The sequence below is a fragment of the Aquarana catesbeiana genome, linkage group LG01 (genome assembly GCF_042186555.1).
Source record: "Aquarana catesbeiana isolate 2022-GZ linkage group LG01, ASM4218655v1, whole genome shotgun sequence".
Taxonomy (NCBI): Eukaryota; Metazoa; Chordata; class Amphibia; order Anura; family Ranidae; genus Aquarana; species Aquarana catesbeiana.
In genome coordinates, this window is record NC_133324.1 from 760,008,993 (window position 1) to 761,162,425 (window position 1,153,433).

At 42.8% G+C, this 1,153,433-nt stretch overlaps 2 protein-coding genes across 5 annotated transcripts; one reads left to right on the top strand and one right to left on the bottom strand.

Annotated features, from left to right (window-relative positions):
• The first annotated feature begins 4,221 nt into the window (after positions 1-4,221).
• TMA16 (translation machinery associated 16 homolog) lies at positions 4,222-162,499 on the top strand. The gene is made up of 7 exons (XM_073606073.1): positions 4,222-4,364; positions 105,062-105,171; positions 109,205-109,242; positions 133,456-133,540; positions 141,472-141,620; positions 155,269-155,311; positions 161,915-162,499. Exons 1-7 carry the CDS (start codon positions 4,242-4,244, stop codon positions 162,084-162,086), a joined length of 720 nt encoding a protein of 239 aa, XP_073462174.1. The 5' UTR covers positions 4,222-4,241; the 3' UTR covers positions 162,087-162,499.
• A 136,317-nt stretch (positions 162,500-298,816) lies between these two features.
• Positions 298,817-853,565, bottom strand: MARCHF1 (membrane associated ring-CH-type finger 1). 4 transcript variants are annotated; one of them, XM_073606075.1, is made up of 8 exons: positions 853,097-853,565; positions 852,648-852,856; positions 658,467-658,517; positions 601,510-601,589; positions 600,545-601,264; positions 561,363-561,543; positions 472,670-472,817; positions 298,817-300,009 (listed from the first exon to the last, which is right to left on the bottom strand). In XM_073606075.1, exons 2-8 carry the CDS (start codon positions 852,744-852,746, stop codon positions 299,708-299,710), a joined length of 1,581 nt encoding a protein of 526 aa, XP_073462176.1. In that variant the 5' UTR covers positions 852,747-852,856; positions 853,097-853,565; the 3' UTR covers positions 298,817-299,707. The 4 variants fall into 4 exon arrangements, with proteins under 4 accessions (XP_073462176.1, XP_073462181.1, XP_073462183.1 ...); XM_073606080.1 differs by having other exon boundaries at positions 853,452-853,527; XM_073606082.1 differs by lacking the exon at positions 658,467-658,517 and having other exon boundaries at positions 852,648-853,565.
• Between the last annotated feature and the right edge of the window lie 299,868 nt (positions 853,566-1,153,433).

A 1,153,433-nucleotide genomic window follows, 5' to 3' on the forward strand; every position in this document is an offset into this window, starting at 1 on the left:
AGGTTGCTAAAGTGTGTTCTAACACCCACCTATCCACCTGTTCCCTGAACCCTGTTCCCTCACATCTACCCCAGTCACCCTCTAGCTCAAATCTACACTCTCTAACTCACATCTTCCATCTCACGCTCTCTACTGGCAATATTCCCCAACCCTCTAAAATATGCACTGGCCATCCCCATACTTAAAGCGGAGTTTCGCTAAAAATTTTTTTTTAGATGTCAGCAGCAAATACTGCAGCTGCTGACTTTTAAAATAAGGACACTCACCTGTCCCGGGCTCCAGCGATGTCGGCACCCGAGGCCGAACCGTCCCTCGATCCTCGGGTGCTGCCGCCGCCATTCTCACTGAGGGAATCGGGAAGTGAAACGTTGCGGCTTCACTGCCCGGTTCCCTACTGCGCATGCTCGAGTCGCGCTGCGCGTCTACACTGGTCCCCGTTGTGTTGTGGGAACTGTGTATTTCCCACAACACAATGGGGTGGGTGGGGACTCTGCGGCTAGCTGCAGCTAGCTATACCTGGAAGTGGGTGCAGATACCTGTATTATACAGGTATCTGCACCCCCCTCCCCCCTGAAAGGTGCCAATTGTGACACCGGAGGGGGGGAGGAATCTGATGAGCGGAAGTTCCACTTTAGGGTGGAACTCCGCTTTAAAATCCTGAGACAGGAGAACTCACAGGGGTGGTGAGGGGACCAGTGCCCAAGAAGATAATGAGGCGGTAAAACAGCAGGATATTAGTTTGGCTCATAGAGGAAGCTGAGACTTTGATCTGTTATACTGGATGGCTTAGTAGTAGAATTTTGAAATCAAGAATGAATAGTAAGGTAATTGATGCACAATGCACTATTTACATTTCACCTTGACTGGAGTTGGAGTTTAAAAAACATTCGCTGGACCCCATCAGTGTGAACATCCTAAGACCCATCTCCTTGCTCCTGTTTGCCTCAAACTTCTAGAATACTTTTTTTGGCCCCTTTCAGTCTGGCTTTTGATCACAACATGCCACAGAAATTGCCCTAAAACTCAGGAATGAAGAACTACCTGCTAAATCCAATGGCCATTACTCCAAGACCTTTCTGCTGCCTTTGACACAGTTGACCACCTGCTCCTCTTTCAAAAACTTCAAACCCTATGCCTCTGAGACTCTGCTGCTTGCTGGTTGTCCCCTTTATCATCTAGCCTACAACTCTAACTTCTCCTCTCCTCTGTTCGTAGGGGTCCCCCTGGACTTTGTCCTTGGATACTGTCTATTCTCTATCTACACCTCTTCCCTGTTTCAGACTATGGCCCCTGATACCATCTCTATGGTGATGACACCCAAATCTCTTTACTTCTTTGCTTGTGAGCAAGGTGCAGCATGGTGTGGCAGGCAGTAAACACACAGAGTCCAAATTAGACAGTCAAGTTATATTGTAGAAAGGTTCAACAAATCCTATTCAGACCTGGCAGGTGGGCATACCCATCCAGAGCCACCTATGAACTGTAAAATGTTTTCCATCAGCGTCTATCACAAGGAGCGGAATGTGGCCTGGCTGGCCCACACCCAAAGGGGAAGCTTCTTGAAGAGAGGTAAACGTAGTCCTTGCACTGTACCTACTCCTCTAAAGCGTTTTCCTACCTCTAAGTGTTGTTCCTGTCAGACGGAGAACCTGTCCCTACACTAGCCACTTGCGCCAAACCTGGAAGCCAGAGTCTTAAATAGACTCTGCCTAACTCAGAATGCCCACTATCAGAAAGCTGTTCCCTTTGTGACAGAGGAAATCATAGGCAGTACAGACTGCATCTGCTCACACTCAGCCCCCACCCTCTTTGACAGACGCTGTCCTTGCCATTGCAACACAGTTAGAAACAACGCATAACTGCATGAACATAATTACATCAATAACAGTAGCATTTTAAACAACATAATCAGAGTACTTTCCAAGGAGTTGTTCACAGTTGGTCCCCATTGGGCAACGGATCTCACTGTCCTCCACAGAATCACTGTCAATCAACTGTCATTTTCTAATTGGGGCCACGAAGCCTTGGGTGGTTGAGGGTCAACAGGGCTAGCTATACCCCCTTCACCCAGCATTAATGGATGACATATGAAAAGCCACCAGCCTGTCCGTAATGGACTCCTCAGAATGTCTAACAGATCGCCTCCACCGCTAGCAATAAATTATCTCTTTGCAGTTCTTACTACACTATGAGGTGGCCTAGTTCTCCTTTTTAAGGTATGTTGTTTTGAGAGAGATTTGGCTTCTCTATTATTGAATCTGTAAGAAGCTGTGTATATACTGGGAACTGATTGATGACTCTTATCTGAAAGTTTAAAACTGCGTTATTTTACTATTCTTGGGGTGGTCAAATCTTTACGGTAAGAGGCTGTATTATTAGGGTGACAGGGGAGGACTCCTTCAATCTGTGTCTTACCTTTAAGCACCATAACTTATAGATTGATGAGCATCTGTGTGATCTCTATTCTTACTTGATTTTATGTGTTTGCACTTTTCCGCACCCTTGAGGTGGGATTATACGTTAATTATATTTTTCATCTCTTAACTGATAGCCCTGAAGACATATCCTCACAGGGGGGTAGGTGAGACATCCACTCGGGGACGTCTCACCTACCCCCTGTTAGGAGATGTCTTGCAGCTAGGATTGGCACGGGCAAAAGTAAAGGCTCAACATATGAGAGGACAATTTGTATGTGGGACTACCTGCCCACTTGGGACAGCACAGTCTTACCTTAACTACATATTTGAAGTTTATCTACCATCTGCCCTTACAAGTGTAGGCTTGGCCCGAGGGTGAGCCCTCCTCTTTGGCTGCACTGTGTTCAATGCACACTCCTTCCAGGGCTGGTTGCACATGATTCTCCTCCCCACCACGCTGTGGATCAGGCACTCCATGTTTCTAATTTTGGCTTGGTACCAATAGGATCCCCTGAAGAAGCTATGAGTGAAACTTGTGGTCATCCATTGGTGATGACACACTGATTTCTCTGTTTGGCCCTGCACTAGGAAGAATAGCATATATACATTTCTTTAACTTTTGAATACCTATGGGCCATCTGAACAGGTTTCTCTGTACAGCTATACATTTAGCCATTTGATACATGGGAGAATGTTGTATCTGTTTACTATGTAATCGGGAAGTGTCTGCGATCGCTGTGTCTCTTGGACACTGCGGATCTCAGATCGGGGTAAAGAGCCAATCACAGTGGCCCTTTAACTTGTGATCAGCTGTGTCCAATCACAGCTGGTCACATGTAAACAGTCTTGTCACTTATCGGCCCTGCTTTCCTCCCACAGAGACAGTGTGTGAGGAAAGGAGAGCCGCTCTGACAGGGCACAGTGAGTTCAGCATTTACACTGATAATCAGGGCACGGATCACCAGTGCAGCCCCATCTATGCAGCTTATCAGTGCCGCCTATCGGTGCTCATCAGTATCACCTATAAGTGCCGCCTCATCGGTGTAGGTTTGCAGTCCCCATCAGTGCCACCTCATCACTGCTGCTTATCAGTGCCCATCAATACCACTTATACGTGCCGCCTCCTCAGTGCAGGTTATCAGTTCCCATCAGTGCCACCTCATCACTGCCGCTTATCAGTGTCCATCAGTACCACCTATATGTGCCGCCTCGTCAGTGCAGGTTATCAATCCCCATCAGTGCCACCTCATCAGGGCACATCAGTGCCCGTCAATGCCATCTCATCACTGCCGCTTATCAGTGCCCATCAGAACCGCCTATAAGTGCTGCCTCTTCAGTGCAGGTTATCAGTCCCCATCAGTGCACATCAGCAAAAAAAGTCATTTTTCTAACAGAAACTAAGAAAAACTTTTTTTTCCTTTAAAATTGTTGGTATTTTTCGTTTTTTTAGGAAAAAAATAAAAAACCCAGTGGTGATTGAATACCACCAAAAGAAAGCTCTATGTGTTTTGAAAAAATGAAAAAATGTCATATGAGTACCATGCTGCATGACCGCACAATTGTCATTCATAGTGTGCAATGCTAAAAGGTGAACATTGGCCTGAGCAGGAAGGGGATATAAGTACCCACAATTCAGGTTAAGAAAACTGTGACATGTACATTGAGAAAAGAGCGTATCTGTATTATCTTAGAGGAGTCTAGCCTAGTATATTGAGAGAGAATTTAGAAGTGGGTTTAGCCTGTCTATTCTCCCCAGCCTTCTGTATCTGTTTATACATGTGCACAGCTGTTACTGCTTGGAAACGGCACCTTTGTGAGAGAGTCATGTTGCTGGGGGACAGTACTATAGAACGCACCGTGCTTTTTCCGGAAGTGGATTGCACGTGTGTGATACAGGGTATTGCTGGACGATTGGAATTACAGACCAGTGATTTAGCCGTCAGAATGGTGTGTATGATAAGGTTGCATTAAATTAGCGGGGTCTAATTAGAAAGGGCGGAATGAGGCTTTGTTGTGGAGTGAGATTTTAGCTTCACTGGCAGCAGATAACTAGAATAGGTACGTGAGCATTCTTTGATCTTTTGCACTGTTTAGTGATCTGTACACAACTACACCCCCCAAACAAATGTAAAAACAAATGTAAACTAAAATCTGGAAAAAAAAAAAGTTTTTCTTAGATTGGCCATACATGGTTAAATTAAGAAAGAATTTTCTTTTGAAAATCTGAAATTTAATGCGTTTTGCGATCAGATGGTGCCACCATTGATTTTGAAATTCGACCAACCAAGCCTTCAATTTCACCTTTTCTTGCACATGCGCATTTCTTTTTCGATTACATTTTTCGCACGAGTCTCCCATTTTTTATTAAAAAATCGTTCGTTTTTCAAAAAATTTCCTAAATGCTTGATTACTGAATTTCGATGGCTGCGTGAAAATCGACTGTTGCTGCAGCCCACTAATGGTGCGAAATTCGAACGTAAATTCTCAGATAAGATTTTCGAAAGAAAATTCTTTCGAAATTCGACCCATTAATGGCCTGCCTTAGTTTCTTCTCTAAAATTTTGCAAATGAGTAGTAGTTCTTCGCTGATGTGCGCCGGTGAGGCTGTGCTGACAGGCTGCACTGATTTGTCTTTGTTTATTATAACATTTTGCAAATAAGAAATCCTTCACTGATGTGCGCTGGTACGGCTGCGCTGACGGGCGGCACTGATTGTTCTTCATTTCTGTTCTAAAATTTTGCAATTGAGTAATTTTTCTTCACTGGCGTGTGCTGATGGGGCTGTGCTGACAGGCTGAGTTGATAGGTGGCGCTGACAGAGGCGTTGCTAGGGGGTGCGGTCTGCACCCAGGTGACACCCTCCCGACGGTGAGGAAAGCCCTGGTATTTTTTTTTTTTTTTTTTTTCAGCTGACCCGTTTAGCCCGCAGCCTGCTGGGCTGGAACAACAAACAGCTGCCCACAGTTAAGATACCAGGGACCGAAGACCGGTGAGCACAGCGCTGGATCCTGGGACAGCCGAGTGTCTGTTTATTAAAAGTGATCAACTTCAGGTTTTTGTAGCTGCTGACTTTTAAATTTTCAGATATATGTCTGGAGCTCCCCTTTAACCACTTCACACCCACACTGTAGCCGATAAACGGCTACAGCACAAGCCTCCAGATCCTGGGAGAAGGTCCTTCCATGAGCTGTGACAGTTAGCGGCTTCACAGCCGGCTATCCATTGCACATGAGTGAGCCGCGCTGCTCTTTGTAATGGTCCCGCTGTCTTCTGGGACCTGTGATATGGGAAAAAAAACGTGCCAAATATTGCAGAGGAAGGGGGAGGAGGAAGACAAGTGAACTTCCCCCTTTTGGGAGAATTACCCATCAGCAACAGAAATTTTATTTTAAAAGAATGTGATATTTTGATTAAGTGCATCAATTGATTATAATAAACCAGTTTTTCATATATTGATTTGATACAAAGGAATTTATCAAGTAATTGTATTGGTGCTAAAGACAGAGCGGGACATAACTAATGTGTATGTTAATCAGCATAACAATACAGGCAGTACCAGAGTTACGAATACAATAAGGACTGTAGGTTTGTTTGTAAGTGGAATTTGTTCGTAAGTCGGAACACTGCTTTTGTAAGTGTAACTTCCGCCTGTGCAGGAATTTGGGATGTTCCGAGTGCTTGTTATGTTATCTGGGGCTCTTCTGGCCATGCAGTACATGTAGTACTGCAGTGTGGGATGTCAGGTGGTGCTTGGAGGTATCCAGGACCAGCGTGGAGCACACGTGGCCGGCATTTGAGGCCGTTCGTAAGTAGGAGTCGTTCGTAACTCGGGGACTGCCTGTAATGTGACCACACTGTGATGAATTTTGTGGGCAATGCTGTATTAAGGAGCAACATGGTTCTTTTCGCTCGCAGCAGCTGTCAAATTTGAAATCGGCACGGCCCTGCAGAACTCTACCCACACAGCTACATAATTCATTCACAGAGAATTCTGAAAGAATGAACTGCAAGTCCTGTCTGTCACCACTGCAGACAGACTTGTAGTTCACAATGGAATAAAAGTGAGATCCATTGAGAGATCCTCCTGCTCTGTAACTGAAAGCTGTACAGACAGGGAGCTGAAGGAAGAATCTACAGGAGGTTGTACTTGCACCTGAGAGCCACTGATTAGAGTTATAATGCTTTGCAGGCTCATTTGCAAAAGGTGGGACAAATTATTGAAATTAGAGTTGTTTCCATACAGAAATTAGCCATGTATCAATTACAGAGTAAAGAGTCCTATCTGTTAGACTCCATTCACACAGGGGCAACTTTGGATCCGACATCAAGTCGCGCTACATGGTAAGTGAATGGATCCGTCTTAATGCACACTACTGCAGTCGCTCCGACTTCAGAAAAGGTTCCTGTACTACTTCAATCCGACTTCTAGGCGACTTGTACCTGTTGATTTCAATGGAAGTCGCCTCCAAGTCCGATCCCCGTTCATAGTGAGGCATTTTTACAGGAAAAAAAAAAAGAATTTACCCAGGAAGACCACGATATGCCAGCGCCAAGCTGGCTTGCTCATTGGGAAAGGAAAAATGTTTTTTCCTTTCCCAGTGAGCGACAAGCAATATTGACATGTGTTTGGTATGAATCATGAGGGGGAACTCCATGCCAAATTTTAAATAAAAAACCACCATGAGTTCCCCTCCAAGGGCATACCAGGCCCTTAGGTCTGGTATGGATTTTAAGGGGAACCCTCTATGCCGAAAAAAACCAGCGTGGGGGTCCCCCCCAAAATCCATACCAGACCCTTATCCAAGCACGCAGCCCGGCCGGTCAGGAAAGGGGGCAGGGACGAGCGAGCGCCCCCCCCCCCCCGAACTGTACCAGGCTGCATGCCCTCAACATGGGGGGGCGGGCACTTTGGGGCAGGGGGGCGCCCTGGGGCCTCCCCACCCCAAAGCACCTTGTCCCCATGTTGATGAGAACAAGGGCCTCTTCCCGACAACCCTGGCCGTTGGTTTCGGGGTCTGCAGGCGGGGGGCTTATCGGAATCCGGGAGCCCCCTTTAATAAGGGGCCCCCAGATCCCCTACCCCTTCGTACCCCTACCCATTCACCTGGGGGGAAAAATGTGTCAATAAAAAAACCCACTAGACAGGTTTTTAAAGTAATTTATTAGGTAGCTTCGGTGGTCTCTTCCGACCTCTCTGCTCTCTCCGGCCTCTTCTTCCGATCTCCGGTTCTTCTGCCGGGTTCCTCTGCTATCTTCTGCTCTTTTGCTGCTCTCTTGCTAGCGTTTACCCGCTCTTCTCCATCGTCTTGTTCCCTCGTCTCCTCTTCCGGTGTTGACACGACGCTCTCTTCCGCTGTAATGCCGTGTACGTGGTGCGCAACGACTTATATAGGCATGGGGCGTGGTCACCGGGTGATGTCACCCGGTGACCCTGCCCCTTATGGCGTCACAGTCCCATAATGCCCCGGGACTGTGACGTCATAAGGGGCGGGATCAGCGGATGACATCACCCGGTGACCACGCCCCATGCCTATATAAGTTGTTGCGCACCGTGCACACAGCATTACAGCGGGAGAGAGCGTTGTCAACAATTGGAAGAAGAGAAGAAGGAACAAGACGATGGAGAAGACCGGGCCAACGCTAGCAAGAGAGCGCCAAAGAGCAGAAGATAGCGGAGGAGCCTGGCAGAAGAACCGGAGACCTGGAGAAGAGGCTGGAGAGCAGGAGAAGAACCGGACAGCGGGAGAAGAGGCAGGAGAGAGCGGAGAAGTCGGAAGAGACTTTAAAAACCCATGTAGTGTGGTTTTTTTACGATGTACCCCATACTCATTCACATAGGGTGGGGCGGGATCTGGGGGCCCCCTTATTAAAGGGGGCTCCCAGATTCGGATAAGCCTGCGGACCCCGACAACCAACGGCCAGGGTTGTCGGGAAGAGGCCCTTGTCAACATGGGGACAAGGTGCTTTGGGGTGGCGATGGTCGGCCCTCTTGTGAAAGCAATCCTAGACGCTTTTACAAGCAGTGGGAGGGGATGTTCCCCTTCCCCCTCCTGCTGCTTTCCGTGCCTTTACTAGCATCTCCCGTCCCACCAGGAGTCCTGATCGAGCAGTCAGTGCTGATGCCGGCTGATTATAAAGGCAATCAAAGACTAGAACGGCCTAGAAAGACTAGAATGGACTAGAACCCAAAAGCATTGAGCTTACATCTCTTCTGGTTTTTCCGGAAGTCAATGGCACTATTTTAAAAAATGAAAAGCATTAGATCTTTGTGTGATCTAATGCTTTTAAAGGAGAAGTACAGCCAAAGCTCATATGGATCACAGCTCGTTCTGCACTCCTGTGACCCGTTTTCAGCTGGCTGAAGTCACAGAGCTGGTCCAGGCTTGGGAAAGATCATCACCATATGCGAGCCGCTGAAAGCCTGAGCTCACCGCTCCGGCCTCCTCCACAGCCCAGTGCTCCAGTGAGCGTGGGAGTGCAGAGCAGGGAGACAGTGACTGACAGTCATAGGCTCTCTGCTCACGGAGCTGTGAGAACTGAGCGATCAGCGGTGTTTGATCACTCGATTCTCACCCTTAGATCCGGCAGAGGAAGATGCAGCATCAGATTGATGCTGCATCCACCTAGGTAAGTATGATTCTACAATGAAAACATATCCATACTTCTCTTTTAAGGGCAGAGGAGGGGTCTTGGATTTTATAGGCTGTGTTTTTTTTTCTAAATTGTGACAGTGAGTTTGAGTGCTAGTTGTCACTAGAGGCGGCAGGTCGGGAAGAGGCTGCAGCAGTGGGAACATGTTGCACGTTTCACCCTAAAAACGGGTGGCACATGTAACATGTTTCCAAAGGTGAACTTATCCTTTAATTTCTTATAGGGCGGAAACAACTAATCGATTATAAAAAAATAGTTGTCAACTATTTTCATAATCGATTTAATCGGGTCAGCCGATTAGTTGAACTGCATACAGAATGCATTGTTTGTTTACATATCCGGAAATACAGTGCAGCACACATACAGCTCAGTACACTGTCGGTGTACATACATGTCAGTAAGTGCCTGAGAGCTTGTGAATGAGTGAGGAGCAATGTCTCATGGGACATGTAGTCCTGGGCAGGAAGTGAGTGGTTTGAAAAGCAAAAGTTCTTTTTACCTTGCTATGGGGCAGGCTATACTATACTTTGCAGCTTGCTATTGGGGCACTCTGAAGGCAAGAGGAGCCAGAAACATCGGTGGGGGATCCCAGAAGAGGAGAATCAGGACTGCTCTGTGCAAAACCATTTCACAGAGCAGGTAAGTATAACATGTTTGTTTTAAAAAAAATCGCTTTAAAGAGGCTGATAGATTTTTTTATAGTGTTTGTAAACCCACAAAAAAAAAAAAAACCTGCAAGACAAAGGCATAATGAGCTAGTATGCATAGCATACTAGCTCATTATGAAATACCTTAGATCAAAGCCCCCCGCAGCGGTCCCGGCACACTGCCCAGCCCAGTGACATGTCTCCTGGAGTTATTTCCGGGTATCGCGGGCTCCGGCATCGTGATTGGCCGGAGCTGCGATGACGTCACGGTAATGCCAGCTAAAGCAACGGCACGTTCCTTCAGTGTGCATGTGCCGATGGCGTCAGCACATGCTGATACAGGGGATATCTCCTAAACCAGGGATCTTCCAACTACGGCCCTCCAGCTGTTGTGGAACTACACATCCCATGAGGCAGTGTAAAACTCTGACATTCACAGACATGACTAGGCATGATGGAAATTGTAGTTCCTGAACAACTGGAGGGCCGTAGTTTGAAGACCCCTGTCCTAAACCGTGCAGGTTTAGGTGATATTAACGGTAGCTACAGGTAAGCGTTATTATAGGCTTTCCTGTAGTGAAAAGTGGTTTGTAAGACCCCTTTCACACTGAGCCGTCCCGGGCGTCAGCGGTACTATTTTTAGCGACGCTTTACCGTCATTTTAGCGGTGCGATTTTAACCCCCGCTAGCGGCCGAAAAGGGGTTAAATCCGCCCGCAAAACTTTACATATTAACTAAATTATATACCACACTTTTTTTAAGATCAATATCTGATTAATTCAAAACAAGAAATCAGCCAACAAATCGATTATGAAAATAATCATTCGTTACAGCCATAGTTTGTTAGTCAAATCTATCTGAATATGTTAGTACATCTAACACTACTTTCCCCAGTTTGATAATGCACTGAATTATATAAAATGTTTGCTTCTGTAAGAATTTATATAGATGTCTGTGACCAGAGTTCCACTTTAAAGAGCCTTAACCCCCACAGTGTGGGTAGGCTTTACTGCACAGGTATTTTTATTTTTTTTTGCTCGGAATAGGACTTTAATATTCATTTTGTTGCTCAAGGAGGCATAGTCCTCTGCGGTAACACAGACTGGCTCCTTACATTTAGTGAACTCTGATCTATATAGGCAGAATTTATTCCTGAACTTTTGGAGTGTAGATTTATGTTGATCTAAATTAGCTGGTGATGAAACAACTGCATATACAATAATGCAAAATTGACACTGGACATCTGTATTTATTTAGAGTCAAAACTCTGCAGACAGGGTGAAGGATGTGGCGTGTATGTGTCCTGTTTAAATTGAATATGTAAGATCAATACGTTGCATTTGCCCAAGGCAACAACATGTCCATCAATTGTAAAGATGTAAATCTCTGTGTACTATTTGTCAGGAATTTCTGGATGTTGCTGGCTGTACTAAAGCAAGCACCAGGTATGAAAACTTAGGATGTCTAGTAACAAGGTCATCATCTGCCATTCATCCTGTAAGACATCCGCACAGAGTGCATACATTGAATTGATTTAACCCTTTGTCTGTGCTTTTTGCTCTCTGCTGGGTACTTGAAAATCATTATGCTTTCTGCGTGACATTTAGTCCTTGCCAAAGGTGAAATTATTCTGTTTAACTGGATTTAACAGCTTAAATGTATGGCTGACCGAAATATGTAACATTTGTTTTCTCCACTAATCCCATAGATACATGTGTACATACATGTGATGGCTGTTGTTGATTTCCTTATGTGTGCTATTTATACATTTCAGTGGGAAATGCTAAAAAAACATGAGATTATAGTGGTGAAGGAATATCACTAATGGTATGTATGCTATACAGCTAGTTTCTGGCAGCTTCCTTCTTAAAGGCTAAATTGTCAAAAGTAATAATAATCCAAATGGTATAGTTCGGCTAGGGAAATGATGGACAGAATTATATTTGTCTTAGCCCTTTAGGCTTTCTTCTTTTATCTCCCTTCCAGTGTGCTACTCCTTCTATAAGTCTGATATCTTATACCTTAAAGGGACAGGCTGGTCAAAATTGAAAAGTAAACCATGAAGTGCAGACAAGGAACACAACTTTCCTGTTTTAGTATGGAGAGTTTTCTCAGAGTCGCCAATCAGATTACATCTTTCTGACCATGTTTCACGTTGCACCCATATTTAACACAGTCGGTCTGCAGACCTGCCCCCTTACAAAATCTGGCATTTCTGTTGCCATATTTGAATTTGGTGTGGTTGTGCAAGGCTCTATTTATTCAAAGAGATCTGTGAATAAAAAAAAACTAAAGTCCCATCTGCCACTGTGGCAGAGTGACTGTAGTTCTCAGTAGAGCACAAGTGCAGTGGTGTCATCCCTCTTGTAGTCCATTAACCCCCCTGGCGGTATTCCCGAGTCTGGCTCGGGGTGGATTTTACATACCAAAAGCGGTATCCCCGAGCCAGACTCGGGCTTGCATCGCAGGATCCAGGAAGAGATTACTTACCTTGTCCCCTGGTTCCTGCGATGTCTCCCCGCTGTGATCGGCGAGCCGCTGTGTCTCGCTCGATTCACAGTGCCGAGCTCCGTTCCCTGCGAGTGTTGCGACGCACGGGGACGGAGTTCGGCGGTAAATTCAAAAGTGAAACACATAGTATAGATACAGCATACTGTAATCTTACAGATTACAGTACTGTATCAAATAACTACACATCCCCTTTGTCCCTAGTGGTCTGCCCAGTGTCCTGCATGCAGTTTTATATATATAAAACTGTTCTTTCTGCCAGGAAACTGGAGATTGTCCATAGCAACCAAAACTGTCTCTTTACATCAAAAGTGGTTTTAGACCAGCTAGAAAAAAGCGATAATAAATTATAATCACTTGCAGAATTGAGCGATAGATCCGTCATCAAACACTAAAAGTAATAAAAGCTAAAATTCTGCAACTGAGCAAATTTCAGTGTTTTTGATTTGATTACATTATTATATAATTTTTATTATTATTATATTATTATGTGTTTTAATTATTTATAGTTATTTATTATATTATAATTTTTTTATTTCGTTTTTCAAACTTTATCATACCCGGGATGTCTACTAGACTCTTGTTTGGACAGATTTAAGTGAACTATTCCTAAGAATTACAGGCCTACAATATAAAACGCCAAATTTCTGTGCAAAATAATTGTACCGCTTTCAGCACCTAAAATCTGAAATAATCATACCGCCAGGGAGGTTAATGCTTCCTCAAGCTCAGTAGGTGAAGGCCACTTCCTCTGTACAGACCTGAGCTGGAAGAAGAGTATTCAAGAGCCAGAGCATTGATCACAGTGCTTTGCAGGCTTCAGCTGCATGGGTGCTGGTTGCTGGATGCATTGTGGTGTGGGGGACACCTAGGTATCATTCCACTAGAGCCAGAAGGAGCAATTGAAGAGTGTGCCCTTTGCCTGGAGGAAGTCATATAGAGCTCCCAGTGGGATCCCTTTCTGCTTATGGGATACCTGTCCTGCCCAGACTGGCAGGGTAGGTGGTTAGCAGTGACAATACTGTTAAAGGATAGGTTCACTTTTTAAAAAAAAAAAAATAAATGCACTTATTCCCCATTCATCTTTCAGGACAGCACCATAGAGAGAGACACCGGCTCCTCCCCTCTTAGGAAACACCGCCTTCCAATTCAATATTTAAATCTCATCCTCCCAACGGCCCCTCAGTTCAGGTGTTTCCTCCGGTGGGGAGACACTGCTTGGGAACCGTGGCGGATCAGTCAGGGAGACTGAAGCCAAAGATTTTGTGTGAGGAAGAGGGGGAGTCGGGTCTCTCTAGCTCTTTCCCTCTACTATTGTTTGTTCAGTTAGGTAAAGGCTGGGGAAGCCATACTTACCTGTTTTTAAAACTGAATTGGCGCGCCTCAGCCTCTCTTGGGGAAGGAGACAGCTGAGGAGGTCCGTGTTTCTTCTGCCCAGGGGGGCGCTGTGGGAAGTGCCTGAGTCTCTCCTGCTTGTTCAAGCAGCCAGCGTTTGAAGCTCTATGGCCGGGTCGGATGACGGGTGACGTCAGTTCCGGCGAGGGCGGGCACTTCCGACGATTCCGCGTCTTCCGGTTCCGGACGCGGGGAAAGAAAACGGACCGAGCGTTCGGCTGGTGCGACCCTCTTGCTTTGCTGTAGAGTCAGCTGTCGGGGGAAACGATCGACCACCATCCTCAGCGGACATGTCTGAGACAGAGGTCTCTAGAACTGCTCCAGGAGACAGTAGCACCAGCCATGCTAAGGTAAGTGGAACCCTGGGGTGGTGTTCCCTTACCTAAATCCCGATAGCTTCACGGGTGTTCTCCCCTCACTGGTGGTCGGGGGGGAAGGGGAGTGTGTCTGGGACCCTGGTGGTGGTTGGTCCTGGGGGGGGCACTCCTGGTGGTCCTCTGTAAAAGCACTGGTAGGATTGGGCATTTATGGTGACTCTCTCTCTTTCTTTTTCAGAAAGCCACAGAGAAAAGCAAGTCGCCTCGTGGTTCAAAGAAAAAAATGCCCCTCTTGTAGAGTTAGTATGGGGGAATCCTGGACCAAGGCACTTTGCAAGGAGTGCATTGATGGATTAGTCAGGGAACAGGCAGCAGAACAGGGTACAGATCTTGCTGCATCCGTCAAAGAGCTTTCTAGCACCTTTCAGTCCTTTAAGGCACTCTTTGCTAGCTTCCAGTTGCCGCAAGCCCAAAGCAGTCCTTTACCAGTGCAGCAGAGTGTTACACCTAGCCCAGTGGATACTCCCTCTGTTAGTGGAGAGAGACCAGGGGGCTTCAGAGTGGAAATTGAGGAGGAGCCAGATAGCACCGCTTCAGATTCTCAAAGGGAATCGGATGTGGAGGAGGTGGATGGGGAATCCACAAAAACCTCTCGCTATAAGCTTTCCCTGGACGAAGTGGAGGAGCTCTTGGGAGCTATTCACACCACTTTGGGAATTCAGGAAGAAAAGAAGGTGTTATCGCTCCATGACCAAATGTACAAAGGTCTTGGGGAACAAAAAAGGAAGGATTTCCCAGTCCATGATGTATTGGTTGAGGCCATAAAGAATGAATGGAAAGATCCTGAGAGAAAACCTTTCTTTTCAAGGGCTTTGAAGCGAAGGTTTCCTTTTTCAGAAGGGGAGTCTCTAGTCTGGAATAAGACCCCTAGGCTGGATGCTGCTTTTTCTCAGGTTTCCAGGCAAACAGATCTGGCCTTCGAGGACATGGGGGTTCTTGCAGACCCCATGGACAGAAGGATGGACTCTCTCTTAAAGAAGTCCTGGGATTCGTCACAGGGAAACCTTAAGCCTGCCATGGCGGTCACAGTAGTGGCCCGCAATATGGAATATTGGCTTACGCAGATAAAGGCGCATATTGAGGCAGGAACGCCAAAAGAGACTATTTTGGCTTCCTTTCCCATGCTACTTAAGGGTGTAGCGTATATTGCGGACGCTTCCGCCGAATCAGTGCGCATGTCCGCAAGGTCTTCAGCCCTCACTAATTCGGCTCGAAGGGCCCTATGGCTTAAGACGTGGCAAGGAGACAGCGCGTCTAAAGTTAAACTCTGTGGAATTCCCCTCACAGGAGATCTCTTGTTTTGGCCCAGGTTTAGAGACCGTTTTAGACCGGACGGCCGATAAGAAAAAGGCCTTTCCCATTAAAAAGAAGTTTGGGGAGCAGGCTAAAAGAAAGTTTCGCCCTCAGAGAAAGTTTGAAACCCCAAAAGGAGAGCGGCAGAAAAAAGCTTGGGGGCAGAAGGTCAAGGGGCGGGGAGGGGCGATTTTTCGCCCTCCTGAACAGCCCAAGAAGACCCAATGACGGGGTAACCACGGTGGGAGGAAGATTGGGGGCCTTCCTCCCACAATGGGAGATGATCACCTCCAACCAGTTTGTGTTAGGGATCATAAGAAGAGGTTACCAGCTAGAGTTCTCAGAACCTCCTCAGCACAGACTTCTAGTCACCGAGCTGCCAAAGTGTGCAGAGAAAGCGTCAGCTCTTCTATCCTCCCTACAGGAGTTAGAGGAACAAGAGGTGATAGTGAGGGTTCCTGTAGAGGAGATAGGCAGAGGCTTTTACTCCCACATTTTTGTGGTCCGCAAGCCTTCGGGAAAATTCAGGCTTATCATGAATCTGAAGCCTCTGAATGTCTCAATTACCTACAGGAAATTCCGGATGGATTCTGTCTATTCGGTGAAAGCGCTTCTTCCCCCAAATTGCTTCATGGCGTCAATAGAGTTAAAGGACGCTTATCTGCACATTCCAGTCGCAGAAAGTTACCAGAGGTTTCTCAGACTGGCGGTGAAAACTGGGGAAGGAACGTTTCATCTACAGTTCAAAGCACTCCCCTTTGGACTATCCTCTTCCCCCCGCATCTTCACCAAAGTGATGGTGGAGGTCCTGGCTTTCTTGCGGCTCAGAGGCATCTCTGTAGTCGCGTACCTGGACGACCTACTCCTGTTTGCTCCTTCCCCGGAGCAGTTGTACCAGGATCTTCAGGTAGCAAGAGACAGCTTAGAAAACCTGGGATGGCTCTTGAACCTGGAAAAATCCAGTTTGGTTCCGGCCCAAAAGATCACCTTCCTGGGCTATGTACTGGATTCGACAAAACAAAAAGTGTTCCTTCCAGCAGAAAAAATCCAGAAGGTGGACAGAGCAATATTACTGCTCCAGGGCAGCAGTCAGATCTCAGTAAGGAAAGCAATGTCAGCACTGGGCTTACTGACTTCCACGCTTCCGGCAGTTCAGTGGGCAGGGCTGCACTTTCGCCCCCTACAGCTGTTTATTCTGAGTGTCTGGGACCACAGTCCAGCATCTCTGGACTCCCTTATATCTGTGCCAAGTCAGGTCAAAAGGTCCCTCTGGTGGTGGAGGAAAGGGTCCAATCTCTCACAGGGCCTGGAGTGGGTTCTTCCAGTGTCCAGAACGGTTACGACCGATGCGAGCGGCACAGGGTGGGGAGCACACCTAGATTCCCAGATGATGCAAGGCACCTGGGAAAAAGAAGACGCAAAGAAGTCCTCGAACTGGAGGGAACTGAGAGCAATAGAGTTGGCTCTCAGAGCTTTTCAGAGAGAACTCCTGGGGCAGCATGTGAGGGTCCGTTCGGACAACTCATCAGCAGTGGCCTACATCAACAGGCAAGGGGGAACCAGGAGCAGATCCTTGTGGGGTCTGGCAGAATCCATCCTCAGGTGGGCCGAAGGGAGCATTCTCTCTCTCTCTGCAATACATCTGAAGGGGGAGCAGAACCACGTAGCAGATTTTCTGAGCAGAAAAATGCTGAAGGAAGGCGACTGGGTCTTGAACCAGGACATCTTCGAGATGATTGCTCGGAAGTGGGGGGTCCCCTCCGTGGATCTCTTCGCCTCAAAGGCGAATACGAAAGCTCGTCTGTTCTTTTCCTTAAACAGATGGGACGGAGCAGCCGGGGTGGATGCACTAGCTCAGAGCTGGCGTTTCTCAAAGTGTTATGCCTTCCCCCCTCCCGTAATGATTCCAGCAGTTCTGAGAAAATTTCGGTCAGAAGACACAACCCTCATTCTGATCGCACCACACTGGCCAAGGAGGCCGTGGTTCTCCCTCTTGAAGAGTCTGACAGTGGAGCCTCCCTGGATTCTGCCTATCCGGGAGGATCTTCTCTCTCAGGGTCCAATCTGTTGCCCTCAGGTGGAGCGATGGAACCGCGCAGCGTGGCTACTGAGGAAGAATTGCTAAGGGGCAAAGGTTTCTCGGATCGGCTAGTGACAACTCTCCTAAATTGCAGGAAAAGAGAGACGCAAGCCATTTACCTAAAGGTGTGGAAACGCTTTAACAGTTGGTGCACAGAAAGCTCCTTCGATGTACGAAGTTCTGTAGCAGTATTAGAGTTTCTGCAGGCAGGAGCGGACAAAGGATTAGCCCTTAGCACCTTGAAAGGACAAGTATCGGCACTAAGCGTTTTCCTGGAAAAGCCACTAGCTATAGATCCTTGGGTAGCTAGGTTTTTTTAGAGCTTTAGGCAGACAGAGGCCTGTTAAAAGTTCCCCATTCCCAGTGTGGGATCTTTCCTTAGTTTTACAGTCTCTTACAGGGGATCCTTTTGAGCCATTGGAATCCTGTACCTTGAAGTTGATCACCCTCAAAACTGTGTTTTTGGTGGCGATCACCACAGCAAGGAGAGTAAGTGAACTCGAAGCCCTTTCTATTAGGGCGCCTTTTTTTCAGGTTTTTCCGGACCGTTTGATTTTTAAAACGGATCCGGCCTTTTTACCAAAAGTGGCCTCTAGTTTTCATAGGGACCAGGAAATTATTTTACCTACCTTCTGTTCGAATCCTGTGAGGGAACAGGAGCATATTTTTCACAAACTGGACGTTAGAAGGTGCGTCCTTCAGTACTTAGTACAAAACAGTTTAGGAAATCCGATTCTTTTTTTGTATTGTTTTCAGGGGCTAGGAAAGGGTTCAAAGCCTCTAGACGATCAATAGCCAGATGGTTAAGGTTGGCCATTAGCCAGGCCTATGTAATCCGGGGTTTGGAGCCCCCGGAGGGTATTAAAGCACATTCCACCAGGGCAGTGGCAACTTCTCAAGCAGAGTGGGCTGGTGCTTCTCCGGAGCAGATCTGTAGAGCAGCAACGTGGTCCAGTTTTTCCACGTTTGTGAAGCATTACAGATTGGACCTGCTGTCAGCCAAAGACCAAGCCTTTGGGCGTAAGGTGCTGCAGGCAGTAGTCCCTCCCTAAGGTAAGGTGCTCGCTTATCCTCTCTATGGTGCTGTCCTGAAAGATGAATGGGGAAAAACGGAGTTACTTACCGGTAACATCCTTTTCCAGGAATCTTTCAGGACAGCACTAGTACCCACCCAGGTTTTTGATTGTCTATGAGAACTCATCACATGAGAACGTCAGGTAAGATAAAGATTTGTATGACGTATTCTTGTGTCTCCCCAGCTGGCCGGAGGAACTCGTGAAGAACTGAGGGGCCGTTGGGAGGATGAGATTTAAATATTGAATTGGAAGGCGGTGTTTCCTAAGAGGGGAGGAGCCGGTGTCTCTCTCTATGGTGCTGTCCTGAAAGATTCCTGGAAAAGGATGTTACCGGTAAGTAACTCCGTTTTTTTTGCAGGTAAAGTGTGTATTTATTATTTTTTGTTGCAGGAGCCTGAAAAGCATTGCACCAGTGATCAGCAGATCGCTGATGCCATGCAGGTCTCCTGCAGGCCTGTCAGTGGAGACCATACGGGTAAGCCGATACTCCCTGACTGTAACATTCAATGAACTACAACAGTGCTCCACAGTTCATTGAGAACTACAAGCCGACAGCCGCTAAGGATGTCAGGACTTGTAGTTCATTTAGACATACAGAGCTGTGTGTCTGAATGATGCAGCCGTGTGGGGGCAGAGCCCCACACAGCCACGCTGCTTTCAATAACTGACAGCTAGTACGGGGAGAAGTTTCACAGGGAGGGAGGGCAGCAGGCGGAGGGAGGGCGGCGGCTGCAGCACTAGGAGCATGTTACACATTCCACCCTAAAATCTGGTGGAACATGTAACATGTTCCCAAAGGAACTTATCCTTTAAACCTTGTTCTCAATAAAAGCTCTTTCACACGGGCGAAATGATTGGGTCCACCTGTCCATTTTTCAGGCGGACCTGATCAGACCATCCATTACCCTCCATGGAGCGGCTGTTTACATCCGACTGTCATTCTATCTGATCCTATCCACTAAAAACAGGCGGATTCGTTCCCGATCTGTCTGGCAGTCTGATGTAAATAGACAAGCGGTCTGTTTACTTCTGTTCGCCCATAGAGGATAGCGGGCTGTGTCCATGTCCACACTGCATAAGCGGAGTGGACATTGACCTGTCTTCTGTCTGCTCATAAGACAGCACCCTCGCTGAGCAGACCGATTCTCTGGCAGAGTCTGCCTGTGTGAAAGAGCCTTAAATGTCAGGATACTGCTGCACAGGGTAACAACACTGCAGTTTATTTATTGTAGATAAAATAGCCATGAATCCCCAGCTGACAACAGTAATGAGTCATGGTTGTTAAGGATGGCAGTGGGCAGATGTAAAAATTTATGTGAACAGAACTAAAAACAGATGTAAACTGAATCCGTTTTTTCGTTGAAAAATTAGTCAATGAATGACTCCCATGTGAAAGGAGCCTGATGGGGAATTTTACAATGCTAACTCCAGTACTGCCTCTCCTTGGGGAGATTTACTCTGTTTCTGTCATGTCTTCCAGATAAGAAGTTTTGGATAGTGTGGGCAAGGGTCAGAAACTATTAAACATTTAAGCTGCTTTCACACTGCTCAGTTGCAAAAACGCAGTAAGAACACATATGCTTTTTTGCCGTGGTTTTGCCACATTTTTGCATTTGCACCGCTGAAAAAATGACGTGACTCAAAAATTGCACCAAAAAGGCAACCGTGAATGCATTTTTTATGCGTTTTCCATTAATTTCAATGGACACCAAACATGCTCCAAAAATGCAGCATTTAGGACTTTAACACAACTGAACTGCAACTGACTGCTGTGAAGAGTTCCATAGGATTTGAACTGTAAAGTTTTTTTTTTTTTTTTTTTTTAATAAAATAAACAAAGGGCAAACAACCACAACCAATCTGAAACTACTTATTCTGACTATTCTAAACTAAATTAAAGCTATTCTAAAGTCTAAATGTTTTTTTACCCTAAAGTGATTGTAAAGCTTTACATTTTTATAATTAAAATAATAAACATGTCATACTTGCCTGCTCTATGCAATGGTTTTGCACAGAGCAGTCCTGGTCCTCCACTTTTCGAGTCCCCCGCCGGCGCTCTTGGCTCCAGGCTCCACCACCCATGAGTGCCCCCATAGCAAGCCACTTACCATGGGGCACTTTTGCGTGCTCGCTACCAAGCCCCACTCTGTGTGTCCATAAGACACACAGAGCGAGGCTCAGCCACGCTCCCTTGTCAGTGGCTCTGATTGACAGCAGTGGGAGCCAATGGCCAACTTGTGTTTACAAGTTAAAATCATTTTTTTGCTAGAAAATTACTTAGAACCCCCAAACATTATATATATACATATATATTTTTTCGAACACCTTAGAGAATAAAATGGCGGTTGTTGCAATACTTTGTCACACCGTATTTGCAGAGCGGTCTTGCAAGCACACTTTTTTGGGAAAAAATACACTTTTTTGAATTAAAAAATAAGACAGCAGTAAAGTTAGCCCAATTTTTATTTATGTTGTGAAAGTTAATGTTACGCCGAGTAAATTGATACCCAACATGTCACACTTCAAAATTGCGCCCGCTTGTGGAATGGCGAGAAACTTTTACCCTTAAAAATCTCCATACAGGTTACCAGTTTTAAATTTCAGAGGGGGTCTAGTGCTAGAATTATTGCTCTCGCTCTAACAATCGCGGCAATACCTTACGTGTGTGGTTTGAACACTGTTTTCATATGTGGGCGCTACTCAAGTATGCGTTCACTTCCTAGTAATGTAAACATCCCTTGTAATAGAAAAAATGACAGGACCTCTTAAATATGAGATCTGGGGTCAAAAAGACCTCAGATCTCAAATGTACACTAAAATGCAAAAAAAAAAAAAAAAAAAAAATTCTTCTTTTTTAGAGCATTCGGCGGAAGTGACGTTTGACGTTGCTTCCGCCCTCCAATCCTATGGAGCCGAGTGGGGGCCATCTTTCCCTCACTCGGCATCCAGGCAGTGAGGGGAGCGGACGTGATTGTCTCCGCCGCTACCGACGGCTCCGGAGTGCGGCGGGAGGGGGGCACTCTCCCGCCACCGATAAGTGATCTCGCAGCGAATGCGCCACAGAGACCACTTTTATCCTAAAGAGAAACGCACGCCGTTCCTGAAAATACCGGGGTTATGGCAGCTAGCTGCTGTCACCACAACGGTATTTAGCGTCAAAATAGCGATGTACGGGTACGGCAATCTGCATGAAATGGTTAATTGACTAAAATCTCCAGTACATTTTAGTCGACTAAAATCGAATGGGCTTAGTTAAACTGTAATGCATTATTTAACCACTTGCCGACCGCCTAACGTATATATACGTCGGCAGAATGGCACGGGCAGGCAGAATCACGTACCTGTACGTGATCTGCCTCCCGCGGGCGGGGGGTCCGATCGGACCCCCCCCCGGTGCCACCGGCGGTCGGCATCTGACTAGGAGCGTCGGGAGGCGAGGGGGAGACCATCCGATCGTGGCCCCCCCCTCGCGATCGCTCCCAGCCAATAGGAATCCTCCCCTGCCTGTGTGTAGTTTCACACAGGCAGAGGATGTGATGTCATCTCTCCTCGGTCTGGCAGTTTCCGTCCCAGCGCCGAGGAGAGAAGACATGTAAGTGCACACAACACACACACACACAGTAGAACATGCCAGGCATACCTTACACCCCCGATCCCCCCCCCGATCACCCCCCCCCCCTGTCACAAACTGACATTAGCAGTATTTTTTTTTTTTTTTTCTGATTACTGCATAGTGTCAGTTTGTGACAGTTACAGTGTTAGGGCAGTGAATATTACCCCCCTTTAGGTCTAGGATACCCCCCTAACCCCCCCTAATAAAGTTTTAACCCCTTGATCACCCCCTGTCACCAGTGTCACTAAGCGATCATTTTTCTGATCGCTGTATTAGTGTCGCTGGTGACGCTAGTTAGGAACGTAAATATTTAGGTTCGCCGTCAGCGTTTTATAGCGTCAGGGACCCCCATATACTATCTAATAAAGGTTTTAACCCCTTGATTGCCCCCTAGTTAACCCTTTCACCACTGATCACCGTATAACTGTTACGAGTGACGCTGGTTAGTTCGTTTATTTTTTATAGTGTCAGGGCACCTGCCGTTTATTACCGAATAAAGGTTTAGCCCCCTGATCGCCCGGTGGTGATATGCGTCGCCCCAGGCAGCGTCAGATTAGCGCCAGTACCGCTAACACCCACGCACGCAGCATACGCCTCCCTTAGTGGTATAGTATCTGTACGGATCAATATCTGATCCAATCAGATCTATACTAGCGTCCCCAGCAGTTTAGGGTTCCCGAAAACGCAGTGTTAGCGGGATCAGCCCAGATACCTGCTAGCACCTGCGTTTTGCCCCTCCGCCCGGCCCACCCAAGTGCAGTATCGATCGATCACTGTCACTTACAAAACACTAAACGCATAACTGCAGCGTTCGCATAGTCAGGCCTGATCCCTGCGATCGCTAACAGTTTTTTTGGTAACGTTTTGGTGAACTGGCAAGCACCAGCCCCAGGCAGCGTCAGGTTAGTGCCAGTAGCGCTAACACCCACGCACGCAGCATACGCCTCCCTTAGTGCTATAGTATCTGATCGGATCAATATCTGATCCGATCAGATCTATACTAGCGTCCCCAGCAGTTTAGGGTTCCCACAAACGCAGTGTTAGCGGGATCAGCCCAGATACCTGCTAGCACCTGCGTTTTGCCCCTCCGCCCGGCCCAGCCCAGCCCACCCAAGTGCAGTATCGATCGATCACTGACACTTACAAAACACTAAACGCATAACTGCAGCGTTCGCAGAGTCAGGCCTGATTCCTGCGATCGCTAACAGTTTTTTTGGTAGCGTTTTGGTGAACTGGCAAGCACCAGCCCCAGGCAGCGTCAGGTTAGCACCAGTACCGCTAACACCCACGCACGCAGCATACGCCTCCCTTAGTGGTATAGTATCTGAACTGATCAATATCTGATCCGATCAGATCTATACTAGCGTCCCCAGCAGTTTAGGGTTCCCACAAACGCAGTGTTAGCGGGATCAGCCCAGATACCTGCTAGCACCTGCGTTTTGCCCCTCCGCCCGGCCCAGCCCAGCCCACCCAAGTGCAGTATCGATCGATCACTGACACTTACAAAACACTAAACGCATAACTGCAGCGTTCGCAGAGTCAGGCCTGATTCCTGCGATCGCTAACAGTTTTTTTGGTAGCGTTTTGGTGAACTGGCAAGCACCAGCCCCAGGCAGCGTCAGGTTAGCACCAGTACCGCTAACACCCACGCACGCAGCATACGCCTCCCTTAGTGGTATAGTATCTGAACTGATCAATATCTGATCCGATCAGATCTATACTAGCGTCCCCAGCAGTTTAGGGTTCCCACAAACGCAGTGTTAGCGGGATCAGCCCAGATACCTGCTAGCACCTGCGTTTTGCCCCTCCGCCCGGCCCAGCCCAGCCCACCCAAGTGCAGTATCGATCGATCACTGACACTTACAAAACACTAAACGCATAACTGCAGCGTTCGCAGAGTCAGGCCTGATCCCTGCGATCGCTAACAGTTTTTTTGGTAGCGTTTTGGTGAACTGGCAAGCACCAGCGGCCTAGTACACCCCGGTCGTAGTCAAACCAGCACTGCAGTAACACTTGGTGACGTGGCTAGTCCCATAAGTGCAGTTCAAGCTGGTGAGGTGGCAAGCACAAGTAGTGTCCCACTGCCACCAAGAAGACAAACACAGGCCCGTCGTGCCCATAGTGCCCTTCCTGCTGCATTCGCCAATCCTAATTGGGAACCCACCGCTTCTGCAGCGCCCGTACTTCCCCCATTCACATCCCCAACCAAATGCAGTCGGCTGCATGAGAGGCATTTTCTTTATGTCCTCCCGAGTACCCCTACCCAACGAACCCCCAAAAAAGATGTTGTGTCTGCAGCAAACGCGGATATAGACGTGACACCCGCTATTATTGTCCTTCCTGTCCTGACAATCCTGGTCTTTGCATTGGTGAATGTTTTGAACGCTACCATACAATAGTTGAGTATTAGCGTAGGGTACAGCATTGCACAGACTAGGGCACACTTTCACAGGGTCTCCCAAGATGCCATCGCATTTTGAGAGACCCGAACCTGGAACCGGTTACAGTTATAAAAGTTAGTTACAAAAAAAAGTGTAAAAAAAAAAAAAAAAAAAACATACAAAAATATAAAATAAAAAAAAAATAGTTGTCGTTTTATTGTTCTTTCTCTCTCTATTCTCTCTCTCTATTGTTCTGTTCTTTTTTACTGTATTCTATTCTGCAATGTTTTATTGTTATTATGTTTTATCATGTTTGCTTTTCAGGTATGCAATTTTTTATACCTTACCGTTTACTGTGCTTTATTGTTAACCATTTTTTTGTCTTCAGGTACGCCATTCACGACTTTGAGTGGTTATACCAGAATGATGCCTGCAGGTTTAGGTATCATCTTGGTATCATTCTTTTCAGCCAGCGGTCGGCTTTCATGTAAAAGCAATCCTAGCGGCTAATTAGCCTCTAGACTGCTTTTACAAGCAGTGGGAGGGAATGCCCCCCCCCCCCCCAACGTCTTCCGTGTTTTTCTCTGGCTCTCCTGTCTCAACAGGGAACCTGAAAATGCAGCCGGTGATTCAGCCAGCTGACCATAGAGCTGATCAGAGACCAGAGTGGCTCCAAACATCTCTATGGCCTAAGAAACCGGAAGCTACGAGCATTTTATGACTTAGATTTCGCCGGATGTAAACAGCGCCATTGGGAAATTGGGAAAGCATTTTATCACACCGATCTTGGTGTGGTCAGATGCTTTGAGGGCAGAGGAGAAATCTAGGGTCTAATAGACCCCAATTTTTGCAAAAAAGAGTACCTGTCACTACCTATTGCTATGATAGGGGATATTTACATTCCCTGAGATAACAATAAAAATGATTAAAAAAAAAAAAAAATGAAAGGAACAGTTTAAAAATAAGATAAAAAAATAATAATAATAAAGAAAAAAAAAAAAAAAAAAAAAAAAAGCACCCCTGTCCCCCCTGCTCTCGCGCTTAGGCGAACGCAAGCGTCGGTCTGGCGTCAAATGTAAACAGCAATTGCACCATGCATGTGAGGTATCGCCGCGAAGGTCAGATCGAGGGCAGTAAGTTTAGCAGTAGACCTCCTCTGTAAATCTAAAGTGGTAACCTGTAAAGGCTTTTAAAGGCTTTTAAAAATGTATTTAGTTTGTCGCCACTGCACGTTTGTGCGCAATTTTAAAGCATGTCATGTTTGGTATCCATGTACTCGGCCTAAGATCATCTTTTTTATTTCATCAAACATTTGGGCAATATAGTGTGTTTTAGTGCATTAAAATGTAAAAAAGTGTGTTTTTTCCCCAAAAAATGCGTTTGAAAAATCGCTGCGCAAATACTGTGTGAAAAAAAAAAATGAAACACCCACCATTTTAATCTGTAGGGCATTTGCTTTAAAAAAAATATATAATGTTTGGGGGTTCAAAGTAATTTTCTTGCAAAAAAAAATTATTTTTTTATGTAAACAATAAGTGTCAGAAAGGGCTTTGTCTTCAAGTGGTTAGAAGAGTGGGTGATGTGTGACATAAGCTTCTAGATGTTGTGCATAAAATGCCAGGACAGTTCAAAACCCCCCCAAATGACCCCATTTTGGAAAGTAGACACCCCAAGCTATTTGCTGAGAGTCATGTTGAGTCCATGGAATAATTTATATTGTGACACAAGTTGCGGGAAAGAGACAATTTTTTATTTTTTTTATTTTTTTTTGCGCAAAGTTGTCACTAAATGATATATTGCTCAAACATGCCATGGGAATATGTGAAATTACACCCCAAAATACATTCTGCTGCTTCTCCTGAGTACGGGGATACCACATGTGTGAGACTTTTTGGGAGCCTAGCCGCGTACGGGACCCTGAAAACCAAGCACCGCCTTCAGGCTTTCTAAGGCCGTAAATTTTTGATTTCACTCTTCACTGCCTATCACAGTTTCGGAGGCCATGGAATGCCCAGGTTGCAAAAAACCCCCCCAAATGACCCCATTTTGGAAAGTAGACACCCCAAGCTATTTGATGAGAGGTATAGTGAGTATTTTGCAGACCTCACTTTTTGTCACAAAGTTTTGAAAATTGAAAAAAGAAAAAAAAAATTTTTTTTCTCGTCTTTCTTTATTTTCAAAAACAAATGAGAGCTGCAAAATACTCACCATGCCTCTCAGCAAATAGCTTGGGGTGTCTACTTTCCAAAATGGGGTCATTTGGGGGGGGTTTGTGCCACCTGGGCATTCCATGGCCTCCGAAACTGTGATAGGCAGTGAGGAGTAAAATCAAAAATGTACGCCCTTAGAAATCCTGAAGGTGGTGATTGGTTTTCGGGGTCCCGTACGCGGCTAGGCTCCCAAAAAGTCCCACACATGTGGTATCCCCATACTCAGGAGAAGCAGCTAAATGTATTTTGGGGTGCAATTCCACATATGCCCATGGCCTGTGTGAGCAATATATCATTTAGTGACAACTTTGTGCAAAAAAAAAAAAAAAAATTTGTCACTTTCCCGCAACTTGTGTCAAAATATAAAACATTCCATGGACTCAACATGCCTCAAAGCAAATAGCTTGGGGTGTCTACTTTCCAAAATGGGGTCATTTGGGGGGGTTTTATGTCATCTGGGCATTTTATGGCCTTCAAAACTGTGATAGGTAGTGAGGAGTAAAATCAAAAATGTACGCCCTTAGAAATCCTGAAGGCAGTGATTGGTTTTCGGGGCCCCGTACGCGGCTAGGCTCCCAAAAAGTCCCACACATGTGGTATCCCCATACTCAGGAGAAGCAGCAGAATGTATTTTGGGGTGCAATTCCACATATGCCCATGGCCTGTGTGAGCAATATATCATTTAGTGACAACTTTTTGTAATTTTTTTTTTTTTTTTTGTCATTATTCAATCACTTGGGACAAAAAAAATGAATATTCAATGGGCTCAACATGCCTCTCAGCAAATTCCTTGGGGTGTCTACTTTCCAAAATGGGGTCATTTGTGGGGGTTTTGTACTGCCCTGCCATTTTAGCACCTCAAGAAACGACATAGGCAGTCATAAATTAAAGGCTGTGTAAATTCCAGAAAATGTACCCTAGTTTGTAGACGCTATAACTTTTGCGCAAACCAATAAATATACACTTATTGACATTTTTTTTACCAAAGACATGTGGCCGAATACATTTTGGCCTAAATGTATGACTAAAATTGAGTTTATTGGATTTTTTCTAGAACAAAAAGTAGAAAATATCATTTTTTTTCAAAATTTTCGGTCTTTTTCCGTGTATAGCGCAAAAAATAAAAACGGCAGAGGTGATCAAATACTATCAAAAGAAAGCTCTATTTGTGGGAAGAAAAGGACGCAAATTTCGTTTGGGTACAGCATTGCATGACCGCGCAATTAGCAGTTAAAGCGACGCAGTGCCGAATTGTAAAAAGTGCTCTGGTCAGGAAGGGGGTAAAACCTTCCGGGGCTGAAGTGGTTAAGCATTTCTCTAGAATTTCCAAACTCGTTATATATTCCTGGAGTAAAAATCGAATAACATGTTATTATTTATGCTATTAAAGCAGAGATCCAGGCTTTTTTTGTTTATTAAAAGTCAGCAGCTACAAAAAGTGTAGCTGCTGACTTTTAATAAACAGGCACTCACTTGTTCCATGGTCCAGCAATAGGGCTGCACGTAGCCTCGCTCCTCTCCCCCACCTCTCCTCTGCGCCTCTATTGTAACTATGGGCACCCAGCCGTGACAGCTTGCGGCTTCACATTCGTACCTGCAGTGCGCATGCGCGAGTCGCGCTGCGCTCTTTCAGTGGACAGGCAATCTTCTGGGACCTGTCACGTGTCCCAGAAGATTGCCGAGAGGGAGGAGCCACCTAGGGGGAGAGGAGGCGTCGCCTAGGCGGCCCGTAGGCAGGAGGAGGAAGTGGGACAGGAATTCCCTCTCTAAAGTAGGCACCCACTCCCCCCCCCAAAAGAATAACATGCCAAATGCGGCCTGTAAGGGGGCGAGGACTTTTGGGTGGAACTCCGCTTTAGGGGTTGAACAAACTACAGACACAGTTTTAGCCATTTTATAAATCTTTATACATGAAACCAAGTTTTTTTTACAAGAATGTTGCATTTTTGACAGAAGTGCAACTTTAAAATATAAAAAAAAATCCCTCCCTGGCATTTTTGTTCCGTTTTCATTCGTTGACAAAAATTGGAATTTATTTCCGTCATAATTTTCGTAAATTGACGAAAATTCAAATTGATTTTAATTTTAGTCTTTGTCACTGGAGACATGCCGCTGACACAAATATTTTCGTCAACGATATTACCACTGGACACAGCCAGTAAAACGCCCGTTGGTAAACTTGTGGTAGGAACCAATATGGTTATTGTCAGAGGCACAGTAGAATCCTATTAGTAGTCCTTGGGAGCGCACTGAGGAGGGTGACTATGTTCCCACATACAGTAAGGGGAAAGTAGCCTTCTTCCTACAGGAAGTTGGAGTGCAGAGAATTCAACTGTTTCTTCAAAATATGCTGTCTGAAGCTGAAACAGACACAGATCAATAGAAATACAGATATGGATTATATAATGTTTTACATTGGCTTTAGAGCCACTTTAAATATTGGAAGGTTGTTGTTAACCACTTCCAGCCCAAGAACGTCATATGACGTCTTTGACTTTCAGTGGGGATATCTGAATGATGCCTGCAGCTACAGGCATCATTCAGGTATCATCTTTTAGAGCCGACGATTCTGTGCACCGTAATAACGATCATAGCGGCAGTTCCACCGCTTGATCGTTTTTACAGGCTATGGGAGGGGGCAACCCATAGTCCTCCGGTGCTTCATTCACCGTCCTCCATTCTCTATGCTTGTCATCCGGCAGCTTCGCATTCTTTCTCCGGGTCTCCGATGACACGGGAGCGCCCAGAGAAAGAATGCGAAGCTGCCGGATGACAAGCATAGAGAATTTCAGTGACAAGATGGTCACCAGTCATCTCTATGACCGTCGAAGGCCCGGACGCAACGTTATGACGTCACCTCACCTGTTGTAAACAAAGCTGTGATCACGGCTGGAAAGCATGGGATCCTTAATTTTTTTTTTTTTTTTTTGATCTCATGCTTTCTAGCCTGGAGGAGAGATGTGGGGTCTTATAGACACCATATCTCTCCATTAAGCAGACCTATCGCGCACTATTCCTATTACAAGGGATGTTTATGCCTATCAGCTGATGAAGAAGGCGGGGCCGTGCCTTCGAAACGCGTTCTGATTGGCCAGGCAGCGTGTGGGCGGCTCCCCAGTTTGACAGCCCTGAACCACTCCCACCCAGAGACACACAGCCGACGTCTCCATGAGGCATACCGAGGCTCCAGCTGCGGCTAACACACGGCGCTCGTGCATCCCTCAATAGAGACTTCCCGGCGGTCCTCCTGGGACACTGCATGTGGAAGCTCCCACTCGCTCTAGCACTCTGCAAGTGATCCAACATTTTTTACACAAGTTTTTAGTGTTGTTTTATACTTCTATACTGAATACATTCCTAAGCTGTTTAAAGGATTGGCTTGGCACTTCTCTCTCCTCCTTTTGCTTACCTTTTGTTCACAGTGATCGGTTTCCCCAGACTGCTGCCCGTGCAGCCTCGCTCCTTTTATAGCTTTTATTTAGAGACTTTTTTAGAGACTAATTTTTAGGGGTTCATCCCCCAGAACTTTCATCCACTCACCATTCACATGGTTGCACCTTCATGTATCAGCATGCAGATGCATGCCTTTTCATTTAAATTTTAAACTTTAATCTTTTTCATCAGATGGTTTAGCGCTAAACATTATACCAATATTGTGTATGTGTTTCCTCCTAAAGTAGAAGTTCACCCTAACACTAAAATCTCTAAATCTATGGTCATCCACAAGACTAACCTATCTAGCCCTGTAAAGAAGAAATCTCTATATACATACCTTTTCTGCAGCTGCTCTGGTCCGGTCCCACACTGAGCTGTCAGCGGCGGGTGCAGAGGAGGTAGCGACAATGAAAGCCTTATAGTAAGTTTATGGGTGACGCCGCTTCCTAGGCATTTCCTAGCCATTGTCAGCTGTGTCCTGCACAGAGCTTCCGCCGCTGGAGACCAGGCCGGTTTCAGAAATAGTATAGCGATTTCTTCTTTACAGGGCTAGATAGTTTAGTCTTACATTATGGATGCCTGTAGATCAGGGGTACTGAATTAAAATTCAAGGAGGTCCGGTCGCCAAAATTTTCTTTGGGCCAAGGTCCGAATCTCAATTCTGTGCTATGACTCAGAAAGATTGTAGTCACCGTATGTCTATCAAAACGTACAATTTCCTTGGCATTTCAACAATATTTTTTGTCAAATTTCAGTTACAGCATTCAACATGTGGACAGTTGGAACTAGGATAGCTTTACATTTGCTCTTGTCTTTGTATGGAAGACAAACAACTATTTTTAACAAAAACAATATGGAAACAAATCAATAACTCTTTAATAAAACATAAAAAGCACATCCATTTTTCAAGTAAAAGAAATAAGCACCTTCTGACTTAAACAACTAAAGGTGTCAATTTGAAAAAGTGCACAAATTATCCTCAGTTTTATTTCAATTTTTTTACCACCCAAAAACTTTCCCTGTCTAGTGAGAAAAATGAGCTTTTGATTGTCCTGCCAGTAGTTTGAATCTTGGCTTAAATTGAGTTGCTGCCATTCTCATGCACATATGTAGGTGCTCATTGGTGATCCTGGAACGATACTTCGTTTTAATAATGTTCATAGTAGAGAAAGCTGACTCACAGCTGTACGTAGATCCAAACATGGTCAAGGTGTGTAGTGCTAACTTGATCTCAGGCACAGTCTGTAGCCAGAAGTTAGCCGGATCAGTACCTACAAAGTGCTCTCTTAGTGCAACATTTGTTTGCAGGTCAATCATTTCTGTCTGTAGAGATCCCTCATGTGCCCACTTGAAGGTCTGAATCACCTCCTTTGAAAACACTCTGACATCTTTAATGAGGAATGGATTGTGGATGAACAGGAGTATCTGCCGTCTAAGACTGAAGCTATCAAACCTTTTACTGAATTTTCCATTGAGTTTATTTATGATTCCTTGAATCTGTTCTTTCACCTTTGTGAAATGCAAGCACTCTCCTTGCAGATCTTCCTTGAACAAATCCAGTTTTCTCTGGAAAGAGCGGACAGCGGTCATCAAATCACAGATGGAATTGTTCTTGCCCTGGAGCTTTAAATTTAGTTCATTAAGGTATGATGGGGAGGCCTGATTTTAATGGCTGCCTTCAGGAAACGGATCACGACCGGATCTAAAGCCCACCTGGAGTTTGTCATTGCCGAAAGGGCGGAAATCTGGACCTTCAGAGAATTATAAGCCAGGCCATTGTCCAGACCCTGCTGGAGAAATTCCAAGATGTTTGAGACTGAAGGAGATTCAGACTGCCACCCCCTTTCTGCCGCTATGCGTCGGAAAGCCTTCCATACCAGATGATAGGTTGAGTTTGTTGACCTTTTACGAGACTGTAACAAGGTGTTCAACACTTGCTCTGAGAGGCCTAAATCCTTGAGAGATCTCCTCTCAATTTCCATGCCATTAACCTCAACCTCCTGGGGTTTGGGTGATATATTCCGTTTTGGAACAGGAGATCCTGACAAGGTGGCAGCGGGATTGGTTGACACAGCTTCATTCTCCACACTAGCGGGAACCATGGCCTCCTGGGCCAGAATGGTAGGGCTGCTATGGCTGTGACCCTCTCCCTGTAAATCTTCAACAGGGTCTTGAGGATTAAAGGAAGCGGAGGGAACACATACACCAGGGGGAAGTCCCACGGTTTGGACAGAGCCTCTTGGCCATAAGCTTGTGGCTGGTATGTTCGAGAGAAGAAGCAAGGAAGCTGGGCGTTCTCTAGCGATGCCATGAGATCTATTACAGGCAACCCCCAACATCTGAAGATGTTTCGCAGAAATTTCGGATTCAAGGCCCACTCGTCGGGATCCACAAAGTTCCGACTCAACTGGTCTGCCAAGGTATTCTCGGGCCTCGGGAGATAGGCTGCTGTAAGGGAAATGAGATTCTTCTCTGTCCACTGGAACAACTGGCACGCGACTTGAAGAAGGACCTGACTCCTGGTGGCCCCTGGCGGGACACGTACCCGACAGTGGTCTTGTTGTCCGACAATATCTGTACCGCTTGATCTTTCAAGAGTGGTCGGAAGGCTAGAAGAGCGTGCCGAACGGCCTCTAATTCCAGGAAATTTGACATTTGAGGGATGTGTGGGGGCCACCGACCCTGAGCCTGCTGGCCCAGGCAGTAAGCTCCCCAACCCAGGAGACTGGCATCGGTAGTCAGCACCACCGGATCCGGAGGTCGAAGAACTATACCCCGGGCCAAGTTGTGTGAGACTGTCCACCAAAGGAGGGATTGACTTATTGACCTTGGAATGTATATCCTCTGCATCAGAGAGTGACGATCCCATTGGAGAAGGAAATTGCACTGAAAAGTCCTTCTCCACCTGGCCCATGGAACTACCGGGATCGTGGCTGATAACACTCCGAGATAGCGCATGCATTCTATCGCTGCAAGGAATGGACTGGTCATTACTTTCCTGGTTTGGATCTGAATGTCCCGGATTTTCCTCCGAGGGAAAGAGACTTGACCCCGAATTGTGTCGAATTTCACCCCCAGGTATTCTAACACCCGAGTTAGTTGCATTTGGCTCTTCCGGTAGTTGACCAGCCAGTGTTTCGTAGGTGAGGGCCACATGCTGAAGGAGAAGATGTTCTGTAGAGGCTAGTAGTAGCAGATCATCCAAATAGTGAAAAATTTGAAAGATTTTGAGGGTTGCGATGATGGCTGAGAGCACTTTTGAAAAGGTTCTGGGTGCCGTACAAAGGCCAAATAGGAGGCACCGAAACTTGTAGTTAGAGTCTTCCACTGCAAACTTGAGGAAACGATGATGAGCAGGATGGATGGGAACATGTAAATAGGGGTCCTCCAGGTCGATGGAGGCCATCCAGTCTACTTCCTTCACCACAGATATTATTGTCTCCAACAACTCCATTTTGAAAGGCGGCATCCTCATGTAAGAATTCAAAGCCTTCAGATCTAGTACGGGTCTGAAACCTCTCGAAGCTTTCGATACTAGGAACAACGGAGAATAGACTCCTAGACCCCGTTCTCGTATTGGCACCGGGATGATGGCTTTCGCTGTCAGCAATTCGTCTATATAATTTTGCAAACAGAGCCTCTTCTCCGAGGAAGGAGGGAGTCGGGTTTCCATAAACAGGGACTGTGGCGGTCTTGAGCCAAATTCGAGACGATAGCCATCTCGAATTATGGACAAAACCCATGCGTCCTGAATTTCGCCTGCCCAAACCCTCTCGAACTGAGCGAGTCTAGCTCTCACATGAGGGTCTTGGGCAGAGAAACCTTCAAAAGGTCTTGTCAAAGGCCTTCGTAGCTTGGCCGGGTTTGGACTTGGAGGCCTTAGGAAAGGATGAACCAGCTGGTCTCCATTGTCTGGAGAATGGCCTGCCAGGTCTGTAGGAACTTGCTTCCTTAAAAGTTTCCCTGGACCTTCTTACTGGGCGAAAAGGCTGCCGCTGTCTTCTCTTTTCTTGCGGTATTAGGCCCGATTGGCCCCCGGATACACGTTGGATTGCTGACTCCAAAGGTTTACCAAAAAGTAGTTTACCATCAAACGGTACTGAACATAGGCTCTGTTTTGAAGACTTGCCTGCCGACCAGTGCCTTATCCATAATGCTCTTCGAGCTGTCACGGAGTGGGCCATGATCTTCGCCATCATTCTGACCTGGTCAACAGCCGCTTCTGCCAGGAATTCGACAGCTGTTTTAATGAATTGCAGGGGAGAGGGACCGTCAGCTCCAAGCTCTTCTGAGGAACCACCATCCAACTCCGAAACCCAACTTTTGGGGGCTGCAGCCACAGAGGTAAGGGCCAACACCGACCTGCACACTGCCCCCGCCACTGGATACAATCGTTTTAAATCCGTGTCCACTCTACGATCCATGGGATTTCTGAAAGAGACCGAATCTTCTAATGGAAGAGTGATATGACGGGCCAAACGCTGCAGTGAGGCATCCACCCTGGGGGTAGTGTTCCACAACTCCGCATCCTTCTGGCTGAATGGATACAATTTTGACAATCTGTTATTGATGCTAAACTTTCTTTCCGGCCTAGCCCATTCATCCTCCAATATTTCCTGAATCTCAAAAATGAGGGGAAAGAAAGGTAGGGACTTCTTCAGTTCTGGGTAGTATTTCCGTTGTTTTTTCGGCGGAGGAGTTTCCTCCTGCCATTGCAATGCGTCTTTCACTGCTTCCGCCAATATGGGGACTAACGCATAATCGAAGGTGCGTGATTCAGGGGTTACTTCAGCCTCTGAGGAATCAGAGTCGGATTCTCCGCCTGCCCCCAAATCCGAATCTGCCGTAGAGGATACTGATTGAGTACTTTGCTTGGGTGCACCTCTTAGCCCTTGCCTGACTGCAAATTTAATACATGACTGCACCTGACGAGCTTCAGATGCTCGTGCAGCTTCTTGAAGACAGGAAGCGCACACCAACTTTCCCGGAGGGGCTTCAGCCGCACAGGCCCAACAGCTTGCTTCCTCCAAATGACTTGGAGAGGAGGACCTAGATGTGCTTGTGACTGGTCTTTCCGGAAGCTTTTCGATGGCCTAATGCCATTTGTCTCAGGCATGAGCGACTGCAATGAGGCACAGGAGAAGGGGATCTGGAATACCGAGATCTTGAGGAAATCTGCATGCGACTCTGCGACTTGGCATGTCTTGATTTTTTCTTTTCTGAGGCACTGCAGCAGCCTTAGAGCCTCTTTGTGGGCATTTAGCTCGCACTGGGCTTTTCTCTCTGTAAAGACAGAAGAGGTGCTCTCTTTTAAAAGAAAAAAATTTAAAACCAAAAATTTAAAAAAATTATAAAATCTGTGCGTGTGTGTATATATGTGTGTATGTATGTGTATATATATATATATATATATATATATATATATATATATATGTATATGTGTGTATATGTATGTGTATATATATATATATATATATATATATATGTGTGTGTGTATATGTATATATATATCCACATGGGGGAAAAAAATTTTTTATATATACATATATAATACAGTGGGGATGGAAAGTATTCAGACCCCCTTAAATTTTTCACTCTTTGGTATATTGCAGCTGTTTGCTAAAATCATTTAAGTTCATTTTTTTTCCTCGTTAATGTACACACAGCACCCCATATTGACAAAAAAACACGGAATTGTTGACATTTTTTCAGATTTATTAAAAAAGAAAAACTGAAATATCACATGGTCCTAAGTATTCAGACCCTTTGCTCAGTATTTAGTAGAAGCACCCCTTTGATCTAATACAGCCATGAGTCTTTTTGGGAAAAATGCAACAAGTTTTTGACACCTGGATTTGTGGATCCTCTGCCATTCCTCCTTGCAGATCCTCTCCAGTTCTGTCAGGTTGGATGGTAAACGTTGGTGGACAGCCATTTTTAGGTCTCTCCGGAGATGCTCAATTGGGTTTAAGTCAGGGCTCTGGCTGGGCCATTCAAGTCACGGAGTTGTTGTGAAGCCACTCCTTCGTTTTTTTAGCTGTGTGCTTAGGGTCATCGTCTTGTTGGAAGGTAAACCTTCAGCCCAGTCTGATGTCCTGAGCACTCTGGAGAAGGTTTTCGTCCAGGATATCCCTGTACTTGGCCGCATTCATCTTTCCCTCGATTGCAACCAGTTGTCCTGTCCCTGCAGCTGAAAAACACCCCCACAGCATGATGCTGCCACCACCATGCTTCACTGTTGGGACTGTATTGGACAGGTGATGAGCAGTGCCTGATTTTCTCCACACATACCGCTTAGAATTAAGGCCAAAAAGTTCTATCTTGGTCTCATCAGACCAGAGAATTTTATTTCTCACCATCTTGGAGTCCATCAGGTGTTTTTTTTAGAAAACTCCATGTGGGCTTTCATGTGTCTTGCACTGAAGAGAGGCTTCCGTCGAGCCACTCTGCCATAAAGCCCCGACTGGTGGAGGGCTGCAGTGATGGTTGACTTTCTACAACCTTCTCCCAACTGCATCTCTGGAGCTCAGCCACAGTGATCTTTGGGTTCTTCTTTACCTCTCTCACCAAGGCTCTTCTCCCCCAATAGCTCAGTTTGGCTGGACGGCCAGCTCTAGGAAGGGTTCTGGTTGTCCCAAATGTCTTCCATTTAAGGATTATGGAGGTCACTGTGCTCTTAGGTACCTTAAGTGCAGCAGCAATTTTGTTGTAACCTTGGCCAGATCTGTGCCTTGCCACAAGGCAGTTCCTTTGACCTCATGATTCTCATTTGCTCTGACATGCACTGTGAGCTGTAAGGTCTTATATAGAGAGGTGTGTGGCTTTCCTAATCAAGTCCAATCAGTATAATCAAACACAGCTGGACTCAAATGAAGGTGTAGAACCATCTCAAGGATGATCAGAAGAAATGGAGACAGCACCTGAGGTAAATATATGAGTGTCACAGCAAAGGGTCTGAATACTTAGGACCATGTGATATTTCAGTTTTTCTTTTTTAATAAATCTGCAAAAATGTCAACAATTCTGTGTTTTTCTGTCAATATGGGGTGCTGTGTGTACATTAACGAGGAAAAAAATGAACTTAAATGATTTTAGCAAATGGCTGCAATATACCAAAGAGTGAAAAATTTAAGGGGGTCTGAATACTTTCCGTCCCCACTGTAGTTTCCTTGTCAAAAAGGACCAAGGGAATATGTCGTATTGGCTCAAAAAAAGGCTGTTTTGTAATGCCGACAAAACTAAATTCAAGTCCCAAGGGTTCACTGTGTATGTGTATATATATATATGTATATGTGTATGTATGTATGTATGTATGTATATATATATATATATATATATATATATATATATATATATATATATATATATATATATATATATATATATATGTGTATATATATATATATATATACCCAATTTAGGAGGGAAGTTGAAGGGAAAAAAACTTACATTTAAATGCCCATCATTGCAGCCTTCCCCAGTGCAGCCTTGTCAGTGCAGCCTTCCCCAGTGATCCCCTGCCATCCTGGGCTTCAAAATTGCCGACCGCGATTTGAAAATGGCGCCGCCGGCGCTGAAATACACAGAGCCGGCTCTTCTCGGCGGCTCTCGTTCACTTTCGGCTCCACTCCTTGTCCCGCCCGGGATGGGCGTGACTGTGAGCGGAGCTATCCGAACCTAGCCGAGTACACTCGGCTAGGTTCGGGCGGCGTCGAGTGAAGCCGAAAGTGGCTGAGAAGAGGACCGGTTCTGTGTATTTCGGCGCCAGCGGCGCCATTTTCAGATCGCAGTCAGCGATTTTTTTTTTTTTTAGATCTGTCAGAAGGGGATCGGCGTATAACACGCACCCGCGATTTTCCCCTGATTTTAAGAGGAAAAAAGTGCGTGTTATACGCCGATAAATACGGTATATATATTTATATTCTCTCAAAAAGAAAAGCATGGGTAAAAACCTTTCCATGGGCTCTTTAGTGCAAATAGGCAGACAACAGGCAGGCAGATGGACCTTAGAGCAAAGCAGAGCAGCCTGACGAGCTGGAGCGCTGGGAGGAATGCAGGGAAGCCAGAGCCTTGAGAACACCGCCCCTTAAGGCCGGCAGCTGCGTGAGTAGGAGAGGAGCATCCCGGTGGTTGCTAGGCAACCGCCTGAGAAGGGGAAGCCGTCGTGACTTCACCTGCCCTGCTCAGCGCCGTTCAGACACATGAGGGGCGAACTACAGTGCCCAGGAGACTGCTAGCCACCAGGGAAAACCAGGTGAACAGGTGCACACAGCCCCACATCTGCCTGTTTCTGTCTGCCAGCGATAGCACAGTTATTTAAACTGTTTTAGTAAACGTCCCTGCACCAGGGGAACCCACCACCTTGGGAGATTTACAGCCCATCTGGGGGGGGTCTTCTGTATCAGGAGAGGCTTAACCGGACCAGGATTTCACTCGACCCATTCTTCATTCACATGATAATTTTTAAAAAACAAAAAAATATATATTTTTTTTTTTTCAAAAGGCGTTCGGAGCGAGGACGAAAAAAGAACACTGGGCTGGTCCGACAGCTGCCCTTTATGGGCTAGAAAAAAGGCGGTCCTGGAGGGGTCAGAGGGGGCGGAGCTGCCCCATAGTAGGCTGACATGGGGAGGTCTAGGAAAGCGATATTATCCATTGTGCTCTCATCTTGTAAAAACAGTGAAAACTGTCTTGCTTTCTGACTTTTGAGTTGCACTAAGAAAGCCGCTACCTCTGTTCAAATGGACCAAAAGCGTTCCAATACATTGTCTTTACTTAGCCATCTAACATTGTTGTGAAGTAAAAGGTCATTTGCATTTGCCTCAACTTCTTTAAGAAACTCTCTTAGTAAACGATGTTGATGGGATGAGGGTACCCTGAGGAAGTTGATGAGTTTCATCATTGTGTCCATGATTTCTGCAAACTTGTCTGATAGAATGGCACACAGGACAGTCTGGTGAATAATACAGTGGTAAGAAATAAGGTCAGGGTTGTCCTCTTTCAGTCGTGCCACAGCTCCTCTCTCCTTTCCTACAATGGCTGGGGCACCATCTGTGGTAACTGACACCACTTTTTTCAGATCGATCTTCCTCTTTCTCAGAATCTCCTTAATGGCCTCATATATGTCTTGTCCTCTTGTGTGTGTCTCAAGTGGTGTTACACCTAACAGGTCCTCACAGAGTTCTTTTGTTTCTTTGTGAAAAAATCTTACATACACCAAAAGCTGGGCATTATCATTTATATCTGTTGATTCATCAATGGCTAAAGAAATGCATACTGCACTCTGAATCGCAGCATCAAGTTGTCCCAATATATCCTCTGTTAATATTTCAGTCTTTTTCGTTGCTGTTGATGCTGACAGTGGGATCTGGTTGATTTTTCCAAACAGCTCATCTTTTTGTTTACCCTCAAGTAAAGTTTCAGCAATAGCATTCAAACACTCCTTTACAAATGTACCATCGGTAAATGGTCTTTTGTGTTGCCCCAAAATCCATGCTACTTTAAGTAAACATTCATTTGCACGCTGCTGGGCTGTAAATTAATGTGAGAGGACTTTGGTGGATCTGTCATACTGGGCTTTCAGTTCCGTTATTTTACATGCCCTCACCTCGGAATGCTGTGGATATGTTTGCGCAAACGAACTGTGTTTTGTTTCATAGTGACGCTTCATATTGCTACTTTTTATTAACGCCACGGTTTCGCAACAAATGAGACAAACTGGTTTTAAACTTCCCATATTAAGAATGAACATATATTGGTCTGTCCATTCATCTTTGAAGACTCGGTTTTCAGTGTCTACCTTCCTTTTTCTTGGCACAAGCCATGCTCTCTGTCGCTTTTGCTACGGTTTCCTCCACACACTTTGGTAATACTCTGTAAATGTAAATGTCCCCATTAATTTTCCCCCTTACATCAGTTGACCCTATTAGAGTAATTCATTACATTGGGTGCCCCATCAGACTACCCCCAAAAATCAGTTGCCAACGGCAGAGTACTCTCTTACATCAGGTATTCTTGTCAGAGTGCCCACTTACATCAGGTTTCTGCAATGGAAGGCCCCCCTTACAGCTGGTGTCTCCCATCAGTGTGCCCCCTTATATAATTAGTCGCCATCAGAGTGCCCCATTATATAAAGGTGCCCCCTTACATAGGGTGTCCTCATCAGAGTGCCCCCTTACATTAGGTGTCAACATAAAATAAGGGTCATGCTGATGGGCAAATTTTATGTAAAGGGTCACGCTGTTGAGCACATTTTATATTAAGGTGCACTCTGATGGGCACAACAAAACGTGCCCCTTAAGAGTCCCCCTTAACATAACATTTGCCCATCAGTGTTGTTCTTAAAACAAAATATGCCCGTCAGAGTGCCCCTTAACATAAAATATGCCCATCAGCGTGCCCCTTAACATAAAATAAGGGTCACGTTGATGGGCACCTTTTATGTTAAGGGGCACTCTGATGGGCAAATTTTATTTTAAGGGGTAAGCTGATGGGTATATTTTTAATGTACACCCCGATGGGCATATTTTGTTGGGCACATTTTGTTGTGCCCATCAGCGTGCTCCTTAACAAAATATACCCATCAGCGTGCACCTCATAAAATAATTTTTGCCCATCAGAGTGCCCCTTAACATAAAAGGTGCCCATCAGCGTGACCCTTATTTTATGTTGAGGCACGCTGATGGGCAAATTTTATTTTAAGGGGCACGCTGATGGGTATATTTTTAATGTGCACAACGATGGGCATATTTTGTTAAAGGGCACGCTGATGGGCACAACAAAATATGCCCATCAGTGTGCTCCTTACAAAAAAAGCCCAGCAGTGTGCATATTAAAAATATACCCATCATTGTGCCCCTTATCAAAATATGCCCAACAGTGTGCACAATAAAAATATACCTATGAATGATCACTAGTTAATGTGGCCCACATACCTTGAATGAAGGGCACAACTGAAATGTTGAACGGGCAGAAGCTGCGAGATATACCCTGCAAGGAGAGCCAGGACCCGGGAATCGAGAACCGTGGGCAGCAGGGGGGCTGGGCGCGCATGTGACGTCAGGCCCCTATTTGCAGCCGTGAGTGTGAGCCCATCTTGTTTCAACTCCAAGAGATGCAGTCAGGAGCAGGGGGCGGCGCATGCACACAGCGTCATTGGTTGCAGGGGAAACCCACGGTCCCAGCAAACCAGTGATTGCTGACATTTACAACTACACTGGCAGTCTGGGCAGAAGCGCCACTTGGTCCGGACTCGGACTGCGGGCCGCCATTTAAAGACAGCTGCTGTAGATTTCAGATTTTAGTTTTAGGGTGAACTTTTACTTTAATGTTGATTGAGTTTAGTTCCACTTTAACTTTTTGTTCTTGGGTTTAGATACACTTTAAGGTGCTGTGTCATGGTAATCTTGGTGTGATCTTGACAACAATCCAATTTGATCTGGCTTCTACAATGTGACGCCAGTTCATTGGAATACAACTTTCTTATTGGTCAGTCTGTACCGAAGGATTCAAGCCAGTTTACCTAATTTTTTATGCATGCAATAGAAAGTGTAATTAACAAAAAAACATATAATGCAAACATTTAATATATATTGCTTTTGAATTTCTTGCTACAAACCATATTTTTTTTAATAATTATTAAAATATGCAAGTTTGTGGCGAGGGTTCCCTCAGGAACCTTACTTCTAAATGTCAGAAATGAAAAACCCTTGATCTAATGTTTGCCTACATTGTGTTTAAAAATGTATGTCGATCTGCTTGAAAAAAATGTTAGGAATTCATTTAAAATAAATTTGGATTGCAAATGTTACATGTTTGATAGAAAAGTGGTTTGATATATAAAATGTGCTTGCTATATAATCACATTTTTCTTTTTTATACGTTTGTCTTCTTATGTGTCTAGAGCAAATTTTGCACCTTGATAGTAAAATATTCTTCAAAATTACAGATTTTTTAACAATATATTTTCTTTTGTTCATCCCCCTTTATTTATTTTTTTTTTTATCTGCTAGTGTTCCATAAAGATTTTGCCATAATAGAGGCATTTTTGTAGTGCTGGGAACACATGTTAAGAATCAATGAGCCTCATGATCAAAAGTATCTCCAGGAAAAAGCAGTTTTTTGCACAGTACTAAATCCAATTTCTAGTATGTAATTGAAAAATACTGTATAGGAAAGACTGGGCAACAAGAATAGCTTTTTTTTTCATGTCTTTTCAACCATATGCCTGACCATTTCTATAGCTGTATGCAATAAGCCCTGCTAATGATGAATACCGAGTTATTTTTGGAAACTATTTTTTTCTTTTTTTCTGTTAACGTGATTTTATTTTTATTTTTTTTTTTTTTTTTCATTTTGTTTTTAAATAACAAACCTGTTTAAAAATTATGTTCCATGGTTCCTTTGTGGATTGGTTGATTTTGTATTGGTTAAGAATACACTCCAAAAAAATATGTAGAAGAACTTTCCTACCAGTTAAACAATTGGCCATTCTGTTTAGTCATGCTTAGGTAGGTTGGTGCCCTCACTTTTCTTGCCCACAGTTGAGCTTCATGTACGCATAGCCTACTTTGACCGCCAGCTGCAGGAAACTGGAAAATGTGGCATAATCGCATTTTGCGGGCGCCGGTCAAAACATTCGTATCCTGAAGGCGATTCTTCTGTGTTCGATTGAGGGAGGTTCAAGCTCCTCTAACCACAGCAACTCTTAAACTCTGGTAAAAGAGTGTACATGGACACAAACAGTATCTCACAAAAGTGAGTACACCCCTCACATTTTTGTAAATATTTTAATATACCTTTTCATGTGACAACACTGAAGAAATGACACTTTGCTACAATGTAAAGTAGTGAGTGTACAGCTTGTTTAAGAGTGTAAATTTGCTGCCTCGTCAAAATAACTCAACTCACAGCCATTAATGTCTAAACCACTGGCAACAAAAGTGAGTATACCCCTAAGTGAAAATGTCCAAATTGGGCCCAATTAGCCATTTTCCCTCCCCGGTGTCATGTGACTTGTAAGTGATACACAGTATCAGGTGTGAATGGGGAGCAGGTGTGTTTAAATTTGGTGTTATCATACTGGTCACTGGAAGTTCAACATGGCAACTCATGGCAAAGAACTCTCTGAGGATCTGAAAAAGAAAATTGTTGCTCTACATAAAGATGGACTAGGCTATGAGAAGATTACGAAGACCCTGAAACTGAGCTGCAGCACGGTGGCCAAGACCATACAGCGGTTTAACTGGACAGGTTCCACCCAGAACAGACCTCACGATGGTCGACCAAAGAAGTTGAGTGCACGTGCTCAGCGTCCTATCCAGAGGTTGTCTTTGGGAAATAAACGTATGACTGCTGCCAGCATTGCTGCAGAGGTTGAAGGGGTGGGGGCAGTCTGTCAGTGCTCAAATGCCGCACACTGCATCGAATTGGTCTGCATGGCTGTCATCCCAGAAGGAAGCCTCTTCTAAAGATGTTGCACAAGAAAGCCCGCAAACATTTTGCTGAAGACAAGCAGACTAAGAACATGGATTACTGGAACCATGTCCTGTGGTCTGATGAGACCAAGATAAACTTATTTTGTTCAGATGGTGTCGAGCGTGTGTGGCGGCAACCAGGTAAGGAGTACAAAGACAAGTGTGTCTTGCCTACATTCAAGCATGGTGGTGCGAGTGTCATGGTCGGGGCTGCATGAGTGCTGCCGGCACTGAGGAGCTACAGTTCATTGAGGGAACCGTGAATGGCAATATGTACTATGACATACTGAAGCAAAGCATGATCCCCTCCCTTCGGAAACTGGGCCGCAGGGCAGTATTCCAACATAACGACCCCAAGACAACCACCGCCTTGCTAAAGAAGCTGAGGGTAAAGGTGATTGGCTGGCCAAGCATGTCTCCAGACCCAAACCCTATTGAGCATCTGTGGGGCATCCTCAAACGGAAGGAGGAGGAGCGCAAGTTCTATAACATCCACCAGCTCCATGATGTCGTCATGGAGGAGTGGAAGAGTGTAGAGTGGCAACCTATGAAGCGCTAGTGAACTCCATGCCCAAGAGGGTTAAGGCAGTGCTGCAGAATAATGATAGCCACACAAAATACTGACACCTTGGGCCCAATTTGGACATTTTCACTTAGGGGTATACTCACTTTTGTTGTTAGTGGTTTAGACATTAATGGCTGTGTGTTGAGTTATTTTGAGGGGACAGCAAATTTACATTGTTGGACCCATTTCACATGTGCGGATCCGTATTCAGCCATCCGCTTGCTCAGCAGGGATCGCTCCGTTGATCCCCGCTGAGCTGGCGGATGACAAGTCTGTCTCTGCACGCTGTGCAGGGACGGACCTGCCAGATCTCCGCTGTCCTCTATGGGGGGATAGGATGATTACAGACTGGCTGTCCGTTTTCATCCGATCCTATCGATGGATGGAAAATAGGATTTCCACCTGTCTGGATTTTGCGGGGCGGATGGGATGTCAGCGGACATGTCACCGCTGACATCTGTCGCTCCATAGAGATGTATGGAGTGACCGTTCAGGTCCGCTGAAAAAACTGACAGGCAGATCTGAACGGTCTGCACGTGTGAAAGGGCCCTAATACAAGCTGTACACTCACTACTTTACATTGCAGCAAAGCATACCTCCCAACTTTCTGAGATTCGAATGAGGGACAGCTATTAGCAAAAGTATGTAGGCATAGGACATACCCCCTGCCACGTCCTGCTTAAAGGAGAATGGTACAAAAAAATGTTTAGTTAAACCTACAAGTGCTTTTTTAACACTACTATTCCTTTATCTTGGCTTTTGGACATTTACAAATGCAGCAATTTAGAAATTGGATGAATGATTTAGCACTTTAAAACACTTTTTGATAGATAAGTAGTGCATTTTATATACAACTATATAGATTAGATCAAAATGAAGGACAAATGAGAAGGATGAGGGACAGAGGGACATTGTTCCAAATCAGGGAAAGTCCCTCTAAATCAGGTACAGTTGGGAGCTATGGCAAAGTGTCATTTCTTCAATGTTGTCACATGAAAAGATTTAATAAAATATAGGGCTGCAATTAACGATTATTTTTATAATCGATTAGTTGGCCGATTGTTTAGATAAATCGTTCCTTAAAAAAATTGTGTATAATATAGTTAATATGTAAAGTTTAAAAATAAAAAGGCAATTTTATTCTTAAATGTCTGTGTGCAGTGGTAAATATAAATAACCAACTATGTGGTTAGGGAGCAAAATCTCTAATCCACTCTGAGAATAACGGACAGAAGAGATATACTGTTAAAGGTTGAATCTGATAAATATCATTAGACTATGTAAAGAAAAAAAATAATTTTTTTGCGGATTTCAGACAGAACTGTAATATATTAATGTATGGCGGACTCCCTCGCCATATGCAGGTGGCTTGATAAAAGCTACCTGTGCCTGCTGTCACTTATGCTGGCCATACAAAAAAACATACAAAAAAACTGACATGTATGGACAGTGTACTGAGCTGTATGTGTGCTGCACTGTATTTCCAGATATGTAAACAAATAATGCATTCTGTATGCAGGCCAACTAATCGGCTGACCGATTAATCGATTATGAAAATAGTTGTCAACTATTTTCATAATCGATTAGTTGTCATTGATTAATCAATCAGTTGTTTCAGCCCTAATAAAATATTTACAAAAATGTGATGGGTATACTCACTTTTGTGATGAGTGACGTGGCCGGCCGGAACATTTTTTAAAAATTGTTAAAAACGTCACGTGTTTGGCCAGCATAAGGTTTGGTTCACACCTATGCAGTTTGCTTTTGATCCGTTTCTGCAGTGCAATTTTTGCACACGCGATTTTGCTGCCTTTTTCGTTTTGCATTCTTTATGCTTTCTTTTTTTTTTTGGCCAATTTGTTGTTGGGCAGATTAAAAAATGCAAATTACTGCAAAGACGCACTACATGCTTTTTTGCAGCTTCTCCATTGAAGTCAATTGAACCAAAAAAAAAAAAAACCGTTTTGCATTGAAAAAAGGCACTGACCCTTTCCAAATACACAGTGGCTGAAAAAAGCATAGATGTGAACGTGTCCCATAGGAAACCATGTTAAATGAACTGTAGTGGATTTGCAAAAAGCGGCAAAAAAACGTATAGGTGTGACCTAGGCCTAAGACTTTAGTAGCAGCAGCAGCGTGCTTTTTTTTTTTTTGTATCACCTGTCATAATGGGGTTAAACTAAAATTAGCCTTTTTATAGTACAAAAAGAGCAGATCGCTACTAGGGTTCATTTATACTGAAGGTAATAATATATATTACATTTATGTAATGTAATATAATAAATACACCCAGAAGTAGCATATATGGGTATTATAACTAGGAGTCAGACATGAATCTATTTGTAGGGTGGAAGGGAGATAGAAATCTTTTATATTAAAATGGTACTAAAAGCTGAGACTTTTTTAATGGATATGATCATTTTAAATATAATGCACAATACTGGTAAAAGTTTACTTTAAATGTAATTGTATCATAAATGTCTAATTTTTCCTCCCCCACGTGCCTCTTCCTCTGATCTCTCTGTCAAAATCGATAGCACAACTATCAGCCTATCCCCCCATGCCAAGGTCCTAGGAGTAGTCCTGGACTCTGAACTCTCCTTTAAAGGGGTTGTAAACTCTGAGCAAAATGCTCGGCAGAAGTAATAGCTTATCAGGATTAGGTCAGTCACCATACAAAATAGGTTGCAATAACAAATGTACTGCAAAGGTTTTTTACAGGTTGGGAACTCTCAAGGGAATCCAAACGAATAACCTCAATGCCGACGTAGGCTTCTCAAAGTCAAGGGGTATGCCTATATATCAAGAATAATGTACAAGCGAATGTGAGAGATGACATCACTGAGGGAGCTAGAGAGGAGGTGGAATCCTTATGGGTAGAGCTCCAAAGGGATGAAGCTAAGGGGAAAATAATACTGGGAGTATGCTATAGGCCCCCTAACCTGAGGAAGGAAGTAGAGACGATCTCCTATCACAAATTGGATTAGCAGCAAGGATGGGAAGTGTTATCATAATGGGGGATTTTAATTATCCAGACATAGACTGGGCGGAGGGAACCGCGCATTCATTTAAGGCTCGCCAGTTCCTTAATGTCTTGCAGGACAATTTTATGGGTCAGATGGTAGACGCACCAACTAGAAATAAAACATTACTGGATCTACTGATTACCAACAATACAGACCTGATCACAGATGTGGAAATACGGGGCAATTTAGGTAACAGCGATCACAGGTCAATTAGTTTCAGTATAAATCACACAAATAGGAAACATGAAGGGAACACAAAGACACTGAATTTCAAAAGAGCCAACTTCCCTAAACTACAAACCTTGCTAAAAGGCATAAATTGGGATAAAATATTAGGAACAAAGAATACGGAGGAGAGATGGGTTTGCTTTAAGAGCATATTAAATATAAGGGCATTAGCCAATGTATCCCATTGGGTAATAAATTTAAAAGAGCGAACAAAAATCCTGGATGGCTTAACTCCAATGTAAAAATGCATATAAAAGCAAAGGAGAAGGCCTTCAAAAAATACAAGGTTGAGGGATCATCCTCAGCATTCAGACTTTAAAAAGAATGCAATAAGAAATGTAAGGGTGCAATTAGGACGGCTAAGATAGAACATGAAAGACACATAGCGGAGGAGAGCAAAAAAAATCCCAAGAAATTCTTTAAGTATGTAAACAGTAAAAAAGGGAGGACAGACCATATTGGCCCCATAAAGAATGAGGAAGGACATCTGGTTACAAAGGATGGGGAGATGGCAAAGGTATTGAATTTATTCTTCTCCTCAGTCTTCACGAGTGAATCGGGGGGCTTCAGTAACCAAAACTGCAGTGTTTATCCTCAAGACACAACACAGGAAGCACCTCCATGGTTAACAGAGGACGGAATTAAAATTAGACTTGAGAAACTTAACATTAATAAATCACCGGGACCAGATGGCTTGCATCCGAGGGTACTTAGGGAACTCAGTCAGGTGATTGCCAGACCGTTGTTCCTAATTTTTACAGACAGTCTATTGACTGGAATGGTACCAGCTGATGGGAGAAAAGCCAATGTAGCACCAATATTTAAAAAGGGCCCAAAAAACATCCCTGGGAATTACAGACCAGTTAGCCTAACATCAATAGTATGTAAACTCTTGGAGGGGATGATAAGGGACTATATACAAGATTTTAGTAATAAGAACGATATCATTAGCAGTAATCAGCATGGATTCATGAAGAATCGTTCTTGCCAAACCAATCTATTAACCTTCTATGAGGAGGTGAGTTGCCATCTAGATAAAGGAAGGCCCGTAGACGTGGTGTATCTGGATTTTGCAAAAGCATTTGACACAGTTCCCCATAAACGTTTACTGTACAAAATAAGGTCTGTTGGCATGGACCATAGGGTGAGTACATGGATTGAAAACTGGCTACAAGGGCGTGTTCAGAGGGTGGTGATAAATGGGGAGTACTCAGAATGGTCAGGGGTGGGTAGTGGGGTTCCCCAGGGTTCTGTGCTGGGACCAATCCTATTTAATTTGTTTATAAACGACCTGGAGGATGGGATAAACAGTTCAATCTCTGTATTTGCAGACGATACTAAGCTAAGCAGGGCAATAACTTCTCCGCAGGATGTGGAAACCTTGCAAAAAGACCTGAACAAATTAATGGGGTGGGCGACTACATGGAAAATGAGGTTCAATGTAGAAAAATGTAAAATAATGCATTTGGGTGGCAAAAATATGAATGCAATCTATACACTGGGGGGAGAACCTCTGGGGGAATCTAGGATGGAAAAGGACCTGGGGGTCCTAGTAGATGATAGGCTCAGCAATGGCATGCAATGCCAAGCTGCTGCTAATAAAGCAAACAGAATATTGGCATGCATTAAAAGGGGGATCAACTCCAGAGATAAAACGATAATTCTCCCGCTCTACAAGACTCTGGTCCGGCCGCACCTGGAGTATGCTGTCCAGTTCTGGGCACCAGTCCTCAGGAAGGATGTACTGGAAATGGAGCAAGTACAAAGAAGGGCAACAAAGCTAATAAAGGGTCTGGAGGATCTTAGTTATGAGGAAAGGTTGCGAGCGCTGAACTTATTCTCTCTGGAGAAGAGACGCTTGAGAGGGGATATGATTTCAATTTACAAATACTGTACTGGTGACCCCACAATAGGGATAAAACTTTTTCGCAGAAGAGAGTTTAATAAGACTCGGGGCCACTCATTACAATTAGAAGAAAAGAGGTTTAACCTTAAACTACGTAGAGGGTTCTTTACCCTAAGAGCGGCAAGGATGTGGAATTCCCTTCCACAGGCGGTGGTCTCAGCGGGGAGCATTGATAGCTTCAAGAAACTATTAGATAATCACCTGAATGACCGCAACATACAGGGATATGTAATGTAATACTGACACATAATCACACACATAGGTTGGACTTGATGGACGTGTGTCTTTTTTCAACCTCACCTACTATGTAACTAAGATATGTGTATACTACATCAATAAGGACTGAATGGTATACGTAAGCCTGGGAGTTATATCAGCTGTCAAGGGCAGAAGCTGAAGGAAAGCCAGGAGAAATTCTTAAAGTGGTTGTAAAGGCAGAAGGTATTTTTATCTTAATGCATTAAGATCAAAACTTTCTGTGTGTAGTAGCCCCTCAGCCCCCCTTATACTTACCTGAGACCCATCTCTATCCAACGATGTACACGAGTGCCTCGGCCACCTGGGACTCTCCCTCCTGACTGGCTGAGACAACAGCGGCACCATTGGCTTCCGCTGCTGTCAAAGTCAGTTAGCCAATCAGAAGAGGGGGCAGGGCTGAACCGTGGCTCTGTGTCTGAATGGGCACATTTAGCTGCTGCTTGGCTCGGGTGCCCCCAGAACAAGCTGCTTGCTGTGGGGGCACTGGACAGGAGGGGGGGCAGGAGCACCGAAGAGGGACCTGAGAAGAGGAGGACCTGAGAAGAGTAGGATCCAGCCTGCTTTGTGCAAAACCATTTCACATAGCAGGTAAGTATAACATGTTTATTATTTTTAAAGAAAAAAAATAGACTTTAGTATCACTTTAAGGAGAGGAAGTAAAAATACAGTTGTGTTCCCTGTGTTCTGAGCCCATTATCATGGCAGAGAATATGCTCATAACACAGAGGAGGAAGCCACTCATCAGGGAGCTAAGAAAGACTCCAATGCAGGTGCAACTGCCAGGGGACATTGACCCAGGCCATCAATGTCAGGGCCTTTAGAACACTTCAAGCTGCCCCAAAGCTGTTAGTGGATCATGAGCTGGAAAGGTCCTTACGCTTATGGTTCATGTTGTCACTATGAGAAGTGAGAAAAATTCCATTGGGGAACTCATGAACCAATTGCTGGAGCAGAAGGAGGTAAATGGCCATCTGCAAAAAGGTTACTTTGAGGCAGCAGCAAGAAGGAGAGACCTTGGACCTTGCAGGGAGCCGGTGGTGAATCTTTCATCTTTTAGGCAGAATGCAAAAAGCTGCAAAGTGAGCTTCCTCAGCTCTGTAGCATAGGTAAATTCATGGTAGAAGAAAAAAATCATCCTGGAAAAAATAAGTTTAAAAAATGCTAAAGAAATTAGTTTGCTTCTGTTAGCGGAGAGAAGACATCCATTCTCTTTTAAGTGGAGGTTTGCTGAAAAAAAAATATTAAAAGCCAGCAGCTACAAATACTGCAGCTGCTGACTTTTAATATATGGACACTTACCTGTCCACGGAGCCCGCGGTGTCGGCAGCCGAAGCCGGTCCGTCCTTCGGCTCTCGGCTGCAGCCGCTGCCACCCTAGTAAGGGAGTAAGGAAATGAAGCCGTGCGGCTTCACTTCCTGGTTCCCTACTGCGCATGCGCGAGTCCCGCTGCGTGTCCTCTCAGGTCCCTGCTGTATTCTGTGTCTCACAGAATACAGCGGGGGAGGATGGGGTAGGCGGCGGAAGTGGCGTACGTCACCGCAATCCCCGCGGTGATCTATGCCAGGAAGTGGGAGCAAATACCTGTATTAGACAGGTATCTGCTCCCTCCTCCCCCCTGAAAGGCGCCAAATGTGACACCGGAGGGGGGAGGAATCCAAAAAGTGGAAGTTCCATTTTTGGGTGGAACTCCACTTTAAGACACTACCAACAATGATGGATGCATGATGGGAGTGGGAGGGATACACTTTGTTTTAATTTAAAATAAATACAAACAGAAGTAGCATATATGGGCATTATAACTAGGAGTCAGACATAAATCTATATGTAGGGTGGAAGGGAGATAGAAATCTTTTACATTAAAGTGGTACTAAAGGCTGAGACTTTTTTTTTTTAATGGATATGATCATTTTAAATATAATGCACAATACTGGTAAAAGTTTACTTTAAATGTAATTGTGTCATAAATGTATAATTTTTCCTCCCCCACGTGCCTCTTCTTCTTCTGATCTCTCTGTCAAAATCGATAGCACAACTATCAGCCTATACCCCCATGCCAAGGTCCTAGGAGTAGTCCTGGACTCTGAACTCTCCTTTTAAAGGGGTTGTAAACCTTCGTGTTTTTTCACCTTATGCATTAAGGTGAAAAAACACCTGTCAGTGAACTCCCCCCCACCTCCATTTTACTTACCTGAACCCTCGAACTTGACCCACAGGGACACGCTGTCTCTCTGCCTGGGGTTCCCGGCTCTTGATTGGATAGATTGATAGCAGCGCAGCCATTGGCTCCAGCTGCTGTCAATCAAATCCAATGACGCGAGTGCCGGGGAGGGGGGGTTTTCTGAGCCCTGCATTTGCCCTCTATGGATGCTAAATGCCGGACTCGGGAGCGTGCGCACAAGGTAACCCCCATCGGGGAAGTGCTTCTCCGAGTGGGTTATCAGATGTGGGGAGGAGCCGCAAGAGCCGCTGGGGGACCCCAGAAGAGCAGGTCCAGGGCCACTCTGTGCAAAACGAGCTGCACAGTGGAGGTACGATATGTTTGTTATTTTAAAAAAAAAAATTTTACCTTTACATCACTTTAAGCCCCACATCCAATCACTGTCCAAATCTTGCCGCCTCAACCTCCGCAACATCTTCAAAATACGCCCCTTTCTAACCAATGACACAACAAAACTCTTAATTCACTCCCTGGTCATCTCTTGCCTCGATTATTGCAATTCCCTCATCATTGGCTTACCTCTACACACTCTATCACCCCTTCAATCCATCATGAATGCTGCTGCCAGACACATTCACCTTACCAACCACTCTATCTCTGCTACTCCTCTCTGTTAATCCCTCCACTGGCTTCCGCTCACCCAACAAATATTAAATTCAAAATACTAACAACTACCTACAAAGCCATCCACAACTCTGCCCCCAGCTACATCACTGATCTAGTCTCAAAATACGAACCTAATCATTCTCTTCGCTCTTCTCAAGACCTCCTGCTTTCTAGCTCTCTCATCACCTCCTTCCATGCTCGTCTCCAGGACTTTTTTAGAGTCCCTCCAAGCCTATGGAACTCCTTACCCCAATCTGTCCGTCTATCACCTACTATATTAGCTTTTAGATGATCCCTGAAAACCCTCCTCTTCAGAGAAGCCTATCCTACCCACACCTAACAACTGTATTTTCATTTTGTCCATCTGATCCTCCCCTACAGCTACTACCCTTTGTTCCACTTGACCCTCCCTTCTAGATTGTAAGCTCTAATGAGCAGGTCCCTCTGATCCCTCCTGTATTGAAATGTATTGTAATTGTACTGTCTTCCCCCATGTTGTAAAGCGCTGTGCAAACTGTTGGTGCTATATAAATCCTGTATAATAATAATAATTGTAATGCTTTCTATTACCTCCAGTCTATCACCCTCCGTCTTCTCTGGGTTTAGATGCTGATCTCCCATACACCGAGTCTTTAAAGTAATTTGTTTTCAAAACAGCAAACATGTTATACTTACCTGCTCTATGTAATGGTTTTGGATAGAGCAGCCCTGATTCTCCTCTTCTAGGGGTCCCCCACCAACGCTTCTGACTTCTCCTGCCTTCAGAGTGCCCCAATAGCAAGCTGCAAAGTACAGTAGAACCTCAGTTTTGACTTGATTTACAAGTGATGTCTTGATATACAAGTAGCGTCATGTCACAACTGAGTATAAAAGAGGAGAGAGGTGCCTCTAAGTTTAGCAATATGGTTGTATTTAATGGAGGTACAACATTTAACAACTCGCATGATTGATGATTAAAACAGGCACATCTAAGTATGCAGGCATCCGGGGAAATGCTGTCCACATAGACCATCCTCCATACTGCCATCAATGTCATCCGTTCCACCATGCACTCCATGAACGCTTAAAGCCTCGCTTTCAGGATAGTCTTCCCGGTCATGATTGCAGACTGACAACAGTGAAAGCTGGCAGTGTGGAGGACGGTCTATGTGGACAGCTTTACCCCAGATGCCTGCATACTTAAATGTGCCTGTTTTAATCATCAATCATGAGACTTGCTAAATGTTGTACCTTCATTAAATGTAACCGTATTGTAATACTTATAGGCGCCTCTCTTCTCTTTTATACTTTGTAGCTCCTGATGGATTTTGCTGCTAATCCCCTTGTGGAGGCTTCCATTTGTGGATGGACATTTTATGGTTACTCAACCTACCACATTGCTATAATCTTTTTATATGGACTATAAACAGGCAGACCTATGAATAAATGGTTGTGGAATGAATCACATCTGAGTTTCCATCATTTCTTATGGGAAAATTTGCTTTGATATACCAGTGCTTTGGATTACAAGCATGTTTCCAGAACGAATTATGCGCGCAATCCAAGATTTTACTGTATAGTAGTTGTAGTAAGGGAAAAATCTCAGCGCTTGCAATCTTATTCTAAAAGTTGCTAGGCTCCCATTTTTTGATCAGATATTTGTACAGGTTATTTCTAATGTGGCTCCTCCTGTGCAACCTCCTGTGACCCAGTGGGATCTAATTTTTTTTTTTTTTCAAAATAGCCAAAAATGAAAAATGCCTGTAAACGAAACGCGGCTAAACGCGAGTTACCGCATTTAGCTGTGTTTGGCGTCTGAAATGTTGGGAACTTCGGCTTCTGTACTCATTTTTTTGCCTTCAAAGAAAAGACTATAAACACAACTGCCTAAAAATTACATTAACCGCATCATATGACGTCCAGCAGGATATCAAGCGGCGATCGTTGTTGCCGTGTGTCAGTCTGACACACCGCAACACCGATCTAGGTAAATAGTCTCTGACGGAGACACTTTACCATGTGATCAGCTGTGTCCAATCATGGCTGATCACAGTGTAAACAGGAAGAGCCGTTGATCGGATTTTCCTCACTCGTGCCTGTCAGACGCGAGTAGAGGAGAGCCGATCAGTTGCTCGTCTGACAGGGGATGCCCACATTGGACCACCAGGGATGTCACCACCAGGTATGCCACCCTAGACAACCAGGGATGCCAATCAGTGCCCACAATGAGCATCACTGATTGGCAGGCATTATTGTTTGGCACTGATTGGTATCCATCTGTACCATCAATAAGTGTACATCGGTGTCTCTATCAGTGCCCATCCGTGCCGCCTATCAGTGCCCATCCGTGCCGCTTACCAGTGCCCATCCGTGCCACCTATGTGTACCCGTCACTGCTGCATATCAATGCCACCTATCAGTGCCACCTCATTGTTGCCCATCATTGCCGCCTTATCAGTGCCCGTCAGTGCAGCCCCATCAGTCAAGGAGAAAACTTACTTTTCTTTAATCGTACATCACGGTCTCCGGTTCCTGATGGTTTGTTAACGGAACCCACCGTGAAGGGTAAAGATTGGGTCTGTTGGTTTTACCACAGAAAACCCTGCGGTGGGAAAGGTAAGTGGAGTTTTTCTAAGGAATTTTAAAAATTTTCTTATGAAATGTCTCCTTTAAAAAGTAAATGTCATGCCTAAGAGTCACCACTGGGGCCTGTATGGAGCACGTACCCTGTCATGCTTCCTCAGAAAACGCGCTGTGTCAGAAATAGCAGGCATTTCCTCCAGTGAGCAGCTCAGACCTCCGGTAAGATTGGGGGGGGATTTTCTCTCACTAAAACACCCCCCCCCACATGGACAAGGCTCTCCCCCTCTCTCTGGGAAGGGGGAAGCAAAATGTTCGGCGTTGCCACTCCCTTTTTTTTCACTGCCCCTGCACGGCGGTTGGTCACCAGGTCTCCTTGCCACCCCCCACCCCCCACCCCCCCACCCCCCCCACACACACACACACACACACACACACACACACACACACACACCGATCATGCGGGAAAAGTTTATTTTAAAAAGTAAAAGTTTCTTTTGAAAACTGAGGGGCGGGGCTTAGCGCGGCCATGGCGTGCGGCAACGCTTAGCGCGGGAGTATTTTTTTAAACTCCTTTATTTGCTGGCTGCAGCTGTCGGAGGGACACAAAAGCAAAAAGGAGCATGTAGGAGGTTGGTGACACAGGCATTTCCTCTGCACATTTACTAATAGCATCAGGCTGAGCGTTAATGGCAGTGGCTGAACTATTGCTCAAAGCAGTGGATATGATTTCTTCTGGTAGAACCTCTGCATTTATGCATCGGGCTATAGTCAGACGGGGGGGGGGGGGTAAAAACACCCCAGAGGAGGGCTAAAGGGGTCTCCCTCAAGCTCAGAAAGCCTAAAGCTCATCTCTTCAATGACATCCTCCCCTGAGAGGGGGTGGCTGGTAAAAATGAACCTTCAGGGGCCATGGAATGTTTGCAACTGTTTACAACACTGCAGCCCCTGCCTATATTTCTAAAAAAAAAGAAAAAGTTTTTTTCCTCTGCCATGATAGGATTGGAAAAAGGCTAGCAGCTTTAATCGCATCCCAGATTGAAATAAAATACGACAGGTTCCATTCCATTACCCAGAACCCTCAAACTGAGTATCTGGGTGCGAGAGAAGAATAGGCTGTTGACTCCTCTTCTGAGGGGTCATATGCGGAAGCATCAGCTTCACAATCTGAGATTGTGGGTGCAGTTTCTTACTGAATTGGTCCGCTCCACATTTTATGGTACCCTTGAGTGTCCACTTCTTGTTTTGGGTTCGCTAAAGCGTCCTCAAAGCTGTGCATGTCTTTTGCTGTTTGTTGGGAAAGCTTGTGTATTCTGAGTGGAATCACCAAGATAAGCATTTTTTTCCCTCCTAAAAAGTTTTTTCACACTTTATCCTATGGAAAAAAAAACTTACTAAAGGTGGAAGATACTAGCAATTGACGCTGCTATATCTTCTGATTAAAAGTTCGACTTATCTGGCAGACAATGCTCAAATAGTTAGCGATCCAGCGGATAAAGAGTTGGAATTCCTATTAAAAACATTATATATATTGTTTTCCTGACAGATTGAGTGTCTCAGCCTGTGCTGACAGTAATTGGTATATGTCAAATCCTTGAGGGACCAGTTTAAACAGGTGCTCAAGGTTATCCCTGTTCAGCAGGCCCAGGATTTGGCAGGCTCCTAGTAGCTTTATGTTGGCAATAGACTCTATGAGAGATTCTGTCTTCAGGCCTCATGCTTTTCGCTGGGCTGGTACATATGATAGAATACTATGGTTGAAAAATTGGTCAGCCAAAGCATCATGAGAAGAAAAAAAAAACAAAAACTCCTGGCTGGTTTTCCATTTTTGTGTGAAATGGCTTTTTGGGATATCTTGGATAATTCATCCAAAGAATTTTTAGCGGAAAGGTACCTCTTTGCCATTCAAGAAAATATTTAATTTAAACAAGCTCCTTCTCCAGTGCCAGGGGCATCAGCCTCCGGGCAGTCACATCGGCTTCCGCCATCAAGTTCAAGAGGTAATCCTGAAACAAGATACTAAAGCCTTCTTATGAGGGGGTGCCCCCACTCGCTGCGGGAGGGGGGGGACTTATGCAGTTCTCAAGGGTCTGGCAGAAAGAATGCCGAGACAGATGGGTGGCTTCTTCAATAGCTCTAGAGTATAATGTGGGGTTTCAAGAGTTTCCGTCTCGTTTTCTCAGATCAGTCGTTCCTAAAGATCCAGAGAAAAAAGTCTCTCTTTTTAGCATTGGACCAGTCGGTAGCCCGCTTAGACCAAAGGATGGTCACCACATTCAACTATCTGGAATACCTAGGTTGGATTCTCAACCTAGAGAAATCTTCCTTAAAACCATTAAGGAGGTTAAAATACTTGGGTTTGTTCATAGATACACCCAGGAAAGGGTATTCTTGCCCCAGGCAAAGATCAGTGCCGTAAAGGAATTGATTAAGGGGCCGAAGCAAGATGAATCCTTTTATTTAGCTTGCATGAGGGAAAGATGGTGGCTTCATTTGAGGCCGTTCCTTATGTTCAGTTTCATTCGAGACTGTTGCAAAACAGTATCTTATCGGCTTGGAACCAGAGGGTTCAAGCTCTAGATTTTCCAATGTGCCTGATTCCAAGGGTGCGCCGGAGCCTCAGTTTATGGTTAATAACCAAAAATCTGCAAAGAGGAAAATCCTTTCCTACAGTTACCTGGGAAGTGGTAAAAACATACGCCAACCTTCTTTTTTAGGTTGGGGAGCAGTCATGGAAGAGGCAACTGTCCAAGAGAAGTGGTCCAGATCAGAAATGACCTTGTCTATTAACATTCTAGAGATTCGGGCAGAGCGCTTGGTCCTGAGGGCCTGGACGTTTAATTCACAGAGCTGTCCTGTCAGGATCCAATCCAACAACGCCACAGCAGTGGCCTGTACAAATCACCAAGGGGGCACAAGAAGTTATGTGGCCCAGAGAAAGGTGAATCATATCCTATCTTGGGCAGAAAACAATGTACCTTGCCTATCGGCAGTTTTTTTCATTCTAGGAATAGGAAATTGGCTAGCGGTCTATTTGAGTCGCCAGCAGTTGTTCCCGGGAGAATGGTTCCTTCACCCCGATATCTTTCTGACAATAGGTCAAAGATGGGGGATCCCAGACGTAGATCAGTTTCCGTCCAGGTTCAACAGAGAGATCAACATATTTGTTAGGAACAAAGGATCTGCTAGCATGCGAAACAGGTGCCTTGGTGTTCCCATGGAATCAGTTTTTACTGATTTATGCATTCCCTCCTTTTCTGCGTGCATCCACGACTTCTTCGCAGGATGAAGCAGGAAGGAAAGTTGGTGATTCTTGTGACCCCAGGGGGGTCCAGAAGATCTTGGTATGCAGAGATCATAAGGATGGCGGTAGGGGTCACATGGACCCTACCACCTCGTCCAGACCTTCTCTCGCAAGGTCCGGTATTCCATCTTACCTTACAAGCGCTAAATTTAACGGTTTGGCTATTGAGACCCACACTCTGAAGAAGTATGGGCTGTCAGGTTCAGTGGTATCTACCTTGGTTAATGCAAGGAAGCCGGCCTCCATAATTTATATATTATGGACTCTGGGAAGCATATGTCTCCTGGTGTGAAACCAGGGGTTGGCACCCCAGGAAATAGGTCAGAGGTAGAATCCTTGACTTTCTGCTGATGGGGTGAGAAAGCTGGCCTTGAATACTTTCTAAGGTCAGGTCTCGGCCTTATCTGTATTATTTCAACGATCACTTGCTTCACATTCTTTGGTTCATAACTTTATTTAGGGGGTAACACGGCTTAATCTCCAGTTAGGTCACCCCTGAACCCTTGGGACTTGAATTTAGTTTTGTCGGCATTACAAAACAGTCTTTTTTTGAGCCAATACGACATATTCCCTTGGTCCTTTTTGACAAGGAAACTACAGTGGGGACGGAAAGTATTCAGACCCCCTTAAATTTTTCACTCTGTTATATTGCAGCCATTTGCTAAAATCATTTAAGTTCATTTTTTTCCTCATTAATGTACACACAGCACCCCATATTGACAGAAAAACCCAGAATTGTTGACATTTTTGCAGATTTATTAAAAAAGAAAAACTGAAATATCACATGGTCCTAAGTATTCAGACCCTTTGCTGTGACACTCATATATTTAACTCAGGTGCTGTCCATTTCTTCTGATCATCCTTGAGATGGTTCTACACCTTCATTTGAGTCCAGCTGTGTTTGATTATACTGATTGGACTTGATTAGGAAAGCCACACACCTGTCTATATAAGACCTTACAGCTCACAGTGCATGTCAGAGCAAATGAGAATCATGAGGTCAACGGAACTGCCTGAAGAGCTCAGACAGAATTGTGGCATGGCACAGATCTGGCCAAGGTTACAAAAAATTTCTGCTGCACTTAAGGTTCCTAAGAGCACAGTGGCTTCCATAATCCTTAAATGGAAGATGTTTGGGATGACCAGATCCCTTCCTAGAGCTGGCCATCCGGCCAAACTGAGCTATCGGGGGGGGGGGGGGGGAGGAGAAGAGCCTAGATGAGAGAGGTAAAGGAGAACCCAAAGATCACTGTGACTGAGCTCCAGAGATTCAGTCGGAGATGGGAGAAAGTTGTAGAAAGTCAACTATTACTGCAGCCCTCCACCAGTCGGGGCTTTATGGCAGAGTGACCCGACGGAAGCTTCTCCTCAGTGCAAGACACATGAAAGCCCGCATGGAGTTTGCTAAAAAAACACCTAAAGGACTCCCAGATGGTGAGAAATAAGATTCTCTGGTCTGATGAGACCAAGATAGAACTTTTTGGCCTTAATTCTAAGTGGTATGTGTGGAGAAAAACAGGCACTGCTCATCACCTGTCCAATACAGTCCCAGCAGTGAAGCATGATGGTGGCAGCATCATGCTGTGGGGGTGTTTTTCAGCTGCAGGGACGGGACAACTGGTTGCAATCGAGGGAAAGATGAATGCGGCCAAGTACAGGGATATCCTGGATGAAAACCTTCTCCAAAGTGCTCAGGACCTCAGACTGGGCCGAAGGTTTACCTTCCAAAAAGACAATGACCCTAAGCACACAGCTAAAATAACGAAGGAGTGACTTCACAACAACTCTGTGATTGTTCTTGAATGGCCCAGCCAGAGCTCTGACTTAAAAATGGCTGTCCACCAACATTTACCATCCAATCTGACAGGACTGGAGAGGATCTGCAAGGAGGAATGGCAGAGGATCCCCAAATCCAGGTGTGCAAAACTTGTTGCATCTTTCCCAAAAAGACTCATGGCTGTATTAGATCAAAAGGCTGCTTTTACTAAATACTGAGCAAAGAGTCTGAATACTTAGGACCATGTGATTTTTCAGTTTTTCTTTTTTAATAAATCTGCAAAAATGTCAACAATTCTGGTTTTTTTTTTTTTGTTTTTTTTGTCAATATGGGGTGCTGTGTGTACATTAATGAGGAAAAAAAATGAACTTAAATGATTTTAGCAAATGGCTGCAATATAACAAAGAGTGAAAAATTTAAGGGGGTCTGAATACATTCTGTCCCCACTGTATTTTTTCTGGTAACCATGTCTGCTGCAAGAAGGGTATCAGAACTGGCTGCTCTTTTTTGTAAAGAGCCATATTATTATTCACAAGGATAAGGTTGTATTGTGTCCTCATCCTAATTTTCTACCAAAGGTGGTGTCAGGTTTTCATTTAAACCCGGATATTGTTCTACCTTCATTTATTTCAGAAACCCGTTCTTCGGAAGAAAAGTCACTACATTCTCTTGATGTGGTGAGAGCAGTCAAAGTCTACTTAAAGGCGACTGATTAGATTCGGAAAAAGGATGTTTTGTTCATATTACCTTAAGGTCCTAAAAGAGGACAGGCAGTATCGAAATCTACTATTTCTAAATGGATTTGACAAGTAATCGTTCAAGCTTATGGTTTAAAGAGGTAGATTCCACCCTCTCAAATCAAAACGTACTCCTCCAGTGCTCCGTGGGCAGTGCATCACTAAGGCTCCATGGCTCAAATCTGCAAGGCCGCAACTTGGTCTTCAATCCATATATTTACCAGATTCTATCAGGTGGATGTGAAAAGGCATGAGAATATCGCCTGTGGGCGTAGTGTGCTGCAGGCAGCAGTATAACTCCTCTAGTCTCATGTTGCCCTAATTCTGTTGCGTCTCCCTCCCCTCAGTTGGCATTGCTATGGGACATCCCACATAGTGATTACTATGGCTCCATGGCCCCTGATGTACGATTAGAGAAAATAGGATTTCTTTATCGTACATCATGGGACACAGAGCCTTAAGTAATTAATGGGTTATAGGCTACCTTCAGGTTTTGACACTGGTAAACCCAATCAAGGAAGTTTACTCCCTATATAACCCCTCCTCCTTCAAGGAGCACATCAGCATTTTTTCAGAAGTCTGGAAAAGCAAGACATTCAGGACAGATGGGTCATCTCCACAGTAACGCTAGAGTACAAGCTGGAATTTTGGGACTTTCTACCATCTCATTTCCAGAGGTCAAGCATTCCCAAAGATCCAGAGAAAGGACAATCTCTGTTTCAAGCACTAGACCGATTAATATCTCTATATCTGTGATTTTTGTTCAAATATTTTCATGATATCAAAACCAAATGGAGACATCAAACCCATTCTAGATCTAAGAAATCTAAATTGGTTCCTGAAGATCTTCTCCTTTTGCATGGAGACGATCAGGTCAGTAGTGTCTATCCTTCTAGGAGAACTTCTGGCATCATTCGACATCGGGATGCATATCTGCATGTCCCTATATTTCCCGCTCATCAAAAGTTTCTGCGGTTCGAGTTAGAACGGCAGCATTTTCAATTTGTAGCCCTGCCCTTCGGGCTAGCCACAGCACAATGGGTGTTCACCAAAGTGCTGGCCCCACCTCTAGCCAGGTTAAGGGCACAGAGCATAACAGACGTAGCGTACCTAGACGATCTATTGCTAATAGATAAGTCGGTGGCTCGTTTGGAGCAAAGCGTACGCACTACTATCTGAAAAGTTGGGTTGGATTCTCAACCTAGAGAAATCTTCCTTAAATACCGCTAAAAAAGCTGGACTACTTGGGTCTGATCATAGACACAGTCCAGGAAAGGGTGTTCTTGCCTCAGGCAAAAATCAACTAAGAGAGTTGGTACGGATGGTCAGGTCAAATGGCGATCCCTCCATTCACCTTTGCATGAGGTTGCGAGGAACTATGGTGGCTTCATTCGAAGCAGTTCCCTATACCCGGTTTCATTTAAGACTGTTGCAAAACAATATCTTGTCTGCTTGTAACAAAAAAATTCAAGCTTTAGACTGGCCAAAGCAGCTGTCCCCAAGAGTGTCCTAAAGCTTCACTTGATGGTTACTAACCCAGAATCTGCTGAAAGGAAAATGCTTCAGACCAGTCATCTGGAAAATGGTAACGACGGATGCCAGCCTTTCAGGCTGGGGAGCAGTACTAGAAAAGACAACTGTCCAGGGATAGTAGTCAAGAACCGAAAAGAACCTTGTATATCAATATCCTAGAGATTTGGACAGTACATCTGGCTCTAAAGACCTGGACTTTCAGGTTAAGGGATTGTCCCGTCAAGATTCAATCCGACAAAGCCACAGCTGTGGCCTATATCAATCACCAAGGGGGCACCGAAGGTCTCTCAGCACAGAGAGAGGTGAACCATATTCTAACTTGGACAGAAAGGAATGTTTCGTGCCTATCGGCAGTCTTCATTCCGGGAGTAAAGATTTATCAGGCGGACTACTTGAGTTGCCGGCAGTTATTCCCAGCGGAATGGTCTCTTCACCCCGACATATTTCGGGCTGTTTACCAAAGATGAGGGACTCCGGAAGTAAATCTTCTAGCGTCCAGGTTCAACATGAAGTTAGTCAACATTGTGGCCAGAACAAGGGATCCACTCGCATGAGGAACGGATGCGTTGGTGACCCCATGGGATCAGTTCTCACTGATCTATGCATTCCCCCCTATTCAGTTGCTGCCTCAACTTCTTTGCCTGATCAAGCTGGAAAGAAAGCCGGTATTTCTGGTGGCCCCAGCATGGCCCAGAAGGTCATGGTATGCAGAAATTGTAAAGATGGCAGTGGAGGGCCCATGGTCCCTCCCACTATGTCTGCTCTCACAGGGACCGATGTGCCATCCTACCTTACGGTATGGATGAGCTTCGAGTTCTAGTCGAACTCATGTTCGACTCGAACATCGTCTGTTTGCCGAACAGCGAACAATTTGGGGTGTTCGCAGCAAATTCGAAAGCCGCGGAACACCCTTTAAAAGTCTGTGGGAGAAATCAAAAGTGCAAATTTTAAAGGCCTATATGCATGGTATTGTCATAAAAAGTGTTCGGGGACCTGGGTCCTGCCCCAGGAGACATGGATCAATGCAAAAAAAAGTTTTAAAAACGTCTTTTTTTTTTTCAGGAGCAGTGATTTTAATAATGCTTAAAGTGAAACAATAAAAGTGCAATATTCCTTTAAATTTCCTACCTGGGGGGTGTCTATAGTATGCCTGTAAAGGGGCGCATGTTTCCCGTGTTTAGAACAGTCTGACAGCAAAATAACATTTCAAAGGAAAAAAAGTCATTTAAAACTGCTCGCGGCTATTAATGAATTGCCGGTCCGACAATACACATTTTATTTATTTATTTCAGGTACATATATAGCGCCGTCAATTAACGCAGCGCTTTACATATACATTGTACATTCACATCAGTCCCTACCCTCAAGAAGCTTACAATCTACGGTCCCTAACTCACATTCATACATACTAGGGACAATTTAGACAGGATCCAATTAACCTACCAGCATGTCTTTGGAGTGTGGGAGGAAACCGGAGTACCCGGAGGAAACCCACGCAGGCACAGGGAGAACATGCAAACTCCAGGCAGGTAGTGTCGTGGGTGGGATTCGAACCAGCGACCCTTCTTACTGCTAGGCGAAAGTGCTATCCACTGCACCACTGTGCCCCCCAGTGGTTCATTGATAGAAAAAGGTGTGGGAATTCCCCACAGGGGAACCCTGAACCAAGATTTAAAAACAAATGACGTGGGGGGTCCCCCTAAATTCCATACCAGGCCCTTCAGGTATGGATATTAAGGGGAACCCCGGCCAAAATTAAAAAAAAAAAAATGGCGTGGGGTCCCTCTCAATACCTATACCCGCTTCAGGTCTGATATGGATTTTAAGGGGAACCCCGCGCCAAAATAAAAAAAAAATGGCGTGGGGTCCCCCCAAAAATCCATACTAGACCCTTATCTGAGCACGCAACCTAGCAGGCTGAAGGAAAAGAGGGGGGCATGAGAGAGCCCCCCCCCTGAACCGTACCAGGCCACATGCCCTCAACATTGGGAGGGTGCTTTGGGGTAGCCCCCCAAAGCACCTTGTCCCCATGTTGCTGGGGACAAGGGCCTCACCCCCACAACCCTGAGAGAGCCCCCCCCCTGAACCGTACCAGGCCACATGCCCTCAACATTGGGAGGGTGCTTTGGGGTAGCCCCCCCAAAGCACCTTGTCCCCATGTTGCTGGGGACAAGGGCCTCACCCCCACAACCCTTGCCCGGTGGTTGTGGGAGTCTGCGGGCGGGAGGCTTATCGGAATCTGGAACTCTCCTTTAACAAGGATACCCCAGATCCCGGCCCTCCCCCCCTGTGTGAAATGGTAAGGGGGTACCCCTACCATTTCACAAAAAAAAGTGTTAAAAATGACGAGTTTTTGACAATTCCTTTATTTAAATGCTTCTATCTTCCTTCATCATCTTCTTCTTCTTCTGGTTCTTCCTCTGGTATTCTCGTCCAGCATCTCCTCCGCGGCGTCTTCTTCCCTTCTTCTTATCGGGCCGCTCCGCATCCAGCATGATGGAAGGCTCCCTCTGTGTGACGCTTCTTGTCTTTTGATGGTTCTTAAATAACGGAGGGCGTTACCCAGTGACCCCGCCCCTCTCTGATGCACGGGGACTTGACGGGGACTTGCCTGTGGCATTCCCGTGACGTCAGAGGGGGGCGGGGTCACCAGGTCGGTTAGTGCTTCTTGGGCAGTGTGTCACCAGGCCTCCATGGCTCAGATCTGTAAGGCCGCAACTTGGTCTTCAGTGCATACATTCACAATATTTTATTAGGTGGATGTAAGGAGGTATGAGGATATCGCCTTCGGGCGCAGTGTACTGCAGGCAGCAGTATAAATCCTCAAGTCTATGGGTTGTTTCTCCCTACCCTCAAGTAGCATTGCTATGGGACGTCCCATTAAGTAATTACTTAAGGCTCTGTGTCCCATAATGTACGATAAAGAAAATAGGATTTTTATTACAGCTTACCTGTAAAATCCTTTTGTTAGGATTACTCTTCTCTTATGATCAGTCGAACTCCAGATGTATTGAAAAGCAGACAATTTATTTCAGATGTGTCACACAAAAGGATGATGCTTACAAGCCAAAAGATGCAGTAAGAATCACACAAAGAGATGTACATCCCCCTCCTAATATCTACAATAATATAGCCATAACGCTTCTATTGGCTGAGGAAACACAGATAGCGTGCCTGGTACAAAATGGTACTTTATTTGGCTAATTAGTGTTTCCTGTACAGTCTTGTTCTACCATATATGGTTAAGCCTAATCATCCTACAACTTACTATGGCGTTAGTTAAAGCAAACGATATGGCAAGTTAATACAACAATGTGCTCAGAAGTCATCTTAAAAAAAGTCTCAGGGTTATTGTTTTTCTAACATTCCCTCCTCTTGTGTGACTATTTTATCTCAACACATTTCGATGATAGTCCCTGTGTTATACGCTTTCAGTCTGTATGTCATTAAGTTGAGCTTCAATGTCCACATAGGTCTCCTCAGAGGTAGGAAGGGCTTGATACATCGTTCTTGAGACTGCGGTTTCAATCAGTTTTTGTGAAAGTCCTCGAAAACAGGGAAATGCAGCAGCATCCGCAAGTGACCAAAACGGCCAAAGCCACAGCAATTGAGATCAAACATGATGTGATAAGTCCAGTCCACTTACTAGGGTTGTCCCGATACCACTTTTTTAGGACCGAGTACAAGTACCGATACTTTTTTTCAAGTACTCGCCGATGCCGATTACCGATACTTTTTTTTTAATGTCACGTGACATTTTTTTTTTTGCTATTTTTTTTTGGGGGGGGGGGGTGAACGTTGTATGTGTGTGTGGTTTTTTTTTGTTTTCTTTTACAATTTTTATTTTTTACAATAATATTTTTTTATTATTTATTGTTTTTTTTTTTTTTTTCTTTTTTTAAATCAGCCCTGTTGGGGGGCTTTGGTGAGATATCAGGGGTCTTAACAGACCTCTGATATCTCCCCCTTGAAACAGAGAAAGAGACAGAGGATAGAGAATCCCCAGTCCCTTTCTCTGCAGCGTCAGCTGCACTGAGAATGAATGGAGAGATGACAGCGGCTTCTCTCCATTCATAAACTGACACATCGTAATCACAGAAGATTACAATGTTTCAGTTATGTGAATGGACAGAGTCAGCTGACTCTATCCATACACAAAGGAAGGAGGGGGAGGACGGAGGAACTGAGGGGGAGAACGGAGGGAACAGATGAGAGAGGAATGCAGGGGACAGATAAGGATAGAGGAACGGAGGGGGAGAGATAAGGAGAGAGGAACGGAGGGGGAGTACGGAGGGGACAGATAAGGATAGAGGAATGCAGGGGACAGCGGAGAGGCACAGAGGAAAGGAGGGGGCACGGAGGAGGATGCAGTGACAGTCAGCGGTGAGCGATCACAGCTGTATGTCACTAAAGCTGGTGAAAGCCGCTGGGGGAGAATCCTGTAACTCCCCCACGCGCCGATCACAGCTGTCCTCCAGGTATCGGGGGAAGCATCGGGAGCATTTGCCCGAGTACAAGTACTTGGGCAAATGCTCGGTATCGGTGCCGATACCGATACTAGTATCGGTATCGGGACAACCCTACCACTTACGGAACCATCCTTCAAGCCAGTTTGTAAATGGATCATTAATACCTGAGTTTTCCACTAATTCATTTGATAGAGCAGTCAGTCCTTCCAAGGCTCTGGTCGCGGTCCCTCCAGGAGCTGTATTGTTAGAGATAAAGGTGCAACACATGCTACCAAACATTTTGCATACCCCTCCTCTTTCAACTAGGACCATATCTAAGGCCATTCGGTTCTGCCATGCCATTAGAGATGTGGTGGCCAACTGTTCTGCTAGGCCCTTCACGGCATCCCTAGTATAGTTTACAAATCGTTGTTGGTTATAGTGTGTGTGTGTGTGTATATATATATATATATATATATATATTTATCTATCTATCTATCTATAGTTAATCCAGTCAACATTTTTATCTATAGTCACCCACCAGAGAAGAGACTCAAACCCAGCTGTCACCTGATTCTTGGCCCTAAACTCATCCAGCACCCCGCGCTCATCTATGTAGATCCAAGAGTCAAATGACCCTATGGGAGAGGTGTCCCTCCGATACCGTTGGTAACTCTTAGTCCACGGATGTTCTGACAGGATCCTCAGGGGCATAGCCAGCTGGAAAATAGCGAAATTCCCTCGGGCATTGGCCAGTATCCTAGCTCACAGTTTCTTATCCCCAGACATCAGCTCTCTGAATGTCAGGTTCAACCCAGTCACCATTGCCCATGTTAATCCTCTCCACACAGTAGTCATCGGGTAGTGACCTAAGATCCACCCCGCTACCGTTCCCTGGGAGTGCAAAACAGGTAAAGTTGCCCGGATAAGCAGTAACCGCTGGAGATATCTGAGGTCTCTGTACTAGGGGAAACAACAAACTCAACGTGTGACAGGTAGAATTTGTTTCAGGTTTATAGCTCTTATTATTCAACTGCAACATACATTTTAAATCTTCTGGATCTGTATTGTGATCTAGAGGAAAAGGAATAGTTGCTAAATGTAGTCTTGCTCTGGCACAAACTAAACAGTTTTTTCCTTTTTTTTAAAGTTTTAACCGTGTACCTCAACCATTCTAACCACTAATTTTTTTCCTTGGTATCCTGTCTCCAAAGCTATGGCATCTTCCACTGTTAGGTTAGTAAATCTTATAGTTTTACTCAGAACTTCTATTCTAGTATGGCCTTCTTCTTTCCCTTGTCTACCTTTTCCTGTTGCCTGGTTTTATTAGGTGGTAATACCTTGAGGAAAAATTTGCCTGAGGGGTCAGTTCCTGACACCCATGCTCTCATAGAGTACAACTGCTGATCTTCCTTCCTCGACTCCTTTAATGTTATCAATAATTGTTTACAGTTCTTACTATGTGTACAGGGGGAGTTGGCCGCTTCTGTAATTATGAGTCTTTCCTTTATTCCACTCTGTATTTATCTGCCCATAGAATTCCTCTAGCCCCAGTTGTATCCCCACAATCTGCAATCTGACAGAAGTCTACCAGTATAGTGCTAGTTATTCCCTCTATAAAGGTTAGATTCAATGTTTTCCCTGTTCTTTCCCAACCCAAAGGTTCCTCTGCTCTTCCATAACGTATACCCCTCTTATGGATGCTTCTCCTAGAGTCACCAGTAACCCAAGGATAATTACTGTCCCTTTTATCCTAACCAGCTACAGAGTTCCAGCGGATAGGGTAGGGGAGTTGGAAGGGGAGGGAGACTTCACCGGTTTGAGACAAGTCCCACCTTGTGTGAGACCTCCCTTTTGTAGCTGGATTTTCTGAACCTCTTGCAGCCAAATGGCCCTATTCTGCCTGTAAAACCTTTCTGCAATGGGACTGGTGAATCCAGGTAGACCTCTCTGCAATCCTTATTGCAGTAGGGGTAGTTAGGAGGACTTTGAAAGGACCATCCCACCTTGGGGAGTACCACTGCTTTTTCTTATTACTTTTTGTTAAGACCCAATCTCCCACATGCACCTTTTCATCTTCTCGAATTGGACCTTCTAGGACAGAACAAAAATCATTAGTACGTCTTTGTCTTAACAGCCTAGACATGTATTCTGCTAGTGTGTGCTCAGACTCCTCAGTAGGTGTTTCATTTGGTTGCAAGGGTATCTTATATGACCTATCATGTATCATTTCAGATGGGCTTAAACCTTCTTTTGTGGGTGTGATATGCATACTGGTCACAGCTACTAGTAGGCAGTACATCCAATTTTTACCTGTTTCTTCCATAGCTTTTCTCAGTTTGCTTTTTAGAATGCCATTATGTCTTACCATCAATCCAGCTGATTGGGAATGATAGGCACAATGGTATTTCACTTGAATTCCCATCACTTCTGTCAAATGGTGTATAGCTTTATTTACAAAATGGAGTCCATTATCACTGTCTGTGCATCTGCACTTCCTGTCAGGAATATCTCCACCCATTTGGTCAGGGTGTCTATGATTACCAAACAATATTTCTTCCTTTCACATTTGTCTAATTTAATAAAATCCATGCAAATGTGTTGGAATGGATATTGCAGTGTGGGGAACTTCCCTTTCCGTGGTCTTATGCCTCCCTGAGCATTGTATCTTGCACATATAATCCATTAAGAGCAAAAAAGGTTTTTTTAGTAGCTAGTGAAGCCATAGGCTGTACATACCTTATTTAAAATCTCAGTCATCCCCCTGTTTGACACATGTGTTACTCCATGTGTCAATACTGCTGCATACCTAATTAAGGATTTTGGCAATACCGGTTTTCAATCTGGTGACATGTAGATGTTATCTATACTTGTGCAACCTTTTGTTTTCCAATATTGTTTCTCCCCGGGGGGGGGGGGGGTATTCTGCTGCATATCAGTAAGGACTGTATGATCTATCTCTATGGATTTCCTTTTGATAGTATGCATGCTCTTGTCAGTGCTACAAGTTCTGCTACTGTAATATTCTGATTCAGAACTTAGCCTTTTAACCATTTCGCATCCAGGCCATTTCTGACACTTCGCTCCTACATGTCAAATATCATCATTTCTTTGCTATAAAATTACATAGAACCCCCAAACATTACATATGTTTTTTTAGCAGAGACCCTAGAGAATACAATGGCGGTCATTGCAACTTTTTATCTTGCATGGTATGTCAATAAGACCCCACATCTCACCTCTAGGCTGGGAAGCCTAAAATCAAAAAAAAAAATAAAATGATCGCCGCTTCACAGCCGAAGTGGCGCCGTTTTTTTGAATGCAGAGGCCGGGCGTGACGTCATAACATCGCGCCCGGCCTCCGAACGATCATAGAGACTCCGGCGACCATCTGGTCCGCCGGAAATCTCTATGGTGAACATCCGGCGCCGGCGGATCCGCTGTCTGACTCACCGATCGCTGAGGTGAGTCGGTAGAAGCACCGGAGCCGCTATGATCGTTCTTAGGTTGTACGGAATCGCCGGCTGAAAATGCCGGTATCTGAATGATGTCTGTAGCCTCAGACATCATTCAGATATAAGCCCCGAAAGTCGAGGACGTCATATGACGTCCTCCGGATGCCAAGCGGTTAACTTTATAAATGTACCCAAATATAAACAGCATTGCATCATTAACACTTTACAGTTGAATCTGGGAGTTTTAAAAGTAACATATCCAAGAAATATTTACTTTAAGACTATTATTCGGACTTTCTTTCCCACCGAAAGTCCTAATATTTTCACAGATGCACAAATTAACCTCTGTGTGCTCAAAGGGTTAATGCTGCCCTACTAGTCATCCATCATCATCTCCCTCTCTCTTCTGCTAAGTCTGTCAGGCAATCTGCATTTTCTTGTTTCTGAGAAACCGCTTCTTGACCATCATTTTTGTGCTATAAAAGCATCAAGTTTGTTGTATTCCCTTCTCTCCTCTCTCTGGGCTTCAAAACTACTGCACGCTTCTCTTAGCAAAGCCCATTCAAATCCTCATTTCCTTATGGCAGTAAAATTAGCACCCAGTCACATACTGTCTCTGGACTGGACACCTTTTAAAGTAATCAAAACATTCTCAGCCTTTCCTTTTCTCACATTCATCAAGCCACTTGATAATAATTCTACAACATTCTGTTCACTTTATAGTGCAATTCACTTTCATGTTTCCTATCTACTTCTTTAAAACCATCAACAATTTCTGCCATGTGCTTCCTTTAACACCATGGCATGCTAAAATAATAAAGCACCCTGGTGTTATCAATGTACCTTTTTCTTTTTTTTATGCTCAGTTTCAATATTTACAAAATAACCCTTCTGTATTGTCATAGCTGGTCAAGAGCTAATTTTTTTTTACAGACACAATCTCTCACACAGGAATTTTAAATGGAGGAGCACTTCACTCCCTCCTTACAGGAGATTCACACGAGGGGAGGGGGTGGGGAAAAACTGCAGGCTTTAATCTCCATGTGATGATTTCTTGCATTTATTTATTTTTTATTTTTTTCACTCAGCCATACTTAGCTATTTTTCTGCTTCTCAAATATTTGTTAAACATTTAGATAACACTTGCGTCTGGTCTAATTCTTTTGCTAGACCCATCAGTCATATGGCTATTGGATCACCTTTACCTGAAGTTGCAGCTCCAACTGTTTGGTTCCTATGAGTCTGACCGAGGGTGCAGTAATCCAAGACGCCGATTCAATCCCCATGGGCCATATAGTGCAATGTCACCTGGTATTTTACATATTTATCTCCTTAATACATCGGCTAGCAAGGTGTTGGCTGCCTTGCAGAGCGAAGCCATAAGACAATTAAACCAAATATCTCTTTAAGCTTTTGCAAAGTTTCCTGCTTCTCTGCCAGCTCCCCATCTGTCACTGATAGGCAAGCAGGCTATAACACGAGTTTTACAGGCACTCACAACTTAAGGTGTGAAGAATGATTTTTTTGCTGGTTATTTAACCACTTCATCCCCGGAAGGATTTACCCCCTTCCTGACCAGAGCACCTTTTACAATTTGGCACTGCGTCGCTTTAACTGCTAATTGCGCGGTCATGCAATGCTGTACCCAAACTAAATTTGCGTCCTTTTCTTCCCACAAATAGAGCTTTCTTTTGATGGTATTTGATCACCTCTGCCGTTTTTATTTTTTGCGCTATAAACGGAAAAAGACCAAAAATTTTGAAAAAAAATGATATTTTCTACTTTTTGTTATAAAAAAGATCCAATGAACTCAATTTTAGTCATACATTTAGGCCAAAATGTATTCAGCCACATGTCTTTGGTAAAAAAAATGTCAATAAGTGTATATTTATTGGTTTGCGCAAAAGTTATAGCGTCTACAAGCTAGGGTACATTTTCTGGAATTTACACAGCTTTTAGTTTGACTGCCTATGTCATTTCTTGAGGTGCTAAAATGGCAGGGCAGTACAACCCCCCCCCCCAAATGACCCCATTTTGGAAAGTAGACACCCCAAGGAAATTGCTGAGAGGCATGTTGAGCCCATTGAATATTAATTTTTTTGTCCCAAGTGATTGAATAATGACAAAAAAAAAAAAATTACAAAAAGTTGTCACTAAATGATATATTGCTCACACAGGCCATGGGCATATGTGGAATTGCACCCCAAAATACATTCAGCTGCTTCTCCTGAGTACGAGGATACCACATGTGTGGGACTTTTTGGGAGCCTAGCCGCGTACCGGGCCGCGAAAACCAATCACCGCCTTCAGGATTTCTAAGGGCGTAAATTTTTGATTTCACTCCTCACTACCTATCACAGTTTTGAAGGCCATAAAATGCCCAGATGGCACAAACCCCCCCCAAATGACCCCATTTGAGAGGCATGTTGAGTCCATGGAATATTTTATATTTTGACACAAGTTGCGGGAAAAAGTGACACTTTTTTTTTTTTTTGCACAAAGTTGTCACTAAATGATATATTGCTCACACAGGCCATGAGCATATGTGGAATTGCACCCCAAAATACATTTATCTGCTTCTCCTGAGTATGGGGATACCACATATGTGGGACTTTTTGGGAGCCTAGCCGCGTACGGGGCCCCGAAACTAATCTCTGCCTTCAGGATTTCTAAGGGTGTAAATTTTTGATTTCACTCTTCACTGCCTATCACAGTTTCGGAGGCAATGGAATGCCCAGGTGGCACAAACCCCCCCAAATGACCCCATTTTGGAAAGTAGACACCCCAAGCTACTTGCTGAGAGGCATGGTGAGTATTTTGCAGCTCTCATTTGTTTTTGAAAATGAAGAAAGACAAGAAAAAACTTTTTTTTTTTTTCTTTTTTCAATTTTCAAAACTTTGTGACAAAAAGTGAGGTTTGCAAAATACTCACTATACCTCTCAGCAAATAGCTTGGGGTGTCTACTTTCCAAAATAGGGTCATTTGGGGGGGGGGTTTGTGCCACCTGGGCATTCCATTGCCTCCGAAACTGTGATAGGCAGTGAAGAGTGAAATCAAAAATTTACGCCCTTAGAAAGCCTGAAGGCGGTGCTTGGTTTTCGGGGTCTCGTACGCGGCTAGGCTCCCAAAAAGTCTCACACATGTGGTATCCCCGTACTCAGGACAAGCAACAGAATGTATTTTGGGGTGTAATTTCACATATTCCCATGGCATGTTTGAGCAATATATCATTTAGTGACAACTTTGTGCAAAAAAAAAAAAAAAAAAGTGTCTCTTTACCGCAACTTGTGTCACAATATAAAATATTCCGTGGACTCGACATGCCTCTCAGCAAATAGCTTGGGGTGTCTACTTTCCAAAACGGGGTCATTTGAACTGTCCTGGCATTTTATGCACAACATTTAGAAGCTTATGTCACACATCACCCGCTCTTCTAACCACTTGAAGACAAAGCCCTTTCTGACACTTTTTGTTTACATGAAAAAAAAAATTATTTTTTTTTGCAAGAAAATTACTTTGAACCCCCAAACATTATATATTTTTTTTTAAAGCAAATGTCCTACAGATTAAAATGGTGGGTGTTTCATTTTTTTTTTTTTTCACACAGTATTTGCGCAGCGATTTTTCAAACGCATTTTTGGGGGAAAAAAAACACACTTTTTTAAATTTTAATGCACTAAAACACACTATATTGCCCAAATGTTTAATGAAGTAAAAAAGATGATCTTAGGTACATGGATACCAAACATGACATGCTTTAAAATTGCGCATAAACGTGCAGTGGCAACAAAATAAATACATTTTTAAAAGCCTTTACAGGTTACCACTTTAGATTTACAGAGGAGGTCTACTGCTAAAATTACTGCCCTCAATCTGACCTTCGCGGTGATACCTCACATGCATGGTGCAATTGCTGTTTACATTTGACGCCAAACCAACGCTTGCGTTCGCCTTAGCGCAATAGCAGGGGGGGGACAGGGGTGCTTTTTTTTTTCTTCTTATTTTTTTGCTTTTTTATCTTACTTTTAAACTGTTCCTGTCATTTTTTTTTTAATCATTTTTATTATCTCAGGGAATGTAAATATCCCCTATGATAGCAATAGGTAGTGACAGGTACTCTTTTTTGAAAAAATTGGGGTCTATTAGACCTTAGATCTCTCCTCTGCCCTCAAAGCATCTGACCACACCAAGGTCGGTGTGATAAAATGCTTTCCCAATTTCCCAATGGCGCTGTTTACATCCGGCGAAATCTAAGTCATGAAATGCTCGTAGCTTCCGGTTTCTTAGGCCATAGAGATGTTTGGAGCCACTCTGGTCTCTAATCAGCTCTATGGTCAGCTGGCTGAATCACCGGCTGCATTCTCAGGTTCCCTGTTGAGACAGGAGAGCCAGAGAAAAACACAGAAGACGGTTGGGGGGGGGGGGGGCATTCCCTCCCACTGCTTGTAAAAGCAGTCTAGAGGCTAATTGGCCACTAGGATTGCTTTTACATGAAAGCCGACCGCTGGCTGAAAGGAATGATACCAAGATGATACCTAAACCTGCAGGCATCATTCTTTTATAACCAATCAAAGTCGTGAATGGTGTACCTGAAGACAAAAAAATGGTTAACAATAAAACACAGTAAACGGTAAAGTATAAAAAATTGCATACCTGAAAAGCAAACATGAATAATAACAATAAAACATTGCAGAATAGAATACAGTAAAAAAGAGCAGAACAATAGAGAGAGAGAGAACAATAAAACGACAACTATTTTTTTTTAAATTTTATATATATATATATATATATATATATATATATATATATATATATATATATATATATATATATATATATATATATATATATATATATATATATTTTTTTACACTTTTTTTTGTAACTAACTTTTATAACTGTAACCGATTCCAGGTTCGGGTCTCTCAAAATGCGATGGCATCTTGGGAGACCCTGTGAAAGTGTGCCTAGTTTGTGCAATGCTCTAGTCTACGCTAATACTCAACTAGTGCATGGTAGCGTTCAAAACATTCACCAATGCAAAGACCAGGATTGTCAGGACAGGAGGGACAATAATAGCGGGTGTCACGCCTATATCTGCACTTGCTGCAGACACAACATCTTTTTTGGGGGGGTTTGTTGGGTAGGGGTACTCGGGAGGACATAAAGAAAATGCCTCTCATGCAGCCGACTGCATTTGGTTGGGGATGTGAATGGGGGAAGTACGGGTGCTGCAGAAGTGGTGGGTTCCCAATTAGGATTGGCGAATGCAGCAGGAAGGGCATTATGGGCACGACGGGCCTGTTTGTCTTCTTCTTGGTGGCAGCGGGACACTACTTGTGCTTGCCACCTCAGCAGCTTGAACTGCACTTATGGGACTTGCCACGTCACCAAGTGTTACTGCAGTGCTGGTTTGACTACGACCGGGGTGTACTAGGCCGCTGGTGCTTGCCAGTTCACCAAAACGCTACCAAAAAAACTGTTAGCGATCGCAGGGATCAGGCCTGACTCTGCAAACGCTGCAGTTATGTGTTTAGTGTTTTGTAAGTGACAGTGATCGATCGATACTGCACTTGGGTAGGCTGGGCTGGGCCGGGCCGGGCGGAGGGGCAAAACGCAGGTGCTAGCAGGTATCTGGGCTGATCCCCCTAACACTGCGTTTTTGGGAACCCTAAACTGCTGGGGATGCTAGTATAGATCTGATTGGATCAGATATTGATCAGATACTATACCACTAAGGGAGGTGTACGGTGCGTGCGTGGGTGTTAGCGGTACTGGCGCTAACCTGACGCTGCCTGGGGCTGGTGCTTGCCAGTTCACCAAAACGCTACCAGAAAAACTGTTAGCGATCACAGATATCAGGCCTGACTCTGCGAACGCTGCAGTTATGCGTTTAGTGTTTTGTAAGTGACAGTGATCGATCGATACTGTACTAGGTTGGACTGGGCTGGGCGGAGGGGCAAAGCGCAGGTACTAGCAGGTATCTGTGCTGATCCCGCTAACACTGCGTTTTTGGGAACCCTAAACTGCTGGGGATGCTAGTATAGATCTGATCGGATCAGATATTATACCACTAAGGGAGGCGTATGCTGCGTGCGTGGGTGTTAGCGGTACTGGCGCTAATCTGACGCTGCCTGGGGCGACGCATATCACCGCCGGGTGATCAGGGGGCTAAACCTTTATTTGGTAATAAACGGCGGGTTCCCTGACACTATAAAAAATAAACAAACTAACCAGCGTCACCCGTAACAGTTATATGGTGATCAGTGGCGAAAGGGTTAACTAGGGGGCAATCAAGGGGTTAAAACATTTATTAGATAGTATATGGGGGTCCCTGTTGCTATAAAATGCTGACGGCGAACCTAAATATTTACCTCCCTAACTAGCGTCACCAGTGACACTAATACAGCGATCAGAAAAATGATCGCTTAGTGACACTGGTGACGGGGGGTGATCAAGGGGTTAAAACTTTAATGGGGGGATTAGGGGGGTATCCTAGACCTAAAGGGGGCTAACACTAACTGTCACAAACTGACACCATGCAGTAATCAGAAAAACAAAACAAAAAACTGCTTGGTGTCATTGTGACGGGGGGGGGGGGGGTGATTGTGGGGGCATCGGGGGTGTAATGTGTGCCTGGCATGTTCTACTGTATGTGTGTGTGTTGTACACTCCACATTACAGTCTTCTCTCCTCGGCGTCGGAACGGAAAATGCCGAGAAGAGATGACATCATTTCCTCTGCCTCTGTGTACAATACAGAGACAGGAAAATGATCCCATTGGCTGGGAACGATCGCAAGGGGGGGCCACGAATGGATGGCCGCCCCCTCACCTCCGATCGCCAGGGAAGATTTGCCGACCGCCGCAGGCACCGGGGGGGGGGGTCCGATCGGACCCCCCACCCGCGGGCAGGCAAGGACGTACCTGTAAGTCCTTTTGCTTGCCCGTGCCATTCTGCCGACGTACATCGTCGTGCGGCGGTCGGCAACTGGTTAAACTTCTATTATCAACTCATACCTTTTTTGATCTTTGGGTCCTAACAATTTAAGTTTATCCACCAAATCCTGACACTTTTTTACAGTTAGTTTACTATTGAATCCAAACTTCCACTCCCACTTGGCAAATTAAGAACACAGCAGCCTCATAAGCAGGCACAAAACATTCTTTTCCAGAGACTATTCCCCATTGTCAGTGCCAGTTGGGTCTCTCATTTACCTATAAAACACTGGAATAGTGACCCTCGGCCCACAGTAACAATAGGAATACAAGAAGAGTAAAAATATCATCACTCCCCACACTATAGGGAGAAACAAAAAATAATTAACTTGTCTCTGCAGTACTGTTGTTTTTTCAATAAGGTTACAGCATCAACAGAAAGGTTAAACATGAGAAAGGAGAAACTAAACACACAGAAGAAAGTTAGCCTTGCGATCTTTCTAGATCACTTATCTAAATAGCGCTTAAATCATCAGGCAGTCAACCTCTGACATTTGGTATACCTCAAATCTTTTTTTTTTTTTATCTGTCCAGGACAGCGGGTGACGTAATTTTTTACCTTAGACAACGTCCCCAAATGTCTCTGTCTTCGCACACTGGATTATCAAGATATTATACGATCAATCCCAGTGTTGGCAATTACAACACATTAAACCAGAATCAAACAGAAAGAGAAGAAGAGACTCTTAGAAGGAATTTAAGAATAATTTAAATTATCTTAACTCTCAAACACCAGGAGGACTGGATCATGAAGTTCGAAACCAGACAGTGGATCTGGGTCTCAGGCCCCCACCCCTATTTTACCACTAACGTTGAGTGGGGGGGCTTTTAATTCTCAGTGAGCTTTGAAGTCCAATACTCACCAAAGTTTTTGTCTGGACCATCTGACCCGAAATGCACTTGTTGGTTCCGGCTATAGAAGGACCAAAAATGTTAGGATTACTCTTCTCTTGTGATCAGTTGAACTCCAGATGTATTGAAAAGCAGACAATTTATTTCAGATGTGTCACACAAAAGGATGATGCTTACAAGCCAAAAGATGCAGTAAGAATCACACAAAGAGATGTACATCCCCCCTCCTAATATCTACAATAATATAGCCATAACACTTCTATTGGCTGAGGAAACACAGATAGCGTGCCTGGTACAAAATGGTACTTTATTTGGCTAATTAGTGTTTCCTGTACAGTCTTGTTCTACCATATATGGTTAAGCCTAATCATCCTCCAACTTACTATGGAGTTAGTTAAAGCAAACGATATAGAAAGTTAATACAACAATGTGCTCAGAAGTCATCTTAAAGTCTCAGGGTTATTGTTTTTCTAATAGTCATACAATAAACATTTAAAACTTTTCTAACACCTTTTCTTGGAGTACATCATGGGACACAGAGGTCCTGCCCCTCTTTTGGGATTAAGTATATTTCTTTGCTACAAAAACTGATGTGCTCCTGGAAGGAGGAGGGGTTATATAGGGAGTAAACTTCCTTGATTGGGTTTACCAGTGTCAACACCTGAAGGTAGCCTATAACCCATTAAGTAATTACTTAAGGCTCTGGGTCCCATGATGTACTCCAAGAAAAAAGATTTTTCAGGTAAGCTGTAATTAAAATCCTATTTTTTTTTTATAACAGCTTACCTGTAAAATCCTTTTCTTTTGAAGTACATCATGGGACACAAAGGTCCCGCCCCTCTTTCTAGTATACACATGTATTGCTTTGCTACAAAACTGAGGCACTTCCAGTATGGGAGGGGTTATATAGGGAGGCAACTTCCTGTTTAGGGTGTGCCAGTGTCCAGCACCCGAAGGTGGCCTATAACCCACAGTGATTACTATGGCTCTGTGTCCCGTGATGTACTTCAAAAGAAAAGGATTTTACAGGTAAGCTGTTACAAAACTTTGTAAATAATAGGATTTTTATAACAGAAACAAAAAAAAATATTTTTTCAAAATTTTCAGTCTTTTTTTTATTTGTTTAGCAGAAAATAAAAATCCCAGAGGTGATCAAATACCACCAAAAGAAAGCTCTATTTATGGGAACAAAATTATAAAAATGTAGTTTGGGTACAGTGTAGCATGACCGCGCAATTGTCATTCAAAGTGCGACAGCGCTGAAAGCTGAAAATTGGTCTGGGCGGGAAGGTGTATAAGTGCCCTGTATTTAAGCGGTTAAACGAAGATTACATTGGATGAGTTCAGGGGCAGTTGAAAAAAGCATCCAACTGCCTCTGAACGTCTGTTTAACAGCAGCAGTGTACATGAGGCCTCAGCCTGTAAAAAAAAACCCTTTTTGGTCTTGCACAAAAGATAAAGTAGTGATCATTAACCACTTCACGCCCACGCTATAGTCGAAAGATGGCTACAGCGTGGGCTTCTTTTGGCGGGAGGGAGTACATGGACATCCTCCCATGAGTCCTTCAGACTCAGCTGATCATAGATCGGGGTAAAGGGCCATTCACAGCATCCTTTTACAACGTGATCAGCTGTCAGCCAATGTCAGCTGATCACAGGATGTAAACACAAGCCAGTTATCTGCTTTTCTTTCTTAGTGCGGAGTCTGAGGAGAGAAGAAGAAAGCTGATAACTGGCTTCTGTTAAAGGGATATCGGCACTACTAATTAGGGCACTGATTATCAGTGCAGCCTCATCAGTACCCATAAGTGCAGCCTCATCAGCGCACATGCGTAACGGAGAAAAATTACCTGTTTGCAAAATTTTATAACAAACTATGAAAAATGTTTGTTTTTTTTTTTTTTTTTTTGTCTTTTTTTTGTTTAGCAAAAAATAAAAAAAACCCAGTGGTGATTAAGTACCACTAGAAGAAATCTCTATTTGTGTGAAAAAAATGATAAAAATTTCATATAGGTACAGTGTTGCATGGCTGCGCAATTGTCATTCAAAGTGTGACAGCACTAAAAGCTGAAAATTGGCCTGGGCATGAAGGGGGTGAAAATGCCCGATAGGCAAGTGGTTAACATTTGTCAGTCAGTCATACACTCTCTTGAATGACCTGACTCTTTATCCATAGTTCCATTAGTAAACGCATTAAAAGACTTTCTTGCTCATAGGTTAAAGCAAGTCATAAATGTTCATAAATTCTAGGTACTATTCAAGTTTTTGTTTGTAATCATTTTAGTCATAGCCACAGCATACTAATGATTTTTCAAGAGAAACATAAATAGGCATTTATGGAGAAATACATTTCAAGGACTTTCTTGTTAACCAAGTGTTCATTCCACAGCGGATAACATTATGGCAGTGCTTTCATTTTTTTTTCCCCTGTGGCACTGCACGTAATTTTAGAGTCTTTGTTGCATTAGGGAAATGACTTTGTTACATTTCTGTATGAATTTGGTAATGCTTGCAATGCAGAATATAAGTAAAATTTGGCTGCAAGGATAGATAAAACGTGCTCCAGAGGCTACTGACAGGCGGTGGGGAAGCGATTGACGCTTCCTCACCGTCTGTTTTAACTCCATTTTTGCTGACCAATTGGTCACAACAGTGTGAATTGCACACCATTGCGAGACATTTGCAGTGCTTCCCTTTCGCTGCCGTTGCCACTTACCAGTAAATATATGTCTGGTGAGCTTTGCCGCAAGCATGCACTAATCCCTGCCTGCTGCCTATTGGAGCTTAAGGAGGGGCAGTTGGTAGATGGCAAAAACGCTGCTTTACTGCGCATTTTTGCCACCACCCCGACCATAGGTCTAAATAAAGCCTACCGTATATACTCGAGTATAAGTCGTTCCGAGTATAAGTCGAGGGTGAAAAAAAAAAAAAATGGGAAAAACTTATTGACCCGAGTATAAGACGAGGGTGAGAAATGCACAGCTACTGTAAGTGGAAAAGAGGGTAACAATGCCCATTTGCAGCATCACTGTGCCCATTTGCATGCCTCACTGTGCCCATTTGCAGCCATAGGTCCCCTGAACTTCAAACTTGGTAGTTAAGGGTTCCTAGATGCCCCCTAGCTGCAGCCATAAATTGGGGTCTCTGAACCCAAAGGGTCCCAAAATGACATTGCTGCAGATGGACACAGTTGACCGACTTTGGGGTCCCGTATTTCGGGGCCACTTAGTGCTAAGAACCCCAAATTTGGTGTGCAAACCCAGTGGAACCAGTACCATAAAATTTCCAAAGCTGGGGTTTCTAGCACCAAGTGCCCCCGAGATACAGGGCCCCAAAAATCAGTTCAGAAAATGTCAAGCACTTTTCTGCAGCAGAGAATGACATTTTCCGAACCAGGTTTGGGGCCTCGTATCTCAGGGCCACTTAGTGCTAGGAACCCCAGCTGTGGATATGTTATGGTACCAGTTCAACTGGGTTTGCACAACAAATTTGGGGTTCCTAGCACCAAGTGGCCCTGAGATATGTGGCCCCAAATTCGGTTCAGAAAATGTCAAGCACTTTCAGTTCAACTGGGTTTGCACACCAAATTTTGGGTTCTTAGCACCAAGTGGCCCTGAGATACGGGGCCCCAAAGTCAGTTTGGAAAATTAAATTTTTTGCTGCAGAAAAGTGCTTGACTCGAGTATAAGTCGAGGGGGGCACTTTCAGCACAAAAAAATGTGCTGAAAAATTCGACTTATATTCGAGTATATACGGTAAATGTCTAGAATCTTCGAAAATTCTGGAATTTCTCTCCAATTATTCTCCATGGCCTCCAGCTGCTAGTCTAAGTGCTAGTTTAAGTCCAAGCCAGCACACTTCTGTTGAACTTGACCACCAAGCATATCATGGTTGTAAATGAAAAGGGGAACTTTAAAATGTCTGGTTGCTTAGTTATCTGCAGCATATATTTCTCATGCTAAGTTAAAGTGTTACTAAACCCACAATGGTAAAATCAGTTTGTATATGCAGTAAAGCATGGTTGTTATACTCATTATGGTACCTAAGGGATTAATCCTCTGCATTGTGTAAAAAGGCTGTTTGATCCTGTATTCCCTGATCCTCCCCTTCTTCTATTGTCCCCAATCCATCTCTTGACAGTACAGAGCCTTGGGGGCAATCTTTTTTTTTTTTTTTTTTTTTTTTAATGGGAGGGTGCATGTGATCAGCAGAGGGCAATTCAGCACTGTCCAGTCAGAGGGCCTCAAAGGACAGTCAAAGGAGAATGAAAACTCTACCTGCAAGCTTTAAGCAGACCCTGATAGAAGTCATAAGTCTGCTATATACTGCTGATGAGAAAAGATATTTAGCAGTTAATAAAATGAAAAAGACAAAATGCAACCTCCATGGTGTAGTGAACAATATGTATTAATGATTAAAAACACACTCGCAAAAGAGGAGCTTTTGCAAAGCAGTAAAAGTCAAATCTGCTGCTTTTGGAGCGCGGAGCCGCTATGGAATTCCCCTCCTTCGGCCGTAAGCAGGGGAAGAAGATCTCCCTCCCTTAAAGCGGAAGTAAACCCATCCATAAAACAGTTTCATTTCTGGAACGTGCCGGAAATGTAACACTCCCATTGGTTGTGCTCTCAACCAAACTGTCAAACCATCCAATGGCTGGTGTCATAACTGATCACATGTGCAGCATCATGGCAGTTGTAGATTAAACAGAGGCAAAGATGGCAGCTTCCTTGGCTGAAAATGATAGGGGGGTTTACTTACACTTTAAGCTGAAGAAGAAACAACATGCTTTGTCACGTGTTTCTATCTCCCAGTGCACTCCCAGCAGTGTCATGCATTCTTTCCATCCAGGCTCTGGCTTCCATCGTCTCCTTGCAGCAGCGGCTCCCTCTTGCCTGTGCTCTTTTCCCCCTGTTCATGGCCAAAGCAGGGGAATTCCACAGCGACTCCGGGCAGCAGCTTTGACTTTTTCACACGGGGCAGATCCGATCAGCGGGAGATTGCTCCGCTCTCCTCTTTGGCAGATCGGACAAAAACAGATCCACCTGTCTGTTTTCATTCGCTCGCATCTGATTGGATCCGCAGGACGGATGGTGAACGTGTGCGAAAGTAATATCACTTCTGCCAGTAAGTAAAAGAGAGATCCATGAGGTGCCTTAAACCTCATTGGACCTATCCCATTGTAGGCCGCTGTTCTGTCAAAAGAGCCTCATAAAACTCATAAAAACTCCAAGCACGTCACTTCCGATGATTCTCCTGCAGCGGTAATTGGAGTTTTAGACAAGTTACCTGTTTTCACAGAACACCGGCAGCCTATTCACTACGGTACACGCTATAATGAGTGGACACTCTTAGTCCGCCTGCTACTAACCAACAACATACTCCAAGTTGACGACAACTTTTTTCCTCCTTTGCCGCTGTTCTGTTAAAACGGCCAACTCGTCCTGTGCTGTAGTGTAGAGGCTGCCGGTGTTCTGTGAAAATGGGTAACTCGTCGAAATCTCCTATTACAGCCCCTAGAGAGTCACCGGAAGTGATGATCTTGGAGATTTTGACGAGTTGGCTCTTTTGACAGAACACCAGCAAGTTTTATACATTTGGGTACTTCCTGGAGTTCTCCAAATGTCAATGGTTTGGTATTTACAACAGCTGTTTTATCTAAGGGAAGCATGGCCTGTTGGTATTTGAAGAATAAGGTTGTGAAATACTGAAATAGATCATTGCGTGTGTTTCCCTTCAGTTAAATAACTGATTATTCCTTTTTACGTGAAAAATGATATAGTTGCTTATGTGCTTAGATTATATTTGCAGAATATTTATCACAATATTGTAACACTACTCAATTTTATGTACTTTGCCCAGCCATTACTAGACTGTGTTTGGCACAAAGAAACCACTTGCAAGTTGGTTGACAACATAGTGGTACTGGTAATATATTTCTGAGTTGGTAATGAGTTTGTTCCTGTTTGGCAATTAATCAAAGTGTCAATTTCAGTTTATTTACATGTGTAGGTACAAATTGAAATTGAACAGAACATCAACCTGTCAGCAAACTATGTTGACTAAATTGCATCTGATGGTGTTTAAGTAATGAAAAAATAAGATAAATGCAGCTGTGTCAGTTTTAAATGCATACAGGTGCTTTAGTGTGGTGGCCTTGGGTATGAAGTGGCTCTCTTGGACATTGGTTTATACTAGAGTCATTTCCTTTTTTCTTTTTTTTTCTTCAGAATCTTTTATTTGAGCATTATGTGACAAGTATTACGTTATTGTAAAGATCAGCAGGATGGGCTGAATGTTAGAAGTGCGTCCCCAGCTGTTGCTCTGGCTCAGTGCACTCTTGAAGCAAAAGAGAGAACGCGCCGCACATGCGGTGTGTCAGAGCAGCTGCTGGGGACAAGCTTCTAAGGCCCACCCTGTTCTGCCTTTTAAGAGATGGGTCAGCTACTAAGGATTATTTTTTGAGCAGGCCAAATGCAGCGCCGTCATTTATATAGGGTAATAGGAGCAATTATTTGAATAGCAGAAGAGTATATGCTGGAATGCATTTGGGGGGGGGGGGGTTTATCTATTAAAGTAGTTGTAAACCTCAGACCTGAAATGTAAAAAAAAGCATATCCCTCTATAGTGTGCACTTGTCTCAATTAAGAGCACCTAGTGTTATGTCTGTCTGCTGCTTTGTTCCTCTGCTATGTACATGAATCACTTCTGACGCCAAAAGAAGAATGGTGACAGGGGAGGGAGCTCCAGCAGATTGACGGCCTCAGCTCTGTTCCTATGTGCTGTGTGAAGGGGATGTGTGTCTCTTCGCTCCAATCAGCTCTCAGAGCTCTCCTCACTGAAGATCTGCAGTGTGAAGGGGAGGTATGTCTCTTTGCACCAATCAGCTCTCAGAGCTCTCCTCACTGAAGATCTGCAGAGTGTGACTTCAGCTCTCCGCCCCCTTTTTTCTCAACTTTCAGACAAGCTTTATTATTCAGCACTTTTAAAGGATGAAGAGAAGACTACTGATAAACAGGTACAACTTGTGTAGGAGAATTGGTTTCATCCCTGTTTATCACCTAAGGCCAGTCACTACACTGGGTATATGTAAGGGTTTACAACCATTTTAAAGGTGAACTAGCCCTTTAATGCCTATTTGTGCTCTTATTTTGTGAGACTTCCTCTACTGTTTCTATAGGTGATGGCAAATTTCTGTGAACACAATCAAAAACTAGAACACCTTTTTAGTAGAGTGTGGAATGATTTGAATCTCTGAACAAATACTGGCCCGGTGCACAATTTTCTTGCATAGGCATCTCAGGTACAGGAAGTGAAGTTAAATCTCCTCAATTGGAGGTCACAAAAATTAAATTGTGACTCTTTACAACTTTCTGCAAAACTTAAAAAAAACTGTTTTTGCTCTCACAAACATGTTATGAGGCTGAGCCCTGCACACCCTCTTATTAAATCTGCTAGGAATGAGAGCGCGTTCATCAGCATATAGTTTTTGTGATCTTATCAGTAGTGTCCCTGTCAGCATACCTAATGTTTAAAGACTCTGCCAGATTGCATGTAGCAGCTGCTTTTTCCTTCTGTTCACTTCTGACTTCAGGATCCCAGCACAGGCATGCCTTTTTTTTGGATTGGGTTTTACATTCTGCTTTATTTTCTTGATTCCATTCATATGTTCTGGAATAGAACTGAGCACAAACAGTACCTGGATGAAGAAATCTTTGTGGCAGCAACAATGCTTTTTCCCTTTTTGTTAAAATCTGAGCGAGGATAGACCCAGGGAGGTTGTGCCCTGTATTCTATACCACTTGGCAATACATGATTGGGCCTAATAAGACACTAGAGCAGTAGAGGTCAACTTTATTGATAAAGGGCGCCTCAAGTGCGGCCTCTGATAGTACCAAAGGGCAGCACATGATATTTGGTGAATATTAAGTGTAGGACAGCAGATACACAACAGGATATGGTCAAGGGCATGATACAAAATATAGTCAGAGGTTGCAGACTACTGGCATGATCCAAAAGATGGTCAGACTGCAAAAATGCTATAGGAGTTGTGGGAGACGAGGGACATGCTTCATGAGTCGTAGACTGTAAATACAAATAAGTGGCTGCAGGGGCCACCAAAAAAGTATCAAAGGGCTACATGTGGCACTAGTGAGAGGGGGACATGCCGTAACCCATAGCAAACAATTTGACATTTCTTTAAAGTGATTGTAAAGCCTAATTTTAATTAAAGAATAAGTGCACCTTTTTGTAAAAATAAAAAATGCACATCTTTTTCTAGGTAATAAATGTGCTTTCATTATCTTTTTTTCACTGCAGTCTGTAAGGCGATCAGCAGATCAGGGGTGCAATGCCTTGATCTTGCAGACACACAGCAAGTTGTCTGCCTGTACCTCATACGGGCAGGTAGTTACTGAATGGCATAAAGAATCAATGGACTACGAGAGTGCTCACCAGCACCTTTGCCGTTCATTGAGAACTACAAGTCGTCAACTGCTATGGCTGACTGTACTTGCAGGAAACTGTGAATGAATGATGCGGCCATGTGAGCAAAGCCCCACATGGCTGCTGTTTTTAAATTGTGATCCCCGCCTGCTATCATAGAAAGGGGATCAGCAAGGGAGCGGATGCAGGAGCGGGAACACCCTAAATACGGTTGGAAAATGTAACATGTTCAAAGATGAACTTGACCTGTAAAATAAAAAAGATGTTATACTTACCTGCTCTGTGCATTGGTATTGCTAAGAGCGGTCCTATACCTCTTCTTCTGGAGTCCAGTGCTGGTGCTTTGCACTCCTCCTTTCCTGAAGGTGCCTACTCGGCAAGCCATGTGGTATGGGGTACCCGTGTGGATGCGCTTCCGAATCGAGTTGTGTGTGTGTCCATAGTAGCACCCAGCACCGGTAAGCCCCGCACCCTCTTACTTTTCAAAAGAGTTTGACTGACAGACAGCCTATGGTTTCCATTGCTCTGAGTCACCTGTGAAAACAGGAAATGGAGGAGAAAGTGCTGGAGCAGGAACGGCACTGGAGAGATGACAAGCCAGGTAAGTATTTTGGGATGGGGACAAAAAGGTAGTGGGGTGTTTTTTACCACATAATTCTTAAGGCCGGTGCAATCTGAATTGCAACATCTGCTCTGGACCGAATGTTCTGAGAAACCCACTTCTGTGTTGTACAACCATCTGCTCTTGGTTTCCCTCCCTGATCTCTCTACCCTCAAACGCCTATCCAAATGATACTATAAATAGCACACAGGTGTTTTCAAAGTGCCGTATATAGTATGCCAAAAAAACCTTCTTACTTGTTATAATATAGGTTTTTGTGAACGCTGCTGCTTGTATCTCGCCGCCATTGCTACTGCTGTTTTCCGTGTCTATACAATAATATATTTCTGCACTCAGTATGTAGCTGTGGCTTTTATCCCACGCGTGCGCATTATTCCCTGAAGCCGAGCCTTGTCTCCTCTCCACAACCTCTGTGACGTAGCAAGTCACGTGAGATCCAGGCTCCGCTTCTCAATGGGAGTATCGTAGGGATGTCTGGGCTGACATCGACATTAGGAAATGACGCAGCCCTGGCATAGCACCTGCATTTTTCCGGCAGGGTCTATGCTTGCCGGAAAATTACGATATACGGTGCATGCACGGGTGACATCATAAGAAAGAAAAATACAGATTACTCACAAGGCAATTAGGTAAGGAGATATTCATCTAGCACAATAAATTTCATAACCTGCAATTGTCCATATACAGAAAAATAGTCTGAATGGGTTTACAACCGCTTTAACTCAACTCCTTCCATTCAAGTCAATGGTAATGCGCCGTAACCGCGCCGGCATGCGGTTGCAGCACGGTAGTACATTACAGTTAATATGCGTTTATGGTGCCATTTTAACATGTCAAAAACTCAAGTCAACTGTGTGGCAAATGCACATAGGATGTTTGGGGGAGCTTTAAGCACAATTAACGTGCATTAACACTATAGGTGCCTTTTGATAAGCGTCAGTATTTTGAGCAAGTGTGAACAAGCCCTAAGAGACAGACTTATCCAAAATTGTCCATAGGGCTTATTTTACCCCATATAGACGTCACAAAATCAATTCTTCAACCTCGCATTGTGAGTGTTGGCAATGTGACCATTCTGGTGATTTCTTTAATATTTTCTGGAACTGTCCCACAATTACCAGCTACTGGAGGGAGGTGATTTCCATTGTCAATATTATGTCAAGAAAGTCTGTGTTTACTGGGGTTGGTGGAGGAGTTGGTCCCCACGGTAGCAGAAAGGACCATGATTAGTCTCCTCCTTTTTAATGCTTTAAAAGCTATCACCATGTCATGGAAGAAAGCTTCTCCTGCCTCCCTCACTTTTTGGAAACATTTGGTCAATATTAATTTACCCCTTTTATAAAGACACCTTTGCTAATAGGGAATGCCCGAAGAAATATGATAAAGTATGATCAAAATGGTTGGCTGATCCGTCTACAGCTTCTATGCTTGATAGATCCTAGAGCAGTGATGGTAAACTCATGACATGTGTGCCACAGCTGGAACACAAGCTTAGTCTTCTGAGCAGCTCCGGGCACACAAAGGCTCCTCACACTTCACTAGGAGGACAAAGCGCCCAGTGTCCCCGCACTGGCCCAGCACTGCCTGCCTCCCCTGGATTACACACAGCACTTTGACTCAGCGCACATCTCTTTGTAAAAAGCACTGCAGGACTGCCTCACAGACCGGCAGGAATGGCAGCCAATCACCTCCTTCTGCCAGTGAGTGAACAGCCAATCGACTGGCCCGGTAGGAGAAGTGGGTGTTTGTTGCCTGAGTGCAGCTGCTCCGTTCCATTAGTGAGATGCTATGGCGATTTAAGGAGAGGTGTTTGTGGGCAGAGGGAGCATGATGGGCTGTAACAATACAAACTACTCCCAGGATTTCTAAGAGGTCTCTGTTACTGGGGAAACGTCACAAAACATCTGTATTACAGTACCTGGCAATTACACTATAATGATTGCACACTTGTGGCGCCACTGCCACACCACAGCAGAGGGGGGGGGGGGATCTACAGAGGGGGTGGTGAGCTGGCACAGACACCTATCCACCTCCTTTCCTTAACTCCCTGGAAATTCATGTCAAAGACAGTATTATTATATTCTGGATGACCTGCTTATGGATCGAAGGAATCCTCACTTACAAGGAAAACTGCTAAGTATACTCTTCCCACAGATATGACTTTTGAACTACAGGGGCTATGTGTGTGTGTGTGTGTGTGTGTGTGTGTGTGTGTGTGTATATATATATATATATATATATATATATATATCCCAACAAACCGATTGTTCCACACAGTGTATATGGACTGGTTACTACTGTCATTTACTAATAGCTGCATTGAGTTTATGGTGTGAGGGAGGTTTACCGGGTAACAGCCATTGGAGGAAACCACTCTAATGTAATTTCAAAGCTGATCATCTTTACCAGGAAATATACCTCCTCTGGACCACTATAGACTCTGGAGCCTTTTAATCAGGCTATCACTGTGATTTGTACATTCTGGACACTACAGTTGGGATTCATCCACCTATCACAGCACAAACGTGGATTCTTTGGGTGTTGACCCTTGGATAGAGTCACTACTGCAGTTTTTTACTTTGCCTTTACTGATTGATATCAGCGTTGGTCATCCGCAGGTACACTTCCATAGCCCAAAATCTCAATCCCATCTCTTGTCTTCCTATGTCATCTGAACCTTGACTTACTAACAGAAGCCATTTTTGTCAATCATTTATCTACATGCCCATTTCCTGTGGGTCTACACAGTGCTCACACTTTTGTGGATTTGGTTTTTAATAAGTGTAGTATGATTCACTTAGTAGGGATGGTTGAGCTCAATTAGGTTTTTTATTTTCGTTTTTGCATATGGTTCTTTACCGACAGCTCCCATTCCCTCTTTTTCTTTTGTCTGTCTCTTTGTTTGAGACGCTCCAGGCATTGTGTCCTTGATTGGATCAAGTGGATTTGGATATATAATTGTGATGCAGGTGGCAGTGTCTTGAGGACCCACCCTCTTTAGTGTGATAGTATGTACATTCAAATTGGAGGAAGGGTTTAGGAATTACAGCTCTTAAGAATAGCCATCTCCCTTTTTCAAGAGACCAAAAGTAATTGGACAATTGAATCAAAAGCGGTTTAATGGCTAGGTGTTATTTCTTCATCAATTAAGCAGGTAAAAGGTCTGGAGTTGATTCTAAGTGTGGTATTTGGAATCTATTTCTGTGAACCTACTTCATGCCTTCAAAGGAGCTCTCAATGCAAGTGAAAAAGGCCATTGTAAGGCTTCAAACACAAAACAAATCCAACAGTGATGGCAGCAACATTAGGAGCGGCCAAATCAACAGTTTGTTACATTCTGAGGAAAGAAGAACGCATTGGTGAGCTCAGCAACATAAAAAGGCCTGGACGTCCATGGAACACAACAGTGGTGGATGATCGCAGGAACCGCTCTATGGTAAAGAAAAACCCATTCACAACTTCCAGACTAGTGAAGGACACTCTCCAGGAGGTAGGCGTATCATTGTCAAAGTCTACAATCAAGAGAAGACTTCACAAGAGCAAATACAGAGGGTTCACCACAAGGTGCAAACCATTCATAAGCCTGAATTATAGAAAATTCAGATTAGACTTTGCCAAAAAACATCTAAAAAAGCCAGACCAGTTCTAGAAAAAGCATTCTTTGGATTGATGAAACTAAGATTAATCTGTACCAGAATGACGGGAATAAAAAAGTGTGGAGAAGGCTTTGAACAGCTCATGATCCAAAGCACACAACGCCCTCTGTAAAACATGATGGAGGCAGTTTGATGGCATGGGCATGCATCCAGTGGCACTGGGTCATTGGTGCTTTATTGATGTGACAGAAGCAGCTGGATGAACTCTGCAGTGTTTAGAGATATACTGTCAGCCCAGATGCAGGCAAATGCATCAAAGTTGATTGGACGGCGCTTCACAGTATAGATGGACAATGATCCAAACACACTGCAAACGCAACCCAGGAAGTTTTGAAGGAAAAGAAGTGGAATATTCTGAAATGGGCGAGTCAATCATCTGATCTCAACCCATTTGAGCATGCATTTCACTTGCTGAAGGCAAAACTAAAGGCAGAAAGACCCTTAAAGAACTGAAGACAACTGCAGTTAGAGCCTGGAAAAAGCATCAGGAAGAAACCCGGTCTTTGGTAATGTCAATGGGTTCCAGACTTCATTGGCAATAAAGGATTCTCAATAAACTATTTAAAAATGAACATTTTATTTATGATTATATTTGTCCAATATTATATTTTGTTTACACACACAAATCCCTTTGCTGGCTCTCGGCCACACGCATCGGGTCCCTCGCTTTGCAACGGGTGCGCTCCCTCTGGTGGCTCTCCTGGGCAAAGCCGTATATATATGGGATTTCGTCCAGGAGGCCATTCTGCTGCAGTATATCTGCATGAGCTGGTTGGGAATCGGTTAAAGGTTAATTTCCCACATCTGTGGCTTTTTAAATTGCAATTAGTGTCAATGACTTTGTTAGTGCTCACATTGATGCACTTGGCAGGCTAGATACTGAGCCATGGGGAGCAGAAAAGAACTGTCAGAAGACCAGAGTAACAAAGTAATATAACTTTATAAAGATGGAAAAGGATAATAAAAATATTGAAAGCCTTGAATATGCCAATCAGTACTGTTCAATCACTTAATAAGAAGTGTAAAATTCCGGGATCTTTTGATACCAAGCCAAGGTCAGGTAGACCAAGAAAGATTGCAGCCAAAACTGCTAGAAAAATTGTTCGGGATACAAAGAAAAACCCACAACTAATCTCAGGAGAAATGTAGGCAGCTCTGGAAAAAGACTGGTCGATGTATTTAAACTGGAAAGTGCAAAACTTTGTGCAGCTGTGCATGGTTGCCAATCAGCTTCTCCAGTTTTAGTAAATCAAGCACACGGCGCGGTTGTTTCAAGGAGCACAATACGACGATACTTTAACAAAAATATGCTATGTTGAGTTGCCTGAAAAAAGTCTTTACTGTGCCAGCGCCACAAAAAGCCCAGGTACAATATGTCCAACAGCACCTTGACATGCCTCACAGCTTCTGGCATACTGTTATCTAAAGCGATGAGACCAAAATAGAGCTTTATGGTCACAACCATAGCTCACTATTTTTGGAGAGAGGTCAACAAGGCCTATAGCGACAAGAATACCAACCCCACTGTGGGGGTGGCTCACTGATGTTTTGGGGTGTGTGAGCTCTAAAGGCACGGGGAATCTTGTGATAATTGATGGCAAGCTGAATTGCAGCATGTTATCAGAAAATACTGGCAGACAATTTGTATTCTCTGTATGGAAGCTGCATATGGGATGCTCTTGGACTTTCCAGCACGATAATGACCTTAAAGCGGACCATCAGTCATTTTTTAAATCTTCTGCCCTTGTTGTTTTAACTTTGGATTGTAAAACTTTTTTTTCTGCCAGTAAATACCTTATGCAGCCCACTTCCTGTTTCTTGTCTGGTCATGAGCCTAGGCTTAAGACATAATGCACAGCTCTCTCTCTCACTCTTGTGAGAGTTTGCCAGGAAGGGATGGGGGATGAGTCATAAGATGGCCAATGAAAGCTGCAAAGCTGGAGGTGTGCCTCTGTGTAAATCCAGGAAGTGAACAGGCGGCAGCTTTAGCTGCCCACAGTTAAAATGGCTGCAGCCAGACTCAGTGGGGGGAGATTTATGCAGCATATTTGGCAAGTACAGAATCACAGTATATATAAAATAATATGCAAAGTGGTTGGGGGGAAGCTTCAGAATGGCAAAGATGTTTTTATTAAAAATTATGTCAGCAGACTGCAGTTCCTCTTTTAACACAAGTTCAAGTTAACCCTCCAGTGGTTACAGCAGAAAAAGCTAAAGGTTCTGGAGTGGCCATCAGTCTCCTGACCTTAATATCGAGCCAATCTGGGGAGATTCCAAACACACGGTTCATGCAAGACGACCAAAGACTTTGCATGACCTGGAGGCATTTTGCCAAGATGAATGGGCCGCTATACCACCTGCAAGAATTTGGGGCCTCATGGACCACTAGTACAAAAGACCACACCCGTTTATTATGCTAGAGAGGACAATACACTGTATTAATAACTAATGGTTAGCAGAATTTTGAACAGGGGTGTTTTATGATTGTGCCATTCTGTTATGACCTACAGTTGAATATGAATCCCATAAGAAATAAAAGAAATATGTTTTTTCATTTTGTCCAGCCTAACTTGTGATTTTATATGCATCCGCCACAATTTTCAACCACCAACTCTATTACTTGATTGAGATTTCTTGTTTCACCTCCCTGCTAAGTTGACAGAGGTGATGATTCCAGTTCATGGTTTAATGAGTAGGCTTGGAGCAGATGAGTGACATAGAAAGCTGAATTGGTGAATTAGGAAATAAGTTTGTTGCCTGGCTGGCTATGCCGAGTGAGCAAAGCGTAATTCAAGAGATTTATCAGAGAAGAGTCTAAATTGTTTGACGGGGAAACCAATTAACAGTTTAACTTGCTGACACATACTTTGGCCCATGACAGACACACTGCGCACAAACTCTGATAATCTTGACAGGACAATCTCTTCAGTTCAGCTGTAACAGCAAGCACTCTGCTTAGTACTAAGTGACAATACAGTACTTTTCCAGGACGCATCATTCATTAACCACTTAACAACCGGCCCATAGCCAAATGACAGCTACAGGGCGATTGCATAACTCTGGGAGGGCATACAGTGACGTCCTCCCAGAATCCCCCTCTTGCGCGCCCCCTGGGGCACACACAGGAACAGCCATGGACCCGGCGCATCACGGTAAATGGGCGCTGATAGCGGCCATTTACCACGTGATCGCCCTGTCAAATGACGGAGTGATCACATGTAAACAAACCGGTGCAATATCCTCTTTCCCCTCTCTGTCTAGTGTGAGCGGAGAGGGGAGAGATCGGTGGCAGCAGCGCTGTGGGCTGCATGTGTAGTGCCCATAGCGCTGATATATGACGAATCCATCCATTCTCAGCCAGCCATGCATACCCATCCATACTCTGCATACTCAGCCATGCATACGAATCCATACCCATCCATACTCAGCCATCCATACTCAGCCATGCATACCCATCCATACTCTGCATATCCATCCATGCTCATCCATCCACACTCAGCATACTCATCCATCCATCCATGCTCAGCATATTCATCCATCCATCCTCATCCATACTCAGCATATCCATCCATCCTCAGCAATACTCATCCATCCATACATGCTCAGCCATCCCATCCCCCCCCATCCATAATTAGCCATACCCAACAATACTCAGCCGTACCCAGCAATACTCAGCCGTACCCAGCAATACTCAGCCGTACCCAGCAATACTCAGCCATACCCAGCAATACTCAGTCATACTCAGTCGTACCCAGCCATACCATCTATACTCAGCCGTACTCAGCCATACTCATTCGTGCTCAGCCATCCCCATTCATGCTCATCCATGCCACATCAGTTCTCGTCCATGCCACTACAGTGCCTCACAAAAGTGTAATAGGTAGTCAAGTTAGATTTGAAACGTATGCCCCTAGAACACCTGATGGTGCTCCCTGCATGTTGAGCCTCTGTATGTGGCCATGGTATGTAAAAGTCTCACACATGTGGCATTGCCATACTCAGGAGGAGTAGTAGAATTTGTTTTGGGGTGTAATTTGTGCTATGCATATGCTGTGTGTGAGAAATAACCTGCTACTATAACAATTTTGTGAAAAAAAAAAAGAAAAAAAAATCTTGATATTGCAAACAATTGTGGGAAAAAATTACAACTTCAAAAAACTCACCATGCCTCTTACTAAATACCTTGGAATGTCTACTTTCCAAAAAGGGGTCATTTGGGGGGTAGTTTTACTTTCCTGGCTTATTAGGTTCTCAAGAAATGAGATAGGCCATCAGTACTTCAGGTGTGATCAATTTTCAGAGATTGGCACCATAGCTTGTGGACTCTATAAGAGCCCATTCATACAGGGGCAACACGACTTCCAGCACGACTTTGGGAGGCAACTTGGACACGACTTGAGTATGAATCACAGCACGACTTGGGGCAACTTACAACACAACTTGAAGTCGCCTCCAGGACAGGGAACTTTACAAGTGGCCAATCAGAGCTTATCAGCTGTGTGTGAGAAGGAGGAGGCTGGCTGTTTAGTGGAGGAAATTACTTTCTGTTTCTTTTCTGCTTCCTGTAAAGTTGCCTCAGTATGAACAGTGATCAGACTTGGAGGCTACTTCCATTGAAATCAATGGGTACAAGTTGCCTTCAAGTCGGATTGAAGTAGTACAGGAACCTTTTCTGAAGTCGGAGCGACTGCAGTAGTGTGCATTAAGACAGATCCATTCACTTACATTGATTTTTTGGTGTAGCGCGACTTGAGGCGACTTGGGGCGACTTGAAGTCGGATCCAAAGTTGCCCCTGTGTGAATGGGCTCTAACTTTCACACAGATCAAATAATATACACCAATTTGGATTATTTTTACCAAAGATATGTAGCGGTATAAATTTTGGCCAAAATATATGAAGAAAAATTACTAATTTGCAAAATTTTATAACAGAAACAAAGAAAAATGCATTTTTTTACAGAATTTTCGATCTTTTTTCTTTTATAGCGCAAAAATTAAAAAACCCAGCGGTGATTAAATACCACCAAAAGAAAGCTCTATTTGTGTGAAAAAAAGATAAAAAATGTCATATGGGTACAGTGTTTGAGTAATTTTCACTCAAAATGTGAGAGCACTGAAAGCTGAAAATTGGTCTGGTTAGGAAGGGGGTTTAAGTGCCCAGTGGTCAAGTGGTTAATTGTGCTCTTTACATGTTAGGCAGGAGCCTAACAGAAAACATTTAGCCATCTCAGGATAGATTGGACCCAAACTTAACATTTTGGTTGGTGAAAGCTCTTTTAGTAGTGTTTACCTGTACTTCTGAAAGTGCCTGGTCTAATGAAGCACAACTGGGTTCACAGGCATGGTGTAAGGACCAGCTTTAGGCCCCATTCACACCTCAAAACGCTCAACGTTTACGTTCCACGCTCCAAAATTTTGGAGCAAAAAAATAAATAAATGTATTCTCTATGGAGATGGTTCACATCTCCACTCCAAGTCGCCTGAAGCTCAAAAAAGTTCTGGAGCTTTTCTTATAGCTTGAATCGGGCAGACTTGAACGTTTTTTGGCACATTTTTTTTTGCACGTTGTTGTGCACAGCCACACGTTTTGTCGCGATTTTCTGCTCAATTGAAAAAATGGCAAAAATAAAATGGTAATATATGAATAAAGAGATGTAAAAAAAATACACAAATAACTAAAAATCATCATAAATACATTAATATTGTGTAATAATACATAAAATATTAACCACTTCCCATCCCAGCCATTGTAAAATGACGCCCGCAGAGTGGCTTTGCCATCCTGGGCGGGCGTCCTTGGCCTCCTGGCATTGTAGGGGGCGTGCACCGCGTCACTCAGGATGTGCGTGTCCGCCGGGCACCCGTGATTGGTCGTCACAGAGCAGGAACGTCCTGTCAGTATATAGGAACACCGATCAGTCTCCTTCCCTAGTCAGTTCCATCCCCCCCACAGTTAGAATCACTCCCTAAGTAGCACAATTAAACCCTTGATCCCCCCCTGTTGTTAACCCCCTCCCTGCCACTGACATTTACACAGCAATCAGTGCATATTTATATATACAGCGCTGTCAATGGTCCCAAAATGGTGTCAAAAGTGTCTGATGTGTTCGCCGCAGTGTTGCACTCCCGATAAAAATCTCAGATAACTGCCATTACTAGTAAAAAAAAAAAATAATAAAAATGCCATAAATCAATAACCTATTTTTAACCTATAACTTTTGCGCAATCCAATCAATATACGCTTATTGCTATTTTTTTTTACCAAAAATATGTAGAAGAATACATATCGGCCTAAACTGAGGAAAAAATGTTTGTGTTTTTTTTAAATTGGAATATTTATTATAGCAAAAAGTAAATATTGTGTTTTTTTTTTTTTTGTTTTTTTTTCAAAATTGTCGGTCTTTTTTTGTTTATAGCGCAAAAAATAGAAACCACAAAGGTGATCAAATACCACCAAAAGAAAGCTCTATTTGTGAGGAAAAAAATTATCAAAATTTCATTTGGGTACAACGGCACACGGCCGCGCAATTGTCATTGAAAATGTTACAGCTCTGACAGCTGAAAATTGGCCTGGGCAGGAGGGGGATGAAAAGGCCCTGTATTGAAGTGGTTAATTAACCCCTAACCTTAAAAAAAATTAAATGTATTAATAATAATAAACACCCAAACACCCAAACCTGGAAAAAAATATCAATGTATGTATTCATTTTGTGTTAGGGATAGGATGTTTAGTTATTATTTTGTTATTTTTTTTATTCTTACCTAGAATTCATTTATTGAATTTATTTATTGATTATTTTTATTTATTTGTGTATTAATTTTAAATGTATTTATTAGTAGTAGTAGTATTAACACCCTAACAAAAAATAAATAATAAATAACCCTAACCCTCTAATCCTATCCCTAACCCCTTACCCTAACGGGAAAAAAAATAATAAAATCTAATGGAAAAGCTAAAAAAGCTTAAATACCTAGTTTTCTCTATTGGCTAATAAAAAAAAAACACCAAAGCTCAGTTCCGCATAAAGACATGCAAAAAAAAAAAACGGTCAAACACGCTACGCTCAGGTGTGAATGCAGGCTTGGGGCTCATTTAATTAATATGCAGTTGACCATTTTTTTTGCATATGCAAGAAATAATATATGTCAATAAGCCTAATTTGTGCCACTGCAGAGCCTTTACATACGTTTATCAAACAAAAAAAATGGTAAAAACTATAATAAATGATGCCAAAAAATGCAGAGCAGACGCATTCCAAATGAATGTAAACATGCATGTAGAAACTGCACACTGAGTGTGGGAATAGCGCTGTAAACGAGCCCTTATTATGAGGTCAAGGTTGACTGTTTCTTGCATTATAAACGTTTGATAAATTTAGACCTTTCCTACAGAATATCGCTTTAAATATTGTTTCTATGACCACAATTTGTGATCATAGAAACCACTCATGGACATTTTCCAACAGCTGTCCTAAAGTTTACATGTTGCTGTATAGATAAAGAATATCCATTAGGATCTATCATAAGGTGTTGCTATGGAGATGTGTCTATGTTCTAAATTTAGCAGCTAACAAGTAAGTTAAATCAAAGAAAGGCACATTTGCACATATACATTACACACATAAGCAACTTTGCTGCCTGAAGGGCACACAACCAATTTAAAACAGGATTTCAGAACCTTTTCCTGCAGGTCAGACAAATTGGAATAATAGACTTCATTATGAATAAGTGATCTGGTTGTATGGCCAAGTTTAAAAAAAATATTTTTAGTTCCTTCCTTCCTTCTCCCTCAAAATGATAATGCTAGCAATTACTTTATTTGCACATTCTCTGAACACATCTAATGGAAAGCACAATAGCTAATTATTTACATCTACATTTCCAAAATTCAAAAGTTCTGTCCACAGAATTTTTTTTCCGTATGCCCTGCGCACGCGGCATGCTTCCCCTTCCAATCCAAAATTCTCAGCATTTTCACCCCACACTTTTATGTTGTTATTGGCTGTCCTAGCAAATAGGGCATCACAACCCTGCCCATTATTGTACTGGTCTTATAACAAGCATAGTTGTGATTGCCTTGTGCTTATTAGGCTTTAGTAATACCATTCGCAGGATACAGCACACTATGCTGTTTTATAGGCAAGGGATATGGGCGTTATTGGGACAAGGAGGTACTCTTTACAACTGGAGGAAAAGAGATTTAACCTCCAAATACAGAAAGGCTTCTTCACATTAAGAACTGTGAAAATGTAGAATAGACACCCTCAAGAACAGGGGTCTCCAAACTATGGCCTTCCGGTTGTTCAGGAACTACACTTCCCATCATGCCTAATCATGTCTGTGAAGTTTTACAATGCCTCATGGAACGTGTAGTTCCACAACAGCTGGTGGGCCGTAGTTTGGAGATCCCTGCTCTAGAAATAAGTTCTGGCCAACTCAGAAGTTTATTTTAAAAAATATCTTCATTTTACTTTCAATATTTTTTTATTAAAAGTTAAAAGATTATAATAACACTGAGTATAAATGCATCAAAACAATGTGGAAAGTCAGATAAGCCAAGGTATCCATAGTCAATATACACACAAAGATTTAAAATAGGTTAACATATAGTTACAGGCCATTAAGGGGGGTGTACTCTGCCAGGGGTGGGAGGGGTTGGGTTTAAGAAAGGGTGAGAGAACAAAGGAGGGGAGAAGGGGAAGAAGTGGGGGGTGAAAGATGAAGCCAGTCGCCATAATGTTGCCATGGTTAAGGAGCACTAACTAGTACACATGATAACTTGAATAAAACATTAACTTATCGAACTTTTAACGGTACACTTGGAGTTGGGCAACCAGACAGCTCAGTTATCTCTGAATGTTGCAACCTTTAAGTCAGTAAATGCTAACAACTTTTCCATCTCACGTTGGTGGTTAAACGTAGAAATAGCATCAGTAGTAGATGGTGGGTCCGATGTATTCCATAATCTAGTAATCGTGAGTTGTGCCGCCAGGAGAAAGTGCATAAGGACTACCCTAAATTTAAGTGGAAACTCATGAAAAGTTAAATGTAGGATGGCCAGCTCAGGATTGGGATCTATATGTTGCCCAACTATGTCGGATAGTATAGTAAAAATTTTATTCTAGAATGAACATACAGATTTGCATGAGTATAGGATATGATATAGTGAACAGTTCCCCCAGTACTGTTTTTCGAGAATCATTGCCAGTGGTTTACACATTTAGAAGATGCGTATGTGGTAGCAAAGGCTTTTTTCCAACTACTCTCAGGGAAAGTAGTACCCAAGGTTTCTTCCCATTTGACAATGATAATAGTTTTGGAAAAGGAATCATGGGTATTAAAAAGATATTAGAAAACAATGAAATTCCTCGTAGTGGGCATAGATGATCATGGAGTAATTTATAGATCGAAGCTGGAACTTCTAACTGCAGGGGGAGTGGGTGTTTCAAGAGGAAGAACCGGATTCGTATGTAAGTAAAATGAAAGATGGAATCTGAAACTTCTATTTTCAAAGGTATAAAATGAGGAGTTGTATATGGGGGAATCAGTGGTGGAGAAGGATCTGGGGGTTTTGGTAGATCATAAGCTCAATAACAAGCATAGTTGTGATCAAGAGACCAGCAAGATGACAACTCGAAGTCAGACAGGTGACGCCTCCACCCACGCACAGTTATATGCCGACAGGGGTGCGTGGGTGGCACGGCTACAGAACCGGTCTCACAAACAAAAGGTATAATACAAGTCTGTATAGAGTCCTCCAAGAGAATCTCAAGTCCCCTTTCAGTTCAAAGGCCTACATGTTATAGTTGATTTATGCAAGTTGCTACTTGATTTTCTGTCTTCTGCATTTTCATTGTATACCGATGATAACATTATATTTCAACATTGTATTTCAAGATTGTGATGATATTCAGCTCTATGTCTCATTGTATGTAACATGCAGATTCTTTAATAAAAACATTGAAAAAAGCATAGTTGTGACTGCTTTGTGCTTTTTAGTAATACCATACGCAGGATACAGCACACTATAAGCTCAATAATGGCGCACAATGCCAAGCTGCGGTTTCCAAAGCCTTCCAAGTCCTTTCTTGTATTAAGAGAGGTATGGACTCCAGAGACAGAGAGATATCATTTTGCCCCTGTACAGATCATTAGTAAGACCTCATCTGGAACATGCAGTTCAGTTTTGGGCACCAGTTCTCAAAAAGGATATTGGGGAAGTGGCGAAAGTGCAGAGAAGGGCAACCAAACTGATAAGAGGCATGGAGGAGCTCAGCTATGAGGAAAGATTGGAGGAACTGAATCTATATAATCCCTCTTGAGAAGAGGAGATTAAGGGGGGTATGATCAACATGTACACATACATAATTGGTCCATATCGTGAACTTGATGTTGAGTTATTCTCTTTAGGGTCTTCACAGAGGACTAGGGGGCACTCTTTACGTCTAGAGGAAAAAAGATTTCATCTCCAAATACGGAAAGGTTTCTTCACAGTAAGAAATGTGGAATAGGCTCTTTCCAGAGGTGGTTCTGACAAGCTCAGTTGATTGCTTTAAAAAAGGCCTGGATTCTTTCCTAAATATACACAATATAACTGGGTACTAACATTTATAAAGTTGATCCAGGGAAAATCTGATTGCCTCTCAGGGAAATAGGAAGGCATTTTTCCCTGCTGTAGCACATTGGAGCATGCTTTGCTGGGGGTTTTTTTTTTGCCTTCCTCTAGATCAACTGTGGTTGTACGTTTGTGGAAATGGGGTTATATTTTTTTTTTTGAACTTGATGAACTTTGTGTCTTTTTTTTTTAACCTGACTACGTAACTATATAGATTTCCCCTAGTTTTTCATGAGTTTAGATCAATGTACGATGTAAAGCGCTGCAGCACCGATATTGGAACAGGTATCTTGCATGAAGGCCCCTTAATGGAGGAGGGAAAGGAAAATTCTAACCACGTTTTGATAGATGCTTTCACCGTTGGACTGGTAGAAGTAATGGGTGGGGCTCCCAATTTGATAGCCATAAGAACCGATTTAGGGTCAGTGTGAGGGGATGTTTTGGATTCTATAAGTGCCTTGTAGTAAGCCAAAACATTGGGTAGACCCATTCTGCCACATTTCCTGCGTTTCATCATAATGGTAAGGGAGCATCTAGTAGGTTTGCAATCCCAGACATAAGAGCAGAAGAGTTTTTGGACAGAAGTGAGGAATGCGCGTGGAAGATGGATTGCAAAGGTTCGGAAAGGATGGAGTTTAGGAAAGAATAATTTTTATTACTGGTATTCTTCCTGCTATAGTATATATACTTCCTTCTTCCTCTTGGGCTTATAGGATGGATAGCTGTTGGGGTAGAGAATCCAAAAAGGGCTTAAAGTGATATTGGTAAAGCTGAAGAACATGGGGAGTAAGCAGTATACCTAGGAAGGTCAGAGAAGTAGAGAACAAACGTGTAGTGCTGTGCACTGGACAGAAAGGAGCGGGTTCGTTATGGGTATTGGACCCAGCTCAGGTCCATTCTGTTTGCAGCTGCTCTGGAGTAGACGAGATAGTAGCCTGCACATTTCCAGGAAGCAATTGCCATTGCTTGAAGATTTGGATGCCTTTTTCCACACTGTAGATGGGGATCGTTCTGCCATTCCAAGTAACGAGCAGCTTCGTGGGAAAACCTCACCTGTAGGTGACAGTGTTCCTCAGAACTTTCGTCAGTGGGGTAAACTTCTTCCTATTAAGTGTTGTTTGCTGTAAAATATCCATATACAAGGAGATACAAGTAAATTTGTCTGGTATCACGGGATTTTGTTTGGCCACCGCCATGACCCGTTCCTTCACATGAAAATATTGTATCCCTGTGTGCTGTATCAGTGAGAAATTTAGGCTTGGGTATGCGGTGGGCCCTGTCTATGCACAACTCAATATCACTCAAGGAAGGTATGAGGGCCTCCAAAGGGCAGTATACCCAGTATACAGATCTTCCAGTTTTAGACTCAAGGTGTTGAATTTTGTCAGCGTGTGCTTGGACTGTCATTTAGATTAGCAAACATATTAGAGAAATCATTGAATAAAGTTCTCCTGAGAGAGAGAGAAGCATATTCTTCATAGTGCTTTCTGATATTAGTTAGTCTGCTACAGAGAATGTGTCAATGGATGGCTCTGCCTGTCTACTCTGTATAGAGCCAGGGGAGAAATCATGCTGCAGCCTAGATTCTCTTCCTCCCTACGCTGCCTTATCTTTGCTGGACTGTGTGTGGTGGGGGTTGAAGGGGGGGGTAACTCCCCCATATCTGGCTGTTTGTCTGCACTGCTTGTCTCTTCTGCAGTATGGTCAGGATGGTAGAGGTCTGCTCTGCCCGCGCCAGAGCGGCGCCATCTTGCCTACCTCGCAGTCCCGCCGCCGGGTGGAAGTCTGTGAGGCTCTGGGGTGGCTTGGACTGCTTTCTGCGCTTAGACAAGTCTCCTGGGAGGATCACAAAGGTACCGAGTGGGCTCAGAGTCCAGGGAGGCTCTCCCTGTTGGCGCTGGCAGGTTACTGAGAGCGTGAGGCTGTAGGAGCTCTTGGTTATGCGGCCATCTTCACCGGCGGCGAAAAACACGCCCCCTCAAAAGAACTTTATTTTAGTGGCTGTATCAATGAGGGAAGTACCACCTTGTTGTCCTGCTGAACCTTTTATATTGATCTTTGAATTTTGACTTGACTACTTGAATGCCTTTGTAAATGTACAAAATGTAACTGATATTAACACTCATAGATAACACCAGATATTATTGGTTATGGAATATTTAATTGCTTTCTGGGTGATCAGGAAGCAATTTATTTTTTCTCCTGCTGGAGCAAATTGTACCATGATAATTTTTAAAAAAAAAATTTGCCACCTGCTGGATCAACTGTGAATATAGGATTATGTATTTGAGGTTTTCTTTTTATCCTATTTTTTTTTCCTCTCTGTTGAACTAGATGGGCTTGTCCTTTTTTTTTTTTTTTTTTTGCAACCTGAGTAACTGTGTAACTATGGTCTTTATGGTGTTCCTTATTGAGGATCCTGCTGAATATGGCACTTTAAGACCATATTGTCAGTTATTGCATGTTGGAGTTAGTGCGGGGTGGGGAAAGGATACACTGAACTTGCATTCTGTTATGCCACATTGGAGACTATACTATGTGGAATCACCTAGATGCCATATGTCACTACAAGGGAATCTGTCGTAGGTTAAGGGGATTCTGGTGGTGACATTGCCTACCCTGTAGTTAACGATAATAAGCTGAGATGTTGTGACATTACTCACATACAGACCCATGTCATCGCAATCATGACATTTTTTTTCCTCTAGTTGGCTGATTCACCTATGTTACTGCTCTCACCTTGTCTCGTAACACTCATATTGCATTTCTTTGTTTTGCTCATGACAGTTGGATTGATGAAGCTCCTCATCTGTCCACTCTTTGACTAAAATTACCTGTAGAGTCAGCCACCCTCTTCCCCTAGACCAGATGTGTCCAACACAAGGCCCGCAGGCTGAATTTAGCCCGCCAGGCCATTTTATGTGGCCCTTGCACCCAGGGCTTTTTTTCAGCTGAAACTTACGGCTCTCGCCCTCTGCTCTTAGCTCACCACTGTCCCTTGTAAACACACAAGCCTTCTGTATTTACAAGGACAGCTTTCCTCTCAGTGGCTCTCACAGATCTCTGCCTGCCCTGCATTGATGGTGGGGATAAGGGAGATGCAGATGCCAGTGGAGTGTGGGATGGGGCCTTATGTGGTAAGTTGCACTGTGATCCCCATCTGTGTACGGGTGAACAGATGCCAACCAATGATCTCCCTGCAAGTGAGAAAGCGAGGCGGAGCCACCTACCCTGCCAGGAGGTACTAGAGCTGGGCCCAGTGGGTGAAATGCAAGAAAGCTTTTAGCATACCCCTGAGCTCTACACTCCGTTATGTGCAGTTCAGGTGTGTCACATGTACAAACTCCTGGTATCTATTGTCCCTTTAAGATCCTCCCACTGTTAGTGCAACTTGGCCACAACCTAAGCAAGGCTATATAGTGGCCCTTTGAGGGAAACCACAATGCCGATGTGGCCGTGATAGAATTAAGTTTGACACCCCTGCCCTAGACTAACTCTGGGCACACTTTTGCTAGGTAATTTACAAAAGCTTAAAGCATTATTTCAAATATAGTTCCAAAGATTGGCAGTGAGTAGACTGTTATATTAGGTGGTTTCCTGCAGGACCCCTATTGTGAAGAAAGTACTGTGCTTAAAGCGCTGTATGCACTTTGTTTCTTACTGTAGATGCTTAATCATCCTGCACTTTGTGTTGCAGCCTAAAGCTCCACACAATAAAGGTAAACAAGAAAAGAAAGTCATCCATCCGTACAGTAGAAAAGCTGCACAGTTAGCGCGAGAAGGCCATAAACAGGACAGAAAGGAAAAGTAAGTGATCTTTCATTTAACTCTGTAGTGAACGCATGCCTTTTGTGGACATATAAAATGTTGTGGTATAAATTGGGATCCTATGTTTACTAAGAGAGGAAAACAGACATTGGCAGTGTACTGTATATATTCTATAGTGTTTGGTACAGAGAGTAGAATATACAGCTGAATATGCAGTGAGAAGCAGTGTATAAAAATGCAGTACATAGCAATGTGAGCAGCATTGAGTATATTGTATAGCACATTGCACCAGGTTCCTCTCACATGCTACTGCATTGAATTTCAGAGATCGTCTGAAAGGGGTAAATGTGAAACAATAATAGATTGAATCCATTTTATATAACCCACTGTGCAACCCCTGCTGGCAGTTTCTGCAGAACTGGGCTGGAAAAGGAGGGGGCTGGCAGCGAGAGCTGTTGCCATAATGTGCAAGTGTGCGTGGAATACTTACACATCATGGCAAACTTAGCTCTCCTCCAGCCATGACTGCTCTGTGCTCTCTGTTGCCACTGCTGCCCCTCTTCCTCATTTCCTCTTTCAAACACAGTTTATTCCTTTTTCGGCCATTGAGTGGCCAGTAATGATACAACTGGCAGCATATGCATGGTGGAGTTGTGTTAACACTGCATTAAGCTGAATTCTTCCCATTACAGATGCTGAGAGTGTACACTGCACTAAATGTGTACAGTAAAAATAAGACCGCTAGCAAACAGGTAAAGAAGTACTTCTAAAAAAAAAGTGTACCCGCTTTAAGTGTGAAATACCTGCCAGAATGCTGAGATTTAGGTAACTATTTGTATGTTCAAATCATAAAAGCTAAGGTTGGGCCAGTCCTTCTAGCCTCTCAGACCTCAATATTGGTCATGTAATGTGAGGAGCAGCCTCACTAACAAGTAGGGAGGTTTGGGAGTAGGAGGGGCAGATACTAGCCTGACTTTTATAGCTTTTTTTTTTCAAAACCATTTTATTCAGTTGTTTTCAGTAGGGATGCACCGATACCATTTTTTTTTAATGAGTACTGATACTTTTTTTTTTAGTACTCGCCGATACCAATTACCAATATCTACCGCAACTGTTTTGTTTTCACTTCAGCTGTCAGCAATGGTACAAAGCATTGAAAAGTTATTTTCAAATTAAATTAATATATATATTTTTTTTAATTTTGAGCTTTTTCAATGTGAAATGTGTAAATATATGATAATATATATGTGTAAAAATATTCACTAACAAAACAAAAAAAAAAGTTTTAATTATTTATCGTTTATAAAATAGACGTGAACAAAAAAAAGCAGGAAAATAATTAAATGGAGGAGAATAGGGAGTTAATTAAGGCTGATTAGAGTAAATAAGGTGTTTATAAGGGGTTAAACAGAGGAACATTTGTTCATCCCTTTGATCTGCAGATGAAGAAACAGATTCAAAAAGATACAATGTTTCTTTTTATTTTAGTGTTTCAGCAGCTAAGCAATGTTGTTAATAAACATTGCCAGCTGCTTTTTTTTTTTTTTTTTTTTTTGACAGCTCCAATTACCGGACTTCTTTAACACTTCAGCTGCCTACAGGGAGACCCACTGACCGCTCAAAGAACCAAGCCTAAAAGTATCGGATTCAGGTATCGGTGCATTTGCACGAGTACCGATACTCGGTATCGGCACCGATACTAGTATCGGTGCAACCCTAGTTTTCAGACGACTGTTAAATACGGAGACTTGAAGGTCCATAAACAAACTTTTAAAGGTGAAGCTCATTATAATGGTACATATAATATGACCTAGATTAAATTTTCTGCTAATGACATGTGTGACTAAAAAAATAGTTTGTAAAAGTATAATATTTGGGTAATAACTGAGGCAAAAAGGCTATAAAGGTATTGTAGGAGAGTGAGAGGGTAGAGTGGTAGAGTCTCATTCCCAGCTGGGTTGTACCTGTAGTGGTGGTCGAGGGCTTGGTATCTAAATTACGGTAGATTTCAGATTGTCACATTTATAGCTCTTAATGTGCTTGGGTCTAGTGATAACCTTAATGTACAATTTCCCTAAAGTTAACTTCTTATGCAGTTTTGTCATGACACGTTTATTTAGAATTGTTCTGGTTTATGACTGGTAAGCTAAATCTTTACCTGGTAGAATGCTGTAATTTCCTATATTTATGCTTCATATGAGCTGTGGGATAACTGTGGTTCTTATCTATCTTGGCACCTCTCAGAATTTTATAAAGTGATTATTAGTTAAAGTACAACTATGGCCTCCCATTCAACAAATCTGTATGCTGCAACATTTAAAATTCATCTGCCCTTAAAGTTTTCTCCTTTTTTTCCTGTAATTACTCTGCAAGTGAAGTCCACCTAATGCAGCTTCCTGTGCTAGTGTGGCAATGATGCTGCACTGCTCCTGAATTAAAAGCAGTTACCACTCTCATGTGCACTCATGTGCACTTTAATGGGATGGGAAAATGTTGCGGAATCATGGCTCAGCATTACTACCACTAACTTACAAGCTTGTAGCTTAACAGTCAGCACCTTGCCACACTTAGACATGCCCACTGCTTTCTGGATTGATTGTATTCCCCCTCTCCTTAATCCATCCCACAGTAAGTTGCAGTGTCTGGGAGGAGGAGCATGTGAGACAAATGAAGGAGGATTTTACTGACTGCATTTTTCTGTACCACACATCACACCAGCATTGTGCTTTGAACAAGGGCACATAGAAAACAATTGTGATCTTTGTTTATCCAGTGCAGAGAGACACAGGTCACTGCAGTATGTGTGAATAAACCCTTAGTCAGGGAAGGTTAAGGTTTTTAAGGCTTCTATGTCGCATAATAACTGGATTTGGTACTTGGTTAGACTGTCATAGAAGAGCTTTTAATTGCACTTTAAATTTGTTCACATCCTTTAATTGCTACTATGTACCCCACTTCAAAGAAACTTGTGAGAGAAACATGGACGCTTGACAGGCATAATAGGTCATATCTCTACCTTGGTTACATGCAGCCTGATCTGCAGTAAATACTTTAAAAAATAGTTCCTGCGAACTTCTGTAAGGAAGTGTAGCCGTTATCAACTAGAAAACGCCTGAGACCTCATTCTATTGACATTTCTAATTCATGTTGGGCTGCAAAGAAGTGAGCAGGCTGACAAATCATTCCCAATTGCTGACGTTAAATACAAAAAAATCCATCTAAGCCCTCATTCACACCGGGCCGATTTGACATGTCAAATCGGAGCCTATTGCCAGCATGGATTTTGCGGCGCTGCACCGATTCCCAACAGTAGTTCCTGCACTACTTTTGGCGACTTCGGGGGTGATTTCAATAGACATCTGTGCGTGAACCCCAATAGATGTCTCTCAAATGGCCCCTGAAGTTGGACTGAAATGCCGGTTTGAAATCGTGCAAGTTCAGCTGAACTTGCAAGATTTTAAACCCACGTTCAGTGTGCCTGAAGCTAGGCTTTATGCCCTCTTTACTCACCTAAATCTACCATCACGTGACACCCTAGTCCTGAGTTTTCTTCAGTTTATATGCAGTTGGGTCCTCCTTCGGGTATCTATGCCACTCCCTGCGTGACATGGACACTTACTATTGGCTGTCAGGATCCAGAAGAGGAGTTTCATTGGTGATGACCGCAAAAAAGGGCCCTTCAGGAATCACCCTATGCAGACACATCAACACTAATACCCCTGCATCTGGAATTGGTGCTCTCCCCTCGATCACTGCGCTGTGGAGGGGATGGGAGGGGTTGGCTCAGGCTCTCTCGCTGAGAGGCTGAGCCAGGTGCCGGTCCAGGCTGGACTGACTGAATGGTGTTAGCCGATAGTCAACTGGAAACGGGTCACAGGAGTGCAGAACGAACTCTACTCCTGTGATCTATAGGAGTATGGCCTTAAAAGCTTTGGCCATACTTCACCTTTAAACTGTAATGTTGTCATGCATTATTTATTTGTAATCATAATGTGTTGCTTCTACTACACAAAACAATTTCATATTTTTCAAAAATTGTATTTACATATCCCAAATTTTTTCTCTTATAAAGGTTAAAAAATGAAAAAGCCTTGCGACTAAGTATAATTGGTGAGTATAACCTTGTCTCTCAAACTGGTATGTTGATGTACTATTAGAGTTTCCAGATTAAAGTGATTGTAAAGTTTTTTTGTTTTTTTTTTAAATAACAAACATGTTATACCTCCCTGCTCTGTGCAAGGGTTTTGCACAGAGCAACTCCGATCCTCCTCTTCTGAGTTGTTCCGGTGGCGTTCTCAGCCCCTCCGCTTCATCGGGTGCCCCCACGGAGAGATGCTTTCCATGGGGGCACCCGTGTGGGCGCACTCTCGAGTACCCACTGCTGCGCCCATTAAAACAGACAGCAGGACTCGTGCTCATTGCTGGACTGAACGGGTTCAGGTAAGAGAAAGGGGGATCTCTGTGGGGGGGCAGCTGCAGCACAGAAGGTTTTTCACCCTAATGCATTAAGGTGAAAAAACCTTGAGACTTTTACAACCCCTTTGAAATCCTATACTGTTTATAGAATAATACATATTCTTACATAATTGTAAGAATTTACAGAAGCCATATGAATTAATTAGACCCCAGGCTAAGGTCTGTGGGTTCCAAGGTAAATAGTAATAGCCTTAATGACCTTAGCAGGTAGGATGTTACTCCTTTAAGAAGCCAAAATTCACACAGGTTAAAAGACCCAGACAAAATTTAACAGCCACTGTCTGACAGATAATGATGGTCACAGCCATTACTATATAGGCATATGAACTTGCAGGCAAGCCTAGCTTTGGACAGCAATACCCAAAGCTCATTTGAAAAGCTTTCTGATCAATGGTTTTGTAAAAACTCGTTGGGTTTTTGGGAGGAGCAAAATTGTGACAGTTATTACGACTAAGTAAACCATTTGACAAGTGTGGGACTGTGTATAGAAAATATTCTGATGTTAGAATGGGCTGGTCGGGAAGGGGTTAAAGAAGAACTACAGCTTTTCCTCCCCAAAACAACAGATGCATTGTGCATAACAAATTAATCACAACCCTACTGTCAGTTTGTGTGTAACTTACCTCCTTTAGCTATATACAGCAGGTTTCTGTGTCTGTGATGTCACTCCTCCTCCTGGCTGAATTTAAAAATGCTCCAACTTCCTGTTTTTTTTCCTTTTCCAGTCCTGATATTACATGTCTTATGACCCTTTGAACATTTGTAGTTTCAGGGCAGGCTGTCGCTTGTACCAGTTCTGGGAGTTGATGTGGGTGGGTCCTAGGGTTACTGCGGGAGTTTCTGGGGCTTCATATGGGTGACAAAAGGTGTAAATGTGGTGTGACAGTACAGGATTGAATGCTAATTAGGATGTATTCAATCCCACCCACCATCGGAGCTGTGAAATCAGTTACATCATTTGCAGGGTCTGAAAGACTACAGAGGGGAGTGTCATAGGCTCTGGACACTGCAGGAAGTGGCTGTGGAAGCGACAGAGTCTATCAGCAGGATATACAGAGTGTCATATGACACAATGCCACAACTAAACTGAGAATATCAGGGGGTCTGCAGACAACAGAGCAACATGCTGGGATTGATCATTCCATTCAGTTCTAGTGAAAAGAAAGTTGGCGTTCAGCTTTAAGTAGCATTTGCTACTTCTCCCAGTCACCAGCATCCCTTTGATAAATGCTGCCATATTTTGACTATTGCTGGTGTGACAAAATCTCAGCTTTAGGAGCAGATTCAAAAGACAAGTTATGGTGTTAATCTCTTGTACTTCCTCCTTGATTTCTTAGTTGCTACTTACACTTTAGGCCGGGTTCACAACAGTCCGGTGCAAATTCCAGCTACATTTTCTCTGCAAAGAGAAAAAGCAGCTGTTCAGCGGTGCCTCTCCGGGAGGGGGGGGGGGTGTAGTGAGGAGAAGAAGAGAATGCCTGTTCACAACGGAATGCATCGGAATTCATCTGTGCATCAGATGCATTCCCATAGAAGATAATGTGCTTGTAATTTGCACCTCAATGCCCAGAAAACGCACACTTTTTTGGACAATGCACAGTGCGAATGCAACGCACATATGTGAACCAGATGCATTCAAATGAAGGTATTTTAAAATGTCCTGCGAATTGGATGTGGTGTAAGCCACATCTAATTCGCATAAGTGTGAACGGGGCCTTAATGTGAAGGCAAACTGCTGAATACACAGATAAATTACACATGGGGGGGGGGGGGGGTGTTATATATTCCTGTTAATTCAGTCCTCAGATTTACACAGCTCTGCTACGCAACACAAGCCCTGTCTGGTAGGACAGAAGACCTGATTTTTCTCTGCTGTAGCTAAGGTCTAAAGAGATAAGATGAATGTAAAGCTTTATTTTAGGTCCGAATGGCGGCTGGAGAATCTAAAAATGCTAGTAGTATTTATGCCGGTTACTACTGTCGGCTAAGGATGAGCTCTGGTGTGTTTGCACAGCCCACATGCAGAGCCCACCAGGATGTTGGCACTGCACAGCGCTAATCGCAGGCAGTGAGACATTGTCCCAATGTGCGGCTGCAGAGATCGGGAAATGTCTCACTGCCTGTGATTAGCACAGCGCAGTGCTGACTTCCTGGCAGGCTCTACGAACACGCTGGAGCTCATCCTTACTGTCGGTCTTGAGCTTTGGGTGCTGACACTGAACATTCCAGATAGTGTAAATGTGAAGGGTTGTCTTTCTCCCCCCACTTGTTTTGTTTATTCACAAAATGTCTTGTAATCTTTTCACTCTGTGAATGAACAAAGGGAAAGGAGGAGGAGTTGGGGTAAACAACGGGATATCTTCTCATCCATTCACAGAACACCTTGTATTCTGTTAAAAGAATACAAAGCTGTTTGTGATTGAACAAGGGGAGAGTGAGCAACACTGTACACTAGCTGGAACTGTTAGTGCCAGAACAAGTGCACTGTGTAAAGTATTCGGCATGAACAATACTAGTATTTTTACCTCCCTTGACCAAGTAAAAGCAAAGGACTTTATTTCCTGGCGTCCCTCTTAAACTCTTGCTTGGTTACTGCAAAGTCAGAGGCCAAGTATATTGCTTGGCAATCTGACATCAGCTGTATGTAGCGCCTCTCAATGAAGATTGCAAATTTGTAATAGTTGTATGAGATTCAAGGCTAGTTACAACTGTTGCCATGATTCTATTACTTTAAATGTTACTTATGTGCACACTTTAAAATGTCGACAAAACCAATGACTAACAATGTTGGGGGAGAATTGTAGTTACTTTTTATACAAATGAAATCCTTATTGTATTAAAATGCAGTTGTTCTTCAATTTCTATATAAACATTTGAAAAAAACAGGTGTAATTTGTATGCTGTTGAGATGTATAAGGAATAGTGTAAGAAAAGTGTATATCGTAAAATGACTTTCTTCTTGCAGAGATAATATGAGAGTTTATTATATGAGTGTAGTTAACAAAGTCTAATGACAGAGCAGAACAAAACTGAAAAAGGCTCTTTAGACACGTCATTTGTGTGACCTTAAACCTTCAGTAGACAAGCTACTTTAATGATGGAACATAGTTAAGAATTGCGGTTAAAAAAATTTGATCCAGAACATAAATCCTACCAGGAATACTGGGACAGCAATTATTGCTTTCTTGGGAAGCTAACCATAAAATCCTGTTATTGTCAGCAGCATACTAAATAGTGTTCTTGAACATTTTCCTTCAGGCAGAGCTTATTATATTTTATCTTTAATGCTGCCTTTACAATGTGTCTTATCCTTTACTTAAAAAAGAAATCTGATCGTATTAAATAGTTGGCATACATTTTTATTAAGTAAAACAAAGTGATACATTCACAGTGTTTCTGTTCTAACCCCCATCTGTGCTTGCGTGTAAAGCTATGAACGTTGCTTTTAGGAGACCAAGTGGAATTCCTGGTGCTTAGCTGTGGGCAGAAACTCCATTGAAAGCAATGGAAGGCTAGCAAGACTCAAAGCTCTTTTGACATGGTGGGACTTTGTGTCCACTTTGTGATTATTATTATTATACGCGATTTATATAGCGCCAACAGTTTACGCGGTCCCCCAGCTCACACCCACAGTAGGTAACAGGAGGATAGGGATAGTAAGGGAATAAACCAAGGTCAGAGCCACAAGCAGACCGGGATAACAGAGTTCACGCCAAGGTTCAGGATCACAGGCAAACAGGGATAGTCGGGGACACGCCAAAGGTCAGGGTCACGAGCAGACAGGAACACGCCAAGGTCGGTAACAGAAACAAACGTAGAGCACACAGCAGGCAGGAACAGGAAGCCAAAACACACAAAGGTTGATCAGCAGGGCTGGCCTGCAGTGCAGAGGTTAATATAGAGTTCTCTGATAGAAACTGGGGTGGAGCCATGCTAGAGGAGAGTTTATAAAAGCAGTCAGGTGAGAGTCAGCTGGTCTTTAGAGATGAACACATGGAGACAAGTAAGCTGACAGACAAAACTCTATTGCATAACCATGACAATAATAAGGCTTACCTGTAGATAAAATGAATATCTCCTAAATGTGCAGCGTTTAGGAGATAGTCACCCTGGATGCAGCCGGTTACATCACCGGCGCCTGGGCTCTGAAGGTCCAGCATACCTTGCCGGACCTTCAGAGCTTCGTCCCAGAACCAAGGGCTCCCATGCGTATGCACGGGAGTGACGTCATTGCGACTCTGGCCTAGTAAATAGCCTGAGCGTGCAAACTTCGAAGAAAGACCAGGGGAAGATGTCAGCCCTCTCAGCGGTGACAATGTGCCACTGGAAGGCTTTGTTCCAAGTTAAGTATTGCATAATGTGCTAGTATGTCATTGCCTTACAGGTGTTTTTTTATTTACCAGCCGCAGTTTACTACTTGAGTCTTGCTAGTACAAATAGGGATGCGCCATGTACAGGCCAAATTAATACATCTTGAGCAGTGGAAGGCTCCTACTGCTAATCGTGGCCGCCCACATATAATTGCAGCAATTGCCCAGGAATGATTGCCCTGAACACAGACTGTCTTCGTCCAGTGCCTCGCAGGTAATCACTTCATGAACAGTTACAAGCGAGCTGCCACGATTAGCTGTCGGACTCCTATTGCTTTCAATGGGGCTTCCGCCCTGCAGTTTATTGCCTCTGGCTGGTTATCCAGCAAGTATCGCTAATGGCTCCATTCTCAGGTGTTTATGGTACCTTAAAGCCATAGTTCACCTTTACCAAAAAAACGCATATGCAAATAAAGGGCACCTTTACATAAAAACAAACTGTGCAACTTTGACCAAAATGTAATAATGCACTTTCTCTAGATGTGGGCCATTTACGCACCTCATGAAGCCTGACTGTAAAACTCCAAAGGTTGGTCACCTTTACCATAACAGGAGCGAGCTCTTTCAAACCTGTGCTTTCTCTCTCCTTAAGCAGTAGCCCTGAGCTCAGCATTTAAGAGCTTGTTCCTATGATGGTGAAAGTGTACAGCAACAGCTAAGCATCTCTTAATGCCCTGGGAGTTTTCCCAGTCAGGCTTCATGATGTACATAAATAGCCTACACCTATAGCAAGGGCTTTCAGCTTTGGTCAGTGCTACACAGTTTGTATTTATGTACAGACATCCCTATAGACAGTTTTTGGCCCTTTAAAGAGCAAGTTCAGAAAGTAAATCTGTCAGTGAACTGTTAATACTATCTAGGAAACATCACAGCTGTGTTAGTCAGATTCAACTATCTAATAACCTGAGTGTTATTGGTGAGACTATCTTTAGCGAGCTTGATGCAGCGCTTCTCCGCATAATTGCACTCTCCTCTCAGGTCCTCTAGCCTTTCATTGTGTGGAGGTCACCTAATCATGCTGATTCAAGCAACACTTGAACCAGTAAACACATCCTTTCACAGGCTTAGATTAAAGGACCATTCAGGGAAAAAAAGGATATTGGTTAACCTAGGAAGGTAGATGGCAGGACAGCTAGCTGATCAAGAGCATAAACAGCATGCAAATAAAAGATCTTTAGTGGATTTGAAAAGGAAAAAAAAATGTTTTTTTCAACTTTTCCATTTTTCTTCCAAGCCTTCCTATCTCTAGTCATGAAGGGGTAAAAACTTCTGGAGGTCAAGTGGTTACACAAGTCATCATTCAAAACATGAACCCCTTAAAGTGATATTAAAGTCTTGTTTTTATTTTTGTTTAACCACTTGCCTACAGGGCCAACCCTTCCTGCCCAGGCCAATTTTGAGCTTTAAGCGCTGTCGCACTTTGAATGACAATTGCGCGGTCATGCAACACTGTACCCAAATTAGTTTTTTTATAATTTTCTTCACAAAATAGAGCTTTCTTTTGGTGGTATTTAATCACTGCTGTTTTTTATTAGTTTTTACAAAAAAAAAAAGACCAAAAATTTTTTCATTTTTCTCCTTCACTGATGGGCTCTGATGAGGCTGCACTGATGAGGTAGCACTTATGGGCACTGATGAGGAGGCACTAATATGCCGCACTAATGGGTCGCACTGATATGCAGCACTGATGGGCACTGATAGGTGGCATGGATAGGCAGCACTGATGGGCAGGCACTGATAGACACTGATGGGCACTGTTTGGTGGCACTGATTGGCGGCACTGGGGAGCTTTACTGTGATCAGAGCACTGATGATCAGTGCCTTTATTACGTGTCCGGGTGTTCCCTGCGAGGAGATACTACTGATCGGCTCTCCAGAGTGTGGGGCGAGGAGAGCCGATCATAGGTACTTCCGTGTTTACATGTTATCGGCTGTGATTGGACACAGCCGATCACATGGTTAAAGAGCCGCGTGATCAGCTCTTTACAGAGATCAGGTCACTGCATGTCCTAGCAACACTGTGCAGCTGCGATCGCTGCGCACGCCCGAGAGTGGCCGTTCTGGGGCGATGTCCTATGACGTCATCCCAGAACAAGAGCCACGCCATCCTTTCGTCATTTGATGGTGGACGGGCGGCAAGCAGTTAAAAATATTAAATATGTTATATTTGCTGGCTTTGTGCAGTTGTTTTGCACAGAGCAGCCTGGATCCTACTCCTCCTTGGGTCCCTCGCCGGGACTCCTGGCCCTCCCTCCTGCCGAGTGCCCCTACATCAAGCAGCTTGCTATGGAGGCACCTGAGCCGAGCCGCTGCTCTATGTGTCCATTCAGACACACAGCTGTGACTCGGCCCCACCCCCTCTCTCCTCATTGGCTCACTGACTTTGACAGCAGCAAGAGCCAATGATGCCCACTGCTGTGTCTCAGTCCATCAGAAGGGAGAGCCCTGGACAGCCGATTCAGCATCGCTGGATCAAGATGGGGCTCAGGTAAGTACTAGGGGAACTGCTGCACATTGATGTTTTTTATATTAATGCATAGCATTAAGATAAAAAGAAACCTTCTGTCTTTAGATCCACTTTAAATGATACGTTTCTAATTTTCTCTGTTAAGGCAAATCCATTACGGCTTTATGGGATTTTAAGCATTAGGCATCTGGTCTTCTATTTACACATTTAAGTTGATGTTCAGACCTCCTTTGATGCCATTTCTTGGCGTAAGTTGCTTTAAGCTGTTCTCTAAGCTCAGGGGAGCCTTTCCTTACTCTTTTGTCACATGATCGTGTTAGTATTTTATGCTGTGTTTCCCACCCCTCGGTTGGACTGATTTTAGACATCCCATGGTTAAAGTAGAACTAACATCCCAATACTTACCCCTGCTTTAATGATCAAAGGTCCTTCGCTGGCATTTTCTCCCCGGCTTCTTCCAAATTCTGGTAGAGCTGCACAATTAATCGTTAAAAAAAAATCTCTTTTCAACCCCCCCTCACGTTCTTAATCCGGCATTTCCACGATTCATGTAACAAGTGCAGAGCAGTTCTCTGCTCAGAACTGTCAAAAAAAAAAAAAAGGCAGCCGGCAAAGTTTATCACAACATTGCTTAGCACTGAGATAAAAAGAAACATTGTATCATTTGTTTCTTTCAAAGGGATGAACAGTGGTCTGTAAATAAGGTCAGTTTAACCACCTAAAGACTAAGGCCCCTTTCACACGGGGCCGATCCACTCAGCGGAGTCTGCCAGCGTAGCGGGAGATCGCTGAGCCGGCGGATGACAGGTCCGTCTCTGCTCACTGAGTGTGGAGGGACCTGTCAGAGCCCCGCTGATCTCTACGGGGAGATAGGACGAAAACAGATAGCATGTCTGTTTTCATCAGATCTCGTCCGATCAGATCCGCCAAGACGGATGGCAGATGTATCGCCATAAGTCTGTCTTGATCGGATGGCAGACGGGTATCAGCAGACACATCTCCGCTGACATCCACCTGCCCCAAGAGTAAAATCCGTATTTTTTGCTAGAAAATTACTTAAAACCCCCAAACATTATATATATTTTTTTAGCAGAGACACTAGAAAATAAAATGGCAGTCGTTGCAATATTATGTGTCGCACTGTATTTGCACAGCGGTCTTTCAAAAGCAATTTTTGGAGAAAAAATACACTTCAATGTATTAAAAAAAAAAAATGAAATGGTAAAATTAGCCCAGTTTCTTTGTACAATGTGAAAGATGATGTTACGTTAAGAATCGTGAGAGAATCGCGATCTTTATTCTAAGCAAAAAAATCGTGATTCTCATTTTATCCAGAATCCCGCAGCTCTAAATTCTTCTGGTCTTTAGCCGTCATGGGCCGGCACGGGGGGACACCATTCCTGCACATGTTCTCCTGGAGTACAGTCTCCCAGTCACGCAGGCACTGTGCTGGAATGTAAACCAAGCTGTGCATGCGCATCTCTGTATACATTCTGCAAACAGGCAAATACGTTTATTTTATTGCAGGAAAGACATGTCTCTTCTGCAATAAAGTTCCTGTCTGTTCACAGTGTTTTTTTGTTTATTTTGTTTTTTATAATGAAAATTTTAGTTCTGCTGTTAACCACTTGACCTCCGGAAGTTTTGCTACATGTTTTTGGTAAAAGAAATCCCAATAAGCTTATCTTGGTGGGTTTTACGCAAACATTATAGTGTCTACAAACTATGGGATATATACTGAGATTTTTATTTATATTTTCTACCAGTAATGGCGACAATCAGTGACTTATAGCGGGACTGCAATATTGCAGCAGGCAATCGGACACTGACACTTTGTGGGAACCAGTGACACTAATACAGTGATCAGTGCTAAAAAGTATGCACTGTCACTGTACTAATGACACTTGCTGGGAAAGGGTTCAACATCTAGGGTGATCAAACCGCTGTGTGTGTGGCATCTAGTGCCCGAACCTGCAGATCGCCTTCAACTGTAAATAATAGCAGCCAAACCGGCCTGTCAGCAGCATCCACGCTCCCTCTGCAGGCGGAATTGCAGGATCACATGTAAATATACTTGATCCTGCATAGAGGTCGACCGATATGGGGTTTTCTCTGGCCGATGCCGATATTTAGAAATCGCGGTGGCCGATGGCCGATATGTGATGCCGATTTTTTGGGCCGATATATTTGGCCGATTTTTTTTTTTTTTTTCCCTTCATCTCATAAAATCTAACAGTTAGACCCCTTTCACACTGGGGCATTTTTCAGGTGCTTTTGGGCTAAAAAGAGCGCCTGTAAAGTGCCTGTAAAACGGCTCCCCTGCAGTCTCAGTGTGATATCCTGAGTGCTGTCACACTGAGGCGATGCGCTGGCAGGATGTAAAAAAAAGTCCTGCGAGCAGCATCTTTGGAGCGGTGTATACCGTTCCTCCACCACTCTTGCCCATTGAAATGAATGCGCACCACTGCCGAAGCGCCTGCAAAGAGTTTTGGCAGCGGCGCTTCAGGGGCGCATTTAACCCCTTCCTCGGCCGCTAGCTGGGTTATAAGCGCCCCGCTAGCAGCCGAATAGCACCTCTAAAATGACGGAAAAGCGCCGCTAAAGCTAGCAGCGTTTTACCATCAACTCCTGCCCGCTCCAGTGTGAAAGCAGCCTTAAGTAATAAGTGATACAGAAATTTTTTTACATTTAAACATTAAACAAAACAAACCTCCAATCAGTTCACTTGTATGTATAATTTAGAAAAAAAAAAAAAAAAAACTATCTTAAAGTGGAGTTCCACCCAAAAGTGGAACTTCCACTCATCAGATTCCTCCCCCCCTCCGGTGACACAGTTGGCACCTTTCAGGGGGGAGGGGGGTACAGATACCTGTATATTACAGGTATCTGTACCCACTTCCGGCATAGATAGCCGCAGAATCTGCGGTTATTTACGCCACTTCCTGCTCGCTCCCCACTGCCTGCTGGGAAACACACGGGTCCCAGAGGCAGCAGGGACCATCCGTATTGCGCTGCGCGACTCGCGCATGCGCAGTAGGGAACCGGGAAGTGAAGCCGCACGGCTTCACTTCCTGATTCCCTTACCGAAGATGGAGGCGGCAGCACCCGAGGACGGAGAGACGCTTCGGCCTCGGGTGCCGACATCGCGGGCGCTCTGGACAGGTAAGTGTCCATGTTTTAAAAGTCAGCAGCTGCAGCATTTGTAGCTGCTGACTTTTAAAAAAAATTTTTTCGTTGGCGCTCCGCTTTAAATATTAAATACACAAAAACAGGTAATCAAAACTTTTGGACGAAAAAAAATGGGCTAACTTTACTGCTTAGTTTTTTTTTTAAATTCATTATTGTATTTTTTTTTTTTTTTTTAAATTGCGTTTGAAAGACCGCTGCGCAAATACCGTGTGACATAAAATATTGCAACAACCACCATTTTATTCCCTAGGGTCTCTGCTAAAAAATATATATATGTTTGGGGGTTCTAAGGGATTTTCTAGCAGAAAATACAGGATTTTTACCTGTAAGCAACAAGTGTCAGAAAAGATTTAGTCTTTAAATGGTTAAACTGAGAGCTTCTACATGCGGAATTCAGTCTATTGATAAAAAGAACTTGAAAAGATACAAATGTATCTTCTTATCAGACTTGGCAGGCTGCCCAGAGGAGGAGAGAATCCTCTCCACAGGCAACTTGCATTGACTTCTATTACAGAAGTCATTTGCAAGTCACGGCTGAAGTTACAATCGGCCTTTTTTATCAGCACAATCGGCCGATGCCGATTAAGTAAAAAACGCCAAATATCGGCCGATATATCGGTCGACCTCTAATCCCGGTTAAGAAGAAAGATCTTGTGTCCTGTACTATATAACATAAAGGATTTTTGACTTGCCCTGTAAAATCTTTTTGTTGGAGTACAGGACACTGGTTTTGCATCTTAGCTAGAGGGGCCCAAAATCCAAGAAGAATCTTCAGGTTTTTAAGGGGGCATAAATTAAGTGTCTGATTTTTGACTACCTATCACTTTCAGAGGTCCTGAAGTATCAGGACCATAGAAACACCTGCAAAATTACCATATTTTGGAAATCATGGTGAGTCTTTTGAATATATAGTTATATGCCTCAAGTTTTTAAATATATATAATTATTTTTTTTTTTTTACACAAAGCTGTCAATGTATCAGATATCTTGCACATATAGAACGCATAGATATAGATAGATTTACACTCCAAAGTATCTGGATTGCCTAGCCATATAGAGGAGCCCAAAATCCAAAAAACAACTTTAGGTTTTCAAGAGGCACTAATTACACATCCGATTTCCTACCTACATATCGCATTTTTAGAAGCCCTGAAGTTTCAGGACAGTAGAAACATCCACAAAATTAAAGCATTTTGTAAAGCAGACCTCTCAAGGTAGAACAGTGTACATTAACACTGGCTGTGAACAGAGATGATGGAAATACTGACTGAAATGCTGTAGACAGCAGTATTTTCTTAAAAAAAAAAAAAAAAATTTTACAGTATCTCACAAAAATGAGTAAACCACTCACATTTTTGTAAATATTTTTTTATCATTTCATGTGACAACACTGAAGAAATGATATTTTGCTACAATGTAAAGTAGTGAGTGTACAGCTTGTATAACAGTGTAAATTTGCTGTCCCCTCAAAATAACTCAACACTAAGGATGAGCTCCGGCGTGTTCGCACATTCCACGTGCAGAGCCCGCCAGGAAGTCCGCACGGTGCTGCGCTAATCACAGGCATTGAGACATTTTGCCGATGTGTGACTGCAGAGATCGGGAAATGTCTCACTGCCTGTGATTAGCGATTAGTGATGACTTCCTGGCGGGCTCGGCACGTGGAGTGTGCGAACATGCCGGAGCTCATCCTTACTCAACACACATCCATTAATGTCTAAATCGCTGACAACAAAAGTGAGCAAACCCCTAAGTGAAAATGTCCAATTAGCCATTTTCCCTCCCCGGTGTCATGTGACTCGTTAGTGTTACAAGATCACAGGTGTGAATGGGGAGCAGGTGTGTTAAATTGGGTGTTGCTCTTACTCTCTCTTACTGCTTACTGAAAGTTCAACATGGCACCTCGTGTCAAAGAACTCTGGGGATCTAAAAAAAATAATTTTTGCTCTACATGGGCTCAGGCGTGTTAGCAACTCCACGTGCCCGCGAGGAAGCTGACACTCCACAGCGCTAATCACAGGTAGTGAGGCATTTCCCGATCTGTGCAGCCGCGGATCGGGAAATGTCTCACTGCCTGTGATGAGCGCTGCAGAGTGTCAGCTTTCTGGAGGGTACAGGCACGTGATGTTGCTAACATGCCTGAGCCCATCCTTACTTTAAATAAAGATGGCCTAGGCTATAAGAAGATTGGCAAGACCCTTAAACTAAGTTGCAGCATGGTGGCCAAGACCATACAGCAGTTTAACTAGACAGGTTAACCAAAGAAGTTGTGGTTAACCAAAGAAGTTGAGTGCATGTGCTCAGCGTCATATCCAGAGTTTGTCTTTGGGTAATTGATGTATGATTGCTGCAGAGGTTGAAGGTGTGGGAGGTCAGACGGTCAGTGCTCAGACCATACGCCGCACACTGCATCACATTGGTCTGCATGGCTGTCATCCTAGAAGGAAGCCTCGTCTAAAGACGATGCACAAGAAAGCCTGCAAACAGTTTGCTGAAGACCAGCAAACTAAGGACATGGATTACTGGAACCATGTCCTGTGGTCTGATGAGACCAGGATAAACTTATTTGGTTCAGATGGTATCAAGCGTGTGTGGCAGCAACCAGATGGGGCGTACAAAGACAAGTGTGTCTTGCCTACAGACAAACATGGTGGTGGGAGTGTCATGGTCTGGGGCTGCATGAGTGCTGCTGGCACTGGGGAGCTACAGTTCGTTGAGGGAACCATAAATGCCAACATGTACTGTGACATACTGAAGCAGAGCAGGAGCCCCTCCCTTCGGAGACTTGGCTGCAGGGCAGTATTCCAACATAACGACCCCAAACACACCTCCAAGACTATCACTGCCTTCTTAAAGAAGCTGAGCAGCAACCTGTGAAGCTCTGGTGAACTCCATGCCCAAGAGGGTTAAGGCAGTGCTGGAAAATAATGGTGGCTTCACAAAATTATTGACACTTTGGGCCCAATTTGGACATTTTCACTCAGGGCTATACTCACTTTTGTTATCAGCAGTTTAGACATTAATGGCTGTGTGTTGAGTTAATTTGGGGGACAGCAAATTTACACTATTATAGAAGCTTGCTATCAGGGCACCTGAGCCCTGCCCCCTCTCTCTTCTGATTGGCTAACTGACAGCCAGTGGCGCCGCTGCTGTGTCTCAGCCAATAAGGAGGGAGAATCTGGGAAGGCCCAGGCACTCAAGGATTGAGATGAGGCTCAGGTAAGTATTTTGGGGGCTGATGTACATTGAAGGTTTTTTTAACTTCGTGCATAGACTGCATTAAGATAAAATACCTTCTGCCTTTAGAATCACTTTAATACTGACATTCAGCAGCCACCTCTTACTTTCTTCCTACATTAGCTGTGTATGTGTGTGACAGGAAGGGGTGAGCTGCAGGTCACTGCAGCCGGTGTTATCACTTGTGATCGCTTACAGCGATCAAATGGTACAGGGCAAATATAATGTAGAGACTTGTTTTCAGGCCAACTGTCTAAGGCAAGTCATACAGTAGATGACTGTATTTTCTTCACTTCCCCCACGGGTGGAAGGAAGGAAGGAAAATCGTTTGTTCTCCCACATCAACATGCCCCATCAATGCCTCCCGCAGCGCTATTGTATTCTGCCGCCTTGGAGGTAGATGGTGTGGTAAGCTTTCATGGCCAGCAGAATGCAATGATTACTGCTAGCAACTAGTAATCACATGTACAAAAATCTGACAGGCTGGCCATACCCAAGTCTTACCTGCTGAACCGGCCGAATTTCGAACCATGTTGGCTCTAGCATGTTCAAGAACAGTAAGGACTTTTCGTATGTTGGATGATGCAGTGCGCCCTTGAGTGAACCCTGCCTGTGAAGGATGTATAAGAGTAGGCATAATCGTCACTAATCTACTGACGATTTTTGAAAAGATCTTGCTGTCTAAATTTAGGAGGGAGATATGCCTATAAGTGCTCGGTTCTGTGGAATCTTTGCCTTTTTTGGCAATCAATTTTGATATGGGCCTGGTTCCCAGTTGGTAGGTAATTACCCCCGCTTGAATTCCGTGGTAGACGTTAACTAGGGTTAGGAACCACTTTGTTTACAGGCAGTTTATAGAATCCAGGGGTATAACAGTCGGGATCTGGGGCCTTTCCATTGGCATGGGTGGAGATGGCTTTGGACACCACCTGGTCAGTGACCCGGGCACTTAGCTAGGATAGAAGTGAAGTATCTCTTTTTGGGAGAGAGACCCTATCCTGAAGTCAAGTCTGTGGGGTCCTGACCGTACAATTTGGCATAGAACTGCTCCAAAATTAGGCTTTTTTCTTTTGCGGACGAGGTGAGTTTGCCTTGGGCATCCTTAAGGGCCGAAATATGAGTGGGGGCATGAGTAATTTCCCTGACTTATATCCAAATATATGGTATTGCCGATCGAGATAAGATTGGTAGATGCGTTCCTGTGCATCAGCCCACAGGTCACATTGTTGTTTGGCTTCCTGCCAGAGCTGTTGGTTAGTGGGGGAACTGTGTTGCATCAACTGTGCTTGGGCAGAACGTAGGTGGTGCCTCCTCTCATTGTAGCCTTTGAAAACATTATTTTTATGTGGCTGCAAAGGTGATAATTCTGCCACGCAAAGCAGCTTTACCTGCTTCCCAGATTAGATTAGGGTCTTAGCTAGGGTTGTCCCGATTCCACTTTTTTAAGAGTACAAGTACCGATACTTTTTTTCAAGTACTCGCCGATACTTTTATTTTTAATGTCACGTGACAGTGTTTTGTTTTTTTTTTGTTTTTTTAGGGGGGGGGGGGGGATTGGAGGGTCGGTGTCTGTGGTTTTTTTATTTACATTTTTATTTTTTTTAAAAAAAAAATTATTATTTATTACAATACTATGTGCCTTTTTTTTTTTTTTTTTAATCAGCCCTGTTGGGGGTCTTTGGTGAGATATCAGGGGTCTTAACAGACCCCTGATATCTCCCCCTTGAGACAGAGAGAGAGACCGAGGATAGATTCCCCAGTCCCTTTCTCTGCAGCCTCAGCTGCACTGAAAATGAATGGAGAGAAGACAGCGGCTCCTCTCCATTCATAAACTGAGACATCGTAATCACAGGAGGTTACAATGTTTCAGTTATGTGAATGGACAGAGTCAGCTGACTCTGTCCATACAGAAAAGGAACGAGGAGGACACAGAGGGGGACAGCATAACGGAGGGAGCATGAAGGATGCGGTGACAGTCAACGGTGATCGCCTGTGGGGGAGTTACAAGCACCGATCACTGCTGTATAGATTTCACTAAAGCAGCTGAAAGCCGCAGGGGGAGAAGCTTGTAACTCCCCCACGCGCCGGTCACTGCTGACTGTCCAGGTATCGGGTGAAGCATCGGGAGCATTTGCCTGAGTACAAGTACTTGGGCAAATGCTCGGTATCGGTACCGATACTAGTATCAGTATCGGGACAACCCTAGTCTTAGCTATGTACTGAGTTTGGGGCTTCATAGTCTGTCCAGGTTTCTTATAGCACCCTTTGAAGGTCCTGATTATGTGCAAGGTAGAATGGAAAGCATCAGGTCTTCAGGGGATGTGGGGGGGGGGGGCAAAGTCTAGTATACGAACAGAGATCGGGCCATGGTCCTTGATCACAATCCCGTGTATTAAGGACTTGGGGGTATGTTTTAAAAGGGCAGCATTACAGTGGAAATAGTCTATTCTAGACAGGGTGGTGAGGTGGTGACAAAAAGGTGTATTCTCTGCCTTCAGGATGCGCTAAATGCCAGATATCAATTAGCTGGAGGACATCGAGGGTTGTGGAGGTTGGGGGAAAAGGGGGTTTACCCAAGAACTTGTCTTCAAGTATATCCCTGGCAACATTTAAATGTCTGCCTACCATAAGAGGGAGATATTGGTAATGCCGTGTACACACGAGCGGATTTTCGACGGACTGAACTCCGAAGGACTTTTTGACAGACTGAGTTCCGACGCAACTAACTTGCCTACACACGATGACACCAAAGTCCGACTGATTTGAGCGTGATGAGGTACGACCGGACTAGAATAAGGAAGTTCATAGCCAGTAGCCAATAGCTGCCCTTGCGTCGTTGTATGTCCGTTGGATTAGCATACAGATGAATGGATTTTGTTCTATTTCTAAAGTCCGTCTGATTTTTCAACAGCAAAGGTCCGATGAAGCCCACACACGATCGAATTGTCCGGCGGATTCGTTCCGTCGGACCTTTGCTGTCGAAAAGTCCGGTCGTGTGTACATGGCATAAGGGGACAAGTGGGAGGACACTTTCTGGAGAAAAGATTTGGTGGGAGAGTTGGGAGCATAGATGTTGGTTAAAGCGATATCCCTGGTTGAGATGCGTAGGTGTAAGGTCAGGAGACGACCTTCGTCATCATTGACCACTGGTACTACCTCGCAGGGAAAATTTTTGTAAATAAGCATCAGCACGCCTGCTTAATTCCTTCAAGGCAGTCACTTATGCACAACATCTCACCAGAGATATCACTGAGCAAAGGAATCCAAGTTCTTGCTGTTTCACTTTCCCTTACTGCTGTCTGGGAAGTTCTTTCTGCCTCTCTTTTGCAAGAGCCTCACAACACAATTGCCAGTCTGTCAGGGGGGAGTTCTAAATCAGCTGTCGGATCAAGACCTAGGAAACAAGGCTCTGCATTCTGGACCTCAACTACCCCCTCCTAATACCTCTGGAGACTAACCGGTGTAATAAAGATGTACTGTATATACTTGCCTTAGTTGCAGCCCACTCCAGTCACATGATCCAGCTCCCCTGTATCAGTTAGCAACACTTTAAATTCCACGGCCAATATTCATTAATACGGATGGTCTTGAGAAGGAACAAGCAGCCTTGCCATCTATTTCTTGGTGGATTTGTCAGACCATGGTTCAGGCTTACATCCTCTCGGTTTGGGAACCTCTGAAACCTATAACTGCTCATTCTACCAGGGCTCTCAGCGTGTCCTGGGCTTTTCATCACCATGCCTCTGTTTCTTGGTTGTCTGTTTATACCTTTACCTAGTTTTACAAGGTTTCTTCTGCAGATGCTAGTTTTAGTTTGCTGGCAGTGGTTTGAGCTCTAAAGGAGATGGTTCTTACATTGTTTAATTACCTCTGACTCCACCCTAATTATTCTGGCACGGCTTTGGGATGTCCCATTGGTCATGTTCTTCTGACCCGTTTGTGTCCTTCAACAAAGAAAAGAGAAAATCGGATGTTTGTACTAACAATACTTTTCTCTCATTTCTCACAGATTATTGTCTGTTTATTACTGGCTACTGAACTGTGTGTTGCAGATAGAGGGTTTGGCCACCAGTGGGAGCTGCCCCTAGGCTGTGTTTATTTCTTTTCATACATCAGGGGACACAGAGCCATAGTAATTACTATGTGGGTTATAGGCCACCTTCAGGTGATGGACACTGGCACGCCCTAAATTAAGAAGTGCACTCCCTATATAACCCCTCCCACTACTGGGAGTATTCAGTTTTTTCGCCAGTGTCTAAGGTGTTGGTCACGAGTAAAGATGTGCTGTGCTGAGCTCCACTGGAACAATCCTTGCTGGGGCTAGCCATGCTGACGGATCCATTCTGAGTGTCTTTTAGACCAGGTTGAGTGGTACCCGGGCCTCGTATCCGAAGAAACGAGGTTTTTTGCTTGCAAATGCTTCTCTTTCTAGAGAGCTGGACCCTGGGATCCAGTACTTTTGGTAGTAAGGCCAATAAAGTTTTACTGGCAGGGTGCTATTGCAGGTCCAGGATTGTGGGATACCTCAAGGTTCCCCTGTTCCTGAAGGTTTTACGGAGCCTACTGTGAAGGGTAAAGATTGGATCTGATGGTTTACCACAGATAACCCTGCGGCGGGGAAAAGGTAAGTGGAGATTTTTTTCTGAAATTTTTCATGTAAAGTCTCCTTTAACTAAATAATGTTGTCATGCCTATGTGTCACCACTGGGGGCTGTGTTGAGCACTCACCTCATGCTGTTAATAGCACGGTGCCAGGAGCCGAACACTTCCTCCTTCTCCTCCGGCCAAAACAGCAGATCCTCCAGTAAGAAAAGGGGTGAATTGTCTCATCGTCAATGGCCCCCATGCTGGGATTCCCCCCTCAGGGGGATTTTAAGCCTGGATTCAATTTTTAAAAACAAAACAAAAAAACGCTGCGGCCGCCTGGCGGCTTTTTTACTCCACCACCCCCCCCGCCAGTCTGGCTCTAGGTCCGAAGGTACCTGTAGTCTGCCGCTTGCGCGGGAAAATCCCATCCTTTTTGAAGGGAGGGCAGAGCCGCAGGCAACGTGGGGGGCGGGGCTAACGGCGCCGGCGTTCTCCGACGCCAGGAACACGTAGAGGAAGTGTTTAAAAGCACACTGTGTGCTGCTGCTGGCTGTGGAGGGACACAAGAGCAAAGAGGTGGCATTGTTTCAGGTTTGTTGACAGGCATTTCCCTTGAAACATTATTATTGCTTCAGGCTGGGCATTAATAGCAGCATTATATTGCTGGACTATAACCTAGCAGTGTATGCTTTCTTTTTGGTATTGCCTCTGTTTTGTACATTAAGGCTATGAGTGGAAGAGGGACCAGGAACTCCTCAAAGAGTTCTAAGGGTCCGAGTGTTTTACAACAACCTAAATCCATGTCCAAAAGAATGTCATCCTCCTCTGAGAGTGATGTGGTCGGTCAGAATGAGCCGTCAGGGGGGACTGGTGTTGCGGCAGCGCTGGGCACTTCAGCCCCTATATATATCACACAGGAGGTTTTTTCTTCTACCATTTCTAGTTTGGAAAAGAAGATTGATGCTATTATCACTCTCCATAGTGGGTCCAAGCGTAGCAGATCCCCATCTAGTGCTCAGGATCCTCTTTTTGAGGTACAAGGAGCAGGGGATCAGGAAGGTCTTCCAAAAGACCTGTAAGATACTAATATATCCTCTTCTGAGGATTTTAGTGGAGAGGGAGTAATCTCACAAGACAGTTTGCTGGTACACTCCCTTACTAAATTGGTTCGCTCAACCTTTTTGTTGTCTGTAGTGCAGTCTAGTGATGAGCCCACCTCTGGTTTGGGATCACTAAAGCCACCCCAGTCGGGGGATGCTTTTCCTATCCATTCTGGGCTAAAAAAGCTGATGTATTCGGAATGGGAACACCCGGATAAGCTGTTTTTTCCTCCAAGGAAATTTTCTACACTATATCCTATGGAGGAGGAAGTCTATAAGAAATGGGGGGTTCCAGCAATTGATGCTGCAATCGCCTCGATGAATAAGAATCTCACTTGTCTGGTAGACAATGCACAAATGTTAAAAGATCCAACAGATAAAAGATTGGAACTTCTTTTTAAGAACAACATGTCTCTGGCAGATTCAGTAGTGCAGCCGGTTCTTGCGGCAATTGGGGTATCTCAGTCCATAAAGGATCAGTTTCTGAAGATACTTAAGATTCTGCCTGATCAGCAGGCCCAGCAATGGGCTGGCGTATCAGATGCTCTATGTTTTACGGTGGATGCTATGAAAGATTCTATCATTCAAACCTCACGACTTATGCTGGGACTAGTACATACGCGCAGTGTCCTATGGCTGAAAAATTGGTCAGCGGAAGCACCATGTAAAAAGCTTCTAGCAAGTTTCCCTTTTCATGGTGATCGGTTGTTTGGAGACGATCTAGATAAATATATCCAAAGGATTTCTTATGGGAAAAGTTCTCTTTTACCGGTAAAGAAGAAATTCAAACATTTCTCCTTTTAAGCGTGCTTCTTCTCCAGTGCCAGGAACGTCTGCCTCTAGGCAGTCTCAACGGCCTCCGCCATCGAGTTTAAGAGGTAGACCTCAGGGGCAGTTCCAGGGCCCAAAGAGGTCTTGGGGCAGAAAGCCTGCAAAACGAAATACTAAAGCCTCCTTATGAAGGGGTGCCCCCGCGCGGGTGGGGGGAAGGCTTCTGCAGTTTTCAAGGATCTGGCAGCAACAATGTCAAGACAGATGGGTGGCTTGCTCAGTTTCTCTAGGTTACAAACTAGAGTTCTGAGAATTCCCGCCTCCTCGTTATCTAAAATCAAGTATTCCCAAAGATCCAGAGAAAAGGAAGTCTCTCCTTTTAGCTCTGGATCATCTCTTATCCCAAAAAGTGATATCAGAGGTTCCTTTAGAGGAACAGGGTTCAGGGTTTTATACAAACCTTTTCACGGTTCCAAAACGGGGAAGTAAGACCCATTTTAGATCTCAAAGATCTGAACCGGCACTTAAATATCCGATCCTTTCGCATGGAGTCAGTCTGATCGGTTGTTTCCATTTTACAAGGAGGAGAGTTTTTGGCATCAATCGATATCAAGGATGCATATCCCCACGTGCCGATATTTCTCGCTCATCAGAAATTTCTGCGCTTCGTGGTAGAAAATCGCCATTTTCAGTTTGTGGCTCTGCTATTTGGTCTAGCCACTGCACCACGGGTGTTCACAAAGATCCTGGCACCTCCCTTAGCCAGGTTAAGGGCCCAGGGCATAACGGTCCTAGCCTATTTAGACGATCTGCTTTTTATAGATCAATCAGTTTCTGGTCTAAACCAAAATCTAATCTCTGCTGTAAGCTACCTGGAAAGCCTAGGTTGGATACTCAACCTAGAGAAGTCTTCCTTGACCCCATCAAGGAGATTACAGTACTTGGGGCTAATCATAGATACAGTGCAAAAGAAGGTATTCCTACCCCAGGCAAGAATCAGTTCCATAAAGGAACTAATTCATCTTGTCAGAACAAAGAGAAATCCTTCCATTCGGATGTGCATGAAATTGTTAGGGAAGATGGTGGCCTCCTTCGAGGCCATCCCTTATGCGCAGTTTCATTCAAGACTGCTACAAAACGCCATCCTGTCGGCCAGGAACAAGAAGGTTCAGGCCTTGGACTTTCCAATGCTCTTATCCCCCTAGGTGCGTCTGAGCCTCAATTGGTGGTTGATATCCTGCAACCTCCAAAAGGGGAACTCTTTTTTACCAGTATCTTGGAAAGTGGTAACAACGGATGCCAGCCTTCTAGGTTGGAGAGCAGTCCTGGAAGAAGCTTCTGTCCAGGGGAGATGGTCTAAGTCAGAGAGGACCTTATCCATCAATGTTCTAGAGATTCTGGCAGTACGTCTGGCCCTAGAATCCTGGACGTTCAGGCTGCGGAATTGTCCTGTCAGGATTCAATCTGACAATGCCACGGCGGTGGCCTACATCAATCACCAGGGGGGCACGAGAAGTCGTGCAGCCCAAAAAGAGGTGAATCATGTTCTAGCTTGGGCAGAAAGCAACATACCTTGTCTATCAGTGGTTTTTACTCTGGGGATAGAGAATTGGCAGGCGGACTACTTGAGTCGCCAGCAGTTGTTTCCGGCAGAATGGTCTCTTCACCCCGACATCTTCCTGTCGATATGTCAGAGATGGGGTGTTCCGGACGTAGATCTGTTCACGTCCAGATTCAACAACAAAGTCGACAGCTTTGTGTCAAGGATGAAGGACCCGCTAGCGTGCGGAACAGACGCCTTGGTCTTCCCATGGGATCAGTTTTCAATAATCTATGCGTTTCCTCCAGTTCTGCTACTTCCGCGCCTTCTCCGCAGGAACGGAAAGAGGTGATTCTGGTGGCCCAGAAGATCTTGGTTTGCCGAGATCATAAAGATGGCGATAGGAGTCCCTTGGACCCTGCCATTGTGGCCAGACCTTCTTGCTCAAGGTCCGGTATTCCATCCTACCTTACAAATGCTAAATTTAACGGTTTGGCTATTGAAACCCACATTCTAAGGGATCATGAGTTATCTCCTTCAGTAGTGTCTACTTTGGTTAATGCTAGGAAGCCAGCCTCCAGAGTCATTTATTATAGAGTCTGGAATGCATATGTTTCCTGGTGTGGATCCAGTGGGGGTGAAGTATGTCATAGGTAGGATCCTTGAATTCCTGCAAATGGGATTAGAGATGAAGCTGGCTTTGAGTACTATCAAGGCCCAGGTCTCGGCCTTCGCAGTATTTTTTCCACGGCCTCTTGCTTCTCACTCTCTGGTGCGTAGTTTTATTCAGGGGGTAACAAGAATTAATCCCCCTGTCAGGGCACCTCTAAATCCTTGGGATTTGAATCTAGTCTTATCGGCTTTACAAACTCAGCCTTTTGAACCTATACGGGAAATTCCCTTAGTTCTTTTGACAAGGAAAATAGTCTTTTTGGTCGCCATATCTTCTGCCAGAAGAGTATCGGAATTGCTGGCTCTGTCTTGTAAGGAGCCATATTTAGTCATGCATAAGGATAAGGTGGTATTGCGGCCTCATCCTGAATTTCTACATAAAGTGTTGACAGGTTTTCATTTGAACCAGGATATTATTCTGCCTTCTTTCCTTCCAAAGCCTCGATCTAGGGAAGAGAAGGCACTACATTCCCTTGATGTAGTAAGAGTGGTTAAGATATATTTAAAGGCGACCGCTCAGGTTCGCAAAACAGATATTTTGTTTGTACTGCCAGAAGGTCCTAAAAGAGGACAAGCTGCATCGAAATCTACTATTTCCAAATGGATTCGTCAAGTGATTGTTCAAGCTTATGGTCTAAAGAGGAAGATTTCATCCTTTTCATGTCAAAGCGCATTCCACCAGGGCTGTTAGTGCCTCTTGGGCAGTGCATCACCAGGCCTCTATGGCTCAGATCTGCAAGGCCGCAACCTGGTCTTCAGTCCATACATTTACCAGATTCTATCAAATAGATGTTAAAGGTCATGAGGATATTGCCTTTAGGCGTAGTGTACTGCAGGCTGCAGTATAAGTCCTCTAGCCTCTTAATGCCCTACCTTTTTTTGTTGTCTCCCTCCCTTCAGATGCCATTGATATGGGACATCCCACATAGTAATCACTATGGCTCTGTGTCCCCTGATGTATGAAAAGAAAACAGGATTTTTAAAACAGCTTACCTGTAAAATCTTTTTCTTTTGAGGTACATCAGGGGACACAGAGGTCCCTCCCATCTTTGGTCTACACGTGTATTGCTTGGCTACAAAACTGAATACTCCCAGTAGTGGGAGGGGTTATATAGGGAGTGCACTTCTTAATTTAGGGCGTGCCAGTGTCCTATAACCCACATAGTAATTACTATGGCTCTGTGTCCCCTGATGTACCTCAAAGAAAAGGATTTTACAGGTAAGCTGTTTTAAAAACCCTGTTTTTTTTTTTAATTTATTTATGGTACTTGGAATTCTACTCTTGCAGGTCAGGATCTTCTGATCTGTCTGTGTCCCTCAATGAACAAAAATCCTGTTTTTCTTTTAGTGCCCATATTCCCACTTTATTCTGTGGTTATCCCGCAACTTTTTTTCAATTTAGCCAATGTCGTCTGTTCCTCTGTTGTAATACATAAAATGGTAATTATATTGCTGGTTAACTAAACATAGTGTTGCTTAACAAGGATATATGAGTTTCAGAACTTATTATACTTGCCCACTAACCTGTGGAATACATGAGCCATATGTCTCATTGCATTTTAAAGTGTTCCTATCCAGCTAAAAAAAATACCTTTTGTAATGTTAATTCTTGTTGTGTCTTGGCATTGTGCAGTTGACATAACTGCTTTTTTTTCTATTGCTTTGTCATTACCTGTTACAACTGAAAGGAAGCTGTGCATTCAACTAGCAGCAGAGACAGGCAATTGTATAACAGAAAGAAGCAGTTCTCTTAATGCCTCCAAAGTACTTGGAAGGTATTGCTATTCCCCATTATAATTGTAAGAAATTGCCCTTAACAGCTATGCATTGTTTACAGTTAAAGTTATGACAATTTTGTCTAATTGGTGATCCATCCTTTCTGTTTTAAAGGCCTGTATGTTTTCTCTTTTAAAGGTGAGAAACTTCAATGGTTCCAAAGTCATCTTGACCCTAACAAATCAGAATTTACCAAACAGGAAACTTGTGATCTAATCGAAAGGTAGGAAGGGTTAATTACATTCCATTAAAACTGAAGTGCCTAGTTGTAAAGGCTGAAATATTTCCAGCAGGGGTTACTGTACATGGCTATTAGCCTTAAATGCAAATCAAACACAGCTTGCTTTTAGGTGCGTACAGGGAGAAACATGTTTATTATGTTTGTCATGTATTTGCTATTCAGTCACATTGGCTTCCCAAGGATTTGCATAGAGGAGTGAAAGAAGTGAATTCCAGAAGAACATTCTTGTCATCCAAGGTGAAAATAACACAACAAAATACGATTTTATAATCCACTTTTTTTTTTTTTCTTTCCATTGTTTCATACCCTGTGAAATTAGACCAAAAGCCTTAATATTCTCCTTAATAGGAGGATAAAGCAACTTCTCATATAAGCATAAAGTGAAAGTGACCCAGATAAAAATGACATATATGATGCAGTCTGTCATTAGCATTAGTATAACCTCCATGACATAGTCTTATTAATCGTTCATCAACTTCCCATCCTTAGAATGTACCTGTATGTCTTTGCATGGGAGAGGTAATATCTGCAGCCATATACTTAGCCACTAACCTGTGGCTAAGTATATCATTTTGTTCAACCAGTGACTCCTTACAATGTAAAAGTAATCCAAGCGGCTATACAGCCGCCAATCACTTTTACAGGCAGCAGAAGGGGGTCCTCCTGGCGACGCCACAACCTTTACCTGGGACCCAGTAGTAATGTGACCCAAAAGCAATGAGGATTTTGTCACTTACAATTTCAGTTTGTTTACATGTAACACATCTGATCAAGGATTCTTGGTATGATCAGATGCTTTGGAGGGCAGAAGAGAGATATGGGGTCTAATTAGATCATAAAGGGAAACTGTCACAGCTCATGCTATTCCAAGGGATGTTGTTAATCCCTTGTGATAGCAATAAAGTTAAAGAATAAAGGTACAGTGTCAATAAAAATAGATTTAAATTAAAAAAAAAAAAGTAAAGTGTCCCTATCCCCCTATGATCATGTGCAAATGTGAATTTGCATGTAGGCACGCATATGTAAATAGTGATTGCACCCACACTTAAGGTATCACCGCAAACGTCAATATGACAGCAATAATTCTAGCACCAGACCTCCTGTGTAACGCTTAAAACGTTGCCTATGGATAATTTAATGTACCAAAGTTTTTTGCCATTCCACTGGCGTACGCAACTATAAAGCATGTTGTTGGGTCTCTATTTACTCATCATAACATCAACTTCTATACTTTAAATTTGCAACATAAAAAATTGCCACCGCCATTTTTATTCTCCAGGACCTCTGCTTTAAAAGAAAAAAAGTGTGTGAATATGTATGTATGTGTGTGTATATACAGTATCTCACAAAAGTGAGTGCACCCCTTACATTTTTGTAAATATTTTATTATATCTTTTCATGTGACAATACTGAAGAAATTATACTTTGCTACAATGTAAAGTAGTGAGTGTACAGCTTGTAAATTTGCTGTCCCCTCAAAATAACTCAACACACAGTCATTAATTGTCTAAACCACTGGCAACAAAAGTGAGTACACCTCTGAGTGAAAATGTCCAAATTGGGACCAATTAGCCATTTTCCCTCCCCGGTGTCATATGACTCATTAGTGTTACAAGATCGCAGGTGTGTTAAATTTGGTGTTATCGCTCTCACTCTCTTACTGGTCGCTGGAAGTTCAACGTGGTACCTCATGGCAAAGAACTCTCTGAGGATCTGAAAAAAAGAAATGTTGCTCTACATAAAAATGCCCTAGGCTATAAGAAGATTGCCAAGACCCTGAACCTGAGCTGCAGCACAGTGGCCAAGAACATACAACGGTTTAACAGGACAGGCTCCACTCAGAACAGACCTCGCCATGGTTGACCAAAAATGTTGAGTGCACATGCTCAGTGTCATATCCAGAGGTTGTCTTTAGGAAATAGACGTATGAGTGCTGCCAGCATTGCTGCAGAGGTTGAAGGGCTGGGGGGTCAGCCTGTCAGTTCTCAGACCATATGCCGCATACTGCATCATATTATTCTGCATGGCTGTTGTCCCAGAAGGAAGCCTCTTCTAAAGATATTGCACAAGAAGGCACACAAACAGTTTGCTGAAGACAAGCAGACTAAGGACATGGTCTACTGGAACCATGTCCTGTGGTCTGATGAGACCAAGATAAACTTATTTGGTTCAGATGGTGTCAAGCGTGTGTGGCGGCAACCAGGTGAGGAGCACAAAGACAAGTGTGTCTTGCCTACAGTCTAGCATGGTTGTATAAGTGTCATGATCTGGGGCTGCATGAGTGCTGCTGGCACTGGGCAGCTACAGTTCATTGAGGGAACCATGAATGCCAACATCTACTGTGACATACTGAAGCAGAGCATGGTCCCCTCCCTTCGGAGACTGGGCTGCAGGGCAGTATTCCAACAGGATAACGACCATTGTATGACTTCTGTCTTTTTATTTTTATATTTAATTTTATTTCATTCTCATTTTTATCATTCATTTTTTATTTACATGTTTTTTTCTTTTTTTCATTTTTGAATAGTATTATTTATAGAAGTAACAGAAAATTTAAATTAGCCCTATCGAATATGTATGCCATGTGGCAACAGTTATCATACGCATTCAATAGTGCGTACTTTAATGTACTAACCATGCACTACTGACGTATGAATTTACTAAATATTAACAATCCAATACTTCTTATGAATTCATTGTTTTTCCAACAAAATGTATTTTATAATTCATATTTTATTATTATTTTTTATTTTTTGTTTGTCTATTAAACCTTATTGGTTTTGTTCTTTCCCCCTTTTGATGTATTTCTTTGTGGTGTCTGCCGACTGTTGGATCCCATCGCTTTTCCCTCCCCAATATGCCTAACCTGTCACCCCTTTCTGTCCCCCCACTCCTTTCACTCACATATTTACCAATTCATGCAATTTCTTTATACATTTTCACACCATACTCATGTCCTTTAGTCATTTCTCTTTTCCAAATTCCATTCCCATTTCAATATGACAACTAAATCCTTCAAATTTTCATTTTCCTCTTTTTATATCCAATACTATTGAAATGAGCAATTCTGATATTTCTCTTTGATGCCTCCTTCTCCCCCATGCTGCCTCTCGCTCTACGTGCGGAGGATTGAGAGACGCGCGGCCACTGATTGGGGCATGTCTGCTCCTCTTGCTCTGTCTCTCTCCCCGTCCCCGGACCGCGCTGCAGCATGAAGACTGTAGTATCTTGATCTCCTTTCACCTCTGTGACGTTTCGCACATGCGCCGTGCGGCCTTGCGTGACGTCCGATGCTTATTATATGGCACTTACCTGCCTATATATAGTGCCTGTATACCACACTACATTGTCAGACACTCCAAAGGTTAGCCATGCTGGAAACTTGTCATACACAAGGTACAGTTCTATATGAAATCTTTTTTCCTTATCTCCTATCTTCTGGTTTATTACCATTACCATTCCCTAGATCCTAGTTTACATATTCAATTATCTATATATTTCTTTACCTGCTGCTGCCTGTGTTTTAAACTTTACCCCCCCATATTTGAGGAAAAAAAAGAAGCAAAAACTGTGCTAGATTAAATTATATGAACAATATTAATTAAAAAAAGAAAAAAATTGAAGAAAAAGAGAGTCCAAAGAGCAGCAGCTAATTGCGAGATATACAAAAATAGAATGGAGAAGAGAAGCTGCGCTGTGTGAAGGTTCAATCCAACAATAGCTTGTAGGTGTTAGATTAATGGATGAGTGACAGTTCAAACGGATCCAAACAAACACCCAAGTGAGCCCGATCAGCAAATAAGTGCTACCACCTTATAAAAACTTGCTTACCAGATGGCAAGCAAAACCAAACAAACAGCTAAAGCCCAGCCAAGGCCTTTGCTTGTGTGGAAAGATCGTCTGGACAAGTTGAATAAGATTGGTGCCTATATACTCCAAACGCCCTGATGCCGTGGAACTCTGATGGCCCTCATTATCTCAGCGGGGTATAAGAGAAAAGACCAACCATAGAATAATATTGCTTCAACAGGTTTAATAAAAAACAGTAATGCACTCACATTAAAACGATTAATGTGGCTGGTTGCAAAACAAATCCCGTCCTAGTGAGACAGCGTGGTGACGTCAGCACGTATCCTCCTCCAGAGGCGTTTCGTCACAGGTTGACGTTGTCAATGGGGAATGGGTGCGTGCGGAACCACCACCTTATAAATACACACTAGACCTCGTTCTTCTCCATATTTGAGGGGGGCAGGTGATCTGCAACAGGCTTTGGTCACCTTCATATATAAGATGACCTATCTATTTATATATAAGTTTATAATATGAACTATGCTTTTTTTCCCAACTCTTCTTGTACCTTTATCTTAATTCATATAGCCTTGTCCTTTCAATATATTTTTTCCAAAAAATATTTTTTTTTTTACCTCATAAATATCTTTTATACATCTCCCCAATAGACTTTGGTCTGCAAATCCTGGCACCTTTTGCCCCCTTCATATTTATTGTCCTTATGAATGTAAGTAAACGTCACTTCCTTTGGATAAGTATTAACACACTAGTCTGGGCACAGTCTCATCACTTTTTGTCTTTGATCTATGTCCTTTTTTTAGATCTCTAATTTTTTATTCACCCTTTCCCATACTCCCCAACAACCCTCCCCATTCACCCTGTATTGTCCCACCTCAACACCTACCTCCCTCTTCCCCTTTCCATCCCCTCTTTCCTTCCCCCCATATATATATATATATATATATATATATATATATATATATATATATAGTGTGTGTGTGTGTGTGTTTAATGTATGTGTGTGTAATATATATATGAGAATCTATAGGAGAATTGAACACTGGCAAACAAAGTGTAAGCCAGTATTATCACTCCCACTCCCATCATTCATCAGGTTCTTGGTATTGTCTTAAGAGAATGGATGTCTTCTCTCCACTGACAGAAACTAATTTCTTTAGCATTTTTCACACTTTTTTTTCCAGGATGATTTTTTCTTCTACCATGAATTTACCTATGCTTCAGAGCCTGAGGAAGCTCAGTTTGCAGCTTTTTTGCATTCTGCCTACAAGATGAAAGATTCACCACTGGCTCACTGCAAGCTCCAAGGTCTCTCCTCCTTGCTTCTGCCTCAAAGTAACCTTGTTGCAGATGGCCATTTACCTCCTTCTGCTCCAGGAGTTCCCCTATGGAATTTTTCTCACTTCTCATAGTGACAACATGAACCATAAGCATACGGACCTTTCCAGCTCATGATCCACTAACAGCTTTGGGGCAGCTTGAAGTGTCCTAAAGGCCCTGACATTGATGGCCTGGGTCAATGTCCCCTGGCAGTTGCACCTGCATTGGAGTCTTTCTTAGCTCCCTGATGAGTGGCTTCCTCCTCTGTGTTATGAGCATATTCTCTGCCATGTTAATGGGCTCAGAACGCAGGGAACACAACTGTATTTTTACTTCCTCTCCTTAAAGTGATACTAAAGTAAATTTTTTTTCTTTAAAAATAATAAACACGTTATACTTACCTGCTATGTGAAATGGTTTTGCACAGAGCAGTAGGGCTGAAACAACTAATCAATTAATCGTCAACGAATCGATTATGAAATTAATCGATTACTATTTTCATAATCGATTAATCGGCCAGTAACATAATGGGGTTAAAAAAAAACTAAAATGAGTCCTTTATTGTACAAAAAGAGCAAATAATTGCTACTGTAAATATTACTTTCACAGTTCTACAGTAAAAAAAAAAAAATAAATAAACCCCTTACAGTAGTGATTATTTGCTTTTTTTGTACTATAAAGGGCTAATTTTAGTTTTTTTAACCCCATTATGTTACTAAACATCTTAGACCTGGTTCACATCTATGTGTGTTTTTTGGTGCTTTTTGCAGAAACGCACTACAGTTCATTTACATGGTTTCCTACGGGACACGTTCACATCTATGCTTTTTCAGCCGCTGTGTATTTGGAAAGGGTCAAGGACTTTTAACGCAAAACGGTGCTTTTTTGGTTCAATATATTTCAATGGAGAAGCTGCAGAAAAGCATGTAATGCGTTTTTGCAGCAATTTGCGTTTTTTAATCTGCTCAACAACAAATTGGCCAAAAAAATTGCAAAAACACAAATCGCAGCATCAAAATCACGTGCGCAAAAATCAAAATGCACAGCAAAAAGCACTGCAGAAACAGATCACAAGCAAACTGCATAAGTGTGTACCGAGCCTTATGCTGGCCACATGGATCAATATAGTCAGTGTATCTCCTCTAATAGTATATACAGTATATCTCTTCTGTCTGTTATTCTCAGAGTGGATTAGATATTTGTTTCCGAACCATATAGTTGGTTATTTATATTTACCACTGCATAGAGATATTTAAGAATAAATTGCCTTTTTTTAAAAAAACAATTATACACCACACTTTTTTTCTAAGGTTATTAACCATTTAATTGATTAATCGAAACAATAATCGGACAACTAATCGATTATGAAAATAATCGTTAGTTGCAGCCCTACAGAGCAGGCTGGATCCTCCTCTTTTCGGGTCCTTCGGTGCTCCTGCCCCCCCCCCGTCCTTTAGAGTGCCCCCACAGCAAGCAACTTGCTGTGGGGGCACCCTAGCCAAGCTGCAGCTCCGTGTGTCCATTCAGACACACAGCCACGGTTCGGCCCTGCCCCCTCTCCTGATTGGCTAACTGACTTTGACAGCAGTGGAAGCAATGGCCCCGCTGCTGTCTCTCAGCCAATCAAGAGGGAGAGTCCTTGGCGGCCAAGGCACTCGTGTACATCGCTGGATAGAGATGGGTCTCAGGTAAGTATTAGGGGGGCTGAGGGGCTACTACACACAAAGTTTTTATCTTAATGCATTAAGATAAAAATACCTTCTGCCTTTACAACCACTTTAAGAATCTCTCCTGGCTTTCCTTCAGCTTCTGCCCTGTCAGCTGACATAACTCCCAGGCTTAAGTATGCCATTCAGTCCTTATTGATGTAGTATACACATACCTTGACTTTGAGAAGCCTACGTCGGCATTAAGGTTATTGGTTTGGATTCCCTTGAGAGTCCCCAACCTGTAAAAAACCTTTGCAGTACATTTGTTGTTGCAACCTGTTTTGTATGGTGACTGACCTAATCCTGACAAGCTATTACTTCTGCCAAGCATTTTGCTCAGAGTTATCCCATTGAGGAGGAACTTATCAAGAAGTGGGCTATCATTGCAGATCCAGCCATTGACCGATTCTATTGGGGAAATTCTAGTGTTTAAGGATCCTGTGGATAAGAGATTGGAGTCCCTTTTCAAAGCGTTATTCTCACTGATGTAAACGTGTTGGAGGACACAGTGTTTTTTGTTTTTTGTTTTTTTTTTTTGTTTTTTTGGGCGCTAGAGCAGGTTTCTTCCCACTGGAAGTGAAGTCTGGTGTGGGGACCCAGAAGGGAAATAAAGGTAGCCTTGAACTAGAGCAGAGGCACACATACCCCTGCTTAGGATTAAATGTTCTGAGTGTGGCTTAGATATCTGGCCCCTTTTCTGTTCATCATGTTATGTGACCTGCCATTGTTATGTGAATAAGCCCTATAATGGAATCTGTTATCAGTATCAATAGGTAAAGGGCCGAATGGGTTTAAAAATAAGCTATCTTTCATTCAAGCTAAGTGGCTTGATTTATGTGAGTGTGCAGATTTTGAGGTGTGACTTTTAAAATTAAACGATCATGGCTTGAGGTCCTTCATTTTTGTTTTGGTTGCTTTTTTCTATGTAAACCTTGTCTCAGAAGTATCCCAGTTTACACAACCTTGCCAATCATATTTTTTCATTCTTCTGATCTAAACGGGACACATACAATTCCGTATGTATTAGTTGGCTGACATTAAAAGTGATCACCACAGTAATTTTCTCTTATTTTTCAGCTACTTGCATCGATTCGATAGTGAGTTAGAACAAATTGAACTGCACAACAGCATCAAAGGTAGACAAGCAAGGCAGCATGGCTCCCGGGAGACTGTCATTAAACAGACCATAGAGCGTGAAAGGAGACAGTACAATGGATATGGAATGGGTATGATTTATACAATGTTTTTTCTTTGTCTTCTATTCTTTTCACAGAAGTGTAACAGCCATATCAATGATGTTCATAAATGCTGGATTGCCTTTTTGCATGAAACTTACCATGCTGTTTTAAAGGAGACATGTCATACCCTTTTTAAGCAGAACTAAAAGAACAAGCTGAACAGAACAGCTGTATTTATACTGAGAATAAATTGCACACAGATGGACTCTATTTTCTAATTAGGGGACTTCCGAAGGCAATTGGTTTCACTTGGGGAATTTAGGTAAAGGGGGCTGAATACAAATGCATGCCACACTTTCCAAATATATATTTGGAAAAAAATCTTGAAAAACATTTATCATTTTTCTTCCACTTCACAATTATGTGCCACTTTGTGTTGGTCTAGCACATAAAATAAATAAAAAAATAGTGCTGCGCAAATAAAAAAGTCCTTAAACATCATGTATCAGATGTGATGAGTAAATTGGAAGACAGAAACCACCAGTGGACACTCAGGGTGACAGAAAATAACTGATTGGTGACTATGATCCCTCCACCGGACATGGATGGCCCCTCACCTTAAATACTCGACCTGAAACAGGTCACACAGCATGAACAGCATACACTGGGTGGATAAGTCCTGGCAATGGTGGTATCGCCTTCACACTTATTTTTATTGCCGGCACGTCTCCGTTCATCACACCCAGATCTAGTGGCTTGAGCCCAAATTGCAGAGGGAGGCCTCCCTTATGGCTCCTATTCGCAGCCCCTGGCAAGGTAACAGGAGGCACAGAAGTGAGGAGTGGTACGAGTGCCTGGCAGGTTCAACAGCGGAGAAAGTCAGTCCAGAAGTCCAGGAATTCCCATCTACCATAAAGACATGGTTGTTTTGAGACCCAAGGTCCCCTTTTATTTTACAAGGTGGATTCTTCCCATCACCTTAGCTAGGACATTTACCATTTCCCTGTCCTGCTTCAAAACTTCCTAAGGAGTTCACCTTCCATTGTGTCTGGATGTGGTATATGATCGATTCTATCTCTTGGTTACAGCTCCCTTTCAACAGTCTGACATTGTTTGTCTTTCCCAATGGATCCCATAAAGGACAAACTGCTTCATGTTCTACTATCGGCCGATTTGAGAACTCATCATTCAAGCCTATGATCTCAAGGGCATAGTTCCAAATTTCCCTGTTAAAGAGTAGTTGGTGCTTCTTGGTATTTTCAGTATCTTTGGCAAGACTGCCAATTGGTCTTCTGTTCACAGGTTTAAGTTTTACTAGGTGAAAGTTCAGGCCTTAGTTGACACCACCTTCTGCCTTGTAAAGCTCTTCAAGAAGTCCTGATGGCTCTGTTGAGCCCCACTGTTAACCTGTTGGTTTTGGTGCATCTCTTAGCCTATTGTTTCCTGTGTCATCAACCCCTCATTTTAGACTGCTTTTGGTCATTCCATTGTACCTAAACTATTTCATAATCTGTCCCTTAATATACAATTATGAAAATAGAATCATATGATCCTTGGAGTACATTAACCCCCCCCCCCCCTCCCCAATATATGTAATATATTGCAGCTTTTCAATCATTAGATGGCTGTATTCATTTTCTTTTTATAGACACTTTTTCCCTTATTTGACTTGGTGATCCAGCCAGTAATACACTTCTTGTCTTTGGGTGTCTGCATTCCAGGTGAAGTAGTAAAGCAAACACCTTTCGACAGCAGCATTGTTAGTCTGAGGACAGGGCAGTGTTTGATTTTAGGTGGACTTGACTAACAAAGTTGAATTCCAGTTAACACTTCACAAACAGTTATAGCAAACCGTTTTTTTTTTCCTTTTGGGATAAAGGTTTTACACAAATGAATAAAAACTGACTATTGCAGGCTCCTTTGTTAGTGTTAAATGCTTTGTCTCAACCCTCTAAGTGCTACTTTGTCTAGATAGCTTAGTCTGTTAAAGTAAGTTAAGAAATAACAGATTTACTAGCCAGATCACCATGTGAAAATAAAGGAAAACAATCTAAAAAAAGAAAACAAATGCAGCCACTGCATCTACAAATTTTGTAAGCTGCAATTTAATATGTTTGTTTTTGGGTGTTAATACTGCTTTAAAGGAGTTATAAAGTCAAAAAACTTTTGCGTCGCCTCCTCCCCAGCACCCCCTAATACTTACCCTGAGCCCCTTCTCTCTCCAGCGATGTCCACGGTTCCTTCGGCCGTCGGGGAGAGAGGGGGCGGGGCCAGGTCGGGACTCTGTGTCTGAATGGATACACTGAACTCTGACTGAACTCTGACTGAACTCTGACTCGGCTCGGTTGCCCCCATAGCAAGCTGCTGGTCTTATGGGGGCACTCATCAGGAGGGAGGGGCCAGGAAGAGCGAATAGGGACCCGAGAAGAGGAGGACCTGGGCTGCTCTGTGCATATCCACTGCAACAGGGCAGGTAAGTATAGCATTACAATCACTTTAAGTTTCACTGCTTCTGTTGCTTGCTAGAAAACTGAGGCAGGCTGGAAGTGGGAGGGGTTTTACTGCACTGTCCTTACAGTTTTTCTTGTCTTTATCTTCTAAAGGCAGCAGCATAACCCAATGTACCAGAATTATTTCATCCTGTGAGCCTTAGGTCTTGTTCGCACCATACCTGAATGAAAACTGATGGGAAAACCACGCAGATTTCACTTGAAAAGACATCAGTTTTCATGCGTGTTGCAGTCAGTTTTTCTGCACGTTGACATCAGTTTTCATGTACATCGGTTAGTGCCCTATGCATATCAATGTTGATGTCACGTTGTTATTTTTTCCTGTGCAGAAAACTGCATACACGTTAGATTCCTGCGCAAAAAAAAAAAAAATCTGCATGTTATGGTGTGAACACATAGAAAACCATTGTTCTTTTGTGCCCTTGCAGAATGTATGCAGAAAAACTGACGTCTATGCACCATGGTGTGAACAAGGCCTTAACGTACGCCATGAAAATAATTTTACAGCCAAGTCAAAAATACTATTTTTTGTATTATATATTTTTTAAGTGTTAAACTATATAAACTTTAATGCCCAAATTACAAATAAAACATTTTGCTACTCTTGTTCTATAATATTCCTTTTCTTTCCCTTTAACAACTTCAGACCCGGAAGATTTGGCCATTTTTTGCGATCCGGCACTGCGTCGCTTTACCCAAACAAAATTGACGTCCTTGTTTACCACAAATAGAGCTTTCTTTTGGTGGTATTTGATCACTTCTGCAGTTTTTATTTTTGCGCTATAAACAAGAGAAGAGTGACAATTTTGAAAAAAATACAATCTCTTTTACTTTTTGCTATAATAAATATCCCACATTTAAAAAAAAAAAATTCCACAGTTTAGGCTGATATGTATTCTTCTACATATTTTTGGTAAAAAAAATCGCAATAAGCGTATATTGATTGGTTTGCACAAAAGTTCTAGTCTCTACAAAATAGGGGGTAGATTTATGTCATTTTTATTATTTTTTTTTTTTTTTTTACTAGTAATGGCGATTTTTATCGGGACTGCGATATTGCGGCGGACAAATTGGACACTTTTGACACGTTTTTGTGGGCCATTGACAATTATACAGCGATTAGTGCTATAAAAATGCACTCATTACTGTACAAATGTCACTGGTAGGGAAGGGGTTAACACTAGGAAGTGATCAAGGGGTTAACTGTGTTCCCTCACTTTGTTCTAACTGTAGGGGGGATGGGATAGGCGGATAGGCGATCTGTCTCTACTCCCCTGAAAGAACCGGGATTTGTGTGTTCACACACACAAATCCCAGTTCTGGATCTGTCACGAGCGATCGCGGGTGCCCGCCGGGCACTCGCATCTGCTCTGGGTTCACGCTGCAGAAGGAAAAAGCAACGTAAGTTAACGTCGATTTGTCCAGCCGAGCCAACCTGCCACAGTATAACTGCGGCGGATGGTGCTGAAGTGGTTAATGAAATGACATTCTTTGTGTGCAAATTAAAAAAAAAAAAAAAAAAAATACTCACAAAGTATGCTTTCCTATCCTGACCTTTCATGAAGTCTTGTTAATTCAGTCATCCATCTGTTTTCATCTCAAAAGCCAATATTACCCAGAAGAGAGTCATTAATGTAAGCTTTCTGCTACAAAACCTCACTTCAGGGGATCGCTGCTTGTTTTGATTTGTTACATCTCTGAATTCCTTTAATATTATCCTAACGTTCTTTATTAGATAGCCTTTGCTTAAGATGTAAGCCTTAGAAAATGCTTACTAACTGAAAACCAGTATTAATAATCAGCACACATTTATATGAAAGCATGGGTAGGCAGCCTTAGTGAGATGGAGATCTACTTGAATAACACTGACAAAGTCAAAGATCACCGGGCACGGTGTTCTGTTGGGGCCGGTTCACACCAGAACGCGATGCCATAAAGGCATGTTCCATGTGTGTTTCCTACACTGTGTTTAAAACGCACTACCTTTGTGATCTACTGCGGGTGATGATACATCGTTAAACCCAAATGTAGATCGCAAACGCAGTGGACATAAAGAAGTTACGCTCACAATGCAGAGTTATAGAGTACGTTACGCTCAGAATGCAGGGATCAGGAGCGCGTTACGCTCAGAATGCAGGGATCAGGAGTGCGTTACGCTCAGGCTGCAGGGATTGGGGGGGTGATCTGAAGGGTGGTAGAGGACACTGCTATGGGGGTGGCCTTGCCCAAAGCAGTGCCCACTGCCCCCTTAACATCATCCCCCCCCTCACCCGCGTGTGTCCTCTCCCCCCCCCCTTCCCTCCCATTTCAGTGTTCCATAGCATCCTACCTGTGCACACATGAGACAGAGAGGCAGCACAGTTCTGTACAGGGGGCAGGAGCAGGAGCTGGCCGAGTGACTTTTCGTATTAACAAGCCGGTGATTGGTTGTTTAGGACCTAGCAACCAATCACCTGCAGGTTTACTAGAAAAGTTAATTTGCCAGCTCCTTCCCCTCGCCTTCTAACCTAAACTATGCTGCATCTCGCTCTCTGCTGTTCACTGATGACAGCGGCAGAGGAGGTTGGATGGGAGGGAGAGAGAAGGACCCGAAGGTGCGGCGGAGGAGGCTGAGGAGAGAGGACCGGCAGCTAGCATTAGGAGGCGAGGGTCGACGGCGCAGACCTGGTCCCGGTATGCCTGTCACCTATCCGCAGTCAAGGTAGCCCGCGATTGGCGAGTCGCTAACCCCCTCCAAATTAAATGAAACTTGTAATCAACTAAAATTAAAGTTGATGTAAACCCTCACATATACCCAGTGAAGTGTACAGCCTCAGATAATACACAGAGATGAAACAAACCTCCCTACATAAGTTTAACATGTGTATCTGCTGTATTCAGCTTTATATATTCTTTAGAAAGTGCACATTGTGTTAGATTTTCTCTTCCTGGTTAGCACTGCAGCGAAGTCTGGGCATACAGCCAAGACAGCTGATTGGAGGAAAGGCACACACCCCCTCTCCTCATAGGTAGAGACTTGCAGATCTGTTTGTTTAATTGTTCAGCTCTGTGCTAATCTATTTATAGCATCCTACTCAACACAAAACTCAGGCTGCTTTTGTCTCCTATGTCTGAGAACTTGTCAGACGTTCTCATGCTGAATTCGGAAGAACGGAGCAGGAGACTGCTATGGGACATAGTGCTTTGAAGAAAGATAAGAAAACACTGCAGATATATGTGCCCAGCTCAAATTTCATGAATCAGGTTTACGTCCACTTTAAGAAAAGGCTCCTCCTATACAACATAAGGTGTTGTCTACTACCTTTGCCAGCCCGTTTCCCTGATGGCACTGCAGTAACCCTGTGTCAGGCCCAAACTCCCACATATGAAAGCACACATATACACTCTCACCACCGAAAATACAGTGTCTAGCCCAATGCAATGGCATGGTAGTAACAAGCGCTTAATGGTGCGTTTTCTAGTCTGTCCAGGACAGCACTAGAGAGGCTCCACCTCCGGAGGCAGGCTTCCTTTCTTTCCTAGTCTGTGTTTCCTCCACCGGAGGAGGCTGGATGGAGCTCTGTTTTTTCCCCTTTCAGAACCTAGGACCGCTTAGGGGAGGGAGGTCTGCAGGTACCTTAAGGGTATGGCAGAAGACGGTCAGGCGGAAAGTAGGCTGGAGATCGGCAGTTTTCCTCCAGATCAGCCCTGGGAGGGCTGGACACTCCCCGCGCGGAGACTTAAAGGGTACCTCACCCAGTCATACGTTGTGTTGAAAGGGAAACAATGCTCAATTTCTTTTGGCAGTACATCCAGGTGGTTACAATAAAACTTCAGACTTGATGATATCCGCCCTCAAAGCACTCAGAAAAATCTTGGGGGAGAAGGGTGCTGGTCGATTCCCCTTCTGGGCTGAGGAAGTCTGCCCAAGGATGGACAACCATGGACATTGCAGTGCTTGCATGGTAATTGTCAAAATTTCAGTGCATAGACAAGTGTAGCGCTTGTGAATTTAAAAACTTATATAAATTTATAAGAGTAAAGAAACGTCTATGTCGATCAACAATGAATACAAAATATGACAAATTAAAAAAAAAAAAGTCTTTGATGATCTTCAGGTGTTTTTTAGACTGAAAGAGGCTGATGTTAGTCCAAAAAAGTATATAATTCCTTATTCACCACGTGGGTAACGCATGCAAAGATGTGATGGACCCTCCACATAGAGAAAGAGTGAAGGCTTACCGGAAGGATTGAACTCATAGGAACGTACGTTCAATGAGTCAATCTAGCTTGTAGCCCCAACGGGCAATGAGAAGGAAGGGCCTCACGATTAGATGGCGACAAGACTCCCAAACATATCCAGACTCCTGACGGAACTTTAGAATGGATGGCAGACCTTCCCATAGATCATCTCAGATGGATTGCATGGTAATGTCATGGATGCAGTGATCATCATGAAGGAGGATCCATTAGAGGAGAAGCCAGGACCTCCCACCTTTTGCTCGCTCATGTCTGGCGAGAGCATGGTGTGCAGGCCATTCCCCGGCAGTGTGTAGTACCAAGGAAATATGGTATTGATGGGTAAGATTTAAATTACATGCTATGCACTAGCACTGTGATTAATAACTGTAGAATAGAGATTCACATGACATCAGCTTTTGTTTGTTTTCAGCCCTAGGTCCTTTTGGGGTCCCCAATGGAAGTTTGAGGGCATTGCTCTGAGGGTTGAGAACCAACAGTTCTCCCAATAGAAAGGGTAGAGCTGTGACCTACCAAGATTGGGATTAGAATTTATGTCCTTGGTAAGGGGCATTTTCTTTCTTGTACATTACGGGACATAGAGCAGCTATAGTAATTACTATCTGGGTTATATGCCACCTATAGGTGACTGGACACTGGCACACCCAAAAGACAGGAAGTCCCCCTCTATATAACCCCTCCTATACAAGAAGTACCTCAGTTTTTTTTTTTGCCAGTGTCTTTAAGGTGGTGGTCACTGATGGTGATATATGTGCTCTTGCAGCATACTTGGAGGTCTTGATGGCTCTATTAAGAATCATGAACTTCAGTCGGATCCATTCTAAAAAGCTGTCAGCCAAAATGGATGGTACCTGAGCCTCAATGGAAGGAGAGAAGATTCCTCGAGGTTTGCCTGTAATGTAGCCTTACTGCGCTGGACCCTGCATAATGGAACCCTGTGCAGTTTGTTCTGACCAAGGTGCTTTCCTGCAGGGTGCTGTACAGGTCCAGGTGAGTGGACCCCAGATTAAGGGGGGACCCAGTCTCCTAAGGTCTTTTATGACAAAGCTCGCCATGATGGGTGAAGATTGGACTCCTGTTATGATCAGTGTTGCGTAATGTTGCATAAACACGTTTCATAAATGCATGCTCGCTTATTGCGAAAATGCTTGTTTCCATGGGCACATGTTGCATGAATGGGTGTGTACAGCGCACGCTTTTATATTTTGCCTAAATGCATAGTTGCATAAGTGCATGCTTCCATAGATGCATATTGCTTAAACACATGCTGTCATGTTTTCATTTTTACTGCATACGTATGTTTATTTACATTAAGCTGTATACATATGTACTTGTGATCCTGGGACTACATACATATGCTTATTTGCATAGGACTACATGCATATGGGCTTATTTGCCTGGGTGCTTGTTTGCCTGGGGGTACATGCGTGTGTGCTTATTTTCCTTGTACTGCATACATAAATGTATGAATAGCAAGAATACTTGTATACCTGCATGTTTGCATACCTAGGTACTTGCATACCTAAGGGGTTGCATAGAGGTAAACCCACATTGTTTTAGGCCTGCATCCTGGGAGGACTGTATATTAGTTTGGATAATATAGTTGCTTCATTATTTTCCTGTTATACCAGTTAAATGGTTCCAGAAAAGAGAGGCAGCTGGGGGATGCAGGGGCACCGCTCTCAGGTTCAGATCTGAGCCACTGTGGTGTTTGGCATTGCAGTGTTTCCTGGCGCATTCATTTTTCATCAGACTGCGGCCGCATACCTTGATCATTCCTGATCTTGGTTGATCAAGCCTAAGCAGGACCAAGCATGGTTAGTATCTGGACTGCCCGAGAATACCACATGCTGTAAGCTTTCCCCACCTGGGTGAGGGAGGCATCTGAGGCTGCTGGGTTTTGAGAGGCCAGAAAATCGTAGGGCAGTCTCTGAGGTGGTTTGTTCCATCTTTAGCAGGCAGAAACCTGGTAGGTCAAGTACACCTCTTGAGACTGTCTGGGTCTGTCACAGAGTCATCAGTCTTTTGCCTTGCATTTGCTCTTGGAGCAGAAGTTATGGGCTCATTATTTTGAGACAGTTAAATGGTAGCAGTTTCAAAGCCAAATAGGGACATGTGAGGTCTATCTTAAGATCTCAAGCTACTGAACAACCTTCTATTTCAGATAAGCTTGACTGTTCAGTTATAACCTCTCTGCAAGAGGTAGATTTCAGGGTCCATAATCATCTGTAAACGCACATCTTTGTGTGGAGGTCTGTTTCCAGGTTCGTCAAAGATTTTTGTAATTGCAGTGGAAAGCCGGTTTGTTTGTGAATCTTTCCTTTGGGTTGGCCACAGCTCCGGAGGGTTCTTAAATTGTCTAGCCCCAGTGCTGGGCTTGCTGAAGACACCTCAATAACCTTTACCTCAATAATCTTTGCTCAGGAAGCAGTCAATTCCAGGGTTTCCTTTGATATATTTCTACAGGAGGAAGCTATGTTTAGGTCAAAGCACGTTTTCTACATACATCCCTACTCCAGATCTTGGTAGTGGTTCATTCTCTGTCTGGAACTTGAAGATCCAGGCATTGCATTGCTGGAAGGCTCTGTTCCGGGATGTTGCCAAGCAAAATTGGTGCTTGATATTCTTCCTGTTCAGGAATTTGGAAAATAACCACTGATGCCAGTCTCTCTAAGTTGACTTGAGGCTGGCTACAGTTCAGTGGGCTTGGTCTCTACAGGAGAGAATACTGTCCAATAGCTTGTAATTTTTGGCCAGTATGCCTTACTCTGGAGTATAGGACAAACCTGTTGTAAGTTCAATCTGGAAATGCCCAGAGGTCATGTGACTCACGGAGGTGTACCACACCCTGTCTGGGACAGTACCGGTGCTGTCTCTACCGCCAATACATATTCCAGATATAGGATAGTGGCAAGGGGAACTCTGCAGGGGAATCCTAGATTCCAAGTTCTACAACAGTTTGGGACAGGTGTGTCCGGGACAAGAGTCCCCCTGCCAATAAGGGTACATGTACTGGTAACACCTTAAGGTCTGGTTCTCCCTTATTTGACGACTCCCCCCCGTTTCACATTCTGCAACATCTTTTGCAAAGAATCCGTAATGTGGTAACACTGATATTAGTGTTGGCCGAATTAGACCGGGGGGCTTGGTACACAGGCATAGCGAGTCTTGCAGGGGTTGCTCCTTTGGACACTCCCAATCCAGCGGGAGCTGATGGTCTTGAGTCCTGTATCTCAGCACGGTTGAGCCCCTGGAAGACCGCTTCGGGGAACTTCAATTACAGGACTTGAAATTTTTTTTTTTGCCTGGGGTTAAGCCAGGAAATGGCACCCGCAGAAATATGTGGGTGGGAGATTTTCTTTTTCTTTCTCCAATCAGTAGAGGAAAGGAGTTTGGCCTTAAGTACCGTTAAGGGTCAGAGTTCGTCCCTATCCATTTTTTTTTTCCATGGGCAGTTGTTTCTCACTCCTTGTTTCATACAGCATGGCCATTCTTGTGTCCTTGGGCCTTGAATTGATCTTGACTGTCCTTGCAGAGGCCACTTTTTAAACCAATCAGGGGATTCTGTTGGTCTTTTTATCTCCAGAAGTTGGTTTCTTTGGTTGCTATCACTTCACGAAGTGGAGTGTCAGAGTTGGCGGCTCTTTCATGCAAGGAGCCATTCTTGGTCTCACATCATAAGGTGATGTTGTGTCCTCATCCATTTTTATTGCCTAAAGTGGTTTCTAGTTTTTCACTTGAATCAGGACAGTGTCTTGCCTTTTATTTTTTTCCTAATCCACAGTCGGCAGGAGAAAGATCGCTATCTACTCTAGAGGTAGTCCCAGGCGCTCAGGGTCTACTTTGTGCTGCCAGAAGAGCCCAGGAAGGGTAGGCAGTCATCCAGGCCGAATATTTAACAGTGGATCTGACAGTTTATCAATGATGTGGTTTAAATGGCAAAAAACTCATTTTTTTTCTGGGGAGATACTCCCACACCTGGTAGAGAATATCTTGGGCCATCCACCATCGGGTGTCAGTGGTCCAGGTGTACAAGACCACTATTTTGGTCTTTTGTTTATACATCTACGGGGTTTTTACCAGGTTGATGTCAATCACTTAGAACAGGAGTCTTCAAACTACAGCCCTCCAGTTCAGGATCTACAATTTCCATCATGCCTAGTCATGTCTGTGAATGTCAGAGTTTTACAATGCCTCATTGGATGTGTAGTTAGGCAACAGCTGGAGAGCCGCAGTTTGAAGATTCCTGACGTAGAAGATACTGCCTTTGGCCTCAGCGTATTACAATAGCAGAGTAGGTCCTTCTTTTATGGCAGTTTCTATGATGGTGTCTCCCTCCCCTCAGGGGCTTTGCTTTGGGTCATTCCAGATAGTAATTACTATAGCTGCTCTGTGTCCTGTAAAGTACAATAAAGAAAATAAGATTTTTTTCTACAGCTTACCTGTAAAATCCTTTTCTTTGAGTACATCACGGGACAAAGAGGCCCCTCCCCTCTTTTGGGAATTGCTTGCTACAAAACTGAGGTACTTCCTGTATAGGAGGGGTTATATAGAGGGGGACTTCCTGTCTTTTGGGTGTGCCAGTGTCCATTCACCTATAGGTGGCGTATAATCCAGATAGTAATTACTATAGCTGCTCTGTGTCCCGTGTGTACGATAAAGAAAAGGATTTTACAGGTAAGCTGTAGGAAAAATCCTATTTGTTATGCTTATTTTGTTCTTGCAAATGCAAGCACAGTATTGGTATCTGGGACCTCCTATCTATTTAACACTTTGGACCCTGAAATAGGGAGTATCCACAGTCTGCATTTTGAAAGAATGGTAACTGGATGTCGACCAGTTTTGATGCAACAAACCATATATGATACAGGGTCAATTTTTAAAATCGTATTTCTTAGGCTGAGTTCACATATGTGTATTGGATGCATTTTAAACCGCATCCAATTTGCATTATATGTGAATGTGACTCGCTCTCAATGAAATCGGTTCACACATGTCCAGTGCAGCAATGGTACCGTTTAAAAAAGTGTCCTGTGCATTTTTTGGTCTGGTTCAGGTGGGAATCCAGGCAAAAAATTTGCATCAGAAATGCACCAGACCCCGGACTGCAAACCGCAGCTGTACATACACTGTTACCAAAAATATTGGGACGCCTGCCTTTACACACACATGAGATTTAATAGCATGAACTTTAAAAGCAAGGTCCATAAAGACTTGGATGAGCGAGTTTGGTGTGAAGGAACTTGACTGGCCTCCACAGCGTCCTGCCCTTAACCTGATAGAACGCCTTTGGTATGAATTAGAGTGGAGACTGTGAGCCAGGCCTTCTTCTTCAACAACCTCATAAATGCGCTTCTGGAAGGATGGTCAAACATTCCCATAGACACGCACCTAAACTTTGTGGACAGCCTTCCCAGAGGAGATGAAGCTGTTATAGCTGCAAAGGGTGGGCCAACGCAATATTAAACCCTACAGACTAAGACTGAAATGCCATTAAAGTTCATGTAAAGGCAGGTGTCCCAACACTTTTGGTAATATAGTGTATGTGAACCCGGCCTGAATCTTAATGCCACCTTCAGATGAATGGACACTAGCCAAAACAGGCAGGAATCCCTGCCCAGGCATAACTCCTCCCTAGTGACTGAAAGTGATGGATGATTTCCTGAGTCTCTCTGAAGATCTCTTCTTTTTGGGACTTTGTTCCTATTTCTCTAGGCCTAATAATTACACCATTACAGAGGAATAGGCGGGCTCCATCTGGAGGCCAAATGGGAATGTACGCAATCCCTTGGCACAAAAGCGGGGATGGCCTGTACTATATGCCACTCAGCACCAAATCCTGTGGGTAGGGACCTCCGGTGCTCTGCTACCCATTAATTTCACTGGCAGGGTGCTTGGTGCTCCACAGCTCCAGGGCAGTGTTCCACCTTGAGGGGAGTAAATTCCTTAAAGGCCCTGCAAGGCACACCCACTATAATCACATTTTATATATATATATATATATATATATATATATATATATATATATATATATATATATAATTTTGATATAATAAAGTTTTGGGCCTGAAATAGCTTTGCAGCAGGACTGGTGAGTTTAATGGGTAATTGTGACAGTACCCCTTGCAGTGTTCCCTAGGCTTGTGGAGGCTTTGAGCGGTCAGGGCAGTAGTATACTGTGTGTTTCCTCTTGGAGTATTAAATAAGCAGTGACGTGTGTAACAGGGGCAGTGCAGTATGGCGTGCGTCTGCATATGCAAAGGTACCATTTTGACTCTGGTTCCTATACATGTAATTTTCCATGCCTCCCACTGACTCATCTTTTATATTTTACCTAAAAAAATGAGTATTAGTGTATATTGTGTCTGTGCACTAAAAGTAATTTCATTGTATTGTTTTCCTAAGAAATATGCATTTGATGAACAGTTAAATACGGTGCAAATAGGAAACATATTAAAAAATTGCAACTACTGTCTTTTTATTCTACAAGACCTCTGCTTTCAGGAAATATACGTATAATGTTCTAGAGATTTTAAGTCATTTTATGGGCAAAAATTTAGATTTTTACAAGTGTGCAAAAAATGAAAAAAACTGCGCTAGCGCAGAAGTGGTCAAAGAATTGCAATAGATTTCTTTTTAGTGTAAATAAATGATATACATTAAACTTTTGAATGTGCATGGCAGAATCCCAGAGGACTTTTCTTTGTGCCTTGGTTGAAAAACCTTGGTTGACATTAGAGTTTTTTCCTGTTAAAGTTTTGAGGTAGCTGAGTGAATTCTAGTATAAGATCTTTTTTTAATTTTTGTCTTATGACTTTAACAATGAAATTAAGTTGATACATATTTTGTCATTGTGACTGTCATCTGAGCAGGCTGAAAGGGTGAGTTTGAGAAAAGTGTTGAGAGACAAATTTTTTTTGTATTTATTTGTTAATTTTTTCTTTCAGAGATACCAGATATTGTGAATTCAAAACATCTAAAGACTTTCAGGTATTTTTATAGCTTTGTTCTATGCATCTGTGTTTTACTATCTGTCAATGCACTTAGGCCCCATTCACACCTCAAGCTCCAAAACGCTGGTGGAGAAAGAATCAATTCTTCTCTATGGAGCCGGTTCACTTTAAGTCACCTGAAGCCAAACACCTGAAGCTCAAAAACTTCTGTAGCTTTTTTTGTAGCTTGAATCGGGCAGATTTGAGCTATTTTGGTGTGTTTTTTTATTCCCATAGAGATGCATAGAAACGCGCCATTTTGCACGGTTTAGTGAGCATTCGCGCTTTTTGTCTCACTTGTGCGAGCAATTTTTTTGCTCAAACTAAAAAATGTAAAACATAAAATAGCAAAAATATATGAATAAATAAATGTAAGCTAAATTCACAAATGGCTAAAAATCATCATAATTAAAATAAATTAATATGTAATAATACATAAATGATAATTGACCCCTAACCTTAAAAAATATAAAATTATTATAAATAACAATAAACACCCGAACAAAAAAAAAGATTAATAATAATAGTAAATTATTTATCTATTTTGTGTTATGGTGTTTAGTTATTATTGTAAGATTTTTTAAGGGTTAGAGGTTAAGGTTAGAGGTTAATTGTTTATTTACTATTAGTATTCATTTATTGAATTTATTTATGAATATTTGTATTTATGTGTGTATTTATTTTACATTTATTTATTCATTACTAGTAGTATTAACATCTTAATCTAACAAAAAAAAAATGACCCTATGTCAGGAAGCTAGTTCAGCTAATACTAATTCTCATACAGCTAATGCAAACTGTAAATTCTAAATAATGAGAATTAGTTTTAGGGAATGAGCAGTAGCTGCACAAAAATTAGCATTAGCTGCAGAAAAAATGTCATTAGCTGTATGAGAATTAATATTAGCTGAACTAGCTTCCTGACCAAGGGTTATTCATTTATATATATATATATATATATATATATATATATATATATATATATATATATATATATATATATATATATATATATATATATATATATATATTTTGTTAGGGTAACGGTTTAATATTACTACTAATAATAGTAATACTAATGTAGCCATGCCTCCGTAGGGGTTGCTGAATGTAGTTGTTCACCTGCCACCCTGCCCAGCCACAAATCCATCTCCCAGTCACTCTGAGACATAGAACAGTCCATAAGCTTTGTTTTGTTATTGAAGAGATTAAACTTGGATGGGAAATATGGGATGCCCAGGAAATTCAGTGCAACTTGCTTGGGACTTCTATATACACTTCCAGTATATACACTCCAGTCTTCTCTCTAGCACAACACTTGCTGTAGACCTCCCCAGTCCTCCCGACTGTGCTTCACTCACTAGCCCTCCTGGCTGTGACCAGTTGTTTTCCTTGGAGTCTCTTAGTGTTCTCTCCCACTGTCCTCTCATTGCTCTCTCATGTGCCTCTCTTTCCAGGATCTCTTCACTCCTCCTGGATGCACCTGAGCCCCAGCCCAGGGTCACCCCCCCCTAGACTGGTGAGCTCCGCGTGGGCCCAGACAGCCTCCGCACATTCATTCCAGCTGTCAACCCGACAAATCTTCCCCAGCCGGGCTGACCCTGTGTATTTCAAGGAGGCCTGCCCCTGCCAATCCAAGTTGGGGGATTGGTCAAGGTTCCTCAAGATACGATAAGATAAGTCACCTAGCCCTACCCTGAGCCACTCCCAGCCCAGAATTAAAGCAAACAGGCCTAGCCACAGCTAGGCCAACCTAAATTGTCCTACTCTCCAGAAAACACTCACTCTAGCACCTACCTAACTAGAGGGTGCTACACTAATAATTATTGAAAAAATTATTGCACAAATACATAAAAATAATTATAAATAAATGATAAATTTAATAAATGAATACAAAGTAATAGTAAATAAATAACCCCTAATCTTAACCCCAACTCATAATTCTAACACTAACCTAACCTTAACTCTAACCCCTTACCCTAATGAAAAAAAACGGAAAAGCTAAAAAAAGCTGAAATGCATAGCAACAAATGATGCAATAGATGATAGTTTTCTCTATTGGCTAATAAAAATATGTCAATATGCTCAAAAACACGTGCAAGTCACACATAAAAACACACCAAAATCGCATGAAAAACGCTGTGACGCTACGCTCAGGTGTGAATGCAGCCCTAATGTTGAGGACCATCAGGAGTGATTTTAGCCTTTTTCCTAAATGAGGTAAATTTTACAACAAATCCCCATGAAAGAAGCTGCATTACATTACCTTCACAGTGAAAATGCTGCCTATATTCGGGCAATATTCGGGGCTTGAAGCTGCGTATTGCTCTTAGCTGGAAGGGGATTGAGAATAAAGCCGGGTAAACACTACAGTTCTTTTTTTTTTTTTTTTTTTTTTTTTTTGTGCAGTCTAGCAGTTTGCATGAAACAAAACTGACAGCTCCGGTCGGAGGCGCTGTACTAACCATGCAAGATTAGTTCAGTGATCTTCCCTGCTGAGCTAAAGTGTTCTGACAGGGACAGCCCCCCGCCAGAACACTCCAATCAGTGCTCTCTGCCTTTGGCTGAGAGAGCTGATCGAGAGTCGGTCAGTTGCTGGTTTTCCAGCATACACGTCCCAACATACACACAGGCTGAATGTCGGCCATTTTTTTTTTTTTTTTAACCAGCCGTTGTCTCCCAACATCGGGCCCATGTGTACAGGGCTTAAGAAGTAGTCATTTAGCAAGTCAAATGTGGTGAGCTGGGTAATGATTACACAAAAAAATCTAGAAGCATTATTGCAACGCATACATTAATGCTTGCGCTCTCTCACTTCACTTGCCGTTCACTCCTCCCATGTAAAATAGACAGTCTTCCCAAAAGCATTCTCCACTACCTATAACCACCTCCCCTGTGCACACAATCTTCTTTGAATTCTCCCATATGCTTATGATTCCCCTCTGTTCAGTCTTTTTAATTTATATGGTCCACCTCTACTTACCTTCCTGGTTCACATTATTCCTCTCAATATTTCATCTCTGCTTTACATTATCAGACATCCCTGTGTAGCACTACTTCAGACTGACTATTCATGTGTTACATGCTTATCTCACATTGTGCCAAGTAATTTCACCCCTTTACAATTACCAGATTGAGAAGGCTAAAATCAGTGCAGCCATCTGCATATTGTTTGTTGCACATGGCTACAGGTTTGAGTTGCAAACCCCGTGGGTTTCTTTGCTTAACTATTGGTATTGAAAATCTACGATAATATATTAGCTGAATAAATGTAGCTGTATTATAAGTGTGAGTTTTCCATTGTACTGTTTTACAGAACTCTATACGGTAACTCTCCAGTATAATGGGCCCTGTATTAAACCAGGGTTAGCGTTGTGTGCAGTACAGATCATTCATGTAATAACCAAATAAGATTAATGAACATTCCCAGTGCAGTGATTCACCTTTTGAGATTGTGTGTCATGCAGAGATGGCATATGTATCACTCCTGTCCTTCAGAATATGACAGAGACATAAGGAAAATGTTACATTTGTTCTATGATAGTAGTACAACAGTAGAAATATATACTTCTTGGTGTCCTTATTTGTAACGTCAGTATCTCTCCCTGCAGCAAATTCATTCATTATTGGGTAAACTAGGATAAGGCACAATTTGATTCCTCATTGAGTCCAATACATTGATAACACCCACCGTCGCTAAACAGCTTTGCAGATCCTTGAAAGGGGTGTGCAAAGAGGAAGTCAGCAATACCTTGCTTGTTAATGTTGATTATTTCTGGGCCGTGAAGCAAAGGTCCTGACAATTTTGGAGATTAAAGAATACTGAAATATAGAAATGGTGGTTATTCTTTTTTGGACTTTCAAATTTTAACCCCTTCCCGCCGACCGTACGCAGATATGCGTACTCGGCTTTCCGGGGTTATACCGGGATGATGCCCGCAGCTGCAGGCATCATCCCGGTACCGTTGTTTACAGCGGGCGATCGGCTACCCGTGTATAACAACCGATGCGGCTAAAAGCCGCTCGGCTGTTATACCGGAGGAGCGGGAGGGGACATCCCCCCCTCCCGCCGCCTCCCGCTGCTGTTACCGGGCCTCCCATGCGATCGGGAGGCCCGGTGTCCGTTCGGCTGCCTTCGGCGGCTGGGGGCGGGCTGGAACGAAGCTGCGAGCGGCTTCGTTCCAGCCTTCTTGTTGTAAACGCGGAAGCGACGTCATGGCGTCACTTCCCGTTTACTCGGCTGCCAATGGCGCCGAATTTAAAAAAGTACACAGTATTCAGAATCGCCGTTTTCGGCGATCTGAATACTTTGAAGTGTAAAGGAGGGATGGGGGGTCTTTTAGACCCCCCATCCCTCCATAAAGAGTACCTGTCACCACATATTACTGTCACAAGGGATGTTTACATTGCTTGTGACAGCAATAAAAGTAAAAAAAAAAAAAAAAATTTTAAACACAATTTATAAAGTACAAAAATAAATAAAAAAAAAAAAAAAAATTTTTAAAGTGCCCCTGTCCCCGCGAGCTCGCGCAGCGAAGAAAATGCATACGGAAGTCGCGCCCGCATATGTAAACGGTGTTCAAACCACACATGTGAGGTATCGCCGCGATCGTCAGAGCGAGAACAATAATTCTAGCCCTAGACCTCCTCTGTAGCTCAAACCTGGTAACCGTAAAAAATTTTTAAAGCGTCGCCTATGGAAATTCAAAGGTACCGTAGTTCGTCGCCATTCCACGAGTGCGTGCAATTATAAAGGGTGACATGTTTGGTATCTATTTACTCAGCGTAACATCATCTTTCACATTATAGAAAAAAATTGGGGTAACTTTACTGTTTTTGGATTTTTTAAAATTCATGAAAGTGTCACTTTTCCAAAAATTTGCGTTTAAAACACCGCTGCACAAATACCGTGTGATAAAAAATATTGCAACAATCGCCATTTTATTCTCTAGATTCTCTGCTAAAAAAATATATATAATGTTTGGGGTTCTAAGTAATTTTCTAGCAAAAAATACGGATTTTAACTTGTAAACACCAAATTTCAAAAATAGGCTTAGTCATGAAAGGGATAAACACACAAGACTTCTGCTATAAAATTCTTTCACTTGCAAACTGAGGTCATTATAGAAAATTGCTGTAAAACTGACATTTAAAAATATGGAGTGCCATTTCATCCACTTATGTAATTATTGGAGTGATCATTATTTTTGTCTGTAAAATATGGCGTTTTCATTTGGCTTGGTCTTGTTGGTTAAAGCTAATAACCAGTAACCATTGATTACCAAGTTTTATGATTATTTTGATATCATAGATTGGCAGTCTTCAGTCTTGAATTTTCAAATCACATTTTTTATCATAAATTATTACAATATTTGACTTTTTTTTTTTAGAATATCAAGCAGTTTCAAAGTCTAGAATGTGCATTTCATTTAAATGTGATTTCAGTGACCATTGTGCAACTGCAGGTTGTTCTGGCACCTCTAGCCCAACCCTTTGTCTTTCTGTGTTGTCTTCTGCTGTTCCTTGATATGATACTGCAGCCACAGAATAGGTAAAGACCTTGAACTGAACTTTGCATAGTTGTATTATTAGCTGGGTAGCATTAGTGGCTCATTTTGGTCTGTCTTGATGCCTTAGGCACCAGGTATTAGTTACTGGTGATGATTCCTAAGGGTGCCACTTCAGGCTCTTGTAGGTTCTTAAATGCTAACAACCTCTGGGAGTGCAGGCAGGGAAAGAGCTTGTCTCGGCTCCATAGAAGTCAGTGAGGAAGGAAAAGAAGTCCCAGGAGCCTCACATCACACAAAACCCACATCTAAAAAAGTGGAAATGGCCTCAGCCCCGGCTGTGTCTAGGCCACCCACCTGACATTTTTTTTTTTATGTAATTGAGGCCTGCATGGCATCAGTGATCTCCTAATGAGGAAGAAAAAGTCATCCCAGGAGCTGTACATCACACAAAACCCTCATGTAATGAGTGGAAGCAGCCTCAGCCCAGACTGTGTCCAGGCCACAAACCTGACATGTTTTGCCCCACCCACGGGGCTTAGTCATGGCTGCCTAAGCCTCGTGGTTGGGATGAAACATGTTGGAGGTGTGGCCTGGATAGAGACTAGGCTGAGGCTGCTTCCACTCATTACATGACTCATTACACACAGTGTTACAGATTGTATTGGACTAAAGGGCTTTACTGATGTGTTAGGTGGGAATATGTATTTAAATGGAATGGTTGGTGGTAACATTTGTTGATCTGACCAAACATAAAAGAAAAAAAAAAACATACTACTTATGGGCAGCTTAGTATTTGTACTCAGCCTGAACTTTACTTTTCTCAGTCTCGTCCAACCAAGGCAATAAAAATTTCCATTTAATTTCCTATACACAAGGTGTATTTCAATAATGGGGATATGTGTTATGTACTTGTGCTTTACATGATTTACCTAGCTGCTCTAGCCTCTTGTACAGTTTTAGGCACTGAAAGTATGTTTGATTAATGAACCATTTTCTAGAATTCCTCAGGGCAGCTCTGTGCGGTTCGGATAAATTAACAAACTTTTTTTTTTCTCCCCTTCCCTTTTGTTTCCTCTCATTTCACTTTTCAGAGAATGGGATTTGGATCTGAAGAAGCTGCCAAATATTAAAATGCGCAAATTTTCTGTCAGCGATTCACTTCCTAAAAGTGAGAGAGATCTTTCAGCCAAAGACGATAAAGAGGAAGAAAACCTGGAAAATGAAGACAAGTCTTCTCTCGAGTCAGACAGCGGAAGTGAGTGAAGTGTACAGAGAGACTGTTCAAATATGAAAACGGCAAAACTACATAGAAACGGCTTCGAAGGCAATACACTTGGAATGCGAAATGAATGTTATTTGAAATGTGTCACATCTTGCTTAACTGTTATTCATAACAGAACTTCATATACCTAATGCTTGCAAGATCTTTTGGTGTTATTAACCCAGATTGGTGGGAACTCTTCATACAAGGCCCAAGTGAAAAAATAATAGTTTTTCTGATGTGCCATGGCATACAGCTCTATATGTCTCAAGTGAGATGATTAACTGAAGAGTGAGCTTATTTCAATAAGTGTTAGACTCACTTGATGTGCTACAGATAATTGCTGTCTTGAAGTAAAGACTGTGTATGAATTTTAAACATTTTTTTCCCTGTGAATATAAATCTGTATATTTAACCAGGTATTTGTCTTCTATTTGAACGTGTGTATTGTCAATAAGACTGGTATCACTATTGAAGCCCAAGCACTGGACAGGACCTTATATAATTGGGACTTTTAAAATTAAGGAGCCTCAGACAGACTGTCTAGTTTACTAAAAGAAAAGTGTTTGCTTGTGCAACTCTTTGTACATCTGATTTAAAAAAAATGTTGCATGGACCATTATGATGTGAAGTTGCACATGCTTCTCTGCCAATAATTTTTGTGGGTGAACTTTTTCCCATGCAGACTGAGGCGTGTGCAAACACACTCACATGCTCAGATGCCGGAACTGTGTGTTCCTGGGGTTTGAATGCTGCCCTTTGATTAATGCAGTAGGCAGTACAGTTGTCAGGAGCCATTGCAACTATGGAGTTATCCAGAATTATTGACCAAATGAAACACAATAATATAAAGTGGAATGCAATCTGGAACACTGTAGACCAAGAAACAAAGTTTTAAACCTTAACTCTAGCCTGCCTTACAGTCTTGAATAGTTGCTTACTCTAATTTCACTGCATACTGTGAGCTTCTCACAGTGTGCATTAGAAGCAGCCACAAGTTAAATAAAGCCTGCATAATTTCTGGACTGGAGGATGTCCAGCATCTTCTAGTACTTTCCTGTTTAGCATGTGTGTACTTGGTCTGCCCTTTTCATACAATTTATGGGTTTCAGCTTCAATAACGGTGGGTCTGCATCACATGTGGGCATTACCCACCACAGTCTGCATGCAATTACAGCCTGCCTATAAATGTCTTCTCCTCCTGACTGACCTTCACCCAACAAGGGATTTTGATATTTCCATAACTTTCCCCAGGAGCCAGCCTTTCTTTTTGCATCAGGGCATAGAATGTTTTAGGCTACATTCCCACAGAAGTTTGTATCAGACACCAGTAATCTGCTCTTGAAAATGTTGAAATATTTCCTGCAGATAGCTGTGCTTTGTAAATGAGTTTAGCTGCAGATAGCAGTGTCAGCGTTTTCAGGCATTTTCCCCAATATCCCCATTCTTGGAGGATGTTATAAACCAAGCACCTCCTCTTACTCTTTTGGTTGATTTTTGGAGCACACAGATAAAGCTATGCAATGGAAATTGAATACAGTTCAAATGCTGGTGCTTACTATTGTGTGCCTGCTTGAAGTGGTTGTAAACTCTCCCCCACAACTTTATTACATTTAAATCAGCATAAAGAAAATCCTAATGATCACTGCTTGCAGATTTCTCTTTACTTGCTCAGTGTTCTAAACCGTCCTGTTCTTTATAATGACATCACCAGCGCATGCCTGTGTGTAATTTAATCTCAGTATGTATATATATATATATATATATATATATATATATATATATATATATATATATATATATATATATATATATATATATATATATATATATATACACACACATATATATATATATACACACACACAGCTGGAGTACCTTAGTGAACAAGAAAAAGAACCGCTGCTCCAGGTATATAAAGATAAGGCTGATTGGAGTATCTTGCAGAGTGCTAGCCCCAGCCCGCCTCTGTGGGAAACTTGGAAAGAAGAAAGACATGGCTGCACATCCAGAACTTCCGATTGCCTTTTATTTTGCTTCACTAAGATAACACCAGACTGTGGTCACATAGATGCGTTTCACACATACATCTTGTGCTTAATCATTACGTACCTTAGTGAACAAACGGCATTATGAAGGCCAAGGAACACACCAGACAGGTCAGGAATAAAGTTTTGGAGAAGTTTTAAGCAGGGTTAGGTTATAGAAAAATATCCCAAGCTTTGAACATCTCACGGAGCACTGTATAATCCATCATCCTAAAATGGAACGAGTATGGCACGACTGAAAACCTACCAAGACATGGCCGTCCACCTAAACTAACAGGCTGGGTAAGGAGAGCATTAATCAGAGAAGCAACCAATAAGCCCATGGTGACTCTGGAGGAGTTGCAGAGATCCACAGCTCAGGTGGGAGAATCTGTCCGCAGGACATTAGTCATGCACTCCAGAAATCTGACCTTTATGGAAGAGTGGCAAGAAAAAAAGCCATTGTTGAGAAAAAAAAGCCATAAGAAGTCTCATTTGCAGTTTGTGAGAAGCCATGTGGGGGACATGGCAAACATGTAGAAGAAGGTGCTCTGGTTAGATGAGACCAAAATTGAACTTTTTGGCCTAAAAGCAAAACGCTATGTGTGGTGGAAAACTTAACACTGCACATCACCCTGAACACACCATCCCCACCTTGAAACATGGTGGTGGCAGCATCAAGTTGTGAGGATGCTCTTCTTTAGCAGGGACAGGGAAGCTGGTCAGAGTTAATGGGAAGATGGATGGAGCCAAATGCGGGGCAATCTTATAAGAAAACCAGTGATGCTGCGCACACACGACCGGTTTTTCCGTCGGAATAAACTCTGAAGGTTTTTCAGACGGATTTCCGTCGGACTTTTTCTGCCGGAAAGTCTGACCATGTGTACGTGGCATTAGAGTCTGCAAAAGACTTGAGACTGTGACATCTGCCCCAACACTGAATCCCGCCCCGCTCATCTTTCCCACCACTGTAACCTCCTGCTCATCTGCCCCATCACCGTACCCCCCTGCTTTTCTGTCCCACCTCTGACCCACCTTCTCATCCCTCCCACCACTGTGCCTCCTGCACATCTGCCCCACCACTGTACGCCCTTGTTCTTCTGTCCCACCACTGTAACCCCTTGCTCATCTGCCCGATCAATGTACCCCTTTTCTCATCTGCCCCACCACTGTACCTCCCTACATATCTGCTCCACTGCCGTATCCCTATGCTTTTCTGTTTCACTACTGAATCACCTTATCTGTCCTAATACTGAAAACATCTGCCCCACCACTGTAACCAGCTTTCTTATCTGCCCCACCAATGTTCCTCCTGCACATCTGTCTCACCTCTGTTCCCCCTGCTCATCTGTCCCATCAATACACCTCCTTTCACATCTGCCCCACTGCTCTCCCCCGTCTTTCTTTCTCATCACTAAACCCCCTTCTAATCTGACTCAACACTGAACCCCCCTGCTCATCTGTCCCACCACTGTAACCCCCCCTCTCATCTGGCCCAACACTGAACCCCCCCTGCTCATCTTTCCCATCACTGTACCCCCCTGCTTTACTGCACCATCACTGTACCAATTGCTCTTTTGTCCCACTGCTTGAACCCCCTTCTCATCTCTTCCACCACTGTACCTCCCTGCATATCTGCCCCACCACTGTACCCTCCTGCTCTTCTGTCCCACATCTGAACCCCTCCTGCTCTTCTGTCCCACATCTGAACTCCTCCTGCTCATCTGCTCCAATGCTGTACCCTCTTCTCATCCATGATATGCGTAATATGCAGAGTGGTGAAAGGAAGCAGAGATGAGGCACATCTACCTGCCCTGGCAAACTCATGCTGCTGATCCACCTCTCGTATCCAGCCCACGTGCTTGTATGCGATGTCTGATACCAGCATCTGGAATTGATGTGCAATGATGAGCTCAGGTCAGGGGCATTTTTTGAAAGCAGTGGGCCTGTGTGCAGGAACATAAGTAAGTGACGCCAAGGTTCAGGAATAATTTCAACAAAGTTCCCAGTAGCTCGCCAGTAATTCCACAAACTCACCAGATTGTGGTTTTCTCAATCACAGTGACAGCAAAGTTAGAGAACCAAACAATGTTTCCCATCTTTTACAATGTGTGGGGGCACAGTGCCTCCCCCTCATCGCGGCGTGGGAAATTCTGAAATTGTAATGCATTAGTGTCTCACTGACACTTCCCTGCGCTGCTCTGCTGATGGGGAGGGACCAAGTGCCGGCTAAAGAGGCTTTGCGTGCCACTTGTGGCACCAATGGCGGGGGTTGCCTACCCCTGTTTTAGATCAAAGCATATTCATGTGTTAGAATGGCACAGTCAAAGTCCAGACCTAAATCCAATTGAGAATTTGTGGCAAGACTTGAAAAATGCTGTTCACAGACGCTCTCCATCCAATCTGACAGAGCTTGAGCTATTTTGCAAAGCAGAGTGGCCAAACATGTCACTCACTAGATGTGCAAAGCTGGTAGAGACCTCCCCAAAAAGACTTGCCGCTGTAATTGCAGTGAAAGGTGTTTCTTCAAAGTATTGACTTAGAGGGGCTGAATACAAATGCACACCACACTTTTCACATATTTATTTGTAAAAAATGTTGAAAACCATTTATCATTTTCCTTCCACTTCACAATTATGTGCCACTTTGTGTTGGTCTATCACATAAAATCCCAATAAAATACATTTACATTTTTCGTTGTAACATGACAAAATGTGGAAAAATTCAAGGGGTGTGAATACTTTTTCAAGGCACTGTATCTGCAGCTAAATGCAGTGCACGTTTGGCTGCAGATAATTGGCCCTGGATGCAGCACTTCTTTTCCTAAACGCAGCTAAACTTTACTAATCATGTATGAATAACATGATTACTTTGCATTGTATGAGTCCAACTGCTTTTAGAAAAGGCTTTTAAACTGTAAAATTTAGACACCCGTGCAAATGTAGCCTTAGAGGAGTATTTGAGGCATGGCGTTGTAATGTTTTCAGGAAACGCAGTATAGCATTCTGTTAGCCCCTTACAGCAGTCAAGATTTGCCTGTCCTTGGAGAAGCATAAAGACACAGCAATGACAGTACTGGGTCTAAAATTAGGTATTTGATAAAAATGGAAAGGTTTTATGTACAAAATTCATTAGCATGCTGAGAAAGGAGGAACCAGGCAAGGTAACATATAACCAGATTAAACTTCAGCTTTAATATATAACATGCAGCACAGATTGATTTGATCATCTTTAACTACATAAAATACAACACCCACCCAAAAAAAATGTAAGTACGTTACGTTTATAAGTTGGAGAATACAGCTATGTTTTAATGCCTCCTAATTGGACTTTGATTCATCACCTGTTCAATGAATAGCGATCTGACCCAGAAAGCAGCAGAGTGATTCTAGCTGAGTAGCAGATATTGGTCTATCACAAAATTTGTTGGCCACAATTATGAAAAGTTTGGCAGGTACAACAGTAAGCCTTTATCTTTTACCCATGTATTTAGCAGTTTTCCTATTTTATTTTACTGTTAAACAAAAGGCAACCCTCCAGTGTATAAACTGAATGGCAATTTTCAAAGAAATTAGGCATTTTTTCCTGCTGAACTGGCCGAATTTTGATCCATCCACAACAAGAGAAGTCTTTTTTTTTTTTTTTTTAGGCCGGCCATAGACGGAGCAAATGTCTTTCTGCAACCACAGACCGTGTTGAGGGGAATCCCTCCCACTGTGCCAATGTGTTCTTCCAGCGGGGGAAGCCACAGTGATTATTGTTAGAGCTGCTAGCGATGGGTTGGGCATGTTGATTTAATTGATGGACTGTAGGACTTTTGTGTAAGAAGTACTTGATGCCTTCAAGGGATCTCTGTAATGATTTGCAATGGCAAGAGCACCTGTATTCTTCAGCAGGAGATACCCAAGAAATATACTTTCCTTGCTCCAGTTCCTTTGGCATAATGACTCCAGGAGTTTTACTCAAACCTGTTCATTGTTCCCAAGACCACAGGGGTCATCCCTCATATTTTGGTTCTCGAAGCTCTAAATGTTTTCATTTGAGTTTAAAAATACCACTTGTAAAGCTTCTCTGAGGCCCCAAGATGCTTATTTTCTTGCCCCATCTCTCCTGCACATCAGCAACTCCTACACTTTGCTGTGGGCCCCTGCAAGTTTATGGTCATGTCCTTCTACCTCTAATTTTCACCAATGAGTTTTTACAAAGGTACTCACACCTGTATCTGCCCTGCTGTGTTTTTTGTGAAATACCCATTGTATACTTGGATGAGCTTCTGTTCAGAAATCTTCATTGGAACTGACTCTGTATCTGGGTCTAGTCCCAGGCATAGCTTTGACCAGAGTTTTCTTTCCAGAGGAGAACTTTGGACACTTGCTTTGTGCACTGCTCATAATCATTTGGTGGTAATGGTGAGGGGTTGTTTTTTTTTGCAGGGGTTGGGCTTGGCCCCTTAGTTCCACTGAAGGGAACTCTTAAGGCGTCGCCATGCCAAGATATTTTGGACAACTTCATGCTCCCAACTTTGTGGGAACAGTTTGGGGATGGCCCCTTCCTGTTCCAACATGACTGCACCAGTGCACAAAGCAAGGTCCATAAAGACATGGATGCGCCAGTTTGGGTGGAGGAACTTGACTGGCCTGCACAGAGTCCTGACCTCCACCAAATAGAACACCTTTGGGATGAATTAGAGTGGAGACTGCGCGTCAGGTCTTCTCGTCCAACATCAGTGCCTTACCTCCCAAATGCGCTTCTGGAAGAATGGTCAAACATTCCCATAGACAAACTCCTAAACCTTGTGAACAGCCTTCCCAGAGTTGAAGCTGTTATAGCTGCAAAAAGTGGGCCAACTCAATATTGAACCCTACAGACTAAGAGTTGGGATACCATTAAAGTTCATGTGCATGTAAAGGCAGGTGCCCCAATACTTTTGACAATATAGTGTCTATGCCCCCTCCAGATCTTCCCCTTATAACCATCTCAATATCATGGCTACATCCCTCTTGTCGCTCTTTAGCAGAAGAAAGCTGGTACTGTAATAGAACTCTAAGAAAAAAGTGTAATATTTGCGCTAGTAATAAGTGAAACATCAAGGTGTCAATCATCAAAAAAAAATTATATATATGTGAATTCAAACAAGGGGATAGCAGCACTTAAATATATTGCACATAACAATAAAAAATACCATGTATAGAAATTAAATGCCCTTATTCAAAACAACCGTGCTAAAAAAAGCATTGATAGTATCAGTTATAAAAAGTTGTTTTTCACAAACAAACAGAGTGAATTAATTAAACCAAATGTGAGTCAATGGTTTAAATAAATGAAAAAAAAATCCCATACACAAGATAGTGTGATCATCCATTCAAAGATGATTCTTCCTGAATATATCTGTATTCCATTTAAATGCATCGTGCTCCATGCACACAAAAGAGGATTTGCCTCTTACCAGATGGATCAACCTTTGCAGGTCTAACGCAGCCTTTTTGCAGCTTTTTCAGTGCAAGCAAAGGTCTATGGGATGACACTTCCTTAGCAAATCCAGGCTCTCAGTATGGATGGAAAAAACACATCTCATTAACACCAAGCTGTGCTAGTAATCCACACTCCAGTTCGTTGTGTCACACATGAAAAAGGAAACAACTCATTGCGCAGACATCCTTAAAAAAACGATTAATTAGTATAGACATATACTTACAAGAAAGAAGGTTATTATAGGCAAATCGGTTATACGCAGTGTAAGGTGTCCTTAAAGACGATAAGACGTCACCGATACCACTAACGCCCGACGTACGTTTCGTTCTAATGAACTTTGTCACTGGGGCAACACCATTACATTGCTGTCAGTGTGTGTGGGGGGGGGGGGCAGGGCATGTTGTCCCTTGCATGGGGGGGGGGGACATGTTGTCCCTTGCATTGGTGTCAGTGGGAAGGGCATGTTGTCCACTAAATTGCTGTCTTTGGGGTTAGACAATCCCTTACATTGCTGGCAGTGGGAAGTCAGCAGTCAGTTCTAATTTTACAATAACACCTGGGCATATTTATAAAAAGAGTTCAGAATTCCGCTACCTGATTGGACCCCACTGCTGACATTTGCCCTTGCTTCATTTTCAGTATGTTGAATGTGCAACAAGTAAGCGGATCATCCACAGATACTCAGACGGGCATAGGGATGAAGAATCTAGCTAAATAAAGGACATGTAATCTTTTAGTGAATGTATGGCAGTAAATTAGTAGATCTGCAATAAAAATGTGGCCCAAAATATGTACTTGCTAAAATGCACTGTGGTTTCCTTTTTAGCATACAGTATTTTTCCTTGTAATATTAAATTTGACCATTTACTAGTAAACCTACAGTATACTGTATATGTATTTCACGTTGTTGGTTTTAGTTAGTAAAGAAGTTTACATACTGTATATACCCCAAGCATTACACTTATTAAACTATACGTTCAAAGCTATCTATTATATTTAAAGAGCAGTTCGTGTCTTCAGCAGCTGTAGACATTCACTGAGCGCACAAGTCAAAGATCCATTCATATTGTCTGCCTTATTCTTGCTATTGTGTACACTGCAAGTTACAAGGTGTATTGTCTGATTATATATTGGCAGACAGAGATGACCTAAGTATCAACTCCATCTGGGAGATATCAAATTATTATGTGTCAGATCGCAACAGCATCATTTATCTTTGTGTCTTCCTAAAGCACTGATGTATATATTCTTTATTAAGAAATATAGAAAAATGTGTATTTTATGTATACTGTCTAGGGATGAGCTTCGAGTTCGAGTCGAACTCGTGTTCGACTCGAACATCGGCTGTTTGCCAGTTCGCCGAACAGCGAACAATTTGGGGTGTTCGCGGCAAATTCGAATGCCGCGGAACACCCTTTAAAAGTCTATGGGAGAAATAAAGTGCTAATTTTAAAGGCTTATATGCAAGTTATTGTCATAAAAAGTGTTTGGGGACCTGGGTCCTGCCCCAGGGGACATGGATCAATGCAAAAAAAGTTTTAAAAACGTTTTTTCGGGAGCAGTGATTTTAATAATGCTTAAAGTCAAACAATAAAAGTGTAATATCCCTTTACATTTCGTAGCTGGGGGGTGTCTATAGTATGCCTGTAAAGGGGCACATGTTTCCCATGTTTAGAACAGTCTGACAGCAAAATGACATTTCAAAGGAAAAAAAAGTCATTTAAAACTACTCGCAGCTATTGCATTGCCGGTCCGACAATACACATAGAAGTTCATTGATAAAAACGGCATGGGAATTCCCCACAGGGGAACCCCGAACCAAATTTTTTTTTTTTAAATTACGTGGGGGTCCCCCTAAATTCCATACCAGACCCTTATCCGAGCACGCAACTTGGCAGGCCGCAGGAAAAGAGGGGGGACGAGAGAGCGCCCCCCTCCTGAACCGTACCAGGCCACATGCCCTCAACATTGGGAGGGTGCTTTGGGGTAGCCCCCCCAAAACACCTTGTCCCCATGTTGATGAGGACATGGGCCTCATCCCCACAACCTTGGCCAGTGGTTGTGGGGGTCTGCGGGCGGGGGGCTTATCGAAATCTGGAAACCCCCTTTAACAAGGGGACCCCCAGATCCCAGCCCCCCGTGTGAAATGGTACTACCATTTCACTAAAAAAATGTTAAAAATGACAAGAGACAGTTTTTGACAATTCCTTTATTTAAATGCTTCTTCTTTCTTCTATCTACCTTCATCTTCTTCTTCTTCAGGTTCTTCCTCCGGTGTTCTCATCCAGCATCTCCTCCGTGACGTCTTCTTCCCTTCTCCTCGGGCTGCTCCGCATCCATGGCATGGAGGGAGGCTCCCGCTCTTCTCTTCATCTTCTTCTCTTCTTAATCTTCTTTTCTTCTTCTCTTCTTCATCTTCTTCTCTTCTTCATCTTCTTCTCCGGGCCGCTGCGCATCCATGCTGGCATGGAGGGAGGCTCCCGCTGTGTGACGCGTCTCCTCTTCTGACGGTTCTTAAATAATGGGGGGGGCCACCTGGTGACCCCGCCCCCCTCTGATGCACGGTGACTTGACAGGACTTCCCTGTGACGTCACGGGGAATGCCACAGGGATGTCCCGTGCGCCAGAGGGGGCGGGGTCACTGGGTGGCCCCACCCCCGTTATTTAAGAACCGTCAGAAGAGGAGACGCGTCACGCAGCGGGAGCCTCCCTCCATGCCAGCATGGATGCGGAGCGGCCCGGAGAAGAAGATGAAGATGAGAAGAAGATGAAGCGAAGAGCGGGAGCCTCCCTCCATGCCATGGATGCTACCCCAAAGCACCCTCCCAATGTTGAGGGCATGTGGCCTGGTACGGTTCAGGAGGGGGGGCGCTCTCTTGTCCCCCCCTCTTTTCCTGCGGCCTGCCAGGTTGCTCGGATAAGGATCTGGTATGGATTTTTGGGGGGACCCCACGCCGTTTTTTTTTATTTTGGCACGGGGTTCCCCTTAATATCCATACCAGACCTGAAGGGCCTGGTATGGAATTTAGGGGGACCCCCACATCTTTTTTTTTTTTTTAATTTTGGTTCGGGGTTCCCCTGTGGGGAATTCCCATGACGTTTTTATCAATGAACTTCTATGTGTATTGTCGGACCGGCAATGCAATAGCCGCGAGTAGTTTTAAATGACTTTTTTTCTTTGAAATGTCATTTTGCTGTCAGACTGTTCTAAACACGGGAAACATGCGCCCCTTTACAGGCATACTATAGACACCCCCCAGCTACGAAATTTAAAGGGATATTACACTTTTATTGTTTGACTTTAAGCATTATTAAAATCACTGCTCCCGAAAAAACGGCCGTTTTTAAAACTTTTTTTTGCATTGATCCATGTCCCCTGGGGCAGGACCCAGGTCCCCAAACACTTTTTATGACAATAACTTGCATATAAGCCTTTAAAATTAGCACTTTTGATTTCTCCCATAGACTTTTAAAAGGTGTTCCACGGCATTAGAATTTGCCGTGAACACCCCAAATTGTTCGCTGTTTGGTGAACTTGCGAACAGCCGATGTTCGAGTCGAACATGAGTTCAAATCGAACTCGAAGCTCATCCCTAATCACCACCATTACCAGTAAAAACAATAAAAAATAAAGTCCCTAAATCTATCCTATAGTTTGTAGACGTGATATCTTTTGACAGGGAGTCACAAAACCAGGAGCCTATGTCGGTGTATGTGCTAGTTTACAGCCCCAACCTAAATTCTTGTTCCTATAGGATGGGAAGCCCTGCCTAAGAACATTAATCTAAGAATTGAAGGTGTCTAGGAGTAAAGATAACCTGCCATAAACCTGTGGGGGTTGAGGGGAATTCCTACATTCTCTTCACATGTGGATGGAAGAATCCCAGTAGTTTTTTTTTTTTTTTTTTCATTCAGAGCACTGCCATCTATGGCCAACTCAAGCATATGAAGAATAAAATACAGGAATATCTACAGTAATAACCACATGTCAAAATGAACAACAGGTCCAGAGATATGATCAAATGTGATCAGTACATGACAGACACATTGCTCAGGGGCTTTTACTTCATAGTTAATTGGTCAGATGCCTAAGGCCTGGTTCACACTGGTGCGACATATGTTCCGACTTTGGGAGCACATGTCGCATGACCTGTACAAATCAATGGTTCACACCGAGAGCCCTCTTAACTGGTCCGACTTTGAAAAACGTTCCTGCGCTACTGTGGTCTGAGTTTGGTCCGTCTTCAGCCCTTTTAATATCATTAAAGGGGTTGTAAAGGTTCACGATTTTTCACCTTAATGCAGCCTATGCATTAAGGTGAAAAAACATCCGACAACGCCGGCCCCCCAGCACCCCCGTTTTACTTACCTGACCCCTCGAAAGTCCCAAGCTCGCTCCCGACATCCTCTTCGCTGCTCAGCCTGGCCGTTGATTGGCTAGAGTGGATGGATTGAAAGCAGCGCAGCCATTGGCTCGTGCTGCTGTCAATCCCATCCAATGATGCGGCGCGCCGGGGGTGGGGCCGAGTGATACAGTCAGCGGCTACGGGAGCGCACCCGCAAGAACTAAACACCATGCGAGAGAGCTCACATGAAGGTGTTTCGTTCTTGCAGGGAGGAGCTGAGACAGCCGCCGAGAGACCCCAGAAGACCAGGTTCGGGGCCACTCTGTGTAAAACAAGCTGCACAGTGGAGGTAAGTATAGTTAAGTAAGTAACATGTTTGTTATTTAAAAAAAAAAATACCTTTACAACCCCTTTAAGATCAGATCCTCATCCTAACTATCTGACTTGTGACATCCAACGTGGTGATTACAGCAGGAGGAAAAGGAATTTATGCCACACTGGAATTGCTTTGATTGGTCAAAGGACAAGTCGGACTATCTCAAAGTCTGAGCAAAATTGTATCCTGTTCATTCAAGTCGGATGGAAGTAGGAACAATGTAGGACCGATGTCGCAGGGCAAAGTTGGATCCACAGTTGTACAACAGTCGTGTCATACCAGTGTGAACCCGCCCTTACTCTAGACCTTTTCAAAACCTCACTATTGGTACCACTGTGATGAACAGCCTTACTGGCCAAGAGTAAAATTTAGGAGACAGGAAAGGTTGGGGTCAGGACTCCTACCCATTGATAAATGCAGTAAGTTTATTTGAGATCAGGGCTGCTCAAAATGAGGATAAACCTGATGCATAGACACCTCCCATGTGCTGACGGTTTTGGAATAGGGGCTTAAAGTGATATTAAAAGCATTTAAAAAAAAAATAATAAACATGTCATACCTGCTCTGTACAGTGGTTTTGCACAGAGCAGCCCCAATCCTTCTCTTCTTGGGCCCCTAGCCTTTTCTCCTGCCCCCCTGTCAAGTGCCCCCAGAGCAAGCAGCTTGCAATGGGGGCGCCCAAGCAGGCGTACTCCCAAGTTGCTATTCTGTGTGTCCATTCAGACGTTGGTCGCTGCTGTCTCAGCCAATGAGACGAGAGTCCCCGGAGAGCTGAAAAAAAACTTTTAGCCTTCAGAACCACTAAAAGGTATGTTACATTTTGGGTTTAGTTTAGGGCTTATTTTAGCAAAAACGTTAACGGTTCAGGCAGGGAGCGTGTCAAGGTTAGTGTTAGGAATTCTGTATAGAAAATGGTGAAGCGCTTGAAAAAAGTCCAACATGAACTCAAAATATACTGCTGGCACAGACTCAACTGGCAAAAACATATAGATATAATCCACTTTTAAAAAGTCTAAAGTAAGCCAAAGGGATGTATCTTAAGGCATCAGATAAGTGAAGAGACCGTCACCCAAACACACTGCCTCTTACCCTTAGGTAGATGATAACAAGCATGGATATAAATCACTGACAGCTCCTCAGCAGCACGGAGATGACTCTGTATCTCCTTCACAGTCTCAATACCCAGTTAAGAGAGAAAAAGAGACTCCTCATAGTGCAGACATCCAAATAATAATTTATTGATAAAAAGCTAGGCTTGGCTTGGCGTGTGCTATGCTCAATATATATAGGGGACGGCTTATTAGTGGGTGGGCATTACCTGCGTTTCAACAACAGGAAATACTTATGCAATCCATTGACAGGAAGCATCAATACTTGTAGTGAATCTTAAGCAACCAAGCCAGGAAGCAGCGCCATCTTGTGGTACAAAAAAATATTAACAAATTAATAACATTACAACATTTATACACAATTCCTTACATAATACGAAGACATTAATAAAACTTTAAATCAAAAATGTTGTCTAGGAGGATACAATGGTGTAAAAAGCCCAAAACAAATTAGCTATTATTGATTAATGAATTAATATCCCACTCTATGTTCATACCATGTGGGGCATAGCACCTAACCTGATAAATCCACTTTGTTTCTAGACGTGATACCTCTTGCACCACATTACTACCTCTCCAGTTACTGGTGAATAGGGATGAGCTTTCTGTTCGGGTCGAACATGAGTTCGACGCGAACGTTGGCTGTTCGCCCGTTTGTCAAAAACCGAACAATATGGGCCGTTGGCACTAAGTTCGAGTGGCACGTAACGGCCCATAATGCACTGCTTGAGCGGAGTGCATTTCTGTATGATGAATCGCCAAAGCATGCACCATGACCTTCATGCTTTGGCCAATCACAGCGCCCTCAGCTAAGAGAGCCATAATTGGCCAAAGTTAGGGTGCCTTTGCCAATCATGGCTCAGGGGGTCTAAGTCCACGACCCACACTATATAAGGCCGCCTGCACGTCAGCCTCGTGCAGTGTGTCGTTGACGTGGACAGAGAGAGAGTGTAAGATTGAGCAGGCAGGCAGATTAATCAGTTAGCTGCAGTGTAATATATATATATATATATATATATATATATATATATATATATATATATATATATATATCCACATCCACTGTATCCAGTTTAGCTAGATCCGACTGCAGGCCGTTCCTGGTGTACTGTTTCTAATATACTTCAGGTAGGCAGGTGATTCAGTTAGCTGCAGTGTATTTAATATATATATATATACAGATAGTCTCGTATATATATATATATATATATATATATATATATATATATATATATATATATATATATATATCCACTGCATACAAATTAGCTATATCTCACTGCAGGCCGTTCCTGGTGTACTGTTTCTAATATACTTCAGGCAGGCAGGTGATTCAGTTAGCTGCAGTGTATTTAATATATATACCGTATTTATCGGCGTATAACACGCGCCGGCGTATAACACGCACCCCAAGTTTAGGAGGGCATTTTAAGGAAAAAAAACTTTTAGGAGGGAAGTTTAAGGAAAAAAAAACTTACATTTAAATGCCCATCAATGCAGCTTCATCAGTGTTCATCTGTAGCCTTATCCATCATTGCAGAATGATCAGTGTTCATTTGCAGCTTGCCCAGTGCTGTTTGCAGCCTTGCTAAGTGCCATTTTCAGCCTTGCCCATTGTCATAAGCAGCCTTGCCCTTAGTCATATGCAGCCTTGCCCAGTGCAGCCTTGCCCAGTGCAGTCTTACCCAGTGCAGCGTTGTCCAGTGCAGCCTTGCCCAATGCAGCCTTGCCCAGTGCAGTCTTGCCCAGTGCAGCCTTGCCCAATGCAGCCTTGCCCAGTGCAGCCTTGCCCAATGCTGTGTGCCGTTTGCGCCATTTAAATCTGCCGCTCGTCACGCCGCCCCGCCTCCCTGCTGAGGATGAGAAGCGAGCGCTTTCGAGAAAGACCGAGCCGAGTATACTGTGTACTCCGCCCGGCTCCGCTCGCAGTCCCGTCCAGTCCTGCCATTGGACGGAGTGTTATGTCCATCAAAGGAGCTGGGCCAAGTACACAGTATACTCGGCTCTGTCTTTTTCGGAAGCGCTCGCTTCTCATCCTCAGCAGGGAGGCATGACGGCGTGACTGCGAGTGGAGCCGAGCACTCGGCTCGGTCTTTTTTGTCGGCGCTCGTTTTTTTCCGTCGGCGCTCGTTTTTTTTCGCGGCGCTCGCTGTTTTTTGGCACACAGAGAGTGGGGATTGGCGTATAACACGCACCCACGATTTTCCCCTGATTTTAAGGGGAAAAAAGTGTGTGTTATACGCCGATAAATACGGTATATATATATATATATATATATATATATATACAGATAGTCTTGTATATATATATATATATATATATATATATATATATATATATATATATATATATATGTATATATCCACTGTATCCAGTTTAGCTATATCTGACTGCAGGCCGTTCCTGGTGTTCCTAAGTGTAGCGCTAATATGACAAAAATCAAATAACCATATGTTATATAGTATGAAGACCATTAGGTTCCTCAAATCAGCACATTTCCCCCCCAGACGATGTCCAAGGAGACGAAACGTGTTGGGTAGGACCCCACTGCCGCCATTTTACTTGCACAGTGCTGATTTTATCCATTTTCATGTGAGTGTATTTCCTTCCTTTTAATAAATTTGGTATACATTTTCTATACGGGATTACACTATGTGGCCTTTTTTTGTTTCTCCTTGTCCAATGTAACCACCACTCACTTCGGACATCACCCCTGAGGCTCACACCATTCCACAGATCATCCTAGGATCTTCTTCCATCTTCTACGAACTCCATCAGCCATTTATGACCCAAGCTTGTTTGACCCAATTGAACGTAGGTTTCATTGGGTTCAAACGTTCCGGTAAGCCTCCCTATTGTCGGTGGTGGTGTGTTTTTTCAGTCCAGATGTTTTCTACATATTGACATGCTTTAATATGAAGTTACACATATATTGAGGACTATTATCCTAATATTTTGCATGCTACATTCTTTGAGGACTTTGAGGACTTTTATTATCTTTTGATATATTTTTTATGTCCCCTCCTGTATATTTTGGATATGCTGATTTGAGGAACCTAATGGTCTTCATACTATATAACATATGGTTATTTGATTTTTGTCATATTAGCGCTACACTTATTCTGTTATCTTGTTTATGTTTATATCCTACACATCTCCAATGAGGTAGAATGCCCTCTAAGGGGCAGCTTAAGGGCAGCCACCCTATTACATCACACCGCAGAGTCAAGCAGGTGCAGAGCGCTGCTGACACCCCACAAATTTTGAAAAGTTCTTTGGTGTGGGCCTTTTTTGACATGTGTGCAGCAGATCGCACCGTTGCTGTTTGCAACATATGTCTGAAGCGTGTCAAGCGTGGCCAAAACAGCAGCCGCTTGGGCACCACATGCTTGACCAGACATATGACAATCTCCCATGCAGTCCGTTGGCAACAGGAATTAAAAGACCCACATCAAATGAACAAGGCAGACCTCTCCTTGTTCCTCATCAGCTGGGATCTCCAACCCCACTATAACCAGTCCTCTCAGAAACCTGCACTGAGAGGAATGAAGGTATAGAAATAGGTGTCCCAAGTACTTGAGGCCAATCTGCTAGCGGTACACCAACATCCGGTTTTAGCAGCCAAATTTCCCTACCCCAGTTGCTAAACCGTCGAAAGAAATTTGGTCCCAGCCATCCACATGCACAGCGTCTGAATGCTAGCTTGGCCAAATTGCTAGCACAGCAATTGCTACCTTTTCAGTTGGTAGACTCTGCCCCCTTTCGTGAATTTGTGGAATGTGCGGTACCTCAGTGGCAGGTTCCCAAACGCCATTTCTTTTCACGGAAGGCCATTCTGGCTCTCTACCAGCATGTGGAAGGCAATGTTTGGCCTCGTTGGACAGAGCGGTCAGCAGTAAGGTGCATATTACCACTGACTCATGGTCCAGCAGGCATGGACAGGGACGTTACCTTTCTTTCACGGTGCACTGGGTAACTCTGCTGGCAGCTGGGAAGGATGCAGGACAGGGTTCAGTATTGTTGGAGCTTGTTCTGCCACCACGTCTCCAAAATGCTAGTGGTGATTTTGCCACAGCTCTCTCCTTCACCCCCTCTTCTTCTTCCTCTATGGCCTCTTCCTCTGCAGATTTCTCCTCTGAACCAGCGGTGCTCCATAGGCGTTCAAGGGGCTACGCAAGCACTCAGGCAAAAAGATGCCATGCGGTGCTTAAGTTGGTCTGCTTAGGGGACAGGAGCCACATTGGGGCAGAGATTCTGTCAGCTTTGCAGGGGCAGGCTCAGAGGTGGTTGACGTCACGCCAGCTTCAGCCAGGAATGGTTGTATTCGACAATGGCACCAACCTCCTCTCCGCCCTCTGACAGGGACACTTGACCCATGTTCCCTGTTTGGCTCACGTCCTGAATTTAGTGATGCAGCGGTTCTTGAGCAGGTTCCCGGGCTTACAGGATCTCCTTAGGCAGGCCAGGAAAGTCTGTGGTCATTTCTGCTGGTCATATAATGCCAGTGCTTGGCTGGCTGACATTCAAAGAGAATGCAACCTGCCCAAGAACCGCCTCATTTGTGACATGCCCACCAGGTGGAACTCAACATTGGCAATGCTGCAGCGGCTGCACACACAGCAGAGGGCCATCAATGAGTACCTGTGTGAGTATGGCACCAGGACAGGGTCAGGGGAGCTTGGCTTTTTTTCGGCAGGCCAGCAGCTACTGATCAAGGATGCATGCACTGTCCTGTCACCATTTGGGGAGGCCACGAGGATGGTGAGCATTGACAGTGCATGCATCAGTGATACTGTCCCTCTTGTCTTCCTATTGGAGCACACTCTTTGTGGAATAATTGACAGGGCATTTGAGGAAGAACAGCGGGAGGAAGAGGAGGAATTCCTTACCTCTCAAGGCCCCCTTTATCCAGATACTAGTATTCCTGCAGGCCCGCCGATTACACAGGAAGAGGAGGAGGAGGATAACACTCAGCAGCAGTCTTCCAGGGATCATTTGCAGTCCCCAGAAACCCATGGAGTTGTACGTGGCTAGGAGGAGATGGTTGAGGATCATGTGATCCTTAGTGACCCAGAGGACTCAGGATCGAATGCCTCTGCAAACCTACGCTGCATGGCCTCCCTGATCCTGCAAAGCCTACGAAAGGACCCTAGGATTCGTGGTATCAAGGAAAGGGATCATTACTGGCTGGCAACCCTTCTTGATCTACGTTACAAGGGTAAGGTTGCAGAACTTATCCAGCCTTCGCAGAGGGAGCAGAGGATGAAACATCTTTGGGAGGCCTTGCAGAAAGGTTTGTGCAATGCGTTTCCAGAGCCTGGGAGGTTACAATTTCCTGGTGCTGGACAACGTGTTGCTGAGGCTTCGTTCAGTCACAGAAAGAGAGACCGATGCCTTCAGGCAATTCTTCAGTACTCAGCGCCCAGGTCTGATTGGTTCCATCAACCATCGCCAGCGTCTGAATTACATGGTGCAGGAATCTCTACCTTTCCACCAGAACATCCACTGGGTTACTGGGTCTTGAGGATGGACCACTGGCCAGAGCTTGCTCAATATGCAATTGAGCTACTGGCCTGTCCTGCATCCAGCGTTCTTTCTGAACGCACATTCAGTGCTGCTGGAGGCTTTGTAAGCAATCACAGAATGCGCCTGTCCACAGACTCTGTTGATCGGCTCATATTCATAAAAATGAATCAGTCTTGGCTCACCAGCTACCAAGTACCTGATGCTGATGTAACCAAATGATTTCTCTATGGATGTGGGATCCCTTGAAGACTGCATATGCTGAGTGACTATCCTATTCCTCAATTTTCATGATGATAGCTTCTAAGAATATTTTTGGTTCAGGGCACCACCACCACTACCTAAGGCCCAATTTTTCTGCCCCTGTTTAACAGGGCCATGTAATTACAATTTTTGATCAAATATTTAACAGCAGGGCTTGTTCCTGCGCTCAACAAGAGTATCTGTGAGGGGTTGCAGTGTTGTGGCACCACCACCACTGCCTAAGGCCCAATTTTTCTGCCCCTGTTTAACAGGGGTGTGTAATTACAATTTTTGATCAAATATTTAACAGCAGGGCTCGTTTCTGTGCTCAACAAGAGTATCTGTGAGGGGTTGCAGTGTTGTGGCACTACCACCACTGCCTAAGGCCCAATTTTTCTGCCCCTGTTTAACAGGGGCGCGTAATTACAATTTTTGATCTAATATTTCACAGCAGGGCCTGTTCCTGCACTCAACAAAAGTACCTGTGAGGCTTTACACTGTTGTGCCACCACAACTACTGCCTAAGGCCCAATTTTTCTGCCCCTGTTTAACAGGGGCATGTAATTACAATTCTTGATATAATATTTCACAGCAGGGCCCGTTCCAGCGCCCACCAAGAGTAACCGTGAGGGCTTACAGTGTTCTGCTACGACCAACACCTAAGGCCCAATTTTCCACAGAGTGTATAGGGCAGGCCATATAGTATATACAGCCGGTCCCCTATTTTCAAACATCCGACTTACAAACGACTCATACTTTCAAACAGAGGGAGACAACATGAAGTGAGAGGAAATCTACCCCTAGGAATGGAAATTCTCTCTATTAGGGAAATCCTTGTTTCCCTAAATACCCAAAATTTTCAAAATCCAATTGTCATTGGGATAGAAAGTGAGGTGAAATCTTCTGAACAGGTGCACAGACAGCAAAACAAATGTTACAGGGGTGATGATAACCCTTCCCTATGTTATCCAAAAAGCCTAAATATAGATTTTTTGGCTGGAGCTACACTTAAAAAAAAGTACCTGTTCCAAATTACAAACAAATTCAACTTAAGAACAAACCTACAGTCCCTATCTTGTTTGTAACCCGGGGACCGCCTGTATACTGCTGCTGTTGAGAGTATATAGGGCCTGGGGGCCCCAAGCCTTTTTTTTTATTTGGGTGCGGGGTTCACCCTAAAATCCATACCAGACCCAAAGAGGAGAGAGAGGAGGGGGGGCAACATTACATTACAGCCGCGAGCAGATTTAAATGACTTTTTTTTCTTTAGAAATGTCATTTTGTGCAGGGACTGTTCTAAACACGGGAAAAATGTGCCACTCTACAGGCATACTATAGACACCCTCCAGGCACGATATTTAAAGGAATATTGCACTTTTATTGTTTCACTTTAAGCATTATTAAAATCACTGCTCCTGAAAAAATGTCCGTTTTTAAAACTTTTTTGCATTGATACATGTCCCCTGGGGCAGGACCCGGATCCCCAAACACTTTTTATGACAATAACTTGCATATTAGCTTTTAAAATTAGCACGTTTGATTTTTCACGTTTGAGTCCCATAGACTTTAACGGGGTTTGCATGTTCGCACAAATTTTTGGTCTGTTTGCATGTTCTGCCACGAACCGAACTGGTGGGTGTTTGGCTCATCCCTTCTGGTGAATCTGTCAATGCCTATAAACACAGTACCACTAGGATCTCCATTATGACACGGGTCATAATGCTTGGATAAACTGTGCTTAGGAACCCCTTTTTTTTTATATTGGCCACATGTTCACTTAATCGCACCTGTAACATCCGTATCGTGCGACCAATATATTGAAGCCCACACAGGCACCGGACAACATACACGACATTTCTAGATGTACAGGTGATAAAGGGTTTAATGGGGAACTCCTCATTGGTGGAAGATGATTGAAATGACTCTGTCCTTCTGCACATATGTGCGCTAATTTTACATATGGGGCACTTCCTGCGAGGGTTCAATGACATTGGTGCTACCTGCAACCTTAGTGGGGGGACCCCTCTAAACACCACAAGAGGTTTCTCGGGGAGATGAGGCCCCAGAATTTGATCATTGCGGAGTACGCCCCAGAGTTTGCTCATTATTTTCTTAACAGAAAAATGTTGGTTGGAATAGGTGGTTAAGAGCGCAAACTTAAAAGAGTCATCCTGATCCCTAATCCTAGAGGCCAGCAGATCATCTCTGACCCTCTTATCAGCACTTTTGATAGCATCCTCCAATTCTGATAGCTGATAACCCTTCTCAAGGAATTTCAACTTGAGAGATGAGGCCTCCCAGAGAAAGTCACTCCTATTGGTGCAATTTCTCTTGAGTCTTAAGATTTGACTCTTGGACACCGACCTCAACCAAGCTGCATGGTGTCAACTGTTGGTGTTAATAAAACAATTTCTGTCAGTTTCTTTCAAATAAGTGGATGTAGAGATATTACCATCCACAGCTTTGATGTTAATATCCAAAAAATGGATTTCCGACTTGCTAGCCTCATGTTTTAAGACTATACCTTTAGCCATATACAGGTCAAGCGATTCAAAATCACCATCCCATAGGAGGAGGATGTCATCGATATACCTTTTCCAGAGCATCAACTCCGGTCTATGCCTCTGATAGACAACATCCTCCTCCCACTTGGCCATAAAGAGGTTAGCCATGCTCGGGGCAAACTTAGCCCTCATGGCCACACCTCTATTCTGTAAATAATAAGTGCCGCCGAACCAGAAATAATTATGGCCATTGCAAAATCCAAGAGCCTTAATAAAAATTCTCTCTGAACATCCAACAGGTCACTCAAGCTGAGAAAATGATCCACTGCCTCATGGCCATGTTGATGCGAGATGATGGGGTAAAGAGACGTTACATCTGCCGTAGCCACTATGTAACGCTCCTTCCATTTGATAGTTTTTAGGATATTTAAAACCTGAAGGAATATGTGCTACCAAGGGCTGCAAATAGAAGTGGTCTATATATCTACCAACTAGAGGGGATCGAGTCGATACCACTCACAATAGACCTTCCAGGAGGGTGCATTGGATCCTTGTGAACCTTTGGCAGGTAATAGATCACAGGCACCCTTGGAGCCACTGGAATCAAAAACAGCTTTTCTTTTTAGGAAACCAAATTTCTGCTGAAAACTTCATCAACCAAACTCAGTAGTCCTTATTTAAATTTTATGGAAGGATTTCCCTTTAATGGAATATAGGTCTCATCATCCGATAATAATCTAAGCATCTCTGTCTGATAGGATGCCCTATCTAGGATCACAATTCCTCCACCCTTGTCAGCGGGTCGCACCACAATGCCATTCCGCTTTTTTAGACAATCAAGTCCTTTTCTGAACATATAATCGCTTCTACCGTTTCTAATGTGTAATTGTTCTAAATCATTGCTCACCAAATCCCTAAAAACCTTAAGGGATGCCATCCTATTAGACCTAAAGGGATTGGTAATCATATACCTTTTAATATTAATCTTACGGACAAACTTGTGGAGATCAATAAAGGTTTGAAATGTATTTATTGGTCTAAAAGGGTGGGGAATTTGAGGCCATGGTTCAGCACATGTTTTTCTTCTACTGAAATCGTGGCTGTACTCAAATTAAAGAGGCTGACGTCTTTCAGACCCGCCTTCTTTTTTGAGCGGATCCGCCACCCCCCTCTGGAACCCCCTTTAGATCTATTGATCTTTTTAGATTTGGACCCCGGGGAAAAAAATATTTATACTTTCAGAATATACTATATCATCTCCTATAAACGCCTCTGAGGAAGGGATTTTTTCCTGAAACATGTCAGGCTATTTGGAGGAAAACTATATTCATCTTTGGAATATGTAAACAATATAATGTGACGACAATGTATTTTTTCTGTTATGCACCAAAAAGTGCTGTAGTAATAGTTGTCTTGTTTTTTTTTTAATCTTTCTAATAAATGATATTTTATGACACACCAATATATATTTTTTGTTCGCCCTTAAAGTCCCTCTGTACCGGGGGGTACTAGTGTCCCCATTTAGGGTCCTAATATAATGAATACTGGGATGTTGGCAACACTCTTTTGAGAATATTGCAAAATTGGAAAATGTATTATGACACAGAGTGGTGCTGTGGATACATGAAAAGTATGCTTGTGCCACGTTCTATAACTTGTATTAACACTCGAAAATCAGAAAAGAGGGACTTAGTTTATTGAAAAATACATACAAATAGGACATTAATTAAAACCACAAATCATATGTATACATCAAAGTATAGTGAAGCGATAGCTATACAAAACCATCTAAATATGTAGTTGTTCGGATGTGAGGATAATCATCCCAGGTAGCAATAGGTCCGAGAAGATGGCTGGATAGCAAATCCGCAATCGATTAATTCATGTCATGTAGGTATTCAATGCTCAACATGTTTCGCGTGTCTTCACGCTTCTTCAAGAGCGAAAAGATGTATTGTGGCTGACAAGATACATAACATGTAATTAGTACATAAAACCCTGGCGGCTGGCTTCTGAGAAGATGCAAAATATTGCAAAGTCAAACAATTCCATGCTGATTGGACCAATGCGGTAGAGTGTGGAGCACCAACCCAAAGAGGTGACGAAAGGCTACCATGGGGGCGTGCACAACATAATACTAAATGGTAACTAAAAACTGTGACGGGGTAGGAAGATTTAATTACTAAGTAAAAGACCCACTGATAAAAAGAGGGGGGGGGGGCAAGAGGGAAAAAAGGGGATGTGAAGGAAAGAAAAGGAAAGAGAATATTATTTCTCCTTGTGGTTCACCACTTATAGGGAAAAAATACTGGTCCCCCTGTTGTAATTATTCAGCCTATCATGACCCATAGGTCCAGGTAAATAATCCGGTTGTTGCCAACCGTTATTTCCTTGATGCATCCTTGAGGAATGAACATCCCTTTGATAAGGTTGAGAATCACAATTTCTAGGGTGCTCCTTCATCAAAATACCCATTATCACCCTCCAAGGGATCATATCTATTATGGGTACTCACGGGGTATACATTTGGTGGGTTAGGGTGTCCTCCTCTTCTCCCACCGCTACCTCTACCTCTACCTCTAAAAAATCCTCTGGTTTGAGGCTGAAACAGTTGAGAATTTGATGGATAGAGGGAGTGTGAAGGTTTAGGTGTATTAGGTGGATGGACTGATGCTGTTGACATAGCAACTGCCGTTTCGCCATTAGGATGATTCACTCCCACTGTCACCTCTTTACTCTACGGCTTAAACACTTTATTATTCCTGTAATCATCTAAGTCCTTTATGTACTTTTTCTTTTTCTTTATTTTCTGATCTGCCTCCTCCTTTTCTAAATGTTTTTTTTATTTCTGACCTTTTAATATAGTCTTCATTAGCTCTAGATGGGTTAAGCTTATCCCTAAGGGAAGTGATTTTATTATCTATTTTCAAAAGTTTTTGTTTTTTCTTGGTCAACATGAACTGCAACAAACCGAGCCCCGCCTTATTAAAATATTGGAACCATTCAGTGATATCTAAGATGTCACTTTGAGGGGATACCTCCCAACTCAGGCTCCTGGGGACCATTTTTTCTGCCAGATACTGTTCAAAAAAGGCAATGTCCCAGTGAGTATGCAGCTCAGCAGTGACCAGGTTTTTCAGCCTAATAAACATTCCACCAATATCATGCTGAGAGGTATTAACCTCAGAGACGATACCTCTGTATTTATAGCATGTAATGCTCTAAAATCAAATATATCCATTAGCATGTATTCCCTGCTGCAACACAATAATCCAAAATAGAAAATAGAAAAACCCAATTTTTTTGTGCTGAGAGCATATAGTATCTTAAATTAAAATTAGTATTAAACAGCAGCTATCACAATATGCATGGACAAAACACAAACAAAATATATGGAAAATGGTGAAGCGCTTGAAAAAGTCCAACATGAACCCAAAATATATTGCTGGCACAGACTCAACTGGCAAAAACATATAAATGTAATCCACTGAGGAGCTGTCAGTGATTTATATTCATGCTTGTAATCATCTACCTAAGGGTAAGAGGCAGTGTGTTTGGGTGACAGTGACCGTCTCTTCACTTATCTGATACCTCAAGACACATCCCTTTGGCTTACTTTGGACTTTTTAAAAGTGGATTACGTTTGTATGTTTTTGCCAGTTGAGTCTGTACCAGCAATAAATTTTGGATTCATGTTGGACTTTTTTCAAGTGCTTCACCATTTTCCATATATTTTTTTGTGTTTTGTCCATGCATATTGTGATAGCTGCTGTTTAATACTAATTTTAATTTAAAATACTATATGCTCCAAGCGCAACAAATTTGTGTTTTTCTGTTAGGAAGGTTTATACTTGTTCTATATCTTTTTAATGGGGATCATTCACACCAATATACTGCATTGCTGTACACTGGAAAAAAAATCGTCAAAGTTCTTGCTCTTTATAAGATTTTGACATATAGTGATGCAGATTTTACCAGATGCCGAATGACCAGTATCACCAAAAATAGTAAACCCCTTTATAGTGAATCTAGCTCAAACTTAGCCAAGTTAAAAAGAAACATTTCTCTAAGGCAAGGAAGATGTCCTCTTAAAATGCTGTCACCAGAACAAGGGTTTCCACTGGAAAGTTTCCATAATAGCCCATTACTGGTGACAACTCAAACTTTGGCATTTTCCCTCTCCTTAATTGTCTGCTTTCATCAGGACAAATAAAAGAGTAAATCTCACTAGTAAAGACACAGACAAAACAAAAACCTGAATTCTAAGATCTCGCCACTCTAAAAAAAAAAAAAACAAGTTGTGGCTTTAGATACATAAGAGTATTTTTTTTAGTTTCGGATAGAGTGAGGAAAGCATACATTTACCATAATGATTTTATTTCTGTCTGTGCCCCTGCTGGGAGGAGTCACCCTGACAATTTTCACCCTAGGAAAACTATATGAGGAACGTTTTTCAGTTATAGACTGTACAAATGACAGGATTGTGCCATCCCACCTCCAACCTGCTGACTGGACAGTAAAAGAGAAGCACCAAACTGATAAAGTTAAAGAATATGTCAACCCAGGATTTCATATTCCTGATATGTGCCTGCTGTACCAAGTACTTGTATGAAAATGTATTCTGTTCTCTTTGTTTTGTTTCCTTTGTGTGAATCCCTTATGTTCTTTCCAGTCCCTCTGCTTCCCTATTAAAAACTGACCACACTAGACATGATAGCAAAGCATGGTCAGTTTTCTGGTTGCACTGAGAACTGAGCCTGCTCTTCTCCAATGATTAGACTTATTTATTTATTACAGATACTTATATAGCGCCATCAATTTACAAAGCGCTTTACACATATATTGTACACTCACATCAGTCCCTGCCCTCAAGTAGCTTACAATAGACTTGTGCTGACATGCCCCTCCTCCATCCCCTTGTACAGCCGTTCACTGGGAAGATTAGTGTGCTGCTGCTTCTCCTCTACCAGCTCTCTAAGATCTTTATGCAGCTGAGAACAGAGGGTATGTGATCACTTATAAAAAAGGGGAAAACAAGGTATTTGTTTTACACAAATGTTCCGCCTTTCATTCCTATTTTAAACTGAATGGATTGTTTTACAATGTGAGGGTTTACATATGCTTTGTTTGCACACTCTGCTCCTTCCTACTACCACCATGTTCCTTGTCAACACAATTGCATGTATCACTCCCGATTGGCTTGCAGTCCCACCCCTCCCTCTTCCAGTCTTCCAAAATGCTGCTGTACAGAGGATTGCATGATATCAAATGAAAGTCAGATATACTAGTTACAAATGCATTTAATGATTTATTAATAAATACCTAGCTGCCTTAATTTATGCATTTATTTCTTGGAATTCATCTTTAAGAGCACTGTCTTAAGGAAAAAATATTCTGTACCATTTAAAGATTATATTTTTTTCAGCTTAAGCACGTGTTAAGAATAACTGCTATCCACTGATTTCTCTACTCTGTGCCCCCAAAACCTTGTCACTAATTTGTAGCAACTTCTGCAGTTCTTTACTATTTATTCAAAAATAGCATTCCTCGCATTTCATGTGAACTCTGGAAACACTTGCCAAGCCAAAACTTTGCAGAGTCCTGGGATTTGGCTTGAGAACCGCTTTGTAAATATTTTCTCACTAACTATATCACAATTCCATCAGGGATAGAACCAAACAGATCTCACTGCACGATCCAAAATTAAACAAAATTCCCCAAGATAAATCAGAATTTCATACATAAATAAAAATAATATAATTTGTGTGAATATCAGTGTCTCCAAATTGCCCTTTCTTTTGTGTATTAAAAATCAGTAATCTGTGTTCTGTTTCTAAGGATTTTTCTGGAAAATTGGGAATCACTTGTTTGCGTTTGGTGCATAAAATATTAAAGTAATTGTAAAGTCTTGTTTTTTTTTTCTATACAAATAACAAACGTGTTATACTTACCTGCTCTGTTGCAGTGGATTTGCACAGAGCAGCCTGGATCCTCCTCTTCTCAGGTCCCTCTTTTGTGATCCTGGCACCTCCCCCCTGTTCAGTGCCCCCACAGCAAGCAACTTGCTATGGGGGCACTCGACCTGAGCCTCAGCTCCCTGTGTCCGTTTAGACACAGAGCCCTGACCCAGCCCCCCCCCCTTTCTCCCTTGATTGGCTAACTGACTTTGATTGACAACAGCCCCAGCCAATGGCACCACTGCTGTATCTCAGCCAATCAGGTGAGAGAATTTCGGACAGCTGAGATGCTCGTGGACATCGCTGGACTGAGATGGACCTCAGGTAAGTGTTAGGGGGGCTGCTGTACACAGAAGGTTTTTTATCTTAATACATATGCATTGAGATAAAAAAAAACCTTCTGCCTTTACCACCACTTTAAAACTGATTACCAAATAAATTCCCTAAATGTCTTAAAGCCAAATTATTTTTAGCGTTATTTTTAAGTTGACCATGCAAGCTGATACTGTTAAATCTTGCCCGTGCATCAAGGCCTCAATGGCCTTTGTTCATGAAAGGGTTAAAGCCAGCAGGCTGAACAAAAAAAGACAAACAGATTCCTGCATTCACACAAGGAAACTGGATGCAGGAATCCCTCTCACCAGAGACTTCCCGCTGTCAGAATACACTGATCAGTGCTGCAGCCAATATTCAAATGAAAACTTTCCAGCAGGTCCGTTTCACAGAACCCAATCTAACAATTGGCTTCTAACAAACAGGGAAGGCTACGCACAGATCAAAATTCGGCAAGTCCCCGCTGAACAGCCCACATCACAAAATTGTCATAACAAGTTATGACAGCCCACAAATCACACCCCAAAACACATTCTGCTACTCCTCCTGAATTTGGCGATACCACGTGTGAGACTTTTACACAGCGTGGCCACATACAGAGGCCCAACATGCAGGGAGCACCATCAGGTGTTCTAGTAGCATAAATTACACATCTAATTTCTTAACTACTTCTTATGCCGCGTACACACGATCAGGATATTGGTCGGAAAAAGATATGATGGCTTTTCCAACAGGATTCCGCTTAAGCTTGCCTTGCATATACACGGTCACACAAAAGTTTTCGGAACTTTCGACCGTCAAGAACGCGGTGACGTACAACACTACGACGAGCTGAGAAAATGAAGTTCAATGCTTCCAATCATGCATCGAATTGTTTCCAAGCATGCGTAGGAATTTTGCGCAGTGGAATTGCTACAGACCATCGCATTTTCGGATAGGAACTTTTTCCGACCGAAAAATTGAGAACATGTTCTCAATCTTTTGCTGGCTGGAATTTGGCCACCAAAAGTCTGATGGAGCATACACACGGTCGCATTTTCTGACCAAAAGCTCTCATCGGTCTTTTGCTGGCCGAATTTCCGATCGTGTGTACGCGGCATAACACTTTTGAAGGTCCTGGAGCACCAGGACAATGGAAACGCCCAAATGACCCCATTTTGTAAAGTAAACACCCCAATGTATAAACTATGAGGCATAATGAGTCTTTTGATTTTTGTTTTTGATGTGATTTTTCTTCCCACAAGTTCTTGGAAAATGTGTAAGAAAATGAAAACGCATTTTTTTTTTTTTTTTTACACAAAGTTGTCTGTTTATAAGATATTTCCAACACATAGCATGTACATACCAAAAATTACAACTCAAAATACATTCTGCTACTCTTCCCGAGTATGGTTGTACCACATGTGTGAGACTTTTACACAGCCAGGCCACAGAGAGAGGCCCAACATGCAAGTAGCATCGTCAGGCATTCTAGGATCATAAATTATATGTATAATTTGACTACCTATTACACTTTTGTGAAACACAGATGGGCACTGTAGTGACACGGTTGAGAACTGATGTGGCATGAATGTGGCATGGATGAGCACTGATGTGGCACGGATGAGCGCGGATGTGGCACGGATGATCACCGATGAGCCATGAATGAGCCATGTATGGGCACGGATGAGCCATGGATGAGCATTGCTGGGGATGGATGAGCATGGCTGGGCATGGATGAGCAAGGATGAGCATGGCTGGGCATGGATGGATGAGCTTGGCTGGGCAAGGATGAGCATGGCTGGGCATGGATTGAAGTATGAATGAGCATACGCGGGTATGGATGTAGCATGAATGAGCATACCTGGGCATGGATGTAGCATGAATGAGCATACATGGGCATGGATATGCATGAGCATACATTGGTATGGATGTAGCATGAATGAGCATACCTGGGCATGGATGCAGCATGAATGAGCATACATGGGCATGGATGTAGCATGCATGAGCATACCTGGGCATGGATGTAGCATGAATGAGCATACCTGGGCATGGATGTAGCATGAATGAGCATACTTGGGCATACCTCCCCATGTCGTCACCTGAACTAGCTAATCTCCATGTTGCTCTTGCAGACTTTTTGCTCCATTTGTTCTGCCCCTGCCTCTACAAAAGAATGGCCATTCAGGGCCTTTATTCCAACAGTTAGTCTGTCAAACCAAAGGGAGGTGTCAGCCTAATTTGAATCTTACGGCCTTATATTTCTTCATTCGGGCTCAAATACTCCACCTAGACTCCACCAGCCCCTGCACCTTCTCAGTGAGTCTTTTGGTCCCAGCAGACCTCAGAAATACATGCTTGCAGATCTTCACAACTGTTGTGGACTTCCAGAACTGTTGTGCTCTTGACAATTGACAATTTTGCCTGTTGCAAGGCTATATGTTTTTTGGCCAGGGAATAATTGTTGGAAGCTTTACCTGTTTACGGTCATTTTTGTAGCCACATTTGCACCTGAGTTAGATAAAGGGTGTATATCAGTTATTGAGATCTTTTTTAAATGCTGCTAGCCTTCCATTCCTTGTTAAAGCTTCTAGGGTGTATCCTATGTAGTTCCTCTGGAATACCCTCTTGTGGCTGTTAGATTTTAGTTTAGTTTTCTCAGTGCCTCTGCTTCTTTAAACCTATTTAGTATTCCTTTTTATTCTTCTACCACTGGGTTGCTTTCATGGTTGCCATTACCTCTGCAGGGTGTGGTGTCTGAGCTGGCAGCATTCACTAATAAAATCTCTCGGGCCTACACAGTGATGGAGTGTTTTTTAGGCCCAGAGTCCCCTACTTCCTTTCATGGTTTTGGCTTTTTTGCCTTGACCAGGACATGGCCTCTCATCTGTCCAGCTAAAGTGCCTTAAAAGAATATTTCCCTTGGCTATGTAGATGTAGTTCATGCTGTGTGGGTTTTACTGACAGCCTGTGCTTTAGTTTGAAGTCTCACTCTTTTCATGGTCCCTAGTGGCGGCCTTCAGGCACTAAGTTCATTTATCTAGTTGGACCGGGCCCTTGCATGTTACTCGGTCAGGGGACCTGTCATCTAGGGCAAGTTCCATATTTTATTTGCAGCTTGCTTGTCTTGTCTCACAGGCAGCATTGTACTGTTTCTGTCCATTTGTCAGGAACTATTTCAACTGCTGATGGCATTGTGGTTTGCAGATCTGAAGAGTGTAGTCCCAGTGCCCACCAGTAAGTCTATGCCAGTAGTCAGCAGATCCCTGCACTTAGCCCCCACATGAGGCTGATGGGTATGTAACCCCTCCCCCCAGCTTTCCACAATGCTTAAGCGTTTTGCCTGTGTGTCCATGTGCTTGGTTCCTGTGACCTGTAACAAGTCATCCTGATCCTGCCTGTTTGTACCTGCTCCTATGTACCTTCAACCCATTCTGGCTCATTCCTGACCTGCTATCCCTTGCTCCTCAGCCTGCCCAATTTATCCTGCTGTCTTTACATAGCTTAGTTTATTAGTTTAGGTAGGTTTGCTCTTGTTTGCTTTAGGCCCCTCTCTCAAGGGTCTGTCTGATCAGGTCCGCCTGTCAGTATTTCAGGCGGACCTGATCGGACTATAAATTCTCCTCTATGGAGCAGCAATTGTCAGCGGACACATGTCCGCTGATACCCACCGCCATCCGATTCATTCCTGTCCTCCAAAAAAATGGATGGTGGTCTTATTTTCTATCTGTCCGGCAGATCGGATGGAAATGGTCAGGCGATCCATTTCCATCTGATTTCCCCTTAGAGGAGGGCGAGACTGTGTCTGTGTCCGCTCTCTGCATAGCAGAGCAGAAACGGACCTGTCATCTGCCTGCTCAGCCAAGAAATTGCCTAGCTGAGCAAACAAATTCCGCTTTGCGGAGGCGCCCATGTGAAAAGAGCCTTATGCCGCATACACACAGGCGGACTTTTCGATGGACTAGGTCCGGCGGACTTTTCGATGGACTTTCCGACAGACTTTCGAATGAACGGACTTGCCTACACACGATCAACCAAAGTCTGACGGATTCATACGTGATGACGTACGACCAGACTAAAATAAGGAAGTTCATAGCCAGTAGCCAATAGCTGCCCTAGCATCGGTTTTTGTCCGTCGTAGTAGCATACAGATGAACGGACTTTTCGACCGGACTCGAGTCCGTCGGAAAGATTTGAAACATGTTTTATTTCTAGGTCCGTCTGACTTTTGGGAAAAAAAAGTCAGCTGGAGCCCACACACGGTCGGGGAGTCCAGTCCGCCGGACCTAGTCCGTCGAAAAGTCTGCTCGTGTGTACGCGGTATTAGTTGGTTTCACTTCCACACGCTTCACAGAGTTTTTGTATTTTTGTTGTATTTGGATGTTGTTATTGATCGTTGTGTTTATATTACTTGTCACTTATGCTGTTTTCCTAATAAATCCATTTATTTTCACTAAGTTTTGAGTCTGTTTTTCTCTGTGCAGATACACACATACAGTATCTGGTCAAACCTGCCCTACAGGATGTTAGGTATCCTAATATTTTGGGAAGTTGTTTTTTTTTCTGGTTCTTTTCCTTTGGTAATTTTTTGTCTGTGACCAGCTGTTTTCTTTCTACTGTTTTGTGACTAAAGGTGGGTACACACTATAAGAAAATTAGGTGAACAATCGTCCGGTTTTCCTCGTTGTTTCACAACCAGAACTGAGGGTGGAAATAATGTATGAAAATTCTCGTACGACAAAGGCTTTTTTTTTGTTGTCAATTGTTTCTGATCATGGGCAGTCTTTCGTATCAGATTTTTCTCGTACGAAAACTGCATGAAAACAGTACATCGTTCATTCTGTTCAGAAAAATTTTGGAGTTTGTCCCTTAGGAAAGACTGAATCAGATGTCGAAAGTTGTGTACACACTATACGAAAATTGAACGATAGTGCCATACAGAATTTTTATTCCAATTTTCTCATAGTGTGTACCCAGCTTAACAAAGCTGCCTCTAGCAGTTGGGAGTTTTGTCCACCTTCAGGGGCCACCCCGATGCTGTTCTTTGGTTTTTTACCTAGTATACTGCTCCTGAAGTTGGCACTATAATCTAATGGTTAGAGATTAAGATCTCAGAAATGCCCTTCAATTACATTAAATAATTCATGGAGGCATTTTAACCCATTCCTGTATATAGTACTACTATAGGTAATATATGGGTGTTGATTTACAAAGGGCAAAAAGGGTGTTCACAACTGTCTCATCACCTTCCGAGATGGGACAGGTGTTCCGGGACTTTTATCAATCCCTATATAATATACCTGCAGCGAGCTCCACTGATCCTCCCCTCACTACAGCGGAAACACAAGCCTTATACATCGAGCAAACTGCATTACCCACTCTAGATGGCGAGACGATAGAGGACCTTGAGGCCCCGATTTCGGAAGACGAGGTTGCCCACGCCATTACTTCTACCCCATCTGGTAAAAGCCCGGGTCCTGATGGCTTTACTCCGAAATTCTATAAACAATTTGCTACCCTTCTTACTCCCTTCTTGACAAAAGTATTTAACTCCATCTCTGAACGATCAGTGTTCCCACCACAAACCTTAGAGGCACATATTACCCTCATCCCCAAACCAGACAAAGACCTGAATGTTTGCGCTAATTACCGACCTATTTCGCTAATAGGAGTAGATCTAAAGGTGTACGCAAAAATTTTAGCTAATAGGTTGCAACCATTGTTACCCCGTTTAATACACCTAGATCAGGTTGGCTTTGTGAGTGGAAGGGAGGCGCGTGACAACACCCTAAAAACACTCCTCATTGCTGATTATGCTCGGGCCCACAATATCCCATTGTGCCTTCTCACAGTCGATGCGGAAAAAGCCTTCGACCGTGTCGACTGGCAATTTCTCCGCTTATCATTACAACAACTAGGTCTAGGCCAAAACATGATCTCCAGAATAATGTCCCTCTACACATCTCCTTCCGCTAGGATTAGACTAAACGGCTCCCTATCCCCTAAGTTTACTATACACAACGGAACGCGGCAGGGGTGCCCCTTGTCCCCCATTCTTTATGTAATTGTCATGGAACACCTAGCCATTGCCCTTAGAAACAATCCGGCCATACATGGCGTTAGAGTAGGCCCACTACACACTAAAATTGCCCTATTTGCTGATGATCTACTCATATTTGTAACCCAACCACAAATTTCTCTACCCTCCATTATGCAGGAGTTTCAGAGGTATGGAGAGGTTAGTAATTTTAAAGTTAATCTAAATAAGTCAGAAATCCTCAACATTTCACTCCCAACAGCGGTTCTACAACAGCTTACGACTTCCTTCCCTTTTAAGACAAGCTCCACATCTATCCGCTATCTAGGAATCCATATTCCAACAGTCTCATCCCAACTATTCTCCAGCAACTTCACCCCTTTACTTACCAGAACTCAAGCGGATCTGACCACATATGCCTCTAAACAGCTCTCCTGGCTGGGTAGGGTGAATGTCTTGAAGATGGATGTTCTCCCTCGATTCTTATACCTTTTCCAGACCATTCCTATCTATATCCCCACCTCGTTCTTCAAAAGGCTCCGTCAGATCTTCTCTAAATTTATATGGCAGGGACGTCGCCCCAGGATAAAACATGACACAATGATTCTCCCGAAAGTCAGGGGGGGTGCGGGGGTCCCAGATGCCTCTATATACCATAAGGCAGCGGTACTCATGCGTATAGTGGATTGGTTCCACCACTCTTCCTCCAAACTTTGGGTTCAACTAGAGAAATATCTTAATGAGGCTGATCTTTGCGCCCTGCCATGGACCCCTATGGCTGGGCGTGGGGACGGCTTATTCTCCACTGCTCTTACTCGCCAAACTCTCCAGATTTGGGACCGCATGATCTCAGCGAGTAAATTGTCTAAAATCCAGGGCCCAATGACCCCTCTCTTCGGGACTCCGGCTTTCCCCCCAGCAGCGAACAAGTTAAGATTTGGACCCTGGAGTAGGGATAGCCATAGACGTTTAGCACAGGTCTTACGCGCTGACCCATCCTTGAGAACGGACATACCCTCTCGGACGGAATTAGGGACCTCAACAATGTGGTTACAAAGGGGTCAAATAACGTCATACATACGCACTTTCTCATCCATCTCAGAGATACTGGCCGACCCATCAGACTTTGACGAACTGCTTTTACAACCAGACCCACCAATACATGTAGTATCACTGTTGTATTCCCTACTACTGAACGAATATGCCCCTGACCTTCCAACATATACACAGAAATGGGAAGCGGAGCTGCAACACTCCATCTCCCCCACTGATTGGCAAAAAAGCTTTATCCTAACGCATAGGATTTCCCTGGCAACCAAGAACCAAGAAAAAGGGTTTAAATTATTAACGAGGTGGTACAGATGCCCAGTAGATATTAAAAAGTTTAACCCCTCTTTGACAGACGTGTGTTGGAGATGCCTGTCCTCTAGCGGGACAATGCTTCACATCTGGTGGGCTTGCCCTCCAATCTGGAAACTATGGCAAAAGGTCTTTGATCTTTACAGCAGGCTGATGGCGACATCAATCAAACCCACACCAGAGATAGCCCTATTATCTATACTCCCAGGCCCCCTCAAGTCGATTAAAAAAGATGTACTGCGCCATTTTCTGGCAGCAGTTAGGACAGTGATCCCCCGACATTGGAAAACGACAGATGTGCCTTCCTTGGGAGAATGGGTGGTTGAAGTGGACCAGATAAGAGATCTGGAGCGCCTGTTGGCGGAGGAAGTGGGAAAGGAGGAGCAGTTTACCGCCACCTGGACCTCATGGTCCATGTTTCGCTATTCTGATGAGTTTTCCCTTTGGGTCAGAGATACCCCACCCTTACCCGCCGATTAGCCATGCTGGAGTGCCTGGTGCCTCAGGTACCATCCCACACTTCTACTCACGTTCTTATTTCTGACTTTTTCTGTCTCCTCTTTGTTAAGTACTGAACCGACCACTCACATATATAGTTAAAGATCATATTTTTGGACTAGCTAAATGACTTGATTATCTATAATAGGTGAATAAAAGACTTCTACAGCAGTCTAATTCGTTGAGAGGGAACCCTCAGATAACACCAACCCGCGAAACTACAAGGTTCATTATATGTTGGCCCCCACCCGTATATTATTCCTCTCTTAGAATAAAGATTTCAATATACAATATGATATACCAGTAGTTCACCGAAAGCTGTATGTTAAAATGATCACTCCTGTTTATACATGGGTAAAATACACCTCACTATTCTATGTATACTATATGTGTTGCCAAACTGTAAAGAATGGTATTTTTCTGTTATATTCTTTGTGTTCTTACTTTTGAAAATAAACTAAGATTGAAAACAAAAAGGGTGTTCACTTTGAAAGGGAAGTTGCACTTTGCAAGTTAATTTTCACCAGAGCTTAGTGAATTTCATAAAATTTTACTTTGAAAAGCATGCTCTATCATGTACGAGGAAAAGAAAAAAAATATATTTTTGCTTGCACGTGATTGGACAATGGAACTCAGCGCAACTTCATTTTAAGCTCTGGGGAAAATTTCCTGTGAAGTGAACAATTTATTCTATTTAGTGAATCAGTGCTATAGTTTTGATAGGCCTTCTTGAATTGCCTGCTTCATAATGCCAAAAAGCACTGCAGACACATTACAAATACATGTAAATGTGCACATGGAATAGCAGACTGTGCACAGGTAATGCGATATATATAAGCCCTTTAACAGGCCCACTTTTACATTTATTTACAGACCATGGTTCTGTGGTAGTGCTGTGAAACAGTCATGTCATTTTTAGCAAACCTGAAATTGTAGTTTTTCTGAGACAGCCATGGCTTTAGTGGTAACCCCCCATGGATAGAACAACCTTTGTTAAAAGGGGAGTAAACTCCCATGCATAATTTGTACATATAGATAAGGCCTACCTATATTTAGTACTGCATTTTGGGGCCTGAACGTCCTGGCTAGAGCACTGGATCACAGTTCATAGATCGTCATATTGGCAGTGGAGCTGGGGTATCATTTTGCTTCTCAAGGCTTACCTATAGGTTTTAGTAAATATCTCCTAAACGTACACTGTTTTTGAGCTATTTACTGTACATGCCACCGGCGCATGCGCTCTGAGGGAACGGCCACCCGTGCCATTCCTTCAGAGTCCTGTGCCATAAACGGTGGCTCCCGCACAGGAGTGAAGTCATCGCGGCTCCGGCTACTCACACAGCCGGAGTCCACGAACCCGGAAGGAAGAAGGGTGAACATGGAAGCCTTGTCAGCGGTGACAGCTCGCCGCTGAAAGGGCTTTGTTCTAAGGTAAGTTTCACATAATGTGCTAGTATGCAAAAAACACAGCAGTTTACTACCGCTTTAAGTGTTTGACGTGTTTTATTTTCTGGTAAATTTATAGGCAGAGAAGATATTGAATGCAACAGATTCCTGAGATCCTTGGTTGTAATGACTCTTTTCCAGTCTTGCAAATTTCAACATCTACTAAGGTCATCTGAAATCTGTTATGATCAAGTTATACTGCACTTCAACAGAACTTGGTGATGGAGAGTAGATAATCAACCTGTTTTTTTTTTTTTTTTAATTGATTAAATTGATTGCAACTCCAAACTCATTGATTGGATAGCCTGACTCCAATTAATCTCTGTCTAAAATTGTAATTAATTACAAAACAATTACTGTTTCAATTTGTTTTCTGAGTTTATTCATACTGCCTGATTATTGGGTTTCTTCTGAATTATTTTTGACAGAACTGACAAAGCATGGTTACAGAAATGAATAAACTCCCATTTTTTTCATGTATTCTTATAAATCTATCCATGCTATTTATCACTACCAGATTTGTTTTTCTATAGTGAGTGAGCTGTTTGCTTCATGTAATGTTAAGCTAATGAGTAAGCTGTTGTCTTATAAAATAGTTTGACTGGTTTGGATTTTAGTTGTGCTGGCCTTGAAGTGCCAATGACCATAACAGATAACCGGTAGTGCACCTCTTCTAAAGCTTATTTTCACGGGTGTGAAAACAAAAAAGGCACATGAGCTTCCTTTCTACCACCCCCCAATCACCCTTCAAAGGATAACATACAGCTGGAGGGGACTGTACACATTCCATGGTTATGAAATTTGCATCACGGATGCAGCAGGTTTAGCTCGGCTTGTTGGGTTTGACAGGCATCACTGCCTGACAAATTCACCTATTGAAGTCAAAACCACAGGGCAAACACTTGGCTTGCAATTTTGGAGTAGCAATCCCATTTAAATTTAGCAAAAAAAAAAAAAAACAGACATTTAGGAGGCGGCAGGATCAACTTCTAAATGCCTGCAGGCAACTGCTCTACCACTTTCTGAAATGTGACCCACTACAGATCACTGAAAATGCCTGCCAGCTGCTGCTGACCCACTACAGATCTCTTTTCAAAGCGGTGGGAGAGATTGCCACACTTAATCTTACAGTTAAAGTAGACCCTAACTGTATAACATTTAAATGTTTAAACGTTTATAACGTATAAAGCGCTGTGCATCATAAATAATTGCCCCCTTTTAAATGAATACTCATTTTTACCGTTATCCTTTGTTACATCTCAGTGCTGCAGCCTCTTTGCTGTCACTTCCGGTCTACATGCATGCACTCCAGTGAAGGCTGCATGCCATTTCTTGAGGGTGGGTTTCCTAATGGTAACAGTGGACCATGGCTGTCTGGAGGTCCATGTGACAGGGTGAGAATGCAGGAACACAGTAGGGGGGCAGGAACAGGGCACTGTCACCCTATAACAGAAAATGCCTGAACAAGGACCATAATGGCAGGCTCACCAGAGATTCTTTAGGTTTGAAAGTTGCAGATTTAAAAATATTGAAAATTACTTTTACTTTACATTAACATAGCAAAGCTTATATGAGATTTTAATGAAAGGGTTTACATATACCTCACCACCTACTCTCAGTTACCAAAAGTATTGTGACGCCTGCCTTTACATGCACATGAATTTTAATGGAATCCCAGTCTTAGTCCATAGGGTTCAATATTGAGTTGGCCCACCCTTTGCAGCTATAACAGCTTCAACTCTTCTGGGAAGGCTGTCCACAAGGTTTAGGAGTGTATCTATGGAATTGTATAACCATTCTTCCAGAAGCGCATTTGTGAGGTCCAGCACTGATGTTGGACAAGAAGGCCTGGCTTGCAGTCTCTGCTCTAATTCATCCCAAAGGTGTTATATTGGGTTGAGGTCAGGACTCTGTGCAGGCCAGTCAAGTTCCTCCACCCCAAACTTGGTTATCCGTGTCTTTATGGACCTTGCTTGATGGATTTTCAGCCCTGACTATTTCAAGCTCCTCAAGTTCTTTGGTGTTAGCCATAATGATTTCGGAAATGGGCTTAATAGATTTATGATGGTCTCGACATCCTGTTGATTCCCAGTTTTCATGTTTTTCTAAATCCTTTATGACCCTATCCAGAATTGGTTTGGCTTTGGTAAATAGTTCATTGCTTCTACTGTTTTGGAATTCAATTTTCTACCACATGGTTTATCAGATAATTCTCCTATGCAGATAGTAACCTATATGGTGATCAACCCAAATCGATTGGCTGGAAGTTTAGGCCCTTTTGACTTACATTTTTTTCAAAGCCTGAACCTGTTCTGCCTATGTTAGAGGAATTGATTTAGTTAAATAAGGATTTAACTCTGATTACAGTTGTGTGGGACACCTTTAATGCTTTTTTGAGGGGTCTTCTCATTTAGGAAGTACCCATGGGAATCTGACCTTTTAGGGGCAGTATCCAAAGCAGAATTTATTCTGGATCTTGGTCCACTGGTTCAAGCTGAATTGATACAATTACAAGATGCATTGAGGGATATTTTTCTGATATTGGCAGAACAGACATTATTTGTAAACAGTTTATGGAAGGGAAACAAGTGGGACACTTGCTTGCTCAGGTCATAAGTATACAGAGGGAATCCTCTCATGTTTGTCATCTTAAATCTTCCACTGGAGAGGCTTTTTTTACCTCCACAGAAATTGTTTTTAGTGGTACTGTCCTTGAAGTGCCAATGACCATAACAAATAACTGGTAGTGCACCTCTTCTAGGGCTTATTTACACCGGTGGTGATAGAAAGTAAAAAAAAAAGGCACATGAGCTGCCTTTCTACCACCCCCTGATTACCCTTCAAAGGATAACATACAGCTGGAGGGGACTGTACACATTCCATGGCTATGAAACGTTGCATCACGGATGCGGCAGGTTTAGCTCAGCTTGTCAGGTTTGACAGGCATCACTGCCTGACAAACTCACCTATTGAAGTCAAAACCACAGAGCAAACACTTGGTTTGCAATTTTGGAGTAGTAATCCCATTTAAAATCTCTGTTTAGCAAAAAAAAACAGACATTTAGTAGGCGACAGGATCAACTTCTAAATGCCTGCCAGCTTCTGCTCTACCACTTTCTGAAATGTGACCCACTACAGATCACTTTTCAAAGCGGTGGAAGAGATTGCCACACTTATAAACATAATCTTACAGTTAAAGTAGACCCTAACTGTATACTGTTTAGTTTTCTAAAGCTCTGTGCATCATAAATAAGGATTATTTGACCTTGAATCTGACACCAGTGATTGGAAGTTTGCCTTTAAGTGTAAAAATTGGAACCGCCTCCCACTTTCAGTGGCTGGCGGAATCAACTTAATTTAAAAGAGTTGCTATATTTGTTACAGAATGCTCCCATCTGGATTCCCAAGCATTGGTTTAATATCATTGATTCTTTATTTTGGGAGCTGGTATGGAAGGGAGGCTCACCAAGAGTGAAGTTAAAAGTTTTACAAAGACCTTTAGATCTAGGAGGATTGGCACTCCCTAACATGCGACTATACTACATGGCTGCTAAGATTCAACATTTTAAAGGTACTTATGCAATATATTTTGGGTGGCGTGAGGGTGGTATCGAAGTCCTTTACTACTTTAATAATGATTCAAAAATCCGGGACACAGTTACATTTGTGTTTTAAAAAAAAAAAAAAAACGTAAAAAAAAAGCATTGGGCCTCTACACGCACATGAATTTTAATGGCATCCCAGTCTTAGTCTGTAGGGTTCAATGAGAGAAAGAGAGAGAGAGATTTTCTATATACACCCCTCTGTCGGAAGTCGCTATATTGGGTACCATGGTACAATGGGAATCCAAAGGCATAAGACACATCTATCAGCTTTGTTAAGGATAATGTTTTGAAATCCTTTAAACAATTACAAGATGAGTTTCAAATCTCTAGAACTAGTCTCTTTCAATATCTCCAAGTTCGAAACACTATACATGCTCAACAGAAGCTAAGTTGCATTAGATCATATACACCAACAGAGTTGTTTAGGGTGCCAAATGCTTCTTCTAAAAGGGGTAACGTATCATATACATACACAGTGGGGTTAATAATTATTTGATCCCCTAGAGATTTTGTAAGTTTGCCCACTTACAAAGAAATGAAGGGTCTATAATTTTTATCATACGTGTATTTGAAATGATAGAGACAGAATATTAACCAAAAAGCCAGAATAAACACATGATACAAATGTTATAAATTGAGTTGCAGTTCAGTGAGTAAAATAAGTATTTGATCCCCAAGCAAAACATGACTTTCTAGTGCTTGGTGGAGAAACCCTTGTTGGAAAGCATTTTCCAAAAACTTGTGGCAAAAAAAGGCATTTTCAAAAGACTCATTATGCCATTCAGAAAATACCTTGAGGTGTTTACTTTCCAAAATGTGGTAATTTTGTGGGTGTTTCTCCTGTCCTGGCACTTCCAGGACTAAAGAAATATGATAGTTAGTCGGAAAATTCGACTTTTCAATTATGCTCCTTGAAAGTGCAAAGTGCTCTTTGAATTTAGGGCTGTTGTATGCATCTAGGCTGTGAAAAAGTCTATGTGGTATCCCATACGCAGGAGCCTATGCTGTGTGTGAGAAATAACTTGATAAAAAGACAGCTTTGTGAAAAAGAAAAAAAAAATCTTTAATTTCTTAATTTTTCAAAAAGTTATAACTTAAAAATCTCACCATGCCGCTTACCAAATATCTTGGACTGTCTGCTTTTGGGGTATTTGGGGTATTTTGCACTGTCCTTGTATTTTAGGGCCTTAATAAATGAGATAGGCAGTCAGAACATCAATCATCAAATATTTTCACAGACTAAATAATATACACCAACAGTTGTTCTCATAACTTTGCATACTCTGGCAGAATTTATGATTTCTTGGCCATTTTCAGAGACTATGAATGATAACACAAAAACTTTTCTTTCACTCATGGTTAGTGTTTGGCTGAAGCCATTTATTATTAATCAACTGTGTTTACTCTTTTTAAATCATAAGGGCAACAGAAACTACCCAAATGACCCAGATCAAAAGTTTACATACCCCCATTCTTATTACTGTGTATTGCCCCCTTTAACATCAATGACAGCTTGAAGTCTTTTGTGGTATTTGTGAATTAAGCTCTTTATCTTCTCAGATGGTAAAACTGCCCATTCCTCATGGCAAAAAGCCTCCAGTTCCTGTAAATTTTTGGGCTGTCTTGCATGAACTGCATGTTTGAGATCTCCACAGACTAGCTCAATAATATTGAGGTCAGGAGACTGAGATGGCCATTCCAGAACCTTCACTTTATTCTGCTGTAGCCAATGACAGGTCGACTTTGCTTTGTATTTTGGATCATTGTCATGTTGGAATGTCCAAGTACATGCCTTTGTAGCTCACACATCCCCAAAACATCAGCTATCCACCTCCGTACCTTTCATCATAGGCCTTGTGGACTCCTCTCCAAAGGCAGCATTTATGGTTGTGGCCAAAAAGATAAATTTTGGTCTCATCACTCCAAATGACTTTGTGCCAGAAGGTTTGAGGCTTGTCTATGTTGTTTGGCATCCTGTAAGCGGGATACTTTGTGACATTTGCGTAGTAATGGCTTTCTTCTGGCGACTCGACCATGCAGCCCATCTTTCTTCAAGTGCCTCCTTATTGTTCATCTTGAAACAGCCACACCACATGTTTTCAGATAGTCCTGTATTTCAACTGTGTCAGAATCACTTAGGGAAAGGGGGCTGCTATAGGTGAAATACACAGTAGCTAGCTATAGTGTCTGACCACCTGCATTGAAGTAAACGTGACATTCGTGACAACCTGAAGTTATTTGTGGGTTTTTCTTTGCATCCCGAACAATTTTCCTGGCAGTTGTGCTGAAATTTTAGTGTACCTGACCGTGGTTTGGTTTCAACAGAACCCCTCATTTTCCAGTTCTTGATTAGAGTTTGAACACTGCTGATTGGCATTCTCAATTCCTTGGATATCTTTTTATAAGCCTTTCCTGTTTTATACAGTTCAACTACCTTTTCTCGCAGATCCTTTGACAATTCTTTTGCTTTCCCCATGACTCAGAATCCAGAAACATCAGTGCAGCACTGGATGAAAGATGCAAGGGTCTGTCAGGAGTCCAGAAACTCATTGACCTTTTATACACACACACTAATTACAAGCAAACATATCACAGATGAGGATGTTTACCTTTAATAGCCATTCAAACCCCTTTGTGTCAACTTGTGTGCATGTTATCAGGCCAAAATCACCAGGGTATGTAAACTTTTGATCGGGATCATTTGGGTAGTTTCTTACATAGTTACCTCTTTTCTTCTAATTTTAATGAGTGGCCACGAGTCTTGTTAAACTCCCTTCCGCGAAAAAGTTTTATTCCTATTGTGGGGTCACCAGTATGGTATTTGTAAATTAGATCATATCCCCTCTCAAGCGTCTCTTCCCCAGAAAGAATAAGTTCAGTGCTCGCAACTTTTCTTCATAACTAATGTCCTCCAAACCCTTTATTAGCTTTGTTGCCCTTCTTTGTACTCGCTCCATTTCCAGTACATCCTTCCTGAGGCCTGGTGCCCAGAACTGGACAGCATACTCCAGGTGCGGCCAGACCAGAGTCTTGTAAAGTGGGAGAATTATCGCTTTATCCCTGGAGTTAATTCCTTTTTTTAATGCATGTAAATATTCTGTTTGCTTTGTAAGCAGCAGCTTGGCATTGCATGCCATTGCTGAGCCTATCATCTACTAGGACCCCCAGGTCCTCTTCCATCCTAGATTCCCCTAGAGGTTCTCCCCCCAGTGTATAGATTGCATTCATATTTTTGCCACCCAAATGCATTATTTTACATTTTTCTACATTAAACCTCATTTGCCATGTAGTTGCCCACCCCATTAATTTGTTCAGATCTTTTTGCAAGGTTTCCACATCCTGCGGAGAAGTTATTGCCCTGTTTAGCTCAGTATCATCCAAAAATACAGAAATTGCACTGTTTACCCTATCCTCCAGGTCATTTATGAACAAATTAAATAGGATCGGTCCCAGCACACAACCTTGGGGGACCCCACTACCCACCCCTGACCATTCCGGGTATTCCCTATTTATCACCACCCTCTGAACTCGCCCTTGTAGCCAGTTTTCAATCCATGTACTCACCCTATGCTCCATGCCAACGGACCTTATTTTTTACAGTAAACGTTTATGAGGAACTGTGTCAAATGCTTTTGCAAAATACAGAGATACTACTTCTACGGGCCTTCCTTTATCTAGATGGCAACTCACCTCCTCATAGAAGATTAATAGATTGGTTTGGCAAGAACAATTCTTCATGAATCCATGCTGATTACTGCTAATGATACTGTTTTCATTACTAAAATCTTGTATATAGTCCTTTTTCATCCCCTCCAAGAGCTTGCATACTATTGATGTCAGGCTAACTGGTCTGTAATTCCCAGGGATGTATTTTGGGCCCTTTTTAAATATTGGTGCTACATCGGCTTTTCTCCAATCTGCTGGTACCATTCCAGTCACTAGACTGTCAGTAAAAATTAGGAACAATGGTCTGGCAATTACCTGACTGAGTTCCCTAAGTACCCTGGGGTCCAAGGCATCCGGTCCCGATGATTTATTAATGTTGTTTCCCAAGTCTAATTTTAATTCTGTCCTCTGTTAGCCATGAGGGTGCTTCCTGTGATGTGTCGAGGATAAACACTGCAGTTTTGGTTATTGAAGCCCCCCGATTCCCTTGTAAAGACTGAGGAGAAGAATAAATTCAATACCTTCAACATCTCCTCATCCTTTGTAACCAGAACCACATGTGGTATCCCCATACCCGGGTGAAGTAGAAGAATGTGTATGGGGTTTAATTCCATATACACCCATAGCATGTGTGAGAAATGTATCATTAAAGTGACAACCTTGTGTAAAAAAAAGAAAGAACTTTTTTTTTCATTTTCCAAAAACTTGTGGCAAAAAATAAAATCTTCCATGCACTCAACATGCCTCTAAGATAATACCGTGGGGTGGCTACTTTCCAAAAAGGGGTCATTTGGGGGATGTTTGTACTGCCCTGGCATTTTAGCACCTCAAATGTGATAGGCAGTCAAAGTAACAGCTGCATAAATTAGCAGAATACATTTTTGTCTAAATTTATGACAAAATTTGATTTTATTGGATTTTATTTTTATAACAGAAGGTAGAAATTATTTTTTTCTAAATAAGAAACCATGTGGTTATCAAATACCATCAATCTATTTGTGTGAAAAAAAATGATAACAATTTAATTTGGGTACAGTGTTGCTTGACCGAGCAATTGCCAGTTAAAGTGGTGCAGTGCAGAATAGCAAATACTGGTCTGGTCATAAAGGGGGTGAAACCTTCCGGTGCTTAAGTGGTTAACTACCCTGAGATCCTCTATTCGTTTTTAGGAGATTTTTTTTATCTCATTTAATATTCATTCTTTAAAGGTGTTAAAACTTTTTTTACCATTGTTTACAGGATTCTTTCAAGATGGTTTGGCAATCTAGTATGTACAAAATTCTCCTTCTGCTTCCTTCTAATAATGGGATTAGAAATAAAATACTTCTGATTAATTTTTGAATAAATATACGTATTTCAATAAGGTTATCAAATGTAATTACCTTTTTTTGAGAAGTATATTTCAAACAAATCAATTAATTCAAAATGGTTCAAGTGTTTACTTACAGTGTAACAGTACATGGGATCAACATTACAAGTGCAAAGTACTAAAAAATCTGATGGTGCTACGTTAATATATATACAGCTTGCTCTTTAGTGGGTTCGTTTGGAGTCATTCCTCTCTCTCTCCCTCACTCACACAGAAACACAAACAGTGAAATTCCGACCGTGTGTAAGCTCCATCAGATATTTTCCATCAGAATTTCCGTCACACAAAATTTGAGACCTGGATCTCAAATTTTCAGACAACAAAATCCGTTGTCGTAAATTCAGATCGTGTGTACACAATTCCGATGCACAAAGTTCCATGCATGCTGGGAATCAAGCAGAAGAGCCGCACTGGCTGTTGAACATTTTTCTCGGGCTCGTCGTACGTGTTGTACGTCACCATGTTCTTGATGTTCAGAATTTCCGACAACATTTGTGTGACCGTGTGTATGCAAGACAAGTTTGAGCCAACATCCGTCGGAAAAAATCCATGGATTTTGTTATCGGAATGTGCGATCATGTGTACGGGGCATTAGAGTGTGAAAATGTACTGCAGTGAGTAGTCTTTCTAAACAAACAAGCGTCAAGTAATTTATTCTGGATAGACTCAGCTTTGTAGGTGTTCATATTTATAGGGAAAAGGTAGAATGGTTTCTTATTATTATTTCAGATACAGATTTGCTATTATCTGTGGTGCTGCCCAAGATTTGGAGGAAACGTGGATTCTCTGATCTGAAGTATTTAACCACTTGCCAACTGGCCCATAGCCGAATGACGGCTATAGGGCGGTTGCATAACTCTGGGAGGGCATACAGTGACGTCCTCCCAGAATCCCACTCTCGCGCGCCCCCTGGGGACCCGGCGCATCATGGATCACGGTAAATGGCCACTGATAGTACTTGTAAACAAACCGGCGTCATGACGCCGGTTCCTCTCTCCCCTCTGTGTACCGTTCCGTACAGTGTGAGAGGAGAGGGGGAGAGATCGGATGGCAGCAGCGCTGTGGGCTGGATCTGTAGTGCCCACAGCGCTGCTCTGTGACAATTGCAGTCACATCCAGCCATCCATCCAAGCTCAGCTATCCTTCCATGCTCAGCCATACTCTGCAATACTCTGCAATACCCTGCAATACTCTGCAATACCCTGCAATACTCTGCAAAACTCTGCAATACCCTGCAATACTCTGCAATACCCTGTAATACCCCGCAGTACTCTGCAATACCCTGCAATACTCTGCAATACCCTGCCTTACTCTGCCATACCCTGTAATACCCTGCCATACTCTGCAATGCCCTGCCATACTCTGCAATAACCTGCAATACTCTGCAATACCCTGCCATACCCTGCAATACTCTGCCATACCCTTCCATACCCTGCCATACCCTGCAATACCCTGCCATACTCTGCAATACCCAGCCATACTCTGCAATACCCAGCCATTCCCAGCCATACCCAGCCATACCCAGCCATACTTTGCCATACCCAGTCATACTCTGCAATACCCAGCCATACTCTGCAATACTCGGTGATACCCAGCCATACTCTGCCATACCCAGCCATACCCAGTCATACTTGGCAATACCCTGCAATACCCTGCAATACCCTGTGTTTTAACCATTTCCCGCCCGCCATTATATGACGTCCTTGACTTTGTGTGGGGATATGTGAATGATGCCTGCAGCTACAGGCATCATTCAGATATCAGCTTTTTCAGCCAGTGATTACCTAAACCATAAGAATGATCATAGCGGCTGTTCCGCTGCTTGATCGTTCTTATGGGAAGCAAGAGGGGACTCCCCCCCTCCCACCGACTCACCGCTACGATTGAAGCCAGGATTGTTTTTTTTTATTTCAGGCTTCCCAGCCTAGAGGTGAGATGTAGGGTCTTATTGACCCCATATCTCACTGTAAAGAGGACCTGTCATGCCATATTCCTATTACAAGGGATGTTTATATTCCTTGTAATAGGAATAAAAGTGATCAAAAAAATGTATTTTTTGGAAAAAAGTGTCAAACTAAAATAAATAAAGTAAAATGAACAATACATTTTTTTTTAAAGCGCCCCTGTCCCCGTGTGCTCGCATGCAGAAGCGAACGCATACGCAAGTCCCGCCCACATATGAAAACGTGTTCAAACCACACATGTGAGGTATCGTTGCAAACGTTAGAGTGAGAGCAATAATTTTGGCCCTAGAACTCCTCTGTAACTCAAAACATGCAACCAGTAAAAAATTTTATAGCGTCGCCTATGGGGATTTTTAAGTAGCGAAGTTTGGTGCCATTCCACGAGCGTGTGCAGTTTTGAAGGGTGACATGTTAGGTATCTATTTACTTGGTGTAACTTCATCTTTCACATTATGCAAAAACATTGGGCTAACTGTACTGTTTTGTTTTTTTTAAAGCACAAAACTGTTTTTTTTTTTTTTTTTTAAACGCGTTTGAAAAATTGCGCACAAATACCGTGCGAGATAAAAAGTTGCAACAACCGCCATTGTATTCTCTAGGATCTTTGCTAAAAAAACATATTTAATGTTTTGGGGTTCTATGTAATTTTCTAGCAAATAAATGATGATTTTTACATGTAAGAGAGAAATGTCAGAATTGGCCTGGGTGCTCCAGAACGCCTGAAGGTGTTTCCTGCATGTTGGGCCTCTGTATGTGGCCACGCTGTGTAAAAGTCTCACACATGTGGTATCACCATACTTGGGAGTAATAGCAGAATGTGTTTTTGGGTGTAATTTGTGGTATGCATTTGCTGTGTGTGAGAAATAACCTGCTAATATGACAATTTTGTGAAAAAAAAGAAAAGAAAAAAAAATCTTGATTTTTCAAAGAATTGTGGGAAAAAATGACAACTTCAAAAAACTCACCATGCATCTTTCTAAATACCTTGGAATGTCTTCTTTCCAAAAAGGGATCATTTGGGGGGTATTTGTACTTTTCTGGCATATTAGGGTCTCAAGAAATTAGGCCGTCAGTACTTCAGGTGTGATCAATTTTCAGATATTGGCACCATAGCTTGTGGACTCTATAACTTTCAGGAAGACCAAATAATATACACCGATTTGTACTTATTTTTACCAAAGATATGTAGCAGTATAAATTTTGGCCAAAATTTATGAAGAAAATTTAATAATTTGCTAAATTTTATAACAGAAACAAAGAAAAATTAATTTTTTTACAGAATTTTCAGTCTTTCTTCTTTTATAGCGCAAAAAATAAAAAACCCAATGGTGATTAAATACCACCAAAAGAAAGCTCTATTTGTGTGAAAAAGGACAAAAATTTTATATGTGTACAGTTTTTGTATGACTGAGTAATTGTCATTCAAAATATGAGAGCACCGAAAGCTGAAAATTGGTCTGGTTAGGAAGGGGGTTTAAGTGCCCAGTGGTCAAGTGGTTAAAAGACTTTGGTCCGGCCTCACCTGGAGTATGCTGTCCAGTTCTGGGCACCAGGCCTTAGGAAGGATATACTGGAAATGGAGCGAGTACAAAGAAGGGCAACAAAGCTAATAAAGTCTGGAGAATATTAGTTTTGAAGAAAGGTTGTGAGCACTTCTCTCTGGAGAAGGGGTGCTTGAGAGGGGATATGATTTCAATTCACAAATACCATACTGGTGACCCCACAATAGAGATAAAACTTTTTCGTGGAAAGGAGTTTAATAAGACACATGGCCACTATATCCACCATTAGGAGCTCTGGGGAATACTAGTTAGTGCTTCGACCCCTTACCTTGGGTGAGCCTGCATCACCCGCCAGGGTGACCTGCTTGTGTACTCATCCTGCTGGTTGGTAGCTGGCAGCTAATGTTCTCCTAGTCTGACCCCTGACCATGACACATGACATTTCCCAGGTCTTTCCTGTCCTCAGGGAAAGTTCTAAGGGAGGAGTTTCTAGTACTCTGCTAATGTATGAATGTGTCTGCACAGCACTGATTGTTGCTGTGCCGTTCACATGACAAAAAAAGGCTTTTAGAATAGAGAATTAAAGAAATTACACCAACAAAGTGTTTTAAAGCTTCATACAAATCAATATTTCAATGCAAAGGTTTATTATTTTTTTGGAAGTAACATGGTGTAGATGTAGTTTAAGTTTACTGACAAAGCTTTCACCTTGTTCACACTGTAAAGAGATCTGGAGGAGGTTCTGCCAATCACAGGCTGTGTCACGACCCTCCAGCCTGTGTCTGTGGTATGTATTTGCTAGGACTACCAGGAAGGTGAAGCCTCTATCATTCAACATCTTATATCACACCCCCATTGTGTTTAGCAATGTAGGAGGAGAGAGGGGGAGTGTCATTTACCACTGTGTATACAACCACATGTGCAAATCTATACAGTAGCCACATGGGTTGCATGGATAAGAAAAAGGAGGAAATTAACAGTTTAGAAGGGAACTGAAACTTGAGCATGCTCAGTAGATGTCTGAGTAGTTTGTCTACACAATCTCAGGTTGCAGTAGGGACACAGAGATAGAGGAAAGGACAGTGATGTCCTTCCCTCTATAGAAGTGACAGTCTATAGAAAACAAATCCTCTAGTGGATGAGTGAGCATGAATGCAATGTAATATAGCATGTACTGACAGTTTTTGGGTGACTTGAGTTTTAATGAATGGGGGTTTATTGAAACTTTTAAATCTAAACTGAAAATATAGGGTACCAAAATGTGTTGTTGTTTCATGGTGTTTAAAGGCTTAACATTGGGTAGCTATTTACTCGGTGCAACACCATCTTTTATATTTTACAAAAATTGGGTAATTTACTTTGTTTATGTGCCCTAAATTTAACTAAAGGTGACAATTGTAACCAAATCTGTCAAATTAACCCCTTGATGCCAACCTCACACAAATATATGACCCCACTAGACTGGGCTTTTTTCCGTGGGGCCACATATTTCCATATCTCCCTTTTCACTGGGAGTACATGGCACACTCCCAGCACAGAGACCGTGCTCTCACCAAGAACCCCGGCCCCGTACTGACGATCGAGACCCGGAACACCTGATTCTTCGTCACCTGATTGCTGTGATAGCCTGTGATTGGCTATCACAGTGATCAGTCATTGTTAAGCCCACCCCTATGTTTTCTCTCTCTCTCTGAATGGAGGAGAGAGATACATCGTATCTCTCTTTCCTTACAGAGAAAAAAAAAAAGAAGTGTGTGTAAAAAATAAAATATAAAAATAATAATAATAATAAAATAAATCAAAATACAAAAAAATACCTAGATTAACCCCTTCAGCCCCGGAAGATTTGGCTGCTCAATGACCAGAGCATTTTTACAATTTGGCACTGCGCTGCTTCAACTGGTAATTGCGTTGTCATGCAATGTTGTATCCAGACGAAATTTGCATCCTTTTTTCCCCACAAATAGAGCTTTCTTTTGATGGTATTTGATTTCCCCTGCAATTTTTATTTTTTGCGATATAAATGGAAAAAAAACAAAAATGTTGAACATATATGATATTTTCTACTTTTCTTATAAAAAAAATTCAAAAAACTCAATTTAAGTCATACATTTAAGCCAAAATGTATTGAACTACATGTCTTTGGTAGAAAAAATGTCAATAAGCGTATATTTATTGGTTTGCGCAAAAGTTATATCGTCCACAAACTAGGGTACATTTTCTGGAATTTACGCAGCTTTTAGTTTATGACTGCCTATCTAATTTCTGGAGGTGCTAAAATGGCAGGGCAGTGCAACCCCCCCAAATGACCCCATTTTGGAAAGTAGACACTCCAAGGAAATTGTTGAGAGGCATGTTGAGCCCATTGAATATAAGTGATTGAAAAATGACAAAAAAAAAATGACACAAAGTTGTCACTAAATGATATATTGCTCACACGTGCCATGGTTATATGTAGACTTACACCCCAAAATACATTCTGCTGCTTCTCCTGAGTATGGGGATACCTAATGTGTGGGACTTTTTGGGAGCCTAACCGCATTCAGGACCCCGAAAACCAAGCACCGCCTTCAGGATTTCTAAGGGTGTACATTTTTGATTTCACTCCTCACTATCTATCACAGTTTTGAAGGCCATAAAATGCCAAGAAGGCACAAAACCCTCCCCCCAATGACTCCATTTTGGAAAGTAGGCACCCCAAGATATTTGACGAGAGGCATGTTGAGCCCTTTCTGATACTTTTTGTTTACATGAAAAAATATTATTTTTCTGCAAGAAAATTACTTTGAACCCCCAAACATTATATATTTTTTTAAAGCAAAGGCCCTACAGATTAAAATGGTGGGTGTTGCAATTCTTTTTTTCACACAGTATTTGTGCAGCGATTATTCAAACGCAATTTTTTTTGAAAAAACACACTTTTTAAAATTTGAATGCACTAAAACTCACTATATTGCCCAAATGTTTGATGTAATAAAAAAGATGATCTTATGCCGAGTACATGGATAACAAACACGACATGCTTTAAAATTGCACACAAACGTGCAGCGGCGACAAACTACATACATTTTTAAAAGCCTTTAAAAGCCTTTACAGGTTAGCATTTTAGATTTACAGAGGAGGTCTACTACTACAATTACTGCCCTCGATCTGACCTTCACGGTGATACCTCACATGTATGGTGCAATTGCTGTTTACATATGACACCAGAGCGATGCTTGCGTTCGCCTTTGCGCATGAGCACTGGGGAACAAGGGGTACTTTTTTTTAATTATATATTTTGCTTTTTTATTTTATTTTTAAACTGTTCCTTTCATTTTTTTTAATCATTTTTATTGTTATCTCAGGAAATGTAAATATCCCCTATGATAGCAATAGGTAGTGACAGGTACTCTTTTTTGAAAAAACTGGGGTCTATTAGACTCTAGATCTCTCCTCTGCCCTCAAAGCATCTGACCACACCAAGATTGGTGTGATAAAATGCTTTGCCAATTTCCCAATGGCGCTGTTAATATTCGGCAAAACCTTAGTCATTAAATGCTCGTAGCTTCCGGTTTCTTAGGCCATAGAGATGATTGGAGCTGTTCTGGTCTCTGATCAGCTCTATGGTCAGCAGGCGGAACCACCGGCTGCATTCTCGGGTTCCGTGTTGAGACAGGAGAGCCCGAGAAAACCATGGAAGATGGTGGGAGGGGGAAGTTCCCTCCCACTGCTTGTAAAAGCAGTCCAGAGGCTAATTAGCCGCTAGAATTGCTTTTACATGAAAGCCGACTACTGGCTGAAAAGAATGATACCAAGATGATACCTAAACCTGCAGGCATCATTCTGGTATAACCACTCAAAGTCCAGCAACATACCAGTAAGTTGCTGGTCCTTGTTGGGCATACATTGTAATGTTCTTTTTTTCATGCAGCCTGTGGGCTGCATGAAAAAAAGAAATTGATCGGTGGGTATGCCCACCATTAGAATACCGCCCTTCATCCACCCACTTCTAATGATGGGCATACATGCACTATTCTCAAACTTGTCTTGCATACACACGGTCGCACAAAGTTGTCGGAAAATCTGATCGTTCTGAACGCGGTGACGTAAAACACGTACGTCGGGACTATAAACGGGGCAGTAGCCAATAGCTTTCGTCTCTTAATTTATTCTGAGCATGCGTGGCACTTTGTGCGTTGGATTTGTGTACACACGATCGGAATCTAACCGGATTTTGATGTCGGAAAATTTTATATCCTGCTCTCAAACTTTCTGTGTCGGAAATTCCGACGGAAAAAGTCAGATGGAGCCCACATAGGATCGGAATTTCCGGCAACGCTATCCAATTGCACTTTTTCCGTCGGAAAATCCGACCGTGTGCACAGGGCATAACAGTACAGAACAGTAAACAGTAAAGTATAAAATAATTATATACCTAAAACGCAAACGTGATAAAACATAGTAACAATAAAACATTCCATTGTAGAATACAATACAAAAGAGCAGAACAATAGAGAGAGAAGAGAGAGAGAGCGAGAGAGAGAGAGAGAGAGAGAGAACAATAAAACAACTATTTTTGATTTTTTTATTATATATATATATATATATGGTTGTAACGGTTCGGTTCCAGGTTCGGGTCTCTCAAAATGCGATGGAATCTTTGAAGATCCTGTGAAAGTGTGTCCTAGTCTGTGCAGTGCTGTACCCTACACTACTAAAAAATCCTGTCCAAAAAAAAACTTTGACCCTCACCTTGACCCAAACACTAACCCTGGCACTGACCTAGATCAAACCTTAACCAGTTGCCGACCACTGCATGCGATTTACGTTGGCAGAATGGCATGGGTGGGCAAATGGGCGTACCTGTATGTCCATCCCTCCCCGTGGGCGCATTCGCGCCCCCCCATCCCTGCGGTGGCTGGATTTGTTAGCGGACCAATCAGTCCTCAGGGCCTGGCCAATGTTTTATGGCCTGGACCTGCTGATCGGTCCTAAAGAATGAAATCCTTCCCCTGTCTGTGTAAGTGTAAACACAGACAGGAGGAAGTGATGTCATCTCTCCTCGTGGAGTCTTTTCGATTCCAGTGAGAGGAGAGAAGACATCTTACCATGAGTTGCACAACACTACACTAACACCAGTACATGTAGGTATACTTGCCACCCCCCCGATCGCCCCCCCAGTTAACCCCTTCACTCCCTGTCACTGTGTCACCAATTGCAGTTTTCAGATTTTTTACTGATCACTGCATTGGTGTCATTTGTGACTATAATAAGTGTTACACTTATTTAGCCAGGCCCTGAGGACTGATTGACGAATCCAACCACCGCAGGCATGGGGGGGGCGTGAATGCGCCCCCCGCCCACGGGGAGGGAGGGACGTACAGGTACACCCATTTTACCACCCATGCCATTCTGCCAACGTAAATCGGCATGCAGTGGTCGGCAACTGGTTAAGGTTTGATCTAGGTCAGTGCCAGGGTTAGTGTTTGGGTCAAGGTGAGGGTCAAAGTTTTTTTTTGGACAGGATTTTTTTTTTTTTAAATAGTATCAGTATCAGTTTGTGTTTTAGGTAGGATAAAAAAAGCAAAATGTGCACTATTGTTTCTGGGCTGTTTTACATGTACAAACAACAACTAACATACTCATATGTGGTATGGCTGCGATTGTCAGTAAAAGGAGAATTGTTGTTGTTATTAAAAAAAATGAGAGTAAGGGACTTTGGACTTTGTAAGCACAGTAACACAAAAGTCACTAATTAATACAAAATTTATTGAAAAAAATATCTAAAAATACAATTTCATAAAAGCCACAATGGATCTATATACATAAATACTACATAAAGCCGCTGCTGTACAGAGCCATACAACTGCAAAACAAGACTTGGAAGATGAAGACGTCATTCCATAGTGGCAAAGGTCTGAAAATATGGCTAAACGACATACAGACGGTAGAGATGTTGGAAATTCAACATAAAAGTGGGCTCAACATGTTGCGCGTGCAACCGCCCTTCTTCAGGAGAATAGACTATTGTGGCAAGCAGACATAAAGAGAGAAATATGATTACTAAATAACAAAAATAGAATTATGAGCTCAAACATTTGTCATAGCTAGCAAACCCCTGTGTAACCAAGTTCAACCAGCATCAGAGAGGCAATAGGGAACAGGTATGATCACTATGGGGGCGTACATAACAGTGTAGATAATGTCAGTTAATGCTGGCCTGGTTCATGTATATAAAAAATTGAATAAGTGGGCCCAATATCAATAAAAGTATATAAAACTGTATATAGCTATATCCATAATAATGGGAATGTAATTATAATCAAACAACTGAATAGTGCAGAAAGAAAATACTTACTGAATTTTATGTATTTAAGCAAAAAAGTTTAAAAACCAGGAAAAAACAGCTAACCAGGACAGTTATATGAGGCGCTGGTGACATGGGGTACATGTAAGTAGCGTCGTTCAAGGACCACTCTCATAAGGAGATTCCCTATGAAAAAGGATAAGGAGTTTTTTGTTAAGTAATAAATCAAAAGAGAACATAACAACCCATAACAAGAAATCATGTATTAGAGTAGGTAGGCCATAAACGAGACTCACCAATTTGAAGGTATATTCACAGATGGGCTCGGTAGGCAAGGAGGGGGGGGGGGTGAAGGGGGGAGGAAAAGGGGGGAAGGGGAACAGCAGGAAGAATTGTCCGAAGAGCCTCAGGATAATCATATGATAGGGAAGGGCTCGGAGCTCTTTGATGTAGATAAAGAGAGAGATACCGCCCTGATGGATAGATAGCGGGGCAGTCAATGTAGCGATAAAATGAGCTAAAAGGTAAACAATACGACCAGATCAGGATGTAGAATAAAGGAGGGTGGACATTGACTAAGCCGGCTTGATAGCATGAAAAGGCAGGACATACCTTAATCCATTAGACTCCCTGGAAACAGCAGCCCATATAGAACCAGCAGCCTTGAGTGTAGTAAGCTGGTGGAGCGCAGTATGGACGTGTGCCATTTGTATGCACGTCCCGTCCGTAGTCAGTGAATCGGAGGAGCCGACGTGACGTAATCCGGACCAGCCAAAGGAATCACTGCGCATGCGTCCACTCAGTGAGAGCGCCAGCCAGGTGCTGATGCTAACGCCAAAGAGAGGAGAGCGTGCGGAGTGACTAGCAAAGGCCAGTGGGAAAGGAGAGCCAAGGGCTTCCCCCGCTGGTCAAAGCATGCATCACGCCAGCACAACGAATGAGTGGCATGATGCTGGGTGGCCGTATAGTGATCAAAAAGGAATCACAAACACAGGGGACAAACTGCCAGACAATGTTGGGATATAAATATTGGTATATGAGAGCAAATAAACCATAGACAACAATTTAAAAAGATACAAGAAAAAGACAAACTTTCCAATAATTAAACAATGACAGCAATGAGTGCCTAAAAAAAGGCAGCCAGGTACTGTCATGCATGTATGTATACGAATCATATAAAAACATGGTAAATACAATAAAGGTCAACCTTGTATGGATGGAAAAATGGATGGAATAATAGGTCAAAGCAAGGAAAATAGGGACAAAGGGCCAAAGCAGAATTGATGTATGGTAAAACTGAATACATGTGTGTAAGCAAAGCAACTCTAGTAGATCAAGATCGGAATCAGATATCTTACAGCAAGGGTTTATACGATTGGGCTTCATTAATGTCAGGAGCATGCATGGCATCGAAGCGCTCTATCAACAACATTTCGTTTCTCAAGATCTGTTTGTCCCAATCGCCCCCGCGTGGGTCTTTAGGAATGACCGCCAGGGCAATAAAGGAGGCTACTGAGGTATCAAATTTGTGGTACAAATCGATATGTCTGCTTACTGAGGTGACCATTTTGCCACCCGCAGAGTAGTAGATATGGACCTTGATACAGGATCGAAAATGTCTAAAAGTTTTGCCCACATAAAATGCTTGGCACCTGCAGGTCATTAGGTACACAACACCCTGTGTATCACAATCAGCATGAAAGGTAGGGACAAAGACTTCACCATTGGGGAGTACAAAACGGGTGCCTGTACGAACCCAGGGGCAAAAAGAACATTTGCCACATCTGGTAATCCCTTTAGGGGGATGTTGGGATAATTGATTGTTAACATAGTGATTTGAGGTAAGTTTATCACCTAAAGATCTTGACCTATGAAAGGTAATGTCAGGGGATGGACTGATGTATTTAGTAGGAATAGGATCTTCACGTAACAAGGACCAATGGGCTGTCAAAATTTTACGCAATTTGAAATGGTATTCAGAGTACCTGGTTTTAATATCTTACTGTCTGATTAGATTTGATGGTCTTAGTTTTGTATAGCAAGGAAATGCGTGATTGACGCAATGCCCTGTTATATGCCTTACGCAATAGAGATTTGCTGTAGCCCCTTGCTTTAAGGTGGTCGCGAAGTTGATTAGCTTGTGATTGGAACTCTTCAGTATGTGTGCAGTTTTGGCGTAGCCTCAAATACTGTGGGTAGGGTATGCTACGAATTAATGTGTATGGGTGGACACCATCGGCATCTTTTCTAAATAGTGTGGAAGCCAAGCGACCATCACTATCCTTGATGATAGTAAGGTCAAGAAAGGTAATCTTGGATCTGTCACTGGAAACTGTAAACTATAGATTGAAGTGATTGTGATTCAAGATGTCAATGAAGGTTTTTAGTGTAGCTGCGGTGCCCGACCAAATAATAAAAATATCATCAATAAAATGTAGCCAGCATAACGCCTGGCTCATAAATATCGATAAAGAATCATCAGAAAAGATGGTCCTTTCCCACCACCCCAGGTACAGGTTGGCGTAGGCCGGTGCACAGCAAGTGCCCATGGCCACCCCCTGTACCTGGAGGAAGTGGGAATCCTTGAAGATAAAACAATTTCATGTCAATATAAACTGCAAGAGATCCAAAATGAATTCACAGTATTCCCACCAGTGGTGATTCTGTTCACTCAGAAAGATACGTACTGTCCTGATGCCCTGTTCGTGAGGGATGCTAGAGTATAGCGCTTTAACATCCAAAGTCACGAGCAGGGCATCAGGAGGTACTACCATGCCCTTGATGTGTTTAAGAAGGTTGAGTGTGTCCCTTGTGTAGGATGGTAATGCTAATACATGTGGCATCAGGATAGAATCTACGAGGCGACTGGCATTTTCTGTCAAGGAACCAATACCCGATACTATTGGTCTCCCGGGGGTCTGGTGGGGTGTTTATGTATTTTAGGTAAGGCGTCGAACATGGCTACTGGGGGGTGTCGTACATTTAGATAGTTATATAGGTCTGAATCAATGAGGCCTCTCTGATGGGCAGAGCCAATGATGGACAGAAATTCAGCTCTAAATTGGTTGATTTTTGTTACATTAATGTGTGCATACCATTCTTTGTTACATAGAATATTCATGACCATGTGTTCATAGTTAATTTTGGTCATAAGGACAATATTGCCACCATTGTCAGCAGCCTTAATCTCCAAATCAGGGTGGTTTTGTAAACGCAAAATAGCTTGTGTCTGTGCAGGGGTAAAATTACTTGGTTTTCGGGGTGATGGTCAACTGTTTTATATCATTGACTGTCCCCATCAGAAAGGCCCAAATATTAGGATTGGTCATGAGATCGGGAAAACGTTGCAATTTACTTTTAAATTTAACTGGAGGTATGGGTACCAAAGGATGGTGATGAGGTACTGAGAAACTATCAGTCTGGTCTATATAGTCATTTTCGTCTAGTAGCAATATTAAGTCTCAGAGGGCTCGAAAGTCTTCCATTTTGTAGCTCTTAACTTGTTCCGAAATTTGTTTTGTCCTGGATCGAGCAAAGAAAATTGCTGTCGAACAAGAATTTGTATGTCAGATTACGCGAAAATAGGTATAGATCTTTAATGGCTTCATATTTGTCGATCATCATTGATGGACAGAAACTCAAACCAAGTTGAAGAACCTCCAGTTCTTGTTTGGTGAATGCATAGGGTGTTAAGTTAATGACATCAAGATTGGACATCATGTGGGGAGTGGAGTGTTGAGGGGTATCTGAAAATTTGATGAAGAATTCCTAGATTAATAAATGTGTGAGTCCAAAGTGCTTTGGTGTGTAAACATTTGTAATTGTGCTACTAGTGCATTATTAACCAATGAATTAGTGGGTAGTGATTGTATGTTATCGGTGGTAGTAGCCCCCTGTGGAGCAGGTGTAGCTATGTCACCGGTAATTGGGGTAGAAGTGATGTTAGGAAGTGTGGTCTGTGACTGAATTTGAGGGTTAAGTAAATGGATAGCTTGTAAAGCAGTAGCCCCCAGTAGGGATGAGATTCGTGTTCGAGTCGAATCCATGTTCGACTCGAACATCGGCTGTCGTTTGTCGAATTCCGAATGTTATGGGCCATTCGCGCCAAATTCGTGTGGCGCGTCACGGCCCATAATTCACTGCGGCATCGCAGTGCATTGCTGGCTGATGATTGGCCAAGCATGCACTATGACCCGCATGTTTGGCCAATCACAGCGTCGTCGGTAGAGAGAGCTGTAATTGGCCAAAGCCAGGGTGGCTTTGGCCAATTATGGCTCAGGGGATTTAGAACACGCCCCACACTATATAAGGCCGCCTGCACGACGGCCCTGTGTAGTGTGTGTTCCGGCGTTGAGATACATAGATAGACAGAGAGACAGTGTCATTTCATTTGAGTTAGCTAGATTAGGCAGGACAATCAGTGAGTTAGCTGCACTTACAGTGTATTGTGTATATATATGCATCCCAGGTGTTGCATATATATATATATATATATATATATATATATATATATATATATACACTGTATTCAGTTTAGCTAGATCCGTTCCTGTTATATTCCTACTGACAGGCAGGCTTGTCTTGTTATAGTATTTACAGCTACCTGAAGAAAATTGCTGGTGTTCTTTTGATCCTATTAGTACCACAGTCAGGCAGCTAGACTATTTACAGTTAGTGTAGTGCGTTCTGCTCACAGTGTTCAGCTAAAACTACAAGTTAGTGTAGTGAGACCTCTGCACAGTGTTCAGCTAAAGCTACAAGTTAGTGTAGTGCGTCCTGCTCACAGTGTTCAGCTAAAACTACAAGTTAGTGTAGTGAGATCTCTGCACAGTGTTCAGCTAAAGCTACAAGTTAGTGTAGTGCGTCCTGCTCACAGTGTTCAGCTAAAACTACAAGTTAGTGTGGTGCGTCCTCCTCACAGTGTTCAGCTAAACCTACAAGTTATTTTTTTGCGAGCTCTGCACAGTGTTCATCTAAAGCTACAAGTTAGTGTAGTGCGTCCTGCTCACAGTGTTCAGCTAAAACTACAAGTTAGTGTAGTGAGACCTCTGCACCGTGTTCATCTAAAGCTACAAGTTAGTGTAGTGCGTCCTGCTCACAGTGTTCAGCTAAAACTACAAGTTAGTGTAGTGAGACCTCTGCACAGTGTTCATCTAAAGCTACAAGTTAGTGTAGTGCGTCCTGCTCACAGTGTTCAGCTAAAACTACAAGTTAGTGTAGTGAGACCTCTGCACCGTGTTCATCTAAAGCTACAAGTTAGTGTAATGCGTCCTGCTCACAGTGTTCAGCTAAAACTACAAGTTAGTGTGGTGCGTCCTCCTCACTGTGTTCAGCTAAACCTACAAGTTATTTTTTTGCGAGCTCTGCACAGTGTTCAGCTAAAGCTACCTGTAGAAGGTTGGTGGTGTTTTCCTGATCCTATCACTACCACAGGCAGCTAAATAAGCTGCAAGTTATTTTTTTGCGAGCTCTGCACAGTGTTCAGCTAAAGCTACCTGTAGAAGGTTGGTGGTGTTTTCCTGATCCTATCACTACCGCAGGCAGCTAAATAAGCTGCAAGTTATTTTTTGGCGAGCTCTGCACAGTGTTCAGCTTAAGCTACCTGTAGAAGGTTGGTGGTGTTCTCATACTACAGGCAGGCAGTTGATTTTGCTAGCTGCAGTATCAGTATGTATATATATATATATATATATATATATATATATATCCCAGCTTAGTGCAGCTACAGGCCATTAGTATGTCTGGAAGGCCAAGAAGGAGAGGCAGACAGTCACAAGCCAATAAAAGAGGGCAAGCAGGCTCTGTGTCTAGTGCTGGTCGTGGGGACGGTGCATCCTCATCAGCACATGGCCGTGGGACACGCTTGGACTTTTTTTCGGCAGCTGGCCGTGTTGAGCCGCAACATGTGGAAGACTTGGTCGAGTGGATGACCAAGCCGTCCTCATCCTCTCTCACCCATGCTCAGGGTACTTTGTCTGGCAAAGCAGCGGCCTCTTCCCTTGGCTCAATGTCACCAGTGACTCCTTCCCTAGCCCCACCATGTCCTCCTGAGGAGTCCCTCGAATTGTTTGACCACAGTGTTGGGTACATGCTCCAGGAGGATGCCCAGCGTTTGGAAGGCTCTGATGATGATACTGAGCTCGATGAAGGCAGTAACATGAGCACGGACAGAGGGGGTGCCCAAGAAGGACAGCAATCTGGCAGTCATGCTCCCCCTGCTGCAGCATACTGCCAGGTTTGCTCCAGTGATGAGCAGGGAGGGGATGATGAGGTCACTGACTCAACGTGGGTGCCTGATAGGAGAGAGGTGGAGGAGGAGGAGGCGGCACATCACCAACGAGGCAGGATGCCCTCCAGGGGCCAGCCTAAGGGCAGCACACTGACTGCATCACACCCCAAAGCTCCACATGTGCAGGGCGCTGCAGTCTCTGCGCGTTATTCAAAAAGTTCTTTGGTGTGGGCCTTTTTTGAGACGAGTGCATCAGATCGCACCGCTGCTATTTGCAACATATGTCTCAAGCATATCTCGCGTGGCCAAAACATCTCCCGCTTGGGCACCACATGCTTCACCAGACATATGTTGACCTGCCATGCAGTTCGTTGGCAAGCAAATCTAAAAGACCCACAACAAAGAACAAAGAGGACCTCTCCTTGCTCCTCATCAGCTGAGATCTCCAACCCCACTATACCTTCAGTCCTCTCTGAAATCTGCACTGAGAGGAATGAAGGTGTAGAATTAGGTGTATCACAGCCAAGTACTTGTGGGCAATCTGCTTTCGGTACACCGACGTCAGATTGTACCAGGCAAATTTCCCTGCCCCAGCTGCTGCACCACCGAAAGAAGTTTGCTCCCAGCCATCCACATGCCCAGCGATTGAATGCTAGCTTGGCAAAATTGCTAGCACTTCAACTGCTGCCTTTTCAGTTGGTAGACTCTGCCCCCTTCCGTGAGTTTGTGGAATGTGCGGTTCCTCTGTGGCAGGTACCCAAACGCCACTTTTTCTCACGGAAGGCGATTCCAGCTCTCTACCAGCATGTGGAAGGCAATGTCCATGCCTCGCTGAACAGGGTGGTCAGCGGTAAGGTGCATATTACCGCTGACTCATGGTCCAGCAGGCATGGACAGGGATGTTACCTAAGTTTCACGGCGCATTGGGTGACTCTGCTGGCAGCTGGGAAGGATGCAGGACAAGGTGCAGTAGTGTTGGAGGTTGTTCCACCACCACGCCTCCAAAATGCCACTACTAATGATTGTGACACACCTCTCTCCTCCACCCCCTCCTCTTCTTCTTCCTCCATGGCCTCTTCCTGTGCTTTGTCCTCGGAACCAGTGGTGCTCCGTAGCCGTTCAAGGGGCTACGCAAGTACGCAGGCCAAAAGATGCCATGCGGTGCTTGAGCTGGTGTGCTTGGGGGACAGGAGCCACACTGGGGCAGAGATTCCCTCAACTCTGCAGGGGCAGGTTCAGAGGTGGTTGACCCAATGCCAACTTAAGGCAGGAATGGTGGTTTACGACAATGGCACCAACCTCCTCTCTGCCCTCCGACAGGGAAAAATGACCCATGTGCCCTGTTTGGCTCACGTTCTTAACTTGGTGGTGCAGCGGTTCTTGGGCAGGTACCCGGGCTTACAGGATGTCCTGAGGCAGGCCAGGAAAGTCTGTGTGCATTTCCGCTGGTCATATAATGCCAGTGCTCGGCTGGCGGACCTCCAAAAGGAGTTTAACCTGCCCAAGAACCGCCTAATCTGTGACATGCCCACCAGGTGGAACTCAACGTTGGCCATGCTGCAGCGGCTGCACACGCAGCAGAGGGCCATCAATGAGTACCTGTGCGACTATGGCACCAGGACAGGGTCAGGGGAGCTTGTTTTTTTTCCCCACGCCAGTGGGCCATGATCAGGGATGCATGCACTGTCCTGTCACCATTTGAGGAGGCCACGAGGATGGTGAGCAGTGACAGTGCATGCATCAGTGACACTGTCCCCCTTGTCCACCTGTTGGAGCATACGCTGCGTGGAATAATGGACAGGGCACTTGAGGCAGAACAGAGGCAGGAAGAGGAGGACTTCCTTAGCTCTCAAGGCCCCCTTTATCCAGACAGTGTTCCTGCGTGCCCGCCGATCACACAAGAAGAGGAGGAAGAGGAGGAAGATTGTGTCAGTATGGAGGTGGAGCCTGGCACTCAGCATCAGCATCAGTCCCAAGAAACACATGGACTTGTACGTGGCTGGGAGGAGGTGGCTGCGGACCATGACGTCCTTAGTGACCCAGAGGACTCCGGACCGAATGCCACAGCAAACCTACGCTGCATGGCCTCCCTGATCCTGCAAAGCCTGCGTAAGGATCCTCGTATTCGTGGTATCAAGGAGAAGGACCAATACTGGCTGGCAACCCTCCTTGATCCACGTTACAAGGGTAAGGTTGCGGACCTTATCTTGCCATCGCAGAGGGAGCAGAGGATGAAACATCTTTGGGAGGCCTTGCAGAAAGGTCTGTGCAACGTGTTCCCAGAGACTGGGAGATTACAAACTCCTGTTTCTGGACATCGTGTTGCTGAGGCTTCGGTCAGTCAAAGAAGGAGCGGTGGAGAAGGTGGCCGTCTGACCAATGCATTCAGACAATTTTTTAGTCCGCAGCCCCAAGGTATGATCGGTTCCAGCAACCATCGCCAGCGTCTGTTTTACATGGTGCAGGAATACCTAGGGGCAAGATCTGACTTGGACACCTTTCCCACCGAAAATCCTCTGGGTTACTGGGTCTTGAGGATGGATCACTGGCCAGAGCTTGCACAGTATGCAATTGAGCTACTGGCCTGTCCTGCATCCAGCATTCTTTCAGAACGCACATTCAGTGCTGCTGGAGGCTTTGTAACCGATCACAGGGTGCGTCTGTCCACCGACTCGGTCAATCGACTGACCTTCATAAAAATGAATCAGTCTTGGATCACCACCAGCTACCAAGCACCTGATGCTGATGTAACCGAATAATTTTTTTTGAAATCTCAGATCCCTTCAAAGACTGCCTATGCTGAGTGACTATCCTGAGTAATTATCCTCTTCCTCCTCAATGATCACGCTGATAGCTTGTAAGAACATTTTTGGTTCTGGGCACCACCACCAGTGCCTAAGGCCCAATTTTTCAGCCCCTGTTTAACAGGGGCGTGTAATTACAATTTTTGATGCAATACTTTGCAGCAGGGCCCGTTTCTGTGTTCCAGCTAGAGTATCTATGAGGGGTTGCAGTGTTGTGGCACCAGCACCAGTGCCTAAGGCCTAATTTTTCAGCCCCTGTTTAACAAGGGCATGTAATTACAATTTTTGATGCAATACTTTGCAGCAGGGCTCGTTCCTGCGTTCCAACTAGAGTATCTGTGAGGGGTTGCAGTGTTGTTTCACCAGCACCAGTGCCTAAGGCCTAATTATTTTTCAGCCCCTGTTCAACAGGGGCATGTAATTACAATTCTTGATCTAATATTTCACAGCAGGGCCCTGTGAGGGCTTACAGTGTTGTGGCCACAACAACACCTAAGGCCCAAATTTCTGCTGAGTATATAGGGCAGGCCCCTACTTTCAAACATCTAACTTACAAACGACTCCTACTTGCAAACAGAAGGAGACAACAGGAAGTGAGATGAAATCTACCCCTAGGAAGGGAAATTCTCTCCTGTAAGAGTTAATATGGGAAAAACATTTCTCCTTTCCACTGATGCTTTCCAATCCTTGTTCCACAAAAAACCCCAAATTTTCAAAAAACATTTGTCATTGGGACAAAAAGTGAGGTGAAATCTTCTGAAGAGGAGGACAGACAGCAAAACAAATGTCACAGGGGTGATAACCTTTCCCTATGTTTTCCAAAAAGCTTAAAAAAGATTTTTTGGCTGGAGCTAAACACGTTAAAAATGTACCTGTTCAAAATTACAAACAGATTCTACTTAACAACAAACCTACAGTCCCTGTCTTGTTTGCACTGCCTGTATACTGCTGTTCAGAGTATATAGGGCCTGGTGGCCCCACACCTTTCCTTATTTTAATTTATATTAAATTACGGGGTTCCCCTTAATATCCATACAAGACCCAAAGGGCCTGGTAATGGACTGGGGGGTACCCATGCCCTTTGTCTCACTGATTTTCATCCATATTGCCAGGACCCGACATTACATTAAAGCCGCAAGCAGTTTTAAATGACCTTTTTTCCTTTAAAAATAACATTTTGTGCAGGGACTGTTCAGGTACCTGCACTGTTGTGCAGGTACGATATTTAAAGAAATATTTCACTTTTTTTTTTTTTACTTTAAGCATCATTAAAATCACTGCTCCCGAAAAAACGGCCGCTTTTAAAAGTTTTTTTTGCATTGATACATGTCCCCTGGGGCAGGACCCAGGTTCCCAAACCCTTTTTAGGACAATAACATGCAAATTAGCCTTTAAAATGAGCACTTCTGATTTTGAACGTTCGAGTCCCATAGACGTCAATGGGGTTCTAACGTTCGTGCAAATTTTCGGTCCGTTCGCAGGTTCTGGTGCGAACCGAACCGGGGGGTGTTCGGCTCATCCCTAGCCCCCAGGTATTGACCTTGTGAATGTCCATTGGTACCATGAGGTTGAGGAATATCATGAAAAGATTTGTGAAGAGTAAGAGTAGTATCTATAGTAGGAGAACGTTTTTTAATGTAGGGTGTAAAAGACCCACCACCAAGATCCCTCTTACGTGCTCCTTGATGAATGTGAGAAGTTGTCAGATTGGCCTTTCTGGAGGTCAGCTGTGAAGGAAAAAGAGAGGAGTCAGATTCTGTGTCATCATCAGTTGTAGATTGAACATTAGCCTGATTTTTTGGTATACGATATTTAGTCCTAGAACCTTTGTTTTGTGAAGGTAACTGCCAACGATAGGCAAAGCTCTCCATGAAGGCCAGCCTATCCTTGGATAGTTTATTTTGTTTCTTATAGATGATATCTTTAGTGATTCTAGTGACAAAATCTTTGATTTCTTGCCTACGTTTCCTATAAAGAGCATGGGTCTTCATATTTTCATTAGTAGATTGTAGTAACACAATATCCTGATCTAATGTAACTAGTTCAGATTGATATTGAGTGATCAGTAATTTCATCAGATTAGTACTACAAGTAATGAATATGTTTTCCCATGCTAATTTAAACTCTGGGGTGGCATTTTGGAAGGAGGGATAAACCTGTATTCTTAAGCCTAGTGGACTTATATTTTCACGGACATATTTATTAAGGAATTCAATATGCCAATAAAGATTAGATTTCTTTTTTAGTAGACGTTTCATCTTAGCCATATACTGGTTAATACCAATCTCCTGCTCTGTCTCAACATTACAATTAGTTTGGATTTTCAGACATATAGCCAGTCCAGGCTGTGCCTATAAAGTCCATAATGGTTGACTCAAATAGTAATGTTATTGGAAAGTTAACAGTGTCTAGAATTTAAGGTAGATAACAATGGTAATTGAAATTACTAATAATCGCAAAGATGCGATTAGCTGCCCGGGTGTTCCCACCCAAATTCTTGTTGTTCTTCTTTGGTGGAAGGTTATGGTAGTAGCAAGAAATATACTACTAAATTTAAAAAATATATATATATTTTATATATTTTGGGCCAGTTTTCCTTTGATAATAAAAAAAAATCAGGAGATATCCATTACCATGTACCACCAAATAAAAGCCCAATTTGTCCTGAAAAAACTAAGCATTTTTCACCTGGATGCACAAAGTAGTTGTGATGATATATATGGTTTTACTAACACATGTTAAAGTTGCAAAATTGTTCTATTATTGTTAATAATTGTTCGTTATTATTTGTTTTACCCTTAGGCGCAAAGAGGTTAAAAATGGCCATTTTCTGTGCTAGACAAGGGATGTAAAAAATTAGCAAGGGGAACACATTGACAAATTACTTTGACAACTGTCATTAACACGTTCTTTGTTTAAATAAAAAAACACACACAGGCCCCTCTAAGGGTCTGAGGGACCTTTGGAGGGGTTTGTGTGCTGTTTTTTTTTCTTAAGAAGCTAACAATCAATATCATTTGCTAGATAAATTGTATATACATTTTTCTTTGTAAATATCATTTTTGCTGTAACACATCTTACGGCAAGAATGAAAAAAAATTGAGTAGAGCCCTTCCCAAAATTCATACCAGACCTTTTGAGTCTGGTGTGGATATTAAAGGGGTACCTCTTGCAAAAAAAAAAAAAAAAAAAGCGTGAGGTCTCAGGAAATCCATACTAGACCCTTAATGTTGATAAGGACAAGGGCCTTCTCCCCACAACTCTTGCCCAGTGGTTGTGGGTAAATGGAGGAATGGGGCTTATTGGAATCTGGAAGCCTCCTTTAATAAAAAGATGGCCCCCATGCACCGAATCCTCCATTCACAAAAAAAAAAGTTATAACCTAGAAATAATGTCCTTTATTAAAAAAAAACAATAAAACGTCCATAAAAAAAGTCCCTTGGAAATCCATCATTAATCATGATGACTGCCACCTGATGACTTGGCGGGGGATAGTGGTGACTTCATTGAGCAAATATGGCCAGTGACCAAATTTGGGAAGTGATGTCACTGCTATCCCCACCCCTTTGCTTTAAAGGAGCAGGGATTCCCTGTGACATCAGTGGTTCCTAGGAATGGGCTTACATCCGCGGCTTACTTAGGAACCAGTGACAGTGGGAAGCAGGAACAAATACCATTCTATATATGATGCAAAGCTCCTGCAAAGGGGCCAAATTAGTCAAAGTTCAGGCAGTTTGGTCCTACGTTCAGACCATACCATTGACTTATCCCTAGTCCTTGATAGGACACTATGAGCATGGAGTTTGCATGTTCTCCTTGTGATTGCATGGGTTTCCCCCAGGTACTCAGGTTTCTTCCCACACGCCAAGATATTCTGGAAGGTTAATTTGCTCTTGTATAAATTGACCTCAGTGAGTGCAGGTGTTTAAACTGGCCTCAGTACAGGTGAAATAGGGACCTTAGATTGTAAGCTCCTCTAGGACAGAGACTGATGTAAAGGTACAATATGTAAAGCATTGCATTCATTGTTAGTACTATATTCTTGTGTACCCCCTGTGTTCACAGTTTGGACCCCAAATACCTTTTTAGAATTAACGTTTTGTGTGTCAGTAATTTCTACTTTTATTTCACGTTTGTCCATATTAGTATTTTAGGGTTGATTTTCTTGGGAGGCATGTTTTATTTTATTTTACTAGGGCTTTTTTTATTTCGGTGTACACAGCATACACTTGTTGCTGACACAAGCAAAGTTATGCTAACTTGTGCAATAAAATAGTGTGCACCATAACTCTATATAAAACTGTTCTCCCTTTAGCAATAGCTTTACAGTTGAGTAGCTCTCAAAGCCTTCCCTTTCTTCCTCCTCCCAGGTGCAAAATCAATTGTGTGCAACTGCTTCTAATACACCCTATTTTTCTCCTCCATTTCTGCTAATCCTGCCATAGGTCAACAAACTGGCAATGAGGAGTCAGTGGAATGCATCGATCACACAATCACTGACTTGCTGCCGGAGGATAATATTGGCCCTCCTCAAGCAAGATAGCTCCAGGACTAGGGATGAGCCCCCGTTTCGAGCCGAACGTATGTTCGACTTGAACATCGGGTGTTCTTTTGTTCTAAAATGAACCAAAAAATATGGGGCATTCGTGGGAAATTTGAGCGACGCAGAACGTCCCATAATGCACTGCGAGATCGCAGTACATTGTTGTACGATGATTGGCCAAAGCATGCACCTGACCTGCATGCTTTGGCCAATCACAGCACCCTTTGCTGAGAGAGCCATAATTGGCTAAAGGTATATATATATATATATATATATATATATATATATATATATATATACTCTGCATTCAGTGTAGCCTATATATTCAGTGTAGACTCTATATTCAGTCAATGCAGGCAGTGTAGTTTAAGTAACACAGTGTATTAAAGTAGTTAAGTGTTTTTTTAAAGGCATGGGGGTCCCCCCCAAAATCCATACCAGGCCCTTCAGGTCTGGTATGGTTTTTAAGGGGAACCCCGCACCAAAATGTAAAAAAAAATGTCGCGAGAGTCCCCCCCAAAATCCATACCTGGCCCTTCAGGTCTGGTATGTATTTTAAGGCATGGGGTCCCCCCAAAGCACCTTGTTCCCATGTTGATGGGGACAAGGGCCTCATGCCCACAACCCTTGCCCGGTGGTTGTGGGGGTCTGTGGGAGGGGGGCCTCAGGGGGGCCCCAGATCCTGGCCCCCTCCTATGTAAATGTGTATGGGGTACATTGGGGTACATACCCAGGGCTTGTCAACAGAGCTTTGCAGCATGGACCTTTTTTATTGTATCTGCTGCTGACAGAACCATTGTGGTCTTCAGCCATTGCCTGCAGCATATGAGCTGTGAAAGTATAATTCATTTGGGTATCATGTGCATGAGCAACATGGCAACCACAGAGCTCGATGGGAGCAGAATCTTATGGAGTCAAGTTGGCAGCAAAAGGTCTGCACTCCTCCTCCTTGTTCCTCACTTTTCCACCTCTCCCCCTCCCCAGGACATTCTCCTGTTGTATCCATCACAATATCCATCTAGTGATTTCACAAGAGGTTTCAGAGGCTTTGGATTCACCACACTAAGAGAGAAATCAAGTCATGTGGCCACGTACAAATAAAGATTTAAACCTCTGTAAAATTCCCCTGTACCCACACCCTCTCTTCTTCAGCTGCTGTCCCCAAATTACCTCCATGCCCAGTGCCTTAATGCCACTTTGGCAAAACTTGTGCTGCTCCCATTCGAGCTTGTAAAATCAGCCTTATTCCTTTAGTTTTATGGCCTGTGCTACACCACAGTGACAGGGACCAAGCTGCTATTAATTTACTCAGAAGGCCATCCCTGTCCTCTACATGCATGTGGAATGCCATGTGTCCATGTTGCTAGACCACCCTGCTAGTGTCGGGGGTACACATGGCCACGGATATGTGGTTCTATAAGCATGGGCAGGGACCCTACATATTCTTCACTGCAACTTAACCTGTTTGTTCTCTTACACTTGGGAAAAAAATCAGCCATTTACCTCGCCTGATACCTGTCCTCAATCTGCTTCCTTAGTCAGGCGAGAAGGTTTTGTGACCACTTTTGTTGGACATACAGTGCCTTGCAAAAGTATTCACCCCCTTGGCTTTTTACCTATTTTGTTACATTACAGCATTTAGTTCAATGTGTTTTTAACCAAACACGGCCATGAAGACCAAGGAACTCTCCAACAAGTAAGGGACAATGTTGTTGAGAAGTACAAGTCAGGGTTAGGTTATAAGAAAATATCCGAATCTTTGATGATCCCTAGGAGCACCATCAAATCTATCATAACCAAATGGAAAGAACAAGGCACAACAGCAAACCTGCCAAGAGAAGGCGGCACATCAAAACTCATGGACCGGGCAAGGAGGGCATTAATCAGAGAGGCAGCACAGAGACCTAAGGTAACTCTGGAGGAGCTGCAGAGTTCCACAGCAGAGACTGGAGTATCTGTACATAGGACGCGAATAAGCCGTACACTCCATAGAGTTGGGCTTTATGGCAGAGTGGCCAGAAGAAAGCCATTACTTTCATCAAAAAACAAAATGGCATGATTTGAGTTTGCGAAAAGGCATGTGGGAGACTCCCAAAATGTATGGAGGAAGGTGCTCTGGTCTGATGAGACTAAAATTGAACTTTTTGGCCATCAAAGAAAACGCTATGTCTGGCGCAAACTCAACACATCACATCACCCAAAGAACACCATCCCCACAGTGAAACATGGATGGTGGCATCATGCTGTGGGGATGTTTTTCAGCAGTCGGGACTGTGAAACTGGTCAGAGTTGAGGTAAAGATGGATGGTGCTAAATACAGGGATGTTCTTGAGCAAAACCTGTACCACTCTGTGTGTGATTTGAGGCTAGGACAGAGGTTCCCCTTCCAGCAGGACAATGACCCCAAACACATTGCTAAAGCAACACTTGAGTGATTTAAGGGGAAACATGTAAATGTGTTAGAATGGCCTAGTCAAACCTCAGACCTCAATCCAATAGAAAATCTGTGGTCAGCCTTAAAGATTGCTGTTCACAAGCGGAAACCATCCAACTTGAAGGAGCTGAAGCAGTTTTGCAAGGAGGAATGAGCAAAAATCCCAGTGGTAAGATGTGGCAAGCTCATAGAGAATTATCCAAAGCGACTTGGAGCTGTGATAGCCGCAAAAGGTGGCTCTACAAAGTATTGACTTTAGTGGGGTATAAAGTTATGCACATTGAATGTTTCTGTTATTTTGTCCTATTTGTTGTTTGCTTCAAAATAAAAAAAGAAAAAACATCTTCAAAGTTGTGGGCATGTTCTGCAAATTAAATTATGCAAATCCTCAAACAATCCATGTTAATTCCAGGTTGTGAGGCAACAAAACACGAAAAATGCCAAGGGGGGTGAATACTTTTGCAAGGCACTGTACCTCGACAGTATTTGCCTGGTTAAAATACAGCACCAACATCAGCTGACTGTTAACCACCTCATCTGTGAGACTCCTCACATGCTGTAACTCAACATTAGCAATGCTGCAGAAGCTGCTTCAGGCTGCATGCTATAAATGAGTACCTGTGTGAGGATGAGAATTGAGGTGTGAGCTGTAACACGGCAGGGATTCATGATGCACAGCAGCAGGACAACTTGCTCTCTCAGGGCCAGCAGAATTTTTTGCATAATGCAAATTTTTACTGTCATTTCTGAAAGGGTCAGGATCCCCTCTAATGATGCTTCCATGCCCCTGATTCTGGAAAGAAGGAGCAATGGAGGTGGTGGCTGTTTGAGCTCCGCATTTTAGAATCTTTGTAAACCACAGTGGCCGGGCTCAGCTGCACGCAATACTCGCAGGCAGCTTATGAACCACATCATTGCTAACTTCATCAGATCCAAGGTTGATGCATGCATTCTCAGAAGTTAAGAACTATAGGTGTCCAGGCTAGACCACAGACCAAAGCTTGAACTGTATGAGGTGGAGCTTACAGCTTGCTAGGCAGTCAGTGTGCTGTTTAATGATCCTTCAGTATAGCAGGATGTTTTGTTACAGAGAAGCAAATCTGTCTTGGATTAACAATGACTGCAACATTTCTGCTGCTGTTTACAAACTAAAAATGTAATTGTTTTCCTGACATTACCCTCTCAAAAAAGGTACTTGCCACCATTACCAACTCCTTCCACATCTCCAGGCCTAAACCTGCCTTGTCTCTTCCTCTTATATTGTAGTTTTAACATGTTGCTCACATAATGTAAGCAGTTTGATTAGGCCATATTATAAAAGGGAGAGACATGGCTGGATTTTTCCTAAACTAAAGATTGCTATATATTTTTTGAGAGATAATAACAACAAATTTTGTACAGTGGCTGTATAATGCACCTCTAGATAGAAATGGGCATTAGTTACCTTCTAAAGTTGCAAAAAAAAAAAACTACACTATAGCCACCCCATGTCCAGCAGTCTCACCTTTTCTTTATACAAGTTCTTTGGGCTCCAACCTCTCCCATATAATTTAAAATTTCCTGGCCTGGTTTGCCCCAGAGTGGCAGATTCTCATATGCAAAATATATATATTTTTTGTGGTTTTTACTTGATATTATACAGCTGTGTGAAAAAGTATTTGCCCCCTTTCTGATTTTTTTTTTTTGCATATTTGTCACACTTAAACGGCTCAGATCATCAAACGTATTTTATTATTAAACAAAAAAAACCTGAGTAAGTACAAAATGCAATTTTTAAATGATGGTTTCATTTATTAAGGCAAAAAAGATGCCCAAACCTGCCTGGCTTTATGTGAAAAAGTAATTTCCCCTAAACCTAATAACTGGTTGTGCCATCTTTGGTGGCAACAACTGCAATCAATTGTTTGCAATAACTGGCAATGAGTCTTTCACATTGCTGTGGAGCAATTTTGGCGCACTCTTCTTTGCAGAATTGTTTTAATTCAGCCACATTGGGGGGTTTTCCAGCATGAATGGCCTGCATGCTGGAAATGAAGCATGAAGGTCATGATAGAGCATCAATCTGTTTTGGATCATTGTCCTGCTGCATAACCCAAGTGCACTTGAGCTTGAGCTCACAAACTGATGGCTGGACATTCTCCTTTAGGATTTTCTGGTAGAGCTGAGAATTCATGGTTCCATCAATTATGGTAAGTTGTCCAGGTCCTGAAGCTGCAAAGCAGCCCCAGACCATCACGCTACCACCACCATGTCTGACTGTTGGTATGATGTTCTTGTTATGAAATGCTGTATTAATTTTATGCCAGATGTAACTGGATACACACCTTCTAAAAAGTAACATTTCTGATTCATCAGTCCACAGAATATTTGTCTAAAAGTCTTGGGGATAATCAAGATGTTTTTTGGTAAATGTGAGATGAGCCTTTGTGTACTTTTTGGTCAGCAGTGGCTTCTTCCTTGGAACTCTCCCATGGATGCCTTTTTGTTTCTTATGGTTGAATTCAGCCATTGATTCTAATGGAACAATTCTAACTTTCACAAAAAAAAACCTTTTAATGTTGAGATGAAATGTATCTTTCTGTGAAATAAATTTTCCTTTGCAACATTGTTGCTTCTACTTAAAATATTTTGATTTTAAGAATACTAGAATGTGGAATGCTTTGATGTTTTGTTAAAATATATTTTTCTCTGTAACTTTCACTTGTTACTCTCAGTCTCACAACAATCTTTACCCAATCTCACACAGGTGTCTTTATAATCCACACACAATACCATTGCTGATGCAAATTTAAAATGAATCACAATTTTTTGTGCTTTTTATTATTTTCAAATATTCATAATTTGAGCCCAAAAAATGTTATATGTGTACCAACATCAGAAAGCAAAATGTAATTGCCAAAAATTTGAGGGTAATATTCTACTCTCACCCACAAAAAAACACCAAATATCACAGAATAAAACAAGAAGAATAACTCTTGACTAATGTAATTCCTTCACTTGTATGTCCAAAGAAATGCAGTATTTATGTGTTTTTATGTGTATTTATGTGTAGTTATGTGTAGGCAGTTCTCACATGTGGCAGCTCTGTGGCTTAGAGGTTAGAACTTCTGCTTGCTATCCCTGATGGTCTGGGTTCAAATCCCAACCATGTTGCTTCATCTAGAGAAGTTGTCTTATCTCCCAGGTCCTATAAGTATGTCTAAATGTAGTATTTATGTGTAGGAGGTTTCCACCACCATTGTAAATCTTTTCCAGATACATTATTTAGCCAAAAGTATTGGGACGCCTGCCTTTACACACACATGAACTTTAATGGCAGCCCAGTCTTAGTCCGTAGGGTTAAAATTTGATTTGGCCTACTCTTTGCAGCTAGAACAGCTTCTGGGAAGGCTGTCCACAAGGTTTAGTGTGCCTATGGGAATGTTTGATAATTCTTCCAGAAGTGCATTTGTGAGGCCAGGCACTGATGTTGGATGAGAAGGCCTGGCTCGCATTCTCTACTCTAATTCAGCCAAAGGGTGTTCTATCAGGTTGAGGCCAGGACTCCGTGCAGCCCAGTCAAGTTTCTCCACCCCAAACTTGCTCATCCATGTCTTTATAGACCTTGCTTTGTGCACTGGTGTGCAGTCATGTTGGAACAGGAAGGGGCTTTCCCCAAACTGTTCCCACAATGTTGGGAGCATGAAATTGTCCAAAATGTCTTGGTATGCTGACGCCTTAAGAGTTCCCTTAACTGGAACTCATTTGGACCAGTGCACAAAGCAAGGTCCATAAAGACATGGATGAGGGAGTTTGGGGTGGAGGAACTTGACTGGCCTGGACAGAGTCCTGACCTACACAACAGAACACCTTGGGGATGAATTAGAGAGGAGACTGTAGGTCAGGCCTTCTCGTTCAACATCAGTGCCTGACCTCACAAATGCACTTGGAAGAATGGTCAAACATTCCCATAGACACACTCCTAAACCTTGTGGACAAGAAGAGTTGAAGCTGTTATAGCTGCAAAGGGTGGGCCAAATGAGTTTTGAACCCAATACTAATACTGGGATGCCATTACAGTTCATGTGCGTTTAAAGGCAGTCGTCCCAATACTTAGGCCAATATATTGTATATTGCTTGTGACACTGAGCATGGCTATGGACTTAGGGCTGGTTCACACCACAGAGATGCAGAGAAATTGTGGGGGGCTGCCTGGTGGTTAAGTGGGTAGTAGTTCTGTCTAGCAGCACCTGGGATGTTGGTTCAATTCCCCAACATGCTAATCCTTGAGTTGAAGTTTATATGTTCTCCCTGTGTGGGTTTCTCACCACAATCCAAAGACATGCTGGCATTTTATTTGTCTCCTGTTGAAATAGGTTCTAATCTAAGAAAGTTAATTTTGGACTTTAGATTGGAAGCTCATTGCATTCAGGGACTGATGTTAATGTTTATTAGCACTAATCATGCCCAGGGACTTAGACATTTCAAATTTTAGGGTACATTGCACTGCACGGGTACATATGCTTAGAAAACTGTTGCTTTGTTTATGTGGATGCAAATGGACTTTGATGTTTGTCCTGTAGTTGGAGATTTGATACACATAGCCAAGGGCTAACACAGTTGCAAATACTATTATGTGTTCCTGCTCATCACTTTAGACATACATGAAGAGACAGATTGAAAGATACTGGTGGGCGTGTACTTCTATTGGGTGTGTCAGTGTGCTAACAATACAACCTCTCTTATATAAAGGCCTGCAGTAGGGAGGTTTGTTTGGCCTGAGAAGGTCAGGTTTTTTGCTGTGATTTGTGGGGGAGAAGGAATGATATTGGGAGATTTGCTGAAATTCTTGTGCATTTTTTCAATCAAAAGTGGGTTTATGTGGCCATGCTGTCAATGTTGTGCGTGTATTGTTCCTGTCTGATCATGCAAACATCATTTGGAAGCATCTGCTGACCTACTCTTTTTGATCTTGTTTAATCGTGTACACCGAAATGCAGCTTCCAGCAGAACATGGTCACCAATGTATGTATGTGTGAATTGTGGGCTTGTGGTGGGTGTTTTGAATAAGTCTTTTAATATTATGTTGGAATGCTTTGTAAGAATGACTGTTAAGTATGTTTCTATAATCTTGCAGATAAAAATGTGATGTGTTGCCCCTTATACACTGAAATTAAAGCTGTGTCCACTCTAAGGTTTTGTAAAATTTTAGATTGTAAGCCCCTATGAGCAGGGCCCTTAAAATCCCATTGCTAAATGTAGCATCATATATCCTGTCCAAATTTTTTTTGAAGCCAGTAAATGAATGTAAATTTTTTTTTTGTTGTTCTGCTGGTAAAATAAAAGTACATTATTGAGCTTTGTTGTGGTTTTTTTTTCTTCTACTTTTCTTGATCCTTACTTTTTGTGGGTGGTGGTTTTGCAATATCTCTTATATTTTATTTCAATGTGTATTTGTGCACCAAAAAACAAATCTCTTTGCCCTGGTTCACATTGATGCTACTTTGAGATTGCGCTACTTCACTTGAAGTAGCACAATTTCAAAGTAGCAAGGTCAGCGTGATTTCAGGTGTGACTTGATAGACATCCGTGTGGCTTCATACACATGTCTATTGAAGTCGCACCTGAAATCAGCAAAAGTAGTTCAGGAACTACTTTAGCAAATTGGTGCGGTGCCACAAAAAAATGTTGCATCAATTGGAACAGTGCCATTGCTGGCAATAGTCATGCAATTTGATCTCTCAAATCGCATGACAAATTGCTCCAATGTAAACCTAGGCTTTTGCACACCTGCAAGTAAATGATAAAGGTGGAATCTTTATATATAACTGTGGAGAATTGCAGGTAATGAATTCAGCTGGTGGATAGGCAGTGTTGTATGTGTCAGCTTTAGTTCACAGTGGTGCGATTTGACATATCAAAGCGGTGACAATTGCACTTTTAATTTGTGCAACTTTGGAGTGCAATTTGTATATATATCAGTGCAGAAACCTGCACAGATGTCTCTGAAATTCCCCCTGCAGTCGGGACTGACATGCGGGAATGAAAGTGTGTGATTTCAGCTGAACGATTTCCTCCCTTTGTCAGTGTGAACCAGGGCTCAAACTGGGCCTTTTGTTTTTGTCATTCACCTGCTGCTAACCCAGGGACACCATTTCTTATCGAACGCCTTTAAATATCATAAGTAGAAATACAAATTTGCATATCTGCAAATAAACAAAAATAATACAATTCTAATAGTGGTTGCGATCAAATATTCGCAGCAGCGATCAAAAGAGTGTGGTTTCGCTTTCTGACCCAGAAATAAGTCATTGTAATCACCCGGAAGTCCTTGTGCTGGTCAAGATCTCCATCTAGGTAGACATGGCGAGTTACCTCTTTAGCAAAGAGGAGGTGCTGCTTATTTTCCGGATAAGGGTATGATATGTACTTGTGCTTAAGCAATGCGGCGGTGGATGTGGTAGTTAGATTTGGTGTGGGTGGCGTTCATTGATTTGTTTGGCATCCCTACACATTTGCTTCTGGCCCATGTGCACACATCACTTCCTGCATTTGTCCTGCTGATGTAAATGCAAGTATAAATGAGAACTCCTTTCTATTAAAATATATATGATTTGTTTCACAGTTGGGCGACTTTGGACCTCTGAGTTGCTTGACAAGTTGCACCCCATGATTCTCAATGATAACTAGGGATGGGCCGAACATCCCCCCTGTTCGGTTCGCAGCAGAACATGTGAACAGACCAAAAATTTGTGCGAACACCGTTAAAGTCTATGGGAGACGAACATGAATAATCAAAAGTGCTAATTTTAAAGGTTAAAATGCAAGTTATTGTCATAAAAAGTGTTTGGTGACCCGGGTCCTGCCCCAGGGGACATGAATCAATGCAAAAAAGTTTTAAAAATGGCTGTTTTTTTGGGAGCAGTGATTTTAATAATGCTTAAAGTGAAACAATAAAAGTGTAATATTCCTTTAAATTTCATACCTGGGGGGGTGTCTATAGTATGCCTGTAAAGGGGTGCATGTTTCCCATGTTTAGAACAGTCTGACAGCAAAATGACATTTCAATGGAAAAAAAGTCATTTAAAACTACTCGCGGCTATTAATGAAGTGCCGGTCCAACAACACATATAAAAGTTCATTGATAAAAACAGCATGGGGATTCCCCACAGGGGAACCCAAACCAAAATTAAAAAAATGGCGTGGGGGTCCCCCTAAATTCCATAACAGGCCCTTCAGGTCTGGTATGGATTTTAAGGGGAACCCCTGAGCCAAAATTAAAAAAAAATTGTGTGGGGTCCCCCCAAAAATCCATATCAGACCCTTATCCGAGCACGCAACCTGGCAGGCCGCAGGAAAAGAAGGGGGACAAGAGAGCACCCCCCTCCTGAACCATACCAGGCCACATGCCCTCAACATTGGGAGGGTGCTTTGGGGTAGCCCCCCAAAACACCTTGTCCCCATGTTGATGGGGACAAGGACCTCATCCCCACAACCCTTGCCCAGTGGTTGTGAGGGTCTGCGGGTGGGGGGATTATTGGAATCTGGAAGCCCCCTTTAACAAGGGGACCCCCAGATCCCGGCCCTTCCCCCTGTGTGAAATGGTAAGGGGGTACAAAAGTACCCCTACCATTTCACAAAAAAACTGTCAAATATGTTAAAAATGACAAGAGACAGTTTTTGACAATTCCTTTATTTAAATGCTTCTTCTTTCTTCTATCTTCTATCTTCTTTCTTCTATCTTCTATCTTCCTTCGGTTTCTTCCTCCATCTTCTTCTTCTGGTTCTTCTGGTTCTTCCTCCGGTGTCCTCGTCCGGCATCTTCTTCCACGGTGTCTTGTTCTCTGACGCCACGGGGAATGCCACAGGGAAGTCCCTGTGCGTCAGAGGGGGGCGGGGTCACCGGGTGGCCCCCTGCCCTCCATTATTTAAGAACCGTCAGAAGAGGAGAAGCGTCACACAGCGGGAGCCTCCCACCATACCATCATGGATGCGGAGCGGCCCGAGGAGAAGAAGGGAAGAAGACGCCGTGGAAGAAGATGCCGGACAAGAACACTGGAGGAAGAAGAAGATGGAGGAAGAAACCAAAGGAAGATAGAAGATAGAAGATAAAAGATAGAAGATAGAAGAAGCATTTAAATAAAGGAATTGTAAAAAACTGTCTCTTGTCATTTTTAACATTTTTGACACTTTTTTTGTGAAATGGTAGGGGCACTTTTGTACCCCCTTACCATTTCACACAGGGGGGAGGGCCGGGATCTGGGGGTCCCCTTGTTAAAGGGGGCTTCCAGATTCCGATAAGCCCCCCGCCTGCAGACCCCCACAACCACCGGGCAAGGGTTGTGGGGATGAGGCCCTTGTCTCCATCAACATGGGGACAAGGTGTTTTGGGGGGCTACCCCAAAGCACCCTCCCAATGTTGAGGGCATGTGGCCTGGTACGGTTCAGGAGGGGGGCCGCTCTCTCGTCCCCCCCTCTTTTCCTGCAGCCTGCCAGGTTGCGTGCTCGGATAAGGGTCTGGTATAGATTTTGAGGGGGACCCCACGCCATTTTTAAAAAAAAAATTTGTCCGGGATTCCCCTTAATATCCATACCAGACCTGAAGGGCCTGGTATGAAATTTAGGGGGACCCCACACACCATTTTTTTTTTTTAAATTTTGGTTCTGGGTTCCCCTGTGGGGAATTCCCATGCCATTTTTATCAATGAACTTTTATGTGTATTGTCGGACCGGCAATTCATTAATAGCCGTGAGTAGTTTTAAATGACTTTTTTTCCTTTGAAATGTAATTTTGCTGTCAGACTGTTCTAAACACGGGAAGCATGCGCCCCTTTACAGGCATACTATAGACACCCCCCAGGTACAAAATTTAAAGGAATATTACATTTTTATTGTTTCACTCAAAGCATTATTAAAATCACTGCTCCTGAAAAAACAGCCATTTTAAAAAAAAAATGTGGCATTGATACATGTCCCCTGGGGCAGGACCCGGGTCTCCAAACACATTTTATGGCAAAGAACTTGCTTATAAGCCTTCAGTAAGAACTTAGGATTTTGCAGGTTCGAGCCCCATTGACTTCCACTATTCCAGCATATGTGATCTGACAGGCATTATTGCCGCAATAGCGCTGCTTTCCATTTGCATTAGCGCTGACTTTCTGAGAGTTGAAGTCTTTCTGGCCTTTTTTGAGAGTAATTTTTTGGTACTGCAGGAGAATTTTTTGGCGCTATAGTAAATGACCCCCATTGTGATTTTTTTCAAAATTGTCGCTCTTTTTTTGTTTATAGCGCAAAAAATAAAAACCACAGAGGTGATCAAATACCACCAAAAGAAAGCTCAATTTGTGGGAAAAAGAGGACGTCAATTTTGTTTGGGTGCAACATCGCATGACCACGCAATTGTCAGTTAAAGCGACGTAGTGCCGAATCGCAAAAAGTGCTCTGGTCAGGAAGGGGGTAAAATCTTCCAGGGCTGAAGCGGTTAAAAGCAAATATATTGTTCAATTTGCAAGGAAAATTGCAGTTTGTGCAAGGAAAATAAAAAATAAACAGCATTTTTGCTTCCACATGATTGGGTGAAGGAGAGTTAGCAGAGCTTCATCTCATTTGCTAAGCTCTGGGGCAACTTTGCAAAGTGAACAGTCTATTTGCCTTCAGTAAATCAACCCACTGAATCTAATTTCCTTTTCATTTTAGTCTACCTTTATAATTTAATATATATTTAACTTTTATTTCTCAGCCTCATTTCTGCATTTTTTTTCTCTGTATTCCTATTTTTAATCTTTTTGACACCCTTCCCTGTTTAAGGGTTATGTATTAGGGCTATCTCACTCTGTTTTGCCTTTACACATTTATCTGACTATTTTTTGCCACTAGTCCTTATGCCGCGTACACACGACTGGACTTTCCGGCAGAAAAGGTCCGACAGAATGAATCCGTCGGACATTCCGATCATACGTGGGCTTCATCTGACCTTTTCTGTGGAAAAATCTGATGGACCTTAGAAATAGAACATGTTTCAAATCTTTCCGACAGACTCGATTCCTATATAAAAAAAAAAAAAAAGTTCATCTGTAACGAAACGATCAGACTTTGGTGGGATTGTGTGTAGGCAAGTTCATTTTGTCGGAACTCTGTTGGAACTCCGTCGAAAAGTCCTTCGGGGTTCAGTCCGACGAGAAGTCCGCACGTGTATGTGGCATTAGTCGCAAATGTGAATGCACAATTAGTCCTTTCAGGTTTATTGCCATCACAACCTTCGTACTCTGTTTCATATATATACTATATATATATATATATATATATATATATATATATATATATATATATACAGGGGTCCTCAAACTATGGCCCGCGGGCCACATGCGGCCCGCCGAGGTCATTTATCCGGCCCACCCCACCCAGGGCCGGATTCCTGACAGGCCAGGCTCGGGCCGGGGGCCAGGTCGGCTCGGCTTGGGCAGGTCCACTCTGCTTCAGGAGGGAGCATATCCGCTCCGCTCAAGCCGCCTCCCCCACCCCAGTAATGGAGGGCTCCGTGTGTCGCGCTGCATGCTGGGAAGTGTAGTTTCCAGCACAGTCCCGCGCGATTCACAGCACAGATTCACGTCTTCCTCACGCAGACAGGAGGCACGGAGGGTGTCATCGAGAGCGGAGGCTTCAGGCAACAGCCTGCTAACAAGTGAAGACCCCTGTCCATCCCACTGTCCCCCTGTCCACCCCTCTGTCCCCCTGTCCACCCCTCTGTCCCCCTGTCCACCCCACTGTCCCCCCCTCTGTCCCCCTGTCCACCCCTCTGTCCCCCTGTCCACCCCACCGTCCCCCTGTCCTCTGTCCACCCCACTGTCCCCCTGTCCATCCCACTGTCCCACTGTCCACCCCTCTGTCCCCCTGTCCACCCCACTGTCCCCCTGTCCACCCCACTGTCCCCCTGTCCATCCCACTGTCCCCCTGTCCACCCCTCTGTCCCCCTGTCCACCCCTCTGTCCCCCTGTCCATCCCACTGTCCCCCTGTCCACCCCTCTGTCCCCCTGTCCATGCCACTGTCCCCCTGTCCACCCCTCTGTCCCCCTGTCCATCCCACTGTCCCCCTGTCCACCCCACTGTCCCCCTGTCCACCCCACTGTCCCACTGTCCCCCTGTCCACCCCTCTGTCCCCCTGTCCACCCCTCTGTCCCCCTGTCCACCCCACTGTCCCCCCCTCTGTCCCCCTGTTCACCCCTCTGTCCCCCTGTCCACCCCACCGTCCCCCTGTCCTCTGTCCACCCCACTGTCCCCCTGTCCATCCCACTGTCCCCCTGTCCATCCCACTGTCCCCCTGTCCACCCCTCTGTCCCCCTGTCCACCCCTCTGTCCCCCTGTCCACCCCACTGTCCCCCTGTCCACCCCACTGTCCCCCTGTCCACCCCACTGTCCCCCTGTCCATCCCACTGTCCCCCTGTCCACCCCTCTGTCCCCCTGTCCATCCCACTGTCCCCCTGTCCACCCCTCTGTCCCCCTGTCCATCCCACTGTCCCCCTGTCCACCCCACTGTCCCCCTGTCCACCCCACTGTCCCCCTGTCCACCCCACTGTCCCACTGTCCCCCTGTCCACCCCTCTGTCCCCCTGTCCACCCCACTGTCCCCCTGTCCACCCCACTGTCCCCCCTCTGTCCCCCTGTTCACCCCTCTGTCCCCCTGTCCACCCCACCGTCCCCCTGTCCTCTGTCCACCCCACTGTCCCCCTGTCCATCCCACTGTCCCCCTGTCCATCCCACTGTCCCCCTGTCCACCCCTCTGTCCCCCTGTCCACCCCTCTGTCCCCCTGTCCACCCCACTGTCCCCCTGTCCACCCCTCTGTCCCCCTGTCCACCCCACTGTCCATCCCTCTGTCCCCCTGTCCACCCCACTGTCCCCCTGTCCACCCCACTATCCCCCTGTCCCCCTATCCACCCCTCTGTCCACCTGTCCACCCCTCTGTCCATCCCACTGTCCCCCTGTCCACCCCATTGTCCCCCTGTCCATCCCTCTGTCCCCCTGTCCATCCCTCTGTCCCCCTGTCCATCCCCTCTGTCCCCCTGTCCATCCCCTCTGTCCACCCCTCTGTCCATCCCACTGTCCCCCTGTCCATCCCACTGTCCCCCTGTCCACCCCACTGTCCCCCTGTCCACCCCACTGTCCCTCTGTCCACCCCTCTGTCCCCCTGTCCACCTAGGGTTGCCACATCATCCCTTTAATCCAGGACACATATTAATTACACAGGTTCTGAGGCTGATTTAATGCAGATAAGGCACCAAGTGAGTTTAATTACCACCTTAATCAGCCACAGAAACTGTGTAATTAATTTGTGTCCTGGATTAAAGGGATGATGTGGCAACTATATGTCCACCCCTCTGTCCCCCTGTCCACCCCACTGTCCCCCTGTCCACCCCTCTGTCCCCCTGTCCACCCCTCTGTCCCCCTGTCCACCCCTCTGTCCCCCTGTCCACCCCTCTGTCCATCCCTCTATCCCCCTGTCCACCCCACTGTCCCCCTGTCCACCCCACTATCCCCCTGTCCCCCTGTCCACCCCTCTGTCCACCTGTCCACCCCTCTGTCCATCCCACTGTCCCCCTGTCCACCCCATTGTCCCCCTGTCCATCCCTATGTCCCCCTGTCCATCCCTCTGTCCCCCTGTCCATCCCCTCTGTCCCCCTGTCCATCCCCTCTGTCCACCCCTCTGTCCACCCCACTGGCCACCCCACTGTCCCCCTGTCCATCCCACTGTCCCCCTGTCCACCCCACTGTCCCCCTGTCCACCCCTCTGTCCCTCTGTCCACCCCTCTGTCCCCCTGTCCACCCCTCTGTCCACCCCACTGTCCCCCTGTCCACCCCTCTGTCCACCCCTCTGTCCCCCTGTCCTCCCCTCTGTCCCCCTGTCCACCCCTCTGTCCCCCTGTCCACCCCTCTGTCCCCCTGTCCACCCCACTGCCCCCCCCCTCTGTCCCCCTGTCCACCCCTCTGTCCATCCCACTGTCCCCCTGTCCATCCCTCTGTCCCCCTGTTCATCCCCTATATATATTATTATTTATTATTCATTCTTTTATTCTTTTGCACTACAAAAAACATGTGTCCATAGGAATTTAGGAATTAGTTCATATTTTTTTTATACTATAGTGCGGCCCCCCAACAGTCTGAGGGACCGTGAACTGGCCCCCTGTCTAAAAAGTTTGAGGACCCCTGTATATATATATATATATATATATATATATATATATATATATATATATATATATATATACTCTAATATGTTTACACACACATATATTTTATTTGTGTGCTGCAGATTTTTTTTTTTAATTATTTACTTATGAGCTTTTCTGGTCAAGTTATTTCATTAATCTTTATACTCGTTATATCTTCATTGTTTGTTCCCTGTAATCTTGTATAAATCCACTGCAAATTAAATGTTTGTTTATTTTCTTTGAATAAAGAATGATGATTGCCTGCTGTTCTAGAAAAAATCAATCATTTCTATATTCAATACTTATTGCTTGTCAAGACTATTTTAATGAAATGCCTTGGAAAAACAGGACAATTATAATCTGGAAAACAGGAAGATAGTTCAGTCAGAAGTCTCTGTGGTATTGCTGCATGTTCCAGTCTGTTACATGCATGAAACATATGTCACACTCAAAACCATTAAGAAAATTAATGTCTATAAACAGAAATTAAAAGGGACATGTATATTATGAACAATCCACTATGAGGTCCAAGCACCTAGTTATTAATCCTACAAAAGAATGTATTGATAATCATAATTAAATAATTAAAAACAGTTGCATGGTATGAAAATTCTATGGTAATATACAATAGATGAGATTTTCTGTTTTCTGCATATGATCAAAGGCAAACTTACCTCACTCACTTTGCCTCTGCATTTTGCCTGTATGCCTGCATCTACTGTGTATTAACCTGATCCTAAAGGTCCTATTTACTTTACCCCTCTATCTGATATTTTTTATATAGTTAGCTTAGTAGTATCAACTCGCACACGTATTTTCAATAGGTTGTATAGAGGATTGAAGTTGAATATGTGTGCTGTTCAGGGTTTTTAAAATTAGGTGCAGGTACTCCTCTCTTCTGAGTCACCCTTTGTCTCTGCCCCTACCCTCCTCCGAGCACCGTCCCCTGCAGCAAGCAACAATAGTCAAATAGATTTCCAGCCACAATAGATACTCGTAACAACAACAAGCCCTCCAACAACAAAATTCCCCCTCCCACCGCACCAACCCCCCCCCCCACCCTGCACAGCATTAGATCCACCCCAGCAACACTAGACACCATACATCAACAGCAGATCTCCCAGAAGCCAGCAACAGCTGATCCCTCCCTCAACAATAGATCCCTCCCAAAAACAATTGACCCCCAGTAACATAAGACCTACCCAGCAACAATATACCCCCGCAAAAAAAGAGGCCTCCCAGTGACAATAGATTCCCAAGCAGTCAGCATTAAAGGACCTTCCAGCATACCCTGAACCCACCTCTTGCCATTCCATATATCCAGTGTTGGAGGAGCCAGAAATACTTTCCCCTGAGTTACTGCTGAAAATAAGCCCTGGTGCTGTTATTTGCTATCTTTTCCTAAATCAAGAGTGGTAGTTTGGCTTCTTTTGTATGGTTACACAAAGGATGTCACAGCAGCAACAGGATACTGGCAATTGGTATGATGACATTTTTCCACGTGACATGTACATGTTTGCCCATAGATAATTCAGGAATTGAGCAGTGTGAAAAAGGGAAGAGTAGTACCTTATGGTGTGTGTTGTATAGCATCATTGTTTTTACACTATGTAATTAAACATAGTAGTTTAGCTTAAGTCCTATGACATTAGCAGTGATGTTGCAATAGCAGGGTGACTAGAAAGGAGTCAAGGATCTGTCTTTTGTGCAAAACAGTGAATGACCGTTGTACACCCATTCTGGGTTTAATTTACTTAAGGCAAATAGACTGTTCACTTCAAAAAGGAAGTCCTGTTTTGCAAAGGAATTTGTTCTAAAGTTTATAAAATGAGGTGTAGCTCTGTTGACTTAAATTATCCAATCATGTATAAGCAAAAATGCTGTTAACCATATTCACTATGCTCTGGGGCAAATTTCCTTGCAAAGTTCAACTTCCTTTGCAAGGTAAATGGCCTATTTACCTTTAGTAAATCAACCCCTCTGTGTATGCAGACAGTGTCATAATGGCCATAAAGTAATAATAAGCCACTGCCTACAGTTACAGTTGACATTTTCATTTAAGGCTTCTATGTCTGACCACCTAATTTTTGTAAATATAGAGAAAGAACTGAATGGGGGAGCAGTAAAAAGAGGGACTAGACCAACAATAGATCATGTGACGTGTAACTTTCCATCCTTCTTTGCAACCTATTATTTGGTGGCTATACTGCCGTTACAACTGAACTATCTGTGCAATGCCTTTAGTGGTACATTTTGATGTTCATTTTTCAAATGACTCCATAGAATTAATGACAAAATAGGGGGGGGGGGGGCTCCTCATTCAGGAACAGCTGTAAAATTACATTTCAAAAGCCTTTTTAAGGACCTGTGCTGATGACTTGTGTTCTTGTGTTGATGGAAAAATGCATCTTTTTTTGATAAGTTTGTTACAGTTGCATTTGATATCAGTTTGAGCTGCTTTTTGAATCATTCATAATTCATTGACAGGTGGATTTGACCTGCCGTTAATCTCCTTTTGGCCTGCATTTGACTTCCCTCTATATAGCATTAACCTGCTTCATGCTGCTTTTGCATTCCTATTGACTTGTACAGTAGGGGAGGCAGTTTCAATGCAAACAAAAGTCTGTTACAGGCTGTAGCAGACATCCAATATTTCCTTACCCAACAGTTATTGGAATACATAGAATATATGTATTGGCTCCCTCTGATTTGGATTTGTAGTTCATCTTCTTTGGTTCATCCTTTCTCTATAGCCCCTTTATAGTTGTCTCCAGCATGCAGAACTGCTAGATCTGGTATAGGCAGCAGCAGAAGAAAGTTTTAACTAACTGATCTTAAGTGTTTAGTAAGACATAAAATCAGTTAGTTAACACCTTCTGCTGCTGCCGATACCAGATCTAGAGGGGGATTGGAAAACCAATCTTTTGAAAAATATAGTTATCCTGTAAATATAATCAATGTTTCCTGGCCATGCAATTTATATGTGTTGGGCTGTTTTAAAACATAAATGCTTCCAGAACAAAGGTCATTATCACATCGTACTAACATTGGTTTAGGTTTATGGTTAGGACTAACTGGATGAAATCGTTATTTTTCTTTTGGGTTTTTTTTTAATGTTATGCATAATTTGTAAAAATAAAATTACTATCTTAAAAAAAAAGGTGCCTGCTTCCTAGAACACCTGGCAGCTGGGATAAAAGGCTCCCTCTTACAGTTTCACCAACGCTTCATGAGAATCCTGGTGAGACCACTATCCTGGTGAGTCTGTTGCCAATATTCTTTTGCTCCCTTTATGAAATGGCTCTGCATAAATGATAATATTTTCTTGGAATTATGGAAACAGAATTTAAGGTCATTGTGTTTCCTGAGATGTGAATTTAATCTCATATAATTTATCTTTGTAATAAAATATTTTATAACCTCATATAGTGTGAAATGTAATCACCCCTGTAGGCACTGTGCTATCTCTGTAGCCCATTTGAATAATTATATAATACAATAAATGTGCAGAGCTTTTCCATGATCGATGTCATGACAATGCAGAAACTCATTTGTTTGTTAGGAAATATGTATGCTGTTCTATTTTGAGTGTCACAGTTGTGAGAAATTGTTTATATTTGTTTGCATCTGGTGTCTGTAAAAAATATTTTTGTAAGGCTGAATTCATGACAATAAAGTGGATTTACCTAAATAAAGATAAAGATGATGAAATGTTTTTGAAACACAATTTATTTGTGCTTTCAACTTTTAGTATTAGTGGTATTATTATTATTATGGTAGTAGTTACAGCATATTATAGTAGTAGTAGTAGTAGTAGAGATGATCACAGTGAATTTGGTGAAACTGAATTCAATTCAAAAGTATCAATTTTGCCACCTGTGAAATTTTTAAAGCAGAAACTTTTAATTTTGCTCATTTAGCTGCATATATGAAATTTACGTAAAATATGAAATACATCTTTTTTTGCTTTTTTTCATTCAGAGGATGTGTAAGAGGAAAAGGGAAAGGGGGAGGGGTGTATTTTGTTGGGGGGAGGTGAATTTTGGGTAGTTTATTTTTTTGTATTTTGTGGTCTTTTTTTTCTTATGTGTATTTCATTGTTGTATATGGACACTTCAAAATACTTTTTACTTCCCCTTCTTGTTTCTTTTTTCTGTAAAAAAAAATAACAAGGCTAGTGAGGGGCTGTTTTGTGGCACAAGAAGAAGTCCTGGATTATTGAAAGCAGCTTTTGTGACCTTCAGGGGCCATTTAAAAACTATTTTACTCTTACAAACCACCAAAGCCACCTTGATTTCAATTTTTCCCAATGACTCCAATGCAATTTGTTAAAATTGCGACGTTTCAATTAAATCTTTTCAGAGAAATGAAAACTCTGTTTTACTCATCCTTTCTTGTGAGCTGTGTTTCTATTTGGGGATTTCCATTTTGGACAGAGAAAAACACAGGTCTCTATGTCCCAGTGTGTTGCTTAGGCTATTTTAGTGATTTTTCTAGCATAAATATATGAAATAACACATTTTAATTACCATATATTGTTTTTTGAAGCTCGACTTCCTCTACTCATAATTAGGCAACTTGACTGGTTTTATGGAGCTCATAGAACAGGAAGTGATGTTGGCAGGAAGTAGCGGGATGGAACAAAGGATTTCAACATCATCCATCTAGACAGTAATAACCAAAAGTGCTTGGACGTCTTACCATTTATAGATGCTAATTATCCATAAAATGTTCCAAAGCACAAACTCATCATGTGCTGTGGGTATATGTCCATAAAACAACCATTTAGTCATCAAAAAAGATTTTATTGAAATACACATTTAAAAGATACTACCTGCTAGTAGAATAAAAGCCACACATTGGCGTGCATCACAGGCAGGAAGGAACTTTACCATGCATAGCAGCAATGAGGGAAAAAACTCTAATGCCCCGTACACACGGTCGGACTTTGTTCGGACATTCCGACAACAAAATCCATGGATTTTTTCCGACGGATGTTGGCTCAAACTTGTCTTGCATACACATGGTCACACAAAGTTGTTGGAAAATCCGATCGTTCTGAACGCGCTGACCTAAAACACGTACGTCGGGACTATAAACGGGGCAGTGGCCAATAGCTTTCATCTCTTTATTTATTCTGAGCATGCGTGGCACTTTGTCCGTCGGATTTGTGTACACACCATCGGAATTTCCGACAACGGATTTTGCTGTCGGAAAATTTTATATCCTGCTCTCAAACTTTGTGTGTCGGAAAATCCGATGGAAAATGTGTGATGGAGCCTACACATGGTCGGAATTTTCGATAACAAGGTCCTATCACACATTTACGGTCGGAAAATCCGACCGTGTGTACGGGGCATTATACCAACTGTAGACATATCTGGAACTGCAAATGTGGACACACAAATCAAAGTACAATATCCAATGTAGTCCCCCACTTTTATACATCAAAAGCAAAGAGCTTCAAAGATAAATAACAAAATGGAGTTCAGTCCTGTGATCCATAGAGGGGATGCAACAGCACACCTAGATCCTTAACCATAATAGCAATATATGTATTCCAGGAAGTTTAAAAATCTAAGGAGTATAAAGTATAGGTTGTCAGGGGATATCCTAAATATCCCCCTTACAAGTATATATCAACAGGGAAACATGTTGAAATGGTCAGCATAAAGGTGGCTCACCAGCAGACCAAGATACTCCAAACACCATCCCCCAGGCAGATCCCATCAAACTAAATTACAGACACAGGAGGGCTCCATTTAAACATTTAAATTGAGCCCTCCGGTATCTGTAATTTTTTTCCCTCTAAAGCTAGCTAATTGAATTATATGTATTAAAGAAGAACTCTACTTTTTTGACAATCACAGCTTAGTGCAATGTATTTATCTAGAATAAGCATCCAGCAACTTTTTCTTTCCAGCAACTCATTTACCAATGTATAGGCAAGGATATTGTGCTAAGGTTAATGGGTTGTTGAGGGAGGTACAGACAACCATTCAGTATGTCTGCATGTGTTGCCTTGTTTATATTAGAAAGAAAACAGCTGCATTTTTATTGGTTTTCATGTGCAATAGTTCCGTCTTCCTCTCTGTCTTCTGTTCTAACATAATTTTGATGAATAGCCAAACTAGTTTTTTTTATTATTATCATTATAATAATTAATATTATTACATTAGCTAAAATGAATAAACTCACAGTAAAGAAAAAAGAACAAAGACATAAAGTTTAAGTAGATTGCAGAGAAAGAAAAACAAAAGAGAAAAATGTTATGATTGTATTATTCAGTAGCACAGCTAGAATTATAAAAAGCATCTTGTTACCATTGTACATAAAATACATGATCTCCCTATGGATACACAAAGGCTTTCTGTGTTTACAGTATCCATTTATACAATCTTTTGGCCCCATAACCATATAACTTGGGCTTGGCATGTCAATTTATACATAGATAATGCTGTGTTTATTGTTTTTTTCTTAGTTGCTAGATATTGTATATTTTATTAAAGCTCTAGCTACTATTGATTTACACCAGTGATTATACATGGTGTCAAGCCCTCACTATTAAACTGTTTGATTGTGATTGGCAAAATGCATGGATTGTCATTTCTGCATTGTTCAATTTCATTGTAGAAAATGAGAAATATTTACATTTTTACTGAATGCCCAAAGAATACAAGAGCATTAAAAAAATATACAAATTAGAAACCACTGTACTTAACATCTGCTTTTTGGTATATTAATAATACATATCCTTGCAGTGAGATTAGGGTTTTCAAACTATTTCACTTGCCAAATTATTACTGCCTTAGTTTGCATTTGATGTATTTCTTTAAACATGTTTATGATGGAAGATTGCTTTATTGCTCTATTAAATCACTTGACTTTAACTATGGAGCTAAGGGAGCCATACAAAATTATGTTTATTACATCTCTCCCTTACAAGCTGTCCCTATAATATACAATTTCTGTGAATACAGCAATTATTTCCCACGTGTTTTGAACTCGCTTGTCGGTAAATAAACATTTTCCTAGTATAGGAAAGGAAAAGATGGCGCAAGAACCAGAACACGCACAATATAAATAATTGCAATTAAAAACACAATATAACAATTATTAGAATGTAAAAAAAAAATTAATGAACAAGTCCCAGCAGATGATAATAAAAGTTGATGTTAGGCACCAGCGGCAGCTCCCTTGGGAGTTGAAGCAAACTCTAGAAGACAGGGTGAAAAGTAGAATAAGGTGCGCCAGACTAAGTGCCGTATGTAGGAAACAATTTATTTAAAACAAAAGCCAAATGGCTACTCACACAATATCGGTGAGAAATAGGCATATGGTAATGGTCCATGGGGGTCACTGCAGGATCCGGAGCTGTGTCCAAAGAGGCGTCCCAGTGGGCTGCAGCAGATAGCTCGGCAGAGCGATATACACGACCAGCCTTGTGTCTGCTTATTGGCACGCGCACCAGCGTGGAAAGGAGTCCATAAACCGGAAGTGACGTTTAGGCGTGTCATATGACGAGTTTCAAAGCTTCCGCTTTTTCTTCGGATCTAATTGCTGGTTAGAAGTGTCTATCTTTTATAGAATGAAGCCGACAGCATGTGACGGAGTCCGTGTTAGCAATGAAATTTAAGGGGCCAGAGACGTACCATATCAAAGGAGAACAAGATAACCACTATAATACACTAATAAATAGATAAAAACAAATAAACTTATACACAGAATGTGAAAAGTGGATGCAAAGATGAATATTATCCATATATTTGTATCATTAAACATAATATCCTAAAGTAATTTAATGATAAATAATAAAATGATGAGTAGAAAAATAATATTAACAGAAAATCTTAATAAAAATTCCTAAATTAATTTAGGAATTTTTATTAAGATTTTCTGTTATTAATATTTTTTTGTCGTGAATAATAAAAATTTAAATTTGCGCTGAATGGTGAAAAAACAGTGAAAAGCGCTCACAAATGTTATTAAACATGTGTGACTAAGTGTAGATGAGTGCAGATGTGAATATACAAAGCCCCGTCGTACGTTTTGTACGTCACAGCGTTCTTGATGGTCAGAATTTGGTGTAACCATGTGTATGCAAGACAGCTTGAGCGGAATTCCGTCGGAATTCCATCGGAAAAACCTTCAGAGTTTATTCTGACGGCAAAACCGGTCATGTGTGACTATGTATGCAAGACAGCTTGAGCGGAATTCCGTCGAAAAAACATTCAGAGTTTATTCCAACGGCAAAACCGGTTGTGTGTACAGGGCATAACAGTATAGGTGCATCTCATAAAATTAGAATATCATCAAAAAGTTAATTTATTTAAGTAATTCAATTCAAAAAGGGAAACTCATATATTTTATATACAGTGGGGAGAACAAGTATTTGATACACTGCAGATTTTGCAGGTTTTTCTACTTACAAAGCATGTAGAGGTCTGTAATTTTTATCATAGGGTACTCTTCAACTGTGAGAGACGGAATCTAAAACAAAAATCCAGAGAATTACTTTGTATGGTTTTTAAATAATTAATTTGCATTTTATTGCATGACATAAGTGTTTGATCACCTACCAACCAGTAAGAAGTCTGGCTCTCACAGACCTGTTATTTTTTCTTTAAGAAGCTCTCCTGTTCTCCACTCATTACCTGTATTAACTGTATCTGTTTGAACTCGTTATCTGTATAAAAGACACCTGTCCTCACACTCAATCAAACAGACTCCAACCTCTCCACAATGGCCAAGACCAGAAAGCTGTATAAGGACATCAGGGATAAAATTGTAGACCTGCACAAGGCTGGGATGGGCTACGGGACAATAGGCAAGCAACTTGGTGGTAAGGCAACAACTGTTGGCGCAATTATTAGAAAATGGAAGAAGCAGGACCTGGTCAATGACCTGAAGAGAGCTGGGACCATAGTCTCAAAGAAAACCATTAGTAACACATTACGCCGTCATGGATTAAAATCCTGCAGCGCACACAAGGTCCCCCTGCTCAAGCCAGCGCTTATCCAGGCCCGTCTGAAGTTTGCCAATGATCATCTGGATGATCCAGAGGAGGAATGGGAGAAGGTCATGTGGTCTGATGAGACAAAAATAGAGCTTTTTGGTCTAAACTCCACTTGCCATGTTAGGAGGAAGAAGAAGGATGAGTACAACCCCAAGAACACCATCCCAACTGTGAAGCATGGAGGTGGAAACATCATTCTTTGGGGCTGCTTTTCTGCAAAGGGGACAGGACGACTGCACCGTATTGAGGGGAGGATGGATGGGGCCATGTACACGAGATCTTGGCCAACAACCTGATTCCCTAAGTAAGAGCATAGAAGATGGGTCATGGCTGGGTCTTCCAGCATGACAATGACCCGAAAAACACAGCCAGGGCAACTAAGGAGTGGTCTCTTTAAGAAGCATCTCAAGGTCCTGGAGTGGCCTAGCCAGTCTCCAGACCTGAACCCAATAGAAAATCTTTGGAGGGAAAGTCCGTATTGCCCAGCGACAGCCCCGAAACCTGAAGGATCTGGAGAAGGTCTCTATGGAGGAGTGGGCCAAAATCCCTGCTGCAGTGTGTGAAATCCTGGTCAAGAACTACAGGAAATGTATGATCTCTGTAATTGCAAACAAAGGTTTCTGTACCGAATATTAAGTCCTGCTTTTCTGATGTATCAAATACTTATGTCATGCAATGAAATGCAAATTAATTATTTAAAAATCATACAATGTGATTTTCTGGATTTTTGTTCTAGATTCTGTCTCTCACAGTTGAAGAGTACATATGATAAAAATTACAGACCTCTACATGCTTTGTAAGTAGGAAAACCTGCAAAATTGGCAGTGTATTAAATACTTGTTCTCCCCAGTGTAGATGTGTTATACACAGAGTGATATATTTCAAGCATCTCTTTCTTTTATTTTGATGATTATGGCTTACAGCTAGTGAAAACCCAAAATTCAGTATCTCAGAAAATTAGATACACCAATAAAAAAAAAGGATTTTTAATACAGAAATGTTGGCTTACTGAAAAGTATGCCCTTGTACAGTATAGTATGCACTCAACACTTAGTCAGGGCTCCTTTTGCATGAATTACTGCATCAATGCGGTGTGGCATGGAGGTGATCAGCCTGTGGCACTGCTGAGGTGGTATGGAAGCCCAGGTTGCTTTGACAGTGGCTTTCAGCTCATAAGTATTGTTGGGTTTGGTGTCTCTCATCTTCCTCTTGACAAAATCCCACTGATTCTCTATGGAGTTTAGGTCAGGAGTGTTTGCTGGCCCATCAAGCACAGTGCTACCATGATCATTAAACCAGGTATTTGTGATTTTTGGCAGTGCGGGCAGGTGCCAAGTCCTGCTGGAAAATAAAATCAGCATCTCCATAAAGCTGGTCAGCAGAAGAAAGCATAAAGTGCTCTAGAATTTCCTAGTAGAGGGGTGAGCTGACTTTGGACTTCATAAAACACAGTGGACCAACACCAGCAGAGGACATGGCTCCCCAAATCATCACTAAATCCGTAAACTTTACATTGGACCTCATGCAACTTGGATTCTGTGCCGCTCCACTCTTCCTTCGACTCTGGGACCTTGATTTCCAAATTAAATGCAAAATTTTGCACAGTCTGTGATGATTTGGGGAGCCATGTCATCTACTGGTATTGGTCCACCGTGTTTTGTCAAGTCCAAAGTCAGCGTAGTCCTCTACCAGGAAATTCTAGAGCAGTTCATGCTTCCCTCTGCTGACCAGCTTTATGGAGATGCTGATTTCATTTTCCAGCAGGAAGCTGTAGCTGTACATCGGCCCCTTTAAGAGCTCTATGCGGCGCGACAACGGAGAGAGGCTCCTGAGAGAGACAGAACGGAGATCTGTCAACGTACACAGACACCTGCCCACACTGCCAAAAGTACCGATACCTGGTTTAATGATCACGGTACCACTGTGCTTGATTGGCCAGCAAATTCACTTGACCTGAACCCCATAGAGAATCTGTGGGGTATTGTCAAGAGGAAGATGAGAGACACCAGACCCAACAATGCAGACAAGCTGAAGGCCTCTATCAAAGAAACCTGGGCTTCCATAACACCTCAGCAGTGCCAGAGGCTGTTCGCCTCCATGCAATGCCGCATTAATGCAGTAATTCATGCAAAAGGAGCCCCGACCAAGTATTGAGTGCATACTATACTGTACATGGACATACTTTTCAGTAAGCCAAAGTATATTAAAAATCCTTTTTTCTTATTGGTCTTTAGGAATGAGCTTCGTGTTCGAGTCGAACCCATGTTCGACTTGAACATCGTCTGTTCAATTGTTCGCTGAATTGCAAACGATCGCAATTAATTGGCATAATTGGCATAATTGGCCAAAGCCAGGGTGGCTTTGGCCAATTATGGCTCAGGGGGTTTAGTACACGCTCAACACTATATAGATTAGTCAGGACAGTCAGTCAGTTAGCTGCACTTACAGTGTATTGTGTATATATATGCATCCCAGGTGTTGTATATATATATATATATATATATATATATATATATATATATATATATATATATACTGTATTCAGTTTAGCTAGATCCGTTCCTGTTATTATCTTCCTACTGACAGGCAGGCAGGTGTTGTTACAGTATTTACAGCTACCTGAAGAAAATTGCTGGTGTTCTTCTGATCCTATTAGTAAAGTCAGGCAGCTACAGTATTTACAGTGCACAGTGTTCAGCTAAAGCTACAAGTTAGTGTAGTGCGACCTCTGCACAGTGTTCAGCTAAAGCTACAAGTTAGGGTAGTGCGACCTCTGCACAGTGTTCAGCTAAAGCTACAAGTTAGTATAGTGCGACCTCTGCACAGTGTTCAGCTAAAGCTACCTGTAGAAGATTGGTCGTGTTTTTCTGATCCTATCACTACCGCAGGCAGCTACATTATTTACACGTTAGTGTAGTGCGACCTCGGCACAGTGTTCAGCTAAAGCTACAAGTTAGTGTAGTGCGACCTCTGCACAGTGTTCAGCTAAAGCTACCTGTAGAAGATTGGTCGTGTTTTTCTGATCCTATCATTACCGCAGGCAGCTACATTATTTACACGTTAGTATAGTGCGACCTCGGCACAGTGTTCAGCTAAAGCTACAAGTTAGTGTAGTGCGACCTCTGTACAGTGTTCAGCTAAAGCTACAAGTTAGTGTGGTGCGACCTCTGCACAGTGTTCAGCTAAAGCTACAAAGTAGTGTAGTGTGACCTCTGCACAGTGTTCAGCTAAAGCTACCTGTAGAAGATTGGTGGTGTTCTCATACTAATAATACAACAGGCAGGCAGTTGATTTTGCTAGCTGCAGTATCAGTATATATATATATATATATATATATATATATATATATATATATATATATATATATTTATAGATAGATATCTATATATATCTATATAGATATAGATTTATATCTATATCTATATAGATATATATATATATATATATATAGAGAGAGAGAGAGAGAGAGAGAGAGAGAGAGAGAGAGAGAGAGAGAGAGAGATAGATAGATATCCCAACTTAGTGCAGCTACATCTCACTGCAGGAAGGAAGGCCAACAAGGAGAGGTAGACAGTCACAAGCCAATAAAAGAGGGCAAGCAGGCTCTGTGTCTAGAGGCAACAGTGCTGGTCATGGACACGGTGCATCCTCATCAGCACGTGGCTGTGAGACACGCTTGGCCTTTTTTTCGGCAGCTGGCCGTGTTGAGCCGCAACATGCGGAAGACTTGGTCGAGTGGATGACCAAGCCGTCATCATCCTCCTCATCCTCTCTCACCCATGCTCAGGGTACTTTGTCTGGTAAAGCAGCTGCCAACGTGGCCTCTTCCCTCGTCTCAATGGCATCAGTAACTCCTTCCCTAGCCCCACCATGTCTTCCTGAGGAGTCCCTCGAACTGTTCAACCACAGTGTTGGGTACATGCTCCAGGAGGATGCCCAGCGTTTAGAAGGCTCTGATGATGATACTGAGCTAGATGAAGGCAGTAACGTGAGCACAGACAGAGGGGGTGCCCAAGAAGGACAGCAATCTGACAGTCATGTTCCCCCTGCTGCAGCAAACTGCCAGGTTTGCTCAAGTGATGAAGAGGGAGGGGATGATGAAGTCACTGACTCAACGTGGGTGCCTTATAGGAGAGAGGAGGAGGACGAGGAGGAGGAGGCACATCACCGATGAGGCAGGATGCCCTCCAGGGGCAGCACACTGACTGCATCACACCTCAGAGCTCTGCAAGGGGCTACGCAAGTACGCAGGCCAAAAGATGCCTTGCGGTGCTTGAGCTGGTGTGCTTGGGGGACAGGAGCCACACTGGGGCAGAGGTTCTGTCAGCTCTGCAGGGTCAGGTTCAGAGGTGGTTGACGCCACGCCAACTTAAGGCAGGAATGGTGGTTTGCGACAATGTCACCAACCTCCTCTCCGCCCTCCGACAGGGACAAATGACCCATGTGCCCTGTTTGGCTCATGTCCTTAACTTTGTGGTGCAGTGGTTCTTGGGCAGGTACCTGGGCTTACAGGATGTCCTGAGGCAGGCCAGGAAAGTCTGTGTGCATTTCTGCCAGTCATATAATACCAGTGCTTGGCTGGCAGACCTCCAAAAGGAATTTAACCTGCCCAAGAACCGCCTAATCTGTGACATGCCCACCAGATGGAACTCAACGTTGGCCATGCTGCAGCGGCTGCACACGCAGCAGAGGGCCATCAATGAGTACCTGTGCGACTATGGCACCAGGACAGGGTCAGGGGAGCTTGTTTTTTTTCTCCACGCCAGTGGGCCATGATCAGGGATGCATGCACTGTCCTGTCACCATTTGAGGAGGCCACGAGGATGGTGAGCAGTGACAGTGCATGCATCAGTGACACTGTCCCCCTTGTCCACCTGTTGGAGCACACGCTGCGTGGAATAATGGACAGGGCACTTGAGGCAGAACAGAGGCAGGAAGAGGAGGACTTCATTAGCTCTCAAGGCCCCCTTTATCCAGACAGTGTTCCTGCGTGCCCGCCGATCACACAGGAAGAGAAGGAGGAGGATTGTGTCAGTATGGATGTGGAGCCTGGCACTCAGCATCAGCAGCAGTCTTTAAGGGATCATTTACAGCCAAGAAACACATGGACTTGTACGTGGCTGGGAGGAGGTGACTGCAGATCATGTCGTCCTTAGTGACCCAGAGGACTCCGGACCGAATGCCTCAGCAAACCTACGCTGCATAGCCTCCCTGTTTCTGAAAAGCCTGCGGAAGGATCCTCGTATTTACAGTATCAAGGAGAAGGAACAATACTGGCTGGCAACCCTCCTTGATCCACGTTACAAGGGTAAGGTTGCGGACCTTATCTTGCCATCGCAGAGGGAGTAGATGATGAACCATCTTCGGGAGGCCTTGCAGAAAGGTCTGTGCAATGAGAGACTGGGAGGTTACAAACTCCTGTTTCTGGACAACGTGTTGCTGAGGCTTCGGTCAGTCAAAGAAGGAGCGGTGGAGAAGGTGGCTGTCTGACTGATGCGTTCAGACAATTTTTTAGTCCGCAGCCCCAAGGTATGATCAGTTCCAGCAACCATCGCCAGCGTCTGTTTTACATGGTGCGGGAATACCTAGGGGCAAGATCTGACTTGGACACCTTTCCCACCGAAAATCCTCTGGGTTACTGGGTCTTGAGGATGGATCACTGGCCAGAGCTTGCACAGTATGCAATTGAGCTACTGGCCTGTCCTGCATCCAGCGTTCTTTCGGAACACACATTCAGTGCTGCTGGAGGCTTTGTAACCGATCACAGAGTGCGTCTGTCCAACGACTCGGTCGATCGACTGACCTTTATACAAATGAATCAGTCTTGGATCACCACCAGCTACCAAGCACCTGATGCTGATGTAACCGAATAATTTTTTTTGAAATGTCAGATCCCTTCAAAGACTGCCTATGCTATGCTGAGGCTGAGTGACTATCCTGTTATGCTGAGTAATTATCCTCTTTCTCCTCAATGATCATGCTGATAGCTTGTAAGAACATTTTTGGTTCTGGGCACCACCACCAGTGCCTAAGGCCCAAATTTTCAAAAAACATTTGTCATTGGGACAAAAAGTGAAATCTTCTGAAGAGGAGCACAGACAGCAAAACAAATGTCACAGGGGTGATAACCCTTCCCTATGTTTTCCAAAAAGCTTAAAATAGATTTTTTGGCTGGAGCAAAAAACGTTAAAAATGTACCAGTTCAAAATTACAAACAGATTCTACTTAACAACAAACCTACAGTTCCTGTCTTGTTTGCACCACCTGTATACTGCTGTTCAGAGTATATAGGGCCTGGGGGCCCCACACCTTTCTTTTTTTAATTTGGGTGCGAGGTTCTCCTTAATATCCATACAAGATCCAAAGGGCCAGGTAATGGACTGGGGGTACCCACTGATTTTCATTCATATTGCCAGGACCCGACATTACATTAAAGCCGCAAGCAGTTTTAAATGACTTTTATTCCTTTAAAAATGTCATTTTGTGCAGGGACTGTTCTAAGCACGGAAACACGCGCCATTTTACAGGTATACTATAGACACCCCCCAGGTACGATATTTAAAGGAATATTTCACTTTTTTTTTTTTTACTTTAAGCATCATTAAAATCACTGCTCCCAAAAAAACGACCGTTTTTAAAACTTTTTTTTGCATTGATACATGTCCCCTGGGGCAGGACCCGGGTCCCCAAACCCTTTTTAGGACAATACCATGCAAATTAGCCTTTAAAATGAGCACTTTTGATTTCGAACGTTCAAGTCCCATAGACGTCAATGGGGTTTTAACGTTCGTGCGAATTTTCGGTCCGTTCGCAGGTTCTGGCGCGAACCGAACAGGGGGGTGTTCGGCTCATCCCTATTGGTCTTATGTAATATTCTAGTTCACTAGCTGTAAGCCATAATCTTCAAAATGAAAAGAAAAAATGCTTGAAATATATCACTCTGCGTGTAACACATCTATATCAAATATATGAGTTTCACTTTTTTAATTGAATTACTCAAATAAATTAACTTTTTGATGATATTCTAATTTTATGAGGTGCACCTGTATATTTAAACCAAATCACTAAAATCTCATATAAGCGTGTGTTGTTAGTACTAGTTTCCTATTCAAACTATAAGCTACAGTATGACTTTTATTTAGTTGTTCCAGATACCTTAGGTCTATTTTATAAGGCCAAAATAGGATCAGTAATATGGTCGGTCCACTATATATATTTAAAAAAAAAGTGCCTTTAAGTATTTTTCTGATACTATTTCTGTTATCAAAGTTTGCATTTCTTATTTCTCAGTATTTATTTTTGTATGTTTAACCAGTTAAGGACCAGCCGCCGCAGTTATACTGCAGCAGGTTGGCTCCCCTGGGCAAATCGCTATAGCTGTACGCCGGCCACTTTAAGAGCTCTATGTGGCGCGATGACAGAGCCGATGCACGTGTCCGGCGGCCACAATGTAAGCCGGACACCCGCGATCGGTCCTGAGAGAGACAGACCGGAGATCTGTCAATCTAAACAGACAAATCTCTGTTCTGTCAGGAGAGAGGAGATAGATCTGCTGTTTATACTGATTATGAACAGCGATCGGTCTCCTCCTCCAGGCAGTCCCATCCCCCCACACTTAGAAACACTCCCTAGGACACACATTTAACCCCTTGATCGCCCCCTAGTGTTAATCCGTTCCCTGCCAATGACATTTATACATCAATCTGTGGCTATTTTTAGCTCTGATCGCTGTATAAATGTCAATGGTCCCAAAAAAGTTTCAAAAGTGTACGATCTGTCTCTGTGGTCTGCACACAACACAGTCATGAGTCAACCCCTCATTAGCGTGGCTTCCACCAAAAAGAAGGCCAGGCAAGATTTGCTCTCTTTCCCTTGCAATGGATAAACGCCACAAGATTCATATCCATAATCACTCCCCTGAGATTCTAGGAAAAATTAACCAGAAGAGGGCTAGTGCTGGAAACTCATCTTTTAGAAGGCACTGAGAAGGCCTTGAGATGGACTAAAGCTAAATTTATACACAATAACTCCGCTTCTTCAATGTTTGCCAAAAAATTTAACCATTCCAAAAAACCTCTTCATTTTCATAAACTTCAAAATAGTATTAGCCTTGCTTCCTCTCACCCTAAAGAAGTTCTCATTATTTTTGCAGCATTTTATGAAAAATGTTTTTTTTTATCTCCTCAGTTTTTGCCCCACCCACCCTCCTTAGGCCTCTTGTACACTGCTGCTGCTAAACGGACGTTTAGAAGCAGTTGGGCATTTTTTTCAACTGCTCCTGAACTCTCCTCTATGTTATCTTGTCAGTACATGTACACAGGGTTGTTTATAGTAGTTTCTAGGCAATTGAGTTTAAAGGCCTTTTTTGGAAAGCAAAAAAATGAGTTCAGACACAGTTTAGAGGCATTTTAAACACCAAACGCTTCTAAACTCGGTTAAACATTTACAGGCATTTTTCATTTTTGGCTATTTAAAAAAAAAAAATTAAAAATTTTTCTCAAACGCTTCTAAACCCAAACGCGGCAAAACACAGCAAAATGCCTCTAAACGCCGAATGTAAATGCGGCAAAATGGAGAGGTTGTAAAAACATCCCGTGTCTAGATAAACTTTCTTTCTCTACATTATCCAAACAACAGCTGAAAGACCTCAATGCCCCCTGCTCAGTCCACGAAACAGTAGAAACTATATAATCTCTGAAGTCCTCCACAGCTTCGACCCTGACGGGTTTTCCATGACATATTATAAGAAATTAGCACACCTTCTAGCTCCTAAATTGGCAGTCCTTTTTAGTTTTATTCTGAAAGGTAAAGTATTCTCCACTGAAATGCTGCTTGTCAACACGTCCATTTAGCCTAATAAAGATCATCTTCTCCCCAAAATGACTTCCCAATATTTGTTATAAATAATGATTTAAACATTTTTGGTCAATTGTTGGGTAATATGTTGGTTGTTATTTTTCCTAATCAAATGGGTTTTATCCATTCAAGACACATCACCAATGACATTAGACTGGCTTCCAATATAATTCAAGATGCTAATTTGTTCTCCCCTGTAGTTCTACTACTTAGCCTAGATATCCATAATGCATTCCACAGCATTACTTACTCTGACTAATTTCCTAACCAAATTTGTTAAATGGGGTTCAGGCCCTGTACCTATTCAAGCAAACTAGAATCAAAACTCCAGGTTGTTACTCTGAATTTTTTTTTTGTTGGGTCAAGGCACTAGACAATGATGCCCTTTCTCATCCCTTTTGTTCGCTTTAGCTATCAAACCCCTTGCTCTTGCTGTCAAACAGAATGTTAACATAAAGGGCTATTTTGTGGATGAAGAGGAGTTTAAGCTCAGTTTGTATGCTGATGATGTGTTACTGACCTTAACATCTCCTACTACCTCCCTCCCTAATTTGATCTCCACTTTAGATATTTTCCATAATCTTTCTGGCCTTGATGTTATCACCAACTGCTCAGCAATGCCAATCAACCTCACTCATTCAACTATATCCTCTCTTCAGGCACACTTCCATTTTACCTGATGTTATAAATTCTTTCGTTATTTGGGCATTCATCTTACTCCATACTTTAAATCTTTGTATTCAACTAATTATCCTTTTGGTGCTTTTATGCAAAATTAATCTTTGAAAGCTATGGTCTTGATATCATTTCTCCTTCCTTGTCAGAATTGTGGGCATTAAGATGTTTACATTACCTAAGCTGCTTATTTCAGATCCTTGCCCATTTGCCCTTTTAAATTTCTAAAGTTACCATTGATGGCATTCAAAGAGAGCCTCCTTTCCCTGTTGATGCCTAGTACAGAGAAATGCAGTGTTGGGTGGAGCCTTAGGACCTGACATCACCACACACCAGCTTGCTGGCTCAAGCCGCAGCTGTGTCTCTCGTTTTGCATTGTCTGCTAGTGCTTTTTAGATGTCAATTGTCCATGATATGGAATAAAGGAACTGTTGTTTAAAACCCACTGCACTATGAAGCCTTCTCTCTTCCTTTCATAACAAAATTCCATGAGTGCACCCTTCTGGAACAGATACTACGGAATACATTGCTGCATTTGAACTTGCCGGTGGAGGAGGGGATCTCGATGGATGTGTGATTCAGCCTCCCCTGCCTGAACGATCCCTCCAGCATATGCCCATTTGATTTCCGTAACAGAGATCCTACAGAACCGGTAAGCGGCCACCTGGCATTTATCATCCTTGGCCTAATAATTTTTTGGCTATTCTGTGGGGAAATACTGTGGAGAGAAGTGTTTGCCCTCTTATTGAAGTGTTTACTGAAGGATTTATACCGAATGGAGTTATATTGAATGACACATTATATGGACGTTATTCACACTAGTTGTGATAGTTTTTTCTTTACACTTATGTGAATGTCATTTGTTATTTTGGCACTTTTTATGTTGCACAATTATTTGCACCTTTGGTTGCACATATTTGTTTGTTCACTTTTTTGGTTGCACATCTAACTTTATATTACACATGTTTCTGAGCTGAATATTCCAGTTTTTTTTAGTTGCAGCATCTGTCACTTTACTGGTTTGATACCAAATACATATTTGTTTTATTAGCATTATTACTTTGGGGCAGCACGGATTATCCACATTACACATTCAGAGAGCCCATTTCCTACAACTCTGGGCTTTATATAAAAACAAATACTGTTTAGTTTTTTTAGTCTTGAAAGACCCTGTATAGGGGCCCCTGATTTTCCACCAGCTTTCAAAAAATAGCTAATAACCCAATTTCTTTGATATTCTTTATGGCTAACTCTAATTATGGCTAACTCTAGTCTTACTCCTTCAACATCAATATAATCTCTCCTCCAGAGATTTTTTCAGGTTCCCACAGATTAAACATTTTTTTTGATCATTATGCCCTGACTTTATGTAAGCCATTTACACATTTTGAAAAGCTTTGTCTTTCTGATCCTTGAGAAATGGGTATTATTTCTTCTGTTTATCAGCACCTAAATGGTCTCCAGCTCCTGAAGAAATCTAAGCCCATGCTACAATGGGAGTTTGATCTATACACAACCTTTTCCTCTGAGGATTGGTAAGATATGCTCACAAATCTTCAAGAAACAGCCCTGAAATTGAATGCCAGATAGTATCTGACAGCTACAAGTTCACACTATCTCCTCTACCATCTCTGGACACTGCTTCTGAGGTTGTCGGGACCCTGACACTTTTGTTCATGTGTAAACCCTTTTGCAGCAGATAACCCAGAATCAGACTGTATGGGAGGTTTCCTACTTACTCTCACTATACAAATGTGCCTCCTGTTTGCCCTATCCATGATTCCTCCCCATGAGTGTTTGTTGCATACTTTGTTTTGTGTAGCGCAGTGGGTAATTACATTGGACTGTCACTAAACAAAAGCTTCTTGGGCCTAGGTTCTGTCCAGGATGGAGACCATAAAAATGATGGAAAAAATGTATCATACTATTTACGATACCATGTAAATGTTCCACAACAAATGGGACTGCTGAAATGTTTATTGATGTTTTTATGTCATTGCACATTCTTACATGAGCTTTTTGTATTCTTTAATATGTATGACCCTCTGACCCTCATTCAAGACCCTCTGCCTCACCCACAAATGCCTACAAGGAAATGCTCCTCAATACCTATGCGAGAAAATAAAACGCTACTTACCTAATCGCAGTCTTCGATCAACCAACCAAAACCTCCTCCACATTCCCAAATCCTGCTACAAATCAAAGGGAGAATGAAGATTCGCAGTCCAAGGACCACAGCTATGGAATACTCTACCGATCAACATCGATATGGAACAAAACCATCAGGCCTTCAGGAAAAAACTCAAGACCTACCTCTTCTAACAAGCTGGACTACACAGGATGGACCAAGCACCTTGAGACGATTCAGTTCACATTTGCAGCGCTATACAAGTCATTCATTCATTCGTGAAGTTCTTAGATATCTTCTTGATACCAAGCATTCCACAGTTTTTCTTAGTTTCTGTTATAAAATTTTGTAAATCATAGCAAAAACATTGCCGAGCCATAGAACAAGGCTCTACCAACTAAAGTGTACCCAAGCACTTCAAGGAGGTCCATGAGCAATCCACCCAGGGTCTTATGCCCCGTACACACGGTCGGATTTTCCGATGGAAAATGTCCGATCGGAGCGTGTTGTCGGAAATTCCGACCGTGTGTGGGCTCCATCGGACATTTTCCATCGGATTTTCCGACACACAAAGTTTGAGAGCAGGCTATAAAATTTTCCGACAACAAAATCCGATCGCTTCAATTCTGACCGTGTGTGGCCTGTTCCGACGAACAAAGTGCCACGCATGCTCAGAAGAAATTCCGAGACAGAACAGCTCGGTCTGGTAAACTTAGCGTTCGCAATGGATACAACACTTTCGTCACGGTGCAATGTTAAAAATGGTTTAATGCAGCGCACTCTCTTCTTCTTTATAATGTGAGAAGAATTAAGTAGTTTTGCTGCTCATATTCACACAGACTTCTCACAAACTTATTTCTTTATTATTTATCGGGATTACCTTACTATATTTTGATTTGTCACATCTGACCAAAATTTTTATTTTTATTATTTTTTTTTTTAAGCCAGATTTTCTTTTTACTTTAGGTTTGTATTTTTTCCAAGGCTGCTCTTTGTTTTATTTTATTTTTTGTTTTACTCCAGAATATTTTTTGTGTGTGTTTTGTGTGTCAAGTTACCACAACACCATTGATATCTTGTATTATTTAATCTCAAGGAGATTGCTTGGTGTTGGTGTCCCTTGTTAATTTCACATTGTACTTTTGAAATGTACCTGAATCCTCACAAACAAACTGTCCTTTTTCAAGGAAAAAACACATAGGTGAGTATAATTGAAACAAAAATTCCTTTATTAAGGGCTCAGAACCAAACAAAGAGGGAGGCAACGCTGGATAAACAGCAGAAATTAGCGAACCCTTGGACCCCCAGGGCAGACATCAATTCTTGAACATCAAAATTGGTGGCCTGAGGAGTCCATATCTAAGGGAGTGCAGTCTGGTCCAGAAGTCCCAGAGATCCGGAAAGCAGCAGATGACATCTGTGTCCCCAGGCTATGGTACCACAAGAGGCTGCATCTTTTGCCAGACCAGACTGAACCCAGGGTCTTCACTTTCTGGTCTTCCTTCCATGCTTCCTTCCTGGCTGTGGCTCTGCTGTTGGAGATGGGGCAGGAGGAGGAGTAGGACCTGGAGGAGGAGGAGGAGGTCTAGTAGGACCTGGAGGAGGAGGAGGAGAAGTAGAAGGACCTGGAGGAGGAGGAGGAGGAGGACCATGTGTGAGGTCACAAATGTGGGTCTCAGATGTTATTTGGGCCCTCAACACCTTATTGAGAGCTTCCAACATTAATGACTCACACTTGAGTTGTTGGCCCTCCTCCATCTGCTGCATTTTACAGGCAATGATGGCAGCAAAGTCCTCCTCCATGGTGTGTGGTGCTCCCAGGGCCTCTGTAGCCTTCAAAAAGAGGCCTATGGCAGCCTCCTCTAGGGTACTCCTCTTCCTGCCACTTTCTGTTTGCAGGTAGGGGAGGGACCTGCATATCAGGCAGCCTGCTCGGCCCGGCCACCTCCTGGCTGAGACTTCCCTGTGTATGAAAAAAGGACATGGTTGTAATGTTTTGCATCATCAATCACAATCATAAATTAGTACTCCAAACTAATATCTAGTTAACATCATTGATTGGACAACCTGAAATATTTAGAGAAATGCTATACCTGGCTCAATTTGGGCTCCTCCACATGTTGCTGCCAGGAAGGCCCAGGTTGGGCGTCAGAAGCCTCAGCTGGGGGGGGAAGGAAGTGTGGAAGGAAGACTGAAGAGTGATGACCTGGGTTCAGTCTGGCCTGCCAGAAAATGCAGCCTTTCATAGTACCACATCCTGGGGACATAGATGTCATCTGCTGCTCCGGATCTCTGCGAATCCTGGACTTTCTGGCGCTCCCTTAGATATGTGCTCCTCAGGCCACCAATTAGGATCTTCAAATATGTGATGTCTGCCATGGGGATCACCTGCTTCACAATTTCCAACAATTGATCCAGCACTGCCTTCCTCTTTGTTTGGTTCCTATAATGTGGGTGGTTGATCTCCCACAGACAAGGCAGCTCCCTGAACATGTCAATGAATATTGCCATGAAGTTAGTATCTTGAAAAAAAAACATTTTCACTGCAAGACACAACACAAGACAAACCCTAATGTCAGCCAAAACTCTCCTAATCTTGTTACAATATAGGCCTCAATCTAGAAGCAGTATAGGCCCAAGTTTGTCTCTTACCTTCGTTCTTACGATCAGCGCCTCCGATGCTCCTTCCTCCGCTCACAGATCGTACGTAATACGCACGCGTGTTACGCTTTATACACACTGCGCATGCGTGGAACTCCGCCTGCCCCTGACATTCTTTCTAGTCTATTCCCACCCCTTTTCGTTCGGCGCAGTGGGGGAAGAGCACATGGCGGATACACAGCAGGTGCGTGTTAATTACAGGAACGAGGAGGAGGAGGAAAGCCCGGATCCGGACACGTCCCGATCCAGAAGGAGATTTAAGGCCTCAAATATGTCCTTTGGGGAGATGTTGGAGATGGTCGACATCCTGAAGAAGGCCGACTATGATGGGAAGTATGGACCTTACCCCAACCTCAATGTCAGAAAGGCCAAGATCATGGCGAAAGTGGTCAGGAGTCTGCACTGGCATTTCGGGGTAAGACGATCGAAAGATCAGCTCAGAAAACGGTGGTCAGACCTCAAATTAAGAGAACACGAGCAGTACAGAAAGATCCGGAGAGTGCTGCAAAAAAGTAAGTAGTTGTCCTGTGTTCCTATTCTTTATGTATATTACTTTCGTGCTGCTCCATGTGCTTTTGCTTTTCTTCAAATTGTACATTTTAAAATGGCAACTTTCATGTTCATGGGCACATTATTCGTTCGTATCAAACATTTTTCTTTCAGCCTATAAAACACCATTGTTTTGGCCATATGCATTTGGCCACATTTTTTACGCCCTACTTGTATGAAACTAATTTGGTTGTGTAGATGGCTTTGTTAATAGAATGAAATGCAAACTAGATTCTGTGTAAGGAGAGGACACTGAGCAGCTGTTTTCACATCTGGACACTGGAGCACTAGTGTGGGACCCCAGAACACCCTTTTTATTAGGGGGGCCACACAGGTGCTCCAGTGTATACTATAGGGGGGTCTCCATCTGTGAAGCTTGTACCAAACAGGTAAAGTATTGCAGCTTGACAAAGGACACTGAAAATGCTACATTTTGGAACTCTGCCAAAATAGACAATTGTACCCCACTTCCAAGCAATGTTTCCTATTTATAGTTCTGCCATCAAATATCTGTGTGCTAAGTATACCATTTCTGTTTTACATAGGGGAGAAAAGATTCGGAGGACACCCCTCATCCGAGGAGACCACAGACCCCCCACCTCTGGAAGAAGGGGAAATCCCCCCAACCCAAGAAGTGCAGGAGGAGGAAGAAGATGTGGTGGAAATTGTCACCACAACAGGTGAGTGTCTGCGACCACAGGCTCAGGTAAGAGATGGATGCCGGCATATTTTTGATACCTGTTTTGTTTTGGTTTCTCTCTTTTTAGGTGATCGTGATGTTGTGGATCCAGAGCTTTTCACATCAGAAAGTGCCCAGATCCTGATCGGGGAGATCATGGGGTGTAATTTACAATTGGAAAACCTCAAGAAAAACATCAATAATGTTATTAAAAAAAATAAAAACATCATTGATGTTTTGGGGCGAGTTTAAAACCCCTCCAAATCCCTTTGTTTTTTGTGTGCTACAATGTTAAAAATGTTTTAGCGATTATTCGAAAAGCCAAATTTGGAGGATGCACACAGTGTGCCAACATGTGCTATCTGCCATCACGGGAGATCAATGGACGCGTTTTGGGGGGTGCAACCCCTTCCTCAATAATAAAGTAGCTGAGAGGAAGGGGTTTCTCCCCCAAAACACATCCCTTGATCCCCCGTGATTGCAGCTAGCACATGTTGACATTGGTAAATTGGTGTGCATCTTCCAAATTTGGCTTTTCCTGGGGTGACTTCACCCCATCTGAACACAATATCAAACACAGTTCCTAAATACTCATGTCTGATATTGCCTTCAAGTTTTACCAAATGTGAACTTTGTAAGTTCAAGATTTGTGTCTTTCTTGTTGGTTTTACACATGCCTGTTTTATCGTAAATGAACATTTCTCTTTTTTATAATGCTACCCCAAAAATTGTTATACAACAAACATGTTGGTTTGTTTTAAAAACCTTTTCGAAATGCACATGTGATTGTGCAGGTATTAAAAAGATTGTTAATCAAGAATGTGTGGATTATTCTCTCAACGCTACAACACTTTTGTGGTGATGTAATTGCTGCTTTCTGTGAAAATGGGGGTTATTTCCTAAGGGCAAATCCTTTTTGCACTACAAGTGCAGTTTCAGTGCAGTTTCAGGTGCACTTGTAGTGCAAAGTGTCTTTGCCTTTAGTAAATAACACCCAACAGTGCTTTGTATAAGGTTACACAATCACGCCATTTTCAGGACTCCCCACATTTCTGTCAGGGTCAGCTAAAACAAACACAAGCTGTAAATGTCAACAAAGATTTGCTTTTTTTTGGTTTTTATTTGATAAAGGCTTCACAAATTTGCTGGCATATTGATGGCCCCCATACCCGCAAAGAACACAAGGTATTTTAACTGGACATCACGGGCACTCAGGGAGGGCAAGCCAGGACGGCCACTTTCAAGCGCCGTCAGGGTTGTTTCATTGATCATTCCGGCCTCAGGCCCAACTGAGCCAGCATAGTTGGCAGAATGTTGGCGTAAAAAGTTATGTAGAACACAGCACGCCAGGATTATATGATTAAGTTTATACTCCGCCATATGGATGGGTGTCAGAAATAGGCGGAACCGGCTGGCCAGGATTCCAAATGTGTTCTCCACCACTCTTCTGGCTCTGGCCAGCCGGTAATTAAAAACCCTCTGTTCCAGGGTGAGGGTCCTCATCGGGAATGGCCGCATAAGATGGTCCCCCAGCGCAAATGCTTCATCCGCAACGAACACGAATGGGAGTCCTTCCACATTCTCTTCTGGAGGTGGCAAGTCCAAGCTGCCATTCTGGAGACGCCTGTAAAATTCCGTCAGGGCGATGACTCCACCATCGGACATTCGGCCATTCTTCCCCACATCCACATACAGGAAGTCGTAATTAGCCGACACCACCGCCAACATCACAATACTATTGAATCCCTTGTAATTATAATAGTACGACCCCGAGTTGAGTGGTGGGACGATGTGGACATGTTTCCCATCAATTGCCCCTCCGCAGTTAGGAAAGTCCCACTGCTGAGCAAAGTGGGAGGCCACAGTCTGACATTCCTGTGGCGTGGAAGGAAACTGTTGAGGAAAACAGTGCACATAAACATGGAAAGCAGATTAGACACAAACATTCTTGGCCAACATCAATATAACATTTATTAAGGGGAATTTTACAACACCAAAGTATAAGGTACACCTATCATATTCCTCCCCCCCTCATGGGCCATTTCTAACATTATAGGGGGGGATCTTAGACAGGTAACCCTCTCCACTTCATTGAGAGATGAATGCCTAAATACAGGTTATTACTTGGAACTGCCCCTCCTTAGTTACACTATTGGCAGCCCACTGGACAGGTAAGAAGTGTCATAATACAAAGATATAAATACACATTGTACACATTTGAGCACATTTGGACATTCTGCTATTACCTATCAAGATAATAATATAATACAAAAACTTTAAACAGTACCATTTGAAAGTATACAGGCAGGCCCTTGCACTACATGCTTTGGGGAATTCATCCATAAATCTGACCACAAAAGAGATGAGTATAGTGTGTATGGGTTTAGCAAAGTCAGCAGATAGATGATTGAGGATAGATAGAGAATTGGTATCAGCTGAATTAGCAGTTGGGGGGAGGGAGGGTTAATAAAAATAATTTGGGGACACTACAAAAAAAAAAGCCTCTTGCACTCTGCCTGAATTTAAAGCACAAATCACATTTCTAAACATTTTAGGGGGTGTTTGGGGTAAAGCACTACTATGGAACTGATAAAATACATTGTTAAGTGACTAGATGAGGTGAATATAGGGGCAGGAGAGCATGCTGGGGAGGTAAGTGAAGGCAAATATGTATGAAGGACTAAAAAAATAATTACATAAAAATCCAGCATGCATGAGGACAAAGGGGACATTCACAGCATATTCCAATCATGGTAATTAGGGAATGAGGAAAGAAATACAATATATTAGCAAACATTCAATACAATAAAATGTATTGAACATTTTGTTCAATTGTTCATGGACTGGACTTGTGTCAAGGTTAGGACCCCAACACCAAGCCCCCGCACAGCACAAACTCTACGAGGAGTACGTATACGCAACATGGCTAGAAAACGGTCGGCTGCTCAGAACGAAGTAACAGAACATACTGAAGAACAGCAAAGCCTGTGAAGAGTGACCTGAAAAACAGTAACGAACGAACAAGAACACACTGACAAGTCAATGGTACTGAAGAGCAGATACAAACCCACAAGCACAAACTGAACCGCAGAAAATGATCTGAAAGCCATGAGTCTGAAAAAGCGCGAATCGTCTCTCACCAAACTTTTACTAACACGAGATTAGCAAAAGGAGCCCAAAGGGTACCGTAGATTGTGGACAAGGAAGAAATTACTCCTGCGCTTGTAAGGGTCTGATTGGGTTTGAGAAGAGTAGTATTGTGAACTGTAGCAAAGCTAGAAGAGATGGTATTGCATGTCCCGCTGCCCAGAGATTGACCCCGGGGTGGTCATGTAAGGCTATATGGAGAGTGATGGATGAAGGGCGCGTGATCAAGCTCACATCAAAACATATAAAATTTATTTCAGAGGAAATAAAGAGCAAATAAAAGCAATTGAATAATACCAATACTACGTATCATGCAAACAGGTGACAAAATGTAAAAGACATGAAAAATTAAAAATGGGTTAAGAATATCATGAGCCCATGTTAAGGCGGGTGTTTAGAGTTGGCTAACGCGTTTCGAGGATAACCTCTTCATCAGAGCCTATTGGGAACCAGGGTACAGTCTCTATATGCCAGTAGGCCAAAATATGTACATCAACATGATGGCTAGTTGGAAAAAACGGCCTGAAATGGAAGATGCGATTTTCTGTGTTCCATACCAGTCCACGTTCAAGCGTTCTAGGTGGAACAGAGATCAGAAAAGAAATATATATATATATATACACATGTGTACAAATTATAGACGCGTGTGCACCTGTGTGCACATGCACAGGCACACACGTATACACAAACAATATAAAAAAAAAAACATATATATATGTGTACATATACATACACACACATAGAGAGACAGAATATCAGCTAAAAATCCAGTATGAAGCACATGGCAAGAATATGCAACAAGAAATCAAACAAACGAACAAAAAACGCATGATGGGTAAATATGCACAAAACAATAACACGATAAGTGAATATAAATGGATCGATGAATGAATATGATAGACTGGAAATACATATGTGTACAGAGAATTGGTAAAGGAACAATATCTATCCCAATTGGATACGGCATAGTGTTTAGAAATAACATACATGAATGGTCAAAGATAGAAAAATATAAATACATACATACGCATACATGTATGACTCAGAGGAGTTTATTTGAGAAATTGTTGTATTAGTTGGAAGACATAAATATATTGGTGAGTGAGAAAGGTAGTGGGGAGATGACAAGCTGGTGCCTTGTCATGTGAAAACACACCTACCTATGTGACAATAGATGGTGTGGGTTCTCCTTTAAGTTTGTAGAGAAATGGTTATGGGGTGGTGTGGACCTGGAGGAGGGGGGAGGGAGAAAGGAAACATGATGTTAAAATGGACCCATGATTGTGACCTGGGGGGGGGGGGGGAGGATCCCCCAGGACACTGGCAGGTAATCATATCATGGCATATAGCTAGATAAATAGATAAATGGAAAGGCTGTGTACCTGTCACGGGCTGGGTGGAGGGGAGATCTTTTGACCTGTATACTCCTGGGAAGGTGCTGTCCAGTAAATGGAGGATGGAGGGGGGTGAAGGTCTCATGAGAGAATGCTGCAGCCGTGTGTGTCCGCAGCAGTCTCTCTGTCTCAGGTGAAGGAGGATGGCAGACGCGGATAGTTGCTTTAAAGCCGGTTGAGGGGGCGGGCCTGAGCGTGGGCTGCAAGAGGATAGGATGAATGGGAGGTGTGTGTGTGGCCAGCGGTGGGACGCACGCCGTCAGGCGGGTGGGCGTGGTTGTGCGCTCCAAGGGCGGTCACATGATCTGGCTCCTGTCAGCGCCTGGAGAAGAAAGGAGCTCCAGGCGGAAAAATGAGCCGGTCTGGTGTGTGTCGTGTGGAACGGATGTAGACACACACACACACACACACAGGCGACTCAGGTGTACAGGAGCATCGGGATGGGGAGGGGGGATGTGTGTTGGGATATAGATGTAATGAAAATGAAATAAATTTATTGAAATATAAATGAAATGAAAATGAAAATGAAAAATGATGATGATGATAATGCTGAAATTAATATGGAAAGAAAAACAGGAAGAAATGAAAATGAATAATGAAAATAATAATAATGGATGAAAAATATATATAGTTATAATAGAAATAACAATGAAAAATAAAAAATAAAAAATAAAAAATAGAAAAAATAGAAAATAAAAAATAGAAAATAAATAATAAAAAATAAAAAATAAAAACTGAAAAATGAAATATAAAAAATAAACTATAAAAAATAGGGAATGAAAAAATAATAATAATAAATAAAAAATAAAAATTAATAAAAAATAAAAATAAATAAATAAATAAATAAATAAATAAATAAATAAAAATAAAAATAAAAATAATGTTCCTTTACCAATTCTCTGTACACATATGTATTTCCAGTCTATCATATTCATTCATCGATCCATTTATATTCACTTATCGTGTTATTGTTTTGTGCATATTTACCCATCATGCGTTTTTTGTTCGTTTGTTTGATTTCTTGTTGCATATTCTTGCCATGTGCTTCATACTGGATTTTTAGCTGATATTCTGTCTCTCTATGTGTGTGTATGTATATGTACACATATATATATGTTTTTTTTTTTTTTTTTTTATATTGTTTGTGTATACGTGTGTGCCTGTGCATGTGCACACAGGTGCACACGCGTCTATAATTTGTACACATGTGTATATATATATATATATATATATATTTCTTTTCTGATCTCTGTTCCACCTAGAACGCTTGAACGTGGACTGGTATGGAACACAGAAAATCGCATCTTCCATTTCAGGCCGTTTTTTCCAACTAGCCATCATGTTGATGTACATATTTTGGCCTACTGGCATATAGAGACTGCACCCTGGTTCTCAATAGGCTCTGATGAAGAGGTTATCCTCGAAACGCGTTAGCCAACTCTAAACACCCGCCTTAACATGGGCTCATGATATTCTTAACCCATTTTTAATTTTTCATGTCTTTTACATTTTGTCACCTGTTTGCATGATACGTAGTATTGGTATTATTCAATTGCTTTTATTTGCTCTTTATTTCCTCTGAAATAAATTTTATATGTTTTGATGTGAGCTTGATCACGCGCCCTTCATCCATCACTCTCCATATAGCCCAAAGGGTACCGCGCTTGGTTCTGAACTGGCCTTTTCTAGTCTTGTCGTACGTGGTGTACGTGACCGCGTGGTTGGCGATCGGAAATTCCGACAACTCTGTGCGATCGTGTGTACGCAAAACAAGTTTTAGCCAGCATCCGTCGGAAAAAATCCTAGGATTTTGTTGTTGGAATGTCCGATCAATATCCGACCGTGTGTACGGGGCATTAGTGTGTGGGTACTAGAAAGCATTCCATTGAACTGTACCAAGGCAGGTAAATGTGAAGCGGTCTGGATTTTTACCTTAAAGAGTCTCAGCCCCCATGGCCTCAATGAAGAATTAGAACTAAATACAGTAATTAAAGCGGAGTTCCACACAAAAATGGAACTTACGCTTTTCGGAACCCTCCCCCCTCCGGTGTCACATTTGGCATCTTTCAGGGGGGAGGGGGGTGCAGATACCTGTCTAAGACAGGTATTTGCACCCACTTCCGGCATAGACTCCCATGGGAGTCTATGCCTCTTCCCGTCCCCACCGCGCTGTCTGCTGGGAACACACAGCTCCCAGGAGAGAGCGGGGACCATTTGGGACGTGCAGCGCGACTCGCGCATGCGCAGTAGGGAACCGAGAAGTGAAGCCGCAACGCCTCACTTCCTGATTCCCTCACCCAGGATGGCGGCGGCAGCTGCCGAGAACCGAGCGGGTTCTCGGCGTCCCCTGCCGACATCGCTGGACCCTGGGACAGGTAAGTGGCCATGTATTAAAAGTCAGCAGCTGCAGTATTTGTAGCTGCTGGCTTTTATTTATTTATTTTTTTGGCGGTGTGGGTGAACCCCCGCTTTAAACTCCCACTGGTATTTCACTCCATCCTGGGTTGCTTCTGAAAACCTCCCATACTACAAATTAAGTAAATAAACTGTAAACTCCATTTCACCATTATGCATAAGAGCACCTCCGCCATATTTTACATAAAGACCCCATTGTGCCGCAATCTTACACAAAATATTACTTTTTTTTTTTTTTTTTTGCTGTACTTGACTGTTCCACACACCATATGAACATTCCCACTAATTCCACTGTAGTTTACATATAGGTTTCCATTGATCTGCAACTGCTTCATTTTCTATATATTGCACTTGACTGTTCCACACACTATCATATAGCTGTTTATTGATGCCAATTTTTGCCATCTAAGCATGGATACATTCATAAGCCCAATCAGAAGTCTGGCCTATTTAGTATCTAATCATCAATAGAATATTTCATTTACTTTTAATTTTTTATTCACATTTTATTTCTCAGTTTTTTGATTATGGACAATATTGGTCGCTCTAGGGCCAACAGCCTTATGTATCCCATTGACACATCCAGCGTCTAGCACAAATTTTTGGTTAAAAAAGAGTTACTAGTACTGGCCTCCTACTCTCGCCCTCTCCCACTCATCACAGCATATAAAGACTTGTTCTTTGGCCAATCTCCTTCCTTTGGTTTGATAAAGGGGCCCTCCTTTCTGCCCTGAAACATGTAGCCACGTCCCCCCCACTTCCTGTCTTCACCCAGCCGAGAGAAGTGCTGTTTTGGAGCCGCAACCATCTTGCCACTTCTGGAAGCTGCTGATGATTATGTTCAAGCCTGAAGCCTGACAGCTGCACTTCCTTCAAGAACTCTGCTTTAACCAGCCATGTGCCTGCTGAGCTCTGCAGCCTTACAGTGATCATATGAAGGTCTGTATGGGTCTATGACAAGCCTTGATCTACTTTTATCTAGTGAGTGCATTTTAATTGATTTTTATGCCTTTTTAATTAAATAGCTACACCTAGATGGAGGCCCCCTCTTATGTTTGTTTTTTATAAATCCATATTTATACCTATTTTGTTGAAACAGATTGTCCAATAAACTCACATATGAATACGTTTAGTGATGTGGTATACTGTAAATTATAGTATGTCTTGCTGATTCTATGGCACTACTGCCCTCTGGGCTGACCTTTGGAGGGAAATCTGTAATTAAGCAGGGACCTCATCCTACAGACTTTCTTCATTTAACAGAATGGCTATCATTTAGGGTAATTCGGTGTAAAGCAAGAGAATACACATCTCAAAATACGAGTAGCCACTCATTTATCGTTGAAACCTCTCTGCAGTCTTGTGTTTCTCTCCTTCCAGCTGCAGGTGCCGACAACATCTGAGTTCAGTCATATCCCCACAATGTTTACACTCCGAAGTAATGAAGCCACACAGCACTGATCTCTCGCAAACAAAGACTTTTAACTGTCAGCAGTGACATAGACTCCTCAGAGAGTGGACGTGGGAGCAGTGTCTCTGTCATTGCTAACAGAATAAACTCTTTGAACATTAGAGATCAGCAGTGTGTGGCTTCAATACTTTTGTATGTAAACTTCTCAAAATAATGAAATCAACAATGGCATGTCAGGTCAGGAGCTATACAATTGTTCTCAGTCTCACGACCGGCTTCTGTGAAACAAGCATGTAGGAAAACCGGTGTGTTCTGGTGGGGCAGTCTCCCTGACAGAATACAATAGTTCAAGGGGGAGATCGCTGCACTAACATCACTTGTCTTGGGCTGATTGTCTGGACATCCACTGGGCAGGGGATCGGTGTGTGAAGATGTCTCCTCCCTGAGTTTCTGAGCTGTCTCCAGTCTTCCGATGTAGCAGCTGATGCGGTGTGCAGGACGCACTTGATGCTGATAGCTTGGTGTTGAATCTGGCTGCCCGGTTGTGCTATCCGTGCTCTTGGAATGGGTTCCTGTCGCCATTAGCGGGTCTTACTGATGGTATTTGGAGCTGCCCAGGCCATGAACATCATGGCTAGACGACAGATTGCCCTGCTGCTCGGGTCCACCCGGACTTGTATGGAGCTGCCTCACCACTAGTGCTGTCGGCATTGTCAAATGAAGCTGCCTCAAAGCCGCTCTGACATCATTGGTTTTGCTCAGAATTGTACAGAGCGGCTTTATCACTTATGCTGTCGGCTGTTTCTGTTGAAGCCACCCCCAAGCCACCCCAACATCATCCTTACTAGCTGCTTCCCCGAGTGAAGCCGCTCAGCTGCTTCTGAAGCTGAAAGGCCCCTCTGTCTTATTGCCAGCTGCCCTTCTGATCTTTCTTGACTAACTGCCATTGAACAGTTTTCCAGCCCTACAAAAGCTGTCCTCTGTAGGTACAGTGTTTAGTGCCGGAGAATTACAATTTAAAGCTGGATACACTCGGGCTGCCTATAGAATACATTAAAGTGGATGTAAACCCAATTCATGAAATTTGACCTATACACATATATCTGTAGTGTTTTCTTATCTCTCTCCAAAGCACTGAGTCCCATGTCTTTCTGCTGTTTCGTTGTTCTGTTATCAGCATGGTAACTTCTGACAAGTTCTCTGTCAACCAAGATAAAACCAGCCTGAAATTTGTGTTGTGGGAGGTTGCTATAAATAGATTAGCAGAGAGTTTGACTTGTCACAGCATAGCTCTACAAGTCTCTGCCTATGTGGAGTGGGGGGGTGTGCCTTTCCTCCAATTAGCTGTCTTGGCTTTATGCCAATAATCCACTCCCAGTGCTGATCAGGAAGAAAAAATCTGTAACACAATGTGTACTTTCTAAAGAATATATAAAGCTGAAGTCAGCAGATATACATGTAAAACTTATATAAGGAGATTTGTTTAATCTCTGTGTATCATCTGAGGTTGTTTACTTCACTGAGTATATGTGAGGCTTTTTATCCACTTTAAAGTGACTATTGTAAATTCCTTAATTGCCATCTGACTGTAGCAACTTTTACATCTAGAAAAGCCATTTGGCTATAGTTCCCACTGGTCTGTTTATCTGGGACGTTTACTTTTTATTATTTTTGCCTGGACTCCTCAAACTATGAAATTACCAAGTTACCAAAGGGACAAAGTTGAAAAGTGTCTACTCCAGGCTGGCTCTGTCTGTGGTGGTTGAAAGGCTTTACTGTTTTACTGTTTTATAACTGTTTTATAACTTGCCATTTGTCTCTGCAACCCTTGACTTGCTTCACGATTGGTGGCTTTAACTTCAATTTCGGACCAGCATATTTGTCATAAACCGCTGGTTTAAACTGCCAAAACTGGTGCTAGCTGGAATCATATAACTTGGGGTATCATGATGAGCAAAAGTAGCAAGAGGAAACCCTGAAAAACAATTATGCCAGAACCACCTGATGAAAGGGCAAATATAGGGACCTATTTTCACAATACCCGAGAACATAACACCTCTCATAGGTCTTCCAATATGGAGTCCGCTAGGAGCACCCATTGTGGATATGGGGCTCAACAACAACACTCCATCCATAGCCCCAGCAATGCCCCCCAGGTACCGGACAGAGCTGGCTCTGACTCAGACAGTGAATATGAACAATATGCCACTGGCGAATGTTTAGAGAAATATTTAAGTTTATTGCCCACAAAGAGAGATTTAGAATCCATCTTCCATTGAATGGAAGACAGCCATAAAAGAGATATGGCAGAGCTACAGAAAAGTCTTCATAGTTTTCATGATCGCGTGGAGGCTGTAGAACAAACTATTCCTTCTGTGATTACAGGTATCTCAGAAGCACAAACAGCCTTGATTGATCATCATTCTCAATTACAGGCACTATGGTCACACATAGATGATATGGAAGATCGTCATAGGCGGAATAACATACGTCTTAGAGGTATCCCTGAAGAGATAGGTCAAGAGGAGCTTATTCTATTGGTTTAAAGAGGTTTTTAATAATCTGCTAGGTAAACCATCTATGGAACACATTGAACTTGATCTGATCCACCGTCTACCTGGCCATGCCAATGCTGCTGCTGCCCACCCTAGAGATGTGCTTTGTAGGGTGCATTTTTATAAATGCAGGGAGGAGATACTGCACAAAGAACGTGGTCATGGTCTAGTGGAATCTAAAGGTGCCCAAATTACGCTATATTCTGATCTCTCACGTCGATCTCATGCCAAACGGCGATCGCTACGGCCACTGACCAAGGCCCTTGTAGAGGCAGGTATAACCTATAGCTGAAGTTACCCCTTTCATCTTCGGGTTATTAAAAATGGGTGAACCTATACATTACGATCACCTGTGGGCCTTCCAGTGTTCACAAAAAACCTAGGCATTCCACAAATGGAACTTGAACCCTGGCCTGACTCCCCTATGTCACTTCTATCTGAGCTTCCATAAAGGGAACCATGGATCCCAGTAAAATCACCACCACGTCATCTGACTTAACATACAGTATGTCACAAAAGTGATTACACCCCTCACATTTTTGTAAATATTTTATTAAATCTTTTCATGTGAGAACACTGAAGAAATGACACTGCTACAATGTAAAGTAATGAGTGTACAGCTTGTATAACAGTGTAAATTTGCTGTCCCCTCAAAATAACTCAACACACACCCATTAATGTCTAAACCGCTGGCAATAAAAGTGAGTACACCCCTAAGTGAAAATGTCCAAATTGGGCACAATTAGCCATTTTCCCTCCCCAGTGTCATGTGACTCATTAGTATTACAAGGTTTCATGTGTGAATGGTGAGCAGGTGTGTTAAATTTGGTAATATCGCTCTCACTCTCTCATACTGGTCACTGGAAGTTCAACATGGCACCTCATGGCAAAGAACTCTCTAAGGGTCTGAAAAACAGAATTGTTGCTCTACATAAAGATGGCCTAGACTATTAGAAGATTGCCAAGACCCTGAAACTGAGCTGCAGCACGATGGCCAAGACCATACAGCGGGTTAATAGGACAGGTTCCAATCAGAACAGGCCTCGCCATGGTCGACCAAAAGAAGTTGAAGATGAGGAGCACAAAGACAAGTGTACAGTCAAGCATGGTGGTGGGGGTGTCATGGTCTGGGGCTGCATGAACCATGAATGCCAACATGTACTGTGACATACTGAAGCAGAGCATGATCCCCTCCTTTCGGAGACTGGGCTGTAGGGCAGTATTCCAACATGATAACGACCCCAAACACACCTCTAAGATTACCACTGCCTTGCTAAAGAAGCTGAAGGTAAAGGTGATGGACTGGCCAAACATGTATCCCGACTTAAACCCTATTGAACATCTGTGAGGCATCCTCAAACGGAATATCGCCTCTACAGAATATCGCCTCTAAAGAAAGATGTATGAACTGAACTCCATGATTAGTCAAATTCAGCTTAACGCTAGGGGGGAAACACTCCTGGTTAGGGAGAATGGCAATATATAAGATGGAAATTCTACCTTTTTTTTATATCTATATCAAACATTACCTATAACACTCCCGAGGGCGTTCTTCTGTTCACTATGGTCTAGCTTATTAAGGTACCTCTGGCCGAATTCCACAGCTAGGCTCCGTTATGACATCTTAGTAAAGCGGAAAACAGAGGGGAGAGCAGGTATACCGCATATGGAATTATACCATATAGCATCCGTATTGACTAGAATAGTAGATTGGTTTTATCATGGTATTTACAGTGGTAAATACAGTGGGTAACTATGGAGCAACAAATAACCCCACGTCCCCTTGACCTCTTTTCTGTGGATCATGCCTGAATCTTGCCCCTCTAGACAAGCACTCTCACCTTTAACATTATCATTATTAAAAGTTTGGGATTCCACTATTCGAAAGTTTAGTATCTCTTCAACCCCTGGTCCATTTACTCCAATTATGGGTAACCCAGAATTCCCGCTGGGTTTATTTGTGACCAGGTTTCTACAATGGACAACTTTGACCCTCTCACCAATTAAACAGTGCTTACTTACTAAGGGACTTCAATCGTTTAACACAATAGCAACTGCAGAGTGTAATTATCCAGGTTGTTGGCTACATTCATTCCAGCTTCAGCATTTTTATATAAAATATTGAATAAGGGTTCACTCCATAGAGATTTAACTCCATTTGAACCCTCTCTGCAATGGGCTTCCAGTGTGTTCTCACACTATTTCTAAAATATATGATATATTGCTATCCCGTGCATTTCCTAACCAGCCATACTACATCAGAGAGTGGGAGAGGGAATTGGGCCATAGTATTACCACAGAAGATTGGAAAAAGTCATTGTTCCTAGCCTTTAAATCTAGTTTTTAAACATACAGGAAAATATATACAGGAAAAGAACAATAAAATATTAACTAGGTGGTATAGAAGCCCTGTGAGGCTTCATAGAACATCCTCAAACTATCCTGAAAATGGTTGGCTCTGTATGGGGGGGGGGGGATAAAGGCATAATGATCCACTTTTGGTGGACTTATCCCTGGAATTTAACATTTTGGGAGACTGTCTTCCAAAGTTGCTCTTTTGTTACTGGCATGCCATATCAGAAATCTCCAGCTATTGCTCGATTGTCTATATATCCAGGCTCTAAGGGTGAGACTAAAAAGGGGCTGCTTCACTTTTTCCTCTCTGCAGCGCGAATACTCATACCTAGATACTGAAATATCGATGTTGCTTCTACAACTAAACAGTGGATAGTTGAGCTGAACCAGGTAAGGAGGATGGAGGAATTAACAGCTAGCATACATGAATGCTATTCTAAGTATATGGCTGTATGGTCTCCCTGGATTGACTTTTTGGGCTCTGATGCTCTGGGATCTTTTTTATAAATAGTTTTTACTGTATGATGCGGTTCTGACTTAGGGTGGTGGTTCCCCAGATGGACTGTTAGAGAAATGGACAGATTTGTCTGGTTTGCTGTGCTTTTGGGCAGATTCGTGCCCAAGTGAAGTAATGGGTACCTAAGTACAGATGCTTTTCTTATATAGTTGATAAGACATGTTTATATTGATCTCTAAAATATTGGAAAGGATTGTTTTTGTCAAGCTCTATTAATGTCTTGATATATGGGATCTAGGTGATCCAGATTATGTTTTTTTTTGTATGTAACTTTGCAAATTATTGAATAAAAATTAATATTTAAATAAAAAAAACATTGCTTGTCTTAGTACGGCTATACGCTGAGTTGAGCATAAAAAAACAAAACTTATAGTGTGTGCCCAGCTTTACCAATTGCTGCTGTCCCCACGTTGGAGTCAATTTAGAAGGATAGAAAAATGATGGCAGGAAAAAAAAGACTAACTGGTCCATTGAGTCTGCCCATTTTCTTTTCTTTTTTTAAAAATAATACTGTTTGTGTTTGTTTGTTTGTTTGTTTTTTTGTTAACTTTTTGAGTATAGATCTATGTTTCTCCCAAGCATGTTTAAAGCCACTTACTGTCTGCTGGAAGTCTATTCCAAGCATTAACTTCCCTTTCAAAAAAATAAAACTTTCTAAGATTAGTTTTAAAATTTTCTCCTGTTAGTTTGAGGTCATGTCCCCATGTTCTTGATCTTGGTTTCATATTGAAAATCCTGCCCTCTTGAACCTTTTTCACCCCCTTGATATATTTAAAGATTTCAGTCATGTCTCCTCTTTCACTTCTTTCCTCTAGACTATACATATTAAGCTCCTGAAGTCTCTCTTGATATGTTTTATCCCTCAGACCTTTCATTATTTTTGTTACCCGTCTCTGAACTTGTTCTATCTTATCAATATGTTTTTGTAGGTGAGGTCTATAGAACTGGAGACAATATTCTAAATGGGGTCTCACTGAAGTTTGATATAGGGGAATCAGAACCTCCTTCCTCCTGCTGTTGACCCCTCTAGTAATGCATCTTAGAATTCTATTTGGTTTTCCCACTTCCTGGTCACACTGTTTGCTCATTTTGCAATCATCTGAAATAAGTACCCCCAAATCTTTTTCCTCTGTAGTGCTGGCCAACACAGTACCCCCAATGTTGTACTTAGCTATATTTACTTTGCACACAATACAGCTGTAGTGCTTTTCCTCTGTAGTGCTGGCCAACAATGTACCCCAATGTTGTACTTTGCTTTTTTTACTTTGCTCAGCACACAGTACAGCTGTAGTAATTAAACTTCCCTTGTTCGCACAGCAGGAACAAGAATTAATGTACTTATACTGCTGAGATCTCTACTTTCGATTCCCCCAGAAATAATGCTTAAGATGTCATCAATAACTCATAATAAAAGATATAGTTATCACATTTAGCAGATGTTTTAATAACAATGCTCATGTCATCTACATACATTCATAAAGATAAATCCAAATACACAAACATCATAGACTAAAAGCTTGTAATATTTCACTCAGTATTACATTCACATTTTCCTGAAAAGTTATTTTGTTATTGATAGCCAGTGCTGCTATATAGTTATGTTTATTTCATAAAGCAGCATTATACAATGGATATTACTTTTTTTCTAGTACATTGCTAAGAAGAGATCAACATTTAGCTAGAACACCTCAACTGTGTAATGTGTTTCCTGTGTGTAAGGAGTGCTCTGCAGTCATTGAATTTCAAGTCCCATAGGTATGCTGAGAACAGAAGCTGCATACCAATAACACGTAGTTGATATTGGAGAAATAATGCAATGACTTTATGAACACTACATGATTAGTTATCAGGCCACAGAGTAATGCAGCAAACTTATAGACATAGGTTTTGAAAGGCATATTAGAGGGTAGTATAAAACAAAATTCTTATATATAAGTAATGCTGGATGTTGTTATACTTACAAAGGGCATGTCATTGAAAAGAAGATTACATTTCCAAGAGCTGTGTTGCAAAATCACTGACAATGGTTTTCCTTTTGGTTACTGGAAAATTGCATGCTGGAGTTTTGAATTATAGCAAAATAGCAAGGTGTAGAATCTTGTATTCGATTTTCATTTTTTTAAAAAGATGAACACGAATGAATATAGCATAATTTAAAAAAAAAATCTTGCTTCTTTTAGAGATATAACCTACTAAGGGATCTAAAGTATAATTTCCAGTTTTGACATGACCTCCAGGCAAGTTATGTACTGAAAGTATGTTAGGAAACTTCATTGCAAACTTTTCTCTGCTGTTCGGTCTGAACTCACGGCTGAATTCCTTGTTTTTCTTGTAATGACATGATCACATTCAGGGTTGCAATAAGAGAAACATTGCTGAGAAAATCTATGAACCAATCAGATAAGCCAAAAATGACATTGGCTTGTTATATTATCTGTTAAACGAAAATGGAATTACCTTTTTTTTTTTTTTAAATCAAAGTATGTTTGTGAATCTAAGGTTACAAATCCTTACTTGTTAGTCGTGAATGAAAAAGGACTAGCTTGTTCCGCAGTGATTTGCCTGACTCAGATATGAGTTCATTTAAACAGACTCTTTCCCTTTAAGAAAATCAAACATTGCCAGAACATACCAGCAGCAGCTTTCAGTACCTCAATACTTGGTAAGTGAAATGGACAGTTCTGACAATTAGAGATACAACACTTCTGGGTAGTGTTGGAGCTAGCCAGGTCTCTTCCGCTCCCATACATTACTATTGACTTGTCACTATTATAGGTTGCCTAACTAGCCAATAGTAATGTGCATGAGGCAGGGAAATGTGGACCAGTTTCAGCACTATTAAAAGTGCCAATGCTTTGCCTGTCAGAACAGCCTGACATTTGGATGTGGCAATAGTACTGAACATTTTGCAGGTATATGCATTTTTCTACAAGTGTGATAAGCTACTCTACCTAATACACAGGCAAGCAGGAGGTAGGCAGGGTCAATGTGAGGATATGTTAGTGACAGTGCTTCTAAATTAGAGAAGAAAACTAGAAATTGCAGGGGCAAAAGTAGAAGTTACAAAGTAGGTTGTTGCTTGTTCTGAATGTGGTCAAATAATGAAGAATCCAGCATGTAAATATCTTCTGTGACTGCCTTCAATGCATATTTTTAGTTGTTGTTGACTGATGAAAAAAACAACCTAGTTGTGTATGCTGTAAAACTTCAATGCCAGATCATTAAGTCCATAATGACACTAAGATTTGTAGATAGAAATTTAATAGCTATCGTGCGTGAGTAAACTTTTATTCCTGAGGGAACAAAATTGGACTGATATATTTCTTTGAATAGAAACCTTTCTTAGGAGCTATTATGGCATGGCTCAAAGTGCTTTCCTAAAGGTTTTTTTTTTTGTAACAATAATGTGCCTGCTTAATTACACCACTTTTTACAGGGACATAAAATTGGATACAAAATTTGAAATGAGTAGCAACAGCTGCATTTAAAAGTAGAATTTTAATTTTTTTTTGTGTTTCATGCATTATAAATGTTTTTGGCTTATGTTCACATTTATTTATCACAGAATTGTCTGTAATTGCCTACATTTAGAAAATGTATTCACATTTTTTTTCACTTCTTACCAACAGGTACTATAGGTCCTTGCTTCTTGTAACAGTAAATGTACGTTACACTTTGAATAAATTAAGGAAATGGATCCATACTTTTGCCTACATGGGGCAGGGTAATTTAAATTCTCTCCTTTCTAGCAGCATTCCGTATATTCAACTTTACTTGCCCCTTCATCACTCTCTTCCACTCTATGCTCCTAAATGTGTTGAAGCTTACAAAGACCTATGGATTTTTTTTTGTTCCCGTGTGACAGCACAGGGAAATTCAACAAGCAGCAGAACTGTCCCATGGAAGATAGGGAGTGAGTCATATGCTCACCAATTCCTAGAAGTGTCAGGTATTGTATATTGCTTCCAATGGCTGAACAAAAAGGCAGAGGAATAAAGGAAAATTGAATGTGCTGTGGGGAGAAGGGGAGTTAAGCAGCCCTTTTTATTTTCCCTGCAGAGACAACACAAAGGATCACTTTAAAGTATTACAATGCATATCAAATCTATTGAGAAGAAAACTGGGATTGCCTGCTGTGCCACTGGCATACTGCTGAATTGAACCACAGCCTTATTTGGAGGAAGACATCTTCTGACCAAATAATGGACTCCACAATTTGCTCAGTATTGTCCACCAAAAGGGGGGTTGTCATGAGGGAAAAATGAAATTGCCATTGTTTTCTTGTTTTTCTGCATAAGCTCTGGAACAACGGTCTCTGTCCCATGGGGCATTTCAAGGCTGACAGTTACAAGCATGACTCCCACAGACAGAGGCATGATTGGAGTTGTAGTTTTGCAACAGCTGGAGGGTAGGGGTGAGCTTCGAGTCAAACTCATGTTCGACTCGAACATCGGCTGTTCGCCAGTTCTCCGAACAATTTGGGGTGTTCGTGGCAAATTCGAAAGCCGCGAAACACCCTTTAAAAGTCTATGGGAGAAATCAAAAGTGCTAATTTTAAAGGCTTATATGCATGGTATTGTCATAAAAAGTGTTTAGGGACCTGGGTCCTGCCCCAGGGGACATGGATCAATGCAAAAAAAAGTTTTAAAAATGGCCGTTTTTTCAGGAGCAGTGATTTTAATAATGCTTAAAGTGAAACAATAAAAGTGTAATATTCCTTTAAATTTCCTACCTGGGGGGTGTCTATAGTATGCTGTAAAGGGGCACATGTTTCCCATGTTTAGAACAGTCTGACAGCAAAATGACATTTCAAAGGAAAAAAACTACTCACAGCTATAATGAATTGCCGGTCCGACAATACACATAAAAGTTCATTGATAATAACAGCATCAAAATTCCCCACAGGGGAACCCCGAACCAAAATTTGAAAAAAAAATGACGTGGGGGGTCCCCCTAAATTCCATACCAGGCCCTTCAGGTCTGGTATGCATATTAAGGGGAACCCCGGCCAAAATTAAAAAAAAAAATGGCATGGGGTCCCCCTCAAAATCTATACCAGACCCTTCAGGTCTGGTATGGATTTTAAGGGGCACTCCGCACCAAAATGTTTTAAAAAAATGGCGGGGGGCCCCGCCACAAATCCATAGCAGACCCTTATCCGAGCACGCAACCCGGCAGGCCGCAGGAAAAGAGGGTGGGAGAGAGAGCAGCCCCCCTTCTGAACCATACCAGGCCACATGCCCTCAACATTGGGAGGGTGCTTTGGGGTAGCCCCCCAAAACACCTTGTCCCCATGTTGATGGGGACAAGGGCCTCATCCCCACAACCCTTGCCCGGTAGTTGTGGGGGTCTGCGGGTGGGGAGCTTATCGGAATCTGGAAGCCCCCTTTAATAAGGGGACCCCCAGATCCCAGCCCTCCCCCCTGTGTGAAATGGTAAGGGGGTACAAAAGTACCCCTACCATTTCACAAAAAAAGTGTCAAAAATGTTAAAAATGACAAGAGACAGTTTTTGACAATTCCTTTATTTAAATGCTTCTTCTATCTTCTATCTTCTTTCTTCTATGTTCTATCTCCTTTCTTCTTTCTTCTATCGTCTATCTTCCTTTGGTTTCTTCCTCCATCTTTTTCTTCTTCTGGTTCTTCTGGTTCTTCCTCCGGTCACTCCGCATCCAGCATGATGGGAGGCTCCCGCTGTGTGACGCTTCTCCTCTTCCCACCTCTTCACCCGGTGACCTGGTCCCCCTCTGACGCACGGTGACTTCCCTGTCCGCCCCTCTCTGACGTCACGGGGAATGCCACAGGGAAGTCCCCGTCAAGTTCCCATGCGTCAGATGGGGCGGGGTCACCGGGTGGCCCCGCCCTCCATTATTTAAGAACTGTCAGAAGAGGAGAAGCATCACACAGCGGGAGCCTCCCATCATGCTGGTATGGGTCTGGTATGGATTTTTAGGGGGACCCCACGCCATTTTTTTTTTAAATTTTGGCACGGGGTTCCCCTTAAAATCTGAAGGGTCTGGTATAGATTTTGAGGGGGACCCCACGCCATTTTTAAAAAAAAATTTGGCCTGGGTTCCCCTTAATATCCATACCAGACCTGAAGGGTCTGGTATAGATTTTGAGGGGGACCCCACATCATTTTTTTTTTTTAATTTTGGTTCGGGGTTCCCCTGTGGGGAATTCCCATGCCGTTTTTATCAATGAACTTTTATGTGTATTGTCGGATTGGCAATTCATTATAGCCGCAAGTAGTTTTAAATGACTTTTTTCCTTTGAAATGTCATTTTGCTGTCGGACTGTTCTAAACATGGGAAACATGCACCCCTTTACAGGCATACTATAGACACCCCCCAGGTAGAAAATTTAAAGGAATATTACACTTTTATTGTTTCACTTCAAGCATCATTAAAATCACTGCTCCTGAAAAAACGGCTGTTTTAAAACTTTTTTTTGCATTGATCCATGTCCCCTGGCGCAGGACCCAGGTCCCCAAACACTTTTTATGACAATAACTTGCATATAAGCCTTTAAAATTAGCACTTTTGATTATGTATGTTCGTGTCCCATAGACTTTAACAGTGTTCGCGTGTTGGAATACATTTTTTGCCTGTTCGCATGTTCTGGTGCGAACCGAACAGGGGGGTGTTTGGCTCATCCCTACTGGAGGGCCACCAGTTTGAAACCCCTGCTCTAGAACTATGTAGTCCTCTTTTTTGTGTGGGTGGGTTATGACAAATGGCCTTCCCCAAACTGGATATTGCACTAAACCTCTAGGTAAATAAGAAAGACAACTAGAACATTTGTTAAGTGGAAGAGTGAGTTTAAAAATAAAGTTACCAGTGCCTCCACCCAGGACAGAGCCTCTGTGAACAGGAGAGATCTCCTTCCTGGGAAATTAACCAGCAATCTAATTAAAGTAATTGGGAGCAGAGGAACTACTGCAACTAGCATATACCAAAACCATAAGTACAGTAAATAGATGCACACCAGTATGGAAATAATACAGGCTTTCTATAGGGAAAACATTCATAAAAGTACATACATTCAATATACTAACAGATATTATCACAGCAAAGGGGCCAACAAGAGTCCCGGTGGAATTGTGCACATATATCGGGATATATATAGTTATTTATAAAGATATTGTACCTCCAGATGAAAGTTGCAGTAAGGTTTCAGGAGCCTCTGAGGATGATCATGATGTAGTGTCCATCTTTGTGTCTGAGACTGGAAGAAAATGGCAGCAGTGATGGGGAGATCCTCCAACCATTGTCCAACCAGCCTGGAATGCAGATTCTCACCAACAGAAACTGTTGTGTGACACTGGAACTCAGAGTCAGCCTATCTATTCTGCAGTAATGCCCTGTACACACGGGCAGACTTTTCGACAACAAAGGTCTGACAGTCTTTTCAACTGACTTTTGACGGACTTCCGACTTTCTAACCAACGGACTTGCCTACACACGATCACACCAAAGTCCGACGGATTCGTAGTGATGACGTATGACCAGACTAAAATAAGGAAGTTGATAGCCGGTAGCCAATAGCTGCCCTAGCATCGGTTTTCATCCATCGAACTAGCATAAAGACGAGCGGATTTTTCGACCGGACTCAAATCCATTGGACAAATTTGAAACATGTTCCAAATCTAAAGTCCATTGAATTTTCGACCAAAAAAGTCAGCTGCAGGTTCGATGGAGCCCACACACAGTCGGATTGTCTGCCGGATTCGGTTCGTCGGACCAGTCTGGTCGAAAAGTCCGCTCGTGTGTACGTGGCATTAGTCTCTAGCAGAGTCTAATCCGTCGTGCAACTTGACCTCTAACTACCAGAAGTGGCCATCAGATGCCTAACCTGGCTCTTTCCTATGCTGGCTAATGAGCCCTAAGTTAAAACTAGCTATGGAATTGCAGACCTGAAGGGGCAGGGTCAACTAAAATAACAGGTGCTGCATGTATTAAAAACTATTCAGCTGCTTAAAAAAAGTATGTCAGCACATTGACACATTTATTATCAACAAGAAACTTACCAGTGTCCTATTAGTCTCCTATTTGTCAGAAACCATGAAATCAGATCGAGCAGAAGTACAGTTAAATTACACTTGTTTAATAATAAAAGTAAAAAGAACAAACGTAGTCAAAACATAGCCAAAGTTCAGTAACCGGAACGGATAGTCAGCCAAGCCAGAAGTCAGGGATCAATGTAGTGGAACAGCAAGCAGGATCTGGAGCCAGAAGGGATGTCAGCAAAGCAAGTCTTTCAACAGGACACAGACGATAGACTCTGTGATGTTGACCAAAGTGAAGGCAGAGATCCTCTGGACTGGATGGCTTAAGTAGGCAGGACTGACAAGCAGGATATCATCAACAGCTGAGTAACTGTGGAGAGATAGGAGCTGGCAATTAGCCAACAGCTGAGCGGCCAGCTCAGAGAAGGAAGGGCTGATCCCAGCCCTGACACTATTATGACCTCCTTGGATACAATACGCCCATGCCTCAATGCCATTGCAAGGTATTCTTCCATGAAGGGGCAGAGCACTGTTGGTTTACTTAGGTGGCCTTGATGTCTTCTCCCTTCCCACTCTCTTCTCTCCCTTCTCCCCTTCCCTCCTTTCCTTCCAGCCTCCTTCTTGCCCTTGGTACCTATTTTCCCTTCATATCTCTCACCCTCTAATTTAACCTTCTCTTCTTCCACTCTTCTAAACTTTCATATTATAGAGGCCTCTTTATTCTTCATTTTGTAGACTATGCCTCCCAACTAGATGAATGTCATTTTCTGATCACTATTTTGTCAGCAATTTTAACTCTTTTTTGGTTATCTACAGGCTGCTTCTACATTAATAAATCAGTGTTTTACAGGCCTATACAGTGCTCGAATACAGCTTTATGTTCCCAATTGATATTGTTTTGATAGCTCATTGTGAATTATTCAAATAGATGCACTATTTTATATTACTGTCTGTGCTTTGACATGTTTCAATATAAATCTAGTGAAGTGAAATTAAAGAGGACCTGAAGTGTGGCACTGTGTCCAAAAAAGGTAGGAAGAGTGCAAATGACTAATCACTAGTTTTTTCTCTAAGCTCCCTGCAGCTGTTTTTTTTTCCCATTATTGACTTTCTCTACTATGCCTTATTCCACACTGTGTCTGTATGAAAACAGGCAGGGGTTTGCATCCTCCTGTCTGGTAGGTTTATTGCCTGATGGAGGAATAATCAAGCAGCAGCTGCAGGAAGAAAGGTTCAGAAGACACAGAATGCCTGAGGGAGAAGCAGGGAGATTCCTGCACTGCAGGTCCTCAAGTACAGCTTCCTTTCCAGCATGTAGAACAGTGAGCACAGTAGTGACATCACCAAATTTCACTCCAATTTCATAGGACTAGCAGTCAGAAGCACAGTGCCTCAGAATATTTAACACTGCATATACAGTCCTATGAGGCTGTAGGTCCAGGGGTGCCTAAAAGGTTCCCCAGAGAAACTGAAGGTACATTTTGCAGGATACTGTTTAGATACCATTAACATTTTTATATGTTCCCTATAATATATCAAATCTTAGTTCAAGGTCAGGCTCACTTTAAACAACCATATCTCATGCACGTAGTTGACATTGGACAACCATTGGGTGAAATGTTATCTATAAGCCAGACACACACTTTAAACAGTAGCAGGAATTATATAATTATATATAAATAGCAAGGACCTAATATTTTACAGATCTTTAACCTCAATGTAAATGGTCTACATACAACATGTTTCATGACCTGCCATTAAATGTATACCATATACGCCATGACACTACCTGCCTGGAGTTTTCATGTTCTCCCTTTGTCTACGTGGGTTTCCTCCAGGTACTCCAGTTTACTCCCACACTTCTAAGACATGCTGGTAGGTTGATTGGAACCAAGTATGTACAGTATGAATGTGAGTTAGGGACCTTAGATTGTAAGCTCCTTGAGGGCACGCACTGATGTGAATGTACAATGTATATGTAAAGCACTGCGTAGATTGATGGGGCTATAGAAGTACCTGAAATAAATAAATAATAAATAAATAAATACCATGTAGTCAAAACTAATTATAAAGTAGATTTGGCTCCCATATTTTTTTTAAACTAGGACACTAAATGACATGGTCATATTTGTTTAGTACATGAAAAGAAACAAACATGACTTTTCAGCGGAAGCCAAGACACATGGGAGAACTAAATATAATGCATATTCATGTAGCAGATGGCTACCCTTCTTCAGCATCAGCAGAAAACAATTTCCAGAACATGTTTAACCCCTAATTTTCAGTTTTTGAAATGTTGTTATGTCAGTCTTATGTAAAAAAGTGAAAACACTTCACAATATTCAAGTTGTGTGCATCTACAAGAGTAGAACAGTGGTTAACAGTCCTGCCTTGCAACACAGGACTCCTGCGTTTAATTGAGCAGGAAGCCAATTTCTATAGAATTTTATATATGGTTTTCCTTGGGTGATCTGAAATCATACTCATAGGTAACTGGCTCTAGTATCTGTGTTTTTTTGTGGCATTGACATAAGGGACTGATGTTTTAAATTTAAAAACTGGTGTTGAATATTGCACTGAAATTGAAAATAGTACATAGTGCACAAATGTGTAATCTGTCCATAATACATTGCTGCTGGGATCTTTCTTTCATTTGCTTTTGCTGAAATTAAACAACCATATTAACTTTTTCAATGCCCCTATACAAAGGCAACTCAACTTTCTTTACTAGCACAGTCAAGCTCATTTCATAAATTCTTAAATCACCTATCCACTCATCTGTTGAAATGGGGAACGAAAAAAACTGTGATTCATTTTTTGAAAAATGAAAATCTAGTGGCATTTCAACTTATGTTATGTTACACAGTGAGTTTGCATATACTATATGAATGTTCACCAAATATTACTGGCTTGCAATGATAAGATAAGCTGGTGGGGAAGCATTGGGGCTGTATAAATTCACTTCCCAGGAATAATACACACTTTCAAGGTTAATGTTTTAATTAATACTTTCAAAACTGGTTATGCATTATTTTACATTCTCCAAGTAAATCTTGTGTTGATATTGTATAACAAAATTGATGAAGCTTTTGTGAAACTGAAATACTATAATGGACTTTACTAACCTACCTCGTTGTGCTCTGAATTTTATCTAGTCCCATTAGTGCACAAAAAGAATCATTCAAGGGTAGGGTTCTATGACAAAATTAGAGCCTAAACTGAATGTGAGTACATTTTATAGTGAAGACAAGGTGAGCAGAATGTGCTAAAACTGCTGCTGTACATTTTTTTTTTTACAGGCATTTTACAAACTGCCATACACTCACATTAGTCCCTGCTCTCAAGGATCCTATAATCTAAGGTTCCTATCTCTTATATATACATGCACACATACTAGAGACATTTTAGACAAAAGGCAACTGCCCTATTAATATGTCTTTTGTGTGTGGGACAAAACTCATCCAAGTACACAGACCAACCGTAAGAGATTGTGTCATGGTTGGGAATCAAACCAAGAACCCCAATGCTGCAAGGCAAAAGTGCTAACCACTAAACCACTGTGCTTCTCTGTAAAGGAATACATCTACACTATGTGAGCACTGAGCACAAACGCTGTAATCTGTGGTTTTACCACCATACTGCATTGGTTATATTGATTGAATGCTAGGTTAATCTAGCTTGCTATGTATGTTCTGCTGTTTTAAAAGTACTGTAAATTGCATATAGAGTTTACTGAAATAACTGCCTGCTATGATATAGATGGGCTATTGTCCCTGTGTATTCTGATAGTAGCTAGGTGTTTCCTTACATTTCTGTACTTTCATGAAATGTTTTATGTAAAATCCATTATGCAATCATGGTTCTTATTATGTTAACCAGAGCATGCAAATAAACTTTTGCATGGATGTACTGTTACCTGAGCATACAGGGCTCATTCATTACATGTGCAGTAATCTGTGTTTTTATGCACTTGAACAATGCCGGCCACTGCAAAGGCACATAGAAAACAAAGGTTTTCTATTCACACCACAATGTTGTGTACATGTCTGTTGCAATATGTTGCACTGAAATGCAATGCAGTCTGAATTCCTGTGTGGTTTGTATGAAATCCCTGCAATGTGATTAGGCAGCCCATTCATTTGAAGTGCCATACCAAATCACATGGTACTTTTCACTTCTGGTGCTCTCAAATGCACTGCATTTGCAATCTGTGTTTGGGGTGCTGTTCACAATGTACTGGCACCCACAGTAGATTGCAGAGGAAGCTTTGTGGTGAGAACCGGCTCTAAATGGACCCTTACAGAGCTCCAGCCTTAACATCAATAAAGACTGAAAATTCAGAGTGTCTCTGTTTTATGCCTTTAGGGGCTTGTTCACAATAGAACGTGGTGCCGGAAACTCACATTTCATGAACGTTTCCGGAACTACATTCAAAATACACTGCATTTTTTTTAAACCAACTGATAACCATTATTTTGTACAAAGTTAGGCTTTAAAGAAGACTTGTGTTAAAAGAAATACAAAGACTGCCATTTCTGACCTTTACCTGAACATGCTCATTGTCAGCTGTCTCTGACACTCCCTGTCACTGCCCCAGAACAAATATGCAGATAGTGAAGTCAAAATAGAACACGTAATCAGCATATTTATTCTAGGTCAATGACTCAGAATATATTGAATCCCAGTAGCATGGGACCAGCATTTTCATAAAGAAAGGTCATTAATTGAAGCCATCTTGTTTTTCTCAAGCTCAGGTTTAAACTATAACCAAAAAGGCTAAACTTTTTTTTAGTATTGGATAGAGTGGAGTGAGATTAAAACATCGGTTTTCATTACGGTCTGTGCCCCCATTAGGGAGATTCATCCCCTCTATTTGTCATGCTTACCGTTATTTAAAAAGAAAGTCCCAATTTGGAGTGAATTCTTCTCACATCCTTTTGGCTATGGGACAGGAATTGAAAGGAAATCTCCCCAGTGGGACATAGATGACAAAAATAAAAACTGACATGGGTTATGACCCTCCTTTACTTTATCCAAAATGAAAAAAAAATGCCTTTAGGTCTACCTTAAAGGAGCTGTAAAGGCAGAAGGTTTTTCATCTTAATGCATTTAATGCATTAAGAAAAAAAGCCTTCTGTGGGTAGCAGCCTCCCCAGCGCCCCCTAATACTTACCTGAGGTCCATCTCTGTCCAGCGATGTCCAGGATTCCTTCAGCCGTCTGGGACTCTCCCTCCTGATTGGCTATGGCACAGCAGCGGTGTCACTGGCTCCCATGGCTGTCAATCAAAGTCAGATAGCCAATCAGAAGAGAGAGGGGGCAGGGCCGAACGGCAGCTCCGTGTGTTCATTCAGCTGCTTGCTGTGGGGGCTCTCGACAGTAGGGAGGGGCCAGGAGCACCGAAGAGGGACCTGAGAAGAGGAGGATCCAGGTTGCCCTGTGCAAAACCACTGCACAGTCAGAGCAGGTAAGTATAACATGTTTGTTTTTTGTTGTTTTTTTTTTAAACAAGACTTTAGAATCACTTTAACTATATTAAACAGAGAAAAATACATACACATGAATTCAGTGCTTGGACAACCTGCTTTGGTTTTATTTCAAATACAATAAAATATACAATGCAATACTGTGTGCAAAAAGGTGTACATTCCCTGCTTTACTAAATTTTCTGATTAAAATAACACTCCTAGACCTTACATAACATCCCTTTTCTAGAATTGTGAGTTTTTCTTAAAATGCTTTTTAGAAGTGCTAACATGTATTCTTTACCATTTCATTTTCCACCTTTTTCCCACACAACGGAGGTTATCTGCAGCAACTTTCATAACAGAGTTTTACATTCTTGGCTCCTAATGCTGGCTTGACAAACCACATTTACCCGTTGCCTTATTTGTATTTTTTTTAAATCCTGCTCTCTCCAATCTTGGTTCATTATTATTTAAAAATCTGAATGGTTTATGTTGTCACTGAATCTCAGTGGTAAAAATTCTGAATTTATTAACTGTCACTTTTAATAGGACTTTTAATTGTATGTATTCATAAATAAACAACCAGTGGACCTTAACAGAGTGTGCCCTCTTTTTTTTCTTTTTAGCCTTCTTGACATCATTTTGTTAAATAGAAAATATTCAACTCATTTACACAGTAACAAGTAACAAGACTGAAAAAAGGGGGTTCCCCCACAACTAATAAAATCAGCCCACTTTCTTCCTTGTGGAAATACAAAAATGCAGGTTTTTTATTATTCTTCTTCACTACGGTCTCCTCTATGTTCTCCATTAGTGCTTTTGCTATAAAATCAATGACAATTTTAGCAAGGCGATACTCTTATGTTCACTTCTGTATCACAACTGTATTCCGTGAGGGAACAGATTACTACTTTTCCACAACTCGGCTGCTGTGCCTCAGAAACACTTACAGCAAATCTGTTGGAGAAGTACAGGTAAAGAAAAGTGCTACGCTCATCAAACAGGCATCACTCCAGGTACACTTACATCGGAACATGACTGTAGATTCGTAGATGTCTGTGAAACTGGGACAAACACAGAGTCTTTAGGTTCATTGTTCTGATTACTAGTGTAGCTCTTTGTTACAGCTTTCCTGGCAGTGTCAGGGCAGTCCTGGACAAATATTACACGATTATAAGCCTTTAGTCTTCTCCACAGCTGGATATAGACTTTACACTGCACATACATAAATACCAAACCTCCTGTAAATCCAATAGCCACAACCACCAGTTTTGTCCAAAATGGCCATTCCAGGACACCTATAAAGACATGAACAACAGATAAGAAAAATACAATCAATACAACATAATTAAAGAGAACTATCCTTTTTAAAAATTTGGGTCAAGTTTCACTAGATATCCACATGCTTAAAGAGAAGTATGGCCAAAGCTTTTTTGCCAATACTTCTCTTGTGGGTTATAGGAGTGCACTTACTTTTACTCTTCTGTGTCCCAGAGTCAGCAGAGAGTGGGATATTGCCTGACATGGCAAAGCCCCTCCAGGATCTGGAAGGATTCTGACCATATTTTAGAGCTTTATCCAGCTGCCTGATTGGAAGCTGGCTCCACTTCACAGCACACAGAGTAAAGCAAGAGCCAGCTGCACTTGCCCCCTCTCCAGCCCAGTGCTCCTTTGAGCACTGGAAGAGCAGAGTGGTGAGCAGTGACTGTCAGTTACTGCTCTACACTTTGAGAATGCCAGCTGAGTGATCAGCGGTTATGTGATCACTCATTTCTCTGGCGTATAGCGGATGTGGGATAGCTGCAGCGTCACATCAATGTGCAGCTTAGAGGGGAGTATGCAGGTTTATATTTTATTAACCCCATACTTATCCTTTAGTGTGGGTTGTACTTAGTGATGCTCATAATTAATCTACAGGACTGCCTTGTAAGAGAATATGCTGTATGCTGAAGAGAGCATTCTTATATAACCCCGAGATCTGCAGTGCCTCTTCCTATGGATTCCAGCTTGCATTTTGGAAGTCATAAAGACATATACTTCAGAAATGTACAGGATATAATTGACATGAATAATTTACTTAATAAACAATAGGGATGAGCCGAACATCCTCCTGTTCAGTTCGCAGCAGAACATGCGAACAGGCAAAAAATTAGGCAGAACACACGAACACCATTAAAGTCTATGGGACATGAACATGAATAATCAAAAGTGCTAATTTTGAAGGCTTATATGCAAGTGATTTAAAACTGATTGCGGCTGTAATGAATTGTCGGGTCTCGGCAATATAGATAAAACTCATTGAAAAAAACAGCATGGGTCCACCCCAGTCCATTACCAGGCCCTTTGGGTCTGGTATGAATATTAAGGGGAACCCCGAACCAAAATGAAAAAAAAAAGCCCCTGTGGAGTCAGAGGGGGCCGGGTCACCCGGTTATGTCACTGGGTGGCCCCGCCCTCACTTATATAAGAGCTGTCACAGTGAAGACACATCACTCGGCGGGAGCCTCCCATGGAGGTGGATCGGTTACGGCTTTTTTTTTTCGTCCGTTGGGCGGCGTGAACTTACATCGTGGGACATTTTTATTTTTTATTTTTTAATAAAGGACTTGTCCCAAGCCATTTTTTTTTAAATTTGGTGCAGGGTTCCTCTTTATTTCCATATCAGACCTGAAGGGCCTGGTATGGATTTTAAGGGGGACCCCCCCACACAATTTTTTTAAAATTTTGATTCGGGGTTCCCTTTAATATTTATACCAGACCCTAAGAGCCTGGTAATGGATGGGGGAGATCCCATGCTCTTTTTTTCAATGAGTTTTATCTATATTGCTGAGACCCGACAATTTGTTACAGCCGCAATCAGTTTTAGATGACAATTTTTCCTTTAGAAATGTAATTTTGCCGTTGTACTGTTCTAAACATGGGAAAAATGCTCCACATTACAGGCATACTATAGACACCCCCCAGACACAATATTTAAAGGAATATTTAATTTTTATTGTTTCACTTTAAGCATTAAAAAAATCACTGCTCCCGAAAAAATGGCCGTTTTTAAAAAAAATGTTTGCATTGATACATGTCCCCTGGGACAGGACCCAGGTCCCCGAACACTTTTTATGACAATAACTTGCATATAAGCTTTTAAAATGAGCACTTTTGATTTTTCATGTTAGAGTCCCATAGACTTTAACGGTGTTTCGGCAGCTTTCGTTTTTGCAGCTAACACCGCATATTGTTCGCTGTTCGGCGAACAGGAGAACATCGGGCTCATCCCTAATATACAGTACAATAGGAAGTTAAAATTAAGATGTAGATAAGTCAAGGTGCAGCATATAAAGGAAAATTCAGAGCCAGTGGTTCCCTTCAATGAAAATCACATATATGAAAATCGCAGTTGGAAGCTCATAGTAGATGCAGAGATTGAGGCAGATAAAACGTTATACAAATATTTACAGTGACTAATACGATGGCAATAGAGGAAGAGCCAAACTCAGTAAAAGAGTATAAAATGTGTCTGCCTATATTTCTGTATATACTTATTGTTTTGACATGTGATTTTCTACGAAGGGAATCTCTGATGATTGTTTTTTTTAACACTTAAAGTAGGACTTACCCTTTGCCCAAAAGGAAAGTTCTGCTTGTTTACCCCCCCACCACCACCACATTTGGTGCTCATTTGTTTGGGAGGGGGAGTGGATACCTGGTTCTGATAGGTACCCACTCCCACTTCTACCCAGATCGCTGCCTCGATCCGAGCAGAAGTTTACCCCACCTTTGTCTGCAGCCTTCTGGGACAATTCACAGGTCCCAGAAGACAACGGGACCATTCACAAAGTGCAGCATGGCTAGTGCATGTGCAGTTGGAAGCTGGCTGTGAAGTTGCAAGGCTTCACTGCCAGTTTCCCACAGTTAAAATACTGGTGCCAAGACCCGAAGCCCATTGAAGAACCGGCTTGGGTGAGGGCAATGCTGGATCCCTGGACAGGTAAAAGTCAGCATTTGTAGCTGTTGGCTTTTTGGGGGAGAAGCTCCTCTTTAAGGGGCATATTTAAAAAATCTGTGATTTTGACTTCCACCAAATATTTGCTAGTGGTGATTCACTCACTGTCATTTAAAACACATATAACTACAGTAGTTATGCTAATGTTTGGTGAATATCAGATTCACTGCTGTATAAATATGTCCAGTCTGAATTGCCTATGCTTATGACATATTTATTTCAAACTGAGAGTGGTATCTGACATGCCTAATGTCATGTTTTCTATTTTTGAAAGCAAAACATTTCATTCTCTACTAGCAGTCAAAAGTATTGTAACAAAAATAAACTGTAAAATATCAGCTGGGAAAATATTTTACATTAATTATCACTTATTTCAAATAGGTAGAATTTTTCATATGAGAATTGTGCACTTTTCCAAAGGTCGAAAGAGTGGTGAGTCAATTGTACCTGGGTTCGGTTTGGGCAGGGTTCAGCTAAAATTAGATAATGTTAGATAAGTTAGGATACCAAATCCAAAACGATTGGAATCAATAGGAATTGACTCAATAAAATTAGCCATTTGCTTTGCTATTAGGCTAGAGATCTAGAGATTGTCAAAAAAAATGGCATGGGGGCTGGGCACTGATCTGGGGAACATATGCTAATTCAAAAAAAGATTTACAAAATTTAATTCAGCCAGAAGCAGTGATTTTTTTAATGGTTAAAGTGGAGCATTAAACATTCCCAATGCCTTTAAATAGCCTGCAGCAATGACATCTTATTTACTGGTAATTTAAATCACTTTTGCTGTAATACATCCTACAGCAAGAAAGAAAAAAAAAAAAAGGCATGGGGTTCTTCCCTCAAAATCCATACCAGACTCTTTGTACCTGGTATGGATTTTAATGGCAACCCCTTGAGGTTCCCCAAAAGTCCATATCAGACCCTTAATCCTAGGATGATGCAGGGTAGCTGACCAGAAAAAGGGGGGTGAGCTGGTTCCTCCTGAACCATAGCCACCAGACTACATGCCCTCAACATGGGGGGTATCTCGTATCTCCCTAGCAAAGCACTTCATCCCCATGTTGATGAGGACAAGGACCTCTTCCCCACAACCCTGGCCTGGTGGTTGTGAGACTCTGTGGGTGGGGGGCTTATCGAAATCCAGAAGCTCCCTTTAACAATAAGGAGAAGCCAAAATGCTGGCCTACCCCTGTGTGAATGAGTAGGGGTACATAGTAACCCTACATATTCAAAAAAAATAAAATAAATGTGGCTTGTGTAGCAAACCCTATACAGTATGTTTAATTATTTATGAAAAAAAGTAGAGGTACCTTTTATATAACCTTAAGCACATTTGATGAATGTCAAATAGTTACTTACATAACTTCTGCATTTTAGGGCAAGTAACACAAGTGAAACTTTTAAGTAATTCGCCTTTGTGTATGAGCTTTAAAGCGGTAGTAAACCCGCTGGCACTTTTTTTGTTTTTTATACCCCTGTAAGGCAAAAGGCATAATCAGCTAGTATGCACCGCATACTAGCTGATTATGAAATACTTACCTTAGAACCAGGCATCGGTATCTTACCTGGTCCACGACAAGGTAGCTGACATGTTGCCTCAGCGTGTCTTCTGGGTATCATGGCTCCAGCGCTGTCAGTGGCTGGAGCCGCGTGTCGTCACTCGCGCGCATGCGCGCAGGAGACTTCTTTCCGGCAAGGTCCGGCATCTGCCGGGCTTTCAGCCAAGAATCCCCTGTGCGCATGCGCTGCTGCAGTCAGCGGCTCATTGCAAGGGGAATATCTCCTAAACCATACAGGTTTAGGAGATATTTTTTTACCTACAGATAAGCCTTATTATAGGCTTACCTGTAGGTAAAAGTTAAAAATTTGACTATACAACCACTTTAAACATTTTATTTAAAGCAGTAAATGCAGCTTTTACAAAATTTTAAAACATTTTAGCTGCAATAAGTATTTTTGTTGAAGTACATCGTTTACCAGGTTAAACAGGACAGCAATTTACTTTACAGCCCACTTGATCAGAAAATCACTTTGTTTACTTAAATGTCAAATCAATATTTTGCGGCGGTGTTGTTTTTTTTCTCTATTGAAATAAAATGTGATTCAAAGGCATAGTTTTCTGATTGCACAGAGTTTAATTTTTTACAAAGACACTTCTTTGTCAGACACAGAAGCTAAATGGTCAAAATCCACTTATAGATGTGTTTATATATAAAATTATAATGATTCGTGGTCAGTTTATTTTAACTTTTTATCTGAATGTTAACATTTTTAAAAATTAGTAATTTATATCATGTTTTTAATTGTGTAAGAAATGTAATTATAAATTTACATTTAATGAGGAATGTGTCTATAACATAAGAAACCGAGCATGCTTGCGTTTTTTTTTTTTTTTTTTAAGAAGAAAGCCCAGCACTGTTTGTTGTTTATTGTCTTTGACCTGAAATCCACCTGAAGTCTTGTATGATCTAGCAAGCAGGGTTATAAGACAGGCAGAAAATAAGGATGCTGTAATGATATTTTACTTTTGATTTGACTTCTTAAAAACACATTTTTTAAATTGTCTATAATAAATATATATATTTAAATATTTACGTTGTGAATTCACTGATCTATTCACTGGAAAATATATGCAACTCTTATGCCGTGTACACACGAGCGGACTTTACGGCAGACTTGGTCCGGCGGTCCGGAGTCCGTCGGATAATTCAATCTTGTGTGGACTCCAGCGGACTTTTTTTCCCAAAAGTCCGACGGACCTAGAAATGAAACGTGTTTCAAATCTTTCCGACGGACTCGAGTCCGGTCGAAAAGTCCGCTCGTCTGTATGCTAGTCCGACGGACAAAAAACGACACTAGGGCAGCTATTGGCTACTGGCTATGAACTTCCTTGTTTTAGTCCGGTCGTACGTCATCACGTACGAATCCGTCGGACTTTGGTTGATCGTGTGTAGGCAAGTCCGTTCATTCGGAAAGTCAGTCGAAAAGTCCGCCGGACCAAGTCTGCCATAAAGTCCGCTCGTGTGTACATGGCATAAAAGTCCCAATGTCTTTAGTGGTTTCTTGGAAATCCTCTTTTCTGTACAATTATTGTGTGATGTGGTGCTAGAACTATTACAAGTGGGGAAATATATTTTATAATATTTACAAGCAATATTTCACATTTACTTGATTATAAAGGAATTCAAAAATACTTTTGTAACTTTCAGTTCCCAGTATCATCAATAAAACACTTTGGGGGATTTACTGAGGGAAAAGGGCATGTTCACTTTGTAAGGGAATTTTCACTTTGCAAAAGAGTTATCGCCTATCTTGGTGAACGTGGGGAAGAAGCTATGCTAACTTCATTTATACAATTATGTGCAAGTAATATTTCCTTTTTTGTTGTTGTGGCTTTTTTTTTACCTTGCACACGATTGAGAATTCTTTGCAAAGTGGATTTTCAACATATTCACAAAGCTAAGTGAAGATCTCCTTTTTCCTTGCAGAGTGAGCATGCTTTAATCCTTTAGTAAATCAACCCTCTCTTTAGATATTCTGCATAATCTTACTAATGTGCATAGGGATTGGAACATTTGCCCTTTTTTTTTTAGCTGTCTGTGCCCCCATTAGAGAGGTCCTCCCTCTCTACTTGTCCTTTTTACTATTATCAGCGTAAGTGAAAAAAAAATTGGTTTGACACCAGAAAAGTAATAGAGTGGAAATCTATTACTTTGAGATTCCCTCACTTTGCAGGGATTTCCTCTCACTTCCTGGTTTGGTTATGGGACAGGAAGTGAAGGGAAATATCCCCTATGGTACATAAATGGCAAAAACAAAAGGACAGGGGTAACCCCCCTTACTCTATTCAAAATGGTAAAAAAAATTGTGCCTTTATCTTACAAGGAATTTATTATTTCTTCTATTGAAATACCAGCTGCATCTCTGGCCTTTTCTTATTTTAAAGGAGAATTGTAGTTTTTATAATGTTTATTCAATGTACATGTGAAAAAGGATGCCTTATGATAAAAAAAAAAAACTGATAATTTAAAGTTTTCAAATTGTTTGTGTACTGTACATGGGGGCAGCCTTTGTGGTCTTCTCATCTCACTGATGATTCAAAAGAATATTAATTGGTAGTCAGATCAATATTTTTTAGTAGTTTGATATGGTAATGCTGACATTGGTTAGTACTGAAGGTTCAATTGTAATAATACATGCACTGTAAAAGTCTTATTGATTTCTCTGTGGTACCCAGATTCAGATTTCTTATAGCTTCATCTTTTAAACATGGCAGTTTCAACATAATTTCATATGTTAAAGTAGCCAGATATGACTTTTTTATATGATATAAAAGTCAACAGGCTTTTTTTTTTTAACCTGCCAGGCCTTAACATTAAATCTGATAAACCAGACAACGAGAATATGGGTGAAAATATACAGATACCTGGAAATGATTCTTTCAAATATAAAATTTTACTCTCAAACTCTTAGCTAATTAGCTTCCAGGCTTTCCTGTATGCTTTGCAACCACTCCTCTGCTGTTTACTGCTGATACAGCAGTTTTAAGATACTCTCTTTAGATACATCAAACAGCATCGAAAACACATACAGGGGTTTGTTTACTAAAGACAAATCCACTTTGCACTACAAGTGCCCTTGGAAGTGCAGTCACTGTAGATCCGAGGGGGACATGCAAAGAGAATAAAAAACAGCATTTTTGCTTACACATGACTGGATGATAGAAATCAACAGAGCTTCTCCTCATTTCGATCTTCCCCTCAGTTCTACACCGACTGCACTTCCATGTGCACTTGTAGTGCAAAGTGGATTTGTCTTTAGTAAATCAACCCCACAGTGTTTACTTTGCATATTAGCCACTTAAGGACCGGAGAGATTTGCCCCCTTAATGACCAGGCCATTTTTTACGATATGGCACTGCAATGTTTTAACTGACAATTGCGTGGTCGTGTTATGTTGTACCCAAACAAAATTGACATCCTTTTTTTTTTTACCACAAATGGAGCTTTCTTTTGGTGGTATTTGATCACCTCTGCTTTTTTTTTTTTTTTTTTTTTTTTGCGCTATAAAACAAAAAAAGACTGACAATTTTGAAAAAAAAGATTTTTTTTTTTTGCCATAATAAATATCCCAAAAAACCCCACAAATTTCTTCATCATCTTGAGCTTCATCAGTTTAAGCTGATATGTATTCTACATATTTTTTGGTAAAAAAAAACGCAATAAGCATATATTGATTGGTTTGTGCAAAAGTTATAGCGTTTACAAAATAGGGAATAGAGTTATGGCATTTTTATTATTATTATTTTTTACTAGTAATGACGGTGATCAGCGATCTTTAGGGGAACTGCGACATTGCGGCAAGACAGATCGGACACTTTAGACACTTTTTTGGGACCATTGACATTTATAAAGCGATCAGTGCTAAAAAATGTCACTGGTAGGGAAGGGGTAAACACTAGGGGGTGATCAAGGGGTTAAGTGTTCCCTAGGGAGGTGTTTCTAACTGTGGGAGCAGTGTAGTAACTGGAGGAGGAGACAGATTGCTGTTCCTAATCACTAGGAACAGCAGATCTGCCTATCCTCCCCTGACAGAATGGGGATCTCTCTATTTACATTGACAGTTACCTGTTCTGACTCTCTCAGGAGCGATCGTGGGTGGCCGGTGGACATCACGGGCACCGGTCAAGCACATCGCCTCCGTGCCCTAGTTTTTTTTGTGATATGCAATTGGTTTAGACATTTCTTAAAATCATATATCGATTTTATTTTTTTATTATGGTTGACTTATCACTTACTTTTATATGTATATATATATACAGTATCTCACAAAAGTGAGTACACCCCTCACATTTTTGTAAATATTTTATTATATCTTTTAATGTGACAACACTGAAGAAATGACACTTTGCTACAATGTAAAGTATTGAGTGTACAGCTTGCATAACAGTGTAAATGTGCTGTCTTCTCAAAATAACTCAACACACAGCCATTAATGTCTAAACCGCTTGCAACAAAAGTGAGTACAACCCTAAGTGAAAATGTCCAAATTGGGCCCAATTAGCCATTTTCCCTCCCTGGTGTCATGTAAATCGTTAGAGCCACAAGGTCTCCGGTGTGAATTGGGAGCAGGTGTGTTAAATTTGGTGTTATCGCTCTCACTCTCTCATACTGGTCACTGGGAGTTCAACATGACATCTCATGGCAAAAAACTCTCTGATGATCTGAAAAAAAAGAATTGTTGCTCTACATAAAGCTGGCCTAGGCTATAAGAAGATTGCCAAGACCCAAAAACTGAGCTGCAGCCCGGTGGCCAAGACCATACAGCTGTTTAACAGGACAGGTTCCCCTCAGAACAGACCTCGCCATAGTCGACCAAAGAAGTTGAGTAAACATGCTCAGCATCATATCAGCATCATATCCATCATATTGTTTTTGGGAAATAGATGAATGAGTGCTGTCAGCATTGCTGCAGAGTTTAAAGGGGTGGGGGGTCAGCCTGTCAGTGTTCAGACCAAAGGCCGCACACTGCATCAAATTTGTCTGTATGACTGTCCTCCCAGAAGGAAGCCTCTAAAGATGATGCACAAGAAAGCCCGCAATCAGTTTGCTGAAGACAAGCAGACTAAGGACATGGATTACTGGAACCATGTGTGATGAGAACAAGATAAACTTATTTGGTCAAGTGTGTGTGGCGGCAACCAGGTGAGGAGTACAAAGACAAGTGTGTCTTGCCCACACTCAAGCATGGTGGTGGGAGTGTCATGATCTGGGACTGCAAGAGTGTTGCCAGCACTGGGGAGCTACAGTTAATCGAGGGAACCATGAATGCCAACATGTACTGTGACATACTGAAGCAGAGCATGATCCCCTCCCATCGGAGACTGCGTTGCAGGGCAGTATTCCAACATGATAATGACTCCAAACACACCTCCAAGATGACCACTGCCTTGGTAAAGAAGCTGAGGGTAAAGGTGATGGACTGGCCAAGCATGTCTCCAGACCTAAACCCTATTGAGCATCTGTGGGGCATCCTCAAATGGAAGGTGGAGGAGCGCAAGGTCTCTAACATCCACCAGCTCTGGGATGTCGTCATGGAGGGGTGGAAGAGGACTCCAGTGGCAACCTGTGAAGCTCTGGTGAACTCCATACCCAAGAGGGTTAAGGCAGTGCGAGAAAATAATGGTGGCCACACAAAATATTGACACTTTGGCCCAATTTGGACATTTTCACTTATAGGTGTACTCACTTTTGTTGCCAGCAGTTTAGATATGAATGGCTGTGTGTTGAGTTATTTTGAAGGTACAGCAAATTTACACTCTTATACAAGCTGTACACTCACTACTTTACATTGTAGGAAAGTGTCATTTCTTCAGTGTTGTCACATGAAAAGATATCATAAAATATTTACAAAAATGTGAGTGGTGTTCTCACTTTTGTGAGATACTGTATATATATTTTTGTCACTTATTAATTATCCATAAGAAATGTGTATATGACTTTATTTAACATATATGCTATATGTTTAAAGTAGAACTATAGGCAAAACTTTTTTTTTTCATTGTGGATATCGTAAGGGAGGATTATAACACCTGTAACACCTTTCTGCCATCAATGTCCCATTGCAGAGATTTCCCTTCACTACCTGTCCCATAGCCAAACAGGAAGTGAGAGGGAATCCCTGAAAATAAGCGGAATTTCTTGGGGACGCCCAGGTCACAAGAACCAGTGTCCATATTGGAAGATTTACCCCTCTATTACTGTTTTGGGGATAATGGTAAACAGGACAAATAGAGAGGGAGAATTTCCCCAAGGGGGGCACAGACAGCAATAAAAACAGACAGGGGTTCTAATCACTCTTCACTCTATCCAAAACTGAAAAAAAAAAAGTTTAGCCTTTAGTGACTGTTTAAAGAGACCAAGTGAGCATTCTATTGTATTGAGTAACTCTATATACCCACACTTTTTTTCCACCTTGTACAAATTATATAGACCTGCTATGAATTTCTATCATGTATCTTTCTCTCTACATGTTAGCCCTGAGGAACGGGGAGGCAATTCCCCCAAATTGCACTGGCTCTTCTTTAATATTCAATAAATGATTATAGATGTTTTCTGGATACCATGTGCTCCTGTTCAATCACCCAAGTCTATCACCTACCACTGAAAATTAGGGTACAACCCATTGGAAGTTATTTTCGCTACAACTTTTACATAGAGACCTGCCACCAGACAGCCTCCAGTGACATCAGTTCAATACTGTTTCCCACCCAAACCTAATGTTAACAATGGATCAGTAGATCCCGAGACACATACAAAATATATTTTGAAGATTTTGGAGTCCTTCCAAGCACTCTTTGCACCTTCATATTTGCCATGTTTGTCACTAAAAGCTTATTACAGGTAACTGGTTAGGTTTTAGTTTTGAACATTTAACATAATAGGCTCATAGAGCCTCATTATATTTGAGTGGATAGGCTGCAATATTACATTTCATCAGCCACTGTGGCTGCAGTTGTCAGCCTTGCAAAAAGAGAACCAGAGCTGCAGCACAAGAAGTACCTCGTGATGTAAATGTTCAAACGAGTATTTTCATTTAAAGATGTTGTGATAAAACACTGAGGAAAAACACACATATATTATCTGCACAGTGTTTCTTGTATCAGCTTATTATTAAGAGATGTTGGGATTTCCTCTAGATAGTTATATACAGTAAAACTACAGATGTGACAAAGCCCTTATCCCTCCTCCCCAAACACACACACTGAGTTGATTACTCTCCCCTTAGTATAGGACTATAAGATCTTTTACATCCATTGACGCGGAAAAGAGCTGAGATATGTTCCCTTCAAAAAGCTGTAAAAACAAAGTTTTCAAACCATCATCTATCTAATTCCCAGAAGCAATTACATGTATTTCAATAAGACCACAGTCTGAGTTTTACCTACTGCTTGAAAAAGTTTGTTAAAAAAGACACAGTAAAACTTCATAAAAAAGAGGACAATAACATTTCATCTCTGCACTCCACAACAGATGATGCCAATCAAGAGGGCAGAAAGTGCATTTTTGTCAGTAGGTTTAAATATAAACTGTGTTCAGGATAAAGTATATGCTGAATTTATATGCATTTTACTTTGCTATCAATTATTTCCTTTTTTTTCTTTTTCCATTTTTCACACTTGTCATTTAATAAGATCACAGCTTTGTCATCTTATGTTCAGTTGCCTAACACATCTTTATTGATTAAGAACATTGAAACAAACATAAAACTATTATTATATCACATTTTTGCAGCAGTGCTAGGCAACAATTAAAGTAATTTAGTGAACCGTAGTCCAAATTTTAATAAACATCTTTTGCAGTGTTGTTTATTGGGCTCTTTATCCAGCTTGTTGATCAGGACTGTAGCTTCTTGTCACATGATTCAGCACAGTGCAACCTCTTTTTCATACTACAATTCCTGTCAATAAGGGTGCAGTGGGTCAGTGGTCCTAGAAGCAAAAATGCCCTGTATTTTTCCGAGGTTCAGATTCAAGGCCATGGACAGCAGGTTAATAGGACCAAGGTAGATTTCAGCTAGCAGGGCAGCCAGTTGCAAAAGATGGATGTCATTATAAAATTAAAACTGTTTGGTAGCCCGACTATGCCCTTGCTCAGTCTAAAGGATAACTGGACTTTTAGAACACAATTGCTCTTTTAATATATGCAGAAATGCCAAGGAAATCTGCAAACATAACCTTTACCTTTATCTTTTCTTTTCCTTTACTCTGAGAGCTATCATTGCAGGCCCAGACCAGTGTAAACATCACATTGCTTACTTTTGGCCTGTTTAGGTTTTTATATCTAGGTTTAAAAATACGAAAATGTGAGAAAATTTGAATGAAAGAAAAAAAATGGTATAAAAAAAATGGTATTTTGTGCTAAGATGCACAATATTTTTTTATTATGTTTAAGCTTAAAAGGAAACAGATATAAAGCTAGCAAAGACAGTGATTTTTTTTTTCATTCAGCCAGCAGAATAAAAAAAAAAATAGTAACAGATTCTTCCATCCACAAAAAGGCGATGGATTAAGCAATCCTCCCCATAGGAACAATGTATTCTGACATCGGATCCCGTTGCACTGATTAGCGGCTGCAGCTGATTGACAAGTAAAAATCATTTTTATTTATTTCAATTGCTAAGAACAATCTCTAATATTTTAGTAATTCAATTTCTATGAACCAGAATAAAACAATACATTCCCTGTGTGGCTGATATTTTATCTGAATAGTTGTTAACCAGGGAAACTACCAAATATCTCCTGCCAAAGTTGGCTGTTTTCTGTGCTACTGGCTTTCCGGTTTAACAGTTCAAATCTCTGGCTCTGTCCACATGTAAGGTTTATAAACAAAGTTATGTGATGTCAAAATGCCACATGACCTGAGCCAAACATGTGCACACACATTCATGACTAACTGGAAAGAGGAAGGGAGGGGTGTGTGCATTAGAGCCCACCCTAAACCTGCATAGGAATATAAGTTGACCTGGTGACTGGGACTGGATGGAGGGGTCAATGCTTTGAGTATATGAGTAGTGAGTAAGCACGGATTGTAACTTAATCTTGGTCATTGTTTTGCATAGCAGATGGCAATCTATACCATCATTTTGTGGGGTTAATAGTCAAGATAGATATTTATGACCAATACAGCTAGCTCCCAGGATGTCTCTCCCATAGTCAATAAACACTCTAATGATATGGTCATAGAATGATAATAATAAATTTATATTAAATTATTGGATCTTGGGCCCTACATCTGTCAGTTTGAAGTAACGCTGAAGTGTGTAAAGTGACAAAGTGAATGAAATGCACCTTTATATACCTTTCAGTGACTTCACTAAAACTCTGGAAGCCCCAAATCCTAGAGCACCCAAATAAGCAAATATCATCTTCAGGAGAAATTTAAGGGTTGGCTCAACTAATCAGTGGTTGTTGAGATGGACCATGGTATATGAGAAACAGTAATGAGGCACAAAAATGAAAGGCAGCATGCCAGCTGTAGATCTCTCTTCGCAGATATTTCTATATTACCTCTTTTTGTGTTTCAAGGTTTCAGAGGTACTCATTAAGATAATAAAAGCTGCATGCATACCCCTGAGGGTTCAGGCCTTTTATTTATGTTTTTGCTGTGTTTTGACACAGTGTCCTAAGTGCACCACTATTAGCGCCACCCTACTCTACCCCCTGCTCTGCTCTCTGTCCTGTTCCTATTTCCATGCCCACTGACTTTTAAAAGTTCCCAGGTAAATTGATCAGGGAGTGTAAATGGGTCTGAGTCAAATACAGATTTCTCTCTAGTGGTTAATTTTCACATTTTAAATGTAATAAATTACTGCAAATGTTTAGTAAAAATACTCTCAGTATACATAAACATACAGTATGTGCTAAAATGATTTACAGGCATAATTTAGGAGTCAGAATAAATACTATAATTCAGTTAGAATGCATGCTATCTTAGAGACAGAAGCTTGTATGCCTGTAAAACATTGGCACAGATCCCAAGTCTGTTCAAACCATAACTCTTCATCTTCAAATCATGCAGATAATTCCTCATTCAGCCAAATGGATTTAGGTTTTAAGATAAATTGAGCACGTAGAACTGAATTCCTGAACCATCTAAAAGCAATACACAATTTTTCTGACAAAAAACAAGAAGCAAATTTTATGAAGATTTATGTTTGTCTACTAGGATGTTCTGAATCTCCTCCTTTTTGTTCTCTCTGGTTCTACATTTGTTTTCAGCATATCTACCAGATTTACCTAAAACTGCTCCTCAATTCAGATGTTTTATTTTAGTTTTGGATAAAAATACAAAGCACTAAAACCTACTATCAATACCCCTGCTGACTACATTTGCTCTCACTTCCTGTGTGGTCACTGAGGCAGAAAGCGAGAAAAATGGGTAACCAAATGGATAAATAGGCTGAAATAAAATATGTTTTTTTTTTTTTTTATTGTAGCATGGAGTAAGGTTAAAACAACTTCTACTGCTTTAGTCCTTGTTAGGGATACTTCTGTGTGGTCTTGAGAAGTGAGCGAATTGTACATTGTAAACCCACACTGCAATACATTGCAACTATGCATCGCAGTGTTTAGGTTTTTTTTCCTTTTTAAAAAAACAACTTTCTTGAATGTTTATCAACAACTTAATTCATCTCTATACACAGCAGTGCACTGTGACACACTGCCATGTTTTTGTGCATTGCATAAATGTGCAGACATTTTTATGCAATGCACCTGCATGGTTTGAAATAGGCACATAGAAAGCAATTGTTTTCAAAATGTTCTTGGGTTGAGGCTATGTTAATCAATGCCGATTAATGGATCTCATCAGCGTGAATGAGCCTTTAAAATGGGCCTAAAAAGGAGGTTTTTTGTTTTTAGTATTCAGTAATTAATTTGATTTGTTTTGTTAAGTCTGTACAGGCTAAATTGTTAATCTTTTTAAGGAAGGCCGAATGGGTTCCAGTCTGAGAAGACCAATGTCACTGCCTCTGCCTCATGTTCCTGTACCTCGCTGTCTTGCTGGTGCTGACCTTGGCATGTATCCTGACTATGTCCTTACCTTCTAATTTAGCACCTCTCTTCCCGGCTGTTGATGAACTTTGGCACTAGCTATGCTCTTGCCTTCTGATAGGTTGACACCATGTTCCTGCATTTGGTTCTCACCAGATCCACCATCAGCTGCCCCTTACATCCTGCAACCGCTGCTGCCTGCAACATTAGCTCTCATGCCATTCTGTGTCCCCACATGCCCGTTCACCATTACTACGGTTGCTGGACAAGAGGGGCAAGTGAAGCTCCCTCTTTAGCACAATATTTACCAAGTACATGACAATCTTGCTCAGATGTAAATTTTCTTTTTACTTTAAGGTTTCACCCCAAAGCAAAAACAGTGTACACTGTTTACAGTTAGCTGCATTCAGACAGCCCAGATATTATTGTATATTCATTCTACAGTTACTACAGTAAGTTCTCAGCGAAGGAACCTTAAGACTGTATGCTAACAGATTGTAACAAACTATAGTTGCTTATTTTGCTGCCATATGTTACAATATCATGTCTGCCAGAAAATATAGAAATTCAGAATTATCCTTCAAGATATCTGACATACAATATAACTGTGGTTGAGAGGACTATTTACCTGTCCAGTAAAATTATATAAGTGAAGCACTCTGTAGCTTGAATGACTATCAAAATGATAATTGCAGAACACTAAATTATAAAGAAATACTGTATGTGCAAGTGATTCAGGAGCTTTTTAGAAATAAAAGAGTAATATATTGAATAACATTGCTATTGTGAAGGCAGCATTTAGTATATAGAGGATTCCTCTTTACAAATTATTGACTATCTCCAATAACATCCTCATACCAGCTAACCCTATTTTTGATTAATTTAGGGTAGAAATATTGGCAAAATCAAAAACTGAATGTATGATGCAGTCTGTTACATTTTTAAACACAGCGGTTTTTGTTTTTCAGAGTCAATTTGTAACATAGATTTATTACCAGCTGATTCTGCCAATAGATCCTTTATTTTTACACCTCTTTTAATAGGGTGATAACATTGTGCAGTGAAATCATGCTGTAGCATTGTCACCTTGTGGACATATCATTTTAACTGGACTCTAAAGTCCAGCTCTATGCTACCCTTACAAGTGATCCCTCAGAAACACAGTGTTTATGTTTTTCTTTATTTCTTTATTTATAGCTGGAGAGTAGGATTCTGTTCTCTCCTTCCTCCAAAAGCTGTCTACTTTGGGTGAAAGTGAGCAGAAAGAGTGGGCAACCACTGAAAACAGAACTCCTTCTCAGTGTGGGTGCCTGGTGGCGAGTGGGTGTGACTTCCTTTATTTCTGTTTACCTTTGTCATGTGACATGTCACTTGGCCAGAGGGAAAAATCTGTCTTAATTTTTGGGTGGCTGACACTCTAAGAAGGAGGCCTGTGAGAACTGTAAGTATACCTGGTTGACAATATCATCACTTGTCATACAAATCCAAAACAGGTATAGAAGCACTCACAGATGTCTTGAGAAAGATGGACTGAGCTCCGTTGAAACATTGACAATAGAATACTCTAGCTTTGATTTCTCTGCTGTGCAAGACCTATGAGTGCCCCTATACCTGTTTTGGATTTGTATTGATTTTTTTGTGGGTGAGCAACCAGGCATTTATCTCACAGAATGCGGTATAGGCATTTCAGAGTGTCTGCTAACCACTACACCACTTCTGTTGTCACATTCAGCCTCTTACAGTGTAATACATCAAAGTATGTGCCCTGGCAGTATGAAATTAATATAGAAATTGATCCTGCCTAGTGTCCCTAGAAGGACTAGTCTTGTCCAGCATTCCCAACAATGTTTAATTTAAATATATGTCCTGCCCAGTGTCCCCAGTAGTGACTGGTATAAAGATGTGTTGTTCAATGTCCCCAGCAGTAGTCAGTATAGATCAGAATGCCTCCAATACAGATATCAGTCTCCTTCAACCCTCTTCGCTTCCCTAGAGCCACATAGGGCCCCTTAGTTCAGTGCACCCAGCTTGTCATCTCAATGACACGAATTCCAAGGTTGTTCTCCTCAGACAGCAACTACTAAGGCAGCAGCATTTTTAACTGCCTCTGACACCAGCACAACAGCATTATTTTCTCTCACTGACACTGATGCAGCAGCAGTGTTTTTCCCACTAAGGAAGGGGTATTTTTTCCTATCGCTGACACCAGTCAGGTGCATGCTGCATCCATATATATAGTATGTTTCCGTACGGTTCACTTCATGCACTGCTTTTAGCCCTGTCCCCTACTCTGTCTTATATCCCACCCACATTCTTAAATCCATTGGTCTTCTAAAATCCCCGGCCATATTTGCACCCTATATTCACAATATCACCCTTGGTCATTTAACCTGAAATGACTGAGGACATCTTGTGGCAGAATAGAAGTACTGAAAGGGGCAACGGGAAAGGTGAAAACCATAAAACCATATGAACAAAAGTTGGTCATTGTAATCCCCCCTGGAGTGTTATATTGTATGTCCTGTCACTTTTGCTGGACAGCTTGATCTACATATACTGTATATGTGGAGAAAATCTAGAAAAAGACAATAAATCATATCTTGAATAATATCCTTTCAGGTATACTAGGTACTGTGATCATTGGTCCTTTTGTTTAATTAAAAACAAATCATATTGACATATACCTTTTAAACTATAAGTACAGTTATGCTACAGCTATTTGTTGTCATGTAATTTAACTATTTTCTTATAGCAAGGAAGTTATTGCTGCTAAATATTTTATGGCATTGTATTTTATGTGCAGGAAAAAAAAAGACTTACACTTTTTCCTTGCTCAGTCAAGCTTACAATTCAATTCTGGTAACTGAAATAAGGGCAGTTAATGGACTAGTACAAGGTTATATAATATACGAAGCTGGCAGAAGAGTTTTAACACTGGTTCTCTGCATGTCTTTCAGTGTCACTGTTTCTCAGTACAAAACTAGTAGATAGAAGAAAATGCACATCTTTTTGAGGTTAAGGAAGCATCAAAGGGCAAATATATGTGTACTTTAAAGCTCTTTTTTTAAAATATAATCAGACTTGCTGCTGTTATAAAAAAAATAAGATCTTCAAGAAATCAAAATTTTATGAAGATTTCTTTATAATTTTGCCTTGTAAGACTAAATCTCTTTATGACAATTTTACAGTACTCTGGGCAATAAAACAACATAAACATTGTCAGCAAGGAAAAGACATTTATACATTAACAAATCCTTTATCTAAAGCAGTGGTTCTTAACCTGGGTTCAATCGAACACCAGGGGTTCGGTGAGTCAGTCTCGCGGGTTCGGCAGAGGTCAAGACACACACCCGACTCATATGATTCGTGATGACACGCCCCGCTTGTCCATCATTGGCTGCAGGTGATAACACCACATCGCTTGGCCTATCTGTGCTGCAGGGAATTTGGTGCGCCCAGTAGTCGAATTGTAACTGTCGTGATGGTACGTCGTGTGATTTCTTTTTTAATATTTTAATCCCTTCATACTAACTATGTCGAGCAAAAAAAGAAAGTGGTCGGACGAATATGTACAATATGGATTCACATGTATAATGGAACGTGATGGGAGTCAGCGTCCTAACTGAATGATTTGCAATGCCAAGTTGAGCAATCCTAGTCTAGCACCGGCAAAACTAAGAGAACACTTCCTTAAGCTGCATGGAAAATACAAGAACACAACGCTTGCTGAATTCAAGGTGAAGAGAGCTAGATTTGATGAAAAGGCTACTCTGCCTGTTCTCGGCTTTGTACCCATTAACAAACCAATCCTCACAGCATCGTACGAAGTTGCTTACCTGATCGCAAAGCAGGGCATACCACACGCCATTGCTGAAACACTCATAAAACCAGCTGTGTTGACGATGGCGAATATCATGCGGCTGAATGTAAGTTATCCCAAATTCCTCTTTCAAATGACACCATCAGCGACAGAATAGAGGACATGAGCAAAGACATCTTGGCTCAAGTAGTTGCAGATCTGATTTCAAGCCCGGCAAAATTCAGCCTTCAACTCGACGAGACCACGGACGTTTCCAATCTGAGCCAGCTTGCAGTATTCGTGCGCTATGTGAAAGACAACGTGATAAAGGAAGATTTTTTATTTTGTAAGCCTCTTACAACAACAACTAAGGCAGCCGATGTGAAGAAACTTGTGGATGACTTCTTCAAAGACAACAATCTTTCGTGGGATATGGTTTCTGCAGTTTGTTCGGACGGAGCTCCAGCCATGCTGGGAAGAAAGTCTTATTTTGGTGCGCTAGTGAAAGCTGATGCAACACACATCATTGTTACGCATTGTATTCTGCACAGGCATGCATTGGCAACAAAAACCTTGCCTCCAAAACTGGCAGAAGTATTAAAAATTGTAGTGGAATGCGTGAACTATGTGCAAAATAGTGCTCTGAGGCACCGCATCTTCAGGGAGCTGTGTAAAGAAATGGGATCTGAATTCGAGGTACTTCTGTACCATTCTAACGTTCGGTGGTTATCCTGGGGACAGGTGCTGAATCGTGTTTTTGCCATGCATGTGGAATTAGCCCTGTTTTTGCAAGAGCACCAACATTGTCATGCAGATTGCTTCAAAAATTCTGAGTTCATTCTCATTTTAGCGTACATGGCTGATATCTTCACAGCTCTCAATCATCTCAATCAACAGATGCAGGGCGGTGGAGTCAACATCATCGAAGCGGAAAAAAACCTGAAGGCTTTTCAAAAAAAGCTACCGTTATGGAAACGACGCATAGAGAACGATAACTTTGCAAACTTTCCCCTGCTAGACGACTGTATCTGGAATCGGACACGTTTCTGTAACTGCGGAACTGAAGCAAGCAATTGCCACGCACTTAGATTTGCTTGCAAAGTCTCTCGACGGATACTTCCTTACAAGAGAGTCATATCCAGCATGGGTGAGACAGCCGTTCACGTTTAGTGTTGAGACAACAGATGTCAATGATGAATACCTCGATAAAATCATTGAAATTCAGCAGAGCCAGGTTCAACAGCAACTCTTCAGAACAACAATGCTCTGAATGTTTTGGTGTCAACAAATGGTAACGTACCCTGTTATTGCTAAGAAAGCTCTGGAGATTTTCATACCGTTTGTTACAACATATCTTTGTGAGCAATCCTTTTCGAGGATGCTGGACATAAAAACGAAGAAAAGAAACAGACTTTGTTGCGAAAATGACATGAGTGGCACTTGCCAAGGTAAAGCCGCGCATTTCTGAACTGGTCTCTGAAAGGCAACAGCAGAAGTCACACTGATTTGCAGTAAATATTCATTATTATGTTTTTGTTTTTGTGTGAAAATCATGTTTTAATATTTAATGGTTTTGTTCTTTGTTCTTAATGGTTTTGTTCTTTAATGGTCTTGTTCTTTAATGGTTTTGTTCATTTTGTGCACCTATGTATAAAAATATGTATAAAAATCTTTAATGGTTTTGTTCATTTTGTGCACCTATGTATAAAAATATACCTATGTATAAATATATACCTAAATATATACCTATGTTTTGAATTTGAAAAAATCATATTTTATTTTTCCAATTAAGAAGGGTTCAGTGAAGCGCATATGAAACTGGTGGGGGTCAGTACCTCCAACAAGGTTAAGAACCACTGGTCTAAAGCTAGCCATACAGTAATGTTTTTGTTTTTTTGTTGCAAAATCTACATTCTTTGAACTTGAAAAAAAGAAAAAGTCGCTTTTAGAAAGCTGTTGCAGTGAAAAGCAGCACTTTATCATATACTGTATATAACTTGGTGTTTCCGTTTTTTTTAAGAAGAAGAAGTCAATTGCACGGATTGCAAGGTTTTTCAAGTACTCACTGTGTGTGTTTTTATAATGCTAGTAATTATGTAATTTGTATAAATTATAGGTTGTACACTCTGTGGTTTTCCTTTTCTTAACAATTTGGAAAAATGACACAATATGCTTTTATGTTTTGTATGGTGATCATTGAGCTGAGAAAGCAAAATGAACAAATTGACTTTTATATGAGCACAGAAGTACAGTCAGTTGAGATAATACAAAATACAGCTTTCTTCAGAGACAGCTGCTGAAGGTAAGTGAAGTGTTGATGTCAGGTGCAATTAGAAATGAACAAGAGAAAAGACCTAAGAGGACTTTATAGATGTGCTGTAGAGCAGAAAGTCAGAGGTTATAGAATCTTCTGGGAGAACTGAAAATTGCAGTGGATTAATTCTGTTTTATAGACAAAGGACATACATCTGCATATGTAATACCATGATTATATGAAACATACTGCATTATAAACTGCTCAGATTTTTAAATCAATAAAATGTGTATATGTCTAGGAGATACAGAACAATTTTGTTCTAGGATGTAAACATTCTCTGAATATACATCTTCACACAATAAATAAATATTCATTTCCATTATCCAGTCAATTAAACAGAAATGTGCTTTTCACATATTGCTGTGATCTGGCTTCCTGTTAGAGGGTGGCTACTTTCAATATTCATAGTCCTAGTATATGTAGGAAAATAGCTATCCCCTTTTGTTAACTCCCCAGATGGACTAGGGAATATGAACTATGGTATTTGTAGTGCACACAGGGCAGTGTAAATGACCACAACTAATGTGCACTTCTCATTTCAAGGGGCTTACAGAGAATGTTACAAGAATGCAGAAAACACAGTATGAAATAATTTAAAGAAAAATAGATTACAGGGCAATTAAGTAATGGATGTGTATGGGTTGTTTTAAAAATAATAGGGGTATTGTTTAGTGTCACTTTAACTATTTTCTTTCACTTTTCTAAGAGCTAGGTAGATAATATACAAGAAAGAAACCTATCACACAAAATTAAAAAGCATTTGTCTGCTGCCTACTTACCAAGGTAATACAGAGAATGATAGAGGTTTTAGGGTTGGCGGTTGACTGTGGCTTTGAGCTTTAGAAACCATAATAGCAGATAATGGAATACAATTTTTTTTGCTGTGGTGGGCAAAAACGAAACACCTAAGTGTACATAAAAAGTGCATATGAAAAAAAACACACACATAAAAAGTGCACTTAAGGGTGTGTCTCTAGTCCACCTCTCCAAGAAGTAGGACTCTACCCTGACCCCCTGGGGGACAAGGCTCCTGACAGGGGCAAGGCTCAAACTTGGTCCACCTAGCCAAAAGACCCGGAAAACCCCTCTCCTTATGGTCGGCTGATGCTGACCAATGAGTACTAGGTGAGGGACTCTACTGAAAAGAGACCTCCCAGTTCAGGGGAGGAAGGAACCTGATGGCAACACATCCTACCCCTAGACTTCAGGGTAGTCCCATGGACCCACACCCTCCATCCAAGTGAAAGAAGCACAGACAAAAGTGCAAAATGACAAAACGTGAGAGAAAAAAAAATAGATTAAATAAATAGTGCCACTGCAGGTGCATTGGCTAAGCCTTGTGGCCTGGTAGCAAAAATTGCCCTGGACTTAGTCAAAAGGCCTAGCCCAAAGAGGTGCTGTGCAGCAAAAAAGCTTAGGTGACGTGACCATGTGCTCATTCACACAATGGGTTTCCTAGGCCCATAGTGCTACTTAGAGCTTCCCTGGGGTGATCAACTCCCAGGGGGCACTGACACCATGGGCTCTCTGATTTCCCAGTCCATGGCCAGACCAGGGAGCACAGCCATTCCTACCATTAGGCCAAAATGACAGCGTAGCACCTCTACTGGACACTGATAAGAACAGATACTGCACATGATATTAGCCATTAGATAGGTACGTTCCACTAACTGGATATTGTGTTACTTAGCACTTTCCTGAATGTACATGACTCACCCCACTGATCCCACCAGAAGAGCTATCACAGAGAGAGGAGAACATAACCCACAATTTTTTATGAACATTCTCAAATCCTTTAGTAAATCAGCCTCATAAAGGTTTCATCAGGCAAAGTTGTTATACCACAGCCAGTCAGTTTACTGGCTTTACTGTATACTTACACCATGGTAAGTTATCATGAAGCCATAATTGATTCTAGGACACAGTGTAGTTAAGATGAATTAGACTATACAACTCCGGAAGTGCTGGAGAGTAAGATGAAACTGGTCATTTCTGTGTACAGGCATACCCCACTTTTAAGCTCACAATGGGGTTTATTTACTAAAGCTGGAAAGTGCAAAATCAGGCTCACTTCTGCATAGAAACCAATGAGCTTCTAACCCCAGCTTGTTCAATTAAACTTTGGTATTAAAACCTGGAAGCTCATTGGTTTCTATGCAGAAGTGAGCCTGATTTCGCACTTTCCAGCTTTAGTAAATAAACCCCATTGTGTACTTAAAAGTGGGGTATGCCTGTATACCAATTTGAAAAGTCTCCATTAACAAAGCATAAGCTAAATTATATAACTACAACTTATAATGACCTGTAAATGTATCTAAAAACCAAGTTAAGCCCACCTTTAATCATTATAATTTATTTTATTTTAAGTTTGTGTAGAGCAATGAACGGTTAGATCATATACCCCTGACATTTTTGTAAATATTCTATTATACCTTTTTATGATACAACACTGAAGAAATGACACTTTGCTACAATGTAAAGTACTGAGTGTACAGCTTGTATATCAGTGTAGATTTGCTGTCCCCTCAAACAAACTCAACACACAGGCATTAATGTTTAAACCGCTGGCAACAAAAGTGAGTACACCCCTAAGTGAAAATGTCCAAATTGGGCCCAATTAGCCATTTCCCCTCCCCGGTGTCATGTGACTCAATAGTGTTACAAGGTCTCAGGTGTGAATGGGGAGCAGATGTGTTAAATTTGGTGTTATCGCTCTTACTCTCTCATACTGATCACTGGAAGTTCAACATGGCACCTCATGGCAAAGAACTCTATGCGGATGTGAAAAAAATATGTTTGCTCTAAATAAAAATGGTCTAGGCTATAAGAAGATAGTCAAGACCCTGAAACTGAGCTGCAGCATGGTAGCCAAAACCATACAGCAGTTTAACAGGACAGGTTCCTCTCAGAACAGGCCTTGCCATGGTCAACCAAAGAAGTTGAGTGCATGTGCTCACATCATATCCAGAGGTTGTCTTTGGCAAATAGATGTATGAGTGCTATCAGCATTGCTGCAGAGTTTAAAGGGGTGGGGGGTCAGCCTGTCAGTGCTCAGACCATAGGCCGCACACTGCATCAAATTTGTCTGTATGACTGTCCTCCCAGAAGGAAGCCTCTAAAGATGATGCACAAGAAAGCCTGTGAACAGTTTGCTGAAGACAAGCAGACTAAGGACATGGATTACTGGAACCATGTCCTTTGGTCTGATATGACCAAGATAAACTTATTTGGTTCAGATGGTGTCAAGCATGTTTGGTGGCAACCATTTGAGGAGTACAAAGTACTGCCTACAGTCAAGCATGGTGGTGGGAGTGTCATGATCTGGGGCTGCATGAGTGCTGCCGGCACTGGGGAGCTACAGTTCATTGAGGGAACCATGAATGCCACAATGACATACGGAAGCAGAGCATGATCCCCTCCCTTCAGAGACTGGGCCGCAGGGCAGTATTCCAAAATGATAATAATCCCAAACACACCTCCAAGATGACCACTGCCTTGGCAAAGAAGCTGAGGGTAAAGGTGATGGACTGGCTAAGCATGTCTCTAGACCTAAACCCTATTGAGCATCTGTGGGGCATCCTCAAACGGAAGGTGAAGGAGCGCAAGGTCTCTAACATCCACCAGCTCTGTGATGTCATCATGGAGGAGTGGAAGAGGACTCCAGTGGCAACCTGTGAAGCTCTGGTGAACTCCATGCCCAAGAGGGTTAAGGCAGTACTGAAAAATAATGGTGGCCACACAAAATTTAACATAGCTGCTCCCCATTCACACCTGAGACCTTGTAACACTAATGAGTCACATGACACCGGGGGGATGGCTAATTGGGCCCATCTTGGACATTTTCACTTAGGGGTGTACTCACTTTTGTTGCCAGTGGTTTAGATATTAATGGCTGTGTGTTGAATTATTCTGAGGGGACAGCAAATTTATACTGGTATACAAGCTGTACACTCACTACTTTACATTGTATATTGTGTATATATATTTAATGTGGAAAGATCTTAAATTAAATTCTGATCCTTTTGTTATTGTTGTCCTTAACTTCCTACTATGTGAATAACATCTCACCCTACTTTTTTGTATGGATGTCACAGGGATAGGGAGTAAGAGAAAATCAGAAATAAACCCCTGGTAGATAGTTTAACGTTTCCCCTTTCTATTTAAAATGCATTAATAAAACACATTGGTTGGATTAATACTTTAAGCGTGTATTAAAACCCAACTCCAGTCAAAACGTTTTTTTTTTTTTTTTGTTTTTTTTTGGTTTGAGTGAGAAAAGTTATAACCTCTGTTAGAATTGAATACAATTTGGGAGCCTATTGAGGATATTTAACCACAATTCCAGTCCTGGTGATTACCCTAATGGGGCAGAGACAGCAATAAAATCATATAGATGTTTTCATTCTTCCTGCTTTAAGATATATATATTTTAATGCTTCTATTGGAGTAACCACACAGAAAGTGAAGAAAAATCTCCCTAGTTTCTATTAAAACAGCATTTAATCAGTATTAAAAACTAGAAGGATGCCCCAGGCATTCTCTACAATGTGGAAAAATAATGCATCAAAGTTGAGAAGAAGACTGAAGACTGGAGCAAATAAACTCAGAAGTCAAATTTCATATTTCTCCTTTGTGCAGATTGTGAGAATGAATGTTATGGTCCATAGGGAATGTATTCAGTGGCCGGAGGTCATCACATTTTTACTTGCTGTTTATTATGTTGTGGCTTTTAACCCTGAAGATGACGGTCTCAGAGCATTGATCAGTATTAGTGGCCAAATTCTTCTGTCACCTGCTACATCAGAAGACAATTTACCCAGAAATGCTTTTGCTGTGTTAGGTGCACTCATGATTGGGCAGCAAGCTTTATTTTTGTGACCGTTAAAAGCATTCCCAACAGAACTAAAGACATTTTCTGGCTTATGCAAAGCTATCTTAAATATCGAAGTGCTAGATTCTGATTCGGGTAAATTGATTTTTAACTATGCTGTCATTACCTTTTTAAATGACAAAAAAATTCTATAATATGAGTAGAAAAAAAATCAGAAACGTGAGTGCATCTTGTATTGAGTTATTGTATATTAAGGCTTATTAATGTGTGGAATCAGAAATGTGAGCACATTGTGAACTTAAAAATTATTATAATTTTTTCCTACTGACAATATAGCATTTCCTACAATTTATGGCACACTATTGCTGCATTTATTTTAATGACTTACTTCATTGGAAACTAACTGATTACCAGAGGCGTAACTAGAACCTTCAGGGCCTCGATGCAAGAAACCATGATGGGCCCCCCTTCCATCTGAGCCCCGGGCTTCCAATTTGAGAGGGTGTCCAAGGACATCCTCCCAAAACTGTGCTTCCCGCATGCCCCCTGGGACATGCATCCAGCGCAATCACAGTGGCCCTTTACCAAGTGATGTCAGCTGATCACATGTAAACAGACTTGCCGGTTATCGGCAGCCTTTTCCTCCCACGCTGTGTCTGTGTTAGGAAAGGACTGCCGTTAACTGTCAAGAATGTCTGTAAATTGTTTACACTAATAATCAGTGCTCCAATTATCACTGCCATCTATTAGTGCTCATCAATGCCACCCTATTAGTGCCCATCAATGCTGCCTATCAATACTCATCAATGCCGCCTATAAGTGCCTATTACTTCCACCTATAAGTGTTACCTATCAGTGCTCATTAATGCCGTCTAACAGCGTCCATCAGTGCCATCAGTACTCTTCAATTCTGCCCATCAAAACTGCCTGAATTCTGCCTGTCAGTGTTCCTCAGTGCCCATCAGTACCACCTATCAGTGCCCATCAATGCCACCTATCAGTGCAGCCTATCAGTGCACATTAGTGCCTCCTATCAGTGCTGCCTATCAGTGCTCATCAATATGGCCTATCAGTGCTCATCAGTGCCTCCTATCATTGCCCATCAGTGCCTCTTATCAGTGCCCATAAATGCCTCCTATCAGTGCCTATTAGTGCCTCCTATCTGTGCCCATTAGTGCCTTGTATCAATGCCTTCTATCAGTGTCCATCAGTGCCTTCTATCAGTGACCACTAGTGCCTCCTATCAATGCCCATTAGTGCCTTCTATCAGTGACCATCAGTGCTTTCTATCAGTGCCTCCTATCAGTGCCCATTAGTGCCTTCTATCAGTGCCCATTAGTGCCTTCTATCAGTGCCTCTCATCAGTGCCTCCCATTAGTGCCTCCTATCAGTGCCCATAAATGTATCCTATCGGTGCCCATCAGTGCCTTCTATCAGTGCACATGAGTGCCTTCTATTAGTGCCCATCAGTGCCTCCTATCAGTGCCCATCAGTGCCTCCTATCAGTGCCTCCGATCAGTGCTCATCAGTGCCTCCTATCAGTGCTCATCAGTGCCTCTGATCAGTGCTCAGCAGTGCCTCTGATCAGTGTCCATTAGTGCCTCCTATCAGTGCCCATAAATGTCTCCTATTGGTGCCCATCAGTGCCTTCTATCAGTGCACATGAGTGCCTTATATTAGTGCCCATCAGTGCCTCCTATCAGTGCCTCCCATCAGTGCTTCCTATCAGTGCTCATCAGTGCCTCCTATCAGTGCTCATCAGTGCCTCCGATCAGTGCCCATTAGTGCCTCCTATCAGTGCTGCCTATCAGTGCTCATCAATATGGCCTATCAGTGCTCATCAGTGCCTCCTATCATTGCCCATCAGTGCCTCTTATCAGTGCCCATAAATGCCTCCTATCAGTGCCTATTAGTGCCTCCTATCTGTGCCCATTAGTGCCTTGTATCAATGCCTTCTATCAGTGTCCATCAGTGCCTTCTATCAGTGACCATTAGTGCCTCCTATCAATGCTCATTAGTGCCTTCTATCAGTGACCATCAGTGCTTTCTATCAGTGCCTCCTATCAGTGCCCATTAGTGCCTTCTATCAGTGCCCATTAGTGCCTTCTATCAGTGCCTCTCATCAGTGCCTCCCATTAGTGCCTCCTATCAGTGCCCATAAATGTATCCTATCGGTGCCCATCAGTGCCTTCTATCAGTGCACATGAGTGCCTTCTATTAGTGCCCATCAGTGCCTCCTATCAGTGCCCATCAGTGCCTCCTATCAGTGCCTCCGATCAGTGCTCATCAGTGCCTCCTATCAGTGCTCATCAGTGCCTCTGATCAGTGCTCAGCAGTGCCTCTGATCAGTGTCCATTAGTGCCTCCTATCAGTGCCCATAAATGTCTCCTATTGGTGCCCATCAGTGCCTTCTATCAGTGCACATGAGTGCCTTATATTAGTGCCCATCAGTGCCTCCTATCAGTGCCTCCCATCAGTGCTTCCTATCAGTGCTCATCAGTGCCTCCTATCAGTGCTCATCAGTGCCTCCTATCAGTGCTCATCAGTGCCTCCTATCAGTGCTCATCAGTGCCTCCGATCAGTGCCCATTAGTGCCTCCTATCAGTGCCCATAAATGTCTCCTATCGGTGCCCATCAGTGCCTTCTATCAGTGCACATGAGTGCCTTCTATTAGTGCCCATCAGTGCCTCCTATCAGTGCCCAGCAGTGCCTCCTATCAGTGCCTCTTATCAGTGCTCATCAGTCCCTATGATCAGTGCTCATCAGTGCCTCCGATCAGTGCTCATCATTGCCTCCTATCAGTGCTCATCAGTGCCTCTGATCAGTGCTCAACAGTGCCTCTGATCAGTGCTCATCAGTGCCTCCGATCAGTGCAGCCTATCAGTGCACATTAGTGCCTCCTATCAGTGCTGCCTATCAGTGCTCATCAATATGGCCTATCAGTGCTCATCAGTGCCTCCTATCATTGCCCATCAGTGCCTCTTATCAGTGCCCATAAATGCCTCCTATCAGTGCCTATTAGTGCCTCCTATCTGTGCCCATTAGTGCCTTGTATCAATGCCTTCTATCAGTGTCCATCAGTGCCTTCTATCAGTGACCATTAGTGCCTCCTATCAATGCCCATTAGTGCCTTCTATCAGTGACCATCAGTGCTTTCTATCAGTGCCTCCTATCAGTGCCCATTAGTGCCTTCTATCAGTGCCCATTAGTGCCTTCTATTAGTGCCTCTCATCAGTGCCTCCCATTAGTGCCTCCTATCAGTGCCCATAAATGTCTCCTATTGGTGCCCATCAGTGCCTTCTATCAGTGCACATGAGTGCCTTATATTAGTGCCCATCAGTGCCTCCTATCAGTGCCTCCCATCAGTGCTTCCTATCAGTGCTCATCAGTGCCTCCTATCAGTGCTCATCAGTGCCTCCGATCAGTGCCCATTAGTGCCTCCTATCAGTGCTGCCTATCAGTGCTCATCAATATGGCCTATCAGTGCTCATCAGTGCCTCCTATCATTGCCCATCAGTGCCTCTTATCAGTGCCCATAAATGCCTCCTATCAGTGCCTATTAGTGCCTCCTATCTGTGCCCATTAGTGCCTTGTATCAATGCCTTCTATCAGTGTCCATCAGTGCCTTCTATCAGTGACCATTAGTGCCTCCTATCAATGCTCATTAGTGCCTTCTATCAGTGACCATCAGTGCTTTCTATCAGTGCCTCCTATCAGTGCCCATTAGTGCCTTCTATCAGTGCCCATTAGTGCCTTCTATCAGTGCCTCTCATCAGTGCCTCCCATTAGTGCCTCCTATCAGTGCCCATAAATGTATCCTATCAGTGCCCATCAGTGCCTTCTATCAGTGCACATGAGTGCCTTCTATTAGTGCCCATCAGTGCCTCCTATCAGTGCCTCCGATCAGTGTTCATCAGTGCCTCCTATCAGTGCTCATCAGTGCCTCTGATCAGTGCTCAGCAGTGCCTCTGATCAGTGTCCATTAGTGCCTCCTATCAGTGCCCATAAATGTCTCCTATTGGTGCCCATCAGTGCCTTCTATCAGTGCACATGAGTGCCTTATATTAGTGCCCATCAGTGCCTCCTATCAGTGCCTCCCATCAGTGCTTCCTATCAGTGCTCATCAGTGCCTCCTATCAGTACTCATCAGTGCCTCCGATCAGTGCCCATTAGTGCCTCCTATCAGTGCCCATAAATGTCTCCTATCGGTGCCCATCAGTGCCTTCTATCAGTGCACATGAGTGCCTTCTATTAGTGCCCATCAGTGCCTCCTATCAGTGCCCATCAGTGCCTCCTATCAGTGCTTCTTATCAGTGCTCATCAGTCCCTATGATCAGTGCTCATCAGTGCCTCCAATCAGTGCTCATCATTGCCTCCTATCAGTGCTCATCAGTGCCTCTGATCAGTGCTCAACAGTGCCTCCGATCAGTGCTCATCAGTGCCTCCGATCAGTGCTCATCAGTGCCTCCTATCAGTGCTCATCAGTGCCTCCGATCAGTGCTCATCAGTGCCTCCTATCAGTGCTCATCAGTGCCTCAGATCAATGCTCATCAGTGCCTCCTATCAGTGCCTCCGATCAGTGCTCATCAGTGCCTCCTATCAATGCTCATCAGTGCCTCTGATCAGTGCTCATTTGTGCCTCCGATCAGTGCCCATTAGTGCCTCCTATCAGTGCCCATAAATGTCTCCTATCGGTGCTCATCAGTGCCTTCTATCAGTGCTCATCAGTGCCTCCAATTAGTGCTCATCAGTGATTCCGATCAGTGTTCATCAGTGCCTCCTATCAGTGCCTCCGATCAGTGCTCATCAGTGCCTCCTATCAGTGCTCTTCAGCGCCTCCGATCAGTGCTCATCAGTGCCTCCTATCAGTGCCTCCGATCAGTGCTTATCAGTGCTCATCAGTGCCTTCGATTGGATCGGTGCTCATCAGTGCCTCCGATCAGTGCTCATCAGTGCCTCCGATCAGTGCTCATCAGTGCTCATCAGTGCCTCCTATCAGTGCTTATCAGTGCCTCCTACCAGTGCTCATCAGTGCCTCCGATCAGTGCTCATCAGTGCCTCCGATCAGTGCTCATCAGTGCCTCCTATCAGTGCTCATCACTGCCTCCGATCAGTGCTCAACAGTGCCTCCGATCAGTGCTCATCAGTGCCTTCTATCAGTGCTCATCAGTGCCTCCAATCAGTGCTCATCAGTGCCTCCTATCAGTGCTCATCAGTGCCTCCGATCAGTGCTCACCAGTGCCTCCTATCAGTGCCTCCGAGCAGTGCTCATCAGTGCCTCCTATCAGTGCTCATCAGTGCCTCTGATCAGTGCTCATCAGTGCCACCTATCAGTGCCTCCGATCAGTGCTCATCAGTGCCTCCGATCAGTGATTATCAGTGCTCATCAGTGCCTCCGATCAGTGCCCATCAGTGCCTCCGATCAATGCTCATCAGTGCCTCCAATCAGTGTTTATCAGTGCTCATCAGCGCCTCCTATCAGTGCTTATCAGTGCCTCCTACCAGTGCTCATCAGTGCCTCCAATTAGTGCTCATCAGTGCCTCCTATCAGTGCCTCCGATCAGTGCTTATCAGTGCCTCCGATCAGTGCTTATCAGTGCTCATCAGTGCCTCTGATCAGTGCTCATCAGTGCCTTCAATCAGTGCCCATTAGTGCCTCCTATCAGTGCCCATAAATGTCTCCTATCGGTGCCCATCAGTGCCTTCTATCAGTGCACATGAGTGCCTTCTATTAGTGCCCATCAGTGCCTCCTATCAGTGCCCATCAGTGCCTCCCATCAGTGCTTCCTATCAGTGCCTCTGATCAGTGCTCATCTGTGCCTCCGATCAGTGCCCATTAGTGCCTCCTATCAGTGCCCATAAATGTCTCCTATCGGTGCCCATCAGTGCCTTCTATCAGTGCACATGAGTGCCTTCTATTAGTGCCCATCAGTGCCTCCTATCAGTGCCCATCAGTGCCTTCCATCAGTGCTTCCTATCAGTGCTCATCAGTGCCTATGATCAGTGCTCATCAGTGCCTCCGTTTAGTGCTCATCAGTGCCTCCTATCAGTGCTCATCAGTGCCTCCGATTAGTGCTCAACAGTGCCTCCGATCAGTGCTCATCAGTGCCTCCTATCAATGCTCATCAGTGCCTCCGATCAGTGCTCATCAGTGCCTCCTATCAGTGCTCATCAGTGCCTCCGATCAGTGCTCATCAGTGCCTCCTATCAGCGCCTCGATCAGTGCTCATCAGTGCCTCCTATCAGTGCTCATCAGTACCTCCTATCAGTGCTCATCAGTGCCTCTGACCAGTGCTCATCAGTGCCTCCTATCAATGCCTTGATCAGTGCTCATCAGTGCCTCCTATCAGTGCTCATCAGTGCCTCCGATCAGTGCTCATCAGTGCCTCCTACCAGTGCTCATCAGTGCCTCCTATCAGTGCTCATTAGTGCCTCTGATCAGTGCTCATTAGTGCCTCTGATCAGTGCTCATCAGTGCCTCCTATCAGTGCTCATCAGTGCCTCCAATCAGTGCTCAACCGTGCCTCCTACCTGTGCTCATCAGTGCCTCCGATCAGTGCTCATCAGTGCCTCTGATCAGTGCTCATCAGTGCCTCCTATCAGTGCTCATCAGTGCCTCCGATCAGTGCTCAACAGTGCCTCCGATCAGTGCTCATCAGTGCCTCCTATCAGTGCTCATCAGTGCCTTCTATCAGTGCTCATCAGTGCCTCTTATCAGTGCTCATCAGTGCCTCCGATCAGTGCTCATCAGTGCCTCCTATCAGTGCCTCCGATCAGTGCTCATCAGTGCTTCTGATCAGTGTTCATCAGTGCCTCCTATCAGTGCTCATCAGTGCCTCCTATCAGTGCTCATCAGTGCCTCCGATCAGTGCCCATTAGTGCCTCCTATCAGTGCCCATAAATGTCTCCTATCGGTGCCCATCAGTGCCTTCTATCAGTGCACATGAGTGCCTTCTATTAGTGCCCATCAGTGCCTCCTATCAGTGCCCATCAGTGCCTCCTATCAGTGCCTCTTATCAGTGCTCATCAGTCCCTATGATCAGTGCTCATCAGTGCCTCCGATCAGTGCTCATCATTGCCTCCTATCAGTGCTCATCAGTGCCTCTGATCAGTGCTCAACAGTGCCTCCGATCAGTGCTCATCAGTGCCTCCGATCAGTGCAGCCTATCAGTGCACATTAGTGCCTCCTATCAGTGCTGCCTATCAGTGCTCATCAATATGGCCTATCAGTGCTCATCAGTGCCTCCTATCATTGCCCATCAGTGCCTCTTATCAGTGCCCATAAATGCCTCCTATCAGTGCCTATTAGTGCCTCCTATCTGTGCCCATTAGTGCCTTGTATCAATGCCTCCGATCAGTGCTCATCAGTGCCTCCTATCAGTGCTCATCAGTGCCTCCTATCAATGCCCATTAGTGCCTCCTATCAATGCCCATTAGTGCCTTCTATCAGTGACCATCAGTGCTTTCTATCAGTGCCTCCTATCAGTGCCCATTAGTGCCTTCTATCAGTGCCCATTAGTGCCTTCTATTAGTGCCTCTCATCAGTGCCTCCCATTAGTGCCTCCTATCAGTGCCCATAAATGTATCCTATCGGTGCCCATCAGTGCCTTCTATCAGTGCACATGAGTGCCTTCTATTAGTGCCCATCAGTGCCTCCTATCAGTGCCCATCAGTGCCTCCTATCAGTGCCTCCGATCAGTGCTCATCAGTGCCTCCTATCAGTGCTCATCAGTGCCTCTGATCAGTGCTCAGCAGTGCCTCTTATCAGTGTCCATTAGTGCCTCCTATCAGTGCCCATAAATGTCTCCTATTGGTGCCCATCAGTGCCTTCTATCAGTGCACATGAGTGCCTTATATTAGTGCCCATCAGTGCCTCCTATCAGTGCCTCCCATCAGTGCTTCCTATCAGTGCTCATCAGTGCCTCCTATCAGTGCTCATCAGTGCCTCCGATCAGTGCCCATTAGTGCCTCCTATCAGTGCTGCCTATCAGTGCTCATCAATATGGCCTATCAGTGCTCATCAGTGCCTCCTATCATTGCCCATCAGTGCCTCTTATCAGTGCCCATAAATGCCTCCTATCAGTGCCTATTAGTGCCTCCTATCTGTGCCCATTAGTGCCTTGTATCAATGCCTTCTATCAGTGTCCATCAGTGCCTTCTATCAGTGACCATTAGTGCCTCCTATCAATGCTCATTAGTGCCTTCTATCAGTGACCATCAGTGCTTTCTATCAGTGCCTCCTATCAGTGCCCATTAGTGCCTTCTATCAGTGCCCATTAGTGCCTTCTATCAGTGCCTCTCATCAGTGCCTCCCATTAGTGCCTCCTATCAGTGCCCATAAATGTATCCTATCAGTGCCCATCAGTGCCTTCTATCAGTGCACATGAGTGCCTTCTATTAGTGCCCATCAGTGCCTCCTATCAGTGCCTCCGATCAGTGTTCATCAGTGCCTCCTATCAGTGCTCATCAGTGCCTCTGATCAGTGCTCAGCAGTGCCTCTGATCAGTGTCCATTAGTGCCTCCTATCAGTGCCCATAAATGTCTCCTATTGGTGCCCATCAGTGCCTTCTATCAGTGCACATGAGTGCCTTATATTAGTGCCCATCAGTGCCTCCTATCAGTGCCTCCCATCAGTGCTTCCTATCAGTGCTCATCAGTGCCTCCTATCAGTACTCATCAGTGCCTCCGATCAGTGCCCATTAGTGCCTCCTATCAGTGCCCATAAATGTCTCCTATCGGTGCCCATCAGTGCCTTCTATCAGTGCACATGAGTGCCTTCTATTAGTGCCCATCAGTGCCTCCTATCAGTGCCCATCAGTGCCTCCTATCAGTGCTTCTTATCAGTGCTCATCAGTCCCTATGATCAGTGCTCATCAGTGCCTCCGATCAGTGCTCATCATTGCCTCCTATCAGTGCTCATCAGTGCCTCTGATCAGTGCTCAACAGTGCCTCCGATCAGTGCTCATCAGTGCCTCCGATCAGTGCTCATCAGTGCCTCCTATCAGTGCTCATCAGTGCCTCCGATCAGTGCTCATCAGTGCCTCCTATCAGTGCTCATCAGTGCCTCAGATCAATGCTCATCAGTGCCTCCTATCAGTGCCTCCGATCAGTGCTCATCAGTGCCTCCTATCAATGCTCATCAGTGCCTCTGATCAGTGCTCATTTGTGCCTCCGATCAGTGCCCATTAGTGCCTCCTATCAGTGCCCATAAATGTCTCCTATTGGTGCCCATCAGTGCCTTCTATCAGTGCTCATCAGTGCCTCCAATTAGTGCTCATCAGTGATTCCGATCAGTGTTCATCAGTGCCTCCTATCAGTGCCTCCGATCAGTGCTCATCAGTGCCTCCTATCAGTGCTCTTCAGCGCCTCCGATCAGTGCTCATCAGTGCCTCCTATCAGTGCCTCCGATCAGTGCTTATCAGTGCTCATCAGTGCCTTCGATTGGATCGGTGCTCATCAGTGCCTCCGATCAGTGCTCATCAGTGCCTCCGATCAGTGCTCATCAGTGCTCATCAGTGCCTCCTATCAGTGCTTATCAGTGCCTCCTACCAGTGCTCATCAGTGCCTCCGATCAGTGCTCATCAGTGCCTCCGATCAGTGCTCATCAGTGCCTCCTATCAGTGCTCATCACTGCCTCCGATCAGTGCTCAACAGTGCCTCCGATCAGTGCTCATCAGTGCCTTCTATCAGTGCTCATCAGTGCCTCCAATCAGTGCTCATCAGTGCCTCCTATCAGTGCTCATCAGTGCCTCCGATCAGTGCTCACCAGTGCCTCCTATCAGTGCCTCCGAGCAGTGCTCATCAGTGCCTCCTATCAGTGCTCATCAGTGCCTCTGATCAGTGCTCATCAGTGCCACCTATCAGTGCCTCCGATCAGTGCTCATCAGTGCCTCCGATCAGTGATTATCAGTGCTCATCAGTGCCTCCGATCAGTGCCCATCAGTGCCTCCGATCAATGCTCATCAGTGCCTCCAATCAGTGTTTATCAGTGCTCATCGGCGCCTCCTATCAGTGCTTATCAGTGCCTCCTACCAGTGCTCATCAGTGCCTCCAATTAGTGCTCATCAGTGCCTCCTATCAGTACCTCCGATCAGTGCTTATCAGTGCCTCCGATCAGTGCTTATCAGTGCTCATCAGTGCCTCTGATCAGTGCTCATCAGTGCCTTCAATCAGTGCCCATTAGTGCCTCCTATCAGTGCCCATAAATGTCTCCTATCGGTGCCCATCAGTGCCTTCTATCAGTGCACATGAGTGCCTTCTATTAGTGCTCATCAGTGCCTCCTATCAGTGCCCATCAGTGCCTCCCATCAGTGCTTCCTATCAGTGCCTCTGATCAGTGCTCATCTGTGCCTCCGATCAGTGCCCATTAGTGCCTCCTATCAGTGCCCATAAATGTCTCCTATCGGTGCCCATCAGTGCCTTCTATCAGTGCACATGAGTGCCTTCTATTAGTGCCCATCAGTGCCTCCTATCAGTGCCCATCAGTGCCTTCCATCAGTGCTTCCTATCAGTGCTCATCAGTGCCTATGATCAGTGCTCATCAGTGCCTCCATTTAGTGCTCATCAGTGCCTCCTATCAGTGCTCATCAGTGCCTCCGATTAGTGCTCAACAGTGCCTCCGATCAGTGCTCATCAGTGCCTCCTATCAGTGCTCATCAGTGCCTCCGATCAGTGCTCATCAGTGCCTCCTATCAGTGCTCATCAGTGCCTCCGATCAGTGCTCATCAGTGCCTCCTATCAGCGCCTCGATCAGTGCTCATCAGTGCCTCCTATCAGTGCTCATCAGTACCTCCTATCAGTGCTCATCAGTGCCTCTGACCAGTGCTCATCAGTGCCTCCTATCAATGCCTTGATCAGTGCTCATCAGTGCCTCCTATCAGTGCTCATCAGTGCCTCCGATCAGTGCTCATCAGTGCCTCCTACCAGTGCTCATCAGTGCCTCCTATCAGTGCTCATTAGTGCCTCTGATCAGTGCTCATTAGTGCCTCTGATCAGTGCTCATCAGTGCCTCCTATCAGTGCTCATCAGTGCCTCCAATCAGTGCTCAACCGTGCCTCCTACCTGTGCTCATCAGTGCCTCCGATCAGTGCTCATCAGTGCCTCTGATCAGTGCTCATCAGTGCCTCCTATCAGTGCTCATCAGTGCCTCCGATCAGTGCTCAACAGTGCCTCCGATCAGTGCTCATCAGTGCCTCCTATCAGTGCTCATCAGTGCCTTCTATCAGTGCTCATCAGTGCCTCTTATCAGTGCTCATCAGTGCCTCCGATCAGTGCTCATCAGTGCCTCCTATCAGTGCCTCCGATCAGTGCTCATCAGTGCTTCTGATCAGTGTTCATCAGTGCCTCCTATCAGTGCTCATCAGTGCCTCCTATCAGTGCCTCCGATCAGTGCCCATTAGTGCCTTCTATCAGTGCTAATCAGTGAATGCTATTAATGTCTATCAGTGCCGTCTGCCTTCTCAGGACAGCACAGCTCTGAGCGGAGATCGGTGTCTGTCATGGAGCAGTAGCACAGAGACACCGGCATTAACATTCTATTTGCCCATCCATCCTCTCTCGCAGGGAATGAGAGAGGACACACAGCTGATCTCACTGCTCCCCCTTCTCCCCCTCCCTTCTCCTGTGTGTTCCGTGGGAAATGTGAGCTCGTTAGCTTCACACTTGACTGCACGCGGAGCACACAGGAGAGGGGAGGGGGGAGAAGGGGGAGCCGTGAGATCAGCTGTGTGTCCTCTCTCATTCCCTGCGAGAGAGGATGGATGGGCAAATAGAACGTTAATGCCGGTGTCTCTGTGCTACTGCTCCATGACAGACACCGATCTCCGCTCAGAGCTGTGTGTGAATAGCAACCCCGCTGGGCCCCCCCGACAGTGGCGGAATGCCGGGCCCCGTCACAAGTGCGACTGTTGCGACCCTGGTAATTCCGCCACTGCTGATTACAAAATTTATTTCACAGTATGGACAATAAAAAAAAACTAGGAAAAACATATTAAATAATTCTAAGCAAACTGCTGTACTATATAAATGTGTGATGTTAAATCGGGTCATCTTCATAAATACTAAAAAAGTGCTGTGTACTTTCATTTGATTTACAATTGAAGCATCCTCAGAGCTGTATTCATCAGCTTAATAAGTGTACTGGTTGTAAACCAATTTCTCATGTTTTGTCCCATATCCCATATCTGTGATATAATTAATAGCAGCTATTAGGGGCGACAGAACAAAGAGGCAATTACAGAATAAAATAAGGTAAATCGTTTTCCAGCCAGTAAAACAAAATCTATAGCATTTAGGTTAAATTTGTAAAGTCATACAATGATTGTTTGTGTTATTCCAAGTAACAGTTTGCCCCTAAGCCCTCCTCCTATGGATTAATAGCAAGGTCCACTAGCAGAAGCACAAGTAATATACATTAAAGTGTATGAAAACCCATTCACTAAAATTTTATATATAATTTAGAATGTTAATGTAATTTCAAAATTCATTCTAAATTGCTTTAAATCTGCAGTTTTCATCAAAATAATGGCCCATTTTCAGACATTTCCTGTTTTAGGAAGACAACACTCTGTATAATTAGACACAAGTTCTCATTTTTAGTACCACACTATTTTTTTGTAGCCCTGATGAAAGAGGAGTATTTTTTGGCCCCAAAACGCATTGGCTGTTTTATGTGATTGAATTACGAAAACAGAAAATGCACACTGGACGCTCTCATCTTTTGGTTTTGGCACTCCATTCTATATTTCTACATACTTTTGGGTACCCTTCTGGGAAGCCATTTTGAATACAAGCTGCCTGACCAAAGCCAGTGAGCTTGCTTAAAAGTTTCCTTTCACTTGACTGCACAAACAAGTTTTGAATTCCCAGTGTCTTTCTTATATGACATTCTAGGGTTAGACAACTGTCATTCAGTTAGGGTTCACAATTACTGTAAAATAACATGCATATGTTATCTTTGGAAGCTATGATTGGAATTGCTCAGTGGATGAAACATTAGGACCAGAGGGTCCTACAATGGTTTGACTACAGAGCATTGTCCTTTATAGCCAAGTTTGTTTCTTAGTACAAAAGGGCTCACTACAACTATTAAACAGCAAGCATGTATTACTCTTATACATGAGCCCAAATGGATCTCCTTTCTACCAATAGGTAAGGATTGTTAAGTTATTTGGTTGCTAACACTTGCAGAATTATAAAGTCAACATGCAAATAAATAAAACATGTATGGTAAATCACAATTTCAACTTATTTTGCATTGTTTTTTAGGCAATAAAATTACTACAGTTTATTTAGTGTAAATGCATCAGTTCAATTTGTTCTTATCTTTTTGCATTACAGAAAGCAGCTTTCATCTGTCTTATCCTCTTGTTTGAAGATTAAACAACTGTTAAATGGCAAATAAGTGCATGGTAGCTATAATGATCTACAGGGATTCATGACCTTTTGCAGAACAGTGATATATTCAATTTAACGGCAAACGATCCTTGGCCCTAAGCAGCTAATTATATGCAGGTAGTTTATGTCACATCATTTAGAAGCAATAACTAGAAACCTACTTTGAAGCTTAATAAACCTGAATGATTATCATAAAAAGTTACATTATAAATGATCTTAAGGCAAACATGTAGAATTAGCAGTGACCCACTTATAGACCCATTTAGAGAAAAAAATAGATAATATGTACAAGCTTGATTAACAAATGACAACTATAGTGTTTGATTTCCAAATAGCAGCTTAATTAACAAATAACAGTCTATTTGAAAAAATAATTTGCTTTGCAAATGTCTCAACATTTGTGCAAGCATAACAAATAATGCCCATAATTTGACTATTTTCTGTTAGGGTCAATTTTACATTCGCCCTGCAAAAGGCAACAAGGAAACTATTACACACATATTACAGGTATTATAGGTATTATTTGGTATGCTTGCATAAATGTTAAGGCATTTGTAAAGCAATTTATTTATATATAGAACCCTTAAACTTACAGTGTTCCAATGCATTAGGCAGTATAGTAAATCAGATCTTACCTTCAAGTTTAGAATCTGTCAGCCCAGCTGGACTTTCTTAAAACTAAATTTTAATCTGCCTATATTTTGCCTTCTCTGGTTCATTCCTCCCCACCTCAAAATAATTACAGGAGACCGGGATTCATTAAAAACATAGTAACATTTACATAGCAGGTACAGTTAATTAAAGACACTTGTCCATCCAGTTCAATGTGTGTGTATGTGTTTATGTCACTACTATTCTCTATATCCCTGTGCATTTTGTTTACTAAGAAACACATCTAAAAGTTTTTTATATTTATCCAGACTCCAGGCTGACACCACTAACTGTGGAAGGAAGTTTTACATCTTTACTGCTCTAACAGTAAATAACTCCTGCCACACCACTTTCCTCTCTTCCTGGTCTCACAGAAGACACTAAGAGCAGCAAAATCCATAGGCTTGTGCTACTGTCAGTCAAACTCCTGAGAGGAGGGAGCGGGGGTGTGACTTATCACCTCTGTGTGTTTCTATAGGTGAACACAGCTCAGCTTGGGAGCCAGCCCACACTGGTGCCCTCTTAGCACTTGACCTCAGAGAAAGAAGAAGCATACAAAACTGGTAGGGGACCACCAAAGAGGGGGTAAGGGACCACTCTGTCCAATGTTGTTGCACTGAGCAGGTAAGTATAACCTCTTTTTTATTTATTTTTTTTTTTAAATAGCCTTTAATATTACTTTAATATTTGTAGCCATTCCTCATAATTGAGGCTCTCCAGCCACCTTATTGGCTTTGTTGCCTTTCGCTGGACTATATAGTTCAAGGACATCCTTCCTTGAGTTTGGTGGAGGTCCTCTATCCTTGTGAGCAAGCTAGCAGTGGTTAAAGACGTCAAGGGAGGTTGGTTTTGGGTGAAGACATCAATATGTCTTTTTATTTATTAATAAACACAGAAGCAAGAGCTAAGTTTTGAAATGCAGCCTACATTGTTTATACTATTGCTGAGTCTTTGGTTTGACAAAGGAAGTACACCTTGAAAATGCCTTACTGCCCCCTGTCAGACGTAGTGTGCAGCCATGAGGTAGAATGGTGGCAGCTGATGCTGTATTAAACATATACCAGTTGTGATACTTAGAGCCCGGCATCGAGATCGCTCACTGCAGCTGTCAGATATAGTCCCTGCCTGTGATGACATCCTGCTCTTTTCTCACCCATACTGACACAGAGCTACTTTAAAGTTAGTGTGTTAATTTTTTAGAGTCAATAAATGTTACAATGCTTTTCATGGATCCTGCTCTCCTGTCCTTTTGTTTTCATAAATTCTTGGATATGGTCCCTTATCATTCCTTACAATACTTTACATACTATTGATGTTAGACTGACTGGTCTGTAGTTTCCAGTTATATATCTCAACCCTTTTTTCAATATTGGTACCACATTTGCTTTTCACCAATCAGCTTGCACCATTCCAGTCAGTAATCTGTCCCTTAAAATTAAGAATAATGGTCTGGCTTTAACATGGCTAGGTTTTTGAGGCCTCTCGGGTGTAAGCCATCCAGTTCTGGTGATTTATTCACATTTCTAGTCCTTTTTCAACATGGTTTCTGTCAGCCACAACGATACATTCAACATAATGTTATTAACATTACTGTCTTGTTTATTATACCCCTCCCTTTCCTTTGTATAACCTGAGGTGAATAATGTATTTAATACAGTTGCCTTCTCTCTGTCAATTGTGACCAACTTCCCTTGATCATCTTTGATAGGGCCAATATGTTCTGACCTAGATTTTTACTGTTAATATATTTGAAAAAAAAATCTATTTTAGCTGCCCTGATCGCACGCTTGTATTTCTTATTGCATGCTTTGTAGTTTTGGAATATTGATGGTGACTCTTTAAAAAATACCCAATCCCTAACAAGAAAAACTAATAGGACTTTAAAGGTACTACACTGCCTGCCTACTGAGTAGACAGGTAAGGCATAATACATGGAACTTTGGATTGCAGATGGGTGTGTGCTCCTAATCTCAGCTGTGATTGGATGGCACTTTGTAAGGTAGGAAAGAGGTTGAAATTATTTATGTTGAGGGGAAAGTTGTACATACAGTATACATTGTTATAAGTCGGGTTCACTTTTTCTGTCCACATATTTTGATACTTTGTTCCCACACAAATGTGTAAGTAATTATGAACGAAAAATGGATTAAATAACTCCCACAAATTAAAGTATTGCACAAAACCATCTACATTTTATTTCAACTATAGATGCAGTTCTCCAGTACGGTTATAGATTATTGCACTTCATTAACTTAAAGAGTTTTTACAACTAGCTTAGATTTTCTTGCTTCAATTCTCAATGTAATAAATATCTAAACTATCAAGTTATTGTTTATAGTCTGCTATGAAAGGAATTGTGTTTCGTTAGTAGCTAGTATCTTAGAATAATTCATATTGTATTTCCATGGCAGCTTGGCATTTAAAGGTTTACAGTTTTTTTTTTTATTACTAAGAGTCATATATAGTTATATCACTGTGTTTCATACTGCAATGAATATAGTCAGTATAAGTAGATTATCTAAGAGTACCACAAGTCCTTCTAGGATCTCTTTTACAATGGAATAGAGCAGAAGGGTTTTAAAGTGGTTTCACTTTGAGACCTGATCATTTTTAGTTGCTCCTTTACTTGTTTCCAAATACAGAAAGAACTTCATATACTACTTGAAAGAATCTCCAAAGGAAAATTTTTTGCTCTAATCATGTTTGGTGTCAAATTTCTCGTTCAAGAATTTTTATTGATACATTTTGTGCTTTTAAACAGTATCAACACTGACAAAGATGAAATAAATATATACGCTGCACTTATAAATATACTCTTCACATTATATATATGTGATAACCAAAGTGCAAATATGCATGTGAATCACACACCGTGATACATCCAGTAACTAGTGACTGTAAAAAGTGACAATAGTGCAACAAATAGTTATAAATACTTAAAACTGAACATATAAATGAAAATAAATAATCACACTAGTAAAAAGTGCTATAACCTGCATCCTATGGTGATTGGTTGTATCAAAATTATTATTCATAAAATCATATAGTGTTCATAAAATCATATAGTGTTCATAAAAATATATAGTGGACTCAATCCACTAAAACATATAGATGAATAAAAAGTGCTTCTATGTGCATATGTGTCATCCAATTATTTCAATTCAAAAGTGCTTCTAAAGTCCATGCGATTTGGAAACTGCTGTGTAGATAAACCAAAACAAGCCGAAGTGATCCATGCATTTTGGAAACTGCTGGGTAGATAATCCAAAGAAAGCCTCAGTGATCACACTCAGGTTCTCCCCCCTATGTATTAACCAATAGGTGTCCGCGCTATAGCCGAAAGACGGCTACAGCGCGGACACCAATTGCCGGGAGGCCGTCCGGGGACGTCCTCCTGTTTACTTCCCGCGAGCGTGCATCGGGGAAATTCTGCGCTGGCCGAGTCCCTTAGACACAGCCAGTCACAGATCACCGTAAACGGCCAATCACAGCGGCCATTTACAGCGCGATCGTAGCTTCCAATGTGAGATGATCTCAAGTGTAAACATATGAGATCATCTCTCATTGCCGGATCTCTCTCCTCACACAGAGACAGCGTGTGAGGAGAGAGAGAGGATCTGTGATAAATCGTGAGTGCCAACCTTTAGTGGAAACACACATCAGAGCCCAACAGTGCCACATCAGTGCCCACAGTGCTCATTACTGTTGGTGTCACAGTGCCATCTGTCAGTGCCATCTGTCATCAGTGCCATCTGTCGTCAGTGCCACCTGTCAGTGTCACCTGCCACATCAGTGCCACCTGTCAGTGTCACCTGCCACATCAGTGCCACCTGTCAGTGTCACCTGCCACATCAGTGCCACGTTTCATCAGTGCCACATCAGTGCCACGCGTCATCAGTGCCACATCAGTGCCACGTATCAGTGCCATCTATCAGTGCCAACTGTCACCAGTGCCATTTGCCATTGTCACGTGTCATCAGTGCCATGTATCAGTGCTATCTGTCATCAGTGCCATCTGTCATCAGTGCCACCTGTCATCAGTGCCACCTGCCACATCAGTGCCACCTGTCTGTCACCTGCCACATCAGTGTCACCAGTGTCACCTGTCACTATCACCTACCACATCAGTGTCACGTGTCATCAGTGTCACATATCAGTGCCATCTATCACCAGTGCAATCTTCCAGTGTCACGTGTCATTAGTGCCACATATCGGTGCCATTTGTCATCACTAAGAATGTCACAAAGATTATTTTCAGCCGAGGAGGCATACAATATTCTTGCGGCCGACGAGAGCAATGGGGAGATCTCCGCTTCGGATTCCTCTTCAGATTCTGAGTCTGACGTGGACTACGAGCCTGTAATAAGCAGTGGTACACTGACAGCCTCAGAGGAGGAGGATGAGAGTCTGCCTGCCAGATGAAGGCATACTGGTGAGGAGGCAGTGCCATCCACCAGCACCGCAATGCCATCCACCGGCACCGCAGTACCTCGGCAAAGGCCACGTACCAGTGGGGTGTCACCTCAGTCCCAAAGGGTTAGGTTCCATGCCAGCCTTCCCTATTCCCTTCAGAACCCCTTATGGCTTCCTCCTAATTCAGGAGAAGCTATCATTCCCCCTTTCACTGCCCAGCCAGGAGTCCAGGTGGACACAGAAAAATTTTCACCAATAGACTTTTTCAACCTTATTTTTACTGAGCACATGCTTGCATCAATTGTGGCCCAGTGCAACCTATATGCCCAACAATTTATAGCAAGTAACCCAACGTCCTATTATGCTGTCCCTACGAGTGGAGAGCCCTAACAGTGGAGGAGTTTAACATTTTTTTGGGCCTCACATTCTGTATGGGACTAACCAAAAAAAATGTATTACGTTCCTATTGGTCTACCCTCCCCATCCACCACATGCCCATCTTTTCCTCAGTAATGTCCAGGACCAGATATCTCATGATTATGAGATTCCTACACTACAATGATAATACCCACCCTGAAATGACCCATATTTTGACAAGCTTTAAAAAAATTCGGCCACTACTAAAATATTTTTTGATATCTTCCCCCGGTTGTTTACCCCAGACCAACACATATGCGTCCCTTTTCATATTTACTGGCAGGTTGGGCATAAAACAATTTATTCCCACCAAAAGGGCCCGCTATGGGGTGAAAATGTATAAATTGTGCGACCGTGCTACAGGGTATACCTATGCCTTCATGGTATACGAAGGGAAGGACACCCAGCTACATCCCCCTAATTGCCCAGAATACATTGGATCGAGTGGAAAAGTCGTTTGGGAACTCATAAACCCACTCCTAGAGAAAGGCTACCATTTGTATGTGGACAATTTTTACACTAGTTTGCCCCTGTTCCGCAACCTTCACAGCAAGAAAACGCCAGCATGTGGTCCGTAAGGAGGAACCGCAAGGGCTTTCCCCAAAGCCTCATCAACAAGAAGCTAAGAAGAGGGGAGACAGCGAGTTTACGGAATGAGGAAATTCTGACTGTGAAGTGAAGGGACAGAAGGGACGTCTATGTGCTTTCATCAATCCACAATAATACCATCGTGGAGATAACAAGGAGGAATGGCCGAATCCAAAAGCCAACATGTATCCACGAATACAACATGTTTATGGGGGGTGTCGACTTCAACGACCAGATGCTCGAACTCTACCTTGCCACAAGATGAACATACCAGTGGTATAAAAAAGTCTCAATTTATTTGTTTAATTTGACAATATACAATAGCTACGTTATTTATCACAAATCCACTGCAAGCCCCAAATCCTTCCTTGGCTACCAGGAGGAAATCACCACTGCCCTTGTATTCCCAAACAGCCCACCAGAAACCATTCCATCCGATGTGATTAGTAGACTCTTCAAATGCCACTTTCCCGAAAAAATCCCTGCCAGACCAACAGGCCAAAAACGGCAGAAAAAATGCCGGGTGTGCACCAAAAGAGGAGTGAGAAGAGGCACCACTTTTTATTGTCCCAATGTCCTTCCCAACCAGGCCTCTGCATAGTTGACTGTTTCCGCCGTTACCATACTTCACTAAATTATTAGTGAAGTATGGTAAACATAACCCTCACTTCCTGCCATTTACGTTCACACCCCTTATGCCTCTACTTGCTCTGTAACTGACCCTGGCTTGTTATTCGACCACGCTTCTGCCTATCGATTCTGATCACATCTCTGCTTGATCTGGAACTGACCCTGGCTCGTTATTTGACCACGCTTCTGCCTACCGATTCTGTACATACCTCTGCCTGATCTGAAACTGACCCTGGACTGTTTGACCATCCTTTTTGCCTGCCTCTTGGACTGATCTTGTACCCTGCCACTGGACTAGCGGGATTCATAACACAGGGGTCTCACATATGTGAGGGGCTCCAGAATTGTTTTTCTGGATGAAGAAAACTTTTTTTTGTTTTCTCATTCCTAGATTAGGGTCTGGAGACTCAAGGGCTTCAAAGAGATTTGGGTGGAAGAAGCCTCTACCCCTGTCCCCATTCTGTCCTGAACGAGGCCCTACTTCTGCCTGCTGCCTGTAGGACCTGTGCCATCATGCCTCTGCCTATCGCATGAACTGACCACACCACATGGATGGACCATATTCCTGCCTACTACCAGGATCAATATTTTGGCACTGCTGACAATCTCTGCCTGCACTGACCCTGGACTGTATATGGACTGTATATGGACAGTATCCCTGCCTGCTGCCTGTACTGACTATGGACAGTGTTCCTGCCTGTTGCCTGGACAATTGCATTCGCTTTTGCTGACCAAGTCCCTGCCTGCTGCCTGGACCAGTGCTATGCTCCTGTGGACAACTGTGCTACTAAAACCACAGGGGATCTTTTTTTACCCTTTGCCCAGCAGAATGTATTTTGGGGTGTAATTCTTGGTATGTGCATGCTATGTGTCCCTAGAACACCTGACGGTGTTCCTTGTATGTGGCCAGGCTGTGTAAAAGTCTCACACATGTGGTATCACCATACTCAGGAGGAGTAGCAGAATGTATTTTGGGGTGTCATTTTTGCTATGTACATGCTACGTGTTGAAATATCTTATAAATGGACAACTTTGTGTAAAAAAAAATGCATTTTCATTTTTTCCACAGTTTCCAAAAACTTCTGGAAAAAAATGAACCGTTCAAAAGACTTATTATGCCTCATAGATTATACGTTGGGGTGTTAGCTTTCCAAAATGGGGTCATTTTGTGGGCATTTCCATTGTCCTGGTGCTCCAGAGCCTTCAAAAGTGTAATAGGTGGTTGAGAAATGAGATGTGTAATTTATGCTCCTAAAACCCTTGAAGGTGCTATTTCAATATTGTGCCTCTGTATGTGGCCAGGCTGTGTAAAAGTCTCACACATGTGGTATCACCATACTCAGGAGGAGTAGCAGAATGTATTTTGGGGTGTCATTTTTGCTATGTACATGCTACGTGTTGGAAATATCTTATAAATAGACAACTTTGTGTAAAATAAATGCGTTTTCATTTTTTCCACATTTTCCAAAAACTTCTGGAAAAAAATGATCCATTCAAAAGACTCATTATGCCTCATAGATTATACGTTGGGGTGTTAGCTTTCCAAAATGGGGTCATTTTGTGGGCGTTTCCATTGTCCTGGTGCTCCAGGGCCTTCAAAAGTGTAATAGGTAGTTAACAAGTTAGATGTGTCATTTATGCTCCTAGAACACTTGATGGTGCTCCCTGCATGTTGGGCCTCTCTATGTGGCTAGGCTGTGAAAAAGTCCAACACATGTGGTATCGCCATACTTAGGAGGAGTAGAAGAATGTATTTTGGGGCGTCATTTGTGGTATACACATGCCATGTGAGAGAAATAACCTATTACAATGACAATTTTGTGGGAGGAAAAAAAAAAAAAAAATCTTCATTTTGCAAAGAATTGTGGGAAAAATTACAACATCAAAAACCTCACCATGCATCTTACTGAATACCTTGGAATGTCTACTTTCAAAAAAGGGGTCATTTGGGGGGTATTTGTACTGTACTGACTTGTTCGGGTCACAAGAAATGAGTACAGTACATCAGGTGTGATCATTTTTTTATGATTTGCACCACAATTTGTAGACTCTATAACTTTCACACAGATCAAATAATATCCACTAATTTTGGTTATTTTTACCAAAGATATGTAGCAGTATAAATTGTGGCCAAAATGTATGAAAATTTTATCACAGAAACAAAGAAAAATTCATTTTTTTTCAAAATTTTCAGTCTTTTTTCATTTATTGCGCAAAAAATAAAAAACCCAGAGGTGATCAAATACCACCAAAAGAAAGCTCTATTTGTATGAAAAAAAGGACACAAAATTCATTTGGGTACAGTATTACATGATTGAGTATTTGTCATTCAAAGTGTGAGAGCACTGAAAAATGAAAATTGGTCTGGTCACGAGGGGGGTTTAAGTGCCCAGTTGTCACCTCTGAGCGCGTGACTTTGCAGTTAAGCTTAGTCAATATATGCCTGTGAACCACCTCTGGGGCATTGCAATTTTAACCAGACTCCTGGACCCATCAGCACTATACCTTGGTTGAGTGAAAAAGGACTGGATGGTGTAATAAAAGTTTTAACAGTTTATTAATCACATTAAACCCCCCTATGGGGTACTCACATAGTATAGGTGCGTCAGTGCGCCACTCTGCATCGGAAAACAGCAAACAGCATGTAAAGATACTGGATCAATATTGGGATGGTATGAGGTTCTTTCCTGACAGGTCACCTGCTGAATGTCCATCCCATCCCCCCCTCCCCCTCCCGCATATTTGCACTTTGGTTATCATACATATCCATAATGTGAAGAGTATATTTGAAAGCGCAGCGTATATATTTATTTATGCTTTTATCTGCATGTTTTTATGAGAAGTGTTTAACACTTGCAGCTGTTTCACGGTGCCATTTAGGCAATTTATAACCAGAGGAGGCTCACAGAATTTTTTATATTAACATTGACAAAGATTCTTGGTGTATGGGAATTGAGGAAAAGGATACATCCCATAATAAAGACACACAAGTACATCAGTGAGAGAAGTTAGATCTTGTAGATGAGTACATGCTACTTCAAAATGCATGCAGTGAGAACATGGTGGACAAGCAGTAGATAAACAAATTAGATACAATGTGATGGGGATGTTCAGAAGAAAATAGATACCAAGTGCATAAAAAGAATAAGGGAGAAATAACGAAAAGAAAAGGGGGAAAAATTGAGTTAAAGGATAGGAAGGAGGGGGGAGTTCCCAGGGAATAACAAGCTGACGGTCTGTAGGAAAGTAGAAGCAGTGACAAGCTGAGGCTGTTGGGGGAGTAGCAAGGATTCATTGAAATTTGGATGTAGGAAATAGGCTACCCAAGGTTGGCATAGTGTTTCATATTTATGGGCTTTGTCCAGATGCATAGCTATGATTTTAGACTCCACTATCCTGAGGGAGGGGGATTTCCAAGCCTAAGCCACCATTTGTTTAGCTGCAGTAGTTATCTGCAGTAGTAACTTGAATTGTGTAGAGGTCAATTCCAGGGGCCGAATATTAACAAGGGCAATGAGCAGATCAGGAAGTATTGTGACTGAGAACAGCCTAGAACCCTAGTGCCCAATCTTCGGCCCCGGCCACATGCGGCCCTTTGGTGTTTGATGTGCGGCCCTTGGATCTCAGAAGTCTGTAGTGGGAACACGGATTAGGGTAATATCATTGATCTGTGCTAGCCTCATGTAACATGTTCCCACTTTCGTATTGTCTTTTGCAGCATATCCCCAGCCAAAAATGTAGCATGTACACACCCTCTGACCCTCGTTTCCTCTTTTAGGTCTGCAGTTTCTGACAGTCTTCTCAAGTATTACATACATTCAACATTACATGCGGCCCTTTGGTGATGTCAGGGGCTGCATTTGACAACCCCTGGCCTAGAGATAATGTTAAATATTTCCATCCAGAATTGTTGCACAGTGGAGCATAGCCATCACGTGTGAAAGCCCAGGTAACAGTGGACACCAGGACAGAAAGTCTTCCTAGCGGTGACACAACACAAAAAAGCTTTGGTTTCAGATACATTTTATTCTATTGCTAGCTTTACCTATACAATTCTAGAGGGGTTACAACATGGCTAGAATTATAAGACAAAACATATACTTATTAGAACTTGTTTTGCTACCTTTCTCATGCACTGGGCACCCACAATTGCTTTGTGGTAGGGATTTAAGCATTTACAAACTGACTAAATCATATCCACGCTAACACACTTGTGTCAATTCACAAAAGCCTAACCCATGTGCCATTCTTATTAATGTGTACTATTTGCTAGTTTTAACTACCACTTATTTTCCATTTAAGGTTCTATCACAAGGATCTGCTGAATTTCTGTATGTAAGTAATATTATTATTTTTTTAAGTTTTTCATATATAAAAGTAAATTCACAACAATTGTCCCACAGGATTTTACTCCAAAAATACCATTGCCATCTGGATGGATAAAACAACGAGATGCAATAATGTTAATGTATTGACACTAATGTTTGTAGTTTAATCAGAAGTGTTTCTTATGGTGATGAATTAATTCCACATAAAAAATGTTTATGCTCCAAAATCTAAATTGATTGAATCTACAGTTTTCATTGATAAATTGACCACTCCATTCAGAAAAGTAATTAATCACATGTGGTGCCATAATATAGCCTCAGCATTTACATAATCATTTATGGATTTTTTTTTATAACATTATTGAGCTCAGCTCAATGGGTTCACATTTTATTCATTTGTCTTTATTTTTATTAGGCTGCTGTTTATTAAATTATAGGCAAAAATAGTCAATATTGTGTCAGCTAAAATCCATGCAAACTGTATATTTTCCACATTGTTTAATCTTCATATACAGTTTTCATATCTTTTTTGTTTTGAATGACGTATGTCACAAATGGAATAAAATACATAGTTAGGAATGAAGCCATTATTACAAGCCCAAGGGCTGAAGTTCATATGAGGTTTCATAATTCAGAAGACTACTCGAATACCGTATTGATATAATGACTTAATAAGAAGAATGAATAGATGTTTAAGAAATGGGCTAAAGTTCACACCGCTCACAAAAAAATGTATGTATATAAAAATAGAACTCCTATCTAATCTATTATTGTGGGCTTATATTAATTATAAATTGGATTTTCCATCAACATCCCACTTTAGATATTTTACCAAATAATTGTTAGAATTAGTGTTGTCACAGGTAAACCCAGGTTAACCTTTCCCAAGATTTAATTTACAGCTAACACAAGAACTTCTAGCAGGCCCATGAAGCACTTGTTATTTGCGTTTATCAAACAGAAACAACATGGTATATTTAACAGACCAAAAGGAGACAAATAGAAGGTGTTCATTTTTAGGATTTATAAACACTTTAACCACTTCAGTACAGGGCACTTTTACCCCCTTCCTGCCCACTCCAATTTTCATCTTTCAGCGCTGTCACACTTTGAATGACTATTACGCGGTCATGCAACACAGCACCCAAATAACATTTTTAGCATTTTTTGGAGCAATCACCTCTGGGTTTTTTATTTTTTTAGAAAAAAAAAAAAGACTGAAAACTTTGAAAAAAAAAGTTTTTCTTAGTTTTCTGTCAGAAAAATTTGTAAATAGGTAATTTTTCTTCTTCACTGATCTGCGCTGATGAGGCTGCACTGATGGGCACTGACAGGCGGCATTTATGGGCAATAATAGGCGACGCGGATAGGCAGCACTGATGGGCGGCACTGATGGGCACTGAAAGGTAGCACTGATGGGCACTGACTGGCATCACTGATGGGCACTGTTGGGGCTGCACTGATACTCAGGGCACTGATGATCAGTGCCCTTATTATCTGTACAGGTCTCCCCGTGTGGAGATGCCACTGATCGGCTCTCCTCTCCTCACACTCTGTCAGTGTGATGCAAGGAGAGATGATAACTGGCATTTCCTTGTTTATATGTGATCGGCTCTTTACCGAGATTGGGGTGTGCCATATTCCGTGGAGACAGTGCGCCCGCAAACGCCACGCTTGCATCCCATAACAAGAGAGCACCCCTCTTGCCGTCATTTGTCTTTACGGCGGGTGGGAGGTAGTTAAAGCAGAACTCCAGCCAAAAAAATTAAAAGCCACTTATAAGATAATATGAAAAAAGCTATGTTTGCAATATTTACTTTAAATCCAGGACCCTCCCACACAGTTCTTTTTTTGAACTGCTCAAGATGCCCTTGGTCTGAGAATCAACATCATTCAACCCACTTATTCTGATCCTAGAGTCTTCTGGACCCATTTTAGCCTGTGTTTGGACTGTAAAAGAAGAAGCAGCACAATCTAAGGTCTCTAACTTATATTCATACATACGCATACTAGAGCCAATTAAGACAAGAATCATTTAAGGTACCAGTGTGTCTTTGGAATGTGTAAGGAAACTGAAGTACCCAGAGGTAACCCCCACAATCACAGGGGAAACATGCAAACTCTATGTAGGCTGTGTCATAGCTGAATCAATGACAAGCTGTAAAGCAGAAGAACAGCCTGCTAAGTCATTGTGCTGCTTCTTCCTCTCACAGTCTAGTGCTACTAAACAGGGTCTGTAGGAGCCTAATACCAGGTCAAGTTCAGGTAATTATGCTGCTTGCATTTATAAAACAAAAAAACTAAAATGATTGATATATTATTGATTTCAGAGCTGAATTAAATTGTGTCTCGTTTATCTGTCTAGAGTTCGGTTTTATGTCCATGTCAGCGGGAAAGCTAGGAATTCCACAGGAATGGGGAAAATCCAAGCAATATTTCAGTTGTGGGTGGACTTTGTCTTTACATAAACATAAATAAGCCCTATTTACTTTTTACACAAAGCAATATCTGCTCATGACAGGAAAAACTGTATGTCATTAAATGATCCTATACATTCAAATTTAACATACATTTTCTTGCATGTAGAAAGATCTTTTCCTGATAGGTCAATGTTTTTTCTGTCATTGTGTCACATTGCTTTATATAATATGGTAATGAGAAGAGGCACATTCAGAGCAGAAGACAGACAATGTCCTCACAGCATTTTCCCGTTACCAGCTGTAGGCATGGCTGAGAGCCTGTCTGCGAATCCTTCCACATTATGGAATATGCAGAGAGCTAAGAGGTGGAATTCATCACTAAATATCAAGAGATTTCTAAAGACAAGATTTAATGCCTTTGTGTTGATATTATGCAGTATGGCGGATTTATGATTAATAACAAGTGTTCTATCAAACAGCATTTGCTTCATCTGAAAGAGCAGATTCTAAATGGGCTTAATGCATACACGTGAGGGATATTTGTGGCTGAATGTCAGATCTACATTACATGATGTGTTTTCTAAAATGAACTCAAGTTTGCATACAATTGGTAAAAATATCCAGTATGTACCCTTTTTTCTGCACTGACAGTCATAGAACTTTTTTCGGGGGGGGGGGGGCATTATTTTAAGGTCACCTATGCTCCGCCCCTTTTTGACAATGTCAATATCACGGTCAGAGACTGCAGACATAGTACAGGAGATGGTCAGAGATTGCAGACATAGTACACATACACCCAGATACATTACACCCCCATACACACAGATACATTACACCCCCATACACACAGATACAGTACATTATACCCCCATATTAAATAAAAACCCTTGGTTAAATAAAAAAAAAATGTCAACTGCACACTCTCAATAATGAAAAGGAAAAATGACTTGAATAATAGTAAGAAAATGACATTGTGCTTTCAGAGATCTGTGGCAACTCACCCTTGTTTAAAAAGATGTGTGCTGCGAGGCAAGTACGGTAAGGTTGAAATGAATATGCCAGCCAAGGACTTCTGCAGATTTCCCCAATTCCTGCACCTTCACACCTCAGATCAGCCCCAATTCCTGCACCTTCACACCTCAGATCACCCCAATTCCTGTCCCTTCACACCTCAGATCACCCCAATTCCTGCACCTTCACATCTAAGATCAGCCTCAATTTCTGCACCTTCACACGTCAAATCAGCCCCAATCATTGAACCTTCACACTGCAAATCAGCCCCAATTCCTGCATCTTCACACCTCAGATCACCCCAATTCCTGCAACTTCACACCTCAAATCACCCCAATTCCTGCACCTTCACACCTTGAATAAGCCTCAATTCCCGCACCTTCACACCTCAGATCAGTCTCAATTTCTGCACCTTCACATCTCAGATCACCCCAATTCCTGCACCTTCACACCTCAGATCACCCAAATTCCTGCACCTTCATATCTCAAATCATCCCAATTCCTGCACCTTCATAGCTCAGATCACCCCAATTCCTGTACCTTCACACCTCAGATCAGCCCCAATTCCAGCTCCTTCACACCTTAGATCACCCCAATTCCCACACCTTCACACCTCAAATCAGCCCCAATTCCTGCACCTACACACCTTGGATCACCCTAATTCATACACAATTCCTACACCCCCCTCCCAATTCACACCAACTTCTGAACCATCAGCTCTCAAATCACCCAAATTTCTGCACCTTCACACCTATGATCACAACAATTCCTGCATCATTACACCTTAGATTGTCCCCAGTTCCTGCACTTTTATACCTCAGATTACCCCAATTTCTGTACTGTCAGATGTCAAATAAGCCACAGTGCATGCACCTTTAGACACCAGATAAGCTCCAAATCCTGCACCATCAGACCCCAGATCAGCCCCAGTTCCTGCACCTTCACACCTTAGATCACCACAATTCCTGCACCTTCACACTTTAAATCACCCAATTCCTGGACCTTCACACCTCAGATCACCTCAATTCCTGCACCTTTACTAACTGCTACCTTTAAAAAACACTGACTAAACATTTACTTCAGGGTTCCCAAAGTCCCCTCTTACAGCAGAGCCCTATCCTTATTACATCAGGGTCCCTAGAGTCCTGCCCCCTTACATCTGGGTCCCCAGAGTTCCTCCCTTTACATCAGGGTCTCCAGAATTTTTCCCCTTTATTTCAGGGTCCCAAGAGTTCCCCGCCCCCTTGCACCATGGTCCCTAGTGTTCCCTTCCCCTTACATCAGGGCCCTCCCAATATATCTGGGTCCCCAGAGACTCCCCACACTTACATCAGAGTCACCAGAGGCTCCCCACACTTACATCAGAGTCACAAGAGTCCCCCCCCTAACATTGGGGTCCCCAGGGTCTCCAATGTTCCCCCCCTTTACATCAGGGTCACTAAAGCGCGCCTAATTAAATCAGGGTCCCCAAAGACTTAGACCATGCACTGCATGCAACCGTAACCCCCCATAATCTCTCATTTACCAAACCATATCCTACCAAGCATATTCTATCTTCTATCCAACCCAGCAGAACCTCAAATTCCCCATACTCTACCACCCATAATTACCACATAATCCTGAACATGTCCAAACCACTAATACATGCCTGCTCACACATGCATCTATACATACAAACCCACACCCAATCACCCACTCAAAAACATGCACATACACATATCCTCAACTGTGACAAACCGCACATCCACGCTAACACATGAACCACAAAACCCACACCACCATCCACATTTGCACACACACCGCAGCCACATATATAACAGCACATAAAATATGCACTGTCATGCACAACATTCCTGCACTCACACACTGTAACATATTTGTCCACACATCAGACACTAAGCTTGCAAAGTCACAACATCCCATTAATAAAACAATACACTGCCAGCCAATCCTGTCCACCTGCATTCATAGCCCCAGACACCAAGAGCAAACAAATCAAACCCTATTGAGCCAGGCTGAAGAGAAGGTAGGAGAAAAAACAAGGAAAGTCAGCAAGTACCTAATACCAAAAGTACAGCAGACAGAAAGCTAACATTCACAGTAGCCCCTCCTTCACAGTACATCCCAGCTTCTAACTGGCACAGCACTGCAGCCATTGCATCTCCTTTACAGTAGTCTGGCTGGACCTGGCGCTGCAACGGGACCGATGTGTGATGTCACGCCCAACACTGGTGCCCTGCAACTATTCACACGTCACCAACCCGGGACCCAGACAGAGCCAATAATTGTAGCTGTGCCAGGAATCAAGGGGGAGGCAGGGATTTCATGCAGCGGAAGTAGCTTAAGATGGCATTACTGATGGTTGGCAACCCGTCTCGCGTGCCATCAAAAATGCAGCTGCGTGCATGTTTGGCATGCGTGCCGATTGTTGCCAACCCCTGCTGCAAATTGTATTTATTAATTGACAGCCCATGCAGGACAGCAGCGGAAAGTCCAAGGTCATTGTGAGCTAAGTGTGTAGCCATTGACATGCCCTCTTCACTCCTTCACAGCCCTCCTGCGCATGTGCACTGGAGTTAATCTATCCCAGTAGCTACCAAAATTGTACAAGAAGCCTTTATCATCTTTATTCGATCATAGCATGTCTCTTCTGTCTCTTCTATTTTCCCTCCCCCATTTCTATCCCTCTCCTTTCTCCTTTCTCATTCCCTTCTTTCCTTTCTGTCCTTATTTATCTCCCTCCCCTATGCTAACGGCTAATTCTTTTTACCCCTAACCAGCTGATATACTAGACCCCTCAATTGCTATTTGTTATCCATTCAGGGAATTCCGTACAATCCCCCTTGTCCGCCACGAGGGAGTTTTGTTTGGGCAGCTGGGTGCCGCACATATTCACCTAAATATAGGGTAAGCCATTTCTGTATTTACCTCTTAGGTTATGTTGGTTTTTACATGCTGCATTATAATGTTTGTATGTATTATGTTTGTATTATTTCTATTATCTGTCTCATAGATTGGTCCTCCTGAGGAAGCGGTAATACCGCGAAACTAGTCGAGAACCAGACCATTCTATACCCTGTAACTACAGATGTCCCTGGGGCATTCCCGAGCCTCTGTTTTTGCAATTTTAACAAGTACAACATGTATTTTTCTTCTTTGTAATAAACCTTTTATTTATTAATTTTTATTGTTGTCTATCTGTACCGATATAGTCCAGTCTTTTCCAGGGTGGGAATATTACCGGGCCAACATCAGCCACTGTCCCCTTGTTCCCACTCTTCTCTGTTTTTGCATATTAATTTGGATGATGGTACGTTTTTATAAACAAATTTGTTATTTTCTATTACATGAGGCTATACTCAAAATTTGTGCATATTCATTGGGTGGATAACACACCCCTTTCTCTCTCCCCTGAGTGCCTCTAACTCTTAAGTTTACTACCATTCATGTGTATCTATTATCGATTACGTTGGTAGTTGCCCCTCCTACACGGTTCAGACACCTGGATACTCCCACTACGGATCAGGCAGACTTACCATCTCCATACAGCCACTCTTTTAGCCATCTTATTATATCAAGTTTAGACTTTAGGTGTAACTTACTATGCTTCATTAGTTGGGTTATTCAGCTTTAACTCACTGCCTTTACCTAAGAGTATGTGTTTCATGGACCGGAAACTTTCCGGCCCAACTGCGATTATTTCTGTTATCTACATTTATAATCCTCAGCTGATTTTTACCCATGATAAACCTCTTAATTAACCTTATCATATTTTTATACTATCGCATCATCTGCAACTATCCTTGTATAATTTTTGAGTACGACATTGTATGGTGATATCTGCCTCCTATGTCATTAGATCCCCAAATTTATCACCTCTGGGATACCCTTCACTTCCATTTGAATTAATTTGGCCTCCCTCCTGTGGGTTGCCATTACACTACATCACCCTCATTATCCCTTATACTCACTACACTATTCCACCTACAGTGCACTTGTTCCAAGATCACTGTCCCACATTCTTCACTACCCCTTTCACCTCATCAATTCTTCAATTTGTTTTGCTCACCCACTTCCCATCATCCAGAATGTGCCCGCAGTCCAGTGATTACCCCTGGCTGCGGTTCCCCACCCTTATCACCTACCCATAACCTGTCCTTGTGCACTACCCCCTTCACCTTACATAATGGCTTCCGTTAATGGGTTCCCCTTGTAATCTTAGCCGTCTATGGAGTGTCAATTCCCTCTGTGTTTACCAAACACCGTAATTGTCATTGTGGCATTCACACTGCCACTCATACCTATTTTTACCTACAATTGTTTACATATTCATTATTTTTCTTTTTACTATTGTTTAAATGTCATTTTATTGTTTCGGCGATCCCTGGGTGCCTGGTGCGGTTCGTGGCTGCCTTTGCCTCCCTTAGCGGCGGACTTGTGTTTCCCCTGGCAGGGATGACGTGTCTTGTTTATCCCCTGCTTGCTCTCGTCGAGCCCAGGGCTCTCCGCCCACGGGCTCGCCTTGAACGCGCTTGCGCAGTAGCGCTGGTCGCGCACCTGCGCAGTGCGGGGAAACTGACCCGGAGACGTCGGGCGCCGCCGGATGGCGACGTCAGATGCCGCCAGACGGCAGCGTCGTGGGCGTCTCCGGGTTGGGGAGCTCACTTAATGGGCCCTCGGGCCTTTTGGCGTGAGCAGTGCGGCTCTCCCCACTGAAGACCTGCACACGTGGGGCTTGGATGGAAGGGACGCCTCCGCTGTCTTACCGGGGACATCTTTGGGTACGTTTATCCTCAATTTTTACCTTGGATACTATCCTTTACCCTACGTTATCTACTATTGATACCGTCTTACGGATACTATCCTGTATCTCATGTTATATGTGATACGCTTTCATTGACAGATTTCCATGTTACCCTGTGGGTATTCCCTCATACCGCTGGGCTCCCACAGCCATGTACCCCCTCTGATCCCCTTCTCGGTGGACACAGTAGGTGCTCTTGCTTCCTATGGGCCATCTGACCTCTGTGTTATCAAGAAGCCCCCATGTGGCTTGGTACCATATCACCCCTTGGGCTAATAATCATGGTAAGTTACACCATATGCCTCAATATCACTAGCGAGGGTGTGGGCACTTTATCCCCCCCTTTTTCTCTTTTTTTTCTCTTTGTTTCTGTGCCTTGCCTGTCCTACCCTTTTCCCCACTCCCCTGCTTCCCCCCCCATTCCTCTTTCCTGACTCTCTCCATCTGTCCTTCCCTCCCCTCCCCTTCCCACCTCCAGTCCCCCTTCCCTTCCTTCCCCCTCTAGCCTATCCTCCCTCCCCACCACTTGCCTTGCCCTTCCCCCTTTCCTCTCCCTCCCTGCCCTTTTCCCCCCCCTCTCCCATCCCTTTTCTCCCCCCCCTCTCCCATCCCTTTTCTCCCCCCCCTTCTCCTCCCCCCCCCCATCCCAATTATCCCTTCCCCTATTTTCCCTCCCCCATTTCTATCCCTCTCCTTTCTCCTTTCTCATTCCCTTCTTTTCTTTCTGTCCTTATTTATCTCCCTCCCCTATGCTAACGGCTAATTCTTTTTACCCCTAACCAGCTGATATACTAGACCCCTCAATTGCTATTTGTTACCCATTCAGGGAATCCGTACAATCCCCCTTGTCCGCCGCGGGGGAGTTTTGTTTGGGCAGCTGGGTGCCGCACATATTCACCTAAATATAGGGTAAGCCATTTCTGTATTTACCTCTTAGGTTATGTTGGTTTTTACATGCTGCATTATAATGTTTGTATGTATTATGTTTGTATTATTTCTATTATCTGTCTCATAGATTGGTCCTCCTGAGGAAGCGGTAATACCGCGAAACTAGTCGAGAACCAGACCATTCTATACCCTGTAACTACAGATGTCCCTGGGGCATTCCCGAGCCTCTGTTTTTGCAATTTTAACAAGTACAACATGTATTTTTCTTCTTTGTAATAAACCTTTTATTTATTAATTTTTATTGTTGTCTATCTGTACCGATATAGTCCAGTCTTTTCCAGGGTGGGAATATTACCGGGCCAACATCAGCCACTGTCCCCTTGTTCCCACTCTTCTCTGTTTTTGCATATTAATTTGGATGATGGTACGTTTTTATAAACAAATTTGTTATTTTCTATTACATGAGGCTATACTCAAAATTTCTGCTTTCAATTTTGTTTTAAGGCCACAGTTACATTTTAAGAAGCTGAGAAGCAAATGTAATGCAATTAAAAATCAGGTGACTCCAGTCCAGCTTTCCAGGAAGAGACTTGTAATGTACATAGGGAGATTTTAGAGGTGTGTTTGTTCCACAAAAAGGTAAAGTAGATTGAGCTTATAAGGTTACATAATATTCTGAGGGTTTGAAAGGGTAATTTTGAAGGATATAAAGTAACTCTGGAAGACACTTGAGGTAATGACTAGGCACATCCCGTTGTCAGTTTTTAGTTAGCAGTGTGTTTATAATGAGTTTAAAATTAATTTATTACTTTTTATAGAGCAGTGGTTTTCAGCTACTGGGCTATTGCCTGCTGCCAGGCTGCAGCCTTCCACCTTCAGGACCTTGAGCCAGCTACAGATCCCCCTAACCTCTTATAGTGCCTTCCAGCTCCCATAGTGCCTCCAAAACTTCCATAGTGGCCCACAGTGTCTCCCAACCTCCAATACTGCTCCCAGATCTCCTTGAGAGCCCTCAGCACCCAAAGCATCCCCCCCAACCTCTCAAATCGCTATCCTGCAGTGACTCCTAGCTTGCCGCAGAGCCTCCAGCCACAATGGTGCCCCCAACCCCCAACAGTGTCCCCCAACCCCCACAGGGCACTACAACCTTCTGGAGATACCCCCATCCTCCTGTCAGGGCTGGGCTCTCAGTCCTTCCTTCTCTGTGCTCGGGTTGATCAGCTGTCGGTTAATTGCCAGAACTCATCGTTCCACAGTGGCTCACCTGTTGATCATCTCCTGCCCGTCAGTCAAGCCCACAGCCAGCCCCTCCTGGCTATTTAAACTGCCTCATTCATTTCATCAATTGCCTTTGGTCAAACATATCTAGAGACTCTCTGCTGTGTTCCTGTTGAAGACTTGCCTGACTGACGTCCCTTCTGGTTCCTGATCCTGTTTGCTGCCTCTGACTACGCTGAACTCCCCAATTTCCTGGCTTGTTCTGACTACCCAATTTGTCTACCGAACCCTGGCTATGTTTTGACTATGTTTACTATTTGTACCATTATTAAAAGGTATGATTTTAACTGAATTTTCTGTCTCCGTTTGTTTCATGGTTCCTGACATAATTTCCCTTAGCTCGCTCCAGGAACCTCATCCCCATAACTTCTTTTTTAATATTGGAGCATGGAAGGTTTTAGAAGAATTTATCTGACCCTGGTCGCAATAAGGTTGAGAACTACTGTTCTAAGAGTCTTTGAGCTACCACACCTAAATATTTGAACTTGGTGGCTATTTTTACTTTAGATATTGGGTATGTATGTTCAATTGTGTCTGGGTCCAGTGGGAACAGGATGGATTTCCCCTAGTTCATCCTGGACCTGGGATAGGGAGTAATTAGGATCCTCTAGTTAAATAAAGGCATTGTCAGCATTAAGTGACCATTTTTTTCCAAAGAATGTATGCAAAGATCTTTAATTGACTGGGAAGTCCCAAAAAGAAATGCAAGGGGTTCAAATGATAGGGCAAAAGAAGGAGAAAAAGGGGGCACCCCTGTCTCATCCCTTTGTGTATCAGGAAGGGCTCCGAGACTGGGTTTTTGATAGAGATTCTAGCAACTGGGTCGGTATATAGAATCCTTATCTATTGTATTATATTGTACAGGTGCAATGGTTGAAGGAGAAAAGATCATTCAGTGCTATTAAAGGCGTACCTAGTGTTTAATGACACTAGGGCCCTTTTTCCCCGTTTTGGCAAGAATACTGTAAATTAGCGAAAAATCTACAAATAGTTATTCAAGGCCAGGATGAATCACATATAATCACCATTGGTTACTCGTGTGATATATTCGTTGATTTGAATGGCCAAGATTTTCTTCCTTGGGTAGCAGGACTATGATGGCCTTCTGCATTGATGGGGGAAAGGTCCAATGGTCAAATGCTTGGGTAAATGTGGCAAGGAGGTGTGGGGCTGTGAGGTCAGTGCATTTACTATATCAATCAATGTGAAGGCCAGAATGGCAGTATTCCTGCAGGAGAACTATGTTAATAACTGAATGATTTCCTCCTCAGTAACAGGAGCATTCAACCTAACTGCCACCTGGGAAGGCACTGTGGGCAGAAGCATTTCACAGAGATATTGCCAGGTATATACAGGGAGTGACACAGTATGTTCAGAGAGATAAATAAAAAGAGAGGGCACTCAATTGCCTCATCTGTAATATTGGGGAAAAAAGAGGGGTACTACTGAAGGTACTACCAAAAGTCAGACTTTATAGGCCAGGAAACAATGGAGAAGGAAACAATATAAATAATCATATTTATTGAAAAAATACAAAATATAAACATAATTTGCAGAAAGAGTAAAAAACATCATACATATGCATCTATGCAATTTTTTACAGTGATCCCTTGTGCGTCTATGCGTTTCGCTGTTAGGCTTCTCCAGGACACGACCAAGGTTCAAGGTTCAACATATAAGAGAACGAATCCCACTATCTTAAGTTGGAATACGCTGTTATATATGCCCACAGCCTAGGTGGGCGATGGATTTTCAAAATTCTCAATAATAAGTGAATTTCAAATTTTATGAGCAGGGGCAGGTGAAGCCTTCACTCCAATGTATGGGGCCAGCAGAGCAATACTATAAGGTCCAACATATATAGAGGAAACAGACCCTTATTGGGATTCAGCAATGCTCATGGCTAATAAAGCCTGGCTAATAAAGCCTGAACTAGCATGCTGTGCATGCTAGTTCTGGCTTCAACGCCCGGCTGTCTCCCAGGGGCATGCTCTCATACTTTATCCTCCATGCACAGCATGCTAGTTCAGGCTTTTTTGTTTGTATTATGCTGTATGTTGCAACTGCAGTCTGACCTCCAACAGCTCAAATCTCCATCTCTTATACCCATATAAGTTACTTAGGTTAATATAAGCACATTTTTCCTGTTTGTCTCTCTACTTTTTCTTTCCTTTGCTGTGATTTACGCACTGCAATTATTCCTAATAGCTGGGGATTGCCTAGCAGTTAATGTGTACAGCATGTATGAGACATCTTTTTTTTTATTATCTTTGCTCTGACAGCCGTACTCTCTGGAAACTGTAGTGGCCATGCAATTAACCAGCAAAATGTGCCTATTTACTGTATAATTTAAAAGCATTTTTTCTAAACTTTAAATCCTCCTGCTAGGTGTAAAAGGCTCACTGTTGGGTACACATTGTCCTCCACCTGGCAGCATGTGACTTGTAACAGGATGGTGCAGTGTAATAAACCGATCTGTTCTGTGACAGGTTATGTAACGCAATATTGATGTAATGTACAGTAGATCCAGTGGTCAGCTCCTGGTGCAGGAGAAGAGGATTTGAAGCTAACAAAAAATATTTTGGGAGCACAACTCCAGACATGTGTAAAATCCGATGTGTAAAATATGTACCTATTCTGTGGTGTATGGCCCAGGATCTCTGCTCTTTTCTTTAAAATGTCTACTTTATTACAGCATGTTATACAGCACAGTGCTTGTGCTGTGTAATTTGGCCCCTTTTATCACCTAAAAAACCTGGCTGATCCTGCCTGGCTATGCTTTCCCCCTGTAAACTGATCACTGTATATTATGGCTGCTGAACCCTGACACTGCGGCCAGTTTATGTGCCTCCATCATCTGCTGGTCTCTGTAGCTCTACTCTGTCCTCTCTCCCTGTCCTCTCCCCACTTACCTCACTGCCTATCAGCTCATGTGTGAGCTCTGTCCTCCCCGCCCCTCCCCTGCTGCTGCCATACAATGTAAAATAACTTTCTCTACTAACTAGAATCCCTTCTGTTATAGCAGGTTAAATCGCTCAGTGCCTTACTTTTTTTAAATTGATGTGGTGCAATACCTTATGCAATACCAGCACTGAGCGGTCACATGACCGCCCAAGGCTCTCCTCCTCTCCTCCCGGTGATGTCAGAGGAAACCTCAGCCGATCCCTCTGTAGTCCTCAGAGTGGGGCAGGAGAGCACCGTGATATCAGCTGACTGACAGCAGCACTGCAAAAAAAGGTATTGCACCACATCATTGAAAAAAAAGAAAGTCAGTGAGCGATTTAACCTGCTATAACAGAGGGGATTCTAGTTAGTGGAGAAAGTGACTTAACAACCATTTTAAGCCTTAAGCTGTGAAGGGTAAGTGCAGACCGCTTACTTGCACTCTAATATTAAATGATGCAAGTCTGAAAAGGAGGGTCACACACCTCTAGTGTCATCCACAAAAAACTTTATTGGAGGCTGCTCAGATAGAACTTGGTTCTGCCATGGTGTTCTGTCTTAGCAGTCTCCAATAAAGTTTCTTGTGGATGATACCAGTGGTGTGCGACCTTCCTGTTCAACTGGCATAGAACTGTATTATGCTCATATTATTATAAGCAGATGTCCAGAGCACCCCCCCTTACATCAATGTCAAGAGTTCCCCCCACCATCAGAAGTCAAGAGTCCCCCACCCTCCCTTACATCACAATACACCCCCCTTAACTTGTGCTGCTTCTGGGAAGAAGCTGGGGGTGGATCTGGAAAGAAGAAAGCACAGGGTCTGGAGGAGGACCAGAGGAGGGCTGCGGTCCGCTGTCGGAGTCTACTGAATACTGAGATAGGGGTAGGCTGAGACAAGGGGGTGCTGCAACTGCACAGAGAGGCATGGGAACTGTAGGATAAATTCTATCCTAGTCTCTGCTGTCAATTGCTGAGGGGGAGGGGGGCAGAGACAAGCCTCTCTGCAGATGCATGGAAAAGCCCAGGATCTGGTGGAGGAGATCTGTCCTCCTCTCTGCTGCCAACATCTGAGACAAGGTGGGGGCAGAGATGAGGGGGTTCCGTGCTGCAGGAGAGGTCTAAGGGCCACATGAAATGGCCTGGTGGGCAATATTCGGCCAGCGGGCCTTTTACAGTATTTGACACATGTCATTTAGAGAATCAGTGGCACTAGAGGCTCTTAAAGGGAAACCTATAGGCAATTGTTTCTTTATTTTAGATAGCGTAGAGGAGAGTTTTAATCCTTGTCAGATTTTTTTTCGCCATATGTGTGCCATTGGAGAGATTTTCCTTCACTTCCTGTCCCATAATCAAAACAGGAAGTGAGAGGAAATCCCTGCAAACTTCTTGGGGCCCCTCAGATCACCAGAACTAGTGCCCTCGTTAGAGAATTTCCTCTCTATCATTTTTCTGGGGACAACCCACAGTTTGGGGTTTTCTTTTACTTTCACTTTCAATGATAATGGTAAAACAGGACAAATAGAGAGGGTGAATCTCCTCAACGGGGCCACAGACAGCAATAAAAACTGACAGGTGTTCTAATCCCACTCCACTCTATCCAAAACTAACAAAAAAAACTTTTGCCTTTAGTTATACTTTAACCACTTGAGAACCAGCCGCCGCAGTTATACTGGGGCAGGTTGGCTCCCCTGGGCAAATCGCCGTAGCTGTACGTCGGCCTCTTTAAGGCCACTAGGGGGACGCTTGTACGCTGGCTGCATGACGATGGAGCCGATGCATGTGCCCGGTGGCCGCGATGTCTGCCAGACACCTGCGATCGCTCCTGAGAGAGACAGAATGGAGATCTGTCAATGTAAACAGACAGATCTCCGTTCTGTCAGGAGAGAGGAGACCGATTAGCTGTTCATACTAAGTATGAACAGCGATCGGTCTCCTCCTCCAAGCAGTGCCTTCCCCCCACAGTTAGAATCACTCCCTAGGACACACATTTAACCCATTGATTGCCCTCTAGTGTAAACCCATTCCCTGTCAATGACATTTATACAGTAATCAGTGGCTATTTTTAGCTTTGATTGTTGTATAAATGTCAGTGGTTCAAAAAAAGTGTCAAAAGTGTACGATCTGTCTGCCACAATGTCACATACTTGCTAAAAATATCAGATCAGATTTACTAGTAAAAAGAAAAATTACAATAAAAATGCCATAAACATATCCCCTATTTTATAGATGCTATAACTTTTACGCAAACCAATCAATATAGGCTTATTGCAGATTTGTTTTACCAAAAAATATGTAGAAGAATACACATTGGCCTAAACTGAGGAAGAAATTTGTTTTTTTATAGCAAAAAGTAAAAAATATTGCTTTTATTCTCAAAATTGTCTCTCTTTTTTTGTTTATAGGGCAAAAAATAAAAATCACAGAGGTGATCAAATACCACCAAAAGAAAGCTCTATTTGTGGGAAAAAAAGGACATCAATTTCGTTTGAGTACAATGTTGCATGACTGCGCAATTGTCAGTTAAAGCAACAAAGTGGAAGTAAACCCATCTATAAAACAGTTTCATTTCCGGCACGTGCCGGAAATGTTACACTCCCATTGGTTGTGCTCTCAACCAAACTGCCAAACCATCCAATGGCTGGTGTCATAACTGATCACATGTGACACATCATGGCAGCTGTAGATTAAACAGAGGCAAAGATAGCAGCTTCCTTGGCTGAAAACGATAGGAGGGTTTACTTACACTTTAAGTGGTTAACATTGTGCAACAAAACATATGGCAAGATACTTTGGACATTGTACAGCTAGGTTCAAGCCAAGCATTGCTTATTATTACATATTATTGTATAGGTACCAATGCATTGGCTTTCTGCATTTGGGTAACATCTTTCAATAAGAAGTTGGCCTGTAAAGATATTTTCTTTAAATTAAACAGAAAGTAGAAAGACAGCAAAAAAACCCCTAAGACTAACAGTATCCCAATAGCTGATGGTTTCTTTTGATGTATGTCTGTTCAGTTTGCATTTTTTAGTTGCCTCCAAACTTTATAGAGGTGCACCAATTGATCACCACCAAGCCAATTAAATCCACTGCAGTATGCCAAAAGGTAGTTGGAATCTCTATCTACTGATTTTTCAGCAAAGCACTAATATGACACTCAACATTCATAAGAGTCTCTTACATCCAGCAATGCTACAGATTACATTTAGAATAGTTGCACAGTAAGCAGAACAGGACTTTAAGTTCTCCATGATAATGTCTCCTTTCAATAAATTGCTATTATTGATCAGGCTTCCTTTCAATCTCTTCTAATATTTGGTGGTCTCTATTTACATGCTGGTGGTCTCTGTTTTTTAATGTAATCATGCTGGTGGTCTCTAATGGCCTCTTTTGAAATATCAGAAGTCTAATAACAGTCTTTGCACTCTTGTAACGGCCATAAAAAAATAGTGACATATCTCTGTCAGCATCTTCCTACTTACAGTGTCCATTAGGAGTATCCACAGGCAATAAACCTTCATGATTATGTACTACCCTGCCACTGCATTTGCTTCAGGAAGCAATGTGGCACATTATGTGTTTCTGGATATAGGACTGCATTATGACATACTGTTTTTCCTCCCATTTGACAGCACTGGTGATTGATAATTGGCAACTCAGGCATGTGGTGCTGTCACAAAGAGGTAAGGAGGGAGGCTTCAGTCCTGTGCAAGCTCTGAAACACTTATTTGTGCTGTTGTTAATAGTTGGCATATTTACAAAAAAAGTTTCCAAATGTAACCTCCCTGTGTTACATAAAATGAATCCCACAAAGCCACAAATGCCCTATACGTAGTCATGACATTTAGTATTTCTTCTATACAAATCGTTACATATTGTATGGTACAGGATCTGTAACTAATCTATAACGATTTCTGACTACAGCTATTTTCTTTGACTCTCAGGAATTGGAGCCTAGAGGATGGCATGATTCCGATCCACAAGGTAAAACCCAATACATGGTGACTATTGCAGATCATTAAAGATCTCCCACTATATAAATGCATTTGTGTTGGGCAGCTTTTGTCCATGTCATTTCATGGGACATTAGGTCAATGTGGATAGAATCCAATCTAAACTTTCCACCTTCTCGTCTGTTTGATATACAGTTGTTTAGGCTAACTTCACTGCTCAGTTTGTCAAGTCTGTGTTGTCATATGACTATATTTTATTTGTTTAATGTAATTTATGAAACTCAATAAAATATTGCTGTAAAAGGTCTCAAAGATGTTCCAAACACTACAAAAAAATGATGGCCTGGCCTGGCCTTTTGTACAAAACAGAAAATTATTCTTGGTCCCTGTCAAAGAGTAATACATCGAATAAATGTCACTGGGAAACTATTGGCAATGGTTTTCCCAAAAAAATAAAAAAATCTTGGAAAATATCCATTTGCACTGGACATTAACCAACATTACATGATAGAAAAACTAATGTTTTTTATTTGTAAAGCATATGCAAAAATGTTATTATAAAACAACCCTGCATTAATGTTACATAAAATTACAATTTACATTTAGTGATAAACAGGTTATGCATTCCTTTTTAATCTTCTAACAGCTATCAAAAATACTGCATATATTATGTTGGCATTGAAATTCATGTTGTTGACATTCAGTTAGACCAGAGAAAACAATAACAGGACTATACATACAGCAGTTATTTTATTGTTTGCAGCTGCCTCGCTCACTTAGCATGTTAATTATGTAGATAAACAATGATGTAACAATAAAACAATAAGATTAAACTGACACTAAACAGTATCCTTTTTCTGAAAAAATATTGCATACATATGCACCATTTAATGACCCTGTAATCTATGTTTTAATGAAGTACATTTTTTACTCTGTTTTATTTTCTGTCTTCTTGTAAAATCTTTGCAAGGTCCAAAACCTCTTCTTTTCCCTCTCACTTCTGTTTGGAATAAGCAGTGTACATACGTTGTGGACATATGCACTGATCTATGTACACTACAACTCCCATAGTGCATAGTTCCATTTCCATCTCGGGAGTGAGATGGACACTCCTATAAACAAGGGGACCATACAGGGGTGCTCAGGGGCACTGCGCCCTGAGCCCACCCAGTTGTGTGACAATAGCAAATTGTCTAGAGACCCGTTATCCGATTGGCTGAAAGAAAAGGCAATCCTATTGGAAGCCTAGGAGCAGGAGGAGGGAGGAGACGCACGGCGGAAGCCGCCGTGATGCAGGGGAAGAGACACGATGGAAGCCGCCACCCATAGGAGCACAACCTAGATGGGGTAAGTGCGGGGCTGGACCAATTGCGCTCGACCGACAGCGTGGGGGTGGTTGTCTGCGGCCCCCCTAAAAAACTCCAGCTGCCACTGGTAGCCACCCTCTAAGGCTGGATTCACACCTATGCATTTTTAGTGCTTTTTGCATTTTGCAGATTTGCACTACAGTCCATTTAACATGGTTTCCTATGGAACACGTTCTGTAGTGCAAATCTGCAAAATGCAAAAAGCACTAAAAATGCATAGGTGTGAATCCAGCCTAACAGGAAGTCAGATCACAGCAGCATAGGTATAACTAATATGGTCAGTCCAAAAAGTTGTGCAACTCTTTCATAATCCGAGCAAAGAAAAGTTCATAAGATGTGAAGGAAAGTGCGTTGTGTTTGAACACCAAAACGTCCCTCTTAGTAATATTCCACCTTGTGCACGTTTGAAACAATCTGCACTCACTAGAATTCGATGACCCCCTTGTAAAGCCTTGTACAAACTATCAGACTTTCCGTCAACAAAACCGTGGAATTTTATTCGAAGGGCTTTGGCTTCAAATTGTCTTGCATACACACGGTCACACAAATGTTGTCCAACAATTACGAATGTAGTGACTTACAAAACATATGACGAGCCGATAGAAAGGAAGTTCAATAGTCATGCGCCACCCTTTGGGCTCCTTCTGCTAATCTCGTGCTTATCTTGTGTTAGTAGAAGTTTGGTGAGTGACGATTCACGCTTTTCAGCATCGTGCTTTTCAGGTTGTGCTTGTCGGTTCGTATCTGTTTTTCAGTGCATGCTTGTCAGGTCGTTTCTGTTTTTCAGTGCGTTTATTTATAGTTTGCTTCTGATTTTCAGTGCGTGCTTGTCTGGTCGTTTCTGATTTTCAGGTCGTGCTTGTCAGGTCCTTTCTGATTTTCCGTGCATTCTGTCAGTTCGTTCTGAGCAGCTGTTCATTTACTAGCCATGTGGCGTTCTCATCGGAAAGATAGTGCTATTATTGGGCTTGGAGTTATTGCTATGACCCAAGTCCAGTCCAGGAACAGGGGGAGGAGAAGTTTTTGGACCAAGAATGGGTTTCTTAATTGTGACCAATTCTGTCTATATGCCTTTGCTGCGGGAGCTCCAGGAGAATAATCCTGATGATTTCAGGCATTATCTCCAGATGACGGAACCCATCTTTCACCGTCTATTGGCTTTGCTGTCCCCTTATATTACTAAGCAGGACACCTGCATGCGGCAAGCCATCTCCCCGAGCAAAGGCTCGTCGCCGCCTTGCGGTACTTGGCGATGGGGAGAAGTCTCCAGGACCTCAAGTTCATGACTAGGATCTCCCCCAGGCTCTGAGAATCATTATTCCAGAGACATGTTCTGCCATCATTCAAGTCCTGTAGAAGGACTATATTCAGGTAAGTTTTATCCTTTAACATCACATTCTATGAATTTAATGTTTGCTAATGTATTGTATTAATTTCTTCATTCCATATTTACCATGATTGTAATATGCTATGAATGACCTCTTTGTCCTCATGCATGCTGTAAGCTTTTAATGCTCCTTTTTGTGCTTCATGCATATTTGCCTTCACTAACCTCCCCAGCATGCTATCCTGGGCCCATACACACCTAGCCTAGTAACTTAACAATGTTTTTTTGTCAGCTACATTTTAGTGCTTGCCCTAAACATCCCCTAAAATGTGTCCAAATGTTTTTGTTGGCCTTAAATTAAGGCAGAGTGCAAGAGGTTATTGTTTTGGAGCCCAAACTCATTTGGAACACTCCCTCCCCCCAACCACTAAGTCAACAGATACCAATACTCTATCTGCTGACTTTGCCAAACCCATACACACTATACCTACCTCTTTTGTGGTCATATTTATGGATGAATTCACCAAAGCATGTAGTGCAAGTGCCTGCCTGAATACTTTCAAATGGTACTGTTTAAAGTTTTGTTCTCCTATAATCTTGATAGGTAATTGCTGAATGTAAACATGTGCCTTAATTTGGACAGTGTGTATTCATATTTTTGGATTATGAAACTTCTTACCTGTCCAGTGGGCTGCGAATAGTGTATTATTTTTTCTTTTTTCTTGTTTGACTCCACAGTTTCCTTCCAACCCACAGGAATGGCAGACTGTGGCTTCCTAGTTTCATCACCAGTAGCATTTTCCCAATTGTGGTGGTGCTATAGATGGGAAGCACGTAAGGATCATACCACCACCCAACTTGGGGTCTTATTACTACAATTATAGGGGTTTAGTAGTATTGTGATGTTGGCGGTGGTGTCAGACAATTATGAGTTTCTCTACCTGGATGTTGGGAAGAATGGCAGAAACTCTGACGGAGGAGTGATTGCACAGACTGAGTTCTACAGGCGTCTTCAAAATGGCACATTGCGGTTGCCACCTCCGGAGGAGAATGTCGAGGGCCTCAATTTCGTATTTGTCGCAGATGAGGCCTTTGCTTTGGGGGGACATTTTATGAGGCCGTTCGCCATGAGGAACATGACCCCAGAGCAGAGGGTTTTCAATTACCGACTGTCACGTGCCAGAAAAGTGGTGGAGAATGCCTTTGGCATAATGGCAAGCCGGTTCAGGATCTTCCTAACGTCCATCAATCCATCAATATAAACTGAACCATGTCGTGTTGAGCTGCTGCATTCTCCACAACTACCTAAGGAAGAATGCAGCCAGTTATCTGGCCTCAGTTTCAGCTGAGGTCAACTTTGCATCGCATACAGCAGCGATGACGGCTATCGAAAGTGGCCATCCTGGCTTACCCCCCCCAAAGCGCCCACAAAGTCAGGCAAAAATATGTTGAGTACTTCGTGGGTAGAGGGGCAATTGCTTTACAACAAAATGTTGCAGATGTTCAATAATTAAAAAAAAAAAAACTAAACTCATATTTCATTTGAATTACTGTTTGTGTTTCTTATCGATTTCCTAGGTTCTCATATGGCCTTTTAATTTTGACCATTTTCTTCAATAGTGCATTTGATACATGAGGTGACAATCTCAGCTAACTATTATGTTGTGCTGTGGGTCTGCTACACACACAATGTTATTGTTGTTAATGTATGTAATGCATTAATGATAAAAAATATTCATCCTTTTCAGCTCCTTGAATTAATTGCTTGGAGTCCCTAAAGGCCTGATTTTGGCACATTTTACAGCACATTGTCAAGGTAACTACACCAACTTAACAAATAGAGGTGTGAATAATAGGGCGTACACACGGTCGGACTTTGTTCGGACATTCCGACAACAAAATCCTAGGATTTTTTCCGACGGATGTTGGCTCAAACTTGTCTTGCATACACACGGTCACACAAAGTTGTCGGAAAATCCGATCGTTCTAAACGCGGTGACGTAAAACACGTACGTCGGGACTATAAACGGGGCAGTGGCCAATAGCTTTCATCTCTTTATTTATTCTGAGCATGCGTGGCACTTTGTCCGTCGGATTTGTGTACACACGATCGGAATTTCCGACAACGGATTTTGTTGTCGGAAAATTTTATCTCCTGCTCTCCAACTTTGTGTGTCGGAAAATCCGATGGAAAATGTCTGATGGAGCCCACACACGGTCGGAATTTCCGACAACACGCTCCAATGGGGCATTTTCCATCGGAAAATCCCACCGTGTGTACGGGGCATTACACTGCTCTAACCCAATAAACAATAGTGAAGCTGCTACATACAAATATGACCAATATTCAAAACGTGTTATAATAAAAATGTAGCGCTAAAATAAACAAAAAAGAGAGTGATGTGATTATCAGTGGGTACAATACACTGAAACATGAAAAGAAAAATAAATATATAAAGTTCAATGACTGAAGTATATTAGAACTGAGCCACGATAAAAATAAATGAAAAAAGTCCCATCATGGAGAGTGAAAAGTGAATCCAAAGTAAATGGAAAATCTTCAGGTCTGTGTTTCATCAGCATGAAAATCTCGAATGACAAATAGATTGAATACTCTTACCAGAGATGGTGGATTCGGATGCCAGTGACACTGAATCGAACAGGCTTAGAGATCCAAGATGGAGGTGGTCGTCCAAGGAACCCCGAATCTCAGGGGGCATCCCCTCTCCGCTTTACCGATCAAGATGAAGACAGCCAGTCAGGAGGGACCATGGGAGAGTGATGAAATATCCAAACCTTGTGGGAATTCCCGGAATGTAGAGAGGCAAAAAATTAAATGCGCCAATAGTGCAGAGCAAAATGGTATATTTATTGGGTCACACCAATAAACAAAGCAATTAAAAGCGTGATCATGTAGATAAAATCAAGTGTAGGGAAGAGTGTAGCTTGTCCGACGCGTTTCGTCCAATTGGACTTCAACTGGGGCATCAAACTCATCCCCTACACAGCTAAAATATATATATATATGCTACACAGATATTACAGCTGTCAGGTCACCTTGAGGCTAGGTGACAGATGCACTCTGTAGGAGTCAGAAGTGCACCGCTAGGTAGTGGACCCTAGAACTGACTGTTGCAGATTGAACCCTGGGAGATTCAGGAAGCAGGTCTATTGGATCACTGACACAGATCCCACTGGGAGCTAGAGCATAGATTCCCCAGGGCGCGGAGTCTAAGAGCCAGCAGATGTTCACCAGAGTCTCCAGTGGTGAGGATGGACTGCGCTGCAGTCTGGCCCCAGGTCGCGGCCCCCAGGGTCTCACAGCTCACACTCACGGTAGACTACAGGAGAAGAGGAAGGAGGCAACAGGCTGGAACAACAAGGAAAGTAAGGGACAAGCCAAGGTCGGGGCCACAAGCAGACAAGGACAACAGAGTTCACGCCAAGGTTCAGGATCACAGGCAAACAGGGATGGTCGGGGACACGCCAAAGGTCAGGGTCACGAGCAGACAGGAATAGTTAAGAACAGGCCAAAGTTGGTAACTGGAATCAAACGTAGGAAACACAGCAAGCACACACGAAAGCTAACACACAATGGTTGATCAGCACTGCTGGCTTGCAGTGCACAGGTTAATATAGGGTTCCCTGATAGGAGCTGGGGTGGAGCCATGCTAGAGGAGAGTTTACAAAAGCAGTCAGGTGAGGGTCAGCTGGCCTCTAGAGATGAACACATGGAGACAGGTAAGCTGACAGACAACTCTATTGCATAACCATGACAGTACCCCCCCTCTTATGAGGCCTCCCCTTCCCCCGCTTGTGCCCAGGCTTAAAGGGAAACTCCAGATGGAACCTCCTCAATAGACAGGAAGCAAACACCTCAGATGCAGTGATTCAAGACCTCTCCTCAGGACCAAACCCTTTCCAATGTACGAGGTACTGAAGAATGCCTTTACGGAGCTGGGAATCCAAAACTTGACTAACTTCGTACTTTAGATTATCCTCAGAGACCATAACCGAGGTAGGGAGAGGACGAAAGGACTTATTGAGGACTAAAGGCTTTTTAGAAATGGGCAAGGGCACGAGAAGATCATCAGAAGTCTGAGCAGGGTCCCCCAGACCCTTAAAGATGAGCTGGACATCCAACACAGGACCATCAGACTTGGTAGAGGTCAGTGGATCCCTGAGGTCAGGTTGGTTAGAAGGTGACGTGTTACAAGAGTTAAGCTGGATAGCTGAAACACAAATAGAATGCAGAGAGCCCTGAACAAAAGATTGAAAACCCCACCTGGCCGAATGAGGCAGTCTATCCAAAGGATGGATTGAGCCTCTTAAACAGATTTGAAGGGACGTAGGGTGAGGCCAGGTTACAGAAGGTCCTGAACAAGAAGCTGGAAGCTCACTGGGCATAGGCTGGACTGGTGCAGAGGCCAACTGAGCAGCATCGCCAGGTGCAGCGACCATCAGAATTGCATCGCAGGGCGTAGCGACTGTGGAACTGGTGGACGAGTTAGCCTGGGTGTGTGCCCAAAGGGGTCCAGGGACATGTAAAGGGAAATGGCCATGCAAACTGGAGTGACTGATTGGCTCAGGTTCACAGGTGGGCTCCTCATCCAGAGTGCCACACGAACCAGAGAGTGCCTCAGCCCGACTATTGCAGGAGACATTCCAGAAATCGCTATATGCAGCGGGAAGAGCAAAAGATACTGGGATGGTGGCAACAGGAAGTTTCTCTTTTGGGGTAACCTTGAGTATGCAGGAGGAGGAACAGGAGGAACCCCAAGTCAAGATCTGTCCAGCAGTCCAGTCAACATGTGGAGAATGGAGCCGTAAGCAAGGAAGACCTAATATGACAGGAGATGAAGCCTTAGGTAAGACAAGGAAGGATATCCACTCCTGGTGGAGTGTCCCTACTGACATCTTAACAGGGAGAGTCTGGACGCAGATAGGGCCCCCTGGGAGAACAGTGCCATCAATCGCCAAGACCACCAATGGCGTTGTAAGGGGCAAAAGGGTAAGTCTCATGGAAGATGCAGTTCCCCACTCTATGAAATTGCCAGCGGGTCGGGAATCCAGATATGCCGAGACCGAACGAGGGGAAGCGCCAACATGAAGGAACACAGAAAGGAGAAGACGAGAAGGTGAAGGTGATATTTCAGGGTCCAATACTCCACCTTCCAGATGTATTAGCCCTGAGCGTTTTTCCGGACGAAGAGAATAAGTATCACAAAAATTACCTTTGACGCCACAGTAGAGGCACAGGCCCAGAGTTCTGCGCCTAGTGCGTTCTTCGGGAGATAACTTGGTCCGGCCTAGCTGTATAGGTTCCTCAGCAGGCAGGAGGTGCTCCTCGGAATGAAGAGAAGGGACATGGAGATCAGGCTGCCTAAAGAACGGGGAGTGCTGGCGTCTTTTTTCCAGGGCCCTCTCTTGAAAGCAAATATCGATCTGGTTACACAAGGTGATGACACCATCCAGATCAGCAGGGAGAGATCTTCCTGCTAATTCATCCTTCACTCTATTAGAGAGGCCATGTAAAAAGGTTGCAACTAGGGCCTCATTATTCCAACTCAGCTCAGCAGTCAAAGTACGAAAATGAAGAGCGTACTGTCCCACAGAAGAGGACTCTTGACAGAGACGTAAAAGGGTGCTGGCCGCTGAGGAGACATGACCCGGTTCCTCGAAGATATTGCAAAAAAGTTTCAAGAAATCAGACAGGCTAGAAACCACTGGATCATTTAGTTCCCAAAGAGGGGCAGCCCAGGCTAACACCTCGCCGGACAGGAGGGATATAATATAGGCTACCTTTGCCCGATCGGACAGGAAGTTTTGGGGCAGAAGCTCAAAATGAATTGTGCACTGGCTAAGGAACCCCCTGCAGGCCTTGGAGTCCCCAGAGAAACGGGCCGGAGCTGGCAGATGTAATGAATGTGTGGCTGTGACTGGTGCGATAGGTGCAGCAGCAGATAGCATTTGAGATTGTTGAACCGGGGGTCCTAATGAGGCCTGAACCTGTTCAAAACGGGATGCCAAATCCGGAAAGAATCGCATCACCTGGGTCTTATGCAATTCCTGGGTCTCAAGCCTGCGAACTCAGCCCTGCAACGGATCATCTGCGGGTAGCGGCACATCAGCCGGGTCCATGGCTGATCAAACTGTCAGGTCACCTTGAGGCTAGGTGACAGATGCACTCTGTAGGAGTCAGAAGTGCACCGCTAGGTAGTGGACCCTAGGACTGACTGCTGCGGATTGAACCCTGGGAGGTTCAGGAAGCAGGTCTACTGGATCACTGACACATATCCCACTGGGAGCTAGAGCATAGATTCCCCAGGGCACGGAGTCTAAGAGCCAGCAGGTGTTCACCAGAGCCTCTAGTGGTGAGGATGGACTGCGCTGAAGTCTGGCTCCAGGTCGCGGCCCCCAGGGTTTCACAGCTCACGCTCACGGTAGACTACAGGAGAAGAGGAAGGAGGTAACAGGCCACAAGCAGACAAGGACAACAGAGTTCATGCCAGGGTTCAGGGTCACAGGCAAACAGGGATGGTCGGGGACACACCAAAGGTCAGGGTCACGAGCAGACAGGAATAGTTAAGAACAGGCCAAAGTCGGTAACTAGAATCAGACATAGGAAACACAGCAAGTACACACGAAAGCTAACACACAATGCTGGCTTGCAGTGCACAGGTTAATATAGGGTTCCCCAATAGGAGCTGGGGTGGAGCCATGCTAGAGGAGAGTTTACAAAAGCAGTCAGGTGAGGGTCAGCTGGTCTCTAGAGATGAAAACATGGAGACAGGTAAGCTGACAGACAACTCTTTTGCATAACCATGACAACAACCAATCTAACATCGACAATCTGGTCACATGATGAATTGGCTGATGATAGGGCAGAGAGGAATCAGCTGGTGCCAAAAACGTATAAGGTAAAACATCCCCAACCAATAAGAAAAGGGAGGCCTATATCTACCAGCCAATAATCTGCTAATTAATAAGGAAGCCACGGGAACAGGAAGTAATAGTAACCTCCGCGTGTGGAAAGCCCGCGAAAAATATACATCGGCTGCAACTGCAGACATCTCTGACCAATAGACAGCCGGGAATGTGCACGTGAATGGCGTGTTCCTCCACAGTACATGAATGTAAAACATGAAGTCACATGACCACAGCTATCAGCTGTGGTCATGTGACTGAGAACGTCAGCCCTACGGGATTGCATACAGAGTACTTACGCATCCAGCAGGGATCAGAACACAAGAACACGCGCCCCGTCAGCCCAATCACTAGAGGGTTCTCCTTTATATATACATATATTTATCACAATTTTATATGTGTTCATTGTGGAATTATATTATGCATTATCATCACTTTTTTACAATGTTGATGCCAATATGGTTTATTTTTATATTGGTTTATGTACATTTCTAGTTTCTTGCTGGATTTTGTAGATTTGGTTTGTTATGAGGTCCTATGTGGGTGACACCCTGGTATGCGACAGCTTCGGTCAAGACTTGGAAGGTGTACACGTAATTCCGCCGGGTTACGTGCCCATCGTATTTCTTTAGACGGGCCATTCTGCTGAGTTTCCCCATTGGTATTCATAAGACCATGTGACCCTGTCAGCTGACGGGGCACGTGTTCTTGTGTTCCGATCCCTGCTGGATGCGTCAGTACTCTGTACGCAATCCCGCAGGGCTGACGTTCTCAGTCACATGACCGCAGCTGATAGACGTGGTCATGTGACTTCTTGTTTACATTCATGTACGGCGGAGGAACACGCCGTTCACGTGCACATTCCCAGCTGTCTGATTGAGCAGAGATGTCTGCAGTTGCAGCCGATGTATATTTTTTGCGGGCTTTCCACACGCGGGGGTTACTATTACTTCCTGTTCCCGTGGCTTCCTTATTAATTAGCAGATTATTGGCTGGTAGATATCGGCCTCCCTTTTCTTATTGGTTGGGGATGTTTTACCTTATACGTTTTTTGGCACCAGCTGATTCCTCTCTGCCCTATCATCAGCCAATTCATCATGTGACCAGATTGTCGATGGTTGATTGGTTGTAATATCTGTGTAGTATATATATATTTTAGCAGTGTAGGGGATGAGTTTGATGCCCCAGTTGAAGTCCAATTGGACGAAACGCGTCAGTCGAGCTACACTCTTCCCTACACTTGATTTTATCTACGTGATCACGCTTTTAATTGCTTTGTTTATTGGTGTGACCCAATAAATATACCATTTTGATCTGCACTATTGGCGCATTTCATTTTTTGCCTCCCTACATTCCGGGAATTCCCACGAGGTTTGGATATTTCATCACTCTCCCATAGTCCCTCCTGACTGGCCATCTTCATCTTGATCGGTAAAGCAGAGAGGGGATGCCCCCTGAGATCCGGGGTTCCTTGGATGACCACCTCCATCTTGGATCTCTAAGCCTGTTTGATTCAGTGTCATCCACCATCTCTGGTAAGAGTATTCAATCTATTTGTCATTCGAGATTTTCATGCTGATGAAACACAGACCTGAAGATTTTCCATTTACTTTGGATTCACTTTTCACTCTCCATGATGGGACTTTTTTCACTTATTTTTATTGTGGCTCAGTTCTAATATACTTCAGTCATTGAACTTTATATATTTATTTTTCTTTTCATTGTATTGTACCCACTGATCATCACATAACTCTCTTTTTTGTTTATTTTAGCGCTACATTTTTATTATAACAATTTAACAAATACACTGGTATTGAGCATTGAAATAAGAAGCCACACATTGTTGAGTATAAAATATTTTACTCTAAGCACATTCACATGTGCGTTATAAACGGTTTTTGAACAAACCAACATCTTGATGTATAACATGTATGTTTGACATTCATTTTGGGGCTAAACAGGCAGGTTTAAAAACATAACATACACATCCCCAACTCAGGAACTTACAAAGTTCGACTTTGCTAAAGTGAAGGCCATATGAGACATTAGTATGTCAAAACTGTTTTGATCTTACCTTCAACAGATGGGGTGAGCTCACCCCTCTAAAAGCCAAATTTTGAAGATGCACACAAATTGGGACTTAAAATTTGGATTTCCCTCATGATCCCATGTCTAAAAATGTGCGTCTTTTCCCTACATCTATTTTGCTGAAGCCCCAAAACACACAGTGTGTCAACATGTGCTATCTCCCATCATGGGATATCAATGTACGCGTTTTGTGGGTGCAACCCCTTCCTCCAAACTAAAGTAGGTGAGAGGAAGGGGTCGCACCCCCGAAACATGTCCATTGATCCCCCATGATGGGAGCTAGCACATTTTGACACACTGGGGATTATTTCAGAAAGGCCAATCCACTTTGCCTTACTAGTGCACTTTTAAGTGCACTTGCATTGCACTTGTAGTGCAATGCAAGTTTAGTGTAGTGTAGTGAATAAAGTTAACATTTCATTATAGTTTCAAACACATCTAGACAACAATCTAATGAACTTATTTTAATCAAAATAGGCCTGAACAAATGCTTTTAACCTGCAACTCCCAAAAAGAAGTATTAGTGGTCGAACGAACGATGTTTAATGTCCCGAAAATGATTCCTGTGTCCATGAACATAAAACTTGCCATTTTAAACTGTACAATGGTAAAGAAAAGCACATGGACCAGCGCGAAAGTAATAATAATAATAATAATAATAGGAACACACGACAAATACTTACTTTTTTGCAGCACTTTCCTGAGCTTTCTATACTGATCTTGCTCCCTCAATTTCAGGTCTGACCAGCGTTTCCTCAATTGCTCCTTGGATCGTCATACCCCAAAAGTCCTGTGCAGACTTCTTACAACTTTAGCCATGATCTTGGCCTTTCTGACATTAGGGTTTCTGTACGGCCCATGATTCCCATCATAGTCTGTCTCTTTAAGATATCCGCCATCTCCTCCTTATATCTCCTCCTGGATTGGGAACTTCCTGGCTTTCCTCGTTGCTGCTTTCTGCAGGCACCTGCTGTCTCTCCGCTATTTGCTATCCCACTGGCCAGAAAGAGAAGAGGCGGGGAATACACTAGAAAGAAGGACAGGGGCGGAGTTTGATGCATGCCTAGTGTATATAAATCATAATGAGCGGTCGCTGTAATGGACGTAGGTACGATCTGTAAATAGAGGACAGAAGATCGTTTTCGCGCAAAGGGATGTTGAAACGAAGGTAGAATTATAAATTGGGGCATCAGTGGTTAGTGGCCTATACTGCTTACAGATTGAGGCCTATATTGGGACAAGATTATGAGAGTTTAGCCTGAAATTAGGGTTTGTGTTGTGTTGTGTCTTGCAGAGAAAATGGTGGATATATTTACTGCCCCGACTTCCTCCCTGACTTTATCCAGCAATCCAGGGAGTTGACATGTCTATGGCAAGTAAAATGCAAGGATTACTCCAATAAAATCAAGAGGAAGGCAGCGATGGAGAAACTGTTGGAATTGGTGAAGCATGTGTATCCCACTGCAGACATCAATTATTTGAAGGGCAAAATTGGTAGCTTGCGTAGTACATATAATAGGGAGCACAAGAAGGTCCAGGATTCCCAGAGATCCAGAGCATCAGCAGATGACATATATGTCCCCAGGCTGTGGTACTACCACAGCCTGCGTTTTTTTTAAGACCAGACAGAACCCAGGCCATCGCTCTCAACACTTCCTTCAACATCAGCTGAGGCTCCTGAGGTCCAACCTGGGCCTTCTACCCAGAAGGAAGAAGTGGAGGGGCCCAGATTGACCCGGGTATAGCATTGTTGAACATATTTCTTGTCAAAAATTGAATGATGTTAACTAGATGTTATTGATCACAAATTTCTGAATTAACAAAGTGGTTTACATATCAATAGACAGTAGTGACCAAAAATGATTGGGACAAGAATAAAAAAAGCTGGGGCCAGAATGATAGTCTTTTCTATTTGTTAATATTCAATTTGCAACAGTCATGAGCTCAAAATTGTGTGTGATTGATGACTAAAAACCTAAAACTATGTACCATTTTCATACACAGGAAAGTCTCAGCCCCAGCCAAGAGAAGGCCGTGGCAAGCAGCCTGACAGAATCGCAGGTTTATCCCCTCCACTCCTCCAACCAAAAAGGGCCAGGAAGTCCAGGAACCTGGACAATGCCACGGCTTGTTTTCTTCGCCATGCTACAGCTGAAATTAGCACAGCTCCTGATGGCCAGGAGGTGTTTGGATGCCTGACAGGCAATAAATTAAAACAGATGGCGGAGGACCAACGCACTATATGTGAGGAAATAATTCTTCAGGCCCTAAACAAGGGGACTATGGCCGAACTCACCCGTAAAACGCACCTCTGCAAGTTAGACCATGCTCCTCCACCAACAACACAGCCACCCCACCCACCACAGCAGCATGGAAGGAAGTGTGGAAGGAAGTGTTGAGAGTGATGGCCTGGGTTCGGTGTGGTCTGGCAAAAAACACAGGCTGTTGGAAGACCACAGCCTCGGGACATAAGTCATCTGCTGGTGCTCCCGATCTCTCGGAGTCCTGGATCGTATTGTGCTCCCTATTAAATGGACTCCTCAGGTTACCAATTTGGACAGTCAAATAACTGATGTCTGCCCTGGGGTACAAAGGCTTCACAAATTCGAACTGTTTCTCCATCGTTGCCTTCCTCTTTATTTTGATATGACCTTGTGCTCCCAATTGAATTGAAAATGTTTGTTTTGACAAATACTTGGCTATGTGTTTTACTTCAAAAAGGACAGTTTGTTTGTGAGTAGGCAGGTACATTTCAAAAATCAATGTCAGATTGACAAGGGACACCAACATAGTTGTATCTTTGAGGTTAAGAAATACAAGATAATAATGGTGCTGTGGTAACTTGACACACAAAACTAAAAAACATATTCTGGAGAAATACAGAAAAATAATTAAAAAAAATTATTATTCTGGAGATCAATAGAAAAAAAAAAGAAATACGTTAGTCAGAACTCTGTGAATATCACCAGCAAAGCAGCTTCATTATTATACCATTATAAAGAAGAAGAGAACGCGCTGCATTGAGAGATTTCATAATTTGCCGTGCCGCGAATGTGATATCTCTATTACGAGCGCTAGTTTTACAAGACCGATCGCTTCTGGCTCATGCTTGATTCCGAGCATGCGTGTTTGTACTTTGGACTTTTGTCCGACAGGCTTGTGTACACGGATCGGAAAGTCCAACAACACACATTTGTTGGCGGAAAATTTGAGAACATGCTAGCCAACATTTGTTGGTGGAAAGTCAGACAACAATTGTCCGATGGAGCATACACATGGTCGGATTTTCCGCCAACAGCCTGACATCCAACATTTCCCGTCGGAAAATCCAATCATGTGTACGGGCCTTTATATGACAAGAGAAGCCAACTGCACTTTGGTGGTCACCCCAGGGCCTGTGCAAGTCTTAGTTTGCATCTTCCATGGATATTCTTTCTTTTGTACTTGGATCCTTTTCCTGTTGACTCGATTGACAAGAGGATCTAAAAGAGGATTTAAAAGAGTAAGAAGGAGAGGAGTCCTCTCATAGTGTGAAAACCGCTTGGTATCTTTATTAAAACTTGCTTAAAATCCGCTTACATACAAAGCTAATGGTCCGGTGGTACAAAGCTATATGGAAGCTGTCTGGCTCTCGGCGTGCCTTCCTTCTGGATCAAAAAGGAGGCACTGGAAGTTCCACATGATGTGTTTCGTCATCAATATGTGACATCTTAAGAAGGAGGAAATCTACAGATTTTGTCTTCTTTTTAATCAATACAGTTGGCTTGATTTACAAAGCAAACAGAAAATGTTCACTTTGCAAATTGAAGGTTCACTTATCTTAGTGAATAAGGTGAAGCTAAGATAAGGTAACTTTGAGTACACTGTAATGCACAAGGGAAGGTAAAAACAGTATCTTTGCTTTCACGTAATGGAAGGATTGACGTGAACATAGCTAAAGAAACAATCCCTTTGAAAAGTGAACATTCTCAGTTGCTTTAAATTATTCAGTTTGAGTCACTAATACATACAACTGAGCAGATAAGGATTTCACTGTCTTCTCGGTGACTTTCCTGATAGATATTTAGGGTGAGTGACTTAAAGTATAAAAGCTAGAGCCTTGTCAGGCACATTGCAAAGTGGATCCCGCAGAGAACGTCTTTTTGGATGAAACGTATGTCGGGGCGGAGCTTATGCTGATATCACCCACATCTGCTGGAGATGGTACTAGCAGCATGGTCTATGAAGTTTTTATGCAATTCTTATCTGTTATTTTATCTGTTACTTTGTAGGCAGATTTACAACATTTACAACATTTTAAAAAAATATTTATGATGGAGTTACACTGGGGAGGGTTGTTATGTGTTCTCCTTTGCCAGATAATATCTTTGGAGTGGAAGAGTAATGGGCAGCCTTCTGTTGGCAAAACCTGTGATCCAGGAATGGATAAGGTTTACACAGCAAGTCCACATACCTCTAAATGCTGCATAGACCACCTATAATTTGGGGTCTCTACTGTTGGTAAGAGGCTGTGTGTGACATGGTGAAGGGAGTCACGGGTGTTCGTGGATAGACCTTAATTTGTTTTTCATGTATTGTGTACATTTCAATGGATTGTGAGGAATTTGATGCAATGCACACAATACTGGCTATGACAGACACAATTAAACTTCATAAATGGTTAATGGTATAAGCATCACCTTTGACTTTATATATCACATTTGCTATGTAATTGATTGTCAACATAATATTTTGACATTTGCAACATATGTTTTTTGTAATGCAACAAATTTTGAACACAGTACCTTGCAGAGTCTAAACAACATAGTGATATGAACATGTACAGTATCTATAAAGCAAAATAGTGGTTATAACAAAGGTATGGTACCCGGGAATTTTCATGGGGGCTTGTGTGATCATAACTACACAATGACTATTAAATCCAATCAGGAAAATTTTAATAAAGAAAACCTATAGCCTGTCATTGCAGAGTTTTCCTTCTGAAAATTTTTCTTGGCAATATTATTGTGGACACTAGCACAAGGGCTTGGGGGTTATTATTGTGGCAACTGACACATGTTGGGTATGATTATGGTCACTGACACCAATGCTGAGGTCATATGCAGAAAACAGGAGGGGGTTTGCCTGGATCACTGTATCAAAATTATTAATTATTAGAAGTAATTTTTAAGTTGCTAGTTTGTATACCAATCTCATCCACATGGATATCCATGGGATGCAGTTCTAATTGCCCTATTATAACAAAAAATAAGAGAATAAAGTTCTCTGAAGAGGGCAAAATCAGAACACTAAAGGTGATACAAACAAGCTTTATTAATTGCATATAATCACAACAAATAATTTAGAAAAAAAGAGCCAGATTGACTGTGTTTACACAGTCAGAATGTCAGCACGTCACTGGGGAACCGTTTGCTAGCTGTTTGAGTGAACTGCACAGGATCTCACAAGCTGTGTGTCGTCTCCAGATGGAATCGGAATTGTCTGTGTGGCAGTGACTACACGAGCGCGGAGTTTCATTCCGATCCACAGTGCAAGGCTAATACTGAGTCATTTTCTTAGCCGAAGATATTTGGGGTAGAGGGTAATTAGAAGGACGACTGCAACCGCAAACGTGGTGAGAGTATCTTTAACCCACCTGCTATACATGTATATGGATGCGCCCAGTCTGTTCCTGTATTACCTCCCCTGCAGACTCTCCCAGGAGACTTACCTGCACTGTTAAACTTTAATGATCTGGAAACTACTAAACCATGCTCCATTATATTATCTGGTTTATTTAGTGTAATCCTTTCTGGTCACTAATTGGTCATTCTGAGGGTCTTTGACATTATCCTACTATGGACTTTCATTTTTTGATTAAATTTCCTCAGTTAGACCAGGAGAGCAATTAACTCATACATCCACCCAGTATATTTCACGCATGCCATCTGATTGAGCATATTCATGAATAGGAGTTCCTCTACTAATAGTCTGCATTATTTAATACAAACAAGAAACCCCTAGTTTGACTCTGATTCTGTTGCTAAATTAAAATGCTGTACTATCATTAATGCTTGAAAGTGGTGATTGGGGTGTGTATGTGTTATGTGCAGCTGCGATTCCCCCTATTTTTAATTATTTGACAACATCTTTTTTTTTAAACCAGTCTGTGTAAACACAATCAATCTGCCTCTTTTTTTTAAATTATTTGTTGTGATTATCTACAATTAATAAAGCTTGTTTGTACCGCCTTTAGTGTTCTGATTTTTCCCTCTTGAGAGAACTATATTCTCTTATTTTTTGTTTGACCAATGCTGAGGTTATTGTTGCATCCACTGACACCAGCACTGGGGGGTTGCTATCAAAACCATGGACAGCAATCCTGGGAATTACCTTTACTGCCATTGACACCAATGATAGGAGAAGATAGAGTAACAGAAAGATGAGTTACCAGTCTGCTATTTCTCTTACAATGTCTTTTCACAGACTAGGCTAGGGGCAAGACCTGTAAAGCTTAACCACTTTAGAGGACAAGCATGTCTGTTTTCTTGACTGTGCTGCATTATACAGCTGTGCAAATCTTAGAACTGTATGTATAGAAATAAAAAATCTTTGGCAGGTACAACAGACCCTTTTTTTCTTCAGTTCAGCTTTAACACACATTTCTTTCAACTGCAGTATGGTACAGGAACAGTGCAAAATATAAACTTTGAAAACATGAAAATATAAAAAATTGCATATGAATTACCTACATTACCAGTATGATGTTTTTTGCTGTTAAACAAAAATACTTTTTCTGGTGTGGAAGAAATTGTATTTCTTTTGTGGTACTCCCCTTCCTTAGCCTCTCACAACTAAGTGGGTCTGAAACACAGAATCTGAACTCCCAGATTTCAGTCATTCATACACTGTATTGTCAATCAGCATGATATAAAGGAGAAGTTGTGCAAAGATATATAGTTTAGTAAGGGGACAGGTCTTGGGCATTACAATCAGCTGCATTTCCATAGATAGGAAACTAGGCAAAAGTGTTAATTGGTTATGCTTAGTGATGCCAACAGCTCCTCATTTAAAATAATATTCTTATTTCATTCCACTTTTATTAGGTTGATAGGTAAAAATACAAAAATGTGCAAGAATTAGGCAGAGGTAACTTTGGTGATGAATGTATGTGACCTACATGCAGATATGTAGTTTGTAAATGCAGGTGCTCTTAGAAAAATGTTTGGAAGAGCTGCTTCAGCATTAAAGTAACATATCTAAACATTCCAAATCTAAAGAACAAGTAAAGTGCAAATTAAGCAAAAAGGGAGAACTTTTGATACTTCACAATAGGCATCATCAGCTATTATTAGCTAACCTAAACATATCATAAAGACTTTGAAAATGGCTTTTATTATTGATCATCTTCTCACTTAGCATTCATTTAAGAAAAAAGTAAATGAAGACAGAATGATCATGTCTATGGTAAAAAGGCAACCTTAACAGCACTTGAGCATTCATACAAAAAGCATTCTAAAGGACTGTTATTCCACAAAAAACAAAACAAAAAAACAAAACATTCCTATCATTAAGCACCTTGAAATACAGTAAATAATGTAACTATGAGAGAGAACCTTACTAATAACCTTTAAGAATCAAAAGCATAGAATATACATAAAACTGGTATTCATAAAATGTAAATGATAAGTTACTATATATTAAAAAAAACATACATTTTATGCACATATCCTGCATGCTTTATTGTTTTATGTTATCCATTGTTGTAGAATAAAGAGGAAAATGTTCTACTTACCTAACAGTAATTTTCCTTTTCTGATGCAAGGCATGAAAGCATATACGCATATACATGTGGGTAGGCTCCGCCCCCTGCCCTATACCAGGACCGGTTATACTATATAAGTAAGTCTCCTCCAAATGTACCAAATTTATGTGTTTATATACAGTGGGGACGGAAAGTATTCAGACCCCCTTAAATTTTTCACTCTTTGTTGTATTGCAGCCATTTGCTAAAATCATTTAAGTTCATTTTTTTCCTCATTAATGTCCACACAGCACCCCATATTGACAGAAAAACACAGAATTGTTGACATTTTTGCAGATTTATTAAAAAAGAAAAATTGAAATATCACATGGTCCTAAGTATTCAGACTCTTTGCTGTGACACTCATATATTTAACTCAGGTGCTGTCCATTTCTTCTGATGATCCTTGAGATGGTTCTACACCTTCATTTGAGTCCAGCTGTGTTTGATTATACTGATTGGACTTGATTAGGAAAGCCACACACCTGTCTATATAAGACCTTACAGCTCACAGTGCATGTCAGAGCAAATGAGAATCATGAGGTCAAAGGAACTGCCTGAAGAGCTCAGAGACAGAATTGTGGCAAGGCACAGATCTGGCCAAGGTTACAAAAAATTTCTGTTGCACTTAAGGTTCCTAAGAGCACAGTGGCCTCCATAATCCTTAAATGGAAGACGTTTGGGATGACCACAACCCTTCCTAGGGCTGGCCGTTCAGCCAAACTGAGCTATCGGGGGAGAAGAGCCTTCATGAGAGAGGTAAAGAAGAACCCAAAGATCACTGTGGCTGAGCTCCAGAGATGCAGTCGGGAGATGGGAGAAAGTTGTAGAAAGTCAACCATCACTGCAGCCCTCCACCAGTCGGGGCTTTATGGCAGAGTGGCCCGTCGGAAGCCTCTCCTCAGTGCAAGACACATGAAAGCCCGCATGGAGTTTGCTAAAAAAACACCTGAAGGACTCCAAGATGGTGAGAAATAAGATTCTTTGTTCTGATGAGACCAAGATAGAACTTTTTGGCCTTAATTCTAAGTGGTATGTGTGGAGAAAACCAGGCACTGCTCATCACCTGTCCAATACAGTTCCAACAGTGAAGAATGGTGGTGGCAGCATCATACTGTGGGGGTGTTTTTCAGCTGCAGGGACAGGACGACTGGTTGCAATTAAGGGAAAGATGAATGCGGCCAAGTACAGGGATATCCTGGACGAAAACCTTGTCCAGAGTGCTCAGGACCTCAGACTGGGCCGAAGGTTTACCTTCCAACAAGACAATGACCCTAAGCACACAGCTAAAATAACGAAGAAGTGGCTTCACAACAACTCCGTGACTGTTCTTGAATGGCCCAGCCAGAGCCATGACTTAAACCCAATTGAGCATCTCTGGAGAGACCTAAAAATGGCTGTCCACCAACCTTTACCATCCAACCTGACAGAACTGGAGAGGATCTGCAAGGAGGAATGGCAGAGGATCCCCAAATCTGGGTGTGAAAAACTTGTTGCATCTTTCCCAAAAAGACTCATGGCTGTATTAGATCAAAAGGGTGCTTCTACTAAATACTGATCAAAGGGTCTGAATATTTAGGACCATGTGATATTTCAGTTTTTCTTTTTTAATAAATCTGCAAAAATGTTAACTATTCTGTATTTTTCTGTCAATATGGGGTGCTGTGTGTACAATCATGAGGAAAAAAAAATGAACTTAAATGATTTTAGCAAATGGCTGCAATATAACAAAGAGTGAAAAATTTAAGGGGGTCTGAATACTTTCCATCCCCACTGTATATGTGTATACATATACAGTGCATGGCCTTAACGACAGTGCAGTTTGGCCATTCGGTATTGGAGGGAACGACATAAGCAAAAATATATATATCTATATATAATATATATATAAAAAACTGCACTGTCGTTAAGGCCGTGCAGTCCACTTAATATTGTCCTTCAAGAACGAATTGAAGGTCGCCCACATTGTGGCTCTACAGATTAGTTCAGGGTGACCCTCGGAAATCCAGGTGGAGTGAGCCCTAAGTTCTTTGCAATATAAGCTCTCCGTATGACCTTAACTAGCCATGATGCTAGTGTCCTTGTGGACGCTGCCAGCCTTTCCCTTCTGGAATGACGAACAGATTTTCTGTTTTTCTAAAGGATGCTGTCATCTCTATGTAGATTTTTAAGATGGTCCCGACGTCCAGACTGTGCGGTGTTTCCGATGCTTCCGCCTGGAATGTTGGGAGTACCATTGCCTTATTTCGATGGAACGGTATATTGATTTTAGGCCTGTAGTGTGGAAGGGTTCGTAATACTACTCTGTCTGCCAGGTGGCAGCAGTATGGTGGTTTGTAGCCTAATGCCGTGTACACATGAGCGAACTTTCGACGTACTGAATCACGTCAGACTTTTTGACGGAGTTCCGACGGAGTTCTGCCAAAACAGATTTGCCTACACACGATCACTCCAAAGTCCGACCGTCTAGTACGCGGTGACGTACACCAGGTCCGACGAGGCTATAAAAAGGAAGTGCAATAGCTCGTGTGCCACCTTTTGGGCCCCTTCTGCTAATTTTGTGTTTACCTCGTGTTAGTAGAAGTTTGGTGAGAAACAATTCGCGCTTTTCAGACTTGTGTTTTTCAGATCATTTAACTGTTGTTCAGTTTGTGCTTGTGAGGTTTGTATCTGCTTTTCAATGCATGTAGTGAGTTCGCATTGGTTTATTCAGTGTGTTCTTGTCCGCTTGTTGCTGATTTTCAGCTTGCTCTTCACAGGCCTTGCTGTCCTTCAGTGCGTTCTGTTAAGTTCGTTCTGACCACTCAACAGTTTTGAAGCCATGTTGCATGTACGTACTCGTCATAGAGTTCGTGCTTTGCTTGGGCTTGGTGTTGGGGTTCATTCTTCAACCCAAGTCCAGTCCTTGAACAGGGTGGGGAGGAGTTTATGGACAAAGAATTGGTTGCTCCAGTGTGACCAATTCTCTCACATGCCTTTGCTCCGTGAGATCCGTGAGAATAATCCTGACAATTTCAGGAACTTTCTCAGGATGATGGACCCCGTTTTTCACTGTTTGTTGGCTTTGCTGACCCCTTATATCAGCAGGCAGGATACCTGCATGAGGCAAGCCATCACTCTGGAGCAGAGGCTAGTCGTCACGTTGCAGTACTTGGCAACTGGGAGAAGCCTGCAGGTCCTCAAGTTCTCAACAGGCATCTCCCCCCAGGCTCTGGGGATCATTATCTCAGAGACCTGTTCTGCCATCATTCAGGTCCTGCAGAAGGACTATATTAAGGTAAGATTTATCCTTTAACATCACATTTTATTGTATTTAATGTTTGCTAATGTATTGTATTTCTTTCCTCAATCCCTAATTACCATGATTGCAATATGCTGTGAATGTTCCCTTTGTCCTCATGCATGCTGGAAGCTTTTAATGCTCCTTTTTTGTCCTTCATGCATATTTGCCTTCACTAACCTCCCCAGCATGCTATGCTGGGCCCATATCCACCTAGTCTAGTCACTTAACAATGTATTTTGTCAGCTCCATTGTAGTGCTTTAGCCTAAACACCCCCTTAAAATGTGTCCAAATGGTCTGTGTGTCCTTAAATTAATTTATAAGCCCCCCTCACCCTAAAATGTGTCCAAATGGTCTGTGTGTCCTTAAATTAATTTATAAGCCCCCCTCCCATAAAATGTGTCCAAATGGTCTGTGTGTCCTTAAATTAATTTATAAGCCCCCCTCCCATAAAATGTGTCCAAATGGTCTGTGTGTCCTTAAATTAATTTATAAGCCCCCCTCCCCCTAAAATGTGTCCAAATGGTCTGTGTGTCCTTAAATTAATTTATAAGCCTCCCCTAAAATGTATCCAAATGGTCTGTGTGTCCTTAAATTAATTTATAAGCCCCCCCAAAAATGTGTCCAAATGGTCTGTGTGTCCTTAAATTAATTTATAAGCCCCCCTCCCCCTAAAATGTGTCCAAATGGTCTGTGTGTCCTTAAATTAATTTATAAGCCCCCCCTTAAATGTTATCAATGGGCCATCAGAGGGGGTGAGGAATCTGATAAGTGGGCCTTATATTTTAGTCTTTAAATAATACTTAAAATAAATGTTATACTGATGTTGGGCAAGAATGTTTTTTGTGTAATGTGCTTGCAATGTTATGTGCAAAAGTACTGTTTTTTTTTTCTTGTTTGACTCCCCAGTTTCCTTCAGCGCCACAGGAATGGCAGACTGTGACATCCCATTTTGCCACCTGTTGGGACCTTTCCAACTGTGGAGGGGTCATTCGGGGTCATACTATTTTAACTATAAGGGGTCTCATAGTATTGTGTTAATGGCGGTGGTGTCGGCACAATATGAATTTCTGTATGTGGACATGGCGAAGAATGGCCGGATGTCGGATGGAGGAGTCTTTGCCCAGACGGAGTTCCACCAGCGTCTCCAGAGTGGTGGCCTGGGATTGCCACCTGATGCGGATAACGTGGAAGGACTCCCCTTTGTCTTCATTGCAGATGAAGCGTTCGGTCTGGGCGAGCACCTGATGAGGCCATTCCCTCAAAGGACCCTCACCCCGGAGAGGAGGGTTTTTAACTACCGGCTGGCCAGAACGAGAAGAGTTGTGGAGAATGCCTTTGGGATAATGGCCAGCTGGTTCCACCTGTTTCAGACAACAATCCACATGGCGGACTACAAACTTAATCACACTGTCCTAGCATGCCTAGCAATTTTTATGCAAAAATTCAAGAAATTATTTGCATCAGTTGGGCCTGAGGCTGGACTTACAGAGAATCCTCTGACGGGCCTGGGTACTGGCGTACTGTCTTGGCCCCCCAAAGCGCCCGTGAAATTCGGGATAATTATGTTAATTTTTTTACAGGTAGGGGGGCCATTGCAATGCCAGACAATGTCTAATTTTATGAATAAAAAATAATGATCAGATAAAATCTAGAAATGTATTTATTGCTTGCCTTTCTTTTTGGCTGTCTCCTAGGTTCTCCTAGTGCACTTGTAGTGCCAAGTGTATTTTCCTTTAGTAAATAAGCCCCATTGTCACTGTAAACACCAAATAACTTACAAAACTGGTATTGAGCATTGAAAGAAGAAGCCACACATTGTTGATTCACAAACTTTTTAATCTGTGCACATTCACATGTGCGTTTATAAATTTTTTTTAGAAAATATATATTTGAAACATGTTCCAAATCTAAAATTCGTCTGTTTTTCCTCAGAAAAGGTCCGCTGAAGGTCCGATGAAACCCACACAGGGTCAGATTGTCCGACGGATTTGTTCCGTCGGACCAGTCCGGTCGAAAAGTCTGCTCGTGTGTACACGGCATAAGGCTTGTATGTCTGACATCCTCCTTCCTGAGATGATTGCCATGAGAAATATTGCTTTTGAGGAGATGTTGCATAATGATGAAGTCTGCCTTCCCCCGAAGGGGGCTTGTGATAGTAAGTCCAATACTGTTTGGAGATCCCACAGTGGGACATATGATCATTTTGCGGGATGAATTCTTGCACATGCCTTTAAGAACTGACGGATTAGACACCACGAGGCCCACTTAACGCCTGTTAACGCTGTCAGGGCTGAAATTTGTACCCTCAGTGTGTTAACACTAAAGCCTTTATCTAGACCCGTTTGGAGGAAGTTCAGTACTTGCGGTTCCGGTGGGGCCCGGGGATCAAACTCCTGGGTTCCTGCAAAGGATTTGAACTTTTCCCAGATCCTCAAGTAGGTCTAGATAGTGGTGGGCACTCTTGCTTCTAACAGTGTTTTGACTACTGCTGCCGAATACCCTACTTCTTCTAACCTTCTCTTATCAACCTCCAGGCTGCTAAGTGTAGAACTCCTGGGTCTGCATGTACCACCTGACCCTGCTGTACTAGGTTCTGTATGTCCGGAAGGGGCATTGGTTGTTCCACCGCCAAAGACTGCAGTAACGGGAACCACTGTCTGCGTGACCATATTGGGATTATTGCTATTACCACTCCTGGGTGTGTTCTTATAATGTTGAGTAGCATGAAGATTAGCGCAATTGGAGGAAAGACATATGCTAGTCTGCACTCCCTTCTGGCGTTGAGAGCATCTGCTGCTTTCACTTCCTGGAACCTCGCTCTGGACAGAAAATGCCTGCACTTTATATTGACTGCAGTTGCCATTATATCCAGGTCTGGGTAGCCCCACTGTTTGCATATCCAGTGGAAGACCAACTGGTTCAGAGACCACTCATTGGGGTCTAGGGATTTCCTGCTCAGGGTATCCGCAACAAAGTTCTGCAGGGCTGGGATGTAGACCGCTGAAAGGTGGGATAGGTTGTGTTGTGACCAATTCATTATCGGTGTTACTTCGGTCAGTAGCGACCGACTTTGCGTTCCACTTTGTCTCCTCACATAAGTGACTGCCACCCTGTTGTCCATCTGGATGACTACGTTTGTCCCTTGAATCTATGTGTGAAATGCTTTTAGTGCACAGAGGGCTGCCCACAGCTCTATCACATTGGAGACCTCCTTTTGCCTGTGTCTCCATCTGCCCTGGGCTAGGAGACTATTGTAATGTGCGCCCCACCCTGATGCTGAGGCATCCGACATGATCACTTGTGTTGGCTCTGATACTAGTTGATGGCATTTGCAGAGATTTGCCAGATTCTTCCACCACACAAGGGACCCTCTCATTTCCGGGATTAGACAAATTTTTTGTCGGACTGACTATCTTCACCATTAGTTGAGGAAGCCTTTCTGGAATACCCTCACCCTCCAATGGGCCCATCTGACCATTGGGATTGTTGCAGACAGTGTCCCCAGGAGACTGAGGCAGCGTGATGCCGAAAGATAAGTCATCTTTGATGTTTCTTCTAACTTGGTCAGAAGGGTTGCCATCTGATCCCTCGGGAGTTCTATTGTGTTTCTGTGGGTGTCAAGAATCGCACCCAAAAACAGTAGCCTCTGCGTAGGTTCCAACTGTTTTTTTCCCCATTTGATGAGCCAGCCAAACTCTTGTAACGTGTTGATCAGTATTTGCCGATGCTCTAACAGGACCTGCGGACTTCTTGCCACCAGCAGGATGTTGTCTAAATAATGAAAGGCTTGTAGGCCTTATCTGCATAAAATGGCTATTACTGGTAGCAGAACCTTGGAGAAAGTTCTGGGCGAGATTGACTTTCTTCCCGGGAAGCGTCTCTGCTTTGGTTTCACATCCTGTGGGAGCAGCGCAAAGAGTCGATCGCTGCTTCACCCACAAAGTCGCCCGAGTGTTTGATATTGCTGAGTAGCTTGAGGGGCATTGCTATGTCTGCACCTGACTGCAGATCTGCCTTTATCCTTACTGCCCAGACGCTAATGGCTTTGGCCAAAGATGTGAGTGCCAACACTGGTCTACATGCATTGCCTGCTGCTGTGTAGGCTCTTGGTCTCCTACCTACGCCAAACGTCTTTTCTGAGTCCAATGCCAGTGGCAGAGAAGGCGCTTTACACCTATTGGCCATGTGGATCACATTTATCAGGCGACGGGTAGCATCCGCCATCTGGCGTCCCTTAGTGAATCCAGACTGATCCATATCTAGCCTCCTACCTACGTACACACCCCAACATAACGGGTATAAAAGTGGGGAAAAGACAACACACCATCAGCCTATTCACTGATGACATAATTCTGATGCTATCAAATGCAGACACATCTCTCCCCACAGTTCATCAGGCACTACAAACATTCAACGGAGTAATATACTACAAAGTGAATGAGACCAAATTCTATATATTAAACTTAGGCATCCCAGATGTGATCGAATAAAAACTTACGTAATTATTCCCATATATATGGAAAAAAGAGGGTAACAAGTATCTAGGTATTACCTTGACTCCTAGACTAGAAGACCTCATACAGTACAGGCCAACTACACACCTTTCGTAAACACACTAGGAGTCAAATTAAATAAACTCGCTCTGAATTAATTATCATGGCTGGGTAGACTTGTAGCCTTTAAGATGCAATTATTGCCTCAACTATTATACCTCTTTAGAACCCTGCAGATCCCATTACCCAACTCATATTTCAATAACATACAAACCTTTACTGAACAAATACCTCTGGTGTGGCACAAGGGCTAGATGTGCATTCAGCAAGCTAATTAAACATAGGAAAGCAGGTGGAATAGGTCATGTACATTTACAGGACTATTACTTCGCGTCTATACTAGCGCAAATGAAACATTGGATATCACCAGATTCCAATGCTTTGTGGAAAGAATTGGAATCAGCTCAAATCCCAAAGGGGAACGTGCAAGATTTTTTAATGACAGCTCACCTCAACTCATCACTGGACACAAAACTAGCACCCCCTATCCTGGCATCAATAAGAGCATGGGTTCATCTTTGAAAATACCAAAAATGGAACAACAAACTAACTCCTATGAAACTCCCCTTCTCCGCAATTACCCATTTAATATTGGATAGTAACCTTAATACTTGGATAGGTAGCGAAATCAATCATCTTGAAGATTTACTAGATGGTTTCCAAATCATACCATTTAGAACCTTGCAACTTAAACATCAGCTGCCTCCTGCTGAACAATGTAAACATATGCAAATAGATCACCTACTAAAAAAGAATCCACAGATTCTTACATTATTACCTGAGAAAGTAGCATGATACTATCAAAAAACCCCAATCGCAACTAAAGTTATATCCATCATCTACTCCAGTTTACAAGACAAAAACATATGTGAAAAATCCCAATCAATAATAGCGTGGGAACAGGAAATAGGTGCAAAATACATGACCCAACACTGGGAAAAAACCTTTCGTCTCATTTATACAGCCACAAAAAGCACAAACCTATGGGAAATGCATCAAAAGATAACACTTAGTTGGTATCTCACACCACACCGTATATATATAAGATTTACCCGACGGCCTCTTCAAGATTCTGGAGACTATGCAGTTGCTCCGGTACAGTAATCCACATTTTGTGGGTGTGCCCTCAGCTCCGTCTTTTATGGCCCCAAGTTGAAAGAATGATATCTATTATCACAGGTACCCAACATTCACTAACACTGGGAATGGCAATGTTGTCACTTGAACTGCATGATATATCATTGCCCTACAGAATTGTAGTATCACACATTATACTAGTTACACGTCTTACTATTCTTAGACACTGGAAAGCATTAACTGCTCCAAAAATTACGGAAGTAATACATACAATTCACACTCATGGCACATATGAGGTACTACACTCCTCAGGAATTTATGAAGAGGTTTCTAAAAACTTGAGTCCTTGGCTCGACTGGTACTCAAAAGGAACAATCTTATAATCTTATAAGAGTATCTTCTCCAGATCCCTTTAACCCTATTCAGAGGTTCCATGAAGAGGATTAGGTAAACTGATAACTTGCCAATGATACAGAATTCACCCTGACTGAAATGAGTAGTTCATTGTATGTTAGTTTTATGTTGTTAATGCGTGCAAATGGTTACAACACTCCTAAATAATAGGCATTCTGATAGATTTACCAAACAAGAGGATAGATCACCACTATCGGGGCTCAGCCACCGTGACCATATAGAGAGATCGCATGGGGCGGAACCCAGAGCAAAATCCCTAACCCAGGACACCAATCAATCCCTCTTGATGTCATCAGAGTATACAACCCAATATATTATAAATGGGTCACAAATTATATATTAGATCACAAAACATTTGTAATGCATTCTATGTGTTTGTTTCATTGTATATTTTGTAAAAACGTAATAAAAACGATTGAAACACAAAAATCGCAGATCGCCGCCATTACTAATAAAAACAAAAATATTAATAAAAATGCCATAAATCTATCCCCTATTTTGTAGACACTATAACTTTTGCACAAACCAATCAATATAAGCTTATTGCGATTTATTTTACCAAAAATATGTAGAAGAATACATATCGGCCTAAACTGAGGAAAAATTTTTTTTTTTTTGATAAGAAATGTGGGATATTTGATATAGCAAAAAGTAAAAGATATTGGGGGTTACTTAAGAAAGGCAAATCCACTTTGCACTGCAAGTGCACTTTCAAGTGCACTTGGAAGTGCAGTCGCTCTCAATCTAAGGGGTAGATCTAAAATGAGTGGAAGCTCTGCTGATTTTATCATCCAATCATGTTCAAGCTAAAATGCTTTTATTTTTTTTTATTCTCCTTGCATGTCCCCCTTGGATCTACAGCGACTGTACTTCTAAGTGCACTTGAAAGTGCACTTGGAAGTGCAGTCACTCTCAATCTAAGGGGTAGATCTGAAATGAGTGGAAGCTCTGCTGATTTTATCATCCAATCATGTGCAAGCTAAAATGCTTTTATTTTTTTTATTCTCCTTGCATGTTCCCCTTGGATCTACAGTGACTTTACTTCTAAGTGCACTTTCAATGCACTTTCAAGTGCACTTGCAGTGCAAAGTGGATTTTCCTTTAGTAAATAACCCCCATTGTCGCTCTTCTTTTGTTTATAGCACAAAAAATAAAAACCGTAGAGGCGATCAAATACCACCAAAAGAAAGCTCTATTTGTTGGAGAAAAAGGACGAAAAAGGACGTCAATTTTGTTTGGGTACAGCGCTGCACGACCGCAGTGAACTGTGGTTTACCAATACTCTTGCTTTGAGGGTGAGTGCTACAATTCGGGATCAAGGACCTTACAGCTATTAGTCTTGGTCTACTATTCCATTGGCCTGGGTCTAAACAGAGCTAGCGCACGGTAGTTCGCACTGCCTTATCTTATGTTACAAGGGTACTTACCTCAGTGTAACGAGCCACTTGCTCGCTCGGTTCCTCTCTCCCGACACTCCTCTGCTGCTATAGAATCAAATTGCAGATCGCAACTTCTGATTACTCTAACAATACACCTGTAACCTAATTAACCTAATTAACATGAGCTAATTAACTAATCCCTTTAGACAGCCTAGATGACTCAGACATGACCTTTAGGCCAGACTGGCCTTCTTGTAGCTTAGAACCCCCAATCAACATTATCACAATAGCAGAGTTAATTAACACAAACAACAATGGGGATCTAATGACTCTTAGATCCCACACTAGAGACTTATTTACAATACACATTTTAGCAGACAACAGACAGGAAGCTGGAACTGATGACATTAGCATTTAACAGTAGGAGTCCCAACGGTATGAATCAGTCACTATTCCAATATGGCAAATCCAGAGTCCCCAGAGTCTGTGTGTCCTGGGGGACCAGGACCAAATCCACAGTAATACCACCTCAAGGGTCCCCAGGCATACAGCTCACAAAGAGCACCGTTCCCCCAAATGCCAGGGCCCATGATCGATCGGCAAGAGGCTAGCATTCAGTCCCCTCCAAAAGTCTCTCTCCTAGCTAGGTCTGTCACATTTCTCCCCTTTTGGCAGGAAACTAACACAGGAGGAGACCCCAGACAGGTTGACTCCGAAGTTAGTCAGTAGTTCCAGTCCTCTAATGCCTGTACCCACACAGTACCCCAAACAAATTGTTCCAAACAAAGCATTACTCACCCAGCCAACCTCTGCCTCTCTCAGAGAACATATCTGCCGCTGGGGAGAGGCCTGGACTGACCCTTCTCCCTGGAGTCCTTTCTGCCGCTGGAGAGAAGACAGGGTGTCTGGGCTCACTCCGTCATGCTGTTGGGGATCTGGGCCGACTGCCTAGCATCCCTGGGGTATACAGGTGGAGACTGAAGTCCCATCCACCTTCACAGGAAATCCATCCTCTGTTAGTTGAGGGCAGAGTCCAGCAGTACTCGGCCCTGTTGCCAGCCCTTCTGCTGGAAACCCCACACCATCTACTCCGGCTAACTGTTGGGGAGGGACGATGAACTTCTCCTCCCCCATCTCCCCCTGTATCCTGATCTGCTGCTGGGAAGTGACCACCTCCTTCTCACCCTGAGCCTCTGGAACCGCCGCAGGTGTAGGGCAGAGATCTTGGACCCTCTGTCCGGTTGCCAGCACTTCAGCTGGGGAAGTTCTTTGTAACTTCACAGATACTTCTGTTGGTGCTGGGCAGAGCACAGTGGAGTTTGGCCCTAATAACAGCTCTTCTTCCACTGGAGGCTCACCAGGTTGTTCTTCCTCAGCAGAAAAGTCTATCAAATCCCCTGTCTCTGCAACTGGTGTCTGGGGATAAAGGTTCACCATCTCCTCTCCGTGGAACCCAGAAGATGCTATCAGTGCTGGGCAGAGCACAGTAAAGTTTGGCCCTAATAACAGCTCTTCTTCTGCTGGAGGCTCACCAGGTTGTTCTTCCTCAGCAGAAAAGTCTATCAAATCCCCTGTCTCTGCAACTGGTGTCTGGGGATAAAGGTTCACCATCTCCTCTCCGTGGAACCCAGAAGATGCTATCAGTGCTGGGCAGAGGTTAGCAGAGCTTTGCCCTGTTGTCAGCACTTCAGGTTTGGGGATGGCAATCTTCAGATTTTCCACTGCAGATTCTCTGGCATTCTGCTGGACAGGCACATTCCTCCATCCAAGATCATCCAATGCAGAAACAGGTTCATCAAGGTCAGTCAGCACTTGCTGCATCTGCCATAAGACCTCCGCCTCCATAGCTGCGGGGGCAGGTTGGCAAAGCACACTGTTACTCTGCCACATTGTCAACTCTTCAGCCAGGATTTCAGAGTTGTCAACTGGTATTTCCTGATAGTCCCAGGCAAAGGGAGCCCCACCATGCTGCTGAGCAGAGTCTAACAGCTGTTTGTAGGCGATCTCCAGCTCCCATTCCTGAACGGCCAGAAACTCCAAATCTTCCTGTGCCCAGTGCACTTCTGAGACATTCAGGCTTCACTCTCTATGCTCCATTATTTCCTCCAAACACCACTCCCGATCACTCCCAAAGTCAGGGTCCCTGGACAGCCTCCAGTATAACAATCCCAGGCCATCGTAGTCAAAGCCTTCCGTGGGGCTGTCATCTGCTGTCCACGGGCACACTTGGGCTACATACCACTGGAGGGCTCTGTAGCTCTCGTCCAACTGCATTTCTGCCCGGATCAACCTGCTTAACTCGGCTGTCCACTCCTGATTCGGCTGTTTCCCCAAAAACAGCATTCGCACTTCATACTGCGACCAGTACCTCACATGGATGGAGGGGAGAACTTTTCCCTGGTGTCGCTGCTCACGGGCTAGCGCTTCCTTCCTGAGTTCACAGCGGAAAAAATCAAACCATCCTAGCAGGACCTGCTCTGATACTGGTCCTCTGTGCTGTATCTGCATCGCTCGCAACCTCCTTCTGAATTCCTCATCCATGGTGGCTGGTATCTCTCCTCTCCTGCTATCCTGTTACCTTGGATCCAGGTGATGGTTTGGATGTGTTCACGGCAAGGAAGCACGATCCCACCATTCCCTCCACGGCTCTCAAGTAAGTCTTTCAGCGTGGCTCTCCTGCAGGCTGGTTTGGAGTGTCCCAGTAACTGGAGAGAAAATCCCACGGCTGCCAACCAATGTAACAAGCCCCTTGCTCGCTCGGTTCCACTCTCCCGACACTCCTCTGCTGCTATAGAATCAGATTGCAGATCGCAAAATCTGATTGCTCGGTCATCCCATGCTCCGGGATTAGAACTACAGCTATGTGCCATTCTAACCCATTTGTGATAGCTCAGAACAAACACCAGGCAGGCTGTATGTAAGTTCAACCAGAAATCTCTTTTATTCAAAAATGCAGGCCCTTTTATACACTAACAGTGGAGGTGCATACCTCCGGCTCATATTACTCTAACAATACACCTGTAACCTAATTAACCTAATTAACATGGGCTAATTAACTAATCCCTTTAGACAGCCTAGATGATTCAGACATGACCTTTAGGCCAGACTGGCCGTCTTGTAGCTTAGAACCCCCAATCAACATTATCACAATAGCAGAGTTAATTAACACAAACAACAAAGGGGATCTAATGACTCATAGATCCCATACTAAGGATTTATTTACAATACACATTTTAGCAGACAACAGACAGGTAGCTGGAATTGATGACATTAGCATTTAACAGTAGGAGTCCCAACGGTATGAATCAGTCACTATTCCAATATGGCAAATCCAGGGTCCCCAGAGTCTGTGTGTCCTGGGGGACCAGGACCCGAATCCACAGTAATACCACCTCAAGGGTCCCCAGGCATACAGCTCACAAAGAGCACCGTTCCTCCAAATGCCAGGGCCCACGATCGATCGGCAAGAGGCTAGCATTCAGTCCCCTCCAAAAGTCTCTCTCCTGGCTAGGTCTGTCACACTCAGTTACTGCTGTTATTGTTGTGTTAGTGTCATTCCCTTTTTGCTCACCTAGTGTGTTCTGACAGGGTTGCTTTATTGGCAACTAGAAAAATTAATAGCATGTAACGTGTAGCACTTAATTATTGTTTCGGTATTTATAAACTGGTTAGCTGTGTCATTCTTGCATCTGTTTAAATGGACTTCTCTTTCAGGGCTTCTTCCTGCTTCAATAAAGCCCACGTTATCCCTATCAGTGTGTTGGATTTAGTTAAAGTGGGTCAACACTGGGAATGGTAGAAGGACCCAACAATTCAGTAGGGAATCGGTGCTACTGCTTGTGAAAACAGTTGTTGGCTGCAGTAGAAATTATAGTTAGAGATGCATTAAAGAGATAAATAAATTGAGACTCTGTGAATAACCCCGCTAGCAGGAGGTATCTGTCTGTAACCAACTAACTGCTTTTCTTACAGACTTCCTGTTCTACTGCAGTGCTACTTTTCTAAGCTAGCCAAACACTTGTAGCTCCCTCTAGGATATTAGATGTAGACAGGCTTTTGTTAGTTTAGGTAAAAACTTGTTTTAGCTCAGGGCTAAGCCTGAGCTATGAATCTGGGTCAGGGCTCAGTAACTAGGGGCTGGTACCTCCCCCTGTTCTCTGGGACATTGAAGAATGTTCTAGACATAGTGGATGGAGGTTTGGAGGGGCTGCTTGGAATATTTATGAGGGCCTGAGCCAAACCCCGGTAAAGGGCTGGTAGGGTGTAGGCCACCTCATAAATAGGCATGAGTCATGCCAGGGAGGGGCAGTCAGGTGGAAGATGGAGTGCTAAGGAGGCTGTCTGTGATTCTTGAGGACACCACAGGAGTGATGCAAGCTGGACACTGAAATTCTACTACACACCTAAGACCCCTTTCACACTAAGGCAGTTTTCAGGCGTTATAGTGCTAAAAATAGTGCCTGTAAAGCGCCTGAAAACTGCGTCTCAAGCCACCCCAGTGTGAAAGCCCAAGTGCTTTCTCGCTGGGGCGGTGCACTTGCAGGACAGGAAAAAAAGTCCTACAAGCAGCATCTTTGGGGCGGTGTGGGAGCAGTGTACACACTGCTCCCAAACCACCCTTGCTCATTGGAATGAATGAGCACCACTTCTGAAGCGCCTGAAAAGTGATTCAGAAGCGCCACATCACGGGAGCTTTTAACCCCTTTTTAACCCCTTCTTGGGGGTTAAGAGAGCCCCGCTACTGCCAAAGCGCCACTATAACAGCTGTAAGCTGAGCACCACCCCAGTGTGATAGTAGCCTTAGGGGCCTCGGGGTCCTGCCTGTAATGGGCCATTGCTTCATCTGGCTGAGTGACTGTCAGGTTTTCACAGTGTTCCAACTAGCTTCTGCAAGTGTGTGCTGAAGGAAGAAGAGGAGCTGTATATAGGACTGTATATAGGAAGAGTTGTCCCTGAAGTTGTTGAAGTTAAATGGGCATCTCATAACCACCCATCCCTATGTAAGTTATTACCCTGAATAAAAAAAGTTATGGACTGTTCTCTGAATCATGAGTGCCTGTGAAAATTTTATGTGCCTGGCTGTGAAGGGTGGGGGATCCGCATTTACTTGCGGCTCCTTAGGGGATGTCCTTTTTTTTAGTTTAGCCAGTGGGCTGAACAGATTCCAACATCCACAAAATGAGGTGGATGGAGGAATTGTATCCTGACAGTGGGACCTGCCACTGTCAGAATACACTGATAAGCAGCTGCCGATTGAGAAGAATGTACCAACATGTCACTTTGGCAGGGTCAGTCAAACGATTGACCTCTGTTGAGAGGTGACCTTTGCTGGTTTACAATTTATCACACTTTCTACTCCAACAGCAAAAAAGGCACATGTTCATATAGTTATTGCGTTTTTCATGCCTGTGCTGGTCTTTTTAACAAAAATGTTTTGAATAAATAATACCATAACTTTTATTCAGGGCCATTCCTAGGGTCAAAGACGCCTGGGTGAAGAAAGATTTCTGGCGCCCCCCACTGGATGTGGTCATCTCACTAACTCCTCAGCTTTACAAATGTTTCTATGGCAACTGGAATGGGAGTGCCAGCAACATTTTGGCAAATGATTCTAATGCAACTACATTAAAGATTTACAACATGGGAATGAAAGGTAACTGTAAGCACCGCTGGCAGTGTTATCACATGTAAAAACTCCTCTCACTTTTGCTGTATAGCTTGGCCTGCATATAAATGTGAATAAAAACATAAGTAATGGTATATACAAGGTTTCTTCAAAAAGTTTTTTTTTACTCAATTAAATTGCAGAAACTTTTTGAAGACCCCTCATAGAATGAAGAAAGGAATTTGCACATTGGAGAATTTCATTGCAAGTATTAATCAGATATTGCAATCAGATACAGTGTTTATCACAATAGTGGTCCTTTAATGTGCAATAAATGGGGTCTTTGTTTTCTTAAGAATGCTAAGGGCAAAAGGAGAACAACAACTGAGAGTTGCTGATAATGTGGGTCTGTTTGGACTTGTAGTTCATGAACAGTGAGGGAGCAGAAGAAATGCCAGACATGCTCTAGCCCACTTTCAGCACAAGATGCAGAGAGACTATTAATGTCTGCTTGTGTCTGATATATAATAAATCATCTGCATATCTCTAATGACTGAAAATCAATACACATATCATGCTGGGTCAAAGAGCAAATATCACACTGAAACCATGCAGGAGCAGAAGTAGCTTATTATCCCCACTGTCGATGTGAAGGGCCAGCACTGATTCACCAGCACTAGAATCAGAGACAATGATGGGATCTGGAGAAAAAACTTTCTCTCATTACAACTGAGCACAGTTTCTGTTAGATAATCAGTGTCTCACCTCAGGCTCTTCAGATCAGACGTGCTCTAATCCTGGCACAGTTCCCTTCCTTCATACCGTGCTGGAGAATATGGAGGGAGGAGGTAGGTGCAGCCAAAATTTACTAGGCACAGAGGAGGAAGAAGTTAAACCTTCTTCCACTCTGAATGCTGGGGCCTTGGCTTTGGCCTCGCTTTCTGGCTCCTCGTGACATCACTGGTTGATAGACCCCAGGCGGCAGGTGATCCGAGCAAGCAGTGTGGCAGGCACCGTAGAGACCAGCAGTGTAACAATAAGAGGGTCTCGGTGCCGCTGCTGATAAATGTAAGTGAGTGAGTGCCACAGCTTCGGTGAGTTCCCCCCTCTGCCTCAGCTTGCGGCGCCTGGCTACGGTGCACCCTGTGCACCCACCCAGGATCGGCCCTGCTTTTATTGGTGTAATAGAAAGGTGTCAGGAACCATGAATCATACGGAGACAGAAAATGCAGTTAAAATCACACCCTTTAATATAATGATAAAAAATGGTACAAATAGAAAACATATTCAAAACATAGCCAGGGTACGGTAGCCAAAGCAGATAGTCAGAACAAGCCAGTAAATCAGGAAACCAGAGATCAGCGTAGTTGGAGGCAGCAGACAGGATCAGGAACCAGAAGGGACATCAGCCAGGCAAGTCTTCAACAAGAACATAGCAGAGAGTCTCTCCATATGTTTGACCAAGGCGAAGGCACAGGAGAAATGAACCAGGCAGTTTAAATATCCAGAAGGAGCTGGCTGTAGGCTGAAGTGATGAGCAGGAAATGATCACTAGGTGAGCCTCAGTAGAACGATGAGTGCTGGCAATTACCCGACAGCTGAGCAACCTGAGAGCTGGGAAAGAAAGGCTAAGAGTCCAGCCCTGACAGTACCCCCTCCTCAATGACCCCTCCCCCTCGGAGGGCCAACAGGTTTGAGGGAAAAACGTCCATGGACAGCACAGAGGAGGACAGGAGCATGTACGTCTGAGCATGAGACCCAAGAGCGTTCCATCCGGACCATACCCTTTACAATGAACCAGGTACTGTATGCTCCACGGTACCATCATGCCTGTTTCAGTGAGGGAACACAGAGTCTTAGGTTACGAGATGACAGCTCTCTCCCCAACCTGATAGGAAGGCGCAGGTAGGGGTCTGCTGTCAACATGCAGTCTGTACCTATCACTGGCATGTCGCAAGGACATTGGACCTGCACCCAAGTGGAACGAAGATCATGGAGATGCTCCTCTAATGCAGGAATTATTTGAGGAACAAATGAATCAGGCAACATGGATGGTTGGAAACCATAATTCGCCATAAACAGAGACAATCAGGAAGCAGTATTAACGGCACTATTGTGAACAAACTCTGCCCAAGATAAGAGTTCTGACCAGTTAGCAACGTAGAAACTGCTCCAAGGCTTGGTTGGCTGGTTCTGCAGCCCAATGGACTGCGGGTGATACGCAGAGGAGAAGGAAAGTGGAACTCCCAACTGTGCACAAAAGGCTCTCCAGAACCTGGAGACAAACTGACTACCCCTGTCCGAGATGATAACCTTGGGTAGCCCATGTAGCCAAAAGATCCAATTCTTTGGATGTGGGCAATTTCTTTAGTGGAATGTAATGTGACATTTTCGAGAACCGGTCAACCACCATAAGAAAAACTGTGTTGCCCTGGGAGTTGAGTAACTCCAAAATAAAATCCATGGACAGGTGGGTCCAAGGCCTCTTTCCATTGGGTATAGGCTTTAGGAGGCCCACTGGAAGGTGTCATGGTGTCTTACTCTAAGCACACACCGAACAAGCAGTTACTAAGGTGGTCAAACAGCGCAGAGACTAGGCCTCCAAAATTGTTGAGAAATAGCCCAAATGAGTTGATTCTTCCCTGGGTGGCCAGCTGCCTTAGGAGAATGATAACTCTGGAGCAAAGCAGTGCAGAGATTCTCAGGGACAAAGTAGTGGTCACCAGGTTTCTTGGGAGGAAAATGCATCTGAGCGGCAAGAATTCTGTCACCTAACGGTAAAGTGAGACTAGTGTAAACATTGGCCAGAATACGATCGGAAGGTATCACAGGAACAGGAACCAACTCCATCTTGGAAGCGGAGGAAAACGGTTGTGCCAATGCGTCAGCCCTTACATTCTTAGTACCGGGTAAGAATGAGGCTACATAATTGAAGCTTGACAGAAAAAGAGCCCATCGCGCCCTTCTGGGAGATAAGCGTTTGGCCTCAGACAAGAATGTGAGATTCTTATGGTCAGTCACAATGAGGACCGGCACAATGGTACCTTCGAGGAGATGCCTCCATTCTTTAAGAGCTAAGATGATAGCTAACAATTCTCTGTCCCCAATGTTATAATTGCACTCTGCAGGCGACAATTTCTTAGAAAAGTCGCCACAAGGATGCATAGCACTCTCAGAGGTAGGACTTTGAGACAGAAGGGCTCCGCCTCCAGTCTCAGATGCATCAACCTCAAGAATGAAGGGTAACAAAGGATCAAGATGTGCCAGCACAGGGGTTGCAGCCTTGAGAGACTCAAGGGTTTTAATGGAATCTAGAGACCAATTCTGTGGGTTACCATACTTTCTTGTTTATATCAGTTAGGGGTTTGACCAGAGAAGAGAAGTTACAGATACATCTTTGATAATAACTGGCAAAGCCAAGAAAATGGTGTAGCAGGCGTAGACCTACGGGTCAAGGCTACCGAAGATCTGCAGACAGTTTCTCTGGGTCCATCGAAAAACCAGCAGTAGAAATTACATAACCCAGAAATTTAGCCTGTTCACGATGGAACTCGCACTTCTCCAACTTTCAATACAGGTTATTGTCTCTCAGCCTCTGTATCACATGGGAGACATCTGCGTGTAATTCCTCGCCCTCCTTGATCCTCATGAGATTGTATGCCCCTCTAAGATCGAGCTTCAGGGAAAACCGTTGCTCCCTTGAGGCGGTCAAATAATTCCGTAACCAACTGAATCAGATAGGTGTTCTTAATCCTGATGCGGATGAGACCCCTATAATCGATACAAGGTCTCAGTTCACCACTTTTCTTTTTCACAAAGAGAAGCCAGCACCAGCAGGATATGAGGATTTGCAGATGAACCCTTCGAGAAAGTGCGTCGGCGACATAGTCCTCCATGGCTTTATCCTCAAAGACAGGGTACACCCCACCACGAGGGGGCATGGCATCAGGTTGAAGGTCAATTGCACAATCATATCACCGGTATGGAGACAAACTACTGGCTTGACCTTTGTCAAAGACATCACTAAATTCATGGTACTCCTCTGGCAACAAGGAGGAGAGTGAAGAGGTGCACAAGACCTTTGCCACTTTCCGAAAACATGTTTTACTGCATTGTGGCAACAAGGAAAGAACCTCAGCATGAAGCCTATCAAAAGAGGGGCTGTGCCTCTGTAACCAAGGATAACCAATAACCACTGGGTAATGAGGTGAGGAAATGACTTGAAATTGGATTATCTCATGGAGAAAAGCCCCTATGGCCATGGTCAATGGAGCAGTCTCATGTGTCACCGGGGCAGGCTGTAGAGGTCTCCCATCAATAGCTTCAATGGCAAGTGGAGTGGCATAAATCTGAAGCAGAATTGAATGCTTAGACACAAAGGCACTGTCTATGAACAGGCCTGCAGCCCCAGAGTCGACTAGAGCCTGTGTCTCAATGGACGACTCAGACCAAGAAAGGGTAAGCGTAACTAAGGGCTTATCCTTTAGGATAACTAGGGATGTAACAATGCCACCTAAGGTCTGTCCCCTACAGGACCTCAAGGTGCTGGCGTTTCCTGGACAGGTAGGACAAAACTTCAAAAAGTGACCTCCCTGGCCACAATAAAGACAGAATCTCTCCCTCCTCCTAAAGGTCCTCTCATCCACAGAGAGACGTGTGAAGCATGGGTTCTACTTCACTGGCCGCCTCATTACCAGGAGGCATGGGAGGTGAGGAGGGCAAGGGTGGGACTGCAAAGCTTGCAGTCCCAAAGCTTCCAAATTTACTGGAGGCTTCTGCAAGTGCTCCTTAAAGGAAGGCCTCTCTCGGAGTCTGGAGTCAATGAGAATGGCAAACGTGATCAACTTCTCCAGATGTGTAGGTATGTCTCGGGTTGCTATCTCATCTTTGATGTTATCTGAGAGACCATGTGAAAAAGCAGCCACGAGGGTCTCATTGTTCCAAGCGACCTCTGCTGCCAGAGTAGGGAATTCAATGGCGTAATTGGCAACCGTTCTTGTACTCTGTTTGATGGACACAAGGCTCTTGGCAGCAGACGTGGAGTGTGCTGGAACGTCAAATACCCTTTTAAAGGAAGCTACAAACTCAGGTTAACTCAGGACAATGTGTTTATGCATCTCTCATAGAGGGTTTGCCCAGGCCAAGGCTCTATCAGAAAGCATTGAACTGGATCGCCCCCAAATCGCTGGTGAAGCGGAGCCAGACATACCTCTTATAGAGGTAATATTCGAGGAGGGTACCTGTACAGAGTAATTCCTCGCCCTCCTTGATCCTCATGAGATTGTATGCCCCTCTCAGATCGAGCTTCGTGAAAACCATTGCTCCCTTGAGGAGGTCAAATAATTCCGTAACCAACTGAATCAGATAGGTGTTCTTAATCGTGATGCGATTGAGACCTCTATAATCGATACAAGATCTCAGTTCTTTTCTTTTTCACAAAGAAGAAGCCTGCACCAGCAGGAGATGAGGATTTGCAGATGAACCCTTCGAAAAAGTGCGTTGGCAACATATGCAAATAGTGGACCTCCAGCTGTTGCAAAACTACAAGTCCCATCATGCCTCTGCCTCTGGGTGTCATGCTTGTGGCTGTCAGAGTATTGCTATGCCTCATGGGACTTGTAGTTCTGCAACACCTGGAGGTCCGCTATCACTGCTCTAGAGGAATGAATGGAAATGCGTAAAACACACTGCACTGCACATTAAACACCATTGTAAGATTTTAGCCTGAAACAGATACAGCAGTTATATATATACAGTATCTCACAAAAGTGAGTAGACCCCTCACATTTTTGTTAATATTTTATTATATCTTTTCATGTGACAACACTGAAGAAATGACACTTTGCTACAATGTAAAGTAGTGAATGTACAGCTTGTATAACAGTGTAAATTTGCTGTCCCCTCAAAATAACTCAACACACAGCCTTTAATGTCTAAACCGCTGGCAAAACAAAAGTGAGTACACACCTAAGTAAAAATGTCAAAACTGGGCCCAAAGTGTCAATATTTTGTGTGGCCACCATTATTTTCCAGCACTGCCTTAACCCTCTTGGGCATGGAGTTCACCAGAGCTTCACAGATTGCCACTGGAGTCCTCTTCTACTGCTCCATGACGACATCACGGAACTGGTGGATGTTAGAGACCTTGCGCTCCTCCACCTTCCGTTTGAGGATGCCCCACAGATGCTCAATAGGGATTAGGTCTGGAGACATGCTTGGCCAGTTCATCACCTTTACCCTCAGCTTCTTTAGAAAGGCAGTGGTCATCTTGAAGGTGTTTTTGGGTTGTTATTATGTTGGAATACTGTCCTGCAACCCAATCTCCAAAGGGAGGGGATCATGCTCTGCTTCAGTATGTCACAGTACATGTTGGCATTCATGGTTCCCTCAATGAACTGTAGTTTCCCAATGCCGGCAGCACTCATGCAGCCCCAGATCATAACACTCCCACAACAATGCTCGACTGTAGGCAAGACATACTTGTCTTTGTACTCCTCACCTGGTTGCCGCGACATGCGCTTGACACCATCTGAACCAAATAAGTTTATCTTGGTCTCATCAGACCACAGGAAATGGTTCCAGTAATCCATGCCCTTAGTCTGCTTGTCTTCAGCAAACTGTTTACAGGCTTTCTTGTGCATCATCTTTAGAGGAGACTTCCTTCTGGGATGACAGCCATGCAGACCAATTTGATGCAGTGTGCGGCGTATGGTCTGAGCACTGACAGGCTGACCCCCCTGACCCCATTAAACCTCTGCAGCAATGCTGGCAGCACTCATATGTCCATTTCCCAAAGACAACCTCTGGATATAACGCTGTGCACGTGCATTCAACTTCTTTGGTCAACCATGGCGAGTCCTGTTCTGAGTGGAACCTGTCCTGTTAAACCGCTGTATGGTCTTGGCCACTATGCTGCAGCTCAGTTTCATGGTCTTGGCAATCTTCTTATAGCCTAGGCCAGGTGCAGGCAACCATGGCCCTCCAGCTGTGGTGAAACTACAAATCCCATCATGCTTATGCCTCTAGGACCCATGCCTGTGATTGTCAGGGTCTTGCAATGTCTCATGGGGCTTGTAGTTTTAAAACAGCTGGAGGGTTGAGGTTGCCTACCCCTGGCTTAGGCCATCTTTATGTAGAGCAACAATTCTTTTTTTCAGATCCTCAGAGAGTTCTTTGCCATGAGCTGCCATGTTGAACTTCCAGTGACCAGTATGAGAGAGTGAGAGTGATAACACCAAATTTAACACATCTGCTCCCCATTCACACCTGAGACCTTGTAACACTAACGAGTCACATGACACCGTCAAGGGAAAATGGCTAATTGGGCCCAATTTGGACATTTTCACCTAGGGGTGTACTCACTTTTGTTGCCAGCAGTTTAGACATTAAAGGCTGTATGTTGAGTTATTTTGAGGAGACAGCAAATTTACACTGTTATACAAGCTGTACACTCACTACTTTACATTATAGCAAAGTGTCATTTCTTCAATGTTGTCACATGAAAAGATATAATAAAATATTTACAAAAATGTGAACAAAAATGTAAGGGGTGTACTCACTTTTGTGAGATACTGTATATACACACAGTATATACAGTGGGTAAAACAAGTATTGAACGTGTCACCATTTTTCTAGGTACAGTGCCTTGAAAAAATATTCATACCCCTTGAATTTTTTCCACATTTTGTCATGTTACAATCAAAAACATAAATGTGTTTTATTGGGATTTTTTGTGATAGACCAACACAAAGTGGCACATAATTGCAAAGTGGAAGGAAAATGAGTCAATACTTTGTAGAACCACGGTTTGTTGCAATTACAGCTGCAAGTCTTTTTGGGTATGTCTCTACCAGTTTTGCACATCTAGAGAGTGACATTTTTGCCCATTCTTCTTTGCAAAACAGTTCAAGCTCTGTCAGATTGGATGCAGAGCATCTGTGAACAGCAATTTTCAAGTGTTGCCACAGATTCTCATTTAGATTTAGGTCTGGACTTTGACTGGGCAATTCTAACACATATATACAACCCCTGGCAAAAATGATGGAATCACCAGTCCCTGAGGATGTTCCTTCAGTTGTTTATTGTTGTAGAAAAAAAGCAGATCACAGACATGGCCAAAAACTAAAGGCATTTCAAATGGCAACTTTCTCACTTTAAGAAACACTAAAAGAAATCAAGAAAAATAATTGTGGTGGCCAGTAACAGTTAGATTTATAGAACAAGCACAGGGAATAAATTATGGAATCACTCAACATCGCTAGTACTTTGTTGCACCACCTCTGGCTTTTATAACTTGCAGTCTCTTAGTCATTGACTTAATGAGTGATAAACAGTACTCTTCATCAATCTGGCTCCAGCCTTCTCTGATTGCTGTTGCCAAATCATCTTTGCAGGTTGGAGCCTTGTCATGGACCATTTTCTTTAACTTCCACCACAGATTTTCAATTGGATTGAGATCCGGACTGTTTGCAGGCCATGACATTGACCTTATGTGTCTTTCTTCAAGGAATTTTTTCACAGTTTTTGCTCTATGGCAAGATGCATTATCATCTGGATAAATGATTTCATCATCCCCAAACATCCTTTCAATAGATGGGATAAGAAAAGTGTCCAAAATTTCAATGTAAACCTGTGCATTTATTGAAGATTTAATGACAGCCATCTCCCCAGTGCCTTTACCTGACATGCAGCCCCATATCAGAATTGACTGTGGAAATTTGCATGTTTTCTTCAGATAGTCGTCTGCATAAATCTCATTGGAAGGGCACCAAACAAAAGTTCCAGCATCATCAACTTGCCCAATGCAGATTCGAGATTCATCACTGAATATTACTTTCATCCAATCATCCACAGTCCACGATTGCCTTTCCTTAGCCCATTGTAACCTTGTTTTTTTGTGTTTAGGTGTTAGAGATGGCTTTCTTTTAGCTTTTCTGTATGTAAATCCCATTTCCTTTAGGCGGTTTCTTACAGTGCAGTCACAGATGTTGACTCCAGTTTCCTCCCATTTGTTCCTCATTTGTTTTATTGTACATTTTCTGTTTTCAAGGCATATTGCTTTAAGTTTTCTGTCTTGACGTTTTGATGTCTTCCTTGGTCTACCAGTATGCTTGCCTTTAACCACCTTCCCATGTTGTTTGTATTTGGTCCATGTTTTAGACACAGCCGAGTGTGAACAACCAACATCTTGTGCAACACTCCGTGATGATTTACCCTCTTTAAGGAGTTTGATAATCATCTCCTTTTTTTCAATTGACATCTCTGGTGTTGGAGCCATGCTTCATGTCAGTCCACTTGTTGCAACAGCTCTCCAAGGTGTGATCACTCCTTTTTACCTACATACTAACAAGCAGATTTAATCTGATGCAGGTGTTAGTGTTTGTAATGAAAATTTACAGGGTGATTCCATAATTTTTTCCTCAGAATTGAGTGATTCCATAATTTATTACCTGTGCTTGTTCTATAAATCTAACTGTTACTGGCCACCACAATTATTTTTCTTGATTTCTTTTAGTGTTTCTTAAAGCCAGAAAGTTGCCATTTGAAATGCCTTTAGTTTTTGGCCATGTCTGTGATCTGCTTTTTTTCTACAACAATAAACAACTGAAGGAACATCCTCAGGGACTGGTGATTCCATCATTTTTGCCAGGGGTTGTATTTTGATCTAAACCATTCCATTGTAGCTCTGGCTGTAGGTCCACCCTTGTTTCAGCTTCATTATCCTCTTAGATGGCAGCAGATTTTTATCAAGAATGTCTTTGTACATTTTTCTATTCAGCCTTCCTTCAATAAAATGAAGTTTGCTAGTACCGTGTGCTGAAAAAAAGCCCCACACTATGATGTTCCCATCTCCAAACCTCACTGTTGGTATGGTGTTTTGGGGGATATGTGCAGTGCCATTTGATCTCCAAACATGGTGTGTATTATGACATCCAAAGAGTTAAATTTTAGTCTCATCTGACCAGACTATATTCTCCCAGTATTTCACAGGTTTGTCTAAATGTTGTGCAGCAAACTTTAAACAACTTCAACATGCTTTTTCTTCAACAATGCAGTCTTGCGTGGTGAGCATGGATACAAGCCATGGCAGTTGAATCCATTACTTATGCTTTTCTTTGAAGCAATTGTATCTGCTAATTCCAGGTCTTTCTGAAGCTCCCTACAAGTGGTCATTGGCTCTTGGACAACTCTTCTGATATTTCTTTTCACTCCTCTATCAGACATCTTGCGAGGAGCACCTGGTCGTCGCCGGTTTATGGTGAAATTATGTTCTTTCCACTTCCGGATTATGGCCCCAACAGTGCTCATTGAAACATTCAGAAGTTTCAAAATCCTTCAGTAACCTATTTCTCACAGCCTCCTCTAAATCTCTGAATTCTTTTTTTTTTACTGCTATGATCTGACTTCCTGTTAGAGGGTGATTACGCTCTTTCTCCATGGTCCCACTGTATGTGGGAACATAGCCACCCTCTCTAACTCACTACGAAGATAGACTAAGGACTAGGAACTATGGACTCTGGGATTTGTAGTGTGCATATGGCAGTGCACATGACTGCAACTAACATGCACTTCTTGTTTCAAGGGTAAGTTCACTTTCATGAAATAAAATATAGCAAATAAAATAATATAGCATATACAATTGCTACACAAGCCTTGTAATTTAATGTTATTAAAAATGTTCTTTTTTATTGAATCCATAGCCACTAGAATTTTCTGTAAAATTCAATGCAATATGGCAACCTGGAGGCCTTCTACATACATCCGATGCACATGACCTTCCCAGAAATGTAATTTCCTGCTTGCATGACTGGCTTCCTGATTTTCCTGGAAGTCTTCACTATGATAGAAGTACAGTTTTGGGCATGCTCTGCAACATAAATTCTATTTTTGGTGTAATACTCCCAAAGAGTTAATCACTTCTAAAGGGATGCAGATACTGCACCTTTTCTCATTAGAACCATGAAAGTGCATCAGCTGATTAAAATGAATTAGTCACCCCCATTTAGAATCAGTATCAAAATGACAAACAGCTTTTTCTTCAGAGAAGAACAGGTAGAAATCTGCAACAAGGTTTGTTGAAGTTCTTGCAATGTACATAGATCACCAAGAGGGGATTCTTTTTCTTAACAAAAGTGGAGTTACTTTTTAAGAAGTTCTTAGAGTATGCTTGGGAAATCAAAGCATAAAAATTGCAACTAAGCGTTTTTCATTCCAGGTTGTAACACTCCTAATGTGGAATATATTTATTGAGCTATGGGAAATGTAGACATATCACATGTAGCTAAATGTATAAAACAAAAATGTATTATACTTCAGCTAACCAGTTCTAAGATGTGATGGCTGCATACATTTTTTTCAGGCTTTTTTCACTTTATTCTTAACTAGTGTTCTTGCTGATAAGACAACGGGGGAGATTTACTAAAACTGGAACACCCAGAATCTGGTGCAGCTGTGCAGGAAAGCCCCCATTATCATCCACAGCAACCTCACCTCTTCAGGGAAGCCGGCACTGCTGTATATGGTATATGCGCAGGCCCCTGGATGATGTAATTCTATTACGAAATGCGTAGGGCGGAGCAGGACGACGCGCTGACGTCACCTCCAGTCACTGCTCCCATTTCCAGTAGGATGGGTCTGTCTGAGTATGTTCGGCCGACACATTGGACTTCAGGCTTGTTTATGAAGCGACTCCTGTAAGTGAGTTTTTGTCTTTTTACCTAATAAAATTTTAAAATGTTTTACACGATCGGAGTTTTCCTATTTCCTTGTCAAAAGAAGTTTATTGAGTATACAATGTTATAAAGATACATAAAGTAAGTTTACAAGGATCTATAAAGTAAGCTCATTGTTTTACACTAGGGTTTATATAGGTAAATATCATGAAATTTCAAATATTAAACATTGGGTTCACGTAAACCTAAATTAAAGATATATATCATTTCCTTAGTTACTTTTGTAGGTATTTAAATGATTTATACCTACTATACATATTGTTTACAAGTAGAGTGTATATAGGTCAAATAAATTCTGATAATGAGCTTTAATCGTAAGGTGGAGAAAAGGAAAGAGAAAGAAGAAAAAGGGTTGAAAGGTAGAGGTATGGTCCACAAGGTTGTCCCGCTCGTCAGTTTATTATTCTTTTTAGTTCTCTTTGAAGCCTTAGAATGGGTGTCTCTGTAAGTCATTTAATCTGTTACCATGGCAACAGGACAGAGTCATTGAAGTTTGACAGGAACTGTTGTTTTATCCAAGGATGCCAAAGTTTTTCAAATTTTGGAATTTGATTTTGATCGATGGCTACCATCTTAGCATGGGACATTGTATTATTCATTCTGTGAATTGTTTCTGCTAGTACCAATGTAGGAGATTTCCATGCCTTGGCCACTGTTTGTTTTGCAGCCGTTATTAGTTGGATCATAAGTTTGAATTGAGAGAGTGTTAACCATTCCGGTTTTAGATTAAGTAAAGTTAAATATGGATCTGGTTGTATTATTTTTTTAAATATTTTAGATGCAATCACGAAGACTTCCTTCCAGAAGGTTTGGATTACTGGGCACGTCCACCATATGTGTAAATATGTGCCTATTTCTGGGCATCCTCGAAAACAAAGAGCTGAGGTATTAGGTGAATATTTTGCCACTCTAGCGGGTACAAGGTACCAGCGAGTTAGGACTTTATAATTTGTCTCCAGTGCTAAGATGTTGGGTGAGGATGACTTAGATGTGAGCCATATGTTAGACCAGTCCGTGTCTTCTAAAGTTCGTCCCAGGTCCTCCTCCCACCTCTGAACGTAAGAGGGTCTATTAAGATTTGCTACTCCATATAATTGATTATAAAGTGATGAAATTGTACCTTTAGCAAATGGATCTTTTGTACAGATTGATTCAAAAATGGATAATTGGGATAATGGTGTATCCCCCTTTAGGAATGGTGTATAGAAATTTTTGATTTGGAGATATCTGAATATCTCAGAGTTTGGTAGATCATATTTTTCTCTAAGCGATGGGAATGAAAGGAATGATTTAGATGCTATGAAGTCATTTAGTGTCTGAATGCCTGATGTTGTCCAAGCTTTAAAAGAATTTGGGTAGATCCATGCCGGATAAAAGGCCGGATTTCTGATAAAAGAAAGGAGAGGATTGTGTGGAGATTGTAACTGATATTTGGTTTTTAGTTTATCCCAGAGAGATAAGAAGTGTTTAGTTATGGGATTATGAATTTTAAAGCGGTCTTTAGGATCAAGCCATAATAAATTTGATATTAATAGAGGGTCATTTTCTGAAGCCTCTATAAATACCCATAATGGGATTTCCTGTTTTGCATGGTATTTGGACAGACTGGCCAAATGTGCTGCTCTGTAGTAGTTAGTAAAATTAGGGTATCCCAGGCCTCCTTTATTTTTGGGAAGATGTAGTGTGTGTATAGGTATACGTGGTTTAGAAGAGCCCCATATAAACGAAGTTGCTCTTTTTTGTACTATTCTCAAAAAATAGGAAGGAATTGGAATAGGGAGGACTCTGAATAGATAAAGCAATTTGGGTAGAATAGTCATTTTGATTGCGTTAATCTTCCCTATCCAGGATAAAGGAAGTTGCGACCATTGTTTTATTAGATTTGTGATCTGTCTTAATACAGGAGGATAATTGGTTGAGAATAAGTCAGAATGAGATGCCGTTAAATGAATTCCAAGATATGGGATTGATTTTTCTGCCCATGTGAATGGGAGTGCAGCCCTAGCCGGGATCAATTCCATGTTTGTGAGTGAAATATTAAGCACTAGGCATTTCTTAGGATTAATCATAAGGCCGGATAGGGCTGCAAATCCATCAAGAGCTGGTATTAAGTTAGGACCAGAGACCTGTGGTGATGATAGAAAAAGTAATATATCGTCTGCAAATATACATAATTTGTGTGTAATACCTCCTACTTCAATGCCAGTTATAGTTTGGTTTGTTCTGATGTATTGGGCCATGGGTTCGAGTATAAGGGCAAATAATAAGGGAGATAATGGGCAACCCTGTCGGGTACCTCTTTCGATATTAAAGGCTTCAGATTTGTATCCAGCATATTTTATATAGGCTTTGGGTTTATTATATAATGCTTTGATCCATGTTAAAAAGTGGGGTCCAAAACCCCATTTTTGTAATGAATATTGCATATATTGCCAGGATACTGTGTCAAATGCCCTCTTAATATCGAGAGATAGAAAACATAAAGGGATTTTCCGTTTTTTAGCAATATGTGCCAATAACACTGCCCTGCGTATATTATCGCCTGCCTGTCTATTTGGCATGAAGCCTACTTGATCTCTATGTATTAATTTTCCTATAATGCTATTGAGGCGTTTTGCTATTATTTTTGCTAATAATTTAATATCGAGGTTTAACAGAGAGATAGGCCGATAATTCACACAGGAAGTATCATCAGAAAGGGGTTTTGGGATCATACAAACAATTGCCATTAGTGTTTCTTGCCGAAAAGAATGTCCATCTAGAAGTTTGTTAAAAGTTTCAGTGAGAATGGGAGAGAGTATTTCTGAGAATGTTTTATAGTATAAAGCCGAGTAGCCGTCTGGGCCTGGTCTTTTGTTAAGTTTTAGGTCTTTTATGGCGTTAGCAACTTCATCTATAGTTATAGGCTCATCCAAACTGCTTTTTTGATTCTGAGATAACTCAGGTAAGGTTATTTTTGAGAAGAAGGATTCAGCCTCTGTAGGATTAAATTCATTGTTTGTCTTGTATAAAGTTGCGAGATGTGAATGAAATTTATGGACTATTTTAACTGGATTACAAGTGTAAACATTTTTTGATAATTTCAAACGTATTGGTTTGAAAGATTTGTTAGTTGAATTTAATGCCCGAGCCAAATATGTACCTGGTTTGTTTGTATTCATGTAGAAATTGTGTTTGGAGCGTTTGAGGGATTTATCAACTGACTCAGTGAGAAATAGATCGTATTCCAATCTAGATTTTTCCAGATGAGATTTTGTACTCTGAGATGGATTATCTTGAAATGATATGTAGGCTGCATTAAAATTGAGTTCTAGTTTTTTTGCTAGATTTTTGCGTTCCCGTTTAAATAGTGCCATTTGTCTTTGTATTGTACCACACAAGACAGGCTTATGAGCTTCCCACAGTGTTACTGGGGAAATGTCTGTTTTATTATTAATTGATATGTATTCCTTTAAAGCTTGTTCAATGGCCATCTGATGTAGTGGGTGTTTGAGCATTATGTCCGGTAAGTACCATGTTGGGTCATGCGCTTTTGGTATGGCTGAGGCTATAGTAGTGTATACTGCATTATGGTCAGACCACGGAATCGGAATTATATCTGATGCAATAATTTCTGGTATCATTCCTATTGTTAGAAAAATATGATCTATTCTGGTGAAGGTTTGATGAGGGTGCGAGAAATAAGTGAATTTCTTTTTCATTGGGTTACTTTCTCTCCATGAATCTACCAGATTGTATTTGGAAAGAAGTTGAGAAAAAGGTAATCTAGAGATTATTTTGGATGGTGTAAAAGGTGATTTATCTAGAAATGGGAGGAGGACCTGGTTCGAATACCCACACATTATCACTGTTCCTATTTTGTGTGTATTAATCACTTGTAATATATGTGAGAGGAATGGTGTAGGTTGTTTGTTAGGAGCATAGTAGGAAATCACCGTGATTGCTGTATCCATTATATAACCCATGAGTATCAGGTATCTACCTTCTGGGTCTTTAATTTCTGATGATAAGGTGAATGGTGTGGATCGGTGAAATGCAATTAGAGTTCCCCTTTGCTTGGTACAGGCAGAAGCCGTGTAAATTTGTTGATAAAAAGGAGAAATATATTTTGGAGAAGAATCTTTGGTGAAGTGTGTTTCTTGGCGGCATACTATGTGAGCCTTCTTGTTATGGAAAGTACGGAAGGCTTTGGTCCTTTTTTGAGGGACATTTATTCCCTGAACATTCAGGGAAAGTATATACAGTGGTGCCATGGCAATAGATCAAATAGTTTTGACTTACTTTTTGTTATGCAGAGCTGACTGCACAGATCAACCTGTGTGGACTGAAGAGATGAATAGATAGAAAAGAAACCAGTGAATTCTGGAGTAAAGAGTAAACAAAAAACATATGAGATTAGATGATACATTGTATAAATTATTTTTTGCAAGTAATCACAATTTACCCGTGAAAGAGAATAAATATCTCTCTCAGGGGAATAAGTGCCTTCGTCACACTCCCACATAATATGGTTGGGAGAATGAGGAGGGCTAATGGGGGTACACGGATCTTCCGCTTACAGGAGAGAAGTGCTATGTCAAAAGACATCAAAATGATGTTTCATTAATTGGAGTGCAGAATATAGTTTTTGTTGAAATTATTTATTCCAGGGTGGTTGTATATGGTTAGTCTTGCCCTAGGCTAAATAATTCAGTTAGAAAGGTACTGTTAGTAAGATAGTTTGAATTATTTTGGGATTTTAACCCTTTTAGAGTAAACAATTACATATTTTATTCATATGTAACTGTTTAGATATGTTAACTCATAAAATAGAGGTTGTATTGCTTCAGATTAGAATAAACAAAAACATAATTCTAGGAACTAGTTAGGTAATAATATATTTGTTTTAAGAAAAGAAAGAAAAAGCTTCCATTACTTCTGGATTATTGAATATATTTGTCCTAAAAAAGTAATAAATCTATTGTTATTACTTGATAATATATAACTGAACAAGAATTTCCTTATTTCACTTATATATTCTAAGGCTATATGAATCAGAAGTAATAAGAAATATAACTGGAATGTAACATGCTACCACACAGTGTGTGACTATCAGAATGCAGTTACATTCAGTTATAAATATAGGTTTTTTATAGAGAACCATCTCTTAGTATAAAAATGAAGAGATATATGGAGCGCATGCGCGGAGGCTAGCGGGACTGACATGTCTGGCTAGAGCTCCGCTCCGTGAGGGGGAGAAAGCCGAGATAACGAACTAACCCGGCGGCACAAAAACGAATAAAACATTATTCATCTGTTCCTGGAAGGTGAGAGGAGCATTTTGACACTAAAATGGTGTTGGGGGTGCCAGAAACAAAACTAAACAGACCCCTAACAACGGCACACAAGCACAGAACACCACAAAAAAAGCTCCAGTCTCCTCAGCTACATTTACCTCACAGAAAAGAAATAAGCCTAAGATGTTACAGCATATCTCCCCTGGGAACTCAGACTCAGAAAGTGAATTAACTTTACCACACACATCATTTCAAGAACCTGTAGTTCCCTCAAATATATTAAAACAATTTGAAAAAATGCTTCATAAAGCGTTAAGGCAAACTTCAGAACAAATCACTAATAACCTGACTAAGGAAATTAGAGAATTGGGACAACGCACAGCCTCTCTGGAACTTAAAGTAGAGGATATTGAAAGCACAACCCAAGATTGTGTGTCTGAATTGGAAATATTGAAGGAAGAAAATATCACTTTGCAAAATAGGTTGGAAGATTATGAAAATCGAACCAGAAGGTCCAATATACGTTTAAGAGGAATTCCTGAAACTGTAATAGACTTGCAAGCAACTGTTACAGCACTGTGCCAAGAACTATTACCAGGCATACCACAGGAAAGGCTGGAAATGGATAGAGTGCATAGGGCTCTTAAGCCCAAGAAAGTGGATGGCCCCCCGAGAGACATTATAGCAAAATTTCATTTCTATAAAACAAAGGAACAGCTTTTAAACGCAGCCAGAGAAATGAACAATCTTGTATTTCAAGGTTATAACTATCAACTCTTTGCTGATATCTCTCAATTAACAATCTCAAAAAGGAGGTCCATGAAACCCCAATTGATAATATTACAACAGCACAATATAAAATATCAATGGGGCTTCCCATTTTCTTTACGCTTCACCCACCAAGGTAATAGAATTTCCTGCAGAACAGCTGAAGAATTGCAACAAACCCTCCAAGATCTCAATCTAGTAGAAGGGAACCTCACCACTACTGTATCAAGAAGAAGATCAGCTTCAACCTCTTCCCTCCAAAACGCACATCAATCTGAGGCAAAAAATGGTACTCAGCATCTGAATAAAAGAGGTCGATTTGCATCATTACCCCAAAGTCAAGAAGATTCCATGGACTGATGAATTTTTTCTTTAATATTCAATTTAATACATGTTACTAATACTGAATCCTTTGGGGATAAGAATAATATTTAGATATTGCTCTAATTGGTCCTCTTTTTTGTTTTTCTTTGCTTAATTACCCCTTATTGCTCCCTGATTTACGGGTTATAATATGGGATGTAATTAAATACATATACTACATATTATACATTTATGTAATTTTACTAATTATTCCTAAGCTTCAAAGGAAAATTTATTAATTTATGTGATCCCCCCTTTTTTTTTTTGTTCAGTATAAAATAATATTGAATTTTATATTATGAACATTTATTTTTTATAATCCTTTACTGGACTTTTTATTGTATTTTTTTAATTCATATTATATTATTTTTTATTTATTTTTTTTCTCAAAAAAAGGGGATCTATTATTAACAGCTAATAGGCTCAGATTTATTTACAGGTTAATGTTATGTAGCTAAAACGTAGTGAGTTACTCTATAACAATGTATCCCTTTTTTTTTTTTTTTTTTTTTTTTTTTTTTAACTTTGAAACATATTAGCATAATATGTGGGTAAATTGTATCCACTGTTATTAGTTCATTCTGGCTATTTCATTATAGAAGTTAGTTTTATTTATATAAACCTAAACTCAATTTATTCTACTTATACAGATATTTTTTTTTGAAATTTCTCATTCCATAATCACTTTCTTTATTTTGCCACATTAGACTGTAACATATGTATGACACCATAATACATATTTAGGGCTATTATCACCACATTTTTGTGCTGTACAATATTTATTTTTCATGCGGCTCCCCAGTGCACGGAAGCTTCATGCGCCTCCACCTGCTTTCCTCAGATCCCCACAGCGTTATGTGGAGATTCGACGAAGGCTCCTCGTCCCCTGATGGTGAACTCTACTCCCCATCACGGGTATTTTTTGAATACAGATATTTCTTTACTGTATTATTATGCTATATACTTCATTATTTTTCCTTTTTCGTTACTATGATTGACTGTACTAAATTTTCTTTTCTTTTCTCCTTTCTTGTGTCCGCGAAGGTGAGTCTAAAAAATAATTGTGATAAATATATTCTAAAGAAAATAGCAAGACTGTGGATTACTTTGACATGGCTCCTTTAAACATATTATCACTCAATGTACAGGGTTTTAATGTACCTCAGAAACGTACAAAAGCATTTAGGTCATTTCAAACTAAGAAGGCACACATTGTCTGCCTGCAAGAAACGCATTTTACGCAGACTAATACTCCCAAATTTTTTAGTAACTCCTACCCTCAAGTGTATACAGCATCAGCTAATGTTAAAAAACGTGGCACTCTTATAGCTTTCCATCGCTCCACACCATTTATATTACAATCTGAAATTAAAGATCCAGAAGGAAGATACCTATTACTAACAGGATTTGTGATGGATACAGCTATAACAGTGGTCTCTTATTATGCCCCTAATCGTCATCCATTACCATTCTTATCGCATCTCTTTCAAGTTATAAATACTCACAAAATTGGTTCAATCTTTGTGTGTGGTGACTCTAACCAGGTACTCCTACCATTTTTAGACAAAACACCTTATACCTCACCAAGATACAAATCCAAATGGTCTCTTTCTCAGCTTCTTTCCAGGCACAATTTGGTTGATGCCTGGAGAGAAGCGAATCCAACCAAAAGAAACTATACATATTTTTCAAACCCTCATCAAACATTTAGCCGTATAGATCACACATTCGTAACAATAGGTATGGTACCAAAAATAATTACGTCAATCATTATTCCTATTCCTTGGTCTGATCACAACGCAGTATATACCTCCGTTGCCTCTATTATACCTAAAGCGCACGACCCTACCTGGTACCTCCCTGACATAATAATCAAACATCCATCCCACCGTTTAATCATTGAGCAAGCATTAAAAGACTATTTGAAAAATAACACCAGTACTGACATCTCTTCACTCACATTGTGGGAAGCGCACAAGCCGGTCCTTAGAGGCATAATACAACAACAAACGGGTATTCTAAAACGTGAAAGTAGAACCCTAGCAAAACAATTAGAGACGGAATTTAATTCAGCATTTCAGTCATTCCAATCTAATCCTAATTCATCTGCAAAAACTCGTTTAGACAAGGCACGTATGGAATATGACCTTTTTCTCACCAAATCAGCAGATAAAGCAATACATAGAACTAAACATAACTTCTATGTAAAATCTAACAAACATGGTACATTATTGGCCAAGGCATTAAAATCCATTAATAAATCTTTTAAACCTATTAAACTTAAATTGGCCAATAATGTATATACCAGTAATCCCCAAAAAATAGTACAAAAATTTAAATCTCATTTAAAAGATCTATACACTGAAACAAATATATTTGATACTAAAGAAGCAGATTCCTTTTTCTCACAAATAAATATTCCACAAATGACTGAAGAACAAAAATCACACCTAGAAAATCACATTACAGTAAATGATGTAGCAGAAGCTATTAAAGATTTAAAATTAAATAAGAGACCGGGTCCAGACGGTTATTCAACTTTGTATTATCGAACATATAGTGATATCATTTCTCCTATGTTTGCAGAAGCATTTAATGACATACTAAAAAACAGATCATTCAGACAAGAATCATTAATGGCCATTGTCTGCATGATCCCAAAATCACAATCAGATGATTCGCTCAGCACAAATTATCGCCCAATATCCATGATAAACACAGATATCAAGATATTGGCGAAGATTTTGGCTGCCCGATTAAAATTGATCATTGGTACTCTTGTTCATTCGGATCAAGTCGGCTTTATGCCTTCAAGACAGGCAGGTGACAATGTACGTAGAGCAGTACTGTTAGCACACATTGCTAAAACACGGAATATCCCTGCTTGTTTTCTCTCTCTTGATATCAAAAAAGCTTTTGATTCCATATCCTGGCAATACTTACATTATACATTACAGAAATGGGGATTTGGTCCAAATTTCACAAATTGGATCTTTTCACTATATAATAAACCAAAAGCGTATGTTAAGTATGCTGGATATAAGTCGGATTCTTTTAACATAGAAAGAGGCACTAGACAAGGATGTCCACTCTCCCCATTACTTTTTGCCCTTCTTATTGAGCCCCTTGCACAGAAAATTAGAAATGATCCTACCATAACTGGAATTGAAATAGGGGGATATCAACACAAGCTTTGTCTATTCGCAGACGACATCCTCCTATTTCTCTCATCACCACAAGTTACAGGCCCTAATCTCACTCCAATTCTTAATAATTTTGCTGCAATCTCAGGCCTATACATTAACCCTAAAAAATGCCTAGCACTAAATATATCTCTTTCAAATTTAGAATTATCATCTGCAAAAATTGGACTCCCTTTTCAATGGACTGACAAATCAATTCCATTTCTTGGGATACAATTTACATCCTCTTTATCAGAACTATTTACTGCCAATTACCCACAGATATTGAAAAATCTTTCCAATATGATGAATTCATGGTCTCACCTCCCAATCTCATGGCTCGGAAGAATAAATGCCATTAAAATGACATTATTGCCTAAACTTTTATATTTGTTTAGAGTATTACCAATTCCTATCCCAGCATACTACCTAAGAATTATACAAAGGAAAGTAATGTCATTTATATGGGGCTCTTCCAAACCAAGAATACAGCAAAATACTCTTTATCTTCCTAAAACAAATGGAGGTTTGGGTTGTCCTAATTTCGCGTGCTACTATAGAGCAGCCCATATAGCAAGCATAACTAAGTACCATGCACAACATGAAGTCCCACTTTGGGTATCTATTGAAGCGGCTGAATGTGACCCTATCTCAATTTCAAACTTACTTTGGATGTCCTCAAAGGACCGTAGAGGGTTACGTAACCCAATTACCAAGCACTACATCTCCCTATGGGATAGATTTAAAACTAAAAATAAATTGAAATCCTTACATAGCCCTCTACTCTCCTTCTACAAGAATCCTACATTTTATCCTGCATGGGTGTATCCTAAAACCTTCAAGGAATGGATATCTCGTGATGTATTATATATGTACAATTTTGTAGATTCTTCATCATTTATCCCTTTTCAGACTTTAAGTGAAAAGTATAATATACCTTCATCGGAGCTGTTTAGATACCTCCAGATTAAAAACTTTTTCACACCATTATTGAAGACTACAACCCCACTAACCCAACTAACTCCTTTTGAAACATTATGTAAGAACAACCCACATTCTAGAGGCATAATCTCCATTTTATATTCACATTTATTGGTTCAAACCAATAACAATGAACCACAATATACCCAGAAATGGGAAAAAGATTTAAATCGAAAATTAGATAATTCTGAATGGAATCAAATATGGAATACTACAAAAGCAGCATCCTCTAATATATTAGCGATTGAGACGAGTTATAAGGTGTTAATGAGATGGTACCTTGTACCAGCAAAGATAGCAAAATATGTACCAAATTATTCTGCACAATGTTTTAGGGACTGCTCTGAACCGGGAACGTTGTTTCATATTTGGTGGTCGTGTCCAAAAGCACAAACATTTTGGAAGGAAATTTTTGAAATTGCCTCTAACCTATTTGATAGAATAATTCCCTTTGATCCTGCAATAGCGTTAATAAATTTAAAACCTTTAAATCTAACGTATGTACAGTTCAATTTGCTAGTGCAATTATTCACAGCAGCTAAACAAACACTAGCAAGAGCTTGGAAAACATCTAATTTGATCATAAATGAAGTGCTAATTAAAATGAATAACACCATGTCCCACGCTAAAATGATAGCTATTGAAAAGGACACAATCCAAAAATTTGAAATAACGTGGCAACCCTGGATTGATTATACTATACCACAAACCTTTGACAATCAAGTACTACTACCGTGGTAGTTTGAATGTTGAATTGTACAATATATATTTCATCATAGTAGTAAAGGTATATGGCCTCACTTCGCGGACTTTTCCTTTCTTCCTCCTTTCTTCTCTCTATCTCCTTTCCTGTATTTTTCTCATGATTTAAACTATAATTTCGAAGCTCTCAGTTTTTCTTACTCAATAGTTTTTATGTATAATCTACATTTTGATAATTTATGTTGCTGCTTGACATTGTTTTATCATTTTTTAAGGAAAAGCCATTAGATTCTATATAAAAAAAAAAACAATTGAGCTTCCTTTTTGATTGTATTACTATTGCAACATGTAATTTGTGCATTGTTACTTCTCTACTGAATTATAAAATAAAATATTTTGACAAGGAAAAATGAAGAGATATCAGGAATTAGGATGTCAGTCCATTGAATCTTCTTGGTCCATGGATGATGTGGCATAACGGCCTCTTTTGTGAGAATGATGATTCCCATTTTGTTCTGAAATTTTCTGGGTGCTGCCTGAAGGTGAAGATGATGCCATTCTTCTGCGTGTGGGAGTGTTGCTGCTTGTGGGTTCTGTCAGATTTAATTTTAAAAGGGTTTGTTGTAGTTCATCTGCTGATCTGCTTCTGTAAATTGTACCTTGGTAGTTAAATCTGACTGAAAAGGGGAAGCCCCATTGATACATAATGTTGTGGCGTTGCAGTTCCATTAGTTGGGGTTTCATGGATCGTCTTTTAGTAATAGTAAGTTGGGATAGGTCAGCAAAAATTTGATAATTGTGTCCTTGAAAATTAAGTTCCTTTTTTTCTCTTGCAGCAATTAGTATTTGTTCTTTTGTTCTGTAATAATGAAATTTTGTGATTATATCACGTGGGGGTCCATCTTTCTTTTTGGCTGTGAGGGCTCTATGTACTCTGTCCAGTTCTAAACGTTCAATAGGGATATCTGGCTTTAGTTCTTGTATTAGAGCAGTAATAGTAGATTGCAGGTCTGTCACAGTTTCAGGTATTCCCCTTATGCGCAAGTTTGAACGTCTGGCTCTATTTTCGTAATCTTCGAGCTTAGTTTGAAGTATTAAATTCTCTTTTTTTAATTGTTCCAATTCTGTTATATTTTCTTGGGTTGTAATTTCAATTTCATCCATTTTTATTTCTAAGGCTGCGGTGCGGTTTCCCAGCTCTCTTATTTTTTTGGTTAGGCTTTTTGTTATTTGGTCTGAGGTTTGTTTTAAAGCCTTATGAAGCATCTTTTCAAATTGTAATAATATTACTGGGGATACTGAGGAGGCTTGTGGAGAAGTTTGTGAGAGGATTTGTTCTGTATCTGACTCAAATGGAGAGTCTTGCTGTGACATTTTCTGTCTGTGAGAGCGCCCTGATGCTGTATCTTGTGAGGTGACTGGAGCTGCTTCAGCTGCAGTGAGTGCCTGTGAGCTCTTTGTGAGGTGATTTTTATTTCTGCCACGGCTTCCTCCCAGTACCATATTTCCTGCCCAAATTTTCACAGTTTGTTCCCTGGGGCAAAAAGGTTCAAATGGATACCTTTTGAGCCTGCAGGCTCCGCTTTGTCCTTCTCTTCTCTCCTCAGCGGTGTGGAGCTGTAACAATGCATGTCTGCTCTGCTAGGCTCCGCCTCCTGCCCCCCTCGGAGTTTTCCTATTTCTATTACATGCCATGCATTCCATCTGAGCCAATCTATTTAATGTGATGATCCAAGGTCCTAGAGGCAGACCAGCACGGGAGCTACACTCAAAGTTACAGTTGTCATGCTTATCATGATCCTCTGTAATGGGGGATCATGCCTGTCTGGTAAGGAGTAACCCCTTCTATACCGGTGGTGGATCACATTTCTACAATACACAACAGTTGAAAACTGTCTCATGCGGACTACTTTTTCTTTTGTTTTGCACGGGTGGATGACATTTGATATCAGTGATCACAGAGACTTATATATTATTTGATTTTGTGTATTACACAAACCCAGTCCAGTTATTATATATCACATAATTTGTGTAGTGATTATTTTTTAATTAGTTTATTCATTATTTTTAGTTTATGTATATTTATCAGTGCGATTCATGTGTTTGTTTATTTAATTGCTATATGGGTGTCATATATTTTGAATTGCTGCTTGTCACAGTTTATTAGTTTTTGATTTAACTTTTGTGAGGCATTTACCACCAACATACACCTTAGCGCAGTTTTTCTTCCTTTTTTCTTAATGAAGTAGAAAACCAAACTGGCGTGATTGTTTATGGTGATACAATACAGAGTACACTGCAGAGGAATGGCATGCATGGGTGTCATCCACAAAGGAAGCCTCTCCTAAAGCCCATGCACAAAAAAGCCCACCTAGAATTTGCCAGGGCCCATGTTGAAAAAGAAACAGACTACTGGGACTATGTACTCTGGAGTGATGAAATCAAGATAAATGTTTGTGGAACTGATGGCTTCAAAACTGTATGGTCGCAGAGATGTGTACAAAAAAAATGCATGATACCTAGAGTGAAACATGGTGGTGGCAGTGTTCTTCTGTGGGGCTGCATGAGTGCTACTGGTGTAGAGGAGCTGCATTTCATTGATGGTATCATGAATTCACAGATATAATTCTCTATATTGAAAGAGAAGACTATTATCACTCCGTGCCCTTGGTTGTGCAGTTTTTCAACATGACAATGACCCAAAACACACATCTAAGGCCACTGTTGCATTTCTGAAGAACAACAGGGTTTCAGTGGCCAAGTATGTTTCCTAATCTGAACCCAATTGAACACCTGTGGGGAATTCTGAAGAGACAAGTTGAGCATCACTCTCCATCCAGCATCCAAGCTCTAAAAGAGGTTGTACTTGAAGAATGGAAATAGAGAGATGTTGCAATATGTCGCCAACTTGTTCATTCTGTACTTAGAAGACTTGGTACTGTCCTTAAAAATCATGGTGGCCATACAAAATACTAGATATAGTAGTTTTTGTTGTGGGTTGTATTCATTTTTGCATCAAATAATTTAAGTAAAACTGAAGATTTTGTAATCTAAGTTATATTATTCACCTTACTTTCATGTAATGAGCTTAACAAATGTTCTAGAACACTCAATTTTGTCAAAAATTTGGAAATTGTTCTTGTGTTCATTGAGCTATTGATTGAAATCTTACTTTTGAAAAGGGGTGTATTCATTAATGTTGAACACTGTAGTGTCACTGGGGGTGTCATGGTCTGGGGCTGCATGAGTGCTGCCAGCACTGGGGAGCTCTGGGGAGCTACAGTTCATTGAGGGAGCCATGAATGCCAACAAGTATTGTGACATACTGAAGCAGAGCATGATCCCCTCCCTTCGGAGACTGGGCAGCAGGGCAGTATTCCAACATGATATAGACATAAACACACCTCCAAGACAACCACTGCCTTGCAGCTGAGGGTAAAGGTGATGGTCTGACCTAACCCTATTTAGTATCTGAAAAGGATATAAATGATTCCACGCAAGGAATAAGTACTAGCAGAAAAAATGGGTTAGATAACAGATTTCAGAGAACTGCTGCCTCTAATGATTACTGCCACTAGGTGGAGTAAATGAATGAAAAGAAAGTAAAGTAGATGTGGAGCTGTTCTATTGTTTTGTGCATCTAATCATATACCATCTGATTGCTAATAAACATAAAATATACAAAACAAATGTTATTATAGTGAACATGTGCTAATGCATTAGACACCTTATATTGAACGTAGTGACTAGAAATTATGAATATATTCTATACGTGGTTACTAAAAAATACACAATTAGTGACATTTGTGAAAATAATTTTTGATAAAATTAGAATAAACTTATATAGTATAACTTAAATAGTAGTGGATTAGAATACTAAAAAGGAGGGACAAATTGGTCCCATATAACATGCGTTAAGAAAATGTATATATATATATATATATGTAGTCCCATTTAATAATAAATAAAGTGCTTCTGTGCTGGTGAAAAATTGGTGTTGATAATTTCCACTTTCCAAGGGTGATCACAGCATACATGTCTTATCCGTGCTCCTATTGTGGCTGCACTCACTGGAATTTCCCCCCCCTCTTGGGGTATGGAGCGCCACATCTACTTTACTTTCTTTTCACCTATTTAGTATCTGTGGGGCATCCTCAAATGGAAGGTGAAGGAGAGCAAAGTCTTTAACATCCACCAGCTACGTGATGTCTTCATGGAGGAGTGGAAGAGGACTCCAGTGGCAATCTGTGACGCTCTGTTGAACTCCATGCCCAAGAGGGTTAGGGCAGTGCTGGAAAATAATGGTGGCCACACAAAATATTTACACTTTGGGCCCAATTTGGAAATTTTCACTTAGGGGTGTACTCACTTTGTTGCCAGCGGTTTAGACATTAAAGCGGTTGTATACCCTTATTTTTACCTACAGGTAAGCCTATAATAAGGTAGGTACCTGTAGGTAAAATGATGTCAGCGGCGCATGCGCTGTGAATGCCCGGTTGAAGGTCTGCCAGACGAAGAAGACTCCCGCGTGCATGCACGGGAGTGACGTCATCGCGGCTCTGGCCACTCACAGAGCCGGAGGTGCGAACACGGAAGAAATGCTGATGGCAAAATGTCAGCTAACTTGGCGTGGACCGGGCTGTGATACGGGGACCTCGGTCTAAGGTTTTTTTACATGTGCAGGTATACAAAGGCTTTAATGGCTGTGTGTTCAGTTATTTTGAGGGGACAGGAAATTTACACTGTTATACAAGCTGTACACTCACTAATTTACATTGTAGCAAAGTTAATTTCTTCAGTGTTGTTACATGAAAAAACATAATAAAATATTTACAAAAATGTGAGGGGACATCCAATCCAATAATTCATTTATCAGTTCATTAATTTCATACTTAAGATCAGGGCTTTTTTTCAGCTGGAACACTGGGGGAATGCAGTTCCGGCACCTCCAGCACTAAATGTATGTAATAGCAATGGGTGCTGGGGTGTGCTGGAGGGTCTATTGATGCTGGGGAATCTATTGTTGTTGGAGATCTATATTTGGGGAGGTATTCTGTTGCTTGTGGTGGATCTATTGTGGCTGGGGGGGTAGGTCTTATGTTGCTGGGGGGTCAATTGTTGCGGGGAGGGATCTACTGTTGAGGGAGGGGGTCTTTGTTGATGACTGCTTGATGGTCTATTGATGCTGGCTGCTGGGGAATCTATTGTTGCTGTAGAGGGAGCTATTTTTGCAGTGGGGTTTATTGTTGCTGGTGGAGGATCTAGTGTTGCTGGGTTGGGTCTTATGTTGCGGGGGTCAGTCAGTGCTGGGAGGGATCTACTGTTGAGGTTAGGGTCTAATGTTCCTGGCTGTTGGAGGGTCTATTGATGCTGGCTTTTGGGAGCCAATTGTTGCTAAGGTGGATCTATTGTCGCTGGGGTGTCCATTGTTGCTAGATTTATATTACTGCCTTTCTTGTTATCATTAACAAATTCCATACAAAATACTTAGCACCACAAAATGATACTTGGTTCTGTATTCTTTAAAGGGGTAAGGGGTGGACAAAGGAATGATTGCTGGAAGGTGGGTAGGGGGCGGAGTCAATGGGGTGACTCGGAAGGGAGGAGTTCCTGCACCTATTCTCTGAGAAAAAAAGCCCTGCTTAAGATCAACTTTCATATACACACACACACACATCAGTAAAGTGGAAAATCCGGATATCCTGGCAGAAAGATTCCAATCACTAGTCAGCAGGGATGTGTGGTAAAAGACTTCCCTATCTGAGTACCACCCGGTCTCTGCTTTTCCTTCTCAGCTGCAGCTCAGTCTGGTTTTCATCCTGTACCTGCACACGTGTTTGGATGTTTAGTTTTAAATGGAATAAAGACGTTTTTATACTATCCAAGCTCTTGTGGCTTTCATGGGGATAGAGAAGTCTTTTACCACACATTCCTGCTGACTGGTGATTGGAATCTTTCTGCTAGGATATCCGGAAAGTTACCTTTGATGATATATAGTTTTTCCATGCCTGAGGGTCACTCTGTGGCCACTACTGTCTGGTGAGCGCTTAGATATACCACTTCGGGTGAAGCACGAATAAGAAAGTATGTGCACTTTAATATGTGATGATTGGATTTATTAAGAAGATTGTGTGTGATTTTTGCACATTCACATTAACTCTGAGGACATTCGATTTTTTGCACATATTCATTTTACGGTTAACGAAAGATATTTATTGTTTATGCACCGGAGCACTTTAACATGAGCTATAATTGACAGGTTCATTGTTTTTTTATTTTTATTTTTTATTGCTCTATTGATGCGCCCTATACTGTCTGTATAATTGTTTATTAGTAATTTGCTAATTTAGGAGCAGCATCAGGTTGGTAGAGTGCACGTTTGTTTTTGGCGCCGTGCCCATTTATTATTCACTTAACACTGTACATCACCTTAAACACACCATCCCCACCGTGAAACATCGTGGAGGCAGCATAATGTTGTGGGGATGCTTTTCTTCAGCAGGGACAGAGAAGCTGGTCAATGTTGATGGGAAGATGGATGGAACCAAATACAGGGCAATCTTAGAAGAAAACCTGTTAGTGTCTGCAAAAGACTTGAGACTGAGGCAGAGGTTCACTTTCCAGCAGGACAACGACCCTAAACATACAGCCAGAGCTATAATGGAATGGTTTAGATCAAAGCATATTCATGTATTAGAATAGTCCTGTCAAAGTCCAGACCTGAATCCAATTGAGAATCTGTGGCAAGACTTGAAAATTGCTGTTCACAGACGCTCTCCATCCAATCTGACGGAGCTTGAACTATTTTGCAATGAAGAATGGACAATGGAGAATGGTCACTCTCTAGATGTGCAAAGCTGGTAGAGACATCCCCAAAAAAAGACTTGCAGCTGTAATTGCAGGGAAAGGTGGTCCTACAAAGTTTTGATTCGGGGGGGGGGGGCTGAATACAAATGCACGCCACACTTTTCACATATTTATTTGTAAAAAAATTTGAAAACAATTTATCATTTTCCTTTCACTTCACAATTATGTGCCACTTTGTGTTGGTTTATCACATAAAATCCCAATAAAATACATTTATGTACAGTATCTCACAAAAGTGAGTACACCCCTCACATTCTTGTAAGTATTTTATTATATCCTTTCATGTCACAACACTGAAGAAATGACACTTTGCTACAATGTAAAGTAGTGAGTGTACAGCTTGTATAACAGTGTAAATTTGCTGTCCCCTCAAAATAACTCAACACACAGCCATTAGGGTCTAAACCGCTGGCAACAAAAGTGAGTACACCCCCAAATGAAAATGTCCAAATTGGGCCCAAAGTGCCAATATTTTGTGTGGGCACTAGGGATGAGCTTCGAGTTCGAGTCGAACTCATGTTCGACTCGAACATCGGCTGTTCGGCAGTTCTCCAAACAGTGAACAATTTGGGGTGTTCGCGGCAAATTAGAAAGCCGCGGTTTCTTCCTCCATCTTCTTCTTCTTCTGGTTCTTCTGGTTCTCCCTCCGGTGTTCTCGTCCGGCATCTTCCTCCGCAGGATCTTCTTCCCTTCGTCTTCTGGGCCGCTCCGCATCCACAATGATGGGAGGCTGCCGCTGTGTGACGCTTCTCCTCTTCTGACGGTTCTTAAATAACAGAGGGCAGGGCCACCCGGTGACCCTGCCCTCCTCTGACTCACAGGGATTTGACGGGGACTTCCCTGTGGCATTCCCCGTGATGTCAGAGGGGGGAAGGGTCACTGGGTGGCGCCGCCCTCCGTTATTTAAAAACCATCAGAAGAGGAGAAGCCTCACACAGCGGGAGCCTCCCATCATGGTGGATGCGGAGCGGCCCAGAAGACGAAGGGAAAAAGACGCCGCGGAGGAAGATGCCGGACGAGAACACTGGAGGAAGAACCAGAAGAACCAGAAGAACCAGAAGAAGAAGAAGATGGAGGAAGAAACCGAAGGAAGATAGAAGATAGAAGAAAGAAGATAGAAGATAGAAGAAGCATTTAAATAAAGGAATTGTCAAAAACTGTCTCTTGTCATTTTTAACATTTTTGACAGTTTTTTTGTGAAATGGTAGGGGTACTTTTATACCCCCTTACCATTTCACACAGGGGGGAGGACTGGGATCTGGGGGTCCCCTTGTTAAAGGGGGCTTCCAGATTCCGATAAGCCCCCCGCCCACAGACCCCCACAACCACCAGGCAAGGGTTGTGGGGATGAGGCCCTTGTCCCCATCAACAAGGTGTTTTGGGGGGCTACCCCAGAGCACCCTCTGAATGTTGAGGGCATGTGGCCTGGTATGGTTCAGGAGGGGGGGCGCTCTCTCGTCCCCCCTCTTTTCCTGCGGCCTGCCAGGTTGCGTGCTTGGATAAGGGTCTGGTATGGATTTTTGGGGAGACCACACGCCATTTTTTTTATTTTGGTGCGGGGTTCCCCTTAAAATCCATACCAGACCTGGAGGGTCTGGTATAGATTTTGAGGGGGACCCCACGCCATTTTTTTTTTGGCCGGGGTTCCCCTTAATATCCATACCAGACCTAAAGGGCCAGGTATTGAATTTAGGGGGACCCCCAACATCATTTATTTTTAAATTTTGGTGGGGGGTTCCCCTGTGGGGAATTCCCATGCCGTTTTTATCAATAAACTTTTATGTGTATTGTCGGACCGGCAAATCATTAATAGCCGCAAGTAGTTTTAAATGACTTTTTTTCCTTTGAAATGTTATTTTGCTGTCAGACTGTTCTAAACACGGGAAACATGCGCCCCTTTACAGGCATACTATAGACACCCCCCAGGTATGAAATTTAAAGGAATATTACACTTTTATTTATTCACTTTAAGCATTATTAAAATCACTGCTCCCGAAAAAACGGCCGCTTTTAAAACTTTTTTTTTGCATTGATCCATGTCCCCTGGGGCAGGACCCAGGTCCCCAAACACTTTTTATGGCATATAAGCCTTTAAAATTAGCACTTTTGATTATTCATGTTCGTGTCCCATAGACTTTAACGGTGTTCGCGTGTTTAAACAAATTTTTTGCCTGTTCGCATGTTCTGGTGCGAACCGAACAGGGGGGTGTTCGGCTCATCTCTAGTGGGCACCACTATTTTCCAGCACTGCCTTAACCCTCTTGGGCATGGAGTTCACCAGAGCTTCACAGGTTGCCACTGGAGTCCTCTTCCACTCCTCCATGACGACATCACAGAGCTGGTGGATGTTAGAGACCTTGTACTCCTCCACCGTCTGTTTGAGGATGCCCCACAAATGCTCAATAGGGTTTAGGTCTGGAGACATGCTTGGCCAGTCCATCACCTTTACCCTCAGCTTCTTTAGCAAGGCAGTAGACGTCTTGGAGGCATGTTTGGGGTCGTTATCATGTTGGAATACTGCCCTGCGGCAAAGTCTCCAAAGGGAGGGGGTCAAGTTCTGCTTCAGCAAGTCACAGTACATGCTGAAATTCATGGTTTCCTCAATGAACTGTAGCTTCCCAGTGCCGGCAACACTCATGCAGCCCCAGACCATGACACTCCCACCACCATGCTTGACTGTAGGCAAGACACAATTGTCTTTGTACTCCTCACCTGGTTACCGTCACAAGCTTGACACCATCTGAACCAAATAAGTTTAATTTGGCCTCAGCAGACCACAGGACATGGTTCCAGTAATCCATGTCCTTAGTCTGCTTGTCTTCATCAAACTGTTTGCGGGCTTTCTTGCGCATCATCTTTAGAAGAGGTAATGGCGCTCCCTAGGACTTATTTGGGTGGGTGAGAACTAAGAAATGACTAAAGTAATAAAGACCAGTACCCTGGCTCCAGGCCAGGTTACCCCCCTGGAGTAAACAAGATACCTGACAGTGGTAAGCTAGCTACACTCCCTATAGGGGATATACAGCAAAGGTGAGTATGCAAATTAGATAAAAATATAAAGTGATGGGGAATCATAAAATAAAATAATATAATAATAAAATTATATATATATATTACAGCCTCATCACCATATGTGATCGTATTGGTAGGTAAGTCTACCCTGAGTTTACATGCATTATATGTGAATGAGACCATACATAATGCCTTGTATAGTTTAACCTTACATATACGTGCACCCACTTTAGTGGTATATATTATTTACCTGTGAATAAATATATAGGTGATGATAGCCTCAAAATAGCCAAAAATTAACAGTAAGCATATAAGTGACCATATACGTGTCAGTGAACAAAAATCGTTTAAACTTTGAATTAATTTTAAACCTTGAGTTAATTATATATAACATTACATGATTAGTAGGCAGTCCAAAGTTGTGAAGAAGTCTTCACCATAGTGAAAAATAAGAAATAAAATAAAAATTAAACTAAAAAACGTGACTTGAGTGCATTCAACGTCCTGGTGACTTGGTGACTTGGTGCTCCCCCTCAAGGATCCCCACTCACCAGATCCATTCACCCCAAAGGGGTAATTCGCATGCAGATGTGGCCTCTACAATCTCCCTGCCAGCGTAATGGATGGATTTCACGGGGTGGTCCTCAGCATACACAGGAGAATGGAGCTTTGTTACTCATATGAAAAGAAGGAATGGTGGACTCCCATAGTGTAGTAATTAAAAATTGAATTTATTCCAACATAAAGTTCTTCAGATAAAAATCTTCAAGTAAAAATACTACAAACCAGCGCAGCTGGCTGTAGTAGTACAGCAGCAAACAGTATATTTTGAATATACACACATCAAGGGCAACGGTTAATGGACTTGATGTAACTCCCGCAAACCGCTCAAGTGGATAAAATAGCCGAACAGCCCATACCGCAAGGTGGAAGTAAACCGAGCGTCTGCGCTCCACCTGCGTTCCATCGGCCTAGTTTGCGGAAATGACGTAGCGTGCGTGGCGCCGTCGTACGTGTTTCGTCATAGACGTCCGCACCGTTGCTGAGGACGTCTATGACGTCATTTCTTCAGTGTTGTCACATGAAAAGATATAATAAAATATTTACAAAAATGTGAGGGGTATACTCACTTTTGTGAGATACTGTATGTTTTTGGGTGTAACATGACAAAATGTGGAGAATTTCAAGGGGTATGAATACTTTTTCAAGGCACATTAAAAATAAACTCCAATAATACAGTGTCTCACCCTGCTCTGCACATGCTCAGTTAATCTCTATTTTTTGCCACTGTGCCGAATTAGTAGAGGATGATCTGCTACATATGTAATTCTGCTCAGCGCTGTGGACCTCAACAAAATGGCAGCCTCCGGCAAGAAAAAACAGGAACAATGCTGGAGGCAATTTACACAACACACTAAGTTTGGTAGCATAATTATTAATGTGGAATGCATGTTCCTTGCTACAAAATATTATTTTTTATCAAGTTGTTATGGGTAAAGTTCCTCTTTAAGAATAATCTGGGAATGGGGGTGTGTCTAACCGCTGAGCAAGATGGACGTCTGATTCCTCAGCTCCTGCACCGACCGGATTACCACACAGCATCGCCGCTATTCAGATAGCTTACTGCAGCCTGACCCACAAGAGGAAAGACTACCGTCAGCAAAAGAAACTGACAGATTTTTTGTCACAGCTGTCAGACACAGCAATCCAAGATGGCGCCGTGGCCCTGCACACTGATTAGCAGTGGCTTGCACAGACCTTCCTGATGCAGAGGGACTGGAAATATCCACACAGAATAACTCCTTAGATGCCTCTCCTTCCTCCCTATCATCATCTGCCAGTAATAGCCCAGCAAAATTACGGATGCGACTGGATTCAGATCTGACCGGCCGTGAGGTGAGCCCTGTATCTGATATCATCCCAGCTCATCCATCCCCCATAGCAGCTTTCCCCACCACAAATCAGCCTGTATTAAACACCACCATGAAAGAGATACTCATCTCTCTTCAGAGCTATCTTCATAATGACATTGCCTCCATGTTTACCAAACTCTCATCACAAATGCACTATATGGGACAGAAAGTTCACCATATTGAAAGCCAAATAGGAGATATGAATGAAACGGTTAACGATCTAGTAGATGCCTATGACCATACACAGGAAGAACAACAGTGGATGAGAGCCAAAATGGCAGACCTCGAGGACAGGTCACGTTGTAATAATGTAAAGATCAGAGGTGTACCTGAGACCGTCATGCAGCATGATCTTAATACGCCGAAAGCTAGTTTCCACACTATTGACTGATCTTTCACCCATGAAAACTATAATAGATCTAATTCACCGCCTCCCCAAGCCACCACACCACTCCGTGGAAGTTCCCCACGATGTTCTGATGAGAATACACTTTTTTCACGCCAAAGATCAACTTCTACTCAAGGCGAGACATTGTGGCCAACTCCCAGTGCCACAGACCAACCTCAAACTATATACGGATCTTTTGCAGCATACGCGCCGACTGAGGAGACAACTAAACACCATTGCCAAACCACTCAAATACCACAAAATTCCTTACCAATGGGGTTTTCCCACTAAAATCATTGTCCCCAAAAATGAAGTTAAACACAATAGCTCCAAAGTGGAAGATGGCCTCAAACTTGTAAACATTTTGGGTATCATTCCTGACCCGCCTAGGTCAGCACAACCCAACCGCAGGGAAAACACCCAACCTTCCAATGCGAGCCTTCATGTTGGTAAGCATTAAATCCTATCTGATTAGTGGACTCAAACAAGATCCATGTAACAATACCTCCAATCAGATGCCTTGCTCGTTGCAAATGGCTCCACAAACTTGCACCCCATAGTTACACAGCAGCTCCAGTTACAAACGGCTGCTGTCAATTGTTGCTTTGTTCCAGCTTACTTTTGTCTTACTGATTTGCTTATCTCATCTTCAACTTATTGTTTACCTTTTACCCATGTTTTTTTTTCTCTACCCCCTGAGAGCACTCGAAGAGTATGGACCAGAGGACATCTACCACCTGATCATACTGAATAGAAGCTTACTTCCACACAACTGTGAGTAAACATCTTACTTTATATGGTATCTTACAACACACAACAAGATGCCTAAATTCCTGTCGCTAAACGCCAAAGTATTACTAGAGTCGTATGACAAAGCCCAAAAACAATTCAAAGCTAAACACTATTCCACAGGGAATAAACCAAGGACAGCCATGGCACTTAGAATCAAAGTCACCACATTAAAATCAAAATCTCACACCTATACCACCCTGCCACAAAACATAAACTAGTGGACCCTCAAGCCATAGCTGATACGTTTAGTCATTATTACAACACACTATAACACTTAAAAGATGAATCTACCATTACCCAACCATCCATAGAAGATATAGATTTCTTCTTACAAGAAATTAATCTACCCAAAATATCCCGAGGTCAACTCTCCAAACTGAATACCCCATTTACTCCACTAGAAATTTTAGATGTCATCTCAACCTTACCATATAACAAATCTCCTGGACCAGATGGTATAACTGGGGAGAACTATAAACAATTCCGCACAGTTCTAGCACCCTTTTTATCAAAAATGTGCAATGACGCTGATTCCTCCTCTTCTCTCCCAAAGGAAATACTTAATGCATTGATAATCACGTTGCCGAAGCCAGGTAAGTAACCTACCTCACCACAAAACTTCTGACCTATTTCACTTCTCAGTATAGACACAAAAATGTATGCCAAACTTATATCAGATTAGTAAACATTATGCCCTCACTGATCTCCAGATCAATCTGGCTTTACGAAAGGGAGTCAAACTTTTGATGCAACCCGTAGACTCATCAATATAATCCACAATGCTGAATCTATGCAAACACCTTCTCTGCTCCTCTCCCTGGACGTGGAGAAGGCATTCAATAGAGTTCACTTGTCATATCTTCAAGCGACACTTCATAAATTTGGATTACAAGGCCACATCCTATCCGCCATAATGGCTTTGTACTCAACACCATCGGCCCAATTATACATGTCTAAGATGATCTCTAAATAATTCCCAACCACTAATGGTATCCACCAAGGTTGCCCCCTAGCCACTTATTTTCAACTTATTTATGGAACCCCTGGCTGAACACATCAGATCAAACGTTCACATTACAGGTTTAAAAATTGGCACTGTAGAACATAAAATCAATCTGTTTGCTGATGATGTGATAATAACCCTATGTCTTCCCTGGGTTCGGTTCAATCTGTATTTAGTGCCATTTCCTATTATAAAGTTAATGAAAATAAGTCCTATATTCTAGATTTGGGATTAGATGCTACAACCAGCAACCTACTATGCAATCTCTATACCTACCCATGGGCAGACACGGAAATATCTTATTTGAGCATTACACTTACCAAATCTACGAAAGGGTTATTCAGTAACAACTACATTGAAGCTAAACAACTGCTTATTAGAGAAATAGCCAAACTTTCCAAATACGAGTTTTCACGGTCTGGTAGGCTGGCAGCCTTTAAAATGCTCATACTCCCTAGATTACTATGTATATATTTCGTACAATACCTATACCACTTACAAATTCCTACATCAAATCTCTTCAATCTATTGTACACAAATAAGTATGGCAGGGCAAAAAAATAAGATGTAGTCATTCAAAAATTATTAAACACAGACTAGCAGGAGGAATGGGGTACATTGACTTGAAATATTATTACTGTCCCAAATGAAAGACTGGGTAAATACACACCCAAACACATTATGGAGAAAGATCGAAAACACCATGACTCTTAGCAACAACCTTAAACATTCGCTGTTCAGCACCACCACCAACCTACCACACCTACACCTGTACCTGTACTCACCAACTATTTAAGCCTCAGTCAAAGCATGGAAAATACTATATTGCACTAAATAGTCCACACTTCCCACCAAACATTTACAAATACCTCTCTACACCCTCCAATTAGTGTCACCTGACTTAATCTTACCCAATTGGATAATGGAACAGGCAACCTACACGCCTGAACTCAGGGCCAAGATACTACACACAAATCCTTTGCTCAAATACAAACGACATACAGCGCACCCATCACAGATTATTTCAATTACTATAGAATTCAAAAATGTCTCTCAGCACAAACACACCTATAAGGGGCATTGCCTATTAAACTATGGAATTACTATTTCTCAAACAATATAGAAACCAAAGGTATCTCACTAATCTACTCTACACTACAAGAAAAATTGGTGTTCCATAAATCTAAATCTTTAAAAGATTGGGAAGAGGATTTGCAATCACACTTTTCTGAACAGCAATGGCAAAAGGCCTTGAAATCAATCTATAAAGCTACATGTTGCACTTCCTTATGGGAACTGACACACAAAATAACACTGAGATGGTACTTGACACCACAGAGATTAGCCAAATTCCAATCCAATACCTCACCCATTTGCTGGAGAAATTGTAACCAAACAGGCAACCTATTTCATATCTTGTGGTCATGCCCAGCTTTTACAAGTCTATGGAAAGAGGTAGAAATTGTAATCCAAGATATATGTCACTTCCATATCCACCTTATTCTGCAAATGGATATCCTGAATATGAACACAGAGTCACTACCACTAACTTTTAGACTAGTGATCACACACATACTCCTAGCAACCAGATTACTCATAGCTAGATGCTGGAAAACAAAAACTACCCCAAATTGGTCAGAAGTAGTTACATTGGTTCAAGCACATTACACATATGAATCTATAATATCGTGTAGAAAACAGCCATACTCTAAATTTCATAATCTATGGCTTATCTTGGAAAGATGGTATTCTAAAAAAACTTCAATAACATCCATTTGACAACATTACTATACGTTTGGTTCGAATTGCTGCAACAACTATATTTATAGTGATCCTCTCTCCCTTCCCCTCTCCTCCCCTCCTTTTATTTCTCTTATTTAATTTATTTTATTTTCTTTTATCTTCCTTTATCTCCTTTATTTTTCTTTCTTACTTAAACATTTACCACAGTTCATTATGAGTACACATGTCTTGTTTTGTGCGTACACTGTACTAACAAGTTTATCTAATTGTACCAATTCTTGTACTACTTATAATTGAATGGTTTACAGACAATACTGTTGTATTATTGAAAACTCTATTTGGGAAAAAAAGAATACTCTGGGAATGTTAACAGTCCAGTCATTTGAACAATTAAGCTATGTTTCTGTAACACCAATGAAATCACACAGGTCTCTCCTATTTACCTGCCAGTAACCTGATATTTTTGGACATGCACTTTAAATTGTTAGTCATATTTGCACCCTGATGCACAGTATCCATTTTATGTATAGCCTGAGCTGAATCTTTCTATGTTTGTATCACAAAAATCTCCTTATCAACTGCCATCTTCTTCTATTTCACTTTGCACTAATAATTGTTGGATGCACATGTTGAATATGCCTCTATCACTGTATCTTAGTATCGGAGTAAATTACTTGTCTTTAGTTTACTATATATAAATCCAGTGTTCTGCTGAATCTCTTTTGTTTGCTGCTTTACATTAAATATAATTGTTGTACACCTCTTTTTAGATTTTTTTATACTATTTATATTACTTCATTGATTTTTAAACCTATTATCTTTACATTTCTATTTATAACTTTGAGCATGGGAAAGAAATAATATAACTTAATATAGCAACCTTGCTTATCTATGTTTTATTTTTACAGTAATAATTTGCAGCAATTTTATCTTTTACTTGATGGAGCCTTTCACCGGCAATGCTGAAGTTCCTTTAATGGTCTACCTAGTTTCACACCCATCAGCTTATGCTGTCTTAAGCTTTTATATAGATGTCACAAGAAAACATTTCTTTTTAACAACTAACTGTCACAAGCATCACAATTCTTATTAACAAAAATAACTGACATCTGACACATCAATGGCTGCTCTCTTGCAGCTTCTTCTGCCAATTTATTTTTATTTTCCAATTAAATAAGTAAAATGTGCTTGTTGTCCTAGGAAACAATACATACTTAAGATGTATATGCATATTCAATTATGTATTCAAATCTAGTGTAGGTTTGTACTGTTTAGTATAATACTTAATCATGTGAGGAGAATAACAGGCATTTTCTATAGGTTCTCAAAGGATGCGGAATGAAGCATCCACAGAAGGAAGAAAAATATGTCCAGATCCTTTCTTCAAATGTCCCTTTATACATTGTCCTGGTAATCTTTAGTAAATTCATTATGAAAATTCTATATGAAAATCTTCTAAACAGTATGATCACAAGGTCATTGAACCTTTATAAAGTCCCAGCTTTTTGTTCCATATTTGCATGCTTTATGAATTTATCACTGGCTTAGCATGTCAATGTGACAGCAAGTGTCAAAACCACTTTTATGATTCTGTAAAGCAGGGACAAATACCAGAAGTGACTAGTTATCATTTAATCTCCTGTAGCTCCTACATCATCAGCACCACCTGCTAGCCATATTGTTTTTTTTCCTGATGGAGGTATTTATGAAAAAAATGCTAGGTGTTGCTAATGTAGCCAAGTCCCGGGCCCCTTGAGGCCTAATGATGACCTCCAGAGTTAGGGACAGCTGGTGTCCCTCTTTAATTGTGTAAAGTGGGTTGCAAGGCATAGTGGGTGAAATGCAAGGTAGATTGATGGGCGCCAGACACTTCTTGAATGCAAAGAGATGTATTGTCTCTTAAACAGAACTGTGGGAGAGAGGGTAAGGGCCAGGACACCCTTTAGTAGTTGCAATGTTAATTGACAGACCCCGAGACTTCGATAGGCAGACAGCCATGCAGGGAAAAGCATCCAGCTAGACACCACATCTGCATGAGTAGGACCGCTGTCTCCTATGATAACAATCTTTTAACAGTTTCAATTAACTCCTTCACTTCTTCTACAATCTCCTATTGTAAAACTTCACTCAGCTGAGCTCCCAGTCTTTCACTAGACTAATGCCCTGTACACACAGTCGGACATTGATCGGACATCCTGACAACAAAATCCATGGATTTTTTCTGACTGATGGTGGCTCAAACTTGTCTTGCATACACACGGTCGCACAAAGTTGTTGGAAAATCTTATTGTTCTGAACGCAGTGACGTAAAACACGTACGTCGGGACTATAAACGGGGCAGTACCCAATAGCTTTCGTCTCTTAATTTATTCTGAGCATGCGTGGCACTTTGTGCGTCGGAATTGTCCATACATGATCGGAATTTCCAACGGATTTTGTTGTCGGAAAATTTTATAGCAAGCTCTCAAACTTTGTGTGTCAGAAATTCCGATGGAAAATGTGTGATGGAGCCCACACACGGTCGGAATTTCCGACAACAAGGTCCTATCACACATTTTCCATCGGAAAATCTGACCGTATGTACAGGGCATAACAGATCCACTCGCCACTGGATCCCCTAAGCTCTTCCAATCTTCTCACTCAGTATCTTCCTCAAGCGTTCCCGCTGGGTCCCTAGCTTGGCACTCACAGATACTCCTTAAGAGTCACCCCGCTGGCCTGCTTGGTCCTTGGCTTGGCACACAATAATGCTCCGCAAGCGTCACCTCCACTGGCTGGGTCCCTGGCTTGGCACCTGCTGAAGTTTTTCCCCAATTCTTCACCGTCCACAGCTGTTGAGAATACTGCTCAGGTATTTGCTTCAGCTACTCACAGTGGTGGATGGTCCCTTAGTGGAGACAGCTTCCCCTCTACCTCTGACCACAGCTGGTTCTCCAGCTGGCAGAACCGTTGCTTCTGGTTGAACTGGAAGCCGCAGTTCCAACCCTATGCTGCTCTCTTGCTTCTGGATAGGCCCTCAGACAGCCTAGCAGCCAGATGTCCCCGAAATAGGCCCAAGGCTTATGGCCTAGCAGCCTGGGGCATCACAACACATGTCCACCCAGACAGCCATCCAGGTGGCACAGAACCCCGGTCACCTGACCCCACACAAATAAATAGGTTCTCCCAGTAGGCCAAGGGATTCAAGAAAATCTTCTTGAAAATTCAAAATCATTGGCTGAGACACCCTATTCATTCCTAGTCTGTCTGTCCTTGCAATGCCCTTGTCTTGTCTAATGTCACCAGGTACCCGGGCACCCAGCGACTGAAGAGAGAAGTGCAGCAATTTCAGAGTTAGGGTGAAATCAATTGACTTCCTTACAATTAGCCAAGGCAACTATCATTTGGCAGAAAAATTTAATAACATCCCTACCTAAACACCAGGGTGCTACACTAATGATATAGTAACTACATATATTTTAGAAAATACAGCAATTTTCATTCTAAATGTGCAGATGTTTGTCACATTGCACAAAAAAAAACATTGAGTTTACTAAAATGCAAGTAGATGTTTGATAAAAGTTTTCCCATAAACTTACCAATTTACGAACATGAAATATTCAAGAACATGCATAGACTCCTATAGTACACTAGCATGGTGGACTTGAATGACTGAGTAGATGTACAAATACATAGTGAAAGCAATGTCTGAATTTAGATCTTACACTGAGGATGAACGCATACAGTGAAGTCCTAGTTTGCCATGCAGGTTGAACATCTAACTAATGCTACTTTTATATCAATTCTGGAAGTGTGCTAAGAAAATGCCATGTCATCATTTTATGCGTAATTAAAAAAATAATAATATTAACAGTTCACTAAGCAATGGAATGTGCATGCATGTAACCGAAACTTGTCGGGTAGGAATTGGCTCAAACCCCACAATATAATAAATGAGTAGTTTATTGAACTGTGTTCAGCTGGTGATAACACATTTGATTATTTAATTAGCAGCAAGCAGCTTAAAGTGGAGTTCCACCCTGTATTTCAAGTTTGTTGCTGATAAAAACAAGGTGCCCGTAGAGTCCTTGTTGTGAACCGCAGCATAGTGTCTAGGAACACTATATCCCTTAAAACCTCACCTGATGTTACCCAAATGCTCACCCAGATGTACATGAAGTGCAGAAGCGGTCCTCCCAATTAGGGATGAGCTTCGTGTTCGAGTCGAACCCATGTTCGACTCGAACATCGGCTGTTCGATCGTTCGCCGAATTGCGAACGATATGGGCCGTTCGCGCCAAATTCGTGTGGCGCGTCACGGCCCATAATTCACTGCGGCATCGCAGTGCATTGCTTGCTGATGATTGGCCAAGCATGCACTATGACCCGCATGCTTGGCCAATCACAGCGCCGCCTTAACAGAGAGCCATAATTGGCCAAAGCCAAGGAGGCTTTGGCCAATTATGGCTCAGGGGATTTAGTACACGCCCCACACTATATAAGGCCGCCTGCACGGCGGCCCTGTGCAGTGTGTTCCGGTGTGCTTAGAGAGAGAGAGAGACAGTGTCATTTCATTTGAGTTAGCTAGATTAGGCAGGACAGTCAGTCAGTTAGCTGCACTTAAAGTGTATTGTGTATATATATGCATCCCAGGTGTTGCATATATATATATATATATATATATACACTGTATTCAGTTTAGCTAGATCCGTTCCTGTTATCTTCTAGACTATTTACATTTAGTGCAGTGCGTCCTGCTCACAGTGTTCAGCTAGATCCGTTCCTGTTATATTCCTACTGACAGGCAGGCTTGTCTTGTTACAGTATTTTGAAGAAAATTACTGGTGTTCTTTTGATCCTATTAGTACCACAGTCAGGCAGCTAGACTATTTACAGTTAGTGCAGTGCGTCCTGCCCACAGTGTTCTGCTAAACCTACAAGTAAGTGGGGTGCGTCCTGCTCACAGTGTTCAGCTAAACCTACAAGTTAGTGGGGTGCGTCCACCTCACAGTGTTCAGCTAAACCTACAAGCTAGTGGGGTGCGTCCTGCTCACAGTGTTCAGCTAGATCCGTTTCTGTTATCTTCTTACTGACAGGCAGGCTTGTCTTGTTACAGTAAATACAGCTACCTGAAGAAAATTGCTGGTGTTCTTTTGATCCTATTAGTACCACAGTCAGGCAGCTAGACTATTTACAGTTAGTGCAGTGCGTCCTGCTCACAGTGTTCTGCTAAACCTACAAGTTAGTGGGGTGCGTCCTGCTCACAGTGTTCAGCTAAACCTACAAGTTAGTGGGGTGCGTCCACCTCACAGTGTTCAGCTAAACCTACAAGCTAGTGGGGTGCGTCCTGCTCACAGTGTTCAGCTAGATCCGTTCCTGCTATCTTCTTACTGACAGGCAGGCTTGTCTTGTTACAGTATTTTAAAGAAAATTGCTGGTGTTCTTTTGATCCTATTAGTACCACAGTCAGGCAGCTAGACTGTTTACAGTTAGTGCAGTGCGTCCTGCTCACAGTGTTCTGCTAAACCTACAAGTTAGTGGGGTGCGTCCTGCTCACAGTGTTCAGCTAAACCTACAAGTTAGTGGGGTGCGTCCACCTCACAGTGTTCAGCTAAACCTACAAGCTAGTGGGGTGCGTCCTGCTCACAGTGTTCAGCTAGATCCGTTCCTGTTATCTTCTTACTGACAGGCAGGCTTGTCTTGTTAAAGTATTTTAAAGAAAATTACTGATGTTCTTTTGATCCTATTAGTACCACAGTCAGACAGCTAGACTATTTACAGTTAGTGCAGTGCGTCCTGCTCACAGTGTTCTGCTAAACCTACAAGTTAGTGGGGTGCGTCCTGCTCACAGTATTCCGCTAAACCTACAAGTTAGTGGGGTGCGTCCACCTCACAGTGTTCAGCTAAACCTACAAGCTAGTGGGGTGCGTCCTGCTCACAGTGTTCAGCTAGATCCGTTTCTGTTATCTTCTTACTGACAGGCAGGCTTGTCTTGTTACAGTAAATACAGCTACCTGAAGAAAATTGCTGGTGTTCTTTTGATCCTATTAGTACCACAGTCAGGCAGCTAGACTATTTACAGTTAGTGCAGTGCGTCCTGCTCACAGTGTTCTGCTAAACCTACAAGTTAGTGGGGTGCGTCCACCTCACAGTGTTCAGCTAAAGCTACCTGTAGAAGGTTGGTGGTGTTCTCATACTACAGGCAGGCAGTTGATTTTGCTAGCTGCAGTATCAGTACATATATATATATATATATATATATATATATATATATATATCCCAGCTTAGTGCAGCTACAGGCCATTAGTATGTCTGGAAGGCCAAGAAGGAGAGGCAGACAGTCACAAGCCAATAAGAGAGGGCAAGCAGGCTCTGTGTCTAGTGCTGGTCGTGGAGATGGTGCATCCTCATCAGCACGTGGCCATTGGACACGCTTGGCCTTTTTTTCGGCAGCTGGCCATGTTGAGCCGCAACATGCGGAAGACTTGGTCGAGTGGATGACCAAGCCGTCCTCATCCTCCTCATCCTCTCTCACCCATGCCCAGGGTACTTTGTCTGGCAAAGCAGCGGCCTCTTCCCTCGGCTCAATGTCATCAGTGACTCCTTCCCTAACCCCACAATGTCCTCCTGAGAAATCCCTCGAACTGTTTGACCACAGTGTTGGGTACATGCTCCAGGAGGATGCCCAGCGTTTGGAAGGCTCTGATGATGATACTGAGCTCGATGAAGGCAGTAACACGAGCACGGACAGAGGGGGTGCCAAAAAGGACAGCAATCTGGCAGTCATGCTCCCCCTGCTGCAGCATACTGCCAGGTTTGCTCCAGTGATGAGGAGGGAGGAGATGATGAGGTCACTAACTCAACGTGGGTGCCTGATAGGAGAGAGGAGGAGGAGGAGGAGGAGGAGGCAGCACATCACCAACGAGGCAGGATGCCCTCCAGGGGCCAGCCTAAGGGCAGCACATTGACTGCATCACACCCCAAAGCTCCACATGTGCAGGGCGCTGCAGTCTCTGCGCGTTATTCAAAAAGTTCTTTGGTGTGGGCCTTTTTTGAGACGAGTGCATCAGATCGCACCGCTGCTATTTGCAACATATGTCTCAAGCGTATCTCGCGTGGCCAAAACATCTCCCGCTTGGGTACCACATGCTTGACCAGACATATGTTGACCTGCCATGCAGTTCGTTGGCAAGCGTACCTAAAAGACCCACACCAAAGAACAAAGAGGACCTCTGCTTGCTCCTCATCAGCTGAGATTTCCAACCCCACTAGACCTTCAGTCCTCTCTGAGACCTGCACTGAGAGGAATGAAGGTGTAGAATTAGGTGTGTCACAGCCACGTACTTGTGGGCAATCTGATTTTGGTACACCGACGTCAGATTGTACCAGGCAAATTTCCCTGCCCCAGCTGCTGCACCGCCGAAAGAAGTTTGCTCCCAGCCATCCACATGCCCAACGGTTGAATGCTAGCTTGGCAAAATTGCTAGCACTTCAACTGCTGCCTTTTCAGTTGGTAGACTCTGCCCCCTTCCGTGAGTTTGTGGAATGTGCGGTTCCTCAGTGGCAGGTACCCAAACGCCACTTTTTCTCACGGAAGGCGATTCCGGCTCTCTACCAGCATGTGGAAGGCAATGTCCATGCCTCGCTGGACAGGGCGGTCAGTGGTAAGGTGCATATTACCGCTGACTCATGGTCCAGCAGGCATGGACAGGGACGTTACCTAAGTTTCACGGCGCATTGGGTGACTCTGCTGGCAGCTGGGAAGGATGCAGGACAAGGTGCAGTAGTGTTGGAGGTTGTTCCGCCACCACGCCTCCAAAATGCTAATGATTGTGACACACCTCTCTCCTCCACCCCCTCCTCTTCTTCTTCCTCCATGGCCTCTTCCTCGGAACCAGCGGTGCTCCGTAGTCGTTCAAGGGGCTACGCAAGTACGCAGGCCAAAAGATGCCATGCGGTGCTTGAGCTGGTGTGCTTGGGGGACAGGAGCCACACTGGGGCAGAGGTTCTGTCAGCTCTGCAGGGGCAGGTTCAGAGGTGGTTGACGCCACGCCAACTTAAGGCAGGAATGGTGGTTTGCGACAATGGCACCAACCTCCTCTCTGCCCTCCGACAGGGACAAATGACCCATGTGCCCTGTTTGGCTCACGTCCTTAACTTGGTGGTGCAGCAGTTCTTGGGCAGGTACCCGGGCTTACAGGATGTCCTGAGGCAGGCCAGGAAAGTCTGTGTGCATTTCCGCCGGTAATATAATGCCAGTGCTCGGCTGACGGACCTCCAAAAGGAGTTTAACCTGCCCAAGAACCGCCTAATCTGTGACATGCCCACCAGGTGGAACTCAACGTTGGCCATGCTGCAGCGGCTGCACATGCAGCAGAGGGCCATCAACGAGTACCTGTGCGACTATGGCACCAGGACAGGGTCAGGGGAGCTTGTTTTTTTTTCCCCACGCCAGTGGGCCATGATCAGGGATGCATGCACTGTCCTGTCACCATTTGAGGAGGCCACGAGGATGGTGAGCAGTGACAGTGCATGCATCAGTGACATTGTCCCCCTTGTCCACCTGTTGGAGCACACGCTGCGTGGAATAATGGACAGGGCACTTGAGGCAGAACAGAGGCAGGAAGAGGAGGAATTCCTTAGCTCTCAAGGCCCCCTTTATCCAGACAGTGTTCCTGCGTGCCCGCCGATCACACAGGAAGAGGACGAGGAGGAAGAGGAGGAGGAGGAGGAGGAAGATTGTGTCAGTATGGAGGTGGAGCCTGGCACTCAGCATCAGCAGCAGTCTTTAAGGGATCAGTCCCAAGAAACACATGGACTTGTACGTGGCTGGGAGGAGGTGGCTGCGGACCATGTCGTCCTTAGTGACCCAGGGGACTCCGGACCGAATGCCTCAGCAAACCTACGCTGCATGGCCTCCCTGATCCTGCAAAGCCTGCGTAAGGATCCTCGTATTCGTGGTATCAAGGAGAAGGACCAATACTGGCTGGCAACCCTCCTTGATCCACGTTACAAGGGTAAGGTTGCGGACCTTATCTTGCCATCGCAGAGGGAGCAGAGGATGAAACATCTTCGGGAGGCCTTGCAGAAAGGTCTGTGCAACACGTTCCCAGAGACTGGGAGGTTACAAACTCCTGTTTCTGGACAACGTGTTGCTGAGGCTTCGGTCAGTCAAAGAAGGAGCGGTGGAGAAGGTGGCCGTCTGACCGATGCGTTCAGACAATTTTTTGGTCCGCAGCCCCAAGGTATGATCGGTTCCAGCAACCATCGCCAGCGTCTGTTTTACATGGTGCAGGAATACCTAGGGGCAAGATCAGACTTGGACACCTTTCCCACCGAAAATCCTCTGGGTTACTGGGTCTTGAGGATGGATCACTGGCCAGAGCTTGCACAGTATACAATTGAGCTACTGGCCTGCCCTGCATCCAGCGTTCTTTCGGAACGCACATTCAGTGCTGCTGGAGGCGTGGTAACCGATCACAGGGTGCGTCTGTCCACTGACTCGGTCGATCGACTGACCTTCATAAAAATGAATGAGTCTTGGATCACCACCAGCTACCAAGCACCTGATGCTGATGTAACCGAATAATTTTTTTTGAAATCTCAGATCCCTTCAAAGACTGCCTATGCTGATGCTGAGTAACTATCCCTGAGTAATTATCCTCTTCCTCCTCAATCATCACGCTGATAGCTTGTAAGAACATTTTTGGTTCTGGGTGCCACCACCAGTGCCTAAGGCACAATTTTTCTGCCCCTGTTTAACAGGGGCGTGTAATTAAAATTTTTGATGTAATACTTTGCAGCAGGGCTCGTTCCTGCATTCCAACTAGAGTGTCTGTGAGGGGTTGCAGTGTTGTGGCACCAGCACCAGTGCCTAAGGCCTAATTTTTCAGCTCCTGTTCAACAGGGGCATGTAATTACAATTCTTGATCTAATATTTCACAGCAGAGCCCTGTGAGGGCTTACAGTGTTGTGGCCACAGCAACACCTAAGGCCCAAATTTCTGCTGAGTATATAGGGCAGGACCCTACTTTCAAACAACTAACTTACAAACGACTCCTACTTGCAAACGGAAGGAGACAACAGGAAGTGAGAATAAATCTACCCCTAGGAAGGGAAATTCTCTCCTGTAAGAGTTAATATGGGAAAAACATTTCTCCTTTCCACTGATGCTTTCCAATCCATTGGGACAAAAAGTGAGGTGAAATCTTCTGAAGAGGAGGAAAGACAGCAAAACAAATGTCACAGGGGTGATAACCCTTCCCTATGTTTTCCAAAAAGCTTAAAAAAGATTTTTTGGCTGGAGCTAAACACGTTAAAAATGTACCCGTTCAAAATTACAAAGAGATTCTACTTAACAATAAACCTACAGCCTGTATACTGCTGTTCAGAGTATATAGGGCCTGGTGGCCCCACACCTTTCCTTATTTTAATTTGGGTGCGGGGTTCCCCTTAATATCCATACAAGACCCAAAGGGCCTGGTAATGGACTGGGGGGTACCCATGCCGTTTGTCTCACTGATTTTCATCCATATTGCCAGGACCCGACATTACATTAAACCCGCAAGCAGTTTTAAATGAGATTTTTTCCTTTAAAAATGACATTTGGTGCAGGGACTGTTCTAAACACGGGAAACACGCGTCACTTTACAGGCATACTATAGACACCCCTCAGGTACGATATTTAAAGGAATATTTCACTTTTTTTTTTTTTTACTTTAAGCATCATTAAAATCACTGCTCCCGAAAAAACGGACGTTTTTAAAAGTTTTTTTTGCATTGATACATGTCCCCTGGGGTAGGACCCGGGTCCCCAAACCCTTTTTAGGACAATACCATGCAAATTAGCCTTTAAAATGAGCACTTTTGATTTCGAACGTTCGAGTCCCATAGACGTCAATGGGGTTCTAACGTTCGTGTGAACTTTCGGTCCGTTCGCAGGTTCTGGTGCGAACCGAACCGGGGGGTGTTCGGCTCATCCCTACTCCCAATATATTGGAGGCTCAGTATATTGAGGGGACATTTTTTTTTACAATTATTGTGTTTACTTTATGTACATACGTTTATTACAATGCAACACATGTTACTATAATGACAAAACAAGCTGGGAGGCTAAGTGAAAACTGATGCACTTATATTTAAGTGTTGCAACATATATGTTGTTAGTGAGAGGTAATAGTTCTACTTTAATGTAGCTCTGTATTCATTATGAAAGTCATTAAATCATGTATTTTATTTAAATACTACTTATGTACAGTATGAACCTGAATCTGACTCGGTTTCAGTCTCTTTCAAACCTAAAACAGCAGAACTCTGAGTGGAAAAGGATGGGGCAGCATTTAACACCAATCGGGTCTGTGAAAACAGATGTGCTATTATCAGAGGAGAGATGGAGAAAGAGAGAGCAGAAAGAAAGATGAGAGAGCAGCGTGAGGAAAAAGATGACCTTGTCAGTCTGCTGCTGTTTTTTAATTATTGAATCAACAGGTTGAGGGGAAGCGTAAAGTCAGCAGTGTATTCCTGTGTGCTGTAAGGCAGAGATGTGTAAATCTTAGGAATGAAGAGTTACACACAGATCCTTTGGCAGTTAGAACAGTATAAGTATTTTGCTGTTTGCCTGAAGTTCAGCTTTAAAGAGTAACTGCATAGGCAATTTTTTGTATGCTATATTTATTATACACCAACGTGAAGTTATCCTTTAAGCAAGGCAGTGGGGGGAGATGTACTAAAACTGGTGCACACAGAATCTGGTACAGCTGTGCATACTAACCAATCAGCTCCTAGGTTTTATTGTCAAAGCTTAATTGAACAAGCTGAAGTTAGAAGCTGATTTGTTACTATGAACAGCTACTCCAGATTCCCTGTACATTATTTTTCTCCCCCAGTATTCTTTCCCCACTGTATTATTCAGTTAGTGTATCTTCTTCACTCAAGGTGTATTATATATAACACAATTGCCTAGATCTGTGAAATTCAAAGTTACAAGATGTCCTATTACTATAAGCCACTTTGAAGTGAATTATAAGACAAAGATGATACAACATGATGATTGTTACAGTTTTTTAGCAGCATAACCTATGTTTCCAGCGTAACTCTAATGACTATTTATAGTAAGTGGTGATGACACACAATGCTATGCAATATTATAAAAAAATGTTAGCACATTAACATTATATTATCATACTGGATATGGAAACAACTACATCCTGAGTTTTTTTTTTTAATATGCCACTTCCCACAATAGATTGCCTTTATATAATAATTCCATGTTATTTCCATATTTAATGACTAGGGTTTATCCAAATCCTAGTCAAATGTGTCACGATCCATTTTGTTATGCATCACATTCTGGCACATGTCATAGAACATTGTTACTTAGAATAAAATAACAGGGACAAGATTTATGACATATAGAAAAGGTCACACTATAAATCAAACAGAAAATACAATTGTTGAAGTGGCTAGACAAGCCTCTGCTAGCTATTTTCAGCAAATTCCTTTGGTATAAAAGTCCACAGAAGAATAAATAACTGTTAGAAACACCACTGGTTTTAACTGCCATTATACACAACAAAATTCCACTTGAATTGGCTTCCTATAGAAGAACAATTCAACAGCTAGCTTGTGATACTACATTGTATTAAATATTTGGAAAACAAAAATTCAATACAATATAGTATCACCTATACAGTATAATTAAACTGAAAAGTCAATAATATATAAAAAGGCTTTGCATTTTAAAGCCCATACAATTAGGAAATATTCCAATATATACAATTTTATGAGCAGCAACTTTCAGTTTTTATCTTACAGTGTCCCACTGGCACTTCTCTTTCTCAAAAGTGACCATATTAAAATGTGGAACTAAACCTTCAGCTGTTTCCCAAAATAATTACATTCCTGGCATGCTGTGAATGATAACTGTTACAGTTGCATGTGTTCTCAACTGAGCTGTCAAGCCATCAAATGGCTGGCGCCATAACAGATTATAAGTGCAGCATCATGGCAAATGCAGATCAAACATAGGCTAAGATGGCGCCTTCTTTAGCTGTAAAGGATAGGAGCATTTAGTACTGCTTTAAGATAGCCCATTGCCAACAGTAACTGTAGAGGTGGAACACAGGAAGGCAAAGCTTTAATTTACAGCAGCAAATCATATTCCATATATTCTATTTATCCTATGCAGTCAGAAAAAGAAAAAAGGAGTTGTATTGGTTGCTATTGAAATAATCTTGCCGAGGGGAGATGGGCGGAGCCTAGCGGAGCAGACATGCATTGTTAGAGCTCTGCACCGCTGAGGAGAGAAGAGAAGGACAAAGCGGAGCCTGCAGGCTCAAAAGGTATCCATTTGAACCTTTTTGCCCCAGGGAACAAACTGTGAAAGTTTGGGCAGGAAATATGGTACTGGGAGGAAACCGTGGCAGAAATAAAAATCACCTCACAAAGAGCTCACAGGCACTCACTGCAACTAAAGCAGCTCCAGTCACCTCACAAGATACAGCATCAGGGCGCTCTCACAGGCAGAAAATGTCACAGCAAGACTCTCCATTTGAGTCAGATACTGAACAAATCCTCTCACAAACTTCTCCACAAGCCTCCTCAGCATCCCCAGTAATATTATTACAATTTGAAAAGATGCTTCATAAGGCTTTAAAACAAACCTCAGACCAAATAACAAAAAGCCTAACCAAAGAAATAAGAGAGCTGGGAAACCGCACCGCAGCCTTAGAAATAAAAATTGATGAAATTGAAATTACAACCCAAGTAAATATAACAGAATTGGAACAATTAAAAGAAGAGAATTTAATACTTCAAACTAAGCTCGAAGATTACGAAAATAGAGCCAGACGTTCAAACTTGCGCATAAGGGGAATACCTGAAACTGTGACAGATCTGCAATCTACTATTACTGCTCTATTACAAGAACTAAAGCCAGATATCCCTATTGAACGTTTAGAACTGGACAGAGTACACAGAGCCCTCACAGCCAAAAAGAAAGATGGACCCCCACGTGATATAATCACAAAATTTCATTATTACAGAACGAAAGAACAAATACTAATTGCTGCAAGAGAAAAAAAGGAACTTAATTTTCAAGGACACAATTATCAAATTTTTGCTGACCTATCCCAACTTACTATTACTAAAAGACGATCCATGAAACCCCAACTAATGGAACTGCAACGCCACAACATTATGTATCAATGGGGCTTCCCCTTTTCAGTCAGATTTAACTACCAAGGTACAATTTACAGAAGCAGATCAGCAGATGAACTACAACAAACCCTTTTAAAATTAAATCTGACAGAACCCACAAGCAGCAACTCTCCCACACGCAGAAGAATGGCATCATCTTCACCTTCAGGCAGCACTCAGAAAATTTCAGAACAAAATGGGAATCATCATTCTCACAAAAGAGGCCGTTATGCCACATTATCCATGGACCAAGAAGATTCAATGGACTGACATCCTAATTCCTGATATCTCTTCATTTATTATACTAAGAGATGGTTCTCTATAAAAAACCTGTATTTATAACTGAATGTAACTGCATTCTGATAGTCACACACTGTGTGGTAGCATGTTACATTCCAGTTATATTTCTTATTACTTCTGATTCATATAGCCTTAGAATATATAAGTGAAATAAGGAAATTCTTGTTCAGTTATATATTATCAGGTAATAACAATAGATTTATTACTTTTTAGGACAAATATGTTCAATAATCCAGAAGTAATGGAAGCTTTTTCTTTCTTTTCTTAAAACAAATATATTATTACCTAACTAGTTCCTAGAATTATGTTTTTGTTTATTCTAATCTGAAGCAATACAACCTCAATTTTATGAGTTAACATATCTAAACAGTTACATATGAATAAAATATGTAATTGTTTACTCTAAAAGGGTTAAAATCCCAAAATAATTCAAACTATCTTCATCAATACCAAAGTTATTAACAGTACCTTTCTAACTGAATTATTTAGCCTAGGGCAAGACTAACCATATACAACCACCCTGGAATAAATAATTTCAACAAAAACTATATTCTGCACTCCAATTAATGAAACATCATTTTGATGTCTTTTGACATAGCACTTCTCTCCTGTAAGCGGAAGATCCATGTACCCCCATTAGCCCTCCTCATTCTCCCAAACATATTATGTGGGAGTGTGACAAAGGCACTTATTCCCCTGAGAGAGATATTTACTCTCTTTCACGGGTAAATTGTGATTACTTGCAAAAAATAATTTATACAATGTATCATCTAATCTCATATGTTTCTTGTTTACTCTTTACTCCAGAATTCACTGGTTTCTTTTCTATCTATTCATCTCTTCAGTCCACACAGGTTGATCTGCGCAGTCAGCTCTGCATAACAAAAAGTAAGTCAAAACTATTTGATCTGTTGCCATGGCACCACTGAATATACTTTCCCTGAATGTTCAGGGAATAAATGTCCCTCAAAAAAGGACCAAAGCCTTCCGTACTTTTCATAACAAGAAGGCTCACATAGTATGCCTCCAAGAAACACACTTCACCAAAGATTCTACTCCAAAATATATTTCTCCTTTTTATCAACAAATTTACACGGCTTCTGCCTGTACCAAGCAAAGGGGAACTCTAATTGCATTTCACCGATCCACACCATTCACCTTATCATCAGAAATTAAAGACCCAGAAGGTAGATACCTGATACTCATGGGTTATATAATGGATACAGCAATCACGGTGATTTCCTACTACGCTCCTAACAAACAACCTACACCATTCCTCTCACATATATTACAAGTGATTAATACACACAAAATAGGAACAGTGATAATGTGTGGGGATTCGAACCAGGTCCTCCTCCCATTTCTAGATAAATCACCTTTTACACCATCCAAAATAACCTCTAGATTACCTTTTTCTCAACTTCTTTCCAAATACAATCTGGTAGATTCGTGGAGAGAAAGTAACCCAATGAAAAAGAAATTAACTTATTTCTCGCACCCTCATCAAACCTTCACCAGAATAGATCATATTTTTCTAACAATAGGAATGATACCAGAAATTATTGCATCAGATATAATTCCGATTCCGTGGTCTGACCATAATGCAGTATACACTACTATAGCCTCAGCCATACCAAAAGCGCATGACCCAACGTGGTACTTACCGGACATAATGCTCAAACACCCACTACATCAGATGGCCATTAAACAAGCTTTAAAGGAATACATATCAATTAATAATACAACAGACATCTCCCCAATAACACTGTGGGAAGCTCATAAGCCTGTCTTGCGTGGTACAATACAAAGACAAATGGCACTATTTAAACGGGAACGCAAAAATCTAGCAAAAAAACTAGAACTCAATTTTAATGCAGCCTACATATCATTTCAAGATAATCCATCTCAGAGTACAAAATCTCATCTGGAAAAATCTAGATTGGAATACGATCTATTTCTCACTGAGTCAGTTGATAAATCCCTCAAACGCTCCAAACACAATTTCTACATGAATACAAACAAACCAGGTACATATTTGGCTCAGGCATTAAATTCAACTAACAAATCTTTCAAACCAATACGTTTGAAATTATCAAAAAATGTTTACACTTGTAATCCAGTTAAAATAGTCCATAAATTTCACTCACATCTCGCAACTTTATACAAGACAAACAATGAATTTAATCCTACAGAGGCTGAATCCTTCTTCTCAAAAATAACCTTACCTGAGTTATCTCAGAATCAAAAAAGCAGTTTGGATGAGCCTATAACTATAGATGAAGTTGCTAACGCCATAAAAGACCTAAAACTTAACAAAAGACCAGGCCCAGACGGCTACTCGGCTTTATACTATAAAACATTCTCAGAAATACTCTCTCCCATTCTCACTGAAACTTTTAACAAACTTCTAGATGGACATTCTTTTCGGCAAGAAACACTAATGGCAATTGTTTGTATGATCCCAAAACCCCTTTCTGATGATACTTCCTGTGTGAATTATCGGCCTATCTCTCTGTTAAACCTCGATATTAAATTATTAGCAAAAATAATAGCAAAATGCCTCAATAGCATTATAGGAAAATTAATATATAGAGATCAAGTAGGCTTCATGCCAAATGGACAGGCAGGCGATAATATACGCAGGGCAGTGTTATTGGCACATATTGCTAAAAAAAGGAAAATCCCTTTATGTTTTCTATCTCTCGATATTAAGAGGGCATTTGACACAGTATCCTGGCAATATATGCAATATTCATTACAAAAATGGGGTTTTGGACCCCACTTTTTAACATGGATCAAAGCATTATATAATAAACCCAAAGCCTATATAAAATATGCTGGATACAAATCTGATGCCTTTAATATCTAAAGAGGTACCCGACAGGGTTGCCCATTATCTCCCTTATTATTTGCCCTTATACTCGAACCCATGGCCCAATACATCAGAACAAACCAAACTATAACTGGCATTGAAGTAGGAGGTATTACACACAAATTATGTATATTTGCAGACGATATATTACTTTTTCTATCATCACCACAGGTCTCTGGTCCTAACTTAATACCAGCTCTTGATGGATTTGCAGCCCTATCCGGCCTTATGATTAATCCTAAGAAATGCCTAGTGCTTAATATTTCACTCACAAACATGGAATTGATTCCGGCTAGGGCTGCACTCCCATTCACATGGGCAGAAAAATCAATCCCATATCTTGGAATTCATTTAACAGCATCTCATTCTGACTTATTCTCAAGCAATTATCCTCCTGTATTAAGACAGATCACAAATCTAATAAAACAATGGTCGCAACTTCCTTTATCCTGGATAGGGAAGATTAATGCAATCAAAATGACTATTCTACCCAAATTGCTTTATCTATTCAGAGTCCTCCCTATTCCAATTCCTTCCTATTTTTTGAGAATAGTACAAAAAAGAGCAACTTCGTTTATATGGGGCTCTTCTAAACCACGTATACCTATACACACACTACATCTTCCCAAAAATAAAGGAGGCCTGGGATACCCTAATTTTACTAACTACTACAGAGCAGCACATTTGGCCAGTCTGTCCAAACACCATGCAAAACAGGAAATCCCATTATGGGTATTTATAGAGGCTTCAGAAAATGACCCTCTATTAATATCAAATTTATTATGGCTTGATCCTAAAGACCGCTTTAAAATTCATAATCCCATAACTAAACACTTCTTATCTCTCTGGGATAAACTAAAAACCAAATATCAGTTACAATCTCCACACAATCCTCTCCTTTCTTTTATCAGAAATCCGGCCTTTTATCCGGCATGGATCTACCCAAATTCTTTTAAAGCTTGGACAACATCAGGCATTCAGACACTAAATGACTTCATAGCATCTAAATCATTCCTTTCATTCCCATCGCTTAGAGAAAAATATGATCTACCAAACTCTGAGATATTTAGATATCTCCAAATCAAAAATTTCTATACACCATTCCTAAAGGGGGATACACCATTATCCCAATTATCCATTTTTGAATCAATCTGTACAAAAGATCCATTTGCTAAAGGTACAATTTCATCACTTTATAATCAATTATATGGAGTAGCAAATCTTAATAGACCCTCTTACGTTCAGAGGTGGGAGGAGGACCTGGGACGAACTTTAGAAGACACGGACTGGTCTAACATATGGCTCACATCTAAGTCATCTTCACCCAACATCTTAGCACTGGAGACAAATTATAAAGTCCTAACTCGCTGGTACCTTGTACCCGCTAGAGTGGCAAAATATTCACCTAATACCTCAGCTCTTTGTTTTCGAGGATGCCCAGAAATAGGCACATATTTACACATATGGTGGACGTGCCCAGTAATCCAAACCTTCTGGAAGGAAGTCTTCGTGATTGCATCTAAAATATTTAAAAAAATAATACAACCAGATCCATATTTAACTTTACTTAATCTAAAACCGGAATGGTTAACACTCTCTCAATTCAAACTTATGATCCAACTAATAACGGCTGCAAAACAAACAGTGGCCAAGGCATGGAAATCTCCTACATTGGTACTAGCAGAAACAATTCACAGAATGAATAATACAATGTCCCATGCTAAGATGGTAGCCATCGATCAAAATCAAATTCCAAAATTTGAAAAACTTTGGCATCCTTGGATAAAACAACAGTTCCTGTCAAACTTCAATGACTCTGTCCTGTTGCCATGGTAACAGATTAAATGACTTACAGAGACACCCATTATAAGGCTTCAAAGAGAACTAAAAAGAATAATAATCTGACGAGCGGGACAACCTTGTGGACCATACCTCTACCTTTCAACCCTTTTTCTTCTTTCTCTTTCCTTTTCTCCACCTTACGATTAAAGCTCATTATCAGAATTTATTTGACCTATATACACTCTACTTGTAAACAATATGTATAGTAGGTATAAATCATTTAAATACCTACAAAAGTAACTAAGGAAATGATATATATCTTTAAATTAGGTTTACGTGAACCCAATGTTTAATATTTGAAATTTCATGATATTTACCTATATAAACCATACTGTAAAACAATGAGCTTACTTTATAGATCCTTGTAAACTTACTTTATGTATCTTTATAATATTGTATACTCAATAAACTTCTTTTGACAAGGAAATAATCTTGCCTTTCCCCAGATTTAACTCTAGAGGCTCACCTTAACATGAAAGTAGCCCCTATTCCATAAAGTAGGCACTACCAGATGTCTGATTGTAGACCGGATCGTAACGTTGTGAGATCATGCCCTCAGTTGAAGTCGAAAGTGACGAAACGTGTCAGTGGCATGATCTCTATGATGACCGGAAGTGACATTAGTGAACCACTAGTGAGAAACAGCACGGCTGTTTGTATTACACAGATGGCTTCCTACACAAGGGGAGGTATTTGCTCCCACTTCCAGTGATAGATCGCCGCAGAATCTGTGGCCATCTACGCCATGTCTGGCCCCTCCTCCTTCCCCCCGCTGTCTTCTGTTAGACACACAGGTCCCAGAAGACAGCAGGCACCAGTCAGGATGTGCATCACGACTCACACATGTGCAGTAGGGAACCAGGCTGTGAAGGCTTCACTTCCTGATTCCCTTACTGAAGATGCAGGTGCCTCCACCCAGTAGCCGAGGGACAAATCGGCTTCGGGTGAGGACATCGCGGGCGCCCTGGACAGGTAAGTGTCCTTATTTTAAAAGTCAGCAGCTGCAGCATTTGTAGCTGCTGACTTTTAAAACAAAAATTTTGGTGGAACTCCGCTTTAGCCTAATTTTTACCAGGGTGCATTTTATTGGTGGCCCTTTATTTAGCCAGTGCTGTTTAGAAACACCTGCTAAGTGATGAGTACCAAGCCATCATTAGACAGTTCAGTGCACAGACAACAGTGTTCTGGGCCGATCTGAGGTGCTTGGTACCTTGTGATCTCTGTGATTGATCTTCACAGTGATCACATGCTGGTGTTTCCACAATCCTGTCTGGGTGATCAATGTACATTGCAGGGATATTAACAAACTTTGTTGTTGAATACTGCTGTGTTGCACTGAAGAAATAGCGGTTTGTTTGACCATGTCCTTTGGATGTTCATTAAGAATGGGATTGTCTGCATCCCCTTAGAAGTGTTTAACCCTTAGGGAGTATCTCACTAAACCTGAAATTCCTATTGCCAGGGGTGTCAAAAATGTGCATCTCAGTGCAGACTTCTGGGAAAATCAATGAGACGCAAGAAATTGCATTTCCAGGTTGGCATATTGCATTGAATCTTACAGAAACTTACATCTCTGCAGATTGAAAATGAAAAGCAATTTTTAATAACAATAAATAACAATAAATAACAATATGGCTTATAGCAATTGTACTGTATATTCTATATTATTTGTTTTATTTGCTATATTTTTTTTTAATGAAGGTGAAGATACCCTTAAAATGTTGTCTTTATATTTATTATTTAATGGTCTGTTAAGTAAATACTTACTGCATGGTATCATTAGAACATCTGCACCAGAAAAAAAATGGGTCACCACTAATTAATGTTTCTTCCTACAACAATCAACTGAAAGTTCAATAAGACCTAAAGAATTTAGTTCATTTGAGTTTTAAGTTGTGATCCGTGGTCACATAATGCACATTCCATTTCATATATATAGCACTATTAGGGTCCTTTCACATTGAGGCGGTTTGCAGGCGCTATTGCACTAATAATAGCACCTGCAAACCGACCCGAAAGTGCCGCTGCTTTGCATCCAGTGTGAAAGCCCCAAGGGCTTTCACACTGGAGCGGTGCGCTAGCAGGACGGGAAAAAAAGTCCTGCTAGCAGCATCTTCGGAGCGGTGAAGGAGCGGAGTGTATACTGCTCCTTCACCGCTCCTGCCCATTGAAATCAATGGGACAGCGCGGCTATACCGCCGGGAAAACGCCTCATCAGAGGCGCTTTGTGGTGGTATTTAACCCTTTCTCGGCCGCTAGCGGGGGGGTAAAACTGCCCCCGCTAGCGGCCGAATACCAATGGTAAAGCGCCGCTTATAATAGCGGTGCTTTACCGCCGCCGCCGCCCCAGTGTGAAAGGGCCCTTAGAGCAAGGTACTTCTTGTAAAGAAGAATTGAATAACAGAGCATTTACATGAAAACTGAGGGCATTTTATAACACGTTCATGGAAACTGAAGATATTATGTTTCAGATGTAAGAAATCAAATTAAAACCCCAGGCATTTGTCAAAAAAAAAAAAAAAGCTCCTGCCTGTATGCTTTATTATTACCTAAAGTGATATTAAAGAGTTTTTGCTTTTTTAAGATAATAAGCATGTCATACTTACCTACTCTGTGCAATGGTTTTTCACAGAGCAGTCCTGATCCTCTTCTTCTCTCATCCCCCGGCAGCGCTCCTGAATCCTCCTCCTTGACCAATGCCCCCAATAACAAGCTGCTTGCTATGGGGGCACTGGTGCTTGTACGCTCCTGAGCCCTGCTCATTGGCTCACTGCCTGTGATTGACAGCAGTGGGAGCCGATAGCTTCCACTGCTGTGTCTCAGCCAATGAGGAGAGAGAGACCCAGGACAGCTGAGGCTCCCATGCTCATCGCTGGATCGAGAGGGAGCTTAGGTGAGTATTAGAGGGGGCTGGGGGGGGGGCAGCACACATAAGGTTTTTTACCTTCATGCATAGAATAGAACTTAGAACCTATTTTTAAATTGTGGTATGTGTAATTAGCTATACATATTTGCACATCATCTGACAACAGGAATGCGTGCACTGACTGCTCAGATGGTACAGAAAGGCCAAGGACACAGACTTTTGTCTGCAGTTCTGGTGTTATGATATTGATTATGATGGGGGTATTAGGTGTAGATAGTTGATTAAAGCTGGTCATACACTAGTAGAATTTTGTTTGAAGAATTGTTTCTTTCGCTTTAATAACAGTTTTCTAAGCACTAGTGGAGTCAAATTGATGTTTACTTTCAACTGCAGTAATGAGAAAATTTGAAAAGTGATGACCTACAAATGACCTACTAATTGCAAAAACCAACGGACACTATCCTGTACTCCTACTTCTGGACCTTTCAGCTGCCTTTGACTCGGTTGACAACCCCCTCTTCCTCAAAAAACTTTACTCCCTTGGTCTCCGTGACTGTGCTTTTCAGTGGCTCTCATCCTACCTATCCCAACGCACCTTCAGTGTCACTTAAAATTCTACTTCCTCCACTTCTCTTCCCTTCTCCGTCGCGGTCCCCCAAGGTTCTGTTCTTGGACCTCTTTTATTTTCTATTGACACCTCTTCCCTGGGTCAGCTCATAGCCTCTCATGGCTTTCAATATCATTAATACGCTGACGACACACAAATCTATCTCTCCACCCCTCAACTCACTCCATCAGTCTCCTCATGCATCACTAACTTACTAACAGACATATCTGTATGGATGTCACACCACTTCCTCAAACTCAACTTGTCCAAAACCGAACTTATAATATTTCCTCCCCCACGTGCCTCTTCCCCTGACTTATCTGTCAAGAGCAACGACACAACAATCCACCCATCCCCACATGTCAGCATGCTAGGTGTTATCATGGACTCTGAACTCTCCTTTCGGACCCACATCCAATCACTTTCCAAAGCTTGCTGCCTCAACCTCCGCAACATCTCTAAACTACGTCCCTTTCTAACCAATGAAACCACAAAGCTCCTGATTCACTCCCTGTTTATTTCTTGCCTTGACTACTGCAACTACCTCCTCATTGGCTTACCTTTAAATAGACTATCCCCCCTTCAGTCCATCATGAATGCTGCTGCCAGACTCATTCACCTTACAAACCGCACAGTGTCTGCTATCACTCTCTGCCAATCCCTCCATTGGCTGCCACTTACCCAACAAATTAAATTCAAAATACTAACAATAAGTTACAAAGCCATCCACAACTCTTCCCCCAGCTACATCACTAGCCTAGTCTCAAAATACCAACCTAATCGCCCTCTCCGTTCCTCCCAAGACCTCCAGCTCTCTAACTCCCTCATCACCTCCTCCCATATCCGCCTCCAGGACTTCTCCCGAGCCTCGCCCATCCTCTGGAATTCGCTACCCCAATCTGTCAGACTGTCTCCAAATTTATCCACTTTTAGGTGAACCCTGAAAACTTTCCTCTTCAGAGAAGCCTATCCTGCCTCCATCTAACAACTGCACTATTTTCTCCATTAGTTCATCACCCACAGCTATTACCCTTTTGTATAACCTGACCCTCCCTCCTAGATTGTAAGCTCTAACGAGCAGGGCTCTCTGATTCCCCCCTGTATTGAATTGTATTGTAATAGTACTGTCTGCCCTAATGTTGTAAAGCGATGCTTAAACTGTCGGCTCTATATAAATCCTGTATAATAATAATAATATTAATAATAATAATACTTCTCTACCTCTTCACTCAGGGAAATTGAGGTTTCTGAATATGTTATCAGGTCAAGAATAAGCACCGCCATTTCTGACTCTGCGGGTAGGAGGCTTAAAGAGTTGCAAAATAACATACATTTTTAAAAGCTGTAAAAGGTTCTGTCACAATGTTTTCCTTGACAAAGAAGCTTGATCCAACCTTAAAATATGGTTCAAGTAAGTAGGGTAGAGATCAGATCCTAATAACTACAAAGAGTAATAGTACCAACATCCCTAAAAATTGATAGAACAAAATGAAGGTAGAGAATGTAGGACTTTGAGGTACATAAAGAAACACAATTAATAATATAAAATATAGAAATATTTATTGGAAAAAAACACTTAAAAAGGTAGGGAATACAGTTTACAGTCATAGGTATACACATATTGCCTATCACTGACAAATGAGAGTACTGTAGTCACATACAAATCTAGCCACGTCCAAAAAATTTTGACATGTTTCGCCGAAAGGGTTTCATCAGGAAAGGACGAGGATATTTAATTAATAAAAACACATGGTATGTTCAACCTTAGATGTGTAAACAAACAAACAAAAGAAAACAAAAATTAAATAATATGTCACATTTCACAAAGGGTTAACACAGGTATAAAGCTTGCACAAACATGGCTCCACCATACTCACAAAGCAAACACAAAAAAAAGGGAAAAAAGGGGCCCCAACCCCCACACCTCCCCCTTCCAAAAACAAAACCACAACAAAAAATCCCCCCACACACACAGACCCCCAACCACGCGGTCTCCATACCTTATGAATGAGTTCCAGAGAGAGCGCAACTGGGAGAATGCCCAAGAGCCTGCATCCAGACCGGTCCAAAAAAGGGGTGCCAGATCTCCCGTAGGGAAGGATGTGTGTTTTATTTTATTTAATCAGTCATATAAAGGTATGACCATACCTGCAATATATATGGTATGTTGTAAAAGCAATGTGTGGATTAAGGATAAAGAGAGCACAGGTCCATAACACTTACTGGTAAATGAACTGTACTCACCATAGTCCTATTATATGAAATTATCTATATTTGAGAGCTCATGCGGACGGAGAGGCATAAAGAAAGACGTTGGTATATATCGATCAAGTACATGAAAACGACACACTCGTCGAACAAATTCTAAAAATGTGTATATATAAATATATGGAAATGCTATGCACTAAGGAGATATAAAAGTATATGAGGCATATCCTTATAGCTTCAAGAAAATTTGCTCACATCAATGTGTCTCACCCCTGTGTGAAGGGCTACACCCTGCCCTTACCACCACAACAAGGAGAGACATAGAAGTGGGAGGATGCCAGAAAAATGAACAGCCAAAGCCCCATGGAGAAGCACAGGGATGACCAGTATCGATCTAAGAGAACAAAAGTAAAAAACAAAAAAATAAAGCTTAAGTTAAAACTGAATGCAGAGCAGGGACACTGGCTCTTCCACATCCAGCTAAAAGGTTATCTGGTACTGTCGGCCGTGTTCCTCATGAGCTCCCAGCTAGCCTAAACAGGTCTGAATATTATAAGCTTGAAATATCCCTCCCTGTGGCGCCAAAATGCAGCGTGTGACGTCACGCCGCACTGACGCCCCGTGGACGCAAGATGAAGGTTCCTGCACTATGGACTGAAGACCGGAAAACAGAAACCAGAGGTCGGAAGTGGCTGTGACCTCTGGTATGCAGTCAGACACCGCTGTGACCAGCAGTGGAGACAGTATCTGACTAACAGAGTGGAATTGCAGTCTGGAGGATGGTATAGACTGGTCTGATCACCGTATGACCGGAGCACCATAGGGAAACAGGATACCTCAAGGCGGGCATGCAGCAGGGCACAAAAGAGCCCTACTGCACACCCTTGGGTGTCCGTACGGGGATCTATTGGCAAGGTACCAGAAAGGATCCAAGTGGGGTGGGTGAGGAGGAGAGAAAAAAAAGGGGGGGGATTGTTTGAAAAATGAAATTAAATGAAACTTTTAAATAAATAAAATAGAATATTGGAATATGTGCATGCACACCTACCCCACTTAAGGGCTGCGGTGAGCATGAGTGTGGCCATGCATGTGAATAATCGAATTTCCACAACCTAAATAGCAATCGCATTTGTGTAATGAAAAAAGGACACATATGAAATATTCTATATAACTTGCCATACATCACTTTCCTTATATTGGAGATTATATAACTGGCAAAACTAAACTGGACAACCCGCCAAGCACAGATCAATGTATACATATAGAGGGTCACAATAGCACCTAGGGGTAAATGAATGACAGAGAGGATAGGTGGAAAACATGGCCAGATCAGTGACCAACAACTCCAAATAAGTCCGACACTCCAAGTCACCAAACCAAAGAGTCAAAAATGAATAAACGTACCTGGGGAAAGACACTGGTCACAAAAAGGGCTTATAACTGATCCCCTCATTAAGACCTAGGAATCGGGTTGCCTGTAGCAAATAGATCCATCTCGTCTCCAACTGGAGGAGCTTATTAGCCTTTTTTCACTTCACTATTCTTTTTTGTTAGATGCTTAATCATGTAAACACTTTGAGTTTACCATATTTATATTATATTAATTTTGCAGTATTTTATGTGAATGCAAATATACAAAACTTATCACCCAGTTTTGGTTTTGGCTTCTGTGAGGATCTAAGAGGTGTCTGTTAACAAGAGCAGAAAATAACACCATCTGAGGTGGAAATAGAATAACTTGTGAAAAAATTATTCATGAGAAATAAAGGCCTATAATATCTAAATATCCATTCATTTGAATTCACACCTATGTATTATTTATACATGTGAACAGTCGTATCAGAAAATTATTGTGAGATAAAATACCATACACAACTAGAATAATTGTATACAAAAGTAAAGTAGACCTCCTCAGATACAGTTTTCTTATTTTTAAAAAATTTTTTTAGTACAGTATATAGAACATTATATAATTAAACGATATGGAAATTCAGCTTTATGAAAAGTTTTTCTTTACTTTTTGATCATTAGAGGGATGGTTAACTCCCATTTAGGAGATTTCTAGAATGTATTTTCTACTTCCTGCTGCGCTTCCGCCACATTCTAAGCAAGTGATTTGCTATGAATCATATAGCAGGAGCAGAAAGAGTAGCTTTAATGTCCTTATAAAAGAGACAAATTATAGAGTGGCGTGTGTCACATCAACAAAACAGATAGTCTTGTTACAAGTCTATCTGTGCCACCCGTGCCTTTTTCTATTTCACAGTGAAATAGAAACTAGTGTACGTCTGCCCCTAATTTCCAGAGGGAATACAGCAGTTTTCCATATAGAAAACTGAAACAGATTATCGACCGGTGTGAACTGTTGTAGGGATGTGAGCCCTCTCTCTGCTTGTGCAGTGATCACACTGCATGAGCAGAATCTTCAAGGTTAGCAACCCTCCTCCTCCCTCCTGCTCTGAGCTGAACAGGGGTTGACTGAGACAGTCAGAGAGATCAAAGCATACAGCTCCAGCTCACCTGTTCTCTGAGCTGCCTGTCAAAGACATGGCAAAAAGGAAAGATGATCACCCTTAATAAGTAAAGGTGCATCTGCTCAGTTTTTTATGTGTTGAAGACTCTTTGTTCATTGGCCCTTTCATGTGTATTCTTTCATTAGCCTAACTTTTGACAATGTTGTCATAAAATAAAAAGATATGTAAAATTGTATTCTGGTCCACAAGTAGTATACAGGTTTAAAAAATTAAGTGATTAAAGCCTCACTCTTTCCAATGGTAAGAAAAAAATATGCTTTGCTTGGATTGAGTTTTGAAGCAACCCTTGATTTTGCCAATTTAATTCAAACTGCAGACAGGGACTTGACACTTATCTTTGAAAAGTTCATATGTGCATTAATTTTTTATCAGTAAACCAGTCTCCTGATACTCCTATATCTCATCTGTGAATGCCGTCATGCCCAGAACATGGATTAGAGAAGGGATGTCGAAAGGATTGGCAAAAATTACACTCAATATTTGAGTCCGCCTACAAATTGGATGCAGTTTGATGGCTATGGCAGGAGAGCAACATCAAAAAGTGAGTTTAGAAATATTCACTATTAATTTAAAAAAAAATTGCATGCCAACAACAGCTATGTAATCTCAGCCAAAAAAAATATTTTGGTAAGAAGAGAGGGTGCAGTGCACTTGAAAAAAAATTATGAAAATAGTCATTTTAAGTATATATAAATTAGCTGTCTTTTCCGGGTACCAAAAAGAAAAACTGTTATAATACATTAGACTTTTTATATGATAAGAAAGGCTCAGTATTGAAAAGAAAAGCAGCAATCTTGCCCAAAGCAATCAGTCAGATTCTGAGTCACGTTTACTAACTTCTGCCATGGAGTTTGTGATAGCAAATTTAGTTGAAACAGAAGATGTAAATATGCTGGGGAATAGTAATAAGGAGTATAGTTATCAAAAAGATCCCCCTAATGACCGGGAATATTTTAATGGTTTTATACTACATTACTGAAATATCATGTTACAATTTTTATTATATCATGTGATATGCAAGCAAATTTTGCCAATTTTTCAAGACAGATCAGACTTTCTTCTGTATATCTGAATCTGGCCAGCCCCTTCCTTCCCTTACTCTCCCTAGAAGAACCCTTTCTTTCCTAGAAGGCTTAAAAAATGTTAATGTGCATGACAACAACATATTAAAAATTTAATAAGTTTAAATAGAAAGAAAATATATTGCACTTAAGAATCTATTATATAGGTATAGCTGGTGAATCACAATATCCTAGGCAGTGCCAGATTACCAAACAGTAAAAGTAAAGGAGCTCCCGGTATCCAGTATAGGTAGGTATAAATGTGTTTTATTGAAATTTCAGCAATATAAATTTTCTATTGCTGAAATTTCAATAAAATACCTTTATACCTACCTATACTGGATACCGGGCGCTCCTTTAATCTCACTTCTTTCTTAACACACGTGGAGTCGACCATAAGGCCGTACCCCGAGGTAGCAGCCCAGGCCGAACAGGGCTCACCACCACCTATTCCTCCAACTGGGCACGAACTTCTGGAAACCAATTCTTTCCATCTGCCCATACTCTAGATAACCTACAACAGTGACTGATCGAGTCAGTCCAGCGCGATCTACACCTCCTCTTCTAAGATTACCAAACAGGCAGAGTAGGCACTGGGATATGGGCCCCATGCCATTTACGGGTCCTGAGATAATGGATCAAAATAATATTGATTTGATCTTGTAAGAAATTACAATTAAGCTTTCTTAAATGTTTACCGATAGAAAAAGTTAATCAACTCAAGGGTTTCAATTGCCTAGGGACCTCCACAGAGTTTAATCTGACACTGATCTCGGGTGTCTAGGGAGCTATCCTTTACCACAAGTGCTCAACCCCTAAACAGCCAACAATAAGGGAAGCTGATGGCAACCATCAAACAGGCCTGATGTCATTAACCATGTTCTGTCTATGGACGGACACTGCAAAGTACGTAGAAATAGCACAAGAACATCAAAGCCCAGACCTTTTGCCACAAAAATGTTTTGGGGCTTCTGCCCTTTTGTGACTTATTATGGTAGGTTGATCCCCTGTGAGTGTTTCATTTATGCTCTTTTTTATTGGTTCCTACGAGCAACACCTCATCTTAATATATGGAAGAGAAGTAAACCCACATACAATATCTATTTCTATCTATCTATCTATCTATCTATCTATCTATCTATCTATCTATCTATCTATCTATCTATCTATCTATCTACAAAAAAAATTGTTTGTTCAATAAGTGAGTGCAATTAGCAATAGGTGTGTGCATTGTGCAGTGAACCCTAGGAATAAAACAAATTTCTAATTAGTGTAGTCAGATAAGGACAGATTACTAATGAGATTCTCAGGATTACTCAGTTACTTTGAGCATAATTGTGTTGGATATTGCAGCTTTATGGCACTGGCAGTCATCAGGGTTACATTTGTCAGCATAAATGCCATTATTTACAGGTTATATTGTACACATAGCAAAATAATTTTTTTTGTACTAACTGCAAAAAGTTATTTGTTGTTGAGTTATTTGGGGGACACAATATCATGGAATATATCACCTGCCTGCAAGAGGATTGTCATTTAGAGGAAAAACACATTTTCTCTGGTGTTGTGTTTGTCAGGGAATCAACAAAAGAAAATGGAACTATTTTTACCCGTATAAACTCCTTCTCTTGGTTGAGGGGCTCAGTATATGCATACTGCATTCTGTTGTGTCTTTCCAGGAACATAGTGAAGTTATGCATTACCTTACTGTTTAGTATCACAGTTGAAAGGCATGTAAAACATCTTACCGTTGTCATTGCCTTGCCTGATCTCTTCTGCTGTTCGGTCTATAAGCACGTATAGTGACCATACTACACATGTAATGGCAATTATGTGAAATGATACAGAACAGACTATTTTCCGCCGCTCACTTTTTGTCATCTGTAGCTTTTCCCACTGGAATGAAAATGAAGGGAAAATGACAGTTACCATGACTTGCAATGTTAAGAGATAACAAGCCATATCTGGTTGAACAGAACATGTTATCTCCTAACTATTCTGTTATTATGACATGTGAGTCTTGCCACAGTGATTATGCTGGATCTTTGGAATTTTTATTATTACCATTAAAAAAAGCCTATATATTTTTTCCAAAACATGTGAAATTTAAAAGGTTTATTGGTGCCTTCAGAGATGTATCTTAGTCAAGGTTCTAGTTTTTATTTGAAGAGGAACTGTCCCAAAGGTGCTCTCTGGAAACGTACATAGGAACCTTCCATAAATTATCTGTTTCCATTATGGGCAGTAATGGTGTTCTGCTAATTGCATCACATTACAATATAGGTCCATCAAACCTACATACTAGAGTGTTCTTGCTACCCTTTCTGGAACAAAACATACAATACATACAATTTGCAATGTTTTTAATACTTTTAATATCTCTATTATTTTACTAATATTGACAGCAAGCCACGCTTTTAGACTACTTCAAAACAGGGCATGGTGTCCTATATAATTATTCATGCTGGTTTAAATCAATAATAACCGTGTCTGCTCATACCACAACTTCTGAAATCAATCTAAGCAATAATTAACCCAAAATTATAGAAAAGAATGAGCCACCCGCCGCACATCAAACAAAACACATTTACAAAACATTTCATTTTATTTAGTTACATAGGAACTCTGTATCAATTAGACTGATAGAAAAACACCAACACATAAATAGAATAAAACAAAATGTTTTTATCTATAACGTGTACACTATATGTGAACCACACGTGAAATAAAACAGTAGCGCTTACCTCAAAATAAATAAATACACCCTTACAGTGACTACTTAACTAATTATACACCTAATACAGTGTGAATAAATTGTAAATGATTACAAAATGACTACAAAATTACTATATAAAAATATAAATAGATAGTGGACACCAAGTGATATGTGAAAAAATCTTATAACGAGTTGTACTAGAAATTCAACAAAACAAATAATTCTACAGCTCATTAATTTGCAAGGATCTGATCCAATAGCAAAGAAACAGCATAAACAGAAAAAATGTTCGTTTGTTTTTTGTGTCAAAATCTTCCCAAAAAAATGTGATATCTTCTTTCCAACTTCCACCACACCCGAGTGTTCAGTGAGCCCACTCCCAATGAAAAACTCACTCACCAGCTCTAATTGCCCCCACTTGCGTGTAAGGCTGCAAAGCTTAATGATTCCAAACAGACAGGATTAAACCAGCAACTCATCCATCCGAATATAAGTGCAAAATCCGTTCCATATGTGAATGAAAAAAATGCTCCAATAGTGTAATTCGTACAACCAGTTTAATGAAAAACACAAATACCAAATCTTCAATGGTTAAACTCACACTTTTAAAATTCAAAACTTGCACAGTAAAACTCCCACAGCACACTGCCCTTCAATGCATAGCACAACAACTTGAATAACACTCGTGAGGTATTGCGGTCACGGCGGACCCGAGGTATGCAGGCGTCTACTCGCTTATCTTACCCGCTCCTCGCTCACCCAGCCGCTCTGACAGGTCCCTTTCCTTGGTAGGCTAAACTGCGATGCTCGTCTCTCTTCGCGTCACTCGTTCCTGGTGTCCACCACTGCACGGCCACGCCCCGACATGTTTCGTCACACCTGTGACTTACTATCCCATGAGCCTACCAAGGAAAGGTTTGGTATTTGTGTTTTTCATTAAACTGGTTGTACGAATTACACTATTGGAGCATTTTTTTCATTCACATATGGAACGGATTTTGCACTTATATTCGGATAGATGAGTTGCTGGTTTAATCCTGTCTGTTTGGAACCATTAAGCTTTGCAGCCTTACACGCAAGTGGGGGCAATTGGAGCTGGTGAGTGAGTTTTTCATTGGGAGTGGGCTCACTGAACACTCGGGTGTGGTGGAAGTTGGAAAGAAGATATCACATTTTTTTGGGAAGATTTTGACACAAAAACCAAATGAACATTTTTTCTGTTTATGCTGTTTCTTTGCTATTGGATCAGATCCTTGCAAATTAATGAGCTGTAGAATTATTTGTTTTGTTGAATTTATACAACATGGGGACAAGGTGTTTTGGGGGGCTACCCCAAAGCACCCTCCCAATGTTGAGGGCATGTGGCCTGGTACGGTTCAGGAGGGGGGGGTCGCTCTCTCGTCCCCTCCTCTTTTCCTGTGGCCTGCCAGGTTGCGTGCTCGGATAAGGGTCTGGTATGGATTTTTGGGGAGACCCCACGCCATATTTTTTTAAATTTTGGCCCGAGGTTCCCCTTAAAATCCATACCAGACCTGAAGGGTCTGGTATGGAATTTAGGGGGACCCCCACGTCATTTTTTTTAAAATTTTGGTTCGGGGTTCCCCTGTGGTGAATTCCCATGCCGTTGTTTTTTGTATTGTCGGACCGGCAATTCATTAATAGCTGCAAGTAATTTTAACCGGTTCCTGACCGGCACCTGTAGATATACGTCGGCAGAATGGCACGGCTGCGCAAAGTAACGTACCCGTACGTTACTTTGAATTTGTCTCCGTGTGCGTGCAGGCGTGCGTGCACCTGCCGCGATCTCCGTTATTCGGGTCGCGGTTCCGCGGACTCGATCGCCGCAGGAAAACCCGTGATCGCCTCACGGAGAGGACAAACGGGGAGATGCTGTTGTAAACAGCATCTCCCCATTCTGCCTAGTGACAGTGTCACTGGATCTCTGCTCCCTGTCATCGGAGCAGAGATCAGTGACGTGCCACACACAGCCCATCCCCCCTACAGTTAGAATCACTCCCCTAGGACATACTTAACCCCTCCCCGCCCCCTAGTGGTTAACTCCTTCACTGCCAGTGTCATTTACACAGGAATCAGTGCATTTTTATAGCACTTATTTCTGTATAAATGACAATGGTCCCAAAAATGTGTCAAATTATGTCTGATGTGTCCACCATAATGTCGCAGTCCCGATAAAAATCGCTGATTGCCACCATTACTAGTAAAAAAAAAAATTAATAAAAATGCCATAAAACTATCCCCTATTTTGTAAACACTATAACTTTTGCGCAAACCAATCAATAAACGCTTATTGCGATTTTTTTTACCAAAAATATGTGGAAGAATACGTATTGGCCTAAACTGAGGAAAAAAATTTTTTTTTATATATTTTTTGGGGATATTTATTATAGCAAAAAGTAAAAAATAATGCGATTTTTTCAAAATTGTCACTCTTATTTTGTTTATAGCGCAAAAAATAAAAATTGGTGATCAAATACCACCAAAAGAAAGCTCGATTTGTGGGAAAAAAAGACGTAAATTTTGTTTCGGAGCCACGTCGCACGATCGCGCAATTGTCAGTTAAAGCGACGCAGTGCCGAATCGCAAAAAGTGCTCTGGTCAGGAAGGGGGTAAATCCTTCCGGGGCTGAAGTGGTTAAATGACTTTTTTTCCTTTGAAATGTCATTTTGCTGTCAGACTGTTCTAAATATGGGAAACATGCGCCCCTTTACAGGCATACTATAGACACCCCCCAGGTACGAAATTTAAAGGAATATTACACTTTTATTGTTTCACTTTAAGCATTATTAAAATCACTGCTCCTGAAAAAACTGCCATTTTTAAAACTTTTTTTTTGCATTGATCCATGTCCCCTGGGGCAGGACCCAGGTCCCCAAACACTTTTTATGACAATAACTTGCATATAAGCCTTTAAAATTAGCACTTTTGGTTTCTCCCATAGACTTTTAAAGGGTGTTCCGCTGCTTTCGAATTTGCCGCGAACACCCCAAATTGTTTGCTGTTCAGCGAACTGGCGAACAGCCGATGTGCGAGTCGAACATGAGTTCGGCTCGAACTCGAAGCTCATCCCTAGTAACAAGTCCTAGTTGCAATCTCAGAACACCCAATAAGAGGATAGTATGTGACTGGTCTAAACTACATGGCATAGTCACCAATGCCAGGAGCCTGGTGGACAAGATGGGTGAACTAGAGATACTGTTGTACGAGGAGGATTTGGATTTTGTGGGAATTTTAGAGACCTGGTTCAACAGCTCTCATGGCTGGCAACCATTCAAGGATATACCATTTATTGCAGGGATAGAGAGGGTAAAAAAGGGGAAGGGGTATGCCTATATATCAATAATAATGTACAAGTGAATGTGAGAGATCACTAAGGGAGCTAGGGAGGAGGTGGAATCCTTATGGGTAGAGCTCCAGAGGGATGAAGCTAAGGGGAAAATAATACTGGGAGTATGCTATAGGCCCCCTAACCTGAGGGAGGAGGGGGAGATGGATCTCTTATCACAAGCTGGATTAGCAGCAAGGATGGGAAGTGTTATCATAATGGGGGATTTTACCTATCCAGACATAGACTGGGCGGAGGGAATCATGCATTCGTCTAAGGCTCACCAGTTCCTAAATGTCTTGCAGAACAATTTCTTGGTTCAGATGGTAGATGCACAAACTAGAAATAAAGCATTACTGGATCTACTGATTACCAACAATACAGACCTCATCACGGATGTGGAAATACGGGGCAATTTGGGAAACAGCAATCACAGGTCAATTGGCTTTAGTATAAATCACACAAATAGGAAACATAAGGGGAATACAAAGACAATGAATTTCAAAAGAGACAACTTCCCTAAACTACGAACCTTGCTAGAAAATAAGGGCATTAGCCAATGCATCCCATTGGGTAATACATTTAAAAGAGCAAACAAAAGTCCTGGATGGCTGTAATCCAATGTAAAAATGCATATTAAAGCAAAGGAGAAGGCCTTCAAAAAATACAAGGTTGAGCGATCATCATCAGCATTCAGACTTTATAAAGAATGCAACAAGAAACATAAGGGTGCAATTAGGGTGGCTAAGATAGAACACGAAAGACACATAGCGGAGGAGAGCAAAAAAAATCACAAGAAATTCTTTATGTCTGTAAATAGTAAAAAGGGGAGGACAGACCATATTGGCCCCATAAAGAATGAGGAAGGACATCTGGTTACAAAGGATGGGGAGATGGCGAAGGAATTTTATTTATTCCTATCCTGAGTCTTCAGGAGGGATTCAGGGGGGCTTCAGTAACCAAAGCTGCAGTGTTTATCCTCATGACCCATCACAGGAAGCACCTCCATTGTTAAAAGAGGACAGAATTAAAATTAGACTTGGGAAACTTAACATTAAGTCACCGAGACCAGATGGCTTGCATCCGAGGGTACTTAGGGAACTCAGTCAAGTAATTGCCAGACCATTATTCCTAATTTTTACTGACAGTCTACTGACTGGAATGGTACCAGCTGATTGGAGAAAAGCCAATGTAGCACCAATATTTAAAAAGGGCCAAAAATACATCCCTGGGAATTGCAGACCAGTTAGCCTAAAATCAATAGTATGCAAGCTCTTGGAAGGGATGATAAGGGACTATATACAAGATTTTAGTAATGAGAATGGTATTCTTAGCAGTAATCAGCATGGATTTATGAAGAATCGTTCTTGCCAAACCAATTTATTAACTTTCTATGTGGAGGTGAGTTGCCATCTAGATAAAGGAAGGCCCGTAGACGTGGTGTATCTGGGTTTTGCAAAAGCATTTGACACAGTTCCCCATCAATGTTTACTGTATAAAATAAGGTCCGTTGGCTTGGACCATAGGGTGAGTACATGGATTGAAAACTGGCTACACGGGTGAGTTCAGAGGGTGGTGATGAATGGGGAGTACTGGATAAATGATCAGGGGTGGGTAGTGGGGCCCCCCAGGGTTCTGTGCTGGGACCAATCCTATTTAATTTGTTCATAAACGACCTGGAGGATGGGATAAACAGTTCAATCTCTGTATTTGCAGACAATACTAAGCTAAGCAGGGCAATAATTTCTCTGCAGGATGTGGAAACCTTGCAAAAAGATCTGAACAAATTAATGGGGTGGGCAACTACATGTCAAATGAGGTTTAATATAGAAAAATGTAAAATAATGCATTTGGGTAGCAAAACTATGAATGCAATCTATACACTGGGGGGAGAACCTCTGGGGGAATATAGGATGGAAAAGGACCTGGGGGTCCTAGTAGATGATAGGCTCAGCAATGGCATGCAATCCAAGCTGATGCTAACAAAGCAAACAGAATATTGGCATGCATTAAAAAGGGATCAAATCCAGAGATAAAACGATAATTCTCCCGCTCTACAAGACTCTGGTCCGGCCGCACCCAAAGTATGCTGTCCAGTTCTGGGCACCAGTCCTCAGGAAGGATGTACTGGAAATGGAGCAAGTACAAACAAGGACAACAAAGCTAATAAAGGGTCTGGAGGATCTTAGTTATGAGGAAAGGTTGTGAGCACTGAACTTATTCTCTCTGGAGAAGAGACGCTTGAGAGGGGATATGATTTCAATTTACAAATACCATACTGGTGACCCCACAATAGGGATAAAACTTTTTTTGTGGAAGGAAGTTTAACAAGACATATGGCCACTCATTAAAATTAGAAGAAAAGAGGTTTAAGCTTAAACTACGTAGATTTTTTTTACTGTAAGAGCGTCAAGGATGTGGAATTCCCTTCCATAGGCAGTGGTCTCAGCGGAGGGCATCGATAGTTTCAAAAAACTATTAGATAAGCACCTGAACGACCACAACATACAGGGATATACAATGTAATACTGACATATAATCACACACATAGACTGAACTTGATGGACGTGTGTCTTTTTTCAACCTCACCTATATGTAACTATATGTAACACTACATCTGAAATCTTAATTGATTATATATACTGTATATTGTGCATTACGCCAGGAGTGTGTCCTGGACAGCTTTTCCCCACTATTTGGGTCGTGGTCCCTTTAAGATAGAGTTAAAGAGACATTGCTAGTATTCAGGGGTTCTCAGAGAGACTTTTTGGGTGGGAAAGGAACCTTCAAAGTCTGTGGAGTGGTTCACAGCTGTGAACAAGGGCATACTCTCTGGAGACTAAGACTCTAGTTTTACTGAGCTCCTGCAGCTTGTCTTTTACTGCAAATTAAGTGGGAACCTTAAACCTCAGTATGGGACTGAGAGACTGGCGGTGAGCCATGTTGTAAGGTTGTAAGGTCTTTTTTACCAGGACTGTGAACTGTTTGTTTCACTGTTGCTGAAGAAAGCTATTTGTGTTTGCCTGTTTTGAGAGATTAATAAACACTATTTACATTTACAAGTGGCTTTCTGGTGATCTCAGGCCCCTTGTATGACCATATTTGTCTGTTTTGTTATTTCCTTGTTTTAACGTCAAATTACAGAGTACACTTTTTGCCTGCATAACAGTTCAGCTTTTCTAGGAACAAGAAGAAGAGAAGGTGGACAGACTGTTTCTAGTTACTTCTCCTTATCTCTAAAAAGCTAATTGTGATTGCCTATGTGCTTTAACAATGTGTTGTAGCATCCCTGTATCTTCCAAGTTGCAGAAGTAGGAGGCTGACAACTCAGTGACAAGAGCATACACCAACATTTGTTTTTACATGAATACATGACATCATCATAGTTACATAGTTACATAGTAGGTGAGGTTGAAAAAAGACACAAGTCCATCAAGTCCAACCTATGTGTGATTATGTGTCAGTATTACATTGTATATCCTTGTATGTTGCGGTCATTCAGGTGCTTATCTAACAGTTTCTTGAAGCTATCGATGCTCCCCGCTGAGACCACCGCAAGGGAATTCCACATCCTTGCCGCTCTTACAGTAAAGAACCCTCTACGTAGTTTAAGGTTAAACCTCTTTTCTTCTAATTTTAATGAGTGGCCACGAGTCTTGTTAAACTCTCTTCTGCGAAAAAGTTTTATTTCTATTGCAGGATCACCAGTACGGTATTTGTATATTGAAATCATATCCCCTCTCAAGCGTCTCTTCTCCAGAGAGAATAAGTTCAGTGCTCGCAGCCTTTCCTCATAACTAATATCCTCCAGACCCTTTATTAGCTTTGTTGCCCTTCTTTGTATTTGCTCCATTCCAGTACATCCTTCCTGAGGACTGGTGCCCAGAACTGGACAGCATACTCTAGGTGCGGCCGAACCAGAGTCTTGTCGAGTGGGAGAATTATCGTTTTATCTCTGGAGTTGATCCCCTTTTTAATGCATGCCAATATTGTCATGTCAATTAATGTCTATGGGTTGCTTTACAGCATCTATGAGTTTGACAATCTGACTGTCGCATGAGACTTAAAAATTCTGTGGTACAAGAACTGATGTGAATGGCTCTGTGAAAGCTAAATCGCTGTGTATTATAAACATAAGAAATCAAATATAAATAAACATATACAGTAAATCTGAATCCATCTACTACATTTTATATAGTAATGTGTAAATGTGATGTAAAGGGAAATCATACATAAGGCATTATAAGAATTGGAAACTTTGCTATTATCAAATAATAATCTCACAGAGCTTCCAGAAAAGCCTGCTGCACCCAGTATAGGGCTCATCATTTTCCAATAAAGTTCCTATTTATGAACACTAAACACAATGAGAAGCATTCTGAGCCAGGACAAGTGACCATGTAAATGGGCCCCAGGCAAGGGTATATTTAGTGGGTCAATGCTTCCTTTTTTTAAATGCATAGGTCCAATGTATTCAGGAAAAAAGTAAGTTAAACTTATCCAGGATAGTAGTCCAGGTTAAAATAACCTTTTTTTTTTTTTTTTTTTTACTGGTTTTAAAATTATTATTTTTAGACACTGAACACTGCTCATCTGAGAATAAATTTTTCACACTATTCCCTAAGCTCTGACAAAACTCATTACAATGAATGCATTGCTGAATAAAGTAATACAGGTTGATCCCCCTACCTTAGGTGACAAGGTGATGGGGTATGAACTCTCAAAGAATAACATTTTAACACCCAATCATAGTCAGCAGTAGAGAAAATTCACTTAGAAAAGTCAACTTGTAAGATATCTATTTACACTTTCACACACTATACAGTATATATAATATACATAAACACAGAAACATTCCCCAATACCACAAGTAACAGAATTTTAAGTATATCCAAGCGCCGCTTAGATATTATGTGTCTCTTCACATTTGTTTGCTTAATGTGATAGACTGTTTTATCTCATATATATTCAGAATTTGAAGTATATTAAAATGATGTAAAATTGTAACTTGAAAGAATGTACTAAGTTCTGATTTAATAAAATACATTAGGCTTTCCTTGTTCTTATATTATGACTGTAAAATCAGTCATAAAATAGTATACCATCTATTGCCAACTGTAAATACACATGTAGCCAACAGAAAGCTATGTCGCACTACCTGGCCTGCATGGGGCTGGTACGGTATATTCACCCCTTTCTGTGTTAGTAAAGTGAGCAGTACACTTCAGAAAATGGAAGGTTGTATCAGGCTGGATCATGATGAAAATTGGCAAAAATTAAATAAAAGCCATGCTAAGCATCTATAAAATGTTTGAGAAACAAAGCATATTGTACCGGATAGGGAGGATTATATTGGAGCATATGCAGTAGTCATGCCATTGGTTGTAGTACATTTAGGGGTTTGAAGAACCAAGCTAGGTAACCAATAAAAGATATTTATTGCTAGGGTAATGTTATGTATAAAAGGCTATGTACTCCATTACCAAGAACAAATTGGGGGAGGGGATGAAAACTAAATCCTGAGAAAGACAGTATGCATCTCTGTTCTGATGGGTTCCTTCTTGTTTGAACGATTGTAAAACAAATCCTTGGTATCTCTTTAGATGTGCACAATATATGTTATCATATTAGAATGTGGAGCTGCAAGAGCTGGTGCATTTTACATATTTTCCCCCTTTTTAATCATGTCCACTGCAGTATACAAACAGCCAAATACCTTTCCACCCAATGGGCTGCAGCCACTGATCACTGTGTTCTGACAGCAGAACAGTTCCCACTGTCAGAATGCAATTGGGGTGATTTACTAAAACTGGAGAGTGCAATATCTGGTGCTGCTTTGTGTGGTAGCCAGGCAGCTTCTAGCTTCAGCCTCTTCAATTAAGCTTTGCCAAAAAACCTGGAAGCTGGTTGGTTTCAATGCAGAGCTTCACCAGATTTTGTATTCTGCAGTTTTAGGAAGTCAACCCCAATGTGTATTATGTGTCAGCGGGAAGGATTCCTCTTTATACCACGATTATGTATATAGGGCAAATGATCCATCTCTGGCTAGCTTAATGTTTCTTTATTGCAACCAACTAAATAAAGCTACGTAGATCTTACTGATGAAATCAACTCTGTATTTTCCTACTTACTTCAAGCACTTTTAGGGTGGCCCTACATTCCACAATCTGTTTGTACAATCCCTATACAATCTCATCTAACCCTTTAATGCCACTGAGAACCAATAACAGCAGTCACAGGATACACAAACCATGCTGTCTTCCAGGCATTAAAGCCTAAGTAAAGGTCTGCCAGCAGGGGGCACATCTATGTATCATGTGACCGCTGTGGTTCTCATTGGCTCTCATAGCAATCACATGATCATGACCCCATCCCGTTGGCTCCAGATCAGAAGTCTTGACTGAGAGCTGTCAGTGACAGCTTAGTCAGTGTGCTGGGAGCACACAACCTCATGGCAACGTAGACACATATGTTGAGCGGCTGGGGGGTAAAGCCCATGTTCCTTGCTGCTGCATATATGTGGAAAAACTTTAACAATTTATTCAGTTTGTACTCTGTCATGCGGGCCCTTAGATAACATTGTTGTTGGTAGATCTAAAGGAAAATTTACAATCAGACCATGTAGTGTATAGTCAACTTTTGATAGTCTACTTTCTCCACTGTAGGTGGCGCTCGACCACAGCAGCATTGCAGTTGGAGAGGAAATCAAGGAGAACATGGTTCCTCTATGGCAGGGGTCTCTAAACTTTCTAAGCAAAGGACCAGTTTATTGTCCTTCAGGCATTAGGGAGGCTGGACTGTGGCCAGTAGGAGTAGAAAATGCCCTGGCAGGAGTGCCCATCATTGGTTTTAATGGGAGGAATAGTGCCCCATTATTGGTATCAATGGGAAAAATAGTACCCCGTTGATGGTGTCAGTAGGGGGAATGGTGCCCCATCATTGGTGTCAGTTGGTGGAATAGTGCCCCAAGGGCCAGATAAAGGGAAGTAAAAGGCCACATCTGGTCCCTGGGCTGCAGTTTGGAGACCACTGTTCTATGGTTTCCTGGGTCAGTGGAGAAGCTAGCCGATTGGATGCTGCCACCATATGTGACTCTGGCAGTCATCTTGGGTCAGGGAGATCCTATTTTAGGTCTTGGCTCCCAGGCTTGGCACGCATTTCGCATTTAGGTAGTGTAGGGACAGGTCACCCGTTTGACAGGAAAAAAACAACAAAAAAGTGTAGCGCTAAACCATATCATAAATGACAATAGATTGGTAGGTATGCAGTGAAGAGGATCACCCATGCAAAGAACTATTCATAGGCAGGAAGTTCTGATATGGATGTTATGACTAAAAAACAGTGGTTTGTCCTTATGAAGACATATTATAGACAGGTAATTCCAGTGTCCCAAAAAAAGCAGATCAGCTCACTACCACCAGGAGAAGAAAAGGCTTACCAGATGAGGTGGACCCGACAGGGCATACGCCGAATTGGGTCAGATAAGGCTTGGGTGGTAGGTGGCTGTGGATGCCTGTGATCTCACGGATTGCTGGATTCCTCCAAGTGGCACCGGGTCCTGAAAGGTGTGGGGAGTCCCAAGAATGTAGATGATCCTATGGATCCTGGGAGGGATGGGGTATTCCGTGGATGGATCCCTCAAAACAGCATTCCATGGATTAGGTGATGATGTTAAGAAAAGGAAGGAAGGGCCACATAGTGTAAATCCGAATACAAGAATTTTAATTAAAAAATGAAAGGATATACACTCACGTAAAAATCCAAAGTATAAAACAGCGCTGTAACAAAGTGGCGACAATGGGGTCCTACCCGACGCGTTTCATCCTAAAAGACGTCATCTGGGGGGTTACCCCCACTGTAGCCACACTCATATATATATGGGATGCATCAGTAATCATGGAAATCAGCTCCACATTGAAAAAACTCCACTTCCGGTATCGGCCAAAATGGCCGTCCGGGTGCTTTCCAGGCATGCGTTCCACACCTCACTTCCGGGTTAGAAGGTGAACCGGAAGTGGGGGAACAATCTGAGGCAACAAAGAAGAAAAAAGGATAAAACTATATCAAATATATCTTGTCAGGCAAAGTCTGACATGAAACCTTGTATTTATACAAAGTGAATGGGTGCAGCGTGGTGAGCGCAGATCGGGAGAGCTCCCGATACTGCGCGTGCGCAGTAGGCGTACACAGGGAGGGGAGGTGTCTCTCGTGTGTGAACATGGGAAGTGACATGACTGGGAGGATAAGCGCCGCAAAGGCACTGTGGTTGGTCATGCGCAGTGAGGACCGGGAGATACTTGAAAAAAGTGATACGATACCGCTGTCAGCGGACGTGATGACATGCGCAGTGAAAACAAAGGGATGCTGAGGGGAAAATGCAATCACGCTGTAGGCGGGCAGGAAAGCAGTGCAGAGACTACCTAATAATGTGCATGTGTGATAGGGATGTGAAGCCAAAAAACAAGTGCATAGATGAGCTGCACAAATAGGCATGAAGTCATAAAAATGTGGATCTCGCACCAGATAAACACACTGGTAAATCGATAAAAGAGCCAGTGCAAAAGAGGGATATTGGAGCGGGCTTCCATGAGACAGTATATAAGGCATTGTGCCCATATGCATAGATACAAATAACCAATACATAAATGAACAAAATAATGTGGACATGCATATAAGGCACTTCCTATGGAAAAATAAAACAAAAAATTGAAAAATGAGGGCACACTGAAGTGCCACATTGGTATGTATAAGGCATAAAAACAAGTTAAAATAAGTATGGATAAGCCCAACCAAGGCCAAAAGTAAATAGACTAAAACAGAAAACAAAAAACAGAAGTAAATAACGGAACCCAAAAAAGGGGAAACCGAAGAGGGAGAGTTTGTTGTTTAGAGGTGGGTGTCAGGCTCTATTAATGAAAGCGTTGACATCCAACTCCACGTTGATACCTGACGGAGAAAGGGTACGGAGCTCGTGGATCCAAAAAGTCTCCAATCGTGATACACCTCTGGTCATAGCCCCACCCCTCCACGGGGGAACATATCGGTCTATCACTATAAATTGTGTACCCGCAAACACCCGATTATGATGTAACTTATAATGTCGGGGAACTGTGTGCTTAGTATCACCGCTCTTAATCAAAGCAATATGCTCCGCTACTCTTATGGAAAAAGAGCGGATGGTGCGGCCAACATATTGCTTGCCACAATGGCATGTGATTAGGTAAACAATGTGGCTAGTGGTGCAAGTACAGAATCGTTTGATGGAATATCGTCTCTGTGTAACTGATGAAATAAACGATGTAGTTTTCCTTCCTATACCAGAATTATGACGACATACAGTACATCTTCTACATGAGTAGAAACCCTCCATTTCATTAAAAAGAGGTTGGTGTACAGGGGGGTTAATGATATTGGGAGCAATTTTGCTTTGTATAGTAGGGGCACCCCTAAAGATGACTTTAGCCTTGTCAGGCAAGACAGTGTTCAAAACCCGGTCATTCTTGAGGATGTCCCAATGTTTGGACATGATAGCCTTAACATGTCTGTATTGATTGGAAAAAGCGGTAAGAAGAGACCACTTGAAAATCTCACTCTGCTCTTTTTTAGGCTTCTCAACGAGGAGTGACTCCCTATTAGTCTCAAGGGCACGTTGAAACTCCCGATCAACAAGTTGGGGGTCATAGTTCTTATCCAACAATTTCGCCTTCAAAAGAACAGATTGTGTCTTGAAGGCCTCAGTGCTAGAACAATTTCTTCGTAATCTGAGAAATTGGCTTTTCGGAACTGAATCCAACCAGGACCGGTGATGGCAACTGTCTGGAGGAATAAAACTATTCCGGTCCGTGGTTTTAAAGTGAGTCTGAAAATGAAACAGACCGTTACGGATCTCAATGTCTAGATCCAAAAAGTTAATTTTATGTTTACTGGCTGTGTATGTCAGGGAGATGTCACGATCGTTAGTGTTTAGATGTTCAAAAAATTGATCCAACGATTCGGCACTGCCCTTCCATAGGAGGAGGATGTCGTCGATGTACCGCGCCCACATGGTTAGGGAGGGATCCCTGTTGGCATAGACGACATCCTCCTCCCATTTGGCCATGAACAGATTGGCGAGGCTAGGGGCAAATTTGGCGCCCATAGCCACGCCACGCAGCTGATGGTAATATTGCTGGTCAAACCAAAAATAACTTCGCTTAGTAGCGAACTCCAAAAGTTCCATAATGAAAGAGCACTGGAAGGATGCAATACTAGGGTCTTTCTCAAGGAAGTATCGAACAGCATCCAAGCCCTTATCTTGAGGTATGCAGGTATACAGGGAGGCCACATCAGCCGTGGCAATGATATGGTCACCCTGTAATTCTAAATTTTCAAGCATACGTATAGTGGCCCCTGTATCCTTCAAGTAGGAAGGCATACGCCTTACAAGTGGCTGTAGATAAAAGTCAATATACCGGCCTATGCGTGAAGTGACAGAGTCTATGCCACTCACGATAGGCCGGCCTGGAGGTTGAACTGGGTTCTTGTGTACCTTTGGTAGGTAATATATAGTTGGAACCCTGGGTGCCAAAGGTACCAAAAACTCTCTCTCCTTTCTGTTTAGGATTCCATGATCATAACCCTTCTTGACGATGGCGGACAACTCTCTTTTAAAACGGTTGGTGGGGTTGTTGGGCATTATTTTATATGTATCAGGTTCGTTAAGAATCCTGTACATTTCAGATATGTAGGGTGGACCTGTCGGGTCCACCTCATCTGGTAAGCCTTTTCTTCTCCTGGTGGTAGTGAGCTGATCTGCTTTTTTTGGGACACTGGAATTACCTGTCTATAATATGTCTTCATAAGGACAAACCACTGTTTTTTAGTCATAACATCCATATCAGAACTTCCTGCCTATGAATAGTTCTTTGCATGGGTGATCCTCTTCACTGCATACCTACCAATCTATTGTCATTTATGATATGGTTTAGCGCTACACTTTTTTGTTGTTTTTTTCCATATATACTTTGTTGGTGTGTTAGCTGCTTTTTTGTCTCTCCTGTGAGCAGCGCAGAATTTCTTTGTATATATTGACCCCGTTTGGTTTTGATAACACATTCTGCTGCAGCCCAATCCATTTGATAATACAATGGATGTCTTTGACTACAGGGCCTCTCGGACCGTTAATACGGACGGAGTCTTTGTTGTCACCAGTAACGATACTGAAATAGGCGGTTTATTTTTGAGGCTTAAAAACATCATGTCCTCTGAACTACATCTACAGTGGGACATGGTGTTCTTGGAACAGTATGTTTCAGAACATATGGTTCCCAGAAGCCTCAGGTGGGATGTACATCCCCCCCAAGGAGAACCTGATGTAGAATCTTGGTACAAATACTTCAATGAGGCAGGGATTAATCTCCTTGGTGTCCTCATCTCCAAAAAACGCCATAAACTATCCCTATTGGACGGTGAGATCAAGGAGATTAAAGATAAACTTTTAACCCATAAAAACTCCTCAGAGTACTCCGTTCTTTCCTCCAACCTTCAGAAACACCTTGAAAAGGAGGATAAGGAACAGAGGAATAAAAAACAAAAAAAGTACTCTAGAGATGTAGGGGACTATAGAACAGGGAATGTGTTTGGGTGGCAGAAACTGTATTCTGCAAATTCCAATGATACCACCCCTACACCCTCTGGATCTTGTCCCCCTAGTACCTCAACAGCCAGAATAGCTGACATACCGGCACAACCCCCAGGCACCCCTGTTCATATGAGAAAGAATGATAACTTAAGATATGAATCTCCATCACGTACCAACAGACATTTCCATGACCCCCACACTCCTTATGTCAACCAGAGAAGTAGGGGTTACATGAGAGGGAAACAGGGTGGGAGAGGGCAACGTGGCCGTGGAAGGTATCCCCCTGAACCATATTCAGGACAACGCGAGGCCTCCCAATCCCAACAGGGGACGCACACGAATGCGTACTACCATAACTCCCATCACTATGAACAACCACCCCTGACCACCCAAAATATGTTTTTACCCATTAGGAACACCTGGGACGATGATTATAGGGATGAGTATGGATATAATCCCGGATCCAGACATGAACAGTCTTATCAGGATTATCCTCCATCCAACACCAACCCACGTCATACACAGGTTTTTCACGAGGTCCAAAGACCCAGAAAAAGGGGTCCCGACCTAAGAGAGGTACAAGGGGAGGTTGGAGAATCCAAAAGAGGAAAACGAAGGAGAACCTAAGGGGCCAAGGTGTTTTTAATCTAAGTGCCAAGCTATTGACCAAGGAGGAGCTGTCTGTATTGGATAAGGGACTTAAATTTGCCCCCCCTAAGAAGCTCAACAGGTTTGGCACTTTTATAGATATTCACAAATACATACGGAAATTACACATCCAACGCTATCTCACTTCCAACCCTGTCAGAAATGAGAGGTGCACCATAGCGGGTACAGTTCATTCTGGCCTGTCCAACCCCTCATTATTCATTCCACCAGTCCCTATGGCGCCTGCCATCAGTCTGTTTAGGGACCTAGTCCTCAAAGATCTATCCGAACTTCCGGATAAACGCACATTCCACCACTCCTTGTCCATTACTGGCTTGAAGTCCCTGTGCTCACAGAAAGACCTTGTGATTCGTCCAGCGGATAAGGGGGGTGGTATTGTGGTTCTAGACAAGAAGGACTACATATCTGATATGTACAGGATTCTTAACGAACCTGATACATATAAAATAATGCCCAACAACCCCACCAACCGTTTTAAAAGATAGTTGTCCGCCATCGTCAAGAAGGGTTATGATCATGGAATCCTAAACAGAAAGGAGAGAGAGTTTTTGGTACCTTTGGCACCCAGGGTTCCAACTATATATTACCTACCAAAGGTACACAAGAACCCAGTTCAACCCCCAGGCCGGCCTATCGTGAGTGGCATAGACTCTATCACTTCACGCATAGGCCGGTATATTGACTTTTATCTACAGCCACTTGTAAGGCGTATGTCTTTCTACTTGAAGGATACAGGGGCCACTATACGTATGCTTGAAAATTTAGAATTACAGGGTGACCATATCATTGCCACGGCTGATGTGGCCTCCCTGTATACCTGCATACCTCAAGATAAGGGCTTGGATGCTGTTCGATACTTCCTTGAGAAAGACCCTAGTATTGCATCCTTCCAGTGCTCTTTCATTATGGAACTTTTGGAGTTCGCTACTAAGCGAAGTTATTTTTGGTTTGACCAGCAATATTACCATCAGCTGCGTGGCGTGGCTATGGGCGCCAAATTTGCCCCTAGCCTCGCCAATCTGTTCATGGCCAAATGGGAGGAGGATGTCGTCTATGCCAACAGGGATCCCTCCCTAACCATGTGGGCGCGGTACATCGACGACATCTTCCTCCTATGGAAGGGCAGTGCCGAATCGCTGGATCAATTTTTTGAACATCTAAACACTAACGATCGTGACATCTCCCTGACATACACAGCCAGTAAACATAAAATTAACTTTTTGGATCTAGACATTAAGATCCGTAACGGTCTGTTTCATTTTCAGACTCACTTTAAAACCACGGACCGGAATAGTTTTATTCCTCCAGACAGTTGCCATCACCGGTCCTGGTTGGATTCAGTTCCGAAAAGCCAATTTCTCAGATTACGAAGAAATTGTTCTAGCACTGAGGCCTTCAAGACACAATCTGTTCTTTTGAAGGCGAAATTGTTGGATAAGAACTATGACCCCCAACTTGTTGATCGGGAGTTTCAACGTGCCCTTGAGACTAATAGGGAGTCACTCCTCGTTGAGAAGCCTAAAAAAGAGCAGAGTGAGATTTTCAAGTGGTCTCTTCTTACCGCTTTTTCCAATCAATACAGACATGTTAAGGCTATCATGTCCAAACATTGGGACATCCTCAAGAATGACCGGGTTTTGAACACTGTCTTGCCTGACAAGGCTAAAGTCATCTTTAGGGGTGCCCCTACTATACTGTACAAAGCAAAATTGCTCCCAATATCATTAACCCCCCTGTACACCAACCTCTTTTTTATGAAATGGAGGGTTTCTACTCATGTAGAAGATGTACTGTATGTCGTCATAATTCTGGTATAGGAAGGAAAACTACATCGTTTATTTCATCAGTTACACAGAGACGATATTCCATCAAACGATTCTGTACTTGCACCACTAGCCACATCGTTTACCTAATCACATGCCATTGTGGCAAGCAATATGTTGGCCGCACCATCCGCTCTTTTTCCATAAGAGTAGCGGAGCATATTGCTTTGATTAAGAGCGGTGATACTAAGCACACAGTTCCCCGACATTATAAGTTACATCATAATCGGGTGTTTGCGGGTACACAGTTTATAGTGATAGACCGATATGTTCCCCCGTGGAGGGGTGGCGCTATGACCAGAGGTGTATCATGATTGGAGACTTTTTGGATCCACGAGCTCCGTACCCTTTCTCCGTCAGGTATCAACGTGGAGTTGGATGTCAACGCTTTCATTAATAGAGCCTGACACCCACCTCTAAACAACAAACTCTCCCTCTTCGGCTTCCCCTTTTTTGGGTTCCGTTATTTACTTCTGTTTTTTGTTTTCTGTTTTAGTCTATTTACTTTTGGCCTTGGTTGGGCTTATCCATACTTATTTTAACTTGTTTTTATGCCTTATACATACCAATGTGGCACTTCAGTGTGCCCTCATTTTTCAATTTTTTGTTTTATTTTTCCATAGGAAGTGCCTTATATGCATGTCCACATTATTTTGTTCATTTATGTATTGGTTATTTGTATCTATGCATATGGGCACAATGCCTTATATACTGTCTCATGGAAGCCCGCTCCAATATCCCTCTTTTGCACTGGCTCTTTTATCGATTTACCAGTGTGTTTATCTGGTGCGAGATCCACATTTTTATGACTTCATGCCTATTTGTGCAGCTCATCTATGCACTCGTTTTTTGGCTTCACATCCCTATCACACATGCACATTATTAGGTAGTCTCTGCACTGCTTTCCTGCCCGCCTACAGCGTGATTGCATTTTCCCCTCAGCATCCCTTTGTTTTCACTGCGCATGTCATCACGTCCGCTGACAGCGGTATCGTATCACTTTTTTCAAGTATCTCCCGGTCCTCACTGCGCATGACCAACCACAGTGCCTTTGCGGCGCTTATCCTCCCAGTCATGTCACTTCCCATGTTCACACACGAGAGACACCTCCCCTCCCTGTGTACACCTACTGCGCACGCGCAGTATCGGGAGCTCTCCCGATCTGCGCTCACCACGCTGCACCCATTCACTTTGTATAAATACAAGGTTTCATGTCAGACTTTGCCTGACAAGATATATTTGATATAGTTTTATCCTTTTTTCTTCTTTGTTGCCTCAGATCGTTCCCCCACTTCCGGTTCACCTTCTAACCCGGAAGTGAGGTGTGGAACGCATGCCTGGAACGCACGCCGGACGGCCATTTTGGCCGATACCGGAAGTGGAGTTTTTTCAATGTGGAGCTGATTTCCATGATTACTGATGCATCCCATATATATATGAGTGTGGCTACAGTGGGGGTAACCCCCCAGATGACGTCTTTTAGGACGAAACGCGTCGGGTAGGACCCCATTGTCGCCACTTTGTTACAGCGCTGTTTTATACTTTGGATTTTTACGTGAGTGTATATCCTTTCATTTTTTAATTAAAATTCTTGTATTCGGATTTACACTATGTGGCCCTTCCTTCCTTTTCTTAACATCATCACCTAATCCATGGAATGCTGTTTTGAGGGATCCATCCACGGAATACCCCATCCCTCCCAGGATCCATAGGATCATCTACATTCTTGGGACTCCCCACACCTTTCAGGACCCGGTGCCACTTGGAGGAATCCAGCAATCCGTGAGATCACAGGCATCCACAGCCACCTACCACCCAAGCCTTATCTGACCCAATTCGGCGTATGCCCTGTCGGGTCCACCTCATCTGGTAAGCCTTTTCTTCTCCTGGTGGTAGTGAGCTGATCTGCTTTTTTTGGGACACTGGAATTACCTGTCTATAATATGTCTTCATAAGGACAAACCACTGTTTTTTAGTCATAACATCCATATCAGAACTTCCTGCCTATGAATAGTTCTTTGCATGGGTGATCCTCTTCACTGCATACCTACCAATCTATTGTCATTTATGATATGGTTTAGCGCTACACTTTTTTGTTGTTTTTTTCCATATATACTTTGTTGGTGTGTTAGCTGCTTTTTTGTCTCTCCTGTGAGCAGCGCAGAATTTCTTTGTATATATTGCACCCGTTTGACAGGGACAGTGATTAGCAATAGGGAAAGGTTCCAGATGGGTATGGAAAGGACAGGGAAATGCCATCATTCCTGGACACCTTCCCATTTAGGTACGGACTGCTCAGGCTGCATCCACCCATCAGGACAAACGCGGTCCACACAACCTGCAGAGACCTGCTCTTCTACACATTGCTGCTGCATTCTGTGAGTGTTCCAGGTGTGTGCAGAAGCAGGTACTATCATGGCACCACTAGGATCAGCTGTGGCTCATGTGTTAAAGTTTAATGGCTGAAACATTCCCCTTACTTAGTGGGAAGAGAGATTAGAAAGTGCTGTGTGCCCGTATAAGGTCCCCCCCAGCTTATCGTGGAGCTGGCTATTACCTCCTTGGAGGATGATGCTCGCTGAGCTGTGATGGTACTGCCAGAAGAAGACCAGGCCACCTTAGAACAAACTGTGACAAGTCTAGAGTTGGACAAGCCTGTGACAAGCTGTGACAAGCCTAGAGTCCTGTTTGGTGAGAATGTGATGATGCCAGAAATAAGGCAGAGGTTCTTTGTTTGGAGACAACAGGAGGCCTCGCCCACTTTGCTGTAGCCCTCAAGAACCTCTGGAAATGCCTGGAGAAGAGGGGTGCACACAGCTGTGCCGATATTACCGTCTCAGATCACCTATTGAGTGACCAGTTAATGATAGGATTGAAAGCTGGCCCAGTCAGGAGGGCCCTACCGGAATCACAGTGCAACCTGCCATCTCTTTTCATGAAGTAGTGTTGCACGTGGTTGCATGGGAACAGGAAGATGCAGAAGCAACTGTGGCAGTGACAAAAAGCTATGATCCATCATACATTGGGTATAGAAAGGAATCACTCCCCTTTAAAATAATCACATTTTGTTGCTTTGCAGCCTAAAATGAAAATGTTTTATCCAGCTGTATTTATTCAGTGCAAATTTTAACAATAAAGAAAAAAAGATCAAAAAAAGAAAAAAAGATCACCCCTCTGTTCCAGTATATTGTTGAGCCACCTTTTGCTTTCATTACAGCATTTAGTCTATTGGGATATGTCTACCACAGATTTTCAGTGGGGTTTTTAGTCTGGGCTCTGATTAGGCCATGCAAGGACCATCACCTTTCTCTCCTTTAACCACTGTATGGTATTTTTTGTGTACTTTGGGTCATTGTCATGTTTTGAAACCTTTTTTACATTGAAAACTTTCTTTTAGAAGACAGCAGATTTTCCTCAAGAAATTTCCCCATCCGTTTTTCCTTCTATCCTGGCAAGTGCTCTAGTCTCCGCTGCAGAAAAACACCCCCATAACAGGATATTCCAACCTCCATGCTTTACTGTAGGACTGGTGTTATTTGGATGATGAGCTGTATTGGATTTTCACCAGACATATCATTTGGTGTTGAGGCCAAATAATAAAATGTTAGTCTCATCTCACCATAACACCCTTTTTCATGTGGCCGCAGAATCTTCAAGGTGCCTTTTGGCAAAGTTCAGTTGTGACTGCATGTGGCCTTTCTTGAGGAGTGGCTTTTTTTCTTGCAACACTCCCATACAAGCCACATTTGTGGAGAATGTGTGATATTGTTGTCACAGGCACACATTGACCACTCTTTGTCATAAATCCCTGCAACTGCTTCAGTTTCTGTAGGCCTCTTAGTAGCTTGAATATAAAATGTAGCACTAAAAAAATAAACACATATGCATATGTTTGTGATAAATTCAAAACTCTGTGATCATACAATAATGATAAAAATAAGTCCAGTGCCTGTAACGGTACTAAAAAGGACCAATATAAAGTTCACCACCAAATAGTGGCTAATAAAAGATGTAATACACTGGAACACTCCAAAAATGAGGGCATCAAAGATGGTGCATCTTCAATCAGGAAATAGGTAAAGTAAATCTACTCTTACCAGAACAGGTGGACTCGAGTGTCAGCAACAACGAGTCATAAAGGCAGGGATGCCAAACATCAGCAAGTAAACCAGACTCCAGGGGACCAAGGACCTCCAAATATGACTCCAAGGAATGTTGTAAACAGCCACCGTACCGGACTTCAGATATAAAAAAGACCAGTACTGGAACTTGGGTACAGGAGGTAAAACTGGACCACACAGGAACTCTATGCCTGAGACATTTCTTCAATGCTTGGATTCAACATTTATAGCAGTCAGATCACCTTACGTTAAGATTCCTTTGCATGTAAAATTACACTGTGCAGGGGCGCCCGGTGCTCCCCCTCCTCTAGCCTGGTACATGCCGCTCCTCCTGTAAACTTCTTTCTTTCGGTTTGTTTTATGGACTTTCATTCTATTATATACATGCACTGTTGGTTTATGCAAACATCATCATTATTGTTGTTTGTATATTAGAGTAATATTGGATGTATTTTATCATGGTTTATGCACATTAGTAATGGTTTGTTACTAGTCTGATCCCCTCACGGAAATCCCACTTTCATTTTCACAGCGCTGCACTTTACCACTTTCTTATAAGCAATCATAGTATGTAAAAAAAAAAAAAAACCCTGATCCTGACTGGGGTAATACCATACTGCTCTGGTCACTGTATGTAAAAAAAAAAAAATAAAAAAAAAAGAAAGAAAAAAAGTAAAAAATATAAAAAAATTTAAAAAGTTGTCACCAGTCAGTTTCCGTAATCACCGCCACACCAGCCGTATGATGACACTGTATTACACTGGTGACAATATGTAAAAAAAATGGTGAATATATATTTTTTTTACATTTCTTTATTTTCCAAAAATTGTGACAAAAAATTACAACTTTAAAAAACTCACCTTGCCTCTTACTAAATACCTTGGACTGTCTGCATTCCAAAAATTGGCTATTTGGGGGATATGTGTACTGTTCTGGCATTTTCGGGGCTCAAGAAATGAGATTGGCCGATCTATTTTCAGATATATACCATCGTTTGTGGACTCTAACTTTCCTACAGACTAAATAAAGTACATTGATTTGGGTTATTTTCACCAAAGAAATATAGCAGTATACATTTTGGCCTAAAGAAAGATTATGTATCTGCAAAATTTTATAACAGAAACTAAGAAAAACTTGGGTTTTTTTTTCAAAATTTGCATTTTTTTTTGTTTATTTTACAAAAAATTTTGAAAACAGTGGTGATTAAATAACACCAAAAGAAAGCACTATTTGTGTGAAGAAAGTGATAAATTTTTCATATGGGTACAGTGTTGCATGACCGTGCAATTGTCATTCAAAGTGTGATAGCACTGAAAGCTGAAAATTGGCCTGGCCAGGAAGGGGATAACAGTGTCCGATATTTAAGCCGTTAAAAGGGGGAGTGATTAATTTCTATACCCACTGTATATGAAAGAGGAGTCTCTAGCACCCTCATCGCTGTCAGCCATGCACACAGTGATAAGGGAACTCGGCCTAGATGTGGCCTTCCTGAAGCAAGAACTGTCCTCTCTCAAAAGATATTCCTTGCTTTCTCCTAAGGGTGCGGATCTGTTACAGAGGGACACAGAGAAGGACCAGAAGTGCTGGTGTTACGGCTGCTTTAGAAACGTGAGTAAGAACTGTGGCCAGCCTGAATTCAAAAGCTCACATAGGCAGCCATTAAACCCCCTGGGACATTTGGCGCATGGTTCCAGCAAACAAGAGTACATAGTTGCACCTGGTCCAGTGGTGGCTGCCCTCATGAGTGGACAAGAGGTCCCATGCCTGATTGATACAGATTTGGAGGTCACTGTCATGGAGTAGGATTTGTGCGCCCACCAGCTTGGAAATGGAGACCAGCTGGATCCCTTCTGACTATCCTTCAAGGTGGCCAACAATGCCACCCTAGCAGATCTGTATGTAGTTCCCCCGCCACTGCATTTCAGAGGCTCAACCCAGGATGGAGGCCATATGTGCTCTGCTGCAAGAAGTCATGTCTTAGTTGGACAAGTCACAATACAAGATGCTGCTGGAACAGCTGCACAATCCCTTCTCCTATTCTCCTGTTACAACAAAGGCTCTTACTGCTTACGTTTACACCAAGGCCATCGATCACCCAATCCATATGGGGGATGCTCCACCCATTTAGGAGTGATACCGTTATATTCGCCCAGCTTTGGGAGTGGGGAGCATTAGGATAAGCCAAGTTCTTTGCCAAGTTCTTTTCCACCCTTGATTTGGCAAGCGGCTGATGTCAAATCCCAGTGAGAGATCAAGGTTGTGAAAGGACTGCCTTTGCCACGCCATTGGGACTGTTCAAATTTAACCATATGTACTTTAGTCTGAGTAATGCCCCCAGCACATTTCAGTGGCTAATGTAGAGATGCATGGGGCACTTCAAGTTTGAGATTACTAGTCTACTTTAAACAATATCATAATTTTCTCCTTTGAGGATCACATCAAGCACATGAACCAGGTGTTCACTCAACTAGCACAGTATAGGTTGAAACTCAAGCGCAGTAAATGGCGCTTAAGGAGACAAAGAATCCAGTACTTAGGGAAAATTTTAGAAGCTGGAGGACTTTCCCCAGACCCAGCTAAGGTACAAGCAATACAGGACTGGCACCCCCCAAAGACTGTTACTGGGCTACTCTCTTTTCTGGTACTGGTGGGCTTTTACCGCAGGTTTATTACTGAGTTCATCCACATAGCTGACCTACTTACCCAGCTGCTGAGCTGACTCTTCTTCGCCCTCCATGCAAGCCCAGTGGCATCATCCCAACTACAGGCTTTTGATATGTTCAAACAAAAACTGACTTCGGCACCTTTATTGGCCTATGTGCACTATTCAAAGCCCTTGCAGGGTATATACAGATGGGAGTTTACAAAGTCTGGGAGCTGTACTGGCTCAGGTTCAATATGGCTGTGAACAGGTGATTGCCAGCTGCAGCCTCCACCCTACTGGGAAGAACCAAATAATTACAGCTCCTTCACATTGGAGTTATTAGCTTTGGTATGGTTTGGAAAGGTTTGCGGAGTACCTCACATGGGCAGACATAGGGGTCTTCACGGACAACAACCCCTCGCTTACTTGGACACAGCCAAGCTGGAGCAAAGGTAGGTCGCCTGCCTGGAATGGTTCAAACATAAGATTCACTACAGACCTGGGAAGTTTAACATGCAGGCTGATGCTCTAACTTGCTGTCTGGTGGAGTGCACAGGAGAGGATGAGGACTCTTGCCAAAAAGACGTCAAGGTAGCCCCTGTTCTGCCCACTGCAACCACCTCGTGCTTTCTCAAGGAACAGGGATAAGCCCCAGAAGCAGAGCCCACCAAATTTTACAGCCTCGAAGAGTGGGCTCTGATTCAACAGAAGGAACCAAATCTCATGCAGTGCTTCCTCTCTTGGCAGTGCAAGCCCTCCTCCCGTGAGTGTCAGAGATGATCCAACGTGGCTCAAGCAATTCTGAGGCAATGGGATCAACTCAGGATATGGGACTATGTGCTATACCGCCAGGCATGCATTCCTACCGAGCAGTGGGACATGCTGCAAATGGTGGTCCTCTTGTCGCATATCCTTCAAGTCTGCTGAATACTAAGTATGGTAAGTGGACACTTTGGAGCTGACAGAATTGAGTCCTTGGTCAGACATACAAGATACTGATTCTGCCTGCGGCTGCCAGATTGCTTCCGAAGGTTTGCCGGAAATGTGAGACTTCCTTTGTACATAAGACCCGGCCAGAAAGGACCATGCCAATGACCATTACTTTTAACGATCTCTAGTTCACCGTCAGAATATTGCTATGTCTTGGTTTTTGTTAAGTACTTCACCAAGTTTGCTGTGGTAGTCCCCACTAGGGATGAGCTTCGTGTTCGAGACAAACCCATGTTCGACTCGAACATCGTCTGTTCACCCGTTATGGGCCGTTCGCGCACTACAAGTTAGTGTAGTGCATCCTCTGAACAGTGTTCAGCTAAAGCTACAAGTTAGTATAGTGCACAGTGTTCAGCTAAAGTTACAAGTTAGTGTAGTGCGTCCTCCTCACAGTGTTCAGCTAAATCTACAAGTTAGTGTAGTGCGTCCTCTGAACAGTGTTCAGCTAAAGCTACAAGTTAGTGTAGTGCGACCTCTGCACAGGGTTCAGCTAAAGCTACCTGTAGAAGGTTGGTGGTGTTTTCCTGATCCTATCATTACCGCAGGCAGCTACATTATTTACACGTTAGTGTAGTGCATCCTCTTCACAGTGTTCAGCTAAAGTTAACTGTAGAAGGTTGGTGGTGTTTTCCTGATCCTATCACTACCGCAGGCAGCTACATTATTTTAATGTTAGTGTAGTGCGTCCTCTATACAGTGTTCAGCCTAAGCTATCTGTAGAAGGTTGGTGGTGTTTTCCTGATCCTATCACTACCGCAGGCAGCTACATTATTTACACGTTACTGTAGTGCGACCTCTGCACAGTGTTCAGCTAAAGCTACCTGTAGAAGGTTGGTGGTGTTTTCCTGATCCTATCACTATCGCAGGCAGCTACATTATTTTAACGTTAGTGTAGTGCGTCCTTTGCACAGTGTTTAGCTAAAGCTATCTGTAGAAGTTTGGTGGTGTTTTCCTGATCCCATCACTACCGCAGGCAGCTACATTATTTACATGTTAGTGTAGTGCGACCTCTGCACAGTATTCAGCTAATGCTACCTGTAGAAGGTTGGTGGTGTTTTCCTGATCCTATCACTACCGCAGGCAGCTACATTATTTACACGTTAGTGTAGTGCGATCTCTGCAGTGTTCAGCTGAAGCTACCTGTAGAAGGTTGGTGGTGTTCTCCGATCCTATCACTACCGCAGCCAGCTACATTGTTTACACGTTAGTGTAGTGCGTCCTCTGCACAGTGTTCGTCTAAAGCTACCTGTAGAAGGTTGGTGGTGTTTTCCTGATCCTATCACTACCGCAGGCAGCTACATTATTTACATGTTAGTCTAGTGCGACCTCTGCACAGTGTTCAGCTAAAGCTATCTGTAGAAGGTTGGTGGTGTTTTCCTGATCCTATCACTACCGCAGGCAGCTACATTATTTTAACGTTGGTGTAGTGCGTCCTCTGCACAGTGTTCAGCTAAAGCTACAAGTTAGTGTAGTGTGACCTCTGCACAGTGTTCATCTAAAGCTACCTGTAGAAGATTGGTGGTGTTCTCATACTACAGGAAGGCAGTTGATTTTGCTAGCTGCAGTATCAGTATATATATATATATATATATATATATATATATATATATATATATATATATCCCAGCTTAGTGCAGCTACATCTCACTGCAGGCCATTAGTATGTCTGGAAGGCCAACAAGGAGAGACAGACAGTCACAAGCCAATAAAAGAGGGCAAGCAGGCTCTGTGTCTAGAGGCAACAGTGCTGGTCCTGGAGACGGTGCATCCTCATCAGCACGTGGCTGTGGGACACGCTTGGCCTTTTTTTCGGCAGCTGGCAGTGTTGAGCCGTAACATGCGGAAGACTTGGTCGAGTGGATGACCAAGCCGTCCTCATCCTCCTCATCCTCTCTCACCCATGCTCAGGGTACTTTGTCTGGCAAAGCAGCTGCCAACGCGACCTCTTCCCTCGGCTCAATGGCATCAGTGACTCCTTCCCTAGCCCCACCATGTCCTCCTGAAGAGTCCCTCGAACTGTTTGACCACAGTGTTGGGTACATGCTCCAGGAGGATGCCCAGCGTTTAGAAGGCTCTGATGATGATACTGAGCTAGACGAAGGCAGTAACGTGAGCACAGACAGAGGGGGTGCCCAAGAAGGACAGCAATCTGGCAGTCATGCTCCCCCTGCTGCAGCATACTGCCAGGTTTGCTCCAGTGATGAGGAGGGAGGGGATGATGAGGTCACTGACTCAATGTGGGTGCCTGAAAGGAGAGAGGAGGAGGAGGAGGAGGCACATCACCAACGAGGCAGGATGCCCTCCAGGGGCCAGCCTAAGGGCAGCACACTGACTGCATCACACCGCAAAGCTCCGCATGTGCAGGGCGCATGTGCTGTCTCTCCGCGTTATTCCAAGTTCTTTGGTATGGGCCTTCTTTGAGACGAGTGCATCAGATCGCACCGCTGCTATTTGCAACATATGTCTCAAGCGTATCTTGCGTGGCCAAAACATCTCCCGCTTGGGCACCACATGCTTGACCAGACATATGTTGACCTGCCATGCAGTTCGTTGGCAAGCGTATCTAAAAGACCCACACCAAAGAACAAAGAGGACCTCTCCTTGCTCCTCATCAGCTGAGATCTCCAACCCCACTATACCTTCAGTCCTCTCTGAGACCTGCACTGAGAGGAATGAAGGTGTACAATTAGGTGTGTCACAGCCAAGTACTTGTGGGCAATCTGCTTTCGGTACACCAACATCAGATTGTACCAGGCAAATTTCCCTGCCCCAGCTGCTGCACTGCAAAAATAAGTTCGCTCCCATCCATCCACATGCCCAGCGGTTGAATGCTAGCTTGGCAAAATTGCTAGCACTTCAACTGCTACCTTTTCAGTTGGTAGACTCTGCCCCCTTCCGGCTCTCTACCGGCATGTGGAAGGCAATGTCCATGCCTCGCTGGACAGGGGGGTCAGCGGTAAGGTGCATATTACCGCTGACTCATGGTCCAGCAGGCATGGACATGGATGTTATCTAAGTTTCACGGTGCATTGGGTGACTCTGCTGGCAGCTGGGAAGGATGCAGGACAAGGTGCAGTAGTGTTGGAGGTTGTTCCGCCACCACGCCTCCAAAATGCCACTACTAATGATTCTGACACACCTCTCTCCTCCAGCCCCTCCTCTTCTTCTTCCTCCATGGCCTCTTCCTGTGCTTTGTCCTCGGAACCAGCGGTGCTCCATAGGCGTTCAAGGTTCTACTCAAGTAGGCAGGCCAAAAGATGCCATGCAGTGCTTGAGCTGGTGTGCTTGGGGGACAGGAGCCACACTGGGGCAGAGGTTCTGTCAGCTCTGCAGGGGCAGGTTCAGAGGTGGTTGATGCCACGCCAACTTAAGGCAGGAATGGTGGTTTGCGACAATGGCACCAACCTCCTCTCCGCCCTCCTTCAGGGACAAATGACCCATGTGCCCTGTTTGGCTCACGTCCTTAACTTGATGGTGCAGCAGTTCTTGGGCAGGTACCTGGGCTTACAGTTTGTCCTGAGGCAGGCCGGGAAAGTCTGTGTGCATTTCCACCGGTCATATAATGCCAGTGCTCAGCTGGCAGACCTCCAAAAGGAATTTAACCTGCCCAAGAACCGCCTAATCTATGACATGCCCACCAGGTGGAACTCAACGTTGGCCATGCTGCAGCGGCTGCACACACAGCAGAGGGCCATCAATGAGTACCTGTGCGACTATGGCACCAGGACAGGGTCAGGGGAGCTTGGTTTTTTTCCCCACACCAATGGGCCATGATCAGGGATGCATGCACTGTCCTGTCACCATTTGAGGAGGCCATGAGGATGGTGAGCAGTGACAGTACATAATGGACAGGGCACTTGAGGCAGAACAGAGGCAGGAAGAGGAGGACTTCCTTAGCTCTCAAGGCCCCCTTTATCCAGACAGTGTTCCTGCGTGCCCACCGATCACACAGGAAGAGGAGGAGGAGGAGGATTGTGTCAGTATGGAGGTGGAGCCTGGCACTCAGCATCAGCAGCAGTCTTTAAGGGATCATTTACAGTCCCAAGAAACACATGGACTTATACGTCGCTGGGAGGAGGTGGCTGCAGATCATGTTGTCCTTAGTGATCCAGAGGACTCCGGACCGAATGCCTCAGCAAACCTACGCTGCATGGCCTCCCTGATCCTGCAAAGCCTGCGGAAGGATCCTCGTATTCGTGGTGTCAAGGAGAAGGAACAATACTGGCTGGCAACCGTCCTTGATCCACGTTACAAGGGTAAGGTTGCGGACCTTATCTTGCCATCGCAGAGGGAGCAGAGGATGAATCATCTTCAGGAGGCCTTGCAGAAAGGTCTGTACAACGCGTTCCCAGAGACTGGGATGTTACAAGCTCCTGTTTCTGGACAACGTTGCTGAGGCTTCGGTCAGTCAAAGAAGGAGCGGTTGAGAAGGTGGCCGTCTGACCGATGCGTTCAGACAATTTTTTAGTCCGCAGCCCCAAGGTATGATCGGTTCCCGCAACCATCGCCAGCGTCTGTTTTACATGGTGCAGGAATACCTAGGGGCAAGATCTGACTTGGATACCTTTTCCACCGAAAATCCTCTGGGTTACTGGGTCTTGAGGATGGATCACTGGCCAGAGCTTGCACAGTATGCAATTGAGCTACTGGCCTGTCCTGCATCCAGCGTTCTTTTGGAACGCACATTCAGTGCTGCTGGAGGCTTTGTAACTGATCACAAGGTGCGTCTGTCCACCGACTCGGTCGATTAACTGACCTTCATAAAAATGAATCAGTCTTGGATCACCACCAGCTACCAAGCACCTGATGCTGATGTAACTGAATACATTTTTTTGAAATGTCAGATCCCTTCAAAGACTGCCTATGCTGATGCGAGTGACTATCCTGTTATACTGAGTAATTATCCTCTTCCTCCTCAATGATCATGATGATAGCTTGTAAGAACATTTTTGGTTCTGGGCGCCACCAGTGCCTAAGGCCCAATTTTTCAGCCCCTGTTTAACAGGGGTGTGTAATTGCAATTTTTCATGCAATTCTTTGCAGCAGGGCTAGTTCCTGCGCTCCAACTAGAGTATCTGTGAGGGGTTGCAGTGTTGTGGCACCAGCACCAGTGCCTAAGGTCCAATTTGTCAGCCCCTGTTTAACAGGGGCGTGTAATTACAATTTTTTATGCAATTCTTTGCAGCAGGGCTAGTTCCTGCGCTCCAACTACAGTATCTGTGAGGGGTTGCAATGTGGTGGCACCAGCACCAGTGCCTAAGGCCCAATTTTTCAGCCCCTGTTTAACAGGGGCGTGTAATTACAATTTTTGATTCAATTCTTTGCAGCAGGGATAGTTCCTGCGCTCCAACTAGAGTATCTGTGAGGGCAGTGTTGTGGCACCAGCACGGGTGCCTAAGGCCCAATTTTTCAGCCCCTGTTTAAGCATGGGAGACACACGCCACTTTACAGGCTTACTATAGACACCCCCCAGGTACGATATTTAAAGGAATATTTCACTTTTTTTTTTTTTTTTTTACTTTACGAAAAAACGGCCATTTTTTTTTGCATTGATACATGTCCCCTGGGGCAGGACCCGGGTCCCCAAACCCTTTTTAGGACAATACCAAGCAAATTAGCCTTTAAAATGAGCACTTTTGATTTCGAACGTTTGAGTCCCGTAGACGTCAATGGGGTTCTAACGTTCTTGCAAATTTTCGGTCCGTTCGCAGGTTCTGGTGCGAACCGAACCGGGGGCTGTTCGGCTCATCCCTAGTCCCCACTAAGGACCAGATAGCCCCGACCATGGCTAAATTATTTTTGTAGCATATGGTCCAACCTTACGGGTGCCCCAAGCAGATACCCTCAGACCAAGGCCTGAACTTTGAGTCAGTGATCATATCTGAGCTGTGTCACCTCAATGGTATCTGAAAAAGCACACACCACCCCCTACCACCCATAGGGTAATGGTGCCTGTGGTCAGTTCAACTACACCCTGCTGGGCATGCTGCAGACTCTCAAACAACACCACCAAGACAGGTGGCACCAGCATGTGGAGGCCGTGGTGAGGGCCTACAACAATACCATTCACCAAGCTACTGGTCACACGACCCTCTTCTTGATGTTTGGGCGCTATGGTCGGCTACTAGTGGATCTTCTACTGGTCTCTCTTGAGGATGTGACTTCCTGGACACCTAGCACCTGGATGCAGGGGCACTGGGACAAGCTACAGAATGCTAAGCAAGTGGTGCTAGATAGACACAAGGACTTGGTCAAGAACTCTGTCCTAGAGGGTTTGCAGTTGTGACCGGGGGACTGGGTGTTAGTGAAATATGCCAAAAACGAGTGAGGCAGTAAGCCAAAGCCCAAGTGGGAATGTGCTCCCTATCGACAGCCTTTCCCTCCAACTCCATTTCCATCGCAACCTGCTGAGTTCTGTGTGTTAAGTGGGGATTGTTCCACCAAACTAGCTGGAGATCGAGAAGGATTTGTCCCTGTGGATGTTCCTCCAGTGCAAGAGGTTCCCACAGAGTGGTAACTGCCTCCCCTCCTGCTTGAGCCCCCGGACCCTCTGGACTCAGCAGTGGAGAGCCCCAGTATAGAAACTACGGAAAGTTCAACTACCACTGCAAGCTCCCCAGACTGTCCAGACGCAAGCGAAGATTCAGTCCTAAGCCCACATGAAGGGGGTATGGAAATCCCAGATGACCCTTATCCACCTGTGGCCCCAAAATCTCAACCAGAAGTTGATAACCTGAAACCTGACTCCCTGGAGGATACTGTTGCTCGTCGCCATTTGCTGTCTAAGCATCGGCAGCTTTCTGCAAGATACTCTGATTATGTTGTTTGAACTTTTCCCCTGGTGTTCCTTAACTATATTCATTGCATTTCTCATATTGTTCTTTACTGTGTTGTGATGCCGAGGACAGCATCTGTCAAAGGGAGGTAGTGTAGGCAGGTGTAGTCTACTTTCTCCACTGTAGGTGGCGCTTGTCCACAGCTTGCAGTTGGAAAAGAAGTCAAAAGGAACATGATTTCTCTATGGATTTCTGGGTCACTGAGGAAGCTAGCCAATCGGATGCTGCTGCCACATGTGACTCTGGCAGCCATCTTTAGGCACTGGCTCCCAGGCTTGACGCGCATTTCACGTGTGGGTAGTGTAGAGACTGGTCACCCGTTTGACATGGACATGTGACCTACCTGACCCATACACTGACCCACCTACCTGACACATACACTGACCCACCTACTTGACACATACACTGACCCACCTGACACATACACTGACCTACCTACCTGACACATACACTGACCACCTAGCTGATACATACACTGACCTACCTACCTGACATATACACTGACCCACCTACCTGACACATACACTAACCCACCTGACACATACACTGACCTACCTACCTGACATATACACTGACCAACCTACCTGACATATACACTGACCACCTACCTGACACATACACTGACCTACCTACCTGACATATACACCGACCCCCTACCTGACACATACACTGACCTACCTACCTGACATATACACTGACCTACCTACCTGACACATACACTGACCTACCTACTTGACACATACACTGACCCACCTACCTGACATATACACTGACCTACCTACCTGACATATACACTGACCTACCTACCTGAAACATACACTGGCTCGCCTGACTCCTATTTCCTGCATTACTCACCCCCCCATCCCCCACACACTTCTTGATGTAGATGAGGAGGATCCATCCTCCTCCTTACCTCTGCACTCCAGCGACCATCACACCAGGGATCTCCACAGTGCTGGGCAGGCAGTATTGATGAGGTGTTCCCTGCCAGCACCGCCATCCAGCCGCTCCATGGTGTCCCCGCTGGCTGGGAGGTCAGCTAACAGATGCTGTACCTCTCGATGCTCCTATCTCCACCGAGCCCCGCCCCTTCGCTGCACACACAAACACACAGTGCCGTAGCAGAGGGACACGCTGGAGCAAAGGAGTCCCGGAGCGGTGATGTGTGAAGAGATGTGACACTGACAGCGGGTGCTCAGCGGGACATTGGCGGCATGCAGTAGATGTTTTCCCGAGCCAGCGGGCCAGCACTGAACAGGGGCCAGCTCACACACGCCCGGAGATAGAGACAGACACAGGCCATGGCTGCGCCCTAGGCAGTAGTGCGCCCTAGGCAGCTGCCTACTTCGCCTAGTGGTAGCACCGGCCCTGTCTCCACACATACCCCTTATTTTCTCAGTTTGAATGCTGTGAATTTCTATGAATTTCTATGAATTCCAAATTATGTCATCATCCAGCTTTTAGATCTTCTTACAGGATGATAGGAAGGAAGAGTGCAGAACTAGTGGGGAGCATTGAGGAGATTGGTCACCCAGCCAACAAATAGCCAGATGAGATGACTGGTCTTCTATAAAGAACAGATAGTAGGTAGCATTTTTTGATGAAATAAGGCAGAAAGGAATGAGGGCCAGGCTAGAGAAAAAGGAGAACAGGAAAGCAGGGGCACTTGCTTCTTAAAGAGAAAGGCTTTAGAATGAATGAATGCATTGCTGGATTAAACAGGTGTCTTGTATACCTGCCTTCAATAGCACTTTAAATACCACATAACCAAAGGGATCTCTGGATAGTTAAGAGCATTTGTGCTGTTAGAGAGAGCAAACATGGGCAGTTGATTTCTGCTACTGCATAAACAAGCCCAGATCAGAAATTGGTCTTAGGGCCAGTTCGCAAGAGAATGAGGTGCGGGAAACCTGCGTTCCATACACGTTACCTGTACTGCATTCAAAACGCACTGCACTTGCGATCTGCAGCGGGTGTCAGTGTTATAACTTAACAAAACCCCAAATGCAGGTTGCAAACACCGTGCATTTGCCTATACTGGATTGCATGGTACAGTAGTAAAATGCGATACTGCCATTTGTTTATGGAGCTTGCTTTACAGTCGGGATAGGATAATAAAAAATAGATAAAAGAATGAATACAGAAAGGATAAAATATTGCCATTAATAGTTAGAATGATGGGGGTCTACATTCTGATGTGTTTCTTACAGTCTGTGGTTACATTATTGATGTCAAAATGAGTTAGTATATTTATGAATATTTCTTAAAAATAATCATATGATAAAAACCCTAATAATCACATATAAAACAGAGACTGTAGTCAGGTTCTAAAAATCTGACTTAAGATATTTATGGTCCACTACTGACATCTGGTGGTTTTTCTTGTTATTGCATCTCCCTTGAATATTGATTCCACAACGTATGCTACATTTATTTCTTTATGTTTTGCAGTATGTATTTCTTAGTTAAACTGTAAAAAATTCAACTTTAAAGTTAACTTATCTTCCAAACAATATAGTTTGTTTTCAAAATTTTGGGATCATTAAAAAAGTTTTGTTTTTGAAATTATTATGTGTACAAGGTACCATTGCATGGATTTTAAAATAGCAAGAACATATTGAATGTTACAAACGAGTATAGATACTTGACTTAATACTGATTTAAAGTGTACATATAACTGCAAAGTCCCACATTTGGCAGCCATTTCCCCAGTGTCCTAATAGTGACCTTTCTTAGGTAATTCAGCGACTGCAATTGCTGTCTCTCTTCAGCATTTTAGTTCAATAACTAATGTTATTTTGATTTCTTTCTTTTTTTCAATGTCAGTATAACAGCCAGGAATGGTTAGCTCCCATAGAAGAGAGCAATGACGGCGGGGGGTTAGGAGGGGCAGATGTCTGGGGAGCAGGGTTTTTATGTGGGGGAAGGGGCGCTGCATGGCTGCCCTGCCTTTCTATGTACTGATTTTGTCACACTAGGGGGGTTACTTACTAAAGGCAAATCCACTTTGCACTACAGGTGCACTTGGAAGTGCAGTCGCTGTAGATCCGAGGGAGACATACAAGGAAAATAAAAAACAGCATTTTAGCTTGCACATGATTGGATGATAAAATCAGCAGAGCTTTCCCTCATTTCAGATCTACCCCTCAGATTTACAGCGACTGCACTTCCATGTGCACTTTCAAGTCCACTTGTAGTGCAAAGTGGATTTGCCTTTCGTAAATAACCCCATAGGTGTAAGGATTCTGCTGCTGTATCCTGTCATTAATTTCACATTGAGCTCATTCCTGCCACCTCTGGTCACTTGCTGCATGTGTGTTCCTCCTATCCTCTGTACTATGCTCAGCTCCAGCTCAGCTGAAGGTTAGTATATTACTGTGTGGCTTACACAGGCTGGGGGCTTTAACCCTTTTGCTGCCACTGTCACAAAGCATATGATGGAGCAGACCACTAACTGGTCAGCTCAGTACCCTTTTGTTACAAGCTCATGGTCAATGAAGGTAACTTTTGGGGCCTGGACTTGAAATTGGACCCTTTGCTGTGTCTGGCAATGACTCTTCTTGCTGAGCTGAGTTGCTTGACAGCACCCTGTCTGATCCATTGCACAACTCTGCCTTCTGTATTGAAACTTGAACTCTTTGCTCCTCCCATGAACTTCTGGATTTAAGCCATGTCTCTGCACTTCCTGTTTGCCAGATTATTGTGCTCCCTTCAGCCAGTATCTCAATCTCATCTTCCCTGCTGACGTCAATATTTTGTTACCACTTGTTATCGACTCTTATTTTGTTCCTCGACTACGCTTCCGCCTGATCCCAACGTGCAACTACCCTTTATCGACCCTTGGCTTCCTCAACTACGCTTCTGTTTGATACTGACCTGCATATCCACTATTGGACCCCAGCTTGCTCACCTCCTGGGGACCGGAACCTGGTACTAAAACGCAGGAAAATCCATCTTCACCATTGTGAGCTCTGGAGAACACCGGTTAGTACTTATTTTTATGCTGCAAGTGTTGGTATTCCTCTAGTGGGACTTTAAAAGGTAAATTGCTCTTGTAAGTAGAGACGTAGGGTATGAGTATAAGATATTTATTTAGAGGTGAGATGAACACAATCTACATAAAGACAAGTGAAGATACAAAAATAGACAAATAGGTATTCAGGATGCACAAAATGTGATCAGAGATCAGAGATCAGAGATCAATACATCAATACATAGGGTACAATCTAGGCTCTGTTGTTTGTGATTATACAAACAAGAAAAAAAAACGTTTCAAGTATAGAATTGATATTACTCTTCAGGGGTATAAGATTGTGACCATGATGGAGGATACGTCATAAATTATTGCTTGGAAAATCAGATATCTTGCATCCACTTAAAAACAGGAGAAGGGGGATAGAGTGCTAGTGTCCTGCGCGATGCTAGCTCCGGGATGTCCAGGCAGGGGGCAACCAACAGAGGCCCATGGGGAAATTCTCCCACAGAGGGCGGTTAATACCCGCATCAATGTAACCATGGTTCAGGGAGCGAGGAGTAGTCACTGATTGTCTGAAAAACACAGGTGCCACAGCTATGCTGAGAGTATTGCTTAGAGTGTTGTGTGTAGGTGCAACCGCTATCGGTAACAGCCAGTGCTTTCGGTGTGAAAGCAGAAAGCAGCCTAAGCATTACCTCAACTCAGAATCTAACCTCCTGATTTTTAACCTATAGTTTTGAATACTTTAGATTTTCACTGTCTTGCAAAAAGGCCCAATTCAAGATTTTTTATTTTATCTTTTAGATTTAGACCTCGTTCACATAAGTGAAATCGGGAGCAGCAGCTGTGTCCCTGCTACCTCTGTGTCCCAAATGACATGAAAGGCGCTGCCTGCACACCGATGTATGGAACACCATTGCATCTTGTGCAGGCAAACAGGGCCATCACATGGGTGTACACTTAAGTACACGTGTGAGCAAAGCCTTAGTAGGAAATGTGTAAGTTATGCTGTGTTTGTGTGTGCCAATAATGATTTTAGTGTGTTTTTATCAAAAATATTTAATAAACATTTGTGAAAAATATTACAAATGAATAGCCACACTATCTTTGTAGGTGTAAGATTATTTGTTCATATTTAATCCCTTTACGTGTAAGGGTAAAACAAATCTTAATGCCCAAGCCCAATTTTGCAACTTTTACATGTGTTTGTATAACCGTACATGTCATAACTACTTTGTGCAGCCAGGTGGATTATACCTTGTTTTTTTCAGGGCAAACTGTACTTTCATTTGGTGGTAAATGGTAATGGATATCTTCTGTTTTTTTTATTATCTAAGGTAAACTGGCCCAAAATAGTAAAAAAAAACAACAATTTTTTTTGTTTTTTTTTATTTTAGGCTTCCCAGCCTAGAGGTGAGATGTGGGGTCTTATTGACTCCATATCTCACTGTAAAAAGAACAGACCATGCCATATTATTATTACAAGGGATGTTTACATTCCTTGTAATAGGAATAAAAGTTATCAAACGTTTTTTTTTTTAAAGTGTCAAACTAAAAAAAAAAGTCAAATTAACAATAAGAAAAAAATTTAAAGTGCCCCTGTCCCCGTGAGCTCGCACGCAGAAGCGAACGCATACGTATGTCCCGCCCACATATGAAAACGGTGTTCAAACCACACATGTGAAGTATCGCCACGAACGTTAGAGCGAAACAAATAATTCTAGCCCTAGACCTCCTCTGTAACTCAAAACATGTGACCAGTAAAAATTTTTAAAGCATCGCCTATGGGGATTTTTAAGTACCAAAGTTTGGCGCCATTCCATGAGCGTGTGCAATTTTGAAGCATGACATGTTAGGTGTCTATTTACTCAGCATAACTTCATCTTTCATATTATGCAAAAAAAATTGGGCTAACTTTAATGTTTTGGGTTTTTTTATAGCATTTTTTCCCAAAAAAAAAAAGTGTTATGCCCTGTACACACGGTCGGACATTGATCGGAAATTCCGACAACAAAATCCATGGATTTTTTCCGACGGATGTTGGCTCAAACTTGTCTTGCATACACACGGTCACACAAAGTTGTCGGAAAATCTGATCGTTCTAAACGCGGTGATGTAAAACACGTACGTCGGGACTATAAACGGGACAGTAGCCAATAGCTTTCATCTCTTAATTTATTCTGAGCATGCGTGGCACTTTGTGCGTCGGATTTGTGTACACACGATCGGAATTTCCGACAACGGATTTTGTTGTCGGAAAATTTTATAGCAAGCTCTCAAATTTAAAGCTGTATTTTGATGCAGAATTTCATTTTTCTGTTGATCTCTGACATCAATATTTCTAAAATATCAAGTATACCACATCTCTGCTTTTTGTGAGTTTCTTACTGTTGTTTTCAGGTTTTTTTTTTTTTCTTGTCTTGTGAATTCTCCCTACCCTCCACTGATGCACCTTACTGCTACTAGTGTAGAGTAAACAGTTCCATTATTTCTGGTCACATGCTCCCCTCTATGGGGTTGATTTACTAAACCCGAAGGGTGCAGCTCTGCATAGAAACCAATAAGCTTCCAGCTTTTTTTTTTGTTGTCAAAGCTTAACTGAACAAGCTAAAGTTAGAAGTTTTAGTAAATCAATCTCTTATGTGTACTAAAATTTCCATAGTGCCTAATGTGTCTGCAGGTAAACATGTACTTCATCTCGGGGGCAAGCAGGAAAGAGAACGAACATAGCCACCGTTGCATATGGGAGATGAAGCAAGGGACAAGAAGGATAGTGCATTATATATATATTTAGACATATTACATTTATTAAAAAGTTTAGTTTCACTTTAAGGCCCCTTTCACACTGAGGCGCTTCTAAACTGCCAGTAAAACACTGAGCACTTTTGAAGAGCTTTTCAGGCGCTTTTGAAGAGCTTTTCAGGCGCTTTTGAAGAGCTTTCCATTAATTTCAATGGAGAGGGGCGTTTTTGCACCGCCCTGCCAGCGCACTGCCCCAGTGTGAAAGCATTCATTGATTTTAATGGAAATAGGTTTTCGTGAGCTTTTCAGATGCTTTTTTTAGCGTAAAAGTGCCTGAAAAGCGCCTCAGTGTGAAAAGGGTCTAAAACTGATATTTCACTTTGTAATAATGATAAAAAGCTGAATGACATGATGGCTTTTTCGATCTCTTTGGGACTTCGGTGCAAGATATCTCTATATCTCTAAATAGATGAGCACCAACCTCTGGCCACATACAGAGCTGTGTACACCAGCGGCTTTACTCTACATACAGTATACACAGCGGCTTTACTGTACATACAGTATACACAGCGGCTTTACTCTACATACAGTATACACAGCGGCTTTACTCTACATACAGTATACACAGCGGCTTTAAATAGGTGAGCACCAGACTCCTTAACATTGTCACTGTGCACAGTCTTTTTTTTTTTACCTTAAAACTTTTGCAACACAGAGGTACAGTACAGTATCCCTACTACTGTTCAGCACTGTATTTTGAAGTGCAGTTTTATTTGTTTTATGTTTACAGTACACTTTATACTGTATTTTTTTTTTTTTTTTGCCGTAATCATTTTTATATGAATAAATGGCTGTGGAACGAATCATCCGAGTTTCCATTATTTCCTATGGGGAAATTTGCTTTGATATACGAGTGCTTTGGGTTACAAGCATGCTTCTGGAATGAATTATGCTCACAAACCAAGGTTTCACTGTATTATGAAACATTTTTTTTTCTTTAAATAATCATAATGTCTGTGACATTTACTGGCTATTTTAACTTTGTCTATGTCTCAAGGAGTATGTGTTTTACTTATTAACTCGGCTGTAAGGCTCAGTGGCAAAGTGACCTTGTTTTGTTATTCTACTCCATCACTCTTCTGTTCAGAGTACATCATTAAGCATTAGCCTTACAGATGTATAATTAGTCACCTTTGGTGGAAAACGTGTCAAGTGTTAGTTGAATGTGTTCTGTTGCATCTTTGCTTGTATTTTAAAAACTCTCCAATTGTTTCAGTACAGCCCCATAAGTATATTGTGCAGTCCGGGCAAGGCTGAGGTTCAGAAGAGCCATGGCGGGTGGATCACTCCTGGTTTCCTTAGTAGCAGCAGTGTTTCTTTTGTCTCAGTAGTATTCTTGGATCACTTACAGTACTGGGAGTCACTGTGCTATAACTGTTCCCTGTGCAGGGTTCTACAAAGGAATCTTTTGGATGAATGAATTAGCACTAATGCTCAGGTATCTGCTGAAATATGTAGTGGCAGTTGGCCTTGTCTGAGTTTGCAAAAATCTTGGATTTTTCAGGACAACACCAGATGTGTAGTAGTGAGAGCCAAAAAATTGTGCATTTGTTCTTTTACCTCGCAGTGCTGCAAGTTAAAATTAGACACATGCACTGACGAAAAATGTGTTTGTTTTCATTTCATTCTATTTTTTGTTTTTTTGTTTTTCCGGGTCATTCGTTATGATTGCAATTAAAAAATTCGTAAATTCGAAAATTCATAAAATCGTAAATTCGAAAATTAGAAAATCCGAAAATAAGAAAGAAAATCTGCAAATTCAAAAGAATAACTAACTAACTAACTAGTAAAAACTAACTATTAAACTATAGGTATTAGAATTTCCTTTCAAATTTGGCTGTTAGTGAACACTACAAATATGAATTTATCCGAAGTTACGAATTATCCGAAAAAACAAATTCCACATCTAAACAAATGGAACGGAACAAATTATTAATAATAATAACAAAGTTTTTATTATTATTATTGTTATTTATTACTATTTATTTTAATTCATTTGTTACGTTACGTTCATTTAGCTTCGGCATTCGTTATTTCGAATAATTCGTAACTTCGGATAGAATTTTCAGATTTTCAAATTTTCAGTTGTTCGAATTTACAAATTTGAAAATTTTCGAATTGCCAAATTTAGGAATTTACGAATTTACGAATTTACAAATTTACGAATTTACAAATTTTTTAATTTACAAATTTAGGAATTTATGAATAGTCTGAAAAATTCCTTAAACGGTTTTCGTTAATGCGTTCATTTCAGAATTAACTAATTTGACGAATTTCATAAAAAAACTAATTTGGAATGATCTGCACATGTCTAGTTAAAAATAAAGAGTCAAGTTTTCACTACCATGCAATCATTAAACATTAATGATGGATCAGAAAGGATAACCTTTTCTGCAGTTAGATAAATTCTGCATCCTCCTTGTGCTCAGTCACATTACCGATTGGTCGCTATGGTCAGCTACCAATGTAAGAGATTCTCGGCTGACTGATGCTCATATGAGCAAGTGATAGAAGACAGTATCTTCAATCATTAATTGCTATAAGTAGGCTAAATATTTTTTATATATGTGCTTTTAATTTTAGTCTTAAGGCAAAACTAAAGTTCTGCTGTTTGCTGTGTGCAGGCAAGAATTTTTATTGCAGAAGAGACATGCATTGTCTCTTCTGCAATAAAATACGCTTATCTCAGTGGCGGTTGGTGGTTTCTTTTGTTCGGGGGGGTGGCAAGCAACCAACACCCCCACCCCAAGCGGCTGGCGGCACCTCCCCTCTCCCCCCGAAGTCTGCCGGTCGGTCCGGCACTTACCGCATCTAGGCGAGTAGCGGGTGGTGGACAGCGAGCAGTGGCTCCGTGTCCTCTCCTCCATCATGGCGGCTTCCAGCATGCGGTTCCTCCCCTCCTCCTAGGCGTCCAATAGGATCGACTGTCCTTTCAGCCAATTGGATGACGGTTCTCAAAACCTGCTTCCTGATTGGCCGGGAGGAGTATCAGTGTTATAATATCAAATATTCATTCTCTGTTGTAACACACCTGGGTGGGCTCAGAGTGCATTCTCTGCGCCCCGAGCCCACCCTATTTTGAAGCCTATTAGAGCCTCTGGCTCTAATCAGGTGCTTCAAAAAAAAAAAAAACACCCCGCCATTGTAATTCATGCATCCGGCGTCCTGCAAGGGTCCGAAAGCATGGATGGGGGGCGCAGCGATGGATGGGGGGGCGGCGTCCATGCAACCTTAATGGACGGGTCACCCCTGGCTTACCTGCCTGTTTGTGGCATCCCCTGGCATATACACTGAGCTGCACATGCACGGCTCAGCTTACAGAAGTGACCCAATCCCTGTGTGCCAGAATGACGGTCACCTGTGCATGCGCAGGAGTGACATCATCTTGCGCCGGCCAATGAAGCTGACCGAAAACCAGAACACAGGAGAAAATGCTAGGGCTGGCGAGGGACGGGACCATTTGTAGTGTAGGTTTGTAATAGTTATTGATTTACTTAGTAGTTTACTTAGTAATAGTTTTATGTAATCTATAATGTTAGTGTATAAGTAATCACTTCTACCTGTATACAACATGTTTAATGAATAATGAGACAGCTGATTTCATTATTCTGTGGGATGTTGTGAACATCTGGTCTCTCTATTGTGTAGTGTGGTTCAAACCGGTTTTGACTAGTTTTTCAGCTGATATATATATATATATATATATATATATATATATATATATAAAGCTAGAAAACAAAGGGCCGTTTGAGTTCACTCAGAACTAAGATGTCTGAAGCAAGCGAACTATCGCCTCCTTCAAATGAAGAAGTTACTTAACCCACAACAGTAAAATCTGTCTGTATATGTAGCATAGCAAGCTTGTTACACTCACTGAGGAACTTAAGGGGTTAATCCTTTGCATTGTGTAAAAAGACTTGTTTTATCCTGTATGCACAGATCCTTCCCTTCTTGCATTGTCTATCTTGGGAAGTTAACACACAGGCAGTAGCCAACCTGCACATGCTCAGTTGTGTCTTTTATGCTGGAGAGAACATTTACTTGTTCTCAGATCTAACCAGGTCCCATGATATTGACATCACACATGTGGGCGTGTATACAGTGGAAATCTCCTCCTACCTGAATTCTCAGCACTGGAGAAACTGTGTAGTTTATTTCTGACCCTGGTATACAGATCAGCCAAAAAGTTCATATTACTGAGTTTAGTAACACTTTAACCACTTCCTGACCGGCTCACACATATTTACTGCGGCACAATGTCACCGCTGAACGAAACCCCGTATGGGTACGGGGTCCCCTTTAAGAGCTGCCAGAGTGCGCGCATGTGCCACGGGCCGGCGCGCGATCGTGTGCACGAGAGCCAGCGCAGGGATTTGTGTGTGTAAACTTACTAAGTAGGAACAACGATATGGCTCCTCCCCCAGTCAGGTCCTATCCCCATACAATTAGAACACACTAAAGCCCCATACACACTATTAGATTTTCTGCAGATTTTTGTCTTCAGATTTACCAAAACCATGTAGTGCAAGGGCCTGCCTGATTGGATACAAATTGAAACTCTTATGGTTTAACCACATATTATATGGTTTTGGTAAATCTGAAGACAAAAATCTGTAGAAAATCTAATAGTGTGTATGGGGCCTAAGGCAACACATATTTAACTCCTTGATCGTCCCCTAGTTTTAACCCCTTCCCTACCAGTGACATTTACACAGTAATCAGTGCATTTTTATAGCACTGATCGCTGTATAAGTGTCAATGGCCCCCAAAAATGTGTCAAAAGTGTCCGATCTGTCCGTTGCAATGTCGCAGTCCTGCTAAAAAATTGATGATCACTGCCATTACTAGTAAAAAAAAAAAATAATAATAAAAATGGCATAAAAATGCCATAAATCTTTCCCACAGTTTGTAGACGATATAACTTTTGCACAAACCAATCCAAACCAAATATAGGCTTATTGCGATTTTTTTTTTTTTACCAAAAATATGTAGAAGAACATATATTGGCCTAAAGCGATGAATACATTTGTTTTGTAAAAACATTTTTGGGGATATTTATTATAGCACAAAGTAAATATTGTTTTTTTTTTTTCAAAATAGTCGCTCTTTTTTTGTTTATATCGCAAAAAATAAAAACCGCAGAGGTGATCAAATACCACCAAAAAAAAGCTCTGTTTGTGGGAAAAAAAGGACGTAAACTAAGTAAATTCCTTTTATAATTATACTTTTGAGTTGTGTGAAATTATTGTACCATATTCACAGATCTGTAAGGTTAAACATAGGAATTTTTAAGTAATAAATTTTAACCCTTTATTACACCATTGGAGGAAAGGTAAGTATAAACTGCCTTTAGTTTTGCATGAATGTTGGCAATATACTGTATGAATTTTGGCTGGATCCTGAGGAACCTAATGAAATTTGCTCAATGGGTTCCATTGTTGTTGCCTTCTGCCTGACATCATCCAACTAATAATTCAAGAGGAGCTGGGGAAAAATTGTCAGCAATTTTTTGGGGGTATTTTGGTCATCATTGTATGGCTACCTTTATGCTTGTTAGCCTAAACATTCTTAGAGCAAAACCCCAGCCAAAAACCACAAGATGAAAATGCATAGCCCAGTACAAGATAAAATAGCAAAAACAGCTTTTGTTGCAATATTCAGCTACAATTCAGAGATTTTCCCCTGTAGTACTTTGCTGCCTCTTGATGTACTCAGTCTGATGACCATCATTATTCAACCTACTTCCTCTGAGCCCAAGTTGTGCTGCACCCACCTCAGCCTGTCCTTGGACTGTGAAATGTGAAGTAGCACAGTGATGAGCTCATCTCCCTGTCACTCTGCTTTCTCTTCCTGTTAGCATGCATCTAGTCAGTACATAAACTGTTTGGCTTTTTGTGCTCCTTCTTCTTCTCACATTCCAGTTCTGCTATTCAGGGACTGCAAGAGGCTGATAACAGGTCAGATTAAGGTACTTACAGTGCTTGTATTTAAAGTGGAGTTCCACCCACTTTTACAAATTTTCAGCATCCCTCACTAAACTGTGCACTGTAAACGAATTGGATATTTTTTATTTTTTTTTCTCAGCACCTACTCTATATCTGCTGTATTCATGTTTCACTTCCTCCTCCCTGGCCGTGGCCCATCGCATCATTTCCTGTTTGCAATGCCTTCTGGGAAGGGGCGACAACTTCCTCTGACACTGCCGTTACTATGGAAACCTGACCTGAAACCTATTACACTGCTTGTGCTGCACTGGGCATGTGCGTGATCTGCAAGGATGAGATCCAGGATTAAATACAGTCTGACTCACACTTAAGATGGCCACGGCCTGCTGTAAGTTTATAAAATAACAAACTACTGCTATAAAAAAACAAAACAGACCTTAGTTTACAGACTAACTTTACTAGAATACATTAAGCTTGTGTATTATAGGGGTATTTTTATTTAAAAAGTATAATTTCGGCCGGAACACCACTTTAATAAACACATTTAAAGCTGATCTCCAGGCTCTCCATAACTCCATAGGGAGCTGTAGAAGAGAGGTTCATTTTTGCAGAGAGATGGGCTCTAATGATGTCTAAATGATTAGAGAGTTGTATTAATTTGTGTCTTATTTCTACCTGGCGTTCAGCTTTAAAGGCTAAGTTCACCTTTTTAGGAAAAAAAATAAATTAATATATTTTTGCAGGAAAAAAAAAAATGTGCATTTATTATTTTTTCCTGCAGGAAATTAGTGGATCGAGGATGCAATGTCCAGTTTCTGCAGATAAAGACCTGCAGCTTTCAGCCCATACCTGCATATAGGCTGTCAGTTTGAAAGCTGCAGGGCTGGTGAATGAACTATGAGAGTGCTCATTGGTGCCCTTGTAGTTCATTCGAAACTACAAGCCATCAGTCGCTATGGATGATGGTAGTTGTAGTTGATTCATTCACAGGAAACTGTGAATGAATGATGCGGCCATGTGGGCGGAGACCCACGTGGTGGCACTGCTTTTGAATCTTGACAGTGGGTGCAGGGAGACGATCCCCTTTCTGCTGTTACACTAAGGGGGATCGGGCAAACTGGCTGCCAGAGCTAGAAGCATGTTACATGTTCTACCCTAAAAATGGGTGGAATATGTAACATGTTCCAAAAGGTGAACTTATCCTTTAAAGCAGAGCAGCTTATTAAAGTTGAACTTCTAGAAAATTTTAAATCACCATTTTATCCAGTTATGTCTCTATATTAGTGTCTTGCCAAACTACTGTAGGATTGGGAGTTGTTTGAACAAGTCAGACATTATTGCACTGTATAGCATAGGTGTGCGCCTATTGCATTAGGGTGTGCACCCCAAAGCTCAAACACACATGTATGTAAGTGCAATTGCCCCAGAGCCCAATCCCGTGCAAGGAAAATTAAAAAAAACTGCATTTTTGCTTGCACATGATTGGATGATAGAAGTCAGCAGAGCTTCTGCTCATTTATCAAGCTCTGGAGCAACTCTGGAGCAACTGCTTTTGAAGAGGGCAACTGCACTTTGCAAAGTGCACAGTCTTTTCCCTTTAGTAAATCAACCCCATAGAGTAGTAGGGCAATGGACAGTGTCGGTAGAGCAGTGGACGATGTCAGTAGGGCAGAGGTTGGTGTCTGTAGAGCAGTGGACGGTGTCAGAACGGCAGGGATTTGTGTCAGTAGATTATTTTTTATATTGCTTTTATTATTTCTTTTTTTTTTTTATGTATGTAAGTGCAATTGCCCCAGAGCCCAATCCCGTGCAAGGAAAATTAAAAAAAACTGCAATAATTTTATTATTTTTTAAATGTGTGTGAATCACAAATGTGACCAAACAGTTACACATCTCTCGACCGCTGGAAACAATTTACATATATGTATTTCAACTGTGTGCTTGACTGTTTGATTGGTGATCTTGGTAAGATTTCAGTAAATGTGTTTGTGAGCTCTATTTTTATATACTCTTGTTTTAGCTTTCACCTAATGATTACAGGAACAACACTAGAGGGTGCAGCAGTACTTCATATAAAGATGTTCTAACCTGGTAGACTGTATAAAGTAGGTACTTTTAACAGGGCGCAGCAAAAGATTATGAAACATATCTGCATCTCTTGGAACACTGCATATTTAAAAACAGCCATTGCTGTTAATTTCCAAATTACAAGACCATTTGCTGTACTAGTGGACCCTTTGTGAAATTCTAGAAAATGCTTCCTACATGAAAATAACCGAATAACTGTATCCATCACACAAGGAATTAACTTGAATACCTTTTTTTTTTCTTTATCTTTTGGGAGTGTTCTGACATGACTGCAGGCGTGAGACTATATATTAAACTTTAAAATGGACAAACTTACTCAGTACTACCTTATTTTGTATTCTTTAAAATAGACAAATTATGCTAACTGCCTGCAAATAGTTAAAATAAAGATTATATGTAATTTTAACATATGTATACTTGTACTAACACTGTATAGCTTATAGGCTTATAATTAAAAAAAAAAAAAATATATATATATATATATATATATATATATATATATATATATATACATATAGATATACACTATATTGTCAAAAGTATTGGGACACCTGCCTTTGCGTGCACATGAACTTTAATGGCATTCCAGTACAGCCCATAGGGTTCAAGACTGAATTGGCTCACCCTTTGCAGCTATAACAGCTCCAACTCTTCTGGGAAGGCTGTCCACAAAGTTTAGGAGTGTGTCTATGGGAATATTTGACCATTCTTCCAGGAGCGCATTTGTGAGGTCAGTCACTGATGTTGGACGAGAAGGCCTGGCTCGCAGTCTCCACTCAATTCATCCCAAAGATGTTCTTCTGGGTTGACGTCAGGACTCTGTGCAAACCAGTCAGGTTCCTCCATCCCAAACTCGCTCACCCTTGTCTTTATGGACCTTGCTTTGTGCACTGGTGTGCAGTCATGTTGGAACAGGAAGGGTCCGTCCCCAAACTGTTCCCACAAAGTTGAGAGCATAAAATTGTCCAAAATGTCTTGGAATGCTGATGCCTTAAGAATTCCCTATTACTGAAAATAAAGGGCCAAGCCCAACCCCTGAAAAACAATCCCACACCATAATCCCCCCTCCACCAAATGATTTGGACTAGTGCACAAAGCAAGGTCCATAAAGACATGGATGAGCAAGTTTGGGGTGGAGGAATTTGACTGGCCTACACAGAGTCCTGACCTCAACCCAATAGAATACCTTTGTGATGAATTAGAGCAGAGACTGCAAGCCATGCCTTCTTGTCCAACATCAGTGCCTGTCTCACAAATGCACTTCTGGAAGAATGGTCAAACATTTGCATAGACACACTCCTAAACCTTAAGCAAAGGGTGAACCAACTCAATATTGAACCTTACGGACTAATGCCCCGTACACACGGTCGGACTTTGTTCGGACATTCTGACAACAAAATCCTAGGATTTTTTCCGACGGATGTTGGCTCAAACTTGTCTTGCATACACACGGTCACACAAAGTTGTCGGAAAATCCGATCGTTCTGAACGCGGTGACGTAAAACACGTACGTCGGGACTATAAACGGGGCAGTAGCCAATAGCTTTCCACTCTTTATTTATTCTGAGCATGCGTGGCACTTTGTCCGTCGGATTTGTGTACACACAATCGGAATTTCCGACAACGGATTTTGTTGTCGAAAAATTTTATATCCTGCTCTCAAACTTTGTGTGTCGGAAAATCCGATGGAAAATGTGTGATGGAACCTACACACGGTCGGAATTTCCGACAACAAGGTCCTATCACAAATTTTCTGTCGGAAAATCCGACCGTGTGTACGGGACAGACTGGGATGCTATTAAAGTTCATGTGTGTAAAGGCAGGCATCCCAATAAAAAATATACAGTGGGGACAGAAAGTATTCAGACCCCCTTAAATTTTTCACTCTGTTATATTGCAGCCATTTGCTAAAATCATTTAAGTTAATTTTATTTCCTCATTAATATACACACAGCACCCCATATTGACAGAAAAACACGGAATAGTTGACATTTTTGCAGATTTATTAAAAAAAGAAAAACTGAAATATCACATGCTCCTAAGTATTCAGACCCTTTGCTATGAAGGAGTGGCTTCACAACAACTCCGTGACTGTTCTTGAATGGCCCAGCCGGAGCCCTGACTTAAACCCAATTGAGCATCTCTGGAGAGACCTAAAAATGGCTGTCCACCAACGTTTACCATCCAATCTGACAGAACTGGAGAGGATCTGCAAGGAGGAATGGTAGAGGATCCCCAAATCCAGGTGTGAAAAACTTGTAGTATCTTTCCCAAAAAGACTCATGGCTGTATTAGATCAAAAGGGTGCTTCTACTAAATACGGAGCAAAGGGTCTGAATACTTAGGACCATGTGATATTTCAGTTTTTCTTTTTTAATAAATCTGCAAAAATGTCAACAATTCTGTGTTTTTCTGTCAATATGGGGTGCTGTGTGTACATTAATGAGGAAAAAAATGAACTTAAATGATTTTAGCAAATGGCTGCAATATAACAAAGAGTGAAAAATGTAAGGGGGTCTGAATACTTTCCCTCCCCACTGTATATATATATATATATATATATATATATATATATATATATATATATATATATATACTCATTCATTTTTTTAATTTACCTTGCTTTGTGCACTGGTCCAAATCATATGGTGGAAGGGGATTATGGTGTGAATTGTTTTTCAGGGGTTGGACTTGGGCCCCTTAGGTCCAGTAAAGGGAAATCTTAAGGCGTCAGCATACCAAACCATTTTGAACAATTTCATGCTCCCAACTTTGTGGAAACAGTTTGGGGATGGCCCCTTCCTGTTGCAACATGACTGGGCACCAGTGCACAAAGCAAGGTCCATAAAGACATAGATGAGCGAGTTTGGGGTGGAGGAACTTGACTGGCCTGCACAGAGTCCTGACCTCAACCTGATAGAACACCTTTGGGATGACATCCACATCAGTGCCTTCCCTTACAAATGCTCTTCTGGAAGAATGGTCAGATATTACCATAGACACACTCCTAAACCTCGTGGACAGCCTTCCCAGAAGAGTTGAAGCTGTTATAGCTGCAAAGGGTGGGCCAACTCAACATTAAACCCTATGGACTAAGACTGCGATGCCATTAAAGTTCATGTGCCTGTAAAGGCAGATGTCCTAATACTTTTGCCAATATAGGCTATATATTTTCCAATTAGCCATGTGTGACTGACAAAATAGCATCTATGTGTATGAGGATCCAGTGATGGCTGTGTGTTAAGTTAATGTGAGGGGTGTACTCAATTTTGTGAGATACTGTATATACAGTCAGGTCCATAAATATTGGGACATTGACACAATTCTAATCTTTTTGTCTCTATACACCACCATAATGGATTTGAAATGAAACGAACAAGATGATAATTTGAGGGTATTTACATCCAAATCAGGTGAACGGTGTAGGAATTACAACAGTTTGTATATGTGCCTCCCACATATACAACCAGGGACCAAAAGTAATGGGACAATTGGCTGCTCAGCTGTTCCATGGCCAAGTGTGTGTTATTCCCTCATTATCCCATTTACAAGGAACAGATAAAAGGTCCAGAATTCATTTCAAGTGTGCTATTTGCATTTGGAATCTGTTGCTGTCAACTCTCAATATGAGATCCAAAGAGCTGTCACTATCAGTGAAGCAAGCCATCATTAGGCTGAAAAAACAAAACAAACCCATCAGAGAGATAACAAAAACATTAGGTGTGGCCAAATCAACTGTTTGGAACAGCCCTAAAAAGAAAGCACGCACCGGTGAGCTCAGCAACACCAAAAGACCCGGAAGACCACAGAAAACAACTGTGGTGGATGACGAAGAATTCTTTCCCTGGTGAAGAAAACACCCTTGACAACAGTTGACCAAATCAAGAACATTCTTCAGGAGGTAGGTGTATGTGTGTCAAAGTCAACAATCAAGAGAAGACTTCACCAGAGTGAATACAGAGGGTTCACCACAAGATGTAAACCATTGGTGAGCCTCAAAAACTGGAAGGCCAGATTAGAGTTTGCCAAACAACATCTAAAAAAGCCTTAACAGTTCTGGAACAACATCCTATGGACAGATGAGACCAAGATCAACTTGTACCAGAGTGATGGGAAGAGAAGAGTATGGAGAAGGAAAGGAACTGCTCATGATTCAAAGCATACCACCTCATCAGTGAAGCATGGTGGTAGTGTCATGGCGTGGGCATGTATGGCTGCCAATGGAACTGGTTCTTTTGTATTTATTGATGATGTGACTGCTGACAAAAGCAGCAGGATGAATTCTGAAGTGTTTCGGGCAATATTATCTGCTCATATTCAGCAAAATGCTTCAGAACTCATTGGACGGCGCTTCACAGTGCAGATGGACAAAGACCCGAAGCATACTGCGAAAGCAACCAAAGAGTTTTTTAAGGGAAAGAAGTGGAATGTTATGCAATGGCCAAGTCAATCACCTGGCCTGAATCTGATTGAGCATGCATTTCACTTGCTGAAGACAAAACTGAAGGGAAAATGCCCCAAGAACAAGCAGGAACTGAAGACAGTTGCAGTAGAGGCCTGGCAGAGCATCACCAGGGATGAAACCCAGCGTCTGGTGATGTCTATGCGTTCCAGACTTCAGGCTGTAATTGACTGCAAAGGATTTGCATCCAAGAATTAAAAAGTGAAAGTATGATGGATGATTGTTAATCTGTCCCATTACTTTTGGTCCCTTATAAAGTGGGAGGCACATATACAAACTGTTGTAATTCCTACACCATTCACCTGATTTGGATGTAAATACCCTCAAATTAAAGCTGAAAGTCTGCAGTTAATCCACATCTTGTTTGTTTAATTTCAAATCCATTGTGGTGGTGTATAGAGACAAAAACATTAGAATTGTGTCAATGTCCCAATATTTATGGACCTGACTGTATATACAGTATCTCACAAAATTGAGTACACCCCTCACATTAACTCAACACACAGCCATTAATGTCTAAACCACTGGCAGAAAAAGTGAGAACACCCCTAAGTGAAAACGTCCAGATTGGGCCCAATTAGCCATTTTCCCTCCCCAGTGTCATGTGACTAGTTAGTGTTACAAGGTCTCAGGTGTGAATGGGGAGCAGCTGTGTTAAATGTGGTGTTATCGCTCTCTCTCTCATAATAGTCACTGGAAGTTTTAACATGGCACCTCATGGCAAAGAACTCTCTGAGGATCTAAAAAAAAAGAATTCTTGCTCTACATAAAGATGGTCTAGGCTATAAGAAGATTGTCAAGACCCTGAAACTGAGCTACAGAATAGTGGCCAAGACCATACAGCAGTTTAACAGGACAAGTTCCACTCAGAACAGGTCTCACCATGGTCGACCAAAGAAGTTGAGTGCACATGCTCAGCATCATATCCAGAGGTTGTCTTTAGGAAATAGACGTATGAGTGCTGCCAGCATAGCTGAAGGGGTGGGAAGTCAGCCTGTCAGTGCTCAGACCTTACGCCGCAAACTGCATCAAATTGGTTTGCATGGCTGTCATCCCAGAAGGAAGCCTCTTCTAAGGACGATGCACAAGAAATCCTGCAAGCAGTTTGCTGAAGACAAGCAGACTAAGGACATGGATTACTGGAACCATGTCCTGTGGTCTGATGAGACCAAGATAAACTTATTTGGTTCACATGATGCAGAGCGTGTAGGGCTTGAACCAGGTGAGGAGTACAAAGACAAGTGTGTCTTGCCTACAGTCAAGCATAGTGGTGGGAGTGTCATGGTCTGGGGCTGCCCACACTGGAGAGCTACATTTCATTGATGGAACCATGAATGCCAACATGTACTTGACATGACATACTGAAGCAGAGCATGATCACCTCCATTCTGAGCTGCAGGGCAGTATTCCAACATGATAACGACCCCAAACACACCTCCAAGATGACCACTGCCTTGCTAAAGAAGCTGAGGTAAAGGTGATGGAATGGTCATGCATGTCCCTAGACCTGAATCCTATTGAGCATCTGTGGGGCATCCTCAAATGGAAGGCGGAGGAGCGCAAGGTCTCCAACATCCATCAGCTCATGGAGGAGTGGAAGAGGACTCCAGTGGCAACCTGTGAAGCTCTGGTGAACTCCATGCCCAAGAGGGTTAAGGCAGTGCTGGAAAATAATGGTGGCCACACAAAATATTGACACTTTGGGCCCAATTTGGACATTTTCACTTAGGGGTGTACTCACTTTTGTTGCCAGCGATATAGACATTAATGGCTGTGTTGAGTTATTTTGAGGGGATAGCAAATTTACACTGTTATACAACCTGTACACGCACTACTTTACATTGTAGCAAAGTGTCATTTCTGCAATGTTGTCACATGAAAAGATATATATACTCTGCATCCAGTCAGTGTAGCCTAGATCTACATTCTACAGTGCATTCCGTAGTGTGTGTATATATATATATATATATATATATATATATATATATATATATATATACTCTGCAGCTTCCAGTGTAGCCTATATCTACAGTGCATTCTGTGGTGTACTGTTTCTACTACTTTTCTGGTGGTATACACAGTACACAATACAGTGCAGCCGTAGTGCAGTTGCTACTACTTTTCTGGTGGTGTATACTGTACATTACACAATACAGTGCAGCCGTAGTGCAGTTGCTACTACTTTTCTGGTGGTGTACACATTACACAATACAGTGCAGCCGTAGTGCAGTTGCTACTACTTTTCTGGTCGCGTACACATTACACAATACAGTGCAACTGTAGTGCAGTTGCTACTACTTTTCTGGTGGCGTACACAGTACACAATACAGTGCAACCGTAGTGCAGTTGCTACTACTTTTCTGGTGGCGTACACATTACACAATACAGTGCAACCGTAGTGCAGTTGCTACTACTTTTCTGGTGGTGTACACAATACAGTGCAACCGATTCTGCTAAGCCTGCTAAAGGACCCTAGGATTTGTGGTATCAAGGAGAGGGATCATTACTGGTTGGCAAGCCTTCTCGGTCCACGTTAAAAGTAAGGTTAAGGTAACAGGTAAGTTACAGGTAAGGTTGCAGAACTCTTCATGCCTTCGCAGAGGGAGCAGAGGATGAAACATCTTCAGGAGGCCATGAAGAAAGGTTTGTGCAATGCGTTTTCAGACCCTGGGAGGTTACAATTTCCTGGCGCTGGACAACGTGTTGCTGAGGCTTCGTTCAGTTAGAGAAAGAGCAGTGGAGAAGTTGGCCGGCTGACCGATGCCTTTAGACAATTTTCCAGTCCTCAGCACCAAGGTCTGATCAGTTCAAGCAACCATCGCCAGCATCTGCATTACATGGTGCAGGAATATCTAGGGGCAAGAGCAGATTGGAGACCTTTCCAACAGACCATCCACTGGGTTACTGGGTCTTGAGGATGGACCACTGGCCAGAACTTGCTCAATAGGCAATTGAGCTACTGGCCTGTCCTGCAACCAGCGTTCTTTCTGAACGCACATTCAGTGCTGCTGGGCGGTTTGTAATGGATCATAGAGTGTGCCTGTCCACAGACTTCATTGATAGGCTCACATTCATAAAAATGAATCAGTCTTGGATCAGCAGCAGCTATCAAGCACCTGATGCTGATGTAACTGATTGATTTTTCTTTGGATGTGGAATCCCTTGAAGACTGCCTATGCTGAGTTACTATTCTATTCCTCCTCAATCTTGATGATGCTAGTTAGCTTCCAACAATATTTTTGGTTTAGGGCACCACCACCACTGCCTAAGGCCCAATTTTTCTGCCCTTGTTTAACAGGGGCATGTAATTATAATTTTTAATATTAATATTAATATTAATATAATATTTCACAGCAGGGCCCGTTGCTGCACCCAACAAGAGTATCTGTGAGGGGTTACAGTGTACAGTGTTGAGGCACCACCACCACCACTGCCTAAGGCCCAATTTTTCTGCCCCTGTTGAACAGGAGCATGTAATTACAATTTTTGATCAAATATTTCACAGCAGGGTCCATTCCTGCACCCAACAAGAGTATCTGTGAGGAGTGAAAGTGTCGTGGCTCCACCACCACTGCCCAAGGCCCAATTTTTCTGCCCCTGTTCAACAGGGGCGTGTAATTACAATTTTTGATCAAATATTTCACAGCAGGGCCCATTCCTGCGCCCACCGAGCGTAACTGTGAGGGCTTACAGTGTTGTGGCACCACCACCACCAACGGCCCAATTTTTCTGCCACTGTTTAACAGGGGCATGTAATTACAATTCTTGATATAATATTTCATAGCAGGGCCCATTCCTGTGCCCAACAAGCATAACTGTAAAGGCTTACAGTGTCGTGGCACCACCACAACCACCACCAAAGGTCCAGTTTTTTCTGCCTCTGTTTAACAGGGGCATGTAATTACAATTCTTGATCTAATATTTCACAGCAGGGCCCGTACTTGCTCCCACCAAGAGTAACTGTGAGGGCTTACAGTGTTGTGGCACCACCACCACCACCACCATCAAAGGCACAATTTTTCTGCCCCTGTTTAACAGGGGCATGTAATTACAATTTTTGATATAATATTTAACAGCAGGGCCCATTCCTGCTCCCAACAAGAGTATCTGTGAGGGGTTACAGTGTTCTGGCACCACCAACACCTAAGGCCCAATTTTCTGCAGAGTATATAGCGCAGGCCGTATAGTATATATACCTCTGTTCAGAATATATAGTGCCTGGGGGCCCCCAACGCCATTTTTTAAAAATGTGGGTGCAGGGTTCACCTTAATATCTATACCAGACCCAAAGAGTCTGGTCATTTTCTGGGGGGGGGGGGCATGCCATTTTTCTCAATGATTTTCATCTATATTGCCAGGCCCCAACAATACATTACAGCTGCAAGCAGTTTTAAATGACTTTTTTTCCTTTAGAAATGTCATTTTGCTGTGGTACTTTTCTAAACACGGGAAAACTGCACCAATTTACAAGGAATACTATAGACACCCCCGGGCACGATATTTAAGCACTTACTGATCGTGTGCGCGCAGCCCTGTACCTTCGGTGGCAGCGTGTCACTGAGACACTGCTTGCCGCCAAGGGGGGTGAACAGCCATTGGGCATGGCTGTTTACCACGTGATCGGCTGTGATGAAGTCACGGCCGATCACAGATGGTACCGCCCCACTTTGCACAGCGCACGCGCGCGATCGTTCTGTGCTTGCACATCGGTGGCGGCGTGTTCCCGGGATGGTAAACAGCCATTGGCAGGCGGCTGTTTACCACGTGATCGGCTGTGATCCTTTCACAGCCGATCACTAAATGTAAACATCAAGCGGTAAGAGATGTTACCGGGTTCTCCTCCTCACACACCAATCGTGTGTGTGAAGGAGATTGCGGTAACATCTCATTACCACTTACAGTGTACACCAACACACACTGATTGCCCCCCCAATAAAGAGGACATGTCACCACCCATCAAAGTACCTGTCCGAGTACTGGTTACAGTTCATCTGAGTACCTGAGTACCTGTCACAGTCCATCTGAGTACCCGAGTACCTGTCACAGTCCATCTGAGTACCCGGGTACCTGTCACAGTCCATATGAGTACCCAAGTACCTGTCACAGTTCATCTGAGTACCTGAGTACCTGTCACAGTCCATCTGAGTACCCGAGTACCTGTCACAGTCCATATGAGTACCTGGGTACCTGTCACAGTCCATCTGAGTACCTGTCACAGTCCATATGAGTACCTGAGTACCTGTCACAGTCCATCTGAGTACCCGAGTACCTGTCACAGTTCATCTGAGTACCCGAGTACCTGTCACAGTTCATCTGAGTACCTGAGTACCTGTCACAGTTCATATGAGTACGGAGTACCTGTCACCAGCCCATCAGAGTACCAGAGTACCTGTCACCAGCCCACCAGAGTACCCGAGTACCTGTCACCAGTCCATCAGAGTACCCAAGTACCTGTCTGCAGCTCATCAAGTTACCCGAGTACTTGTCTCCAGTCCATCAGAGTACCAGAGTACCTTTCTGCAGCCCATCAGAGTACCTATCTGCAGCCCATGCCTCATAGAATATACGTTGGGGTGTTTGCTTTCCAAAATGGGGTCATTTTGTGGGTAATTCCACTGTCCTGGTGCTCCAGGGCCTTCAAAAGTGTGATAGGTAGGAATGAAATGAGATGTGTAATTTATTCTCCTAGAACTCCTGAAGGTACTACTTCAATGTTGGTCCTCTGTATGTGGCCAGGCTGTGTAAAAGTCCCACACATGTGGTATCGCCATACTCGGGAAGAGTAGCAGAATGTATTTTGGTGTGTAATTTTTGCTATATACATGCTATGTGTTAGAAATATCTTGTGTAAAAAAAAAAATGCGTTTTCATTTTTTTTACAGATTTTCCAAAAACTTCTGGAAAAAAATGAACCATTCAAAAGACTCATTATGCATCATAGATTATATGTTGGGGTGTTTGCCTTCCAAAATGGAGTCATTTTGTGGGCAATTCCATTGTTCTGGTGCTCCAGGGCCTTCAAAAGGATAATAGGTGGTTGAGAAATGAGATATGCCATTTATGCTCGTAGAACGCCTGAAAGTGCTACTTCAATGTTGGGCCTTTGTATGTGGCCAGGCTGTGTAAAAGTCTCACACATGTGGTATTGCCATACTAGGGAAGAGTAGCATAATGTATTTTGGGGTGTAATTTGTTGTATGCATATGCTGTGTGTGAGAAATAACCTGATAATATGACAATTTTGTAAAAAAAAAAATAAAAAAAATTAAAAAAATCTTAATTTTGCAAAGAATTGAGGGAAAAAATTACAACTTAAAAAAACTCACCATGCTACTTGCTTAATACCTTGGAATGTCTACTTTCTAAAAAGGGGTCATTTGGGGGTATTTGTACTTTCCTGACTTGTTGGTGTCTCAAGAAATGAGATACACCTAATGTACTGAAGACCTGATCAGATGTGATCAATTTTCAGTGATTGGCACCATAGTTTGTAGACTCTATAACTTTCACAAAGACCAAATAGTATACAGTACACTAATGTGGGTTATTTTTTACAAAAGCTATGTAGCAATATACATTTTGACCAAAATTTATTAAGAAAAATTACTAATTTGCAAAATTTTATGACAGAAACAAAGAAAAAGGCATTTTTTTCACAAAATGTACGGTCTTTTTTTATTTATAGCACAAAAAATAAAAAACCCACTAGTGATTAAATACCACCAAAAGAAAGCACTATTTGTGTGAAAAAGGGATGCAAATTTCATATGGGTACAGTGTTGCATGACTGAGTAATTGTCATTCAAAAATTGTCATTTTCAGAGAGCTGAAAATTTGTTCTGGGCAGGAAGGGGGTGTAAGTGCCCTGCATTGAGGTGGTTAAAGGAATATTTCATTTTTATTGTTTCACATTAAGCATTCTGAAAATCACTGCTCCCGAAAAAACGGCCGTTTTTTTTGCATTGATACATGTCCCCTGGGGAAGGACCCGGGTCCCCAAATACTTTTTAGGGCAAAAACATGCATATAAGCCTTTAAAATTAGCACTTTTGATTTTTCACGTCCGTGCCCCATAGACTTTAAAGCCGCATACACACGGTCGGAATTTCCGACAACAAAACCGTGGATTTTTTTCCAAATGATGTTGGCTCAAACTTGTCTTGCATACACACAGTGACACAAATGTTGTTGGAAATTCAGAACGTGAGAACGTGGTGACGTACAAGGCGTACGACGAGCCGAGAAAAAGGAAGTCCAATAGCCACTGCGGCACCTTCTGCTTGATTCCGAGCATGAGTGAGCTTTTGTGCGATGGACTTGTGTACACACGATCGGACTTTCCGACAACAAGTGAAGTTGGTGGAAAATTTGAGAACCTGCTGTCAAACATTGGTGTGCAGAAATTCAGACAGCAAATGTTCGATGGAGCATACACACGCTCGGACTTTCTGACAACAAGCTCACATCGAACATTTCCCGTCGGAAAGTCCGACCGCACGTACGGGGCATTAACGGTGTTTGCGCGTTCGAACAAACGTTTTTGCATGTTCGGATGTTCTGGTGCGAACCGAACCGGGGGGCTGTTCGGCTCATCCCTAATTATGAGTGAAGCCTGCAGTGCTGTAGAAGTTTGTGACTTGGTCTGACTTTCTTTTGACCTGCTGCTCATGTGGACTGTGATGGGAGGTCCCAAAATATCTTGTGAAGGGGGGGGTCCCAAAATGTCAGGCAAATAGATCATAATGCAGCATATTGCATGATGATTTTTAATTTAAATTCAAACTTCCAGCTTAATACTATTCAGAGATTAATTAATATATGTTTGAAAGCTTAGAAAATATGGTTTAAGGCAGTTTACATCTTAATAAGCTGGAAGTTGCTTAAAATAATACTCTTGTAATATATGGAAAATATTTATATAATTGCCTTGTGTGTGATTTTTTAACTTCTGGCTTTTTAAAATCTGAAGTGCCCTGCTACAATAATTTAAACTGTTTCATATATACTGTATATCAGTCCAGATTTGGATAAGCTGGGAATTTGATTAAAAAATATAATGGAATATGTTTTACTAAAAAATAGCTGATAATGATGACTTTCATAAATTGGATTGTAAATACATCATATACTATGCATTAGAGAAGCATATTTATAGAGCAGTGTGACTTTTACCAAACATTTAAAATAGAAAATTGAAATTGTGCTATAGGGTAAATATAAGCAGCTTTACACATCAACCGATACAAATTGAAAATAAATAGAAATAATAAGTGCAGCTCTGAATATCTAAATGTGTCATGATGTACGTAAAACTGTGAAAGGCATAAGTCTGACATATATGTACAAAAAAGTGAAATCACTATACAGTGCCCAATCAGTGAAGTCCAAATATGAAAATATGATAGTCCAAACTATAATGCCAGGTAAATTGTTGTGAGAATGTGGCCCCTTCAAAAACAGCAAAGCCACATCCACATAAGCTCATGCTAGGGAATTGAAATTAATAAGGACACCGCTACTATCCACTCCAGACTATGCTTACCAGATAAGTAATCAATCGTGCAGACTTACATGATGTAACCCTAAAAAAGTGTACAAATGAACAGAAGCCATGCATATATTCACTGATTTTGCTCCAGACAGCCCTAAGGTGAGGCGTATGTGGGTGCTTCTTGCAGGTAAATATAGGTGGATCTTTCAGAAACTAGTAATGACAACCTCCATAAGAGATCATCAACCAAATACAGGTAGGGGCCACCTGTAGAATGGAGGTCTATGGAGACAATATCAGGGCTTTCAATAGATATGAAATTCCCACTTGTCCATAAAAGAGAAAATGATTTTCCTCCAGGAACTCAGCTGCCATCACCACCATCAAGATAATGCCACCATTATCATTATTTTGATGGTGGCATTATCTTAAAGGTGGAGATGGCAGATGGCAGTCATACACTTTAATCCCTTAGACACTGACACTCATAGTCTTCAAAAACATTTCTAGAGTGTGCTCCCTTAGTTCTGCCACACAGTAAATAAATGTAAAGCTTGGTACACACAGGTAGTCTTTTTTTTTTTTCATTTAACCACTTGAGCCCCGGACCATTATGCTGCCTAAGGACCAGAGGTCTTTTTCCAATTTGGCACTGCGTCGCTTTAACTGCTAATTGCGCGGTCATGCAATGCTGTACCCAAACGAAATTTACGTCCTTTTCTTCCCACAAATAGAGCTTTCTTTTGATGGTATTTGATCACCTCTGCGGTTTTTATTTTTTGCGCTATAAACGGAAAAAGACCGAAAATTTTGAAAAAAAATGATATTTTCTACTTTTTGTTATAAAAAAAATCCAATAAACTAAATTTTAGTCATACATTTAGGCCAAAATGTATTCGGCCACATGTCTTTGGTAAAAAAAATGTCAATAAGCGTATATTTATTGGTTTACGCAAAAGTTATAGCGTCTACAAACTAGGGTACATTTTCTATAATTTACACAGCTTTTAGTTTATGACTGCCTATGTCATTTCTTGAGGTGCTAAAATGGCAGGGCAGTACAAAACCCCCCCAAGTGACCCCATTTTGGAAAGTAGACACCCCAAGGAAATTGCTGAGAGGCATGTTGAACCCATTGAATATTTATTTTTTTTGTCCCAAGTGATTGAATAATGACAAAAAAAAAAAAAATATTTACAAAAAGTTGTCACTAAATGATATATTGCTCACACAGGCCATGGGCCTATGTGGAATTGCACCCCAAAATACATTCAGCTGCTTCTCCTGAGTATGGAGATACCACATGTGTGGGACTTTTTGGGAGCCTAGCCGCGTACGGGGCCCCGAAAACCAATCACCACCTTCAGGATTTCTAAGGGTGTAAATTTTTGATTTTACTCCTCACTACCTATCACAGTTTCGGAGGCCATGGAATGCCCAGGTGGCACAAAACCCCCCAAAATGACCCCATTTTGGAAAGTAGACACCCCAAGCTATTTGCTGAGAGGCATATTGAGTCCATGGAATATTTTATATTTTGACACAAGTTGTGGGAAAGTGACACTTTTTTTTTTTTTTTTTTTGCATAAAGTTGTCACTAAATGATATATTGCTCACACAGACCATGGGCATATGTGGAATTGCACCCCAAAATACATTTAGCTGCTTCTCCTGAGTATGGGGATACCACATGTGTGGGACTTTTTGGGAGCCTAGCCGCGTACGGGACCCCGAAAACCAATCACCGCCTTCAGGATTTCTAAGGGTGAAAATTTTTGATTTCACTCTTCACTGCCTATCACAGTTTCGGAGGCCATGGAATGCCCAGGTGGCACAAAACCCCCCCAAATGACCCCATTTTGGAAAGTAGACACCCCAAGCTATTTGCTGAGAGGCATGGTGAGTATTTTGCAGCTCTCGTTTGTTTTTGAAAATGAAGAAAGACAAGAAAAAACATTTTTTTTTTTTCTTTTTTCAATTTTCAAAACTTTGTGACAAAAAGTGAGGTCTGCAAAATACTCACTATACCTCTCAGCAAATAGCTTGGGGTGTCTACTTTCCAAAATGGGGTCATTTGGGGGGGGTTTGTGCCACCTGGGCTTTCCATGGCCTCCGAAACTGTGATAGGCAGTGAAGAGTGAAATCAAAAATTCACGCCCTTAGAAAGCCTGAAGGCGGTGATTGGTTTTCGGAGCCCCGTACGCGGCTAGGCTCCCAAAAAGTCTCACACATGTGGTATCCCCGTACTCAGGAGAAGCAGCAGAATGTATTTTGGGGTGTAATTTCACATATTTCCATGGCATGTTTGAGCAATATAACATTTAGTGACAACTTTGTGCAAAAAAAAAAAAAAAATGTGTCTCTTTCCCGCAACTTGTGTCGCAATATAAAATATTCCATGGACTCGACATGCCTCTCAGCAAATAGCTTGGGGTGTCTACTTTCCAAAATGGGGTCATTTGGGGGGGTTTTGAACTGTCCTGGCATTTTATGCACAACATTTAGAAGCTTATGTCACACACCACCCACCCTTCTAACCACTTGAAGACAAAGCCCTTTCTGACACTTATTGTTTACATGAAAAAGTTATTTTTTTTTTGCAAAAAAATTACTTTGAACCCCCAAACATTATATATTTTTTTAAAGCAAATGCCCTACAGATTAAAATGGTGGGTGTTTCATTTTTTTTTTTCACACAGTATTTGCGCAGCGATTTTTCAAACACATTTTTTGGGGAAAAAACACACTTTTTTAAATTTTAATGCACTAAAACACACTATATTGCCCAAATGTTTGATGAAATAAAAAAGATGATCTTAGGCCGAGTACATGGATACCAAACATGACATGCTTTAAAATTGCGCACAAACGTGCAGTGGCAACAAAATAAATACATTTTTAAAAGCCTTTAAAAGCCTTTACAGGTTACCACTTTAGATCTACAGAGGAGGTCTACTGCAAAAATTACTGCCCTCGATCTGACCTTCGCGGTGATACCTCACATGCATGGTGCAATTGCTGTTTACGTTTGACGACAGACCGCCGATTGCGTTTGCCTTAGCGCGAGAGCAGGGGGCGACAGGGGTGTTTTTTTTTTTTTTTTTTTTTCTTTATTATTTTTCTGCTTTTTTTATCTTATTTTTAAACTGTTCCTTTCATATTTTTTTTTTTTAATCATTTTTATTGTTATCTCGGGGAATGTAAATATCCCCTATGATAGCAATAGGTAGTGACAGGTACTCTTTTTTGAAAAAATTGGGGTCTATTAGACCCTAGATCTCTCCTCTGCCCTCAAAGCATCTGACCACACCAAGATCGGTATAATAAAATGCTTCCCCAATTTCCCAATGGCGCTATTTACATCCGGCGAAATCTAAGTCATAAAATGCTCGTAGCTTCCGGTTTCTTAGGCCATAGAGATGTTTGGAGCCACTCTGGTCTCTGATCAGCTCTATGGTCAGCTGGCTGAATCACCGGCTGCATTCTCAGGTTCCCTGTTGAGACAGGAGAGCCAGAGAAAAACACGGAAGACGGTGGGGGGGGGGGGCATTCCCTCCCACGGCTTGTAAAAGCAGTCTAGAGGCTAATTAGCCGCTAGGATTGCTTTTACATGAAAGCCGACCGCTGGCTGAAAAGAATGATACCAAGATGATACCTAAACCTGCAGGCATCATTCTGGTATAACCACTCAAAGTCGTGAATGGCGTACCTGAAGACAAAAAAATGGTTAACAATAAAGCACAGTAAACGGTAAAGTATAAAAAATTGCATACCTGAAAAAGCAAACATGATAAAACATAATAACAATAAAACATTGCAGAATAGAATACAGTAAAAAAGAGCAGAACAATAGAGAGAGAATAGAGAGAGAGAGAACAATAAAACGACAACTATTTTTTTTAATTTTATATATATATTTTTTTTTTTACACTTTTTTTGTAACTAACTTTTGTAACTGTAACCGGTTCCAGGTTCGGGTCTCTCAAAATGCGATGGCATCTTGGGAGACCCTGTGAAAGTGTGCCTAGTCTGTGCAATGCTGTACCCTACGCTAATACTCAACTAGTGTATGGTAGCGTTCAAAACATTCACCAATGCAAAGACCAGGATTGTCAGGACAGGAGGGACAATAATAGCGGGTGTCACGCCTATATCCGCGCTTGCTGCAGACACAACATCTTTTTTGGGGGTTTGTTGGGTAGGGGTACTCGGTAGGACATAAAGAAAATGCCTCTCATGCAGCCGACTGCATTTGGTTGGGGATGTGAATGGGGGAAGTACGGGCGCTGCAGAAGTGGTGGGTTCCCAATTAAGATTGGCGAATGCAGCAGGAAGGGCACTATGGGCACGACGGGCCTGTTTGTCCTCTTCTTGGTGGCAGCGGGACACTACTTGTGCTTGCCACCTCACCAGCTTGAACTGCACTTATGGGACTCGCCACGTCACCAAGTGTTACTGCAGTGCTGGTTTGACTACGACCGGGGTGTACTAGGCCGCTGGTGCTTGCCAGTTCACCAAAACGCTACCAAAAAAACTGTTAGCGATCGCAGGGATCAGGCCTGACTCTGCGAACGCTGCAGTTATGCGTTTAGTGTTTTGTAAGTGTCAGTGATCGATCGATACTGCACTTGGGTGGGCTGGGCTGGGCCGGGCGGAGGGGCAAAACACAGGTGCTAGCAGGTATCTGGGCTGATCCCGCTAACACTGCGTTTTTGGGAACCCTAAACTGCTGGGGACGCTAGTATAGATCTGATCGGATCAGATATTGATCCGTTCAGATACTATACCACTAAGGGAGGTGTATGCTGCGTGCGTGGGTGTTAGCGGTACTGGCGCTAACCTGATGCTGCCTGGGGCTGGTGCTTGCCAGTTCACCAAAACGCCACCAAAAAAACTGTTAGCGATCGCAGGGATCAGGCCTGACTCTGCGAACGCTGCAGTTATGCGTTTAGTGTTTTGTAAGGGACAGTGATCGATCGATACTGCACTTGGGTGGGCCGGGCCGGGCGGAGGGGCAAAACGCAGGTGCTAGCAGGTATCTGGGCTGATCCCGCTAATACTGCGTTTTTGGGAACCCTAAACTGCTGGGGACGCTAGTATAGATCTGATCGGATCAGATATTGATCCGTACAGATACTATACCACTAAGGGAGGTGTACGGTGCGTGCGTGGGTGTTAGCGCTACTGGCGCTAACCTGACGCTGCCTGGTGCTTGCTTGCCAGTTCACCAAAATGCTACCAAAAAAACTGTTAGCGATCGCAGGGATCAGGCCTGACTCTGCGAACGCTGCAGTTATGCGTTTAGTGTTTTGTAAGTGACAGCGATCGATCGATACTGCACTTGGGTGGGCCGGGCGGAGGGGCAAAACGCAGGTGCTAGCGGGTATCTGGGCTGATCCCGCTAACACTGCGTTTTTGGGAACCCTAAACTGCTGGGGACACTAGTATAGATCTGATCGGATCAGATATTGATCTGTACAGATACTATACCACTAAGGGAGGCGTATGCTGCGTGCGTGGGTGTTAGCGGTACTGGCGCTAATCTGACACTGCCTGGGGCGACGCATATCACCGCCGGGCGATCAGGGGGCTAAACCTTTATTCGGTAATAAACGGCGGGTGCCCTGACACTATAAAAAATAAACAAACTAACCAGCGTCAACCGTAACGTTTATACGGTGATCAGTGGTGAAAGGGTTAACTAGGGGGCAATCAAGGGGTTAAAACATTTATTAGATAGTATATGGGGGTCCCTGACGCTATAAAATGCTGACGGCGAACCTAAATATTTACGTCCCTAACTAGCGTCACCAGCGACACTAATACAGCGATCAGAAAAATGATCGCTTAGCAACACTGGTGACAGGGGGTGATCAAGGGGTTAAAACTTTATTAGGGGGGGTTAGGGGGGTATCCTAGACCTAAAGGGGGGTAATACTAACTGTCCCAACACTGTAACTGTCACAAACTGACACTATGCAGTAATCAGAAAAAAAAAAAAAAAAAAAAAAAAAAACCTGCTGGTGTCAGTTTGTGACAGGGGGGGGGGGGGTGATTGGGGGGGGATCGGGGGGCGATCGGGGGGGGGATCGGGGTGTTTTGTATGCCTGGCATGTTCTACTGTGTGTGTAGTGTGTTGTGCACTTACATTGCAGTCTTCTCTCCTCGGCGCTGGAACGGAATACCGAGCTGAGGGGAGATGACATCATTTCCTTTGCTGCTGTTTAGCATACAGCAGCAAAGGAGTGTTCCCATTGGCCGGCGGCGATCGCGAGGGGGGGCCACGAACGGATGGCCTCCCCCTCATCTCGGATCACCGGGGAACAGAACGGGACCGCCTCGGGCGGCGGGGGGGGGGGTCCGATCGGACCCCCCACCCGCGGAAGGCAAATCACGTACATGTACGTGATTTTGCCTGCCCGTGCCGCTTTGCCGACGTAAATCGGCGTTAGGCGGTCCTTAAGTGGTTAAGCCAGCAGGCTGAACGAAAACAGAAAAAAAACAGAGGGGAAATCACTGTACTAACTATGCAATGTTAGTACAGCAATCTCACCGCTGAGCTATTGTGTTCTTACAGGGGGATGCCCCCCCTGCCAGAACACACTTCAGCGCTCACAGTAATTGGCTGTGAACGCTGATCGGATGCTGATTGGCTGCTGGTTGTCCAGTGTTGGACAGGCTGCTGTACACACTGCCCGAATGTCAGCTGCTTTCTGGTGAACTGGCCGATACTGGCTAATAAGGATGTTCGAGTCACCTGAATTTAGAACATTATGGGGCGTTCTCAGGAAATTCAAGCGCCCGCGGAATGCCCCATAATGCACTGTGAGATCGCAGTGCATTGACGGCTGCTGATTGGCCAAAGCATGCACCTGACCTGCATGCTTTGGCCAATCACAGCACTCTGCTGTGAGAGCCATGATTGGCCAAAGACAGGGTGACTTTGGCCAATCGTGGCTCAGGGGGCTAGGTCCATGCCCCAAACTATGTAAGGCTGCTTACATAATGGCCATACATAGTGAAATGAATGAGAGCAGCAAAATGACATTTCTAAAGGAAAATGTCTTTTAAAACTGCTCACGGTTGTAATGTATTTCAGGATCCTGGCAATATACTTACAAGTCATTGAAAAAAACGGTGTGCCCCCCCCCCCCAGTCCATGACCATGCCCTTTGGGTCTGATATGGATATTAAGGTGAATTCTGCACCATTTTTTTAAATGGCGTTAGGGCCCCCTTAAAATCCATATCAGGCCCTTCAGGTCTGGTATGGATTTTAAGGGGAACCCTGCACCAAAATAAAAAAAAATGGTGTGGGGTTTCCCCCCAAAATCCAGACCAGACCCTTATCCGAGCACGCAACCTGGCAGGCCGCAGGAAAAGGAGGGGACGAGTGATGTCAGAGGAGGGGACGTGATGTCAGAGGGGGCGGGTCATTTGTTTTTGTCTACGGGGGTCCCTGCCCTCAGCTATATAAGAGCTGTCATCATGAAAAAAAAGCAGGACGCCTCCAGTGGAAGCAGAGTTTTTCCATTTTTTTTTTCTCAGGTCATCGGTGCTGTGATTGAAGATGAATGGACATCACAAGACTTTTTTTTTTTTAATAAAGGAATTGCCAAAAACTCCTGTCATTTTTATTTTTTTGAACACTTTTTGGTGAATGTGTAGGGGTACAATGTACCCAATACCCATTCACATGGGGGGGCAGGATCTGGGGGCCCCTTGTTAAAGGGAGCTTCCAGATTCTGATAAGCCCCCCACCCACAGACCCCCGCAACCTCTGGGAAAGGGTTGTGGGGAAGAGGCCCTTGACCCCAAAGCACCCTCCTCATGTTGAGGGCACGTGGCCTGGCACGGTTCAGGAGGGGGGGCGCTCTCTCACCCCCCCTTTCCTGCGGCCTGCCAGGTTGCGTGCTCGGATAAGGGTTTTAAATTTTGGTGAGGGGTTCCCTTAAAATCCATACCAGACCCAAAATCCAAAGCAGGCCCTTCAGGTCTGGTATGGATTTTAAGGGAACCCCGCACCAAAATTTAAAACCCATACCAGACCTGAAGGGCCTGCTTTGGATTTTGGGGGGACCCCCACGCCATTTAAAAAAAAATTTGGTGCGGGGTTCCCCTTAATATCTATACCAGACCCAAAGGGCCTGGTAATGAACTGGGGGGGGGACCCACAATTTTTTTTTTTAATGATTTTTATCTCTATTGCCGGGATCTGACAATACATTACAGCCACGAGCAGTTTTAAATGACATTTTTTCCTTTTTGAATGTCATTCTGCTGTGGTACTGTTATAACCACGGTAAAGATGTGCTACCTTACAGGCAGCCTAAGAGACCCCCCCAGGCACGATATTTAACCTCTTCAGATCTGCGCTATAGCCGAATGATGGCTACAGCACAGATCTGCTTTGCTGTGAGTATGTCTATTGACATCATCCCCTTTGCAGGTTTGCCACACCCCCTGAAGGGTGCACGTGGCACTCGCTGTGATTATCCGAGTCAATGAGACTCGGATGATCACAGATCCGAGGAAGGCGCCGATCCCAGCCCCTTACCAAATGATCAGCTGTCAGCCAATGACAGCTGATCACGTGATGTAAATAAAAAATCGGTAATCGTTTTTCTTTTCTTCTCACACCGATAGCGTGAGGAGGAAAAAAGCCGATCACCAGTTTCCGTTTGAAGGGACATCGGTTCCAAAGAGGAAGAGCCTCATATGTGCCCACCATAACCGCCTGCCAGTGCTACCTGCCAGTGCCACAAATCAGTGCCCACAGTAAGTGCCAGCAGTCAGTGCCCACAGTAAGTGCCAGCAATCAGTGCCACCTATCAATGCCCACCAGTGGTGCCAATCAGTGCCTCATCAGTGCCACCTAACAATGCTGCTTATCAGTGTCACCTACCAGTGCTGATCAGTGCCCATCACTGCCACCCATCAGTGCTCATCACTGCCACTCACCAGTCCCAGCTATCAGTGTCACCTATAAGTGCCACCTATTAGTGCCCTTCAGTGCCACCTATCAATGCCCTTCAGTGCTGCCCATCAGTGCCACCCATCAGTGCCACCTTCCAGAGCCCATCAATGCCACCTATCAGTGCCCACCAGTGCCACCTCATCAGTGCCCACCAGTGCTGCCTATTAGTGCCCAGGAGTGGAGTGCCACCTTATCAGTTCCCATCAGTGTTGCCTTATCAATGCCCATCAGTGCAGCCTATCGGTGCCCATCAGTGCAGTCTATCAGTGCCCATCAGTGTAGCCTCATCAGCGTACATCAATGAAGGAGAAAAATTACCTGTTTGCAAAATTTATTAACAAAATATAAAACGGTTTTGTATTTTTTTTTTGATTCGGTCTTTTTTAATTTTTTTAACAAAAAATAAAAAACCCAGAGGTGATCAAATACCACCAAAGAAAGCTCTATTTGTGGGGAAAAAATGATAAAAATTTCATTTGGGTACAATGTTGTATGATCGTGCAATTGTCATTCAAAGAGTGACAGCGCTAAAAGATGAAAATTGGTCTGTGCAGGAGGGGGGTTTAAGTGCCCAGTAAGCAAGTGGTTAAAGGAATATTTCATTTTTATTGTTTCACTTAAAGCATTATTAAAACTTCTGCTCCTGAAAAAATGTTCGTTTTTAAAACTTTTTTTTGCATTGATACAGTACATGTCCCCTGGGGCAGGACCAGGTCCCCAAACACTTTTTATGGTAATAACTTGCATATAAGCCTTTAAAATTAGCACTTTTGATTTTTCACATTCGTGTTCCATAGACTTTAATGGTGTCCGCGTGTTCTTTCAAATCTTTTGCCTGTTCACATGTTCTGCTGCGAACCAAACCGGGGGTTGTTCGGCTCATGCCTACTTGCTAATATTTGGCCCGTGTGTACCACCCTTAAGAGGGATTACCACTTATAAAGAAGGTAGGAAACCAATCCTGTTTTACACTGATGTCAAACAACTGAAATCACTACGCTCTTATCCCCGCCAAACAGCTGCTATGTAAAAAAAAAAAGATTTTAGGAAAAAAGTGCAGTTGAAAGTGCTAATGTAATCTTGTAATAAATGAGATGCTTGTTAAGGCATCCATAGAGATGATTGTCATCCAGTCTGGCCGCCCAATTCCACATACACTTTTGAGCAACATGGCAACAATCAATGGATGCCAGCACTCTGCCATTGATGTCTCCTGCCAACTTATCTAGTTTGATAGTAGTTGGCCTTGTCGAGTCATTTTCAGCTAGTGGCAATCGTTTTTCCAAACAGGGTGCCTTCTTGGTCTACCTCTTAACATCACCATGGACGTTATTAATATTCACAATTAATATAGCGCCAACAGTTTACGCATCGCTTTACAATGTAGAGGGGGGGACAGCACAATTACAGTACAGTTCAATACAGAAGGGACAGGAGGACCCTGCTCGTAGAGCTTACATTCTAAAGGGAGGGGATTGTACAAAAGGTAATAGATGCGGGGAATGATTTGATGGGGTTTTTAGGTGGGTGTGGGATGGACATAAATGGACATAAAGATGTATGCTCAGGAAATGTGAATGTGCAAATTTAAAAAGTTTTTTCTTAGTACAGATTATGACATACTTCTATATCTGACTATTCTTGGATGTTTAGAATGACATTATGTGAATTATCCCCTAACATCAGCATTTCCTAATTCTTTCCCAAAAGTGCTAAATTGCATAAAGTGCACACAGACAATACAAAAGATCGTATTTATCTAGTAGTTTTCAAGTAGCGAGAATTAAATATGGTCTGGAATTTGAGTCAGAATGTTACATCTAAGCAGTTAGTCAAATTTATGTTAACGATACCACGGTAACACAATGCAAATTATACTCCGTGTACTATTAAAGATGATAAGGAACATACGGTAACACTGAGCTTGGTTGTCTTGGTAACTGTCTTACAGTAGCTACATCTGCCATACTGTCATGTCAAGGACTGTATGTGTGACCATAGCTGTGGTTAAAATAACCTTTTTTTAAAACATATCTTTTATAAAGTAAAAATCTAAAAATAACAATTATAATACAAAAAAAGTTTAAAAAGAAAAACTTTATTAGGCACTTGTTTCAGCAACACTGGCCATAAAATATGACTCTGCCACAAGTTCAGAAAAAAAACAAACCTTTTCTGTGAAAAAAAAATTGCATAACACCACACTTACAAAGCAATACAATGTGTTAAAGTAGTCATAATAAACCTCTGTCACTTTCTGAATCCTTGGTTATTCATTGCTAAATATGCATCACACATTATAATAATTAGAGTGGGAGGTGCCTTGATGTAGTGGTAAGGCTTTATGTATATTTGTCAATGTATGAAATAAAGTCCTTTTGTATTTAAACTAAATGTTAGAATCAGTTCATAGATAGGTTCTATATTTTGGTTTGATGAATTGAATTCTGGGCCATTTTTATTTTGTTCTTTTATCATGAATTGTTTTGCCCATGTGAATCTTGGATAATTATCTATTTTTTTGAAGGGTTAGTTCACCTTTACCAAAGAAACTGCCTATGCAGATAGGGGGCATCTGGAGATAAAAACTAACTGTGCATTTTTGACTAAAGTTGAATAATACCCCTGCTATAGGTTGGGCAGGACAGCTATCGGGGGGGGGGGGGGGGGGACAGCCCATACACATGTAGGGGGCCCAGGTGTCCCGAGGGCCCAGGTGCCTGGGCCCCAACCAATGAGTTGTTGCTGCTGTTCTAAATAGCTATTTCTAAAGCAGGTTGACCACTGAGTGAGCCAATGCAGCTCACTTAGGTCCAGCTGCAGGGGGAAGGTGGAGTGATATCATCTGCACTCCACCTCTCCCTGCAGAGGAGATGCTGGTTTAGGTGCCATGCCAGTTGCAGTTCAGCCGTATTGAAGAGCTGCACTGCTTGTAGCCTGCAGGACTGCTCAGTGCTCACTGTGGACTGGTCTGGGGACAAGTTGTTAGACATCACAATGGTAAATTTATTGACAATGTTGCTGGATGTGGACTTGTGCTGTGGTTGTCTCTTTGTTGGATTGGGCTGTGTCTTTGCTATATGGGGAGTTTCCTTGCTATAAGGGGATGTCTCTGTTAAATTAGATCATCTCTTAGCTGGATTAGGATGCCCTTTTGCTGAATATATGAGGATGTCTCTTTGCTGGATGGGGATGTCTCATTTCTGAATATATGGGGCTCTCTCTTTGCTGAATTGGGATGTCCCTTTGCTGAATATATATGAATGTCTCTTTGCTGGATTGGGATGTCTCTTTGCTGAATTTATGTGGCTGTCTCTTTGCTGGATTGGGATGTCTCTTTGCTGGGTTGAGCAAGCTCTTTGCTGAATATATGGGGGGGGGTCTCTTTTAATGGATTGAATTCATTTTCATATAGTAAGTTGTAAGTGTGTTAAAAAAAGTGGGTGCACTGACGGACTCAGTGGGGTGGCCAGTAGGTGGATTCAGTGGGGTGGCCAGTGGGCAGGCCCTGCGGAATATTAGTGGTCAGGCCTGGGGGGCCCAGGCCTAAAGCTGTTTAAGGGGCCCAAACATTTCTTGTGGCTGCCCTGGGTATAGGCCATGTACATACCTCATGAAGCCTGACTGAAAACTTCCAGGAGGTTGCTAGGATGTTGCTAAGCGAGGTCCAGTAATTACTGGTAACATTCAACATAACAGGAGCAAGCACTCACTCTGAGCTCAGAGTTACTGCATCAGGGGAGAGAAAGCCTGTGTGAGGGGGTTTGAATCAAAAATAGCTAATTCCTGTGATAGTAGAGGTGAACTGTTTTAGTTGGGCCTAGCTTAGCAACAGCCTGGGAGTTTGCAGTCAGGCTTCATGAGGTATGTAAATGGCCTATACCTATAGCAAGGGCTTTATTCAACTTTGGGCAAAGCTGCACAGCTTGTTTTTATCTACAGACACCCTTAATCTGCATAGGCAGTTTTTTGTTAAAGGCGAACTAACCCTTTAAGAGGCTGCCAGCTACTGTTTTCTTTTTTTTATGTAGGCATCTTGTAGGTTGAAGGAGAAGCTTGGAGCTTCCTGTTCTTAATTTATGCTATGTCAAATACAGTATACAGTGCCTTGAAAAAGTATTCATACCCCTAGAAATTTTCCACATTTTGTCATGTTACAAGCAAAAACGTAAATGTAAATTATTGGGATTTTATGTGATAGACCAACACAAAGTGGCACATAATTGTGAAGTGGAAGGAAGGAAAATGATAAATGGTTTTGATTTTTTTTTTCAATTAAATATCTGAAAAGTGTGGCATGCATTTGTATTCAGACCCCTCTGAGTCAATACTTTGCAGAACCACTTATCGCTGCAATTACAGCTGCAAGTCTTTTTTGGGTATGTCTCTACCAGATTTGCTCATCTAGAGAGTGAACTTTTTGCCCATTCTTCTTTGCAAAATAGCTCAAGCTCTGTCAGATTGGATAGAGAGCATCCATGAACAACAATTTTCAAGTCTTGCCACAGATCCTCAATTAGATTTAGGTCTGGACTTTGACTGGGTTATTCTAACACATGAATATTCTTTGATCTAAACCATTCCATTGTAGATCTGGCTGTATAATTAGGGTTGTTGTCCTGCTGGAAGGTGAACCTCTGCCCCAGTCTCAAGTTTTTTGCAGAATCTAACAGGTTTTCTTCTAAGATTGCCCTGTATTTGGCTCCATCCATCTTCCCCTCAACTTTGACCAGCTTCCCTGTCTCTGTTGAAGAAAAGCATCCCCACAACATGACGCTGGCACCACCATGTTTCAGGGTGGGGATGTTGTTTTTAGTGTGATGTGCAGTGTTCGTTTTCTGCTACACATAGCATTTTGCTTTTAGGCCAAAAAGTTCAATTTTGGTCTCATCTGAACAGAGCACCTTCTTCCACATGTTTTCAGCGTCCCCCACATGGCTTCTCCCAAAATAAAAATGGGACTTCTTATGGCTTTCTTTTAAAAATGGCTTTCTTCTTGCCACTCTTCCAAAAAGGCCAGATTTGTGAAGTATACAACTAATAGTTTGTGGAGTACACAACTAAAAGTTGTCCTGTGGACAGATTCCCCCACCTGAGCTGTGGATCTCTGCAGCTCCTCCAGAGTTACCATGGGCCTCTTGGCTGCTTCTCTGATTAATGCTCTCCTTACCTGGCCTGTCAGTTTAGGTGGACCGCCATGTCTTGCTAGGTTTGCAGTTGTGAGTTGTACCATACTCTTTCCATTTTTGTATGATGCATTAAACAGTGCTCTGTGAAATGTTCAAAGCTTGGAATATTTTTTTATAACCTAACCCTGCTTTAAACTTCTCAACAACTTTATCCCTGACCTGTCTGGTGTGTTCCTTGACCTTCATGATGCTGTTTGTTCACTAAGGTTCTCTAACAAACCTCTGAAGGTTTCACAGAACATCTGTATTTATAGTGAGAATAATTACACACAGGTGTAATTAGTCTTTTTACTAATTAGGTGACTTCTGAAGGCAATTCCACTAGATTTTAGTTAGGGGTATCAGTGTAAAGGGGGCTGAATACAAATGCACGCCACACTTTTCAGAAATGTATTTGTAAAAAATATTGAAAACCACTTATCATTTTCCTTTCACTTTACAATTATGTGCCACTTTGTGTTGGTCTATCACATAAAATCCCAATAAAATACATTTATGTTTTTGGTTGTAACATGACAAAATTCCAAGGGGTATGAATACTTTTTCAAGGCACTGTATGTCCCAGTTAAATTGGACTCACTGCCTACCCAGCCTCTAGGGTGTACTCTGGATATGGTGAAATATGTAATGCGCTGACTCACAGTGGGATGTATCATGGACACCATTACACCGTGCTTACTAAGGCCTTAAGACTCCATGGACAAGTTAGTTCTAAACTGGAATTTCTACTTCCATGGGTATTTTCTTATCCAACCATAATATAATAAATGCTTAAGGCCCCTTTCACACTGGGGCGGTGGGGGCGTTGGCGGTACAACAGCGCTATTTTTAGCGCTGCTGTACCGTCGTTCCTGCAGCTGTATTCGGCCTCTAGCGGTGCTGTTTTAACCCCCGCTGGTGGCCGAAAAAGGGTTAAAATCACTCGTACAGCGCGGCTATAGCCGCGGTATTGCCGCGGTATAGCCGCGCTGTCCCATTGATTTCAATGGGCAGGAGCGGTTTAGGAGCGGTGAATACACCGCTCCTTCACCGCTCCAAAGAAGAGGTTTGCAGGACTTTTTTCACCGTCCTGCCAGCGCACCGCTTCAGTGTGAAAGCCCTCGGGCTTTCACACTGAACAAACAGCGGAGGCTGTTTAGGGGCGGTTTGCAGGCGGTATTTTTAGCGCAATACCGCCTGCAAACCGCCCCAGTGTAAAAGGGGTCTAACTGTTTATCTCCCTCAATGGTGTTTATAGGTGCAGTTATCCTCTATTAAATTGACATTGCGCTAATAACAACTTGAAATGACTCCTATCTGAACATCTGAATTTCTACTTCCATTGGTATTTTCTTATCCAACCATAATATAATAAACGCTTAACTGTTTATCTCCCTCAGTGGTGTTTATAGGTGCAGTTATCCTCTATTAAATTGACATTGCGCTAATAACAACTTAAAATGACTCCTATCTGAACATACACTATATTGTCAAAAGTATTGGGAAGCCTGCCTTTACACGTACACGAACTTAAATGGCATCCCAGTCTTAGTCCGTAGGGTTCAATACTGAATTGTCCCACCCTTTGCAGTTATAAGAGCTTCAACTCTTCTGGGAAGGCTATCCAAAGAGTTTAGGAGTGTGCCTGTGGGAACTTTTGCCCATTCTTCCAAAAGCGCATTTGTGACATCAGGTACTGATGTTAACAAGATGGCCTGGCTTGCAGTATCCACTCTAATTCATCCCAAAGGTGTTCTATCGGTTTGAGGTCAGTACTCTGTCACATTCCTCTACCCCAAACTCGCTCATCCGTGTCTTTAAGGACCTTGCTTTGTATATTGGTGCTCAGTCATGTTGCAACAGGAAGGGGCCATCCCCAATCTGTTCCCACAAAGTTGGGAGCATGAAATTGTCCAAAATGTCTTGCTTGGTATGCTGACGCCTCAAAGCTGAATTTCGCCTGCAAATTTTTTTTTAAAAGTCAGCAGCTAAAAATACTGCAGCTGCTGACTTTTAGAAAAAGGACACTTACCTGTCCAAGGTGCCCGCGATGTCCTCACCCGGAGCCAACCTGTCCCTCGGCTCCAGGTGGAGATCCTAAGTAATGGAATCAGGAAGTGAAGCTTTGCGGCTTCACAGCCTGTTTACCTACTGAGTATGCGCGAGTTGAGCTGCGCGTTCTGACTGGTCCCTGTTTCTTCTGGGACCTGTGTGTCTCCCAGAAGGCAGCGGGGGGATGGAGGAGGGGCCAGACATGGCATAGATCGCTGCGGATACTGCGACAATCTTTTGAGGAAAGTGGGAGCAAATACCTGTATTGGACAGGTATCTGCTCTCCCCTCCCCCTGAAAGGTGCTAAATGTGACACCGGAGGGGTGGAGGACCCGGATAAGCAGAAGTTCCATTTCTGTGTGGAACTCCGCTTTAAGAGTTCCCTTCACTGGAACTAAGGAGCCAAAGTCAATCCCTGAAAAACAACCCCACACTATAATCCCTCCTTCCAGCAAATTATTTGGACCAGTGCACAAAGCAAGGTCCATAAAGACATGGATGAGTGAGTTTGGGGTTGAGGAACTTGAGTCCTGACTTCAACCCAACAGAACACCTTAAGGATGAATTTGAGTGGAGACTGTGAGCCAGGTCTTCTCTTCCAACATCAATGCCTGACCTCACAAACGTGCTACTGGAAGAATGGTCAAACATTCCCATAGACACACTCCTAAAACTTGTGGACAGTCTTCCCAGAAGAGTTGAAGCTGTTATAACTGTGATGGCTGCACCAGCTCAATATTGAACCCGACGGACTAAGACTGGGATGCGTGTAAAGGCAGGCGTTCCAATACTTTTGCCAATATAGGGTATATGGCAGTTTCCTTTTTAAAGATACAGATTCTATGAATAAAATATCTTCATCATTTTAACAGTGGGATAACATTTTTACATTGTAGCTATTTTACACATAGTTCTGTAAACTTTATTTACTTTACCTGTTCTGTGCTACCATTCACATAAATGACAGACTTTGTTATGTTTGTCAGGTGTGATTGAATGCTGTTGCAAAAGATCATTTATTATTCAGAATACATCAATACTTCATGAATGTGACAGCGCTGATGACATCTGTTTACAGACTTGTGATATAACATCGAACAAATAATCCCCTACGAAAGTCAAAGATCTCCTGTGTTTTTGGAAGGCAGAAAATCCTTGAAAAATGCTAATTAAAATTATACAAGTAAAAGGATAAATGGAAGCAAATTTGAAATTGAACATTTAGTCATGAAATCTATAAAGGCAAATGTATTTGTTTTATTATTGTTTTGTTGTTTTTATTCTTTTCAGTTTTATTTTGTAACCTGTAATTCCTACCACCTAATTTACTTTATTTCATAATACAATGTTCTGTGTCTGCAGATACTGGTCAGCCACTCCTTGTGTTATATAGTTTGAAAGCAAGTATCATATTGTAGAGTTGTATATACTGTATATGGGGGTCCATGGAAAATTGTATTTTGGAGTCACATAGCATTCCGATGCTGCCCTCAAACAGTTACATTTCATATGATTTGGATCTATCTAATGCTGGCCATACACTATACAGAAAATCGGCCAAACCCATTTTCGAAAAACGAACGTTCGACCGTGACCGCAAACGATCGTGCCATCATATAATGACCGATAAATTGTTCAGTGGACATGAATAAATAATTTTTTGTTCGTTTTTTTACATATACCTAGTGCAGACAGTTCGGACGGGAAACACATTAACCTTGCAATTTATCGTACGTTCGGCAGAAATTTTCCAAACTTCCCGTTCATTTTTTTCCCACAAAAACGTCACAAACGATTATCGATTTGTGCTCATTAACTTGCCGAAAAACGAACGAAGTGTCTATACGAACGATTTTTCGGCCGATTTTTCGTATAGTGTATGGCCAGCATAAGTGTAGGGCAGGAAAATCAGTAGTTGCCAGGTGCCAGTTATCAGTATGAATGAGCTAATCTATTTTAATGGCTAAGTTCACATTTTGAAGATAACGAATAAATGCGCATATTTTTGCAGGCAAACAAGTGCATTTGTTATTATTTTTTCTGGAGCCTGAATAACATTACGCTCGTGATCAGCAGACCATGGGTCTGACCATCACCGGGTGATGTTGACCACGTCCCCCCAAAACGTCACAGTCCCAGCATGCCCAGGGACTGTGACGGCATAAGGGGGTGGGGTCTCTGCCTCTATAAGTCACATCGGAGCTCTCAGAGAGCATTCCAGCCGGAGAGACCGTCGTGTCAACATGGGAAGAAGAGAAGAAGCACAGAAGCCCAGAAGTCCGGGCCTCCGCTGGCAAAAGAGCAGCATGAAGATAGCGGAGGAGCCGGCAGAAGAACTGGAACACCGGGAGAAGAGGCCAGAGAGAGTGGAGAAGAACCAACCGGACTCCGGGAGAAGGGGAACCAGAGGAACCCCCGAAGTCGGAAAAGAACCTCCGAAGCCGGAAGAAGACCCCCCCGGAGCTGTCTAATAAATTACTTCAAAAACTTGTGTAGTATGTTTTTATTATTGACAGTTTTTCCCTAGGTAAGTGGGTAGGGGTACCATGTACCCCATACTCATTCACATAGGATGGGGGGCAGGGATCTGGGGGCCCTCTTATTAAAGGGTCTCCCGGATTCCGATAAGCCCCCCCGCCTGCAGACGCCAACAACCAACGGCCAGGGTTGTCGGGAAGAGGCCCTTGTCCTCATCAACATGGGGACAAGGTACTTTGTGGTGGGGGGCCCCACAGGGCGCCCCCTCCCCCAGAGCACCCACCCCCCATGTTGAGGGTATGCGGCCTGGTACAGTTCAGGAGGGGGGCGCTCGCTCGTCCCCACCCCCTTTCCTGACCGGCCGGGCTGCGTGCTCGGATCGGGGTCTGGCATGAATTCTAGGGGGGACCCCACGCCATTTTTTCAGCGTAGGGGGTTCCCTTTAAATCCATACCAGACTTAAGGGCCTGGTATGCCCCGCGACGGGGCTCGCAAGGTGTCAATCTCGACGATAAAAGTGGTGAGATTCACTTCCTTTTCTAGTCCCGTCGTACCCGAGTCACGTTCAAAATGAACGGACTTGTCTGTGTGTGGGCAAGTCCGTTCATTCTGAAAGTCTGCCGTAACTCCAGCGAAAGTCCGTCAGAAAGACGGGCGGACCTAGCCTGCCGGAAAGTCCGGTCGCGTGTAGGCAAGTCCGTCCATTCAGGTAGTCTGCCGGAAAGTCCGGCGGAAAGACCGTCGGACCAAGTCTGCTGGAAAGTCCGATCATGTGTACGCGGCATAAGAAATCAATTGTAAGAGGCCTGCTTTTTACAGAACTCCCTAGATCTCAAGTTAAATCCTTATATATGTTTGGACATTACAGGTAGAGATGGACCGAACACCCCCGTGTTCAGATCGCAGCAGAACTCCCGAACAGGGAAAAAGTTCTAACCCGAACTGCAAACCCCAATCTTGAAGTCAATGGGAACCAGGCATGTATTGGCCATCGGGACTACCGGGAGATTCCCGGTGGGCCGATGGCTCAGTGGGCCAGTCAGGTGCAGTCCCGGAGCTGCTCCTCTCTGACAGTGAGTGATCGCAATTCACATTAGGCGTTATGCTCCCTCCAGCCTGCAGGGGGAGATAGACCAACGGCAGACTTTCCTTCTTCTCTCCCCTTATCACTTGTTATCACATGACTGGAGAGAGGAACGAGAAGCTGCCTTCAAAATGGTGAGTACATGTGGGAGGGGGAGGAGAGGGAGGACACACTGATGTGTAGGGGGCTGCTGATGGGGGCTCTCTAAAGTGAAGGGCTTCTGATGGGGACACACTGATGTGAAGGGAGCTGCTGGTGGGGACTCTCTGATGGGGACTCTGATGTGAAGTGGGCTGCTGATGCGGACTCGGATGTGAAGGGGGCTGCTGGCGGGGACTCTGATGTGAAGGGCTGCTGGTTGGGACTCTCTGATGGGGACTCTAATCTGAAGTGGGCTGCTGGTGGGGACTCTGATGCGAAGTGGGCTGCTGGTGGGGACTCTGATGTGAAGGGCTTCTGATGGGGACACACTGATGTGAAGGGAGCTGCCGGTGGGGACTCTCTGATGGGGACTCTGATGTGAAGTGGGCTGCTGATTGGGACTCTCTGTGAAGGGAGCTGCTGATTGGGACTCTCTGATGTAAGGGGGATTCTGTTGGGGACACTCTGATGTAATGGGGACGCTGTTGGGGACACTCTGATGTTAGGGGGGTGCTGTTGGGGACACTCTGATGTGAAGTGGGCTGCTGATTGGGACTCTCTGTGAAGGAAGCTGCTGATTGGGAATCTCTGATGTAAGGGGATTCTGTTGGGGACACTCTGATGTAAGGGGGACGCTGTTGGGGACACTCTGATGTTAGGGGGGTGCTGTTGGGGACACTCTGATGTAAGGGGGTGCTGTTGGGGACACTCTGATGTAAGGAGGGTGCTGTTGGGGATACTCTGATGTAAGGGGATTCTGTTGGGGACACTCTGATGTAAGGGGGACGCTGTTGGGGACACTCTGATGTAAGGGGGGCGCTGTTGGAGACACTCTGATGTAAGGGGGGTGCTGTTGGGGACACTCTGATGTAAGGGGGATGCTGTTGGGGACACTCTGATGTAAGGGGGGGCACTGTTGGGGACACTCTGATGTAAGGGGGGGCGCTGTTGGGGACACTCTGATGTAAGGGGGGGCGCTGTTGGGGACACTCATAATTAAAGTGGGCCGGTCATGAGGAAGTCCAGGGCCAAATTTTTGTCCCAGTCCAGCCCTGATGGGAACTGAACAGGAAGAATCAAAAGTGCTCATTTTGAAGGCTTATATGCAAGTAATTGCTCATAAAAGGGGTATGGGGATCCGGATACTGCCCTGGGGGACATCAATCAATGCAAAAAAAAATTCTTTAAAAATAATTATTTTTTCATGAGCAACGATTTTAATGATGCTTAAAGTGCAACAATAAAAATGAAAAATTCATTTAACTATAGTGCCTGGGGGGTCCCCTTAGTCTGCCTGTAAAGTGGCGCATTTTTTGCATATATAGAACATGCTCCAGCAAAAATGACATTTCTAAAGAAAAAATACGAATAAAATCACATTTAAAATGACTGGGTTCCCCTCAAAATTCATACCACACTCTTATGCGGGCAGGCACTCTGGCAGGTCTGGAAAGAGAGGGGATGAGTGAGTGCCCCCCCTCCTGAACCATACCAGACCATGTGCCCTCAATATGGGGGGTTGGGTGCTTTGGGGCAGGGGAGGCTCTGCCCCCTCTCCCCAAAGCACCTTGTCCCCATGTTGATGAAGACAGGGGCCTCATCCTCACAAATGTAGCCGGTGGTCGTGGGGGTCTGTGGGCAGGGTGGCTTATCAGAATTTGTAAGCCCCCTTTAACAAGGGGGCCCCCAGATCCCAGCCCTCCACCTATGTGAATGAGTATCCATTCTCCCCAAAGTGTCAAAAAGTAATGAAAACACAGATAGATAGTTTTTGACAATTCCTTTATTTAAAAACAAAAAAGTGTCCCCCCCCATGTAAATCCATTGTCAATTACACCGCCCGCTGCCCATCGCACACGAAAAAAAAAAAAAAGCTCCCGCCGTCCATGAAGACTGTTCTTATATAGGTAAGGGACAGGGCCACCTGGCTATGTCACGTGGTGACGAACCGCTGCATGCTGGGATAGTGACGTCAGAAGGGGGCGGTGTCACTAGGTGACATAGCCAGGTGGTCCCCCGTGCATTAGGCGGCCAGCCTGCATTGACGGCAGGAGCGTTTCATTTTTTCGGGGGCAGCGGTGGTGGCAGAGACCCTAGAGAATAAAATGGCTGTCGTTGCAATATTTTATGTCAAACTGTATTTGCGCAGCGGTCTTTCAAATGCAATTTTTTGGGAAAAAGAACACTTTCATGAATTAAAAAAATTTAAAAAACAGTAAAATTAGCCACATTTTTTTTGTATTTTGTGAAAGATGATGTTACAAGTAAATATGCTAACATGTCATGCTTTATAATTGCAAACACTCGTGGAATGGCAATAAACTATGGTACTTAAAAATCTTCATAGGCGATGCTTTAACATTTTTTTAACAGTTACCAGTTTAGAGTTACAGATGAGGTCTAGTGGTAGAATTATTGCTCTCGCTCTAACGATTGTGGTTATACCTTACAAGTGTGGTTTGAACACTTTTTACATTTGCAGGCATGACTTACGTATGCATTTGCTTCTGCACATGAGTGCGGGGGGATGGGGTGCTTTACATTTTTTTTCCTATTTTTTCTTTTTTTACACTGTCCCAATAAACTTGGTGTTCCGAATGCTTTTAAGTGCAAAAGAGGGATTTGGGGTCTTGTAGACCCCAGATCCCACAAAAAAAATACCTGACACGTGTCTATTGCTGCCACGAGGGATGTTTACTTTCCGGTGGGACGGGAGAGCCCGAGTGGAGTGGCGGAAGGCGGCGGGGGACATCCCCTCCCCTGCTTGTGATAACAATCGAGCAGCTGCTTAGCCGCACCGGTTGTTATCACAAGAAAGCCAACCGTTGGCTCTAAACAACAGGACCGAGGTAATGCCATCACCCCTGTACAACCACTTGAAGCAGAATGGTACGTGATTTTGTGGCAAGTGATTTAATAAAGGAATAGTCAAAAACTGCCTCTGTGTTTTATTACTTTTTGACACTTTTAGTGAATGGGTACTGGTACGATATACCCGATACTCATTCACATGGGGGGGCAGGATCTGGGGGCCCCCTTGTTAAAGGGGGCTTCCAGATTCAGATAAGCCCCCTGCCTGCCAATCCCCACAACCACCAGCCACGGTTGTGGGTTTGAGGCCCCTGGTGACCTGGTATGGTTCCCTTCGGGTCTGGTATGGATAGGGGGCCCACAATGGTTCTTTTTTACTTTTTTTTAGCGGCAATGTATTTATTTTTTATTCGGCTGTCAGCGGGAAGCCCATCGACAGCTGATGACTCATCGGTTGTTATGCTGTAGCCAGCTTCACGGCTTTGCTCCTTAACAAACAGCTTATACTGTGCCCTGATTGGGCAAATCTTTGTCCAATCAGGACGCAAAATGCACTGTGCAGCTCACAGTGCATTGCAGGGGGTTCGGTGGGGGGCGAACATCTGCCGAACACCCTGCAAATTCGGGTGTTCCCCAAACAGGGCCTGGAGCAATGACATAGGGGTTGATTTATTAAAGGCAAAGCCACTTTGCACTACAACTGCACTGCAAGTGCACTTGGAGGTGCACTTGGAAGTGCAGTCGCTGTAGATCTGAGGGGGACATGCAAGGAAAATAAAAAACAGCATTTTTGCTTGTACATGATTGGATGATAAAATCAGCAGAGCTTCCCCTGATTTCAGATCTACCCCTCAGATCTAAAGCGACTGCACTTCCAAGTGCACTCCTCATCACTGGAGCAAACCTGGCAGTATGTTGCAGCAGGGGCAACATGACTGCCAGATTGCTGTCCTTCTTGGGCACCCCCTCTGTATGGGCTCACGTTACTGCCTATCTCTAGCTGAGTACCATCATCGGAGCCTTCAAAACGCTGGGCATCCTCCTGGAGCATGTACCCAACACTGTGGTCAAACAGTTCGGGGGACTCCTCAGGAGGACATGGTGGGGCTAGGGAAGGAGTGACTGATTCTATTGAGCCGAGGGAAGAGGCTGGGTTGGCAGCTATTTTGCCAGACAAAATACCCTGAGCATGGGTGAGAGAGGATGAGGAGGATGAGGACGGCTTGGTCATCCACTCGACCAAGTCTTCCGCATATTGCGGCTCAACATAGCCAGCTGCCAAAAAAAAGGCCAAGCGTGTCCCATGGCCACGTGCTGATGAGCATGCACTGTGTCCACGACCAGCACTGTTGCCTCTAGACACAGAGCCTGCTTGCCCTCTTTCATTGGCTTGTGACTGTCTACCTCTCCTTCCAGACATACTAATGGCCTGCAGTGAGATGTAGCTGCTCTAAGCTAGGATATATTTTATATATTTTTTTTTATACATATATTTTTTTTTAATTTTTTTTTACTGCCTGCCTGTAGTATTTTTAGTATGCGAACACCACCAATATTCTACAGGTAGCTTTAGCTGAACACTATGCAGAGGTCGCACTACACTAACTTGGAGCTTTAGCTGAACACTGTGCAGAGGTCGCACTACACTAACTTGTAGCTTTAGCTGAGCACTGTGCAGAGGTCAAACTACACTAACTTGTAGCTTTAGCAGAACACTGTGCAGAGGTCGCACTACACTAACTTGGAGCTTTAGCTGAACACTGTGCAGAGGTCGCACTACACTAACTTGTAGCTTTAGCTGAACACTGTGCAGAGGTCGCACTACACTAACGTGTAAATAATGTAGCTGCCTGCGGTAGTGATAGGATCAGAAAAACACCACCAATCTTCTACAGGTAGCTTTAACTGAACACTGTGCTGAGGTCGCACTGCACTAACTTGTAGCTTTAGCTGAACACTGTGCAGAGGTCGCACTACACTAACTTGTAGCTTTAGCTGAGCACTGTGCAGAGGTCGCACTACACTAACTTGTAGCTTTAGCTGAACACTGTGCAGAGGTTGCACTACACTAACTTGTAGCTTTAGCTGAACACTGTGCAGAGGTCGCACTACCCTAACTTGTAGCTTTAGCTGAACACTGTGCAGAGGTTGCACTACACTAACTTGTAGCTTTAGCTGAACACTGTTCAGAGGTCGCACTACACTAACTTGTAGCTTTAGCTGAACACTGTGCACTGTAAATACTGTAGCTGCCTGACTTTGGTACTAATAGGATCAGAAGAAAACCAGCAATTTTCATCAGGTAGCTGTAAATACTGTCACAACACCTGCCTGCCTGTCAGTAGGAAGATAATAACAGGAACGGATCTAGCTAAACTGAATACAGTGTGTATATATATATATATATATATATATATATATATATATATATATATATATATATATATACAACACCTGCGATGCATATATATATACACAATACACTGTAAGTGCAGCTAACTGACTGACTGTCCTGCCTAATCTATCTAACTTAAATCAAATGACACTGTCTCTCTGTCTCTGTCCCTCAATGCCGGAACACACTACACAGGGCCGACGTGCTTATATATAGTGTGGGGCGTGTACTAAACCCCCTGAGCCATAATTGGCCAAAGCCACCCTGGCTTTGGCCAATTACAGCTCTCTGTACAGAAGGTGCTGTGATTGGTCAAGCATGCGGGTCATAGTGCATGCTTGGCCAATCATCAGCCAGCAATGCACTGTGATGCCGCAGTGAATTATGGGCCATGACGCGTCACTCGAATTTGGCGTGAACGGCCCATACCGTTCGCAATTCAGCGAACGACCGAACAGACAATGTTCGAGTCGAACATGGATTCGGCTCAAACACGAAGCTCATCCCTACTGCTCTGTTATATTCATATTTTCTGTCAACTCCTGTTCTGCACCTTAGATGTGTTTGCAATCTCTTACTTCTCCTTATTGAAAATAAGAAATATTGAAACAGAAAAAAACAAGTGCAAGGTCATATAACAATAGTGATTTTATTTACGGTCCTATGATAAATAAAATTTGCCAGAAATATGGAGCACTGGAGTTCTGTCGAAATGCCTCTATTAATCTTCCTAACAGCAGTTTCTGCCTTTTCCGAAAATGCTACATTTGCTTAACCACTTAAGGACCAGCCTCATTTTGGAATTTAAGTGTTTACATGTTTAAAATAGTTTTTTTTGCTAGAAAATTACTTAGAACTCCCAAACATTATATATTGTTTTTTTTCTAACACCATAGAGAATAAAATGGCGGTCATTGCAATACTTTTTTTTCACACCGTATTTGCGCAGCGGTCTTACAAGCGCGCTTTTTTTGGAAAAAATTCACTTATTTGAATAAAAAATAAGACAACAGTAAAGTTAGCCCAACTTTTTTTTATATTGTGAAAGATAATGTTACGCTGAGTAAATTGATACCCAACATGTCACGCTTCAAAATTGCGCCCGCTCGTGGAATGGCGTCAAACTTTTACCCTCAAAAATCTCCATAGGCGACATTTAAAAAATTCTACAGGTTGCATGTTTTGCGTTACAGAGGTCTAGGGCTAGAATTATTGCTCTCGCTCTAACGATTGCGGTGATACCTCACATGTGTGGTTTGACCACCGTTTACATATGCGAGCGTTAAGTATGCTTTCGCTTCTGCACGCGAGCTCGTCGGGATGGGGGGGGGGTTTAAAAAAAGAATATATTTTTTTTTATTATTTATTTTACATGATTTTATCTATTTTTACACTGTTTAGAAAAAAATGTGTCACTTTTACTCCTATTGCAAGGAATGTAAACATCCCTTGTAATAGAAAAAGCATGACAGGACCTCTTAAATATGAGATCTGGCTTCAAAAAGACCTCAGATCTCATATTTACACTAAAATGCAATAAAAAAAAATCATTTAAAAAAATGACATTGAAAAAATTGTGCTCAAATGCCTGCGCTCTCTGCAGAAAAAAGTGCATGCACCTTTTTAAAAACGCGATTGCAAAGCACCATGCACTTTCCCTGCATTTCCTGTACCCGCAAGCACGTTGTGTCTTTATATGCATGGGGGTGCTATTCAGATTGAATGGAAGCCCTACACGAATCGCAGCAAACACCCGTATAGATGTGAACCGAGCCTAAAACTGGTGTGCACTAAATCTGGTGCAGCTGTTCATAGCAACCAATCAGCTTCTAACTTCAGCTTGTTTAATTAAAGTGGTTGTAAAGGCAGAGGTTTTTTTTTATCTTAATGCATTCTATGCATTAAGATAAAAAGCCTTCTGTGTGCAACAGCTGCCCCAGCACCCCTAATACTTACCTGAGCCCCATATCTATCCAGCGATGTCCATGAGTGGCACGGACGTTCGTTACTCTCCCTCCTGATTGGCTGAGAGGCAGCAGCGGCACCATTGGCTTCCACTGCTGTCAATCAAAGTCAGTTAGCCAATCAGGAGAGAAAGGGGGGCGGGGGTGAACCAAGGCTCCGTGTCTGAATGAATGCATGGAGCTGCAGCTCAGGTCAGGTGCCCCCATAGCAAGCTGCTTGCTGTGGGGACACTCAACAGGAGGGAGGGGCCACCGGGGAGCCGAAGAGGGACCCGAGAAGAGGAGGATCTGGGCTGCTCTATGCAAAACCATTACACAAGGCAGGTAAGTATAACATGTTTTTTATAGAAAAAAAAATGAGACTTTACAATTATTTTAAGCTTTTACAATAAAACCTAAAAGCTGAATTGTTACTGTGCACAGCTGCAGCAGATTCTGTGTGGACCAGTTTTAGTAAATCCCCCCAGTGAGATACAATGGGAGATCTGTGCTTTTACCTAGAAACACATTTTTAATCTGTGTCAAGTACTAAAATGTTTTACTGCTACTTTCCCATTGTCAGGCCAATAGGTAAAACTGTTGAATGGTTAAACTTAATTATTTCAGTACCCAGCATTTCACAGTTATATTAGACTTTTTAATGAAACCATTGTTCATGTTTATTCTGCGGCAATTATATTTTTCTTATTCTGTAGTATCAGAAGCAGCCAGAGACAGTAATTGCTAGAAAAAAAAAAAAAAAAAAAAAAACGTCTTTCAAAGGATTGCATTTGTTTTCAAGACTGAATCCATGTTTAATAATTGCATATTGATTGGTATATGCAGGAAGCCTCTGTGGTTTCTTACCTTTCTTAAAGGTTTTATTTTCGTTTCCATTACAAAGTCATACTTGCAGAGTTCACAGCAACGGGTATCTGAGCTCTTAATCCACTGATGTAGACAGGCTTGATGAACAAACCTCAATGTTCCAGTACAGCGACATGGGGTAATTAGTGGGTTTTCTTCATCTCCCTCACAATGGCAGATTCTAAAAAATATGTAAAGGATATTTCAGATTTTGCACAAAGAAGAATGCAAACACTACAGCTATTATTTATTTGGTTTAAGGAACATGCGGCATAGTAACTTGTAAATGTGTTGATCACCCTCATCAGTATCAGTTCAAATTAGTCCTTCTGCAAGCTGAATGGCATTGCACACAATTTCAGTGCATTTCTAAATATAGGCACTGGGCTTATAATTACATATTTTAGTAACCCTTATCATTACAAGGATTGAATGTGAACCTCTAAATTGTTCTTTTTAACAAACATGGCTTCTATTATAGTATAAAAAGAAGATGTTGTCCACTGAGCTGCCTGAGTTTACAATGCTGCTATTATGCTATTCTGTGCCTGATCTAGTTCATAAGCCTGTCAGCTCTTTCCTAATTGAAAACTGAAATAATAAGGGCCTTTTCTGTACTTGCTGAAAATTGCCCCATTTCCTGGCTTTCACACATCATGCTATTGACTGTCAGTAACACTTTTCTGTGTATAATAAGAGGTTCCAGGCAGCTTCCCCGCTAGGCAGTGAAATTCAACAAGGTGTTCTTTATTGCTTTCCCTGCACAGTTTGTGCATTTCTGTGGGTGGAATAGAATACCTCCCAACTTTTTGAGATGGAAACAAGGGACACCAATTAGCAAAAGTATTTAGGCATAGGTCACGCCCCCTGCCACGCCCCTATAAGGCTGGATTCACACCATTGCGAATTGGATGCGGGTTCCCCGCACCCAATTTGCAATATCAGGAGATTTTGACCGGCTCTCAATAAAGCCGGTTCACATATCGTCACTGCGGCTCCGGTGTGAATTTGCACAGTCCTGTGTGTCTTTTGGTCTGTTTGAGGTCCGCATTCAGACAAAAATTTGGGCTGAAATTCGGACCTGAAACAGTGAACAGGGATGCACAGGACCCCTGCTGGGAGCCACATTGGTATTAGGTGTGAACCCAGCCTAAAGGAGAATTATTAAAACGAAACTCCACTTTTGTTGAGAGAAAAACATTCCCCTCTGGATGATCGATGTACATTTCAAGGATTATAACAAACTTTGTTGCAGATTCCATCTTTTGGTATTCCAAAGAAATCCATGTGTGTTTGGCTGTGCCTCTGTACTGAGTGGGTTTAATGGGGGTGGTTTCATAATTAACTGTCAGGTGTGGCAGCAGCAGGGCACTAATGAGGAAATCTGCTGGGCCTGCATCCCTTTAGACGTGTTCCTATTAAAAGTATCTCTCCAAAAATGACATTTTTGTTGCAGGGGATGCCTGAAATCTGATTTGTATCTTAGGCAGATTTGGGAAAATTGGTGAGCCAATCACACAAGCAGGAAATTATGTTTCTGGGGAGTGGTCAGCACACACTCTGTGTACAGAACAGCTCCAGGTAGCCATATTGCAATGTATTCTCAGAAAATTACAGAGCTGCAGATTGAACAGGAAAGGTAATTTGTAATAACATTCAATTATAATATGATTAGTGTCACAATTATATGCGCTATGTATTATTTTTTCTTTATTTGCTATTTTTTTTCCCCACGAAAGTTGAGTTACTCTTTAAAAAAAAAAAAAAAGATTAATTAAACCCACAGGTACTTTTTTTAAAACTACCATTCCTTTAAACTGGCATTTGACATTTCCAAATGCAGCAATTTGGAAATTGGATGAAAGGTTTAGCACTGGGAAACAATTTTTGAAAGATAAAAAGGGCATTTTATATACAACAATATAGATCAGATCAAAATGAGGGACAAATGAGGAGGAATGAGGGACAGAGGGACTTTATTTCAAATCAGGGACAGTACCTCAAAATCAGGGACTGTTGGGAGCTATGGAATAGTGTTCTGTACTTGCAGATCATCTACTCTAATTCAATACACCTATACCCCAACTACAAGCCTCTTGTGGCTAAGATGTCTGTTTTGTTAGCAGCTAGGGTAGCCATTTTGCTGTAGTAGGATATTGGTGGCACAAAACAGTTGGGAGCAGAAAAGTATACATTTGGCCCTGCTTGGTCCCATGGCCTGACCATAACTTGGCAGAACTTGGAGCTGACACCTTCATGCTATTGCACATGTACTTATTGTTGCAATAAGTTTCAGTTAGACAGAGAGCCTATTCATTTCTATTGTACAACTGTGTATGCACAGCAGTAGGAAGATGTTGGCTCCAATCACTTCTAGGCCAAGAACAGGTCATGATGTTGGCATAAGAGTGAAGGGGTCATTTTCGATGAATAAATTAATAGGTACCCGTGACCAATGGTCCAAATATGGGTTATACTTAAAGTGGTTGTAAACTTCAGATCCCTCTATAGTGTATACTAACCTGAATCAAAAGCACCAAGGCTGGTTCCTCTCTGACCTCTTCTCTCTCTGCTATCTGCATGACTCACTCCTAATCGATCAGGAGCGGACTGACAATTCGGGCACTCAGGCACTGCCCGAGGGCCCCATGCCACTAAGGGGCCCCATCAGAGTTGCCAGCCTCAATAAAACCAGGGACTGTATGTAAAAATCTGTGTTTTTTAAAAAAAATCCCAAGATTATAGCTGCCCTGCCTCTCCAGTACCTTTTCCAGTGTGTATATGTGTATTCTGTGTGTGTATACTGTGTGTGTATATTGTGTGTCTGTGTGTGTATACTGTATGTGTGTGTGTGTATACTGTGTGGCCCCATAATCTATTGCCTGGGGGCCCCATATTCTCCTATTGCCTGGGGGCCCCATAATCTCCTCCTATTGCCTGGGGGCATCATAATCTCCTATTGCCCAGGGGCCCCATGAGTTGTCAATCCACCCCTGTAATCGATTAAGCTGGCACCTCAGCTTCCCAGGAAACTAGATGCCCTCCCCCCTCCAGCTTACAGCAGGTAACACATACCCTCATTTCTATATTTCTCTGAGCCTATGAAGAGGGGGGTGTCATTTTCCTCTAATCAGCTACCAGATTTTACTGAGCTGTGTGCTCTAGCTCTGCAGTATGTGTGATGTCAGAACCCTGCTCCCTGTTTTCTGCTGCTGACAGATGCTGTGTAAAATGTGTGTTTTCACTGTAGAGACTGTAGAGGATAGAGGGTAACAGATAAACAGGTACAACTTGTGTAGGAGGATTTGTTTCATCTCTGTGTATCACCTGCGGCTAGTCGCTTCACTTGGTATGTGTAAGGATTTACAACCACTTTAAGTTATCCTTTAACCCTTTTGCTGCCAGGTCCTGACATTTCTCCTTCTGCTATAAGCTCAAGGTGACTTCAGTCACCATGAACATATAGCAGAACTGTTCAGCAGACTCTGTTGAACAAACCAATAGCTTTGATTAGGGACTAACAAGTCATAAATCAGAGCTATTAACCTAAAATGTGACCCCCCCCCCCGTGACAGAGCGCACTGTCACTGTGTGTTTTGGAGGGGGCTGTGGGCTGGCCTTCTATCCACAGACTATGGCCCAGCAGAGAATGGGAGATTTGGAGGGCTATTTTCCGACTCCCACCACCAGGAGAAGACACCACCCCCAGACATTTATGTCTGTGGTCACCGGTTCATCGGAAGCGGGTAAATGCGGTATCTCTGGCTGGACTCGTGGAGTTGTTTCCGGCTACTTAAATCTATTGGTCCGGCTGGGTTAAATACATACTTTTATTCAACAAACAATGTACTTTTAGCTGATAAAGGCATATACAAGATGGCGGTATGCCCAAAGTGTGGGGCTACGAGACTTGGGGACAAAATGGCTTTGGGATAATGTAATGATGTCCCTATATAAGTTGCATCCCTTCTCCTCATCCTCCCCCTTTTGTTATTGTGTTTAAGTATGTTATGTCATGGCACGTAGACAAAAGGTCCCAGCGGGGGATGTGTAAGAAGGGGCTGCCTGCTTGTCATAATCCCTTTATGTGTTTCAACTATAGTTTCTGTTTGAATGTACAAATGTCGAGTTCCCACTGGTTCTTCCTTGTCCCCATCCCCCCTTTATGACAAGGCTAAGGGGAGTGTCCCTAACTGTGTTTAAAAGTGTATGTTTAGTACTTAATAAACAGTTTATGCCCTGCATGTTTAACCTTCAACATTGTTGTGATTTGCCTCATGATTGGGGGCTAAGGGCTGGTTATGGTGAGTCGGCCAGCTGAGGGTGCGTTTGGAGAACAGGAGACACAATTCTGGCAGAGGTGCCCAGCCGGAGTATCCAGGATTCGTCACTCACACCCCCTCCCCCAACCCGCCACTTCTTCTGTACCTCTGCCACTAGTTGATAATGCAAACCTCTTTGCTGCCCCCTTCCTGCGCTGCATCTGTGTCCCCCAGCACCCCTCCCCCCACGTCAACACTGTTTTCCTGTGGCTCCCATGCAATTACTGACTTACCTTCTCTGCCTCTCCTGCTGATGATTGCATGGAAGCCACAAGCTAAAAATAGCCAAATAATAAAAATAATGACCCACCCTGCTGCTGTGACCCCCCTTCAGTGCCTTCCTATCCTCACTGATCCCAGGGAGGGCAGCGCTGCTGCTCGGCTCTATTTCCTCTCCTTCCTTCTGGCTACAGCTGCTGCCCAGAGGATTCTTTCAGGATGGAGAGTGGGGGGGGGGGGAGTGGTAACCAGCTCCTTCCTCTCCTTGAATGAACACAGAAATCAGTACCAATCGTGTCTGTGCTCATTCGTCACTGAAGCATAATAAACTGACGCAGGACATCTGCTTGAAGGCTGAGGTGTCAGCTTACCAGGCTTGGTGCTTTTGATTTAGGTTAGTATACACTATAGAGGGATTTGATCATTTTTCATGTCTGTGTTTACTATGCTTCAGTTTGTAAATGAATAGGAGTCTCTTTACAGACTCCTATTCATTTATATTCAGTGCAGCTTAGGCTGCAGAGAGAGGGACTGTCTTCAGTCCCTTTCTCTGTCTCAAAAAAAAGACAAAAAAGAGACATTAGACCCCTGATAGCTCTCCAAATCTCCCACCCCCAAACGTAAAAAATACCAAAAATTAAATTGTACCAGTTAAAAATAAATAAATAAAATTGTAAAAAAAAGTACAAATTAAATATAAAGAATAAAAAACATGCGTCTAAATTTTCCTTGCCTCTGAAGCCCAATCCTCATTCGGATCACACGTCAGAGGCTACTGACAGACAGTGAGGAAGGGCCTCTTCACCACCTGTTTTAACCAATTTTGCCAAGAAATGCGCATTACACGCAGTCGCACAAAGTTTGTGGTTCTTCACTATTGACTTGAATGTGTAGCATTCGGAAGGTGGCATTACTAAGAGTAGAGATGGGTTGAACACCCCCGGTTCGTTTTGCGCCAGAACTCTCAAACATCTTAAAAGTTCGGACCCAAACACAGATCCCCATTGAAGTCTATGGGACCCAAACTTGAAAAATCAAAAGTCCTCATTTTGAAGGCTTACTGTATATGCAAGTTATTGCCCATAGAAAGGGTATGGGGCCCAGCTACTGCCCTGGGGGACATGTACCAATGCAAAAAAAACTCTTTAGAAAAGATCGCTTTTAAAGGAACAGTGATTTTAATGATGCTTAACCGGTTCTCGCCCAGCATATGGCATAATGACATCAGGGGGAACCTCTCATCTATCCAGGCGGACGTCATATGATATCCTCCCGGATAGCACCTCACGTACGGCCATGGGGCTGCGCAGCAGCTCGATCTGTCAACGGCTGTGAGTACCGGACACAGTCAATGATTGTACCGGCCTGCTGCTGGTACCATATGACCCCTGTAACCATCACAGCAGGTCACATGACAGTTGTATACAATGGATGGCTTTCTTTCAAGCCATCCATTGTATACAATTGTGCTGCTAGCTGTGATTGGTCAGTGTGATTACATGGTACAGACTGGGCCAATCACAGTCCATCTGTACCATGTGATTAGCTCTGACCAAACACAGCTAATCACAACAAAAGAAACAGAATTAATTGATTTCATTCAATAAAATGCTTGTATATAGCAATGTAATTACAATAGATGGATCAACCGCACGTTGCCAATACCTGCTAGGTGTGGACTGCTATTACCTAGTAGGGATGAGCCGAACACCCCCCGGTTCGGTTCGCACCAGAACCTGCGAATGGACCGAAAATTTGCACGAACATTAGAACCCCATTGACGTCTATGGGACTCGAACGTTCGAAATCAAAAGTGCTCATTTTAAAGGCTAATTTGCTTGGTATTGTCCTAAAAAGGGTTTGGGGACCTGGGTCCTGCCCCAGGGGACATGTATCAATGCAAAAAAAACTTTTAAAAACGGCCGTTTTTTCGGGAGCAGTGATTTTAATGATGCTTAAAGTAAAAAAAAAAAAAGTGAAATATTCCTTTAAATATCGTACTTGGGGGGGTGTCTATAGTATGCCTCTAAAGTGGCGCGTGTTTCCCGTGCTTAGAACAGTCCCTGCACAAAATGTCATTTTTAAAGGAAAAAGTCATTTAAAACTGCTTGCGGCTTTAATGTAATGTCGGGTCCTGGCAATATGGATGAAAATCAGTGAGACAAACAGCATGGGTACCCCCAAGTCCATTACCAGGCCCTTTGGGTCTTGTATGGATATTAAGGGGAACCCTGCACCCAAATTAAAAAAGGAAACAGCAGTATACAGGCTCTGTACTCTGAACAGCAGTATACAGGCGGTGCAAACAAGACAGGGACTGTAGGTTTGTTGTTAAGTAGAATCTGTTTGTAATTTTGAACTGGTACATTTTTAACGTGTTTAGCTCCAGCCAAAAAATCTATTTTAAGCTTTTTGGAAAACATAGGGAAGGGTTATCACCCCTGTGACATTTGTTTTGCTGTCTGTGCTCCTCTTCAGAAGATTTCACCTCACTTTTTGTCCCAATGACAAATGTTTTTGGAAAATTTGGGTTTTTTTGTGAAACAAGGATTGGCGATAAAGCATCAGTGGAAAGGAGAAATGTTTTTCCCATATTAACTCTTACAGGAGAGAATTTCCCTTCCTAGGGGTAGATTTCATCTCACTTCCTGTTGTCTCCTTCCGTTTGCAAGTAGGAGTCGTTTGTAAGTTGGATGTTTGAAAGTAGGGGCCTGCCCTATATACTCAGCAGAAATTTGGGCCTTAGGTGTTGTTGTGGCCACAACACTGTAAGCCCTCACAGGGCCCTGCTGTGAAATATTAGATCAAGAATTGTAATTACATGCCCCTGTTGAACAGGGGCAGAAAAATTGGGCCTTTGGTGGTGGTGGTGGTGATGGTGCCACAACACTGTAAGTCCTCACTCGCTCTTGGTGGGCGCAGAAATGGGCCCTGCTGTGAAATATTAGATCAAGAATTGTAATTACATGCCCCTGTTGAACAGGGGCTTAAAAATTGGGCCTTAGGCACTGGTGCTGGTGCCACAACACTGCAACCCCTCACAGATACTCTAGTTGGAACACAGGAATAAGCTCTGCTGCAAAGTATTGCCTCAAAAATTGTAATTACACACCCCTGTTAAACAGGGGCTGAAAAATTGGGTCTTAGGCACTGGTGCTGGTGCCACAACACTTCAACCCATCACAGATACTCTAGTTGGAACGCAGGGACGAGCCCTGCTGCAAAGTATTGCATCAAAAATTTTAATTAATTGCCCCTGTTAAACAGTTGCTGAAAAATTGGGCCTTAGGCACTGGTGCTGGTGCCTACGGTAGTGATAGGATCAGGAAAACACCACCAACCTTCTACAGGTAGCTTTAGGTGAACACTGTGCAGAGCTAGCAAAAAAATAACTTTTAGCTTATTTAGCTGCCTGCGGTAGTGATAGGATCAGGAAAACACCACCAACCTTCTACAGGTAGCTTTAGCTGAACACTGTGCAGAGCTTGCAAAAAACTAACTTGTAGTTTTAGCTGAACACTGTGCAGAGCTCGCAGAAAACTAACTTGTAGTTTTAGCTGAACACTGTGAGGAGGGCGCACTACGCTAAGTTGTAGCTTTAGCTGAACACTGTTCAGAGGACACACTACACTAACTTGTAGCTTTAGCTGAACACTGTGCAGAGGTCGCACTACACTAACTTGTAGTTTTAGCTGAACACTGTGAGGAGGATGCACTGCACTAAGTTGTAGCTTTAGCTGAACACTGTGCAGAGGTCACACTAAACTAACTTGTAGCTTTAGCTGAACACTGTGAGGAGTTTGCACTACACTAACTTGTAGCTTTAGCTGAACACTGTGCAGAGGTTGCACTACACTAACTTGTAGCTTTAGCTGAACACTGTGAGGAGGACGCACTACCCTAACTTGTAGTTTTAGCTGAACACTATGCAGAGGTCACACTAAACTAACTTGTAGCTTTAACTGAACACTGTGAGGAGGACGCACTACACTAACTGTAAATAGTCTAGCTGCCTGACTGTGGTACTAATAGGATCAAAAGAACACCAGCAATTTTCTTCAGGTAGCTGTAAATACTGTAACAAGACAAGCGTGCCTGTCAGTAGGAAGATAACAGGAACGGATCTAGCTAAACTGAATACAGTGTGTATATATATATATATATATATATATATATATATATATATATATATATATATATATATATATATATATATTTATATTTATATATATACACAACACCTGGGATGCATATATATATATATATATATATATATATATATATATATATATATATATATATATATACACAATACACTGTAAGTGCAGCTAACTCACTGACTGTCCTGCCTAATCTAGCTAACTCAAATGAAATGACACTGTCTCTCTCTCTCTCTAAGCACGCCGGAACACACTACACAGGGCCGCCGTGCAGGCGGCCTTATATAGTGTGGGGCGTGTTCTAAACCCCCTGAGCCAAAATTGGCCAAAGCCACCCTTGCATTGGCCAATTACAGCTCTCTCTACTGACGGCGCTGTCATTGGCCAAGCATGCGGGTCATAGTGCATGCTTGGCCAATCATCAGCCAGCAATGCACCACAATGCCGCAGTGAATTATGGGCCGTGATGCGCCACACGAATTTGGCGCCCATATCGTTCGCAATTCGGCAAACGATCGAACAGCCGATGTTCAAGTCGAACATGGATTCAACTCGAATGCAAAGCTCATCCCTATTACCTAGCATGACCCCTAGGTAAATCAATGATTGTAGATTATATCAGGTGCAGACCACGTGACTCAAACAGACATAACGCAAAGGAAAGATAAGTTCTCCAAGATAGTCACTAAGTGGCACACTTCAATTGAGTAAAACACACATTGCTTTATTGAAAAGATTTTCATTTAAAATGGCAAATCCAATCCCTTCACCAACACTTTTTAAAATAAAAAGACAACATTGTCTTGCTGACAGGAAACAGCTGCACACAAACCACCATCCACTCACAGTGGAATCCAGTTAATGAGTCATAGTGATCAAGAATTTAGGGGATTGTGTGAAAGTGAAGTGAATAGTGAAGCAAGTGACCCAAAAGACTCTAAGGCTGGGTTCACACCTATGCAAATTGGATGCGGGTTTCCCTGCATCCAATTTGCATAGCAGGAGAATATGACCTGCTCTCTATGGAGCCAGTTCACATATCTCCGGTGCAGGTCCGGTGCGTTTTGCCTTTTTTGGTCCGTTTCAGGTCCGAATTCAGCCCAAAATTCAGGCTGAAATCGTCCTTGAAACATCCAGGACGCACCGGACCCCTGTTATGCAACGGATCCGCCTTAGGTGGGTGGGAGCCTTAGTCTACTCATAAACCATCTAAATTCTTCTGAGTGACATCTTCTATTAAGTTCTGGTCATGGTGGTGGTGGTGGGGGGGTGGGGTGGAAGTGCGATGTTGGAGATAATCAGCCAGGTAATTTTGGGTCCGTTGGTTAGTTCCACAATAAGCTGGGAGGGCGCTCATGCAAATGCAAGTTAATACTCCTCCTATGTATGAAGAACCTGCAAACTTTTTTGCTCTTCAAGTGCAGTGAATTGATAGCTGGTTAGTTCCAAAATTACCTGGGTGTCAGGTCACCTTGAGGCTAGGTGACAGATGCACTCTGTAGGAGTCAGAAGTGCACCGCTAAGGTAGTGGACCCTAGGACTGACTGCTGCGGATTGAAACCTGGGAGGTTCAGGAAGCAGGTCTACTGGATCACTAACAGATCCCACTGGGAGCTAGGGCATAGATTCCCCAGGGCACGGAGTCTAAGAGCCAGCAGGTGTTCACCAGAGCCCCTAGTGGTGAGGATGGACTGAGCTGCAGTCTGGCTCCAGGTCGCGGCCCCCAGGGTCTCACAGCTCATGGTAGACTACAGGAGAAGAGGAAGGAGGCAGCAGGCTGGAACAACAAGGAAAGTAAGGAATAAGCCAAATGTCAGGGCAACTAGCAGACAAGGATAAACATAACACGCCAAAGGTCAGGGTCATAAGCGGACAGGGAAAGTCGAGAACAGGCCAAAGTCCGTAACTGGAATCAGATGTAGGACACACAGCAAGTACACAGGAAAGCTAACACACAATGGTTGAGCAGCACTGCTGGCTTGAAGTGCACAGGTTAATATAGAGTTCCCTGATAGCAGCTGGGGTGGAGCCATGCTAGAGGAGAGATTATAAAAGTTGTCAAGTGAGGGTCAGCTGGTCTCTAGAGATGAACACATGGAGACAGGTAAGCTGACAGACAAACTTTATTGCATAACCATGACACTGGGAGGGTGCTCATACAAATGCAAGTCAATACTCCTATGTATGAAGAGCCTGCAAACTAAATCGCTCTTCAGGTGCAGTGAATGGTTTGCTAAAGGTAAGCCCACAACTAGGAGATACACTATGAATGAATGCACAATAGAGGGCAAGTATAGACAAAGCAGGAGGATCTCACCACTGATGTCTTCCATCTAGTCCATCCATCCATTGCCCCACATCCAAATAGACATCCAGTGCCTTCAAAGGGGTCCTTCAAGTCCAATAGCTCTGAGGAAGTTAGCGATAGGCTAACGAAACATGTCAGTGTGTTAACATCACGCATGTGATGCTTCTGGCGGGCAAGCAGCTAGCGGGTGAGAGTACGGTGATTTGTCTGGAATGGTTTTTACCTTGCTCTTGGACTTGGAGATAGGCCGTCAGTACATCAGGATCAATCAATTTTCAGATACTGTATATACAGTGGGGACGGAAAGTATTCAGATCCCCTTAAATTTTTCACTCTTTGTTATATTGCAGCCATTTGCTAAAATCATTTAAGTTAATTTTTTTCCTCATTAATATACACAAAGCACCCCATATTGACAGAAAAGCACAGAATTGTTGACATTTTTGCAGATTTATTAAAAAAGCTGAAATATCACATGGTCCTAAGTATTCAGACCCTTTCCTCAGTATTTAGTAGAAGCGCCCTTTTGATCTAATACAGCCATGAGTCCTTTTGGGAAAGATGCAACAAGTTTTTCACACCTGGATTTGGGGCTCCTCTGCCATTCCTCCTTGCAGATCCTCTCCAGTTCTGTCAGGTTGGATGGTAAACGTTGGTGGACAGCCATTTTTAGGTCTCTCCAGAGATGCTCAATTGGGTTTAAGTCAGGGCTCTGGCTGGGCCATTCAAGAACAGTCACAGAGTTGTTGTGAAGCCACTCTTTCGTTATTTTAGCTGTGTGCTTAGGGTCATTGTCTTGTTGGAAGGTAAACCTTCGGCCCAGTCTGAGGTCCTGAGCACTCTGGAGAAGGTTTTTTTCCAGGATATCCCTGTACTTGGCCGCATGCATCCTTCCCTCGATTGCAACCAGTCGTCCTGTCCCTGCAGCTGAAATACACCCCCACAGCATGATGCTGCCACCACCATGCTTCACTGTTGGGACTGTTTTGGACAGGTGATGAGCTGTGCTTGGTTTTCTCCACACATACCGCTTAGAATTAAGGCCAAAAAGTTCTATCTTGGTCTCATCAGACCAAAGAATCTTATTTCTCACCATCTTGGAGTCCTTCGGGTGGTTTTTAGTAAACTCCATGCGGGCTTTCATGCAGAGAAAAAGAGCTGCGCCGCTCTAAGGGTAGTAATGTGTATAAAACAAAAGCTTTAATAGTGTTTAAATATGCACTCACATTTGACAGATAAAAACAGGCATGTAGTGGTACTCCTAGACATCATGAAATCACATCCGGTAGTCCGCTGGGCTGTGGAGGCGTCAGACCCCGGCCGCTTCTGGTGGCGTCCCAAGCTACGAGATATGGGGTTCCCTCAGTCAGCACGTCAGCTGGTACGTAGGTGGAGACGTCAGATGCTGGAGAGCCGGGGGGCGTGGCTGTAACGCTCTCGTTCGGAGCATGCGTGCTCCTTCACCAGGCGTGTGTATTGGCCATGATATATACTGAATATAAAGGGAGAAGGGGAGGGGGAAGGGGCAGTGTGCAAAGCTAAATTGGTCTGCCAGGCGGCGTTGGTGTGTGTCACACACACGCCGGCTGGAACGATCGTTATAAGGCAAAAAAAATTGTAATGAGGCAAAGAAATTAAGTAATCATGTAGCTTGCAAGGGAGTGTAACAGAGAATTATATGGCTGGTGTATGGAGAGGGAGGGAAAAAATAACTGAGGAGGTGAAGGATGAAAAAGAAGTAATGATTAGAACAAGAATGGAAAAAATGATGAAAGAAAATAAATAAATAAAAATACGAAAGATAATTATGGGGTAGGTGAGAAAAATGGAGGGCGGATGGAGGGAAATAAAAAATGGTGATGCAAATAAATAAATATAATTAAAAAAAAATAAAAAACAATAATAAAATATATGAAAAAATATATTCAAAAATAATATTAAAAAATTAAAAATAAAAACAAAAAAATGAAAAAATAAAAAAATAAAAAATATTAAAAACTAAAAAAAATAACAAAATATATACTAGAAAAAATATATATTAAATAAAACATAATAAAATATAAGATGATTAATAAATTATAGATAAAAGATAAATTATAGATAAAAAATATATAATAAATGAGTAGAAAAAATAAAATAAATGATAAATGAGTGGAAAAAATAAATGAAAAATAGAGAATATGAGGAAATTAAAAATATGGGGAAATAAAAAATATATAATATGGTAAGGAATATAAATAAATGGTAAGGATGGTGAAAATGAAGTGAGAAATGGGGAGAATGTAAGTCATGTGAAAGCGCATGCAGCATGCATCAAACGCGTATGAGTGCAAGCACATATACATGCGCACACGCATGCATGCGCATATATACGGCAAATTACATGTAGAATATAGTGATGACGTACGGGGGCAGGAGGTAATTAGACTACGATGTAGTCGGAGGGTAGTGCTAGGGGTGGGGTAACTGTGGGGGAAAAAAAGGGGTTGTATGTATGGGGTTTGGTTAGAGGTTGTAATGGGGGGGTTTGCAATGCTGGATAGGTAAGGTGGTATGGTAGTGGGAAAATGTGGATGATACTAAAGTGTCTAGGGAGTTTAAAGAATGGAATGAGTTTCGATCTCTTCGTTTAGTCCTCCCGGCTTTAGGCAGTCCAGAGGGTGCAATCTCCCTCTCGCACAGACGTTTGATGCGTTCAGCTCAAGGGAGATTGCTCAAGATGGCTTCTATAATCCAGACCCGTAGTCCATTGGTGGAGCCTTGGTGAAACTTCGTGAAGTGTCTGGGGGTCGTCAGGTTCTTGTTATCTTCAATAAAATGTCTGTGTTCTCCAACTCTCTTGCGTAATGTCCTGGTGGTGCGGCCTACATAAAGTAGGTTGCATGGGCACGAGAGGCAGTAAACCACTAATTCAGTGGAACAATTAAAGAATTGACCAAGTTGATATGTTTTATCCTTAGTAGTGAAATGTTTTTGTTTGTGCTGTACGAATTTGCAGGTTAGGCAGTTGAGCTTGCGGCATTGGTACATGCCCTTGACATCGAGGAAGGTAGGTGTGGCAGAAGGTTGGGGTCTACGGGTTTTTAGTTTGCTAGGAGCTATTTTTTCTTTTAGGTTTTGGGCTCTTCTGTATGTAATTTTGAGTTTTTCATCAAGACTATTTTTGAGATGAGGGTCTTCTAGTAGTATGCCCCAATGTTTTTGGAGGATGTGTTCCATCTTTCTGTGTTGAGTATGGAATTGGGTGATAAGTCTGGGTGCTTGGGAGAAAGAGGGAGGTTGTTGATTCCTGGGTTGCGGTATTTCGCTCAGGAAGTGGTTATAGGCTTCGTCCACTAGGGGGGCAGGATAGCCTTTATCGGAGAACTTTTTCTTGAATAAGCTGCTTTGTTCAATGTAATCTTCCATACGGGTGCAATTATGTTTCAAACGGCAGGATTGACTTTTTGGTATGTTCGAAATTCATCGAGGGTGATGACAGCTGTGAAAATGGAGGTAAGAGTTGCCTGTAGTGGGTTTCATATAGTTCTTAGCATGGATGAGATTGTCTGCGTGGCTTAGTTCTAGGTCCAGGAAGGCGAGGGTGTCTGGATCGCAGACAGAAGTAAATGATAGGCCTAAGTTGTTGGTATTGCAGTAGGCCACAAAATCGTCTACTCGAGATCGAGTGCCATCCCAGATGATCAGTATGTCATCTATATATCGTCCGAAGAATACGACATGCTCAGAATAGGGGTTGTTATGCCAGATTGAGTGTTGTTCCCAGAGCCCCATGGTCAGGTTGGCATAGCTGGGGGCAAAGTTGGCACCCATGGCTGTGCCTTGGGTTTGTAGGTAGTATTTGTTATCGAAGGAAAAATAGTTGTGGTTAAGGCAGAATTTTGTGGATTCAACAATAAATTCTGCCTGTCTGAAGTTGATTTGGGGCTCTTGAGAGAGAAAGTACTCTATTGCTTCTAGTCCAATTTTGTGTGGGATCGATCTGTAAAGTGAGCAAACATCGAGTGAGAGCCATAAATAGGTTGATTCCCAACGGTAGTTGCGTAAAGTATTAAGTAAATGGGTGCCGTCACGGATGTATGCCGGTAGGTTCTGGGCCAGTGGTTGCAGGAAATGATCGATGTACATGGAGAAGGGGTTGGTGATACTGTTCATGGCAGCCACTATGGGACGTCCAGGGGGCTCGGTAAGACTTTTATGAAATTTGGGAAGGTGGTAGAAGTAGGGAGTGTTGTAGTTATTATGTTTGAGGAATGCAGCTGCGGTTTTTTGTGATGATTCCATCTGTTGTTGCCTTTGAAGCGTGGGCTTCAGGTATGAACTTGGGTAAAAGATCACAAGGCAGTTTTGTATAGGTGTTGTCATCTGACAGGAGTCTGTGGGCCTCTTTGACAGATGCGTCTCTGTTTTGGATCACAATTCCGCCTCCTTTGTCAGCTGTTTTTGATGAAGTCTGTATTGTTGGTTAGGGCCTTGAGACAAGCCCTTTCTGAAACTGAGAGATTGTGGTTATGTGTGGGGGTCGGAGCCTGGTTGCACAGGCGTTTAATTTCGGAGAAGACTACTTGGTAAAAACTCTGTAGGTAAGGGCCTTTGACATGAGTAGGGTTGAAGATGGATTTGGGGTGGAAGGAGGTATGCTGAATGGGTGGGGAGGTGGAGGGATGTTGAGTAAGGTATGGTGAAAAAGTATCTGTTTCGTCATATCCGATGTATAGATCCTCAAGGAGAGCTAAGCAGGAGGCATCCAGTGTGTGGTCAGCGGTGGGGTCATCACGGGATTCAATGGATGTAGTGTCTGTGATGGAATTTTCTATGGCTTTAATATTGAAAAACCTTTTCACAATTAAGTCACGGATGAATTTATTGAGGTCTCTGAAAAAAGGTGAAGGGGTTTGGACCAGCTGAGGGGGCAAAATTAAGGCCTTTGCCCAGTAGTGACGTATCTTCATGGCTGAGGGTTAGTGAGGATAAATTGTAGATTTTTATTGCTTGGCTAGTTTCCCTTTTCTCTGTGCGTCTTCTTCTCCCCCCTCGCCTGCCTCTTCTTCTAATTTTCTTTTCTGTGCAGGTTGGGGGGGTTTGGCTAAAAAAGAAGGCTCAGGGGTGAGTGAAGGGTCTACGGTGTCTGAGTTGTGTGGGTGAGCCTGTATGGTTGTCAGGGGTGAGCCTATGGTGCAAGGTAGTGAACTTGGCACAGCAGTGTCACTGGTGTCTGGTAGAGAAGGATTGCATGGAGTGATGGAAGTGACTGAACGATTTTTGGTGGACTTGGTCATGCTGGGGGGCATTGCAGTCCTGGTGGTATTTGCGGTTTGCGGTTTCCATGCCTTATTTGCTTAGGTTGGGTGGTTGAGGGATGAGGCTCTGTCTGAGAAGATTGAGGTAACCAGTTCTTCTGCGTGTTTATGCGGTTAGAGTTGGGGGCTCTATAAGGCGGTTGAGTAGGGCGAGGCCCATGGTGGCTATGGGGCCTGGGGTGTGTACGTGAGTGCGGGGCTTGCCCGCAGGAGGGGGTAGGTAGGGGGGTGTAAAGGGGGGTGGTTATGTAATTTGGGAGGATTTCAGTTGAAGACCTTGGATGACGTGTAGTCATCAACGTCCCGCCTCATTTTTTTCAGTTTGATTTGGATTAGTAGATCTTCATCTTTTTTGGTATTTTTCCTTAGGATGTGGAGCCAGGTCATAGGGAGTTGGTTGACCTCACTTCTAATTGAATGTATGTTTTAACCTTTTCTGTTAGTGTTACAAGTTTTTCTTCTCTTTGTAGTATTATGATGTCTATCCATTTTTGCAAGCAGAAGTCTGATACATAATGCCACTCTTTTTGTCATTCTGGTGTGAGAAAAGAGCATCTATGTTTGATCCTGAGGCCTCTAGGGGTGATTTTAGAGAGCCGGTATCTTTGTAGAAAAAACTTGTCCCACCATGCAGGCTTTCATGTGTATCGCACTGAGGAGAGGCTTCCGTCGGGCCACTCTGCCATAAAGCCCCGACTGGTGGAGGGCTGCAGTGATGATTGACTTTCTACAACTTTCTCCCATCTCCCGACTGCATTTCTGGAACTCAGCCACAGTGATCTTTGGGTTCTTCTTTACCTCTCTCACCAAGGCTCTTCTCCCCCGCTCAGTTTGGCCAGACGGCCAGCTCTAGGAAGGGTTCTGGTCATCCCAAACGTCTTCTATTTAAGGATTATGGAGGCCACTGTGCTTTTATGAACCTTAAGTGCAGCAGAAATTTTTTTGTAACCTTGGCCAGATCTGTGCCTTGCCACAATTCTGTCTCTGAGCTCTTCAGGCAGTTCCTTTGACCTCATGATTCTCATTTGCTCTGACATGCACTGTGAGCTGTAAGGTCTTATATGGACAGGTGTGTGACTTTCCTAATCAAGTCTAATCAGTATAAGCAAACACAGCTGAACTCAAATGAGAGTGTAGAACTGAATTTATCAACATCCTTTCGCAAACTAGTTAGATCTCATAATCTTTTTGACTCCTGGAGGATAAAACACCCAACCCAAAAGCATTATACATTTTATTCTCATCCTCACAAGTCTTATTCTATTACCTGGTCGGATCCTGCACCTATTGAACTCAATGTCCTATTGACAAAGTCTTTTACTAAATCCTGCCACTGGCGCCTCAATGAATCTTTGCTTAAAAACCCTTTATCTCAAACACAACTACAGCAGAAACTAACTTTTTTTCCAGATTAATGATGGTTCTGTTTTGGAGATTTCCACCCTGTGGGAGGCCCATAAAGCCTTTTTTAGAGGTGAATGCATAGCTATGGGCTCTCGCCTAAAGAAAGATTCTGTACAACTCAAAAATGATCTTATTACTTAACTGTAGATAGCTGAAGGAAATCTACTGGCCTCCCCCACGGTGGAAAAATTGAGAAGTGTCATCTCAATCAGGGATCGGATTAAATCTTTTGATATGAACCAAATTTCCAAATCCATGTTGTGGGCTAAGCAAAAATTTTATGATTACGCAAACAAACCACATAGGATGCTGGTGAACAAATTAAAACCACGGCCCTTTCTATCGATACCCGATCATTTGATACAATCTGATGGCACCCCCACATACTGTCCGAAAGCTATGTCAAAAGTCTTTGGTGACTTTTATAGTCGGCTTTATAACTGTTTAGGCCCTGATTCGCATCCTCAATTTTCACAATCTGAGTTTGATAAATTTATGGACTCCCTTCCGCTACCAAAAATTTCTGCCGATCATATATCCTCTCTTAATTCTCCGATTACTGGGGAGGAAATAGGAGAGGTGATTAAAAATCTTCCAACTCACAAATCTCTGGGCCCTGACGGTCTTCCTTACATTTATTATAAGACTTTTGCACAAAAAAAAAGAAAGTGTAGAACCATCTCAAGGATGATCAGAAGAAATGGACAGCACCTGAGTTAAATATATGAGTGTCACAGCAAAGGGTCTGAATACTTAGGACCATGTGATATTTCAGTTTTTCTTTTCTAATAAATTAATGAGGAAAACATTTAACTTAAATGATTTTAGCAAATGGCTGCAATATAACAAAGAGTGAAAAATTTAAGGGGGTCTGAATACTTTCCGTCCCCACTGTATATACCATAGTTTGTATAACTTTCCTACAGACTAAATAATATATACTTTGGGTTATTTTCACCCAATGAAATGTAGCAGAATACATTTTGGCCTAAATTCATGAAGAAAGATTATTTATTAGCAAAATTTTATAACAGAACCAAAGAAAAATTTTTTTTCTTTCAAAATTTCGGTCTTTTTTAAATTATTTAGCAAAAAATAAAAAAACCACAGTGGTGATTAAATACCACCAAAAGAAAGCTCTATTTGCATGAACAAAACGATAAAAATTTTATTTGGGTAAAGTGTTGCATGACTGCGCAATTGTCATTCAAATTGCGACAATGCTGAAAGCTGAAAATTTGCCCGGGCACGAAGGGGGTAAAAGTGCCCTGTATTGAAATGGTTAAAGTGATACAATAAAAATGAATATTTTTTAAATATATTGCCTGGGGGTCCCCTTAGTCTGCCTGTAAAGTGGCGCATCTGTACCGTGTATAGAACTGCAGCAAAACTGACATTTATAAAGAAAAAAAATGACATTTAAATTGATCTTCCCTGCAAGCTTTCTTTATTTAGTAAACAGGAGCTTGGGGCCACAATTTAGTGCACGGGTTTCTAGATTTTTTGGATATATTCTGGTGTCTCTCTGGCAGACTTTGGATGGAAATAATAAAGTTTTGTACCACAGTGAGCAAGCCTTATGCGAAGAAGCCAAATTATGGTACATTCAGGCCAAGATTAGAAATTTTTATAGATAAAGTCAGGTGTCTCTTTCACAGACTTTGGATAGAAGTAACAAATGCAGAAAAATTGGGCTTTGAGTGTTGGTGGTGGCTTTACACTGTAAAGCTATAGAGGTACTCTTGATGAAAGCAAGAATTGGTCTTGCTGTAAAAAAATTGAATAACAGTTGCGGAAAAATTGAGCTTTGGGTGTTGGTGGTGCAGTAGAGGCAGAGAGAGGTAGAGAGTGCAGTCCCTGTAGAACTGAGGGAGACATGCAAGGAAATTAAAAAACAGCATTTTAGTTTGCACATGATTGGATGATAAAATCAGCAGAGCTTCACCTCATTTCAGATCTTCCTTTTAGATCTACAGTGACTGCACTTCCAAGTGCACCTGTAGTGCAGAGTGGATTTGCCTTTAGTAAATCAACCCCATTGTGTCACTGATACATGCATTGTCACAGCTCACCATCCTTGTCGCCCCTGTAGTGGTATAGGAAAACTCTAGGCATGGGACTTTAAGGGCACAATAGTATTGGACTACAAAAAATAAATTTAATAGGGGTATTTTATTAGAAAATTATAAAAGACAATGGACACACATAGATTGTTTAAAAACACTTCAGGCTAGATGTAAATCCTAGTAATAATACACCGTATGGATCCTATCCTGCAAATTTATGTAGCATAAAGAAGGCTATAAATATACACATATATCGCTTAGTCCGTATATAGGAGAAATACTTCCCCTGAGCATTGAACAGTAGGCAAGCACATAATTATAGCAGACAAGATGCAGCAGGTTTGGTAATCCACGGTGAGATGTTCTCTAGTTGCTCTACATGTTTCGCGTTACACAGAACGCTTCCTCAGGAGCTAGAGATTCTAAAATTAAAATGCATAAAAGAAACAACAAAAAACAGAAAATCAAAGGACATAAATATACTAAACAAAATGTACATATGAGTATCAATATTGAAGATATGATCACTACCAGGCAGAATGGCTCAAGGGACAGGCCCTATGAAAGATTATGGTCTCCAACCAACGCACGGTAAGCCCAATGGTTGGGGTCAACGAAGACAGGGAAAGCAGGGAGTGCAATCCGAAATGAAGAGTTTTAAAGGGTCTCAAAGTGTATACATTTTTTGAAAAGATTTGAAGCAGTAGGACCGAGGACAAGGTGGGAGGAAGGGGAACGAAAAAGGGAAGGGGAAAGGGAAGAAAAAGGAAGGAAAGAGGGAGAGGGGGGAAAGAAACGAAAAAAGGGGGAAGGGGGAAGAGAGGGGAAGGGGGGGGGGAGAAGGGAAGGAGAAACAGAGAAAAGGGAGGAAAAAAAAACGGGGGGGGGGGGGGAATGGGGGAATGGTAAAAAATAGATGGAGGAGCGTGGTACACTTACCAATTGAGTATGGTAAGATTGTATAAATCTGTCAATAGTGATTGTATGCAGATGATCACAATTTGATCATAAATATAGGGTATCTGAATTGAATTGGAAACAGCAATCGGTCACAACCTGGAACCTCTCAGAAATATGTAGCATCAGGTATCCATAAGAGGGAAAGCAAAGGCTTTATCGTTGTAGTGCTGGTATATGGAAGAGAAGAAAAGGGGAGATAAGCAGTCACATTGATATTACTATGTGTTGTAGTCAGAAAAAGCTGCAAACATAGAGGTGCTTTGCTTGTAGATTAGAAAGCGCTAGTAAGACAAAGGTGACCTTACCCTCAGGTGGATGAGAGGAAACACAAGGGTGCGCCGTCCGGCCTAAGCAGGGACCGGTGCTGTGGCCGCATAGAAGCAGGCGGAACAGCGTCCCTATATGTGGTGACTCCGGCCGGAAACGGACGGCTCCAAGGGGCGTGACGTGTTCCGGCCCCGCTACAGGCTACCGCGCATGCGCCGCATCACGTAATCCTCACGCAGGGACGCGGCGCAGTTCCACGCATGCGCCGAGGGGTAGCGTGAGGGGAGACGGGACGAAGCGGATGACGCAAGCAGCAAGGGCGGAGTTGGAGGGGAGGGAAGTCCCCGTATCTCCAACAGTCGCCGCACATCCGGTCGAGAGATTGGACCGGATGTGCGGCGCTGGGCAGCAGTACTCATTGAGGCAGGAACCATGCAATTGGGGAGGAGACCAACACTAAGGGAGAGTCCCTGAACCATCAACCTGGCGTGGATAGAAATAAGATTAAACATGCAATGTACATAAACTGTTATAACATTAATATGTAATTACAAAATCCCATATGGGGACATTAAAGACAAATAGGCGATGACAGTAACTTATAATATTTCAAAGAGGAGGAGAACATAAGAATACATCGATCTGGAGGCAAAAAAAAAAATATATTAATTAGAGTCAAATGTATCATATCATGTCATCAACAATTATTTACAACTGAATAGACAGGTCTAAAGGCAGAAAATGACACATGCTGGAAGGGGCTTAGTATGGATCAAAGGAAGGGTTTGTATGAATGGGATTCATTCAAACCGGGTGCCCTGGTGGCGTTCAAACGCTCGATCCAGAGGGTCTCTTTTTGTAATATGAGTTTGTCCCATTCACCACCTCTGGGGTTTTGGGGGATGACGGCCAAAGCAGCAAAGGAATTCGACGAAGTATTGAAATGATGGTATAAGTCGAGATGTCTGCTCACCGGAGTGAGCATCTTCCCGTTCCCTGAATAGTAGATATGGTCGTTGATTCTTTGTCTGAGCTGCCTGGCCGTCTTACCCACATAAAAAACCCCGCAGGTGCACTTCATCAGGTAGACCACCCCTTGGGTATAGCATGTGGCTGCAAATTTTGGATGGTAAATTTCACCGTTAGGAAGTAGGATGGGATATTCAGAGGATATCCATGGACAGAAGGAACAGCTACCACAGGGCGCTGTGCCCCTAGGTAGTTGTGGGGCAGTAGAGTTATAGGACTTGTACTGACTAGAAACTAGTCTATCTTTCAGAGAAGTTGCCCGTCTGTAGACTGTTTCAGGGTATGTGTTAACATATTTCTTTAGAATAGGGTCTTCTGTCAGGAAGTGCCAGTGTTTCTTCAGAATATTGTTAATGTCATGATAATGAGAGGAAAATTGGGTGATCAGTCTGACCGTGGTCTTTTGTGGTTGGGTTTTTTTCACATATAAGAGGTCAGTACATGATTTACTCTTGGCTTTATTAAAGGCCTTGCGTAAGAGCGACCGGCTGTAGCCTCTAGCCAGGAGTCGGGATCTCAGGAGGTTGGACTGGTGTTGAAAATCCGTCATTTTTGTACAGTTTCGAGGAAGGCGAAGATACTGTGCATACGGTATGCTTCTAATGAGGGGGGGAGGATTTTCTACAGCAGGAAATACACTGTTACATGCCACAAGTGCACATCCTCCCCCCCTCATTAGAAGCATACCGTATGCACAGTATCTTCGCCTTCATCGAAACTGTACAAAAATGACGGATTTTCAACACCAGTCCAACCTCCTGAGATCCCGACTCCTGGCTAGAGGCTACAGCCGGTCGCTCTTACGCAAGGCCTTTAATAAAGCCAAGAGTAAATCACGTACTGACCTCTTATATGTGAAAAAAACCCAACCACAAAAGACCACGGTCAGACTCTATCACCCAATTTTCCTCTCATTATCATGACATTAACAATATTCTGAAGAAACACTGGCACTTCCTGACAGAAGACCCTATTCTAAAGAAATATGTTAACACACACCCTGAAACAGTCTACAGACGGGCAACTTCTCTGAAAGATAGACTAGTTTCTAGTCAGTACAAGTCCTATAACTCTACTGCCCCACAACTACCTAGGGGCACAGCGCCCTGTGGTAGCTGTTCCTTCTGTCCATGGATATCCTCTGAATATCCCATCCTACTTCCTAACGGCGAAATTTACCATCCAAAATTAGCAGCCACATGCTATACCCAAGGGGTGGTCTACCTGATGAAGTGCACCTGCGGGGTTTTTTATGTGGGTAAGACGGCCAGGCAGCTCAGACAAAGAATCAACGACCATATCTACTATTCAGGGAATGGGAAGATGCTCACTCCGGTGAGCAGACATCTCGACTTATACCATCGTTTCAATACTTCGTCGATTTCCTTTGCTGCTTTGGCCGTCATCCCCCAAAACCCCAGAGGTGGTGAATGGGACAAACTCATATTACAAAAAGAGACCCTCTGGATCGAGCGTTTGAACGCCACCAGGGCATCCGGTTTGAATGAATCCCATTCATACAAACCCTTCCTTTGATCCATACTAAGCCCCTTCCAGCATGTGTCATTTTCTGCCCTTAGACCTGTCTATTCAGTTGTAAATAATTGTCGATGACATGATATGATACATTTGACTCTAATTAATATATATTTTTTTTTTGCCCCCAGATCGATGTATTCTTATGTTCTCCTCCTCTTTGAAATATTATAAGTTACTGTCATCGCCTATTTGTCTTTAATGTCCCCATATGGGATTTTGTAATTACATATTAATGTTATAACAGTTTATGTACATTGCATGTTTAATCTTATTTCTATCCACGCCAGGTTGATGGTTCAGGGACTCTCCCTTAGTGTTGGTCTCCTCCCCAATTGCATGGTTCCTGCCTCAATGAGTACCGCTGCCCAGCGCCGCACATCCGGTCCGATCTCTCGACCGGATGTGTGGCGATTGTCGGAGATACGGGGACTTCCCTCCCCTCCAACTCCGCCTTGCTGCTTGCGTCATCCGCTTCGTCCCGTCTCCCCTCACGCTACCCCTCGGCGCATGCGTGGAACTGTCCTGGCGTCGCGTCCCTGCGTGAGGATTACGTGATGTGGCGCATGCGCGGTAGCCTGTAGCGGGGCCGGAACACGTCACGCCCCTTGGAGCCGTCCGTTTCCGGCCGGAGTCACCACATATAGGGACACTGTTCCGCCTGCTTCTATGCGGCCACAGCACCGGTCCCTGCTTAGGCCGGACGGCGCACCCTTGTGTTTCCTCTCATCCACCTGAGGGTAAGGTCACCTTTGTCTTACTAGCGCTTTCTAATCTACAAGCAAAGCACCTCTATGTTTGCAGCTTTTTCTGACTACAACACATAGTAATATCAATGTGACTGCTTATCTCCCCTTTTCTTCTCATCCATATACCAGCACTACAACGATAAAGCCTTTGCTTTCCCTCTTATGGATACCTGATGCTACATTTTTCTGAGAGGTTCCAGGTTGTGACCGATTGCTGTTTCCAATTCAATTCAGATACCCTATATTTATGATCAAATTGTGATCATCTGCATACAATCACTATTGACAGATTTATGCAATCTTACCATACTCAATTGGTAAGTGTACCACGCTCCTCCATCTATTTTTTACCATTCCCCCATTTCCCCCCCCCCCCCCGTTTTTTTTTCCTCCCTTTTCTCTGTTTCTCCTTCCCTTCTTCCCCCCCCCTTCCCCTCTCTTCCCCCTTCCCCCTTTTTTCGTTTCTTTCCCCCCTCTCCCTCTTTCCTTCCTTTTTCTTCCCTTTCCCCTTCCCTTTTTCGTTCCCCTTCCTCCCACCTTGTCCTCGGTCCTACTGCTTCAAATCTTTTCAAAAAATTTATACACTTTGAGACCCTTTAAAACTCTTCATTTCAGATTGCACTCCCTGCTTTCCCTGTCTTTATTGACCCCAACCATTGGGCTTACCGTGCGTTGGTTGGAGACCATAATCTTTCATAGGGCCTGTCCCTTGAGCCATTCTGCCTGGTAGTGATCATATCTTCAATATTGATACTCATATGTACATTTTGTTTAGTATATTTATGTCCTTTGATTTTCTGTTTTTTTGTTGTTTCTTTTATGCATTTTAATTTTAGAATCTCTAGCTCCTGAGGAAGCGTTCTGTGTAACGCGAAACATGTAGAGCAACTAGAGAACATCTCACCGTGGATTACCAAACCTGCTGCATCTTGTCTGCTATAATTATGTGCTTGCCTACTGTTCAATGCTCAGGGGAAGTATTTCTCCTATATACGGACTAAGCGATATATGTGTATATTTATAGCCTTCTTTATGCTACATAAATTTGCAGGATAGGATCCATACGGTGTATTATTACTAGGATTTACATCTAGCCTGAAGTGTTTTTAAACAATCTATGTGTGTCCATTGTCTTTTATAATTTTCTAATAAAATACCCCTATTAAATTTATTTTTTGTAGTTCAATACTATTGTGCCCTTAAAGTCCCATGCCTAGAGTTTTCCTATCTACAATTCGATTTCTGGGGACGTTGGCACAAATTGCTACTGAGTACCTGCAGAGTCACCCTGCTTATTGAGGTACTTTGGCACTAGGTTTTTCATTTGATCCTGTAGTGGTATAGTTGCCACTAGTAATAGACAATCCACCAATTCACCCCGCTGCCAGACTTCATACATCACTTACAGAGACAATGAACAGTCTTTTGCTGGTTTTGTTTTTGTTGTTTTATTGGGGGGTACAACTTGGATGGGGAAAGGGTATATGGTATGCCCAAAAAATCTTTTAATTGCCATCATATTTTAAAGATTAAGCACAATAGCGCATAGTTAGAGCCAGAAGAGTTGATGTGCATATATTATGAGTATGATCTCTCCCTGCATCTCCATGTAGACTGTTGCTCCTCCTCTGCTTAACTCCCGCAGACTATTCCTTCAAAGCATTCCCCATCCATTACTGTGTAAAGGATGAGGACATCACTCTTGACCATGTAAAAGTGATGGTCCCAGAACTTCTTTTCCTCCTGCACAAACTGATTTCCTCCTGCACAAACTTATTAATACTGAGGTAAAGTAATGTCACATCTTCTTCTTTGGGCAAGAATGACCCACTCTGAATGAGTCCTTAAGCAGGCTCTGGTTGTTTCGCTGATACTAGGCCTGAGAGCTGCAGTACCTTTCCCTGGAGGCCTAGTAGTTTAAAAGCTTTCTAATGGATGGTGGACTACTGTTCCCAGTCAGCCCAACTTGCAAATCCTGTGCCCTCAGGCCACATTGATTTGACACAGATCCCCACAGTCTCTCCTCTGCTCCAGGACTCCCCATCATTTACCGTGTAAATGATGAAGACTTTGCTAATGACCGTGTAGAAGCAAAGTTCCCTCACAGACTTCCTGGCACATCCAGCCCTCCACTGTGATAACACTCACTGACCTTTCACTGCCCTGAGTCCTTGATGAGGAACTTGACCAGACCATACGTTCCAACAGCTTCAACTGCCCCTCTGATCCAGGAGTCATTTATCACCGACCGTGTGATGACAAAGACAATGCCAATGATCGCGTAGAGGCAAAGTTCCTTCACAGCTCTCCCTGGGCCTCCTCCTGCGATCGGTACACACCCCCACAGATGAGGGTGCCCTCCTGCTGCTACCTAGTATTCCATTCCTCACTCCACTCAGCCGACATCTCCCCCCAGTGGCATGTTACCTCAGCTTACATAGGAGGCCTGCCCCCTGCCAATACCATGTGGGGATTGGTCAGGGCTCCCACATGAGCTGCCTGCCACTCCAGTTCTAGGCCCAGCCTCTCTTCCAGAATATTCTCCCTGGAAGCAGGGGAGGCACCTCAGAATTGGAGCACAGGTGGTCACACCCACTGCTACTCTGACCACTCCCAGCCTCCAGATCAAAACAGACAGGCCTAGCTTTCAGCAAAGGTCTGCCTAAATTTGCCTGTGCTGACAGTACCTAGTAAAAAAAACTATTACTAGCACCTATCTATTGGTAGAGGGTGCTACACCCCCTCAAATGGTGACAGTACAGTGCATGCATCCTTTATCAGTAGCCATTGGCATGGGGAAAAAAAAGCTGAGCTGCTCTAAGCTGCCATACGTACACAGGTACTCATTGACGGCCCTTTGCTGCATTTCCAACCACTGCAAAATTGCCAAAGTTGAGTTCCACCTGGTGGGTATGTCACAAATCAGGTGGTTTGCGGGCAGGTGGAATTCCTAATTAATTTTAGCCAACCAAACACTGGTGACAGCCTGAAATGGCTACTGCCTCTTCTGGCCTGCCTTAGAAGATCCTGCAACCCCAGGTACCTGTTTAAGAAATGCTGCACCACCAAATTGAGGACATGTGCCAGGCATGACACATGTGTAAATGTTCCCTGTCAAAGGACGGACAGAAGCTTAGTGCCAATATCGCACAGCACCATTCCATGGCGTGAACCACCTCTGGGCCTGCCCCTGCAGAGCTAAAAGAATCTCTGCTCTGGTGTGGCTCCTGTCCCCTAGCAGAAGCACTGCATGTCATCTTTTAGACTGACTTGTTGAATAGCCACTTGAACGCCTAGGGGGTTCATAGAACAATCCAGCAAAGGAGGGCATGGAGGAGGAGGACAGATCTTGCATCATTGCCATCACCTGTATGGAGACATGGCGGCAAACCAAATTCCAGCACTGAGCCTTGTTTTGCATCCTTCCTAGTTGCAAGCAGAGTTACCCAGTGTGCTGTGAACTAAATTTATTGTCCCTGACCATGCTTGCTGGACCACATGTCAGTAGTAATGTGGACCTTGCGGCTGACTGCCTTGCACAACGATGCCAAAACATTGCCTTCCATGTGATGGTACAGAGCTTATGTGCAAGGAAATAGCCACTGGGAACCTCCCATTGTTGTACAGCACATTCTGCAAATTCACAGAAGGGGCAGAATCCACTAGACAGAAAGGCAGGAGTTGTAAAGCCAGCAATTTGAAATTTAGATGCTGGGCTAGTGGGTAGCAGGGAGTGTTTTTTTTCACTGCAGCTGTTGGGGAAGAGAAATTTTCCTGTATACTTTACAGCTGGTGGTGTGCTGCTAGCAGACGTGTTGCAAGAACCTGTGACACCCTTTGCTATACCATCCCTGTCAATGGAGACTGCTGAGAAGTCATGAGATATAGCGGGGGTAGACATGAAAGGTGAGGAGTGAGGGGGAGAAGAAACGGCTGGTGTTTTTGCCAAGCTTGATCTGCTTGTGGCAGAGATTGCAAATTGCAACAGTGCGATCGGCTGCACATGTGTTAAAAAAGGCCCATACAGCTAAGCTATGGGAAGTGGGTCTGGGAGATAATAGCTCCCCAATATGATGGAATAGGGTGACTGTTCTATTCTTCCATGATGGCTGCCTCCCCCTCACTTTCCTTTTCTGCTCTATCCAGCACCCAAGTCATGTCAGTGACCTCGTCATCATCTTCCCTGCCATTGTCATCATTACTGGAGCTAAATATGCTGTGGATGGGGGAACATGACTTCAAATTTGTTGTTTATTAGTGTTCTCCCCTCTCTGTAGGCTCATGTTACTCCCTTCCTCTACCTCAGAACCAACATCATTATCAAGCAGTGTCTGTGCATCCTCAAGAAGCAAGTGGTTGACACTGTGTTCAAATAATTCAGCTGACTCCTCCATGCATGATGCTGGACTATGGCAGGAGTAGCTGTAGACAAGGAGGCAGAAAAGCCACTCTGGAAGCTGTGGTGGACTGCGCACTAGTGTCAGCTTGGGTCATAGAGGATGGGGAGGTTGAGGATGGTTTAGTAAGCCAGTCCACCACCTCCTCTACATGCTGTGGCTAAACAGAGACAAATGTGCCCTGCCTGAGGACAGACCATATTCACCTTTGCCAGTGGACAAAGATGCTGCTGGCCCCCTCATAGTGGCATGAGAAACGTCTGCCTCTCCTTGTTGGTCTCCCAGACATGATGGGGGGGTTATTACCCAAATTTAATAGAAACTGGGAAATGTGTGATTGGATGTACTTTATTGAATAAAAAGTGGTGTTTGGTGCACTTTAATTTGAGAACTGATGCTGACAGAAATTTAAAAACTATAAAAAGGGGGGGGGGGAATACCTGCGTTGCAGTCACAAAAAAAATGGCAATTTAAAAAAGGGGGGCAGGCAGGGGACAAAAAAAAAACAAAATATGCAGCAACCAAAAAAAAAGAAGGGTATACAGCACTGTATACAGCACTAATGCCACGTACACACAATCACACATTCCGAGAACAAAATCCATGTTTTTTTTTCTGACGGATGTTGGCTCAAACTTGTCTTGCATACACATGGTCACACAAATCTTGTTGGAAATTCCAATCGCCAAGAACGCAGTGACGTACAACATGTACGACGAGCCAAGAAAAATGAAGTTCAATAGCCAGTGCGGCTCTTCTGCTTGATTCCGAGCATGAAATGGAACTTTGTGTGGCAGAATTGTGTACGCACGATCGGAATTTCCGATAATGGATTTTGTTGTCGGAAATTCCGACGGAAAATGTCCGATGGAGCCTACACGCGGTCGGAATTTCCGACAACAAGCTCCCATCGAACATTCCCCGTCGGAAAATCTGACCGTGTGTACGCGGCATAAGTGTTATGTAATGCTGTGTTAAACACTGCACTACACTGACACACTATCCTAACATTACACAAACACTCTACGCTTAGAGTCACAATGAGTGAACATACTAACTTGCTAGTAGCAAACTGAGCCCTGATCTGTCTATCACCACTCCAAAACACTGCAAAAGCTTTCTATTTTATAGTGTGGGGTGGGACTATGAGCACTGAGCCGTGATTGGAGAAAGTCATCACCACTTCATCCAGTCAGGGCTCTGACAATGCTAATTGACAAAGCCTTGCACCTGACGAGCATCCTATTAAAACCCTAGAATGCACTGGAGAGCTCATAGTGGATTGTGGGGCCCTCGGCAGGGGAACACCCCACTGAGCATCCCGCAAATTCGGGTATTCACCAAACAGGCAAACAGGTGATGTTTGGGCCAAACTTTTGCTCGCCTCGAACCATTCACCCAACACGAACTAAGAGTCAGGTCAGCCCTTCCTTCTCTGAGCTGGCTGCTCAGCTGTCAGCTAAGTACCAGCTCCTATCTCTCCACAGTGACTCACCTGGTGATGATATCCTGCTCATCAGTCCTGCCTACTTAAGCCGTCCATCCCAGATGATCTCTGCCTTCGCCTTGGTCAACATCACAGAGACTATCTCCTGCGTTCCTGTTATAGACACTTGGCTGACATTCCTTCTAGCTCCAGATCCTGCTTGCTGTTCCACTACGCTGATTCCTGGCTCCTCGACTTTTTGGCTTGTCTGACTATCCATTCCAGTTACCGAACTTTGGCTATGTTTTGACTACGTTTATTCTATTTACTTTTATTATTGAACAAGTGTGATTTAACTTTACTTCTGTCTTGGTCTGATTCATGGTTTCTGACCGTAGGCGAAGGCCATGAATTCAGAAGATGCAGTCAATCCACTCGTTGGTAATATTTTTTCCAGATTAGATCAGGATCACCGCATGGATCAGTATGCCATGGTGTTACAAACTCTCCTGATGGCTCACCTGGAATCTCCCACTGTGGTAGCTCCGGTACAACCTGTGTTGCAGTCCGTCCCTGCTGCTGCTCCAGTCTCTGTGCAGGCACCCGCCTCAAGTATTACCTCTATATGAGGTATGTCTGGTTCCGCTCTGCTTCCCCAGCAATTTGGGGGCGATCCAGTCCAATGCAGAGGGTTTCTCAACCAGGTTGAGCTATACTTTGAGATGGTGCCCCAGGGATTTCCCACGGACAGAAGCAAAGTAGGTTTTGTGATATCTTTGCTTTCTGAGAGACCCTTGGCCTGGGCAAATCCTCTATGGGAGATGCAAAAACCTGTTGTCTTGAGTTACTCTGAGTTTGTGGCTTCTTTTAAAAGGGTTTTTGACGTTCCCGCACACTCCGCTTCTGCTGCCCAGTGCCTCATGTCCATCAAACAGAGTACGAGAACTGTTGCCGATTACGCCATTGAATTCGGTACTCTGGCAGCAGAGGTTGCTTGGAACAATGAGGCCCTCATGGCTGCTTTTTCTCATGGTCTCTCGGATACCATCAAGGATGAGATAGCAGCCTGAGATATACCCACTGAGCTGGAGAAGTTGATCATGTTTGCCTCCTCATTGACTCCAGACACAGAAAAAGACTGTCTTTTAAGGAGCGCTTGCCGAAGCCTCCTGTACATTTGTCTCCGAGCTTTGCAGTCCCACTCTTGCTTCCCTCACCTCCCATGCCTCCTGGTACCGAGTCGGTCAGTGAAGGTGATCCCATGCACTTGGGCTTTACACGTCTCTCTGCAGATGAGAGAACCCTCAGGAGAAGGGAGAGATTGTGCCTTTATTGTGGCCAAGCAGGTCACTTTTGAAGTCTTGTCCTAACCATCCAGGGAACGCCCGAACCTTGAGGGCCTGTCACCGACAGACCTTAGGTGGCATTGTTTCCGAACCTTGAGGTCCTGTCACTGACAGACCTTAGGTGGCGTTGTTTAATCCCCAGTTATCCAGAAGGGTAAGCCCCTGGTTTCAGTTACCTCTTCTTGGGCTGAGTCGTCCGTCGAGATACAGGCTCTAATCGACTCTGGGGCTGCAGGCCAGTTCCTTGATGCTGCCTTTGTATCGAAGAACTAAATTCCGCTGCAGCTGTGTGACACTCCACTTGCCATTGAGGCTCTTGACAGGAGACCTCTATAGCCTGCCCATGTGACTCATGAGACTTTTCCTTTGTCAATGGCTGTAGGGGCTCTTCACCAAGAGATAATCCAATTCCAAGTTATTTCCTCACCTAAGTTTCCTCTGATTATTGGTTATCCTTGGTTACAGAGGCACAACCCCTGCTTTTAGAAGGTAGCCAAGGTCCTGTGCACCTCTTCATTCTCCTCCCTGCCGGAGGAGTACCGCGATTTTAGCGATGTCTTTGACAAAGGTCAAGCCCATAATTTGCCTCCACACTGGTCGTATGATTGTTCAATTGACCTTCAACCTGGTGCCATACCCCCTCGTGGCCGGGTTTACCCTTTGTCGGTCTTGGAGGATAAAGCTATGGAGGAGTATGTTGCAGTCGCACTTTCTCGAGGTTTCATTTGCAAATCCTCGTCTCCTGCTGGTGCTGGTTTCTTCTTTGTGAAGAAGAGCAGTGAACTGAGACCTTGTATTGATTATAGGGGTCTCAATTGTTTTACGATTAAGAATGCCTATCCGATTCCCTTAATTACAGAGTTATTTGACCGCCTCAAGGGAGCAACAGTTTTCACGAAGCTTGATTTGAGAGAGGCATACAATCTCATGAGGATTAAGGAGGGCGACGAGTGGAAAACTGCATTTAATACCAGAACAGGCCATTATGAGTACCTCATAATGCCTTTTAGTCTTTGTAACGCCCCGGCAGTTTTCCAGGAATTTATTAACAATGTCTTCCGAGATTTGTTGCAGTTATGTGTGGTGATTTATCTCGACGATATCCTCATATTTTCCAAGTCCCTGGAGAGCCACCACACAGATGTCTGTTGTGTGCTTCAGAAATTAAGAGAGAACAATCTCTATTATAAATTGGAGAAGTGCGAATTCCATCATGAACAGTTTAAATTCCTGGGTTATGTAAATTCCACTGCTGGTTTTTCAATGGACCCAGAGAAACTTTCAGCATTCCTACAGTGGCCCTGATCCGTGGGTTTATGTCCTTTGCAGCGTTTTCTTGGCTTTGCCAACTATTATCAGAAGTTTATTTGTAACTTCTCATCTCTGGTCAAGCCCCTGACTGATATGACCGGAAAGGACGGTAACCCACAGAGTTGGTCTCCGGAGTCCATTAAGGCCTTTGAGAGTCTCAAGGCTGCCTTTGTATCTGCTCCTGTGTTGGCACATCCTGATCCTATGTTACCTTTTATCCTTGAGGTTGATGCTTCTGAGACTGAAGTTGGCGCCCTTCTGTCTCAACGTCCTACCTCTGAGAGCGCTATGCATCCTTGTGGCTACTTTTCCAAGAAATTGTCACCTGCGGAGTGCAATTACGAGATTGGTGACAGAGAGCTGTTAGCGATCATTTTAGCCCTGAAAGAATGGAGATATCTCCTCGAAAAGGTACCACTGTGCCGGTTCTCATTCTTACTGACCATAAGAATCTCACATTCTTGTTTGAGGCTAAAGGCCTCTCTCTCAGAAGGGCACGATGGGCTCTTTTCTTGTCAAGTTTCAATTACATTGTCTCATTCTTACCTGATACTAAGAATGTAAGGGCTGATGCTTTGTCATGACAATTTTTCTCCACTTCCAAGATGGAGTCAGTTCCGGTTCCTGTGATTCCTCCTGATCGTGTTCTGGCTATGGTTCGCACCAGTCTCACTTCTCCTTTGGGTGACAAAATTCTTGCTGCTCAGGTCCATGCTCCTCCCGAGAAACCTTGTGACCGCTGCTTTGTCCGAGAGAGTCTCTGTACTGCCATGCTCCAGACTTATCATTCACCCAAGGCTACTGGCCACCCTGGGAAGAATCAACTATTTTGGGCCATTTCCCAACAATTCTGGTGGCCTAGTCCATGTGCTGATGTAACTGCCTTCGTAGCTGCCTGTTCCTTATGTGCTCAGAGTAAGACTCCACGACACCTTCGAGCGGGCCTCCTACAACCCATACCCAATGGAGAGAGGCCCTGGACCCACCTGTCTATGGCTTTCATTGTGGAGTTACCCAGCTCCCAGGGCAACACAGTTATCCTTATGGTAGTTGACCGGTTCTCGAAAATGTCTCATTGTATTCCACTTGAGAAGTTGCCCACTTCTAAGAAACTGGCTTCCATTTTTGCTCGGGAGATCTTTCACTTACATAGCCTACCCAAGGTGATTGTCTCAGACAGGGGTAGTCAGTTTGTGTCCCGGTTTTGGCGAGCCTTTTGGGAATTCAGCTTGCTTTCTCATCTGCGAATCACCCACAGAACGGGCGTTCTGGAGCCGCAGAACGAGCCAATCAGCCCTTGGAGCAATTCCTACATTACTATATTTCTGAGCATCATAACAACTGGTCAGACCTCTTACCATGGGTGAGTTTGTTCACAATAGTGCCTTGAATTCTGCTTCTTGATTGTCCCCATTTATGGTGAACTATGGTTTCCAACCTTCCATGTTGCCTGACTCTTTTGTTCCGCAGAGTATTCCTGCATTAGAGGAGCATCTCCGTGGTCTTCGTTACACTTGGGCACAAGTCCAGGAGGCTTTGCGACATGCTAATGACAGGTACAGACTCCATGCTGACCTACCAGGTTGGGGACAGGGTCTGGCTGTCATCTCACAATCTCTGATTTTGTGTTCCCTCTCTGAAGTTCGCAACTCTGAAGTTTATTGGGCCTTTCCGTATTCTTCGCAGGATTAATCCAGTGGCTTACGCATTAGACCTTCCTTCTAATATGTGTATCTCAACTGTATTTCATGTCTCTTTATTAAAACCTTTGGTCTGCAACCGCTTTACCACCTTGGTACCACGTCCTCACCCTGTACAGGCTGAGAACCATGAGGAGTATGAAGTACAGTCCATTGTTGACTCCGGTGGGTTCCGTGGGCGCATACAGTACCTGGTGCATTGGAAAGGGTACGGTCCAGAGGAACGTCTCATCCTCGGACATACATGCCCCTGTCCTTCTCAGTGATTTCCATAGACGTTTTCCTCTCAATACTGGTGGTTCCAGATCCTGCTCGCTGTTCCACTACGCTGATCCCTGGCTCCCTGACTTTCTGGCTTGTCTGACTATCCTTTCCGGTTATCGAACTTTGGCTATGTTTTGACTACGTTTGTTCTATTTACTTTTATTATTAAACAAGTGTGATTTAACTGTACTTCTGTCTTGGTCTGATTCATGGTTTCTGACAGCATTGCAGCCACAGCATGTGAACATCCTAGTCTGCTACCTATTGCAGGTTAAGGGGGAGGGCGATTGGCAGGCGCCATTTTTGCTGCCCCCAACCTCGTTCACGCAGGCCATACCCCAGCAAGACCATTTTAGCTGCACAGGTGTTCCATGTACGCCCATGCAGGCAGTCCCATCGATGTCAATTAAGACACAGCAGCTGCATGGGAATGCACAAGTATTCCATGCATTCCTGTGCAGGCAGTCCCATACATGTCAATTGGGACACAGCAGCTGCATGGACATAGCTACTGCTCTTAAGTTGACATCCGTGTAAATATATGTCACTGAACTCACACAGTCTGCGTTTGGGGCCATGCACCTACACCGGCATGAATGTCAGATCTGTCCTTGCAGCCACTGCATTCCAACTGACATCAACTGACACGTTTTATGTCACTTCTGGGCTAGTGTTTGAATAGCTGCATTTGAGGGCAGATGATTCTTACTAGTCTGCTTGTGAAATCAACAAAGTTAAAAAAATAAAAACAAAAAGAATTCGATAAAATTAATAAAATAATTTTTTTAAAGCATCCCCAAAAACCCCACACACACCTCATAGGAAAAATGCACAGTAGGACAAGAACATGCATGTAAACATCAATTGTGCCACACATGTGAGGTATCAACGCGAACATCGGAGAGTAATAATTGTAGCACCATAGTTCACAGTTACATCTAAACTTATAACCTGTAAAGGTTTTAAAAGCTTCGCCTATGGAAAATTTTGCGTACCACAGTTTTCTGTGATTCCACGAGCGTGCACAATTTTAGGACCTGACATGATACTTTACCAAAAATTGGGTTTAATATTGTGTTTTTTTTTCACTAATATTCATTTTAGTGTATTTCTTCCTGATAGTATGCATTTGATAAATACATGCTCAAAAATAATGCAACATAAAAAATTACAACTACTACCATTTATATTCTCCAGAGTATATACTTTTAGAAAATATATACTTTTTGGAGGAATTACAGCAATTCCTAGCAAAAAATGCATATTTTTTTTCCCCTCAGATCTACAGTGACTTGTAGTGCACAGTGGATTTACTTTTAGTAAATAAACCAGAGAGTGTTGCCAACTGTCAGTATTTTTACTGGCAGCCAGTAAAAAATTGGCATTTTTCTCCTGCCAGTAAATGCTAGTGACAGGAAAAGGTTACTAGTAAAAAAATATAGCTGTGATGCTCGGCATGCGCGGCTCCAGTCTGGAGCTGGCCGAGACCATTTGAGTGCCTGCTACAGTGTGTACTGTGTGGCAACAGCAGGGAGAGGGTCTGGCAGAGGTGGTGCCTAAGCATGTCGTGTTATGTCATGGCTCAAGGGAGCTGAGTGGTGCCTGCATTCTAATTTTTTGCCCTCCTAAGTCCTGTCCCTAAGCTACTTACTATGTTTTTTGCCTTAATTTCTATCTTAAATCACACTGTTAATTGCATATTATACTTGTTTGGAGCCTAAATACTGAAATTTGCACTTAAAACTGTAATTTTGTAACATTTGGAAATGCCAGTAAAAACTTGGCTGTGCCAGTAAATTTTGGGTGTTGTATCAGTAAATTTCAATCTGGTAGGTTGTCAACACTGTATACATCTCTTCTGAACCAAGGCCACATTTCAGCTATAGGCTTATTAAGTCTGATTTTTGACTCACTTATGATACCAAAGTAATACAGTTGTAATTTGATAGTATTGTCTAGCAAAAATTATTTAATTTCCTATATTGTTTAACCACTTGCCGCCTGCCATATAGCAAAATGACGGCGGCAAAGTGGTTTAGTTATCCTGATCGGACGTCATATAGCATGATCAGGATATCAAGCTGTGGCGATCAGAGGTGTTGTGTGTCATTATGACACACCGCAACTCCGATTGTTGTATGGAGCCTCTGACAGAGGCTTCTTACCATGTGATCAGCTGTGAACAATCACAGCTAATCATCGTGTGAACCAGGAAGTTCGGGTAAACGGTTTACCTCAGTTCACGCTGAGAGGCAGAGCTGATCGGTGGCTCTCCCTGTCAGGGGGGGGGGGGTCTGTGCTGATAATCAGCACATTGATTATCAGTGCAGCCCCCATCACATGTACCCATCAGCTGCCAATCAGTGCTCATCACCTGCCAGCCTGTGCCCCACAAAGAACGCCTACCAGTGCCCATAAAAGTGGCTATCAGTGACCACAACAGTGCCAATAAGTGCCCATAAAAGTGGAAATCAGTGCCCCATCAGTAATGCCTGTCAGTGCCCTTCAAATGCCATTCAGTAAAGCCTGTCAGTAGCTCCTCATCAGTGCTGCCTATCCAGTGCCACCTATCTGTGCCCATCAGTGCCCATCAGTCCCTCCTATCAGTGCCATCAGTGCCCCCTATCAGCGCCGCCAGTGCCGCCTATCAGTGCCCATCAAGTTTTTTTTCAAAATTGTCAGGCTTTTTTGTTTATAGCGCAAAAAATAAAAACTGCAGAGGTGATCAAATACCACCAAAAGAAAGCTATATTTGTGGGAAGAAAATTATAAAAATTTTGTTTGGGCACAGTGTTGCATGACCATGCAGTTGTCATTCAAATTGTGACAGCGCTGAAAGCTGAAAATTGTCCTGGGCAGGAAGGGGGGAAGTGCCTGGTATTAAAGTGGTTAAAGACACAAAAAGGTAAAAAAAGGGAATTTGTATCCAGTTTGACCAGTGTTACTTTTAAAATGAGTAGTGTTACTTTATATAAAATGTGCAAACTGTTTTCTTTAATTTGTTTTATTATGTTTATAATAACATTAAATGAATTAAAATAAAATGAAAACATTATTTACTCATGAATAAAAAAGAATAAAAATAAAAATTGAAAGGAGAGAAGGAAAGATTGATTAAAAGTTGTTTAAAGCGTAGGTATATCAAAAACGTATGCTTTAGCTTTTTAGCAGGAAAAGGTTCAAACCCTGACAGGTTTTTATTGCTGTTTCTGGAAAGATTCACCTATTTGCTTAAAATTTACAACTGTCACTGGAACAGATGGTGGGGAGACTTCTTCTACTGGGTATTTCTGTTTCAGGGACAACTGTTTAAGAAGGCAATTCCTCTCACTGTGAGGAGATTTACACTTACAGCTGTGAACAGATAAATCCAAAGTGTTGACACTTAGTGCTAAGGTAATTTTTTGAGGTAGAGTAGTGGATCAATGTAGGAGAATCATCATCATAAATATTGTCAGAAACAGGAATGCTTCACCAATGTAGCTCTCTACCAATAGGGGAATCGTACTAAATGAAAGAATACAACAAGATGATTCAAGTGCCTAATACATTACATGATGAAAATTGTATTAAACATTTATTAAAACTCACAAAAACCCCACAGGCCAAAAGTGTTGTTTAAAGCCAACCCAACTGACAAGAAGGTTGAGATGTTGAAATATGTCGCTGAGACCTAGGCACAACTAAGATGTGTGTGCTGATGCATTTCAAGGGCAAGCCCTTGTTATCAGAACATCTGTTTCAGTGACAACTGTTTAAGAGAATTCCCCTCACTGTGAGGAGATTTATGCTTATGTACAGCTATGTCTCCAGGACAGGAGGTGAAGGAGAAATATTCCCAACAGGACAAGGACAGCAAAAAAAGAAGCAAAAAACATAGAGAGGTTCTAATAGTTTCTTAGCCTATCCAAAACAAAAAACATTTTGGCTAGAAATATATATATTCACTGTTGGTTTAAATGAGGTTTACATATGATTTTTTTTTTAGTAAAGCACATAAGAGCAATAATCAGAATACAGTGTAACAATAATATTGTTACAATACAATAACTAATGAAACCCACAAACCCTGTTTGCAGATTTGAAATATACAGGAGCTGCTCTGAGTGCCCCTGAGTTAGAGGGTAGGACCCCCTAAGTTAAAGGGTAGGACCCCCTTATCTCACACTGTGACGAACCAGCAGCATACAGAGCAGCCAAGCTGATACTGTAGAAATCTGATATGGCACCTTACATTGTCTGTTATGTTAAATGCAGCCTTGGTTTATACCACATTTTCTCACTTCATGTTTAATTTAAATAAACTTCTGGGTAATTAATCATCATTGCACAATTTGTTGGAGCAACCTTTTCCACTTGTTTACTATAATGCAAGAATTATAATTCACTATAACAAAATAGTTCAATAGAAAACTGACCTGCAAACTTCTAAATCATCACACCACTCATCATCATTATTAGGGGAAGCAGTACTCTCAAATGGGGCTGTAGGTACTGGTGCTAGGGTTTCTGCACCAGCCCCCTCCTCCCTTACATTCTTCTTGATAATTTTATCTTCTCTACATTGACACTGGCACTTCTGTGAATTTGTGCAGCAAGGCTGCACTTTTCTTTTTATTCTTCTGTTAGGATATCGCTTTGTTTCAGTCGATGATGGAGATGACGAAGAAATGCTGGATTCTTTGCACTTTGATATTTTTCTCCTTCTGTGGCTGGGAATAGTGTTGCACACATTGCTATTTTGCTGTTGTTGACCTTTCTGAGAATTTGAGTCTTTGGATTGTAGAGAAACCATTTCAATTGCATTAGACTCTGAGGAAGCTTTATAGTTGTGACGAGGTCTCTCTGGTTTCCTTCCTCTCTTATATGTTTTTACTTTTTCATGTCTGTTAAGTCTTCTGGCCCAGTGCCTTTCATCTGATGAGGATTCTGTATCAGACACATTTAATCTTTGAGCTTCATCATGAGGTTTTATCTTTCTCTGCTTTCCTGTTTGGGCACAGGAAGAACAGCTCACCCGTTTACGTCTTACTCTTCTTTTTACTTGTTTTTTGCCATTCTCCCTACCAGAAGGTGCAAATGGCACGACAGGGGTAGTATGGATTAAGTCATCTTCCAAAACATCAAGCAAGGTAGGTCTAAAATGCAAAGCCATGGGCAAAACAAAATGGGAAAGAAAAGTGATGAAGGAAAAAAAAGATGAATAGATGAAAAACAGTAAAACAACAATAGCAACGAGAAGGTGCATGGAAATGTGATGAGAAATCAAATGTATAAAAACAACTTAAAAAAAAACTAGAAAAATAAGAATTCTTATAATTTTCAATTATCAGGTTATTTGTGCCTCTAGCTTAATAAAGTCACAGATATACTCTCTACGTACCGACATATATCCTGAGTTGATGGACACACAGATGTTTGTGAGTAGCTCCTAGGCGCTGTGGCTGTTGTTTGACTGCTGGCCTATAAGGAAAGAAAAAAATATATTACCAATTCACTTAAAGTTTATTTTATTCCTCTCAAAAGTTGGTTACTGGGGTTATGCAAAAATTTGAAAAATTATGTTTAAGTTATAACAGTGCTTACATATGAAGGACTGATACATGCCCCTAATTAGCTTTACCTACTTTGTCTAAGAATGACTGTTGAAGCTTAGAATAAGAGCTAAGAAACTTCTTTCAGATGATGTCTGGTCAGTTACTTGTCCTTAGAGACAAATTAATACTTCCTACCCCCCTGGGCAAATTCTCTTGTCCATCCCCACATTATACCACAGTTGACTGGCAAATTATAGTATTACACTAACAAAATCAGATATCATCAAGTGATGAGCAAAACTTGAACTTAGCAGTGAACCCCATTAAAGTCTTTGGGGGGGGGGGGGGCAGCAGCAATCTTGTTACTAAATTCTGGCCATTTTTAAGGCTAATAGGCAAGTTTTTGTCAAAATGTGGTTTGGAGAGCTTTGCACCATCACAGGGGACATTTAATAAAACAAAAAAAAGAAGAGACGAGAAGGTCCTTTTAATGTGACTTCACATGGAAAAAACACAAATTCTTTAACATATATGCTTGGGAAATGCCTTTGAGCAGTGTATGGTGTTGTTGAACAGTAGGGATGAGCCGAACACCAGGACACGCAAACAGAAAAAAAAAATTATGCGAAAACAAATAAAGTCTATGGGACATGACCATAAAAAATTAAAAGTGTTAATTTTAAAGGCTTATATGCAAGTTATTGCCATGAAAAATGGTTGGAGACCCAGGTACTGCCGCAGGGGACATGTATCAATGCAAATAAAAGTCTTAAAGTGAAACAATAAAAATAAAAAAGTTCTTTAAATATCATGCCTGGGGTCCCCTTGGTCTGCCTGTAAAGTGTCACATCTTTCTGATGTGTTTTACTGTGCTGCAGCAAAATGAAATTTCTAAAGGAAAAAATGTAATTTAAAATTGCTTGCGGCTGTAATGTATTGCCGGATCCCAGCAATATAGATAAAAAAATGGAGGAAAGAATTGCCATGGGTTCCCCCCCAGTCCATACTCGTCCCATGGGGGTGGAGTATTTTCATTTTTCTTTTTCTATATTTCAGGTCCGTCTGCGCCGTGATTGAAGATGGATGGATCTTTTTTTTTTTTTTTTAATGAAGAAATTGTCAAAAACTGTGTATTGTGGTTTTTACTTTTTGACACTTTTTTGGTGAATGGGTAGGGGTACAATGTACCCCTACCCATTCACACGGGGGGGGGGGCAGGATCTGGGGGCCCCCTTTCCATGAACAGTACTATGTTCATGGAAAGTATTCTGGTATCACATTTTCTTTTTCTTGTCTTCACTTGACTTTACTTGACTTCATTTCAGCTTGAAAAAAAAATATTTTTTTAGGTAGTTTTGGCTTCAACACCTGATTTTTTACCCAGTAGTAATAGGCCTAAAATGAACGGTGGAAATAATAACCACAACAGAACTAAATGCTTTCATAAGGTTTACTCTTAAAACATAAAGCTATACCCCTCAACTTGTACAGTTGGACAGTTTGTTGTAGTATAGCATTGTATTAAAAGTTTAACAAAATGTCAAAACAGAGGGCACAAAATCGCTAAATAGAAATGATAAACTTCAGGTTTGTGTTTGGTAGAAATTTACTAGGTTAGGACAGTATGCAAGCACTTGTATTGGCAGCAAATAGAAAGAGACAAAGCAGATTTTATCTTTCAATTAAAAACAAGAGCTGTTACCTAAGAGACAAAAGCCAAAATTATTGTTCAGTAGCAGAACAGTATGTAAGCAATTTGGTTAGGCCACATTATAAGAGAATTTTATCTTGAAATAGAAACTAGAGTGTGTTTTTTGAGAAAAAGTAGCCAAAAATATTGCACTGTGACCCTATAGTGTAGATACAGATAGCAGCAAGCATCAGCTACTGCTGCAAAAAAATGACACTACAACAATGCCCGGGTTTGAAGGTTTAACCCCACTTTGTCCAGGTCTTTGCAGTTCAACCACTCCCATATAATATAATTGAAATATCTTAGCCTGGGTTGCCCTAGAGTAGGATATCCCCAGCCACAATGCATTTTTATTGTTTTTTTAATTTATATTATTTTTCTTTTACTTTCAAAGGGATTCATATTTTTTCTGTCATTTTTGGTATTGATGTTGGGCTGCACACAGCAGAGGCCAGGCACATCTGTAATTCATCTGCTTTGCCTGCATAATCTTTCTCTTTTCAGACACTGCTATGTTGGAAAAGTTGTTTATAAACTGACTTTTTTTATATATATATATATATATATATATATATATATATATATATATATATATATGCATTATACCTATCTATGCCAGCAGGTCATACTGTAGTATTATAGTGTATAGTTCATGTATTCTATGATATGAGAGGAAGTACCCTCTGTATCTAAGTATGCACTTGTTTGCGTTTAGCTTCCTGTTACTGTCTACATGATGTAAAGCCATGATAAAGATATCATCCATAAAAGTAAAGGTGTTCTGCTGTATAAAAAGAAGCTTCTAGTGCATGTTTCAATACTCTGCATAATAGCTTATGGGTTCAGGCACAGTCAGCAAACCCAGCAGCACCCAGAGCCACTGGAAAGAATACAAGCAGTTCAGATGTGACATTTGCAATTGCAAAGCTGAACAATGGCAATTACCAGCTGTGGAAGTTTAAACTGGAAGTGTTTCTCACCAAGGATGACTTGTGGCAAGTGCTGAATACAGACCGACCCACAGACGGAGGACTGGGATAGGAAGGACAGACAGGCAAAAGCAATTATAAGCTTACTAGTGGAAGATGACAGCTTATCATAAGAACAGAGAAAACAGCCATGTAGGTATGTGGACTTCATTACAAAAGCTGCATGAGCATTCAAGCCTCAACAGTAAGCTGTTTCTACTAAGAAAGCTTTAGAAAGCTTTAAAAGATGAGACTTAAAGGAGGCCAAAAAATATGTAACCAAGTGAAAGCTATGCTGGAGATCACAGAGCAGCTGTGTGCCATCGGAGAGGACATCAAAGATAACCATATTGTTGCCCTGCTCCTCTGCAGCCTCCCAGAGACATATACTGCTCTTATAAACGCTTTAGAAACCAGACCCATGCAGGAGCTGACACTGGAATATGTCAAAGGGAAATTTATCAATGAATATGACAGCAGGAAAGAAAATATGATAACAAAGATCTAAAGATGTACAAAGGCATAAAGCACAACAAAGAAAGCAGAGCCTGTTTTCGCTGTAAAAGGACCAGTCACTTAAAAAAGGACTGTTCTATCTGGAAAGCCAAGCAGAGAATGCTAGAGCTATCCACAAAATAAAGAGTCAAAGCAACCACAAAGGAAACTGCAGGCACATCATGGAGTGGCACCTTTGAAATAATACAGAGCGACAATCTACATGACTAGCAATGAGACCTTCTTCACAAACATGGAATACAGTGCAAAAGACAAAGTTTTCCTAGAAAATGGTAAAAGCATCACCTCAGAAAGTAAAGGCCAGGGCTTCCTGAATTGCATTACACCACAAGGCAAGCAGAATATCCTGTGCTGTATGTTCCAGAACTAGAAGGCAGCCTTCTATCAGTGAAAAGTTATGCAAACAACGATCTCACAGTTAAGTTTCAGGGTGATGAATGCACAATTCACAATAATAAGCAATTCCTCACAAAAGACTCATCACCGTAGACAAGCAAGCCAGTATAGTCTCTAATAACCTACTACACAGCAAATGTATTCACTTATGGCACAGGCAGCTGGGGCACAGAACTCCAGAAGCTATACAGGACATTATAAAGAGAGGCTTATCAGAAGATTTGACAATAATGCCTTGCAAAGTGCTCATAAAATGCAAGTGTTGTATTTAAGCAAAAGCCACACGTGCTCCCCTTCCATAGGCATCTCAAAGAAAAACTACCCACCCCCTGCAGCTCATATACAGTGACGTATGCGGTCCAATGAAAACTCCCACATCAGGCGGGAACAGTTTTCTACTGACCTTCATGGATGATTATTCCAGGTACTCAACTACTTATCTGATGAAACACAAGAATGAAACATCAGAGAAACTTCAAGAGTTTGTTGCCATGTCTAGCAGCAAATTTCAACAGAAACAGAAACATATGTAGAGAAGACAAAAGGAATGGCTGCACTCCTAATATGATACAATACATTTATTTCCAGGAGATAATAAAAACAGGTGTACAGGCATATGGCAAAGGCAGAAAAGGGTGACGCGTTTCACACGACTGGCGTGCTTCGTCAAAACCACAAAGAATACAACTACTAGCATACTAATATATGCAAATGAGCAAAAAAAACAGATGTAATCACTTCTGTAGGTGAATTCATGCTTTTCGTTCTTTATTCTTACTAGAACTCAAACAGAAATTAACATTGATGTGGTCCCCAAATATAAATAAAATAGTATCTAAAAAAGAAAAAACACAAAATATTAATATGATACATATAACAATAATACTGGGGAAAGAATCTAAACGAAAAATAGTAAGAACAGAATTATCTCAAAGAAAAACTACCCGCCCCCTGCAGCTCATACACAGTGACATATGCGGTCCAATGAAAACTCCCACGTCAGGCAGGAACAGATATCTACTGACCTTCATTGATGATTATTCCAGGTACACAACTACTTATCTGATGAAACACAAGAATGAAACATCAGAGAAACTTCAAGAGTTTGTTGCCATGTCTAGCAACGAATTTCAACAGAAACCAGGAAATAATATGCACCAACAATGGGGGAGAATACATAAGCAAAGAAGTGGCCTTGTACCTGAGGAGACAAGGAAATAGTACACCAGGCAACTACACCATACACTCCTGAACAAAACGGTGTAGCAGAAAGGAAAAATTGCACTCTTATAAAAATGGGCAGATGCATGTTGTCAGATGCCTATGCCAAGCAAACCTGAAGAAAAGGTTGACCAAAACAAACTTTTGCAGGAGTCAGAACAAGAGGTGGAACTCAAAATGTCTAAACCAATTCCCCACCAAATCCTGCTGAACTGCCTGAAATCAGAACATCTACTCGGACTACAAAGGAGATGTTCTGAATGGAACATGTCCTGTTAAACAGCTGTATGGTCTTGGCCACCATGATGCAACTCAGTTTCAGGGTCTTGGCAATCTTCTTATAGCCTAGGCCATCTTTATGTAGAGCAACAATTCTTTTTTTCAGATCCTCAGAGTTCTTTGCCATGCGGTGCCATGTTAAACTTCCAGTTACCAGAATGAGAGAGTGAGAGCGATAACATCAGGGAAAATGGCTAATTAGGCCCAATTTGGACATTTTCACTTAGGGGTGTACTCACTTTTGTTGCCAGCGGTTTAGACATTAATGGCTGTGTGTTGTGTTATTTTGAGGGGACAGCAAATTTACACTGTTATACAAGCTGTACACTCACTACTTTACATTGTAGCAAAGTGTCATTTCTGCAGTGTTGTCACATGAAAAGATATAATAAAATATTTACAAAAAATTGAGGGGTGTACTCACTACTCACTTTTGTGAGATACTGTGCATATATATATATATATATATATATATATATATATATATATATATATATATATATATATATGTGTGTGTTTTGTTTTTCATTTCTATTTGGGCTGTTTTACAGGATAGGATTCACATATACTTTAAACCCTGTTGGTAAAACCAAGAGCCATCCCCTGACATATTTTTATTGTTATGTCCCCTTTGGGGAGATTTCTTTTTAACTTTTTTCTGACACTTGTCACATGAACAATAGATAAAGGAAAATTCTCACAGGGAGGCCATAAACATGATTTGAGACCTGGCCGACACCTCTCCACTAAAACATGTGTCTAAATTAATGTTTGTATGTCCAACACAGGGACACAGACACCAATAAAATAATGGGGTTGATTTACTAAAACTGGAGAGTGCAAAATCTGGTGCAGCTGTGCATGGTAGCCAATCGGCTTCTAACTACAGCTTGTTCAATTAAATTTTGGCAATGAAACCTGGAAGCTGATGGTTTCTATGCAGAGCTGCACCAGACTTTGCACTCTCCAGTTTTAGCAAATCAGCCCCTCTGGGTCTAATTCTTATCAACTTTATCCAACACAATAAAACAATTTTCTTAGAGACTATATGGCTGTATGTAATCAAAAGAAGACAATCTACACCTATTATTGGCATTCCAAGATGACGAGGAAGTATAAAGAATGTCCAGCACTACAAATTTTAAAAAGCTATCCAGAGCTTTTTTTGACTTAGAATAAGCTGCACCTTAAACAATGTTTCTGTCATTGTGGTCTGCTTTTTAAACCATCACAGCTTATTGCTATCCAGCGATTACAGCATTTAACTTTAATTGTCACCACCAACCTATAGTACAATAGATACTGGAGAAAAAGACAGTAAATGCCATTTAATTAAAATATGAATAATTTCTCTAATGTATTTCATGCTACATCAAGCATCAAATGCCTTACTAGCAGTAGCTAAGAACCAAATGTGATGCTGCCTTCCCATCAGTAATGTGGCACCCTTGTAAAATATGCAATCCTGCAAAATGACTACAATGCCTATGGCTTTAACTGTTTTTAAGTGTGTTTACAGGCATTTTTTTGTTTTTTAGATTTCACCTAATTTGCCTTTAAATTCTTTTTTTTTGGTAATTCCTTTACTTTCCAAAAAAGTTGCAGTTTACAACCAAAGTAAGAAACGGAAACACATAACGTAGTAAAGCAGCAAAGAGCTTCACACAATTAGATCTACATGTCAACAGGCCCAGCAATACACAGAATGGATGGTGACATAAATCATTATGATAATGAAAATGGTTGTCAGTGTGAGAGGCTGGGAAGACATATAAAGTAGCTATATGGGAGACCCAAAGACTCATGAATGCAAAACTGTGCTAGATAGAACATTTACAGAATATCGGGAAGCAAAGCAGCCTGGTGGCCAGCTGGACCCAGAAATGGAACAGTGAGACAGGAATAATGTATGCAAGGATACTCAAAATATTTAAAAAAATGCAACGCCCAGAACTGAGCCAGGGGTACGGGGTGGGGGAGCTGTCAGAGAGGGAATAGGGGTAGGGGACCAGGTGTCCCTAGTACGAAGAATGGATCAAGATCAAGAAAGAAGAACAAGGGGGTAGACAGGTAGTGCCTCTCGCTCAGGGAATAGGACTAAATTCAGGAGGTTAGCCAGACTGCAAAACTCCCTGAAGATAGACATCAGTGTACACAAAGTGTTGCCAGGGTCTCCAGGTTTTACAAAAGATCTCTTCCCGGTTGTGCAAGGTAGCTGTGAGATCCTCCATATCCCTCAGTTCGTTTACTTTAGGAAACCACAGGAACTTGACAGCGGATTCTCCGATCTCCAACATAGGGAGATGCATGGCTTGGCCGCATTCAGTAGCTGAATTGTAAGGGAGGCCTTATACTTCTTGATCGGTCATTCTGAGAGGTGTAGCAGGCGTGCCCGGGGGTTCCCCTCCAGGTGCTTGACTGTGCAGATCACCTCACGCCAAAAGGGCCTGAGTTTGGGACAGTCCCAGAAGATATATAGCATAGTTCCCTCTGCATTGCCACACTGCCAACACGCACTAGGAACCTGAGGGAAGAAGTGGTGCAGAGTAGTGGGTACCCTGGAGCAGCGGGTCAAGATCTTGTAACAACTCTCTTGACTCTGGTGGCTATGGAGGATTTCTGGGTAAAATGAAGGATCTTCTTCTTCTGGGAGTCAGTGAATTGGGTGCCAAGATCCGATTCCTACTTAGAAAGGAAAAGAGGAACAAACCCTACCCCTGGTCGAATCAAAGAAGCATAAATTATTGAAAGACTATGGTGGACCAGTTCTCTCCTGTGACAAATATGTTCCAGTTCCGTGAGCTGACGAGATATACCTGAGAATCACGAACACCAACTGAGAAAATTACGTAGCTGGAGACTACTCCAGAAGTCCAATGGGGGGTCTGTAGCAGACACTCCAGTAGAAGAGGAGAGTTGACCTTCAGAGATGAAGCCTGCCACTCATAGCCAATCGCCGATAAAATCATTTTTTAATTTTCAGCTTGCATATAAACATTACTCTAGTGATGGGGATGAAAGAGTAACTATAGTCTTAAAAAAAACAGTTAAAAAACCCCCCAAACATTTATACTCACCTAGGTGGATGCAGCATCGATCCAATGCTGCATCTGTTCTCTGCCACCTCTACAGAATTGAGTGATCAAAGACCGCTGATCACTCAGTCCTCAGTCTTCAACCTGCAGAGAGCCAGTGATTCTCAGTCACTGTCCCTCTGCTCTGCCCCTCCAGTGCTCACTGGAGCACTGGGCTGTGGAGGTGATGGGAGCTGCTGGCTCCAGTTCTCAGCAGCTACCAGTCCAATCAGCTGGGTGGATCCCAATGTTAATGTTGGGATCTCTCCAGAGGCTGGACCGGCTGAGTGACATCAGCCAACGGCAGCCTTTTTTTTTTTTTTAAAGATCCTCATATTGAAAATTGCACCCAAAAAGATTTACCCAACATCTGTTCTTCAAAAGTAAAGTGCTTTACTGTAACATCAATTTTTCACTCAATAAAAGTAGATTCATTCTGATATTGTCTGTCTTTTCACTTTGCTTTATATTCAAACTAAACTTTGGTTTGAAGTATGTGAATATGTTTTTTGCTTTTTGCTTTTAGAACTGTGTAGCTGATCGCTGTATTAAGGCCAATGGTCCCAAAAATGTGTCAAGATTGTCCAATGTGTCTGCCATAATGTCACAGTCACGATAAAAATCGTAGATGGCCACCATTACTAGTTAAAAAAAAAAAGGATTAATAAAAATGCTATAAATCTATCCCCTATATTGTAGATGCTATAACTTTTGCGCAAACCAATCAATATACGCTTATTGCGATTTTTTTTACCAAAAATATGTAGAAGAATACATATTGGCCTAAACTGAGGAATTTTTTTTTTTATATATATATATTTTTGGGAGATATTTATTATAGCAAAAAGTAAAAAAAAATGCGTTTTTTTCAAAATTGTCCTTTTTTTTGTTTATAGCGCAAAAAATAAAAACCACAGAGGTGATCAAATACCACCAAAAGAAAGCTCTATTTGTGGGGAAAAAAAGACATCAATTTTGTTTGGGTGCAACGTCGCACGGCCGCGCAATTGTCAGTTAGAGCAACGTAGTGCCAAATCGCAAAAAGTGCTCTGTTCAGGAAGGGGGTAGACTCCTCTGGGGCTGCAGCAGTTAATATTAATTTTAGCGCCACTATGTTATCAAAAAATACTGGGGGAACATTTGCATTCATCAGCCAGGAAGCTGCGCATTGTACATACTTGGACATTCCAACATGACAATGATCCAAAACACAAGGCCAAGTTGACCCGTCATTGGCTACAGCAGAATAAAGTAAAGGTTTTGGAGTGGCCATCTCAGTCTCCTGACCTCAATATCATTGAGCCACTCTGGGGAGATCTCAAACGTACAGTTCGTGCAAGACAGCCCAAGAATTTACAGGAACCAAGAGGAATGGGCAGCTTTACTATCTGAGAAAATAAAGAGCCTCATCCACAAATACCACAAAAGACTTCAAGCTGTTATTGATGTTAAAGGGAGCAATATACGGTATTAAGAGCTGGGGTATGTAAACTCTTGATCAGGGTCATTTGGGTAGTTTCTGTTGGCATTATGATTTAAAAAGAGTAAACACAGTTAATTGATGATAAATGGCTTCAGCCAAACACTAACCATGAGTGAAAGAAAAAGTTTTTGTGTTATTCATATTCTCTGAAAAATGGCCAAGAAATCATAAATTCTGGCAGGTTATGTAAACTTATGAGCACAGCTATATATATATATATATATATATATATATATATATATATATATATATATATAGAAATATAGTATCTCACAAAAGTGGGTACACCCCACATTTTTGTGAGATATTTTATTATATCTTTTCATTTGACAACACTGAATAAATGTCACTTTGCTACAATGTAAAGTAGTGAATGTACAACTTGTATAAATGTCTAAATTTGCTGTCCCCTCAAGATAACAACACACAGTCATTAATGTCATTAATTAATTGTGCCCAAAGTGTCAATATTTTGTGTGGCCACCATTATTTTCCAGCACTGCCTTAACCTTCTTGGGCATGGAGTTCACCAGAGCTTCACAGGTTGCCACTGGAGTCCTCTTCCACTCCTCCGTGACAACATCACGGAGCTGGTGGATGTTAGAGACCTTGCGCTCCTCCACCTTCCGTTTGAGGATGCCCCATAGATGCTCAATAGGTTTTAGGTCTGGAGACATGCTTGGTCAGTCCATCACTTTTACCCTCAGCTTCTTTAGCAAGGCAGTGGTCGTCTTGGAGGTGTGTTTGGGGTCGTTATCATTTTGGAATACTGCCCTGCGGCCCAGTCCCTGAAGGGAGGGGATCATGCCTTTCTTCAGTATGTCACCGTATATGTTGGCATTCATGGTTCCCTGAACTGTAGCCCCCCCTACAGTCGCGGCAGCACTCCTGCAGCCCCAGACCATGATACTCCCACCACCATGCTTGACTGTAGACAAAACACACTGTTCTTTGTACTCCTCACCTGGTTGCCACCAAACACGCTTAACACCATCTGAACCAAATAAGTTTATCTTGGTCTCATCAGACCACAAGACCCTTAGTCTGCTTGTCTTCAGAAAACTGTTTGTGGGCTTTCTTGTGTATCATCTTTAGAAGAGGCTTCCTTCTGGGACGACAGCCATGCAGACCAATTTGATGCAGTGTGCGGCGTATGGTCTGAGCACTGATAAGCTGACCCCCCACCCCTTCAACCTCTGCAGCAATGCTGGCAGCACTCATACGTCTATTTCCTAAAGACAATCTCTGGATATGATGCTGAGCACATGCACTCAACTTCTTTGGTCAACCATGGCGAGGCCTGTTCTGAGTGGAACCTGTCCTGTTAAACTGCTGTATGGTCTTGGCCACCGTGCTGCAGCTCAGTTTCAGGGTCTTAGCAATCTTCCTATAGCCTAGGCCATCTTTATGTAGAGCAACAATTCTTTTATTTCATATCCTCAGAGAGTTATTTGCCATGGGGTGCCATGTTGAACTTCCAGTGACCAGTATGAGAGAGTGAGAGAGTGAGAGCAATAACACCATCAATGCAGCCTGTCCGTGTCTATCAATGCAGCATGCCTGTGCCCACCAATGCAGCCTTCCCATGCCCACCAATGCAGCCTGCCTGTTTCCACCAATGTAGCCTGTCCGTGCCCACCAATGTAGCCTGCTCGTGTCCACCAATGCAGCCTGCCAGTGTCCACCAATGCAGCCTACCTGTGTCCACCAATGCAGCATGCCTGTGTCCACCAATGCAGCATGCCTGTGCCCAGTAATTCAGCATGCCTGTGTCCAAAATGCAGCATGCCTGTGTCCACCAATGCAGCCTACCTGTGTCCACCAATGCAGCATGCCTGTGTCCACCAATGCAGCATGCCTGTGCCCAGTAATGCAGCATGCCTGTGTCCAAAATACAGCCTACCTGTGCCCACCAATGCAGCATGCCTGTGCCTACCATGCAGCCTACCTGTGCAGGGGAAGAGAGGAGAGGAAGAGGATTTCTGGCCGGATGATCAGAGCACCAAGGAACATCACTGGAACAGCTTTCATTTCAATTGCTGTGTGTTCCGCGAGTGTGGGGAACACACAGCAATTCAAATCAAAGCTGTTACAGTGATGTTCCCGGTGCTCTGATCATCCGGTCGGCTCGCTCTTCTCTCTTCCCCTCTTCCCCTCTGCGATCGCTGAGAGAAAGACTCAGATTCAATCTCGCCTGCCCGCCAACCCCCCCCCCCCCCTCCGGCAGCCCATCTTCACCAGCCCTCATTTTCCACTCGCAAAATGGGAGTAGGCGTGTGGAAAATATGAGGGCTGTATATATATATATATATATATATATATATATATATATATATATATATATATATTATACCACACACACACGTTATTTTTATTGATTAACAAAATGGAAAGAAAATGAACAGAAGCGAAATCCAAATCAAATCAATATTTGGTGTGGCCACACTTTTGCCTTCAAAAAAAGCATCAGTTCTTCTAGGTACACTTGCACACAATTTTTGAAGGAACTCAGCAGGTAGATTGTTCCAAACATCTTGGACAATTAACCACAGATCTGTAGATAATCATAAAAAGGGGGGAATTGGGGAATTTGGGTCTTTGAATGAAGCCATGGCTGGGTATGGTCATGTGCCTCCATTCCTATCATTATGAGGAAAAGGAGCAAGAATGCAGCAGGAAAAGCAGCAAAGATGCAACAAAAAGGTTGGGACTTTATATGAAGCTCATTGTAACAAAATGAATAGAACGGTGGATAGTAAAATATTTAATAATACATAGATACATGTTTACATACATTAAATTTCATATACATTTCATATACATAGAAATGCACACTTCCGTAGTGCCAATTTCTAAAACAGTAATATCTTGTAGTAACATATTTATAAACATTAATTACATGATAAGATTAAGGGATTCCTTCCCTCCCTTCAAGCACCAGGTATTTATCAGACCCTCACGTGCCATCCCCTCCCCCTATCCCCCCCACTTTCTCCTCCTCTGCAACCGGGTGTCTTAGTGGCAACCTATTTTTATGTTCTTCCACCTCCACTCCCACTTAGTCACAACAATATCAGTTATTATTTTTGCACTAACCATCTTTACTATCCAGTCCACCCTCACTTTTAATTATTAATTCACTCACATAGCCCCAATATTGGTTCCCTTAAATGACTCACTCATAACTGATGCTTCCCATGTTTACACCAGAAGTGCTCGGTGTGCCCGTTTCCATCTGGGGAGTTGTCTGTGATGGGTGCCGCCGCTGAACATGCCCCCTCAGCTCCCAATACAGATGCCCTAGGGTGGCTCACAGTCCCTGACATTGCGCCATTAAGTGGACATACACCTGTAAGTGATCTTGTTTAAAATAGAGGGGGAGTGTTTTCTATCTATCCTCCCCTATATTGATACAAGTTAGTTTACTTAGTTAATTTACTCTCCCATTGCAGATACATCACATGTCTTCTCCTGAAGAACGGCTTAAAGCCACGAAACGCATTGAGCTACCAGATGTCAGACCTGAACAAATTAATGGGGTGGGCGACTACATGGCAAATGAGGTTCAATGTAGAAAAATGTAAAATAATGCATTTGGGTGGCAAAAATATGAATGCAATCTATACACTGGGGGGAGAACCTCTGGGGGAATCTAGGATGGAAAAGGACCTGGGGGTCCTAGTAGATGATAGGCTCAGCAATGGCATGCAATGCCAAGCTGCTGCTAACAAAGCAAACAGAATATTGGCATGCATTAAAAAGGGATCAACTCCAGAGATAAAACGATAATTCTCCCACTCTACAAGGCTCTGGTCCGGCCGCACCTGGAGTATGCTGTCCAGTTCTGGGCACCAGTGCTCAGGAAGGATGTACTGGAAATGGAGCGAGTACAAAGAAGGGCAACAAAGCTAATAAAGGGTCTGGAGGATCTTAGTTATGAGGAAAGGTTGCGAGCACTGAACTTATTCTCTCTGGAGAAGAGACGCTTGAGAGGGGATATGATTTCAATATACAAATACCGTACTGGTGACCCCACAATAGGGATAAAACTTTTTTGCAGAAGAGAGTTTAACAAGACTCGTGGCCACTCATTAAAATTAGAAGAAAAGAGGTTTAACCTTAAACTACATAGAGGGTTCTTTACTGTAAGAGCGGCAAGGATGTGGAATTCCCTTCCACAGGCGGTGGTCTCAGCGGGGAGCATTGATAGCTTCAAGAAAATATTAGATAAGCACCTGAATGACCGCAACATACAGGGATATATAATGTAATACTGACACATAATCACACACATAGGTTGGACTTGATGGACTTGTGTCTTTTTTCAACCTCACCTACTATGTAACTATGTATGTAACTATGTTGTGTACTTCAATTACACGCCCATTAAGATATGTGCTCATATATACAATTTTTATTGTGACAGGGATCAGAAAGACCATAGACTGTGCAGATGCTATCTTTCAATATGTGTATCTCCAATCATGAAAGTTGGTAGATTCCTTAATCTTATCATGTGATTAATGTTATAAATATTTTACTACCCGATATTACCGTTTTAGAAATTGGCACTATGGAAGTGTGCATTTCTATCTTTATATAAAATTTAATGTATGTAAACATGTATCTATGTATTATTAAAAATGTTACTATCCACCATTCTACAGGCATACCCCACTTTTAAGTACGCAATGGAGTTTATTTACTAAAGCTGGAAAGCACAAAATCAGGCTCACTTCTGCATAGAAACCAATGAGCTTCCAGGTTTTATTACCAAAGCTTAATTGAACAAGCTGGGGTTAGAAGCTCATAGGTTTCTATGGAGAAGTGAGCCTGAATTTGCACTTTCCAGCTTTAGTAAATAAACCCCATTGTGTACTTAAAAGTGGGGTATGCCTGTATTCATTTTCTTACCATGAGCTTTATATAAAGTCCCACCCTTTTTGTTGCATCTTTGCTGATTTTCCTGCTGCATTTTTGCCCCTTTTTCCCCAGATCTGTAGATGTAGGCTGCCTCATGTCATTCTGTCTCTTCGTGTAATCCCCGACAGACTTGATGCTGTTGAGATCAGGGTTCTGTGGGGGCCAAACCATCAATTCCAGGACTCTGTGTTCTTCTTTACACTGAAGTAGTTATTAAAGACTTTGGCTTTATGTTTGGGGTCGCTGTCCTGCTACAGAATACATTTGGGGCCAATCACATGCCTCCCTGATAATATGGCGTGATGGATAATTTTCTGCCTGTCTTTCTCAGCATTGATGACACCATTGATCCTGACCAAATCTCCAACTCCATTTGCAGAAATGCAGCCCCAAACTCGTAAGGAATGTCCACCATGCTTCACTGTTGCCTGCAGACACTCATTATCATACCGCTCTCCAGCCCTTCAACAAACAAACTGCATCCTCCTATAGCCAAATATTTAACATTTTGGCTCATAAGTCCAAGGCACCTGCTGCTATTTTTTTATACCTCAGTTCCTATTTTTTATGCATAGTTGCTTCGCTTAGCCTTGTTTCCATGTCGGAGGTGTGGCTTTTTGGCTGCAATTCTTCTATGAAGATGGGTGTATCTGGGTCTCACTGGTTTCTGCCAGTTTTTGTGCTGATGGCACTGCTGGACATCTTTCAGTGTCAAAGGGAAGGTAAGCATGATGTGTCTTTCATCTGCTGCATTACGTTTTCTTGCCCAGCCACTGTGTCTACAGTCCTCAACATTGCTATTTCTTTGTGCTTATTCAAAGTAGCTTGAGCAGCATGTCTTAAAACCCCAGTCTGCTTTGAACTCTTTGTTTGGGAGAGACCTTGCTGATGCAGTATTGCTGCTGTGTGTCTTGTTGCTGTCCTCAGTTTTGAGAGTGACCTTGCTGACTCAGTATTGCTACTGTGTGTCTTGTTGCTGTGCTCAGTCTTGGGAGAGAGCTTGCTGATGCAATATTGCTGATGCAGTATTGCTGCTGTGTGTCTTGTTGCTGTGCTCAGTCTTGGGAGAGACCCCTCTGATGCAGTATTGCTGCTGTGTCTTGTTGCTGTCTTCCACAACCTCACTTTAGTAGCAGAGTTTGGCTGTTCCTCGCCCAATCTGAAACATCTGATACAGCTGTTCTGTTTAAGGTAATGACTGTGTTTCAACCTACATATGAAATTGATGATCATTGGCACCTGCTTGGTATAACCGATTAATGATAAACCTGGCTCTAATCCTAAAAAAACCCTGTTTTTGTGCACAAAGTGTACAAAGTGTGCAAATGTAAGAATTGTTACTGGTTTGAAGCCAAAGGGTAGTCACACCAAATATTAATTTTATTTAGATTTTTCTTCTATTCACTCACTTTGTATTTTGTAAATCAACAAAAATAAACAAGTATTCTTACTTTATAACATTTATTCACACTTGCCTAAAACCTTTGCACAGTCCTGTATATATGTATAAATCTAAAATCCTTTGTAATCCTTACACTTCTGCAAACTTCCAACTGTTAACTGTACTGATTTACCACAAACAACTGGGAAAACTTATTGACACGAGTATAAGCCGAGGGTGAGAAATGCAGCAGCTATTGTAAGTGGAAAAGAGGGTCAACAATGCCCATCTGCAGCTGCATACCTCAGTGTCCATTGCATACCTCAGTGTCCATTGCATGCCTCCCTGTGCCGATCTGCATCGCCTACCTGTGTCCATTGTAGCCTCCCTGTGCTGATCTACATAGCCTCGCTGTGGCGATCAGCATCTGTATGCCTCCCTGTGTTGATTGTAGCCTCCCTGTGCCAATCTGCATAGCTGATCTCCGTGTCATAAACAGAAAGAAAGACGACTCTAAGTGAAAGATTTAAAAGCTATTTAATACCCCCAGCGGGATTAAAAACACTTACAGGATCGGGAGATACAAAAAGCATGTCATCATTCAGAATGCAGATGATCCAGCATCAGGAGGGTCCCCAGCATGTTACAGGACTCCCAAGACTGTTCATGTACTGCAGCAGAAGCTCCAATTAAGTTTGCTATCAGAATGTCCAAGATCCTGGGGATACCGGTGGAGGTCACACAGTCCGAGTCTGAAGGAACGAGAATCCCGGAAGTGACATCAGCAGTAAGGGACAGCAACCAGCGTGGACCGCAAGCCGGATGTGGTCTTCAGAAAGGAATGCGTTTCGGAACTTCTAATTGGTTCCTTTATCACTCTATGACTACAGGTATACCCATGCATAATTTATACTCTCTGGGCTGGCTGTGGGCGGGGACAGGGGCAGAGAAAAAAAGTAGATGGGGAATAGTGTATAGTGTTCTCTCAAGGTGGTAAAAACATTAAACATCAAATAAAAATAAAAATAAGTGAAACATGTAATCTAAACACATATAACATCTAACTTAGCAAACAAAGTTTGGTAAATAACAATAGCATAATACCAAAAGAGATAAGAGATAAAATCATCATAGAAAAGATGGAGGGAGGGGAGGAAGATTGTGATATGCAAAAAGGGAAAAAAAAAGGGGGGCCACGGGAGTGGGAGGGAGGGGGTGCAGGGGGCAGTATTGATAAAAATGGGTAAATTAACAAGTGTAGGAAAATATTAATATTAGAAAATTATTAATATTAAAAAATATATTAAAAAACACTAGAATAATAAATTATTATAATATGTGTATATCCACACAAATAGAGATGATAATTCACCAGCAGCAATCAGTCAGATTATAAACAAAATAAAATATGTAAGCGCATATAAAGAACATGTAAAGAATATAGGTCAGCATCTGCGAGCATGTGTGCTATGCGCACACGATCACATATGCATGTGCCCTGTCTTATCCAACAAACCTAAATTTGCGTATAGAAAAGCGCCCAATATTAAGAGCAAGGTAGCACCTAGCAAACTTAAAGAGACCCCCCCCCCCAGTTATTCCATCCCCACCTTTTTAGCCATTTCTGGTATGTATCAATGCCGTAAGCCCTTATGCAAAACCTGTCGGTTTGTGACGCATGGCCAGAAGGATTTTTGTGTGAAAGACAAAACATACCCCATTAAGGGTTTTCACACTTGCTCCTCTGGGTATACCTGTAGTCATAGGTTGATAAAGGAACCAATTAGAAGTTCCGAAACGCATCCCTTTCTGATGACCACATCCGGCTTGTGGTCCGCGCTGGTTGCTGTCCCTTACCACTGACGTCACTTCCGGGATTCTCGTTCCTTCAGACTCGGACTGTGTGACCTCCACCGGTATCCCCAGGATTTTGGACATTCTGCTGGTGACCTCATTGGAGCTTCTGTTGCAATACATGAACAGTCCTGGGAGTCCTGTAACATGCTGGGGACCCTCCTGATGCTGGATCACCTGCATTCTGAATGCTGACATGCTTTTTGTATCTCTCGATCCTGTAAGTGTTTTTAATCCCGCTGGGGATATTAAATAGCTTTTAACTTCTGCACTTAGAGGCGCCTTTCTTTCTGTTTGTGTTTTTTAGTGATTGCTTCTACTTGTAAAGTTGCAGCCCTAAGTGTTGAAGATTTATTATCATCATCACCGGACCCCTGCTTCTATATAGACATTGTCTGCTTAGTCCTGAAGTTCAGAGCGCCCTTATATATACATTGATCTCCATGTCATGCAGTCAGACGGCGGCCATTCCAGTGTACAAAAGCCGCTCCTCCTCCTTGTCCTTGTCCGTGATAGGCGGAACACTCAGTTTCCCAGCAGTCATTGTTCAGTGTTCCGCCTATCACGGACATCCTCTCATCCTCGTCCGCGGGATGAGGACGTCCGTGATAGGCGGAACACTGAACACTGACTCACTGCTGGAAAACTGAGTGGGCGCCTATCATGGACGAGGCGCGGCTTTTGTACACTGGAATGGCTGCCGTCTGACTGCATGACATGCTGATCAGGTAGGCAGACGGCAGTGACTCAAGTATAAGCCGAGGGGGGCACCTTTAGCACAAAAAATGTGCTAAAAAACTCGGCTTATACTCGAGTATATACAGTAACTCCAAAGGGAATCACACAGCAGTGTAATAGTCACAAAAATAAAAAATATTTATTAATAGAATTTCCACAAAAATTTACCACACCACAGTAAAAACCATTAAAGACAACGTTGTCAATAGTGTTAAAAACAAAGAAAAAAAGTTGTTTTTAATACTATTGACAGAGTTGTCTTTAATGGTTTTTACTGTGGTGTAGTGAATGTTGCCTTTTGTGGAAATTCTTTTAATAAATATTTTCTATTTTTGTGACTATTACAGTGCTGTGTGTTTCCCTTTGGAGTTACTCTTTCTTGGTATATTTCTATATCCAAGTCCTCCCCTCCTTTTCAGCCTGTTACTGAACTCCGGGATCCCCCACTCCTCAATAGGGGTGAGGATAGGGGGTTTCACTTCACTTCCATTTTAATCAAGTGTTGATTTTCCCTGTTTTAACCCATTCATTCAACTGTTAACTGTGCAAAGCCTCACTTATAATAATATAATATTATGATAATAAATATCCACAAAATATGTGACTAAAGCTACAAATCAATACAAATATGCAGATTATCCCCCTCACTATTTAGAGTGTGAAATACTCAATAGCAAAAGTAAATAAAAAATTAATTAATTAAACCATCCTCACTGTTGCTAGAATGCAAACAAATAATAAAATAAATGATGAATTAAAGATGAAACATCTTCAGCACATACAGCATGCAAGTATTGCCACACAATACATTAAACTCTAGTGGGAAGTAAATGAAAGACATAGTTCAGCTCAGATCCCCACCCACCAGTCACTCCCCTCTGACATGTTTCACCCACATTGGGGTTAATCGCAGAGGTTATGTGAAAAAAAATCTGCACATTATTTTCATTCATTAATTTTTTTGCAAATATTTATATCAAGTGTGGGTATTTATTCATTTTACTCAAAGTAATGCTTTGCACAGTTAATAGTTGAAAATTGCACACATTTATAGATTTTAGTTTTTTATTTATAGATAGATAGAATTTATTCAGAGTTTTCTATATACTTATTTTGAACTCAGCAAGACTGCACATACTATATATATGTGTGTGTATATATATATATACAACAAACTACACAATATCCTATTATGAGGCCTGTGGATATATTAAAGAACATATGGGTTTTAAACACATACCTACAGAACAATGCCTAGTTTTTTCTTGTACCCATGAAATGATGTACAGTATAATGTATCTAGCAAAGTAGTTTTAGAAGAACAGTAATAACAGCAATATCAATTGACTTTAATCTTGCATTTCTCAATAATGATCACAAGGACATTCATATTTCACATTAAATTAAGAATATTGTAAAATGATTGACATTGCAAATCAAATCAAAATACATCTTGAGAGCTACAAGTGGAAGATAAACAAGACATCTATTTTTAGAGAGAGAGCGTTATACCAGGTGTTAGTCCTCTCTGTGCTGTAGCAAAATATCAGCAAATACTGGGCAGAGATTGGTACAGGTCACCTCTTGATCATAGGAAAAACACACAGTTAAGTAGAGAGACTTGATGTTTTTATAAAAAGTATATATGTGGTAAAGTTTCTCTATTATTAACCCCATCAGTATTTTTGGTACTTTTCTACTTTTCTAGCATCTGCAAAAAATTTGCTTGAGAAAAAGAATACCTTAAGACCGTGCTCACACTTTGCATTGTGGTAATGGGTTTTTTTTTGTGTTGTGTCTTTATTTTGTTTTCTGCTTTTTTTTTTGTTTTTATTTTTTATATAAGAATTTATAAAAAAAAATATGGGGTAAAAAACAGTGGTGGAGACTAGCAGGTAGAGAGTATGCTGTATAATAGAGGTATACATATCCTAATTGTCACCATCTATTTAAGTCTGATGTATATCTGCATTACATTTACATTTTTTTTCTATTGATCAAAATAGTGTATTCTGCAATAGTCTGCATCTGCAAATTTCTTGGTTGATTGGTAACCTTCTTATGATATAATAATGATGTTATCTTATTAAATAAATAATTAAATAAATAAAATGGTATTGTATCTGAATTGCATCCCAACAAACTGAAGTAACTCATATGTGTTGAAAATTGCTGTAATCCAAAAACGGAAAATCCCTTTATGTTTTCTATCTCTCGATATTAAGAGGGCATTTGACACAGTATCCTGGCAATATATGCAATATTCATTACAAAAATGGGGTTTTGGACCCCACTTTTTAACATGGATCAAAGCATTATATAATAAACCCAAAGCCTATATAAAATATGCTGGATACAAATCTGAAGCCTTTAATATCGAAAGAGGTACCCGACAGGGTTGCCCATTATCTCCCTTATTATTTGCCCTTATACTCGAACCCATCAGAACAAACCAAACTATAACTGGCATTGAAGTAGGAGGTATTACACACAAATTATGTATATTTGCAGACGATATATTACTTTTTCTATCATCACCACAGGTCTCTGGTCCTAACTTAATACCAGCTCTTGATGGATTTGCAGCCCTATCCGGCCTTATGATTAATCTTAAGAAATGCCTAGTGCTTAATATTTCACTCACAAACATGGAATTGATCCCGGCTAGGGCTGCACTCCCATTCACATGGGCAGAAAAATCAATCCCATATCTTGGAATTCATTTAACAGCATCTCATTCTGACTTATTCTCAAGCAATTATCCTCCTGTATTAAGACAGATCACAAATCTAATAAAACAATGGTCGCAACTTCCTTTATCCTGGATAGGGAAGATTAATGCAATCAAAATGACTATTCTACCCAAATTGCTTTATCTATTCAGAGTCCTCCCTATTCCAATTCCTTCCTATTTTTTGAGAATAGTACAAAAAAGAGCAACTTCGTTTATATGGGGCTCTTCTAAACCACGTATACCTATACACACACTACATCTTCCCAAAAATAAAGGAGGCCTGGGATACCCTAATTTTACTAACTACTACAGAGCAGCACATTTGGCCAGTCTGTTCAAATACCATGCAAAACAGGAAATCCCATTATGGGTATTTATAGAGGCTTCAGAAAATGACCCTCTATTAATATCAAATTTATTATGGCTTATGGCTCCTAAAGACCGCTTTAAAATTCATAATCCCATAACTAAACACTTCTTATCTCTCTGGGATAAACTAAAAACCAAATATCAGCTACAATCTCCACACAATCCTCTCCTTTCTTTTATCAGAAATCCGGCCTTTTATCCGGCATGGATCTACCCAAATTCTTTTAAAGCTTGGACAACATCAGGCATTCAGACACTAAATGACTTCATAGCATCTAAATCATTCCTTTCATTCCCATCGCTTAGAGAAAAATATGATCTACCAAACTCTGAGATATTTAGATATCTCCAAATCAAAAATTTCTATACACCATTCCTAAAGGGGGATACACCATTATCCCAATTATCCATTTTTGAATCAATCTGTACAAAAGATCCATTTGCTAAAGGTACAATTTCATCACTTTATAATCAATTATATGGAGTAGCAAATCTTAATAGACCCTCTTACGTTCAGAGGTGGGAGGAGGACCTGGGACGAACTTTAGAAGACACGGACTGGTCTAACATATGGCTCACATCTAAGTCATCTTCACCCAACATCTTAGCACTGGAGACAAATTATAAAGTCCTAACTCGCTGGTACCTTGTACCCGCTAGAGTGGCAAAATATTCACCTAATACCTCAACTCTTTGTAATCGAGGATGCCCAGAAATAGGCACATATTTACACATATGGTGGACGTGCCCAGTAATCCAAACCTTCTGGAAGGAAGTCTTCGTGATTGCATCTAAAATATTTTAAAAAATAATACAACCAGATCCATATTTAACTCTACTTAATCTAAAACCGGAATAGTTAACACTCTCTCAGTTCAAACTTATGATCCAACTAATAACGGCTGCAAAACAAACAGTGGCCAAGGCATGGAAATCTCCTACATTGGTACTAGCAGAAACAATTCACAGAATGAATAATACAATGTCCCATGCTAAGATGGTAGCCATCGATCAAAATCAAATTCCAAAATTTGAAAAACTTTGGCATCCTTGGATAAAACAACAGTTCCTGTCAAACTTCAATGACTCTGTCCTGTTGCCATGGTAACAGATTAAATGACTTACAGAGACACCCATTCTAAGGCTTCAAAGAGAACTAAAAAGAATAATAAACTGACGAGCGGGACAACCTTGTGGACCATACCTCTACCTTTCAACCCTTTTTCTTCTTTCTCTTTCCTTTTTCTCCACCTTACGATTAAAGCTCATTATCAGAATTTATTTGACCTATATACACTCTACTTGTAAACAATATGTATAGTAGGTATAAATCATTTAAATACCTACAAAAGTAACTAAGGAAATGATATATATCTTTAATTTAGGTTTACGTGAACCCAATGTTTAATATTTGAAATTTCATGATATTTACCTATATAAACCCTACTGTAAAACAATGAGCTTACTTTATAGATCCTTGTAAACTTACTTTATGTATCTTTATAACATTGTATACTCAATAAACTTCTTTTGACAAGGAAAATTGCTGTAATCCTATGTGCTGGGGTGTATTGGCAACCTATGTAAAGCAATGGCCACTTTAATACACCACACCTGTGTAAACGTGACCACTTACGGACCACCCGCCATCATTATACGGCGGCACTTTGAAAGGGAATATCGTTGTTATGGCAGCAGCTAGCTGCCATAGCCCCGGTATCCTCTTCTTTAGTGGGCGGTCCTCTTTCAGATAAAAGTGGTCTCTGTGGTGGATTCGCCACAAGATCACTTTTATCGGTGGCGGGAAAGGGCCCCCCCGCTGCGCTCCGGTGGTCTCCGCCGCTTACTGGAGCCATCGGTAGTGGCGGAGACGATCGGGTCCTTTCCCCTGCTTGGCTGTCTGCCGAGTGAGGGGAAGATGGCCCCCACTCGGCTCCATTGCATTGACTGGCAGAAGCGACGTCAAACATCACTTCCACCCAATGCTCTTAAAGGAGAAATTTATTTTTTTTCAAATTACATTTATTTATTTTTGATAGCATTTTAGTGTAAATATGAGATATGAGGTCTTTTTGACCCCAGATCTCATATCTAGGAGGTCTTGTTCTTTTTTCTCTATTACAAGGGATGTTTACATTCCTTGTAATAGGAATAAAAGTGACCCATTTTTTTTTAAAAAAGGACAGTGTCAAAAAAAAAAAAAAAAAGTAAAATAAATAAGAACATAAAAAAAATGTAAAGCGCCCCGTGCAGAAGAGCTCATGCACAGAAGCAAATGCATACGTGAGTAGCGCCGCATATGAAAACTGTGTTTAAACCACATATGTGAGATATCACTGCGATCATTAGAGCAAGAGCAATAATTCTAGCCCTAGACCTCCTCTGTAACTCAAAACTGGTAACTTGTAGAAATTTTTAAACGTCGCCTATGGAAGTTTTTAAGGCTAAAAGTTTGTCACCATTCCACGAGCGGGCGCAATTCACAATATAAAAAAAAATTGGGCTAACTTTACTGTTGTCTTATTTTTTAACCGCTTGCTGCCTGCCATATAGCAATATGACAGCGGCAAAGTGGTTTAGTTATCCCGATCAGACGTCAAATGACGTTAACCGGATAACAAGCTGGCGCGCTTCCACAGGGGTGCGCAGCAAGGTGATCGAAGTTGCTGTGTGTCGGTCTGACACACCGCAATTCTGATCGTAGTATGGAGCCTCTGACAGAGGCTTCTTACACGTGATCAGCTGTGACCAAACACAGCTGATCATCGCGTGAACCAGGAAGTGCTGGTAAATGGCTTTCCTCGGTTCACGCCGTCAGGGAGAGCCGATTGGCAGATCTCCCTGTAAGGGGGGGTCTGTGCTGATAATCAGCACATTGATTATCAGTGCAGTCCCCATCAGTGCCCATCATCTGCCAGCCTGTGCCCCACAAAGAACGCCTGCTAGTGCCCATAAAAATGGCAATCAGTGCCCACAACAGTGCCAATCAGTGCCCAAAAAAGTGGCAATCAGCGCCCCATCAGTAATGCCTGTCAGTGCCCTTCAGATGCCACTCAGTAATGCCTGCCAGTAGCTCCTCATCAGTGCTGCCTATCCAGTGCCACCTATCTGTGCCCATCAGTGCCCATCAGTGCCGCCTATAAGTGCCATCAGTGCCGCCTACCAGTGCCATCAGTTCCACCTATCAATGCCGCCTATCAGTGCCCATCAGGTTTTTTTTCCCAAATGTCGGTCTTTTTTTGTTTATAGTGCAAAAAATAAAAAACGCAGAGTTGATCAAATACCACCAAAAGAAAGCTTAATTTGTGGGCAGGAAATTATAAAAATTTCGTTTGGGTACAGTGTTGCCTGACCGCACTATTGTCATTCAAAGTCCAACAGCGTTGAAAGCTGAAAATTGTCCTGGGCAGGAAGGGGGGGAAAGTGCCTGGTATTGAAGTGGTTAATTCAAAAAAGTGTATATTTTTAAAGAGTACCGCTGCATACAGTGTGACAGAAAGTATTGCAACAACTGCCATTTTATTTAGGGTGTTAGAAATATATATATATATATGTATATATATATATATATATATATATATATATATACAGTGGGGACGGAAAGTATTCAGACCCCCTTACATTTTTCACTCTTTGTTACATTGCAGCCATTTGCTAAAATCATTTAAGTTCATTTTTTTCCTCATTAATGTACACACAGCACCCAATATTGACAGAAAACACAGAATTGTTAACATTTTTTCAGATTTATTAAGAAAGAAAAACTAAAATATTACATGGTCCTAAGTATTCAGACCCTTTGCTCAGTATTTAGTAGAAGCACCCTTTTGATCTAATACAGCCATGAGTCTTTTTGGGAAAAATGCAACAAGTTTTTCACACCTGGATTTGGGGATCCTTTGCCATTCCCTCTTGCAGATCCTCTCCAGTTCTGTCAGGTTGGATGGTAAACATTGGTGGACAGCCATTTTTAGGTCTCTCCAGAGATGCTCAATTGGGTTTAAGTCAAGGCTCTGGCTGGGCCATTCAAGAACAGTCATGGAGTTGTTGTAAAGCCACTCCTTTGTTATTTTAGCTGTGTGCTTAGGGTAATTGTCTTGTTGGAAGGTAAACCTTCGGCCCAGTCTGAGGTCCTGAGCACTCTGGAGAAGGTTTTCAACCAGAATATCCCTGTACTTGGCCGCATTCATCTTTCCCTCGATTGCAACCAGTTGTCCTGTCCCTGCAGCTGAAAAACACCCCCGCAGAATGATGCTGCCACTACCATTCTTCACTGTTGGGACTGTATTGGACAGGTGATGAGCAGTGCCTGGTTTTCTCCACACATACCGCTTAGAAATAAGGCTAAAAAGTTCTATCTTGGTCTCATCAGACCAAAGAATCTTATTTCTCACCATCTTGGAGTCCTTCAGGTGTTTTTTTAGCAAACTCCATGCCGGCTTTCATGTGTCTTGCACTGAGGAGAGGCTTCCGTCGGGCCACTCTGCCATAAAGCCCAGACTGGTGGAGGGCTGCAGTGATGGTTGACTCTCTACAACTTTCTCCCATCTCCCGACTGCATTTCTGGAGCTCAGCCATAGTGATCTTTGGGTTCTTCTTTACCTCTCTCACCAAGGCTCTTCTCCCCCGATAGCTCAGTTTGGCTCTAGGAAGGGTTCTGGTCGTCCCAAATGTCTTCCATTTAAGGATTATGGAGGCCACTGTGCTCTTAGGAACCTTAAGTGCAGCAGAATTTTTTTTTGTAACCTTGGCCAGATCTGTGCTTTGCCACCATTCTGTCTCTCAGCTCTTCAGGCAGTTCCATTGATCTCATGATTCTCATTTGCTCTGACATGCACTGTGAGCTGTAAGGTCTTATATAGACAGGTGTGTGGCTTTCCTAATCAAGTCCAATCAGTATAATCAAACACAGCTGGACTCAAATGAAGGTGTAGAACCATCTCAAGGATGATCAGAAGAAATGGACAGCACCTGAGTTAAATATATGAGTGTCACAGCAAAGGGTCTGAATACTTAGGACCATGTGATATTTCAGTTTTTCTTTTTTATCCAATCTGCAATAATGTCAACAATTCTGTGTTTTTCTGTCAATATGGGGTTCTGTGTGTACATTAATGAGGAAAAAAATGAACTTAAATGATTTTAGCAAATGGCTACAATATAACAAAGAGTGAAAATTTTAAGGGGCTCTGAATACTTTCCGTCCCCACTGTATATATATATATACATATATATATATATATATATATATATATATATATATATATATATATATATATATATATATATATATATACGTGTATATATATATATATATATATATATATATATATATATATATATATATATGTATATATATATATATATATATATATACATATATATATATATATATATATATATACATATATATACATATATATATATATATATATATATATATATATATATATATGTACATATATATATATATATATATATATATATATAAAACTTTTGGGGGTTATAAGTAATTTTCTAGCAAAAAAAAAATATTTTAACTTGTAAACACCAAGTCTGAAAAATAGGCCCAGTCCTTAAGTGGTTAATACACAATATATGAAATGTCCTAATACAATTAATGCAGTCCTGAAATTTAATTATACTGGGGTTGATTACTAAAGCCAAAGAGTGCAAAATCTGGTGCAGCTCTGCGTAGAAACCAGTCAGCTTTCAGTTTTTTATTCCATTTCCAATGTTTTTATTAAAGTTTTCAAAACATGTGAACATCAAAGGAATATAGCAAAATTCCATAAATCATGATACAGTGGGCATAGTATACTGGTATCTTCTAACTTGCGCCCCTAATACTGCTTGTCTCTCAGCAAGCCACATCAAAATATGCTATAAAATAACCATCATAAAACAAAAGAACAGATATATTATAGGTTTCCCAGTTGCCCCCCACCCCCAAAACAGTATGAGGGGGGAGACCATACCAACTTGGTTATGAGGCTGAAATTCTCATTCCCATTCCTTATGAAAACGCTAAAGATGAGAAGTCTAGTCAATTAAATGGAGCAACCATCTGAATGCTATGTTCCTCCTTCAATATCCCATTCACCACCAGACTTCTCCTACTGTCTATCTCCCTGGTAGTTCAGGGAAAATGGAAGAAAAGAGATAGCCAGAGGAAGGAAAAATAAGAGGAAAAGGAGGAGAAAAGCGTAAGATAGGAAAGACAGTGCAGTCCGTAACTTTTTACCTGTCTGATGCCCAATACTTTACAAGGTTGTTGACAAGTAGGTATTCCAGGGTTCCCAGATTATGTCAAATATGGCTTGTTTGTCATCATCCTCAACAGCTTAGTTTTCAGCCAGTTGAAAGGGGATCGTGGAAGACCTCCAGGACCTGGCTATAGCAATCCTAGCTGCTGTAAAAATAAATGCTATGAGTTTTCTTGCTTATACCGGTGTCCCATCAATCAGACATCCCAGTAACGCTTGTGTGGTGATTTTAGTAGGTTAACCTGAGTTAGTGAATAAATAAAGTTGTAGATATGAACTCAAAATCATTTAACTTTTGGACATGACCACCAAATATGTAGGACAGTTCCCTCCATGCCACCACCTCGGAAGCAAGAGGCCGCCGCCAATCTCACTGGTACCATGTACCACCGCATTAAAACTTTGTTTTTTCTATCAATGAGGTATTTATGTATGATTTCGAAGCACACAGTGTCATCTTGAACGACTCCCAGGTTTTTAATCCAAATCTCAATTCAACAAGCTGAAGTTAGAAGCTGATCGACTACCATGCACAGTGTCACAAGATTTTGCACTCTTCAGTTTTAGTAAATCAGCCCCACTATGTTTACTTTTAAAGTGGTTTGCTCTTTGACCTGCCATTACTGTATGCTAGGTCAGCACCCTGTTCACTGGACATAGGAGAGGGTACTGAAGTAGGCAAAGTATGACTTGAGGCTGAGCAAGATGCCAACATCCCAAATACTGTAAATAGTAGAGAAAAAAAAAATAGGTGTACAGGACTTTTAAGGCACCGCCAATCACAAAATATATTTCTTTTTGTACAAACGTCAATTTTTTATTACAAAAGGTTACAATGTATAAAAGCACAGGCAGATTATATTTGGACAAACTACACCAGTTGTGGGAACTGCATCATTGTTTTAGCCATTAGCTGGACATTAAAGTATTGATGTCTGTCTGTACTATGATGAACATGTCTATGAGAGTATGTTTCTGTTAATAATATAATCAGCCTGTGCCTTTAAATGTTTTAACCTTGTAGTAATAAAAATTGGACTTTTATACAAAAAGAAAAAACATTTGTGATTGATGGTGCCTTAAAAATCCTGTACACCTACAGCATTAGTTTTTCTACTATTTATAAGTGAGAAAACTGGCTAACTATGGAGACTTAAGATGGATAGATGTCATTGTAAAATGAATTGCTGAATCTAGAGGGTGAAGTTCTTAGTTATTATTATTATACAGGATTTATATAGCGCCAACAGTTTATGCAGCGCTTTACAATATAAAAGGGAGACAATACAGTTATAATACAATAAAATACAAGAGGATTAAGAGGGCCCTGCTCAGAAGAGCTTACAATCTAATAGGGTGGGGCAGGTGTTACAAAAGGTTGTAACTGTGGGGAATGAGCTGGTGGAAGTGGTAGGAGATTAGTTGGAGACGTGATAGGCTTTCCTGAAGGGATGAGTTTTCAGGGATCGCCTGAAGGTAGCAAGAGTAGGGGATAGCCGGATAGATGGAGGTAGCGAGTTCCAGAGGATGGGAGAGGCTCTGGAGAAATCCTGGAGATGAACATGGGAGGAGGAGATGAGAGAGCTTGAAAGCAGGAGGTCTTGAGAAGAGCGGAGGTCAATTTGGGTGATATTTGGAGACAAGATTAGTGATGTAGCTCGGTGTAGAGTTGTGAATGGCTTTGTGTGTTGTGGTTAATATTTTGAATTTAATTCGCTGGGTGATTGGGAGCCAGTGTAGGGATTGGAATAGAGGGTTGGCAGACACTGAGCGGTTGGTAAGGTGGATAAGCCTGGCAGCAGCATTCATGATAGACTGAAGAGGGGATAGCCTATGGAGAGGTAGGCCAATGAGAAGGGAGTTGCAATAGTCAAGGCGAGAGATAACAAGGGAGTGAATGAGGAGCTTGGTGGTTTCATTTGTTAAAAAGGGTTGAATTTTAAAGATGTTACAGGGGTGAATTCTACAAACTTTTGACAACGATTGGATTTGAGGCTGAAATGACAAGTCAGAGTCTAGGATTACACCTAGTACCCTGGCGTGAGGGGAGGGCCTGATGGTTGCATTGTTGATTTTGATGGAAAAGTCATGGAGGGGGGCACAGGTGGGGGGGGAATATTAATAGCTCAGTTTTAGAGAGATTTAGTTTAAGGAAGTGGTGTGACATCCATGCTGATATGTCAGTTAGTAATGCGAGAGGAGACTGAAGGAGTGAGGTGAGGAGTAGACAGATTTGGGTGTCATCAGCGTATAAGTGGTATTGGAAGCCATGGGCGGTTATTAAGTGACCAAGGGAGGAGGTGTAGATAGAGAAGAGAAGGGGTCCAAGAACCGAGCCTTGGGGGACCCCCACAGAAAGGGGCAATGGAGAGGAGGAGACAGAATTGTAGGTGACACTGAAGGAGCGCTGTGATAAATAGGCAGAGAACCAGGATAGAGCAGAATCTTGGAGGCCAAGGGAATGTAGTTTATTGAGAAGGAGCGGGTGGTCAACAGTATCAAAGGCAGCAGAAAGGTCAAGTAGTAGGAGTATGGAGTACTGGCTGTTGGTTTTAGCAGTTAGTAAATCGTTAGTGAGTTATAGTAAGGCAGTTTCCATGGAGTGCTTCAAGCGAAAGCCAGATTGTAAGGGGTCAAGAAGGTTATTTTCACTGTGGTAGGAGCTAAGACGGTTGTAGACTAAGCGTTCTAGAAGTTTAGAGGTGAATGGGAGCAATGAGATGGGTCTTAAGTTGTTCAGATTGGTAGGGTCCAGTGAGGGCTTTTTAAGAATGGGAGTGATCTGTTTTAGAGGGGAGGGGAAGATGCCACTAGAGAGGGAGAGATTGAAGATGTGGGTGAGGGAGCATAGGATAGAAGAAGAGAGTGACCGTAGTAGTTGTGAGGGAACAGGATCCAAGGGACAATTGGTTAGGTGGGCATCCGAGAAAAGTTTTGTAACCTCTTCAGTAGTAGCCAATTCAAAAGTGGAGAGTGTTGAATCTGCTGCTAGGCAAGGTATGTTGGGTGGGGAAGACGTACGCACAGTGGAGAGTCCTCACGAATTGCATCGATCTTGTCTTTGAAGTGATTGGCAATCTCTTTGGCAGTGAGCAAGTTAGTGGGTAGAGGGGGTGGGGGACGAAGCAGAGAGTTAAAGGTTGAGAAGAGCCGACGGGGACTGGATGACAAGGAATTAATAAGAGAGACAAAGTAGGCTTGTTTGGCAGCATGGAGACATGAATTGTATTTTAGAAGGGCATTACGTGTTAAAAATATATGTTATACAGTGCTTATCAATTCACAATAAACTCGTACATAATAATTACAAGTGCTCAAAAAATTATACAGTGCCAAAATCAACAAATTTAAAGTGCATTATATATATCCACATAAATTAATAATTCATATCAATGTGTTATTTAATATTACAAAGTGTTCTGTGCTTCAAACAATAGTGCTCCTTGCTTTAAAGTGTTACTAAACCCAGGACCCTGCATTCACTATATCTGGTCTCCTACAGTACACAGAACATAGAAATGCAATTACTTTAGTAAATTACAAATAATTTACTAAATTATTTTACTAAATTTAAAATGCTAAATACCTTTTCTCATCAGCAGTATATAGCAGTCTTGTGAATTCTATCAGTGTCCGGTCAAGCACTGGTTAAAGCTTGTAGGAAGAGTTTTCATTCTCCTCTGACTGTTCTTTGAGGCTGCATGACCCCTGACCTTGTTTTGTCAATCAGTCTGGACAGTGCTGATTGACAAAACAAACCTGGAAGCTGATTGGTTTCTATGCAGAGCTGCACAAGATTTTGCACTCTCTCGTTTTAGTAAATCAACCCCAATGTGTTCATTTATAAAAAAAGGGGAAAAAAGGTGTTTTTGTTTTTTGTATATTTATGCACAAATGCTTTACCTCCCATTTCTATTTTAAACGGAATGAATTGTTTTACAAGGTGAGGGTTTACATATACTTTAACAGAATTGCTCCCTTGCTGGCCCGTAATGCTACCAAATCTCAGTTGGTGTTCAGTGTAGCCAACCTCCAGCAACATGTTTTACTGACAAAACATTGAAAATGTACTTGTACTTGGAGTCTACTAACCTCCCTGGTGGTATTCCCGAGTGTGGCTCGGGGTTAAATTTCAGTACCATTAGGGGTAACCCCGAGCCACACTCGGGATTGTATTGCAGTATCCTGGTGCAGTGTACTTACCTTGTCACCAGGATCCTGCAACGTTCCCCCGCTGTGTCTTCGGGCTGTGTCCTCCGCCTGATGCTCTGTGGGCCGGGCTCCATTCCCTGCGAGCATCACTGCAAATTCAAAAAGTACACATATTGTACAAAGATAACACATATAGTAATGTCATCTTACAGATGACATTACTGTATGAAATTATTTCACATCCCTTTTATCCCTAGTGCTTTGTCCAGTGCCCTGCATGCACTTTTATATTAAATATACTGTTTTTTTGCCTGAAAACTTGAGATTGTCCATGGCAACCAAAAAGTGGCCCTTAACGTCAAAAGTGGTTTTAGACCAGCTAGAAAACAGCGATAGTAAATTAGAACACTTGCAGAATTGAGCAATAGTGAATCGTGGGGAAATTCTTTTAAATATTATTATATTATTATTTTTTTAATTATTTATAGTTATTTATTATATTATAATTCATGATTTCATGTTTCAAACTTTATCATACCCAGAATGTCTACTAAACTCTTGTTTGGGCAAATTTAAGTGTGTTATTACTAAGAATTACAGGCCTACAATATAAAATGCCAAATTTCTATGCAAAACAATGTACCGCTTTGAGATGCAAAAATCTGACATAACCATACTGCCAGGGTGGTTAAAGATCGAGTTCGAAACGGTATAGGAGGCGTACCCAAGTATAAATAAAAAGAAGGAAAGGAAAAGAAAAGGGGAACGGGTGGGATACAAGAGGAAATGCCGACAGGAGAAAGGGGGAGGAGGGCAGGCTTAAGTACAGCCCGACTCCTCCTACAAATACCTGCGGTCAGCCTTTCCATTTGTACTTGGAGTTTATTAAAGATCGAGTTAGAAACGGTATAGGGGAAAACATGAGTGACCTGGGGTGTGCCATAGTTACGTGGACAGTATGCCTAAAGGGGGCAAAAATAAAGACAGTAGGATGAGCCAGCAAAAACAAATTTGTTCGAAAGTAATCGTATGAACATCAATCAGCCAAATATGAAAGCCCATGACATCACCACATGTGGATCCGGGACATATCTGGAGAAACATGCTGAATTCCATCTACCCAACTTCTTTAAAATCTGAGCTGGGACCCCTTGGCGAGAAGCAGCGGAAGCCATCCCTATCCTGAAAGAATGACCGGAATAAGCTACGGGGTTCAACTGTAGGTTTGACAGTAGTATGCGTCAATACTTTGTGAACTGTGCTGCAGAGAGGGAAGCATTAGGGAAGGTAACAATGGACTATCCCTAGGTCTGTCTGCAGTTAACACCATGAGTTGGTAAAAAACTGTAACCTGGCACCAAGCATTGCTGGTCTTGAAAAATCAAACGTCTTTACCGACGTCTTATACACGTCCAGATGCAGTCTAGTCCATTGTCAGTAGGGATGGGCCGAATGGACCCCTGTTTAGTTCGCACCAGAACTTTCGAACACCATGAAAGTTCGGACCCAAATAACGAACCTCAAAGCCTCAAAGATGCTGTTTGTAGGACTTTTTTTAGCGTCCTGCCAGCGCACCACTCCAGAGTGAAAGCCCTCCGGCGCTTTGCGGGTGCTATTTTTAGCACTATAGCACCTGTAAAGCACCTCAGTGTGAAAGTAGCCTTGGTGTTTTTTTTTAAAGGGGTTGTAAACCTTCAGTGTTTTTCACCTTAATGCATTCTATGCATTAAGGTTAAAAAACTTCTTTAGCGCAGCAGCGTCCCCGAGCCCCCCCTTATACTTACCTGAGCTCCGTAATTCCCGCAACGGGAATGAGCACACCAGCCGGTGTCTCGTGTCCTGATTGCATAGATTGATATCAGCGCAGCCATTGGCTTCCACTGCTGTCAACCAAATCCAATGACGCGGAGGCCAGGGGACAAAGCAGACGTAGCAGCAGGACACGAGAGCGCACCCGCACTGGTGTCCCGAAGAAGAGCGCTTCTCCGACGGGGCACACGAGAAGAGGAGAAGCCACCAGCACCGCTGTGGGACCCCAGAAGAGGAGGATCGGGGCCACTGTGTGCATAACCAACTGCACAGTGGAGGTAAGTATAATTTTTTTTTTTTTTTTTAAAGGAACCTTTACAACCTCTTTATTCAACCCAATGGCTGAATGAAAAAAAAATCTATGCATGTGTGACAGTTTAGGTGTTTTTTTCTTAATCCTCTGCTCCTAGAATAAAAGGCCCATAAACACAATGAGATTATTAGACATTTATTCCATGCTGGTCTCATATGGAAAAAAAATAGGTTACTAAAGTTACAAAAATTCTCATTAGACAGAATACAATTTCGAAAAATTATGTATTGTAATGTATTCTTTCATTTCCATTTTCCATGCAAATACAATAGAATTACATGAATATCGTTTGTTCTGTTCTCTTATGAGAATTTTTTTGTGCTTATTTTGTGATATTTTTACATGAACTGTCATAATCAGCTCTTGAAAGCTGTGTACTATTGATCAGATTACCAGGCAATCGCTCCATTTGCGCTTGTTTTCACCCAATGTTCTCATCATGTGTACTAGGTATTAATGAGTCTTTAACCCATGCACAACTCGGGGGGGGTGGGTGCGGAATGTTCGCCCTGGGCGCTGGATGACCTTGTCCCGGCACTGCTTGTTAAGATACAGATTTCACCCTGGGAGTGTCCTGTTTGCTCCCCCATTGCACACTCTCTTGCTTGGAAGTGAACTGGTAAGTGGTCCTTTGGAACAGTCTCCCATACTACTTGCAGAGCAGATTTTTTATTATTCATTCAACTCTAATGAAATGTTTGTTTCACTCTAATGAAACGACACTTAACATGCCAATCAGCAAGGCTAATCCTGCAAGCAGAATATGGAATTTGGGTCTAAAGCCATTCACATCAGAGGCACAAAAACAAACCTGTGTGTCTTTAAGATGTACCAAAAGGGCCCACTAATGCATGTAATTAAACAAAAAATTGCTGAATAATGCGTGAAAATAATGTTATTTGTATGTCACCTAAAATTAGATGCACCTTAATGAACCTATTTACAAAAACACCAGCTTACAAGAATGCAAGAAAGAAAGTTAGCATTTGTCATGGCTGGTAGAAACAAAAATACTAATGAAGTTATTTAACAAGACTGGGGTATTTACCCTCCTTCTCTGCATGTTTATCTGAGGGATGCTTTTAGCTGCATCTTTCACTGACTACATCAACCACGTAACTATGCCTGGGTTTCCATGTATACCAGTCTGGTGCAGATATTGTGGGTGGGCCTGATCCTCGCCAAACTGTACATTATATACTATATATATATCTCATACTTCCTAACTTTAGAACTTGAGAAAGAAGGACACTGTGAGAGAAAGAAGACATGCAGTGTGATCTGTGATCCCTGCAATAAACAGACCTAAAGGACATAAAAAAATGAACATACATTCACATACATTTTTGTAAAGCTGTTCACTTTACAAGAAAATGTTCATTTTGTGTGGGAATTTTACCTTATTTAGTGAATGAAGTGAAGCTCAGCTAACTCCCATTAACCACTTATGTGCAAACAAAATCAAAGATTTTTTTTATTTTTCTTGCGTGTGATTGGGTATTCCTTGTAAAGTGTATTTTCACCACATTCACCAAGCTAAGGTAATTTTTTTTTGCATAGTGAAAGTTCCCTCTAAAGTGAACAGCCAATTTTTCTTTAGTAAATCCTCAGTTTCAGTTGTTAGTTGCAAACTACGCAGCAGCCAGCAATGCTTGAGAAAAAAACAGTGTTGTTAGCCCTGCCTACTGGACAACAGAACTCCACCTTACCACCTCCTGTTCCACTCCCCGACCAGCTTTGCCTATCCCTTGCCCATCTATGTGCCTCTCAAAATGAATACGTGGATTTGTTTTTCACCAAAATAGTGCCGCTGCCTTTGTCTCCCAAGAGCCTACCCACATACCGAGTGTAAAGAAACAGTCTTGCGGGATGTAGCTTTTGAGGCCTTCCTACATTAATAGAAACTAACTTCCCAGCAGCCTTCCTGGCAAAGAGTTTACATGCCTGGTGATGTCACAGGTAGAAATAATAGTTTGCTACAGGAAGAAGGTAAAAGAAAATAATGATGATGGTAAATGATCTAGAGGTGTAGAGGGAGGTTTTGGGGGTCATTTTGGGTTATTCTTGGACATTAACACTGGAAACATTCCTGGCTTCTTGAAATGACTTTGTTGTGCTTACATTGGGCTGACTGTTTCTTGAATTCTACATCAATCTGACCAGCCTAGATGTGAAACCTGTACAAGTTTCTGTGAGTGATTAATACTAAAAAGCCATTTAAAAATATACAAAATGTAAAAATGAGTCTGTACATACACATCTCTGCCTGGATTGGAATATCGATGTTACTGCTGTTTTACAGTTCTGCTACAAGGAAATCACAGCTGTTAACTGGAGGCTGGTGTGATCACAGGAAATGTTACGCTTAAAGTATCTGAGAAAAATGCAAGACTAAGGCTTTGATCACCCTGTAGCTGAATAACGGTGGTGATAACTATGTATGCTGAGGACCAGAAAGCAACTTAAAATTACACATTAAAATATTAAACGTACATGGGAAGCACTACAGTTGCTGAGGACACAGAGCTTCACAACACAAAGTTGCTTTCAAACCCAAGTTAAACAGCATTGGATTGCACATAGGGAGACAATACACCAAAGCAAGATATATTAATGTATAGGACATGCCAGGACACTCTCTGCCTATTCTCCTTTGTAGCTTTATCCTGTGCCTTTTAAAAGATAAGTACACTCTAACATTAAAATCGCTAAATCGCTAAATAGATTAAGTAATAGGATAGAAAAAGTTCAATGACCAACACAGCCCCAGGATAAATTTCCTGCTGAAACTGGGAAAGGGGTAGGGACCAGGCTTGCCAAATGTGGTTGTGTAAGCGATCCCAACTAGGTATTGGACCAGAAGATATGTTCCTGTGTCTTGACCTATGCCCAATCCTGCCCTGCCAGCTAGTTTGGATGTCCATGTTATCGACCTCGGATTGGACTTTGGACAACTCTCTGAACTCTGCCTGCCTTTTAACCATGGGTTTGACCCTGACTACTCTGTGAATATTGCCTACCCTGAACCTGGACTGCCATTAGACCACTCTGCCTGTCTGCCAACCGCAAGTACCTGTTTTCTGTGCTTAGCTCACGCCTGCACCAACATGGTGGCCAGACACTATAGCAATGTCTTTAAAACCTGGGGGTAACTGAGTACCAGTAGGTCTGCTTGCCTTATGGAAAAGAAGGCTGCTATAGCCAAAGAAAACAGAGCCAGCTATATTGCCGGACCACCAACGCTAGGGGGAGGTATGACAAAATGTCAGTATACACAGTGAATTCATTTAGAGTGCAAATATCAGCATACACTAGAATGTGCAGATTCTCGAATAAGAAAAAAAGTCCAAAATTCAATATTGGTATTTGCAGAAGTAGAGATAATTTTTCATCTCTCCAGTAATTTTTTAAGGTGTCCTAATGCTGTTACCACAACTGAGAAAGTCAAACTATGATGAAACATATTTCCAAACCACATTTGGGTGCATGTGATTGCTAGACATGTGCACTGCTGAAAAATTTGTTCATTTTAATTTTTGTTTCATTTGTTTTAGTTTTTTTTTATTTTTTCGGGCCATTCGTTATGATCACAATTCATAAATTTGTAAATGCGTAAATGCGAAAGTTCATAAATTCGAAAATTCGTAAATTCGAAAATCTGAAAATAAGAAAGAAAATCAGAAAATTCAAAAGGATAACTAACTAACTAATAATAACTAACTATTAAATGATAGGTATTGGAATTTCCTTTCAAATTTGGCTGTTAGTGAATGTAATGAATACAAATCTATCCAAAGTTACAAATTATCCAAAATAACATATGCCGCATCTAAACAAATGGAACGGAACTAATTAATAATAAATAATAATAGTTTTTTTATTATTATTAATTTGTTACGTTCCATTCATTTAGATACGGCATTTGTTATTTCGGATAATTCGTAACTTCGGATCAGTTCGTATTTGTTACGTTCACTAATAGCCAAATTCAAAAGAAAATTCCAATACCTATAATTTAATAGTTAGTAATAGTTAAGTTATTATTAGTTAGTAATTATTTCAGATTTTCAAATTTTCTGGTTTTCGGATTTTTTAATTTACGAATTTACGAATATTCAAATTTACAAATATTCGGAAAAAAATCGTTAAACGGGTTTTCATTAATTTGGATATTTCCGAATTAACAAATTTGTCAAAATTTGTTAAAAAACTAATTTGGAACGAAACGAATTGCACATGTCTAGTGATTGTTGATGTAGACGTAGATCCCATCCTCTGACTAAAAACATTTACTGTATCTTAGTACTGGGAGTGCACTGGGCTGTGTAGGTTTATGGGTTGCATTTTAATTTGTGATTTATAAACTGACGGTTTTACTCTATCTTGCGTTTCTATTTTCTATTTACCTATCATTTAGGTTAGAAATATGTTTGTTTGTTTTTTGTCTATTTGACGTAGATCGATATACATGAATTTCTTGATGATCAACCAAACCCTATCTCAGAAACTACAAACACTTTGTAGAGTGGGCTACAAAGGAGTGACCTTCAACAGCCATTGACCATCTTCAATTATGCCCAGAATAGGAGACACAGACCAGGGGAAATCTCTTGTTTACTACTTTATTTAAAATTATTAAAATAGAAAGTAAAATGCACTCACATTTAATAGTTTCCCTCCGCCACTCACAATGACAATTTGAAATCACCACTTATCCTCTATACTGCTGAAGCGAGTGTTAATTCTGACAAGTTGCAGAAATTATGTCACTCAACAAAAATCCTGCTCTACATGTTTTGTCATATCCAGACGTCTTCAGGAAGTGGTCTGTGTCCCCCATTCTGAGCATAACTGAGGATGGTCAAGGGCTGGTGATTGTCACTCCTGAGAGGCTGTTTTGGAAGATTTGAGTAGTTTTGATGCACTTTATATATTTTTTTGTGTTTAGTGTACATTAATAATTGTTATTCCATGTTCCTGGGCGATCAATTATAGGATCCAAAGAATGAGTGCAGGCTAGTGCAGGGAATTTGTGACCAAGGTAAACAAGGAAGGCCCTGTAGGGGAGTTCAATACCTTCCTATTCAAGTTGAACCACTGCTTGTTTGCCCCTCTCCACCACTCCAATCATATAGATTTAGACAGGATTTAGACAGGAATCTCTGCTTTGTTTTTGACTCCATAGAAATGTTCTAACTTCCTTGCAAAATGTTTCAAGGAAGGTTCCTAGGAAAAGACAGAGGATCCTAGAGAGGACATTCATCTTGAGTACATCGGGGTTGATTTACTACAGTAACGGCACATAGATTGTTCACTATGCAAGTGCAGTTGTACTCTGCAATGGAATTATCTACAAAGAATAGTAAATGAGGTGAAGCTCCCCCGCCCCCCCCGCAGTGCCCACAGCATCTAAATCTTCTTTTTACATTAAAATATTGCCACTATATACCTTTTTGGCTTATCTGTATACCATGGTCAAGTGATAAACTGCAGGGTTTGCCCGAGTGCTGAGTGTTCAGGTAGGAGGGGATTTCCACAAAAACCTGTGTCCTCATGCTGTTATGGGAGGTGGATAATCCATGAATCAAGAAGTGACATCCCACCCACTGTGTTCTTTTTAAGTTACTGGTCATGGAGGAGGGAGGGACTGGGCTGTCATTTAGGATCTGTATACACGCCCAAATGTATGATGTCAATACCATGTGACCTGAAAAGCTCAGCTCAACAAGGAAATGTTCTCTCCAGCAACAGAGACCAAACTGAGCATGTGCAGCTTTACAACTCTGACTGTGTCTTATCTGGCCTTGCCAAGAGAGACCCTGCAGGAGAGTGAGGATCTATCCATACAGGATACAGAGGATTACCCTCTTAAGTTCCACAGTGAGTATAAGAAGCATGCTATTCTGCACATACAGACAAATTTACTGTTGTGGGTTTAGTAACACTTTAAGTCTCATACACACTAGTGTTTTTTTTTCCATTCAACCCAGCAGCTGACAGCTCAGGAGGAGCCGCTGTGCTAACATCCAAATTATCTGATGTTAATACAGGGATCTCTCCTGTTGTGCTCTTGTGTTCGGACAGGGGTACAGCCCCCCCCCTCGCCAGAACACTCCAGTCAGCTCTCTCAGCCAATGGCTGAGAGCGCTGATCAGGAGCTGATCGGCAGACCTTATTTGGAATGAGGGGAGCAAGGTACTTTGAGAGAAACAGAGCCTCCCTGCCCCAAACAACCCTCCATGTTGAGGGCATGTGGCCTGGTATGGTTCAGGAGGGGGGGGCGCTCGCTCACCCTCCCTTTTCTGACCTTCAGGGCTGCATGCTTGGATATGGGTCTGGTATGGATTTTGGGGGGGACCCCACGCCATTAAAAAAAAAAATTGGCATGGGATTTCCCTTCAAAATCCATACCAGACTCGAAGGTATGGATCGGCCCATGTCTTTTTTTCCCTGATTTATTAATGCCGGTCATTCTTTTAGTTAGATTCCACTGTCAGTGGGTACAGTAAAAGGTACAGTATAAAAAAAATGTAATAAAATAAATAATACAATATAAAACAAATGTAAAGTGCCCCCATTCCCCTCTGCTTCCCACCGCAAATGCAAAACAGCATGTTTTGTAGGTCTCACACACTTATGTAAACAGCGATGGTGTGAAGTATTGCCGCAAATGTCAGAGTAAGAGCAATAATTCTAGTACCAGACCTCCTGTGTAATTAAGTGTGACACTGGTAACCATTAAAGACTTTTAAAGCATCACCTATGGATAATTTAAGGTACTGCAGTTTGTCGCTATTCCACAGGCATAAGAAATTTTAAAGCATAATATGTTCGATATCTTTTTACTCGGCGTAACATTGTCTTTTATATTTTACCAAAAAACTGAGTATCATTTTGTGTTTGTGTTCAATGATGTTCAGTGTTTGTGTTATATGATTGAATGTGATGGAAATAAATAAGATATGTATATGTATACAAAACGCATTGGCGTGGCCTGGCTGGAGTCCGGGCTCAGGCTGCCACTCATCTCACTTTATGCCCTTGGATCTGCTTCATGATGTGCGGCTTTGGATCTTTTCCTTTGACAGCATATTTTCTAGCTTTTTTGGTTCATCAATGCTTGTCCATTTATATCATTATGCTTGCAGTGTCATTGCCAGGCTCACCACCAGTAAATGTCAGTAAATCATGTCAGTAAATCTGCCAAACATTGTTTATGTATCTATGTCAGACTGCTGGTAGTTTCTGCAGGTGTATTAAATCGTCATCACCTGAGACTGCCATGTAAAGTCTATGAGCACTTGTAGCTTGGGATATCGGTACTAGATAGTTAGAGAGTTATTGTCATTCTTGTCCATATGTTTTTGTCTGGCAATCACTGGCAATCACTCAGTATGTGGAACATGTGAAGTAGAAAGAGGAGCGTGGAGGAAAAAGAAGAGGATGGAGCAATATGTAGCTGAATAGAAAGGATACAGCACGGAAACTGACTGCCACATTTGGAGGTAACAAGGACTTTTTCTGATTCTTTTTAAATATAATAGACGAAAATGTCTCCTGGATTTTTTTTTCTTCCTCTGATCTCTGAACAATGGCATTCTAGAGGCAGACCTCAGTGAGCCTCAGTGAGCTTGTTATTTATTAAACCTCCTATCTGGTGCTCCTTGGGGTGATTTTGTAGTCACAGTGGTTTGCTATTGTATACAATTTGAAAAGTATTTCCATTGCACTGCATATTGCTAAGCCAATGAAGATCTGTTTTTCAATTCTTTCATCCATGTACAATGTACCGGCAACCATAAAAAACACAAAGTAGTACCCTGTAGTGTTGTTAACACAATAGTCTTGCATCCATCCACTATCATCGGTCAACATGAGCTCTACGATTTACTCATGGAAAAGACGAAGAATACAGAGTCAATGCTTGTGTCTCAGTGCTATCCATAAAAACTGAAGAATTTCTTTTTTAATGACTGTTTAAAAAAAAAGAAAACAGAAAAGAGGCTGTTTTGCTAGGAAGGAAGAAAACTCTGTCTATCAAGACAGTTTTATTTTTTATTTGAATTATCAAGAAGTTTTATTCCTGTGTTTAGTTTATTTGTTTTTTTTTCATTGGGATGTTTCAACCTTCATTTCCCCCTGTACCCTACAAAGACTACCTCACCTTCCAGCCCCTCTTTGTCTCTGCAATGCAAAATTATATTTTGATCCAAAAGAATGTTTCTCTCAGCAGCATTAAAGCCCAACTCTGGTCTGCCACAAAGTGCCCCACCCCAGCTACATGAGTAAAATGATCATTTGGTCTGGATAGGGGGTGGGAGGACATGTACAAATGCCTATTTTATTCCTTGCTCCCTTTGGCAGCTGGCACTTTTCTCTTCTCTTTGATGCTCTGTGGGTCCTCACCATCCTTCTGAACAATGTTAGAATGTTGGTCCTGCATTGTATGTGATGATGTCAGAGAGCTGTGAACAGTGAGACACTGAAACAAACAGGCTTCTGTGGACCTGCTACAAGGAGAGGATAAAGCCGATAAAGCCTGTGGTAGAAAAACAAAATATACACCACCTTATACCTGTTCCACCTAGCCCAACAGTCATTTACCCTGTATAGTGGGTGGGGGACCTCACTGCACGGGTACATTTAAAAGCAGCCCAGAGCGGGGCCTTAGGGCAGATATCCATGGTCACCTAAGAGGCTATATGAGCACTTTCTGAATCAGTCTGTGCTTGTCCTTTGTGTTAAAAAAGTGAAAAAGTTATTTTTTCAACTTTTTTATATTCTGTGTTGCACCTCGGTGCTGTTGATCTGTTGCAGCATTTTTGCAGCCACCTCTGGTCTACAAGCATGCACTCTAGCAATTGCTGCACATCATTGCTCAAGATGGGTTTATTGATGGTGACAACAGAGGAACATATCTATTCAATGTGAATTGGCAAGACCACTTGTAATGTCCAAAAGGAGAGTGTTTGACAACAAGGGGAATAATTAGGTAACAAGGACAGAGCGTTGTCATCCTATGGCAGGAAGTGCAGGAACAAGGACTTTCATGGCAGGATCACCAGGTATTACCTTCATGAAAATTTTAAAAATATTGAAACTTACTTTAAATACAAATACTGTAGCTGCTGACTTTTAATATAAGGACACTTACCTGTCCAGGGATCCTGCGATGTCCTCACCCGAGTTGATTCTTCAATCAGCTTCAGGTGCAGATGCAGGTTCCGGCATCTTTCGTAAGGGAGACATGAAGTGAAGAGTTGCGGCCTGTTTCCTACTGTGCATGCATGAGTCACGCTGTGCCTTGTGAATGGTCCCGTAGTTTTCTGGGACCATTCACATGTGATGTGTCCCAGAAGACTGCGGGAGAAGGAGAGGGGGCCAAACTTCCGGCTCAGTTTGCAATCTGAGCTCAGACGTGGGAGTGGGTGCCTGTCAAAACCAAGTACCTGCTCTCCCCCCAAAAAAATCCAAATGTGGGGGTGCAAACAAGCGGAGCTTCTCCTTTTGGATGAAGCTCTGCTTTATCATGGGACATTAGTGATTGGATTTACAGTATATACTGTATACTTTATTAAGACAGATTCCTATTTAGAAGCTTTTCAGTGTGCATGACAAAACAGCCAAATACCTGAACACACAACAGGTTGCTGTTCATTGAGGAGGGAAGTGAGTCTTATGCTGTGTACACACGGGAGGACTTTTCGACCGGACTGGTCCGGTGGGACGAATCCATCTGACAATCCGACCGTGTGTGGGCTTCATCGGGCCTGCGGCGGACTTTTTCGGTCGAAAATCAGACGGACTTTAGATTTGGAACATGTTTCAAATCTTTCAGACTGACTCGAGTCCGGTCGAAAAATCCGCTCGACTGTATGCTAGTCCAACGGACGAAAAAGATACTAGGGCAGCTATTGGCTACTGGCTATCAACTTCCTTATTTTAGTCCGGTCGTACATCATCACGTACGAATCTGTCGGACTTTGGTGTGATAGTGTGTGCGCAAGTCCGTTCGTTCGAAAGTCTGTCGGAAGTCCGTCAAAATTCTGTCGGAAAGACCGTCGGACCTTTGATGCCGAAAAGTCCGCCCGTGTTTACACGGCATTAGAATTATTAGTATCATGTGTTTATTAGGGGTACAGTGTGTCCTACTTGTACAATATGCTTTTTCCATACCTGGAATGCATGGTCCATGTTTAGAGATTCATCTGAGTTTCTGAACTGGGCTAAAGGGAACTCTGTCACCATCCCTAACCAGCCATGATGGAGTACCTCTGTAAACTAACGCTTCCCTACCTTTGACCTTTATCTCCTTTTCCCTTGGCAGCCCCCTTTTTCTTTCCCCTCACTTTATCTTTATTTTTTTCTCTTCCGATTATTTTCATTTTCCTTGCCTTTTTTTTTTCTCTTTTCCTTCTCTGCGTTTAGCTAGTGTAACACAAACAATATGCACATAGAAGTGATCCCTAAAGCAAAGGCAGTTTATACAACTATCTACATCCTAACTATAATTTTTGATTTACCGTAACTGAATACTTATGTACAGTAAGTACTGATTGTACATTAGTTGGGGAATGTATACCCTTGATCTACAATGGATATACAGTATATTGTACCTCAAACATCGGTAAATGTTTTTTTATACACTTGCACTTTTATGTTTATTATAAATGTGAATTTTGTCTTGAAAATTTGAAAACTTTAATAAAATAAAATTTAAACAAAGACTGTGTCAGAAAAATGTGATTCTTTTACGATCAAAAAGTGTGTGCGTTTCATGGGCTGTAAGTAAAAATCACATGAAAGAAAAATTGCAGGACTACTACTAAGAAAATTACTAAGAAAATTACTATATTTTGATCTTGATGTGCTTTATACCTGTAATGACAACATTCAGTATATGAATTCCTTTTTTCTAATTGCAGATACGTTTTTTTTTATACCTTTCTCTCTTTTCAATGCCATTCTTTCAGGAAAACTGAGAAACATCACATTAAGGGTAAAGTGTTTCTCTTTTCTGAGTGTAAATTGGAGTACGGCCTGCAATGATGCTTAAAAATCAGTTCTTACATAGAGATGTTCACTGCTGGACACAGTTGCACCACATTTGAGTCAGGTTCAATCATCTAGTTGAGGCTCAAAACATCAGAAATAAAGGACAGATAAAGGTAAATTACTTTTTTAACTCAATTCATGCTTTGCCTGGATTGCTGCTCTATTCTCCACTAATCAATTTAGAAGTAAATCTAAGCCTTCAGAAATCCCAAAAAGTGGATTATTATTATTTTATCAAGTTTAAATCTGAATTCCAATAAACGTTTTTTATGAGCTGAATTCCAACAGTCATTCATCATTTATATTACTTCTTTACCTTTTATTTGAATGTCTACAAGCAGAATGTTCTTTTTTGTTTTACATGCACTACAACAGAAATGAAAAATTGTATTCCTTGTAAAAGCAGTACTTCAGGCAAATATAAAATATACACCCTTTAGTCATATTGTAAATTCACTACCACTTGCCGTCCGCCCTATAGCAGTTTGTACCATCTTGAATTTAAACACATTTTAGGGTGTGCCCCCCAAATATGTTTTTGTATATTGTAATAGACCCTGACCAGGTTTTTTTGGGCTGGAGCACCCCTCCCCCTCTTCATTACCTCTTATTTAGTGGCCACCAGTGCATAGGATGTATCCCCTTCAGTTCTTCCACCTAGAGGAGTTCAGCTCCCATGGTTGAGACGCAGGATCTTCCATTCTATTACTAGGGTAGGACCCACTAATTCGGGGTACTTTGTCGCAGTAAGTGGGCTTAGCACTATATGACCATATAGTGTGATCAACCCCTGTATTTTTTTTAATATGTTCCTCTTATTTAGTGGCCACCAGTGCATAGGATGTATCCCCTTCAGTTCTCCCACAGGAGTTCAGGAGTTCAGCTCTCATGGTTGAGACGCAGGATCTTCCATTCTATTACTAGGGTAGGACCCACTAATTCGGGGTACTTTGTCGCATTAAGTCGGCTTAGCACTATATGATCATATAGTGTGACCAAACCCCCGTATTTTTTTGAATATGTTCAGGTGTTTTTAACTAGCCTTGCAGGAAATGTTATTCTTGAATGTGAGTGCTGTAATCTGTTTTGTACTGTTTGTTGGTCTTATAGCAGCACCATCTTGAATTTAAATGCATTTTAGGGTGTGCCCCCCAAATATGTTTTTGGACGTCCTCCCGAACTCTCGCTTCCAGGGGGCGCGTGCATGGAAGTGTCTGTGCTCGGCAGGTTCAATGACAGAGGCCCTTTACCTCGTGATCACTCCCTCCAATGAGGGAGTGATCACAATGCAAACAAACTGGGGTCATGCAGAGGTCCAGCTCTCTTCTCTCCTCACACCAATACAGCGTGCGAGGAGAGAAGAGAAACTGAGTGCCAAACAGTGAGTGTAATTGATTTTTGCAGTGTCCAACAGTGCCTAGCAGTGCCCTACAGTACCACATCAGTGCCACTACAATGGTAATCTGTGCCCTACAGTGCCACTAGTGCCACTACAGTACCCATCAGTGCCACTACAGTACCCATCAGTGCCACCAGTGCCACTACAGTACCCATCAGTGCCACTACAGTGTCACATCAGTGCCACCTATGCCACTACATTGTCCATCAGTGCCACTACATTGCTCATCTGTGCCATCAGTGCCACATCAATGCCACCAGTGCCCATCAGTGCCACCTGTGCCACTACAGGACTTATCAGTCCTACTACAGTGCCACTACAGTGCTCATCTGTACCATCAGTGCCACATCAGTGCCGCTACAGTGCCCTTCAGTGCCACATCAGTGCCATGTCAGTGCTCATCTGTGCCACATTAGTGCCACTACAGTGCTCATCAGTGCCACATTAGTGCCACTACAGTGCTCATCAGTGCCACATTAGTGCTAATACAGTGCTCATCTGTACCGTCAGTGCAACTACAGTCCTCTACAGTGCCACATCAGCGCCACTACAGTGCTCATCTGCACCACTACAGTGCCATCAGTGCTCATCTGTGCCACTACAGTGATTATCAGTGCCAACACAGCACTCGTCAGTGCCGCTACAGTGCCCAATAGTGCACATCAGTGCCCATAAGTGAGTGCTCATCAGTGCCCAGAAGTGACTGCTTATCAGTGTCACCATATCAGTGGATCCTCATCAGTGCCGCCTTACCAGTGCACATCAGTGCCAGCTAATCAGTGCACCCTCAGTGAGGTGCATTAGTGTACATCAGTGCAACCTCAATAGTGCACAAAAGTGCACCCTCATCAGCACCCATCAGTCCACCCTCATCAGAACCCAGCGGTGCAGCCTCCTGAGTAAGCAGTGCAGCCTCATTAGACCAGCATCATCAGCACCCATCAGTGCAGCCACCTCTGTCCCAGTGTGCCTACCACAGCAGTTTTTCACCACTGCCCACAGTCACCGATATGTCAAAAAAAAATTCCACTGAGGAGGCATACCAACTTCTTAGCTTGACCGACAAGAGCAGCAAGGAGTATGCGCTTGATTCTGGTTCAGAATATGAACCCGTTTTAAGCAGTGGGTCCGCTACAGAATCAGAGGAAGAGTAAAGTGTGCCCATGAAACAAAGGCGTTCTGGCATGGAGCAACAGGCTACCACAAGTAGCGCAGTGGCAGCAACCAGCAGCTCAGTGCCATCCATCAGAAAGATAGTGGCATCAACCAGCAGCTCAGTGCCATCCACCAGAAATGCAGTGGCATCAACCAGCAGTTCATTGCCATCCACCAGTAGCACAGTGTCATCCACCAGTATCGCAGTGCCATCCACAAGAAATTAAGTACCACTGCAGCAAAGGCCAAGCACTAGCGGGGTGTCATCTCAGCCCCAAAGAGTTAGAACCCATGCCAGCCTTCACTATGCCCTTGAAAACCCTCTGTGGCTTCCCCCTATTTCAGGAGCAGCAAACATCACCGCCCAGTCAGGTGAACACAGAGAATTTTGCCCCTATTGATTTTTTTTATTTAATTTTTAGCCAAGACCTATTATCTTCCATCATGTCCCAGTGCAACCTCTATGCACAACAGTTCATAACAAGCAACCCTGGTTCAAGTTATGCCCGTCCCTATGAGTGGAGAGAATTAACAGTGGAGGAATTTAAACATGGGACTCACAAAAAAAAATTAATTATACTCCTATTGGTCCACTAACTCCATCCACCACATGTCAATCTATTCATCCATTATGCCAAGATCAAGCTACCTTATGATTATGCAGTTCCTCTATTACAATAAATAAAGTGAACAACAGTGCGCTAGACTCAACCTACTATTTGTGATACAATACTAGTGGTATATAAATATATAAATATATATGTTTTAAAATGCTTCAGTTCTTCGTGACAAAAAAATTTCAATAGATATAGTGATGAAGTAAAAAGGTTAATATGATAAAGTGAAAAATATATATATGTAAATTCCTCCATGCAAAATCAATTTTCAAGGGAAACGACCTGGATGTGGACGCTTTGTATAACGTTCAGAAAGTTGTAGTGAGTGACTCCTCACTCCGCATCTAGTATGTACAAGCACCGTAGGTATCTCCTCACTCCACATCTAGTATGTACAAGCACCATAGATGTCGTCACTAGGCTCCTTGTGACGCATTGCGCCACGCGTCATGTGACTTTCTCAAGACCCTTGAGAGAGTCACGTGACATGTGATGCAATGCGTCGGGAGGAGCCTAGTGACGATATTTACGTTGCTTGTGCATACTGGATGCGGAGTGAGGAGACACTCGCTACAACCTTCTGAACATTATACAAAACGCTGATTGTCTTTTTACACATGTGAGTATAACCATTCACCCTTTGAAGAGTATGTTACATAATAACATTGCGCAATGATGTATTTCTCTTTTGCCTTTATGAGAACCTATGCACACTTAAATCCTGAAAAGTGAAAAAAGCCGGCAGAATTTTATGAGTGAGGGATTGATTGCTGTTGGGACTGCTGTGGTCAGGCTGTCCACATCCAGGTGGTTTCCCTTGAAAATTGATTTTGCACAGAGGAATTTACATATATATATTTTTCACTTTATCATAATAACCTTTTTACTTCATCACTATATCTATTGAAATTTTTTTGTCACGAAGAACTGAAGCATTTTAAAACATATATATTTATATATTTATATACCACTAGTATTGTATCACAAATAGTAGGTTGAGTCTAGCGCACTGTTGTTCACTTTATTTATTGTCACATGGTGTCAGAGCACTATATTTAATTGGTTGCGGCTTGATTCATTTATTCATCTACTATTTTGTTCATATACATAATTTTTGTTTTTTTGGATATCCATACCAGTGCTTTAGTATATATAATTTTTTTTCTCCATTACAATGACAACACCCAGTGCCCTCCCCGAAATAACCCATTATATGACAAATTATTTAAAATTCTGCCCCTTCTAAATTATTTCTCTGAAAAATTCCCCCAGTTACATACTCCCGACCAAAATATCTCTGTGGATGAGTCACTGGTCCACTTCACAGGCAGACTTGGCTTCAAGCAGTTTATCCCCAGCAAAAGGGCCCAATATGGGGTTAGCTCTACAAGCTATGTGACCGAGCCACGGGGTACATCTATGCCTTACTGGTCTTTGAAGGGAAGGGCACCCAACTTCATCCCCCTGAATGCCCAGAGTACATTGGAGCCAGCGGAAAAGTTGTTTGGGAGCTTGTATATCCACTCCTTGGTAAGGGTTACCATCTTTATGTGGATAATTACTATACAAGCTTGCCCCTCTTCCGCAATCGTCACCAGAGGGACATTCCAGCATATGGTACAGTGCGAGCCAATAGGAAGGGCTTCCCCCGAAAAAGGCTCATTACTGAAAGACTACGATAAGGGGAGACGGCGTCTTTGCGGAATGATGAGATATTGGCTATCAGGTGGAGGGACAGACGAAACGTCCACATGCTCACATCGATCCATAACGACACCTACGTGGAAATCCCCAGAAGAAACAGCCCAATCCAGAAACCAGCCTGTATCCATGACTATAATTTATTCATGGGGGGAGTAGACTTCAATGATCAGATGATCGAATCCTACATTCCTACAAGAAAAAGCCGCTATTGGTATAAAAAAGTCTCCATTTATTTTTTCAGTTTGGCCATTTATAATACTTATATTATTTACCGTAAATCTACAGACACCCCCATATCTTATCTTCATTACCAAGAAGAAATTATCTCCACCCTTTTGTAGCCTGAAGGCCCATCAGAAAGTAATCGCCCGGATTCAGTGAACAGACTCTACGAACAGCATTTTCCTGAGAGACTCCTCCGCCATGAAACAGGCCAAAAACATCAGAAGAAATGCCGGGTGTGCTCCAGAGGAGGAGTTAGAAGAGACACCGTGTATTATTGTCCCCAGGCCTCTGTATAGGTGACTGTTCCTGCCGTTACCATACTTTTCTACATTATCAGGGAAGTATGGTAAACGTAATTGTTATTTACCTTCACACCCCTTATGCAACTGCACTAAACTGTACATACCACTGCTTTCTCCAGAACTGACCCTAGCCTGCTATATGACCACGCTTCTGTCGAACGCTAAACATACCTCTGCCTGCTCCGGAACTGACTCTGGCCTGTTATACAACCACGCTTCTGCCTAAAGCTAAATTGTACCTACCTCTGCGTGCTCTGGAACTGACCCTGGACTATTTGACCACATTTTTTGCCTGCCTCTTGGACTGATATTTTACCCTGCTACTGGAGTAGTGGGATTCATAGCACAGGGATCTCACATATGTGAGGGGCTCCAGAATTGTTTTTCTGGATGAAGAAAACTAATTTTTTAGCTTTCTCAATCCTGGATTAGGGTCTGGAGTCTGGAGGCTTCAAAAAGATTTGGGTGGGAGAAGCCTCTACCCCTGTCCCCATTCTTTCCTGGCCTGCTACCTGCACTATGGACCATGTTCCTGCTTACTACCCGGACCGATATTTTGGCACTGCTGGTAATATCTCTACCTGCACTGACCCTGGACTGTATATGGACAGTATCCCTGCCCGTACTGACCTTGGACAATATTCCTGCCTGCTGCCTGGACAGTTCCATTCACTGTTGCTGACCACGTCCCTGCCTGCTGCCTAGATCAGGGCTCTCCTCCTTTGGACAACTGCACTACTATAACCACAGGTAATCTTTTGTTTACCCTTTGCTCCACAGAATGTATTTTGGGGTGTAAGTCTTGGTATGTACATGCTATCTGTTAGAAATATGAAGGGCCTTCAAAAATATGATAGGCTGTCAGGAAATTAGATGCATAATTTATGTCCCTAGAACACCTGATGGTGCTCCTTGGATGTTGAGCCTCTGTATGTGGCCAGGCTGTGTAAAAGTCTCACACATGTGGTATTGCCATATTCAGGAGGAGTAGCAGAATGTATTTTGGGGTGTCATTTTTGCTATGTACATGCTGTGTGTTGGAAATATCTTATAAATAGACAACATTGTGTAAAAAAAAAAAAGTGTTTTAATTTTTTTCCCACATTTTCCAAAAACTTCTGAAAAAAAATGAATTGTTCAAAAGACTCATTATGCCTCATAGATTATACTTTGGGGTGTTTGCTTTCCAAAATAGGGTCATTTTGTGGGTGTTTCCATTGTCCTGGTGCTTCAGGGCCATCAAAAGTGTAATAGGTGGTTGGGAAATGAGATGTGTAAGTTATGCTCCTAGAACGCCTAAAGGTGCTACTTCAATGTTGGGCCTCTGTATGTGGCCAGCTGTGTAAAAGTCTCACACATGTGGTATCGCCATACTGAGGAGGAGTAGCAGAATGTAGTTTGGGGTGTCATTTGTGGTATGCACATGCCATGTGAGAGAAATAACCTGTTAATATGACAATTTTGTGAAAAAAAAATCTTCATTTTGCAAAGAATTGTGGGAAAAAATGACACCTTTAAAAAACTAACCATGCCTCTTACTAAATACCTTGAAATGTCTACTTTCCAAAAATTTGAAAGTTTGGGGGGGTATTTGTACTTTCTTGGCTTGTTAGTGTCTCAAGAAATGAGCCTTCAGTACATCAGGTGTGATCAGGTGTGATCAATTTTCAGTGATTGGCACCATAGCTTGTAGATGCTATAACTTTTACAAAGACCAAATAATTTACACTGATTTGAGTTATTTTTAACAAAGATATGTAGCAGTATACATTTTGGCCAAAATGTATGAAGAAAAATTACTAATTTGCAAAATTTTACAACAGAAAAGAAGAAAAATGCATTTTTTTACAAATTTTTTGGTCTTTTTTCATTTATAGCGCAAAAAATAAAAAAAACAGAGGTGATCAAATACCACCAAAATAAAGCTCTATTTGTGTGAAAAAAAAGTACAAAAATGTAATATGGGTACGGTGTTGCATGACTGAGTAATTGTCTGTCATTCAAAATGTGAGAGCACCAAAAGCTGAAAATTGGTCTGTTTAAGAAGGGGGCTTAAGTGCCAAATGGGCAAGTGGTTAAAGTAACGCAGTGCCGTATCATAAAAAAAATTTCTGGAGCTGAAGTGGTTATTAAATAATTGTATTTTTTAATACTGTTAGTAAAAATGTGTTAATTCTAACATGTCAAGTACTGGTAATCACCTTGCACACCAGAAATCAAGCAGTGCTATCACTGTGGAGACATTTTGGTTAGAATGCGGTCTTCTTAACCTAACTCAGGCACTAGGGGCTTAAGAAGAGGTGTATAGGTAGATATAAATGTTGAGGGAGTACATAGATGTTTATTCATAGTCTGAAATGCGGGATGGAGATGGAGAGTTGACACAGAAAACAGTAAAATTGCAAACTTTCAATAGCCATATCAGTTTTCTGGTGGTATTGTATGGCTGCGGTTTATACAGTACATTGCATGAAGACAAATAATATAAACAGAATATACATCAGCTGTTTCAAATGAATTGGCCTTTACTTTTACAGTCTGACTTATCTCTCAATGTATAATATACAGTAATTGATGACAGCCAAAGCTACAGAGCTCTGTCAACATAACATGCAGTTGAGTACTTTGCCTATGAAAGCAAGCTGTTGACACAACCTGTTTAAAATAACATACCTGTTTAAATAAAACCTTTTGTACTTATTAAAACTAGCAAAGGTGTGCCCATTTCAGAACAGGTAAGTGTGTGGAATGGAGCTGATTGTCACAACAGCATTAAGTGTGAGGTGATCAGGAGGGATCTACTGTGACCAGTGGGTGAGTTGGTCAGTGAGCAATGTAACTGGAGGTTGAGGTTGCCTGGGGTTCACTCTGAGGGGGGTAAGGTATTCTGGAGGGGGGTGTATTGTGACCAATGGGGTGGCTGGATGTAATGCAATGGGGGAGACACTCTAGAAAGGCAATGTGTTGTGATTGGGGAACAGTATGGTGTGTTGGAAGGACAGCAGTATATAATATAAAGTACTGTGAACTATAGACTGTATGCATTATACCTATCTATCCAGCAGGTGGCACTGTAGTGTTTATCTATGCTAATGTAATCAGAGGATGTGTTATCTCTCTCAGTGTATGTAGTTGTATCCTCCTTTTCCTGCTCCTGTCTCCATGATGTAAAGATATGTTCTGATATTTCTTTTTTTTACACTTTAAATTTGTATTATTTTTTACAAAATACATTCCAGTATAGATGAATACAATTAATTGGTATTGATTATCATATTGCATAGAACAGATAATACCAAAAATTGGGGAATAAATAACAAGAAGTAATAATAACTTTAAGGTACAATATCTGAAGTTTGATATCCCGCTACCATCCACCGCAAGTGGGATTATACTGTAGGCAGGAGCTGGTCATCAAATATTCAAATTTTTAGGAATGAAAAGAAGAAGAGGGGTCTATAAGAAATGCAATATCTTGGTATATCATATATCACTATTCTTTAAGTAATTGGAGGCTCTTGGGTTGTTTATCCAAACTTGCCTTATTTTTTTTTTTTGAAGATAGTGATAGAGAAATTTTTGAATGCATTTCATATTGGGCCTGAGTGTTTAGTCTTATAATGACATTTGAAAAGTTAGGAGCTTCTGTGCATTTCCACATATTGGCAATGGTAAGTCTTGCTGCTATCAGGATATGTGATACTATTGTTCTATAGCAATGTGGGTATATATCTAGATTTAATCCTAATAATGCTGTTGCCGCTGTCAGTTCTGTTAAATTACCTGTAAGTTCTTCAATAAAGGAGGAAACTGAGTTCCAAAAACTTGTAAGATTCTTGCATGACCAAAGAATATGGTATACGTTTCCCACTAATTCCTCACACCTCCAGCAGATGGAAGGGAATATTTTGGATAATCTATAAGGTGTCAGGTACCATCTGTTAAGAATTTTTTTGTGAATTATCCCAATGTTCTATACATGAGGATGCTTTACTAGTGATCAATAGGGCTTTATGCCATTGTCCCCATGTTAGGATTTTTTTCCTCTGGGGAAGAAGAGGAGACTAAACAAGTAACAAGGCGCAATATGCAGATACCTTACAATGTAGTACCTAATAGTCCAGGAATGTGGGTGTACAGATGTGTACACTGGTAATATAAAACCGCAGAAGAAAACCGGAAGAAGAAGAGAGAAGGTTGTACTTTTTGAAATTTGTGAAAATAGTGTGTGAAAATATTTCCATATTTCTGTTGGGATATCAATTTTGTCAGAAAGGATTATATTTTTTAGATATGCGCATTTGCTGAATTTCCCTTCCTCTATGTTCTTGAAGTGTGCTTGTAGGCAGTTATAAGTTTGGAAGTCTTGTTTGGTCCATTCTTTCGTTGATTGACATATTTTACAGTAGTCTATTATTCTTGTGGGCAATGCTATTCTAGTGAACAAGTTTCTCTTTTTAGTTTTAGATAGAATATGTTTCCAAGCTATTAAAGTTGATTTAATAGAAAGGAGGTTTGGAACAATTATTTTTTTGGTTATTATGTTCTGATATTTCTCCATTAAAGAAAAGCTATTGCTGTATCCAAGAAGCTTCCAGCGCATAATTTCAATACTCTGCACAACATGGTGAAGTATATTCCGGTAAGTGCCGCTGTTTCTGGCCATCTTGCTCCAGATTATGTTTAATGCTAAAGAATTAACAGTATCTGAAAATAATTTCCTAGTTCAGGGGCAGCCTTCCAGAGGTTTAAAGAATATGTAAACACAACATTTCATATTCCTGATATGTGCCTGCTGTACCATGTACTTGTATGAAAAAGTCTCCTGCTCTCTTTATAATGCTTCCTTTGTGTGAAATCCCTGTTGTTTCTGCCAGTCCCTCTGCTTTCCTATTAAAAACTGACCACACTAAGCAGGAGAGCACACCGTGGTCAGTTCTCAAGCTGTGCTGGGAACTCAGCCTGCTCTCCTCCAATTATCAGACTTGACACACCCCTGTACAGCCTTTCACTGGAAAGCTCAATGTACTGCTGCTTCTCCCCCCTCCCCCCAGCTCTTATGCAGCTGAGAACAGAGGGAATGTGATCACTTATAAAAAAGGGAAAAAAGGTATTTAAAATGTTTATTTTTATATCTATACACAAGTGTTTTGCCTTTCATTTCTATTTTAAACTAAATGGGCTGTTTTTACAAGGTGATCATTTACAATCACGTTAAATCTTCTAAACATGACTTTGATTTTTTTTTCAAGGAATGCATTTTCAGTTTTACAAAGAGATACATTATAAAACACAATCACATCAATAGGCAAAGAATAATAAAAAGTTTTTACTTGGGATCTTAACTGTAAGGCTCCAGTCACACCTAGGCGACTTGAATCACGGGCGGAATCGCCACGATTTGGCCCAAGATTCCAAATAGCAGCAATGCTGCGATGCCACTACTTCTTAATGGTACCCCAATCGCAGTACAATTTTGTCACACGATAAATTCCGTCAAATTGCAAAGTATGACACTGTCACCCAAAAGAAGCTCCTGCTCCTTTTTGAGCAACAAGCTTTGTGTGTTGCGATTTTGCCGCAATTGCAGCCCGATTTATTGCAGAGAACTGTCTGTGCTGACAGGGGAATCAGTCAGCAGACTGACTTGAACAATGAGACATGTCCCCCACCTTTGGACTATACAAGAAGGGCTGTTATTACAGCAAAACAAGCCAAAAAACACATCTTTCATATCACAAGACAGAAAACATTCCTATGAATAGTGTATGTTTTTATTGTAATTCGGGGTGTTTAATATTTGATGGCTTATGCTTTTATACACGCCGTTATGTGAAATGTCCATAATAATATTTATTTATTAACACATTCTTGTATCATAAGTTACAGTTAGGAAGTTAGTAATTGGGGCGAAGAAAAGAAAACTGTATTTGCACATGACATGTTGTCTTTAGCAAATATTTTTCTTTGTATGTAAGCAATATGCCATGAAAAAAACTTGACATGTGCAAATTGGACTGACAGCGTATCGCATGAATTAAAGTCAGATAGTGTTAACTGGAGCTGACAGGTGCTATACAAGATGTGCATATAATACACACTAAATAATGTAAAGCTATGTCTGGGCACCTAAATGTACTTTATCAAGCACAAGAAGAGATAACATGTTTCACAAACCTTTGAAATGTTGCTTGATCGACTTGCTGAGCGCCCAAGGGATTTGTCATTCTGCAAAACAAAATTAGATTACCAAAATAGGTGTGATAAGTATGTAGGATTGTATCTTCTAGCTTCACTTTCATCCATGCTGTGTCAATTAGATTTAATTACTAGGTAGAACACTGGAGTTTGAATTGATGTCTTTAAATGCTATAATTATCAAAGTATTGTACTGACGTGTGTTGATTATACAGTTTTGGCTTCAGAGTTTGAAAGCGTGAAAAAAAAATAACTTGAACTGAGTTATCTACTAATTTCCTGCAGAGCAAATAATCTTAAGAATAACTAAGGTATGTTTTCAGTGAGTATTGATTGTGGGTGTTCTAGTTATCAAACTTCCCTGAAAGTATATTTATCATATATGCTGTATTATATACACTATATTGTCAAAAGTATTGGGACGCCTGCCCATTATACACACGTCAACTTTAATGGCATCCCAGCCTAAGGGCCCTTTCACACGGACGTGTCCGTGTACGGGCTCCGCCGATCCCCGCTGAGCAGGCAGATGACAGGTCTGTCTCTGCACACTGTGCATGGACCGACCTGTCAGAGCGCCACTCTCCTCTATGGGAGATCGAATGAAGACAGACTATAGAGTCCGTTTTCATCCCATCCGATCTGCAGACAGGTGGAAAAGTAGGGTTTTCCTCCGTCATCAGAAATGGAGCACAGAGGAGACTGATGTTCATCCGCTGACATCCACTATCCCATAGGAATACATGTATGTCCGTTTTTCATTCGAAAACGGATGGATGAAAAACAGACATACTGTCCGTCCATGTGAAAGGGGCCTTAGTCCGCAGGGTTCAATATTGAGTTGGCCCACCCTTTGCAGCTATAACAGCTTCAACTCTTCTGGTAAGGATGTCCACCAGGTTTAGGAGTGTGTCTATGGGAATGTTTGACCGTTATTCCAGAAGCACATTTGTACCGTCAGGCACTGATGTTGGACGAGAAGACCTGGTTCATAGACTCTGCTCTAATTCATCCCAAAGGTGTTCTATCGTGTTGATGTGCAGGCTAGTTAGGTTCCTCCACCCCAAACTCACTCATCCATGTCTTTATGGATCTGCTTTGTGCACTGGTGCGCAGTCATGTTGGAACAGGAAGGGACCATCCCCAAACTGTTCCCACAAAGTTGGGAGCATGAAATTGTCCAAAATGTCTTGGTACGCTGACGCCTTAAGAGTTCCCTTCACTGGAACTAAGGGGCCAAGCCCAACCCCTGAAAAACAACCCCACACCATAATCTCCTCTCCACCAAATGATTTGGACCAGTGCACAAAAAAAGTCCATAAAGACATGGATGAGCGAGTTTGGGGTGGAGGAACTTGATTGGCCTGCACAGAATCCTGGCCTCAACCAATAGAACAATTTTGGGATGAATTAGAGTGGAGACTGCAAGCCAGGCCTTCTCTCCAACATCAGTGCCTGACCTCACAAATGCACTTTTGGAAGACTGGTCACACATTCCCATAGACACACTCCTAAACCTTGTGGACAGTCTTCCCAGAAGAGTTGAAGCTGTTATAGCTGCAAAGGGTGGGCCAACTCAATATTGAACCCTTCGGACTAAGACTGGGATGCCATTAAAGTTCATGTGCGTGTAAAGGCAGGTGTCCTAATACTTTTGATAATATAGTATATATATATATATATATACATATATATATATATATATATATATGTGTGATCTTTAAAAAGTCTTTAAAAGTTACTGCACTTTCTTATATTTAATAGATTTAAAAAGAAGTGCAGACATTTTTTGTACTGTAAATATACAGTATATATGATTTTCACATCCTTGGTTAGTTTCCCATGCATTGATGATGGTGTTTCCTATACAGACATAAAAGTTCTCTAATGCCTTATTTCAGACAATGCTCTCAGCACACTCAACAACTGATTAGGTGAAGATGAAGAGGTTTAAGGATAAGCCACCTAGATATAGCACTTTTTGAATCAGTCTGAGGAGATGTGTGCAGAGAGAAACATGCAGAGTACAATCATTATGTTTTGTTATTAAAGTGGCTCTAAAATCAAAAACAAAAATCTTTTCTCTGCAATAAAATAAAAAAGTCAGACTATCTGTTCTCTCTCTGCCCCTAAACACGTAACTGACTCCTCCAATAGACTCCATAGATTCGTGCTGCTGTCAGTCAAACTCCTGTCAGGAGCCAGTGAAGACATGACTTACATACACTGTGTGTGTCTATGGACGCACACAGCCATTGGTCGGGTGAGCACAGGTGCCCCCTAACCACTCAGCTTGCTAAGTAGGCACTGGAGGAGGAAGGAGTGGGGGGGCTGCTAAAGGGGAGGTAAGGGACTGCTCTGTGCAATATGATTGCATAGAGCAGTTAAGTATAACCTCTTTTATTTTAACAACAAAATTCTTTGATATTACTTTAAACAGAAAAAGCAGACTGTATTTGTAACATATAAATAGAATCTCATCGATGCACATATAGCATATAATTACAAACTAAAAAACATAAAACATTTTGTTTTAGGTGTATGTAAACCCTAACAATGAACATCTCTTGTTTACTCCCCTTTGGTCTGTTAAATACACAATTGAAAACATTTAGTTGTACAGTAAAACCTCGGATTGCGAGCGACATGGTTTACTAGCGTTTCGCAATACGAGCTGTTTTTTTTTTTAATCCTGACTTGATTTGTGAGCGTTGTCACAAGATGAGCAGGATTCAAGCCTCTGGGGTGTGCAGTACCGCTTGTGGCCAGAGGTAGGGGGGCGCCAGAGACACTCAGAGACACTTGGAGACATGCAGGTTTCTGAGTGTCTCAGAGTGTCTCCGAGTGGTCTCCGAGCTTCTCTACCACCCCCCCCCACCTCTGGCCACATGTGGTAGTACATACACTAGCAGTGACATTGGAATGCATTATCTGAGTTTCCATTGATTCTTATGGGGAAACTCGCTTTGATATGTGAGTGCTTTGGATTACAAGCATGCTTCTGGAACAAATTATGCTCATAATCCAAGGTACTACTGTATATGTTCAATATGTACAAAAAATACCTGTTGCTCCTGTCAGAAATTCAATGGCTATATTACCTCCTGTAGTGATTTGGCAGTTCTCTGAAATTTTTACCAATGTAATTATTACTGCCTGGGTTCTCTCTTTGAACTACACACCATTCCCCTCCTCTCCCTATATTATGGAAATGAGGAGAGGGGGAGGTGTTCTGTAGCCCTAATACACTTCCTGACCTAGGGTGACAACACTGCTCATCTATAGATAGAGTAAATTGAGCATTGTCACTCTAGTACAGGAAGTGTGTTACTGGCAGGATCAAAAGTTTAAAATAAAGAAAAGACCAGAAAGAAGAAGAATGGATCGTATCTAAAGATAAGTAGGCTGCAATATATAACATTTTTGACCCCCCGTGTGTGCCCCGTCAAAACGCTTCTTAATTTTTTGTGGTTACTAGCCAACGGAAACACCCACTGGATTTTTATACTCCAATGGCATTATATTTACACCAGGTTTCCCAGTTGCAACCAACCATAGTAGATATTAGCAATTTATACAACCGTCATAGGTGTGCACAGCCTATTGCATTAGGGTGTGCACCCCAAAGCTCAAACACTATACACATTACACACTATACACATATATACACATTTGTGTGTGTATATATATATATATATATATATATGTATATATATATATATATATATATATACACATGATATTGTCAAAAGTATTGGGACACCTGCCTTTACACGCACACAAACTTTAATGGCATCCCAGTCTTAGTCCGTAGGGTTCAATATTGAGTTGGCCCAGCCTTTGCAGCTATAACAGCTTCAACTCTTCTGGGAAGGCTGTCCACAAGGTTTAGTGTGTCTATGGGAATGTTTGATCATTCTTTCAAAAGCGCATTTGTGAGGTCAGGCACTGATGTTGGACGAGAAGGCCTGGCTCGTAGTCTCTGCTCTAATTCATTCCAAACGTGTTCTATCAGGTTGAGGTCAGGACTCTGTGCAGGCCAGTCAGGTTCCTCCACCCCAAACTCTCTCATCCATGTCTTTATGAATCTTGCTTTGTGCACTGGTCCAAATCATTTGGTGGAGGGGGATTATGGTGTGGGGTTGTTTTTCAGGGGTTGGGCTTATAATATTAACAAAAACATATAAAATTAAGTGTAACAATCTAAAAAATAAAAATTCCAAAGTGCTATAATGGTGTGAACCTCCAAACTAAAAAGTTAATGCACTTGAACTTAATTTGTATTGCAATTATCTGAAGAGGAGTTTTCACCATCCCTGCTAAGTTTATATTTTGATGTCTTGCTTTCAGTTTGATGTGTATTATATGTGAAGTTGCGTATCACAGAGACCGCTATTATGGTATTATTGAAGGTAATTGAGATTTCCATACATTAGATGGTTCCACCATTATTAAGTTATTGATTAGTAAGTTAGCGCTGTGGGCTGTGTGGTGTGGGAATACACGTAACACTGCTTAGCAGCAGGCCTTTTACTGACACTTTTTTGACTTTACCTCCAGTAGTTTATTGTAAATAGTGGTGTGGTGATCACCTGTTAGGCCCTTTTCACACGTGCGGATCCGTTTTTACTCCTCCGCTTGCTCAGCAGGGATAGCTCAGTTGATCCCCGCTCAGCCAGGGGATGACAAGTCCTCCTCTGCACTCTGTGCAGGGACGGACCTGTCAGAGCTCCGCTTTCCCCTTTGGGGGGATCGGATGATTACAGACCGCCTGTCCGTTTTCATCCGTTCCGATCCAATTTTTTTTTTTTTTGCAGATCGGATCGGGGCGGATCGGATGTCAGCGGACATGTCACCGCTGACATCCGACACTCCATAGAGATGTATGGAGCGCCAGTTCAGATCTGCCTGAAAAAACTGACAGGCGGATCTGAACAGTCCGCACGTGTTAAAGGGGCCTTATACTGTACTAAAGATTGGCATGTGGCATTAAAAAACATTGACAGATTTCAGTTGTGCTCCACCAGGCCACCCCCCCCCACACACACACACACACACATGAACAATGTGCCTGGCTGCAGAGTTTATCTCCCCATCCCTGCACTTGGTGCACTGATGAGCACTGATTGGCAGCACTGATGGGCACTGATTGGCAGCACTGATGGGCACTGATAGGCAGCACTGATTGGCAGCAATGATTGGCAGCACTGATGGGCACTAATAGGTGCCCCTGATTGACACTGATAGGTGGCATTGATTGGCAGCACGGATGGGCACTGATATTTGGCACTGAGTGGCAGCACAGATGGGCACTGACAGGCAGCGCTTTTGTCCACTGATAGGCAACACAGATTGTTAGCACTAATTGGCACTGATTGGCAGCACTGATGGATCCTGATTTCCACTGATAGGTGGCACTGATTAGCAGCACTGATAGGTAGCACTGATTGGCATTGATAGGCTGCATTGATTGGCAGCCCTGATTGGCACTGATTGGCAGCATTGATGGGCAGTAATTGGCAGCACTGATGGGCACTGATAGGTGTCACTAATAGGCCACAATGATTGGCACTGATAGGCAGTACTGACTGGCAGCACTAATTGGCACTGATAGGCAGCACTGGTGGGCACTGATTGTCAGAACTGATTGTCACCGATTGGCGGCACTGATGGGCACCGATTGGCAGCACTGATGGGCACTGATTGACAGCACTGATAGGCACTGATGGGCACTGATATGTAGCACTGACTGGCAGCACTGATGGGCACTAATAGGTGCCCCTGATTGACACTGATTGGTGAAACTGATTGGCAGCACGGATGGGCACTGATAGGCAGCACTGATGCCTACTGATAGGCAGCACAGATTGTTAACGCTATTTGGCACTGATTGGCAGCACTGATGGGCACTGATAGCCACCGATAGGCAGCAATGATGGGCACTGATTGGTGGCACTAATGGGCCCTAATTGGTACTGATAGGTGGCACTGATTGGCACAGATAGGCAGCACTGATGGGCACTGATTGCCATTGATAGGCTGCACTAATTGGCAGCATTGATGGGCAGTAATTGGCAGCACTGATGGGCACTGATAGGTGGCACTAATAGGCAGCACTGATTGGCACTGATAGGTGGCACTGACTGGCAGCACTGACTGGCACTTATATGCAGCACTGGTGGGCACTGATTGTCAGCACTGATTGGCACTGATAGGTGGCACTGATGGGCACTGATTGGCACTGATAGGCAGCACTGATTGCCATTAATAGCCAGCACTGATAGGCACTGATAGGCAGCACTTATGGGCACTAATTGGCACTGATAGGCAGCACTGATAGGCACTAATAGGCAGCACTGATGGGCACTAATTGGCAGCACTGATAGGCACTGATTGGCATTAATAGGCAGCACTGATTGGCACTGATAGGCAGCACTGATGGACACCAATTGGCAGTATAAGTAGCACTGATAGATGGCACTGATGGGCACTGATAGGCAGCCTTGATGGGCACTGATAGGCAGCACTGATGGGCACTAAGTGGCACTGATAGATGGCACTGATGGGCACTGATAGGCAGCACTGATGAACACTGATTGGCAGCATTGATTGGCAGTAATGGGCACTGAAAAGCTACACTGATGGGCACTGATAGGCTGTACTGATGGGCACTGGTTGGCAGCATTCATTGGTACTAATAGGCAGCATTGATGGACACTTATTGGCAGCATTGATTGGCACTGATAGGCAGCACTGATGGGCTCTGATTGGCAGCGCTCATGGACACTGACAAAGGAGAGAGGGAGTTTCACATGCAGCAGACGCCATGACGCCTGGGCGGGACCGAGCAGATATCAAACACCAATGATTGGGCTGCTTAAGAAAGGGGGCGGAGCCACATAAATGTCAGCGACCCACCCAGACCCCATCCCATTGGCTGGTGTTTGATAGCTGTTCAGCCCTGCCCATCTCCGACATTGCGGCTGAGTTGTGACAGCTGGTCCCTCTCCATGCATGCAGTTACATTACCTGACAGTTTCACACACTGAGCAGCTCTGGTAAGCCTCACGATCTGCTGAATGTGAAACGGTTTCACAGGCAGCATGGGCTACACACTGCTTGGATGCAGCTTTTCACAGCAGATCTCGGGAGACATCACGGTGATTAGGGTGTGCCCAGGGACACCCAGCACACCCTGTGCACACGACTATGACAACCGTGATGTTCTGTTGTTTCTCCATAATATAGAATAAAACAGTTGTGGAGCCCAGCAACCTAAGGCTTACACCTTCATTGGGCCATGAGGGTGGAACACAAACTGGTGAAGAGATATCTCATCAATGGAGCCCAAAGAGTATAATAAGCCGGCAAGAGATTCATCCTATCAATGACAAGGAAAATAAATTATGGATTGACATGATTATGTGATAATTATAATATAATTACTGTGACCATATCTGACCAAAAAAAAAAAAAATACAGATTTCCGAATTTTTTTTCAAAAACCAGCCCTTTTGGGAGGGTCATGTTCTGCACAATCCTGTTGCTCTCAGTGGTTTCTTAGGTTAACTCATACATTACTACTCTTTCCAATAGTAATGTAGAGGTCAGTGGGAGGAACCACTAAACAGAGTATGGGACTAGGAGATTGACACTCAAGGAAGTGTCAACTGAAGATTCTTAAAGGAGTTGTAAAGGCAGAAGGTTTTTTATCTTAATGCATTTTATCCACCTTAAGGCCGGCCATAGATGGTTCAAATCTCGGCCGGTTCAGCTCAAAGTCAAATTCCAAACTGTGCACACAAGCACCTCTAGCTTCACTAGCTGACCTCCTGACTTTACTGACCTCCTCTCTCCTGGGTGGAATCGTGAACTAGGGCCCACACCTATCCTAAAATGCCTGTGCATACTTGTACAATCAGTGGGAGCTACTAGCTCACAAAACATGGAACCAGGACTGGAGACTTCATCCCTCCCAAAGTCTTTATGAAGCTCCAGGACCTACTGCATATCAGAACTTACTAATTCTAGGGAACACTGAACAATTAGTTTCCCATGCAACAAACATACATCCTGGAGTAGCTGAACTTGTATGAATGAGAATCCTGAGTGACACTTGACTCAACTCGACACCGTGACATTGTACTGTTACAATATATATATATATATATATATATATATATATATATATATATATTGTCAGTGACAGTAGCACAGTAGCAAATATGAGAATGAGAATTATTACAAACAACATTTGCTCACGGAAATCGCTGATGTTTTGCAGGGAATTTAATATAGCGAGTAAAATGGAAATGTAGCTGGAATAATTTCAGAAATGGACAACACAACAAAAGAAGGATAGAGGTTTGTCCGTCTGTAAAATCTTGTGTCACACCAGTCGTGAATTAATTATCTGTGATGACTGTGACAGCAAGAAGTTCACATGGGCAAACAAAAATGATGAAGATAAAGTACAATATGCTTTTTGGAACTTGTTATAAGCCATCTCATATAAAAAGTGCTGAAGATCAAACACTGCCACAATCTGAAAAAAAAGCCAGTAGAAATTGAGTGCATATTATGAGTGATAAATATTACTTAAAACAGTGATATATTAAGGTAATTTATTTAAATAGAAGGTGTTTGGCATTTGCTGATTAAAAGAGGTTTGAAAAGCTGGAAGCACATATATTTTTCTGGTTTATTATTAAGGGTGACATCAATTATCCAGAGTGAGACATTAAAGCTACTTTTCCTAGTAAAGGGCACAGATTTTTGTCAACATTACAAGACAATTATCTAAGAAAAGTGGTAACTTTACTAACGAGATGGGAAGCTCTGCTTGATTTGATAATTTCTAACAAAATTCCATATCATGTATGCAGGTTCGGATGTTTGTGAGCAATGACATTAAAACACCATTGTAATGTTTTAGTTGCTTTTTATTGACGTATTTGATAAGAGGATTTGTACAAAAATAATTCTAAGAAAAAAATTAAAACCAATATGCCTGAATAGGAATAGGAAAGTATTAAAGGCTAGATTCACCTTTCTGCAAGAAATAATAAATGCACATATTTTTGCAGGAAACAAAATGTGCATTTATTATTTCTTGCACAGGAGCCTGCAGAGCATTGCACCCACAATCAGTGAATCGCGGGTACGATGTCAGGCTCCTGCAGACATGTTCTATGGCTTTCTGCCCGTACCTCTGCAGAGGCAGTGGCAGACAGGACTTGTATTTTTCTCATTCACAATTATCTGTGAATGAATTACGCATCTGTCCAGGCGGAGCCACACCGGAGTGCCCTCAGAATAGATATAGACATCTTTCCTTTACAGGATAGTTATTATAGGGTTTAGAAGGTGGGAGCCAGATTAAGCTTAGATAACATTTGACTGGCATTCTACTTTAAGCAATTAAGTTCCTGATTTGGCAATTTAGCCTCCATCTCCAGCCTTCCTACTGCATAGTGTATCATCACTATCCCCTCTGTCCAATCAACAGGGAGCTAACCCAGGATACAGTAATGCTCATCCAGCAAGCAACAGAGTGGTCTTATTGAGTAGTATAGATGTGTTTATTCCATCAATGGTTAACCAGAATTAGAAATCATTTACTGTGTGTATTTTAGCTGTATATTAATTTCTTTTATTGGTCTGATGCATGAAACTGGAATTACTTGTGCTATTTTTGATGAAATACAACAAGATAATGTATAGTACAGGGTGACCGATAGGAGTCCCACCTTTTTTGAGAACAGGTAGTACATGATAAGTGGTGATGGGAGGGGGAGGAGCTAGGCGTTCCCCCCACTGGAATGCCAATTCAGTCACAATGAAGCAATTGACGTCCCAACATCATTTGTTGGCTTACGACAGCTTTGTTCGAAGTAGTGAGTCTATCACAGTAACACAGCGGCTATTTCATCGAGAATTCAATATTGATCGACACAGAGTCATTCCCAGTCGCAATAATCATGATGAGCGATGAAGCTCATTTTCATTTGAATGGAACAGTAAATAAGCAGAACCTTTGTTACTGGGCTCCCGAAAATCCTAGGAACACTCAAGAAACACCTCTCCACTCTGCACGTGTTAGAATGTGATGTGCAGTTGCCCCCTTTGGCATTATGGGCCCGTATTTTTTGAGGAAAACAGCGTAACAGTGACTGTTAATTCAGAAAGTTACATTCACATGCTGAACAACTTCTTTTAACCAGAACTGCAAAGACGACGAATAAAAATGAGAAAGGTTTCATTTCAGCAGGATGGTGGCACAGCGCATACTGCCAACGCACCAATGGAAGTTCTTCAAAACATGTTCCCTGGGTGCCTCATTTCATGTTTTGGCGATGTGCCATGGCCCCCATCATCTCCTGACTTGTCATCATGTGATTTCTTCCTATGGGGGTACCTGAAGAGCCGCGTGTGCACTCATAAACCCCGTAATTTGAATGAATTGAAGGATGCGATCTGACAAGAAGTGTTCACAATTGATTAACAGCTGGTGGCCCAAGTGATGGACAATTTTTCAAGCGAAGGATTGAAAGCTGCATTCGAATGGATGGCCGTTATCTAAATGACATCGTTTTCATAACTGAATAAGTAACTCAAATGCCAACCTCTGTTTTTGTAAAAATAAATCTATTTCGAGTTGAAAATCTACAGAGATCTGTTTTTTTCAGAACTGTCCAACTCCCATCGGTCAACCTGTATATGGTCCTAGACACAAAAAACCTTTTGCTCTATGGCAGCATCCCAAAAGTTGCTTTATAGATATACATATATAAAGTGATGTTAGCCTTTTAAATAAAGGCTAACATAAATAATCAACAAACTCACAACAGATTTTTTTAAATTTAGTGCATAAGTTTGAAAAAATATATATACTGTATGTATTAAGATGCGTGATTATGATACATAGAGCACAAAAAAACACATCTTTTGTAATACATTTAAACAAAACTTTTTACTTTATTCTGTTGGGATCTTGTTGATTATTTATAGTACTTTAAAAGTACATCTCTTTATGTATTTATAGTATGTCTACAAGGGTTGCACCGATACAATTTTTTAAAGACCGAGTATAAGTACCGATATTTTTTCAAGTACTTGGCGATACCGATTACGGATAATTTATTTTATGTCATGTGATGGTGGCACTTATATCCAGCACTGATGGGCACTGATGGGGTGGCACTGATGAGGAGGCACTAATATGCAGCACTGATGGGCACTGATAGGTAGCACTGATGGGCACTGATGAGATGGCACTAACGGGCACTGATGAGGCGCTGACTGTCAGTAGTTTTTTATTTATTTTATTTTTTAAAACTTTTTTTTACGACTTATATTTTTTTGTTATTTTTTTTTTTATAAGTTGCTTTTTTTATGGGAGGGGGGAGTGGATGGTGTCAGTGTTTTTTTTTTTTAACCTTTAAATATTTATTATAATTCTTTTTTTATCAGACCTGTTGGCTTTGGAGAGATACACTGAGGAGACAGAGGCTCGTCTCCATTCATAAACTGAAGCATCATCAACACAGTTGACGATGCTCAGTTATGAATGGAGAGAGTCAGTGATCACTGACTCTGTGCGTTCGGAAAAGGAAAGAGATAGTCTCGCGGTAGGGGGAGGAGGAGAAGCGGCTGTCAGATGCTTTATTAAAAGCTATACAGGGAAATCGATGCTTGTATCTCCCCCCACCAACAAACCGATCACCTGTAAGGCTGCCCGCTCTCGCTGCTACGCTGAGGAGGCCTGGCCTAATACAACAGGTATCAAATCAAGCATCGAGAATTATATGGGTTTTGGGTATTTTTTTAGGTTTATAATCTAATTGGGGTCAGTAGTTTGCACACTTAGAGTCCAATTAATGAAATGAGTTTGGTGGTGGGGTTTGGGTCTACTTTGAGAGATAAAAGTCACTCAAACATGTTAAGATTGCTGTTCATAAGACGCATCAGCTGATGTAAACCATGCTTTGAAAAAAGGAGCTCTCTGAAATTATACATCTAATGCCGTGTACACACGAGCGGACTTTTCGACCGGACTGGTCCGACAGGGACGAATTTGTCGGACAATCCGACCATGTGTGGGCTTCATCAGACCTGCAGCGGACTTTTTCTGGCAAAAATCAGACAGACTTTAGATTTGAAATATGTTTCAAATCTTTCCGACGAACTCCAGTCCAGTCGAAAAATCCACTCGTCTGCATGCTAGTCCAACGGATGAAAACCGACGCTAGGGCAGCTATTGGCTACTGGCTATCAACTTCCTTATTTTAGTCCGGTCGTACGTCATCATGTACGAATCCGTCGGACTTTGGTGTGATCCTGTCTAGGCAAGTCTGTTTGTTAGGAAAGTCCGTTGGAAAGACCGTCGGACCTTGGGACTGGGATGCTATTAAAGTTCATGTGTGTGCAAAGGCATGTGACCCAATACTTTTGACAATATACTGTATATGGTGTGGAGCATTACTATATAGAGCAGAGCATCCCTATGAAGGAAAATGCAAATTCAGTAATATATTACTGTATTAGGAATATGACAGAACATCAATGAAATCAGGTGAGATACAACATCAGTGAAGTGACATTTTTGCTATAAATCATGCACCAGGGCACAGTTTTACTGTAGTCCGTGTACAAGTTAGTTCATCTCATCCTAGCAAGCTATTTAACTGTCACTCAGTAAATTAGTTCTTTTTTTTCATGTGGGATGATTTAGTTATAACCACAAGATTTCATAAAAAAAAAAAAATGCTTAGGTTAAAGTGTACGCAAGCTACTATGTAAAAGCTTTATAGGAAAAATGTATCTAAATCGGTGCAAATCTTTTATCAAATAACAATGTTTTAGGTTAAAAAAATAACACATTATTTAACATTGACAATTCACATGTTTTTTTTTTAAACAAAGGACAATGTGCTAAATTTTCATACCTTTGCTGTAGAGAGGGTACAGGCAAAATTATTAATCGGCCAGCTCTGCTTGAATGTTTGTGCCCTATGCCTCTTTATTTTATGTGACCACCAAGGGAACCTACAGCAAGAATTTCTGCTAGAATGGTAAGTATATGAGTACTTATTTTAGCATTTATGAATTAAAAGATGAAGTCTATGCAGATACTGAAAAAACTATTAACATAGCCATGAATACATCATTAAAGCATAACTAAACCCTAAAACCATATTTTATATATTGCACTTTATCAGTTCTTAGATGAAATGGCTGCATATTTTTTTACTTTATTTTCATGTGGTAATCCAATCAGTAACACACTTCCTGTTCTAAGGAGACAACACTCACTGCACTGTATCTATGTAACAGCGTTGTCATTGTAATGTAGGCTGTTCTTTTGATTTGGACTATAAACACCTCCTTCCCTACATTACATAGGGCGGGGGTATTCTGTAGTTCACAAAAGATAGTCAGGAAAGCTAATATCATTATTTGAGATTTTATTCACTACATGGTAAGGACATTGACATTCTGGCAATATCAATAGGAATTTTTCTTTACTGGCTGCAAATGTCCTTAGCCTAAAATGGGAAACCAAATGAAGCCACCAGATCTAAGGATTGGTAAGCTGAAATATATTATATTTTTATTCTCGGGGTTAGATATCTTTTAAGTGTGTGTGTATATATATATATATATATATATATATATATATACATATATATATATATATATATATATATATATATATATATATATATATATATAAATACAGTAATTATGTGTACTCGAACCTGTCTCCAGCTACAGTGATTCACTTTTACCCATTGGTACAGGACCCCAGTTCATCAGTGAACATGCTCACAAACCTCTGGTTCACACCTTGAAGCACACACAGAGCAAAGCAGAGAAATTGTTGGTATGAGAGTGCCATGCCATAACCATAAACTAGTTATCAAAAAGTTAATGATACAAAGCTTTAAAGGGTAAATAATGCAAATAAGAAAAAAAGATTTGACATATGCAACTGCGACAAGCCATATTGTAATTGAATGTTCTTTTCGGTCTGCAGTTCTTTAATTTTTTGTAAAAAATCAATGCAATATGGCAAACTGGACACCTTCTGTATCCAGTTGGTATACAGAACACCCCCAGAAATGTAATTTACTGCTTGTGTAATTGGCTTACTGATTTTCCCAGAAGTCTCCATTAAGATACAAGTCACATTTTAGACACCCTCTGCAACAAAAAAAATAATTTTTGATGAGGGGGGAAACTTTCCTCATTAGAGCACTGCAAGTGCATCAGCTGATCAATAATGAAAAGTCTCTCCCACTCAAAATCAGTATCCAAAAAACCTATGCCGCGTACACAGGAGCGGTTTTGCCATCGGAATAAACTCTGAAGGTTTCTGCGATGGAATTCTGCTCAAGCTGTCTTGCATACACACACGGTCACACCAAAGTCCGACCGTCAAGAACGGGGTGACGTACGACGGGACTAGAAAAAGGAGTCCTTCTGCTAATCACATTGGAACAGCATACAGACGAGCGGTTTTTCTGTTAGTAATTAGTTCAGTCGGAAAAATATAGAACATGTTCTCTATCTAAGTGCGTCTGAATTTTCGATGGAAAACGTCCGATGGGGTATACACACGGTCAGAATATACGATGAAAAGCTCCCATTGGACTTTTTCTGATGGAAATTCCACTCGTGTGTATGCGGCATTAAAAGAACAAAGAGCTATTCCTTCAGAGCACAGGTGAGACTCAAAATTTGTTAAAATCCTTGCAATGTACCTTTTCTGTGGAGTGGAAGTGAAGTTAATATTTAAACCCAACTTAATTCAAAATTATTTTTTTTTGATACGTGGCTTCCAGCATGGTTGTCGTAAGTTGTTTTGCTTTCAAGATAAGAAATTGTTGTTGCCAGCATAATTGATATACATCCAACCAAATATAATGATACCCTATTAGATTGTAAGCTCTTCTGAGCAGGGCCTTCTTGTATTTTATTGTATTATAACTGTATTGTCTCCCTTTTATATTGCAAAGTGCTGTGTAAACTGTTGGCGCTATATAAATCCTGTATGGTAATAATAATAGAAATTGACATAATAGTTAGTAAATGCAGGGATTTAAACTTCAGTAAGGGACTTTGAAGCTCATATGTAAACAAAGAAATATCAAGAGGACAAAACCTGATATTAGTCACCGGCTCTATGGAAGGGGTGGTAGCGGCTGTATCAGGCTCTCAGCGGCTTGCTGAGAGGCTGAGCCAGCTGTCTGTCCAGACATCTGGATGAATCCAGCCTGTAAAATCTGGGTTATTTTCAGAGCCTGGACCGGTTTAATGATGTCAGACAACAGCAGACTGTAGCACGTTGTCAGCTGAAACTGGATCACAAGAGTGCAGAACGAAGTGTAAACCATAACCATTCAGAAGTGTAAGAGCATTATCAATAAGAAAAAAAGGTGCAATTCATTAGTATATAGAGGAATGTGGCCTAGGCCAGCACTGCTTTAGGCCCGCTCCACTGACATGTTTCGTCCCACTCCCTGTGGCTTGGCCCCAGTCACCTCCGAGCAGTGATAGCTGAGGCCACACTCATCTACATACTAATGCACTGGGTTGGTGAGCGGTGCCTTTTCTTATCATTTTGGTCGAGGCCAGAAACCAGAAAGCAACTGAAGTCTTGTAAAAAAAAAAAGTTTAAAACGAGAAAACATTGTAAGCATTGAAAACATGATAAGGTGGGCTGAGCATCCCAAAAAGCTGTGTAAGAGGGCCTAGTGCAGCCACCTTGTCCAGAATTCCTAAGTCAGCCATGACATGTTGTAGAACAGGGGCACATACCAGCTGTGATTCCCTTTTCAGAATCCCAGGATGTGCATCTCCTATATTCACAACTTTGTAACTGCATTTCAAGCATCCTTATCAGCATGTTGACATGGCAGAACCTCTTAACCAAGTTAACCAACATTAAAACAAAGCATGGCAAGCAGACAACCTTTTGAGTTAGCTTTCATAAACCACCTTGACAGAAATAACACAATCCACATCTCAATTTATGTACAGTGGGGCAAAAAAGTATTTAGTCAGCCACCAATTGTGCAAGTTCTCCAATCTAAAAAGATGAGAGAGGCCTGTCATTGTCATCATAGGTATAACTCAACTATGAGAGACAAAATGTGGAAACAAATCCAAACAATCACATTGTCTGGTGCCATGGTGCTCAGTCTGAAGCTGTGGAGCTTGGTGTAAGTGGAGCTGGATTAAGTGGGAGTTAAAAACAAGAGTTAGAGTATACAAGTCTTGGTGTTTGTTTGCTGTCTGTTGCTGTTTGCTGTCTGTTGCTGTTTGTTGTCTGTTGCTGTTTGCTGTCTGTTTGCTGGGTTGCATTTTGGGGGCTTTTCCTTTTAGTTTTTAATTTGCCTTTTGCTGTCACTTTTTAAATAGCTTTTTTTTTTTTCCTGGTTTAATCGGTCTATCAATTAAGGGGTGTGGTTAATTGCTCACAGGTGCCTATTTAACTGGTTGTAGGACTCAGTCTGAGCGTGCTCAGTCTGAAGCTGTGGAGCTTGGTGTAAGTGGAGCTGGATTAAGTGGGAGTTAAAAACAAGAGTTAGAGTATACAAGTCTTGGTGTTTGTTTGCTGTTTGCTGTCTGTTGCTGTTTGCTGTCTGTTGCTGTTTGCTGTCTGTTTGCTGGCTTGCATTTTGGGGGCTTTTCCTTTTAGTTTTTAATTTGCCTTTTGCTGTCACTTTTTAAATAGCTTTTTTTTTTTTTCCTGGTTTCATCAGTCTATCAATTAAGGGGTGTGGTTAATTGCTCACAGGTGCCTATTTAACTGGTTGTAGGACTCAGTCTGAGCGTGCTCAGTCTGAAGCTGTGGAGCTTGGTGTAAGTGGAGCTGGATTAAGTGGGAGTTAAAAATAAGAGTTTAAAACAGGAGGTTATAACAGGGGTCATAGTACCTGTGTAGTGTGAGTATCTGAGTGTTGTCTGAGTAGTGTGTGTGGATCGTTAGTACTTGTGTATTGTGTACCTGTGTATTGTCTTGAGTATTAGTGCCAGGAAGCTAGCTGTTAGGTAATTTGGAAAGGGTAAAATCCCCAAATCCTCACTAAATTTAATAGGTACGATGTCCGGCGGGTGTGGAGAGGCGACTCTTTGTACATCTTGCTGCATGTATGCGTTCCTTGATCATCCGATCGAGGGCGAATACTGCTGCAAAATGTAAGCACATTGTTTCCCTGGAAGCCCAGGTTCTGAATCTGGGGAAGCAACTGTCAGCACTGAGAAGTCCCTCCATACTAAAGGTGAGCCAGGAACGTACACGGCAGGTGACGGCAGGGGCCAGCACAGAGGCGGGTGGAGACAAAGAGGTGCAGGCACTAGCAAAGAGTACATGGGTGACAGTCAGGAGGGGTAGAGGGGGAAGTGCCAGAGAGGCCGATCCAGGACTGGAGCATCCCAATAAGTACGCTCCATTGAGTGACATTGGTGTAACCAGTCAGGGACCAGGACTGCTGGAGATGAGGGACTCTCCTAGCTGCCAGGGAAAGAACTCTTCCAGTGAGAGTGGGGGGGCAGCAAAGGGAAAGGAAAGACAGATTCTGGTGGTAGGGGACTCAATTCTTAGAAGGACAGAGAGGGCAATCTGTAACCAAGACCTGAAGCGCCGAACAGTATGTTGTCTACCGGGTGCTCGGGTTCGGCAAATCACGGATCTTGTGGACAGATTACTGGGAGGGGCTGGGGAAGACCCGGCTGTCATGGTGCACGTTGGCACCAATGACAAAGTCAGAGGCAGATGGAGTGTCCTAAAGAACGATTTTAGGGACTTAGGAGCTAAATTGAGGAAAAGGACCTCCAAGGTAGTGTTCTCAGGAATACTACCGGTACATCGAGCCACACCAGAAAGGCAGAGGGAGATTAGGGAAGTAAACAAGTGGCTGAAGAGCTGGTGTAGTAAGGAGGGGTTTGGGTTCCTGGAGGACTGGGCCGACTTCTCAGTCGGTAACCGGTACTATAGAAGGGACGGACTGCACCTAAATGAGGAGGGTGCAGATCTGCTGGGAATGAAGATGGCCAAAAAGTTAGAGGGGTTTTTAAACTAGGCGATGGGGGGGAGGGTCCAGAGACAGTGATAGCCAGCGCGGAAGATATTCCAGAGGGTAGTATTGGGGGCATTAGTGGTAGGTTAACCAAAGCACAAAAACACAAGGTGAGTATAGTAGCAAGTCCTAGTTGCAATCTTGAAACACCCAATACGAGGACAATATGCGACTGGTCTAAACTATGTGGCATGTTCACCAATGCCAGGAGCATGGCGGACAAAATGGTTGAACTAGAGATACTGTTGTACAAGGAGGATTTGGATTTTGTGGGAATTTCAGAGACCTGGTTCAACAGCTCTCATGATTGGCTGGCAAACATTCAAGGGTGTACACTATACCGCAAGGATAGAGAGGGTAAAAAAGGGGGAGGGGTATGCCTATATATCAAGAATAATGTACAAGTGAATGTGAGAGATGACATCACTGAGGGGGCTAGGGAGGAGGTGGAATCTTTATGGGTAGAGCTCCAAAGGGATGAAGCTAAGGGGAAAATAATACTGGGAGTATGCTATAGGCCCCCTAACCTGAGGGAGGAAGTGGAGACTGATCTCCTATCACAAATTGGATTAGCAGCAAGGATGGGAAGTGTTATCATAATGGGGGATTTTAATTATCCAGACATAGACTGGGCGGAGGGAACCGCGCATTCATTTAAGGCTCGCCGGTTCCTTAGTGTCTTGCAGGACAATTTTATGGGTCAGATGGTAGACGCACCAACTAGAAATAAAACATTACTAGATCTACTGATTACCAACAATACAGACCTGATAACAGATGTGGAAATACGGGCCAATTTAGGTAACAGCGATCACAGGTCAATTAGTTTCAGTATAAATCACACAAATAGGAAACATGAAGGGAACACAAAGACACTGAATTTCAAAAGAGCCAACTTCCCTAAACTACAAACCTTGCTAAAAGGCATAAATTGGGATAAAATATTAGGAACAAAGAATACGGAGGAGAGATGGGTTTGCTTTAAGAGCATATTAAATAAGGGCATTAGCCAATGTATCCCATTGGGTAATAAATTTAAATGAGCGAACAAACATCCTGGATGGCTTAATTCCAATGTAAAAATGCATATAAAAGCAAAGGAGAAGGCCTTCAAAAAATACAAGGTTGAGGGATCATCCTCAGCATCCAGAATTTATAAAGAATGCAATAAGAAATGTAAGGGTGCAATTAGGATGGCTAAGATAGAACATGAAAGACACATAGCGGAGGAGAGCAAAAAAAATCCCAAGAAATTCTTTAAGTATGTAAACAGTAAAAAAGGGAGGACAGACCATATTGGCCCCATAAAGAATGAGGAAGGACATCTGGTTACAAAGGATGGGGAGATGGCAAAGGTATTGAATTTATTCTTCTCCCCAGTCTTCACGAGTGAATCGGGGGGCTTCAGTAACCAAAACTGCAGTGTTTATCCTCATGACACAACACAGGAAGCACCTACATGGTTAACAGAGGACGGAATTAAAATTAGACTTGAGAAACTTAACATTAATAAATCACCGGGACCAGATGGCTTGCATCTGAGGGTACTTAGGGAACTCAGTCAGGTGATTGCCAGACCGTTGTTCCTAATTTTTACAGACAGTCTATTGACTGGAATGGTACCAGCTGAATGGAGAAAAGCCAATGTAGCACCAATATTTAAAAAGGGCCCAAAAAACATCCCTGGGAATTACAGACCAGTTAGCCTAACAGCAATAGTATGTAAACTCTTGGAGGGGATGATAAGGGACTATATACAAGATTTTAGTAATAAGAATGATATCATTAGCAGTAATCAGCATGGATTCATGAAGAATCGTTCTTGCCAAACCAAGCTATTAACCTTCTATGAGGAGGTGAGTTGCCATCTAGATAAAGGAAGGCCCGTAGACGTGGTGTATCTGGATTTTGCGAAAGCATTTGACACAGTTCCCCATAAACGTTTACTGTACAAAATAAGGTGCGTTGGCATGGACCATAGGGTGAGTACATGGATTGAAAACTGGCTACAAGGGCGTGTTCAGAGGGTGGTGATAAATGGGGAGTACTCAGAATGGTCAGGGGTGGGTAGTGGGGTTCCCCAGGGTTCTGTGCTGGGACCAATCCTATTTAATTTGTTCATAAACGACCTGGAGGATGGGATAAACAGTTCAATCTCTGTATTTGCAGATGATACTAAGCTAAGCAGGGCAATAACTTCTCCGCAGGATGTGGAAATCTTGCAAAAAGACCTGAACAAATTAATGGGGTGGGCGACTACATGGCAAATGAGGTTCAATGTAGAAAAATGTAAAATAATGCATTTGGGTGGCAAAAATATGAATGCAATCTATACACTGGGGGGAGAACCTCTGGGGGAATCTAGGATGGAAAAGGACCTGGGGGTCCTAGTGGATGATAGGCTCAGGAATATGCATGCAATGCCAAGCTGCTGCTAATAAAGCAAACAGAATATTGGCATGCATTAAAAGGGGGATTAACTGCAGAGATAAAACGATAATTCTCCCGCTCTACAAGACTCTGGTCCGGCTGCACCTGGAGTATGCTGTCCAGTTCTGGGCACCAATCCTCAGGAGGGACGTACTGGAAATGGAGCGAGTACAAAGAAGGGCAACAAAGCTAATAAAGGGTCTGGAGGATCTTAGTTATGAGGAAAGGTTGCGAGCACTGAACTTATTCTCTCTGGAGAAGAGACGCTTGAGAGGGGATATGATTTCAATTTACAAATACTGTACTGGTGATAGACAATAGGGATAAAACTTTTTCGCAGAAGAGAGTTTAATAAGACTCGTGGCCACTCATTACAATTAGAAGAAAAGAGGTTTAACCTTAAACTACGTAGAGGGTTCTTTACTGTAAGAGCGGCAAGGATGTGGAATTCCCTTCCACAGGCGGTGGTCTCAGCGGGGAGCATTGATAGCTTCAAGAAACTATTAGATAATCACCTGAATGACCGCAATATACAGGGATATGTAATGTAATACTGACACATAATCACACACATAGGTTGGACTTGATGGACTTGTGTCTTTTTTCAACCTCACCTACTATGTAACTACTATGTAACTATGTAACTATGTCTGATTTTTGAAAGAATTTATTTGCAAATTATGGTGGGAAATAAGTATTTGGTCACCTAAAAACAAGCAAGATTTCTGGCTCTCACAGACCTGTATCTTCTTATTTAAGAGGCTCCTCTGTCCTCCACTCATGACCTGTATTAATGGCACCTGTTTGAACTTGTTATCAGTATAAAAGACACCTGTGCACAACCTCAAACAGTCACACTCCAAACTCCACTATGGTGAAGACCAAAGAGCTGTCAAAGGACACCAGAAACAAAATTGTAGACCTGCACCAGTCTGGGAAGACTGCATCTGCAATAGGCAAGCAGCTTGGTGTGAAGAAATCAACTTTGGGAGCAATAATTAGAAAATGGAAGACATACAAGACCACTGATAATCTCCCTCTATCTGGGGCTCTACGCAAGATCTCACCCCGTGGGGTCAAAATGATCACAAGAATGGTGAGCAAAAATCCCAGAACCACATGGGGGGACCTAGTGAATGACCTGCAGAGAGCTGAGACCAACGTAACAAAGGCTACCATCAGTAACACACTACGCCGCTAGGGACTCAGATCCTGCAGTGCCAGATGTGTCCCCTGCTTAAGCCAGTACATGTCCGGGCCCCTCTGAGGTTTGCTAGAGAGCATTTGGATGATACAGAAGAGGTTTGGGAGAATGTCATATGGTCAGATGAAACCAAAGTAGAACTGTTTGGTAGAAACACAACTCGTCGTGTTTGGAGGAAAGAGAATGCTGAGTTGCAAACCAAAGAACACCATACCTACTGTGAAGCATGGGGGTGGCAACATCATGCTTTGGGGTTGTTTCTCTGCAAAGGGAACAGGACGACTGATCTGTGTACATGAAAGGATGAATGGGGCCATGTATCGTGAGATTTTGAGTGCAAACCTCCTCCCATCAGCAAGGGCATTGAAGATGAAACGTGGCTGGGTCTTTCAGCATGACAATGATCCCAAACACACCGCTCGGGCAATGAAGGAGTGGCTTCGTAAGAAGCATTTCAAGGTCCTGGAGTGGCCTAGCCAGTCTCCAGATCTCAACCCCATAGAAAACCTTTGGAGGGAGTTGAAAGTCTGTGTTGCCCAGCGACAGCCCCAAAACATCACTGCTCTAGAGGAGATCTGCATGGAGGAATGGGCCAACATACCAGCAACAGTGAGTGAAAACCTTGTGACGACTTACAGAAAACGTTTGACCTCTGTCATTGCCAACAAAGGATATATAACAAAGTATTGAGATGAACTTTTGATATTGACCAAATACTTATTTTCCACCATAATTTGCAAATAAATTCTTTCCAAATCAGACAATGTGATTGTCTGGATTTGTTTCCACATTTTGTCTCTCATAGTTGAGGTATACCTATGATGACAATTACAGGCCTCTCTCATCTTTTTAAGTATAAGAACTTGCACAATTGGTGGCTGACTAAATACTTTTTTGCCCCACTGTAATTACAAAAGCAAGCAGATATCCTCCTACAGCTAATCACCTTGTAAATAGTTTAGCTGAAGTGGGTAGTGAATACACATTTCTATCACATCCTGGAGAAGCAAAACGTTAGTGTATTTCATAACTTCTGAATAAAGAATAATACCACCAGAATAAGGACATTTCTACCTGTATCAATTAATTAGGAGCAGTTTAAACCCAAACACCACTATCCCGGTAGAAACTGTAAAGGAAATGTGTAAGTTCTGTATATAATTGTACTCTATTTTGTATGTATTGTCACGCTGCCCTCACTGTGCACACGGCACTAATAATGTTTTCAGTACATGTTTGCATTCTTTCGAGTCCTGATTATAATTAGTCTGTCTGTGTTACATCCCTTGTTACCATAAAAGTACAATTGTAATATTAATGTGATGCCTATGTAATCATGTGTATAAAGACCTTCAATTGCGTTATAATAAAGATGAACAGTTATTTGGAAAGATGCGGAGTGTATCTTTTGTGTCTGTTCCCTACTGCAGTAGTTATTATTAATTTGGAACCACTAATCAATATGAGGATAGGAGTTGCCTAGCTATAAATTTCCATGTCAGGTGGCGAGCCAGCCAGGAGGGGATTTACAGGTGACCCTGGGAATCTGAAATGAGGAGCTTGAGACGATCTGGGAATTTCTGATAATCAGCCGGCTGAGGTAAGACTTTTGCTTACATTTAAGTGATCAGACTTCCTTGATCGGCAAGGCATTTTCGGGACAAACGGTACCTATTTCACTCCCCTTAATCAAACTTTATTGATTGGTGGTTATATGTTATGTTGTCTCTGCCTACTGTCCATTGGAGTGTTATAGATAAGAAAGGGAAAGAATAGTGCTGCTCATAGGTATATGTAGTACACATCTGCTAGATAAAGTAGTTTAGAGGCAAGAGGGTATAGGCACACGTAGAGAAGGCTGGCAAGTCATTATGGGCATTTAAGTTAAGTAAGGGAATGAAGGGTAAGAGACCCTCAAAAAATGCCCAGCGCAAGAGGAGAGCTATAAAATATATGAACCAAAGGTGCGGTTCCACCTATACTGAGCCCCTAGATTAATGGTTAGAGTGGACAGGGAACCACAATGGGTAACTGGGTTACCACCAAAGTCCACAGGGACTAAGAACCATGCAGAGTAAACAGCTAGAGAAACAGATATCTATGTGAGCAGGATGGATCAAGGGTGACAATTAACACTAGACAGAAAGGGACATTTTGATGCTAAGTTAAGGTGTTGATGTTAAGGTGGCATGAATTTGGGGTCAGGCACTACAACTAGTAAAGTTGAAAAAACAGAGAAATGATAGTTAAAACAGAATACTTTATATGTTGTCAGAGAGGGAAGATGGGATGAGCATTATGGCTGCCCGTCTGATCATAGAATCATAGAAGCTAGGGTATGCGAAGTATGGGATTACAATACACGGGATGCAAAGGATATCAGAAGAAAATAAGGAAAGCAGAATTTAAGTATGGAAATATTAAAGAGATATAAGAAAGTGATAGAATGATATACATGTGTTGTGTACAAATGGGAAAAATGTAAGCGATTTTAGAGAGATATTCGTGTATGTGTGTGAATGCTGGAACCTTTAGTTCTATCTCTTGTGTGTGTCATGTAAGCAGATGTGACCCCCTCCTTTGCGCTCTCATGAAAGAATGTATCTGGGAGGAGAGATCAGTGATAAGCTGGACGGACACCATGCCAATTTCTGTTTTTTTAGACAAAACATTAATAACAAAATGTGCCATGTCAATCAATCTAAAGATAAACAATGTGATCATAATTATTTTTGAATCTGTTTTCCAAACATGGTAAAATGAAGGTTACATTTAACCGTGTATTACACAAATTGAATATCATTTGATAATGGAAACAGTGCAGTTAAAAAAGGGAAATTGAGTAAAATTAAGTAAAATGTAAAATATATCTGGATATATATTAGAATTAGGATCTGATATTGAGATTATCACTTGAGTATTAATTTCTGATATGAGCTTAACTATTTTATTAATAATATAGATATATTGTAACTGGTTAAGACAACCTTTGGTTGGAAATGAAATCCAGGTTATTGGGGAAATTTGTAAAAGGAGATTAGTTTAGATTAAGATAACAATTTTGCAATTTTACATTTATACAATAGACCCTTATTGGGTGAAAAAAAAAAGATTAAAGCGGGGGCCCACCTATCTATCGTTTTTTTTTTTTTGAGTTCATTCACAAACTTTTCTTCTCAGCATTACATACTCACATATTGTGTGTAATATGTCCGCCTGTCTCAGATTTCGTCGGAAAGAATAACTTATATTATTCACTGCAGGCGGTTTCCATCTTCATTGTGGGCATTTGAAGCCCACACGCATTTATTTCCTGGATGTGGTGAATGCTGTGCTCCCAGCATTCACCGCTCGTTCCCGCACATGCTCAGTGGCATCCTGGAAAGCCTGAGACTAGCTCCCAGGAGTCTGGGAGAGGCTAGAAACACGCCTACTCCCACGGGAGGAGAACCAGGAAGTGCAAAGAAGAATAGAAAAATAAAAGGTAATTACGGCGATTTAAATTTTTTTAAACGGCATGTCAGCATCTAGGCAAGGAAGAGAATACATACAGATATTGTTCAAAATTTGGGTGGAACCCCGCTTTAAGATGAGGTTGTTAATTGGAATACAGATACCATAATATTTAACAAAGCCATGATGGATGGGATACATAAGTTTTTCTACAAAAAAGAAATCTAAAGGTCTGATAATAACGTGATGTGCGGTCCATGATGTGAGAGTAATAATAAATACAATTTAAATATAACAGAGCCATCACATCAAGTCCACACACCCTGTTAGGATAGATGCCACCTGCGGCCAGTTGTTTTATAGTTTTTGATCTGACTGAGAGCTTTCTGTTCTGTCATATACAGATTGTTGGTCCTTTTGTTTTTACTTATTTTTACTTTACTTATTTATTTATGAAATCCAAAGCAGAATGTGTGGATTGTGAAATGATGTGCCCCTTTTCCTTGTAAGTGCAGTGGTATAAGCAGATTTTTGGATTATTGAATATTTTGGATTTATTGGACATCTCTGCATGACCGCAGGATATTGTTATCATTTATTATGTATGACATCAGGAAAATAATGTCAGATGGAAACTAAGGACTTGTGTTATCTAGCTAAAACTAACAACAGAGCAAGCAATGAGAAATTATAATATTGCCAGGAAAAAGTTGTCTTTTTGAAACATAAAACTGAAGTTCTTACACAAACAGCATGATAGAAAACAAGCCATTGTAATATATTTATGCAAGCTGGACCCAGTAATGAAGGGTTCACCCCAATATATCAGAGCTGTAGCTCTATGCAAAGGTGCTATTAGACAAAGTTATAGACATTATTTTGGTCAAATATTTAATTTTTAATGGTCCCACATTCTGCGCAGCAAATATACAGCTGAGCTAACTAAATGTTTGTCTAATGAAAGGTTCAAAATATGAATTTGTTGTGTTTGTTTATGTACAAATCTAACAATGAAAAATGCGTACATTTGAATCCAGCCACCTTACTGCCTCTATTGGAGGAGGCTGAAGACAACGAAAAACCACATGTGTTACATTGATGACATAGGAATCACCTGCTGTGAGCCCAGTGCAGGACACACTCCCTGAAGACCCAGATATTTAATTTTTTGTAGAGTTATTCCCAGTTTTATACTGAGGATGGCAATACCCATACTGAGTATACAGTTTATCACCCAGAAGGATACTTTGTATTCAGAGTCATTGGATCCTTTTTCCCCAGCTCAAGAAGCAGAACTCTATGTTTTAGCAAAGCCTGTGAGCTATAAAAAGAGTATATATATATTCATATAGATAGTAAAGAATTAAAGAGCTTTTGGTTCCATTTGAAGGGCCAGAAGTTTGTTTTTACTTCGGCAGGTAAACCAATCAAGCATGCTAAGTTAATTGATTTGCTGTTTTTGGCCTTCCAGCTTCTTGCTGAGGTAGCAATACCAACATTAAAACTCACACATGGAAGCAGACCAGGTGACTTAGGATGCTGCATTTACAACCCCGGACACTTGCTGGGTCTGTGCAACTCACAGATTCCACCCTAGTTCTTGCCCAGTATAGCTGGGATTAATAATTCAACTTTAAGGACCCCAGAACGAGAAGAACAAGTGGTCCACAGGGCAACTTCTTATGAAACAGGACTTTGGAAAAATTTGATCTTTTATGTCTGCCAGTCACTCTTCCCTCCAGCTTGACAGATGGAGCGTGTCATCAGTCACACGCAGTTAGGGCTACCTTAATAAATGAGCATGGCACAGAGCCAGGGATCATCACAGCTGTTTTTATAACATACCAAAGGTGTTACCAAAAGCTTAACATCCCTTCCAGAGATTACAAAAAGATATATCCAGATGCCCAAGTCAGGATCTTACAAGTATGCATTTTGTCTGTATGGACATGTTTTCTGGTTGTCCCATGGCAAATGCTGTTGCAAAGGCCACAGTAAAAAGTGTTATCAGAAGTAGTTTGTAAGTACAGAGTGCAGAATCTACAGAGTAACCGAGGAAATCATTTTTATAGGAGAGTCCTTACTAGAAGTTTTGAGGTTTTATTTTTACAACCCCTACTATCTACAATGTAGTGGAAAAAGTAGAGTAAGAAAGTAGAAAACTGAATGTTTTCTTATAATTTATCAAGCCCCTAAGGGGATGTTGGACTCTCTCCCTATGTGATTTGGTTTGGGAGTGTGTTACTCACTTGCTTATATTTTGTCTCAACAGCTGAAGTCCTCCATTCGGATCTCACAGAGAATGTTGCTGATCTTTTAAGGTTTTTGCCAAACTCATTTATGTGTTTTCTCCCCAATTCCAGATCCTAAAAGTTGGAAGGATCTAAAACTAAAGCCAAGTGACTTGCGGATTGTTAAGAGACATTTATAGATAAGCAAATGTTTGGAGACTCAATACAGCATTTATTTAATGTACAGTTGTGCAGAACTTGAACCTGGATCCACACCAGACACTGTAAAAATGACTAAATTAAAGAAATCTCTGTGTTTGATTTGTTTCCCTCTTGCGATCACAGTCTAATGTACCATTTAGTCAAATACTTTAATTGTAAGGGATATATTTGAAAAGTAGTTTAGCCATGTTAAAGTCATATTTGTCTTTTGTACGTCTTCCATTTTATGTAGAATTTTCTGTGTTTACATATGCTGATAAGTCAGCATGCCAACAATTAAGCTAGAAGGCCATTCTGGCCGATCAAAATATTGATCAAAAGAGAGGAGACCGTAAAGGAAATGTGTAAGTTCTGTATATAATTGTATTCTATTTTCTATGTATTGCACGCTGCCCTCACTGTGCACACAGCACTAATAATGTTTTCAGTACATGTTTGCATTCTTTCGAGTCCTGATTATAATTAGTCTGCCTATGTTACGCCCCTTGTTACCATAAAAGTGCAATTGTAATATTAATGTAATATCTACGTAATCATGTGTATAAAAACCTTCAATTGCGTCATAATAAAGCAGAACAGTTATTTGGAAAGATGCGGAGTGTATCCTTTGTGTCTGTTCCCTACTGCAGTAGTTATTATTAATTTGGAACCACTAATCAATATGAGTATAAGAGTTGACTATCTATAAATTTCCATGTCAGTACCGGAAGCAGATAAGCTGCATTACCTCTCCTGGGTGAAATAGTCATCCGATACCCATAATATTTGTATTCATTCATACAGTCATTTCATGCTGTACAATAATATACAAGTTACCAGAATGAAACCTGTAGTATTCCATGATATTAACCACTTGCCGACCATCTCACGCAGCTATACTGCGGCAGAATGGCACGGGCAGGCAAAGTAACATATGGGTACATTACTTGCCTCCCGCGGGCGGGGGGTCTGATCGGACCCCCCCCCGGTGCCCGAGGCGGTCGGCTTCTGTCCCGAAGAGATCAGAGGTTAGGGGGAGGCCATCCATTCGTGGCCACCCCCTCGCAATCGCTCCCAGCCAATGAGATTCTTCCTCTGCTGCTGTATAGTAAACAGCGGCAGAGGAAGTGATGTCATCGCTCCTCAGCTCGGTATTTTCCATTCCGGCGCCGAGGAGAGAAGACATCGATGTGAGTGCACAAACACTACACACACAGTAAAACACACCAGGCACACTTTACACCCCTAATCACCCCCCGATCACCCCCTGATCTCACCCTAATCACCCCCCCCCCCCCCCGTCACAGTGAAACCAGGCAGTTTTTTTTTTTTTTGATTATTGCATTGGTGTCAGTTTGTGACAGTTATGCCGCATACACACGAGCGGACTTTACGGCAGACTTTGCCCGGCTGACTTTTCGACGGACTTTTCGACGGACTTTCTGAATGAACGGACTTGCCTACACACTATCAACCAAAGTCCGACGGATTCATACGTGATGACGTACGACCGGACTAAAACAAGGAAGTTCATAGCCAGTAGCCAATAGCTGCCCTAGCGTCGGTTTTTGTCCGTCAGACTAGCATACAGACGAGCGGACTTTTCGACTGGACTCGAGTCCGTTGGATAGATTTGAAACATGTTTCAAATCTAAGTCCATCAAACTTTTGAGAAAACAAAGTCTGATGGAGACAACACACGATCAAATTGTCCGACGAAATCCGGTACGCCGGACCAAGTATGCCGGAAAGTCCGATCGTGTGTACGCGGCATTAGTGTGGTAGGGCAGTTAGTGTTAGCCCCCTTTAGGTCTAGGATACCCCCCTAACCCCCCCAAGAAAGGTTAACCCTGTGATCACCCCCCCTTCGCCAGTGTCACTAAGCGATCGTTTTTCTGATCGCTGTATTAGTGTCACTGGTGACGCTAGTTAGGGAGGTAAATATATAGGGTCAGCATTTTATAGCGTCAGGGACCCCCATATACTACCTAATAAAGGTTTTAACTCCTTGATTGACCCCTAGTTAACCCTTTCACCAGTGATCACCGTATAACTGTTATGGGTGACGCTGGTTAGTTAGTTTATTTTTTATAGTGTCAGGGCAACCGCCGTTTATTACCTAATAAAGGTTTAGCCCCCTGATCACCCGGCGGTGATATAAGTTAGGTTTTATGGTCAGATAGGGTCTGCGTCTCCCCAGGCAGCGTCAGGTTAGCGCCAGTACCGCTAACACCCACGCACGCAGCATACACCTCCCTTAGATCCGATCAGATCTATACTAGTGTCCCCAGCACTTTAAGGTTCCCAAAAATGCAGTGTTAGCGGGATCAGCCCAGATACCTGCTAGCACCTGCATTTTGCCCCTCTGCCCAGCCCAGCCCACCCAAGTGCAGTATCGATCGATCACTGTCACTTACAAAACACTAAACCCATAACTGCAGCGTTCGCAGAGTCAAGCCTGATACCTGCGATCGCTAACAGTTTTTTTGGTAGCGTTTTGGTGAACTGGCAAGCACCAGCCCCAGGCAGCGTCAGGTTAGTGCCAGTAGCGCTAACATCCACGCACGCACCGCACATCTCCCTTAGTGGTATAGTATCTGAACGGATCAATATCTGATCCCATCAGATCTATACTAGCGTCCCCAGCAGTTTAGGGTTCCCAAAAACGCAGTGTTAGCGGATCAGCCCAGATACCTGCTAGCACCTGCGTTTTGCCCCTCTGCCCGGCCCAGCCCACCCAAATGCATTATCGATCGATCACTGTCACTTACCAAACACTAAACGCATAACTGCAGCGTTCGCAGAGTCAGGCCTGATACCTGCGATCGCTAACAGTTTTTTGGTAGCGTTTTGGTGAACTGGCAAGCACCAGCCCCAGGCAGCATCAGGTTAGTGCCAGTAGCGCTAACACCCACGCACGGACCGTACACCTCCCTTAGTGGTATAGTATCTGAACAAATCAATATCTGATCCGATCAGATCTATACTAGCGTCCCCAGCAGTTTAGGGTTCCCAAAAATGCAGTGTTAGCATGATCAGCCCAGATACCTGCTAGCACCTGCGTTTTTCCCCTCCGCCCGGCCCGGCCCAGCCCACCCAAGTGCAGTATCGATTGATCACTGTCACTTACAAAACACTAAACCCACATAACTGCAGCGTTCGCAGAGTAAGGCCTGATCCCTGCAATCGCTAACAGTTTTTTTGGTAGCGTTTTGGTGAACTGGCAAGCACCAGTGGCATAGTACACCCCAGTTGTAGTCAAACCAGCACTGCAGTAACACTTGGTGACGTGGTGAGTCCCATAACTGCAGTTCAAGCTGGTGAGGTGGCAAGCACAAGTAGTGTCCCGCTGCCACCAAGAAGAAGACAAACATAGGCCCGTCGTGCCCATAATGCCCTTCCTGCTGCATTCGCCAATCCTAATTGGGAACCCACCACTTCTGCAGCACCCATACTTCCCCATTCACATCCCCAACCAAATGCAGTCGGCTACATGAGAGGCATTTTCTTTATGTCCTCCCGAGTATCCCTACCCAACGAACCCCCCAAAAAAAGATGTTGTGTCTGCAGCAAGCACAGATATAGGCGTGACACCCGCTATTATTGTCCCTCCTGTCCTGACAATCCTGGTCCTTGCATTGGTGAATGTTTTGAACGCTACCATACACTAGTTGAGTATGAACGTAGGGTACAGCATTGCACAGACTAGGCACACTTTCACAGGGTCTCCCAAGATGCCATCGCATTTTGAGAGACCCGAACCTGGAACCGGTTACAGTTATAAAAGTTACAATTACAAAAAAAAGTGTAAAAAAAAAACCACAAAAAAATATATAACATAAAAAAAAAATAGTTGTCGTTTTATTGTTCTCTCTCTCTCTATTCTCTCTCTATTGTTCTGCTCTTTTTTACTGTATTCTATTCTGCAATGTTTTATTGTTATTATGTTTTATCATGTTTGCTTTTCAGGTATGTAATTTTTATACTTTACTGTTTACTGTGTTTTGTTAACGATTTTTTTGTCTTCAGGTATGCCATTCAGCTGCAGAGTGGATATATTTATTTTGACAGCAACAGCGTTTGCTCCCACGATATATAAAGCCGTGACTCCAGCGGAGGTGATATATGCCGAAGCATGGGGGCAGCAGGGGCGGAGAAGCGATTTGCTCCTAACTTTTGGGGCAGATGCCCCCATGCTTTGGCATATATAAATGGTGCATGTATGCCCATCATTAGAAGTGGGTGGATGAAGGGAGGTATTCTAATGGTGGGCATACCCACTGATCAATCTCTTTTTTACGTTCAGCCCACAGGCTGCATGAAAAAAAAAAGATTACAATATATGCCCAACAAGGACCAGCAACATACTGGTATGTTGCTGGACTTTGAGTGGTTATACCAGAATGATGCCTGCAGGTTTAGGTATCATCTTGGTATCATTCTTTTCAGCCAGCGGTCGGCTTTCATGTAAAAGCAATCCTAGCGGCTAATTAGCCTCTAGACTGCTTTTACAAGCAGTGGGAGGGAATGCCCCCCCCCACCGTCTTCCATGTTTTTCTCTGGCTCTCCTGTCCCAACAGGGAACCTGAGAATGCAGCCGGTGATTCAGCCAGATGACCATAGAGCTGATCAGAGACCAGAGTGGCTCCAAACATCTCTATGGCCTAAGAAACTGAGCATTTCATGACTTAAATTTTGCCTGATGTAAACAGCGCCATTGGGAAATTGGGAAAGCATTTTATCACACCGATATTGGTGTGGTCAGATGCTTTGAGGGCAGAGGAGAGATCTAGGGTCTAATAGACCCCAATTTTTTCAAAAAAGAGTACCTGTCACTACCTATTGCTATCATAGTGGATATTTACATTCACTGAGATAACAATAAAAATGATTAAAAAAAAAAATGAAAGGAACAGTTTAAAAATAAGATAAAAAAGCAAAAAAAAATAAAGAAAAAAAAAGCACCCCTGTCCCCCCTGCTCTCGCACAAAGGCGAACGCAAGCGTCGGTCTGGCGTCAAATGTAAACAGCAATTGCACTATGCATGTGAGGTATCACTGCGAAGGTCAGATCGAGGGCAGTAATTTTAGCAGTAGACCTCCTCTGTAAATCTAAAGTGGTAACCTGTAAAGGCTTTTAAAGGCTTTTAAAAATGTATTTAGTTTGTCGCCCCTGCACGTTTGTGCGCAATTTTAAAGCATGTCGTGTCTGGTATCCATGTACTCGGCCTAAGATCATCTTTTTTATTTCATCAAACATTTGGGCAATATAGTGTGTTTTAGTGCATTAAAATTTAAAAAAGTGTGTTTTTTCCCAAAAAAATGCATTTGAAAAATCGCTGCGCTAATACTGTGTGAAAAAAAAATGAAACGCCCACCATTTTAATCTGTAGTGCATTTGCTTTAAAAAAATATATAATGTTTGGGGGTTCAAAGTAATTTTCTTGCAAAAAAAAAAATTTTTCCATGTAAACAAAAAGTGTCAGAAAGGGCTTTGTCTTCAAGTGGTTAGAAGAGTGGGTGATGTGTGACATAAGCTTCTAAATGTTGTGCATAAAATGCCAGGACAGTTTAACCCCCCCCCAAATGACCCCATTTTCGAAAGGAGACACCCCAAGCTATTTGCTGAGAGGCATGTCGAGTCCATGGAATATTTTATATTGTGACACAAGTTGCAGGAAAAAGACAATTTTTTTTTTTTTTGCACAAAGCTACTTTCCAAAATGGGGTCATTTGGGGGACTTTTGTGCCATCTGGGCATTTTATGGCCTTCAAAACTGTGATAGGTAGTGAGGAGTGAAATAAAAAATTTGCGCCCTTAGAAATCCTGAAGGCGGTGATTGGTTTTCGGGGCCCCGTACGCGGCTAGGCTCCCAAAAAGTCCCACACATGTGGTATCCCCATATTCAGGAGAAGCAGCTAAATGTATTTTGGGGTGCAATTCCACATATGCCCATGGCCTGTGTGAGCAATACATCATTTAGTGACAACTTTTTGTAAATTTTTTTTTTTCATTATTCAATCAATTGGGACAAAAAAAATGAATATTCAATGGGCTCAACATGCCTCTCAGCAATTTCCTTGGGGTGTCTACTTTCCAAAATGGGGTTATTTGGGGGGTTTTGTACTGCCCTGCCATTTTAGCACCTCAAGAAATGACATTCATAGGCAGAGGCAGTCATAAACTAAAAGCTGTGTAAATTCCAGAAAATGTACCCTAGTTTGTAGACGCTATAACTTTTGCGCAAACCAATAAATATACGCTTATTGACATTTTTTTTGCCAAAAATATGTGGCCGAATACATTTTGGCCTAAATGTATGACTAAAATTGAGTTTATTGGATTTTTTTTATAACAAAAAGTAGAAAATATCATTTTTTTTCAAAATTTTCAGTCTTTTTCCATTTATAGCGCAAAAAATAAAAACCGCAGAGGTGATCAAATACCATCAAAAGAAAGCTCTATTTGTGGGAAGAAAAGGATGCAAATTTCGTTTGGGTACAGCATTGCATGACCGCGCAATTAGCAGTTAAAGCGAGGCAGTGCCAAATTGTAAAAAGTGCTCTGGTCAGGAAGGGGGTAAATCCTTCCGGGGCTGAAGTGGTTAATACCTGTATAAAACTTATTTGAGGGAGCTACGTGGTCATAAGCATTGGGATATCACATCACCCCTCAGATCTTTTAATTGGTCAGATCATTCCCTCCTCAGGGTTTAGAAAAGAGGGGCTGCATGAGCAGTCTAGAGCTCTTTTTTACCATCAAAGAAGGAACATCAGCCAAGATCTATGAGAGACACTGATCCATCTTCTGCTCATTGACTGGATTTTGCCAAAAACATAATCTGGGCTTGTTAAGTATTTTCACTTTTAAACCTTTTGCCTTTTTGTTGCATTATTGCCTATTTGTTTCTTTTGTAATACCCTTTTTATGCAAATATTTTATTTGCACCGTTTTACTTTTTCTAATATTAAACAATATTTTGATAAGTGTTAAAATCATCTCTAGTGCACTAACACAGAACTTAAAGAATCTTTGTCCCTTTGAGGAGCGATACTATATGGTAATTCTCTGGAAATACTGGCCTATGGGTAATACAGACATTTATTATAAGTCATAATTGTTACTGTGAATGTTTGATATTTTATAAAAATATATCTGGTGGCAGTGATTGGTTTGGGAAATAAAGGTTTAAAGTGGTTGTAAAAGCTGAAGGTTTTTTTTTTGCCTTCATGCGTTCTATGCATGAAGGTAAAAAACCTTTATTGTGCTGCTCTAACCACAGCCACCCCTATTATTTACTAAAAACCCAATCCTAATTCAATACTGTGCATGGGAGCCTCGACTCTCCTGGGTCTCCTTCTCCTCATTGGCTGAAACAGAGCAGCGGGAGCCATTGGCTGTCAATCACAGGCAGTGAGGAGGGAGTGGGGGCTGGGCTGAGCCACACTCTGTGTGTGGCTTATAGAAATATAGAGGTGGCTCAGAAGCGAGCACGCATGTGTGCCCCCAGAGTAAGCTGCTTGCAGAGGGCAGGAGCCAGGAGCATCGGTGGAGGACTTGAGAAGATGAGGATTGGGAATGCTCCTCAAAAAACAAAACCCAGTAATGATCGCACTCAATCTGCTGGTACTTAGATTGTGGTCCCACGAGCGGGAAAATCTTTGTGCAGGGTGAGGCTGAGAGTGTTATTGTCGCATATCAGTGACAGTGTGAGTTTGTCACAAATTGGTCACAAGCTGGTCAGACTCAATGCATTTATCGCTAAGGTTAGCAGGATGACAATTTAAAATAGTTAATGTTACTTGAGACAGTTTAGTTCCGCTTTAGGGAGACAGTGTAATTTTCTCTTGGTCTTGCTCAGATTAGAACATGGGATAATAACCTGTAGGAACTGGGTATGATAGTAGAAATGACAGCAGTTGAAGGAAAACTGTAAACTTCGGGGAGGTGATATGAGTAGGGATGTGATTCGTAGAACAAACAAACATATGGGGCGTTCACGGCAAATTAGAGAGCCGCAGAGCGCCCCATAATGCACTGCGAGATTGCAGTGCATTGACGCCCGCTGATTGGCCAAAGCATGCACCTGACCTGCATGCTTTGGCCAATCACAGCGCAATCTGCTGTGAGAGCCATGTTTGGCCAAAGGCAGGGTGCCTTTAGCCAATCACGGCTCAGGGGGCTAAGTCCGCACCCCACACTATATAAGGCTGCTTACACGCCGGCCGTATGTAGTGTGGCATGGAGATTGAGACTTGAGAGAACTTGAGCCAGATTAGGCAGGATAGTTAGTGGCGTGCAGGCACGTTAGTGTGTATATATATATATATATATATATATATATATATATATATATATATATATATATATATATATATATATATATGTATATATATATACACACATATACAATGTAGTCAGTGTATTCATATATATATATATATATATATATATATATATATATATACATGTAGTGTATATATATATATATATATATATATATATATATATATATATATATATATATAGTGGGGACGGAAAGTATTCAGATCCCCTTAAATTTTTCACTCTTTGTTATATTGCAGCCATTTGCTAAAATCATTTAAGTTCATTTTTTTCCTCATTAATGTACACACAGCACCCCATATTGAGAGAGAAACACAGAATTGTTGACATTTTTGCAGATTTATTAAAAAAGAAAAACTGAAATATCACATGGTGCTAAGTATTCAGACCCTTTGCTGAGACACTCATATTTAACTCAGGTGCTGTCAGTTTCTTCTGATCATCCTTGAGATGGTTCTACACCTTCATTTGAGTCCAGCTGTGTTTGATTATACTGATTGGACTTGATTAGGAAAGCCACACACCTGTCTATATAAGACCTTACAGCTCACAGTGCATGTCAGAGCAAATGAGAATCATGAGGTCAAAGGAACTGCCTGAAGAGCTCAGAGGTAGAATTGTGGCAAGGTACAGATCTGGCCAAGGTTACAAAAAATTTCTGCTGCACTTAAGGTTCCTAAGAGCACAGTGGCCTCCACAATCCTTAAGTGGAAGACGTTTGGGATGACCAGAACCCTTCCTAGAGCTGGCCGTCCGGCCAAACTGAGCTATCGGGGGAGAAGAGCCTTGGTGAGAGAGGTAAAGAAGAACCCAAAGATCACTGTGGCTGAGCTCCAGAGATGCAGTTGGGAGATGGGAGAAAGTTGTAGAAAGTCAACCATCACTGCAGCCCTCCACCAGTAGGGGCTCTATGGCAGAGTGGCCCGACGGAAGCCTCTCCTCAGTGTAAGACACATGAAAGCCCGCATGGAGTTTGCTAAAAAAAACACCTGAAGGACTCCAAGATGGTGAGAAATAAGATTCTCTGGTCTGATGAGACCAAGATAGAACTTTTTGGCCTTAATTCTAAGCGATATGTGTGGAGAAAACCAGGCACTGCTCATCACCTGTCCAATACAGTCCCAACAGTGAAGCATGGTGGTGGCAGCATCATGCTGTGGGGGTGTTTTTCAGCTGCAGGGACAGGACGACTGGTTGCAATCGAGGGAAAGATGAATGCGGCCAAGTACAGGGATATCCTGGACGAAAACCTTCTCCAGAGTGCTAAGGACCGTAGACTAGGCCGAAGGTTTACCTTCCAACAAGACAATGACCCTAAGCACACAGCTAAAATAATGAAGAAGTGGCTTTACAACAACTCCGTGTTTGTTCTTGAATGGCCCAGCCAGAGCCCTGACTTAAACCCAATTGAGTATCTCTGGAGAGACCTAAAAATGGCTGTCCACCAACGTTTACCATCCAATCTGACAGAACTGGAGAGGATCTGCAAGGAGGAATGGCAAAGGATCCCCAAATCCAGGTGTGAAAAACTTTTTGCATCTTTCCCAAAAAGACCCATGGCTGTATTAGATCAAAAGGGTGCTTCTACTAAATACTGAGCAAAGGGTCTGAATACTTAGGACCATGTGACATTTCAGTTTTTCTTTTTTAATAAATCTGCAAAAATGTCAACAATTCTGTGTTTTTCTGTCAATATGGGGTGCTGTGTGTACATTAACAAGGAAAAAAATGAACTGTAATGATTTTAGCAAATAGCTGCAATATAACAAAGAGTGAAAAATTTAAGGGGGTCTGACTACTGTCCGTCGCCACTGTATGTATATATATATATAATACCCAAAAGGGTTAAGGCAGTGCTGGAAAATAATGGTGGTCACACAAAATATTGACACTTTGGGCCCAATTTAGACATTTTCCCTTAGGGGTGTACTCACTTTTGTTGCCAGCAGTTTAGACATTAATGTCTGAGTGTTAAGTTATTTTAAGGGGACATCAAATTTACACTGTTATTCAAGCTGTACACTCACTACTTTGTAATTTCTTCAGTGTTGTCACATGAAAAGATAGAATAAAATATGTACATAAATGTGAGGGGTGTCATTTTTGTGAGATACTGTATATATATATATATATATATATATATATATATATATATATATATATATATATACTCTGCATTCAGTGTAGACTATATATACAGTATATCCCCCCCAAACTGAGCCTGTTAGCTAAGAAGGACATACTACGATCCATCTCTGGAACTCTCAAAGAGGGACCCTCTGTGGATTGCTGCATTTGATTTATTCATGCTGTAACCTTACAGCAGTAAGGTGAGGGGCTTGGACACATTTAGGTGTCACTACAGGGTATTGGCCTGGCATCGGCCAATGCTTTCACGGTGGAGGGATCTACCACTCATCTTAATTGCATTTGATTGTCACAGTATTATCTGGAATTGGCTTACATGTCATATATACTCTGATACAGAGTTTACATTTGGACTTTTCACTCACATTTGGACTTTTTACTTATGCTTATTATAGTTACTCATTTTGAGATTGCATGGCAGTTTATTTCACTGTTGTATGTGATTATTTTTAAGTTTTCAACACCTGTTATTGTTGAACATTGTTTCACTTTGCACTTTAACACCCAGCAAGATTGCACTGATACACATTGTGTGTTCTAACTTTGCACCAGCACTTTATTTTAGTAATAGTAATTTTAGTAATTATAGTAGGTTCACAGAGCAACATCACCATTTTACTTATTTTGTACCCCTACCCATTCACCAAATAAAGTGTCAAAAAGTAAAAACCACAATAAACAGTTTTTGACAATTCCTTCATTAAAAAAGGAAAAAAAAGTGTCCCGCGATGTACATCCATTGTCAATCATGCCACCTGACGGACCCAAAAAATAGACTAAAAAAAAAGAGCTCCACCTCGATGGGAGGCTTCCCGGCGACTGCTGTCTCTTGGCTTATATAGGCAAGGATGGGGCCACCCGGTGACGTACCCGAGTGACCTCGCCCCCTTCCGACATCAGGTGACATTGTGTAACGTCAGATGGGGGTGGGTCATCCAGTTACATCAGCGGGAGGCCCCGTCCTTGCCTATATAACAGATGTCACAGCCAAAAGACAGCAGTCACCGGGAGGGCTCCCATGTAGGCTGGGTTTTTTCTTTTTCTTTTTTATATTTTTCAGGGCTGTCGGGCAGCGTGATTGATGATGGATGTACATCGTGGGACACTTTTTTTTTAATAAAGGAATTGTCAAAAACTGTCCATTGTGGTTTTTACTTTTCGACACTTTTTTTGGTGAATGGGTAGGGGTACAATGTACCCTTACCCATTCACATGGGGGGGCCGGGATCTGGGGCTCCTTGTTAAAGGGGGCTTCCAGATTCTGATAAGCCCCCACCCACAGACCCCAACAACCACCGGGCCAGGGTTGTGGGGAAGAGGCCCTTGTCCTCATCAACATGGGGACAAGGTGCTTTGGAGGGGACCCCAAAGCACCCTTCCCATGTTGAGGGCAAGCAGCCTGGTATGGTTCAGGGGGGGCGCTCACTCATCCTCCCCCTTTCTTGGCTTGCCAGGCTGCTTGCTCAGAAAAGGGTCTGGTATGGATTTTGGGGGGGACCCCAAGGCAATTTTTTTTTAAATATTGGCATGGAGTTCCCCTTAAAATCTATGCCAGACCCAAAGGGCCTGGCATGGATTTTGGGGGGGACCCCACACAGTTTTTTTTTTTATTTTGCCATGTAGTTCCCATTAAAATCCATACCAGTCCTGAAAGGCCTGGTATGAACTGAGAGGGGGGGACCCACGCCGATGTTTTCCTTGATTTTTTATCTATATTACAACTATGAGCAAGTTTAAATTACATTTTTTCCTTTAGAAATTTCATTTTGCTGTGACACTGTTCTATACATTGCACAGATGCACTACTTTACAGGCAGACTAAGGGGACCCCCACCCCCCACCCCCGGCGTGATATTTAAAGGAATATTTCATTTTTATTGTTTCACTTTAAGCATTATTAAAATCACTGCTCCTGAAAAAATTGTAGTTTTAGAAACCTTTTTTTGCATTGATACGTGTACCCTGGGGCAGTACCTGGGTCCCCATACACTTTTTATGGCAATAACTTGCATACAAGCCTTTAAGATTAGCATTTTTTATTTTTCATGTTCGTGTCCCATAGACTTTAATAGGGTTCGCATGTTCGCTTGAACTTTTTGCCTGTTTGCATGTTCTGGTGCAAACCGGGGAATGTTCAGCTCATTCCTAATAACAAGTACATGCAATGTCTGGTTGAGATGACTGAGCATAGTGAATGGTGACGATAGCTCTTCTTGGCAAAGCTCATGCTGCCTGCTAATTGAAAAGCTATAGGTCTGACTCAGAGGGTTCCATGGTGGACCGCTGCAGAAAGCCTGCTGCTTCCTCACACATAGTAGCAGTCCTTCCAGTCAGGGGCTGGTGAAGCACTAGCTAGTATCAGAGCCAGATACGCACAGGTTACATACGCCACGATCATTAGAGTGAGAGCAATAATTCTAGCACTAGACCTCTGTAACTCTAAACATGTAATCTGTATTTTAAAGCGTCACCTATGGAGAATTTTAAGCAATGAAGTTTGGCGAGTGTGCACATTTTTTATGTGTGACATGTTAGGTATCTATTTACTTGGCGTAACATTATCTTTCACATTATACAAAAAAATCAGGTTATCTTTAGTGTTTTTTTTTTTTTTTTTTTATTCATGAAACAATAAATATAAAAAAACATAAAAACAAAAAACAAAAAGAAAAACACGTTTGAAAAATTGATGCGCAAATACTGTGTAATACAAAAAGTTGCAATGACCATCATTTTATTCCCTGGGGTGTCTGCTAAAACAATATATATAATGTTTGGGGGTTCTGAGTAATCTTCTAGCAAAAAAATGATGATTATTACATGTAGGAGAGAAGTGTCAGAATTGACTTGGGTGGCAAGGGATTAATCACCATATGTAATATGCAAATAATTATTATATATTGTTTTTAAGGTAATTTACTATATTTTCAAAAAACTGTACTCAAGTAGGTAGCTTATCGGACAATTTACTGAAGTTTGAAGTTATAACTTCAAACCAGTAATTTCACAGTAAATAGATAAATTATTATCTTATAACATATAGCATAATATTATACAGTATCTCACAAAAGTGAGTACACCCCTCACTTTTTTGTAAATATTTTATTATATCTTTTCATGTGACAGCACTGAAGAAATTACACTTTGCTACAATGTAAAGTAGTGGGTGTACAGCTTGTATAACAGTGTAAATTTGCTGTCCCCTCAAAATAACTCAAAACACAGCCATTAATGCCTAAACCGCTGGCAACAAAAGTGAGTACACCCCTAAGTGAAAATGTCCAAATTGGGCCCAATTAGCCATTTTCCCTCCCCAATGTCATCTGACTCGTTAGTGTTACAAGGTCTCAGGTGTGAATGGGGAGCAGGTGTGTTAAATTTGGTGTTATTGCTCTCACTCTTTCATACTGGTCACTGGAAGTTCAATATGGCACCTCATGGCAAAGAACTCTCTGAGGATCTGAAAAAATGAATTGATGGCCTAGGCTGCAGCATTGTGAGTAAATTGTGGGTAAATCATTGTGGGATTGTGGGTAAATCTTATACTCATAAACAGATGTTTTTTCCTTGTAGTTAAGAGGGCTGGGCTGGAAGGGAGCATTTATCTTTTTACACATACCCCTTCTATGACACTGCAGTGAGAGGCGTGCCTCCACTGCATTTTTATTGGACAGCGGGGGCCAATGGTATTTTACCATTGGTCCAAGACTTCAAGCTGTCCATTGAGCTCAGTGCCTCTGACAAGAGGTGAGGAGAGGCACTGTAAGCTCATCCTCTCAGTCTACTGCAATCAGAGTGTGCCAGCTTGTATTTAAACTGGCCGCTCTGTATGTAGCTTCTGACAGACTGTGCAAGGAGCCCCATTTCTCCAAAACCATAGGTCGTAGGAGCCCCACATTTTTACCAGTGTTGGGGAACGACTTAGGCAAATTTGGGGTCTCTGTGACATCAGGTTGCAAAGTTATGACCCTCGAAGCTCAATTCTTTTTTTATTATTTTTTTAATGTTCATGGCAGTTGAGGTTCTGAGTCCTTCTCTGCCAGGGGAGAGACCTTTCTACTCTGGTTCCTTGTAGCAAAAAATATTTTTTTTAACTTAGTTCAACTGGGCTTCAAAGAAAACTTGTGGTGAGGAAGTATGAAAGATACTCTCACTGACCTGTCCTCCAGAAGATCCTGGTTGCTTGCTTGCAACAGATCCTTTCATTTCAGCACCTTCTAAACCATTGTGAATGTAAAATCTGCCAGTAACTGTACTTTCCACACGTGTTATTTTTTACACTTATTGAGCCAGACTTACTATACGTGGAACCCTGTGACATATTGTTGTATTTGCTAAGGAAGGTAAAGCCATAGAAGAACATCAATGTGTAAAGTACAAACTTTATAACACAATTCTAGGCACAGTAAGATGCAAGTTGAATAATAATATGGTTATTGCAATGCTCTAAGGCTAAGCTAACCATGAAATGTGTGCATTTATCTATTTTACAAGTAAAAGCACTAATGAATACCATTACAATCCACCATGTTATTATGTCTAAAGTATGAGTACTCTGAAAAACAAGGTCACAGTGCTATTGCGAGTGATTTTGCCGAGTATATGACATCTGCTACTAATTACCACACTAATCTGTTTGCAATTCTTCAACAGTGACAGCCCAATCTGTAAACAACAGCTAGCAGGGACTGGTCCTTTCTTTTTCACATTCAATACGTATTCAGTTCTGTATCATCATTCCTTGTCAATGACAGGCAAATACAAATATGGATTTAAATAACAGTAATACAATAATCAAACTTTCTACAGAAAGGTCATTTAAATGTAAAAGTTATTTTCTTAGATGTTTAGGTAGCACAATAAGTGCAAAAACACTAGATGATTCTGCCAGAAATCCATTGCTGGCCTAACTTCCTCTATTACCGGACAATGCTACACTGTAATTTCAAATGTTCTAAGCCCTGTCGGGTGGGTCCCTGTATAGAGTGGACCCCTCCTCCCCTTTTATTATGTGTTAAGTTTTTAAGTGTGTCCTAGGGAGGTGCTTTCTAACTGTCAGGGGGATGAACTGACAGGGAGTAGAGAGAGATCGCTGTTTCTGATCACTAGGAACAGCTGATCTCTCTCTCCTCCCCTTTCAGAACGGGTATCTGCATTGTTTACATAGGCAGATTCCTAATCTGCCTCTCTTTACCGCGTTCGCGGGTGGCCGGTGAACATCAAATCCTCCAGCGGCAGGTGCGCTCCCGCTGTATCTAATCCATGGAACGACATACAGGTACGTCGGTTTGCGCAGCCGGGCCGGCCTGCCACAGTTTATGTGTGGTGGGCAGTTCGGAAGTGATTACAGCACAAACTTTGAATGGATTGGAGTGTGCATAGTAAAAGGGCAAATCGCTTAGCAACCCAGCAGATGCAATAGTTGACTGTAGCCCCCAGGCCTCTTAGAGGGACAGCAGCAAGTATATATGTCTCTAAAGCAGCAGATACTGGAATGATGGCGGTACAGGAGGCCAACCTATACACATCCTGAGTTTGTCCATCCTCCAAGGACATATTCCATAAAGTGCTGTGCATCAGCTGTTGCAGTGTGGAAATCAATTAACCACTACACTACTATCTGCCTCTCTAATAGGGCAGGTATCTGCTGCTTTAGAGACAATTTTACTTGTTGATGTCACTCTTAGAAGGCCTGGACCGGATGCTGTTGTATCTGATGGTTAGCAGTTTCTAATATGAGCTGTTTTATAAGCTCCTCCATTTTGCTCAACAACAGGTATCTGTCTTCTTTAGGTGCTCCCTGCATGGAGCACCATGATGTAAGGGTAACAGGCTCAGCTGGTATTTGCAGTGATAAAACATGCATGAGACAGGTAAACACAGGAACAGCAAAGTCAGGTTTGTCCGACAATTTTATTCACGGAGACAGCGTTAATGCAGGAGGGTTTTGTCCATAGTGTAACATGAAAATACTGTGCTTTTCTGTGCCACTATCTTAACTCAGGTCAGTTCCTGACTAACAGAGTGCCCAACACCAATACCAGTACTAGGCCATCCAGCGCTTAGGGCAAAGATGACAAACTGCCCCCCCCTTCCCTTAGGGTTAGGGTCAGGGCACCCACATCCCTGCAATAAACCATTGCACCCAGGGCAGCCACCCCTCCTGCCCACTCCTTGTCCCTGCCCACTCCTTGTCCCTGCCCTGCCCAACACAAATGAGCAGCAATATTTTTGTGTTAGCCAGTGTCTATATATATGTAACAGGTAGACACTCAGACATATAATCAATCACAAAGTGACCTAGAGCAATATGTCTTTTCTAAGACTCTGTACCTGGCTACTTAACCATGTTCTTCTTCTTTTCTGTCTTCTATACTACTTTTTTTTTTTTTTTATTATTATTATTATAAAATAGTCACGATTTTCTTCTGTATAACTCACAGAAAAGAAAGAAAATATAGTGGATAGGAATAAATAAGACCATTCACATTACCATCAAGCAAAAAAAAAAAAGTCAAGGCTTTATTTACTATAAAACACTAATGGATTTGTGGGAGATTAGAGTCTAGGGAAGCAGGAAAGCAGGACAGGGTTTTATGTGTGACCTGTCTAACCACCTAAGTACAATAGTGGGTCAATCCTGTAGTAAAACGGAAGAGGATTCAAAATACTTTCTGCAGCTGAAGTAACATACAGCAATTTCTTCTTTCACTACAGCATCCTACTTTGCAAATTGCACAGTCCATTAAAGTTACAGAGGCATGCTGCATAGAAAAAACATTCTGGCATCAATGGTTTATAATAATACGTGTATTAATCTACAAGACTATTAATCTAAAGTCATCTAAAGGTTCCTAGAGTATTGTGGTCTTTAGAAAAAGGGAGAACACCTTCCACTCGGTTTAAATGTGTGTTATGTAAATCAGGAAGTTGCATGAAGGTCGCATAACCACAAAGTGTTTAATTCAAGCAGCTTAAGTTAGTTTGCTTTTAAACATGTCCATACATGCAGATATATTGATTGTACCATACCTCTCAACTTTCTGAAATGATAAAGAGGGACACTGTCAGGAACATGGTACCAGCCATTAGGCTAATGTGCGGGCACATAAACATGTTCGCTGTCTGGCTAATGTGCATGCCCAGACTTGCGTGCGTATCCATGGGTGCCAAGCGGCTTAGTTGAACCTGAACTCTGCACAAGCTCTATGGTAATCTGGCTTCAGTTTTCCTTTTCCTGTTAGCCAGCTTGTGATACGCATCTTGATCAAGTTATTGATCCAGGTTCCCTTCTGACCTTCCAACCTTGGCCTAGACTACAGACTATGCTTATGCACCTTGCTGCCCGCTCTTCTGCCTGTTTCTGGTGTACCTCGACCACCATTCACTGAGGTTTTGGACCTGATTCTACCTTTAACTGGTCTTGGTGTCTCTAAAGTGCATCGCCAGCTATACATCTGCTTATCAGATATCAGTGTTCCCAAGTACCTCTCTTTAACCCCAGCAGACCATATCTCAATGTCAGGAGGGCTCAGATGAGAACTGTGCAAGAGGCCATCCTCATTATCTCAGGCTCTGCATATAGGTACATGACAGTACCATTCAATGAAGAGCTTGTGCAAAAATACAAGTTTAAACAGGCCACTAGGTCTGAGCACACAGATGTTTATGTGCCTGCACATTAGCCTGACAGCTGGCACCATGTTCCTGAAAGACACCTTTTAACATGCAGTATGAAGGCTTAGGATGTGTCCTTTCCAGGGCTGTCTTTAACATGGAGCAAAGGGGGAAGCTGCCCCGGGCCCAGTTTTTGCTGTGGGGCCCAAAGTAGCTGCCTGCGCTGCCCGCAAATTGGGGTCCCGATGATGGCATGGCAGAGCGCACCGGGGACATGGGAGGCAACACTGTATTCCCCAGCCAGCAGAGAGGGGGTGAGGCCTGGGTACTCCCCTGATGCTGTGACCCCGCTCCATGCAGCCTGTGTGCTCGAGAGGGAGCAGCTGTAGTAGAAGCTGAATGGGAGCCTGTCCACAGACCTCTGAAAGAGCATGGTAAGCTCGGCTGGCCAGGTATGTCCTTACCCCCATAGACTGCCTGACTGCTATCCTAAACCCTGAGCTGTTCAACTTTAAAGCTGTGTATTGCTGAATGGTCTCTGGTCATCTCCTGTAGTATGTCTGCAGTCTCTGACTGTCCCCTGCAGTATTTCCACAGTCTCTGACAGAATCCTGTAGTATTTTCACAGTCTCTGACCATCTCCTGTAGTATGTCTGCAGTCTCTGACCATCTGACTGTGGTATGTCCACAGTCTCTGATCATCTCCTGTAGTATGTCCGCAGTAGGGATGAGCCAAACACCCCCCCGGTTCAGTTTGCACCAGAACCTGCAAACGGACCGAAAATTTGCACGAACTTTAGAACCCCATTGACGACTATGGGACTCGAACGTTCAAAATCAAAAGTGCTCATTTTAAAGGCTAATTTGCATGGTATTGTCCTAAAAAGGGTTTGGGGACCCGGGTCCTGCCCCAGGAGACATGTATCAACGCAGAAAAAACATTTAAAACGGACGTTTTTTCGGTAGCATTATTCCTTTAAATATCGTACCTGAGGGGTGTCTATAGTATGCCTGTAAAGTGGCGCGTGTTTCCTGTGCTTAGAACAGTCCCTGCACAAAATGTCATTTTTAAAGGAAAAAAAGTCATTTAAAACTGCTTGCGGCTTTAATGTGATGTTGGGTCCTGGTAATTTGGATGAAAATCAGTGAGACAAACAGCATGGGTACCCCCCAGTCCATTACCTGGCCCTTTGGGTCTTGTATGGATATTAAGGGGAACCCCGCACCCAAATTAAAAAAGGAAAGGTGTGGGGCCCCCAGGCCCTATATACTCTGAACAGCATTATACAGGCGGTGCAAACAAGACATGGACTGTAGGTTTGTTGTAGAAGTAGAATCTGTTTGTAATTTTGAACTGGTACATTTTTAACGTGTTTAGCTCCAGCCAAAAAATTTATTTTAAGCTTTTTCGAAAACCTAGGGAAGGGTTATCACCCCTGTGACATTTGTTTTGCTGTCTGTGCTCCTTTTCAGAAGATTTCACCTCACTTTTTGTCCCAATGACAAATGTTTTTTGAAAATTTGGGTTTTTTTGTGAAACAAGGATTGGTGATAAAGCATCAGTGGAAAGGAGAAAAGTTTTTTCCCATATTAACTCTTACAGGAGAGAATTTCCCTTCCTAGGGGTAGATATCATCTCACTTCCTGTTGTCTCCTTCGGTTTGCAAGTAGGAGTCATTTGTAAGTTGGATGTTTGAAAGTAGGGGCCTGCCCTATATACTCAGCAGAAATTTGGGCCATAGGTGTTGTTATGGCCACAACACTGTAAGCCCTCACAGGGCCCTGCTGTGAAATATTAGATCAAGAATTGTAATTACATGCCCCTGTTAAACAGGGGCAGAAAAATTGGGCCTTTGGTGGTGGTGGTGGTGCTGGTGCCACAACACTGTGGGGTTAATTTACTAAAATCGTAGAGTGCAAAATCTAGTTCACCTCTGCACACAAACCAATCAGCTTCTAGTTTTTTGTCAATACTTAATTGAACAAGCTGAACTTAGAAGCTGATTGGCTAGCATGGACAGCTGCACCAGATTTTGCACTCTCCAGTTTTAGTAAATCAACCCCTGTAAGTCCTCACAGATTCTCTTGGTGGGCGCAGAAACGGGCCCTGCTGTGAAATATTAGATCAAAAATTCAAATTACATGTCCCTGTTGAACAGGGGCTGAAAAATTGGGCCTTAGGCACTGGTGCTGGTGCCACAACACTGGAACCCCTCACAGATACTCTAGTTGGAGCGCAGGAACTAGCCTTGCTGCAAAGAATTGCATCAAAAATTATAATTACGCGCCACTGTTAAACAGAGGCTGAAAAATTGGGCCTTAGGCACTGGTGATGGTGCCACAACACTGCAACCCCTCACAGATACTCTAGTTGGAGCGCAGGAACTAGCCCTGCTGCAAAGAATTGCATCAAAAATTGTAATTACACGCCCCTGCTATACAGGGGCTGAAAAATTGGGCCTTAGGCACTGGTGGCGGGACTGGCGGCGCCCAGAACCAAAAATGTTCTTACAAGCTATCAGCATGATCATTGAGAAGGAAGAGGATAATTACTCAGCATAACAGGATAGTCACTCAGCATCAGCATAGGCAGCCTTTGAAGGGATCTGACATTTCAAAAAAATGTATTTGGTTACATCAGCATCAGGTGCTTGGTAGCTGGTGGTGATCCAAGACTGATTCATTTTTATGAAGATCAGTCGATCGACCGAGACAGACGCATCCTGTGATCGGTTACAAAGCCTCCAGCAGCACTGAATGTGCGTTCTGAAAGAACGCTGGATGCAGGACAGGCCAGTAGCTCAATTGCATACTGTGCAAGCTCTGGCCAGTGATCCATCCTCAAGACCCAGTAACCCAGAGGATTTTCGGTGGGAAAGGTGTCCAAGTCAGATCTTGCTCCTAGGTATTCCTGCACCATGTAAAACAGACGCTGGCGATGGTTGCTAGAACCGATCATACCTTGGGGCTGCGGACTAAAAAATTGTCTGAACGCATCGGTCAGATGGCCACCTTTTCCACCGCTCCTTCTTTGACTGACCGAAGCCTCAGCAACACGTTTTCCAGAAACAGGAGTTTGTAACCTCCCAGTCTCTGGGAACGCATTGCACAGACCTTTCTGCAAGGCCTCCCGAAGATGTTTCATCCTCTGCTCCCTCTGTGACGGCAAGATAAGGTCCACAACCTTACCCCTGTAAGGTGGATCAAGGATGGTTGCCAGCCAGTATTGTTCCTTTTCCTTGATACCACAAATACGAGGATCCTTCCGCAGGCTTTGCAGGATGAGGGAGGCCATGCAGTGTAGGTTTGCTGAGGCTTTCGGTCCGGAGTCCTCTGGGTAACTAAGGACGACATGATCCGCAGCCACCTCCTCCCAGCCACGAACAAGTCCACGTGTTTCTTGGGACTGTAAATGATCCCTTAAAGACTGCTGCTGATGCTGAGTGCCAGGCTCCACCTCCATACTGACACAATCCTCCTCTTCCTCCTTCCTGTGTGATCGGCGGGCATGCAGGAACACTGTCTGGATAAAAGGGGCCTTGAGAGCTAAGGAAGTCCTCCTCTTCCTGCCTCTGTTCTGCCTCAAGTGCCCTGTCCATTATTCCACGCAGCGTGTGCTCCAACAGGTGGACAAGGGGCACAGTGTCACTGATGCATGCACTGTCACTGCTCACCATCCTCGTGGCCTCCTCAAATGGTGACAGGACAGTGCATGCATCCCTGATCATGGCCCACTGGCGTGGAGAAAAAAAACAAGCTCCCCTGACCCTGTCCTGGTGCCATAGTCGCACAGGTACTCATTGATGGCCCTCTGCTGTGTGTGCAGCCGCTGCAGCATGGCCAATGTTGAGTTCCACTTGGTAGGCGTGTCACAGATTAGGCGGTTCTTGGGCAGGCTAAATTCCTTTTGGAGGTCTGCCAGCCGAGCACTGGCATTATATGACCGGCGGAAATGCACACAGACTTTCCTGGCCTGCCTCAGGACATCCTGTAAGCCCAGGTACCTGCCCAAGAACCTCTGCACCACCAAGTTAAGGACGTGAGCCAAACAGGGCACATGGGTCATTTGTCCCTGTCAGAGGGCAGAGAGGAGGTTGGTGCCCATTGTCGAAAACCACCATTCCTGCCTTAAGTTGGCGTGGTATCAACCACCTCTGAACCTGCCCCTGCAGAGCTGACAGAACCTCTGCCCCAGTGTGGCTCCTGTCCCCCAAGCACACCAGCTCAAGCGCCGCATGGCATCTTTTGGCCTGCATACTTGCGTAGCCCCTTGAACGCCTACGGAGCACCACTGGTTCCGAGGACAAAGCACAGGAAGAGGCCATGGAGGAAGAAGAAGAGGAGGGGGTGGAGGAGAGAGGTGTGTCAGAATCATTAGTAGTGGCATTTTGGAGGCGTGGTGGCGGAACAACCTCCAACACTACTGCACCTTGTCCTGCATCCTTCCCAGCTGCCAGCAGAGTCACCCAATGTGCGGTGAAACTTAGGTAACGTCCCTGTCCATGCCTGCTGGACCATGAGTGAGCGGTAATATGCACCTTACCACTGACCGCCCTGTCCAGCGAGGCATGGACATTGCTTTCCACATGCTGGTAGAGACCCGGAATCGCCTTCCGTGAGAAAAAGTGGCTTTTGGGTACCTGCCACTGAGGAACCGCACATTCCACAAACTCACGGAAGGGGGCAGAGTCTACCAACTGAAAAGGTAGCAGTTGAAGTGCTAGCAATTTTGCCAAGCTAACATTCAACCGCTGGGCATGTGGATGGCTGGGAGCGAACTTCTTTTGGCGGTGCAGCAGCTGGGGCAGGGAAATTTGCCTGGTACAATCTGATGTCGGTGTACCGAAAGCAGATTGCCCACAAGTACTTGGCTGTGACACACCTTCATTCCTCTCAGTGCAGGTCTCAGAGAGGACTGAAGGTATAGTGGGGTTGGAGATCTCAGCTGATGAGCAAGGAGAGGTCCTCTTTGTTCTTTGGTGTGGGTCTTTTAGGTACGCTTGCCAACGAACTGCATGGCAGGTCAACATATGTCTGGTCAAGCATGTGGTGCCCAAGCGGGAGATGTTTTGGCCATGCGAGATACGTTTGAGACATATGTTGCAAATAGCAGTGGTGCAATCTGACGCTCTTGTCTCAAAAAAGGTCCACACCAAAGAACTTTTGGAATAATGCGAAGACAGCAGCGCCCTGCACATGTAGAGCTTTGCAATGTGATGCAGTCAGTGTGCTGCCCTTAGGCTGGCCGCTGGAGGGCATCCTGCCTCGTTGGTGATGTGCCTCCTCCTCCTCTCTCCTATCAGGCACCCACGTTGAGTCAGTGACCTCATCATCCCCTCCCTTCTCATCACTGGAGCAAACCTGACAGTATGCTGCAGCAGGGGGAGCATGACTGCCAGATTGCTGTCCTTCTTGGGCACCCCCTCTGTCAGTGCTCACGTTACTGCCTTCATCTAGCTCAGTATCATCATCAGAGCCTTCTAAACGCTGGGCATCCTCCTGGAACATGTACCCAACACTGTGGTCAAACAGTTCGAGGGACTCCTCAGGAGGACATGGTGGGGCTAGGGAAGGAGTCACTGATGCCATTGAGCCGAGGGAAGAGGCCGCGTTGGCAGCTGCTTTGTCAGACAAAGTACCCTGAGCATGGGTGAGAGAGGATGAGGAGGATGAGGACGGCTTGGCCATCCACTCGACCAAGTCTTCCTCATGTTGCGGCTCAACACGGCCAGCTGCCGTAAAAAAGGCCAAGGGCATCCCACGGCCACGTGCTGATGAGGATGCACCGTGTCCACGACCAGCATTGTTGCCTCTAGACACAGAGCCTGCTTGCCCTCTTTTATTGGTAGGATCAGGAAAACACCACCAACCTTCTACAGGTAGCTTTAGCTGAACACTGTGCAGAGGTCGCACTACCCTAACGTGTAAATAATTTAGCTGCCTGCAGTAGTGATAGGATCAGGAAAACACCACCAACCTTCTACAGGTAGCTTTAGCTGAACACTGTGCAGAGGTAGCACTACACTAATGTGTAAATAATGTAGCTGCCTGCGGTAGTGATAAGATCAGGAAAACACCACCAACCTTCTACAGGTAGCTTTAGCTGAACACTGTGCAGAGGTAGCACTTATCTAACGTGTAAATAATGTAGCTGCCTGCGGTAGTGATAGGATCAGGAAAACACCACCAACCTTCTACAGGTAGCTTTAGCTGAACGCTGTGCAGAGGTCGCACTACACTAACGTGTAAATAATTTAACTGCCTGCGGTAGTGATGGGATCAGGAAAACACCACCAACCTTCTACAGGTAGCTTTAGCTGAACACTGTGCAGAGGTCGCACTGCACTAACGTGTAAATAATGTAGCTGCCTGCGGTGGTGATCGGATCAGGAAAACACCACCAACCTTCTACAGGTAACTTTAGCTGAACATTGTGCAGAGGTTGCACTACACTAACTTGTAGCTTTAGCTGAACACTGTACACTACACTAACTTGTAGCTTTAGCTGAACACTGTTCAGAGGAGGCACTACACTAACTTGTAGCTTTAGCTGAACACTGTGCAGAGGTCGCACTGCACTAACTTGTAGCTTTAGCTGAACACTGTGAGGAGGACGCACTACACTAACTTGTAGCTTTAGCTGAACACTGTGCAGAGGTTGCACTACACTAACTTGTAGCTTTAGTTGAACACTGTGCACTACACTAACTTGTAGCTTTAGCTAAACACTGTGAGGAGGATGCACTACACTAACTTGTAGCTTTAGCTGAACACTGTGCAGAGGTCGCACTACACTAACTTGTAGCTTTAGCTGAACACTGTGAGGAGGACGCACTACACTAACTTGTAGCTTTAGCTGAACACTGTGCAGAGGTCGCACTACACTAACTTGTAGCTTTAGCTGAATACTGTGCACTACACTAACTTGTAGCTTTAGCTGAACACTGTTCAGAGGACACACTACACTAACTTGTAGCTTTAGCTGAACACTGTGCAGAGGTTTCACTACACTAACTTGTAGCTTTAGCTGAACACTGTTCAGAGGACGCACTACACTAACTTGTAGCTTTCGCTGAACACTGTGAGGAGGACGCACTACACTAACTTGTAGCTTTAGCTGAACACTGTGCACTACACTAACTTGTAGCTTTAGCTGAACACTGTTCAGAGGACGCACTACACTAACTTGTAGCTTTAGCTGAACACTGTGAAGAGGTTTCACTACACTAACTTGTAGCTTTAGCTGAACACTGTTCAGAGGACGCATTACACTAATTTGTAGCTTTAGCTGAACACTGTGCAGAGGTCGCACTACACTAACTTGTAGCTTTAGCTGAACACTGTGAGGAGGACGCACTACACTAACTTGTAGCTTTAGCTGAACACTGTGCACTACACTAACTTGTAACTTTAGCTGAACACTTTTCAGAGGACGCACTACACTAACTTGTAGCTTTAGCTGAACACTGTGCACTACACTAACTTGTAGCTTTAGCTGAACACTGTGCAGAGGTCGCACTACACTAACTTGTAGCTTTAGCTGAACACAGTGCACTACACTAACTTGTAGCTTTAGCTGAACACTGTTCAGAGGATGCACTACACTAACTTGTAGCTTTAGCTGAACACTGTGCAGAGGTCACACTACACTAACTTGTAGCTTTAGCTGAACATTGTTCAGAGGACGCACTACACTAACTTGTAGCTTTAGCTGAACACTGTGCAGAGGTCACACTACACTAACTTGTAGCTTTAGCTGAACACTGTGCACTAAACTAACTTGTAGCTTTAGCTGAACACTGTGAGGAGGACGCACTACACTAACTTGTAGCTTTAGCTGAACACTGTGAGGAGGATGCACTACACTAACTTGTAGCTTTAGCTGAACACTGTGCAGAGGTCGCACTACACTAACTTGTAGCTTTAGCTGAACACTGTTCACTACACTAACTTGTAGCTTTAGCTGAACACTGTTCAGAGGATGCACTACACTAACTTGTAGCTTTAGCTGAACACTGTGCAGAGGTTGCACTACACTAACTTGTAGCTTTAGCTGAACACTGTTCAGAGGACGCACTACACTAACTTGTAGCTTTAGCTGAACACTGTGCACTACACTAACTTGTAGCTTTAGCTGAATACTGTGCAGAAGTCACACTACACTAACTTGTAGCTTTAGCTGAACACTGTGCACTACACTAACTTGTAGCTTTAGCTGAACACTGTTCAGAGGATGCACTACACTAACTTGTAGCTTTAGCTGAACACTGTGCAGAGGATGCACTACACTAACTTGTAGCTTTAGCTGAACACTGTGCAGAGGTCGCACTACACTAACTTGTAGCTTTAGCTGAACACTGTGCACTACACTAACTTGTAGCTTTAGCTGAACACTGTTCAGTGGACGCACTACACTAACTTGTAGCTTTAGCTGAACACTGTTCAGAGGACGCACTACACTAACTGTAAATAGTGTAGCTGCCTGACTGTGGTACTAATAGGATCATAAGAACACCAGCAATTTTCTTCAGGAAGCTGTACTGTAACAACACCTGCCTGCCTCTCAGTAGGAAGATAATAACAGGAACGGATCTAGCTAAACTGAATGCAGTGTATATAAATATATATATATATATATATATATATATATATATATATATATATATATATATATACATATACAACACCTGGGATGCATATATATACACAATACACTGTAAGTGCAGCTAACTGGCTGACTGTCCTGCCTAATCTATCTAACTTAAATCAAATGACACTGTCTCTCTGTCTCTGTCTCTCAACGCCGGAACACACTACACAGGGCCTACTAAACCCCCCGAGCCATAATTGGCCAAAGCCACCCTGGCTTTGGCCAATTACAGCTCTCTCTACAGATGGCGCTGTGATTGGCCAAGCATGCGGGTTATAGTGCATGCTTGGCCAATCATCAGCCAGCAATGCACTGCGATGCTGCAGTGAATTATGGGCCGTGACGCGCCACACGAATTTGGCACGAACTGCCCATATCGTTCGCAATTCGGCGACCGATTGAACAGACGATGTTCGAGTCGAACATGGGTTCGACTCAAACACGAAGCTCATCCCTAGTCCACAGTCTCTCACTGTCTCCTGTAATATTTCCACAGCGTTTGAGCGTCTCCTGTAATATGTCCGCAGTCTGTGACCGACTCCTGCAGTATATCCACAGTCTTTGACCGACCCCTGCAGTATGTCGGCAGTCTGACCATCTCCTGTAGTATGGTCACAGTCTCTGACCATCTTCTGTAGTATGTATATTAATGTGTCGCTTTACTTGCTCAATTATTTGGGATTGTTCCACTGCTCAGTGATGATATGCAGTAACCTGTAGCAACCAATCAGTGAACAGTAGTAATCTGCTGCAATCCCTAGCAAACAATCAGTTAGCAATAATGATGTGCAGTAACCTATAGCAACCAATCCGTGAGCAGTAATGATGTGCTCTAACCTCTAGCAACCAATCAGTGAGCGATAATGATGTGCTGTAACCACTAACAACCAATCAGTGAGTGGTAATAATAAGCAGTGATCTACAGAAACTGAACAGTGAGCAGTAATAATGTGCAGTGACCTCTAGCAACCAGTCAGCAAGCAGAAATTATGTGTTGTAACCGCTAGAAACCAGTCAGTAAACAGGAATGATAGGCTATAACCTCTGGCAACCAATTGCATTTGCTGTGTGATCTGCTGAAATAAACAGATTTTGAGTCTACCTGCTATTTTTTTGTATATCTCAGAATAGGGGGGAGGGGGCAGCTCAAGATAATGTTTGCCCATGGGCCATTCAGTATTAAAGAGGGCCCCAGTCCTTTCCATGTCCCCAATTACATGGACTGAAAAAAAGTGTTATGGTGCAGCATAACACTTTTGGTAGTAACATAGAAATTCTGTATAGAGACCAATAACAGAGACAACTGAGGCTGCACGAGGAGCAGAGGGGTTCGGTCTCAAAAGAGGGGCAATTCCTCCAAACAGGGGACAGTTGGAAGCTATGATTGAAAATATTAATTTTTCATGAATGTAATTCAGATCCTCAACAACAACAACAATAAACAGAACAGTTAATGCGTTAATTATCTTGGTTAAGTACACAAACCTCTTGAATTCAGCATTTTCCCAGACAACACAGGTACATCAGCTTTGTAGAGCCATCTGCAAGCTGTTCTGGTACTTGTACTGAAAATGTTCAACAGGTGCAGACCTTCATCTGAAAGGTTTGTTTTTTATTCTTTAATCAGGTGATATGCAGGATGGGTTTTCACTAATATGACACATCTCACATTTCTCACAATGTCTTGCCTTTACTTTTTGTTAGTTTGCAAGACTGAGTCCAAATATAGAACTACATTATTACGTAGTTTGCACTGAATAAATGACTGGATGACTAATTTCCCAATACAAGAGAAAGATAAATTAAAGCACGTTGTAGGATTTATACTAAAGATGATCAGACGTGGGCAAATCTAGTCATCTCACACTTCTCATTCTCATGTTCAGATCACAGAATCTACAACAGATTTGGTCTAACAGTGTGCTTGACACATCTATGTATATGCTCTACAGGACGCCAGGGTGTATCCTGGATGGTAGGTATATTTCCCCATTATTTGGGTTGTGGTCTCTTTAAGATGGGTGGTAACAGACATTTTTAGTACTCAAGGGTTCTCATCCATGCAGGATGAGGGGGTGTTCCGGGGCTGTCCAGTCAGCGAGGAGATGACTGATTTACAGTACTCTCTGGATTGTTAAGTCCTAATTTGAGAGCCAGAATTTGGATTTTCAGAGAGACTTTGGATGGGAAAAAATCTCCACACCCTGATTGCAAGGACTTTGGTCCTGTAACTGTTACCCATTTGTAGGAGAGTTCACAAAAAGGAAAGGAAACAGCCAGCAGCTCTCTGTGAGGTAGAGTGAAATGGTTTACATGTATTATTTTTCATGACACCAAAACAGCGGTCCGTGTTTTTTTTTGTTTGCTGAAGACTGACTTTTGAAGAGGCAATAAAGACTATTTACTTTTACAAATGGCTGGCTGGTGATCCTGAGTCCCCCATATCACAGTGGAAAACCAGTATCTTTAATGAACATCCGTGTTGTACAGAATATAATACAAGCAGTCATATGAGACCCACATACACATCAATATTTCCTTTGTACGACCTCATCATCAATTCCAACATATCTCATCATATCTCAGACTCAGGAGCTGGGACATCCTAAATATGGGTTATCTTTCTTCGAGTAAACCTATGGAAGCTGCAACTGATGATTTATGTTTAACCACTTGCCTACCAGGCACGAACATCCCCTTCCTGCCCAAGCCATTTTTCAGCTTTCAGCGCTGTCGCACTTTGAATGACAATTGCGCGGTCATACTACACTGTACCCAAACAAATTTTTTATCCTTTTCTTCACACAAATAGAGCTTTCTTTTGCTGGTATGTAATCACTGCTGGGTTTTTTATTTTTAACAAAAAAAAAAAAAAGACCAAAAATTTTGAAAAAAAAATAGTTTTCTTACGTTTTTCTGTCAGTAAATTTTGTAACTAAGTAATTTTTCGCCTTCACTGATGTGCGTTGATGAGGCGGCACTGATGGGCACTGATCGGCTGAACTGGTGGGCATTGATGAGGTGGCACTTATGGGCACTGATGAGGCGGCACTTATGGACACTGATGAGTTGGCACTGATGAGGTGGCACTGATGAGGAGGTACTAATATGCCACACTTATGGGCACTGATAGGTGGCACTGATATGTGGCATTGATGAGCACTGATAGGCGGCACTGATGGGCACTGTTAGGTGGCACTGATGGGCACTAATAGGCAGCACTGGTGGGCACTGATAGGCAGCAGTGGCGGGCACTGAGAGGCGGCACTGGTGGGCACGGATAGGCGGCATGGATAGGCGGTACAGATGGGCACTTATGGGAATTGATGGGTGGCACTGATGAGCGACACTGATGGGCAGCACTGATAGGCGGCACAAATTGCCAGCACTGACTGGCATGGCTAATGGGCACTAATTTGTGGAACTTGTGGGCAGTGTGGGCACTGATTGCTGCCACTGGTGGGCTCTGATCACTGGCATTGGTGGGCACTGTATGCTAGCATTGGTGGGCATGGCATCTTATTTATTTGTGGCACTTTATTTATATCTTGTAATCAGGGCACTGATTACTTCCCTAGCTGCCCCCCTGTGAGGAGATGCCGCTGATCGGCTCTCCTCTCCTCGCACTCTGTCAGTGTGAGGCGAGGAGAGCCGATTACCGGCATCTCCGTGTTTACTTGTGACCGGCTGCGATTGCGGACGCGGCTCTTTACACAGATCGGTGTTGCACCGTGTCCTAGCAACACATGGTGGCCATGATCGCCGCGGTGCGTGCCCCCACGGGTGCGCGAGAGAGGCTGTTCTGTGCCGCTGTCATATGACGGCGGCCCAGAACATGATCTGCACCGCCCCGCCGTCATATGAGGGTGGGCGGGTGGCAACTGGTTAAAGATACAGGCTCAAACCTGGTCCGGTCCCCCCTCCTTAGGGCAACCTGGTTGCCCCAGCCTCCCCTATATCCACCATATTGATAACAAACCCAGTGCGGACACCCAATTGACCTAGCGCAGGGTAGACCAGAACTTTTAGACTAAAGCAATCCGACAGCATCAGGCTTCTGAGTCTGGAGGCAGTCAACCTGATCCTGAGTTCACTATCTATATTCAAGGGCAACATTTACTATATTTATAACAGGCTCAATCTGATGTTGCTGAATGTTCAACCCAGTGAATGTGTGGTGAATGTATTGTACAGTAGAATAGTTTGTATGTTAGAGGGGTTAATTTACTAAAGGTAAATAGGCTGTTCCCTTTGCAAGGGAAGTTGCACTTTGCAAGAGAATTTTCGACCGAGATTAGTGAATGTGATGAAATTTCACTTTGCAAAGACTACCTAATCCTTTACAACAAAAATGTAAAAAAATAGCATTTTTGCTTTAACATGATTGGATGATGGAAGACAATGGGGCTTCACCTCATTCACTAAACCCTGAGGAAATTACTTTGCAAAGTACAGCTTCCCTTGTAAAGTGAACAGTCTATTTGCCTTTAGTAAATCAATCCCAATTTGTAGTAAACATTCATTGAATGTTCCGTGAATTGTTGTCTTACCCAATTTCTGTATAATCTTTTTTTTTTATTTACTATATTAAAAATTTTTCTCATGATGGCAATTAGTATGCAAATTTTTAGAATTTATATTTTTTTCTGACAGAAAAGTGTATAAGTAGAATAATGCTGCGTACACACGATCGGAATTCTCGTCAGAAAAAGATATGACGGCTTTTCCGACGGGATTCCGCTCAAGTTTGCCTTGCATACACACGGTCACGCAAAAGTTCGCTGAACTTACGACCATCAAGAACGCGGTGACATACAACACTATGACGAGCTACGAAGTTCAATGCTTCCGAGCATGCGTCGAATTGTTTCCGAGCATGCGTTGGAATTTTGTGCATCGGAATTGCCACAGACGATCGCATTTTTGGATAGGAACTTTTCCCGACCGACAAATTGAGAGCATGCTGGAATTTGGCCAGCAAAAAACGGATGGCGCATACACACGGTCGCATTTTCCGTTGAAAAACTTTCATCGGTCTTTTGCAGGCCGAAATTCCGATTGTGTGTACGCGACATAACAGTTTACATAAAATGAAATCATTTACTCAGCGGGAAAGATATTTATTTCCATACATATTTTTGATTAGTATTTTAAAGAAGTGAATTTTACTCTGTGGATAGCAGGGTGGGTAGCAGGGTGGCTTCAGTACTGTGTGCCAAGGATACAGTTTTCAATAGTTCTTGCTAGATGTTTAAAACACATTTAGAATACATATTCTTCATTTCAGAATGTGGATATGTAAAATGTAATGTTTTCTTCAAATGAAAAATTAATGCCACATCCAGTGGGTAATGAACAGTTTGAATAGTATAGAAAGTTGCATATATCAATGAAGAAAATGTTGGTTGTTAAAGTCCAATCCAGCAAATGCCCAAATGACTCTTCCATAAAAAATATGTTCTATAAACATACAATTTAACCATCAGTTGCAAGCTATTATGCCAAGAAAGATGTACTGTAGGGGTAGCAAGGGTTAATTTAGCATCTAACTATTGAATTGATAGTAATTTTTAGACTAACAACTTTCGTTCAGCAAAAGTTCAGTTTTGACATATACAGTATGAGATTTCTATATTGTATATTGTATCCTATCTCATAATTGTTACTTTTGCAACCAATGATTTAACAGCAGTGATTTCAGAGGTTTAGTTCTGTTTAGTTGTTTACTATCAATATACGGGTGGCACTACCTTTAGCTCCTGCAGCCACAGACCTCTTTGGTGTTAGACTGCCTGATACTAAATTGCTATTTCTGTATTCAGTCAGCTGTAATCATTTTCATCTCCTAATGCAACTGAGTAAAGTAAATTTCACTCTTTTATGTGTTTGTATTTTGATATTTAATCTGCATAAATCAGATACCTGATTTTAAACACTTTAGGAATTTTTAGCTACCATCATCAGAATTTAACTCCTTTGTTACACAAGAAAATGCTGCATACAAAGCCTGAAACAGACTTCAAAGGCTATAGTAAAGTATTCATTTTAGCTTCAATCTTGAGAAAGATTTCCAGCTATACTGCATAAGATCATTGCAAACAGAGCTTGGAACAGTTTTCAAAGACTATAGTGAAATATATGCAACAAGACTCAAGAGGTTGTCAGCTTCTCTTCCAAATACTAAACACACTATGTGCTGCTAGTCTGCCTACCTACCTATCAATTGCAGCCCTACCCTTTTTCATCCTACTTTTTCATACAACAATAAATGGCAGCGTGCCCATATGTGCTGGATTGTTATATAAAGGCAGTGCAGACAAGCTGTTTTCTGAGTCAGTGGAAAGGTACATCAGTGTCACAAAGCAAACATGGGTGCCAAATGGCATAAATAACTATGCCATGAGGTAGTACTTTTCTTCACATATAGTGCCTTGAAAAAGTATTCATACTCTTTGAAGTTTTCCACATTTTGTCATGTTACAACCAAAAACATAAATTTTATTGGGTGTTTATGTGATAGACCAACACAATGTGTCACATAATTGTGAAGTGAAAGGAAAATGATAAATGGTTTTCAAAATTTTTTACAAATAAATATATGAAAAGTGTAGCGTGCATTTATATTCACCCCCCTTTACTCTGATACCCCTAACTAAACTCCAGTGATACCAATTGCCTTCAGAAGTCACCTAATTAGCAAATAGAGTCCACCTGTGTCTAATGTATTCTTAGTATAAATGCAGCTGTTCTGTGAAGCCCTCAGAGGTTTGTTAGAGGACCTCAGTGAACAAACAGCATCATGAAGGCCAAGGAACACACCAGACAGGCCAGGGATGAAGTTGTAGAAAAATTTAAAGCAGGGTTAGGTTAAAAAAAAATATCCCAAGCTTTGAACATCTCACTGAGCACTGTTCAATCCATCATCCAAAAATTGAAAGAGTATGGCACAACTGCAAACCTACTAAGACATGGCCGTCTACCTAAACTGACAGGCCTGGCAAAGGAGAGCATTAATCAGAGAAGCAGCCAAGAGGCCTATCTTAACTCTGAAGGAGCTGCAGAGATCCATAGCTCAGGTGGGAGAATCTGTCCACAGGACAACTATTGGTCGTGCACTCCACAAATCTGGCCTTTGTGGAATAGTGGCAAGAAGAAAGCCATTGTTGAAAGAAAGCCATAAAAAGACCCATTTGCAGTTTGCGAAAAGCCATGTAGGGGACACAGCAAACATGTGGAAGAAGGTGCTCTGGTCAGATGAGACCAAAACGGAACTTTTTGGCCTAAAAGCAAAAAACTATGTGTGGCGGAAAACTAACACTGCACATCACCCTGAACACACCATCCCCACCGTGAAGCATGGTGGTGGCAGCATCATGTTGTAGGGATGCTTTTCTTCAGCAGGGACAGGGAAGCTGGTCAGAGTTGATGGGAGGATCTTAGAAGAAAACCTGTTAGAGTCTGCAAAAGACTTGAGACTGGGGTGGAGATTAACCTTCCAGCAAGACAATGACCCTAAACATACAGCCAGAACTACAATGGAATGGTTTAGATCAAAGCATATTTATGTGTTAGAATGGCCCAGTCAAAGTCCAGACCTAAATGCAATTGAAGCGAAAAGTGGTTCTACAAAGTATTGACTCAGGGGGGCTGAATAAAAATGCACACCACGCTTTTCAAAAATATATTTGCAAAAAATTTTGAAAAGCATTTATCATTTTCCTTCCACTTCACAATTATGTGCTGCTTTGTGTTGGTCTATAACATAAAATCCCAATAAAATACATTTATGCTTTTGGTTGTAACATGACAAAATGTGGAAAATGTCAAGGGGTATGAATACTTTTTCAAGGCACTGTATTTGCCCTACGTAAAACAGCCTCTTTCACCATAAATTCTTACTCACATAGTTCTGTTCTGTCCTCCCTAAACATTATCTGTCAGCAATCTCTGAATTTTATTGAAACGCAAAGAAAAATTGGTCAAATGTATTTTAAAGCGATATTTCAACACATGCATGCACATGGTTAGTTAAAAAAAAGCAAGTCTGATTCAAATGTACAATGACTAATGATTATTTCTGCAATGAATAACCATAACAAAATAACAAATGCTGATTTACTAGGCTGAAAATATTTTTAATGATGAGTATTATAATTATTATTATTAATAATAATACTTATTATGCAAAATTTATATAGTGCCAACAGTTTAAGCAGTGCTTTACAATATAAAAGGGAGACAGTACAGTTACAATACAATAAAACACAAGAGGGTTAAGAGGGCGCTACTCATAAGAGCTTACAATCTAATAGCAAGTGGTACAAAAGGTTATAACTGTGGGGGATGAGCTGATGGAAGTGATAGAAGATTAGTTGGAGACCTAATAGGCTTCCCCGAAGAGATGCACCAACCTGTGGTGGACTGTCCCTCCACCACAGGCTTATACTCTCCTGTGGACTTCCATATATACATGTGTGGTTTTTAAATTTTTGTGAGTATCCATTTTTAACTTTTCTCTGTAATTAAACCTTCTTGGAACTTACTACACCAGAGTGGTCACGCTGTCTCCCTCTCTTCCCCTCTCTTCCCTGAAGAGATGTGTTTTGCAGGAATCACCTAAAGGCAGACGAAGTAGGAGATATGGAAAAAGAGCGCGCAAACAAAAAACACATATATGAAAAATATAAATAATTATGTGCATACAAAATAATACAAACTTCGTAGTGCCAAAACTTATCAAAAAAGAATCCTTCAATGTGAAAATTAAAAAGTATGAAAAATGTGTTAGACCATAAAAAGTCTATAAACAAATGTATTAAACCATAAAAAGTCCATATGTTAATCTCTGAGTTTCAAAGAAGCATCTGTTCTTCAATTGATATAAGATGTAAAATCACAAACTGCTTACCAGATTTGTAGGATCTTAATGATAGAGATCAAAAGCGCTTGTGCATCAGCCTGCCGGCAAGCTCACGATCCACCTGTGATGTTCTTACAAGAAGGAATAATCCACCCACTGCCGACGGACCATTAGAAGGGAAAAACTCACTCCAGAGATCGCTTTCAGATTTAAAGGAATCTAAAAAGTCTCATTTAGTAGAGGACAGAAAAAAGGGCTTCATGGTGTAGTATGCTCCAAAAAAAAATTATTTTTAAAAGGATAATACAGGCTTTACATCCATAAAAGCACGGTGAAAAAAAGACAAATTGTAACCGCCGCGGCTATATAGAAATCCTATGGCCCTAAGTCAGTAAACAAACATATTTGTTATTGTTTAATAAACGTTTTTTTTATTCAGATTGGATGTATGCTAATGTAGTCTATGGCTACAGCTGACAGGGAGAGGAGCAGTTGCAATTTCATTGTATCTGCTGCTGTCTGTGTGTTACCAGAAGGATAGGCACAGTTGCAATTGGAGACTGTGATTACAGAACTTGTGTAGCCTGTTGGGTCCACCCACCACACAGAGGAAGGAAATGTAGACTGTTTGAATTCCTGTGAATGCTGGGAAAAAGAACAGTTTGAGGGAAACAGACTGATCTCAGTGTGACTAAAGCTCAGAGCAGAGAGGAAAAAAGAGGAGGTTGCTGTTCTCAGGCTAAAGAGAAGGAGTGTGGAGGATGTTCAGAGGGACTCAGAGCAGACTGCTCACCACCACACCTGAGAAGGAACAAGGTGCAGTAGCAGACATCTTGGAACACCGGAGAGCTCCAAGGATGCTGACAGAGCCTGCTGCCTGATCAACAGGAAGGACACAGTGGACACTGACTGGTTGTGCTGCCAACAGGAAATAGATGGAGATCAACTGCTACCACATAAAAGTTGAGCCCCAACAAGTTAGCCAGCAAAAGATAAAAGGTATATTACAGACTGCTGAACTGTTATGGTGGCATAACTCTTCTTAGTTAGGATTTCCCAAGTATAGGGTTTAGGAGTGCTTGCTCTCTATGCCAATTGTTTGTTTTCACAATATATTCATTGCTACTGTTCACCCATCGCAGTATATTTCTTACTGTTGTTTAACTATTTGCTGGACCCAAGAAACAGCGGCTCCTTCAGAAGTAAGCTTTACACTAAGATGCAAAATGAGCTTTATTTAAGAGTGGAATCTGTACTGAAACTCCTTGGACTTTGAAGTTAAAAAAGGATAAATATATAAAAACTTAATACCCATCTCCCCACTCCCATTTGCCTCCAAGCTCATCGAATGCCTTGTCCATGACCGAATGAGTCGCTATCTCACGGACAACAACCTTCTTGACCCCCTACAGTCCGGTTTCCGTACACAACATTCTACTGAAACTGCCCTACTAAAACTCACCAATGACTTACTAACTGCTAAAACCAATGGCCATTACTCCATACTCATACTCTTAGACCTCTCTGCTGACTTCGACACAGTTGACCACCTGCTCCTCCTCAGTAAACTACACTCTCTTGGCCTCTGTGATTCTGCTTTATCCTGGTACTCCTCCTACCTATCTCAGTGTGCTTTCAGTGTTACTTACAACTCCATCTCCTCTACTCCTCTTCCTCTCTCTGTTGGGGTACCCCAAGGCTCTGTGCTTGGGCCCCTCTTATTCTCGCTCTATATCTCTTCCCTGGGCCAGTTGATAACCTCCCATGGCTTCCAATACCACCTCTACGCAAATGATGTCTCCACTTCTCAACTCACCCCCTCGATCTCCACACTGATCTCAAACTTACTAAATGACATCTCAGTATGGATGTCACACCAATTTCTCAAACTCAATCTTTCTAAAACTGAGCTTGTAATATTTCCTCCTTCCTGGTCCCGCCCCCATGACTTTACCATTAAGATCAACAGCCTAACCATTGGTCCCTAAACACATGCCAGGGTGCTGGGTGTAATCCTTGACTCTGACCTCTCCTTTAGCCCCCACATCCAATCACTGGCTAAATCCTGCCGCCTTAACCTCCGCAACGTCGCCAGAATTCGACCCTTCCTGACTAATGACACCACAAAGCAACTTATTCACTCCTTAATTATTTCCCGCCTTGACTACTGCAACTCTCTCCTTAATGGCCTACCCTTACGCAGGCTATCCCCCCTTCAGTCTATTATGAATGCTGCTGCTAGAATAATACACCTCACTAACCAATCCGTGACTGCTGCTCCTCTCTGCCAATCCCTTCGCTGGCTTCCCCTACCCCACCGTATAAAATTCTAAATTCTAACCACAAGATACAAGGCCATCCACAACATCTCCCCCAGCTACATCACCAACCTCATCTGCAGATATGGCCCAAATCGTCCCCTCTGCTCCTCCCAGGACCTCCTGCTCTCTAGCTCCCTTGTTACCTCCTCTCATGCTCGTCTTCAGGACTTCTCCAGAGCCTCTCCCAACCTCTGGAATTCCCTGCCCCAGTATATCCGATCAGCCCCTAACCTGTCCACCTTTAGGAGATCCTTGAAAACTCACTTATTCAGGGAAGCCTATCCCACACCCACCTAACAACCCCATCAAATCTAACTACAGTACTTAACTGTTTTCTATATTAACAATAGACATATTTCATTTGGACTATTGAAGATCTCTCATGTTATTGTGATTCTTTTAGATCTTTGAAAACTGAAATATCTTTCAATAAACTTTTGAAAAAAAAAAAAAAGCAAAAACCAAAATGAAGAATGGCAAATTCCCTTGTATTCCGAAAACATTAAACTAATGCTTTGTATGAAATTATATTTCTTGATGGTAACATTGCATATATTGTAATATCTTTCTGTTATTTTTCACTGCTTAATTATCACACAATCTAACTTTTGTTTTCACACATTTTCACTTGTAATTTTTACACTTCAGTCTTAATTATCACATTCTTGCTTTTTAAATTTCTGAATAATTAGTAGTCCATGGAGAAAATGATAAAAAATAATAATTAGTGGTCCATGGAGAAAATGATAAAAAATAATAAAACAGAGATGTGGACTAGCTGTGGGACTAAAACTCTGAAATGAAAAATCACTATAATTCTCAGACATTTCAGACTGGTGCTGAATGTATGCAGTATATGCTTGCAATAGGATACCTATTTCTATGATATGATAACAGAGATTACATTAGCCATTACAGACTATAAGGCTAATAAAGTTCTTTTTCCTACCTACCTACTTGGAATTGGTAAATGTTCTAATAAATCACTAGCCTTCTCACTGGCACTGGGTTAATGCCTCATAATATTCAAAGCTATCTACCCCTACAGACTAGTAAAGTACACGGTATAACTGAAATATTGCTGACACCTAACCATTACACCTAAACTATATAGCCAAATATATTCTGCTCCAAATTATTGAGTTCACTACATGAGAAACTCACTTCTATCCTTAAAGTGGTTGTAAAGGCAGAAGGTTTTTTTTATCTTAATGCATTCTATGCATTAAGATAAAAAGCCTTCTGTGTGCAGCAGCCACCCTCAGCCCCCCAATCCTTACCTGAGATCCATTTTGATCCAGCGATGTTGCAGGAGTATCTTAGCTGTCCGGGACTCTCCTCTTCATTGGCAGAGACAGCAGCATGGCACCATTGGCTCCTGCTGCTGTCAATCAAAGTCAGTCAGCCAATGAGAAGAAAAAGGGGGCCGGCGGGGTGGGTTCAGACCACGGCTTCATGTCTGAATGGACACATGGAGCTGTGGCTCAGCTTGGGTGCCCCCATAGCAAACTGCTTGCTGTGGGGACACTCAATAGGTGGGAGGGGCCTGAAGCCCCGAAGAGGGACCTGAGAAGAGGAGGATTTGGGCTGCTCTGTGCAAAAACACTTCACAGAGCAGGTAAGTATAACATGTTTTATTTTTAACAAAAAAAAATTTGATTTTAGTATCACTTATGCTACACCCATGCCAACTCTCTTAAGCTTTGGACTCTGGTTGAACTACAACACTCATTTTAATTTGGACTGATCACTTTGTTGGGTGCTTGGTTCTTGTAGGTTAGGTGGTTTGGTCAGATCTTACCAGTGGCGGCCCGTCCATAAGGGGCGCAAGGGCACCGCCCCCTTAATCCATGCACCAGGCCCCTAATCTACATGCAGGGTGCCGGACGCATGGATTCCAATCCTTTTTTTAGAAGCACATGATTAGAGCCTGAGGCTCTAATTGGCTTCAAAAAAGGGTGGGCTCGGGGTGCAGAGCACTGTGCCCACCCAGTTATGTGACAGTAGAAAATTAATATTCACTATTGTCTTCCTGATTCTCCTCCCGGCCAATCAGGAAGCGGGTCCTGAGACCCGTTTGGCCGAGAGGAGAAGCGATCGTATTGGCCAGAGACGCAGGGGAGGAGATGCAGGGGAAGACACTGTGAAGCAGAGGAGGAGGAGACGCATGCTGAAGCCTCCAAAGAGGTAGCACTGACCGCGACCTAGATGGGGTAAGTGTGGGGCTGGTGGGTGGACGATTGAGAGATGGGGGTGGGGCGTAGCTGACCGACCTTCTGACCCGAGGGGGGTTGCAGTGGTTTGTTTGCCACCCCACCAAATATTGGAGCACCAGGCACCACTGGATCTTACAGAACTCTTTCCCCCCTTTATCCCCCCCCCATCTTTGCCCTCTATTATCACTCTTCCTTCTTCTTCTTCTTCTTCTCTCTCCTTCCTTCTTTTTACCCCTCTCTTTCCTAACTCTTGTATTCTCTCTATTTATTTTTCCTTTACAATTAGTCATAGATGAACACTTCTTCCTCTTCCCGGACTGAGCCATTTCTCGGTCTTTGCTCAGGAGGACCTCCAATAGTTCCAAGTATTCCCAGTCTTTGAACACTGTTAGTGTGTTACAAAATTCTCTGAAGAGGTGTTCCTGTTTCTACAGTCTGTTTGTAATGTTTTGTACCTGTTTTCATTATTTCTTCCTTTGATGACCTACACACATATCCAATGTATACTATCTTGAAAACTGAAAAATTAAATAAACCTTATGTGAAACAAATATTAAGCTCAGGTGTTTTCACTGAAGGATATACAGTTTATAGTAGAAAGATATTCTAGACAATTGCTTCTAATTTTGTGTCAACAGGGTCAGGGAAGGTCTTTTTCTGTCCCAGCATGACTGTGCCCCTGCGCAAAAAGCTAGGCCCACTAAGATATTATTATTATTATTATTATTATACAGGATTTATATAGTGCCAACAGTTTGCGCAGTGCTTTACAACATGAGGGCAGACAGTACAGTTAAAATACAATTAAATACAGGAGGATATATGGTTTGATGAGCTTGGTGTGGAGGAACTCTAGTGTCCTGCATAGATCCTTGGCAGGTGTGAGCCAATGGTAAGCCAGATCTTTTCAGCCAACAACAGTACCTGATCCCACAAATTCTCTTCTGGCTAAATGGGCACAAGTTCCCAGTGACACAGCCTTCAGTCTTCCAGAAGCAGCTGCCTCCTTTTACTCTTTGTTGTTGGAGTGTGATAGTGAGAGAACTCTTCCCTTTTCAAGGCTATTTTCCCTCAAATGTGTCACCTCTTATCTCCACTCTTTTTACAATACCTCAACTTCTTTTCTTGTTTGCCTCTGCATAACTACTACACATTCAAATTTGGTAACATTAAAATTTGTCATATAGAATTATGAAGTCATATCTTTTGTAGAGGTTTTATTGTTTGTATTCTTAACACAAAACATTTTTTAAAACCAATGCTCCGCTGTTTACTTATAGTATGTCTTGTATATTTTTGTTGATCATTTATTGCACACTAAAAGACATTATATTTGTGTTGACAATATACTACATACATAAGCATATTATACTAAAATTTATCTAATAGGGATTCTTTAAAGACACCTTAAAGAGGAACTGCAGTCTGCTCACATAATTTGTAATAAAAACATCTTTGCCATTCTGAAGCTTCCCTCCAACCACTTTGCATATTATGTTACATATACTGTGATTCTGTACTTGCCAAATATGCTGCAGAAATATCCCTCCACTAAGTCTGGCTGCAGCCATTTTAACTGTGTGCAGCTGAAGCTGCTGCCTGTTCCACTTCCTGGATTTACACAGACACACAGAGGCACACCTCCAGCTCTGAAGCCCTGCAGCACTCATTGGCCCTCTTATGACTCATCCCCCCTCCCTTCCTGGCAAACTCTCACAAGAGTGAGAGAGAGAGAGCTGTTCATGATGTCATAAGTCTAGGCTAATGACCAGACAAGAAACAGGAAGTGGGCGCTATAAGATATTTACTGGCAGAAAAAAAAAAATTTACTATCCAAAGGTTAAAACAACAAGGGCAGAAGATTTAATAGATGGAAAGATGAAAAAATGACTGAATGTCCACTTTAAGGACATTTATACTGTATAGTAAAGTAATGAAAATCAGTAAGGGATATTAAAGCTTTTTTTTCTATCAGAAGCTGTTTTCTGATGCTTTTTCCTAATTTGTCTTTGAAAACTGGTGCAAGTCACTCTTCAATAAGCATTCACCTGGTAGGGTTAGCATAACTTACTCATCTATTTAAGACGTGATATGCTTTTGATGATTTAGATGATTTAGACAATATGTACAGTATAAACAGGTGACTTCTGATAAATGTATATAATGGATAATGAGTGGTCAAGGAATGGCCTACACTTAGATAGTTAAGAAGGTTTGGAAGCAAATTGTTACTTGAGATGAGTGATTAAGAAAGCATTTGTTTGGAAGCTTCTGGGATTAAAAAGTAGGTTATCCTCCAAGAGGGTTCAATTATATATATATCTGACCTAATGGAAACAATACTTTAGGAACTCTGAGCCTCTAACGTTTGTCTTCAATGCAATCCAGATATTAAGGTCTGTCCTGCAAACAAAAAAAAATCCACAAGGTGTTTAATCCTTTCCTACTCTATCCAAAATTGAAAAAGAACATTTCAGCCCATAGCACAGGTATGGATCAATGGCCACCTATCGAAAAGCTTTTTCTTGCGAAAAGAAAGAGGCAGGGCTGTACTCTTTCTCCCTTGCTATTAATACTCAGCTTGGAGTTTGATTTGAATAGACTCTGCTCTAATAATAACATCAAAGTCATCGAGGTTCACAATCAGACTTATCAGCTTGCCGCAATTGCTGATCATGTGCTACTGTTCCTCTTAGAACCTCATGATAGGTTACCTAACCTGCTTTGCGACTTGGATTCCTTACATAGGATATCCAATCTGAAGGTAAACTACTCCAAATCACAAGCTCTTAATGTATTGTTACCTAATGGAGATTTAGCTCTCTATCAGACAAGCTTTCCCTTTGTCTGGAATCCGCAGGCCATCTCGTATTTAGATGTTAAAATACCAGTAAAGTGGTCCCAGCTATATAAACAAAACTACTTGAGTATCTTAGAGGGTGTAAGGCGTTACCTGAAGCAATGGTCAGGTTTAAATGTATCTTTCTTTTGGGAGAGTGGCTTTAATTAAAATGTCCATGCTACCCAAACTCCTATACAGTATGTTATGCAGTCTGTTCCCATACAAGTACCAGTGGCCTTTTTTTTGCATACATCCAGCAAGAGTGTACTGCCTTCCTGTGGAAGAGGAAACATCCTAGAATTAAGCTCTCTAGCCTTACCCCCCCTAAGCATGAGGGAGGCATAGGTCTTCTGGAGTTACGGAAGTACTATTGGGTGTGTTTACTATCAAGAGTGGTGGATTGGTCAATCCACGGGGGAAAAAAAGACTGGGTAGGCCTTGAAAAATCCTTATTATCTTTATCCTTACACTTATTTCCTTGGCTACTGCCATACGGTCCCCCTGGAGAGGCCAGATCATACCCATTGCTTTACCCACTGTTAAAGGCTCTGATGTAGGCCTATGCTATCATGCCGAATGTATTCCTACCTGGTTCTTTGATGACCCTATGGCTTAACCCATCTTTAATCACTGGAGTGTCCATGGCTTTATTGCAACACATTTGGCCCCATAAGGAGGTCTTAGCGTTTTTCTGCCAAAGCCGCTTTCTCTCTTATGAGAAAGTTTGGGCCTTCATAAGTTCCCATTTTGGATTTACATACAAATCAGGCACTTCCTACACCCCCAAGGCTGTGATATGTTTTGGTCTAGACCCCTCATCCTGCTTAAATTGTTAGGCAACAGGCAAACTCCAAAACGTCTTTTCATCTCAATGATTTACGCAAATCTTGGAGGAAGAGTGGGAGTCCATCTGTACCATGGTCCACAAAGGCTCTCACAACACAGCAACTCAAGACAATGGATACAAGATCCTTACCTGATGGTATAGAACCTCATCCTTGCTGCACAAGTTTTACCTCTCCCTTTCCAAAAAATACTGGCGGTGCAACGAGGTAGCAGGAACAATGTTGCATTTGTGGTGTAAGTGTCCTGGGTTGCAGCCTTTTTGGCAAAAATTCATGAGATTATTGCGGCCATTACGATTTAACAAATTGGAGTACTCCCCAGCACAATACTGCTTACACCACACAGCTAAACAACGTAAACCTTACTCTATGCTTATGGTTAATGCTGGCAGGCAGTGTATTCCATGCCATTGGCGATCAGACACACATCCAACAGTGAAAGAATGGTTTGAACACATTATTTGCCTGATGGGGTTCTCCACCCTTCTTCACTAATTAATTGAACTTTGTTTTTATACATTATTTTAAATAATTGATATGTTTGGATCGATATTACCTACCTGTGTTTTTTTTAAACTTTTTACTGTACTCACGGTCAATTGTGACCAGCTGCTTTTGTATTGTCAACTGTGCTCCTTTTGCAATAAAGATACTTATAGAAAAAAAAATAACATTTCACTTTTTTATACATTTAAGCATACAGCCAAAACTGCTAATAAAAATATATAGGAACGCCAAACATATCATCTAAGAAATAAATTTCTCTTGAGTTTTCTAGCAATTTTGTACATTTGTTTCCTTTTAATTAATACCAGCTGGAAAAATAAACAATAAGCAGCCTACTGCTCGTCAGTTAGTGTGAGACACTGCAGTTATCTGTAGCATTGTTTTAAACACAAAATAATTTATTTATTACTTCACATCATGGTACAAATTAATGACAGAGTCTCTTTAAAGCTTACCCCCCAACCCTCTTATACTCACCTTTTTCATGCTTCTTGGCCATTGTTACTCTGCAGTGCGTTTCAGCAAAGGATCCACCTAATTAACAACTTCTCTTACTTGCTCCCTTTTGATCTGATAAATTCATCACTGAAAGTGGTTTGTAATATCTATTCTGTGAGTTCAAAAATATACCTGATGATTATGTCAGAAATTCAAAGCTGTCCTGTGTGCTGTACACATCTGCTGTGTTATTAGTCCCTATGTTGTGGGAGATGCAGAGACTGAGACAACTGGGCAGGGCTGACACCATTAAGTCCACAAAATGCTGTGTGTTGTCAGCTGTAATAGGAAACTTGCCCAACTACTAGGTTTGGATTATACATGCTATTTGCAACACCATTGGGTCATCAGGATCAGGATCGGTTTCCTGTACTAATAAAAGAAACAGAGGGGGGGAGGTGGTGCCTCTCTAAGTGTAGTATTAAAACAGTATCCTTTATTGCACAAGATTAAAAACACTTACAAGATATAAGTGGGAGTCATGCTCCTCATAAGTATATAGTCCTGGCAGTTCTACTGCATCCCACAGGCTCCTTGCACAATCCGGGTAGCTGGGAAAGGTTCTGGTGTGATGTTGTGCTGAATAGCTGTACATTCAGCAAAACCAATTAGTAGACAGCTTCATGCTGTCCAGCTTGAACCGGAAGAGGTTTCCTGTACTAAGACTGAGCTATTTGCTCATGGAGCATAGAGGTCGGATTAGGACTGGTATGGATTGAGCTATCTATGTTTTCTCTGTCAGACATCTACTCTGCCTATTTCCTCTGCTCCCTGCAAACAGGTGCCGTGCTTGCTGCTTCAGACTTTCTTCTAAAGACCTGCTACTTGCTGTCCATTATCTGCTGCCGCTCATAAAAAATGTTCCGCCCTGCAATGCTGTTCCATGTCTATCTTATACTATAACCATCTGTCCATTCCTGATACATTTACATTGCGGTTATCCGCATTTGGGCAATCAGTCCAGTCCATCCACTTGCGGTGTGCTATTAGTACTGCCCATTGGGAACAAGTTCATTCAGCAACACAGCCGCTTTGCTTGTTTTTGTTTATCCATCTATGGACAGTTAGACCGGTTATTATTTTCATGTTTTGTAGTCATATTCATGGTACCACATTTACCCAGGGACTCTATACATTGATGCTGCAGTGGTAACAGATAATTCATTTACCTATTTTGACCTATAGTTTTGTGTTATTGGGCTCTATTCATGACTGTTCTGTACCTGCTGCATCTTCATGTTGAGTCACTTTAGGTGGCTTCTGTGCACACAATGTTCCCCTATAGTTCAGTTGCTATTGTTTAGCCTCATTAGGGATGACTGAGCTCTGTACATGTTATGTGTGGAGTCCGGCGCACCTTTTTTGGTTTATGTTAATCAACGTTGTCTTTTTTTATTGATGATGGTGGGTGGTTCCTGTCTTTATCATTACTATTTTGATATTTTTGTATTCAATAAAGATTGTTATTTTTTTATAGATTGATTTCTTGCATGTATTTTTTACCACAACCCAGTGGCTCACAGTTATGGTCCTTTAGGCAGCTCTGTCTGTCTGCCCCTTTTTTTGTTTATACAATAGGAAACTAGTAGCTCAGTGTATTTCTGGTAGTTCAACAGGTTTTTTTTTTTTCTTTATATTTACAGGGTCTTAAAAGGGATACAACATATAAAAAGGCACATGTATTGCAGAGATGTACTACTATTTTTTTAAGAGACTTTTAAATGTCTTCTTCCTGTTTTTAATTCTCTGAATATCTCATATCCAGCAGGTGTACATTTATGAAAAGGTCCTATGATTTGGGAAGATTTGCTGTGATAACACGCAGCTTGATGTGCTAAAAAAACGAAAAACACCCACACAGCCCTCCACACCTCCTACTAAGCAGAGATGGTAACATCTTACTTCATTCACCCAGGCTAATAATTGGAGAGCTGAGTAGGTGATCTGTGCCATGATTTATACACAGAGTCAGAGCTATAGCCTGACCCTGTCTGTGTCCTAGGAGAACATTTATAAAGATGCTTAAAAATAAAAAAGGGCATTTACAATTCATAGTGTTGTGCATTACAAATGCACTTTGTGCTCCACTGGTTTTGGGATCTGAAGTTGGAAGAGCACAATACAAATAAATAAATAAATAAAAATGGGAGGAGAGCCTGGTAATGTGAACTATTAAAGTCACGTGACTGGCGTCAGAGCCATAAAATTACATCTACATCTCTCATATGCTTTGCAGAGCAAAATGACGTAGCTTCCACAAGGCTTTTAAAATTTTTACTTGTAAGAAGAGTCATTACAGTGATGGCCTAATTACCCCAACTTACTTTCATTTTAAGGTATACACATCGCCCTTTCCTTTAACTAAATGGCTTTCCCAGTGCTCTGATACAGGATAAAATGATAGCCACTTAGTAAGACTGCCTAAGTATTGAATGACAACACCATCAAAATATTACTCCTAATATAATATATTTTATTTTCCAATTTAAAAAAATCCAACTGCAGGTATAACATACAGGCACCTAGAGGTGCCTGTGCATACCTCCAGAAGCCTCTAATTCCCTTTTACAGCTTCAATTCCAGCAGTACTGACTGAAAAACCTGCAACATATTTGGATAGTGTCAGAGCTTACTACACATTCCTATGACCCATCACTGTGATGAGCTGAATCAATTGCCAACAGGAATGTGCAGGGGGCAGGATGGGGACATGGATTGGATAACAGAAGATTGGAAAAACGTTGCCTGGTCTGAGGAGTCTCTATTTCAGCTACAACATTCAGACGGCAGGGTCAGAATTTGGCGTAAACAACATGAAAACATGAATCCATCCTGCCTTGTATCAACGGTTTAGGCTGGTAGTGGTGGTGTAATAATGTGGGGGATATTTTCTTGGCACAGTTTGGGCCCTTTAGTACCAATTGAGCATCATTTAAATGCCATGGCCTACCTGAGTATCATTGCTGACCATGTACATCCCTTTATGACTTGTGATGGCCACTTCCAGCAGGATAATGCACCATGTCACAAAGCTCAAATCATCTCAGATTTGCATCATGGATGTGCGGCCGAAAAATCTGCAGCAGCTGCAAGATGCTATCATGTAAATATGGACCAATACAGTATCTCTGAGGAATGTTTCCAACAACTTGTTGAATATATGTGACAAAGTATTAAAGCAGTTTTAAAGGGAAACAGAGGTCCAACCCGGTACTAGCAATAGCAAGGTTTACCTAATAAAGCCTAATAAAGTGGCCGGTAAATGCATATAGTGTATATCTATATATATCTATATATACACACACACGTATATGGTGATTGTAGCTAGAACAACAATTGATACTTTTTTATTTGCACTAACAGTTTATATTTCAGGACAAGGGAGAGAATGATATGCTGCTTTGCAATGGCAACCACTACTGAAATTGAGTTTGCTAAGCTCACTAAGCAATCTAATATAACTGACATCATCTTCTTAATTAGTGAACGGCAGGTAGCACACACGTTCTGCCCTGTACAAATGGCATGTAGTCTCAGGTTTTGAGCACATCTCAACCCTATAATTTAGTAGTATACAGTATATATTGATGTTGAGACGGAGTGTAAGCAAGATGAACTCTCTTCTCTCAATGTCATTACTGTATTTTTAATGTGTCATGTTCAAGACCTTCTCTAGTTCTTAGGTCTCTTGTTACCATGTTACCATAGCTGTGAGCACATGGTTGTGCTTGCCTGGGGAAACGATCAGGTGTTACAGACTCCAAAACACAAGAGACATACCAATGTTTTAAGGATCTGTTTATCAAGGTGAAGGGATGCAGCAGCTGTTGTAAGATACACAAAAATGTAAGGCAAGGCAGTAGTCAATTAACTATAATCCTCGAGATTATACCTGAATTTATGACTGTAAATACCTGAATTTATACCTGAATTTATATACCTGAATTTATGACAGTACATCACAACCGAATGTCATTTATACACTAACCAATATAAAAATCATCAGGGCCAGCTTCTTGTCTCCTGGCCTGTCACTCAAATGACACAATGTGAGTGGGCAAGTTAGACCAGGAGTCGGAAATGCCCTGGACCACCCTCTGTCATGAGCCTTGCAGCAAAAATAAATGTTTCAATCAATAACAAAATAAAATGTAAGACAAAAAGCCCCAATAATATAATAATAATAATAATAATAATAATAATAAACAACAAAGACGTTTATTGACCAAAGAGCTAATAATCAGAATTAAAGTTTCATAATATTTAATAACTGACCCTAATCTCTCCCTTTGTAATTTGTCAGCTTTCACTTTTTTATCTACAGCAGCCTGAAATACACTGACATTATGGCTGCTCTGTCCTCACCTCCTTTGAGACCGGCTTATCCTAAAGCACTCATATTTGCCCTTCTAAGCCTGCTGACCATAGTTCAAAGGTCATGCAGTTCATTAGGGGTTAAAATAATTCTGCACAAAAACTTTAACATCTTCATCTTGTGTACTAGGAGCTGTAGCTAAGGGAAATCATGACAAACAATCACTGTGTCCTGTACAAGCAGAGTAATTATAGAGTGCTTTTTTGTATTAACAAATTCAGGCATCTCTATATATCCAAACAGGAAGAGGACCTGGACTAACTTGTCAGAATGTAGAAAGTTTAATACATGTCACAAGTGTAAATAGTGACATCTACCAGTCAAAATTATGAGCATTACAGGGCAGACTAGAGTTCAGTTTGCAGCGGTACTTCAACAAACGTGCTGCTGGTACATGTGTGTTTCCCCTATGTATGTGAGGAGCTGGTTGATCAGGTAGAGGAGAAGTAGGGACAACTGTACCAACAGGCTGTGTGGGAGCACGTGAGAGTTCAGGGATGCCTGGTGGAAGGGAACCCCTACCTTTAAAGTTTAGTTCCAAGAAATATTTTATGGTGGCCACATACCCCTTGGCCTCAGTGTGCTTAGGGGACCTCTTCCTTGTCCGGGTTCAAATGAGTTGATAAGTACATGTGCTGATCATGCATGCTATGTATGAGACAGATCACCTTTACAAAACAGTAATATATGGCATGACAAAGATTACTGAAGGGGCAATTATTGGCTTTTACAAGTAAGAGAGCGAATGAGTCACGGAGGTATGGCTTTTGCAAAGCAAATGGGGTGGTGTGTCCAAAAAGTGAGTTGGGACTGGGTATCAATTTTAGGAAATGTCTGAGCTGAAATTCTGCCCAGGCTTCTAATGGTGCGAGTTTACATGTCTTCATGTTGCAATCAGCCTAAAGGGGTAAGAAAGGGAAGAATTTTACATTTATTGGCAGCTAGAAGATGTTTAATGTGTCTATTTTCCATTCCTGGGGGAATATCTAGATTGCCTAAAATTGGGGTTGTAGGTGAAGAGTATGGGGAGATCCTGGGAGAAGACAACGTCTGATTAATGATGAGGAGAACAGTTCCTATAATTTGATGACATTTTAAGAGCCTGACTTGAAACAAAATGATCCTAGGGAGACCGGCAATGGGGTGCTATTGCAGTCCTGTTCAGTCTGCATTTACAGTTTTGTGGAAGAATGGCAACAACAGTCAACTGCTACGGTGAGGTGTAGGGCTTTATTGTATATAGAAAGGTCACACAGGCCTATGCCACCATGTTGTTTAGGTAAGGTTAAACAGGATTATTTGATGCAGGAAGGTTTGTGATCCCATATAAAGTGTGCAAATGTGTGAGTTCGATTATGAGATGCAAATTGCCACAGTCTGGATCAGGTAAAGAATCTGGGGCAAGGTATCTGTTTCTTCAAGTAAACAGATTGGGAATGTTATGTATGTGGTTGTAAGCGTGCGTGGTGTATGTCTAATATTTATTTTTTTCATGGTGATTATGAACTTATAAATATATAATATAGCACTTATAAAAGTGCTTATGGACACTGCCCAGTATCAGTTGCAGCAAACACCCAGCATTTGTTCAAATCTATGAGGCCAATTAGAGTTTGTCCTTTTTTCTCCACTGATACAAAAAGATAAAGAATAACATCATAGGTTTAATAGGTTTCTGCAAAAAATATAAACCACAAGCTTTCAGAAGATTCACCACTTATCTGAATTTATTTTTTACTTCAAATGAATTCATTGCTGATTAACTGAGGAAGCCACTTGGATGAGGGGAGAAATGTTTTCATCATTACCAAAGATATCCAGATAAATGTGGCTATTCCATGAACTGGATTAATTAAAACCTTCAGAGGCATACCATATACTGTTTATTATATTGTGCTGTATTTTCATTTTGTCTGCTTGTCTCTTTCTCTATGTATAAAAAACTTTTTTTGAATTAGATCAGGATGGTTACTAATTAAAGTCTTATGGGCACAGGGAGATACTGACAGGCAAGTGATGTTGTGTATTATAGCATTGTGTAATTGTGGTATTATGCACAGGTAAGTACTGAGCACTTTAGAGTAGACAGTATGCATGGACATGCTACTCTGATCATTCAAGTTCATTCCATCACTGACTCGCTTTGCGTGTGCCACCATGGGGCAGTGGCGTCGGCGGGGGGGGTTGACCGCGGCTATAGCATGGCCGAGTGACATACTAAGTCCCTTCTCCTGGCCCCGTCTCCTATGATGGACGTCACACTGGTCGAATGCCGGGACGTGTGACATCCATTCTAGATGCCGGTGTTCTATCAGGGTCCAGAAGGCGGGAGTGACACTGCGGCCGTACTGGGTGGCAGATCCCTGCTCTCGCTCTGTGTAAACCGGCGGGAAGTTCTCCTATCATGGCTGCTGTCTGATCATGCATGGGTGTACAGTATCATCCCAGCACACACACAGGCAAGTGTGACTACTGCAGCTGAGATCTCCTATGGGCTCTCTTTATCAATGTTCTCACACATCACAGACAGCTTCTTCTTTATTTTCACTGCCTTTGTAGTTTGTACAAATAATGTAACACATTATTGATACCTTTTTGGGGTAAGATTTTTTTTTTAGGTCAATTCATTCACTGCATTTTTTTTTGGCTTTTACACACGTTTAAAAATGGTTTTAGATCTGAAGATTAGTTACACCCCCCCAACCCCCAAACATTATATATTTTTAAAGTCACACAATATTTGTGCAATGGCTTGTAAAGTACATATATACACTAAAATTCATTTTAGTGCACAGAAACGCTAAGTACAGTGCCTTGAAAAAGTATTCATAGCGCTTAAAATTTTCCACATTTTGTCATGTTACAACCAAAAACTTAAATGTATTTTATTGGGATTTTATGTGATAGACCAACACAAAGTGGCAAATAATTGTGAAGTGGAAGGAAAATGATAAATGATTTTCAAAATTTTTTACAAATAAGGCTGGGTTCACACTAATGCGACTGTGGGTCATAGCAGGGGTCCCGGTGCGTCTCTGTTCACCGATTCAGGTGTGAATTAGGTCCAAATTTTTTGCGAATTCACACCTGAAACAAAGTCAAAGATGCACGGGACCCTTTTCCAATGCGGCCTGCGGACGCCCAAAATTTGCCTTCTGGCTGAAGCCCCTGGTCTTTTTCCCACTTAGCAACAGCTGTGCCATAAGGTCGTTTTTCATTTGTCAGAACTGATAAAGCTGTGATGCTACAAATATATATGTTTGATCATCCATAAAAAGAGAGCCTTAAAAAATATATTTAACATGGCGCAACATGTTTACTAAAATAAAGTGGTTGTATTGTATTCTACACTCTACAAATACAGTACAAATAAATAAACAATAAGTCATAAATGGTTTAAAATATAATACACAATTAAAGTAAACTTCATAAAACCATATTTTAATTAATACACACAATTAGGAAATAGCAGGAAGGCACTTCCTTAGTAGAATTCACTATTATCAATTATTTTCTGCTTTAATTAAAATCAACTCTTCAACATGGCCAGCAAAAATTAATTATGTGGTTTCTCAAAGGAGGACATACAAGGCAAGAGAGCAGGCTTTGAGCAAGTCAGCAATTAATGGTAAATTTAAGGACCTCTGTAGCAATTATTTCCATCCATTTACAAATATGAATAATCCAACTGTGAATACCCACTTGTGTTTTCTGTGTATTTTCAAGTTAATGAGAAGTGTTCAAAAACAATAAGCGTAGAAAAGGGCATCTGTATTTTCTCTCTCTCTCTCTCTCTCTCTCTCTCTCTCTCTCTCTCTCTCTCTCTTTTTATAATATTATATATATAAAAACAACCTTGCGCTAAAATAATTTATAACAGACTGCTGCACTTAAAAAGTCCCTGAATACTGGAAAGTAGGCAAAAAATAAAAAAAAAAAAAAAGTGTGCTGTCAGTGAAAATATATCAAACTCTATCAATAGTGACCACAGTGCTAGTCAAATCAACGTGGTGAACTATCTTGCTCAAACTAGCAAATTGGTAATAGTGAATGAAAAGAAAAAATAAAACAAACATGTCATCCACATAAAATGTGTCACTTAGTGTCCATATTATTCATTACTCAAAATGTACTATGCAATATGTCTCAAAGACACCAATGTGATATATCAACATAGATGTCCAAAAACGAATCAAATAAAAAAAATTTTAAAAAACAAAAAACGTTGTTGCGCTCCGTACTCGGCGATGTAAGCCGCAGTCGGACCCCTCTCTCAACTGCTTATTTTTTATCTAATAGCTGCTGTAACTGCATTTATTTTATTAAACAAATTATTTTCTTGGACCTACTGCAGGATGAGTCTTCCTTCTTTTTATATATACAACATTGCCCAGTACTAAGAATAGCTGTCTCGAGGCTCACAACGAGCTTTCTGGTGTTGAGATTGAGGCACCTATGGGTGATCCACTTCCACACAGTGCTGATGTACAGCTAAACCCGGAAGGTTGAAGGAAGCTCTGCAGTTCATGCTGTTCATGATCTCTTATAATCTGGAGATCATGGAGATTTGGTAAGAGGCCATTTTTTTTCTATTTTTGAGCACTGGTGGAACACAGAAGCACTTTATTGGATGTCATTATTAAGGAAAACTGGGAACAGTGCACCTATACTCATCTTTTTTTGAAAAATAATTTGGACACAATTTTTTTTTTATTTGTTTTTGGACATTTATGTTGATATATCACATTGGTGTCTTTGAGACATATTGCACAGTAGATTTAGAGTAATGAACAATATGGACACTAAGGGGGTTATTTACGAAAGGCAAATCCACTTTGCACTACAAGTGCACTTGGAAGTGCAGTCGCTGTAAATCTGAGGGGTAGATCTGAAATGAGGGGAAGCTCTGCTGATTTTATCATCCAATCATGTGCAAGCTAAAATGCTGCTTTTTATTTTCCTTGCAGTGACTGCACTTCCAAGTGCACTTTCAGGGCACTTGTAGTGCAAAGTGGATTTGCCTTTCGTAAATAACCCCCTAAGTGACACATTTTATGTGGCTGACACATGTTTGTTTTATTTTTTGTTTTTATTTACTGTTACCATTTTGAGCAAGATAATTCACCACGTTGATTTGACTATCGCTGTGGTCACTATTGCTAAAGTTTGATATCTTTTAACTGACAGCGCACTTTTATTTTCATTTTATCTTTATAACATTATAGCAATAAATTCAGCATAATCAAAGTCATGTTCCTGCTAATATAATGTCTTTTTCATTTTGATTTTACTACTCCCTGCAGTAACTTTTCCTGTGCTTCCCAGTTTTGTCTGACAAAAGAAAATATATGAAGGGTTTACGGTCTCCCAGCTTTTTTTTAATTAACTATCTCCTGGTCTGTGGCATGTACAATTGTGCACTTGTCCTCACATTCTTTCTTCTTCCTGATACTATTAGATCTACCAGCTTGTTTCCAAGCAAACATGTACTGTATTAAACAGATTCTTGTGCGTTATAACATTTCATGCACTGACTCTGACTTGAGAAGCAAAATGATACCCCAGCTCCACTGCCAATATGATGATCTATGAACTGTGATCCGGTGCTATAGCCAGGACGTTCAGGCCCAAAATGCAGTCGTTGAATCAGAAAAGGGCTGGCGACTCGGATGCTCTTGAATAAAAGTCCTTTATTGAGTTACATGGGTACACGGGAACAGGCTACGCTGATGCCTTTCGGCTAAGAAGCCTTCATCAAAGCATTGACTTGCATGGATGTTACACTGTGAAAGGGATGTTCATCAGGGGTACAAACAGAACACAGAACATGTGCCCAGCAAAGAGTACCTGTCTAAGTGAATTCAAGTTTTGAAATCTCTGTTTTGAAATGTGAAACAGATATTATTTGTTTTTCATATACTTTGTAACTTTCGATGATATCCACTTGTTAACCAAATGAGTCAAGCATGACCATGATTTGCACCAGTCAGATCTTCCATCTCATACATGTGGGTAACCTGAGATAAGCTGAGTATGCAGTTTAAACCAGGAATAAACAGCAAGTATATAAGAGCCATCACAAAAAAAAAAAAAAGTCACCATTTGGCGATCTGATCTTCTGAGCAGTATCTCATAGCTATGTCATCCAATACAATGAGAGTTGCCATTTCTAACTGATTATATGAGTCCATGATCTATCCATATTTTAAGCACTAATAAAACAATATTGATTTCCACTAATATCAATTACCTATTCAGCAGGCATGCACTGATACCTGTTTTTTAAGAGTGGGTAAGAGTATTGATACTTGTGATCAAGTACTGGCCGATACCAATCACTGATACCGTGCAGTGCGGTGCGATTTGAACCCTTACAAAATGATTGGGCTCTATAAGAAGATACTATAAGAAGCCTGGGTTCACACAGGAGCAGTGCGGGAAACCGCATGTGATTTGGACAGGAATCGCACCATGTTCCTTTTCAAACCACATGTGATTCTTTGCACTGCGATTTGAACCCAATAATTTTTTCATGGGCTCAAATTGCACTGCACGGTATTGGTAATTGGTGTCAGTGAATACTTGAGCAAAAGTATCGGTGAATTCCTACTGAATAGGTAATTGATATTAGTTGAATCAAAATAGTTTTTATTAGTGCTTAAAATCGTACCACAAAGATGACAGTTTTAGGTATTGGAGCATTTGCTTGAGTACAAGTACTCATGCAAATGCTTAGCATCAGCACCGATACCGATAGCGGTATCGGTACAACCCTGCTATTCAGTACATATTCCTAAAACGTTATATAGAATAATTTTAGTTTAAAAAAAATGAAGAAACACCATGCCATAGATCAGTGTCACTTCAAAGGAAGTCTGTATAAAGAATAAAGGCAAACTGTTTTCCATTGGAGATTTGTAAAGCCCCATAGTGCGCAACAGTACAATCTGTGCATTAACTGGCATTTAGGAAGCAGTGGGCTTTACGATTTCATATAAAATATAAAGTGATATAATGAAGTTTTATAAAACGTCTTGGTAAAATAAACTGTCAGCAATTATGTAGAGTTCACCCTATTCAATGGCTAAGCCTTAAACCCTGTATCCTGCGCGACATCGGCCGGTTCATCAGCCTGTGTGTGGCAGCCAGTCCTACAAAGGCCGGCCATTTGCCCAGCTTCTGTCAAATGTGCCTACTGGAAAACCAGCAGCTGACCGGCTCCAGATCAGAGCTCTCAGCCAATGGCAGAGAGCACTGATCGGAGTGTTCTGGTGGGGGGATGGTCATCCCCCTGTCAGAGCACAACAGCCCAGCGAGGGAAATCGCTGTACTAACGTCAGATCGTTATTATAGGGGCTCCAACTGGAGCTGACAGTTTTTCTTTTCCTTCAACCCGCTGGGTTAAATAGAAAAAACTCATAGTGTGTACCAGGCTTTAATGGAATCTCACACAACTAAAGCTGGATACACACTATACAATTTTCTGTAGCTTCTTTCATTCAGATTTACCAAAACCATATAATATGAGGTCAAACCTTAAAGCCTGGTACACACGGATCGATTGTTGTACGAACGAGCATCTGATTTTTGTCAAAAGCGCGTGTGTAGGATTTTGTCTAGCATACTAACTATAGGCAAATTGTCATTCCACAAACACGAACGTAGTGACGTACTATGATAGTATAAAGAGGAAGTTAATTTCTCAAGCGCCACCCTTTGGGTTATTTTTATTTGGATGGCAGATAGCATCTCTAATTTAGTTTGTGTTGTTTTTTTTTTTTCCTGCACAATAAAAACTATAACAACCATAATATTAATATTATTTATATCACTACAAAACAAATGCCCATTTGCCATAACTAAATCAGTATCACCAGCAAAGCAGCTTCATTATTATCCCATTAAAGAAGATGAGAATGTGCGCTGCATTTCGAAATTTCACCATTTGCTTCACGAATGTTAATTCTCGATTACAAACGGTACTTTACAAGACCAAACTCTTCCGGCTCGTTCCTTGGTTCCGAGCATGCGTGTTTGTACTTTCGACTTTTGTGTGACGGATTTCTGTACTCACCATCCGAAAATCAGATGTTGAGCTGTTGTTTGTCAAAAATTTACTAAGGCCTCGTACACACGATACGGAAATAAGAAGGAAAAATTTGTACGATGAGCTGTCTGTGGATTGTCAGATCGTTAGTACGGTGCTTTCAACAGCTGATTTGACTTTTTCTTCAGACAAAAACTGGATGTGTCTGATGTGAACTCAACGTCTGATTTTCGGATGGTCAGTACAGAAATCGACACACAAAAGTGGAAAGTACAAACACGCATGCTCGGAATCAAGGAACGACTGGGAAGAGTTCGGTCTTGTAAACTACTGTTCTTAATCTGGAATTAACATTCGTGACGCGGCAATTGATGAAATGTCGAAATGCAGCGCACATTCTCATCTTCTTTAATGGAATATTAATGAAGCTGTTTTTCTGGTGATACTGATGTAGTTATGCCAAATGTATTTTAAAAGGCATTTGTCGTACAACAATCAAACCGTGTGTACGAGCGAGGCCTAAGAGTTTCAACTTGTATGCAATCAGGCAGGACCTTACACTACATGGTTTTGGTAAATCTAAAGGAAATCAGACAACAAAAGTTGTATAGTGTGCATGGGATCTAAAAATGTTATAGCCTGCACATCCAGCTTTTGTCTGACGAAAAAGTCAAATCAGCTTTCGAAAGCACCGTACTAACGATCCGAAAATCCCCAGACAGCTCGTCTTAAGACTTTTCCCTTCTGATTTTCATACTGTGTGTACGAGGCCTAAGACCCCATACACACTATACAACTTTTGTTGTTTGATTTTCTTTAGATTTTCCAAAACCATGTAGTGCAGGGGCCTGCCTGATTGCATACAAATTGAAACTCTTAAGGTTTGACCTCATATTATATGGTTTTGGTAAATCTAAAGGAAAAAATCTACAGAGAATTGTATAGTGTGTATCCAGCTTTAGGCTTGGTTCACATATATGCCATTTGAACCGCATTCCGATTCGCATGACATGTAAAACAACATTGACTTCCATTGAAGCTGTTGACATATATGCAGTGCATCCGCATTATGAATTTAAAAGTGTCCTGTGTGTTTTTTGAGAACTGCGGTGCTGTTCAAGGGCAAATTCCAGGCTCATTGAGTTCTATGGCAATGCTTCTGAATCGCACATGTGTTCAGTTGTATTCAGGATTCGGTTCAGGATTTCAGCACAGATTGCTCTCCTACTACAGGAGTTGACACCCTTTATCTACTATGTATTGTCCAGCACTGAAATTGCAGCTGTGACAAAAATTGAGTCCTGAACCTTACAAATTCTCATCAGAACCGCATCAAAAATGCACCTGAATCACTGAACAAATGCTTTTTTTTATTCACAATGAAAACGGACATACAGTTTGCACCAGACATGTGTGAACCCAGCCTACAGCATAATTTCCTGTCTCTCTGTGTTCCTGTTTCCAAAAAGAAGGTCTCAGTGTCCAGCACCATCTTGATCACATTTTTCCAAAATGCTAAATAAATACTTTACAGTGAATTTGCCATAGCAAGAGCAGACTGACAATACACAATACGACTTTTGCAGTTAATGCTGTCCTTCAGTAGAGGTAATCAGTAGAGGAAAACCATAAGTTCTGTAGAGAGTTCTGCAGGCATTGATGATAATTATAATAGAAAAACATGCACAGAGTACAATTCTTATTAGATTGTAACATCAGTCATGCTATATTTCCAGAGAGTTATCATAGATGCTGTCATATTACCAGGTCAGCAGAAATTGTCATATTACCAGGATGAGTGGCACTTTACCTACCTATGAGAAAAATGCCAATGTTGGCTCTTCTACTCTTTACAGCCAGTGAAGCTGCCATCTTACCCTCTGTTTGATCTGCAGTTGCAGTGGTGCTAAGCATGTGATCAGCTATAACATCAGCCATTTAAAGGCTTGACAGTTAATTTGATAGCTAACATAAACACACTAGCAACAGTAACAGCAGAAGTTTTTGGAAAGTGTAACATTGGTGGATTTATTTTCCCTTTTAAAAATCTTACCTTGATAGTGGAGAAGCTGAATAACATTACTGTACATATACAGAACAGAAGAAAGGAATTTGTCCAGCTAGTGGCCAAGCCAGTGAAATACGCAAAGGTATCTCTTGGGGTTTTAAAAGTCACAACATGGCAATTGGACTTATCACCTTGCTTAAGTTAAGGTGACAATACCAAATCAGAGAGCAGTAATGTTATGTCGCTATGTCATTTAGTAGCGGGACAAGGTCTTCCAGTGGCCAGGGCAAGGATGGCAAACTGCACCCTCTTCCCAGGCTGGAAGAGAGGATAGAGCTAATAGTGGCACAAACAGCAAAATGTATGTAATGTTTGTGGCATGCACTGACATACCGTGTTTCCCTGAAAATAAGCCCGGGTCTTATATTAATTTTGGCAACAAAAGACACAGTAGGGCTTATTTTCGGGGTAGGTCTTACCCTGTAATGTGCTGTCTTTTCTCCCCCACTCTCTCCCTGCCTGACAGGAATCCCCAGTGTGAATTGAGTTAAAATGCTTGTAAAATCCTATAATCCACTCTACTACAGTAGTAAATAATGTACAATGTGTGTGTTTCTGTAATATAATTGTACCAAATACCTTCGTTATAGCGCCACTCTGCGCTTCTGTGACCCGCCGGAACGCTCTTCCCCGCAATTATATTACAGAAACACACACATTGTACATGATATACTACTGTAATAGAGTGTATTATAGTATTTTACAAGCATTTTAAACTAGGGCTTATTTTCGGGGTAGGGCTTATATTGCAGCCCTCCTGGAAAATAACGCTAGGTCTTATTTTCAGGGTAGGTCTTACTTTCGGGAAAACACGGTAGTACCAATAGTTGTGGTACACTGTACTTAACTGAAGAGTTTAAAATCAGTGCACAAATACAGGGCTAACAATGGAAAAACTGTCCTTGCACCAATGAAAGAAAAAAGGGTCTCAGCATCAGTGGTGTCACTGGAAGCAATAACTTCCCAGCTTTTGTGGTATCAATAGAATGTAAAAATTCCCCAGGATTGGTGGTGTTTCTAAGAGGAAAAAATAGAGCTGCATCAGTGTGGGAGGGCAAAACATGTCCCTCTGTCACTGGTGTCAGTCTGAGGAGGACTAATTGGCATTTATGTCAGTGGGATGAAGAGAGCTGGAAGGCAAGCTGTGAGGGGTGCATGAAACTTAAAGTGTATGTTACCCCAAAATTTCATATTCCTGATATGTGTTTGTTGTACTGTGTCTGAGGTACTTGTATTAAAAAGTATCATTTTATCTTTGTATTTATTCCTTTATGTGGAACACTAGTGATCTTTCCAGTCCCCCTGCTTTCCTATTTCAAATTAACCACACCAGAGTATGGAAGCACATCCATCCCATCATGGTCAGTTTACTTCTTTGCATTCTATTTGGAAGCGCAGCCTGCCTGTAATTCAGTAGTCAGACTTCTGATGACACACCCCCTGGACAGTTCTTCCCTGGGAAGTTCAGTGTGTTGCTGTTTCTTTGCCTCCTGCTGGCACTTCTTGTCCAGCTCATCCCATTGTATTCCTCTCTCCGCATTTTACACTACACTCTCTCTGTGCACCATTCCAGCTGCTGTTGCCACGCCACCCATCGTTAGAAGGTGTTTCCATCCCCACCTCTCTGTGCCCCTTATGCAGCTAAGAACAAAGGTCACGTGATCATGGACTTGGGGAGGGGGGGTTCTGAGGAGGAGAGAGGATATCTAGTGTTGAGTTGGCCCTTCACCCTCCCTATTGGAGGGAGGAGAAAGCAGAAACTCTCCTCCAGCAGTTATTGGGCTGTGGGACCTCTGTTCCTTCTGACAGGAGAGATGCTGCAGTCAGTCCTGTCAGTGAGACACAGGAGGAGCAGACAAAGCTCCCTGCACCCCAACCCCTCAATATATTTACACTGCGTCCAGGGCACCTAGCCCTTCTACCCCTCCTTCCCATCTCGGCCATCATACCACTGGCCAGCTCAAAATTAATAGAAAGAGAACTGATGCCCTTTATTGATCACTGTACTTCAATGTAAAGCTAATTTTGGACCATTATGGCAGCATGTTCTGTACCTTTACTGAAGAAATGCTAAGTACATGCAACAATTAAACAGTACTGCCTGTATTTGACCTACAGTCACTGCAGAGAGGAACTTTACAATGAAATGTGAAATTTGCAAAACCGAAAATATTGATAAAAAACTTTATGTTCATAGATAGTTTGAAATTGAATAAATAAATCAGTTATATTTCATCATTGCAATCATCAGAAGTTGAGCTAAAAACTTCCAGGAGTCCATGTGCTAGGCATAGATGAACGTTGCTCTGTACTGTATTGTAACCAAACATTTCTAGAGGCCACTGAAGTAATTATAGTTACAACCAGGCAGGTGTGAAGCTAATTTCTGGCCAGCCATCAAAGCACAATTTACACAAGAGTCATGTGATGTCTCATCGTTAACAGCAACTATGCATACCAACACTAGACATAATATTATTATTTAGTACACCTAAAAGCTGTTTCCTATCTAATAAACACAGTATGATTATGGAAAATGGAATAGATACCATTAAAGCAAAAAGGGACAAGTATTACTCAATCAGAGAAAGAAGTAGGGTCCTCAGGTCCATTGCTCTAGCAGCATTTTCAACGACTGCTGCTTCTGCTTTCCTTGTTACTACCAAACTAGTACTGAAAACACAACTGTTGAGTAACAAGAAATAGGGGTTAATTTACTAAAAGAAAATAGACTGTTCACTTCACAAGGAAATTCATGTTCAGTTTGCAAGGGAATTGATGGAAGTCAGCAGATCTTCACCTCATTCACTAAACTAAAAGAAAATTCCTTTGCAAAGTGGAAAATCCCTTGCAAATTGAACAATCTATTTTCTTTTACTACTTTAAACCCAAAGAGTTCATATGAGCACAGGAAAATGTTTTAACTAACCCCTTAGCACTTCTGGTTAATGTAAGGTGTGCCAAAATAGCACTGCAAGGATGCTCATCTGTCTGTTGAATCCTCACTGAATTTTCACCCTTCAAAAAGGGTAAACCAAGAAAAACATAAAGGGCATATCCAGCATAACAGACAGTCGAACAAAAGTGCATAAAAATTTACGACACAATAAAAAAGCATTCAAGTTCAAGAGCAGACACTACAGAAACTCAACTTGAACTCAAATTGAAACTCATCTAAATGGAAATGTCTGGCAGTTTAAATAATATAAAAGTATGTTAAGTGACAGATTTCACTCTATGTTCAAAGTAAATTAAATGGTATAGGAATACACTATCATTGTGTACCAAATCATTTGTTCCAATGATGAATAAATTGTATGCCCATTAAATTGCCATTATTCAATTTAATGTGGCTCTCCAAAAGCTGCATATATTCACAATCTACAGTTTATGAACATGAAAAGGAAATTGTTACTTAAATTGTATCTCCAATGAATAAAGATGTATAAAGGAAAAGGTCACCTGTAGACCTAGCTCCAGGACTGCATTCTCAGGAATGACTGAATCAGTATTGCATTCTCTCTGAGTCCTCATTCAGCTCTGTCCTTTTTTATATGCTTTAGGAAAAATAGCCTCCTTTCTTCATATTAGTTTTTAAGTATAATGAAGGGAAAAAAAATGAAAAAATGTTTCAATGCCTTTTCGTTCAGGGGGGACCACTTTTAGTAGCAACAATGTTTAGTGACTAATGAAGTCGCTTGAAGTTAATCCACATATCACCTATGCACAGTAATTCAGACAAGGGAGAACATTGCATATTTCATGAAAGCAAATGAGATTCTGCCTGCCCTGAAAGTTCCCAGGAAACCATAGTCATGTCTGCAGTTTTTAGTAACGTGTCTCTTCATTAGTACAGTCGGCTTGTAAAAATATGCACCAAGGATGTGTGAAATATATTGAAAATAAAATGTTTTATTCAGCTAATCAATACACCAAGATCATTAGAATATAGAGCCAGCAAGACTAACAAATGAAATGTAAACACTTTTTATTTCCATTTCTATTGTATAATTTAATCACACATGGCTGGAACTAAATATCACCAAGTGTATTTTCCAGGAGCTGTAAATAGTATGCATCCTAGCATCTTTGCAGTAAAAATTTCCAAAACACTCTGTGGTTCTTATATTTAAATGGTAATAGCACAGTAGTTCCATGTAAACTTAGCAATCTTTAGATTTTGTCCTATTGTGTTAATTTTATATAAGATTGCATGTTTTCGGGGCAACACCAAGCAAAGGCTACATTGTGCCATTGACAGTGGTACTGAAATTGGTTTCCCTATCTATCAAAAGCTAAACTTGGCCTAATCATGCTCCATAATAGTAGTGATATGGGTACCCTTAATTGGTAAAGCAGACCCCCCCCAAAAAAAAAAATGTTTCTCTCCCTAAAAAAAATATTTAGGCAAAAAATGTATTGGTCTTAAAAAATTTAAAAATTAAAAAAATGTAAATTCTATACACTATCCTAGTATGTACACCTAGAACTCTGGTTGTTTGTTGAATATCATAACTTTACAGGTTATTCACAGAGAACAATGGGACACTCTTTATGTCTAGAGAAAAAGAGATTTAATCTCCAAATACAGAAAGGTTTCTTCACGGTAATGCCCCGTACACACGATCGGACATTGATCGGACATTCCGACAACAAAATCCTAGGATTTTTTCCGACGGATGTTGGCTCAAACTTGTTTTGCGTACACACGGTCGCAAAAAGGTGTCGGAATTTCTGATCGCCAAGAACGCGGTGATGTCAACCACATACGACAAGACTAGAAAAGGCCATTTCAGAACCAAGCGCGGCACCCTTTGGACTCCTTTTGCTAATCTCGTGTTAGTAAAAGTTTGGTGAGAGATGATTCACGCTTTTTCAGACTCGTGGCTTTCAGATCGTTTTCTATGGTTCAGTTTGTGCTTGTGGGTTTGTATCTGCTCTTCAGTGCATGCAAGCAAGCTACGCGTGACTCAGTCATTGTGTTCTTGTTCGTTCGTTACTGTTTTTCAGGTCACTCTTCACAGGCCTTGCTGTTCTTCAGTGCATTCTGTTACTTCGTTCTGAGCAGCCGACCGTTTTCTAGCCATGTTGCGTATACGTACTCCTCGTAGAGTTCATGCTGTGCGGGGGCTTGGTGTTGGGGTCCTGACCTTGACACAAGTCCAGTCCATGAACAGGGTGGGGAGGAGTTCATGGACCAAGAATTGGTTGCTTCAGCGTGACCAGTTCTGTCATATGCCTTTGCTCCGAGAGATCCGTGAGAATAATCCTGATGATTTCAGGAACTTTCTCCGGATGACGTTTGCTGGCTTTGCTGACCCCCTATATCAGCAGACAGGATACCTGCAAGCCATCGCTCCGGAGCAGAGGCTCGTCGCTACCCTGCGGTACTTGGCGACGGGGAGAAGCATGCAGGACTTGAAGTTCTCAACAGGCATCTCCCCCCAGGCTCTGGGGATCATTATCCCAGAGACCTGTTCTGCCATCATCCAGGTCCTGCAGAAGGAGTATATGAAGGTAAGATTTTAATCCTTTAATATCACATTTTATTGTATATAATGTTTGCTAATGTATTGTATTTATTTCCTCATTCCCTAATTAACATGATTGGAATATGCTGTGAATGTCCCCTTTGTTCTCATGCATGCTGGATTTTTATGCTTTTTTTTTTGCCCTTCATACATATTTGCCTTCACTTACCTCCCCAGCATGGTCTCCTGCCCTATATTCACCTCATGTAGTCACTTAACAATGTATTTTATCAGCTCCATAGTAGTGCTTTACCCCAAACACCCCCTAAAATGTTCTTAAATGTGATTTGTGCTTTAAATTCAGGCAGAGTGCCAGAGGCTTTTTTTGTGGTGTCCCCAAATCATTTTTAACCCCCCAACTGCTAAGTCAGCTGATACCAATTCTATATCTATCCTCAATCATCTATCTGCTGACTTTGCCAAACCCATACACACTATACCCATTTCTTTTGTGGTCAGATTTATTGATGAATTCCCCAAAGCATGTAGTGCAAGGGCCTGCCGGTATACTTTCAAATAGTACTGTTTAAAGTTTTTGTATCCTATTATTATCTTGATAGGTAATAGTAGAATGTCCAAATATGCTCAAATGTGTACAGTGTGTATTTATATCTTTGTATTAAGACACTTCTTACCTGTCCAGTGGGCTGCCAATAGTGTAACTAAGGAGGGGCTGGCCAAAGTAATACCCATTATTTAGGCATTCATCTCTCAATGAAGTGGAGAGGGTTACCTGTCCAAGATTCCCCCCCCCCTATAATGTTAGAAATGGCCCATGGGAAGGGGGGGGGGGTATGATAGGTGTACCTTATACTTTGGTGTTGTAAAATTCCCCTTAATAAATGTTATCTGGATGTTGGCCAAGAATGTTTGTGTCTAATCTGCTTTCCATGTTTATGTGCAAAAATACTAATTTATTTTTGTTTTCCTCAACAGTTTCCTTCCACGCCACAGGAATGGCAGACTGTGGCCTCTCACTTTGCCCAGCGGTGGGACTTTCCTAACTGCGGAGGGGCAATTGATGGGAAACACGTCCACATCGTCCCACCACCCAACTCGGGGTCGTACTATTATAATTACAAGGGGTTCAATAGTATTGTGATGTTGGCAGTGGTGTCGGCTAATTACGAGTTCCTGTATGTGGACGTGGGGAAGAATGGCCGGATGTCCGATGGTGGAGTCATCGCCCAGACGGAGTTTTACAGGCATCTCCAGAATGGCAGCTTGGACTTGCCACCTCCAGAAGAGAATGTGGAAGGACTCCCATTCGTCTTCGTTGCGGATGAAGCATTTGCACTGGGGGACCATCTGATGCGGCCATTCCCGATGAGGACCCTCACCCCGGACCAGAGGGTTTTTAATTACCGGCTGGCCAGAGCCGGAAGAGTGGTGGAGAACACATTTGGAATCATGGCCAGCCGGTTCCGCCTATTTCTTACACCCATCCATATGGCGGACTATAAACTGAATCATATAATCCTGGCGTGCTGTGTTCTACATAACTTTTTACGGCAACATTCTGCCAAATATGCTGGCTCAGTTGGGCCTGAGGCTGGAATTATAAATGAAACAACCCTGACAGCGCTTGAAAGTGGCCGTCCTGGCTTGCCCTCCTTGAGTGCCCGTGATGTCCGGCTAAGATACCTTGAGTTCTTTGCAGGTAGGGGGGCCATCAATATGCCAGACAATTTGTGAAACCTTGATCAAATAAAAAAAAATTAAGCAAATATTTGGTGACATTTACTGCTTGTGTTTGTTTTAGCTGACCCTGACCGAAATGTGGTGAGTCCTGAAAATGGCCTGATTGTGTAACCTTATACAAAGCACTGTTGGGTGTTATTTACTAAAGGCAAATACACTTTGTACTACAAGTGCACTTGAAAATGCACTGAAACTGCACTTGTAGTGCAAAGTGGATTTGCCTTGAGGAAATAACACCCATTGTCACAGAAAGCAGCAATTACATCACCACAAAAGTGTTGTAGCGTTGAAACTATAATCCACACATTCTTGATTAACAATCTTATTAATACCTGCACAATCACATGTGCATTTAGAAAAGGTTTTTTAAAACAAACCAACATGTTTGTTGTATAACAATTTTTGTGGTGGCATCAAAAATAGAAATGTCCATTTAAGATAAAACAGGCATGTTTCAAAACAACAAGAAAGACACAAATCTTGAACTTACAAAGTTCACATACGGTAAAACTTGAAGGCAATATCAGACATGAGTATTTAGGAACTGTGTTTGATATTGCGTTCAGATGGGGTGAAGTCACCCCAGGAAAAGCCAAATTTTGAAGATGCACACCAATTTACGAATGTCAACATGTGCTAGCTGCCATCACGGTTGATCAAGGGACGTGTTTTGGGGGCGCAACCCCTTCCTCTCAGCTACTTTATTATTGAGGAAGGGGTTGCACCCCCAAAACGCGTCCATTGATCTCCCGTGATGTCAGATAGCACATGTTGACACACTGTGTGCATCCTCAAAATTTGGCTTTTCTAAAAATCGCTAAAACATTTTTAACATTGTAGCACACAAAAAAAAGGGATTTGGAGGGGTTTTAAACTCTCCCCAAAACATCAATGATGTTATTATTTTTTTGAATAACATCATTGATGTTGTTCTTGAGGTTTTTCAATGCTAAATTACACCCCATGATCCCGCCCCGATCAGGATGTGTGCACTTTCCGAGGTGAAAGGATCAGGATCCACAACATCACGATCACCTAAAAATAGAAAAACCCCCAAAAAAACCCAGGTATTATAAATATGCCGGCATCCATCTCTTACCTGAGTCTGTGGTCGCAGACACTCACCTGTTGTGGTGCCAATTTCCACCATGTCTTCTTCCTCCTCCTGCTCTTCTTAGGTTGGGGGTATTTCCCCTTCTTCCTGAGGTGGGGGGTCTGTGGTCTCCTCGGATGAGGGGTGTCCTCCGAGTCTTTTCTCCCCTATGTAAAACAAAAATGGTATACTTAGCACACAGATATTTGATGGCAGAAATATAAAGATGAAACATTGCTTGGAAGTGGTGTACAATTGTGTATTTTTGCAGAGTTCCAAGATGTAGAATTTTTATTGTCCTTTGTCAAGCTTCAAGACTTTACCTGTTTTGTACAAGCTTCACAGATGGAGACCCCCCTATAGTATCCACTGGAGCACCTGTGTGGGCCCCCTAATAAAAAGGGTGTTCTGGTGTCCCACACCAGTGCTCCAGCGTCCAGATGTGAAAACAGCTGCTGAGTGTCCTCTCCTTACACAGAATCTAGTTTGCATTTCATTCTAGTAACAAACCCATCTACACAACCAAATATTTTTCATACAAGTAGGCCCTAAAAAATGTGGGCAAATGCATATGGCCTAAACAATGGTGTTTTATAGGCCGAAAGAAAAATGTTTGATACGAATGAATAATGTGCCCATGAACATTAAAGTTGCCATTTTAAACTGCACAACACTTAAGAAAAGCACATGGAGCAGCACGAACGTAATAAAGACAAAAAGAATAGGAACACAGCACAACTACTTACTTTTTTGCAGCACTCTCCGGATCTTTCTGTACTGCTCGGGCTCTCTTAATTTCAGGTTCGACCACTGCTTCCTGAGCTGATCTTTCGATCGACGTACCCCGAAATTCCAGTGCAGACTTTTGACCACTTTCGCCATGATCTTGGCCTTTCTGATATTGGGGTTGGGGTAAGGTCCATACTTTCCGTCATAGTTGGCCTTCTTCAGGATGTCGACCATCTCCAACATCTCACCAAAGGACATATTTGAGGCCTTAAATCGTCTCCTTCTGGATCGGGACGTTTCTGGATCCGGGCTTTCCTCCTCCTCCTCCTCGTTGCTATAATTAGCATGCACCTGCTCTGACTCCGCCATGTGCTCTTCACCCACTGCGCCGAACGAAAAGGGGCAGGGAATAGACTAGAAAGAACGTCAGGGGCGGGCGGAGTTACATGCATGCGCAGTGTGTATAAAGCGTAACACGCGTGCGTAGTACGTATGATCTGTGAGCGGAAGAAGGAGTATCGGAGGCACCGATCGTGATAACGAAGGTAAGAGCCAAACTTGGGCCTATACTGCTTCTAGATTGAGGCCTATATTGTAACTAGATTAGGAGAGTTTTGCCTGACCTTAGGGTTTGTCTTGTGTTGTGTCTTGCAGTAAAAATGGATATCTTGAAAGATACCGACTTTATGGCAATCTTCATAGATATGTTCAGGGAACTGCCTTGTCTTTGGGAGATAAACCACCCACATTATAAGAACCAAACAAAGAGGAAGGCAGCACTGGATCAATTGCTATGTCCCCAGGATGTGGTACTATGACAGGCTGCATTTTCTGGCAGGCCAGACTGAACCCAGGTCATCACTCTCCATTCTTCCTTCCCTCCCAGCTGAGGCTTCTGACGCCCAACCTGGGCCTTCCAGGCAGCAACATGTGGAGGAGCCCAGCTTGAGCCAGGTATAGCATTCCTCAAAATATTTCTGCTTGTCCAGTCAATGATGTTAACTAGATGTTAGTTTGGAGTACTAATTTATGATTGGGATTGATGATGTAGAAACTAAAACCATGTCCCTTTTTCATACACAGGGAAGTTGGAGGGGTTTTAAACTCTCCCCAAAACATCAATGATGTTATTATTTTTTTGAATAACATCATTGATGTTTTTCTTGAGGTTTTTCAATGCTAAATTACACCCCATGATCTCCCCGATCAGGATGTGTGCACTTTCCGAGGTGAAAGGATCAGGATCCACAACATCACGATCACCTAAAATTAGAAAAACCCCCAAAAAAACCCAGGTATTATAAATATGCCGGCATCCATCTCTTACCTGAGTCTGTGGTCGCAGACACTCACCTGTTGTGGTGCCAATTTCCACCATGTCTTCTTCCTCCTCCTGCTCTTCTTGGGTTGGGGGTATTTCCCCTTCTTCCTGAGGTGGGGGGTCTGTGGTCTCCTCGGATGAGGGGTGTCCTCCGAGTCTTTTCTCCCCTATGTAAAACAAAAATGGTATACTTAGCACACAGATATTTGATGGCAGAAATATAAAGATGAAACATTGCTTGGAAGTGGTGTACAATTGTGTATTTTTGCAGAGTTCCAAGATGTAGAATTTTTATTGTCCTTTGTCAAGCTTCAAGACTTTACCTGTTTTGTACAAGCTTCACAGATGGAGACCCCCCTATAGTATCCACTGGAGCACCTGTGTGGGCCCCCTAATAAAAAGGGTGTTCTGGTGTCCCACACCAGTGCTCCAGCGTCCAGATGTGAAAACAGCTGCTGAGTGTCCTCTCCTTACACAGAATCTAGTTTGCATTTCATTCTAGTAACAAACCCATCTACACAACCAAATATTTTTCATACAAGTAGGCCCTAAAAAATGTGGGCAAATGCATATGGCCTAAACAATGGTGTTTTATAGGCCGAAAGAAAAATGTTTGATACGAATGAATAATGTGCCCATGAACATTAAAGTTGCCATTTTAAACTGCACAACACTTAAGAAAAGCACATGGAGCAGCACGAACGTAATAAAGACAAAAAGAATAGGAACACAGCACAACTACTTACTTTTTTGCAGCACTCTCCGGATCTTTCTGTACTGCTCGGGCTCTCTTAATTTCAGGTTCGACCACTGCTTCCTGAGCTGATCTTTCGATCGACGTACCCCGAAATTCCAGTGCAGACTTTTGACCACTTTCGCCATGATCTTGGCCTTTCTGATATTGGGGTTGGGGTAAGGTCCATACTTTCCGTCATAGTTGGCCTTCTTCAGGATGTCGACCATCTCCAACATCTCACCAAAGGACATATTTGAGGCCTTAAATCGTCTCCTTCTGGATCGGGACGTTTCTGGATCCGGGCTTTCCTCCTCCTCCTCCTCGTTGCTATAATTAGCATGCACCTGCTCTGACTCCGCCATGTGCTCTTCACCCACTGCGCCGAACGAAAAGGGGCAGGGAATAGACTAGAAAGAACGTCAGGGGCGGGCGGAGTTACATGCATGCGCAGTGTGTATAAAGCGTAACACGCGTGCGTAGTACGTATGATCTGTGAGCGGAAGAAGGAGTATCGGAGGCACCGATCGTGATAACGAAGGTAAGAGCCAAACTTGGGCCTATACTGCTTCTAGATTGAGGCCTATATTGTAACTAGATTAGGAGAGTTTTGCCTGACCTTAGGGTTTGTCTTGTGTTGTGTCTTGCAGTAAAAATGGATATCTTGAAAGATACCGACTTTATGGCAATCTTCATAGATATGTTCAGGGAACTGCCTTGTCTTTGGGAGATAAACCACCCACATTATAAGAACCAAACAAAGAGGAAGGCAGCACTGGATCAATTGCTATGTCCCCAGGATGTGGTACTATGACAGGCTGCATTTTCTGGCAGGCCAGACTGAACCCAGGTCATCACTCTCCATTCTTCCTTCCCTCCCAGCTGAGGCTTCTGACGCCCAACCTGGGCCTTCCAGGCAGCAACATGTGGAGGAGCCCAGCTTGAGCCAGGTATAGCATTCCTCAAAATATTTCTGCTTGTCCAGTCAATGATGTTAACTAGATGTTAGTTTGGAGTACTAATTTATGATTGGGATTGATGATGTAGAAACTAAAACCATGTCCCTTTTTCATACACAGGGAAGTCTCAGCCAGGAGGTGGCCGGGCCGAGCAGGCTGCCTGATATCCAGGTCCCTCCCAGCCACCTGCAAAGAGAAAGTGGCAGCAAGAGGAGTACCCTGGAGGAGGCTGCCATAGGCCTCTTTTGGAAGGCTACAGAGGCCCTGACAGCCCCCCACACTGTGGAGGAGGACTTTGCTGGCATAATTGCCTGCAAAATGCAGCGGATGGAGGAGGGCCAACAACTCATGTGTGAGTCCTTAATGTTGGAAGCTCTCAATAAGGGGTTGAGGGGCCAAATAACATCTGCTACCCACATTTGTGACCTCACACATGGTCCTCCTCCTCCTCCTCCTCCAGGTCATACTACTCCTCCTCCTCGTCCTACTCCTTCTCCTGCCACATCTCCAAAACCAGAGCCACAGCCAGGAAGGAAGCGTGGAAAGAAGACCAGAAAGTGATGACCCTGGGTCCAGTCTGGTCTGGCAAAAGATGCAGGCTCTTGTAGTACCACAGCCTGGGGACACAGATGTCATCTGCTGCTTTCCGCATCTCGGGGACTTCTGGACCAGACTGCACTCCCTTAGATATGGACTCCTCAGGCCACCAATTTTGATGTTAAATAATTTATGTCTGCCTTGGGGGTCCAAGGCTTCGCCAATTTCTGCTGTTTATCCAATGTTGCCTCCCTCTTTGGTTCTGAGTCCTTAATAAAGGAATTTTTGTTTCAATTATACTCGCCTATGTGTGTTTTCCTTCAAAAAGGACAGTTTGTTTGTGAGGATTCAGGTACATTTCTAAAGTACAATGTGAAATTAACAAGAGACACCAACACCAAGCAATCTCCTTGAGATTAAATAATATAAGATATCAATGGTGTTGTGGTAACCTGACACACAAAACACACACAAAAATATTCTGGAGTAAAACTAAAAATAACATAAAACAAAGATCAGCCTTAAAAAAAATACAAACCTAAAAAAAATTTGAAAAATTATGCGTTAAAAGAAAAAAAAAAAATAAAACAACACAAAAATAATGTTGTCAGATGTGACCAATCAAAATATATTGAGGGAATCCTGATAAATAGTAAAGAAAGAAGTTTGTGAGAAGTCTGTGTGAATATGAGCAGCAAAACTATTTCATTCTTCTCACATTATAAAGAAGAAGAGAGTGCGCTGTATTAAACCATTTTTAACATTGCACCATGACGAAAGTGTTGTATCCGTTGCGAACGCTAAGTTTACCAGACCGGGCGGTTCTGTCTCGGATTTTCTTCTGAGCATGCATGGCACTTTGTGCGTCGGAACAGGCCACACACGGTCGGAATTGACGCGATCGGATTTTGTTGTCGGAAAATTTTATAGCCTGCTCTCAAACTTTGTGTGTCAGAAAATCCGATGGAAAATGTGTGATGTAGCCCACACACGGTCGGAATTTCCGACAACACGCTCCAATCGGACATTTTCCATCGGAAAATCCGACCGTGTGTACGGGGCATAAGAACTGTGAAAATGTGGAATAAACTCCCTCAAGAGCTGGTTCTGGCTAGCTCAGTAGACTACTTTAAAAAGGACTGTATTCTTTCCTAAATGTACATTATATAACTGGATACTAACATTTATAGGTAAATAAATTTGATCCAGGGAATATCGGGGGATCAGGAAGGAATTTTTTCCCCTGCTGGAGCAAATTGGATCATGCTTTGCTGGAGTTTTTTTGCCTTCTTCTGGATCAACTGTGGGTATAGGATTGTGTATATGGGATTGTATGATATATATATATTGTTTGCCTTTTATAGGTTGAACTAGATGGACTTGTGTCTTTTTTTCAACCTGACTATGTAATTACATAACTTTATTTGGAAACATACTGCACTGTTAGAGCCTCTACTATCTTCTTTTCCTCAAATCTCTATTTTTCCCTTTCCTTTGGGGAACTGGACAGTGAATACCATCATCATCCAGGCTGCTCCTGCCAATATACTCCCAAAGGATTAGTAAAGTGAGTTATGCTTTGGGAATGAGCTGTGGGTAGATCCTACTCCTGCTCTTAAAAAATTTCTAGTAAGATGCATGTGATAAGTTTAAAGATGTAAGCGATTATTGACTAACATTTGAAACATTTGTTGTAGATAGGTAATCAGCACCAAATAAGAAGAGGTTAGCCAAGTAGCATAATGACCAAGCATTGTTATGATGTAAGATTGTAAGCTAAAGGTGAAAAAGAAAAGAATTGGTAACTATAAACCTGTATTGTCCATATGTTTTTAATGTAAGGGATCCAGTGTAGCTTTTTATTTTCACTGAGACTGAACACAGAGAAATTGGAAATCTCTTTAAGCATCCCTTTATTGCCTATTGGATTAGGCTGTGCACCCCCAAAGCTCAAATACACGTGTGTGTGTCTGTCTGTCTGTGTGTGTGTGTGTGTATATATATATATATATATATATATATATATATATATTTTTTTTTTTTTTTTTTTTGCAAGGTTCAGGAGTAAGTTACTTACAGAGTGTAAAGTACAGGGTTAAGGGTGCAATACATACAGAATGCAGGGTTCAGGGTGAGTTACGTACAGAATGCAGGGTTCAGGGTGCATTATGTACAGAGTGCAGGGTTTAGGGTGCAATACTGAGTGCAGGGTTCAGGAATACGTTACATACAGAGTGCAGGGTGCGTTACGTAGAGTGCAGAGTTGTTGATTATAGCACTTTGCAGTGCATGAATTTTCACTGAATGTGGACTGTTTAATGACTTTGCATTGATTTCAGGATGGGGCACTTTGCACATGCTGAAAACAATGCAAACTCAGTAGCCTCCCTGATGGTATTCCCGAGTGTGGCTCGGGGTTAAATTTCGGCACCATTAGCGGTAACCCCGAGCCACACTCGGGATTACATCTCAGGATCCTGGTGCGGTATACTTACCTTGTCCCCAGGATCCTGCGATGTCCCCCCGCGCTATCTGCGGGCTCTGTCCTCTGCCCAAAGCCTCTCTTTCCCAGGCTTCGAGTGCAGAGTTAACAGGCTCCACCCCTGTGCGTCGCGACGCTCGCAAGGAATGGAGCCCGGCACAGAGAGGCTTCGGGAGGAGGACAGAGCCCACGGACACAGCGGGGGGACATCGCAGGATGTCGCATGGAGGGTAGGTGGAGCATTGGCTCCGCCTCCGCCACTGAAATGACATGCACCCGGTCTTGCCAGTCACCATCCGTTTTATGGGGGCGTCAGTCACTCCCTCCCCCTGTAGAAGTATACCTCATATACATCTGCTAATATTATTAGCAAGTGCCTCACTACAGCAAGCAGGCTGCTGCACCAGGGGCTATATTTGCGCTGGAGGCGGCCGCAGGAACTGAGACTTGGGAGGACGGGTCGGGGGGGTTTGTGTGGGGGTGGCTTTTTTGCTGCCCCCGCAAAGTGCGACCTTAGGCCTAGGCCTTGTCGGCCTAGGCCAAGATATAACACTGGGTATTACCATACAAGATGCAATGTGGGCGTTTATGCCTGTACAAAAAACCACCAAGGAAAATAACTTGCATAGGAACTTCAAGTGTTCTAAAAGATTTAGGTGACTTAGAAGGCATATGATGTTTCCTATCCAACTTCAACCCTAGATTATATTTCATGAAAACAAAACAGGTTTACTTCAATGGGTTTTCCTCTGTAAGCTGAAAGTAAACCCAGCCTTGAGCATAAACCACGTAGCAATATTCAGAGTTATCTTCATCACACAACCGAGACATGGAACGCGGATGTCAGATACTGTATAACCTATAGCAACGCGGAGACTTCACTCTGTTCTGCTGTAACTTGCAATTTTGTTGAGTACCTGAAGCTCAAATGTAACATGTGACCTGCAGCAACACAGAGCCTTATATCCATCCTGCAGCTAACATTTGTTTGCCCAGAAAGAGGAGCCCAGATTGCAGAAGTAACCTGCACTGACATTTATACTTCTATCCATTTTGCAGCTAGCGATTCTGGTCCAGTGGAAGGAGTCTAGATTTAAGATACAAGCTTCAGGAACATTGAGACATCTTTCTCCCACAGCAACCATTTTAGTCAACAGGAAAAAAAACACAGGTTTTATGTAGCACCCTGGGGTTTAGCCAGGGAGCTCCTCACCAAATTCCTTGTCAGGAGTAGTTACTGTAGTTAATTGCTAGGGATCCATTGATTTCTCTCTAAGTTTGGCCTGGTTGTACTTTCCTCTTCTACCACCAGGTGGCCGGGCATGTGGAGGTATTAGATTGAGAAGGACAACTCAAGATCAGGTTATGGGTATATGGGGTTACTAAGCCAATGGGCAGGGATTTTGTTAAATCCCCTGGGCTGCTGGGAGAGCCTATAAATACAGGTGATCCAGGCAGGGCTGCAAATAAAAACCAGCCCTGGTAAAAATTTCATACCAGCCCCATAGCCTTATTATACCAGCCCAACATCATAACGTCATTATTTTCTTGTTCATGAAAGGGAAAACCATGCATTTCAAAGCACATTTGAAGAGTGTATTATATAAAGAGAAGACAGATATTAAAGCACATAGGGCTTTATATATATATATATATATATATATATATATATATATATATATATAAAAGCAAATTCCAGTTAACAGTGGTAAAATTGGTCGATCATCAAGGGGGGCACCAGGTACTCTGGGAATGTAGGGGGAACTCCGGTGACCAGAGACCACCTTCCGCAGAAAGAATGCACTAAGGTAAGGGGGGTTACCAATATAAGGGGGGAACATTTATATCAGTGCCCCCTTACCATATTGTATTCACTCCCCCCTTAAATTAGTGACCCCCCCTCAGACTGGCATGGCGGCGCTGTCACTGACCTCCTCTCAGGTGCACCATGCAGGGCTCAGTCAGTCGGTTCCAGCTTGGTGGCTCTGGTTTTATCCTATAGTCTCCTCTCCACAGTCCACACACGTCTGACTCCTCCCATGACCCCCATCTTGGCAGCACTCCCAATCTTGTCTCCTCTCCAGACTCCCCCCTCAGAGACTGCAGATATGATATAAGACAAGAGATGGCAGCCCATCAATATAGCCTCTCTGTGCCCATCAAATGCAGGTTTACGGTGCCCATCACAGCAGCCTCACTGTGTCCATCATTGCAGCCTCACTGTGCCCATAATTGCAGCCTCACTGTGCCCATCACCGCAGCCTCACTGTGCCCATCAATGCAGCTTTACGGTGCCCATGAATACAGTTTCACTTCCCAACAATGCAGCTTCACTGTGTCCATCAAATGCAGCCTTACTGTCCATGAATACAGCCTCACCATTACCTGCCCTGGATCATACACACAGCGGGCATCTCCCGTTACTGTGTCACGGAACTGGGTCTGTGTGTGCTGTCGGTGGCGTTGTAACAAGGTTCCGCCCCCCTAGACCGTCTTGTGTGACAGGCAGAAAACTCATTCAATCTACTATCACACGAGATGGTCTAGAGGGGCCGGACCTTTTTACAGCACCGCAGACAACACACACAGACCCAGCTCCATGACACACAGCGCTCCCGCTGTGTGTGACAAACAAAAGGAGGAGGCAGGAGGGGAGCTGTCACCACTAAGGGCCCAATCGCCTTTACCAGGGACCATAGTGAGTAACTGAAGCAAGTACCAGAGCAGTATTCTCACTGAACGGGCGCGGTGGAGAATCGGGAAACTTTAGACGGTGATCAAGTCAGGGACCAAACCAGCGCTTACAGAGCAGCCTTGTGTGTCAAGCCAGGGACCGAGCTGGTCACCAGGGGTGAAGCTTGAAGGTATCCGGAGTGCCAAGCTAGGGACCCAGCAGGGAAGCGCGGGTGATGCTTGAGGGTGATACCACCGCAAAAGCCTTGAGGAGCTAACAGGATTCAGAGTTAGTGAATCAGAGTGTCCAGTGAGAGACCAGGAGCTTAAGGGGCTGAAGAACTATAAGGAGAAGTTGTAGTAAAGCTAAAAGAACTGTTACATTGAGTTAGGAACTGTTAAGTACTGTAGCCATAGGAGACAGCAATCCTGCACAGGCAGAAGGGGCGCCTCGCTAGGGCCTTTCCCTGTACGGCTGTCCACCTATTGAAGTCTCGGAGTCTGCCATTTGAAATTGCAACTACTTAAGGGTGTCCTGGCCCTAGCCCTCTTTCCCTTGCAAAATATAAAAAGGACTCTCAAAGAAATAAAACCTCTTTTGCATCCAAGATGTGTCTGGCGCCCAATGACTTTTACCACCTTTGCACCCACTATGCCTCACAACCCACAACATATTGAAGGACGTCAGCCATCTTTGACCTGGAAGGTCCCCATTAGACAGGAAGAAGTTAGAGATTCTGCTACATTTAGATGTGACCTGCAGCAACATGATACTTTTCTCCATACTACCATTAGCTGAGTGCAGCAGAAATACCTTTCCTATTAACACATGGAGGAACCAGGGGTCCACTCATTCAGTAACTCTTTAGCATGTTTTCTACATTATAAACCTGAACATTCTATTTTCTTTATTTCTGCAATGACTACCCAAGTATGAAAACTCCCATGATTTGCTGAGTACTGTTAGTGTTAACCCTTTGAGGGATTTAATAGAAGTAAACAATTTCTATTTAGGAATTAAGTAGATACTGTAAAGTGTTTAACAGATGAAAATACCAGAGTACAGGATAAAGTATAACACAAAATAAATTATTTATTTTATTTCTGTATCCAGTTTTACTGTCACATAGCCTCTCAAAATTGTTTAATTAACTAGTGTAGCTATGCAAACGCCATTCATTTTACATATATAACTGCAAAATCAATTTAAAAATGTAAATTTTTTGTTAATAAGGGAAGCAAAAGAATTTAAAGCGGAGTTCCACCCATAAAAATAATTTTACATACAGTAAATGTGTAGCAAATAACATAACAAATTACATTTGGAGAAAATTATATATTTTTTTACTTACCTTTTAATCCCTGTTGCTATGTGGTCCCTTCTAATCTTCCCATTCCTCACCTTGGCTCCTGACATCACTTTCCTTGGCTCCTCTGCTCGCTACTGCTCCTGGGAGATGTGTGTCATCATTTCCCAGGAGTCAGTGGGCATTGCCGAGGTCTAAGGTTAAAACTGATATGGCAAAGTACTAATGCACTACCAACAGTGTATCAATACAAATAAAGTGACAATTAATAAAGTGTATGCATATAAAGTGCTAAATGAAAAAAGCTAAACTTCTATAGTGTAACCAACACCTCTAAAATGTATATCGTGTAGTGAAGTAGCGCTAATATAGCACATTAAAAAAAAATATATATATATATATATATATACATACACACACTTTTATATATATATATATATATATATATATATATATATATATATATATATATATATATATATATATATATATATATATATTTAAAAATATATATACATACAGTTTACTGGATTTCATTGCATTATTGTTCATATATATATTATGGGATGCACCTTTTAGGACTTTGAACACTTTTATATGAGTTTATATTTGCCATGAGCATTGGAGAAATTCCTTTATATATATATATATATATATATATATATATATATATATATATATATATATATATATATATTTATTTATTTTTGTTTTTTTGTTTTTTTGTTTTGTTTTGTTTTTTTTTATGTGCTATATTAGCGCTACTTCACTACATGATATACATTATTTGAGGTCTAAGGTTGCCATAAGAATGGAGCAGGCACTTCCGATGACGCTGACCGTCGTGATAGCAACCTGCATAGTTTACAGCGCCGCTACGTGCTATTACTGCACATACGCAAGAAGGTGCGGTGCATGCTGGGTATACAGAAGCGCCGTATCCCGGCTTCTCCTGCCCACAAGCAAGATGGGAATCCACAAGAAGGAAAAATTTAAGGTATTTTTTAAGATAAATATATAATAAAGGCAGCGCTAATGACAAGAATAAGAATAGCTTGACATGCATTATACAAGATTAATAGTAATTAAAAAAAAAAAAAAATCAAAGATGTGGGTGGAACTTCGCTTTAAGTCAAAATGTCAGTGGTCATAGTTCATAAAAGTATCATTCTTAAGCAATGTACAATATAACGACATGGTCAAGGTTAGCTGAATTGTTATAGTCATAGTTGCCACATTTTCTTTAATTGCAGACCGTGCTTTATGATTTCATTAAAAAACACAATCAAATCAATTTGGATTTTGAACTAAGAAATGAAACATCACATTTTAACCACTTGACAACTGGGCACTTAAACCCCCTTCCTAACCAGACCAATTTTCAGCTTTTGGTGCTCTAACATTTTGAATGACAATTACTCAGTCATGCAACACTGTATCTATATGAAATTTTTGTCCTTTTTTTCACACAAATAGAGCTTTCTTTTGGTGGTATTTAATCACCACTGGGTTCTTTATTTTTTGCGCTATAAAAGAAAAAAGACCGAAAAATCTGTAAAAAAAAATACATTTTTCTTCATTTCTGTTATAAAATTTTGCAAATTATTAATTTTTCTTCATATATTTTGGCCAAAATTTATACCGCTACATATCTTTGGTGAAAATAACCCAAATCGGTGGATATTATTTGGTCTTTGTGAAAGTTATAGAGTCCAAAAGCTATGGTGCGAATATCTGAAAATTGATCACACCTGAAGTACTGACGGTCTATCTAATTTCTTGAGACCCTAACATGCCAGAAAAGTACAAATACCCCCCAAATTACCCCTTTTTGGAAAGAAGACATTCCAAGGTATTTAGAAAGATGCATGATGAGTTTTTTGAAGTTGTCATTTTTTCCCACAATTATTTGCAAAATCAAGGTTTTTTTTCTTACTTTTTTTTTTCCACAAAATTGTCATATTAGCAGGTTATTTCTCACACACCGCATATGCATACCACAAATTACACCCCAAAACACATTTTGCTATTACTCCCGAGTACGGCGATACCACATGTGTTACACAGCGTGGCCACATACAGAGGCCCAACATGCAGGGGAGCACCTTCAGGCGTTCTGGAGCACCCAGGCCAATTCTGACATTTCTCTCCTACATGTAAAAATCATCATTTATTAGCTAGAAAATTACATAGAACCCCAAAACATTATATATGTTTTTTTAGCAAAGACCCTAGAGAATACAATGGCAGTCGTTGCAACTTTTTATCTCGCACGATATTTGCGCAGCAATTTTTTTAATGCGTTTTTTTGGAAAAAAAACAGTTTTGTGCTTTACAAAAACCAAAACAGTAAAGTTAGCCCAATGTTTTTGCATAATGTGAAAGATAAAGTTACGCCAAGTAAATAGATACCCAACATGTCACCTTTCAAAACTGCACGCGCTTGTGGAATGGCGCCAAACTTTGCTACTCAAAAATCCCCATAGGCGACGCTTTAAAATTTTTTACTGGTTACATGTTTTGAGTTACAGAGGAGGTCTAGGGCCAAAATTATTGCTCTCGCTCTACCGATCGCAGCGATACCTCACATGTGTGGTTTGAACACTGTTTTCATATGTGGGCGGGACTTACGTATGCGTTTGCTTCTGCATGCGAGCACACAGGGACAGGGGCGCTTAAAAATTTTTTTTTTTTTTATTGTTCATTTTACTTTATTTATTTTAGTTTGATGCTTTTTTCCCCCAAAAAATTTTTTGACCACTTTTATTCCTATTACAGGGAATGTAAACATCCCTTGTAATAGGAATATGGCATGACAGGTCCTCTTTACAACGAGATATGGGGTCAATAAGACCCCACATCTCACCTCTAGGCTGGGAAGCCTGAAATTAAAAAAAAAAAAAAAAAAACGATCCTGGCTTCGATCGCGGCGGTGAGTCGGTAGAAGCACCGGAGGGCGGCGGGAGGGGGGGACATCCCCTCTCGCCTCCCGTAAGAACGATCAAGCAGTGGAACAGCCGCTATGATCGTTCTTATGGTGTAGGGAATCGCCGGCTAAAAAAGCTGATATCTGAATGATGCCTGTAGCTGCAGGCATCATTCAGATATCACCGCACAAAGTCAAGGACGTTGTATGACGGCCGGTGGGCGGGAAGTGGTTAAAACGCATTATTTTTTTTTAACACAAAGTTATCCATTTATACAATATTTCTACCACATAACATGCACATACCAAAAATTACACCCCAAAATAGATTCTCCTACTCCTCCTGAGTACGGCGATACCACATGTGTGAGACATCCACAGCCTGGCCACATAGAGAGGCCGAGTACAGCCGAGTATGGCTCAGCATGGCAGGGTATGGCGGGATATTGCAGAGTATGGTGGGTATTGCAGAGTATTGCAGAGTATGGCGGGGTATTGCAGAGTATTGCAGAGTATGGCGGGGTATTGCAGAGTATGGCGGGGTATTGCAGAGTATGGCGGGGTATTGCAGAGTATGGCAGGGTATTGCAGAGTATGGGGGGTATTGCAGAGTATCGCTGAGTATGACTGGGTATCATCAAGTATTGCAGAGTATTGCGGGGTATTGCAGAGTACTGCGGGGTATGGCAGAGTATTGCGGGGTATTGCAGAGTATTGCGGGGTATTGCAGAGTATTATTGGGTATGGCAGAGTACTGCGGGGTATTGCAGAGTACTGCGGGGTATTGCAGAGTAATGTGGGGATATTGCAGAGTAATGTGGGGCATTGCAGAGTAGTGCACAGCACTGCAGAGTAATGTGGGGAATTACAGAGTAGTGCACAGCATTGCAGAGTAATGTGGGGGTATTGCAGAGTAATGTGGGGCATTGCAGAGTAGTGCACAGCATTGCAGAGTAATGTGGGGGGTATTGCAGAGTAATGTGGGGCATTGCAGAGTAGTGCACAGCATTGCAGAGCGTTAGGGATGGCTGAGCATGGATGGATGGATGGCTGGATGTCTCTGTGCAGCGCTGTGGGCACTACACATCCAGCCCACAGCGCTGCAGCCATCCATCCATCTCCCTCTCCGCTCACAGTGTACCGATTGGTACACAGGAGGGGAGGAGAGGAACCGGCGTCATCAGATGACGCCGGTCTGTTTACATGTGATTGCGCCGTCATTTGACAGCGCGATCACATGGTAAACGGCCGCAATCAGCGGCCATTTACCGGGATCCGTGATGCGCCGGGTTTAATGATTATGTGTGAAAGCTGCGCTTAGGACAAAAAATTTGAGGTATGCAGCCCCCTTAAAGGAGCTTCCCTAAGGATCCTCCACAGAATACTTAAAATTTATAATGGGGTATGGCGCTTCCTGTAGGATTATATGGGATGGTATAGTGGGGGGGCGGGTTTGATCCCTTAGTATCCTGGTGTGGACCACACCACTATACCATCCCATATAATCCTACAGGAAGCGCCATACCCCATTATAAATTTTAAGTTAAAATGTTTAGCCTTCAAGTAAAAAAATGTAAAATGTATGAATTATCTGAGTTTCCTTATCAGATTCAAAACTAACACCACGCTAGGGAAGGAAAAGGTAAAGTATCTGTGAACACATTATAATAAATGCACACTATACTACTGTAAATAACTGTCTAGAACTCTAAAAACATATATTATTTAAAGAATATAAAATATCTCCATTTTTGTGCGTTTTTATTGCAGTCACATGACTTAATTCCTACCCCTCTTAGGCCCCTTTAACACTGGGGCGGTGCGTGCGTCGGCAGTAAAGCGCCGCTATTTTTAGCGGCGCTTTACCGTCAATTTCGCTGTGCTATTCGGCATCTAGGGTGGCGCCTTTAACCCCCCCGCTAGCAGCCGAGAAAGGGTTAAAAACCAGCCGTGAAAGGGTTAAAACCACCGCAAAGCGCTGTTGCAGCAGCGATATGCCGGCGGTATAGCCGCGCTGCCCCATTGATTTCAATGGGCAGGAGCGGTTTAGGAGCGGTGAATACACTGCTACAAAGATGCTGCTAGCAGGACTTTTTTTAGCGTCCTGCCAGCGCACCGCTCCAGTTAGGGTGCCCACGTGTCCCGGATTGCCCGGGATTGTCCCTGATTTCTGATTTTTGTCCCGTGTCCCGGGCACCTTCATTCCGGGACAATACAGTGTCCCGGAATGAAAAAAAAACCCACACCGCCAGAGTCAAACCAGTCCGCCTACTCCGCCGCCACCCTTATAAACCCTACACACTACACAGTCTCACACATGACACATCATAGGCTGGTTGCTAGGCTAGGGCCGCCCCACGTCTAGCAACTAGTGACGTCAGCTGAGGCCTGACACGTGGGCAGTCAGTGTGGGCAGTGCACCCGAGAGAGAGCGCAGCCAGCCAGCACAGAGTGACACCACGCCAGTGACCAGACAGACCCACAGTCACTTACAGCTGGTAAGGATCATCCAGCCTGTGCCTAGTCAGTGCCAGTCCTAGCCGGGGCCGCCGCCGACTACTCCCGCTGCCCTCAGCCGCTCTCCGCTGCTCTGCAGCACATTGCCATTTGCCAGCAGCGCACGGAGAAGTAACAGTTCAACTTCTCTCCTGAGCAGCTTGAGCCTCTTCTGAGTCCTCCTCCAGACTCCCGCCCACAAGGTCCGCAAGTTTGCCGCCTGCAGTGCCAGACATTGACAAACTTCCAGGACAGGTTAGTGTACTGTGTTGCACTCACACTTTGTTACAGTGAGCATGCTCCCCCTCCGTTCTGCTGCTGTCCCCCTCCAGTTTTCCTCTGTGTCCCCCTCTGTTCTGCTGTCCCCCTCTGTTCCTCCTCTGTGTCCCCCTCCATTCTTCCTCTGTGTCCCCCCCGTTCTTCCTCTGTGTCCCCCCTGTTCTTCCTCTGTGTCCCCCTCCGTTCTGCTACTGTCCCCCTCTGTTCTTCCTCTGTGTCCCCCTCCATTCTGCTGCTGTCCCCCTCTGTTCTTCTTCCATGTCCCCCTCTGTTCTGCTGCCCCCCTCCGTTCTTCCTCCGTGTCCCCCTCTGTTCTGCTGTCCCCCTCAGTTCTGCTGCTGTTACCCTCCGTTTTTCCTCCGTGTCCCCCTCTGTTCTGCTGTCCCCCTCCATTCTGCTGCTGTCCCCCTCCATTCTTCCTCCATGTCCCCCTGCGTTCTTCCTCCATGTCCCCCTTCATTCTTCATCCATGTCCCCCTCCGTTCTGCTGTCCATACCACCTGTCTAAACTGGTTACCACTGTTTGCTTTTTTTTCCCAAAAATTGGCAAAAACCATCTTTTTTGGGCGGGTGTGGGGGGGGGGGGGGGGTGTCCCTGAATGGTAGTTTGGAAATGTGGTCACCCTAGCTCCAGTGTGAAAGCGCTCGGGGCTTTCACACTGGAGAGACAGCTGCGGCTCTTTCAGGGCGCTTTGCAGGCGCTATTTTTAGCACTGTAGCACCTGTAAAGCACCCCATTGTGAAAGGGGTCTTACTCATTGTGGGGGATGTGTCTCAATTATGAGTGGGTATGCAGCCAAATTATGTTATACACATGAGTAATTTGCATATGAGTAACAGTAAAATTGTCCAGACTCCTAATCAACTGTTTGCTACAACTCCACTGCCTTGTACCTGCTTTGAGCAGCCAAAGTTTTGAGACTGTGGCTTCTATTTGGACCTGCTATCAGTCAACAGAGCAGGGTTAGGCAGGGAATGGCAGGCTTTTGGCCACCACAACTTGTTTATATGTGATTTTGGTTTCTCTCTCTGTTATCTCTTCTTGTTTAGTGCTAGTTAGTTCAGTCCTAACTAGACCCTTTCTGTAGTACTTTGCTGAGACAAGGCTTAGGAAAGTCAATGGGGTTTGTTTACTAAAGCTGGAGAGTGCAAAATCAGGCTCACTTTTGCAAAGAAAACAATCAGTTTCCAGGTTTTATTGCCAAAGCTTAATTAAACAAGCTGAGGTTAAAAGCTATTTGGCTACCATGCACAGCTGCACCAGATTCTGAGTACTCCAGTTTTAGTAAATCTACCCCATTGTCTTTTTATACTTAAAAGGCTGGGGGAAAAAAAATCTTCTGTACTGCCATAAGTTGAAGTACAAGTGTGTTGGATTCAATGTCTGTGCCTTATTAAACAGTTACTCTGTCTGTGGATAGTGCCAATCAGCAGTCGACCATGCTGTCTGGATAGACTGGGTCTAAGGCTGGATTCACACCTATGCATTTTTAGTGCTTTTTGCATTTTGCAGATTTGCACTACAGAACATATTCCATAGGAAACTATGGTAAGTGGACTGTAGTGCAAATCTGCAAAATGCAAAAAGCACTAAAAATGCATAGGTGTGAATCCAGCCTAAGGAGGTATGTCAATGCATAAAGTGGCATAAAGAACAACCTGAAATACACAAAAAAGGTGTTTTGTTTTTTATCATTAGGAGTGCTTGCCTCTTACATTCAGTAGAGATAGTTCAGTCTACAGCTGTTAGGAAGCACCTACAGGTAATTGTACCCTGTGTTCTCACAGACAAAACAGGACACATTTATCTCTTAATAAGTCCTCTCTGTAGGTAGTATCTTAGTGTCATAGACACAGCAGGGTACTCTACCTAAAGAAAAACTATGGGCAAGATATCAATATTCAAAAATATACACACACTACAAGCAGTAACAAACACTTGAATGTCTCCATTGACCTCTATAGATTTGGGCACTATGAAATTATTTATTTTCAAAGTTAACAAAACACTTTGACTCCTCTAGAGTCTGGATATGCTGCCAGACAGTACACCACCTCCTATTTGCCTGATGATGCAACATGCAAGGAGGTAAGGAGAGTGGAGACCCTGAATTATTGTTGAAGGAGGGACAGCTCTGGGGACCCCAATATAAGAAGGGGGTGACTCTAGGGACCATGATGTAAGGGAGGGGGGGCTCTGTGGACACTGATGTAAGGAGCCAGAGCACAGAAAGACTACCCTGACATCTGCTGCATAGAGTCTACGAGAGGTCACTGATGTAATGGGGAGTGAATAAACTATAGTAAAAGGGGGACACTGATATAAAGGTTTCTCCTTATATAAGTGTCACCACTCCCCTCTTACACCAGCGTCCCCCCTTATTTTAGTGTATTCACTCTGCACACTCTGATGAAAAGAGGAACTCTGGGGACTCTGATGTAAGGGGAGATGCTAACATAAGGGGGAATGCTGTGGACTCTGATGTAAGAGGAACTCTGCGGCCCCTAATGTAAAGGGGAACTCTGCAGACTCTAGTGTTAGGAGGAATCCTGCAAATTCTGATGTTGGGGGGGCTCAGGTGATCAGGGACCCCCTTACATCAAAGTTCCCCTTTTCACCAGAATCTGCAGCATTCCCTTTTACATCATGCTCCGTAATGTTCTGCAAGGGGGAATCCTACGCACTCTGATGTAAAGGGGAAATTTGGGGACTCTGATGTATGGGGGCTCTGGAAACTCTGATGTAGGGAGGGACTCTGATGTAAGGGTAAACTCTGTGGGCTCTGATCTAAGGGGGAACTTTGTGGACTCTGATCTAAGGGTAAACTCTGTGGGCTCTGAGCTAAGCGGAAACTGTTTGGACTCTGATCTAAGGGAGTACTCTTTAGACTCTGATGTAAGGGGGGGTGTTGAAGAGATTTAGACGGAACTCTGATGTAAGAGGGGCACTATGGTGTAAGGGGGAAAACTGGGGACTCTAATGTAAGGAGGGACTCTTGGATATGTGATTTTGTTTTTCTCTCTTTCTATTTCTCTAGGGGAATGCTGGGGACTTATGATATAAGGGGGACTCTGATGTGAACAGAGGGCTCACCCTGACTGCTGCACTCTAAATATTTTTTTTTTGTATCTCACTTACTCCTGACCCCTGTACTCCATACATTATGTTATACATTACATAGTCCTGACCAAGGTGTTCATTGTTCCAACAGTTGCTGGTTTTAATGAAGTTCTTCTTTAAGGTAGGCTCAGTCAGACAAAATGATATCCTTGTAGTACAGTAATTAGGAACATTTTGTGGGTAAAAGAACCATTACACTAAATGTGTGCATATGTGTATATACCGACCAGGTATAGATTCAGTCCTTCCGACAGTTATGCAAAATCTATCCATGTATACTGTTTGCTACACATGCCGCAGAACTTATTTTTCTTTCTATCCCAGGGTGCACAAACGTTTTGTCAATCTGTTTTGACTTTTTCATTGTAAAGCTGTCAGATTACTTGTTCTGAGTATTATTAACCGTTTCAGCCCCGGAAGATTTTACCCCCATCCTGAGCAGAGCACTTTGTGATTCGGCACTGCGTCGATTTAACTGACAATTGCGCGGTCGTGCAACGTTATACCCAAACAAAATTGACGTCCTTTTTTTCCCACAAATAGAGCTTTCTTTTGGTGGTATTTGATCATCTCTGCGGTTTTTATTTTTTGCGCTATAAACAAAAAAAGAGCGTCAATTTTGAAAAAAAACGCATTATTTTTTACTTTTTGCTATAATAAATATCCTCCTTTTTTTTTTACTAGTAATGACGGCGATCTGTGATTTTTATCTGGACTGCGACATTATGGCAGACACATCAGACAATTTTGACACATTTTTGGGACCATTGGCATTAATACAGAGATCAATGCTATAAAAATGCATTGATTACTGTAAAAATATCACTGGCAGGGAAAGGGTTAAAACTAGGGGGTGATCAAGGGGTTAACTGTGTTCCCTAGTGTGTGTTCTAACTGAAAGGGGGAGGGGACTGTGCAGGGGAGATGACAGATCGCTATTCATTGTGACCACCGGGCACTCGCATCGGCTTGGGGGGCAAGCGCCCCCTAGTGGCCACAGGGTGAAGCGACGTTACATAATGTCGTTTCACCCAGCCATGCCATTCTGCCACAGTACAACTGCGGCAGCTGGTCAGCAAGTGGTTAATGTTTACCTATTGTTTTTACAGCTTAAATATCACCTGTTTTAGCTTATAATCAGAGTTTCTGTCATATTTCAGGGTGTCAGGAAAAATGTACTCAGTCAGTAAACTTTCCATGTGCTGTCAGTAAAAAAATCATGGGGGTTGGCAACCCCGCTCCCCTCTTCTTGCACTGGTTTGGCTGCCTGTCAGCCCCAAACACAGAGCAGGGTAATGGGAAGAGGTGCTAAGACTGGAGATAAATGACTTCACTGCTTCCCTTATGGAGCATTAAGTATAAATAACTCCACAGTTGTAATCACTGCTCTGGGAGGTTCCAGGCAAGGTTGCTTCAAACAACTATTATTCAATTTTATTATATTCTCTAGTTTATATTTAAGTATATATTATTCAAATATAGTCAAGCTAAATAATCAAATGTATTGCCTGAAGGAAGGTAAAGGCAGTTTTTTGTTTACTTCATTATGCTTGTGCATCCTATAGTAACTGGAAGTAGTATTTATTTAGACTATCATAAAGGAGTCTTTAATTGTTTATATAAATTACACCCCCTTAGTACACATAACTAGGTCCAACTCTCCGCAGCTCCATACTTACCTCCTCTTATGCCTGCAGCACCCTATGCTGTCTACAGCCCAGCAGGTAGGAATTGATTGCCAATCTACCTACTCCTGCACATTCACACCTATAGAGCTGAATAAGTACATCCCATTCAAGTCTATGGGACATTAGTGTGTGGGCAGCCTGCCTCTCAACTTTTACTGGCCAGGCTGCAAACAGCAGGGGATGTCTCAACCACTGGAGGAGGTAAGTAGGGACCTCTGGGGGTGGGAACCCAGCTCTGTGTATTGACTAGCTAGTCATTTTTTGTTGGAAATGTCTTTGGCCAATTTGTATTCTGCTACATATTTTTGGTAAACAAAAAATCTCAATAAGTGTATATTGATTGGTTTGTGCAAAAGTTATAGCGTCTACAAATGGTGGGATATTTTTTTTTTTACTAGTAATGTAATTTTTTAGCAGGACTGCAACATTGCGGGGGATAAATCTGACACCTAACTGACACTTTTTTGGGGATCAGTGACACTGGAGTGATCATTTCGAAAAATATACACTGTTACTGTTAATGTACTAATGACTAATGACACTGGCAGGGAAGGGGTTAACACCAGGGACAATCAAAGGGTTAAGTGTGTCCCTAGGGGGTGCTTACTAACTGTGTGGGGATTGCTCTGACTGGGAGACCACAGCAGGAACACAAGATCTCTATGTTTTCAGCGATCAGAACAGTGATCTGCCTTGTTTACTCCTCTCTGAGGAACAATCGCGGGTGCCAGCAGACATCACATCTGCCGGACCCGCTAATTTGCGCCCCCTCTGTCCAATTGCCCCCAGAGGCTACTGCATTGAGTGACGTACAGGTACAACATTTTGCGCAGCCGGGCCAACTTGTCGCAGTAAATGTCCGCAAAGGTCTGGAAGTGGTTAAACATTAAACCATATTGTGCCGCGCTATCCTAAGTTAATAACCTATACCATACAACACAAACAAACTCTCATGATCCAAAAAAACCCCCCATAAAACATCTGGTGAATATATACATAATTGTGCTGGTGTATCTGTTTTGGCTTAAAGACCAAAAACTATAAGTGCCCAAAATCGCAAGGCAATAAAGACTTTATAATTCTAACATTGAAATATGTGCAGTCCAGCTGGTAACAACAGCAGGATGGCTAAATCCAGATAAATATAATCCTTCTACAATGTTAGAGGCGGTGGTGGTCCATTCCATCGGAGCACTTCAAGCATTGTTGTATAGAGGCTTGAAAGCCCCATATAATTTGACCCCCTTAATGAAAACAACCATTAGGGCATGGAGAACGGGGCTAGCTTGTGAAAAATATCCTAGGACAATGATGTCCCCAAACACCCCCTTATGGGGGAACCCCCAGTTTCCCCAACTGAGCTCCATTCAAGATCCAGGAGCCTGGGTTTGATTTAAGGTTAAAACTATAGAGCAGGTGGTGCAGGGAGGAAGTGTGGAGCCCTTTGCGAGATTGGCGAAGCAATGGAGACTTCAAGATAGCTATTTTTCCACTATATGCAACTTTCTCATGCTCTGCATGCTCAATTCTCGTAACATCTCCCCCAACTTATAGAGTCTGGGTTGGAGCAAGTAGACTGAATGAAATCAATGAAGAAACCTATATCAGCTTTATAGACCTTATCTTTGTCAGAGATGAGGGAGCTCTGGTCAAAATGGAATGATAGCCCAGAGCTAGAGGAAGAGGATTGGGAAGGTATATGGGGATTCCCCTTTCAAATACTATATTGGTCTCATTGCGACATAAACTCATACAGTTCAAGATAACACATAAGGCATACTATACACCATATAGACTACATAAGATAAGCTCATCCAATTCTCAGAACTGCTGGAGATGTGGGCAGGTTCCAGGAGATTTTATCCATATATTCTAGACCTGCCCAGCTGTCGCCATGTTCTGGGCAGGAGTCATAGGTGTGATTGGGGCAGTTACGTCTGTTGCTCTAGAACAGAGTGTGACAATTTGCTTTTTAGGATTAGTGGAAAAAATATTTATACCATCTATACCAAGAGAACACAAATAAGCTTGCTATTTTTCTACGTGAGAATGGAAATTGTACTAAATTGGAAAAAATCAGCTCCACCTTCACTAGCCTTTTGGAAATATTTAGTAAATTGTAACCTACCGCTATATAAAGATACATACTGTAATAGAGGAAAGTCTAGCCACTTCAGCCCCGGAAGATTTGGCTGCTGAATGACTGGGTTATTTTTTGCGATTCGGCACTGCGTCGATTTAACTGACAATTGCGCGGTCGTGCGACGCTGCACACAAACAAAATTGATATCCTTTTTTCCTTTGTATTGATTGGTTTGCGCAAAAGTTATAGCGTCTGCAAAATAGGGGATAGATTTATAGCATTTTTATTATTATTATTATATTTTTTACTAGTAATGGCGGTGATCTGCAATTTTTATCGGGACTGAGACATTATGGCGGACACATCGAACACTTTTGACACATTTTTGGGACCATTGGCATTTATACAGCGATCAGTGCTATAAAAATGCACTAATTACTGTAAAGATGTCCCTGGCAGGGAAGGGGTTAACACTAGGGGGCGATCAAGGGGTTAACTGTGTTCCCTGTGTGTGTTTCTAACTGTAGGGAGAGGGGACTGACTAGAGGAAATGACAGATCATGGTTCCTAGCTATTAGGAACTCACGATCTGTCATTCCTCACAGAACAGGGATTTGTGTGTTTACACACACACTTCCCTGTTCTGCCTCTCGTGCCTGCGATCACTCGTGGCTGGCGGTCATCGCAACTGTCATCCACGAGCATCGTCACCCCCGCAGTGCTATTCCGATCATGCTGACCTGCTGCAGTATAATGACGGCAGCTGGTCGGCAAGCGGCTAGAGCAGTGGCGGCTGGTGTTTTTTTGTTTGGGGGGGCGGCAAACAACCACCCCTGTGGCACCTAAAACACCCCCCCCGCTGTCTGCTAGTCCACCAGTGGGGATCAGCAGGCACATCGGAGATCGTTGGGCACACAGCATCGGGGATCAGCAGGTGCCCAGCGGCGGGGATCAGTGAGCACACAGCGCCGGGGATCGGTGGGCACATCAGGCAGGGGATCAGGTTGCAGCATCTCCTGTGTCCTCTTCTCTTCTGAGATCACGGAGGCTTCCGCCGTGCATCTCCTCCCCTCCTCCTAGGCGTCCAATAGGATCGCCTGACCTTTTAGCCAATCAGGAAATGGTTATCAGACCCAGACTTCCTGATTGGCGGAAAGGCGATTCAGTTTTAGAAAAGTGAATATTCATTTGCTTTTTTAACACACCTGGGTGGACTCTGAGCGCAATGCTCTGTGCTCCGAGTCTCCCCTGTTTTGAAGCCTATTAGAGCCTATGGCTCTAATCAGGTGCTTCAAAAAAAGACTCCTGCCGCTGTAATTCATGCGCCCTGGCATCCTGAAAGGGCCCTGACGCATGAAGAGGAGGTGGCCGTGGCAGCCGTGGAGTGGCATGGATAGAGGGGATGGCACCCATACGCCCTTAATGGCTCGGCCGCCCCTGATCTAGAGAGAAATATATATGAAGAAATTCACAATAGAAAACTTTGTGAGTATACAAACCATGGGGGGAGAATGAGACTTTTGTGTAATGTAAATGTGGATACAATAAAGAATATGTAGAAGCTCCTGCGTGAGCTTGAATAGAGATTGAATGTATGTGTTGTTAGATGTATATTGAAATAATCAATAAAGAAATTTATAAAAAAAAAAATATATATGCAATTCAAAGAATAGTAAATTTCTTCATAAATATATATTATCCTAATCAAGTAATCAATGTGCTCCCCCCTCCACTGGGTGTGCTCTCACGTGGATTCATGTGACCTTACAACTAGGTATGGTCTTAGAGCACTTGTGTCCCCCAGGGACTCGGACAGCAGAATAAATGAATGGGATCCTCCACCTTTCCTTCTTCCTCTGTACTCCACTATATACAGTAGGTATCCTCAGTTTGAATAATCCATTTCGATAGAAAAACAGAAAATTGCCAAACAATAATGTTTATAACATTTAAAAAACTCTTTCCTTTATTCCCACTCTACCAAATGTACACTCACATTAAAAAGGTGCTTACAGTGCACCACACTTAAAATAGCAAGAAAGTACAAACGTGTACAGCTATGCAGAATTGTTTATAACTCGCAGTCAAACACAGAGTGTCGTGACATCAGTTGCCTCTCCGCTACGCGTTACATCACTGGGTCACATACCTTCTTCAGGAAGATTCTTACTGAGGGGAATCCAGGTGAGAGCACACAGGGTGGAAGGGGAGTACATTGATTACTGGATTATGAGCACTGCATGGGGATATTAAGAGAAGATATATTTGTAAAGAAATTTACTATTCTTTGGACTGTACATATTTAATACTAGAATTCTAAGGACTGTAATGCTGTGCAATTTTGGACAATTATAGTTGTGTGAAAAATCTCTCTAGGGAGGGAACAGAACGTAATAAAACATTTCTTGAGGAAAAGTAATAAGTGGTGAGAACCTCAGTGAGGTTTTTTTTTATTTTTTTTATTTCAATAGATTGTTATTAAATTTATAAAACCTAAATCCAGTGCAGGACATGAAAGGCAGGATAATTATGAGAACAGACATCAAACTCAAGATAGGAAAATAGATGTTGGTAGCATAGCTAAGACATAGTAGACAAGGTTTTTACTGCTGATACAGTATGCCCCTGTTGTGGAGATCTCCTTCTTCCTGACAGATAAACCTGACAGAGGTTTTAACATTTTCTCATGCTAGCCAAAAAACATTTTGCAATCTGTATGGAAGATTCATTCTGCTGTAACCAGCAACTCTCTGTGTGCAGTAGTGAGGCACACCAAGAATTGCACCTCCACTATTGACAGCTCAAGTCATCACCTAACTTTTGGAGAATAATCTTGTTAACAGATTGTACTTAGACCTCATGCTGCTCTAGGCACACATGATTGATGACATCCCTTTGTTCAAGCTCACTAATCAAGCAATTATTTTATCAAAAACTAATGGTAGAATGTGTTATTTTAGGCTGCTATTTTTAACAGTGCAGACAAATAAACAAGGGAAAAATAAATTAATTATGTTTTAGGAACTACAGTCATCTGACTCCCTCTATAGTTTCTTTGCTGAATTTAGTAGCAAATGACAAAGTAGGCCAGAAGAGGGTAACAAAAGTTTTAAAAAATCATCACAGTTTATAAATTTTGAGATATGGTGCTGCCCTAGGCACTGGTCCACTGCCATTATGATAAATAGAGCACTGCATTTGACAGGAAGCAAACTTGTTATAGGTGGTATTAAAATATAGGTTCAGCCAAAACTCTTCTCTTTAGTTTTCCATAATTTTGGGAAGGGTTGCGGTCCCTGTAAGATTTATGCTAATATCAATGGCAATGTTAGAGATATTTCCTCCAATTGCTGTAATGGGTACTCGAGGGAGGAAGTGAGGAAAAATCTTCTATGACACATACAAAAATAAACAACTCACATAGGTTATAGTCTTTCTCTACTGTACGTAACTAAAAAGAAAAGCATCTTTATTTCTTTCTTTGTTGTTGTTGAATATTTGTCATCTCTTCCTGTCTTATGAAACAGTTATCACCGTGAAGAAGTGCTGAGAAATGTCTCTAATGGATCCTCTAGGTCACAGTAAATCTGACACCGGTTTTCTGGTATGCAACTGTACAGAAGAATTAGCCTGATATGACTAGCAACTTACTCTATCCAGAACTTAACTGGATATGCATTTTGATACAGAAACTTGGAAACCAGAGACTATTGATTTCAGTATCAATAGTTTTTTTTGAATCTCCTTAAAATAGATGCAAAAAATAACTTTTTTAATGAACAGAACTACTTCACATGTAAGTGCATCACAAAACATAGCAATCATCTTAATACAAAAGCTTCATCTAAAATTAATATGTTTCTCCTCCTACCATTATAAGCTGAGATAGATAGATAGATAGATAGATAGATAGATAGATAGATAGATAGATAGATAGATAGATAGATAGATAGATAGATAGATAGATAGATAGATGTTCATGTTTAACCTCAGACACATATTCATATTCCTATAACAGATCTCATTTAACTGGTCTCATTATTGACGCCTTTGGTATCTTCAGCTTTCTAATAAATCTCTGATATAAATCATTGCAGCTGCTGAGATTCTGCAGAACCTTTAGTGGTCATAGGTTGTGAGGAACAGTCACCAGCAATTTATTTTTAATTTATCCATTTTCCAGTGTGAAATGCTCTAACATACACAGAGGAATAGAGCAAGTACTTTTATAACCATAAAATATTATTCATACATTAGACTGTTATTCAGTGCCAACTCCTGTTAAAAAAAGAATAAGAAATGATGAATGTATTTCAACTATTAAAATGAAGCCTGTCAGGACAGAACTGTGGAAGCTGCCACCGATGACTTGTTTTTAAAAGGTGTAGGCTCTAGAGCTGTTCCTTGTTTAGCCCTGTTTCACACCCAAGTGATTTGAAGAACTTTTCTAAAAGTGCTTTAACGCTCAGTATAAGGATTCCCCCTTGTATCCTGTGGTGCCACTTCACACCCGAGTGTTGTGTCAATTGAAGCTTGTCACCTGAAGTTCAAAAACATACACAAGATTCTTTGCCTGAAATCTCTCATTTTTTTAAATGATTTCTTGCCTGTCTTTCTCCTAGCATCTAGCTTTCCATTGACTAAAACCTTTTTTAGGTCGTGCCTGAATAACGCACATTCAAACATGCAGCTCTGAAAATGCTCGAATATGCACAAGCTCATACTCAGTAGCATCTCTAGATTTCATATTTAGGGGGGGCACATGGGGGGACAAGGAGAAAAATAGGGGGGCCAACCATAAAACCCAAATATATATATATATATATATATATATATATATATATATATATATATATATACAGTGCCCATCTGTGCAGCCTCACCAGTTCCCAAAAATGCAGCCTCACTGGTGCCCATCAATGCAGCCTCACCGTTGCCCATCAGTTTAGCCTCACCAGTGCATGGTGGAAGGTGGGGGCGAGCCCCGCCGGATTACACAGAGCAGGGATCTCCCACTTACCTGGCGGCCACTGTCATATGAAGTACTGCCTACTGGATGGGCTTCTATGATAGACTGCACACAGTGGCCATGATGTGTAAGCGGGAGATATTTGTAATGTAGAAGTGCTGGGGACTTCTGGTCACCCTAGGCTAGTGGCCAGCAGGACCCACAGGTCAGTGGCCGGATCCCAGCAGGACCCACGAGCTGGCTGTGGACCTGTGGGTCCTGCTCGGAGCTGGCTATGGACCTGTGGGTCCTGCTGGGAGCTGGCTGCGGCCCTGTGGATCCTGCTAGGAGATGGCTGTGGAGCTGTGGGTCCTGCTGGCCACTGACCTGTTGGTCCTGCTGGGAGCGGACAATAGCCTATGAGTCCTGCTGGCCATGGCCTGTGGGTCCTGCTGGAAGCCGACCATGACATGTGGATCCTGCTGGCCTGTAGGCCATGGGCAGCTCCCAGCAGGAATCTCATGCCATGGGCAAGGTAAATGAGGTATATGGGGGGGAGATCGATGGGATGATTGATCCTGTGAGGGTGTCAGGGTCTCTCACCTCGGTGCTCGGCAGACTCAGAGCTCAGCAGCAGCAGGACAGGACAGGCCCTCTCTTCCTTCTTCTCCTTGCACTGCTTCCTCCAGTCCTGGGGGTCGGTGATGTTGCTCCTGGGGTCAAGTCCACTCCACAGTACTCTGTACTGCAGCCACCAGCCAGCAGCAGTGCGCCCAGGCCAGTCACGTCACATGGTGTTTCCACAGTGTCCAGGCAGGCAATATCCAACCACAGCGATTGGAGTTGTAGCACGTAGGCTGACTGCGCTGCTCTCCTCAGACTGACTCCACCCCCCGAGAGCAGGGAGCTGCTTGAGCACAGAGCCACCGCCGCAGACTGGCGGCCAGCAGCCATCATGCGACATCACCTGGGCTAGCCCCGCTTACTCGAGGCTCAGAGACTGAGAGACTGAGAGTCAATAGTGAGTCATTCAAGCGGGCGGACACTCGGACAGCCGCAGAGCCAGCCGATGGCTATTATTCAGGTTATACAGTCAGTACTTAACTTGGGGGTACACAGTAAAATTGGGGGGGGGGGGGGTTGTGGCCCCCTCAGGCCCCACCTGGTGATGCCATTGCTCATGCTTACGTGTGAATCTAGCCTTGGGACAATAGTTTTTTGTCATCAAAGGAGTATTCAAAGGATTGTTCATCAGGACATGAAGGTTCTCCAAGTCTGCAGTTAATTTCCATATATAATAAACCTCTAATAACACTGTGCTGTAAAAATGTAACCTAAATCATATAACTTAAACAATAATAAATAGTGATAAATACGTGATTTAACAATTATTTATAACAGTGCAAACAATCCTGCTGCTTCCTTTATAAGAAATATATCTCTCCCATGAAATCAAATCAAGGGTAATAGATTCCAGAAGGCGCTAGAACATAGCTAGAAATTCAAAGCATGAAGTGTTCAAGTTCATTAAAAAGTCCATGCAAAATGATAGAACTGCAAATAGCTGTGTTCCAATTGTGCAGGAAAGATGATATGATTATCCAACTCCACAAGCAATCACCTCAAGTGCTCACCCTATGTGAGTCTCACTCACCAAATGGTTATGCCTCACATATAAATGCCCGGCATAAATTGCTCAGAATGCACCACTCCTACTGAAGAGTCTTCCCATCCTCTGTTATGAGTGATAATCCGGAGGTTCCTCAGATATTTGGCAAAGAAAAGGGAACTTGCATAGTGTATTACAATAAAAACATTAAAATGTATTAAACATCCAATAACTACTCACAAGCCTAAAGATGCCGAAGGCATATCGTATATCCCAGCTGATCATTTAAATGGCTGTCCCGCTGATTTTGTTTTGTCCCTTTTAAAAAAATCAGTGGATGAAATGTGGCGTCAGGGTGCAGCTGCATGGCAATCTGTATCGACACTACACATTATCCTGGAGATGTTGCTGAAAATATGTGGGACAGCCAATTGCACTGCTAAGTGATCAGCTGGGATATTTGATATGCCTTTGACATCTTTATGTTTGTGAGTAGTTATTGGATGTTTAATAAACTTAAATGTTTTTATACACTATGTGCGTTCCCTTTTTCTATATATGTGAGGCATAACCATTTAGTGAGTGAGACTCGCATAGGGTGAGCACTTGAGGCGATTGCTTGTAGAGTTGGATAAATCGCATCATCCTTCCTGCACGATTGGAACACAGCTGTTTGCAGTTATATTATGTGAGGGACTTTTGCACAAACTTTTTAATGAACTTTAAAACTGCACGCTTTGTATTTCTAGCATTGTTTTAGAATCTACTAGAATCTACTAACATTGATTTGATTTTGTGGGAGAGATATTCCATATAACACCTGTTTTCAGAACCTCATGAAAAGAGTGCAAAGGTAACCACTGGCACACATAGGAGGACAATATCTATAGGTGCTATAAAGAAAACACGTAGGTTGGTGTAGCACTCATACAGTAAGTGCTGGTAAAGTGCATGCATATGCTACCAGAGTATAGGATAGTATATGAACTTGCAAATATAGCCCTATCTCTTCCCACAACCTAAACTAGTCAGGCACCCATCGAATTGCTAATAGGCAGTGAAAAAGAATAGGGCTACATGATGTGGTTAAAATATCTTTAACTGTATACCCTGGTATATGGGGTTTCCAGGTGCATGGGGTGCTCTGCAACAAACATTAAAGCACATGTAGGCATCTGGGCTTGCTTGTTTTCCAGAATAGGTACTAGCTTGACACCACTCCACAGGTACACTTTACCTTTACAATGTACGTTGTAATAAATTGGCACCTCCTATCGCAATTATGGGACCTTTATACAGTTATTAAAGCCAAATAGGTCAGAAAATCTTTTTTTTCTCTAATTTCAAATATCTATTTGGGGGAAATGAATTAATTGTTTTAAGCAAATACAAATTTGTTAGTCAGGTGACCTGTTAGTAAATTATCCCTCAAGCATAAACATTTTTACATCAGATTCACATAAGGGGTGCATGCAATGATCTTATTTTTCTGACATATATTTTTACATAAACGTGCTTCATTCTTCATTTTTCCTACTGACTGACTTTTAATTCATTCCTCATCATCTTCTGCAATCAACTGATCATCTCCCACTTGATTCTGACTTTTGTAGCAGTTTCTAGGAATTATGTGTGGGTGGATATTTAATGTTATACTGCGCACAGCTGCAGCTGATTGATGCTTCAGATAGTTAAAGACAGTTATCATAACAAATTAAGTTCTTTTACTAGAAATTGAATTTTGTTTTTCATGTACTAGTCATTATAATTTCTTACTTGACATGTAGAGTAAGCCATGTTTGCTTGTCTTGTGTAGTATATTCTATTACAACTTTTTATCGTTTCAAATAAAAATATGCAAAATGTAAAAATCATTCTGCTAGAAACAGTGAATTACTTCTTCTGATTTGTTATATGAAATAACATTTGCTGGTTTCAGATCATATCTGTAATACCAATGATATGAGCAACTGTAGGATTATAAAAGAGGAGACCATAACTCTGTCTGCTTGTTTACACCACAATCCCTTTGTTCAGTATGCAATTCTGCATGTGCGCTTACATGCATTTGTAATGCGGTTAGAGTGCATTTGCAGCAAATTTCCATTAAATTTTTCAACGAATTTGCAGTGCATTTGTGGTGTGTTCATGTGCATTTACATTCCTTCTGGTGTGTTTATCTGCAAAAAAGTGCAGCACGCCGTACTTTTTTTAAACACACATAAAAGCATCTCAATGAAAACTAGTCTTAGTGGAATACATTCATTATTCTTGCATAATACATTGTACTACAACTTAAAGTAATACTAAAGTCTCGTTTTTTTTTTAGTTAACATTTTAGTTAAAATTAACAAACATGTTATGCTTACCTGCTCTGTGCAGCAATGTTGCACACAGCTGCCCAGATCTTCTTCTTCAAGGGTCCCTCTTCAGTGCTTTTGGCCCATCCCTCCTGTTGAGTGCCCCCATAGCAAGCAGCTTGCTGTAGGGGCACCCGAGCCAAGCCACAGCTCTCTGTGTCCAATCAGACACAGAGCTGTGGCCCCACCCTGCCCCCTTTCTCTCCTCATTGGCTGACTGACTTTTATTGACAACAGCTGAAGCTTATGGCGCCCTGCTGCTGTCTCAGCCAATGAGGAGGGGAGCCCCGGGCAACCGAGACACTGCTGCAATATCTCTGGATCTAGATGGAGCTCAGGTAAGTATTAGGGGGGCTGAGAGGGCTGCTGCACACAGAAGGCTTTTTATCTTAATGCCTAGAATGAATTAAGATAGAAAAAACCTTCTGACTTTAAACTTTACAACCAGCAGACCAAAACCATAAAAGACCCTACATAATACAAAACAATTTTATGGGGTTAATGTAACAGCAAAAGAGCACCTGTTGGGGTCCCTGACAAATTGGCAAGCACTAAAGAATCAATATTGGAGGAGTTCCTGTGATTTCTGCATATGAAAGAATTTTTTTTATAAATGTGTGGCATATCTAGAAAGAGTGTAATTTTAATTATTCTGGGCATAATTTAACCCAGAAGACTAAGAACATTTGGTGATGGAGAATAGGTGCTGATGGGGCAATGCCAGAGAGAAGGTGAATATTGCAGGAAGAGCTGAATTGTGCTGTTTGAGTACAGCTTATGGGTCTTATTTTAAAATAAAAAATTGCCTAAAGTTGGGCTTCAATGTCAGTTTGGAGGAGCATCCCTAAATTGGCAGAAACAGTCACACATGGGATGGGCAAACAATTAACTGACTACAAAAACAACAGGTCAGACAATCATTGATCATAACAAGCAAGCTGTCCATGGAAAAATAAAAAGATAAACTGCAGCAGCATACCTTGTTATCATCCTTAGTTCCTGACCCTATTTTGTGCAGTCTTTGCTGTATAACGTGGTTTTAAAAGACAGGTGTATGGAGTTTTTGTCTATAGGGTGACTCCTTTGCCTTGTTGGTAGAAATGAGCTTAAGGTATGGTCTGAACACAAGTTTGGACCAAACCTTGACTGTCTGCGCATTTGTTATTATACATGACATCTTCCCACTGTCCATGGCTGTCAAGGACGCCAGCAGGTGCAGGCACTGGCAAGTCCTCAACAGCTAGTTATGTCCCCAACCCCATTCACTTACATGGCTGGGAATCCCCAGCCATCTGGGCAAAGGAGCTGGGGATAGTTAAAAGAAAAAAAAATGGCATGGGGCATCCTTCCTAATTCATACTAGGCCTTTCATGTCTTATTTGAATTTTAAGAGAGACCCCATAAAAAAAAAAAAAAAAAAAAAAAAGAAAATGTTGTGTCCCCCCCCCCCTTGAAATCCATTGCAGACCCTTTGAGTCTGGTACATATTTAAGGGGAACCTCAAGAAAAAGGTTTCAAGAAAAATGCACTGGCCCCTCCAAAAAACAACACCTTTATCAGAGCATGCAGCCTGGCTGGCCAGCAAAGGTGGGGAATGAGCATGCATTATGGATGAACCCTCATGCCATTTTATTTCATGTGAGCAATGTGTAAAGTGTTTACTATGTGGTGCTTTTATTAAGGGATTTAACGGTTTTTATTCCCTGACAAAAAACAGCACATCCCCACAGTCAGTAGAGAGATCTGTGTTGTTTACCAACACAGATCTCTCTCTTGTTGTCCGCTCCGCTGATCAGTGGGCCGTGAATCATTGGACAGGACCTGCTGATCGGCATGTGCTGAAGAGATTGTCAGCACAGCCGGATTGGCGGGTGCACACGCATGCACCCCTCCCGGGAAATAGGCAATCACATATACAATGCTGTGAAAAAGTATTTGCCCCCTTCCTGATGTTTTATTTGTTTGCATATTTGTCACACTTAAATGATTCAGATCATCAAACTAATGTTAATATTACACAAAGATAACCCGAGTAAATAAAAAATGCAGTTTTTAAATGATTTCATTTATTAAGGGCAAAAAGCTGTCCAAACTTGCCTGGCCCTACAGTATGTGAAAAAGTAATTGCCCCCTAAACCTAACAACTGGTTGTGCCACCCTTGGCAGCAACAACTGCAATCAAGCATTTGCGATAACTGGTAATGAGTCTTTCTCATCTCTGTGAAGAAATTTTGGCCAGCTCTTCTTTGCAGAATTGTTTTCATTCAGCCACATTGTAGGGTTTTCCAGCATGAACGACCTGTTTAAGGTCATGCCACAGCATCTCAATCAGATTTAAGTCCAGACTTTGACTAAGCTACTCCAAAAACTTAATTTTGTTTTTTTCAAGCCATTCAGAGGTGGACTTACTGTTGTGTTTCAGAATATTGTACTGCTGCATAACCCAAGCGTGCTTGAGCTTGAGGTCTGGAACTGATTCAGGGTTCCCTCAACGATGGCACGTCGTCCAGGTCCTAAAACTGCAAAGCAGCTCCAGACGATCACACTACCACCACCATGTGTGACTGTTGGTATGATGTTCTTTTTATAAAATGCTGTGTTAGTTTTACATGAGATGTAATGGGACTCATACCTTCCAAAAAAGTTAAACTTTTGTCCCATCAGTCCACAGAATATTTGCCAAAAAGTCTTTGGGATAATCAAACTTTTTTTGGCAAATGTGAGAGGAGCTTGTGTGTTCTTTTTGGTCAGCAGTGCCTTTGGCCTTGGAACTCTCCCATGGACTCCATTTTTGCTCAGTCTCTTTCTTATTGTTAAATAATGACCTTACCTGAGGCATGTGAGACCTGCAGTTTGTTAGATGTTGTTCTGGGTTCTTTTATGACCTCCTGGATGAGTAGTTGTTGTGCTCTTGAAGTAATTTTGGTTGGCTGACCACTCCTGGGAAGGTTCACCACTGTTCCAAGTTTTCTCCATTTGTGGATAATGGCTCTCACCGTGGTTGTCTGGAGTTCCAAAGCCTTATGCTGCGTACACACGAGCGGACTTTACGGCAGACTTTGCCCAGCGCACTTTTCGACGGACTTTATGACGGACTTTCCGAATGAACGGACTTGCCTACACACAATCCACCAAAGTCCGTTGAATTCGTACATGATGACGTACGACCGGACTAAAACCAGGAAGTTCATAGCCAGTAGCCAATAGCTGCCCCAGCGTGGCTTTTTGTCCGTCGAACTAGCATACAGACGAGCGGACGTTTCGACCGGACTCGAGTTCGACGGATAGATTTAAAACATGTTTCAAATCTAAGTCCGTCCAACTTTTGAGAAAACAAAGTCCGCTGGAGCCCACACACGATCGAATTGTCTGACGAAATCCCGTCCGCCGGGCAAAGTCTGCCGTAAAGTCCGCTCGTGTGTACACGGCATTAGATACGGCTTTGTAACCCTTTCCAGACTGATACATGTCAAGTTGTCAACTGCTTTGTTTTTCATCTGTTCTTGAATTTCTTTAGATTGTGGCATTATGTGTTGTTTTTTTAGATTTCTTAGCGTGCTTCACGTTGTCAGACAGCTTCCATTTAAGTGATTTCTTGATTCTACAGGTCTGGCAGTAATCAGGCCTGGGTGTGGCAAGTGAAATTTAACTCAGCTTTCCAGAAAATGTGATTATTACAGTTTATTCATGATTTAGCGGGGGGGGGGGGGGCAATTACTTTTTCACATAGGGCCAGGCAGGTTTGGACAGCTTTTTTTCCCTTAATAAATTTAATTATTGTATAAAAACTGCATTTTGTATTTTCTTATGTTATCTATGTGTAATATTAAAATTTGTTTGATGATCTGAATCATTTAGGTGTGACAAATATGCAAAAAAATAGAAAAATCAGGAAGGGGGCAAATACTTTTTCACACAACTGTATATGTATATATACATTATTCTGTGCAGCCAGCCCACACTATAGCAGTAAAACTACAGTGTGCGATTAAACACGTCTTTCTTGTAAATGTCAGTGTTGATGCAGTAGATCATATACAGTATGTGGCACAGATGCACCACTTTAAATTAAATCTTAATTAGGTTTCTAAAGATTTTTTAATACAACACAGCTTTGAGGAATGTGTTACTTGCAGTATCAAATGATACATACATATTGCATACATGTACAGTATACATAGTAACATGTTGCATTTTACTCAGTGCCATCCTATTATTCTTTCTTAAAGATTACCTACTAGAGTGATACAAATATATTTACTGGAAAGAAAAAACTGGCAATGCATCTGCAAGCACACACAAATAAGAAATCAAACGAAAGGAGAAAGAAAAAATATGAAGAATGGGAAAAATGCAACTCAGTGACATTTCCATTCTTTTCTTAATTCTACACAAAAAAATATTCCGCAATATAAACTTAGGTCTAACCATCTGCGCAGGGTGAATGACTTGATATTACTAAGGCTGATACACTAGCTATCTGATCGCTGTAGATTTCTGATTTCTGGAAAGTTATCTAACCTGCTCAGATGAAGTGAAAGGTCAGAAAATCATATTGTGTAACAATTAAAATTTCCTCCCTCAGATAGATTTTGATTACCCTTAACAGGAATTCACTACATGAAGGTGGATTAGGTGGATTTGGTGATTTCCAGTGTTTTGGAATTAAAGGAGAAGTACAGCTAAAGCTCGTTTGGCTGTACTTCTCCTGTGGATCACAGGAGTGCAGTACGTTCTGCACTCCTGTGACCCATTTTCAGCAGCTGAGTCGGTCCAGGCTTAGGCAATATCGCGACAATGAAGTCAGGATTCACCCACATGCCTGAACCAGCACCTGGCTCAGCCTCTCAGTGAGCTTCTGAGAGCCTGAGCCAGCTGCTCCTGCCCCCTCCATAGCCAAGCGCTCTCTGAAATCAGCAGCACTCTGTTCAGGGAGCTGTGAGAACCGAGCGATCTGCAGAGTTTTATTGCTCGGTTCTCAGTGTTAAAGCCAGCGGGGGATAGATGCAGCACCTAGGTAAGTATAAATCTGAAAAAAAAAAGTCCATACTTCTTTTTTAAGCTTTTACCTGCATTCAATGAGGTATATATATATATATATATATATATATATATATATATATATTTTTTTTAATGAGGTATATTTTTTTTCTATTTTGTGATTGAGATTTTGGTTTTATGGAACAAAACCACCCATAGGTCAAGTGGAGGTAGATGGGTGTGATCTTATCTATCAGTTAGATAATTTGACTTCAGTATGTAAGAATCAGGGCAAGAGAGCAATACCACCACATATGGGACAATGTCCCCAACTCTTCATTACCTTTATAACATAGTTGAGATGCTTGCTGATCCCATTTATTTAAATGCACTGAGATATAATACCATTTGGTCAGCAAAGTATAGTTGTTTTCTGCAGTGGAAGAATTTGGTACTACTTTGGTATATGTTCCCTGTAGTAGTGTCTAGCTCCCCTGCCATACGTTTGGCAATTCCTTGCCTATTAGCCTAGAAAATGGTCAGAACTGATTTGTAACATTCAGTCCCAATTGACTTTCATGGGTTTTGAATTTGGCACCACACTAATGCTCACCAAACCCAGCTCAAACTGTAAAAAATGTGCTTGGCTCATCACAACATGCTAAGCCTCCCTGGCATGCACACTTCTGTCCAGGACGTAATCCTCCCTAGTCACATGCTTGGGGGACACATGCACAGTATGGGGAAAATCTCTGGTACAGTATTTAGGCCAGTGGTTCTCAACTTCTGTCCTCAAGACCCACTAACGGGCCAGATTTTAAGTATTACCTTGGGGAGATGCAGACTAGAATACTGCAATCACTGAGCAGCAAATTATATCACCTGTGATGTATTTCAGTTATCTTACAAACCTGGCCTGTTAGTGGGTCCTGAGGTCAGGAGTTGAGAACCACTTTTTTAGGCTCATGTACAGTATGGGTCAGCAGACATGCAGTCCCAAAAGATTTAATTTTATGATATGTTTAGGGTGTGCTCTCTGACTGGAAGTTCTGGAAAGTGCTGAGAAGAGGGATGTTATGGGTTTAATACTACTTTAACGAGTCTGATATCAAGACGGAAGAGCACAACTAGAGAAAGGAGGAGATGAGAGGCAGAGAAGGGCTGCAGATATATAGCAAAAAAACAGAAGGTAATGGTAAAAGATACCCTATCACAGCCCTAAACACAGCACAATGGATGGTGCAGAGGCAGAAGCAAATAAACAATTGAATACATAGGATTTATAGTTTTGTAAATACGAGCAGTTTCAGTGGAAATGCAACTATGTTATAGATGATAATCAGTGTGTTCATTTATGACCTGTTGTAAGGCTCAGCAGGGATTAAATAACTTGCACCTTCATAGTGCAAGACATGGTTGGTGCCTTAGTTCAGGAGACAGAGGAAGTCATGACACATGCCAATCTGTGGTTCTCCTGTGAGGAAGAAAGCACATGGGATTGCAGGCTCCACAAGCACCTCTTTCAATCAAACAATAACAAAACCATCTGAATTAGAAAAGTTAATTCACTGAAAGAGCAAAAGACAGCCATCTTGGAAAATATTAGGCCATGGACCTTTATTGGAGTTAAAAGCATATTATTAATATTCAATTTCTTTAAACGTTATAACATAAACAAACAAACAATTTTTTAAAATAAATATTAAACACCAAACCCCAGTCACCAAGACTCTAGCTAACAATAGTGGGTGACAATACCCCCAAAAAAGGATAGCCAAGACAAAGGGAAGGGAGGGCGGGAAAGCTTGTCTTGACTGAAGAGCTAGCTGCTGAAAATTACCCTATGTATAATGTAATTTAAAAATGAGAATCCTGTTTGTATGACAGTTTCCCTCAGAAAATCAAAGGGTGAAAAGCAACTAGCTGATCTGCCTAGCAACAGTTGATAGCTGAAATCTTGCCTAGGTATAGCAAACAGGGTAAACTGTTGGGTGGGGCCTATTATGCCTGTGCACGCAGAGGTACCTCTTGCGTGAAGTGCGCTTATCAATGCCCAGAACCAGGCAGAGACTGTGGTTATATGAATAAATTAACATTAAGGCAGTTTCCGACTTAGAGATGAGCTTTTACTGTGTTCAGTAATAAAGTGCAAAGTTCCTCTGAAAAGTGATTCATATGCATTAGGAGGGACGTGCTGAGCCTGCGCCCACTCCACCAGTCCAGCGTATGTCTGTTACTTCACTCAAAGTATCAGAATGTGGTCCCTCCAAGCACCTAACGTGGACCTCAACCGTGCTCTCAGTTAACTCTTTCCTTTCTGTACCAGTGACCAGGCCATAGATCCTCGTAACATAAGTTCAGATCTAGTTGCCGTTGGATACTGACAGCTAGGGTGGAAGCCAGGACATCGCCCCCATTGCTACCGGAGGACCTGTCACCTTACCAGGTTCCAGGCCTGAAGACTGGTTGCTTGTAGTGTGTTCCCTCACTTGATTACCCAGAGCAACTATATTATTCTTCTTGCCTTACTGAGTTAACCTTTTGTAGTAGTGTTACTTCATACCCCATAGTGCTTTACAGAGCCAGGTTCTTTGGAATATGCCAGAACCAACATGCACCCCTTTGAATAATTTCAGACCAGGCTCAGAATGGTTAATGTAACTTTACTGTAGAAATGTAGAATGACAGTTCAATATGAACAAAATCCTGTCCCTAATCCTAGCTAGGATAATGTAGTGGCCCACTCCATTGCTGTATTGTTCATGGTTTGGCTGTTCTCTGCAAAACCTGGTTCTTCAATGGTGCCACTGGCTGTGCTCACAGGTGATGCTGTCGCTCCTAAACCCACCATAATATGCTGTTTTATAATACAGGTGGGCTGGCTAGGACTAAAAGCCTGGGAGCTGAGCAAGAAAGATTTAACCCCTTTAGCAGCCTGGGTCAGCTGCTGAATAACTAACTCTGTACATTTTCCAACCTGTTTACAACCTGAAACTGACAAAAGGAGAGCCAAGAAACTGCCTAGTACAGTCCTATTAACAACTAAACAGGCCTTAATATTAACAAAGGGTGCTAGGGGCTCTTAATCCCTTGGGGCCACTACTTAAAACTTGTGGCCCTGACATTACTCAACACATTCCTAAGAAAGGAGAAATTGATATGATTTGCTCTTTTACAACAAAGGATTTGATAAGTTTGTGCAGGCTGAGGAGGATGGGAGGATAGGACTGGCTTCTGCAATTATTGGTGGATAGGCAGAGCCCCCCCCCAAAAAAAAACACACACACACACACACACACACCTGAAAATTGGTGACTTTTTTGTTATAAATGTAAGTAATAGGGATGTAAATGTAACACATACATCCATCTTCTACAGTTCTTTTAAACTTTGAGTGTATTTCCCAGGTTGCACATAATTATCAGTGTAAGCCTCCATCATCAGAGTATCATCTTATTGATTGCAGAATAACAACATTTAATTTTATAGCAAAGTATTTCCATGCTGTAGAAAAGTACTGTGAACCTTGAGAAACTAACCTCATCTGCCATTTCCTGCTGAAAACATCCCATACTGTATGTATGAAATACTAGAATATTTATAATATAACTAGTTCAGCATGAAACAACTGTTAAAGAATTTGCTTTACTTGGAAATATGCAGAAGTTTACTCTTTGCAGTTATACATTTCAATGCATATTTATTAGATATGCTACCAAATGCTCTCAGACCAAATTGGGGCACACAATTCATTTCAGGGGTGGGGGTGAAATATAAATTGTTCTCTATCTGACCCTCTGGTTCTCAGAGACATTGCATCACACCTGATGAGGCAGCAGTGATTGGACATGTGAGATGTCACCAGGTGACTGGTCCTCCTATGCTAGCCATGATTAAGGCCTGATGGCCAAAACGCATTAGCTTTTCTGACTGTTGTTCACCTGCTTTAATAAAACAATCTTTTAGCCGACTTCCATGGCACCAGCCTTTCTCACTTTTTTGCACAGAGTCTTCATTGAGGTTTGCAGAGACTTCTGAGGCTGAGTGCCATGTTCTTGAGGCTGACCAAGCATTACACAGAAGGTAGTAGCTCGGAAGCACCTGTTCCAGTCCTTCTATGCTAATCCAGACATAGGGGCCACCTGGCTTGAGCACAAGAGAATGAGGCTTCCTTCGAAGCTCCAGTCACAACATAGCACTGTGCAAACTATGTCCAGAGTGCCAAGCAAAAAGTGGGGTGGTTCTCTGCATACAACTATTATCATGTGCATCCAGAGCAGAGACTCTTCCTGCCACTACTCTGTGAAGCAGGTCCGTGGAGCACATGCCCACCTGAACTACCAGAATCTCCTACCCCCTGGTGAGAGAGGTGCAGTTCCAAGTGGAAGGAAAGTAGTCATTTTCACTAACTGCTCATATGTCTCTGAGCATCTCATAGGCTGTTCTGCCACATGATGACCCTTTAAGGAAACTAATCCCAGGCAACCCTGTTATTGCAAACCCATTATTCTCTGTATTATTGTATTGTATTGTATTGTATTGCATCATATGCAAATATCTTTGCCTTTCCAGGTCTTTTGGCATTGTTAGCTTCTACTCTACATTTATTCAGTAAAGTTCAGGTTAAAATGACCCTCTGACTGATTGTTTGTCCATTAATGTGTCATGTTACACTACAAAGCTAAAGGTCTAGATTTATGAAATAAAGTTAATGTGATAGACTAAAACAGACAAATAATTGTGATTTTATCTTAGAATGACCATCAGTATAATGACAGATAGGAGTATTAGCATGACTATGAGTATTTAGCAACCCTGGCAGAAACAGAAATGTGTTACCTATTTCTTAGTATGTAATCAGTTTTCCGGTTGAGTACATTGGTTAACAGAATCTTATGCCGCGTACACACGGTCGGACTTTTCGTCTACAAAAGTCCAACGGACGCTGACGGACTAAAGCTGGCTGGTAATCCGATCGTGTGTGGGCTTCTCCGGACTTTCAACGTACTTTTTTAGCCTCAAATCCGACGGACTTTAGATTTGAAACATGCTTCAAATCTTTACGTCGTAACTACGACGGACCCCGAAGTCCGCTCGTCTGTATGCTAGTCCGACGGACAAAAAAACGACGCATGCTCATAAGCAAAAACTAAACGGAAGCACTCGGTCTAGTAAAACTAGTGTTCGTATTGTAGGTAGCACATTCATCACGCTGCAAAATCTGTGATCGTTGAATGCAGCGCATTTTATTTCTTCTTTACGAATGCTCTAAAGAATGAAGGTGTTTTGCTGTTCATAATCAGAGTTCTCCCAAACTGATTTCTGGATTCTTTTTCTCTTTGATCTCATGAATGATATAGTATGCATTTTACAAACAATGTTTCCATACTAATAATACTTTTTCCCCTTTTTTTTTTTTTTTTTAGGTTTGTAAAGTTACCACAAAGAACCCATTATTCTATTTTTTTTTTATAGTGATTATTTTTTAGTTTTTAGATAAAGTTAACCCAAAGCACCGTTTTTGGTTATGTAAATTTTTTTATTTTCAAGACTTACCACTTGAACATTATTAACATTAGTAATGTATTTTTGGTGTGTTTTTTCCAAACTCAATGAGATTGTTGTCCCTTGTTAATTTAACATTGTGTGTAAAATCAATGATTTAAAAGAAAACACATAAAGTCTTTTGCTAAACTCAAAAGATCCATTTATTCATGGTCAAAATAAAATAAAGAGGAAGTCAACGCTGGAAAAAGTCGGTGTACAAGAAAATTGGGATCTTGCGGAGTCCATATAAGAGGGAGCACAATCTGGTCCAAGAATCCCAGAGATCAACAGCACCAGCAGATGATCTAGATGTCCCCAGACTGTGGTCCTACAACAGCCTGCGTCTTCTGTCAGACCAGACTGAACCCAGGTCATCACTTTCTTCTCTTCCCTGCAGCCTTTCCTCCACGCTGCCCTGCAGCCTTCCCTGTAGCCTTCTTTTGAGGCTGTGGCTCTGGTGTTTCAGTTGTGGCAGGAGGAGGAGGAGGAGGAGGAGGAGGAGGAGGGGGGGCTGCCTCATGCAGGTATCCTGCCTGCTGATATAGGGGGTCAGCAAAGCCAACAAACGGTCAAAAATGGGGTCCATCATCCAGAGAAAGTTCCTGAAATCCTCAGGATTATTCTCACGGATCTCACGGAGCAAAGGCATGTGACAGAACTGGTCACGCTGAAGCAACCAATTCTTGGTCCATGAACTCCTCCTCGCCCTGTTCATGGACTGGTCTTGGGCTGAAGAATAAACTACAGCACCAAGCACATACAATGCACGAGCTCGACGACGAGTACGTACAGGTAACATGGTTTCAAAACGGTCGGCTGGTCAGAACGCACTAAACAGAACGCACTGAAGAACACTGTGAAGAGCGACCTGAAAATCAGGAACGAGCGGCCAATAAAACAAAGATTTCTCAATGCCAACTGACCAAACGCACTGAAAAGCAGATACAAACCTCACAAGCACAGACTGAACAACAGTTAAAACGAACTGAAAAATACGAGTCTCACAAGCGCGAATCGTCTCTCACCAAACTTCTACTAACACGAGATAAACACGAGATTAGCAGAAGGAGCCCAAAGGGTGTCGTACGGGCTATTGAACTTCCGTTTTATAGTCTCGTCGGACTTGGTGTACGTCACCGCGTACTAGGCTGTCGTACTTTTGTGTGGTCGTGTGTAGGCAAGTCCGTTCGTAAGAAAGTCTGCCGCAAGTCCGCCGAAGGTACGTCGGAAGTATGTCGGACAGGCTGTCGGACTTTTGTAGACGAAAAGTCCGACCGTGTGTACGCGGCATTAGTCTTCATGTGATTTGATACTAAAGAAACTCATTGCTGCCCTCTATGTGACTTACTTAATCTTACAAACTTCAATGTTTCTTCAACCACCCTGTAAATCTGTTACAATGGATCGTTACCCATGGCATGAATAATAGGATGTAAGCTCAGTGATTGGCAGGTGTGGAGAGCTGTGTTAACAGTGTAAAAGGGAGCACTCATGAGTGAAACACACCTTTTGATCTTAGGGAAAGAATACTGTGATTTTAGGAATCATTACTATTATAACACTTACTTGCCAGTAACTTTTGATGCAGCTTTTACATTTTTATTTATATGCAGTTCCATTTTCTATAAAGATATTTCTCTTAAATTTTATAACACTTGTGGCTAGCTTATTTCAGACCAGTAAAATCTCAAAAAATGATTTGGGCTAGACAGGCATCAGATCTGTATCTTATTACAAAATATGAAATCGCTTTATTGGACTTTAGATGTACCAGACATACAGGTTTAATAAAATCACTGTTTATTGAAAGTTCAAAAAAATCAATTGCATATAAACAGTACAGCAAAAGTCTCACATACATCCCAAACTAGGGGGAAGGAACAAAATATATATGGATTCTGCTGTTAATAATCTATAAACTACACCATCATTTTATATTGTATCTGTCTGCATTAATGAAACAACTCAGTCCATGTATTACCCGTAATTGTGTCACAGTGTTTCAATATCCAGTGTGAGTTGGAATGGGTTTCAAAGCATTTCACAGACAACTTGGTTAACTTCTTTGAGGTGATAAAGGCAGTTTTTATCCAATAGTGTTCAACAATATGTATACTGACTTGTGACCGCTACAAGTCTCCTATAGTCAGGCAGGGGGCAATCAGAGATAGTATTAACTGGTGATCCAAACAGGACCCCTTAACTTGTGCCTGAAATAGCGAATGTAACTTCTCTCCTGGAAATGGGTTGAAATGTTTCCCGTTACCCCTTGTTCTGGGGACAAATCTAAAAGTTTGGATTTCTCCTCACGGGGGCACAGCAATAAAAGCATTACAAGGGGTCTGTTGCCAAGAGATACAATTTCATATCTGGAGGAATGCTTTTAAAAATTTATTTTTATTCAAAGTAAGAAAGAGGTTATACTTACCTGGTCTGTGCAATGATATGATATAGCAGTCCCTTACCTCCTCTTCTGGAAGACCCCCACCAGCGCTGTCTGCTTCTCCCTGTTCCATGTGCCCACTTAGCTATAGAGGCACTCGTGCGGGAACACCCCTGAGTAAGGCTGTGTGTGTCCACAGACACACACACACAGTGATGGTAAGCAATGCCCCATTTCCCTCCTCACAGGAGTTTGACTGACAGCAGCAGGAACCTATGCCTCTTGCTGCCCTCGGTATCTCTTATGAAACCAGGAAGTGAGAAGAGTGGAGCTGCAGCAGGGACAGACCTGGAGCAGTGAGAGGAGTCTAGTAAGTGTTTATGGATAAGGGGGCAGTTAGTGGGGAGATTTTTACTTTAATGCACGGAATCCATTAGGGTAAATAACAGTTTGATTTTAGAACCGCTTTAAGTTTCAAGTGTATGTAAGGAAAAAATACTTCCCCTCCAAAAGGGGGGTAGAAAAAGAAAGGCTATAGGATGATAAATGAGTGCGGACTGCTGAGCAAAAATAAAGGTAATTTTATTAAATCACAATTAATCCATCTAAAATCATGGAGCTGCATGCAGCCACCCAGTGGGGAATATTTAAAATCTATCAAGCAAAGCCACATGGCGTGCTATTGTGTCAAAGACACACTGACACAAAACATAAAACAATGACAAAACAAGTAAAACACAATACAAATGTCCGGACGCCAAATCAATTAATGCAGAGGGCACCTCTAATGGTAATTACTGTATCAAACTAACAAAAATAGCGTCTAGGAGGTGTGCCAATGCATGAACCCCTTTGGAGGCTCGAGCTGTGGATAGGGAGGCATATAGGAACAAGGAGCAAAGGAAATCTAGAGAGCATGTAGCATTCAAATCCAAAGAATACAAAACCCAAGCAAAGAGTCCCAGTTCAGGAGGTTGCACCTAAAAATAGTCCTTGACTAAAGGGTAAATACTGGGCTTGAAGTGTCCCGTGAAAGGTGACTCAGAAAAGTGAAGGGCTACTGCAAAAATATCTACTCATGTTCTGGGTCTTGGTCATATACCCCTCTCAATCAGTCAGAAACTGAATATAGCTGTTTGCTGATCTTCACAGGGTAACACCCTAATTGTTGTAGATACTCATTCTGTCCAGCATTTTGTGGAGATACTAAAGGATTTTTGTGTATGGAAATCTATGAGGCTAGGTTTACGGACTGGCAAGGAAAGTTTGCTGCAGATGTAAGAATCATCCGTGTCTATTGGTACTTTATCGTTCCCGTGGAATCCTCAGTCTTCAGATCTCAGTCCATGTCCATCTCACTGGGTTAGATTCCAGATTGTAATGGATATTGCTCCCATGTATGTCCCAGCAGGGATATAGTGGTCAGATTTCTCTGGCTGAATGTGTGGCTACACGTGTGCCGCCAAGCGTTAATGTTCTCCTCCTAGCGTCCTGCTACTCCAAGTGGAGTCCGAACAGACTCGTCAGTATATGTGGGTGGGTAATCCCATTCAATGGGTGTTCCCATTCAGAGTAGTAACAATCCTCTTGTATGCTCGCCAACACTATGGGGAATGAGGTTGTGGCATCTGAGCGGTGATGACATCAACGTGTTTCGTTGAGCGTATGCGTAGCATCGTCTGGACATCAGGCAGGTATCCGAGGGCTCCTTTTCAGTAAATCTTCAGTTCAGATAGAACCACCCCTATTCAAATCTTTTAAAGGAACCTATTATGTTGTGTCACACTGTGATCGTGCTAGCGAAAATATGAATGATTTTAATGACAAATATTGAATCTTGTTACTATTCCTTTCAAAATGAAAGAGAGGGGGGAAAGGGGAGTTTGTTTCTTGGCAATGATATATATCAATTTCAAGGGATGTATTGGATTAGTTTCAGAAAATGCTTCTCATTCATTGGCCCAGGGTTTTCTCCAACCAACATCCACTAATGATCTTTTATAGAGAACCTGAAGATAGTTTGCTTGAAATGGGATAGAACACTAGGCGATGGGGGGGAGGGTCCAGAGGTAGAGATAGTCAGCGCGGAACATATTCCAGAGGGTAGTATTGGGGCCATTAGTAGTAGGTTGACCAAAGCACATAAACCCAAGGTAAGTATAGTAGCAAGTCCTAGTTGCAATCTCAAAACACCCAATAAAAGTATAATATGCGACCGGTCTAAACTACATGGCATGTTCACCAATGCCAGGAGCCATAGGATGGGTGAACTAGAGATACTGTTGTATGAGGAGGATTTGGATTTTGTGGGAATTTCAGAGACCTGGTTCGACAGCTTTCATGATTGGCTGGCAAACATTCAAGGGTATACCCATTATCGCAAGGACAGAGAGGGTAAAAAGGGGGATGGGAATGCCTATATATCAAGAATAATGTACAAATGAATGTGAGAGATGACATCACTAAAGAAGCTAGGGAAGAGGTGGAATCCTTATGGGTAGAGCTCCAAAGGGATGAAGCTAAGGGGAAAATAATACTGGGAGTATGCTATAGCCCCCCTAACCTGAGGGAGGAAGGGGAGACAGATCTCCTATCACAATTTGGATTAGCAGCAAGGATGGGAAGTGTTATCATAAGGGGGGATTTTAACTATCCAGACACAGACTGGGCGGAGAGAACCGCGCATTTATCTAAGGCTCGCCAGTTCCTAAATGTCTTGCAGGACAATTTTATAGGTCAGATGTTAGACACACCAACTAGAAATAAAGCGTTACTGGATCTACTGATTACCAACAATACAGATCTGATCACGGATGTGGAAATATGGGGCAATTTAGGAAACAGCGATCACAGGTCAATTGGCTTCAGTATAAATCACACAAATAGGAAACATAAGGGGAATACAAAGACACTGAATTTCAAAAGAGCCAACTTCCCTAAACTACGAACCTTGCTAGAAGGCATAAATTGGGATAAAATCTTAGGAACAAAGAACACGGAAGAGAGATGGGTTTGCTTTAAATAATATATATTAAATAAGGGCATTAGCCAATGCATCCCATTGGGTAATAAATTTAAAAGAGCGAACAAAAGTCCTGGATGGCTTAGCTCCAATGTAAAAATGCATATAAAAGCAAAGGAGAAGGCCTTCAAAAAATACAAGGTTGAAGGATCATCATCAGCATTCAGACTTTATAAAGAATGCAACAAAAAATGTAAGGGTGCAATAAGGACAGCTAAGACAGAACATGAAAGACACATAGCGGAGGAGAGCAAAAAAAATCCCAAGAAATTCTTTAAGTATATAAACAGTAAACAAGGGAGGACAGACCATATTGGCCACATAAAGAATGAGGAAGGACATCTGATTACAAAGGATTGGGAGGATAAGACCCCATAGATTTCCTTTGCTCCCTGTTCCTATGTGCCTCCCTATCCACAGCTCGCGCCTCCAAAGGGGGGTGATGCATTGGTGCACCTCCTAGATGATATTTTTGTTTGATATGGTAATTACCATTAGAGGTGCCCCCCTGCATCAATTGATTTGGCGTCCGGACGTTTGTTTTTTGTTAATTGTTTTGTCATTGTTTTATGTTTTGTGTCGGTGTGCACGCCACTTGTCTTTGCTTGATAGATTTTAAGTATTCCCCACTGGGTGGCTGCATGCAGCACCATGATTTTAGATGGTTTATTTGTGATTTAATAAAATACCTATATTTTTGACTCAGCAGTTCACACTCGTTTATTTGGCAGCCCATCCATAGGGGGCGCCTTAGCGCCACCACCCCCCGTCCCCCAACCCCCCAGTGTCACAAAAAAAAAAAAAATTTTTCATAACGGCCTCTTTAAGAAAAAAAAAGTCCTTTAACTAAGTGCACTGTGTTCGAGTGTTGGACACAGTGCACTATGGGAAGCGCTACATCAATGCAATCACAAGATTGCAGACGTGGTGCTTCATTTGCGGGCCTTCAACCTGCCTTGCGGCGCAATACACATCGCCGATTGTCTTCCTCCCATAGTATACTACGGGCGGGAGCTGCTTTGTTTAAGTGAGGATGAGGCAGGAGAAGAGAGGAGCGGAGCATGCTGGGATTGATGTGCACACCACGTGACTCAAACCAAGGAAGCAGAGGGGGTGTACACTAGTCGGGGGATAGAGGAGCTGCCTATTGAAGTGTGTTGGACGGTGAGGAGCGGACTGACACATCATACAGAGGACAGTATGTGCAGGTAGGACCAGAGACTGATCAGGTTTGCTGTATATAAAAAAGGATTGTGTGGGTGAAGGATAGAGCAGGGAGAAAAAACAATTGAAAGATCAATGTAAATAAAGAGCTCTAGAGAAAGGGATTGATTATAGCTCAACCTGGCTACACACATTGTACTAGTTTTGTTCCATGTTTGGTTTAAGGGCAAACAGCAGTAATCAAGGAGGAGATTTTTATACACGGTGACTGTCACACACAGGCAGTGCTAAATATGAGCAGTAAGGGTTGCTTTGCTGTATGAGTTTACTTGTGCATGTGTATTTTTTTAATTTCCTTTTTTTAACTTATAAAAATTGTATGTTTTGAAAAAACATGCCTGTGCACATATAGTTGCGTATGAGGCTGCATTAGATGGGCACAGTGGCTGCATAAGATGGGCACAGTGGCTGCGTTTGGCACAGTGGCGGCAATTTATGGGCACAGTGGCTGCGTTTGGCACAGTGGCTGTGTTTGATGGTACAGTGGCGACAATTGATGGGCACAGTGGCTGCGTTTGATGGCACAGTGGCTGCATAAGATGGGCACAGTGGCTGCATAAGATGGGCACAGTGGCTGCATAAGATGGGCACAGTGGCTGCGTTTGGCACAGTGGCGGCAATTTATAGGCACAGTGGCTGCGTTTGGCACAGTGGCTGTGTTTGATGTTACAGTGGCAGCAATTGATGGGCACAGTGGCTGCGTTTGATGGGCACAGTGGCTGCGTTTGATGGCACAGTGGTTGCGTTTGACGGGCACAGTAGCTGCGTTTGATGGCACAGTTACGCTGCAATTGATGGGGTTTTTTTCAGAATTTTTCAGTTTGTTTGCTGTATCGCTCCAGCGACGGGTCCTCATTGGATAGATTGATAACAGCGGGAGCCATTGGCTCCCGCTGCTATCAATCAAATCCAGTGACACAGGAGCCAGTCGAGTCCTGCTGCCTGTGACAATGGATGCAGCAGCAGGACTCGGAAACATGCCCGCATGAGTGCCCCCATGGAATGCGGCTCTTCCTGGGGTCACTCGAGAAGAGGAGGAGCTGGGAGCACCACTGGGGGACTGCAGAAAAGGAGGATCAGGGCCACTCTGTGCAAACCCCTTGCACAGATGAGGTAAGTATAACATGTTTGTTATTTTAAAATAAACAAAAAAAACCTTTACAACCCCTTTAAATTTCAAATAAACCTGACAGTCCCCTATCATTAAACATGATTTATAATGGTGGATTAATAACAGCTTAGCAATACTCCACACCTCTTCAGAGCAAGGTAAACAATTATTTACATTTCTTTGTTCACTGCTAAATACAATCCTCCACCCAATGAGTAATACTGCACACAACAGGAATTCCGCTTTCTTGGGAAATGCAAGCTCGCAACAAAGAATTACAGTCCTCTTTGAGATCACGTATGCTTATATGTTCCTTTACAAAATGGTGTGTTTTCATTTTATGTATATATACAGCATATATTCATATATATTTAGTAATGCATCAGCCTGTCAGCCCTGATAAGCTACCCTTCATGGATAAAAGGGAGCAGGATTTTGGCTATACTTTTCAATGGTAACTTTATTGCAAGAATCACCTTCATAGGAAGATGGCTAAAAATATATTCTTCTGATAAAGTGTATCTGTGCTCAAAATATAAAATCGTACATTAATTTCTACATTGTACAGGTATTTAAATTATCCCTAGCCTACGTCTATTGATTTCACATTTCACAGAGCCTGCCTTCTGAACTAGAGAGGTGCTGAGAGGAGGAGTTTCAGGAGGCGGAATCAGTGCAGGAATCACTGCTTGCAGGCAGCAAGGTGCCGTGGGATATGTAGTCCTTAGAAGTTGAAAGCAAACAGCAGAGGAGAAGCTGCAAAGTATGCAGAGGATCAAGGAAGTTGTGGAAAGAGATGGCCAGCAGACAGACAGAACTCACACAAAACACAAAAGGGGATTTTTCAGGCAAGTCTATTTTGGATTGTCAAAAAATAACTATTGTTTTATTGCTAGTACAATGCTGATGTTATAAAATAAAAGTGTATGTTGTGGCCATAGATCATCTTTAAAAACCTGGCACAGGGCCTACATGAGCCTTATAAAACAGTGGTTTCCAAACTGTGGCTGGGTGGCCGGATGTGGCCCTTTGCTTGCATTTACCAGGCTATTGGGACACTATTCCTCCTACTGATATAAGGCACTATTACTTCTACACCAAATAATTCCTGTCACTGATACCAACAATAGGGCAGTATTCCTACCACTGACCCCAACAATGGGGCCCAATTCTTGCCACTGACGCCAATGATGGGACACTACTCCTTTCACCAACACCAACTGCAGGGTCCTTTTCTTCCCACTGACACCAATGATGGGGCACTTTTACTTCCACTGACACCAATGATGGGGCACTATTCCTTCCACTGACAACAATGATGGGGCACTATTCCTCCCACTGACACCACTGATGGGGCATTATTCCTTCCCCTGATACCAACAATGGGGCATTATTCCTCCCAATGACACCAATGATGGGACACTATTTCTTTCCCTAATACCAACAATGGGGCAACATTCCTCCCACTAATACAAATGATGGGGCATTCTTTACTCCCACTGACATCAGGGCATTTTTTACTCCCACTGGCCACAGTATGACTCCCTCAAAGTCTGAAGGACAGTTAACTGGTCCTTTGTTCAGAAAGTTTGGAGACCCCTGCTATAAAAGAATACCAAATGAATCGTATGTAGAGTAGTTTCAAATCTCTGGAGTAAGATTACTGGATATAGCTCCACAATTCTCTCTAAACCTGTGCCCAAATGTCATACATTTTATATTAAAAAAAACAAAACAAAATCAGGGATGAGAATTATGACTCACAGGCTGGTCCAACCCACAACAATGGCTACCCAGACCTAAATAGCATGTAAATAGTGAACAATCACCTTATGGTTATTCAGAAATTCAACTCAATAATAATCTCTGAAAGAATTCTAAAGATTCAACCTTGGCTTTATCATTATAAAAAGGTATGGGTGTAGGAGTCACAGCTTTAAAGAACTAATGTTATTAAAATAACATACCAAGGCATTTCTATAGCTACACCAGCTTAAATCACCTACAGTGCCTTGCAAAAGTATTCACCCCCTTGGCTTTTTACCTATTTTGTTACATTACAGCCTTTAGTTCAATGTTTTTTTAATATGAATTGACCAGAACACAATAGTCTAAGGTGGTGAAGTAAAATTAGAAAAATATATACATATAACTATTTTTCAAAAATAAAAAACTGATAATTGGCATGTGCGCATGTATTCACCCCCTTTGTTATGAAGCCCATGAAAAGCTCTGGTTCAACCAATTACCTTCATAAGTCACATAATTAGTGAAATGTTGTCCACCTGTGTGCAATCTAAATGTTACATGATCTTTCATTACATATACACACCTTTTTGAAAGGTCTCAGAGGCTGCAACACCTAAGCAAGAGGCACCACCAACCAAACACTGCCATGAAGACCAAGGAACTCTCCAAACAAGTAAGGGACAATGTTGTTGAGAAGTACAAGTCAGGGTTAGGTTATAAAAAAAATATCCAAATCTTTGATGATCTCTAGGAGCACCATCAAATCTATCATAACCAAATGGAAAGAACATGGCACAACAGCAAACCTGTCAAGAGACGGACAAAACTCATGGAACCGGGCAAGGAGGGCATTAATCAGAGAGGCAGCACAGAGACCTAAGTTAACCCTGGAGGAGCTGCAGAGTTCCACAGCAGAGACTGGAATATCTGTACACAGGACGACAATAAGCCGTACGCTCCATAGATTTGGGCTTTATGGCAGAGTGGCCAGAAGAAAGCCATTACTTTCAGCAAAAAACAAAATGGCACGTTTCGAGTTTGCGAAAAGGCATGTGGGAGACTCCCAAAATGTATGGAGGAAGGTGCTCTGGTCTGATGAGACTAAAATTGTACTTTTTGGCCATCAAAGAAAACGCTATGCCAAGTGCAAACCCAACACATCACATCACCCAACGAACACCATCCCCACAGTGAAACATGGTGGTGGCAGCATCATGCTGTGGGGATGTTTTTCAACAGTCGGGACTGGGAAACTGGTCAGAGTTGAGGGAAAGATGGATGGTGTTAAATACAGGGATATTCTTGAGCAAAACCTGTACCACTCTGTGTGTGATTTGAAGCTAGGATGGAGGTTTACCTTCTAGCAGGACAATGACCCCAAACACACTGCTAAAGCAACACTTGAGTGGTTTAAGGGGTAACATGTAAATGTGTTGGAATGGCCTAGTTAAAGCCCAGACCTCAATCCAATAAAAAAAATCTGTGGTCAGACTTAAAGATTGCTGTTCACAAGCGCAAACCATCCAACTTGAAGGAGCTGGAGCAGTTTTGCCAGGAGGAATGGGCAAAAATTCCAGTGGTAAGATGTGGCAAGCTCATAGAGACTTATCCAAAGCGACTTGGAGCTGTGATAGCCGCAAAAGGTGGCTCTACAAAGTATTGACTTTAGGGGGGTAAATAGTTATGCACATTGACTTTTTCTGTTATTGTGTCCTATTTGTTGTTTGCTTCACAATAAAAAAAAATCTTCAAAGTTGTGGGCATGCTCTGTAAACTAAATGATGTAAATCCTCAACAATTTTATTTCCAGGTTGTGAGGCAACAAAACACGAAAAATGCCAAGGGGGTGAATACTTTTGCAAGGCACTGTATATCATCTTTTCTTTCTTCCAATGTTGTATTTGTGCTACACAGGCTACACAGTCACTTATTCTTTTTGTTGAAACATGTTCTGTTACTATAATTCCACCCACTTTCTATGTAACCATGCACAATGACAGTTGCCACCATAGCATATGTCAAAACTGTATGTATTTTCTTCTAGTAAACCTTTTTAAACTGAATTGTGGTGAATATTATTTTCTTCCTTTACTGTAGGAAATTGTGAAGTTTTGCTGACTGTAAGTTGTTATGACAGTTACCATTAATTAACATGTTCAGTGTTTTACACATAAATCACTGAAAAATATCAAGTGACCAGTGCTTGCATAATAAAGTGCTCTTAACAGTGCTTCAAAATAGTGTTTCAGTCCATTAAATCTGATATCCACCACAATCAGTTTCATCAGTGATTCTTGTCACTCAATGCTCCTTATCTCTGTATTCCACATTCCCTTTACCTCCACACTTGCAAGAACTCACCAGACCAAGTTGACCTCTTTATATAAAGAAGGTCAACTGTGCCTTTTCCCCATGGGGTTACATCCACATTCCGCTTCCACAATCCTCCAGAATATATCTCATATACCAAACTCATAGGAAAGGAAAGAAAGTAACCATAGAATAAAACCTTTTTATTTTTTTAACACTGCTTAAAAACAATATAGTCCTCTCTCATTAAATATTGCTGTTCCTCGCACTCAGGTCCAATTACTGTTGTTACGACGTTGGCCTCACCGCTCTCTTTCAGTGCAAGTACTAGCGTCTTTGCAGGAACTATTAGTCGTGCACTCCACAAATCTGGCCTTTATGGAAGAGTGGCAAGAAGAAAGTCAATGTTGTGACAAAGCCATAAGAAGTCCCATTTGCAGTTTGCGAAGAGCCATGTGGGGGACACAGCTAACATGTGGAAGAAGGTGCTCTGGTCAGATGAGACCAAAATGTAACTTTTTAGCCTAAAAGCAAAACGCTATGTGTGGTGGAAAACAAACACTGCACATCAAGCTGAACACACCATCCCAACCATGAAATATGGTGGTGGCAGCATAATGTTGAGGGGATGCTTTTCTTCAGCAGGGACAGGGAAGTTGGTCAGAGTTGATGGGAAGATGGATGGAGCCAGGTACAGGACAATCTTAGAAGAAAACCTTTTAGAGTCTGCAAAAGACTTGAGACTGGGGCGGAAGTTCACCTTCCAGCAGGACAACAACCCTAAACATACAGCCAGAGCTACGATGGATTGTTTAGATAAAAGCATATTCATGTGTTAGAATGGCCCAGTCAAAGTCCAGACCTAAATCCAATTGAGAATCTGTGGCAAGGCTTGAAAATTGCTGTTCACAGATGCTCTTCATCCAACATGACAGAGCTTGAGCTATTTTGCAAAGAAGAATGGGCAAAAATGTCACTCTTTTTCATTCCCAAAAAACTTGCAGCTGTAATTGCAGCGAAAGGTGGTTCTACAAAGTATTGATTCATGGGGGCTGAATACAAATGCACGTCACATTTTTCAGATTAGACATGTGCAATTCGTTTCAATCCAAATTCGTTTTTTTTTAAGAATTTCAACAAATTCTTTAATTCGGAAATATCTGAATGAATGAAAACCCATTTAACAATTTTTTCCAAAAATTTGTAAATTCGTAAATTTGAAAATTAGAAAATCCGAAAATTCGAAAATATGAAATAATAACTAACTAATAATAACTTAACTATTACTATTAAATTATAGGTATTAGAATTTCCTTTCAAATGTGGCTGTTAGTGAACATAATCATAGGTTTATTTCACTTATTTGTATAATGACTAGGAAGTTTTTTTTTTTTGTGCAGGGGAAGGGCTTTTTTGCAGCCGCCCTAGGCCTGTGTCTTGTTGGCCTAGGCCAAGATACAGTGTTGCATGCATGCAAGGACAAGCATCCATCATCAGAGCACACACATTTGCACAATATCAATGCTGCTTCCTGCTATACTAAGTGTCTGTACCTGAGAAGTTATGTGATCTGGAGATTGTTGATACCATTTAGGTGGGATTATCTACTTGACTTACGAGCCGCTGAGACAGCCGCTCCCGTCCCCTCCTCAGAGAAATACTGGGACAATATCTATATCTCCAATCAATGCATTTATATGGCTAAACAGATTGTGTAAAGGGTAAATAGAGGTCTCCGATGAGATAGTTGGCTAAAACATAGCCTATATCCTATAAATTGTCTAGGACTCACTCTCACCCTAAAACTATCCTGCTTTGCAACTTTACTTTCTATTAAGTCAGAGAGTGAATGTATATGCATGTTTGTTGTCCCGGGCGTATGTTTTTAAATCCCCGGAAAAGTGCTGCCCTAGGCCTGGGCCTTGTTGGCTTAGGCCAAGATACAGCTTTGCCTATGTCATGACTGAGGGCTTAAGAATAGTTTAGAAAAAGCAGCGGTGCATGAACTGTGAAATATTGTCAATTTGTTTTATGCACATATTAACCATTTGCCGACCACCTTCCACATATATACTGCAGCAAGGCGGCTCGGCTGCGCAAATTGACGTACCTGTACGTCGGTCTGTGCATGAGATACAGTGGGCACGCTTGATGTCCGCCGGCCACCCGTGATCGCGTTACAGAGCGTCAGAACGGGGATTTGCCTATATAAACAAAGCGGATCCCCATTCTGACAGGGGACAGCACTAGAAACTGTTCCTAGTGATGAGGAACAGTGATCTCTATGTTGTTCCAGTAAGCCCATCCCCCACACAGTTAGAACACACTCAGAGAACACAGTTAACCCCTTGATCGCCCCTACTGTTAACACCTTCCCTGCCAGTGTCATTTATACATTGATTAGTGTGTTTTTTTAGCACTGATCACTGTAATAATGTCATTGGCCCCCAAAAAGTGTCACTTGGGGTCAGATTTGTCTGCCACAATGTCACAGATCGCCACCATTACCATTAAAAAGAATTAAAAAAAAAATAAAAGTCCATAAATCTATCCCATAGTTTGTAGACGCTATAATTTTTGCACAAACCGATCAATATATGCTCATTGCGATATTTTTTTTACCAAAAATATGTAGAAGAATACATATTGGCCTAAACTTAATAAATTTGTTTTTTTATATTTTTTTGGGGATATGTATTATACCATAAAGTAATAAAAATGTTTTTTCTTTTTCAAAATTGTCAGTCTTTTTCTGTTTACAGCGCAAAAAATAAAAACCGCAGAGGTGATCAAATACCACCAAAAGAAAGCTCTGTTTGTGTGAAAAAAAGGACATCAATTTTGTTTGGGTACAGTGCCGTATAGCAAAAAATGCCCTGGTCATTAAATAGAATAAATTGAATATTTGCTTCAATTACTTTAAGTTGTGGTAGACATTATTATCAATTTAACAATGTATGAAATCCCTGTTATACTCAGGCACACAAGTTAAAATTCTAAAATTTTACAATGATTGGACTTTCATTGGTCCAGTCGAATAGATGGGAAGATTTATACTTGCTAAAACTTGCACTATGGTATGGTCCATTTAGGCCCCATTCACACTAGCGCGTTTTTTGATGCATTTTGCATTTTGCAGAAATGCACGGGAATTTTTGAACATGGGTTCCTATGGAACATGTTCACATCAATGCTTTTTTGTATCTCCGCGTTTTTGGAAAGGGTCGGGGACTTTTTCTCATGCAAAATGCAGCGTTTTGCATGTAATGGTTTTCAATGGACAAGCATCAAAAACGCAAGTGCACCTTTTTTGCAGCGTTTTTGATGCGTTTTTGATGCGTTTTTGGTGCGTTTTTGCCGTTTTTTTTTTTTTTTTTTAATTTTTTTATTTTTTTGTAATTTTTTTGTAAGACTGTAAAAAAAAATGAAAAAAAAAAAAAAAAAACGCAAAACGCAAATCGCGGCAAAATCGCGGCAAAATCGCGGCAAAAACGCGGCAAAAACGCGGCTCAAAAACGCGGCAAGCATGAAAAAAAAACCTCCAAAAACGCTCAAAAGCAACATGCATAGGTGTGAATCGAGCCTAAGGCCTGGCTCACATCTATGCATTTTTAGTGCATTTTCAGTTTTGCAGAAACACACTAAAGTCCATTTAACATGGTTTCCTATGGGTCAGGTTCACATCTGTGCATTTTATGGAAAGGGTAAGGGACTTTTTGGTTCCATAGACTTCAAAGGATCAAACATGTGTATTGAAAAACACAAAATGCACCTGGAGTATGCAAACTGCAACCTGCATAGGTGTGAACCAGGCTAAAATAAACATCTCACATGATCATGTTTTGCCCCAGTAGAAAGACTAAGGCTCCATTCACACTAGCGCATTTTTTTATGCATTTTGCATTTTGCAGAAATGCACGGGAATTTTTTAACATGGGTTCCTATGGAACATGTTCACATCAATGCCTTTTTGTTTCTCTGCATTTTTGGAAAGGGTCAGGGACTTTTTTTCATGCAAAATGCAGCGTTTTGCATGTAATAGAATTCAATGGACAAGCATCAAAAACGCAAGTGCACCGTTTTTGCACCGTTTTTGCAGCATTTTTGATGCGTTTTTGATGTGTTTTTTATGCGTTTTTTATGCGTTTTTGCCGTTTTTTTTTTTTTTTTTAATTTTTTAAAATTTTTTTTTAAACTGTAAAAAAAAACTGTAAAAAAAAAAAAAAACGCAAAATGCAAATCGCGGCAAAAACGCCGCAAAAACGCTACAAAAACGCTGCTCAAAAAGTGGCAAGCATGAAAAAAAAACCTCCAAAAACGCTCAAAAGCAACATGCATAGGTGTGAATCCAGCCTAAGGCTCCATTCACACTAGCGCGTTTTTTGATGCATTTTGCATTTTGCAGAAATGCACGGGAATGTTTTAACATGGGTTCCTATGGAACATGTTCACATCAATGCCTTTTTGTTTCTCTGCATTTTTGGAAAGGGTCGGGGACTTTTTTTCATGCAAAAAGCAGCGTTTTGCATGTAATGGATTTCAATGGACAAGCATCAAAAACGCAAGTGCACCGTTTTTGCACCGTTTTTGCAGCGTTTTTGATGCGTTTTTGATGCGTTTTTGCCTTTTTTTTTTTTAGACTGTAAAAAAAAACTGTAAAAAAAAAAAAAAAAAACGCAAAACGCAAATCGCGGCAAAAACGCGGCAAAAACGCTGCTCAAAAACGTGGCAAGCATGAAAAAAAACCCTCCAAAAACGCCCAAAAGCAACATGCATAGGTGTGAATCCAGCCTAAGGAGCAGCGTTTTTGCGGCGTTTTTGCCGCGATTTGCGTTTTGCGTTTTTTTTTTTTTACAGTTTTTTTTTACAGTCATCTCTGCACTGAGAACCGAGCCACTGAACACTAACGATGGCTCGGTTCTCACTCCTCCCCAAGAGGAAAGCTGCTGACTGTCAGCATCTCTCCTGCTCTGTTCCTCCATGCTCACTGGAGCGCTGAGCTGTGGAGGGGCGGGGTTCAATATGGAGTTGGCCCACCCTTTGCAGCTATAACAAGCAAGGTCCATAAAGACATGGATGAGTGACTTTGGGGTGGAGGAACTTGACTGGCCTGCACAGAGTCCTGACCTCAACCTTAAAGAACACCTTTGGAATCAATTAAAGCAGAGACTGCGAGCCAGGCCTGCTCTCCATCATCAGTGACTGACCTCACAAATGTGCTTCTGGAGGAATGGTTAAACATTCTTATTGACACAATCCTAAACCTTGTGGACAGCTTCCCAGAAGAGTTGAAGCTGTTATAGCTGCAAAGGGTGGGCCAACTCCATATTGAACCCTATGGACTAAGACTGGGATGCCATTAAAGTTTATGTGTGTGTAAAGGCAAACATCCCAATACTTTTGGTAATATAGTATATATATACACCGGTATATAAATAAAAATTACAGCTTGTTACTGTCATGAGTTTCCACACCTCATAAAATATATTACAATATATTAACCTCCAAAGTACAGCTCAACAAGTAAATACTAATAATTTGATCCTACTGTGCCAAATCACCAAAATACAATATTCCTCAAAATCTTCTGTGTGTGTAACAAACAGCATTAACAATACATAAAATGTGAATAATCACTAGATTTATTATATACGGTATAAATAATTAATATGTAATAAGGATCCTATGAGGAAGTCACTGATCACGTGACGAAACATGTCAGGTAGCAGGAAGTAGGTAATCTATGCACTCATTACACTGATGTCTTTTCTTAAAGGAGTGATGTGTTCTATATCTTAAAAAGGCACTGTGCACTGGATTGGATGTGTGCACTTTATTTGTGAGTAGTTTTTCTTCCTTTTTTAATAAAGCTAAACCCTAGTACACAGGAGCCGAATCCCTGCGGCATCAGCTGGTTCAATAGAAACTGGCCGGAATTCAGCCTGTGTGTGTGGCAGCAGGTCCAACAGAAGCCAGCCGAAGGGGCATGACCGAAAAAGGTCTTCCAATTGGCATCCGATCAGAGCTCTCAGACAATGGCTGACCGGAGTGTTCGGCCGGGGTGGGTCGTTCCCCTGCCAGAACACAATAGCTCAGCAGGGGAGATCACTGTACTAGCATCAGATAGTTACTACAGCTGCTCCTCCAGAGCTCTACAGTTTTTTTTTTTTTTTTTGTTTAGCCCGCTGGGTTGAACGAAAAAAAAAAAAAAAAAAACAACTACTAGTGTGTACCAGGCTTAAGTTTATTTTAATACTATGGGAGGTATATTTCTTCTTTTTGGTGAATTGGCTGGAGTCCGGGCAGAGTGACAGAGAGGTATGCAGTCAGACTTATGGATGCATTGGAGGATTGCTGGAGGATTGGGACCCAGATCACTGGGAAAGCACTTTTTTACCATAACCTTACGGAGGTCAGACTTAGAGGTAAGAGGCCCTATTGAGGGGTGGTGGATCGCACTGATGGAACACAATTTTGAAATATGCACAGCAAGCACGCATGTAAATGGATGCATGTGATATCATAATAAGAACACGTCATTTTTAAAGAAGATTTTGAGTTTCATGGCAATTATTTATACTGTATATAATACATCTAGTGATTATTCACATTTTATGTATTGTTAATGTTGTTCGTTGCACACGCAGGAGATTTTGAGGAATATTGTATTTTGGTGATTTGGCCCAGTAGGATCAAATTATTAGTATTTACTTGTTGAGCTGTACTTTGGAGGTTTACATATAGCACAGAGCCTAATTGGTAACATCACCAACCAATGATATCCCTGGTTCTACAAAACTTTCCTGTTGTATATAACATTTTATTATCAACTGTTGATCTAATTTACTAGAACTCAAATCCATGCAAGTTTAATTTATGTATAATAAATCATAGTAAAATGTCTTTTTGCTTGTAATACTAAGCTGAATCCAAATGGTAAAATGTACAGCTATTTTTGATCTTACAATAGTTTCCTTCAAAGTGTTATTACTACAAAATCCCACAGAGGACTGTAACAGATGGGACAGTAACATGCTTCATCCTGGTTAAGCCTTAAAGGTAAGATCTGCCAATAGTATGTCACAGTACAGTTGCTTATCCCCATATGGTTCCTTAAATGTCTTTAAGTAAGATGAGAGAAACCCATTAAGAATACCCTTACATTAAGTGGTGATATAGTATAGCCCTAAGAGTGGCATTATAAGCATAAACTTGGAACAAAATCAGTAAGGACTCTTAAAGTAGTCTCTTAAAGTAAATCAGTAACAAATAAAATACTGATACACAATAAATTCCTGGCATGTCACAATTTACAACAGGAAATAATTGTATGTATTATCATTCAAAAGACCCTGTCGCCAGACCGTTAATTTCAACAAAAATTTTCCCAAAGGATTATACTGTACCTGCAAGTAGTAATGTATTTATACATGTTATTTACCTTGTAACATTACCTTGCACATTGCAAGTAATTAAAAAATGTAATATAGAAGAGAAAAACACTGCAAATAAGCATTTAAATACTTGATTTTTTGTGTGCTTTTTCCTGCAATTTTTAGGTTGGCATCAGGGTTTCTTTAATAAGCAATCCTTCAGCTTTGCTCAAGTTTTTGTGTCTTGGCAAAGTCCCAACAGTATTAAGGTCAGCCTAACATCCATGTCACCCTTGTCTCAGTGATTCGTAGCAGCCACAAAATCGCTCCCCATAGCACTTTTTTTTCAGAGGAAAAAAACTGCTTCAGTCAGTGATAGGTCTGTTTAGCGGTAAGTCCAGTGACTCACAGTTCTTTCATTGAGCAACTGACTTTTCCAAATACAGATGATGATTATGGCATAACAATATGCAATGGCGTTGCTACAACAATAATATAAAAACATTGCCACAACAATAACGATATGTATAAGGGTCAGATTTTCATTGAGACACAGTTTTTTCTATAATTAACCGCTTCAGCCCCGGAAGATTTTACCCCCTTCCTGACCAGAGCACTTTTTGCGATTCGGCACTGCGTCGATTTAACTGACAATTGCGCGGTCATGCAATGTTGCACCCAAACAAAATTGATGTCCTTTTTTTCCCACAAATAGAGCTTTCTTTTGGTGGTATATGATCACCTCTGCGGTTTTTATTTTTTGCGCTATAAACAAAAAAAGAGTGACAATTTTGAAAAAATGCAATATTTTTTACTTTTTGCTATAATAAATATCCCCCAAAAATATATATAAAAAAGATTTTTTTTCCTCAGTTTAGGCCGATATGTATTCTTCTACATATTTTTGGTAAAAAAATTGCAATAAGCGTATATTAATTGGTTTGAGCAAAAGTTATAGCGTCTACAAAATAGGGGATAGTTTTATGGCATTTTTATTTGTATTTTTTTTTTTTATATTAGTAATGGTGGCTATCTGAGATTTTTTTCGGGACTGCGACATTATGGCGGACACATCAGACACTTTGACACTATTTTGAGACCATTGTCATTTATACAGAGATCAGTGCTATAAAAATGCACTGATTACTGTGTAAATGACACTGGCAGTGAAGGAGGGGGCGATGAAGGGGTTAAGTGTGTCCTAGGGAGTGATTCTAACTGTGGGGGGATGGGCTTCAAGTCACATGACAGCGATCACTGCTCCCGATGACAAGGAGCGGTGATCTCTGTCACCACACAAGCCAGAACGGGGAAATGCCTTGTGTCTGCTGGTGGCACTATTACATTCAGCACCAAAAGGGTGTAATTCCAGTGGCCACCAGCAGGTGTCTCCCTGCCTGGACTTCAGACTTGCCATCAAGCACACCTGTCATGGGTCTGCTGGACTATATAGACCCTCCCCTAACTAGGCCTCAGTGCTTCAGAATTCCTCTGCTAGCCCTGCCCTTGTTCCAGCCTGTTCCTGTTTGTTCCTGGACCCCGTTTGTGTATCCTGTCCTTTGAGTCCTGTTTCCTGTTCCCTGCTCCTTGGTCTGCTTCCTTATCCCTGGTTTCTGTTCCCTTGTCGCTTTTTGCCCCTGCCTTATTTTTATTTCATATTTGTTTCCTTGCTCGTGTATTATATTAGTTAGATAGATAGTTAGGTGGGTTTGGGGGTTTGCTGTGTTCTCACTAGGGATGAGCTTCGTGTTCGAGTCGAACCCATGTTCGACTCGAACATCGTCTGTTCGCCCGTTCGCCGAATTGCGAACGATATGGGCCGTTCGCGCCAAATTCACATGACAGCGATCACTGCTCCCGATGACAGGGAGCGGTGATCTCTGTCACGACACAAGCCAGAACGGGGGAAATGCCTTGTGTCAGGAACGGTGTCATCTCCGGTTTCACCTGCTGGTGGCACTATTACATTCAGCACCAAAAGGGTGTAATTCCAGTGGCCACCAGCGGGTGTCTCTCTGCCTGGACTTCAGACTTGCCATCAAGCATCACCTGTCATGGGTCTGCTGGACTATATAGACCCGCCCCTAACTAGGCCTCAGTGCTTCAGAATTCCTCTGCTAGCCTTTGTCCCTGCTCTTGTTCCAGCCTGTTCCTGTTTGTTCCTGGACCCCGTTTGTGTATCCAGTCCTTGAGTCCTGTTTCCTGTTCCCTGCTCCTTGGTCTGCTTCCTTACCCCTGGTTTCTGTTCCCTTGTCACTTTTTGCCCCTGCCTTATTTTTATTTCATATGTTTCCTTGCTTGTGGATTATATTAGTTAGATAGATAGTTAGGTGGGTTTGGGGGTTTGCTGTGTTCTCACCATTTACTTGTTTTTGGTTTGCTGTCTTGATTACATGTGTGTCTTTATCACTAATAATAAACATACCTTTTTTTTAAATTTACTCGTTTGTCCCTGATTCCTTGGTGCAGCCCAGCGATCTGATCACTTGCATTGGATGTTGTGTATAACATCCCCTGACAGAATTCTGAAGCCATACAATCAGATCGGTTGCACCTGGGAATTGGGGCCCAGCTATTGTTGAAAGATGGACTTCGAAAGTATTTTGTATTTATCGCTCCTGGCAACTGATGACAGAGGCATTTGTTATCAGACATTGGCTGAATACACTAGGGAACAATTGTTAAAATGCATCCGCCTAACTCATGTTTTTATTGATCAAGGCAGTTTTTATGTTTGAAAATGTGCAACCATTAATTAAGATCTGTACTGAGTTGGCCCTGTCTGATGTCGTTGGGGGAAGTGATGACTATACACCCCCTTTTAGTGCAGCTCAGGTAGAATCTTTAGTTTGACTGTTGGAGGATGACTCAGCATTTTTTTTTAACAATATTCAGCTTGTCATCAGCAGGTGCTTGCAAAATGCATTGAATTAGTGCAGTCTCTGGTCAGTCAAGCTAAGTGCAAACCTGATTCAGTGCAACCATTAATACAGGCCTTGTCAAATCTGTTGCACTCAGTCTCTGTTAGCTCCCAATATACCTTTCTACCAATAAAATACCAGTACCCTGTTTCCCCCTGTTGCACCTACCCTGCCTTTAACCCCCCTGCTTCTTCTCAGCTGCCTCCATCAGCTCCACTAAATCTCCCTTCAAAACCTACTCCCTCTGTTTTGCCATCCTTTCACTCTTCGCTTCTACCAGCTGCATTCACTACCTACAGCCCTGTACCCACTTATAAATCCCCAGTGGCTAAAACCAAAAAGAAGCGGAAGTTTTTCCCAACCCATACAATCATGTCAGTATCGAATCCTGCCTCCCCACCAGATGATCTGTTCCAGCCTGATGTGTTCCAGTATGCTGCCCAGCCTGATTTTCCAAAGCCTGCTGTTCAGCCTGTTGTGCCAGTGTTTCTGCCTGTTGTCCAGTCTAACATCCCAGTGTCCATGTTCCAGTCTGATGTACCTAGCTTTCAGTCTGATGTGCCTGCTGCCCAGTCTGAAGTTCCGGTACCGGCTGCCCAATTTGAAGTTCCAGTACCTGCTATCCAGTCTGATGTACCTGCTGCTCAGCCTGTTGTGCAAACACCTGCTGTTCTGCCTGATGTGCCAGCGCCTGTGCCTGCTGCCCAGTCTGAAGTTCCAGTACCGCCTGCCCGGTTTGAAGTTACAGTACCTGCTATCCAGTCCGATGTACCTGCTGTTCAGCCTGTTGTGCCAGCACCTGCTGTTCTTCCTGATGTGCCAGTGCCTGTGCCTGCTGCCCAGTTTGAAGTTCCAGTACCGGCTGCCCGGTTGGAAGTTCCAGTACCTGCTATCCAGTCCGATGCACCTACTGTTCAGCCTGTTGTGCCAGCCCCTGTGCCTGCTGCCCAGTCTGAAGTTCCAGTACCGGCTATCCAGTCCGATGTACCTGCTGTTCTGCCTGATGTGCCAGCGCCTGTGCCTGCTGCTCAGTCTAAAGTTCCAGTACCGGCTGCCCGGTTTGAAGTTCCAGTACCTGCTATCCAGTCCGATGCACCTGCTTTTCAGCCAGTTGTGCCAACACCTGCTGTTCTGCCTGATGTGCCAGCTGTCCAGTCTGAAGTTCCAGTACCTGCTGCCTGGTCTGATGTCCCAGTGCCCACTCTCCAGTCTGACGTGCCTGCTGCCCAGCCTGATGTGTTCCTGTCCTTGCCCAGCCTGATGTGTTCCTGTCCTCTGCCCAGCCTGATGTGTTCCTGTCCTCTGCCCAGCCTGATGTGTTCCTGTCCTCTGCCCAGACTGATGTGTTCCTGTCCGCTGCCCAGCCTGATGTGTTCCTGTCCGCTGCCCAACCTGATGTGTTCCTGTCCACTGCCCAGCCTGATGTGTTCCTGTCCGCTGCTCAGCCTGATGTGTTCCTGTCCGCTGCCCAGCCTGATGTGTTCCTGTCCACTGCCCATCCTGATGTGTTCCTGTCCGCTGCCCAGCCTGATGTGTTTCTGTCTGCTGCCCAGCTCGGTGTGCCTTTGCCTGCTGCCCAGCTCGGTGTGCCTTTGCCTGCTGCCCAGCTCGATGTGGATGTGCCACTGCCCAGCTTAATGTACCTCTGCTTTCTGTTCAGCCTGATGACATGGTGCCTGCTAAAACTGTTCCTGACTGATGCCCATCTTGCCGCTGTGTCAATCCTGTCTGTCCCCCGGCCTGAATGTAATGCTCGTGTGGTCTGCCTCCAATGGTTTCTTGCCTGTTACCCTGCTAATTTTCATCTCTGGATCCAAACTTCCTGACCTGGGTGGTGGGGTGTGTGTCCTATTTTCAGACTCTGATGGCACGTCCCCAGTAAACTAAAAGACTCTGGCCTTGGAAGTGCGAAGAAGTCCGCAGACTCAGTAGGGAAACACTTTAGGGTGTTTCTGCACCCACTCGGACTGTCGTACCCAGGGCTGAATGGAACATCCGGAGGCCACTCCTTTAGGAGCGGGAACTGTCAGGAACGGTGTCATCTCCGGTTTCACCTGCTGGTGGCACTATTACATTCAGCACCAAAAGGGTGTAATTCCAGTGGCCACCAGCAGGTGTCTCCCTGCCTGGACTTCAGCCATCAAGCACACCTGTCATGGGTCTGCTGGACTATATAGACCCTCCCCTAACTAGGCCTCAGTGCTTCAGAATTCCTCTGCTAGCCCTGCCCTTGTTCCAGCCTGTTCCTGTTTGTTCCTGGACCCCGTTTGTGTATCCTGTCCTTTGAGTCCTGTTTCCTGTTCCCTGCTCCTTGGTCTGCTTCCTTATCCCTGGTTTCTGTTCCCTTGTCGCTTTTTGCCCCTGCCTTATTTTTATTTCATATTTGTTTCCTTGCTCGTGTATTATATTAGTTAGATAGATAGTTAGGTGGGTTTGGGGGTTTGCTGTGTTCTCACTAGGGATGAGCTTCGTGTTCGAGTCGAACCCATGTTCGACTCGAACATCGTCTGTTCGCCCGTTCGCCGAATTGCGAACGATATGGGCCGTTCGCGCCAAATTCGTGTGGCGCGTCACGGCCAATAATTCACTGCGGCATCGCAGTGCATTGCTGGCTGATGATTGGCCAAGCATGCACTATGACCCGCATGCTTGGCCAATCACAGCGCCGTCTGAACAGAGAGCCGTAATTGGCCAAAGCCAAGGAGGCTTTGGCCAATTATGGCTCAGGGGATTTAGCACACGCCCCACACTATATAAGGCCGCCTGCACGGCGGCCCTGTGTAGTGTGTGTTCCGGCGTTCATAGATAGAGAGAGAGAGACAGACAGTGACATTTGATTTGAGTTAGATAGATTAGGCAGAACAGTCAGTCAGTTAGCTGCACTTACAGTGTATTGTGTATATATATGCATCCCAGGTGTTGCATATATATATATATATATATATATATACACTGTATTCAGTTTAGCTAGATCCGTTCCTGTTATCTTCTTACTGACAGGCAGGCTTGTCTTGTTACAGTATTTACAGCTACCTGAAGAAAATTGCTGGTGTTCTTTTGATCCTATTAGTACCACAGTCAGGCAGCTAGACTATTTACAGTTAGTGCAGTGCGTCCTGCTCACAGTGTTCAGCTAAAACTACAAGTTAGTGGGGTACGTCCACCTCACAGTGTTCAGCTAAATCTACAAGTTAGTGGGGTGCGTCCTGCTCACAGTGTTCAGCTAAAACTACAAGTTAGTGCGGTGCGTCCACCTCACAGTGTACAGCTAAACCTACAAGTTAGTGCTGTGCGTCCTGCTCACAGTGTTCAGCTAAAACTACAAGTTAGTGTGGTGCGTCCTCCTCACAGTGTCCAGCTAAACCTACAAGTTATATTTTTGCGAGCTCTGCACAGTGTTCAGCTAAAGCTACCTGTAGAAGGTTGGTGGTGTTCTCATACTACAGGAAGGCAGTTGATTTTGCTAGCTGCAGTATCAGTACATATATATATATATATATATATATATATATATATATATATATATATCCCAGCTTAGTGCAGCTACAGGCCATTAGTATGTCTGGAAGGCCAAGAAGGAGAGGCAGACAGTCACAAGCCAATAAGAGAGGGCAAGCAGGCTCTGTGTCTAGTGCTGGTCGTGGAGACGGTGCATCCTCATCAGCACGTGGCTGTGGGACACGCTTGGCCTTTTTTTCGGCAGCTGGCCGTGTTGAGCCGCAACATGCGGAAGACTTAGTCGAGTGGATGACCAAGCCATCCTCATCCTCCTCATCCTCTCTCACCCATGCCCAGGGTACTTTGTCTGGCAAAGCAGCGGCCTCTTCCCTTGGCTCAATGTCATCAGTGACTCCTTCCCTAGCCCCACCATGTCCTCCTGAGGAGTCCCTCGAACTGTTTGACCACAGTGTTGGGTACATGCTCCAGGAGGATGCCCAGCGTTTGGAAGGCTCTGATGATGATACTGAGCTCGATGAAGGCAGTAACGTGAGCACAGACAGAGGGGGTGCCCAAGAAGGACAGCAATCTGGCAGTCATGCTCCCCCTGCTGCAGCATACTGCCAGGTTTGCTCCAGTGATGAGGAGGGAGGGGATGATGAGGTCACTGACTCAACGTGGGTGCCTGATAGGAGAGAGGAGGAGGCGGCACATCACCAACGAGGCAGGATGCCCTCCATGGGCCAGCCTAAGGGCAGCACCTTGACGGCATCACACCCCAAAGCTCCACATGTGCAGGGCGCTGCAGTCTCGGCGCGTTATTCAAAAAGTTCTTTGGTGTGGGCCTTTTTTGAGACGAGTGCATCAGATCGCACCGCTGCTATTTGCAACATATGTCTCAAGCGTATCTCGCGTGGCCAAAAAATCTCCCGCTTTGGTACCACATGCTTGACCAGACATATGTTGACCTGCCATGCAGTTCGTTGGCAAGTGTATCTAAAAGACCCACACCAAAGAACAAAGAGGACCTCTCCTTGCTCCTCATCAGCTGAGTTCTCCAACCCCACTATACCTTCAGTCCTCTCTGAGACCTGCACTGAGAGGAATGAAGGTGTAGAATTAGGTGTGTCACAGCCAAGTACTTGTGGGCAATCTGCTTTTGGTACACCGACGTCAGATTGTACCAGGCAAATTTCCCTGCTCCAGCTGCTGCACCGCCGAAAGAAGTTTGCTCCCAGCCATCCACATGCCCAGCAGATGAATGCTAGCTTGGCAAAATTGCTAGCATTTCAACTGCTGCCTTTTCAGTTGGTAGACTCTGCCCCCTTCCGTGAGTTTGTGGAATGTGCGTTTCCTCAGTGGCAGGTACCCAAACGCCACTTTTTCTCATGGAAGGCGATTCCGGCTCTCTACCGGCATGTGGAAGGCAATGTCCATGCCTCGCTGGACAGGGCGGTCAGCGGTAAGGTGCATATTACCGCTGACTCATGGTCCAGCAGGCATGGACAGGGACGTTACCTAAGTTTCACGGCGCATTGGGTGACTCTGCTGGCAGCTGGGAAGGATGCAGGACAAGATGCAGTAGTGTTGGAGGTTGTTCCGCCACCATGCCTCCAAAATGCTAATGATTGTGACACACCTCTCTCCTCCACCCCCTCCTCTTCTTCTTCCTCCATGGCCTCTTCCTGTGCTTTGTGCTCAGAACCAGCAGTGCTCCGTAGCCGTTCAAGGGGCTACGCAAGTACGCAGGCCAAAAGATGCCATGTGGTGCTTGAGCTGGTGTGCTTGGGGGACAGGAGCCACACTGGGGCAGAGGTTCTGTCAGCTCTGCAGGGGCAGGTTCAGAGGTGGTTGACGCCACGCCAACTTAAGGCAGGAATGGTGGTTTGTGACAATGGCACCAACCTCCTCTCTGCCCTCCGACAGGGATAAATGACCCATGTGCCCTGTTTGGCTCACGTCCTTAACTTGGTGGGGCAGCGGTTCTTGGGCAGGTACCCGGGCTTACAGGATGTCCTGAGGCAGGCCAGGAAAGTCTGTGTGCATTTCCACCGGTCATATAATGCCAGTGCTCGGCTGACGGACCTCCAAAAAGGAGTTTAACCTGCCCAAGAACCGCCTAATCTGTGACACGCCCACCAGGTGGAAATCAACTTTGGCCATGCTGCAGCGGCTGCACACGCAGCAGAGGGCCATCAATGAGTACCTGTGCAACTATGGCACCAGGACAGGGTCAGGGGAGCTTGTTTTTTTTCCCCACGCCAGTGGGCCATGATCAGGGATGCATGCACTGTCCTGTCACCATTTGAGGAGGCCACGAGGATGGTGAGCAGTGACAGTGCATGCATCAGTGACACTGTCCCCCTTGTCCACCTGTTGGAGCACACGCTGCGTGGAATAATGGACAGGGCACTTGAGGCAGAACAGAGGCAGGAAGAGGAGGACTTCCTTAGCTCTCAAGGCCCCCTTTATCCAGACAGTGTTCCTGCGTGCCCGCCGATCACACAGGAAGAGGAGGAGGAGGAGGAGGAGGAAGATTGTGTCAGTATGGAGGTGGAGCCTGGCACTCAGCATCAGCAGCAGTCCCAAGAAACACATGGACTTGTACGTGGCTGGGAGGAGGTGGCTGCGGACCATGTCGTCCTTAGTGACCCAGAGGACTCCGGACCGAATGCCTCAGTAAACCTACGCTGCATGGCCTCCCTGATCCTGCAAAGCCTGCGTAAGGATCCTCGTATTCGTGGTATCAAGGAGAAGGACCAATACTGGCTGGCAACCCTCCTTGATCCACGTTACAAGGGTAAGGTTGCGGACCTTATCTTGCCATCGCAGAGGGAGCAGAGGATGAAACACCTTTGGGAGGCCTTGCAGAAAGATCTGTGCAACGCGTTCCCAGAGACTGGGAGGTTACAAACTCCTGTTTCTGGACAACGTGTTGCTGAGGCTTCGGTCAGTCAAAGAAGGAGCGGTGGAGAAGGTGGCCGTCTGACCGATGCGTTCAGACAATTTATTGGTCCGCAGCCCCAAGGTATGATCGGTTCCAGCAACCATCGCCAGCGTCTGTTTTACATGGTGCAAGAATACCCAGGGGCAAGATCTGACTTGGACACCTTTCCCACCGAAAATCCTCTGGGTTACTGGGTCTTGAGGATGGATCACTGGCCAGAGCTTGCACAGTATGCAATTGAGCTACTGGCCTGTCCTGCATCCAGCGTTCTTTTGGAACGCACATTCAGTGCTGCTGGAGGCTTTGTAACCGATCACAGGGTGCGTCTGTCCACCGACTCGTAAACCTTCATAAAAATGAATCAGTCTTGGATCACCACCAGCTACCAAGCACCTGATGCTGATGTAACCGAATTATTTTTTTTGAAATCTCAGATCCCTTCAAAGACTGCCTATGCTGATGCTGAGTGACTATCCCTGAGTAATTATCCTCTTCCTCCTCAATCATCACGCTGATAGCTTGTAAGAACATTTTTGGTTCTGGGCGCCACCACCAGTGCCTAAGGCCTTTCCTATCCCTAGGCAGCAAGACGCTTTCTATCCAGGCATCAGCTGCCTCAAGGACACCTCCTCCCTCCTCCCCCCCCCCCTTCTGCTGCCAGGATCACACGGCTCTCCACTCCAAAGGATCTCTACAGTCTGCAGCTGTGTTTACACACTTCTCCTGAGACAGGCACATCTGACAGCCTAACAGCACCGCAAAAAGAAAATACAATCTATTTACATCCATAGAACACCTAGGTATGGAACTTGGAATAATCAATTGTCCATCACAGGACACATCCTCCTACTAGCAACACCACCTCTCCCCATGTACACATGTCGGCCTACCGGCCCATACAGACTGTGCTCCAGTTCTCCTGGATCTGATGAAGAGGTTTTCCTCGAAACGCGTCAGCCTTTCTTAAATACCTGCCTCAATATGGGCACACCCCAATTTTAACTTCCTAGTACTTATTTTGTTACCTGTTTTTCCTTTTTTTTTTTTTTTTTTTTTTTATAATATTATGTAGTATTTGTATGATTTTATATCTATATGACTATATGTCTGTATTCTTTTACATAAATAAACCATACATTTCTTGATGTAAGCGTCTGATCACGCGCCTTCCACCCATTCCTACTAAACGGCCCAATTTTTCAGCCCCTGTTTAACAGGGGCGTGTAATTACAATTTTTGATGCAATACTTTGCAGCAGGGCTCGTTTCTGCGTTACAACTAGAGTATCTGTGAGGGGTTGCAGTGTTGTGGCACCAGCACCAGTGCCTAAGGCCCAATTTTTCAGCCCCTATTTAACAGGGGCATGTAATTACAATTTTTGATGCAATACTTTGCAGCAGAGCTCATTTCTGCGTTCCAACTAGAGTATCTGTGAGAGGTTGCAGTGTTGTGGCACCAGCACCAGTGCCTAAGGCCCAATTTTTCAGCCCCTGTTTAACAGGGGCATGTAATTACAATTTTTGATGCAATACTTTGCAGCAGGGCTCATTTCTGCGTTCCAACTAGAGTATCTGTGAGGGGTTGCAGTGTTGTGGCACCAGCACCAGTGCCTAAGGCCTAATTTTTCAGCCCCTGTTCAACAGGGGCATGTAATTACAATTCTTGATCTAATATTTCACAGCAGGGCCCATTTCTGCACCCACCAAGAGTGAGTGAGGATTTACAGTGTTGTGGCACCACCACCACCAAAGGCCCAATTTTTCTGCCCTTGTTCAACAGGGGCATGTAATTACAATTCTTGATCTAATATTTCACAGCAGGGCCCTGTGAGGGCTTACAGTCTTATGGCCACAACAACACCTAAGGCCCAAATTTCTGCTGAGTATATAGGGCAGGCCCCTACTTTCAAACATCTAACTTACAAACGACTCCTACTTGCAAACGGAAGGAGACAACAGGAAGTGAGATGAAATCTACCCCTAGGAAGGAAAATTCTCTCCTGTAAGAGTTAATATGGGAAAAACATTTCTCCTTTCCACTGATGCTTTCCAATCCTTGTTCCACAAAAAACACCAAATTTTCAAAAAACATTTGTCATTGGGACAAAAAGTGAAGTGAAATCTTCTGAATAGGAGGAAAGACAGCAAAACAAATGTCACAGGGGTGATAACCCTTCCCTATGTTTTCCAAAAAGCTTAAAAAAGATTTTTTGGCTGGAGCTAAACACGTTAAAAATGTACTCGTTAAAAATTACAAACAGATTCTACTTAACAACAAACCTACAGTCCCTGTCTTGTTTGCACCGCCTGTATACTGCTGTACAGAGTATATAGGGCCTAGTGGCCCCACACCTTTCCTTATTTTAATTTGGGTGCGGGATTCCCCTTAATATCCATACAAGACCCAAAGGGCCTGGTAATGGTCTGGGGGATACCCATGCCGTTTGTCTCACTGATTTTCATCCATATTGCCAGGACCCGACATTACATTAAACCTGCAAGCAGTTTTAAATGAGATTTTTTCCTTTAAAAATTACATTTTGTGCAGGGACTGTTCTAAACACGGGAAACACGCGCCACTTTACAGGCATACTATAGACACACCCCAGGTATGATATTTAAAGGAATATTTCACTTTTTTTTTTTTACTTTAAGCATCATTAAAATCACTGCTCTCGAAAAAACGGACGTTTTTAAAAGTTTTTTTTGCATCGATACAAGTCCCCTGGGGTAGGACCCGGGTCCCCAAACCCTTTTTAGGACAATACCATGCAAATTAGCCTTTAAAATGAGCACTTTTGATTTCGAACGTTCGAGTCCCATAGACATCAATGGGGTTCTAACGTTTGTGCGAATTTTCGGTCTATTCGCAGGTTCTGATGCGAACCGAACCGGGGGGTGTTCGGCTCATCCCTAGTTCTCACCATTTACTTGTTTTTGGTTTGCTGTCTTAATTACACATGTGTCTTTATCATTAATAATAAACATACATTTTTTTTCATTTATTCGTTTGTCCCCGATTCCTTGGTGCAGCCCAGCGATCTGATCACCTGCATTGGATGTTGTGTATAACATCCCCTGACACCCATTCTGAGGCTCCGTGACACGTTCGCCGGGAGACCGGTGGACATCGAGTCACGCTGTACATGGCGGGTGCGCGCCCGCCTGCTATCCCCAGGTCTTAAAGGGGAAGTACAGGTATGCCCATTTGCCCACTGCTGCCATTGTGCCAAAGTATATATGTGTGCAGCGGTCGGCAAGTGATTAATAACATATTTTTTTTTAAGATCAGTTGGAATTATTAGTTTTTGGCTAAGTGGGTAGTACTTCCACCTAGCAGTACTAGGGTCGTCGGTTCGAATCCCAAGTTTGCATGTTCTACCTGTGCCTGTGTGGGTTTCCTTTGGGTACTTTGGTTTCCTCCCACACTCCAAAGACATTGTGGTAGGTTAATTGGCTCCTGTAACGAATATGTAAGCGTAGGATAGTTTTGCCTTAGCGAGATGTGATGTGATCTGTAGAAGTAGTGTAATGGTAGATGTAGTTTAATTCTGGGTTATTAAAAATATAGTATTCTATGTCAGTTATGCACATATGTTCTTTCATTAGCATTTGAAAAGGACAGAGCCAGATTCCAGGATCGAAGTGACACCTAGATGCCAATAAAAGTTCCCATTAATGTAAACATAGATTGCCACCTTCCTAAGGCCTCAAAGAAAACTGTTAGTCATTGTGGCTACATGGATCTGCAGGGGGCATTCGCAAGGCCCCAGCCGGTCTGCAAATCTTGATTAATATCAACAGATCTAAGGAACCTATTTTATCTCTCATAAAAGCTAAAATATTAGCAGCAGAGAGATAAAAATAATTCCTTTTGATCGTACACGCAATGGGTTACGTGTACATGTAACTCTGTATTTTTAGCATGTGTGGAATCCTAGAGAACCACACAAAATCATTATATGGCGCCTGATTGCGTCAGGCAGGCAGTGATTGGTACTGTCATGATCGGACTAATGCGCTGGTATCGGAAATCCTATCCATGACCCAGCAATCAACGCTGTTCTGGGCCAATTCGACTCTGGTCATTTCAGAACACAAAACATCCTGTGGGCTGAGACAGGAACACCCCCCAGGGTTGATTGGCCAAGGGCTAAAGTCCAGCCCGCATCCATATTTCAATAAATTGGGTTGCCTGAGATATGGACATTGTTCTTCCACGAAGCCATTTCGAAACTGGGGGGTTCCCACATGTTCCAGTATGCTTCTACGAAAAGGATAGACTTCTGTAAAGTTTATTTCTGTTTTTATCCCTTTTTATTTTCATAGCAAATTGCCAATTGTGTGTCATTCTGTATTTTTATGTATCTTTTTTAGTCTCCTTTTTCTTTGTATATCTTTTATGCACTGCCCACTTTCGGGATATTAAAGGATAAAATTATACCCCAGTTGAAGTCATTGCGGACGAAACGCGTCGGATTTGATATGCCTGTCATGCCACGATTGAATTAAGCGCTTATTTTATTCATTTTGTACCTGATCTCCATTTTGTCTCCACGAGCCAGAGTGCTTTTTACTGCAAAACTTTTTATTAAAGCTTTTGAAAGCTGATTCACACTATGTGGAAGTTTTTCTTTTTAATTCTTCAATCTGAGGGCCTGCATCCCCTCCATGAGGCTTTATCGTTGGATTGCGACACAGTCCCACACTATGAAGCTTGGAAGCCGGTGAGATTGGATAAGGCCAATCGGTGAGTGTTTCCCCCGCTTTTCCATCCGTTTTGGACACAGTGCTGCATCCATCATTCCCTGCTCCTCTGTAAGCTTGTTTGACTCTCAAGCCGCTGGCTAGTGAGTCCATCGATTCCGGTAAGGGTATTTTCACCTGTCCTTATTTACATCACAAGTTTGGTCACCATACTGCACCGAAGCCAGCCCTGGATACGGGAGACCCATATAATAAGTTTTAGTGCAAGTCATATTGGCTAATTCTTTAGATACACGACTCAAGAACCGTCTATGGACCTTCGCTAAATTTTTTTACTTTTAAGTTTTGATTGTAACACTACTGGCATGAACGTTTTACATGTTTGATTATTTTCCCTTTTTTTTTGAGTCGCACACATCGACTCATAGTTTATTATTGGGTTTCTTTTTATGTGTAACTAGATCCAACTTATGAGATCACCCCACAGAGATATAGGTCTTATCACGAACGTTTTACATGTTTGTTTACTCTTCTTTTTTTTGAGTCACATATATTTACTTATATTTTTTGTATTATTGAGTTTCCTTTATGTGTAATTAGATATTCAACATAGGAGTTCATCTCACAGATACACAGATCTTATCATAATATATAAGATCTCACATACAATTGGTAGTAGTCCAGTTTCACTAAACACTTTATTGTGCAACATTTGACCTCCAGACTGATATTTTGGTGGGTCTTGCTCAATAATGAACATTATGTCTTTTCAGCGCCACACTTTATTTTAGTTATAAAATTAATAAGTGACTTCTGTGTACTAAGCTAGGACTCATATCTCTGGAGAGGTTGGTGTATTTTAGTGCCTAAGTACTCGGTCTAAGTTATGTGCCAATCGGTATGCAATTGCACTGTGTGTTGGCAGATTGCATGCAGATTGTAAGCACAGATCTTCCAGACAGAGATCTGTGTGTGTGGTGGCTCAGCAGACCAGTCTGTGGACAAACTGTTGGGTGGTGGCAGGCTATTGTTTATTGTGTGTTTGGTGTGTGGGTGTGGGGACAGTGGGAAGAGTGATTAACACCGGGGCTCAAGCTTGCAGGATAGCTGGAGGAACCCTAGAAGTGTGTAGTAATTGCTAGACTGTTCCCCAACCCTTATGCCCTGTACACACGGTCGGATTTTCCGACGGAAAAAGTGCGATCAGATTGTGTTGACAGAAATTCCGATCGTGTGTGGGCGCCATGGAACGTTTTATGTCGGAATTTCCGACACACAAAGTTTGAGAGCAGGCTATAAAATTTTCTGACAATAAAATCCGATCGGTTAAATTCCGATCGTGTGTACACAAATCCGACGCACAAAGTGCCATGCATGCTCAGAGTAAATTAAGAATAAATTAAGAGATGAAAGCTATTGGCTACTGCTCCGTTTATAGTCCCAGCGTGCGTGTCTTACGTCACCACGTTCAGAACGATTGGATTTTCCGACAACTTTGTGCTACGGTGTGTATACAAGACAAGTTTGAGCCAACATCCGTCGGAAAAAAATCCATGGGTTTTGTTGTCGGAATGTCCAATCAATGTCTAATCGTGTGTACAGGGCATTAGAGTGCACCAGATTGTATGTAAGATTCGTATCTGCCTATGTGTGGTCAGCTAGCTGGATTGGAGTGGAGTCTCCCTCTAGTGGTGGCCAAAGGTAGTGCAGGCTGCGAAAGTACCACAGCCAGTCTTACATGCTCAGTATAAGTTCCCCCTTATTCCCTTAGTTCCTCATACCCCCAGTCACGGAACGCACGTCGCGGTTAGCTAATCGCCATGGGCGTGCATAATTCTTGACCGATCCTATCTAAATTAGCCCTAGTATACGTATGAATGTGAATTAGAGACCTTAGATTGTAAGTTCCTTCAGGACAGGGACTGATGTAAATGTACAATATATATGTAAAGCGCTGCGTAAATTGATGGCGCTATATAAGTACCTATAATAAAAAAATCTTTTACTATATAGGATTATTTACACACAGGGCTTCTTTTCAGCGGGAACATGGGGGAAAGCAGTTCTGGTACCTCCAGCACTGAATGTATGCAATGCTTAGGGGTGCTGGGGTGTGCTGAAGGGTTTATTGTTGCTGGTTACTAGGGTATCTATTGTTGCTAGGATATCTATTGTTGCTGAGGGGGGTCTATTACGGTTTATGTCGCTAGGGGGTTCAATTGTCGATGAGAGATCTTCTGTTGACGGAGGGGTATTTGTTGCTGGGTGGTATTTTATCATAGGGGTCTATTGTTAATTGGGATCTATTGTTGTTGGAGGGTCTATTGTTGCTGGAGTGAATCTATTGTTGTTGAAGGACCCAATGTTGCTGGGTGATCTAGTGTTGTTTGGGTGGGGGATGAGCTATTGTTTCTGGGGTGGATCTATTGATGTTGGGGGGGGTCTATAGTTGCTGGGAAGGTCTATTATTGCTGGGGGGTTCTGCTGTTGCTGGTCGGGATATATTGTTGCTGGGATGTCTGTTGTTACTGGCTGCAGGGAATCTATTTTACTGCCTTCCATTAGCAAATTCCATACAAATTACTTAGCACCCAAAAATTATACTTTGTTCTGTATTCTCCAAAAGGGGCGGTATTGGGAGGCGGGTAGAAGTTGGAACCAAGAGACATTGCTCGAGGGTGGGTAGGGGGCGGAGTCATGGGTTGACTTGGAAGGGGGGTGTACCTGCGCCTATTCTCTGAGAAAAAAAGCCCTGTTTACACATAATCACAACATTCTTAACCAGGTTAGTACCATTAAAGCAAGAAAATGTTCTGTGTAAAAGATTGAATCCTAGCAGAGGAGTTTACTTAGGATTAGGGATGGGCGAACGGTTCGGCCCCAGCATAAGTTTGGGTTGAACTTTGGTTGTTCGGATGTTCGGCGAACACCGAACAATTTGCGGTGTCCGGGGCAAATTTAAAAGCCGCCGGAACACCGTTAAAGTCTATGGGACACTAACATGAAAAATCAAAAGTGCTAATTTGCAAGTTGTTGTCATAAATAGTGTTGTCATAAATCTTCTAGACCTGAAGATTCATACCAGGATCTTCAGGTCTAGTATGTAAATTAAGGGGAACCCTGCACTAAATTTTAAAGAAAAAAATGGCGTGGGGTCCCCCCCTTCAGGTCTGGTATGGATTTTAAGGGGAACCCTGCGCCAAAATGAAAAAAATCCATACCAGTCCCTTATCCGAGCACGCAACCTGGCATGCGGCAGGAAAAAAAGGGGGAACCAGAGAGAGCCCCCTCTCCTGAACCGTACCAGGCCACATGCTTTCAACATGGAGTGGGTGCTTTGGGGTCTGACCCCAAAGCACCTTGTCCCCATGTTGATGGGGACAAGGGCCTCATCCCCACAACCCTTGCCCGGTGGCTGTGGGGGTATGCGGGTGGGGGGGCTCATCGGAATCTTAAGAAGGGGACCCCTAGATCCCGGCCCCCCCATGTGAATTGGTAACGGGTACATTGTACCCCTACCATTTCACAAACAAAAGTGGTAAAAAAAGACAAGAGACAGCTTGGGACAAGTGTTTAATAAAAGATAAAAAAATAAAAATGTCCCGCGATGTAAATCCATGCCGCCCGACGGACCGAAAAAGAAAAAAAAAAAAGCTGCTACAGTTCCGCCTCCATGGAAGGCTCCTGCCGATTGACACTTCTTCTGGGCAACAGCTGTTATATAGCTGAGGGCGGGGTCACCCGGTGATGTAAACGGGTGACCCTGCCCCCCTCTGGCACCTCCTCTCCCTATCACCATAAAATAAGGGGAAGTGCTCTGTAGTTCTAAAAAACTTCCCAATGACATTGTTTGCAATATCACTGCAGAGTGCACAGGATTCAGGATAGATTTCTGGTAGAAATAACAGTTTGTTTTGTTTTTTTGTACTTATTGAACATTTTAATACTGTACGAAACAGACCAGAAGATAATAAACAAAAGAAATTCATTGTTAGAATTTACTGTATATATATGCTTAAAAAAAAGATTAAAATGGTTTATGGCAGCATATTAAGAAAAAGTCTGTAATTTACACATTACCTTCAGTGAAAACAGGATAACAAAATGATACAGCGTAGTAGATAAGATATTTAGGCAGCCAGTGTATGTAAATCTAGACTTTTCTTGTAAATTGTATAGGCTGGCCACGCCCACCCTCAGAACTTTCCTATTGGTCCTTTAAAGTGATGGATTGCCTCTTTGTCCAATAGGGTGGATCAGAAGGCTCACAGGGAGGCATAAGGAGGGAGCAGCACTGTTCCTAGGATTTTTGCTATAAAAATAAAATATAGACTTGCCTAAAAAGGGAAAGTGACTCAAAAATCCCCAAAAGGGGAAATTGGCTCCATGCAACTGTGAGCAGTTCTTTATTTCACTGTGCATCATGCACTTTATATTTATTCATAATATACTAATATACTGTATTTTTAGATGTATAAAAAAAAATTGCACTAACGGTTAAGGTAAATGAGTGGAGCTGCAACTATAAAGTGTTATACGACACCAATCAGAATTTAGAAAACAAAAGTCGCGCTAAAAAAAGTGGAAAAACTTGAAGTGTTAAATACCACAAATCATAATGACAATAATAAATGATAAATGAAATATTAAGATGCAAAAAATAACTGAAAATATTCAAAGCAAATGTAATCAAAAAAACGTGCAAGTGTAGAAATGTTCAATTCAAAATGTCCATATATTGAGTGCAAAAAAAAAAAAAAGTGGAAATAGTACAGGTAATAAATATTAGTTGATGAATAAAAAAGTCCATGTTGTGCAAAGCAAATCCCAGGGTGATACGTGGTGACATTCCACACTGTAGTGATAAGTACAAAGATGAAACCTCCACCACAGAAAAACACTGCCGCTTACCGGAAAGCGATGGTCCCTTATTACACTGTTTGAAACACTAAAGCATCCCATAGATTATGTGATTTTCTTCCTTCCACTATGGGTGGAAGGAAAGAAAATTGCTTGATTCCCCCATCAGCACACTCAATGTTGATTGGGTAATTGCTCCCACAACTCTACTGCGATCTGCCAACGGGGAGCCTTCTCGGCCGGCAGAACACAGTGGTCACTGCTATCAACCATCACGTTTACAATCACGCGTTGTTATGGCTTCAACTTACATTTACCTTCAGTTCATAGATAATTAAACTGGACACAATTAAAACCTACTCATATTTGGCATACAGACAGGTTAGAGTTATGGGGGGTGTTGTGTTTTCATTTTTTTTACCTTCATTTTTGTATTTACTTCAATGGTTGTTAGGATATAGACTGCCAATGTCCGAGCAACCAATGACACTGGACAAACACTATCAGTGGGTGGAGCTTGATGGGGATGCTGAGTGATTAATTCCCCATCAGGTCAGCCATTTCTTATGATTGACAATGGATGGCAGATTCCATAACTGCTATTGGGCACACCTTTTGGGAAACTAATCTCTCAGAGTTCTCAGACTCTGCCCACCAACAAAACTATTCATCCACATGCCTGTCTGTGTGACAGACCAGGGGTCAGGGAAGGTGCACAGTATTACTAAGCTGCACTGAAGAAGGAGTGCCAGCATCTATGCAACAGATCCACATACCTGTTCCAACATGTACATGAATGTATAGCTCCCAAATGTCTCTGATTTCAAGGGGCTGTTCCTGATTTGGAACAAAGTCCCTCTGCCCACATTTGCTCCTCATTTGTCCCTCATTTCGGTCTGTTGTATATCTTTCAAAAAGTGTTTCTCGATGCTAAACCTATTATCCAATTTCTAAATAGTTGCATTTGTAAATTTCAAAAAGAAGTATAAAGGAAGAGTAGTAGTAAAAAAAGCACTTGTGGGTTTAACTAACACATTTTTTTTTGTATAATTCTCCCTTAAGGGGGCATGGCAGAGGATTTGTTCTATGCTTACATATTTATGCTAACAAGTGTCCCTCTTTCCCATCTCAAAAAGTTGCGAGTTATTTAAATGTGTTGTAAGCAACGTCAATTGTGGTGCGGAAGGCCAGCAGATTTCTAAAGAGTGTTGTAGGCAAGTGTCTAAATGTGTTATACTATCTAAAATCTACAAAATACTTAATTATTTTATTTTTATTTTGATAAGCGCAGAGTGTGTACAATTTGGTTTAACTATTTTTCATGGTTATGAGACATGCGTAACGTTAGCAGATGATCATTTGCAAAGATATACTATTTTGGAGACCAGATTTGGTCAATTACCTGGAGGCTCACAGGACTAAAAATTAGCATTCCAAGTGTCTAAATGTGTCTGGACTAGTACACCAGTGGCAGCTGGTGCTCAAAATCTTTGGAGGGGCGCAAACAAACTGAAAAATTCTGAAAAAAACCCCATCAATTGCAGCCTCACTGTACCCATCAAACGTAGCCACTGTGCCATCAAACACAGCCACTGTGCCGTCAAACGCCACCACTGTACCCATTAAACGCCGCCACTGTGCCCATTGAACGTTGCCACTGTGCCATCAAATGCTCCCACAGTGCCCATCAAATGCTGCCACTGTGCCCATCAAACGCTGCCACAGTGCCATCAAATGTTCCCACCGTGCCCATCAAATGCTGCCACTGTGCCCATCAAACGCTGCCACTGTGCCATCAAACGCTGCCACTGTGCCCATCAAACGCTGCCACTAAAGTGCTGACTAAGTACAACTATATACAAGGCACTGACAAGGGTACAGGGAGTGCAGGGATACAAGGTAGCGGAGGACAAACTGGATACTGAGCAGGGAGCCGGAGCAAGGCAGAGGAGGACAGGAGCAAGGCAGAGGGGTGCAGGCTGGATCAGGCTATGGATCAGGCTATGAATCAGGAACTCTGGAAACAAGGAGGCGAACAGATTTGTGACACGCCGGGGTATGGGAGGAACAGCCTTAAATAGCCACCTAATGGCTGAATGCAGGTGTAGCTGATTATTACGGCCTGCTGGTTTCTGGGAGACACCTGCTGGTTGACACTGGAACTGCAGCAAACAGCCCAGAGCAGCACAGTGCCACCAGCTGGTGAACTCAATCCTAACATATTCCCCCACTTAAGGAGCGACCTCTGGATGCTCCATAGGACCCCGCCACTGGGGTCTGCAGGCCGGCTGGGTACCCCACTACCAAGGTCTGCAGTTTGGCTTAGAACCCCACCCCTGGGGTCCCAAAACTGGCTTGGTTTTCTGCTGATCAGATCCTTGACGCACAACACCTAAGGCTTACAATTCTTAAACTCAGCTGAACCTCCTCTCTCTCTCTCTCTGTTGCTAATGACTGCTCTGTGTTTTACCTGCCACTCAGGTCTACCTGGGGAATAAGTTACCCCACTCGGGTCCCCAAATGCGCTAGGGATTGCAGAGATGACCCCTGGGTCAGGACAAAGTTCATATGGAACACTGCCCTTTCCCATAGGACCTCTACTACTGGGGCTGTAAAAGCAGAGACAGTGCTCATGTTCAGAGTGGATATCAGGACCTCCTGGCCTTGGCATAACAGGATCAGCTGGCTGCGAAAAGAACTTTGAGCGGACAACAGGAGGGATCCTAACCCACAGATAACCCATTTAAGCCATATAACACTGGAACTACAGAAGCCTGAGACACATCAGCAGGCAGAAGTTTAACCCAGTCAACAGAGTCTGGCTTGACAGCAAGCAGTGGATTGGCATAGTCCAGCTGGACAGCGGCCCGGGAATCAGCATAGACCAGCTGGCCGGCAGCCTGGGAATCAGCATAGTCCAACTGGGTGGCAGCCCGGGAATCAGAATAGTCCAGCTGGGCAGCAGCCAGGGAATCAGCATAGTCCAGCTGGGTGGCAGCTTGGGAATCAGCATAGTCCAGCTGGGCAGTGGCATAGGTATCAGCCGTGGCAGGCTTGGCAACAGATGGCAGGTCACCCACGGCAGGCTTGGCAACAGATGGCAGCATGGAGGAGGCATGGACACTATTGGCAGGTGGCAACATGGAGGAGGCATGGACGCCATTGGCAGGCGGCAACATGGAGGAGGCATGGACAGCATCGGCAGGCGGAAACATGGTGGAGGCATGGACACCATCAGCAGGCAACATTATGGAGGAGGACAGGATACCATAGGCAGGCAGCAACATGGAGGAGGCATTGACACCATCGGCAGGCGGCAACATGGTGGAGGCATGGACATCATCGGCAGATGACATTATAGAGGAGGACTGGATACCATCGGCAGGTGGCAGCACGAAGAAGGATTGGATCTCAATGGCAGCAGTCATCAGCATGGAGGAGGACTGGATCTCATTGGCAGTAGTCGTCTGCAAGAAGGAGGACTGGATCTCATCAGCAGCAGTCATCAGCATGGAGGAGGACTGGATCTCACCAGTAGTAGTCGTCTGCATGGAGGAGGACTGAATCTCATCGGCAGCAGTCATCTGCACATAAGGCTGGGCAGCGGATCAGCAGGCTGGGCAGCGGACAATGAATCAGCAGACTGGGCAGCAGGCAACGGATCAGCAGGCTGGGCAGCAGGCACCGGATCAGCAGACAACATGGATAGTGGCAGAGTTGTAAAAGCAGGAGAAAACTTTTGTTTCTTTTTGACTTAGATACTGGAGTCCTGCACGTAGTTGTATTGTGCTGACCAGAGTGTACTGCTGATGGAAAGGTAATAACAGTAATGGGGAGAATAGAGGGAAGAGTAGCAGAAGTACAGGAAGAGGCCTGAGACGTTGCTATGGACAGCGGTACTGCAGGGGGGCTTTCAATGGATTGCATACAGAGGAAGTGTAGCTACTGGTAGCAGGATACTGATCTAGAGGAAGTAAAGAACACTCAGTAGAAACTGTGGTTGCTAAGGGTAACAGAAGAAGATATTCTTGATTTTTAGCCGCAGATCTGACGTTATGTGACTCATCTAGCACTGGGGATATAATCTCTGACTAAGCTTGTAGCAGAGGTTGAACTAAAGTCAGTTTGTCTCTTCCTTGCTCACATTGCTCAGTCAACGAGTGCACAGCAGCAATACAATCCAACAACACCTGTTGTGAATAGGCTGAATACAGTTGGAAAAAAGAACCTGCACAATGTTCAAGCAACCATCCCAAAAATCCAAACTGGTACAAAGTAAAAGGAGGAGTGAAAACATCATGGTCCTGAGCGATAACTGGAAATAATAGCTCAGAACAGATCTGAATCAAAGGTTGTACTTTGCTAAGGGAGAATCTGCCTTTAAGGCACGTGCTGTCAGAATGCTTCCCAGCAGTTCCTTCACAGTCAGATCCTGCCACATGAAGCGACAATGATCTTTATCTATTTCTAGCGCGAGTTGCACATGACAAATAACCCTCACTCTAAGCATCTTGACAAAGGCAAAGCAAAAAGCTCAAAGCAACTGGCTCCCAGTTCCCACGTGTAGCTGATCTGGTCATTGGTGGGTGTCACTATTATGTCAGGTTTCTGCAGCAAGGAGACCAGACACTGTGACCAAACAAACAAGTATATGTCCTTAAAAGTGAGATTTATTAACAGTGAACACAGCAATAAGCAAACACAGCAAACAGTGAACATAAACAACCAGCAACAAGAACCAAACCCTACTGAAAAAATTACTAAAGAACTAAATTACTGACTAAGTACAACTATATACAAGGCACTGACAAGGGTACAGGGAATGCAGGGATAAAAGGTAGCGGAGGACAAACTGAATACTGAGCAGGGAGCAAGAGCAAGGCAGAGGAGGACAGGAGCAAGGCAGAGGGGTGCAGGCTGAATCAGGCTATGAATCAGGGACTCTGGCAACAAGGAGACGAACAGAATAGTGACACGCCGGGGTAAGGGAGGAGCAGCCTTAAATAGCCACCTAATGGCTGAATGCAGGTGTGGCTGATTATTATGGCCTGCTGGCTTCTGGGAGACAACTACTTGTGGACACTGGAACTACAGCAAACATATCAGAGCAGCACAGTCCCACCAGCAGGTGAACTCAATCCTAACACCCCAGGTTGGTCTGAGTGTCCCATACCAAATACCCTGCCAGCTCTAAGACTCTGATATGAGTACACCTGTAGGCAGTGGGCAGAGACCCAGTCTGTGTAGACAACTTGTTTTCTGCTTACTTTAATAAAAATATTGAATAAAAAAAAATACCACAGGGAGATTTAGTTCCTCTTTAAGAAATCTGGCTAACATAAATATATAAAGCCCAATACCAAACTGTCCATGAGGTTACCAGAGGATCTTTTTGTCCCAGACACTAAAATCGATCATTACAATATACTGTATTTTTTTATAGATTTTTTGCTGGAGAAGAGTTTAGCTTACTAATATCTCAAAACTGTAAATAAATGCAATTTTACTGTATTGTGTATTTGTTTACTCATGTCTATAATATATATTGGCATTTTATGGCGGCAACATATTAGTCAAGCTCATTAAGGGCTTTGCTTTCCCCACTTTAACATTGGTGCAGTTTTTCAGTAGTCATTGCTTAAAATTATTATTGTTCCTAGACACACTTTTTATGTTTTTCTTTAATTGAGATGTAATTTTTATTTATTCATCATAGTTGCCAAGATCTGTGAGGTTTCCACAACAGAAAACCAGAAATCTTTGCTGATAAGGTAACACCTCTATGAATGAACTTCTATCCTCCATGTAGCAGTGGAAGGCATATGGAGTGTATTTTTAAAGTCAGCTGTAAAATATGAAATCCCCCTGGAAGTTCAATCAAATCTTGAAATTTCTAAGCAATGGTTTTGCCATCTTTAAAGTCCAATACCTCTTTCCTTTTTGAAGACTAAATTGTGCTATTAATGCTCTTAGTGTCTCAGAGATACTAAGAATACCATCAGAATACCCTACAGGAAACCCACAAATGTTGCCAGCTGCTTGGTTCAGCTAAGTACGCTCAGTCTATTTAAAAAACTGAATGGTTTTACTACAGCATTGGATAGGAACAGGAATTGTTTGAACATGTTGGCATGCTGTTTAAACAGGCCTAGGTACAGCAACCATAGTCATATACAGTATTATGCTGTGATTACTAGTTCTGCCACTAGATGGTATTGTGCCTACATGTGTTGTTCTTTCTAGTGAAACTAAATGGTTATGATGTCATTTCCTGTTTCTGTTTTCCTGTTGTTTCAAGCACAAACAAGAGTCATATCTGCAGCAGCTTTCTAACAAGACTCCTGTTTGTTTTTTTCTGCTGTCTGTGTCACATCAGGGAGATTTACCTTCAATTCCTTACCCAGAAACATGGCAAGAAGTAAGTTTGAATGTTTCCAAAATGAGGAGAATCATTTCTTAGACAAGTGTCTAAAATGTTGGATTTTCTATCACAGTCTGTGCTGGAGACAAACAAAGAGTGTAAATGTCCTTAGTGGGACCCAGACAGCAATAAAACCCATCAAATCCATAAAAAAGTCCATCCAAAATTTCAAAAAATGTTTTTGCTTTACACTTTAAAGTTTAACTGCAACAATTTTTTCAGTTTTGAATAGAGAGGGAAAGAGTTGAAATCTCTGTCAGGTTTTAATTTCTGCCTGACACTCCATTGGAAGGATTGTTCCAATTTCTTGTCCCACTGATAAAAAATGGTCTTTTTAATAGGATATGGTCACCATGGGTTATTTCCAGAAATTCACCAGACTTCGCTCAGGTTACAACTAAGAGATACAGTCAATTAGAGAAGGCTGGACCCTAATTTAATCTTCATTTATGAATTTGCACAAAATCGCCTATTGTTATCTTTATATTATTATTTTAACTCAGATCTTTCTTGTTTCTCTTTTTTTTTTACTTTTATATAAATGATTCATATTAATATACTTTCATATTATTAGTATTCATATTAATATACTTTGATTACTAAATGTTATTTTGGCATTAAATTAATATAATGATGTTGTTTATGTTCAATCCGATGTATATATGTTGTAAAACGTTTGTATGTGCAATACATGTGCGATTGTATGTGCAATACAAAACCTTATGTGTGTTTAACATGTTTTGAAAAAAATGAATAAAAATTTAATGTAACAAAAAAAAAAAAAAAAAAAAAAAGAGCTTTATGGTCATCACCAGAAACCAACTGGTTCTTCCTTTTGTCTTTTAAGTGTTTTTTTGTGTTTTAAGCTGAGACTTAAAATGTAAATCCTTAGCAAATTGATTCCAGGAGTGAACAAAGTGATGTTTACATCATTTTTACTCTCAAAAATAGGAATATTTTTATTGCTACTACTAATAGTCACTTATATTAAAGTGATACTAAAGTCTTTACTAAAGTCTTGGTTTTTTTTTTTGATAAAAATAACAAACATGTCATATGTAACTGCTCTGTGCAGTGGTTTTGCACAGAGCAGTCCAGATCCTCCTCTTCTCGGGTCCCTCTTCAGTGCTCCTGGCCCCTTCCTCCTGTTGAGTGCCCCTACAGCAAGCAGCTTGCTATGGGGGCACCTGAGCCAAGCCCAGCTCCCTGTGTCCATTCAGACACAGAGCTGCGGCCCAGCCTTGCCCCCCTTCTCTCCTCATTGGCTCACTGACTTTGATCGACAGCAGTGGGAGACAATGGCGCCGTGCTACTGTCTCAGCCAATGAGGAGGGGAGTCCCGGACAGCTGAGTCTCCCTTGCAACATCGGTGGATCTAGATGGACCTTAGGTAGGTATTAGAGGGGCTAGGGGGGTGGGGGTTTGCTGAACACATGAGGTTTTTTTATCTTAATGCATAGAATGCATTAAGATAAAAAAAAAACTCCTGCCTTTACAACCACTTTTAATGTCTCCACTGGACATTTAAAAGCACATTGTGCCTAAAAGCCAAAGTTGCCCATTTCAAGGCAACTTTAACACTATAACAAAAGTACCCGAAATGAGATTATACCATAAAGCTTGAGATCAAGCATCTAAGAAATTATAAAGTCCACAAAGTTTACTGTGACATTTAAAACATTTAAATTATCAGTATATACATTCCCTTAACATGCTAGGAGTTATGTTGCTTAACAGTATACTTGGGCTGAAGGAATGCACACAGATCCCACTCATTAAAGTGTACTGTACACATTTTCCTGATAATGTGGCCACTAAAGAGCCACAAAATGTGTTGATGGTGTTTTAACATGTTTTCATGTTCAATAAATACCAAAAATCCTGAAGAATCCACTTGGAAGCACCTTTTTATTGAATGGGCACCTCTGCTGACCACACACTGGTTCCATTTTGGGGCCTTATGCTATCTACCATTGTTCCCTGGATCTGATCGCAACCTAGCGTGGTACAAGAATTTCCAGAAAACCCAGATAAGCATTGAGTGCGACCACCTACACTCTGTGTGGATATTCTCCAAATGTGCTAAAATAGGTTGCTTAACCCTAGGACAGGTATCCAGCAACCGTATTAAAGTGGGTATATGCTTACTTCACTTTTTGACTGAACACTACCCTTAGAAGGATCTCTTCCCTGGCTTTTAATTACACCACCCCCTAACTTTTTTTGTCTTTTTCCTTGTCTCTGCTAATCCGTAGCACCTCTGATGTATCAGTTATGTTGACTTAAATTGGTTGTAAACCTCTGACATGATGAATGAACAAAGCATATTCTTATCCAGAATTCTCCAAAGCACTGTGTGATTTCTGTCTGCATTCTCATTCCTCTGCTATCTGCATGACTAATTTCTGACAGGTTATGCTGACTGCACAGGATGGAGAGGGAAGCTGAGCGGGCCTCCAGCACACAGCCTGTGATTGGCATGTTCCATATGAGATTAGCCTGTGCATGTTTCCATATGAGATTATGAAGAAGGAGGGGGTGTCCCTTCCCCCTACTCAGGTCACAGTTTACACTTAGCCCTCCCTTCTTTCCATTGTGTGACATCAAATCCCCGCCCCTGCCTCCAGAAGCTCAGAAAAGCTGTGTCAATTCTGGACTTTAAATAGTTGTAAAAAGAGGTGGCTGCAGATAAGCAGGTACAACCAATGTAGGAGGATTGATTTCATATTTGTGTATCACCTGAGGCTAGATACTTCACTAGATATATGTAAGAGTTTGCAAGCACTTTAAGGGGCCTTGAAGTTAAAGAAGAATCATCAAAAGAAAAAAAATGGTATTTAACTCCCAGGGGACTAAGCACATTAAGCACTTTGTCCTGTTCAAATTTCTCCCTTTTTCTAAGCAGCATGGTCAGAAGAATCCCCTCGGATAGAACAATGCTGCTAGAAGGGAGATCAATTTGTGATTGACAGCTCTGGTCTCTGGCAGCAGGAACTGCTCTGAAGACCAACACTGCCATTCACACAAAAATAAAACTCACTCCCTACAGAGCTTTGCATCCATCCAGTAATGCTTTTACACATGCACAGACCAGCCAATGAATCACGCAGTACTGCAGTGTTGAGTGATATTTCAGTTTCATGAATGAGTGCACAGTGCTGTAAAGCTGTGTTATACACTGCACCAGTCTGACATTGCTGATTGTTCATTTATAGAAGTGAACGCTCACACAGTGCTGCAGCTCTTTGTGATCCCTTGTCCAGGCTATATATGTTTAAAAGTAGCTGCTGATAGACACACAGAACTGCAGCTCTAGGTGATGTCTCGTTATTTTAAATGAACGATCAGCCCTGCTTGTGCCTTCATAATAGTACAAGAGCTGCGGCTCTGTGTAATGTATCTGTGACTGCTTTTAATTTATACAGGGCATTGGCAGATTCTTTATACAAAGCCACAGGTCTGAGAGATATTTTGCAACTATGAATGGACAAACTGAACGGACTCTGCCTACACCATATTAATACAAAAAAAATACACATTTGATGTTCAATAAAGATTGAACACCAATTGTAAGACATTCTAAGACATTCAAAATTGAACCTTTCATTACTTGCTCTACTGTAGGGGGTCGTCTACATGCTGCAGTGCCCTTGTGGACTGCAGTATGTGGGCAGGACCAAACGTCCCCCTCAAGTGCATTTGAACGAACACATTGGTAACATCCGGAGAGGATTTACCAAACATTCTGCATATAAACACTATCTTATGGCTCATAATAGAGACCCGAAGAATACTATTTTCTTAGGGATCAATAAATATAATCCACATTGGAGGGGTAGCTCCCTTGTTAGAAGGCGTTTCTAGGTCTGAGATGTCTTGGGTCCATAAGATCAAGTGCTATACCCCTTTTGGTCTTAATATTGATGTAGATATTAATTCCTTTATAGACAATTCTTAAGGATTTATGCATTATTATTGTTTCTCCTTTTTCCCTTAATGTATATTCCATATGGATTTTATGTGATTATTTATTATTCTATTATGTGAACTTGAACTGGGTTTCGGATGGCTGTTATTGGGTCAATCTGGCACCCAATTGATTATTGGTGCCCATTATTTTAGTCTGACATCTAATTGAATATTGGTGAACATTACCACATAATATCTGACATATTTTATTGGGTTGTTAATCTATTAACTTGATCCCTCCCCTCGTGCTGTGCAGCCTTAGTGTTGACTCTCTAATGGATATTGTGATGCCATTACTTATTATCTTGATATGGGCGTGACATCACATTACATTGGTTAATTCATACTAATTTTTATTTACTCAATTTAGTGCATTTTTTAGAATTGAGTGTTTATGCTGGATGCTCATTTGTGAGTTTCCAATATTGACACCCTATTAGGATTATTGTATGGGTTTGCTGCATTGTGTGCCTGTTTATTATAATTTGAAACTTTGTTTGTCCCTTTGTTATATGACCTTTTGTTTAGGGCAGGCGTCATGTCTCGCTATTTGATAAACATTGTGTTGATGGTCCGTTACCATGATTGACCTTTGGCTTTCCCTCAACCAACATGGCGTCATTAGCCGTTTTGCCAACATGGCGCCATTAGCCATTTAGCCGTTTTGCCCTTTGGTTTCCCCTAATTAATATGGCATCATTGGCTTCAGACATCCGAGGCTCAGATCGAGGCTTGAATGTAACTACTTATAGCGGTGCGTCAGTACGCCGCCCGTGCGCCAGGACGACGTCCGCCTAGTGACAAAAAGCGTAGGGAGGAGCGACGTGCTGATGTCACCGTGCTGCTCTCACACTCCGTTTGCACGGGCATGTTTGTACTAGATGCTGGACAGCTCAACTTGTTTTATGGAACTTTTTTATAGTCTGTTTGCACAGACCTTTTTACAAATAAACACCACCTGGTTTTACAGATGGCAAACTTTTTTGACTCTTTTTACGGGCCTAAACTCACCCATTGATGTTACGTTCGTGGCTGCTCTTTTGAGTGCTGGTATCTACTAAGCCTGCAGGAATGCTCGGCTTGTTAGCCACTGGAGGTGTCGGGAGGACTCAAAGGCCCTGGCTGGGTATTAGCCAAAAGCTCTGACAGATTGTATAGCTGGTAAGCCTTCAATCTATGTGGTGGTGGATTCACAGTGTCCTTTGAATATAGAAGATCCCTCACAGGGTGTTTTCAGCTATCAACTTTCACTCCCTGTTGGGAAGGTTTATGAAAGAGCCTTTTTTTTACTTTTTTATTGCTTGTATTTCTTATTTTTAAATCTACACGTTTACATTTCTAAATTTCTTTTCTTTTTTATTGGTTCACTCCTTATTTTTTATAATTTATGTCACCCATTCATTCATTGAATTGGTTGCTTTTGCTTACCCAATAAGTCATGTGTGTGTGTCACTTCACTGGACTGTATAATGGATTTTATGTGTCAATTTATGTGTCTATTTGATTGATTAATACCTGTTCATTAGATCACAAGTATCTTTATTTATTCATTATCAGTGCAGCTCCTTTTTTACTTTTTATAAAACAGATTCACCCCTCTGTTTGTATTGTTGATCATTGTCATCTCAAAAGAGAGGGGAGATCCATAACTTTAGAACTGTCCCTATAAAGGGGTTAAGCGGAAATCTTCCACAGGGACATCTGTTCCAAGAACAGCTGTGTAAGAGGGGAGTTCCCCTCATTTTTGGCAATTTCCTCTCACTTTCTGCGGCACCTCTGGGGCAGCAATAAATAAACTGGTTGGGGTTTTATCCCTTCCCTACTCTACTTAAAACAAAACAAAAAAATTGATTATACATACATTTCAGGTGAGCCATGCATTTCTACTGCAAGATTCACTTTAAAGTGGTAGCAAAGCCTTTTTTTTAAATTTATTTCTACAGGTAAGCCTATAATAAGGCTTGCCTGTAGGTTACAGTAAATATCTCCTAAACATGCAGCGTTTAGAAGATAATAACTTTAGCAGTGCTGGCAATGTTGTTGCATGAGCATTGCGCTCTTAATGGACAGTGTGCCATCCATAGAGAGAACCCTGCCGCAGCCGTGAATGCACAACCGCAGGAGTGACATCATCACAGCTCAGCCAGTCAAACATGCAAACCCGGAAGGAAGTAGGGGTGAAGATGGAAGCCCTGTCAGTGGTGACTGCGTGCAACTAGAATGCTTTGTTTTCAGGTAAGTCTTTCATAATGTGCTAGTATGCGATGCGTACTTGGGCTTTTATGTAATGGTACATATTTATTAGGATTTGCACTGTGTTTTTGTGCTAGGCAATTTTAATATAATTTATGATACTGTATAACACAGTTGCTTAGTTAGATTGGGAAGGGTGTTGTGTGCAGAGTAGTTGTTATATTTCAATTTCCCTAACACAACACCTTCATTTCTTGCATGTCAAAGCTGTCTAACCTTCTGGGAGTGTCTAATTACTCTCTGAGCTGGTCTAGCTCTCCTGTCCCTCTACACCTCCTTCGTAAATACTACAGAGTATTGCTTGAGTGACAGCTCTGAGTCTGTTGAAGTTGAGGATGATTTAAGATGACCTGCAAGTTGGCAGCATCCAGCAACAGTCTCAGAGCATCAGGATGTTTACACAAGGGAGGTTCTTGCAAGTTAATCACATGCATTAAATATGTTATATGAACATATAATATTATTGGAAGATTGTTGTTGACATAAATGGTCTGACAACAGGGTCTCTTCAAAAACACATCTTACTGACACTTGCATTGATACAATGAGGAGGAGACAAGGGTTCTTCAGTATCTAAGGACCTGATAGCAGATATATTCTAGACAATCTTGTTACAAAACCACTTATGTAATACAAAGAGAGAACCCCAGAGATGCTGTTTCACCCACTGGTCATTATTACCTTTAAGGACATAGAAAAATAGTGTCATAAAGACATGGCACATTCATAAAGAATAACACAGTTTGATCTATACAGTCTTAACAATGAATAGTCTTCACTTACAAACATTTTCTCAGGGAGGCTATTTTACAAACTAAAGAATGAGATGTTGCATAACAGAGTTTCAGTAATTACAAGACATGATGTACATGGCTAACCAGGTCAATCCCTGTTATAAAAGAGCTTAATGTAACTGTTAACATGACTCTAAAATTAACACTTACAAAACCTCTAACACTTACAAAACCTCTATTTTTTTCTTTGCATTCTTTTTATAGAAGCTAAGAACATTAATTAACTCTAGTATAACTTCTTAAAAATAGTCAACAAAAAGGTTTCCAAACCAAACTACAAAACACCAAAAAACTTACAGTATTATTAAAGCACATGCCATTAGTTAATTGTGTAAGCCAATTTTTAATAAGTCGGTTCACAGATCTGCTTCAGCAATTGGTAAACTTACTGTATGTACAGTATAGCATGTTTGTTACAATGGTAAGGCTATGTGGACTTACAAGAATTATTTGGCATGCCACTCCACCATCAAAGTTTTGGAAAAAATATTTTCTATTCAAAAAAAGCTGCAAATACTCCTTTGCGACCATGCTGAAACAGAGATGAATTAAAATTATACATGTTGCTGTTTTTCCAACAGTTCAACAAGTTCTTTAGGAGCCCTGATCTGCTTCTAGAGACCTGTTGTTTCCTACTTTTGTGTTTCTGTGCACTTTGCCTACGATGTATCTGTTCACCATTTTGGTCAAAGGAAAGAGAGGGAAAGCCTAATATAATGGCGCACACATTATTATCAACAAGTGTACCCTTGTTGATCTTCATTGTCATTAACCACTTGCCAACCGGCTCACACCGATATATGCTGGCAAAGTGGCACAGGTGTGCAAAACAACGTACCAGTACATTGCTGCATCATACGCGGATAGCGGGCACGCGCCATGCGCCGTGTGCCTGTGGGGTACCGTGGACTTGATGTTCGCTGGTGGCCTGCGATCACGGCACGGAGATGCAGAATGGGGAGATGCCTATGTAAACAAGGCATTTCCCTGTTCTGCCTAGCAACATGACAGAGATCTACTGCTCCCAGTGATCGGGAGCAGTGATCTCTGTCAAGTTCTAGTGAGCCCATTCCCCCTACAGTTAGAACATGCTGAGGGAACACAGTTAACCCCTTGATCGCTCCCTAGTGTTTAACCCCTTCCCTGACAATGACATTTACACAGTGATCAGTGCAGTTTTATAGCACTGATTGCTGTATAAATGCCAGTGGTCCCAAAATAGTGTCAAAAGTGTCCCATCTGTCCACCGCAATGTCGCAGTCATGATAAAAATCGCAGATTGCCGCCATTGCTAATAAAAAAAAGTATTAATAAAAATGACATAAATCTATCCTCTATTTTGTAGACGCGATAACTTTTGTACAAACCAATCAATATACGCTTATTGCAATTTTTTTACCAGAAAATATGTAGAAGGATACATATTGGCCTAAACTGTGGAAGAAATTTTTTTCATATATTTTTTGAGGATATTTATTATAGCAAAAAGTAAAAAATATTGCGTTTTTTTCAAATTTGTTGCTCATTTTTTTGTTTATAGCGCAAAAAATAAAAACTGCAGAGGTGATCAAATACCACCAAAAGAAAGCTCTATTTGTGGGAAAAAAAAGGACGTCAATTTTGTTTGGGTACAACGTTGAGCGACCGCGCAATTGTCAGTTAAATCAACGCGGTGCCAAATCGCAAAAAAGGGCTTGGTCAGGAAGAAGGTAAATCCTTCCGGGACTGAAGTGGTTAATAATATGTACAGGAACTAATATAGAAAATATATAATATAGACCCCTTTCACACTGCGACCGCCGAGACCGCCGAGTGCCGCTCGTTTTAGTGGTGCTTTAGTGCTGTTTAAGCAGCGCTTTTTCATCGCTAGCGGGACGCTTTTAGCCCCAAAGAAGAGGTTAAAAACGCCTGTGTTGCGGCACTTCCGAAGCGCTTTTTAGGCGCTTTGTAAGCGTTGCCCATTCATTTCAATGGGCAGGGTGTTCTGTACACAGCCCTCCCACACTGCTCCAAAGATGCTGCTTGCAGGACTTTTTCTAATGTCCTACAAGCGCACCGCCCCAGTGTGCAAAGACACACTGAAATGAATGGGAGGCGTTTTTTAGGTGCTATTTAGAGGCTATTTCTAGCGCTAAAACACCTGCAAACTGCCTCAGTGTGAAAGGGGTCTTACAAAGTATAGGTGTTTTTGTATTCTGTTCCTTTTTAACACAACCCTGCACCAAAAATTTATCACAACAGTTGACTAATCCATCCTTGTGATGGCAAAGACTACCTTCCAAAAATTATCATGTAGAAAATGTAAATAAAAACCATGCAAAGTACTTTTTAGTGTATGCAATCATGTATCATTGTGCTGTTGTTATTTTTTAAACATATTTTTCTGCTGGGCAAATGCATTTTGTGACTTTTCCAGTGAAAAGAAGATAAAATTGAAACCCACCCATTTACCAAGCAAAGGGGCAAGAGGGCAATAATAAAATGAACTGTACTAAATGTATGCAGACAATTTTCACTGGTCCCAGTCAGGTACTGCGTTAGACAATATGGTTAAAGGAAAACGTTACTTTTTTACTTTTGTTTAGGAAATGTATATATATATATATATATATATATATATATATATATATATATATATATATTGTATTACACAGGCTGTTTTGTAATTAGGTATTTTTAGAATTGACCTTTCCACTGCAGCCAATTAAAACTGGCATAAGATTCAAATGTAGCTTCCATGGCACCATGGAAACTGTCCTTTCTACAGGACTTTGTTGGATTGTTATCCCTCTGCTTATGCAATTGACTCAGAGCTTTTCTCAGAACTCTACATAACACTTGAGGTAAACAAATTCAGGTTAACTCGGGGATGTTCTTAGGTTTACTGTAATGAGCCTATCTTTAGTGGAATGCTTGACAAAGGTCTTGTATGTTTGGAGAGATTCCAATTGGACTTCAGTGTTTTCTATTACAAATCTGGGACTGGTCATGTGATTTTAGAGGGCAGACTCTCACACCTAGCCTTCACATTTAGAAATCTTATAGGTGTAATCACATGATCAAGCAGGTAAGCATCTGCAGTTTGAAGAAAGTTTTACAATGTGTTCATTAGAGGATTTATTTTTTTCTTATCACCTAAAGTGGAGTTTAACATCAACTGAAGCACAGTTAAAATTGGCTAGACAATATTGTGTTTAATATTGCAAAGAACAGTAGGAAAATACTGGATCACATAACAAATGACATATACAAATCAAATTATTCAGTAAGATAGTGCAGAAAATAATGATAAAACGAAATGTTATAACATAAACACCATAATCAATTTGCACTCATCTGTTAACTGATCTGTACACTAAAGACTGATTGTTTGCCATTGTCTACTACTCTGTCTGCTATGCTTTTCACATTGTTATTTAGGATTTGCTATATATAAAGATTTCATATATCTATTGCAGGGCTAAAATGAGCCCTGTCCTCAGAATTGACTGACTACTGTATAACAAACTACTTAAACCCCCTAAACCTGGATTCAATGCAGTTTGTTACCAAATCCTTAATCAGTCATATGGTGACAGGGGTGATTCATAGACTCCCAGTAGCATGTATAGAAAAGGCTTGCTCTTTCTATTTAAATGTTTTCAAATGTTTGGGTTTATTGCAATCAAACATTGGTAAAATTCATTATATCAGAAGTGGCACCAACAATAGGATCAACATGCCTGTCTTTCAACAGAACGATCTAAAAAAAAAAATGACCTTTACTTAGGAAAAGCACATGTGTCCTCTGACAAGTCATGAGCACAGGCCTCAGAGGCTGTTACCTTACTCTACAGACCAGCACATAGACCTGTCATTGCCCGAGAGTTTCATTTTTTTCCCATTGTCTACTTCAGATTCAAATGTAATAAAACCCTATTTTTAAAATTCTGTTTACAACACATGCATAGTTTAGAATTAAAAAAGAAGTTATTTTACTTTAAAGGAGTAGGCAAACATTTTTAAAGAAATTTAGATTTAATGCCAGTGTCAGTGAATATAATACAAGATCCCCAACTCCTGACACATTATCATATTCATCTTATGAAATTATTTATTAGACAAGCATGACATTTTTATACACTCTATTCATTAGGAGCAATTATTATAGTAACTTCCTGAGAAAACAAACCTGAAGCAAAATATTGCTTGCTGTCTGCCTTTCAAACAGCATCTTACTGATAAAATGTATTATAACTGAGAAGCACCTTGAGTAAATATTACATGGTCAGTAAAAATGGGTTTCTAATAATCTGAACTGCAGTGTCACAAGTTATGAAAAAATGGCAAGGGTTGTGGTTTTCACAGTAATGCTTATTATAATTTATAGTTATATTATTATCAATCATTATCATATAGCTAATTATAACTCTACAGTGAAACACAAAAAATACATGAATCCTCTGAATGATTACGTTTTAGCATGACTAAATGATGAATGTTCTAGAGCTAAATATTTTGTATTCTGAATAATCATAAAAGCTTTATCATTATTACTCTTATGACAATAATTGCTGTCATCTTTCCTTCTTCTAAGCAGGCATTGAACAGTGTGCAGCATCTGTTCTAAAGAAAAATGACTCCTTACTTACCTCAACTTCTTTGTTCTTCTCCTTTGTTTTTCCCATTGAACTTCTCCCATTGCTAGCAGTCTCCCGAGCAGGGACTACACAAATCTGTTGCAGAGGCATGTTGTTGGGGCTGCAGGTAGCCAACACCTGATTGGATGCTTTGTGTATTCACTCCACCTTTGAAGCCCACCTGTATAACAGCTCATATCCTTGATTTTTCCAGCTCAGCTCTACGCACAAAAATAAATATAAAAAAAAGGTAAATATAGATATTACTGGAAATTTAAGAAATCCAGGTCTTTTAAAAACAAAAGATAGAGAATTTGCAGAAGAAAAAAAGACATAATCCAGTTAGTTTTGGGGTGAAAAAAAAAAAACGATGAACACGACAAGTTCTAGGTAATGTGCTCTGTCATTCGAACACCCTTTCACTCCCCCAAGAGCATTGTGCAATTCAATTTCTATGGTACCTAATAGCTGTCATGGAAACCAAGGAAACCTGGGTCTCGCAGGCCATTATTAGCAAGTGCTTTCTCTAATGGCACAGACTTCCACATTTGCAGCGGCTGCCACTTCTGCTTTTGTTTCCCAGCTGATTCCCCAGGAGGCTAGTAAGCACCCAGAGACACTGCATCGTGCTGACTAGGTAAACAGCCATAAGGCTGAAAAGCTTAGTGCCCTATTTTGGAGCCAAATCTCTTCCTTGAAAAGCGCAGATAGCTTGCTGTGTCGTTCATGCGTCTAATCTGCTTAGGTCAAAGGATCTGCCTTCAAGTGAGGAACAGCGGTGAGTGAATCAGGTGTAAAAAGGAATACCACACTGACAGGAGCAATGTGCTGTTCTGTAGCTGAATCCACTCGCTGTATTTTGTGTGTGTGTGTGTGTGTGTGCGCGTGTGTGTGTATAAGACATCAGCTGCAGCACAGGCAAAATCAACAGGCACCCAAGAAAAGAAAAAAAAAAAAAGCACAGACACATATACACTCAGCAGATCACATGTAACATTGACAAGTGAAAAAGCTCTCTAAACATGGCATTTAAGGCAGCTGTCTTAATGTAAATGAGGCACATTAACTTTTGCTTTGTGTCACATTTATGACATTACCTGCTGTTGATGCTGATTAAAATACTGGTTTGTGAACTAGCCACGCTGTCACAGAGATGCAGTGACATTCAGAATAAAGAGGTGGCTTAATGAGATGGAACACAAGTGATTAAAACAAAAACAGCACCTAAGGAGATGAGCACGTACGACAGTGAACCTCTTCAGAGGTTGTCAGTGGGGCACCAAAGTAAGCAAAGAGTAAGAAAATTATCTTTTTTAACCACTTGCTGACCACTCTATAACAGTTTTACTACTACAGGGCGGCTGCTTTGTGCAGGATCACGTATATACAGTCAGGTCCATAAATATTGGGACATCGACACAATTCTAATCTTTTTGGCTCTATACACCACCACAATGGATTTGAAATGAAACTAACCAGATGTGCTTTAACTGCAGACTTTCAGCTTTAATTTGAGGGTATTTACATCCAAATCAGGTGAACGGTGTTAAATTACAGAATTACAACAGTTTGTGCCTCCCACTTTTTAAGGGACCAAAAGTAATGGGACAATTGGCTGCTCAGCTGTTCCATGGACAGGTGTGTGTTATTCCCTCATTATCCCATTTACAAGGAGCAGATAAAAGGTCCAGAGCTCATTTCAAGTGTGCTATTTGCATTTGGAATCTGTTGCTGTCAACTCTCAATATGAGATCCAAAGAGCTGTCACTGTCAATGAAGCAAGCCATCATTAGGCTGAAAAAACAAAACAAACCCATCAGAGAGATAGCAAAAACATTAGGTTGGCCACATCAACTGTTTGGAACATCCTTAAAAAGAAAGAACGCACCGGTGAGCTCAGCAACACCAAAAGACCCGGAAGACCATGGAAAACAACTGTGGTGGATGACCAAAGAATTCTTTCCCTGGTGAAGAAAACACCCTTCACAACAGTTGGCCAGATCAAGAACACTCTCTAGGAGGTAGGTGTATGTGTGTCAAAGTCAACAATCAAGAGAAGACTTCACCAGAGTGAATACAGAGGGTTCACCACAAGATGTAAACCATTGGTATGCCTCAAAAACAGGAAGGCCAGATTAGAGTTTGCCAAACAACATCTAAAAAAGCCTTCACAGTTCTGGAACAACATCCTATGGACAGATGAGACCAAGATCAACTTGTACCAACTTGAGTTATGGGAAGAGAAGAGTATGGAGAAGTAAAGGAACTGGTCATGATCCAAAGCATACCACCTCATCAGTGAAGCATGGTGGTGGTAGTGTCATGGCGTGGGCATGTATGGCTGCCAATTGAACTGGTTCTCTTGTATTTATTGATGATGTGACTGCTGACAAAAGCAGTAGGATGAATTCTGAAGTGTTTCGGGCAATATTATCTGCTCATATTCAGCAAAATGCTTCAGAACTCATTGGACGGCGCTTCACAGTGCAGATGGACAATGACGAAAGCAACCAAAGAGTTTTTTAAGAGAAAGAAGTGGAATGTTATGCAATGGCCAAGTCAATCACCTGACCTGAATCCGATTGAGCATGCATTTCACTTGCTGAAGACAAAACTGAAGGGAAAATGCCCCAAGAACAAGCAGTAACTGAACACCAGAGAATCACCAGGGATGAAACCCAGCGTCTGGTGATGTCTATGCGTTCCAGACATCAGGCTGTAATTGACTACAAAGGATTTGCAACCAAGTATTAAAAAGTGAATGTTTGATGGATGATTGTTAATCTGTCCCATTACTTTTGGTCCCTTAAAAAGTGGGAGGCACATATACAAACTGTTGTAATTCCTACACCGTTCACCTGATTTGGATGTAAATACCCTCAAATTAAAGCTAGAAGTCTGCAGTTAAAGCACATCTTGTTTGTTTCATTTCAAATCCATTGTGGTAGTGCATAGAGCCAAAAAGATTAGAATTGTGTCAATGTCCCAATGTTTATGGACCTGACTGTATCATCCAAATGAGCTAGCGAAAAGGGAGGAGGAACATATAAATTCACAAACGTTAGTAATCTTTTCATCACCTGTACCACCAGTATAACATACCTCCCTTTAGTGTCAGTCCGAACTGCATGTATGGATATGGGCATAGCTTTGGTGACCAAAGCGGAGACCCCCCTCGCATATGACGAGTAGCGGACATTTGTAATCTGAGCCCACTTTAGTGAGAGGAGCCTGGAGCCCTGGAGATGGGTCTCCTGAAGTAGTATTAGGTGGGGTTTATACTTTTTAATACAGTCAAAGATCAATGAGCGTTTAAATTTGGCGTTGAGGCCCCTGACATTCCAGGCCAAAATCTTAAGATTAGCCTCCATGACAGAGAGATATGGGAAGGACCCAATGCAATCACATCAAATGTAGACAATCCCAACCAAATACAGACATAGAATCCCCAACAGAAAGAACACCCCAACTTCCCCCACCCCCCTCCCCGCACCCAGCCCCAACTTGCCAGGCACTTTATTACTATAACCTTAGTTTAGATAGGTAACAAAGACGCAACTTAAAACTGTCACATTGGACAGGTCACCCGAGAGCGGACGTCCCTTACCGTAGATCAAAAAACAGGAAAAAAAGGAGCAAAAAAAAAAGTTCTTGGTAGTCCTAATAAACTACTACTTAATTTTGCAGTGCCGAGAGCAGTCTGCAGACTCTGCATATAATACCTGCATATGTCAGTCTCAATAGTACCAAAGACCTCCCATGTCATCACAGCCAGGGAGAGGGATGCATGCCAGTAAAACATTGAACATATACTGCAGAAATAAGGTCTTCCAAAGGTGGCAAAACAACACTCAAAATTCTCTTCCCCCAAAAAAACACAGATGGGTGGCAGTGGTAACCAAGGGAGATAGCCACATAGGCCATCACTGTCATCTCCATTATTCTCCCACCCAGTGCTTTCTCCACACAACTGTATCAGGGTGGACGGGAAGAGGCTTTGTCCCTCTGGCGGCCACGATTGTCCAGCCACTCTGAGGCTTCAATAGGATTAGTGAAAAAATATGTTTTCCCATTTTCCACTATACGCAGCTTGGCAGGGTACAACATACTGTAAATCAGGTTGAGATCCCTCAATCTTTTCTTTATGGGTTGAAAAGAGGCCCTCTGTTTCAGGGTGGCTGCTGAAAAGTTGAGATAGATCGAACATCAACTCAGGGCCCGTTCTAGCTCCTTGCAGGATATTTTCTGGGTCCTGGAAGTGCAGTAATTTTGCTATCATGGACCTGGGGGGGCTCCCTTTGGGGGCGCCCGTCCTGGGATATGGTGTGCCCTTTTAATGGCAAACATTTTTTGTGAAAGTGTCAGAAGCCATATAAGATATAAGTTGAGCTTCACAAATCCACAAGCACTCTCATTCAAGAAAAAGCAGCACTGGGGGGCCACACAGATATCTTAGACACCAAGCATGATGAGTTGTCTCTGGCTCACAATGATCTCAGGAAGGATCACGAAATTTTAGTGGAAAACTTTTCATATTTGCAATCTCAGGTGGAAGATTTGGACAATCGAAACCGCCGTAATAACTTGCGGATTCGTGGTGTTCCAGAACCTATAACTGATCTCATGCCTGCAATGTCCAAATTGTTTCACTCTCTCCTCCTTGAGACACCATTATCATCCTTCACATGTGACAGAATTCACAGAGACCTTTGTCCTAAACGGCCTCCAGATAAACCATCTAGGGACATCATTCTAAGTATGAAGGACTATTTAACTAAAGAAGAGATCCTGCATGCCTCCATAAACACCCGCAACATAGAATTCAAATATTCCCAGACATCTCTCCAGCTACTCTAGAGAGAAGACGCAGAATGAAGGAAATCACATCTGTGTTACAATCCGCACACATCAGATATCGATAGGGATTTTCCTTTAAATTAACAGTGACTCATAAGGGCACTACGTATACAGTCTCCACTGTCGCAGAAGTCAAATTGGGTCTACTGGAACCAGAAACACTTCCTTGACCTCCATCTACTCCTCACCTTTCACCTATCTGGGCCACTCCATCCTCAAGACGTGACCAAAGAAGTAGGCACCAGTCACTCAGAGATATGGTCGAATGATACCTCCTTCACTATTTCCCCACCACCTGATTATATTCTCCATGTTAGGCATGATGAAGAAACTCTCGAGATTGGAACTGATTCTTAGGTTCAAAGAGTAACAAGGAGACACCCCCCTTTTTTTTATCTCCTGAGACAAGATTTATATAGACTAACAACACTACAGTTAAACTATGGATACTCCCCTCCCCTTGCTCTTTCTTAGTCAACAGTTATCATGCTTGATAAATATAATTTTTTTGGTTGTAGTCTGTAAACCCACAGTATATATGCACATATATTTGTATAACATACAGCGTAAACAGAGGCTGAGTTTCCCTGCCTCCGCTAGTTTTTCCCCCTACTCACTCTCAGAATCCATTTATGGATCATACTCTACTAATATTGTTTTATCTAACCATATGCTTTCCTAACCTTTTGATTGGGATTTTGTTGGGGAGTTTTGGACTTTGTAGTCCACACAAAATTATTGTTTGGTTGTGCCAATCGGTGGTTCTCAACCTCTTTGTTTCACTCTATTTTTTGATAGCCCTTAAAGCATTGTACTATTATTTTTCTTGTTTTATTAGAAGGTCTATACCATTATCTCTTTTAAGTATTATTAATCGGTTCACTTTTTCGAAACTGAACAAATTCATGAATTGGACTAACTACAATACTTGTATATAGCGTGTATTATAGCTCTCCAGTATGGAACCTATGTAAATGGAATTGCCTATAACTCTATAGTGACGTTCCCCTGCATTTTTTCCTTCAATTTATATTTTTTCGATCCTCACCCTCCTACTTTTAAGTTCCAACTTCTTGTTAGTTTTGATAGAACGCTTGATAGAGAATAGTTGTACCCACTAATAAAGCATTTCCCAGATTTAACCCACTCCCTAAATAATCTCCAATTAGTTGACACCTGGAGAGCGCACAGTGGGGGTGAGAGCCCATACTTTTTATTCTCACCCCTATGACAGCTACGCCCGTTTGGACTACATATTTAGCATACCCATATGTCACGGACACTGGCTGCAGGGACCTTTTTTGTCCACATTCACCCTGTTATTTGGTATTGCTATATTAATCTTTTTTTTTCTTAGATTTTTGAGACACTGGTTTCTTGGACTTGCCCAAAGACTATTCTTGGTTGTTAATTCTGAACAATACATGATCCTTGAAAAAGCTGATCACATTGACCTGCGGAGACAGACTGTTTGGTCACCTAGGCTGCCTTAAGAGCTGTGTTATTTAACATGTTAATTATATAATTGTATGCTAAGTTGTTGCTAGAGGGGAGGGGGAAGTATCCATGAGCCAGCCCTACCTCATTATCTAACCCCTTCTGTTAAAAGTGTATAAAAAGGCTGTATTCTGCCCAATAAATCAGTCAAGATTCTACAAGCTGTTTGCGGCTAGACTTGTATTCAGTGCTGCAGCTATAATATCATTCTCTCTGATGGTCAGAATGGAGGAAGTGGTATTACTGACGGAAGCACTCAGCAGAGTGTGGGATAGGATCCGTCACAATTGGTGGCAAGCTGTGGGATGCTTCCTCTTGCCTAGGCACACCCAAACCACCACCGGGACCCCCTGCTCCTAACAGCAGATTGAACAAAACAACGCCAGACTCAAGCGCAGCACCTTGAAGGAAGCCCGTGGAAAAGTCTCCAGCAACAAATCCAAAGCGACTCTCATGACCAAACTAATGGAGATTGACCAGGCCAGCAACCCACCAGCAGATATCTCAGAGGCGACAGAGCTCCAGCTTGATGTCCAGTGGTGACTGGCCTTGTATGGTACTCACCCCCTCAGGATGTAATCAGTCAAGTGTTACGAGAGGTGTCCCAGCTGCGAATGGCTAAACTCCAGCGGGACCAAGGAGCGTCAGTTTTGTTTAACCGGGAAGCTCCAGCGGCCCGCAAAAAGCTACCCTATGCCGCCTTCCGCATGTTTCAAACAGGGAAGATGAGTTGGATGTTTACCTGCAAATGTTTGAGCGGCAATGCGGGCTCCAAGGTGTCGATAAAGCAGATTGGGTCACGCTCCTGGTCAGCCGGCTCACCGGAAGGGTTGCAGAGGCATACAGTAATGTCCCAGATGAGATCAGCCAGGACTATGACCGGGTAAAAGAAAGACCATTGCCATTGCCACTATTGCCATCTTTGGCATTACTCCAGAGGCACACCGTTTGAGGTTTCGCAACCTCCGCCGAAAGGAGAGAGAGCCTTACACAGAATGGGCTCATCAAATGACCCGAGCAGCGGAGAGTTGGATGACCGGGCACCAAGCTGTTATCATGGCAGATGCACTCCAGCTAATTCTCCTGGAACAATTCTACGATCATTCCCCACTTGAAGTTAGAGACTGGGTAAAGGATCGGCGGCCAGTCACAGTAGATAAAGCTGCCACCCTAGCTGACCAATACGTGGATTCAAGGCGGACTGTACAACCAGAACCTAAGACCCCAGCCCGGCCTGTCCCAAACATTCCACGGAGCGTTGCCCCTCTACACCAGCAATCGATCTCTGGTCCCACTTAGCTACCATCTTCACGAGAGAAAGGGGACCTCTGCTACAGATGCAACCAAGCAGGACATGTTAGGAGGTATTGTCCACAGAATGTTTCCCAGGACGCACGGAATAACAGGCCCCTTGGACCTGCCTGGGCTGCTGCACACTGTCTGAAGAGAGATGATGCGACTTACCCAAGTGATGAAAATATTGGAATTCTACATGAGGCAGACCCTGTGCAAGCTGCCACTACGGATAATCATTTGCACCATCGACAAGCCCTCTGGATTAATGGTCGGGCTGCCCAGGGACTGCGGGACATGGGAGCTACTATTACCCTGATACAGTCCCAGATGATAAACCCGGCAGAGCAGACGGGACGGTCTGTGGCCGGGGGAAATGTTATGTGGGTCCCCACTGCCAGGGTTCACCTTGATTGGGGTTCGGGGGCCAAAGAAGTGGAAATTAGAATAATGCAGAACTTACCTGCAGAGGTTTTGTTGGGCAACGATTTGCGACGTTTAATTTCATCCTTCTCCCTGGATGTATCCCCGGAAACCTGCCCTGTTACCACCCGCCAGCAAGCCCGGATGGAAGTGCACTCCCTCGAGGACAGGACCCAGGTAAGACCTGTCACCCCTGACCTAGACTGTACTACCCCAGCTATTCCTACCCCAACTTGGGCTTCTCCCCAAGACTTTGCTCAGGCAACTCTCAGCGACTCTTCCCTAGTAGGGATGAGCCGAACACCCCCCGGTTCGGTTCACACCAGAACCTGCGAACGGACTGAGAATTTGCATGAACGTTAGAACCCCATTGACGTCTATGGGACTCGAACGTTCAAAATCAAAAGTGCTCAATTTAAAGGCTAATTTGCATGGTATTGTCCTAAAAAGGGTTTGGGGACCTGGGTTCTGCCCCAGGGGACATGTATCAATGCAAAAAAACTTTTAACCACTTCAGCCCCGGAAGGATTTACCCCCTTCCTGACCAGAGCACTTTTTACAATTTGGCACTGCATCGCTTTAACTGCTAATTGCGCGCACATGCAATGCTGTACCCAAACGAAATTTGCGTCCTTTTCTTCCCACAAATAGAGATTTATTTTGATGGTATTTGATCACCTCTGCCGCTTTTATTTTTTGCGCTATAAACGGAAAAAGACAGAAAATTTTGAAAAAAAATGATATTTTCTACTTTTTGTTATAAAAAAAATCCAATAAACTCAATTTTAGTCATACATTTAGGCCAAAATGTATTCGGCCACATGTCTTTGGTAAAAAAAATGTCAATAAGCGTATATTTTTTGGTTTGCGCAAAAGTTATAGCATCTACAAACTAGGGTACATTTTCTGGAATTTACACAGCTTTTAGTTTATGACTGCCTATGTCATTTCATGAGGTGCTAAAATGGCAGGGCAGTACAAAACCCCCCCAAATGACCCCATTTTGGAAAGTAGACACCCCAAGGAAATTGCTGAGAGGCATGTTGAACCCATTGAATATTTATTTTTTTTGTCCCAAGTGATTGAATAATGACAAAAAAAAAAAATTACAAAAAGTTGTCACTAAATGATATATTGCTCACACAGGCCATGGGCATATGTGGAATTGCACCCCAAAATACATTCAGCTGCTTCTCCTGAGTACGGGGATACCACATGTGTGGGACTTTTTGGGAGCCTAGCCGCGTACGGGGCCCCGAAAACCAAGCACCGCCTTCAGGATTTCGAAGGGCATAAATTTTTGATTTCACTCCTCACTACCTATCACAGTTTTGAAGGCCATAAAATGCCAAGATGGCACAAAACCCCCCCAAATGACCCCATTTTGGAAAGTAGACACCCCAAGCTATTTGCTGAGAGGCATGTTGAGTCCATGGAATATTTTATTTTTTGACACAAGTTGCGAGAATGTGACAAATTTTTTTTTTTTTGCACAAAGTTGTCACTAAATGATATATTGCTCACACAGGCCATGGGCATATGTGGAAGTGCACCCCAAAATACATTTAGCTGCTTCTCCTGAGTATGGGGATACCACATGTGTGGGACTTTTTGGAAGCCTAGCTGCGTACGGGGCCCCGAAAACCAAGCACCGCCTTCAAGATTTCTAAGGGCATAAATTTTTGATTTCACTCCTCACTACCTATCACAGTTTTGAAGGCCATAAAATGCCCAGATGGCACAAAACCCCCCCAAATGACCCCATTTTGGAAAGTAGACACCCCAAGCTATTTGCTGAGAGGCATGTTGAGTCCATGGAATATTTTATATTTTGACACAAGTTGCGGGAAAGTGACAATTTTTTTTTTTTTTTTGCACAAAGTTGTCACTAAATGATATATTGCTCAAACATGCCATGGGCATATGTGGAATTACACCCCAAAATACATTCTGCTGCTTCTCCTGAGTACGGGGATACTACATGTGTGGGACTTTTTGGGAGCCTAGCCGCGTACGGGGCCCCGAAAACCAAGCACCGCCTTCAGGATTTCTAAGGGCATAAATTTTTGATTTCACTCCTCACTACCTATCACAGTTTTGAAGGCCATAAAATGACAAGATGGCACAAACCCCCCCAAATGACCCCATTTTGGAAAGTAGACACCCCAAGCTATTTGCTGAGAGGCATGTTGAGTCCATGGAATATTTTATTTTTTGACACAAGTTGCGGGAAAGTGACAATTTTTTTTTTTTTTGCACAAAGTTGTCACTAAATGATATATTGCTCACACAGGCCATGGGCATATGTGGAATTGGACCCCAAAATACATTCTGCTGATTCTCCTGAGTACGGGGATACCACATGTGTGGGACTTTTTGGGAGCCTAGCCGCGTACGGGGCCCCGAAAACCCAGCACCGCCTTCAAGATTTCTAAGGGCATAAATTTTTGATTTCACTCCTCACTACCTATCACAGTTTTGAAGGCCATAAAATGCCCAGATGGCACAAAACCCCCCCCAAATGACCCCATTTTGGAAAGTAGACACCCCAAGCTATTTGCTGAGAGGCATGTTGAGTCCATGGAATATTTTATATTTTGACACAAGTTGCGGGAAAGTGACAATTTTTTTTTTTTTTTTTTGCACAAAGTTGTCACTAAATTATATATTGCTCAAACATGCCATGGGCATATGTGGAATTACACCCCAAAATACATTCTGCTGCTTCTCCTGAGTACGGGGATACCACATGAGTGGCACTTTTTGGGAGCCTAGCTTCATACGGGGCCCCGAAATCCAATCACCGCCTTCAGGATTTCTAAGAGCGTTAATTTTTTATTTCACTCCTCACTACCCATCACAGTTTTGAAGGCCATAAAATGCCAAGATAGCACAAAACCGCCCCAAAATGACCCCATTTTGGAAAGTAGACACCCCAAGCTATTTGCTGAGAGGCATGGTGAGTATTTTGCAGCTCTCATTTGTTTTTGAAAATGAAGAAAGACAAGAAAAACATATTTTTTTTTTCTTTTTTCAATTTTCAAAAGTTTGTGACAAAAAGTGAGGTCTGCAAAATACTCACTATACCTCTCAGCAAATAGCTTTGGGTGTCTATTTTCCAAAATGGGGTCATTTGGGGGGGGTTTGTGCCATCTGGGCATTCCATGGCCTCCGAAACTGTGATAGGCAGTGAAGAATGAAATAAAAAATTTACGCCCTTAGAAAGCCTGAAGGCGGTGCTTGGTTTTCGGGGTCCCGTACGCGGCTAGGCTCCCAAAAAGTCTTACACATGTGGTATCCCCGTACTCAGGAGAAGCAACAGAATGTATTTTGGGGTGTAATTTCACATATTCCCATGGCATGTTTGAGCAATATATCATTTAGTGACAACTTTGTGCAAAAAAAAAATGTGTCTTTCTCCCGCAACTTGTGTCACAATATAAAATATTCCATGGACTCGACATGCCTCTCAGCAAATAGCTTGGGGTGTCTACTTTCCAAAATGGGGTCATTTGGGGGGGGGTTGAACTGTCCTGGCATTTTATGCACAACATTTAGAAGCTTATGTCACACATCACACACTCTTCTAACCACTTGAAGACAAAGCCCTTTCTGACACTTTTTGTTTACATGAAAAAATTATTTTTTTTTGCAAGAAAATTACTTTGAACCCCCAAACATTATATATTTTTTTAAAGCAAATGCCCTACAGATTAAAATGGTGGGTGTTTCATTTTTTTTTTCACACAGTATTTGCGCAGCGATTTTTCAAACGCATTTTTTGGGGAAAAAACACACTTTTTAAAATTTTAATGCACTAAAACACACTATATTGCCCAAATGTTTGATGAAATAAAAAAGATGATCTTAGGCCGAGTACATGGATACCAAACATGACATGCTTTAAAATTGCGCACAAATGTGCAGTGGCGACAAACTAAATACATTTTTAAAAGCCTTTAAAAGCCTTTACAGGTTACCACTTTAGATTTACAGAGGAGGTCTACTGCTAAAATTACTGCCCTTGATTTGACCTTCGCGGTGATACCTCACATGCATGGTGCAATTGCTGTTTACATTTGACGCCAGACCGACGCTTGCGTTCGCCTTTGCGCGAGAGCAGGGGGGGACAAGGGTGCTTTTTTTTTTTATTTTTTTTTTTTATTAATTTTTTTATTTTTTATCTTATTTTTAAACTGTTCCTTTCATTTTTATTTTTTTTAATCATTTTTATTGTTATCTCAGGGAATGTAAATATCCCCTATGATAGCAATAGGTAGTGACAGGTACTCTTTTTTGAAAAAATTGGGGTCTCTTAGACCCTAGATCTCTCCTCTGCCCTCAAAGCATCTGACCACACCAAGATCGGTGTGATAAAATGCTTTCCCAATTTCCCAATGGCGCTGTTTACATCCGGCGAAATCTAAGTCATGAAATGCTCGTAGCTTCCGGTTTCTTAGGCCATAGAGATGTTTGGAGCCATTCTGGTCTCTGATCAGCTCTATGATCAGCTGGCCGAATCACCGGCTGCATTCTCAGGTTCCCTGTTGGGACAGGAGAGCCAGAGAAAAACATGGAAGACGGTGGGGGGGCATTCCCTCCCACTGCTTGTAAAAGCAGTCTAGAGGCTAATTAGCCGCTAGGATTGCTTTTACATGAAAGCCGACCGCTGGCTGAAAAGAATGATACCAAGATGATACCTAAACCTGCAGGCATCATTCTGGTATAACCACTCAAAGTCCAGCAACATACCAGTACGTTGCTGGTCCTTGTTGGGCATATGTTGTAAACTTTTTTTTCATGCAGCCTGTGGGCTGAACGAAAAAAAGATATTGATCGGTGGGTATGCCCACCATTAGAATACCTCCCTTCATCCACCCACTTCTAATGATGGGCATACATGCACCATTTATATATTCCGAAGCATGGGGGCATCCTCCCACAAAAGGCAGGAGCAAATTGCTCCTCCACCCACTGCTGCCCCCACGCTTCGGCATATATGCTGAAGTATGTAACTGTGGTGGTGAAATCACCTCCGACAGCGCTGGAGTCACGGCTTTATGTATCGTGGGAGCAAACGCTGTTGCTGTCAAGATAAATAAATGCGCGCTGCAACTGAATGGCGTACCTGCTAAGCAAATGATGGTTAACAAAAAACAAAGTAACATTACAGTATAACAGTAATACTTACCATACCTGCAAAGCAAATACAAAAAAAAAACATAGTAAAAAATAAAACATTTAACGCAACCTGTGCCTACCTAAAATATATATATGCCGAAGCATGGGGGCATCCTCCCACAAAAGGCTGGAGCAAATCGCTCCTCCACCCACTGCTGCCCCCACGCTTCGGCATATATGATGAAGTATGTAACTGTGGTGGTGAAATCACCTCCGACAGCACTGGAGTCACGGCTTTATGTATCGTGGGAGCAAACGCTGTTGCTGTCAAGATAAATAAATCTGCGCTGCAACTGAATGGCGTACCTGCTAAGCAAATGATGGTTAACAAAAAAAAAAGTAACATTACAGTATAACAGTAATACTTACCATACCTGCAAAGCAAATACAAAAAAAAAACATAGTAAAAAAGAAAACATTTAACGCAACCTGTGCCTACTTAAAATATATATATGCCGAAGCATGGGGGCATCCTCCCGCAAAAGGCAGGAGCAAATCGCTCCTCCACCCACTTCTGCCCCCACGCTTCGGCATATGTGCTGAAGTATGTTACTGTGGTGGTGAAATCACCTCCGACAGCGCTGGAGTCACGGCTTTATGTATCGTGGGAGCAAACGCTGTTGCTGTCAAGATAAATAAATCCGCGCTGCAGCTGAATGGCGTACCTGAAAGCAAAAAAATGTTTAAAACACAGTAAACTATAAAAAAATTACATACCTGAAAAGCAAACATGATAAAACATAACAATAAAACATTGCAGAATAGAATACAGTAAAAAAGAGCAGAACAATAGAGAGAAAATAGAGAGAGAGAGAACAATAAAACAACAACTATTTTTGTTTTTTTTTATTTTATATTTTTTTGTGTATTTTTTTTTTTTTTTTACATTTTTTTTTTATAACTGTAACTTTTAAAACTGTAACGGTTCCAGGTTTGGGTCTCTCAAAATGCGATGGCATCTTGGGAGACCCTGTGAAAGTGTGTCCTAGTCTGTGCAGTGCTGTACCCTACGCTAAAACTCAACTAGTGTATAGTAGCGTTCAAAACATTCACCAATGCAAAGACCAGGATTGCCAGGACAGGAGGGACAATAATACCGGGTGTCACGCCTAAATCCGCGCTTTCTGCAGACACGACATTTTCTTTGGGGGGCTCGTTGGGTAGGGGTACTCTGGAGGACATAAGGAAAATGCCTCTCATGCAGCCGGCCTACTGCATTTGGATTGGGAAGGTGAGGTGGAGCACCGTCTGGAAACAGAAGGGCTCTGACGATCTCTTCCTGGAATTTAAGGAAGGATCCAGTCCGTCCTCTGTATAGCACATGAGCGTTCAGCAAAGCCAATTGAAATAAATAAACAGACACTTTTTGGTACCAGCGTCTGGCCTTACGGGCAATTAGGTAGAGCGCCAACAACTGGTCGTTGAGGTCCACCCCTCCCATATTAAGGTTATATTCGTGGACACAGAGGGTTTCTCCACAACACCAGTCGCCGTAGTAATTTGGGTCGTCGTGTCTGCATGAAGGGAGGTGAGAACGAAAACATTCTTCTTATCCCTCCACTTCATAGCGAGCAAATTATTATACTTCAAGCAGGCTCTCTCCCCCAGCCTAAGACGGGAATCTACAAGCCGCTGAGGAAAGCCCCGGCGATTAGGTCGCACGGTGCCACATGCTCCAATTTGATGATCAAAAAGGTGACTAAAAAGTGGCACGCTCGTATAATAATTGTCCACGTACAAGCGGTACCCCTTTCCGAATAAGGGTGACACCAAGTCCCACACTATCTTGCCAGCGCTTCCTATGTAGTCAGGGCAGTTTGTCGGCTCTACGTGACTATCTTTGCCCACGTAAACCATAAAACTACATGTATAGCCTGTGGCCCTATCACAGAGCTTATACATCTTGACCCCGTATCTGGCACGCTTGCTGGGAAGGTACTGTTTGAAGGACAAGCGGCCAGAAAACTTAATCAGGGACTCATCAACGCAGACAACTTGATGGGGAGTAAACAAGTCTGCAAAACGTTGGTTGAAGTGGTTTACGGGGGCTGAATTTTGTAGAGCCGATCGTATGCAGGGTCTCCACGAGGACGACAGAGTTCATTGTCGTTGAAGTGCATGAACCGCAAAATCTGCTCGTATCGTGCCCTGGCCATTGAAGCAGAGAACACGGGCATATGGTGAATTGGGTCAGTGGACCAATATGACCGCAACTCACTCTTTTTAGTTATGCCCATGTTGAGGGAAAGGCCCAGAAAGATCTTAAATTCGGAGACCGTAATTGGTCTCCAATCTCTGGCAAGGGAGGACTGGGGATTAGCGGCGATGTGTTGACCAGCGTATAAATTGCTTTGGTCCACAATAGATCTATAGAGATCTTCGGTGAAAAACAGTGAATAAAAATCCAGTGGCATAAAGTCAACTGTTTCCACCTGAATTCGGGGTTGGCCAGTAAAAGGGGGAAGTACGGGTGCTGCAGAAGTGGTGGGTACCCAATTCGGATCGGCGAATGCAGCAGGAAGGGCACTATGGGCAGGACGGGCCTGTGTTCATCTTCTTGGTGGCAGCGGGACACTACTAGTGCTTGCCACCTCACCAGCTTGAACTGCACTTATGGGACTCGTCACGTCACCACGTGATACTGCAGTGCTGGATGTATGACCAGGGTGTACTAGGCCGCTGGTGCTTGCCAGTTCACCAGAAGGAATAGCGGTGCTAGTACTTCTCTGCTCCATACGAGAGCCCTGCAGTTCTTGCACTTCAAGGACAGAAGAAGAAGTTCGGGGTCTGGTACGCCTGACCCTAGCAGGGACCACAACTCCATCGTCAGAGCTATCTGTCATGGAGCCGCTGTCCTCTACAGGATTGTATTCTGAGCCTGAACTTGACAGATGAGTGACTTCCTCTTCACTATCTGTCATGCTCAGAAACGTGTAGGCCTCTTCACTAGTGTACCTTCGATTTGCCATTTTGGGCTCTAAATTTAGGGGTACACTAGTGAGACTCACAGGCAAAAAAGCTCCTGACTGTCAGCGACTGATTCAAAAAACTGTTAGCAATCGCAGGGATCAGGCCTGACTCTGCGAACGCTGCAGTTATGTGTGCTTAGTGTTTTGTAACAGTTATCGATCGATACTGCACTTGGGTGGGCTGGGCTGGGCTGGGCCGAGGGGCAAACCGCAGGTGCTAGCAGGTATCTGGGCTGATCCCGCTAACACTGCGTTTTTTTGGGGGACCCTAAACTGCTAGGGAGTATAGATCTGATCGGATCAGATATCGATCCGTTCAGATACTATAGCTCTAAGGGAGGTGTATGCTGCGTGCGTGGGTGTTAGCGGTACTGGCGCTAACCTGACGCTGCCTGGGGCGACGCAGACCTTATCTGACCCTAAAAACTTAACTTCTATCACCGCCGGGCAATTAGGGGGTTAAACCTTTATAAGGTAATAAACGGCGGGTGCCCTAAAACTATGATAAACTAGAATAAACAAACCAACTAACCAGCGTCACCCGTAACAGTTATATGGTGATCACTGGTGAAAGGGTTAACTAGGGGGCAATCAAGGGGTTAAAACCTTTAGTAGGTAGTATATGGGGGTCCCTGTCGCTATAAAACACTGACAGCGAACCTATATACTTACCTCCCTAACTAGCGTCACCTGTGTCACTAATACAGCGATCAGAAAAACGATCGCTTAGTGACACTGGCGACGGGGGGTGATCACGGGGTTAAAACTTTATTAGGGGGGTTAGGGGGGTACCCTGGACCTAAAGGGGGGTACCCTAGACCTAAAGGGGGCTAACCTAACTGCCCTAACACTTGTAACTGACACAAACTGACACCAATGCAATAATCAGAAAAAAAAAAACCTGCTATTGGTGTCAGAGTGACAGGGGGTACAGGGGGGTGATAAGGGGGTGACTGGGGGGTGACAGGGGGGTGACAAGTGTGCCTGCGTGTTCTACTGTTAGTGTAGTGTTGGTGCACTTACTTGGATGTCTTCTCTCCTCGGCGCCGGGACGAAAAGACCGGCTCGAGGAGAGATGACATCACTTCCTCCGCTTCTGGTTACATTCACAGAAGCCGAGGAAGCCTGTAATTGGCCAGGAGCGATCGCGAGGGGGGAGCCACGAATGAGTGGCCTCCCCTCACCTTTGATCGACCCTGACCTGAATCCGACCGCCGCTGGCACCGGGGGGGGTCCGATCGGACCCCCCACCCGCGGGCAGGCAAGGACGTACCTGTAAGCCCTTTTGCCTGCCCGTGCCACTCTGCCGACGTACATCGTCGCGCGGCGGTCGGCAACTGGTTAAAAACGGCCATTTTTTCTGGAGCAGTGATTTTAATGATGCTTAAAGTAAAAAAAAAAAAAAAGTGAAATGTTCCTTTAAATATCGTACCTGGGGGGTGTCTATAGTGTGCCTGTAAAGTGGCGTGTGTTTCCCGTGCTTAGAACAGTCCCTGCACAAAATGTAATTTTTAAAGGAAAAAAAGTCATTTAAAACTGCTTGCAGCTTTAATGTAATGTCAGGTCCTGGCAATATGGATGAAAATCAGTGAGGCAAACAGCATGGGTACCCCCCAGTCCATTACCAGGTCCTTTGGGTCTTGTATGAATATTAATGGGAACCCCGCACCCAAATTAAAAAAGGAAACAGCGGTATACAGGCTCTGTACTCTGAACAGCAGTATACAGGCGGTGCAAACAAGACAGAGACTGTAGGTTTGTTGTTAAGTAGAATCTGTTTGTAATTTTTAACTGGTACATTTTTAACGTGTTTAGCTCCAGCCAAAAAATCTATTTTAAGCTTTTTGGAAAACATAGGGAAGGGTTATCACCCCTGTGACATTTGTTTTGCTGCCTGTGCTCCTCTTCAGAAGATTTCACCTCACTTTTTGTCCCAATGATAAATGTTTTTTGAAAATTTGGGTTTTTTTGTGAAACAAGGATTGGTGATAAAGCATCAGTGGAAAGGAGAAATGTTTTACCCATATTAACTCTTACAGGAGAGAATTTCCCTTCCTAGGGGTAGATTTCATCTCACTTCCTGTTGTCTCCTTCTGTTTGCAAGTAGGAGTTGTTTGTAAGTTGGATGTTTGAAAGTAGGGGCCTGCCCTATATACTCAGCAGAAATTTGGGCCTTAGGTGTTGTTGTGGCTACAACACTGTAAGCCCTGCTGTGAAATATTAGATCAAGAATTGTAATTACATGCTCTGTTGAACAGAGGCAGAAAAATTGGGCCTTTGGTGGTGGTGCTGGTGCCACAACACTGTAAGTCCTCACTCGCTCTTGGTGGGCGCAGAAACGGGCCCTGCTGTGAAATATTAGATCAAGAATTGTAATTACATGCCCCTGTTGAACAGGGGCTGAAAAATTGGGCCTTAGGCACTGGTGCTGGTGCCACAACACTGCAACCCCTCACAGATACTCTAGTTGGAACACAGGAACGAGCCCTGCTGCAAAGTATTGCATCGAAAATTGTACTTACATGCCCCTGTTAGACAGGGGCTGAAAAATCGGGCCTTAGGCACTGGTGCTGATGCCACAACACTGCAACCCCTCACAGATACTCTAGTTGGAACGCAAGAACGAGCCCTGCTGCAAAGTATTGCATCAAAAATTGTAATTACATGCCCCAGGGGCTGAAAAATTGGGCCTTAGACACTGGTGCTGGTGCCACAACACTGCAACCCCTCACAGATACTCTAGTTGGAACACAGGAACGAGCCCTGCTGCAAAGTATTGCATCAAAAATTGTAATTACACGCCCCTGTTAGACAGGGGCTGAAAAATTGGGCCTTAGGCACTGGTGCTGGTGCCACAACACTGCAACCCCTCACAGATACTCTAGTTGGAACGCAGGAACGAGCCCTGCTGCAAAGTATTGCATCAAAAATTGTAATTACACACCCCTGTTAAACAGGGGCTGAAAATTGGGCCTTAGGCACTGGTGCTGGTGCCACAACACTGCAACCCCTCACAGATACTCTAGTTGGAACACAGGAACGAGCCCTGCTTCAAAGTATTGCATCAAAAATTGTAATTACACGCCCCTGTTAAACAGGGGCTGAAAAATTGGGCCTTAGGCACTGGTGGCGGCGCCCAGAACCAAAAATGTTCTTACAAGCTATCAGCGTGATCATGAGGAGGAAGAGGATAATTACTCAGGATAGTCACTCAGCATCAGCATAGGCAGTCTTTGAAGGGATCTGAGATCTCAAAAAAATTATCAGGTTACATCAGCATCAGGTGCTTAGTAGCTGGTGGTGATCCAAGACTGATTCATTTTTATGAAGGTCAGTCGATCGACCGAGTCGGTGGACAGACGCACCCTGTGATCGGTTACAAAGCCTCCAGCAGCACTGAATGTGCGTTCCGAAAGAACGCTAGATGCAGGACAGGCCAGTAGCTCAATTGCATACTGTGCAAGCTCTGGCCAGTGATCCATCCTCAAGACCCAGTAACCCAGAGGATTTTCGGTGGGAAAGGCGTCCAAGCCAGATCTTGCCCCTAGGTATTCCTGCACCATGTAAAACAGACGCTGGCAATGGTTGCTAGAACTGATCATACCTTGGGGCTGCAGAATAAAAAATTGTCTGAATGCATCGGACAGACGGCCACCTTCTCCACCGCTCCTTCTTTGACTGACCGAAGCCTCAGCAACACGTTGTCCTGAAACAGGAGTTTGTAACCTCCCAGTCTCTGGGAACACATTGCACAGACCTTTCTGCAAGGCCTCCCGAAGATGTTTCATCCTCTGCTCCCTCTGCGACGGCAAGATAAGGTCCGCAACCTTACCCTTTTAACGTGGATCAAGGAGGGTTGCCAGCCAGTATTGGTCCTTTTCCTTGATACCACGAATACGAGGATCCTTATGCAGGCTTTGCAGGATCAGGGAGGCCATGCAGCATAGGTTTGCTGAGGCATTCGGTCCGGAGTCCCCTGGGTCACTAAGGATGACATGGTCCGCAGCCACCTCCTCCCAGCCACGTACAAGGCCATGTGTTTCTTGGGACTGATCCCTTAAAGACTGCTGCTGATGCTGAGTGCCAGGCTCCACCTCCATACTGATACAATCCTCTTCCTCCTCATCCTCTACCTGTGTGATCGGCGGGCACGCAGGAACAGGATAAAGGGGGCCTTGAGAGCTAAGGAAGTCCTCCTCTTCCTGCCTCTGTTCTGCCTCAAGTGCCCTGTCCATTATTCCACGCAGTGTGTGCTCCAACAGGTGGACAACGGGGACAGTGTCACTGATGCATGCACTGTCACTGCTCACCATCCTCGTGGCCTCCTCAAATGGTGACAGGACAGTGCATGCATCCCTGATCATGGCCCACTGGCGTGGGGAAAAAAAAACAAGCTCCCCTGACCCTGTCCTGGTGCCATAGTCACACAGGTACTCATTGATGGCCCTCTGCTGCGTGTGCAGCCGCTGCAGCATGGCCAACGTTGAGTTCCACCTGGTGTCACAGATTAAGCGGTTCTTGGGCAGGTTAAACTCCTTTTGGAGGTCTGCCACCCGAGCACTGGCATTATATGACCGGCGGAAATGCACACAGACTTTAATGGCCTGCCTCAGAACATCCTGTAAGCCCGGGCACCTGCCCAAGAACCGCTGCACCACCAAGTTAAAGACGTGAGCCAAACAGGGCACATGGGTCATTTGTCCCTGTCGGAGGGCAGAGAGGAGGTTGGTGCCATTGTCGCAAACCACCATTCCTGCCTTGGCATGGCATCAACCACCTCTGAACCTGCCCCTGCAGAGCTGACAGAACCTCTGCCCCAGTGTGGCTCCTGTCCCCCAAGCACACCAGCTCAAGCACCGCATGGCATCTTTTGGCCTGCACACTTGCGTAGCCCCTTGAATGGCTACGGAGCACCGCTGGTTCCGAGGACAAAGCACAGGAAGAGGCCATGGAGGAAGAAGAGGAGGGGGTGGAGGAGAGAGGTGTGTCACAATCAGTAGTGACATTTTGGAGGCGTGGTGGCGGAACAACCTCCAACACTACTGCACCATGTCCTGCATCCTTCCCAGCTGCCAGCAGAGTCACCCAATGCGCGGTGAAACTTAGGTAACATCCCTGTCCATGCCTGCTGGACTATGAGTCAGCGGTAATATGCACCTTACCGCTGACCGCCCTGTGCAGCGAGGCATGGACATTGCCTTCCACATGCCGGTAGAGAGCTGGAATCGCCTTCCGTGAGAAAAAGTTGCATTTGCGTACCTGCCACTGAGGAATCGCACATTCCACAAACTCACGGAAGGGGGCAGAGTCTACCAACTGAAAAGGCAGCAGTTGAAGTGCTAGCAATTTTGCCAAGCTAGCATTCAACCGCTGGGCATGTGGATGGCTGGGAGCGAACTTCTTTCGGCGGTGCAGCAGCTGGGGCAACGAAATTTGCCTGGTACAATTTGACATCGGTGTACCGAAAGCAGATTGCCCACAAGTACTTGGCTGTGATACACCTAATTCTACACCTTCATTCCTCTCAGTGCAGGTCTCAGAGAGCACTGAAGCTATAGTGGGGTTGGAGATCTCAGCTGATGAGGAGCAAGGAGAGGTCCTCTTTGTTCTTTGGTGTGGGTCTTTTAGATACACTTGCCAACGAACTGCATGGCAGGTCAACATATGTCTGGTCAAGCATGTGGTGCCCAAGCGGGAGATGTTTTGGCCACGCGAGATACGCTTGAGACATATGTTGCAAATAGCAGCTGTGCGATCTGATGCACTTATCTCAAAAAAGGCCCACACCAAAGAACTTTTGGAATAATGCGCAGAGACAGCAGCACCCTGCACATGCGGAGCTTTGGGGTGTGATGCAGTCAGTGTGCTGCCCTTAGGCTGGCCCCTGGAGGGCATCCTGCCTTGTTGGTGATGTGCCTCCTCCTCCTCTCCTATCAGGCACCCACGTTGAGTCAGTGACCTCATCATCCCCTCCCTCCTCATCACTGGTGCAAACCTGGCAGTATGCTGCAGCAGGGGGAGCATGACTGCCAGATTGCTGTCCTTCTTGGGCACCCCCTCTGTCCGTGCTCACGTTACTGCCTTCATCTAGCTCAGTATAATCATCAGAGCCTTCTAAATGCTGGGCATCCTCCTGGAGCATGTACCCAACACTGTGGTCAAACAGTTCGAGGGACTCCTCAGGAGGACATGGTGGGGCTAGGGAAGGAGTCACTGATGCCATTGAGCTGAGGGAAGAAGCCGCGTTGGCAGCTGCTTTGCCAAACAAAGTACCCTGAGCATGGGTGAGAGAGGATGAGGAGGATGAGGATGGCTTGGTCATCCACTCGACCAAGCCTTCCGCATGTTGCGGCTCAACACGGCCAGCTGCCGAAAAAAAGGCCAAGCGTGTCCCACGGCCACGAGCTGATGAGGATGCACCGTCTCCACGACCAGCACGGTTGCCTCTAGACACAGAACCTGCTTGCCCTCTTTTATTGGCTTGTGACTGTCTGTCTCTTCTTGTTGGCCTTCCAGACATACTAATGGCCTGTAGCTGCACTAAGCTGGGATATATATACAGTCCCTGACAAAAGTCTTGTCGCTTGTGTACAAATTGACCTGAAGTGCCGCTAAAATATATTTCTAATCAAGATTTTGTTACAAGAAATGGGTCATTTTAATCCCAACAGCTTTTGTAATAAGGTTTCAGTGCAAAAAGAAACTGACAAAAAGTATTCTAATATTCACAGCTTGGTAAAGCCCATTGAGTCAATTTTTGCCAAGACATAAGTGTTGTCGCCTTGTTATATGAGCTTCATCTGTGACTAATAATGGATCAATTAGGTCTCAGGTGTGTATAAAAAGAACACCAGTACACTAGACCTTCTCAACTGCAACTAGACCTCTGCAAACATGCCTAAGATTCACCCGGAGACTAAAGTGTTGATTATTAAGAGGCTGAAGACCAGATCCACTGCTGATGTGGCAGACACCTTCAATGTGTCTCAGCGTCAAGTTCAGAGGATAAAAAAAAGATTTGAAGAGACTGGAGATGTTTTGGACAAGGCCAGGTCAGGCCGACCCCGCAAGACAACTGCTCGAGAGGACCGTTTGTTGGCTCGGAAAACCAAGGCCAGCCCATTTTCCACTGCAGCAGAGCTCCACAAGACCTAGTCACCTGAAGTCCCTGTGTCAACCAGAACAGTTTGTCGAATTCTGTCTCGAAATGGCCTCCATGGTCGAATCAGTGCCCATAAGCCAGCACTAAACAAAAGACATTTGAAAAACCATTTGGCATTTGCAAAGGGCCACAGCCTGCTAAAAGGATGGACTCTGGAAAAGTGGCAGAAGGTAGATTTTTCAGATGAATCTTCTGTTGAATTACACCACAGTCACCACAAATATTGCAGGAGACCTACTTGAACCCGCATGGAGCCGAGATTTACCCAGAAAACAGTGTAGTTTGGTGGAGGCAAAATCATGGTCTGGGGTTACATCCAGTATGGGGGTGTGCGAGGGATCTGCAGGGTGGAAGGCAACATCAATAGTTTAAAATACCAAGAAATCTTAGCTACCTCTTATATTCCCAACCATAAAAAAGGCCAAGTTTTGCAGCACTATGGTGCTCCATCGCATACTTCCATTTCCACATCAAAGTTCCTTAAGGCAAAGAAGGTCAAGATGCTCCAGGATTGGCCAGCCCAGTCACCAGACATGAACATCATTGAGCATATGTGGTGTAGGATGAAAGATGAAGCATGGAAGATGAAACCAAAGAATATTGATGAACTCTGGGTGGCATGCAAAACTGTTTTCTTTGCTATTCCTGATGACTTCATCAATAAATTGTATGAATCCTTGCCAAACGGCATGGATGCTGTCCTTCAAGCTCATGGAAGTCATACAGGATATTACATTTGGATCTCACAGCACCACTACTTAATTTGCTGACATATTTTTGGATTTTCAGTAAAGTTGTTCAATTTCTGTATAGGCGACAAAACTTTTGTCTTGCCAAAATTTGACCTGTCTGTCTTGATTAAATGATAAATCTTTTTTCAGTGAAATTAATTTATTTCAGTGCATTAAACATCATTTGGGAGGGCTTTAGCTTTTCATATGAGCTATTTCTAACACCAATTGATTAATTAAAAGTCAGGTTAATAGCAGGAGTTTCTACAAAACAGAGAAGCGACAAGACTTTTGTCAGGGACTGTATATATATATATATATATATATATATATATATATACTGATACGGCAGCTAGCAAAATCAACTGCCTGCCTGTAGTATGAGAACACCACCAACCTTCTACAGGTAGCTGTAGCTGAACACTGTGCAGAGCTCGCACTACACTAACTTGTAGCTTATTTAGCTGTCTGCGGTAGTGATAGGATCAGGAAAACGCTACCAACCATCTACAGGTAGCTTTAGGTGAACACTGTGCAGAGCTCGCAAAAAATGAACTTGTAGCTTATTTAGCTGCCTGTGGTAGTGATAGGATCAGGAAAACACCACCAACCTTCTACAGGTAGCTTTAGGTGAACACTGTGCAGAGCTCGCAAAAGAATAACTTGTAGCTTATTTAGCTGCCTGCGGTAGTGATAGGATCAGGAAAATACCACCAATCTTCTACAGGTAGCTTTAGGTGAACACTGTGCAGAGCTCGCAAAAAACTAACTTGTAGCTTATTTAGCTGCCTGTGGTAGTGATAGGATCAGGAAAACACCACCAACCTTCTACAGGTAGCTTTAGGTGAACACTGTGCAGAGCTCACCAAAAAATAACTTGTAGCTTATTTAGCTGCCTGCGGTAGTGATAGGATCAGGAAAACACCACCAACCTTCTACAAGTAGCTTTAGGTGAACACTGTGCAGAGCTCGCAAAAAACTAACTTGTAGCTTATTTAGCTGCCTGCGGTAGTGATAGGATCAGGAAAACACCACCAACCTTCTACAGGTAGCTTTAGCTGAACACTGTGCAGAGCTCGGAAAAAACGAACTTGTAGTTTTAGCTGAACACTGTTCAGAGGACGCACTACACTAACTTGTAGCTTTAGCTGAACACTGTTCAGAGGACGCACTACACTAACTTGTAGCTTTAGGTGATCACTGTGCAGAGGTCTCACCACATTAACTTGTAGTTTTAGCTGAACACTGTGAGGAGGACGCACTACACTAACTTGTAGCTTTAGCTGAACACTGTGCAGAGGTCGCACTACACTAACTTATAGTTTTAGCTGAACACTGTGAGGAGGACGCACTACACTAACTTGTAGCTTTAGCTGAACACTGTGCAGAGGTCGCACTACACTAACTTGTAGTTTTAGCTGAACACTGTTCAGAGGATGCACTACACTAACTTGTAGCTTTAGCTGAACACTGTGCAGAGGTCGCACTACACTAACTTGTAGTTTTAGCTGAACACTGTTCAGAGGACGCACTACACTAACTTGTAGCTTTAGCTTAACACTGTGAGGAGGATGCACTACCCTAACTTGTAGCTTTAGCTGAACACTGTGCAGAGGTCGCACTATACTAACTTGTAGTTTTAGCTGAACACTGTTCGAAGGACACACTACACTAACTTGTAGCTTTAGCTGAACACTGTGCAGAGGTCATACTACACTAACTTGTAGCTTTAGCTGAACACTGTGAGGAGGACACACTACCCTAACTTGTAGCTTTAGCTGAACACTGTGCAGAGGTCACACTAAACTAACTTGTAGCTTTAGCTGAACACTGTGAGGAGAACGCACTACACTAACTTGTAGTTTTAGCTGAACACTGTGCAGAGGTCACACTAAACTAACTTGCAGCTTTAACTGAACACTGTGAGGAGGACGCACTACACTAACTGTAAATAGTCTAGCTGCCTGACTTTGGTACTAATAGGATCAAAAGAACACCAGCAATTTTCTTCAGGTAGCTGTAAATACTGTAACAAGACAAGCCTGCCTGTCAGTAGGAAGATAACAGGAACTGATCTAGCTAAACTGAATACAGTGTATATATATATATATATATATATATATATATATATATATATATATATATATATATATATATATACAACACCTGGGATGCATATATATACACAATACACTGTAAGTGCAGCTAACTCACTGACTGTCCTGAGTGGGTCCAGGGATTACTCTATCGGGTTACTGAGGGAAAGACAGCCTCCCATCCACCCAAGCGGCAGCTGGTTGAGCCTCAGAAATATCGGCTTGACCTGCTGCGCATTGGGCATGACATACCCTTAGCCGGACACCTGAGGATGTCCCGGACCCTCCACCATCTGACTTAGTCTTTTTTTGGCCAGGGATTACAGGGGATGTCTGACAGTATTGTTGGACCTGTGACACATGCTAGCGGGTGGGTAAGCATTGGGGCCCACTAAAAGCTCCCCTACACCCTTTACTGATCATTGATGAACCCTTTAGCCGTGATGCTGTAGACCTGTTTGGACCATTGCCCCAACCTAGTCCTTCTGGGAAAAAATATATCCTTACTGTGGTGGATTATGCCACCCGGTACCCAGAGGCCATTCCCCTGGCAAATATCCACACACAAACCGTGGCTGATGCCTTGCTCCGTATCTTTGCCCAGGTGGGTTTCCCTCTGGAAATTATCTCCGACCAGGGGACCCAGTTCACCGCTGAGCTCACTCAGCAGTTATGGAGGCTCTGTGGGATAAAGCCCCTACAGAGCTCTCTTTATCACCCCAGACTAATGGACTATGTGAGAGGTTCAATGGAACACTGAAACAGCTGCTTAGGACATTCGCAACCTCTCACAGGGATTGGGAAAGATATCTGCCGCACCTTCTCTTTGCTTATCGGGAGGTGCCGCAGGAATCTACTGGATACCTGATGCAGTGAGAGAGGGAATGCTTCATGAGATTAAGGAGATGCTTGAGTTGGGAGTCATTGAGCCATCCAGCAGCCCCTGGGCTTCCCCGGTGGTCCTTGTACCGAATCGGGATGGCACGACTCGCTTCTGCGTAGACTACCGCAGATTAAATGAGTGCACCACCACTGATGCTTACCCTATGCTCCGGGTGGGTGATCTGTTAGATCACATTGCTCTGGGAAAATTGACAACCCTCGACCTATGCAAAGGGTACTGGCAAATTCCTGTGGATGCGGAATCTATTCCAAAATCGGCGTTCATTAATCTATTTGGCCTATACCAGTCTAAAGTAATGCCATTTGGAATGAAGAATGCACCGGTGACTTTCCAGGGGATGGTAGACCAACTCTTCGATGGCCTCCAGGACTATGCTAGTGCATAGCTGGACGACATTGAGATCTACAGTGATACCTGGGAAAACCATCTGGTTCACCTGGGTGTCATGTTAGACAGTATCAAGGCTGGAGGACTAACCCTTAAGACTAACCCTTAAGCCAGAGAGCAGCATAGGGATGTCAGTGGACAGCGAAGATCCGAGCCTGCTAAGATTGAGGCAGTTGCCAAGTGGCCGACCCCCGTACTAAAACCCAGGTCCTGGCATTCCTCGGCACAGCTGGGCATTATAGAAAGTTTGTCCCACAATATAGTTCCATCGCTAAGCTCCTGACAGACCTGACTAAAGAGCACATTCCCTGACAGGTACTGTGGTCCCCAGAGTGTGAAGCTGCCTTCCAACGATTAAAGAATGCACTAACTTCAGCTCCTGTTCTAGCTGCCCCTGACCCAACCGAACATTTTTTTGTCCACACAGATGCCTCTACATTCGAGCTGGGTGCAGTACTGAACCAAGTAGGACCTGATGGCAGTGAGCACCCAGTGGCCTACATCAGTCGGGAAGCTGCTGCCAAGGGAAGTCGGTTATGCAGCAGTGGAGAAGGAGTGTTTGGCGCTGGTATGGGCTCTCAAGAAATTCCAACCTTAACTCTACGGACGATCTTTTACGGTGCTCACCGACCAAATCCATTAATCTGGCTTAATCGGGTCTCCGGGGATAATGGACATTTGTTACGATGGAGCTTGGCCCTGCAGCCTTACAATTTTACCATCCAGTATCGGCCAGGAAAGCAGAATGGGAATGCTGATGGACTTTCCAGGCAAACTGAACTATAAGACTCTCCTGGAAAGCCCAAAGCTGACCTGTGGTGGATCTAGTTGGGTCTGCCGGACAATGGGACGGGGGGGGGGGCACTGTCGCGGACACTGGCTGCAGGGACCTTTTCTGTCCACATTCACCCTGTTATTTGGTATTGCTATATTAATCTTTTTTTGTTACATTTTTGAGAGACTGTTTTCGTGGACTTGCCCAAAGACTATTCTTGGTTGTTAATTCTGAACAATACATGATCTTTGAAAGAGCTGATCACATTGACCTGCGGAGACGGACTGTCTGGTCACCTAGGCTGCCTTAAGTGCTGTGTTAATTAACATGTTAATTATATAATTGTCTGCTAGAGGGGAGGGGGAAGTGTCCATGAGCCAGCCCTACCTCATTATCTAACCCCTTGTGTTTAAAGTGTATAAAAAGACTGTATTCTGCCCAATAAATCATTCAAGATTCTACAAGCTATTTTCGACTAGACTTGTATTCATTGCAGCTATAATATTATATCTCTCTGATGGTCATACTGGAGGAAGCGGTATTACTGACGGAAGCACTCAGCGGAGTGTGGGATAGGATCTGTCACGCCATACTTTTAGCTAACTCATCTTCAGCAGACATACACTCATCATGCCCATGGTCTGACCCCCATATAGTATCATTTAATACATCTCATGTGGGACTTAGCCCTACTCCTTATATGTGGCATCCTAATGATTCCCTGTTGACAGATCCAAATATTGTTCAACAACTGTCCACACATTTGGATTATTATTTTATTCATAACATTAACCCCGATATGCCTTCAACCTCTCTCTGGACAGCACATAAGGCTGTTATGAGGGGTCATATAATTAGTATTGCTGCAGCTAAAAACAAATCAAGACTGGTGGATATTAAAACCCTTACCAGAGATTTAGATCATCTCTATAACAAAGTCAAGCCCCAAGCCCTGACCTTTTTGACCAAATTCTGAGTAAACGCCATGCTTTGGATATATTATTATCGGCGGATACAGAGAAAGCTTTAAGATGGTCAAAGGCAAAATATCTTTTACATAGCAAATCAGAATCTACCATGTTTGCTAGAATATTGAACCAATCTACCAAACCTACTCTTGTTTATAAACTACGAAACCATGCTGGCAATATGATTTCACATCCCAAGAGGTGATGGACATATTTGTAAACTTTTATAAAAATTTACTTTCCACCCCCCAATCACCTCCTAAATCATCCTCTTTAGAGTGGCTCAAAAATATTGTACTCCCCACTTTGTCTAGCCAGCAAATTGAAACTCTAAACGCCCTATGTTCAGTCCTTGAAGTAACCAACACCATTAAATCTCTCAAAACTTCTACCGCTCCAGGTCCTGATGGTTACTCCTCCTCATACTATAAAAAAATTTACAACACTATTGGCCCCTCAATTGACCAACTTATATAATTATATCCTTCGTGGAAATCATTTCCCAGAAGAAATGCTTTTAGCAAATATGACCTTTTTACCTAAGCCACATAAATATTATACTCTCCCACAAAATTTTTACCCCATCTCTGTCATTAACAATGACCTTAAAATATTTGGTCGTCTGCTGGCTGACAGATTGGCAACAGTTATTTCTTCTCTGGTCCACACAGATCAAACTGAATTTATCCCAGAAAGACAAATAACAGACAATCTCTGTTTAGTCACCAATATCATTCAAGACTCAAATCTACTCTCGTACAACTCTCATCCTCAGCCTTGACATACACAAGGCTTTCGATAGTGTGAGTTGGTCCTATCTAAATTATTTACTACCCAGATTTGGCTTAAGTGACAAATTCCTCCACGGTTTTAAAGCTCTGTATCAAGTCCCACAAACCAGAATTAAACTTCCTGGCAGAAATTCTGACTTTTTTACCTCTGGGAAGAGGCACATGACAGGGGTTCCCCCTCTCCCCATTATTATTTGCTCTGGCAATGAAACCCCTGGCTTGTGCAATCAGAAATAATGTAAATATCAAGGGATATACTCAGGGTCCAAAAGAGTTTAAGATGAGTCTATATGCAGATGATGTCTTACTTTTCCTATCAGATCCCCTTATTTCACTACCTAACCTCATCACTGAACTAGAGAAATTCAAAGATATTTCAGGTTTAGGAGTAAACGTATCAAAATGTTCGGCTATGCCAATAAACCTTCCATCTTTACTAGAGGCCTCTTTGCAGGAGAGATTTTCATTTTCGCTGTGTTCTCAGTCCCTTTGTTATCTTGGTGTTCAACTTACCCCTTTATTCAAGTCTCTCTTCCAGGCTAACTATCCATCACTTTTTATCTTTTTATACATATCAGAACTCTGTTAAAAACATGGTCTTCCTATTATATATCATTTTTAGGAAGAATTAATGCTATCAAGATGGCCATACTACCGAAACTGCTATTTTAATTTGGAACACAGCCATTACTAATCCCTAAAGCTACCCTAGACTCTCTACAAAGGTATATTAATACATTTATTTGGTGTGACAGAAGGTCTAGATGTGGTAACTCTCTCCTGCACAGACCACAAGCTCAGGGAGGACTTAGTCTCCCTAACATATGGTTATAGTTGTGTTGCCCCAACAGGGAATAGAATTTATATATATTGTTTCCCTGAACCATTTTTCTATGGATGTTTATGTTTAGTTTACATGCTGCCATCTTGTGACCTTTTCTGGTAATGCACCTATTTGTTATTTCTTTCTCTGATTTATGACACACTTCCTTTCTGTATAATGCTCCACCCTTCTTCCTGTGTTTGTATTTCCTGTGTAATGGAGACAGCTTAACAGGCCACATGTAACATGGGCACATGTATTCTGCATAAGTAAGCTACAGACAGTATCATCTTTTGACCGCATAAATACTACAACCTATTCATCTGTTTGTATCCTGTCATCTGCTGTAACCTGATGTTCAGAATAAAAGCATCTTGTGGATAGTTCAAACTATCTGATGAGGATTGTCCTCAGTGATTATATCTTATACAGGCCAGGCATAGAGGTCTCACAAAGGATAGTCGCTTCACAACAATCAGAGTCAGAATAGTCAAAAGATGTATAGAATTCCTACAGCCTGCTGTGTATATATGTGCGCCTGATCTGCAATCAAGCTCAGTGCCATCCGCCATCTTGTGAAAGCACATGGTCACACAAGCTTACTGCACCTCATGTGAATGTTAAAAAACTGTTTCTCTATATTGAACTGTGTTACCCCACCTGTCTAAGCTGCTGTTCGTCTTCTTAAAGAGGCAGTACCATTTTTTGCAAAAACGTGAAAAATGTCTAGACAAGACTCCTTTGTGGCTGAACCAACACAAATTCATCATGTCTCTGAACCCACGGATTTACATGGAGCAGATTCTGCAGATATTGCCAATCAGAGTGTAAGACCCAAACATATAATAAAACCGACACAGAAACTCAGAGAAAACTATTAAACCACTAGATATGAGCTCTCCAGCAATCTGTCAGACTTATGGGACAGAACTTCACACTGCATGTCAGTTTTTTCACACTTTAATGATCAACCAGCTGAACTAAGAGACTCTATAGATTGCTTATCTGTTGTGTATGAACGCAACCAGCAGCTGTTTGCAAAATACACAGCTACACAGGACTGTAATATAGAGGACTCTTCAGCAGAACTGACCAGGGCCGATGCACTAAACCAACAAAGGGATCTCTTAGTGCAAAATGTGCAGTATAAGGCAGAACTCCACATTGCTCAACTGCAGGAGACCAGATCTCACAGATCCACATCAACCAAGCACACTGCACGTTCTTCTAGATCCTCTCGCTCCAGAAGTTCAATATTAAGCGACAAGCTAATAGAGACCCGTGCAAGTCTGGAAGCAAAAAAAGTGCAAAGCTCCTTTACCAGAAGGCAAGCAGAAACAGAGGCAAAGATGAAAGCTCAACAAGCAGAAACAGAAGCAAAGTTGAAAGCTCAACAAGCAGAAATACAAGCAGAGATGGAAGCTCAACAAGCAGAGGCAGATTCCCAAATAAAGATTCTGCAAATGGAAAAGGAGGAAGCAGCTGCCCTAGCAAGGCTGAGAGTCCTTGAACAAGCGATGGGAGAAAGTGTTAACTCAGACTGTTCCATCCCAGCGGAACTGCAAGATCCAGTTGAACGCACCAGTGAATATGTACTAAAGCATAGTGTTTGCAATGATACGTCATCTCCTGTACTTCCTACTAACAACACTCTTCTGTCTCTCAACATTGAGCCCTCTCAGCTCCAAATGTCTGAGCCTCTTCAAGTCTACAACACACGTGCATCTATGCTGCTCTTGCTGACAACAAGGTGACTTCTAGTGACAAGCCACAGCCAGCACAAGCCTTAGGGACTACACCACAGTTAAACGCTCTTGCAACATCATTTCATGCTGGTAAACCTCACCCTACGTCACCAGAGAACTTTCACACCCAAGGGGTTCCACAAGTTACTTTGGCACTGAAGAGTGAGAGATCAGACTTGAATGACTTCGCCAGATATATGGTACGCCGTCAGCTCATTAACACTACTCTCTCAAGGTTTGACGACTGTCCAAAAAGCTACAGGGCCTGGAGATCAACCTTCAAAGCTGCCATTGCTGATCTTAACCTTACTACCAAGGAAGAGCTTGATTTGCTCATAAAGTGGCTGGGGCCAGAATCTGCAGATCATGTTAAAAGACTGAGAACATTGCACGTTGACCACCCAGATGCAGGTCTTGTTGCAACATGGGCAAGACTTGAGCAAGCCTATGGTAGCTCTGAAGCCATAGAAAGTGCTCTATTCAAGAGGCTGCAAAACTTCCCAAAAATGGGGAACAAAGACTATCGCAAGCTCCAAGATCTGAGTGATCTTCTCATGGAGCTGGAGTTGGCAAAAGACAGACTCATGTCTACCTGGACTAAGCTTCCTGGACATTGCTCATGGTGTCAATCCAGTGGTGTCTAAACTGCCATATTGCCTGCAAGAGAAATGGGCACAACAAGGCTCAAGGTACAAAAGAGACTATAACGTATCTTTTCCTCCATTCGCATATTTTTACAGGTTCATCAGTGATCAAGCCTGGACGAGAAACGGTCCCAGCTTCAGCTTCAGTGAACCCAACTTGCTTGCTTCATCATCATCATCTTTATCAAGGTATGATAACATAGCAGCTAAACATAGAGACTTTAATTGAGCAATATCTATTAAAAGGACAGACATCTCACCACCCGTATCCTCTCCTGCTCACCAGAGTGATTCGGGTGACAGAGATAAAGACCCTAATCGTCAGTGACCTATTCACAAGAAGCCTCACCCCTTAAAGAAATGTTGTGGGCTTAGGGCAAAGATGTTACAAGAGCGTAGGGAGATTCTTCAGAAACTTGGAATATGCTACAGGTCCTGTGCTTGTTATGGACATTTTGCTAAAGACTGTAAAGTTGTCATCAAGTGCACACAATGCAGTAGCAACAGACATGTTACAGCCATGCATCCAGGCCCACCCTCAGACAATTCACAGCAGCCTCCTACCTCTAGCCCTGTCTCAAGTCATGGCGGGGAGCAACAAGGTCATGCTCCAGCCACAGCTAACGTTTCTTCTTCATGCACAGAAGTCTGTGGAGAAGGCTTAGATCACAAATGCTGTGCTAAGATATGCCTAGTCAAGATATACCCAAAGGATCAACCTGAGGAAGCTATTAGGATGTATGCCATAATAGGATGAACAGAGCAACAGATCCCTGGTTAAGCCTAAATTCTTTGAGATCTTTGGTATAGAGGGACATGCATCACCGTATACTCTCAGAACCTGTTCTGGACGTGAAGAGACCTTCGGTAGAAGGCCCGATGGGTTCATTGTCTCTCATATCAATAAGGGAGAGGGCATACCCCTACCAACATTAGTCGAGTGTGACCAGATACCAGACAAAAGGGAAGAAATTCCTACTCCAGAGGCTGCATATCACCATCCTCACTTGAGGCACCTTGTTAATGAAATTCCTGAAATGGACATGAATGCTGAAATCTTGATCTTGCTAGGAAGAGACATTCTCAGAGTACACAAAGTACGCAAGCAGTGCAATGGACCTGATGATGCCCCTTATGCTAGACATGTGCATTCGTTTTTGTCCAAATGCATTTTCGTCCGAATTTCGGGTATTTAACGAACACGCAGAGTCTGAAAACCGAAGAACCGACATAAACAGATGCTTTATTTTAGTTTTCGTTGCGACAACAGTTCGATATAAATAGAAGATTGGACATGACGCTGACAACAGTGATCTGTGTCCATCAAACCTGTGGCCGAATGTGCCTAACCTTAGCTCTATTAGTCCAAGATTATTCTACATAGAGAGAAAAGATTCGACATAGAGAGAAAAGATTCGATATTATAAAGACAATAGCAAAAAAAGTCGAATGTGCCTAACCTAACTCTATTAGTCCAAGATTATTCGACATAGAGAGAAAAGATTCGACATAGAGAGAAAAGATTCAACATTATAGAGACAACAGAAAAAAAGGTCGAATGTGCCTAACCTAACTCTATTAGTCCAAGATTATTGGACATAGAGAGAAAAGATTAGACATAGAGAGAAAATATTCAACATTATAGAGACAATAGCAAAAAAAGGTTGAATGTGCCTAACCTAACTCTATTAGTCCAAGATTATTCGACATAGAGAGAAATGATTCGACATAGAGAGAAAAGATTCGACATTATAGAGACGAAAGGGAAGAAATTCCTACTCCAGAAGCTGCATATCACCATCCTCACTTGAGGCACCTTGTTAATGAAATTCCTGAAATGGACATGAATGCTGAAATCTTGATCTTGCTAGGAAGAGACATTATCAGAGTACACAAAGTACGCAAGCAGTGCAATGGACCTGATGATGCCCCTTATGCTAGACATGTGCATTCGTTTTTGTCCGAATGCATATTCGTCCGAATTTCAGGTATTTTCGTTATCGTTTTAACAAACAATAACGAACGCGCAGAGTGCGAAAACCGAAAGATCCGACATAAACAAATGCTTTATTTTAGTTTTTGTTGCGACAACAGTTCGATATAAATAGAAGATTCGACATGACGCTGACAACAGTGATCTGTGTCCATCAAACCTGTGGCCGAATGTGCCTAACCTTAGCTCTATTAGTCCAAGATTATTCTACATAGAGAGAAAAGATTCGACATAGAGAGAAAAGATTCGATATTATAAAGACAATAGCAAAAAAAGTGGAATGTGCCTAACCTAACTCTATTAGTCCAAGGTTATTCGACATAGAGAGAAAAGATTCGACATAGAGAGAAAAGATTCAACATTATAGAGACAACAGAAAAAAAGGTCGAATGTGCCTAACCTAACTCTATTAGTCCAAGATTATTCGACATAGAGAGAAAAGATTCGACATAGAGAGAAAATATTCAACATTATAGAGACAATAGCAAAAAAAGGTTGAATGTGCCTAACCTAACTCTATTAGTCCAAGATTATTCGACATAGAGAGAAATGATTCGACATAGAGAGAAAAGATTCGACATTATAGAGATGAAAGGGAAGAAATTCCTACTTCAGAGGCTGCATATCACCATCCTCACTTGAGGCACCTTGTTAATGAAATTCCTGAAATGGACATGAATGCTGAAATCTTGATCTTGCTAGGAAGAGACATTCTCAGAGTACACAAAGTACGCAAGCAGTGCAATTGACCTGATGATGCCCCTTACGCTAGACATGTGCATTTGTTTTCGTCCGAATGCATTTTCGTCCGAATTTCGGGTATTTTCTTTATCATTTTAATAAACCATAACGAACGCGCAGAGTCCGAAAACCGAAAGATCCGACATAAACAAATGCTTTATTTTCGTTTTCGTTGCGACAACAGTTCGATATATATAGAAGATTCGACATGACGCTGACAATAGTGATCTGTGTCTATCGAACCTGTGGTCGAATGTGCCTAACCTTAGCTCTATTAGTCCAAGATTATTCTACATAGAGAGAAAAGATTCGACATAGAGAGAAAAGATTCGATATTATAAAGACAATAGCAAAAAAAGTTGAATGTGCCTAACCTAACTCTATTAGTCCAAGGTTATTCGACATAGAGAGAAAAGATTCGACATAGAGAGGAAAGATTCAACATTATAGAGACAATAGCAAAAACGGTTGAATGTGCCTAACCTAACCCTATTAGTCCAAGATTATTTGACATAGAGAGAAAAGATTCGACATAGAGAGAAAAGATTCGACATTATAGAGACAATAGCAAAAAAAGGTTGAATGTGCCTAACCTAACTCTATTAGTCCAAGATTATTCGACATAGAGAGAAATGATTCGACATAGAGAGAAAAGATTCGACATTATAGAGACAATAGCAAAAAAGGTTGAATGTGCCTAACCTAACTCTATTAGTCCAAGATTATTCGACATAGAGAGAAAAGATTTGACATGAAGATTCAACGAAGCAGTCACCGTGAGTGGACATTTATGGTCAAATTCTCCGCCCATAAGCTATTAGTTCAAGATTATTCTACATAGAGAGAAAAGATTTGACATAATAGAGACAATAGCAAAAAAGGTTGAATGTGCCTAACCTAACTCTATTAGTCCAAGATTATTCGACATAGAGAGAAAAGATTCGACATAGAGAGAAAAGATTCAACATTATAAAGACAATAGCAAAAAGAGTCGAATGTGCCTAACCTAACTCTATTAGTCCAAGATTATTCGACATAGAGAGAAAAGATTCGACATGAAGATATGATGAAGCAGTCGCCGTGAGCGGACATTTATGGTCAAATGCTCCGCCCATAGGCTATAGAAGAATTCTAATGTTGGTTGACTAGTAATAATAATTAATAAATATAATTATTACTAGTGTCATACAACATTAGAATTCTACTATAGCTTGTAGGTGGAACATTCGACCGGAAATGTACGATTGCAGCGTCGTACAGTTTAGCTGCTCTGTCGAATCTTCTTAGAACATTCGACAGACACCATAAGCCTTCAATGACAGATTCAACCTTTATTATTTTAGATTTTCGGACGAATGCATTTTTTAATGAAACAAAATAAATAAAAATGAATTTCGGGAGTAACTAAATAAATGTATTTTTCGGACGAAATTCCGAAATGAAATATTTCAGTGTGCACATGTCTACCTTATGCACAAAAACTCGATCTAGCCTGGGTAATCATGGGCAACGTATGCTTGGATAGAATGCGTACGTCATCTGAGATCCACTCCTTCAAAACTTACATGTTAGGAAACGGATGTGCATCCCACTTCAAACAGTGCCCTCGCCATTATGAAGTAAAAGAGAAGCCTCTTGACATCATCCAAGTACCTGATGTCACTCCTAACCTTTGTGATGACAACCTAGGTACCACAGTGTTTTGTACTACAAGCGATGACAACAAAATAGCCTTGTCAGTCGAAGACAGAGAGTTCATCAAAATAATGGACAAAGAGTTCTTCCAGGATGAGTCTAACAGCTGGGTTGCACCATTACCTCTTTGTGCTGTAAGGGTTAAACTCCCAACCAATCGTGAACAGGCTCTATCCAGATTCAACTCACTTCAACGAACACTAAAGAACAGGCCTAAAATGAAGGACCATTTCATCGCTTTTATGAAAAGGATCTTTGACAATGATCACGCCGAACCAGCTCCACCACTTCAAAGACACGTTGAGTGCTGGTACCTGCCTTTCTTCATCCACGTAAGCCAAAGCAAATCAGGATAGTATTTGACTCCAGTGCCAAGCATCAAGGAGTATCCCTGAACGATGTTCTTCTCACTGGTCCAAACCTAACCAACAACCTTGTAGGTGTACTTATGAGGTTTAGAAGAGAGACAGTTGCCATAACTGCTGACATTGAACAAATGTTTCATTGCTTCCCTGTGCATGAAGACCATAGGAACCGCCTAAGGTTTCTGTGGCACCGTGACAACAACAAATATATAATAAGCAGCGCTGTGAATAAATGTACAGTAGTGAAAATAGTGTTAATATGACAAATTAATAAATCCAATTCCAATGAATAACATAGTTCTTGAAAACTAAACAATGAGTGTTTGATGAACAGTCTTATCACATTGAATAAAGTCCAGATGGATATAGTGAAAAGACCTAGGCACAGGCCCCAGTCTAAAAGCAGGAATGCAGATAAAAAAGTTATTCCTTCACCGCACCACTGTGGTACAAAAATTAAAATGCGTGCTTACCAAACAGCAAGCACAAGGGGGCTTGCGACCTTTACCCGGTCAGGGCCTTTCATAGGATGGAGACAACGACACGCCACTTCATACAACCATGGAATAATATTACCGCTATCCACCAAGTACCAGGCAATCCCTCTACCATAGGGATGATAAACTTCTAGCTGGAGGTCGTTCTCATTTAGGGATACCCCGGAGAGAGAGAGGAGAACAACATAGCGTAATCCTGGTTTATAATTTATTAAAAGAATTAAAATTACACTTACAGTGTATTGGATACAAATGAGCATAGGAAGCCGACCGGCTAGAGGTGAACACCCGTCCTGCAGACGGTAAATGCAGCACGTCAGCACACCCGACGCACGTTTCTTCACACTCTGACGTCGTCTGGGGCACCTCATGGACAATGAGATCATTGAATATCGCATGAAGGTACATGTTTTCGGAAATAGTCCCTCACCTGCTGTTGCAAAATACGGTTTACAAAGGACTGCCCTGGATGGGGAAAAGGAGTATGGCGAGGATGCTCGACACTTCGTTGAGAGAGACTTCTATGTGGAAAATGGACTTAAATCTTTACCTACAGACGAAGAAGCCATAGACTTGCTCCAAAGGACACAAGGTATGCTTTCCGAGGCTAACCTCAGACTACACAAGATTGCCTCAAATAGTGTTGCTGTTATGAAAGCCTTTCAACCTGGCAATCATGCCACAGGGTTTAAAGACTTGAATCTGGGAATGGACATACGGAAAATGGAAAATGTCTAAATTGGGCCCAAGCTTGTGTGGCGGCAACCAGGTCAAGAGTACAAAGACAAGTGTGCCAAATGCCTACAGTCAAGCATGGTGGTGGGAGTGTCATGGTCTGGGGCTGCATGAGTGCTGCCGGTACTGGGGAGCTACAGTTCATTGAGGGAGATATGAATGCCAACATGTACTGTGACATACTAAAGCAGAGCATGATCACCCTCCCCTCACCCTCACCTGGAGATGGGCCACAGGGCAGTATACCAACATGATAACGCCCCCAAACACACATCCAAGAAACCACTGCCTTGCTAAAGAAGGTGAGGGTAAAGGTGATGGACTGGCCAAGCATGTCTCTAGACCTAAACCCTATTGAGCATATGTGGGGTATCCTCAAATGGAAGGTGGAGGAGCGCAAGGTAACATCCACGAGCTCCGTGATGTCGTCATGGAGGAGTGGAAGAGGACTCCAGTGGCAAACTGTGAAGCTCTGGTGAACTCCATGCCCAAGAGGGTTAGGCCAGTGCTGGAAAATAATGGTGGCCACACAAAATATTAACACTTTGGGCCCAATTTGGACATTTTCACTTAGGGGGGACAGCAAATTTACACTGTTAAACAAGCTGTACACTCACTACTTTATATTGTAGCAAAGTGTAATTTCTTCAGTATTGTCACATGAAAAGATATAATAAAATATTTACAAAAAAGTGAGGGGTGTACTCACTTTTGTGAGATACTGTATATGAGCACACATATCTCACTTTCCTGGTGTTTAGGTCAGCATATGGGTCCAGTATTTGCAGGAGGTGATGGGTGCAGTAATAGGAAGAGAGTAGGAGTGAAGGTGATATGTATAAGTTGTGGGGTAGAGAGGAGGGATAGAGTAAAGACAAATTAAGGACAGAGAATACTAATGTAAGAGGTAAGAGTATAGGAAGCATATTAGAGGGAAGAGAGAGTGGGAATTGGACTGAAAAAAAAATGAAATATCTAATGTTGGTTTGCTTGCCATCTTTCCAGGGTGGAGCAGAGTTCTTGTTGTATCTTCATACTGCTTTAGTAGAACTGCGGTGTTGAAACTGCTACAACACTCAAGAAACCTAAGAAACACACAAGCAAGAAACATGGTGTCCACGAATGACCCCCGTCTGCGACTTCCCCATAAGCTGATCTAAAGTTAAAGGGAGATGGGGCAGGGAAGCATTTGTCAATTGATCAAATTAGAAACTGATAACAGATCTCTAAAGAGGATCACTAAAGGCAAAAGGAGGTAAGAATCAATCACCAAAAATATAGACAAGTTTAAAAGGTATCGCAAGCAGACATTTACCATAAAACATAGCAGTGTAAATTATCACTTAGGGATGAGCTGAACACCCCACCCCGGTTCGTGAACACGCAAACACTGTTAAAGTCAATGGGTCGCGAACATGAAAAATCAAAAATGCAAATTTTAAAGGCTTATATGCAAGTTATTGCCATAAAAAGTGCTTGGGGACCTGGGTCCTGCCCCAGGGGGCATGTATCAATACAAAAAAAGTTTTAAAAATGTCTGTTTTTTCGGGAGCAGTGATTTTAGTAATGCTTAAAGTGAAACAACAAAAATGAAATATTCCTGTAAATATCGTGCCTGGGGGTCTCCTTAGTATGCCTGTAAAGTAGCGCATCTTTCCCATATTTATAACAGTGAAACAGCAAAATGACATTTCTAGAGGAAAAATGTCATTCAAAACTGCTTGTGGCTGTAATGTGTTGCCGGATCCTGTCAATATAGACTAAAATGACAAAAATATAAAAAAAATGGCGTGGATCCCCCCCAAAAATCCATACCAGGCCCTTACCAGGGTCTGATATGTATATTAAGGGGAACCCCGCACCAAAAGTTTTTAAAAAATGGCGTGTGTTTCCCCCAGGCCCCCAGGCCCCCAGGCCCCCAGGCACAATATACTCTAAACAGCCGTATATATACTATACGGCCTGCCCTGTATACTCTGCAGAAAAACTGGGCCTTGGGTGTTGGTGATACCAGAACACTGTAAGCCCTCACAGTTACTCATGTTGGGGGCAGGAATGGGCCCTGCGTGAAATATAATATCAAAAATTGTAATTACATGCCCCTGTTAAACAGGGGCAGAAAAATTGGGCCTTTGGCTTTGGTGGCGCCAGAGCACTGTAAGCCCTTACAGTCACCCTTGTTGGGTGCAGGAACGTGCCATGCGTTGAAATGTGACAGACCTAGCCGGGAGAGAGACTTTTGAAGGGGATTGAATGCCAGATGTTCTATTATGTTTGTCTGCCTTGGATCACAGGATGTGTATTGCATTGGAGGGTTTGTGTTTGTCTGCCTTGGATCACAGGATGTGTATTGCATTGGAGGGTTTGTGTTTGTCTGCCTTGGATCACAGGATGTGTATTGCATTGGAGGGAGGGGGGATTCTTCCAACAGCTCTCCCTGCTAACACTGTGTACTGATGAGACGTTAGACACACCTGACTTGTGTGTCCATTGTCATTGGACAGTTTAACCCACCCTCTTTTCCAAGGGTGGGGGGAAAAGAGTCTCTGAGTTATTTTATCTGTTGTGACCATGTGTTATAATAAATGAGTTGATTCCTGCTTGGCCCTGAAGACAGAGCATCTTGTCTCGTTTTTGGGGTGGATTATTTGTATGGGTTCCTTGCTCGGCTGATTGAAGAGTTTGGTAGCTGTCTTTGTGTTTGGGTATGGAATGTCCTAAACGACTTTAACCTCTTTCATACTCGGGGTGTCATTACATATTATATAAAAAATTGTAATTACATTCTTCTTCCTGTTTGTTTAGCAGTCCCACGGCAATGCTATCTGGATAAAGGGGACCTTGAGAGGAAGGGAAGTCCTCCTCTCCCTCCCGCTGTTCTGCCACAAGTGCCCTGTCCATGATTCCATGAAGCGTGTGCTCCAGCAGGAAGACTAGAGGGACAATGTCACTAATGCTCACCATCCTTGTGGCCTTCTCAAATGGTGACAAGGCAGTGCATGCATCCTTTATCAGTAGCCACTGGCGTGACAAAAAGAAGCCAAGCTCCCCTGACCCTGTCCTGGTGCCATACTCACACAGGTACTCATTGATGGCCCTCTGCTGTGTGTGCAGCCAAGCAGCATTGCCAATGTTGAGTTCCACCTGGAGGGCATTTCACAAATGAGGCGGTTGGTGGGCAGGTTGCATTCCCTTTGAATGTCAGCCAGCCGAGCACTGGCATTGTATGACCGGCGGAAATGACCACAGACTTTTCTGGCCTGCCTCAGGAGATCTTGTAAGCCTGGGTACCTTGTCAAGAACCGCTGCACCACCAAATTCAGGATGTGTGCCAAACGTGGAACATGGGTCAAGTGTCCCTGTTGGAGGACGGAGAGAAGGTTGGTGCCATTGTCGCATACAACCATTCCTGGCTGAAGCTGGGGTGGGGTCAGGTGTCTGCCCCTGCAGAGCTGACAGAATCTCTGCCCCAGCATGGCTCCTGTCCCCTAGGCAGACCAACTCAAGCACCGCATTGCATCTTTTAGCCTGGGTGCTTGCATAGCCCCTTGAACACTTAGAGAGCACCACTGGTTCAGAGGACAAATCTGTGGCCATCACAAACAGACATACAGGCCTCTCAAATATTATGCATAACTAGTTCTCTTTGTTGGGTCCTGATTCGGACATATTTGAATGGAGGCAAAAAGCAGTCCGCTCAATAAGCCAGGCTAGATGATTGTTAGTATACAAAGTTCATGCATTTGACTCCAATCGGATAAACTTTAAGATTAGTGGTGCCCACTTTTCATATGAGATATGGTTTCCTAATGATACAGTCCACATAGTTTAGACACTAAGTTGGTATTTGAGGATCCCCCTGGAGTATGGATGTATGCGTAAGCTGCCCATTTGTCGATAACAGCTGGGGGGTGAGCTAGTGGATTTTAACGAGTGCTGGTGAGTGTATATGCATATAGATAACTCCCAAGTGAAGATAAGGATTGATACAGCTCACCACTTTGCCACTCATCCGATATCCGCCTTGTCCAAGTCCTCAGTGCAAAGCAGACATTGCACCCGTCTTTAGGCTAAGTCTGGGCCGTAGGGGGTAAACAGACAGTGCCGTGTGTCATCGCTGTAATACAGGTTGGATGTATCCAGAAATCTTGTGTGTGGTTTAGTAAGTCTCCCGGAAGTCTCCTGAAAGTAACGGGAGGATACAGAGGGGGTTGTCTGATAAGTGGATAGTCCGTGCTCTCACAGCAAGAGGCGTGATGGCGTCATTCTGAGACATTTCACTTGTGACCCGAGTTTCTTCAGAGCTGCTCTTTGTAAACCACTTACAAGATTTCTGGATACATCCAAGCTGTATTACAGCGATGACACATGGCCCTGTCTGTTTACAGGACACGCTGAATATTGGACGAAGGTATCCTCTTACCCCCTATGGCCCAGACTTAGCCTAAAGATGGGTGCAATGTCTGCTCTGCACTGAGGACCTGGACAAGGCGGATATCGGATGAGTGGCGAAGTGGTGAGCTGTATTAATCTTTATCTCCACTTGGGAGTTATCTATATGCATATACACTCACCTGCACTTGTTAAAATCCACTAGCTCACCCCCAGCTGTTACTGACAAGTGGGCAGCTTACGCATACTTCCATACTCCAGGGGGAATCCTCCAATACCAACTTAGTGTCTAATCTATGCAGACAGTATCACTAGGAAACCATATCTCGTATGAAAAGTGGGCACCACTAATCTTAAAGTTTACCCGATTGGAGTCAAATGCATGAACTTCAATCATCCAGGCTGGCTTATTAAGCGGACTGCTTTTTGCTTCCATTCAAATATGTCCGACTCAGGACCCAGCAAAGAGAACTAGTTAAGCATGATACTTGAGAGGCCTGTATGTCTGTTTGTGATGGCCACCTGTGTCCCTAAGACAATTGTCTATTTTTAGATGTATGGGGTGGAGGTTGGAATAATTATATATTCACTAGTTGTCAGTATTATGTGGAATTTTCAAAAAAGAATTTTTAGTTTTATAATACCGGCAGTTCCTTCTTGAATAATTCTTTGGGAATCCTTCTTCCCTCCGTCCTAGTCTTGCTAATTTGAATGTAGCTGTTGTGTCACTTTTTATATGTTTGTTTTTTAGTTATGGACCATGAGTCAGCGGTAATATAAACCTTACTGCTGACCGCCCTGTCCAACTAGACCAAAACATTGCCTTCCACATGCTGGTAGAGAGCCAGAATGGCCTTCCGTGAAAAGAAATGTTTTTTTTTTAACTTGCCACTGAGGTACAACACATTCCACAAATTCACGAAAGGGGGCAGAGTCTATCAGCTGAAAAGGCAGCAGTTGCAGTGCTAGCAATTAGGTCAAGCCAGCATTTAGACGCTGAGAATGTGGGTGGCTGGGATTGAATTTATTTTTACGATTCAGCAACTGGGGTAGGGAAATTTGCCTGCTAAAATCATTTGGTGTTATACTGCTAGCAGATTGGCTGCAAGTACTTGGGACACCTATTGCTACACCTTCATTCCTCTCAGTGCAGGTTTTTGAGAGGACAGGAGGTATAGTAGGGTTGGAGATCCCAGATAAGGAGCAAGGAGAAGTCCGCCTTTTTCTGTGATGTTGGTCTTTCAAGTGCTGTTGCCAACGGACTGCATGGCAGGTCGTCATATGTCTGGTCAAGCTTGTGGTGCCCAAGTGGCTGCTGCTCTGGCCACTCTTGATCTGCTTCAGAAATATGTCGCAAACAGCAATGGTGCGATCTGCTGCACATGTGTCAAAAACGGCCCACAGCAAGGAACTTTTAAAAGTCAGCGGGGAGTCAGCAGCGCCCTGCACCTGTGGAGCTCTGTGGTGTGATGCAATAGGGTGGCTGCCCTTAAGCTGCCCCCGAGAGGAAATCCTGCCTCGTTGGAGTTGTGCCTCCTCCTCCTCACTTTCCTCCTCTTTTCTTTTCAGGCACCCAAGTACAGTCAGTGACCTATTTATCCCCTCCCTCCCCGTCACTGGCTCAAACTTGTCAGTATGCTGCAGCTGGGAAAACATGATTATGTTTCTTGTTCTTCCTCAACCTGTGAACCAACATCGGAGCCTTCAATTCATGACTGGCCAAAGCATGCACCTGACCTGCATGCTTTGGTTAATCCCAGCGCCCTCTGCTAAGAGAGGCATAATTGGCCAAAGGCAGGGTGCCTTTGACCAATCATGGCTCAGGGGGACTAAGTCCATGCCCCACACTATACAAGGCTGCCTACACAGCGGCCCTGTGTAGCGTTGGTGGCGTGGACAAAGATATAGCTTGATTTAGATTAAGCAGGCAGGTTATTCAGTTAGTGGCAGTGTATTTAATATATATATATATATATATATATATATATATATATATATATATATATATACTCTGCATCCAGTCAGTGTAGCCTAGATCTACATTCCACAGTGCATTCCGTGGTGTACTATTTCTAATCTACTTCAGGAAGTGTATTTGATATATATATATATATATATAGTCAGTCTAGTATATATATATATATATATATATATATATATATATATATATATATATATATATATACTCTGCATCCAGTCAGTGTAGTCTAGATCTACATTTTACAGTGCATTCCATGGTGTACTATTTCTAATCTACTTCAGGCAGTGTATCTGTACACAATACAGTGCAACCGTAATGCAGTTGCTACTACTTTTCTGGTGATGTACACATTACACAATACAGTGCAACAGTAGTGCAGTTGCTACTACTTTTCTGGTGGTGTACAAATAACACAATATAGTGCAGCCATAGTGCAATTGCTACTACTTTTCTGGTGGTGTACACATTACACAATACAGTGCAACCATAGTGCAGTTGCTACTACTTTTCTGGTGGTGTACACATTACACAATACAGTGCAGCCATAGTGCAGTTGCTACTACTTTTCTGGTGGTGTATACATTACACAATGCAGTGCAGCCGTAGTGCAGTTGCTACTACACTTCTGGTGGTGTACACAGTACATAGTACAAAAATGTATGGGGAGATCAGGGTAAATGCAGGCACTGACACTGAGGAGGACCGCTGTACACCAGACCCCTATATCCACAGGCAAGCTCTTTATTATTTTTTGAACATCAGTGTATCCATATGGGCGCTATGGAGGCCCTCCTAAATCTGACTATATGGATGAAATGCATCGCATTTTGGGAGATCGAGAGACCTATATAGAATTACCAAAAAATCCCACACATGAGTACAAAAAGGAACTGAAGAATTTAGTAGCTAAAGATTTTGACTCCTATATTTTGAATAAAAAAGAGAGATCTTTTCTAGTCCCCCTTGCCCCACATATCCCGGTTATATATTACCTGCCCAAAGTCCACAAGGACCCTCTCCGCCCCCCAGGTCGACCCATAATTAGTGGTATCGACTCGGTCACCTCTAAAATTGGGAAATACATTGATTTCTTTCTACAGCCATCCGTACTTAAGATGCCGTCCTATTTAAAAGATACCAAGGATGTGATTAAATTGTTATCGAATGTTTCCCATTCTGGTGACCTCATCATGGCCACTGTGGACCTTGCGTCCCTTTATACCTGCATTCCACACCGTAAAGGTGTGGATGCGGTTCACTATTTTCTAAATAGGGATGCCTCCCTTGCTTCACCCCAGATAGACTTTATCATTGATTGAATTGAGTTTGCAACGCAACACAATTATTTCGGGTTCGATGGTAGATTCTATCGCCAACATAAAGGGGTGGCTATGGGAGCAAAATTTGCTCCCAGCCTGGCCAACCTGTTCATGGCTAAGTGGGAGGAGGATGTCGTCTATGCCATGGAGAACCCACACCTTCTGTTGTGGGCCCGGTACATAGACGACATCCTCCTCCTGTGGACAGGTAGCCATGATGGTTTGGTTGATTTCTTTACAACCTTGAATAACAACGATAAGGGCATTGCCTTATCCTTTGAGACTAGTACCACCTCAATTCATTTTTTAGATCTTGGTATTGAAAGAAGGGAGCATACATTTACATTCAGTACCTATCTTAAATCTACTGACAGGAACGGGTATATATCGACCGATAGTTGCCATCACAGTTCCTGGATTCGATCTGTTCCTAAGAGTCAGTTTTTACGACTACGTAGGAACTGTACTGACCTTGACACTTTCAGGGTTCAGGCCACAACATTGAAAGATAGGTTCCTGGAGAAGGGCTATAACTCTGTGGACCTGGATAAAGAGATTGAAAATGCTTGTGCAATGGACCGTCAGATACTATTGGAGGATAGACCTCGACACTCAAACGATGAATTCAAATGGTCTTTTCTGATGTCTTTATCCATGCAGCACAAGCATGTTAAGAAAATCTTTGAAAGCCACTGGGATGTTTTAAAAACTGATAAAATCCTGGGACCTTTGTTGCCCAAGACCCCTAAGGTGGTTTTTAAAGGTGTTCCATCCCTTTGTAATAGGCTTGCACCTAATGTCATTAACCCACCAGGGAGACCATCCTTTTTTCATGACTTAATTGGATTTTATCCTTGTAAAAAGTGCTTGGTCTGCAAGTTTAATACCTGCGGCAGAAAGGCCAGTCATAGTTTTTCGTCTACTATAACCGGCCGTACATATAGGATTAAACAATTCTGCACATGTGCTACCACAGGAATAGTTTACCTCCTGACTTGCCCTTGTGGCAAGCAATATGTCGGCCGGACCATCAGATCTTTCACTATACGTGTTTCAGAACATATCAATCTCATTAAAGCGGGCAGTACTAAACACACTGTCCCTAGGCACTATAGGGAAGTTAACGATCGGAATCCTGCGGGGACCAAGTTTCTCATTATTGATAGGTACGTGCCCCCCTGGCGGGGTGGGTCGACCCTTAGGGGTGTCTCGCGTTTAGAGACATATTGGATATATGAGTTGGGGTCCCATTTTCCGCAGGGTATCAACGTGGAGTGGGACATCAACTCTTTTATCAATCAAGCTTAAGTACAACTATGATCTCTCCTTTATGATCTAACCATTAGATAACATTGTTATATTTTTACTATCTTAGTTTATTATCGGTCGATTCGATATATGATATGGAGTCAAGGGTGATCATTTCTTATCTCAATGTGTATTATACATTTTTGGATATGAATGTAATTGATGCCCCCCATTGGCAGTGTCATTCCAGTATTCCGGTTTATGGGTTTAATATTAAATACCAATTGAAGCTAAGTAGATGCCCCTGTATTATCTTTATCTTTTTTAAAGGCAATGATATTTTGGGCACCAGCCTTTTGTATAGTTTTTTTATTTTTTACATTTTATTATAAGCGCCCCTTTTTGGTTTATTCAGCTACAGTTCTTCTCTGCTGACACTCTGGAGGTTGTGGCCTGCCTCGGATTGAGGCTTGGTTCCAACCTGTGGAGCGCAGCGGCGCCTTCCCCTCTATATGAGATGGGAGGCGTTGTTAATATGGGAGTGAGGCTTGGGTAGCAGGCTGGAGAGCATTGACGCCGCCACGAAGTGCGAAATGACGTCACGACGGTGTCCGGACATGACGTTTATCATTGTGCCCATACAGGAAGTGCCTCCTGGTTACTGAAAGTGAGGCTTGGCTTATGCTCTGGTTGTTTCCGGTTAGACGGACCGATCCACAGCATATTCAGTTTATAACACTCCCTGCTTTTAACTTCTCAGTTTAATCTCTGAAGCATGTGGTATAAAGATCCCTGCTTTACAATTTGTTCTCACAATAGATAGTAAACTATTTACCTCATGACCCCTAAAACCGGAAGTGATTCTCGTTCTTTGCACTTCCGGTATGGAGACACTCCCAGTGGGGGTCATTTCTTGTTTATAGAGCGGTGAGGTGAGGGTGGTCCATACCCCAGTGACGGCTCCTAAGCTGAAACATGTCGGGTGGACCCCTCACGATCGCTGCTATATGATATTTGAGCTTTTTCGTGATCTACAAAATGTGAGTCTGTTTTTTATTATATTAATAAATTAGTTTTTTTTAAAACTTTATTACGCTATGTGAGTTTTCTTTGCTCCTCACATATGAAATATACGTTTGGCTCATGCTGGATTGTCCATGGGTGAGGAAGCCGTGCTGTTACCTTTGTCTCCACTACATGCTGATGACATCTGACAAGACGCACCCCTCATAACCGTAGGTTATTAAGCCTTTCTGACTTGTTTGGCGTACGCCATTTCAGGTCATGTAGTTCCAGTAAGCCTCCTCTACTCCTGGTGACGGCCTCGGCACTGATGTAAAATCTCTGCACACTTGTGGTCTTCTTACTTTCCACCTACTCGCTAGATCTGGTGAAAACATCCATCTGTGAATTTGGGAGTTTTTTCCATCTCTGGCCATTTATTACCCTCATAGACTTTGTGTGACGTTTTCTCCACCAAAAAAACATTTTTTCACATAATTTTTACTTACATAATATGGACTGTTATGCTCTATGTTTTTTTTATTTTTTGAGGTGTTTGGTTCATAGAACCTAGCACAGGTATCTTATTATTAGTCACTGGTATATCTGATAACAAAGTATATTCATTGTTTTATTCAATCCTCCTTGTGGTCAACACTGTTTAATTATTTGGTATTATCCACATTTTTGGTCATATATGTTTTGTTAGCATTCACTTTATATATGCACTTATGTAATGTGATACACACGTTTGTGGATGTGTAATATAGCGCTACACTTTTACTTTTTTTTATGTTATTTTTCACCTAAGTCTATAGGTGTGTTGGCTGCTATTTTACCTTTCTTTGGTTTAAACGCAGCGCTGTACTTAATTTTTACTTTTGCTTCATAATTCTGTCTGAGCACTTATTTATTATATTGTTATATCACAGGACACATTGAACCAGGGTCTTTTGGATATTATTCGCCCGCTATGCAGCCTACATTTAAAGCTCTAGCAATACTCTGTTTCAAGCACTTTTCACAAGCATTCACTGGTAAATATATTGTTAAGAATATATATTTTTTGTGCCTGCACCCCCTGGTTGAACATATTCATCCAGGGATTCTATCTGCTGTGTACAGTACTGTGGGGGTGGATATCACCGCGCCCCCCCACCCCCCCTTTTTCCTTTCCCCCCCTTTTGTGGGTAGGTTCCCACTGCTTTTCCTATTGGGGTCACCGCTACTTCTCACTTTCCCCTTGGGATATATGCACACTGGTGTAGGGAGAATAGGGGTACCTTTCCCGTTGTTAGTGCTTACTATGCGTATATCTTTTTTCATTTTTGCTAGTCTATTGGTGGAGCCTTATCGTTGCCAAGCACAGTTTCTGCTATACAGATGTTGGAAACACATTGTATTTCAAGCCTTCTACCACCCGGTCTGGCGTCCATCTGACACTTCCTTTGGTTTTATTGCCTCTTTGGTTCTTTGAACATGGAATCATTCCAATTGGTATGTGGGGTCAAGAACTCCCATTTATTATTTATTAGTTTTCATTTTTACTATTGTTATATTCTTTTTGTTAAAGCATATCAATACAATTCACATTTTAAATTGATGTCCTTTCTGATATGTCTCTTTGTATTTCTATATTCAACTCTCAATCCCTGATGAAGGTATCAAAATACTGGAAACACGTTGGGTATTAGGGTACACCACCCTTCGGAGAGTACATATGTCAATTTGTATTTCATGCTTTGTATTGGTGTTCTGTTTTTTGTTTGACGTATTTATGTAATGTGTAGACGTTATGCGTCTTTTTATCCTAGACCATATTCAATTAAGATACTTTTTTATACTTCAGAGTTGGTGGTCTTTCAAAGTCCCATTCAAAGGGTATTTCTTTTTGTTCCAGTACACAATACAGTGCATCCGTAGTGCAGTTGCTAATACTTTTCTGGTGGTGTACATAGTACACTGTACAGTGCAGTGTGGTTTTGCAAAACAAAATATACATCATGTCCGGAAGGCCACCAAGGAGAGGCAGACGCTCACAGGCCACTAAAAGAGGGCAAGCAGGGTCTGTGTATACAGTCAACAGTGCTGGTCATGGACATGGTGCATCCTCTGCAGGTGGCCGTGGGGCACGCTTGTCCTTTTTTTCTGCTGCTGGCCGTGTTATTGAGCCAGAACATGCAGAAGAGTTGGTGGAGTGGATAACAAAGCCATCCTCATCCTCTGTCACCCAGGCTCAGACTAATTTGCCTTCCAATGCAGCTGGCAAAGTGGCCTATTCCACCGGCTCCTTGTCCACAGTCACTCCTTCCATAAGCCCACCATCATGCACGGAGGAGTCCCCCAAACTATTCGACCACAGTGTTGGGTACATGCTGATGGAGGATGCGCAGAGATTAGAAGGATCCGATGTTGGTTCCCAGGTTGAGGAAGGGACTAACGTGAGCCTAGAGAGAGGGGGTACCCAAGAAGGACAAGAAACTGGCAGTCATGTTCCCCCAGCCGCAGCACACTGCCAAGTTTGCTCCACTGACGAGGTGGGAGGGGATGATGAGGTCACTGACTCTACTTGGGTGCCTGATAGAAGAGAGGAGGAGGCACAACTCCAACGAGGCAGGATGTCCTCTAGGGGGCAGCTTAAGGGCAGCCACCCTACTGCATTACACCGCAGAGCTCTGCAGGTGCAGGGCGCTGCTGACTACCTGCTGTTTTTGAAAAGTTCCTTGGTGTGGGCCTTTTTTGACACGTGTGCAGCAGATTGCACTGTTGCTGTTTGTCTGAAGCGGATCAAGCGTGGCCAGAACAGCAGCCGCTTGGGCACCACATGCTTGACCAGACATATGACGACCTCTCATGCAGTCCGTTGGCAACAGCACTTGAAAGACCCACATCAAAGAAAAAGGCGGACTTCTCCTTGCTTCTCATCTGGAATCTCCAACCCCATTATACCTCCAGTCCTCTCAAAAACCTGCACTGAGAGGAATGAAGGTATAGCAATCGGTGTCCCAAGTACTTGCAGCCAATCTGCTATCAGTACACCTCCATCTGATTTTAGCAGGCAAATTTCCCTACCACACGGAATTACAATTTTTGATATAATATTTAACAGCAGGGCCCGTTTCTGTTCCCAAAAAGAGTATCTGTGAGGGGTTACAGTGTTGTGGCACCACCACCACCACTGCCTAAGGCCCAATTTTTCTGCCCTTGTTTAACAGGGGCATGTAATTACAATTTTTGAAATAATATTTAACAGCAGGGCCTGTTCCTGTTCACAACAAGAGTAATGCCGCGTACACACTATCGGAATTTCTGACAACAAATGTTCGATGTGAGCTTGTTTTCAGAAAATCCGACCGTGTGTATGCTTCATAGGACATTTGCTGTTGGAATTTCCGACAACAAATGTTTGAGAGCTGGTTCTCAGATCGTGTGTACACAATTCCGACGCACAAAATTCCACGCATGCTCGGAATCAAGCAGAAGAGCCGCACTGGCTAATGAACTTCATTTTTCTCGGCTCGTCGTACGTCTTGTACGTCTTGTACGTCACCGCGTTCTTGGCGTTTGGAATTTCTGACAACATTTGTGTGACCGTGTGTATGCAAGACAAGTTTGAGCCAACATCCATCAAAAAAAAATCCACGGTTTTGTTGCCGGAATCTCTGACCGTGTGTGTGCGGCATAACTGTGAGGGGTTACAGTGTTCTGGCACCACCAACACCTAAGGCCCAATTTTCTGCAGAGTATATAGGGCAGGCCATATAGTATATATTCTTCTGTTCAGAGTATATAGTGCCTGGGGGGCCCCCCCTACGCCATTTTTTTAAAAATTTGGATGTGGGGTTCCCCTTAATATCTATACCAGACCCAGAGGGCCTGGTAATGGACTTGGAGGGGGAACCCATGCTGTTTTATTTAATGATTTTCATCTATATTGCCGGGACCCGACAATACATTACAGTCGCGAGCAGTTTTAAATGACTTTTTTTCCTTTAGAAATGTTATTTTGCTGTGGTATTGTTCTAAACACGAGAAAACTGTGCCACTTTACAGGCATACTATAGACACCCCCCAGGCATGATATTTAAAGGAATATTCAGGAATATATACTGCTCCCGAAAAAACGGATGTTTTTAAAACTTTTTTTTGCATTGATACATGTTCCCTGGGGCAGAACCCGGGTCCCCAAATACTTTTTTAGGGCAAAAACTTGCATATAAGCCTTTAAAATTAGCACCACCTGAAATGTATAAGAAACAATACACCATATAGACTACACTGAATGCAGAGTGTATATATATATATATATATATATATATATATATATATATATATATATATATATATAGTATATTAATACACCGCCTGAAGTGTGTTAGAAACAGTACTCCTGCCACTTCCAAACGTCTCAGCCTAACGTCCTCCAGTGGATATATGCTCCTACTCACTCTGAAGGCAATACCCTTGACCTTGTTTTCTCTCACCTTTGCACTCCATGCAACTTCTCTAACTATTCATTCCCTCTCTCTGATCACTACCTTATTAGTTTCACTCTCTCCCTCTCCTCCACCTCCTCTCCCTCCCACTGCCTAAAAGTTACCCACAGAAACCTCTGTCATCTCAACCCTTCTCTTCTCTACTCTGCTACCGACAACTTCTACGACAAAATCTCACCCCTATCCTGCACCAACCTAGCCACTTCTGTCTACAACGCTTTACTTCTAACCTCACTGGACTCACTGGCACCCCTCACTACACACAGGATCAGGCCCCGACCACTTCAACCTTGGCAAACAGATGATACTAGAAGTCCTGCTCATAAACACCTGTGGCGTAAGACTAAAGCCTCGTACACACGATCAGATTTTCCGCAGACAAAACCTTGGACTTTTGTCCGATGGCGTGTGCCTTTATTTTGTCTTGCATACAAACGGCAAGGAATTGTCGGCCAACAAACACAAATGTAGTGACGTACTACGTGTTTTTTCAGCTCTTTAGTGCCACCCTTTGGGCTCCTTCTGCTAATTTCGTGTTAATAGAAGTTTGGTGAGTGTTGATTCACGCTTTTCATTTTGCGCTTTTCATTAAGCGCTTTTCAATTCGCGCTTTTCATTTAGCGCTTTTCAGTTCGCACTTTTCATTTCGTGCTTTTCAGTTAGTTTCTGAGCGGCCGTTCGTCAACCAGACATGTTGCAGAATAGGAGGGGATAACGTGTCATTTATTATTGGCCTTGGAGTTATTGCTTTGACCCAAGTCCAGTCCAGGAACAGGAGGAGTTCTTGGACCAAAAATTGGTTGCTTTATTATTCGTGACCAATTATGTCATATGCCTTTGCTCCAGGAGAATAATCCAGATGTTTTTTGGAATTATCTCCGGATGACGGGCCCCTGCTTTCACCAACTCTTGGCATTGTTGACCCCCTATCTTAAGAAGCAGGACACATGCATGAGGCTTTTTTTTTATTTTTTGGTTGAATAATAATGATTCGATTTGTTATATTTTCTATATTTTTGGATGCACAGAATGCACTTTTTGGTTAAGTTCTATTGGCAGATAGCATGTCTAATTTTATTTGTTTTCTTTTTTAATGCCCAATAAAAAAATTGTGGAGAATAATACTTGGCTATGTGTTTTACTTCAAATGACAGTTTGGGAGTAGGTAGTTACGTTTAAAAAAATACAATGTAAAATTGACAAGGGACACCAACAGTTGTATCTTTGATCTTAAAAATTACGGGATAATGGTGTTGTGGTAACTTGCCCAAAAAAAAAAGCATAATAATATTATTCTTGATATCACTAGAAAAAAAAAGCCTTTGAAAATTTGTTTGCAATAACTCCATCAGTTTCACCAGCAAAGCAGCTTCATTATTATCCCATTAAAGAAGAAGAGAATGTGCGCTGCATTTCGAGACTTCATAATTTGCCACGTCACAAATGTTAATTCTCCATTACAAACGCTAGTTTACAAGACTGACCGCTTCTGGCTCGTGCTTGCTTCCGAGCATGCATGTTTGTACTTTGGACTTTTGTCCGACGGACTTGTGTACACACGCTCGGAAAATCCGACAACAGACATTTGTCCGCAGAAAATTTTAAAACCTGCCATCCAACATTTGTCCGTGGAAAATCCGACAACAATTGTCCGATGGAGCATACAAACGGACAGATTTTCCGCCAACAGCCTGTCATCACACATTTCCCATCGGAAAATCTGATTGTGTGTATGAGGCTTTAGTCTCAAAAAGATTTCAACCAATATAAATCTGCCCTCCAGGTGCACTTAGGTGAAGTGGTTTCCTCCTTTCCCCATATCTCCTTTTCCTATAAAACCAAAACTTAGTGCCCCAATCAATGCTCATCTATTCCTTGTCTATATTGTTGTGCATTTCAATATATGCTCGCTACAAAGGGATAGCTGGAAGGACCTTACAATCTTAACATATATATTATACTTTGCAAATCATTAAAACTTCAGTTAAATTTAATAAAACTTATCAAAACCCCTTTATTGATTTCCTTTTGTATGCTACCAATATTAAAAATGTATCTATCTAGACTAAGCCGAAGTGCCCAATAATACTCTATAGGTAACCATTAGAACAAATAAAAGTAAAATTAAAAATAAAAATAAAAATAAAAAAATAAACATTAAGTTAAAAATAAAAATAGAAATAAAAATAAATAATAAAAATAAAGAAAATAAAAATAAAATTAAAAATGAAAAGAAAAAGAGAAAAAATAAATACAAATTAAAAAATAAATAAAAATGTTACTTTTTTTTGTTCTAATGGTTACCACTAGGGTATTATTGGGCGCTTCAGCTTAGTCTAGATAGATATATTTTTAATATTGGTAGCATATGAGCTAATCCCTATTATCACTTGGATTTTGAAAAAGCACATGCGCGCGAAACTCGTCGTCAAGGCAACCGAGTAGCTTGTGGGTCACCACAGTCGACGAAGTAGTAAAGTCTTTACAACCTCCAGCAACCTCCAGCATTGCTGATCATCCCCTATGTCAGCCATCCCAGCTTCAGCTGTTATCCGTTTGGTCATTACACAACCCCAGGATACTTCCATTCAGCTGTGTGCAACAACACAAACTTATAGCCACACCAGGAGAGAGCAGCATGAATCTATCTGCAGCATCGTGGCATTTCCTCCTCTTCCTGTCAGCACTCCAGCTAGTCTGGCGTTTCTCACATGTGACACATGGAGCTTGTGTTTCCATCTCTCAGCTGATTGCTGCCTCCGCCTCCTCCTCCCTCTCCAGTAGGGATGAGCTTCGTGTTCGAGTCGAACCCTTGTTCGACTCGAACATCGGCTGTTCGATCGTTCGCCGAATTGCGAACGATATGGGCCGTTCGCGCCAAATTCGTGTGGCGCGTCACGGCCCATAATTCACTGCGGCATTGCAGTGCATTGCTTGCTGATGATTGGCCAAGCATGCACTATGAACCGCATGCTTGGCCAATCACAGCGCCGCCTTAACAGAGAGCCATAATTGGCCAAAGCCAAGGAGGCTTTGGCCAATTATGGCTCAGGGGATTTAGTACACGCCCCACACTATATAAGGCCGCCTGCACGGCGGCCCTGTGCAGTGTGTTCCAGTGTGCTTAGAGAGAGAGAGAGACAGTGTCATTTCATTTGAGTTAGCTAGATTAGGCAGGACCGTCAGTCAGTTAGCTGCACTTAAAGTGTATTGTGTATATATATGCATCCCAGGTGTTGCATATATATATATATATATACACTGTATTCAGTTTAGCTAGATCCGTTCCTGTTATCTTCTAGACTATTTACATTTAGTGCAGTGCGTCCTGCTCACAGTGTTCAGCTAGATCCGTTCCTGTTATATTCCTACTGACAGGCAGGCTTGTCTTATTACAGTATTTTGAAGAAAATTACTGGTGTTCTTTTGATCCTATTAGTACCACAGTCAGGCAGCTAGACTATTTACATTTAGTGCAGTGCGTCCTGGTCACAGTGTTCAGCTAGATCCGTTCCTGTTATCTTCTTACTGACAGGCAGGCTTGTCTTGTTACAGTATTTTAAAGAAAATTACTGGTGTTCTTTTGATCCTATTAGTACCACAGTCAGGCAGCTAGACTATTTACAGTTAGTGCAGTGCGTCCTGCCCACAGTGTTCTGCTAAACCTACAAGTAAGTGGGGTGCGTCCTGCTCACAGTGTTCAGCTAAACCTACAAGTTAGTGGGGTGCGTCCACCTCACAGTGTTCAGTTAAACCTACAAGCTAGTGGGGTGCGTCCTGCTCACAGTGTTCAGCTAGATCCGTTTCTGTTATCTTCTTACTAACAGGCAGGCTTGTCTTGTTACAGTAAATACAGCTACCTGAAGAAAATTGCTGGTGTTCTTTTGATCCTATTAGTACCACAGTCAGGCAGCTAGACTATTTACAGTTAGTGCAGTGCATCCTGCTCACAGTGTTCTGCTAAACCTACAAGTTAGTGGGGTGCGTCCTGCTCACAGTGTTCAGCTAAACCTACAAGTTAGTGGGGTGCGTCCACCTCACAGTGTTCAGCTAAACCTACAAGCTAGTGGGGTGCGTCCTGCTCACAGTGTTCAGCTAGATCCGTTTCTGTTATCTTCTTACTGACAGGCAGGCTTGTCTTGTTACAGTAAATACAGCTACCTGAAGAAAATTGCTGGTGTTCTTTTGATCCTATTAGTACCACAGTCAGGCAGCTAGACTATTTACAGTTAGTGCAGTGCGTCCTGCTCACAGTGTTCTGCTAAACCTACAAGTTAGTGGGGTGCGTCCTGCTCACAGTGTTCAGCTAAACCTACAAGTTAGTGGGGTGCGTCCACCTCACAGTGTTCAGCTAAACCTACAAGCTAGTGGGGTGCGTCCTGCTCACAGTGTTCAGCTAGATCCGTTTCTGTTATCTTCTTACTGACAGGCAGGCTTGTCTTGTTACAGTAAATACAGCTACCTGAAGAAAATTGCTGGTGTTCTTTTGATCCTATTAGTACCACAGTCAGGCAGCTAGACTATTTACAGTTAGTGCAGTGCGTCCTGCTCACAGTGTTCTGCTAAACCTACAAGTTAGTGGGGTGCGTCCTGCTCACAGTGTTCAGCTAAACCTACAAGTTAGTGGGGTGCGTCCACCTCACAGTGTTCAGCTAAACCTACAAGCTAGTGGGGTGCGTCCTGCTCACAGTGTTCAGCTAGATCCGTTCCTGTTATCTTCTTACTGACAGGCAGGCTTGTCTTGTTACAGTAAATACAGCTACCTGAAGAAAATTGCTGGTGTTCTTTTGATCCTATTAGTACCACAGTCAGGCAGCTAGACTATTTACAGTTAGTGCAGTGCGTCCTGCTCACAGTGTTCTGCTAAACCTACAAGTTAGTGGGGTGCGTCCTACTCACAGTGTTCAGCTAAACCTACAAGTTAGTGGGGTGCGTCCACCTCACAGTGTTCAGCTAAACCTACAAGCTAGTGGGGTGCGTCCTGCTCACAGTGTTCAGCTAGATCCGTTCCTGTTATCTTCTTACTGACAGGCAGGCTTGTCTTGTTACAGTAAATACAGCTACCTGAAGAAAATTGCTGGTGTTCTTTTGATCCTATTAGTACCACAGTCAGGCAGCTAGACTATTTACAGTTAGTGCAGTGCGTCCTGCTCACAGTGTTCTGCTGTTCAGAGTATATAGGGCCTGGTGGCCCCACACCTTTCCTTATTTTAATTTGGGTGCGGGGTTCCCCTTAATATCCATACAAGACCCAAAGGGCCTGGTAATGGACTGGGGGGTACCCATGCCGTTTGTCTCACTGATTTTCATCCATATTGCCAGGACCCGACATTACATTAAACCCGCAAGCAGTTTTAAATGAGATTTTTTCCTTTAAAAATGACATTTGGTGCAGGGACTGTTCTAAACACGGGAAACACGCGTCACTTTACAGGCATACTATAGACACCCCTCAGGTACGATATTTAAAGGAATATTTAACTTTTTTTTTTTTTTTACTTTAAGCATCATTAAAATCACTGCTCCCGAAAAAACGGCCGTTTTTAAAAGTTTTTTTTGCATTGATACATGTCCCCTGGGGTAGGACCCGGGTCCCCAAACCCTTTTTAGGACAATACCATGCAAATTAGCCTTTAAAATGAGCACTTTTGATTTCGAACGTTCGAGTCCCATAGACGTCAATGGGGTTCTAACGTTCGTGCGAACTTTCGGTCCGTTCGCAGGTTCTGGTGCGAACCGAACCGGGGGGTGTTCGGCTCATCCCTACTCTCCAGCACGTCCAGCCATCTATCACATGCTGGTGAGTGGTCTGTACACTTGGCTACAGCGCAGCAGGGGTATTGGCACCCCCCCCTGCAGCGAGGTTTGTCTCCCAGATATGGATGTTGTTCTCCCCTCGTTACTCTGTGGACTTCTGGTGACACCGTAAGCCTGCTTTATTATCTTTTATCATTCCCTACTCCTCCTTGTCTGACAACAGGATTGGATCCTATGGCTATTATTGAATAAACTATGTGTACTCATGTTCAACTGCCTGTTGCGAGACTGCTTTTTCCACCAACCCATTGAGCGCTGGATCGTTTGTTTTTTTTTTGCCCTATTATCACTCATACGTGGCCATGGGATTGTACATGTGGATGTTGGAAGCAGACATTTACCTGTGAAAGAGCAGAAAAGACATGATAAGAAAGGGATAGATGCAGTCTTGAAACTGCTACAACACTCGTTCAAGAAAGACTCAGGCAAGAAACATGGTGTCCACGACTGACCCCTAGATTGCACCATTCTTTTATAAATGTGATAACACAACCTAAAGTTGTTTGCACACCTAACCTACAGTATAAGATTAATTGTATACCTACCACCTTACCTATAAGATGTGTTGTATACCTACTCCCTAACCTGTAAGATGTGCTGTATAACTACTCCCTAACCTGTAAGATATAATGTACACCTACACCCTAACCTCTAAGATGTGATGTATACCTACCCTCCTAACCTATAAGATGTATCACATACCTACTCCTAACCTATAAGGTATATTGAATACCTACTCCCTAACCTATCAGATGTATTGGACGCTGTCTCCCTAATCTCTGTATACCTACTCTCTAACCTATAAGAGCTATTATATACCTGCTCTGTGACTGCTGCCCCTCTCTTCCAATCAATCTCTTCACTGGCTTCCCCTACTCCACCGTATAAAATTCAAAATATTAACCACAAACATACAAAGCCATCCACAACATCTCCCCCAGCTGCATCACCAACCTCACTAGCAGATATCACCCATACTGTCCTCTCTGCTTCTCCTAAGACCTCCTGCTCACTAGAACCCTTGTTACCTCCTCCTACGCTCACCTCCAGGACTTCTCCAGAACCTCTCCCATCCTCTGGAACCCCCTGCCCCAGTATGTTCGGTCAGCTCCTACCCTGGCCACCTTTAGGCAATCCTTCAAAATTAATTTATTCAGGGAGGCCTTCCACACTTCCACCTAAGAACTGTAATTGAGTCACCTCCATTAGATCATCCCCTGCAGCTATTACCTTTTGTACCACCTCCCTCTTACTTTGTAAGAGTGTAAGCTTCATGAGCAGGGCCCTCCTATTTCTTCTGTATTGAACTGTATTGCAATTGTACTAAACAATTAAGGGAAAAGACAGCACTGAGCAATAGACATACAAACTCCTCAGGGATGAAGCAGAGATCTTTATTTTATAAAAAAGTGAAAGCAATCACCAAGGTTTACAGCAGTCTATAGATGGTCATGCAGAGACTTGGATAAGGAGCTGACAATATCTGGAGGCTAGAGCCACATGGATGTCACAGGGGCTCAAGGAAGAATACACAGAGTCGCGAAGCATAGAGGGCAGGAGAGCCTCTGGCAAGGGGCCCAACCAGAACCATAGGGCCAGTGGTCCGGTGGAAAGGGGGCCGCATCTGTAGCCATGGGAACTGTAGAGGCCGGTGTCCAACGGTCGATTGTACTGCGTCCAGTGCCAGGAAGTGACTCACAGTCTGGCTGAAGTCAGCCACGGAGATCCTGCAACTATGGGCAAAACCTTGCTGCTGGGACCAATCAATCACTGCTGATACCAGAGGAACAAGAGGGAGCACACACTGCTGACTGTAGATACTACATGTTTCGGAGCCACGCCCCTTCTTCAGGTTTTCTGTTAGTCGGCAAAGTGTGAAGATTTAAATAGAGCAAAAACGAGAAATGAGGAAGCAGGTAGGGGAGGGGCGGAGTGCCCCTGTCATCCATAAGGCTCCACCCACCCGAGTAAATAACAACATTACCCAGTACACAATTACATTCAAATATATGAAAAAATATATATATATATTAAATAATAAATGGAAAATAATGCTAAAAATAATAATAATGAAAAACAATAAATATAAATATTATTATATTATAAAAAATATATAAGAAAACATATAAAATATATATATATATATATATATATATATATATATATATATATATATATATATATATATATATATATATATAAAGGATATATAAAGAAAGAAAATAATAATTAAAAATAATGAAAAATAATATGTCATAAAATCGAAAAATCAAAAATAGATGTATATACATAGAAATTAACACACACACACATATATATATATATATATATTGTGTAAACTGTTGGCGCTATATAAATCCTGTATAATAATAATAGTCCCCAAGCTATAAGATGCATTATATGCCTACTCCATATATGATGAGTTGTATACCTACTCCCTAACCTACAAGATGTGTTGTAAACCTACTCCCTAACCTATAAGATGTGTTGTATTCCCACTCACTAATCTATAAGATACTTTGTATACCTACTCCCTACCCTATAAGAGGTATTGTATACCTACTCCCTGACCTATAGGATGCATTGTATGCCTACTCCATTACCTATAAGATGGGTTGTATACCTACTCACCTACTCCCTAACCTATAAGATGTTTTTTCACACTAATTCCCTAACCTGTTTTTTTTTTTTTGCATACCTAGTCTCTAACCTATAAAATTCTTTGCATATCTACACCTAATGAAATCAACTGGAACTTAAAGCATCTCTTTTGTGCTCTTTAGTGCAAATGCGCCTTACTGTTCGGCCCTGGACTTAATGTATGGCTTACATCTTTCAACATGAGGAGCAGCAATAGAATTTACACATGCCAATGTATTTTAAAATTTCCTAAATGCTAAAAGTCTTCCAATCAATTCTTTTTCATGAACAGAGCTAGGTTTAAGACATTTCCTTAAAAGCAGAACATGAAGTAAATGGATTTATAAATATATGCTGTTAAGTTGTCCTGTGAGTAGCTATAAAATCCTTTCTCCTCGGTTGCTCCCTACTGCGTGTGTTTCTTGCAGTGCAAGCAAATAAATTAGCTGCTCTAGGACACATTCTCTTTGGAGACTTGTACATTTATTATTCATAAAGTTAATATAGAAAACTTTTATTGTTTGAAGTTGACTAAAGAATTATGTGTTGCTAGAAAATATATTTTTTCTAGCATATTCCTCAACATTTACAGAACAGTTACGCTTCAATAATATAAGTTTCTATAAAGTTTTGTAGAGTTGCTATGGGTTACATACTGGCTGTTACCATAGCAAAGACATTTTTGCGATTTGTTAGAGAATATATTTGCCTTTAGCTACTGTATTTAGCAATGGTTCTGAATATGTGACTATCAAAAGGGTGAAACAGTCCACAGAGACTGTATGAAATGGAATAGTATTTTCTCCTGCATTGCCACCATTTTAATAAATAACTGACTCATTCCTATATTGAACTAATTTTGTCCATTTCAGAATCCCTCGGTCAAAGATTTGTTGCACACACCAGTCATATGGTTCTTGGTGTTTCAGTTTGAATGTTCAGAAATAGCTAGGGTGGAACTCTGGACATTTAAATTTAAGTCACAGCCCAAAGTACACACATGACCAGTGGACACTCCAATAGGACTCCTACAGTGGAAGCTTTATGGACACTGACATATAAAAGGACTGCAAAATCCAGGGCTAGAAATCCCATTAGGCACAGAGGCAGAATTTTTCTATATGCATGAATTAATAATATGAATATATGAATAATTATAATACAGACAACTCATAAAAGTTTATATACACATTCCCCCATGTTGCTGACCTGTCATGTTGTTCACACAAGTTTAACAAATTCATGCTCTTAAGACGTTCTCAGGTTGTAGTAGTTGTACCTCGATCATGGCTGCGGCTGAAGCTGCAGCCATGATCCCAGTACCAAAATTTGCAGCCAGCAATGGGCTTTAATGTAAATGTGATCAAGTGGCTCTACTGCCACCCAAACTCTTCTACAGGGCACAAAAAAGGCCCTCCCTCCTGCTACATTTATCAGGCTCGCCCGTGTGATCGGGGAGCATGGGATTACTGTTGTTGAGTGTCCTGGGGAACAGAACACAGAAGGGACAACGGTACATTGGATTTTTATGTATTTGAGAAATATCAGAATTGGCCCAGTTTTGAAGTGGTTAACTCTAAAAATCTAATTCAAATCTTCAAATCTAAAAAATATGGGCACTTTTAAGGACTTGAAACTATTTTTAGAGCTAATCTGAAAGGATCTGAAAGGAAGCAGTTGAACAGATTACAATATCTAAAAGATTATTTTCAATCAGGTTGTGGCATGTGTGGTAAAGCCAACCATTTTTGTTTTCAAATGTTATCTTTCACAGATAAAATTGAATGAATGAACATTTATTTAAATTGGCTACAAAAAGTAATGCAATGTTAAAAAAACTTGAGGCAAAAGGAATGCCTTTGTGGCCAGTATTATACATCTTGGAAAATCCATCTTTGGTTCTGTTTCCACCTGCTTTGGAATCTCATTACTCCTGCTATAACTTGGTATTCCTAGTAGTTCTTTCATAAATGCGTGTTCCCACTGGACAAGAAACCCAATTCGCCCATCTTTTAAAGCATTATGCCTGGTAGAAATTATGAAACCTTTCAATGCTGATAAAATCAAACTCTGCACAGCAAAGAAGAGAGCTTCTATCCAAATCTATATACGTTGCCCCTGCCCCACAGGTATTTTTACTTTCCTTATTTTCTCCGCTCCACTCCTCAACATTCTGTGACCTCTGGTGACAGGAAGGGATGTCTTACAAGGGGTTGGTTTCAGAAGCTACACCATATCGAGCAGGGAAGAGGGTCATAGGGTCACACTTTGGCAGATTAAGCAAAGGCCTAAACCTTTGCAAGATTCTCCTACACCCACCCACCATCTCCAGAAACATGCTTCGAAAGGCAAGTAACTGTTACACAGCTGCTGGAGCAGAAGGAAAAATGTTCCCAACTTACCTGGAAGCTTGGAAAAACATAATGATCCTAATGCCAGCATGGCTGCTCCTATTCCAGCTTTTGGAATTATCCCTCTTCCCGGAGATTTTTGGCCTGTGCCACACCAAAATGGCAAGTGCCCAGTTGTCATTATTATGTCCAAAAGGCCGCCCTTGCCCTCCATGGTGGTGCCACTATCTGTTTTGTCAGACGGTGCATCCTTCTTTCTTATTTGCCTCATTCTCCAACTCCTTGGAACCAGCAGTCCTCCCAAAGTGCCTCAGAGCAGAAGCAACATTCCAGGCTAAACACCGCCATGCTGTGGTGAAGCCTGACAGACAGGAGCCAAAATGGGTCAAAGTTGCTAGTAGCTCTTCAAGCCCAGTCAGAGAATGCCAGTAGGGTTTGTGACCACTGGGCCAGTGTAAACCTTGCAGAAATGCTGCAACAACATCAGTAGACTGCCTAATGCTCTGGAACGCAATGTTGGCCATGCTATTAAGGCTGACCCAGCAGTCACATGCCATCTATAAGTACCCATGCAATTATGGTATAAGAACAAGCTCTGTGGAGCTGGCATTCCATTTACCATATCACAAGCTCATCAATTAGGATGCATGCCGCAATTCGTCACCTTTAGAAGATCAAGCAAAATGGTTAGGCGTGATGAAGTAGGTATTTGTCAAACAATCCGTCTTATGTTGCTCCTGGAGATCACATTCCATGACCTGAAAGATTAGGCACTGAAGGCATAGCAGCAGGAAGGTGAGGAGAACTATTTCAGAACCAGCAGGACCTTTTGCCTATTGGCTCTATCCCTGTGAAATAAAGGCAACAGAAGGAAAAGGATGAATACAAAGACAAAGAGGGGGGTTAGGATGCTGGCATTAGGGAAGCGGAGGAAATGGGGCAGGCTTCAAAGAGGACATTTCAAAGTTCAAATGAGGGGTTAGTAAAGACTACAAATGAGAGTATCTGCAGTGTGTCATAATGTTGTAGATATCCTGAATTGCCTCTAGGGATGAAAGAAAGTTTTTAATGTTTGAGCAACCCCCCCCCCCCCTTCCATTTATAAGAGTTGTTCCCTTTTCTTAATTACCTCTGGGTTAAGAGTTCTGAGAGTGAAGGGTGTTAAAGCTTCATTCCTGAGATTTTACCCATAGTACTTTTTATCTGTTACTAGATGTCCTTTTTCCGATAGTCGACATCATACAAACCCACTTCCCCAAAGCTCAGGTCATCCAACCTATGACTGTACAGTGAAAGTAGAAGCAGAAGAGGGATGAGCTCATCTCTCTATCGCTCTGATTTCTCTTATCAGCATGCTTCTTCTCAACATATAAACTAATTTGCTCCTTCTGCAATTTTCTTTCATGCACCAGCTCTGCTTTACAGGAACTGCAAGACTTTACGCAAAAAATCAGCTTGCATTTTAAAAATACATTTAATTATCTATTAACAATTAAAGAGCTATATTAGTTTGTGTATTTTATATATGGAAGCAAAAAGTGTAGCGCTAATATATGAAAAGTAAAACCATAACAAATATCAGAAAAAAGGGGGATGAAACCCAATGATCGATAATGAAAAAAATGTATAATTGGAAATATGTAAAAATACAAATAATAATAATAAACAAATAATTAATAATAATAATTCCAAATGCAATACACCCAGTGACTGGTGATAGGCATCCAAACAAAATCCAAGTAAATGCAAGTGAAAAATGAATATGAAATCCAAGTGAAAAATAAATATGAATATCAAGATGTGATAATGAGTCCCATATATATATAAAACTTCATGTGAAGATCCTGACGGTGAGCAAAATATAAACTTGGAGTGAAGACATACTACCACCGAAAATAAGGAGGCTTAGCAGAATGTTTGAACCCGAAAGAACATACGTTCAGTGGGTCAAACAGGCTTGTGTTGTATGGACAACCAATGTAAACGAACATGGAATCCTCTGGAAACTGGAACTCACGGCCGTCCTCAGTATGGTTTGTCTCATAGAAGTAGTGACCCGGAGTACATGGATATAGCAGGTGGGTTTAAAATGGGGAGAACAGAAAGGGCCACATAGCGTGATTCCGTCAAAATATGCAATAAAATTTATTGAAAGTGAAAAAACTCACATTTGAGCAGATAAAACAGCGCTTTTTGTATATAAAATGGTGGCAGTGGAGTCCTTTCCGACGCGTTTCGTCTCCTTAGACATCGTCTGGGGACTATATTAGTTTGCGTATTTTATAAATACCTAGAGTATAACTTTTGTATGCAGCACTCCTAAATCAGAGCTGAAGAGTGGTTTATGGAGTAAAAGAAAGCTACTTTATACATTTATAAACAAATGCAGTTTAAACTGGGCTCCACTTTGTGCTCAATAACATGCCTAAGCAGGAGATATTGCACGTGTATGGCATCCGTATACACAGAGCAATTTGTTGATTGTTTTGTTTGTGTCTTAAAGTTGTAAAAATAATGATACAAAACAATTTAATGGTCAGCAACCATTTGGAACACTAATAGCTGTCAGATTTGGGCATCTGAGTGGATGGTAAAATCTGCTGCAGATCAAGCCATGCACAGCCATGAAGGAAGAATGTCAGATGTGTCCTTCCATCGGCATTCCCTCCTACATACCTTGGTGCACCCACTAATTAACAGGGACAGTTCCATAATGGCTTTAGACAGCATCTCTTAACACTAATCAAGTTCTGCATCAGAGGGTGCCAAAGTAATGAGAATAAAAGGTGATTGCCTTTAATGCTCTGTTATTCCCTTTATTAATTGCCTGTGTAATTGCCCTTTATACACAGTTTTAATGAACAGTTTATTAAGCGCAGTTAAAATTTTATTATGTGACCATGTCTACCGGGGGTTTAAAAAATTGCTAAAGTAAGTTATTAGTGGTAGACACTTGTATATCTAATTCTTCTATGCAAAGTTACTTCTGAAATGAACCCACCATCACATGGGAAGCAATATCATGGCTTTATGGAGGAAGTCAAGACAATGTAGAAATAGCTTTTACTTTTTAAAATCCATTGCTGAGTAATTAATGTCTACCTGTTTTGCAAAAAGTAACCTATCAATGCATGCACGGGCACTGCAGAAAATTATTCAACATGAGTGCATGAACAGTGAATTTTCTATTCCAATGTGCACATTCTAGAAAGCTGTTGTAAATGGCAGGTTTGGATGACAGCAATATGTCTGTTTTACAACCAATAAGATTTCAGATCACATTTCTGAAGCATAGACTGTGAAAGAAGAATCTCATCAGTATTTTTTATTTTAACCTGATGTCAAAGTTGCAAATTCAAAATGCTTACATGCACTCTAATATATTTAAATGCCAAATGTAAGCCAGCTATATAATCTGGGATTATTTCATGGAAATGCGGATAGCCTGATGACTTCATTGTTTACAGTTACTGTACAATGTCCTTATTCTTGTTCATTAGCAGTATTGTATTAGGAGGTATGTTATCTATATGGACAAGCTTAATCATTAAAGTGTTTGTAAAGTATTTCAATTAATATACTAAAAAGGTTTATGCTTACCTGCTCTGTGTAACGATATTGCACAAAGAACCCCTGAACCTCCTCTTCTGGGGTCCTCCGCTGGAGCTCCTCCTCTTCTGTGTCTGCTCCCCATTACAAGCTGCTTGCTATGGGAGCAGATGTGCAGGCTCACTCCCTCGCCAGGCTTTGTGTGTCCATAGATACACATGGCCTGGTTCAACCCCACCCCCGTTCCCCCCTCACTGGATTTAAATGATAGCAGCAGGATCCACTTGCTAAGTGTTAGGGAGGAGGAGTGCAAGGTTTTTTACACTAATGCGGAGAATGAATTAAGGGTAAAAAAAAACCTTTAGGCTGGGTTCACACTGAGGAATGAAGCGGCTCACAGCAGGGGGTCTGGTGCGTCTCCATTCACTGTTTCAGGTCCGATTTCAGCCCAAATTTTTGGCTGAATTCGGACCCGAAAGGGACCAGAAGATGCACAAGGCTCCTGTGCAAGTCACACCGGAGCCGCACTCCATTGAGAGCCGGTCACAATCTCCTGACATGCAAATTGGATGCCGGGAAACCCACATCCTATTTGCATTGGTGTGAACCCAGCCTTAGTGCTTACAACCCATTTAAAACAAAAAAAAGACTAAATCATAAACAAACTGATCTTGATGCAATCTAATAATCATGGTTCAGTCCACAAAAAAGTTTCTTGCACTTTATATATTTGGACACATTATAACCTAAAATAGTTCACCTTTGATCAAAAGAAAATTAGAAGGAAAGGAAAAAAAAAAAGAAAAAACGAAAAGATAAGTAGAATGTGGTTATAGTCTTAAAGTACATAAAGTACAAAATCTTCGGTTATAGAAAAGGGCTATAGTTAGAACATAAAAGGCAGCACTTTATTCTTTTCTATTATTTTACAATGTTGTCAAATTGCAGTGTCTGCAGCTGTTCATTGTAGTTAATAGCGCAGTATAATATTATAATCCTATAGTTAGGATATGTCAGAAACCATGAATCAGACCGAGACAGAAGTGCAGTAAAAATCACACTAGTTTAATAATAATAGTAAAAGGTAAACAGAGCAAACGTCGTCAAAACATAGCCAGAGTTCGGAAAACCGAAATGGATAGGCAGACAAGCCAGGACGTCAGGGAGCCAGGGATCAACATAGTTCAGGGTAAGCCAGGAAACCGGAGAATCAGCGTAGTGGAACAGCAAGCAGGATCAGGAACCAGAAGGGACATCCGCCAAGCAAGTCTTTCACAGGTACACAGGAGAGAGTCTCTGATATATTGACCAGGCGAAGGCAGAGATGATCTGGACTGAACAGCTTAAGTAGTCAGCAGGACTGACGAGCAGGATATCATCACCAGGTGAGTCACTGTGGAAAGATTAGAGCTGGCAATTAACCGACGGCTGAGCCCAGCCATGACAGAATAGAATTGTTCAAACTTTAACTTTTTTTGTGTCCCATTAGGGGGATTTTTTTTTCTGCCTCAAGACAAAACAGGAAGTAAAAAGAAATGTATTTTCTTAGACAGTTGTCAACAAAACAAGTGTTACCATTAGAAGAGTTACCCTTTTTCCCCATTGCTTTATCAACTCAAAATTGTCACCAGGACATATAGGGAGAGTGGATTTTCTCAGTAGAGACAAGAATAGCAATTGAAACCCCAGAGAGGAGAAAAATGAAAACTGAAGTTTTCTTGATGTGTTTCACCACTGACGGCTTGTTCACAAGGATCCCTATGCCTAATGTGAATCTGCATCACTGGACACTTTAATATTTTGGTAAATGAGTATAAGTACTATGTACCCATTAATCATTCAAATGGGGGTTGGTATTTGGGTGTCCCCTTATTGTTAAAGCTACTTCCAGATTCTACTAGGCCCAGTTTGTGGAGAAGAGGCCTTTGTCCTGTGGGGTTCCCCCCCATGTTGAGTTCATGTGCCTTGGTAGGGTTCAGGAAGGAGGTTTGCACACTTGTTCTACTCCTTTCTTGACTGGCATAAATAAGCTTTTGGTGTGGATTTTTTGGTGGTACCCTCTTATTATTTAAGGGGGGACACATGCCATATGGGGAAACCTCATACCCTAAAAGGCCTGATATTAATTAGTTTAGAAACCCTTGACATTTTTATTTTTTGTCTGGTGGTGTCCCATTGATATTTATATTACACCCTCATCTAGGATAGGGCTCTGATATACATGAATGGAATTTTTGGCCGCTCTGTTTACAAACATAACAAAGCATCTGGGAGCTGTTATTTTGCCAGCAATTTAATGTTTTTTTCTTTTTAAATGTCAGCTTTGATGTAGAATGTTGTATACATCATCCTTCAGGCATATTGTTTAATTCAATTCTGCTTCTTTAATGTTTCACTTTATGTATTACTAAAATCTCTGCTACCTGCCAAACAGAATTTTTTTAATTGTTTTTTTTGCTTTGGTACATGCTCCCTAGACCCTCCGACTCCCATTTCCTGTTCCATTTGTTTGACAACCCCTTGCCTATTAGTCTTGAAAACGATCATTACTTCGATGGGGTTTGGATTCGGTACCCACTGTGTTAATGTTCACTGAACCCTGCTCAAATTGAACCCAGGTACATTTGGCTCTTTGCTGTTCATGGATCATATGTCTGGCAAAAGTAAAGGGAGGAGACGTCTCTAGTAAGTTCTGCAGGTAGAAAGCTTCCAGCTTAGTAATATGCTGCCTATTATATCACAGGAAATATGACCCAGATCAGCATAACAACACACCACATGTTTTGTGCCCCTTGGTGAGATTTATCACCGGAGGAAAACTGATCAAACATGCTTTGATTTACTAATTGGATAAAGTTACATGTGTCTGGATTGTGAAAGCTCCATTTCAATTATTTAAAGTATCCAGACACAGAGTAGTGTTAGTAGCTGGTAATTCTATGCCGATTTCTGCTATGAAGTCACAGGGGGTCATTTTCCATTGCAAGCTAAAAATTAAAAATCTATAGTGATTTGTCTGCATTTGTTCAATCTGCTCTGTAATGCTATTGCATAGTTGCCAACAGTCCCGATTTTCCCGGGACTATCCCGATTTTGGGACCCTCGTCCTGATCGGAGGCTGTCCCGAATTGGGATTTGCCCAGGGAAATCGGAAATTTTTGCATTCTACATGTTTTTGGCAAGCAGGCTTCAGTAAAATGGCGGCCGGTCCCGCCGCCGCCGCTAGTACGCTCCCCCTTGTGTTCAGTAGAGAGGGGAAGGGGGCTCGATCCATGCAGCCAATGAATTGGTTTCTCCTCTCGCACAGATCGGCCCCTCCCCTCTCCACTGAACACACGACGCCGGCGGCTGCTGTAATGGACATGACATGTGCTGGGGCCTGGGGGGCGTTATGGAAGGTGGGGGTCTGCTCTGAGGGGGGTCTGCTGAGAGCATCTGCACTGATGGAGGGGGGTCTGCATTGATGGAGGGGGATCTGCATTGATGGAGGGGGGGTCTGCACTGAGGGGGTCTGCATTGATGGAGGGGGGTCTGCACTGAAGGGGTCTGCACTGATGGAGGGGGTCTGCACTGAGGGGGTCTGCACTGATGGAGGGGCGTCAGAACTGAGGGGGTCTGCATTGATGGAGGCGGGTCTGCATTGATGGAGGGGGGTCTGCACTGAGGGGGTCTGCATTGATGGAGGGGGGTCTGCACTGAGGGAGTCTGCATTGATGGAGGGGGGTCTGCACTGAGGGGGTCTGCATTGATGGAGGGGGGTCTGCACTGAGGGGGTCTGCACTGATGGAGGAGGGTCTGCACTGGATGGAGGGGGGTCTGCACTGAGGGGGTCTGCATTGATGGAGGGGGGTCTGCATTGATGGAGGGGGGTCTGCATTAAGGAGGTCTGCATTGATGGAGGGGGGTCTGCACTGAGGGGGTCTGCACTGAGGGGGTCTGCATTGATGGAGGGGGGGTCTGCACTGAGGGGGTCTGCACTGATGGAGGGGGGTCTGCACTGAGGGGGTCTGCATTAATGGAGGGGGGTCTGCACTGATGGAGGGGGGTCTGCACTAAGGAGGTCTGCACTAATGGAGGGGGGTCTGCACTGATGGAGGGGGTCTGCACTGAGGGGGTCTGCACTGATAGAGGGGGGTCTGCACTGAGGGGGTCTGCACTGATGAAGGGGGGTCTGCACTGAGGGGGTATGCACTGATGGAAGGGGGTCTGCACTGAGGGGGGTCTGCACTGAGGGGGGTTTGCACTGAGGGGGTCTGCACTGAGGGGGTCTATACTGACTCTGCTGGGGGCACCTGATACGAGGACAGACTCTCCTGGGGACACCTGATATGAGGACAGACTCTGCTGGGGGCACCTGATGCAAGGACAGACTCTGCTGGGGGCACCTGATGCAAAGATGGACTCTGCTGGGGGCACCTGATGCAAAGATGGACTCTGATGGGGGCACCTGATGCAAGGACGGACTCTGCTGGGGACCCCTGATGCAAGGACGGACTCTGCTGGGGGCATCTGATGCAAAGAAGGACTCTGCTGGTGGCAGGCGACGTGGCTAGTGACACGCTCAGGGATCCCACTGATTCGGCATTATGGTGAGTTGAATGATTTAATTTTATATTACAATGTAATAATAGAAATAATGCGCTTCAATCATCCTGACACCATAACAATCATGGTGCTGGGATGATTGAAGCGCTAACACCAGGTGTTTGGAGTATCTTTATCTGCTGATTGTTAAACTTTCTAGAATACACATATTTCTATTGTTGTGTAGGATCTGGGGCTGCTGTCCCTTCATTCCTCTCTCCCCCTTTCCCTCTCCATCCCTCATTCATCTCAGACTCTAACCACACCCCCTTTGAGCCATGCCCATTTAAGCCACGCCCACTATTTCACGTAAACCACACCCATTATTCACCGCGGCGCGCAGTTTTATTTTTTATTGCTAAGTCACTCCTACAGATGCATGCCCCTAATTATACAGCTCCGCCTACAGCCAAAAAAGACTATGCTATTGTCTTGTTGCAAATGTGATAAACGTGCTTTAACCACTTGCCGATCACCTCCTGTAGATATAGGTTGGCAGAATGGCAAGGCTGCGCAAAGTAACGTACCTGTACATTACTTTGATTTTGCCCCGTGCACGCGCCTGCCGCGCCCACTCCGTGAGTCGGGCCGCGGGTCCCGCGGACTCGATTGCCGCGGGGATACCCACGATCGCCTCATGGAGAGGACGTACGGGGAGATGCTGATGTAAACAGCATCTCCCCGTTCTGCCTAGTGACAGTGTCACTGATCTCTGCTCCCTGTCATTGGGAGCAGAGATCAGTGACGTGTCACACACAGCCCATTACCCCTACAGTTAGAACACATCCCTAGTACTGACTTAACCCCTCCCCGCCCCCTAGTGGTTAACCCCTTCACTGCCAGTGTCATTTACACAGGAATCAGTGCATTTTTATAGCACTGATTGCTGTATAAATGACAATGGTCCCAGAAATGTGTCAAAAATGACCGACATGTCCGCCATAATGTCGCAGTCACAATAAAAATCACTGATCGCCGCCATTACTAGTAAAAAAAAAATTATTAATAAAAATGCCATAAAACTATCCCCTATTTTGTAAACGCTATAACTTTTACGCAAACCAATCAATAATCGCTTATTGCGATTTTTTTTTTACCAAAAATATGTAGAAGAATACATATCAGCCTAAACTGAGGAAAAAAAATGTTTTTTTATATATTTTTGGGGGATATTTATTATAGCAAAATGTAAAAAATAATGCGTTTTTTTCAAAATTGTGGCCCTTATTTTGTTTATAGCGCAAAAAATAAAAACCGCAGAGGTGATCAAATATCATCTAAAGAAAGCGGGGAAAAAAGGACATCAATTTTGTTTGGGAGCCACGTCGCACGACAGCGTGCTTGTCAATTAAAGCGACGCAGTGCCGAATCGCAAAAAACGCACTGGTCAGGAAGGGGGTAAATCCTTCCGGGGCTGAAGTGGTTAAAGCTAAGCTCCAGGTAAAATCAAATGTTACTCTTGTAGTGGTTAAATGCAGGGGTAATATAAAAAGAAGTTTTGCTTACCTAATCCCTTGCTCTCATAGACTTCATCCTAGATGTATGACCAGTCCCCACTTCTCTTTGCCTCTTTGTTATTTGCAGGCAGGGTAATGTTATCACATACAATGCAGGGCCAGCAGACTTGCATTGTAAGTGAGGACACCAAAAGCCAGCCCACAACCCGGAGCCAGTGTTAATTTTGGCAGCAAATTTTCGATTTCGTTTTAGTCTTAGTCTTTGATTAAAATGCCATTTTAGTTTTAGTCCCATTTTAGTCATAGTATTCTAGTCGACTAAAATCTTCAGTACATTTTAGTTGAATAAAATCATTTTAGTCAACTAAAATCTAATGTTAAATTGTAATGCATTATTTAAGCATTTCTTTAGAATTTCCAAACTCATTATATACTCCTGGAGTAAAACATTTTTATATCATGTTATTATTTATGGTATTAAGGTTTGAACAAACTCACAGATACAACTCTGTGAAAACCAGAAGTTAGTTCATGAGAGTAAACGTAGCTCCTTGCCATTTTCGTCCCGTTTTCGTTAAAGGGTAACATGGGGGAAAAAAAATAGCAAATAAAGAAAAAATAATATAGCGCATATGGTTGCGGCACTAATCAATTTGTAATTGAATGTTATTAAAAATTACCTTTCCTTTTCAATCTGTAATTTTCTGAGAATACATTGAAATATGGCTACCTGGAGTTTTCTGTACACAGAATGTGTACTGACCACTCCCCAGAAACATCATTTCCTGCTTGTGTGATTGGCTCACCAATTTTCCCAGAAGTCTGCCTAAGATACAAGTCAGATTTCAGGCATCCCCTGCAACAAAAATGTAATTTTTTGAGAGATACTTTCAATAGGAACCTATCTAAAGGGATGCAGGCCCAGCAGATTTCATCATTAGTGCCCTGTAGCTGCATACCTGACAGATAATAATGAAACCACTCCCAATAGACCTACTCAGAACAGAGGCACAGAGAAACACACAGGGATTTCTTCAGAATAACAAAAGGTAGGAATCTGCAACAAAGTTTGTTATAATCCTTGCAATGTACAATGATAACCCAGAGAAAGAGGAATTTTTTTTCAACAAAAGTTGAGTTACCCTTTAAGGAACGAAAACGGATTTGATTTTGTCATTGTTTTTGTCAGTGGACGAAAATGTGCTGTACTTTTCGTTTAGTTTTTGTCACTGTAAAAATGCTGCTGATGAAAACTTTGATGAAATTAACACTGACTAGAGCATCAGAAAGAAGAGGAGAGGGCTAACTGCAAGGGAAGTGAGGAATAATGTAAGAAAAACTATTGTTCGTGTTCCCCCTAGACCAAAGTGAGCATTTAATTCTTGCAGCATGGGTAACTTTTGTCTTGATCTGGAGTTTAGCTTTTAAAGTGTTTGTAAAGGTATTTTTTTTAAATAACAAATTTGCCTGCTCTGTGCACAGTGGTTTTGCACAGCTCTGATCCTCCTCTTTTCTGGTCCCCCAGCCAGCTCTCTGGGCCCTTTCCCCCTGCCACTTGCTATGGGGGCAATAATGTGTGCTTTCCCCCTGGCCCCGTTCTCTGTGTCCATATGACACCGATAGCACAGCTCAGTCCTGCCTCCGCTCCCCCCACTGGCTGTGACTACTGCTGCATCTCAGCCAAGAGGAGGGAGAGAAACCCTGCTCTTGTGCACATCGTTGGATTGAGATCATTCTCAGGTAGGTTTTAGGGGGCTGAGGGGGGAGCTGGACACTGAAGGTTTTTTACCTTCATATATAGAGTGCATGAAGGCAAAAAACCTTCAGCTCTTAGAATGACCTGAAGAACACAACTCCATTGCAATATAGAAAAAAAAATTCCCATTATAACATCACTGCTAATCTGTCAGATACTGCACATATATAACAGTTAGGAAAATAGGTGTTTGCTCCTTTCTGACATATAGTAAGTTTAATCAGGACAAAAGTTCTGCTCCCATAATGCAATCATAGATTCCCCTATTCTGTTCTAGATAAACTTTTTCTTTCATCTAGCGTAATGCAGTGAAATGAGCAAGCAATGTAGGAAAAGTGTTAATTGTTTAAACAATAACTCCTATTAAATTATATCCTACTTTTTATTAAACTGCAATTATTATTTAATTTGAAGTTCCAAATTTGTTAAAAAAAATTCTTCTTGAGGTTTACTATGTATGTCTCACATACAGTATATTAGCCAGTATTATTTCAGATTCTTGCTGTTTTGAGACCTAGATTGTGACAATGCCCTTGCTAAAATGAACAATGAAAGTTTGCAGTTTGCTGGTGAGACAAACAAAATAATCTAAATTGGCCAGTTCTCCCAAAGGCCTGAACCCCTGGCTGCCGAGGCCATAAGTCATTCATTTAGTGGTAGTATTACTACTAAATGAAGCTTCCACCTACCTACCAATTAGCTTGTTTCAAATTGTACAAGCTGCCAGCCATTCTAGCTGATGTCATTGACCTGCAGTGAGAGTCTGGTCAAATATGTGGCAAGATTCTGTTGGGAGAGGATCATTCCACGTGGGTCTTCAAGTGTGTGTCGGCAGGGTGTCGTACATCAGAATTGACAATGGATGCATCACTGGAAGACAAAACAATTTACATCTAGGGGGTGGATATCTGGGCTCCTCTTTAAAATAGATTTAGTTATGTTCCCCCCTGGGGGCTGGGCCAGAAATGTGGGGATGAGGTCCTTGGGGAGAAAGTACCTTATCAGGGGCTACCCTATCAATTAACAGCACGAAATGACAGATCCATGCTGGCTGCTGTTTGTAAACAAAACCAGTCAGGGATCATGGATAATATCCCGAGATGTAAAATTTCGAGAAACTTTAAAGCATGGCGGGAAAAAAACATGATTTTTCCTGAAAAAAATTGAAATTTTGGAAAAATTTTAAAAATTTCCGCGTGGAACAGTTTTACAAATTGAAAGTCATTTCACTGGGAATGTGACATACTGTATATAAAAGCATTATGCTTGAAATAAAAGTACAGCTTATTCAATAAACAAACTAAACTTTTTAACATTTTATTTTTTTTAGTTTAAATAGAATAACAAGGGCTGTATATGCTAAAGAGGAGAACCAGCCCCCACCAAAAAATTAGGTCACCAGCTACAAATACTGTAGCTGGTGACTTTTAATATTAGGACACTTACCTGTCCAGGGATGCAACGATGTCGGCACCCCAGCCATTTTTCCGATCGGCTCTTGGGTGCTGCTGCCGCCATCTGTGGTAGGTGAAACTGGCAATGAAGCTTTTCGGCTTTACAGCCGTTTCCCTACTGCACATGCACGAAGCGTACTGCACTTTCTAACTGGACCGGCGGCAGAGGGAGGAGGAAGAGGGCCAAACTTCCTGCGGCGAGGTCTGCGGCAAGGTCTCCCGAAAGTGGGGAAAGGTACCTGTCAAAAATGTGACACCGAAGGAGCTAGCAAACAAGCTTTTGAGCGGAGCTCTGCTTTAAGAACATTTCAATCTTACATGAGAACAGGTAGTCTGTAAATCTTCCTGCCAATATGCATTTTCAGTTATTGACAATGCTGATCTAGAAGCATATATTGCTCTATACATAGTTACATAGAAGGTTAGGTTGAAAAAAGAAAGTCTATCAAGTCCAACCTATGTCTCTCTATGTCATTAGTTCTTGTCTATTATACCTCACCTCTCCCCTAACTCAATTTAATTTAATTACATTTAATTTATTTTAATTTAATCTAATTCAATTTAATATGTTACATAGTTGGTGAGGTTGAAAAAGGACACTGTTCATCAAGTCCAACCTATGTGTGTGATTATATGTCAGTATTATATTGTATATCCCTGTATGTTGGGGTCGTTCAGGTGCTTATCTAATAGTTTTTTGAAACTATCAATGCCCCCCGCTGAGACCACCGCCTGTGGAAGGGAATTCCACATCTTTGCCGCTCTTACAGTAAAGAACCCTGTATGTAGTTTAAGGTTAAACCTCTTTTCTTCTAAATTTAATGAGAGGCCACGTGTCTTGTTAAACACCCTTCTGCGAAAAAGTTTTATCCCTATTGTGGGGTCACCAGTACGGTATTTATAAATTGAAATCATATCCCCTCTCAAGCGTCTCTTCTCCAGAGAGAATATGAAAAGCTTGATGAGCGTTCTCCTGATTTTCAGTTGTCATTTTCTCTATAAATGAAGGGATTGTGTATTCTGTGAGGCCGTGGTTTGTAACACTTCCTTCCTTGAAGATGCTGCTGGTGAAGAAACATTTTGTGATAATCCAGAAGAAACAGAAAGAGTGTTTCTGGAATGAGAACCCTGGAGGGAAAAGCTGCTACTGCACTTTTATTATGGTCCTCATCATTAACTCCATAAAGTATATGTTTTTATGTCTTTAGGGCATCTCTGACATGTAATGTTTTATCATCCTTGTAGCGTTTGTAAAAGAATATTTCTTCTCATAATACTTGCACATTGCAGCTTTGCTCTCGGCAGAAATTGCACTGTTGAAATATTTCCAAACTCTAGATGTTGGTCTCACCATTTTACTGAAAGGAGGAAAAGAAAATACAATTTACTGACCAGACTATAGGTAAACACTACGATGGTGGAGAGCTTTAACAAGAATTTGAAGATAACAAATTTGTCAGACAAAAACAAGGTAAGGATACTCCTGCGCTACTTATGGCATCTACCTAAATATATTATATACTTTATATTTTTTTACTAGTAATGGCGGCAATCAGCGATATTTAGCAGAGCCGTGACATTGCGGCAGACAAATCTGATACTAAGTGACACTTTTTGGGGACCAGTGACACCAATACAGTGATTAGTGCTTTAAAAAATGCATTGTCACTGTTCTACTGACACTGGCAAGGAAGGGATTAACACCAGGGGCGATCAAAGGGTTAAATGTGTTCCCTGGGTGTGCTTGCTAACTGTGTGGGGGATGGTTTAACTGAGGGGAGACAGTGTGTTCCTGCTTAGCATAGAATCTTCATCTTCCCCTCTTACAGAACGGCGATATGCCTAGTGTCTGCCTCAGGAACAATCGGCGGGTCCCGGCAGACATCGGGTCCGCCGGACCTGCTGATTGTCTCCCGCTGTGATAGGCATGCACCCCAGACCCAAGGAAAGAAATCACATACAGATATGTGATTTCGCACTTATGGGCCACCCTGCCACAGTATATGTACGTGGGATGGTCCTTAAACGGTTAATTAACAAACGAGTGTACACTATGAATTTACATGCACCCTCATAAGTATCAAGCAATGTGAAGTCCTTGATACTGATTAACCACTTCAAGACCAGGCCTTTTTCTGACACTTTTTTGCTGGAAAACTACTTTAAACCCCCAAACATTATATATATTTTTGGCAAAGACCCTTGAGAATAAAATGGCGGTCGTTGCAATACTTTATGTCACACTGTATTTGCGCAGCGGTCTTTCAAACACAATTTTTTGGGAAACATACACTTTCATGAATTAAAAAAGTTTGGCTGTTTTGAATACTGACATTTGTTTTTTAATCTGGCGCCTTTAAGGCTCCAGTAAACTGGAAGTGATGTTGTGAGGTCGCTTCCAGGTCACTAGATCTGAGACCCGATCAAAGCCTATCCAAAGCCCAAGATATATTTAAGCCTCTAGGATATTCTTACTCTTCATATTAGATAAGGCATACTACTTATCCCAGCTCACTCAGTAATGGAATATCTAGTCTGGAAACTTGCTTTTTCTAAAATGCTTCACTCAACAGCAGGGCTTTTTTTCTCAGAGAAAAGGTGCAGGAACTCACCCCACTCCCCTAGGTCAGGCCTGTCTCCGCTCCGTAGAACCGCCCATTGTCTCCCCTACACACCAAGCACCGCCCCCTTTAGAGAACAGGAAACCGAGTATATTTAGGGGGATATATAACAGATTTTTGTATGGAATTTGTTAATAAAAAGCAAAGAAGTAAAATGTACAAAACATTAGAAATATCCAGTAACCAAAGTAATCTCAGAGGCACTTTCATATATCCCCATATTCAGCAAGAGACAGCCCACATATATACACACACAGCAAGAGACAGCCCACATATATACACACAGCAAGAGACAGCCCACATGTATATCCAGCAAGAGACAGCCCACATATACACACACAGCAAGAGACAGCCCACATGTATATCCAGCAAGAGACAGTCCACATACACACACACACACACACACACAGCAAGAGACAGCCCACATATATATATACACACAGCAAGAGACAACCCACATATATACACACAGCAAGAGACAGCCCACATATACACACACACACACACACACACACACACACACACACACACACACACACACAACAAGAGACAGCCCACATATTTACACTCAGCAAGAGACAGCCCATATATATACACACAGCAAGAGACAGTCCACATATATACATACACACACACACACACACACAGTAAGAGACAGCCCACATATATACACACAGCAAAAGACAGCCCGCATATATATACACACAGCAAGAGACAGGCCACATATATATACACACACACACAGCAAGAGACAGTCCACTTGTATATCCAGCAAGAGACAGCCCACATATATACACACACAGCAAGAGTCAGCCCACATATATACACACACACAGCAAGAGACAGCCCACATATATATACACAGCAAGAGACAGCCCACATATATACGCACAGCAAGAGACAGCCCACATATATATACACACAGCAAGGGACAGGCCACATATATATACACACACACATACAGCAAGAGACAGTCCACTTGTATATCCAGCAAGAGACAGCCCACATATATACACACACAGCAAGAGACAGCCCACATATATACACACACACACACAGCAAGAGACAGCCCACATATATACACACAGCAAGAGACAGCCCACATATATACACACAGCAAGAGACAGCCCACATATATACATACACACACACACAGTAAGAGACAGCCCACATATATACACACAGCAAGAGACAGCCCACATATATAGACACACAGCAAGAGACAGCCCACATATATACACACAGCAAGAGACAGCCCACACATATATACACACACAGCAAGAGACAGGCCACATATATACATACACACACAGCAAGAGACAGGCCACATATATACATACACACACAGCAAGAGACAGCCCACATATATACATACACACACAGCAAGAGACAGGCCACATATATACATACACACACAGCAAGAGACAGCCCACATATATACACACATTAAGAGACAGCCCACATATATACACACAGCAAGAGACAAGCCATATATATACATACACACACACACACACACAGTAAGAGACAGCCCACATATATATATACACACACAGCAAGAGACAGGCCACATATATACACACACACACAGCAAGAGACAATCCACATGTATATCCAGCAAGAGACAGCCCACATATACACACACACACACACACACACACACACACACAGCAAGAGACAGCCCCCATATATACACACAGCGAGAGACAGCCCACATATATATATACACACACACACAGCAAGAGACAGGCCACATATATACACACACACACACAGCAAGAGACAGCCCACATATATACACAGCAAGAGACAGCCCACATGTATATATCCACAGCAAGAGACAGCCCACATGTATATATCCAGCAAGAGACAGCCCACATGTATATCCAGCAAGAGACAACCCACATGTATATCTCCAGCAAGAGACAGCCCACATGTATATATCCAGCAAGAGACAGCCCACATGTATATGTTGCACCTCTACTTTCAAGTATTGAAGTAAAAAAGAGAACAGATGCGGGACTTTGAATGAGGCACACGGGGAGCAAGGGTATAAATTGAGTAAAATAACAGTTTTTAATAAATTAATACAAAAATTCATATATTTACATACTTAGGCACATAGCTCTATAATGATAATTTGTATTCCATCATAAAATACATTCCAACAAGGACTTCTTTGCAAACATATGAGGACATAGGTATATGAAAAAATAATAATAAATCAATAAATATGTGACACAAAAAAGTGTCACTAGAAAAAAGTAGCAGAATCAAAAATTCAATAAAATTAGAACGTCAATACATAGTTGATAATTGTGTACACATAACAGTAGTTGTAAGCTCTACGCATTTCGGGACCTTATAGCCACGCATCAGGAGCAGAACCGTAGTGACCACCTATGAATAGGGGAAACAGCAGTATTTAAATAGTTTGAAAAGCAAGTGGGCAAATGTAAAACATGAAATCCCACCTTATTACACTAAGACCACAGACTTACAAATATATCTGTGCAATGGCGGTGCAGCCCTCAATGTCAAGCCAGCCAGTAATTCTGTGAACCGAAGCTGAGGGAGCGTGTCTGGGCGACGAACCCAGCACAGAGAAACCCCCAGATTGGGTCAGAGTGTGGGAAATAAATGTATAGGGGTGATAAAGGTGACCTCAAAAGAGGGAAAAACACTGAAAAACAAATAACCTGAGTTAGTAAAAATAATATAGTGTACAGAGGGTAAGAAAGAGTGAAGAACAATTACGGATGAAATGGGATAGAAAAAGTTAAGGGGAAGAGAGGGGGAAGGAGAGAAAGTGATGAGAAAGAGTTAGAATAAAAGAATGAAACCTGGGAGAAAGACCAGGGCAGTCAAAGGAATAGCCAGAGGGAAAGGATGGCAGAACAAAGAAGAAAGAGGTAAGTGAAGAAGGGGTGAAAGGCCCCTATTCACATTTCAACAGGTATGTTTCCTTGAGCTGGGGTCACATGCTTCCAGGGGGGAGTTCTGGAGTTCGAGGAAAGACAGCATGCAGTAAGGGAGGTGCTGTCCGGGGCGTCCCCATGCGGGGACGCACCATGCGCCTAGGAGGAGGAATGGAGGAGCCATCCGGGAGGAAACTATAGATAAAGATCTTCCGCTCTCCTGAGCACATCGGGCTTCTGTGATCGGGGAACACAGAGCTTGGATGGGAAGAAGATCAAGTGGAGGAAGTAGGAGTAAAGCGGCGGAAGTAGATCTGCATATTGGATTTCTGTGACCGGGGAACACAGGACTTTGATACAAAAGAGAAGGTTGGTGTAACATAAGAAGCAGAAGTACTGGAGAGAGTAGCGTAGCATACTGTGTGGCCGGGGAGCACAGTGTGGACAGAAGTGGACGGGCTGGAGCAATAGTCTGTCGTTTCTCATGTGTCAAGTTCATGTTGCAGTAACTTCCAGAGACTGTGGGGCTGTTTAGTTCATTTGAGCCATGGAAGATAGGCGGTATAGGCCTTTGGCTCTCTGATTTGTAGCAGGAATGCCACATCAGTCTAATACAGGGGAATTATTCAGAGTGATTCATCTTGTTTAACTGGAAGCTCTGAGTAGTAAATCTTCAGTCAGATAGATAAAAGAAGCAACATTCTGCAGTGAGGACTCTACAGGGGAAATCCATTAACAAGGCCAAGGCCATGGATGATAACCTATCCTTTTGAAATCTTCATGGGCATCTCATACATCCCTCATATGTCTCCAAGTTTCATCCCACAAATCAAGAAAACGGAGCAATTGACTGTTTATTGTCTTTTGGGTGATTGATGAGGGGATGGCAGCAGGGTGATTGGCGGATTGCTATAACCAACTCAGCAGCCCTTACAAGGGTACCGGTACATATATATGCAGCAAGAGACAGCCCACATGCATATCTCCAGCAAGAGACAGCCCACATGTATATCTCTAGCAAGAGACAGCCCACATGTATATCTCTAGCAAGAGACAGCCCGCATGTATATATCCAGCAAGAGACAGCTCACATGTATATATCCAGCAAGAGACAGCTCACATGTATATATCCAGCAAGAGACAGCCCACATGTATATCCAGCAAGAGACAGCCCACATGTATATATCCAGCAAGAGACAGCCCACATGTATATATCCTGGCAGCAGCATTAATAGACACATATCTAAAAAGTAAGACAACAATGACAGTTAAACAATTACCGAAAGCAGTCTTGGTCTGGCAGACAGGAGTATCAGGACAGGACAGGGCAGGACAGGACACCACACCACAAGGCAACTCTTCCTCACTAAAAGAACATCTGCTCTGCTATGAGGTGGAATGCAGCTGATATCACTCTGCCCTCCCCTCTCTTTAGGCTGCAGCCAGACCTATAGGAGCTGTGTTGGCTTATGTGGCTGTCAGCTCACTCTGCCGGCTGGCAGCAGCATAAACCAACTGTTAAAAAAATTAAAAGTCCTGCTCCCTGGCTGAGGTGCCGGAACGCAGTTCTGCCAAGTTCTGTTAGAAAAAAAGCCCTGCTTAACAGCCATATTTTTTACAATGTCCATTTATTGCCATAATAGGATAACACATTCTTCTGCATAGAGGGGTTGGGAGCCAGTATTCTGAATCCTTCATACTTAGGTGGATTGCCTTCATAGCTGCAGTGCCTTGAAAAAGTATTCACACCCCTTGAAATTTTCCACATTTTGTCATGTTACAACCAAAAACGTAAATGTCTTTTATTTGGATTTTATGTGATAGACCAACACAAAGTGGCACATAATTGTGAAGTGAAAGGAAAAAGATAAATAGTTTTCAACATTTTTTACAAATAAATATGTGAAAAGTGTGGTGTGCATTTGTATTCAGCCCCCTTTACTCTGATACCCCTAACTAAAATCTATTGGAACCAATTGCCTTCAGAAGTCACCTAATTAGTAAATAGAGTCCACCTGTGTGTAATTTAATCTGTGTATAAATACAGATGTTCTGTGAAGCCCTTTGTTAGAGAATCTTAGTGAACAAAGAGGATCATGAAGGCCAATGAATACACGACAGGTCAGGGATAAAGTTGTGCAGAAGTTTAAAGCAGGGTTAGGTTATAAAAAAATAACCCAAGCTTTGAACATCTCACGGAGCACTGTTCAATTCATCATCCGAAAATGGAAAGAGTATGGCACAACTGCACACTTACCAAGACATGGCCATCTACCTAAATTGACAGGCAGGAGAGCATTAATCAGAGAAGCCGCCAACAGGCCCAAAGTAACTCTGGAGGAGCTGCAGAGATCCACAGCTCAGGTAGGAGAATCTATCCCCAAGACAACTATTAGTCCTGCACTCTACAAATCTGGCCTTTTTGGAAGAGTGGTAAGAAGAAAGCCATTGCTGAAAGAAAGCCATAAGATGTCCCATTTTCGGTCTGCGAGAAGCATGTGGGGGACTCAGCAAACATGTGGAAGAAGGTGCTCTGGTCAGATGAGACCAAAATGGAACTTTTTGGCCTAAAAGCAAAATGTTATGTACAGCAGAAGACTAACACATTACCCTGAACACACCATCCCCATCGTGAAACATGGTGGTGGCAGCATCATGTTGTGGGATGCTTCTCTTCAGTAGGGACAGGGAAGGTGGTCAGAGTTGATGGGAAGATGGATGGAGCCAAATACAGAACAATCTTAGAAGAAAACCTGTTAGAGTCTGCAAAAGACTTGAGACTGGGGCAGAGGTTCACCTTCCAGCTGGACAACAACCCTAATTATACAGCCAGATCTACAATGGAATGGTTTAGTTCAAAGAATATTCATGTGTTAGAATAACCCAGTCAAAGTCCAGACCTAAATCTAATTGAGGATCTGTGGCAAGACTTGAAAATTGTTGTTCATGGATGCTCTCTATCCAATCTGACAGAGCTTGAGCTATTTTGCAAAGAAGAATGGGCAAAAAGTTCACTCTCTAGATGAGCAAATCTGGTAGAGACATACCCAAAAAAGACTTGCAGCCCTAAAATTACAGCCAAAGCTACAATGGAATGGTTTAGATCAAAGAATATTCATGTGTTAGAATGGCCCAGTCAAAGTTCAGACCTAAATCCAATTGAGAATCTGTGGCAAGACTTGAAAATTGCTGTTCGCAGATGCTCTCCATCCAATCTGACAGAGCTTGAGCTATTTTGCAAAGAAGAATGTGCAAAAATGTCACTCTCTAGATGTGCAAAGCTGGTAGAGACATCCCCAAAAAGACTTGCAGCTGTAATTGCAGTGAAAGGTGGTTCTACAAAGTATCGACTCAGGGGGGCTGGATACAAATGTATGCCACACTTTTGACATGAGGAAAAGAGGGGGGAAAGGGGGTTGAAAACCCCCGGGACTTTTAAGGTGCTTGTATATTAAAGTAGATATAGTAGAAAAACATGTATGACTTTATCCATAAAAATGATTTTTTATGGACACACATTTAAAACAGATATACAACAAAGCAGTTTTCACTTAAAAACAATATTTGGATATCAAAGACGCCACATTGACTGACTGGCAAATGATCGAAGGAGTACCACTTGACTAAAAAAGCCACTCTACATGTTTTGCTCAAATTCGGAGCTTGCTCAGGAGTTTCGGCAATATAATAAGATAAGATATACTGTAGAGAATAGAGAAAACAGAAATAAGATATACTGTTGTAATTGATATAATTTACAGATAGTATATATATGGATAAATCATTCATACAGCTCAGCAAACATCCAAAGTATTCCTTGATCAAAGAAAACAATAATAATAATAATAATAAAGCAGTATTGGTATTCTTACCAGGCTGCCGCACGAAGAAGGCAAAATTAAATTTAATAATCAAGGCCAGTAATTGGCGTCAGTGATATAGGATATTTCAACTGCGTCTCTCTCACATGAGAAGTACCCATCATTTATGGCCACAGAGGGGTGTAAGTTTGTGTATCCTTAATGCAAAGGAAAGATAAGAAAATATGAAATAAGTAAAGGGTTTTAAAATTTATTTAAAAATGTATAAATTGTTTATAAATTAAGGAGGGCAACCATACTGATCATTATAGTGGAAAATGAAGAGTACCTTTAGTAGAATAAAAAAATCTCTGTGCAAGAGGCACAACTACCTCATAGACAGTTAATAAGACGATGTATTGATCAGAAACCACTAGGGGGGCCTACTTCATCATCTGGGGGTCATATAAATGAAGTTCAGACGGTGAAGTTTAAAGACGTTCCTAAGAAGCCAAAAAAAACAGCAAAAAGAACACTGATCAGCCATGCAACCCTGACCACAACCTGTGTGTGGGTTAGACTTGACTGTACAGGGATACTTACCAGTTTTAGAGATTGGGCAGACACAGGGTTTGGGGAGAGACACAAAGTCTCCCCTGTGGTGAGGAGCCTGCAGCAGAATGTAGCGGTAAGTAAACCGCACTCTTATACTCCCTCCATCACGGCGGCGTCTGGCGTCACCGCCGTTATGCGGACGGATAATGGGGAGGTGAACAAACGGGGGGGGGGAGTGGCAGCATCGAGAGGCATGACGTTGAAAGTGTCAGCAACTGCCGGTGCGCATGCGCCAACAACAGATGTACACGTGGTGTATCTAGGAAACAAATGAAGCCACAGGGGCCGTCTTGGAGAAGGGATAATGATTTGTAAACAATGTGGTAAATCTATCAGGTAAGCTTGTGGATTAAAGCTGGCTAACAGCGTTACAGAACCTGAAACCATACATTGGGTAAATTAATAAGTACCACTGTGCATGTTTAATCCAAAAGAGCACATTTGTAAACATTATCCAGTATGTAAATGATAAATTAGCACCGTTCAAGGACAACCCTGGGACTGACACCTATATAGGCACACAGGGGGAGGGCGATTGATTACTCGTCCACCTCGTGAGTGCCCCTGGCGTCCTTGTGGAACAAAATTAAGCAGACCGGGACACTAATGAGTGAGAGAGACTGAGCCAAATAATTCATACACCGTTTTTTTAAGAAAATTGTATATACTGATTTTAAATTTTGGGAGAGGCAGCCTGTGAAAGATATAGTATCAAATGCATGGGAAAAAGGAAAAAACACATACAGACAAATGCAATATGAATAGAATACAACAAAAAATAAAACAAGAAAATGAATATAGAAATGAATAAAAATTGAAATTGATAAATCTGAAATAACAATTCTATCCTCTACAATTCTATCCCCCACCAACTGGGGGTGGACATTGTGGAGGGCTTCATTTCTGAAAACCCAGAGGTACCCAAGCAGTACAACAGGTTCGTTTTGGACCTACTCTTGTTTACCTTATCCAGTAACATCTTCACGTTCGCCGGCTCCCACTACCTCCAGATACAGGGGGTGGCTATGGGGACCAAATGTGCCCCCTCCTATGCCAACCTGTATCTGGGGGGGTGGGAGCGCGAACTCTTTTTCAGGGACGACATGCAGATCTATTTTGAACAGATTCCCATTTGGAGAAGATTCATTGACGATATCTTCTTCATTTGGGTGGGTACCAAGGTTACTCTCCTTTCATTTCTTGACAGCCTTAAGATCAATAATCACAATTTGAAGTTCACATTTGAAATCAGTCAACACAACCTTACGTTTTTGGATGTTCAAATCCTAGTTAGCCAAGATGGCAGCATAGGTACGACTCTATATCGTAAACCATCAGCAGGCAACTCCTTGCTCCACGCCACTAGCTCTCACCCTTTTTCACTTATAACCAATGTGCCCTATGGGCAGTATTTAAGGATCAAACGAAACTGCAGTGCAAACTCTGATTTTGAAAGAGAGGCTAAGCTGCTCCGGTCGCGCCTGCTTAAGCGCGGCTACAGCAACAGGTGCCTCAAGAAAGCCTACCTCAAGGCTAAGAACCAAGATAGAGCTTCACTTATACATAATCCTAAATCCAATCGAACCAATCCAGGTGTTCGTCTTATCACTAGGTTTTCAGGGCAGCACCAACAAGTGCGAGACATTATAAGAAAATAGTGGTACCTCCTAATGGGAGATGAAAAGGTCGCCAAGCATTTGAAACCATACCCTGAAATTACTTTCAGGCGATCTCGATTTCTCAGAGACACCCTGGTACATAGCCATCATGATATCTCAACAAAAACGTGCAATGAATCCCTTAAAAGGCAGTAGACCATGCCATCGTTGCAATTTTTGCAGATTCATATATGCAGCTTCCCAATGGTCGTCTTTTTAGACCTAAATTTTCGGTAACATGCCAATCAGTGAGCATTGTTTACATCATGCAATGCAAATGTCAGATGTTCTATATCGGAAAAACCAAGCGACCTTTTTTCTGCCGAATGAGGGACCATGTCTCATTGATACATAAAAATCGCATGGAAACCCCTATAGGTCGACACATTGGTTTACAACATAATTTTGATAGCAGCTACATGCACTTTTTTGCCCTTGAGCACATCCCCCTGGCGACAGAGGGGGGGACTATGATAAGGTGCTTCTTCAAAAGGAGGCACGCTGGATACATGAGCTATCAGCTCTAAAATATCCAGGTTTGAATGACACATTTAGCTTCAAACCATTTCTATAAAAGAATTTTCCCCAAAAAAATCCTTCTTAATTCAATTTCACTCCGGTTGCTATTTCGGATTTATCAATTTCAATTTTTATTCATTTCTCTATTCATTTTATTGTTTTATTTTTTGTCGTATTCTATTCATATTGCATTTGTCTGTATGTGTTTTTTCCTTTCTCCCATGCATTTGATGCTATATCTTTCACAGGCTGCCTCTCCCAAAATTTAAAATCAATGCCATCATGGATGCGGAGCGGCCCGAAAAGAAGATGATGACAAGAAGATGAAGACAAGAAGATGAAAAGAAGAAGATGAAGGGAAGAAGATGAAGAGAAGAGCGGGAGCCTCCCTCCATGCCATCATGGATGTGGAGCGGCCCGAGGAGAAGAAGGGAAGAAGACGCCGACGCCGCGGAGGAAGATGCTGGACGAGAACACCGGAGGAAAAACCAGAAGAACCAGAAGAAGAAGATGGAGGAAGAAACCGAAGGAAGATAGAAGAAAGAAGAAGCATTTAAATAAAGGAATTGTCAAAAACTGTCTTTTGTCATTTTTAACATATTTTACAGTTTTTTAGTGAAATGGTAGGGGTAATTTTGTACCCCCTTACCATTTCACACAGGGGGGAGGGCCGGGATCTGGGTGTCCCCCCACCCGCAGACCCCCACAACCACCGGCCAGGGTTGTGGGGATAAGGCCCTTGTCCTCATCAACATGGGGACAAGGTGTTTTGGGGGGCCACCCCAAAGCACCCTCCCAATGTTGAGGGCATGTGGCCTGGTAGGGGGGGGGCGCTCTCTCGTCCTCCCCTCTTTTCCTGCGGCCTGCCAGGTTGCGTGCTTGGATAAGGGTCTGGTATGGATTTTTGGGAGGACCCCACGCCGTTTTATTTTTTAATTTTGGCGCGGGGTTCCCCTTAAAATCCATACCAGACCTGAAGGGCCTGGTATAGTGAGGGGGACCCTACGCCATTTTTTTTTTTTTTTTTGGCTGGGGTTCACCTTAATATCCATACCAGACCTGAAGGGCCTGGTATGGAATTTAGGGGGACCCCCCACGTCATTTTTTTTACATTTTGGTTCGGGGTGCCCCTGTGGGGAATTCCCATGCCGTTTTTATCAATGAACTTGTGTAATGTGTATTGTCGGACCGGCAATTTATTAATAGCCGCGAGTAGTTTTAAATGACTTTTTTCCTTTGAAATGTCATTTTGCTGTCAGACTGTTCTAAACACGGGAAACATGCGCCCCTTTACAGACATACTATAGACACCTCCCCGGTATGAAATTTAAAGGGATATTACACTTTTATTGTTTCACTTTAAGCATTATTAAAATCACTGTTCCCGAAAAAACGGCCGTTTTTAAAACTTGACCCCCAGATGATAAAGTAGGGCCCCCTAGTGGTTTCTGATCAATACATCGTCTTATTAACTGTCTATGAGGTGGTTGTGCCTCTTGCACGGAGATTTTTTGATTCTACTAAAGGTACTCTTCATTTTCCACTATAATGATCAGTATGGTTGCCCTCCTTAATTTATAAATAATTTATACATTTTTAAATACATTTTCAAACTCTTTACTTATTTCATATTTTCTTATCTTTCCTTTGGAATTAAGGATACACAAACTTACACCCCTCTGTGGCCATAAATGACGGGTACTTCTGATGTGAGAGAGACGCAGTTGAAATATCCTATATCACTGACGCCAATTACTGGCCTTGATTATTAAATTTAATTTTGCCTTCTTTGTGCGGCAGCCTGGTAAGAATACCAATACTGCTTTATTATTATTATTATTGTTTTCTTTGATCAAGGAATACTTTGGATGTTTGCTGAGCTGTATGAATGATTTATCCATATATATACTATCTGTAAATTATATCAATTACAACAGTATATCTTATTTCTGTTTTGTCTATTATCTACAGTATATCTTATCTTATTATATTGCCGAAACTCCTGAGGAAGCTCCGAATTTGAGCGAAACATGTAGAGTGGCTTTTTTAGTCAAGTGGTACTCCTTCGATCATTTGCCAATCAGTCAATGTGGCATCTTTGATATCCAAATATTGTTTTTAAGTGAAAACTGCTTTGTTGTATATCTGTTTTAAATGTGTTAAATAAAAATTATTTTTATGGATAAAGTCATACATGTTTTTCTACTATATCTACTTTAATATACAAGCACCCTAAAAGTCCCAGGGGTTTTCAACCCCCTTTCCCCCCTCTTTAAAATTATATGGGATGTGGTGCTAACTGCTGCCTATGTCTGCCCTTATCATTCTGTTTGCACACTTTTGACATATTTATTTGCAAAAAATTTTAAAAACCATTTATCATTTTCCTTCCACTTCACAATTATGTGCCACTTTGTGTTGGTCTATCACATAAAATCCCAATAAAATACATTTATGTTTTTGGTTCTAACATGTCAAAATGTGGAAAACCTCAAGGGGTATGAATACTTTTTCAAGGCACTGCATTTATCCAATGCACCACACCCCACTGGCAGGTCCTCGTCTACTTTTTTTTACCGTAGCCGGAAAGAAAAAGTCCATCCTAGGCTGGCTGGAGGCAGAGACCACCCTAAAAGGGACACTAACCCCCTCTTACACCCGATTTTGTTGCTCATGTGGGACTCTACATAAAATTACAGCAAACATTCAGGAACTATGACTGCATCCTTTACAATGTGTTGGTTTCTATATAGTTCTAGTGCTATGTACACAGGTTAGCGTTAAATGAATCGCTCCTTCTGGAATATCTTTCTTTTTATTTAATCAGGAAGTGTATACAAACCAAACTAAAAGTTAAAGAAATTTTAGAGCTTGACAAATATTTATGTTTACCAATGATAACTGGTTATTTGTATGTGTTTCCTGCTTGCACAAGTGATGTGTGGGTGTAAGAACTGTGCGTTACATTGTGACACTGCTAAGTGCATTGTACAGGCTGATACAATAGTCACAATGCACTGTATTTAAGCTTTCCATCTTTTCTTAGCTCCGTACAGGAACACTGAATGAAATATTAGAAATGCCGTTATTTACAAGTCTTCTGGTTGAACTATGCCTCTTATTATTCCTAGTAGCTGCATATTGGGATTGCAGAATGTTTCTGATTACATTCCAATTAAGCATTGGCACAGGCTTTCAAAGCTTTCTATCACTTTGGGTACTGAGATTAATAGAAATCACATCAATCTGTTATGTTTTTATTTCATTTAGTGATGTCGACACAGGCCTCCCACTTTAGCTGAATTATTTCTTTAATATCTGCCAAATAATACTTTGGAGCTGCTAGCTGAGTTATTAAAGGAGAGCTGAAGTCTGAATAAATCACTGGGAAACTCGTGTATTTAAATGCTCTGCTCTTTCTGTTACAAAGTAAGCCTCCGTATGAAAATAACACAAAGCTTCAAATTAAAGAATGAGTGCACTTTCAAATAACTGAGACGGAATTGCCCCATACATCTCAGCTAAAGTATACACCATATCCCAGACTTCAGATGAGATGATGAGTAGCTTCTTAGACATGCAGCCTACATTGTGTTTGACCATGTAACATTCTCATGGCAGCTAGTAGACCGTGAAAAACTGTATATTACTGGATTCCTGCCACAAAACATGACAAGCCTGCATTCTAGCTTGGTGCAAGGAGACAGGCATAGCTCCCATCTGTCCCTTATTTGGAGGGACTGTCCCTGATTTGGAGCAATGTCCCTCTGTCCCTCTTTCCTCCTCATTTGTCCCTCATTTTGGTCTGATCTTTATAGTTGTATATAAAATGCACTTTTTATCTTCCAAAAAGTGTTTCCAAGTGCTAAACCTTTCATCCAAATTCTAAATTGCTCCATTTGTAAATTTGAAAAGTCAATATAAAGGAATAATAGTGGTAAAAAAAAAAGCCCTTGTGGATTTAATTAACTTTTTTTTCCAGTTAAGTCTCCTTTAAGGGGGTGTGGCAGGGGGCGTGTCCTATGCCTACATACGTTTGCTAGTAGGTGTCCCTCATTCCCATCTCAAAATGTTGGGATGTATGATATAGGCTCTTTGGTAAAGAGAATGTTTGGTTGTTTGGTCAAAACATTAGGCTCAGCTAATACACCAGGAAAAGGATCATTATCCTTATTTGCTTCTAGCTACTTTTTATAGTCACATGGCTAAAATATAGATTCTTATTCTTTTGTGGAAGCTTATGTCCAGATTTAATTTCGCATTAAATAGTTTGTTTTACTAAGAAATGTGCCCACTCTTAGTACTTTATTACCTATATGAGTTTTAACTTGACAATTTGAAAAATAAACATTTTAAAGGGATAAAGCACTATTTCAACTTTTTGACTCTTTGCATGTGGTTGGGTCGGGGAGAGGACTGGAGAGTCCCCGGAGGAGAGGATACATTACTGCTGATATATGTGTTTTTATTGACAGTCAACAGTTACACTTTTTGTAGCTGCTGACTGTTAATAAACAGAAAAACGAGTGGAACTCTGCATTGAGTGTGACTTTGCACTTTTGTTTTTTTTGGAATTTGGAGCTGCTTTGTACTGATTAGTGCTTATTTGTTTTTGTTATAAAGAGGTAGAGCTTGTGACACAATCCGCTCGCCTCTCCACCTCAGAGGAGGCTTTGAATTCCTTCATAAAATACAAATCTTCCTGTGAATGGCTAAGCAGTACTCAGCCCGACTTGGTTTTGTTCCTGGAACAGAATGGGAAGTATTTGTATGAGTACCGGAATGAAGCACTGTAGCTGATGGTACATACAGTTTATTCAGTGCTAACAGTGAGCACATTTCTTAGTAATGGAAATAGTTCACTTGGGCCACCTTGGCCCAAAGAAACTATTTACGTGAAATGAATCCTGCAGTTAGGTGTCAAAGCTTTGTGAATTGAATCTGTTGCAGTGGTCTGGTAATGTGTTTGGTTGGTCATAAGAAGGTGCTTCGATGTCTGATAAAGAAACCATGATATCACCAAAAGAAGACATTTTATTGTCTAATGAAGAGGTTAAGTTGCGTGCTAGAGGACTCAGCCTTGTTTCATAAAATATTCAGCTCAAATTAATAAAATAAAATGTTATTCACAACAAGATATTAAGAGAGGATTCATAGGAGAAATATCACAAGCCAAAAAAACATGCCACTAAGTGACTTTCACTATATAATACAAAAGACTATGGTGCATATAAGGCAGCAGCTAATATACTACATCACAAAGAGGACTCAACAGCAACTAAGTCTTCATGTGATATTATCAAAGTTCTGTTAGCTTACAGATAGTGACAGAATATGAGGAAGAGGCCAACATGGGCTGATACATGGGAATATATAAAAAAAACAAAACAAAAAACAAACAGTAGACATAGTATAACAGACGCAAACAAAAAACAGAGGTTTTTTTGCCTTAAAATTGCTGCATTGTTTATTAAGGGGTGTCCTATACAAGAAATAATATTAAAATAACTTTTAAAACTACACTGTAAAAAATATTGGGTCCCCCCAGAGGAAGAACCGTGCAGGTTTAGGAGAAATCCAGGGATAGCTGCAGGCATCCCCCTTTTTTTCCACATACTGTACCTTCGGGATTTGAGAAAACGTTTGTATCTTGGAACCGGTCCGGGGTTCCTTCCAGTCGATCCAGAGGTGACATCTTGGTTCGCAGACGTTCCGTCCATCCTTGACTACTTCATACATCTGCCCTTGGTGGCACACAGCTCGATTGACTCTATGCTGATGGCAGTAGAGTCCAACAGTTCCGGTAAGCGTATCCAATCTATCTCTCTTTTTGATGACATCTAAGTGGAAATTTGGAAAGCTGAGGGAACCTTTACACTGTTGGCACTGATTGGTCGTAGACTACTACTTCATCTGACAACACGTCACCATTGGGACATATACTTATGCTTATAAAGACATTTACTTTATACCACACATGGTGTTTTTTCCTTTTCAGCGCTACAATTTATTTTATTACATTAACAGTAGTTGCTTTTGAAGAAATGTCAGTACAAGGATCATACAATAAATTCTAGTGTTTAAAATTAATTTTTTTTGATAAAATATTCCTTCCAGTTGCCAATTTTTTACAATTATATTCAATCTTACAATGGTGAGATATACAAAAAGACCACATTTTACGCTTATTAAAAATAAAAATCCTTTTTTACTCAATCACCACTACTTGCCCACTTTGTTGATTACGGTGGAACAAGACTTTTAATATCTGCTCATAGTCATTCATGCATGTCATAAGGATCTTTTTCCACAGATTTGTCCAAAAAATTATTATTAAATTAGCAGATGTATTTATCTCAAATAGCACAGCTAAAATTATTCGTGTACATCGACTGTATAGTGGGATTTTTTTTTAGGTTGCGAGCTATCCAAGTATATATATATATATATATATATGTATATATATATATATATACACATGTGCACAAGTGTGAAAAGCATGTGTTATCATGAAAATGAATGAGCATTCTTTTTAAAGTGTTTTCATTATTAAAAAAAATGCATGCTATATTTAGGCATGGCATTATGTTTAAGTGGCATACCAGTTCTTGCAGTACAATCATATATACTATATTTACACTGTGCGTGTATATATATATATATATATATATATATATATATATATATATATATATATACACACACACACATACACACTCACCAGCTACTTAATTAGGTACACCTGTTCAATTGCTTGCTAACACCAGTTGCTAATCAACCAATCACATGGCAGCAACTCAATGCATTTAGGCATGTAGATGTGATGAAGTGGACTTACTGAAGTTCAAACCAAGCATCAGAATGGGGAAGAAAGGGGATTTAAGTAACTTTGAAAGTGGCATGGTTGGTGGTGCCAGACAGGTTGGTCTGAGTGTTTTGAAAACTGCTGATCTGCTGGGATTTTCATACACAACCATCTCTAGGGTTTACAGAGAATGGTCTGAGAAAGAGAAAATATCCAGTGAGCGGCAGTTGTGTGGACAAAAATGACTTGTTGATGTCAAAGGTCAGAAGAAAATGGGCAGACTGGTTCGAGATGAAGTAAAGGCAGTAACAGTAACTCAAATAACCACTCATTACAACCAAGGTATGCAGAATAACATCTCTGAATACACAACACATCGAACCTTGAAGCAGAAGGGCTACAGCAGCAATAGACCACACTGAGTACCACTCCTGTCAGCTAATAACAGGAAACTGAGGCTACAATTTGTACAGGCTCACCATAATTAGACAATAGAAGATTGGAAAAATGTTGCCTGGTCTGATGAGTCTAGACTGAAAGCATGGATCCATCCTGCCTTTTATCAACTATTCAGGCTGGTGGTGGTGGTATAATAGCATGGGGGATATTTTCTTGTCACACTTTGGGCCGCTTAGTAACAACTGAGCATTGTTTAAACACTATGTCCATCCCTTTATGACTACAGCGTACCCATCTTCTGATGGCTACTTCCAGCACGATAATGCACTGGGGTCACAAGGGTCAAATCATCTCAAACTGGTTTCTTGAACATGACAATGAGTTCACTGTACTCCATTGGCCTCCACAGTCACCAGATCTCAATCCAATAGGGCACCTCTGGGATATGGTCGAATGCGAGATTTGCATCATGGACAAATCTACAGCAACTGCGTGATGCTATGATGTCAAAATCTTGATGAATCTACACCTACGCCACCACATTATATTGATATCCAATGGAGACAAATCCAAGCAACAGTATTTTATTGCCATTGTATATACTTTTTTACTTTAGTTTTGAGTTGCATGAACTACAACCTCAGAAATTTCTTTCACAATAATTCTTTCTGTTCTATGCTTAAAATTATAACATGGGTTTATTTAAAGATTTTTAAATGAAATGATACATTTCTAAATCTAAAAAGCTATAATTATTGAAAGACATATAATAAACATTGGAATTTTAATACAACATTTCATAAAACTTAGGTTCATGTTTCATTTGCCTTCTCTTATTAAGAGAGTTTAATAAATCAGCATGTTTAAATTTGGAACCCAAAGCTGAACTTTTCAGCTGCTTGCATTATTCCTTCCTGGGTACTACTTAACCTCTTTCATCAACATGAAATTTTAAATATTTTTTTTTAGTTTTCAGTGCATACCTTATTTTTGATCTAGTGACATCATCACTGAGTCGCTATTCTTCTCAATGTGCAATAAAGGTATATTGTGGCTGGTGGGAAACAGGAGGATGCTGTGCAAACATTCCTTAAAATGTTAGGGTATCCTGCCTCAGTACAGCTCTCAAGAGCCTCCATCCCTGTTGCAAGCAGTGGGCTTATGTAAATATCACATTTCCTTGATGGGTGGGTGTCAGTTTGGTGGAGTGGCCATTCCTAATTGGACTGTATTTGCAGGCAACACCCTGTTCTGCTGAGTCTCCAGGATTTAAAGTGGTTGTAAAGGTTTTTTTTTTGGTAATAAAATAGTAAACATGCCTATACGTACCTGCTCTGTACAATGCTTTTGCACAGAGCAGCCCCTCTCCTCTTCTTCTGGGGCCGGTGTTCCAGGCTCCTCCTCTTCATTGGGTGCTCCCATGGAAAGCCACTTTCCATAGGGGCACCCGTACGGGCTCACTCCCAAGTCCCGTTGCTGCATCCATTGACACAGACAGCGGGACTCGGCCCCGCCCTTGCTATAGTGTCACAGGATTTGATTGACAGCAGTGGGAGCCAATGACTCCTGCTGCTATCAATCTGTCCAATGAAGAGAGACACAGCATCCTGGAGCCACTGCGCTTGTGCACATCTCTGGATTGGATAGGGCTCAGGTAAGAAAAGGGGGGGCTGGGAGGGTGCTGCAGCGCAGAAGGTTTTTCACCTTAATGCATAATGCATTAAGGAAAAAACCTCAAAGTGATTGTAAAGGCTCATTTTTTTTTTTTAATAACAAACATGTTATACTTACCTCCTCTGTGCAGTTGGTTTTGCACAGAGCAGCCCAGATCCTCCTCTTCCCGGGTCCCTCTTTGCTGCTGCTGGCCCCTCCCTCCTTTGAGTGCCCCTCAGCCAGCAGCTTGGTACAGGGGGCACCCGAGCCGAGTCAGAGCTCCGACCTGGCCCCGCTCCTCTCTCCCCTGATTGGCTGATTGACTTTGATTGACATCTGTGGGAGCCAATGGCGCCACTGCTCTCTCATGGCCAATTAAGAGGAGTGTCCTGGATGGCTGAAGGGATCATGGACATTGCTGGAGAGAGAAGGGGCTCAGGTAGGTAATTGGGGGGGGGGGTGCTGGGGAGGCTGCTACATACAGAAGGTTTTTTTTATCTTAATGCAGATAAAAAAATCTTCTGCCTTTACAACTCCTTTAAGGCTTTATAACCACTTTAAAGATCTGAAATCCAAGAAATAAAAGGGATGGGCCCCAAACAGTAAAACTGGGAAGGAATGGGCCACATGATGCAGAACATCCACCAGCCAGGAAATTAATCAGTCTCTATCTGACTATCTAATGCACAGAAGCTAACAGTGTGCAGTGAAATCAGCATAAGCATTTTCATTACAGAAGAGGAGTATGTACAACTGTGCAAGATTGAAGTTAGGGATAGAGTTCAGCTTTAACAGCATGGAAACACATGTTTATAAGCTTCAGTTTTGTAAATCAGAGGGAGGTATCCCTGATGAATCCTCTGAGATTGATGGCCAAGTGAGCATATCTTTAGTAAATCTGATTTTTAAATCACAGGAAGCTTGTAATACAACAATTTCCATGATAGTTTTACTACCAGATTGGCTTCCTTTTACTGTTGGCAATCTGACAACATCAAGGATGACAAATACCTGTGAATCAAGGATAGTATATGACAAGACTCAATACTCAGCAAAATCAGATTACAAGAGACATAATCCTTTAAAATCCTGCCCTTTTATTGCAGGCAATTTATTGTGATGGCTTGTCTAAAGTTTGTGCCGTAAACCAAATCAAAACATTTTGCAAAATATTAGGAAATAAAAGAATAATTTTCTAAAATGCAGTCTACAGCCATAACAAGTAGAAGCACTATTAAATGTTCATGTGAAAGGCCTCGGAGGAATAGACTATAAAAAGTGTGAATACAATTATGTATTATGCTATTCCTGAGGTTCCTACTGGCAGCTATGTGAACAGTATGTCAAAAGCTGAGTTACCACTTGTCAAAACTAGCAAAAGGAATTAATGAATGCTTCATTCAGCAGCTAAATATGAAAATGAGGAGCCAGAGTCTTGAGCAGCTAAATGGGTCGCTGATGAAATACTGTGCAAATAAGGCGTTCTATTGTATAAATATTCTAGAAACCGTACCATTTTATGGGCTCAGATTTTTTCAAGTTTTTCATTACTATGCAATTAGCAGAGTGAATGTTTAGCTCTAAACTATATTTACTACAGGAAAACACTTGAAGTGTATCTAAAGTCAAAACCTTAAAAAAAAAAAAAAAATTTAAATAAAGTAGGGAAAAGTCAGAACTCCTGTCAGGTTCTTACTGCTGTTTGTGTCCCATAGGGAATATTTCCTTTCCTTTCCTGTCTTTGAGACACAAGATGCAAAATGCAGTACAATGAACAATTCCAAATGGATACAATTATTTTGCATGGGTATCATTACAATTTATACTTGTATAACACAGGGCCCCATTTAGAAAGTATGGTACCATTTTTTGTAGTGGGTTGAATATGTCCATTTTTTTAGATCGACCCTATTTTATGAAAACAGTATTGTGAAAATTAAGAGTACAATGAGCTACGAGCATTCTCAGAAAGATGAGATGTTGTTGACCTTTGTTCGAGATTTGTATAAGTTGTACCAATTCCTTTTTGGTAGCAAAATCTTGCTTCATCACAAATCATGGTATTAACATGTGCCTCCATTTATAGTCCCAAAAGATTCTATGGTGAGAATGTTTCCCCCTGTGAGATTTATTTTTGCAAGGCATTGCAGTGTCAAAAACATTTGGATATAGCAATAATGCAATTATCATTGAAGTATCATTTATTGCAATAGGATAAAGTGTAAACTCTAATGGAACAAGGACAACTGCCCAGTTATGAACACAGCATTATATGGCCTTAGGTAGCTGGCACAGAATCTAGCAAAGAAAGTAAAAAAATGTAATACATAACATTTACATTCCACAGCCCTTCCTGAAATTAATTCTTTAAAGTTATTATTTAAAGTTATCCTGTTCTTCTAATGTGGGCCAAGTTCTTGCAATTTTTCACAGTGGAGAGGGTTCACCCCATTCCTACAGCTTGAGGCCCCCCAGAAGCCCCTAAACCTCAAGGATCACCATCTGATGTTGAGAGAAGCTTGCAATCAAGGAGATCTATTATTTGATAATATCAAACTCCTGAGGAAACATTTGATAACATCAAACTCCTGAGGAAACACCAAACTTCCCTGAGGAAGCAGCTTTCTGACTGGAAGCTGCTCACAAGTAGTACTACTTTTGTTTTATGTTTGTTTTGACTGCTCAACCTAAGTGATTCTTTGGGCCCCCCAGCCTGCCTGTCTTAACAATCCACAGTTACCATGATAGGCAGGCTCCCTTTTGGATTCTATAAGTGATGCAGTGATTGTAATGGTCCTGAAACATCGCAAGAACCCAAATTTATGCTCATCATACTGTCCTATTTCCCTACTGAATGTGGATGCTAAACTTCTGACAAAAATACTCAATCATCTTAATACTGTTGTCATAGCATTGATACACCCAGCCTGATCTGGGTTAATGCAGAGCAGGGCATAGACATTAATATCCACTTTTTATATACTCACATGGCTTTGGCGGCGTGGCCTCCCTTGATACTGAAAAAGCATTTTATTCTGTTGAGTGGGAATACCTCTGGGTGGTCTTGGATAGCTTTTTTTTGGCCCCAAATTAATTTCCTGACTCTGATTGCTTTATGCTTATCCGGCGGCCTAGGTACGGGCCAATGGTACTCTCTCTCCTTTTCCCCTAAGTAGAGGGACAAGGCAGGGATGTCCCCTCTCCCTAGGCATATTTAGGTCAGTGGGGAAAATTACCACCTATTCGGATAGGAATATCTACCCCCTGGTGAATGCAATTCATGGAAGTCTCTAGTTGGTAGAGTAGATTTGATAAAAATGATATTACCTGCTCTCTATCCCGAAGGCCATTGTCACTAAACTGAACGTGATTATAGTATGATTTTTGTGGACTGGACGGACCCCGTGCTTGGCTAAGATTATCTTACAGTTACCCCATCCCAAGGACGCTTAGTCTTCTCTAATTTCCAACTGTGTTACTGTGTCAGTACTGGATACACTGCACTGGTAGTTCCCCCAGCCCACAAATTTCTGTTATTTACAATTGAGGCTTCCAAATGCTGCCCAATTTCCTGAGCCCATTATTCTGGAGTTTGATCCTGTTGAATGCCTGCTCACCTCGAGTGTGATGGAGAAGTCATTGTCCTCTCTCTCCCTCTGTCTTTCAGTAGCCCATGCCACCAAGATGACTAGGACATATGGACAGTGGAGGGGGGGGATAATTTTGAGCTTTCTGAGGATTTATACAGTTGAAATTTCTCCACAGGGCCTACTATATTCCCCAACGCTTGGCTAATATTTACCCTCATTCAAATCTCCTATGCACAAGATTCTTCTACTGGCACTTTTTTATTGATGCTCTCATTGAAATGTGTGATCTGGTTTTGAGACCTGATCCTATGCTCTTCCTGCTTGGTATAATGGAGGACCTAGTGGTGGGTAGACATGTTATGTTGTTCTTTGCCTACACACCTTTTTATGAGAGCCAGGAAATCCTGCTACACTGGAAACTCGCTATTCCTCCTACTTTGTCTACTAAGTTAAAGTAGAACTATAGGCAAAATCTTCATCTTGGATAGATTAAGGTAGGGTTTTAACCCCTGTCAATTTTTTTTTCGCCATCTGTGTCCCACTGCAGGGATTTCCCTTCACTTCCTGTCCCAAAGCTGAACAGGAAGGGAGAGGAAATCCCTGCAATTAAGGTAAATTCTTGGGGACCCCCAGGTCACCAGAACCAGGGTCCCCATCTGAAAATTTCTCCTCAATTACCATTCTGGGGACAACTCAAAATTTGGGATTTTCTTTTACTTTCACTTTCAATGATAACGGTAAACAGGAGGTGAATCTCCTTAACGGGGGCACAGACAACATTAAAAAGTGACAGGTGTTCTAATCCCTCTCTAAAAGAAAAGTTTTGCCTTTAGTTATACTTTAACTGATGAGAGTAGAAATTGTCCCAGAAAATACAATAAGGTCTGGTTGACCTGGATAGACGCATAGGGACTGGAATCACATGGAGGTGTCTGATTGGTATCTATAGCCTGCCTTCATGTTCCCTTTAAGTATTATATAGACATAAGGGGACAGCTTTATGATCCAGACTGGCCAACACTCTTATGTTTTGGATAGCTACACTACCCCGTCTAAAAGTCTGATACATTTTTGAGAAAATAGGCATTGTTAAAACTTTTTTTTTTACAGTGAAGAAATAAATACATATTTGGGATCACCACTCTGAGTTTCCTTTTTTGAAAGCTAACTTCACAAGCGTTCAGTTATTCTGGTTGAAAAATTAAAATTAACTGTATTCTACACCACCACAGGGCTTTATGTTTTTTTTTATTTTTTTTTTTATATATAAATAATTTTATTCAGAAACTAAAATAATTTATAAAGATTAAAATGTTTGAAAGTTAATCATTCATTGTACTTTTCATATTAAATAAATCATTTTTCATTATAATTGTAATTCTTATTACAGTTTCACGTATTATAAATCTCCATTCATATCGGCTCTCATAATTAATGACAATCCTCAGGCAGATTTTACTATTTGCATTTGATTTCCATTAATAAATACAATTACTCATATCTAAAAAATAACTCTTTGTAACCTGTCACAGCACAATTGTGATATAGTGCGTTGATATTAAATGGAAATTTTTGTTGCAGTACACTTGAGAGTAAATTGCCAATACAATTTAACTCAGACATCAGAAATAGGCCTGAAAAAAGTATTTTTTTACAACCTAATAAAAGAATATCACACTCAAAAAGTAATAGTAACTAAGCAAGCTGCCATTAGGCTGAACCTAACCCAACAAATAGCCTAACATGAATATGAGGAATGAGTTCAGGTCGATAGTTATGAGGAAAGGTTGCGAGCACTGAACTTATTCTCTCTGGAGAAGAGACGCTTGAGAGGGGATATGATTTCAATTTACAAATACTGTACTGGTGACCCCACAATAGGGATAAAACTTTTTCGCAGAAGAGAGTTTAATAAGACTCGTGGCCACTCATTACAATTAGAAGAAAAGAGGTTTAACCTTAAACTACGTAGAGGGTTCTTTACTGTAATGCCCCGTACACACGGTCGGATTTTCCGATGGAAAATGTCCGATCGGAGCGTGTTGTCGGAAATTCCGACCGTGTGTGGGCTCCATCGGACATTTTCCATCGGATTTTCCGACACACAAAGTTGGAGAGCAGGAGATAAAATTTTCCGACAACAAAATCCGTTGTCGGAAATTCCTATCGTGTATACACAAATCCGACGGACAAAGTGCCACGCATGCTCAGAATAAATAAAGAGATGAAAGCTATTGGCCACTGCCCCGTTTATAGTCCCGACGTACGTGTTTTACGTCACCGCGTATAGAACGATCGGATTCTCCGACAACTTTGTGTGACCGTGTGTATGCAAGACAAGTTTGAGCCAACATCCGTCGGAAAAAATCCTAGGATTTTGTTGTCGGAATGTCCGAACAAAGTCCGACCGTGTGTACGGGGCATAAGAGCGGCAAGGATGTGGAATTCCCTTCCACAGGCGGTGGTCTCAGCGGGGAGCATTGATAGCTTCAAGAAACTATTAGATAATCACCTGAATGACCGCAACATACAGGGATATGTAATGAAATACTGATACATAATCACACACATAGGTTGGACTTGATGGACTTGTGTCTTTTTTCAACCTCACCTACTATGCAACTATGATAGTGAGTTCAAACTCTAGCTGTCTAAGATTTGCAAAGAGGGGAACTAAATGGCCAGATTTGACCAGTAGACCGGCCCAAACCTCTGGTTGCTTCTCCAGGAAGTCATTCATTTTGAGGTAGTATTACTTCAACCATTAAATTAATGACATACTGTCAGCTTCTTTTACATAGTAAACAAGCCAGTGGAGATTCCTGGGTGATGTCAATGACCATATATGGTCATGGCTATATTAAGGTCAATGAAGTCACTTCCCTGGCTGGTTTGCTGACATTCAGCTGGTGGCTGAGGAAGTGTTATTTGCACCAAAAAAGTAAAAAGAAGGATCCACAGCTCATCACGTTTTGTTTTGGAAGTCCTTGGATGTTATTAATTGATATTGACAATGGATCTACATCTCTGGATGATGAGATTGATAATGTATTTCTTTGGGGGTTTTTTATTGATTTTTTTTTTAATAAAATAATATGTCAGTGGTCCCTATCTTTATTTACATTGCACATTTTGTTTTTGTTATTAACAAGGGATAATATGTTCCCCTTATTCAGGGAGCTTTTTGCATGTGTGCCTCCTTAGACCAAAGGGTGATTCAAGATTTCATCAAGTGTCAACCTAACCCTTGTCAGCAGCAGCATGGGGACATGGTGCCTTTCTTGGTGAGGGGTAAAGCTGGCAAGGTACCCATCCCATCTTGAGGTAATGTGGCTGTGGTTTGGTATAGTTCAGGAGTGGGGTGCAAGTTTGCTGCATGCTCAGATAAGGGTATTGCATGAGTTTTTAGGAGAACTACATACTATTTTTTTTTTTGTTGCACTAATAATAGTAAAGGAAGTGGCTGGGGTCCCCCTTAAAACCCATACCACATCTTTATCCAAGCATTCAGCCTGGCTGGCCAGGAAAGATGGACGCAGTAAGCATGTACTCTTGATTCCTGAGTAATTCCTTGCCAGGGGGAGTCTGCAGGGGGAAGACCTATCAGAATCTGAAAGTCCATTTTAAAATAAGAAGGTCTGCAGATATCTGCTACACCCCAAGTGAATAAGAGTAAGTGGTACTCTTTCACAAAAAAAATTACAAAAAAAGATACATTGTAAATAAACACACACACACACACACAAACTTTATAAAACAAAGTGTTCAGGAAATGTCATTAAAGTGTTACAGGACCCTGCATTATCTATATCTGGTTTCCCACAGTACGCAGAACATGGAAATACAATAATTTTAATATATATATAAACTGCTAAATTTATTTTCTCATCAGCAGTATATAGCATTCTTCTGACTTCTATCAGTGTCTGGTTAAAGCTTGTATGAGATGTTCTCATTCTACTCTGACTTTCCTATGAGGCTACATGACTCCTGACCCTCTGTCTGGATAGTGCTGATTGGCCCTGTGCTGATCACATGTAGCCTCCCAAGAAAAAAAAAAACTCTCTAGCAATACACACCAATCAGAGCATGTGCAGAGTGCCCCCAAGGCTCTGTACTGTCAGGAGATGGATTGGGGACTGTGGAAATACCGGAGGATCAGAGAAGACAGGATCAAACAGCTTTTTTTACACAATGTGCAGGATCCACCCCTTAGGTTCCACAGTGAGTAACACAAGCATACTTTACTGCATATACAGACTGATTTACTGTTGTGGGTTTATTAGCAATTTAAGACTGCATTAATATTATAGCAGTGCATGAACACACATAAAACAACTTTCACAAAATGTGCAAAAAAATGCATTGTGCTTGTAGTGCCCTTGTTAACCACTTGCTGACCATGCCTTTTCTGGAACTTTTTGCTTACAAGTTTAAATTAGTATTTTTTGCTAGAAAATTACTTAGAATCCCCAAACATTATATATATATATATATTTTATCAGAGACCCTAGAGAATAGAGGTTGTTGCAATTTTTTCTATCACACTGTTTTTCCTCAGCAGTCTTCCAAACGCAATTGTTTGCGTACACAATAGTTACCCCAATTTTTTGTATAATGTGTTTGTATGATTTTGTATTATTTTTTCTTTTTACACTCTCCCTTTATTTATTTATTTATTGTATCACTTTTATTCCTATTTCAAGGAATTTAAACATTCCTTATAATAGAAATAAACATGACAGGTCCTCCTTATTGAGTGATCTGGGGTCAAAAAGACCCCAGATCTCTCATTTACCTTTAAAAGCAAAAGAAAAAAAATGTTTGACATTTTGACTTAAAAAAAAAATCATTTGTTTATGCCCAAGAACTGGAATTGACGTACATCAGAGGTCGCTCCTGTCCTCCAAGGGCATAGAGCCACATGGGGGCCTTCTTGCTCTCACGCGAATTCCTGCCCGGCAAATGGCCGCATTGGATCACTTCCCGCGCTTTACCGACAGCTCCAGTAAGCCTGGAAACAACCAGGTAGCGGCGGGATGGGATGGGGCACCTCTCCCGTCGCCTCTAAAAGCGATTCTGCGGGACCATTTTTATCTCATGAAATGACACTTAAATGTTTTATGCAGAATTAAGTTAAAAAATTAACAACTTTATCCGTGCCCAACAATGCAAACTGCCGTGTCCACCAATGCAGCCTGCGCCCACCAATGCAGCCTGCATCCGCCAATGCTGCCTGTGCCACCAATGCAGCCTGTCCTACCAATGCAGCCTGTGCCCATCAATGCAGCCTGTGCCCATCAATGCAGCCTGTGCCACCAATGCAGTCTGTGTCCACTAATGCTGCCTTTGCCACCAATGCAGCCTGTGCCCGCCAATGCAGTCTCCGTCCACCAATGCAGCCTGTGTTTGCCAATGCAGCCTGTGTCCCCAATGCAGCCTACCTGTGCAGGGGAAGAGAGAGGAGAGCCGCCGCCAGGATGATCAGAGCGCTGGGAACATAACAGTTTTCATTTCAATAGCTGTGTGTTCCCCGAAGCATGCTGTCAAATACAGCCCCTCACACTTTTCCGGGGAACTTTGATAGACAGATCACCCATCCCAGGATTAATGAACACCTAATCTTTCAATGACTCATACCATTCTTTATGCTATCTCATTCAACAATACCTGAGCATAGTGGCTGTTGTAAGCTTTTTATTCCTTCCACCCTCATGTTACATCTCTCTAGCAATCCCTAGATAGCATCTGTAAAAACACTGTATGAAATTCAACTTTACTTTCAAAAGTTAGATTACTATAGCTGCAGAATTACATCTGCTTGGATGCAATGATATCGTCCATCCTTCCCTGATTGAACGGAAATATTGGCTGCACCATCAGAAGGCATGGTAACATACCTGTGTAATTGGAGTCTGCTTTTGACTCAGTATGGACCAAGTATTTTCAAAAAAGAATAGTAGGCAGTAGGTATTGCAGTGGAGGAAAGAGAGATCATGGTCTTGGTTATGTTGTTGTGAGGGATGTCTGGATCCCAACACTGGCTGAAGAGAAACATACTTTCCTGGTGCTTCATGGCAGCATACATATGGGTTGTGACTCCACCCCCACAACCTGATAGGACTGGTTAACACAGACCCGGCTCACAACATTCTCCTTTTTTTCCTCACCTCATCAAGACTGGAGTCGCGAGGTATCCCTTACCGCTTGTCGCCCCCGCCAGGTTCAGCCTCTCCTGGGTGGAAGTCCTTGCTGTACAGCCTCTAAATGAAGCTATATGGTTGGAGACTCATTCTGGTGGATTTGGGGGGCATTTTTCAGCTTCTCCTGGGCATAAGTCCTTCCTGTACAGCCTCTAAATGAGCTAAATGGTTGGAGCCCCATTCTGGTGGTGAAGGCTTCTCAAAGAAAGCTTTAAACAAGCTTTGACGTAAGTGACAGCATTTCCTTTTGCTTTCCATATGCTTTTTACTTATTTTCTCTGTGTTATTGGTGTTTGCCATTTCCAAGATGGCTGCAGGAGTGCAAGTACACTTTGAGCATGAGAGGCAGGAAGTGATGTGGCCTCTGTGTTTCCTGGTTAGAGCTTTTCCAGGATGGTGATCTGATCATGCTCAGGCACTGATATCATCGCTAATGGCAAATGTGAGTTCTAAATGGTTTTATGGCATTTTTGGGCAACAAATGGTGAAGCTCTCTACTCATGCAGGCTGGATGCTTATGTGGTCATTGTTTGCAGGCACCTGTGTTTTTCCTATCTCCTTCTCAGTGTTGCTCTAGGATCATTGTGCTTTTTATGGCCTACACCTGGACTGTGTTGGTCTCAGTTTCCACTAGTGCGACTTGTCACTGCAAAGTCGCATGACAAGCTGTACCCCATGATTTCCAATGAGTACCGTTCATATCTTTGTTCATAGACCTTAAGAATACACAGGCATTGCTTCAAGTTGCATCAAATTGCAGCAAAATCTTGCGACTTTCAGGTCGCAATAGTGGAGACTTAGCTTATGCTGTTTTTCATTTCAGTCTGCTGCTTTGCTCTGTTTCTATGGGAAACGCTGTCCAGCCAGACCACCCATTGCTTTTAAGGTATAGGGATTAGGTAAGTAGTGAAGATTGAGAAAAAGAGAGCCAATATCTATATCTGTAAGGACTACAAGATGGAGGGAGCCTTCTGACGATCAAGACAAAGTCACCATCTAAGAACAGACATCGAGGCAATGTTGATTCAACTTATCATCTCACCCCTCATTTTCACTGCTCCCCGTTTACAAACATCACAAGTTACCAGCCCTAATAGTCACTGCATTTGTGGTGGAAGGTCATTGCCTGCCAAACTAGCATGTCAAATCTGCCTGGAGCAAGCACTATACAGCCCTGCAACGACCTCAAGGTGAAGAGATCCTGCTAAAAGCCAGAAAAGTCACAGTTCAAAGCACAGACATACAGGCAAAATTGATCAATGTCATCTTCTCACCTCTCATTTTGTTTGCTCCCCGTTTACGAACACCACAGATTACCAGCCCTAATGGTTGCTGCATTCATGGTGGAAAGTCATTGCTTGACAAGCTGCAGTGCATAAATTGCCTAGCACTTCCAGCCAGAACCAGTAGGTGGTGTCCAAATAGGAAAGCTTGCGCAAGCTTTGAAGATTGCCCAATAGAGACTTTTTTTGCAAGGACAGCTAAGGACGCAATTGCCTGGGTTGAAGTAGAGGAAACTCTCCACAAGGTTAGAAAGTACTAATTTCCTTCACTGAACAACTGGAAGAGTTAATCCAGGAAGAATTGAAGGGGTCAGAGAAAAATGCCCTTATAAACAGGCTGTCAAAACTGTATACCCTGAAAAAGCTAGAGGTCAACCTGCTGCAGTCTTCTCCGATGATGGATGCATCATGAATGTAGCTGGCAAGACATGGCACATTCAAGGAGGCTCTAGTCCGAAAATTAGATCTAGATCTGAAGTGCTACTTCATACTGTAGCACCTGCAGGTGCTGGCACACCAGCAATAACCAGCCCATGTGCTGAATGAGTCTTAATGGGAGTGGTTTTATAATTGTCAACCAGCTGCTGTACCTGCAGGACTCTGAGGAAGGTGGCAGGGTCTGCATCCCTTTAGACGTGATTCCCTTTTGGGAGTATCTTATCAAAAATTAAATTTTTATTGTGGCGGATGCCAAAAAATCTGACTTTTATCTTGGTGCAGACTTCTGGGAAATTATGTTTAGGGGGGTGTTATTTACACATTCTGTGTGCAGAGCACCTCCAGATGGTCATGTTTAATTGCATTTTACAGAAAACTGCAGCCCTAAAAAGAAAAAAAAAAATGGTGCAAGACACCAGAACACAGATCCAATCTATTTGGAAGTAGACAGGATACAGCCACCTCAAGGGTGACCATTAGCAGGTCAGGGCAAATATCATCTGACAAAAAACTGAAAATTCAAAGGTCCACCATATAGGTGGCGACTCCCAAGTAGCCACCAGGAGGCAAAATCTACGGACTGGGAAAAAGATTAATAAACGAACCCAGAGAAGTACCCAATCTTCATTATTGAAGCCTTAAAGCTCTAAGGCTCCTGTCTTAGGAGAACAGTGGAAGTCCCTTTTAAGGGTGCACTAATCCAGGGGGTGCCTGTGCAAAGCTTTATGCACACACCTGGAGGGAAAACTTTCAGGATCAGTGGGCCATATCAGCTATATTGGCATGACACTGGCGGAAGTTTAAGGGAGGTCCTCTTTCTGGTACAATAATTTTTATTGAAAAAGTATAACGTGACAAACTCACCCATGCAGGGGCATAATTCAATGAGCATACCGATCATATAACATTGACAGGTGGGAAGTCCACCTTTCAATCTCTTCCAGTCAGCCAGACTACCAGAGTTGATGGGATAGTAAAAAATTCTGTTCCCGTTTGTAGCTGGATAGAAAAAAAATAAAAATAAACAAGCAATCGTGAAGGTTCCAGTTACCCATGGGAGATGAGGATTCGGTTCACCTCTGTTCCTAGCAAAAATAAAAAATGAAAACCAGGTAGTCGGTGCCCAGTGCTAAAGTTTAAAAAAATTTTTAAAAAATTGACAAGCAGCACAGGACGTTAGAGTCGTGCAAGATGGAAAATCTCCAATCAATTATATTATTCATAAATCTGGGAGACTGGATTCTCCTGTAGGTTTATCAGACACCTACTTGTCCCAATTCATCCTCAATTTCTCTACCAGTTGAGTTCCTCCCCTTCGGTCTGTACATCTCTCCCAGGGCATTCACAAAGGTATTACTGTCTGCAATAGCGACGGGAAAAATTCAGTAGAATTTTCATCCTCTGATAGAGAAAGCCAAAGGTACTTTGGGAGTGACGTCTCTTCCAGCAGAACAGTGCCGGAGCATCCTTGGCTCTTTTCGTAACTGACCAATTATTCTCAGATGGAACATTATCACATCAGACCCCAGCTAGAAAGGTTGTGGGACTCATTTCAAAGACCAGGCTGCTTAAGGTCATGGGATGTTAAGCTTATGATGAATAGTATTGAACTTCTTGAACCAAGTAGTGTTCAAAGCACTTCTGTCATTCACTCCTTTTAGCAAGAGGAGCAAGATTTGTACTGTGCCTAGGCAGCAGTGGAAGGGTAGAATTCTTAGGCTGTCAGTGGAGCTTCCTGTATCAATAATTGCAAATGTACCATTTTGGCTTAGGAGGCGCTAATGTCTCTCTCTCCTACTCTTAAGCATTTAATCACCACTGCCCCTTCCAGTGATGACAGATTCGCTCTCTCATGGACAGTTTTGCCATCCAGCTCCAAGAGACTACTTTTGACGGCATGGAAGTTGAGAGGCAGTGGCTACCAAGTCAAGTATGCTCAGTGCAGGTAGTGCCTACCTTGTGTCAAACCAGAGAGGTTTTCATGAATAAGATTTACCTAAGAATATGGGAAAATGATGCAGATCTCACACAGCAAAAGCCTGGAGTCCTTTATCACCTAAACCAGCCAAGGTTCCACAGTTCTTACAACTGGGGCTGAACAGGGGCCTAGGTTCAAATATGTTTAAAGCTCAAAGTTCAGCTTTGTCTGCACTTGCAGGGGTTTAAGGAGTCCTTAACCCTTAGTGATGCAATTCTTAAAAGGCTTGCATGAAGTTATAGGCCTCCCAGAAAACCATTGTTCCCTATGTAAAACTTGCTTATGGTCCCCATTTCTATCAGACTCATTTCTATCCTACAGAATTGACTACACTCTGCAAACCCTAAAGACCATATTTCTGGTTGCTACAACCTCTGTGAAGAAGGATGTCAGAACTACAGGCTTTGCACTCAAGGAGCCTCACTTAACATTATACCCGGACAGAACAGATATTTAACCAGGTAGTCAATTTACGTCTTTCTTGGTTTAGTGGGAACCACATCCCCTGTAGCTTGAGCTAATGCTGGTGACCTGCTTGTCAGCTACCCTTTCATTCAGGAAAGCTGAAATATGTACTTGGTTCCAGCATGGCTTAAGGAAGGGTCAGTCAGCATCAACACGTTCGGTCACCTCCTAGATTGTTAAGACAATTAAAAGAGCCTACTCTTCAAGGCCTTCCTGTTTTGGAGGTCTTAAGAGCACATTTAACTAGGGCAGTGCCAGCTCTGTGGACAGCTCAGCGCCGAGTGTCTCCTGAGGTTATTTGCAAGTCAGCAATAGGGTCCTCCCAGGACACCTTCATTACACTTCTATAGGTAAACCCGGCTCGCGACAGTAAAATTTGGAAAAATTCATGGTACATACTTGCGCTACTGATGATTACAACATTTTTCTTGCACCCTCCCGTATGGCGAGTTAGTCCCCATATGTATGCTGCCATGATGCACCAGGAAAACGGAAAATTGTATACTCCTTTCCTGGTGCATCTTCTTGGCAGCATACAGATATCCACCCAAATGGTGAGAGCTACAGAGAATGCTGTGAGCCGGGTCTGTCTTTGATTTATAGTTAACCAGTCCTATCAGGTTGTGGGGGCGGAGTCACAACTCATATGTATGTTGCCATGAAGATGCACCAGGAAAGGAAAATTACGGAAAGGTGAGTATACAATTTTCCGTTTTATATACAGTATATATTTTCAATAGTGAATGCATCTGTTTGCCAGCTGGCCATAGATGGGTAAACATTCAAATAAAAATTCTTAGGAAAAGAAGGTTCTAAAAAATGTTGCTTGTTTTTCTAATCATTGGTAGGTCCATTAGATATTTGTTTTTTCGACCACAGTATTGGGAAAAATCTAATTTAAAAACAAACAATGATATTAATAGCGTGAAAATCTGAGAATCAAACAAACTCAGTCCATGGGTTCAAACATAAAAAGTTCATCAGTGAAAAAAGCTTCCATCCACTATACAGCTCAGCAGCAACTAATCCCCCTATGAGTGGATTGACAAAGGAGAGAGATGTGCAGGATGGTGCAAATCCACTGGCGGTGACTCCAATAAGTGAGAAAGTGATAAAGGATAAAGGCTCTTACCCTCCGTGTTGGACCCCCTCCTTGGCAGGGTCTATCAGGCATGCAGATTTTTGCCCTCTGCAGGTACCGTGTAATGAGAAAATCTGCATGCCTGATAGACCCTGCCAAGGAGGGGGTCCAACACGGAGGGTAAGAGTCCACCTTTATCACTTTCTCACTTATTGGAGTCACCGCCAGTGGATTTGCACCATCCTGCACACCTCTCTCCTTTGTCAATCCACTCATAGGGGGATTAGTTGCTGCTGAGCTGTATAGTGGATGGAAGCTTTTTTTTCACTGATGAACTTTTTATGTTTGAACCCATGGACTGAGTTTGTTTGATTCTCAGATTTTCATGCTATTAATATCATTGTACTTCACATGTACACATTTTTTGTTTCTTCTTTTTATTTGAGTTTTTATGTTTTGCACTTATATATTTCTACCACTCATGGAGTCATTTACTTGCTCTCAGTAGATTGTGGTTTTTACTACCACCCACATGTATTCACATCTATGTGTGTATTTTCATATAATTAGCGCACTTTATTTATTTTTTATTTTTCATGGTATACACAGATATTGGTGTATTTTGTGTGCAGCTTTTAGCTTTGAACTTTTTTGCTCTGCAGCGCAGTTTTTCTTTTTATTTTTGAACCTTGTTATACCGCTATCTATCTATGGCCAGCTTAAAGTAGAACTATAGGCAATTTTTTTATTTTTCCATTTTGGATAAACCAAGGGAGGGTTATAACCCCTGTCAGAAGTGTTTTTGCCATTTGTGTCCCATTGGGGAGATTTCTCTTCACTTCCTATCCCATAGCCAAACAGGAAGTGAAAGGAAATCCTTGCAAATTAAGGAAATACCTTGGGGACCCCCAGTTCACTACAACTAGTGTCCCCATTGAAAGATTTCCCCTCTATTACTTTTCTGGGGACAACCCAAAATGTTAAGGCTTTCTTTTACTTTTACTTTTACTTTCAGTGGTAATAGTAAACAGGAGAAATAGAGAAGGTCTCCCTAATGGGGGCATAGAAAGCAATAAAAACTGACTAGCTTTCTAGACCCTCTCCGCTCTATCCAAAACTAAAAAAAAAGTTTTGCCTTTAGTTATACTTTAAAGCGGGGGTCCACCCACACCGCCAAAAAAAAAAAATATTAAAAGCCAGCAGCTACAAATACTGCAGCTGCTGACTTTTAATACATGGCCACTTACCTGTTCCAGGGTCCAGCGATGTCGGCAGGGGACGGCCGAGAACCCACTCGGTTCTCGGCAGCTGCCGCCGCCATCCTAGGTTAGGGAATCAAGAAGTAAAGCATTGCGGCTTCACTTCCCGGTTCCCTACTGCGCATGCGCAAGTCGCGCTGCGCGTCCCAAGTGGTCCCCGCTCTCTCCTGGGAGCTGTGTGTTCCCAGGAGACAGCGCGGTGGGGACGGGAAGTGGCGTAGACTCCCATGGGAGTCTATGCCGGAAGTGGGTGCAAATACCTGTCTTAGACAGGTATCTGCACCCCCCTCCCCCCTGAAAGGTGCCAAATGTGACACCGGAGGGGGGGAGGGTTCCGAAAAGCGGAAGTTCCATTTTTGTGTGGAACTCCGCTTTAAGTCAAATATATAGTACAGTGTAAAGGGAGTATTATTCTATTGTAAGTTTTTTGGGTGTGACAAATTAGGTGGTTCCAAAACTGTCATACTAAAAACTGCAACAGGAGAAATGTATTATAATGAAAATGAGTTATCCTCCCAGCATGTTTCCCAATCAGAAATGCACATAAGCATAACCACTCAGGTTCAGTCTTAAGTCATATGACCAATTCTGAGACATATATGGGAAAGAATGCCTGAATTTAGCACTACTCCTGGGCAACTCCCCCTGTGCAGATCTGCAATGTTTGAAGGTAGGGATAAACTCATTGTTCATTTGCACTGGCTGTTTGGATGTTCATCTGAATGCCAAATATTTAGAGTTTGACGAAGCTTCTGGTTGTCAATGGTTGCTAAGGAAGTATCGGGACTCTACACATTTTTTCTTTCATTCTTACTGTAGAATGTGCTACAGAAAAAGTGACAAAGAAAAAAATGGACAAAATACATCGGATTTGACATGTTCCCAATACCAGTGCCCAGCTCCCCATGTCCTGTAGGAAGAAAGCGACTGCACACCACAGGAACGTTCCAACAATTTTATTCCCAAAAATAGCAATAAACAGCCAACAAAGACAATGTGTTCGAACCCAGGAGGTGATGTGTGCGCTTCAGCACTGAGGTCAGTGTGAAACGCACGCGCCACCTCCTGGGTTCGGACACATTGTCTTTGTTGGAGGTTTATTGCTATTTTTGGGAATAAAATTGTTGGAACTTTGCTGTGGTGTGCAAATGTTCTTTTCTTCCTATTGATCATCGGTGGCAGGCCGTGGCTTGCATCCAGCACATTCGGACTGTAGTGACTGCTCGCCTGGAGCGGTGTCTTCTTTGTTTGAATCTCCCCATGTCCTGTGTTTGACAATCCTTTGCCTATTGGCCTTAAAATGACCAGAACTGATTTTTAGGATTCACCCATACCCACCTACCCTCACAATTTTCAAACTTTACAATGAGTTCAGGAACCAGAATCAGGTACATTTTCTCATCCCTAGTTCTCTTTGAACATGAAGTGAAAATACATAATAATTGTTATTATAAAGTGTTTCATTCTAAGGCACAAGTGCCTGACACATCACATTGTTCTGAGTTAATGGTAACAATTACCTCATTATGAGTTACATAAATGCATTAGGAAATATTTCATAGCTTTTTATTATCGCAATTGCCATTATAATATAACACAGTTGAGGTTGAAACACTGTTTGTAGCGTATTGTTTTCACTGAATGGTAAGTGTCCTACAATTATGATTTATACATATGAAACATTAAATATAGTATTCAAATTAGCAGACATATTATCTTACTTAGGCATACAAACGGGTAAAGTACCCAAAGGCAAAGTCTTAACACATATTTTAATCTGTCAGCAAGAAAAATGACATCATTCCTTTAATTGTTGTGCAGATACTCAGGTCTAGATCATCCTATGTAGAGGCAAGGCTTCGATGTAAAATAAAGTGATGGTAAGTGTACTGATACAGTTAACATACCTCCCAACTTTTTGAGATGGGAATGAAGGACACCTATTAGCAAAAGTATGTAGGCATAGGACACACACCCTGCCACGTCTCCTTAAAGGAGAATTATACAAAAAAAGTATTAGTTAAACCCACAATGTTTTTTTCTACCACTACTATTCCTTTACATTGGCTTTTGAAATATACAAATGCAGCAATTTTGAAATCAGAAGGTTTAGCACTATGAAACACTTTTTGATAGATAAATAGTGCATTTTTTATACAACTATATAGATCAGACCAAAATGAGGGACAAATGAGGAGGAAAGAGATCTTGCAAGACCATTGACTCTGACTCTGTCAAGGCCATTGACAAAAGACCAAAGCACAGTTACATTCTGGCCCAAACTAGCCTCACAGACATGGGAGTAGTTGTACTAACTATGTGCATCCTACAACAACTACAGTTTGCTTATATAAACAGGAGGTGTACAGCAGCTTACAACACTCGATTTTGCACATTATTTCCAGAGGCGCAGAGGTTTATTGTATTATCTTTAGAAGTAAAAACCTGACAGGATTTCTATCCTTGCTTAAATTTACTAAAGAAAATTATTTTTATTTCTATCTGTGTCCTTATTGAAGAGCACCCCTCACATTCTGTTCTGGTAAAATGTTGTCAGAAATTTACACGAGGGAAAATCACCCAACTCCAAAGCTAATAAGCAAGGTTTTTCCTGACTTACACTTCAATGCCCTGTATACACGATAGGATTTTCCGATGGAAAATGTGTGATAGGACCTGGTTGTCGGAAATTCCGACCGTGTGTAGGCTCCATCACACATTTTCCATAGGAATTTCCGACACACAAAGTTTGAGAGCTTGCTATAAAATTTTCCGACAACAAAATCCGTTGTCGGAAATTCCGATAGTGTGTACACAAATGCGATGCACAAAGTGCCACGGATGCTCAGAATAAATTAAGAGACGAAAGCTATTGGCTACTGCCCCGTTTATAGTCCCGATGTACGTGTTTTACGTCATTGCGTTCAGAACGATCGGATTTTCTGACAATTTTGTGTGATCGTGTGTATGCAAGACAAGTTTGAGCCAACATCCGTCGGAAAAAATCCTAGGATTTTGTTGTCGGAATGTCCAATCAATGTCCAACCGTGTGTACAGGGCATAACACTCAGACAATAGTGACATTTTGGAGGTTTTCTATGCCAGATACCATAATTGTACTAATACTGTTCTTTGATTACCCATACAGAATTTAAAAGCTAAATGAGACATTTGAAAAGTGAATCACACATGACCAGCAATATTACTTTTTTAATTTCCCTACATAATGCTGGCATATGCTACATGTAAATTTAATGCAGCAGTCCTTACTGTTACAACAATGTTCTTCAACTATAGATTATGTACCAATGGTTCTGCTTTATTTAGGAAGTGCATCTTAAAATGTTATCTATTTACATTCTTGTCATTCAGCATTTGTAGATATAAATTACCTTGAGGAAAAAACTTTAACCACTTGACTTTCAAAGGGTTTTAAACCCTTTTTGATCGGGGCATTATTTGCTATTCGGCACTGTGCTACTTTAATTGCGTGGTCATGAAACACTGTACCCAAACAAAATTGATATCCTTTTTTTTTTACACAAGTAGAACTTTCTTTTGGAAGGTATTTGATAACCACAGGGTTTTTTTTTTTTTTTTTTGTTTTTTTGCGATATAAACAAAAAAAGATAGAAATTTTGGAAAAAACAATATTTTCTAATTTCTGGTATAAAAAAGATCCAATAAACTCAAAAGGCATCATAAATTTAGGCCAAAATGTATTCTGGTAAAAAAAAATCCCAATACGTGTATATTAATTGGTTTGTGTGAAAGTTATAGCATCTACAAACTATGGTATACAGTATCCCACAAAAGTGAGTACACCCCTCACATTTTTGTAAATATTTTATTATAACTTTTCATGTGACAACACTGAAGCAATGACACTTTGCAACAATGTAAAGTAGTGAGTGTACAGCTTGTATAACAGTGTAAATTTGCTGTTCCCTCAAAATAACTCAACATATAGCCATTAATGTCTAAACCGCTGGCAACAAAAGTGAGTACACCCCTAAGTGAAAATGTCCAAATTGAGGACAAAGTGTCAATATTTTGTATGGCCAAATTCTCCAGCACTGCCTTAACCCTCTTGGGCATGAAGTTCACCAGAGCTTCACAGGTTGCCACTGGATTCCTCTTCCACTCCTCCATGATGACATCACAGAGCTGGCGGATGTTAGAGACCTTGCGCTCCTCCACCTTCCGTTTGAGGATTCCCCACATATGCTCAATAGGGTTTAGGTCTGAGACATGCTTGGCCAGTCCATCACATTTAATCTCAGCTTCTTTAGCAAGGCAATGGTCATCTTGGAGGTGTGTTTGGGGTCGTTATCATTTTGGAATACTCCCCTGCGGCCCAGTCTCTGAAGGGAGGGGATCATGCTCTGCTTCAATATGTCACAGTACATGTTGGCATTCATGGTTCCCTCAATGAACCGTAGCTCCCCAATGCCGATAGCACTCATGCAGCCGCAGAGCATGACACTCCCACCACCATGCTTGACTGAAGTCAAGACACACTTGTCTTTGTACTCCTCACCTGGTTACCGCCAGGCACCATCTGAATCAAATAAGTTTATCTTGGTCTTATCAGGCCACAGGACATGGTTCCAGTAATCCATGTCCTTAGTCTGCTTGCCTTTAGCAAACAGTTTATGGGCTTTCTTGTGCATCATCTTTAGAAGAGGCTTTCTTCTGGGACGACAGCCATGCAGACCAATTTGATGCAATGTGCAGCATATGGTCTGGGCACTGATAGGTTGACCCCCCCCCCCCCCCCCCCCCCCCGCAACATCTGCAGCAATGCTGGCTTTATTTTTCCAAAGACAAACTCTGGATATGATGCTGAGCACATGCACTCAACTTCTTTGGTCGACTATGGCGCGGCCTGTTCTGAGTGGAACTTGTCATGTTAAACCGCTGTATGGTCTTGGCCACCATGCTGCAGCTCAGTTTCAGGGTCTTGGAAATCTTCTCTTCTTGGCCTAGGCCATCTTTATGTAGAGCAACAACTCTTTTTTTCAGATCCTCAGAGAGTTCTTTGTCAGGAGGTGCCATGCTGAACTTCCAGTGACCAGTATGAGAGAGTGAGAGCGATAACACCAAATTTAACACACCTGCTCCCTATTCACACCTGAGACCTTGTAACACTAATGAGTCACATGACACCAGGGAGGGAAAATGGCTAATTGGGCCCAATTTGAACATTTTCACTTAGGGGTGTACTAACTTTTGTTGCCAGTGGTTTAGACATTAATGGCTGTGTGTTGAATTATTTTGAGGGGAGAGCAAATTTGCACTGTTATACAAGCTGTACACTCACTAATTTACATTGTAGCAAAGTGTCATTTTTTTCAGTGTATTCACAGGAAAATATACAATAAAATATTTACAAAAACGTGAGGGGTGTACTCACTTTTGTGAGTTAGTGTATATACTGGAATTTACCCAGCTTTTACTTTCTGACTGCATATCACATTGTTTGAGGTGCTAAAATGCTAGGGCAGTACAAAACCCCCCAAATTACACTCTTTTTGGAAAGTAGACAACCCAATGAATTTGCTGAGAGGCATGTTGAGCCCATGGAAGATTTTATTTTTTGTCACACGTTTTAAAAAAATTACAAATAAAATGTTTTCCTTTAATACTTAAGCTATTTCTCATACATGCCATGGGTATAGGTGGAATTACACCACAAAACACATTCTGCTACTTCTATGAGGATACCACATGTGTGAGACTTTTTGGGAGCTTAGCTGTATATGGGGCCCAAAAACCAATGCCCACCTTCAGGCTTTCAAATAGCTTAATTTCCTTTTTTCACTTCCTTGCTACCTATCACAGTTTTAGAGGCCCTGAAAATGCCAGGATAACACAAGAACAGAAGCGATCTGCCCACTGATCACCCCAAGTCCCCTTGCCTGGGCAAAAAAAAAAGTTGTTTTTTTTTAAATTGCGAATGAGAATCTCCTCTCCTCCTCAGCGCTGCAATCACTGATGTATGTATTCTGAAAGTACATCATGCTGCTGTCACAATAAACATATCAGTGCTACAGCTAAATGGCGTTCCTGCAAAGCAAACAACAATGGTTAAGAATAAAACACAGGAACAATTATTATTTATTATTATACAGGATTTATGAGTGAGGATGGAGGCCTGGGGGGGCGTGACCGGATGTTGAGGTGAGGGAGAGAGACACAGCCGGACCCAGTCCTGCTCTATCCCCGCTCTTATGTTGTGAGCTTCGCGGTAAAGCAGAGTGGGAGATGCTGCTAGCCTGTCCTCGTGGTGCCTGCCAGTCTCTCTGAGAGACGGATGCCGCGCAAGGAGGGAAGGAGAATCGCAGACCGCCAGCCGCAAGAGAAACCTCGCACTCGGAGCTCTTCCAGGAGGATTGATAGTGACGCGCCGCCTGTGTGAGAGAGAGGGGAGCGCGTCCACCCGAGATCGAGCGGGAGCTGCGGGGGTAGCCGTGTGCGGAGCCGACCCGACTCACGCTGTGACAGCCTTGGACCGGAGGGGTGAGTGACTCGCAGCGGCGAGTGTTGAGGTGTGTGGGAGGACTGTTGCAATCCTGTAAGACAGTTTGGGTGGCAGCTGGAGCCCCTGTGTGGGCGCGGGACACTTGGAATTGCACAGCCATTGGAGGAGAGAGGCCGCAGTGGTCCTTGCCGAGGGTTATATATTTGTGGGTGCACACAGTGCATAACGGGTTCGACATGACCAGAAAAAAGGGACTGGAGGAGACATCAGCACAGGAGGGTGCAGGGGCCCTAGCACAGCGTAATCCCAAAGAAAAAGGAAGTCAAGTAGCTGCCAAACTGGAGCGATTCGCTCACACACCAAACCAGCATGTAAGCACGACACCTAAAAACAGCAACCATATAGGGGGGACCCAGCATCAAACCAGCCAGCCTGGAAGGAGAAGTCTTGCCCCTACGGGGGGTGCAGTGGTAAATGCTCCATTGGACTTGGGGGTGAACGGTATGGTGGAGGGGGGTCCTGGCTTGGCCACGGAGGTGGGGGATGGTGGAGTGGCATCAATGGCTGAGAAGGAACCATCACTGAGAGACATTTTTCTAGCAGTAAATAGTTGTAAGGTATCTATTTCTGTCCTATCAGCACAAATGGAAAGTTTTAAAAGTGATTTACTGTTGGTAAAAAGTGATGTGCAGGTAGTGTGCACTCGGACAGCAGCTTTAGAAGACAGGATCAGCCAAATGGAGGATGATGTCTCCCCTTTAAGACAGGAAGTCTCATTTATGAAAAAACAACTTAATGAATGCATGCAAAAAATGGACAGTATGGAAAACCAATTACGTAGAGAGAATTTGAGGGTGTTGGGCCTTCCTGAAGGCTGTGAAGGCAATAATCCTGTTAAATTTATGGAAGATTGGTTAAAGGAGAGATTCGGGAGGGAGTCACTCTCAGAATTTTTTTCCATTGAGCGTGCGCATAGAGTGGCCACTAGGTCATGGGCTCCAGGGGGTCACCCAAGACCACTGATTTTTAAGCTATTATGCTTCAGGGATAAAACCATCATTCTCAGGAAGGCAAGGGAGATGAAGAACATTCAATATAGAGGTGCAAGGGTTCTCAATATATCCGGACTTTTCTCCTGAGCTTCAAAGGCAGAGAGCCAAATTTTTGGAATGCAAGCGCAAGCTGCAGCAGTTAAAAATGAACTATGCTTTATTGTATCCAACAGGCTTGCGCATTGTGGCACTGGGGGAAACTCAATTTTTTAATACTCCCACCGAAGTCACAACTTATGTGGAAAAAAATAAAGGAAGAATACAGCGAGAAGAGGAAATGTAGAAAAGGCAAGAGATCTGGAAATCAAGAGAGGACTTTTTTTTTTGGACTTTTTGGACTTTTTTTTTTTTTTTTTTAAGGGGGAGTGGGGAGGGAGGGGGGAACACGCACAATTTGTTGGTTTATAAGCACAATGGAAATAATGGGGATAGTTCCCCTTTTACTGGGTCCGGGGGGGGTAGGTTTGTTTTTCTCACCTTGAAAAAATGTGTCCGGTCACTATAGAAGCCTCAGGGGTAGGCCCAAAATTGGGCAATAGGGTTAAAAATAATGGGGGGGGGTAGGGGGAGGGGGAGGTGGGGTGGGGGGAGGGAGGGGAGGAATATGTGTATGAGTGTGTGGGGGGGGGGGGGGAGTTGATTCTGGAGTAAGGGGAAGTTCATTTCATAAATATTATAGGAGTCACATAAAGAGGTGGTTTAACTTTGCTAAGGGACACAAAGAGACAGGACCCACAGATGTATGGTAGTGGTGGTTTAGATAGCACTTGGAAATTAAAAAAAAAGCTCACTATATGTTCCTGGAACGTTCGGGGGGTTAAAGATAATCTGAAAAGGCAGATGATCCTCTCTATGGTAGATAAGGGGAAGGTTCAGGTGCTATGTCTGCAGGAGACGCACCTGGATAAGGAATCAATTAAGATAATGGATCACAAAAAATTTCAGATGCAATTTCATTCCACTCACACTCCGTATTCAAGGGGTGTGAGTGTTTTGATAAAATCAGGGATAGCTTTCTCCTGCAGCCATAGTAAGGTGGACACAGCAGGCCGGTATATTTTTCTCTATTGCGCATTTGAGAACAGGAAATGCGTATTAGCTAACATCTATATCCCCCCCCTTTTGGGAGGGAGGTTTTGGATGACCTAACCGAATTTATGGCGAACCTCCCATGGGTCCCGGTAGTGGCGGTCGGAGATTTCAACATGACCATGAATAATGAGGTAGACAGGTTCCCTTTAAAAAAACTGGGTAGGGGAAAACCTAAGAGTCCGCTTCTACAGTATTGTGAGGAAGTAGGATTGGTGGATATCTGGAGAGAGAGGCACCCTGGGGTGAGACAATATTCCTGCCACTCCAGGACACATACCACCCTGTCCAGGATAGACCTAGTGTTGGGTAATGAGGAATCGCTGGGCAGGGTGGGAGAAATAATCTACGAGCCAAGGGGGATTTCGGACCACTCACCAGTGATAATTGACTTAAAGGGTGAGAGAGGCATTAATAAGGGTGACTGGAAAGTAAACCCCTTTTGGCTCGAGATTATCGAGGACGCGGGTACTGTGATGGAGAGGTTGGTGGAATTTGCAGAGTGGAATACAGGTACAGCTCCATTAGGGATAGTTTGGGATGCCCTGAAAGCTTTCCTCCGGGGGATCCTAATTCAAAAAATATCCCACACTAAGAAAAAATCACAGATAGAAGAGTTAAAAGTCAAAGAGAGTGTGATAAGAGCGGAAGAACGGTACGTTGAGGACCCAACCCCATCCAGATACGAGGCGTGGGTAGAGAGACAAAATGAGTATAGTAGAATAGTCCTGAAAAAGATAGAGAGGAAAAGGTTATTTCAAAAACGAACGTTTGCTTGTGAGGGGGAGTGTGTCGGGAGGACCCTGGCCCTGATCATAAAGGCCAATGGCCCTCCGAATTCCATACCAGTGATAGAAGGAAGAGAGGGAACAATAAAAAATACTAACCCAGAAATATTAGAAGAGTTTAGGGAGTACTTTAAAAATCTATATAGCTCGGCACAGGAAGATGTGGCAGGGGGAAATGACAGCTTTCTTTGATCAGATTAAGTTAACCCCGCTCACGAGTGAGGATAGGGAAATGTTGGAGGCCCCTCTGACACTTGGGGAATTACAAAGGGCTGTGGCAGACATGGCGAACCAGAAGGCCCCTGGTCCCGATGGTTTACCCATAGAAATTTTCAAAAAGTATGGGGAGTTCTTGCTCCCCATGCTTTTGGAAGTACTAAACGGCACCGGGAAGGATGGTAATTTGCCAGTCTCAATGACAGAAGCCACTATAATAATGTTGCTGAAGGAGGGGAAAAACCCGTTAATGGTGGCATCATATAGACCGATATCACTGTTATGTTCGGACGTGAAGATTCTGGCAAAGGCCCTGGCAACAAGGCTAAAGAAAATAATTTCAAGAGTAATCCATACAGATCAAACCGGGTTTATCCCGGACAGAGCTACAAGTACGAACATAAGACGAGTATATTTAAATATGCAGATCCCCACGGCGAATAGCGGTAAGAGAGCACTCCTTTCGTTAGATGCCACCAAAGCATTTGATTGCCTGGAGTGGCATTACATCTGGAAGGTGTTGGCGGAATTCCAGTTTGGCCCCAGCTTTGTTCATTGGCTGAGCCTCTTATACGACAGGCCAAGGGCAAAGGTTAGAGTCAATGGAGAATGCTCAGAATGGTTCCAATTAAGAAGGGGCACCAGGCAGGGGTGCCCTTTGTCGCCCCTCCTGTTTGCTCTGGCAATAGAGCCGTTGGCTGTGGCTATAAGGGCGTCTCAGGGAGTTCAGGGGCTTAAAAGAAGGAGGGGAGAGGAGAAAATAGCAATGTATGCAGACGACATTTTGTTGTTCCTAGGGGACACGCAGGATTCATTAAGGACGGCCATGGGGATGGTTGAAGACTTTGGCCATTTCTCCGGGTTAAAAATTAATTGGGAAAAGTCAGCAATATTACCTATAGACCCCCTGACGGAGCCCCTTCCGTATCAAACCCCACAAATTAAGGTAGTCAATCAGTTGAAATACCTGGGGATTAATATCTCAAGGGATCCGGAACAATATATTGCAGAAAATTTAGTCCCATTAATGAAAAAACTTAAACAGAAATGTCGGGTGTGGGGACGGTTGCCCCTGTCGGTCGCCGGGCGCTGTAACCTGATAAAAATGGTTTGGATGCCGCAAATTTTATATATTATACATAATTCACCTGTTTGGATTGCTAAACATTGGTTCAACAAAATGGACAGCTTATTCAGAGAGCTGATTTGGAAAGGCGGTGCAGCAAGGATCAGCTTGCAGACGCTCCGGCGACCGGCAGAGAAGGGGGGACTGGGAGTGCCGGATCCGGGATGTTACTTTTTGGCATCACAGGTCCAGCATATGGGAGGGTGTAATAGGCCCGGGAAAGGGGTAACAGGGAACAACGTACTCCTAAGTGACACTAACCACGATACCATAGTAGAAGCGTTGGAGGCGGACTCCTTTATCACCAGATGTCCCACTACCCAGTTGATGGTCAAGAGCTGGACTAAGGTCAAAAAAATAATGGGCTATGTAGATTTCTCTGAGTTTTCCCCATTGTGGGATAACAGCAAGCTTAATGAAGTGAAAATAATGGGGAAGTTTGAGGAGTGGGATCGGCAGGGTATCCATTATCTCTCACAGCTTTATAAGGCCGGGAGATTAAAAACATTCCAGGAACTAGCGATTGAATTCGCGATACCTAACCGTTCATTCTACAGATACTTGCAGGTTAGGCACGCTCTAGACGCACAATTTAACGGTAAGGAGCCACTATGGAGCGACATGATTTCTGTGAGAAAACTGGTCGACTCAGATTCCACGAAAGGTTTGATTTCTGATATGTACAGCAGTTTAAGAATCTCGATACAGGGGGACAGAGTGGAGGACAAAAATAGGAAGAAATGGGAGGATGAGATTGGGAAAATGTCGGACAGCCAATGGGAGTATGTATTGTCATCTGGGCCCAGGGTTTCCCTCTCCCCATCACAGGTAGTGTCGCATTTATATCTGATATACAGGGTGTATTTTACACCATTAAAGCTGTTTAGGATGGGGAGGAGGGAAGACTCGGGGTGCCAGAGGTGTGGAGGAGAGAGGGGGGATCTATTACACATGTTCTGGCGTTGCCCTAAATTGTATAGATATTGGAAAAGTATTGTGGACAGGATAAATTGTATTTTTAAGACATCACTAAGTATGGGTGCTAAGACCTGCCTACTAGGTCTAATGGAGGAGCAACAGCCCGTGAGAGATACGCAGACTGCAATAGTCAGGTGCCTGTTTCAAGGGAAAAAGATTATAGCCAAGAAATGGCAGAGAAAAGAACCCCCGACGGTCGAAGAATGGGTGAAAGAAGTGAAGGAGGAAGTTAGTAGAGAAACTTATATATAAGAAAAGAAGTAATCACAAAAAATTTGAGAAAATATGGAAGGATTGGGTGATGTGGGAGAAGCACGGGGTGAACGGTGAGGGAGAATGAGGTTTAAGGGGGTTGGGGGGACGGGGGGGGGAGTGATGGTGGGGGGAGGGGGAGGGAAAGGGAGTAAAAGAAAGGGGAAAAATTTTTTGTATGCCCCTCAGGTAGACGAGGGTATTTTATTGATGTTCATGCTCCTTGCCTTTTTTTTGTGGACTGCTGTATAAATATGGTAAAAGTTGAGGACTTTGCAAATACTGGTTATGTCAGTCCCCAGAATGTGATCTTATCTGTTTTTTTTTTTTTTTAATGTGAAATGTTGTTTTTCAATAAAGAGGATTTAAAACAAAAAAATTATACAGGATTTATATAGTGCCAACAGTTTACGTAGCGCTTTACAACTTGAGGGTAGACAATAAAAATAAAATACACATTAATACAGTAGGAATCAGAGGGCCCTGCTCCTTAGAGCTTAATTAACATTAATTCAATAAAACAACAACTTTTCTTTATTATAATCTTTGCCAAAAAAATTAAAAATATATGTGGAAGCATAGGAGCGATCCATCCACTGGTCACCCCAGGCATCCATGCTTGGGCAAATACATTTTTTTTTAACTGCGGATGAGAAATCTCCTCCTGAAGCACTGCAAGTGCTGATGTATGTATTCTGAGAGACACCCTGTTGCTGTCAAAATAAAAATGTCAGTGCTGCAACTAAATGGCATTCTTGCAAAGCAAACAAACATGGTTAACAATAAAACACAGTAACAACAGAACATCAACTCAAAGGACAACTATTTTTTTTTTTTGTTTTTTATTTTTTTTTTTTTTTTTTTTTTTTACTTTTTTTGTAAGTTAACTATAACCAGGCTGTGATTTTAGGGTCTCTCAAAATGCAATAGCTGGTTTACTGGCTACCTCTTATGTTTCAAGACCCTGTGTAAATTGTGTGTCTTTGACTGTGCCTTGCGTTACCCTATACTAATACTCCACTAGAGTGTGGTAGCAACCAAAGCAGTCCTTGAGGCAGAGACCAGGACAGAAGGAACAAAAAAAAGCAGGTGTATTGCATAATTCCATGTCTGCTACAGACACAACATCTTTTTTGGGGTGACTTTTGGGTTGGGGTACCAGGAATGGCATCAGGAAAATGCCTCTCATGCAGCAGGCTCACTAAATCTGGATTGGGAGTTTGGGCCACAGCACCTTCTGGATACAAAAGGGTGGTAGTGATTTCTCGCTGAAATTTTAGGAAGGATCCACTTCATCCAGTTGCTCTGTAAAGCACAAAAGCATTGTACAGTGCCAATTGAAATAAATATACATACACAATATGGGTCAGCTAGTAGTGATGCTTGTGCATTCCTCCACGACCCTTGGAAGGTATTGCTCATCCTAGGTTGCATGCTGTCAGTCGGTGCACTTTCATGTTGTGCCTTCCTCTACAATTGCTTGTCAGTTGTTTCTTTTTTACCATTTTACTCAATAAATAATTTTAAAAGATAATGCACAAGGCTGGTGCGCCCCTTTTTCCCTTTTCTCTCGTTGTTTACTAGGATTTCCCGTCCTTGAGGGCAGCAAGGCCTGTGTTTTTGTACTATTCGTATGGTGATCCACTTGTGCGCAGGAGTCGTTTTTTCTTATTTTTACTTTTTTGTACCAGCCTCTGGCTTCATGGGAAACTAAGTACGGCTTCATCATCTGGTCATTGAAGTCAACCCCTCCCATGTTAAGTTTATAGTTGTGGACACAGAGGGAGTCATATATCAGATAAGACCACAACTGTGTGGACTGCAACAGAGTGAACCAGACATAAATAGGTGAAAGTAAGTTTATTAAGGTAAATGCATATACATGTGAACACACCACCAATACAAACAGAGTGAACAAACCAAAACCAGCATATGTAGCAAAAGGGAGTACCAGAATCGTAGTCAAGCCAGGCCAGGATCATAAACAGGAGATCAGTAGATGGGGGGGGGGCAGGAGTAAACAGACAGGGAACAAGATGGAAGAGATCAGGCTGCAGGGCAAAGATCCAGGGATACAGGAACAGATATAACAGGTACAGGATACGGAATACAGGAATCAGGCATTAGGGATCAGGCGTCAGGCTAACAGGTAAACAGGCTGCAGGTCAGGGCACAAGGACAATACCAGGGCAAGATGAGTGTGCACTTGCCAGATATTTATACTGCAGCTGCTAATTAAAGTCAGGTGACACCTGCCTGCAGAGGGGAATTCCTGCTCCATACTGCCAGGTGGACGCCAGTACTGCGGCCCAAAGGTGACAGAATACCAGCAGGAAAAAGCTTTTCTGACAGCTCCAAACTGCTGGTACACCTCAGTACTGCACGTCAAATGATCGATATTACCAGCGGAGGGGACCTTTCCTGACAGTAACCCCCCTCGAAGAAGTGACCTCCGGACGCTCCAACTAGCCGTTGCTGGGGAAAGTCCATGGTGTCCAGCCGGGCAGCGGGCACCTCAAGCTGGGCAGCGGGCACTTCAAGCTGGGCAGCGGGCAGTGGCACATCAGGCTGGGCAGCGGACAGGAACACACCAGGCTGGGCAGCGGACAGGAACACACCAAGCTGGGCAGCGGACAGGAACACACCAGGCTGGGCAGCGGACAGGAACACACCAGGCTGGGCAGCGGACAGGAACACACCAGGCTGGGCAGCGGACAGGAACACACGAGGCTGGGCAGCGGACAGGAACACACCAGGCTGGGCAGCGGACAGGAACACACGAGGCTGGGCAGCGGACAGGAACACACGAGGCTGGGCAGCGGACAGGAACACATGAGGCTGGGCAGCGGACAGGAACACATGAGGCTGGGCAGCGGACAGGAACACATCAGACTGGGCAGCGGACAGGAACACATCAGACTGGGCAGCGGACAGAAACACATCAGGCTGGGCAGCGGACAGGAACACACCAGGCTGGGCAGCGGACAGGAACACACCAGGCTGGGCAGCGGACAGGAACACACCAGGCTGGGCAGCGGACAGGAACACATCAGGCTGGGCAGCGGACAGGAACACATCAGACTGGGCAGCGGACAGAAACACATCAGGCTGGGCAGCGGACAGGAACACACCAGGCTGGGCAGCGGACAGGAACACACCAGGCTGGGCAGCGGACAGGAACACACCAGGCTGGGCAGCGGACAGGAACACATCAGGCTGAGCAGCGGACAGGAACACATCAGGCTGAGCAGCAGACAGGAACACATCAGGCTGGGCAGTGTACAGGAACACATGAGGCTGGGAAGCGTACAGGAACACATCAGACTGGGCAGCGGACAGAAACACATCAGACTGGGCAGCGGACAGGAACACACCAGGCTGGGCAGCGGACAGGAACACACCAGGCTGGGCAGCGGACAGGAACACACCAGGCTGGGCAGCGGACAGGAACACATGAGGCTGGGCAGCAGACAGGAACACATGAGGCTGGGCAGCAGGCATGGGCACTTCAAGCTGGGCAGCAGGCAAGGGCACTTCAAGCTGGGCAGCAGGCACATCAAGCTGGGCAGCAGGCACGGCACTTCAAGCTGGGCAGCAGGCACATCAAGCTGGGCAGCAGGCACATCAAGCTGGGCAGCAGGCACATCAAGCTGGGCAGCAGGCATGGGCACTTCAAGCTGGGCAGCAGGCACATCAAGCGGGGCAGCAGGCACATCAAGCGGGGCAGCAGGCACATCAAGCTGGGCAGCAGGCACATCAAGCTGGGCACCAGGCACATCAAGCGGGCAGCAGGCACATCAAGCTGGGCAGCAGGCACATCAAGCTGGGCAGCAGGCACATCAAGCTGGGCAGCAGGCATGGGCACTTCAAGCTGGGCAGCAGGCACATCAAGCGGGGCAGCAGGCACATCAAGCGGGGCAGCAGGCACATCAAGCTGGGCAGCAGGCACATCAAGCTGGGCAGCAGGCATGGGCACTTCAAGCTGGGCAGCAGGCACATCAAGCGGGGCAGCAGGCACATCAAGCTGGGCAGCAGGCACAGGCACTTCAAGCTGGGCAGCAGGCACAGGCACTTCAAGCTGGGCAGCAGGCATGGGCACTTCAAGCTGGGCAGCAGGCACAGGCACATCAAGCTGGGCAGCGGGCATGGGCACAGGCTGGGCAGCAAGCTCCGGGTCATCAGGCTGGGCAGCAAGCTCCGGGTCATCAGGCTGGGCAGCAAGCTCCGGGTCATCAGGCTGGGCAGCAAGCTCCGGGTCATCAGGCTAGGCAGCAAGCTCCGGGTCATCAGGCTGGACAGCAAGCTCCGGGTCATCAGGCTGGACAGCAAGCTCTGGGTCATCAGGTTGGACAGCAAGCTCCGGGTCATCAGGCTGGACAGCAGACAGTGGCACATCAGGCTGGAAAGCGGGCTCATCAGGCTGGAGAGGGGGCACATCAGGCTGGAGAGCGGGCACATCAGGCTGGAGAGCGGGCACATCAGGCTGGAGAGCGGGCACATCAGGCTGGAAAGCAGGCTCATCAGGCTGGAAAGCGGGCTCATCAGGCTGGAAAGCGGGCTCATCAGGCTGGAGAGCGGGCACACCAGGCTGGAGAACGGGCTCATCAAGCTGAAAGGCGGGTACATCAGGCTGGAGAACGGGCACATCAGGCTGGAAGGCGGGCACATCAGACTGGAAAGCGGGCTCATCAGGCTGGAGAGTGGGCACATCAGGCAGGAGAGCAGGCACATCAGGCTGGAGAGCGGGCACATCAAACTGGAAAGTAGGCACTGGCTCCTCCGGCTGGAACACTGGCCCCTCCGGCTGTAACTTTAGCCCCTCCGGCTGAAAATCTGGCGCTTCAGGCTGGAAAGCGGACATTAGGACATCGAACTGGATAACAGGCACTGGGACGTCAGACTGGGTAGCAAGCACTGGGACGTCAGACTGGGTAGCAAGCACTGGGACGTCAGACTGGGTAGCAAGCACTGGGACGTCAGACTGGGTAGCAAGCACTGGGACGTCAGACTGGGAAGCAAGTACTGGGACGTCAGACTGGGAAGCAAGTACTGGGACGTCAGACTGGGAAGCAAGCACTGGACGTCACACTGGGTAGCAAGCACTGGACGTCACACTGGGTAGCAAGCACTGGACGTCAGACTGGGTAGCAAGCACTGGGACGTCAGACTGGGTAGCAAGCACTGGGACGTCAGACTGGGTAGCAAGCACTGAGACGTCAGACTGGATTGGATTAGCTGGTGCGGAGGCAGGTTGGGTTACTGGCAGGATTGTCTTGGTTGGAAAAAACTTTCATTTTTTTCTTTGGCTTAGCCACTGAAGCTCTGTAGGTGAGGGGTGCAGCCAGGGCAGATCCTAGGGTCACAGACGCCTGGGTGCAGAAATATTTCTGGTGCCCCCACATGGGTGTGGTTATCTTACTAACTCCTCCCCTTTACAAATGTTTCTATGGCAACGACTCAAACACAGAGATGCTCCCCTAAGGAGTCTTCGCTACCCTGGGATCCTCCCATGATCTCTTAACAATAAACAAAATACAGAAAGAGAAGCAGAGTACTCTACTGGGACCTGGAGGAGGGGTCTCTATAATGTACACGGAGCCACCAGACATACTACAATAGATGGTCAGAGACTGCAGACATGATACAATAGATGGCCAGAGACTGCAGACATGATACAATGGATGGTCAGAGACTGCAGACATGATACAATGGATGGTCAGAGACTGCAGACATGATACAATAGATGGTCAGAGACTGCAGACATGATATAATAGATGGTCAAAGACTGCAGACATGATACAATAGATGGTCAGAGACTGCAGACATGATACAATAGATGGCCAGAGACTGCAGACAGGATGCAATAGATGGTCAGACACTGCAGACATGATACAATAGATGGCCAGAGACTGCAGACATGATACAATGGATGGTCAGAGACTGCAGACATGATACAATGGATGGTCAGAGACTGCAGACATGATACAATAGATGGTCAGAGACTGCAGACATGATACAATAGATGGCCAGAGACTGTAGACATGATACAGGAGATGGTCAGAGACTGCAGACATGATACAATAGATGGCCAGAGACTGCAGACATGATACAGGAGATGGTCAAAGATTGCAGATATGATACAAGATATCAATGTAGCCTCATTAGTGCCCACGAATTGCAGCCTTATCAGTGCCCACCAATTGCAGCCTACCAGTGCCCATCAAATGCAGCCTCACCAGTGCCCATCAATTGCAGCCTACCAGTGCCCACCAATTGTAGCCTACCTGTGCCCACCAAATGCAGCCATATCAGTGCCCATCAAATGCAGCTTATCAGTGCCCACCAAATGCAGCCTTATCAGTGCCCACCAATTGTAGCCTACCTGTGCTCACCAAATGCAGCCTTATCAGTGCCCATCAAATGCAGCTTATCAGTGCCCACCAAATACAGCCTTATCAGTGCTCACCAATTGCAGCCTACCAGTGCCCACCAATTGCAGCCTACCAGTGCCAACCAAACAGGGTTGGTGCAAGGATTTTTGACACCCTAGGTGAAACCTCATTTTACCCAACACCCCTCCCCCTGGATCCCCTGCTGACTCCACCCCCTTTGCCCAACTTTTGAACTTGAGAATAAGGGACACTTCAGGGAGATGTGCACCACAGCAAAAAGTGGGTGTCACCAAACATGATTGTGGGAGGGGCTTAAGGGCCAGGGCATGGTTAAAAAAAAACTGGGCTTCCTTGTACATATAAATATGCTTTGATAGCTGTGCCACAAGCTGGAGTCTCAGGGGTACATATAAACCTCAACACAATCATTTAGAAAATGACTTACAATACATCTGGTTTTGCATACACTGAAAATAGACAAAGAGCTTAAAATAGAGGATTATAAAGGATCTGAGGAACCCGGGCTGGAGCCAAAGAATAAGTCCTGCAGTATGAACCCTCAGGGAGAGAGAGAGAGAGAGAGAGAGAGAGAGAGAGAGAGAGAGAGAGAGAGAGAGAGGGAAGAATCACTATGATATATGGAAGAAAGGAAGAGGAGACACTATGGTACATGGAAGGCAGGAAGGAAGGATCACTATGGAAGAAAGGAAGGAGGAATCACTATGGTACATGGAAGGCAGGAAGGAGGCTTCACTATGGCACATGGAAGAAAAGAAGGAGGGATCACTATGGTACATGGAAGGCAGGAAGGAGGGATAACTATGGTACATGGAAGAAAGAAAGGGGGGTCACTATGGTACATGGAAGGCAGGAAGGAGGGATCACTATGGTACATGGAAGGCAGGAAGGAAGGGTCACTATGGTACATCGAAGAAAGGAAGGAGGGATCACTATGGTACATGGAAGAAGGAGTCACTATGGTACATGGAAGGATCACTTTGGTACATGGAAGAAAGGAGGGATCACTATGGTATATGGAAGAAAGGAAGGGGGAACACTATGCTATATGGAAGGAAGGCAGGAAGGAAGAAACACTATGGTACATGGAAGGAGGGATCACGATTATACATGGAAAGAAGGATCACTATGGTACATGAAAGGAGGGGTCACTATGGTACATGGAAGGAGGGGCCACTATGGTACATGGAAGGAAGGAAGGATCACTATGGTATATGGAAGACAGGTAGGATGGATCACTATGGTATATGGAAGAAAGGAAGGGGGGAACACTATGCTATATGGAAGGAAGGCAGGAAGGAAGAATCACTATGGTATATGGAAGAAAAGAAGGAGGGATCACTATGGTACATGGAAGGAAGAATGGATCACTATGGTACATGGAAGAAAGGAAGGAGTAATCACTATGGTACATTGAAGAAAGCAATGGGGGAACACTATGGTATATGGAAGGCAGGAAGGAAGGATCACTATGGCACATGGAAGAAAGGAAAGAGGGCTCACTATGGTACATGGAAGAAAGGAAGAAGGGTTCACCATGGTACATGGAAGAAAGGAAGGAGGGATCACTATGGTACATAGAAGGCAGGAAGGATCACGATGGTACATGGAAGGATCACTATGGCACACAGAAGGCAGGAAGGATTACTATGGTACATGAAAGGCAGGAAAGAGGGATCACTATGGAACATGGAAGGCAGGAAGGAAGGACCACTATGGCTCACAGAAGGCAGGAAGGATCACTATGACACCTGGAAGGCAGGAAAGAGGGATCACTATGGCACATGGAAGGTAGGAAGGAAGGACCACTATGGCACACAGAAGGCAGGAAGGATCACTATGACACCTGGAAGGCAGGAAGGATTACTATGGTACATGGAAGGCAGGAAAGAGGGATCACTAGGGCACATGGAAAGCAGGAAGGAAGGACCACTATGGCATATGGAAGGCAGGAAGGATCACTATGGTACATGGAAGGCAGGAAGACTATGACACATGGAAGGCTGGAAGACTGACACATGGAAGGCTATGGCACATGGAAGGCTGGAAGAGTATGGAACATGAAAGGCTGGAAGGCTATGGAACATGGAAGGCTGGAAGGCTATGGCACATGAAAGGCTGTGGAACATGGAAGGCTATGGCACATGATAGACTGGAAGGCTATGGAACATGGAAGGCTATGGCACATGATAGACCGGAAGGCTATGGAACATGTAAGGCTATGGCACATGGAAGACTATACATGGAAGCTTGGAACACTATGGCACATTTAGAAAAAAGAGAGAGGGGAGAGATCACTCACCCAGGCTGCATTGTCTTCAGAGGCACAGGCACTCAGGCAGCGACATCAGGCAGGATCGCTGGCTCACTGGCTGATTTGAAATCTCCCACCCATACTCCCTTCCCAGGCACAGATTGGCTGCATGAAGAGGTTGTGGGCGGGCACAGGGGGGACATGGGGAGGAGGTGGGTCAGACCTAGCCTACCTCCTCCTCGTACTGAATATACAGCGGGCGCCAGGCGAGGGATGTGTAGCGGGCGGGGAGCGCGGGCGGGAATATGCTATATGCACAATGCCTGTGGGTGTGCTGGGGGGAGGGTGATATGCAAATTGCCATGGGGCGAGGAATATGCTGATTTATACACAGTGCCGTTAGGCGCGCTGGGGGGCAGGGAATATGCACACTGCCGCGGGCGCGAGACAGCACACTCGGGACTGACGATACCCTGGCACTTTGGCGCCCCCCGCTCTGCGGCGCTGGGGTGCAGTGCACCCTGTGCACCCACCCAGGATCGGCCCTGGGTGCAGCAGACTAGAAAGGAGGAGAGGGATATGGCAGAGAAGAGGTAACAGTAGCTGGGGAAAGTTCCTGTGGGTTTGTAGACAGCTGAGAAGAGGCAGGTGGGTTAAATGCAGGATAGGTACAGGGAGCAGAGACCGGATATGTGTATTTGGTTGGGAGCAGTGTATACTGAGCTGCAATTGAGGTTGACATGGGTGATGGAGAAACATACATTTGGGTAGGCTGGTGTTTGGTGGCAGAGGTGGTTTGTTTGGCTGGAGCTGATTGCACCATGTCAGACAATGCTGAAAATATAGGTTGTACAAACTGTGCTTTTAAATCTCCCTGTCTAACAAAAGACTGAGCAGACACAATGCACTCAGCAATCACCTGTGGGGAACAGTGCTCATAAAAATCGGCGGGATCATCTTCAAAAAGCCATACTAGGGATACAACCTGATTCATATCAAAAGGAGGAGTGAAATCATCAGGGCCCTCTGGAATACAGGGCAGGGCCAGCTCAGTACAGATCATGATCAAAGGCTGCACCTCCCCAAACAATATATAACCCTGATGGACCAGGGAGTGAGCCGAACGTATAGTTGGAAACAACTGGTCACTAGACCATCTTTTCAAAGCCTGGCGGCAATTATCACCACTTTCAGATGCCAGTAGAGAAAAATAAATAACCTCATCAGCATTCATGTTTGCAAACAAACTGAATCAAAATGGTTCCCCTGTGCAGCCACTTCCGGTCAGAGATGGCCCTGGTATTCTGTCATATACCAGATAAGACCAGAACTGTGTGGACTGCAACAGAGTGAACCAGACATAAATAGGTGAAAGTAAGTTTATTAACCACTTGACAACTGGGCACTTAAACCCCCTTCCTAACCAGACCAATTTTCAGCTTTTGGTGCTCTCACATTTTGAATGACAATTACTCAGTCATGCAACACTGTATCTATATGAAATTTTTGTCCTTTTTTTCACACAAATGGAGCTTTCTTTTGGTGGTATTTAATCACCGCTGGGTTCTTTATTTTTTGCGCCGTAAAAGAAAAAAGACCGAAAAATCTGTAAAAAAATACATTTTTCTTCATTTCTTTTATAATATTTTGCAAATTAGTAATTTTTCTTCATATATTTTGGCCAAAATTTATACCGCTACATATCTTTGGTAAAATTAACCCAAATCGGTGGATATTATTTGGTCTTTGTGAAAGTTATAGCGTCCAAAAGCTATGGTGCGAATATCTGAAAATTGATCACACCTGAAGTACTGACGGCCTATCTAATTTCTTGAGACCCTAACATTCCAGAAAAGTACAAATACCCCCCAAATGACCCCTTTTTGGAAAGAAGACATTCCAAGGTATTTAGAAAGATGCATGGTGAGTTTTTTGAAGTTGTCATTTTTTCCCACAATTCTTTGCAAAATCAAGGTTTTTTTTTTACTTTTTTTTTTTCCCACAAAATTGTCATATTAGCAGGTTATTTCTCACACACCGCATATGCATACCACAAATTACACCCCAAAACACATTCTGCTATTACTCCCAAGTACGGCGATACCACATGTGTGAGACTTTTACACAGCGTGGCCACATACAGAGGCCCAACATGCAGGGGAGCACCTTCAGGTGTTCTGGAGCACCCAGGCCAATTCTGACATTTCTCTCCTACATGTAAAAATCATCATTTATTAGCTAGAAAATTACATAGAACCCCAAAACATTATATATGTTTTTTTAGCAAAGACCCTAGAGAATACAATGGCGGTTGTTGCAACTTTTTAGCTCGCACGGTATTTGCGCAGCAATTTTTTTAACGCGTTTTTTTTGGAAAAAAAACTGTTTTGTGCTTTACAAAAACCAAAACAGTAAAGTTAGCCTAATGTTTTTGCATAATGTGAAAGATGAAGTTACGCCGAGTAAATAGATACCCAACATGTCACCTTTCAAAATTGCACGCGCTTGTGGAATGGCGCCAAACTTTGCTACTCAAAAATCCCCATAGGCGACGCTTTAACATTTTTTACTGGTTACATGTTTTGAGTTACAGAGGAAGTCTAGGGCCAAAATTATTACTCTCGCTCTACCGATCGCAGCGATACCTCACATGTGTGCTTTGAACACCGTTTTCATATGTGGGCTGGACTTACGTATGCGTTCGCTTCTGCATGCGAGCACGCAGGGACAGGGGCGCTTTAAAAATTTTTTTTTTTTTTTTTTATTGTTCATTTTACTTTATTTATTTTAGTTTGATGCTTTTTTCCAAAAAAAAAAAACATTTTTGACCACTTTTATTCCTATTACAAGGAATATAAACATCCTTGTAATAGGAATATGGCATGACAGGTCCTCTTTACAGTGAGATATGGGGTCAATAAGACCCCACATCTCACCTCTAGGCTGGGAAGCCTGAAATAAAAAAAAAAAAAAAACGATCCTGGCTTCGATCGTAGCGGTGAGTCGGTAGAAGCGCAGGAGGGGGGGACATCCCCTCTCGCCTCCCGTAAGAACGATCAAGCAGTGGAACAGCCGCTATGATCATTCTTATGGTGTAGGGAATCGCCGGCTGAAAAAGCTGATATCTGAATGATGCCTGTAGCCGCAGGCATCATTCAGATATCCCCGCACAAAGTCAAGGACGTTGTATGACGGCCGGCGGGCGGGAAGTGGTTAAAACGCTTTTTTTTTTTTTAACACAAAGTTGTCCATTTATACAATATTTCTACCACATAACATGTACATACCAAAAATGACACCCCAAAATAGATTCTCCTGCTCCTCCTGAGTACGGCGTTACCACATGTGTGAGACTTCCACAGCCTGGCCACATACAGAGGGCGAGTACAGCTGAGCATGGCTCAGCATGGCAGGGTATGGCGGGGTATGGCGGGGTATTGCGGAGTATGGCGGGGTATTGCGGAGTATGGCGGGGTATTGCGGAGTATGGCGGGGTATTGCGGAGTATGGCGGGGTATGGCGGGGTATGGCGGGGTATTGCGGGGTATGGCGGGGTATGGCGGAGTATGGCGGGGTATGGCAGAGTATGGCGGGGGCATGGCAGAGTATGGTGGGGGCATGGCAGAGTATGGTGGGGGCATGGCAGAGTATGGCGGGGGCATTGCAGAGTATGGCGGGGGCATTGCAGAGTATGGCGGGGGCATTGCAGAGTATGGCAGGGGCATTGCAGAGTATGGCAGGGGTATTGCAGAGTATTGCACAGCATTGCAGAGTATTGTGGGGGTATTGCACAGCATTGCAGAGTATTGTGGGGGCATTGCAGAGTATTGCACAGCATTGCAGAGTATTGTGGGGGCATTGCAGAGTATTGCACAGCATTGCAGAGTATTGTGGGGGCATTGCAGAGTATTGCACAGCATTGCAGAGTATTGTAGGGGTATTGCAGAGTATTGCACAGCATTGCAGAGTATTGCACAGCATTGCAGAGTATTGTGGGGGTATTGCAGAGTATTGCACAGCATTGCAGGCCATTGCAGAGTAGTGAGGGATGGCTGAGCATGGATGGATGGATGGTTGGATGTCTCTGTGCAGCGCTATGGGTACTACACATACAGCCCACAGCGCTGCAGACATCCATCCATCCCCCTCCCCGCTCACTGTGTACCGATCGGTACACAGGAGGGGAGGAGAGGAACCGGCGTCATCAGATGACGCCGGTCTGTTTACATGTGATCGCGCCGTCATTAGACGGCGCGATCACATGGTAAACGGCCGCAATCAGCGGCCATTTACCGGGATCCGTGATGCGCCGGGTCCTCTGGACCCGGCGGTCACGGATGTGTTCGGGTGCGCGCCCCAGGGGGCGCGCGAGAGGGGAATTCTGGGAGGACGTCATAGTACGCCCTCCCAGAGTTATCCAACCGCCCTGCAGCCGTCATTCGGCTATGGGCCGGTTGGTAAGTGGTTAAGGTAAATGCATATACATGTGCACACACCACCAATATAAACAGACTGAACAAACCAAACAACCAAACAGTGATAATAAACCAACCAGCATATGTAGCAAAAGGGAGTACCAGAATCGTAGTCAAGCCAGGCCAGGGTCATAAACAGGAGATCAGTAGATGGGGGGCCAGGAGTAAACAGACAGGGAACAAGTTTGAAGGGATCAGGCTGCAGGGCAAAGATCCAGGAACAGATATAACAGGTACAGGATACGGAATACAGGCATCAGGCATCAGGCATCAGGCATCAGGCATCAGGCATCAGGCATCAGGCATCAGGCATCAGGCATCAGGCTAACAGGTAAACAGGCTGCAGATCAGGGCACAAGGACAATACCAGGGCAAGATGAGTGTGCACTTGCAGAGTATTTATACTGCAGCTGCTAATTACGGTCAGGTGACACCTGTCTGCAGAGGGGAATACCTGCTCCATACTGCCAGGATTCCTCCGCTGGCGGACGCCAGTACTGCGGCCCAAAGGTGACAGAATACCAGCAGGAAAAAGCTCTTCTGACAGCTCCAAACTGCCAGGAGACACCTGCTGGTGGACCTCAGTACTGCACGCCAAATGATCGATATTACCAGCGGTGGGGACCTTTCCTGACAGAGGGGCTTCTCAGCAACACCAGATACCATGAAACTGGTCAAACAGACTGTCATGTCTGTGTGAATGGCTGACAGGATGAAAACATTCTGTTTGTCCTTCCACTTTACTGCGAGCAATTCATTATTTCTCAAGCAGGCTTTCTCCTGTGTGTTTACAAGGCATTGGGGGGAAGCCCCGGCGATTAGGTAGCATGGTGCTACATGGGCCAATTCCAAGATCAGATAAATGTATGTGGCAAGCTTGTACAGAAGTTGTTTACATACACGTAGTACCCCTTACGAAACAAGGGTGACACCAAGTCCCAAACTATCTTGCCACTGCTCCCCGTGTAGTCTGGGCATGCGGGGGGCTCCACATGACTATCTTTTTCCTCGCAAATCTGAAAATCACAGCCTGATGCCTTCTTGCAGCTTTTATACATTTTGACCCTAGATCTGGCTTGCTGGGGAGATACTGTTTTAATGCAAGGTGGCCAAAAAAATGAATGAGAGACTCATCTACGCAGATGTTTTGTTGGACGTATACACATCTGCAAATTTCTGGTTAAGGTAATTTACGAGGGGCTGAGTTTTGTGGAGCTGATCATATTCAGGGTCATCCCGAGGACGACAGAGTGCATTGTCGTTGAAATGCATTAATCACATTATATTCTCATATCTATCCCTGGCCATGGCAGCAGAGAACACGGCCATATGATGAATGGGGTCTGTGGACCAATATGACCGTGACTCATTCTCTTTAGTAATGCCTATGTTGAGGGTTAGGCCCAAAAAAAGTTAAACTCGGAAACCGTGATAGGCTTCCATGCGAATAGTCTGGCAAGGTTTGAATTTGGGTTGGCAGCGATGTACTGCTCGGCATATAAATTCCTTTGGTCCACAATCCATCAATACAGATCTTCCATGAAAAACAGCTCAAAAATATCAGGGGTGGTTATTAAATTTGCTGTTTCCACCTGAATTCTTGGTTGGGCAATGAGTGGGGGAAGTACAGATGCTGCAAAATCTGTGGGCTGCCAATTAGGACTTGCAAGCACCTCTGGAAGGACACTATGGGCTCTATGGGCCTGTGTTTGAATTCTTGGTGGCTGCGGGACGCTACAAGTGCTAGCCACCTCAAGAGCTTGGACTGCACTTATGGGACTCGCTACATCACCAAGTGAAACTGCAGTGCTGGTGTGTAAAAGGCCAGGATATACTAGGCCACTGGTACCTGCCAGTTCACTAAAAGTTAGCGTGGCACTAGTACGGGCACTCTGCTGCATATGAGACTGATCGTGCGATTCTAGCACCTCAGCAACCTGGGAATGTGGTAGGTACTCCTGACCTTAGCACGGACTTCCTCTCTATCGTCTGACCTACCTGTCGGGGTGCCGCTGCTCTCTACAGGTTCATATCTTGAGGCAGATTCTGTCAGAGAGGACACCCATTTGCTCTCATCTGACATGCATAGAATCCTGTAGGCTGCTTCAATAGAGTACCTTATTTTTGGACATTTTGGCCACTAAACTTGCAGGTACCTAGTGCGATGGGAAAAAGAGCACCTGGCTGTAAGGGACTGCTTGAACCACTTCAAATAAAATGTACCTGCTAGTGCTAGCAGAGATCAGGTGTGATAGTGCTAACGCTGTGGTTTTGTGTGCTTTGGCATTACTCCGAGGAGGTACCTGCAGTAAGAAGTTCAGAACTGACCTTTGCCAGTTGGGCTATTTAGACTGTTCTACTGGAACGCAGTTGTGTGTCCTTTTCTGGAAACCAGGGACAATTGTTGCATGTCCTCAAGTTCTACTATACTACAGTTCTGGGCATCGCATACCACCCTAACCTCATCCGATTTGATTCCCCTAATAAACTAAAAACAAAACAAATCCCTTGGACTGGTTTCTGACGTCCATGTGTCTTCTGAAAATTCCTGTTGCTTGGCTGTGTCTGCAAAGGGGGACCCAAAATCCAGTGGCCCTTAAGGGGATAGCTCTACACATAGTCCTCTAAAATGTAAATATATTATTCTAGACTATTTGACAAATGCTGTTTCTGACTGGATACATAATAATGAAGCCACAATGTACTTTGCCCCCTTAATGCTGCTACCCTCATGGCACTTGCATGTCAAGTGACATGCAAAGGGTTAGATGTTTAAAGTCAAACTTCATTCAAAATTTGTATTTTGTATTCTTTAGAGCAGGGAAGGGTTTAAATTAATATTGTCTATTTGTCTATATTAGGGAGATTTACCCTAATTTCTTGATGGAAGTGATGGGACATCCCTCCAACTGTAACAAGGAAAAAACACATTTGTAAGGGTTAGAATGTCTGACAATATATTTACTGATCTCTGTGCCCTCCTGTCCCAATAACAGCCATACCTTGTATAAATACCTGACAAAAAATTAAATCTTCCCTACTTTTACAGTTAAAAAAAAATAGCTGGTGTTAGGCTAAAACTTCACTTGACTGATTAATGCAGACCTCAACTTCAAAATACCTCTTTGCCCCATTGTATTCCTACCCCCCTCCTTAATTTAAAAAAGTGCCACTTTTTTGTTTGTTTTTATTTGCCTCCATTCTCAAAATGACATCAGCCTGATCCTGCAGACTCCTGAGATATCTACACCTCACATCCCCGAGACATCACCTGAGGCATACAGCACTGGAGGAGGAAGGACCTGGTGGCTTCAGAGGGCCGGCTGCAATAAGAGATAGCTGGACCCCAAGGACCTCAGAAAGGATCATAACGCATCGACTCTGGATTTGCTGGGTGTGTGAGTATATATAGTATGGACAACACAGCAAAAAAAGCGAAGCTGGGAAGAAAAAGAAAAATAAAGCACAGGGATGGCATTTCTCTTTATTATGAAATTTGTTATGAAATTGTAGCTTAAAAAGGCAGTAGAACTAGAAACAATCACACTATGTAGCTTAATTGATTTTACGTGGACATTTTGCACTGAGCACACATCCTTTGACTTGAGCATAATAAATTAAATCCTCAAAGGACTTATTATTTGAAATAAGTAGACAGGATGTTACCATTACACAACCTATGTTTTAAACTGAGGCAAGGATATTTGTTTCAACATGTTATAAATAATTAGCAATATATAACAGTTTTGTGAGGCATTTGTAACATACTTGTAATCAAAATAATGTTGCATAACTTTGTCAATACTTGCTCTTAGCAAACTTCTCTTTATTTTTGCAGATTCATCACTAATGATGTAATGTACTGTATTTATAGCAATGGCCCTGAGGACAAAAAGTTGTAATTAAGACATGACTAAATCATATGACCTTAGTCTCAACAGATGCAATTCTGCAGATATTTAATTGCTGTTCCTTTGGGAAAGTCTAACTGCAGTTAACAAATAACTGGGAGATAATTAGTTTTCTATATTAATTTACATTGTTTCTTAACTAGTCAAGTGAATTCCTCAGTCAGAAAACAACATGCATGAAAAAAACTACATAGGCAAAGGATGCTAAAGGGATGCTATTGATGAATGAATGAATGAATGATTTGTAGAGCGCTGCAAATGCAAACTTAATTGCCTCAAGGCGCTAATGCATTTTGTGTTGTCAGCTTCTTAGAAGAGGTAAGTCTTGAGGTTTTTCCTGAAGGCCTGATGGTTTTCTTCCATGCATATGTGAGTCGGATGAGAGTTCCATAGCCGAGGTCCCTGGACTCCCCTTGCTTTGTAGCGGTATTTGGGAATGAGGAGGAGGTTTTGGCTAGATGATTGCGATTGGGTGTGTAGTGTTTTATTTTCTCTCTGAGGTATTGAGGGGCGTTACCTTGTATGCATTTGTGGGTGAGGCAGAGGGTCTTGAATGTGATCTGATTCTTTACCGTTAGCCAATGTAGGCTCCTCAGGGATGGGGAGATGGACTCCCAGGGTTTTTTTCTTGTTAGCAGTCTTGCCGCCGCGTTTTGGATGGCCTGTAGGCGCGCAAGCTGCTTTGTCCTCTTCTGGGATGAAGGGGATGAGTCTGCGTAGCAGGCGGAAGAGATGGTGAGATCCGCTAACTACTGATCCTATTTGTGCATCCATGGTCATTTCTGAGTCAAAGATAACTCCAAGACTTTTGGCTTTGGTGCCCGGTGAGATGGTTTGTCCAAAGATGGCGGGAGGTGTCCATGGAGTCTTGGTTTTGGGGTTTTGGTTAGCGTGTAGGTAGAGAAGTTCTGTTTTTGACCCGTTGAGTTTGAGGGAACTAATGGTCATCCAGTCATCTATCAAAGTGAGGCATTTCTCTAGTTGCTGATGGTGGTCTTTTTGTCCGGTGATGCGAAAGTAGATTTGGGTATCGTCAGCGTATGAGTGGAAGCAGAGGTCTGATTTTTTGATGATTTTGAGGAGAGGGCGGATGTAGATGTTGAATAGCACTGGCGACAAGGGTGAACCCTGAGGGACTCCACAGGAGATTGTCTGGGTTTCCGAGGTGAATGCTCCTAGTTTCACTGTCTGAGAGCGATTCTCTAAGAAGGATGCGAACCATTTTAGACTAGAATCTGTGGCTCCTGCTACTTCTGTGAGGCGGACAAGTAGAGTATTGTGGTAAACTGTGTCAAATGCTGCACTGAGGTCTAACAGTACCAGGAGACATGATTCTCCGTCATCTGTTGCTTCGAGGGCATCGTCCCATATTTTTAGAAGTGCAGTTTCTGTGCCATGGCCTGGGCGGAAACCTGATTGTAAAGTGTCCAGAAGTTGATGCGTGTCCAGGTGGCGTTGTAGCTGTTGTACTACCGCTTTCTCCATAATCTTGGAGATGGTGTTAAGGTTTGTTATCGGTCTGCGGTGGTTAGGGTCTTTAGGGTCGAGATTGGGTTTCTTTAGCAGGGGTTTGACGGTGCCTTGCTTGAGGGTGGTTGGCACAATCCCTTCTTTGAACGACTGATTTATGAGGTGTGTTATAGTGGGAGCCAGGATGTCAGAGCATTCTTTCAGGAGTTTCGCAGGAATGATGTCATTTGGTGATGTGCTGTCTCAAAGGCTTCTCATAATGTTTTTAGTCGTGTCAGTGGTGATTGGGGTCAAGAAGAAGTCCGGCGGTTGTGTGCTGTTCGCGTCCATGTCCTCTTTTTGCTGTGGTTGGGTAAGGTTGGTTGCTTTTTTCTGTTGAATTGATTTCCGAATGTTGTCGATTTTGTCAATGAAGAAATTAGATAACTCATTGCAGAATTCTTGAGTATCATTTTCTGGGGGCTCTAAGCAGCATGGGTTCATTGATTGGTCGACTATTTTGAAAAGTTCCCGCGGCCGGTTTAAGGCAGTTGAGATGGTGTTCGAGAAATGTTCTTTTTTGGCTGTGAAGATTGCTTTGTGGTATTTCACAGTGAGTATTTTGTAGTTTGTATGGTTTTCCTTGGTAGGATTTCTTCCCCATGCTCTTTCAGCTAGTCTGCGTTCTTGCTTGAGTAGGGTGAGAGTGCCATTAAACCATCTCAAGTTTTTTTTGCGGATGAGTGTTCTGCATTTTGGCGCTGCTGAGTCTGCTGTTTGTAGTAATGCCTTGTTTAGGGAGTTGAGTGTTTGTTCCGTTGAGAGGTCTAAGTTTAGCGATTGTATTTTGTTTGATAATGTGGTTTTGAAGAGTTCAGAGTGCAGTTTCTTCTGGGATCTGTTCCAGTGTGTTGTTGCTGAATGTTTCTGTTTTTGGAGGGTGGTGTTAGTGGTGATTTTAAATTTGATGGCGTGGTGGTCCGTCCATGGTAGTGGTGTGTTGTCGAATATGTTGATGTCTATATTCTGTTTGAAGATGAGGTCTAGAGTATATCCTGAACCGTGCGTGGGAGTAAAAAAAAAAAAACAAGAGCAAAACATATGCACATACAATATAATTATATCTGACTATGTGTGATTGAGCATAGTGGCATATTTAGGATGTAGTAATAAGAGACCATGGGTATTTATGCTTGAAGTGCATCTATAGCTAAAACTTGTTTTTTCCTGGTTTTGGATAGAATTAGGAAAGTTTAGAACCCTTTTTAAGTTTATACTGTTATCTGGGTAATCCTGGATAGATTATTCCGATTTTTGTACTAATGGCCACTGTAGCAAAGACAGAAAGTGACTGGTAATCCAAGAATTTACAGTTGCACCAGAAAAGTAAACGAATGAAAGTGTTTTAATTGTTCCTGTTCCTGTGACTGCTCTCAATAAAACAAATTCCCTCCACTTTGTAGAGATTTTGTTTGACTTCCTGTTTCATCACTTCGATAGAAAGTAAAGGGCTTATCCCTCAAATGGGACAGCAAAAATAAAGTGACAGGTTTTATCCCTTTGATCCAAATCATAAAAAAAATGTTTTGGCTATACCTACACTTTAGCTTTTTTTTGTTTTCTTTAGAGCAATATCATTATTGGCTGCCACAAAGTCATTAGAATTTAAACAACATTCACAATACTCCAATGTCACTTATTTAAAGTAGTAATTGAGATTAGTTAACTATCATTGACAATACAGAACTGAGGAAACACATGGATGAGATGGATGTTTTAAAGATTCAAGCATAAACGTCTGGATTGAGCAATCATCTCAGGTTTGTTCCACTCTCAGACAGCCCTGGCAGAGTGTGAAGCATATGGTTGATCAAACAGGTAGAAAGGTTTGTCTTTTTACTACTCTTTGCGTGCAAAAAAAGCTGCCTTCAATGCTGTCAATGCCCAGCTCTTTGCTCCAAGGTCCTCCCTTTCCATAGAGCTATGTTACAAGCTTATCATGTCCAATTTGCAACATTGTGAACCATCCTGAAATAATTTTTGCTTAACCACTTCAATACAGGGCTTTTATACACCCTTTCTTCCCAGACCAATTTTTAGCTTTCAGCGCTCTCGCACTTTGAATGACAATTACTCACTCAAAAGAATGGGGACAGGGGTAGAGGCTTCTCCCACCCAAATCGCGTTGAAGACTCCGGGCAACCAGACCCTGTTCTGGGAACACAGAAAACCAAAAACTTGTTTTCTGAACTCAGAACACTATTCTGGAGCCCCTCACATATGTGAGACTCCTGTGTAGCAGGGTGAAAGATCAATCCAAGGGGCAGGCAGAAACATGGTCAACAGGTCAGTGCAGGTAAAAGGCAGAAATGGACGGTAGGCAGAGGCATAGTCGATACAGTACAGGGTCAGTGCACATGAAAGGCAGAAACATGGCGGATAAACAATGCAGACGGTAGGCAGAGGCATAGTCGAGAAACAGGCCAGGGTCAGTTCACATGGAAGACAATGATATGGTTGGTTGAGACAGGGAAATATTCAGGACAGAAATTGAAAACGGGGAAATGGCAGTATTAGAAATATGGGCTAATAGTTTTCCAGAGTGTGATATCACTTGAAGCATTCTCAGATGCAAAGGCCAGGTTGGGAGGGACAGTCGGGACAATGGAAGCTGGTGTCTTTCCTAATTCCTCTTTTGGTGCACACCTGACATTTTTTTTGGCGTTGTCTTCCGGATCCTGTTGGTGGAATATGGTCCGGGAAATGGCGCTCATGTAGTCTGCTGACACAATCGGAGCGAATGCTTTCTGGGGGGGGATACTTGCTGATAGATCAGGGCAGTGACAATGTCTTCAATAAACTTTACGAAGGTGGTGGGTGTTTCCGTTGATTTTTGGTAGATGATGAAAGAATTTAAAAGGGCCAAATGAAAAGTAAATTGCGACTTTTTTGTACCAGAAGAGGGATTTTCTTGTTGAAAGATAGGGTTGCAACATTTGATCATTTAAATCCACCCCCCCCCCATGAATTTATTGTACTCGTTAATACAGGAAGGCTTGCGAACGGGACAGCGTCTTCTGCGAAGTTCCACCGAGGTGTCATCGTGGATGGTGGACATGATGTACATATCTTTCCTATCCCTCCACTTCACAGCCAACACTTCCTCGTTTCTCAAGCTTGTCGATTCCCCCCTTTGAATGGTTGTGGTGACAAGACGCTGTGGGAAGCCCTTTTGGTTTTTCCTTGTTGTACCACAGTTTTTTCAGATATAGGTGTCGGAGAAGGGGCAAACTGGTGTAATAGTTGTCCATGTAAATATGATACCCCTTTTGGAGGAGTGGGATTGCCAACTCCCAAACAATTTTTTCACTTATTCCTATGTACGATGGACATAACCGGTGATGCTTTCACAGAGCTTGTTGAGCATCAAGCCATACCTCGCCCTCTTACTGGGGATACATTGCTTGATTCCCAGCCGGCTTGTGAAATGCACCAGGGATTCATCCACAGATACAGTACCTGACCGCAAGAATGTGTTTCCAGCGCGATCCCATCACGCTGGTTCTCAGCGACAGGGTACTGTACATCTCGCGCTGGCTCGCTCATTGGAAAAGGAAAACTGTTTTTTCCTTTCCCGATGAGCGACAGGCATTGCTGACAAGTGTCTGGTATGAATCATGAGGGGGAACGCCACCCCAAATTTTAAATAAAAAACCGACATGGGTTCCCCTCCAGGGGCGTACCAGACCCTTAGGTCTGGTATGGATTTTAAGGGGAACCCCCTATGCCGAAAAAATGGTGTGGGGTCCCCCCAAAATCCATAACAGATCCTTATCCGAGCATGCAGCCTCCCTCCTGAACCGTACCAGGCCGCATGCCCTCAACATGTTGGGTGGGCGCTTTGGGGCGGTGGGGCACCCTGCGGCCCCCCCACCCCAAAGCACCTTGTCCCCATGTTGATGAGAACAAGAGTCTCTTCCCGACAACCCTGGCCGTTGGTTGTCGGGGCCGGAGAGAGTGGAGAAGTCAGAAGAAGACCCCCGAAGTCGGAAGAAGACCCTCGAAGTCGGAAGAAGACCCCCGGAGCTGCCTAATAAGTTACTTTAAAAACCTGTGTTTTTTATTGACACTTTTTTCCCCAGGCGAATGGGTAGGGGTACGATGTACCCCATACTCATTCACATAGGGTGGGAGCCAGGATCTGGGGCCCCTTTATTAAAGGGGGCTCCTGGATTCCGATAAGCCCTCTGCCCACAGACCCCGACAACCAATGGCCAGGGTTGTCGGGAAGAGGCCCTTGTCCTCATCAACATGGGGACAAGGTGCTTTGGGGTGGGTTCAGGGGGGGCGCTCGCTCGTCCCCACCCCCTTTCCTGACTGGCCGGGCTGCGTGCTCGGATAAGGGTCTGGTATGGATTTTGGGGGACCCCCATGCCGTTTTTTTTGGCGTAAGGGGTTCCCCTTAAAACCCATACCAGACCTAAGGGCCTGGTATGCTCCTGGAGGGGAACCCATGCCACTTTTTTATATAAAATTTGACGTGGCGTTCCTCCTCATGATTCATACCAGACACCTGTCAACAATGCTTGTCGCTCATCAGGAAAGGAAAAAACACAGTTTTCCTTTCCCGATGAGCGAGCCAGCTCGGCGCTGGCTCCCGTGACAGGGCTTGCAGGTGTCAAATCTCGCCGATAACAGCGGCGAGATTGACACAATATCGCGGTTACCTACTGTATGTTTTTGTCAGGGACATAAAGTTTGACAAACTTCTTAGAAAAAAAAATAATTAGGGGGCGAATTTTATATAGTTTGTCAAAGTTTGGGTGATTTCGGGGGGGGGGGGGGGGCACTGTGAGTTGTCACTGAAATGCAGGAAGCGCATTATAATTTCGTATCGGGACCTGGACATGGCCAATGAAAAAATTGGTATATGGTGGATGGGTTTGGTCGACCAATACTTATGCATTTCATTTTTTTTGTAAGCCCCATGTTGAGCATTAGGCCTAAAAACAATTTAAGCTCCACCACTGTTAGGGGTCTCCATTCAAAAGGGCGGGCATAGCTGGAGCTGGGGTTGGTTGCAAGGAATTGTTGGGCAAAGAGATTGGTTTGGTCCATGATGCCTTGAATCAATTCTTCAGGAAAAAATAAATTTAAAAAATCCATTTAGGAAAAACCTGCAGTGTTGACCTGCACACCTGGCTGTGCTGTAAAAGGGGGGATCGTGGCTGAACCTGTGGTAGAAGGCAGCCACAATGGGTTTGCCAAGGCATCTAGAAGCTGGGTTTGTGCCCTAATTCTTTGGTGTGCACTTGTACTGGGCCTTTCCTCCTGGGGTCTAGTAGCGCTTGTACTGGGCCTCTCCTCCTGGGGTCTATTGCCGTTAGCACTGCTGGTAGCTGCCTGGTGATCAGACCGTCATCTTTTTGGAGGGACTGCTTCCTCCTCTGATTCGGATCCTGATGTGCTGCCTTTGGGGGGCTCATATTCTGAACCAGAATTGGAACCAGAACTGAGCGGTGAGAGCTCCCCGTTGCTCTCATCGGTCAGACTGAGTATTTGGTATGCCTCTTCTGGGGTGTACACCTTTCTGGACATAGTGGCTGACTGGCTGTATGTACTCTGGTGGCAGGTACTCTGGTGGCAGTTCTCTGATGGCAGGTGGTAAGGTAGCAGGTACTCTGGTGGCAGGTACTCTGGTGGCAGGTGGTGAGGTGGCAGGTACTCTGGTGAGGTGGCCGGTACTCTGGTGGCAGGTACTCTGGTGGCAGGTACTCTGGTGGCAAGTGGTGAGGTGGCGGGTACTCTGGTGAGGTGGCAGGTACTCTGGTGGCAGGTACTCTGGTGGCAGGTGGTGAGGTGGCAGGTGGTGAGGTGGCAGGTACTCTGGTGAGGTGGGGGGTACTCTGGTGAGGTGGCGGGTACTCTGGTGGCAGGTGGTGAGGTGGCGGGTACTCTGGTGAGGTGGCAGGTACTCTGTTGAGGTGGCGGGTACTCTGGTGAGGTGGCAGGTACTCTGGTGAGGTGGCAGGTACTCTGGTGAGGTGGTGGGTACTCCTGATGGACAGGTACTCCTGATGGACAGGTACTCCTGATGACAGGTACTAGATGGCAGGTCCTCTTTATTTAGGGGGGGCAGTCTGAGCACAGTAGTACATATGTGTATAGTACAATGTGTAACTCACTGTTAGCTGATCTCCTCCTCACACTGGATCGGTGTGTGAAGAGGAGAACCCAGCAACAGCGGTTACACACTGGTGTTTCATTTACATTAGTGACTGGCTGTGATTGGACACAGCCGGTCACATGGTAAAGAGCCATTTCATTGGCTACACTGATCGGGGCTGAGCTGTATCCAAGGGAAAAGCCTCAGCCCCGATCGCCGCTCTGCGCGCCACCGGGGGCACGCGTGGGCACCGTTCATGCTGCTTCCCAATGCCGCTCTGCATAGTGACCGGTCACGCCGCTCCCAAAGCTCCGCCGCCACCTGCCACCACTCCAATACCCCCATCGGGGAACGTCTGTGTCCCGAGGGACATGATGGATCCCCGATCGCCGCTCTGCGGGCTCCCGGGGGCCCGCAGTAGCGGTGGAAAGCCGAGGAGATCCCATATGTGGCCGTCATTTGACTATGGCTGGGTATTAAAGTGGTTAAAGTAGACCTTATACCTGAGTAGTATTGATGAGTGAATGTGTCTGGGTATAGTTTGCAGGGGATTCATTGAACCCAGTGTGAAGTCTTACCCGATTTAAATCTATGGGAGGGCCAAATCCTGATAATTAATTCTGGGCATTTTCAAGGTTAATAGGCAAGGAATTGTCAAAAATAAGGTATGGGGGCTCCACACTGCCATGGAAAACATGTACCAATGCACAATAATTAAAAACAAAAAAAACCTACAGAGGGGAGAGAGTACTCCTTTTAATGTGGCTTTGAGGGTCACATATACCCTCCCAGATAGCAATCAATCATGCTGCAAGTTTGAAAATGACTTGCTAAGCTATTGCTAGACTTGTCAGGTTTCACAAGTTTGTTGCAGAATTGCAGCAAGTCCACATTGCATGACTCCAGATCAACTTTCTTTGCAAACATTCTGAAAGTCTGCTGCAAGTTCTGGTTCAGTTATGTTGTGTTGTGCAATAGTCATCCCACCAAAAGGTTCACTGTGGCTGAATTTTCATGCTTTTTGCACCATGTATGGCCTTCCTTAATATTTTTCTTGTACAAAGCTGTATTAGTGGTCAGTGGCACTGTTTATTAACTTCTTCATGCTGCATTAACAGTGTTAACCACTTCATGCTGTACTATAAAGGAGTTAATTAAAACTGCCATTGTCCGCCAATGGGGAGGGATGGTTTAAGTACCACCGCCACTGACCATTAATGTAGGAAGATTAAGGGGTTACCAAGGAAAGGGGTTTACATAGCGTAACATCACTGACCAACAATACATATGTTATTATTACTGTCACTGGCACCAATACTGGGGGTTATTATAGCATAAACTGGCACTAATGCTGACAATTATTATTGAAATTACTGACACCAATGCAGGCAGTAATTATTGCGTAAACTGGCACCAATGCTGGGGGTTGTTACTGCATACACTGGCGCCAATGCTGGGGGATAATTATTGCATCAGTATAAGCTTCTCTTGGGGGAAGCATTTGCAGGGGGTACACATTTGCAACTTGGCTCTTTCTCAAAGTGGCGATTTCTATAAGTGGAATGCACTTCTGACTCTGCACTTATCATCTGAAAATATCATCTTTGTTCTCCCACAGGTATGCTCTCACTGCTGCAACTCCAGCTAGAATCACATTACTAAAAACTGTCTCCTATGTCACTTAACTCTGGTATGCTCTCACTGCTGCAACTCCAGCTAGAATCGCATTACTGAAAACTGTCTCCTATGTCTCTTAACTCTGGTATGCTCTCACTCCTGCAACTCCAGCTAGAATCGCATTACTGAAAACTGTCTCCTATGTCTCTTAAGTCTGGTATGCTCTCACTGCTGCAACTCCGCCCAAAAACTGAAACACTGCTGTCTGCTTTTCTTATGTGTCTCTAATAATGCTGGTATGTTTTTTTTTTACTTAACTGTCTGTAGACCTGTCCACATTACAATGCTTTATTATCTCCCTTGTCTTACCCAAAATTATGGCCCGTTTAACTTTAGTGCCCTCTTGCTAGTCTGTTTTTGAATTAGGAATTTTGCCCTGTTAACGAGCCTCCTGAGTGATAATCGAAATCCACCCACACCCTACCCCTATCAATATAAGCTTCTCTTGGGGGAAGCATTTGCAGGGGGTACACATTTGCAACTTGGCTCTTTTTCAAAGTGTCAATTTCTATAAGTGGAATGCACTTCTGACTCTGCACTTCAGCGGATGCACGAAGCGAAGGGACACAAGATAAACACTTTGAAAAACAGCACACAGACATCAGGTGAACTTGTTTACTCCTTTAGCTCTTTCTCCATGTAACATGCATTCTCTACCACTCCTTTTGACAACTCTGTCCTCTATCCTAAAACTATCTCTCCTTCACCCCTCTTCTCCCCCCAACAGCATATATATATCACCCTCACTTCTATCCTCTCCTTATTACTGCACCCACCAACTCCTGCTAATTCTAAATCCACACACACTAAAAATCTCCAAGACCCTGGGGCATGTCCCTTCATATAAATCCCACTCCCATATAACCTCCCTCACCCTCTTGCTTCTCCTAACCTCTGGAGATATATCCCCAAACCCTGGGCCTCCATCATTTAACTGTACCCCATGCACCCATCACCCTGCACCCTCTGGCAGCAGCCGCAATCAACACAATTTAGTTCCCATTTCTATTCTTCCCAAGACCAGACTGCCTTTCTCTTGTGCCCTTTGGAACTCCAGCTCTGTCTGCAACAAACTCACCTCTCTCCATGACCTCTTTATCGCCAACTCATTTAACCTACTCGCCATTACCGAAACCTTGGCTCCACGAATCCGACACTGCGTCTTCTGCTGCCCTATCCCATAGTGGTCTTCTCTGGACTCACTCCCCCAGATCCAGTGGACGTAAGGGAGGAGGTGTCGGAATCCTCCTAGCCCCACATAGCACCTTTCAGGTACTTCAGCCACCTCCCTCTCTGTCACTCTCCTCTTTCGAAGCACACCGTATTCGTCTTTTCACTCCAATCTCTCTAAGGATAGCCGTGATCTACAGGCCCCCTGGACCAGTATCAACCTTTCTTGATGACTTCTCTGCCTGGCTACCCTACTTTCTTTCTTCTGAAATCCCCACAATCATTCTCGGGGACTTCAACATCCCTATTAATACTAACACTCCTGCCTCTTCCAAACTTCTCAGCCTAACATCCTCCTTTGACCTGAAGCAGTGGATACATGCTCCTACTCACTCAGAATGCAATATCCTTGACCTCATTTTCTCTCACCTTTGCACTCCATGCAACCTCTCTAACTATCCATTGCCTCTCTCTGATCACCACCTTATTAGTTTCACTCTCTCCCTTTCCTTCACCTCCTCTCCCTACAACCGCCTTAAAGTTACCCGCAGAAACCTACGTCATCTTAACCCTTCTCTTCTCTACTCTGCTATCCACAACCTCTACGACAAAATCTCAACCCTATCCTGCACCAACCTAGCCACTTCTGTCTACAACGCTTCACTTCTAGCCTCACTGGACTCACTGGTCCCCCTCACTACACACAGAATCAAGCCCCGACCCCTTCAACTTTGGCAAACAGATGATACTAGAAGTCTGAAAAAACGTAGTCATGCTCACGAGCGCCTGTGGCGTAAGACTAAGTCTCAGAGAGATTTCAACCAATATAAATCTGCCCTCCAAAAATATAATTCCAGCCTCCTCTCTGCCAAGCAGGCCTTTTTTACCACTCTCATTAGCAACTTATCATCCCGTCCCCGTCAACTCTTCTCCACCTTCAACTCTCTACTTCGTCCTCCACCGCCTCATCGCGCCAACTCACTCACTGCCTAGGAGATCGATGATCACTTCAAGCAGAAGATTGATACAATTTGCGCGGAGATCTCTACTGTTCCGATACCCTCCACGCTTTACACTTCATGCCCACAGGCACAATCATTACTTCCCTCTTTCAACCCCACAACTACAGACGAAGTTGCTAAACTACTTGCTAATGTCCACCTTACCACCTGCCCTCTGCATCCCGTTCCCTCACAAATGCTACGTTCACCCTCTGGTCCTATGCTACACTCTCTAACCCACATCTTCAATCTCTCCCCCTCTTCTGGCATCTTCCCCAACTCTCTAAAACATGCACTTGTCAGACCCATACTTAAAAAGCCCTCACTGGACCCATCCAATCTTAACAACCTGCACCCCATCTCCTTGCTCCCCTTCTTATCCAAACTCCTCGAACGTCTGGTCTACAACCGGCTGAGCATCCACCTCACTGATAATAACCTTCTTGGTCTTGGTCTGGATTTCGTCCTCAACACTCCACAGAAACTGCTATCCTAAAACTAACAAATGATCTACTAATGGCCAAAACCAATCGACACTATTCTGTACTCCTACTCCTGGACCTCTCTGCTGCCTTTGATACGGTTGACCACCCCCTCCTCCTCAAAAAACGACATGCCTTTGGTCTCCGTGACTGTACACTTCGCTGATTTTCTTCCTACTTATCCAACAGCACCTTTAGTGTTTCTTACAACTCTACTTCCTCCTCTCCTCTTCCTTTCTCTGTTGGGGTCCCCCAGGGTTCTGTTCTTGGACCTCTCCTATTTTCAATCTACACCGCCTCCCTGGGTCAACTGATAGCCTCCCATGGCTTCCAATACCACCTCTACGCTGACGACACCCAAATCTATTTCTCTACCCCTCAGTTCACTCCCTCTGTCTCCTCACGTATCACTAATTTACTATCAGATATATCAGTCTGGATGTCACACCACTTCCTCAAACTCAATCTATCCAAAACCGAACTTATAATTTTTCCTCCCCCATATGCCCCTTCTCCTGATCTCTCTGTCAAAATCGATGGCACAACTATAAGCCCGTCCTCACATGCCAAGGTTCTAGGTGTAGTCCTAGACTCTGAACTCTCCTTCAAGCAACACATCCAATCACTGTCCAAATCCTGCCGCCTCAACCTCCGCAACATCTCCAAAATACGCCCCTTTCTAACCAATGACACAACAACGCTCTTAATTCACTCGCTTGTCATCTCTCGCTTCGATTACTGCAACTCCCTTCTCATTGGCTTACCTCTACATAGTCTATCACCTCTTCAATCCATCATGAATGCCGCTGCCAGACTCATCCACCTTACCAATCGCTCTGTGTCTGCCACTCCTCTCTGTCGATCCCTCCACTGGCTTCCGCTCGGCCAAAGAATTAAATTCAAAAATCTAACAACTACGTACAAAGCCATCCACAATTTCACCCTCAGCTACATCACTAGCTTAGTCTCTAAATACCAACCTACTCGTTCTCTTCGTTCCTCTCAAGACCTCCTGCTCTCTAGCTCCCTTGTCACCTCCTCCCATGCTCACCTCCAAGACTTTTCCAGAGCCTCTCCAATCCTATGGAATGCCCTACCCCAATCTGTCCGCTTAGCTCCTACTCTATTAGCTTTTAGACGATCCCTGAAAACCCTTCTCTTCAGAGAAGCCTATCTTACCCACACTTAACAACTGTATTTTCATTTTTTCCATCAGCTCATCCCCCACAGTTATTACCTTTTTGTTTCCACTTGACCCTCCCTTCTAGATTGTAAGCTCTAACGAGCAGGGCCCTCTGATCTCTCCTGTATTGATTTGTATTGTAAGTGTACTGTCTGCCCTCATGTTGTAAAGCGCTGCGCAAACTGTTGGCGCTATATAAATCCTGTATAATAATAAGAAGAAGAATTGCATAAACTGGCACCACTGCTGGGGGTTAATTTTGCATGAACTGGCACCAATCCTGGGGGCTTTTATTGCGTAAACTGCCACTGATGCTGGGGGATATTATTGCATAAACTGGCACCAATGCTGGGGGGTTATAATTACATAAACTGGCACTAATACTGGGGATTATTACTGCATAAACTGGCATCAATGCTGGGGGTTATAACTGTATACACTGGCACCAGTGCTGGGGGGGTAATTATTGCATAAACTGGCTCCACTGCTGGGGATTATCACTGCATAACCTGGCACCAATGCTGGGGGTTATTATAGCATAAACTGGCACCACTGCTGGGGATTATCACTGCATAACCTGGCACCAATGCTGGGGGTTAACTTTTCATAAACTGGCACCGATCCTGGGGGCTTTAATTTCGTAAACTGCCACTGATGCTGGGGGATATTATTGCATAAAATGGCACCAATGCTGGGGGTTATTGTTACATAAACTGGCATTAATACTGGGGATTATTAATGCATAAACTGGCACCAGGTTATTACTGAGTTAACTAGCATCAATGCAGGATGTTATACCTGCGTAAATTGTCACAAATGCAGGGGGTTAAAACAGCAGAAACTAGCACCAATGCTGGGGGTTATTTCGTAAACTGCAAGTAATGCTGGGAGTTTTTCTACTTTGGAAATGGTTACCAATGAGAGGGAGGGTATTAGTGTGGAAATTGGCACCAATGAAAGGGTTGTTATTGCGGAAACTGACACTGAAAACTGCATTGCCACTACTGATACCAATGCAGATGGTTATTATTGCATCCAATAACATTAATGCTGGGAGTTACTATTGCTGCAACAATGAGGCTTTTTACACTCTTGCTTTATTTTCAGTGTGCCTTGTGGTAAACAATACAGCAGGGATGATGTTTTACAGCATATTATGTACTAACACAAGCAAAACAGGATTTCAAACTACTAAAACAAAATACTGGTAAACTATGTGAGTGAATTCCGTTTTGAATTAATTAACCGTAATTTAATTTATATTTTTTTAAATATATTTGTCTTGAAAAGACACTGACTAATTTGCAACAAACCAAGGGGAGGGGGAAGGCACAGTTTTCCATTTTCGCACCAGATGACCTTGTCCTGGCATTGAGTTTAGGTATACTAAAGGTTTGTAGAGAGATTTAACTCTATAAATAGAATACATTGCTACAATTCAGGTCTTGCTTTTGTAACCTTGCTAACAAGCAAATGTACTCAAGTTAAAAGCCATGTCACTTCATCCAACCTTTAGAATAACTGCGGATTACATTATGTAGGGCAGTGTCATCGAAGGTACTATATTTGGTTTTAATCCAGCCTAACAGGGAAAGTGAGTACAAATCACTAGACAAGAAAATGTCAAATAAAAAAAAAATAAAACCTGCAAACTCGTTAGTCCTTGAAAGAACATTTACAGATTCCAAATGTTTGTGATATTACCAGGAACTGTGAGATCGAAAAATAAAAATGTAATATATTGCAGTTTAGCAGTCCTTAGGTGAGGTGACTGCATTTGTTTTCTTATTTTAGGCTAAGTACATGTTCTGCAAGTATAGAAAAATGCCTGTTGTTTTTTTCACAAATCTTGAACTATACAGTCAGCACCTCCCGACCTATGTAATGAAGACGAGGAGAGGGTAAGGTGTTTTTATCAGGAGGGCAACCTGAAGTAACAATGCTGCTGCTCCACAGATACAGCGCAGTGAGTGGATGTTGTGACCCTAGGACAGGAAGTATTTTAATGGAAAAAAAAAACAGGTGAAGATGAGGTAAAAAAAAAAGCTTAAAAAGCAAAACTAAGGCACCACATCTAAAGATTTGTAAGCTGCAATATATTGCATTTTGGTATTAAGATATGCTTTGGCAAAAACATACCAGGCAGTTGTTTTAATACATATTGTGTTAAGGTGTTACTAAACCCAGGAGCCTGCATTCCCTATATCTGGTCCCCCACAGTACACAGAACATGGAAATGCAATTATTTTAGTAAATATAGCCTGCTAAATACCTTTTCTCATCAGCAGTTAGAGCAGTCTTGTGACTTCTATCAGTGCCTGGTGAAGCTTATAGGAGTTTTCATACTGCACTGAGCTGTCCTATCAGGATCCAGGACCCCTGACCCTCTATCTGGACAGTACTGATTGGCCCTGTGCTGATCACATGTACCCTCCCAAGAAAAAAAACTCTCTAGCAATACACACCAAACTGAGCATGTGCAGCCTGACTCCAGTAATTCTGTCTTATCCGGACCTGTTCTGGAGTCAGTGGAAGAAAAGGAGCAACTCTCCATACAGGATTAAACAGCCTTTTTACACAATTCAGAGGATTAACCCCTTAGGTTCCACAGTGAGTATAACAGGCATACTGCATATACAGCCTGATTTTACTGTTGTGGGTTTAGTAACACTTTAAGACAGTAAATTCTTTGGGAATGGGCTGCAAACATGCCTGAATGGATGAAACAACACACATGTCAATTTTTTAGCAATGCAGCACACCACAATTCAGGGTATGTGTTTTCTGGTGGGCTGCGGTGCGTTGTGCATTGCTATCTACATGGTCCTGCCCACAGAAGCATGCGTAACATAAATGCATATTATCATGCATGTTTTACTGAACATTGCCCCAATGTACATGTGTGAATAAGCCCTTGGAGATAAAAGGTTCTGAGCAGCTTACAGATATTTTGCTTGTGGTTCAAAAGAGGATGCAGGAAAAGAGAATCTAATGCCGCGTACACACGAGCGGACTTTACGGCGGACTTTGCCCGGCGGACTTTTCGACGTACTTTCCGACGGACTTTGTGAATGAACGGACTTGCCTACACACAATCCACCAAAGTCCGTCGAATTCGTACGTGATGACGTACGACCGGACTAAAACAAGGAAGTTCATAGCCAGTAGCCAATAGCTGCCCTAGCGTGGCTTTTTGTCCGTCGAACTAGCATACAGACGGCGGACTTTTCGACCGGACTCGATTTCAACGGATAAATTTTAAACAAGTTTCAAATCTAAGTCCGTCCAACTTTTGAGAAAACAAAGTCCGCTGGAGCCCACACACATCGAATTGTCCGACGAAATCCAGTCCGCCGGGCAAAGTCCGCCGTAAAGTCCGCTCGTGTGTACGCGGCATTAGGCTCGTAAACAGGAGAACACCTTAGGAAGCCTAGAACATTATGGTCAATGTCCATAAAGGACTGGTATGAATCCATGTCAGCTGCATCTTTTTAGGTTTTTTTGGAAAGTCTGTATGTTAAAGTGCTGATTGTGTGAAAAAAGTGTAAGGCCGCGTACACACGAGCAGACTTTTCGGCAACAAAAATCCGACGGCCATTCTCGGCGGACTTTCGTCAGACTTTTGACGGACTTCCGACGGACTTTTGAACAAACAGACTTGCCTACATACGGTCACACCAAAGTCCGACGGATTCGTGCGTGATGACGTACGACCGGACTAAAATAAGGAAGTTGATAGCCAATAGCTGCCCTAGCGTGGGTTTTTGTCCGTCGAACTAGCATACAGACGAGCTGATTTTTCGACCGGACTCGAGTCCGTTGGAAAGATTTGAAGCATGTTTCAAATCTAAAGTCCAGACTGGTCCGCTCGTGTGTACGCTGCATAAGCCTTTTGTTTTTGTTAGAGTAGAGATTTCTTTTTTTGCTGTCTGTGTCCCATTGGGGAGGCTTTCTTTTACTTCCTGTCTCAAGACAACAGTAAGTGAATGGAGATTTCATAAAAGTAAGGAAAGTCTCATCATTGAAACAGTAACAATATTAGGTTTACATCACTTTCAGCTTAGGTTATGTACCCCTACCCTCGCAGGAGCCGCTGGTATGTTACCTGGGTCTTCCCCACTTTTTGCTCCACAGCCAGGCACAAGGTAGATTCACACAGCCAGGTTCAATGACCAGTCTAGAGGTTTTGTTTTTGTTGTTTTATTGGAGAACTTGGATAGGGTAAGGGGATATAGGGGAACAGTTCCGAACTGAACTATTCACTCAGGGGACTCTAAATTCCTTTCCTAGTGAAACTTGGCTGAAGTCCTTGCAGAAGGCAGAACTGAGCAATGCCTCTTAGTAAAGTAGTGGACAGTCCTGGACAAAGCTCTAAGAACACTAGCCAGTGTTCTCTTTGTGTGGACCCTCAGTTGACTTGAAACACAAGAGGGGGACTCTAAGGGGTTGATTTACTAAAACAGGAGAGTGCAAAATCTGGTGCAGTTCTGCATAGAAACCAATCAGCTTCCAGGTTTTATTGTCAAAGCTTAATTGAACAAGCTAAAGTTTGAAGCTGATTGGCTACCATGCAGAGCTGCACCAGATTTTGCACTCTCCAGTTTTAGTAAATCTCCCCTTAAGTCTCCTTAGGGCAGGGGTCTCAAACTGGCAGCCCTCCAACTGTTGCGAAACTACAAGTCCCATCATGCCTCTGCCTGTGGGAGTCATGCTTGTCACTGTCAGCCTTGCAATGCCTCATGGGACATAAAGTGTGGAGGGCCACCAGGTTGAGACCCCTGCATTAGAGTGTCTGTACTTAGTGTGGTCTGGTATGATCTCCGTGATACCAGACCAGATGCACTGTAGACTCTCTTGTCAGCTATGGTAGGACCAGGGTCAGCCACACAGACTTCAGGCCCTCAGGTCGCCCTTTTGAAGCCACATATCAGCAAGTGCTGGGGGACGCAGTGCATCTTCCCCAGCCTGGTGCAATCCTCTGCTGGGAAAGACCAAAAGCCCACGTGCTCCTAGAATATAAATACAGGAACCCAGCATGCCTAGTGGCATCTCTCCTTGTATTTGGCCAGGGCTGTATGAATATTCATGCTCCCATCTGCATGGTTTCTGCCTATTATCCAGCACTTTCCATGGTTGCTAGAATACAGTGAAACTTCAAGAGAGCATGAGCAGCACCAGAGCACACTGAGCTGACTACACTAGCCATCACAGCTCTCTGTTAAGCAGACAGCAGTTCAATTTACCTAGCTGTTTCTCTGTTAACCGCTTCCCGACCGCCTCACACAGATATACTGCGGCAGAAGGGCACGTACAGGCAGATTAACGTACCTGTACGTGGCCCTTTAAGAGGCGGCTTGGGAGCGCGCAAAAATATGTGGAAGAATATGTATCGGCCTAAACTGAGGAAAAAAAAAAAAATTTTATATATTTTTTGGGGATATTTATTATAGCAAAAAGTAAAAAAAATGCGTTTTTTTCAAAATTGACGCTATTTTTTTGTTTATAGCGCAAAAAATAAAAACCGCAGGGGTGATCAAATACCACCAAGCGAAAGCTCTATTTGTGGGAAAAAAAGGACATCAATTTTGTTTGGGAGCCACGTCACACGATCGCGCAATTGTCAGTTAAAGCGACGCAATGCCGAATCGCAAAAAGTGCTCTGGTCTTTGGCCAGCCAAATGGTCCAGGGCTGAAGTGGTTAAGCAGAGAAAGCAAAAACCATTATACACTAATCCTAACACTCACCAAGAAGGGTGCTAAAATTATGATAGTCACCAGGAAAAATAGAGAGAGTGAAACTCCTCAGTGAGCAAATAAAACCTGACAGGTACACGAACCCCTGACCCCTCTATCCAGAACTAAAAGGAAAATGCTTTGAATACACTTTATTATTATTATTTAAGGTACTTAAATAGCGCCGTCAATGTGCGCAGCGCTTTACATATACATTGTACAAAAGCTTGTTTCTTATCGCTAAAACAGTGACAATATTAGCTTTACCTCACTTTCAGCCTTGGTTATGATGGTCATCAGGACAAACAGAGGGAGTGAAACTCCACAGTGAGCAAATAAAACCCTGACATGGACTCTAACCCCCTCACCCCTCTATCCAGAACTGAAAGAAAATTGCTTTGGATACACTTTAAAGCTTGTTTTTTTAATCCTTTTACTATTGATATTTCTCCAGCAAACTGAACGACAGCACTGTACTAACAGAAGCCAATAAACATTTCTGCTAAATGAATACATTACCATACCATACATCTGAACATTCTTAGGCCAACAAAAAGCAGCCATAAAATTGCTATAAAAATTCAAATGTCAAGTAAAGATCAAACAAGATTACGGTATGCATTGTACAAAGCCGTTCCTCTTTAGTATGCTATATGAGATGGTAAAAATTCACTTTTATTGCTTGCAACATTTATTTACATGGATTCCAAATACAAATTCTGCTTCTCGTTTGCTCTTCATTTATTTACAGAGGATATTGCCTGCTTCATATTCATACATGATATCTGGGAATGCAGTAAGTAAAATATACAATATTTATATATATTAGTAAAATACATGAGAGAGTAGGACTCATACATTCAACACTGAATGCAGAAGATCATTCGGAGTATGTGTCACCCCAGGCAGTGTTCCGCTCTTTCAAAGAGGAGATCTGTTGGGAGAAGCAGCATGCTTCACTAGTCTCCTATGGCCTCAACATTGCATGCCAGTGCAAGCATGGCTTAGTACAGTTTCTCAGAGCAAATAATTATAGGTTGCTCAAAGAGCATCAAAACTGACTGTTTTTAGTTGAGAATAGGTGAGAATCTCTGTTGAGGTTTTATTGCAGTCAGCATCCCCATAAAGCTTGGTACACATGGACCTAAAGTTGGTCAGTTCAGCAGGTACCAACCGTCATTTGGTCTGTGTGTACTCCTCTCCTCTCTGAACGATCCTGCTGGAAAATCAGCATTCGATCAGCTCATGCAGCCGATGGCTGCTGCATTGATCTGTGTATTCTGACAGGGGAGTGGGTCCCCGATGTCAGAATACAATAGTGCAGTGGGGGAGGTCCTTTCATCCACCTCATTTATGTGGTCACGGGGATCTGGTAGAACCCGTTAGTTGAACGAAAAACACTGTGCATACATACCATGCTTAAAGCGTTAGTAAACCGCCGGCCATTTTTTTTTTTTTTTTTACCTGCAAGGCAAAGTTATAATTTGCTAGTATGCATCCTGTCCACAGTAAAAGGCCTCTATCCCTAGCTATATAGAATAAAAACAAAGGAAAAATAATAGGACATTAAATGAGGCTTATTGCTGCAAAAATAAGTGTATGGAGTATATATGAGTATATATATATATATATATATATATATATATATATATATATATACCCTTACCATCAGTGTATGGGTTATACACGTGTGTAGAAAAAAGGCAGTCTTCATAGAATAAACCAACGATCTTCTAATGGAGTAGCACCAACATATTCCCCTCTGAACTAAATGGAAGGCTTTAGATCTCCTTTTGGTAGCTGGGTTGGAGCTGGCATGGTCACGAACGCTGCTGAGCCTGCTGCTGCTGTCTTCTCACACGTTAGGTGCCGCTGCCGTCAATCAAATCCAATGTCACGGGCGCTGGGCATATGGGCCGAGTCCAGCATTCGTGTCTGTGGACGCAAATGCTGGACTCGGAAGCGCGCCCGCAAGGTAACCTTCTCGGGAGAGCGCTTCTCCTAGGGGGTTATCTGATGTGGGGATGAGCCGCGAGAGCCGCCGGGGGACCCCAGAAGAGGATGTTTGGGGCCACTCTGTGCAAAACGAGCTGCACAGTGGTGGTAAGTATGAAATGTTTGTTATTTAAAAAAAAAAAAAAAAAAAAGATCCTTTACAATCACTTTAAGGGAAGTCTCCCCAATACAACACAGATAGCAAAAAAAAAGAAAAACTTGCAGGGGTTTCGACCTTTCTTTACTCTATTCAAAATGTTACTATTAAGAGGAGGGGTGGATCCCAATCTACACTATATTACCAAAAGTATTGGGATGCCTGCCTTTACATGCACATGAACTTTAATGGCATCCCAGTCTAATGCCCCGTACACACGGTCGGACTTTGTTCGGACATTCCGACAACAAAATCCTAGGATTTTTTCCGACGGATGTTGGCTCAAACTTGTTTTGCCTACACACGGTCGCACAAAGTTGTCGGAATTTCCGATCGCCAACAACGCGGTGACGTACACCACGTACAACGAGACTAGAAAAGGCCGGTTCAGAACCAAGCGTGGCACCCTTTGTGCTCCTTTTGCTAATCTCGTGTTAGTAAAAGTTTGGTGAGAGACGATTCGCGCTTTTTCAGACTCGTGGCTTTCAGATCGTTTTCTTCCGTTCAGTTTGTGCTTGTGGGTTTGTATCTGCTCTTCAGTGCGTGCAGTCAGTTCGTATCAGAGTTTTCTGTGTGATCTTGCCTGCTCGTTGCTGTTTTTCAGGTCGCTATTCACAGGCCTTGCTGTTCTTCAGTGCGTTCTGTTACTTCGTTCTGAGCAGCCGACCGTTTTCTAGCCATGTTTCGTATGCGTACTCCTCGTACAGTTCGTGCTGTGCGGGGGCTTGGTGTTGGGGTCCTGACCTTGACACAAGTCCAGTCCATGAACAGGGTGGGGGGGAGTTCATGGACCAAGAATTGGTTGCTTCAGCGTGACCAGTTCTGTCATATGCCTTTGCTCCGTGAGATCCGTGAGAATAATCCTGATGATTTCAGGAACTTTCTCAGGATGACGGACCCCGTGTTTCACCGTTTGTTGGCTTCACTGACCCCCTATATCAGCAGGCAGGATACCTGCATGAGGCAAGCCATCACTCCGGAGCAGAGGTTGATCGCTACCTTGCGGTATTTGGCCACAGGGAGAAGTCTGCAGGACTTCAAGTTCTCGACAGGCATCTCCCCCCAGGCTCTTCTTTGTGGACATTTACTGCTTGTGTTTGTTTGAGCTGACCCTGACAGAAATGTGTGGAGTGCAGAAAATGTCGTGATTGTGTAACCTTATACAAAGCACTGTTGGCTGTTATTTACTAAATGCAAAGACACTTTTCACTACAAGTGCACTTGCAACTGCACTGAAACTGCACTTGTAGTGCAAAGTGGATTTCCCCTTAGGAAATAACCCCCATTTTCTCCTAAAACAACAATTACATCACCCCAAAAGTGTTGTAGTGTTGAGACAATAATCCACACATTCTTGATGAACAATCTTTTTAATACCTGCACAATCACATGTGCATTTACCAAAGGTTTTTCTGACAAACCAACATGTTTGTTGTATAACAATTTTTGTGGTGTCATTATCCAAAATCAAAATGTGCATTTTATAGAAAACAGGCCTGTGTAAAACCAACAAGAAAGACACAAATCTTGATCTTACAAAGTTCACATTTGGTAGAACTTGAAGGCAATATCAGACATGAGTATTTAGGAACTGTGTTTGATATTGCGTTCAGATGGGGGGAAATCACCCCTGGAAAAGCCAAATTTGGAAGATGCACACAAATTTCACAATGTCAACATGTGCCATCAGGGGGGATCAAGGGATGTGTTTTGGGGGAGAAAGCCCTTCCTCACCGCTACTTTATTATTGAGGAAGGGGTTGCACCCCCAAAACGCGTCCATTGATCTCCCGTGATGGCAGATAGCACATGTTGACACACTGTGTGCATCCTCCAAATTTGGCTTTGGGAAAAATCACAAAAACATTTCGCACATTGTAGCAGACAAAAGAAGAAAGTGATTTGGAGGGGTTTTAAACTCGCCCCAAAACATCAATGATGTTTTTATATTTTGGAATAACATCATTGATGTTTTGCTTGATGTTTTCCAATTGTAAATTACACCCCATGATCTCCCCGATCAGGATCTGGGCACTTTCGGATGTGAAAGGATCTGGATCCACAACCTCACGATCACCTAAAAAGAGAGGAACCCAAAATAAATTAGTTTTCAAAAAAATGCCGCAATCCATCTCTTATCTGAGCCTGTGGTTGCAGACACTCACCTGTTGTGGTAACTACTTCCAACACGTCTTCATCCTCCTGCTCATCTTGTGTTGGGTGGATTTCCCCTTCTTCCAGAGGGGGGGGCTCTGGTCTCCTCGGATGAGGGGTGTCCTCCGAGTTTTTTCTCCCCTATGTAAAACAAAAATGGTATAATTAGCACACAGATATTTGATGTCAGAACTATAAAGATGAAACATTGCTTGGAAGTGGGGTACAATTGTCTATTTTAGCCGAGTTCCAAGATGTAGCTTTTTTAGTGCCCTTTGTCAAGCTGCAATACTTTACCTGTTTGGTAAAAGCTTCACAGATGGAGACCCCCCCTATAGTATACACTGGAGCACCTGTGTGGCCCCCTAATAAAAAGGGTGTTCTTGTGTCAAACACTAGTGCTCCAGTGTCCAGATGTGAAAACAGCTGCTGAGTGTCCTCTCCTTACACACAATCTAGTTTGCATTTCATTCTAGTAACAAAGCCATCTACACAACCCAATTCTTTGAAGACAAGTATAGGGCGTCAAAATGGTGGCCAAATGCATATGGCCTAAACAAAGGTATTTTATCGTCCGAAATAACAATGTGTGATCCGAACGAATAATGTGCCCATGAACATGAAAGTTGCCATTTTAAACTGTACAACAGTTCCTAAAAGCACATGGAGCAGCACGAACGTAATAAACACAAAAAGAATAGGAACACAGCACAACTACTTACTTTTGCAGCACTCTCCGGATCTTTCTGTACTGCTCATGTTCTCGTAATTTCAGGTCCGACCACCGCTTCCTGAGCTGATCTTTCGATCGTCGTACCCCGAAATTCCGGTGCAGACTCCTGACCACTTTCGCCATGATCTTGGCCTTTCGGACATTGGGGTTGGGGTAAGGCCCATACTTTCCATCATAGTCGGCCTTCTTCAGGATGTCCACCATCTCCAACATCTCCCCAAAGGACATATTTGAGTCCTTTAATCTCCTTCTGGATCGGGACGTTTCAGGCTCCAGCCTTTCCTCCTCCTCCTCGTTGCTGTACTTAGCACTATCCTGCTGTCTCTCCGCCATGTGCTCTTCCTCCACTGCGCCGAACGAAAAGGGGCGGGGAATAGACTAGAAAGAACGTCAGGGGCGGGCGGAGTTATACGCATGCGCAGTGTGTATAAATCGTAACGCGCGTCTTACGTACGATCTGTGAGAGGAGGAAGGAGCATCGGAGACGCCGATCGTGCTAACGAAGGTAGGATCTAAACTTGGGCCTATACTGCTTCAAAATGGAAGCCTATATTGTAACAAGATTAGGGGAGTTTGGCCTGACATTAGGGTTTGTCTTGTGTTGTGTCTTGCAGAGAAAATGGATGGCTTCAACGACCACAATTTCCTGCCCCTGTTCATAGACAAGTACAGGGAGCTGCCCTGTCTGTGGCAAGTGAGACACCCCCACTATGATCACAAACAGAAGAGGCAGGCAGCGCTGGAGAAACTGCTGGAGTTGGTGAAGCCGGTGGTCCCCACAGCAACCATCCCTTATTTAAAAGCAAAAATTGGTGGCCTGAGGAGCACTTATCTTAGGGAGTGATAAGGTCAGGGATTTAATTTAGAGTTCTCACTTAATATGATGCCTACATGTAAATCTGTTTTTAACTTTTTGGCTGTTGAACTCTGTTGAAGCTGCTTTTGTTGTCTTGTAACTATATTGCCATGGTGTTGAAGCTTGTGTTCGTAACCCAGGTGACTCCTGTTGTTGTTTACCCTTGCCCTGTGTGGGGGGGTTGTGCTGATGCTATTGTTTGTGTAATTGTCTATAAAAGGCCTTTGGAAGATTAAAGAGCAGCAGTCCATTATGCTCAAGAACTGATACACGGATTTCTGACTCTGTGTCTTAATTCCTATAAGAAGCAATGATTTGGCAAAGCAATATAAACTATAAGCAACTTATTTAACAGTTGCATTTAACATTTTGGCGCCCGAACAGGGACTCACCGATGATACTACAAGAGGTGGATGAGCTACGCTGACGGAACAAAAGGCAGGCATTCCGGGAACCACAGATCAAAAAACCTGCGCAGGTAAGAAAAAGCTTTATTTTTCTTATATTCTGTGCTCCCCTGATTTGTGCCTATCCGTTCTGTCAGTTACGGTTCTCCTGGTTTTAAAACACCAGCCTCTGTAGTGGTGAGTCTAGAATTACTGCATATTTTAGTTTATATTGCTGGAATTATTTGTTTGTTTTTGTTATCTGTGTTTGTCTTGTCTGTCTTGTTGAGAAAGTGAATGAGCCTTGTCAAGGATGGTATGAGTTAGAAGGGGATTGCCGAACTAAGCAACAGAATGCGCCTTACCTCACACGATTGGGAACCTGAGGGCTTGTGAGCTTGGGGGTCTGACGCTTATGCTTAACCTCACATCTAACTCATAAACCATAGACGGGTTGAGAGTATAAGCCCTGTCTGCTCCATAAAGCAGGGATAAGAGTGTATGAGAGGGATTCCCAGATACGAGGGGGGAATAAGGTCTCAACAAAGTCCCGAGATCTAGTCGGATACCTGGCCACTTAAAGGAATGCTTGTATATGTTGTAGCCGCATTTTTGTATATGTTGTAGCCGCATTCTGGTTTGTTATTGGGCTAGCATATAAAGTAATTATTTATTTTTGGGCTAGCATATAAAGTAATTCGGTTTCAGAAATCTCATTCCGGAGAGGTTTCTAGAATTCTAGCACCCTAGGAGGAAGGCAACGAGGAACTAGTGTAACTTAGCTGGTTTGCTATTGGGCTAGCATATAAAGTAATTATTCATTCTTGTATATGTTGTAGCCGCATTATATTGTACACTAAGTGTCCCACACGCTACCTAGGCAGGACTGTTAGAATGGGCCAGAGGAACACAAAACCCCGTCAGGGAATTGTGGCGCACTATACGGTGCCACAGATAATTAAGAACATTTATGGGAAAACCGAAGCACAGGACTTAAAAGATGTCCTTCGTAAATTTAAGGTGAAAGGAGCAGCGGGCTTAGACCCGGATGTATGGAGTGAAATAAAAAGGGACAGACAAGGAGAGGTGTTAGAGAAGCAATGGATGCGTCAGGTTCAATGCTTAATTAAGGTCTCAAATAGAGCGAAAGAAGAGGGGTGGAAGTATAATCCAGATTGTGATGGTTGGGATATGAAAGATAGAAGAACAAAAAATGTCGAGGCTCCCAGCTCAGCCATCCCACCCCCATATACTGACATAGAACGTAAACCACACAAGATATATCCGGTACTTGAGGGGAGAGGATGGGTTTGTCAGGATTGTGGAGCACAAAACCCAGAATGGGCAGTAGAATGTGTGCATTGTGGGGCACAAAAACCGCATCCAGAAACTGTAGCTCCTGTACGCACTGATACACGCATTGTTCAGGTAAACAATCCAGAATTTGGACAAGCAGCCCATCCAAATGCCCCACCTACTGTCACTCGTAGAATGCAAATAAGGACTTGGGCACCATGGTCGGCAGACACCCTTATGGCATTAATACAGAGCGCCCCAGACCCGGTAGCAAAGCCAGCTGCTTTTTGTAGATTTGTGACACAGTTAATGAATACACATGAAGCGACCTGGCAGGATGGGGAGGATCTATGCAGACACAAAATGACTCTGACCCTGTTTAACCAGTTTATGACAGAAATAGGTCCACACAGACCTGCAGGACAAGTTGATGGGGATGGCAATTTAGAGACAGGACATGTCAGACATATAGACTCAAGGGCCCCTTTTATTGCTAGATTAGAAGCTTTTTGTCAGGCAAAACAACAGGAGAGGGGGTCCATATCACCCATGAAGCAAATGCCAGGACAGACTGTTTCGGAATTTTACTTATCTATGGAAAGTATGATGGCAGATGAGGGATTGGACTTGGCCCTGCCAGTCACAATCCGAGCCTTCAATAGACAATTTATGGAGGGATTAATTCCACAGATAAGTGAGAGACTGAAAGCCTGCACACCAGAGTGGAGGGCAACTAGAGATAGAGGGACGTTGTTACAAAAAGCGCAAGGCATAGAGGCGGACTTAGCAGAAACCAAAGGGAGGAAATCTCATGCTATCAACGCACTCGGGGGTCCCCAAGAGCAAGGTAGAGGTTCCTTTCGCAAACCCCTTACCTGTCACTACTGTAACAAGATTGGTCACATCAGACGCAACTGTAAGAAAAGAATAAGGGATGAAGGAGAGGAAGGTGTTGATTCTCCAGTTAATCAGAGAAGGAACCAGCCCAGGGACAACAAAAATAGTCATATCAGGCAGCAGGGAGATGGTCCACGAGCATGACTCACCCCGGTTTTAGAAAAATCCAAAACAACAATGCTTAAGACAAATATAACGGTTGGTAATAAGAAAATCTCTTGTTTAGTCGATACAGGAGCTTCACGCTCGTTACTTTCTGACTCTGAACTACTCCCTGGCCAAAAATCACCTGACACTTTACTAATAACTGGATATGATGGCATTTTAGCCGACGCCCCGCTTACAAAACCTCTGAAAGTTAAAGTAGGAAACCACATGTTCCTTTCACGCTTTCTGGTATCCAGAGGAGCCCCCACTAATTTGTTAGGAGCTGACATTTTGCAGAAAATAGGAGCTAACATTACCTATCACCCAGATGGCACTGTCACCTTAGCTATAGGGGATAATCAAGAACACATGGAGATGTGTAACCTGATACAATACCTAGAGGAGGAATCGGAATTGTCCGGCCCACCTCCTTCAGACTTAGATCAGATTTTGTCGTCCCTTCCAGGAGAACTATGGGAGAAACATCCAGCTGATGTTGGACTTTTGCCCATACCTCCGGTTACCCTACAGCTGATTCCAGGAGCAGTGCTTCCCCAACAAAAGCAGTATCCACTTAGTGCACCTCAAGAGACGGCCATAGAAATGCAGGTCCAATCCTTCTTAAAAAGTGGAGTTCTAAAAGAGGTAAAATCACCGGCAAACACTCCCTTGTACCCGGTTAAAAAGAAATCAGTAGCCGGTAGTCCGGTTAAGTATAGAATGGTCCAAGACCTTAGAGCGGTCAACAAAATACTAGCCCCGATGACACCTTTAGTACCCAATCCACATACATTACTGTCACAAATACCATCAACCAGTATGTACTTTACGGTTATAGATTTAGCGAATGCTTTCTTTTCCGTCCCGCTTGCTGAAGAATGCCAACTTTGGTTCGCATTTTCAATCAAAAATCGGCAACTAACCTGGACACGCCTACCTCAGGGTATGGCACATTCACCTACCTTGTATTCGCAAGCATTGCAAACGGTGTTGGGAGAATGGGTACCACCAGATTCCTGTGTATTGTTACAATATGTGGATGATTTATTGTTATGCTGCCCTGACAAGGAAACTTGTTTGGCCACCACCCTTAATTTGTTGCGATTTTTGGCAGAAAAAGGTTGCAAGGTTAATAAGAAAAAGTTACAAGTGTGTCAGGAAAAAGTTATCTTTTTGGGACATTGTATATCACAGGGTACGAGACATCTCACTGAGGAGAGGGTTCAAGTGATAAAGGGAATGTTACCCCCACGGAATTTCAAACAATTGCGTATGTTTTTAGGTATCGTGTCATATTGTAGACAGTGGATACCACATGCTAGCGCTTTGATGCAGCCATTATACGATTGTTTGAAAATTGTACCGTATATGCTTACAGAAATAGCTTATGAGTCGTTTATCACTTTGAAAAAGTTGTTGATTTCTGCCCCGGCTATTGGTATACCAGATTACACCAAGATATTTAATCTGTACATTGCTGAGATCACTGGACACGCCACAGGTGTTCTGACACAGGCACATGTAAAACAAAGACCAGTCGCTTACTTTTCAGCAGCATTAGATCCAGTATCTAGAGGTTCACCATCTTGTGTACGGGCGGTAGCTGCAGTGTCAATTATCATAGATAAGTCATCAGAGATTGTTCTAGACAATCCAGTCGTAGTGCATACCACACATGACATACATGCAATCTTGTCTCAGGTACAGCCCAAACACATTTCAATGGCCAGGCAATTAAGATTACAGTGTACTTTACTCTTACCTCCAAATGTTACTTTTCAGCGCTGTACAACCTTAAATTTGGCCACCTTTTTGCCTCTTCAGTCACCAGATTTGGCAAGGGGGAATGATAGTGCTAATAGTACTAGTGAGAAAGGAAATGAGGTACCTGACACTCTTTTGTTTAAACAAGTAGATGAACATGATTTTTTTCAGCTCATGGAACAGGAGACAATGGGATTCCCACACGTTACAGATACACCAATTTTAAATGCTGAGCACACTTTGTACATAGATGGCAGTAGGTTTGCTGATGACAAGGGTAAATATCACACAGGGTATGCCGTAGTGACTGATACACAGGTGATTGAAGCACAGGCCTTACCAGCCCACATGTCAGCACAGGAAGCAGAATTAAAAGCTTTAGAACAAGCCCTAGAATACTTAAAAGAACGAGAAGGGAATATTTACACTGACTCTGCCTACGCTTATGGTGTAGCGCACGATTATGGCCACATATGGAGGGCTAGAGGTTATCTGACAGCAGCAGGTACACCTGTAAAACATGGAGAAGGGATTAAGAGAGTCCTGAACAATCTTCAAAAGGTTAAACGAGTAGCCATTATGAAGATAGCGGCACACACGAGCGCAAAAACAATTGAGGCAAAAGGAAATGCATTTGCAGATTTGACTGCAAAACAGGCAGCTCTAGGGGAAGGAAGCCCTGAGACCTTAGCAGCGGTAGAGGTGAGTATCCCAGAACCAACATGGCAGCAGCTGAGTAAATTACAGGAGCAAGCAGGGGAGAGCGAGAAAGATAAATGGGTCAGAATGGGAGCAGCACCAGACCTTGACAATGTATGGAGGGAAGGGGGCAAAATATGCCTGCCTGCCTCTCTGTACCCAGCAATGGCAGTGGCAGTTCACCTACCCACACACGTCAGTTCCAATTCCATGTATAGGATTGTGAACCAAGGATGGCTCGCCCCTGGATTCAGTAGTACTGCAAGAAACTACTGTGCAGCCTGCCAAATCTGTCTCCTGAATAATCCAGGACAGAAAGTGAAAACCCCACGAAAACACCAGGTCCGGGCCCAATACCCCTTCCAGAGACTGCAGATTGATTACATACAAATGCCTAAGAGCGGCCCTTTTGAATTTGTCCTCGTGTGTATCGATTTATTCTCAGGTTGGCCCGAAAGTTATCCAGTAAAATCGGCTACAGCTAAAGCCACAGCTAAGAAACTGATCACTGAGTTAATACCTAGGTTTGGTTTTCCTGAAACCATAGAATCAGATAGGGGGACACACTTTACAGGAGAAATCATGCAGAATGTGATGACCATGTTAGGGGTTCAACAAAGTTTTCACACCCCTTACCACCCACAGAGTTCAGGATCAGTGGAGAGAGTAAATGGGACAATAAAGTTAAAAATACAAAAAGCCATGCAAGAGTTAAACAAGCCTTGGCCAGAATGTCTGCTTTTGGTTTTGTTCTCTATAAGGTACACTCCAACAGGAAAGACAGGATTATCCCCATATGAGATACTTTTTGGTAATGCACCTAGATTGGGTTTATACTTTCCACAGAGTATGCAATTGCAATGTGATAGTTTGACTGCATATGTGATACAATTACAACAACGTCTAACTAAGATCCACAAAAGTGTGTATTCTTCTCTTCCAGACCCTAATTCAATAGCAGGTACACATACACTGCTACCAGGGGATTATGTATATGTAAAGAAACACACCAGAAAGACATTGGAGCCAAGGTTTGAAGGTCCTTATCAAGTGCTTCTGACCACAGCCACTTCAGTAAAGCTGGAAGGAAAGCCTACCTGGATACACGCATCACACTGCAAGAAACAACCCGAGAAAACAACATGATGAAATATCTACTTACATATTTTTTTGTTGAAGATTGTTGTTTTACAAATATATGCATGGACTCCTGGTATTAATGTACTTGAGGTAGAAGAAACAATGACTTTTGAATGGAGTATAGATGATCCTAAAGTAGCAAATGTATCAGGATATGAGATAAATAAGGATTACACTGTGGGTAATTATACTGTTGAAGGACATAGGCGACCGTTTCATGTAGATGTAGGTATAGCATGGATACAGGCAGACCCCCTCTCAGAAGTAACTGTAACTTTCCAGTGGAACGATAATATGGGTTTCCCCTTTAACAATAGTAAGAACCATAGGTGTCATAAAATATCCCTTTCACAGACATGGAAACAAGCCCGGGAACGGGTAGTGGGACAAATGTACCAAATATTAACAGTCATGGCAGAAGGAGGGAATATAACCGAAGGGATGTTTAATCTGACAGATATTACCGTTAATCAATCCAGTACTTTCCTCTGTGCATCTTGGTGGAGGGAAGAGAGAAATGATGGGTGGTATTGGAGTGCAGAGGCCTATGGGTTTCACATACAAATGGAGGAAGAAGTAACGCCAACAATTGAATCTTCCATATTAACACCCGTACCAAACACTTGTATAAATGTATCAACATCACAACAGAAAACAAAAATAAAATTCAATATCACCTTTCCCTCTATACCGGAGTGTAGGTATAAACGAGAATGGTACGACACACTATTGGGACTGACAGGTACAGGGATGGGAATTTTAAACTCGGTCGAGATAGAAGAAATGAACAACAGATGGAAGCATGCAGGGGGACACATAGCTGACAGCTTGACTATCACAAGCAAATGGTTACCCACCACTTTTGAAACCCAACTGCAAGAAATACCCCTATTACAATTTTTGGGAGGGTTAATAAATCACACTATAGGAGCAGAGCTCCAGCTGTGGAATCAAAGTCAACAGTTTGTAAATTTCACACAGTGCTCTTTTAACCTCTTATCCTATCATATACAAATAAATAGGGCCAGGACTGAACTTCAGTTGGGAAATTATCATACCTGGATGAAATATTTTAAAGGTCTAACTGACGATGGTGTATGGTTCCAAGTAAAAGGGGATAAGATAGAATGTGAGGATAAATGGTGTGTAGGAAGGTTTGAAGCATACCGGGTAGCAGATGTAATGGAAATGTGTAAAATAGTGGTCATGCCATTAGTAATTAATGACGAGTTTTGGTATCCAGAAATATATGGGAAATATGTAGATAAAGGAAACAGAACCCATGATTTAACTCTATGTGAAGGAACTAATAAGGGAATGGTATGTGGCAGAAGTTCCCCAGTATATGAACCTTGCTTGTTAAAATACCAAACTAGCATATGCAAAATGCAAAGAACACCGATAAATGTGAACAATAGATTCATAGAAATAGGACCCCAGCATATTTGTATCATTACTAATGACAACCGCACCATGTTAGCGTTAAATAGATCGGCGCCGTTTGCGGGATGTATAAAAAAGATTAAAATATTACAATGGGGTAACGACACCTATCTTTTTGAACCAGACGCCGATAAGGTATTCTCTTCAGTTTATGAGGTACATAATCTCACTGACACTACACCCTTTATAATTTCTTTAGACCCACTAAAACAGGTTTTGGAACAATCAGAGTTGTTAAGACAACACATAGAAACACTAGAACATACACTACAGAATAACCTTGTATCTGCAATTATTGACAAAGGTAGACTAGTACATCTTTCCTCACAGATACAACAGGATACTGCACCACATTGGTGGGATATATTTAGTGGAATGTCTTCTACAGCAACCAATACCTTTCACTGGTTGTTAAGTCCAATGGTAATTATTATTCTAATATTAATATCACTTACAATCACGAATATATGTGTATACAGGAAAATAAATAGGAAAATTAGGAGAATAGACAGGGTATACTGATAAATGTGTATTGACATCACCCTACTCCTATAAAACTCCTCTTCTTGAATTTTAAGATGTTGGTAATACCTAGGGGGATGGGTTCTACCCCTCTGACAACTCGCGGTCAGGGAAAGGACTCTGGGGAAAAACTGACTAGAACTTATTCATGAGGACCCAGGGGGAAGGAGAGGATGATGTCAAAGGGGGAAATTGATAAGGTCAGGGATTTAATTTAGAGTTCTCACTTAATATGATGCCTACATGTAAATCTGTTTTTAACTTTTTGGCTGTTGAACTCTGTTGAAGCTGCTTTTGTTGTCTTGTAACTATATTGCCATGGTGTTGAAGCTTGTGTTCGTAACCCAGGTGACTCCTGTTGTTGTTTACCCTTGCCCTGTGTGGGGGGGTTGTGCTGATGCTATTGTTTGTGTAATTGTCTATAAAAGGCCTTTGGAAGATTAAAGAGCAGCAGTCCATTATGCTCAAGAACTGATACACGGATTTCTGACTCTGTGTCTTAATTCCTATAAGAAGCAATGATTTGGCAAAGCAATATAAACTATAAGCAACTTATTTAACAGTTGCATTTAACAGGAGCGCAAGAAGGTCACAGATTCCCAGAGGTCCGGAGCTGCAGCAGATGACATTTATGTCCCCAGGCTGTGGTACTATGAGAGACTGCGATTTCTGTCAGACCACACTGAAGTCAGGGAATCCCTCTCCACTCTTCCTTCCACTCTTCCTTCCACCCCAGCTGAGGCTTCCGATGGCCAACCTGGGCCTTCCAGCCAGGAAGAAATGGAGGAGCCCAGCTGGAGTCAGGTATAGCATTCTTCTACAGATTTCTGGGCAATAAATAAATGATGTTTATTAGATGTTATTATTGATCACTAATTGCTGATTAAAAAAAGTGCTTTACATATCAATAGACAGTAGTGGGCACCCAAAATTGGGAAAAGAATGAAAACTGCTGGGCTCAGAAGGATAGTCTGTTATATTTGTTAACATTCAATTTGCAGCAGTCAGGAGGTGAAAATTGTGTGTGATTGATGAATAAAAAACTAAAACTATGTCCCTTTTTCATACACAGGAAGACCTCAGCCAGGAGGAGGCTGTGGAATGTGGCAGTCAGGAGGAGGCGGGGATTATTAGTGTCAGCCAGGAGGAGGCGGGGATTAGTGGCAGCCAGGAGGAGGCGGGGCTAAGTGGCAGCCAAGAGAAGCCTGGGACAAGTCGCAGCCTGACTGAGTCTCAGGTCCCTCCCCTCCGCCTGCCATATAAATGAGCCAGGAAGGCCACTCCGAGTCCCGTGCAGGATTCAGCGTACAGGCTGATCCAGGAGGCTTCGGCGTCCCTCAGAGCCTTCCCCAGTCCTGAAGAGGCCTTTGCCTGCATGGCTGCCACAAAATTGCAGGGCATGCAGGAGGGCCAACGCAAGATCTCTGAGGACCTGATTTATAAAGTCCTTCGTAAGGGGTTGAGTGGGGAACTGACACACAAGACGGATGTCATTGAGATCGACGATCCTCCTCCTCCTCCTGCTGCCACAACTCCACCACCACAGCCAAAGCCTGTAAGGAAGCGTGGAAAGAAGACCAAAGAGTGATTGCCCTGGGTTCAGTCTGGTCTGACAGAAGATGCAGTCTCTCGTATGACCACAGCCTGGGGACACAGATGTCATCTGCTGCTTTCCGGATCTCTGGGACTTCTGGACCAGACTGCCCTCCCTTAGATATGGACTCCTCAGGCCACCAATTTTGCTTTTAAATAATTGATGTCTGCCCTGGGGGTCCCAGGCTTCACCCACTTCTGCAGTTTCTCCAGCGTTGCCTCCCTCTTTGTTTATAGTTGTGACCCCTTAATAAAATTTTTTTTGGGAAATTCTACTCTCCTGTGTATGTTTTCATCCAAAAAGGACAGTTTGTTGGTGACGATTCAGGTACATTTCTAAAGTACAATGTGAAATTAACAAGGGACAACAACACCAAACAATCTCCTACAGATTAAATAGAACAACATATTAGTGGTGTTGTGTGAACTTGTCACCAAAAACACACACAAACATTTTCGGGAGTACAGATCAAAATCACCAAAAAATAAAAAAGAGAAACACAAAAAAAGAATCTACATTAAAGTCCAAAAATAAAAAAAAATTTTGTTGTCAGATGTGAGAAATCTAAATATATTGAGGGAATCCCGATAAATAGTAACGAAATAAGTTTGTGAGAAGTGTGTGTGAATATGAGCAGCAAAACTACTTAATTCTTGTCACATTATAAAGAAGAAGAGAGTGCGCTGTATTAAACCATTTTGAACATTGCAGCGTGACGAAAGTGCTGTATCCATTCCGAACGCTACGTTTACCAGAACGAGCTGTCCCGTGTTGGAATTTCTTCTGAGCATGCATGGCACTTTGTGCGTCTGAACAGGCCACACACGGTCGGAATTGACGCGATCGGATTTTGTTGTCGGAAAATTTTATCTCCTGCTGTCCAACTTTGTGTGTCAGAAAATCCGATGGAAAATGTCCAATGGAGCCCACACACGGTCGGAATTTCCGACAACACGCTCCGATCGGACAATGTCCATCGGAAAATCCGACCGTGTGTACGGGGCATTAGTCTGTAGGGTTCAATATTGAGTTGGCCCACCCTTTGCAACTTCTATTCTTTTGGGAAGGCTGTCCACAAGGTTTAGGAGCATGTCTATGGGAATGTTTGACCATTCTTTCAGAAGCGCATCTTTGAGTTCAGGCACTGATGTGTCCGAGAAGGCCTGACTCGCAGCCTTCACTTTAATTCATTCCAAAGGTGTTCTATTGGGTTGAGGTCAGGACTCTGTGCAGATCAGTTCCTCCACCCTAAACTCGCTCACCCATGTCTTTATGGACCTTGCTTGCTGTGCATTGGTGTGCTGTCATGTTGGAACAGGAAGGGGCCATCCCCAAACTGTTCCCACAAAGTCAGGAGCATGAAATTGTCCAAAATGTCTTGGTATGCTGATGCCTTAAGAGTTCCCTTCACTGGAACTAAGGGGCCAAGCCCAACTCCTGAAAAACAACCCACACCCTAATCCCCCCCCCCCCACCAAATGATTTGGACCAGTGCACAAAGCAAGATCCATAAAGACCTTGTGCATGTGTGCTGCCGTTGACCCACTCCCGCTGTGATTATACACAGAGGGAGCTGATCTGCAGGTACCGCGGAATCAATGTCCGCCGATACCCATCGATCATTAGGCAAAGAGCCAGAAGAGTGATCTGCCTATGTAAACAAGGTAGTTGACCGTTCTGACAGCAGGGAAGGCATTGATCTTGTGTTTCTGCAAAGCACAAAGCTCTAAAGAAAAAAATGTCATTTAAAATTGCTCACGGCTGTAATCTATTGCCAGATCCCGTCAATATACATAAAAAATCATTTAAAAAAAAATATTTTTTTTTTAATGCGGTGGGGGTCCCTCCCCAAAATCCATACCAGACCCAAAGGGCCTTGTATGGACGGGCAGAACCCATGCCATTATTTTCTTAATTCTGTCATAGGGCTCCCCTTAACCACTATTTTAACCAACTATTTTAACTCCCCTTAACCACCATTATTGCTTATTATATTATTAAGTGTACACTGCACTATATACCCTGCACTGTATTATATATACTACACTGAGGGCACTATATACTCTGAACTGCAGTATATATACTATACGGACTGCACTATATACTCTGTTGAATAATTGGGCCTTAGGTGTTGGTGGTGGCAGAACACGGTAACCCCTCACAGTTAATCTTGTTGAGCACAGGAACGGGCCCTGCTGTTAAATATTATTTTAAAAATTGTAATTACATGCCCCTGTTAAATAGGGGCAGAAACACTGGGCCTTAGGTGTTGGTGGTGCCAGAACACTGTAACCCCTCACAGTAATGCCCCGCACGGAAAATGTGTGATAGGACCTTGTTGTCGGAAATTCCGACCATGTGTAGGCTTCATCACACATTTTCCATCAGATTTTCCGACACACAAAGTTTGAGAGCAGGATATAAAATTTTCCGACAACAAAATCCGTTGTCGGAAATTCCGATCGTGTGTACACAAATCCGACGGACAAAGTGCCACGCATGCTCAGAAGAAATAAAGAGATGAAAGCTATTGGCCACTGCCCCGTTTATAGTCCCGACGTACGTGTTTTACGTCACCGCGTTTAGAACGATCGGATTTTCCGACAACTTTGTGTGACCGTGTGTATGCAAGACAAGTTTGAGCCAACATCCCTCTGAAAAAATCCTAGGATTTTGTTGTCGGAATGTCCGAACAAAGTCCGACAGTGTGTACAGGGCATTACTCTTGTTGGGTGTAGGAACAGGCCCTACTGTTAAATATTATTTCAGAGGCTGCCCTCTTTTAGTGACCTGTTAGCGTCTGCCTCTCCTTGGAGGCCTTCCGGACATGATGGGTATTTTTTTTTAACCCTGCACTACACTGTATTATATACTGTGTACACTACCTGAAGTGTATTTGAAACTGTACACACTGTATTATATACTGTGTACACCACCTGCACTGTATTATCTACTGTAACAACACGCACCCCAATTTAAGAGTGAAGTTTCTGGAAAAAATGTTTTCTTTAACCACTTCCATACAGGGCATTTTTACCCCCTTCCTGCCCAAGCCAATTTTCAGCTTTCAGCGCTGTCGCATTTTGAATAACAATTGCGCGGTCATACAACACTGTACCCAAATGAAATTTATATCATTTTTTCCCCACTAATAGAGCTTTCCTTTGGTGGTATTTGGTCACCCCTGTGGTTTTTATTTCTTGTGCTATAAACAAAAGAAGAGTGACAAGTTTGAAAAAACACAATATTTTTTACTTTTTGCTATAATAAACATCCAAATTTTTTTTTTTTAAACACTTTTTTCCTCAATTTAGGCCGATACGTATTCTTCTACATATTTTTGGTAAAAAATATCGCAATAAGCATATATTTATTGGTTTGCGCAAAAGTTATAGCGTCTACAAAATAAGGCGATAGATTTATAGCATTTTTATTATTATTTTTTTTTTTTACTAGTAATGGCGGCGATCTGCGATTTTTATTGTGACTGTGATATTGCGGCGGACATATCGGACAATTTTGACACATTCTTGGGACTATTCACATTTATACAGCGATCCGTGCTATAAAAATGCATTGATTACTGTATAAATGTGACTGGCAATGAAGGGGTTAATCAGGAGGGTTGCTGTAGGGTTAAATATGTTGCTAGGGAGTGATTCTACCTGTGGGGGGAGGGGACTCACAAGGGGAGGAGACCGATCGGTGTTCCTCTGTACAAGGAACACACCATCGGTCTCCTCCCATCTGACAGGACGTGGATCTGTGTGTTTACACACACAGATCCATGGTCCTGCTTGCTTACCGGGCAATCATGGGTGCCTGGCGGACATCGCGGCCGCCGGGCACGCGCACCGGGACCCGAGGGATACGGCGGGCACGCGCGCCCCCTGGGCTGCCTGGAAGGCTGCGCCGTCATATGATGGCGGCCCAGAACGACAGTTGCACCGTCCCGTCGTCATATGACGGTGGGCGGGCAGCAAGTGGTTAAATAAATCACTTTGAAGCTGCAGCCTGTTCTGTCCCCATTTGCAGCCTGTTCTGTGCCCATCTCCGCCATCAATGCAGCTCACCATCTCATTTGAAATCACTGAGCCGTCATCTGTTTCCTCGGCGCTCAGTCGGCAATGACACACACAGTCCCGCCTCCGCCATCGGCATTGGACCAGCTCCTGTGATAGACAGAACACTGGTCCAATGCCGGTGGCGGAGGTGGGACTGTGTGTGTGACATGAGAGCTGAACGGAGAGCCGAGTGGAGAGGAGATGACGGCTCTGTGATTTCTGGTGGAACTGTACCCCTCCTTCCCCTCCGAGGTACGCTGTCGGCGTATAACACTCACCTATTTTCAGAGGGAAAAAGTGCGTGTTATACGCTGATAAATACGGTATATATATACATATATATATATATATATATATATATATATATATATATATATATATATATATATATATATATATATACATATATATATATATATATATATGTATATATATATATATATATATATATATATATATATATATATATATACGTATATATATATATATATATATATACGTATATATATATATATATATATATATATATATATATATATATACATATATATATATATATATATGTATATATATATATATATATACGTATATATAAATAACCCACACTATATAAGGCTGCTTACACATCGCCCATATAGTGTGTTATAGTGGACGGAGATAGAGAGATTGAGCTAGATTAGGCAGGCAGGTTAGTTAGTTAGTGGCAGTGTATTGGATAAATATATATATGTACAGTCCGACTAGTATATATATATATATACATACATGTATATGTATATATATATTTATATATATATATATATATATACTCTACATTCAGCGTAGCCTGTATATATACTGTATATATACAGTGTAAACTCTAAATGTAGTCATTACAGGCATGTGGGGCATGGACTTAGTCCCCCTGAGCCATGATTGGCCAAAGGCACCCTGCCCTTGGCCAATGATGGCTCTCGCTGAGGAGCGTGCTGTGATTGGCCAAAGCGTGAAGGTCAAGTGCATGCTTTGGCCAATCGTCATACAGCAATGCAATGCAAGTTTTCGCAGTGCACTATGGGGCATTCTGCATTGCTCGAATTTCCGGTGTTTTGGCCAATCATCATACAGCAATGCACTGCGATCTTGCACTGCATTATGGGGTGCTCTAATTTGCCACGAATGCCCCATAAAATTCGCTGTTCAGCGAACACCCGATGTTTGAGTCAAACTTACGTTCAACTCAAACTCGAAGCTCATCCCTTGAAGATAACAGCCCGGGACAATGCAGCGGATGCACGTCAAGTAAAATCTTACATTAAAGCTGTGGTCAAAGAAGGGATGAAAACCGTGTCCAGAAAATCAGCTCAGCCGGTGCTCTCATCAGCTTCAGAAGAATCAGAACCAGGAACATAATTTTGCTTTAATTCAATTGAGGAAGAAGACTCTGGGTCTTCAGAGTCAGATGTTGAGCCAGAGACTCATGCTTTAGATTTTTCTTTAATTCCCTCAGAGTCGGTAAAGGATGCTATGAAGTGGCGAAAAGAGGCCCCACCTCCTAGAAAGCAGCATAAATATTATCCAAATTTGAAGAAATCAATTAATTCCTTCCCTCTTATTTTTGAAATAGGAGAGGTAGTGGAAGATGTATGGGCAAGGCCCGATAAGAGGTTAAACGTCCAAAACAGAGCTTCGAAGTTATATCCTTTCCGCACCAAAGATGCTGAGTTATGGAATTCTACTCCTAAGGTGGATGCCTCGTTGAATAGACTGGCTCGGCATACAAGGTTACCCCTAGAAGATTTGGTGTCCTTTAAAGATCCGATAGATCATAGGATAGATGCAGACTTGAAGAGAATGTATACAGTGGTGGGAGCGGCCTGCAGGCTGGCTATAGCACTTGCTTCTGTGGCGGCAGCTCTAAGATTGTGGGTAGCGAGATTAGAGGCCGGATCTTCGGAAGAAGTGGTAGGAAGTGGAAGTTCTCCTTCTTTATAGTCCATTAGAACTGCAGTGGACTTTCTGACAGAAGCAGCTGTGGACTAAGTCAGAATGATGGCTAAACAAATGGCTCATTCTATAACAGCTCGTAGAGCGTTGTAGTTAAATCATTAAATCATTGGTTAGCTAACAAGGCTTCCAAACACAGCCTTTGCTTGGTCCCCTTCGATGGAAAGCTATTATTCGGCAAAATGTTGGAATCAGCAATTCAGCGGGTTTCTGGCAGCAAGTCAGGTCTAATCCCGCATGAGAGAAGAAAGCTGTGTCAGTCCTTTCGTCTTTCTAAAGGGTCCAAAGAGGGATTCAAAGAAGCTACTGCATATCTACCCGGTAGGCCATTCTTCAGACAATGGAAAGGAGCTAGTCCATCTTTCCCAGAAGGTGGTCAAGCCTTATACCAATCAGGCAGAGAAAGCCTCAGACAAGCTCTTCAGAAGGTGGGAGCAAGGCTGTCTCGTTTTGGAGAGGTCTGGGGGGGCAAGGTACAAGATGCCTGGATCCTGGACATCGTTTAAAGAGGGTATCGTTTAGAGTTCGAAAGGAGACCACCTTAATCTTGTTTCGTGGATACCCACGTTCCAGTTTGTCCAAAGAAGAGACAATGTTTGCTAGCATACATAAAGGAATTGTTAACAACATAAGCGATTCTGCCAGTTCTGAGACACAATTGGGGAAAGGGAATGTATTCCCCTTTGTTCTTGGTCGCAAAGTCTTCAGGGGGCTTTAAGCCCATCTTGGACCTAAAGGCCCTGAATTCCTTTATGAAGGTCCCGCCGCTCAGGATGGAGTCTTTGCAGACAAACATTTCTGTAGTGAAAAAAGGGGATTTGATGGCCTATCTACACGTGCCCATAGATGCAGCTCACCATCGCTTCCTTCGCTTTGCAATAGAAGGCTTCCTTTTTCAATTTAGATGTCTGCCATTCAGGCTCGGCACAGCTCCCAGAACATTTTCAAAGGTTTTGTCGGCTGTCATTGCGGTCTTGAGAATCAAAGGCATACAGATATTTCACTATCTGGACAACATTCTGCTACTAGCCTTATCAAGCCATCTTCTGCAAGAACATGTGGCGATAACCTGCAACACACTCAGCTGCTTTGGATGGTTGATCAATTATCGGAAGAGTCAGATGCAGCCAGCACAGATTTTGGAATATCTAGGAGTCCAATTTGATACGGTCCAAGGTCGTGTTTTTCTTCTCCACCAGAAGATTCAGGAAATTCATGGCAGGACGAAGGCAGTGATGTCCAAATCGTTTCTGATAGCAAGGGAGTGCATGCAGTACTTGGGTCTTCTGTTCTCCACGATCCCAGTAGTACCCTGGGCCAGATGGCGGAGGAGGAGGTTTCAATACAATTTTCTCCACCAGTGGGATCGCCAATCCTTAGTTCAAAAGGTCTGCATGCCAGTTCCAATAAGACAATCGCTGGCTTGGTGAAGGATTGCTCAAAATCTGTCCCATAGAATACCTCTCGAATATCTGGAGCTGGTAGTTGTAATGACAAATGCCAGCCTTTTGGGCTGGGGGGCTCACTGTTTGGGCCAGCATGTTCAGGGTCAGTGGAAGATGTTTCCGGCTCAGAATTCAAATGTTCTAATATTGGAGGCCGTTCGACACCCTGCTAGCGTTCCAGCCAATGTTGCAAAAGCAAGCAGTCAAGGTTATCTCAAACAAAAGAACAACAGTAGCTTACGTGGCCAGGCAAAGTGGCACCAGGAGTCTGCCACTCCTCGGGGTGGCTTGCATCTTCTTGTGGGCAGAAAAGAATGTCTGTTCTCTTACAGCTTCCTATCTGCCAGGGTCCGAGGATGTTCCAGCAGATCGCCTGAGTCACAAATTCATAGATCAAAATGAAATCGAATGGGGCCTCAATCCCAAGTATTTACACAAAATATTCAAAGTCTGGGGAATGCCAGCCATAGATCTGATGGCAACGGAGAAGAATTTCCAGCTTCCTTGCTACTTCTCCCAGGTTTGGCATCCGCAAGCTCTGGGTCAGGATGCTCTCTCCAAGCCATGGAACTTTCCTCTAGTCTATGTGTTTCATCCGCTCCCTTTGATTCTCAAAGTCTTGTTGAAAAAGCAAAAGTAGTGGCAATAGCGGTGCTACCCTTTTGGCCCAGGAGGCTGCGGTTTTCGTTGCTTTGGAGGATGAAACTGTGCAAATTCCACTACCTCCTTCTCAAGATCTTCTACTGCAGAGCGGGCAGTGTCACCCAAATCCAGAGAGATTGAAGTTAATGGCGTGGAGATTTAGAGGAGATCTTGAAGACATTTGGATCTATCGGATCGAGTAATGAGTACCTTGCAGGCTCAAAAAAAGTTGACTAATACTACCTATCACAGGATTTGGAAAGCCTTCTTACACTTCTCTGAAGAAAGAAGTTGGGATTCTCTGTCCCCTTCAGTGTCTAATATATTAGAGTACCTCCAAGATGGTCTAAATAAGGCCTGGCCTACAATTCCTTGAAAGTCCATGTTTCGGCCCTCTCAGCTATGTCAAACAAGCGGTGGGCTTTGGATCCTCTGGTGGTGCGTTTTTTAAGGTTGTCAATCAAGATCAAACCCCCAGTAAAATCTTTTTTCCCCAAATGGGACTTGCCTTTAGTTTTGAGAGCCTTGTTAGCCCTTCCATTCGATCCAATTTCCTTGTGCTCTCTGTTTCATTTAATGTTAAGGACTATATTTTTGATGGCAATTGCTTCAGCCAGGAGGATGTTCGAGTTGTGCGCCTTCTCAGCCAGGGAGCCGTATTGCTTAATTTTTCAAGACAGAGTAGTGCTCAGGCCTGTTCCAAGTTTTCTTCGGAAGGTGGCAACTTCATTGCTCAAGAATTGGGAGCCAGTACTCCCGGCATTTCCGGATGGCAGATCAGAAGATGAATGGTTAAGGCTGGATCTGGTTCTCTCTTTGTCAACCTACCTGGATCGAACTAAACATTCCTGAAAACAGGATCAGATTTTGGTGTTCCCCAGCGATCCAAAAAAGGGCATGGCTGTCCCACCTAGAGTTGTGTCTTCTTGGATTGTCAAGACTATCCACATGGAGTACAAAGTTCTGGGTTTTCCGCCACCCTTGGAAGTCAAAGCACATTCACCGAGAGGCATGGCAGCTTCCTAGGCGGCGTATGCTAAACATTCAGCAGAAATAGTGTGCAGAGCAGCAAGCTGGAGCGCACCTAATACCTTTATTCGATACTACAGGGTGAATGTGGCTCTTCCGTCATCGGAGGCCTTCAGGTCTACTGTTATTGCAGCGGCTGTTGGCTATTAAAATATTTTGCAGCATTAAGGTCTTAGTCTGGTGGTTTGTGGCTAAATTAATCTCTTGCCCTCACTTTTGTATAGCTTATTGCTTGCTCCGTCCAATGGTAGGCTGACATGAGGAGGTCCAGGAATAGGGAAAATGATTTTCTTTACTTACCAAAATTTTCCTTTCCTGGATTCTCCTCATGTCAGCCGGGGACTCCACACCCAAATTCCGTTGCAAGGTGGGTATTTTTGAACGCTGCTAAACCAGACAACCATCCTTTATGGGCTAGGAAAGAGGTTGTCCTGGAGGGGTCAGAGAGGGCGAAGCTGATCCATGGTTGGCTGACATGAGGAGGATCCAGGAAAAGGAAAATTACGGTAAGTTAAGAAAACAATTTTCCTTAATCCTATAGTTTTTTAGACGCTATAACCTTTGCTCAAACCTATCAATATACACGTTTTTTTACCAAAATATGTAGCAGAATACATAATGACCTAAATTTATGAAGAAATTCGATTTTTTTTTTTAATTTTATTGGATATGTTATATAGCAGAAAGTAACATAATGTTGTTGTTTTTTTCAAAATTTTAATTTTGTTTATAGTGCAGGCAATAAAAAAAAACATAGGTGATCAAATACCACCAAAAGAAAGCTTTATTTGTGGGAAAAAAAGGACATACATTTTATTTGGGTACACCGTCGCACGACCGCACAATTAAGTTAAAGTAACGCAGTGCCATATCGTGAAAAATGGGCTGGTAATGAAAGGGGGTAAATCTTCCAGAGGTCAAGTGTTTAAAGGGTCACAATTCCTGTCTTAATTGGCAAAAATAGGCAGCAAAGAAAAATGGTGACTTTATTTTATGGTAGAACTAGACAGAAAAACTGCTAAACCTTTAAAAATATCACATCCAGCTATATCACTTTCTTAAACATCTTCATACAATTCTAAAGCTATATAATAATCCATGAATGTTATTTGAAATGTTTGCAGAAATGTGTTATTTACTGTATGTAGAGGCACCCTTTAAATTTAATGTTAAAGTCATTTTCTGAACTGCAATACCTTCTAATTTGCTGTGTACAGTTAGCCAGACACCACTTGGCTCACAAAATGTGGCCACATTTGTTAGATTAGTTCATTTTTCTAATCAAAAAATTATTATGCTTTTCAGAGGTCTTGTTTTGAGAGGTTTCATATTCATCTGTCAGAAACAGCCCCTCCTTTATCAGACTCCTAGAGATACTACACATCTGCTGCTATTCACATCACCATAACAAAGGGAATTCTAAGAAATCATTGTACTTTTCCCTGTGCTTTTCTTTAATGCTTGTATCAACTGGGATGTGGTCACCTCTTGAAATAAGCTGCATTTTGGCGTTGCTGCTGCTGTTTGCTTTATTATCATAAACTCAGTAATGGGCATGGCAGCAACATCAAGTATAAAGCTCAAAGAAAGAAGATTTGTGTGTGTGTGTGTATATATATATATATATATATATATATATATATATATATATATTATTTGTTTTATTTATATACACAGTATATACGAGGTGTGTCTAAAAAGACTGGTGAATGATATCAGAAAACAACCAAACAGAAGATAAAAACAAATTATCTTTATTGGCCTTAAAAATAATCGCCATCCCTCACAACACACAATGCAATGTTCATAAAGCTTCTGAAAACTGTCAGCAAATGACTCTTTAGGAATCGATTGTAGAACCTACCTCTCACACTGACTATGTTCGACTGCCCGCAGCAGGTTTACCCTGACGGTCACGTGTACTCCACGAAATATCAATCAGACCATTCACTGAACTTTTTAGACACACCTCGTAAATATATACCCGGTGTGGTTAGAGAGCAAAAGTAGCATAAGGTATAAGGACAAAAATAATACACACTAAATTTTAGGCAGCACAGTGGCTAAGTGGTTAGCACTTCCGCCTAGCAGCACTAGGGTCGTCGATTATTACCTATCGTGAGTTTGCATGTTCTCCCCGTGCCCTTCGTGGGTTTCCACTCACACTACAAAGAAATTCTGGTAGATTAATTGGATCCTGACTAACTTGGCCTTCGTATGAATGTTATGTGAGTTTGGGAACTTAGACTGTAAGCTCCTTGAGGGCAGAGACTGATGTGCATGTATAATATACAGTATCTCACAGAAGTGAGTACACCCCTCACATTTTTGTAAATATTTTATTATTTCTTTTCATGTGACTGAAGAAATTACACTACAATGTAAAGTAGTGAGTGTACATCTTGTATAACAGTGTACATTTGCTGTCCCCTCAAAATAACACAACACACAGCTATTAATGACCAAACCGCTGGCAACAAAAGTGAGTACACCCCTAAGTGAAAATTTCCAAATTGGGCCCAATTAGTCATTTTCTCTCCCTGGTGGTATGTGACTCGTTAGTGTTACAAGGTCTCAGGTGTGAATGGGGAGCAGGTGTGTTAAATTTGGTGTTATCGCTCTCACTCTTTCATACTGGCCACTGGAAGTTCAACATGGCACCTCATGGCAAAGAACTCTCTGAGGATCTGAAAAAAAAATTGTTGCTCTACATCAGGGGTCTCCAAACTTTTTAAACAAAGGGCCAGTTTATTGTCCTTCAGACTTTAGGAGAGCCGGATTGTGGCCAGCGTGGGCAGAAAATGTCCCGGGCCCAGCATCAGTGAGAATAAATATGGCCTCAGGGTTGGTGGCCAATAGGAGGAGTAGTGCACCCAATAGTAAGAGGAATAGTATCCGCTCATTTGTATAGGTGAGAAATATTGCCCCATTGTTGGTGTCAGCGGGAGGAATAGTGCCCCAGGGGCCGGATAACGGCTAGCAAAGGGCCACATCTGGCCTTCGGGCCTCATTTTGGAGACCCCTGCTCTACATAAAGATGACCTAGGCTATAAGAAGATTGCCAAGACCATGAAATTGAACTGCAGCATGGTGGCCAAGACCATACAGTGGTTTAACAGGACAGGTTCCACTCAGAACAGGCCTCCCCATGGTCGACCAAAGTTGAGTGCACATGCTCAGCATCGTATCCAGAGGTAGACTTTGGGATATAGACGTATGAGTGCTGCCAGCATTGCTGCAAAGGTTGAAGGGGTGGGGGGTCAGTGCATAGACCATACGCCACACACTGCATCAAATTGGTCTGCATGGCTGTGGTCCCAGAAGGAAGCCTCTTCTAAAGATGATGTAAAAGAAAGCCCACAGTTTGCTGAAGACAAGCAGACTAAGGACAGGGATTACTGGAACCATGTCCTGTGGTCTGATGAGACCAAGATAAAATGGTGGCAACAAGGTGAGGAGTACAAAGACAAGTGTGTCTTACCTACATTCAAGCATGGTGGTGGGAGTGTCATGGTCTGGGGCTGCATGAGTGTTGCCGGCACTAGGGAGCTACAGTTCATTAAGGGAACTATGAATGCCAACATGTACTGTAACATACTGAAGCAGAGCATGATCCCCTCCCTTCAGAGACTGGGTCACAGGGCAGTATTCCAACATAATAACGACCCCAAACACACCTCCAAGACGACCACTGCCTTGCTAAAGAAGCTGAGGGTAAAGGTAATGGAATGGCCAAGCATGTCTCCAGACCTAAACCCTATTGAGCATCTGTGGGGCATCCTCAAACGGAAGGTGGAGGAGCGCAAGGTCTCTAATATCCACCAGCTCTGTGATGTTGTCAATTGGGGAAGAGGATTCCAGTGACAACCTGTGAAGCTCTGGTGAACTCCATGCCCAAGAGGGTTAAGGCAGTGCTGGAAAATAATGGTGGCCATACAAAATATTGACACTTTGGGCCCAATTTGGACATTTTCACTTAGGGGTGTACTCACTTTTGTTGCCAGCGGTTTAGATATTAATGGCTGTGTGTTGAGTTATTTTGAGGGACAGCAAATTTACACTGTTATACAAGCTGTATACTCACTACTTTACATTATAGCAAAGTGTAATTTCTTCATTGTTGTCACATGAAAAGATATAATAAAATATTTACAAAAATGCGAGGGGTGTACTCACTTTCGTGAGATACTGTATATGTGAAGCGATATGCAAATTAACAGCAATATATAAGTACCTGTAAAAAATAAATGCCCCCCTTTTTTTTTTAACATAAAATTTTTTATTGAACAAATCAGCACTACAATACAAGAATTTAGTACAGTCATTACGGTGAGAATAAAGACAGTAAAATTTACCCTTAAACAGTAGCCATTATTTATCAGATATTCCAGATGTGCAAACATCAGAAGTTTCACTCAACCATACCTCTCAAGGCTCAGATCATCATACATTTTTAGATAGTATAAAGTGAGTGGCCCCCTATTCAAACCTGGTAGGGACAGTGGGGGGGGGGGGAGAGGAAAGGAAGGAGGAGGGCAGAGGAAGAAAGGAAAAGAGGGGGGGAGGGAGGGAGGAGAAGGAATGGGATGAAAGAAAATGGGCATAAGAAGAACAAACGTCCCCCCGGGGACCAGATTTTATCAAACTTCCCCGGGCATTGCCTACTTTCATACGTTAGTCTATACAGAGGGAGTACCTTATTCACAGACCTTATCCACGAGGCCAGGGTAGGAGGCTCTACCATTTTCCACCGCAATAGAATTTCCCGCCTAGCATAGTACAATGCGAAGGTTAGACACAATTTTCTATACCTATCACCCACAACATCTTCCAGGTGACTGAGCAATAGTATTTGGGGATCCACCTGCAAGTCTGATCCTATGACATTGCTCAGTGTGGATTCCACTGCTGACCAAAAGAGTCGGAGACTGGGGCAAGACCAGACCATATGCCAGAAAGTACACACTTCCTGTCTGCATCTCTGACAATTGGGATCTCTCTGGGGGTAAATGCGCGCCAACCTCTGTGGGGTAAAATACACCCTGTGTAGGAACTTGAATTGTATGAACCTATCCTTTGCAGAGATCATGGAAGGAATGTAGGATATTAAACACTCCCTCCATTCCTCCTCATCTAACGAGGGAATATCAACCCTCCACTTTTCCCAGATTTTAGTTAGTTTGGCACCATATTCCACTGTCAGGTATAGGTATAATGTGGAGAGGGGCTTCCCTATCACACTGGAAGTCAAGAGCCTTTCAATAGAGTCTGGTTCCAGAATGAGGGGGGCAGGGAACTGAGCCTCAAAGGCATGCTTCAGCTGCCAGTATCTGAACTGGAAGGAGGCCGGAATAGCAAAGGATTGTCTAAGGGCTTGGAAAGTCATGAGCTTGCCATCCTTGACTATATGCTTTAATGTAAGAATTCACTTTTTTGCCCAGAGAGAGGGGTCCGGTAAAGTGTAAAAATGGGGTAGCATAGGGTTGCCCCACAGGGGCATGTGAGGTGAAATGTAATTGGGCTTTCCATTTCCTAGCCTCCTGCCAAACTCTTACAGTGGTTCGCATCGGGGTCGTCATGGACAAACTGGCCCAGAGCCCCCGAAATGGGAGGTTGCTCAAGGCAGCAAAGGAACCCAGAATGGCTGCCTCCAGAGTGACCGCAGGATTTTGCGTGGGCTGGGAGAACCACCACCGAATCGTGACCAGAACTGCAGCCCAGTAGTAAATTTGGAAATTCGGTAGCGCCAATCCCCCCCCCCCCGAAAGAGGGAGATATAAGATCTGTTTGGCCACCCTGGGTGGCCTCCCAGCCCAGACAAAGTGTATCAGCAGGCTCTCCAGCCTCTGGAAAAAAGTCCTAGGGATTGGTATGGGTGTATTGCGAAAGAAATATAGATATTTGGGAAGGTAAATCATTTTTAGCAAGTTGACTCTGCCAACAGGAGTCAATGGAAGGGAACGCCAAGCAGCGCACCTGGCCGTAAGCTGTGTCATAAGTGAACGCAAATTGTTATCAATGTAGTCTTGAACTTTACCACTAATTTTTATCCCCAGGTATTTGAAATCATCTGCCCATTTGAGCTGCGGGTGTGGTACCCTTGGGGTCGAGGGATGGAGCGGGAATAGGACCGACTTGTCCCAATTAATGCGAATCCCCGAATACCCACCGAATCGATTAATCAGATTGAGTGCAGTCTGCAAAGAGGACGATGCATCCGCTAAATAAAGCAGAGCATTGTCCACGTACAGCGATAACTTCTCCTCAATAGGTCCTACCTGAAGTCCCCTTACCCCAGGGTCGGCCCTCAACAATATAGCCAGGGGCTCCATCGCCCGAGCGAATAGACCCGGGGAAAGGGGACACCCCTGTCGCGTGCCTCGAGACAATTGGAACTTCCCCGAGAGGCATCCATTGGTGCGTATTCTAGTTGAGGGGCCATGGTGTAGCACGCGGAGCCATTTCGTGAAACCCGGGCCAAACCCGAATCGCAAGAGCGCTTCCCATAAGTAGCCCCACTCGACGGAGTCAAAAGCCTTCTCCGCGTCGAGTGAGGCCACCGTCCCATTAGTCACCTTGTCCGCCCTGTCTATATGAGTATGGAGGTGTCTGATATTAATGTCAGTTCCTCTGCCGGGCATGAAGCCTGTTTGATCCCTGTGGATGAGAGTGGTAATTACCAGGTTAAGCCTATTGGCCAATACTTTTGCCAGTACTTTTGCATCCACGTTCAGAAGGGATATAGGGCGGTACGAGGAGCACAACGTGGGATCTTTCCCTGGCTTGGGGATCACTACAATGATCGCTTCGCTCATCATGTCCGGGAGTTTCCCAAGGCGCGATGACAACTAGTTCTGTGGCATATTGTTTATAAAACTCCACAGGGATGCCATTGGGTCCCGGAGTTTTCCCTGTCTGCATTGATTTAAGTGCCCGTAGTATCTCCAAGGACGTAATTGGAGCGTCAAGCTTGTCGCGATACGTTACTGTAAGGGTTGGGATATCAATGTCGTCTAGGTATGCCCCCAGATCCTCCCCTCCATAGTCTACCCTGGACCTGTAGAGGGATTCGTAGAACTCCGCGAAGCAACAATTGATCCCTTCCGGTGTGTGGATCAGCCATCCCGAGGAGTCTCTAATATGTGAAATGCTCATCCCGCCCGCCTGTTCTCTAGAGAGCCAGGCCAACAAACGGCCTGACCGCTCTCCCTGCTCAAAAATCCGTTGGGATTGAGCCAACATTTTCTTCTGAGTAAGAGAAGTGTGGAGACGAACCACCTCCTTCGTCATAAATATAAATGCCCCTTTAGCTGGGCAGTAGGGTTGGGGAAATGGAAAAGATAGGAGAGAAAATGATGGCACTAAGAGATAAGGGCAAACACAATTATTAAATCTGTGTTCTATTCAGGAGAATGTGTTTTGTAAAGTTTAAATAATACAAAAAAAAAAAAATCTTGTATGTATGTATGTATTTATTTATTCTTCTTCTTTGCAGTTATTAGTGAAATAACAAATTCGGGTGCTAACTGCATTTAATCAGTAAAGTTTTCTTTATCTGTTTCTTACCACTTTTAAAGAGCTATTAAATAATATATTGCAGCCTACCAAAGTTTAAAGGCATTATAAATATTCCTACCTGCACCTTGTGTTTTTCACCTGCATAAGATGTGCATTGATCATGTCGTTTTATGGTGTCATTTGTTTGCCCTGCGTGCACCACCTATAATAGTAATTAAGTTTTCACATTCCTGTTTCAGAAATTTCTGTTTAATTAAAGCATTAGGTATGTAGCCTGGCACTGCATAGGTTAATGCATGACCTTTGTCTGTAGTCTGAGAACCAACAGTTTCTGTAAAGAAACTACATATGCCACAATCCTTGCATCTCTCAGTCTAGTGCTTCGCAGGTGATAACTGTTAACAGAACTTAGGATGCTGGAAGGGATTTGTTTGTTTCAAAAAATTAGTACTCACACATTTGTGATGAAACACAGAGGAAGTGGTGAGGCGTGCACGTGAACAAGAAGTTCTTAATACTATGGTGAATAGGGACAAGGTAGGTGGATTAATGCATGGGCATAGGGTGATCGATCAGTCATGACACTACAACTGCAACCACAGCATGTGAGCCCATTATTACAAGGTAGGGCAAACAAACGACACAGGGAATTTGACTACACTAATGGTGCGTACACACGATTCGTACACACACACACGGAAATTTGGCCAGCAAAAGACCTATGAGAGCTTTTGGTCAGAAAATGCGACTGTGTGTATGTTCCATTGGACTTTTGCTGGCGGAAATTCCCGCCAGCAAAAGATTGAGAGCAGGTTCTCAATTTTTCGGTCGGAAAAAGTTGCTATCCAAAAATGCGATCGTCTGTACAAATTCCGACGTGCAAAATTCCTACGCATACTTAGAAACAATTCGACGCATGCTCGGAAGCATTGAACTTCATTTTCTCGGCTTGTCGTAGTGTTGTACGTCCCAGCGTTCTTGATTGTCGAAAGTTCAGAGAACTTTTGTGTGACCGTGTGTATGCAAGGCAAGCTTGAGCAGAATTCCGTCGGAAAAACCCTCCAAGTTTTTTCTGACAGAAAATCCGCTCGTGTATACGCGGCATAATTCCTAGTTAAAACAACAAAAACATTTGAAAGTGTACAGTGCCTTAAAAGTAACATTAAACCTTCCTTTTTTTAAATTAAAGTAACAAACAAGCTATACTTACCTGCTCTGTGCATTGGTTTTGCACAGAGCAGCCCTGATCCTCCTTTTCTGGGGTCCCCATTGGTGCTCCAGGCCACCCCTCTTCAGCGAGTGCCCCTATGGAAAGCTGCTTTACATGGGGGCACGCGTGTGGGCTAGCTCCCTCGCCACTCTGTCTGCGTCCATTGACACTGTCCGGTCAACCCCATCCCTACTTCGATTTTTTTTTTTTTGTTCAAAATAACAAAAATGTTATACTTACCTGCTCTGTGCAAGGGTTTTGCATAGAGCGGCTACGATCCTCCTTTTTTGGGGTGCCCCGCTGGCTCTCCTGGCTCCTCCCCTTCATCAGGTGCCCCCACGGAAAGCCGATTTCCATGGGGGCGCCTGTGTGGTCTCGCTCCTGAGTCCCACTGCTGCGTCCATTGGAACAGACAGTGGGATTCGGCCCCACCCCTGCTCCTGTGTCACAGGATTTGATTGACAGCAGCTGGAGGAAATGGCTCCTACTGCTATCAATCTGTCCAATGAGGAGAGAGACAGCAGATGGAGCCACTGGGCTTGTGCACAAATGGCTGGATCAGATCGGGCAAAGGTAAGAAAAAGGGGGGGTTTGGGGGGGTTTGGGGGGGGGGGAGCTGCACAGAAGGTTTTTCACCTTAATGCCTAGAATGCATTAAGGTGAAAAACCTTGAGATTGTACAACCACTTTAATGCATAGAATACATTAGGGTAAAAAACCTTGAGGCATTAGAATCAAATTAAAGCGGTGTTCCGCCCAAAAAAAAAAAAAATTAAAAGCCAGCAGCTACACATACTGCAGCTGCTGGCTTTTAACAATAGGACACTGACCTGTTCTGGAGTCCAGCTATGTCGGCACCACAGCTGCTGTTTCCATCGGCTGTCGGTTGCTGCCGCCGCCATTGCTTGTAAGGGTACCAGGCAGTGTAGCCTTATGGCTTCACGCCAGGAACCCTACTGCGCATGCGAAAGGCCCCAATCCTCTCTCCTACTGCAGCTGCTAGCTTTTAACAATAGGACACTTACCTGTCCTGGAGTCCAGCGATGTCGGCACCGCAGCTGATGTTTCCATTAGCTGTTGGGTGCTGCCGCCACCATTGCAGGTAAGGGTACCCAGCAGTGTAGCCTTATGGCTTCACGCCGGGAACCCTACTGCGAATTTGCGAAGCTCTGATCCTCTCTCCTACTGGCTTGGTGACAGGGAGAGGAGGAGGGTGGAGGAGGGAGCCCCGTGGTGATGTCACAGGCCGTAGATTTAGATGGACTTGGCTGACAAATTAAAGCCAAACTCCAGCTAACAACTTGTAAGCCATTAAAGCACTTTTTTTCCCTTTTGAAATAAATGTTTTTACATAAATGAATAAAATCTGTTCATTGTAAGCACTCCTGTTAGTGTTAAATGGTTTGTCTCATCCTTCTACCTGCTACTTTTGTTGGAAAGCTTGGTCTGTTATGCCGCGTACACACGATCGGAATTTTCGTCGGAAAAGCCTTGGATGGTTTTTCCGACGGAATTCCGCTCAAGCTTTTCTTGCATACACACAGTCACATCAAATTCTGACCGTCAAGAACACGGTGACGTACAACACGTACGACGGGACTAGAAAACGGAAGTTCAATACCCAGTGCGCCACCCTTTGGGCTCCTTCTGCCAATCTCGTGTTTATCTTGTGTTAGTAGAAATTTGGTGAGAGACGATTTGCGCTTTTCAGCCTCATGCTTTTCAGTCCGTTACTGCTTTTCAGTTTGTGCTGGTTGGTTTGTATCTGGTTTTCAGTGCGTGTAGTCAGTTCGTATCTGTTTTTCAGTGCGTTCTTGTCCGCTCGTTTCTGATTTTCAGCTCGCTCTTCACAGGCCTTTCTGTTCTTCAGTGCGTTCTGTTAGTTCGTTCTGACCAGCCGACCATTTTGAAGGTACATGCTCGTCATAGAGTTCGTGCTATGCAGGAGCTTGGTGTTGGGGTTCTTGCTTTGACCCAAGCCCAGTCCATGAACAGGGTGGGGAGAAGTTCATGGACCAAGAATTGGTTGCTCCAGCGTGACTGATGAGTTCAGGAATTTTCTCCGTATGATGGACCCCATTTTTCACCATCTGTTGGCTTTGCTGACCCCTTATATTACCAAGCAGGAGACCTGCATGTGGCAAGCCATCACTCCCGAACAGAGGCTAGTCGCCACGTTGCAGTACTTGGCGACGGGGAGAAGTCTACCAGACTTCAAGTTTTCTACAGACATCTCCCCCCAGGCTCTGGGGATCATTTTTCCAGAGACCTGTTCTGCCATCATTCAGGTCCTGCAGAAGGACTATATTAGGGTAAGTTTTCTCCTTTAACATCACATTCTATATATTTAATGTATGCTAATGTTTTTTATTTCTTTCATCATTCCCTAATTACCATGATTGTAATTTGCTGTGAATGTCCCCTTTGTGCCCATGCATGCTGTAAGTTTTTAATGCTCCTTTTTTTGTCCTTCATGCATATTTGCCTTCACTAACCTCCCCAGAATGCTATCCTGGGCCCATATACACCTAGCCTAGTCACTTAACAATGTATTTTGCCAGCTCCATTGTAGTGCTTTACCCTAAACACCCCCTAAAATGTTCCCAAATGTTATTGTTGTCCTTAAATTCAGGCAGAGTGCCAGAAGCTTTTTTTTGGGGTCCAAAACTCATTTATAACCCCCCCTAAAATTTTTACAATGGGCCATCAGAGGGGGTGAGGAATCTAATAAGTTGACCTTATATTTTTGTCTTTTAATACTTCTTAAAATAAATGTTTATACTGATGTTGGCCAAGAATGTTTGTGTCTAATCTGCTTGCAATGTTATGTGCAAAAGTACTAATATTTTTTTTTTCTTTTTTGACTCCACAGTTTCCTTCAATGCCACAGGAATGGCAGACTGTGGCTTCCCAATTTGCTCAGCGTTGGGCCTTTCCTAACTGGGGAGGGGCAATCAATGGGAAACCTGTCCACATCGTCCCACCACCCCACTCGGGGTCATACTATTTTAATTATAAGAGTTTCAATAGTATTGTGTTGATGGCGATGGTGTCGGCGACATACCAGTTTCTCTATGTGGATGTGGGGAAGAATGGCCAGATGTCGGATGGTGGAGTCTTTGCCCAGACCGAGTTCTACCGACGTCTCCAGAGTGGTGGCTTGGGATTGCCCCCTGAGGAAGAGAACGTTGAAGGACTCCCATTTGTTTTTATCGCTGATGAAGCATTTGGTCTGGGTGATCACCTGATAAGGCCATTCCCCCAGAGAACCCTCACCCCGAAGAAGAGGGTTTTTAATTACCGGCTGACCAGAGCCAGAAGGGTTGTGAAGAATGCCTTTGGGATAATGGCCAGCCGGTTCCGCCTATTTCTTACGGCTATTAATATGGCAGAGTACAAACTGAACCACATAGTTCTAGCATGCTGCATACTTCACAACTTTTGTTGTGAAGTATGCAGAGAAGAGAAATGCTCCTAATTATGTTGCCTCAGTTGGGCCTGAGGCCAGACTTGCAGAAAATACAATGATGGCCTTGGAAACTGGCCGTCCTGGCTTGCCCCCCCAAAGAGCCCCTGAAGTATGTCAAAAATATGTAGATTATTTTACGGGTTGGGGGCCATTGCTATGCCAACAAATTTGTAAATATTTTCTATTTTATCTGATAAAATCTTGATTTTGATTTACTGCTTGTGTTTCTTTTAGCTTTCTCCTAGGTTCTCCTAGTGCACTTGTAGTGCCAAATGGTTTTTCCATTATTAAATAACCCCCATTGTCACTGTAAACACCAACTTAATACAAAAACTGGTATTGAGCATTGAAAGAAGAAGCCACACATTGTTGAGTATAAAACCTTTTACTCCGTGCACATGCACATGTGCATTAGAAACCATTTTTTGGTAAAAAAAAACACATCTTGGTTTTATAAAGTTTTAGTTTGTACATTTTTTTTTTTGTACATAAACAGGCATGTTTCAAAACATAACATACACAACTCCGGAACTTATAAAGTTCAACATTGAAAAACTGAAGGCAATATCAGATATTATAGTGTCAAAAATGTGTTGATCTTGCCTACATCAGATGGGGTGATGTCACCCCTGTAAAAGCCAAATTTTGAAGATGCACACAAATTGGGAGTCAAGCTGGGGATTTCCCTCCTGATCCTATGCCTAATGTCAACATGTGCTATCTCCCATCATGGGGGATCAATGGACGTGTTTTGGGGGTGCAACCACTTCCTCTCACCTACTTCAGTTGAGAGGAAGGGGTTGCACCCACAAAACGCGTACATTGATATCCCTTGATGGCAGATAGCACATGTTGACACACTGTGTGCATCTTCAAAATTTGGCTTATAAATGCGTCAAAAATTTGTAAAAATTGGTCCAAAAAAATGGTGTCATTTTGTTGTTATTTAGATTCTTCCTAGTACATCAATCATGTTCTTCAGTTTTTGTTCAACCTCATCTGTTTTTTGCTTGATGATGTCTAAATCCCGACTACAAAACATTATGTTCTGGATTAGCCTTTGTGCACTGTCACTGGTGAAATGAGGAGATTGTTCTTCCTCAACATGCACATCACCTAAAAGAAAAAATACACACCATGTATTATAAATATGCAGGCATACATCTATTACCTGAATCTGTGGTGTCAGACACTCACCTGTTGTGGTGACAATTTCAACCATCTCTCCTTCCTCCACATCCTGAGGTTGTGTTGTCCTCTGTTCCCCTTCTTCAGGAGGTGGGGGGTTCCTGGTGTCCTCAGACGTCCCAAGTCTTTTCTCCCCTATGATAATGAAACAAAAGGTATACTTAGCACACAGATATTTGAGGCCAGAAATAGGAATATGAAACATTGCTTGGAAATGGGGTACAATTCTTTGTTTTGGCTGAGTTCCAAGCTGAAGACACGATTTTTGCCTGTACCAAAGCTGGAATACTTTTTTGGACAAGTTTCACACATGGAGACAACCCAAGTTTCCACTGGAGTACCTGTGTGGGACACCGTAAAAAGTTTGTTCTGGTGTCCCACACTAGTGCTCCTGAGTCCAGATGTGTAAACAGCTGCTGAGTGTCCTCTCCTTACATTAGACTGAATCAAGTTTGCAATTCTTTCTAGTTTCAAACACATCTAGACAACAATGTCCTAAACTTCTTTTAATACAAATTAGCATGACCAAATGTAGTTAACCCTGTATCTGCCAAAAATATTGTATTTAGTTGGCAAACGAACAATGTTTACTACGAACGATTACTGTGCCCACAAGCCTGCAAGTTACCATTTAAAACTGTACAACAGTAAAGAAAAGCACATGGGAGCAGCATGCAAGTAATAATAATAATAGGGACACACGACAACTACTTACTTTTTAGAAGCACTTTCTTGATTCTTCTGTACTGATCCTGCTCCCTCAATTTCAGGTCTGACCAGCGTTTCCTCAATTGTGCCGAGCGCACACACTATCGGACTTTTCCACGGACTAGGTCCAACAGTCTTTCCGATGGACTTTGCAGCATACGTCTGCCGGACTTTCAAACGAACGGACTTGGACACACACGATCACACCAAAGTCCGACGGATTCTTACGTGATGACGTACGACTGGACTAAAATAAGGACGTTGATAGCCAGTACTCAATAGCTGCCCTAGCGTCGGTTTTAGTCGACGAGCGGATTTTTCGACTGGACTCGAGTCCGTCGGAAAGATATGAAACATGTTTTATTTCTAGGTCCGTCAGACTTTTGGAAAAAAAAAGTCCGCTGGAGCCCACACACAATCGAATTGTCCGACGGAGTCCGGTCCGCCGGACCAAGTCTGCCAGAAAGTCTGCTTGTGTGTACGCGGCATTACTCCTTGGATCGTCGTACCCCAAAACTCCTGTGCAGACTCTTCACAACTTTAGTCATGATCTTGGCCTTTCTCACATATGGGTTTAAGTACGGTCCATACTTCTCATCATATTCGGCTCTCTTCAAGATGTCCACCATCTCCACCATCTCTACAAAGGCCAAATCTCCTGCGGGATTGGGATTTTCGGGCTCCAGGCTTTCCTCCTCGTTACTGCTATTACTCACCTGCTATGTCTCCGCCATGTTCCTCTCCCACTGAGATGAAAGAGAAGGGGTGGGGAATATTCTAGTAAGAACGTCAAGGGCAGGTGACGCGGGCGGAGTTTCACGCATGCGCAGTGTATATAAAAAGCGTGTCATACGTACGATCTGTGAGTGGAGGAAGCGCCGAACGTTATAACGAAGGTAACATTTTAACTTGAGACATCAGTGGCCTATACTGATTCGAGTTTGAGGCCTAAATTGGGATAAGATTAGGAGAGTTTAGCCTGATATTAGTGTTTTTGTCTTGTGTTTTGTCTTGCAGCAAATATGAAATAATCCAAAGACCCTGAATTCATGGGCCAGTTCATAGACAGATACAGGGATATGAGAAATTTGTGGGAGGTTAAAAACTCCTTATATCGAAATAAACCAGCTAGGAAGGCATCACTGGAGAAACTGCTGCAATTTGTGAAGACGCAGGTTCCCGACGCAGACATCGAGTTTGTGGATTAGAATATTGGTAGCTTGAGAAGCACGTGTAGGAAGGAGCTTAATAAGGTCCAGGCTTCCATGAAATCAGGAACAGCAGCAAAGGATGTGTATGTACCCACTCTGTGGTGCTACAACAGGATGCGGTTTCTGGAAGACCAGATTGAAGCCAGGGAATCACTTTCTATACTTCCATCCACCCTTCCCTCAACCCTTCCCTCAACCCCAGCTGAGGCTTCCGAGGACCAACCTTGGCCTTCCATCCTGGAAGGAGTTGAGGATCCCAGCTGGAGCCAGGTATAGTATTTTTTAACATATATTTATTATCCGAAAATTATTATTGATTACTAGATGTTATTATTGATAACAAATGAATGATTTAACAAAAAGTGTTTTACATATCAATAGAAAGTAGTGGCCAAAAATGATTGTGACAGGAATGAAAAATGCTGGACTCAGAATGATAGTCTTTTCTATTTATTAACATTCAACTTGCAACAGTCATGAGCTGAAAATTGTGTGTGATTGATGAACCAAAAACTAAAACTATGTCCCTTTTTCATACACAGGAAGACCTCAGCCAGGACGAGGCTCTGGAATATGGCAGCCAGGAGGAGGCGGGGGTGTCAGCCAGGAGGTGGCGGGGGTAAGTGTCAGCTAGGAGGCGGCCAGGCCCAGTAGCCTCACCCAATCCCAGGTGCCTCCCCTCCACCTTACAACAAAAAGGGCCGGGAAGGGGAGTAACATGGAGGAGGCAGCACTGGGCCTCATTAAGGACGCTAATGCGGCCCTGAAACCACCCCCTGATGCTGAAGAGGCCTATGGCTGCTATTTAGCTGCAAAATTGCAGCAAATGGAGGAGGGCCAATGCCTCATCTGTGAGCAGATTATATTTCAGGCCCTTCATAAGGGGTTGAGAGGCCAAATGACTGATAATATGCACTTGTGTGCGCTCGCCCATCCTCCTCCTCCTCCTCCTGCCACAAGTCCACCTCCAGAGCCACAGCCTCCAAGGAAGGCTGCAGGGAAGGCTGCAGGGAAGACAAGAAAGTGATGGCCTGGGTTCAGTCTGGTCTGACAGAAGACGCAGGCTGTTGTAGTACCACAGCCTGGGGACATATATGTCATCTGCTGCTGTTCATGATCTCTGGGAGTCCTAGACCAGATTGTGCTCCCTATTATATGGACTTCTCAGGTTACCAATTTTTAGTTACAAAAAGTTGATGTGTGCCCTGGGGTGCAAAGGCTTCGCAAATTCAAGCAGTTTCTGCAGTGTTGCCTTCCTCTTTATTTTGTTATGAGCCAGAATAAATGGAGATTTGTTTAATATGAAAATACTTGCCTATGTTTTTTTCTTCAAATAGGACAGTTTGTTTGTGAGTAGGAAGGTACATTTCAAAAATACAATGTCTAATTTACAAGGGTCACCAACCAACCTCCTTAAGCTTTAAAAATACAAGATAATAAAGTTGTTGTGGAAACTTGACACACACAAAAAAAAAAATTATAGAGATCATTAGAAAATAATTTAAAAATAATCCAAAAAACAGGAGATCTTGATTAAAAAAAAAAAAAAAGATGACTATAAAAAATAATTCTAAACATTATTAGGGAGATCTGCCTTTAAAAACGAATTCAGGAGATCACGAGAAATAATAAAGAAATCAGTTTGTCAGAACTCTGTGTGAATATCAGCAGCAAAACAAATTCATTCTTCTAGCATTATAAAGAACAAAAGAATGCGCTGCATTAAAAGATCCAAAAATTTACAGCGTGACGAATGTGCTATCTTCATTACGAACGCTAGTTTTACCAGACCAAGCGCTTTCGTCTCATACTTGATTCTGAGCATGCGCTATTTTTCGCTTGTCCGAATTGCATACTGACAAACGCATTTTCGGATAGGAACTTTTCCCGACCGAAAAATAGAGAACATGCTCTCAATCTTTTGCTGGCTGGAATTCCGCCAGCAAAAGTCCGATGGAGCATATACACGGTTGCAATTTCCTACCAAAAGCTCTCATCGGACTTTTGCTGGCGAAATTTCCAATCGTGTGTACGGGGCATTAGACAGTTGAAAAATAACATACTTACTGGTCCTTCTGGTCTTTATTGTCAATACTGGTTGTCTTGTCCTTTATGTCATCTTTTATTTGTATAAAGCAACAGGCATCACAGGCTGATTTTTTCGGGATCTTGCATAATCTTTTGCAAAAGCTCTTCCAAGTTCCTTAAAGGCCATCTTGTGATGCCTGTTGTTGTATGTGAATAAAAGGTGAGAATATCACTATCCTTTTGTTTTATGTGAATAAAGAACAAGAATACCACTATACCAAGGTGTGCTGCTGAAGAATATGATTGTATGGTGGAGCCATCCACCAATTCATTACAGCACCCTGCATGAACTGTGGGGCAGCCTGTAAGGTGTGTGCAGTCTAGAATACAATTTCTGTAGCTGAGCATAATGTCTAAACACAGCACTGGGGAAACTGAACCAGTACATTAAAACCTACGTACATGCAGTTTTTTTTAGTTTTGGTTATAGTGGGGGAAAGTTAATATTGTCTGTCAGGTATACAGTAGGTGAGATAAAGGCCAGTTATCCTTATTTCTGTAATGATGAAAAAAATCCTGTGCTTTTTAATCTGAACAAAGGAAATCAAGAATGAACATGCCTTACTTATTTATTACCTATTTATATGTTACAAAATAAAAACCATTCCAGTGTTCAGAAACGCTTTAGTGCCTCATATGTATAAATATACTCAATACAATTATCAAAGTTGAGCTTTATTTAATGTACCAAATGAAAATAAATTATTTAAAAGCTATAGCAGGACCCTGCTAATTTTCTGCAACAACATTTTTGACTAATAGGGATGGACCAACGGTTCGGCCTGAGCATAAGTTGGTGTCGAACTTTGTTGTTCGGTCGTTCCGCCCCCCCCCCCCCCCCGAACTGACCACAATGCATTGCGGCGCTGAACAGTGCATTGCAAGCCCTGATTGGCTGAAGCAGTGAAAGCTTCAGCCAATGAGGGCACAGAGCACTGTCAGAGTCATGATGGGACACTGTCATTGTGACTTTATCCAATCATGGCTCATTCTCGCCCCACAGTATAAAAGTATTCTTTCAATGGCAGCCATTTTCAGTGTGATTTCAGTGTGGAGAGAGATAGAACAGGGCTCTGTTCAGTGCTATTAGTTAGTTAGTGTGCTATACTGTGCTATTTTGCTTCAATTGTCAGTGTAGAATATTAGTTTAGTGTCAAGCTAGGGACAGTGTGAGTGTAGTGAGGAGGACCATCATTCAGCTTTGCATAGTGTGCAGCTAGAATAGGGACAGCTCAGATAGTTTCAGTGTAGTTTAGTGAGATTGTGTCAGTAATCTTTACATTGCCAGTTTAACGCCATTTACTTCTGTGTGCATTACTGACAGTTTAACGCCATTTACTTCTCTGTGCGTTACTGCCAGTTTAATGCCATATCATTTTGTGTGCGTTACTGCCAGTTTAACGCCATATAGTTCTGTGTGTGTTACTGCCAGTTTAATGCCATATAGTTTTGTGTGCGCGTTACTGCCAGTTTAACGCCATATCGTTTTGTGTGCCTTACTGTCAGTTTAACAATATATAGTTTTGTGTGTTGCTGCCAGTTTCACACCATTTACTTCTGTGTGCCTTACTGCCAGTTTAATGCCATATAGTTTTGTGTGCGTTACTGCCAGTTTAACGCCATATCATTTTGTGTGCGTTATTGCCAGTTTAACGCCATGTAGTTCTGTGTGCGTTACTGCCAGTTTAACGCCATATAGTGTTGTGTACGTTACTGCCAGTTTGACGCCATATCGTATTGTGTGTGTTACTCCCAATTTAATGCTATATCATTTTGTGTGCGTTACTGCCAGTTTAACGCCATCTACTTCTGTGTGCGTTACTGCCAGTTTAACGCCATATAGTTTTGTGTGTGTTACTGCCAGTTTAACGCCATATAGTTTTGTGTACGTTACTGTATGTTTGCCGCATTATATTACAGTATATTATAGTGTATCCATGGAGTGTGTCTGTGTAGTGTAAGTACTCAAATTAAAGTGCACCCAACACCTCTTTACATTGATTAAAGTGCATCTACATACAGATTTCAACTTCTTCTTTACATTTGCATATAAGCACCACCCCCTCTCTTCCAATATTGTCTGGGAGGACAACAAGGAGAAGAAGACGTTCCCTTGGCACTGTAAGGGGGCCAGCAACAAATGTGTCCACAGGCAAAGGTGGACGTGGTGGTCAATCCTCAGGCACGGCATCATTTCCTCTGTTTAGTGAGTTTTCCCATGCTATCCATCCACAGCATGCAGAGGAGGTGGTGGACCGGCTTACTAAACCCTTCTCATCCTCCTCATCCTCTGTCACACAAGCAGAGACAAGTGTGCAGTCCCCTACAGTTGCCAGAGTGGATAAACCTGCCTCCTTGTCCACATCTATTCCTGCCATAGCCCCAATATCAGCCATTGAGGAGTCAGGTGAGTAATGCCGTGTACACATGAGTGGACTTTACGGCAGACCGGAGTCCGTTGGACAATTCAATCGTGTGTGGGCTCCAGCAGACTTTTTTTTCCCAAAAGTTGGACGGACCTAGAAATGAAACATGTTTCAAATCTTTCCGACGGACTCGAGTCCGGTCGAAAAGTCTGCTTGTCTGTATGCTAGTCCGACGGACAAAAACCGACGCTAGGGCAGCTATTGGCTACTGGATATGAACTTCCTTGTTTTAGTCTGGTCATACGTCATCACGTACGAATCCGTCGGACTTTGGTTGATCGTGTGTAGGCAAGTCCGTTCATTCGGAAAGTCCGTTGAAAAGTCAGTCGAAAAGTCCACCGGACCAAGTCTGCCGTAAAGTCCGGTCATGTGTACGCGGCATTATTTGACCAGAGCATCAGCCACTTGCTCCTTGATGAGCCATTACTAGATTCAGATCTTGGTTCTGAGGTTGAGGGTGACAGGAACATGAGCCTAGAGAGAGGGAGGAACACTGGTAGACAAATTGGCATTCATGTTCCCCAAGCCCCAGCGTATTGCCAAGTTGTCTCCAGTGGTAATGATGAAGATGGAGGAGATGGAGATGATGATTAGGGATGGGCGAACGGTTCAGCCCGAGCATAAGTTTATAGTATGCATGTAAAGTGGCTCAGTTTTCCCGTGTTTAGAACAGTACCGCAGCAAAATGACATTTCTAAAGGAAAAAAGTCAAGTTAATATTGAAAAAGGGCCTGGTAATGGACTGGGGGGGGGGGGGCCATGCCGTTTTTCTTCCATGAGTTTTATCTATATTACCGAGACCCGACAATTCATTACAGCCGTGATCAGTTTTAAATGACAATTTTTCATTTAGAAATGTAATTTTGCTGTGGTACTGTTCTAAACACAGGGAAAATGCGCCACTTTATAGGCATACTATAGACACCCCCCAGGCATGATATTTAAAGGAATATTTCATTTTTATGGTATCACTTTAAGCTTTAAAAAAATCACTGCTCCTGAAAAAGGGCCGTTTGCTTAGACACATGTCCCCTGGGGCAGGACCCGGGTCCCCAAACACTTTTTATGGCATTAACTTGCATATAAGCCTTTAAAATGAGCACTTTTGATTATTCATGTTCTTGTCCTATAGACTTTAACCACTTCCCGCTCGGTCAATAGCATATTGACGTCTGGGAAGTGGTTGAGTTATCCTGACTGGACGTCATATGACGTCCAGCAGGATAACATGCCGGCGCGTGCCCGCGGGAGCGCACAGCGCGGCGATCGGCGGCGGCGCGTGTCCCTCGGACACAGCGCTTCCCCGATCTAGGTAAACAGCCAATTCTATTCTTCCCCGATCGGTAAACAGCCAATGAAATTGGCTGTTTACCAGGTGACCGGCTGTGTCCAATCACAGCCTGTCACAAATGTAAACAAAAAAGTTGCTGTTACTATCTGATCCCTGCTCTCTCCTCACACACCGATCGTGAGAGGAGAGAGCAGGGATCAGTGAGTTATTCAGTGTCTGTCTGACAATACTGTTTGTACTGTACTGTGCACAACACGGCCCCCCCCAATAAAGAGGACCTGTCACACAGCCCAGCCAATCAGCCCATCTGTCAATCAGCCCATCTGTCAATCAGCCCATCTGTCATTCAGCCCATCTGTCAACCAGCCCATCTGTCACAGGCCCACCGCCATCGGTACCGCCACACAGGCTACCAGTACCGCCATCGGTACCGCCACACAGGCTACCAGTACCGCCATCGGTACCACCACCAGTAACGCCACTAGTACCCGCTACCAGTATCGCCACTAGTGCCGCCATCGGTACCACCACCACCCGTACCACCGTCAGTACCGCCATCGGTACCACCACCACCCATACCACCACCTGTACCGCCATCACCACCTGTACCGCCACCACCACCCGTACCGCCATTGGTAGCACCACCACCTGTACCGCCACCGGTACCGCCACCACCACCTGTACCGCCACCACCACCTGTACCGCCATCGGTACCACCACCACCCGTACCGCCACCGGTACTGCCACCACCACCTGTACCGCCACCGGTACCACAATCACCACCTGTACCGCCACCACCACCTGTACCGCCATCGGTACCACCACCACCTGTACCGCCACCGGTACCCGCCACCACCACCACCCGTACCTCCATCGGTACCACCACCCATACCGCCATCTGTACCACCACACAGGCCCGCCAATAAGAATTGCCATAATGTCCCAAAGGCTTTACACACCTGAGGAGGCATATGAGATTCTTACCATGTCGGATGATGGGAGCAGCGGGGAGCTCACATCATCTGGTTCGGAATACGAGCCAGTGGAGGATAGTGGATCAGAGTCCGAGTCCGCGGAGGAAACCGTCCCTCCCAAAAGATTGAGATCAGGACCAAGATCAGGAGATCTGCCCACCACCAGCAGCGCCAGACCCCAGGAAGAGGAAGAGGAGCCCAGTACAAGCACTGGAATTACCACCAGCAGCGCCAGACCCCTGGAAGAGGAGCCCAGTACAAGCACTGGAATTACCCGCCCAACCCGAAGAACCCCGCCCCAGTCCTACTTTCCCGATGCCCTGGCAAACCCCTTATGGTTGCCTGCCAACTCAGGACTTGCTATCATCCCCCCTTTCACCGCGCAGCCAGGTGTGCAGCCCGACACTACGAATTTTTCTGAATTCGATTATTTTTCTTTATTTTTCCCCCAAGATTTTCTGCAGAATATGGTGGATCAAACTAATTTATATGCATCCCAATTTATTGCTGCCAACCCCAATTCTTCCTACGCCCGCATGTTCCAGTGGCGATGTGTCACACTGGATGAATTTAAAATGTTTTTGGGCCTAACTTTTAATATGGGGCTTACAAAAAAGAATGAAGCCCATGCATATTGGTCCACCCACCCCATCTAACACATGCCCATATATTCCGCTGTCATGTCCAGGACAAGATATGACATGATTATGCGTTTTCTCCACTTCAGTGACAATTCCCAGTGCCCTCCCCGAGATCATCCCAACCATGACAAATTGTTCAAGATACGCCCCCTAATCAATTCCTTTTCCCAGCAATTCAAAGAAGTGTTCATCCCAGACCAAAAAATTTGTGTGGACGAGTCCCTCATACATTTCACTGGCCGACTGCACTTCAAGCAGTATATACCAAGCAAGAGATCCAGGTATGGGGTGAAGTTAAATAAATTATGCGATCGAGCCACTGGATATATCTTCACATTCCGGATCTACGAAGGCAAAGATTCCCAGCTCCAGCCCCATGATTGCCCCACATATATTGGAACCGGTGGGAAAATTGTCTGGGAGCTGGCATACCCCCTATTCGACAATGGATACCATTTATATGTCGACAACTACTATACCAGCCTGCCCCTTTTTCGTCACCTTTATAATAAAAAAAACCCCGGCCTGTGGTACCTTCAAAAAAATCCGTAAGGGATTCCCACGAAATCTGTTGGCAAAAAAATTAAGAAAGGGAGAATCAGCATTCATGAGGAACGAGGAGGTGTTGGCCATGAAGTGGAGGGACAAGAAAGATGTCCACATGCTCTCTACCATCCACAATGACACCGTGGTGGAGATCCAAAGAAGACGCGGCCCCATTGTAAAGCCCGAATGTGTCCACGACTACAATATGTATATGGGGGGGTGGATTTAAACGATCAGATGCTACAGCCCTACTTATCAAACAGAAAGTCCCGTTACTGGTACAAGAAAGTTGCCTTTCACCTTTTTCACATGGCCCTTTTTAATTCGTTTGTCTGCTACCAAAAAGCAACTCAAAACCAACAAGTCACCTACCTCAAGTATTTTGAATCGATCGTCACTGCCCTCATTTACCAACAAGGTCCCGCCCCAGGAAGCATTCGCTCGGATGCTGTGAGTAGACTTCATGAGCAACACCTTCCCTATAGCATTCCCCCACAGAATCTGGAAGAAGACGCCAAAAGAAATGCCGTGTATGCAGCAGAGGAGGAGTAAGAAGAGATTCCAGCTATTATTGTCCCCAATGTCCCTCCCAACCTGGCCTGTGCATCGGAGATTGCTTCAGAAATTATCATGCATTCATCCAATATTAGTTCCCTGTATTATTACCAGACTGCCATTTCCCCATTTGCCTGCTACCATGTTAATTAACTGACCCTGGCCTGTTTACCGACGATGTCTTTGCTTGCCGTTTCTGCACGTTTCTGACTTGCATGTGTACCAACCTCAGCCTGTTTACCGACGATGCCTCTGCCTGCCGATTTAAACCACGTTCCTGACTTGCACGTGTACCAACCTCAGCCTGTTTACCGACTATGCCTCTGCCTGCCGATTTAAACCACGTTTCTGACATCCACGTGTACCGACCTTGGCCTGTTAATCGACCATGTTTTTGCCTGCCACTTGGACTGATCTTTTGGCCATCTACTTTAGTACACAGGGGTCTCACATATGTGAGGGGCTTCAGAATAGCGTTCTGAGTAGAGAAAACCAGTTTTTCGTTTTCTGTGCTCCCAGAACAGGGTCTGGTTGCCCGGAGGCTTCAAAGCGATTTGGGTGGGAGAAGCCTCTACCCCTGTCCCCCTGGCCCTAAGCTTGAAGGTCCTTTCTGCTGCCTGGACCAATACTTTGGCTGTGCTGACCATATTGCTGCCTGTAAAGACCCATGACATTATGGACCATGTTTCTTCCTGCTGTTTGGACCAATACTTTGGCTGTGTTGACCATATATCTGCCTGCTGCCTCTACTGACTTTGGACAGTATTTCTGCTGGGACACCTCTGCCTGTTACCTGGACCTGTGCTCTGGCTGTGCTCTGGCTGTGCTGACAGTATCTCTGCCTGTATGAACTATGGACCGTATTCCTGCCTGCTGCCTGGATGATTGCTTTTGCTGTCGCTGACCTCATTCCTGCCTGCTGCCTGGACCGATGCTCTCCTCTGTGGACCACTGCACTTCTAAAACCACAGGTAATCTTTTGTTATTTGGTATGTACCTGCTATGTGTTAGAAATATGAAGGGCCTGCAAAAATGTGATCGGTAGTCAGAAAATGATATGTGTAATTAATGCTGCTAGAATGCCTGGAGGTGCTACTTGGATTTTGGGCCTCTGTATGTGGCCAGGCTGTGTAAAAGTCTCAAACATGTGGTATCGCCATACTCAGGAGGAGTAGCAGAATGTATTTTGGGGTGTCATTTTTGCTATGTACATGCTATGCATTATAAATATCTTATAAATGGACAACTTTGTGTAAAAAAAATGCATTTTCATTTTTTTTTCCACATTTTCCAAAAACTTCTGGAAAAAAATGAACCGTTCAAAAGACTCATTATGCCTCATAGATTATACGTTGGGGTGTGTGCTTTCCAAAATGGGGTCATTTTGTGGACAATTCAATTGTCCTGGTGCTCCAGCGCCTTCAAAAGTGTAATAGGTGGTTGAGAAAGGATATGTGCAATTTATGCTTGTAGAACGCCTGAAAGTGCTACGTCAGTGTTGGCCCTTTGTATGTGGCCAGGCTGTGTAAAAGTCTCACACATGTGGTATTGCTATACTCAGGAGGAGTAGAGGAATGCATTTTGGGGTGTCATTTTTTCTATGTACATGCTATGTGTTAGAAATATCTTATAAATGGACAACTTTGTGTAAAAAAAATGCATTTTCATTTTTTTTTCACTTTTTTCAAAACCTTCTGGAAAAAAATGAACCGTTCAAAAGACTCAGTATGCCTCACAGATTATACGTTGGGGTGTGTGCTTTCCAAAATGGGGTCATTTTGTGGATAATTCCATTGTTCTGGTGCTCCAGGGCCTTCAAAAGTGTAATAGGTGGTTGAGAAAGGATATGTGCAATTTATGCTTGTAAAACGCATGAAAGTGCTACTTCAATGTTGGGCCTTTGTATGTGGCCAGGCTGTGTAAAAGCCTCACACATGTGGTATCGCTATACTCAGGAGGAGTAGAGGAATGCATTTTGGGGTGTCATTTTTGCTATGTACATGCTATGTGTTAGAAATATCTTATAAATAGACAACTTTGTGTAAAAAAAATGCATTTTCATTTTTTTTCCACATTTTCCAAAAACTTCTGGAAAAAAATGAACTGTTCAAAAGACTCATTATGCCTCATAGATTATACGTTGGGGTGTGTGCTTTCCAAAATGGGGTCATTTTGTGGACAATTCAATTGTCCTGGTGCTCCAGCGCCTTCAAAAGTGTAATAGGTGGTTGAGAAAGGATATGTGCAATTTATGCTTGTAAAACGCATGAAAGTGCTACTTCAATGTTGGGCCTTTGTATGTGGCCAGGCTGTGTAAAAGCCTCACAGATGTGGTATCGCCATACTCAGGAGGAGTAGAGGAATGCATTTTGGGGTGTCATTTTTGCTATGTACATGCTATGTGTTAGAAATATCTTATAAATGGACAACTTTGTGTAAAAAAAATGCATTTTCATTTTTTTTCCACATTTTCCAAAAACTTCTGGAAAAAAATGAACCGTTTAAAAGACTCATTATGCCACATAGATTATACGTTGGGGTGTGTGCTTTCCAAAATGGGGTCATTTTGTGGACAATATTGTCCTGGTGCTCCAGCGCCTTCAAAAGTGTAATAGGTGGTTGAGAAAGGATATGTGCAATTTATGCTTGTAGAACGCCTGAAAGTGCTACTTCAGTGTTGGCCCTTTGTATGTGGCCAGGCTGTGTAAAAGTCTCACACATGTGGTATCCCACAAGAATTGTGGGAAAAAATTACAGCTTCAAAAAACTCCCCATGCCTCTTAGTAAATACATTGGACTGTCTACTTTCCAAAAAGGGGTCATTTGGGGGGTATTTGTACTTTCCTGGCTTGTTAGTGTCTCAAGAAATGAGATAGGCCTTCAGGTGAGATAGTACATCAGTTGCGATCAATTTTCAGTGATTGGCACCATAGTTTGTAGACTCTATAACTTTCACAAAGACCAAATAATATACATTAATTTGGGTTATTTTTACCAAAGATATGTAGCAGTATACATTTTGGCACAAATTTATGAAGAAAAATGACTTGTTTGCAAAATTTTACAAGAGAAACTAAAAAAAAGTACGTTTTTTTCAAAATTTTCGCTGTTTTTTTGCTTATATCGCAAAAAATGAAAAACCCAGTGGTGATTAAATACCACCAAAAGAAAGCTCTATTTGTGAGAAGAAAATGATAAACATTTTGTTTGGATACAGTGTAGCATGACTGAGTAATTGTCATTCAAAGTGTGAGAGCACTGAAAGCTGAAAATTGGTCTGGGCGGGAAGGTGCATAAGTGCCTGGTATTGAAGTGGTTAATGGTGTTCGTGTGTTCGTCCGAGTTTTTAGCCTGTTCGCATGTTCTGGTGCGAACTGAACCGGGGGGTGTTCGGCTCATCCTTAATGATGATGATGAGGTCACTGATGCCAGATAGAGCAGAGAAGGAAACTAAAGGTGAGGCGGCACAACCCCAAGGAGGCTGACATCAAGAAAGAGTAGAGAGCAGCCACCCTATTCCATCACATTCTGCAGCTGTTATCTCCCAGCCCACTCCCCAAAGCTCAGCTGTCTGGGCCTTTTTCGGCACATCTGCACCAGATCGCACTGTTGCTATCTGCAAACTGTGTCTCAGGCACATCAAACGTGCCATTTGGGTACCACATGCTTAACAAGGCATTTAACGTCCAACCACTCAGCCCTTTGGCAAAAGCACCTAAAAGCCACACAAAAGGGGCACAAATCTGTCCCCCCTCCTCCTCCTTACCCACTTCAGTTTGCACCTGCGATACCGAGTCATTACCTCTCAGCAGCCTCCACTGACAGGGATGATGGTATAGCACAGGGTGTCCCAGGTCCTAGCAGCACATCTGCCAGCAGCACACCACCAGCTGTAGACTGTAAATTTCTCTGAAAAAAATACAGTCCACCCACATGCCCAGCGTCTGAATGCAAGCTTGTCAAAGCTGTTGGCTCTCCAACTTCTGCCTTTCAGCCTGGTGGATTCTTCCCCCTTTTAACGCCACAATGTGCTGTACCACGATGGCAGGTTCCCAGTCGCTGCTACTTTTCACATAAGGCCATTCCATCTCCCTACCATCACGTGGAAGGGAATGTTCTGGCATCGTCGGGCAAGGCAGTCAGCCGTAAAATCCACCTTACTGCTGACACGTTGTCCCTGCCCAGCAAGCATGGGTAGGGACAATATATTTCATTCACAGCACACTGGGTAACGCTACTTGTAACTTGAAAGGATGAAAGACAGGGCTCGGTGCTGCAGCTTGTTGCGCCCCCTTGTCTCCATACAGCTGGTGGAGATGATGCCAACCTATGAGCTCTACCCCCTCCTCCTCCTCCTCCGCCACCTCCATACCCTCCTCTGCAGAATTGTCCTATGAACATCAGGTACCCCCTAAGAATGGTGGTGTCCGATAATGGCTCAAACCTCCTGTCCGCCCTTAGACAGGGAAAGTTGACACATGTGCCATGCCTGGCACATTGTCAGACCTCTACTTACCAGACCGGTGAATCCGCTTGGGCAGAGGGTAGACTCCCTTACGCGTCCGACTCACGGCCCCTGGTAGAGTATACAGGAAGCACAGGAGTGCGGAGTGGTATGGGAGCCTGATGCAGGAGTCCAGATGCCGGAAGAGAAGTGAACTTCAAACAGTAGGCAGGAATCGGGAACACTGGCAACAGGTGCTGAGCAGGAGCAGGAGCAGAGCAGGGAAGTCCGGGTACAAGCTAGGTTCGGCAACAGGCAGGCTACGAGGTACAATGGAGCAGGCAGAAGAGTAGTCAAACAGGCAGAGGTCAGGTGCGGGCAGAGTTCAGAGGAATCCAAGAAACAAGCCAGGTCATCAGGAGATCAAAGCACAGATACAGGAAACAAGAACAAGGCACGGAAGAGCTGTTGATCAGGCAGCACCGAGCAGAGTGTGAAGCAGGCCTAAATAGGCCGATTGGCGCCAAACGCCGCGCGCGCCCCCAAACACTGGCGCGTGCACCAGCACCCACAGGAGTACGCAGACCAGTGTCCAAAGGCACACACGCACACACCCGGGCACTACCGCGCACACCAGGGTCAGCCGGAACATGCCCACCAGTGCCAGCAGGAGCGTGCACACCAACGCTCACAGGAACGCGCACACAAACGCGCATCGGCGCGCACCAGCGCCCAACCAGGTAACCTCTCTGACACATGTCCTCAATTTGGTGGTGCAGCGTTTCCTAAGTATGTCCCCAGGGTTGCAAGATGTGCTAAAGAAGGCCGGAAGAGTCTGTAGCCATTTCAGGTGATCATACACAGCCATTGCTCAGTTGGCTGAAATTTAGCGGGAATTCCACCTGCCCATAAACTGTCTGATTTGTAACATGCCCACCAGGTGGAACTCAACTTTGGGAATGTTGCAGCATCTATACATGCAGCAGAGGGCCGTCAACGAGTATCTGTGCCAGTACGGCGCAATGACAGGCTCAGGCCACCTCAGCTTTTTTTCCCCAAGCCAATGGCTGATCATTAAAGTGGTTGTAAACCCTTACAGACCACTTTCACCTACAGGTAAGCCTATATTAAGGCTTATCTGTAGGTGCTTGAAATATCTCCTAAACCTACATGGTTTAGGAGATATTTACTATTTCCCTGAACGATGCCATCTTCTGCGCATGCGCCAATGTATTTGGTGCATGCGCACTCTTGAAAGGGCACGCTGTGCCGTTTCAAGCTGGGGTCATGCCGTGACTGGCGGCTCCTGCGCTACTCCGGCCAGTCACAGAGCCGGAGTTCGCGGCCCCGGAAGGAAGAGGGATGAAGAATGGACGCTCGCTGCCAGTGAGGAAATCGGGGACATCGCAGGCTCCTGTGTCAGTTAAGTGACACATGCGATGCATAGTAGCCCATTACGCTTTACCTTTACAGGGAAACAAAGAGGAAGTAAAACCCACCAGGGTTTACTTCCTCTTTAAGGATGCATGCACTGTATTGTCACCATTTGAGGAGGCCACAAGGATGGTGAGCCATGACAATGCATGCATCAGTGACACAATCCCTGTTGTGTTCTTGCTGGAGCAGACTCTGAGTGGCATTATGGACAGGGCGCTGGAGGCAGAGAAGCAGGAGGAAGAGGAAGACTTCCTTTCCTCTCAAGGCCCACTTTATCCAGACACCATCATTCCTATGTCACAGAACACACAGGAGGAGAGAGGGGAGGAGGATGAGGAGGAGGATTCTGGCACTTTCATAGGCCTTCGAAGAAGAGGAAGACATGTGTCAATCTGTAAGCGATGGCTTTCTGACCCCAGGACCCTTGAAAGTAGTATATGGCTGGGAGGAGGAAGTTCCAGATGCTGTCATCCTTAGTGACCCCGAGGAGTCTGCTTCTCAAGCCTCAGCAAATTTGAGGCGCATGGGCAACCTCATGCTTCAAAACCTGCAAAAGGACCCAAGAATACGTGGCATAAAAGAGAAGGATGATTACTGGTTGGCAACCCTCCTTGACCACTGTTATAAGGGGAAGGTCTCACACTCCTTTGTTATTTTAGCTGTGTGCTTAGGGTCATTGTCTTGTTGGAAGGTAAACCTTTGGCCCAGTCTGAGGTCCTGAGCACTCTGGAGAAGGTTTTCGTCCAGGATATCCAGGTACTTGGCCGCATTCATCTTTCCCTCCATTGCAACCAGTCGTCCTGTCCCTGCAGCTGAAAAACACCCCCACAGCATGATGCTGCCACCACCATGCTTCACTGTTGGGACTGTATTGGACAGGTGATGATCAGTGCCTGGTTTTCTCCACACATACCGCATAGAATTAAGGCCAAAAAGTTCTATCTTGGTCTCATCAGACCAAAGAATCTTATTTCTCACCATCTTGGAGTCCTTCAGGTGTTTTTTAGCAAACTCCATGCGGGCTTTCATGTGCCTTGCACCGAGCAGAGGCTTACGTCGGGCCACTCTGCCATAAGGCCCCGACTGGTGGAGGGCTGCAGTGATGGTTGACTTTCTACAACTTTCTCCCATCTCCCGACTGCATCTCTGGAGCTCAGCCACAGTGATCTTTGGGTTCTTCTTTACCTCTCTCACCAAGGCTCTTCTCCCTCGATAGCTCAGTTTGGCTGGACGGCCAGCTCTAGGAAGGGTTCTGGTCATCCCAAACATCTTCCATTTAAGGATTATGGAGGCCACTGTGCTCTTAGGAACCTTAAGTGCAGCAGAATTTTTTTCTGAGCTCTTCAGGCAGTTCCTTTGACCTCATGATTCTCATTTTCTCTGACATGCACTGTGAGCTGTAAGGTCCACAAAGAGTAAGGTATAACAAAAAAATTTAAGGGGGTCTGAATACTTTCTGTCCCCACTGTAAATATATATATATATATATATATATATATATATATATATATATATAGTCAGAGTCTTCACTTGGAAATGTGATACCCTAACTACCAAGGCCCGAGGTGTATATCCTGAATATATGAATATGAAAATGTATGATGTGTAAGTATATATGAAGGTTTGGGGGAAATGGGTGGGTGGGAATACGAGCCGACGCAGGATCAGGCAGAGGAGGAGGGATATGTACCCCTCAGACTCCTCCCACAAATACATAAACTGCCTGATTTGTGACATGCCCACCAGGTGGAACTCAACTTTGGGAATGTTGCAGCATCTATACATGCAGCAGAGGGCCGTCAACGAGTATCTGTGCCAGTACGGCGCAATGACAGGCTCAGGCCACCTCAGCTTTTTTTCCCCAAGCCAATGGCTGATCATTAAAGTGGTTGTAAACCCTTACAGACCACTTTCACCTACAGGTAAGCCTATATTAAGGCTTATCTGTAGGTGCTTGAAATATCTCCTAAACCTACATGGTTTAGGAGATATTTACTATTTCCCTGAACGATGCCATCTTCTGCGCATGCGCCAATGTATTTGGTGCATGCGCACTCTTGAAAGGGCACGCTGTGCCGTTTCAAGCTGGGGTCATGCCGTGACTGGCGGCTCCTGCGTGCACGCGCAGGAGTGACGTCACGCTACTCCAGCCAGTCACAGAGCCGGAGTTTGCGGCCCCGGAAGGAAGAAGGATGAAGAATGGACGCTCGCTGTCAGTGAGGAAATCGGGGACATCGCAGGCTCCTGTGTCAGTTAAGTGACACATGCGATGCATAGTAGCCCATTATGCTTTACCTTTACAGGGAAACAAAGAGGAAGTAAAACCCACCAGGGTTTACTTCCTCTTTAAGGATGCATGCACTGTATTGTCACCATTTGAGGAGGCCACAAGGATGGTGAGCCATGACAATGCATGCATCAGTGACACAATCCCTGTTGTGTTCTTGCTGGAGCAGACTCTGAGTGGCATTATGGACAGGGCGCTGGAGGCAGAGAAGCAGGAGGAAGAGGAAGACTTCCTTTCCTCTCAAGGCCCACTTTATCCAGACACCATCATTCCTATGTCACAGAACGCACAGGAGGAGAGAGGGGAGGAGGATGAGGAGGAGGATTCTGGCACTTTCATAGGCCTTCGAAGAAGAGGAAGACATGTGTCAATCTGTAAGCGATGGCTTTCTGACCCCAGGGCCCTTGAAAGTAGTAAATGGCTGGGAGGAGGAAGTTCCAGATGCTGTCATCCTTAGTGACCCCGAGGAGTCTGCTTCTCAAGCCTCAGCAAATTTGAGGCGCATGGGCAACCTCATGCTTCAAAACCTGCAAAAGGACCCAAGAATACGTGGCATAAAAGAGAAGGATGATTACTGGTTGGCAACCCTCCTTGACCACTGTTATAAGGGGAAGGTCTCACAACTCATCCCGTCCCCACAGAGAGTGCCGAAGATAAAATCTCTTGAGGAAATGTTAAAGAGGATTTTATTGAATGTTTTTCCTGAGTCTAGTAGGTTACAGTGTGGTGGAAAACGTCGTTTTGAGTCTTCTATTGGTCAAGAGAGGAGCGTTGGAGAAGGCGTCCACCCAAGTGAGGCATTTCAGAACTTTTTTCACAAACTTTTTTTTATTGATACATATGTATCAATAAAAAAAAGTCATTTTTAAATGAGCAATGATTTTTGATTTTTAAAGTAAAAGCATAAAAAATTAAAAATTCCTTCCAATATTGTGCCTGGGGGGTCCCCTTAGTTTACCAGGGCAGGACCCATACCCCTATAACTATTGTATGCCCAAATACTTGCATATAAGCCTTCAAAATGGGCACTTTTGATTTTTGATGTTCAGGTCCCATTGACTTTAATGGGGTTCGTTATTCGGGTCTGAACTTTCACGGTGTTCGAAAGATCTAGTGCGAACCGAACAGGTGTCCGTTCGGCCCATCCCTATTGCCTAATAATGGCTATCATAATTATCATTGCATTATCAGAACCAGCACTTAAATCACTTCAAATGACCAGTATAAGTGAAATCATATTTGCTGTTAGACATTGTAGAAAACTATGAGCATACAAATTGTCCTTTCAATAAACATGCAAATTTAGACCTCTTTTTAATCAATAATGCTTAGATTTTCACATCCTGTATTATATAAGCATAGTTTTTATATGTATATATATATATATATATATATATAAACACAGGGCTTTTTTTCTCAGAGAATAGGTGCAGGAACTCAACCATGACCGCCACACTCACATACCTGCCAAATGGCATATAATAGTAGCTCTTCCCTCTGCATACAACCCCCTCCCTCCACTGCCCTCATTTTCTCCCACCTCCTTAAAAGCTCCACCATCTGTCATAAAGCTTACCTTTGTTGCAATATTAAAGCGGGATTCCCTGAAAAAAAAAATGTAAAAGTCAGCAGCTACAAACACTGTAGCTGCTGACTTTAAATAAATACTTACATGTCCTGGGTGCTCGCGATGTCGGCCGCCTGAGGCCAACCCGTCCCTCAGCTCTCAGGTCCCGGCACCACCATCCTAACTAAGAAAAACAGGCAGTGGAGCCTTGCGGCTTCACTGCCAGTTTCCTACTGCGCACGCGCGAGCGGCGCGGCGCTCTGTGAATAGCCCCGTGGTGTTCTGGGAACACACACAGTTCCCAGAAGGCAACGGGGCAGCTCACCGAGGAGCAGAACACGCCACGGAATAGGAAGAGGCAGATTAGGAAGGCTGCCTAGCAACAAGGGTTTAGGTAAGTTTAAATTTATTTTTTTTTCAAATGTTTTTTTTTTATTTTTTTAGGATTTTTCATGCAATTTTTTTTTTTAGGGTGGCCCTCTACTTTAAGCTGAAACACCTATCGGCTGTAGTACCTCCCAGCATACTATACTACAGTCACTTGCAAGGGAGATTATGCAGTAGGAGCATCAACACCTGGTCACCAGGGAAAAAATGGAGACCACAAAGGGTGCAGCCTACCACGCACCCTCTCCTGCCCATTACTGCACTGAACCCTGGGCACCTGTTCTGTATCTCCCTTGTCCCTGTCCAGCATTTAGTGGGATCTGCGCAGGAGATCTGACCTGTGGGAGCTACTGGGAGATGAGCTATCACTTGTAAACGCAGAAGCTGGACTTCAGTGTTACCAAGTGATAATGGTGAGCAGGGAGCAGAAGACCTGAGCCAGAGGTGGTGAAACTGAGTTCCCCCTAGTTCCTGCTGAAAAAAAACCCTATATATATATATATATATATATATATATATATATATATATATATATATATATATATATACAGTGGGGATGGAAAGTATTCAGACCCCCTTAAATTTTTCACTCTTTGTTATATTGCAGCCATTTGCTAAAATCATTTAAATGCATTTTTTTCCTCATTAATGTACACACAGCACCCCTTATTGACAGAAAAACACAGAATTGTTGACATTTTTGCAGATTTATTAAAAAAGAAAAACTAAAATATCACATGGTCCTAAGTATTCAGACCCTTTGCTCAGTATTTAGTAGAAGCACCCTTTTGATCTAATACAGCCATGAGTCTTTTTGGGAAAGATGCAACAAGTTTTTCACACCTGGATTTGGGGATCCTCTGCCATTCTTTCTTGCAGATCCTCTCCAGTCTGTCAGGTTGGATGGTAAACGTTGGTGGACAGCCATTTTTAGGTCTCTCCAGAGATGCTCAATTGGGTTTTGAGTTGTTGTGAAACCACTCCTTCGTTATTTTAGCTGTGTGCTTAGGGTCATTGTCTTGTTGGAAGGTAAACCTTTGGCCCAGTCTGAGGTCCTGAGCACTCTGGAGAAGGTTTTCGTCCAGGATATCCAGGTACTTGGCCGCATTCATCTTTCCCTCCATTGCAACCAGTCGTCCTGTCCCTGCAGCTGAAAAACACCCCCACAGCATGATGCTGCCACCACCATGCTTCACTGTTGGGACTGTATTGGACAGGTGATGATCAGTGCCTGGTTTTCTCCACACATACCGCATAGAATTAAGGCCAAAAAGTTCTATCTTGGTCTCATCAGACCAAAGAATCTTATTTCTCACCATCTTGGAGTCCTTCAGGTGTTTTTTAGCAAACTCCATGCGGGCTTTCATGTGCCTTGCACCGAGCAGAGGCTTACGTCGGGCCACTCTGCCATAAGGCCCCGACTGGTGGAGGGCTGCAGTGATGGTTGACTTTCTACAACTTTCTCCCATCTCCCGACTGCATCTCTGGAGCTCAGCCACAGTGATCTTTGGGTTCTTCTTTACCTCTCTCACCAAGGCTCTTCTCCCTCGATAGCTCAGTTTGGCCGGACGGCCAGCTCTAGGAAGGGTTCTGGTCATCCCAAACATCTTCCATTTAAGGATTATGGAGGCCACTGTGCTCTTAGGAACCTTAAGTGCAGCAGAATTTTTTTCTGAGCTCTTCAGGCAGTTCCTTTCACCTCATGATTCTCATTTTCTCTGACATGCACTGTGAGCTGTAAGGTCCACAAAGAGTAAGGTATAACAAAGAGTGAAAAATTTAAGGGGGTCTGAATACTTTCTGTCCCCACTGTAAATATATATATATATATATATATATATATATATATATATATATATATATATATATATAGTCAGAGTCTTCACTTGGAAATGTGATACCCTAACTACCAAGGCCTGAGGTGTATATCCTGAATATATGAATATGAAAATGTATGATGTGTAAGTATATATGAAGGTTTGGGGGAAACGGGTGGGTGGGAATACGAGCCGACGCAGGATCAGGCAGAGGAGGAGGGATATGTACCCCTCAGACTCCTCCCACAAATACAGGCTAGCCTCCGACCAGCCTTCTGACTTGTAGTTAAAGTCTTCACTTGGAAATGTGATACCCTATCTTCCAAGGCCTGAGGTGTGCCTTGGCCTAGCTGGTCAGTACACCTGAAAAAGAGGGCAAAAAGACACCAAATTAGGTGTGATGAGAAAGATAGATGAAAGGTAGGTAACAAACCATCTAATAGGGTAGCACATGTCCGGATGGCTTCAGTATATAGAGCCGGTATGTATCAACTATGAATAGATGAATTGATGATAAGAAGGGACCCTCTGTTAAGAACCTGCAACTGTCCAGAACCCAAATAAATATCCCATAAATGATTTGCATTAACCCGATTTCCGAGAAAACCCAGACTTGGGAACAAACTGCTTGTAGCGAGAGGATATGTGGGGGGAAAGGGAGCAAGGGCTCACCCGAGGATCCCTTGCAAAATACTAGCAGAGATGATCAAACGCTTCAGTTCGACTCGAACATCGGGTGTTCGCCTGTTCACCGAATAGCGAACAATTTGGGGTGTTGGCAAATTTGAAAGCTGCGGAACACCCTTTAAAAGTCTATGGGAGAAAAAGTGCTAATTTTAAAGGCTTATATGCATGGTATTGTCATAAAAAGTGTTTGGGGACCTGTTCCGGAGCAGTGATTTTAATAATGCTTAAAGTGAAACAATAAAAGTGAAATATTCCTTTAAATTTCGTACCTGGGGGTGTCTATAGTATGCCTGTGAAGTGACGCATGTTTCCGGTGTTTAGAACAGTCCGAGAGCAAAATGACATTTCTAAAGGAAAAAAAGTCATTTAAAACTACTCGCGGCTATAATGACCTGTCGGTCCCAGCAATACAGATAAAAGAAATCATTGAAAAAAGCAGCATGGGATCCCCCCAGTCCATCACCAGTTCCTTTGGGTCTGGTATGAATATTAAGGGGAACCCCGAACCAAAACTTAAAAAAAAAGTGCGTGGGGGTACCCCAAATTCCATACCAGCCCCATCAGGTCTGGTATGGATATTAAGGGGAACCCCACGCCAAATTTTTTTTTTTTAAATGGCATGAGGGTCCCCCCAAAAATCCATATCAGACCCTTATCTGAGCACACAACCTGGCAGGCTGCAGGAAAAGAGGAGGGGCAAGAGAGCGCCCCCCCTCCTGAACTGTACCAGGCCACATGCTGCCCTCAACATGGGGAGGGTGCTTTGGGTTAGCCCCCAAAGCACCTTGTCCCCATGTTGATGGGGACAAGGGCCTCATCCCCACAACCCTTGCCCGGTGCCCTTTCCCGCTGGTTGTGGGGGTCTGCGGGCAGGGGACTTATCCGAATCTGGAAGCCCTCTTTAACAAGAGGACCCCAGATAGGTAAACGGTTTCCCTCTGATGCCCTGGGAAAGCCATAAGGAAGTCCCTGTGCGTCAGAGGGGGGCAGGGTCACCCGGGAACATCACGGTGTGGCCGCACCCTCAGTTATAAAAGAACTGTCAAAGCAAAGACGCGTCATATGGCAGAAGCCTCCCATGGTTGCGTTTTTTTTTTTCTTCGGTCTGTTGGTGGAGCAAGAGAAGAAGAAGAAGACTTCATGGGACATATTTTTTTTTTTTATATTTCTTAATAAAGGACTTGTCCCAATCCATGTCTTGTCATTTTTACCATTTTGACACTTTTTTTGTGAAATGGTAGGGCTACATTTGTACCCAGTTACCATTTCACACAGAGGGTGAGGCCAGGATCTGGGGGTTCCCTTGTTAAAGGGGGCTTCCAGATTCCGATAACCCCCGCCTGCAGACCCCCACAACCACCGGGCAAGGGTTGTGGGGATGAGGCCCCCGAGATGTGCACCCTAACTAACTAAACCCAGGTATATAAAGAACTTGAATGAAAGGTACGATGAGACATGGACACAAAGATGAAACAGCTATTGATGTATGCCGTGACTGCATGGCACAACATGCTATGACAGAACATGCTACGACATGATCGCTAAGACATAAACCACTGAGACAGAAACCGCTGAGATAGAAATCGCTAAGACAGAACCGCTACGGCAGAACACGCTAAGACAGAACACGCTAATGTAGTGGTGTAGTTGCCACTAGTAACAGCCACCATATCACCCTGCTGCCAGACTCCCATATATCACTTGCAGAGACAATGAATAGTTCTTTGCTGGTTTTGTTTTTGTTTATTGGGGGATACAACTTGGTTGGGGAAAGGGGTATATGGGATGCCCATAGAATAGTTCACTTGCCATCATATTTAGAGATTTTTTACAGATTAGCACATAATTTGAGTCTAAAGGAATGATGTGTATGTTTTTACAACTACAGACTTTTCCCTGCATCACCATGCAGACTATTGCTCCTCTTCTGCATAACTCCTGCAGACTATTGCTTCCACAACTTCCTCACCCATGACCATGTAAGGATAAGGACATCACTCTTGACTGTGTAAGGGTGATGTTCCCAGAAATCCTCTCCTTCTGCACAAACTTATACTGTAGTTATTAGTGTAATGTCACACCTCTTCTTTAAGCAAAAAGGACCCATTCTGAATAGATCCACATGCAGACTCTGGTTGCCTGCAGTACCTCTCTACGGAGGCCTAGTTGTTTAAAAGCACATACTGAACGGTGGACTACTGTTCCTAGCTAGCCCTGCTTGCAAACCCTGTGCCCTCAGACCACATTGATTTACACAACTCCCCACAGTCTCTCCTCTGATCCAGGACTCCTCATCAATGGCCGTGTAATGATGAGGACTTCACTAATGACCGTGTAGAAGTGAAGTTCCCTCGCAGATTTCCTGGCACATCCAGCCCTCAATTGTGGTACACTCACCGACCTTTCTCTGCCCCGAGTCCTTTATGGAGAACTTAACCGGACCATACGTTCCGACAGCTTCACCTGCCCCTCCCTGCTCCAGGAATTCCTCATCAATGACCATGTAAAGATGAGGACATTGCCAATGACCATGTAAAGGCAAAGTTCCTTCACAGTTCTCCCCGGTCCTCCTCCTGCGATCGGCGCACCCCCCAGATGGGGGTGCCCTCCTGCTGCTGTCTAGTATTCCATTCCCCACTTCACCCGGCCGACAACAACCCCAGTGGCCTGTTACCTCAGCTTATATAGGAGACCCGCCCCCTGCCAATACCACTTGAGGATTGGTCAGGGCTCCCAGATGAGCTGCCTGCCACTCCAGTTCTAGGCCCTGCCAGAACATTCTCCTGGAAGCAGGGGAGTCACCTCAGAACTAGAGCACAGGTGGTCACACCCACTGCTACACTAACCACTCCCTACCCCAGATCAAAACAGACAGGCCTAACTCAAAGCATAGGCCTGCCTAAATTTATCTGTGCTGACAGACTAACTAGTAAAAATCCTATACTAGCACCTACCTATTGGAAGAGGATGCTACACTAAGAAAAGAACATGCTAAGAACAGAACACGCTAAGAACAGAAAACGCTGACAGAAACCGCTAAGACAGAAACCAATGTGAATGATCCGTTATGACAAAACATGCTGTGGCAGAACCTGCTATGACAGAAACCACTCTGACAGCACCCGCTATGACTGAACACGCTATGACCGAACCTGCTAAGACAGCAACCGCTATGATGGACCCGCTATGACCAAAATGCTACCGAACCACTCTGACTGAAGACGTTACGACTGAACATGCCCTGACTGAAACACGCCATGACTGGAACACGCCATGACTAGAAAACACCATGACTGGAACATGCCATGACTGAACATGCTATGACTGAACCCGCTAAGACAGCAACCGCTATGACGGTCCCACTATGGCGGACCTGCTATGACTGAACCGTTCTAATTGAAGACATTCTGTCTGAACATGCCCCGACTGAAACACGCCGTGACTGGAACATGCTATGACTGGAACACACCATGACTGGGACCACACCATGACTGGGACACACCATGACTGGGACACACCATGACTGGAACATGCCATGACTGGAACACGCCATGACTGAACATGCTATAACTGAATACGCTATGGTTGAAACATGCTATGACCACTATGACTGAACACGCTATGAGTGGAACACGCTGTGATAGAAACACGTTATGACTGAAACACGCTATAACTGGCACACGCTATGACTGGACACGCTATGACTGGACACACTATGACAGGTCATGCTGTGACAGAACATGCTGTGACAGAACACGCTATGACAGAATGTGCTGTGACAGCCCTGCTATGATCGAAGCACACCTTGATAAAAGATTGTTACTCGAGTTTATATCTGTATTCCTAAAAGACTACCCCTTTAAGCAATCATGTTCTTTCCAGGAATTGATAATTCTCCGCAGATTGGACAAATCTGTATGCATGTATATGGTGACCAATGACTTGCCCATTGCTAGTCAGCAGCACGGCCGGCACACTGTGCAAGACACTGCTTTCCACCCTTGATTCCCAGCCAACATCCACATGTCTGCAGTTTTACTGGGATCTCTTTTGAAAACCTGCCATGAAATACCTGCAACCCACCCCCATGATGCCGGCGTGAACTGGGAGAAGTGGATGGACGGACGCCCCCCCCAGCGTGAGCACCGGGAGAGGAGGGTGGGCAGCCCCCTCGATGATGCCAGATTGAGCACTGGGAGAAGTGTGTGGACGGATGGATGCCCCCCCCCTGAGTAAGCACCGGAAGAAGCGGGTGGGCGACCCCCTCGATGATGCTGGATTGAGCACTGGGATAAGTGGGTGGACGGGCGGGCGGTCGCCCCGATGTTAACCTGTGTGAGCACCGGGAGAGTGCTGCTGCAGCCAACCGCTACTCTGCAAGGAAACCGGAAGTGACGTGCGTCGGCTGTAACCCTGAATACAAGCCGATGCAGGATCAGGCAGAGAAGGAGGGATATGTACCCCTCAGACTCCTGCCATAAATACAGGCTAGCCTCCAGCCACCTTCTGACATATAAGAACAAGTGGATAATCATTCTCCTGTTAGCAAGTCTCTGCTCCCATGAACAATCATGTAGTTGTATCCACCATATTATAACTGAAGCACACAGCACCATCTTCCATCAGTATAGATCCTAAGGATTTCAACTTACAACTATTATAAGAATCTGTATTAACTAGATAGATACAAATTTAAAATAATTTTCAACTATAAATCTGCTTTGTATACATTTATTAAGCTCAGACAGATCACAGGGTAAAAATAATAAATATTTCCCATGCGTGACAGCATATAGATAATAAATTACATTTACATTATGATTAATTATATTAAAGCTGACATAGGAAAATAAATTCTAATTTTGAAAATACACTCTATTTACAATGTGTTTCTTCCCGAGTGAAAATGTTTTTTTTAGAGCGGCACAGCATCCTTGCATACCTGCAACTAGGGATGGGCGACCGGTTCGGGCCGAACTTTCGTTGTTTGGATGTTTGGCGAACAGTCAAACGAACGGGTCATTCGACCATTTGTTCGCCCCCCCCCCCGAACCAACCACAATGCATTGAGGCACTGAACATGAACAGTGCATTGCAAGCCCTGATTGGCTGAAGCAGTGAAAGCTTCAGCCAATCAGAGCACAGAGCACTGTCAGAGTCATGATTTGACACTGTCATCATGACTTTATCCAATCATGGCTCATTCCCACTCCACAGTATAAAAGTATTCTTTCAATGGCAGCCATTTTCAGTGTGATTTCAGCGTGGAGAGAGATAGAACAGGGTTCTGTTCAGTGCTATTAGTTAGTTAGTGTGCTATACTGTGCTATTTTGCTTCAATTGTCAGTGTAGAATATTAGTTTAGTGTCAGTCTAGGGATAGTGTGAATTTAGTGTGGAGGACCATCATTCAGCTTTGCATAGTGTGCAGCTAGAGTAGGGACAGCTCAGATAGTTTCACTGTAGTGTAGTGAGACTGTGTCATTCATACATACATTAGTGTAGAGTAGTGACAGCTCAGATAGTTTCAGTGTAGTGTAGTGAGACCGTGTCAGTAAACTTTACATTAGTGTATAGCTAGAGTAGGGACAGTTCAGATAGGGTCAGTGTAGTAATGGTTGAACACCGTCTATTTGATTGTGTTACTGCCAGTTTAACACCATTTACTTCTGTGTGCGTTATTGCCAGTTTAACACCAATTTACTTCCCTGTGCGTTACTGCCAGTTTAACGCCATATCGTTTTGTGTGCACTACTGCCAGTTTAACGCCATATCGTTTTGTGTGCGTTACTGCCAGTTTAATGCCATATAGTTCTGTGTGTGTTACTGCCAGTTTAACGCCATATACATAGTTGCATAGTTACATAGTAGGTGAGGTTGAAAAAAGACACAAGTCCATCAAGTCCAACCTATGTGTGTGATTATATGTCAGTATTACATTGTATATCCCTGTATGTTGCGGTCGTTCAGGTGCTTATCTAATAGTTTTTTGAAACTATCGATGCCCCCCGCTAAGACCACCACCTGTCGAAGGGAATTCCACATCCTTACTGCTCTTACAGTAAAGAACCCTCTACGTAGTTTAAGGTTAAACCTCTTTTCTTCAAATTTTAATGAGTGGCCACGTGTCTTGTTAAACTCCCTTCTGCAAAAAAGTTTTATCCCTATTGTGGGGTCACCAGTACGGTATTTATAAATTGAAATCATATCCCCTCTCAAGCGTCTGTGCTCCATAGAGAAAAAGTTCAGTGCTTGCAACCTTTCCTCATAACTAATATCCTCCAGACCCTTTATTAGCTTTGTTGCCCTTCTTTGTACTTGCTCCATTTTCAGTACATCCTTCCTGAGGACTGGTGCCCAGAACTGGACAAAATACTCTAGGTTTGGCCGGACCAGAGTTTTGTAAAGCGGGAGAATTATTGTTTTATCTCTGGAGTTGATCCCCTTTTTAATGCATGCCAATATTCTGTTTGCTTTGTTAGCAGCAGCTTGGCATTGCATGCCATTGCTGAGCCTATCATCTACTAGGACCCCCAGGTCATTTTCCATCTTAGATTCCCCCAGAGATTCTCCCCCCAGTGTAGAGATTGCATTCATATGTTTGCCACCCAAATGCATCATTTTACATTTTTCTACATTAAACCTCATTTGCCATGTAGTTACCCACCCCATTCATTTGTTCAGATCTATTTGCAAGGTTTCCACATCCTGTGGAGAAGTTATTGGCCTGCTTAGCTTAGTATCGTCTGCAAATACAGAGATTGAACTGTTTACCCCATCCTCCAGGTCGTTTATGAACAAAATAAATAGGATTGGTCCTAGCACAGAACCCTGGGGGACCCCACTACCCACCTCTGACTATTCCGAGTACTCCCCATTTATCACCATCCTCTGAGCTCGCCCTTGTAGCCAGTTTTCAATCAATGTACACACCCTATGGTCCATGCCAACGGATCTTATTTTGTACAGTAAACGTTTATGGAGAACTGTGTCAAATGCTTTTGCAAAATCCAGATACACTACATCTACGGGCCTTCCTTTATGTAGATGGCAACTCACCTCCTCATAGAAGGTTAATAGATTAGTTTGGCAAGAACGATTCTTCTTGAATCCATGCAGATTACTGCTAATGATACCGTTCTCGTTACTAAAATCTTGTATATAATCCCTTATCATCCCCTCCAAGAGCTTGCATACTATTGATGTTAGGCTAACTGGTCTGTAATTCCCAGGGATGTATTTTTGGGCCCTTTTTAAATATTGGTGCTACATTGGCTTTTCTCTAATCACCTGGTACCACTCCAGTCAGAAGACTGTCAGTAAAAATTACGAACAATGGTCTGGCAATTACTTGACTGAGTTCCCTAAGTACCTTTGGATGCAAGCCATCTGGTCCCGATGATTTATTAACGTTAAGTTTCCCAAGTCTAATTTTAATTCTGTCCTCTGTTAACCATGGAGGTGCTTCCTGTGATATGTCATAAGGATAAACACTGCAGTTTTGGAAGCCCCCCGATTCCCTCGTGAACACTGAGGAGAAGAATAAATGCAATACCTTCTCCATCTCCCCATCCTTTGTAACCAGATGTCCTTCCTCATTCTTTATGGGGCCAATATGGTCTGTCTTCCCTTTTTTACTGTTTACATACTTAAATAATTTCTTGGGATTTTTTTGCTCTCCTCTGCTATGTGTCTTTCGTGTTTTATCTTAGCCGCCCTAATTGCACCCTTACATTTCTTGTTGCATTCTTTATAAAGTCTGAATGCTGATGATGATCCCTCAACCTTGTATTTTTTGAAGACCTTCGCCTTTGTTTCTATATGCATTTTTACATTGGAGTTAAGCTCTTTTATATTTATTACCCAATGGGATGCATTGGCTAATGCCCTTATTTAATATGCTCTTAAAGCAAACCCATCTCTCCTCCGTGTTCTTTGTTCCTACGATTTTATCCCAATTCATGCCTTCTAATAAGGTTCGTAGTTTAGGGAAGTTGGCTCTTTTGAAATTCAGTGTCTTTTTATTCCCTTTATGTTTCCTATTTGTGTGATTTATACTGAAGCCAATTGACATGATCGCTGTTTCCTAAATTGCCCCTTATTTCCAGATCCGTGATCAGGTCTGTATTGTTGGTAATCAGTAGATCCAGTAACGCTTTATTTTTAGTTGGTGCGTCTACCATCTGAACCATGAAATTGTCCTGAAAGACATTTGTGAACTGGCAAGCCTTAGACGAATGCGTGGTTCCCTCCGCCCAGTCTATGTCTGGATAATTAAAATCCCCCATTATGATAACACTTCCCATCCTTGCTGCTAATCCAACTTGTGATAGGAAATCCGTCTCCCCCTCCTCCCTCAGGTTAGGGGACCTATAGCATACTCCTAGTAATATTTTCCCCTTAGCTTCATACCTTTGGAGCTCTACCCATAAGGATTCCACCTCCTCCCTAGCTCCCTTAGTGACGTCATCTCTCACATTCACTTGTACATTATTCTTGATATATAGGCATACCCCTCCCCCTTTTTTACCCTCTCTATTGCTGCGATAAAGGGTATAACCTTAAATGGTTGCCAGCCAATCATGAGAGCTGTTGAACCAGGTCTCTGAAATTCCCACAAAATCCAAATCCTCCTTGTACAACAGTATCTCTAGTTCACCCATCTTGTCTGCCAGGCTTCTGGCATTGGTGAACATGCCACATAGTTTAGACCGGTCGCATAATATCTTATTGGGTGTTCCGAGATTGCAACTAGGACTTGGTACTATACTTACCTTGGGTTTATGTGCTTTAGTCAACCTACCACTAATGCCCCCAGTACTATCCTCTGGAATATGTTCTGTGCTGACTATCTCTACCTCTAGGCCCCCCCCCCATTGCCTAGTTTAAAAACCCCTCTAACTTTTTGGCCATCTTTACTCCCAGATGATCTTCACGCTCCTCATTTAGGTGCAGTCCGTCCCTTCTATAGTACTGGTGATCAACTGAGAAGTTGGCCCAGTCCTCCAGGAACCCAAACCCCTCCTTACTACACCGGCTCTTCAGCCACTTGTTTACTTCCCTAATCTCCCTCTGCCTTTCTGGTGTGGCTCAATGTACCGATAGTATTCCTTAGAATACTACTTTGGAGGTCCTTTTCCACAATTTAGCTCCCAAGTCCCTAAAATTGTTCTTTAGGACACTCCATCTGCCTCTGACTTTGTCATTGGTGCCAACGTGCACCATGACAGCTGGGTCTTCCCCAGTCCCTCCTAGTAATCTGTCCACCAGATCCTAGATGTGCTGATCCCCAGTGCCCAGTAGACAACATACACTTCGGGGCTTCAGGTCTTTGTTACAGATTGCCCTCTCTGTCCTTCTAAGAATTGAGTCCCCTTCCACCAGAATTTGTCTTTCCTTTCCCTTCGCTTCTCCCCCACTCTCACTGGAGGAGTTCTTCCCCCGGCAGCTATGAGAGTCCCTCAGCTCCAGCAGTGCTGGTCCCTGACTGGTTTTATCAATGTCACTCAATGGAGCGTACTTATTGGGATGCTCCAGCCCCTGATCAGCCTCCCTGGCACTTCCCCCTCTACCCTTCCTGACTGTCACCCATCTACTCTTTCCTAGTGCCTGCACCTCTTTGTCTCCACCCGCCTCTGTGCTGGCCCCTGCCAGCACCTGCCGTGTACGTTCCTGGCTCTCCTTTAGTATGGAGGGACTTCTCAGTGCTGACAGTTGCTTCCCCAGATTATGAAGCTGGGCTTCCAGGGAAACAATGTGCTTACATTTTGCACAGCAGTATTCGCCCTCGATCGGATAATTAAGGAACGCATACATGCTGCAAGATGTACACCGAGTTGCATCTCCACACCCACCGGGCATCGTACTTACTAATTAAATGAGGATTGGGGATTATGCCCTGTCCAAATTACCTAATAACTAGCTTCCTGACACTAATACTCAACCAGACAATACACAGGTACTCAACAAGACAATACACAGGTACTCACTGACCAATGTGCACTCGCAGACCACCGTGCACTCGCTGACCAACGTGCACACACAATACACAAGTACTAACGATCTACACACACACTACTCAGACAACACTCAGGTACTCACAATACACAGGTACTACCTGACACTAATACTCAACAATACTCAATACAGCCCACGTGCACTCGCAGCACTCATGTACATACAATACACAGGTACTTGACCCCTGTTATAAGCTCTTGTTTTCAACTGTTTTTTTAACTCACCACAGTCCAGTTCCACTTGGTCTAAGTTCCAGCAAGCTCAAAGATGAGCAGGCTCATAATGAGTTCTACAAAAGGTTATATAGGCCTAAGTATCTGTGACCAATTTACCACTCCCCTTAATTAGTAGGCTGAAGGAAGCAAAGAAAAAAAAAGCTGTTTAAAAAGTGTCAGAAAAAGGTGTTAAAAAGCTACAAAGAAAAGCCCCAAAAATAACCTAAAAATGCAACCCAGCAATCACCAGCAGTCAAAAGCAAAACTTGTTCACTCTCCACTCAAGATCCCCACTGTTTAGCTTCCAACCAGTAGTCTGGCAATGTAGTTTTGTGTGTGTTACTGCCAGTTTATCACCATATTGTTTTGTGTGCAATACTGCCAGTTTAACGCCATATAGTTTTATGTGTTACTGCCAGCTTAACGCCATTTACTTCTGTGTGCGTTACTGCCAGTTTAACGCCATATAGTATTGTGTGTGTTACTGCCAGTTTAACGCCATAGAGTTCTGTGTGCGTTACTGCCAGTTTAACGCCATTTACTTCTGTGTGCATTACTGCCAGTTTAATGCCATTTACTTCTGTGTGCGTTACTGCCAGTTTAACGCCATATCATTTTGTCTGTGTTACTGCCAGTTTAACGCCATATAGTTCTGTGTGCCTTACTGCCAGTTTAACGCCATATAGTTCTGTGTTTGTTACTGCCAGTTTAACACCATTTACTACTGTGTGCATTACTGCTAGTTTAACGCCATATCATTTTGTGTGCATTACTGCCAGTTTAACGCCATATCATTTTGCGCGTGTTACTGCCAGTTTAACGCCATATAGTTCTGTGTGCATTACTGCCAGTTTAATACCATATAGTTTTGTGCGTTACTGCCAGTTTAAAGCCATTTACATTTGCGTGCGTTACTGCCAGTTTAACGCTATATAGTTTTGTGCATTACTGCCAGTTTAACGCCATATAGTTTTGTGCATTACTGCCAGTTTAACATCATTTACTTCTATGTGCATTACTGCCAGTTTAACGCCATATCATTTTATGTGCGTTACTGCCAGTTTAACGCCATATAGTTTGTGTGCGTTACTGCCAGTTTAACGCCATATCGTTTTGTGTACATTACTGCCAGTTTAACGCCATGTAGTTCTGTGTGTGTTACGGTCAGCCTAATGCCATATAGTTCTGTGTGTGTTAATGCCAGTTTAACGCCATATAGTTTTGTGCGTTACTGCCAGTTTAACGCCATTTAGTTATTATTATTATTATTATTATTATACCAGATTTATATAGCGCCAACAGTTTACGCAGCGCTTTACAATGTATAAGGGGGACAACAAAATTACAGTACAGTTCAATACAAAAAGGTACAGAAGGGCCCTGCTCATAGAGCTTACATTCTAAAGGGAGGGGGGGTGGTACAAAAGGTAATAGCTGCAAATAATGATTTGATGGGGGTGGCTCAGGGACAGTTATGTGGGTGTGGGATAAGCTTCCCTGAATAAATTAGTTTATATAATATATGAGTTTATATAATATATAATGAGTTTATATAATATATATAAATAATTTAGTTCTGAGTGCGTTACTGCCAGTTTAATGCCATATAGTTTTGTGTGTGTTACTGCCAGTTTAACGCCATATAGTTCTTTGTGCATTACTGCCAGTGTAACTCCATATCGGTTTGTGTGCGTTACTGCCAGTTTTAAGCCATATAGCTTTGTGAGGTACTGCCAGTTTAACGCCATATAGTTTTGTGTGCATTACTGCCAGTTTAATGCCATATAGTTCTTTGTGTTTTTACTGCCAGTTTAACACCATATTGTTTTGTGTGCGTTACTGCCAGTTTAACGCCATATAGTATTGTGTGCATTACTGCCAGTTTAACGCCATATAGTTTTGTGTGTTACTGCCAGTTTAACGTCATTTACTTCTGTGTGCATTATTGCCAGTTTAATGCCATATCATTTTGTGTGCATTACTGCCAGTTTAACGCCATATAGTTCTGTGTGCCTTACTGCCAGTTTAACGCCATATAGTTTGTGTGCGTTACTGCCAGTTTAACACCATATAGTTCTGTGTGTGTTACTGCCAGTTTAACGCCATTTACTTCTGTGTGCGTTACTGCCAGTTTAACGCCATATAGTTTTGTGTGCATTACTGACAGTTTAATGCCATTTACTTCTGTGTGCGTTACTGCCAGTTTAACGCCATATCGTTATGTGTGCTTTACTGCCAGTTTAACACCATATAGTTCTGTGTGCGTCAGGGGAGGAGGAAGTTCCAGATGCTGTCATCCTGAGTGACCCCAAGGAGTCTGCTTCTCAAGCCTCTGCAAATTTGAGGCACATGGGCAACCTCATGCTTCAAAGCCTGCGAAAGGACCCAAGAATACGTGGCATAAAGGAGGATAATTACTGGTTGGCAACCCTCCTTGACCACCGTTATAAGGGGAATGTCTCAGAACTCATCCCGTCCCCACAGAGAGTGCAAAAGATAAAATTTCTTAAGAAAATGTTAAAGAGGATTTTATTGAAAATTTTTCTTGACTCCAGTACGTTAGTGTCATGGAAAACCTAGTTTTGAGTCTTCTGTTGGTCAAGAGAGGAGCGTTAGAGAAGGCATCCGCCTAAGTGAGGCATTTCTGAATTTTTTAAGTCCCCACCGCCCAGGGCTGTCAGCTTCCACATTCCATTGGCAGTGTCTGCATCACATGGTGGACGATTACCTCGGGGCCAAAACAGAGATGGAGAGCTTTCCAGCTGACGATCCACTGACTTACTGAGTCATGAGAATAGACCACTGGCCAGAACTTGCCCAGCATGCTATTGAGTGTGTCACTGATGCATGCATTGTCGCTGCTCACCATCCTTATGGCCTGCACAAATGGTGACAGGACAGTGCATGCATCCTTGATCAGTAGCCACTGGCGTGGCGAAAAGAAGCCAAGCTCCCCTGTCCTGTTGCCATACTCGCACAGGTACTCATTGATGGCCCTCTGCTGTGTTTGCAGCCGCTGCAGCATTGCCATAATTGAGTTCCACCTGGTGGGCATGTCACAAATGAGGCGGTCGGTGGGCAAGTTGCATTTCCTTTGAATGTCAGCCAGCCGAGCACTGGCATTGTATGACTGGCGGAAATGACAACAGACTTTCCTGGCCTGCCTCAGGAGATCCTGTAAGCCTGGGTACCTGCTCAAGAACCACTGCACCACCAAATTCAGGGCATGTGCCAAACATGGAACATAGGTCAAGTGTCCCTGTTGGAGGGTGGAGAGAAGGTTGGTGACATTGTCGCATACAACCATTCCTGGCTGAAGCTAGCATGGCATCAACCACCTCTGAGCCTGCCCCTGCAGAGCTGACAGAATCTCCACCCCGGTGTGGCTCCTGTCCCCTAGGCAGTCCAACTCAAGCACTGCATGGCATCTTTTAGCCTGACTGTTTGCGTAGCCGCTGGTTCAGAGGACAAATGTGCAGAAGAGGCCATAGAGGAAGAAGAGGAGGAGGGGAGGAGGAGAGAGTTGTGGCAGAATCACCACAAGCATTTTGGAGGTGTGGTGGCAGGACCAAGCTCCAACAACAATGAACCCCGTTCTGCATCTGTCCCAGCTGCCAGCAGAGTTACACAGTGCGCCATGAAGGAAAGGTAACATCCCTGTCCATGTCTGCTGGACCATGAGTCAGTGGTAATACGAACCTTACTGCTGATCGCCCTGTCCAACGAGGCCAGAATGGCCTTCTATGAAAAGAAATAGTGTTTTGGAACCTACCACTGAGGTACAGCACATTCCACAAATTCACGAAAGGGGGCAGAGTCTACCAGCTGAAAAGGCAGCAGTTTCAGTGCTAGCAATTTGGCCAAGCTAGCATTTAGAAGCTAAGCATGTGGATGACTGGGACCAAATTTCTTTTTACGGTTCAGCAACTGGGGTAGGGAAATTTGCCTGCTAGAATCAATTGGTGTTGTACTGCTAGCAGATTGGCTGTAAGTACTTGGGACACCTATTGCTATACCTTCATTCCTCTCAGTGCAGGTTTTTAGAGGACTGGAGGTATAGTAGAGTTGGAGATCCCAGATGAGGAGCAAGGAGAAGTCTGCCTTTTTCTTTGATGTGGGTCTTTCAAGTGCTATTGCCAACGGACTGCATGGCCGGTTGTTATATGTCTGGTCAAGCATGTGGTGCCCAAGCAGCTGCTGTTCTGGCCATGCTTGATCTGCTTCAGACATAGGTTGGAACAGCAATGGTGCAATCTGCTGCAAATGTGTTGAAAAAGGCCCACACCAAGGAACTCCTAAAAGTCAGCAGGGAGTCAGCAGTGCCCTGCACCTGCAGAGCTCTGCTGTGTGATGCAATAGGGTGGCTGCCCTTAAGCTGCCCCTAGAAGACATCCTGCCTGTTGGAGTTGTGCCTCCTCCTCCTCTCTTCTCTCAGGCACTCAAGTACAGTCAGTGACCTCATCATCCCCTCCCTCCTGGTCACTGGAGTAAACTTGGCAGTATGCTGCAGCTAGGGGAACATGACTGCCAGCTTCTTGTCCTTCTGTGGCACCCCCTCTCTCTAGGCTCACGTTACTCTCTTCCTCAACCTGGGAACCAACATCGGAGCCTTCAAATCGCTGCGCATCCTCCAGCAGCATGTACCTGACACTGTGGTTGCATAATTCTGGGGACTCCCCTGTGCACGATGGTGCGGCTATGGAAGGAGAGCCTGGGTGACAGAGGATGAGGAGGATGAGGATGGCTCCACCAACTCTTCTGCATGTTGTGGCTCAATAACATGGCCAGCAGAAGAAAAAAAAAGGCAAGAGTGCCCCACGGCCACCTGCAGAGGATGCACCATGTCCACGACCACCACTGTTGACTGTAGACACAGAGGCTGCTTGCCCTCTTTTAGTGGCCTGTGAGCGTCTGCCTCTCCTTGGTGGCCTTCCAGACATGATGTATTTTTTGTTTTGCAACACCACACTACACTGTATCAGATACTGTGTACACCACCTGAAGTGTATTAGAAACTGTACACACTGTATTAGATACTGTGTACACCACCAGAAATGTAGTAGAAACTGTACACACTGTATTAGATACTGTGTACACCGCCTGCACTGTATTAGAAACTGTGCAACGGCTGGACTGTATTGTATACTCTGTACACCACCAGAAGTGTTGTAGAAACTGTACACACTGTATTAGATACTGTGTACACCGCCTGAAGTGTATTAGAAACTGTACACCACCGAATGCACTGTAGATATAGGCTACACTGGATGCAGAGTATATACAGTATATACAAGACTGTATATACAGTATCTCACAAAAGTGAGTAAACCCCTCACATTTTTGTAAATATTTTATTATATCTTTTCATGTGACAACACTGAAGAAATTACTTTGCTACAATGTAAAGTAGTGAGTGTACAGCTTGTATAACAGTGTAAATTTGCTGTCCCCCCAAAATAACTAAACACACAGTCATTAATGTGAATGAGGGGTTAAAAACCCAAGAACCAGCGCAAAGTGGAAGGATAATTAGTGCAACTAGAATAATTAAACAAGTGAAAGTTGGTAAGGAACAACATGTTGTAAAAAAAAAAAATGGATAAATAGAAATCAATCCATCCCTAATAAAGTGCACACATGCAAAAGTTATTTCAACTGAGCACTAAGGATGAGCCCCGGCGTGTTCGCACAGGCAACGTGCAGAGCCTGCCAGGAAGTCGGCTCTGCGCTGCGCTAATCACAGGCAGTGAGACATTTCCCGATCTCTGCAGCTGTGCATCGGGAAATGTCTCACTGCCTGTGATTAGTGCAGCGCAGACTTACTGGCAGGCTCTGCACGTGGGCTGTGCGAACACGCTGGAGCTCATCCTTATTGAGCACCAGCATGATAATATAAAAATATGTGTATAAAAAGTCCAAACACAAAAATAAGTTCAGTAGTGCAAATAGTGAATATTCAAACATGTATCAAAGTATTCAATGTATCAGCTTCTTCAGATAGTGTACACAATCTTCAAATCCCTGCTGAACAGTAGGTAAATTTGAAATATATTCTACCACCATCACCTGCCACACATCCTACTCACCAGACTTCCATGACCCCTATTACAGGCAGTCATAAAGCACATATGGGTATATCCAGCAGGAGTTGTGCACGATTCCAATGTTGATCCCAGCGTTTAACCGACCTCCAGGACACACACACCAAAGTGAATCCAGATCGCTTGAGAACATTCCTAGGAAAAAAACGATTTGAAGGGAGTTGTCCAATGGTTAGTGGAAAAAATTAAAAAGAAAGGGCTTCCATAGCGAAATATGTCACGGTTTTATTCCAAAAAACAGATAAAAACAAGATAAAAACAGCACATTATTGCAGCTTAGAAATCCATGTGCATGGAAACGCTGTGGTGTGTTCCAGCTGCGCTTCAAAAACAGCAGAGATGACGTATCATAATCAAGCACCCTACCGGTTTCATTGGTACACACCAATGTCTTCAGGGGTCATGTGATCATGAATGTCAGGTCCGCTTTTATACAAGTCCGCCTATTAGGGGATGTCCAATCTGGATCAGTCCTTCCATACTACTCAATAAAGTATTGCAGAAACATACCAAAACTATAGAAGATCTTAAAGTCAAAGAGATACTCGCTGAATTATTTAGAATTTCAGAAGCATATCAACACCGTTGAGCTCCTGCTGCCTCTTTGTTTAATCAATTTAGTATTGATTTCTACTTACACAGTCATTCATTTTTAAACTGCTATCAACAAAAGTGAGTACACCTCTAAGTGAAAATGTCCAAATTGGGCCCAAACTGTCAATATTTTGTGTGGCCACCATTATTTTCCAGCATTGCCTTAAGCCTCTTGGGCATGGAGTTCACCAGAACTTCACATGTTGCCACTGGAGTCCTCTTCCACTCCTTCATGACAACATCACGGAGCTGGTGGATGTTCGACACCTTGCGCTCCTTCATCTTCTGTTTGAGGATGCCCCACTGATACTCAATAGGGTTTAGGTCTAGAGACATGCTAGGCCAGTCCATCACCTTTACCCTTGGCTTCCTTAGCAAGGCAGTGGTCGTCTTGGAGGTGTGTTTGGGGTCGTTATAATATTGGAATACTGCCTTACGGCCCAGTCTCCAAAGCTGCTTCAGTATGTCACAGTACATGTTAGCATTCATGGTTCCCTTAATGAACTGTAGCTTCCCAGTGCTGGCAGCACTCATGCAGCCCAGACCATGACACTCCAACCACCATGCTTGACTGTAGGTAAGACTTCTTGTCTTTGTACTCCTCACCTGGTTGCCACCACACACGCTTGACACCATCTGAACCAAATAAGTTTATCTTGGTCTCATCAGACCACAGGACATGGTTCCAATAATCCATGTCCTTAATCTGCTTGTCTTCAGCAAACTGTTTGCGGGCTTTCTTGTGTATCATCTTTAGAAGAGGTTTCCTTCTGGGAGGACAGCCATGCAGACCAGTTTGATGCAGTGTGCGGCGTATGGTCTGAGCACTGACATGCTGACCCCCCACCTCTTCAACCTCTGCAACAATGCTGGCAGAACTCATACGTCTATTTCCCAAAGACAACCACTGGATATGACACTGAGCATGTGCACTCAACTTCTATGGTCGACCATGGCGAGGCCTGTTCTGAGTAGAACCTGTCCTGATAAACTGCTGTATGGTCTTGGCCACCGTGCTGCAGCTCAGTTTCAGGGTCTTGGCAATCTTCTTGTAGCCTAGAACATCTTTAGGTAGAGCAACAATTCTTTTTTTCAGATCCTCAGAGAGTTTGTTGCCATGAGGTGCCATGTTGAATTTCCAGTGACCAGTATGAGAGAGTGAGAGCGATAACACCAAATTTAACACACCTGCTCCCCATTCACACCTAAGACCTTGTAACACTAATGAGTCACATGACACCGGGGAGAGAAAATGGATAATTGGGCCCAAGTTGGACATTTTCCCTTAGGGGGTACTCACTTTTGTTGCCAGTGGTTTAAACATTAATGGCTGTGTGTTGAGTTATTTTGAAGGGACAGCGAATTTACACTGTTATACAAGCTGTATACTCGCTGCTTTACATTGTAGCAAAGTGTCTTCTTCAGTGTTGTCACATGAAAAGATAAAATAAAATATTTACAAAAATGTGAGGGGTGTACTCACTTTTGTGAGATACTGTATATATAATACACCCTTCATAAAAATGAGGGAGGGAAAACTTTCTGAATGATCCAAAAAAGTCCCCTTAAGGAGTACTTAGATTAGCTGATACTTACAGATCAGACCAAGAACTATGACATATGCTTAATCTAACTCAAGCTATCTCTCTGTAGACGCCAACAACACTACACACGGCCGCTGTGTAAGCAGCCTTATATAGTATGGGACGTGGACTTAGTCCCCCTGTGCCATGATTGGCCAAAGGCAACCTGCCTTTGGCCAATTATGGCTCTCTCTGCAGAGCGCGCTTTGATTGGCCAAAACATGCAGGTCAAGTGCATGCTTTGGCCAATCGTCATACAGCAATGCAATGCAAGTTTTCGCAGTGCACTATGGGGCATTCTGCGTTGCTCGAATTTCCCGTGAACGCCCCATAATTTTCGTTGTTCTGCGAACAGGCGAACACCCGATGTTCGAGTCGAACTTATGTTCAACCCGAACATTAAGCTTATCCCTAGTGGCCTTTAACATATGAATCCACCTCAGCTGCCTCTAGAGGAGAAATTTGTTCCAATCCCCTCCCCGTGCGCTGGGGTGGATCTGATCCAGGGCCCAGAATTTTACCCTGGGAAAGACCCCCTCATGCATAACTCGGACATATCTGCCAAGGGGTAATTCAGGGTTAGAAGTTTGCTTACTGAGTATATGCCTGTAAATTCTCTTACACAATTCATTTTTGGTCTTGCCAACATAGAAAGAACCACAGCTGCAGAGTGGAAGGTATACTACACTGCAGGTTTTACAGTTTACAAAATGTTTTGCCTTAGACATCCGACCACTGGGTAGCATGATGGATGAACCAGTGTATATGTATCAACAATGGTTACATCCTCTGCAGGTATATGTGGCCTTATACCTGCATGGATCTTTTTTTTTTTCTCTCCTATATTCACTCTGAGTGACATAGAGGGTATATATATATATATATATATATATGTATGATATGGGGCGCTTGTGATACAAATTTCCCTATGTTAGAGTCCAGGGACAGAAGATGCCAATGTTTTTGTATAATGTGTCTAATTCTAGAATGTTGGTTAGAGAATTGCATGATAATTCTAGTGGAATGATCCTGCTTCTTAGATGTTTTGGAACCATATAGTAGTTTACTCTTAAGGAAGCCCATTGCCTTTTTGTAGGCTTTTTTTAAACATGTTCGAGTGTAACCTCTTTCAAGCAGCCGGTTTCTTTTTGTGCCTCCTGATGAAAGGATATTTCATCGGAACAATTTCTTCTAGTTCTGAGGTATTAGCTGTAAGGAATGGATCTCAGTAATGGTTTGGGGTAAAAACTAGAAGCGTGCAAAAGAGAATTACCTGCCGTGGGTTTACAATACAGGCAGCTTTGTAGTATATCATCCACGTCGCGTGTCACCGTAACATCAAGGAATGTAACCTCATGGTGATGGTAAACCATGGTAAACATGAGATTAAATTCGTTTGTGATTAAATTCCCTAAAAAGGATTTTAATCCGGGACCATCCCAAATCATGAAATATATGTTGATGTATCGATACCACATGGCTATGTGGTCCATGTTCATTGAGAGTCATTCATCTGACATGATCATGTGTTCCCATTCCCCCAGGTACAGGTTGGCATACGATGGGGCACAACATGTCCCATCACAACCCCCTGCACCTGGAGGAAAAGGGAGCCATCGAAGGTAAACACATTGTGATTAAGGGTGAAGTTCAATGCTTGCACAATGAAATCATTGTAGGCCCAATTGTCCTGTATTCTCTGTGAGAGGACATGTCTAATGGCAGCCAGACTAAGATTATGAGGGATTTAAACTGTATAAGGCCTCTACGTCTATGGTGACCAAATAAGAATGCGTAGGAATACAAAGGTTTTCAAGAATTTTCAAAAAGTGTATAGTGTCCTTTATGTGTGAGGGGCGATATAGATATTAGATATTCGTCTATGAGGCGACTTATGTTTTCTGTCAGAGCCCCGTTGCCTGAGATAATGGGTCTCCCAGGTGGATTGTTGAGACTTTTGTGGGCTTTGGGAAGGGAGTAGAAGGTGGGGATTAGAGATGAGCCGAACACCCCCCGGTTCGGTTCGCACCAGAACCTGCGAACGGACCGAAAATTTGCACGAACGTTAGAACCCCATTGACGTCTATGGGACTTGAACGTTCGAAATCAAAAGTGCTCATTTTAAAGGCTAATTTGCATGGTATTGTCCTAAAAAGGGTTTGGGAACCTGGGTCCTGCCCCAGGGGACATGTATCAATGCAAAAAAAAGTTTTAAAAACGGCCGTTTTTTCGGGAGCAGTGATTTTAATGATGCTTAAAGTAAAAAAAAGTGAAATATTCCTTTAAATATCGTACCTGGGGGGTGTCTATAGTATGCCTGTAAAGTGGCGCGTGTTTCCCGTGCTTAGAACAGTCCCTGCACAAAATGACATTTTTAAAGGAATAAAAGTAATTTAAAACTGCTTGCGGCTTTAATGTAATGTCGGGTCCCAGCAATATGGATGAAAATCAGTGAGACAAACGGCATGGGTACCCCCCAGTCCATTACCAGGCCCTTTGGGTCTTGTATGGATATTAAGGGGAACCCCACACCCAAATTAAAAAAGGAAAGGTGTGGGGCCCCCAGGCCCTATATACTCTGAACAGCAGTATACAGGCGGTGCAAACAAGACAGGGACTGTAGGTTTGTTGTTAAGTAGAATCTGTTTGTAATTTTGAACTGGTACATTTTTAACGTGTTTAGCTCCAGCCAAAAAATCTATTTTAAGCTTTTTGGAAAACATAGGGAGGGGTTATCACCTCTGTGACATTTGTTTTGCAGTCTGTGCTCCTCTTCAGAAGATTTCACCTCACTTTTTGTCCCAATGACAAATGTTTTTTGAAAATATTAGATCAAGAATTGTAATTACATGCCCCTGTTGAACAGGGGCAGAAAAATTGGGCCTCTGGTGGTGGTGGTGGTGGTGCCACAACACTGTAAGTCCTCACAGTTACTCTTGGTGGGCTCAGAAATGAGCCTTGCTGTGAAATATTAGATCAAGAATTCTAATTACATGTCCCTGTTGAACAGGGGCTGAAAAATTGGGCCTTAGGCACTGGTGCTGGTGCCACAACACTGCAATCCCTCACAGATACTCTAGTTGGAGCGCAGGAACTAGCCCTGCTGCAAAGAATTGCATCAAAAATTGTAATTACACAACCCTGTTAAACAGGGGCTGAAAAATTGGGCCTTAGGCACTGGTGCTGGTGCCACAACACTGCAACCCCTCACAGATACTCTAGTTGGAGCGCAGGAACTAGCCCTGCTGCAAAGAATTGCATCAAAAATTGTAATTACACGCTCCTGTTAAACAGGGGCTGAAAAAATTGGGCGCCCAGAACCAAAAATGTTCTTACAAGCTATCAGCGTGATCATTGATGAGGAAGAGGATAATTAGTCAGCATAACAGGATAGTCAATCAGCATCAGCATAGGCAGTCTTGGAAGGGATCTGAGATTTCAAAAAAAATTATTCGGTTACATCAGCATCAGGTGCTTGGTAGCTGGTGGTGATCCAAGACTGATTCATTTTTATGAAGGTCAGTCGATCGACTGAGTCGGTGGACAGACGCATTCTGTGATCGGTTACAAAGCCTCCAGCAGCACTGAATGTGCGTTCCGAAAGAAAGCTGGATGCAGGACAGGCCAGTAGCTCAATTGCATACTGTGCAAGCTCTGGCCAGTGATCCATCCTCAAGACCCAGTAACCCAGAGGATTTTCGGTAGGAAAGGTGTCCAAGTCAGATCTTGCCCCTAGGTATTCTTGCGATGGTTGCTGAAACCGATCAAAGCTTGGGCTGCGGACTAAAAAATTGTCTAAACGCATCGGTCAGACGGCCACCTTCTCCACCGCTCCTTCTTTGACTGACTGAAGCCTCAGCAACACGTTGTCCAGAAACAGGAGTTTGTAACCTCCCAGTCTCTGGGAACGCATTGCACAGACCTTTCTGCAAGGCCTCCCGAAGATGTTTCATCCTCTGCTCCCTCTGCGACGGCAAGATTAGGTCCGCAACCTTACCCTTGTAACGTGGATCAAGGAGGGTTGCCAGCCAGTATTGTTCCTTCTCCTTGATGCCACAAATACGAGGATCCTTCTGCAGGCTTTTCAGGATCAGGGAGGCCATGCAGCGTAGGTTTGCTGAGGCATTCGGTCCAGAGTCCTCTGGGTCACTAAGGACGACATGATGCGCAGCCACTTCCTCCCAGCCACATACAAGTCCATGTGTTTCTTGAGACTGTAAATGATCCTTTAAAGACTGCTGCTGATGCTGAGTGCCAGGCTCCACCTCCATACTAACACAATCCTCCTCCTCCTCGTCCACTTCCTGTGTGATCGGCGGGCATGCATGAACACTGTCTGGATAAAGGGGGCCTTGAGAGCTAAGGAAGTCCTCCTCTTCCTGCCTCTGTTCCGCCTCAAGTGCCCTGTCCATTATTCCACACAGCGTGTGCTCTAACAGGTGGACAAGGGGGACAGTGTCACTGATGCATGCACTGTCACTGCTCACCATCCTTGTGGCCTCCTCAAATGGTGACAGGACAGTGCATGCATCCCTGATCATGGCCCACTAGCGTGGGGAAAAAAAAACAAGCTCCCCTGACCCTGTCCTGGTGCCATAGTCGCACAGGTACTCATTGATGGCCCTCTGCTGCAAGTGCAGCCGCTGCAGCATGGCCAACGTTGAGTTCCACCTGGTGGGCATGTCACAGATTAGGCGGTTCTTGGGCAGGTTAAATTACTTTTGGAGGTCTGCCAGCCGAGCACTGGCATTATATGACCGGCGGAAATGCACACAGACTTTCCTGACCTGCCACAGGACATCCTGTAAGCCCGGGTATCTGCCCAAGAACCGCTGCACCACCAAGTTAAGGACGTGAGCCAAACAGGGCACAATGGTCAGTTGTCCCTGTCGGAGGGCGGAGAAGAGGTTGGTGCCATTGTCGCAAACCACCATTCCTGCCTTAAGTTGGCGTGGCGTCAACCACCTCTGAACCTGCCCCTGCAGAGCTGACAGAACCTCTGCCCCAGTGTGGCTCCTGTCCCCCAAGCACACCAGCTCAAGCACCGCATGGCATCTTATGGCCTGCGTACTTGCGTAGCCCCTTGAACGCCTACGGAGCACCGCTGGTTCCGAGGACAAAGCACAGGAAGAGGCCATGGAGGAAGAAGAAGAGGAGGGGATGGAGGAGAGAGGTGTATCAGAATCACTAGTAGTGGCATTTTGGAGGCGTGGTGGCGGAACAACCTCCAACACTACTGCACCTTGTCCTGCATCCTTCCCACCTGCCAGAAGAATCACCCAATGCAGCGTGAAACTTAGATAACGTACCTGTCCATGCCTGCTGGACCATGAGTCAGCGGTAATATGCACCTTACCGCTGACCGCCCTGTCCAGTGAGGCCAAGACATTGCCTTCCACATGCCGGTAGAGAGCCAAAATTGCCTTCCGTGAGAAAAAGTGGAGTTTGTGAACCTGCCACTGAGGAACCGCACATTCCACAAACTCACGGAAGGGGGCAGAGTCTACCAACTGAAAAGGTAGCAGTTGAAGTGCTAGCAATTTTGCCAAGCTGGCATTCAACCGCTGGGCATGTGGATGGCTGGGAGCGAACTTCTTTTTGCGGTGCAGCAGCTGGGGCAGGGAAATTTGCCTGGTACAATCTGACGTTGGTGTACCGATAGCAGATTGCCCGCAAGTACTTGGCTGTGACACACCTAATTCTACACATTCATTCGTCTCAGTGCAGGTCCCAGAGAGGACTGAAAGTATAGTGGGGTTGGAGACACTGTGGAACACCGTGCAGAGGTCGCACTACACTAACGTGTAAATAATGTAGCTGCCTGCGGTAGTGATAGGATCAGGAAAACAACACCAACCTTCTACAGGTAGCTTTAGCTGAACACTGTGCAGAGGTCGCACTACACTAACGTGTTAATAATGTAGCTTCCTGCGGTAGTGATAGGATCAGGAAAACAACACCAACCTTCTACAGGTAGCTTTAGCTGAACACTGTGCAGAGGTCACACTACACTAACGTGTAAATAATATAGCTGCCTGCGGTAGTGATAGGATCAGGAAAACAACACCAACCTTTTACAGGTAGCTTTAGCTGAACACTGTGCAGAGGTCGCACTACACTAACTTGTAGCTTTAGCTGAACACTGTGCAGAAGTTGCACTACACTAACTTGTAGCTTTAGCTGAACACTGTGCAGAGGTCACACTACACTAACTTGTAGCTTTAGCTGAACACTGTGCAGAGGTCGCACTACACTAACTTGGAGCTTTAGCTGAACACTGTGCAGAGGTCGCACTACACTAACTTGGAGCTTTAGCTGAACACTGTGCAGAGTTCGCACTACACTAACTTGTAGCTTTAGCTGAACACTGTGCAGAGGTCGCACTACACTAACTTGAAGCTTTAGCTGAACACTGTGCAGAGGTCGCACTACACTAACTTGGAGCTTTAGCTGAACACTGTGCAGAGGTCGCACTACACTAACTTGGAGCTTCAGCTGAACACTGTGCAGAGGTTGCACTACACTAACTTGTAGCTTTAGCTGAACACTGTGCAGAGGTCGCACAACACTAACTTGTAGCTTTAGCTGAACTCTGTGCAGAGGTTGCACAACACTAACTTGTAGCTTTAGCTGAACACTGTGCAGAGGTCGCACTACACTAACTTGGAGCTTTAGCTGAACAGTGTGCAGAGGACGCACTACACTAAAAAATAATGTAGCTGCCTGCGGTAGTGATAGGATCAGAAAAACACCACCAATCATCTTTTTTTCAAATACTGTAACAACAGCTGCCTGCCTGGACAGGAACAGATCTAGCTAAACTGAATACAGTGTATATATATATATATATATATATATATATATATATATATATATATATATATATATACACAATACAGTGCTGTATACAGTGTAACATAATACACTGTACACAATACACTGTAAGTGCAGCTAACTGACTGACTGTCCTGCCTAATCTATCCAACTTAAATCAAATGACACTGTCTCTCTGTCTCTGTCTCTCAACGCCGGAACACACTACACAGGGCCGACGTGCAGGTGGCCTTATATAGTGTGGGGCGTGTACTAAACCCCCTGAGCCATAATTGGCCAAAGCCACCCTGGCTTTGGCCAATTACAGCTCTCTGTACAGACGGTGCTGTTATTGGCCAAGCATGCGGGTCATAGTGCATGCTTGGCCAATCATCAGCCAGCAATGCACTGTGATGCCGCAGTGAATTATGGGCAGTGAGGGCAGTGACGCGCCACTCGAATTTGGCGCGAACGGCCCATATCGTTCGCAATTCGGTGAATGATCGAACAGACGATGTTCGACTCAAACACGGGTTCGACTCGAACACGAAGTTCATCCCTAGTGGGGATCTTTGGAAAGTCAGTACGTACATAATCCCATGTCTTTTTAGTGATAATGACTTTGGCAAAGGCATTGTTGACAAATTCATAAAAGAGGGTATTAAATTTGTCGACCAATCTAGAGGAAATAGGTCTATACCATTGAGGATTATCCAGATTTTTTTTTTGCACATAAGCACATATTGCTTATTGTCCATGACCACAATGCTCCCTCCCTTGTTTGATTGCTTGATGGTTAAAGAGAGAGAAGTTATTGGCAAGATCCTTGAGAGCTTGTTGTTCACCGTGGGTTAGGTTTTGTTTACATTTGGATTGCATGAGTCACACAGAGAGCTCACAAGTGACCTCGCAGGTTCGATTCCCCAGCTGATCCACCACATTGGGGTTGATACTGGGGGAGGGGAAACGGTCAGATTTCTTTTTGAGCACGAAACCTGATGGAGGTGGTGGGTCCATCGGCTGGCCGCATTTGTGCAAAAGTTGGTCCAAGTCATCACAATCTTTTAGATCAGTCTGGTCGTTGATTATATTTGTCAAGATTGTTAAAACCTTCCCTGAAGAAGAAGCTCTAAAGACTCCGAAACGTGTTGGTGTATGGTTTTCTGTATCAATCTCCAATACCACCACTGAGTGGATTTATTTCTTGTTCATGGCTTTCGACCATTCATTTTTTTCATGTAATGTATTAATGCAACCTATTTTAATATTTTAAGACATTTTTAATACCAATAAAATACTCCTTGTTTACATTTTGTTGTTTGTACATTCCTCAGAGCCCTAAAAGTCCCAAATGTTAGAGGATTTTTTTTTCTCTCTACAAAATGGATTACAGGTTTTTTAGTGAACTTTGATAGGGCTTATTTTCAGTGTAGGGCTTATATTGCAGCCCGCCCTGATAATCACGCTAGCTCTTACTTTCGGGGTAGGGCTTATTTTCGGGGAAACACGGTAGCTCACCCTGTGCCCCCGAGCCTCCATTACTTCATGTACCTCATCTTTTCATTAACAAAATTGTTGTAATACCCACACTTAGGAAAAAATGTGTTCAGTGCTCAAATTAATACATGTTACTGAATATAATTCCCAAGAAAATATATAATAAATTATTTATGTACAAAATGTGTTACCTTTGTGAGCTGCTGCTGAGGCAAGGCAAATCAATTAACCTTCAATTACAAAAACAAGGATGCAAAGCCCTGCTCACTACCCAAATCCTTATACAATGTAAAAGTTCATATATACAGTAAATAAGGTTCCATTAATCTTGACTGTGAAAAATTATTTCCATCTTCAAACCTCAGTGTTAATAAGCAATAAACAGTTGTGCTCCCCTCAAATGGTCCCACATTCACCAAATGTTGTTGACCCTAACACATAATGTTAGTACTCAAATGCACTTTAAAATACAGGCATCCTATGCTTGCTGGGGTCTGTAGTTCTCCTCAGTGCATTATCTCCTTTGCTTTTCCTTTAAGATGTAAAACACATTAAGATCTCTGGCTTTTGTCACCACCTTAATATGAAAGAATGAATTGCTAGACCATGTAGTTCTTTATCAATTTCCTTGGAATTAGTGTACACATATAAAAGGAATGGCAAGGAGGGCAGACATAGCGTAAAAAAAAATGCATATATGCTGAACCAGAAGTGCCGCCATAGCCTGCGCTTCACCGACTGGATGTGGCATCACCAGTGGTCTCCACCTAACATGTTTTGCCCCTCCCACAGGGCGTATTCAGTGGAGTCAGAAGGCACCCTGTGCGAGGGGCGTTTTGCAGTAGGCATTAGGCATTTCATGTTAGGTGGAGACCATTGGTGACGTTACATTTGGCTGGTGAGGTGCACGCCGTGGCCGTACTTCTGGTTCAGCATATATGCGATTTTTAATTATTTTTAAGTGAGTGGTATTCTATTTTGCATAAGTTGTTGAAAGGACCTTGCAGGTTGCAAGGCCCTACTTGTAGACCCCCACAACCACTGGCCCTTGTCCTCATCAGCAAGGTACCCTCCATGTTGAGGGAATATGGCTCAGTATGATTCAGGAGAGGAGGGGCCTTTACCACCCCCCTTTTTTTGTCCAGTCAGGCCGTATGCTCAGATTAAGGGATTGGTATGGATCTTTAGGGGGACCTCACACATGCTTTGGGTGGTTTTTGTGTGTGGATCCTCCTTAAAATCCATTCTGATCTGTTCTGGTTAGGATTTCCTGGGGGACTTCATTTTTTGTTTTTTTTTGTTTTTGTTTTTTTGCATGGGGTAACCAATTAAAATCTATACAACACTCAAAGTGTCTGATATGCATCTTTGAGGGGACTCTACACAAAAGTGACCTTTACACTCGCTATATACATATATACTTATACAAATAAGAGGCCGAATGCACTTAAATGTAGCTGTCTTCCTCACTCCTTATTGACAAATGGATATCCACCTACATTAATCGTTTTCAACCAGCATCTATGCCCCACCCCTCACTTTTATTCTTCCTGAATAAAGGTGAAGGGCGGGGCATGAAATGTCCCCGCCCCCATCAACTGTGGGATCGTGGCAGACCTATATCTTAATTAATAAAAGTCAGTTAAGGCTATTAATATATATATATATATATATATATATATATATATATATATATATATATATATACTTACCAAGCATTGGTTGATGAGTTGACAGTTGTCCCAAAAAATGGTCCTCTGGCACGAGTCTCAACCTATAAAAGGAATAGAGGATGCGTCATTAGTGGGCAGAAGACGAGGAGGATCAGAAAGGATCACATCTGTACTTACCTGTCATGGAGCATTTACTTCGCCTGCTGATGAACCGGGCTGCAGCGGAAGATGGTGATAGCTGGATTCGTCAGTGCCTCTCTCTTCCTGGACCTTCCTCGGCTATGGGTCATCTTCCTGCCTTGTCCACTTCTGTCCTATTCCCCCCTGGATCCATTGTGACTGATCCCTCGGTGCCCTGGACTGGAGCGTCTGTTCAGCTTCCTCCTTCTGTTCCTGATGCTGCCTCCGGATCTTCAGTGTCTCTGTTTCCTGTGTCGTCAGTAGGGATGAGCTTCGCGTTCGAGTCGAACCCATGTTCGACTCGAACATCGTCTGTTCGATCGTTCACCGAATTACAAACGATATGGGCCGTTCGTGCCAAATTCGTGTGGCGCATCACGGCCCATAATTCACTGCGGCATCGCAGTGCATTGCTGGCTGATAATTGGCCAAGCATGTACTATGACCCGCATGCTTGGCCAATCATAGTGCCGTCAGTAGAGAGAACTGTAATTGGCCAAAGCCATGGTGGCTTTGGCCAATTATGGCTCAGGGGGTTTAGAACACGCCCCACACGATATAAGGCCGCCTGCACGGCTGCCCTGTGTAGTGTGTTCCGGCGTGCTTAGAGAGAGAGAGAGAGAGAGACAGTGTCATTTCATTTACAGCTACCTGAAGAAAATTGCTGGTGTTCTTTTGATCCTATTAGTACCACAGTCAGGCAACTAGACTATTTACAGTTAGTGTAGTGCGTCCTCCTCACAGTGTTCAGTTAAAGCTACAAGTTAGTTTAGTGTGACCTCTGCACAGTGTTCAGCTAAAACTACAAGTTAGTGTAGTGTGCCCTCCTCACAGTGTTCAGTTAAAGCTACAAGTTAGTTTAGTGTGACCTCTGCACAGTGTTCAGCTAAAGCTACACGTTAGGGTAGTGTGACCTCTGCACAGTGTTCAGCTAAAGCTACAAGTTAGTGTAGTACGTCCTCCTCACAGTGTTCAGCTAAAACTACAAGTTAGTGTAGTGCGACCTCTACACAGTGTTCAGCTAAAGCTACAAGTTAGTGTAGTGCGTCCTCCTTACAGTGTTCAGCTAAAACTACAAGTTAGTTTTTTGTGAGCTCTGCACAGTGTTCAGCTAAAGCTACCTGTAGAAGGTTGGTGGTGTTTTCCTGATCCTATCACTACCGCTGGCAGCTAAATAAGCTACAAGTTATTTTTTTGCGAGCTCTGCACAGTGTTCAGCTAAAGTTACCTATAGAAGGTTGGTGGTGTTTTCCTGATCCTATCACTACCGCAGGCAGCTAAATAAGCTACAAGTTATTTTTTTTGCGAGCTCTGCACAGTGTTCAGCTAAAGCTACAAGTTAGTATAGTGTGACCTCTGCACAGTGTTCAGCTAAAGCTACAAGTTAGTGTAGTGCATCCTCCTCACAGTGTTCAGCTAAAACTACAAGTTAGTGTAGTGCGACCTCTGCACAGTGTTCAGTTAAAGCTACAAGTTAGTGTAGTGTGTCCTCCTCACAGTGTTCAGCTAAAGCTACAAGTTAGTTTAGTGTGACCTCTGCACAGTGTTTAGCTAAAGCTACAAGTTAGGGTAGTGAGTCCTCCTCACAGTGTTCAGCTAAAACTACAAGTTAGTGTAGTGCGTTCTCCTCACAGTGTTCAGCTAAAACTACAAGTTAGTGTAGTGCGACCTCTGCACAGTGTTCAGCTAAAGCTACAAGTTAGTGTAGTGCGTCCTCTGCACAGTGTTCAGCTAAAGCTACAAGTTAGTGTAGTACGTCCTCCTCACAGTGTTCAGCTTAAACTACAAGTTAGTGTAGTGTGACCTCTACACAGTGTTCAGCTAAAGCTACAAGTTAGTGTAGTGCGTCCTCCTTACAGTGTTCAGCTAAAACTACAAGTTAGTTTTTTGTGAGCTCTGCACAGTGTTCAGCTAAAGCTACCTGTAGAAGGTTGGTGGTGTTTTCCTGATCCTATCACTACCGCTGGCAGCTAAATAAGCTACAAGTTATTTTTTTGCGAGCTCTGCACAGTGTTCAGCTAAAGTTACCTATAGAAGGTTGGTGGTGTTTTCCTGATCCTATCACTACCGCAGGCAGCTAAATAAGCTACAAGTTATTTTTTTTGCGAGCTCTGCACAGTGTTCAGCTAAAGCTACAAGTTAGTGTAGTGTGACCTCTGCACAGTGTTCAGCTAAAGCTACAAGTTAGTGTAGTGCATCCTCCTCACAGTGTTCAGCTAAAACTACAAGTTAGTGTAGTGCGACCTCTGCACAGTGTTCAGCTAAAGCTACAAGTTAGTGTAGTGTGTCCTCCTCACAGTGTTCAGCTAAAGCTACAAGTTAGTTTAGTGTGACCTCTGCACAGTGTTTAGCTAAAGCTACAAGTTAGGGTAGTGCGTCCTCCTCACAGTGTTCAGCTAAAACTACAAGTTAGTGTAGTGCATTCTCCTCACAGTGTTCAGCTAAAACTACAAGTTAGTGTAGTGCGACCTCTGCACAGTGTTCAGCTAAAGCTACAAGTTAGTGTAGTGCGTCCTCTGCACAGTGTTCAGCTAAAGCTACAAGTTAGTGTAGTGCATCCTCTGAACAGTGTTCAGCTAAAGCTACAAGTTAGTGTAGTGTGTCCTCCTCACAGTGTTCAGCTAAAACTACAAGTTAGTTTTTTGTGAGCTCTGCACAGTGTTCAGCTAAAGCTACCTGTAGAAGGTTGGTGGTGTTTTCCTGATCCTATCACTACCGCAGGCAGCTAAATAAGCTACAAGTTAGTTTTTTGCGAGCTCTGCACAGTGTTCACCTAAAGCTTCCTGTAGAAGGTTGGTGGTGTTTTCCTGATCCTATCACTACCGCAGACAGCTAAATAAGCTACAAGTTAGTTTTTTGCGAGCTCTGCACAGTGTTCACCTAAAACTACAAGTTACTGTACTGCGAGCTCTGCACAGTGTTCAGCTAAAGCTACCTGTAGAAGGTTGGTGGTGTTTTCCTGATCCTATCACTACCGCAGGCAGCTAAATAAGCTACAAGTTAGTTTTTTGTGAGCTCTGCACAGTGTTCACCTAAAGCTTCCTGTAGAAGGTTGGTGGTGTTTTCCTGATCCTATCACTACCGCAGGCAGCTAAATAAGCTACAAGTTATTTTTTTGCGAGCTCTGCACAGTGTTCACCTAAAACTACAAGTTAGTGTACTGTGAGCTCTGTACAGTGTTCAGCTAAAGCTACCTGTAGAAGGTTGGTGGTGTTTTCCTGATCCTATCACTACCGCAGGCAGCTAAATAAGCTACAAGTTTTTTGTTGCAAGCTCTGCACAGTGTTCAGCTAAAGCTACCTGTAGAAGGTTGGTGGTGTTTTCCTGATCCTATCACTACCGCAGGCAGCTAAATAAGCTACAAGTTATTTTTTTGCGAGCTCTGCACAGTGTTCAGCTAAAGCTACCTGTAGAAGGGTGGTGGTGTTCTCATACTACAGGCAGGTAGATGATTTTGCTAGCTGCAGTATCAGAATATATATATAGATATATATATCTATATATAGATATATAGATATATATATATCTATATATAGATATATATATATCTATATATCCCAGCTTAGTGCAGCTACAATCCATTAGTATGTCTGGAAGGCCAACAAGGAGAGGCAGACAGTCACAAGCCAATAAAAGAGGACAAGCAGGCTCTGTGCCTAGAGGCAACAGTGCTGGTCGTGGAGACGGTGCATCCTCATCAGCACGTGGCCGTGGGACACGCTTGGCCTTTTTTTCGGCAGCTGGCCGTGTTGAGCCGCAACATGCGGAAGACTTGGTCAAGTGGATGACCAAGCCGTCCTCATCCTCCTCATCCTCTCTCACCCATGCTCAGGGTACTTTGTCTGGCAAAGCAGCTGTCAACGCGGCCTCTTCCCTCGGCTCAATGGCATCCGTGACTCCTTCCCTAGCCCCACCATGTCCTCCTGAGGAGTCCCTCGAACTGTTTGACCACAGTGTTGGGTACATGCTTCAGGAGGATGCCCAGCATTTAGAAGGCTCTGATGATGATACTGAGCTAGATGAAGGCAGTAACGTGAACACAGACAGAGGGGGTGCCCAAGAAGGACAGCAATCTGGCAGTCATGCTCCCCCCTGCTGCAGCATACTGCCAGGTTTGCTCCAGTGATGTGAAGGGAGGGGATGATGAGGTCACTGACTCAACGTGGGTGCATGATAGGAGAGAGGAGGAGGAGAAGGAGGCACATCACCAATGAGGCAGGATGCCCTCCAGGGGCCAGCCTAAGGGCAGCACACTGACTGCATCACACCCCAAAGCTCCGCATGTGCAGGGCGCTGCTGTCTCTGCGCATTATTCCAAAAGTTCTTTGGTGTGGGCCTTTTTTGTATCATATCGCACCGCTGCTATTTGCAACATATGTCTCAAGCGTATCTCGCATGGCCAAAACATCTCCCGCTGGGGCACCACATGCTTGACCAGACATATGTTGACCTGCCATGCAGTTCGTTGGCAAGCGTATCTAAAAGACCCACACCAAAGAACAAAGAGGACCTCTCCTTGCTCCTCATCAGCTGAGATCTCCAACCCCACTATACCTTCAGTCCTCTCTGAGACCTGCACTGAGAGGAATGAAGGTGTAGAATTAGGTGTGTCACAGCCAAGTACTTGTGGGCAATCTGCTTTCCGTACACCGACGTCAGATTGTACCAGGCAAATTTCCCTGCCCCAGCTGCTGCACCGCCGAAAGAAGTTCGCTCCCAGCCATCCACATGCCCAGCGGTTGAATGCTAGCTTGGCAAAATTGCTAGCACTTCAACTGCTGCCTTTTTCAGTTGGTAGACTCTGCCTCCTTCCGTGAGTTTGTGGAATGTGCGGTTCCTCAGTGGCAGGTACCCAAACACTACTTTTTCTCACGGAAGGCAATTGTACTCGGCTAGGTTTGGCTAGCTCTGCTCACAGTCACGCCCAGTCCCGCCCTATGATGGACACAGGGACTGGGCGTGACTGTGAGCGGAGCTAGCCGAACCTAGCCGAGTACACTCGGCTATCTGTATATGGGCAGCGCTCGCTCCGCTCACAGTCATGCCCATCCCAGGCGGGACTACGAGTGGAGCCGCAAGTGGCCGAGAGCTACCGCAAGTCACAGCTATGTATTTCGGCGCCGGCGGCGCCATTTTCAAACTGCAGTGACACTGACAAGTCACTGCAGTTTAACTGCAGCCTGGGCAAGGCTGCAAATGGACACAGACAAAGCTGCAGATGGGCACTGACAAAGCTGCAAGGCTGCAAATGGATTTTCGTTCAATTTCTGTTTAAAGGCCGGTTCACACTGCTGTGTGGTGCAAGATCGCATGTGATTCGCACCGCACTGCAGTGCAAATCACATGCGATGTCCGTTCGGTGCAAATTCAGCCATACAGATAGTATGGCTGAAGTTTCATCGCATTTGGACCAAACTCGTACAGGACCCTTTTTTGGTCTGCAGTAGAATGGGATCGCATAGGTGTTCACTGCTGCCGGGTGATATGCTATGCAGGAACCCGCAGTGGATTTGCAGGGTTCCCGCATCGCTGCAGTGTAAACCGATCCTAAATCCTTCCAAACCATCAGTGTCACCATCCCAGATCAGTAGCACATCATCAATGAAGCGACGATAGCATTCCAGCTCATTAAGGAGATTTTTAGGTACATGTTTGCTTTCCTATTTCACCATAAAAATGTTTGCTACACTGTGGGGGCAAATTGTATCCCTATGGCAATGCCAATCAACTGTTGATAGTCCTGTGAATTGTACCAAAAATTGTTATGGCTCAATCCAAATTGAGGACATTCAATAATAAATGTTTATGCTTATTAGAAAGAACTGAGAAAGTATCTAAGGCCCGTTTTACTACTTTGACTATATCTTTGTGGTCAATGGTATACCACACTTTCACATCAACGTACAATCTTTTCCACTTCTCAGGTCTTCTAGAATTTGTGGCATATGCTTGGTGTCTTTTAAGAAAGCCTCCTTTTTGTGTGGGCTCCAATATATATTTAATAATTTACATATATGTACTATATAATTATGTGTATATTTGGTAGTTAAATAATGTTTTTTCTGTTGGCATATCAAGGTACAAATGTTTTAGGTGTCTATTTTTTAGTAATGATGAAAGGTAGGCTTTATAATAGCATGTTTACTATGGCATTAGAGTATTGGCATTAACCTGTTGTTTACAATGGCATTAGAATCTTTTTATTAACCCTCTCTATTGAGTCGCAAAGTTTATCTGTTGTTATGGCGACCTCCTGCACCTCACTCCTTATAAGCATGATGCATGCCTGGCTCCCTACACCTTTGAAAAAGTCTGGAGGGACACAAAGCATCAGGTGGGTGCACTGACGTCATCACGCCATCTTGGATTTCGGTGGAAGCTTGCCAGAGACAGTTGATTGCTGATGACTTGCTATATTAACAATGTAAGTGCATTTTTTTATTTTTAATAAATAGTTTTTTTACAGTTTTTTCACTGTGAAATCCTCTATTTGATGACGGCTGGGGATGTTTCCATCAGCTGAATGCTGGATGAAAACAATATATGCAGGTGGATATCCATTTGTCCATAAGAAGCTGTGAGGCGGACAGCTACATTTAAGTGCAAAATGGATACACGGATACATTGAATATCTTTTTGGACTGGTTATTTATTTAAGCACTCACAATGGACACAATTATTTAATTTTTTTATTATGTCTAATATGATTGTCAATAATGCATGATATAGACACACACAATTTTGTAGGAATAAAAAGAGCACTGTACTATTTTTTCCTATATATTATACTTGTGTGAGGTGATAGCACACTTTAGTGTGAGCAGCTCTTGTTTTACATATCTTTGATGTTCACATACATTTTCCTATATTTTTTTTGGTGAGTTTGTAGCACGGGGTCATATTTGAATTTTTTTTCTTGTTTCCATATGCGTGCAGTGTATAATGTAAGTAAGTGCAAAGTCTATAAAGCCACTCCAAATATTTAATATAATGTAACCATACCCACTTGTGCAGTAAATCCACACAGGTACATGTGCGTTGATTGTATTTCCATACCTCCCAATTGTCCCGTGCTCACCAGGACCATCCTGGGATTGGATGAAATTCCTGGCATCCCGACGAATCAAGTCCCGGAGTGGAGCCCAGTGCCAGAATAAGTTCCGACACTTGGTTCCAGTGACTTCTACGGTGGAAGTACACTAACATGGGCACTGGTTGCCTCTGCCTCGCAGCTTGTGCAGGGTTGCGACCCAGCCCCTAGCTCCAGGGTGCCCGTGTGGCCTCCCTGACATATTAGCATACCTGCCTCCACAAAATCCCAGAGTCTAGCCCCATCTGCCCTGTGTCCCACCACCAAGCTCTTTTCTTCCACTGTGCCTTCTCCACAGTCCACACCCCTCCACTCTCATTGGCTGGGAAGAAGCTATGAGGTGCAAATGCCATTTCCTGAACAGTGAGGAGGATGGGATGAGAGCAGCCTGGGACCAGGAAGTGTCTATGCTGTGTGCACAGTGTGTGCTGACAACTGGGAACGGTGAGCACTGAGCAGCCTGTTAGAGAGCTGACACTGTGAGGTAAGATACACTGCTCAAATCAGTATCAACAAGTCACCTATGGGGAAGACCCCCACCCTGGGAGATGGGGGGGCTTTTCTGGGAGGGAAAGAGGATTTTTACCAGGAGGGGTGATTGGGGGACTTGTGCTGGAAGGGGGAAGACAATCTTGTCAGGATGAGGATTTGGGGGTGGAACTCTGCATTCTGTACAAAGCACCCCCCTGGACCCTGCAATCTGTACATAGCACCCTCCTGGAGCCTGAAGGCCTTATGTAGCATCCTCCTGGATCCTGCAGTCTGTACATAGAACCCTCCTGGACCCTGCACTCTGTACGTAGCACCCTCCTGGACCCTGCACTCTGTACGTAGCACCCTCCTGGACCCTGCACTCTATACATAGCACCCTCCTGGACACTACACTCTGTAAATAGCACCCTCCTGGACCCTGCACTCTGTACATTGGACCCTCCTGGACCCTGCAGTTTGTTTGTAGCGCTCTCCTGAACTCTGCACTCTGTACATAGTGCTCTCATGGTATTTAATGCCCCTTTAAGACTCTCCCACACCCATTTACCAGCAGTGTGCTCATGCCCCCCCTGGCTCCAGCGTGCTGATCAGCAGAAGGGGAAGGCAGCGGGCAGAGTACACTAGATCCTTGGGACTTAGCCTTTTATCATGAGCCTGGTGCCAACTGGAGCTCCATGAGGACTGGAAGAGAGCGGACCCCACATGTATGAGCCGCTGAATGTCGGGAGACTACACTGAGTGGTCTGGTTGTCATCTGCAGCTGCCTAACTATCCACCACCAACACCAAAGAGTAAGTGTGAGATGGAAGTCCCTCTGATCTGTGTACATATCTGAGTCCTCCCAGTGCCACCTGTCTTTAACTTTGTTTAAAAGACCCCTCTGATCTCTATGTAGTAAGGGGGGTGTGCAGGTAACTAGGGTGTAAGAGGATATGTTCTGGAGGGGCACGTTGGGAGGGGAGAGAACTTGTGCCCACCCCACCTTCTATCACAATTCCTCTCCCCTCCCCTCCCAAAGCACCCCCCAGTATATATCTGACCCCCTACCCCCCCAGCACAAGTCCAGTCCCATCCCAAAGCACCTCCCCAGTACATATCTGACCCCCCAGCACAAGTCCACTTTCCTCTCAAAGTGCCCCCAAGCTCATATCTGCCCCCCACCTTCTAGCACAAGTCCTCTCCCCTCCCAAAGCACCTCCCTGTATGTATCTGACTTCCCCACCCCCCCACCTAAAGTGCCCCAGCACTTATCCAATTCCCTTCCTCTGCCTCACCTTCTAGCACAAGTCCTCTCCCCCCCCAAAGTGCCCCTCCAATACATATCTGACCCCCTTCCACACCACCTTCTGGCACACATCCTCTCCCCTCCCAAAGGCCCCCCCAACAAATATCTGACCCTCAACACCGCCTTCTAGCACAAGTTCTCTCCCCTCCCAAAGCACCCCCCATTATATATCTGTCCCCCACTACACTCCACATTCTAGCACAAGTCCTTTACCTCCCAAAGCAACTCCCAGCACGTACCCAAAGCCTGGGTTTTGTTTAACTATGCCCCTTAAGCCCCTCCCACTGTAAAGTTTGGCAACACACCGCAGGCTTCTACCTCCCCCAAGTGTCCCTCATTGTCAAATTTGACAGTTGGGAGGTATGTATTTCTGCCACCTTGTATGCATCCCACATTGTATGCATCCCGCCACCTCAATCTGCACAAAATCTTCACAGAAGAAGAAGCAGAAGGGCAATTATAACTACCATGCTTTTGGAGTCTGAAAAAGCAAGCTGGAGCCATTGCTTCTCTTACTTAAAGCAGAATCTCAGTATACAAATTACCTTTAGGTCTATGTTTTCACCCCCTCATCCACAATAAAAACAGCCCGTAGAGAAAAGGTGAGAGGGAGGGAAGTTTCTCTTTAAGCACAGAAATGCAAAATATAACCAGATTTGTTCTACGTGATTTAGAATTCACTGCAGTGTCATGTCTACTAACTAGTTTTATTACAGAGGATTTTTGCAATCTACAAAAACCTTCAACCCATCAGCAGCCACAACAGGTGTCACAGCGCTCAGCAGAAAGGTCAGTGTCAGATGATGTTTTCTAAATATTTTATGTCAAATGTGTTTGCTGTATAATTGGTGTTTATCGCTATTGGAGCTGTTGGGTTGCCGCGCTTTAAATAGACTGTACAGGCTAAAAGTTGTAGCTAACAAAACAAAAACATAAATCATTTTGCCAATGAACAACAGATTCTGTGTGGCCGTGTTTCTGTCTTTAGTATAATAAACCTTCTTGCATTTACAATATTTTAAAATTAAATTGTACAATAGGGTAAACATGTGCCACTTGTAGAACCACACCCATATTAAATGAATGCCCAGCTGATATTTAATGTACATTCTCCACCTACAGTGGCTCCCTGGACACACAGCAAAAAAGATGCCCCCGGAATTTTTTATTTTTTTTTGGAATGTTGGCAACTGTGTATTTGTACATGGCAAACTTACCTTTTAGTTTTCCCTCCACCAGCATTGACGCCATTTTTGTTCCATTTCTGTCAATGCCATCTGTTCTGGTGTTTCTTTCAATCTGGCATTTTTCTTCTTGGGCCATTATTCACCCAATGATGTTAAAACTCATAACACAACAGCTCCACTCTTTAATCTTGCACTGACCATACACACATAGGTTTTTTTAATGCAGCCAGCAGAATATTTGAATTTCGAATTCCTAACAACAATCCCGCCTCTCCACCCTTCCTCCCTTCCTCTGCAGTAATAGGGCATTGCTTTTTTCAAATATCCCAGAAGGCATAGCCTTTTATTCAAGAACAGAAGGAGAGGGAAGGCTTATCTGTTCTTCATCGAGAGGCCCACCCGCTGAACCCGGAAGAGCCGGGGGGCCTCTCGATGACATCACAGAGAACATGGGGGCGCAGGATGAAGCTGTGGCTGGGCATGAGAGGATCTCAGCAGGACACTGCTGGATCCATTGGATGGGTGAGTATCTCAAATGTGCAGATACCACCATCAGGTAAGGGGGGGACAAAAAAAAAATGGGGAGGTCAGCCTGGATTTCCTCTGTAACTATGTAAAGTGCATGTATCTGTAAAGTACATAAATCAATAACACACAATATTTCAACTACAGCAATCATTGCACAACAGTGCATAAACAATATAAATTTTGTAAAAACAATATGGTATAGCCCTTGCAATACTACAGCACACCAACCCTCACACCAACTCTCATATACAATAATGTGAATACATTCTCTTCAGCGACACCATACACATGAAACTGTACTACATTACACCTCCCTCAGTTGTGTCCTCAACTAAGTAAAGTGCTTGTATCAGTAAAGTGCATAGATCAATACCACACAATATTTCAACTATAACAATCACTGTGCAATATAGTGCATAAATTCATTAGAAAATACATTTTGTGCAAAAGTCAGCAACACAAATCTCTGTGTGAGGTACTTACCTGTATATCCATAACACAGTGTTGAGATCCAGTGTTCATAAAGTGCTCTTTAAAAAGTATCTTGTAGAAAATCCATTATTTTTACTTATTATGACCGATATGTGCTCCTCTTGTGAACACCCCACTCACCAGATCTCCATGACCCCTATATATGGGTCTTTAGGGTTCACTCCCCAGGACCACATCTTCATAAACTTCCCTTCAGTTTGTATATGCAAAGAGAAAAAAATAGGAGGCAGCCTTGAATAGTCTAATTCTGCATTTATTGGCAATTGACAATTAAAATGCACTTACTCCATAACAGTGCTTGTATAAACACTACAGCGCATGTAAACCATTTACTGGAGCCATCTGCTCTCCACAGACTGGAAGTATGAAAGCGGGCATGGCTCAGTAAGCCCCGCCCTTGGCCTGACAGTTTTCCAACAATTTTCTGCCCATATCACTCTTTGGTTGGTAGGATGTCAAGTAGGAGGGAGCTGACAGGGCCACCATCAAAGCAAATTTTGTTGTGTTCATCAGTAACTAACTTAAATTCAATCATTATATGGCCAGTTTGACAGATGCCAGGAGTGTACACACTACTGTCCATTCATAACAGGTAGTGTGCACAGAAAAAAGTTCCAGCGTTAGGAAAAGTCATAGATTCTACTGGCTTCAGAAGGTTTTTTTTAGTAAAGTGGACAAGGATACACAATTGTAGGAGTCTGATGATTGCTGATACAACCAGCCCCCTAAGCCTCACAAACAAAATTGTTATTAGAAGTGTAAATATCTCTGCCATTAGAAACCACAGAAAGGGTTTTATGAACACAGTTCTTCATTACATATCCATAGGGTTGCCACCTGTCTGGGATTCACCTGGACAGTCCAGGTTTTGAATCATGTGTCCGGGTTTCAGTCCACCTGAAACCCGGACACATTATTTAGACTGGGCTGTGGCTCCCAAAGTAACCAAGATAGGCACACGCAAATCTGTTGCTATCCGGGAACTGCGGGCGGCTGTCTGGAAGCAGGTTCGGCATCACTGGGGGACAGGGTAATGATGTCAGCAAAAGCAATTTGGCCACACCTACATTTTGCTGCAGCACACTATGGGGTTGATTTAGTAAAGGCCAATAGACTGTGCATCTTGGAAAGTGCAATTGCACTCTGCAAGTGCAGCTGCTCCAGAGCTTAGTAAATGTGGTAAAGCTTCACTTTTCAAAGAATACCCAATCACATGCAAGGAAAATATAAAAAACTGCATTTTTGCTTGCACATGATTGGTTGATGAAAGTCAGCAGAGCTTCTGCTCATTTACTAAGCTCTGGAGCAATTGCTCTTGCAAAGTGCAACTGTACTTTCCAAAGTGCACAGTCTTTTTGCCTTTAGTAAATCAACCCGTATGTGTACTGCATTACTAAGTGTTCAGGTTTGGCTTAAACAAAAGGTGGCAACCCTAGCTGGAACAGTAAAAGGGCGGAAATGTATAAAACAATTACAAGACAATTTTATGGTACATAGTTCATAGACACCCGACTAGGAATGATGCTCTGCTGGACCTGGTAACCTCAAACCTTGCAGAGCTTATTACTAATGTTCATATAAAAGAACATCTGAGTAGCAGTGACCATAACACAATTTAATTTAACCACTTGCCGACCAGCCGCCATCGTTATACAGCGGCAGGTCGGCTCTCCTGCGCGAATTGCTATTGCTGTACAGCGGCTCGCACCAGCCGAGATGGTGGGCAGGCATGCGCTCGCGCACCATGTGGGAGCGTGCCTGTGGGTAGGAATGATGCTCTGCTGGACCTGGTAACCTCAAACCTTGCAGAGCTTATTACTAATGTTCATATAAAAGAACATCTGGGTAGCAGTGACCATAACACAATTTCATTTAACCACTTGCCGACCAGCCGCCATCGTTATACGGCGGCAGGTCGGCTCTCCTGCGCGAATTGCTATTGCTGTACAGCGGCTCGCACCAGCCGAGATGGTGGGCAGGCATGCGCTCGCGCACCATGTGGGAGCGTGCCTGTGGGTTGGGTGGACTCGATGTCCGCCAGCGACCCGCGATCGCCTAGTACAGAGGCAGGACAGGGATCTTTCAGTGTAAACAAGTGGATTCCCCTTCTGACAAGAGACATGACAGAGATCTACTGTTCCCAGTGATCAAGAACAGTGATCTCTGTCATGTCCCTGCCAGCCCATCCCCCTCTACAGTTAGAACACACCCAGGGAACACAGTTAAGCTCTTGATCGCCCCTACTGTTAACCCCTTCCCTACCAGTGTCATTTTTACATTGATCAGTGCATTTTTATAGTACTGATCAATGTAATAATGTCACTGGTCCCCAAAAAGTGTCATTTGGGGTCAGATTTGTTCGCCGCAATGTCGCAGTCCCGCAAAAAAATTGCAGATCGCCACCATTAATAGTAAAAACCATTTAAAAAAATAAAAGTCCCTAAATCTATCCCATAGTTTGTAGACTGTTTATAAGTTTTGCGCAAACCAATCAATATACGCCTATTGTGATTTTTTTTTTTTACCAAAAATATGTGGAAGAATATATATCAGCCTAAACTGATGAATACATTTGTTTTTTTTTATTTTTTTGGATATGTATTGTAGCAAAAAGTAAAAAAAAATGTTTTTTTTTTCAAAATTGTCACTCCTTGTTTGTTTATAGCCCAAAAAATAAAAGCCGCAGAGGTGATTAAATACCATCAAAAAGGGGGGCGTAGCCTAACGCAGCATGTGAGCGGACGTCTTTCCTAGCAGCTCCGTGATCCCTCTGCACAATCCTGTGTAATCCTGCTCACCTGCCACACAAAACTTGGCTGAAACATCCCCAGTATACTGGGGATAGACTCTGTACCACTCTCTGGGATCCCGGTGGATGGGAAAACGAAAGGGGAAGAAGCAGCCCCCGGCCAGGATGAGTATAACCACATGCTCCAGCCAAGATGGCCACCGTTCCACCATCACGCACTCATCTCTGGCATCCACGCCGGATCTCTTTGAAGCGGAGCCCGATCCTTCATTGCCACCCTCTCCTGGGACCTCGGCTCCCTCAGCGCTGCCGATCCTCCCTCCCCACAGCGATGATGGCCTTGAGGACGGTCCGGAACCGGAGCCCATGGTGCTGGATGTCCTTAAACTTATTAAGGTAAACCACTCAGATATTATGGGGAAAGTGTAGGAACTTAAACTGGACATAACAATTATGCGCCAGGACATGCATAAAATGAGGGACCGGGTCTCTGAGACTGAACGTCGCATTAACGATTTGGAAGATGCTGTCGGCACGGTCCAAGCTGCCCAAAAAACGCATGGCACTAAAATCCTCTCCCTGGAAGCCAAGGTCGACGATTTGGAGAACCATCTGCGCAGAAATAACCTGCTTCTGGTAGGCCTACCTGAGTGGGTCTTGGGTTCCGACCCGGTTTCATTCCTGGAAAGCTGGTTTACCCAGGAATTTGGGAAAGACTGTCTATCCTCTTGTTTTGTCCTGGAACATGCTCATAGAGTGCCTGGCAGGCCGCTTCCTGCAGGCAACCATTCTCGCACTATGGTGATCCGTCTCCTCAATTATCGAGATAGGGACTCTATCCTGTGTGCTGCCCGCATAAAAGGGAGCCTCAAAATCAATAATGTATCCGTGTCACTATTTTCTGACTACTCTCCGGTGGTCCGCGCCTCAAGAGCCAAGTACCAACACATCAAGCTAAAGCTGAGGGAGAAGACCATCCAATACTCCATGTTGTTTCCTGCTACATTGAGAGTCGTGCACCAGGGCCAGGTGCATTTTTTCCAAACCCCTGCAAATGCCCTTTCCTGGTTTGAGTCCCTGCATCAGCCAGGCCGCTTGTCTGACCGGGCCCCGGACACCTGATTTGGGCTGTTCCCCTGGCAAATGTGATCTTTTACCCCAGCCGTTGGGCTCTTATCTGTGGCAGGTGCTCTAAGTTACCTGTCTTTACAAGAGGACAAGATCTCAACTTGGGATCTATGCTGCTCCACGTATGCATATCTAGTTGTCATCTGATTCTCTTTAAGTTTTGTTCGCTGACTTGCCTGTAATGGCCATGTTTCTAGTATGTACTAGCAGTTTGGGATCTAAGCCTGCCCCTGGTTTTTGGGGTACGGCAGGGGTTAAACATGTGCTACTGCCTGTTCTTGGGCTGTCTCTGCAGATCAAAGTGACGTTGAATGAATGGATGAATGTATTGTGTAAGTGGGTACTTGTTTTCAGTCCTGCCTTGTCCTCCCTCTGGGATTGCAGCCGTGACGAGGCCTGTGATCTGTTGATTTTCAATATTTCGCTATGTCTTTGGTCAAATGCATCTCCTGGAATGTCCTGGGTTTAAATTCGAAATTTAAAAGGGCCTCTCTGTTTGAATTCCTCAAGGTTCATAAACCTCATATATTGTGCCTACAGGAGACGCACCTCATGGGGTCAAAAGTGCTAGCTTTAAAGAAACACTGGGTTATGCACGGCTATCATTCCACATTTTCTAATTACGCCAGGGGGGTGTCCATCCTCATAAGGAAGGGCCTCCCCTTCTCATGTAAGTGAGTGATTTTAGACCCTAATGGGCGGTATATTTTTCTTCAATGTATAATACACGCCACCCCGTTACTTTTGGTGGTGGTGTATGCTCCCCCCCCTGTCACGGCTGCACTCTTTACAGATCTGTGTTCAAAATTCTCTGATATGCCTTCACTAGCCACCCTTATTGTGGGGGATTTTAACTCTGTACTTGACCCCAACTTAGATAGACTGAAACCCGTCCAGTATGAATCTAAGCTGAATCTAAGCTGTTTTGTCAGTGGTGTACTTCTTTGGATACATTGACCTCTGGCGACAACAGCACCCTTTGGTCAGGGAATACTCTTGTCAATCATGGTCGTATCGTACTCTTTCCAGGCTGCACTACGCCCTCGGGACTCCCGACCTGGCCGCATATATCCAGACTGTTTATTACTTATCTCAGACGATTTCTGATCACTCCGCCCTGTGTATTGAAGTTCTACTCGGCCATAGGCCTTTTTTTCGGTTGTGGAGACTCAGTCCCCTCTGGGTTTCTACCCCCGAGTTTGAGGAGCCAGTCCAGCAAGACATGTCCCACTATTGGGGGGACAACGCCGGGTCGACTTCCCTTGGCCCCACGTGGGATGCCTTTAAGGCGTCTGTACGAGGCTCATACATCTCTAACATTGCTAAACATAGGAGGTCCTCCCGAGCGGCTCTTCTGGCCTTGGAATCCTCCCTGGAGACTGCTAGGGCCCAATACTCTGCGCTCCCCACCCTGGACTCTCATGGAGTCCTGGTGGGGGTGCACAGGGCCCTGGATCTTCATAGGGTGGAATCAGCAGCTGTACTTGTCTGCTAGACTACACGAATATAGTGGTAAAAATAGTAAAATGTTGGCTTATCTTTCTCGTAGTGTATACATCGACAGGACTATACCACAGATTCAGTTACCTGAGGGCACTGTTACTTCAGACCCATTCACCATAAACCAGACGTTTAAGTCCTTCTATGAAAGCCTATACGCTGCCCCCCCCCCCCCGATGAGCTTGAGACAATAGGGTTCATTGACTCCCTTCAGTTCCCTGTACTGGAAGATTCTCTCCGTATTAGACACACCTTTGGCAATCGAAGAAATCACTGACGCTATCCACTCTCTACCCTCCAATAAAACTCCTGGGTTGGACGGTTTGCCCGCTGAATGGTACAAAAACTATGTTGATGAATAGGCAGAGAGATTACAGTCTCTGCTTAATCGGGCAATGGAGGAGGGCGAACTTTCCTCCTCCATGAACGAAGCCCTCATTGTTGTACTACCCAAACCCGACAAGGTCAAACTATTGTGTGGGTCATACCGTCCAATCTTGCTCCTAAACAGTGATGTTAAAGTGCTGGCAAAAGTTTTAGCTTTAAGACTGCCAAAGGTCATTCTCCACCTGGTCCACAGGGACCAGACTGGGTTCATGCCTGGGAAGAGTACTTATGACAACATCCGTCGCCTTTATTTCCATATTCACAGGGCTGCCACTGACAAAAGGAGCGTGCTGGTGTTATCACTTGACGTGCTGAAGGCATTTGATACAGTCAGCTGGCCCTTTCTTTGGGAAACTATGCATCGTATGGGTTTCAGCACCCAAATGGGTCAGGTTGCTTTACACTAACCCCAAAGCAAGGATCAATACCAAAAAAGATGTGTCAGAAATGTTTACTTTGCAAAGGGGAACTAGGCAGGGCTGCCCACTCTCGCCACTTCTGTTCGCACATGCCATTGAAGCTCTTGCTCTGGTGGTGCGTCAGACGGTGACAGTGGGGGGCATCTGCTATGGCGAGCTGTCTGAGATGATCTCCCTATATGCGGACGACACTTTTATTTACTTGGACGGCTCAGAGGAGGCCTTTGTCTCTCTGATGGAGGTTGTGGAGGAGTTTGGGAAGGCCTCGGGACTGCGTGTTGGCTGGGAAAAGTCTGTTGTATTCCCTATAGGCCCCGAAAGGGACTATACCTACCTAGCCCATTCTAAGATGACCATACAGCATACATTTAAATATTTAGAAATATATATTAACCACTTCAATACCAGGCACTTAGACACCTTCCCGCCCAGGCCAATTTTCAGCTTTCAGCGCTGTCGCAATTTGAATGACAATTGCGCGGTCATGCTACACTGTACCCAAACAAATTTTTTATCATTTTGTTCCCACAAATAGAGCTTTCTTTTGGTGGTATTTGATCACCTCTGCAGTTTTTATTTTTTGCGCAACAAATAAAAAAAAGACCGAAAATTTTGAAAAAAAACAAGTTTTTCTTTGTTTCTGTTAAAACTTTTTGTAAATAAGTACGTTTTCTTCTTCAATGACGGGCACTGATATGGCTGCACTGACGGGCACTGATACGGCGGCACTGATGGGCACTGATGAGGTGGCACTGATGAGGTGGCACTGATGATGGGCACTGATGGGCGGCACTGATAGGTGGCACTGGTATGTGGCACTGATGGGCACTCATAGGTGGCATGGATGGGCACTTTTAGGCAGCACTGATGGGCACTCGTAGGTGGCAGCGATGGGCACTCGTAGGTGGCATTGATGGTTACTTATGGGTGGCACTGATAGTTGGCACAGATGGGCATGGATGGGCACTGATAGATGGGCACAGATGGGCACTGACAGGTGGCATGAATGGACACTGATGGGTGGCACTGATGGCACTGCTTGTTTGCAGTGATGCCCCTAAGGGTGGCATTGCTGGGCATCACTGTAACATAATGGTGCCAATCAGTGCCCATTTGTGGGCACTGATTGGCACAGATTTGGCACACTGGGCACATGTGGATGGCCATGGGGTACATACCTGGCCATCCACATGTTGCCCCTTCTCTGGTGGTCCTAGTGGCGATCCCTAGTGGTCCAGTGTGGTGATCTGCGGGGGAGATTGACACACCGCTCCACCGATCGCCGCGATGCGCGCCCCCGGGGGCGCGCTGCGGCATGTTATCCTGCTGGACATCATATGACGTCCAGTCAGGATAACAGAACCACTTCCTAGTCGTCAATCCGCTATAGGGCGGGCGGGAAGTGGTTAATAATAATCTATAGTGTTTCCAGACCCTCAATATCACCCCGATTATAACACATATGGAGACCAGGCTACGCTCCTGGGCCTCATTACCACTAAATTTAATTGGACGCGTGAACATTTTTAAAATGATATACTTACCCAAATTTCTCTATGTTTTCCGGGCTTCCCCTGTCTTTTTGTTTAAAAAACTTTTTAACAAAATTAACTCACTTGTCTCCTCCTTCCTTTAGCAAGGATCGTGCCCGAGAATTGCTAGGGCCTCACTCCAGGTTGCAAAGCTGGATGGGGGGTTAGCCTGCCCTAATCTACGACACTATTTTATAACATCACAGCTTGCCTATGTTTATGACTTGTTTCTGGAGGCATCCTCATCCACCGCTCTATTGAACGCAATGAATGGCACTGAGGCCTCACTCATTGATACATTGCATAGATCCATACCTAAGCGCTGCTCCCGGGGCTCTCCGATAGAGGTTGGTTGGTTAGCCTGGCATGAGGGTAATAAGGTGATCACAAAACCGGGAGGGGTTTCCCCCAAGGCTCCTCTATGGCATAATCCAAATTTCCTAGAGCTCATGGGCCACCCAGACTCTCAGTGGTGGGAGAGACTGGGCATCACCCAAGCCTCTCATATTTTTTTAAATGACACGTTCATTTCGTTTGAAGATCTGAAGGCTAGGGGTGGTGTGACAAACAAGTTTTATTTTAAATATCTTTTGTTACGCCATGCCATTAGGGCACAGTTTTCTGGTCTGACCCTGGAGCTCTCCGAATCACCTCTGGAGGCGCTAATGTCATATCCGGACATTCAAAAACTGGTCACAACTGTATATTCTCGCCTGCAAGCTGCGGGGGTTAAACCCTTTCAGATTGCTCAACGGAAGTGGTAAAGGAATTACCTGGGTTGTCAGAGGAGGGGTGGGAAGAGGCCTCAGAGGTGTGTCAAATGACCAATATGTGCAGTTGAAATTCATACATCAGTTACACTATACTCCTGCCAGGCTGGCCCGTATGGGATATGAGTCCACAACTTCCTGTATCAGGTGTGGTTTCACTGAAGGTTTTGGTCCTAACCTGTTTTGTTCACCTTTTGGAGGGACTTGTTCTCTTTTTTTGAAAACACCCTACATATACAGGTGCCCTTCCCCCCGGAGGTTGGATTATTGGGTGTACTGAATGACTTTATACACAGGACTCATATTCGAACTCTTGTCCGTATAGTACTGTTTTATGCTAGGAAGTTAATCTTGATGCAATGGAAGACTGCAACTGCTCCAAATGTCAAACTGTTGTACCGTATGATAAATAAGGTTATACCAATTTTTAAACTTATCTACAAGGGAAGGGCCTGTCCAAAAAAGTTTACTAAGATCTGGCAAACTTGGCTTGATATAGAGGATTCCTTTTGGAGAGATACTCCGCTTTCACAACAATAACCGGTTCTAGTCTCCTCTGGATGGTTTTCTGCTGTCTTTGGGAGGAACAGGGCTTTGAGGTTGGTTTAAAGTATGCATAATAAAGTTGGATGGGTTGGGGAGGCGAGGCTGGACAAAGTTTGCCTCTTTGTGTGAATGCGTGTTGTGTGGTGTGAGTGGCATGAATGTTGTGTGAACTGTTTTATCTCCACTGCATATTGCATTAAGTCTTACAGTAGCTGGGCCCTACGTGGTCCACACACATCAACCTGCCATACCTATTGAAAAAGTTCATTCCTCCGTTGAGGAATCGAGAATTATAATATCTAACAAATACTACTAGGCCCCTGTTGGGCTAAAGTACATTCTTTTCTATTTTGTAAAAGTGATTTGTCTATGAATACTTCTGTAATATATGTATCTGTAAACTATTTTCTATCAAATCAAATAAAAACAATTAAAAAAAAAATACCACCAAAAGAAAGCACTATTTGTGGGAAAAAAGGACGTCAATTTCATTTGTATACAGCATTGCACGACCGCGCAATTGTCAGTTAAAATGATGCAGTGCCCTATTGCAAAAAATGGCCTGGTCATAAAGGAGGCAAATCCTTCCGGGGCTGTGGTTAAGTGGTTAATGTAAGCTGTAAACAACAAACATATACTGGAAATATAGAAAAACCTAATTTTAACTGCTTTAGGGTCGCCCGCATTTAGGGTTGCCACCTGTCCAGGATTCACCTGGACAGTTCGGGTTTTAAATCATATGTCCGGGTTTCAGTCCACCTGAAACCCAGACACAATATTCAAACCAGGCTGTGACTCCACAAGTAACCGAGATAGTCATACACAAATCTGTTGCATCCAGGAGCTGCGGGCAGCTGTTTAGGGGCAAGTTTGACTGAAGGGTGGGGTGATAATGTCAGCAAGAGCAGTTTGACCACACCCACTGTTTGCCAAGGCGCTCTCTGTGCGCTACATTACTACTCCATGGGGCAACCCAAATGTATCCAAGGTCTTTTATAATCCTATAGTGCAGGGCTCCAAATTTCAGGTCCTGAGCTACTAGCCAGGCCTCAAGGGTTACTCGCCACCAGTTGCCCCACCCAACCCCTATCCTGCCCCGCCCCCTAATTCCGCCCCTAAACACGCCCCCATTAATTATCTCATGAAATTACCCTTAAATGTTTTATGCAGAATTAAGCAACTTTATCCATGCTCATCAATGCAGCCTCGCCCGTGTACACCAATGCAGCCTTCTCGTGTCCACCAATGCAGCCTTCTCTTGTGCACCAATGCAGTCTCACCCTTGTACACCAAAGCAGCTTCAACCGTGTCCACCAATGCAGCCTCACCCTTGTCCACCAATACAGCCTTCCCTGTGTCCACCAATGCAGCCTTCGCATGTCCACTAATGCAGCCTTCCCTGTGTCCACCAATGCAGCCTCACCCATGTCCACCAATGCAGCCTCACCCGTGTCCACCAATGCAGGTTCACCCATGTCCCCCAATGCAGCCTCACCTGTGTCCACCAATGCCGGCCCATGGGATTTAGACCGAGACACTTTGTCAATTGCAACACTATAGGCATTGTGTACCTTCTAACGTGTATTTGTGGTTCATTCTACGTGGGTAAAATGAAGAGAACATTTTGGCGTTGCATTAAAGATCACATTGGGGATGCTACCTTGGGTATAGTTGAAAAACCTATAGCTAGGCACTTTGCCAGCAAACATCAATACAAATCAGATTGTCTTAGATTTCTGGCCCGGGAACGTATTCACCCTGCCCCTAGAGGTGGCGATTTCAAGCGTAAAATTCTGCAAACCGAAACAAGATAGATTTATTGTTTAAAAGCGACCAAACTGCTGGGCTTAAATTAATCCATCAGTTATGCCCCCTTCCTTATACCTTAGTCAATTAAAATAACCTATAATACACTGGCTATATAGATATTGGACTATGTTTGACAAATGCCAAGGTATAGATATCATTCTAATGTTATATATTGAGGCAATGTATGATAGGAAATGGTAAATATTTGATTATTATAAACTATCCATTCATTGTACACATTCCTCATGTCTTTTTAATGTATACTGTATCTCACAAAAGTGAGTACACCCCTCACATTTTTGTAAATATTTTATTATATCTTTTCATGTGACAACACTGAATAAATGACAGTTTGCTACAATGTAAAGTACAGCTTGTATAACAATGTAAATTTGTGTTCCCTCAAAATAACTCAACACACAGTCATTAATGTCTAAACCGCTGGCAACAAAAGTAAGTACACCCCTAAGTGAAAATGTCCAAACTGGGCTCAAAGTGTCAATATTTTGTGTGGCCACCATTATTTTCCAGTACTGCCTTAACTCTCTTGGGCATGGAGTTCACCAGAGCTTCACAGGTTACCACTGGAGTCCTCTTCCACTCCTCCTTGACGACATGACGGAGCTGGTGGATGTTAGAGACCTTGTGCTCTTCCACCTTCCATTTGAGGATGCCCCACAGATGCTCAATAGGGTTTAGATCTGGAGACATGCTTGGCCAGTCCATCACCTTTACCCTCAGCTTCTTTAGCAAGCCAGTGGTTGTCTTGGAGGTGTGTTTGGGTCGTTATCATGTTGGAATCATGCTCTGCTTCAGTATGTTACAGTACATGTTGGCATTCGTGGTTCCCTCAATAAACTGTAGTTACCCAGTGTCGGCAGCACTCATGCAGCCCCAGACCATGACACTCCCACCACCATGCTTGACTGTAGGCAAGACATGATTGTCTTTGTTCTCCTCACCTGGTTGCTGCCACACATGCTTGACACATCTGAACCAAACAAGTTTATCTTGGTCTCATCAGACCACAGAACATGGTTCCAGTAATCCGTGTCCTTAGTCTGCTTGTCTTCAGCAAACTGTATCATGTAAAATAAATACAAAATTCTTTTAGACATATTGTATGTAATTAGTATTTGTTTATGTGAAAATATGCACATGGGGGTATATTTAAAGTCCCAATACCCATTCTCCCTCTTTGCTACTATATACGGGATGCAATGTTTGTTCCAATAATTGTAGTTTACAAAGGATTGTATATCTTGTAAATTTTAACACAGAAATAAAATTAAAGATTCTGTCACACTTATCAAAGGTAAATATGAATAATATAGAACAATACACTTGTAAAGAGAAAATGAATTATTATATAACCCAAGGAAAATAATATTTAGATGTAAGATAAACATGAATATTAAAAGTAATTAAGTACATTTAAAAATAATTAGCTAATTATACAACAAATAATGATTTCACACCTAGAAGTATTTACTGTTGAAGAGACCGGTCACCCCAAATAACTAGCCTTACACCAGTAATAGTCTTTCTAATGCACCCCCCACACACACATAGTTCTGTAGGGTATGCTTATATGACAGCCCTGCATTCTCCTCTAGAGTAAGACGATCCTGAGACTGTGTGAAGTTCGATGATGATGTCTCCTGGAACTAAAAAAAAAAAAAAAGAAAAGATTATCTCCTGACAGTAGCAAAAAAAGGGGGGGGGGTTCACAAGAGGTGGGTGGCTTAAAATCAGTCTTACAATGTTATAAGCATTAACTCGGCATGCATTTTACCCTTTGTTATACTTGAATCTTGACTACCTTCAGCTTCAAGCTGAAAATGTGAGAGAGCCACCTTTGGGTTCTGGACTGCCTGGCACAGACAAACCCTTACAGATAGAGGTAGACAATCTTTTTCCTGTAGAATATTCTGTTGGCACTGTATTATTTTATAGTGCTTTGGCACATGCGGGGCGGGGATGTGGAAGTGGTAATGATGGTAAATTTAGATCAGGGATTTGATAGTTTCGGCATACTTTTGAATACAACAATCCCATTGTTCTGCAACCATACTTAACCTTTGCAAAAATCATAGGGAAAAAGTAGCACAAATAATGTATACATTATGGATATGAACTGGCTAGGAATGCTGAGTTGCTGATAGACACTGAGGATCTAAATTTGTATATTTTTCAACCAGGTATCGGTATACCTTATACCTTAGGTAAGCAGATCTAAAAGATCCAATATAATTAAAATGTAATGTATATAGATGAGCAAAACATTTTAGCAACATTTCATCTGAAAGTTATTTGTGCATCACTAACCTGTTTGGAAATGTCAGGCTGTTAATTTATGACTTTCAAAATGTCAGTGGTAAACAAATTCAATGAAAAAAAAAAACAGGATGACACTCAGCAAACTGAAAGAATAGCCCACCTCTGGCTCATTCCATATGGCATTCTGGTATCCAACCTACCAGGCTTTACATTCCAGAACATGAAAATACTAGAACAGATAATAATGGACTTTAAAGGCTCATATCATAAAATTCACAATGTATTAGTAAACAAAAAAAAGTAATTACACAAGTACAAAACTTAATAGAAAATACACAAGACATTTAAAATGACTTAGAACTTCCTGTAATTCCCCTAATGGATAGAGAACCAATATAACTATATGAAATAAACATTCAATGTTTCCGAATACACAATCCTTGAACTTGGGGATATCACTAGTCCTCATATGTACACAACAGTTCTGCTCAACTGCTGCATGTTGTGTACATATGAAAAAAAGTTCAAGGATTGTGTATTTGGATACATTGAATGTGTATGTCATATATACATGCCGCCAGTGGAGGATTAAGGTGGTCATGGGCCCCTAGGCTACTTTTTGTGTGGCCCCCTCCTAAGCATGCTTTACCAGAAAATAAATTATTTAGTGCCATGTGTAAAAGGGTAGACCTATATTACACGCCTCAAGTGCAACTCTCAGGTCTACAGCCCAAACACATTCAGACATGAGCCTACTATAAACAGCAATGCCACAGAAAAAAAGCATTCAAAATACACCTGCAAGCTGGTAACAGATTTTACCTTTCTAAACCAACAGTTAGGCCAAAAACATCTGCTCCTGTTTAACTGAGGCAAAATCACAACATCCTGATAGAGACCAATCGAAACGTTGTGTAATATTCCAATAGGATAAAAGCCATACAAATACCATAAACAGCAGCAGCACATAAAAGCAAGCAATAATCAACAGCAGAAGAATCATACGTTCCAACGGCAGGAAGTGTCAGCATCCATCGGCGCAGCCTGTCCATCGGACACCACTGCAATCCAGGAAACGGACCAGACTCACTTCCAGGATATCCGGCGGCTTTTGCCAACATGTTTGTTCACTATGTACCTTTGTGAGTACATTTACAGTTTTATTAAACTCCATGCTTTTTACTGCACTTAGAGTGGCGCCTTTGTTTCATTTTCAGAGTGCATATAACACGCACCCTAACATTAAGAGGGAAGTTTCAGGAAAAAAAAACTTTCCACAGCCCCCTGCACAGTACACAGACCCCCTGCACAGTACACAGACCCCTTTCCCTGCACAGTACACAGACCCCTTTCCCTGCACAGTACACAGCCCCCCTGCACAGTACACAGCCCCCCTGCACAGTACACAGCCCCCCTGCACAGTACACAGACCCCTTTCCCTGCACAGTACACAGCCCCCTTTCCCTGCACAGTACACAACCCTCTGCACAGTACACAGACCCCTTTCCCTGCACAGTACACAACCCTCTGCACAGTACACAGACCCCCTGCACATAACACAGCCCCCTTTCCCTGCACAGTACACAGACCCCCTGCACATAACACAGCCCCCTTTCCCTGCACAGTGCACAGACCCCTTTCCCTGCACAGTACACAGACATCTGCATAGTACACAGACCCCTTTGCCTGCATATCACACAGGCCTCTTTCATTATAAAGCCCCCCTGCACTCCCAGGAGACCCCCAGTCTCCTGGGAAAGAATACTCTAAAGTTGAGAAAACATCACTGCCAGCCCTTTCTTATACACCGCTCCTCCTGTGTCACTCATTGTAAATCAAAGCTTCTAAATACCTCAATTAACGGCGTTCTTTGTGACCCGGTCATGTGACTGCTCTCCTCTGCTGTCTCATTGACGGTCACATGACCGCTCTCCTCCTGCAATCAAAGACTACACTCGGGAAGGAGGTGGAGCGGGAGGAGGAGAGCGGCCAGACAGAGCGGCTTTAATTGAGGTATTAAGAAACTTCCATTTACATTGAGAGTGACACACGAGAAGCTGTGCATGAGAAAGGGCTGGCAGTAATGTTTTCTCAACTCTAAAGTATGCTGGCGGCGCTGTCCCAGGGCCAGGAGAGGTGGCACAGCTGGCCTGACACCCCCCCCCCCATGGGTGGCACCCGGGGCGGACCGCCCGATCCCCACCCCTGTTGGTGAAACAACATTTATCGGCGTATTCGTATAACACGCAGGCATGGTTTTTATTCTACATATACATAAATATATATAAATTAATAAACATATCGTGGCCAATCGGGGGCCCTTGCACACGTGGGGCCCTAGGCTGCAGCCTAGACCAGCCTGTGCATTAATCCGCCCCTACATGCCGCTTATGAAACGGCCTGGTGGTGGATGCCGGTTTGTGTCCTCACATCGCAGTTTCATAAGTGGCAATTTGTCTGGTAGCACATCATCACTGCCTATGAATGAGCAGCATTTATATTCTCATCACCAGGGTCACATCTGTTTTCGACTTCAGTATGTAGGGTGATTTAACCTTTTCCGGGTTGATCTCACCACTTTCCAACAAGCACATCCATACTTAGAGAAAAAGCCCAGACAGGCAGATCCAGGACACAACTCCACTCAATTTTCCTATTGTTTTTAATATTCTTGGAATGTTCATGCATATCACAGTTTCAGAAACATATAGATATGATTGACTGTTTCATGTACCCCCAAAGAAGGAGATTTTGGAAACTCTGAAATGCGTTGGGTGAACTATAAAGAAATAGTGTCAATTCATATGGTGACTGTCAGAACGTATATGCATTGTTGCTAATATTCCATTTTTTATTCTGTATCTTATGCAATAATTTTGTTTATCAGTAAAATGTATACTTTTCTATTCATTATGGAACCCTAGTGGCTTTAAAGTCCAGTTGGGGGATTACTCTTTTTTCAACTTACAGGGGATTAAGACACAGCACCAATCCTTTTCACAGCTCCTATGAGCCATCTGGGTTGAGCACGGTAAGTTCATTGTGTTTGCATGGTCGGTAATTGTTTCCATTAACACGTGTTTAGACATGTAACTGTACAGAACAGCAACATTCTTCCTCCATTCATTTTAGGTCAAATTTCCGTGTATACACATGTAAAGATATTTACATGCATCAATTACTTACCATAGAACAGATTTTTCTATTTTGATTTTACGGATACTTATGCAGCACAGTTTTAATGATGTAAATGCACCTGTGTGCAGGGGGCCCATATCAAACAATACTGTTGCATTTAGATCCATGAAAGAACTATACAATTTATGAATCTGAATGAAGCACCCACATGTGTGAGCCCTAGCGTGTTTTTTGTCCATTTTATTTTATTTTATAGTCTGTAGGTTTTAAAATGTATGTTATGCGTCCATTTTATGTTTTTTGCTATATGTATACAGTTTTTTGTTTTTTTTTTTAATAAACATTTCGTAAATGACAAAGGATTCACAGAGAAAAATTGGTCATCTAAAGAGCCATCTCAGCATAAGACTGCATTGAAATCTCTAACAGAGCCAGGGCTGGATTAACATAGGGGCTATTGGAGCTGCAGGCCTTAATAGGCCCCTACCATAATATAGGCCCTGGCTGGCCAGATTCACTGTCACCGCTATTTTCTGTCACTTGTAAACACAGAAGCCCGGCTCCCTCAGAACCCCCCTGCACAGCATTCAGACACAGACACAGCTGCCAAGGCACGGATATGTTATGGGCATCACCAGAGGGCTTGCTGGCTAAGAAACATTTTACGCTCTTCTGAACCCAGCGCTCTGTGCATTACGCACTCCTGACCCCATCGCTCTGTGTATTATGCTCTTCTGAACCCAGCACTCTGTGTATCACACTCTTCTTTTGACCCAGTGCTGTGTATTCCGCTCTTCTGAACCTAGTGCTCTGTGTATTACGCTCTTCTGACCCCAGCGCTCTGTGTATCACACTCTTCTGAACCCAGCACTCTGTGTATTATGCTTTTTTGAACCCAACACTCTGTGTATTACGCTCTTCTGAACCCAGCGCTCTGTGTATTATGGTCTCCTGAACCCAGCCCTCCGTGTATTATGGTCTCTTGACCCCAGCGCTCTGTGTATTATGGTCTCCTGACCCAGCACTCTGTGTATTATGCTCTCCTGACCCCAGCGCTGTGTTTTACTCTCTTCTGAACCCAGCGCTCTGTGTATTACGCTCTTCTGAACCCAGCGCTCTGTGTATTATGCTCTTCTGAACCCAGCACTCTGTATATCACGCTCTTATGAGCCCAGCAATTTGTGTATTATGCTCTTCTGACCCCAGCGCTCTGTGTATTACGCTCTTCTGACCTCAGCGCTCTGTGTACTATGGCCTCCTGACCCCAGCGCTCTGTGTATTACGCTTTTCTGACCCCATCGCTCTGTGTATTACGCGCTTCTGAACCCAGCACTTTGTGTATTATGGTCTCCTGAACCCAGTGCTCTTTGTATTGCGTTCCTCTGAACCCAGCTCTATGTGTATTACACTCTTCTGAACCCAGCGCTCTGTGTATTACGCTTTCCTGAACCCAGTACTCTGTGTATTATGCTCTCCAGACCCCAGTGATCTGTGTATTACAGTCCTCTGACCCCAGCGCTCAGTGTATTACGCTCTTCTGAACCCAGCGCTCTGTGTATTGCGCTCTTCTGACCCCAGCGCTGTGTATTACGCACTTCTGAACTCAGCGCTCTGTGTATTATGCTCTTCTGAACCCAGTGCTCTGTGTATTACTGTCTCCTGACCCAGCACTCTGTGTATTAAGCTCTTCTGACCCCAGTGCTGTCTATTACTCTCTCCTGAACCCAGCGCTATGTGTATTATGCTTTTCTGAACCCAGCGCTCTGTGTATTATGCTCTTCTGAACCCAGCGCTCTGTGTATTACGGTCTCCTGGCCCCGTGCTCTGTGTACTACATTCTTCTGAACCCAGCGCTCTGTGTATTATGATCTCCTGACCCCAGCGCTCTGTGTATTAAGCACTCCTGACCTCATCGCTCTGTGTATTACGTTCTTCTGAACCCAGAGCTCTGTGTATTACGTTCCTCTGACCTCAGCGCTGTGTATTACGCTCTTCTGAACCTAGCGCTCTGTGTATTATGCTCTTCTGAACCCAGCACTCTGTGTATTACGCGCATCTGAACACAGTGCTTTGTGTACTACGGTCTCCTGAATCCAGCGCTCTGTGTATTAGGCTGTCCTGAACCCAGCACTCTGTGTATTACACTCTCCTGACCCTAGCGCTCTGTGTATTACGCTCTTCTGAACCCAGCGCTCTGTCTATTATGATTTCCTGACCCCAGCGCTCTGTGCATTAAGCACTCCTGACTCCATCGCTCTGTGTATTACGTTCTTCTGACCCCAATGCTGTGTATTACGCTCTTCTGAACCCAGTGCTCTGTGTATTACGCTCTTCTGACCCCAGCGCTCTGTGTATTACACTCTTCTGAACCCAGTACTCTGTGTATTATGCTTTTCTGAACCCAGCGCTCTGTGTATTACGCTCTTCTGAACCCAGCACTCTGTGTACTATGGTCTCCTGACCCCAGTGTTCTGTGTATTATGCTTTTCTGACCCCAGCGCTCTGTGTATTACGCTCTTCTGAACCCAGCACTCTGTGTATTATGGTCTCCTGAACCCAGTGCTCTTTGTATTACGCTCTTCTGAACCCAGCGCTATGTGTATTACACTCTTCTGAACCCAGCGCTCTGTGTATTATGCTTTCCTGAACCCAGCACTCTGTGTATTACTCTCTCCTGACCCCAGTGATCTGTGTATTACAGTCCTCTGACCCCAGCGATCGGTGTATTATGCTCTGTGTATTACAGTCCTCTGACCCCAGCGCTCAGTGTATTATGCTCTTCTGAACCCAGCGCTCTGTGTATTGTGCTCTTCTGACCCCAGCGCTGTGTATTACGCACTTCTGCACTCAGCGTTCTGTGTATAATGCTCTTCTGAATCCAGTGCTCTGTGTATTACGGTCTCCTGACCCAGCGCTCTGTGTATTAAGCTCTTCTTACCCCAGTGCTGTCTATTACTCTCTTCTGAACCCAGCACTATGTGTATTATGCTTTTCTGAACCCAGCGCTCCGGTAACGGAGATCAAGCAGAGCACAAGCAGAGGCAAAGTCCAAAGGCAAGCCGGGTCATACACAAGCAAACAATATCTAACAATATGCTTTGATTCAAGATAATGGAAAATAATGTTTGTCATTCAAAAATAATTCTGCTTCATATTATTTATAAGACTAAAGAGATGAAAGGAAATTTTTCATACTGTTCTTTAGATCAGAAGAGTATGTCTTTTGGCAAAAATACATTGATAAATAAGATTTATTCTTTGTTTAGTTTCCTACTATTCTTTTCAATAACTGAAACTAGTTGGCAAACTACTAAAGGAGATGCAATTGTGCTAAAGGCAGTAAGTTCACTTAATTATCTTTCAAACAATATAATTCACTATAGTCAGAATCGGCAGGTTTTTCACAATGCCTCTGCAAGGGACCGCAGCCTCTTGTCACATATATGGGTGTTGTGCAACATCTCCCCAGTAATAAAGGGAGGGTAGTGTTCAGACCTTGGGAATATTTAGTCTGTATTTTCAGAGGCTCGGGTGTAAGATATATTTTCCCTGGCTGAATTTATATCCAAACTTTTTATATTTGACTGAAGAATTTATGTAACATGTGATGCAAACGCTTGCTGAGAGGAAAAGTAAAAAAATATTTATATAGTCATTTTAATTTCATAGACTTTGTGGACCATCATATTAGGTATATTTTTAGGACTGTCATTGGAGCTATGGATAGCAGTGTTAATTTGTAGACATGTGCATTCGTTTTCGTCTGAATGCATTTTCGTCCGAATTTTGGGTATTTTCGTTATCGTTTTAATAAACGATAACAAACGTGCAGAATCCGAAGTCCGAAAGATCCGACATAAACAAATGCTTTATTTTCGTTTTCGAGGCAACAACAGATCGATATAGATAGGAGATTCAACATGATGCTGACAATAGCGATCTGCATCCATCTAACCTGTGGTTGAATCTGCCGAACCTTAGCATTATTAGTCCAAGATTATTCTACATAGAGAGAAAAGATTTGACAGAGAGAAAAGATTCTACATTATAGAGACAATAGCAAAAAAAGGTCGAATGTGCCTAACTTAACTCTGTTAGTCCAAGATTATTCGACATAGAGAGAAAAGATTCGATATGAAGATTCGACGAAGCAGTTGTTGCGAGCGGACATTTATGGTCAAATGCTCCGCCCATAGGCTATAGAAGAATTCTAATGTTGGTTGACTAGTAATTCTACTATAGCTTGTAGGCGGAACATTCAACCGGAAATGTACGATTGCGGCGTCGTACAGTTTAGCTGCTCCATCAAATCTTAATTACTTAATTACTACCTTAATTATTTTTGGACGAATGCATTTTTTAACGAAACAAATTAAATAAAAACGAATTTCGTGACTAAATTATTTTTCGGATGAAAACGAAATTCCGAAACAAAATATTTCAGTGTGCACATGTCTATTAATTTGGTTGAATAAAACATTTTTGTCAAAATTTTCGTCAGTTGCATGTTTTCAGTGGTGAAAACCAAATAAAAATTACCCCACATTTTCATCAATGAACATAAACTAGGACGAATATCAATTCTTATTTTCATCAATAAACTAAAACAGAACAAAAATGTGAGGAAGGGACATTTGACAAATGAACTTCCTGTTTCCACGGAACTCCATCTGTAAAGCCCAGCAAGCAAGGTAGCGACCAAAGCATGCTTAGTGGTGTGGCATACTTAGCACTGTGCAGCATTACAGGCCTCCTCAGAGGACTGTCCAGAGCACTGTGTGAATTATAGGCCTCCTCAGACTGTACAGAGCACTGTGCACCATTACAGGCCTCCTCAGACCACTGTCCAGAGCACTGTATGCATTACAGGCCTCCTCAGACCACTGTCCAGAGCACTGTGCAGCATTTACAGGCCTCCCAACTGTCAAGAGCGCTGTGTGCTTTACAAGCCTCATCAGACCACAGTCCAGAGCACTGTGCAGCATTACAGGCCCTTTCAGACCATCCAGAGCACTGTGGATTACAGTCCTCCTCAGACCACCATTCAGAGCACTGTGCAACATTGCAGGCCTCTTCAGACCACCGCTCAGAGCACTGTACAGCATTACAGGCCTCCTCAGACTATCCAGAGCACTCTGCATTACAGGCCTTCTTAGACCACCTTCCAGAGCACTGTTTAACATTACAGGTCTCCTCAGACCATCCAGAGCATTGTGCATTACAGGCCACCTCAGACCACCATTCAGAGAACTGTGCAACATTGAAGGCCTCTTCAGACCACCGCTCAGAGCACTCCTCCTCAGACTATCCAGAGCACTCTGCATTACAGGCCTTCTTGGACCACCATCCAGAGCACTGTGCAACATTATAAGCCTCCTCAGACCACCAACCAGAGCACTGTGCAGCATTTACAAGCCTCCTCAGAGTGACCACTATCCAGAGCACTGTGCAGCGTTTACAGGCCTCCAAACAGTCCAGAGCACTCTGTGCATTACAAGCCTTCTCAGATGACTGTCCAGAGTACTGTGCAGAATTACAGGCCTCCCCACACCATCAAGAGCACTATGCATTATAGGCCTCCCCAGAGCACCGTCCAGAGCACTGTGTAGCATTACAGGCCTCCTCAGACCATCAAGTTCACTGTGCATTACAAGCCTCTTCAGACCACCGGCTTGAACACTGTGTGCATTACAAGCCTCCACAGACCATCCAGAGCACTGTGTACATTACAGGCCTCCTCCTCAAACAGTCCAGAGCACTGTTTGCATTACAGGCCTTTTCCCCAGACCGTCCAGTAATGTGCATAACATTACAGACCCTCTCCTCAGACAGTCCAGAGCACTGTGTGCATTACATGCCTCCTCAGACTGTCCAGAGCACTCACTGTACATTACAGGCCTCATCAGACTGTTCAGAGCACTGTGTGCATTACAGGCCCTTTCCTCAGACCATCCAGAGCACTGTGTGCATAACATTACAGACCACCTCCTCCTCCTCAGACAGTCCAGAGCACTGTGTGCATTACATACCTCCTCAGACTGTCCAGAGCACTCACTGTGCATTTCAGGCCTCATCAGACTGTTCAGAGCACTGTGTGCATTACAGGCCTCCTCAGATCATCCACAGCACTCACTGTACATTACAGGCCTCCTTAGACTATCCAGAGCACTCACTGTGCATTAGAGGCCTCCTCAGACCGTCCAGAGCACTGTGCAATGCAAGCCTCCTCCTCACCCTAAGGACCTCACCCATATACTACCTAATAAATGTTTTAACCCCTTGATTGCCCCCTAGTTAACCCTTTCACCACTGATCACCGTATAACCGTTACGGGTGACGCTGGTTAGTTCGTTTATTTTTTTATAGTGTCAGGGCACCTGCCGTTTATTACCTAATAAAGGTTTAGCCCCCTGATCGCCCGGCGGTGATATGCGTCGCCCCAGGCAGCGTCAGATTAGCGCCAGTACCGCTAACACCCACGCACGCAGCATACGCCTCCCTTAGTGGTATAGTATCTGAACGGATCAATATCTAATCCGATCAGATCTATACTAGCGTCCCCAGCAGTTTAGGGTTACCAAAAATGCAGTGTTAGCAGGATCAGCCCAGATACCTGCTAGCACCTGCGTTTTGCCCCTCCACCCGGACCAGCCCAGCCCACCCAAGTGCAGTATCGATCGATCACTGACACTTCCAAAACACTAAACGCATAACTGCAGCGTTCGCAGAGTCAGGCCTGATCCCTGCGATCGCTAACAGTTTTTTGGGTAGCATTTTGGTGAACTGGCAAGCACCAGCCCCAGGCAGCGTCAGGTTAGTGCCAGTACCACTAACACCCACACACGCACCGTACACCTCCCTTAGTGGTATAGTATCTGAACGGATCAATATCTGATCCGATCAGATCTATACTAGCATCCCCAGCAGTTTAGGGTTCCCAAAAACGCAGTGTTAGCGGGATCAGCCCAGATACCTGCTAGAACCTGCATTTTGCCCCTCCGCCCGGCCCAGCCCAGCCCACCCAAGTGCAGTATCGATCGATGACTGTCACTTACAAAACACTAAACACATAACTGCAGCGTTCGCAGAGTCAGGCCTGATCCCTGCGATTGCTAACAGTTTTTTTTTGGTAGCGTTTTGGTGAAGTGGCAAGCACCAGCGGCCTAGTACACCCCGGTCGTAGTCAAACCAGCACTGCAGTAACACTTGGTGACGTGGCGAGTCCCAAAAATGCAGTTCAAGTTGGTGAGGTGGCAAGCACAAGTAGTGTCCCGCTGCCACCAAGAAGACAAACACAGGCCTGTTGTGCCCATAGTGCCCTTCCTGCTGCATTCCCCAATTCTGCAGCACCCGTACTTCCCCCATTCACATCCCCAACCAAATGCAGTTGGCTGCATGAGAGGCATTTTTATGTCCTCCCGAGTACCCCTACCCAACGAACCCCCCCAAAAAAGATGTCATGTCTGCAGCAAGCGCGGATATAGGCGTGACACCCGCTATTATTGTCCCTCCTGTCCTGACAATCCTGGTCTTTGCATTGGTGAATGTTTTGAACGCTACCATTCACTAGTTGAGTATTAGCGTAGGGTACAGCATTGCACAGACTAGACATACTTTCACAGGGTCTCCCAAGATGCCATCGCATTTTGAGAGACCCGAACCTGAAACCGGTTACAGTTATAAAAGTTAGTTACAAAAAAAAGTGTAAACAAAAAACAAAACAAAATAATATATAAAATTTTAAAAAATAGTTGTCGTTTCATTGTTTTCTCTCTCTATTGTTGTGCTCTTTTTTACTGTATTCGATTCTGCAATGTTTTATTGTTATTGTTATTATGTTTTATCATGTTTGCTTTTCAGGTATGCAATTTTTTATACTTTACCGTTTACTGTGTTTTATTGTTAACCATTTTTTTGTCTTCAGGTACGCAATTCACGACTTTGAGTGGTTATACCAGAATGATGCCTGCAGGTTTAGGTATCATCTTGGTATCATTCTTTTCAGCCAGCGGTCGGCTTACATGTAAAAGCAATCGTAGCAGCTAATTAGCCTCTAGACTGCTTTTACAAGCAGTGGGAGGGAATGCCCCCCCACCGTCTTCCGTGTTTTTCTCTGGCTCTCCTGTCTCAACAGGGAACCTGAGAATGCAGCCGGTGATTCAGCCAGCTGACCATAGAGCTGATCAGAGACCAGAGTGGCTCCAAACATCTCTATGGCCTAAGAAACCAGAAGCTACGAGCATTTCATGACTTAGATTTCGCCGGAAGTAAACAGCGCCATTGGGAAATTGGGAAAGCATTTTATCACACTGATCTTGGTGTGATCAGATGCTTTGAGGGCAGAGGAGAGATCTAGGGTCTAATAGACCCCAATTTTTTCAAAAAAGAGTACCTGTCACTACCTATTGCTATCATAGAGATAACAATAAAAATGATTTAAAAAAAAATGAAAGGAACAGTTAAAAATAAGATAAAAAAGCAAAAAAATAATAAAGGAAAAAAAAAAAAAAGCACCCCTGTCCCCCCCTGCTCTCGCACTAAGGCGAACGCAAGCGTCGGTCTGGCGTCAAATGTAAACAGCAATTGTACCATGCATGTGAGGTATCACCACGAAGGTCAGATCGAGGGTAGTAATTTTAGCAGTAGACCTCCTCTGTAAATCTAAAGTGGTAACCTGTAAAGGCTGATAAAGGCTTTTAAAAATGTATTTATTTTGTTGCCACTGCACATTTGTGCGCAATTTTAAAGCATGTCATGTTTGGTATCCATGTACTCGGCCTAAGATCATCTTTTTTATTTCATCAAACATTTGGGCAATATAGTGTGTTTTAGTGCATTAAAATTTTAAAAAGTGTGTTTTTTCCCCAAAAAATGCGTTTGAAAAATCGCTGCGCAAATACTGTGTGAAAAAAAAAATGAAACACCCACCATTTTAATCTGTAGGGCATTTGCTTTAAAAAAATATATAATGTTTGGGGGTTCAAAGTAATTTTCTTGCAAAAAAAAATAATTTTTTCATGTAAACAAAAAGTGTCAGAAAGGGCTTTGTCTTCAAGTGGTTAGAAGAGTGGGTGGTGTGTGACATAAGCTTCTAAATGTTGTGCATAAAATGCCAGAACAGTTCAAAACCCCCCCAAATGACCCCATTTTGGAAAGTAGACACCCCGAGCTATTTGCTGAGAGGCATGTCGAGTCCATGGAATATTTTATATTGTGACACAAGTTGCGGGAAAAAGACAATTTTTTTTTTTTTTTTGCACAAAGTTGTCACTAAATGATATATTGCTCAAACATGCCATGGGAATATGTGAAATTACACCCCAAAATACATTCTGTTGCTTCTCCTGAGTATGGGGATACCACATGTGTGAGACTTTTTGGGAGCCTAGCCGCGCACGGGACCCCGAAAACCAAGCACCGCCTTCAGGCTTTCTAAGGGCGTAAATTTTTGATTTCACTCTTCACTGCCTATCACAGTTTCGGAGGCCATGGAATACCCAGGTGGCACCCCCCCCCAAATGACCCTATTTTGGAAAGTAGACACCCCAAGCTATTTGCTGAGAGGTATAGCGAGTATTTTGCAGACCTCACTTTTTGTCACAAAGTTTTGAAAAAAGAAAAAAAAATGTTTTTTCTTGTCTTTCTTTATTTTCAAAAACAAATGAGAGCTGCAAAATACTCACCATGCTTCTCAGCAAATAGCTTGGGGTGTCTACTTTCCAAAATGGGGCCATTTGGGGGGGGTTTGTGCCACCTGGGCATTCCATGGCCTCCGAAACTGTGATAGGCAGTGAAGAGTGAAATCAAAAATTTACACCCTTAGAAATCCTGAAGGCGGTGATTGGTTTTCGGGGTCCCGTACGCGGTTAGGCTCCCAAAAAGTCCCACACATGTGGTATCCCTATACTCAGGAGAAGCAGCCAAATGTATTTTGGGGTGCAATTCCACATATGCCCATGGCCTGTGTGAGCAATATATCATTTAGTGACAACTTTGTGCAAAAAAAAAAAAATATGTCACTTTCCCGCAACTTGTGTCAAAATATAAAATATTCCATGGACTCAACATGCCTCTCAGCATATAGCTTGGGGTGTCTACTTTCAAAAATGGGGTCATTTGGGTGGGTTTGTGCCATCTGGGCATTTTATGGCCTTCAAAACTGTGATAGGTAGTGAGGAGTGAAATAAAAAATTTATGCCCTTAGAAATCCTGAAAGCGGTGATTGGTTTTCGGCGCCCCGTACGCGGCTAGGCTCCCAAAAATTCCCACACATGTGGTATCCCCGTACTCAGGAGAAGCAGCTGAATGTATTTTGGGGTGCAATTCCACATATGCCCATGGCCTGTGTGAGCAATATATCATTTAGTGACAACTTTTTGTAATTTTTTTTTTTTTTTGTCATTATTCAATCACTTGGGACAAAAAAATTAAAATTCAATGGGCTCAACATGCCTCTTAGCAATTTCCTTGGGGTGTCTACTTTCCAAAATGTGGTCATTTGGGGAGGTTTGTACTGCCCTGCCATTTTAGCACCTCAAGAAATGACATAGGCAGTCATAAACTAAAAGCTGTGTAAATTCCAGAAAATGTACCCTAGTTTGTAGACGCTATAACTTTTGCGCAAACCAATAAATATACGCTTATTGACTTTTTTTTGTACCAAAGACATGTGGCCAAATACATTTTGGCCTAAATGTATGACTAAAATTGAGTTTATTGGATTTTTTTTTAAAACAAAAAGTAGAAAATGTCATTTTTTTTCAAAATTTTCGGTCTTTTTCCGTTTATATCGCAAAAAATAAAAACCGCAGGGGTGATCAAATAACATCAAAAGAAAGCTCTATTTGTGGGAAGAAAAGGACGCAAATTTCGTTTGGGTACAGCATAGCATGACTGCGCAATTAGCAGTTAAAGCGACGCAGTGCCAAATTGTAAAAAGTGCTCTGGTCAGGAAGGGGGTAAATCCTTCCAGGGCTGAAGTGGATATATATATATATATATATATATAGTCAGCAGATAGAAATACTGTAGCTGCTGACTTTTACTATAAGGACACTTGCCTGTCCAGGGATCCCACAATGTCGGCACCCTGAGCTAAATGGTCAATCGGCTTCGGGTGCAGATGCCCGCTTGTAAGTAAGGGAAAACAGCAGTGAAGTCTTCAGGCCCATGCGTGAGTCGCGCTGTGCTTTCTGAATGGTCCGACTGTCTTCTGGGACCTGTGTGTTTCCCAGAAGGCAGCGGGGGGTAGGAGGAGGGGCCGGAAATGTAGTAGGTCTTACCCGGAAGTGGGAACATTTACCTGTCAAAACCAGGTACCCGTTTAACAAGGTAGAGAAGGATGCCATAAGAAAAGCCACATTGCTCCACACACAAGATGAGGAATTGTCTGAAGATGATGTGGAAGAGGAGAATATTGAAAGGAAGTTGAAGAAGCACCATCCACATCAAAGCAGCCAGTCTATCGGTTTCTTTCAAGATGATGCAGGCAGAGGATCTTCCCAGACAGCATGGAGCAGCAGATCAAAAAATATAAGGAAGAGCTTTTGCAACAAGTTGCCATCACTGAGGACACCTGAACACTGGAACAGATTTTTGGCTGGCAAAGAGTGACTCTTTTTATCACCAATTAAGACCTTTTGCATTACACCTGTTGGCTATGCCAGCTTCTCAAGCCTTTGCAGAGAGGGTATTCAGTGTCAGTGTCTAGAGGCTGGCGGAATAGAGTAAGATTCATGTTGGCATGAAATGCTTTCCTTAACCACTTCAGCCCCGGAAGGTTTTACCCCCTTCCTGACCAGAGCACTAAAATGGCAGGGCAGTACAACCCCCCCTCCCAAATGACTCCATTTTGGAAAGTAGACACCCCAAGGAAATTGCTGAGAGGCATGTTGAGCCCATTGAATATTTTATTTTTTTGTCCCAAGTGATTGAATAATGACAAAAAAAAATATTTTACAAAAAGTTGTCACTAAATGATATATTGCTCACAGATGCCATGGTTATATGCAGAATTGCACCCCAAAATACATTTTGCTGCTCCTCCTGAGTACGGGGCCCCGAAAACAAAGCACTGCCTTCAGGATTTCTAAGGTCGTAAATTGTTGATTTCACTCCTCACTACCTATCACAGTTTTGAAGGCCATAAAATGTCCAGATGGCACCCCCCCCCCCCCCCCCCCCCAAATGACCCCATTTTGGAAAGTAGACACCCCAAGCTATTTGCTGAGAGGCATGTTGAGTCCATGGAATATTTTATATTTTGCCACAAGTTGCGGGAAAATGACAAACTTTTTTTTTTTTTTTTTGCACAAAGTTTTCACTAAATGATATATTGCTCAAACATGCCATGTGCATATGTGGAATAACACCCCAAAATACGTTCTGCTTGTTGTCCTGAGTATGGGGATACCACATGTGTGGAACTTTTTGGGAGCCTAGCTGCGTACGTGGCCCCAAAAACCAATCACCGTCTTCAGGATTTCTAAGGGCGTAAATTTTTTATTTCACTCCTCACTACCTATCACAGTTTCGAAGGCCATAAAATGCCAAGATGGCACAAACCCCCCCAAATGACCCTATTTTGGAAAGTAGACACCCCAAGCTATTTGCTGAGAGGCATGGTGAGTATTTTGCAGCTCTCATTTGTTTTTGAAAATGAAGAAAGAAAAGAAAAATGTATAAATGTATTTTTTTTTAATTTTCAAAACTTTGTGACAAAAAGCGAGGTCTGCAAAATACTTAGACCCCATTCACACAGGGGCAACACGACTTGCAGGTCGCCTCAGTGAGGCGACCTGCAAACGACTGCCCGGGCGACTTGCAAAACGACTTCTGTATAGAAGTCTATGCAAGTCGCCCCAAGTCGCCCCCGAAGTCGTACAGGAACCTTTTTCTAAGTCGGAGCGACTTGCGTCGCTCCCCTTAGAATGGTTCCATAGCACAGAACGGGAGGCGACTTGTCAGGCGACTAGGTCGCCTGACAAGTCGTCCCTGTGTGAATGGGCTCTCACCATACCGCTCAGCAAATAGCTTGGGGTGGGTGTCTACTTTCCAAAATGGGGTCATTTGGGGGGGTTGTGCCATCTGGGCATTCCATGGCCTCCGAAACTGTGATAGGCAGTGAGAAGTGAAATAAAAAATGTACACCCTTAGAAACCCTTAAGGTGGTGCTTGGTTTCGGGGTCCCGTACGCAGCTAGGCTAGGCTCTCAAAAAGTCTCAAACATGTGGTATCCCTGCACTCAGGAGAAGCTACAGAATGTATTAAGGGGTGTAATTTCACATATGCCCATGGCACATTTGAGCAATATATCATTTAGTGACAACTTTGTGCAAAAAATAAAAAAATAAAAATTGTCTTTTTCCCGCAACACACTTTTTAATTTTAATGCACTAAAACACTATATTACCCAAATGTTTGATGAAATAAAAATGATGATCTTAGGCAGAGTACATGGATACCAAACACCACATGCTTTAAAATTGCGCACAAACATGCAGTGGTGACAAACTAAATACATTTTTAAAAGCCTTTACAGGTTACCACTTTAGATTTACAGAGGAGGTCTACTGCTAAAATTACTTCCCTCGATCTGACCTTCGTGGTGATACCTCACATGCATGGTGCAATTGCTGTTTACATTTGACGCCAGACTGACGCTTGCGTTCGCCTTTGCGCAAGAGCAGGGGGGTACAGGGGTGCTTCTTTTTTTTGCTTTTTTATGTTATTATTAAACTGTTCCTTTCATTTTTTTTATATTATTATCTCAGGGAATGTAAATAGCCCCTATGATAGCAATAGGTAGTGACAGGTACTCTTTTTTGAAAAAATTGGGGTTTATTAGACCCTAGATCTCTCCTCTGTCCTCAAAGCATCTGACCACACCAAGATCGGTGTGATAAAATGCTTTCCCAATTTCCCAATGGCGCTGTTTACATCTGGCGAAATCTAAGTCATGAAATGCTCGTAGCTTCCGGTTTCTTAGGCCATAGAGATGATTAGAGCCATTCTGATCTCTGATCAGCTCTATCGTCAGCTGGCCGAATCGCCGGCTGCATTCTGGGGTTCTCTGTTGGGACAGGAGAGCCAGAGAAAACCATAGAAGACGGTGAGAGGGGGGGCATTCCCTCCCACTGCTTGTAAAAGCAGTCTAGAGGCTAATTAGCCGCTAGGATTGCTTTTACATGAAAGCCAACTGCTGGCAGAAAAGAATGATACCAAGATGATACCTAAACCTGCAGGCATCATTCTGGTATAACCACTCAAAGTCCAGCAACATACCAGTATGTTGCTGGTCCTTGTTGGGCATATATTGTAATCTTTTTTTTCATGCAGCCTGTGGCTGAAAAGCAAACATGATAAAACATAATAACAATAAAACATTGCAGAATAGAATACAGTAAAAAAGAGCAGAACAACAGAGAATAGAGAGAGAGAGAGAACAATAAAACAACAACTATTTTTGTTTTGTTTATTTTATATTTTTTTGTGTATTTTTTTTTTTTTTTTTTAATTTTTTTTCATAACTGTAACTTTTGTAACAGGTTCGGGTCTCTCAAAATGCGATGGCATCTTGGGAGACCCTGTGAAAGTGTGCCTAGTCTGTGCAATGCTGTAACCTACGCTAAATCTCAGCTAGTGTATGGTAGCGCTCAAAACATTCACCAATGCAAAGACCAGGATTGTCAGGACAGGAGGGACAATAATAGTGGGTGTCACTCCTATATCTGCTCTTTCTACAAACACAACATTTTCTTTGGGGGGCTCGTTGAGTAGGGGTACTCGGGAGGACATTAGGAAAATGCCTCTCATGCAGCTGACTTACTGAATTTGGTTGGGGAAGGTGAGGCGGAGCACCGTCTGGAAAAAGAAGGGCTCTGACGATCTCTTCCTGGAATTTAAGTAAGGATCCAGTCCGTCCTGAAGCTCTGTATAGCACATGAGCATTTAGCAAAGCCCATTGAAATAAGTATACAGACACTTTTTTTATACCAGCGTCTGGCCTTACGGGCAACTAGGTACGGCACCTACAACTGGTCGTTGAGGTCCACCCCTCCCATATTTTGGTTATATTCGTGGACACAGAGGGGTTTCTCCACAACACCAGTCACCGTAGGAATTTGGACCGTCGTGTCTGCATGAAGGGAGGTAAGAAGGAAAACATTCTTATTATCCCTCCACTTCATAGCGAGCAAGTTATTACACTTCAAGCAGGCTCTCCCCCTAGCCTAAGACGGGAATCTAAAAGCCGCTGGGGAAAGCCCCGGCGATTCGATCGCACGGTGCCACATGCTCCAATCTGATGATCAAACAAGTGACTAAAAAGTGGCATGCTCGTGTAATAATTGTCCACATACAGGGTACCCCTTTCCGAATAAGGGTGACACCAAGTTCCACACAATCTTGTCAGCGCTTCCTATGTAGTCAGGGCAGTTTGTCGGCTCTACGTGACTATCTCTTCCCTCGTAAACCATAAAACTACATGTATAGACTGTGGCCCTGTCACAGAGCTTATACATCTTGACCCCGTATCTGGCACGCTTGCTGGGAAGGTACCGTTTGAATGACAAGCAGCCAGAAAACTTAATCAGGGACTCATCAACGCGGACAACTTGATGGGGAGTAAACAAGTCTGCAAAATGTTGGTTGAAGTGGTTTACAAGGGGCCGAATTTTGTAGAGCCGATCGTATCCAGGGTCTCCACGAGGACGACAGAGTTCATTGTTATTGAAGTGCATGAACCGCAAAATCTGCTCGTATCGTGCCCTGGCCATGGAAGCAGAGACCGCAGCTCACTCTTATTGGTTATGCCCATGAGGAGGGATAGGCCCAGAAAGACCTTAAATTCAGAAACTGTAATTGGTCTCCAATCTCTGGCAAGGGAGGACTGGGGAATAGTGTTGACCAGCGTACAAATTGCTTTGGTCCACAATAGATCTATAGAGATCTTCGGTGAAAAACAGCGAATAAAAATCAAGTGGCGTAAAATCAACTGTTTCCACCTGAATGCCGGGTTGGCCAGTGAATGGGGGAAGTACGGGTGCTGCAGAAGTGGTGGGTTCCCAATTAGGATTGGCGAATGCAGCATGAAGGGCACTATGGGCACGACGGGCCTGTGTTCATCTTCTTGGTGGCAGCGGGACACTGGTTGTGCTTGCCACCTCGCCAGCTTGAACTGCACTTATGGGACTCGCCACGTGACCAAGTGTTACTGCAGTGCTGGATGTACGACAAGGGTGTACTAGGCCGCTGGTGCTTTCCAGTTCACCAGAAGGAATAGCGGCGCTATTACTTCTCTGCTCCATATGAGAGCCCTGCAGTTCTTGCACCTCAACAACAGAAGAAGATTGGGGTCTGGTACGCCTGACCTTGGCAGGGACCACAACTCCGTCGTCAGAGCTATCTGTCATGGATCCATGGAGTCATGGAGGATGTCTACAGGTTCGTATTCTGAGATGACAGATGAGTGACTTCCTCTTCACTATCTGTCATGTTCAGAAACGTGTAGGCCTCTTCAATAGTTTACCTTCGATTTGCCATTTTGGGCTCTAAATTTAGTGGTACACTAGTGAGACTCACAGGCAAAAAGGCTCCTGACTGTTAGCGACTGTATCAAAACGCTACCAAAAAAACTGTTAGCGATCACAGGGATCAGGCCTGACTCTGCGAACGCTGCAGTTATGTGTGTTTAGTGTTTTGTAAGTGACAGTGATCGGTCGATACTGCACTTGGGTGGGCTGGGCAGGGCGGAGGGGCAAAACGCAGGTGCTAGCAGGTATCTGGGCTGATCCCGCTAACACTGCATTTTTGGGAACCCTAAACTGCTGGGGAAGCTAGTATAGATCTGATCGGATCAGATATTGATCCGTTCAGATACTATACCACTAGGGTGCCCACGTGTCCCGGATTGCCCCCTGGTCCTGTACCGAACTGATGCCCTCTAAAATATCCCTCACATCACTGCTGTCACTCACTGACACTGGTGGACCCCTGGCTGGTGAGACCCCTTTTACATGAGCCGGTGGCTCAGTGCCCAAATGGTTGCTAGCTGCCGCTCCGCCTCGCGACTAGCAACCAGTGACATCACGAGGAGGAGAGAGACAGAGCCCCAGCATTCACAGTGGGGGAGATTTAACTTCCTCCTCTGCGCCTACTGATTAGCTCCACCCACCTCCTCCCTGCATCGTTCAGCCAGCAGCATGCAGAAGTGCCCAAAGGAGAGATGAGTTTTGTAGAAAGGCAAGTGAATCCAAAGCACTCACCATAGACAGATCGGGGTTAAAATCCTTAGTCAGCTCTCCCCCAGCAGCCAGTGTTCTGTGCTGAACTGTCAGCACTTCACCCTTGGAGGGATGGAAGGAGGACACATTCTTAGATATTAGGGCAGGGTTTATGCTGGGATGTGACCCTTCCAAAAGTGAAGGACTACAGGTCCCAGCATTAACCCCTCAGAACTGAAGATGTGATCCCCCCCAATCAGTGAAGGACTACAGGTCCCAGCATTAGCATGTGAAATCTATGGGGTCACACTCTTAATTCTCAGGGGTCCATGCTGGCACCTGTAGTCCCTTCAATTGGGGGGCATCACATCCTTAGATATCAGGGGTTCATGCTGGGACTTGTAGTCCTTCACTTTTGGGGGATGTGACACCCCCAAAAGTGAAGGGCTACAGGTCCCAGCATGAACCCCTCAGAGCTGAAGATATGACACCCCTCTGGCCCACACATGGGAGGATTCACATCAGCAGCCAGCGGCAGGAGGGGCGTTCACATTTCCGGGGCTCCGGTGTGTCGGACCGGTGGCAGGCTATAGGTGACAAGTGGCACACCGCATCTGGTGGCAGGCTATGGGTGAAAAGTGGCACACTGCATTTGGTGGCAGGCTATGGGTGGAAAGTGGCCCACTGCATCTGGTGGTAGGCTATGGGTGGAAAGTGGCACACTGTATCTGGCGTCAGCCAACAGTGGTAAGTGAAATGCTGCATTTGGTGGCAGGCAATGGGTGGCAAGTGGCACACTGCATCTAGTGGCAAGTGACACCCTACATCTGGCGACAGGCAATGTGGCAAGTGACAAGCTGCATCTGGGGGCAGGCGACAGTGGCAAGTGGCACACTGCATCAGGTGGCAAGTGACAAGCTCAGGGTCCCCACTGATTCTGCATTATGGTGAGTTGAACAATTTCATTATATATTACAATGTAGTACAACATCAGACATTCACCCGACAAATCACCCCTGCCGCCGAATTTCCCGTCAACCCGGAGACTACATTCCCCCAACCCCCCCATCTTTTTTTGGGAATGGGGGGCAGGGGGAGTGTGCCTGAATGGCAGTTTGGAAATGTGGTCACCCTATATACCACTAAGGGAGGTGTATGCTGTGTGCGTGGGTGTTAGCGGTACTGACACTAACCTGACGCTGCCTGGGGCGACGCAGACCCTATCTGACCCTAAAACCTAACTTATATCACCCGCTGGGCGATTAGGGGGTTAAACCTTTATTAGTTATTAAACGGCGGGTGCCCTGACCCTATAAAAGACTAACTAACTAAAAAAACTAATTCTGATTCTGCATTATGGTGAGTTGAACTATTTCATTATATATTACAATGTAGTACAACACCCTGACCCTATAAAAGACTAACTAACTAAAAAAACTAATTCTGATTCTGCATTATGGTGAGTTGAACAATTTCATTATATATTACAATGTAGTACAACACCAGCCATTCACCTGACAAATCACCCCTGCCGCCGAATTTCCCGTCAACCCAGAGACTACATTCCATCAACCCCTCCACCTTTATTAGTTATTAAACGGCGGGTGCCCTGACCCTATAAAAGACTAACTAACTAAAAAAACTAACTAACCAGCCTCACCCGTAACATTTATATGGTGATCACTGGTGAATGGGTTAACTAGGGGGCAATCATGGGGTTAAAACATTTACTAGGTAGTATATGTGGGTCCCTGACGCTATAAAACGCTAACGGCGAACCTAAATACTTACCTGCCTAACTAGCGTCACTTGTTTCACTAATACAGCGATCAGATAAACGATCGCTTAGTGACACTGGCGACGAGGGGTGATCAAGGGGTTAAAACTTTATTAGGTGGGGTTAGGGGGGTACCCTAGACCTAAAGGGACCTAACACTAACTGCCCTACCACTTATAACTGTCACAAAATGACACCAATGCAATAATCAGGAAAAAAAAACTGCTATTGGTGTCACTGTGACAGGGGGTACAGGGGGGTGATCAGGGGGTAATCAGGGGGTGATTGGGGGTGAAAAGTGTGCCTAGAGTGTTCTACTGTAAGTGTTGTGTTGGTGCAAACTTACTTGATGTCTTCTCTCCTCGGAAGCCGGAACGAAAAGGCTTCACGAAGAGCGATGACATCACTTCCTCTGCCGCTGTTTACATTACAGCAGCAGAGGAAGCATTCCATTCGCCAGGAGCGATCGTGAGGGGGTGGCCATGAATCAGTGGCCTCCCTCTCACCTCGGTTCGCTCCTGACGGTAATCCGACCGCCGCAGGCACCGGGGGGGTCCGATAGGACCCCCCCACGGGCAGGCAGGGACGTACAGGTAAGCCCTTATGCCTGGCTGTGCCATTGTGCCGACGTACATCGGCGTGTGGCGGTCGGTAACTGGTTAAAATGAATCAAACTAAATATATGTGTTTTATTGTCCAGTTATTTATAACATAAGAAGAATCAATAATTCAACAACAGTTCTAATTTACCATTAAATTCATAGGAATAAGGCACAGGCTACAAATACCATTAGTATGTGGAACTACAGGTCCCAGCATTAACCCAGCATTAACCCCTCAGAACTGAAGATGTGATCCCCCCCAATCAGTGAAGGACTACAGGTCCCAGCATTAGCATGTGAAATCTATGGGGTCACACTCTTAAGTCTCAGGGGTCCATGCTGGGACCTGTAGTCCTTTCAATTGGGGGGGGCATCACATCCTTAGATATCAGGGGTTCATGCTGGGACTTGTAGTCCTTCCTGACACCCCCAAAAGTGAAGGGCTACAGGTCCCAGCATGAACCCCTCAGAGCTGAAGATATGACACCCCTCTGGCCCCACATGGGAGGAGTCACATCAACAGCCAGCAGCAGGAGGGGTGTTCACATTTCCGGTGTGTCGGACCAGTGGCAGGCTATAGGTGACAAGTGGTACACTGCATCTGGTGGCAGGCTATGGGTGGAAAGTGGCCCACTGCATCTGGTGGCAGGCTATGGGTGGAAAGTGGCACACTGCATCTGGCATCAGCCAACAGTGGCAAGTGAAACGCTGCTTCTGGTGGCAGGCAATGGGTGGCAAGTGGCACACTGCATCTGGTGGCAAGTGACACGCTACATCTGGTGACAGGCAACGTGGCAAGTGATAAGCTGCATCTGGGGGCAGGCGACAGTGGGAAGTAACAAGCTGCATCTAGTGGCAGGCAACAGTGGCAAGTGGCACACTGCATCAGGTGGTGACAAGCTCAGGGTCCCCACTGATTCTGCATTATGGTGAGTTGAACAATTTCATTATATATTACAATGTATTACAACACCAGCCATTCACACGACAAATCACCCCTGCCGTCGAATTCCCCATCAACCCAGAGACTACATTCCCCCAACCCCCCCCATCTTTTTTTGGGAATGGGGGGCAGGTGGAGTGTGCCTGAATGGCAGTTTGTAAATGTGGTCACCCTATTTATCACTAAGGGAGGTGTATGCTGCGTGCATGGGTGTTAGCGGTACTGGCACTAACCTGACGATGCCTGGGGCGTTGCAGACCCTATCTGACCCTAAAACCTAACTTATATCACCCACCGGGCGATTAGGGGGTTAAACCTTTATTAGCTAATAAACGGCGGGTGCCCTGACCCT

Coding starts and splice junctions, on each gene's coding strand:
- MARCHF1 (XM_073606075.1), bottom strand. CDS start 852,746: ATGCCTCTGCAACAGATTTGTGTAGTCCCTGCTCGGGAGACTGCTAGC. Junction 601,265..601,509: donor TCAACTCAGGATATATGTCG/GTACGTAGAGAG, acceptor TTTGCATTTTAG/ACCTACCTTGCTTGATGTTT. Junction 561,544..600,544: donor GATGATTTAGAAGTTTGCAG/GTCAGTTTTCTA, acceptor CATATTTTTTAG/AATCTGCCATTGTGAGGGAG.
- TMA16 (XM_073606073.1), top strand. CDS start 4,242: ATGTTGCTGGGGGACAGTACTATAGAACGCACCGTGCTTTTTCCGGAA. Junction 4,365..105,061: donor GTGATTTAGCCGTCAGAATG/GTGTGTATGATA, acceptor TTTGTGTTGCAG/CCTAAAGCTCCACACAATAA. Junction 141,621..155,268: donor GTACAATGGATATGGAATGG/GTATGATTTATA, acceptor TTTTTCTTTCAG/AGATACCAGATATTGTGAAT.